This window comes from Podarcis gaigeae, assembly GCF_964106915.1.
Source record: "Podarcis gaigeae genome assembly, chromosome: 12".
Lineage (NCBI taxonomy): Eukaryota > Metazoa > Chordata > Lepidosauria > Squamata > Lacertidae > Podarcis > Podarcis gaigeae.
The window spans coordinates 11,736,736-12,866,440 of NC_139688.1; the positions used below are offsets into that span (position 1 = coordinate 11,736,736).

The 1,129,705-nt window shown below is 43.4% G+C and overlaps 7 protein-coding genes and 6 long non-coding RNA genes across 31 annotated transcripts in view; 9 read left to right on the plus strand and 4 right to left on the minus strand.

Moving 5' to 3' along the window:
* Window positions 1–28,200: 28,200 nt before the first annotated feature.
* XRCC2 (X-ray repair cross complementing 2) lies at window positions 28,201–36,807 on the minus strand. Its single transcript, XM_083705140.1, has 3 exons — window positions 36,657–36,807; window positions 29,511–29,592; window positions 28,201–29,055 (listed from the first exon to the last, which is right to left on the minus strand). The coding sequence occupies exons 1-3, from the start codon at window positions 36,693–36,695 to the stop codon at window positions 28,346–28,348; spliced, it is 831 nt and encodes a 276-aa protein (XP_083561266.1). The 5' UTR covers window positions 36,696–36,807; the 3' UTR covers window positions 28,201–28,345.
* A 255-nt stretch (window positions 36,808–37,062) lies between these two features.
* Window positions 37,063–49,281, plus strand: LOC310828103. 4 transcript variants are annotated; one of them, XR_014556669.1, is made up of 4 exons: window positions 37,063–37,183; window positions 42,370–42,500; window positions 44,317–44,465; window positions 46,317–46,620. It is a non-coding gene; the product is annotated as an uncharacterized lncRNA (long non-coding RNA). The 4 variants fall into 4 exon arrangements; XR_014556670.1 differs by lacking the exons at window positions 37,063–37,183; window positions 46,317–46,620 and adding an exon at window positions 48,102–49,281 and having other exon boundaries at window positions 41,656–42,500; XR_014556671.1 differs by lacking the exons at window positions 37,063–37,183; window positions 46,317–46,620 and adding an exon at window positions 47,963–48,068 and having other exon boundaries at window positions 41,656–42,500.
* A 3,924-nt stretch (window positions 49,282–53,205) lies between these two features.
* ACTR3B (actin related protein 3B) lies at window positions 53,206–81,499 on the plus strand. Of its 2 annotated transcripts, none has more exons than XM_083705064.1 (12): window positions 53,206–53,597; window positions 60,860–60,915; window positions 61,380–61,504; window positions 62,571–62,681; window positions 63,028–63,123; window positions 66,250–66,357; window positions 68,226–68,369; window positions 69,549–69,722; window positions 71,293–71,385; window positions 77,954–78,079; window positions 79,432–79,515; window positions 80,476–81,499. In XM_083705064.1, exons 1-12 carry the CDS (start codon window positions 53,554–53,556, stop codon window positions 80,569–80,571), a joined length of 1,257 nt encoding a protein of 418 aa, XP_083561190.1. In that variant the 5' UTR covers window positions 53,206–53,553; the 3' UTR covers window positions 80,572–81,499. The 2 variants fall into 2 exon arrangements, with proteins under 2 accessions (XP_083561190.1, XP_083561191.1); XM_083705065.1 differs by having other exon boundaries at window positions 53,322–53,597; window positions 80,480–81,499.
* Window positions 81,500–147,793: 66,294 nt separating this feature from the next.
* On the minus strand, window positions 147,794–150,067 carry LOC310828556. The gene is made up of 3 exons (XR_014557023.1): window positions 149,831–150,067; window positions 148,671–149,013; window positions 147,794–147,923 (listed from the first exon to the last, which is right to left on the minus strand). It is a non-coding gene; the product is annotated as an uncharacterized lncRNA (long non-coding RNA).
* Window positions 150,068–299,907: 149,840 nt separating this feature from the next.
* LOC310828123 lies at window positions 299,908–333,080 on the plus strand. Its single transcript, XR_014556697.1, has 3 exons — window positions 299,908–300,114; window positions 317,606–317,727; window positions 332,994–333,080. It is a non-coding gene; the product is annotated as an uncharacterized lncRNA (long non-coding RNA).
* A 15,647-nt stretch (window positions 333,081–348,727) lies between these two features.
* On the plus strand, window positions 348,728–862,339 carry DPP6 (dipeptidyl peptidase like 6). 8 transcript variants are annotated; one of them, XR_014556579.1, is made up of 27 exons: window positions 348,728–349,337; window positions 693,341–693,455; window positions 697,132–697,230; window positions 721,145–721,239; window positions 722,448–722,522; window positions 752,408–752,460; window positions 772,027–772,108; window positions 793,798–793,918; window positions 819,819–819,973; window positions 820,951–821,048; window positions 824,647–824,770; window positions 825,842–825,880; window positions 828,066–828,173; window positions 829,335–829,426; window positions 830,568–830,615; window positions 832,023–832,141; window positions 843,132–843,179; window positions 846,514–846,612; window positions 847,995–848,064; window positions 853,910–854,104; window positions 854,402–854,456; window positions 855,657–855,768; window positions 856,475–856,533; window positions 857,211–857,283; window positions 857,397–857,470; window positions 859,575–860,735; window positions 861,200–862,339. XR_014556579.1 is itself a non-coding variant. In XM_083704775.1 (26 exons), the coding sequence occupies exons 1-26, from the start codon at window positions 349,278–349,280 to the stop codon at window positions 859,719–859,721; spliced, it is 2,415 nt and encodes an 804-aa protein (XP_083560901.1). In that variant the 5' UTR covers window positions 348,728–349,277; the 3' UTR covers window positions 859,722–862,339. The 8 variants fall into 8 exon arrangements, 2 of the variants coding, with proteins under 2 accessions (XP_083560901.1, XP_083560900.1); XR_014556580.1 differs by lacking the exon at window positions 348,728–349,337 and adding an exon at window positions 406,848–407,133; XR_014556581.1 differs by lacking the exon at window positions 348,728–349,337 and adding an exon at window positions 449,025–449,325.
* A 10,954-nt stretch (window positions 862,340–873,293) lies between these two features.
* LOC310828076 lies at window positions 873,294–880,147 on the plus strand. Its single transcript, XR_014556615.1, has 3 exons — window positions 873,294–873,388; window positions 877,327–877,426; window positions 880,044–880,147. It is a non-coding gene; the product is annotated as an uncharacterized lncRNA (long non-coding RNA).
* PAXIP1 (PAX interacting protein 1) lies at window positions 879,945–907,603 on the minus strand. Of its 4 annotated transcripts, none has more exons than XR_014556570.1 (21): window positions 906,941–907,176; window positions 904,825–904,959; window positions 903,733–903,776; window positions 902,502–902,565; window positions 902,278–902,391; window positions 900,343–900,963; window positions 899,269–900,001; window positions 898,232–898,326; window positions 897,039–897,134; window positions 896,085–896,222; window positions 895,036–895,157; window positions 893,955–894,139; window positions 893,449–893,492; window positions 892,171–892,238; window positions 891,106–891,208; window positions 889,602–889,770; window positions 886,130–887,079; window positions 884,335–885,763; window positions 884,169–884,244; window positions 882,307–882,367; window positions 879,945–881,665 (listed from the first exon to the last, which is right to left on the minus strand). XR_014556570.1 is itself a non-coding variant. In XM_083704688.1 (21 exons), exons 1-21 carry the CDS (start codon window positions 907,031–907,033, stop codon window positions 881,650–881,652), a joined length of 3,213 nt encoding a protein of 1,070 aa, XP_083560814.1. In that variant the 5' UTR covers window positions 907,034–907,603; the 3' UTR covers window positions 879,945–881,649. The 4 variants fall into 4 exon arrangements, 2 of the variants coding, with proteins under 2 accessions (XP_083560814.1, XP_083560815.1); XM_083704688.1 differs by having other exon boundaries at window positions 884,335–884,469; window positions 886,979–887,079; window positions 906,941–907,603; XM_083704689.1 differs by having other exon boundaries at window positions 879,945–881,661; window positions 882,303–882,367; window positions 884,335–884,469; window positions 886,979–887,079; window positions 906,941–907,189.
* Window positions 881,668–887,583, plus strand: LOC310828104. The gene is made up of 5 exons (XR_014556673.1): window positions 881,668–881,809; window positions 881,925–882,049; window positions 882,468–882,528; window positions 884,657–885,778; window positions 886,148–887,583. It is a non-coding gene; the product is annotated as an uncharacterized lncRNA (long non-coding RNA).
* Window positions 907,604–911,356: 3,753 nt separating the features above from the next.
* HTR5A (5-hydroxytryptamine receptor 5A) lies at window positions 911,357–937,855 on the plus strand. Of its 3 annotated transcripts, none has more exons than XM_083705097.1 (3): window positions 911,357–911,707; window positions 930,075–931,349; window positions 937,446–937,855. In XM_083705097.1, the coding sequence occupies exons 2-3, from the start codon at window positions 930,606–930,608 to the stop codon at window positions 937,776–937,778; spliced, it is 1,077 nt and encodes a 358-aa protein (XP_083561223.1). In that variant the 5' UTR covers window positions 911,357–911,707; window positions 930,075–930,605; the 3' UTR covers window positions 937,779–937,855. The 3 variants fall into 3 exon arrangements, with proteins under 3 accessions (XP_083561223.1, XP_083561222.1, XP_083561221.1); XM_083705096.1 differs by lacking the exon at window positions 911,357–911,707 and adding an exon at window positions 928,045–928,368; XM_083705095.1 differs by lacking the exon at window positions 911,357–911,707 and adding an exon at window positions 928,059–928,895.
* A 103,395-nt stretch (window positions 937,856–1,041,250) lies between these two features.
* On the plus strand, window positions 1,041,251–1,053,990 carry INSIG1 (insulin induced gene 1). 2 transcript variants are annotated; one of them, XM_083705121.1, is made up of 6 exons: window positions 1,041,251–1,041,524; window positions 1,044,720–1,045,126; window positions 1,048,020–1,048,144; window positions 1,049,385–1,049,551; window positions 1,050,118–1,050,217; window positions 1,050,981–1,053,990. In XM_083705121.1, exons 1-6 carry the CDS (start codon window positions 1,041,370–1,041,372, stop codon window positions 1,051,008–1,051,010), a joined length of 984 nt encoding a protein of 327 aa, XP_083561247.1. In that variant the 5' UTR covers window positions 1,041,251–1,041,369; the 3' UTR covers window positions 1,051,011–1,053,990. The 2 variants fall into 2 exon arrangements, with proteins under 2 accessions (XP_083561247.1, XP_083561248.1); XM_083705122.1 differs by having other exon boundaries at window positions 1,041,273–1,041,656.
* Window positions 1,053,991–1,054,569: 579 nt separating this feature from the next.
* LOC310828100 overlaps window positions 1,054,570–1,129,705 on the minus strand; it is a 98,851-nt gene continuing 23,715 nt past the window's right edge. Inside the window, exon 4 of one of the 2 annotated variants that reach the window (XR_014556661.1) lies at window positions 1,054,570–1,054,890. This is a non-coding gene — a long non-coding RNA (uncharacterized lncRNA). Of the gene's footprint in view, window positions 1,054,891–1,056,594; window positions 1,056,644–1,129,705 lie in introns of those variants that run through there. The other variant, XR_014556662.1, reaches the window with a different exon arrangement.
* The window catches only part of EN2 (engrailed homeobox 2), a 13,527-nt gene continuing 2,620 nt past the window's right edge, over window positions 1,118,799–1,129,705 (plus strand). Inside the window, exons 1-3 of the mRNA XM_083705132.1 lie at window positions 1,118,799–1,118,871; window positions 1,119,184–1,120,404; window positions 1,123,174–1,129,705. The exon at window positions 1,123,174–1,129,705 is cut by the window's right edge and continues 2,620 nt beyond it. Coding sequence (XP_083561258.1) covers window positions 1,119,810–1,120,404; window positions 1,123,174–1,123,490 — 912 coding nt within the window. The 5' untranslated portion in view covers window positions 1,118,799–1,118,871; window positions 1,119,184–1,119,809 and the 3' untranslated portion in view covers window positions 1,123,491–1,129,705. The remainder of the gene's footprint in view (window positions 1,118,872–1,119,183; window positions 1,120,405–1,123,173) is intronic.

The window sequence follows — 1,129,705 nt, forward strand, 5'->3', positions numbered from 1 at the left end:
ACCGGGATCAATAGGGCTCCCTTCGAGAGAAAACGCGCGTGGGATGGGAACGTGCAGACACACCTTTTCTAAAAAGGAAAGCATACTGTATGCATATATATAATCGCTTAGCCTGATGGCACCACAAGGCGTTTTTCTGGAGCCTGGGCATGAGGCTTTTCCCTGGGAACGGGGAAAGCACGCAGGGCGTGGGTTGGCCGAGAGAGAGAGCTGTGGCTGGCTGGCTGGCAAGCTGGCTGCTTCGCGAGAGGTACCAGGCAGGGGGAGCTGGGCCAGCCACCAACCTGTCAAATCCACTTTAGGACAAAGTAGGTCAAGCCAGGGGTTCCCCTCCCCCGCGGGGCACCGGGCAGGCCCAGGAGGAGGCAGAGAGCCCTGACACGCAGCCAGGCGGGGAGCTGGGAGGGGAAGCGGGCAGAGGAGAGAGAAAAAGAGAAAGGAGGAAGATCGGGCTTTGCATCTTTGCTCGCCTCCTCTGGATCTGGAAAAGGCAGCGCTGCGCAAGCAAGGCGTCCTCCTCCCTCCCTTTCCTTGGCCTCCCCTGCAAGCCTCTCCTCCGGCGCCCTCCCCCCTGCTATGTGCATCGCGGAAGGCAAGGCAGCTCCAATGGGGAGGAGGCGGAGGAGAGGCCTGGTCCCCTCCCGGCTTGCAAACGGGGAGGAGCTGCCAGCCCAGCCTGCCGCTTTCCCAATTCGCCCAGGCGGGCCCAGCTCGCTGGCTGGCTGGCTGGCTGGCGGCTCTCAAGGCGTGGTGTTTTTCTGCCGCCGCCGAGGCTGTTTTGCAAAAGAGAGCTTGTTGTTTCTGCTTGCTGCTGCTGCTGCTGCGTCACGCCTTGCCAAGGCTCCCCCGCCTGGGTTTGTTTGGCCTCGCAAAGTTGGCGTTGGGAGATAAGAGATGTGCTTTTGGAAAAAATAAATGAAATGCAAATCAAGGACATGTTGCTACTCTCCCTTCCTGCGCTGCTCCGGATCCTGGCTGCTGTTTCTCCCATTGCAATTTTCTGATCCCAGCTGTGGCGGAAAGCAAAAATCCCTTCCCTTCTTCACTTCCGCCTCTTTTAGCCCCCCCCCCCCACACACTTTCAGTGCTCCGAGAAGTTCCCTCCCCCGACTGCGATCTGTTATTCGCAGGGGAAATTGAAGAATGGCAGAGGCACTATTTTTCTGCGGAAGGATATTAACTCCGAGGAAGGTGGTGCGGCTTGCCATTTACGTGCCGTGTTGGAGGCAGCTAGGCGGGTTACTTTTTTTTATATTGTAGCGTGAGTTGGGAAACCTCCTGTGCGATGACTGTGCAACCTCTGTACACGTGTGTATATTTATAAGCCCCTTCTGCCATAAGAGAAGGCAAGGGCTGGGGAGGATGTGATGGCGTCCTTTCTGCTCTCTTGCAAATGCACTTTCGGCCCGAGACATCATGTGTATTAGTTGCAACTGAGCCCCAAAAGAGAAGGGAAATAATGGTGTTTGACAGCTGTTTGTCATCTAGTTGGGTGGTTTTGTGCACTGCTGAAGCAAGAACCCAATCCACTCCTGACACTTATATCCTTATAAATTTATTTATAGGAGAGTCTAATTGTATATTTGCACAAACTATTGCTAAGCCACAAATGGTTTTCGTGTGTAAGAGAAAATATATTTTGGCACCGGATACAAATGTGTTAGGGACGTGGGTGGCACTGTGGGTTAAACCACAGAGCCTAGGACTTGCCGATCAGAAGGTCGGCGGTTCGAATGCCTGCAACGGGGTGAGCTCCCGTTGCTCGGTCCCAGCTCCTGCCAACCTAGCAGTTCGAAAGCATATCAAAGTGCAAGTAGATAAATAGGTACCACTCCAGCGGGAAGGTAAATGGTGTTTCCGTGCGCTGCTCTGGTTCGCCAGAAGCGGCTTAGTCATGCTGGCCACATGACCTAGAAGCTGTCTGCGGACAAACGCCGGCTCCCTCAGCCCATAAAGCGAGATGAGCGCCGCAACCCCAGAGTTGGTCACAACTGGACCTAATGGTCAGGAGTCCCTTTACCTTTACAAATGTGTCAAATATCCCCAGTGAAGAAAATGGGCACAATTTTCCTGAGCATTATTTGAGATTTATTTCTTTTACGCTATATATTAAAGCAACTGTTCCCGTGTTTTGTGTACACAATACAGAGGGGAAATGTGCTGCAAACAGCAAGTGAATAGTTTGAATGTTATACATACAAATAAGATCTGCAACACAATGTTGCAGCATATCATCACTCCCTAAGCCTAAGAGAAGTGCTCATGCTCTGGGTTCTAACTAGCTTGCCAGTCAGCTGTGTCTTCCTCCAGAATGCCATGCACTGTTAGGGGCTAAAGCAGATCCCGCTTTCCCTACTTTTCCAAGCGATATTTCTATGGCATATTGGGGACCAGGGTCTCTGCTCTTTTCTAATACATAGACATTACTTCTTCTGCCAGCGTTCACCCATGCACATTGTAGTGCAGGGGTTGGCAAAAAAATTTTAGCCGTGGGCTGGTCCACTGTCCCTCAGACCTTGTGGCAGGCTGGAGAATAATAATAATAATTTATTATTTATACCGTGCGGTGGCACCAGGGTGGGGGGAGCTGGAAGAAGAAGCAAGGAGGGCAAGTAGTCCTCCCCACTCCCGCCGCTGTGCTTACCTTCCCAGGGGCTGCCGCTGCCACCACCACCGCTGCTTCTCGCGGAAGGGCTGGCTCTGGAGAGGGGCTGCTTAAAATGGCGTTGAGCCCAGCCCCCTTCCTCCTCTAGGCAGGGCAGGGAGAAGCCAGGAGGAGGGAGGAGGCGCCACTGCAGTGTGTGTGGGGGGGAATGGAATGGTGCAGGGGGGGGAAATGGCACAGCCTGAACAAACAGAATCCCCACGCCGATCCACAGACAGTCCGCGGGCCAGATCCTGATGGCAATTGGGCCTGATCCAGCCTGCATACCTTAGTTTGCCGACTCCTGCTGTAGTGTCTCTCATGGGGCTTACCTGCCCCCCCCATATTTTATTCAAGTTGGCACCCCTGTATGCAGGCTTGGGCGTATGCATGGATGTTCCTGTACACTATTATTAATGAAATTTGTTCATCTGATTTATCTTGCCCAAGGCAACTCAAACCAACTTACAACCAAGCTTAAAAGTGGAAAAATGCTTTGCAGCTGAGTTCTTCTGTATTCTTAACTTCTGTACAGTCATACCTTGGGTTACAGATGCTTCAAGTTGCCTTTTTTCAGGTTATGGACGTGCTGAAACCCGGAAGTACCTGAACGGGTTACTTCCAGGTTTCGGCGACCGCGCATGCGCAGAAGTGCAGAATCGCAACCCGTGTGTGCGCAGACGTGCCGCTGCATGGATCACGTCCGCAACCCGAGGGTCCACTGTATTCCATCATTCCCTCATTCTCTTACCTTCCCAGCTAGTCTCAGTTTAACAACTTATGGGGATGGTATTCAACTAAGTTTTGCTCCGAGCTGACCCATTGTAACATGTGGACCTAACTCAGTCATGTTCATTAATTTCAGTGGATTTACTCGATGAGTAAAACTTAGCTGAATGCCACCCATGCTGCATTAAGCAACATACGTAAAGAGTTTTCAGTGCTTGTATCTCCTTTATGACTAATACCTTGTTGATTGTGGGATTACAAGAATGGGTCTATGCATAAAGGGAATAACTGTTCGGCCTGAGCGAAGCATGCCTAATTCCCTTCCATAACACGGATTTGTATAAGTCCTCCAAAAATGTCCTGGCAAGGGTCAATGTTACCTTCTGGCTCTATGAGGACAGGGCTCAAGAAATAATTCTGGGCTTGCTCTTGCTTGTTGAACTTTGCATGGAAACTTGTTTGAAATCGCTTGCTTGGTTGATTTAATAACATTTATATACCACTTAGTTGTAAATAAAACCTCCAACTGGTCTTATTAAAGTCAGCAGAGATGTTTTTAGTCCTATCAATTGTCCAGCTGTAACGGAAGTGGTGGAACCTTTAAATAAATGAATGATAGATAGATAGATAGATAGATAGATAGATAGATAGATGATAGATGTCAAAACTAAGAGTTGTATCCAGTGCTAGTTCTACCCTGTGTCTATGACAGAGTCTACAGTTGTGAAACTTGTAAATAAATATCTCTGAAACATGCTCTGTTGGAATTGTTAGGCTGGGCTTCTGAGCCCATAAAGCTGCTCTCTATGGCTGTGATAAATTACAGGGACTGTTTTCTTGCTCTCTGGTGCAGCAGCAGAGAGAATTCTCTACCTTTATGCTGATAGTTACGATGATGCGATGCAGCTTTCGCAGAATCATCCATATCCCGGCTCTTCATGGGCCGCGCTGGGACTTGTTTTCACCACGAAAAATGTCTGAGTGTTCGTGTTTTCAATTGCTTCACCTCCTCAAGAAGGGGGAAGAATCAGAATTCAATTGCATGAGAGGCTTCTTACAAAGATTAACCAAGGAGGTTTAGGAGGATATTCACTGGTGGTCTCAGTGCAGTGTTCACAATTCCTGAAAGAAATTCATTAAGCTAGGAAAAAGCTGGCACCAGACCAGCCTTCCTGTAATGTCCTCCATAATATGCTACAAGGGACACATTTACTGTCACTCCTGGTCGTCTTTATAGGACTGGTGCAAGATGAAGGGCCAGTTCACAGCCGTAAGACGTGTAATGAAAAGAAGCTGGGAGCTTGCCACAGCCCAAATCATTTTTCAGGCATCTCAAGCACAACACAGCCTTTTGAGCATTGGGTTTTCCCAAGGATGTGCAAATAGACTCATAGCTGTAATCTCTTGAATGGCTGAGATATAATGACCATTTTTGTTCTGGAATCTTCATATTTCATGCTAATCCCCTTACACACAGCAAGGAAACATTCAGATACTACACTTTTCACTGTGGCGCAGTCACTCCAAAAGGATTAAATACTTCATCTGTCTTTATCATATCCGACTTAACTTCCCTTTACAAGCTTTTGTACAAAGTTTAGTAAAAGGAAGAGTGTGTGTGTGTGTGTGTGTGTGTGTGTGTGTGTGTAGCCTTGAAGTGAAGAAACCCTGGCCAGCTCTAAACAGAGACAGCCAGACCTACCAAGCCACCTATTTAGGAAGTACCTAATTTCTAGGATTACCAAATTCACAATTTGCATCTGTGAGTTAGATGATAAACTAGGCCCCATTGGGTAGCTGGATCATCTGCACCCTGCTTTTTTAAGGTTTGTTTTTTGTTTTTTCAAAACACCCAAAGCTTGGGGTTTCCAAATGTTCAAAGGCAAGAACCTGGCAGATAGTGGCAGTGATCTGGAGTTGTGCGCTGGATGGGTCTGATAAGAGTTCATAACTTGAACTAGGTTAAGGCTGAAAGCAGAACTCAATGCTTTAAGGAGGTAGTTTTCTGGAAGAATAAGGCAAGGTGGGAGTGGAGAATGGTGAATGAAGCCCAGGGAAGCCAGCACACCCAGACTTGCTGCTTGCAGACCATCCATCTGATACGGAAGGAGAGGGGGGGGCACCTTTCCCCACCTCCTCCTCCTCCTCAAAGGGGGCCCGAGGCGATGACCTCGGCGGCGCCCAGCTCCTGAAACCCCCCTACACCGTTGCACAAGCACCACACTATACCCCTTCACTTTCTCTTTATACGGGCGGAATAAGCCCTTCTTTCTTATGCCTTCCTTTCGCCCTATTTTAACATGAGTTGACCGTATCAAACTACGTCCTCCATTGACTATAATGGCCGTGCCTCAGCCAATCAGGAGCATGCATTCCCCTGCAGCAGCTAGCTCAGGGAGCCCTTGCACGCCTCATTTAACCTCCTGACAAGTTGCTGACGGCCCCCCGCTGCGAGAACAATGGAACCGAAACCAGCGACCTCGTAAAACTGTAAATATCTTGTTACAATGTATCCATTTGTTTCCGTTTTCAATATGCAATATACACTTGACCGGCAAAGGGGCCGAAAGCTTCGGAAAATGATATAAAATCAAACAAAGCTCCGATTTTCTCCATTTTGACGTCGTTCTACTCCGTTCTCTCTGGACTCCATGTTGCTGCCCACTTCCATAATCCCCTGAGCGACAGGTCACGTACTCAGGAAGACCCTAATCTGGTCAGATCGTTCTGCCAAACCCTTCCTCCGGGCAATGCCAGGTGGCAGACGATGCATATCTGTTCCATTGTTCCGTCATCACCTGTACTCAGGAAACATTTATCCATGCTTATCTATGTATATTCCCCTCTCTGCATATTCCCCCCTCCCTTCCTGAAGTGCTGATCTGTGAAACCCCACCTTTCTGTAATGTATTCATGACGTTTTTCCGTGTAACCCAACCTTCCCATAATGTATTCATGACGTTTTCTGCACTGTATTCTGGGACTTGGAGGGAACTTTTAAAAGTTTATGTCGCCCCATTCTCGGGGTTCAATCTCGCCTTGAACCTGTTGGCCAATAAACTCGGATCTCCGCATCTTGCTCCGTCTCCGGCTGAACTCATTTCTTCCGCTAGGACCCGCGGACTTAGTCCGACGAGCTGGGTGGCAGGGCAACTCCGCACCCGGAATTTACCGTAACATTTGGCGCCCAACGTGGGGCGGGCGGTACTCCCGTGTTGCTGACCGGGGGCCCCGAAATCTTCAGCCGGCTCCGGGCCATTTTGCCCGGGAAGATCCTGTGGACCTCCGGCCATCCTCCGGGCGGTAATCGAACGTCCCAAGGGTTCAGCCGGGGAGCAAAGGGAATCCGGCCGGCTTATTCATCGATCCCGGGATCGCCGTAGAAGACGCGTGAGTATAGGAAAAGTAAATCCAGTGCACTGGTGGGAAGGGGGTGGAAATCTCCTGGCAACTGAATTCTCTGCCCTCCTCTCTATCGCTCCTTCTTGCCTGTCTCTTGGTCTAATTGGTGAGAGAGACCGTGGACCGCTGCTCGACCCAAAAGGGGGGTTCTGAGCTCTATCTCTTTCTCTATATTTCTCCAGCCAGCCGCACCAATTGGGGCCCGAAAGTAAGACGGAGAGACCCGACTTGAAAGATAGCCGACTCTCCGCAACGGGTATCCCAGTTGAAAGCAAGGGGTTGGAGTTCTTTTTCCGAACTTCCCAAGCGTCCTTTCTAGGGGGCAGGAAGTGGTCTTGCTTTCTATCCTAATCCCAGCCGCACCGGTCGGGCTACGTACCACGTGTATCGTAAGCCCGCTTCCGAAAGCAAGGGGGATTTTCGACCCGAAATTCTATCCAGGGACCACCCGATCTGGCACCGCACGGCACGGGCGTTCAGTAGGGCCCCTTTTCCTGAGATTGACGATAGGTAGGAGGTTGCCAGGAGGGATAGCCCATGAGGAATTGGGCGGGATCGGCAGAGTGGAAAAGGACCCCAGGTTATTGATTAAGGAAATAGGAAGGAATACCGGATAGCTAGAGCTCTTTAAAAACCCTCTAAGGAAGTTGCCAAGCGACTAAAGACCCCTCTTTACTATAAATCCCTATATTAAGTATATCAATCTCCTAGATATACCAATCCTTACCACCCTTTCTCTTCCCTCTTTCTGTCTAGACACGCGTAAAACATAAAATGGGTACCCAGGCTTCCAAACGCGAGCGGGCTCACTCTGGGAAGAAGGCTTCTAGAAAGCCATCTCAGTCTCAGAAGGACCCTGACTCTCCTCTTCAATTTGTCATCACGTATTGGAGGATGATTCCTGGCCACAGATTATTATCGAAGCAAAAATTAGAGGACCTCTGTTCTGAAATCTGGCCCGCCAGCACCGCCTCCGCCAAGCCCGAATTGCGTTGGCCGGCAGGGGGTTCGTTTAATGAAGAACGCTTAAACCACCTAAAGAAATACTTGATGGAGGAAAAACCCCGGCAGCTGGAATATCTGGCTACCTTCGAGACCGTAAAGGGATTCCTCCAAGCCCCGGAAGGGACTACATCCTACCAGCTACCTATATTGAATCCCGGACGACAGCTCATGCCCCCCCCCTTACGAAGGGCACTCCGTAGACGATGATGTACAACAGGCCCTGATTCCCTTTTACTATAGAGGACCACCACCGCCACCGCCTAGTAGCAACTCAAGTAGTGATGACGATACGGGGGATGAAGGGACACAAAGCAATGAGAACAAAAGAGTCACAAGGCTACAGGCTAAAAGGGACCAGAAAGACCCCGGACAGGCAAAAACTAAAATTCCCCCCTCAACGCTTCGCACCACAGTTGAGGACCCCATCCAGGCCAGAAGAAGCCCCCTCCCCTCAGAATCTTGTGTGCCCACTGCAGAACTTCTAGATCTCTGTACAGAAACTCCAGGAACCTCGGATCAGGTGAGCTCTACCGTGAGCTCTACCACGGTCCAGATGCCCCTAAGGGCTTTGCCGATTCCACCTCTCCAACCTGATGGACCCCCGCGGATGGTTTATACACATCAACCCTTCTATACCTCAGACCTCGTAACTTGGTCAAACCAGATGCCCTCTCTAAGGGACGACCCCGACAAATGCCACCGCCAGATCAGCGCCATCTTTTCCACCCATAACCCCACCTGGCCAGATGTACATGTCCTTCTGAGCGCCCTCTTCAATGAGGCAGAGAAGGCGGATATTCTAACGAAAGCGGGGGAAGCAATAGAATCACCCGACTATCAGAGGGGACGGCCCCAAGGATTGCAGGCTCTCACAGCGCAATGCCTCCGAGTAGAGCCTGCATGGGATTACAACACCACTAACGGAATCTGGTACCTGAACCTATTTAAGAAAGCCATTCTAGACGGCGTAAAGGCTGCCGGGCAACGCACCGTAAATTGGACCAAAGTCCAGACGATAATGCAGGGACCAAACGAACACCCGTCTGATTATTATACCAGATTGGTTTCTGCCATCAAGACGTGGGGAGGGATAGACCCCGAGAATCCACAGCATGAAGTAATCGTTAAAGGTTTCTTCAAGGATCAGGCTTGCCCAGACATTAGGAAAGCTCTAAATCTCCAAATTGGATACGATGGAAAGAGCGTAAGCGAAATCTTATCCATTGCCAAATCCGTTTACAACTCTCGAGATGAACGAAGGAAAAAGGAAACGAAATCCGAGGCCGAACAGATTCTGGCCTTAAGCATGGAAACTACTTATGGCCCTAATCGAGGTAGAGGTCTCAACCGAGGTAGGGGAGTCCGGGGTGGAGGACCTCCAAATCCCTATAGACAATGGGGGCCAGGTACCGGGGGGTGCTATTACTGCCAAGAGGAGGGACACATAAAAAGATTCTGCCCCTACCTCAACACACCATCCTATGGGGGGCAGGACTCCAAGCCATTTCCTACCCGAACGAACTATCCTCCTCTTCCCTCGCAATCCAATCTAACCCAGGGGCACGCTAACCACCAACCGGAGGGCTACACCCCGCCATTGCATCCGAACCAAATGCCTCAGACCCAACGACCTCAACCGGGCCCTAGAACACAAATGCCAGCCATAGACGCGCCTACTCACCCTTGGGCAAACGCCACGGCTCCCCCCTTGCACCCCCCAAACCAGCCGCCACCTGATGGCCAAGACACTTATTGACAACTAGAAGGGGATCCCAGTCAAAGTCCAACCCAGACCATCTGCCCCGTGATAACATTGTCACCTGAAGATCCTGTCTGCACTATCGAGATCGATGGCCACCCCTATCAATGTCTGCTGGACACAGGGGCTACATATTCCACCCTAACCGATAGTCATCTGGAACCAGGGACAGTGACCAAGAAAGTAATGGGACTAGACGGGATACCCCGCACTTGCCCACTCTCACAACCGGCTGGACCGTCAGTTTCCCGAACTCCCCCCGGAATTAGAGAACGAATTACCCCCTTCCTTGTGGGGCACTGAATCAACCTCTGTCGGACTCCTAATACCGGACCAGATCGGGGTCAGAATCGGGCCCAACAGACCGGACCAGATCGGGGTCAGAATCGGGCCCAACAGACCGGACCAGATCGGGGTCAGAATCGGGCCCAACAGACCGGACCAGATACACCACCATCCAACTGGACATCCGAAATTATCCCGGATCCCGACGCTGTCAAGTTGCGCCTGAAGCGCGTTTGACAGCTCCCCTCGTTTGACAGTTCACTTGACAGTTCATTTGACAGCACGTTTGACAGCTCCCCTCGTTTGACAGTTCACTTGACAGTTCATTTGACAGCACGTTTGACAGCTCCCCTCGTTTGACAGTTCATTTGACAGCTCATTTGACAGCGCGTCTGACAGCTCCCCTCGTTTGACAGCTCATTTGACAGCTCCTTTGACAGCGCGTTTGACAGCTCCCCTCGTTTGACAGCTTCTCTCGTTTGACAGCTCGTTTGACAGCTCCTTTAATAGCTCGTTTGACAGCTGATCATGGACCTCCTTTTCAGCTTCCTCTTCGTCGGAACCCTGACCCGATCTGCAGCTACACTCACGGACCACTGCATTGGACTACCCACGGACTACCACTTCTTAGACTACCACCGAGTGGAAACTGGGCGGAAGTCGAATCCTGACCGAATGGGGGACTTTGATTTCTGCCTCCCTGAATCTCGGACACTGCTGCGCCATTCCCTCGTACCCCGACTAACTAATAATGAATATTGGGAACTCTTCGTTCGAGACAAAAACTTACACCGAATTGGGTCAGCCGTCGTCACCATTGACCGCTCCTATTACCGCCTCCAATGTAAAAACGGGACTCACTTCCTTTATGGAGGCGGGGAACTCCTGAGAAACCCTAATTGGACCGAAATCGAAAAGGGAGGGGCCACATCGTCCTACACTGACACGACTGACCCCTCGGACAACCTGATTTTCGGATTCCAATGCCTCCTCATGACCCCGGAACCCAGAAAGCCCCAGCTTCAAGGACTTTGCCTGAGGGGGTTCTGCTGCCTTTGGAACCTCGGAGCCACCCACGACTGGAAGGGGGCAGAGTACCTTGAAGGTTGGTACCACCCGGCACACCCCTCTCGCCCCCCCACGTGGGATGCTACTGGACCTTTGAGATGCGGGGGCATAGCCAGGGATCGGCGACTCCTCAATACCACCGACCCACTTCATCCTCTCGGCACTGCACCTCGCCAGCTTGGCGGCGACGCCTCTCTCCCGGGAGAAGATCTTCTTTCCTCCTGGGAGCAGAACTCCTACATCAAACTCCTCAGCCGAGTGGCCCAAGAGGCGCCCTATCCGGAGTGCTGGGTCTGTGCCCATGCGCCCAGCCACCTCCAGCAAAGCCTCCCCCTCGTTCCGGTTCCCGTAACTATACAACAGTTCCAGTCAGGAGACGTCGCCTCGTGGAATTTAACAGCATTGAACTTGACTCATCAATACCTTTATCTGACTGGCCCTACGAAGGGACCCCTTTGCCGCACCTTTACCAGAGAAGGGACATTTATCGGGTCCAGTACCTGCACCTCCAACTTAGAACTCCTACCTAACGGCCAAACCACCGTCACCGATGTGACAGGATCCCGGACTTTCCAAGATCTTACTCTCGCTTGGACCAATGTCATCGGACACCCTCCGACCTGGCAACCTCAACATACTGACTCTCTGTTATTACAAGCCTTTGCCTCAGGAAGGATGGAATCCTACCTCAGTGGCTTATTTTGGGTATGTGGCCATCGCGCATACACTTGGGTAAGTCCACATATGTCGGGTTCCTGCTTCGTGGGTTACATCGTCCCGGGCATGAGAGTAGTCCCTCGTCTGTCCCCGGGGAGACAGAGGAATAAAAGGGACCAGAAGGGACTATCAGACCTATCTGACGTCGCTGCAAACGGAGAGACCGTAGGTCGGGCACTCTTCCCCGCCTACGGGGCAGGATCTAACCACGTCGACATCCTCCGACTTACTGACATCCTCAAGTTTATGCAAGAAACAACCCAAATCACAGACTCCCTGGTGTCGGAGCTGTCAGAGGTGAGACAGATGGGCTTACAGACCAGGATTGCGACGGACTTTTTGCTGTCCAGCCAAGGAGGGACGTGTGCATTAATAGGTACAGAGTGCTGTACGTATGTGACTGACCAGACCCTGAATATCACCGGACATCTGAATAACATCCATGAGCTGGCAGGGAGGTTGACCGAGATACAGCATGAGGGGCTGTCCGATGTGGACTTATGGAACTGGTTGCCCAAGCTCGGATGGCTCCGACAGCTGCTTAAGGTGATATTGCTTACTGCCCTTATTGTTGTCCTTTGCATCTCTGTACTCTGCTGTACTATACACTGTGTCTCTCCTTGCTGCTCTCTCCTCCGCTGTCCTGCTCAATCCACCCCCCTTTCTCTCCGAGCCTATTCCCGTTCCCACAACGCCCCCGTCTTCCCTGAATATGTGCAAATGAGACACTTGGGGGAAGGAGAGTACGAAATCACAGGGGTATAGGGTGCGGAGAAAGGATTTGCAAGTTCTTACAGAACTTTGATGCAAATCTATCTCCGAATGGGGGACTGATACGGAAGGAGAGGGGGGGCACCTTTCCCCACCTCCTCCTCCTCCTCAAAGGGGGCCCGAGGTGATGACCTCGGCGGCGCCCAGCTCCTGAAACCCCCCTACACCGTTGCACAAGCACCACACTATACCCCTTCACTTTCTCTTTATACGGGCGGAATAAGCCCTTCTTTCTTATGCCTTCCTTTCGCCCTATTTTAACATGAGTTGACCGTATCAAACTACGTCCTCCATTGACTATAATGGCCGTGCCTCAGCCAATCAGGAGCATGCATTCCCCTGCAGCAGCTAGCTCAGGGAGCCCTTGCACGCCTCATTTAACCTTCTGACAAGTTGCTGACGGCCCCCCGCTGCGAGAACAATGGAACCGAAACCAGCGACCTCGTAAAACTGTCAAAATCTTGTTACAATGTATCCATTTGTTTCCGTTTTCAATATGCAATATACACTTGACCGGCAAAGGGGCCGAAAGCTTCGGAAAATGATATAAAATCAAACAAAGCTCCGATTTTCTCCATTTTGACGTCGTTCTACTCCGTTCTCTCTGGACTCCATGTTGCTGCCCACTTCCATAATCCCCTGAGCGACAGGTCACGTACTCAGGAAGACCCTAATCCGGTCGGATCGTTCTGCCAAACCCTTCCTCCGGGCAATGCCAGGTGGCAGACGATGCATATCTGTTCCATTGTTCCGTCATCACCTGTACTCAGGAAACATTTATCCATGCTTATCTATGTATATTCCCCTCTCTGTATATTCCCCCCTCCCTTCCTGAAGTGCTGATCTGTGAAACCCCACCTTTCTGTAATGTATTCATGACGTTTTTCCGTGTAACCCAACCTTCCCATAATGTATTCATGACGTTTTCTGCACTGTATTCTGGGACTTGGAGGGAACTTTTAAAAGTTTATGTCGCCCCATTCTCGGGGTTCAATCTCACCTTGAACCTGTTGGCCAATAAACTCGGATCTCCGCATCTTGCTCCGTCTCCGGCTGAACTCATTTCTTCCACTAGGACCCGCGGACTTAGTCCGACGAGCTGGGTGGCAGGGCAACTCCGCACCCGGAATTTACCGTAACACATCAAATATTATTTTTTTGTTATTTATTTCAAAGGATTTATACATGGCTTGTTTAAAAAAACCTTCAGAGGGGTTCACAACCAGATAAAACAATAAAATCAAATATGTATTCACACAATCTTTAATCAAGCAGTGCCTAGAGATGGAGAACTTGTGGTCCTTCAGGTGAGATGCTGGACTACTATGAATTCTTAAGAATAGGCCAGGCACACTCTTGATTTTGAATATGCTGTATGTGCATATTGCCTGCATGTTACAGGTGATGGTGGTGGCGTTTGCCACATTGGAAACATTCTCTCTCTTCCCCTCCCTAAAAATAAATGCCCCAGCAATTATTAAGGAGTTTCTTACCAGTGATGAGGTTATGAAACAAAGATTTGTGCCTCTTTTTCACCCAGACAGTTGCATAGTTACGGATGAAGACAAACCCTTTTCCATCTCTACAAATTATTTTGTTACTTTCGTGGCTTGGGTATTTTACCTGTAAATGATTACTGAGATACGGGTAATAAGGTGGAGAGGCTGGGAGGCCGCCATCTTTCTAGCAAGCAAGTTAATTCCAATTTAGGCTTGGCTGATTTTGCAGCCTCTGGCAATTTGACTTTAGCCATCTCAGTGTTGTTTTGACAACCTGACAGCAGTGCTTCACTGTAAAGAGACACAGCAAAACCAAGAATCACTGTGCATGGCATTTGTTTGGAGGGTGCTACTGAAAATGTGGTACATTTATAAAAGTATATACTGTTTGGATTTCCATTCTTAAATCCACTGTGTGAGATCAGGGGAGGGAGAGGTGCAGAAAATAGGAAAGTTCCTATTGGTGGTGATGTCAGAGAATTCCAACAAAAATGGAAACAGAAGCAGCAAACATCTCTACCTTCTGCCCCATTTATATGCAGAGGAAGGTGATGGAGGGCTGGTGAAGGACCCTGTGTGAGAGGCAGGGAAGGGAAGATCTCCCAGTTAGGAAGGCAGAGAGAAGAAAGGGAAGCTCCCGGGTGAGAGCTGGAAGGGTCTACCTCTGCCTTCTCACATCTCTACCATTGGGGAAGTTGTATAATCTCATTAGTAATTCTTGTACATAATATGCCAAGGCAATTGCTGAAATCTTAGGCAGGGACAGGAAACCAAATCAGACCATTGGTCCATCTAGGTCAGGCATCCCCAAACTCGGTCTTCCAGATGTTTTGGGACTACAACTCCCATCATCCCTAGCTAACGGGACCAGTGGTCAGGGATGATGGGAATTGTAGTCCCAAAACTTCTGGAGGGCCGAGTTTGGGGATGCCTGATCTAGGTTAATGCTGTCTACAATCTTGTGGCACCCCTAAAGAATCATTATGGCATAAGCTTTGGTTGGAGTCTACTTTATCAGATACATGAAATGTTAAACAAAGTTATGGTTTGGGTACAAAACTGTGACACACAGTCACATATTCTATTTTCCTACAGTTTTCTGGTTCTCTTTTATAATAATTTATTGGGGGTGAAAAAGGAGCAAACAAATATCTGAACTATAGCAGCCCCTAAAGGCCTCTAAAACTATTTCATCCTTGCAGAAAAGTATGTGGCTGCATCTCAAGAGACAGAGGCCAGCCACCTGTTCAACTGGGCCTTGTCCAAAGGCTGAGATAATCTGGATTTAGATGAATTGCATTTATCACAGGCAGACAAATCCTTGGAATGGCTGGCCAGGTAGATCCTATTCCAGGAACATTTGTAGCAAAACTGATGGACTTGGAAATAACTTCAATAGGAGAAGCCAACGAGGTGTAATGGGAATTTGTTGCTCTTCTAGTGAATTCTGGTTGTTACAGGAGTATTCATTAGTTTATACTGGTGAGGTTCAGTTAGAAGAACAGGACACTAACTCGGTATATTTTATTTTCATGGGTCTCAAAGGACCCTTTCGCAGATGATTAGGCTTGTAGAGCAAGAAATGTGCAGCTGTTACTCATTTGTTGCAAGGAATCTTTTCTTAAAGTAGTGCTTCTTCTGCTAGGCCGACGTTGCGTTTCGCCAGCAGCCTGCAAAATACTATCCTAGGCAACTGTTTCTCCGAAGAAAGTACATTGGTTTCAGAAAGTGTGGTGCGGATGACAGTTGTGCATGTGGTACAGTGGTTAGAGAGCTGGACTACAATCTGGGAGAACAGGGTTCAAATCCTCACTCAGCCATGAAGCTCACTAGCTGACCTGGAGCCAGTCACTGCCTCTCAGCCAAATCTACCTCACAGGGTTGTTGTGTGAATTAAATAAAAAGTGGGAGAACCATTTATGTTGCCTTGAGCTCTCTGGGGTAATAGATGGGGTATAAATGCAATAATAGCCCAACCAACCAACCAACCAACCAACCAGCCAACCAACCAACCAAAGCATAAGAAGTGTATGCTTGATCAGGCTAATGGCCCAACACCCTATTCTCACAGTGACCGGCAAACAGGACCCAAGCACAAGAACACTCTGCGCCAATGTGGCTTCCAGGAACTGGTACTCAGAAGCATTACTTCCTCTGACCGCGGAAGCACAGCATAGCCATCATGGCTAGTAGTCACAAAGAGGAGATAGGATAGCCACCTTCAAATATCTCAAGGACTGTCACATGGAAGATGGAGCAAGCTTGTTTTCTCCTGCTCTGGAGAGTAGGACTCAAACCAATGGCTTCAAGTTACAAGAAAGGAGATTCCTACAGTGTAACCTCGGGGGGTTGTGGACTCTCTTTCCTTGGAGGTTTTTAAAGCAGGGGCTGGATGGCCACCTGTCATGGATGTTTTAGCTGAGATACCTACATTGCAGGGGGTTGCACTACGTGACCCTTGGGTCCCTTCCACAGTTCTGTGATTCTATGATTCATTGATAGCCTTCTCCTCCATGAATTTGTTCTTCTCCATGAATTTGTTCTTCTCTTAAAGCCATTCAAGTTGGTAGACATCACTGCCTGCTTTGGGAGCGAGTTCTATGTTTTAACTATGCACTGTGTGAAGAGGTACAGTGGAACCTCTACTTACAACCATAATCCGTTCCGGAGGTCCGGTCATAACTAGAAACGTATATAAGTAGAGGCGCACTTTTCCATAGAAAGAAATGGAAAAGTGAATTGATCTGTTCTAGATGATGAAAAACACTCCCTAAAATAGCAATTTAACATGGATTTTACTGTCTAACGAGACCATAGATCCATAAAATGAAGGCAATAATCAATGTTTGTTGTTGCTGTTTAGTCGTTTAGTCGTGTCCGACTCTTCGTGACCCCATGGACCAGAGCACGCCAGGCACTTCTGTCTTCCACTGCCTCCCGCAGTTTAGTCAAACTCATGCTGGTAGCTTCGAGAACACTATCCAACCATCCCATCCTCTGTCGTCCCCTTCTCTTTGTGCCCTCCATCTTTCCAAACATCAGGGTCTTTTCCAGGGAATCTTCTCTTCTCATAAGGTGGCCAAAGTATTGGAATCTCAGCTTCAGGATCTGTCCTTCCAGTGAGCACTCAGGGCTGATTTCCTTCAGAATGGATAGGTTTGATCTTCTTGCAGTCCATGGGACTCTCAAGAGTCTCCTCCAGCACTATAATTCAAAAGCATCAATTCTTCGGCAATCAGTCTTCTTTATGGTCCAGCTCTCACTTCCATACATCACTACTGGAAAAACCATAGCTTTAATCAATGTACTGTACTATAAAATAAATAAGTCAGTATTGTAGATGAAAAAAATTAACATTACTTTTTTCTTACGTGCACTGATGATACAGTAGTCATTGTTTGGTTGGGGGGGACTTTTATCCGTTTATGCAGTCACACAATCAACCAGCAGCTGAACTGGGTGCCACACAGTCACAAAAACAAGTGGTGGAGGCCCCAGCACTGCCCCACTACTGGCTGGGCGAGCTCCAGGCTGCTGGCAAGGCCTCTGTTCATATCTAGAGGAAAGTTCATAAGTCAAAGCACCTACTGAAGGTCGTAGGTGGAATCGTATGTAAGTAGAGCCATATGTAAGTTGAATTTCCACTGTACTTACTTTTTTCTGTTCTGAATCTGCCAACGTTCAGCTTCATTAGATGTCTGCAAGTTCTAGTGTTATGAGAGAGATCCCACCCCCCTTCAGTCCACTTTGGGCCATATCCAGAGGTGCCGAGTTCTGCATGACATTGTGGGGGCTCATTGTGTGATGTCACATGTGTGATGTTAGGAGGTTTGTAGAGCTCTCTGCCACCACAGGGTGGCCCATCGGAGCACTCCGTTGCCTTGTCCCTGCATATGTTGGGGCTGGGGAGCCCCATAGAGTTGAAGCCTATGGCCATATCCAATTTTGTAAAAGCTTTTATCATGATGCCTCTTGCAATCCTTTAAACCAAAAAGTCCAAAATGCTGCAATAGTTCCTCATAGGAGATCCACACCATCACCTTGATATTTGGGTTACCCTTTTCTGAACCTTTTTCTAACTCCACAATATCCCTTTGAGGGTGAGGCAACCAGAACTGTGTTGGGGTCCCCTTACTGGCTAGTGCAGATCACATGGCTTATAACGAGTCCTATTTAGAGCCCATAAAACACGCTGGCATTATTTGGAACAATCTGCACAAGCTATAACGAGCCCACTAGACGTTGCTTTCGGCCCAGCTGTTCCTTAACAAATCTCCAGCTTCTGATGTCTGAGGCACACTGGTGGCCTATGCTCAGCTCCCTGGGCCACAAATTGTTCATAAAGTGACATTTCAAAATGTTTCACTTTTAACATTATTTTGATGGTGATTCATTCTTTAACAGTAGAATGCCTTCCTGTTGTACCACTTAGATGCTGCATCATTCATGCTGCTCTCATTTAAAAAGTAATAATGCGGATGAACATTAGTAAGGTTATCCTCTCCTCCTTCCACTGCAATGCTCTGCTTGTTTGTAGAACTAATTTAGTTTGTTCTGCCTCTCCTGATTTTAAAAAATTGAAAGATGTATGCCCTTTCTCGCCAACAAAGGAAATGAGTCTCATATAATGGATTATGGCAATGGTTCCCAATTAGCTAAGTATGGTGGACTCCGTTTTTCAAAAGCCAAGCTTCGGACACCCTACTTTTTGGGGGGGAAAGTATTTCTACGGTGTTTTTGTTATGTGAATGCTGCCACAAACCCCCTGGGTGGGTTACGTGGACCACCTGGGGTCCACAAACCACCGATTGAGAACCAATGGATTATGGGTATATGCGTTATTTTCAGCAAGGCAACATCTCATCCATTACTTGCAGACTGAATATTGCCTTTGCATCTAGGGCATACCGCTCAACTGCCCTGATTTAAGTGGGACATCCTTGAATTACAGAAGCCACCCCGGCTTCTGTTTGGATCCTGGAATGTCCTGCATTTTGGACTGGTGCTCTGACTCACACCAGAGCAGCTGACCAAAAGGGGCTCATTTTTTGGCTGGGTGCTCTTGTAGGAGTCAGTTGGCTTGTGCTGGAGTGGCTGACCAAAAACCAGCATCCCAAATTGGATCCTCCTGAATGTTGGAGGGTCTGCTGGATTATCACTTGAAGGATAATGAAATGAAGTCAGGGCAGGACACCATTTGACAGCAAGCCTGAATAGGCCAAAAGCTGGAGGAATGATTCACATATACATCATTCAATGACTCTAAACTGAGCACAGTGGTACCTCGGGTTACATACGCTTCAGGTTACAGACGCTTCAGGTTACAGACTCTGCTAACCCAGAAATAGTACCTCGGGTTAAGAACTTTGCTTCAGGATGAGAACAGAAATTGTGCTCTGGCAGCGTGGCAGCAGCAGGAGGCCCCATTAGCTAAAGTGGTGCTTCAGGTTAAGAATAGTTCAGGTTAAGAACGATTAAGTACTTAACCCGAGGTACCACTGTATGTGAACTTCTACTCTTGAAAAGTGTGGTGTTTTAAAAATTATAATATGAAATATCTGTTGCCCAAGATAGCAGAACCTGCGCATACTGGTGCCTACTACATGGAGGCTGGCTACAGTTCCTAGAGACATTGGAAGCTCTTTTATTACAGGTCAAATTTAGACTCATAGAACTGTAGAGCTGGAAGGGACCCCAGGCTCATCTAGCTCAGCCCCTTGAGATGCAAGAATCACAGCTAAATATGAATGCACAAAACTGGTTTTTCAGAATTTTCAGTATCAACCAATTTTTCCATGTCTTTTCATCGTCTATCTAGTTCTACTTATGAATTGATAGTGGCTCTTCAGGGTCTTGGCCAACGGCATTCCCCCCCGGACAATCCTTTTAAAGTTTAAGTATTAACTTTGGGGTCTTCTGCATGCATAGCAAGGGCTCTAGCCCTGAGCTATGGTCCCACTGAACATGCACAACCAGCAACTTCATCCGACCCTCACACACCTGGAATCAGGGCATGGAAAGCACTTCCTTTTCCATTTGTGAAGCAACCCACTGCCGCCCACACCCCAGTCCACAGGCTGCTTTGCTGACAACAGGTCCCATTGCTGTGCATGGTGGGCAGTGTGTGAACTGGCAAAAGAACTCGATAGCCCACTTTGCTTGCTCCATCGCTCCTTATCAGCGAAACCAAGAGGGCTTTTCTTCTCAATGGTGCTCGTGGTTTTGGCAAAAGGCATTTTCACACAGGGAGTCATCATTTCCTCCCAAGCTGTTTTCATTGCCACTTCATCTCTTTCCTAGCTCAATGGCTGTTTTCTGCACAGAGGCTATTTTGTTTTCCTGGACCAAGGCCATTCAATCGAGTGGGAAGCGCCAAGAGAGGAAGAGATAGAGTGCTAGCACTGTTCCCACATATCTCCAAGGCTGATCTTGACGCAGCTGTGACTGCGAAGGACACCTCTGGAAATAAAGGGCAGCTTATTACCCATCTTCTCCAGCTCCTGCAAGGAACTAAATATCCTGAAGTCAGGAGTAGCTTCTACACAATGGCCCTTTATAGCTCTCTGTGGGCCTTCTTTGCTGCCTCCAGCTGCCTCTACATGCTGTTTTCCCTCCGTTCTTTTCTTCAATATTTTTTCCAGTTGACTTAATTATTACAGTGCATGGACCAGGCTGAGGCGAAACACACTGAGGGTTGGAGTTGGCATCGTAGTAAGTGCTAGAAGAGGGAAGCGCCTTTGCCATGTAATGATATCATCGGGGAGCTGATTGGTCGCTTTCCCCTCGAAGGGAGGTGCTGGCCTGAGGCCTTTGGGATATGCTTCGACTTCCGTGATGCAGAACAGAGACAGGGCCTGTGTCTTGCCAGCCTGCTTTGCTGCCAGTGCCCTGGCAATGCCTGAGAGACGTTTAGAAAAACAGCACAGTACTTTTTTTTTTTTTTTTGCCTGTGCTGGGAGGGGAGGTGAAGGGGGGAAGAGTGGGGAGGGGGCAGCGTGGAACACAAAGTCGCTACACAGCCCCAGCTTGGACCCTAAGTGGGGAAAACAAGCCAGGAAAGAAAGCACCAAACTGCACATTTTTAACTTGACAAGTTAATAAACAAGTTTGATTCTCATCCCTAGAAGTAACCATCGGAAACCAAGAGGGCCTCCCCGCTGGTCTCTGGGGGCAGAAGTCTGAACGCAGACCAGGCCGCAAAGGAAATTTCGCTTAGTGGTGTGCAAATACTGACTGCAGTGCCGGTTGTTTGTGGAACCGCCACAGATGGCACTGCGATTAGCTGTCTCTTTGCCAGGCTCATTTGGCAGGGCAGGGGTGAGTGGGAAGGGGTGGTGGTGTGGCATAGCAGTTACACGGCAAATGTCCCAGTTTACCTTTTTATGATTATTTTATGACAATATTTATAGAACACCCTTCATTGTAAGTTAGGGAGGCAGTTCATAGAACCAAAGAACTGTAGGGTTGGAAGGGATCATGAGGGTCATCTAGTCCAAGCCCCTGCAATGCAGAACTTAAAGGTAAAGGTAAAGGTACCCCTGCCTGTACGGGCCAGTCGTGTCCGACTCTGGGGTTGCGTGCTCATTTCGCTCTAGAGGCCATGAGCCGGCGCCGCCCGAGGACACTTCCGGGTCACGTGGCCAGCGTGACGAAGCTGCAGCTGGCGAGCCTGCACCAGCGCAGCACACGGAAACGCCGTTTACCTTCCCGCTACAAAGCGGTACCTATTTATCTACTTGCACTTAAGAGTGCTTTCGAACTGCTAGGTGGGCAGGAGCTGGGACCGAACGACGGGAGCTCACCCCGCCGCGGGGATTCGAACCGCCAACCATACGATCGGCAAGTCCTAGGCACTGAGGTTTTACCCACAGCGCCACCCGCGTCCCTACCAATGCAGAACTTAGTCATAACTAAAAAATTGCTGACAGATAGCAATCAGACCTCTGTATAAAACCTCCAGTGACTGAGAGTCCATCATCTTCTGAGGTGCTCTCATTTGTATTTTTATGCTGTAAACCACCCTGTGATCTTCAGATGAAGGGCAGTATAAAAACAAGCAAGCAAGCAAACAAGCAAGCAAGCAAGCAAGCAAGCAAGCAAGCAAGCAAACAAACAAACAAACAAACAAACAGTAGTCTATTACACTTTCAAACAGATCTTGCCACCAGAAAGTTCCTCCTAATGTTTAGCTGGAATCTCCTGACTCCATGGTTTGGATCCTACCCCCTGAAGGCCCAGAAAACAAGCTTGCTCCATCTATCAACAAGCCTTCAGATATCTGGAGATGTTTACAATACGAAACCAATGCAATAAAGCATGGGAGCAGGTGGAGCTCAGATTCAAAAGGCCTGCATGCATGAAGGCAGGTAACAAGAGTGGTGGAGCCAAGGAACCAGGAAAACTTGCACAGCCAGAAAGGAAAGCAATAGCAGGCAAAAGCAGAGTGAGGAACGGAGTCTGAGAGTCACACATAGATCTGTTGCACAAAGGAAAATACTGTATCTTAACAGAAAGTTTATATGGGGCAACAAAGGACAGGGACGAATCACAGCAGGGATTCAACTTGTGGCTTGCCAAGTACAGTGGTACCTTGGGCTAAGTACTTAATTTGTTCTGGAGGTCTGTTCTTAACCTGAAACTGTTCTTAACCTGAAGCACCACTTTAGCTAATGGGGCCTCTTGCAGCACGATTTCTGTTCTCATCCTGAAGCAAAGTTCTTAACCCGAGGTACTATTTCTGGACAAAAAAAAATCCTTCCAGTAGCACCTTAAAGACCAACTAAGTCAGTTCTTGGTATGAGCTTTCGTGTGCATGCACACTTCTTCAGATACACTGAAACAGAAGTTTCCAGACCCTTCTATATAGTGAGAAGGTGGGGAGGGGTATTACTCAGAAGGGTGGTGGGAATGGGTGATTGGCAGATAGCTGTGATGAGCCTGTTGACGACTCTTAACGACTGCAATAGGTCTTACAGGAAAAAGCAAGGGGTGAAAAGGTGAAAAATGGCTTTGTCATGTATAATGAGATAAGAATCCAAGGTCTTTGTTCAGACCAGGTTTCTCCATGGTTTTAAGTTTGGTGATAAGTTGCAATTCAGCAGCTTCTCTTTCCAGTCTATTTCTGAAATTCCTTTGTAGTAAAACAGCTACTTTGAGATCTTGTATAGAATGTCCTGGGAGATTGAAGTGTTCTCCTACTGGTTTCTCTGTCTTGTGATTCCTGATGTCCGATTTATGTCCGTTTATTCTTTGGCGTAAGGTCTGGCCTGTTTGTCCAATATAGAGAGCTGAAGGACACTGTTGGCATTTGATGGCATACACAATGTTAGACGATGAGCAATTAAATAGTCCCGAGATGGTATGTGTGATGTTGTTGGGGCCAGTAATGGTGTTGTCCGGGTGTATGTGGCAGCAAAGTTGGCATCTGGGTTTATTGCAGGCTCTGGTGCCAGTGTCCGTGTTAGGTCTGGTTGTAGTATTATTGTGGGTTAGGAGTTGTTTAAGACTGGGTGGCTGTCTGTAGGCAATGAAAGGTCTTCCTCCCAGAGCTTGAGAAAGAGAACTGTCATTGTCCAGGAGAGGTTGTAGATCTCTGATGATGCGTTGTACTGTTTTAACTTGGGAGCTGTATGTGATGACTAGAGGTGTTCTGTTATTTTCTTTTTTGGGTCTGTCTTGCAGCAAGTTCTCTCTGGGTATCAGTCTGGCTCTGTTGATCTGTTGTCTAACTTCATCTGTTGGGTATTTTAGTTCTAAAAAGGTTTGCTGTAGATCTCTTAAGTGAGAGTCTCTGTCTGTAGAATTGGAACAGATGCGGCTGTAACGTAGTGCCTGGCTATATACAATGGACTGTTTGGTATGTTTGGGATGGTAGCTAGAGGCATGTAGATATGTTTGTCGGTCAGTTGGTTTACGGTATAAGGTGGTGTCTATGTGCCCATCCTGTATTTTTATAGTAGTGTCCAAAAATGTATTTCTTGCATAGATTGATTCATAGTTAGGTTGATTGTGGGGTGAAAATCATTGAATTTCTGGTGGAAGGTGTTCAGGGTCTGTTGACCATGTGTCCAGATGATAAAAATATCGTCAATGTATCGCAGGTACAAGAGAGGTTTGAGTGGGTAGGAGTTTAGGAAACGTTGTTCTAAATCTGCCATGAAGATGTTGGCATACTGTGGGGCCATGCGGGTGCCCATTGCTGTGCCGCTGATCTGAAGGAACAGGTCATCACCGAATTTGAAGTTGTTGTGGGTAAGGACAAATTGGCAGAGTTTGGTGGCAAAGTCCGCTGTGGTTTTATCTGAAATGGTGTTCCTTATAGCTTGTAAACCATCGTTGTGTGGGATGTTGGTATACAGAGATTCCACATCCATAGTAGCTAGTATAGTATTGTTGGGAAGATTATTTTAAGATTGTATTTTCCTCAGAAAATCTGTGGTGTCAGAATAAACCTTACGCCAAAGAATAAACGGACATAAATCGGACATCAGGAATCACAAGACAGAGAAACCAGTAGGAGAACACTTCAATCTCCCAGGACATTCTATACAAGATCTCAAAGTAGCTGTTTTACTACAAAGGAATTTCAGAAATAGACTGGAAAGAGAAGCTGCTGAATTGCAACTTATCACCAAACTTAAAACCATGGAGAAACCTGGTCTGAACAAAGACCTTGGATTCTTATCTCATTATACATGACAAAGCCATTTTTCACCTTTTCACCCCTTGCTTTTTCCTGTAAGACCTATTGCAGTCATTAAGAGTCCTCAACAGGCTCATCACAGCTATCTGCCAATCACCCATTCCCACCACCCTTCTGAGTAATACCCCTCCCCACCTCCTCACTATATAGAAGGGTCTGGAAACTTCTGTTTCAGTGTATCTGAAGAAGTGTGCATGCACACGAAAGCTCATACCAAGAACTGACTTAGTTGGTCTTTAAGGTGCTACTGGAAGGAATTTTTTTTGTTTCGACTATGGCAGACCAACACGGCTACCTATCTGTAACTGGTACTATTTCTGGGTTAGCAGAGTCTGTAACCTGAAGTGTATGTAACCCGAGGTACCACCGTATAATGAAGCCCACTAGCATTGCATGGTGGACCTTTGTTGTTGCCTGTCTGAAACTGCAAAAGCAGTCTAGCACACTGTGAGCCACCATAAGATACTGAAGGACTGCATGCCACATGGTGTTGGGGGCTTGATTGTGATCTATGCAGTGCTGCCATTATGTGAGCAAAAGGTGCTTCTTTCAGACCATTTCTGTCAGATTGAGGTCCCTCGATTCTCCCCTCCATATATATGAGCTCTCATTTGTGTCTGGGCCAACCAACCCCCTCTAGCTGTTGGCAAGACACTGGTATTTGCACACAAGTATTTTACTTACTGCAAGGAGCTCTCTTCTTTCCTTCTCCATGTAGTAATAGGCACCAGTCTTGCATATGGCATGATGGAACTGTGCTGAGACTGCCAGGCTCTTTCAAGGGTCTTGGCACTTGAACCAAGCAAAGGCTCCTTTGCTATTTCTAGAGAGCAAGGACTCACACCAGCTTTCTGCGGAACGCATTCCAAATGGGAGCAGAGGCAGCTTGAGTTAGGTGGATTTAAAATAAAATAAAATTGTTCAAAATATAAACAGATTGCACTTTTAAGCGCTCTCGAAGGAGGAAACAGAGTGCAACATATGTTCCTACCATCCAAGTTATTTAGTTACCTTTTAGGGGAAAGTGGGGGGTGGGGAGGGAAGGAGGGAGAGGGGGAAAGAAATGCTTTAATGGACTCATTATTGGCTTCCCTTGGCGGAGCTGTTAATTAATTAAATAACGACATGTGAATGGCATCCACTGGAGAGGTGCATTAGAGCTTCTAGATGAGCAATGCCGGCTCATTCGAGACCTAAAATAGTTGCAGTTCAGTCACCACTTAACTCAGAGATGAATTGGCATGGTGTTTCCACCTGGGAAAAGAGTAATGCTCCTCTAGTTTGCACCAAATATGCACTAGTATCCGCACCCCCTCCAGGTCAAAAATGAAGTGGAGATTAACTCGTTCTTTTAGCAGCAGAAGTCACAGCTATAAAATATTTAAGCAAACTCCCCGCAGTGGAAGAGAAAGAGAGAAAGAGACACAAAGAGACCCTTAAATAGAGGCTGTGAAAATATTTTTGGGGGCTGAGACAGACAGCAGCCTAAGCCACAAACCTGTTCAGCTGGCATACTATGAAGAATCCCTGCCATGGTAATGCCTCTTTCAGTCCAAGAGCTCCAGTATAACAGGCTTGCTAATTGCCATTTTAATGAATATAACCAAATTTCTGGTTTCTTCTTCTTCATTTAAAAAAATAAATCATGTTTACAATTCCCAAACACACAGTGAAAATAATTTATAGGGTAGACAATAAAAAGATAACATTTTTTTTTTTTTTGCTAGGACTCGGGAGCCATATATGCAAATACTTTCCCAAAGCCAAAACCAATGATAGAAGCTGCTTGGTCCAAAAAAACAAACTAGTAAAACAGGATGATACGGTCTTTCAGCATGGCTCTCTGGACCACTAGGAAAAAGGAAATTTAAAGGGACCAGGGATTCGTAAAAATCTGACAGCCATTTTAATTTTCCAGAACTCTTTAGCAGGCAAGGGGCTCCCCATCTCTAAGAAACTGGAGACTGGCTTATAGTCTAGACCTGTCCTGGCCCTTAAATGAAACACACAGGTTTCTGGGGTAAACAGACAGCAGAAACAAGGAGAAACATGGCAGTCTTTGATTTAGCAAAGCTGGGGATTAATTTTGATGTTCTAGGGAAGAAAACTCAATCTTCTTTATCTTCCAGTATTTTTGCCAAAAGGGTCAAGCATACACATGGGTGGCTGGACTCATCTAAGCACCTTGACCACTTCCTGTTTGTGGACTTCCTGCAGGCATCTGGGGAACAGGGTGCTGGACAGGATAGGTCTTTGGTCTGATCTAGCAGAATGCTCCATATGATGAACTTTCAACTCATGAGTCAAGTAAGATCTAATCTTAAAAGAAATGAAAGAGTGCCTTTCATTCAAGCTTCTGACAGTCTCTTCATAAATCATCTTACAACAGGACCAAGGTAGTAATACTTTATGATCATTAATTTAAGTAGCTAATTGAGAAAATCCAGGCTTTAATAGCTCCTTAACTTTATCCCTAAGTCTGAGTATGGAATCAAGAATCATTATTAAAAGAAAATCTAGTGGATGGCTTTTCTTTTTAGTCCATAATAGAAATTTCATAGGGAAATCTATGAATTCCTGTTCAAAGTCACTCCACAGCACCTTCCTGTTCAGCCAGAGTTATCAAGAGGGGACCTCATCCACTTCATCCATAATATGTAGATCACAGAACTGACCTATCAAGGGTTGCAGTATATTAACGTACACGATACACACTGAGCAGTCAAAAATATACATTTCCACCATCAATTAATGGAAGGTCATCTGAACTACTGCCCATGTTTGTTGAGAACCTTCCTCTTTTTGGAGCCGTTGTATGTACTGGATTTGTAAATAATGCAGAAGACAGTTTATTTCGCAAAGGATTTGAAGCTTTCCAAAGCCAATACAATTAGCATTTGCTTTACTGATTCAATATGGTTTTCTTCTTGCCAGAGCTGCGGGTCATTTCTCATTAGATGAAACTGGTCTGCCAGAATTTTGATGAGTTGCATGCTGCATTCCAAACACAAATGTTCTACTTGGATCTCATGCAGGAGGACAGTGACTTTATTTGTTCTACCATTGCATGCATCGTTTTTCAGTACTCTTTAGAACTGCAACTCAAGTTACAGGCCAAAAGTAAGCAACCCAATTTAATCCCAATACTATCCCATCTGAAAGGGTAAATGTGGATAAAAGCAGTTGGTGAGTGGGGTGGGACCTTAGTGTGTACCCGTTGATGGCTGTTTTACCTCCACCATTGGCAGCAGTATGCTTCTAAACGCCAGTTGCTGAGAATCACAGGTGGCCAGAGCGCTGTTGTGCTTATGTTGAATTTGCCATGGGCATCTGGTTGGCTGCTGTGAGAACAGAATGCTGGACTAGATGGGCCACTGGCCTGATCCAACAAGCTTGTCTTATGCTCTTCCTATTAAGTTCAAATGTGTGCAGTGCCGAGTGTCAACTAATGCACTTATATAACAAAGAATCAAGCTCAACCGTGCAGTGCTCAGTTTCAAAAAAGCTTCCATATCTATGCTTCCATTTCAAAAGCAGCTAATAGACATTATGGATAAATGATCTTTTTTGGAATGGCAGGTCTCTTTTTAAAGGCTTCAATACTGCATGACACAAAGTCTGACAATCCTGAATCTTTATTATTTACATTTTAGAAAATATTGGCATAAAAAATTAACCCTTTTTTAAGAAAAAGGCACAAGTTTTTAAAAAACTAACTTGACTGCGGTGTCAAATTATAGTCTACTTTTAAAAAAAGTCCACTGTCAAAACTGGATCCCACATTCTGTAATGCTAAATAGGCGTTTTACAACACTGTTATTTCTTACATGGCAAGCAGTAATTGAAAATCCTTTTGTGGTGCCTGAATGGCACTGCTTGGAGAAAAAGATTCGGTGAGTTATCAGCCGTTGCCACGACTGACAGAGGTAAGGCCGGTAGTCCATATCTGCTTCACTGTGGTGTTTTCCTGAACTTTCAGATGTGTTCAGTGATTTCTGCATGATTGTTTGAGTTGTTGCAAACAAAACTAAGTGGTGCTCTCTTACAAGCTTCCCCAGGAACTGAGCACATCTCTTTAGGTTTGCTTCCTGCTGGCTAAGGTTCTCCCCTCCATTGACTCTGTCAATCCAATAAAAGGCTGATATACTGTCAATAATCAAGAGGCACAGGGAAGGGTGAGAGCAAAACATGTTTTCCAAAGAGAAAAGAGTAAGAAGCAGCTGAGGGCTGCTGCTGCAATTAACAAGGAAAAACCTCCCCAGACACTGCTTTATCATCTCTTCTGTGCCTTGGGGCAATCTGTGCTCCAGAATAGTCACTAAACGCAACAGGTCAAAATGGAAGTCTGTATCAATAAAAAGCACACCAACATCCAAGCCACCACCAGATTTTGGAAGAATGCAGCGGGCAATAAGATGATAGAGCATTTCTGTTTTTCCTGTTCCTTCTGGACCATGGAATTCAACAATATCTCCTGTTTAATAATGAAGAAGCAAATGTTTAAGTTAGGAAGGCATTTGCTGTTCAAGACACCTTTCAAATGGCTCAGCTTTCAGCTGTAACACACACACCTCTATCTGAAATCATGTGCAACTTTTCAGTACAATCAAATTCCCAATCCTACGCAGGTCTATTTAGAAGCAAGCCCCACTGGATTTGATTATTTATTTTAATACAACAAACCAATACAGCTACACTTCTGAGAAGCAAGTGAATATATTTTCTTTTCTTGATGTATGTAACACACACTCATGCCAACCAATTTGTTCTCAGGCAGCAAGAAAGAAAAACTTTCCCTTCCAAAGCTAAGATAAAAAGAAAATGGGGAGCATAAATTTTAATTTGTTTGGTGGTTTGTTTACCATTTATCTTCCAATATGCTAAGACAATTATTACTGTGAATATTTTAAAGGATGTGTATGTATTTACCATGAATAGGATATCCTTCGTCAGCAAACAGACAAGGTTCAAGCGTCTTCAGAGAACTTCTGCCTTCAAGTCGTGCAAGAAGCTTTGAAACAAAGAGAAAGTCAACTTTACTGAAATTAATGAGTCAACAAGCTAAATGTATAGATTGTGCACAAAACTTAGTGTGAGTTCAATGGCTTCCCAGCAGCTGGTTTTAACTGCACTGCTGCATGTGCAATTAAAAGTATATCTCAATTACTTTTAAATTTCTAGACATGGCATCACCTATAGAATCCAAATAAAAACCTGTGGGCAGAAAAGCATGCCTAAACAGAACACACTGTATCCTCAGTGAAGTCAGTTCAATAAAACTTGCTATTTTGGTTGATTTCTATGTATTTTCACCAAAATTATTTAAAGCAGCTTATAAAAGAAACTCTGTTACAATCTGAAATCCAGCAATAAAGTCTTCATGCTCCAAAAGCAACATTCTATTATATTGTATTATCATATAATGGATCAATTGTAAGTGTTAGAGTAAGAGAGATATTAAACCAGACATAAAATAAATACAGAATTGCAAGTTCCTCCTAAATATGACCACAGTGATTTTAAAAAGTTTGCAGGCTAGTGCTGAGGTTGTCTCTTGAGTTGCAACAGTGAGTGCCATAGTGTTGAGGTCACTAAGAAAGCCCTGCAGCATTTCCCCACTGATCTTAGCTTCCTGATTAAAGATGGCTATTGCCAGGATCCTCCTGATTACAGAAGATGGAAAGCCTCATATAGGGAGTGGGGCTGTCCAATGCAGATTGGGCCCAGCCAGGCTACATAGTTCGAAGCCAGCACCTTGAATTGAATCTGAAAATCAACAGAGCACAGACCAGCATGTACACACAGGGCCTGCTATCTGCTTGCTCATTATGCAAAAAAATCAGTTATCCAAATGAAAAGAATGATGTCCAAACCTTGCTATACATGCTGCAGGTTCAGATATCCAAGTCTGCCCACTTCCTTGTTTGTGGTTTGCTGGTTAGCAGTAGTCATTTTTGGGCAGAAACCATGCATGTAGGGAGCGGGGAGAGAGCTTGGAGAAATCAGGGAGCAGGAGATTACATATTAGAAATACTCCCATAGGAATCCATGGAAATGTGGACTCATTATACGAATGCTTGTTTAACAAATGGTTTTCAGAGAATGCATTTTGTTCAGTATGCAGCATGTATGTATATGGCTCCCCCACCATCAAGAAAGTGGCTGCCACATTCTGCACCAGCTGTTAGCTTCCAGGCATTTTGACAGCAAATGTCCTGCATAAAAGGCATTATGACACATTGGACCTTCAGTGTAACAAAGGCATGCCTGGTGGTTGCTAGATTCCCCCGGTCCAGCAAATGTTAGTCTACATATTAAACAAAGCTGCCAAAACAATTGTTCAATCCACTGCCACCAAGACATTTTCTAAAAAGAGTATCGGGCAATGTTCCTAAGCACTGAATAGGATTCATCAAGGATGAAGATGCAGATAAATACTGGACAACTTTCTTTCCTAAACACCCAGGATCCCTAAACAAACCCATTCCGTCCTGCCTAGAGTGAGTTGCTGCTTGTTTGTCCTCTTCCATCTGGGCCACCTGGGGGAAAAATATATTTGAGGGTCCTCAGTGTACCAATAGCTCCAGATGATCTCTCTGTAACTTCAGACAGATAAACTTAACAGCAAGGTAGAGGAACTGTTAACCTGACGACTTTCATAAAACATCTTCCTCCATTACTACTCCCCGACAGAAAAGACTGTGGTTTCACCTTATCTGGTTGTTGGCTGTGCCTAAATTTGAGTGTTATAGAAAGACTAAGAGAATTGTACTGTCCAGTCCTTTTCGGTCAAGGAAAATGATAATCCAACTGGGGCAACTAAAGCAGGTTTGGTTCCAAGTGCAGGCTAGATCGAAACACATGCATGTAGGCAGTCAAGAAAAGGTCAAACTATCTTTCTTCTTTATTTGCCCATTTGTCTTATGCTGAAGCTTTCTAGATACAAACAGGCCATTTATTTTGGTCTGCAAGCTTCATGACATTTACCAAGAAATTCATGGACAGCACAGCCAGGGAGCCTAATGCAATATGGATTTTTGTGTTAGATGGACAAGTCTCTCAATTTAATGGTGTGTTTTGTATCAATACCACAAATGTCCTGGAGTACGAGGAGAAAGACACACACAAAACATAGTCACCATGACTAGGCACTATATACAGGGGAATATTCTTGCATCCAAGGTGATTTCACTCTTTAATTTGCATTAATTTTGATAGTCAATCTGCAATTTTATTATATAAGTTCTACTCCTCATGCAATCTTCTGCACAAGAAGGTAGGTATTGAAGACCTTTAAAGCAGTTTAAAGCAGCAATATTGCAAATAATTATGACATATTCCAGTGTATCTCCCACACACAGAGAGAATCTAGGATTAACAAAACGAATATAGAATACTTAACCAAAGTTAAAATGCACAAGCAAATATACTTCATATGAGACACAAAGACAAGTGTGGAAGTGGAAACATCACATACCGGAACGTTACAAAAGAACTGCAAAAACTACACTTTGATTTTGTAGGATGATGTGTAGGGGCCAGTGTCTGAATATGACAAACCTCCTGATAAATGCATTCAACCTAAGCTGTATCTGTTTGTGTCTTAGCCAGCACAAAGGTAGAGAATGACATTTTATTTAGTGTAATAGGTTTTTTTTTAATTCAAGACTTCATTTTTTAAATATATCAAAATCCTTTTGAGGTGGGGCTGGATTAATTTCCCCTAAATTGTGACTGATACTTTGCTGGTTTTATGATGTGTTACTACTTTTAATTACAATTATGATTTTAACAGGAATTAATTTTTTTAAAAAAACAACAACAGCACACTCATATCGTCTGTGTAAGAGACTAGAGCAACTCATTCTTCTTTTTATCTGTTTCTATATATTTGGAGATGTACAGTATGTGTGAGGGGGAGATTTAAGGGACAAAGGTTACAGTCACTTCATTATTATTCATTATTTTTTATTTTATTTATCCAAAGATCCCAGGACAGTGTATTGCACAACATGAAAAACATAATATAGAGCATAACAATAAAATAATCATGATAACAGTCCCCTCCCCAAATATTTAAGAAGCTATAGATTATTTAATGGCCAAAGGCCTGGGTAAAGAGGAATGTTTTTGCCTGGCGCCTAAAGGCATCTAATGATGGCACCATGCGAGCCTCCCTGGGGAGAGCATTCCACAGATGGGAAGTCACCACAGAAAAGGCCCATTCTCATGTTGTAACCCTCTAAACCTTTCGGGGGGGGGGGCAAAGAGAAGGGCCTTGGATGACAAGCACCGGGTCTGGCTTGGTTTGTATGAGGACAGGCAGTCCTAAGGTTCTCAGGTCCTAAGCACTTTGAATTGAGCCTGAAAACTAATTGGCAACCAGTGCAGTTGGCCCAGGACTGGGGTTATATGCTCAAACCATCTTGTTCTGTTGAGCAACCTGGCTATCAAATTTTGCACCAGCTGAAGTTTCTGAAAGGTCTTCAGAGGCAGCCCCAGGTATAATGTATTGCAGTAATCCAACCTAGAGGTTGCCAGAGCATGGGCCACAAAGGTTAGGCTATCCCTGACCAGATAGGGGTGTAGCTAGGCCACCAGCTGAAGCTGATAGAAGGCCATCTGTGCCACCAAGGTCACAAGCGACAGTAATGGATCCAGGAGACCTGTAAACTACATACCTATATGGAAACCATTACATCTGAGTTCACAGCCAATACATTCTGCACAGACTATCTGAAGGAGGGGCTTTAGTTAGTGACAGCCCAGACACTTGGCATGTAGAAGGTCCCTGGTTCAGTCCCTGGAATCTCCAATGAAAAGGATCTGGAAGCAGGTAATGTGAAGGAGGCCCTGGGAAGCCACCACCGGTCAGAGTAGATAATACTTAACTTGTCTGATCTAGTGCAATACACCTTCCTATGCAATTCCATGGCTGCTGTTCTACCTCCTTCCCCTTTGCTAGCCACTCTCAAGAAGTATCCTACTCACTGTTTGTTAAAGGCTAAATACGATTATATTATAATAAAGGTTCACATATTTTTCTTATATAACAGCAGGTGCTTATCTGGAGAACAGCACATGCAAATTATTATGATAATTTAAGTACTAATGCACCTGTGCTTCTGATGTATGTTTACTTTGTAGGTTTTAAAGCAAAACAACTGCAGCCATTTAGCATCATGCTGTGTACGATGGGCAACATCCCAGGGGAGTCAGCTAACAGTTTTACAGAAAGAAAAACCCAACAAAAGCCAGCCTCTGTGCTAACCGTCTTAAGCCAAACTGTTGGGATATTAAATATTAATCCCTACAATGGACTATTAAATACTGTATTTATTATCCATTCCAAAGAGAGTTTGAAATTTTTACGAACCTAACAAATTCCACTGCAAGAACACCCCCAGCTTTTATTTAATCCCATTGTTGCTGAAAGGACTTCACAACATTCTCTCTCCCCTCAGTCATTATATTTTCACAACAGCCCTGTGAGGTGGCCTAGGCTAAGATAGCAACCGGACCAAAGTAAGGCTTTTGTAGTCCAACACGCCTAACCTCTACAGCACACTAGAGACATGGATAAATAGTCAATATGGAACTCAGATGTAACGGAAATGAAGTACTCTTCTTAATCATTTGATGGTTATATAAACTTTTGGAAAACAGAGACTGCCAATTTCTGTACCCCCAGGAGCCACTCTGTACTGAAGACAGCAGTTCCCAAAGCTCAGAGTGGAGTTGCTTTTACTGTATTCTGAAGCTGGCATCTATCAGGAAGACTTGGCTCCATCTTGGACTGAGCGAGGTCAGAGGTCCTTGCTGGGAACTGTTGCCTGGGAACTGCCAATGGCCAAAGGAGTACTTGGCTTCATTGTGGACAGTGAAGTCTAGCGGCTCAACCCACTCGCCTTAGAGTTCCTCAGTGGGAAGTCCAAGAATGAGGGCAAAAAAAGTCTGAAAAAAACCTGGTGCCATGTTATTTCTTATTATATGTGCTAATCTTTTTGGATGCAGTTGTACTGTAAAAACTTTTTCTCCGCCACTCTGAGAACCTCTTGGGGCTTTCAAGTAGGATATGGAATACGCTAAATAAATTAGTAACAGCTTCACATTTATGGAGCAAATGCACTTCAGACATATATGAAATCGACAAACAATAGAATTGTAGAGTTCTATATGTAAAAAAGAAGAGTCAAATCTCTTTATCATTTGTAAACATAGGGAACTGCCTCACACTAGATCACACTAGATCAGACTACGATGATTGGCAGCAGCTATGCAGAACTGCAGACAGTCCTGCCTGGAGATGCCAAGGATTGAATCTGCATACAAAGCAAATGTTCTACCACTAAGTCATGGCTCCTCCTCAAGTTTTGGTACAGCCACCAGGGACCAGAGCTCACAACTGCCACCCTGAAACCAGGGTGTGTGTCAAGTTAGGTTTGCATAGTGCTATCACTGACTCAGTAGCATCTTGTAAACCTGGCCCTGCCATCTTCCTCCCCACCCCTTGGAAGCGATTGTAGAAGATAAATGACTGGCAGAAATTTGCCCATTACGGCTTCACATTTTCCATATTCACCTGTCATTACGATGCTTTCCCTTGACTACTTCATTAGGCGGGTGGAGCTTTTCCTGGCCTCAAAATCTGTTTGTCATGCTGCTATGACATAAGACACAAAGATAGGAAAAAATGTGGCAATACTATATCCAGGACCTTATTTTATGGAACCACTTCCCAGAGAAGTCTACCGGGCCGGCTTGCTGCTGATTGTGAGGTTGGTTGGAGACAGTCTGTAGGAGATTCTGGCTGTGTTTGGATGGCTGTCAATCACCTTAATAAGCCAAGATATGAACTCCAGGGCCCGCAAGGCAGGTGTTATGCTCCTCCCTGATGCAAGCTGCAGACAGGGAAACAGGTCTTCAGTTAACTATGGTTTCCCATTACAGTGGTGCCTCGCAAGATGAAATTAATTCGTTCCGTGAGGCTCTTCGTATAGCGGTTTTTTCGTCTTGCGAAGCAAGCCCATTGACAGCTTAGCGGATTAGCGCTATTAGCGGATTAGCGGCTTTTAGCGGATCAGCTGATAAGCGGCTTATCAGCAGATCAGCTGATAAGCGGCTTAGGAAAGGGGGGGAAGGGGAAAAAACCCGCAGGAACTCGCAAGACATTTCGTCTTGCGAAGCAAGCCCATAGGGAAATTCGTTTTGCGAAGCACCTCGAAAAACGGAAAACTCTTTCACCTAGCAGGTTTTCCGTCTTGCGAGGCGTTCGTCTTGCGGGGCACCACTGTACTCCTGGTTAATGACGTCCAAGCAAGGAACACTAAACTAGGGCTTTATATCCAGGGTTGTTTGGAAGCCATTAACCAGAGCTTTCTTTTTCAGACATAATGGCAAACAACACTTAACTGAGGTCTTGCTTCCTGGCTCATGCAGGTGAGGAGAAAAGAGTGGCCAAGAGAAACAGGCCCACACCTCAGTTTATGAAGCAGAGGCATGGCAGTCCAAAGGCAGCTGCTGGGTGAACATGCACGAACTTTTGTTTGTTGCTTTATCCTCAGTTTATTTAAAGTCTTTTTATACCACCCTTCGGTTTTAGAAAGGAAGGTGTCATTGAAATGCAGGTGGAAAAACAGGTAAGAAACGAGAATCGTGTGAGGGGCTCATATAAGCCGCCTTGTGAGAGCTGAAAGATGGGTTAGAAAATTTCCAAGGGTCAAGGCCTATTCCAGCTGCACACCTCCACAAGGTAACCTACCATCAACCATCCTGTGAAGAAGGTTCCTGAAGGTTTAAAAAATATATCGTTGGCTGCCTTTTTCTGTTTTCTTTTCTATGTTTCACCTTCATAGACTGTGTACCACTGTCTCTGTGTGACTGGGAAGAGGCAGGAGCCCAGCTTGAGGACTTCCCGACAGCGTCCATAGCTGACCCCTGCTGGAAACAGGATGCTGGGTTGCGTCAGTCTTCCCCGCCCGCTAGAGGCATGGGAGAGACCCCTCCCCCCGCTCCCTTTAGCGCGAGAGAGTGGCCGGGGGAGGGGGCGTGCGCGTGCGCCGTTCTCTGCCTCACCTGGGCGCCCGACTCCGCCTTCCCGAGCCCGTCAGTCATCGCTCGCGGAGGGAAACCCGCAGCAACGGCAGCTCATAACCGTAAAAGGAGGGAGGCGCCAACGGTTTCATACTTCGGCGCGCAAGCGCCGCCGGAACTGCCGCGCACGCGCTCTTCTCGGATCTGGAGGTGGAGGGGTGGGGCGAAAAGGAAGGAAACTTCATTACAGGGCGTCCAAGGCCTCCTTCGCTGATGCTCTGCCTCGCGCGCAATTCGGTGTATTCCGACGCTTTCCAGTATGGAGCATCTCCCGCTGCGTGTATGGAAGCACTCCTGAGTGGAGGCTTCTTTCTGCAATGCGACCGAAGGGTTTCGATTTCATGTTTTACATTTCAAGCGGGAGTCTTGCTTGGTGCGCAACCTGCAGGGCGGGCACGCTGGTTGCTCGTGCCCACCAGTTCCGGGCGCGCTTACTCACAAGTAACCTGAATTCAGTAGCCTGACAGTGAAATCCTTGGCGTGTTTGCTCGGAAATCGCTCTATGTTCGGTGGGGCTTGCTCATACGAACAAGTCTTGTTGTTGTTGTTTAGTCGTTTAGTCGTGTCCGACTCTTTGTGACCCCCTGGACCAGAGCACGCCAGGCACTCCTGTCTTTCACTGCCTCCCACAGTTTGGTCAAACTCATGTTTGTAGCTTCGAGAACACTATCCAACCATCCCATCCTCTGTCGTCCCCTTCTCCTTGTGCCCTCCATCTTTCCCAACATCAGGGTCTTTTCCAGGGAGTCTTCTCTTCTCATCAGGTGGCCAAAGTCTTGGAGCCTCAGCTTCACGATCTGTCCTTCCAGTGAGCACTCAGGGCTGATTTCCTTAAGAATGGGTAGGTTTGATCTTCTTGCAGTCCATGGGACTCTCAAGAGTCTCCTCCAGCACCATAATTCAAAAGTATCAATTCTTCGGCAATCAACCTTCTTTATGGTCCAGCTCTCACTTCCATACATCACTACTGGGAAAACCATAGCTTTAACTATACGGACCTTTTGTTGGCAAGGTGATGTCTCTGCTTTTTAAGATGCTGTCTAGGTTTGTCATCGCCTTTCTCCCAAGGAGCAGGCGTCTTTTAATTTCGTGACTACTGTCACCATCTGCAGTGATCATGGAGCCCAAGAAGGTAAAATCTCTCACTGCCTCCATTGAGCCCAAGAAGGTAATATCTCTCACTTCCTTCCATTTCGAACAAGTCTTAGTCTCCACTTATTTACCCGGGAGTAAAATCCACTGGATTCAGTAGGGTTTACTGTACTTCAGTTTAGCTGTTAGGATTTCAGCCAAAAACCATTTTAAGCAAACTTACGTGAGGTGTAAAACCCATTGAACATAATGCGATAAATGAGTAAATACATGTACGATTTCCATTTTAGGTGCATACAGTAAGCCCACAATTTATGCGCATTTAATTTTTGTGCATTCTGTTTTAGGTGTGTGGCAAAAAAAGGGGGTGGGAAGCCACTGCCACCGGAAAAATGACTTATGGCAATCTCACTCACCATTGAACCCAATGGGTTGAGACTTGGCTTTAGGCATGATCCCCAGAACATAATCCCCATTTAAGTTGCGGGCATACTGTATTCAAATGTTTAGAATTAAAACTTGTCACAAGTGAGCCTTAGTGTGAACAAGTAAAACCCCTGAAATGTTGAATAGCAGCAAGGCAAGAGCCTGACCAGAACTTTGGGGGGGGGGGGGAATCAATCATATTTCGTATTTCTCTTGCTGCTTATAAAGACACACTTTCCTTTTAATTGCATTCATGGTGCATTCCATGGCAGGATCCTTAAGCACTTTGCAAATAAGAGCAAATTAATCCTCTTAATATCCCAAGAGAGAGCATACATTAAATTACTAAGGTAATTGAACAAAGATACAATTACCTTTGTCTAGCAGAGGAACTGCAAGAACCAAAGCAATCATTCCATGGACTATTGTACAGGGAAGGAGATATTTCCAATTTCTCTCTGTGTGTGACTGTGCAATTTCCCCTGAAATAAACAGCACCTGTTCAATCAGATTTCCAGCTGCAACTTTTAACACGGGGCATTAGGCATATATAAGATTTTATTTTTGAGAGGGAGTCCTGGGTATGATTAATAGGATTTCCTGTTTTACTGAGCCTGCTCCTATGCCTTTGATAGAAGAAAAATTGAGCAGGAGTAGCCTATCCTGGGACAGTGATGAGAATAGCTTTACCTCAGGTTCTGCATCTTCAGCCCCACCCCTTAATTAGCAAAGTATCCGGAGAGGAAAGAAAATCCTGAAAACACTCTGCTGAAACGGAATGAAAACTGTAATTTGAGGAGAAATTTTTTTTATCATTCTTACTTAAGGGAGACATTCAACCAAACATACAGAGGAGAAGATTCCTTCAGAACTACACAGCCAGTCAGAGTGGATGTTACCTTCATGAACATCATGCCACTCTGCCTAGTTGCTAAGCAACATCTCCATTCCCATGGTTAGATGACCCTTAACACTAACAGAGGTAACCCATATGGAATGATGATCCCTGCTGTTACTCAGATGGGAGGCGCTCAAAGCAGAGAGATTTGACTAGCATTTAGAATTATCTGTATCATCCATATCCTCTGCTAGGTGGCTGGTACCTGGAGATGCAGGGGATATAAACTTGGGACTTTCTTCATGCAAGGCAAATGTTCTACCACTGAGCTACAGCTCTTCTCTAAAGAAGGATAGAGCAAGGTCCATGGGGATGGTTTGGTACAAATCTAGAAACACATGAAACTATTGTGCTGGGTCTGCCTAGCTCAGTATTTTTTAAACTGCCTGGCAGGGGCTGTCCATGGTGTCCAAGACAAGTCCTAGCCCTACCGCAGAAGCGAGGGATTGAATATGGCAGCCTCCATGTGTGACAACATGTTCTCTAGCATTGAACTAGAGCAGGGGGCCAGATCCGGCCCAAACGCTTTCTCAATCCGGCCCACGGATGGTCTGGGAATCAGCGTGTTTTTACATGAGTAGCGTGTGTCCTTTTATTTAAAATGCATCTCTGGGTTATTTGTGGGGCATGGGAATTCGTTTATTTTATTTTTTTCAAAATAATAGTCCAGCCCACCTCATGGTCTGAGGGACGGTGGACTGGCCCCTTGCTGAAAAAGGTTGCTGACTCCTGAGCTAGAGCTCTTTCCCAGCTGTGAATACTATGGAACCTGGCATGCAGCTGAATCTGTAAAACCACAAGTATCCATTCTTTAAAGAAGAAGTTTATAGTCATCATTACTAAATGGAAAATTTGGAAAGGAACGGGCAGAAGTGCATATTTAATCTAATTTAGGCAAGTTCTCTCCATGTAATGTGAAGTGTTTGTATAATTTGGGATTTCCCCTCCATTCTGTGCAGTACTGCAGCTCCTCTGGAACCAACTTTGTTTTAAGATACGATAGAAAGGAGATGTTGTAAAGCAGTAGGTAGAGTACATGCATTTCATGCAGAAATGTTCCAGGTTCAAACTTCCCCCATGCCCCAGAGTGCACCTCCAGTCAACGGATTTCAAGCATCAGAAACAGAAAAGACTAGATGGACAAGAGTCTGAATCAATGTAAGGCCTTGTTATGCTGTCCATCTGCACTATGATGCGACTGAGACGAGATTGGATTGCTAGAAAGATAAAACTACAGGCCACAGTCAAAACATGATGCATGAAGAATGGCACAGTGGAAACCAGCCAAAACGGCTCAGACTAATCAACCATAAAGCGTAAAAGAAAGATGGCAAATTGAAGCAGCTTGTTTGCATAAGATCTCTTATTGCAGATATAGGAAAAGGCGAGTAGCAATATCCTATTTCTATGGCTGCTCACCCAGATGCCAGTTATAATTAACTGCCATTTTAAATGTCTTTTGCTCTTTAAACCATGTAAGAAAAAGAGCACTTCTTTAACTACCGACAGCAGCCTTTCTCATGGGGCGTATGCAAGAGGATGAAAATCATCCAACATTAGAACAGTCATGAGTTCTAAGCCATTTGTTACTTCTTGCGTGTGGAGAACCTTCATATCCCCCCAAACATAGGTATATTATAAACATGTTAACCCAACGAAAATATGCAGAGCCTGTTTGCAGCTATATGTATCGATGCAGAGATTTTGACTTCACCAGAGGAAAGTATGTTTCTCTATTAGGTCTGCTCTTCCCTGAACTGACATCTGGGACCAGCCATTCCATCAGGCTGCCTATCTTCTCAGTGGGAGAGATAGGAAGCAGAAGGTACATTTCATTAGCTTTGCTGGAGCCCCAACTCCATCAGGCACTTCCTACCCCTGAACTGTGCCAGCTGGTCATTACGGGAATAACTGTTTAGAAACTGGTGCCTGAGTTTTGATTTTTATTATCCTTTTCCCCTTGTGTGTCATGTTTTTGTTTTTGTTTTTAGATTGTGAGCCTGTGGGTAGGGACTGTCTTGTTTTGATTGGATGTAAGCTGCTCTGGGAAGCTTTTTGGCTGAAGAACGGGAGCAAATGCTTTGAATAAATAAATAAAGCACAATCAGCTTGCCCTGGCCTTCACCATCCTAGGAAATGAATGCTTTTTGAAGATGCTAGACAATCCCTGATAGCAGATCTCAGGCCTGGATTTACAGCAGATACCAGGGTTCAAGGAAGTTCATAATGTATGGTCTCTCCTGTCATATTAAAGGTAAAGGTGAAGGACACCTGACAGTTAAGTCCAGTCACGAACGACTCTGGGGTTGCGGTGCTCATGTCGCTTTACTGGCCGAGGGAGCTGACATTTGTCCGCAGACAGTTTTTCCGGGTCATGTGGCCAGCATGACTAAGCCACTTCTGGCAAAACCAGAGCAGCACACGGAAACGCTGTTTACCTTCCCACCAGAGCGGTACCTATTTATCTACTTGCACTTTGACATGCTTTCGAACTGCTAGGTTGGCAGGAGCTGGGAAACGAACAACGGGAGCTCACCCCGTCATGGGGATTTGAACCACCGACCTTCCGATCGGCAAGCCCAAGGCTCAGTGGTTTACACCACAGCACCACCCACGACCCTTTAGCGCCACCTGTCATATTAAGTTATGTCAATCTTTTTATTCATGCCATGATCTACAGTAATTTCCAGAAAAGTTCAGATTGGCACACTCCTATGCGCAAAGTCTAGGGCGGTCCCCACAGCTCTTGGCATGTTGACATCCATCTGTCTCAGGAGACAGCACCTGCTGTGGCTATAGAGACTGATACAGGAGAGACATGTTTTGTTGCAGCTGGGGCAGATGAACGGCTGTACTGCTGCAGATGCACCATGGAGTTTCTTCTGTCTGTGCTCCTCCCAGCAGTCATTCCTCTTTTGGTCACTGCTGTGGATACACAACCTGACTGTCAGCGCTGCCTGTGTTGTAACAGCACCTGCAGCTTGCATTCTGTACAACTTAAACCGTAATAATGCTCCCTGCATCCTTGATAGGTGTTCACATCTCTTCCCTCCTCCACTCGCCATGTTGTCCTTCGTACTAGAAAATGAGTAGTCTGTTTAGTAAGCTCAAGTCAGCACCCCCACAGGCCAATTTATGCTGCATAAGGAAGGCATATGTGGGCTGTGCTTTAAGAAGGGAATGTTTAAAGTTGAATAGCAGCCTGAGGGCAGAAGAAGCTGCCTGTGAATTTTCCCCCTGCTCATTTTCTAACTAAGATTACATGTCATTCCCCACAAGCTCGGGCCAAGAGGGACACTTGTTTCCATGAGTCACACACAGCAAATGTGGGTCGTTTGTGATGAGAAGCCTGATGAAAGTGAAGCTTTGCACTACAGGCAGCAACAAGGGAGCTTCTTTAACACTTCTGGGTAAGTGTGCCTTTCATAGCATGAAATACCGTAAATGCATGACTCACAATTCTTTAATGGCAGAAACGACTTTTCAGGCTACTGAAATCATTTCAGTGAAATGAGGTATTTGAGAGCACATGAATGCCCCACAAAGAAGCCTGGGAATGTAGTTTATCCTTCACAGAACTACAGTTCCCAGCACCTTTAATAAGCTACAACAGTGCCCAGGGTTTTTTGAGGGAAGTCATGTGTTTGCCGCCCAGGAATGGACTTTTGTGTGAAAGCACTTCAGTTCTGGTATTGCAAACAAATTCCTAGGCTTCTAGTGTGCTCAGAGACACCCTATTCTTTAATTCTCAACGATATGACTTTCGCACCTGGCTCTGTGGTTAGGGGACGCAGGTGGCGCTGTGGGTAAAACATCAGCGCCTAGGACTTGCCGATCGCATGGTCGGCGGTTCGAATCCCCGCGGCGGGGTGCGCTCCCGTCGTTCGGTCCCAGCGCTTGCCAACCTAGCAGTTTGAAAGCACCCCCGGGTGCAAGTAGATAAATAGGGACCGCTTACCAGCGGGAAGGTAAACGGCGTTTCCGTGTGCTGTGCTGGCTCGCCAGATGCAGCTTGTCACGCTGGCCACGTGACCCGGAAGTGTCTGCGGACAGCACTGGCTCCCGGCCTATAGAGTGAGATGAGCGCACAACCCTAGAGTCTGGCAAGACTGGCCCGTACGGGCAGGGGTACCTTTACCTTTACCTTTTACTGCGGGTCTAGTAAAAAACTAAACAAAGCACATCTGACAAGTCTGAAGTCTGCTGTTCCAAACCATAGACTGAAAGCAGGGCGTGTGGGAGTGGTTGGGTGCAGGGATACCAAAGAAGGGTGCCAAAAACAGAAGAATGGCCAGTTCTAGTGTTTTATTAAAGACATATTAAAGAAGCCTGCCAGGTTGCCTAGTCTTTGCGGACAAGGGATGGCACTGCAGCAAGGAGATGGCTTGTCTGTGCCCAAGCAAACGTGCATTCATTCTTTATACACAAAGCAGCACCTGTCATTCCACCTGACACACAGGTGGCAAATACCCAAACCTTACAGATAGCTCCCCTTTCTGGGCTCAGATCCCAGCACCCCAAGCCCACAAGGATAACATCAAAGCACACCAATTAGCTTATCTCAAAGCAAGTGAATATAAGTACGTATGAGCTCATTGCTACAACAACTACCAATTAATTGTGGGGTTATCTTGACTGCCAAGATGGCGTTCGCAAAGCTTCTGGAACATTCATCTTTGGTTCGACACATCTGCCCACCCCGATTTATATGACATGAGACTGTTCTAGCTCCCTTAGGTAGCAGCCATTGAATTAACTCCACCTTCTGATCTGTTTACCTTCAATGGGGCAAATCCAAAGTGGAAGCCAGTGGGCGATACCTGCAGGAGCTGGGGAGAAACGGAACAAATGCCCCCACACGAACCAATGGGTATTTATTTTCACATGCTCACTGCCCTAGTATGAATCGCCTTGTTGTGTGGACTTGTGTGTATTTGCATTCACTGGGTCAAGTGTGGCTTAGTTGTTTTACATTATTGCTGCAATCCTATGCACAGGAATGCCTATTTTTCTCCACCAAAGGCTGGTCTGAATACATGGTGTATGATCTACCCTTTCATATATATTTTTACCTCTACATCATGGAGGAAGTGGCCCATGTTTACTAACTTTAATATTATTTTATTTGTACCCTGCCCATCTGACTGGGTTGCCCCAGACCCTCTGGGATATATTAAGATTGGACCTAATGCTGGAATGTGTTTGCCACTTAATACAATGTTCTAGGAGAACCTTTTAACATGAGGAAGATGGCCTCTCCATCCTGCAACTGCCAGTGTAGGGCTTCTGAGAACCATTTTGCCTTGAAGGGAAAGAGAGAAAGATGGGAATGACAGCACAGAGAGCTGCCCATTATCTACCTGCAAAGGTTCCAGGTGAGATGGCTTCTCCCTCCCACGATCGCCACCACCTAAGGAACATGTTGTCCAGATGAGAAATCTAGGGTGTGTACACACTATAACTTTAAAAACACATTCCTTCCCTCAAAGATTTCTGGGCACTGTAGTTTGTGAAGGGTGGGGGGAACTGTAACTCTGTGAGGGGTATGTACTGCCCAGAATTCTTTGCGGGAAGGAACTTTAAAGGCATAGTATTTACACAGCCCAAGTTTCAAATAGTCCATTCCCCCACCTAGGTTGTCTTGGCTGTTTTATTATATAGTTTTAATCAATGTGAGTTGTTTTAATATTTCTTCATAAACTGCTTTGGGAGGTTTGACTGAAAAGCAGGACGTAAGTAATACAATTTTTTAAATGAGTTTGTGGGTGCCAGGCACCCATAATTCCTGGATTTGGTAGGTGTTAGAATTTAATCAACATGTGGAGCATTAAACTGGAAGTCAGACTCTTAATAGATTCCCGTGTTCAGCCAATCGCCTGAGAGAGCCATTAACAAAGAACAAACACAGGGAGATGGGCCATCATCAAAGCAGAGACTCTGTGCCAGCCGGCAAATGGGTGGAGCCCCTCCCTGAGCTCTGAGATAGCAGAGAGACCGCAAAGTGGGGAGTTTAAGATTGCAGTTGGCGATGATGTGGGCTGGAGTTAAATAAGGACAGTTTGTAAAACGCGGCAAGCTGGAGAGAGGCAGAACCATGGCTGGTGTCTTTTTTAAATCTAAGGCTGCTATGGGAGAAGTATGACCCTCTTGCAGTTTCAATGCTATGAGCCCCTCCTTCGTAGGCTCAGGTTGTATATATATATATATATATATATGTAAATATACCTTATACTGTATCATAAAACAATACAGTCTCCACTGCACCTCATTTTCCAGAAGGAAACATGAACCTTGGGTAAGCTGGAGTCTTTAGAAGATATCTGAAGGCAGACCTGTGTAGGGAAGCTTTTCAATGTTTAATGTTTATTATGTTTTTATATATGCTGGAAGCTGCCCAGAATGGTTGAGGCAAATAATAATAATAATAATAATAATAATAATAATAATAATAATAATAGGCTGGGGTGGTGTGCAACAATATATTAAATAAGGCCGCCTAGCCCCACCTACCTGAGAGTAAGCCTCACTGAATCTAATAGGGCTTACTTTTGAGTGCACACAATTAGGATTGCTCTTTAAATACATATTTTAAATTCTGAACATTATACAGTATTATAGATTGAAGCTGAGATGGGTAAATGTCCCTCCCCCTGCCTTATGGTGCATCCTGAAATGTTTTTTTCTCAATTGGCTGGTAAATTTTTCTCCCCTTCATCTTTTTGCTCTCACAGTTCATCTTAGCTTTGTCTACTGTGAGAAGGATAACAGAGCCTGTTAAGAGACTAAACAAGATAGCATTTGTAAAAGCTCTAAATAGAATCAAACTGCAAGAACAAGAGGAGGAAGGACTTGCATGTTGGTGTTGCAGGCTCTCCTTTGATTTCATAATTTCAAAAGTTTACCTGTGAGTTTCTGTATAACTTATGGAAGAAGTCTTAGCTTTGTAATGGCTAATGTGTTAAAATGCATTTGGTGTTCAAAGCCCATTAATATATTGATGGATCAAAACAAACAAAAGATAAAACGCCACATTAAACTCAGCAGTTCTCTGTTCAAAAAAGCAACGCTTCATTTTATAATGGACGATAGTAGCTCAAAAATGACAGTTAGATCCGACAACACTTTCCTCCCTAGATTTACATAAGGCAGAAAATCAATTGCACTGGACTTTATGGTTGCTTCTGCATCTCCATGTGAGCTCTGTTTGATCTCTTTTCTTATAACAGGTGCCACCAGTTAATGAGAAATCAACTGCTATGGGAAACTCTTTTGTATGTGAAGCAAGATGTGAAGGTGAAAATTCTACTTCCCTTGTTTGCAAAAACTAAGGGAGTTTGGCTTATTGCAATCGTCAAAAATATTTGTGAACTTCCTGGGCTGAGCTAATATTTCTTGCACAGTGACATATTCTTGGATTGTTCTGCTCCCTTCGCATGGAATACAACAATAACCATATCCTACATAATGTCACACATTATGTTGAGAAGTTTCAGGGATTCCAGCATGCACTCTGGGTTAGTTTTCCTGGAAAGAGGTCACTGGAGACTTGAGGCATTTATGGGAGGCCAAGTTTTATTTACACATAAGTATATACAGGCTGACCATAAGCATGAGGTTCACAGCATGAATACTACAGCAGATCCTGCTCCCCATTTAGCTTTCCAGGGGGATAATAATAATAATAATAATAATAATAATAATAATAATAATAATAATTATTATTATTATTTATCTCTCGCCCATCTGGCAGGGTTTCCCCAGCTACTCTGGGTGGCTTCCTACAAAATATTGAAATACAATAGTTACACATTTATTACACATTAAAAGCTTCCCTAAACAGGGCTGCCTTCAGATGTCTTCTAAAAGTCTGGTAGTTGTTTTTCTCTATGACATCTGGTTGGAGGGTGTTCCACAGGGTGGGTGCCACTACTGAGAAGGCCCTCTGCCTGGTTCCCTGTAACTTGGCTTCTCGCAGCGAGGGAACCGCCAGAAGGCCCTCGGCACTGGACCTCAGTGTCCTGGCAGAACGATGGGGGTGGAGACATAGGAAGCTGCCTTATAGAGAACTAGACCATTGATTCATCTAGCTCAGTATTGTGTACAGTACACTGACAGGAAGCAGCTGTCCAGTATTGCAGGCAGGAATCTCTCCCAGTCCTACCTGGGCATAAGGCATATGGTCTGCCACTGAGCTACGGCCCTTCCCGAACTACAGCAGTGGATTCTCGCCTCTGTCTCTTTCAGACTAATTTCCAGCACTACCAGTCTATCGTCCTCTTTCACACACGCAGATCCTTGATGATGCCACCTCCAGCCTCGGGAGGTGGAAAGAAAGACCAGCCCCCTTTCAGAAGGTTCTCTGACCATTAATAATAATAATAATACAAATTTATTTATATCCCGCCCTCCCCAGCCAAAGCCGGGCTCAGAGTGGCTAACAACAGTAAAATAATACAACATTATAAAATCAATTCATTATAAAATCAGTTCAAATCAAATTGATGGCAACCATTGGGCTAGAGTTCTGTGAAGAATTACCAAAGGAGGGGGTCAGGCTGTGCCTTGGCCAAAGCCCTGGTGGAACAGCTCTGTCTTGCAGACCCTGCAGAAAGATGTCAAGTCCCGCAGGGCCCTAGTCTCTTGTGACAGAGCGTTCCACCAGATTGAAGCCACAGCCGAAAAAGCCCTGGCTCTGGTTGAGACCAGCCTAACCTCTCTGTGCCCCGGGACCTCCAAGCTGTTTTGTTTGAAGACCGTAAGGTCCTCCATAGGACATACCAAGAGAGGCGGTCCCATAGGTACGAGGGTCTAGGCTGTGTAGGGCTTTAAAGGTTAAAACCAGCACCTTAAACCTGATTAGCGTCTGTTGCAGGAATAGCCAACATGGTGAACTCCAGATAGTAAACATGAGAACAACACTGGATCAGGCCAAAAGCAGGAAGAACAGGGCCATCGCGGCTAGTATCTGCTGATAGCTTTATCCTATTAATTTGTCTAATCCTCTCTTAAAGCCATCCTAGTCACTGGCCATCATTACCTCCTATGGGAGGGTGGTCAGTGGTCAGGAGTGATGGGAGCTGAAGTCAAACAACACCAACATCTGGAAGACACCACCTGGCCACCATTGCCCTATGGCAACAAACCACCTGTACGTGACCATATATTTCATTATACAAAATACAGTCCTCCCAGGAAAAGGGAATCTAGCAGGCTAAGCTTAACCTATTTAGCAGCCTCTTTTCACAACCAGAGTTACAGGGTTGCCAGAATCCTTGAGACACTATGCTATACCTACCTTCTCAGCTGGGATTTCCAGGTCAAGAGTGTGATGTGGGTATTCTGATGAGCTCTTGAAATAATGCAGTTTACTCATTACCTTTCAAAAGCTTGGGTGTCTGTTTTCTACAAACACTGCTGGCTTGTTGCTTTGGGGTTTATCTGTCACATTCATCGCACAATCCCCATTCATATTTCATGATTTATTACCCTACACAGAAGTGCTTTCTGTGTATGAAACACAGCATGTGAAGCCATCCTCAGTTGAAAGTCTGGTCTTGTTTGAAGAGAGGTTTTCCTAAGCCCCTAATAACATCTTTCCTTACTTTTACTCTTAGTAGATCTGACAGATATTACTTATAATTTATATTTCCTAATCTAACATATGGTGACACTTTGCTTCCCAATAGCCGATTGACATTTTTTAATGTTTCTCTTGGACTGTTGCCTAAGTACATTTGCAAATAGTTTAGTGCTCAGCTTAAAATGAATTCACTCCCAGAATTCCATTTGCAATCTATTATTTATGGCTTACAAATGTTAAGATCAAAAAGAAAATAATCAAATGTATATTATATTGTGGCATATGGTCCACTGGGATTACAAAAGTCTAGAAACTTTAATGCTAAATTTGTGTAAAAGGGAGAATTCCTCCCTCTTCCCCAAGATTCGAGAGCTTGATGCATTTCTTAAAGGGGCTGGGGACATGAACTTGCTTATTTTCGTCCACTAGTAAGAAAAAGTATACTTGACTGCCCTACGTTTATTTTATAAATTCAGAGAAAATGCTGTCACCAGCGCTGGACATACCTATGGATCAAATGTAGCCATCCACTATCTCTCTTATTGACTGCATTATGAATGATTCAAATAGGAGTGTGTAAATAGCTCTGCATGATGTTTAAGGAAAATCATGAATGCAGAGATTGTGGCATTACTTGGATTGGGTTACATGCATTTGTCTCCATCTAGTAAGGTAGTTCCAGATGTGCAGTTGACGCACATCTGGATGTGTATGCATATTTGTGATGTTATAAATTATTATTATTAATCTGTTCCCCCCCTGAATTTTCTGGGTGTGTGGTGCAGATGTGAGTCAGCACCCCAGACCACTAGCTTCCTGGCACAAACTGACTACCAGAGATGGGTGAGCTATCTAAAGCTCTTCTTAGAAGTTTCACTTGGGAATTTTCCAAAATAGTGGGGAAACTACAGTTCTCCTGCCAACCTCCGCATCTCCAAACATCAAATGGAGACAGACAACAAAGGAGCAGCAGCAAAGACAAACAATAAGAGAAGAAAACATTACCCCCTCTTCAACCTCTATCACCCAATTATGTGGTCTAAGAGCAAGCTGGAGTGTGGGAAAGGACAGATAAGTTTCCCCAAGGTTAGTTTGGACTCTGTGTGGGTGTTTGCAGGAATCTCTTAGGGCAGAGCTTTTCAAACTGTGTGTCATGACACGTTAGTGTGTCCGCTGCAATGTGTAGCTGTGTTGCGCAAATGCTCCCTGCACTCCTCCCGGGGCTGGAAAGGGGTTAGTTTAACCTCCGGTTTGCTAGTAAAACTGAATTACTGTGTCTTTAAATGACGCATGTCTAAAAAGTGTGTCCCTAGCATGAAAAGTTTGGAAAGCTCTGTTTTAGGCATTGGGTGGGTGTGGAAAAGATTGGGGAAGCAGGTAAGCTTTATGAGCTCCCATAGTTAAGTTTACAGCTTGGCTCTGGAGAACAGAAATTTGCTGGTCTCTTTAAAGTTATTGTGACCATTTTCTCCACACACCCCTTAAAAAGGTAAAGGGACCCCTGACCATTAGGTCCAGTCATGACCGACTCTGGGGTTGCGGTGCTCATCTCGCTTTATTGACCGAGGGAGCCGGCGTACAGCTTCCGAGTCCTGTGGCCAGCATGACTAAGCCGCTTCTGGCGAACCAGAGCAGCACACGGAAACGCTGTTTACCTTCCCGCCGGAGCGGTTCCTATTTATCTAATTGCACTTTGATGTGCTTTCGAACTGCTAGGTTGGCAGGAGCAGGGACTGAGCAATGGGAGCTCACCCCATTGCGGGGATTCGAACCGCCGACCTTCTGATCGGCAAGTCCTAGGCTCTGTGGTTTAACCCACAGTGCCACCTGCGTCCCCTTACTGTTGCCTTAATGTCCCTTTTCCATCTTTTCCAAACACTCCTACTCCTGCACAGCTTTCACAAATGAAATGATTTAAGAAAGATAATTCCAGGGCATTATTTAATTTATTCTGATGGTAGGATTTGACGTTGCTGCATGCAGGATGTATTCGTGCACAAATCTACACCTTCAACACTTTTTCAGACTTTTCAGGTCTTAACAAGAACATCATGGAAAGTGATGTTAAAGAGCTGCATCATGGAGATGCTTCTGATAAATCTTAACAATAGCTGCCAGACTTTTAATCTGGCAGCATTACGTACCTTTGTTACCTGCCTAAGGACTTCATTTCTCTGAATCCTCATGGTGTTTTCTTCATAATTTCTCTTATATAAACATTTCCACCTTGTTTCACAACACTGAAAGATGGATAGATTAGGTAAAATTAAATTGCATTTATACCACCTTTCATGGGAATTTGCCCCAGGTAATTCCTTATCAGACAGAATTTGAATTTGAAGGATTCAGTTACTGTCATAAATGTACCAAGCAAACACGTACATAAATATATAAACCACATGTCTGAAGCAGCACAGGAAGACAGTCCTGAAACCATTTTAACTCCCAAACTGACCAAATGTTTCTCTGCAAGAAGGGAGGAAATGAAAAAACCTTCCCATTGTCTCAGGAATTAAGTAATTACCATCTCAAAGGAATGGCCAGACTACTAGAAAAGGCAATCAGATAAGGCATTATCAGATAACCTGGCAGACAGGGAAAACAACAACATTCAAATTTCTGTTGTAGACCGCCTTTTCTGTGATGTAGGTATGATGTTTGTGGGGTGGTGGTCTTGGGCTACACCTCTCAGGCTATATAAGGGCAAGCACATGTGCTTCGTGGTCCTCCTCCTCCTCTCTCCTGCGAGTGGGGGAGCACCCTGTTGCAACAGTCAATAAAGTTCAGGCTTACTAGCTGCTTTGATTCTCAATATTCTCTGGTTGGTCTCTGTTATTTTCTCCTACCGATAGAGAACCTACAAAGGGACTCTATATAGGCTCTTGGGTACCCCGTAAGGGAAAAGGAGCAGTTTTTTTTTTACTTATATCAAAATCAACCTATGAAACAAAACAAAATCCTGATCCTGTATCTATTGTTATAGTATTCTCATGTGCTGCAATATTTGAGTGCTATTATATGTATCAGTGTTTTCAAAATGTGTTGTTCAACATTAAGGACCCTGAAAAACACCACAACAGCAGCCATTGAAATAACAGCCTTGCTGCATCTTAAAGCTGGTTTATGTCCTTGAGTCTTTTGTTGGCATTTAGACGGTTGCTGGAAGGCATTGCTGCATGCCTGTGAAGAAGATGCATGTTGCAGCCTATAGCATTTTCTTACCGCATGTTTTAGGCCTGTGCAAGAACAAACCCTGAGGAAAAAGCCCCAAAGCCTCCAGATCCCAACTCCCCTTCCCTGCTCCTGTTTATTTATTAAAATAAGCATATCCAGCTTCCCCCCCCAGCCAAAAAAAGGCTCTCAGGGCAGCTTACGAAAAAGAAGAAAGAAGATTGAAATAAAAATTGGGGTTTGGCAAATGGATGGAGGCAGGATTGTAAAGCAGAGTTCCCTCCCCTCCTTCCAGGAAGGAGAGACCCTGAACAAAAGTGTGCAGGAACCCAGTGCTTTTTTTCTTCTTTTTTTAAAAAAGGGGTCCTCTCATTTTTCTACTTATATTGAAATACTGCCCCTCAATGAGGCCAAACTTAGATTCACAAATTGTTTAGGGGTATGCGTCCCCCTGCGTCCCCCTTGAAAAAAAGCACTACAGGAACCTTTAAAGACTTTTGACATTGCCCAACCCCCTTAGCCAAAGACCACCCCAAAATCATCATACATACATCATAGGAGGCGACCTACTGCAGAAATCCTGTCTGCCAGGATACCTGATAATGGTTGCTGATTGCATTACCTGACCATTTTCTTGTGATGGTTAATTCTTTAGTTCCTGAATCCAAATCACAGGCTCACCCTATTCATACACAAATATGCCCTTAAGACAGGAGGAATATTTGAGGTCATTGGGAGAGTCAAAATGGCCTCAGGATTGCTCTCCTGTACTGTTTCAGACACATGGTTTATATATTTACGTATGTGCATTTATGAATATTTATTATATATTTGAGACCTTAGAATTTCTTATTACAAGGTAGGCCCTGCTTTCGGGCTTGCAGTCTAAAAGCCATGACACAAGATGAGAAAGGCTTTGGTGGAGGAAGAAAAGCAGGAAGATGGATGGAAAGGATTTGCTGAAATAGCTAACTGAACTACAATACAAAAAAGGGAGGTGTGAGGAGGTCAATGAAACAAGTAAATGAAAGATAAGTTATGGGAATATTCGTTGTGTTTTTAATTGTTTCTGTTTTTGTTTTTGTTTTGTTAAGATAAGTAGTGTTTTCTGTTTTTTCTTCTTTATTGTAATGTATTGTTTTGTTTTGTTTAACTTTGTGTTTTCCTTTTTTCCTTTCTGTAACCCTTAAACCTTTAATAAATATTACTTTTTAAAAAAAAGAAAAGCAGGAAGATGGCAGTTGGTTTGGTTGCCCAGATAGATGGGAACAGCCAGTATTACGGGTCATACTATATATATTCTCGTTTTTAAATGCCACTTTATTTATAAACAAGAAAACAACACGAGGCACATTTCCCGCTGTTCGCCCCTGGGCTTCTCCCCTGGCACGTCGGCCCTCTTCTCTTCCTCCAGCCTCAGCCGCGCCTGTTGCTAGGCGACCGCTGACACCAAGGGCAAAGGCCTAGCATGGGCCACATCCCAAAATGGCCGCCGGGGGAGGCGCCGGCGGCGGCGACGGGTGGCTTTTGCGTCGCCTCGCTTAAAACGGCCGCGGCGGGTGCGGAGGAGCGGGGTGGGGGGTGGCGGCGGGAGAAGCGTGGGCCTTGGCGCAAGCGTGCCGCTGTCAGGCTCGTCGGCTGCGGAGCGTTGCTGTGGCGGCTGCGGCTGCTGGTGGTGGGCGGCTTTCCCAGGCCCCTCCGCCTTCCTGAAAATGGCGAGCCACCTGCCGCCGTGCGTCGTGGACGGCGGCACCGGGTGAGTGAAGGCCGGGCGGGCGGCGCCCCCCAAACCCTCCTTTCCTTCGCCCCAGAATGGCACCTTCTCTCGGAGAACTGGGGCGCCTTCTCCCCGAGAGGAGCCAGCCCCCTCCTCCCATCACCAAGGCCCTTCCATTTATAGCCCCCTTTCCTTATCACCCCTAAAAAGACTCGCTGCCTCTCCTCTCGATCTCCTCTTTCCATCTCGGGGTTGCCCATGGCAGCCTCTCCCTGCCAGCATATTCCCACCCCACCCTACCCCAAATACTGATACGGCTTAGTATTTGACCCCCTTCTCCTCAGGGTGGGGGTACGTGTTCTCATTGTCAACCCCGCACCCCAAATTTCATCCTTGCCACAACCAGTTTTGCCTTTTCGTCTTTCTCTTCCACCCACCCAGGGATGCTTGCTCTTAGGCTAACCTCCTCCCGCATGTTCCCTTTGCCAAAGGATGTGAGATTTCTCTTGGTACCTCTTCTCCCCTTTCTGCTGCTATAGTGTCAGGTTTTAATAGCCTATTTATTCCTTGAAAACAGTTAACTGAAAGAGATTAGTGAAGGGTTGCACCCCAGGGTCCGTTTGCTCTTCCTTCTATCCTTGATGCCTTCCGTGGCCTCTATTAATAAGAAGTCATTTCGGCACATAAGCAGTATATAAATTAAAAAATAATAATAGCTGCTTTGCTTCATCTCCTCTAGAAATGCTCCTTCATCTCTGCGGTGTTAAGAAGCAAGCCTCTATCTAGGTTTCCTTCTTATGAACAGAGGTGCCAGGAGTCTCAAATCCTAAGGATTCTCTGTTCTTCCTGCTCTCTTGTCCTCCATTGCCAGTGCTTTCAAAGTGTTGAAAATGAACTCCTAATACTTCTCCCCACCCCCACCTTCTAATTTGTGCCATCCTTGTTTTACACAAACAGCACACCCTCCCCTGAACCAGGGCTATCTCCAAAGCAACCAACGACCTTTCATTTTATGTTCTCTTTTAGTGGTGTATTTACCTGGATTGACCTTCATCATGCTTTTGAGACACCCTTAGCTCAGCACGCAGTCCAAGGATTCTCTGCCTGCCATACCCACAATTTAGCATATTTAAAATGATTGCCTCTGTTGGGTTTCTGCCTTACTGTCATCCCTTTTGTTCTTCTGGTCCTTTGTGGATTTTCTCTCAATTATATTATTTTGCCAGCTTTCCTACCTCTTAAACTCTTCCTCCAACCTCATATTTCATATATTTTGATATGATTGATTGTATATTCAGAAGATGTTGAGAATATGCTGGCATGTTGAGGCTCCCCACCACTTGGTTAGTTTCTGGAATTTGTTGAAGGAGTTCCTTGTAGGAAGCAGAAAGTGTTTTGTATGTACAGTGTGATGATGTTATCATTCCCTCTCTCCTCACCTGTTCCCTTATGCAAATGACAGGGTTAAATCACAAATTCATTTCAAAATCCATCTCTTAGGCCTTGAATGTAAAGCCCTTGCACCCCATCTAGTCCCCCACCCTCTGTTTTCTTGCTTAACCTCCTGTAGAAGAATTGGTGCCTAAAGAAGCTTTTGGTCATACATGCTAAAGTATTTGATTCTCACATAACCTTGAAATTCATCAGTGTTATAAACCTGCAATTATCTATTCATTGAATACTTTTTGAAATGTATGTGCATACCTGCAGTTGTGTGCTACAGGTTGTATAAATCTTTGATTTATAATAACTCTTGCAGCTTTCTTGTAAAAGGGGAAAAATCAAGTTTTTAAACCCATATTGGTTTAAAAGAAAAGTAAGGTTAAAACCATAGGGCTGGATCTTTGTTAGTCACGCTTGGTTCTAATTAAAATAAATGGTACTTAAATTTATCATGAATCAGCTGTTACATTGATATTAAGGTGAAGGTGATCTCACTGCAGCTACATTAGTCTGGAACTGACCCATAGAAGCAACAGGTGGAGGGGTGATAATTCCAGTAGTCACTGGGTAGGGGAATTTTTGACTTAGTATGGTTCTTATTTGTAGCACTTGGACACGTGTAGCTTGTCACTTTCTAGCGCTGCAGATGAGGATCTTCTTAAATTACCATCTCTCTGTACAACTGTTAAAAGGTTTTTTTTGTATATGGTCACCAGATGGACAACAATGTAGTTCTTCCTGTGTTTGGAATAATATTTACCCAAGTTACAACCCTTCTTTTTGAAGTCCTCTTGCACATGCATCCCCAAATCCCACAACTACAAATTCTGCAAACACCCTCCTGAAAGCCCTGCCCAATTTACTCCACACACACTTCACATTTTGCAAGTGTATGATTGGCCAAGCTTTGCCAAGAAGGCAAACCCCTCTTAAGTCCGGCTGGCATGCTGGAGGCCAGGCTTTTTGGAAAGTGCTGGCTGATCACCCAGAGTTACTGGATTGCAGGATTCTTGAGTTGTAGCCAACAAATTTCTACTTGGAGTAGATCCTTGATAATTAATGGATGTAAGTTAGACATATCTATTCATTTCAGTTGGTCTGTTCTGAATTTGAGTAACACTGGATAGAATTCTCTTAAGTTCACATGTGCCATATGGTAGGAATTGTATAGCAATTGACCAGTGCTTTCTTGCCAAGACATTTGATTGATGTCACAGTCACAGATAAGCAAGTCCTAGTTGAGCAAGTAAGGCTGGAGTCTGTGTCAGTCTCCATCTGTTGCCAGGAGAGTATGAAACCCACAAAACATTGTGAAGATGATTAATTTTGACTGCATCTTCAGTATCCATATGGAGTCGAGAATTGATGCCAATAAAGGTTTGATGATGATGATGATGGAATTGAGAAAAAGTGTAATAAAAATCATTTACGTGTAAATTGGATTTCCAATGCAAGGATGCCTGTGTTATCAACGACTGTTTTTATGATGACCACTGTTAACATAATTGTTGTTTTTCTGCATTTAATTTCCTTCTGACCTTATTGTTTACAACCTACCACAACCACTATACCTGCAACTCTTGGGAGCACTTCGTGCATTGAAGTCCATTGAAACTTATGCCATAATAAATTTGTTAGACTTAAAGGTGCTGCAGGACTCTGCTGTTTCGTGTTATAGCAGGCTAACACAACTGCCCCTCTGGAAATTCAGCACCATGCTTCTTAACAGCAATGCCTCTTTCAATGCCCCTCCCTCACGGCCCATTGCATTTATTTTTAGACTTTCCCTTTTAAGTAACACGACCAATAAAGGACTCTAACCAGACTATAAAAGTCTAGGAGAAAAAGACTTGGATCTGTCTTTTTTTTAGTGCCCCCTCAGGGCTTGGGTGTGCCCATAGAGCACTTGGCTTTTAGAGGACACAACACAAGCTACTTTTAAAACATTGCTCCTTTTGAAAGCTTTGCCATGCAGAGTGGGGGACCAGGGTTTGAAAAACATGAGTCCAAAGCCCTGCTGGACACACATAGCTAGTTGTGGAGTTCTTGTGACCTGGGCCATCTGGTTTAAAATACGCAAATTAAGTGTAACTGCACAATTTTTTTATAGTATTCTGATTTCAGGTGTTGGTTTTTGTGCTTACAGGTGAAATTGACTTTTTCCTTTAGCGTAGAATTCCAGAGACTAGTTTTGCTCTTTAGATGCCATCTATAGTATGTACACACACTCTTGTTAATTTAGGAAATGAAAATAAGTTATTCTCTGAAATCTTTTTCGCCCCCTCCTTCCTTCTTTAAATGATTTGGAAGATCCATTTGTTTCGGTTTTATAGTCTGTTCTATGCTGAAAGTTCAGAATATGTAGAAAAGTAAAAATTCTAATTATCTGCTTATTTAAACCTTCTCACCGGAAAGCAGCACCAATAGAGAGAATATTGATAAAAAATAAAATAAAAACAAATGCTGGTTTGGATGTGGCAAGTGGGAAAGAGTTCCATAAGTGGGGGAGTAACTAAAAATGCCTTTCTGTCTGCCCTTCTTTCTCTGCTTGGTACAAAGCAGGCCTCCTTGATGGATCATGGAGATTGCACAGTGGAGAAGGTGCTCTCCTTGGTATTTGGCCAATGTTCAAATTACACGGAGAGCAGAGGAGACACAGGCTATAGCGAGGCTGTGGATTAGCTAACATTTTGCTTGGAGGGGGCAGTCAGAGATCTCATACAATTGTAGAGTTGGAAGGAGCCATGAGGGTCATTTAGTCCAACCCCTCCAATGCAATATTTTGCCCAACATGGGGCTCAAACCCACAACCCTGAGATTAAGAGTCTCATGCTCTACTGACTGAGCTATAAAAAGCAATTAATGGATTGCTTTTTAACAAATGTTTTCAAGATGCCATTAAAATGCACTCACTTCTCTCACACACCCTAAACTCCAAAAAGCCTCCCCATAATTTGAGCATTTGTGTAAAATTTTTATAGGACAAAATGAGTTTAGTTTGAAAAATGTCATGAAAAATTTCAAATTGCTCACAAAAACTATGTGCCTGAAATTTTTCTAGTTCTGGAAATAAGCATATTATTATTGTAAGCATTGTAAGTATGTTGACATTATTACATTATTGTAAGTATGTTGACACCGAGTGCTGTCACACTAAATTATTGATTTCTTATATATGTAGAACAAGTACTGTATTATGTGGGACCTATAACAGTGCCATTTCCACAGATTAGTGGTGGAATAGGCACATACGGGGTAAGGTGATCTCACAAGTAAACTGGCTCCAAGCTGTTAAGGGCTTGATTTTACTGTTTTATCTCTTGTAAACCACTAGAAAGTGTTTTTTTTCTTTTCAAAAATCAAGTGGAGTATAAATTACTGGTATATTAAATAAATAAAACAAGCAAATAAATATACTAACACCTTGTACTTGGCCTGGTAGCAAATCAGCAACCAGTTTCTGATCTCTGAGCAGAGATAATTACTTGCTGAAAGGGTTTCACTCTTGCCAGCAATTGTGTTGCAGCACTAATTGAAGCGCAAGGGAAGCCCCACATAGAGAACATTGCAGTAATCCAGACTTGCAGTAACCAGTGCATGAACTACTGTAGCCAAGCTTTCCTGGTCCAGGAGCAGCTATAGTTGTGCCAAGCACAGCTGGTAAAAGGTGTTTCTAGCCTCTGAGGCTTCTTGGGCCTCCAGTGACAAAGATTGATCCAGAAGCACACCTGGAGTGTAAACCTAGCCCTTCAGGGGGAGTGTAATCCCACCCAGGGTAGAGAGTTGACCAGCGTCTCAGACATGGAAACCACTCACCCATAGTGGCTCCATTTTGCCAGCATTCAAGCTCAGCTTGTTTCCCCAAATCTATCCTACCAATGCTTCCAGGCACCTGTCCAGGGACTTAACGGCCTCTCCCAACTCAAGATGTTACGGAGAAATAAAGCTGAGTGTTATCAGCATATGGATGGCTCCTGGCCCAAAAATTCCTAATGGCCGCTCCCAGTGGCTTCATATACATATTAGCTAGCACTGGATAGCCCGCTAGACACCCCAACTAAGCAGTCTTCAGATGTGAGCCCTTTAGATTGCAGGCATGTGTTTCATTAGTAGAACCCAAAATGGTTTTAGCAATTGCTTGATCCTTTGATTAATAACCACTCATCCTGTATCTCATTCCCAGGCCATTTCTTCATTTCTTCTACCTAAACGCACTGTCTGCCAGGTTCTGCTCCTCTTTCAGTTGTATAAATCATCTCTCTCTCCGACACGTTTCCCTAGCGATCAGTTTACATGCCCCTGATTTCACATGGTCAGAATGATCTATATTAAGATTGTTTGGAATGACATGTGCCTTGATGTTGAAGTCAAACTGCATTTCATATTAACTGTTAGTTTCAGCAGTGTAAGGTCTCCTTGGGAGCCTTATAACTTTGTGGCGTTGAGGCCTTGCTGCATTTGGATTAAGGGTATGCCCCTAAACATACATGCTTGGGGAACAAGTCCCACTGAAATTGGTGGGGCTTATTTCTAGGAAAGCATGCTCAGGACTCTGCTGTAAATTAATACAACTTCTCAAAAGTGGTGGTATATTATCAGTGTTATTTATTCGTTTTCTATGCTGCCTTTCATCTGAAGATCACAAGGTGGTTTGCAATATAAAAAGAAAAAATAATGCCCACTCCACATAATTGTTTAATTAACCAAAGGCCTGGGAGAAGAGGAATGATTGCATGGCACCCTTGGGAGAGCATTCCACAAGCAGGGGGCCACTGCAGAAAAGACCCATTCTCATGTTGTCACCCTCCAGACCTCTCATGGAGGAGGCATGTGAAGGAGGGCCTCAGATGATGATGGCAAGGTCTGGGTCAGTTCATATGAGGAGAGGCAGTCCTTGAGGTGTTGTGTTCCTGAGCCATTTAAGGCTTTCTAAGTCAAAACCAGCACTTTCAATTGGGCCTGGAAATGAATTGGCAGCCAGTGCAATTGGGCCAGGATTGGCATGATTCCCCCACTTTCAGATCACCCTCTTCCTGCCCTGTTGAGAAAACAAGGTCACTCTAGAGTGTGCCTTGCATTGAGCAAGAGACATGTTAGGACAGCCCCATGGTTATCATGGAAGCCATGAAGTCCTAAGCTACCCCGGGACCAGTCGCTTCAGCATGGATGTTGAAGTCCCCCCAAACCAGCAGTCTGTGAGTCCTCAGTACTGCCTCCAAGACCAGCTCTGTCAGCTCAGGTTGGGAGACTGCTGGGCAGCGAGGTGGGTGGTAAACCAGCAGAATCTCTAATCTGTCTTGATTGCCCAGTGTCAGGAACACACAGTCCAGATCCCCCCACAACTTGACAAAGACCCTGAAGACACAGAGAGGGTTTCTATAGACAACAGCAGCTCCCCTTCCCTGGCCCTCAAGTTGGCCCTGATGCTGCCCCGAGTACACCATAGACCAGAGTTTTCCAAACTTTTCATGTTGGTGACACATGTTTTAGACATGCATCATTTCGTGACATGGCAATTCAATTTTACTAGGATCTTATGGGAGGCATAGCGGTCCTTGATGAGGTCCTCAGATTGTCTCTTGAAGAACAGGGTTAAACTGTAGCCTGGTGAAATGGTTACTGGTTCTTACCTGATTGAAGGGAACTATCCTTGCTTTGCCAGCCAGCTTACAGACTTTCAGGGAATATGCCTCATCACCTTTGGCTACCAAGCGAGTTGTTAAAACACAAGGCTAGTCCAAACACTAAGTGTTGTGTGAGTCACTAATTATACGGTATTTTGTGTAGCACATTTGTATAACAGCAGCTTTGTTGTTCCACAATACGCATTTGAAGACTGGTTCACTTTCTTGTTTTAGGTATACAAAACTGGGTTATGCAGGGAATACAGAGCCACAATTCATTATCCCATCATGTAAGTAATTTTTACTCTTCATTATAAAGTATGTGCTGATTGATGAAGAGGGGCGACTGCTTTTCAGTTCTCTAGCTCAGCTTTCTTTGGGCGGAGTACATTTTGCTCTTTTTTGAGAAATGGTATTTACTACACTACTGTGCTTCGCTAGTGGATAGCTGAAGAGAAAAGCTTGCTTTCCTTCTTTGCCAGGTCCGGCCCCCATTAGACCAGTTTCTGGTTGCTATGACAAGTCCTGTTTCCTGCCTATCTCCATTGTGTTGCTGCCAGGGATCTGCCTTAGCAGACAAAGGACTTCCTCTTTACCTGACACCATGGATACAACTTGAATAATCTTCCAGTCCATTTATATACTGAATTGCAGATGCCACCTGGCTGTGAAATTGTACATATTTGGCTAGGATTTTAGAGTTTAGAAAAGGGTGGTGTTAATGGGATGGCTTCTTGTAATTCTTTTAATGTAGGTATTGCAATAAGAGAATCGGCAAAAGTTGGTGACCAAGCACAGAGGAGGCTTACCCAAGGAATTGATGATCTAGACTTTTTCATTGGAGATGAAGCCGTAGATAAACCTACCTATGCTACAAAGGTAAGGCTGGAGTAAAAAATGAAGCACCCTTCAAACAAAAGAAAGAAAGAAAAGAAAGGAAGAAAGAAGCTGTGGGGCAGGCTGATCTTTGCTCTTGCAAGATGTAGCTCTGCAGGCTGTTGCAAGATGTCGCGCAGTGCAGTTTAGTGAGGACACATGTTTTTAACCAATCTGATTCCACAATACTTCTTTTATGGATGTGTTGTTAAGATGTAGCAACCCCAGAGTGTATGATCAATGCATGGAGAAGAATTGGGTCTTTGAGAGTTCTGACTTGATTATCCTTTACCACGCAAAAGTATCTTGCTCCTTTAATCACCTCTGCTCTTCCTCTTTTGCTGCCCCATACGCTTGAAGCCCTTCCCAGTACTTGGTGCCTCTTCCAATCTTTCTTTAAAACCTGTGAAGTCTTTAGCTCCACCCTTAGTCCTTACTTCTTTTTCATTTCAGTCAAGGTTATGTGTACATATGTATTTGTCCCCTGTTACCCTTGCCTTTCTCTTTACTTCTCTCTCCTCTCTCCTGCTGTTGCAACCTAGACTGCAAGCTCCTTGCGTATGTGACTCCATAAACCATGGCACTGTGTCTACATGTTTTGTTCAGGTTTATGTTGGCTTTCTCCTGATGAGGCAGAGGCCAAGCATTGCAAGTGTTCTTCCCATGCTGCATCTGCTGTCTCCTGTCCTGGTACTGTTGCCTTTATGACTGCTGTCTGAGTTAAGGTGTTGCAAAGGACTTTGAGAGCACTCTCACTTGGTGTATGTAGGGCCTGGCAAGGTCAGAGCACGCTCTGCCTTGACAGGTTCATATTATTTGCCAAATGAAAGCCATTGAATTATGGTGTGTACACAGAACATGGCATGCAAAGGGACTCTTCCCTTCAGCATTTCAGTGTTGGGCATGACTTGTTTTTCTTATTTGGGAGCCAATTGGGGCAGGCCCTGCTCATGATGAGTTCCTTGTGTGCAGCGTGTCTGCTGGATTGAGACAACAGAATACAAACATATTATGCAAAAGTGACATGCTTTTCAGTAGTGTGATACTTTTCCATTTACCTTTGCTTCAGTGGCCTATACGACATGGTATTGTGGAAGACTGGGATCTTATGGAAAGATTCATGGAGCAGGTTATTTTTAAATATCTTCGAGCTGAACCAGAAGATCACTACTTCTTGATGGTAAGCGGAACAGGCCAAAGGTTTGCCATTCTTAAATGTACGTTTTACAACTTTTTAAAAAACTGGGGAATAGTTAGTCCCATGTTCCCTTAGGTTAGTATTCCTCATCTTCTCCCCTGTGGATGTTTTGGACTGCATTGTCCCTGATGGGGCTGAATAGCATTGCAGTACAAACATCTAGAAGGCACCAGGTTGTGAGGAAGACTGTCTTAGATTCACATATATTTATAAAAACAGCACTGCTAAACACACACACACACACACACACACACACACGAGTGTCAATGCCAAGTTTAATAAAATGTGTTTTATGCTTTTATAATTTAATAATATCTTTTAAAAACAGACTGAGCCACCACTGAACACTCCTGAGAACAGAGAATACCTCGCAGAAATCATGTTTGAATCTTTTAACGTGCCAGGACTTTACATTGCAGTTCAGGTAAACAGTGAATCTCTCAGAACAGTGAACAATATCTTTGCAGAATAAAGTATGGACATCTCTGCGCGTATTACTTAAATTAAGGGTTTTTAGAGTGCGAAGATTGCTTGGAGGCGAAAACTTTGGAGGCGAAAACTTTTGCTAGATGTGATGAAATCCATATTTATTTATTTAGTGCTTTTTTATCTATTGTTCAGCCAAAAAGGCTTGTAACAAAAAGCACCTTACAAACAATAAGTGAGAAACGATATAGTTGCAGCCCGTAGGTTTGCAATTTAAAGGATGGAAAATCAAAGGAATGAGGAGGGAAGATGAAAGCAAGCAAACTCAAGCACCAGTTCTTAAAATTATGATGTTTCTATAATGATCAGCTTAAATGGAAACACTTGAGGGGAGAGGAGGAGCCAAATGTGGTTCGATGGGTCTCTCAGCTGAACCAGTGGAGTGGGTCCTGTGGCCTCACCTCTCCATTTAATGTGGCTAGGTAGAGTGCCAGCTAAAGGATAGCTAATGAGGGAGAGAAGGAAGCAAATAGATCATTTGTTAAACTGTGGGTGAACAGGACCAATAGAGCATTCCTGTATCTGTTTTGTACATGAACTACCTTTTTATGTGGATTTTAATGCATGCTATGTTCCTGCTATTTACCGTATTTTTCGCACCATAGGACGCAATTTTTCCCTCCTAAAAAGCAAGGAAAATGTGTGTGCATCCTATGGAGCGAATGCAGGGGGGAGGCAGGCGGGAAAAGCCCCCAAGAGCCGCACACAAGCTTCGTGCGCTCTTGCGGGCTTTTCTCCAGGAGGGAGAAGGGACTGACTGGCCGCATCAGTCCCTTCTCCCTCCTCAGGGAAAAGCCCCCAAGAGCGGCACCCTCTTTAAAGGCTGCACGGCTCCTGCGGGCTTTTCTACGAGGTGGGGGAATTCCCCCACCTCCCAGAAAAGCCAGGAGAAGCCGCGCAGCCCCTTTAAAGAGCGCACGGCTTCTGCGGGAGGTAGGGGAAGCTGCAACAGATTCCCTCCTACCGGGCTCCCTTTGAAGCGGCAATGTGGGAGAAGAGCAGCTTACACTCGTGTAAGCAGCTCCTCTCCCACTTTCCTCCTTCAAAGCAACTACGGAGGAGGGAAGGAAGGGGACCATGGATCCTCCGCTGCTCACGGCTGCAGCGGATTCCTCCTCCTCCGTGATTGCTTTGAAGCAGGAAAGTGGGAGGGGAGCAGCTTACACTCGTGTAAGCAGCTCCTCTCCCACTTTCCTCCTTCAATGCAACTACGGAGGAGGGAAGGAAGGGGACCATGGATCCTTCGCTGCTCGAGGCTGCAGCGGATTCCCTCCTCCCGGGCTCCCTTTGAAGCAGCAAAGTGGGAGGGGAGCAGCTTACACTCATGTAAGCAGCTCCTCTCCCACTTTCCTGCTTCAAAGTGGAGGGAATCCACTGCAGTTGCGAGCAGAGGATCCATGGCTCCGCTTCCTTCCCTCGAAGCAGGGTGCGGGGGTGCAGGGGGGAAAGAGGGCAGGAAATAGATGCCGGGCAGGAAGACACAACCACACTTTGACCACTGGAAAGTCCACCTCAGCCTCCCCAGATTTCCACTGAGACGGCCAGGCTAATCTCGATGGCCATAAGTCAGTCTCAGCATTATTAATGGGACTTAGATAAGCCATGGTTCCCCTTCCTACCCTCCTCTGAGGCTCGATTTAAAGCAGAAAAGCAGACAGGAGCTGCCCGCTTTGCTGCTTTAAATAGTTTAGTGCAACATTTGATTCAGAATATTTTTTTCCATATTTCCCTCCTCTAAAAACTAGGTGCGCCCTATGGAGCGAAAAATACGGTACCTCTGATTTTGCTACAACTCAATGTATAAGTTCTTGTTTTACTTACGTTTGTGGAAAGTGATTGATAAAAACACTTTAAGCTCTAAACTTTGCATTTCAAGAAGCTACATCTAATGGTACTGGGACAGACTTTTCTTAGAAGTGGCATAATATGAAGTCTCTCTCTGTCTCTCTCCCCTCCTCCCCCAGGTGGCCCAGCAGGCAACCTTTCTGCTTGCTTTATATAGCAGATAGAGGGGTTTTTTTTTAATAGATAAGACTTAACTCCTTCCCAATGTTTAAAGTTCTTAACATATTGCTGTCTTGGCAATCCCTTTAACAGGCTGTTTAACACTGGCATTATTATCCCCATATGTTTTCCCACATCAGTAGCAGCCTGTGTTGTGGCTCCACCACAACACCAGTGCCCTTGTGGCTTCTGAACACAGCGTGGCACTAGTGCTTACCAGAAAGGGAAGTGCAAGGTGCAGGGAGCTTGCTGCTGGGCAGATATATACCGTAAGTGCTGGATTAGCTCTGCTGCACCACACAATGCTGAGCTCCCTGTGCCTTGTCCCTTCCCCTCATGCTGTGTTCGGAAGCCAGGAGGTCTGGGGTACCTCACCTTCACTGCCTCATGGGCCACTGCTGCCCCACATGCTTGTTTTTTTGTTAGTTTGTTATGTTGATAGCACCTGTGGGGAATCCTGGCCAAACCCTGGACTGTGGCAGTGGCGATAAGGAGGGAAAGGTGCTGGTTAGCTCAGTTGGTTAGAGTGTGGTGCTGATAATACCAAGATCACGGGTTTGATCCCTGTATGGGTGCATATCCTGCATTGCTGGGAGTTGGACTAGATCAGGCTTCCTCAGCCTCGGCCCTCCAGATGTTTTTGGCCTACAACTCCCATGATCCCTAGCTAGCAGGACAACTGGTCAGGGATGATGGGAATTGTAGTCTCATAGCATCTGATGCTACTTGCATCTTGAATCAAGCCACTGTTGCTGCCAATACAAGCTTTCCTTGAACCTCAAATAGTAGTTTTAGCTGTTCAGGCTTTCACTCTATTTACATAACAAAAAAGCACATGTGAATTGCATTCATGCAATTATCATGGCGGCTGGTTTGACCCTCAGGCTAACTCTTGGCTTAAGCTGGATTTGAACGGAAGGCTTCCTGTTTCATAGCTCAAGTTCCTAGCAGCTCTTAGGTTTCTAGTTTTTAATCTGTTAGTTCTCAATTTGGCTGGAAATTTGGGTGGTGGTTTTATGGCTGCTGAATGGTTGCGGTTGTAATCTTTTACCCTGTGCAGGCTGTGTTGGCTTTAGCTGCGTCTTGGACTTCACGGCAAGTTGGGGAACGTACTTTAACTGGAACTGTTGTTGACAGTGGTGATGGTGTGACCCATGTCATTCCAGTGGTAAGTGGTATATGTGTTCTGCATCATGTATATTCAACATTATGTGCTTTTCTTACCACAGCTGAAAAGCACAGGCATATTATTATGTGAATTTTTGAAATAATAAGGAAGGGAATTTATTAAATCAACGCATTTAACATTTAGTATCAGAATGTGGAAGACACACACTGATTTGATCTCAAATAAGACCATGCTTTTAAGTGAAGCATGTGAAGATCTTGCTTGCCTTTTGAAAATAAAACATATAAAAACGGTGTTGTGTAGGAAAAACTAAGTTGTCCAGGATCTCAGAATCTATACATTAAGTCAAAGAACCCAAATGAAATTTTGATTCCTGTTTCTTGAACAAAAAACTCTTGTTTTATTGAAAACCACTTTGAAAGTCCATTCAGATTTACAAGTAGTATGCGTTTAAAATGCAATACAAGTGGTATTGCATTTAAAAGATTTATATCCTGCTTTGGAAGAGTCCTCAGTGTAAAGGTAAAGGTACCCCTGCCCGTACGGGCCAGTCTTGACAGACTCTGGGGTTGTGCGCCCATCTCACTCAAGAGGCCAGGGGCCAGCGCTGTCCGGAGACACTTCCGGGTCACGTGGCCAGTGTGACATCGCTGCTCTGGCGAGCCAGAGCCACACACGGAAACGTCCTCAGTGTAGCTTCCACTTAAAATTAAATAGCCCGTACCATAAAATCTAAGATACAATAAAGTTGACAAATAAAGCAGCAGACAGCACATTAAACCAAAACCAACACAAAAAGGTGGAAATTTTTTTTTCAACACATGCCAAATGCTTGGAGAAATAAAACCCTCCTTTAGGGTGGGGGTTTCATTGTCTGGATATTGCAACCAAAAAAGCCTTGTCCTGTGTCCCCCACATGCCTTTGAAGGTGTCCAGCATTGAGAAGGGCCTTGAATGTTGAACGCAGTGGTGGGGCTGATTCATGTGGTAGGATGTGATCCTTCAACTATCCTAGTACCAAACGGTTCAGGGCTTCGTAGGTAATAACTGGCATTTTGAATTGCAGCTGGAAATGAGCAGGACATTATGCAAAGCTTGACTAATGTGCTCTTCAAAGAGGGCTCCATCTGTGGAAGCCCAAAAAGGGCATCTCGTTTTGCCCCAGCTGTAGCTTTTGAATGCTTTTCAAAGGCAGGCTCTTGAAGAAGAGTGCTTTGCAGTAATTTCTAGTGCAGTATGGCAAGGTGGTGACGTGGGTGAAAGAAAAGGGCAAAATCCCCACTGGGACCATGCAAACCTTTGGGTGCATGAAAAGTAGCTTTTTGGATCCCTGCCCAGGTTGATTAAAATAGCTGCTTCTCCCTTAGGGCATGCTTTCAACTGTGCTTCTGTCACTGCAGCTTAATTCTTTTGGGACCCTGAAGAAGCTAAACTTCCATTTAGAGCATGAAAGTAAGAACTGGTTCACACAACTGTTTTGCTTGAACCAGGGCCCTTCTTATTTCTATCCCATTTTATACTATGCGCTTGGCAAATGGGTTGTCTTGAACATTTCTCATGAGTACATATTTTGCATGCCTGACTATTATGCTTTAGGCGACAGCAGTGCCAAAGTGTGGCTTCTTGTAGCAGTTGGCATCTCAGGGACTGGTTTGCTGTGGGCCCAGTGCAATCCAAGTTGAGGGAGAAAAAAGTTAGTCACCTGCAAGAGAGGTTGTAGTTGCTTGAGACTAACTTACCTGGGAGTCAGTCCCAATGAACTAAATGGGGCTTATGTCTAATAGACATATGTATAGGATTGTGCTATCAGTATGGCTTCTCTTGAGCTATAAACGCTAGATAGCAGCAACTGTTTGTACATGTTGCTATGGATCTACTACTCATAACCCCTTTTTCTCCTCCTATAGGCAGAAGGTTATGTAATTGGCAGTTGCATCAAACACATCCCCATTGCAGGTAGAGATATTACATATTTCATTCAACAGCTCCTAAGGGAGAGGGAGGTGGGAATTCCACCCGAACAATCATTGGAGACAGCTAAAGCCATAAAGGTAAACACTTTTGTGAAACTAACCAGCCTGCCCAGAAATAGATTGCCAGTGAATCATTGAAATATAACAACTTTGTAGTAAAATATTCCCCCTGCTACATATTTTCTCAATTGTTTATTACGAGTGACTGTGTTCTGTGATTGTTGCAGCACAGTGGTGCCATGCATAGGCAGCTAGTTAGAGTTTTTGGGACCTGGGGAAAGGAAATGAGCAGGATAATCTCCTGTAATCTTGCACACACTTTTGTCCCTTTGTGTCCCATAAGGGAGGGGGTTGATGGGAAAAATAAGTCGTGAAAGGGAAACTAGGGTAGCGGTGACTGAGAAAGCAAGAAGAGGTGAAACTCAAAACCTGTGCAGAGTCGAGACTTTTATTAAACTAATTTCAAAAGCCCCAAACTTTTTATTTGGCAATCATTTCTTCCTCTGAGGCAATGGTTCTATATGTTCTGTTTCAACAAGGTGTCCTCAGAGTTCTGGTCCTCTTCTTCCTTATAACAGAAAGGGAGAGATGGTGCTTATTGACAACCAGAGCAAAGCCAGCCAGCTAGATCTGTCCCACTTGCCAGACATAGGGAAGGGCATCAACTTCAGTGGCAAAAGCCCCTTGGCTATCCAGTCACATGAGGTGATTGCAGGCATGCCTGCATGCAATTCGTGTGAACTATTTTTTTCTCTGCACTGGCCACACATGGGAATTGCTTCTGGCCATAATTGCCTGCAGGAGCTAATGTTACTGGCGACATAGAAAGATAATATTTTGTGTAAACAGGCAGTCAGATATGCTGCAGTTCCACTTTTTTTTTTACTTGTGCTTATTATGGCCTTCAAGAGGTCGAGACCCTGAATTTTGGTTCAGATGGCAAACCCTCCGACTGGTGTTTCCCATATAGCTGTGCTGCAAGGGATATTCTCTCTCTTCGACTGCAAATCACCCAGAGAGGAGAGTGCTTCTTTACAAGCATAGAGTGTCATTTGCTCAAAAGCTGTTGATTGTAGCATTCTTAAGACAGGGCGACAGATTCCTACTGATTTGGATGCTGCTGTCTCTCTTCTCAATTGCATGCCTAAGGCCACAGATGTACACCTTATTGGGAATGAGACCTTCTTGCATTCAGATGGCCTATCCCTTTAATTCAATAAAATAATTGTGTTTCTTCATCTTTGTATTTCTTCATAGGAAAAGTACTGTTATATTTGTCCAGACATAGTGAAGGAATTTGCCAAGTATGATACAGATCCACGCAAGTGGATAAAGCAACATACAGGCATCAATTCAATCAACAAAAATAAATTTATCATAGATGTTGGTTATGAAAGGTTTCTTGGGCCAGAAATCTTCTTTCATCCAGAGGTAAGAGTCTTCTGTACTAGTGCATGTTGTTGGCATCCACCTTTCTGGAGGGACAATGGAGGGTGAAGACCTCAGGGGGTGAAGACAGGCCACTGTGGCACTGGAGTGAGCTCTCTGGGACACAAGCCAGGGCAGTGTGTATGGAGGTCCTGGACTGCCCAGATGACAGGACCCTCCTCTCAGAGAAAGCAATATGTTTGGCACCCTCTTGACTGCAGGAGTTGCTGGAAGGAGGCGTACAAGGTGCCATCCAAGCACCTTAGGGACTCCACTCTGGATTTGTGTAGGGTTAACTCCTTATCCTTTTCTTCTCCTGAAGATACCCTGCAAGGCATAAGAGGTTATGATCAGAGCTTTCCTTCTCCTAGATGGACTCCCTCCCCAGGTTGACGAGCCCCATCTGCCCCTCACTTCCCTCTATAGTATGTGCAGAAACCTGCCTTCTTGACACTATTGGTCTTGTCTGCTCAATCCACCGGAGTGTGTCTTTGCATGCAGGGGAGGCCCCTGACTCACTGAGGGTTTGAGACCCATCAGCTACCCTTACCTGGTTTAACCGGCCAGTTAAAAGGTGTTTCCAGTGTGTGTCCACTTGCACATGCTGACAGCGTCTAAGAGCCACAGGTGGACAGGCTACCCCAGAAGGAGCATGATGTATCCCCCGCCAAAGGTACTGCCCCTCCTCTAACACTCTATACAACAACAAGAATATTAAAAGTAATAATTCTACTAGTCATATTAGGAAGGAATGTAAGGGCACTTCTTGTGAGAGAGCACCACCTTGTGGCTGAATCATAGTAAGATGCATTAGAATTAAATGTACACACACAACTGTTATTAACAGTTCTCTTTGCTTTCTAGTTTAGGGGAACTTACCATGTAACACTGGTAACACGAGGGAGTTAGCCCTTAATCTCCCGCAGCCTCTATACTGAGAACAACTAGGAATGGGTATTAAGCGTTGTATAAGCCATGGAAGAAGCACTTCTTCCATGATATGATATTAACATATTATGTTAACTTATAACTGTTGCAGATAAGTTTGTGGTGGCTGCACTGATGCCAATGTATTACGGAAGTTACTTGTTGCTCCCCTGTGTTATTACAAAATTGTTTTTGTACTGAGTTGGGTTTTCTTAATGCATTCCTGCTTTCTTTGTTGAAAGTTGCTTTGAGCATGATTTTTTCATGTGTGGAAAACGACATACAAACAAAGTGAATGAAAATGAAAAAAAGAAAGTTAACACCCACTGATTATCTGTGGGACAAACTGGTGGTAGAAAAATGGTATTAATTACTCCTGTGGCTACACGTGTGAGGTTTAAGCAGTAAGGAGGTGCTATTACCAATGTCAGCTTGGTCTGTCTTTTGGGTGGATCTGATGAAGTAGCTGTTGTCTGCAAAAGGACCTTGTCAGTCTTCATTGTGGCACAGCACTCTGAGACGTTTCTTGTTGCAATGGGCTAACATAGTCCTCTAAACTATGTCTCTTTAGCCTTTTCACCGCAGCCTTGCTTGTGTGTGCATATAATGAACCCATCACCTGTGTTTCTACTTACATTTCTTTTAGTTTGCCAATCCAGACTTTATGGAATCCATTTCAAATGTCGTTGATGGCGTTGTACAGAACTGCCCCATTGATGTTCGGCGCCCTTTATATAAGGTACAGTTGGGGGGGTTGTCTTTTTTTGGGGAGGGGGTAACTTAATGCATGTTCATTTGGTCTCCCAGATATTGTTGGACGCCATCAGCCCCATCCAGTATGACCATGATCAATGATGGGAGGGAACTCTAATCCAGCACCATCTGGAGGACCATGGTTGAGCCACCTCTGACATAGATTCAGAGGAGCCTCTGTAAAGCATATTATGTGCACAAATCCCAAAACGAATGAACAAAGAGTGAAAGCAGTTAGTTTTATAAGTGACAGAAGCCCTTAATCCTTTAATATCTAAGAGCAGTGGTCATGTCTTGCTGGTGTGATAGATTGGCAGTACAAGTAATATTAACCAACTGCAGTCCCTAGAAGTTGATTGTGTTATTATTGTTTATTACGTTCGTATACCACTCATCATCTAAAGATCACATGGCAGGAGAAATCATCTCGCAGATCCTGACTTATTCCAAAGGTGATAACCATAGTTTTCTGTTTGGATAAAACAGAAAATTATGGTTCCTTGGAGAACTGCCCTGCAGGAAGAGGAGAGCAGGGAATGCATATTTGGGCTTGTTAAACTGCAATACAACCATCCAAATGCAGCCAGGGGTGGGAATTGGGGAAAACTTGAACTTTGAGAGGCACTTCCTGCATTTATTTCGCTTAAAATAGGTAAGAACGTTGGTGAAAAGTTCCTGAAGGTTTGTGTAGACATAAAGTGAGAATGAGTGCTTTTGATAGGTTCGACTTCCACAGGCTGGTTCTCAAGCTATTCATTAGCATGATAATACTAGATGAGACTCTTTTTTATATATATAGTCATCTCACTTTCATCAGTATGTCCTTAGTGTGGCCAGATCTGGCATTTGCCATGTAAACATACCTTTCGAGAAACTTAGTAAATAGCAGACACTTCAGACATACACTGTCTGTGGAGATTCTGCTTCAGTAATGACTGTAGATGGATCCCTCTCCCCTCCATGAATTTTTCTGTAATAGGTTTTGAAAGCCACCTAATCTGGTAGCTAGCTTTTGTTTGTGAATTGTCTCCTGTACCTAACCCCATTGAAGAAGAAGAGTTTGGATTTGATATCCCGCTTTATCACTACCCTAAGGAGTCTCAAAGCGGCTAGCATTCTCCTTTCCCTTCTTCCCCCACAACAAACACTCTGTGAGGTGAGTGGGGCTGAGAGACTTCAGAGAAGTGTGACTGGCCCAAGGTCACCCAGCAGCTGCATGTGGAGGAGCGGGGAAACGAACCCGGTTCACCAGATTACGAGTTCACCACTCTTAACCACTACACCACACTGTTTGTGAATTGTATAAGCTAATTATGTGTAGGTTGAAGATGCAGCCCTTACCTTGTCTGGCTATTCATGCATTAATGAAAGCTAGCTAGCTTTTGTTTGTGAATTCTCTCCTGTACCTAACCCCATTGAAGAAGAAGAGTTTGGATTTGATATCCCGCTTTATCACTACCCTAAGGAGTCTCAAAGCGGCTAACATTCTCCTTTCCCTTCTTCCCCCACAACAAACACTCTGTGAGGTGAGTGGGGCTGAGAGACTTCAGAGAAGTGTGACTAGCCCAAGGTCACCCAGCAGCTGCATGTGGAGGAGCGGGGAAGCGAACCCGGTTCACCAGATTACGAGTCCACCACTCTTAACCACTACACCACACTGTTTGTGAATTGTATAAGCTAATTATGTGTAGGTTGAAGATGCAGCCCTTAGCTTGTCTGGCTATTCATGCATTAATGATGCCAGTTTCTGGGTATTATTTGGCTACTTCCCTAGATGTGTCTAAAGAATTGAAGGAAAATAAGCTGGGAGGCAACCCTGAGAGAAAAGAACTGAAGGAAAATGGGAGCCTTATTGTCATGTGGATTCTCTGAGAAGAAATTGATTGTTAGCACTCTGGTAATAACAAAGAGTGCTGCTCCTTCCCTGCTGGCTCCTTCCTTTTTGTATTTCTAGGGTATGTTAGTAATTTAAATGCTAAACACTGTATTTGGAAGTCCCACTGCACTCTCCATAGCAGGGAGCCTAGCTGAAGTCTGCTTTTATTAATTTCTGTCTTTCCGTTGGTTTCTCTTTCTTAAATCTTTTCCAACTGGGATTAAATTACTTAGATCTTCCCTGGAGTGCTCCATATTTTTCCCTGTTATGCTGCTTTCTGAGCATCAGTCAATGTTCTCTTGCACTCAGCTGACAAAATTGTGCTCTTTTCAACATGGCTGGCCATGTGAGGCAGTAATCAAAGATGATCACCTCCATTCTGCATTTCAGAGTGTTCCAGCTCTCCCCAATCGTACAGGGTTCTAATCACCCTCATTTTGGGTACTTTCTTATCTTTTAAAAATAAAATTAAAATTGCACAATTTAAATAGTATTTTATTTTGGAATTGTAGCTGATTGTAATAGAACAAGGGAGGTTGAACATTAAAGGAAACATATGGATGAAAATCAATTGTTTCTAAAAATGAAATTTAAGTGATCAAATACTATTATAGTTGGTGACTGATGCAATTTTGAAACACACCATGGGTGTATCTATGCTCTGTAACCTTGCACTGCTTGAAATACAGCAGATGGGACATGTGCGATGGGCCTGCTCAGAGGTGGTGTCTGGTTTTTTTTGTTAGAAGATCAGCAATTTTCAGATTTGAGTTCCTTAAAAGCTCTCAAGTGGATGCCATTTGGATGCAGTGATTTTTCAAATTTCAATTTGTCGGTAAGGCCTAGAACTTTGTCTCTTGTCATAACTGTTTGCCTCAGTTCCTCAGATTCCCTTCCTGAGAAAGTTAGTTCAGGCACAGAGATCTGTTTTACGTCTTCCACTCTGAAGACAGATTGGAAGAATTCAGCTTCTCTGCAATCTTCTTTTCCTCCTTTTGCACACTTTTGATTCCCTTTTTGTCCAAAAGTACAGCCACCTCCCTAGCAGAATGCAAGCTTCTCATAATGTATTAAAACATTTTGTTAGTGCTGGCCCTTATTTTTTTCGTGGTGTGCTCTTCTAATTTAAATGCCTTATTGTTTGCTTCCTTTTCTTTTGCCAGAGTTTTATGTTCCTTTTTGTTTGGAAGATAGAAGCCTTTTTTCCTCAACTAGCTTTCTTCACTCTGCCCGTTAGCCATGCTGGCATCCTCTTGCTCTCAGTGGTACCTTTCTTCAGCTGCAGTATGCATTCTAGCTGAGCTTCTATTGTTGTTTTGACTCTCACTCACCCAACACCATTCTGGAGAGATTTGATCTTATTCCCATTCTTTTTGCCAACTTCCCTTTTTTACCAAGCTCCTCTGTTTTGGGAAGTTTTTCTTTTCTGAAGTCCAAATGTGATGGAAATCAATATATTTGACTTAAATAGCTCTATTGGCTTGCTGGACAAAAGGCAGTCTGCTAGGGCTGGGTGATACCTGGTTTTCAACATTATGATATATCGCCAGCTAAATATCACAATGGGGATGTGGGTGGCACTGTGGGTTAAACCACAGAGCCTAGGACTTGCTGATCAGAAGGTCGCGGTTCGCATCCCCACGACGGGGTGAGCTCCCGTTGCTTGGTCCCTGCTCCTGCCAACCTAGCTGTTCGAAAGCGCATCAAAGTGCAAGTAGATAAATAGGTACCACTCCAGTGGGAAGGTGAATGGTGTTTCTGTGTGCTGCTCTGGTTCGCCAGAAGCGGCTTAGTCATGCTGGCCACATGACCCGGAAGCTGTCTGCAGACAAACGCCGGCTCCCTCGGCCAGTAAAGCGAGATGAGTGCCGTAACCCCAGAGTCGGTCACGACTGGACCTAATGGTCAGGGGTCCCTTTACCTTTAAATATCACAATATCAATATTGTGATACATTTCTGTGGCAGCGGAGGGCCTTGCTGAGTCTCCCAGCGGCAACAGAGGGTCACGCCATACCTCCCCGCAGCAGTGGAGGGTGTGCTGCGCTTCCCCACAGCAGCCGAGGACCTTGATGACGCTCCCTGCGGCGATGGAAGGCCTTAAAATGCAAGGAAGTAGTAGATTTAATAAAAACTTTAAATAAACTTCCATATAATATATTTAATATATTATCAACTAATTTTAAGAGTAGTTTAAGTGATTTACTAGTCACTGGTATATTGCCTTATTGAAACACTTACCATGATGTTATTTCTTTTTTTATATATAATAATTTTTATTAAATTTTTCCTTTACAAATTGATCAACACAACCATGTTCTCAGATTTCCAGTTTTTGTACTTCCACCAGCTCCTCCACCAATCATCCATATTTTCTATCTTTACGCATTTTCTATATATAATATTGCCAATTAATATTGTCCTTTCATCTCTGTTTCTTTTTTACAATACACCTTTAACTATCACAAAGCCTCTTTAAAACCCACTAGCGTTGTCTGTTCATCACATATGTTTTTCAGATAATCCGTAAACTTTCCCCAGTCCTCGATGAACTTGTGATCCCTTTGGTATCTAATTTTCCCAGTCATTTTGTCCAATTCTGCGTAATCCATAAGTTTCATTCTCCACTCTTCAAGGGTCGGTAGCTCCTCTTGTTTCCATTTTTGGGCCATTAATATTCTTGCCGCTGTCACTGCATATTGAAAAAGTTTATAGTCCCTTCTGTTTATCTCTCTTCCTGTTATTCCTAGCAAAAAGGCTTCTGGTTTCTTTACAAATTTGTACATTTGTACCATGATGTTATTTCAGTACGTACCGGTATTCAATGATACGGCGATTTATCACACAGCCCTACTGTCTGCAGGATAAAAACAAAGGTCCTGAACTGTGAAGGCTGATTAAAGAAATGCCTTCAAACCATTAAGGCTGTTCAAAGATGTTAGCTTAAAAACTGACCGTGATAGATAGGTGGCATTGTCTGATCAACATGACTCACCTGGCTGTACTGCCTAATAATGAAATATGGTATTTCTTTTGACTACAACTGGTGCTCTTTTTCAAAAGCTGCCCTTAGTTCATGGTAGGACTATACTTACTTGAATGTTATTGTGCAGCACAGTGAAAACTGCAGAATATAGATTGCAGCATGCAAGGTGCTGAAATGATGGCAGGGTAGCTCAACTTCTTTTGCTGATATGAAAGTGGGTCAGCTCAAGTGGGAGAGTGAGGAATAATGAAGATTCGGGTGCAGACAGACTCTCATCATTAGGTCACAATACATATACATTCTGTACTTTTTAGAGCACTTAAAAAAATGCCACTAAGACTCATGGCACTCAAAAGTCAGGGTCTGTCCAAGAAGATACAGGCTGTTGCTATGGGAGACCCAAGTGCCTTTCTCTCTCCCCCAGTCATATGTATTTTAAGAATAAGGAAAACATGCAAAAGATATAATATTTGAAGATACACAAACAATAAAGTGTTGGAAGAACTGGGCATGGAGGAAGAGGTTAATTTCCTTAACAACAACAACAACAACAACAACAACAACAACAACAACAACAGCAATTTATTATTTATACCCTGCCCATCTGGCTAGGTTTCCCCAGCCACTCTGGGCGGCTTCCAACTGAATATTAAAAACAATACAGCATCAAACATTAAAAACTTCCCTAAACAGGGCCGCCTTCAGTTGTCCTTTAAAAGTAAAATAGTTGTTTATTGCCTTGACGTCTGCTGGGACGGCGTTCCATAGGGCAGGCACCACCACCGAGAAGGCCCTCTGCCTGGTTCCCTGTAACCTCACTTCTCGCAGCGAGGAAACTGCCAGAAGGGCCTTGGAGCTGGACCTCAGTGTCTGGGCTGGACGATGGGGGTGGAGATGCTCCTTCAGGTATACAGGACCGAGGCCATTCATGAGCGCAAATCACCCCATGTGTGAGATAAGCCAACAGGAGGCAGTAATGGCCACCAACTTGGATGGCTTTTAAAAAAGGATTAGACCAATTACTTGAGGGTAATTCTGTCAATGACAAACCATGATGGAGGCTATGCTCTGCCTCCAGGGAACTTGGAGGTGGAATGCTTTTGTATGCCAGTTGCTGGAAACTTCAGGAGGGGAGATTGCTCTTGTGCTTCTGTCCTGCTGGTGGGTTGGTCAACGTGAGCACAGGATGCTGGACTAGATGGGCCAGTTTGACCCACCCCCTGAGACCTGCTATATACCTTTAAAAGCTACCTATGCTGTTGCATTAATGTTGCTTTTAGTTGACCCTACATGTGTTTCTGTGTCTATTCAGGCAGGGCAGGTCTGTCTTAGGTCTTTCAGGATTGCAATCCATTTCCTCGTGTTCATTTTCAAAGTCTCTCTGTGTTGTTAAGGCTAAGGGCAGATTTACATAACCCCAAAACAGCCTTGAGCGCGTTGTAAACTTGCAGCATTTTATAGTTGCTAGCTTGGTAAGCTGGTTGTCTGCTTATGGCTACACAGTGGCTTATGGCCACTGGCATGACCAGTTTTCCAAATGACCAAATGTAATGTGGCTTTAGCATATTTGTGTCCTGTTCTTCCTCCAGTGGCCATGCACATGGCGCTTTATCTCAGAATTGCCATGTGCTCAGTGCTGCTCCTGGGTCATATAGCCTAAAGGGCAAAAACTGTTCCATTTCTTTGCCCTATAGAATGTGGTTCTTTCAGGAGGATCCACGATGTTCAGGGATTTTGGGCGCCGGCTGCAGAGAGACTTGAAGAGGGTCGTAGATGCTCGACTGAAAACCAGCGAAGAGCTCAGTGGTGGTCGGATAAAGGTAAACGGATTTTACTGTCTATTAAATGCCTGAACGAGCAAAGCAAGTGCACATGTAGCTCTGTTAATGAGGCCTTTAAATCAGATGACATTTTTACTAGTGTACTAAAAGCATCTCATGAAGCCAAAGCCCAGACCTGAGATGCTGCAGCAAAGGGGAAATGGCTTTAACTGGCTCTAGAGCACTTGAGGAGGTGATGTGATGAGCACTGCTTCTGACTGTTTCTGGATTTTCCCAGTCCAAAGGAATCGCAACATTCAGAAGGCCTCTAGAATTTTCTTTTCCTTTCTTTAATTTTCTTTTCTTTCTTTTTAGGAAACATTTTTATTGTTTGAACAACAAAAACAGAACAATAACATGATAAATACAATAATACAAAGAAATACAGAAATAGTCCCCACATCCAATAACTAATAGTCCACTTATCCTCACGGGTCTCTCTACAGTGTGCCATGGGTGACCAAAACAAGTGCTATATTTGAGGAATTTCAAGCCTGCTTCAGAAAGCCATACCAATTACCTGTAAAGTCATCCTCCTTAGTGTTTGTACTTTGTTAATTTCTCTAAGAAAGCAACATGCCTCATATACCTACGCCATTCCATTATACTTCCTCCCTCATACCACCAATTATTCACCATCACCAGGATAAACATAAACATTTTTTTATATGGAGAATCTTGTTTCTGACCATCATATACATTCAGCAGCGCCAGATATAGCTTTGCTTCTTTGCCCACCCCCCCCCCCCCAGCATTTTAGCTCATTCCTCCAATATCTGTTCTCGAGAGTTTCCTTTTTGCCACAACTGCAAGGTGTTGCTGGTTCATAACTGAACTAGGTCTCTTCAGCAGTTGGAGGTGCTGTTGTGAAAATTTAGACCTGCAAAATGGAGCCACTGCCCTCAGTATAGAAATGATAGAAGCAGGGATACTTCTGCATTTCCTTGTCCATTCCCCTCTGGACTGTGGATGACAATGCTGTGATCTAGCTTCCTTTTGCAAGAAGGTGGGATGCGTGGGTTGGGAGCTGAGAATGTGTTTTGAGGTGCTTGGATCTGGCATGTGCCAACTAAGCAGGATAGCAGGTAGAAGATGTTTGAAGCTGTGGGGACTTGCAACAGGGTGTGGGACCCAGACAGGGCAAGCTGCGTGAATGCTGGATAAGTAATCTGTACCAGCCTCAGTACATCTGTTTGCCTTTGCATAGCTGGACATTCAGAATTCTCCTTCCCTTCTCTCATAGCAACCATCTGGGGTTAAGGGACAGTTGCTGCTCTGACCAGGTTCCGTTAATCAAGGTCATGCTGTGTTTTGATGATATACTGAACTGTTGGTTGTGTTTGCTTTTTCAGCCCAAACCTGTTGAAGTTCAAGTGATAAGTCACCATATGCAGCGCTATGCAGTCTGGTTCGGAGGATCAATGCTTGCATCAACAGTATGTCTCTTATGAAAACACTTTGTTATAGAATAACATTACTGGAAAATAATTGGAGGCCATCTCCTCCAATCCCATTCACGGTAATCCCATTCATGGTGACATAATTCTCCTTAGGTAAAGGAGAATTATTAGAAGATTAACTTTCGTTTGGTGTTCTTTCCATTGCTGGGTATTGTTTTATTTTGCATTATCACATGGAGTTCTTCTGTCTTCTGTTTCAGGGGTAGCCAACATGGTTTCCTCCAGATGTTGTTTGACTTCAAGTCCCATCAGCTCTAGCCAGCATGACCAATAGTCAAGGGTTGTGGGAGTTTTACTCCAAAAACGTCGGGAGGGCACCACTTTTTATTTTCTGTTTTGTTTAATTTTGCAGGCTAGATCTGAAATTTTACATTCATATTTACTCATTATGTCATAATTTGTGGTGCATTGTAGGAAAGTATGCCTTGACCTCTCCTGAATTGTATTGTATTATTAAGTAATGTGGGCTGTTGAGGGTAGCAGTGCATTTTGGAGTGTTTGTGTATATGTATTCCTGAAACTGAGACAATTGGCCACTGTTGTTTCCAAAGTCCAATCTCTCTGCTATTATCACTGCTTCCAATCCAACATCCTAGAGGGGAATTTGATTGATTGACCTTATTTTGCACTTATTTTACTTATTTTGCACAGACTTTTAGAAGACATCTGAAGGCAGCCCTGTTTAGGGAAGCTTTTAATGTTTGATGTATTACAGTATTTTAATATTTTTTTTGGAAGCCGCCCAGAGTGGCTGGGGGAGCCCAGCCAGATGGGCGGGGTATAAATAAATTATTATTATTATTATTATTATTATTATTATTATTATTATTATTACCACCACACTTGTTTCATACTTGCTTTGTCGTATGCTTTGTTATTAATCTTGGTTTGTTTGCTTCTTCATATGCACCTCGCTTTCTCTGTTTGTTTTCTCAGTCAGAGTTCTTTGAAGTATGTCACAGCAAGAAAGATTATGAGGAATACGGTCCCGGTATTTGCCGCCACAATCCTGTCTTTGGAGTTATGTCATAATTCTCGTCGTGTGGTGGTGCCTGCTCTTGTGTCTAATGGAGATCCTTTTGCTGGCGAGGAGAAGAAAGCACTTTGTGTAAATATCAGAACACAAGTGTGGATGTTCGCTTGCCTTGGGGAGGAAGACTTCAGTCCTACCGTGTGCAGTGGAATCATGCATTGCAATGAAATGGACAACCCAGAACCTTTTGAACAAAAGTCACACGTATGCTGACGATTTGAGACTCTTCTCAGCATTAGCTTCTAGACGTACGGGGCAGCTCCTGTTTGGAAGATGGTGGAAACAGGAATTGCAGGGATAAACAGAGGCCAAGGAGGGGGGGGGGGAGAGCCAAAATTGCTGTAAAACTTCTGGAACAGGGAAGAGTGCTCAAAAGTTTCCTGCATTGATCTCAGCCCTGCAGTCCAGTATGTAAGGAGGAGATTTTATGCTTGAAAATTACCCCTTTGATTTCAGTGGGTCCTGTTGAGACTTCCATGGTCTTCCCTGAACAGACGAGATTGTAAAATGGGGCCTTAGTTTGTAGAAAAATTAAAAGTACTGTAACCTTGAAATACAAATGTTTTATTTTGGAGAATTTTGTATTTTACGACAATTACCGGGTGGGTTTTCTGAGTGAGCACAAAGAACTAGCGATGCATGAGGATTGTGGGAGTGATGCCACGTTCTGATTTAGACATAGAGTGGAATGCCTTGGTGAAGCAAGAAGGCAACCCAGTGAGGCTCTCTCTGAGTATGTAAGTGTGTTTTGGAAAATGGTACTGCTTTTTATGTGAGTGAGATGAATTTTTAAGCCTCCGAAAGTAATGTATGAGATTTATTACTGCTATTTATTTAATTTGTGTTTTCTTTTTTTAAATTTGGGGACTAGTGAGTAGTAGTTGGCTACTGATCAAATAAAAGCTGTGAACATGTTCACACAGATAACTGTTCTCGTTGTTAAATTGCTTCTTGTTGAAGGTTCCGTTTCTGGGAAATTCCACATTTGCTCAAGAATGGGCTAGTTTGTCCCTATACGTCCCTATACGTTTGGGAAAGAGTATTCCCAGGGGTCACAGATATAAGCTTTATAGATCAGTCCCACTCATAATCTCTCATGTACCAACAGTAGCAGTAGAAGAATATAGAAGATTTAGTTGGTTGGCGCTGCTATATTGAAGTAAATACATTTGCCCATCAAATCTCAGGTGAATTGGTGTCCTTGGTTAACACTTCCAATGCATATATTCTTGATGAGATCCTGACTTCATTGCGCTTAGTTCCCATGGAAATCAATGTAGAAAGTTGCATTGATTTCAGTAGGCACTAAGTGCAACCAACTTGGTCAGGATCTAACCCATTGTGTCCAATGTACAATCCTAAAAGAATGCAAACTCCTGAACACCAAATAGTTTATTGTCAACAAATTTGAGCTGGATTTTTAAAATTTTTTTTGTTAATTAGAGGTGGTTGGCTTTCCATCCCACCAGCCTATCCATTAGGTTGTTTCACTAGTAAATGTATAATAAGTCTTGGGTAAATCTGAAGAACATTGTGCATATGTCTCGCTGTGGAACTTTCAATTAAATACAATTAGCAAAGCCTTGACGTGACTTGAAGTGCTGATCTTCCTGTAAATAATTCATTCTTTATGATCATGCTGTTCTCTCTCATCTGGAAAAAAAACACAATTCTGCCAAACGAGTGTCTGAAGATGCCAGAGCGAAAAGCTTACTCAAAACCACTAGGGAAAGGGATGGAAGCAGGAATGTATAATCTTCTGCTTAATTGAAAAGCATTACATAATGTCGGAGTTGCTGTGAAATGAAGTAATACAGTCTGGTACGGCTGTGACCAGTGATGTTGATTCTTCTTTTTGAGCAGAATTTGTTTTAACGCATTTTTGTTAAGGGCTTCGTGGAAGGGCAAGGGAAGGTAAGAGGAGTTTTGTGGGAGCAAAGCGAAGCAGTCAAAAACTTCAAAAAACACTTTGATACTCTTGTAGCACAGTTTGGGAAAGGTAGACTGCATAAAATCAACAATCTACATGTACATTTGATTGAAAATATATTTTCAATAGGTAGTAAAAGCTTGAAACCAAACTGGAAAGAAGTAATCAGCAATAGTCTGGTCAAGGTATCTTAATTAGTGAGCCTGCTGAGGGGAGGAGATATAAAATTTAGCAAATTAGCTGGTTACACAAAACTGAGGAAGACTGCAAACATTTTAAAGGCTAGCCTAAAATAATCTCCAGCAGAATACAGTGGTGCCTCGCAAGACGAAAAGAATCCGTTCCGCGATTCTCTTCGTCTAGCGGTTTTTTCGTCTTGCGAAGCAAGCCCATTGACAGCTTAGCGGATTAGCGCTATTAGCGGTCTAGCGGCTTTTAGCGATCAGCTGTTAAGCGGCTTATCAGCGGAACAGCTGATAAGCGGCTTAGCGGCTTAGGAAAGGGGGGGGGGAGCGAAAAAAACCCGCGGGAACTCGCAAGATTTTTTTGTCTTGCGAAGCAACCCCATAGAGAAATTCGTTTAGCGAAGCGCCTCCAAAACGGAAAACCCTTTCGTCTAGCGGGTTTTCCGTCTTGCGAGGCGTTCGTCTTGCGGGGCACCACTGTACCTAAAAAAGCACAACTGTGAAAAAAGAACCAAATGAAAAATACAGGATGTGGAGATAACAGGCAAGGAAGAGTCATTCTAAAATGATACTTGGTGTATGACGCAAAGACCAGCACTGTTTTTCAGTTGTATGAACACTGTAGCATTATTGCTAAGCTAGAAAGTAGTATCATTTAGCACAGCTTCAAAATCCAGAAATCAGTACTGTACTCTGATTTTTTTTCTAGATTTCAGTTTTGTGCAAACTTGCAGTTCTGCTCTCCGGTACTTAAAGCAACGTGGAATCTACACACATATAAAAACCGTTCTGAAAATGCTTTTTCATTTTTTTTATAAAAAATCCATTGAATTTTCCATAAGGCTCCCCATCGCCATTTAGTGTCACATTGTATATTGCACTTAAAACACACTTAAAACATTTTATTTGTAGCTGTATAGCTGAGTCCCAAGAGTGTAACCGAATTGCAGTAATATATATATATATCACAGTTTCTTTCCCCCTCCATAAAAGGTGTATTTCTGTGGAAATTGGTTGTGGAGTCTATTGTGAGCGGATGGGGAATTGGCAGGAATCTGAAGAGAGCATAGAAGTTGCCCTGCAGTCTCTATTTCAGTCAGCATTTATGGGAAATCACCTAAAGATACCTGGACAATCATAAGGCAAAATGTATGAAGGTGTGCTGGGCTTTAAGTATCCATTGGGAATATTATCCTTCTGAGGCAGAAAAGGGAGGATAAACATAGACACTGAAATACTGTACACATACTGTTTTTGCTCCAGTTGTCTTCCACTTTTGACTATATATGTGCTTCCCTGTTGTGCCAGACAAAGCCCAGTACAGTGGTACCTCGGGTTACAGACGCTTCAGGTTACAGACTCCACTAACCCAGAAATAGTACCTTGGGTTAAGAACTTTGCTTCAGGATGAGAACAGAAATTGCACGGTGGCTAAAGTGGTACCTCAGGTAAAGAACAGTTTCAGGTAATAATAATAATAATAATAAGAAAATAATAATAATAATAATAATAATAATAATAATAATAATAATAATAATAATAATATAGTTTATTATTTATACCCCGCCCATCTGGCTGGGTTTTCCCAGCCACTCTGGGTGCCTTCCAACAAAATATTAAAATACAACGGACCTCCAGAACGAATTAAGTTTTTAACCCGAGGTACCACTCTATTCTGTTTCCAGCTATGGTCAGTCAAAATGCCTCTTCATACCCATACAAATAGGGTATGAAAGCAAAAGCCCTTCTCCATGGTATGCCCCCAGCTTCTCTTATAGAGAGTTATGGTGCCTCTGGCTATGGAAGCCCCATTCCAATGCATCTTACAAGCAGAACCACGCTAGCCATACCTGCAGAAATAACAATATTACAAGGGGGCGAACGTATCCATTTCCAGTGCCAGCTTCGCACTAGCACAAAGCATGTCCCACCCACTGCAGCTTCCCATGCCCACCACCCAAAAACTCCTATTGAGCGTTGGAGACGATTTGGGCTATTGCACGATGGGCTGCAGCATATAAGCGGGGATCAGCGAAAGATGGTTTTGCCATGTAAACTCCTATTGATAGCAATGGGAGGCGGGCATGAATAAAACTTCATTTAGAATTCAACAATAACAGAGAGAAAAAAAACCACGGTGGTTGCTACATCAGATCATGACAGTCAACAAGTTTAAACATTTTAGAGATACTACTAAAGAAATTACATAGCATCACTTTTAATTTACTAAGGTTTTCGTAATACACTTTTATCTCTTTATCTTTTTCATAGCATGTCGAAAAAAGAAAGACCAAGAAAGGAAACACAAAAAGAAAGAAAGAAAAGGAAGAAGAAGGGGGGTGGAGGTAAGGGAAAAAAAAAAAGGGAGGGGGAAAGAGAGAGAAAAAGAAAAAATAAATAAAAATAAAGCAAAACAAACATATTTGACTTTTGATTAGACTCATCATATTATTATTTCTACAGTTTTTTCACACACAGTTCCAAATTATTGTATTCCTTTCTTTGTTTTCATCATATGTCCAGAAAAACAAATGGCAGCTACAGAGGAGCAATTTTAATCAGGACTGTATCAGGGAGGAAAGGGTTAACCCCCTGATAATTACTGACTGCCATCCTCAGTGGCTGCGGTTTGCATTTTATAAAAAGAGACCAGCAGCACCCATGTTATATGCAAATACACATTTTGTCTAGTTTGGCTGTCATACGTTCTTTTTACCAGGCAGCTGCTTGCCTTTGCTGCCCGCTCCGCTTGGTGCCTTGGACTATGCTGAGACCCTTCCACCCCCATTTATCCTGTGGTATCACCCGCAACACATCAAATGCTAGTGGCAATTAAAGGATTAGGGACAGGCTATAATTACAGCCCTGTGGAATAAGTTCTTAAATGGGTTTGGTGCTGCCTATACTGTAATTATTCTGCCCGTGCCCTGATGAGCTAGGATTAATTGTGTGGGATTTGCAAACGGTTCGCGTTGAACACGCAGTTCACCGCTAAGCAGTTTGCGTTTCAGTGGCAATAAGGGTGCCCTGTGCCTCTTCCCAAGAAAGGCGGCTTTTAATCAGAAGGACATTAGGTTGACCCTGGCTGCCCACAGTGCCAAACTGCCTCTCATCACAGCAGAGTCAGATTCAAATCATAATAGGTTATAAAAGTATGACCCACTAAAGCTGTCTTTAAAAAATATTCCGTGCTTTGATCTTTTAAAGGCTTCTTAAGAATGCATCAACATTGATACTAGTCATTATACTAATTACAATATTTTGACTGGTCTTTTGCCATCATGCAGACTGAACATAGAGGAAGCTGCCTTCTCAGACCATTGGCCTGTCTGACAGAATACAATGGTCTGCTTTGAATAGCAGCTGCTCTCCAGAGAAATTAATTTTGTTAACCCAATACACTTCTTAAAAAAGGCCTTTTACAGGCGGTTTCTCTTCTTAACTTGGGATCGTATGCCTCAAGCACATATGTTCCATGACTGAGCTGTGCCTTCTCGTTTGAGGTTTTAGAGGAGAGGTTTGGAGGGTTTTTGTATGTGTCTTGCTATCCACATCAGTCCAACACCATCTGTTCTGACAATGCACGGACAGGGAGCTCCAGGTAGAAGAGAGGGGCTGCCTCACCTCCGCTGAATTTCCCTGCTAAAAGGTGTTATAATGGAGCCAGCAGTGCCATTACTGTCTCAATGGTGCAGGGAACTTCCATTATGAACAGCTGCTTAAGGTTGTGTAGCGCTGCTGGGTTTCTGTTAGTTGACTGGTGTGGAGCAGTTAAAGAGTTCTGTTAAAAATAAAGGTAGATCCTACATCCCTGTCCAGATTTCAGATTACATATGGTACCTATTCATTCACCGAATGAATGAATGAATTAATGTCAACTTAAGCTCCAGACACAGGTCTGCTATGAGATATTTTACAGTAGCTACAAACAGGCAGTGATATGATAAAACAGGTGAAAACTTTTAATGGCAGATTTAGATTAGATTTTGTGTGTGTGTAATAGGTGTGTGATGGATTTAATGGCTAGGAGAGGATATATTAATTGCAATTTATCCCTCCAGATGCCCACATGTGTGGGTAGAATAAAGTTTCAAAATCCCATCCTTGGCAGCAAAAGTTAAAGCATAGGAATTAGGCTTGTTTTGAGCAAGTCCAGCTCTCTTGTAAGCTGGCTCTCCCTTTCATATTCTGCTTGGCAACAGCTTGGGAAGTAAGCTTAAAAATATAATTTACTTATTATCTTGCACTGGTTCATAGCAATGGCAGCAGCAAAAACCATGCAGGCAAAACACATTTACAGTATAACCAGCTTCAAGTTGGACCAAGCGGAGGCAGGTCTATATCCAACCCTGGTCACAGGAAGGGAAAGAGAGGAACACACGATATGCTTCTTCCTCTCTGGGAGAGGAGGGGAAATGACATCATACAGAGCCCACTCTACCAATGGCATTTCTATGGTCTTGAGTATTTGCCTCTCAGCAATACAGCTCTGTGGTATTGGCCCCTTCTCATGATAACTAGCAAGAATATGCACTTGTTCGGTTTGGCTGCTAATCTCCTACAATAAGATTGTACAGTTTTTGATAACTGATGCATAACAAATCCTAACTGATTAAACTTTATACTGGCCTTAGATCTGAGAAGCCTGTTGCAGGAATGGGAAACTAGGGCAAATGTGTGTGAAGGAGCTGCCACCTAGGCTAGAAAGAGAGGTTGTAGCTGTCCCTTTAGTACATCTTAGTAATCCCGTTTCCCTTAGCTGTGCCCAATTCTGTTGTGCTTGGCTGTCCTTGCGTGAAATTGTTTTATGTACACCTTTGGAGACGCAACACGGTGCTCTACATTTCTTCCCCCCAAATCCCCATGTTTATTTTAATTTCAAACAAAATCGCCTCTTGGTTAGCAAAGTGTCACTTAAGATGAAGCTGACTTATTCATGCTAATAATTGCCCAGTGAACTTTGCTGAGCAGCTTTGGAAAGGTGGGTGTCTTCTTAGCCAGCGGTCTCAGCATGACCCCCGTCAAGAAGGCCCACACTATGACCTTGTTCACCCCATACATTTAAAGTACTATGATGCCACTTTAAATACCCCTGGCTTCCTTCAAAGAATTCTGGGAACTGTAGTTTGTTCAGGGCGCTGCTAGCTGCCTGGAGACCCCTGTTCCCTTCACAGAGCTACAATTTTCAGAGTGGTTCAACAATAAATCCCTCTCCCCAGGGCACTTCGGGAATTGTAGCTTGGGGAGGCAAATAGTTTCCTAATAGCTCTCTGCATCAGTAACAAACCACAGCAAACAGAATTCTTGGGGGAAGTGGTATTGTAGTGCTTTAAATGTGGCCTAGGTGAAGAATTGATGCTTTTGAATTATGGTGCTGGAGGAGACTCTTGAGAGTCCCGTGACCTGCAAGAGGATCAAACCTCTCCATTCTGAAGGAAATCAGCCCTGAGTGCTCACTGGAAGGACAGATCATGAAGCTGAGGCTCCAATACTTTGGCCACCTCATGAGAAGAGAAGATTCCCTGGAAAAGACCCTGATGTTGGGAAAGATGGAGGGCACAAGGAGAAGGGGACAACAGAGGACGAGATGGTTGGACAGTGTTCTCAAAGCTATCAACATGAGTTTGACCAAACTGCGGGAGGCAGTGGAAGACAGGAGTGCGTGGTGTGCTCTGGTCCATGGGGTCATGAAGAGTTAGATACGACTGAATGACTAAACAACAACAAGGCGTAACATTATAGATAGAATTGCCTGTATCATGTCAAATCCACCCCCTTCCCCCTGCCGTTTCTAAATAAGAGTTGCAGTAGTGGGACTGTGGCCTGTGGGGATGGGTGGTTTAATCCTTTCCTGCACTGTGATCCCAATTAAAATCTGCCTGCTGCTGCTATTAGCCTTGAGGTGGGGAAAGCTTTCATTAGGCAGACAAGCAAAAACAAATTGCTTATATGGGAGATTATTGAGACTGATGAGGGCAGACCCAAAGCATACACTTAAAGAATGTTCAATGCATATTTAAAGTCTGTGACTTCCCTCAAAGAATCCTGGGCACTGTAGTTTATTAACGGGTCTGGGAACTGTAGCTCTGTGAGGGGAAAACTATAGTCCTTAGGATTCTTTGTGGAAGCAAGGTGCTTTTAAAGTGTGTTGGGTGTGTTTTAAATGTATGGTGTGGGTCTGCTCTGGTTCACACATGCAGTCTTCGCTTGATGACTGCAGCATCTGGTAATGGCTTTGCATGTGTGAATGGGCCATCAGTGTTCATCTTCAGTGGGCGAGGGGAACATCAAGATTGCAGGCCAAATGTGGTCCTCAACCGTAGGTCACACTTCTTGCCAGCACTGCTTCAAACCTTCCTTCAGTGCTTTTGCTTGGCTAGGATATATCCTTGGGATCTAGGACAATGCCTCCTGCTCTCTCAAATGAAGAGGGGTAAAGGTAAAGGTAAAGGGACCCCTGACCATTAGGTCCAGTCGTGGCCGACTCTGGGGTTGCGGCACTCATCTCGCTTTATTGGCCGAGGGAGCTTCTGGTACAGCTTCTGGGTCATGTGGCCAGCATGACTAGGCTGCTTCTGGCGAACCAGAGCAGCACACGGAAACGCTGTTTACCTTCCCACTGGAGCGCTACCTACTTATCTACTTGCACTTTGATGTGCTTTGGAACTGCTAGGTGGGCAGGAGCAGGGACTGAGCAACAGGAGCTCATCCCATTGCGGGGATTCGAACCGCCGACCTTCTGATCAGCAAGTCCTAGGCTCTGTGGTTTAACCCACAGTGGCATCCATGTCCCTTAATGAAGAGGGATAGGTGTTTAGAAATGTCCGACTTCTGTATGACTGGAATGCAACTGAATCCACAATGGTAAGGCTCACATCTGTTGGCCTGCTGACTTTTGCCCTCTGGCTGTGCAGCCCTCAGAAATTTCCTTGCACGTTTCCCTTATCTATGCAGAGTCTTTTCTTGCCTTACAGTTTTGATTTTCAACAATTGGCTCAGGTCTTAAGAGCAAACAAGCCACTGACAGGAGGATAGGAGGGAGGACAAAGAAACTTTCTGAACTCTCTCATGCACCAAAGACCTGGAGCCTTTGGGCCAAGGGAGGTTACCATTTGTAAAGCCCACGTGTCACGGACCTGGCAGAGCTCTGACGAGTGATTGATGGAGGCCGACCCAGGAGAGAAGGAGGCCAGTGATTTAATGGGGTTTGGTGCCCCCCATGAGGCACTAGCCAGGGTGAGGGAAAGGGTCTGAGCACTCAGAGATGGAGGAGGGGGCGCAGGATGCGTCAAAAGTGGAGGAAAAGGCTTTTCAGGTGAGCGGCAGGTCAGTTGAATCCACACTGTCCCCTGCCCTGCTGCCTCCAAGATCCAGGAGGGGTCTGAAGAGGAAAGTGCAATGACGACGTCCATGTAGGAGATGTCTCAGGTTGAATGCATGTAGATGCTAGAAAAGTGTGTGTGTGTGTGTGTGTGTGTGTACCCTGTGCACCTGAGGAGCTGCTGCATATGTGTGCTTTTGTCAATGAATAATTAACTATCGGCCGTTTGCCTTCCTTGGCTGAGTGTGTTGTGCACGACAACATGTCCCTGAGAACTTTCTTCCAAAAAAAGCTCCCTCCACGTCCCTCATTCTCTGTTGGGTAGATGTGTGAAATAACACGCAAACCCACAGTTTCATGGTGATAAAAGAAGAGTGATGGCAGTGGGCACATATGTGTTTGAGCAGAATGAGCAGGCAGGGCCCCAGGAAGCCAGAAATCCATTTCCACAATGGGCCTATTCATAAATTTTAATTAGAAATAGAAATGGGGGTCTTTCTTCTCCTGCGTTTGTGTACATCCCAAGCCACAGGAAACCAATTAACTTTCTTATTGCATCTATACATTACTTCTTATAGAGGGTGAAAGTGATAGAAGATGATTTTCTGTATTAATGGCTGCCTTTTGGCCTTAATAGAAAATCGGTTAGTTGCAGTTGATGAGACTATTAGGAAGCCTATATGAAAGTGAAGCTTTTATCTTCCCAAGCACGAAGGGGATGCTAGGCCATTATGGTCTTCAAAAATGCTTTTTGCGCTGTGCATATGATTCCTCAGCAAGCCTTAGATCCCGATAACAATGCACATTAATTAAAATGTAGATGAATGAAATGTCTTTGCAATTAATCTCCAAAATCCAACTGCACTGTGATGCAACAGATCTTTCAAGTCTTTCTTTTGGCACCAGCAAGCTTTTCTGCGGGGTTTGGCTTTTAGAGAAGAGGCGTATAAAAATTCAAAGCCCAGTGTGAATTGATGTCTTGTGGGTGAACTTCTCAGCTGCTTTCAGAGAATCATATAGACTTGTAGAGCTGGAAGGGACCCCCCAACTTCGCTGGAAGTTTTAAGCAGAAGTTGGGTGGCCATCTGTCATAGATGCTTTTGTTTCAGGAATTTATGTATAAGTTTGGAGGGGGGGTTGCCCCTCCAGCAGATATCATGCACATACATCCCACTACCAAAATCAGCAAAATCACTTTTGTGACTTTTCTGATTTGTTCCCACAAAACACTTCATCACAGTTTCTTCCTATCTATTCAAAGGGCCTCTGCTGCACAATACCAAATGTAACAATTCACTGATAAATGTATCTGTGTACTGTCTCACTACATATGTACTGTCTCACTATAAGGACACGGGTGGCACTGTGGGTTAAACCACAAAGCCTAGGACTTGCCTATCAGAAGGTCGGCGGTTCGAATCCCCGCGACAGGGTGAGCTCCTGTTGCTCGGTCCCTGCTCCTGCCAACCTAGCAGTTTGAAAGCACATCAAAGTGCAAGTAGATAAATAGGTACCACTCTGGCGGGAAGATAAACAGCGTTTCCATGTGCTGCTCTGGTTCGCCAGAAGTGGCTTAGACATGCTGGCCACATGACCCAGAAGCTGTACGCCGGCTCCCTTGGCCAATAAAGTGAGATGAGCGCCGCAACCCCAGAGTCGGTCACGACTGGACCTAATGGTCAGGGGTCCCTTTACCTTTACTGGCTCACTGGGAAAACTTCAGAAATTCATATAGACATGTGAGCTACTCAGCAGCCCCTCTGCATGAGTGATAATTCCTGGCATCCTGATACCTGAGTGCCAGACAGGTAGCCATTCCAGAAATAACAAACCCAGATGAAGACAAAAGGGTGTGATCAACTTGGCTGGGAAACAGGGAAATGTACGGTAAATATCTCTTTTGTTACACTTGATGGGTGTTTGGTGGAGGGCAAGAGGAACCATGGGGCAGGATCCAGGATGCTCAGATTAGTGACACCAGAACTCCCCTTTCATGATGTAACCATGATGTATTAGTGATGTAGTTTGGGGGGGTGTAGCATGGGGATTAGCAACTAATAAAAGTTTGGGTTCTCTTTTGTTCGGGGCTTTCATCTTGTTTCACCTTGTGGCAGGTGAGAGTCCTGTCGTGACAGTCTTCAATAAAGACCAAGCCTACTGGCTGCTGTTTTGCTCTGGTATTCCTGGCTGGTGTCCTTGTTTTTTGTCCAAGGGAGCCCTCAGATTTCTCCGTTAACACTTTAATGGAGATTCCTGTATTGCAGGGGGTGGAACTAGATGACCCACAGGAAACTTTTCCAACTCTGCAGTTTTCTGATTATATAATTCTTTGAAAAGGTACCTTCCTCAGCTGAGGTGTTACAGAATGCTTATAAGGATTTCAACGGTTGAAAAGTTAGATTATCAGCACTTTAGAGCTGGGGGTTTGGATGAATTCAGTGGTGATAAGGAAAGAGACAGCACTGTCCTAGTAATCGTTGCCTTATTCATGTGTGTTTGGGTGTGAGAGAGAGACAGATAGGCAGAGATAGAGGTGTTTGTGTGTGTGTTTGTGTGAATGGGGTGTGTGAATGAGAACAGTATTTGGGTGAGAAGTGAATAGGAGATAGACAAAAGAGTTATTACAAATGAAAATTCATTTAAAATTTGTTTGGGTCTCCAGTCATATTTTAGTTTATTCTTCCAGAACTAAGAGCTCCTGCAAAAAAGCAATGCTTTAATAACGAAGAGTGGGGCTTTGTCTGGAAAATAGGCTCTGAGCAGAGTGCCCTTAACGAGCAGAGTTTCAAATTAAACTTTGAGGCTCAATGCCCCTGTGAAGCATTATTTCTGGGTTGGTGTTCGATGGATCTTTATTTAACAGAAAGCACTTTAGAGGGAGCTCTTTCATTGTGCAAAAGACATATTGAGTCTAGCACTGCAAAAAAAAAAAAAAAAAAAAGAGGGGGGAGGCGAGAGAAGACTCAAATAGCATCTGTAACATTGCTGGCTTCCAAAACTGCAGCCAAATCACATGCATGTTTATGGGAGATTGTTGTGGAATCTGCGGTATGGCTGTCTAGAGGTTTCCCCACAGTGTTCACTAAGGATGTTTTTAAAATCTGTCAGTTCTTATTCTCTCAGTTTTTAAGTTTTCCAATTTTAAATCCAGTTCTCCACATTTCTTCAGTAATTTGTGAATTATTTACTTTTGAAAATTCCGCATTTTGATGTGAATTTCTCTTCGTATAACAAATTTCTGTTTACCCCCCCCCCCAATCTATTCATTGTTGTTCTGGACATTTCCCCCCAAGAGATGCATTTTTGTAACTTTAGGATTTGTAGGTTGGTGAGAGTGCCAAGATGTTTCCCATGAGGCATTCCTCAACTCCAGAGTAGAACTATAGATCCCAAGGATCTCTGGAGAAAATGGAATGACTGTATAAGAAATGGGAGTGGAGCTCAATCGTGGAACACAAGTTGTCCTAGGTTTAATCTTGGGCATCTCCAGTTAAAAGAAGACCAGATAGCAGATGGTAGAAAATACCTCTGCCTGAGATGTTGGAGAGCTGTGCCAGTCAGGAGTATACAGTTCTAGGCTTGATGGACAAATCAAGGTAATGTGTTCATGCGCGTGTGATGCACATATGCTGCAGAGCATTTGCTGGGCACATAACTTTAATCCAGAGTGCTTGGATGGGAGGCTACCCACTACCCTACGTATAACATTTTCAGTGGTATTCTAAAAAGGTAAAAAAAGGTGGATACACACCATACATTTAAAGCACATTACTTCCCCCGAGAAGATCAAACCTACCCATTCTTAAGGAAATCAGCCCTGAGTGCTCACTGGAAGGACAGATCCTGAAGCTGAGGCGCCAATACTTTGGCCACCTCATGAGAAGAGAAGACTCACTGGAAAAGACCCTGATGTTGGGAAAGATGGAGGGCACAAGGAGAAGGGGACGACAGAGGATGAGATGGTTGGACAGTGTTCTCGAAGCTACCAGCATGAGTTTGGCCAAACTGTGGGAGGCAGTGGAAGACAGAAGTGCCTGGCGTGCTCTGGTCCATGGGGTCACAAAGAGTCAGACACGACTAAATGACTAAACAACAACTTCCCCCAAAGAATCCTAGGAACTTTATTTGTTAAGGGTGCTGGGAATTGTAGCACTTTGGGGCGAAATACAGCTCCTGGGATTCTTTGAGGGAAGTCATATGCTTAAAATGTGTGGTGAATGTGCTTTAAATGTATTGTGTAGATGTGCCCAAAGTATAAATGGAATAGATATAGTTATACTCTGAGCAGATCCACACTTATACATGGAGGAGTATGTATTTGAGAGAGTGAGCGAGAGAGAGAATGAGACTGAATGGGTCTTGCTTGGCTCATAGTCTGGTTCTGAGTGGCTAATGTGATATGAAATTTGGAAGATGAATTCTTTTCATTGTGTGTGTGTGTGTGTGTGTAAAATCTTTAGGTCTTGGTGATTCATAAATCTTGATCTTGGCCTATGTTGCATGACAAGGTCTGCGATACATCAGGGCAACTTTTCAAAGTCCATATACAAAGTGCTTCATTGAAATTTATTTTTTTTTTTTTTGCTGGCAAAAATATGGAGAAATGAAAACCCCGGCAACACTTTGACATGAAAGTCATCTTAAGCTTTGTAATTTTGCTGACATGGCATGTTTGGTTAGAGTAACCGCTGCAAAGCTCAGGCAATATATTTCGGTGGCTGTGCTATCCCTGACAAGATTGAACACATTCCTGCCAGCTAGATTTTTCCAATAAAGATTTCATTGTCCCTTCCCTATGTGGAAAGTGATAAGTGACCCTGATATTTCTCCGCTCAAATTTTATCGATAAAAAAATAGTTCTGGATGGATTATTCCTGGTTGATTCTTAATGAAGTGTCATTTTACGGGATGTCAGTAAGTCCTGAAATTGAGAGGAGCTATATATTAAGCAGAAGGCAATTCTGACACACTGCAAGGGATACTGAGTACAAAGGGATTGAATCCGCTCTCGTCTCAAGTACATAAATCATTCCCTTACAAATAAATACATGGAGAAAGGAACATTGATTGTCTGTTGGCCCAAATTCATGGCCGTAACTCAAATTACTGCTTGCTGAACCAAGTATGTTGCTCAATGAATCCATCATAGGCTACTACGTCTTGAAAGTGATTGGATGCTCTGGACCTCCACCAGTGGACCTGAATTCTAATTCTCAGCTTTCGCTGTGCATCAGATTTCTATTCCACTTTGCTCCAAGGGAAAGTAGGGTCAGATAAGATTATCCCGACAACGCTCTTTTCCTAAACAACAATTTACATATTGCCTTTCAGGATTCATCTCTAGGTGGCTTACTAGTAGGGAATGTGTAAAACTGTCCATGGTGATTTCCCTTAGTTCCTCATTTTTCAAATCATAAATTCAGTTTTCCACATTTCCATACGAATCTGCAATTTTTCAAAATAGTCCTCCTGAAAGTTCATAGTGCGAATTTTGTCTAATTTGCGCATTTTTGCAAAGCACTTTCCCCAAATGCCATGCATTTTTTTGTATGCAATTGTCATGAATATAGTCACATTATATGCACATTCTACCCTAGGAAACTCAGTGAGGGTAGAATGAAAGAACAGAAGGAAGGAGCAGGAACTGGCAACAGCAGGGAATAAACCACATTGCTGTGGCACAGAACCAGGGCAAAATGCTGGTCTTATATCCTCATATTGGGCTTGTCTCCAGGTGTGGCGCACCTCCTGATTTGGCCACATCTGCCAGGCCACACCCAACTCCCCCAAGACAAACACAGCAAGGGCCTGGTTCTGCAATTCCTCACTGCGTTCAGGGCCTGGCCCTTGCAAATACTCATGGTACTCCTTACAGGTGGCTCCTCTTCCTTCTCCTCCCCACAGCTAGCAAGACACCCTTTTCTACAGAAAGACTCTGCCTCTGCGTTCACCCTTCCCCTGGTGCATCATTGGCTGGCTGTGGAGCTGAACTGCTTCTCTTTGAGGCAGCACTGACACCTGCTGGCTTTTCTCATTGACCTTGTGGGTGCCCTGCTCCCACAATTATATTATAGCCCCCTGGAGTAGGCTCCTAGGAGACACATCAAAAAAACGTTTCAGGAAAACGTGCTGTAAACTTTGTATGACAAATCGGGTTGGCAAAAATGGAACTCAACAGCGCCATCTGGTGTTACAGTGTTATAATGCATATACAATGCATTTTCTTTACCAGTGTAGCTGAGTCCTTGGTCTCATCCATTCACTCCTCCAGAGCCTGTCTTCACATGCAGGGGAACTCACTGAGGGTTTGAGACCCATTGGTTACCCTCACCTGGTTTAACTGGCTAGTCAAAAAGGGGTTTCCTATCAACTCTCAGCACTCTTAAAGCACTACGGCTCCCATAAAGAATAGTGGGAAGCTGTGAGCATTTAAAGTGGTATCATAGTGCTTTAAATGTTTGGGGTGAATGCGGCCTGCATCACTAGATGCGTCTTGGTAAGACCTAGAAAGCATTGCCTGTTGTAACTGTACTGCTTTTTGTTTTGTTTTTGTAAGTCTGTTCTGTTCCATCAAGAAAGAGATCTATTCCGGCACAGTATTCCTCCCCTCCCCCCCTTCAATTGATTTCTTGTCAGGAATAACAAGATCAATCAAAACATATGGCTAATAAAATGGATGTAGAAGCCATAAAAGGCTGAGGAACATTCCATCTGGCAGGCTGAAAATGAACAACAAGAAAATAAAGCCAAGCCGCTGTGCCGATCGGAACCCCTTTCTGGCATTAGAGGCTCATTCGACAATGTAACATTTTCTCTTTCACCCAATTAACTTTAAGCCAAGGAATGAATAATCATGCAGTACATCTCTGAAGCCTTCAGGACTTTACAATATTTGTTTTAAAGGCATTGCATCTCTAGCAGGCAGCACTATGCATTTTAATAAGTTGTGTCTGTTTTCATGATGGATGTTATTTTCTATGTCAAGTACTCAGGTATGCAGCCTCCCCCTCCAAAAAACCCAAAACCCTGTTAATTTCACATTTCAAAAACAGGTGTCTTGTAGAAAAAACGAAAAGCACAAAACAGGACACTGCTGAATTTATTTTAAATTGCAGTAATAAGTAATACAACAATCTTTGTCTTTTTCAAATACAATAGTAGATGTTTTGGCACAAATAATTTTGAATAACCTTGTGTACGCTGGTGGTTTCAATGAAGGCAAAAATTAAGATCCTAAAAACCCTAAGATAAAAGAAGTATTAAATTACCCAGCCAAAGTCCAGCACTCTTAGCATTCATTCCATTAAGATCAATAGGATGTAAATATGCTTGATCATGCATGGTTCGTGCCGTTGCTCAGAGACGCTTTGTCCTGGATCAGAATTTCATGTTTCCTTGGGATAAGCCCTGACATTGAAAAGAGGTCTGAGGCCTGGCTTCTATGAATGGGTTTCAGAGTGGAATCTGTTTTCCAACTCTAAAAACAATACAGAACACTGAAACAAATGCTCAAGGACAATGGAAATAATAATCACCACTTATGTGCATACTAATCCCAACTTTACTTATGTCTGTGTTTTGCCCTGCAGTTCTATTATGTGAAGTTTTTATTTTTTCCTTGTGAACTAAGAACCTGAATGAAGAACTATTTTTAGAACAAAAACAAACCCCTAAATACTCAAGAGCAAAAGCAAACCTTTTTCTTTTCGAGAAGTGCTTCTCCAACTGCATGGCAGAATAACAGACCCAGAAAAACAAATGGTAACCTTGTGAGAAAGTATTTGTTTAAAAGACAAAAAGAAAGTTTCTAGATCACATCATCGTTCTCCACAAAAACGACGGGGGATGTCCAGGCAGTGTTGGATGAAAGTTTAGAAAACAGAGCAGAAAAGGGCAACTTTCTTTCTCGTTGGGATAGCTCAGTTGGTAGACCATGGGACTCTCGATCTTAGAGTTGTGGCTTTGAGCCCCACGTTGGGCAAAAAAATTCTGCATTGCAGGGGGTTAGACTAGATGACCCTCCTGGTCCCTTCCAACTCTACCATTCTATGATAAACCTCCAGGCTCTCCCCAGGAACTCTGGAAACTGTAGTTCTATCTACTGTATTTTTTGCTCCATAAGACACACTTTTCCCCTCCTAAAAAGTAAGGGGAAATGTGTGTGTGTCTTATGGAGCGAATGCAGGGGGGGAGGCAGGCAGGAAAAGCCCCCCAAAGCCCCCAAGAGCCAGTCCCTTCTCCCTCCTCGTAGAAAAGCCCGCAGGAGCCGCGTGCTCCTTAAAGGGTGTGCGGATCCTGTGGGCTTTTGCGGGAGGTGGGGGAATTGCCATAGCTTCGCACAGCCTCTCCTGACCGGAGGGGCTGTGGGCAGCTAAAGAAGCCAAGACAGCCAGCAGGATAGATCGTGCTTGCTGTCTTGGCTTCTTTGCTCTTTGGGGCTGGGGGGGGGGGAATAATAATTTTTTTCTTGATTCCCCCCCCCTCTAAAAACTAGGTGCGTCTTGTGGTCCGGTGCGTCCTATAGAGCGAAAAATACGGTAACTGTCTAACATGTTCACCAACAATTACCCAGGACTCCTTTGGAGAAGTCATGCCACTCAACCTGTCATGCAGTGTTTGTAGTGCTGTTATGCCCTCAGTGTCTTAAAAAACCTTTCCTTTATATTATCTGCACCACATCCTGAACTTACTGATCTCTTAACGCTACTTCCCATGCTGCTACCCCCCCTTTTGCCGCTTGCCGTTTGAGACCCCAGTTCCTGGTCCCTGAAAAATCCAGATTCTGCATGTCAGAAGAGGCATGAATAATGCAAAGGGGGCACTGTGTGCACACTTATTTTGGCTATTGTGTTCTTTATGAAGCGAGAACATGACCTTTTCATAACTGAAGAGGAAAAAGAAAAAAAAAGGTAGAAGATAAGAGAGTTCCCGGGCAGATAGGTTGGATACGTAACAAAACCATTAGAGAAATAAAAAGTCAGTGAAAAGGGACCGAGTAGCTTGAAGTGCCTTGATAGACAAGAAATAAAATATAAAGTACAGAGACAAATGCAATTTTCTCAGCGAAACAGGAAGTTTTATCAGAAGTTATTATCTGGCACTAAAGAATCTGAGGCAGGAGGAGATATCCAATAAAGTCAGAAGATGGCAGTTTATTATTTTTTAAGAGGTGGAAGTTTAGGATCCTTCTTGGCAATATCTTATTGAGACCGAAGCATCGTTTCTTGCTGAGGTACCCTTCACTTCAGTGCTCTCTCTCTCTGCATCTTCTTTTTAGTAGCTGAAGATGAAAATGTCATTCCCAACCTTGCTTATTTTACATTTTTATAAAATGGCAGTTTGGTTTTCTGCTGGAAACCATGTGCTCTGCCTCAGAAACTCTTATCTCGGATGCCCAGAAGCTGGCACGTGTTACTCAGTGGCGAGGAGGCACTCTGTACATGCTCGAGGGGTTATCCCCCTCTTTATTATTTCACAACGCTCTGTTGCTGGGCTCTAGCACTGACAAAACTTTTAAACCCCAGGATAATGCCGAGTTCTGCAATGCACAGAGAACATTTTCCATGCAATGGAAGAGAACTACCCTAGTTCTCTCCTTGTTGTCTTTCCACTGGCAGGTGAAGACTGTTTTATTCCCAGCAGGCTTTGGGGAACTAACTGCTTTTAAGGAAAGGGCTTTTAATAGTGCTTTGCTGTTTTTATCCTTTTTATTTCCATCATGGTTTTAATTTTAATTTTTATTCCATCATGGTTTCAATTCCATCATGGTTTAATTCCTTTTCAAATACAGTCGTACCTTGGATCACAAATGCCTTGCGAGTCAAACATTTTGGCTCTCAAATGCCTCAAACCCAGAAGTGAGTGTTCCGGTTTGCGAACGTTCTTTGGAACCCGAACGTCCGATGGGGCTTCCACGGCTTCCGATTGGCTGCAGGAGCTTCCCGCAGCCAATCAGAAGCCACGCTTTGGTTTCTGAATGTTTTGGAAGTCGAATGGACCTCCAGAATGGATTTCGTTCAACTTCCAAGGTACGACTGTGTTATCTTTTCTATGTTTTTAGCTTTCTCTGTTTCATCCATGTTTGTCTTAAGTTTTGTAAGCCGCCTTGAATCCCAGTTCTGGGAGAAAGGCAGTGTCATGGATTGGCTGGATGCAAAGGAGCGGGGGAGGCACCAGGTGGGGAACCCCCAAGGGAACCCCCAGGGGAAGGAGGCTAAAGAGTGGTCAGAGGGAGAAGAGAGAGCAGACTGGGAGGAGGAGGGGTCAGAAGCTGCCCCCCCCCGAGACAATAAGTCATAAGAATATAATAAGAGCCGGACTCTTGACTTTGGCTCCTGACAGGTGGGGTATAAAGAAAAGAAATAATAATAATAATAATAATAATAATAATAATAATAATAATAAACAACTTGGTTTGGTGTATCTGTTTAAGACTTCCTTTGTAATTGGAGAGATAAAAGGTGGTTTTTTTTTTTTTAAAAAAGGTAAAGGACTCTGGGCGGTAAAGTCCAGTCAAAGGCGACTGTGGGGTTGCGGCGCTCATTTCACTTCAGGCTGAGGGGGCGAGCGTTTGTCCACAGACAGCTTTCTGGGTCATGTGGCCAGCATGACTAAAGTACTTCTGGCACAACAGAACACCGTGACTGAAACCAGAGCGCATGGAAATGCTGATTACCTTCCCACCACAGTGGTACCTATTTATCTTCTTGCACTGGTGTGCTTTCAAACTGCTAGGTTGGCAGGAGCCGGACCAAGCAACGGGAGCTCACTCCGTCGTGGGGATTCGAACCACCAACCTTCTGATCGGCAAGCCCAAGAGGCTCAGTGGTTTAGACCACAGTGCCACCCGCGTCCCTTGGAGAAACCCTATTGCAGACCTGTGTTAAGAACCCTCCCACCAGGCTATAGATAACCCAGTTGCATCACAAACAGCTAGGTGGAATCTCATATCCTCCAACATTTCTTCCCTATCCATCTGACTGAGTTGCCTCAACCACTCTGGGTGGCTTCCAATATATAAAACACTAAACATTAAAAAAAATGCCCTGTACAGGGCTGCCTTCAGATGTCTTCTAAAGTCCAGTTACTTATCTCCTTGGTTTTGGGGTCACATAACTCCCTACCCTCCAACATTCCTCTGATGAAAACAGGGGCGTTATAAGGAAAAGTGAAACATTCCTGTATTAATTCAGAAACTGGGATGGCTTCTGTAATTCTGGGACTGTTCCTGGAAAACGGGGACACTTGGAGGATCTGGAATCTTAATCAGGACTTGATGCTGAAAACACAACACAGTGCAAATTGGTCCTTTGGCATTGCTTCTGGAGTCTGGCTTGTGGATTTTTTCACAGTGGCAGAAATGGCACCAGAGACGTTTGTCCCATTTACGCATGTGCCATCATTGTCTATGAGCTGCTTCCTAGCAACAGCATGAGTCATTGCCGCCTTCCACTTGGGAGGCCTTCAGCAGTTAAAATTAAATAGATACAATTAAACACTAAATAGGAATTACAGGCACATAGGGAGTTGGGAGTTATTGATTTGAATTCTACAAGAATAAACAGGAGTCCTGTTTGACTTAGCCAGGATTATATTTCACCACTAATTAAAGTTCAATGGCGTAGCGTTTCCTTGAATATAAAGAGAACCTGGCCTCTATGGATTGTTCTGCTAGCAGCAAGGAGACACAGACCTTGCAATCTGATAGCTTGCTTGCTTTTTCCTTGATAATGAAACTGATGCACATTAAATCATGCACAAAGTTGCCGATTCTTCATACATTTACAAATTCCTCAGCCACAATAAATCTGAGCTGCTCTGAGCGGAGGAAAATTTTGGTCAGCGACAGCTCGATCTTTGCTTCATTGCTGATTTAAAGCCCAAAGTAAACTTCCCCCTCCCCATTACGCTTGACCTTAGCCATATTAAAACAGTAAATACAATAAAACCGGTTATAAATTGTGCCACTGATGTGATTTAGGGGGATAAATTGCAACCCAAGCGAGAATCTCATCATTCCCTGGGCTCTCGCATTACCTTGGGTGGCTTCGTGAATGTTAAGTACAGCTTGGTTTTTGATGCAAATGTTAAAATAATAAATAACTTTTCCCCCCTCTGTGGCCTAGTAATTCAAGAAGACCCTACTTTGTAAAAACAGCCTGGCAATGTGAAATGGATTTGGGAGTTAACATAAAATTGTTCTGCTTAGTTCCATGTAGAGGTTTTGGGAGGGGGAAAGCTGTGGCATTTTCCCCACATCTCCTTACTGATGTGATGAGAAAGGATACAGCCAGTGCTTTTTTTCTGGGGGGGGGGGATGCCAGGGTATGCATACTCCTAAACATTTTGTGAATCTTTGTACTTTTGCCCATTTACTGTATTTATTTTCCCTGATTTGAACTATAAAATGGTGATTTTCTTGAGTCAAAATGAGAGTACCCCTAAACATTTTTTTAATCAAAAAAAGCACTGGATACACCCTTTATTTATTACCTGAAGCACTTTTACTCTGTTTGTTAGCCAAGAAGGCTCTCAGAGCAGCTTACAGACCAACACAATTCCTGCGGGATCCAAGGTACAACTGTATTTGAAAAGGAATTAAACCAAGGAGATGGCGAGGGAGGAGGGGGAAAAGCAAACTCAGGCACCCTTCCTAAATTTACAGATCTGATGTAATTGCTACTGCTAGCTGACAGATGAGGGGGAAGAAACAAAGGCAGCTGGCTGCTCATTCCAGCAATGGACTAACCCTGCTTCCCTACTCTCCTGCTCTGCATGTAATGAAATGTCTAGTGATAGCTAGGGATGTATATTTGTACCCAAATTTTGTCAGTGAAAGGTTATTCCATTTCATCCTGGAACAAAGGAACTTCAGGTGCTATCCAAACCTCGGTTGCTACTTGGCAGCCATTAACAGAGCTGTGGGGGTCACCAAAGCACTCACAGCCCTGACACTCATGCCGGTGCCCAAATTCAGCCTGAGGCCATCATGTGACACAGCAAGGAGGCTGGCCAGCTGGGGTCCAGCAGAATGGTCAGCAGGTGGAGGCCAGCAGGGCTGGTGGAGGGACCCAATCCAAGCCCCCAACTGGGCTGAAAGGAGGGATGGTTTGCAGCGCATGGTGGGAGTGAGCAAATCTCCAGTTCCTCTGAGTTAAGCACATACAGTGGTACCTCGGGTTACAGACGCTTCAGGTTACATACGCTTCAGGTTACAGACTCTACTAACCCAGAAATAGTGCTTCAGGTTAAGAACTTTGCTTCAGGATGAGAACAGAAATTATGCGATAGTGGCACGGCGGCAGCGGGAGGCCCCATTAGCTAAAGTAGTACCTCAGGCTAAGAACAGTTTCAGGTTAAGAACGGACCTCTGGAACGAATTAAGTTCTTAACCCGAGGTAACACTGTACACATGCCAGTTGACCTTGCTTCAGGCTGGATCTTCAAGATGGACTTCTACGATATGCAAGATTGTTACCCTTCAAAACAGGAAGTTCCTCCAGATTGGGTGGGATGTGCATGAAGCACCTTTTTAATGGGTTACCTTAAATTCCACGGTGGAGTGACCGGGTGCTTGCACACAGAAAACCTGCCCTTCTGAACTGATCCAGGGATTGTGAGCCACATCATGTGTGAAGGTCGTTATAGATCAATAAACAGTAGTTTTACATTTAGGGAAGAACATCAGCCCAACTAGAACAGACAAAAAGTCCATCCAATCTGGCATCCTATTTTCACAGTGGCCAACCAGAGTCCCGTGGGGCACTTGCAAGCAGTACCTGACCATAGCAGCTGGTATTCTGAAACATATTGCCTCCAATCATGGAGGAAGAACATACACCCCATGGCTAGTAACCGCCAACAGATTTTTCAGGTGGCCAGAATTGTATGTCGCATTCCAAGTGCAGTCGCTTCATAGATCAATGGACACAGGATGCAAGCTTGCTTTTAAGAACGTGATATGAAATTAGCTGTTCCCATACAAGTGTTAAGGCAATGAGCGATATTACTAGATGGGTTGGGAGAGTGATGGTGGAAACATTCCTGATTTCTTTGATGTGGTTGCCACACCTAATTATCCTTTTCACCTGTGTTTCCAGATGGAAGAGTGACTCTCCCTGAGCTGAGACAACGTTTACCTCTCCTTAAGCCAGGAGATCAAAGTGTCTTTCTTGTATCAAGAGGACAGAGTGCTTAAACGGTGCCATGGCATCCCTTGGGCTGGGATATTATGACATCCTGTGGGAGGTACTAAAAATTGGATGAAGTGAAGTCGCTCTTAATAACAGGCTTGAGGGAATGATATATAGGGAAAAGTTAAAAGCTGAATGCCTGCACTTTATCTACAAGACACACCGCATACACTCGAGTGTAAATAACACTGGGGAGACAGACAAGTTATGTAACATTAATAAGAAAGAGAGAGGCCGCGAACAGATGCCTTTCCCAATCTGTTACCTGAATTAAACAACAGCCCACACGGAACAACATTTACACTCTTTCCTTCTGGGGGTGTTTTTGCATTGTCAACACAGGGGGGAAAGGGACTTCAGAAGATGAGCGATTCTGAGGAAGGGTGAAAGAAGGTGTAAACTCTCAGCAAGTGTAAAAAGATGTGTGTATGGGTGTTTTGTCTTGAAATTACTACTACTGCTACTACTAATTTGATTTATTACTCACTCTTCACCCTAAGTTCCCAAGGCAGGTCCCAAAAAATTAAAATACAACATTAAAAACAGCTCAAGACAAATCACAGTCATAAGAATAAGGTGAGTTCTGAATAAATACATTTCAATGGTCAAAGGTAAGGGAAAACTGGTGCATCCATGTAACTTTAATTTATACTAGACTTGTAAATAAGAATGTCCTTGCAGATCAGATCAAAGGGCCATCAGTAAATGCATGCCTGATTTATGCTCATTTAATAAACATGTATATACTTCTGTACTTACACCCAAATCCTGTTTGGAATTCATAATATTTTTATCCCATCCTTCCTCTTCCCTCGAGGGTGGTGCACATACACACTTAATTTTATTTTCACTACAACCCTGTAAGGTAGTTGAGAAATGGCGTCCTGTGCAACGTCACCTAGTGAGCTTCATGGCAGAGTGGGAATTTAACGCTGAGGCTACTCCAGCACTTTAATCACTCCACGGCACTTGCTCTTCAGGGGGGCCTGTTACAAAATGTAGCATGGAGGGCTCCTGTTCTGGGTTCCAGCCAGCCAGGCCCTTTTCTAAGATACAGTGGTACCTGGTTATGAACTTAATTCGTTCTGGAGGTCCGTTCTTAACCTGAAACCATTCTTAAACTGAGGTACCACTTTAGGTAATGGGGCCTCCCACTGCCACCGTGCTACCGCATGATTTCTGTACTCATCCTGAGGTAAAGTTCTTAACCTGAGGTACTACTTCCAGGTTAGCGGAGTCTGTAACCCGAAGTGTTTGTAACCTGAGGTACCACTGTATTCCATTCTAGTCTCCCTTCCCTAGTTTTCATGCACCCTCCCAAGTCCCCAAGAGTCGTGCAGTATTTTGTAGCATCTGAGCATGCTCAAGCCTCACTGGGCTGTTCTTTGGGGTCTAAAAATTGTTTTCCATTTTCACGCAATTGCGTTGCTTCCTCTGGTTAATACGTTGGCGAATTATATATTTGCCTCTTTCTTTCTTTACTTCCTTCTGCATAAGTCAAGAGAAGGGAACCTGTAACCTTTCCAGATATGGTTGGACCACAACTTCCATAATACTTGACCATTTGCCATGCTGCCTTTGGCCGATGGGAGTCGTAGGACGGCAGTGGTGCTGGCGATCCCTGACTTAAATGACGAGTGCCATTGACTGTGCCTTGAGAGGGGCTTTGCTACAGAAGCCTCCAAAGAACCAAAGCAGATGCAAAAGTAATTCCTTCTCATACAAACTTTGTAATGCCTGCACATATTCATCTGAGCGCTGCTTTCTCCCTCTAACGTGATCGAGCCTCCACCTCTAATGTGCTGAGTCTTCAACAAGAACGAACCCTCCCCCAGAGAATAATCTCCTGGCAGCATGATTGAATGCACCAAGAAGTTCTAATTTCCCTGCTGTTTTCTTATGCTGCATGTTAATTACAGAGCGGCAGGCAACAGGATCCTCGTTGCTTCCTTGGAAAAGTAATGGTGTGCGTTCAGTTCTGTGCTCTTAATGGCTGAGGCAGAACCCCCTCTCAGGAAAAGACAGACTGTAAAGAGCACTGGATCAGGCCAGTGGCCCATCTAGTCCGGCATCTAAAATATAGACGTGCTTTTACTCTCGCAAGATTGAATGTACTGTATTGCCCTCGGCTGTACTTGAGGGACGATTCCAACAGATTCCACACAAAAAATGCTTATGCCCCTGTGGAGATGGCAGTCCCGAATTGGTGGTGCATACCCTTCTGGCTTGCACTCTTTATAAAGACTTGAGGAATGAGATTATCACCTGTCAGGGAATTGCCATTGGCTCAGGGGGGGAGAGGGGAAAAGCCGGATGGATTACAGAGAGCCCCCAAATATCGTGGGAAGCAGCACTTCCTCAGCAGAGGAAGGCAGCCATGCTTCTAGTGGAGCGGAGATACAGGGCTCGGAGGAGGCGAGGCGGAGCCAGGACACCTTGCCCGAGCAAAGCGGGGAGGAGAGAGGTCCCCCATTACTCACGCCTTCCTTGCGCAGTAGGCTTCCATGCAGAGAGGGGAGGTGCAGACTGGGCGTCAAGAAACTACTCTGCTGGAAAAGGTTTAAGGACTGCCCACTCACAGATTCTGCCAGTGAATGAGCAAGACACAGAACAGAGGCGCTCTGCATTTTAACGGCTTTTATCCCCAATAAGAAACCTTTAAAACAGACTATTGAAGCATATTGCCTGATTGCTCTCGAGCAACCAACCGATACTTCTAACATCACCCCTCTTTTCTTGTCTATTCCGGGTTGCCCAACCACTGCCACAGTGTCCTTTCTCTTGGCAGATCAAGATGAGCAGGTGACAGCAAAGGTTGCAAGGTTTTTAGCTGGGGCAATCAGAATAAGACCCACCATTTGACTGTTGATTCAAAACCCTAAAATGTATTTTATGTAACTGACTTTTTATTTCTATTCTTTGTATATCGTATTGTTGTTTTATTGTTATGGCCGATGGCTGACGCAAATAAAGATTCATTCATTCGTCCATCCATCTAGTCCAGCATCCATTTTCTTACAGTGGTTCAACAGCTGCTTCTAGGAAAGGATTTGCCCATCAGGAGATCCAAGGAATGCCATCCATTCAGATCTTCATAATGGCACATCTCCCGTCTGAACTATTGGCTTCCCCTCTAGGGCAGGCTACCCTGACCTGATGCCCTCTAGATATTTTGGACAGCAATTCCCATCAACCTCAGCCAGCATGGCTAACGGTCAGGAATGATGGGAGCTGTAGTCAAACAGTACTTGGAGACTGCCAGATTGGCTTCCTTTGCTTTAAGATGACACATTGCAACAGGGGCAGGATACTGGTGACCCTTCAGACATTGCTGGACTAGGATTTCTGATTGTTTTCTATGTTGGCTGGGCCTGAGGGGAGTAGCTCTTGTTGACAGCAAGTAAGAGAAGAGATTACATTATGGGAGAGGCTGAACATACTCTGTTCCTGCCAGCACTTTGGTGGAATTGCAAACTTCTCACAATAAACAACACTCTGCAAGTTTTAGTGTTATTTGAGTAGAAAATAGCGCACTGCCTAATTTTTGATCCTCTTTCTCCTAATTTAGACTTCCATCCAAACACAGCATTATGATAAATAATTTTGCTGTGATGTGGTGTGCAAGATCTCCCAATCACTACTGGGGAACATGGCATGCAAGGAGCAGGGCTTAACCCTTTCTTTGCAGACTGTGGTCTCTGGTTCTTCTGTTCAGCATGGGGAATAGGGGTCTCTTGACAACTCTTAGCCCCTCTAACAAATGATGGTTTTCAGGATTCCTGGGGATGGGGGGCGGAGCATGACTGTTTAATGCAGTACGATACTGCTTTAAATGTATAGTGCAGATGGGGGTCTTAGGGAGTAGTTTGGTTCTTAGTTTGCCTACATATAGCAAAACCTGATTCCAAAATTGGGCAAAAAAGGGCACATCTGAGGCGGGCTCCCAGTAATGTACATATATAATCTTTAAAATGCTACATTTTAAGCATTTTAATTTTTTATTTAAGTGTGTGTGTGTGTGTGTGTGTGTGTGTGAGAGAGAGAGAGAGAGAGAGAGAGAGAGAGATTCTCTCATCCCCTTTTCAACAGCTGAATGTGTTTTGCTGTGCAAATAATCACAGTTTGTGTCGGTTTTCTACAGGAATATTCAATGATCCATGGCAATGGCACACCTCTGCCTTGCCTAAACCCCCTTATCCCCTGACATGCTGGAATCTGGGTTTTCACCTCTGCCTGAAGCCCTCTCAGAGAAGGCCTCTTTGCACACATTGCCATCCGAACCAGAAAATATCTTCCCTAGTGGCAACTTTACCTCCAAGCCAGTCTGTTGAACTGATGCAAAAACGAATGACTCTATCTCTCTTTCGACTGGATTTGCTGTCAGAAAGCATGCCTTAACTTGAGTTGAAATGTTTAAGCCGATGCCATCAAACCACTTAATTATCTGGGAGCAATCCTGCCAAAGCCAATGGAGCTACTCTGGAGGAACTCACCACAGTCTTCTTAGCTAATCTGATTAAGTCGCTGCATTTGTTAGATCCAGTCAATATATTGTATTTTAGCTGTCCAGGGAGCAGCTGAGGTATATTGCAGATGCTGAGTTGACAAAGCTGGCCAGCTCAGGTCTAAAGAAAGTTGGATTCAGTTAGGAAATATGTGTGGATATTCATCTAGTGGCAGTTCACAATGGCAGAATCTAAGGGTTCAAACTCCAACAACAACAACAACAACAACAACAACAACAACAACAACGTTATTATTTATACCCTACCCTTCTGGCTGGGTTTCTCTAGCCACTCTGGGCGGCTTACAGAATATATAAAACATAACAAAGCATCAAACATTAAAACGTCCCAATACAGGGCTGCCTTCAGATGCCTTCTAAAAGTTGTGTAGTTCTTTATGTCCTTGACATCTGATGGGAGGGCGTTCCACAGGGAGGGCTGTCAGCATCACCCTTGAGCCAGTGTCACCAACTGGACTCATCCACTCAGCCCCGACTGGGCTAGGCGAGTTGGGTAGCACTTCCAGAGACCACCTTCTGCACTGGAACAGGTCAAAGTGCTGTGGACTCACAGCTTAGAGTTGTGAGCACCGGATTCACTTCCACAAGAAGACAGTCGTCGCACAGCAGAGTATAGTAGAGCATAAACGACTCGGAGAGCAGCTCTGTAGAATATCTTCTTTTATTCTATCTACAACTATAATACACAACTATGTACAGAGCTAAATGAGGTCTAAACGAAAATGCTGAACTGCACTGAGTGTCTGCAGCTGCTCTTAGCAGCAACCTTATCTATACACACGATCTCTCTCTAACACTCAGTCTCTCTCTCTCTCTTTGATGTGAGGCTGGAGCGGAATAAGTAGATTGCAGAAACCGCCCCCTCCTCTCTGGAGAATCAGCAGAGAACATCAGCAGATTCTTGGATATGGGAGGGGTGAAATCTTCTCAAGGGCACCACTACTGAGAAGGTCCTCTGCTTGGTTCCTGTGACTTCACTTCTCACAGTGAGGGAACCAGCAGAAGACTCTCAGAAGTGGACCTCAGTGCCTGGGATGAGTGATGGGGTGGAGACGCTCCTTCAGGTATACTGGGCCGAGGCTGTTTAGGTCTTTAAAGGTTAGCACCAACACTTTGAACTGTGCTTGGAAACGCACTAGGAGCCAATGAAGATCCTTTAGGACCGGTGTTATATGGTGCCGGTGGCCACTCCTGGTCACCAGTCTAGCTGCCACAGTCTGCATTAATTGCAGTTTCTGAGTCACCATGTAGAGCGCATTGCAGTAGTCCAAGCGGGAGATAATCAGAGCATGTGCAACTCTGGCGAGACAGTATGCAGGCAGGTAGGGCCTCAGCCAGCGTACCAGGTGGAGCTGGTATACAGCTGCCCTGGACACAGAATTGACCTGTGTCTCCATGGACAATTGTGAGTCCAAAATGACTCCCAGGCTGTGCAGCTGGTCCTTCAGGGGCACAGTTACCCATTCAGGACCAGGGAGTCCTCCACACCTGCCTGCCCCCTGTCCCTCCAAAACAGTACTTCTGTTTGGTCAGGATTCAACCTCAATCTGTTAGCCTCCATCCATCCTCCAACCGCCTCCAGACACTCCGATTTGAAGGAGAGGTAGAGCTGGGTATCATCTCATACTGGTGAACACCCAGCCAAAACCACCTGATGATCTCTCCCAGCGGCTTCATATAGATGTTGAAAAGCATTGGGGGAGGGTGGAGCCCTGAGGCACCCCACAAGTGAGAGCCCAGAGGTCTGGACACTCATCCCCCACCACCACTTTCTGGACACGGCCCAGGAGAAAGGAGCGGAACCACTGCATAACAGTCCTCCCAGCTTCCAACTCCTTTAGATGGTTCAGAAGGATGTCATGGTCGATGGTATCAAAGGCTGCTGAGAGATCAGGAAACAGCAGGACCAGGAAACAGCTTTCACCTCTGTCCCTAGCACACCAGAGATCATCAACCAGGATGTTTAGGAGGCAACATCTTGGAGTAAATGGACATTTTGGCTGACCCAGAAGTTTCCACTTTTGTACATTTGCAAGGGATGCAATCATAATACAGTAGGGGGAAGTGGCTCAGATCCCACCCTTTCACACGAGACCCCTTTCTTATGATTCCAGATATCCAAGGCTGATTGCCAGAAACTTGCTAATGAGGAAAATGCCCTTTGTGCATGCTCAATGGCACATCATTATTTATGACTGCATATGGCAGTGGGCTGATCTTTGATGCTGGGGAAAGAATTCAAGGCTGAGATTTGGCTCAAATTAATTTCTGATGTTTATGAGGGAAAGGTGATGATGATTTAGCAGAGAAGGTATTCTCAAGAATTCTAGAAGGTAGACAAGTCAAAGTGAAATATTTGAAGAAGGACAGTTGTGGGGGTGTGGTTTGATGGTTAATATGTTGGCCAACTCTGGGAGTCTTGGGTTCAAATTCTCAGTCACAAAGCTTGCTGGGTGGCTGTGGACCAATTGCCCTTTCTCAGCCTGAGTGACCTTACAGGATTGTTCTGAGAGAAAACAGTGGGAGACAGATTCACATATGCTAGTTTTTTTGAGGAAGAGTGGGCTAAAAATGGAATGAATGGATAGATAACAGCCTTCACAAGAGCTTTAGTTATGAAGGGACCACAATCCCATGCAGACTGGGGTGCATATTCTATCAAAATGTGTGTGAAATTTCCCAGGACTGGGAAACTTCCGCAGATTTGGAGGTCAGCGTGTACAGGACAGGACACATTTTGTCGTCCCCCCCCCCAAGTGGGCAACTCAGTGGGGTCTCTGAGTTACTTTTGCAAATCTAAAAGCCACTGTATCACCAAGGGTCAGGCAAAACAGGAAACACGAGACATAGGGCCACCCAAGCTGAATTACAAACAAGGACTTTAAGAACTGGGTGGAGGGATGTCAAAAGTTGGGTGACAAAGCACTTGGTCGCTCTTTTGCCATCTATTATGTCCAAAAAGCAATTGCCTTTTTAAAGGGGTCTATTTTCCTTGCTTTATCTTCTGAGCAGGAATTTGTGGCTGCTAAATTTAAACAGATAAAACACAAGCAGGTGATTTTCTGAAGGAGTATTAGCCTCTGTCGTAAAAACCTTCCCGGGAAATGGAGGGCTTTTATTAAACGTAATATAAAGCGACAAAGGCGACCTTGTGATGGCCGAGGGGGCAATACCTTGGAGAGACACATTGATTCTCTCATCTGCCTTACAAAACGGACACCTCCCTCCCATTTTGAGGGTGGCGGGGACGGCGGGAGTTACGCTGCACCACAGTAGAAGTAGCAAAAGCTCTCCCTTCAATACCTCATGCCACCAGGCCTTTAAACCAGCCCCACTTGAAGGTGCAGGATGGATGGATCTGCCGATTCTAATTTCTATCGGTTTTTCTTTTTCCCAGTCTTAAGTTCAGTTCTCCGCATTCCTCCTTCTGTCGCATATGTTCTGTTATGGGGATTAAATTAGGAGAAGAACTACATTCACCATCTTGTGCTCCTTGGAGAAAAAGGTGGGATATAAATGAAACAAACAAACAAACAAACAAACAAACAAACAAACAAAGGAGTGGCTCAATGGGTAAGGTCTATGTTATGTACTGAGTTGAATATGATCCAAAATACAGCAGTCTGATTGGTCCTAGAACTATAGGATTCAGAATGCAGCAGTCTGATTGGTCCGCAGGAGCCACCCAATCCAACTCAGGGTGGAAGTGAATCCGCAACCTGATTGGCCTACAGGAGAATCCCAGAATTAGCCAATCACGTGGGGCCTATTGTGTAAATAATGTATATAAAGCAGACATTTCGGGGGAACTTCTTTTCCTCACTACTCTGAGCTGAATAAAGAGCATGAAATCCACACTCGATTCTGAGTATATTTCAGTCTATGGTACTGGTTGTTGCAAACCCTCTCCCCCCAAAATAGGGGGAAATGGCTGCACCATGTTTGGCTGTGGTGGACCCATTCATTCGCTTTCAGCGCCACATCTGTTTCCTCCTGTTGAAAGTGGCTGCTGTGGATGTTGCTGGGACATCACGCTGACAGTCTCAATAGTCTGTCTCTCTCTCTCTCTCTCTCTCTCTCTCTCTCTCTCTCTCTCTCTCTCGCTTTAAAACATTATTGCTTTTCCTTTGGTGTCTAACTAGGCGCTCATACTTTATAAAACCCTTAATTGGGTGAGAAGCCTAATAACACGGGGGTCGGCAGAAACCCACACCTCGCCCCTTATTCTCGTAATAGACTCCCACTAAAATAAAATAAGGCTTAATAAAACTTCCACTTGAAAAACTCATTTGCTTGGGCTATTGATTTAATTAGCGCGAGTCTATTTGTTTTTATCACCAGCCGTGGTGCTTCAAATGCAAAAAGTAGAACTTCTAAAAAAGTGAGCCTGCATATGTTGCCATGGCGGGTCCAGGCAGGACTGGTCTTCTTGGGGGGCTTTGCACTCGGCCCCCTGTTTTCCAGCAGCCCCCACTGCTTTTTATTATGCTCATCAACCCACTGTTGTCGTTACTTTTAAAGAAAATGATCTTGCTGCAGCAAACACCAGAATATCGTTCGCTTATCGCACTTTTCTAGCCAGTGAGAATCTCCACATGTGCAACGCTGACCCACTTTAGGTTCTGGATTTGGAAATTCACTAGAGGCTTACTGGCATTTTGCAACATCAGAATTTATTTGCAAGCCGGCAGGGTAATCATAGGTGGAGGCCAGCTTAAACACTCTCAGCAGACAGTCAAAGTCCACCGCGCCCACTCTAGTTCTCTAGGGGCAACACCTTAAAACCTTAAGGTGGTTCCAGAAGCCAAACACAGCTCTCTGCTTGCATCCTTATTAGTCTTTGTCTCAAAACCCTCAATCTCTCTTTGTTATGTACTGAAGTTCTCACCCTGGGCCAGCAGGGGAAACTGTAGATAGTTATGCAAATAAGGGATCGAAAGTGACGTTCAGTGATTGGATAGTTTTAGAAAGTAGTTACAGTTACGTTGTACTGGAGCTCTATATAAGCAGGCTGACTGAACCCTTCAGTTCAGTTCTGTCCTGGCCTGTGAATAAACAAGAGCTGTTTGAAGAATCGCTGTGTCGTCTGATATGTCCACCCACAACTTAACACTCTTCATGCACAGACACCTGCATAATCTCATGCTTAGCTGGGGAGAGAAGGTCTTCCCTCTTCTTTGAGAGTTTTTCCTATGCAGAACCATTTCATAAATATCTCTCGATCAAGAAGCAATTGTGCAACTATTTAGTTCCAGGGTGTGGCTGGCCAGCAGGTAAGCAGCACTTTAGGCCCACTAGCCTGGCCCAGTCCAACCTTCCAGTCTTACGACAATACTGTGCTTGCTGCAGCCTGAGGGCTAAGCTCTGTTCAGGAAATAGGGCAAAAGAATACATGTGTCGGGAATGCGGGGATGAACCCATGTTCCAGGATGAACTTCTCCAGTGAGGAGCGTGCCGTACTATTGTAAGATCCATGCAATTTAGAACCCCGGCTATGAAGCCTGAGATTGCAATCCTATCTGCGCTTACCTGTGAGTAAGTCTCACTGAAGTCAATAAGGCTTCCTTTTGAGTAGGCGAATGCAGTGTTGCACTGTAAAAGGGAAGGGCTGTAGCTCTGTGTTCCCAGATTCTATCCCCCACCCCCAACATCTTCAGGTCGGGCTAGGAAATATTCCTTGTCTGAAACTCAGCAGACCATTCTGAGTATTTTAATATTCTGTTGGAAGCTGCCCAGAGTGGCTGGGGAAACCCACCCAGATGGGCGGGGTAGAAATAAGTTATTGTTGTTGTTGTTTAATAATAATAATAATAATAATAATAATAATAATATCTGGATGGGCCAATGGTTTGATTTGGTACAAGGCAGCTTCCTAAGTAAGAGGCGATGACTCAGAAAGCGCCTAGTTCTAATCACTGCCTTTAACTCAGGAGGTAAGCCACTCTCTCTCAGACTCATTAACAACTGCCTTGCAGCAGGGATGGGGAACCTGTGAACCTCTAAATCAGGCTTCCTCAAACTCGGCCCTCCAGATGTTTTTGGCCTACACATCCCATGATCCCTAGCTAGCGGGACCAGTGGTCAGGGATGATGGGAATCGTAGTCTCAAAAACATCTGGAGGGCCAAGTTTGAGGAAGCCTGCTCTAAATGTTGTTGGATTCCAACTCCTGCCAGCCCCAGCCAGCCTGGTCTATGGTCAGGTATGTTGAGAACTGTAGTCCAACAAGACCTGGAGGGCAGCAGATTCTCCATCCCTGCATTTGCAGGGTTGCATTGAAAGGGCAATATACTATTCCTCCTCTTATGCTACCAGTTTATGCACAATGTTCATGGCTGGGTGTGGCTGCTGATATGCATATCCATGTCCTCCAATCAACTCACGTTAACAGAACCATTTTGACCTTTGGAAGTAGTTTTCTGTAGCCTTCTGGCTATAATTCAAATTACTGTTTGGGCTCTGCATTTTCAGTCCCATTCCACTTATTTCCACCATGTTGGATCATGTGAGATAGATCGAGGGTAAGCTCAAAACACTACCTCCTGTGCACCTGGGTTCAAACTGGAAGGGCACGTAGCCAGCGATTCCCAGGGTTTGTTCTCAAGCATTGGTGTGCCCTGCCCTCCCTTTTGCATTTATTTCAAATATAAAAGTATCCAGTTGATCACCATTGACAAATCTTATGCAGATCTGAGCTACTCGGTCTTTTATTCTCCCATCTGTTACAAGCTAATTTCATGGCTCTGGCACGCAATTAATAATTAACTCCTGCAAATAAGTGGCCTTTTACCATGTTCATTATTGTCAGGGGTTCAGAAGGAGAGACACAGGAGGGGGAGCAAATGGAGAGTGAGGAGGAGGAGTACGAGGGGGGTGCAGGCAGTGACAGTGGCCAGAGTTATTCCACAAGCCTCTCTAGCGAATCGGAGGACTCACAGAAGGGAGCGCCGGTGGCCAGAGCAAGGGAGATTCCAAGGGAGAAACCTCAAGAGGGAGGGGCCAGCGGGGAGTCCCTGAGCAGCAGCTGGAGATCAGGACCAGCGTCTCCACCAGAGCGCAGTGGGGAGGGGGAGTCCCAGGAGTCGGGACCAGTGTCCTCACCACCAGAGGGAGGAGAGGAGTCAGGTTTGGCAACACCCACATCAGGAAGCGGGGAAACGGTCAGAAGGAAAGTCACCGGCTGGGCGCGCGCGCCAAGTTCAAATGTACAGGAGCGCGGCACAGCGGGGAGCCCGGGAAGGGAGCCAGGTCCTAAAGCCCGCTGGAGGGAGGGGCAAGACTCAGGAGGCTCCGCGTCAGAGGAGTCCAGGAAGGAGGGAACCCCAGAGGGCAGAAGGACCCAACGCAGGAAAGAGCAGCGCAAGAGGTGGAGCCGGGCTAGAATCTTAAACTGGTGTGGGTGGAGCAGTGAGTCAGAGGGGACTTAGCCGGTCTAGCGTTAAGACGTGGGTCTGCGCGCCCAGAGCTTGGAAATGGAAACTAAACTTCAATAAAGACTTTTGTATATAATATCCACTGGGCGTTGGTCCTCTGTGAGCTGGGACCTAGTGGCAGTCCTGACAATTATACTTCCCATTGCAATGGAATTTCGGCAGCCTTGATCATCACTACTCCTCAGACTCTTTTTATTTTGACATTACAGGGCTGTGCATGGACTTGCCTCAAAGAAGAAATACTTGACAAGGGCCTGGTTGGTTGATTTTGCTGGATCAACATTATATAATAGAGTGGGCGATGGACAGGAACTTCGGTCACTAGGATAGGAGGACATGAGAGTCTTAAACGCCTGGGACCGATGGTGCTCAGTGTGGGATGGGACAAGGTAGGATGACATCCTAGGGCTTTTTAGCCAGACCTAAAACCATCCCAGGGACGCAGGTGGCGCTATGGGTTAAACCACAAAGCCTAGGACTTGCCGATCAGAAGGTCGGCAGTTCGAATCCCCACGACGGGGTGAGCTCCCATTGCCCCATCCCTGCTCCTGCCAACCTAGCAGTTCAAAAGCATGTCAAAGTGCAAGTAGATAAATAGGTACCGCTCCAGCGGGAAGGTAAACAGCGTTTCCGTGCGCTGCTCTGGTTCGCCAGAAGCGGCTTAGTCCTGCTGGCCACATGACCCAGAAGCTGTACACTGGCTCCCTCGGCCAGTAAAGCAAGATGAGCGCCGCAACCCCAGAGTTGGCCACGACTGGACCTAATGATCAGGGGTCCCTTTACCTTTACTAAAACCATCCCACTTTCTTTCAACAGACAACCATCTGGCCTCATTTGCAACCAAAGCACCCCACATCATTTCCCTAGATTTTGGGGTGTCCCTGTCCTTCTCCCTGTCCTAGCTGCAAGGGGCACTTGCTTGTGCACCTGTCTTCTCTCTCTGGGCCGCAGAAGCGTCAAACACACCTGTCTTCTCTCTCTGGGCAGCGTGGCGATGCAACACAGAGGAGGGGACACACCTATACAAGACGATTGAAACCTCCTATGTGCCTCAATGTTCACTGCTGATGTTGGCTGCTTCTTCTACTTCTCTTTCTGTATGCCATTTCTTCATACTTTTTAAAAAGTCTATGAGAAAAGTTAACAAACAAAACAGAAGAGTCAAACACAACTGTTTGGTATTTCTTTTTGGATTTCTTCTGTGCACAAGAGATTCAATACAATACAATACAATATAAAGCTCTCACATTAGTGTTCAGTTTGTGTGCCATTATCCAAGAGTGCCTCTCTGCTGGAGTACGTGGGGGGAAGTTGATAACTGTGTTCCTTAGCTCTTGCACATAAAATAAAGCCATTCCACATATCATAAAAGTCACCCGATTGCTTATTGATTCTGTGTGCTTTAATTTTATTATTCAGTTTCTCCATCAATGTGGCAAACCACAATTGCTGGTACCAATCTAAGATCAAATCACCTGACCTGGACTCCCAGTGCTTGACTAGCATTAGTATGACAATGCTCTATTAGTATGACAATGTACAATAACAGATTGTGATTTTTGTCCCCCACCCAAAAGAAGTGCTTGTGAAAATTTGCCAGCATTTTAGTGTGACTGTCTCCTAATTGACACTTTTTTTTTTAATGCAATGCTGCATAGTGTACACATCTGCACACTTGCAGCCTTGGTTACAACTTCTTATGAAGACAGGGACTTGCGGCAACATTGCAATGTCAGCCTTTCGCTATTGAAATCGGGAAGGTCAGGGGAAGCATTGCAGATTCAGCTTTTCTTTGGTCCAACACCATACTTTTAAAGTGATGGGAAAGGAAGCCAAACTTCTGAGCTGAGGAATTCATTCAGCGAGTTCTCCCCTTCATCACAATCAAACCAGATTTCTATTAAATCCCTCTCTATGCTTGACTGCTCATGCTCCAGTGGCTGTTTCCAACAATTACATCAAAATTGGCCTCTTTCTCTTCTCCTCCAGTCCTCTTTGCGATGACCCTTCTAATCAGTACAATATCCGCTGGATATAACTAACTGCAATCCACACACTTAATCTTAAAATGTAATTAAAACAAAGGAGTGTGAAATGAAAGCCCATCAGACAGAAAATCACAGAATTCACTCAAAGAGGCTGTGCCTTTCGCTCAGGGAATGTAAATGTGGGTGGTTATGGAAAGGGCATCTACAGCTAGTTACAAGGCCAGCAGCAAAGCTTTTAACAAACTCTTTCGAAGTTGCAGGTGTCTTAATTTCGCCTGTTTTTCAATCAAAAAGAAGACAGCTCTTATTTGGGAAAGCTTGCCTTTCCACCACTCTTTCCTGGCACAGTCTGAGCTTTAAAGCTCTGTGTTAAAGCACACTTTCTTTTGCTCAGTCAGAGCAAATGGCAATCTGCAGGAAACCCAAATTGATGTTTGCTCTGATTGAGGGCTAAAAAGCAGGTTTATACGGTGAAAGCTCCAGGGTGAACAAAGCCCAAATATTCGGAAACAGAGCTTTCTAAGTGTGGACCTGTGTCTGGAAAGAGGAAAGTTAAGGGGTGGGGAAGGGCAGGTTTCACCCTTCACATTCCCGCTTTATAATATTTTTTAAAAAATGAATTTTGCCATCTTCCCTTTACAGTCAAACATATGCTTTTCTGGTCCCCCTGCTCCCTGATACTCAGCTTCAAACATGAGATGGAACTGAAGATTTGTAACTCTGGTAGAGGGGTAGTGAATGTGGTGCTCTCTGGATCTTGTGGACTCCATCAGCCCACAGGGCTTATGATTGGGGTGTGTGTGTGGTTATGTTGTTCTTGTATTAATAACTTGCAGGGTCCAGGATGTCCATAAACATAAGATCAACTTTATTAAGTACAGAATGAAGAGTCTCTGTTAAAGGAAGCTGTGCCTTCTCTATTCCTAAATGATTCCCTACCCAGAGGCCCCTTCCAGTCTCATCAGGAGAGTGTCATGTTGGCTAAATGGCTCAGGACCGCAATACCTCAAGGACCGCCTCTTTCCATATGAAGCTACCCAGACCCTGAGATCATCTTCTGAGGCCCTTCTTTGTGTGCTGCCTTCTTGAGAGGTCTGGAGGGTGACAACACAAGAACAGGGCCTTCTCTGCAGTGGCTCCCTATCTGTGGAATGCTCTCCCCAGGGAAGTTTGCCTGGCGCCTTCATTATACACTTTTAGGCACCAGGCAAAAACGTTTCTTTTTAAACAGGCCTGATCAACATCCTTTTTAAACAGGCCTAATCAACATCCTTTTAAAATGTGGCTCTTTTTGGGGTGTTACTTTTATTGCTTTTATTTTTATTTTATACACTGTGATCTTTTTATGTGAACTACCCTGAGACCTCCGGGTATAGGGCAGTATATAAATTCAATTAATCACCACCATCATCCTAGCTCAAAGCAAAATAATCTGAGGATATCCCCAGCTTCTCCACCCAAAGACAAAATAAGGACTGGTTCACCAGGGGCAGATAACAAAAGCAAAAGGAGAGGGCCCAGGAAACTAAGATAATAGGAGTGTATAGAGTACAAGTCCTATTCACTTTATCCTTTCTCTTGCCATGAGATCTACCTTTGGCCTACCAGCGGTGGACACCAGCAGGATCATTCTGCAATGTCTGAGGAGTTCAATTTCTTCCAGAGAAACTGCTTGCAGAGTAATTTCTTCCAGAGTAACTCAATGAACACGTGAGGACATGTGGAAGATGGACAACTGTGCTTACACAACTTCCCTCACAAATGAAAGGCCCCAGTCAGTGAGAAGAGAAGTTCCCAAGCTAAAGTTCAGTAGCCTGCCTTGTTTTGATGTAACTTCCACATCGCCGGGAAACACCAGGAACAGAAGGTGTCATCTTGAGCCTGCTCTGGATTTATGAAAGCGGTAAACCTTATTCTGCAGGGTGGCGAAAGGTGAATCGCCATTAAAGCGAATGACCTGGACTCCAAAAGGAGCCTGTCAGGAAAAGAATTGGAAACCTGAAGCGGCTGATCCCCAAATTACAGCTACAAGATTGCTTTGAAAGGGGGAAAGCCCAGAGGCAGAGGCAGAGGTGAAAAGGCGCCGTGTGTGAGGATTGCAAGGCAGATCCTTCCATTACTTGGCCTGCAAAAAAGAAAAGAGAGTGGGGAAGTTTTAGAAAACCATTAACAGTGATTTAAGTCATGAGCATCAGTGTCTTCTAGACAAAGTGAAATGGGCAGATATGGCCAGGCCCTCCAACATTTCTCTGATGAATATGGGGACATCCTATTCCACAATAATAATAATAATAATTTTATTATTTATACCCTGACCATCTGACTGGGCTGCCCCAGCTACTCTGGACAGCTTCCTAAATATATAAAAAACAGTTTAATGTCTTCTAAAGGTTGTATAGTTACTTATCTCCTTGGCTCAGGCGTCACACGACTCCATTCCCTTCAACATTTCTTCAGTGAAAACAGGGACGTCCTAAAGAAGAGTGGGACATTCCAGGATCAAATCAGAAATTGGGATGGTTTCTGTAAATCTGGGACTGTCCCTGGGAAATAGTGGACCCTTGGAGGGACTGGATATGGCACTCACCTAAATGTGTGGCACTGCTAGACCTAGAGCAGGGATGGCGTCCAGAGAGCCTTCCAGTTATTGAGGGACCACAACGCCTGTCATTCCTGACCATTGGCCATGCTGGATGACTCCAATGGAATTTTTAGTCCCACAACACCTGGAGGACCACAGGCCGCAGATTTCCCATCCTGACCTAGAGAGAAATCAACAAGTCATCTAATCTAAACATCCGGCTTCAGACAAAGAAACTCATATCTACTACCCTGTGACAGATGCCTGTCCAATCCTTATCTGTAACTATTCAGGCAATAAATCCTGCAGCTTGCCGAAACAGTTTGTTCCACAGATTACCTTTGCAATGATGACATGTCTCACCAGGCTAGGGATGGGGGAATATAATTTCCATTCAGTTCTCATGGAAAGGCAAACTTACCTAACTGGGGTGCCTTACCAATGTGGGGCTTCCCAGTCTTGATGTGTATTTTATAATATTTATAAAGCATTTAGAGGGTTTCTTTAAATGTAAGCAGTATATTTCTGATCGCTTCGAGATTCCTACTGGGAAGCGATTCATAAATGAGATTAATACCACCACCAAGAATAATACTAAAATGAATAAAAAGCCTTCTTTCCTTCCAGGGAGACTCACCTGCAAGCATGCCTTCTCACATTTTGCTGTCCTTTTATTCACCTGGGCTTTTAATGCCTGCTAGACCTTTGCGGGTGGCGCTGTGAGTTAAACCACTGAGCCTAGGGCTTGCCAATCAGAATGTCGGCGGTTCGAATCCCCGCAACAGGGTGAGCTCCCATTGCTTGATCCCAGCTCCTGCCAACCTAGCAATTCAAAAGCATGAAGTGCAAGTAGATAAATAGGTACTGTTCCGGCGGGAAGGTAAACGGTGTTTCCGTGTGCTGCTCTGGTTCTCCAGAAGCAGCTTAGTCATGCTGGCCACATGACCCAGAAGCTGTACGCTGGCTCCCACGGCCAGTAAAGTGAGATGAGGGCTGCAACCCCAGAGTCATCCGTGACTGGACCTAACGGTCAGGGGTCCCTTTACCTTTACCTAGACCTCTGCTGCTGCTCTTTTAAAAACCTGCCCGCTGCTCCTTTGCATTTTCATTTTTAAAAAATGGATTTTAATTCTGGGCTATAAGCTTTGGGAACTGTAAAACTGAAAGGTGGAGGTAGCAAACATTTTATTAAATAGATACATTTCGCTTGATCCTCTCAGAATATGCTTAGACCAGTAAAGGGAAGTTTTCCTTCTGCTCGTCTCCCGTGATTTTCATTCCTACAGACCAGCCTTACAAAAAACAAAACAGCCTATCCTAGATTCCCACACACAGCCACAAAGGGATGGTCCCATGTTTAGTGGAGCTCTGGCCAAGTGGCCTTTGGGGACCTCCTTCCTATGGTGGTGGGCTCCTCTTTCAGTCCAGTTCCAGAGTATGAAACCTCCTCTACATGGTCACATAAGTGCCTTTCTTACTTGTCACAGGTAAACTGGGTGAGTAACTAGCCAGTAGCAGCACCTGTGTTGGTGGTGGAGCTGAGGATTCACCCTCCTGAAACAGGCACCTGTGCTGCTTACCTGGATGGGGCGGAGTGGCGATGTCAAGGCCAAGTAGATGCTCTGGTGGGAGCACTGGATTAGCAGTGATGTTCCTAGGGCAGCTGTGTGCGTCACCACCCAACCCAGCCCTGATCAGGAGAGTAGCAGCTATCCCTAAGAAAGGGTCAGGAGAGCAGTTGCATCTGTACCTGGCTGTTTACCAGCTTGCCTTCTATTCTTGCCAGCAGTTGTAGACTGTTGGCTCAGCTCCATTGAGCACCTTACGTTAGAGGATGCTGTTGTTTTTCCAGTGGGGCTTACTTCTGACCTGCAATTCTCACAGAGTGCCTCGGTTCAACAGCATTTCAAATGGATATTCCAAGCCCCTGCTTTCAGATGAATAATATGCATATAAACGGCAAATTGTTATCATGAGCAGGACTGATGCAAAGCCAATGGCGTGTCACACAATGCAGTTTTATTCCCAGCTAATTTTCAGGAATTGCACAAGATGTTATACACCATTCTCTGTGCAGATGAATTACCTGATCCTGAAGTGAACCCAATGCAATTTGTAGATTTAAGAAAAATAAAAAAACCCTTGTATTTTAAATTTCTGAAATGTGCATTATTATTACACTGGTTAAACAACAAATGTACAACAAACGTTCAGTACTACAAATAAAAATATTGCCAAGTTCAACATTTCTTTTAGCAGTTCATAAAGTCAGATTTATAGGCTAGTCTTGTTTGTTTATTTCAGGTCTTCTCTGGCAAATCAATTTTCGAAAATGCTCTTTCCTTAAGTGGCCCATCACCTATCAAAAATATTTATGTCCATTAGGAAGGATACTTGATTACATCTCTAGTAAACTGGACATAGTGGCAGCAGGTTGCTAAATAGACTTCCTTCTGCTTTGCACTGAAGATGTAAATGTTAAGGTGATTTCTTTCATTCTCTGGTCTGGAGTTTTTCAATGCTTATTCCAGTGTGGCACTCTCCACCTGTCGTGGACTGCAAATCCCATAAATCCTGATCGTTGGCCGTACTGGCTGAGCCTGATGCAAGTTGCAGCCTACAACATCTGGAAGACAGTCTCTTAAAGCAATTTCCCCCAGAGGTTTTTGTATGCAGTGTTACTGAGTATTCACCCTTACTGTATTACCAACAATCTTGAAAATCTATGCATTCTGAATCACCTCTCAAGTGCTTTCAGATTGGCCTCATCTACATTATTGAGTTTTTGGCTGCTTTTGTTTGCTTTGCTTTATGAAAATTTATACCAACTGTAGAGGCGATTTGCATAAGGATAAGCCAAGAGTGTTTATGGAAAGTTTGCTGGTATAAATATTTTATTATCATTAAGTGTCAGCTCTCCCTTTAACAAGAATACTTAACTATTGTGCAAAACTAAATATTGCATCAAGGTACACCAGGGAGCTGGGCCAGAATTAGGGTTTTGTTTTTTTTAAAAAAAAAGTTTTGCAAAAAGACAAGAATTTGTGCAGATACATAATTTCTTATTGTTTGAAGTAATTAAGCTCATGGTGCAAGTGAGCAATCTGATGAAGATACTATGGAGGCTTTGAAGCAGAAGTTGCATGTCATCTGTCATGTAAGCTTTCATTGAGATTCCTGCATTGCAACAGGTTGGACTAGATGACCCTAGGAACCCCTTCCAATTCTACAATTTTGTGATTGCACAATTCTAAGAAGGTCTGTTTTAAGCAAGCTTATGCTTGTGAACTTTCATGACTGCAAAGTTGTGTTATATAACAACAGCAACAGTAGTTTATTATTTCTACCCCGCCCACCTTGGCTGGGTTTCCAACAGAAGGTTGGAAGGTTGGGCGGCTTCCAACAGAAGGTTAAAAATACATTAAAACTTTAAGGATTAAAATATTAATAAAGGAGAAGAGGTTAGTAAATGAAAGGAGTTAATATTATTAGAAATATGAATTTGGAGAACTGTTATAAGGTGATATAATGAAATTCAGTTAGAGGGGATTCAAGGAAGTCAGTTATCAATGTAATGAGAATTAGGTAGATGAAGAAATATTTTTTCTTTGTGTTTAGTTTATTGTAGTGTAATATGTTTTTCTTTGTTGTGTGTTTTTTTATGTCATTTTTGTGATAAATGTGGAAAATCAATAACATTTTTGAAAAAAAAATACCTTAAAACATCAGCCATTGAAAACATGTGCATAGACTGGATCAGTTCGTACACCCGTAATAAGCTAGACCATCTATTACCTAGATATGTCAGAATATGAACCATGTTTTTATCTGCTATTGCTGAGAGAAGAGCTAATTTCTGATGTAAGGACAAGCTACCTTTGAATAGCATGAGCATGAATAATAGATCAAACATCCTCAAATTTTCTGGATCCAGAAGAAACTGTTATGGGTACCACAACATGTCCATTTCTCAGAAGAAAAACTGACAGTGCTCAGAACCTTCCTGAATCAGGCAAAACACCTGACACTATGCCAAAACAAACACAGACAACCCCCCAAAAAAACCTCAGGCATTCTGCTCCCACAAACAGGCAACCCCTCAACCAAAAAATATAAAAAGCCCCAAACCCCTAAAAAATGGTGGCTTGGGTTGGGAGAGGGGTCTTGGTGGGCACCAAGAGACCATGTTGGGGACCTCAGCAGTATATGATACTTATAACAGTAGGTGATTCATTTTTTAGCTTTACAGTGGAACCTTGGTTCTCGAACAGCTTAGTTGACAAACAAATCGGCTCCTGAACAATGAAAACCCAGAAGTAAGTGCTCTGGTTTTTGAATGTTTTTCAGAAGCTGAACATTCGACACGGCTTCCACTTGAGCTCAGGAAGCTCCTGCAGCCAATCAGAAGCCATGCCTTGGCTTTCGAATGGTTTGGGGAGTCAAATTGACTTCTAGAATGGATTAAGTTCAAGAACCAAGGTCCACTGTACTCCATTAGCTTATTTGGAGTTGATTTTTATTCACCATTGGCAGATAGTGTATTGCTTATGTAAGTAAGATCTGTTTGCTTTGCTTGACTCAACTGCTTTGCTTTTTTGAAAACAGTTGCCACCTCAAGGTCTAGGGTGATCTAGTGCTGGGGTGAGGGTCCGTCCCCCCGCCTAGGGCTGCATTCTCCAGTGCACTCCAGCTCCCACCATCCATGTACAGTCAATAGTAGGGGCCATGTCTATTTAGAATCAGGCTCTAAGGAGCCAGAGTGAGACCACTCCCAGCCTGATGGCTGCAGGTTGTGGAAGAATGGGCCTCGCCACTGAATTTGTGGCTCCAGGTTTGTGTGCAGCATTCACTGCAAACCTTCGAAGAAGGTGAAGCATTAAAAATGGCATCTTGCCCCTGTAATGTTCACATTAATGCGATTTAATTAATTTTAATGGTACATTATATAACCTCATGCATCAAAGTCGCACAAGTACAGTAATAAGGCAAGTGGAGTAGAAGGCATTTGAAATACTTCATACGTGTAGCCCCAATTTTTGGAAGCTTGCTCGTAATTCATGTCTTTGCACATGGTAGTTCTCAAGGAGTGGTGAGTCTCCTTTAAAAATATTGAATGAATACTCATTCTCTCCCCTTCTGTGCTTTTAATTAATTTTGCCACTCCTCTATCCTCCCTTATTTACATTAGATTTGTTCTCTTTTTACAATCAGGCAGCTGATTGTAAACAAAAGGTATGCAATGACTGGCTTGGAGAAAGAAAGCAGATTCTGAACTATGAGGGTTACTGATTTTTCTAAAAATGCTCAGGATTCTGAACAAGATGCTTGACTCGTAGCAAATGTCACAACTTTGTAAGGTTTTGCGGTTAGGCATTGTTTGACCTCATGATGGGGGAGGGGAGGTGTGGCCATCAGCTGCCCCTCCAAGCTTAAGGGTATTTCGTTAAAGGAATCTGGGGGTGTTCAACTTGTCTGAAGCCCGGGGCGGGGCGAGACCCCGATGGGAACATCTGGGGGAGCTTGAGTTGATCTGCATCGATGGGGCTCCCCTTTCTGGTGGTTTAGCCTTACCGGACTTCCTGCGCAGCTGGCAGGAGTCAGATATAGTCGGGTCCATTCAGTGCCTAAGCCAATACCGCTCACAGTCTGTAATCAATAAAGTTGTGGCCAAAATTTGCCCAATCACATATCTGTGTCCTGGTGTCTTATTCTTTACAAGGGGGTGGTTGCAGGGTCTCAACACAAAAATACTTTCTAACCGTAAGAGCAGTTTGACCATGGAACAGTCTCCCTTGGGAGCTTGTGCATTCTCCTTCCTTGAAGGATTTTAAGCAGAGGTTGGATGGCATCTGCCATGGATGCAGAGATTCCTGCGTTACAGGGGTTGGACTAGATGGCCCTCAGGGTCCCTTCCAACCTCTACAATTCTATGTTCTATGATGCTATTACTGCACTACTAGATACTAGTGCATGGGTATAGGTTGATGTGTGGATACTTTGAGACTGTCTTGCTTTTCTTCTGCCTGCCCTCACCTTCTTCAAGGAATAAATATTCACATGAACAGAATCTCTTTTTACTTGTTGGGGGAAAATGTGAATAAATGTATGAAGGCAGTCAATAATTCATTTATCCCGAAACTTGCAGACCTAAAATGGCTCAGAAACCAAAGCTATGATCCTAGGTAGACTTAATAAAGAGCAAGCCACATTGACCTCAGGAAGGCCAGGCAAGAAGCATTGCTTGGGCATAAAATTGCATTCAATAAGTGGCTACCAATGTTATTTTGCAGTTTTCTCATACAGCATATGGCACAAAGTAGTCGTTTCAAAAAGAGACTACTGGGTGGCTATTAAGTGAAATGCGAGCAGATGTGCTTTAACCATAGAATTACAGCTTTATTATTTTCATTTTCATTTTAACGGTTGCATAATAAGCTGGTAAGCAGCCAGAATTATTTAAGTACTGACATTCTATCTACCTATAAGTTATATTTTTAAACTTCCAGGCTGTTTTAGCACTTTTTTTTAAACAACATCTACTGTTGCTGCTTCAAAAACAAAACACACACACACACAAAAACACATGTTTCTAAGGTTGGCTTTCCCAACTCAATCCTGGCAGAGAACATTCAGCTGCAATTAAATATTATCTGCATAATATATTTGCACACACAAACACTGGGGACCGATCCCTTGCGCAAGCCGGATATTGGAAGATTCAGAACAGACAAAAAGAAGGACTTCTTCACACAGAGCACAATTAGACTGGGGGATTTGCTAGAACACGACAGCCACCATTTGGATGGCTTTAAAAGAGGACTGGACAAATTCATGGAGGAGAAAGCTATCCATAGCTGTTCGCCTTGATGGCTGTGTTCTGCCTCTGTTCTGTGAGGCAGTATGCCTCTGTAGGGCAGTTGCTGGGAATCACAAGTGCAGAATGTACTGTTGTGCTCATGTCCTGCTTGCAGACTTCCCACTAGGGCAGCGGTTCTCAACCTGTAGGTCCCCAGATGTTGTTGGACTACAACTCCCATCATCCCTGAGCTCTGGCCTAGAATGGTTGCACAGTCCTCAATCTGCTGCCCCATCCATGGAAGATAATCCATGGAAGATAATGCACATTAGAGCAGACATTGGACAGGTCAGGGCCATTTCTGTGTGTGGTTGAGAAACATTGGTTGTCATCTTGTTTACCTTTGAAAAAACCGCAATCTATTGTATGGCTTCTTCTGTTTGGCTCTCTTGTTATGATGTTAAAAAATCCCCCAATTTCTTCAACGTTTCCTTCCTTTAAAGGGAAACTCTTTCTCACCCAATCAGGCTTCCTGATTGCCTCTCTAACAGCATAATACAGAATGCTTCCCATTATATTAATTAAAATGAAGGCCGGTAAAGGACAGTAATGAAGAATAAAAGACAGCATGAATTGGCTAGTTTCCCCCCCTAGTTGGCTAGTCCCCCCCCCCCTAGTTAAGATTAAATTACCGTATTTTTCACCCTATAGGACGCACTTTTTCCCCTCCAAAAATGAAGGGGAAATGTGTGTGCATCCTATGGGGCGAATGCAGGCTTTCGCTGAAGGCTGGAGAGCGAGGGGGGTTGGCACGCCCCAAGCTTCGGGTTTCGCGCAGCCCTCCGCTAGCCGTGGGAAAGCTGCGCGACTTCGCGCAGCTCTCCCACGGCCTACGGATAGCAGCCTGTTCTGGGGGCTGGGGTTGGGGGAAGCTCGGCCTTCCCCCGCCCCCGCCCCGCACCTGGGGGGGGGAATAATTTTTTTTCTTTATTTCTCCCCCCCCAAAACTAGGTGCGTCCTATGGGCCGGTGCGTCCTATGGGGCGAAAAATACGGTAAATGTGAAATTCAAATCAATAAGTTGTGTTTATATCTATATCTATCTATCTATCTCTCTGTCTATCTATCTATCATCTATCTATCTATCTATCATCTATATCTATCTATCTATCATCTATCTATCATCTATCTATCATCTATCTATCTATCTATCTATCTATCTATCTATCTATCTATCTATATCTATCTATATCTATCTATCATCTATCTATCTATCTATCTATCTATCTATCTATCTATCATCTATCTATCTATCTATCTATCTATCATCTATCTATCTATCTATCTATCTATCTATCTATCTATCTACCATCTATCTATCTCACAACTTATTGATTTGAATTTCACATTTCACATTTAATTTTATATATATAAAATTTAATATGCATATATTACCCACTATCTAGTACAGTGGTACCTCTGGTTACGTACTTAATTCGTTCCGGAGGTCCGTTCTTAACCTGAAACTGTTCTTAACCTGAAGCACCACTTTAGCTAGTGGGGCCTCCTGCTGCTGCCGCGCCACCGCTGTGCGATTTCTGTTCTCATATATATATAATTTTTTATTAAGTTTTTCTTTAACAAATAATTTTGACAACCATGTTTACCAATTTACAGTTTTTGAACTTCCACCAGTACCTCCTTCAATCATCCATTTTTCATATCTTTACACATTTTCTATGTAGTATTGCCGATTTGATAATAACCTTCCATCTCAGTTTCTTTCTTACAATATACCTTGGTTTATCACAAAGCCTCTTTAAAGCCCACTAGCGCTGTCTGTTCATCACATACAGTTTTCAAATATTCCGTAAACTTTCCCCAGTCCTCAATGAATTTGTGATCTTTCTGATATCTAATTTTTCCAGTCATTTTATCCAATTCTGCATAATCCATAAGTTTCATTCTCCACTCAGTCAAGGTCGGTAGTTCCTCTTGTTTCCATTTTTGGGCCATTAGTATTCTTGCCGCTGTAACTGCATATTGAAACAGTTTATAATCACATCTTTTTATCTCTCTTCCTGTTATTCCTAACAAAAAGGCTTCTGGTTTTTTAACAAACGTATCTTTAAACATCTTTTTCAATTCATTGTATATCATTTCCCAGAAACCCTTTACCTTCTTACATTCCCACCACATATGAAAAAATGAACCTTCTTTTTCTTTACATTTCCAACACTTATTACATGTTTTATACATTTTTGCTAACTTTACGGGTGTAATACGCGAGAAGATTAGCATGGCCCCTGCGTGATTTCTGTTCTCATCCTGAAGCAAAGTTCTTAACCTGAAGTACTATTTCTGGGTTAGCAGAGTCTGTAACCTGAAGCGTGTGTAACCTGAAGCGTCTGTAACCTGATGTGTATGTAACCCGAGGTACCACTGTAATAGGGCAGTATATTCTAATGCATGTTTTCCCATACAGACAAAATAATGACCATGGAATGATCCGGAATTATCTGACTTTTAATTTACACTGAGAACTAAATGGTGTTGCTTTTGCTTTATGCTCCAAATGTGTGGGATGCCACCCTCGCTTCCAGACATAATGGATATATGATCATTGGCTCTCGACGGATGATTGAATTATTGCTGCTGCTTTATTCATCCCTTGAGATTTCTGGTTCCTCAAAGGTTTCCAGATTCAGTTGGAAACTCAGAACAAGGGCACATGAATCCTGCTAATGACGGATAGCATGGCTGTTTCCAAATGCACTGGATTTATTTCAGTGCCAAGAACAAGGTGATAAAATAGTCCACTTCTTTCATGCACCTGTTTGTGCATAGAAAACAGACTCTCAGAACATGTTTATTCCAGGACCCTTTTAATGATTAATTTCTGTTGTATGCTGACTTGTTTTATTTCTTATAAACTGTGCATTTTTAAAATGTGATTTATTGTTATTTTGTGTTTTTAATGATTTTATTGCTGCATTTGTAAGCTGCCTTGTAAATTTATTTATTTTTAAGCCAGAGTACAAATGTGTAAAATTATTAACAAAAATAAGTTTTGAAATATGCTACTAGGCTGCAGTTCCCAGACTTCTTTGTGGGAAACAGTGATAATTAACATGGTGTAAACCCTGACATACATTTGTAGCACAGTGGTACCTCAGGTTAAGTACTTAATTTGTTCCGGAGGTCCGTTCTTAACCTGAAACTGTTCTTAACCTGAAGCACCACTTTAGCTAATGGGCCCTCCTGCTGCTGCTGCGCCGCCGGAGCCAGATTTCTGTTCTTATCCTGAAGCAAAGTTCTTAACCTGAAGCACTATTTCTGGGTTAGCGGAGTGTGTAACCTGAAGCATATGTAACCTGAGGTACCACTGCATATCCATCCCTTTGGTATAATTGACACCATGGAAGAGGAGTAGAGCATACTCTTTGATTACCAAAGGATCCTGGGTCAAATCCTAGCATCTCCAGAAATGGCTAGGAAAGATTCCCTGTCTTAAATGCTGGAGAGCTGCTTCCAGTCGGTGTTAACAAATACAGGGTTAGATGGACCAATGGCCTGGTTCAATATAAAGATGGCTCTCTATGCTTCTGTGACAAACTACTTCAGCAAGATTTGGAGGTGGGTAAATTAGGGCACGATTGGCATTTCATTGTACCTTGGACGATAAAGAGACTCCGCTCTCTCATTGTAGAATCTTATTGTTGCAACCGGATTCTGATCCTCCAAAATTTGCTGTCAGAAGAAAGGGAAAATGAACTAAACAAAGAAATACCTTCATGAAAAGGCTCAGGCTACTGTATCCGAGATTCTGAGTTGGGAAATAGCATCTTCAGAAAATCCATTATACTCTAATGATCCATAACAACATAAGAGCCTCTTTTGTATAAGAGACAATAGCCTCACAATAGTCTCGTATCAGGACAGACAGCATCTTTTGCTGAAGTGTACAGAGCCTATCTGAATTCAGAGGGAAGAGGTGAAGCAGACATTCTGAATTTGCTTGCTGCTAAGAATGGATTGATCTGGTGTCTGTTTTTATGAGGAAATTGCATCTGGAGGTGACAATTCTGCTGCAACTGCTGTGTGTGTGTGTGTGTGTGTGTGTGTGTGTGTGTGTTCCTGCCTTCCCCCCTATGGTGAAACAGGGATGTAGACAAAATAAATGCAATTGCTGAAAACCAATGTTGAATTTCCAGCGGGAAAAGGGCCTTATTTGGTCCTGGAACAGCTTTCTAAGGGATCCTCAGTTGGTGGCATTTTTGGGGTCCTTTCTTGGTCACAAAAGCCACATCCACCCAACTTTATGCTTCCTGAGCCTTTGTTTTTAAACCCATGTTTTTTAATTTGGGTTTGACTGTAATGGTTGAATTCATAATGTAGCGATATTTCCTTAGTGTTCATAAGTCGGTCATTTGAGGACTTGCCCCCAAAGCACCTGATCAGACTTCTTGTTTCCTGTGTGCCAGGGGATGGACGCCTCTGCTATTGGAACCAAACTGGAAATCAATAAAAACATTATTATTTTAAAGAAGAAGAAAGAAAAGCACCTGATCAAAGGAGGTCCAAAGGCCTGGAGGTTACTGCATAACTCTGTCTTAGAGGCTATTGAGAATAAAGTGGCTGGATGGTCATCTGTTGTGGATGCTTTAGTTCAGGCATGCCCAACAAGTAGATCACTGGACATCTGTGGTAGATCACTGGTTAGATCAGTGGCTCCCCCCAAAGAAGCTGAACAACTTTGGCTCCCCTAAAAGAAGCTCAACATGTTTTTCAGCAACTGTGACCTGAACCCCAACAAACAGGGCTTTCCTTCCTACAAAATGCTCAACAACTTTGACCTGAACCCCTCAAAAGGGGGTAGATCACTGCCAGTTTTAGACTCTGTGAGTAGATCTCAGTCTCTTGGGAGTTGGCCACCCGTGCGTTTAGCTGAGATTCCTGATGACCTCAGGGTTTCTTCCAGCTCTACAGTTCTATGATTCTATGCTATGAATAAACCACTTCTAGAAATCTGGAAGTTTAGCTTTCATTTCTGTGTTAATTGTACATGCCTGAGTTTACCTGAGGGACCTGGAGTCTGCTTCTAAGGCAGGAAGCCCTGCTGGGCAGCAACACATAACCAACCAACCAAATAAAATTTCCTGTGGCTGTGTCTCTTTTTGATGTTAGATGGTGGAAGACTTCTAAGTGGAGTTTCCAACATTCACCCACACATTGCAAGAAAGTGTGTGTGTGTTGGGGGGGTGTCACAGGGCTGTGTGGGCTGCCCCCTTCGCTGACATGTGCAGCAGCCATGCCCCCCACTCTCTGCAATTTTGGCTGGGATGGATGCTTGTGGAAGATGGATCTGGCCCACATGGCCCCACACACTTTGTTCATCCCCCTCTCTCTGTGCATAGAGGGGTCGTCTTAGTTTCCCCAACCCCAGAAAGCAGGTCTTCCAGCAAAAACAAGAAAGAGACAGTACTAGCTTTACGCACCCTGGCACTCTCCATATTGATTGGGGCTGATAGGAGTTGTAGTCCTGAACATCTGGAGGGCACCGGGTTGGCGAAGGCTGATTTATACCAAGCAGAGGAAAACCACGCTCATTATGCCCATTAATTACAGAACACAATTCTCCTCTGTTCCACATCATCTCCCCAACTAATGCTGCTGCTTATTGCTACCTAGAAATATTTTGTTAATTACAGTGAGGTTTACATTAGTTTTAGGTCACATGATTTCAGTTTAATCTATGTCCCACCCACCCCCACTCCCCACAGAAAGTGATTTTAGTAGATAATGGCACCTGAGAAGCACAATGCCGGCCTGGGGGGAGCTCATTATCCTCTTCCCAATTTATGATAATTTCACAAGTCATTAAATCTATTTACGCCTCCATGCTGTTACATTGTTCTTTGAGTCTCTCTTTATTTTCCTATTGTCAATAACATCTCTCTCCCCACAGCCCCCCAGTCTACAAACACTGGAAGACAAAAGTTCCTCCAGCAGCTGTTTACAATGTACGCAGTGCTCGAAAAAACGAGATTCGCAGCTTGTTACTCACAAAAGCCAAATGGCCCTTCAGTCTAGCCACTCCAGGGGAAACTCAGTTTCTGTCTCTTCCTGAATCTATTTTTGTCAACAAAGTAATCCTATGGATCAGGCCCGCCCAGCGTGACCTGATGGAACCAAATGCAGCCCTCTGGTAATCCTATCCCCAAAGCTACTGGGCAGAAGACCTTTTGTTTTGCCAACAAACCAACCAACCAGGCCATTATCAGCCTTTCGTTTCTTCAGTGACCCACCCCAGCGACAGAATTTGCCTTCTTGCAGTGAGGGAACTGCCAGAAGGCTCTTGCTGCTGGACCTCAGTGTCCGGGCAGAACGATGGGGGTGGAGATGCTCCTTCAGGTATACTGGACCGAGGCCGTTTAGGACTTTAAAGGTCAGCACCAACACTTTGAATTGTGCCTGGAAATGTACTGGGAGCCAATGTAGGTCTTTCAAGACCGGTGTTATGTGGTCTCGGCGGCCGCCCCCAGTCACCAGTCTAGCTGCTGCATTCTGGATTAGTTGTAGTTTCTGGGTCACCTTCAAAGGTAGCCCCACAAAGAGCTCATTGCGGCAGTCCAAGCAGGAGATAATCAGAGCATGCACCACTCTGGCGAGACAGTATGCAGGCAGTTGGGCCTCAGCCAGTGTACCAGGTGGAGCTGGTATACAGCTGCCCTGGAAACAGAATTGACCTGTGTCTCCATGGACAGCTGTGAGTCCAAAATGACTCCCAGGCTGTGCACCTGGTCCTTCAGGGGCACAGTTACCCCATTCAGGACCAGGGAGTCCTCCACACCTGCCTGCCCCCTATCCCTCCAAAACAGTACTTCTGTCTTGTCAGGATTCAGCCTCAATCTGTTAGCCGCCATCCATCCTCCATCCATTTTGGGGGGGGGGTATCTGCTCCTCAAAAAACTCACCTCACAGAGTGTTTGTTGTGGGGAAGGAAGGGAAAGGAGATTCTTAGCCGCTTTGAGACTCTCTCTCTCCTCCTCCTCCTCCTCCTCCTTCTTTTCAGTGACAGTGAAAAAGGCACACAAAATCTTGCTATGTTTTTCATTTTTAATGACTTAAAGTGAGCCCTATTATTATTATTTTATTTTGGGGGATGAAAGATTTGGTTTATATAGGCTATAACAATTGAACGCTTAAAAAAACACAACAACTTATAGTGATATTAAAAAGCTGTCACTCCCCAAATAGTAAGATAAGCTGCCTAGCTTCAAGGAGCCCGAGTCATGAATGGTGAGTACACCAGAACTATATTTTCAGCCACATGGATGAAAATTTACTTATTTATTTCTATGGACATTCCAGATGAGATTAGTGGTATACAAATAATTTAATGAATTAATATATTCTTATCCAGCAAATAGCATTTCCTTTATTACTTGCATTGCCTTCAATTCAGTATATATGTATACACAATAACATTTTCCCATTACTGCATTTACTTTGAGTTAGTTAATGTTTATGCATCAGACAACATTTCAATAATTTGAAGTCAGCGGCTGCAGAGCAAGTGAGCGAGGGCGGGAATCAATTTTCTAAACCCCAGGAACCTGTGCGGGTAATTGGAAATAGTTGCTGGATATTCCTTTTGCAGTCATTATTTTGAAGATTAGCCCAGGTTATTAGGTTTGATTAAAGGATTTTAGATCCGTCTTGTTCAAGAGCTGGGGATTTAAGCAATAAGGAGCTTTCGTCTCTGGTGTGTCCCAGAGTTTATCAGTTCTGTACTGCAGGACATTGATTACGCACTCATTGTTGTAAAACATGCCAATTTCATTCATTCATTTGCAGCTTTCAGATCAGCCGGGATTATTTAGCCTGCTGGGTGATATAATTATCTGACAATTTCACTCATGTGGAGCATTAACCGTTACATCTTGGTGAGATCAAAGACCAAACCTTACCTGACTTGTTACTTCCAGTGGAAACCATTGAGGTGCCCATTTAGTCAATAATCGGGCAATGTAATTGTGGGTGCATTGCTTATGGGAAGATGGCAAGGGATATGCCAGTTTGGGCGAAGGGAGTTTCCCCACTTTCTTGCATTCTGCTTCAATTCATTTTCAGCACCTCTGTGATTTCCAAAGCACCAGCTGCTGGAAGGCTAAGGATGGACTTTAATAGCTTTTGATAATCTGATTTTCCCTCACCCCACCTCAGAGGTTCAAGGTTCCTAACAATATTTCTACGTTTAATTAATTTTCACAACAATCCTATGAGGTGCATCACTCTTAATCCCACTTTACAGATTGGAAGTTTGACAGGTTCTTAGACAAACAACTGATCACATGGTGAGACCATGCTTGGAATACTAGACTTGTTCACATGCTTCACTGAACTCAGGTGCCAGCCACCTCTGCACATGTGCACATGTTTGTGTGAAAGAGTGATTTGTACAGGTCAGCTATTGTGTACCCAGCAGTGTTACCAATACAACAGCAAAAATACCTATCAAGACGTCATTGTAATGAAAAGCCTAATAACAACAAATTTCACAATGGAACCTCACAATCCAAAGAAACATAATCCTATTTTGTACATTCATTTTAGAACAGGCAATATAAAAAATTAAAACACATATCAATTGATATAATTTCTATTAAAATACATAAACACCAGTCAGCTGTGACGGATTTTTCCAGTGCATGGCCAGCTATCAATAAATATTATAACTAGCAACACGATCCTCAAAAGTGGTTGGGGGTGTGGCTAGTGGGCACTGTGCATCCTGACCCGCCCCTCCACACATCAATTTGCATATAATTAGATGCGTGTCAAGACCTTCCTTTGCACTCTTATTCACTGCTGAAATGTTGCTACGACTAACACGTGTAACTTTTCCTATTTCCTGTGGTATTATCTTTCTTTTGCTTTAGGTCCCTTGGCTTTTGACTACGAGTTCATCCTCTCCCCTTCCTCAGTTCTTCTAAAAAAATAAAAATCAAAGCACTAAAAACCCTTCATCCCATATTCTTTTTATTCCCTGAGGTGAGTTTATAATTCATGCAGCCTATTAATTTTGTGTTGTATCATGCTTGGCTTATCTCCCTTCAAACAACTCATTTGCAGGAGCTGCAGTCAAAGCCCGCTATTAAACTTTCTGGTGCTGGCTCTAATTTAAAAAGGCTTGGAGGCAGATTCAGCAGAAAAGTACTTCCGTAGCAAATAACCCATGGGAATTGTGTGTGTCTCTTTGGTTCCATGGCCAAAGGCTACTTATTATTCCAAGGCTGTGTGGTATGTGAGGTTGTTTGGAGAGTAACCTTTCTCTGTCTCCATCCACACAGTTATATTGGCAAAAGTATTCTAGCCAAGCTTCTGCTTGGGCATAGAAGGCAGGATTCAAAACAGCAAATTGCATGCCCAGGCACTGCTGCCCTCCAGCGCCCTGACTTTAACATTTAAGAACCAGACAGACACCATAGATTGGGTTGAATAAGCAGTGGCGTAGCGTGGGGGGTGCAGGGGGGGCCGGCCGCACCGGGTGCAACATCTGGGGGTTAGGGTTAGGGGGCGTAAATCCACGGGTTAGGGGGCGCAAATCCACGGGTTAGGGGCGCAAATTACTTGCCTTGCCCCGGGTGCTGACAAGCCACGCTACGCCACTGTGAATAAGGTCAGAACTTTATTGATTACAGAAGTCAGTGGTTTGGCATAGGCATTGGGTCTAACCATTAAACCACCAGTGCACCTGCTGGCAGTACACGAAGGGATCGACTCCAGCAAGGAGGTCCTATGACTTACACCAAATAGGATCGTCCCCACATGATCACTGTTTTGAGGACTGCTAGCCCCCATTGAGGGACGCAGGTGGTGCTCTGGGTTAAACCACAGACCCTAGGACTTGCCGATCAGAAGGTCAGCGGTTTGAATCCCAGCGACGAGGTGAGCTCCCGTTGCTCGGTCCCTGCTCCTGCCAACCTAGCAGTTCGAAAGCACGTCAAAATGCAAGTAGATAAATAGGTACCACTCTGGCGGGAAGGTAAACGGCATTTCCGTGCACTGCTCTGGTTTGCCAGAAGAGGCTAAGTTATGCCAGCCACATGACTCGGAAGCTGTACGCTGGCTTCCTCAGCCAATAAAGCGAGATGAGCGCCGCAACCCCAGAGTTGGTCATGACTGGACCTAATGGTTAGGGGTCCCTTTACCTTTACCTTAGCCCCCATCTGGGTGTCCAGACAGAAGCACCTCCTCCCAGATGCCTTTAATGGGATGGCCCCTCTCCTTCGGAGGGGCAGGCAGAGGCTTACAACCTCCCCTCCAACCAAGACAAAGGCCAACCCAATGCCAAACTGCCAAAGTTGTGACAATTGCTATGAGGTTGGCAAAAACCCCAGACTGGGCCAATTTAGTCTGGAGGAAAATTCCTCCCTGGCCCTGAATATGGTGACCATCAATCTCCATAGCAAGGTCAGGCAAAATAACACAGAAAATGCAAGGGAGATTGGGCGGGGGATCTGATGAGGAACTGCACAGAAGGGGAGAGGTGAGCCTCCTTAAATGTTTTGGACACAGACCCAAGTGAAGCTCAGTTAGGACTGCCCCCAGCAAGTGTCTACCTCTTAGGCTGCTGGCCATTGGCCAACTCAGCTGGCAGATTTACAATCCACTTCCTGACCAACAGGGAGGGCTGTTTTGGTTCCCCATCAGTCAGGAAGCTTTCCCATGCAGTTGCTGCGTTGGAAAGCATGGAGACAAAGTGGCCAGCCCGCAATGCCGTCGCACCCAAAATACAGCAAGAAGACACACTTGGGGTGCATTCAGACATGGGGATGGTTGCATTAGTTTTCCTGATTATAACGCTAGCACTTTTAGCTCAGAAACCATTGTTTGTTTTCACATATTGTTACAGAAAGTGCAAATTAGGTAGGTTCATCTTTAAGTGTGGAATCAAATCCCACCCCCAACCTGCTAGTCAATGTAGACAACTGGATGGACCAACTAGACAACTAGACGGACAACTAGATGGAGTTGTTGCAAGGCAACTTTGTCTGTTCCAGTGGAGACATTACCACTTCTAACACATAGAGGGTAAATGTAGACTGTTGGGTTGTATTATTGAAATGCAAGGCAGCTTTTGGTAGATTAGCTTTGCATTCATAAAAATTCCCAGTGAACAGTACTGACGGTAAATCATGCGCATGTTGTGCTACCTGCTACTCTAAAAATTAAATCCGTGCCACACAGAATGTGTTTGACTGTTTTATAGCCATTACATCGGGCCCCTTTGCAATGTTCTCATAAAAGGTGCTCCATAAATTTTATATAGTCTTCTATTGTATTATGTTTTATTGTAATAATTCAGACTCTAATGAAAGTTCTCCCCCTTCTAAGCAGGGTTAGAATGCACAGGTGCAATTCTAGTAAAAATATATATATGTATTCCTGAAAATTGCCACATTCCATGTACTCAATAGCATTGATTTTCCTTTTTTTACTGTAAGACCTGCAAAGGGAAAGTGTTTTAAAAGGTTATATTGGGGGATCACCGTGGCCCATGGTCGATTCTTTTTCTAAAAATAATTTTCTTTCTTAGAAAAAGTTCTTAGAGGAAAAAATATGGGTTAGGAGCATTTCCTTTCTACATGCGACTCTAGATGTGCAGAAAGAATCCTAGTCACCAGCTTCTTCCTCCACTTCTCTCCTCCCTGCTATCAGTCCTGAGCTAGATGTGCAATTAAAGTGAGAGTTTTATCGGGAACTTTATTAACGTGAATGAGCTTCCATGCATTTTGCCTGCAAGGCAGCTGGCCTTGGGGTGCCTGGTCTGCTGACTCTGCCTGCACAGAATCTCATTTTTCATTCCAATCTTGATAAGAACTTTTATGGGGGAACAATGCATGGTTTGTAATTGTTGTTGGCATCTGTCTGTCTTAAGAGACAATGGAGTATACCTTTGGGGGTGGTGTCAAACCTCTGCATTAGCAGCACTGAAGTGACCTCTCTGGGGTAGAAGCTGTGGCAGTGTGTGTGGAGGTTGTGGGCTGCCAAGACAACAAGAACCGCCCCCCTTGGTCTCGCTGAAGCCACAACACAAAAGAAAACTTATTTTTGCTTATTTTGCTGTGGATGTGGCAAAGTGGTCCAAAGGAAAGGAGAGTGATACGTTTGGTATCAGCTTGGCTGCAGGGTTTATAAATAATAATAATAATAATAATAATAATAATAATAATAATAATAATACTTTATTATTTATACCCCGCCCATCTGGCTGGGTCTCCCCAGCCACTCTGGGCGGCTTCCAACAGAATATCAAAATAAAATAACCTATTAAACATTAAAAGCTTCCCTAAACAGGGCTGCCTTCAGACGTCTTCTAAAAGTCTGGTAGTTGTTTTTTCCTTTGACATCTGGTGGGAGGGTGTTCCACAGGGTGGGTGCCACTACCGAGAAGGCCCTATGCCTGGTTCCCTGTAACTAGCCTTTTCTTCTCCCAAATATATCCCACAAGGCAGTATAAGTTTAGGATCAGTTTTCCTTCTCCTGCATGGTTTACCTTCCCTGGTTGACAAGCCCCATCTACCCCTCACTACCCTCTAGAGCAGTGTTTCCTAACTTTGGCCTTCCAGCTGTTTTCGGACTACAATTCCCATCATCCCTGACCACTGGTCTTGCTAGCTAAGGATGATGGGAGTTGTAGTCCAAAAACAGCTGGAGGCCCAAGGTTGGGAAACGCTGCTCTAGAGCACATGCAGAAATCACCTTCTTGACACCTATAATTTTGGAATATTTTGGGGTGGATAGGATTAAGAGGGAAGAGTCACAGTAGGGCTGGGAATTATTCCTTGCCTGAAACCGAGGAGATCCTGCTGCAGGCCAATGTAGATAATACTGGATTAGATGAACCAATAGTCTGACTCAGTACATATCCTCTTCCTATGGGATTCTTCCTCCAGCCTGTTTTTCTAAAACAATCCACGGTGCTTAATATTTATATTCTCACTGCTCTTGTATTCTTTGCTGCTTATCGGAAGTTTCCACCCTTGTCAGCCATTTTAATCACAGTGATGAAACTGGATTAAGTCTCCTTAAATATGCTAATATTCTGACAGGCCACAAAAATGAGCTTGTAATAAATGATTCAGAAGCTAAGGTAGCTGACTCAACCTCACGCAGCTGCACCTGATTAGCTTTGATATTTCTGCTTGTCAAGTACATTAGAGCTCCACTTACTTTGCCTGCTAACCAAGGCATCCTTTTGGTTACAGCAGATTTATTTCGCATCCTTTGCAAATCGCGCCACTGTCCTTCTGCCCTCGTGGAGGTGCCTTTTGAAATACGGCATTGCAAACCGGGCCTGATTGCATTTCACATACGTTGTGTTGCCTAGGTATGCTGTCCATAAGACAACCAGGTGAACGGCTGGGGAAGATTAGGCAACTGAGCCGGAGGTTCATAAAAGAAGGAATTAGCAAATTATATAGACTGCACTTCTGCACACGCTTGGCAGGGAAAAGTCCTATTGGATTCCGTGAGACTTACTCTGAGCGGAGAGACGTGGGACTGCATTGATAGCCTCTGTTGGATATTAAAATAAGTTGATCAGTGAGTTGTCAGACAAAAGGAGCTGTGGTTAAAATGACTTCTTGATTAAAAGTACAGGATTTTACCTTGACATGATGTCACTTACCTCACCCCCATCCCACCAGTCAGCGTTCCTGGATGTCCCACAATGAGGACAAAGGTGGGGAAAGAAAGTCAAAAGGCCATAATGACCCCTGCCATGTTATCAGCTTGAGGTCTCCCCATAAAACTGCCCTTCAGGAAAACTAGCACTTGGGTATGAACCATGTACATAACAGGATTGTGTATGAACTGTCCATATCTCGGTCACGATATGAGAATGAGCTCCCTGCTTTGGTGCCTAGGAATTCAATGCAATCAGTTACAGTGCAATATAAAAGCTCAGCAGATTTTGCCTTCATTTGCTCGGGATTTTCACTCCTCAATACTCCTGAGGACGGACGGCTGATTTAGTGCTGAGGCGTTTACAAAGGTTCAGTAGGAGAATTGCCATGAGTGTGAATTATGGTCTGCCTCTTGCATCGGGCTGTTAATAGGTCACCATGCCCAAAGAACCAAGGCCCAGATTTTCTTCATTGCCAAAACATGTGCTGCACAGATTTTCATTGCCAATGGCCACCTATATGCTTGAATTTTTCTTTTTGAGACAAGGGCAGCCTGAGGGGTGCGGACAGCTCCCAAGTGCTGTAGCTACAGAAAGTGGAACTGATAGCAAAAGGAACTTGAAAACACACAGTGCAATATGGGATGCCGGCTTTAAAGTGGCAAAAAGGATCCAACAGCTGGATCTGTTTTGCCACTTCAAAGCTGGCATCCTGTATTGCATTGTGTGGCTTCAAGCTGTCACACAGAATCTAAGCTGACTTGGAGACAGGCAGTCCAAAACACAGGAAGTTGGCTTACACACAGTTACCATAGCTGTCAACGTTTTCCTTTTTTAAAGGGAAATTCCCTTATTCCGAATAGCATTCCTCGCAAGAAAAGGGAAAAGTTGACAGCTATGACAGTTACGGGGACACAGGTGGTGCTGTGGGTTAAACCACAGAGCCTAGGACTTGCTGATCAAAAGGTTGGCGGTTCGAATCCCCACGACAGGGTGAGCTCCCGCTGCAAGGTCCCTGCTCCTGCCAACCTAGCAGTTCGAAAGCACGTCAAAGTGCAAGTAGATAAATAGGTACCGCTCCAGCGGGAAGGTAAACGGCGTTTCTGTGCGCTGCTCTGGTTCGCCAGAAGCGGCTTAGTCATGCTGGCCACATGACCCGGAAGCTGTACGCCGGCTCCCTTGGCCAATAAAGCGAGATGAGCGCTGCAACCCCAGAGTCAGCCACGACTGGACCCTTTCCCTTTATGACAGTTACAACATTGGCCCATCTAGTTCAGTATTTCCTGCTCCGTGTGTGTGTGTGTGTGGGGGGACCCTTTGGCCCTCCAGATGCTGCTGAACTACAACTCCCATCATCCTTGGCCATTGGCCACACTTGCTGGGGCAGATGGGTGTTGAAGTTCAGCAAGAGTTGGCAGGCCAAATGTTCCCCACGCCAGGACTACCCTGACTGCCTGCAGCTCCCCTGTTTTGAGGCATCTAATCATAAGCCTGCATTTTTATCAAAGCTTATATTTCGATCAGGGCCTGTATCTTAAAGAGCTTAAAGATTTTCAAATGTTTCATGCCAGGCAGAAGACCAGCTGCCTAAAGAACCTTGGCAAGATGTTTATTCTCCTGGACAAGGGGCCCCCCTGATTTATAGCAGAAAACAATTCTCAAAGTCGTAAAAAAAGGAATTACAGGCTGAGAGCAGGACACTGACCTTGCATGTTACAGAATATAAAAAAGCAGAGATAAACATAATTAAGAGTGGGTAAATAGTAAAATAACACCATGTGCCTCCCATTAAACTTGAGCCATATTTTCCTAAGGTTAAAAGGCCAAGAGCAAATAGCTGGCAGAAAGGGAGAGAGTATTTTTGGAAGTCTTTTCTAAAGTTGCTTCTTTCTTAAACTGAGATCCTTTTAAGATTTCTTTTCCTTTTAAAAGGTTATTTATGTTATGTATTAAATATATTGGCTTAAATGTAATTATGCAAAGGATTTAAGAAATGATGGATTCTTATTTCATATAGTTGTAAGAGTTGTAATTATCCTGAAAATTAAGTCAGCCACCAGCCCAGCCCCCCTGCCAAGCAGGAAACATTATGGTTATCAGGCCTTTGTTTAAAGACCTCCAAATGAAGGAGATCTTTCAATGTTGATGTGAAATCAAGATCCTTGACATCTGTTTAAGATAAAAGTTTAAGATAAAAATTTAAGATTAACCATCTGTTTTGGAAGGCAATAGGGCAAGGAGGGCAAGAGGTGAGCTGGTAATTAAGATTCCTTGTTGAGACACATGTAAGATATATTATTACTTATTTGTCATTTATAGATAGAAGAATATATAGCTTTTTGTTTCCCATAAAAGGGCATAAGGAAATGGGTGTATCTTTTGTGATTGGTTCTAGCAAACAGCCAATAGGAATTTCAACCAGGCTGATTGGACAGAGGCAGCCACAGGAGGAGCAAGGGGGCTGGATTAAGGAAATATAAGTGCTGGCCAGAATGGCAGAGGGAGGCCAGAGCTTGGTAACCATATACCACTGTGCCTCTCATTTATTTGTCTGACAAATAAATTACTATTTTAATTTCTCTATTCCTGCGTTGAATATTTCATTCCAGCTAAGCAGGGTGCTACAGTTTCAGACAGAGTTCTCTCTCTGCCCTTCCTGGAGATGCTGAGGATTAAACCTTGGAGCTTCTGAATGCAAGGCAGATGCTCTACCACTGAGCTATGGTCCTTCCATAGAAGTGCTTGGCTACTGCGGAATCAGACCAAATATTTATCCATCCATACGTTCCAGTGTTGAGCACTGGCCAATCAGATGCTTCTGAGCAACCCCACAGCTATCTGTGAAGGAAACAACAGTCCACCCTTGCTGTGGTATTTAGAGAGTGTGGGGGGGTCAATTTAATCAGTAAAGCCCAGAGTTAAGGTAAGACTAGAGGGACGCGGGTGGCTCTGTGGTCTAAACCACAGACCCTAGGACTTGCCGATCAGAAGGTCAGCGGTTCGAATCCCCGTGATGAGGTGAGCTCCCATTGCTCGGTCCCTGCTCCTGCCAACCTAGCAGTTCAAAAGCACATCAAGTGCAAGTAGATAAATAGGTACCGCTCTGGTGGGAAGGTAAATGGCGTTTCTGTGCGCTGCTCTGGTTCGCCAGAAGCGGCTTAGTTATGTCGGCCACATGAACCAGAAAGCTGTTTGTGGACAAACGCTGGCTCCCTCAGCCAGTAAAGCGAGATGAGAGATGCAACCCCAGAGTTGTTCGTGATGACCTAACGGTCAGGGGTCCCTTTATCTTTACCTTTAAGGTAAGACTTGCTAAAAAGAAATGCAGCTAATTTTGCTTCAGATTTGTTATAACAGAAAATGAAAAATGAAGCACTAAAGGTGACTTTGAAAACAAATAAATAGGGTGGTAGCTTTTCTTGCTCAAATCAAAGTGATTGCACACTTTCTTCAGCATGTTTAAATGGTGCCAAAATGCCCACATACATCCTTGACCACTGAGCTGTCCAAAGTGCTGAAGTTCTTCATAGACTATGAGTAAGTTCTGTTGAGTACAGTGGTACCTTGGTTTACAAACTTAATCCGTTCCGGAAGTCCATTCTTAAACCAAAGCATTCTTAAACCAAGGCATGCTTTCCCATAACAGCAAGGGACTCAATTTACAAATGGAACACACTCAACAGGAAGCGAAACATGTTCTGCTTCCAAGGCAAAGTTCACAAACCAAAACACCTACTTCCGGGTTTGCAGCGTTCTTAAGCCAAGTTGTTCATAAACTAAGCTGTTCTTAAACCAAGGTACCACTGTAGTGTGTATGGGGATCAGGGCAGGGCACCTCTTTAAGGCCAAGGGCTGCATTCCCTTCTGGGCTACCTCTGAGAGGGCCTTTATCAGTGGTGTTGGTGGCACAGGGGCAGAAGTGGGCAATGGATGTAAACTTTACCTTTGTACAGTAGGCACGTTTGTACAAACACCCTCCCTCTATCCTCTGTTCAGATAATCAGGAGGCATTATTAGAGCTCAAGGACACAATCCAGCCAGCCAAAGACATTCAAGTAGGGTGTGACTGGAGAGTGGGTGTTGAACATGCAGCAGAGGCGGCTTTCCTCTGTATGTTGGGTTGCATGTCTCCCTGCTATGTAGAAGGTCTGACCTAAGAAAGACAAAATCTCTCTGTTTATTTTCCCACAAATTATATACTGTTTTTGTTCTGTTTTGCTCAGTAATGTGTTGTTAGGGCTTTTGTCTCTGGACTCCATCTGCATTATTTAAATGACTTTGCTAATGTTGGAAAGAGTCCTGAGAGTCAGACAGGTGCTTGGAGGGCTGCATTTGAGCTTCCCCACCCCACCCTAGATGTTTATTATAACATGTTGGCATGGATATGAGGCAGAAAAATATTATGGTGGGAATTATTTGGATCCACAGACAGGGTGCACAACACAGGGCTGCCTTGAATTTTTTTTTTTTTTTTTTGCTTACATACCTCTGAACACACTAAGGTGTATTCCCTTTGCTGATGGTGTTTTAATTAAAGTACAGCTCAGTGCCTTTTTTTAAAAAGCACAGCAAACAGGGTGAGAAGGCAGCAATTTAAAATGAAAGACAATTAACAGCAATCAGCAGCAGCTGCACCAAATCAATCAAGCAGCCGCCCCTCTTCTTTCCTACACAATTAGTGCCAGCTGTAGCAAAATGCAATAATAAAAGGTAATTGGGGAGAAGGAAAACAAACGTTTTAAAAAGCTGCACACCTTTATGCTCTTAAGGGTTTGTTGTTTTAAAAAGAATTAATCAATATCACCTTCTACACCAGTCTTTGGGAAGGAAGAGCAACAGCCACTTCTCTGCTTGGTCGTACGTATATTCACGTGACATGCTCCCTCCTTGACGCTTGGTCTTTGCGGAATTATTTGTTTATATTCTAGGGCACTTTTGGGTTCGCTCTTCAACCAAGCCCCCTGCCCCCCCCACTCAGAACTCCTGACATAAAAATGGGCTTGCAATCTAAAACGTGACACAAAACTATAGGGAGAGGGAAGAAGGAAAATACTGAAAGCATTGTTTTCCCCTTACATTTGCAGTGTTTGATTTGCACTGGCTTGATTCTGCAGTCAGGCCATTAGCAGTGAACCCATCCTTTGTCACTGCTTCCAGTTTTTCAGTGTTGTTCCCCCAAGATCAGTGGTTCTCAAAGGGAGCGGCAGGAGAGGATGGCAAGTGTGGTGGGAAGATTCAAGGACAGCCAATATCATACTTTTGGGAATGATTCTTGTCCCTCTCTAGCTGCATTTTAGTTCTGCATTTAATACTATTCTTCCACATACATTGGTGAGATTTTGGTTTTAAACGCAGTGTAAGACTGAACAACGGGAGCTCACCCTGTCACAGGGATTCGAACCGCCGACCTTCTGATCAGAGCCTAGGACTTGCTGATCAGAAGGTTGCGGTTCGAATCCCCGCGATGGGGTGAGCTTCCATTGCTTAGTTCCTGCTCCTGCCAATCTAGCAGTTCGAAAGCACATCAAAGTGCAAGTAGATAAATAGGTACCGCTCCAGCAGGAAGGTAAACGGCGTTTCCGTGCGCTGCTCTGGTTTGCCAGAAGCGGCTTAGTCATGCTGGCCACATGACCCGGCCAATAAAGCGAGATGAGCGCCGCAACCCCAGAGTTGGTCACGACTGGACCTAATGGTCAGCGGTCCCTTTACCTTTACCTAAGGAGTCTCTATGGGAGTATATTGTACTTAAAAATGGGGTATCAGTGTTTTTAGGGGGCTAACCAGGTTGGGATAGCTGGGGTAGCAGGCTTGTTGGTTTTTGAATGTCTTATGTAGATTTTTTCAGTTTCGTTGTTCTGTGTGGGACAATGACCATAAAGATTATTCGTATCGTAACGTATCGTATCGTATCATTGTTAGATACTTTCTGGATGCCCCATCATCATATTTATAAATTAGTTGTGTTCTGTGTTATAAATCAAGCAGGCCACTACAGCAGCTGCCTCACCATCCATGTCTCTTGGTCCTACGTACATGTGAGACAGCACTTGGGCTTCTCCCTCAAAACACCCTCACAAATCCCCGTTTTCAAGTCCTGATCATGAGCTTCCAGAGGTTGCAACCAGCAAAACAGAACTGCTGCTGGCTCCTAACTCTTTCCCAACTCACTTCCTTGTTCAGCCTGGCTTCTGAAAGGCCCTTTCAGACAGATTTCTGTCAGTGGTCCCAGCAGTAATTCTGCAGTGTGGTGGGTGCAGGGAAGCAGTTGGGAGAACGAAATAACAAATGGATTAAAGATTCATAGTGTGTGCCTGTTTTTTTTTTTGTTTTTTTTAAGGCTCTCATCATCTGAAATGCATCCAATAGAGTCCAATTAGAACCCCTCCCACATCTTTGTATGGCTTCCAAAATCTCGTTAACACCGAGCCCTGGTCAATTGTGATGGCTTTATATAATAAGATCATTGAGAAAGAATTATGCATGTGTTGCTGATGTAGAGGAAATCCAGGAAACGGCAATACATATAGCTGCCGAGGGATTGCTGCTGGCTGAATTCTTGGAAACAGAAGTCAGAGAACATTGAGAGTAATTCATTACCAAATGGACTTCATTGTCATTAGAAGGTAGTTATACATATACAGCTGCCCTTTGTGTTTCAAGGCGGGTCTGCTTCCTGAAAAAAGACATCTGAAGGAGCTCTTTCTGTCTGGAAGAGAAAATGAAGCACAATTTCTGCCTGCTTCTCCAATTGGCTTCTGATGGTTATTGTTGGAAACTACTGTTTAAGAGAAATCGATGGAGAAAAGGTGGGTTTTCAGTATCTTTCTGGGGGACCTGCAGTGTGGAAAGGAGGAGACAGTGGGGATCCTGGCATGGTGCAAATGCATGAATTGGCTCCACTGGTGCAATTGCATAATCGCGGGTGGCGCTGTGGATTAAACCACAGAGCCTAGGACCTGTCGATCAGAAGGTTGGTGGTTCGAATCCCTGCAATGGGATGAGCTCCCATTGCTCGGTACCTGCTCCTGCCAACCTAGCAGTTCGAAAGCACGTCAAAGTGCAAGTAGATAAATAGGTACCGCTCTGGTGGGAAGGTAAATGGCGTTTCCATGTGCTGCTCTGGTTCTCCAGAAGCGGCTTAGTCATGCTGGCCACATGACCCGGAAGCTGTCTGCGGACAAACACCGGCTCCCTCGGCCTGTAAAGCGAGATGAGCGCCACAACCCCATAGTCGTCCGCGACTGGACCTAACGGTTTGCTTTGCTGCCTCTCCACTCCCAGTAAGAGACAGTGACCCACCTGCAGGGAAGCCACTGCTGCGAATGTGCTCTCCACCAGGCTTTAGCCCCTTCTGTCCAGAAGGACAACCAGTGCTGTTTATGCCCCCACCCCAACTCAAAGAAACAGGCCAGAACCATTCTCTGGGTTGGCTGACATGCCCATGGCTACTTACTTTAAATTGCATCAGCACCAGAGAACAGGAAGGCCACCATCAGTACCATAAAAATGGGTTAGCCTCAGCCCAGCTTCATAGGTTTCTATGTGAGTTGCTAAGAGGAGCCTCTCCACAAAGTATTGCAGCATCACAGACGATGCCACAAGGACATCTCCACTCAAGTGTTATTCTTTTGTGAGCTTTTGATGACATTTTTTCTAAACAAAATGAAGCTAGGCCACTCTTCTTGGATGGGAGCACAATAGGGATGATCACAGCACTGCCTCCTTTTTCTTCCCATCTTCTTCGCTGTTGTTTGATGTTCCTTCTTAGATAGAAAGGGATCGCTGGGAACGCGCAACTAAAAAAGTAACAATCAAAACAACATATTTCTCTCTCTGCAACAAAGAGTACAGGATTATTTTATTTCAAAACTTTCAAGTGCCTCTTTGCTGATGTGCCTTAGTTCTTTCTTTTTAAAGCTCTCTGCAATCCTGAAAATCAGGACACACACTAGAACAAGTCAAAAGTCATTGTCTGAGAGCGTATATATGTTACTCACTTGGTGTGCTTCCTGCAAATAAGTCACTTCCCTCTTCCTTGCATACTTTTTATGGCTCCAGCTAAATTCTCATTTTTCCTGTATCAACTGGGGATATACAAAGGTCCCATTGATTGATTCAAACCATCAGTCCATCTAGGCAAGTAACCTCATGAGTAACAGCAGAGTTTAAGCTGCTGGCCAGGGGTGGCAAAGCGGGGTGGTAGATTGTGGAGAGTCTGAGGGGCCAAATAAGTCTTGGAGGGCCAAATTCAATCCAGCTTTCCCAATCTCACTGCCAGAGGACCTGAATTTGAATCACTTGGGATGTATCTAACTTTTCTATGATCCTTTAATGAATGCAACCCTTCAGCAAAGGCGCCATTTTTAGGATCCTGGAAGAAAGAGGATAGTTTCTTGAAAGTGCAACATTTAGTTGCCATCACTCAGCTGAATGTTGGGATTACTGCAAACATTACCTCTGGGGACAAACAGCAACCCAGGAGGTGATGATTTTCTGCAGGAAACTAATTTATGACTCAAATCAGAAGCATGTCCCAGATTTGAGGCCACACTGCTGCTTTCCCCCCCAAAATATAAGTGGCCAATGTAAGCATGCTTTTAAATACACTTGTACCTTGGTTGTTAAATGCCCTGAAACTCGGACGTTTTGGCTCCCTAATGATCAAAACCCAGAAGTGACTGTTCTGGTTTTCGAATGTTCTCTTGGAAGCTAAATGTCCGACGGGGCTTCCACGGCTTCCAATTGGCTGCAGGAGCTTCCTGCAGCCAATCAGAAGCTGCAATTTGGAAGTCGAATGCTTTGGAAGTCAAACGGACTTCCGGAACGGATTCCGTTTGACTTCCAAGGTACGACTGTAAATGTAGTAGGTTTGGACCTTACTGTCACTGGTAGAAGAAAAGACCATTATGCTAAATGTTTCTTTGCTGTGCTACAAAAGTTGGGTGCCACCACAGCTCTCTGCCGAGCGGTAGCAAGATTCTAGGGGGTTCCAGGCACAGTGGAGACTGTCGTAGCTTTAAGAAATTTGGTTTTTTCACCTATTTACAACTTCCATCTGCATGGAGTCCAGAAGAAGAAGAAGAAGAAGAAGAAGAAGAAGAAGAAGAAGAGGAGGAGGAGGAGGAGGAGGAGGAGGAGGAGGAGGAGGAGTAGTAGTTTGGATTTCATATCCCGCTTTATCACTACCTGAAGGAGTCTCAAAGTGGCTAACATTCTCCTTTCCCTTCTCCCCCCACAACAAACACCCTGTGAGGTGAGTGGGACCGAGAGAATTCAAAGAAGTGTGACTAGCCCAAGATCACCCAGCAGCTGCATGTGGAGGAGCGGAGAGCGGAGACCCAGTTCACCAGATTACGAGTCTACCGCTCTTAACCACTACACCACACTGGCTCTGGAGTCCAGATGTTACAGCATGGTCATTTCAAGTGGGGTTTGTTCCCCACAGCAGTGCAGCTCTGGAGTCAAAGGCATACTTTCCAATCAGCCTTCAGCCAGCCTGCCCAAGATGGATCCTAATATTTCTTCTCCCCAGCACACCTTGCTAAAGACTCTCCCTTTCCTGTCACCTTATACCCAGTTTCAGCTGGATCCAGGTAGGTGGTATTTTTGATATCATCTTCTTTAAAATGTTTCAAATCAGCTTATTTTCCTCTTTGGGGTTTGCACAAGAGATACTACGTGTGTGTGTGTGTGTGTGTGCACATGTGCATGTGTGAGTTTGTGCATACACATGCTGAGAGTGAGGGTTATATCTGCAAAATCTTTTGGTTTTTTTTTTTTTTTTTTGCAGCAATGGTAAGGCAGTTTTACAGCCCCGCTATGGGAAAAACATTGTGCACACCTTGATTTGTGAGATATATATCTGAGATTCAGTACAGTTATTCATACCAGTCAGTTCACAGTGCCCAATAAACTCTCAATTCTGCCTCATTTATATTGTTGAGTGAGGTAGCCCTATGATCTTCTAACATTAAACTACAACATCCCATGAATAAGGGACAATCTGTGCACGGAGAATTAGCAGTCGAGTAGAGAAGTAATTAAACGCTGCAGATTGGGGTGATGAAAGTGTAACAGTCTGAATGGGGTTGGGAAAGGGCATGGAAATGTTTTGATGGAACTACTCTTTAATCATCTAGGAGCTGATGATATGATAGTGGGGTGCCCAGGATCTAAGACCTTCATCTTAGAGCCAAGACTGTGTAGGTCAAGGAAACAACAGTTAAGCTGCTGACACAACCAAGAAGTAATAAGGGCTTCTGCCTAAATCGATCATATTAATGCTTCTTAATTAGCCGGGTATCAGGTTATAACTCATTTTTATGGGAACCACACAGAAACTACAAGTTGATTTATACATTATTATCCCAACAAGGGGAAGATTTGCCTTCGGCAGGGCTGGCCCAAGACATTTTGGCACCTGAGGCAAACCCACAAAATGGCCACCTACACTGGGTGGGTGCTGAGCCCAGGAGACCCCAGAGGGCAGCCCCTGCCATTTTCTCCCTAGGGACAGAGGGAGACCAGGAACACTCCCAGTTTGCCAAGAGGTTGCCATAGAGGCAGAATTAGAAGGGGCTGCCAAGGAGCCGGCAGTTCCAGCCTACAACGAGTATAGCAGCAGCAGGCAAGGCCAGTTCTGCTGCCCTGTGGTTCCTGCTACCTGAGGTGGTTACTTCATGGGTGGGCCAGCTCTGGCCTTTGGTATATTGCATTTGTTCCTGAGCATGTTCACAGTTATTTGGGTCCACTCTTCCCACCTTGGATCAAATCTAGGCTTCCAGGTGCCATAAGAAAGCTGCTGAGATAGTGCAGGATAGTGCACACCCTGGAAATGATCTCTTTCAGCTTCTGCCTTCTGGAAGAAGGTACAGGGTTATAAAGACTAGGACTAGCTGCCCGAGAAACAGTTTCTATCCAAATGCAATTTTGGTTTTAAACACAGTGTAAGGAGTCTCTGTGGGAGTATTTTGTATTTAATTATGGGGTACCAGAGTTTTCAGGGGGTTAACCAAGCTGGGATAGCAGGCTTGTTGGTTTTTGAAGGTCTGATGCAGATTTTTTCAATTTTGTTGCTCTGTATGGGACAATGACAATAAAGATTATCGTATCGTATTTGGGGATGCATGGTCCTTCTCAGGCATAGGCGTGGAGAAAGTAACATGATAACATAGATATAGCATATCTTGTGTGATTCAGATTCATTTCTGCTTTGGTGAAGCATTTTTTAAAAGATGTCACAGTTGCGGAAATTGTTGCACATAAGCATATAAGAATATGAACATTCTTATGAGGAATAACACAGTCAGATGAAAATGTATAGATAGATTGGCTTTTGGCACTGAAATGTCCCAAAGTTTTGTGGGGTTTGCACTGGAATGCAAAAGTTGAGGCACAGAAATGTTGCTGCTTGGCAGTCACATAGGCATTTTAGCTCAGTTTTAGCTAAATGTCCCCATGGGACTGATGGAAGTCATGGCTTTTGTGGTAACTTATATTATTATATGATGATGATGATGATGATTTCAGTTGGTATTTGATAGTCAGGGACAGGATGGGATTAGTAACTGTGATGGGTTTTATAATTTTAACATATTATTATTAGGGATAGAGGGACATGCCTTTTTCACTTCTCTCTGTTTCTCATTTTTCCAGTCTTAAATCCAATTCTTCACATTTCGCAGCAATTTTCAGATCTTTTATTTAACTGTACGAAAATTCACCAGCAATTTAGCGTGAATTTCTCTTAACAATGCACCTTTTGCATGCAGTTTTGACCGATGTACACATTTTGACCGATGTACACATTTTGGCAAGCATTTTCCCCAATGCAATGTACTTTAGTTTGTTACTATCACCAACAAAATCATTTTTATTCACACTTATATGGATTTTTAAAAACACTGGTTGGGAAGCTGCATAGCAAAAATGGGATAAGTGTGACTTTCCAAGGATAGCTGTGTTTCAGTTCATATATTGTATCAGAAGGCAGAGCCTAGGTGATCTTGCGCCCCTGGCAGAACCATTCAGAATGCGCCCCCTAGCCACTGACAAATTAGCTCTTCTTTCCGCCTCTCCTCCACCCCCTTCAATTCACCCTCTATTTAAAACCTCTTCTTATGAGGCAATAATCAATATATTTATTTATGGACATATTTGTAGCCGATTTTGTGCCCCCCCGCTTGCCTGCACCACTGGTGGGGGCCCACCTCGCCACCCCTTAGCTCCAGCCCTGTCAGAAGGTGCAAATTTGATAGTTTCAGCTTCAAATGAGACATGAATTGGATTCCACTCCTTCCCTAATTTTTATTCATCCACCCCCAAGTCCTTGGGATGTGGGGGTGGGCTAAAAAGGAAACAAGCAGAAGAACCAGTGCACCACTTCAAAATGCTCAATGCATAGAGAAATTGCTTTGCATTCTATCAAGTCCTTTGCACTGTAACCAGATCTGGTACAGAGTAGACTAAATTTTCTCCATGAAATGTGTGTTAAAGAAACCACATACCTTAGGGAAGAAGAAGTTCATAAATGCAGCCGTAGAAAGTGTTAGGAATAAACATTTTTTTTTTAAAAAAAGAAAGAAATAAGTATGTCAACAGTAGTTTGATCTGATTTGGAATGAGAAATCATGCAGACTGTTAAGAAGCTATGTTTTATTTAAGCCATGCCAAACAATTGAGGACCATGATAGCACACCTTGCCTGATCATTTATTTATTTTACTTATTTCAGCACCAGCATACATATGTTAAAACTCAATGATTATACTTAAGCTCCAGGCATGTTACCAGATTTTCTTTTTAAAGTTTAATCAAGCCACAGCAAGGAAATAAAATAATTCCAAAACAATTCTAAAAAATGTCCTTGCTGCGGCAAGTGCTCCCCACCTGTCAAGAGTAAGTGTGAAAGACGCAAGGCTCTGTTGTCAGTGAAGTTAACTCTCTTTATTTAAGGAAATGACATACAACTCAGCAACACTTCCCAGCAGGTATTGCCCCTACGGAGCAGTTGCCAGGACTGAAAGTCCTTGCCGTCCACTCTTTCTAAGGCTCCTCCTCTCCCAGATGTTTCCCAAGCAGTCTCAAATTGCATCTGTGCACCTTTGGTCTCTGTTCCACCCTCCTTGTTTTTCTGCATGTTCTTGGAGACCAGGGTGGAGGGGAGATTGTCACAGCAGGAGAGGGAGACTCCCTGGATTTTTCAGCAGTCTCTTGACACCTCTCCACTGCTTCAGCCTCAGAGTCTGAACTGCTCCCTGTCACTGGCTCTTCCTGCTCACTAAACTCTGTTGCCTCTTCAGCATCTAGTCTTTCCTCCCAAGCCTCTCCCTCTGTCCTCTCCTTAGTGTCCCCTGGCTCTGAGCCTTCCTCCTCTGGGGTTCCCCTTGGGGGTTCACTGGCTGGTGTCTCCCACCACTCCTGGTGTCAGAGACCAGGCTGAGGAGTACTGCTCTGATGAGGAATGGTGGCAGCCTCCCCCCCGCCCCCGCTCCTGACCAGGATACTGAAGCTGCCCAGGAGCAGTGGAGCAGTATAGATTTGGAACAGTGGTTTGCAGAGGGGCATACTTCTGAAGACAAAAGTTGGGATGAACTTGGGTGGTGAACAGGAAAGTGAAGAAGAACTGGAAGAGAGAGAGAGCTAACAGACTCACTCTCGCTGTGAAGTGTCCAGCCTACCAGTACAAGGTCAGGTAGAGAAGATTAGGTGGCTACACAAAAAGCACAGTGGTTGCGACATCAGGTTGCAAGACGGAAGTAACTGGGGGGGGGGGAGGTGGGTGGAAACCTTAATTGGGAACACCTTCATTCCAAGAATGGCTGCTTTGTTCTTTTGCTGTGATCATTAAAGACTCTTTAAATGCTAAGCGACTCTTTTCACTTTGTCCTGCTTATCTACGGCCAAATGGGGGGAGGAAGCCGGGTCCCTGAAGCCTGACACTTGATCATTATGCATAGAGCAGTTAACATATGAAACCCTACAATTATATTAAAATTTCCATTCTCCCTCTCTATGCCCCAACCTTCAGAGTTTGCCAGGTACATAAACTGGAGGTGTGAAGGTTCATCATGACATGATAGAGCTCCACTTGGCAAGCTTACCTTTGTGTTTGTGCTGGTCCCGGGGGGGGGGTTACCATGAGGCGTGGTCAGAGTCTGGTCCTGGGCTGCGGGTCTGGAGACTGTCCACCAAGGGCGAAGCGGGGTCCAAAGCAAGAAGCCAGGCGTGGTCGGGAACTCCGGAAAAACAGGTCTGGGTGCTGGCAGAAACAGGTTTCCAACGTCATTGCTCCCGCAACCTGGGACTGGGCTGACTGGCCTTTATCTCCTCTGGGGCCTAGGATGGTCCCAGCCCACAGGTGACTCGCCTCTCCTGGCCTTAAGGTGAGCACTCCTCCTGAGAGAACCTAGTTCCCTCTGCCTCTCTGCCCTGAGCCTCTGCAGCTCAGGAGAGGCTGGAGGGTTACTGGACCCAGAGGCAGCCTCACCTTCTCCTGACAGAGCTGGGAGAGGAGCACCTGCAGGCAATGGGTCCTCAATCACCTCCGGAGCCAGAGTGGATTCATCTGGTGTCTGCTCCTGAGGATCTGGCACAGGTGCAAGCCCTTCAGATTCAAGGCCCTGCCCCGGCTCAGCCGGCCCTGGAGGCGGGGACTCCTGTGCAGGCTGGGATTCCTCCGGTTCAGCCTCTGAATCAGATTCCCAGGCCATCACAGTGTTACAGCCAGCATGTACAGCTCACTCATCATGTGGAGCCCATTCATATTGTCATCAGCACCCCTCTGGCAAAACTACCTAAATCTCTGTATCCTGGTCCTTAATGAAGGGCTTTCCAAGGGTTTGAGTCTGACTGCAACGTCTGGGATCCAAAGCAGCCCATGTGCAAAGGGGAAAGACACAACTCTGGGGTAGACTAGCATATCCCTACCACCTCCAGTTAGAAGGATCTCAGATTTCAGGAGAGCAGCTGCCCATCAGAGTAGACATTACAGGGATAGATGGACAAATAGCTCTCTATTACCCAAGGTAGCTCTCTATTACACAATACACTTCTGTGCATGCACAGCTGAAATGGTGTTCTTTTTAAAAAACCACACATGGTATTTATTGGATTTTTTTTCGATACAAAAAGAAGTAGTATATATGGCTAGATGCCATCAATGACAAGATAAATTAATCTTAGCAAGGAAAATAATGTATAAAGCAATTGCTAAAGGAACATCATGAAACAAAACAAAACAAAATAAGGAAATGGAGCATAGATTCCTTTCACGTTCAGTTGTGGCAAGCAAAATATATTGTGGAAGAAGTAAAAGGAGGTTCTCCATTATAAAGTGTTTCATCACACAACACTAAGAGGACAGTAAATAATATTAATAAGGACAGCAAGTAATTGTAATGCAGTCATCCAATAACATCCCTCCCTAAAGATGCACAAGTAGGGGGGAGGGTGCTTTTGAGGGGCCTTTTGAGGGGTAGAGTGTTCTCCATTATTGGGTTCCATTTTGGATGGTCCACAGACATTTAAGGCTGCTTTTCAGGGTTTAGTCATTTATTTATAAAAGTAACTTACTTACTTATTTACATAATCAATTGTCATATCATGTAAAAGATCAAGGTGGTGTATAAAACTATATAAAGACACACCAAGACTTATCATACCCTGCAAAACAGTACAATCATTAAAATGAATGGGAGGACTTAAAATAATGTAAACAGAATAGCCCGAATCTCGCTGGAAGAGAGAGCTCTGCCTCATGGGTCCAGCAACACTAAATGCCTGAGATTTAGTTGAGGCCGTTTGGGCCTCTATAACATGGAGGACAACCAACAGCACTCCTTTAGGTGTGCAGATGACCTAGTTTTGACCCTGCAGGAGCCAGAATCTAGTACGAAAGAGTATTACAACTGATTCAAGACTTTGGTCGGGTGGCGGGATTTAAATTAAACAAACAGAAAACTAAGGTCTTGGGAAAAAATTTGACAGATTCAGAGTCAGAACGGTTTCAGAGAGAGGCAGAACTAACTGTGGTTAAAAAAGTAAAGTACCTAGGGGTAAACATAACAGCAAAAAATCTGAGTCTTTTTAAGGATAACTATGAAAAATGCTGGTCTGAAATTAAGAGAGACTTAGACAGTTGGACAAAATTGAAACTTTCTTTGTTAGGCCGAATTGCTGCTATTAAGATGAATGTATTGCCAAAAATGTTGTTTTTGTTTCAAACACTACAGATTGTGGACAAGACGAAGTGCTTCCGGAAGTGGCAGAGAGACATCTCTAAGTTTGTCTGGCAGGGCAAAAAGCCCAGAATTAAGTTTAAGATATTAACTGATGCGAAAGAAAGAGGGGGCTTTGCCCTGCCAGACCTAAAGCTGTACTATGAGGCCGCAGCTTTCTGCTGGCTAAAAGACTGGCTACTTCTCCAGGACACTGACGTTCTGGATCTGGAAGGTTTTAACAATGCTTTTGGTTGGCATGCATACTTATGGTATGACAAGGTTAAGATCAATAAGGCCTTTAAGAACCATATTGTCAGAAAAGCAGTGTTTAATGTCTGGACAAAATATAAAGACTTATTGGAAAATAAAACTCCAAGGTGGCTTTCACCGCTGGAAGCTAAGGCCCGAAAAAGACCCAATATGGAGGCCAAATGGCCAAAATATTGGGAAATATTAGAAAAAGATGGAGACAATTGGAAATTGCAGAGTTTGGAGAAAATGAAGGATAAAGTGCGAGACTGGTTACACTACGCTCAGATTAATGAAGTTTTTAAAAATGACAAAAAGTTAGGGTTCCAGGTGGAGAAACCGAAATTGGAAACAGAACTGTTGGAACCTAAGACTAAAGTACTTTCAAGAATGTATAACTTGCTGTTAAAATGGAATACACAAGATGAAATGGTTAAATTGGCTATGATAAAGTGGGCACAGGACATTGGGCATAATATCATGTTTGAGGACTGGGAAAGGTTGTGGACCAACGGGCTGAACTTCACTGCATGTAATGCTTTGAAGGAAAATGTAATGAAAATGATATATAGATGGTACATGACCCCAGTTAAACTTGCCAAAATATACCATTTGTCTGATAACAAATGTTGGAAATGTAAAGAAAATGATGGAACATTCTTTCACCTCTGGTGGACCTGCCCTAGAGTGAAGGCCTTCTGGGAAATGATATATAATTAGCTGAAAAAGGTATTTAAGTATACCTTTACTAAGAAACCAGAGGCCTTCCTTTTGGGTATTGTCGGCCAGAAGGTGTTAAAGAAGGACCGAACATTTTTTATGTATGCAACAACGGCAGCAAGGATACTCATCGCTAAGCACTGGAAAACTCAAGATCTACCCACACTGGAAGAGTGGCAGATGCAACTGATAGACTATATGGAACTAGCCGAGATGACCGGCAGAATCCGAGACCTGGGAGAAGAGAAGGTTGAAGAAGATTGGAAGAAATTTAAGATTTACTTAAAAAAGCACTGTAATTTGGTTGAATGTTAAGATGGAGGCTAGATCATAAATAATTGACCACCACTAAATTAGATGCAATTAGGATGATAAGTGAGATTGAGGAAAAATCATAAACCTTTGGGAGAATTATTAGATTATATTCTAAATGAATGGGACATAAGAATGTAAACAAGATGATAAATTGCAGGCAAGAATTGACAATGATGCAAGTGGGAGTGGGAGATGTGAGGGAGTCCAAAGAAGTTAAGAAATTATGTTATGATATATGTTACATTGTTCATTATATTTGCATTTATGTTTAAAAATCTTAATAAAAATATATTTTTAAAAAACAGCACTCCTTTAGGTGGTCTCACTGATTGAGATAGGTGGTCCTCAAGGTTCAGGACTTTCTTCATACTAATACAAGAGCCTTGAACATAGCTTGATAGCATACAGGTAGCCAGTGCAGATCTCACATATTATCAGCCATCTTCCGCACATCAGCAGTCTAGTTGCTGCATTCTGCACAACTTGAGTTCCTGGATCAGGTCCAAGGGCAGCTCATCCTTCCTGCCTTTCGGATTGATAATGTGAAGTATGGCAAAGGTGAGTCTCCTCCCCGTTGGCACTCTGGGCTGGGCAGAAAGGAGATGAGGAGGAAAATTGCCCAGTTTGGTCTTCCTCCCCATTGTAACAATGTGGGACCCGGCCTGTCCCAGTGCCACCATATTGCAATGGATCAACAGGGAGGAAATCTTTTGACTGAAGGCAACCATCACGGCTGCTGCGAAGGGTGACTCCTCAATGTCTATCTTCAGTTTCTGCAATGAAAGAAAGAGGATTATCCTAAAACTGCATCAGCTGTCTTAAGGATGATTTATATATGTCATAAAGCAAGAACAAACTTGCCATAAAGTTGTATAGCATCCCACTCTTGAGAGAACAATAATTGTAATGCTAAGGAGTCTGAGAGTATTCATTATTATAAACTGGATTATACATATGAATAATTTTAGGGGCAACTAGTAAAACATTTGTTTGCATGCTTGTTTATTGCCCATATATTTTACTTGTGGGGGCGATAAGTCTACACTTGTCTTTTTAAAAATTAAATCTGATGGCCATTCATCTCTTATTAAAAATGTTTATGTGCCATAATTTATGCAGTTGTCACCTCAGTATTCGCATAATGAAAAAATATTGCGCTTGATTAATCTTCCCATATTCTCCAGTTAAGCAATGGTACATAAGTGCGTGGGCAATCTCACACTGTGTAGTAAAATGCAAATTAATCAAGGCTTTTAACAATGGTGTTTTGAACGTATGGATCCTAAATGAGACGGCTGCAGTTTGCTTGCAAACCAAAGCTACTGTCAGCAGAACTTTTTTCTTTTCTTTTGAAGACAAATAGCAGGCTGCAACTCAGGAGCACTAGGAACACAAATTGTAATTTAGAAGTAGCATTTGTTTTCATGTGGAGGTCTGTTCCCCTGGACTGGTGGTACAGGTGAGAGCCTGCGCTTCTGGGCTCAGCCTGCCTGTGTACTTGGACAACCTGTCTAAGGCATGAACCGTCTGGCAAGAATGAGGGCTGACATCATTTCTGGGCATGGGAAGCAATGTGTCAGGTCATCGGTTGGCTTGCTTTTATATCAATCAGAACATAAGAAGAGCCCTGTTGGATCAGGCCACAGGGCTGCATTATCCATTGATCTGTTATCACAGTGGCCAACTAGATCTCCCAATGTCAGGGCCTGGACTGAGGAGGAATGATGAGGACTGCCCCCCCTTCTCCTGAACTTTCCCAAGAACAGGAGGAAAGTATAGATTTAGAACAGTGGTTTGCAGAAGGGCATAGTTCAGAGGCTGCAGACGGCAGAAGCTGGGAAATATTGGAAGAGGAACAGCAAGAGGAAGGAGAAGCACCAGGGGAGAGACAGCTGACAGACTCAGTGTCCTTGGAAAGCATTCCTGAACCTCCCTCTCCCAGGACCAGGTGGGCATTGAGGGTATTAGCACAGAAAGCTCAGAGGCAGAGAGCTCAGATTAACTGCTGCAGGAGTGATGTCGAATAGGGGAGACGTAGGGGGGTGGGACTTTACTTGGAGCGACGCCATTATTAGGGAAGGCTGCATTCCTTCGTTGTTCTCTCTGAATTATTGAATAAAATGCTTGCTAAGAACTTTTATTGTTTCGCTGATTGTGGGCTGCCACCATGGGAGGGATCTGATTTCCCGAAGCCTGACACCCAATGGGAGGCTTGCAAAGAGAACCTGAGCGTAACAGCACTCACCCTGCCACTTAGTCCGAGCAACAGCAGAGGTCGGACACAGCTGCCATGGCCAGTAGCTACTGATAGATAGCCTTATCCTCCGTGAATTTCTCTAATCCTCTTTGAAACCCATCCGAGTTGGTGACTATCATACATCTGCCACACAAGCTGCAAAGCTGGGTGTATATTAGGGCTGGACCAAATGGACAAGGACAATTAATCAGTTGTGTCGCCCACCCTGACATTGTTTCAGTAAATTTCCAGGGTTTAAGTGAATCTTTTCTGTGGTAGGAAAAGAACCAGAGCAATCTCCATTCCTGCTCCACACAAACACCCAATTCTGAGATGCTTTTTGAATTTTGGAAAGTTCAAGGTGGTCATCACAATTAAATCGGCTCCTTTTTTTGCTGACCATTGGGGGCTGGCATTGCAACGGACAGATGTTGAAATACAATGTGTGCGTGGGCTTCTCATTCTCCACTCTCAGGAGCTAAAGAATTGAAGCAGGCTTGTTAGAAACATAAAGTCAGAGTGTGCCAATCCGTGCCACCCTATTTTTAATGTTTGGATTTATTTATTTTATTTAAAAAATAATTGAAGCATGTCTACCCCGCAAAACACGAAGATACTTCATTTGAATGTTTAATGTTTAATGCCATTCTCCCTTAGTTTACACTGTGAGTGTAGGAACTGCTATGACTGCTCCAGGCATGCCATGTTTATTTCTATATAAAAGCAGTGGAGCTGTATCATTGAATTTAGGAATGCTTAAGCTAAGGATGGCTACAGACTCCTTAACAATCACCTTGCAGTATCTTACATTTCTGGTAGGAAGGGAGAAACTGCAGTCACACACCTCATCTGTTACTGTTTGTAGGACGAGCGGCCTTTCTAATCACTTTTCCTTCAACTATTAATTCTGCAAGAATCTCTGCATAAGGTTATGTCAGTGTGGCCATAAATCAGATCAACAAGAAATCAATGAACACCAAAGCCAGGTAAAACTAGACTTATTGAGCTATTTAATGATGCTCAGGTTTCTTGCATATTGCTGAAAATAGGAATCTCATAACTGAAGTATACAATGATTATAAAACTAGTTATACAAAAAAAGAAAGAAAAAAAGAATGTTGCATAATAGACTAAAATTAGCATTTGTAACAAACAGACACATCTCAATAATAAAATCCAACACAAAATCATTTTAAACTTATGAAAATTGGTCGGCGACCAGTGTCTAGGCAGCCATTTCCCCCGAACTGGTACTATGATTAGTCTTCAGTATTTTTCCAATATAAGTTCTGCTACTCCTAATAAAAACCTGTGTGTGTGTGTGTGTGTGTGTGTGTGTGTGTCTGTGTGTGTGTGTGTGTCTATCTATCTATCTATCTATCTATCTATCTATCTATCTATCTATCTATCATCTATCATCTATCTATCACAGGCTTCCTGAACCTTGGCCCTCCAGATGTTTCAAGACTACAATTCCCATCATCCCTGACCACTGGTCCTGCTAGCTAGGGATCATGGGAGTTGTAGGCCAAAAACATCTGGAGGGCCGAGGTTGAGGAAGCCTGATCTATCAGCTCCTTCGAGAAATATTCACAGAGCAATCAAAACTGCAGTCTACCCTATTGGAGGGGTATGAGTGGAGCAGAGATGTCTCTACTCAGCCCAGCCTGACTCCACCAAATGGGCTGGCAAGGAGTGCCCCAATGTACTCACCCATACAGCAGGCACTTCGATATCACTGGCAGCCCCATTTCTGGCAACCAGCAGCACATTTCAGGGGCAGGGCTGGGCTGGGACTGTATTGTTTGCATTCTGAGCTGCTGCTGCTGCTGTTATCCTATGATGGCAACATGCCTGATCCAGGCCTCTTTGCTTTGCCAGCCGGGGAGCTGGTGCAGTGAAGTGGCATGTTTGTCCTGCCTCCACCTTCTACCCTGGCAGTGAGGCTGTGGTGCTGGCTGCATTGCTCCATGAAGTCCTAGCATTGCTGGCCAGGGTTTAGGGTTGCAAGTCCCACCACGCCACCCCCAGCTTTTTAACCTCTTGTTAACAGGTGGGCATTAAAATAAATCGCTAAACACAGCAACGTTTTGCAGGCTGAATTATGTCAACATCTACTTTTTCAAGAGTAAGTGTACAGGTGGTCTGGAAGAACTGCTCCATAACTCGCAACAAGCCCTTGTAACAGAGAACAATATCCATTCTATTTGCATTGCTTGGAACAGAGAAACAAAGAATAAGCGAGGTCCTTGTTACTGGTAAAGTGGAAACTGAGGTACTGCCACAGTATTCATCCTTAATCTGCCTGGTGCAGAAATCCAAGCCTTGTTATCTATAGTCCCCCATTTTAATGTGTTTTTAATTGCCTATTCAAATGCACCTATTGCAATTAAGGAGAAAATATCTTCCCTTTTGAAAAATGTATGAGCTTTGCAATTAGAAGTAATTGCCCTTGTTAATTAAAAAGTGCTCCTTTATTTTCTGTTGATCGTATTTCCCCCCCAACCCCTGTATTAAAAGAGTAGTTAATGGCTTTGGAAATTCCATTACAGGGCAGGTTTTGCCCTTGCAAGCCTTTATAAGGTTGGTGCAAAGGCTCAGTATCATTCTTGAGCTCCAAAAACGTGGCTTGGGAAATCCACGTAATTTATGGTCAATTCGGCCTCATTCAAAGGTATCCCTTAATCTCAGGAGTCCTTAGTCTTCAGCAACATTGCATCCATTTTGTTGCTTTTGAATGCAAGCAGTGTTAGCAGAGTCATTTAGATGCAGTCGGAGTCTAGAGAGAAAAGAAACTATTAATATTTTCTGGGTAAACTGAACAAAAACAGTACATAATGCAAGGCGAAATAATAAAGAAAGACAAAAACTCTGTTTATTTGTTTGTTGCAGGCCTTGTTGGTAGTAGGAAGACACACAAAGGTGAAAGGTTATTGGGAAATGATTTATAATGAATTTAAAAAATGTTTAAAGTGATGATTCCCAAGAAACCTGAGGCCTTTCTGTTAAGTATAGTTGGACCAGAGCTTCCAAAGGAATTGTTTAATTTGTTTATGTATGCTACGGCAGCGGCAAAAATAGTCTACCCACAAAAATGGAAAGAAGAGGAAGTCCCAATGAAAGGAGAATGGCTTATGAAGATGATGGAATATGCTGAGATGGCTACGCTAACGGTGAGAATTAAAGTTATTATAAATAAGGAACGGTGTAGATTAAGTGGTGCTACACTCTGTGGATCCTTAGAAATATGACATTAAGGAATTCATTTTGAAGCCTGATTACCATTGTTAAAAGGTAAAGGTAAAGGTACCCCTGCCCGTACGGGCCAGTCTTGACAGACTCTGGGGTTGTGCGCCCATCTCACTCAAGAGGCCAGGGGCCAGCGCTGTCCGGAGACACTTCCGGGTCACGTGGCCAGCGTGACATCGCTGCTCTGGCGAGCCAGAGCTAAACACGGAAACGCCGTTTACCTTCCCGCTGGTAAGCGGTCCCTATTTATCTACTTGCACCCAGAGGTGCTTTCGAACTGCTAGGTTGGCAGGCGCTGGGACCGAGCAGCGGGAGCGCACCCCGCCGCAGGGATTCAAACCGCCGACCTTTCGATCGGCAAGTCCTAGGCGCTGAGGCTTTAACCCACAGCGCCACCTGCGTCCCTAACGATTACCATTGTTACATGGTGTAAATAAGGTAGTTATAACAAGTGTAACAAGCAGAGTATTGTTGTCAAATTCAAACTACTAAATCAAAGACTCCCTTCTGAATAAGAAAGCATGAATGGCCTTACCCTAGTATGGGAAGTTGTGTAGAATATTTTGCAAGCTAAAGTCAATTATTTGATTTGCTATCTTCCACACTATGTATCTTCAATACAGTTTTGCAAACTGCCTTTAAATTGATCATCTTCAATCTGGGAAACTGTGCTTGCATTTGATTTAGTTGTATATTTCCAGGTAAGAGTGCTGTCAGTCACAGGCTTATTCTCCAGCGGAGGCAACTAAAGGGTTTTAAAGACTTTAATTAGGGCAACTATCTTTGAACCTGAGGAGATCAATACCCAAGAACTGTGGGAGTCCAATATCCATGCAGGCTTATTAGAATTGAATTAGGTGTAGGAGGTGGATGTTTTAGCTGGGCAAACAAACACATATCTGATTTTATCACTGAGAGCCAGAGCGATGATCTGGACGCTCCATAAGATGCACACACATTTCCCCTTACTTTTTAGGAGGGAAAAAGTGAGTCTTATAGAGCAAAAAATACGGTATATCCCCACCTTGCCCTCTCCTGAAGAAAGACAAAGGAACCTTATACTCATCTCTCTTTCCATTATCACGTTCTCTCTTTAATGATTAAGAAATTGTTACGGCCGAGTATGTGCAATATAGTCTTAAAGGTCAGATCAACCATTCAGTTTCTCATGGAAAGAATGGCACTAATCGTTTCTTTACACCCACAACACCAGTAATGGATCACAGACCATTGCCCTGAATATGAAGATGCATCTTTGCCATGACAAATCATTAATGACACTCATTGTTTGCAAACTGGTACATTCTGCCGCTGAATGAAACACAATACAAGCTGCAACATATCATCCTGTTCCATGTCCCCCACTCTACCCCCTCCCCACTTGCATTTGGCTAGTTTTGTAAAGGATAGCACAGACTCAGGGATAGCTCAGAAAACACTGTGCTATCACTTACCTTTGTGTGCCTTGTTCAGGATTCTGCTGCTATAATTAGAGATAAGTATGTTCTCATCAGACAAAACAAATCTTTCCACCTACTGAATGGGTGCACAGTGCAATGGAGCCCTATCGTACCACCACCAGGACTTGCATTCAGGAAACGATGAGAGCCTATGGACAACGAGAGCAGCTTATCCACCTGTAGAAGACACTGATCCTCCTGTGCTTTCGTCTACCCCTTGTTTATGTGTGAGAAATGTACAAAGGGGTGTGGATGGAAAGGTTCCTCTGGCTTCTTCTGTTCTGCTCATGGATACGTGAAGTCACTGAACTATTGTGGCCATTGCATTATTTACAGAGCTCCATCAACGTGCTTGGGTGCTTTACTAAAGATTTATAAGCAGAAGACAAAAGACAGGTTGAAATCTACGTTTTGACTGTGAGGAAGACAATGGAGAAAGGAGGAGGGAAGGAAGAGGAAGGATAGCAGTGGGGTGTGGTAATGTTGGATTCAAACCGGGGTGGAGCAGGGTTCAAACATCCTCTCAACCATGGAGCTTCTTGGGCCACCTTGGGCCAGTCACCACCGCCTAGAGCAGGGGTCAGCAAACTTTTTCCGCTGTGGGCCGGCCGACCATCCCTCAGACCATGAGGTGGGCCGGACTCTATTTTGGAAAAAAATATGAACGAATTCCTATGCCCCACAAATAACAAAGAGATGCATTTGAAATAACAGCACACATTCTACTCATGTAAAAACACCAGGCAGGCCCCACAAATAACCCAGAGATGCATTTTAAATAAAAGGACATATTCCAATCATGTACAAACACACTGATTCCTGGACCGTCGGTGGGCCAGATTGAGAAGGCCCCAGGCCTTAGGTTGCCTACCCCTGCCTAAAGCATGGTGTTGATAACACCAAGGTTGCAAGTTTGATACCTGTATGGGGTCGTAGCGGATTGAACTAGATGGTCCTCAGAGTCCCTTCCGACTTTACAGTTCTATGATTCTATGATCTACCTCACAAAGTTGTTGTAAGGATAAAAGGAAGGTGGGGTTGTGCATAGAGCCTTGGATTATTTCCTAGAATGACAGGTTAAAAATGCACTTGATAATAATAGCAAGGCTTGAATGTGAACAAGTGCTAGCACACACTTGAAACGTGATCGGAGGAGGGCAACCAAGATGATCAACGATCTGGAAACCATTGAGGGAGCTGGGTATATTTAGCCTGGTAAAGAGGAGATAAGTAAATCTGCTCTGTCTTTCAGAATGTTGTTTGTCTGTGGACCCATTTTAAGGTGTGTTTTTTTTTTTGGCATGATGGCTCCCAAGATCAAGGAGCAGGTTTTCATCTATGTTTAGATACAATTGGAAGCCATTTTGAATCAAGATGGTGGACTAAATCTTTCAAAACTGCTCAGATTTTTGTTTTATTTCATGGAGTTCCCAAGCAATGCCAGGTTGGAGGCTCCTAGTGGCACAAGTATTTATTTATTTATTTATTTATTTATTTGAAGGGAGATGGGAAGGGTTTCTCCCAATATTCTCTGTACCTTGCACCTTGTACCTAAGAAGGAATTTTGCTCTCCATATTATCTGCACATAGTGAGTTCCTGCAATTGTGATCAGGCAGTTAGCAAACAGTGGCTGTTTGCTAACTCTGGCAGGTCAAGAGTCCATTTCCTGCCGTGCTTTTCCTGCCTAGTAATCCAAAGATAAGAAAGACGTGTATAAGCAAAAGGGGAAGTGCTTAGCTAGCAGAAAGACACGTATGAGGAATGTTTAGCAAGCAATATAGATGTGCCATATAAGGGAATAAGTTGAACATTTGCCAGCTGATTGGGGAAGTTTGAGGAAGGAATGGGAGGGGGAAATGTTCAGAAAAGTATAAAAAAGTCTGCTGAAGTGTATTGCTTTACAGCCAGTTTTCAGGAGCTATCCTGCTGGTTGTCTCTGTGCACAGATTATCTCTGTGCACAGATTTCAATAAACTCTTTTTCTCCAAAGAAGATTTTGCTTTCCTGGTACTTTTGTTCCCTCCAAGGTCCGGGGATGGCGAGGCTGATGGATCCCTAGGTAAATAAGGCTTCATATTTATTTCACAAAAGGCCCAATAAGCCACCTGATTATGTTGCTTGGGACTGCAAAACAGGAGGATTGTCAAGGACAGGATACACGGGTCTGGCTTGGTGGTTCTAGCTGGAGTATATAGTAAACATACTGTAAATATGGTGCGTGAATTTGTGTGATGGGGAGGTTTGTGGCATGAATGGTCTAGCTTTGCTTCAGGTGGTTGAATTTGATATCTATTGACCTCTGTGAATCTGTGATTCTATCTATATTACTACAATATCCTCAAACAGTATATCTGAGTAGATTTTTTGGGTTAGGAAGACAGAAATTGATTAACAACTTCAGTGTTGGCAGGTTAAAATACGTTGATTTAAGTCAAATTTTAATTGGAATTTCAAAGTCTGAACTTTTCATTTTCTTATTTTTATTGCATCGATCTAGAAGATGTCTTAAAGATAATTTTCTGAACAATTGATTTTCCTTTTTTATTTTGTTGGTTACTTCAATGTACTTTGCAAACAACCTCATATGATCACCTATACAGAAACACTGTATTGATCTTAATTGTAAATGATAAGGGTCAAGTTGCTGAGAATCTCCTCCATTATTTGTTTAGCCTACCTGTTTATGAAAGTGATAGAACAATTAATTAACTGAGATTTTGACTGTTGTGAGCTTCTCGTCTCTGCAAGTGAAAACAGAATATTTACTTGCTTGTCTCATAACACGTGTAATGTAAAATGTGCTCATTTTTTGCTGTTGCAATGGTTAAACCCCATTAGAAAATTCTAATATGCAAATGGATAATGAGAGCATAATGAAAATTGGTTAGGTTCCCTGTTTAGAGAAGCTTTTAATGTTTGATGCATTACTGTATTTTAATATTTTGTTGGAAGCTGCCCAGAGTGGCTGTGGAAGCCCAGCCAGATGGGCGGGGTATAAATAAATTTATTATTATTATTATTATTATTATTATTATTATTATTATTATTATTATTATTATTATATTTTATTTTATTTTATTAAATTTATTTTTGATGCCTTTTGCTACCTTTCTAAAGTGATTTTCCTTCCTTCCTTCCTTCATTTCTTCTACCATAACCTATTGTTTTGTGGTTCCCTGCTTGCCTCATGGCAAATGGGCATGACTGTGTTATGGAATAAGCAAGGATGATGAAGAAGAAGAGTTTGGACTTGATACCCTGCCTTTCACTGCCCTCAAGGAGTCTCAAGGCGGCTAACAATCTCCTTTCCCTTCCTCCTCCACAACAAACACTCTGTGAGGTGAGTGAGGCTGAGAGACTTCAAAGAAGTGTGACTGGCCCAAGGTCACCCAGCAGCTGCATGTGGAGGAGTGGAGACGCGAACCCGGTTCCCCAGATTACGAGACTACCGCTCTTAACCACTACACCACACTGGCTCTCAAGGCATGGACACATATTGGCGTCCAGCTCAGTGGGGTGCGTGGGGCGTTGTGCATGTTACCGTAACAACACATGAACTAGGAGTTCCTTCTGCAGTGCTTCAGTTAAGTAACTTTTTGACTCTGGAGTTTGTGTGTGTGTGGTTCTCTTTAGAAGATAATGTGCATTGTTTCACTTCAAAATGTGATAAGCATCATCCCTATTTGTTTACCCATTCCACTCCTGCTCATTCTGCTGATTGAGGCCCTGGGCACCTGCCCCACAGAGCAAAAAGAGTATTTTTTTAAAAAAATGGAAATCATGCATAGGCCCTTTGCTATAGCATGATCTGAAACTTAGCTTTAGATAGACCTTGCAGAATTGCTTTGTTTTAAAATATCACTGCAGCTAAAAAGGATGTGTTAAATGGAGAATGGGTATAAAGGCTAGCCACTGGACGTGTTGATCAGACACGATGGAAGATTTGCATCAGTGAATAGCATTAACTGTGGGTTTTGTATGTGTACTGTCTGGCCGGTGTGCAGTCTCTAAATGATTTTGTGGAACATGTACAACTTGGCAGCATTAAACAGACAATTTCATACATTTCCCACTCTCTGCACATTTTTTTCTTGGACGCTACCCACATTTGTTGATCAGCCTGTGAAATATTTACATTCTCCATCACCACTTAGCGATGGCGCAGATTGATTGGACAATGCGCCCAGTTCCCTGTTCATGCTACTAACAGACACATAACTTTTTCCAAAGCCTTTGGGTATGCACAATGGCTAGTGCCATTATCAATTCTTCATTTCACTCACACTATCCCCCAAATTTACATTACGCACAGCAACATTCTGGCTGCTTCTGTATAGACTTGTGACACAAAGGGAAGGGGGAACCAGCAACTTGAGTGACTGACTTTCTGATGTGCTGTGAACAATATGTCCTGATCCAGACATAGAGAGAATGGTTCAATCAGGAGTTCCTAACATGCAACAAATTTGGACCATGGTTTGTGGCCAAAAAAATCACACATCCAATTTTGCTGCCGCTGGTTGCTGCTGCTGCTGCCATCTGCAGTACTGGCCATGCAACGAAATCAATAGCTTTCTTGAGCTCTTAGAGGGAAGAGATCATACTTGGGCTTCAAGACTTGCATTTGACTTGGTGGGTCAGAAGTTGTGCAGACTTCTAGTACAGAGTTTGGTAGCCACTGCATAGTGTGGGCAGGTCCTTTCCTTATATTCTGCATCAGGAATGTATTGGGGCTCAAAAAAACCCACCTGGTTGTTTTTCTGACCTGCTGGCAACAGCTGATGGCCATGCCCCTAGTAGGCTGTAGCGCATGGCTGATGTATTCAGCTTGATAGATCATAAGAAGCCATATTGGAATCTTCCCAAGTAACTGCTTTCTAAAAGGTAGGCTAATAGAAACCACCAGAAACCAGCAGAAACCATCACCACCCTGACCCATATCCATTTAAATGTTAGCGATTTTTTGAAACTGTGCAAAAGAATATGTTTGTCACGTAAATCTTATGCAAGGAGTTGCCGTCATGAACGATAACAGCAGCACTGCTAATATATGCAAGGAAGTGGTTTGCTTAAGAACTATAGCAGAAAAGTCAGCAAGCAAGATAATTTATGGCAAAGTGAAGTCATTTTATCGATTACTGCAGAAGGAACACATTTGCTTTCTCAAGCAAAATATGTTTTTTCGGTGTTTGAGATAGAAAGGTATTTCTGTGGTGTACGTTTTTCTATGAAAACCCCCCAGCAGCTGTATAGAAATCAAAGTTTGTCACAGGAGGCCAATTATATGTAGTGTCCAAACAGAAGAACTTGGGAGGAATGAAAATGTACCAGTACATCATGTCACTTAAAATACACACACAGCCTTGGTACTTACAAATATATTAAATGGGTTCATTGTTGGATACTGAGTACGGTAAGCCTTCACTAACCAGGTGGAAGTGATGTTTCTTATTAGAAGCAGTACAGGGCTGTAATAATAAACTATATAATACAGCTACTCTTTTTAGGTTGGTGCTATTATCACAGGTATTCTGTTCTGTATTTTTGTCCTCCCCCCAAGTTTCTTGAGTAGCCACAAGGTGGCAGATGAGCTACAAAGATAGCAAAATGATGGGGGGAGACACAGCGATTTATAGTGAATATATATATTACAGATGCATTTATCTACTGCACTTTCCCCCCCTACTTGTGGGTGGGGGTGGAAGAAGAACCTTCTCTTTTAAATCAGAACATGAACCCAGCAAATACGTACTACAGTCCATCAGTTCTAGTGAAATTGCTGGTGCAGAGTTTCTCTGCATAGATATTTCAAGAGGTATCAATTGTTGGAAGAAAAAAATTGCATGTGATTTTCTGCTTTTCAACGAGAGGGGAACTGAACTGCCCTGGCTATCAGCAGAATACAAGGCAAGTGTGACTACAGATCCCTTCTGTGGTCTCCCAGGAGTCCGTTTTGTGACCTTTCTAGTGTCCTTCATGCTTCAAATTCATCACCATTGAGATATTTTCTGGTGGGGGTGACATATTACCATAGAAGGCAAGACGTCTGGGGACCATTGTGGGTGCTTCTGAAAGCTATGCAGCAAGCCATTGATGAATGTTCTGCATTAAAAAAAAAAGGGGGGGGGGAGATCCTAGATCCTAGAGCAAGACACAGAAAGTTTTTGTCTTTACAATGGCTAGTAGCCTCCAGCCTTTTCAGCGATGGTCCAAACAGGCATTTTAGGAACCAGTTCTTAATGTTTCACAATATATATTGGTGAAAGTGCTGCTGTTGCAATCTTCCAGCTTAGAACAGGTCACATCACACCAGATGAAAACCAATGGAACAGGTCACCTGTTGATAGTTTTATTGTAGACATAATACATTTCATTGGCAATTCACCATGAAAGAGTGCTATGCAAGCTAAAGATGCGCTGGTTTTGTGCATGCTGTGAAGTTGTCTGGTGGTTGCATTTTCACGTGCAGATCTTGATTTCTTAATGCTTGTCCCCACTTTAGCATACCAGAGAACAATCTGGAAGGCACCAACCCCCTTCCCTCTCAGCCTGTACACGACCACCAGTTATTGCTGCCATGAATGGCCACTGTGCTTACTTTGTGTGCCTAAACTACTGTCACAGATGGTACTTTTGGGGGAAGCTTTTTGTTGCCATTTGACTTCCATTTTTACATTTCCCCCCTCTCCACCTGCGTGTGTACATAAACACACACATACTGCGTACACATAAATCTACAAATTTAGTATAATCCTCCATGCACCTGATGAAGTGGACACTGGACACAAACGCTTGTTCCTTAATAAACTTACTAGTTTTTAATATGTGACAAGACACTTTTCAGTTTTGCTTCAAGAGGCCAACATGACTACAGTGGTAGCGCTGGATGCGAACGGGATCCGTTCCAGAGCCCCATTCTCACCCTGAAGCGAATGTAACACATGACTGTGTGTGCACAGGTTGCGTTTTGCCGCTTCCGCGCGTGTGAGTGATGTCATTTTGAGCGTCTGTGCATGCGCGAGCGGCGAAACCCGGAAGCAATGCGTTCCATTACTTCCGGGTCGCCACGGAGTGCAACCCGAAAACACTCAACCTGAAGCGTATTCATCCCAAGGTATGACTGTACTCTTCTAGAAGTCTCTTGGAAGCAGCGGAGGAGCATATGCCCATGCTTCTCAGGGTGGGGGTGCTCCCGGGGGGGCCGTGGTGCAGAGGGTGGCCTCCCAGGCATGGGATAGCCACTCAGGTGCCCAGAGCGGGGATGGAGCAAGCCACTCATGTCGGACATTCAGTGTGCTGCCTGCCCATGACTTCCAAGCCTCCCCCAAGTTGTCAAAATGAAAGGGGAAGTGGGGAGTGCCACTGGCAAAGCAGCACAGCTCCCCCCCTTACCCTGATGGCTTGGGGTAGGCTTGGGAGTTGTGGGCGGGTGGCGCGCCAAATGTCACCCCCCTCAGTGAGGGCACCCGGGGCAGTCTGCCCCCACTGCTCCCCTTCCTATGCCCCTGCTTGGAAGACGTATTTGTAGCCCAGTACAGTCATACCTCATGTTGTGTCCACTTCAGGTTGTGTTTTTTCGGGTTGTGGACTGCCGAAACCCGGAAGTACCAGAACGGGTTACTACTGGGTTTCGGCAGTCGCGCATGCACAGAAGCGCTAAATCACACTTTGCGCATGTGCTAATCATGCTTTGAGCATGCGCAGAAATGCCGAATCGCAACCCATGCGTGCGCAGACGCAGGTTGCAAACGCTGCAGGTTGCAAATGTGCATCCTGCATGGATCACGTTCGCAACCCAAGCGTCCACTGTATAATGTGTCCAATGCTATACATTCTTCAAATGCTTTTAAACGGCTCCTTCATGCTTTGGGCAGATTTCAGTGCTCCATCCCTCTGCCTGCCACTTAAAAGCTCCACTGGAGAACTGCGTGAAAAGTAGGCAAATGAACGATCCTTCATTGCAATGGAAAGCCTAGAGGGGAGGCTCCAGAAGATCTCACAAAGACCCCGCTTGCCATATTGGTCAGTTTAGCCTAGGAAAGATGCCTTCACCTGGTCTATCCAGTCTCTTTTGCCTTAACAGGTGTTCAACTTCAAGGCCTCACTCAGGGCTTCTTCCCATCAGCTCCACCCTGACCCTTTTAACTGGAAATGCTGTGGAAGTGAACTTGTGGCTCTGCCCCTGAGCCACGGCTCTTCTCTTAATGCAGTTACTGCAAGGACAAAAATGTAAGGTTGAAACTGACCCCAAACTGGGCATTGCTGCTGCTTGATTACCCTTCTAGCAAAATGTGCACTTGGAGGATAGGAAACTGTCCAGAGAGCTTATTCTCTGGAGAATAATGCATACAGCACATCTAATGCTGCCTGCGTCCAGGTGCAAAAGGTGAATATTGCAATTACTAGGAAGCAATGAAGAGGCATTTCTGTGAAATATTGCCAAGAGCTGCAAATTCCCCCTTCTTCTGTCATGCATCTGTATGGCATTTGTATGTAAAGAGAGCTATTTTTTCCTAGTATCTCTTTACTCATTTTCTCTGTACATTCCACACATGATTTAACATGGTATTATCATCACAGTTCTCCTTTCCAACTTGTCAGCAAGTCATCACATTTGAGTGTAGTCCTCCAGACAAGTTCTTAGCCAGGGCTTAGCCAGGAATCCTTTTAGTTTCAGAAATGATCTGCTCATTATGCAGTAGACAGGACAAAGTTTGATTGGTTTCTTCTCTGTGTGGCGCTTTCTGCCTCATTCCTCTTGTATGATTTAGACGGCCTGTTCCTACCTATACTTTTCTTCCATCTCCACTCAAAGGTGCAAGTCTTATGGTCGTATGTTTCAACCTATCATTTATCCATCATTTTAGGATAATGAACATTTCTGTGTCTGCATTGCCATGTGGTCCTGGAAACTTTGGATCTCTGTTGTGTGGCAGATCTTGCATGGGTTCACTCAAGAAAAATAATATTCATCTGTGCTCCAAATGTCCCCCCCCAAACCCCTGCCTCACACCTTAGAGGGGTCCAGTGACTCCCTCAAAGACCTAGGTTAGGGCTAGCCCATCCATGAGGTAGACTGAGGCAAGTATTTTGGGTAGTGGAATCCCACAGGGGTGGTACTTCTGTGGGAGCTACGTCCACCCCTTCTGCTAGAGAAGTTGCAGCTTCCAACAAGATGTCGCCACAGCTGCCCCTTCTCCTTACTCCTCCCATGGCAGGGGGAGACCTGCCCCCATCACTGTTGCTGCCAGATAAGTAAGGAGAATTGACTTCAGCTTCTAGCAAGATTTTGTAGAGCTCTTGTGAGATCATGCTGGAACCCAGAAGCCACAGCCATGTGACCCCATAAGCAAGGCTTCAGGAGGGGGTAGTGGTAGGGCAGTGGGTTTGTTTGTGTGGCACCTTCCCACCTCAGGCAGTGAAATGGGATGGGCTACCCCTGACTAAGGTCTTTGGTTGCTGATGAGAAGTACATTAGGGTAAGGAGAGATGTGATATCCTGAGCCTGCAAGCTTCATGAGGGATATGCTTCATTATGGAGACAACATCTGTGGGCAACAAGCAAACAGTTATGTAAGAGCCGGACACTGAGGTCCTCCTCCAAGAGTCTTCTGGTGGTTCCCTCACTGCGTGAAGTGAGGTTACAGGGAACCAGGCAGAGGGCCTTTTCAGTAGTGGTGCCCTCCCTGTGGAACACCCTTCCATCAGATGTCAAGGAAATGAACAACTGTCTGACTTTTAGAAGACATCTGAAGGCAGCCTATTTTGGGAGGTTTTTAATGTTTGATTTTTCATTATGTTTTATATGTATATGTTTTATATGTATATGTTTTTAAAGTTTGATGTTTCTTTTTTTAATAAATGATATTTATTAAATTTTCCATTTTAACAATCCAATCAAACCACATTAAACATTCCAAATTATACAAATTATACAATAATCAAACAATCCACATGTTATGCCAAATTATAAATTTTTAGGTGGACTTCCCATGCTCTGAGGTTGGGGTGTGTGTGTGTGTTTTCTAATCATCTCATATTTCTGCTGCTTTTCGTAGTCATTTCAGATAGTTCCCATAAGTCACTCTGGTGTTAATCCTTCGTTGTTTTCAACAGCCTCTGAGTTCGTCCAGCAAGCGAGATAAATCAAAACAGTGTGTTTCTGTGTGGGTTCTTATGTCTTTAATGTTTGATGTTTCATTGTGTTTTATATGTATATGTTTTATATCATTATGTTTTTAATATTTGATGTGTCATTATGTTTTATATGTTTATATATGTTTTATTTCCCCAGAGTGGCTGGGGAAACCCAGCCAGATGGGTGGGTTAGAAATAATAAAATTATTATTATTATTAAAAGTAGAGGCCAGTCACTTAAGAAAGGGGTGGATCAACTCTGAGGCTGCCTAAATCTGCTTGTTTGTGACTCAATGGCTCCTTGATCTGCCAGCTTAGCTCCCAGAAACACTCTTTTCAAGAATGCTAGCAGTCTTGACACATTGTGCAGTGATATTATCATGTTAGACATGACACCATAAACAAGTTCTAAATAACTTCTAATGGAACAAAATTATATGATTCTGTTGTTCAAAATGGAGCTTGAGTCTGGTCCACTCTTCTAGAACCGAGTTCCGTCATTTAACTAGGACAGGAGTCCTCTTCCACCAACACTTTTATGTTGAGATATTGGTAAGAGGCTTCCTATAAACTCAGTCCATCACCCATCACAATCTCTTCTGTTTCTTAGGACAATTGTCGGGGAAATTGCGATTCTTCCTAATTTGTTCAACACACAGAGAGAAAACCTTGTATCCTGAGAAGCCTTGCTATAATGACTCAGAATATATATGTTGCCTTTCTCCAGAGTATTTATGTGAGGGGTTTGATTTGGGCTTCTTAATATAGTTAGTGTCTAATCACAGGTCCTTAGAGTAGAAACAGAAATAATAATGAAGTAGCACAAATTAAAAATGCCAGTTGTATTAATGTAAATGTTAATAACAGTGGTGCGGCTTGCTTTCCTTTTAGCTAGATAATTAAACAACAATTTATTTTCTTGTGTTGTGGAAGCCTTTATACCCTGCATAGTTCATTGCTGTGCTTTGATTATGGGATTTCTTATCTGAGCTGCTTGTTTGCGACAAGAAAGATGGATCCTGGGGCACTCTTTAAAAAGAGGGAGAAAGAAATTAAGGGCTAAATCTGTATCCCACTCTCTAGTCATAAAATCAGTACAATTTTTATGAACAAACTCGTTCATAAATAATTTAAATGGTACTAATTAAAAACATTTTATTCCCAGATAGTAGGTTGACGGCAAAGGTTTTTTTGTTTGTTTAGCCACTCCTTTATTCTGTTATCTAATGCATGGTAGTCAATGAAAACATTTCATATTTGCATGCTTAAAGTTGAACAGGCAAAGAGCTTGGATGCCATGTTGTAGTGGCTTCCTGGCTTCTTTTAACTTCCACTTTTTATGTATGCTGTCCAATTTCCTCAAATATTTAAGTGCCAAGCATGAAATGTTCAAAACAGTTGTGTCCAAAGGTCTGGCAGTCTATTCCACCCCCCACCCCCATTTTCACACACACTATTAAGCTTTGTAGCCGCCATCAGCCCATCTGCCCGCCCCAAATCCTGTGGTATGGTGGTATATTTTGGATTGCAGGAATTTGTTGTGGCAGCCTTTGCAGCCATGTCTCTGAGGAAAGTCTAAAAACGCAGATAGCTATGTTGATCTATTACTTATAGACACATAGACAGACACACACACACTTTGCTATGGCAAAGAGCTGAAGGGAAATGCTGACCTTATATCCTTTCCTGGCTCTTGCCACCAGGTGCTGTGAGTTACCAATCGGCCTCACCTGTGCGACAGCGCCTTGCCTCTTCAGAACAAACTTAGGAAGGCCCCAGTCCAGCTGAGTCCTACTGGTCACAGGGCCTGGCTCCTGCACACACTCCTGACACACACATTTCTGTCAGTCACTGAGGTCCCTGTGTGACCTTGAGCTAACTATTGTGTCCTCATAAGGTTATTCTTAAAAGGATAAAGTGGGTGGCCCAGATGTAAACATACTGTCATTGCTCCTGCTCTGAAAAAACTCCCAGAGCTGCATTCTTTTGTGTCCCCCCTCCACTGCAAACAGTTAATCTCACCAGTGATCCTGCAGTCCATAGCTTCGTACATTCTTAGGTTCTCTGCTCTTAGGGTTTGAATGCATTGCTTTTAAGGTTTCAAAATTCTGGACGCTGCCACAAAGGCCCATAGAGAAGACATCTGAATCGCAAGGTGCAAGTTTGCTCTGGCTCATCTTGCAAATCTGTTAGGCTTTGAGGGGGTGTTGTGAAATGTTTGATTTCTGAGCTGGTCCCTTAACTTTCCCCAAAGAGGAAAAAAGCCTTCCTATGGGGAAGGTGGGGAGATGAACAAGCAAATAGAGGGTTCACTTAGACACAGGAGAAGACCTGTAAAAGGCTTCTGCGTAGTTGCAAATGATGTTCAGAGTATTGTTTTCCTGCCAGGGATAAAGGGACTTGTAGTAAAAATAACCCAACTGACATTTGGAGGAATGCTGCAAGCCACAATGAAGGCAGAATGTGGTCATCATAGCAAGAAGCCATTGATAGCTTTATTGTCTTTCTGTGAATTTGTCCAATTATCTTTTAAAGTTGGTTGCCATCACTACATCTTGTCAGAACAGATTCCATGGTTTCGTTACATACTATGGGAAGAAGATATTTCTTTTGTCAGTCCGGAATCTTCCAACATTCAATGTAATTGAATGTCCCTGAGTTCTAGTGCTATGAGAGAGAGAGGGGGGGGGGGGAGGGAGGGAAGGAGGGAGGGAGGAGGAAACTTCCTTAAATTCAGTTTCTGCACACATGTATAGAACTGCAGTATTAGTTATTGGTTTATCAGTCTTCCCCTTGCCCTGTGTAGAAATGACCAATATCGACATCAACATCAGGATTTGAAAAGAAAAATGGTCAGATCTTGAATACTTTAAATGACTAGTTTTGGAATTCACTTCAAGGATCCTGCAAGCTGCACTTAAACTGAAGATTGTATCATTTATAAGCATGTTTAAAGTTAATTTCACAGCTCTATGCTTACACACACACACACACACACACACACACACACACACACACACACTGTTCTAAGCACCCACAGGCAAGTTCCAATAAAGCAGGTGGATATACAATTACAGTCTAGTTGTCAGATCCAGGTGCTTTTGGAAGAAACTGATTTTCTGGATCCATTTCAGTTGGGGTTTAGGCCTGGTTTTGGTACAGAAACTGCTTTGGTCAACCTGTGTCAAGAAAGACAAGGGAAACATGTCCCTGTTAATTCTTATTGACCTCTCAGTGTCTTTCAATACCATTGACCATGGTACCCTTCTGGAGCGACTATCTAAACTAGGGGAGGGTGGCACCACTTTGCCCCTTCAATGTGGGGTTCTGCAAGTCTCAATCCTATCTGCTATGTTGTTTAACATCTACCTGAAACTGTTGAGTGGGGTTATCCGGAAGTTTGCAGTACATTGTCAATAGTATGCTCAGCTGTATTTCTCATCTACATCTGCAGCTGAGGCAGTGGAAATGCTGGACCAGTGTCTTGCCTCGGTAATGGACTGGATGAGAGCCAACAAACTGAAGCTCAATCCAGATAAGACTGAAGCACTGTTGGTGGGTGGTTCCCTAGACTGGATGGGTGGGAGATCACCTGCTCTTGATGGGGTTACACTTCCTCTGAAGGAGCAGGTTCATAGCTTGGGGGTACTCCTGGATACTTTGCTGTCACTTGAGGCTCAGGTGGCATCAGTGACCCGGCGTGCCTCCCACCAGCTTTGGTTGGTGGCCCAGCTATGCCCCTATCTGGACAGGGATAGCCAAATCACTGTTGTCTGTGCTCTGATAACCTCAAGGTTAGATTGCTGCAATGCGTTCTATGTAGGGCTGCCCCTGCCTCTGAAGACAGTTTGGAGATTTCAGCTAGTGTAGAATTCAGCGGCTGGGTTGCTCACCGGAGCAAGACAGTTGGAGCATATTACACCGATCCTGGTCTGACTGCAATGGCTACCAATTAGTTTCTGGGCCCAATTCAAAGTGGTGGTTTTGACCTATAAAGCCTTAAACGGCAATACCTCAGGGACTGCCTCTTTCCATATGAAACTACCCTAGTTCCATATGAAACTACTATACTGAGATCATCTTCTGAGGCCCTCCTTCGTGTGCCACCTCCTTGAGAGGTCTAGAGGGTGGCGACATGAGAACAGGCCTTCTCCGCAGTGTTTCCCTATCTGTGAAATGCTCTCTCAGGGAAGTTTATCTGGAACCTTCGTTATACACCTTTAGGCACCAAGCAAAAATGTTCATTTTTAACCAGGCCTTTGGTTGATTTGATTGACATCCTATGCCCTTTTAAAATGTGGGGTGTTTTTTTTAGGGGGGGAGGGTGTTATTGGGTTGTTGCTTTTCTTTTGATTATGTATTTTGTGGTTTTTAATTTTGATTTTATTCTGTGAACCACCCTGAGATTTCTGGGTATAGGGCGGTATATAAATTCAAATAATAATAATAATAATAATAATAATAATAATAATAATAATGGTTGATTTCAGCTCAGACATAGAAATTTTCTGACCTCCATAGTAAAACGAGCTCAGAAAGCAACAACATGGTATACAGCTAGTTTTCCCTGGGAAATGTTATTATTACTATGGGGCAGATGGGGCTTGTCAACCTGGGATGGTAGCCTATCTAGGAGAAACAAAACTCTGAGCCTAAACCTCCACTTGCCTTGCAGCTATACTTACTCATGAGAAAGGTTTTGAGAGTAAACCCTGGGGAGCAGTCTGAACCCTCTGCCTTGCCTTCATTGCTACCTTCACTGCCACTAAGCAGGCTCAATGATACGCCCTCACTAGTGTTCAATCGCATTCAACCAGAGTTTCTTTCATTCATCTTCAAGTTGCCTCCCAGCTTGTTTCCTCACCCTAAGCCCGAGGATATCAGGGAGCCAAGTGGGCTCCATGAAGTGGGAGAGGACACTCAGGAGTGATCATGTCAATGGTGCCAGCCATCCTGATATTTCACAGGTCGGCCAGGGCTCTGACAGGAGCGCTGGAAAATCCCACCCCCCCAAGCTCTGTCGGCTCAGGCAGGGAGACTGCTGGGCAGCAAGGCAGGTGGTAAACCAGCAGAATCCCTAACCTGTCCTGATTGCCCACTGCCAGGAAAACACAGTCTAAATCCCCCCTCAATTGGACAGAGAGCCTGGAGAGAGAGAGAGACAGAAAATCTCTATAGAATACAACAACTTCCTTTCCCCAACCCTCAAACCTACCCTGATGCTGCCCCAAGTACAGACATGGGCACAGCTGGGTAAGACCACCCTGTTTACTACCCAGGTCTTAGTGATACAGACTACACTGGCTTCCTCATCCAGAATGGCTGGGACAATCCAGTCAAATGAGAGGGGAACAACAACAACAACAACAACAACAACAACAACAGATGTGGGAAGTCTTCCTCAAACCTGACCTGGCATTCAACAACAGCAGCCACAGACCTGAGGGCTGGCTGATATGACAATTGCAATTCCTAGGATTGGAGGAGTGGTTGGCACACAAGGCAGTCTCCAACTTCCTGTGCCGTGTGCCCCTTTCTGGCCTGCCCACCCCTCCCCCACCACCCCTCCCCTTGCCCAGAACCAGTGAAATTGATGTCACCCCTGCTCTCCCCAGCTCCTCTTTCTCCAGGCACATCTTACATCTCTTAATCTGAAAAACAACAAAACCGCCAGATCTTAAAACACGTAAGTTAGCAGCCTCAGCCTTTGTAGCTGGAGTCAGTCCAGGCCCTGCCCTCCCAGGCCCGGTGGAAAAGGCTTGCAACACAGGGATCAGGTCCTCCAGGATGCACAGCCAAGTTGATCTATTCTTGACTGGGGATGCTGGGAGATGGATAGGAACTTGTGTTACAAATCAAGGGGTGCAAATAACCACCCACCTAAAACTTCAGCACCAGCCATAAAATCACTGCGGGGAAAACAAAATGAGCTGCTGCACTGGCTATCAGCTGGAAATAAAACCTCCCACAGTCTCTGTGGTGGTCATTAGAAGATAGAATGAAATGAATTGTCACCATATGATATGCTTCCCTGGTTGACAGTCTTGCAACACTTGAGCAGAATGCGCAAGAATCTGAGACCTACAAGAAACTGAGCCTTTCGCTTCAAAACAAAATAGAGTTCAGCACTCAAATACATTGGTTTGCCCCAAGGTTCGCACCTTTAGCCACAGTTGCAAGCCAAGACAGCTTCGCTTGTATGTTCCCTGTTGATTCTTGAAGAACTGGAGGAGCAAGTGGCCACATGTTCCAATTCTATTGCTACAATGCATTTTTGCATGAGCAATGCTTGGATACTTCGGGGAGGGTGGGGGAGGAGATTGTACTCAGTCCACCAATATACAGCAGAATTTCCCCCTCCCTGAGATGGACTGATTTAAGTAAAATATGTGGGGGAAAGATAGACTTCTGTGCGATAGAGACAGAGACCAGAATTTAGAGAGATCTCACTGAAGTGTCTGAAATACCCTAGAAGAGAATTAAGAGATCCAGCCAAAATCTTCTTGCTGGGAAAGAGTGATATCAATCTCTGCAGGTTTTTCCTAGCATATATCCCTTCCCTCTTCATCAGGCCAGTCAATTTTAGACCCTGTATTAATGGAGAAAGGCCTTTAGATGGCTGTGTGTATAACTTTAGATGTGATGTGAGCATCCTTAATTACACACATTCCTGGAAACCACCCCTTGACTATGGCATGTTTTTTTCTAAATTAAGAAAGCTGGACTCTGGCATGTCCATACTGTCTTGGAACTGTCTTGGTTCCAAGGCAGTCACACATTCAGGCATTGACCAGACACGGACCTGCTTAGCTTCAGCTATCTATCTCTCTTATACTGAGCTAGACCATTGGTCCAGCTAGCTCAGAATTGTCTACACCGATGGCAGAAGCTCTTCATGGTTTCAGACAAGGGAGAGTTTCCCAGCTTTATTGGGAGATGCTGAGAATTAAAGCCAGGACCTTCGGCCTGCAATGCTGAGGCTTTACCACTAAACAGGCTTCCCATTCTGCACACTCAGGTGAAAAAGTTGCATATGAAGTAACCCAAAGCATTGCCAAGAAGAACAAGGGTGGTTTGGTAGAGAGCCTGCTTTTTTTTTTAACACCACTCTGCTGAATGATTTCATTGCTTTCCTTTATGCCTTTCTGCGAATGTCTCTAATAAAATCATAGGCTGCCTTTGCCCTTGTCTTCTTCAAAGTGTTTACATAATATGCCCTTTAAAACACACACACAGAATGAAACCCTGCAGCAAGAGGCTACTTCTATTGTTCACATCGGATCTGTATTCTCCTCATCTTTTTCCAATACCCCTTTCCAAAGCCCAGGCTTAACAAGCTGCTAAACTCTTTGATTTTTTTTTTTATGTTGGTGAGGCAAAGCCTCCATTGTTCAGGAGGCACTCTAACAGAGTGTGAAATAATAATGTGATGCTACAGAAACAATATTAGGAGTCGATGATTAGAGGCACCCGAGCCCTTGCTCTTAATTGGATCGTTACAAATGAAACTCACGGACCATTAAAAGGGCATCAAATATGGTGGCTACCATTATTGCGCGAGCTGTTTTTGGCAAGGACAAATTGTTCATTAAGACCATATGATGACTCTAAGTAGGGGTCGTTAAAACCAAATTCTGTTATAATGGCAGTGTTCTTTGGGGCACAGTTAATTGGCCTCTTCGTCTTCCATGAAGATTGTCTTTCAATCTCTCTGTGTCACAGACCTGTCTCATTGCTTGGATATCTCCAAGAAGCCAGGTTGTTGTCCCTCACTTATTCTCACACAAGTATATATTTTTCTTGCAAAAGAAGTAGCTGCACAAATGAATGCAGTGGCTTCTATAGGAAAACTCAGCAATCCTCTTTAGTCTGATGTGAAGGCTTCATTGCACCTAATGGAGTTCCATTGTTCTGCTCATCCGTCCACATCTGAGCTTTCAAAGGAGGCACATGCAGAAGTTCCTACTGAAGACCAGCAATTCCTCTTCCCAGCCATCACACCAGCCAATCCTGACCCACACATAAATGGAAAGATGAGAAAACGAGCACAGATACTTCAATATTTGCATATATCTAGATTGCATCCTCATAATAAACCTCAAGGAAATAATAATAATAATAATAATAATAATAATAATAATAATAATAATAATAATTTATTATTTATACCCCGCCCATCTGGCTGGGTTTCCACAGCCACTCTGGGTGGCTTCCAACAAAACACTAAAATACAATAACCTATTAAACATTAAAAGCTTCCCTAAACAGGGCTGCCTTTAGATGTCTTCTAAAAGTTTGGTAGTTATCTTTCTCTTTGACATCTGGTGGGAGGGTGTTCCACAGGGCGGGCGCCACTACCGAGAAGGCCCTCTGCCTGGTTTCCTGTAACTTGGCTTCTTGCAGTGAGGGAACCGCCCTGCTCCACCTTCTGCGCTGTTCTCTCCTCCTCTGGGTCCTCCTGCCCACCGGGACATTGCCCTTTCTGGACTCCTCCGACGCTGAGTCGATTAGCTCCTCCCCCTGCCTCCGGCGGGCTTTAGGACCCGGTTCCCAATCCTCATTCTCTGCTGTCCCGCGCTCCTGTACATTTGAACTTGTTTCTCGCGCCAACCCAGTGACCTTTCTCCTAACCGTTACACTGCTTCTATCACTGCTTCCCTCTTCCGTGACACTGGCCGGATCTGACCTCCCCCCCGTTGCCTGACTCTCCGATGGAGGCGTGGTCAGCTCTGCCTCATCTCCTCTCCCTGGTGGGGAAAGCACTGGCCCCGATACCTGGGACTCTTCCCCCCCACTCTGCTCTGGTGGGGAAGCTGGTCCTGATTTCCAACTACTGCTCTGGGAGTCCCTGCTGCCCCCTTGCTCCTGGGGTGTTCCCCTTGGGAACCCCCTGCCCCTGGCCACTGGCGCCCCCTTTTGTGAATCTTCCGATTCGCTGGAGAGGCTCATGGAATCCCTCGGACCACTGTCCCCTCCTATGCTCCCCTCGGATTCCTCCCCCTCGCTCTCCATCTCCCCTCTTCCCTGTGCCTCTGCTCCTGAGCCCCTGACAGTTATGATATATGTTACATTGTTCATTATTTTTGCATTTATGTTTAAAAATCTTAATAAATATATATTTTTTAAAAAAGAAAGTTTTGCTGCTGTATTTTATGTCTGTCAACCTACAACAAGTTGGGCCCCTGTACTTCACCCTGACTACAGGTGTTCCCTCGCAGGAAGTTTAGAAACTGCAGGTGGTACAAAATTCAACTGCTGTGCTACTAACTGGAATCAGGCATGTGTTATGCAACTTGAAAGTCTTAAAACAACTGTATTATCTCTTGGTCGGTTTCCTGGCTTAATTTTCACATGTAAACTCTTAAATATGGAACCCGAAGGCAACCTGAAGGACCACCGTTCCCCTTATGAACCAGCCCATAAGGGGAACCAGCCCACTGTTCCCCTTATGAACCAGCCCATTATGAACCAGCCTGGGAGAAGAGGAACAGTTTTGCCCGGTACCTAACAATGTGTAACAAAGGTGCTAGGCGAGTCTCCCTGGAGAGAGCATTCCACAAGTGGGGAGCCACTACAGAAAAGGCCCGTTCTTGTGTTGCCACTCTCTGGACCTCTCATGAAGGAGGCACATGAAGAAGGGCCTTAGATGATGATTGCAGTGTCCAGGTTTGTTCATATGGGGAGAGGCAGTCCTTGAGCACTTCCCTGCTCTCCAGATGGGTGAGGTATAAATAAATATTATTATTATTAATATTATTATTATTATTATTTCCCAAAGGAGTCTTCCTATGCGCATGTACCTGGGAGCAAACCCCTCTGAATTCAATCAGTCTTCTCTCTCTGAGTAGACCAGTGGTGTCCAAACTTTTTTCAAATAGGGCCAGATTTGATGAAGTGAAGGGCCGTGGGGGCCGGCCAAAGTTGTTGACCTTCTTTTTTAGGATTGAAGTTGTTGAGCTTTTACCCCAGGAAATAAACTGCCACAGGGGTGAGATTAAACCGACCGATGGACTGGATTAGGCCCCCAAAACGGACTTTGGACATGCCTGGAATAGACATTCCTAGGATTGCAATGTTGATGTATGATTATATTGTTTTCATTTCGAGCTGATGTGAGAACTCTTACATACTAAATGTGGAGACGGAGGATAGAACTCAAGCAAGCCAACATATCAAATGGCACCATCAAGGCTTAAGATGGAAATGACACTGGGAACAATCCACTCATAAATGCTGCTGGGGAAGCTCCATTGAAATGGGTGGAAGAGCTTAGGACAAATAGGTTATGAAAGCTATTGCTGTATCTGCTCTTTTGAAAGTTCATTACTCAGTAGAAAGCTGCCTTTCCTACCCAGTGCCTTCCAGATCTTTTAGACTCCAGCTCCCTTCAGCCCCAGACAGCATTTATATTTTATTGGATTTGATTGGATTGTTTTTATCTTGTTCTGAGCTGCCTTGCCAGTGTTGTAATTAAAGGCAGTATAAAGAAGTCAAACAAATATGTAGATAAATAACAGTAAGAAAATCCACTGCACTCTTGTTTGCATTGATCTTCCCATGCCAGAGAATGGCAGCATTATATTATATTGCTAATTATATTACATATCTCGGTTGGGTCAGTTTTTATTGGCCCAGACACTGTCACCATGCTGTAACGATAACGCTCCGTTATGTTGCCGTGGTTCATTGTTTGCAAGCCGCTTTGGGATTCATTTGAATGGAAAGTGGCGCAGAAATACATTCAATTAAATCAAATCAGCTCATTACGGCTGTGCCTGCTGACTCTCCTGACCTTAAAAGGAGATCAGGTCGATGGAGGAGAAAGCAATGATTCTCCATCTCTTAGCTCAAGACCTCATGCTGAATTTGAACGCTACAGCAAGTGGAAAGTTGGCCCAGCCATGCCCAGCTACTCTTAGCAGTTTGCTTCATAAATCCCTCCTAGCATGAATGCACAATAACTGAGGAGGCAACAGGTTTTTCCTTCTTGGGTTTGTGCTTGCTCCTTTGGTGGTTTGACAAATTGTTTTGTTACCAGAGCAAGCCATCGCTGCTTTGCTCGTGCCTCTGTACACTCTGAAATCTAATATTTGTAATTACTCCCAATTATCTCTCATGATGACATAGGTCATTGTAGCCTGGGAGACTTATTGATGTCACGCTACTTGCTGGCTGCTCATGGAAAAATAAAGCGAAATAAAACAAATTAAATAGCTCCTTTTGTTACTGATCTACTTGGCTCATGGCACTGAGTTTCCTTTACTGTTGGTGGACTAGTGGTGTTTTCTTTGAGGAATGCTGAAGAGATGCAGCCATTTCTTAGCGCAGGGAGTCTGGCGGAAGAACTATGTCCTTTTCTTTGCAGCCAGGGATTCTGCTCACGCAGATAAGTAGCCTTGTCACAGTCACTGCTGCTGCTGATGAAAGGCTGTTACAACTTTAGCTTGCAAAAGCAAAAATATTTTGGTTGCTCTCTCTGGAGCCCTCTCTCCTTTCCTTGTTTCCAAGAAAAGAAATCCTGTTAAAGGGGAAACACTGAAAAATAACCCCAAATTTAAGGGAGAGGTCAGTAAAAGCTGAGCTGAGAGAATTGGCTCTGGAAAGTTCTCTTTTCCTGTCTTCTTTTGGGCGTCTGCCTTTGACAACTGCCGCTGATCAACATGGAGCAGCTTGTGAACCCATATCTCAGCCAGCTAATTTCACTGTATGACCCTAGATCAGGCATAGGCAAACTCGTCCCTCCAGATGTTTTGGGACTACAACTCCCATCATCCCTAGCTAACAGGACCAGTGGTCAGGGATGATGGGAGTTGTAGTCCCAAAACATCTGGAGGGCTGAGTTTGCTTATGCCTGATCTAGCATTTAGGGGTGAATTAAGCTTTCTCACAAAGCACCAGAATTCAGGGTCACCACCATCCCTCACCGGTGCTTCAGAAATCCCCGAGCACCCCTTGAAAATACGGTAGCTTCCGTAACTGTTTACCCTTCACAGAGCTAAAGTTCCCAACACCCTCAACAAACCACAATTCCCAGCATTCTTAGTGGAAGGAGGATGTGCTTTAAATGTATTGTATGAAAACAGCCTTAGATGGCCAAGCCAAACTAGTAAGTTGCAGAGAAGATTGAGATGGGATGCACATCTAAACAGATAGGTCCAAAACGACAGAGAAAGATAAGTGACTTCACTACATTAAATTGGCTCTCTCTGCTGAGTAGTTTGCATGTTTTCCAGCAGGATTTGGTTAAAGAAAAAGGAAGGAAGGAAACCTTTTCCTTCCAGCTCTAACTTGAGCTGTAATTGATCCCAAGAGTAAAACAGAACTAATCTCTGAACAAAACACAATTATGGTAAGTATTTTGGAAAATTTAATGACTCTGCCCTTGGGAATCCACTGCTGTTAGAAGTGATCTAATTCGTAATAGGCCTATTAGGCCTAATTCGGTAAAAGAAAGGGGCTGTTAAGGAGATAAATAATGCTTTGATTCTCATAACAAAACAGGCTTTAATTTTTACCATTAAAATAAATTCACCAAGGGATATGTTCTTCCCTAAACTATAGTTACTTAATCCAGACCTTGATCTTTGCCTTGATACATGCAAATCCATGTTTTATCCTTAAATATGCCCTGAGTCCAGTCAGGATTAAAAGTGGGCAGTACTTCATAGTTCCAATTGCCAAAAAAGGTTTGGCAGACACAGATGGTCTACCAAGAAGTTGGCTGAAGTCCTAGTTCCACGGATGAAGTTCCTGGAATCAGAAGAACATCTGGTACTGGGTATAATCATTGATGCACAAGAAACTGAGGTGGTGCTCAAGAAACTGCTGAAGGGCAGGAAATTACAAGAAGGGAGCAGCTGGAGGATATGACTTGTGGTTTCAATAGTCTCTACACTAATGCATAGAGTATGGGAAACAAGCAAGATGAATTTGAGCTCTTAATAATGCTTTAGTTGAGATTCCTGCATTGCAGGGTGTTGGACAAGACCCTCGGGGTCCCTTCCAACTCTACAATTCTGTGATTCTGTATTGTAGACCAGCCTTGAATGGGCAATACAGATAACATAGAGATAGACAAGAGTAGCACCCAGCCCTCACTTCCTCCTTCTATGTGAATGGTGCTAGGATTACAAAGCAGCTGGGAAAGCCACGCTAATGCTACATCTCTGTGGGACAATTGACCTCTGTGCCAGTATTGGTGAACATGCTCCATAAACAGTCACAATTTGACCCAGTTAATTTTGCAAAGGGTTGTTGTTGTTTAGTTGTGTCCGACTCTTTGTGACCCCATGGAACAGAGGGGTCACATTCCCACCACATATGATAGAATGTACCATCTTTTTCTTTACATTTCCAACACTTCTTACATGTTTTGTACATTTTTGCAAGTTTTACTGGTGTAATATACCAGAAAACTTTAATGCTATTTAGCTCCTAGTCATACAACCAGGGGCACCAAAAACACCAGAAAAGGAGGTACTTGTTGACTCACAGCTTGGTGAGGCTTGCCACATGCATTTGGGACCATGCGCCGCCTTCAGCTTTGCCATGCCACCTCAAACACCCAAGAAATGGTATTTGCATCACTGTGCCAAAAGCTGAATCCTGCTGGTGCCAGCAGACACAAACAGATTGCAAAAGCGCTCGGGGCCAAAGTGTGTTGGCTTTCTCTGTGGTTACTACACAAACATCCAGATGGTTGTGTGAATATGTCCCAAGCCAGCCTTTCAGTAAGTGCACATTTTCCACTTCACCACTGTGGCCTGCCCCACCCTAAAATGTAGTGGCACATATGTTGGGAGGGTGGTGCTGCTACACCACAGCAGCTGCTACTTGAGAAAAAATGGCCAAAGTACCTAAGAGGGCAAAGGGCTCCACGAAACCCCTGCTGCTGTTTACACAGCCCTTTGCCTGTGTCTCAGCTGAGCAGAACAAAGTAGCTGCAGGAAATGACAACAGGTTTGGGTGTCTGGAGCTACACTGGGCGACACGTGGGAATATGCTGGGAGCAAAGCTTAGCCCTTGAGCAGCCAGATGTGTCTCCTACCCCTTGTTCCATCCATCTCATTCCTTGGGTTTAATTCTGGAAAGTTTTATAACCCAAATTACCCTTCTCCTTAGTATTTGTTTCTCAATCCCTGTATGTATTTTCCCCATCGTGTTTACGCTTTTCAAAATGTTTTGTTAATGGAGATACTATTCTATTATTCAGGATGTTGCTTCTGTATTCTCCTATTCTCTTTCAACTTCTTGTTTTTCCCCAACATCCCCCCATCTCATCATAGAGGCATCCTATAATCTGTCTGTCTTATATGTTGTGAAGTGTCTTAAAAATCACTTTCTTCCATCTACTAGGTTTATACAATGATTCATTGGTAGTTTGCCAAGAACAGGTTTGTTTGATGCATTAAAAAAACCAAAACCCAAACAGAAAATTGACTTTTGGAGATTGTGATCCTGGCAAATTGTGTAGTTTTCCATCTGTTGAAAGATACATCACTGTGGACAAAAATATCCTTATTAGGCTGGAGGGAAATCTATGAGAAAGAAGAGAAGAGAAAATAAAAGAAGTTATGCAGATAAGGAAGGTTTGGTTCTGTGCATCTAATAGCTGTGTAGAAGAGGAAATTTTGTTTGTCATGGCAAATAGTAAATCTTCCTTGAATTTCCCTAATGCTTCTTATGGGCCAACAGAGCTGTTCTCTTGCCTCAGCCTCGTGTTTTCTGAGGTCATGGAGAAAAAGGGGAGCACTTAAAGGAGAAGATTCGCCTAGATGAGGGAAGTCTATCTCTCTCTCGAACTTACTGGTTTTCTCTGCAACTGTTCTCCTGAGTCCATTACCCCACCACACCCAACCAGTTCCATGCGGAAAGCATTAGAGGGAAGAACTGGCAGAGATGCAGAAGCATTCAGAAAACATTCCTGCCAATTGTCTCCTGAAAATGCACGATGTGGAAACCAGGCCTGAGCCTTAAATAGATCTGCAGCTTCCTTTGAGCAGCAAGATCCATCTCTGACGAGTGGCACTTCTACTTATAGGTGTCCAGCCTGCTGTAGGAGGAACTGATTCTGGTGGCACAAAGGAGGCCAAGGTTCCATGATGGCTTCTGATCTGGAGACAATGCAACCCTCAGGAGCATTCAGAAAGGCACTGGTGCCAGGGGCTCCTCTGCTGCTGAAACCCTGAAGGCTGTTGTCTATAGGCTCCCTGTTGACACTTGACAGATCTCTTGACGCCAGCCCTGTATTGTAGCAGCACCTGAAGCTCCCAAGTTTACATGGCAAACAACTAAGAAGGCTTGAAGTACCAGCCTCCAACTTTTCAAGCTTTGATCCAGGGAGCCAGGTTCAAATTATTTCTTTGCTATGCTGCATAACCAGTAATAAAGGCTTTCCTAGTGAGAGATTATACGATTCTTCTGTAGGTGTAACTGAGTGTGTAATTTGAAGATGAAAGAGTTGCACACTTGATTGACTGCAGCGGCTTTCTCTCCCAAGCACAGCATTACACTGCCATCTCCATGACCTTTATTTTTACTGCACAAGGTAGCCCTTTAATTCATGGCTGGCTCACTCCTTTGCTACTTACAATTTCATGCCATCTTCAGAGCAGGCTTCAAGTTGCCTTCCAGTTCTGTTCCTGAGCCCTCTCATTGGCGCAGTCCACAGGTAGTGATGCTTAGATGAATAACTTAATTGATTCAGGGCTGAGAAACAATTAATTTCTTAAAAGTCAGGATTCAACATAAACCTGTTCAGAGAGAAACAGGTGGAGAAAAGGAGACTGTTATGGGCTGTAGGGAAGTTATTGGAGGACTAAAATCAATTCCATGTAGGTCATAAATTGGCGTTTCTCAGAGTGCCTTCCAGTTGCTACCTGGAGGCAATGGTACCTGAGTCTTCAACTAAATAGACATTGCTGCTGCCTCCTAGAATTCTGCTCAAATGAACTTTTTAACCTTTTCTCCTCCTGCAGTTTGTGGCTGAAAAAACAGCCCGCCCAGGCTGTCACACTCTAGGGAAGAAAAAGAAATCTGTGTGTGATTTTCATAACAAAAACACACCCTGGAGGAAAGGACTAGGAAGCCGTCCCCCTTGCTCTCCTTGTGGATCTTCCACTTTGGACTGCAGCCTTTACATCTGCATTTCATTTATCACACACACAGAACTTCAAAGAAAAACTGTAACTCTATGTCTCATGCAGGTTGGCCCTAGGGTTGGAGACAGGCCATAGTTTTCAACAGAGCTGGAAGAAATAAGAGAGTGGCATGTCTCATCCCACATTCCTGTTATCCTGATATTATCTCCCTGGTTTTACAGCACAACAAGCACCCACAAAACCTGTTAAACCCAGAGGATATAGTAGAACTGAAAAAAATGGTGTGTGCTTTCTCTGGGCAACAATCTGTATATCATCAACCCCCTTCAACTTCTCAGGTGTGGGGCGGGGTGGAAGATACTCTATTTCATGCTTAAGTAAGCATAACAGCAGCTGAGTTCCATGTCTCTAAAATGCAGCAAGTAATCAACCACCTGTATTATTGCAAGCAGCCGCCTTTTGTGCCATATTGTTTTCCTGCATTTTATTATTGTGGTGAGAGTACCTTCAGTGCAAGAATAGAACATGCGCAAGGTGCAGTTCAAGAAATTCCAGCAGCAAGCATTTAAAGTATGGATACTGCAAAGTGGTTCTATACCACTTTAACTATTGCGGATGTCCCCAAGAACTCCTAGTAGCTGTCCTTTGCTTTAGGGTGCTGAAAATCTCTGTCCTTCCCTTGCAGATCTAGAAATCCAGGGTTTTCTGAGGGAAAGGGAAGACGATTTAACCAGTTTCAGCCTGTAGTGCAACCATTCCATTGTTAACTGCATGTTTTCCAACATTCTTCAAGGACCTCATGGTTCTTCCCCCACTTCCCCTGTCATGGCAACCTTGTAAGGTAGGCAGAGTTGGGGGGGGGGGCAGACCCAAGGAGTGAGCTTCTTACTGAGTGGGGATTTGGATACAAGTCTCTCTGGTTGCTCAATATGCCACGAGTAGTAAGCATTTTTAAACCACTTAGTTTTTGTATGTGAAAAATGACTAACAATCTTAGACTCCCCTTTACAGTTTTGCCTCAATCCCAGTTTCTCCTCTATTAACTTCATGCATATCTTTGTTCCACTTTTTTTCTAGGAAAAACTGAGACTTTATGAGATGACCTAGGGCTCATTTAGAAACATTTCCTGCTGTGTCTGATCTCCATATGTTCTATACACGCACGCGCGCGCGCACACACACACACACACACACACACACAGAGAAACAGATACACATATTACTATACTATACTATGTTGTTGTTGTTTAGTCGTTTAGTCGTGTCTAACTCTTCGTGACCCCATGGACCAGAGCACGCCAGGCCCTTCTGTCTTCATACTATATTATACATATACACATTTATAATATGTTGTTACAGAGCATCCCATAATTTAAAAACTCCACCCCCACCCCACCGTATGATTCTTTGCCCCATTTAGGGAGAAGCAATGCAGACTTTAGCCGCCTGTCACAATCATTGCTGATATGGCACTGGGAGCAACTCCCTTGATTTGTGTTAAGATGACAAGATAGTCTATGTTGGTTCACATTGGGGTTAGAACCAGCGCATTCTATTTATGTTTACCAGAAATATGTGTTAGTCTTAATGCCCCCAGCCAGCATATAAGGAAGCTTGGAGGAAAGCACCTGATTTAATAAATAGATACCTGAAAAACTATAGGCAACCATTCAGCGTGAAGTTGTTTGCCTTGCCATCCTGAACAAAATTTCACATATTTCTCCTATCACAACAAAGCTGAGGATGTAATTTTTATTGTGGAGGGAAACTGTGCAGTTTTTAATAGGACACACACACATAGCTGCTTCTTCAGCTTTCACCCTGTCCTTAAACTGAATTCCAGGGAAAGCTTCACCTGTTGAATTTCCGCTCACCACCTGTGAAAAGGGTAGAACAGATGGAGCCCCCAAGCCATTCTCCACCTCACTTGCTCATCTGTGATGGCAACCGTGATGGAAGGGGGCACTTCCACGCTGTCACGATTTGGGGACACGAATCAGTCACATACCAGAAAAACCACTATTAAAGTTGATTTGGAAGTCTTCTGTAACGAACTCATCCCCCCCCCCAAAAAAACACCAGACTTCTTGCAATAAGAAACATGACGGTGAATTGTGCTGGAAAATGTGGGGCAGATTTGCTTTCATGCAATGCCATCTAACGTCCCACAAAGAAATGAGAAGGAATGCTAACTGCATGGCTAACATAATCTACTCTTGCTGCAAGCAAATCAAGATGAATGCCCCAAAAGAGGTGGTCTGGAAGCACCCTAGCCGCTGATCAGTAGTGGGTGATGTGGTTGGGTGCCACCCTTTGCCTGAGCTGTGGTTGGTCATGTTGCTGCTGCTCACCAGGAAGTAGAGTTATGAAAGATATCATCATCATCATCATCATCATCATCATCATCATCATCTATTATTTATACCCCACCCATCTGGCTGGGTCTCCCCAGCCACTCTGGGCAGCTTCCAACAAAGTATTAAAATACAGTGGTCTGTTAAACATTAAAAGCTTCCCTAAACAGGACTGCCTTCAGATGTCTTCTAAAAGTCTGGTAGTTGTTCTTCCCTTTGACATCTGGTGGGAGGGCGTTCCACAGGGCAGTTGCCACTAATGAGAAGGCCCTCTGCCTGGTTCCCTATAACGTGGCTTCTCGCAGTGAGTGAACTGCCAGAAGGCCCTCGGTGCTGGACCTCAGTGTCTGGGTTGAACTATGGGGATGGAGACGCTCCTTCAGGTATACAGGACCGAGGCCATTTAGGGCTTTAAAGGTCAGCGCCAACACTTTGAATTGGGCTCGGAAACGTACTGGATGGGGAGGTGGGGGAGGCAGGAGTGCCGGATTGGCTCTGTTTGTATATTTGCACTGCATTGATCTCACCGTCAACTCCTGGAGCTGCTTCGGATTCAGCTCCCAGTCTGTGGGGCTGGCTCCTTGGAAGACTGCAGGCTTCATCCCTTTCCCTTCCCAAACAAACTCCCTATTGAAAAAGCAGCTGACCTGTCTGTGTATTTGCTTACTGTTGTGCAGAGGGACACAACAAAAGAGGGCACAAGGCAAACCCCAGAATGGCAGGCGTGTTTTGTGTGTAATACCATTTCCTGGGGATCTCATTTCTGTAACTCTGTTTCTGCAGCACACAGTATCAAATGTTCTATCAGGTGAACAAGCACTCAGGGATGTTCACTGAGAGCCTGAGATAGTCACAGAGGGAAATATTTCATTAGCTGTGCAACTAAGTAGGATTTATTTCTGAAGGATACTTCATGGCTGATGTAGTTTAATTAGGGATTTCAATAGTGGCCAATTGGGATTAGAACACACACAGCCTTTTCAGTTCATTCTGATTTCCCCCCCTAGAGCCCCTTGATTGCAATGTAAGGAAAAGGGCTTATAGTCACAGGCAACCATGAAGATTTATTGGGTGCTAAGTCAGAATGAAATTCCATGTATCTGTGTGTGCACATGCTTGTTCACCTGTTTGTAAAATCCTAGACCTTTCATCTGGTGATTGGCTTCTGGGATTGTAAGTGACAGCCATGTGCTCTGCTAGTCCACAGTGCATAAAGATGTTCTGGGATCTGTGAAATGTAAGCAAAGTTTACATTTAAATTCCCAGTGTATCTCCGTAAGCTGCTATATGATAAATATTTGATCAGTCTGAGATCAATAAAGCTCATATCCTATCTGCTGAGGTCTTTATAAAGGAGCATTGCCTTGGGAATAAAGACCATTGCTGTTTGTTTACATACCTTAATTTATGTGCCAATCCATCCGCAATCAATTTACCTGACTGCACAAGTCTACATATATGTCATCACAATCAGTTGTTCTGGCACAGAACCCTGGGCAAGACTTTATTATTATTGTTATTGTTATTATTATTACTGAAAGCATTTGCAAAATAGCCCCCTGACAGCTTAGAAGTATAAAATATGTAATAAAAGATCATGGCAGGCACAGCAGTAACGGAACAGATGAAATAATAAAACATGAGATTATAAAGGCAACAGTTGAAACCACAACATAACCAGCAGATAACTGAGACTCCAGTGTACTTAAAGGGCATTAAAGGCATATGAGAACAGGACTGGCTTTGACTGGCACCTAAAAGACCTTTGTGAAGGGAATTGCATAAATGGGTGCCACCACTGAAAAGGTTCTTTCTTCTGTGGTCACCACTGTGCTTAAATGGTAGGCAGGTTCATAGGGTAGAAAGTGGATCTTTAGATACCCAGGTCATTTAGGGCTCTGAAGTTCAAAACCAGCACTTTGAATTGAGCATACTAGCAACAATTAAACTAGGAAGCAGACCAGCAATGAGCTATTTCAGTACTGTTGTAGGTATAGTATAGATGCAGCAGGAAAACCATATTACAATACAAGCAAAAGGGTGTGTGTGTGTGCGCGTGTGTGTGTAATTTTTTTAAAAAAATGTTTGGTGCTTGCAAGAATCTACTATGCAGCCGAGAGGACAAACATGTCAAAACTTAATCACAGCGCACCTAGAGATTTTCATTTTTGAGTATTCAGCATTTGAATCAAGTAAGGAAAAGATATTAGAAAATTATACGTTAGCAATATGACATATGATGTTCTTTCCATGGAAGCAACTCACAGATCCTTCGTATATGGGAAGCCAGCTTCTTTTAACAGGAGATGTCATGGATTAACTCTGAGGCATCCTGTTTGCAAAGCATGGGTTCAACCCTGACCTCTGGTCATTGCTTTCGGAAGCACCTTGTGGAATTCTGTTTGTGAATAACTGCTGCCTTTCACCTCCCCCATTAGATTATATCTCTTACCATTTTATTTTCAGGAACATGTTTGGAATGGGTAGAAATCCTTGCGCACAAGAATTCAAAAGCATACTTGTGCCACAAAGCCTTCTGTTTCTCAGTGGCTTAGAGATGGCGGGGAAATCAAATGCCTTCAAAAGAGAAGAATAGCAACCTCCAAACTCGGATCAAAATGTCAGGGACTTGAGAGCGACTTGGATCCCAGGGATTGTGTTTGTTTCCTCCTTCTCTGCTGCTTGCCCAGCTGTGAAGATCTGACAGGCAGTCAGGCACCCTGGGGGATACCCCTGGAGCAATCAGTTTCAATAGACACCAGTAGAACATCAGCAAACATGCGCCAGTCACTGCTCTCTCTGATGAGGCCTGTTCCCAAATGGCAGCTCCCAAAATCAGAGAAGACAGCACAACACAGACCAAAGGGAGCCACAGTATGGGGCCTGAGGGGCTGTCAGAGTCAGAGTAAATGGAGGAAATTATTTTTGTTTGTTTTTTAAGGGAGAGAAACTCTAATAGAGATTCGAGGGCAAGCAGAGGAGGGGACCAAGAGAGCTGTTGGTCTGTGAGGGGGAGTAATACAGTTGCATCTGGTGCAACTGTTGGAAATGCAACTACAGAGATATTTATTTGAAAAAAATTCTGTGTGCAACTTAAGTGTTGATTCTGTTAGTGTTACAGTCAACTAGCCAAGAGGGAGATGGGTGCTCTGATTGGTTGTGTAGTTCTGAGGATGTTTTCCTCTTCTTGTTTTGTTGCTGTGTGGTTGTCTCCTTGCTATGTACAAGGTCTCTCTGTTCCTTCCTCCTCAAATTATACATTTTTTTTGTTTAGTCTCCTCAGTAAAGTGCTATTAGGATTTATTTTTTCTCTGGACTCCATCTGCATTATTTTAGTGACTTTGCTAGCAACAGCACGCTGCCTGTCCACGTACCCAGTAGCAACCAGCTGCTATTAGGTTCCTCTCCTGCTATTAGCTCCATCAAAAGCCATCTCACCGGATTGTATCTTATGAAAAGAGGACATAGCAATGTCTCCTCCGTTGGCTTTGGTTTCACTCCTGTAGCCATTCTACCTGTTCAATTTGCAGCTATAAGTTTCTGAGGCTGGTGAACACTTACGCAATGAAGTAACTTTACTCACTCCTGCTTAGATTCTCGTTTACCAATAACACACCCACCGACATTCTGTAGGTGAAAATATGTCTGTTCTAATGATTCTCCTATTGTTATACAATGCTCCACCCTCTCCAGTGTCTCCATTTATACCTGTATTGATTTAAAGGCCAAGGGGGTGAATGGTTCTTTTGGTTCAAAATGTTAGGAAAAAAGATAATTGTCCTACAATTTGTTATCCAGTATTTATCCAAGCAACTGGAGCAAATAAAATGGCTGACTGTGCACAGGGAGTACTTTGATGTTTCTAAGTATGCATTTACCTTGATGCGTAAAAGATATCAGGTTTATTGACCCACCCACTCACTTAGATATCTGACATCCCTGGGAAGGGATCTAAACTAGGCATAGGCAAACTTGGCCCTCCAGATGTTTTGGGACTACAATTCCCACAATCTCTGACAACTGGTCCTGTTAGCTAGGGATCATGGGAGTCGTAGTCCCAAAACATCTGGAGGGCCAAGTTTGCCTATGCCTGATCTTAACCCTGCTTGATAAACAACAATAGCAACTTATCTACTAAAAACCCCCGATATAGCCAAAAACGTCAGTAGAGACAGAAGAGCAACTGTGATCTTGCTGGGACAAGGAACAAATTAAAGACCACAGGGGAAGAGCCACAGGATCCCAAGGAGTGGTTTTCTATTGAATCAGACCATTGGTCTCTCTGGCTTAGTACTGGCCAGTGGCTCTTCAGTGTTTTAGATAGCAGACACTTCCAACTCTCTTCGTAAACCTCTTTGATGGTTCTTTAAACAACAACAACAACAAAACGGCATATAAATTTTATGAAATAAGGAAACAATAAAACCTGGAGAGGCTGAGCATTGAAAACGAAACCTTCTGCGTGCATCTGGAAACCAAGCCTTATGAGGAAGGGTTGAAGGAGCTGGATATGTTTAGCCTAGAAAAGAGGAGAGTGAGAGAAGATGTGATAGACATCTGAATGGCTAAGTATGGAGCAAGCTTGTTTTCTCCTGCCCTGAAGGGTAGGACCCGAATCAATGGATTCAAGTTACAAGGAAGGAGGCTCTGACTACACCTCAGGCAGAACTTTCCAACTCTACAAATCTATGGTTCTATCACCTGCTCCCCTGCCTTTTAAATACTGGTAAATATGGCTAGTCAAGCTGTATGTGTACTGTGATAGGAATTTTGAGGTCTTAGATATATGGTAATGTTCATAACCGCACGAAGCCATTTTGATTCCTAAACTGAGCAAATGTTTTCTCTGCAAGGTCAAAGTAGAAAAGCCTCCCCATTATCTTTTCCTTCACAAATCCTGTCTTAAGGGTATGTCTGTGTTTGAATAAGGTGTGAGCCTGTGACCTGGCCCAGGAACTAAGTATTTATCACTACAAAAGACTGGCCAGGCTCCCCAGGCAATCCAATCAAGTAACCTGCCAGACAGGAGATAAACAAGGACAAGAGAAAAACAACATTCAAATTTCTGTTTTAGACCGCCTTTTTCTGTGATGTAGGTATGATGTATCTGAGGGATGGTCTTTTGTTACACCCCTTCTGTGATCAAAACAAAATAAAAAAATTCCTTCCAGTAGCACCTTAAAGACCAACTAAGTTAGTTCTAGGTATGAGCTTTCGTGTGCATGCACACTTCTTCAGATACACTGAAACAGAAGTCACCAGACCCTTCTATATAGTGAGAAGGTGGGGAGGGGTATTACTCAGAAGGGTGGTGGGAATGGGTGATTGGCAGATAGCTGTGATGAGCCTGTTGACGACTCTTAACGACTGCAATAGGTCTTACAGGAAAAAGCAAGGGGTGAGAAGGTGAAAAATGGCTTTGTCATGTATAATGAGATAAGAATCCAATGTCTTTGTTCAGACCAGGTCTCTCCATGGTTTTAAGTTTGGTAATAAGTTGCAATTCAGCAGCTTCTCTTTCCAGTCTATTTCTGAAATTCCTTTGTAGTAGAACAGCTACTTTGAGATCTTGTATAGAATGTCCTGGGAGATTGAAATGTTCTCCTACTGGTTTCTCTGTCTTGTGATTCCTGATGTCAGATTTATGTTCGTTTATCCTTTGGCGTATGGTTTGTTTTGGCCTGTTTGTCCAATATAGAGAGCTGAAGGACACTGTTGGCATTTGATGGCATGCACAATGTTAGACGATGAGCAATTAAATAGTCCCGAGATGGTATGTGTGATGTTGTTGGGGCCAGTAATGGTGTTGTCCGGGTGTATGTGGCAGCAAAGTTGGCATCTGGGTTTATTGCAGGCTCTGGTGCCAGTGTCCGTGTTAAGTCTGGTTGTAGTATTATTGTGGGTTAGGAGTTGTTTAAGATTGGGTGGCTGTCTGTAGGCAATGAAAGGTCTTCCTCCCAGAGCTTGAGAAAGAGAACTGTCATTGTCCAGGAGAGGTTGTAGATCTCTGATGATGCGTTGTACTGTTTTAACTTGGGAGCTGTATGTGATGACTAGAGGTGTTCTGTTATTTTCTTTTTTGGGTCTGTCTTGCAGCAAGTTCTCTCTGGGTATCAGTCTGGCTCTGTTGATCTGTTGTCTAACTTCATCTGCTGGGTAATTTAGTTCTAAAAAGGTTTGCTGTAGATCTCTTAGGTGAGAGTCTCTGTCTGTAGAATTGGAACAGATGCGGCTGTAACGTAGTGCCTGGCTATATACAATGGACTGTTTGGTATGTTTGGGATGGTAGCTAGAGGCATGTAGATATGTTTGTCGGTCAGTTGGTTTACGGTATAAGGTGGTGTCTATGCGCCCATCCTGTATTTTTATAGTAGTGTCCCTTCTGTGATGTATGTATGCTGTTTCTGGGGGGTGGTCTTGATCTACAGGGTGGCAATTTCAAAAGTCTTTATAAGGCCTTGTGCACTATTTTTCTGGGTCCTCCTCCTTTCCTGCGTGTGAGGGGAACACCCTGTTGCAACAGATCAATAATGATCAAGCTTACTAGCTGCTTTGCTTCTCAATATTCTCTGGTTGGCCTCTGTTATTCTCTCCTACCAATAGGGAACCTACATATAAGGACTCTATATGGACTCTTGACTCAGAGGACAAGATGGTTGGACAGTGTTCTCGAAGCTACAACCATGAGTCTGACCAGACTTCCGGGTTAGCGCCATTGCCTAATGGCGGATTCCCTCCGAGCTCCAGAGGGAATCGGCTCAGTAGGGATCGGGTTCTGCCGCGCCGGTGATGCGGGGACCCTTAAAAACCACAGGCGCGGATGCCTGTGGACTTGGTGACTCGGTGGGCACCATTAGCGCCCCCCCGACCCGCAAAGGAGCCTTTTTAAAGGCTATGGAACGGGGGACGGGGAGCGGCGCGGTGCTGAGAGTCTTCTGCTTCCCCTGCTGAGCAAAGCCGCATGCCATGGACGGAGAGCGCTGACTTTTTCCTTTGAACATTCGGACTGAAAGCAACAACCCGTGAGTAATACGGAAATTGGACTTAAAAGGGAAATTTCTTCTTTTAAATTCGGCACGATCGGGGGAGGTGTAAAAAGGAAGTCCGCCCCCCCGCCTTGTAGATAATCTAAAGCAAGGACTAGACAACTAAAGTTGAGAGAAACATCTTCATCTTTTTTGAAGAAAAATTATTAATTTTGTGATTGGACAGTACAACTAATTTTGCTGGAGGATAAGAGTCGATTTGGAAAGTTAAAGTGTAACCCCCCGAGACCCGGGAGTGATCCATGAGAGAGCCTGTCAAAAAGATACAGAAGACTTTGACAGCTGTCAAACTAGCTGTCAAAGTTGGGGAATAAAAGGAAACTTTGTTTCTGGTGACTCTGCTGGTTAGATTTTCTTTAATTTGGATACAAATTGTTGGGAACAAAGGAAAATAAGTTACATTGGACTTTTGGATTGAAACTGGAAAGATACTAAGTAAACATAATCCCCCTAGAGGGGATTTTTGTGACATTGCAAGAAATGGCTGCAAGTGGAAAATTACTCACTGAGCTGAATAGGACCTTCTATCTCCTGGGAAAGCTCCAGGAACTCCAGGGAGAGCTCCAGGACCAGAGCGATATTTTGACTACAAGGGTAATAACATTGAATGAAACAGTAAATAATCTTACTGGAACAGGAAGAGACTTGACACAAGTCTTTGCTGTTGAACCAAAAGCCCTTGAAGTTGGAACAGAAGCTGTTGCAGCTGGGAAGAAGAAATCTGATAAATCTGAGAAAGTGGTACAAGAGATATATGAGGATTTGGTGGAAAATGAAGGTGAAGCTACAATGTTGTGGAAGATCAAGCTAGACCAGAGGCCTGGTAGCACAAATTTGATTAAGATGGAAGTTGGAGCTTTTGGGACATATAGATTTAAAAGATTTAAGAAACAAAATTTGAGCTCCACTCTTAAATACAGAGGCCTGCTTGGAAGAAAAATGGACATTATTGGGACAGAGCTTCTTCGAGAGTTGGTGTTGAATATAAAGGACTGTCAAAAAAACCGGCAGAGAGAAATTGAGAGAGGTCCAAGAGCCTCGGAAGTTTGGGATCCAGGTTGAGAATAGATGAACTGATGGACATTGGTTTGGGGATCAAAACCGGGAAAGGGAGGGTGGGATTTGGGAATCCAAAGGGTGTTAAAACATAATTTGTTAAGTTCTTTTTTATATATATTTTTTGCAACTTTATGGAATGTGGGAAAATCGTGGAAGGGAATTTTGGGTCGACTTTAGGAAAAAGGTTTAAGATTAAGTTAAAATTGAGTTTTTAAAAATTAAATAGATATAAGGTTCTTAAAAATAAATTGAGGAATGGAAGAAAGAAGAAAAGGAAAATAACAGCATGATTTAAACAAATTATTAAGTTAAGGTTGAGAAATAAGATGAGAACTTGTTGAGCGGATAACATAAACTGGAATACAAGAAGGGGAGGGGGGAGGAGGTCTGAGAAATAAGGTGGAGGAAAATAAGGTTTTTAAATAGTATGTGTTTTTTAATTGTTTTCTTTTTTGATATATTTTTTTTGTTCTTTTAATTTTTGTTTTTTGTCTTTGTATTATTTGGAAAATTTCAATAAATATTAATATAAAAAAAACAAAAACAAACATGAGTCTGACCAAACTGCGGGAGGCAGTGGAAGACAGGAGTGCCTGGCGTGCTCTGGTCCATGGGGTCACGAAGAGTCGGACACGACTAAACGACTAAACAACAACAACATGGACTCTTGGATACCCCATAAGGGAAAAGGGCAATTTTTGTTTACAACAGTACAAGCCCAATCTCACCTGGAACAGCTGCAGTAGCCCAGGATACAGACTGAGAAGGTTCCAGCAGGACTCCTGCCTCTTTAAGAGCTCTTCCTAGCAGGCCAAGAACCAGCAGGCTCAGCTTTTCCCATCACTGCAGCTGCACTATAAGTAATACCAATCAATCTCTCTCTTGATGCAATGCTAATAGGAAAAGGGGATAAAATTGCTAATATGATATGGAGCTGTTATTTTGATGTAATAGGCCATTTAGGACAAAATTGCTATAGATTTTCTGTCTTTCACCTGATCCATTTCCTTTCTTGTGAGGAGAAAGAGCTAGGAAGGAAAGCTGGCGTATTCTGGTTATACAACTGCCACAGCACTTAGAAACTTCTGCCGCTGTAATGGAAGACACTTGGAGTCATTCACTTTTAAATAGCCGTTACCTATTACTTTCACGTTTGTTTCCTGTTACTGTTAGCAAAGCATCCATTTGGTAACCACGGCTCAAATCCTGTGTGCAAACAGCAGCAGGGTGTTTACTATTAGCCAGGGATCAATAGTGCTTGCTCTGACCCTCCTCCCCGCACCTTACTTTTGCTGTTTTGTTTAGCAACAAAACCCTGGTATAAAACCAGACCAATCCCAGAGGCAGTTTTAGGGTAGTGTGACCAGTTCTGCCACACTGGGTGCCACGTTGCAGGGGGTGCCACAACAATGCCGAATTTTAGCATCTCACAGGGTCGCCACTGAAATGTGAGAGCCCAGCGTGTGGCACTGTCAAGCCTGTCCTCTGGCCTTGTCCCTAAGATGATGATGATTTATTTATTTAAATTATACATACCCCGCCCATCTGGCTGGGTTTCTCCAGCCACTCTGGGCGGCTTCCAACAGAATATTAAAATACAATAGTCTATTAAACATTAAAAGCTTCCCTAAACAGGGCTGCCTTCAGATGTCTTCTAAAAGTCTGGTAGTTGTTCTTTTCTTTGACATCTGGTGGGAGGGTGTTCCACAGGGCAGGTGCCACTACCGAGAAGGCCCTCTGCCTGGTTCCCTGTAGCTTTGCTTCTCGCAGTGAGGGAACCGCCAGAAGGCCCTCGGTGCTGGACCTCAGTGTCCGGGCAGAACGATGGGGGTGGAGACGCTCCTTCAGGGATACTGGGCCGAGGCCAGATTGAGGGGGCTCAGGGCTCAATGACACCATCATGCCATGCGCTCAGGCCCTGTGATATGCATGCATGACATCAGCATGCTTCACGGTGTGCTGACGTCACTTGCACATTCCGTGGGGCATACTGCCATGTCTCGCCACCACAAAACTTTTGGGAAGGAGGACCTTCATTTAAAATGTTGGAGGAGTTCTGGCCCCCTGCCCCTCCTACTTGGCACTGGTGACTTCTAGTAACTGCACTAAATGGAAGCTGAGGTATCTTTGCACAATGCCCCATGATCTGCCATCTTTCTCTCCACCCCACTTCATTCATTCATTCATTCATTCATTCATTCATTCATTCGACTTATTAGTCACTTGTCACCCAAAGGTCTCCTAGCGATTTACAGCAAGAAAAGATATACAATACATATTACCATAGTGAGGGGAGTGGAGGGAATCATATAATATATTAATGTTTCATATATCATAACATCAATTAAAATAACCACACTCAAATAATAAGCGAAGCAATACTCAGTCCCACTAAGTAACAAATAAACAAAAATAAACAAAACCACAACCTCCCCTTAATCCAAAAATCATTTGCATCAAACCAATAATTTCCCCCCTTTAACGCCCTCCCATCCCATTCTCCCACAGTTCCATCATGCTTAGCAACACAGGAAGAAGCTATGTTATATATGTTTTAATGTATTTTTAATTTTTTGCTGGAAGCTGCCCAGAGCGACTGGGGAAACCCAGCCAGATGGGCGGGGAATAAATAATAAATTGTTGTTGTTGTTGTATTATTATTATTATTATTATTATTATTATACTAAGCCGGACGACTGGGCCATCTGGAGGTTGTTGATTTGCTTTCTGCTTCTTTCACCAAAACGTTTGGCAACTCCAATGTTTGTTCTACCACAGACCTGGTGAGCTTGAAGCTAGTTGCCAGTGAGTGCCATCCACTGAGAACCTATTATACAGCTGGCAGATGTTAAACTGTGCTTCTCTGCTGTTTGGATTTGTCTGACGGAAGAAAAATAAAACAGATGGAAGCTGGTGGTTTGTTTTTCCAGCAGTTGGCTGCATAATTCAGATGTGGGTGTGCATGTAAAAGAGAGAGAGAGAGAGAGAGAGAGAGAGAGAGAGAGAGAGAATTCATATGTAAAGAGATATGGATATAAAATGTCAATGACTTTTTAATGGCTGGTGTGTGATTCACCTACGCAGCATCTGTAAGTGCAATGGTGCCCTTGAGGTCTTCGCTTGGTGCCTTTAATATGATGTCCACCTTTGTCAAGAGATGGGTGGGTGGGTTTACCTTCTCTCCTCTGAAAAATACATAGAGCTGAAGGAGGAAGTTAGATGAGCAACATTCCTTCTCACTTCCTTCAGCTATGTGTGTTTTTCAGTTTGGCACCTGAGAGAGGGGGAATGGTGTGTGAGACAGAAAGTTAGAGAGGCAAGAGCAGACCTTGGTAATATGCTACCCTGTACAAGGCCATTTGACACTCTCCTCCCAGCCCTTGCTGTGCTGGCTTAAGCTAGGCTTTGGGAAGGAGAAGTGAGGCTCTGGCAGAGTCCTAGAGCCCCTCTGTGTCCTTTCTAAAGCCATTAAGCACTTGTCCAGCTTTGGGAAGGAGAAAGGACACTCTGGGACTCTGTCAGAGCCATCACACTCCACACTGCCCTAAATCTGCCAGAGAGAGAGGGGGGGGCATGGGTACACACACACACACACACACACACACACACACACACTAGGTGAATACAATGGATCCCCCTGAAATTGCATATTTTTTTCCATGGGTCCACCCCCTCCCATCAAATCTCAGAGCATGTCCATCTCCATTGATGCTACAGTAAAAATTGCAGAGCTGGTAACACACATAAAAGTCTGTATCTTGAATTCAATCCACATTAGAGACATTAAGAAATTGTCTTATACCGAATCAGGCCATCTAGCTCAGCAAGCTTGGGTCGAAGGCAGCAGCCAGTCATGGCCTCTGGTCTATTGTCGCAGCCTCTTGCAGCCAGTCCTGCATGGAGTTCTCCCTTCCTTCTTGTTCCCAGAACAGCTTGCCCAAAAAACACAACCCTCCACGTAGAAGGACAACTTTTTCTGGTGTGACATCATGCCCATGTTGCCGTGGCAACCTCCCCCTTGGTTACCGTAGGGTCTTTGTCTTGTAGATGCTGTTTGCAATGGGTTAATGGCAGAGCCACCATCTCCCTCTGACCCTTTTTATGGCAAACCCTGCCTGTCAACTCTGATTAAACCAGCACACAAGAATCTAGAGGAGAATACCTGGCACCAGGAATCTGGGGGTCCCTTTTCCCCACTAACTCATAACAATATTATCCCTCCCACTGGAACCTGAAATATGGTGGTTTTGTGCTGCATTTGTTGGGGACATGGTGAAGGTCTATAAGTCATATCCTTGCTGTACATCCATTCGGGGGATAATGGGTTTTCTCCACAGTAACTATCCTCCCTGTTGGGTCTCCCCTATTATTGGAGGCATGGGAAGGAGATCAAGAGCTGTCCTTGGTCCTGCTGTGAAGTTTTGCTCTCGTTTCTCTAAGATAAACATTTCTTTTCTTTTTGTCTTACTCTCTAAGCCACTCTGAACCCTAATATTTTCATCCTTGCATTTTTATTCCACCTTTCCCCCAGAAAGCCCAGATTTCCCCCCATTTTATTCTCACAACAACCCTGAGAGGTAGGCTAGGCTGAGAGAGAATGATTGGCTCGTGGTCACAAAGGTTTTTTTTTTTTTGCGGAGTGGGGATATGTGCTTGGATTGCTCAGGTCAAAATCTAGCACTCTACTCACAACACCACACTAGCTCTCAAACATGAAGGTATTTGTAGTTCATCCAGATGATACAATGTTGGTTACCACCAATCTAGTTTATATAACTAGGAATTAAAGGTAGGTGGGAAGCATAGGAAGAGATCCATAGCCAAGATACTTCAACATTGATTGATTGATTGATTGATTGATTGACTGAATACCTGATTTATAGATGGCCTTACTGGGTATGTTTACATTTTAGGTTTCATCTCAGTTTTTTCCTCCTTTTCCTCAGAACATATACTAAAAGAAAGGACGGCAGTGGCAATGATATGAAATATGGTATGTTGATGTGAGTTGGAGGAATTTATAGCTGGAAAAGAGAGAGACCAAGATCTTTCATATAACTCCTTTCTGCCCCAGATAAAACCTGCATATAGAACTCTGTTATTACATTATTCCAAAACAGGAGAGTGGTTGGCTTCTATCACCATCATTGTGTTCTAACCTACTCATTCTGGAAAATTGTTTTGCTACTGAGAGTGTAATGGTCCAAGAGGAGATAATTATTTTCTCTCCCTGTCTCCCATATCTCCTCTGCAGATGTGAAAGAGAGGAGTTTTGGCAGACGATTTACAGGCTCCACAGCACCCCAGCCTTCAGCAGTAAACATCCTTGTATACCACGGAGGGAGACATGATCTACAGCTTTCATAAGCCCTAAACTGTAGACCTCCACGAATGCTTAACAAATGCTGAATGTGCTCCATTGTATTTATGGAGATTCAAGAAAACGCTGCGTATTTAATTGAAAATTAAGCAATGTTCTCTTATAAATAAGATTTGCATTGACATTTATCCTTAAATAATGCATTATTGTAACATCTGCTCCCATTATCCCAGGGAAATTTTAGAACTCTCTGCTGTTTATATAAATAATCATCACCTCACTTGGTGGCAGTTTACTGTCAACATTTGCATCTTTTCATGCTGTGTTTTTGTCTAAATCGTGACAGCGCTGGCAAGTGGTGTCTGTCACAAGACCGTTAATATTAATGAAACTGTCAATAACATCATGAGGTGTGTGTTATTCCATTTTATTGATCTGCCGTGCAGAATCTAAAATTAAAACAAAACCACTAATAAAAATGGGTACCTAGGCAGATCAAATCGTTGCCTTCAGTACATTGATCGTAGTAGATATGGGGTCACAGCAACGCTAAACATTAAAAGAAATCCTATACCACCTGGGAACTGTAGTTCATTAAGGGTGTTGGCCTCACAGAGCTACAGTTCCCAACACCCTTAGCAAACAGCAGTTCCCAGGACTCTCCATGACTGTTAAAGTGATGGAAGAGTGCTTTAGATTGTATGCTGTGGATGTGACCTTTGCTAAATGAAATGACGTAATAGTCTAAGTTTCTCAGGGGCAGTCTACTCCATGGCCAATGACAGCTGGAAGTGATATGATGGAGCCATTGCTGCCTTTGTGTAAATATACTTTCCTATCCCCTTGGGACGCGGGTGGCGCTGTGGGTAAAACCTCAGTGCCTAGGACTTGCCAATCGTCAGGTCAGCGGTTCGAATCCCTGCGGTGGGGTGCGCTCCCGTTGCTCGGTCCCAGCGCCTGCCAACCTAGCAGTTCAAAAGCACCCCGAGTGCAAGTAGATAAATAGGGACCGCTTACTAGCGGGAAGGTAAACGGCGTTTCCGTGTGCTGCGCTGGCTCGCCAGATGCAGCTTGTCACACTGGCCACGTGACCCGGAAGTGTCTTCAGACAGCGCTGGCCCCCGGCCTCTTAAGCGAGATGGGCGCGCAACCCCAGAGTCAGACACGACTGGCCCGTATGGGCAAGGGTACCTTTACCTTTACCTTTTTATCCCCTTGCCCCCACAATCTCTGATCAAACAGGTTTCCATGGCTGATTTGAGAATTTACTATTACTACTATTATTATTATTAGTAGTAGTAGTAGTACCCCACCCATCTGACAGGGTTGCCCCAGCCACTCTGGGTATATATGGGTGGGATGGGGTGTATCTGGGATGTACATAGAAGTGAGAATGTGAGCAAATGCAGATTGTACCTTCCTGTGTTTTTTTTTTTTTTAATAAAATTTTTATTAGGGTTTTTTACAGAATAGAGTACAAAGACAATAAACAACCTTACTTTTATCTCAACAGAGTTTCATAACTTCTTTGGACTTCCTCACATCTCCCACTGCCATTTTCATCATCATAAATTTTTTCCATGCAATTTATCATCTAGTTTGCGAATTTTATAACCGCTTATTTAAATATAGTCCTCTGAAAATTTGTTTCTCTTAGTCTCGCTTTACATCCCATTCCAATCCGATTTTGTGATGGCCAATTATTTATGATCAAACATCCTACTTAACTTTCCACCAAATCACAATATTTTTGTAAATAAGTCTTAAATTTCCTCCAATCTTCTTCAACCCTCTCTTCTCCCAGGTCTCGAATTCTGCCCTTCCTGTGTTTTTCCTGACCCCAATATTTGGGCTGAAGAGAAGATTTTATCTAAAGCCAAGAGAAGGTGGGGTGGAAATTGTTGCCTATTTCTTTGTCTTCTATGCCCAGACCTTCAGCGAATGGAGAGAGCATAGGGACTGACATGCTCAAGGAATAGGCTGTTTAAGCCTTCTAAGATAAACAAGGAAGAACTGAAAAAATGAAGTGAGGCTGGGAGGCTTTAAAGAACTGAGAAGCAAGCAATAAAATATTGAAACACACTACAATAAGGAGAATAATGTTCCGATTTTGATGAACATTATTCAGATTTTATGAACCCCTGCAGGTTACTTGAATAGCTTGGCATTGCTCGTTGCTGGTTATGTTTAAGGCTGGAGCAACAAGCCGTAGCCAAATTTAGACCTGGACAGCTCTGTGTCCCTGTCCGCCTGGCCCCTGATGGGTTTGGAAGCTCTAGTCTGCAACCGGCAGGAAGAACTGTTGCATGCTGAGCCAAGGAAAAGGGGTGGGGAGACATTAACCCCCCCTCGGAACAAAGCTTTGCCTAAAAGGAGTGCACAATTTGTCTGGAAGAATAAACGTTCTTCCTAATGACAGTTCAGCAGAAAATAAAATGTGTGCTGCTGACTCCACTAGGCCATCATCAGCTGAAAATCGCCATCAAATCCCAGCAGGGTTTGAGAATAGAGGAAAGGCAGCATGAAATATTGATCAGAGGGAGATTTGCCTCTCTTGTAGGAAACTTTATTTTCAAAGTAGAGCACCTTCATGATTTCAAAGGGAGGTGTAACCCTTGAAGAGAAGCTGATTGCGGTCGGGAGTTGCTGGGAAACTGCTCTGAAGGGCTGGACAAGACTAGCTGTGACTGGCTTTGGGAAAGGCCTGAGACTTGGTTTCTTTCAGGAAACCTTCATCTCTTTCAAGGGGTTCTGTGATGACCCAGAGTCTTCTGAAACATTCTTTTGATCGCAATGGAAATCACGGTGGAGATAAAGTTTTGATGTAATCCTTTGCTGACCTGAAATAATAGCTGCACATTTGCCTAGGCACAGACATTTCCCCTTTTCCAGACTTGCATGCTATAACTTTTTGTTGTTTTTTTATGAATAAACATACCATTGGCTCCATAATTTGTACTCCATACAAGCACAAGGCCCAAAAGATTATGGGATTCAGCTGACTGTAAGAAGCTAAAAAAACTAATTTTAAAACTAGAGAAAAGCTGAAATTGGCAGGGGCACCCATCGCTGCCACCCCACAGTGAGTTTTAGAGACGCTTTGCCATGGTCCCCAACCTGGGAAGGTGCCCCAGACTGTAGCTTTTTCTTTCTTTCTTTTATCTTTTTTTATAAAAACAAATCTCTAGCCCTTGGGTTACATTTCTTTTTGTCATGTCACAACCTCACAGCAACCAGTTTGTGGCTGGCTCTCACAGCACACTCAGAGCTTCCAGGTGTCCCTATTTTCATCAGAGAGATGTTGGGGGGTTATGGAGTTATGTGACCCCCAGAGCCAAGGAGATAAGTAACTATACAACCTTTAGAAGACATCTGAAGGCAGCCCTGTATAGGGAAGCTCTTTAATGTTGAATACATGGGGTATAAATAATAAAATGATGGTGATGGTGATGATGGAGTAAAATGTCCCTGTTTTCATTGGAGAAATGTTGAATTTTCTCCTATTTTCACTGGAGAAATTAAAAATGTGCCCACTGTCTCCAAAAAGCGTGTTCACAGTAAAGATGGAAATGAAGCTGACAACAACTGGAACCTTCAGATGGAGAATGAATGACACCCTGTTTAAAGATGAAACAATCTACAAAAGGGCCCAAAAGACATTGAAGGACTATTTCGAGATAAATTTAAGATCAGAGGTGGAAAGAAGAATAATATGGGATGCAAGCAAGGCCGTGATGCGAGGTTTCCTGATTCAGCAAAACTCCATAAAGAAGAAACAACAGAATGAGAAGAAGGAAAAAATCTGGAATCAAATAAAAGAAGGAGAGAAGAAATTGAGGTCTAAACCTAAATCTCAGGAGATCCTAAGAGAAATAAAGTACTATCAGACTCAATATATGGAACTGGTGAATGAGGAGATAGAATGGAAAATAAAACAAATGAGGCAAAAATCATTTGAATCAGCAGATAAATGTGGGAAATTGCTATCATGGCAACTGAAAAAGAGACAAAAGCTGAACACCGTGACATCCCTAGAAGTGGATGGTAAATTTATCAATAAACCAAACGAGATTAGCAATTGTTTCCAAAGTTATTTCAAAAAGTTATATGCTCAAGGGCCAAAGAAAGAACAAGAGATTGAAGAATTCATTAAAAAATATGGACTCTCAAAGATTTCTGAAAAAAGCAAGAGGACTTTAAATGAGAAAATTACAGACCAAGAAATAGAGGGTGCCATCCAAAAAATGCAACTGGGAAAATCACCAGGACCAGATGGACTTACGGCGAGATACTACAAAGCATTGAAGGAATGGTTAATACAACCATTGAAGGAAGTATGCAACCAAATCTTAGAGGGGAAAAAGGCTCCCGAATCGTGGAAAGAGGCATTCATCTCACTTATACCAAAGACAGAAACTGAGAAACACCAAGTTAAGAACTACCGCCCTATATCACTCTTAAATGTGGATTATAAAATTTTTGCAGAAATTTTAGCAAAAAGATTTAAAATAGTGTTATCAGAGGAGATTCATAAAGACCAAACAGGCTTTCTCCCAGGGAGATACATGTCAGACAATGTGAGAAATATTATAGATATATTAGAACTCCTGGAGATGGAGATAAACAGAAAAGCAGTGTTGATCTTTGTGGATGCGGAGAAAGCCTTTGACAATATTTCTTGGACCTTTCTAAAGAGGAATCTCCATGGGATGGGGGTAGGCCATAATTTTGAAAATGGTATAAGTGCAATATACTCTGAACAAAAGGCTAAATTAATTGTGAACGGTATGGTTATGGATGAGATTCCAATAGAAAAAGGGACACGACAGGGATGCCCAATATCCCCTCTATTATTTATATCTGTCCTGGAGGTATTATTGAACATGATCAGAAGGGACCAGCTGGTAGAAGGGATAAGACTCGGAACTAAACATTATAAGTTAAGAGCTTTTGCAGATGATCTAGTTTTAACTCTGCAACAACCAGAAGCCAGTACGAAAAGAGCTTTAGAACTTATTGAAATATTTGGTCAAGTGGCAGGTTTTAAATTAAACAAACAAAAGACGAAGGTGCTGGGGAAAAATCTAACGATCGAGGAAAAAGATAGCTTTCAAAGAGAAACCGGTTTAGAAATAACAAAAAAGGTGAAATACCTGGGGGTGAACTTAACATCAAAAAATGTGAACCTATTTAAAGATAACTATGAGAAATGTTGGTTGGAGGTGAAGAAAGATCTCGACATATGGTCTAGGTTAAGACTCTCCTTGTTAGGCCGAATTGCTGTTATTAAGATGAATGTATTGCCGAGAGTGTTGTTTTTATTTCAGACATTACAAATTTTGGACAAAATGGACTGTTTCAAGAAGTGGCAGAAAGATATATCTAATTTTGTCTGGCAGGGCAAAAAGCCCAGAATAAAATTTAAGATTCTAACTGATGCAAAGGATAGAGGGGGCTTTGCTCTGCCGGACTTAAGACTTTATTATGAAGCAGCAGCTTTTTGCTGGCTGAAGCAATGGCTACTTCTTGAGAATACAGACATTTTAGATCTAGAAGGATATGATAACAACTTCGGTTGGCATGCATATTTATGGTATGACAAGGTAAAAGTGCATAGAGGTTTTAAAAACCATATTGTCAGGAAAGCATTGTTTAATGTATGGAATCGTTATAAAGATTTGTTGGAAAATAAAACCCCCAGGTGGTTGTCACCCCTGGAAGCTAAAGCGGTAAAAAAACTTAATATGGATTCAGACTGGCCAAAATACAGTGAAATCTTGGAATATGATGGTGAAAAGCTCAAATTACAGAGCTTGGAGAAATTAAAACCTAAAGTCAGAGACTGGTTACATCACCAGCAGATTAATGAAACATTTAAGCAAGACAGGAAAGTAGGATTTCAGAAGGAGAGGTCAAAGTTAGAAACGGAACTATTGGAGCCCAATACTAAGAATTTGTCTAGAATGTATAATTTGCTGCTGAAATGGAACACCCAAGATGAAACAGTTAAATCAGCAATGATTAAATGGGCACAAGATATTGGTCATGACATTATGTTTGCGGACTGGGAAAGGTTATGGACCACAGGCATTAAATTTACGGCATGCACTGCCTTAAAAGAGAATATAATGAAAATGATCTATAGGTGGTACATGACCCCAGCCAGGCTAGCAAAGATATATCATTTGCCCAATAATAATTGCTGGAAGTGTAATGAATGTGAAGGAACTTTTTACCACCTTTGGTGGACCTGCCCAAAGATTAAGGCCTACTGGGAAATGATCTATAATGAAATGAAGAAAATTCTCAAGCGGACATTTGTTAAAAAACCAGAGGCTTTTCTCTTGGGCATGGTCGACCAAATGGTACCAAAGGAAGACAGAACATTCTTCATGTATGCAACCACAGCAGCAAGAATTCTACTAGCAAAATATTGGAAGAAGCAAGAACTACCCACTCTGGAAGAATGGCAGACCAAGGTGACAGAATTTATGGGATTGGCAGAGATGACCGGCAGAATCCGTGACCAGAGGAGAGAGACGGTGGAAGAGGACTGGAGAAAATTTAAAGTTTATCTTAGGAACTGTTGTAAAATTTCGGAATGCTAAAATGTCAAGGGATATAAGATAGAGAATTATAGCTGTTAAATCTTAAATTTAAATAAAATATAAAGAGAATCAGTTATGAATTGGAATGAAGGATTGCTAGAAATGCTGTCTTAAAAAAAAAAATAAGGGTGCAGTGAAGGGAAGGCTTGGGGAAGTCGTGTTATGTATGTTATTGTATGTTATGTCTTAGTATGTTATGTTATGTCATTGTATGTTATGTTATGTTTTTATTTTGTTATATTTGTGAAAATGAATAAAATTTTTTTTTTTAAAAAAAACAAAAAGCGTGTTCACTCCTGCTTTAGAAAACGGAGAAATATATTAGCTCAGCTTCAAACAGGGATTAAAACTGTTTTTATTTTTAAAGAGGAGACAGTTGCCGAAACCATTAAAAGTGCACATGTGTGAGTGAAGGGAGCCCTAAACAGCTGTTTGGTGACATTTGTATGGTTATTAAGCCATTGCTGGTTTTCATCTATTAACAATATACAGCGAACAACACAAACAGAGTCATATACTGATGGAAGATCAGTGGTTTTAGGCTTCCCACATAAAAGAGAATATAATTGCTCTGAGACTGCAACTGCATTTTAGCTTTTGCCGCTTTTACTCTAGAGAGCACAAACAGTTCTATTATATTTTTGTCTACAATGAAGAATGAAGAGAAGGATTTGCCGTTAAGAGCACTGTTGATCAACTAGGAAGGAGGAAATTGTGGTAAAGACTGATAGAGGAACCCAGTTCAGAGGTTTTGACACCGGGCAAGAAGTCTAGGGCTGTGATTCGAATTTGTGAAATGGACCCAGTAATTAGAGGAGAAACAGTTTTGTGTTGCTGAATCATTTCACCCATTTGTCAGGATGTTTACTTGGGAGTAAGTCCAGGGGGGTTTACTTCTGACCCCCCCCCCAAAGGTGGCATGGGATATCTTTTAAAACATTTGTATCTGCTTTTAAATAAAGCACATTGGTTTTTTTGCAGAACATTTTATTTATTTCTTTAAATAAAAGAAATCCAAACATATCGTAGCATTTCAGGCTTAAAAATTTGCGTTGAATGGCAGGCTATTACTTTTTAACAAGCCTACTTCCATCGCTGCCCTTTCTTTTGGAGTAGTATTTAACACTGCACCTCTTGAATTAAATAAACTGCTGGAGGTACAATCTGCTGGCTCCACTCACGTGGGCACAAGCAGCCCTCCACATTTAAACTGGGCCTTGAAACAAACAGGCAGCCAACATAATTGGTACAAAATTGGTGTAATGTGTTCCGAATGCTTAATCCCCTACAGGCGTTCTTGCTGCCACATTCTACACTGATTCCCAGCCATCTTTAAAGGACAGAATGCATTACAATAATCCAACCTGGATATGGCGGAAGAACATGAGCTGGGCTCAGTTTCTCCAGGTAGGGTGACAGCTGACAAACCGGTCAAAGCTGGTGAAAAGCAGAATTAGCCATTGAAGCAGCCTGCACCTCCTTTAAGAAAGCTGAGTCCAGCTTTTTGGGTGGGAAAAGGTGAATTTGAGATACTTGGGATTGAAGATTGAGAAAACAACACCAGGCAGACTGAGAGAACAGCTGGACATTAATGCAAACAGAGGTTATCCTTGAGTACATACTTCGACTATTTTGAATAATTATCATATACATAATTGGCTTAGACAAAAAAGCGGAAGTCCTTCTTATTTCTTTTCTTCTTTTTGCCAACTTCCCTTTCTATGATCTCCAATTCTTGATTTCTTTCTGTTAATTGTACATTTATGCTTTCTTTTTTGAAGTTCCCTGTTTTAGATTAGCAAAGATACAAACATGAAGGTGATGGATGGAAGATGCAGGGCCCTGTGTGAGAGGCAGGACAGAGAGAATTTCCCAGGGTAGAAGGCTGGCAAAAGAGGTGGAAACTCTGAGGTGAGAGGGTTTCTCTTCTGCGTGTGGAAAAGGGGGCCTTGTATTCTCCTTTTCTCTTCTTTTTCTTCCTTATTTTCTTCTGTTTACTATTCTTGCTTTTTTCTTACCCCCCCCCCCAGATTAGTTTGTCATTTTTCATATTTTATGTTGAAAACTTTAAATAAAAATTAATTATAAAAAAGAAGAGAATGCTGAGTCCAGAAACAAATCTCTAGCCCTTGGGTTACATTTCTCTTCGTCATGTCACAACCTCACAGCAACCAGTTTGTGGCTGGCTCTCACAGCACACTCAGAGCTTCCAGGTGTCCCTATTTTCCAGGGACAGTCCCAGATTTACAGAAGCTGTCCTGGTTTCTAATTTGATCCTGAAATCTACCATTTTTCCTTAGGACACCCCTATTTTCATCAGAGAGATGTTGGGGGGTTATGGAGTTATGTGACCCCCAGAGCCAAGGAGATAAGTAACTATACAACCTTTAGAAGACATCTGAAGGCAGCCCTGTATAGGGAAGCTCTTTAATGTTGAATACATGGGGTATAAATAATAAAATGATGGTGATGGTGATGATGGAGTAAAATGTCCCTGTTTTCATTGGAGAAATGTTGAATTTTCTCCTATTTTCACTGGAGAAATTAAAAATGTGCCCACTGTCTGTTTGTAGTAAATGGGATCATCTTAATAGATGGTCCTGGTTGCGGGCAGGCTCTCAACCTGGTTCCCCCCACCCTGGTGTGGGTGGAGCTATCGCACGCATGCCGGGGTGGCACCACAATCACCTAGGACTATTGCCCAATCATGTCAAAGGGTGATAGTGAGGGAAAGTGTAAAAGCAGCAGTGCAACGTGTGCTTGGCTCCTGCTTTGCACTGCTGAACACCCGTCCACCTTCCCTTTAATTTAGATCCTTTGGCCTTGCTCTGGACTTTGGTTGGTTTCCGTACGTTTCCGAGCACAATTCAAAGTGTTGGTGCTGACCTTTAAAGCCCTAAATGGCCTCAGTCCTGTATACCTGAAGGAGCGTCTCCACCCCCATCATTCAGCTTGGACACTGAGATCCAGCACCAAGGGCCTTCTGGTGATTCCCTCCTTGCGAGAAGTGAGGTTACAGGGAACCAGAGGGCCTTCAGATGTGAAGGAAATAAGCAGCTATCTTCTTTTTAAAAGACATCTGAAGGCAGCCCTGTTTAGGGAAGTTTTTTATATTTAAAGCTGTATTGTTTTTAACACTCGATTGGGAGCCGCCCAGAGTGGCTGGGGAAATTCAGCCAGATGGATGGGGTATAAATAATAAATAATAAATTATTATTATTATTGGTTGCCCGGCTTGAGTCGGGGCCGGGTAGGAATTTTTTCCATTTGGCAAATTGTCACGGGCCCCTTGGTTTTTGCCTACCTCTTAGCAATCATCACAACTTTGTAAGGTTTGGTGGTTAGGCATTGGCTTATGGTGAATGGGGGAGGGGAGGTCGGCCATCGCCTGCCCCTCCAGTGTCAAGGGTATTCTGCTAAAGGAAGCTGGGGCCTGGTTCCTGTCCGAAGTCCTCTTGAAGGGTGAGGGCCATACCAGGCCGCTGGGAACACCAGGGGAGATGCAGGCGGGTTCCCCCAAAGCAATTTCCCTTTGGGTGGTTTACCCTTACAGACTTCCTGCAAAGCGGGCAGGAGTCAGATATAGTCTTGCCAATGCCTAAGCCAATACCAATACCAATACCACTCTCATTCCTGTAATCAATAAAGTTGTGGCCAAATTTTTGCCCCAAAACCAACAAAATATCCGTGTCTGTGTGAATTTATTTATCTTAATTGGGGTTCAACTTGAGGGTCTTGCCACGCAACATCATCACACCTCAACAGGAGGACAAGTCATGTATGCCATTACACACCTCTGCTGGAAACAAACTTGGTGGCATTTGAACTGGAAAGCTCATAAAGGCAGACAGACACACACTACAGATTTGCTTGCAGTCAAGATTAAACAAAGTAAATGCCAGGCATGTGCACATACCCAGTATCACCAGTCTTGGTGAGTGTTTCTGGCTCAATAAATGGACTTTCCCACCCCCTTTTAAAATGGAATCTAGTCATGTCAAGGTGCTCAAACCTCAATCAGCGTGACTCAAACCCGGTTTGTTACATTCCTATCTATATAATTGGCTATTATGTTCTGACAAAGCACCGGGTTGTGATTATAGGACAAAACTCCTCCTTTTAAATGGGAGATCCTGTGATTTTCCTTTGTTAAATGTTGGCAACTACTGCAGGATTGATCAATATGGGCTCATTCCCCGCAGTTTATGAAACTTTTGCCCAAATAAAGCTTTCATTGGCTGAACTGTTTACAGCCGGGCTGCCAATTTCCTCCACTTTTGTTTTGCCGTATTTCTTTCCAGAGCAGAAGGACTCTAAATTTTTAAATTCTGATCAATGAAATAACATGCCTCTGAAGTGCTGTGCAAGCATTTGCCAGCATGATGTGTATTTCTAAACAGTTCCAGGCAGTCAAAGATATAATCTGCTTGGATTCAGAGCTGAGAATGTGATGCATCCGAGTGCCGTGTTTACCCTCTATGTGCAGGGAAATGTACAATGTTTGAATTTAAATTCTTGTTCCCATCAACAAGTGGTAAAGGGAAGATCTCGCAATAGAATTTCTGACTTAGTTAGAAGGAGGAAAATTAATCTCAAACCCAATGGCAGGGCAATTCATTCATCAGTTTATTCCCCAATCAATCAGCTAACCCACACTCTCCAAACTACAGGGGAAAGATGGGGGAGAAATTCTACTGAGTTTGCATTTAAAAGCAAAACAAGTCAATCCACTCTTTCAGAAACAATATGCAAACCAAAACACAGCCACTGTTTGAACTTTGCATTTATCTGAATTTTGCAATGCAGTTCTCCAGCCAAGTACTGAATATAGAAGTACTTATACTAGGGGGAAAGTGTGTGTATAAATACACGTATCAGTGAAGATAGCATGAAAAATGCATTATGTTGGGGGAACAAGCAGCATAAGGAAGCCACGTACTACAGGGCAAGGCATTCTGTTCCTACAAGGTCTTTTGCTAGTCTGAGGGCTCTTCTTTAACAGTGGGCTTCTCCCACCTATGTATGCGGGAGGTCTCAGGGGAAGTCCAAAGTTTGCAGAAGTACAAAGAAACCCAAAATCATGAAGTGGAGGTGGCGGCGGCAGCGGTGGGGCAGAACCTAAGGAAGGAGGAGATAAAAAATAGCCTAATGGAGGACAGAGCAGGGCCTGGAGGACAGTGTGATTTAATGGCTAGAGAACGTGCACATTTTTTTCAGAAAAAGAGGGCTAAAAGCATGAAAAATGTTATGTCTAGTTTGTCCCTGTGAGCCTCTCTAGCTTGGAAGATCTCCAGCTTGACTGCAACTGCTGAAAAGAATCTCTCAGTGGCCAATCAAAATTAATCCTAAAAAAAGGAAAAAGTAGAATATTAAATTAGATGTAAGCAGAGACCAATTAGGCTTAGAATTTGTATATTCTATTTTACATGAAGAACACCAGGAAATTGTTGGGAACTTGTTCATATGAAAAGGAAAATTATAAAGGTGTCAATCAGCAAGCTATTTGGAGTGTTTCAAGTCAGCCAACAGCCGATGCCTCCTAATTGATAAATACCACCAGGGCACATTTGGAGAATGGTAAATACATCTGTGGTTGTCCATCTTCCAAAGCAAGGAACTTGAAAAGCCACTGCTGTAATGAGAAGATTTATGCCTTTCTGTGCTTTCCATCTACCTAAAACAAATTAACGTCATGCTGCTGCTGCAATAATGGAAGTAATCAGGGAAATGTTAATCAAGGAGAATATAACACTCTGAAGCAGTCTGAGAAATGAATTACCTTAAATGAATGTTTGAACTGGGTAATAATTTCATTGCAAGATTTGCAAATGAGGAACTCGACAGACACTTTATTTATGTATCCATCTATCTTGTCATTAATGAGTGCAATTAATGTGCTTCAGAATGGATCTTGCCAGCTCCCAAAGATCATGGGTGTTTAGAATCACGTGCCTCGCCCCTTGACTCTCCATGTGGAATGGACTGAATTTCCTTAGGGATGCTTAAAGTAGTCATGTCTGGATGCATTGTCCAATTGTATTCCGAATCTGCATGCCTGCACAGGCATATTTCTAGACAGCCCCAGCATGTGCACTGTTTGCATCAGTTAAATGTTGCCAATTCTGCATGCGCCACCACCGTCAATTAAGGACGTTGGGCAGTCTGCACAGAAAGGCAACGATAGCTACACCTGCCTTATCCTACCAGACAGGAGGCCTGTCCCATATGACCACTGCCTGCCAAAGTCTGCCACTCCCACCCCAGTCATCTGGTTTGATTTCTTACCACAAGTTGCATTTCAGAGCAACGTGACCCTGAAGACAAAAATAGCAGCAGAGAAGAACACGGAGGCCTATTTGGCAAAGCATATCCCAGGCCAGTCACCCTTGAGTTTTAAAATCTTATTTAAGAAAGAATAGCTATTATGCCCTTTCAAGCCGTAGTCCTGTCCTCTGCCTACCTGAATATCTGTTACATCCTGGTGCATTCTGATAGTGCAGATGACCAGAGGTCAGGCAAGCACTGCCTCCCCCACCGTGATGACCGCTATTGATTACACTGCCAATCTCTTATCCCCCTGCCCACCAGCCTGGAAAACAATATAGGAGGGTTCGCTTTCAACTAAAGCATCTTGAGGTGGGTGAGGTTACAAGATATATTAATAGCTTCCCAGTAAATTAGGGCTGGCTGGGTGTGACAATGATCATTCTGAAGCTGTTTCAGTTACATCAAAATGGTTTTCGCCAAAAATTGATGAACTGGAGCAAACCATTTTAATGGGAATGGAAGAACTTTGAAATGATTGCTGCTATTTCAAGCCAGCTCCAGCTCCTCGAGGAGATATTAATATTCTCACAGTGATGCACTGAACATTAAACATCTATACGTTTACGACTTGTAAATGCTAAAAAATGTGCTTTTGAGAATGGTTAAGAAATATATGTTTCGAAATTAATGTCCTCAAAATGTACCAGAAGAGGACTCACTGGGAACATCGTGGACCTTCTGCCTTGGTGCGAGATGCACAGCGAACCACTTGCTCACTTAATCTAAAACCCACATGCCTGTAAACTGTTCAGAGATTTTTATTGTATCAAGCAGCGTAATTATTTTTTTTTTATATAAATAATTAAAATAAAATAAAAACAATGGGCTCGGTGTACAATTCCAGCTGTATACACAAAAGGTCCCAAGTTGAATCCTTGGCATCTGGGTAGTGCTAGCAAAGATCCCTACCTGAAATTCTGAAGAGCTGCTGCCAGTCAGTGTGGGCAGTATTGAACTATATGAACCCATTGTCTAATGTTGAACAATATGCAGCATGGCCAAAACAGAATGCATAGGAATCCTGAGCCATCAGAGCTCATGTACCAGCAGGCTGACACAGACGCGATCCTTTTATACCTTGTACTGAATGTAGGGAGAACAGGACAGAGCTTAGAGACATAACCCTGCTCTCTTCTTCCCTTCAGTGTGAAGGGAAGGTGTGAAAGGCATCAGCACGGTTTTCTTGAACTTCGTCTATGCCATGGTCACATCCTTACCATATATTTAAAGCACCTTGCTTTCCCCAGAGAGTCCTGGGAACTGCGGTTTGTTAAGGGTGCAGGGAATTGTAGCTCTGTGAGGGGTCTGTTACATTTCCCAAGACTTTTTGGGAAAGCCATGTGCTTTAAATGTATGGTGTGTGTGTGTATGTGTGTGACCTTAACGGCAGTGGACAACTTTCTGGGCTCTAGACCGGACAGTGTATGAAGAAAACCATACCCTTCAATATTTCTCCAATGAAAATAGGGACGTCTTGTTCCATAATGATTATTTTACTATTTATATCCCACACATCTTATTGGGTTGCCCCAGTCACTCTGGGCAGCTTCTAGCATATATAAAAACATAATAAAACATTAAACATTTAAAAAACTTCCCTATACAGGATTGCCTTCAGATGGCTTGGGGGGTCAGATAACTCCATACCCTCCAACATTTTTCCAGTGGAAAAAGGGACATCCTAAGGAAAAGCAGGGATGCGGGTGACACTGTATTCTAAACCACAGAGCCTAGGACTTGCCAATCAGAAGGTCGGCGGTTCGAATCCCTGTGACAGGGTGAGCTCCCGTTGCTCGGTCCCTGCTCCTGCCCACCTAGCAGTTCGAAAGCACATCAAGTGCAAGTAGATAAATAGGTACCACTCCGGTGGGAAGGGAAATGCCATTTTTGTGCTCTGCTCTGGTTCGCCAGAAGCGGCTTTGTCATGCTAGCCACATGACTCGGAAGCTGTCTGCGGACAAACGCCAGCTCCCTCAGCCAGCAAAGCAAGATGAGCACCGCAACCCCAGAGTTGTCCATGACTGGATCTAATGTTCAGGGGTACCTTTACCTTTACCTTTAAGGAAAAGTGGGACATTCCAGGATCAAATCAGAAACCAGGATGGCTTCTCTAAATCAGGGATGTCCCTAGAAAATAGGGACACTTGGAGGGTCTGGGAAAACATAAAAGGGAATATGGCATGGGGGCGGGGTGGTCAGTGAGTAGGATCAACAAGTTCCATCACCGAATGCTATAAGATGGTTGTATCCTTTAAACTCTCCTGTTCAATTATTTTTGTCAAGAGCTAAAGGGTACAGAGACCCAGGCAGTCATCCTTGTGATAGCTTTAGTGTTTCATTTTCAGAGCATTTGTTTAACTACAAAAGTTAAGATGATTTGTGGGGAAATATCTTATAAGGAATAATCATCTCTGCCGCGCAATCCCATTTTTAATACTTGCCATTTCCCCCCTCAAGGCACTCTCCCTCTCATCCAGAGGTTTAGCAAAAGCTATTAAAATTGGCATGAAGCTGTCTCGAGGTAAATAATGTGGGTGTGTATAAAAAGCCCAGCAGAAATATACGAAATTTAATATGCTGTGCTTTTTTAAAAAAAACCACCCACTTTCAATTCTAATACTTTGTTCTTTTTTTTTTTAATTAAGTGACAGATAATTAAGTATTCATGTAATCAGGCATTTGTGCAAAATGACTCTTTGCCTCTTAATATTTCTTGCTGCACATACACAAATCTAATCATTTTTCCAGGACACGCAAAACACAGAAGTTTTTATCTTTTGGTGTTCTATGAATCAATACAGTTTTCATTCTGAATTCCATTTCAGTGACTTATGGCCCGATCATAAAATTTGTTGCAGCAAAAATTGAATCTATTTGCTGAGAAGTTTGTTGCCCGCTATGTCAGACTGAGAACAATGGCACAAAGCAGGATGCTAAACTTGTGTTGCTTGATAGGTGTGAGGGTAACAGTGAAAATGTAGACAGATGCGCCAATGCTGGACTATTAATGTTTCCACACATAAGCTATGGATTGTTTTTATTGGAAATAAGTCCCGCTGGGACTTCAAAGTGAGCATGTACAAAGTCTTAAAGCTAGCTTGGTCCTATTAATCCAATGTAGCTATGACTGTGCAAACGGGGCTGGCAGGTCCTTAGCTTGCACCTTCATTTTGAAACCCAGACCCCCAAGTGAGCCTACAACAAGTTATTTGAAGGACCTTCTGTACCCAGATGAACCTGCCCAAGCCTTAAGATGGGCCTCTAAGGTCCTGTTCACAGGCCTGCCATCCAGAGCCTTCAGACTGGTGGACATTAGCGACAGGGCCTTCTCGGTAGTGGCCCTGTATCTTTGGAACTCTCTCCACAATGAAGCACAAAAGCCCCCATTTTCATTAGGTTTTTTTAAAAAAACAGACCTTAAGATGTTATTTGCTCGAACCTACATTCTATTAAGAGCGCTGCGAGTTGTAGGGCTTCCGCCTAAAAGGGCAAATGTCAGTATTCTAAATTAAAACAAAAGGGATAAATATTTGTGTCCCCTCCCTCCACTGATAGCATCACCTGCCCATCTTCTGACTCTCTTCCTCCACAGTTGCTTGTGATGGGACTCTTTTTGTCACATTTGTGAAGCCTGCCCATTGAAATTAGTGGTTGTTCTGCTCATGACATAGGCCCCATCCACACTATTCACTTAAAGCAGTGTCATTCCACTTCACACAGCCATGACTTCCCCCAAAGAATCTTGGGAACTGTAGTTTAGGATGCTGAGAGTTGCTAGGAGAAAACTATTCCCTTTACAGAGCTACAATCCCCCAAGTGGCTTAAGCATCGATCCCTCTTCCTAAGAAAACCTTAACGTTTATTGCGATTGCCCTTCTCCTGAGTAGTACTTGTCCCTCTTGGTGGGTGATACCTGGAATATCATTATTATGTTACTGGAATTCCAAGCCTGTTTTCCTTTCTATGAATCAATTTGCATTCTTGGCTACAGTTGTGGTCTTTGTTGTCGTAAACCACTTTGAATGGGCTTTGCCTGGGAAAGCGCCATATAAATCCTTTAAAATTAATTTCCCCATTGCAGATAGGCATGCAGTTGGATAGATTGCATCATATACTGGTAGGAGATGTCGGGGGAGGCTGGGAAACATCAAGGTGCATGAAAATGTAGATCCAGAATCTTTTTTTATGGTTGTGTAATGATCTAAACCACTGAGTCTAGGGCTTGCTGATTGGAAGGTCAGAGGTTCGAATCCTCACAATGGGGTGAGCTCCCATTGCTCGCTCCCTGCTTCTGCCCACCTAGCAGTTCGAAAGCACATCAAGTGCAAGTAGATAAATAGGTACCGCTCCGGAGGGAAGGTAAATGGTGTTTCCGTGCCCTGCTCTGGTTTTTCCAGAAGCAGCTTCGCCGTGCTGGCCATATGACCTGGAAAAACTCTCTGTGGACAAACATTGGTTCCCTTGGCCAGTAAAGCTAGATGAGCGCCGCAACCCCAGAGTCGTTCACGACTGGACTTAACTGTCAGGGCTCCTTTACCTTTTTAATGATCTCATTCTCCATCAACTGTATTGAACTGCCCACTCTTCATTCACTATCAAAGACACCTTGACTATTTACTTGTGTATTTAGCTAAAGTAATGCAAATCCCAGAGAGTACAAAGTGCAGGCATTACACACAAATGGGGCACAGAGGTGCCCCCCCACTCCCTTGCATTGTGCATAGCTATGTTCAGTAGCATTCATGCCACCACAGCCAAGAAGAAGAGTTTGGATGTGATATCCCGCTTTATCACTACCCTAAGGAGCCTCAAAGTGGCTAACATTCTCCTTTCCCTTCTTCCCCCACAACAAACACTCTGTGAGGTGAGTGGGGCTGAGAGCCTTCAAAGAAGTGTGACTGGCCCAAGGTCACCCAGCAGCTGCATGTGGAGGAGCAGAGACGCGAACCCGGTTCACCAGATTACGAGTCTACCACTCTTAACCACTACACCACACTGGCTCTCAAGACTACAGTTCCCTCCAGCACTGCAAATGTTCAGGGATGATGGCAGTTGTAGTCCAACAGCATCTGAAGGAACCCGAGTTGCCCATTGCTGGACTTTACAGACATGTGTACACAAGTGTTGAAAGAGAAATGCATGGCCACCCACATTTTACTGTTTCTGCTGCAGGAAACACCAGTGCAATGTCAATGGGTCGCCTTCTCTCAGCTCCTTGTAAAGAACCAGTGTAGTGTGTGGTTGGAGTGTTGGACTAGGACCTGGGAGACCAGGGTTCAAATCCCCATTTGGATGGCATTGGGCCAGTCACTGCCTCTCAGCCTAACCTACCTCACAGGATTGTTGTGGAAAGCGAGAACCGTGCATGTCACCTTGAGCTCCTTCCAGAAAAAGCCAAAGGCTTCACAATTGTTGGAGCGAGACACGTCCGATTCCCATAACTCTCCCCTGACATCTCTGTATTAAGGATGCAGCACCAAAACCAGGGGGATGGTGTCGCCCATTTGTTACTTTCCTGAGGCACCACGGGATCAGGAAATAAAAGCACGTACAGAAGACTCTGCAAGCATAATTTAACATTCCCTTATGACTGCCTCAATGGATACCTGCAAATGAGGCAGCTCCCTCTCCCTCGGCTTAATATCACAGCTCTCTTGGAAGCATCCAAGAAGCTACCGGAAGGTAATCTAGCAAGCCTACCTTTACCACAGGGATATTTATAAGGAAGTAACACATAAATTAGACCCACCTTTAGTAGGTCTATAAATATGCTTCAAGGCGTAGACACCAAGGCGTCTCCACCTCCGCTAATCTGCAAGATGTGATCTGATGTCTGCAGTTATTTTCAAACATCCTATTTCTGGCTTCACAAAGGACCAAGGGTCACTTGTGGGGACGATCATAAGGTGGGGAGAGTGTTGTCTGATGAGGCATTGGCTTGACATTGGAGAACAGAGGTCAGTTTTCACAACCTTGGTTGACCTTTGGACCAGTCATGTTGGATACTCTCCAGCCAATGTTTGTACATTGGTTAGAGTCCTAGAGGAGGGTTGAAGAGACTCACATTTAAACTCACACTCAGTTATAAAGCGCTCTCTCTCTCTCTCTCTCTCTCTCTCTCTCTCTCCATGCTCTCTCAGTATGCCAAGGCATTCTGAGTGCCTTGGAGGAAGGCATTTGTGAAGTCCCATCACCCCTGACTATTGTCCATGCAGTCTGAGGCTAACTGGAACTGGGATCCATCAACACCTGGATTCTCCACCCCTGTCATAGGCTGTTGCATGACATGTCAACAAAATTAGTTACTGTATATGTAAAACATTTGCCAGGAAGGCAGAGCTGACTCTAGCCAGCAAATATCAAATGGTTAACATGCAATTCAGCCTTCCCCAATCTGGTGCTCACCAAAAATTTTTGGAGGGAGGTACTACAACTCCCATCATCCCTTCCATTGACCATTCTGGCTGGGGCTGATGGGAACTGTAGTGCAATCACATCTGGAGGGCCTACTTTACACGATCATCGCCAAAGTCCTACATAAGAAGATAATCATTAGGACAGGCAATAGGCAAGACTTGCTAACCACCACAGCAGCACCGACTCCAGATTGGGCAGCAGGGGGGTGTTCAGGACCAGGCCACCAGGATAAGGCACTCATGGCAGATAGGCAGGGAGTGGTGAGACTTATTGGGGAGGGAAATGCTTGTGAAAATTGTAGCAGCAGAATCTGAGATTGTCAGGGATCCATTGTCAGGAATTCCTCACCAGACTTTGCACGGGAGCAGGCTACAGATGCTGAATCAGGTAAGATAACAGCCTTGGCTGCAGTGTTCCAAAGTAAATTTGCTGCACCCCTTCACGGGTCTATTGCAAGCCTGGCTTTCCTTTACACTTTGGATTCTGCAGTTCAAGGGACTTGCATATTTGTCCCCATACCCTCATTTGTCTCCAAGGCCCGTCACTTTCAAAGTTTAATTATAAGTCTCCGTGACCCCAAGCTGAGAAGGTAAATGTAAATTTCATGGCAATGCAAATGCAGAATTCCGATTTCATGCTGGAAGGAAGGAGAAAGGATTGAGGAACCTGATCTAATTTCCAGGCCTTTCCTGAACTAATAGATCTGATCTGATTTGGGCCTCACTGTTACAGCATCTGCGCCTATCAAGTCATCACGATTTCCTGTCCCTTTTCCTGAAAGTGCCCCCTTCCCTATCCTTTTGAACCAATTCAATTTCTGATCCTCTGTGGCTTCCTCTCAGGTCTCTAATCCAATCTGTCAGTACAGTGGTACCTCGGGTTAAGAACTTAATTTGTTCTGGAGGTCTGTTCTTAACCTGAAACTGTTCTTAACCTGAAGCACCACTTTAGCTAATGGGGCCTCCCGCTGCTGCTGCGCCGCCGGAGCACGATTTCTGTTCTCATCCTGAAGCAAAGTTCTTAACCCGAGGTACTATTTCTGGGTTAGCGGAGTCTGTAACCTGAAGCGTATGTAACCTGAAGCGTATGTAACCCGAGGTACCACTGTACCTTCCTACCCGGTTGGATATCATGGCTCTTTGAAGCAGAGCAGGTAAACCTTTCCTGTGGCTTTTCCTACCTGTCATATTTATGCGCTCTGCTCATCTCCCCATATGAGCCGCAGGAACATCTGGTCGCACTGTAGGAGCTGAGCTGGATAGCGTTCCATTGCTCCAACTGCAGCTTCTAGAGATCAATTTTTAAAGAATGAATGGATGTTATTCATTCTCCCTGCTGTCAGGGCTGCTCCCACTACCTTTCAGTCTGCCTGCTTAGCTGGCATCTTTGTGCATTTGCATTCACACTACTGACTGGCAGGAAACAGAATGTCAGCTGAGTAGGACTGGGCTGACCCCTGTGCTGTGCATGGCACAGATTAAGACGAATATGAGAGCCTCGTCAGCAGATTGGCTCTGTATGGAGGACGGGTATAAGGATTTCCCTCCCACCTTCTCCCACCAACAAGCAATGCGGGCAGAAGTGATAGCCCATGGGCCACCGCCTCGGGCACTTCCACCGCCTGAGGCAGCTGCTTCACCCCGCCTCACGAGTGGGCCGGCTCTGAAGCTAGCCTACACCTCAAAGATAAAACTGTTTTAACATTGTGTTTTAACATTGTTGTGACCCACCCTGGGACTTTTTGGTGAAAGGCGGATAATCAATCCATCACCGTCATCCTTCACATGCATTACCTGGCAGGTAAGATGCAGCAGGTGGCATTTTGGGAAGTGGTACCCTGGCAGTGGCTTGCTGCCCCCACAGAGACTTCCCTGGTGCCTTTTTTTTGGTGGTGCTGGGATTGTTGTTTAAGTGCCAGGTTAAATACCTCTTTTTAATTTCCCTGGCTTCCTACATATTTTTAAATTATTGGTTTTAATTCTCTGCTGCCTGAAGGTTTTTTTAAAGCAGCATTAGATCCGCCCCCGTCCTCATGTTTATAACTGCATTTTAATGCTCATCTTGCTGTTGCAAAATTCCTGGAGCAGATAGCTTCTGTCATTAGGTGCCATACAAATATGGTAAACATAAAGATGAATAGATAGATAAATAGATAAAAGGACAGACTTCAAAACAGAAGGAAGTTGTCCCAGATGACTTATAGGTGAATTTGACTGACACAAATGTTAAGATTTTAAGCTACATGTTTATACAATTGCTGCTTGCCAAAAGTCACCTTTGATTTGAAATTTGCTGTTTGATGTACCAGTTACATACGTTTCTGCAGTGATTGCAAAAGCACCAGTCAGAGCTGGGGATGATTGCACCGATAGATGTTAAAGGTTACAAAAAACATCTCCAGCAATCTAATCAATGTGGGCAGCCTTAAGGGCCAATTTATACTTTACTTTTTAAATCTCTGTAGAAAAAGCATATGAATTTCAGTAGCAAAACTATGTGTGCTTCTAGCATACTGTTCTCCCTCTTTTTATGTTTTAAGGTAACTTCTCTATTGCTGTTTTATCAGATGTGCTGTATTTTTTATTGCAGTTTTATTGTTCTTAGCCTTTGGTTTTTAGCTGCCTTTGCGGGGTTCTCATTTGTGAGAAGAAAAGTGAGTAGAAATATTTAAGTAAATAAATAAAGCAAGCAACACATTTATTGCCTTAAGTGATGCATGTACTTTTACATGTGTCTCTCCAGCTATAAATACAGAAGCGTGAAGCTGGTCCTTCCCATTCACCAGTCCCCTGTTTATCCTGGGGAAATCTAGCTGTTATAAACAAGTATGTGCCATTCACAATATTTAAACTCACTCCCATTTTTTGTATGCAGTTTTTTAAAAAGCGAAGTGTAGATTGTGGTGATGACTTGTGTATCTGGCTCTATATCCGTCCCCCGCAAATTATAGACTAAATGCATCACCTTGTTTATTTGTTTAACTTCATTTGCCACAAAGGATGGGCAAATCTTTCAATTTATCTCAGTTTAGCTTTTATTTAGAAATTCAGACAATTTTACCAAGATGTGTTACCATGTAAACTGATAGCATGGAGTAGGAACTCTATCAAAGAAAATAAAAGAAGTATCCAGTCTTTGTTTGGTTATTTCCCTCATTCTCTGAATTTCTCTATGCTAATGTATCACAAACAATAGTAAAATCTGCAAGCCCATTCACTTGCCAGAACCTGGCTGTCTAGTGGATGGCATTCTGCTCTGAAAAAGTCTCCCCCACCCTTTTGGCTCCACTACACTAGCAAGCCAAGTTCAGGGCAGCTAATAAGATAGCAAAAGACCCTATTTAGGCAGCAAGGTCCCTTTTGAATAGCTGCTGTTTGAATTGTGTTGTGCTAATGAATCTTCCGCAGGTACCTGAAGAGCGTGCCAACTTTTCCCGATGACTTTGCATGTTTTCTGAATTGCCGCCTCCTCCAGGAACTCGGGGAGCTTAGCTGCTTAATGACAGGAAATCAGTTTTGTTTGTCCCCCCCCCTCCCAAGTTTTCTTCTGTAGTTTTCAGTTATTTGCAAACCTGCAGCTTCCCTTGGGGAAACCCCTTTGGAAAGAAAAACCAAATAATGTTTACTGACTCATTAATGTTGAGTTGATAACTGTGGAAACCCTGTCTGTCTGTCTGTATTACAGATCCCAGGAGATAGGAACATAAGCCAACCAAAAAATCTTTCACTTGTTTCAATATTGTCAATCATTCAGAGGTCTGTGGACACGGTTTTAAAACCACATCTTGGGGTGGAAAGAAACTGATCAGCATGGGCAATCATAAGTGGTGATAGGAGGAGAAAACATTAAATACAGGAAAGATTTTAGTAAGAAAAAATGAACCGTTTCGAGGTAGATGGAAGTCTACAACAAGTAAATACGAAAAGAGATTCAATCCATATGGAAGGTATTATTTACGAGAAATACTAATATAGGATTGAATTGTATTGAATAGTATCTAATAAAAGATACATAAGGACATGTGTGTGTGTTTATTTTTTGTTTTGTTTTTCTTTTTTAGAAAGTGCATGTTCTTGTCATTATTTAAGTGTTACCTTTTTTCCTTTCTCGAATATAATGTAGAGATGTAAGGTTTTTCTCAGTCTGATATTATTTGATTTGGTCATTGTTATTTGAGTCACACTGAAGTTATCAATGTATATATTTGTTACCTATGCATTATTTGTATATTTTGAAATAAAAATGTAATAATAATAATAAAAGGAGGTGCCTGGGTGGAGATGCCTGCGTCAGCAAGACTGGGCTTCATGCCTGCTCTTTTATGTCCATTAAACCTTCCTTGCCATCATCTTCCAGCACAAACTGTTCTGTATTCATGCCCTGAAGAAGCTCCTTATGCAGCTCTGATCCACGACAGCCAGAGCACACTATTTCAAAAGCAGCCTTGCATTCTAGCTGACAAGCAAGGAAGTTGTGCCATCTACTTCCACAAAGCTAAAAGCATTAACATAGGTGAGAGTGTGAGGTGCAGACAGGTGCCTCCCACCACTGCTTGCTGTTCTTGATATTCTTGCTGTATTTTTTGTCTGATGCCTGCTGCTTGAGTCACTGTGCCTTGGGTTGCACTATAACCAGAACATTGGGCATTTACAAGACTGTACCCAGGCGCTGTGGTTTAAACCACAGAGCCTAGGACTTGCTGATCAGAAGGTCAGTGGTCCGAATCCCCGTGACGGAGTGAGCTCCCGTTGCTCGGTCCCTGCTCCTGCCAACCTAGCAGTTCAAAAGCACGTCAAAGTGCAAGTAGATAAATAGGTACTGCTTCGGCGGGAAGGTAAACGGCGTTTCCATGTGCTGCTCTGGTTCGCCAGAAGCAGCTTAGTCATCCTGGCCACATGACCCGGAAGCTGTATACCGGCTCCCTCGGCCCATAAAGCGAGATGAGCGCCGCAACCCCAGAGTCGGCCACAACTGGACCTAATGGTCAGGGGTCCCTTTACCTTTACCTTTACACAGACCTAGGGCACTCTGGGCAGGAGAAAGAGAAATCGGCATCAGAGATCAGCATCTTTGAAGTCTTCCCACAAGCAAGAACATCCTGGTTACACAAGCAATGACTAGAGCAGGGGTTGGCAACCTGTGGCCCATGGGGGTCATTTAACCAGCTTATGGACCCCCGCCACCTGCTTGGAGACCCCCGCTGCCCACTCAGTCGGCTCCCATGCGCTGCGCTAAACCGGCGCGGAGCACTTTGAGGACCGCCTTTCATGATACTGACCAGCTTCCCATTGGGAAGCTGCGCAAGCCTCCTCTGCGCCGGAAGGAGTGCCAGAAATAGTGTTTGTGCATGCGCTCGTGTGCACGAACTCCGGCCCACCACGGCATCTGTGGGACCGTGAACCGGCCCAAGCCAGAAAAACTTTGCCCACCCCTGGACCAGAGCAAGGAGATGAAGCAGCATCGTTAATTTGCTATCTGCTCATCCTCAGGTGCGCAACCTGATTCCTTGCAGGTGCCAGCGGACTCCAGCTCCCATCATCGTTGTCTAGTGTGGGCTCAGGCTGATGCAAGTTGTAGTCCAAGAAGTTTGAAAGTCACCAGTTTGGGGAACGCTGTGGTGTTTGTTTGTTTTTTTAAGTATAAAATAAAATGCAAAACTGCATTGAATAATATTACAGTAACAGCAGGAGAGACAATCATTCTTAAAATGCAGATCCATAAAACCATCCCAAAGCAGACAGGATTTTTTTCTTAAGGAGATTAAAAAAAAACACCAATCTAGTGGTGGCCCAACTGTATCCCACCAAGATGTTGGAATTCTAGCCCGGTCAGAGGTATGCGCCTGTCAGTCCAGGCACCGGCTGAATTCCTTTGACCTCCCTCCGGCGACTCCCGGCAGGAACAACACGAGGTCCGTTCCGGCGATTTTCCTCAGGCTGTGAGAAAAACACACCAACTGCTTCTCCTCCTCCCTGCTCCCTGCATATCCCCAGGGAGGGGAATCAGACACAGACAGAAATGTAACTACATGCTTTTATTCCTGTCTTTAGCAGTCATACAGTAAAAGATGTCTGCTCTCTTCAACAAACAGAGAGAAACTCCAAACTCCACCCACGTACATCCTGTACAGGTCATATAACACATCCTGGGCTCACATCCTGTGCTCAATAAGGAGAATGGACTGCCCCTTCGTTTTCATGGCAACAGTCACATACTTCCTGTTTGGCTTTCCAGCCACAAGCAGCAGACTGAGCTGCTAGAGCCTTTGCTTGCTGCAGCATTGCTGCTTTAGAATAACATACTCCCCCTAAAGTATCAATGCGTGCTGCGAGCAAAGCATCATCCAGAGAAGAAAACAAACAGTTGTTATACTTATAACATTCCCCTGTTGTTTCAGTTCCACCCTTGGAACTACCCGCCACTGGTTTTACCAATGTACCTCTCTGGTTGTGTGACTTCCAAGGAATGAGTGCTTCTGCATTACCTTGGTTAGCAACTCTCTGTTGTGCCTTTGTCTCTGACTCAGACACAGCTTCAATTTGACCTTGGTCGTTTACACCACAATAGCTAAGTTAGCAAACTCTTGTGAATACCTCTTGGGTGGTACACCCTTCGTTGCTCTCTCAGACCTACATAAGAGGTGCTGCTCTTCTTTGCTTTCTGGTTCAACCTTTGGACTCTTTGGAGAACCAGTACCAATTGTAAACAGTGGTTCATTCTCCTCTTCTGAGGGTCTAGTCATTATGTGAGATTTCCTCTCAATGACTGTGACAACTGAGCTGTCTGAGCTATCGCTGTCATCATCAGTACTACTGAACTCAATAAAATCTACATCATCATCATCATCAGAATCATCATCACTTCCTGTGGGAAATGTGTGAACAATCACTCTCTCCTGTTCAGGAGCACTCTCTAGAAATTTTGTGAGAATCACCTGACCAGATTCAGACAAAATTACTCTGTAGAGACCCTTTTCATAACCCACAAAAATGCCTCTGGCATTCTTTACTCCACCTGGAGCTTCTGTCCTCACATGAGACCCAAAAACCTTGAAATGGGCAACAGAAGGTTTTCTGTGGAACAGTTTCTCAAAAGGAGAACTTCCCAACTCTTTTGAAAACTTTCTCAACCACGTATAACAAAATGACATTAGCGACTCAGCCCAGTACTCATGTGACAGATGTGAACTAAGCAATTGCGCTTCCATTCCCTTTTGCAATTCTTTGTTCACCCTAACACAGACACATCTGTTCCAAGCTTCTTCGGAACTAGCAATTTTGTGTCTTATCCCTTTCTTCTTCAGGAACCTCTGGAAATCCTGTAAAAGAAAAATTGGCTTCTCATCTGTGCAAAGACAATTTATGTCAGCATCATGCATATTTTTAACCTTGTCACAAAACTCTTTAAACCTTTCTAAGGCTTCTTGCGGTCTCTCCAAAAGATAAATCCAGACAAAACCTGTAAAAGAATCAACACATATTAGGTAATACTTTGCATTGCCTCTAGATGGTGCTAAAGGACCAATCACATCAGCATACACCCGCTGAAATGTCTTGTCGACCCTCGAGGTCACCTTCTTGGTGTTCTCCTTGGCTACACCTGCAAAAGAAATCATGTTAGAATCACAAGAATTACATTCCATGTAATCACTTTGATCAAAAGTCAACAAATACAGTCCATCTTTCTCTTTGGCAGAAAGATACAACTCTCCATCTTTGTAGATCTCGCAGTGTTGATCATCATAGGACAGTTTTAGTCCCTTCTTGGCAATCTGCGAAACGCTGAGCAGATTGTACTTCAACTCTGGAACCAAATATACATTGTTTATAGTCAAGTTCAGACTTTCAAGATACACAGTCCCAATTCCGGTGGCTTCCAGCTCTTGACCGTTGGCCTGTTGTACCGCGAAGCTTTGCTTCTTAAACGTAAAAAATAGTCCTCTGTGTCCTGTCATGTGAACTGTCGCTCCCGTGTCCAAAACGAAAGAATTCCCCACTTCTGGTGTGGCTTTTAGGGACATCAAAGCCTTTGCAGTCTTTGCCTTTGGCTTGGTGTGACCTTTGTCTGACGCCTCAGACTTTGTGGAGCTTCCCTTGGCTCCTTTCTGCTGACGTGGCTTCTTACAGTACCGCTGAAGATGCCCAGTTTGGTCACAATTGTAGCATCGGACAACGTTCAACGCTACAGCATTTTCTCCAATAGCAACAGCAGTGGGGGTGTCAGAACTCCGTTCTTGTCTCCCCCTGTCCTTGACTTCCAGGGTGGCAAGTCTGTCATGTTCATTCAGAATGACGGCAAAGACCCTGTCCGACGTTAGATCAGCTGCTGGGAGAGACCCCAGCTGACTGGCAACGGTTTTGTAAGTCCGATTCAGACTGTTTATCACCATGAAGCAAAACACTTCCTCATCCAGACGGAAATTGCGTTCCACCATCTGTTGACGCAGAAATTTGATTTCCGTCAGGTGCGCTTGAACATCTCCATCAGGCGCAAGCCTCAGGTTGGTCAGCTTCTCAAAATACAGCAACGCTGAAGAACCTGCATCTCTCTGATGTGTCCTTCTCAGCGTGTCCCAAACATCTTTCGCGTGCTCTAAAGCCTGTATATGAATAAGCTGCGAGTCTGACACACACAGAATTATAGCAGTTCTGGCCTTCACATCCTGTGACTCCCAAGCACGCGTTGGTGCTGCAGGGATGGGGTTCTCAATCACCCCAAACAGTCTCTGATTCTGCAGCAAGGCCTTCATCTTAATAGACCAAGATGCATAATTGTCACTGGTCAGGAGGCTTGGAGAAGGCAGGCCTCCCCCCTTCTTGGCATCCATTTTGAGTCCTTGCATTGACTCTCAAACACAAGCCTCTAAAATCCAATAGCTGGCTTGTTTACACTCTGTGCACCTGGCAGCTATAACACTGGCCGCTTTGGAAAGTCCCTTTCCAACAGTTCCTTTGGGCCTAAGTCAAAACATAGGCTGTTTTTGCCTCTCTGAGGCAAAGCCTGACTTCCAGCCCTCTCGTGAAACTGGCCTTCGTTGCTAAGCAACAGCATTCCTTTCCTTGGACAGGATTAACCACAGGAATGTTTGGAATGCAGAACTCTTCTCTCTCGGAGCTGTTTTTCCCAAACGTTGCTCCCTTGAAGCAGAGAATGAATCAACCTGCATTCACACTTCCAAGCCCGAAAATCTCATACCTGGGCTCCGTTGCTTGGCTTTCAGCTTCTTCTGGTCAGCTTCTGGCTGCAGAGAATCAGCTTTCTCACCTCAGGCCTCCATGGAGCAATGAATACAGCAGCTCTGCCACTCTTTCTGCAGACTTCCATGGATCGTAGAAACCATCAGCTCTGATACCACTGTTGGAATTCTAGCCCGGTCAGAGGTATGTGCCTGTCAGTCCAGGCACCGGCTGAATTCCTTTGACCTCCCTCCGGCGACTCCCGGCAGGAACAACACGAGGTCCGTTCCGGCGATTTTCCTCAGGCTGTGAGAAAAACACACCAACTGCTTCTCCTCCTCCCTGCTCCCTGCATATCCCCAGGGAGGGGAATCAGACACAGACAGAAATGTAACTACATGCTTTTATTCCTGTCTTTAGCAGTCATACAGTAAAAGATGTCTGCTCTCTTCAACAAACAGAGAGAAACTCCAAACTCCACCCACGTACATCCTGTACAGGTCATATAACACATCCTGGGCTCACATCCTGTGCTCAATAAGGAGAATGGACTGCCCCTTCGTTTTCATGGCAACAGTCACATACTTCCTGTTTGGCTTTCCAGCCACAAGCAGCAGACTGAGCTGCTAGAGCCTTTGCTTGCTGCAGCATTGCTGCTTTAGAATAACACAAGATAGCAGGGTCACCACAGAGAAGGCCCTTCATGTGATACTCACTAACCTAATAATAATAATAATAATAATAATAATAATAATAATAATAAAAATAAAAAATTTTATTTATATCCCACCCTCCCCAGCTGAAGCCAGGCTCAGGGCTGCTAACAACAATAAAATAGTACAACATTCTAAAATCATTTCATTATAAAATTAATTCAACTCAAATTGATGGCAACCATTTGGCTAAAGTTCTGTGAAGATTGCCAAAGAAGGGAGTCAGGCTGTGCCCCGACCAAAGGCCTGGTGGAACAGCTCTGTCTTGCAGGCCCTGCGGAAAGATGTCAAGTCCCGCAGGGCCCTAGTCTCTTGTGACAAAGCGTTCCACCAGATTGGAGCCACAGCCGAAAAAGCCCTGGCTCTAATAACTCCTCCTAGTGTACCAGAAGACCTCCAATGATGATCTTAAGTTATGGTGAGGTACATATTGGTATAAGCAGTCCATCAGATACCTTTTTCACTCCCTTGAAGGAATCTAATGACTTTGCTCTTCCCCAAGACTGTTTATGTACACTTTTCATAACTGATTTCTGTAATATCTCTCCCCCTTGAATTTTAAAGGATAGCCACAGCTCTTTTTTTTTGAGAAACTCCTTGCTCCCTTGTCTTGTTGCGCCTCCATCCCTTACAAGGTTGTCTTTGGATTGTTGTTTTGGGGTTTTAACACTCACCCAGAAAGTAGTCCCTTTCTCCTGGCCATATCAACAGGTAATGCTGTGAGGATGAGCACTCCAGACCCACAGGAAAGGAAGACCCAGTGAGGGGGACCATGTAGGTATGTTTTGAGAACAGACCACAATGTGTATAATTTAAAAAGCAAAAATAAATAAAACCCCAACAAGCTAGACTATGATGTTTCTGGGCAATGAATCGAGAATTTCTAGGGAAAATGCAACGATTTTCACACACATAGAGATTACAGGAGACTGGAGGCACAGTGCCCCCTATAGGCAAACTAGCAGTGCTGTGCTAATCTGATACCTGGCTCTCTTGGTGTGTTATTTTAATTGATGGAAGTGGTATTCCAGTTTACAAGAGGGCTCTCTCCCTCTCCTCTTTCTCCGCCCTCCTCCCCGTATACACACATTTTGCTTACTGGCCCTTTGAAGAGCCACCGTCCAAACCTTTTACCTCTTTTTAACATCACCAGCCCCTTCTCTTTTTCTTTTTCTAAAAATGAAGTAATCCACTTTTAAGACAGCAATGTAATTTGATCTGTATTGAGATTTTGAATTCAGAGAGCTGGAGAGTATTTACCTCTGAAATTAAAATTCTCTGCAGAAATAAGATCTTTCTTGAGGCCACAGGAACATAGGAAGCTTTCTGTATTTCTCCAAAACATAGGGTTTCCCCAAGCGTGCAAATACCTTGCTTTTGGGCATGAGTGGTGCTGTTACATAAGCAACACCACTCTCCCACAGAAGGTGGGAAACGGAGGGAAATGACCTATTCTTTTCAAACTGTTATGACTGTGGTCAAGTTGTGGGCCGATGCAGCATAAGTCAGTGTAGCCGCCACTTCATCTCATCACTACTTTACTTATTCTCTATGTTTCATATCGTAACTTCCCCCTATGTCTAAGCAGGGCAGTGCCTAGCAGGAAGACTTACCTGTAACTGCAGGCAAGCTGCTCTGAGCAATTTGTGCGAAGAGCAGGGTCAAAAGGTGTGGCAGGTTTTCTTTAGATGTAAGTTTGTGATGTGCTTTTCAAAGGCAGCTTCCTTGATGCACAAAAGTTTCAGAGAGGGGTTCCTATTTTTTTATCAGGCCAAGACGTGCGTTAGAAATAGTTCATTCAATGTGTGACAGTTTGTGGTTGGAACATTTAAGGCCAACTTCTTTGTGTTGATGATATTTAATTCACCTTCATTAAGTTTGCAAGGATTTTACTTACTTTTATCTTGCTATGTTAGTTGCTCTGCTTTCTCCAAATCCTGAGAGGAAGGTCACTTCCTCCCACATTCTGGGCTCTGAGAGAAGAAAGGAGCTGGAAGGTCCGTGTCAATAACTGCTTTAGGAAATGCATACTGTATTTGGAAAGGTTAATCCACTTGGCAGTACTTCTTCTTCCCCTGAGGCCAGAATTGAAAGTTTCACATCTTTTGAAGTCTTCTGCAAGGATTATGAGTTCCCAGTGGCAGGGCTTTTCAGTTAACACTGCACAGCAGAATTGGGTGATTTCGTTTAATCATTTAAATGTGGACTTCGAAAAACTGCAAACTTTCCTAAATTGTCCCGGGAATCTGATACTTTAATTTGCTAGCAAAGTTTAGTTCAAGAGATCAAGCAATATGGTGATTTGATTTATTATGGGAGTTTAACCAAGAGACCGAAGGTGTTGATAATTTGATTTTATTCCCAAACTGCAAAGTGTCCAGAACCTGACACATTGCTCTTAGCAGAATGTGGACTCTAATACAGTGAACTTTGGGGGAATCTCAGTTTTTCACTAACTTCATTAAGAGTCAAGTTCCATGTCCTCATTAGGTGCTAAGAAGAAAAAAAAAGTTGAGAATTGTGAAAGCAATTAGCTTAGAGAGCTTCAGAAGATAAGAAAGGATAGTTTTTCACATGTTGCTGAATCCAACGCATGTAGGAATAACCTTACTGTGTTCAATGAGGCTTGTTCACAGGTATGTGTGTACTGGATTACAACTTTATCATCATTTGTAAGGTGTTTCCTATAGTCCTTCATCCCGCTCCTTCTATTCAGGTATAATCCTGAGATATTATGACTTTCAATCTTACTTTTGCAAGCTGTGAAAAGTAATGATGGTAATGGCACGAAAGCTAGACGGGATGTTTCTTTTATAGTCTGGCAGGCTATTATACACAATAAGATCAGTATTGTGTCCAGTACTGATAAAGGCTAATGCATTGCTTCTTATTTCTCAGGGGAAGTAGACCCCTGTCATGCACAAATTAAGCGTCCTTGCTGGGTGGATGATAGAAAAGCTTAACCAGCCTGCATTGCACATGTTGGCCTAGTCTCAGATTGGCATTCTGGCTCCCGGTTTTAACAAGCCTCCCATTCCATTCTGGGGAATCAGCAAAGCTGTCCTGGCTTTGAGGTATTCTGTGTTTGTCACACAACAGAAGAGCCCCGTCACATCTTTTCCCCTGAGCATGGTGTTCCAGAATGTGACTGTGTACTGTGTCCGTCTGCTTGATCCCTTGTTTTATCCAACTGAAGTGTTCATCGGCGTGGTTTACTCAGCAGAGAATGTGGTTGCTTAGCTGCAGCTGCATGACATCACATTACCTTTCTCCTGTTGAGATAGTCTTCTCACAAGCCTCTGCATCTTGCCCTTTGTACAACAGTCATTCATTCATAGAAACATAAGGGTGAGCATGGTTTTGCTGGTCACAAAGATTTTCCTTTTTAAAAGATGGGATGCTTGTTCTGAAGGAGCGTCTCCACCCCCATTGTTCAGCCCAGACACTGAGGTCCAGCTCTGAGGGCCTTCTGGCAGTTCCCTCACTGCGAGAAGTGAGGTTACAGGGAACCAGGCAGAGGGCCTTCTCGGTGGTGGCGCCTGCCCTGTGGAACGCCTTCCCATCTGATGTCAAGTAAATAAACAACTATCTGACTTTTAGAAGACATCTGAAGGCAGCCCTATTTCATGTTTTATTGTGTTTTTAATATTCTGTTGGGAGCCACCCAGAGAGGCTGGGGAAACCCAGTCAGATGGGCAGGGTATAAATTATTATTATTATTATTATTATTATTATTATTATTATCTGAGGAAAGTTGAACGTCAGATTCAGATGCAATTTGAGTTTGCTGCTGTCCTTGTTTCTTCTTTTGAAGAACCATATATTTTAAAACAATGAGGGCTAGTAGCTTTTCAGTCTGACTCTGAAATTTCATTTTTCCTATTATGATACAATGCCATATAGTTTCTCTTTGTGAAACCTATTTTCCTAAACTATAAGCCTTCTTTACATCTTTCCAGGCTGCAAGCCTACACTCACTACAGGGGACAAAGCCCCATTGAACTAAATGGGGCTTCTGCTTAGGCACACATAGGATTTCACAGTTCAGCCCTACTTTTGTACTCATGGTTATGGACAGATATATGGGGTGGGGGTGCGCACACACATAGCAGAAATAAATAAATGAGGCACACCCAAGTACCTAAACGGCAGATTGAAAAATATTAATTTAAAAACATGAATTATTAAGCATCCATTTGGAGCACTGGCAACAGTTACAACCATATACATAATTTATTTGCTTCTTTAAAAACTAAGAACTGGATGAAGATGCAAGATGAGGAGGTTAATAAATCCCAGATTTTATCCAAGTCCCTGAAACACCCCACTTCGTTTGAGAAACTTTGTTCTGTCAGAACAAAACGCAGCTTAATTTTGAACAGCAAGTGCAGAAATATGGCATTCTATCAGGTGATTGCTCTTCACCACTTACCATCCATCTTTGACTTGCTGATTGACAATTTCTACTGTCTCCCTTAAGCATCTGAGAGATGAGCAAGATGCAAGTTTTTGATTCCTTTCCTAGACAACATTATAATAAGTGCAGAACTTTTCTTAATTCCTGGCACTGCTGTCCTTTAAGAGGTAAATTCATGCCTCCTGTAGGCAGGAACAGATCTTAGCAACACAAGAAGCTAGGTGACTTCTACAGAGCCAGGTCATTGGTACATCTGCCTCAGTATTGCCTGACTAGCAGCAATTTCTCCAGGGTTTTGTTATTTTATTTATTTATTGATTTGATTTATATACCGCCCTTCATCATAAGATCTCAAGGCAGTTCACAGAATAAAATACAGAATAAGAACAAGTAAATAATTAAAACAAAACAACAATACAATAACACCCCCTTCCCACAGACAGATTTAAAGACTGTAGAATATTAATCAGCCAAAGGCCTAGTTGAAGAGGAATGGTTTCTTTTTGCCTGATGCCTTAATATATGTAACGAAGCTGCCAGGCAAGCCTTCCTGGGGAGAGCATTCCACAAGTGGGGGGCCACCACAGAGAAGGCCCTTTCTCGTGTTGTCAGCCTCCAGACCTAACGTGGAGGAGGCACATGAAAAAGGGCCTCAGATGATGAACACAGAGTCCAGGACAGTTTATATGGAGAGAGGCAGCCGTTGAGATATTACGATCCTGAGCCATTTAAGGCTTTATAGGTCAAAAGCAGCACTTTGAATTGGGCCCTGAAACTAATTGGCAGCCAGTGCAGTTGGGCCAGGATCAGTGTAACATGTTCAAACCATCTTGCCCCAGTGAGCAAGGTTTTTAGACAAACCTAGACAGCATCTTAAAAAGCAGAGACATCACCCTACCAATAAAGGTCCGTATAGTTAAAGCTATGGTTTTCCCATTAGTGATGTATGGAAGTGAGAGCTGGACCATAAAGAAGGCTGATCGCCGAAGAATGGATGCTTTTGAATTATGGTGCTGGAGGAGACTCTTGAGAGTCCCATGGACTGCAAGAAGATCAAACCTCTCCATTCTGAAGGAAATCAGCCCTGAGTGCTCACTGGAAGGACAGATCCTGAAGCTGATGAGGCTCCAATACTTTGTCCACCTCATGAGAAGAGAAGACTCCCTGGAAAAGACCCTGATGTTGGGAAAGATGGAGGGCACAAGGAGAAGGGGACGACAGAGGATGAGATGGTTGGACAGCATGAGTTTGACCAAACTGCAGGAGGCAGTGAAAGACAGGAGTGCCTGGCGTGCTCTGGTCCAGGGGGTCACGAAGAGTCGGACACAACTAAACAACTAAACAACAACAACAATTTCAGCTGGGAAACACGAGGGAAGGAACGTGGACATTTTGCATACAAAGGCAATGTTCTACTACTGAATGGTAGTAATCTCAGTCAATGACTTTGCCTGGCCTTGCTATTTGAAATCCAAATGACACTCTCCAAGGTTTCCCACCAGATCAGATATGCTGTACCATAATTTATTTATTTTTGCTGGAGATTGCTCATGTGTCTGAAACTACCCTTTGTTCAGAGGTAGGATGGATCATTCTGGAGCCACATATGGGCAAACCACTATGGCCTTGTTCAAAACACTTACCACCACGATGGCCATGCAATTAATATGTGCAGTGCAAACTCATTACCTCTTTGAGGAGAACCTGTTTGGCTGCCCTTGATTTGTACAGGCCACATCTAATGATCTTTAATGTCATAATGCCGCGATCTACAAGCTGGTGTTTCTTTAGTATGCAAAAAGAGCTGCATTTTTCTTTAAGTGGAAGGATAGAAACCTTGATTTTAGGGCTTTTCTGGGAACCAAAGCAAAGGAGAAAGCTGCTGAAAGTGTTGGCAAAATGATGTACCAATGACAAAGAGGTAAAGAATACCCGCAGCCCACAAGTGCCTTTCATCAAACCCTTCCCAATCAATATAACACTAAACGTAATCCAGACCGCAAGGGTAAAAATAACGCATTCAAGATCACTTAGGAAACTGGGCTAAAAATAAAGATTAGCTTTTAGTACTGTTTAGAGGGCTTTGCTTTAAAAAGAATAATAAAAAAAGAATAAATGGAGAGAAGCTTAGTGGCCCAGCAGCTAATATCCCCCAAGGGATCTCTGTTTGTTAAACAAAACTTAATGGGAAAATGAGTGCAAGTGCAGATGAGAATTGCCATTTTCTTCTGCAGTCCGATTCATTTGCATTGCTTATCATTGGATAGTCCTCTCTAACAGATAGATATAGCTACAGATGACACATGCACACAGTAGAGCAATGGCCTCATTAAAATGCAATGCTTGATGCATGTGTGTGTGTGTATCTATATCTATATATCTATATATCTATATCTATATCTATATCTATATCTATATCTATATCTATATCTATATCTATATCTATATCTATATCTATATCTATATCTATATCTATATCTATATCTATATCTATATCTATATCTATATCATTAGGACCAGTCGTGACCAACTCTGGGGTTGCGGCACTCATCTCACTTTATTGGCCGAGGGAGCCGGCGTACAGCTTCCGCGGCCAGCATGACTAAACCGCTTCTGGTGAACCAGAGCAGCGCATGGAAATGCTGTTTACCGTTCCCTCCGGAGCGATACCTATTTATCTACTTGCACTTTGATGTGCTTTCGAACTGCTAGGTTGGCAGGAGCTGGGACTGAGCAACGGGAGCTCACCCCATCACGGGGATTCGAACCGCCGACCTTCTAATCAGCAAGTCCTAGGCTCTGTGGTTTAACCCACTGTGCCATCCACGTAATGGTCAGGGGTCCCATTACCTTTACTATATATAAAATCACACAATTTTTTTTTAAAAAAAAACATTTGCAGAGTTCTATAAGCAAGGCAAATTCAGGCATGCTGCCCCACTGGAGAGGCAGTAAATACAATGGAGGGGTTAGAAGCAAAGAAGGAATGTGAAATGATGAAGCAGAATGTGAACAAGTTGCAGCTGCATGCATTTAGGCATGATTTCTCTTAAGGATGTTACATGCTCCAGATGTCCTTATTTACTGGCAACAGATACGGCTGGCAGATCGGCAGCCAAACCTAACAAATGCATATTCTTGCTAGTTGGCATGAGAAGGGGCTAAAACTACAGAGCTGTATTGCTGAGAGGCAAATACTCAGACCATAAAAATACAATTGGTAGAGAGGACTCTGTGTGATGCATGTTCCTCTCTCTCTCTCTTCCTTGGACATGCCTCCTCTTGCTCCAGCTTTAGGTACATTCCTGAAGTTGGTTAAACTGTAAATATAAGTATTGTGCCTGCATAGTTTTTACTGCTGCTGCCATTGCTGTGAACTAATGCAAGATTATAAGTAAGTAAATTATATTTTAAAACTTACTTTCCAAGTTGTTGCCTGATCAGAGGGGGTGGCGGGGGGCAGCGAGGGGTGGCTAGGGTCACATCATGGGGGCAGCACTTACTATGGAGCCTGCAGCGCACCCAAGCCACTGCATCTCTCCTGGGAGTGATGCAGTGGCTGTCAGAATCAGGGTTGGACCAAGTTGATAAAGCTCATCATCCTCTGGTCGAGTCCTCCAGAATCACCTCCAACGTGATTGATGACCTGAGCCACTGATAAGGCTCCAGGCACATCCCATTCAGCAGAGAATTCAAAACAGCATGCGGAAGTGATGAGATTTATGGCTACATTGCTATGCTTTCTTACTACACAGACAGCAAAGAAAAATACATCCTCTCTCTGTGAGAGCAGAGAGCAACTGAAACAAAGGAACAAAGGAACAGGAAACCAGTAAACATCAAATCTGTCTCCTGTCTTCCGTGAGACTTCCAACAGCCTGGAAGGTCTCTGGAATGTAAACAGAGTCTTGTGACTCTAAGCAGCTGCATAGTGGCAAAACAGAAACTAACAGTGGCTGGGCCGCCTGCAGGCTCTATGTTGCCCAAGATGGTAGTGTGGGGCTTGCGTCTGCTGCCGCCTCCCCACACCCAATAGGCGACTTGCCCCACCCCCAGGCACAGAGCACATGCGCTGCCCCAGGCGCCTGAGTGGCTAGCTACACCACTGTGCCTAATTCCTTGTTAAGCAGGGTAGGAAATGGGAGACAGTTTACTCCATAGCTGGACTTGCTCAAAACAAGGCTTTCCAGCCTATTTCCCATGCTTATAATTTTTTGCTGCCAAGGATGGGATTTTGAAACTGTTCAAACCACACATGTGCACCTGGAGGGATGAATTCCAATTAATATATCCTCTACTACCCATCAAAATCCATCCCACATTCTGGACATTGGTTCTGATTAACTGTTGCCTATATGATGCCCTATATGATGGACAGAAAAGTTATTAGGCTTTTTTGGCCAAACCGCAAAAGGAAAATTGACAAAAACGACACTGGACATTTAGCCGATTTCCGCCCGCACTGCTTTTGACTGCGGTATTCCGAGTATGTCCAGGAAATTCTCGACATATGGCAACCCTAGGCAATAATATTTTCCTAACACAACTTTAAGCATAGCAACCCTTATTCCACTGGCCATTTAATCAGTGCACAACAGTAATAAATGAGAATGGGAGACAAAATTGGCCGAGATTATATTTGACATGGATATAGGAAGAATGTTCCATGTTTAGGGTTTGAACTGCAATGAGGACTATAACTGCAACAAGGTATTGCAGTACAGGGTATTGCTACAAAGTATTCCCATGAGCCATTTTTTTCTTTCAGGATGGTCCATTTCATTACCTCTCTCATCTAGTTTCCCACTTTTCCTCTAGTCAGGCAGCATTCCATGGCCACTGATCATACTCAATCTTCAGTGAGCTAATTTGGGATCACCCCCCCCCCTGCTTTAGGGTCGGCACAGGGCCTTCTTGGTGGTGGTTCCCCATTTGTGGAATGACCTCCCATGTGAATTGCACCTGTCCCCCTCTTTATTAATTATAAGGAGGGATTTTAAAACACTCCTGTTTACCCAGGCTTTTGATGACTGAAAGTTTCCATTCCTGGAAACCTAGAAATTATTAGCTGTGAGAGTACGTGATTGCTTTTTGTTGGTTTTAGATATGTTACTTTGCTTATCTTGTATTGTTTTAAGGCTGATGTGTTTTCCAGCCTGGGCTCCTTTTGAAGGAAGGATAGGATAGCAATTACTTGTGCATTTTTGCAAACCTTCCAGTTCCTCCATGCCTGCTGAAATCTCCTTGTTATGCATGGATAAGATTTTGAGTACATAAGGAGGGGCAATTGCTCACCTCTGAATGTTGGAAATAGAGATACTTGTCTTCAAATAATTTATCTGGTTATGTTCTGATCATGTATACACCAGGGTGAACCCCTCCCCCTGTTGTAAATAGAACCAATGTTTTTCTAGTGTCAGCTCATCACAGTGTTTCTCAGTGGAACGGCTGAATCGGCTTTTCATTTTGATTTATGGAGATAAATGCAAGCTAATTCATTTAGTCAATGGCGTACATTTTGGGTATATGATGTCAAATCTCACTCCCAACCCTGGCAAAAAAAAGCAACGGGTTACTTTTCTCAAGCTCATTATAGCTGAGTGACTATCCAAGAACACAGGTCTGCATGCTTAATATTCCCCCCCTCGTTCTGCTGCAAATGTTGATTGGCTTCCTTTGTAAAATGCTGTATCATTTAAGCAGATTGTTTTCACCATCTTATCCCATGGAGCTTCCTGATTCAGAGCTCTTTATCTAAAGCCAAGCTATCTCATCCCACTCATTCAAGGAACTCTTATCACTTGCCGCGTGAATGAAGTTATCTTTATAAGCCCCCATTTTTGCAAAAGACCCAGCACTAAAATATATCCCATTTAAGTTATATGCCAAATTGCATTGTCTTATGCTAATATATGGCTGGATGGTAATAAATAATCAATGTGCCAAACTGAAAGGGGATGCTTCAGAATCTATTTAAATGATTGCCAGCAGTTCTTGAGAGAGCAACAATTCTGCATAGCTTGGAGGAGGAGGCATAAAATCTGCTGGTGTGCACAGTTTGCCATTTGAGTGCTCATTTCTGCCTTCCTGTTTGAAACAGACATTATGTAAAACATTCTAGTAATCCCCCCCTTCGGTCTGAACGCGGTTTAAACTGCACATACACAGGGCTTCAGTGATCAACCCTCACTTCCCCCAGCAAACATTGTTCTGTTCTTCCAGCACATATCCATATAACTGTGTATCAATATCTATATGTTGTTGTTGTTTAGTCGTTTAGTCGTGTCTGACTCTTCGTGACCCCATGGACCAGAGCACGCCAGGCACTCCTGTCTTCCACTGCCTCCCGCAGTTTGGTCAGACTCATGTTTGTAGCTTTGAGAACACTTTCCAACCATCTCGTCCTTTGTCGTCCCCTTCTTCTTGTGCCCTCCATCTTTCCCAACATCAGGGTCTTTTCCAGGGAGTCTTCTCTTCTCATGAGGTGGCCAAAGTATTGGAGCCTCAGCTTCAGCTCCTTCCAGTGAGCACTCAGGGCTGATTTCCTTAAAAATGGAAAGGTTTGATCTTGTTGCAGTCCATGGGACTCTCAAGAGTCTCCTCCAGCACCATAATTCAAAAGCATCAATTCTTCGGTGATCAGCCTTCTTTATGGTCCAGCTCTCACTTTCATACATCACTACTGGGAAAACCATGGCTTTAACTATACGGACCTTTGTTGGTAAGGTGATGTCTCTGCTTTTTAAGATGCTGTCTAGGTTTGCCATCGCCTTTCTCCCAAGGAGCAGGCGTCTTTTAATTTCGTGACTGCTGTCACCATCTGCAGTGATCATGGAGCCCAAGAAAGTAAAATCTGTCACTGCTTCCATTTATTCCCCTTCTATTTGCCAGGAGGTGATGGGCCCAGTGACCATGATCTTCGTTTTTTTGATGTTGAGCTTCAGACCATATTTTGCGCTCTCCTCTTTCACCCTCATTAAAAGGTTCTTTAATTCCTCCTCACTTTCTGCCATCAAGGTTGTGTCCTCTGCATATCTGAGGTTGTTGATATTTCTTCCGGCGATCTTAATTCCGGCTTGGGATTCATCCAGCCCAGCCTTTTGCATGATGAATTCTGCATATAAGTTAAATAAGCAGGGAGACAAGATACAGCCTTGCTGTACTCCTTTCCCAATTTTGAACCAATCAGTTGTTCCATATCCAGTTCTAACTGTAGCTTCTTGTCCTACATAGAGATTTCTCAGCGGACAGATGAGGTGATCAGGCACTCCCATTTCTTTAAGAACTTGCCATAGTTTGCTGTGGTCGACACAGTCAAAGGCTTTTGTATAGTCATAGTATATCTATATAATACAGCCCATTTGATATATAGATCGAACGTGAAACACAAAGATACTGTGATCAAAATTTTTTATGGATGTCTCTTAGCCTCAGTTTCCCACTTGGAAACTGGCAATCATTTTATGGGTCTACCTTACAGTGTTGCTGCTGAACAAACATAATGAATACTACTAATGAGTGTAATGCATTATGATGGCACTTTAAACAGCTGGGGCTTCCCCTAAAGAATTATGGGAGCTGTCCTTTGTTAAGGTGCTGAAAGTGAAACCACCTATTCCCCTTGCAGAGCTACAATTTCCAGAGTTCCCTGTGAAGGATTGTTTCTTTAAAGCCCTGTAGCTTTGGGAATAGGGGTCTCTGAACAACACTGTGAACCCCTAATGAACTACAACTCCCAGAGATATTTGAGGAATGTTAAAAGATGTATCCTAGTGCTTTAAATGTGTGGAGTGAATGTGGCCACAGTGTAGTTTTTCAGTATTAGGATTGTTTAATATTTATAATCCTGAAATCATATTTCCTGTGTTTGAATTATGTTTTTTTCCATTAACTGAGTTTTGGACCGGTTTTTAAATAATAAAAAAACATGTTGCACATAATCCATAAATACCACTACAGCTATGTGTCTGCATATTTTCTGTAAATGGAGTATCCATGTCTGTTTGCTGCCACAAAAACAACAAAGTATCTTGTGTCACCATAAGGACTAACAAATATTATTTCGGCATAAATTTCCATGGTTTACATTCCATACATCTGATCCCTGATAAAGGTTGCAATCCTAACCCTATTTACCTGGGAGTAAGTCCCAGTAAGCGACGCGGGTGGCACTGTGGGTAAAAGCCTCAGCGCCTAGGACTTGCCGATCGAAAGGTCGGTGGTTTGAATCCCCACGGCGGGGTGTGCTCCCGTCGCTCGGTCCCAGCGCCTGCCAACCTAGCAGTTTGAAAGCACCCCCGGGTGCAAGTAGATAAATAGGGACCGCTTACCAGCGGGAAGGTAAACGGCGTTCCGTGTGCTGCGCTGGCTCGCTGGCCACGTGATGCAGCTTGTCACGCTGGCCACGTGATCCGGAAGTGTCTGTGGACAGCGCTGGCTCCCGGCCTCTAGAGTGAGATGAGCGCACAACCCTAGAGTCTGTCAAGACTGGCCCGTACAGGCAGGGGTACCTTTACCTTTTTAAGCCCCATTGAACCCCATGGGACTTACTTCAGTGTAGTCATAGGAATTGGTGCTACAAGACTCTTTGTTGTGTCTGAACATGTATAGTTTAATTGAAAAATAAATGAAATATAAATTAATTAAGCACCTGGTATAATATTGTTAATATAATTGACAGAATTACTGGAATGCATGTATCTTTGAAACCTTTGATTTTTTTGGCAACACATGTGGAATCAATAAATAATAGACAGAATCAGCTTTATTTTATATGATTCTGAATGCTAAATATGTGGGAATACCAGAGCTTTTCCCCCAGGTGGAACTCACTGGAACTCAGTTCCGGCACCTCTCAGGTGGGCACCAATGCCATTATAAGAGAACACGGTGAGTTCTGGCACTTTTTCTTCCAGAAAAATAGCACTGAGAAAGACTATCAATAGAAACATGAATATGCAACTGCAGCTAAATTATCAAATTATGTTTGAGCCAGGCAAAAGTGTAACAGTTTTAATGAAACATTTATTAATTTCTGGAACAACAAAGCAACAAATGTAAATTTATTTTAGACTCTCAGTAATACATTCCGTGGTCAAGGAAATCTCTGTTCCTTCTTGCAATCCATGTTTAATTTACACTTTTAAAAAATTGCTCTTGTGGACAAACGGCTATTATCTTAACGTATGTGGAACCAATGTGCCTTATGAATATTTAAGTGTTCGAAGCAGGTCATATCATAACCTCTAAAAGCAGTAAACTTTGAAATAACCCTGTGACATAGGCCAGCATTTATATTCTACCCTAATCAAATTAGCTTGCAATCTGCATGCCCAGATGAGAACAGGGCACAACACAATGGCAGGACACTTGCTTTGCATGCAGAAGATCCAACGCTCAATGCCAGGAAGGGCTGGGCAAGGCTCATGCCTGAACCCAGTTGGTGTGGCCCAGAACATTTGGCCCTGCAGCTGTTTTTGGACTACAGCCCTTGTGTAGACAATACTGAGCTCCGTGGCCTTAAGCCACATTGGCACCACACATCTGAAGTACTATTCTACTGCTTTAAGCAATCATGGCTTCCCCTCAAAGAATCCTGAGAACTGTAGTTTGTTGTTAGGAGACCCTATTCCTTTTACACAGTTACAGTTCTCAAACAATAAATCCCTTTTCCCAGGGAGCTTTCGGAACTGTAGTTCCATAAGAGGAATAGGGGTATCCTAACAAGCAAGGCATAGCCTTATCTTTCATGAATAATAATAATAATAATAATAATAATAATAGTTGTTGTTGTTGTATCCCACCCATCTGCTGGTTTGCCCCAGCAGCTTCTGGCAGCTTCCAACAAAATATACAAAACACTCACTGTGTGAGTGCCTGGAGGCGGTTGGAGGTTGGATGGCGGCTAACAGATTGAGGTTGAATCCTGACAAGACAGAAGTACTGTTTTTGGGGGACAGGAGGCGGGCAGGTGTGGAGGATTCCCTGGTCCTGAATGGGGTAACTGTGCCCCTGAAGGACCAGGTGCGCAGCCTGGGAGTCATTTTGGACTCACAGCTGTCCATGGAGGCGCAGATTAACTCTGTGTCCAGGGCAGCTGTCTACCAGCTCCACCTGGTACGCAGGCTAAGACCCTACCTCCCCGCGGACTGTCTCGCCAGAGTGGTGCATGCTCTAGTTATCTCACGCTTGGACTACTGCAACGTGCTCTACATGGGGCTACCTTTGAAGGTGACCCGGAAACTGCAATTAATCCAGAATGCGGCAGCGAGACTGGTGACTGGGAGTGGCCGCCGGGACCACATAACACCGGTTCTGAGAGATCTGCATTGGCTCCCAGTACGTTTCCGAGCACGATTCAAAGTGTTGGTGCTGACCTTTAAAGCCCTAAACGGCCTCGGTCCTGTATACCTGAAGGAGCGTCTCCACCCCCATCGTTCAGCCCGGACTCTGAGATCCAGCGCCGAGGGCCTTCTGGCGGTTCCCTCATTGCGAGAAGTGAGGCTACAGGGAACCAGACAGAGGGCCTTCTCGGTAGCGGCGCCCGCCCTGTGGAACGCCCTCCCATCAGATGTCAGAGAGATAAAGAATTACCTGACGTTCAGAAGACATCTTAAGGCAGCCCTGTTCAGGGAAGTTTTTAATATGTAATGCTGTACGGTTTTTAACACTGATTGGGAGCCGCCCAGAGTGGCTGGGGAAAACTCAGCCAGATGGGCGGGGTATAAATAATAAATTATTATTATTATTATTATTATTATTATTATTAACAGAACATCACACATTAAAAACTTCTCCATGCAGGGGTGCCTTCTGATATCTATGGAAGGTCCAATCCCCTTTAAAAGTTGCCTAAGTTGGTGGTCATCACATCTTATGATAGCAAATTCCAAATGTCTAACTATGTGTGGAGTGAAAAAGCTCTTTGTGTTCATTGGGTGACCCCAGATTCTCATATTGTGAGAAAGGGAGAACATTTCAGGTTAATAGCTTGTAGAGAAGTGCCGTCGTAATGCTGATATATTCCTATCAATCAATCAATCAGCATCAAAGGCCTTTCTTTATACATAAAATGACATATGCCACCTAAGTCTTAGAGATAGCAGGTTGTCTAATGCCATTGTATAAATTGTGGGTGGGCTGAAATTTGGAACCAGGGACTTTCAGCTCTTAATTTAGACTCTTCACAAGCACTGCACACACATCTGAGGCAGCCCATTCATGCGGCCGTTTCCTTGGTCTGGTGGCAATATAAACCCTCTTACCCTATACTTCCAACATGGCGTGTGCTTTGGATCAAACATTGCATGACAAGTGTGGGGAAATGTCACTTTTAAAGCAGCCCTCTGTGTTGAATACTATGGTGACAGTTGTTTAGATGAATACATTGTTGTTGTTGTTAAGCTGTTAAGCATGAGGCCTTAAGTGAGACTAAGCACAGCAGCCTTGCTTATATAATTGCACATGATGCGTTGACATAATTATTGCTTTTTCATGAAAACTGTGTGCAGTCATGCACTAAGTAAAATTCCACCTTGGTTATTTCAGAATTACATTCAGCTTTTACACCTCCCCTCTTCTGTGAAGGAGCTTTACAAAGTGTAATTTACTAACTCATACACAGTTTATAATTATCGCTTTCCCCTGATAAAATGCTTGTAATAAAAAAGTGTTGTGCTTCTTAATTTGTCCAGTCTGGAATTGGGATGGTGGCAGGATCAGGTGAGGATGGAATTAATATTTCCTATGGGTGAATGGCTGTTATGTACCAAGTTGAATAGGATGCAAAAGGCAGCAGTCTGATTGGTCCTAGAACAACAGGATTCAGAATGCAGCAGTCTGATTGGTCCATAGGAGCCACCCAATCCAGCTCCAGGTGGAAGTGAATCCGCAAACTGATTGGCCTACAGGAGAATCCCAGAATTAGCCAATCACGTGGGGCCCATTATGTAAATAATGTATATAAAGCAGACATTCTGGGGGAACTTCCGTTCCTCCTCACCACTATGAGCTGAATAAAGAGCATGAAATCCACTCTCGACTCTGACAGAGCTTTTTGTGGACTAAATATTTAGGCTGGATACAAGCATAATTGCGCAAAGGTGAGCAAAGCGATGCTTGATGAATTCGGTCTTTATGAATTTCAGTATGAACCAACCTGATCTGCACGTGCCCTGGGAATGCAAAGGGTGCTTTTAGAATAATGTATGGAAATGCCCTCAAATATACTCTCAGACTGCCTTTTCAGTCTGAGACACTCCAACACTTCCTGGAGTATGTCTGAGGGTTTTTCTGAGTACATCTGAGGGGTTGAGTAGCATAAGAATGTGTGTATGTGAGAAAGGGGTGTGGTATCAAGGAGCCATTTAATCTTCAAATATTCACAGATATCCATGTGCAATAGTGTCTGTTTATGTCTCAGACTCTGCATGCTATACTCATGTATGAAGCATAGAACTAAAACATGAAAAGGTCATAGCTATGTCTGATGAATAATCACATTCAATGGATATTCACATTCTGTTTGACAGTTATGATTACATGCCAATTGGTTTCTTCTTGACGTTGTAAAACATGAGGCCCAAGATGATATTCACAATTCTATGAGACATTTATTTATTTATTACATTTCTATAGCAGCCATTAGCTCAGTTCTCTGGAGGATTAATGTTATTAAAAATAAATTTAAAAAAATGCAAGATTAAGACGTTTTAAATCAAAACCAAACTCTAATTATAAATGCACAGGACACGGAATTCTTCTTGTAGGCTAGGATTCTACAACAGCTCCAGTGCATTGTGGGTATTGAGAAGTGGGAAGCCTACTCATTGATGAGAACTTACCTGCCAAAGTTTGTCTATCATTAGCAATTTTCATGCAACACTACTGTGCTTGTCATTGGGTTGGTTGGTTAAGGATGACGCTGAGCAGCCCAAAGAAATTTCTGCATCACATAAGCAACATTCTTCTGTTTACACTACACATTGAATTCCTCTTGGAAATGTGGTTTCACAGGACCAGATATGACACTAAAATGTTTGCCTGATGAGGCACATCTTTCTTCTAAGCTGAAAACTAACAACGTAATTCACACCATGCCTCTTATTAGAAATATTAATGCTCTCAGACAAGCAGAATTCTATGCTCAGTCTCTAAATTAAACTGTTAATTAGAAAACCAACAGACCATATCATCTACGTTGATTGACAGAGTAAAACCAGTCATTAACAATTGATAAATCACTCCACTATGTTTTTTTATAGTGAATATTTTTAACTGATGTGCATTGTGCCATTCAGCTATCTGGGCTAGTTTATGTTAAGAATAAAACTTGAGAAGTATTATTTACTGTTTGTAATAACAACCTCACCTACTCCAAACCTTGCTGTAAATAAGAGAAATAATATGAGCTCAGCTAACCGCTATCTCTCACTGACTAGATAATGAGAAAAATACCTGCATTTGGGTAGATAACTCACATTTATCCCTCCAATTAGGTGTAGAAATCAGAATTTTTAATCCCGTCATGGTGCAGAATGGATTATAGTTTTAATTTTTAATTGCATTGTCTTTAAATCCTGATTATGTGATTCACTGTACAGACAGATATTTAGGATCTAGTGCTATAATTGTAGTACCAGCCCGTGCCATTAGATGAGTATCCAAAGCAGATTTAAATTATTATACCGGCACAGTTGTGCGCCAGCAGTAGTAAAGGTGTTTTAAAACAGGGAGATTTAGAGTGATTAATCTACATCAACAACAGACAGCATCTTAAAAAGCAGAGATATCACCTTGCCAACAAAGGTCCATATAGTTAAAGCCATGGTTTTCCCAGTAGTGATGTATGGAGGTGAGAGCTGGACCATCAAGAAGGCTGATCGCCGAAGAATTGATGCTTTTGAATTCTGGTGCTAGAGGAGACCCTTGAGGGTCCCATGGACTGCAAGAAGATCAAACGTATCCATTCTTAAGGAAATCAGCCCTCAGTGCTCACTGGAAGGACAGATTGTGAAGCTGAGGCTCCAACACTTTGGCCACCTCATGAGAAGAGAAGACTCCCTGGAAAAGACCCTGATGTTGGGAAAGATGGAGGGCACAAGGAAAAGGGGACGACAGAGGACGAGATGGCTGGATAGTGTTTGCGAAGCTACAAACATGAGCCTGACCAAACTGCGGGAGGCAGTGGAAGACAGGAGTGCCTGGCATGCTCTGGTCCATGGGGTCACGAAGAGTCGGACACAACTAAACGACTAAACAACAACAACAATCTACATCAGCCTCCTGCTAACCTTATGTTCTCCAGATATTTTGGAGTACAGTTCCCACTGTCCCTGACCATTGACATTGCTGGCTAGAGTTGATGAGGATGCTAGGCCAAAACATTTGGGAGACACCAGCTGGGGGAAAACTGATCTACATGATTCAGTAGTCATGTGGACTCATTGCTTCTTCACATAGGCTAATGAAAGCAATGAAATAGACTTGTTCCCATAGGATTATTCTTCATAGGGGTCTTTCCTTCACATACCTTAAATGCTGGACAAAGCTGCTAGTCTCAGAGGACCTAAACATATATGCAAAACCCCTTGATTGGAGGATCATAGGCTTTCCTGGCCATCATGACATCTATGGGTCTATCTCAGATCACCTTGAGATGATCTGGCCATATTGCTGGCCATGTTGTTTTTCATCTGGTCTGGGCAATATGACAATGTTTGGGAGAGATTTCTGTAATGTCAAGGATGGATCATTGTCTGATACTGTCTCCTGATTTTTTGAGCTAGCTGCCCCCACTGCTCAACACATCAAACCGGATTTCAGGTTGCTCTGGGATAATTTCCTGATGGTGGCTGGTGTTCCTGTCAACAACATGGTTAATCCCACTTGCAGCTTGGTTTATGTATAAATTGTATTTATTTTCTTAAAATTCAGGTGCTGCCTTTCTTCTGCCATGGAACCTGATGTGGAGGTGCTTACCCACCCAGGCACTGATGAGATGCTGACCTGCTTAGCTTCAGCAAGGAGGTGGCCTCATGTATTACTTAATTTGTGAATTTTGCTGCTCTGTGATAAAAGCGGGATATAAATCTATTACATAAATAAGTAAATACATCAAAGTAGACTCAGCCAATTGAAATGCTCACTCAGATGCAATAGGCTCCTTGATTTTTTTTGGCGGGGGGGAGGGACTTTAGAGACAATGCAACAAGTTAGGGAGACAAGCAAAAAACAAATGAAGGAAAACTGAGAATGAGTCTGACTAAGGTGGAATCTACACACATATAAAAACGCTGTGAAAATGCTTTAAAAAAAAAACGTTTTGAAAAATGTATTGGATTTTGTATCACCACATTTGTACATTGCACTTTACAACACATTTTAAACATTTTATTTGCTGAGTCGTAAATATTGGCTAGATCCTGTGAGAAGGTCTTTTCAGTGGTGGCAATGGTGGCAAAGAAGACTTACTACTTTTACACCACCCTTGTGTTTATGAGTGCAGTCCAGTGGAACTTTTCTGAGTATTCCTTTTTATCTTGATTCCCAGGAAGACTCAGCTGAGTCTTCAGAAGTCTTCTGTAGCTCTTTTGTTAAACACTTCAGAGTGAAAATCACTCACATTTCCTCTGACTGAGTCTTTGGTTTAGATACAGTGCAAATTCTGAATGGTCCCACAGCAGCACTGAGTAAGGATGGGTTTCAGTTCCTGCAACAATGTGGATACAGGATGCTTGAAGAGGACTGGCCTGCAACCCATCTGATTGAGTGGCAAACATGGCCTGTAATTATATCATCCCTGGTTCCACACCACCTGATCTCTCAAAAGCTATATTCTTGAGAAGATGTGTATACTTAACAGTTCTTCAAAACAAGTGTCAAATTAACTGTTATTCATGAACTGTGATGCTGAACTTAGAGGGCTTTTATCTTCCTTGACTGTTATCTTAAGCATTCAGTGCTTAATGTAGGTCACTGTTAATCCTTAAATTTCTTAAACTTGATTACGGTTTTCTTTATCAACATAGCAATTCTTTTCTGTACCTAATTTTAATCGTTAGAGGAATGAACACCCACATCCCCCCACTCTTATTCGCACAGGGTTTGGCAACCCTGGAAGTTCAGAATTTATTGATCAACACCTTGCTAAGAATTTTAATGCAACCACAAGGGCACCATGAACATTATGGCTCTGATCTTTTGCATTTGCAATGGATATACACAGCAAATGAGGTTAACCTTGACTTTGGTCCTTCCATCATTCCTTAGGAAAATAAATGAAATTATGTTGACTTTGCAGAGTTGTTCCCAGTCATTTTTGTTGTTGTTCAGTGTTCTTGTACTCATGGATGTCATTCTAATTAAATTCCTAGACTGACAGCTTCCAAATGAGGGAACTTAGCATTGCATTTGTAAGTGACTACAAAATGAAAGTCCATTAAAACAATCATTAGCTTCAACAGCACAACTGCCATTCCGTGTTTTGTATTAGATTTTGGCAAATATAGGACTGAGCATAGGGTTATTTTATGGTTAGGTGTTGATCCACCATGCGGACATATTCTGCATTAGACCATGTTCTTGTCTGGAGTGCTACAGGGCAACAAACAGGAGGGACTTACATTTTTCCCCACAGAAAACTAACTTCACCAATACACAGCCTTGCATAATTTTTCAGTCTTGCCGAGGTTTAATAATAATAATAATAATAATAATAATAATAATAATAATAATAATAATTTATTATTTATACCCTGCCCATCTGGCTGAGTTTCCCCAGCCACTCTGGGGGGCTTCCAATCAAGTGTTAACAACAATACAGCATTAAATATTAACTTCCCTAAACAGGGCTGCCTTCAGATGTCTTTTAAAGAGAAGATAGCTGCTTATTTCCTTCACATCTGAAGGGAGGGTGTTCCACAGGGTGGGTGCCACTACCGAGAAGGCCCTCTGTCTGGTTCCCTATAACCTCACTTCTCGCAATGAGGGAACTGTCAGAAGGCCCTCGGTGCTGGATCTCAGTGTCTGGGCTGAACAATGGGGGTGGAGACGCTCCTTCAGGTATACAGGACCGAGGCCATTTAGGGCTTTAAAGGTCAGCACCAACACTTTGAATTGTGCTCGGAAATGTACTGGGAGCCAATGCAGATCTCTCAGGACCGGTGTTATGTGATCCCGGTGGCCACTCCCAGTCTGTTCTTATATACTTGAGTACCACTGTGGTTTTTTTGATATTTATTTATTTGTTTTTTCAGTCTGTCTACTTCAGAGCTAGCCCGCCCATGATGCAAGGTGAGGTAACCACCTCAGGTAGCAGGATCTATTTGGGCAGCAGATCTAAGACGTAGATCTTTATTCCTCTCTTGTTCCTTCTTTTTTTGGCAGGGAGGTGGGGCAACATTTTGTGGTTTGCCTCAGGTGCCAGAATGTATTGGGACAGCCCTGGCTTACCTGCTGCTGGCATCTTGTGTTGTGATTTCCTTTGCAAGATCCATTTTGGTGGTGAAACTTTGCACCACTGCCTGTAAGATGGAACAACTCTAAAAGGGTTAGTCTGGACTCCTCGAAAGGGACTGTGTGATCTTTATGGTTTAGTCACAGTTAGCAGGAAACTGGTATATCTCGTGTGTGTGTGTGTGTGTGTGTGTGTGTGTGTGTGTGTGTGTGTGACTTTATTAAGCAAACCTTCATACTCCTCTGATTCTGAACATAAGATCAAGACAAGTTCAGTATATCTAACAGTTTAGTAGTAAGTACACAGGATGGAAGAAAGTGAATATTTCTAGATTCAAGGAACTAAAAAATTGCTACATAAGGATTTTCTTGCTGGAAAGGGAGCTGTTAGAATTGGTCTTGGTTGGGTGTGCTTGTATAATAAAGGGCTGCAACTGGATTTAGAAAGTGTGGAAGTCTGAATAAAATTGGATTAGGTTGGTTTTAGTCGTCCAGAAAATAAAACCTAACATCAATAAATGACCCTGCCTTGTAGCTGGTAAGTTGTCTAGTTCCCTTGGGTTTTCAGAGCTAGAGCAGAGGTCTAACAGGGATGGCACCAAATAAATCATTCTTATAGTCAGTGATCCCTGTCCCAGCCATAATGTGTAGAATGACTTTCCCTATGGCTCACTGCATTATGTATTACAGTATGTATTGCCATTCTCCAACTTAGTGGCCATCAGGAATGTGGAAAAGAGGTGTGGAAACTCTTAATGTGGTCATTCATTGCAGTGGTAAAAAAATAATACAGCTGATTAACATTCAGTGGCTTTATTAATGTGTTTATGGGAGTGGGTTATTGGTTTTTTGTTTTGTTCTGTATTCTCATTTTGTGTTTTCCTGTTGAGAGGTATTCTTCCATCTTCAGATGAAGGGTGGTATACAAATTTAATTAATTACTTAATTAATTAGTTAATAATATTACTAATCCATGTGCCAGGCATTTATCACATTATAGTGTCTACTTATATATTTTTATTCTGTCCATTTGAGACAGTCCATTCATCATCAAGTGATCAAAACAACCAGCCGTTGCATTTGAAACGATAATAAAAGTGGTTTGTTTTGTTCAAGACCTGCTATCTTTTGTTAAATTCCTGTCCCGTCACACATTCAAGATATCTCTATACCAATGTATATGAGAATGATGTAACATGCGTATGAGAATAGATACCAAGTCAGGACTTTAGGGCTGGGGGAGGACTGGGAATAGAGAAGTCCAACTGCTGCAATATGAGTCTTGTGAACTGAATGATTTATTGGCCATAAAACCTAGATTGCAACATTCTAGCTACGGCTTTGGAACGTTTTCAACATTCTTGCATTTTCCAGATGAATCCTTGAGAAAACAAGGAGCGTTTATTTGTGAACATCATTTTCCCATTCTTCTTGGAACTTGGTTTTAATATTTTAGTTTTTGAAAAGACCTAATTGTAAAAGTGTTTTTCACCCTATGCCCACCTGAATTGAAAATAAATCTCAAGAGATGCCGACATGCATCAGAAGGCAAATAAATAAAGGCAGCATATTAAAAATTATGACCGAGGGAACCTTATTGGGGAAAAAATAACAAAGAGCTGAGAAATGACCTGCCATTGTTTAATGTGGTCCCTAACTCATATTGTTGAATTGAATGCTCTTTTTGATGTAAATCTATCATTTTTAATGAAACCCACACCACTCTGGGATCTTGGAATGCTGCAGGGGCTGTAAAGCTAACAAACAGCAACAATAATCATTATGATAAAATACGGCCAATTGTGCTAAGTAAAAAGTTTTGTCTGCATAAGGTCTGGGTTCTACTGGCACAACGCCAAACCAAGTTTTTAATCCCGTGCCTGAAAAGAAATGGAATATAATTATTGTTCCACCAAGCCTTTGGCCAGGGCACAGCCTGACTCCCTCCTTTGGCAATCTTCACAGAACTCTAGCCCAATGGTTGCCATCAATTTGATTTGAATTAATTTTATAATGAAATGATTTTAGAATTTTTTAAAGAATTTTTTAATTAATTTTAACATATAAATTATGAAATGTACCACAAAACTTATCACTTATACAATCTTTTTAGACTTCCATCGGACCTCTGATGATCCACCGTTTTAACCACTTCTTATGCATTTCTTAACTTTATATTGCCTTTACATCTCTTAACAAATCATCTTCCCCCTTGTCCATTTTTACAATACTTCTAATAATACTCCTCACAAAACTTCTTGCAACCCTACAAACGTCGTCTGTTCTTCACAATTACTTTTCAAATAATCCGTAGATTTACTCCAGTCTTCCGTGAATTTCTGGTCTCATCTCGCCGGTTTCAAATCTTTCCTGTTAGTTTATCTAATTCTGCATAGTCCATTAACTTCATCCTCCAAAATGATTTTAGAATGTTGTATTATTTTATTGTTGTTAGCCGCCCTGAGCCTGGCTTCGGCTGGGGAGGGCAGGATATAAATAAAAAATTATTATTATTATGAAAAACACAGGCGCCATTCATTACATTGCCTTTCTGGTGGTGGCATCATTGCTTAAATGACTAGGTCATGTCAGAGCTGCCCATTCTGAAACTCCTCCCTTCACCAGTATCACTGGTATCACCAGTAACTCCATGCCCTCCAATATTTCTCCAATGAAAATAGGGGTGTCCATGTCCTAAGGAAAAATGAGACATTCTGGGATCAAATCAGAAACCAGGATGGATTCTGTAAATCCGGGACTGTCCCTGGAAAACAGGGGCACTTAAAGGGCCCGTGATTTATTGTTAAACCACTCTGGTTTAACTCTATGAGGTGAAGTTCCCAGGATTTTCTGGGGGAAACCATTCCTGTTTAAATTAGTATAATAGTTCTTTAAATGTTTGGGGCAGATGTGGCCTTAGTGCAAGAAAGGCTGGCACTGGTCTCAGTGTATGGACATACCTTGGGTACAACTTGATGTAATTCCAGTGGGTTAGCTGTGTGTTCCAGCAATGCAAACCCTGGCTAAGCAGAGCTGGATTGTAAGAGAATGGTGGAACCATGGCTGTTTTGTAGGGCCCATTGTTCTTGTTGGCTGGGAACGAAGGTGGAGGGCAATCAGGCTCAGCTCAAGCCCAGTGCTGCCAGATGATGGCAGAAATACAATAAAAAACACCTTGAAATGATAAAAGAAGCCCACCAAATAGCTCAATGAAGACTGAGTAGGCTCAATGGCAATGGAAGGCTGTTTGACTGTTGGGGGTAGAAAAGGGGAAGGAAGAGGGGTGGGATGGAGTAATCGGGAACTTGAAGAGCAGCACTACATTCTGCAACACTCCCACTTATTTTATGTACATTACTTATGCCTTTATTATGGGATGTCCATATTTTACCCACCTAACTAGCTAAATAAATAAAAGAATGTCATTGTCTTAAATGAAAGGAAAGCATTAAAATTAAAATGAAGAATAAAGATAGAACAGGTTCTGATATGCAATTCGTATTATACCGCCTAACTCTGAAATTGAACGGAAGGTAACCAATTATCTGCAAAGAAGCTTTTACACAAAATCCCCTAATGCAATTTAATATAGAAGCTTGGTTTTCCCATTATGATTGAATCCCAATTACTTCTTAACCATTCATCAGTGGAAAACTTTTCTGCACACTTCCAGTTTTCAGCAATTAATAATTTAGCAGAGAAAATCAACCACCATATTAATTCTCCATTCACTCGTGTGTGTGTGTGTGTGTGTGTGTGTGTGATGTCTTTCCTTCCCCAAGTATTAATAGAGCAATTTCATGCCTTTTTAACTAACTTTTTTGCTTAGTGATTGTGAGGGTGGAAAAGTTGCTGTAGCATATTATGGAGTTCTCAGCATCTTTTATAGAAAGTATAATAGCAAGCAGTTTTTGTGAGTGTAGCCCACAATGCTTACAGCTAAACGGTTTTCAAACTTTTTTAAAAATGAACAATACTAAGTTTTTTAAAAACTAAACAACTTGGTGGAGGGGGGAATAAAACTCTCAGAATGTTTCTTATGCCATTGTTTGATCTTTCCCACACTTGAGTCTCCAGATGTTTTGGGACTACAACTCCCATCATCCCTAGCTAGTAGGACCAGTGGTCGGGGATGATGGGAATTGTAGTCCCAAACCAGCTAAAGACGCATATTAGGGAAACCCTGTGCTACCCTAACTGGCAGCAGCTCTCCCAGTCTTACCTGGAGATGCTGAGGATTAAACCTTGGACCTTCTGCATGCCAAGCACATGCTCCCTCACTGAGCTACAATCCCTTTGCCAATGTAAGCGGAATTTCCACAGGCTTTAACATACTGCATACTTTACCTCATGCTTTTGCCATTCTGCCCTGGCTAACTATCTTCTTGGGGTGAATAGAGACAAGCCACTTTTTCTCCTTCTGGAAACACTGGCTTTGAGTCACTTCCTACTACAGTGGTACCTCGAGTTACAAACACCTCAGGTTACAAACACCTCAGGTTACAAACTCTGCTAACCTGGAAGAGTTACCTCGAGCTGAGAACTTTGCCCTAGGATGAGAATGGAAATTGTGTGCCGGCGGCGCAGCAGCCGCAAGAGGCCCCATTAGCGAAAGCAGGCCTCTAGTTAAGAACAGTTTCAGGTTAAGAACGGACCTCCAGAACGAATTAAGTTCGTAACTAGAGGTGCCAATGTATTGCAAAAAGGGTGTCACATTGCATTCCCATAAGTGATAGGGAATTTCAGGGTTGCCCTCATAAATCATAGAATTGGAAGCAACCTCGGAGGTCATCTAGTCCCATGCCCTGCAATGCAGAAATCTCAACTAACGAGATGTAACCAGCTGTGTTCTTAGATAAATAAGGTATATTATTCATTGTATCAAATAGTAAATTTCAACAGAAGTAACTCATAAAGTTCAACAAACGAACAAAGCAGAAGACCCAGTGGATCAGATCATTCTCTAGTCAGTTCATGCATAAGGTCCATCCGTGTAATGGATGAATGGATGAACCTGTCTGTTCATAAAGTTTCAAACCGTCCACATGAAAGGTTGTTACAGTTCCACAAAATCCTTTCACAGAGACTAAGACAAGGATTTCCAGAATATTGGCCTTGTTTCGCCATCTTGGGCTTCATCAGTAGTTAAAGCTCATATGTGATATTACAGGACAGTGGATATTATGGCATAGTAGTAACTGCGGTCTGATGAAGCCCAGGACGGTGAAACAAGGCCAATATTCCAGAAATCCATCCAGCCTTTGCTTAAAATCCTCCAAGGCAGTCATTCAAACAGCTCTTACTGCCATAAAGTTCTTTCTGTTGCTTAGCTGGAATCTGCTTCTTGCAACTTTTGCAGACTGCTGGTGTCCTTTAAAAGGTAAAGGTAAAGGTACCCCTGGCCGTACAGGCCAGTCTTGACAGACTCTAGGGTTGTGCGCCCATCTCACTCAAGAGGCCGGGGGCCAGTGCTGTCCGGAGACACTTCCGGGTCACGTGGCCAGCGTGACAAAGCTGCATCTGGCGAGCCAGCGCAACACACAGAAACGCCGTTTACCTTCCCGCCAGTAAGCGGTCCCTATTTATCTACTTGCACCCGGGGGTGCTTTCGAACTGCTAGGTTGGCAGGCGCTGGGACCGAGCAACGGGAGTGCACCCCGCCGCGGGGATTCGAACCGCCGACCTTTCGATCGGCAAGCCCTAGGCTCTGAGGCTTTTACCCACAGCGCCCCCGCGTCCCACTATTCATTGCATAAGGTCCATCCGTGTAATGGATGAATGGATGAACCTGTCTGTTCATAAAGTTTCAAACTGTCCACATGAAAGGTTGTTACAGTTCCACAAAATCCTTTCACAGAGTCTAAGACAAGGATTTCCGGAATATTGGCCTTGTTTCACCGTCTTGGGCTTCATCAGTAGTTAAAGTAGTTAAATAATGAATAAAGGTGTCCTTTAGCACCTCCTTATTTAGAAAAAATATAGTCAGGGCAGTTTGGAAGCAAGCAGACCGTTGAAGCAGGCAGCACAATGGCTAATCCTGCACGAGATTCCCAGAGATGAAACTCTGTGTAACCTTGCACTGAGCATTCAGTTCATGCCAACTAAATTCCAATGTTTTCCTCTGATTCTCCCCTCCCAATTTCAGACTGCAACCAAGTACCATGGAGCGGCTTTCCAGGAGCCCTCCAGTATGACACCATTTAACCTCTCAACATCTTTATGATGTAGGAAATCTGGTGTTCTTAATCACATCTTTACAAATGGAGCACTGTATGTGGGAGATAGCAGTTTGCCCAAGGCCATTCAGTTAGTGCACAACCAAGCTGGGATTTATTTGAGTCCTGGTTTCAGAGTCCTTTACTCCAGCTTGGAGTATGCCAATTACATACAGCTATTTATAAGCATGAAAAGGTTCTCTATTATGTTAAATCCCTTAAGCTGCCTGATGCTTTGATCATGCCTAATCTCTCATTGGTCCCCCGTCCCGTATACTTCCTTGCCTGCTCATGAGTTCCTTGGCAACTTTAAGGATCTCCATGATCTTTCTAAGAAATATGTTTCTTGGTACATCCTTGCCCATAAGTCTATTTTCTTCAGTTACTCCAATGTTTAATACTCTCTGAAGCAAACCTCCTCTAGCGTAGTGGAGAGAGAAAGCAGATTAGGAGCAATGATATTATGATATTAGGAGCAATGATATTGGAGCAAGAGGATAGGAGGCTCTGGCAAATGAATGAGATGATAGTTGTCAGCATCGCCCTTGAGCCAGTGTACCAACTGGACTCATGCACTACAGCACCGACTGGGCTAGGCGAGCTGGGTAGCACTGCCAGAGACCTCCTTTCCCACAGGAACAGGTCACAGTGCTGTGGACTCACAGCTTGGAGCTGAGAGCACCGGATTCACTGTCTCAATAATACAGCCGTTGCGCAGCAGCGTTTTGCAGAGTCTTGCAGAGTATAAACCACTCGGAGAGCAGCTCTGTAAAATATCTTCCTTTATTCTATAACTACAGCTATTATACAAAACTATATACAGAGCTAAATATTCTGAGCATAAATCAATGCTATACTCTGAGTGCCTGCAGCTGCTCTTAGCAGCAATCTTATCTATAAACACAATCTCTTGCACTCTCTCTCCGACACACTGACTGACTCTCTCACACACAGAGATTCACTCACTTGACTAATTAAGTAGAGAGCAGTACATTGCTCCTCCTCTTTGTAGAGTCAGCAGAGACCTCAGGAGATTCTCAGGAGATTCTTGGGTATGGGAGGGGTGAAATCTCCTCAATAGTTTGTGCAGGAGCAGCTAGTGCCATAGAGCCACCCTTCTGATAGTCACATCAATGCCACTTACCTGGACAGCATGTGAGCAGGATAAAATGCTGGTGAGCTCGGGGCTGCACAGGTACACCAGCGAAGCCAATCAGGCACTCCCATTGGTGAATCCATGCAGCCCAAACTCATCACAGCCCCGCCCCTGCTCTATCCAGGTAACTAGCAGTGGCACTGCTGTTGGGACAGTGGCTCTGCAGCAATGCTCCATCAAGCCAGCACCACCTGTGTTTTTGATGCATTAGCACAGAGGAAGTCAGAAAAGGAGGAGATTTATCAAGCTGGGTACTTTTCTTTTCTTTTATGGGGTTCCTGCTTCATGCTAGCAGTTTAAATTATAAAACTTCAATGCAAGATGCTTTGCATTGCTAATCAATTAAAGGCTAAATTTCATCAGGTTGAAAATCTTTTATTAAAGCGGAGTGTGTTTAGCAACTTAAAAGCTCTGCAGTCAGAAGTATCACTGAGTTCAATGGAGCTTACTCCCAGGTAACTGTGCCCGGGATTGCTGTCATGCAGGTGCCAATAAACTGGATAATATATACTAAATACGGATGCTTTTACTGTGCATGTGTGTATATCTATGGGGCTCCTCCTTGTTGCTCACTCTGTTGGCCAACCTTCCACCACTCATCTCTGCCCCTGTAAGACCCTAAACCTTCTCTTTCCACTCTCATGCAACTACTAAGGCCCCCTTTCACCTTCCCCTGTGTTAAAGACTACAGCTCCCATCATCCCTGATCACTGGCCGTGCTATCTGGGGCTGATGAGAATTGTAGCCCAAATCATCTGAAAACACCAGATTGATGAAGGCTGCTGTAGACACTTTCTCCTGGCCTTGTTCTCCCACCTCTAATAGAGCCTACACTACAACAGTCCCCCAACCTGGTGCCTTCCAGATTTCTTGGACAACCACTCTCAACAGCCCCGGCTACCACGGTCAACAGTCAGATAGAAATCCAGTGAGATTTGGAGGGCAGCAGCTGGGGAAGGCTGTCTTACAGCCATTCAAGTGAGCTCATTGCCAAACTGAGATTATTAATTCTATATACTGATAGAAGCAGAGGGAACCTACGCTGGTATTTCTATCGTGTTACATGGTTGTTAACAATTACTGAAATAACATATCGCACTCTGAGCACTTAGGAGAAATTCCATTAAAATGCCAAATGCTATTTTAATATCCCAAAATAGTTACATTCTGTCACCTCTTTTTCACCTCTCCTGCCACCAGCATGTAGAATGAATAATGGTTAAAAACTTTTTTTTTCACATTTCCATGGCATTTTCCACGTTGAGTGCTCTCAATTATCTCCACAACAACTGTGTGTTATTTTTGCCATATTACAGAGGGAGGACTGTTGTTCAGCCTAAGCTTGGAAGCCCTCTTAGCCACTGAACCACAACAGTATGTGCAAGTGTTGGAGTTCAGAGCACGGAGCAAAGTGTGAAATGGTTGGAAGTGAGAGTCAAGAAATTGGTCCAGAAGCTTTTGTTCAAGCCCACCATCCTGATTTGTGAAGCATTGCATTAGAAATACACCACAGTCAATAACATCATTTCAAGGCTCAGTAGCATCTTAGCTCTCCTAGAAGGAATGTGTGACATTTATGAATAGGGGTATTGAAGGACTGCATTATTTCTGAAAGCCACCTGATTTCATGAGCCAAAGTACCTCTCCTTTGCCCATTTATTAAAGTTCTGCTTTCTCTAGTGATGACGGATTTCATTTTATTTTGTTGGCAAATGAAATAGTCATTTCCTCCACGTAATTCTCCCTAGTCCTACAGGCAAGGCCAGTCCCCAGTCCCAGGGAAAACCAAAACCCACCATTAACCTTTCCAAGCACATCTGTTCCCATTCCCTCTTTAGTCCCCCCCCATTTGTGAATTTAATTTATTTGCACTATTTATACCCCACACCTTCAACACAGATATCCTTAGCAGCTAACAGACACATAGACACACAAGAAAATAACTCCAGTATTATACTGCTGCTCATAAGAATTGTTAATAGGCATGGCCAGCACAGTGGGGTGGTGCTGTGGGGGTCACACCCACACAATACCGGCATTGCTGCCACAAATTGGGACAGTGCAGGGGCAGGCAGGGTAGTGACAAAGTTGGGGCAGCATGGGCACACTGGAAGGAGCCCCAGATTGGCTGCGTCAGTGCACTTGCAATACATCAACCCTGCACTATCCTGGTAAGCAGTGGTGACACCAGTTTCAGGAAGGTGGCTTCAGGAACTACGCCATGGCACTGGCAGTGCCATGGGCCTCTTTGTTTTGTCAGGATCTGGTGTAGTTTGGCAGCCCCAGGTAGGTGAGGATGAGAGGAAGGCGATAAAGCAGGAGCAGTATGGGTCTGTCAAAGGCTGGAGGACACAGGCTCTCTCCATTTTGACTCCAAGTGTCCGTGTCCTGGCTTCTGCTCCATGAAGAACTCAAACTCAGGGTGAGGTTTCTGCCAAAATCTCTACTGCTCAAAGTGAAGCACAGGTCAGTTGGTTAGCTCAGTTGCATAGCTCAGTCGGTTAGAGTGTGGTGCTGATGATGCCAAAGTTGCAGGTTCAATTCCCTGTATGGTGTGGGAATGTTCAGGGTGGCAGGAGAGGATATATTGTTTATTAATATCCTTCCTAACCTGCACTAGGAAGTTCCTTTACTTAGCAGAGTTTACATTCCCCTTCTCACGCACAGCAGAAATCTGGTTGCAGGCTCGTAAGAACCTCTTACTATTATGCAATTCAATCTTCCTCATTGAATTGTATGTTCCTGGTAAGATCCCCTTTTAAATCCCTCCTAAAAGACTAAAGACACCACCGTCTTATTCATAAGCAAGAAAAATAAAGTTTACTCACGATCAGGCAGAGCACAGTGTGATCCCTGAAGGCAGGCTTTAGGCTTAAAGTTACAAACTTATACTAACAGCTTTACCCCATAAGGGAGATGATCCGGGAGAGCTGGCAGCCAGCAGTTCATTCCAGGAAGTTTGCAGGATGAAAAAAAGATGGAAAAGAGAGAGAGAGAGTGGCAGCATGCCTTGTCCTTTTACCAGGTCTGGAAAGGTCACGCCCACTCACTAGTCACATGCAAGGAAGGGTGCTCCAGGCCAGGAGGAACATGAAGTTTCGACTGACTGGACCAAGCATTCCCTTGCATGTCCACTCTAGGAAAACAAGGAATGTTGTATTTGACTGCTCTCAGCGGATTACATCCACATATGGGGCAGCTACACATTCCTGCATTGCAGGGGGTTGGATGAGATGATCTTCAGGGTCCCTTCTAGCTTCACAATTCTATGATTCTATGATGGTTCAAAGGCACAGCAGATGCTGCCCATGGCTACACAAGCACAGACACTGATTCAACAGCAACACACACCCTGCTACCCTGTTATAAGGGGAAAGAGTGGGCACAACTTAACATGGCAAATGGTTCTGATCCTCAGACTAGGCAAGCAACCTAGCACTTTCCGAAGAAGGCTGAGCTAGTCCCATCAGTTCAGGCCTCCCTGACCTGGGCGACAGGTTTTACTGCCTCCTCTGAGGCAGGTGGGGGAGATGGGGTAACCGTATGTCAGGTTTAGCGCTTCTCCCACACAAGACACGGAATGCTGGCAGTTTAAGTAAGGTAAAGGTAAAGGGACCCCTGGTCATTAGGTCCAGTCGTGGCCGACTCTGGGGTTGCGGTGCTCATCTCGCTTTACTGGCCGAGGGAGCCAGCGTACAGCTTCCGGGTCATGTGGCCAGCATGACTAAGCCGCTTCTGGAGAACCAGAGCAGTGCATGGAAATGCCTTTTACCTTCCCGCCGGAGTGGTATCTATTTATCTAATTGCACTTTGATGTGCTTTCGAACTGCTAGGTGGGTAGGAGCAGGGACCGAGCAACAGGAGCTCAGCCCGTTGTGGGGATTTGAACCACCAACCTTCTGATCAGCAAGTCCTAGGCTCTGTGGTTTAACTCACAGCGCCACCTGCATCCCGGCAGTTTAAGTAGCTGAGGTTTATCTCTCAATAACAGGCTTACAGCAGTGCAAGCTCCCACAACTCATCCTTTGCCATTGGAGTCAGTTGACTCAACTGGTTTTTGACCCCTCCCAAGGCCAGATATATGCCATGTCCTCCCTCACCCCCTCCTGGCCCGCCTCTGCTCTAATCACTTGCTCTGCCTACTTCTTGGCGACTCAGGTGCATCCAATTCCTCTTCCTCTGGAGATTCCTCTCTGCTGGGCGTGTCCCTGACACCTTATGGCTTTCCTAAAGGCTCCTTCACTCTGTATGGCTCAGTCACCCTATAGGTTGCCAAAAGGTCATGCAATATTCTGGTCCATCTTCGTTTCACTAAGTGGATTGTGGGCTGTGCATCACTCCTTTGACAAGGACACTGGAAAGCTTGAATGGAATGGAATAGCTTGGAGTTGTTGTGGGTTGTTTTGTGTTTTTCATTGCAGCAGATGCAATGGGAGAGGAGAGGAGAAAGCAGAGAAGATAGAACCTTCTCTCTTCAGCTTGGTTAGGTGTGGGACAAAGCAGGTGTGCCTGAGCTCATGTCTTCCTAAGCTGAGTGAGTGTCTGTGTCCATATATTTTTATCAAAGGGGCAAACAGCAAATTCCAGAGTTGGGGTATCAATTGGGGAAAGAATGAAGCTCTCTCTCCACACTGTGGTCCTGATCCAGAACAGAGACCCCCAGAGGCTTCTATATGCATAACCTTTAAAGAGATGGCATTGCATTCATGCTTCCCTAGCCATCTTAATCTAATGCAGAGTTTGACCTAATGCACACTTTGTAACCATGGCAGCTAAAGCACATTTATAGTTTTAGATGCTTTTTACATACCCCCTTTCTTTTCAAAGCTGACATTTTTTCAACGGGTTGCTTGCATTTCCCTGAAAGCTTATGTTTGGTTCGTAAGCATATTTTGCAAGGGGACGGAACTGTTTGATCAACACTTATTTTAGTTTTGCTTTTTTTAAAAAAAGAAAGTAGATTATTTAATAAGATCTAATATTCACTAGGAACTGGATGCACTAATTCAATGAACAGTAATTAAATACTAATGACCAGCTGTCACAAATTTGCAGTGTAATGTTAGTTTGTTAGATTATTGGTTTTTAATGATAGCAGCATTTGAATTTGAATCTGTTCAGTCATTAAAAGTTTATCCATGTGTTGACTTCAGCTTAAAAGCTAAGCTAACAAAACTTAAGCTTTGGGCAAATGCCCCTGTGACACTTCAAACTTTTTGATAGCACTCTGAATATTAATATATATATCCAGACTCTCCAATTGTACGTGTATTGTGTTATATAATAATATGCCCTTTTATCATCATCATCATCATTATTTTAATTAGTATTATGTTTTGCTTTCAGTATATGTCCTGCTTTTCATAAAATATGAATACCCATAAAACACTATCAATCTACTAATTAAAACTGTGTAAATATGACAAGCAGCATCCAATTCACAGTACTACAATTAAAACTATAAAACAGCAGCATTAGATAAAAACAACTCTAAAAACAGCAAAGTAGTAAACATTAAGGTCCTCTTTGAATTGGTAGGTTTTCAAAGACCACCTAAGGGCCAAACCATATGCCAAGGTATTTTTTTTAATGTGAAAAATTAGCTTCAACTGACCATTATTATTATTATTATCCCCAGTCTGGAACCAGCTCGCTCCTTTTGCCCTTAGAAATCTTTCCTCCCCTGTAAGGATCATCTTCCTGTCTCTTGGCTTCCTAACTCCCTGTTGTTTTCAAGACAGGATTCAAATGTCATTAAAGTCTTTGACTCTCTCTGCCTATTATACACCCCCATTCTGCTCTTTCTTATGCTGGTTGAACAAGCAACCCTGTCAAAAACTACAGTCGAGTCCATGCCTACTGAATGCTCCTCTTCTATGAAATAGATGTGATAACATTGACACTAGTCAACGAGTACAATATCATCCCTTGCTTAAAAGCATTGGTCTTGAACAGAGAGCACAATAGGAGAAAAGATACCATCACAGATTTGAACAGATGTCATACAGATGCCGAGAGGAGCATTTTTAGCTTAGAATTTCTTTACTCCTTCCACTGCAAGACACGTCTCAGTCTCTCTATGGAGTTAGTACTGTGGTTTTCAAAGTTCAAGATAATTTAACAGCATCATAATTTTGGTGCTAAAAATGTACACAGCCTTGCATGCCCCATTTTTCAGATGCGTTCAGTTACTCTTACAACCTGCCTGAATACTATATGTTGCTACTGAAGTGCACAGAATCTGGAATGCCAAAGGGGTACTTCCCTTTCACAAAGGGTTGCTGCCACCTGGCCATTTTTCACCCAGCCTTCAGCAATCAGGGGCCATCCAGAGGTTTTGAACCACAACTCCCATCAGCCCCAGCTCTTCAGTTCCTTTTTCATCCATTTCTGTTCTCTGGGAGTTGGCTATGTGGTTCAAATTCCAAGCTCATCTCTCCAGGAGCAAATGACTGGTGTAGAACAGGGAGTCAGTAGGGAACTCATTTTACCTCAAGGTAAAATCTTCCTGGGGTCACATGATAGGGAGGGAGGGGCCAAAGTCAAGCATGGATGTGGCTGGAGGCAAAAATCCCAATAAGTTGGCAGAGAAACAGGTGTGACTCTTACCTTTGTGCAGCAAGTTATTTTCCAGTCTTGCAACAGCCAACAAGCGCTTTCTACATGCACACACAACACATTCCACCATCAAGGGATGTAAGAGGCAATCTCACAATTTAAGGATGTTTCCAGCTCAATACAATCATTCAAGCAGCACATGAAGTGTGGAGGGAGGATGGACTGGGAAGAGGACTGGAGAACAGCCTTCTGTCTTTGTGCCTGAGATTTCCCACCAGTTCCAAAGAGAAGAGAAACTCAATCCAAGGCACATTAATATTCCTTCCAGCCTTTCAAAGACATCTTTTATGCCCCTGGACTTATTTTCCCATTGTTTTTCTGTTATTTCACAGGCAAGGGGGCACTATATGTGCTGACCACTCACCTCCCAGCTACACAGTTTTCTTCCATTTATCTTCGTTTTTGGTTTTAACACCCTCTTGCGGTCCTTGAGAATGTGCTTATCTTTCCATCCAATTTGCCTGCAGCAGGTGACTGTTGAGTTATATCCACTATCATGCTTCACAGTAATCTTTCCTCCCCCCTCTTTCCTTTCCTTTTTTTTTTTTACAGTAGTGAAATATCTTGAAAGATGGACACATTAATCAGAGTAAAGAATCTTTGCAAAGGTCATTAGGAAACAAGAGCTCAGCCACCTAAATTGGTTCTCTCACAGCCTGGCAATTAAGGTACAAGCCAGAGAAACATCAAAGCAGCTGCTCTCGCCACAGTGATGAAATGAACGGTTCTTGGGGAGCTAATAATTGGCCTCTTTTATCTACTTATTAAATAGATTAGCACTGTCTTATTTTTATATCATCCTTGTGCCACTTTCTCATCAATAAAAAGGGATTTAGATAAAATGCAGAGGAACCGATTTCTAAAGACCACCATGTTATGATTTGTAGATGTCATTTGGCCCATAACCCGTTAGACTTGGGCCCTCCATCTGTTGTTGACACTACACCACACATGGACCAATGATCAGCAGTGTGTGAACAGCTCCAGAAGAGTCTTCCAACAGATCATCAGTTTTCCTGCTTTCCAGTGGTCAGCCTTTTCCATACCCACCAATATTTTTTTTGGTGAAAATAGGGACGTCCTATTTCATCATCATCATCATCATCATTTTATTATTTATAACCCACACATCTGACTGGCTTGCCCCAGCCACTCTGCGTGGCTTCCAACATATATAAAAACATAATAAAACATTAAACATTAAAAAATCTCCCCCATACAGGGCTGCCTTCAGATGTAAGGCTGTATCTCCTTGGCTCAGGGGTTGCATAATTTAAAGGCTGTATCTCCTTGGCACAGGGGTTGCATAATTCCCATACCCTTCAAAACAGGAGTGTCCTAAGGAAAAATGGGACATTCCAGGATCAATTCAGAAACCAGGACGGCTTCTGTAAATCTGGGACACTTGAAGGGTCTTGCTTTTCCAGAGTTCCAGGTTAAGAAAACTCCTTTCCTACTTAGTTTAGTGCATAAAGTGTTTAATGCATACTCTCCAAGTGTCCCAGTTTTCCAGGGACAGTCCCAGAATTACAAAAGTCACCCTGGCTTCTGATTTGGCCAGCTTAGGAAAGGTCAGTGTTTAGTGAAAATGGCTAGAGGCCTTACCTTTTCACCAGTGTCTACAGTACCAGTTCCCTATAGAATTGTTTGTTATCTCTGTGATGTGTGTGTGTTGCTGCTTTTTGGTAAAAAAAAAAGAGGTTCCAGTACTTTACTCATATTGTGAAAAGTACTGTTGGTGCCTGCCCAAAATGGCTGACATGGACAGCAAAAGGACAGGTGCTGGTGAGCACTGTCAACAAACACACTGTATGTATGTATGTGCCATCTATCTATCATCTATCTATCTATCTATCTATCTATCTATCTATCTATCTATCTATCTATCTCTATCTATCTATCTCTATCTATCTATCTATCTATCTATCTATCTATCTATCTATCTATCTATCATCTATCTATCTATCTATCTATCTATCTATCTATCTATCTAAATCTATCTATCATCTATCATCTATCAATCTATCTATCTATCTATCTATCTCTATCTATCATCTATCTATCATCTCATACATGCTAGCATATAAGACTTCGAGGATCAGAGGACTCAAGCCCATGTCTCCAGAAATGCGTTAGGCTAACATGCCATGAGATTATTTGTTGCTTTTCTATTTAGACTTTGGTCAATACCAAACAGAACAAACTTTTTCATAGAAAAGAGTTGGGTTGTGTGTAAGTTTGGGAGGGGGCTGTTTGCTTGTACAGAATCTCCAGCTAATTTAAAGTATCTTCTGCGATGGCCAGCTTCTTTAAGGAGAAGGAGACGGATCTCAACATGCTTGCCTAAGCATACCTTGATCTTTGACAACACAGGTGGGCGCAGCTTGCATTTCAACCCTGAATACTTGGAGTATCGCTCGATCAGTTCAGATTCTGAAACTGTATAACCTTAACACCCCCCTTTTTTTTGCTCACAGGGCTTGTAATAACATTGAAACTTCTCCATCGTGCCAGAAAATGCATCCTTTCTAGTTGGGTGAGCATAAAAGCGTATTACACCTCCAAGGCTGCTTAAACTGGCAATCGTGAACATTCTGGACAGTTGTCTCCTGGCTGCACTTCCAGGCTCTGCAGGTGTAATAAAAAGCGCACAGCTCCTTTCATTCATTTGCCTCCTGGGTATGAAAGATGGCTTCCTAACAATAGATCCTCACTCTGGCTGGGGATATATGGTTAAATCTTCAGCCAGGGGTGTGCAGGCAAGTTATTGTACACTGTGTAAACTTGATTGATCGTGTACTTTGCAAGGAAAGGACACAATACTCTTGCAGAATGTGAACATATTAAGCTGCCTTATACTATCAGATCATTGTTCCATTCAGCTCTCTACTGTTCCCTAGCTTCGGGAAGTTATCCAAGATCCCAAGCAGATTGAAGGCTTTCCCATACCTGCTCTCGGAGACCTTCTAACTAGAGATCTGGGATTAAACCTTGGGACCCCCCTGGGCAGACAAAGCAGATGCCCAACCCCTAATCTGTGGGCCCTCTACAAGACCTGCAGAATCAAGCCAAGGCATGCAAAAAACAGTGATGTGTGAGAAATGTGTATAACTTGCGCAAAAAAGGCACCAATGAAAGACTGCAGTGTTAAGTACAGTATAATTGTACACTGAAATGGAAAATAACTCTGTATGTGTACTGCTGAAAGCATGGTATGGAAACTTGCACTGAATCTAAACATTAGAACAGCAGAGTGCCTAACAAGTTCATGATTAGTGTGATTGTATCTCTGTTAGATGTGTGTTTAACTTAGATCACATGAAGTATTCAGTTACAAGTCTCCAATTTGGGGGTGTCAGCTAGGTTTTTGTTCTGAAGCACTAGAGAAGTAAGGATGTGCAAATGATTCTCCAGGAGAACACAGCCTCAAGCTAATGGAGTCTGTGCTGGAGAAGCAGGGCTTTGATTTCAGCTCTGGATGAAGTTATTTCATATTTCTAAGATGTTTCACCTGTGCTGGGATCAGCACATGATATTACGCAATTATCTGAATGTACCATTATTTGTTTTATGTTTGTTTTGAAGCAAGTTCAGTTAGTAAAGCTTTTAAACCATATTTTTGGACTGGACAATGTTTATTTCAAGAAGAGTCCATTTTTATTTATTCTATTGCTTCCAAATCCACAATATGAAGTCACACAGAAATCCTGGCTGAATTTTTATGTAAGCTTAGAAAGGCCCAGCAGGTTTAAGTCCCTTGCCTTAGAATGCAGCAATAAAAAAGGTCATTTGAGGAGCCGACTATGTAATGATAATCAATCTACATGCACACATACTTCTCTGAGCTTTGTTTGTACAGTCATAGCCAATGCATTTGAAGCCAATGCTAATCCCCTCCCTTTTTTGAAAATTGCAGTCACCGTAGCTCCCTCCACAGTGACTGCCAGCAGGCCAAAATGGCCACCTACTGATTGATAGCCTCCACAGTGACTGCCACTGTGGAGGCTATCAATCAGTAGGAGGTCATTTTAACCTCCAAAATAATTGTGCAGATAAACAGGAGGAGGAGTTATGCTGCTGACTCAGACAAGCTTCAATAAAAACGACTGTTTGACAACCAGGAAGGTGCTGTTTTGCCTGATGCAAGGCGCTGCAGCCAAATATGCTCATGTTCCTATTTTAATGTAAACATGACTTCCCCTACCCCTGATGAACAGGCTATTTATTTAAGTATTTACTTTAGCACTTTACATCCTCACTTTCAAAGGGGGCTTACAGTTAATATGAGAACAGCTGGTACCCTTTAGAAAATACTGGCTAGGCTATCCCTTTCCCTACAGAAATTCCGCTTCATAGAGCTTTAAATCTGAATGTGGCTCTTTAAATTTTAATTTAGTTCTTTGAAAGTTGTACAACCTTTCTGTAGCTGTGGAACAAATATGAGCGTGGTGGGTGGGGTCCCCATATCCATGCTACGGATGCAATGAATCATATATAATTGTAGAGTTGGAAGGGGCCACAAGGGTCATCTAGTCCAACCCCTGGCAACGTAGAAATCTTTTTGCCCAATATGGAGCTCAAACGCATGACCCTGAGATTAAGTGTCTCGTGATCTACTGACTGAGCTATCTATCATATAGCACCAAAATGACCCAAACTGAGAAATCTTTAGGTGTTTGTTCCTGATGTTGTTGTTTACTCATTTAGCCATGTCCAGCTCTTCGTGACCCCATGGATCAGAGCATGTCAAGCACTCCTGTCTTCCACTGCCTCCCACAGTTTGGTCAAACTCATGTTGATAGCTTTGAGAACACTGTCAAACCATCTCGTCTTCTGTTGTCCCCTTCTCCTTGTGCCCTCAATATTTCCCAACATCAGGGTCTTTTCCAGGGAGTCTTCTCTTCTCATGAGGTGGACAAAGTATTGGAGCCTCAGCTTAAGGATCTGTCCTTCCAGTGAGCACTCAGGGCTCATTTCCTTAAGAATGGATAAGTTTGATCTTCTTGCAGTCCATGGGACTCTCAAGGGTCTCCTCTAGCACCAGAATTCAAAAGCATCAATTCTTCGGCGATCAGCCTTCTTTATGGTCAAGCTCTCACTTCCATACATCACTACTGGGAAAACCATAGCTTGAACTATATGGACCTTTGTCGGCAAGGTGATGTCTCTGCTTTTTAAGATGCTGTCTAGGTTTGTCATTGCTTTTCTCCCAAGAAACAGGCATCTTTTACTTTTGTGACTGCTGTCACCATCTGCACTGATCATGGAACCCAATATTAATGTTCATGTATCAGGAACCCATAGTTCCTGATACATGAACATTATTTGTCCTTTGAAACCATTTGATAACAGCCGGATTGAATCTGCATTTTTCTTTTTACAAGGGAATTCACATGGCCATCTCTAGGTAGTGGGAAGTAGGCTTTAAATTCTACTAAATTTTAAGCAGCGTTCTTAAAATCTAATCTGGGGTCTTGACAATCTCTCCCTTCCATGTTCTTTCAGCAGAAGGCTGCGTGCCTTTAGTGCCGCCATCATAGCTTTCAGAGCATGGTGACTTTTATTTGAATGCCATGATAAAGTGTCACACAATACATGCTGAAATAATTATTGATGCTCCATTTCCCTCAGAAAATCCCATTACACCTGACTTCAAAAGACAAGGCTTCATCAGATATGCTGAGATGGTTATGTACTGCCAATAAATCCCATGTCTAATAGTGCTTCCCTCTCTCTTTTTAAATTGAAGTCTAAATTATTATTTCAATTTGTATTGTGAAATGGCATTTTTGCACCCACACACCTCACATAAATATGTGCTGTTCAGAGGCCAAGTGAAGTCAAGGGATAAAAGTTAAGCTTTATATTGTCATTTACTAGAATCCGAGCTTGTCATTGGCTTTCTGTCACAGACTTTAATGGCAAAGTTCCAGGCTCTTTTCTCAATTATTCCAATGTAAATGGAAACAACTTCATTACTTATTATTGCTTTTGTTCCTTTAGCCCCTTGATTGCTAATGAAATGAATTCTGCTACCATGGATTCAAACATCAGATTATTTTAACATGAATTTATCTACCATCTTTCTGCAAGCGCACTCAAGGCCATTTTGAGTAAGGGCTCCCCCAAACTGATTTGCACCCTCACAGCATCTGATCAGCTCGACAAACAGATCAAGCTCAAGAAGCGCCTGAGCGGCTCACCGCACATTTAGGCAAAAGGATTGCCTTATACAGGAATCACCTGTTCCCCCATCCGGGGGGAGGGGAATCACTGACTTTTCCACATCCTAGCTGAGATCCACAAGCAAAGTCAGATTAAGACCAAATTAATCCCAGCAGAATTTGACAGTAATAATAATAATCATAATAATAATAAATTATTTGTACCCCGTCCATCTGGCTGGGTTTCCCCAGCCACTCTGGATGGCTTCCAACAAGGATTAAAAATACATCAAAATGTCACACATTAAAAACTTCCCTGAACATGGCTGCCTTCAGATGTCTTGCAAATGTCAGGTAGTTGTTTATCTCTTTGACATCTGATGGGAGGATGTTCCACAGGGTGGGCACCACTACCGAGAAGGCCCTCTGCCTGGTTCCCTGTAGCTTTGCTTCCCGCCAGAAGGCCCTCAGCACTGGAGCTTAGTGTCCGGGCAGAATGATGGGGGTGGAGATGCTCCTTCAGGTATACTGGTAAGCAGGAAATAATAATAATTATTAATACTACTAATAATAAATTATTTATTTATTATTTTTACCCTGCCCATCTGGCTAGGTTTTCCCAGCCACTCTTGGGCGGCTTCCAGTAAAATACTAAAATACAACAATTCATCAAATATTAAAAGCTTCCCTAAACATATTAAAAGTATTCCCTAAAATGCTACCTGTCAGGATCTGGTACCTAAAATGCTACCTGTAAACCCTGCTCTAGCTGCCTCTCTGACAGCTGCCTTTCAAAGAGACCCACAGGGATGCGCAGGACACAGGAAGTTGCCTCATACCAAGTCAGGCCCAGTGGTCTATGTATCTGAGCACTGTCTACACTGACTGGCAGCAGCTACACAGGGTTTGAGGCAACCCTGCTTGGAAAGGCCAGGGTTTGATCCTGGGACCTTCTGCAAAACCCTTTCCCTCTTCTTAGGATCTCTGCTCGACCATTTCATTCTCTGCTGCAGGAAATAGCAGGGGGCTGATGGAACTATGCTCCCATAGAAGAGCTGTAAATTTGTGAGATATTTCTCGCAAGGCACAGAAACACCTTTTCACTTGTGCAAAGTTATTTAAGACTCACAATTGGATTTTGGAAAGAGCAGAGAAATGAAATAATCTTTTGTTTTTAAGAGAAGAAAGAGAAAATGAACACTCTGCATTTAGGAGCAAAAAGTCCCTTCTTAAAATATTGATAAAAATAATTGTCAACGGTGTGACTATAGAGCTTTTAACGTGTGTTCCTCTGGTCCTTTGTTCTCCACTAAGAGATTTATTTTTGCCCAGGGCAGATTGTATTATGAAGATAAAAGCACTAGGAGGAAAAGCAATACAAATAATGGGCAGACAACAAACAGAGGAAATGGCACTTTTTGGATAGTTATCTTGCCTGGGCACTGCACTGTGCATTTGATCAGCTCCCCCCTCCCCCCGCCCCTCTGCTTGGGTCACTAAAATAATAATAATCCATTCTCACTAGCAGTGCATGCTTTTGTGCCTTGTCAGGTCTGATAAAGGCACATACGATGGACTGCTCCGTGGTCATCTGTCAGTTGGGGCTGGCATGGCAAATATTAGCTCATGCCCAGTGAATAGTCATTGATGCAGACCTAAACCAGCAAGATGCTTCAACGAAGATAGACTGATACTAGATGCCCCCAGGACATCTAGGATGCATATACATCAACCATATAAACATATGTAAAGTACACATACAGTACACCCTAACAAATAGTACTGGGAAGTGTAGTTTGCCCCTCACAGAGCTACAAACTACAATTCTTTTTTTTTTTTAGGGGGAGGAATGCTTCAACACCTGGCTTGAGAGCAGTACATGTGAAAAGGATCTAGGAGTCTTAGTTGACCACAAACTTGACATGAGCCAACAGTGTGACGCGGCAGCTAAAAAAGCCAATGAAATTCTGGGCTGCATCAATAGGAGTATAGCATCTAGATCAAGGGAAGTAATAGTGCCACTGTATTCTGCTCTGGTCAGACCTCACCTGGAGTACTGTGTCCAGTTCTGGGCACCACAGTTCAAGAAGGACACTGACAAACTGGAACGTGTCCAGAGGAGGGCAACCAAAATGGTCAAAGGCCTGGAAACGATGCCTTATGAGGAACGGCTAAGGGAGCTGGGCATGTTTAGCCTGGAGAAGAGGAGGTTAAGGGGTGATATGATAGCCATGTTCAAATATATAAAAGGATGTCACATAGAGGAGGGAGAAAGGTTGTTTTCTGCTGCTCCAGAGAAGCGGACACGGAGCAATGGATCCAAACTACAAGAAAGAAGATTCCACCTAAACATTAGGAAGAACTTCCTGACAGTAAGAGCTGTTTGACAGTGGAATTTGCTGCCAAGGAGTGTGGTGGAGTCTCCTTCTTTGGAGGTCTTTAAGCAGAGGCTTGACAACCATATGTCAGGTGTGCTCTGATGGTGTTTCCTGCTTGGCAGGGGGTTGGACTCGATGGCCCTTGTGGTCTCTTCCAACTCTATAATTCTATGATTCTAACTTGGGGTTCCTTCCAACTCTATGATTCTATTAAATGTATGGTGAGTATACAGTTTTAGTCTTAAGGCACACATGGCACAGCAATTTGTTCTTACCTGTGCTGGTCCGGGGGGGGGGTGTTACCGTGAGGCGTGGTCAGAGTCCGGTCCTGGGTCACGGGTCTAGAGACAGTCCACACAGGGCGAAGCGGGATCCGAAGCAAGAAGCCGGGCGTGGTCAGGAACTCTAGAAGAACAGGACTGGGTGCTGGCAGAAGCAGGTTTCCAGCGACGTTGCTCCCGCAACCTGACTGGCCTTTATCTTCTCTGAGGCCAGGGGTCCCAGCCCCCAGATGACCCGCCTCTTCTGGCCTTAAGGCGAGCACTCCTCCTGGGAGAAACCAGTTCCCTTCGCCTCTCTGCCCTGAGCCTCTGTAGCTCAGGAGGGGCTGGAGGGTTACTGGACCCAGGGGGAGGCTCACCTTCCCCTGACAGGGCTGGGAGAGGCGCACCTGTAGGCAATGTGTCCTCAATCACCTCCGGAGCCAGAGTGGATTCACCTGGTGCCTGCTCCTGAGGATCCGGCACAGGTGCAGGCACTTCAGATTCAAGGCCCTGCCCCAGCTCAGCCGGCCCTGGAGGCGGGGACTCCTGTGCAGGCCGGGATTCCTCCGGTTCAGCCTCTGAATCGGATTCCCAGGCCATCACATTACCAAAATAATAACCTGGTTTGCATGACACAGTAAACTATGGTTTGCTTGGTCTGTGCATACGTGCAGGATCCCAGAGACCAGCATGCAGCTGCTTTGCTACTCCCTGGTCCTTAGCCTCTCCTGTGTCACATGCAACATGTCTCCCAAACTGGGGCTTGTGGTTTTGATCTGTCCTCACCAACCGCAAGCTGTAGCCAAGGGTTGACCTTGTGATTAGTGAGCAGGGTGCTGAGGCAGGAGCCTACGTATGGATGATGTGCAAAGCCAAACTTTAGCTTAACTCAGTGTTGCACAGGAGCAAAAGGGGCTCATGAGGAGCAAAGCAGCTGCAAGCATCTCTTTGGGAGCCCACGGCTTTATGCTGTCCCAGCAAACCATGGTTTGGCTGAACCCTGTTGTACTTACCAGGTCTACCTATCAGGGTAATTTGCATTTTGTGTGTGTGTCATTGTAAAGAGGTAGGTGTACAGGAGAACATTCAAACACTCAATTCCCCCCTCCCTGAAGTATCTCAAGCATACATGCTGGCAAAGGGGCTGCAAGTATCTCTCTGGGAGTCCGCACATTAGCACAGTCTTTATAAACCACAGTTTGGCTTACCATTTTGTGCACACTAGGCTTATATGTCAAGGCAATTTGTGTCTTTTAGAGACGCATTCTCCTTGCCCCCTGCAGTCTCCCAAATATACATGCTGGCAACAGATCCATCAGATGGTATCATCTTCTGATTGTGTCTCTCTAGAAGATCTTAAATGAAGCCTGGGAGGGTTTTATTTTTAACCACTGCGGTTTGGTAATTGACGGCGAGATCTCCTGTTTGGGAATGTTCAAACCCAAGGTGTGTCATTTCTAGATGCGTAATACTGACTGATCCATTAATGCATAAAAACTATAGCCAGAGTTTTGTGGTTTGGAGATGAGACAAGAAGGCTGACCTGCTTTAGAAAGCACATTGTTGTACCATTAGAATGGTACCTTCAGAGCCAATCCTACCACTAGGTACACATAGGTGGTGTCAGGGACTGGGCAGAGGAGGAATGGTGGAGACCGCCTCCCCAGCCTGACCCTTTCAGAGAAGAAGAAGACAGGGGTTTGAGGGAGGTCACTGCTCAGCGGCAGATGAGGGGGAAAGATGGGAAATAATGGCAGAGGAGGAGGAGGAAAAGGAAGCACCAGGAGGGTAACAGCTGATGGACACAGTGTCTTTAGAAAGCATTCCAGACCCCCCCCTAACCCAGCGAGCCTTGAAAGTAGGAGAGCAAAGAGCTCAGAAGCAAGGGGGCCCTCAGTGCCACCCACAGGGGGAGATGATAACAATGACGAATGAGGAAGTGGGAGAAAATAGGGGTGGAGAGTCACTCAGAACAATGCCATTATCCCAAGAGGCTGTGTTCCAAGCCTCTCTCCGTAAATATTGAATAAAAAGCAGATGATAAGAACTCTTCCTTGTCTTGTACATTCCTGGCAACTGGCCGTGGGAGTTGCTTACTGCCACCTGATAGGTGCATAGCTTATTGCAGGAGGCCACATTGAGTGAGTTGAGTATTGCATGGGTGCTATTCCAGCATGCATCCATCACATTTTGGATCGGTGGAAGTTATGGGCACATGGTGATTGAATCCAGGAAAGAGCATCCAATTGGCAGTTGAGTCCAGTGGTTCCAGGAAACCTTAAGGGAATAAATATAGACTGCTTCCACGTATAGAAACTCCATTTAGCACCTAATAGAGATAGGTTGTTGTTGTTGTATTATTATGTATAGAAAGCTAATAGCTTTGTACTGAGAAAGCCATCTAAGCTGGGGGACACACTACAATCACATGCCAAAATGCCTGGCTTTGAATTAGGGGATGCAGTACTATCAATTTACTGGACACAACAATTTCAGAACCAAAGTTAGGAAGGAGTGGCAGAACCTCCTGGCCCAAATCCTGCCCCGGAATAAAAAAATGCAACCATTCCTCGTGTTGGTTTTGACCAATTGGCAAAACCCACAGCCTTTTTGATAAAGAGAAACACACTGAGTTGTTAAGCTGAAGACAGTTAAAAATATCTAGCCAATCTCAACAGGAGGACTGGGGCCCTGTTACTATAAAGCACGAGAGCCAGTGTGATATACTGGATGGGGATACCAGACTCTAGGAATGGGGAGATCTAGGTTCAAATCACTGCTCAGCCATCAAGCTCACTAGGTACCCTCGGACCATTCACTCCATGTCACTCTAATTTAGCTCACAGGGTAGTTGCAATGATAAAATGCAAAGGGAGAACCATCTACGCCACCTCAAGCATAGGAACAGTTTCAAAGAAGCTACTTATAGCAGAGGTCAAAAAAGGCAACACCCACAGAAGTTCCCTTTCCTGCCCTACTACCCCTGGTCCTATCACAAGGCAGAGAGAAGCCACCACCCCAGACATCTGATTTGGGGTATGATGGTTTGCAAGGTTAAGTTAGTGCATATTTCTGCTGATCGGGGGGAGAGGTGGCCGTGCGGTTTCTGCTTCAGATGCCCAAATAAAGGTGGCTGGCACCATTTGCTACTCAGCCTCCAGCAGCAAAATGTCTTGAGATGCCCTGCTGGTCAGTCACCCTGCTTAAGAGATGTAGAGGGGTGAGAAAACCTGGAATAACAGGCCTGTGGTTGTCAAACTGTGTTCAGGTGACACCCAGGGGGGTGCCTGGCAGGGGGAAGCTTATCAGAGCCTGCAGTTCCTCAGTGAGAAGACAGCAGAAACAGATATGCTCCTGTGAAAGACAGGCCACCTGTTTATTACTGAACTGCTGCAATGCACAGGTGCAGAGGACCGTTGCCTGTGCTGCCGGGTAGATTTATAATTCATACAGAGCAAGTCTGGTGCCCTGAGCAAACTGAGGGTGCGCTGAATAAACACGTCCTCCAGAACCTCACACCTGGCAACAGGCCACAAATTTTGTGGCAGATGCTGGAAGGGGTTCACTGGCTGAGCAGAAAGTGTCCCCCGAAAGCAGAAGGTTTGAAAACTGGACTAGGCAAGTTGGCTTCCTTATTTACACACACACACTTTGTTTTGTTGCCAGTGGCACACTGATGTCCTCATAGCTTCTCTATGCAGATAGGCTGGAAAACCTTTGACTATCATTTAACATTTGTTCCAGTTTCTTCCCCAGCACTCCCTCATCAGGAATATTTTCTCTTGGTTTCTTACCACATTTCCCCATCTCTTTTGTGACTCATTTCCTTCAGCTTTGCTTCTCTGCCCCACTGTCAGCAAATAAGAAGCCTTCTTTATTTTAAAGCTATGTTTCATTGTGAGCATTGTTTCGTCTGCATTGTTTTCGACATCTGCCTCGAATTGCTTTGTTTAGCAGAAGCCCCCTCTCTCCCCCACACCCCTTCTAGCTTAGCTCTGTGCTCATCTCAAGGACCGAATCTTTAGGGATGTTGCCTCCTCCTGCCTCATATGCTTCGGCTTTCACGTGATTGCTCGTTATCTCTGCAATTCAGTTTTCCTCTGTGTGCATTTTCTGCAGCAGAACATCTTCCTCTTTCATTTGTAGCTTTGTGGAGTACTTATCCCCCTGCCCATTTGCAGAAAAGTTTACATTGTGGTTGTCAATACCCATTTTCTCTCCTCCATCATCTTCTGCTTTTTATTCATCTGCACCCATCCTATTTTTGGTCTCTTCTTATCACTCTGGAGTTATTTGTTCTCTTATTATAGTGCATTTCCAATCCTCATTTCTCTTTCCTCTCATTTTGTATCATCCCCCCCCCCATTTTGTTTTGCAGCTTTTCTGTGAGTTTCAGTACTGTACTCAATCCCTTTAGCTGGAACACTTTTTATCTTTGATTGCCATCACACCTGAAAGAAGACTAGAGACAAACTTATGGGGAAACAGGTTATGTTTATTAAATGTAACAAATTAGAGGATCTGCAATCAGCCAAATTAACCAGTTAACTTTGTTTGGGCAGGTGAATTGTAATAAATGGTAGCAGATTCTGTCCCTCCCATATCCTGCACAGGTTTACAGCTAGATGCTAAAGACAGGATTAGGAAGAATCCTACCTCCCTGCTGCATCCATCCTGGGGGTGTGAGACTCCATGGCCCCACCATCCAGCGTTCACCCCTGTGAGATTGCCAGGCCTAAAGGGCATGTCCAGGACCCGCAAAGGCATTGGCCAATGGTAGGTGATTAAGGAGAACCCTTGGCTCCAAATGGCTCAGGTATTCAACAAACCATTTCTGAAATCCTGTCACCTGCCTAGACAAAATGCCACTGGGCCAAATTAAGAGAAGTGTGAAACAGGCAAAAAGAGGTAGTTCTTACTTTTTCACACTCTAAAAAGGCAACTTTCTAGGATTGAAAAAGTAAGCTGTGCCTCCCATTTTTGTTCAGGGAGAAGAAAGGTCTCTAAGCTCTATGTGAGAACTTACTTTGGAAGCCCTGCTCTACTCCTTATGCACGCCTCTATTTTTGTTTGCCGTACTCTAGAAATCCGCCATCATTGCTACTTCAAATGTTGCTGCTTGAAGGATGGAAACTGTTATTTTTGCTTTCAGATTGTTCCAATTTCTCTCCCTTGCCTGCTCTGTAATTCCTTTGTGCAAGGTTGACTGCATAGTTAATCAGCATTTCCTTACACAGCTGTCAAAAAATCCAGGATAGTGATCATCTTTAATCAGCGTACCAGGCTGGTATATGTGGCAATAGAAACTGGAGGGGTTTTTAAGCATTAAAGAGTTGCATTCATGTAACGCAGTCACTGTGTGTTGCTGGGAGGTCCTGTGCGGCAGGGATGTTGACAGAGGTGGCAAAAGAATGACTTGCTGAAGAGGAAAAGATTGACAGCTTCGTCCTGTGTTCCTGCTTATCGGCTGGTAGTTCCGCTGTCGAGAGCCTGTGCCTTAGAATCAGCCTTCCTTTTAAAGGGAAAGGCCTGTGGCTAAATTGCAGATAAGATGAGCACATGGTTTGCCTGCATAAGGTCCCGGGTTCTATCCCGGATATTTCCAGCCTTTGTCAACCTGGCAGCCTCTGGAGGTCTTGGACTACAAGGCTCATCTCCCCAGCCAGCAAAGAGGTAGAAAACATCTACAGGACATATGAAAAAATTAGAGGCAGGTGATGGGTGAGCTAATGAGCCACCAGTAGCCAGGGGTGGAATATCCCTAGAGCAGGCATAGCCAACACAGTGCTCTTGTTGATAGGAATGCTAGCTGGAGCAAGGGAAACCAGTAATGATCTGTATCTCTGGAGTATCAGCTCTACTGATAGGGGCTGGAGCTCAGCAACATATGGAAGGTCACATATTCCTCCTTCTTAGTCCAGGCTGAGAGCACTTGGCTGATCCAGCAGTGAGAATGTAAATGAGGCTCAGATGCCTAAGACTCTCCATCTGATAATTTCCATGGAATCATAGAAGTATAGAGTCGGAAGGGACCTGAACTGGTGCAATGCAGGAATCTCAGCTAAAACAATCATTACAGATGGCCGTCCAGCCTCTGCTCAAAAACCTCCAAGGAGGGAGAGTTTTGTTTGTTTGTTTAACAAGATTTATATGCCATTTAATAATATATATTTTTAAAAAAACCTCAAAGTGGTTTACATAAAGCAGTAACATTATTGTTGGCCTTGATTTATTAATTGCCTTCCTAAAGGCAATTTCTGTATAAGATAACTAAAAACATATGAAACAACAAATACATTTAAAACAACACTACAAAAATATTCATTATAAAATAGTTTTTAAAAACAAGTGGTCATAAAATTCGTCATAATGTAGATAAAATTGCAAATTTACGTAATAAAGGTTACACATCTGTGTAGGATTTCCTATTTTATTTATTAATTGTTTAATAAGCACCCATAAGGCAAACCCAAGGCATGTTGCTGACCCCATAGTCCCATGGCTGCTTCCTAGGAATCCTTGCAATGTCACAGATGAAGTGGTGGCACAGCTCTTGGGTCAAGTGTGCAGCTGGGGGTCATATGAGCATTGTGCCCTCAGCATCCTCTGGGCCATAGCAATTGTCAGGTCACATAGTAGTTAAATTGTGCGTCTTATAATATATACTTGGCATTCTCATGTGGTTGGGTTGGCCTTGAGCATGGATGAAGCCAAGCTGAACAGGACTGCCTAAAGGTGCAGCGTAGTGGCTACTAACTGGCCAAGCCAGCCAAATAATGAAGGTGATCTCAAGAGAGTCAGCAAGTAAGCAGAGAAGGATGGGAATTGATCTCTCAGTCTCCAGAGGATCAGCCCAAGAACAATGGCTTTAAACCTCATAGAGATACAGGCTGAGCATTAGGTAAAGTTCCTTATTGCAGCTGTTTAGCATTTGAACAATAAACTAGCTAAGGTGGTTGTGGAATATCTTTTCTTAGACTTTGTTTTTAAAAATTGGGCAGGCGCCTGTTCCAAAGGTTTTTGGGTACAGGATAACTTGCTCCAGGGCAGATGCTTAGAGCGATAAGAAATAGTCTGTCCCTTGCTGTCTGTGAGCAATGCCTTTCCCCCTTGCCACTAAATCACAAATAGAACTGGATAAAATGGACGAAGGATGTCTATCAATATATGGTGTGGAGGGGGCGGATTTATGAGCGGCGTATTGCAATTGATAACTAGCACCATCTGTAAATGTGAAAAGCTATAATTGCTTGGAATAAGTCAGCTAATGAGATAATGGGATCGGTCATTATACATCAGCCACTTTTGCTCTCCATAAGGGCAACCCTTCTTTCACACAGTAGCATTTTCTATTGCATCACTAAGCAACCCTGTAAAAATAGATCAGTTAGCAGGCAGATCTAAGCACAATAGTACTATTATTAAAGGTAACCAGAGCTTCAGAAATTATTTATTGACAATGATGTCTGTTCCTTGGGGGTGAGGGTGGGGAGAGAAACAAATCTTTCTACAATGATGAGATATAAACTTTTTGTTGCATTTATTGGAGGGTTCAGAAAGAGGAGCTGGGTCATTTTAAAGTTTTAGTGGCACCATAAAATGAACCTCTGAGATTTGACTGTTCTCATCCATCAGTAGCTTTACTATCAAACCTGTTAACCTTTCTTAATAGCAGCATGGCCCAATTTCTCATGCACAGATCACATCGTAGAATGAGTGAGGCCTTTGCTTCTCCCATAAAGACCGAAAGTACCTTCGGTATGCTAAACCAAATCATCTATGGCTCACATCAAAGACTTCCAAGCCTAGAAATCTTTCAAAATTATTCTAACAATCAGATATTTTTGCAGGACAGGGTGACATAGGAAGGAAGGAAGGTTTCCCTCCACACTAGAAGTTGCACTCCTTCCCTGGCAGTTCCTGATCTATGCAGGGATCAATTTTCCAGCACATTATTCAGGTCAGAGAGAGGAGAAATATACAGGTCTATGCAGCGCTGGATTTAGGGCAGTGAAGTCGGTTCTGCTGCATAGGGTACCGAGCTGAGGAGGCACAAAATTGAGAAGCCTATAATGAGAAGCCCATAATGGAAAAGATCCATTTGCAGGAGCCAAATTTTGGCCTCGCACAGTGGACATATTACGAAAGACTACCCAAGTCCGTACGTCAGAGCAGGGCTTTCAATGTGGCTGCTCCTGTTCTGTGGAACAGCATTCCTGGCAAGATGCAACAGGCACCCACTGTTTCCACTTTCTGGAAGAGACTACTTCTTCACCAGGGCCGTCATTAGCAAATTTAGTTTAGTTGCACCCAAATTTTTTAGGGGGGGGGGCGAACTCAAAGTTGTTGAGCTTTTGGGGGAGGAAAATCATTCACCTGTAACAAGGAAAAAACTGCAGGAATATTTGACACTACAGAGTAACACAGTGGCAAAGGGGTGGGCAGGGACTTTCGCTCCATTGCTTTTCACTGCCACCGATCAAGGGGGACCGGTATACAGTAGGCATACATTTGGTGCCCCCCAGAATTCAGCATGCTTCCAAGGAATTGGGGGCATTTGGCAAGCGCCCAGCTGGCTCCAGCCTACCAGCTGGTAGCCAGGCAATCTCCATTTCTTGGCTCATCATGAAACAGCGACCCGCAGCTTCAGAAGCCTTCAGAAGCTGGAGCATGCTGTAATCAGCAGAGTAATTAACACGCAACAGAAGGGCAGATAGAGGTTGTGTAAAACATATTTACACAGGACAAAGGAAAAAACATGTCTTCTCCCTTTCGTGTCCAAGAGCAAGCAGCCTAAGCAAAAGCTATAGACCCAACCAGAAGTTCCCAGCAAGTTGTGCTGGAGTGTAAACAGACATGTGACATACAGCAATTCCACACGCCTGTTAAGGTGGAACGGAACATCAATATCCTAACACCTTGTACCCCCAGGTAAAGACGGCCCTGTTCTTCACACAGAGCTAGTTAAACTATAGAACTAGCTCCCACATGAGGCAGCAATGTCCAGCAACTTGGATGGCTTTAGGATTAGTCAAATTCATGGAGGACAGAGGGCTCTCAAAGGCTACTAGCCATGATGCCTACGCTCTGCTTGCACAGCAGGAGGCAGCAATGCTTTTGAATATCAGTTGCTAGAAGCCACAGCAGGGGGAAATGTGCTTATGTTCAGGTCCTTCTTGTAGGTTTCCTACAGGTATTTGGTTGGCCACTGCGAGAAAAGGATGCTTCCCTCGATGGACTACTGGCCTGATCTAGCAGGCTCTTCTTATGGAAACAATTGAAGACATTTTTCTTCCAACAGGCTTTTCCAGAGGGATAAATGGGTCCTTGCCATGGGCAAGTTTAGTTTTTAATGTTTCAGCTGTGTGTGTTTGTGTTTAGCAGTTTTTATGGTACATTTGCCTAAGACAATTATATAGAAGGTGATTAATTAAAAAATCATCAGAATACTTTACATATTCCTGTGCAAGGTTATGTGCCTGCATATATGAAAACATAGTGTAGGAATTTGACCTTGGTGCGAAGTCTTTCCATCAACTGGCTGAAAAAGAAAATCATTTTCTGTATTACTCACCCTTAATAAGCCACACAGCACAATTCTTTCTATGATAACCTAAACTATTGTTTTGGGATAATCTCTGCAACTAGACAGAACAATTGTCCTGTACCTGAAAGGCTTGTTCCATTATATATACACACAAGGACAAAAGTGATGTCCTTGAATCCTTTGTCCCATAATTTAGATCCAATCTTTTAAAAGAGGTTGGGCGCCATTATACTATTGAAATCCTATTAGTCTGCAATGTCAAGGGTGAGATGGCGCTTAGATAGATTGTACAAACACAAATCTCCATTTTTCTCCCTTTTTAACTCCCCTACACTCCACCTTGCTGTAAAGAAGGCAAACGCCTTGATGAAGTACCAAGAAAATGCAACATTATTTAGCAGCCTTCATTGGCACGGAGGCATGGTCTGAAGGTGCAAAGTATATGGCAGCGTTTCTGAAACTAAGCAGTGTGGTCAGTGCCTGGATGGGAGCTCAAAGTATGTCCTATGCCTCAGGCAGCAAAAATCTTAGGCTAACCTTGGCTAATACACTCCTAGTCTTGCAGGTGGACCACCTCAAATTCTCCAATCTGAATAAATGGTGTAAAAAATGAGTTTTTTTTCTTTTCATGCTAATTTGTTCCAGTTTGAAGGGTGTGATATTATGTGGAATTGGTCATCACAAAATCATATAACTGAAGAGTTGAAGGGAACCCAAGGGTCATTGAGTTCAACCCCCTGCAATGCAGGAATCTCAGCTAGATCATACATGACAGTCAACCTCTACATAGAAACCTCCAATGAAGTCCACAACCTCCCAAGGTCATTGAACAGCTCTTACTGTCTGAAAGTTTTTTCTATATGTTTAGTCAGAATCTCCTTTCCTGTAACTTGAAGCCATTGGATTGACTACCCTCCAGGGCAGGAGATAACAAACATGCTGCCTCCTCCATCTAAAAGCCCTTGAGATATTTGAAGATGGCTATCATATCTCCCCTCAGCCTCCTCTTTTCCAGGCTAAACATACACAGCTCCTTCAACCATTCCTCATAAGGCTTGGTTTCCAGACCCTTGATCATCTTGGTTGCCCTCCTCTGCTCCCATGCCAGCTTGTCAACATCCTTCTTAAATTGTGGTGCCCAGAATTGGACACAGTATTCCAGGTGTGGTTTGACCAAAGAATAGAGTGGGACTATCGCTTCCCTTGATCTGGACACTAAACTTTGCCACCTTCTGCAGTAGCACTGGGACTCCCACCATCACCACAACTGGATAAGGACATTAATCACAAACCCTTAAGCAGTGAGTGTAGTGGTTATAACATAACAGAAAACAATGTTACAGAATATCAGAACTATTCCACCCACATTTATCATTAGGAAAGGGCTATGGATCAGGGTTAGAGCATCTGTCTTCCAAGCAGAACATCGCAGGTTCAATCCCTGGCATCTCCAGGTACGGCTGGGAGAGAACTCTGTCTGAGATCCTGGAGGTCCGCTGTTAACCAGTGTAAATAATACCAAGCTATATGGACTGTTGGGGGGGACGCGGGTGGCGCTGTGGGTTAAACTACAGAGCCTAGGGGTTGCCGATCAGAAGGTTGGCAGTTCGAATCCCCGCAACGGGGTGAGCTCCCGTTGCTCGGTCCCTGCTCCTGCCAGCCTAGCAGTCTGAAAGCACGTCAAAGTGCAAGTAGATAAATAGGTACCACTCCGGCAGGAAGGTAAACAGCATTTCCGTGTGCTGCTCTGGTTCGCCAGAAGCAGCTTAGTCATGCTGGCCACATGACCCGGAAGCTGTACGCTGGCTCCCTTGGCCAATAAAGTGAGATGAGCACCGCAACCCCAGAGTTGGTCACGACTGGACCTAACGGTCAGGGGTCCCTTTACCTTACTATATGGACTTTACTTCTGATGATTAGTCATAAGCGGGACTCAGAAACTTTAGAATCTGTGTTGAGTGATGGGGATTTGAGGCTAATTCTGCCTTCTGGAAATTATGACTTAAATGGATTAACAATGTAATTCTCTGACCTCAAGCAGTATGATCCCTTAGCTCCATTACTTTCCTGTCTATAACTAGATTGCTACAGTTGCACATGGTTCTGACAGTTATTGAACAGAGCTTCTTGTCTAATCAGTGCATCTGTTGCTACCCAAATGGAGTGATGTTTCACTAATTCTGAAAATTTTGACTTAAACATCAGTCTTACCAAGCCAGCCAGGCTTACTTAAAAATCAATGGATCAACAAGCAGACAGCATATTAATTTATTTTGAGAAGTATTTAATCTTGTCGCTGTACTATTGCCAGTGCAGAAAAGAAAAATGAGCTGTGTATCTTGGCTCCCATGAATGAAAAATGAAATTAAAAAGCAGCACTATTAGCCAATGCCAAAGACATGCAACCTTGGACCCTATAGTTTTTAAAATATTATTATTATTATTAGTAGTAGTAGTAGTAGTATGATGCCATTTTTTCTTTAAAATACTGGCTTTTTAAAAATGGTGTTTTGCAACAGTCTAAATTTTAAAAGTTTTCATTTTCAAACAGTCACAGTTTGTCATAAGGTTATTTTGAGCACAAGAAAGTCACATCAATCTTTAGGCATATATGAGCAGCAAGTTTTTTAATACTGAATATTAATTGCATGGTCTCTGATTATTTGTAAATAGGAGTTTCACATCTGCCTGCTTTCACTTGGTTCTGCTTGAATATTTACAAATAAAACAAATATTACAGAGATTTATAATATTACCATAAATCTCCAGTGCTGTCTCATTCAAAAAGCAATTCTATGCACATCTTCTCAGTTCAGTTTAATAGGACTTACTTGCAGGTAAGTGTGTTTAAAATTGCAGCTTGAACCCTTAAATGCTGTTGTTGGAACTTATCAGTGCTCTGTGAAATATGAAGCCTATCAATATTCAGTATCTGATTATTTTCAATAGTTGGCTTAGCATGGTATTTAGTTTTCAATAGCAATTGACAGTCGGCATGTAGATTTATTAGTATTCATTACCTGACAGGATCTGAAAGATGACATGCAATGGTATATAGTATTTGACAACTAGCAATTGTTGAGATTACCTGTTTATTGTCCACCAAAATCAAAACAATCAAGAGATGCCAGCCAGTCTAAATTGCTTAGGTTTCGAAGTTAAATATTACATTAAAATTTGAAAATGGAAATTTGGGAAGGCATTTTTAAAAGTGAATATTCTTTTCTAGTGGACCTTGCTTCAGGTTTGGTGGTAGTTCAGAATCTCTGTCCCTCTGTCTGTGTCGCTGTTGTTCCCTTATTCATGAATGCAAACCTGTAAGAGTTGGGGCTACCCATGATTAGCTCTGGGTGGGGGCAGAGTCTGCACCTTCCCCCTGCTCTATTGTAAACACTTTACAGTTTCTTGGAAGGAGAAGGAGAAGGAAAATACGTGTTTTCATGTTGTGCAGAATCTTCTATGAAGTGGCTATCACAACTTCAAAAGTTGTAAATGTTCCTTTCATGTTCACACCTAACTGACTATATCGGGAAGGAATTTATCTCTGTAAAAACTGTGTGGTGATGAGTTGAGTTAATGTAACTACTCAAATAGATATATCATCATGAAATGTTCCTCAGATTAGTGATAGATGATAGATATATATAGATAGATGATAGATGATAGATAGATAGATGATAGATAGATAGATAGATACATGATAGATAGATAGATAGATAGATAGATAGATAGATAGATAGATAGATAGATAGATAGATAGATATAGATAGATAGATGATAGATAGATAGATAGATGATAGATAGATAGATAGATAGATAGATAGATAGATAGATAGATAGATAGATGATAGATAGATTATAGATATATAGACCCTCCATATCTACATGCATTCTCTTCCTTGCTACAGACTTTCTGCAAAGAAAGCTTGCAGAAATATAGAATTTGTGCAGCTCTCACAGCCATTATGACCATAAATCTCAGAATTATAACATCATGAATTAACTTCAGTTCCTGTGTGAAATTCCGGAGCACAAAATATTATGAAATAGACAAAACACAAAACCAAAAAACTGCTAGTTGAATCTAGTTCCAAAGTACAGCACAGCATAGAGAACTGGTCTTTTAACAAACGTCCCCTTTACATACAAATTTAATTACATGTTGGTATTCTGCATAAAGGAATAGCTACTCAGTGAGTCTCACCTTTATATCTTTCTAATACAATGAATCTCCAATGTGAAATACTGTTAATGATTTGTGTAAAATTTCAATATTTTTAGTGCAGCGGTAAATCAAATTTTATTTTTGTACTTGAATTTCAGGGAAATATATTATCAACGGGTTGTAAAATAGGCAGGATTTGAAGAGTCATTTTATTGGTCCATAATGAATTTTTGTGTCCATGACAACCCTGGTCGAAAGTTATTAGCCAAAGTTCCCTCCCTTTTATCAAGGTGCTCATTAAATATTTTTACAATTTACTGGTTGGAAAGCTGTTTTGATTATTTTGCAAACGGCCATTTGAAAGACTGCAAGGCTGCAAAGATCAGTTATAGCTTAAAGTGATGATGGATTCATCCTTTGGAGTGGTTTACGGTCACCCTAAAGGACAGTCTTCTCTTCTGAAGGTGCCCTCTGTTGGAGAACTATCCAGTCCAACTGTAGATTAAAGGTCAGGAACCATAAGAAGGCAGAGGACGAGCCTTGAAGCTACCCCCAAACCATTATTTTGCAGCACCAGATCCTCAGACTGAAGAGGCACATAGCTCATGCCTTCCCCACTTGTAGTGGAATTGCTTTCATTTCTACTTGAATTATAGTCCTTATTTCTACATTTGCATCTATACATATAAATTGTCATATATTCAAAATTTATGCAACTTGGTGTCCCATTTTGTCCTAATGTTTTCGTAATGTAAACCCTCTTTTTTTTTTTTTGCAATGCCGTATGGAAGTGAGAGCTGGACCATAAAGAAGGCTGATCGCCGAAGAATTGATGCTTTTGAATTATGGTGCTGGAGGAGACTCTTGAGAGTCCCCTGGACTGCAAGAAGATCAAACGTATCCATTCTTAAGGAAATCAGCCCGGAGTGCTCACTGGAAGGACAGATCCTGAAGCTGAGGCTCCAATACTTTGGCCACCTCATGAGAAGAGAAGACTCCCTGGAAAAGACCCTGATGTTGGGAAAGATGGAGGGCACAAGGAGAAGGGGACGACAGAGGACGAGATGGTTGGATAGTGTTCTCGAAGCTACCAGCATGAGTTTGACCAAATTGCGGGAGGCAGTGGAAGACAGGAGTGCCTGGTGTGCTCTGGTCCATGGGGTCACGAAGAGTCGGACATGACTAAACGACTAAACAACAACCAGACAAAACAACAACCAGACACCATTGAGGTAGACTTGAAGGGCAACCTGCTCCCATTTTGAGATGATTAAGGTTGCATGAAATTGAGCAAAACGTCTGCAGACCAACATTTTCTGTACTGGCTGTTGCTCCTCTGTCATTCCTGATCTTGCCATAACGTATCTGTGGAAAAGGCTGTGTGATGCAAACATGCGAGTGTTGGGTCTGAATGTGAGAAATCCAGCTTCAAAACCTGGCGGAGCTATGAAATTGCCTTGGCCAAGGCATCGTCTTTCATTCTACCCTACCTCACAGGGTTCTTGAGGGACTAAAACAGTTATCCTAGCTCCTTGGCGAAAGGATGGGCAGATATATGTTATTTTTTTTTCTTTTCAAAGGCATGAGTTCCTGGGCTGCCTGGACCCTAGGAAGGCCACTCTGCAACTCTCTGTGCCCAAGTAAATGGGTAACAAAACGATAGTAAATAATGATGAACTAGCCCAAAGCACAATCTGTCTCCTACCCCAAAGCACACCCCTGCTTCTTCCATGCAGATAAATCAGCTTAAATGTTCTTGCCCTTGGCACCTTCACTTTACACATCGCCTCTTGCATTTTTCTATCACCATATGCTGGCCTGGCATGTTGCCCACTCAGAAGCTCCTCATATACCCTAAGCAGCGTCTTCATATCGTAAGAAACATTCTGGTAGCTAGAGGTTACCTTTCCTCTTTGCCTTGCTGTTTTACATGTGGCTGATTTTGCTGTAGGGAATGAAGGCAGATGTAATAGCTCCCCCCACCATAGAAAGTAAAAAAGAATTGGGAGGTCCCTGGTTATTTTCAGCATATAACTATTCTGCTCTCCTAAATTAAAACAAGAGCCATGTAAACACAGGTAGGGAAAACCATTGCAGCGATATTCTGCAAGCACAGTACCTGAACAAGTATTACTGGTTGTTGTTGAAGCTGCATTGAACCATTGTACAGGTATTTTTAAAAAAGGATTGGGTTGGGGGCAGAATTGGATGAAATTCACAGGAATGGTCACCTCTTCTGGGCATAAAAATCCTTTTAAAAACCAGCAGGATAGTGGCAATGATAATTCCACAAAGGCAGTCATTGCAGTTTTGGCATGGATGAAAAAGGAAGCTCATGTTTTGTGGGCAAATGGTCAGAAAACTGCAAAGATTGCAGACAAATAGGTCCAGGGACTTTTGTGCCAGGCATCTTTAACGTTGATTTGGTAGGGTGGGGGAGCCTCAAAAGGAATTTGCAAGAGGTTTTCCCCCCCTGCCCTCTCCCCACCTTGGTACTGTATTTGTTCTTCCTCCCCCATCCCTCCGCTCTGGTGTAAGTTCTGAGAAATTTAGTTCTACTTTCAGGAGATACTTTTGCAGATTTATGAACCCCAAGGCACTACAAAATGGTTTAGGGGTCCCCAGTTTGACTTTTGCCACCTCATATAGCTTCTTCTTCTTCTTCGTTTTGCCCAGACACTGAGGTCCAACGCCAAGGGCCTTCTGGCAGTTCTCTTTCTGAGAGAAGCCAAGTTACAGGGAACCAGGCAGAGGGCCTTCTTGGTAGTGGCGCCCGCCCTGTGGAACGCCCTCCCACCAGATGTCAAAGAGAAAAATAACTTACCAAACTTTGAGAAGACATCTGAAGGCAGCCCTGTTAAGGGACGCTTGTAATGTTTAATAGGTTATTGTATTTTAGTGTTTTTGTTGGAAGCTGCCCAGAGTGGCTGGGGAAACCCAGCCAGATGGGCGGGGTATAAATAATAATAGTAATCATCTTCTTCTTCTTCTTCTTCTTCTTCTTCTTCTTCTTCTTCTTCTTCTTCTTCTTCTCTTTGGCGATCACTCGTAGCCAAGTAAGAGTGTCTTCCATAAACACGGTTTTAACAATGAGTCTGTAGGTGACTGTGGAGGCCAATTCTGGATCCACACGTCCTTCCACAGTGGGCACATCCTGCTTTGCCACTGACAAAACTCCCAGTTCAGCTCAGCATTCATTCGAGTCAGATGTAAAACCCTCCTATTAACTATCTGGGATCGCACATGCATACAGAGTTTTAAATCAGGCTTTCTGAATCTCTACCAGTTTCTGAAGATTATTTCTCACAGATTAATGGACTATCCAAGAATAATGCAACAATGAATCAAACTGAAGCCAGAGAAGAAAAGCACACCAATGTCATTGCACTGCTGCTAAAGCCAGCTGTGCAGGAGAGCATGAGCTGAGTGAAATAATGTTTATGCGCTTTGATACTATAAATCCTCCTCAAGCTCTCCGGGAAAAACTGAATGTCATCCTTCCCATCTGTTACGGTCTGGTACAGAATGACCCAGGCCTCTAAGGGCTCCTGATTACCTGCCCCCAGTTGCAGCTGCTTCCTAGGAAACCTCCTTGATTTCGGCTATTTAGGCTAAATGGTTCGCCAGAAGTGGCTTAGTCCTTCTGGCCACATGACCCGGAAGCTGTACGCCGGCTCCCTCAGCCAATAAAGCGAGATGAGCGCCGCAACCCCAGAGTCGTCCACGACTGGACCTAACGGTCAAGGGTCCCTTAACCTTTTAGGCTAAAAGAACCTTAAGAACAGGGCAAAACAATGTTTTAAGATCAGTGAATTTGTAGAGCAGCCCCTATGCAACAACAGGCGGAGGGTTAAGGCTGCCACCTTTTCTCCATGCCTTTAAGAGCAGTTTGAGCTCAGCAAATTTGGGAGATGTGGTTTCCAATCTAGGCGCTGACCAGAGTCAGCAAGGTGACAGACTCATGTGCTGCCAGATCACATAGCATATGATAGAGAATTGTGGTCCCAGGGTAGTCAGGTGCTGATCATTCAGGAAAGTACAGGATGAACATGGAATCCACCCAGGAGATATAAAGCTTTCAGGGCTTGAGACTACTACTACTACTATTATTATCACCATCACCGTCATTGTCTTTGTCATTATTATTCTACTGATCTATTTAAAACTAAATACATATATAACATGTTACTTTAAAACATACAAATAATTACAATAAAATCAGCATGACACCACTCCTTTACTTAAAAGCAGTCAGTTCCCAAAAGCTTAGTCCATGCATAGGCAAACTCGGTCCTCCAGATGTTTTGGGACTACAACTCCCATCACCCTTAGCTAACAGGTCAGGGATGATGGGAATTGTAGCCTCAAAACATCTGGAGGGCCTAGTTTGCCTATGCCTGGCTTAGTCATTCTCAGAGGGCCGGCCCTACTGTTGGACAGAGGAAGGAAGCTGTTACGAGCTGCTGATTCACCCAGCAGTGTCACAAAAGACCCAGCATTGTCACGAAAGAGTTCTTTATTTTATTTATTTATTTTTACTGCCAGGGAGGGGAAGAGTCTTTCTGCCTCAGGTGCAAAAATAACTTGACCAGTTTAGCTACTATTACCTTGAGTGGGGTGGGCAGGCTGAAGGGTCATTTGCTGCTCCACTTCAGGCAGCAAAATGTCTTGAGGGTAGTTCTACACTTCCTGTATTTGTCTTTATGGAAACGACCCGCTTGGTAAATCCTGTTTGCTGAAGACACTTTCTCTTTCTGCGCATGCAGAAGGCAAAAGGCAAAGCTGGCATCAAAACGAATGGGTCAGCCAGGCAGGTAAGATTCAATATAAGTTGCTTGTCTTTAGGATCTAAACGAGCTTTGCTTACAAGGGCTCATCCTCTATCTCCCCACGACTGTCTCTGAATCCTTCCAAGGATTAGCATTAGGAGTGAAGCCAGGCAAACAGGGAAGGATGCAAATGGCTTAGCTGGGATTTCTCAAGCACAGCTCAGTGTCACTCAAAAGTGCCTTTAACCATCTCTGTTACAGGACTGAGATTTCCTGATCTTATAGTGCGGGTGAGATTTATTTCTCTTTGAAACAATCTCTCACTTTACTGTGGATGTATCACTATAGATCTGGATAAAACTATTGATGAAAGGAACAACAACTTGCAGGGACAGCATGACTACGGTCTGGAGTCAGATAAGCATGGTGACCATTTTCAGTTGAAGCAGCTGGTGACAGCACAATCATCCTAGTCTTGCTGTGGTAATTGACTCCTCCTAACGTGACTACTCTTCTGAATTGTCATTGTGCTTATCTAGAATACAATTAGGCTTGATAAAGACTCACTGAAATAAATGGACATAAGTTATTTTATTTATTTATTAAATTTCTATACCCGAAGATCACAGTGTGGTTTATGATTTAACACCCCCCCCCAACCAATACATAACACAGTACAAACAAAACAATACTTAAAAGCCTACCCTAGAGATCCACCAGGAAACAGAATTAAATCAAACTTTGGTTTTTATGCTCATGGGATTGTAAGGGACAAGGAGCATATCAGCAGATGTGATGGGTGTGTAATTATGTATGCAAGTTCTTGGAAGCAGTTTGTAATGGAGATTGACATTATTGTTGGCAAACTGATGACCTTTGATGCTAAGCATCTTATACATTTTTGATGGTGCCAATGTTGACCTTACTTCTCAACAATTATTTCTGTATCTGTTGGTTGCTGCTCATCTAGTGATCTCTCAAGTGTGGAAAAAGTTCACATATTTATTTATTTATTCTTGCAATCTGCAATTCAGACTAAGTTTAGCAAAGTTGACTTCCATTGAAATCAATGGGACTTCATTTAGTCTTGACTAACTTGCCCCATTGATTTCAGTGAAACCTTAGCTTAGCTTGGATCCAACCCCATGTTTCAAAATCCCTGCACTGTTTGACATCCCTACCAAAGTTGAATAATATGAACACACCCCTTTCCCAAATTCTGACTATTGTTTGGTAGTATTAGATGAAGCCTTGCAGCGGGATAATGGACAGCCTACTGAGAGTTTGTGTTATGCTTCCTTTACATTAGTGTTGATTGATAAAGTTGCATAAGAACTCCAGATATGCTGCCAATTGTTTTATTGCTGCTTTAAATTTGGCTAAAGGCGTGGGAGAAAGATGCTTTGCATGACAAGCCATTAATCTAAGCCATCACTCACCATGCAGAAACTCTGATTCTTTTTACACCAGCCTGCTGTAAACTCTCCCAAAATTAGTCACAATCAATGACCATGGGTGGGTAATAGACATGTCATCAATCAATGATTCTCCCAGGGGTAGACTATTGATGAAACTTAGTACTGTGTACTGTGCACCAGGTAGAGTTCTCACTTCTCTGATTTACCAAGGAAGTAAAACAATCGTGATGAATGAAGCAGTGGGGAGGACATTAGTGGCATTTGTCTATATGAACCCTATGGGTTCTTGGAAGGCCAGAAAGAAACTGTGAGACTGATACCGCCAGTAAGATAGCAAAAACATAACAAAGACTTGAATATATTATTCCCAGGTGCATTTGATAGAAGAAAGTAAGTGTGTGTGATGTGTACATATGTATGGATGTGTGTGTGTGTCAGAGTGTGTTGCCCTGATTGCTTTTTGCAACCATCATCTGGCCCTTGGAATCATGGCCATGAAGGAATATGGCCCTCAAGCTGAAAAGGTTCCCTATCTCTGTTTGTGATTGTGGTAATGTAGGGCCCTGACCACAATGCGTCTGAGGAAGGCAGCAAAAGCATTTTAACATTTGTGGGTGTCCCCACCCTTAGCCACTAAGTTGTTTTTCCTAACCTATAAAAACTAAGGGCAGGCCAATGCTTTTGGCAATGCATTTCAGTTCCTTTGTGTGTGAAAAAGCCTGTCTTGGCTTTAGGAGGTAATAAATAAACAAATTGATACTTTGTCCCCTAAGCCTCCTCAAATATTTCCTTGGGAAGAAAATTACTTCCATCTGTTCTGAGTAGGTTGTTCTAGTGAAAGATAGACCTATTTGCATGAAAATAAGTGTCCTTGTTGTTGTGGCTAACCCTACTGAGAATCTTGTCTAATGCCACAGTTGAAGCAAAGTTCACGAGCGGTTCTCTGCAATGACAGGGTTATGATTATCTCCGTAGAATTACCTATTTATTTATGAGCTTGGGTTATTTCATCTTAAGTAAATATGCTTGACAGTTGCTGTTGTTTGTTTGGATTATAAAAAATCCATTTCTGCTGGTAAGGTGGATTCTGAGTTAATCCTGGAAGCCCTCAGAAGTTAATATTCTCAGTGTATTCCTTTCTTCACCAACTGCTCTCCCGGTCTTCTTGACACAGTGCTCACCCAGACATTTATAATGAAAGTTGTGCTTGACTGTCACAATCCTGTGCAAGCACTGAAAAATCACAGAATGTGGCACTGGGTGCAGAATGGAACTCTGGGGACATGGCAACATTTCTATACAAATAGTCACAATCACCCTTTATCCCACTGGTAGCAATAATGAATTCTTCGTGTCACACCTAGAGACCTCCACTCCACTTGTCGATGTTATTCTCGAAATATCATCACATTCTTCTCTGTGCATCATCACAGCATATGCCAGAGAGTCGGCTTTGTTTTTAGTTACGTTTTCCCCACCTTTTTAATCCAATCCTCCACCGCAGATTTCTGTGTTTCAAAATAGAGAAGAAATGCAGGTGTTAGAATCAGCATAGTTTATTGAACGTAAATGTTATGTGTGATTCATCTGTATAAACAAAGCTTGCAAGGAAAAATGTGGAAGGCTCCTGTGGATGTTTTCATTTGTGAGATGCTAAGCTCTGAAGTGGTTCCTTGTTTTCTACCTAGAAAAAGAAAAATGTAATCTTTTACTTTAGGGCCAGGATAGGGACTCTCCAGATGTTTTTGAACTTCCAGCCGGCATGTTCAATAGTCAAGAATGAAAGGGGACTGAGTATGACAGATCACTGATTCTCCACTCCGTATATGTGTGTGTGTTAATTAGAAAAGGCTGGGGTCAGTACTTTAGCCCAGCTTGGTTGTATATCCTGGCTAATAATACTACAAAACTCAGGGTAGAAACTCCATGGCACTTTATAGTTTACAACAGGTATCCCCAACCTTTGGGCCTCCAGATGTTTAGGACTACAATTCCCATCATCCCTGACCATGGTCCTGTTAGCTAGGGATCATGGGAGTTGTAGGCCAAAACATCTGGAGAGCCGCAGGTTGGGGATGCCTGGTTTACAACTTTCAAACTTATTTTGCTTTTTCTAGAATTTGCTATTTTACCTCTTGAATGCTTCAGAAAACAGCTTACCACCCCAAGCACTTGTAATTACGCTCCCTATCTTATCCGCTTCTCTTCTGTTACTTTCATATTCTTATCCATCACAAGCTAGGTTCTGGGGAGAAGGAAACAACTCACACTTGCAGAGACACCAACCGTGAAGTTGTATATATATCAGGGCTAGCCAATAGGGTTTCCTCCAGATGTTGTTGAACTACAACCCACAACCACCATCTGTGGCCATTGGCCATGCTGGTGGGGGGTGCAAGGACTACCATGAGGCTACCCCAGAGAGGACTACCATGAGCTGTAAATCCTACTGAGTTCATTAGGGCTAACTTCCTGATAAGTCTGCATACGACTGCAACCTAAAGCAGATTATAGGATCATTAAGGACGATCTCTCTGAAGATAAGATCATTAATCTCCAGAAATGAAATGTTTGGCCATTTGACCACACATTTTGGGGGGACGGGGACACTAATGCTTTTTTTTTAAAAAAATGGACACCACAAATGTCTGGACAATCTCTATATTTCTCTATATTGTTGCATGCCACCCCAATCTCTGAGCATTGAGAGATTCCATGGGTTCCAAGCACTTACCATGTTTCCTTCAGCATGAGACACAATGGAGGCTGTTGTGTCTTTAAGATACGTGGTTTATTTACATCTACAGTCGTACCTTGGAAGTTGAACAGCTTAGTTCTCGAATGTTTTGGCTCCCAAATGCCGCAAACCCGGAAGTGACTATTCTGGTTTGCAACCTATTTTAGGAAGCTGACCATCCAGTGGGGCTTCCACAGCTTCTGATTGGCTGCAGGAGCTTCCTGCAGCCAATCAGAAGCCATGCTTTGGTTTCTGAACGTTTTGGAAGTTCCATGCGACTTCCAGAACGGATTCCGTTTGGCTTCCAAGGTACGACTGTATATACAACCTGATCCTATGATGGAGAGGCTCACAGCATTAAAAACCTTGCTTCCCTGGGTAGTTCTCTCCACTTTGACTAGGATCTGCAAAACCCAGTTCTCCCTCTGCAAAGTGGGAGGTATGGTTTGTAAGAAGATTAGACATCACTACCCTCAGGCCTAGTCAAAATGGGCTGGTTTTTATAAATGTTTTCTGTAGCATTAAAATGCACCCCAGTGTTGTTGTTGTTTTGGGGGGAGTGGTGTCTACTGCCCTCACACTCTCAGTCAGCTTTGTTTTTCCTCAGTAAAGTTTTTACACAGCACAATCTGGTATGCAGTGCTGTGATATCATCATTTCCTCTGTGTTCACTGATTGCCTGGATTAACATCAGGAAAGCAACATAACTAGAGGTGGGGTTGCAATATTTTGAAGAGCAAAAAAGAGGACACATTCTACTTTTAACTATAGATCTCTATGACAACTCTCATTTTATTTTTATTTTTTTAAACATTTTTTTATTGCTTTTTTAAAAGTACAGAAATACAGAAAAAAGAATAAAGAGTGGTTATAAGAAAGAGAGATATAAATAACAAATTTCCATATTCTTTTTCCATCTAACCTATAGGACTTCCCCACATCCTCCGAACCCTGCGTTCTCTGTCTTATAAAGCATCAGCAATTTGTTAACTTATTTCAAAACTTATTGTAACTTCCATTTTATCATGTTCCCTATTTTCAATTTTACTGTCGCTCAATTCTTATATGTTTTATATTAAACACAATAAAGTTATTTCATTATTTTACCTCTGAATTCTTGTGTCTTAATTTTCATTCCAATAACTTACATTTGCTGAAGCTAGAATTTCCTGAAAGGTGCATTTTTTTTTTTTAACATTCATACAACTTATAGTGTTTTTTCAAATAGTCCTTAAACTTTTCCCAATCCTCCTCAGTTGTTTCTTCTCCCGCGTCTCGGATTCTGCCAGTCATTTCAGCCAGTTCCATATAGTCCATCAACTGCGATTGCCATTCCTCCAGCGTGGGTAAATCTTGTGTCTTCCAGTATTTTGCAATCAGGATCCTTGCTGCTGTGGTAGCATACATAAAAAAGGTTCTGTCCTTCTTAAGCACTCTCTGGTCCACCATGCCCAGAAGGAAGGCCTCTGGTTTTTTAGGTAAGGTAAATCTCAATACCTTTTTTAGTTCATTATGGATCATTTCCCAGAAGGCCTTCACTTTCGGGCAGGTCCACCAGAGATGAAAGAATGTCCCTTCCGCCTCTCCACATTTCCAACATTTGTTGTCAGACAGATGATATATCTTGGCTAACTTGACTGGGGTCATGTACCACCGGTATACCATTTTCATAATATTTTCCTTCAAGGCAGTACATGCCGTGAATTTCAAACCGGTGTTCCATAACCTTTCCCAGTATGACAACTCTCATTTTACATACCCATGAAAGAGAGGGTGTGTCCTGGAAAAAGAGGACATATGGCAAACCTATAAGGAGGACAAACACATAGTGGAAAACAGGCAAAAACAAACAAACAAGCGGATCTCACCACCATTAGGGAAGGAATTTTAGGTGAACATTTTAACTCCTCAGCAGTGTATTTTCAACTCAAAAGGGAAGAATATTCTACCCAGCCCTAATTTCAAATGCTTCTGTAATGAAATGGAAAACTAGAAAGTACTCAGATATCCATTAAGCTCCCAACACAATTCTTCAGTTGCTAATTAAAATAATAAGAAGACACAGTCATGGAGCTGAAACGCATTAGCAGAGATCTTTAAAAATTAGCTAGAGCTTGAAACAGAAAATCCCTTCTGTGCCTGCTTGTAAAAGACTGGCTGATAAATGTTTACAAGGAATCAACACGGGACGGAGACCTTGGTTGCCATTGTTCGTGCCACCATCATGTACAATGATGCTGGAATCCAGGTTTTTCCAGGTTTGTAAATTACGCTGGGCCCCAGCAGATGAGTATGAGCATCAAAATGGGACTCCAAAGTCATATCTTATATGGCAAATATAATTAAGGATGCATAAACACAGTGCAATTGGTCCTGGAACGAAGTATTGAAAACAGGAATCACAGAACAAATATGCACAGGTGCTGATTGCCAAGAAAAGAGAATTGGGAAGAGGCAATGAAATCAAATCCTGTCTAGTGCTGAAGAGAGTTTCTGAAGCTTTATTAGCAAAAGCACACCATTGAGCTCACCTAATATGCACTAAATCAAAGGAGATTATAATAAGCAGCACTGCTGTATAAAGGCACCGGTTCTAGGTCACCTAGAAAAACTCTCGCTTCGCAACAGCTTGGAAATAATATACCATATTTTTCGCTCTATAAGATGCACCAGACCACAAGACGCACCTAGTTTTTGGAGGAGGAAAACAAGAAAAAAAATATTCTGAATCTCAGAAGCCAGAACAGCAAGAGGGATCGCTGTGCAGTGAAAGCAGCAATCCCTCTTGCTGTTCTGGTTCCTGTGATAGCTGCGCAGCCTGCATTCGCTCCATAAGATGCACACACATTTCCCCTTACTTTTTAGGAGGGAAAAAGTGAGTCTTATAGAGCAAAAAATACGGTAGTTCACAGTTTGGCACAAGCAGGCACCTGAAACACTTGCGAATGTTGAACAAAGCAATTGAAATGGAGTTGTGTGTAAGTGTTTTTTTTATTATTATATCTTAATTGCCCCAAGACTGTATGGTTAATAAAGTTGAAGGGCTCTCTCCTCAATCAGTATTGATGAAACACCTCGAAACTAACAGTCCCTATAGGCTCAATAACAGACACGGGAAACACATTCCATTCAGTAAGCTCTACTTCAAAGAGAAGCCTGCATTGCAGGAGAAGAAGAGGGTGGAATCACTGCAAATAAAGATACATCAGTTCTGCAAGTTGCGTGTGGGAGAAGTGTGCAACTGGAGGTTCTCAACGGGGGCAGCTGGCAGTCATGCAACTGTGAAAAGCACACACATGGAGGAGGGTTCACAATCCACTGGACAAGGGAGATCAGCAGTGTGGAGACCCCAGAAACAGGAGGCAGAGATTGTGAGCAGGCAGGCATAGGGGTCGTGTTTCACTATTTTATCCAGGGTGCCCCAAAGCCTTCTGTTGTTGTTGTTGTTTAGTCGTTTAGTTGTGTCCGACTCTTTGTGACCCCATGGACCAGAGCACGCCAGGCACTCCTGTCTTCCACTGTCTCCCGCAGTTTGGTCAGACTCATGTTTGTAGCTTCGAGAACACTGTCCAACCATCTCGTCCTCTGTCGTCCCCTTCTCCTTGTGCCCTCCATCTTTCCCAACATCAGGGTCTTTTCCAGGGAGTCTTCTCTTCTCATGAGGTGGCCAAAGTATTGGAGCCTCGGCTTCACGATCTGTCCTTCCAATGAGCACTCAGGGCTGATTTCCTTCAGAATGGATAGGTTTGATCTTCTTGCAGTCCAGGGGACTCTCAAGAGTCTCCTCCAGACCATAATTCAAAAGCATCAATTATTTGGCGATCAGCCTTCTTTATGGTCCAGCTCTCACTTCCATACATCTGTTTTATTCTGTTACCAGAGTCCAATGGTTGGCCTTGTCCCCATGGCTCCGTCTCACCTCAGAATGGGCAAATTTTGATGGGAGAGGCACCATTGGCCTTCCCCTTTGACGTCAGGGGCCGGCAGGATGCTGAGGAATGTGTAATGGGGAAAGGGAGCCTGGAGTTGGACTCAGAGGAAGGGGGGGCAATGGTTTGTAGGGGCCTGTACCAGCCAAGAAGCAAGAGTTGGAGGCAGGGGAAGGTCAGAGCTAGAGGCTGGAGTGCAGGATGGGTTGGAAGAAGGGGAGGAAGAGGCAGGTAGGGCAAGTGAAGGGTCAGGTGCTTCCCCCACCTTCTGCATCACTGTATTGCAGATCTAGGAGGGAACTGAAAAGGGAGGAGCACAGGAAGTTTCCATGCAGATGCAGTCTCTAGCTGCCCATCGAGTAAACTGGTGGGGGTGGGAATGGTCCCCTGCGGCTGCAACTGCTCCATAGAGCGTGGACCTGGGAATAGCTGCCTAGCTGTCAGATTGATGCGTGTAGATGCCCAGAGCTGTAGAAGTGACTGTGTTGTTTTTGACAGTAAATACTTAACTATCTGCTGTGCGCATTCCTTTGACTTGGAAGCACCACAGTTGGGCTCAGATCATACATCTCTCGGATTGCAAAGGAGCCACTCTGCCATCCAGGTATCCTAGGAGAGGCATGGGGGGGGGGGGAGTCGCAGTGGAGCATATCCCATGAATAAATCAGGCTTCACATTAGAGGAGCCGTATGAAGTGGAGATGCATCAGAATCAGCAACCACACCACTCATTCCATGCCATGATTTTTTTTTTTGCTCTTTTAAGAACATTTTTTGTTTATTTATTTCACAAAAGTTTATACCCCACCAAAGCAGTTTACAAAAGAATACCTCAATAAACTACCAGTAAAAAAAAAAGTTTTAAAAAACTATTCAAAACAAGAAAAAATAATTAAAATAAAAAATAAGCTAAAAACTGGGGCAGTTCAGCCAGCAGAGCACGAGACTCTTTATCTCAGGGTCATGGGTTCAAACCCCACATTGGACAGAAGATTCCTGCATTACAGGGGATTGGATTAGATGACCCCCGTGGTCCCTTTCTGTACACCCTTGTACAGCCCACGTCATCAGCCCCTGCATGGGTTGGGTGTTGGGAGCACCTTCTCCGACCTTCCAATCACAGGAACGTAGGAACAGCAACACAGCATTCCTGAGGAATAGGTCCTGGTGCAGTGGACTCACATTTGCTCATGTGAGCACCTCAAATGCAGCAGAGTAATGGCAACAAAGCTGTGGAGGTTTTGTTGCATACCTAATTTATTTCTTCTAATTAAACACATAAAAGAACATAACAAACATGTATGAGACAAACAGCTCTGTCATATTGCCATCTTGTCTCTAGACAGCTCAAAGAAGAACCAAACAGTACTAGGGACAGAAGTCTGGAAGAGCAGCTTCTGCTCCCACCTTTCTCTCAGACGGAAAGTGAAACAAACATGATCTGGTGACCTTGCAATGGGAGGGATGAAAATACTGACAGTCCCTTCCAATTCTACAGTTGTATGATTCTAAGTTGCATGTATGAAAACATATGGCAACATTCTGCGTGTTTGGAAAATGCTTTTAGCTGGCCGCAAAAGAGTACAGTGAAGGAGCCTGCCTGACGTCAGTAGGCAGTGGGTTCCAGTTGGTGCAGCCACACTAAAAGATCAGTTTCTTATGAATCCCGAATGAGTGTTCTGCATCACCTACAACCGTGCCAACCTGCAAGGCAATCTTGCAGGTCATCTGGTCCCAAGCTGTTAAGGGCTTTATATACTGATTGTAAAGGGATGCGGGTGGCGCTGTGGGTTAAACCACAGAGCCTAGGACTTGCGGATCAGAAGGTCGGCGGTTCAAATCCCCGCAAGGGGTGAGCTCCCGTTGCTCGGTCCCTGCTCCTGCCAACCTAGCAGTTCGAAAGCATGTCAAAGTGCAAGTAGATAAATAGGTACCGCTCCAGCGGGAAGGTAAACGGCGTTTCCGTGCGCTGCTCTTGTTCACCGGAAGCGGCTTAGTCATGCTGGCCACATGACCTGGAAGCTGTACGCCGGCTCCCTTGGCCAATAAAGTGAGATGAGCGCCGCAACCTCAGAGTCGGCCACAACTGGACCTAATGGTCAGGGGTCCCTTTACCTTTATACTGATTGTAACACCTTGAGCTTGACATAGTAGCATAGTAAACTGCTCCATGTCTAGTCAGATCATTGATCCATCTAACTCAGTACTGTCTGCATGAACTGGTAGTAGCTCTCTGGGGTTTAAAAGAGGCGTCTTTCACATCTCTAACTGAAGATGCCAGGAACTGAGCTTGCACTGTGTTGCTAAGCCAAAACCTTTCCCCTGTTGCACACTCCCTCATTAAGGGACCTGCCTCCTTCTCTCAACCCCAGCGATATTTTCAGAAAGCAGACAACTCTATTTGCGGGCTCATTCCCAAAGTATTCCCCATTCTTACTTTCTGGGTTCTAATTGCGTTTCAGATTGTGTGTATATATCACTAATATTCTGTATCTTCATTTTCTGGCCTGTGTAGTAATTGAGCGTTCAGTCATTGTTCTGCCCTCTTTTCTGTCAACACTTATTAAAATGAAGCAATTAGCTATTGTCTTAAATGGAGTTTAGAGGTATGGCTCATTAGTTTTAGGCTCATTACAATTAACTGGGATGATAAATGTAAAATCCCTTTATTGCGGGCCCCTGTGCAGGAAAGTTGCAAGGCTTGATTATCTTGCGTAAATGTTAATTCAGCACAGAGTGCGCTGGAAGTAGCGTTTTCTGCTGGGCCTGCTTGCTTTATGGAGGGAAAATGGTTCTGTAACACAAATGCTATTAAAAGTACTAAATCTCTGGTCCTCCTTGCCAGGGCTAATGTTCACATGGCAACCAAAATTCCATGCGCTGTACTTGGGGATTGGGAAGAAATTCAGTTTAGTTTTAATTTTATTGTGAACCTCCTTGCATGGGCCAAAAATGAGGCATGGGCCAAAAACACAGCTATCCTTCGAAACATGAACTTCCTTGGCTTTTGCAATGCAGCTCTCTGGCCAAAAAAATATGTGAGTGCAAATATGTACATAAGGGGAAAGGGAGCATTTTAAAAGATTATATTTGTGCAGTGGTTGGCACAGAAAAAAGCATTGCATTAGGGTACGATTGCCATATTTCAAAAAGTGAAAATCCAGAAACAAATTCTGGATATGCCTGGAAGATCCTAGATGTATCGTAGCCCAACATTGCTTGCAAAAATCTCTATGCTAGGAGATATGACCACTAAAATCCTGATGAAAATTTGTGAGGACTTTTAAAAAATAAAACAAAATCACAAACTAGTGAGGAAATGTGGGCGATGGAATTAAGGCTGGAGAAATGAGAAACTGAGACAAACACTGTTAAGTTGTGGGTGAACATATCAGATGACACAGCGATTCTTCAAACAGCTCTTGTTTATTCAGAGGCCAGAACAGAATTGAACTGAAGAGCTCAGTCAGCCTGCTTATATAGAGCTCCAGTACAACGTTACTGTAGCAACTTTCTAAAACTATCCAATCACTGAACGTCACTTTCGATCCTTCATTGGCATACAAACTATCCAATCACTGAACATCACTTTTGATCCTTCATTTGCATAACTATCTACAGTATCCCCCTGCTGGCTCAGGGTGAGAACTTCAGTACATAACAAACACGACTGGCACATTTGTCCGTTCCTAACTGCTAAGACTTATATTTGAGTCTTCTGGCGGCATTCAGTCTTTTTTATCTCCCACTTTATTCTTTGCTCTAATTACTCTGCATTCTATTTTCTGTTATTTTATTTTTTAAAAAAACTGAATTATTTTGTGGTGGTTGTTTTTTTTGCAGTGTTCTTGCATAATATTGCAGGTTAATCATTTATAGGATTAAACTGGTTCCTGGGTATACCAATGCAAAATGTCTACCTTGATCTCCTGGGTTATTTAGAGCAGATTAGCAAGTCTTTCTTGTCTCAATATTTTAAGTACTTACTACCCATTTTTGAAGCCTTCATTGAAAGCCTTATTGGCTGAAGGGTCAGGATATAAATCCTGAAAGGAGAGAGAGAGAGAGAGAGAGAGAGAGAGAGAGAGAGAGAGAGAGACGGAAGCATAAGAGTCTACCAGATCAGTCCTATGGCCCCTCTAGACCTGTTCTCACAGTGGCCAACCAGATGCCTATAGAAAATCTGAAAGTAAATTAGTAATACCAGGTTGCTCCCCCCCCCCCGCCTTTTCTAAACCAGACTGCTGTTCAAATGTGGTTTCAGATCTTGGTTAGCAAAGTGACATTAAGCCGCAGCTCCCCATTTCAGGTATAAGGTGGAAACGTGGCTTTAAAAGTCCAGGACAGGAGTGCCAAAGCTGGCGAACAAGGGGAGGATGGGGTAGAAAGTACAGTGGTACCTCGGGTTAAGTACTTAATTCGTTCCGGAGGTCCGTTCTTAACCTGAAACTGTTCCTAACCTGAAGCACCACTTTAGCTAATGGGGCCTCCTGCTGCCGCCGCGCCGCCAGAGCAAGATTTCTGTTCTCATCCTGAAGCAAAGTTCTTAACCTGAAGCACCATTTCTGGGTTAGCGGAGTCTGTAACCTGAAGCATATGTAACCTGAAACGTATGTAACCCGAGGTGCCACTGTATAGGTCCAGAGCTCAGACGTTATGTCTGAAACAGAAGGAAGCAGGTAAACTGACAGTATGTAAAGGATGCATATATTGATTTGCATAATTTATAGGGCTGCAACTCGATTAACTGAATATTCATGTGAGTTTTAGCTGGTGAATCTAGCACACCGTTCCCATCCATTTGCATACGGATAAAAACAGTATTCCTGGAATGAAAAAGCCTAAGAGCCTAGGAAGCTGCCTTATACTGAGCCAGATGACTGGTCCATCTACCTTAGTATTGTCTACACGGACCGGCAGAGGCTCTTCGGAACGTTCAGGCAGGGATCTTTCCCAGCCTTACCTAGAGATGCCTTGGGCCCCCTCAAAATTTTCGAGGAGGGGCCCCACAGCAACGTGTACACGCTGTGCGTTCACACCACCCAGCATGCTCACTTTGCTCACACATGCTGCACAAGCCACAGTGTGCACACAACACGCAAGCACGCCTTGTGGCGTGTGCACATGATGTGAGGAAGTCACATGGCGCAAGCCCCCTCAATCATGGAGGCATGCAGGTTTGCCTGTGTGTGTCATAGCTGTCAACTTACAGATTTGAAAATAAGGGACCAGCAGCCTCGAAAATAAGGGATCAGCAGCCACAATAAGGGATCAACAATTACTTTGATAAAATACATATTTTGTTGCATGCAAATGGCTTTAGATACCTATTAGGTCCATAAATTACCATATAGCATATATTCAACAACAAAAAACAACAACACCAGCAACAATTGGTTGTTGACAAAGGACAGCTGGACATAGAAAGGGCCCCATTACCTTCAGTAGCTTATTTAAGGGACATCATCAATAAGGGACATGGCGCTGGGATAAGGGACTGTCCTGCCAAATAAGGGACGCTTGACAGCTATGGTTTGTGTGTGTGTGTGTGTGTGTGTGTGTGTGTACACACAATCCAGTTTAATCATCTTTATACTTATACTTAAAGTACTCTATCCCAATGCAACAAAATAGGCCTCTTAGCTTGATTTTCTGAAAGAACTAAGCAGTGCTGAAGATGTGAATGAGATTTGCATATTTTCACATTAACGTTTCTGGCTGCAATCTTGCCTACATTAAGGCTTCCTAAATCTCAGCAAAGTCTCTGAGATTTAAGCAGTCAAACTGTGCTCTGGGTTACAACCAATTCCTCATTTCTATAGCACTGGTACAGTGCAATTCCGCTGCAGCTCCATAACGATCTCTGTGTGGTGCATTTAACCAGGAACGACAGTCACAAGGCCACCCACAAAGTTTAATTGCTGAACATGGATTAGAGTCTAAGGCTGCAATCCTAAACACACTGATGGGAAAGTCAGACCCATTTGCATCCCTTATACCAGCTCAGACTCTTGGTTCTTTTGCCCAGCATTGTCTATCTTGGCTTGGGTCAGCAGCTACCCAGAGGCTACATTAGACAAAAGTTTTTTCCCAGCACCTGCTCCCTGCCTCTTTTAACTAGAAATGCCAGGGCTTAAATTTCTGCAGGCGAAGGATGCGCTCTACTACTGAGTGTTCGCTGCTTCCTCTAAGGTGGGGTCCTTCTTTTTCCCTAGTGCCTGGGTTTGTCTGGAAATTGAACCCACGACTTCTCACATCCATAGTGAGTAGCATGCCCCTAGATGAACAAATGGGATTTACTTCTGAGTAGTAGGGTGGCCATGTGTCCTACTTTGCAGAGGACAGCCCTCTGTTTGAAGCTCTCCTCTCATGAGCAGGAGCCTGGCAATTGGCCATCAGTATAGTGAGAGAGAGATGACAATAGCTGTCAGTGCTATTTTTCTAGGAAAGGGGATGCTGGAACTCACTATGAACACCTCCCTTGTTCTCTTATAATGGCAGCCACCTGGGAGGTTCCAGAACAGCTGGTGACTCCCAGCTGACAAAAAGCCCTGGTTATTTCTAAGTTTGCCCAAAAAGCCCTGGTTATTTCTAAGTTTGCCCAAAAAGCACTGGTTATTTCTAAAGTACCATGTGCAAATTTCTTGCAAATTGGTGACATCTTTTGTCTGCTTTTCTTTTGGTGGTAATAATCCTTTTTTAATTATTTTTTGGAGGCAATACAAAATGAGCCACCTTACCTTTATGTTCCATGTGATTTGCAGAAGATTCTGATCATGCTTTTTCAGATGTAATATTTGAGCTGTAGTGAATAGACTCCACTTCAGAGCAGATATTAGCCATTTGAGCTGGTCAAATATTCCCTCCTCCTCAAAGACAACTCTCTATACAAATATTTACCTTTCAAAAGGTAAATTGCTTTGAGCACAATTGCTTTTCCTGGCTGCTGCATTGTTGGCACTTTTTCAAATGAGTGTTCCCACCCAAACAGGACTCACATAGTGAATGGGGTACTGTATTAATTGCAATGCTATGGAGAGTTCACTTGCACCACTCAAGGTGTCACTGAGAGCAAGTGATGGCAATTGAAAGCAGGTGTAAGTGAGGGCAAAGTGATTGAAGCAGTGCAGAAGGTTCAAAAAACAGTAGAGAATAGCCACAATTCCTGCTAATGATGAATACTGGCTCTGCCAGAATTTGACCTTCCGTAGCTAGTGAAAAGGCAGATTTAGACATATTTAGAGCATCAAAGCATCGTTGCACTGTTTCAATTATGCATTAGCCTTGACTTTCTACAGGGTCTATTCAAGCACTCAGTACTGAAGTGGACAGCCTGATAGCTTTGAATTGCTATGTGCTTTTGTGAACCCCTAAGAGCTTGTCCCATAGGTATGTGTGCACAACAGTCTTCTAAGAACATGTCTGTTTAATGCAGGCCTGTGCCTGGGTTTGTTGCATCATTATCAGATAATGCTGTTTCTTGAGATGTGTGTTGTCCATTTCAGTATTCTGTAAGCAAGACTAATGGAATGTAGCCCTGATGGTGGGGGATGTCCCCCCAATGGAAAGGAACTGGAACATGGTGGACATTTCAGAAAAACACATAACTAAAAGGCCCTTTTTATAGCCATAAGAGGTACTGAAAAATGATCTTGGTTGCTGGGATCCAACTGCTGCATCCTCACTGGAAACATGATCCTTGAGTCCTTTAAGCCCAGTAGCAGAAGCTGAGCCTTTGGTCATTCCCAAAAGCAAAGGCATCATCTATTGCTTCATCATCTCCAAGGCTGCCATTGGCTCCCACTTCTAATAATACTTTGTTATTGGATTTTGTATTTTCCTTATACTTCTGAATTCCCATGCTCTTCTAGCTCAAGCCAGTCCCAATGCTGATCGTTTATGCTGAGCAAGTGTGGACATCTCAGCCCCGATTCATTTGATCCTGTCCACCATAAAAAAATTAATGAATGCCCCATTCCTTCCCTTATATAAAATGCAGACTAAATTGTTGGTACCTCTTTGATCCATGATCAACCTCTGAAGCAATGCAGAACCCTTTCCTCTTTGCTGGGAATCCTCTTTGTACCAAGTGAACGAAAGTCCCCAGAGCCAGTTTCACCTGTAAGCTTCCACCTGACATGTCCTGTGTTGACTACAGAATGCATTTCTGAATGCCCTGGGAGTTCCTCCCTTCCCTGCCTCTTGCACAAGGTGACTAAGGAATGTATTTCAACAGATATAAACAAGAGCCTTCTTTTTTATTTATCATTACCAAAATATAAAGACAAAACCACAACACAGGCAAATTTACAGCATGTAACCGCTAACAGAAGGTAATGTTCTGGAAAAGAGAAGCCCCTGGCTCTGTGTGGGTGGCAAGAGATTTCAGGAAAAAGACTTATTGCACCCCTTCCAGAAAGGGAGCTGTGTTATGTCTGTTGCAGCAGAAGTAAGAACACATTTATTATGGCCCAAGCTTTTATGGACTAAAGTCCATTTCATCAGATGCATGAAGTATTATCAGATGCATGGTTATCCCTCTGGAGCAGTTTTAGGGGAGAGGGGGCTCCAGCAAGGAGGAATCACTGAAAACCTGCTTCCCTCTCCACTCCACTGAGTGACACTCAGCCAAGTGACACTCCGGCACACAGTGCTTTATCCCAATTCAAGCCACATTCATCTCTTCATAATATTTGCATGCTGCTTTCCCACAAAACCAAATCATGCTCAAAGGAAACAGGAAAGCATTTCAAACAAACATTGCAAAAACAACTTCATAATAACATAGCAAAACAATAGAAAATATAATAATGTCCAATAAAAACCACCCCACATTGCAATACTATTGATATAAATAACATGCTACATTCAATTGCAAAAATAACAAGGGAGCTTTGCAGTTTCACCATAGTCCAAGAAACACCCCTCTTAAGATGTTGCTCACAGTCCCTCTCCTGCAGCAGCTACAGGTGCGAACACTGAACCACTTGATGAATCGCAATTCAGTAGTTTATGGACACAAGGTGCACAAAACCTTATGCTCTGATATATTTCAGGGCTGGGGAATTTCAGGCTCTGAAGCCAAATGCTGACATCCAGGCTTTTCTGCCTGCCCCTTGGGACTCTCCCCAGGCCAGGCCACACCCTTCATGGGCCTGGCTCCACCTGCTTGTCCTTGAAATGTGATCATGCCTCTTACTTGAGGTGGTGTAGTGGTTAAGAGCAGTAGACTCGTAATCTGATGAACCGGGTTCGATTCCCTGCTCCTCCACATGCAGTTGCTGGGTGGCCTTGGGCCAGTCACACTTCTCTGAAGTCTCTCAGCCCCACTCACCTCACAGAGTATTTGTTGGGGGGAAGGAAGGGAAAGGAGAATGTTAGCTGCTTTGAGACTCCTTCAGGTAGTGATAAAGCGGGATATCAAATCCAAACTCCTCCTCTTCTACTTGCCAGATGGAGAAAAGTGTGTACAGAAACCTCTGGATTAAACATGGGTCGAATGTAGTTTACGTACAAAGGGAAGAATTGCACCTGTTGCTCCAGCCACTTCTTGCCACTAACCATACCAACTACAGGTATGTGGCCCCTGGAAGCTTGCCTATGTTGGAATGTGGCCCTTGAGCTGAGAAAGATTCCCCCCTCCTTGATATATTTGTTAGTCATAAGATGTACAAGACTCTTGCCAGATTTGCTGCACCAGAGCAACCCCCCTGGAGATAATTCCTATAGATATTTATTTCACTCCTGAGAGTTTCTTTTCCTCGCACGTCTGCCTTATTCTTTTCAGATGCAGATGCCAGGAACTACTTTGTTATTATAATAGCCCACATGTGCTGTATTTACAATATATCCCCATACAAATGGGATCCACTGATTTGCAGGATTAGATGGTGACCCTGCTTCATATCCCCTTCTAAACCAAGCGAGTGAAAATCATTACCGACTATTCGTGAGATGTCCAAAGGGAATTGAGTCTTAGCAGCCTCATCCGAGTCCCTAATGTACTCTAATCCCTAAACAGGAAGGTTGAGTTGCATTGATATGACGCAACGCTCTGGATAAGTAGGGAGATCACAGAGGCAGAGGACTTGCAGAGCAAATCCTACATCTCTTGTGGAATATATTTAATCAAATGAAGGAGAAAAGCAGCGGCAATAATTCACTTTTCCTGCAATGTTTCTGCAAACTGCCGTGATTGAAATAGAAGGGAATGTTGGCTTCTCCCCCTCCTTCTTTTCTGATCTGACTCTCACAGGGCCATTTCACACTTTGCACAGGGCAAACCCGGGTCTGCCACAGTCAGCCAATCCTAGTTTCATAACAACTGTGTTTATATATGTGGCTGCATACACATCATACATTTAATGCATATTTAAAGCACAAACCACCACCCCTATCCTGGAAACTGCAGTTTGTAATTGTACTCTGTGGGAGTTAAACTACAGTTCCCAGGATTATTTGCATGGTTATGTGCTTTGAATGTGCTGTACAGTGTGTACACAGTCTATGTTTGTCTATAGACCCTTGCAGATTGTCTATTAAGCATTCATTCTGATTTGCTTACAAAAGCTTATGGAGAGGTAAGATTATGTCTGATCTTTTCTTCTTCTTGATCATTCATTCTGATTTGTTTGCATGGTGTTATTTGACTATGAGGCTGCATTTATCCTGATTTGCCTGTGGAGAGTGTTCACACATTTTCCTGTTAGTCATTTGCTCACCCTATAACTTTTCAATGCATTTCCCCATCACTTTCCAAACTGCAAGAAGTCCAGCTTTTTAAAATGTAGATTTGTTGTGCTAGGACAACAGAGCACCTTAATCCACTTCAAATGCACAGACTGAAAACTCTGGTGTGCACTATTGCAAATATTAATATTGCACATCTTGAAGCAACTGGATGCATAAAAACTGACCGCTTTTTGACCGAAGCATTGTCCAGACCCATTAGATATTATTCAAAACTTTACTTGCAGAACTTTCTTCAAAATAGAACACAACATCAAAGATGCATCCAAATAATTCCATACAATTTCTTGTGCTGTCCAGCAAAGGCTCAGCATTTTAAAAATAAAATTAAATTCCAAATTGACCTATAAACAAAGGTGTCTCTCCTTACAGCCTCCATTTTGCCTGAAGTTGCATGCTCTTGGAGTGAGTTCAGTTATCACATCTTACTCTCACAGAGGCTGAGAATAAAGACTAAAGGCAACTAGAGATTTGCAACCAAATACCCTTGTTCCCTGATGTAATGTGATATGGGGCTGCTTGTGCTTGAGTGCTGAGACTCTCACAGTTTTGTAGTTAGTTTTAAAACTCTCCCTCTCCGCAGAGCCATCCGTGCATGGCTGCCTTAATCGCTGGCAGAATCTGTCAGTGGGCGTTTCCTGAATTTCTTTCAACATAGAAGTTCTTTGACAGATAGTCTCCTCCTTGATTCCCTACGTGACAGCTTTCTGCGCAGGGTGGGCGTCCCAAGGGGAGGTCCTGAGCTCTCCCCACTGGTCTCGCTGGAAGCGTCTCTGAGTCTCACCTCCAACTCTGTCTCCTCCGCTTCCCCTCCTGCTTCCGCGGAAGCTCTCCCTCTCCCCCTACTGGTTCCCTCCTCAGCATCAGAGGGTCTCCCAGCATCTGAGAGCCTCTCCACCACCTTAAGCTCCGATGGCAGTTCCCTGACACCTGATCTAAGGTTAAACACTCACATGTTATCTACCAGAGAACAACAACAGTTAGTTATCAACCCATTAAGGAACTCAGAGACCACTTCTTGCTTTTCTTTAGTTTCAAGGGTATTTTCCAATGTCAAACCTTTCAGCAATACACATAGCTATTCCCCTTTCAGTGTCAGTTAAATAATTACACTCTACATGTGCTCAGATCCCTCCTGCAAAATATTGACAGTCGGATGGCACTATGTATTTGTCAGGATCTTTCCCCACCAACAGCTCTTTTCCAGGACTTTTGATAAACTATGATAATGTTGTTTTGCTGTCTGTGTTCTACAAAAGCTTCCTTCTGCTGTTCTTGGAGTGGAGGGGAGACTTTTGTGCATTTTTCTAAATTCCATATATGTTTATGTGAAAGTGTCCATGTTATAATCTAATATTTACTTATTCTTATTCTTTTGAAATATGCTGCAAGTCATAGTTTTATAAACATATAAAGTCATAGTTTTATAAACATATAAATAAATTTCAATTTTTGCCTTTTAAGATGGGCATTACATGCCACATTTTTCATTATTTTATATTGCACCTTAAAATATTGCTGTAAGCTGCCCTGAGCACTGTGCATGTCGTGGGAGGGGAGGACATAAATAGTCTGAAACAGGCATTAAATAGTCTGTGAAGAGGCTCAAAAGCTTAAATTGAAAGAGAGAAAACTGCAAACTGATCTAAATTTTCCCAAGTAAGGCTAGCAAAATATCTCAGCAGGGAAGGGGGAGTTGTTCACATATCGCAATCTGGGACCCACTGAAAACTTGGAGGTTCTTTCCATAGTCACGGCTAGGCTCTTAGCATCCCCTTCCTCCTTCCTACCACCACTGGGTTTATATTTGAGAGTCCGTTGCTGGTGAAGAAATTATCCATATTGTGTGAACAGCTGGCGTACCCTTCTGGAACTAGAGATGCTGTTAGCACCTAAAGGGGAAATTGGAAGCAAATTTAGATGCACCTGCTTAAGGAAAAATACCCCAGGATTTGCAGGGTTTGGGGCATTCCACTAAAATTAATGGAAATTTTCAGGAAGTTCTGCATATCTCTTTGACTATACAGGAAGGCTCCAGCATTAATGCCCCCCCCCCTGCATTCTTTCCCTAGAATTGTTCTCTTTTGAGGCAGGAACAGGATGCTGTTCCATGGCATATATTGACACTTCAGCTGCTCCACTGCATGTTTTTTTTTTTTTTTTGCTCTGTATCAGATCCAAGATTATCTGCCTCCATCTGCTATCTATCTATTTTGGCAACATGACCCATGCATCACCCTGCTTTTCTTTTACTTCCTAGACCAGCTTTCTTCCATTCAGCGTCTGATGCTTCTCTCTCTTTCTAAAAGAAAAAAAATACACCATAAATTCCCCACAAGCCATGGAAGAAGCATGCTAGAAAGGATGATGTGGAAAAGGGGAGGACCAGACTCTCCCATATAAGCAACAGAGTGGAATGTGGAATAAGTTACCTAAGGTGGACTTTGCAGAAATCTGGGGAATACATGGGGTGGTGAAGGACCTTTAGGGCAGACCATGCGCATCTGCAACAAGAAAAATGTTTTAAAAAATTAAAAGAGGCAAATTTGCTCTGGATCTTAGTTAGCAGGCCCTAGCATTGCTGAACTTTATTATATTTGTTTCATTAAATTTGTAGCCCACCCATCTTCACAAAAGTCTCTAGGACAGCAGACATAATGGTAATTTTTTAAAAATACAGTTAAAACTAAAATACAGTAAAAACAATTATAGCATTTCTAAAACTGTTTAAAACATCTTTAAAACAATAAAACACAGCAGAAAATCTAAATCAAATTTAAGAACAAATGTAACCCAAACACTTGTTTATTTGGTCTGGCAAAATTCAGCAGGAATCATTGCAAACTGGGCCACTGAACGTCTTCCTAGACATGTGCTCTCTTAAGTCCTGCTTATTTCAAAGGAATTAATATGCAACAAGCTGTCTCTGGCTTATCGTTTTTCTGCTTAAATATCTGCTCTTTTTGCTTGTGTCTTCTTTTGATGACGGAGGTGAATAAGTGATTAGGCATCAACAGTAATCAGAAACAAATTGTCAAGTGTGTTTCTCGGAGCAGGTTGTGTGTGTGTGTGCGCGCGCGCGCGCACGCACGCATGTGATCAATTAACCCCCCCTGCACATTCATGCAAATAGCATTGCAATGCTGCTTTGTGGGTACCTGCGCATCACTTGGGTGAAAACATCTTGCTTGCCTCTCTTGCCTCTCTTGCTTTTCATTTCACCTCCCACCAGCATCTGCATTCTCTGAAAAGTTTGAAAGCGCAATTGTAGCCTCTCTCTGTCTCTCTCTCTCTCTCTTTGTGCAGATAAGGGGGAAGGATGTGCTAGAGAGAGGGAGGGAGAGAAGGTAAACAGTGCTGTGACTTGCTCAGTCGGAAACCCCCCCCCCCTCACAATACCAGGATAAATAAGTTATTTGTCATTACCTGGGAAGAAACATCTTTTGCACAGGGCCTTCCTCCTGCTTCTATTCATACTGAGCATCTTTTGCCAGAATGTGGAATATAACCTGTCACTGCTTTTTCTTTGTAGTATGAAGAGTATGTTAATAAAAGGGAGCAATTCTCCAGACACAGCTGCTGTATATCCACCACTTGCTTGTGCTGGTAGCCTGTTTCATGGAAGGGCACTGGCATCCCCAGCAGATCAGCCTAGGCTTTCAATGACACTTACTGAACTGGGGACAGACATTTCATGGCTGGAGGATCACAGCCTATGACCTCCATGCACCCTGCCCAAGCTTGTGCCCCAGGAATGTCACTTAGGTGCTGCTAATGCAGATGGATGCCAACAGTTTCTCCCCTGGTCCTTATTTTAAAAGGGGTTAATCTCCTCTCTGTTTCCCTGCTCCAATCTCTCTTGGTTGTTCGTTGTCTCTGTAGCTGCTTCTTGAACACTTATGGCTTTATCAAGGCCCTGTGGATGCGCAAGAGAGTCTCTCAAGGATGATCTTCAGTCAATTATTATACATTGTGACTGATTAGGGAAAGATAAGAAAGAGTTTAGATATCTCGTATCCTCCACAGCAGGAGAATTTCTCATTTTGCCTTTCCACCAATGAGCTCAAGGCAGTAGAAGTGTTCAGTAGAAGTTTCTACTCTTTCCCTTTTGGAGAAATTTAAGTAGGGTGTGGTCTTGATTGGTGGTGATCTTCATCATACCTTCCAACATTTCTACGATGAAAATAGGGACATCCCATTCCATAATGATAATTTTACTATTTCTACCCCCAACACCTTAACATGTTACCCCAGCCACTCTGGGCAAATTCCAACATATACAAAAACATAATAAAACATTAAACACTTAAAAAAACTTCCTTATACAGTGGTACCTCAGGTTAAGAACTTAATTCGTTTTGGCGGTCTGTTCTTAACCTGAAACTGTTCTTAACCTGAAGCACCACTTTAGCTAATGGGGCCTCCTGCTGCCGCCGTGCCACCGGAGCACAATTTCTGTTCTCATCCTGAAGCAAAGTTCTTAACCTGAGGTACTATTTCTGGGTTGGTGGAGTCTGTAACCTGAAGTGTCTGTAACTTGAAGCGTCTGTAACCTGAGGTACCACTGTACAGGACTGCCTTCAAATGGCTTGGGGGTCGGATAACTACATACCCTCCAACATTTCTCCAATGAAAATAGGGACATCCTAAGGAAAAGCGGGATATTCCAGAACTGAATCAGAAACTGGGACAGCTTCTCTAAATCAGGGACATCCCTGGAAAATAGGGACGCTTTATATATCATGAGGGTTTGGACAGGAAGGGCCAGGAAGTCCTGATTTCTCCATCTAGGGAGTGCAAATTTGGAAATCTTTTAGTCTCTCATGGCTTGATGGCAGGTGAGACAGCCTGATGGTCCTGGTTTCACTTACTGTTCCTCTCACTATGGGTCCCTTTCCAGAAAGGATTATGTCCTATTCTTTCCAGGAGGGCTTGAAGGAGGCCTGGGTAGACTTCACTAACCCCGAAATAGTACCTTGGGTTAAGAACTTTGCTTCAGGATGAGAACAGAAATTGTGCTCCGGTGGCACGGCGGCAGCAGGAGGCCCCATTAGCTAAAGTGGTGCTTCAGGTTAAGAACAGTTTCAGGTTAAGAACAGACCGCCAGAACGAATTAAGTTCTTAACCTGAGGTACCACTGTATAAGGAAGTTTTTTAAGAGTTTAATGTTTTATTATGTTTTTGTATAGTTGGAATTTGCCCAGAGTGGCTGGGGTAACATGGTAAGGTGTTGGGGGTAGAAATAGTAAAATTATCATTATGGAATGGGATGTCCCTATTTTCATCGTAGAAATGTTGGAAGGTATGATGAAGATCACCACCAATCAAGATCACACCCTACTTAAATTTCTCCAAAAGGGAAAGAGTACACACTAGAAACTTCTACTGAACACTGCTGCCTTGAGTTCATTGGTGGAAATTCTCCTGCTGTGGAGGATATGAGATATCTAAACTCTTTCTTACCTTTCCCTAATCAGTCACAATGTATAATAATTGACTGAAGATCATCCTTGAGAGACTCTCTTGCGCATCCACAGGGCCTTGATAAAGCCATAAGTGTTCAAGAAGCAGCTACAGAGACAACGAACAACCAAGAGAGATTGGAGCAGGGAAACAGAGAGGAGATTAACCCCTTTTAAGATCTTGGACCAAGCACTGGTAATAATTAACCTTTTGATTCTGGGCACTGTGGCCAGTGAACCATAACACTAATGCGTCCATGCACACACAAACATCTCCATCTCTAGGGAAATAACCTGGCCTCTTTAAATTAATTACATAAATGTACAAGGCTGTAGAATATTTTCAGGTTTGAAGTTGTCAGGAGTTGATACACCTCAGCTGGATGTAGACTGGCAAGGATTAACAGCCATTATCTTTCCGGACAAATGAAAGTTCCCACAATTCTTTGGGATGATACTGCTTTTAAGGCATAGTGCAGATGAGGCCTATGGTTCTGTGTGTGTGTGTGTGTGGTGAGGTTTTTCATGTTCCCTCACATAAAAAGCTCCCTCTGTGTAAAAAACAAACAAACCCCTAGGACCTCTGGGAGAGGATTACATTAACTTCCTCCATCCTTTTCCCACACATATGTGCTATGTTTGCTAAAATGTTGATTTAATCATAATTATTATACATAATCATACATAATTAATCAGGATTATTGTACATAATTATACGTAAATCGTAACTACAACACATTAATTCCTACCACGATGTGTTAGAAAACTTGCACTTATTAGAAATATAAATCTGAGGTAAGGAACAATTTCCAGGGCATAAAATGTTAAGACTTCTCTTAAATATTAAAACATGGTACCATTAAAAACGCAGATGCTTTTTAGACAGCATTAATATTTACCTATAATACACTAAACGTAAAATGCTGTCGTTTGCATATCATACTAAGGACACCAGCAACTTAATTCTAATTCCATCTGTGAATGCTTGTAAAACCAACTACAAATGCGACTTCCAAACATATATTTTGTATTTCTTTAATTTAAAGACTACATTTCACATTATAATAAAGGGAATGGATTGCCACTTCCTACAGTTTTCTTAGCATTCCAAAAAACACTTAAAGGCATTCCAGAACCATTTGGCTCGACTTATTCTGTCTGGTTTCCTTTTTTGTTACCCAAGGAGACTGTGCAATTTTGCTCAACGTTACTAACATCAAGGGGGTCAAGGAGGGGCAACAGGAGGTGGGGGAAGGCAGATCTACTGACATACCCCAAGCCCTGCTGGTTTGTGCCAACCAAGGCAGAAGACATGGCTGTGGGAGATCTATGAAATTATCCCACTAGAAGGTTTCAGGATCTGTAAGAATCCTGGGATCTGCTCCCTCTGACACAACCCCCCCCCCCGCCCTGGATAACTTCCACATCTGACTGCTGAACTGGCAGAGCAGGTAATATCATTTGCTTTTGGCAGGTATATGGCAGATAACTATTTTAGCAGGCAACAATTTCCATTGCCACTAATGAAACCATACACATATTACGTATTAATTTTTAAGTATCAGTTGGGTGATTGGTTGCTTTGTTACCAAGGAATATTGCGGCTATTACTTCCAAATAAACATGCGTAGAGTCAAGCTTTCAACTAACTAGCAACTTCACATAGTTTTGCAAGACCAACTCTGCATGTGGCTGCTGTAAAGGGGTATTATTAAGTCCCTGGAGCATTTTAAAAATTAACAACTTCTTGCCTATTTAAGATAGAATTTTTAAGATAGCATTATAAAGCTTAAAACACAACAAGGTTTAGTTTTAGTAGCATAATGGCAAAGACTAACTCAAAGTATTATTATTATTATTATTTCAATTTATATACTGTCTGAAACCCCTTTGCATCTGCATCATCATTATTTTTTGCTACGCTGCCATATCATAAAATATCAGGACAGTGTATAGTGTTAAAAACAGAACACAATAAAAACATTATAAAATAAAAAATTATAAAATAAAAATACAGTGGTACCTTGGGTTATGAACTTAATTTGTTCCGGAGGTCCGTTCTTAACCTGAAACTGTTCTTAACCTGAGACACCACTCTAGCTAATGGGGCTTCCTGCTGCCACCGCCACGCGATTTCTGTTCTCATCCTGAGGTAAAGTTCTTAACGCGAGGTACTATTTCTGGGTTAGCAGAGTCTGTAACCTGAAGCATCTGTAACCCGAGGTACCACTGTACATAAAATGCTTAAGGTGACTGGGTAATCAAATTGAAAATTAACAGCTAAAAATGCCTATTGGGGTAAAAAGGTATTTAAGAGATGCCTGGAAGTCCACAGCAAAGATGCCTGCCAAATCTCTGCTGTCCCACAGAAGAGAAGAAGAAAGTCCACAGCAAGGAGGCCTGCCAAATCTCTTCTGTCCCACAGAAGAGAAGAAGAAGAAGAAGAGTTTTGGATTTGATATCCCGCTTTATCACTACCTGAAGGAGTCTCAAAGCGGCTAACATTCTCCTTTTCCCTTCCTCCCCCACAACAAACACTCTGTGAGGTGAGTGGAGCTGAGAGACTTCAAAGAAGTGTGACTGGCCCAAGGTCACCCAGCAGCTGCATGTGGAACAGCGGAGATGCAAACCCAATTCACCAGATTACGAGTCTACCACTCTTAACCAGAAGGGACCAGCGACACTAAATGCCCAACTTCTAACTGAGGCCCTGCAATGTGGGGAACAACTGACAGCACTCCTCTGGATGATCTCAGTGATTATATGGGTTCAGGTGGTCCTTAAGATATGCTAGGACTAAGTTGTTCAAGGCTTTGTATATCAACACAAAGACATTGAACTTGGCCAGGTAGCATATGAAGATGTTTTAGCAGAGGTGTCCCATGCTGCCGGCTGTTTGCTTCTGACAGCAGTCTAGCTCAGAGCTTTCCAAACTTTTCACGTTAGTAACACACTTTATGTCATGGCCTGGGAATCTGATTCAGAGGCTGAACTGGAGGAATCCCAGCCTGCACAGGAGTCCCCGCCTCCAGGGCCGGCTGAACTGGGGCAAGGCCTTGATTCTGAAGCGCCTGCACCTGTGCCGGATCCTCAGGAGCAGGCACCAGGTGAATCCACTCTGGCTCCAGAGGTGGTTGAGGACTGAGTGCCTACAGGTGAGTCTCCCCCTGGGCCCAGTAACCCTTCAGCCTCTCCTGAACTGCAGAGGCTCAGGGCAGAGAGGCGAAGGGAACTGGTTTCTCCCAGGAGGAGTGCTGGCCTTAAGGCCAGAAGAGGCTGGTCTCCTGGGGGCTGGGACCGCCCCTGGCCTCAGAGAAGATAAAGGCCAGTCAGCCCGGTCCCAGGTTTCAGGAGCAACGTCGTTGATGAGCTGTTTTGGCCAGCATCCAGTCCTGTTTCCCCCAGAGTTCCTGTCCTTGCCTGGCTTCTCGCTGTGGACCCCGCTTCGCCCGTGGAGGACTGTCTGTCGATCCTCAACTCAGGTCCTGGACCTCGCCCCACGGTAACCTCCCCCCTGGACCAGCACACTTTTTTAGAACATGCATCATTTCACAACACAGCAATTCAGTTTTGCTAGCAAACTGGAGGTTAAACTGACCCCTTTCAGCCGCAGGAGGAGCGCCGGGAGCATTTGCAGCCAACACACTAACGTGTTGCGACACACAGTTTGGAAAGCTCTGGTCTAGCCACTGAATTCTGCACCAGCTGGAGTTTCCAGACCAGGCAGAAGGGCATCTCCACATAAATGGGACTGACTTATGTGAAGTGCTGTAAATGCTCTGAACATATTTTATAGATGTCAGGTGTTTTTGCCCCCAGTTATTCTACAAAGCATTTGCAAATGAAGCTGCAAATCAAAAGGGCAGCTGTCTATATCACGCAGCACCTAAAATCAAGATACTGTAGGTTTCAGCCTTTGCAGAATAGGGCCCAGTCGCTGAAGGACTAATGAATTACAGAGGCACGGTTTTTGAAAGTTCAGCAATATGATATTCATAAATACGGAAAGTGTTATTAATTTGTCTAAACCCCTCAAGGACTCCATGCAGAAAAGAATAGGCAGAGTAGGAATAAATTTAATTAATTAAGCAGTGGGACTACAGGAATTGGAGGCATAAACAATTCAAAACTACTATTGTAATTGTAATGGTTACAGTGACAATTTTTAGTGCATTGAACTCTTACACAGAATTGCAATTACAGTGTCATCAATCTTTTTAAAAATAATAAAATAAAATAAGTGAACCACCTTTTTAGCCGTATGTGACTACATTCCACTCCCCACACAGGCTGGAATTCTGATGTCACTTTTCAAAATACAGAGATAGAGGGCAAAGATCCATGTAGGACAAAACTAAGAAACAAGGAGAGTCCTGGTGGAACAGGCCAAATGCTTACCTGGTCCATTAACCTGTTCTCACATTGGGAGCCTGCAAGAAGGAACTGAGAACAGCAACATTCTCACTGTTTGTTATACCTGGAAACTGGTCTTCAGCAGGAGACCACAGGTCTCATGGCTAGTAGCTACTGAAAACCTTATTCTCCATTAACCTGTCAAATATCCTTTTAAAGTGATCCAAGTCGGTGGCCATTGATACATCCCATGGAGAAAATCCCATAGTCTGCACTGAGTGAAGTCCACGTTTGTTGGCTAAGAAATGTAACATTTCAGCAAATTACATGAGAACACAGAAAGGACTCTGTTGGATGAGGCCAAAGGTCTTTCTAGGAGTTTCCCTACTGTTATCTCCCTGCGAATTGTATCCTAGTTTCATATTGCATGTAGCCATTCAAGATTAGCAACCATTATCTTCCATTAATGAAGAGGATGGTCCTCCATTCCTACATGTTGCCTTCACAGTGAGACTCAGGATCCCATCCTTCTGTCACTGGGTTAGAGAAAAGGAAAGATGCAGTTTCCATACTACATATAAAGCATATAACTTGTTGGGTCCCCTGCCAGGTTTTTTTTTTTATCAAAAAAATCTTTAGAGCTATCATCTAATTATGCCTAATGCAAAATTTTGAGGAAAATGCTGAGATTTTGCCTTGGGCAAAGTAGGTAATGAAGGGAAGAAAAAAAGGGGGGGGCAGAGAAGGCTAGCCCATACACCTCCAAGGGAATGTTCACATTTTCACCTTAGAAAGCAATAAGTCTGATTTTCCCATTGTGCTGAAAAATATTCCCTCCTCCTCCCCCAAAATCACCACAGGTTCCCCAATGCAGGGGGCATTTATTTCTTTATTTATTTATACTGCCTTTCATCTGAGGATAACAGAGTGGTGCTGTTTTTAACTCATCCGTAGCTGATGTGCGCTTGTACCATTGAACTCACCTGTGAATTGTTCAACAGTAACAGTGGTTACCTGGATATGACATTGCAGGGAAATACTAGTGGGCATCAGGTACATATCTGAGCATGTGCAATCTGACTGCCCTTCTCGTGCCTGCGCTCTGGAGAGGCTTTTTGAATTTGGTCCTTTCACTCCCACAATGACATCATCACTGTAGGACCCCCCACAGCAGAAGAGGTGGCTTTGGTAAAGGGGCTCACAAGGCATAATAATAATAATAATAATAATAATAATAATAATAATAATAGCTGCCCAGGGTTTTCCCAGCCACTCTGGGCAGCTTCCAACAAAAGATGAAAAATACATTAAAACAGGGCCGGATTTAGGTTTGATGAGGCCACAAGCTACTGGAGGTAATGGGGCCCTTTATATGTCCAGCTGTCCTTTGGCAACAACAAATTGCCGCTGTTTTGTGTGTTGAATATACGCTATATGGTAATTTATGGACCTAATAGATATCTAAAGCCATTTGCACAAAACAAATAGGAGCCTACACAACACACAACACTGTTACTATATGTAGGTTTTATTTTTATTTTTTTATCTTATATTTTGGAAATGTACATCCAAGGTTTTTTTCCTTTAAATTTTTTTGGGGGGGCCCAAGAGAGTGGGGCACTAAGCTATAGCTTGTTTAGCTTATACATAAATCTGGCGCTTCATTAAAACATCAGTCATAAAAAACCTTCCTAAACAGGGTTGCCTTCAGATGTCTTCTAAACGTCAGATAGTTGTTTATTTCCTTGACATCTGATGGGAGGGTGTTTCACAGGGTGGGCGCCACTACTGAGAAGGCCCTATGCCTGGTTCCTTGTAACTTCGCTTCTCGCAGTGAGGGAACCACCAGAAGGCCCTCTGCGCTGATCCTCCATGTCCGGGTTGAACAACAGGGGCAGGGGAGACGCTCCTTCTGGTATACTTAAAGGTGTAGGGTTGCCATATTTTGAAGAGCAAAAAAAGGACACATTTGCCAACTTCTACTTTTAACTATGGATCTCTGTGATGACTCTACCCATGAAAAAGAGAACGTGTTGAGGGGGAAAAAGGACACATGGCAACCCTAAATTGCATGGGCTTGTGGTTTCCAATTGCTGTAAAGTTGGTTTGAAAGGGGGGGGGGCAGAAACAGGATGTGCGCAGACATTACTAAGAATGCTGTGTGAACACGGCTTTAAAATGCAACACTAGAAACACATTAAATGTAAGGTGAACATACTCTAAGTAAGGAGGCAACTACCGTATTTTTCGTCCCATAGGATGCTCCGTCCCATAGGACGCACCTAGTTTTTTTGGGGGGGGGAATAAAAGAATTCCCCCCCTTTATTTCCCCCCCAAAAGCAGGTCGGGGAAACCGAACCAGGTCAAGGAACAGCGGGATGGCGGCGCTGCGCCTCCCTGCTGTCCCCCGAGCTTGTGGGGCTGGCCGATGTCTGCCCGGCATGCAGGGTGCTCTGCTTCAGGGTGCCCTGCACGCCGGGTGGCAAGCTGCTATCCGCAGCATGGGGAGCCCTGTGGGGAACTCCTGCAGGGCTCCCCACGCTGCAGATGTCATTCCGGCACGCGGGGCGCTCTGCTTCAGGGTGCCTTGCGCGCCGGGCGGCAGGCTGCTATCCGCAGCCTAGACAGCCTAGGCTGCAGATGTGTTCCCGAAGTGCCGGGCGCTCTGCTTTCAGGGCGCCTGACGTTCCAGGAAGCAGGCTGCTATCCGCAGCCTAGACATCCCTGCGGGAACTCCCTCAGGGCTGCCTAGGCTGCGGGTGTGTTCCTGAAGCCTGGAGAGCGAAAGGGGTCGGTGCGCACCGACCCCTCTCGCTCTCCAAGCTTCAGCGAAAGCCTGCATTCGCCCCATAGGACGCACCCAGATTTCCCCTTCATTTTTGGAGGGGGGAAAGTGCATCCTATAGGGCGAAAAATACGGTATTTCAAAACCCTCAGTCAAGGGCTGGGGTGGGGTGGGGGGATATCTGAAGAATTTGAGCTAAAAGGGAAGTGGTCCAAAGCTTCAGATTAATTGGAACTTGCACAGGAGAGGGGGGAGTTAGTAGTTAGCTCTCATTACCTATTGCATATCCTTTGTTTTGTATTTAATCAAATTTCTTGCTCAGCTTAAATCCCCAACTGTTGTCTCGTCTCTTCATTGTGGGCGTCGCGGTGCAGAGCGCTAATTGAGAACACTCATGCCCATTCCATGCATCATCTAAAGCAGCTTATGAAAAATATGTTTCCGAATAAAGCAATTAGTCTGTTGCTGGAGCTCTACCTCAGCTTTCTTTGTTGTCTCGAATTGCCAATGACAATTTTAGCTATGGAAAATGTTATATGAAAAATTTTAGGCTGGAAGCTGGGGCCATTTCCTTTTTAATATTAATTAGAATTAGATACTATCTGCTCCTTTCCCACACCATCATTTGGATGTGTTCCCCTGAATGCTTTATACATCTTAATGCAAATTAGTCTTTATTGATCTCTGGTGCCTGGGAAGAAATCAAGATTGAATTTTGTGTAAAGCAGCTGCTGTTTAGGGAGCTGATACTCTGAAACCAGCAAGTGTTATGGATAAGGAAGCAGATGAACCAAACCTGATCTTCTACAGAATACATCTGCAAGGGGTTTCTTTAATACACAGGAATAGATGAACAGATGAGAGAGAAAGTGCAAATTCATCTCTTCTTTCCATTTCGAAATAGCAAGTAACAATGCGACACTTGATTAATTCCACTGATAATATAATGGACTTTTCAGAGATGATCACTACATTTAACTCACCAGGAAGGGGAGGCACTGTCTGCATTTCTTATAATAGCTTCCACTCTCTGTTCTAGTTCTTTGCAACTTAATGCTGAACACCTTTATGAAATACCCTTAACCCTCCCACAGTCCATAGAAAGGCTCCATCTTCCAGGTGCCTTTGAATTAGTCAAGAAATGTTGTTTCTGAATTGCTGCAATTCTGAACTTTGTGAGCTTTTGCAAAATGGGTTTAGTGAATCGTGAAGCGTTACATTGCATATATGATAAACACAAGCACAATAAAGAACCAAGCCAATGACAGAATTCATTCACATAATAATACCTCCATAGGTCTTAAATAATTTGTAGATAAACATTTGCATGCATACCTGCAGAGTATGCATAGCTATGAATATTAGCAATGATAATTTCAAATGCATACCTACAGAAATTGGAGCAAATTCCACATGCACAATGTTCTAAACAAATGAGATAAAAGCCAGAACAATTCTTAGTGTATCATTTATTATTTTTCTTCCATTTCAGAAATGAGACCATTCAGGAATCCAACACCCAGAGAGAAATTTGGATGTGAAGAACTTTGAAAGCATCCCTGCTAAGGTTGAACAGCAGATTTTCTGTTGTGTTTACAGAGGCTACCTAAAATGAAATGAGAAATGCACTGATTTGCAGTTTTTTTTTTTAAAAAAAGGCACTGGGTTTTGGGGTTAGTTACAATTCTTAATGTCAAAATCTTGTATTCTGTCATCTTTTAAAAAGCCTCAGTGGTAAGCCACACTTCTTGTTGCTTTCTGCACTACAGAAGAAAAAAGTCAATAGTATCTCTTAAGATAATTATGAGATAAATTATGTACAACCCAATGCAATTTGTACCACACTCTGCAGAGTAAAATACTTAAGATACACGGAAGGCAATGTATTTCTCTGCAATTATTGCATGCATTATGTGGTAGCATATAGGATATTACAGCTAGAAGGGAATCTTAAAGGCCAAAGGTTATTGCTCCTACCCAGTATATGAAAAAAGAGGATTAATTATAGCCCAACGGATTTGTATTGGGAATCCATTCCTGAGTGAGTGCAATTGCTTATGGAACCAAAATGGTGCCACCCATTGACCAGATGGAGGGATCAGGCTTGGGGGAGATTTTCAGAAGTACAGACCTATTTAGGGGGGAGAGCTATAGGAGCCCCCACCTCAACAGTCCTGTGAAGACTGAGCATGCAAAAGTGCTGCACTGCATTTAAATGATGAAGAAGTGTGCCTCCTTGGCTAGAGAAGCTGAGTCAGGCATGTCTGGAAGGGAGGTGATGGGAGGTGAGAGCCTGAGTCTACTTTGGAGAGTGGATCTCCATATTTTAACAAGCTGGGACCTGCCCAGGATAAAGCATGTATTGGAGCTCAGAATCTGCTACCCCCATCTTGCTGCAACCCTCCACAGGGTCCTCAAGGTCTCCAAGCTTCTCTGACCATCCCTCCATGACAGGACTCAAGACATGCTGGCAAAGATATGTTAGCAAAACAGCTAAAACCAGGTGTGGTCATGGGGATGTGGGCAGCATGAAGGAAGAAGACAGTTGCACTGTATCTTACGGCCTCCATGGCCATGCCCCTGTCAATGGTAGCTTGAGACCTGATGCAAAAAGAAGTCCCTTCCACTGACTTTAAAAAGCTGCCCTACCCACATTGCCACATAGTCAGCATTCAATCGCAGTGCACCACTGCCACAACTCAATATGACAGTCTGTGCTACATGAGACTATGGGTTGTACCCAAACCAGCATGAAGTCATGGTCTTGTCGGCACAAGGTATTCCACTTGTACAACAGTGCAGATCTGTTCTAGGGGTCCCCAGACCCCCTGGGACAGTGTTGAGGAGAGTGCAGGGCATGGGCGGGTAGGAGAGGGGAAAAGTCCTGTTGCACAAATGAAAATCCTTGTGCTAATGGGATACATACGTTAGCTGGATAGTGCCCAACACCTCTCTTCACAAGGATGCATTTTGGTGATAGGTTTTTTTTTTAAAAAAAAAGCAAACAAGCAAATATACAAAATACATTCTGCACAGAATAGCCTGACCTTAACAACAAATGAAACTGAATGCATTGCATACACCTCATTGCCTAGGATGCTAACATGTACCTTGCCTTGGCATTCTGGACACACCCAACTCTTCCCTATTTAAGTTGACCAGATAAGTATATTTATACTCCACCTTTCAGTCAAGATTAGGTCCTGGAGCAGCTTACAACAAAGGTAATTCCACAAGATGTGTATATGTGTGGCATGGTGTGGTTAGGTAAGCAGTAGGGGTGATCTAAGGCACTTTCCCAGCTATTTATGCTCTTGTATTTGTGATCAAGTTGATCTTTCTATAGTGACATGCCCTAGCAGTTGCATTGCATTTTCATCTTCTTTCCAGGCAACAAATGATATAATTGTGGTTTTTTTTGCTTTTTTTGCTTAAAAAAAGACAGCATCTGCAATGATAAAATACAGTCTCCAGCAGATGGCAGGATTAGGACTCTCAAATTTTATGACCGACTTTTTCATATCTTCTTGTATCATATTCATGACACACACAGGATCCAGAGTCCCCAACTGCTTTTTACTTTCCATCAGAGATTAAGATTTCTAGTCTCAGAAGCAGAGAACCCCACTTCATAAATACCCCAATCCTGCTAGAAACAATATATGTGTTTTCTGTGCATGTGCCCCAAACTCAGCGGAGGGCCCTGCATGCACACAAATGCCATGCAAATGGATCCTGCCTGATATAGCAGCTGGAGCTGTGCATATGGAGCCCTTTCAAGGAGGTTGAACCATACCAGAGATCAGGTGTTTGAGAGGAAGAGGAGATTGCATCTAGATCCTCCTGCTCCCTGTCTGACAGCTGATCAAAAGGACTTCAGTCTTTTTTTCCAAAGGGCTATTTATGCATTCTTTTGGAGTGAAACGCTAATGTTCCTTTATGTGCCTCCAATCGTTCCTAGCCAGCTGTGACTAACCTGGAGAGGTCTTATGTGCCCTGCGCGTGCTATCAGGTGGGGGGCAGAGTTTGGTCATCAGCAGTGCTTTTTCTGGGGGTACTCAGGGGTTCACAGTACTGGCACCTCTCCCCCCCCCCAATGTTAAAAGCGTGGCGCTTACTGTAACAACTTTAAGGTGAGTACTGGAACCTTGTTTTCTTTAAAAGAAAAGCATTGGACATCAGAAAACAGTCACATGGTCCCTATTGGTTGCCGGGGTTGGTCTAATTTGTCCCACTGGCTAGTTAAGCTAGTTGGTAGATCTTTTACGATTACATGTCAGTAAATTTGCGTGAGCCTTGGGATTGAGGCGACTGAGCATTAATCCCCAGGAAAGGGTTTATAAAGTGAAAGGTATTTTATTAGCAAAATATATTACACTATGAACATCAGCTAAATTTAGTACAAACCGCTGGGAATGTTTCTTGTGCAAACCCTACTAAAGTAAATCAAAGCCGAGCAATAACATTATTGCAATTCAGTGGGGTTTGTTCGAGATAAATTCCAGGTGGCGCCTGAGATCACTGGTCTGTGTGGTTCAGTGCTGTCGTCTCTAACTGCCAGTAATTTTTTGTCATGTATGTGGCAGAGGGTTTTCCATAGCCATCTCTATAGGAGCCTTTAAGTGAAAGTACCAACCAGCAACTTTATACGTGCAAAAGCTTGTGCTCTTGCACTAGTACTTCACACAATTTAAACATGATTAAACTATGGAGGTTTCTCCCACAAGATGTGGTGTTGGCCACCAACTGGCTTTAAGCAAGAGAGTGAGACAAATTCATAGAGGATGTGGCTGCTCATCATAAGGCCGGCTCACAAGGCAAGGGGAGGTGCAGGATCCACAGGGGCAGCAGATACCAACGTAGATCTTTATTTCCCCCTTGTGATAGTTTTTTCACAGTAGATCTTCACTCACTCCTTCTTACCTGGCATGGATGGAGGGTGCCACTTTGTGGTTCACATCAGGTGCCAAAATGCCTTGGGCTGGCCCTGGATGGCTATATACCACTTCAGCTAACAGAGACCTACTAATCGCTGTAAGTACTCACTCTTGGCTCTGGGCACACCCACCTCTGCCATGCAGCCCCCAACAGATTGCCCTTGCAGAAATGCATCCCTTAACGGGAAGGGGGGGGGGGATAACATTTTGGATCATGATGAAAAAGAAAAGAATCCAAAACCTGCTCCATATTTTTGAATAACAGTAATGCAAAACATCAAAGCTAGGTTTTCATCAAAAGGCTTTAAATAATTCTTTATAAGGGCATTGCTTTGGAACTCTGGTGCTTTATTTATCTGTGTATAGTATTTAGATTTATTACTCACCCTATCACTGGGGCTCAGGATGAATTACTACATTTTAAAAAGGTTAGACATCAAATATTCAAAAACGAAATGATCTTGCATGCATTCAATTCTCTGTGTAAACAATAGATGGAAAAGGCCTTTCTTAGCTTCCAGAAAATTCTCAGACTTTAGTGAATCTTCTGGGTTTCAAAACCGTTGAGGGACGAATGAGAATATCCATGTCTATGACAGGAGTGTGCATCAGTTCTATATGGGGGCCAAATAATTAGGTGAATCAGGATAATTCAGGGGTATTATCCACCTTATGCAATGTCAATATTCCACCACCAGCCAGATCAGGACTCCTCTAAAGCCTTGTCTTTCTGTTGCTGTGGGGTTTTCTCCTGTATGTTTTGTACCTTATAGTGCAAAACAGCTGGGATAGCTCATGAGACTTTTAATCTTAGGTCGTGGGTTCAAGCCCCACCTTGAGTGAAAATTTCCTGCCTTGCATGGGGTTAGAATAGATGACCTGCATGGTCCCTTGCAACTCCAAAAGGACCTGTGTGTCATTCATCATGCATCAGTTGGATGATCCTAAAATGGTCACCACCTGTACCATAAAATAAAATAAAATCCCTAGAGCTTTCCAGCTCTCTGGAGGAAACATTCCAGACCAGACCTTACCAAAAGTTGTGTTCTAGACAGTCTCACATTGTAAACACTGTTGGAAGCCTGTAAGGCCTAGTACTGGAAAGGCTGGTGTGAAACAGCAAAGGTTTCTTTTAATGCACGAGCAAGAATTTACATGACTTGGCCACTTAATAATTATTTTAAGGTAAGAAAGAGCAAGGGATAAACCCCCTCTTCCTCAAAAATATGAAACAATGATGGATAATGGAGGAAAGTGAATCTCCTGAAAAATCTCCTGTACCTACTTGTCTGAAATTCTATTTTTTAAAAAAATAATATTTATTAAGGTTTTGAAAGGTTACAAAATTTAAAAAAAGAAAAGAAGAAAAAAACAGCAAAAACACAAAAAATAGAAACAATTAAGAAAAAAACAACAAATCAATCCTTCCATAACTTATCTTTCATTTGCTTGTTTCCTTGACCTCCTCACACCTCCCTTTTTTGTATTCTAGTTCAATTAGCTATTTCAGCAAATCCTTTCCATCTTTGTTTTTTTCCTAATAATTTATCTTAATATAATGTAACTTTACATTCTCACCACGTAACAATCTGATTTTACTTAATCTTTTATAACATTTCTGCTAAAACCACGTAACTTCATTCCAACATCCTTCTAACATTCCTTAATTTTACAATGTTTCTGTAAATAAACTTTAAATTTCTTCCAATCTTCTTCCACCAACTCTTCTCCCTGGTCTCGGATTCTGCCAGTCATTTCCGCCAGTTCCATGTAGTCCATCACCTTCATCTGCCATTCTTCCCGGGTGGGTAGATCTTGTGTCTTCCAATACTTTGCAATAAGTATTCTTGCTGCTGTTGTAGCATACAGTTAAAAAGTTCTATCCTTCTTTGACACCAATTGGCCGACCATGCCCAGAGAAAGGCCTCTGGTTTCTTCAGAAAGGTATATTTAAATACCTTTTTCATTTCATTATAGATCATCTCCCAGAAAGTCTTAATCCTTGGGCATGTCCACCAAAGGTGAAAGAATGTATACTTGTCTGAAATTCTAGATGAGCTCTCATGCCTGCAAATTTCATACACTTTGGGCAACGGGGGGTGGGTGGGTTACAACCATTTTTAGATTCCCTGTTATAGTGAATGGGAATACAGACTGAGGTGGAGAAAGCAGAGGGTGATTCAGAAGCAAACTGGACCTCACAGATAGAAGGAAAATCTTGGGGCCTGTGCCCACTCTTAGTAAATGCCATCATTATTTGGTCACAGCTCACCAAATATATTGGAACAGCATCTAACAAGAATGCAGTTTAATAGTAGGTAGGTCTTAAACAAGACTAACCACAATTTCTTAACACTATGGACGTGATTCTATGAAATGTGTTCTGATGGCATTCCTGAACAAAATACCTGAACAAATATCAAGGCCAACACTAAAACTTCTCCATAGGTATTTTTTAAATAAAATATTTGTAGGCTGACTTTATAGGTGCCTATACTTTATAGGTACATCTCATGGAAGCCAGTTCAAATAATAATAATTCAATACAATATCTATAATACATGATATATAAACACAACATGATTCTACAATACCCTCAAAGTTACTAAGCCCTCAGGAATAAAAAAAACAAACCCAGATCCAGCTCGGCTATGCCATAGCTCAAGCCTAAGTTACTAGCTGCTCAGAAATTCTTGATTTATAGATCATACCTGCTGTTAAAAAAAATCACCCAAAGCAGCACAGAAGCAACAATAAAACAGGATTAGACTGGACCAGTCATACAGGAATTTAACATGTCCAGGGGCACATTAATCTGCAACAGCGTAAGAACGTATCCCCCCCCCCAAGAGATGTGGGACTAGATGTGGGGCTAGCTGGCATGACAATTACCAACAAATTTTAGACTGTTTGGCTGTGGTTGGAAGTCATAGACTTGAGGCCATCAGTGTGGTGTAGTGGTTTGGAGCAGTCGACTCGTAATCTGGTGAACCGGGTTCGTGTCACCGCTCCTCCACATGCAGCTGCTGGGTGACCTTGGGCTAGTCACACTCCTCTGAAGTCTCTCAGCCCCACTCACCTCACAGAGTGTTTGTTGTGGGGGAGGAAGGGAAAGGAGATTGTGAGCCGCTTTGAGACTCCTTAGAGTAGTGATAAAGTGGGATATCAAATCCAAACTCTTCTTCTTCTCTTCTTCTCTCTCCCTGTTTGTCTTCAGAAAGCAGGATGACAATGGATTCAGGCAGCACCTGATGTTGTGTATCTGGGATTCCTTCCAACTATGGGCAATATAAATGGGAACTAAGTTATAAAAACAGGAAATGGCTGAAGTCCTCTGTGACTCGTATTCAAAAGGCAAGCTAGCCATTTTGGTTTGGGATGTAAATGCCACCCCAGGTATTATACAGGTTATTTGGACATTCAAAGAATGTGGGTAGGAATAATGATTAGAGCAGGTGTGGAGAACCTTTGCCATTCCAGATGTTGCTAAATGACAACTCCTGTCATCCCTGGCCATGCTTGCTGGGGAAATGGGAGTTGTAGGCTAACAGCATCTGGAGCGTCAAAGGCTCCCCACACCTGGTGTAGAGGGAACAATTCAATTTCAATTCAAATTTATTTACGGCTATTAGCCCATAAAATGTAGAGGGAACATGTGGAGCACACACCAGCCTTGCTCCCAATGTTCCCATTGGCTCAATCCCCTCACTCTCAATTGGAGGGGGAATGATTTGTGCATTCAGATGAGCATGCCTGGGATCCTCCCCATAGTCAGGGTTCTCAATGTGTTTAGCTAAAAGTGCAATTAATTTTTGTCCTGCTCCTCCCAAAGAACAAGCAACGGTCAGAGGTGAAGCTGTGGAGGGGATATTGAGGGCTGCTGGCATGTTTTCACACTCGGTTTCTAAACCCTTCATTAGGGATCATAATTCTCTTTTAAAATATATGAAAGACAGCAGCTTACATTTAGCAGGCCGTTCAGCACCTGGGACAGTTCCAGCAGCAGCAGCAGCAGCAGGGGTAAAAGCTAGCATTATTTTAAAATCTGTATATGATTTTTAAAGCTTTCATATAGGCTGAGTTTAGCTTATGCTCTAGCCATTGATCCTGTTGCTCCATTCTTGTTGGGTTCCAGTGTGGTATGCATTTCCTTACTGGTGGGAGATGAAGCTTTGGTGCCATTATACCCACCACCAAGGAACAGTAGGTTTCCAAACACAATTCAAAGTGTTGGTGCTGACCTTTAAAGCCCTAAACGGCCTTGGTCCAGTATACCTGAAGGAGCATCTCCACCATCATTCAGCCAGGACACTGCGGTCCTGCTCCGAGGACCTTCTGGCAGTTCTCTCACTGTGAGAAGTGAGGTTACAGGGAACCAGGCAGAGGGCCTTCTCGGTAGTGGCACCCTTCTTGTGGAACACCCTCCCATCAATGTCAAGGAAATAAACAACTATCTGACATTTAGAATACACCTGAAGGCAGCCCTGTTTAGGGAAGTTTTTAATGTTTGATCTTTTATCGTGCTTTTAATAGTCTGTTGGGAGCCGCCCAGAGTGGCTGGGGAAACCTAGTCAGAAGGGCAGGGTATAAATGATAAATTTATCATCATCATCATCATCATCATCATTATACTACCTGATGTCAAGTCTAGTCCCTGACAGTACCACAACAGCTATAGACTATTGAGAAAGTTCGCTCAGAAAGTTCACTCATTATATTTCCCTAAGGATCCTGTAAGCTATCTTGTTCCATGAGGTTATGGAAGTGACCAAGCTAAACTGGAACCTAAATGATAAATAATATGACTTTTCCAGTCTAACACAAACCATGGAACAGATTTGCTTTTCCTTTAAAGTTTAAAGTTTAATGATTGTGTAATAATTTATGCTATTATTTCCTCCTTTTAAATTATATAGTGCTAAGGACTCATCACTTGTAAAATTATACTAAAAAACCCAAAACCCACACTCAAATGACTCAAGAGCTAGAAACTACACTAACAGTTAACATGTTATTTTCTAAAATATTTAAAGAATTGGGCATTTTCTTCGGAAATATTTCAAGGTTTTGGAATACGTGCTCTTTTATGATATGATTTATTTATATGTTCCTCCTTTGGCCCCCGAGCCAAGTGGTGAGCAATATATTCAAACGAAAGATGCATTAAGAATGCAACACACATAATCAATCAATCCAAACCATAAATGATAGCAAAATCACCAAATACCCACCAGTCACATTGGACATGTGTACACGAGGTCCATGCGTGTTCATACCATAATTGCAGCTCACCAGGATCCCCTGAAACAGGCAGCTCTGCTTTTATATAAGTTCTGAGTTTTCTTGGGGCTGTTATATATAATTCTAGCTGATCCTTGAACTCTCTCTTGTAAAATGTTCCTTGCGTCTGCTTTAATATTGCTTTTAGCTGAGCCGATGTAAAACCCTTTTCACAAAATATAATGCCTTAGGATGTTTGCAAGACAAGGTATTCTAGAGAGCACTTTTATGCACTGCTCTCTTGCACTTTGCTGTTCAGCCAGCCTGTGATAATTGATAAATTATTCTACTTCTTCTCCTTTTGCCTGTATGGGCTGATCCAAACAACAGCCAGCTTTTCAAGCAACCTGTGAGTGATATTTATGTGATAGGAACTAAGGAAGACCATTTGCCCATCTAAATCAATATTGTCTGCCATAATTGACAGCAGATCTCCCAAGTGTTCAGAGAGGAGTTTTTTTCAGCCCTACCCAGAAAAGCTGGGAATTGCAGCTGCTACTTCAGCTTCTTCTTCTTCTTAATAATAATAGCAATAGTAATGATAATGATAATAATTCCATTTATAAATTGCTTCCCACAAGACATGTCAAAGCATTTCACAATATAATATACAAAACAGTTACAGTTAAAACAATTGCATATATAAAACCATTTTTAAAAACCACACACACACACACACACTAAAACAACAACAGCACAGTCATAAAATCAATTCATATTCAATCCAGAAACTAACTGGAATAAAGATTGCCGTTTACAAGGCTTGTTAAAAGAGAAATGTTTTCAGCACAGGCACCCAAAAAGCAATAGAGAATGTGCCTGAATGATATATAATAGAAGGGAGTTCTTTCTACATGTGAAGTTGTTGCTCTGCCACTGAGCTAAAAAGATCATGAGAAAGCTCGGTCATTTTGGGATCTGCCTCACCTCCTTAGATTCCTTACCCTGAAAATATTGAACCTTGTTGAAGAGGGACAAGCTTGGAAGGCTGAGCTGAACAAAAACCTCCTCATACTGCTCTGAAGACGTCTGAAACTTCCTAAAGTTATATAGTAGCTTGTAGCTCTGGCTTTATACCCTTAATCCGCATATATATTTTAATAGCAATCCTATACATCAGAGGTGTCAAACTTCCAAGAGACTGCAATCTACCCTCACTATAAATAAACTGTCAGTGAGCTACCCATTGGATTGACCAAAGCTGTTTGTTTGTTTGTTTGTTTGTTTGTTTGTTTGTTTGTTTATTAGGAGACTGACCAGAGTTGTTGCTTTTTTTTAGGGGAAGAGGCCGGAGTTGTTCAGTTGTTTTATTGTTTTATGTTGATCAAGAAAGATCACCAGTGGCATTCTGCAATTGACCAGGAGACCGTGATTGACTAGTTGGACAGGCCTGCTATACATGATTATTCAGAATTAAACCCCAGTGTGTTGAGTGAGGCCTGTTCCCAGGAAATTGCATATAGGATTAAAGTCATTACTCATTGACTACTATTTGAAGGTATTGCTAAATTGCATTTGTCTTCCTGGAGCCACTGATGTCAGAATGGTAGGATTAGCCATGAGGGAACACTGCTGTTGCCCACAGGGTTTGCCTGTTGGGCAATGGTATGCTTGAACCCCATTCACACCATGTCTTGTTAAAAGCAGGGTTTTCCCCTGTAAAATAATTAGCTTCTGCCATAATTAAGCCTGTGGGGAGAAAGGGGGCAGTGAGGAGAGGAGAGGTGGCATTGAGACTTGCACTGCAAGACTTTGGGACATTGTCTTGCCTGAAGCCTCATGAGACCCAAGACCTGCCTTTTAACTTTGTGACAAAAAGTGTGAAAGGGCCTGTGCCTAACCTAAACAGCATTCTGGGCAGACTTCTGCCATGTGCACAAGCATATGGTCTGAATGTCATGATGCCCTGCAGTCTAGCATCATTGGCTTTCCTAATAAAAGGCAACTCTCCAGTTTCAAAAGCTCCCTAGTTTTCTAAATACAAAGTCAAAGCTAAAGAACCTTGTTAGAAAATCAAAGTCAAATGCAAACCTGTAAAAGGATGTGCTTGTGTAAGCAAGGGAGCCTGCAGACAGGGGGATAACATAATCCCTGGTTGCATCTGCCTTTTTTATAGTTGTTAACTATAGATAAAGAAAATGGATGATTTTAAAAAGCAGGTGTCCATGATAAATATGGGAGAGAGACGCCCCCACGAGTATTGGAGGTGGCACGATAAAAACATCACTACTCGTAGTGTATTCCCTCATTCTACTATCACACAGATTTTGATAGTAGGGTTTCAAAGTGCTGCAAAAACACCTGTCTGGCCGGAACTCACAGCAGGGTTTTTACCCAGTGTTTGTGTTGCTCGGCATGCACCAAGGTTAAAAATGCCTTTCATGCAATTTCCAGCTCTTTTAAAAGCATTTTCTGTCTCCAGCTTATATTGTGATCAATATTATGACTATTTGGGAGGATTGGAGAACCGTTATGTGCTCTTAAGGCATGGATATATTTAATTATGCCTGAGCCTTAAGTACGACACCAGCCAATTAATGTTTATTCCATTCAGCAAGGGGTGTGGGGGACCCTTCTGAGCCTGCATTCTCTCGTGGGCAACCATCCAGAGGCTGCATGCTGGTGACGGGAAGAGCTAGCGTGAAAAGCAGGCAGAGCTTGTACAGCAGGCTACATAAGCCCCTCCATCCATTTAAGAAAGAGTCATTGTCACAGTTCACAGACACATTCCTGTCTAGCAAAAGAAAGGCCCGGGGAAGAGCTAGTGGGGTATGTTGCCTCAGCACAGTCCTAAGGACTACAATTGGTCACTGAGGTTCATTACCTCTGTCTTTCACTGTCCCATATCACATTGCAGAGTTAAGGCTACTATTCTAAACGTCAAGGGCAGGGACTTGTTCAGCTTCTCATTTCCTATTGTGATTGTTGTAGCCTTATGACTACAGGCATGGGGGACCTTTCGCTGTCCAGAAAACACTGGACTACAACTCTAAACATCCCTGGCTGTTGGCCATTCTGACTGGATTTGATGGGTGTTTCTGTCCAACAACACTAGGAGGGCCACGGGATTCCCTACCACTGATGTACAGCCTGATTCCATAAATACCTACTCAGAAGCAAACCCCATTTAGCTGAGAGTAAGCCACAGAGCGCTAAGCGCGAATTCATTTTCTCAGCCATAATGGCTATCCTGCCCGCGCTTGAAGGCATATTGTATTTGCTTCTTCATAGTCAACAGCCTCAACCAAATAATATTTTTTTTAAGACGTGCTGCTCACAAAGTCCTGTGGCTTGATTTACTGCCACGTAACCACCTTGCTCAGTAAAGTATGGATACCAAACCACTAAACTATGAGTCCAGAGCAGCATACTTTAAATCTTGGGTGATGGCAGATAACTAAGATCCGACAACACTGTGTACAAAGAAGGGAGGAACCGCCAAATTTATGGCACAGTCTTTCAGTTTGTGTATCCCACCACTGGATTTATTGGTCAAAGTGTAGTTGCTCGGGTATTACTGAGACTAATAATACTTTCCCAGAAGAGATTGACAGTCATGGAAGGCTTTGACAAAGCCCCCTTGTTTATGAGTAGTTCCTCTGTTGAATATTCTCATAATCACTATTGTCTCTGGAGATGTTTGGGAATATGAAGTGGTGGATGTTGTGAAGATATAGTAATTTGAATATATATATTTAAGTGTGTAATAGACTGTACACAAAAAAGAGGACGGCCCATCATGGGCCCATCACTCAAACTATGGTGAATAAATGAGGTGGGGCAGATTCTGTTTGGATGGAGAATCAAGCCCCAGTTGTGTGAATTGACCAAGGTTTTCATGTGAAACTTATCTGTTTTCTTTTAACAAGTTATAGCAGGCATGGAAACATGAAACTGTAGAGTTGGAAGGGACCCTGAGGATCATCTAGTCCAAGCCGCTGCAATGCAGTAATATGCAGCTGTCCCATATGGGGATCAAACCTGAAACCTTGACATTACCAGCACCATGCTCTAACCAACTGAGCTATCCAGGCATGGCTAAATATTTCCAGCCTTTCATGCCATGCCCAGTGGTTTTACCTTACAAAGAGATAATTTCAAGGTGAAAATTAGCTTATTTATTTAGAGGTAAATTTCACCAAGCTGGGTGCAATTTTGCTCACTAGTAAGTGTGCTTAGTGCAGCCTAGAGAGAACTTTCCAACTGTAAAAGCACTTTCTGCCCCAAGCTATCAAGGTACTTTTGAGTCAGCAACTGATGAGTTGAGTTGGCATCTGTCTGTATTGGGGGACAATGGCAACTTGAATGTTTTAGTTATGGGAAGTCAAGGTATTCTTTTTAACTCAACTTTTCAACTCAGCTCTTCAAATTGACACTTATTCTTCTTATCTGAAAAAAAAAGCATTTTGTGGGCAGTTCAGAGCAGGCATTACCAACCTGGTGTCCATAGATGCATATATTTGCTACAAAGGCCTTCTCCCTTCCTCTTGCAAAAATCATGCTTGAAAGAAGCATTCTACTGCAGCTAGTAGAATAGGTTGTTGTATGTGCATGGTTGTTATGTGTATGTGACACAACAGTTTTTCTGCTTTACAAATTTGCCTGTGGGCCCCAAAAGATTGACAACCCCTGGCTTACTCTAAAAAAAAGGGGGGAAAGGTTCAATGTTTTGTGGTGTTCTATGCTCTCATGGTGAGGGAACCCAAAGGAGAATGGGATTTCCATGCAGGAGTGCTAAACAGGGCATTTCAGCAGATGCAGTTTGTCATCTAGGGTTTAGAAAATCTGTTGCCATTAGGGCAACCATCTGGGAAAAGAGGATTTCTGTTCTTTCAGTGGTTGCACAGAAGATGCAGCTTTTCCTCAAGAATCGTATGACATACATCAGGGGGCAGACTGAGTTAACAAAATCATGACAAGGTAGAAATGTGGGCAATGGCTGGAATGGGGCACAGTGTGACCTGGTGTGTGTGTATTAGGGGTCACAAGGGTATTTAACAATACAATATTATGCACACATACTCGGAAATAAGACCCACCACTGCCCTATTAATCAGAATTACTCCTAAATAAGGGTGCAGGCAAAAGAATGTGACATACTTTATGAAGCGTTGCTAAACCTGGCACCAGGAGGGAAAGCTCCTGCTCGTGACAGGATGTGCCCACCTACATCTCATATTCCGCATAACGCTTGTGACAGGAGCCTCCTCTCTCTTTCACAACTGATCACCCTGCAGTACCATCACCAGGCCTTGCAGGATGCACCTGTGTGGACATGGGAAGTCAGTGAGGAGATGCAAAGGAGCCTCTGGGCAATACTGAGTGAGTGGAGAACCTGCCAGTCTTGATAACTGCCACACAGCTGTTAAAAGTACAGGACCCTCTGTTTGGGTGCCATATTGGTATTCCTGCCCCCTTGCATTTTTAAATGACAGGGACCTTCTGGAACAATATACATTGAAAGCTTTCTTTTACAGAGTCCATCTAGCTCAGTCTTGTCTTCACGGGCTGGGAGTGACTCTCCAGGGTTTCAGATAGGGGCGATGCCAGGGATCGAACCTATAGGACCTTCTGCATACAAAGCAGGTGTTCTACCCCTTTGTTGTTGTCGTTTAGTTGTGTCCGACTCTTTGTGACCCCCATGGACCAGAGCACGCCAGGCACTCCTGTCTTCCACTGCCTCCCGCAGTTTGGTCAGACTCATGCTGGTAGCTTCGAGAACACTGTCCAACCATCTTGTCCTCTGTCGTCCCCTTCTTCTTGTGCCCTCCATCTTTCCCAACATCAGGGTCTTTCCCAGGGAGTCTTCTCTTCTCATGAGGTGGCCAAAGTATTGGAGCCTCAGCTTCAGGATCTGTCCTTCCAGTGGGCACTCAGGGCTGATTTCCTTCAGAATGGAAAGGTTTGATCTTCTTGCAGTCCATGGGACTCTCAAGAGTCTCCTCCAGCACCATAATTCAAAAGCATCAATTCTTTGGCGATCAGCCTTCTTGATGGTCCAGCTCTCACTTCCATACATCACTACTGGGAAAACCACGGCTTTAACTATACGGACCTTTGTCGGCAAGGTGATGTCTCTGCTTTTTAAGATGCTGTCCAGGTTTGTCATTGCTTTTCTCCCAAAAAGCAGGCGTCTTTTAATTTCGTGACTGCTGTCACCATCTGCAGTGATCACGGAGCCCAAGAAAGTAAAATCTCTACCCCTTAGCTAGAGCTCTTCGCAAAATCCAGCTCTGCGCATGCTTGCAGGTTTTCAAAAACCTGTTGCCACGCGCACACGTATCTGGGAATACTAAATCCCATTGAGCCCAGCAGCATTTATTCTAATGCAACCCTGCATAAGAAAAGCACGCTATAAGTCTTTGGAAAGTGTGCTGGAAAAGATTAATAAATAAGATTTGCATGGGCAAGCATCGGAGGGCTGAGTGCGTGCGCGGGTTCTAGTTCTTAGGGCAGGTGGCCAATGTAGCCAGAGGAAATTTCTTCCTGAACTCGGTTGTCTCTGCTCCTCGTCCCGCCTCGGCGCCGTCTCGCTTGACTCTGGCCAGCGCTGGGTCGGTCGCGCGCGAGCCGCTCATTGAGGAATTCCTCCCGCGGGGAAGGCTAGAAACCCACAGAGAAAAGGGCGGGAGAGTTCGAGGGAGAGTGCGCGCGCGCACACACACGCACGCATTAAAGTAGCTAGGAAAGGGCTGGCTATACAGTAGCAGCTGCTGATGTTCCCACTAATATCGCCTCAGCCCGTCTCCTTCTCCCGCGCGCGCCTTTGGCAGAGGCGCCGCCGCCTGGCAAGGAGGGAGCCTCGCGCGCGTGCCGCCGCCTCCTCCTGACAGTCCCGAGGAAGCAGCCTCGCCTCAGAGGCAGCGGCGGAGGGAGGGAGAGAGCGAGTGAGTGAGAGGCAGCGCCCCAAGCTGAGAGAACCGCCCGCCGGGGGGCACACTTGTTTAACCCTCAGAGCTTCCGCGGACATAAAGACTCCTGTCTGGGGCGTATTTTTTTTATTTAAGAGGAGGCGGAAATGGCGCTGCCCCGAGGGTCGGAAATGGACCCATTTTCTGGAAGAGCGTTCCTGAGGCGCACGTTTCTGGGCCTCAGCTCGGCTTCCTGAGGAGACGAAGGCAGCAGCTCGTCTCCCCCCCTCGTTTCCCTCCAAAACTTCTGTCATTGGCCCCTGTGGAGGTTAATCTCCCCGCCACCCCCAAGAGCAGGCAAGCCGTTTTCGCTGGGCGAAAGAGCCCCCTTTCCCTGCATTTCTGAGGGGCGACTCGCTCCCTCGTGCGAGAGAGCGCCTCCGGGTTTTCCATTCGCGGGGCTTCCTCCTCCCGCTGAAAGCGCGCGGCTCTCCCTTCGGGCTCGAGGAGGCAGCTCGGCGGCTGCGCCGGTTGCGACTGCAGATTCCTCCACGGGGTGGTCACGTTAGACGGCGAGAGAAGGAAGGGCTGAGGGCCAGCAGCTCTTATCTGGCCGCCCTCCCGCCAGGAGAAGAAAGGAAGCGCGCCGGGAAAACTTTGGAGCAGCGCGCGCACCTCCCGCCCCCCCCCCCCAGCGAACTTGCCGAGATGAACCAGACGGCCGGAGTCTCCAACAGCGTCCGCTGCCCCAGCGGCAAAGGAGCCAAGGTAGGGGCAGCGTTGCCTTGGGAAAGTTGTGGTGCAAAGGCAGGCGAGCGAGCGAGCGAGCGGGCGGGGGGGGGGGGAGGAGGGGGAGAGAGGAAGGAGGGCCGGCGCCCGCCGCGTAATGGTCTTCTTGGCTGCTGCCACCTTCTTTGCGGGACGGCGCAGGGCTTCTACGCCGCCGCCCTGCTGTTTTGCCTGCAGTTTGGGCTCGCCTTTGCCAGAATGTGTTCAGGTACCGCGCAGGTCGGGATTCTCTGCCTGCGCGCGGTCGGGGGGGAAACGCCTGTAGCTGTAGCGCGTAAAACAGCAGTGTCAGGAGCGGGGGGGGGGGTGTCCTGTGGGTGTTGCTTCGAATCGATTCCTCGTGGAGAGTTTGGAAGAGCAGACCGGGCAACCCCAAGATCAGTGGGCGACCCGACTTCGGAAGCTTCTGGGCGTGTTTTTGTTGCTAGGGGTGGGGTTCCTTGCCTTTTAGGACTGGACACCCCTCTCCCCCTCCCCCACTTTGTGCAGAGCACGCTCGCCTTCCACCAATCTGTTTGCGATCATTTACTAAACCAGCCGATTCAAGGGGGGGAAACCTTGAAATCGATACATCGCCTACATGAGGACACATGTAATAGTGGAGGCTCTTGGGGTTTTTTGCTTGAGTGGAAACGTCCCTTGGGGTTTTTTGCTTGAGTGTGAGCAGAGGACGGTCTAAGACGTGCAAGCGCCTTATCTGTGCAATTAGAGGTGTGCTTCATCTTGTAATCGGGGCTTTGTTGCACGGCACGATTGCAAGCACCCGTTTCTGGTTCCCTAGTTAACTTCTGGAAGTTCAGCGTCCTGGTTTGCAATGGAGCGCTCTCTGCGTTCGTGCACATATACTACATCATGTAATGAATTGTTGTCAAGCTTCATCTAGCCGCCTCATCGTCCAAGTCCCATGACTGGACAGAATCCGTATTCACACCGTTAGTTCTGCTCCTCGGAGTGTAATCCTCTGCACTTTTACTCTGCTGTAAATCTCAGAGGTCAACGGAATCTTAAGCCCTGTTAAGGAGGGAAGAAATGCATTGTATTAATTCACACCTTTTAAAATCTTGGGCTGGGGGCATTAATGCTTCCAGGCTTGCAAGGCAGTGTAAGTAAAGCTATTCCTGTCTAACTCAAAAGTTATTGTTGCACTCCTGCTCAAGCAAGAAGTGGGGTTAAAGTTTGAATCCCAAAGCCACATTTCCCTACCTGAAGGCATGCCATACTGCAGTTAACGCTTAGGCTGAAGTCCTAACCCCATTTACCTAAGAACAAGCCCTATTGAATTCTGTAGTACTTACTTCTGAGTAGGCACAGCTAGGATTGTCATGTTATTTTTGTGCCCCACCATCCATTTTTGAAAGCCAAGGCCTAACCCTGGAATAAATGATGAACATATGAAAGTGTACATCTCCCTTGTCACTGAGGCAACTGAGAGCTCCCATAAACTGGGATTAGGGAAGGTCCTTGCAAACTGAAGGTGATACTGGCATCTGTTTTTATGTATGTATTAAGCACTGTGTATAATTTAGTCCTCAGCCAAAGATTATAGTGCTAGCCAATAGTTTTGCACCTGTGTGCCCCCCCCCCAATATCCACATGCAACCCACTGCTGTTGAGAGAATGCACACAGCCTTCAAAAAAACACCAACAAGGTAGCCTTGGTGGTCACCTTTTAAAAGTTAGACTTTGCTGCTGGTCTAAAGTTAAATGCAGTTTGGAGGTTTGCTTTAAATGTTATTGCTATGCTAACTGTAAGGCATGTTGAGAGAAGTCTGCTTTGAAAAGTGTCATATAAAATAAAATAAGCAAACAGAAATGCAAAGATAATACAAGCAGAACCTCACTACAAGGGTCAGGTCTGTGGCGTCTAAAGCAGCCTTCCCCAGCCTGGTGTCCGCCAGAGGTTTTGGACCAAAACTCCCATCAGCCATCAGCTGGGGCTGATGGGAGTTGTAGTCCAAAACTTCTGGAATGCACGAGGTTGGGGAAGGCTATTCTAAAGCGTTTAATAACTGTATATAAAAAGAAAGCTAAAGAGAGACTGAAATGGTGCAGTTAAATTACCTGCCACCATTCTTATCACAGGTCATACACACAATATGGATATATTTATCCAAAATAAGAAATAGGAGCTGAATGCTATTCACATTAGCAAGCCACAAGACAGGTGTAGTTGTTGCGCCATCTGGGAAAACGAACTGCAATTTCATTAGTACACAACATTTGCCTTGGAATGCTGGAAAAGTGGCAATGCCTCTTTAAATGGAACACAACATGTCCCTTTTTGTTGATATTCCTGGCTAGCTACCAGACAGTTGTTGGATGTGTAAGACATTTCACCATCTTTAGGTTAGATCTCAGCACCTGAAGAGAGGTTTATGAGTCTTAAAAGCTTGCGACTCTTGAACAATTTTGATAGTCAAAGGAGAGAAACAGAGGGAAAGCGTTATGTGCCTCTCATTTTGTGAGCCTAGAACACTATTCTGATACTTCTACCCATCCCAGAAAAAGGCAGGTTCTGCTCAGTAAGTCATACTCATAGCTAACACATGCACACACATAATACACTTTTGGTATTTCTTCACTGCTCTGTATAAAAATATTTAGTTACAGTGACACTGTAACATTTATTACTTCAAGTGTGGTCCCATTGTTTATTTTTAAACTTCCTACAAATAGAAACTAGATGTTGGGAATAACTCTTGTGTAACTTTCTTGAAGAAGCTTGTTTTGGTACATAGGGGATCATTCCGAGTTTTGCAGTCTAGGAAAGCAGTTGCCATGCAGTTGACAGTTTGGCTTTGGATATTTTTTGATGATCATAGTATGTTTAAATATGCAAATACACAAACTTAAATAATAATTTGATCAGTAACTCTTGATGTGAGTAAAACTCATGAACTCCCTTCCCTCTTTTCAAGACAAAACCAGAACTATTAAAATAGTTAAGTTTGCAATACTTAGCAAACCGAAACTTAACTCTGCTACACTAAGAACGTTAAATATATTATGCATAGCTTGGTTCATAAAATGGTACTGTTTGGTATGTTTATGAAATTTATAAAGACAAGTTATTTCAAAAGGCAAAAATAGGAATTACAGATGCATACTTATTTCATTTCATATAATTTATACACTGCTTGATTGTAAAAAAACAACAACACAAAACCCTCGAAGCGGTTTAAAAACAGAATAAAACAACAATGATGTAATATATAACTGGTGTTAGAGATGAAGCTATTTTGTGTGTGTTTTCCACCAGCATCAAACTTCATGTTGTGTGAAAATTGGGGTTGGTTTACTGAAGTAGGCTTCAGTGCTCTACAGGTGGAGTTGCTAGCTTTCTGCCTTTCCCAGCCCACTCCTGCCTTATTCCCCCCCCCCCCCCCATCTGTGTGATTTAATTCTTTTGCAGAAATAAGATAGGCAAAACCTTGCTTTCCATTCACTGGGAAGCTGCAGCAGCTAAGCACTATGTCACATACTTTTTTGTGTTTGTACAAGTCCCCAGGGCCAGTTTCTAATGTCATAGATGGCTGGGGCGGGGATGACCACTGTCTGGGACCTTAGGATGAATAAGAGTCTGTTTATAATAATAACAAGAGAACACAGTGAAGCATCCCAGTTTGCTATGCAGTGTAGCAACTTAAAGTTCAATGAAAGATTGTTTGAGAAGAGTCATAGTAGTCATGGCTTAAATGTCAGCATTTCAATTGAATTTGTTAAGTGAACGATTAAATCCCTACAACAGCTGCTTCTACAAATGCCCTAGCTAGTTACAATTTCTATTGAAAAAGTGGTTTACTTCCTCCCCCTTTCATAATTTAAGATATTTAATTAAAGACAAAAGCTTTCTGTATGACTGAATTTGCTGCAAAGAAGCCTGTCAAAGTTCAGAAATAATACCATGCAACAAAGGACTGAAAACAAAAAGAGATGATCCAGAATGAGTAAGAGAATGAATAGATATCATTGTTGGGTGGTTCTGCACCACAGAACAGAAAACAGCTATTTTCCAACCAGCCCACACTGCTTTCATAATGGATTGAGCACATCTGTACACCTACTGTCCTAATTCTCCATTTGTTCCAACCTATCACTGGAATCTCAAGTAGCTTCTTGGCTAGAAGTGTTAATATCCATCTTAGACTAGTTCTGCCCTTGAAGACTGTCCAGAGGCTGTAGCTTGTGCAGAATGCAGATGCTGGGTTGGGGAATGGAGGCAGCATGAGAGGATCATGCAGCACTGGTCCTGAATGCACTGCCCTGGCTGCCAGTGAACCCAATTCATGGTGTTAGCACTAGCACATAAAGCCCTAAATAACTTGGGACTCAAATACCTACAAATGTCTTTCCCAGTATCAGACATCTTGGACTCTATGGTTTGCAAGTAAGGCCTTGATGGCGGTGTCACCATTGGGCCTTCCCAGTTGGCATTGACCCCATGACAGAAGCTTTTAAGTGTTGATTCCCTATTTGTGCAATGATCTCCCTAGTGAGGTGCATCTATCTCTATCCTTATTAACTCTCAGGAAGAATCTGAAAACATTCTAGTTTGCCCGGGCAATTGGTGGCTAAAGAATATTGTTTATAGTTGTAACTGCTTTTAGAATATTTTTAATTAACTATTCTTAGAATGGTTTTTTCCCTTAAGAAAAAAAATGTGGATGAGTTTGCTATCCTGGACACCTTCAGGAAGAAGTTCAGGATATAAATTCAACAATTAACATAGTAAAATTCCCATCCCACCAAATGGATCCATCATAAGAACCCGTGGACGTGAATAACAATAAAATTGGGATCAAAGCATACATACTAGAACAACAACACAGCAAAGCAGCAAGGCTATGCCATGAGAAAAGTGCCAAGGGCAAGGGATGATGATGATAATAATTATAATTTTATTATTTATACCCTGCCCATCTGGCTGGACCTCCCCAGCCACTCTGGGCTGTTGGGATATCAGTGTCACTGCAGCCCCTATTTGAAAAGCTGCAGGCAACTCTCTCTCTCTCTCTAAGTACCAGCTCTGCAATGGACCCTTAAGAATTGCCTGGGCGAGTCTCCTTGAGTAGGCTTGTGGTTCTCAGCATCCAGTCATGATAGCTTCTCTTTATTTATTGGTGTGCACTGCAGTATACCACCCATGCTTTTTTATATTGACTGCAAGCACAACCATAATGTATTACCTGTGGAGGCTAAAGTAAATGACAGACGGAGCCAACTAATTCTAGTTTTGTCTCTATTCCCCTCCCTGCTGTTCTACAAGGGGCAAGACCAAGACTACGGAGGAGGGTGCTGATGGCCAGTGCCGCTTCCTAGACTAAGGCAGTAGACAGGTGGGGGCTCACTGAAGGCAGGCTGAACTTGGTGGAGTGGTGCCCAACTTGCCCTAGTGGACCATCCTCCCACTTTTACACAGATGTTAAGGAGCAATAGGTCTCTCTTGCCAGGGTAATATACTCTTGCAGGCCCAGTAAGGCATTCAGGGTCTGCTTCTGGAGCACAGCAGAGCAAAGAAAGGCGCAATTATATTTATTTATTGTACCTGTTATCTTCCAGTGGGGAAATTCTTCTGCATTACAATGAAAAAATGCACAATAAAATGTTTTGGGGGGCACAGAGATGATATATTGTAGGCAACCATGGGGAAATGGATTTGTGAGTGAGAAGCGTCTGGATCAGCACTGTGAAGGGTGTGTGGTAGATGCTACGCCCATCTCTCAATCCACCTCCAGCTCACTGTCGTCCTGCTTTCCAAGCTTTGAAGAGCAAGTGGTAGATTTGGCATTTTCTTAAGAGCTGGACTTATAACCTTCTTTTTAAAGACCCAGGGCTGAATGTTCATTTGAGGCATCCCTTAATTTATTTGAAAGCACTGGCGATGTCTTATTTTGGGGTCTGATATTGCTACCCACAATGCCCTTTCTCAGATTTCTACTTCGTTGGACTCTAAGGAGTTGCTTGATGCATTACATTATTGGTATTTGTTATTTATTAAATGTCTATACTGCCCTTAAAACCAAGGTTCACAGGTAGTTTACAATATACATACTGCAGGGACAAACAAAAACAATATCACCACCCTTTATTTATTTATTTATAAAGTAACACCACCCCCGGTACACTCCTTCCTATCCTCCCTCCAGAGATAACTGCGTTTCATTGGTCCCCTCCATTCTACCAGGCTTCCATTATGGCAACTATATCTGTGCTCTCTAGCTTCCCCGTCTTGGTTTGTAGGTTTCTAGTATTTGCATAAGAGCACCGATACACAGCATCTCTCTCCAAATGTGTCTGACACATGTGTCTTTCCCTAATGCACTTTAGCCTCTTTGGAATCGCTATCATATCCTACTGTACTTTTATTGCCTACTTCTACCATTCTCCTATTTTTACAGTCATAAACATTTCCATCCTTGTCTTTTAGGGATGATTTTGTCCAGAACTAAATGTTCGTCAGTGCCTATCAACTTTCTCAGAATGATTAGTTTAAAAGCTGCTCTACCATCTCTCTCTCTCTCTCTCTCTCTCTCTCTCTCTCTCTCAGCACTAACAGTCTGGTTCCATCCTAGTTCACGTGAAATGTTTTGAATTGGCAAGGAGGGAATCCCTACCATGAGAGCGAAATAACAGACCTGTCACTCGGACTTGCTACAGAGTTTCCTTCGCTCCTTCTGACAGCTGTGACTAATACTAATGACTTTTGTGAGTGGTTTTTGCAAGCTCATTTTATTTCACACTTTATGATTGCGTTCCAGCAATTCTCTGTTCTGCTGCCAGACCTCCCCATTACCTTGTAGGAGAGCAGTGCGTGATTCTTTCTTTAAAATTCTAGCCCATTCTAACCCAATTGCTTGGGGGCAGGTAACCACAATCTAACTGAGCATGCTGGGTACTTTTTCCCCACCCCCTGAAAAAGAAAAACTGAACTTGGCAGTTCAGTTAGATTGAACTTGGTTACTTGGCAGTTTGCTTTTTTATTTTTTAAAAAGGAAAGTTTTTAAAAGAAAGTATTAGCATCTGACAGCTGTGAACACCTGTGTGATCAAAGCTTACCGTATTTTTTGCTCTATAAGACTCACTTTTTCCCTCCTAAAAAGTAAGGGGAAATGTGTGTGCATCTTATGGAATGAATGCAGGCTGCACAGCTATCCCAGAAGCCAGAACAGCAAGAGGGATTGCTGCTTTCACTGTGCAGCAATCCCTCTTGCTGTTCTGGCTTCTGAGATTCAGAATATTTTTTTTCTTGTTTTCCTCCTCCAAAAACTAGGTGCGTCTTGTGGTCTGGTGCATCTTATAGAGCGAAAAATACGGGTACCTTGTAAATCTAAAAGGCTCATAATCTAATCTGATACAGTACGAAGTTGCCCTCTTTCTAATGGACACCTGATACAGACTCCCCCTCCTTAGCAACATAAGACTGAACCTTAAAAAAAATTAATTTCTCAACCTCACTTGCCCATCATCTTTAAAGAGAGTTGATGCTTGGAGGGATTGCTTGAAAATGGGCGAAGGTTGTTAGGGTGTGTGTTTATCTTCAACCCATAAATCTTGCTCTCTGTACATGCACCATGGAAGCTTCACTAAAGCTGTTAAGCCCACCAACACAAAACACTTGTTTTAAGCAGAGGTGTTCTACTTGGCACACATAAAACAAACACTCCATAGTTACACACTATATAGTGGTACCTTGGTTCTCAACCTTAATCCATTCTGAGAGTCCATTCAACTCCTGAGACTGTTTGAAATCCAAGGCGCGGCTTTCGATTGGCTGCAGAAGCTTCCTGCACTCAAGCGCAAGCTGCGTCGGATGTTCGGCTTCCGAAAGACGTTTGCAGACCGGAACACTTACTTCCGGGTTTGCGGTGTTTGGGAGCCAATTTGTTTGGGAGCCAAGCCGTTCGAGTACCAAGGTATCACTATATACAGGTCACAAGAAGGCTTTTCTCCTTCTTGTCCAAGAGGGGTTTCTGTACTCCAGTGTTCACTTGCGAGTTCTAAGACAATTTGCGCAGAGTTCTGCAACAACTTACAGTCCTGAAGTCTGGCAACTCTCCAAGTCTTCTTCTCAGATGAGCTCTTCTCAAAGTGTTCAGATAACTCCACAGTTCTGCCACAACCCCCTTTTTCCTGATAATGACCAGTGGCCCATTTCCAACAGCTTACAACGTGCTGAAATCTGGGTCCTTTTATACACAAAGTTAAATGCCTAAGTGTGCTCAGTAACACTAATAGGGAAGTCACCAGATTCAGCCAGGTACATACTGGGAATGCGGCAGCTCTTTCCTCACAATAGAATTAACGTGAAAACTGCTCTCCTTAGCAAAGCTTGCTCCTTTTTCTGGAGTCGGGGAAAGGAAGCTCATGGCTTTGCTCTACTGCCTATGCAGCTAGGGAATTACCCGTATTTTTCGCTCTATAACACGCACCCGACCATAACACGCACACAGTTTTTAGAGGAGGAAAATCCGTAGGCATGCCACCCGTAGGCATTCCCTCCATAACACGCACAGACATTTCCCCTTACTTTCTAGGAGGAAAAAAGTGAGTGTTATGGTGCAAAAAATATGGTATGTTCTCCCTTCCTACACTGTACTGTGAACTGCAGCACAGGATGGGAAGTGAGAGGAGGATTGCCCAATAATAGGGTGGGATTTGCTTCCGTCCTAGCAGTGTCACTCTTGGAGTTACTAACCTTATTCTCTTGTGCCTTACAGCATTGGTTGGAAGAAATACACAGTCAATGTAATGTTATATCCTAAGTTTATGTTGGGCTCACACAGTTTTGCATACAAAATACCGTATCTACAATCCCAGACAATTTCCAGTTAGAGCTGTGAATGACTCTTGCCTGAAAACCTGGACAGCTCCTTCAGGTCAGCATAAGGAAGGCTGAGCAAGATAGACTAATGTTCTGGCCTGGCATAATACAACTTTCTGTGTTCCTCGCAAACCGGATTCTAGATAGCTAGTAATCTGGTTATTTGCATTGAGTTGGAATTGTTTCCAGGCTGAGACACTTGTTATATTGGAAGGTAGTTGGTGTGATTCTGTTTTTCCCCAAACCGTTGATGTGTTGAAGATGACTGTCATCAGTATATTCAGGTATCCTAAGCTGTTCGTGGTCTGATCATGATTCTGGGAATTATTTGCAAGGTTGCATAGTTTCTTAATAGAAGCACCCTTCTTGTGCTGTTACTGGCATCTCTTGACTAGCAATGCCGTCAGCTCTATTGAAGTCAACAGAAGGAAACAAACTCAGTACAGTGGTACCTCAGGTTACATACGCTTCAGGTTACAGACTCTGCTAACCCAGAAATATTACCTCGGGTTAAGAACTTTGCTTCAGGATGAGAACAGAAATCGTGCTCCAGCGGCGCAGCAGCAGCAGGAGGCCCCATTAGCTAAAGTGGTGCTTCAGGTTAAGAACAGTTTCAGGTTAAGTACGGACCTCCGGAACGAATTAAGTACTTAACCCGAGGTACCACTGTACCATAGTCCATGTTCTGTATTTTAAGTAAAAGGATAGCTGAAGGAAAATATGCAGGAAAATTATGATCCCCATAATGATGTAATTTATACAATAGGTGGTACTTGTTGAATGTGGGCCAGAACCTGGAGTTCAAATTGTTTTAAGGGAAATGATTTCTAGCAATATCATCCTGTGTTTCCCGTTTGACTTGAACACAGCCTGCTTGGTAAAACGTGCAGCCAGCCTCTCCCAACTATCTTTCCCATTGCCAGCTCTTCTCTCCACTCTCGCGTTTTTTTGTAGTAACAGATAGCAGAAATAGGTGGCCCTTGAGGTTTCAGCTGGGTTCCAGTCTGTTATGTGAACCATAAATTCAGTTGGTGCCTGTTTGTTCCAGGGAAGCTAGCTGTCAAACACACAAATGCCACTATTATGTTGGTTTTCAGTCATTCAAATAGTACTTGAAAACAGTGTTCAGTGAACTGTAATTTTGCCTGTGAACAGACTGTTCCCCTTATTGTACATATCCAGATCATATCTATTTGATATTGGAGATAAGGATGAGGTCTATAAAAAGACATACTGTAAGTCCAAATACAGGTTTGGTTGTGTTCTGACTTTTATTTTTGGGTAGTAATCTTTACTGCTGGTTTTCATCTTTAATGAGAGCTAAACACATAGTAAAATTTTATTGGATGTTCCCATTTAAAAAATCAAGTTAAATTTGGTGCTTTAAAAACCAGGCAGAGTCACTGAATAGTGCTTCTCTAGCACATATTATAAAACTTTAAAAAACACACAGGGTATAATGTAGTTGCCCTCTACTGATGTTTGACCTCAAAACAGCAATTTAGAAATGAACAGTGCATTATCTGAATATCAATGTTGCTGTACTCTAGGATGTGTGACAGCAAAGTTAAGAAAAGCCTTACTTTTTCTCTGTGTTAGCGTTAGCAGAACAGTTAATTTGGTTGCCATATGACTTTATTCTGATCCCCAATCTCCCGTGATTGAATTGTGAAATGTGGTTCTGCATTGTAAGAGCACAGCACTGCATAAACTAGCTTGGAATCAAAACCAGCCAAGCTAAGGCATTCTAATCTGGGTCTTTCAACTTTTATATGGAATTCAGTTGTGATGCCCTTGTACTGGTTACATTTGTGCTGGACAAAATCTTGAGTGTGTGTAGAGTTGCAAAAGGGGAATAGCAGTGTTAATATTAAGCATTATTGGGTGTTTGGGGAGGGGGTAGTAACTCTGGTGGGGGAACACATCATGCTCCTTCTGAGGTAGTTTGCCCACCTTTGGTCCCCATCCTGCACTCGGCTCACACCTGTGGCTCCTAGAAGGTGGTAGCATGTGACAGCAGTCAAACCCTGGGAAACGGCTTCAACTGGCTGGCTAAACCAGGTGAAGGCAGTCAATGGGTATCAGAAATAAACCCTACACAAATCCAGAGTGGATTCCCTAAGATGGTTGGATGGTGCGTTTATATACTTCCTTCCAGCAACTCCTGCAGCCAAGCTGGTGCCAAATGCATTTCTCTGCTTTCCTTTGGACCACATCAGTGAGGCCAAGAGGGGGGTCTTGTCGTTTGGGCAGCCCAGAACCTCCATACACATTGCCCAGGCTTGCACCCCAGGGAGATCACTTTGGCACTGCTAATGCAGTGGTTTAACTTCATCCCTGGAGGTGCAGCCCATTGCCTCTTAAGACATCTGGGTGCCAGCAACACTAGATCTGTGTGGGAGAGAAGGAAGCAACTTGATAATTTATCCTTGCTTCTAGCTAGATAATTTTAATCAGAACCTATCCTAGTCTAATCTAAACACATTTTTTTAAAAAAAATCAAAATTATGTTCTGCTTAATAGTAAATAAAACCTATAAGTAGTTTGTCAAGAATAAAACCAATAATTAAAATTGTCGATAAAAAGCAACACTAGCAAAGCAACCCTTATGTTTCCCTTCCCTTATGGTCTTGATCTATCAGCTACTTTTAAAATGAGGCTGCATTTTAAATTGCATTTTAATCTGTATTTTAAATTGGTTCCCTCCTCCCCTATTATGTTTTTACTGTGATTTTATTGGTGTCAGCTGCCCTGAGCCTTGCTCTGGCTGGGGAGGGCGGGGTATAATTTTTTTTTTGTAGTAGTAGTATTAGAAACAGTTTAACCTCCCCAAATGAATAAAACCAACCTTTAAAAATATACATTGGAGGCTTCAATTATAGATTAAAACACATGCCAACTTTACATACTACCTTTACATCTGCTTGCTGGCTGGCAACAAGTAGGATTCGTGTTCCCACCATGAAGTCTCATTTACATTGTGCTTTGAAGGTAAGAAGCAGCAGGAGTCTCTCCCATTGTTAAGTTCTGCATGCAACAGTGCAAATGAGAGAAGGCTCTGCCTTTCTTTCAAGCCCTCTATCTGTATTGGAGAGGGTTGGCAGCTGCAAATAAATGGTTGGCTAATAAGCAAGGCTAATGTTTTGTGGACTCGTCCTCTTGGTATCCATGCTTGCCTACCTATGCATGGAACTGTAACTGGAAGTCTAAAGTGCAAACAGGGCTGGTCCTTCATTGGACAGAGACATCCCTGTGACTTGATTCTGTTTCTGAAGGTTTACCTTTGCATGGGTCTCCTCATCAAAGGTAAAGGTGCTCACTTCATAAGCCTGCCCAGACACTTATGTACATTTTTTTTTACAGATGAGATTTTTGAGTTTAAGCCTGTGAGGAGAGTTCCTTAAAGGTTGCAATTGATAGAATTGCCGCAACATTCATTTGCGGAAATATATGAAGCGAGCTATTTCTTACATTTGCACCAGAATTTACTGCTTCATTGCAGCCTTGGAATCAAGTAGAATTTATGAAGTCCTCATTTTATCTCCTTATATAATTTTTTTTTATATATATATAAATCTATCTTGCAGGTTTTGGTGTCCTCGGGTGTCTTCCCGTGTAAAAGTTGGGGACACCAAAACCTGCATTCCTGTACCCGTGAAAATCTACGAAAGCAAATCTATCTTGTTTTCAACACCAGAGGACATAGATACTGGCCCCTTTACATTCAGTATCTTCTTGCTATAGTTTTGTTTTCTGTGTAGTGAAATAGTTTCAGAACATGTTCCAGGGAAGCCTGGATTTTCTCAGAAACTTACCTTGCATAAGCTCAGTTGATCAGTAACAGCGTATACCCTCTCTGAAAGACAGCTTATGTATTGCTACTAATGTTTCCTGGTAGGGCCAAGTCAGTTGCATTCTAAGGTGACTCTTGGTACTTACAAGCTGATAGGCAGGCTCATCAGATGTGGCCAGTGTCTCATGTCAATGCACACATTCAGGAGTACTTTGGCCCATCAGTCAATATAGACAAGTGCCTTGGCACTCCCCAGCCAAGGAAAGCATATGTCTGATAGTTAACTCTTTGTGTAGACAGGCTCTGGAGCCAATTGACGATTCCTAGGTAAGGTCCTCCCCCTATTGTGTGGGCAGGTAGTCCCTCCCCCTACCTGGCTCATCACCTTGGCAACGCCTCCCCAGCCGGGATTGGGCAACTGACTGAGGTAGGTGGAGACCTCCAGGTATCCCACCTGGGGGGAGGTGAAGCCAAGCCTGTGCTAATGGTGCCACATAGGGTCCAGGGGGCTGTGCGTGACCATGCAAAGGGTGCCCCCCTTTTAATGTGGAGAGCGGTTATTATTGACAAGAAAAGCACTTTTACAGCAGCTTCCACAGTGCTCTGGATAGACATGCATGCTGCTTTCCTCCAGGCAGCGGTCTACAGATTGAGGCCCTGCAGCACAGCTGCAGAAACATGGAGACCCTGCCCACCCCCCGTTGGCTAATGTATCCACTCCTAATGTATCCACACACCTATAGCCTTAGACTTCTCCTGTACAGAAGTTGCTGCTGCTCTTCCTGCTTCAAGCCCCTTCCCGGTTCTAGGAGATAGCGGGGAAGTGGGGAGTCTACTGACCTCTCTGTTGGCTGAACAGCTTCTTCTTCTTCTGCCACATCTGGGGCGCCTCCATTGCTCACTGCCCTGACTCTCCCCTCTGTCTTGGCTCTCATCTAGCAGGTGGTGTCAGTCTCCATATATCACTGACCCCATCTCCTGGATCACTCTCCTGGTCCCCTGCCTCCACCTCACACTCTTTGGAGCCCTGCCAGTCCCTGGCAACAAGTTTTCCTTGGGGTAAGGCTGAATTGTGATTTGTATTGGTAGTTTGCTAGGAAAGGGTATTTCTGCTTTTTGCACCGGAATTACATGCTCAATTCCAGTAAAAGTTCATGGTAGTAAGTGTAACATCTTGTGTGCTAATGAGAATGGACAATTGCCCTCTTTTCCCAAAAAAGTAGGAATCGTCAAGTTTATGGAAGGACCTAGTAATGAAGGGCCATGTTCTTTGTGCTTAAGCTTTAGTGATTGTAGAAAAACCTCAATAGCTCGCAACACCTTTAAATTATAGCTTTTAGAGACATTAACACTTTTCATAACTTTTCATTCTGGCTTTGAAATCTGAACCCAAGACACGATAGAAAACCAGCAACTGGTCATGAATAATTGCATTATCATTCCCAGTGTGTGGTGGAGCTTGCTTCAGAATTTAAAAAGTGGGTGAAAAAGATTGCTTTGATATCTTAAAAGTGGGGATTATTAAATGAATGGGGTAGCAATTAATTAAAATCTTCAAAGCTTTAGCTTGTAGAAACTTAGTAAATCCTAAGGTGAGGACTCGGCAGTTATTTTTTTAAACATGTAACTAGAAAACCAATATTCTTTTATTTGAACTATGGACATCGATAAATTGAGTATTCAAAAGAAGAACATAAAGGGATTAAAACATGAAAGAAGGGGCAATGGCTGGCTGCTGTGGTGGAGAGAATTAGAAGGAGAAGGTTAATAGATTTATTGATGATGGCAGCAACATTTCCTTGTATGGCAAGGAGTATTAAATATTTTGACCCTCTCTTTTGTCCATACTATTCCAATGTGGCTTCCAACTCATATTTTAAAAACCCGATTAGTATTATTTTGGATTAACTCTTCACAAAACACCGCAGGAGATAGCATTACTACTACCTGCCAGAGTAGGCTGGATGAACCTGTGGTCTGACAGCTTATTTTGTTCAGTTGACTAATACAGTAAGGTATTAATATTTGTCCAAATGTGCCCCAGTAATTAAGGATGAGCTAACATCCAAACTCATGCCTTCCTATACTTAAAGGTAAAGGGACCCCTGACCATTAGTTGCAGTCGTGGCTGACTCTGGGGTTGCGGCGCTCATCTCGCTTAATTCGCCAAGGGAGCCAGTGTACAGCTTCCGAGTCATGTACCTATTTATCTACTTGCACTTTGACGTGCTTTCGAACTGCTAGGTTGGCAGGAGCAGGGACCGAGCAACAGGAGCTCACCCCGTCATGGGGATTCGAACCGCCGACCTTCTGATCGGCAAGTCTTAGGCTTTGTGGTTTAACCCATGTCAGGGAACTGCCATCGGAGGGACAGGTGGTGGAGAGGCTCCAGGAGAATAGGAGAGACTCTACAGCAGAAGAAGGAACCAGTAGGGGGAGAGCAGGAGTTCCAGCGGAAAGGGAATCGGGGGAGAGGCTCTGGGATACTTCTAGTGAGAACAGTGAGGAGGTAACAAGACCCCCTTTAGCAACCCCCACCCCTCGCCGGAAGCTGTCACGCAGAGAGTCCAGGAGGCGTATGTCCGTCAAACAGCTTTTATGTTGGAGTAAGTTCCGTAGACGCCCACTGTCGGATTCTACCAGCGACTGACGGAGTCATGCTTTGGGGGCTCCGTTAGTGCCTAGGTTTGGGTGACCAGCCAAACCCCAGAGGGATCAAGCTTTTACGCACAAGCAGCTCATTATCCCATCACAACCCAGTACTTAAAAGACTGCTAAAGCCACATATTCACAGCAAACATCTCCATAAAGAAATGGGGCTGCTTTGGACAAGTCAGTTCCTCTAAGTCAAACTTTCCCACTTGTAGAACATGAATAATAAATGGCTTGCATCATGGGCTGGTTGTGAAAAGGAGGAATATTAACAGGATTATAAAATACGCCGCACATATAAATAGGCCAAGATCTAAGGATCTGCCAAACTACTCTGTGTACTCGGGAGATTTTTTGGACTTGTGTTATTTTAAATAATAGTTCCCAAGCTATGTAGGAAACTTTAAGAAAAAGAAAGAAAAAGGGAGTAGAATTTCAGAAAGTACAGTGGTAGAGAGCCTGCTGTTCAAATGAAGAAAAGTTTTTTGTTTTTTAAATCCCACAAGGCCAAGTACAAGCTCTTGGGTGAACCTAAAGTAGCTTCTTGGATCCTGGCCACGGCTGGTAATTAGCTGCACACAAGTCCTGTGTTTAGCATAAGCACTGTCATTATTGGATAATACTGAAACCTGAAGGCAGAATGGTTAAATATGCAGCAAAGCTATTTTCCAGATTCTTATGCATACGCTGCTCAGGAGAAGAGGAGCTCCTGGCCATATGCAGCAGATGGGAGATTCCAGGAAAGAGACTTATTGTACCCGTTCCAGAAAGGTAGCTGTGTTAAAGTCTATTGCAGCAAAAAAATAACACCTTAAATGCCTTTTTTTTTTTAAAGCATAAGCTTTCATGGGCCCCTTTATCAGATGAATGGACTCTGGTCCATGAAAGCCCATGACATAATAAATTTGTTTGACTTTAAGGTGCCACCATATTCTTTAGTTGTCTTTATTGTGTGCCATGTCCTTTAGAGCAACTGCTAGAAACAATACAGAATTAGCCTTGTTTATGGTGAAACAGATGGACTTCAAATATTTTCACACTGCAGCATCAAAGAAGAGGCATAGAAACTGTGTCCCTGACCTAGTATGAAGGATAGGGGGGGTATTAAAATCCCACGAGGAAGTGGAAGTGAATTTAATGCTCACACTGGTTTTCTTTTAGAAGAATGTGTATGGAGTCTCCTTCACTAATAGTAAATACTTGATCTGATCTGATTTCTGTCCTTGCCAACAGCAGAGGATTTTTGTTGTTGTTAAAATAGGAAGGAGCTGGTGACTGACATGTGCAAACATGATTCAGAAAATGTGTGTTAAAGTTTACAGAGCAAACTAAACTGAAGAGCTTCCTCAGGCAAGGGTGCAGTTCTGAAGGCAGGCCCTTGGAATAAAGGTGCAGTTGGTCAGGACCTGCAGTTAATGGAAGATGCATTTTAAGCCATGCCTAGATAAGTAGTCGGAGGGACACAGATGGCACTGTGGGTTAAACCACAGAGCCTAGGACTTGCTGATCAGAAGGTCGGCGGTTCAAATCCCCATGACGTGAGCTCCCGTTGCTCGGTCCCTGCTCCTGCCAACCTAGCAGTTCGAAAGCGCGTCAAAGTGCAAGTAGATAAATAGGTACCACTCTGGCAGGAAGGTAAACGGCGTTTCTGTGCACTGCTCTGGTTCGCCAGAAGTGGCTTAGTCATGCTGGCCACATGACCCAGAAGCTGTACGCCGGCTCCCTTGGCCAATAAAGTGAGATAAGCGCTGCAACCCCAGAGTCGGTCACGACTGGACCTAATGGTCAGGGGTCCCTTTCCCTTTACCTAGATAAGTAGTCAGGTAGCAGAAGATGGGAAGGACTTCTGCTGTGAGTTGCTTCCAGTTAGAGATGGCAAGACTGGGCAAAGCCTGAGTTGGTATAATCCAGAGCAGCAGCTGCTTCATATGCCCATTTCTGCTGCCTTATAATCAGGGCTCCAAGTTTTAACTTGGATAAGTCAACTAAAAGTTCAAAGTTAGGTATTAAGCAAACCATCAACTTGATGGGGCTTCAGGTATTAAGAGCACATGGCTTCTTCTTTACATCAATAAAGGTAAGTTTAAGAATGCCTTCTAACAATAAATAGAAAACTCAAAATAGCTTTTGAGAAAATTCAATTGCATTTGTGGTAGAGAAGCTTCCCCACTAATAATGTGTGCATTAATCTAAAAGGAGGTGAGTGGAGAAAAGAGCCAGACATGGGACAGATACTTGGTTATAGGCCGTTCTTATGCAAGCTTACTTGAAATCAAGTTCCCATGAGTTCTAGAGGATTTACACATATGCAACTGTGTCTAGGATTAAGACTTTCACTCTTCCTGCCACATGCTTTCTCTTCGAGGGAGTTGGGTGCCTGCAGCCCTTAAGACTTGTATTTCAGTATGTCAGAAAGGCATCTGTATTGTTTTGGTGATCACAAACACCAAAATTCAATCAACTATTAGCTTATAAGTGGATATCGCTAACCTAAAAGTCTTTAATGGGCTTGCAGGCCTCCTTGTGATGGAGGTGTCCATGGTGCTGAACCTGTAATCAGAACACACTGTCGCAGTCTTAACTACACTTTGGAGCATCAGATCAGACCTCTCATTTCTCAAATAAGGGTCACTATGGATAGTATGAAGCAACAAGGTTAGATTAAGGCTACTTCAAGCACTGCTGTGGTTGACAGAGGCTGCTTTAATCTCCATGTCCCAATGGTCTAGTGAGCAGGCCAGCTATACACACTTTATACTTGTTTTTGGCACTACTTCCATTTTTTCTTCAGCCCTTGGCTAGGGGAGAGGCCAGAATTAAGGGCTGTGTGTTTATTTGGGTTGAGGTAGTAACAAGCCTGCTGTTCTCATACTTTCCAATAGGCACAATTAGAAGGATTTTAAAAAGAATAGGATCTAATAGGTTAAAAAAAATAAACAGAACGGTACTTTATTTTCTAAAGGGGCTGTGGAGAGCTTGCCACCTATAGGATTAATTTGACTTGCAGGGTAGAGGAGTATTTTTTCCTTTTCAGACCAGTTTGAATTTGAGCTAGTCTACAAAGGACAACACTTCAGCCAACATGATAGTAATGTCAAGGGGTCTGACAGGCAGCACCTGCCAAAGTGGCCAGATCAGCTCCTCACTCCTGTTCTAAAACAGTCAAGAAGCTAACCATCCTATAGAAAATCATTGGAGAGAGTCCTAATCACACATGTAGGGTTACTCAATGTAGATTTGCTGTTGGATGGTCAAAGGGTGTGACAAAGGATAGGGGCACAGTACTCCATATTTATGGTGTGTGAGCCCAGAGGGACTTGAAATGACAGGTTGCCAGGTGCCACTGGTGGGTTGACTTGCTTGTAGCCAGGAAATCACCCTTAACATTTTTGGAACCTGGAGATGAGCCTGGAATGGTGTTAATTAAAAAGTAGTTTGCTTGGACCAAACCAGGAATGGGGAGACAATTGTCCTCTAGATGTTTATTTAACAAAATTTATATATGACTTGATTGTAACAAAACATAATTATGGTTTAGAAATATTAAAATCATAAATGAAAAACATATTTGGAAACCTCATTCTTTACTGTTTTAGCTTATTGCCAGCTACATTTCTTTTACCCCTCTTGTGCTCTAGCAGCCCTCTTCTCCCACTGTCAATTCTGTCACTAAAGTGGTATTGTTGAGCAGCCTTCCCCATCAGAAATCCTCCTGAAGTTGTGATCCACTCTTTGGCAACTCAAGCCTTGATAGTTTTACAGGCACATCACTAATAAGGCACACAATAGTGTGCACACAAATTTTGAAAAAATATATTCTTGGCTCATCAAAGCATTTCCTGAATGTTAGCATTGATTTGTGCTTTGGCTGGAGGCACTAGCCAAATTAAAACTGCATTTAATGCTGAGTATGTACAGTGTTGCATTTGCTAAGGACTGACTTTCAGTGCTATACATAATCCTAATGTCTAAGACAAAAATCACTTCTGACCCCTAATGTGCATTCACGTTGCAGGAGCAAGGAAGCTCTAGTGCTCCAGCTGTTTCAGAACTCCAATTCCTATCACCCCTGACCATTGGCTATGCTGTCTGAGGCTGATGGCAATTGAGAGTCCAACAGTATGTGGAGGGCCACATACAGTGTTTCCCTACTTTGATATAGAGCTAAGATTTAGATAAGGTAGCTTTTCGTTGTCAAGCTTTGGTGGGTGGGAAATTACAGGAAAGGCACTATATATAGCTTTTCCCCACATTGGTGTCCTAAGGAACTTTTAAGTGGAAGAAGCATATGATATTAATAATGAATGGAATATGAGAGAACTTTGGGGTGACTCTCTCCTCACCCTCTTTGCTTCCATACTAGCGATGGACAGATACAGGTCTGTCTCATCTCCCACAGCTTATGTAAATGCAAATCTACATGTAACTCACAGTGAACTTGTGCCTGTCTCTTGCATATATTCTTCAGAGCAACCAGGACAATACAAGGTGACATTGCACCATCAAAGTATTTATCAATGACCATAGAATCATAGAATTGTATAGTTGGAAGCGACCCCAGAGGTCATTGCTGCTGCTGATCTTTCTGTCATCTGTGTACCATATGGACATAAATATGTTAGAGTGTACATTAGTGTTTTCTGTCTTTAACGTGGCAGGCAGCAGGGAGTCCCTTCAACCTCCTAGGGCCTCTCAACACAGCATCAGCCTCTTCCACAAGTAGCCATACTGAGATCATTATGAGGACGTGTGCATATAGCTTGTTTTTGTGTGTAAACACCTGTGGATTTAGTAACAGATTAGGTTTAATATTTACACCCTGTGGATCTATTAAAATAACTTTCCAAGCAGGCAATAACTCTCAAAGCTACATTAAAAGAACAGGAAACTTCCAAGAACTTCCTGAAACCATGCACAGAGAGAGACAAGGACAAAGCAAACTCTTTTTGTAAAGCACCTTGTTGGGGGGGGGGTAGAATGATGGGACACACTGAGATGCCCTTTCAAATCCAAAGTGGGTCAGTGTGGGTCCTCTGGCAGGAAGCATTCAGTTCACTTGGGTCTTGGTTGTTGCAGGACAAAGGCACCAGCTGCCTCAATAATATATTTCTGCCTAGAAAACAATGACGTCTGTCCAGGTACCTCAAATACACAGCACACAGTTTCCGAGCTTAGTAATTTACATTTCAGCACCACTTGCATTCAGTGCGTATAGCTTTTCTGCTAATGGTGAACTGCACGAGCGGGAACCAGAAAAAAGGGGGTGCATTCCCTCCCGTGGGCTGCTTAAATGTTGCATGCCACGCCCCCTGGCTGCCCAGATTGGTTGGCCTAGGGCGCGGCGTGGAGGGGACTCCCTATGATGTGGGGGCTAGCAACACTCCTGTGCACAGGGTGGGATTGTGTCCATCCTGCAACAACATTTCCCCAGGGAAGGGAAATGGCTCTCTGAATAAATGAGCTACATCAGAATGGTACTTAAGCTCGAAAAGTTGGCTGCTCAGCAGTATGGTGAGTGTTAGAAAGGGAAAGTGTGAGATTCCAGTTCTGAAGCAGCTTTGATGCTTGCCAGTGCCCCAGACAGTCAACATTAGGGGCTTGAAGTCCGTATCTAACACGACATCTCACAAAATTGATTTACATGACAAAATCCTGAACCACATGAACTCCTGAGTCCTAGTTTAAGTCCTCTAAGAAACTGGCCCTTTGACTTTTCTTAATATGGCTTCGCTATCTGGGATTCTGTTATAATCTCCCAGTGGGCTTGAATTCTTTTCTTGGCATGTCTGTTGCAATTAAATATGTAATATCCTTTGGACTTGGCATGGAGAAAAGTAATTAATCAGATCTTGATGTTGGTGAGGCTGCTAAGCTGTGGCCAGGTGTCACAAATTAGTTTCTGAAGCCATGACAAATGGGATGAACACCTTCTTGCACTATCCTTCTCTGTTTCTTTTACTTTATTAAGTGTTCAAGAGACTGGTGAGCATACATGATTCTCTGTGAAAAAGTTCAGTGAAACCAGATGTCTTGCTTACGATATTTGCGTAAACTGGAAAGTGGGGGACTGACAAGTGCAGACCTTCCAAGTCTCCCTATTTTCCAGGCACAGTCCTGGATTTACAGAAGCTGTTTCGTTTTCTAATTTAGTCCCAGAATGTCCTGCTTTTCCTTTGGATGTTGGCCTTAGAGTTGGCCACCCCGCTCTAGTGGAATGGAGATTCCCACCCCCGTCCCCTGCAGCCTCCCACTCTCAAAATCCTCTTGAGAGTTGGGGTACACTCCAGAGAAGATTCTGGCTGTGCACAGTGGAATGAGAAGAAACAAAATTGCTGCTGCACCTTGTTGCTGCTTTGGATACAACCCTACGATCGGTGCTGCACAGCAATTGAAAACCAGCTTCTGAAATGAGCCATGCCTTAAATTTTGGCTATAGAGTACTTGCTGAAGCCTTCTACAGGTCAAATGCTACTTGTACCTTTTTTAAAAATCTACCCCCAACAAATACGTATTATATACTTAAACTGCAGAAGCCTCTGCTGTGGGTAGGGTTATAAACCTTGGGGTGAAGATCAGGGGTCATCAACTTTCAGCCCGTGGACTATAATCTGCTTTGGAAGCAATAGTTATCAGTGGCTTCATTCATTTTAACAAAGGTTAATGTTTTACTTACTTTGGCAAGGAAAAGAAGAATGTAAATGCCACAGTATTGTAGTCTCACACATTTTAGAAAGGCAAATGACCTCTGAGGATGTGTCTAGTGATACTTTTCTGGATGCTTGTGGATTTTCCAATCATTGCAATGCCATCCCAGCATCCAGTCATGTGCTCTTTATCCTCATGAAACCCTTATTGTTTGATGGAGCTAGATTGTATTAAAGAGCTTGACCTATCTAAGGAAGTCATATACTGTATTTTTTGCTCCATAACTCACCTGACCATAAGATGCACCTAGTATTTAGAGGAGGACAACAAGAAAAAAAATTTCTGAACAAAACAGTGCATGTATGATTTTTGTGGTTCATGCAGTGGCCACAGACATGATATGTGATTTGACGGTGAGTTTGGGGTAGCCCACCTTTTCTTCTAATATCTCTCCTCATTGCTTTAATCTTCCTGTCTCCTCTCCTTTCAAGTTTGCTTTCTTTACCTCCCCTCTCCCAGGCAGTCTCCTTTATTGCTAGAGTCCCTTATCTCCCCTCCTGATCACTTGCTGATCAGCTGATCAGCGGCTTTGGACACACCCTTTCCTCTTTTTTTTTTTTAAAAAAAGCACAATCTGCTTTATGCCGCAGGGCAATTCGGCTCCAGGGACCACGCATTCGCTCCATAAGACGCACAGACATTTCCCCTTACTTTTTAGGAGGAAAAAGTGCGTCTTATGGAGCAAAAAATACGGTAGTTTAGCATTACAGATTAGGGGTGTGTGTGTGTGTGTGTGTGTGTGTGTGTGTAAAGAGTGACCCTTGAGTATAGAGATTGGCTTTTCTAGTTTTTAAATGGCCTGACAAACTGATGAACAATCAATATCAGTAGCTGTAAACCAAGTAGTCAGCGCTCTTCTCAAAACTTTATTTTTTTTTTTATAATAATTTTTATTAAGGTTTTCCAAATTAAAACAAATCAAAACAAATTAAATCCAATCTATAAACTTTTTGCCAATAACTAGGACTTCCCCTCCCTACCCCCTCTTGTGTTCCAAATCTTCCAAATAAGCAATTAAATTCAACAAGTTCTTATCCCCAAATTACACTCTTCATCAATAACCCAATTTATCCAAATTCTCATCCCCTAAGATCGATCTATACCCTTCCACGAGTTTCCCCCTTTCAAACATAATACAGATGAAAGTAAGATAAATATGAATAATAATTTTACAGCCTTTGGATTCCAATTTTCCCTCCCCTCCTTCCCCTTTGCGTTTCACCTATCCCTCCACTTCTAACATCTTCCTGGAGTTCCCACATTACACTATGTCCCTCAGGTTCTTTGCCAGTCTTTAATTACGGATGTCCAATCGTAGAAGGAGACTATCAAATAAGGGCCCATTTCTTCTATCCAGGTTTTTATATCCAGGAGTAAAAACTCCAATTTTGTATCCATAAGCTTGTCAAACCTGAATATCCCAAATGTTCCCCCAGTTCTGTCCAGTTCTTGTTATTTCCTTGTTCTTGTCAATCATTCTCCTCCTTTTTATTTCTCTGTTCTCCCACAGAAATGTTCTTTTTCCAAAAGTTTCTAGTGTCTCTGCAGAGGCTTGTTATTCATGAAGCAAAGCATTGCATCATGTTCCTTTCATTTTCCAACAAATAGTTCCATTGTTTCCTATAGTGTGTAGACCTCTGTAGACAAAATAATGTTCCATTCCTGCAGTTTCCCAGGAGATTAAAAGTTCCATTCAACTGTTCAGATTTCCTGTGAAAAACACATGCAGTATCCCTCAGCTCCTCTAGGTGGATTGCAATAACAAAGTTCCCTTCCAGAGTCACATCCACCAGTCCAAGTAACTTGTTGACCGATATTTAAAACAATTTGTATTCAATTTATAACAAATATAACCGGCAAAGTCCTCATAACAAAGTCTCTATTTTAATCTTCCTTTTTGACAGCTCTTTGACAGCTGTCAAAACCTCCATCACTTTTCTCCAGGCAGTTTCACGAAACGCTCCAGGGATTCCGGGGGGGTTACTTTTTTTAAAAAACAATTCCACTTTTCTCCTCCAGCTCAATCTTATAATTTTCCCTCGCAAAGTTGCTGATTCGGCAAGATAAGGTTACACTCGATCTTAGTTGTCCAGTCCTTTGTTTTGGCTCTTCTACAATTTAGGGGTGGGCTGACTTCCTTTTTTCCACCTCCCCCGTTCGCTCCGAATTTTAAAAATTTATCCCCTTTTTTTTAGTCCATATTCCAATTACTCACGGGTTCTTCTTTAGAGCCGAATTTTCAATAGAAGAAGTCAGCGCTCTCCGCCGGATGGCATGCGGCTGCGCTCGGCAGGGATAGCAGAGAACTCAAAGCACCACGCTTCTCCCCGGCACCCGATCCGTAGCCTTTAAAAAGGCTCCTTCACGAGTCGGGAGGGCGCTAACGGTGCCAGCCGAGTCTCCATGTCCACGGCCTCACTCTGGCCGTGGTTTTTAAGGGTCCCCACATCGCCGGTGCGGTAGGACCCAGCCCCTGCCAAGCCGGCTCACTCCGGAGCTTGGAGGGAGCCCGCCATTCGGCGATGGCGCCGACCCGGAAGTCCCTCTTCTCAAAACTTTAGACCCTTGGAAATCATGCCAAAAACAAGAGTACTCTAATATTGCCCATGTGCTTTTTGAGTGCTGCTTCCTTAACATGCAAAAGCCTGTTCCCACATGCCAATATTTTACAAGGGGTTCCTCACCTAGAAGAGGGGAGAGAGACTTTGTCCTGACCATCAGGCAATGGCTTTTTCCACTGGCCTTGCCCCACCCTCCAGCCCCAGGAACCTTTCCCATACCATGATTTTTAAGAACAGCAGAAGTGGCTGGGAAAAGAGAAGAGGAGCTCAGGGATTTTTTTTTTAAAATAATTTTGTAAGTTGTGTGTCTTTTGTTTCTCAATTTAATCCCTTTACATGGTTTTATATGTATTGTGGTATTTTATGCATTGTGATGCTGTTATTTTTATTTACTATAGTTTAGTAATTATTTACAGTATTGTAATTGGTGAATTTCTGTTTAATTATTCGTGGATATTTTATCTTATTTTGTACTATTATATTTTAATGGCTTATTGGATATTACTTTAATTGTTCTAAGTTGCAGGCAGTCTTCTAACCATAGACTTATGTCAGTTGTAGAAAACCTGTGTGTCTCTATATGTTGTTAGACTTCCAGGTCCTCCCATTAGCCCCACCAGCATGGCCAGTAGACAAAGATAAAGGGAGTTGTAGACCAGCAACACCTGGAGCTTCACAGGGTCTTAATTCCTGCTTTAGGATTTCAAGTGGTGTATTCCGATATTGGCTAATTTTGCTGACACCATACTGGTGTCTTCTATGATAATTTCCTAAGAGTGAGAGTATGGAATCTAAATTATTTTATGTGAATCAATGGACTAGACTTACTATTGCATTAGTGTAAACAGAAACTATCTTCCACCCTTCCACGTAAGATCTTGGGAAGGTTAAGTTCTCATTACCTTAATTTGCAAGAGTGCTTCTGTTGCCCCTATGATGAGCATAACAAGGGAAGGATTTATATTGCCGCTGGGTATGATGAGCTAAATTGCATATTCAGCATTCGCACAGCAAACCCGCAAGTGGACACTGGTTTTCATCCTTAACATGTTATGATTTCTGTCATGGGAGTGATTTGCAGGTTAAATAATTTGCACATTGTAGCTGATACTGCAGAAAATTTGGTATCAGTGATGATTTCCCTGTGTTGTCTTCGACCAGAGGGTGTTGCTGTTACCATGTGTGCACCCCCCTCCCTTCCTTCTACAAATTTGCAACTGCTGTGCTTTTCCTTGATGTAGAAATGTCTGGCAATAAAAGCCTATCGCTCGGTGATTTTGTAGACAGTGTGCTTACTCTATATAAGTGTTTGCTCAGTATTGTTGTGATGTGTGAGCTGAATTTTAAACCACTCCGGGAATCGTTGAATGGTGTAGAAGCTCCTTCTGTGCCAAAAGATGGGAATTGCTTACATGTGGGGTGGGGAAATGTCATATGCTGATCTGCACAAGCATGGCCCACAGCAGAGCCTGCAGAAATGGGGAGAGTCTTTGTTGCCTGCACTGTGGCTTCACGTTATAAGGCTGTTCACAGAACTCTCTCATCAGCCTTACTCTCCCTTTTCACTGGTCCCAAATCGCTCCATAAAAATCTCAGTATTCTTTTCATTAGTGGGAGGATGGAAAATGTCCATTGAATTTTCTTGAAGTAACTGGTATGAAGATGTTTGGAGATTAGCCTTGATGGAAAAACCCACCCATAATGTCAGATAAGTCAAGGGTCAGTCTAAACCTGGTGCATTTATAAATGTATGGCTTCCATTTCTCACATTTTATTTGTTGCTCATCTGTGGGTCCGAAACAACCCAGCCTTACATGCAGATTTCTGGAGGGGTTTGATAAAATAATGTGATCCCATCTTTGTTCACATTCATTATTTTTGTCTTCCCTATATATCTATTAGTTTATGGAACAAATTGCAAGAGATCTCTATTTGTTTTGTTGTAATTACTCTTTATGCACTATTTAGATTGTAGAACACTCAATATAATATTTTTTTAAAAAAAGTGCCCGAGAAGGCTTTGCATAGGGGCTGGGGGAACCTCTGGCCATCCAGATGTTTCTGGACTACAACTCCCATAATCCATTAACATTGGCCATGCTTGCTGGAGCTAACAGGAGTTAGGAGTCAATATCTGGAAGGCCAAGTTGCCATAGGATTGCAGCCTTGTAATGTTTACATTGACTATTTACAGTCCATGTGTCTGGGTTCTCATTTTAAACCCTGTCTTTCCTCCCCTGAAAATATCTTCTAAATTCCTACTAGTGAATACATAAATAACATTAAGGTGAAGGTTTGAGACTTGAAACTTCCTGAAATTTTGTTCATTTATTTGTTTGTTTATTTATTTATGGAGTGATTTTAAACCACTTGACCAAAAAAAGATTCTAGAGTTTCTTATGTACAGTCTGTTAAGAAAAGGCACTCCCTATTCACAGGCTAGCAATCTCTCCAGGATAAATTTATCCTGAAATCATGGACCCATCCAAAAAAATAGTTGGAACCAGTGAATAGTCTGTCCCATATTTAGATATGGAAGGCCTGCAATTGAATTCCTGTTTGGGCTGTGATTGTGTGGTCTCCTTCAGATGTTATGAGACTCCATTCTTATTTGTTTATGGGAATATTTTATGACAATGAGCAATTCATCCTGGTTTGCTTGTGAGGTGTTTGTCTTTTGGTTTACTGTTTCTGAATTCCACACTCCTCAATGCATCTCCCTGTCACTTTCCTAACCTCAAAAAGTCTGTTTCTTTTTTTAAATATCGATTTGTTGCAGTAAGGTGATAGAGTACTTTATTTTCTGCAAATTGAATCCCTCCCACAAAATGCTGATAGTCTGGAGGCACAATTTGGCAGCGCACATAAAGCCCACTTTGTGCAACTTCTTGCTGTGTTAACTAATTTCATCTTACACGTTGAAACTTCTGATCACAGCTATTGATCAAATACTGCATTGGCAAACAAGTGTTGTGATTTAACCTTTTGAAGAAAGAGGAAGAAAGGATTTTAGGTGTTGCCGTTTTTACCTGTAACAGATCCATAACTTCCATGCATCTATTTATTTGCTCTGTCAACAAGGTAGCCTTGATCACTGTTGATCATCATGACACAATTTTGCTGACAGTCATTCAGTTTGCAGGTTGTGGAAAATAGGCTCTACCATGTCATGTGTTGGATATATATATAGCAACTGGGATATGGGGTGGGGCTATAAAAAAACTGAATATGCTATACTGGGTTTCAAGTACTGACTTGGAATTTGCAGACCTGCTAAATAATAATAATATTTTTAACAAAGCAATGTTTGATTTGGTAATTTCAACAGATGACACAGCTGGTTTTCAGCTGTGAAACTGGTATCACAACTGTGATAGGTGGTTGGTAATTGGTTCTTTTTCTGAGACCGCTATTTATGCTTCCCTTTCTTCTGCAATTTACCTTTCAGTCATTTTTAAAGTGTTATGCATTCAATGGTGAGCAAGAGAAATTGCCATTTTATACTATGAACCCCAACTGGCTGACTATGGTAAATGCAAGAAGCCTAGACACTTGAATGTTAAAAATGTATCTTAAGATGTATGCATTTAATAGCACACTGCTTGAAGGAAACAAACTACATTGCAGTTTCCCTTCTCAATGAGTTTTTTCCTCATTAAAAACTAAGATAAGGAACACAGTTTCCTAAAAGTCAGGAATCCATAAATAGTCTCTGCACTGAAACAACTGTTGCAGTTCTGTTTTACAGTAGGAAGGGGCAATCAGCAGCTTCTTGTACGCACAAAAGTTTCTTGGTCCAGTGTTTGTTACTTTAAATTCTGCCTCTGTTGTTGTGCATGCTTTTTATACCTTGTGGCAGCTGCTGTTAGCTATCCTGCTCAAGGCTTGCACCTGGAATCTAAGCACTGTGAAATGCACTTAGCAGAGGTGTTTAGCATGCTGCATGCACCACGCATAGGCAAACTCGGCCCTCCAGATGTTTTGGGACTACAATTCCCATCATCCCTGACCACTGGTCCTGTTAGCTAGGGATGATGGGAGTTGTAGTCCCAAAACATCTGGAGGGCTGAGTTTGCCTATGCCTGGCATACACTGTTCCTTGTTGATACAAACTCCAAGCAAGACATTCCCCTGCCCCACTCCCATGTGCTGGAGAGGGAGACTCCATGGATTCTTCTGCAGTCTCTTGACCCCCCCCTCATCTGCTTCAGACTTGAAGTCTGTACTGCTCCCTGTCACAGGCTCTTCCTGCTCACTAAACCCTGCTGCCCCTTCAGCATCTGGCACCTCTTCCCAGTCTTCTCCCTCTGACCTCTCCCACCACCAATCACCTGGCCTTCATCCTCTGCAGTTTCCTTTGGGGGTTCCCCAGCAGGTGCCTCCCACCACACCTCTTCTCCTAGCCAGTCCCTGACACTAGGTTCTACTCAAGCTGAATTCCCTTTGTGCTCTCTTCTCCTTAAGACAAGAAAACATTGTCCTGGAGACAAATCCATTAGCCCACTCACCCCACGCAGAATACCAGTGGCTGGATGTCACAAGTGGGGAGAGGGCTGTTGTGCTTTTGTGGGCTTCTTGTTGGCATCTGGTTGGCCACTGTGAGTCCAGTTGGCTGGACTAGATGAACTTTTGGCCTGATCCTGCAGGGCTGTTCTTAAGGTCCTAACAATTGGGCTTCTTCAAAAAATTTGGAGTCTCATAAATTAATAGAAAGTTAGATTTGATTTACCATAGTTGATAATATCAAAGTCTTGACCATAGCCACTCATGCGTAGCCTTGTACAATACTTTCATATAGTAGTCCTAGAATTACTGTAATTCTGGTGGATATTTTATGCTGGTAATATTATTATTTCCCCCCTTTTACCAGCAGTCACAAGGGAATTCAGAGGAGCTGCCTTGAATACAGAGCCATTAGGGAAATACTTGCCTATGTGTGCCTTCCTCTCCTGCCCAAATAACTTTGAGCAAGCTTTGAAATCAAAATTCATATTTCAGAACCCAGAGGGGATGTTGTATTGGTTTTTAACATGCCTTCAGGGAACTGTGCATCCTTAAAACAATTAATGAATTTTTTCTTCTTCCATCAATGTAGCTCTTCAGTGTGACAGAAATAATGTGGTGACTTTGTTCAATAAATTATCTAGACTTACGGTAATAATTCAGTGTGTTACCAAATGGAAACTGAAGATGGAGCTCTGTGGTTGAGAAGTTTTCCATTGTACAGGTTAGAGATGGGTTCAAAAGACAAAAGAAAACAACAACCTTTAATCAATAAACTAAAAAAAAGGAATGGACTCAGGTGTGGACTTGCTACTTAATATGATAAAAAGTCAGGTCCTAAAATATAACACTAAAAGGGCTAGTCTCACCTGTCTTGGGAAGGAATTTTGTAAATGGAGTGCTGCCACCAAAAAATCCTTCTCCAATTTGCACCCCTCTTGGCAGTGTAGGAATGTGCAGCAGGGCTTCCAAAGTTGTCTGCAAACTGATAGGCAAGGCTCATGGGGGAAGAGACAGTCTTTCAAACATATGGGTCCCAGTCTACTTACAGCTTTGTTGATAATAACCAACACTTTGAACAGGACCTAGAAATGAACTGGAAGCCAGTGGAATTTAAACAAGCCAGATGATAATGCTCAGAATTTTTTTTCTGACCACAACTCTTTATTTGCATCTGCTGTATTTTCTAGTGGTTCTCAAGAACAGCTGCATGAAGAGTGTTTTGCAGTCATCCAAGGTGTGTGTAGATCCAATTTCTGCCCTACTTCCCCACAATCAGAAATGCATAAATGATGACTATCATTAGAACAACAGACACAATTCACAACATAGAACACTTCTAAATCTGCAAAATATTGTGGTGTTAATAAACTGTTACCAAAAAGGACCAATGCGGCAGCAAGCAAAAGCTTTAGCAGTTTCATCAGCTGCTGGTGGCTGGAAAGCCAGACAGGATGTTTGTGACTGTTGCCATGGGAAGAAAGGGGCAGTCCATTCTGTACTGAGCACCGGATGTTAGCTCAGTGTGTGTCATGTGACCCGTACTGGAAGTACATGGGTGGAGTTTATTCTCTCTGCTGTTGAGTGCAGACATGTTTCTCTGTACTGCTGTAAGAGACAGAAATAAAAGCATGTAGATACATTTCTGTCTGCTTCTTTCCCCTCCCTGGGGATACCAAAGGAGAGAGAGGAGGAATGGTGTGTTCTTCTCACATCAGGGAAGGATCGCCGGTTACCGACCTCGCTTGTTTTCCTGCCGGGAGTCGCAGGGGGAGGTCTACAAGGAATTCAGCCGGTGCCTACGGCGATGGCACATTCCTCTGACCGAGGCAGAATTCCAACATAAACAACATGAATAAATATTTCCTTTTATTTGCTTATGCTATTGAGACACGAGCAAAATGTCTGAAATTTTAAAAAATGTAGTTACTCAAGAGAGAATGGTGTGAGATGGGTGGTGTGATGTAGACAATGGATGAGATAGTAGCCAACTTGAGATCATAATATGAGAATATAAGAAGAGCCTGTTGGATCAGGTCCATGACCCACCTAGTCCAGCATCCTGTTCTCACAGTGGCCAACCAGACACCTGTGGGAAACGCTCAAGCAGGAGCACTCCTGTGGCATGTGAGAAGACTGCCTGGAAAGCCAGGGAGAGTTGCAGGGGGTGAGTGCAGATCTGGGGTTCCCCCGCGCCCTGGCAGGCAGAGCCCATGCCCATGTCAATCACTTGCTGTCACTATGAAAGTTGACCCTGCAAATGAAAATTCAAACCCGGCCATGTGGGGCTTGAAGTTACTGCTTATTGCCCATGGGGAGCTCAGTAGCACAGCCCATTCCCACAAGGCTTGCTCTCACCATGTATGGCTGTGACACTTAATCCCCTTTGCCAGTGAGCAACCAGAAACACACTTGAAGGCTCCTAACTCTGCACGTCTGTATCTGCCCCACACCTGATGTCAGTTGTGGGGCAATGAGTGGTTATAGCCTGTCTTGCAGGCTAAACTGTGGAGAGTCTGAACCTCCAATCCCTTTAAGTTGGCTCCTGATCCAAGGCCGTTAAGAGGTAAGCGTGTAACCACCTTTCTCTAACTCAAATGAAAATGGTCCTCACAAGGCGTGTGTTAATGCACAGTGTGATCTGAATCTAAAGCTTCATTCTGTGATTCCGAGAGAATATTTTATTCGGCTCCTTCTCCCTCTCTCTCTTGCATTAATTTCTTTGGGGGCTATTGAAACTCTCCACGGATGCCTTTATCACACTGATCAGCCAGTTGGCTCTAGGACTTATGTTCAATACATTTATGATGTGCTCCTGTTGTAGCAAAAGAGACCTTGGCAATTTCTGACTCTTAATTACAAGAAAATATCTGACAGCAGCCCCCCCCCCCAAATCTCCCACCACTCCTCCCTACAAATTAGTTGTCATTCTTCTTTTCAAGGCATGGCAATGAACTTGTCAGAGTATGAATATGCATCTTGAATCCAGCTTGATCACAAATCTGTAATAAGCAACCTAAAATAGACTGGTGTAAACAAAAATATGAAACTTCTGACATGTGTCCTCAAACTGAGGATAGGGAACCCCCCCCCTTCCTGTTCTCTTGGGGATATTGAGCTGGGAGGCTGCATGCTGGTGGTGCTTGTGGCTGGAGCAAAAGTGGTTGAATCACTCCTTATTTCCCTCTGACCCAACTCATTTTCCTTCCTTGCTACTCTCTAGTCTCTCTCTCTCTCTCTCTCTCTCTCTCTCCCTCTCCCTCTCCCTCTCCCTCTCCCTCTCCCTCTCCCTCCCCCCCCCAAGTTTGCCATGCACATGAAATTAGGGCAAGATCCATATACAGTGGTACCTCGGGTTACATACGCTTCATGTTACATACGCTTCAGGTTACAGACTCCGCCAACCCAGAAATAGTACCTCAGGTTAAGAACTTTGCTTCAGGATGAGAACAGAAATCATGCAGCAGTGGCGCGACGGCAGCAGGAGGCCCCATTAGCTAAAGTGGTGCTTCAGGTTAAGAACAGTTTCAGGTTAAGAATGAACCTCTGGAACAAAATAAGTACTTAACTCGAGGTTCCACTGTATGTCCTTTGAGCCTCTCCTGACTTAAATTCTTGGGATTTGATATTCTTCTTAAGGCACTGTGCCATAAATAGCCAATCAAAATTTCAGATAATCTGGGACATGGATATGGAATATTATTCCCACTCAGCTTGCCCACTTGGCCCTGTTGGGATGACTGTTCGAGGTTTCAGGAATCATAGTTAATGATGCCATGAAATGTGCTCCTCCCATCACCCTCTCACATGTCCTCACAAGGACTCTTACTATATCTCAACGTGATCTTGGTTAGGGTTATGGTGGCTGCCACAAACAACTTCAAAAACTTTCTAATTTTACTTAAGAATATAGCCTTTCTTTAAAAAGTGGTTTTTCTGAACGTATCCCAAATGAAGGAGGGTCAAAGATTTCCAAAGCATCTGAAAATGTTCACTATACTGGCCCCAATATTCGTTACCGTAAACTCATATAAATTAGTAATAAACTCTAATTTTTAAAAATGTTGCGGGTCACCACTCTTAAATATGAGAAGATATTACTTATTTTTGTAGCTGAAGCCATTACAGGAAATACTACAAGTTACTGACATGTATGGCCTCCATTCTAAGCTCATTAGACTTTGAGATAGCATTTCACAACATGAAATATTACATTTTAAAGCATGAGTTTTGTGCCAGTCACACTGCTGCCTGTCTGCTCAAATGTGTCTCTTGGTATGCCAAACTACGTTCAGACTCCTTGTTCTCGCTATGTAACCAGCACCATGAATGTCAAATGGAGAAAATCCTTTACAGTCATGCAATTCCAGTCTATGCACTCCGCCATAGTTGTATGAAGAGAGTGTTTGCCCATGCGTGGATGTAATGTTCTTACTCCACTAATTACTGGTTTGCCCAATCTACAAGGACTTAAGAGCAGCCTCGGTCAGAGATTTAAATCTCCCAGTTGAGAGATGGATTCGGTATCTGATTAACTCTTTAATGGGACAGGTTACCCTACACTTCTGTAGGGTGGTCTGTTTTGCCTTTAGAGCAGCAATTTTAAAGAGAAAAGTTTGTAGGGAAGTTTTGAGTTTAGGGAGAATTTAGCTTATCTATCAGAATTCTGTTCTATGTATTCCGGTTTTTGTAATGTCTTTAGCTACACAAATAGATAATATTTGTTTGTTCTATTCTTAAATAATGAATTGTCTTAATTCAATTTTATCACTTACATGTCAGCATTCCACCTGAGGTTCAAAGTAAATACTTGACTTGAGGTCAGGTTTGAGTGACCCTCAATATACTGTATTTTTCTGTGTATAACACGCCCCCTCCGAATTAAGAAAATGAGAGATTGCCCAGGGTTGTTGAGGTGTTTTTTTTTGGGGGGGGGAATGCCCAGACTTCTTGATCTTCTTTGGGGGGGGGGGGATTGCCGGCAATCATTCACATGCCTAACCACAGCTGCCAATCACACGCCTCACATAAGAAAAGAATCGTCTGCCCGATCACCGCCAGCAACCGCAAATCGCCCGCCCAATTGCTGCAACAACACCCAACCCCAAACAGCCCTTGGCCACATACACAAATCACCTGGCCAGTCCCCGCTGTATATATCCTACTTGTAGCTGCCAACAATCGCCTGCAACCCCTATGCACTTATACCTGTGTATAAGTAAAGGTAAAGGGACGCCTGACCATTAGGTCCAGTTGTGGCCGACTCTGGGGTTGCGGCGCTCATCTTGCTTTATTGGCCGAGGGAGCCGGCGTACAGCTTCTGGGTCATGTGGCCAGCATGACTAAGCCGCTTCTGGTGAACCAGAGCAGCACACGGAAACGCCGTTTACCTTGCCGCCGGAGTGGTACCTATTTATCTACTTGCACTTTGACGTGCTTTTGAACTGCTAGGTTGGCAGGAGCAGGGACTGAACAACGGGAGCTCATCCCGTCGCGGGGATTCGAACCACCGACCTTCTGATTGGCAAGCCCTAGGCTCTGTGGTTTAACCCACAGCACCACCAGCGTCCCTACCTGTGTATAAGACGACCCCTAATTTTTAACAATATTTAATAATAAAAAACCCTCGTCTTAGACACGGAAAAATATGGTAACTGTTTTGAAGCTCCTAAAATATTCCCACTATGTGTTCATCTTGTCATGTTAGCAAGCAATACCAACAGTACCAGCTAAGAAAAAAAAAAAAGATTAAGGAGGGAGCAACAACAATACCAGCTGAACTAAGTTACTTCCACTTAAAGTCTGTCTTTACACTTTTGGGGAAACAGGAATACAACAAATATCAAGCAGAAACTAATAGAAGATAGCTGAATAAGCCAGGGTGAAAAAAGCAGAAACAAATGGTTGTCTATATCAAGGTAAATGTAAGAATGAATGTAACTTATATTTTCATTCTCTCTGTTAATAGTTCTGTGAGATAATGGGTAACAATCCAGTCGTGTAGCAAATACTACTGGGCAGGCTGCTTAGGCAGCAAAAAAATTTCCCAAGTACATTTACACTAACTGAAATGATGCATTAAGTACTAGTGCAGAGACTTCTGGGATTGCCGTAATCCCCATCCCAATGTCCACAACAGGGCAGAACGTGGAAGGAAGGCAATTTTTATGATTCTCCGTCCATCCTTCAGATTTGCAGACATCCGCCCCCCCCAAATATTCACATAGTGATGAGAGGTGTTTAGAGGAGGTGGCGAAGGACACATAGCTGAAAACTGCTTCCCCTTCCCATTTTGCAGATGGATGTCCTCCATTATTGGAAGAATAAACAGTAGGGTACCAACCAGTACACTGTAATTATTTACAACAATTGTATACTGCCCAATAACTTAATGTACTCTGAGCAGTGAACAGTAAAACATACAAGCCATAATACATATTTTTAAAAACAAGTAATCACAGTAAAATAGAAATAAAATATCCACCAGCAAGCCAAGTACCACAGCATAAAAAAGTGAGTGAAGAGTTTAATTGACTGGCATGTACTTCAAGGCACTGGGAATTTAACAGAAGTATTGTCTAAGCCAGGGACGCGGGTGGCGCTGTGGGTAAAAGCCTCAGCGCCTAGGGCTTGCCGATCGAAAGGTCGGCGGTTCGAATCCCCGCGGCGGGGTGCGCTCCCGTTGCTCGGTCCCAGCGCCTGCCAACCTAGCAGTTCGAAAGCACCCTCGGGTGCAAGTAGATAAATAGGGACCGCTTTCTAGCGGGAAGGTAAACGGCGTTTCCGTGTGCAGCTCTGGCGCGCCAGAGCAGCGATGTCACGCTGGCCACGTGACCCGGAAGTGTCTCCGGACAGCGCTGGCCCCTGGCCTCTTGAGTGAGATGGGCACACAACCCCAGAGTCTGGCAAGACTGGCCCGTACGGGCAGGGGTACCTTTACCTTTACCTTTTATTGTCTAAGCCTATGCAGAAGCTAATGGTGGGGTTGTATGGTGCCATCTGAAAACAGGTAATGCACTGAAGTCCATAAAACCTAAAATTCCAAAGGGTAGAGAAAGGGAAAGGTAGGGCCTGGCACAAAAGAAGAGAGACAATATATGGTTGTTTCAGTTAGATGTGTTTATGTTTAGTTGCAGTAAGACAAATACAACATGAAAACAACCAAAATTCTCCTGCTAAATTCTCCCTCTAACAAACTTCCTCCATTCTGTTCTAAATAAAAGCTTCTCTTCTGTTGCAAACCCTTTTAAGAAATTAATTGTACATTTCACTCTCTAATGTAAACAAATGTGAAGTACACTTACCTTCTGTGTTTGTCTCTGCAGTTGAGACTTTCATTTATTACGTTTTCATCCTATATTTATCTAGCACAGTGCTCTGTTCTGAAATCAAACAGCTCTTATGGTGACAGAGCCATCTGAAGGTGGCAGAAACTCTCTAATTGAATTATTTTTTGTTTGACTTCCTATTTATAAAACGTTTGTCTCACACACATTTATGGCCCATAAAATACACACCATGTATTTTTCTTTAATATCAGATTTCTTATAAATAGTAATTATGGGCTAGAATCCAAAGCATTGCCTTGGCTTATGCATGGGCTCACATTAGCTTAGCAGAGCCATTTCACTGATCCATTGAAAAGCTGCCATAACACAAAGTGCTTTTTAAACTCTTACTCAGTGTCAAAAGCACTTTGTCATACACCTTGCTAGGAGTGAGGGCGTGTTGGTCCTTGACTTAATATTTTGCATCACAGTTCTCTGCATTGCATTTATTTAATATATACTGTACCTTAATCAGCTGACATCTGTGTGTGTGTGTGTGTGTGTGTGTGTGTGTGTAGTATAAACAAACATTCCAGTTAGGACATTATCAATAAAACCCCATACCAATTACACTAAGCAGAAGAGCAGGAAAAGCACCATAATGCAAACCACCAGTATTTAAAATGCAGAGTGGGCTTTACACTTCTGGGAACAAAATAGACAACTAAGAAAATACCATTTCTTGCATAATGACAGGGCTTCCTCTGCACATCTTAATACACAGGCAGGCTGGTAAAGGGAAAGTTTCTCCATCAGGTGTTTAGGTATATATTAAGTTGTGTAGCCTTTATTAGTCAATACCAGGCATCCCCAAACTCGGGCCTCCAGATGTTTTGGGACTACAGCTCCCATCATACCTAGCTAGCAGGACCACTGGTCAGGGATGATGGGAACTGTAGTCCCAATACAGCTGGAGGGTCGAGTTTGGGGATGCCTGGTGAATACTATCACGTTAAATTTCCCTTAGAAGTATGTAGGCAGCCAGTATAAATTCTTCAGAACTGGTGTTACACGATTCTGGCCATAGTGAACCTTGCTATACTGTGCATGTTCCCCAGCAAATTGAGAACTTGTTACACATGCTGTAGTGACCTCCTGCTTAGGCTACTGTAGGTAGGGCTCATCGCTGTACCAGGAATATCATTTTCTCTCTTTCTCTCCCAGCACCATTTCTATCCCTTTAACATCTTGCCTGAAGAAGAGTTTGCAAAACTTCACTTGACTTAGGTTTGGGTCTTACATCGCTACACTGTCACATCAATTCATTTGTTCATACAATTTATTGTCGCTTGTCAATTTGTTTTGTTTGTGCTTGGTTCTAATACAGCTGCACTGCAGTGTCTGGGGTGTTGTGTGTGTGTGTGCCATCAGAAATTGTCCTGGGCATCTTGCCTTGAGAGCCTTGGGTCCTGGGTCTGGAACTTAACCTAGTGAGCTTACGGGGATTGTTTGCACACTCAAACCCTCAGAGGCACAGAAGGAAACAGCACTGTCCAACGCTGGTTAAATTGGATAGATGTTGGTGTGGAATGCTGAAAACACTTATCTGAGGCATGGCTATGGCATGTCCTCTGAGATTTTCCTTTTTTGGTTGGAAATGATTGCTTGTTTCAGCTTTGACTTGGAGAAATCCTTGATATTTGTGCATGTTTAAGCACTCTCATTATATTGCTGTGGTGTGGAGACAGCAAACGTGGATTTTGTGAGCCCCTATGGTGGCTTACTGGCAACTGACTTATACCGCAAAGCTGGGAGGATGAACACCCACCATTTACCATCCAATGGTTTCAGGTTCTCAGTGCCCTTTTTGAGTTTGAATGCACAACAGTTTCATTTAGATACCTCTTTGGCCTGCCTATATTAATTCATATGTTTGAAACAGGATTGAGGGAATATTTTTTATTGCTACTGCTCAGTTAGCAGTAGTTCTTTGTTTTTGAATCCCTGTACTGTATAGGGAAGTTTTTAATGTCTCACTGTGCTTTTATGTCTTTTTGTAAGCTGCCCACAGTGTGGCTGGGGCAACCCAGTCAGCTGGGCGGGGTACAAATATTATTTTCACAAATGATCATTATCTTAATTATAATTCCTGCTTGTTTGTTTTCTCTCTCTTTCAATTGCAAAGAAAAAAGAAAACGAGAATGAGAATGACAACAAGAAAACTCTGGCGCTTGCAACCGGCAGAGGATGGGGAAGCCTCTGGTTTTATCATGTCTGGTGTAAATACTAGAAAGCTGACTATATGCATGCCTGGCTTCATTTTCTCCCAACTCAAGCTGCAGATCTTGGAATGTGGTTGGTGGGTGGGTATGGGCATCCATCAGTGTAGGTCAACAAGTCTAGGTGCTAATGAATTTTTGTCCATTTCACAAAACTTATATTCCACTTGCCATCGGATCAGGGGTGGGAAACAGAGGGACAGTCATGTTACAGGGAGCCTCTGAAAATCTTGCGAAGCAGTTCTTCTTCCAGTGATGAGGAAAGCCCCACCTCCAGTTGGGAAGAGGTAAAAGGACCTGAGGATGCTGCAGGGAGCCTCAGCACCGCTCCTGGCCAAGCCGGCCAGGAGGGAAGCACGACGCCCCTTCCGTTGCCCACCCTGCGCAGAGGTCTAAAGCACAAAGGGGAAGGAAAAGGCTGGGAGTAAGAGACTTTTATGTTGGGGGAGGTCCAGGAAACAACTACTCCCGAATTCTGCTAGCGATTGAGGCAGACATGAACTTGTGGCTCTGCACTGTAAATAGTTTGCACCAAAATAAAACCTGCAAAAGACAGGTCTGAGTCCTGCCTGGTTACTCACGAGCAACCACCATTGCCATCTGACACCACTTGATTGTAAAGTGGTGTACAAAAGGATAGAACAATTAAAATGTCAGTAAAAGAAACCCCCAAACCCCATTACAACAACTATTTGAAACATTGGGGGGGGGGACGACAATTAAAATAAACAAAGCTAAAAACTAGATTTAAACACCTGTCAGTGTTCTACCTGTCCGTATAGGCTTGCCTTAAACAAAAATGTTTTCTGCAGGCGCCAAAAAGAGTACAGGGAAGGCATCTGTCGGGTGCTAATAAGCAAGGAGTTCCAAAGTGTGTTGCCAAACTGAAAGATTGATTACTTACAAGTGCAGAACGAAGCAGTTGAGTGGGCATATGGGGCAAGGGGCTCTCACTAGCGAACTGAACCCAAGCTGAACACCTTCAACTTGGCCAGGTAGCAAATTGGCAGCCAGTGCAGCTCTCTGAGTGTAGGTGTTATATGCTGATGGATCTCACCAGAACCTAGAGGAGCCTTATGGATAATGACATGACATGCTTAGTAATTTCCATGTTTAAGGCACTGCTGCAACTGCAGCTACTTAAAACAGGTTTTATTTTTGTCTTGCAGCAGCTGGTAAAGCCCAAGGTGTTAGAAAGCTATTAAAACGTAGAACCAGATCATGACCGAATTAGCTCAGAGGCTTCTTATTGCCATATTCAAAGCACTGTGGTTAAATCCCGATATCTGGCAATCTTAGGGTGTGTTTGTGTGTGTGTGTGTGTGTGTGTGTGTGTGTGTGAGAGAGAGAGAGAGAGAGAGAGAGAGAGAGAGAGAGAGAGAGAGAGATGCTTCTCACATCAGGGTTGTCATTATAACTTGATACCTTGGATACAAGCAATAGCTACTTCAATATAGCCACCATAGTTAGAGGAGGTTTCTTATCTCAGGAATGCAGTAGTTATCACTGAGAGGAATGCTGGGATGTGATAAGCTTAATACTTGATAACTACAACTTCACCTGGTTGGGAGATCTCACCCCAAGGAGGATTCATGCTAGCAAACATACAAAAGGGCTTATTCTAGTGTGTTTTCGGCAGCAGGTAACTGATCAGCAGGTAACTGATGATTGGTGTATGATACCTGTGTGCGTGTGTGTGTGTGTTCATTCTAGCAATCAAACGATATAATCCCCATTAGCATGTGGAGAAGGGATGGGTGCATACTTTCAGATGGTGTTTTCTTGAACAAAGAGCATGCAAGCTTTCATTTATGGGGAGGGGGGAACAGTTACCAGCAAAGCCTTTGGTTATATTTCCCCATATGTTGGTGGTGGCATCTTTCAGGATTGCTTTTGTGCATTTGCAATTACAATTTGCTGTAAAAGCTAAGATGTATTTTAGCCATTGGCTTGGGGTGTGGAATAGAGACACACTTGTCGTGGTGCACCCAAGGGTTTGCTAGGGAAGCTGGATGGGGAGTTTGATCTCTGATGCAAATGCACTGCTATTGTGGTGGTGGTGTTATTATTATTATTATTATGAAACAGTTCTTGCATTGTTTGATTTTGAAACGAATTCCTGTTTTCTTTGTTGTAAGTTGCTTTCAGAGTGATACTTTTTGTGGGTAAGCAGCATACAAATAAAATCATTGAATGGCAGAGTTGGAAGGGGCCTCTGAGGGTCATCTAGTCCAACCCCTTGCATCCTCGAAATACTTAAGTGTGTGTCTCTGAGTGGATAAGGTAGCAACATATGTGTCACTCCTGGATGTAGCTGAAATTTGAAAAGAGAGGACTCGAGAGGACCCCTCCCCTTTTTAAAAGAAGTGTTTTGAAGGGAGAATAAGTGAAGGCAGGGTAGAAGTAACTAGCCTAAAAGAAAAGTTCACTCGAGACTTGAAACATTTCAAGGGATAACTTTCATTTGCTCTAAGCAAGGTCAAATACATGAAAGAAACTGATGGCATATAAAATAACTGAAGCTTCCTAGAGAACAAAAAGCTTTTTAAGAAGGAGGGCAAAAAGCCTTTAATTCTCAGATCTCAGAACTTCACTTTTTTTTCTAGGTCAGTCAACTTACTGGTATGTTCAAATTCTTGAGTTTAAAATAATCTTGGGCACGTCTCTAATCAGGTTCAGGGGATACAAAACCTAATTGGGATCCAGTTTCTCAGGGCTGTAAGTAGTGCTGTGGGAAAATCTGTCTTCCCGGTTTCTTAAAAGTTTTCTTTGAAAAGGTATTCCATTTTTGTGCCTCATTCTCAGGCGGTTGAGCTTGGTTCCATGTGCATTCCTTTTCAGGAAACATTTACTCTAGGAAACTCTTGGCTACCAGCACTTCCTGATCTGAGGAAGGCTTATGGGTGATTTTATTGAATTGAATTAATTGTTTTGTTGAATTCTCTGTCGTTTGCTTTATATGTTGTTGTGTTTGATATTATAGTGATTGCAGTGGTTTTGTTTCTTTAAATGCTGTTGTGATTATCGTGAGCTGCTTTGAGCTCAGCATTTCTTGTTGGAAAAGCTGGACGAAATAATATTAAATCAACTCAACTCTTAATCTTCCACAAATTGCACCAAATCCATTCAGTAGTACAGTTAAGTAGTAATAGATTTTGGACTTTCAGCACAATTTTTCTCACTGCACAGGAAGCACTGATGGGAAGAGAGGAAATGGAATTTTCCTTCTATAATCTTTGTCTCAGCCGTGTCAACATTTTTTTTAAATGCAATACATATTTAGAGATTAATGTAAAACACTTCTGATTAGTTTGTTGGAGATGACAGAATGCTTGCTGCGTTAAGTGTTGTCACTCAGGAAATGATGGATCAGATAAGAAATTTGGACAGACAGCGCGATGCCTTCAAGAGGGGGCGGTCGGTGATTTGAGAGGTTGATGAAGACCATACCGCTGCCTTAAATGAAGGATGGAAGTGACAGCTTGGTGAGCTGCTAGACGGAAACCCAGCAGCTGAGAGCTGCCCATATTTGTAAGGAAGGAAAGATGCCATACCTTGTAACTCCATCTCACTATCAGTGGACCACTTGGAGGTTACCTGTGAGATCCTTTAGTTTTTTTAAAGTATCGTTATTCAGGATACAGTTTGCTGCTCTGAGATCTAGCAGGTGGGCTAAGCGAAATGTGGAAGGTAGTAGCTCAGAGGTGGAACATGTGCTTTGCATCCAGAATGTCCCAGGTCCAATCCCCAGTATCTCCAGGCAGGACTAGGAATGCTGAAACTATGGGCTGGGTCCTGCCTAAAACCCTAGACAGCTGCTTCCAGTCAGAGTGGACAGTTGGCATCCCCAACCTGTGGCCCTCCAGAGGTTTTGGACTACATTCCCATCATCCCTGACCACTGGTACTGTTAGCTAGGGATCATGGGAGTTGTAGGCCAAAACATCTGGAGGGCCACAGGTTGGAGATGCCTGAGTTAGATGGACTAATGGTCTGATTCTGTGTTCCTAAGATGACATTGTCAATTATATAAGCTGATACCTTAAATTATAAAACATAATAGATTATAAAATAAGCAATATTATATGTTTTCATTGTATTTATATTCATGTGTATTTAGATAATTCAAATCTAATATAGCAGTATAAAGACCATGGTGAAATAAAACATATTGTTCTTAATGAGACAAAATTACTTTGCATCGAGTTTCCTTGCCATCTTCACCCTTCAGATTTGTAGGTTGTAATAAATTTTAACTGGGTTTCCTGACAGTTGTGATTAATGCTGATACATTTTGCTGTAAGATAAGATGCAGTATATTTGCCAGGTGTCTGTATTGGCTATTGGATAAAAGATAAATATGCAAAACAGTTGCTTGTTCTGACTTCCAGGGTGAACACACACAGAGAGAATATGCAGACTGAGTTTGCCCTCTGCTGGTTTGCCACGTTAATATCCTGGCATAATGACCATTTTGAAAACAAACTAAAACCACCAACAAAACCTAGTATCAATATACTTGCTTAGAGGAGGATAACATAGGTATTTCTTAGATTTTGGTTGCTTATAAAAATGTAGTATGGCACATGACTTAATTTTATTAATGTTGTATGTCTCTACTTGATTTGAAATTCTATTTACATATAAAATTTTACATATAAAATTGTTCCGACTGCTTTTACTGTTGGCATTTTTTATTGTTAAAATAACTTTGAGGTGCAGGAGGTGAACCAGAAGTGCAAATAAATAGATATTTAAAGGGAACGGTCTTTTTACCATATCAAGGGCCCTGGTATCAACTGAAAGATAGCTTATATTGCACCAGTTTTTAGCTAAACCTGCTACTCGGCATATGCAAAGACAATAAGACAAACTAAACTTGTTCACTAGACACATACAACTTCTTCCTGCTTTTAATAATCAAAATGGCACCATTGTGTGTGTGTGTGTGTGTGTGTGTGTGTGTGTGTGAGAGAGAGAGAGAGAGAGAGAGAGAGAGAGAGAGAAATTGCAGCTTACATTGTATAAAAATAAATTGAATCACATCTCCCAAGGTTTAACAATTCCAACATTCATTAAAACACTAAAGTAATGAATTACAGGCAATGTGTCCAATTGATGTATGCCTGGGCACATCACGGTGACCCGGAAGTGGCGGTGTAACAGGCTTATGTGTGTTCCCAGTGTTAGAAACTCGGGTATATAACCTAGGTGCCAAATAGCACCTTGAATCTAGGTAGGTTGCATTAACCACAGCAGAATGTCTATTCACCAGGGGATTGGACTAAATGACCTTTGGGATCACTTCCAATGCTCCAATTCTGCAATTCTCTGATCTCAACTACATTGCTTGACTGTAGCCTTGCTCTTACAACAAATCACTTGTCCCAGTGCAAGAAGGAGAAACACACAGGGTGGAAATGGAAATGGTATTAACGATGGACTAAGCCAGAGGTTTTACAACTGTGGTTGCCAGCCTGGTTCCAAGAAATCTCCACATAGTTGCAATTGGACTTGCACCAGTAGCAAAATGTGCCTGGCGCACTGTGAACACTGCATGCTCCGTCATCACATGTGATGGCGCGGAATGCAACCCCTGCATAAATTGTGGGGTTGCTTGTCTTAAAACTTTTAGTAAAAATGGCAGTTTGCTGTTGGATGTAGAATGTCAGCTGTGCAGTTGAAGGATAGTTATACTTGGTCAATGAATTGTGCACTGGAACCCCTTTTTTCAGTGAAGGTGCTTGGACAAATATCAGTCAATAATTCTGTTCCTAGAACCTTGGTCTGCAGCAAATTTGTAAAGCATGGACACCATGCATGCATTCTGTCCTCGCATTACAGAGGGGCAATTGAAGTACAAAACCACTTCCCCATGCCTGCCTAGTTTTTGTCTTGAGAGCCGTTATTATCCCCTGAATTACGCACATTGTTTAGAAAGCAGTGCCTAATTTTATTTTAGTCATGCTTCCTATCAAATGTAGGAAAAATACATTCATATCCCTTATTGCATTAGGGTAGCCATGAAATGAGTACACAGGAAATGCACAGGAGGGAATAAATGTCTCCTCCTTTGGTCATAGTCTTCCTTCATATCTAATTTTTTTCATTCCACACAAATTCACACACAAAAAAGTTGCCAGCTGGAAAATGCAATGGACTGAGCATTTGTTCTGAAAGAGTGAATCACAATCTAGGGACACAAATAGTAAGACCAGAAGTGGAGCCTGTGACCTTCCAGACGTTGGACCCTCATCATCATCTCCCCAGACCGTGTGCCCAATGGCCACTGATGATGGGAGATGTAGTCCCACAAGATCCAGGAACCAAAGATTGTGAAAGGCTTTTCTAGAGAGTATTTGACCTTGCCTGAGCATTTCCAGTGAATTACTATTGGATAATAAAGGTAAAGGTAAAGCGACCCCTGACAATTAAGTCCAGTCGCGAACGACTTTGGGGTTGCGGCGCTCATCTCGCTTTACAGGCCGAGGGAGCCGGCATTTGTCCGTTTCTGCAGACAGTTTTTCTGGGTCATGTGGCCAGCATGACTAAGCCGCTTCTGGCAAAACCAGAGCAGTGCACGGAAACGCCGTTTACCTTCCCGCCGGAGCGGTACCTATTTATCTACTTGCACATTGATGTGCTTTCGAACTGCTTGGTTGGCAGGAGCTCACCCTGTTGTGGGGATTTGAACTGCTGACCTTTCGATCGGCAAGCCCAAGCGGCACAGTGGTTTAACCCACAGCGCAACCCGCGTCCCTTATTGGATAATAGTAGAGAGCAATTTAATGTGGATGTTATCTGCCACTATTAATGCTCTCATGGAGAAGCTCCAGACAGGCTTCCAAGGGAAAACCATAATTCTTTAGAATGCAGCATGAGAACTAGTAGATTATACACTAGTGCTAGTTTAGACTATTCCCTCCACCCCCTGATCAGGTGGAGCTAAGTCACACTGCGCAGTTTGCAGTTTCTCGCTATAGAAAAGCAACAGCTGACTGGTGCAGTCATTTGCTTTTTTTTAATTGCACATTGTTTTCAAATATATTTTAAAATGTAACCAAATAATCCCACACGTGTGAATAATGTACATGTTATCCAAATGTATAGGGCTTTTGCTTTAGAAACAGATTTATCCTGGAAGCATAAATGTAAATTTGTGATTCATAAACTTGGAATGAAACGAGCTCTTCTGTCTTTGTAACTCCTCCTAATTTCTTATTCTAAGGGTTGGTTTTTTGTATCTGTTCCATTTCCCCATATTTGCATGATGTCATTGCCACCCATCTTTAAACATTGTTAAAGCATGTTCTTTGAAATAAGACACTTACTACATTTTAATACAGGGAAATCCATGCCCACAGAAGCAGACCCTCTAATGTGGGGTCAAGGGACCTGTGGCTGTCATTGGACTCCAGTACCCAACATCCTTGACCATTAGCTATGCTGTCTGGGGCTGATGTGAGTTGGAGTCTGAAAATAGCTAGATGGCAACAGGTTCCCCAGCCCCTGCCGTAATCATACCTCTGCCGCATTAACACTGTGCTGTGTGTATATGTGAGCATGCACAGTTTCAGCCTCTTCTCCAGCACTGGTCATTTCTCCTGCTCAGTTGTGGGTGGCACAGTGAGACTGTGGCACTTACCTGGTCTCCCTCTGGCTGAGTTGCCTGTTGTATACAATGATGGAGAAAACAAAGGTGCAGACACACAAGTGGAGCCAGTACAGTGCTCCTGCCAGCACATTTACATCACACCAACATTGCTGTTTCCATCCCCTCCCTTTCAGCCAGGTAAGTGGTGCAACCCCACTGTGTGTCGTACACTGCTGCACCTGTTCTGGCCTGACTCCAGCACTTGCATCCTTCCTCTTGCAATCCCAGTGGGATGAAGTTCCAGGAAACCTATTGCTCTGATCCTCCAGTATGGTTGGTTGTGATCCATATACCTTGTGTTGCCTTTGAGTACAGGGATCAGCCTGTATGCTCCTCTGAACATACATTCACCATAGCATTTGAATTACTTCCTGGAAGATGCAAACATCTATCATTTAAATTTAAAAAAGGCTCCAGTATGAGATCAGTCACAAATGTTGTATCTGTCTATTTGGGTAGCAATGCTCTAGCCTGAAGGCCAAACTAGATGTGAAGTTGGAAGATCTCAATATTTTTTCTAATAACAAATGTAAATGGGGGTACAGTTTTTGGATTGGTGTCATGGGGCTGCGAGTCTGGGGGGCATGGAAATTGCTACTTATCCTATGGGACAAAACAGACAGATAACTCCATGGCACTTGTAATGGTTTGCTCTGAGCAAACAGTAGCTTTTAGATAGGGTTTTAATCAAGAAAATTGTTTAATTTCCCTGGTCCCATGGCCTTTAGTCTTTTGAGACTTACCACCTGATATGAATTAGTCTTGATACCCTATGAGTTCTGTTTAGCAAAATCCTACCTGCTCTCCAAGTATGGTTACAGGAATAGTTGTAATGGGCAATTTATACAGTCGGGTGTCTGCAAAACCAAAAGAGGCAGGGCAGGAAAGGTGTGGAAGGAAAAAACTCACCAGGTAAAGGCAGATGTTGCATCCTACATTAGGTTTATTCTTATGCAATTGTTTTGTGGCCTTTTTTGGCAACGAAGCATTACATAAATATTTTTAACCAGCAAAATGTGACAGGGAAGTCGTGATGTTTTAATGGAAACTTAAACAAATCCCCTGCAATTTGACAGAAAAATGTTCTAAACATAGGCGGAAACTGTTCCTTCTGGCCCAGAGTTTGGCTGTGGATGGATGGGAATTGGCAGGCATTGAAATCATCTGCAGATATACCGCATAATATCTACAGTACAGCAAAACAAAAACTGTACTGAATTCTGCAGACTTCAGATGGAGCTGTCCGAGAGCAAAGTGTGCTGCATTCACCAGCCTCTCCTGAAATGATTTTTTAATGATGTGCTGCTGATGTTAATGAGCATCCCTTGATGAGATATCAATTTGTGCTAATAGTAAATAATGTCTTTAGGATACTTTGAAGGGCACAGTCAACCAGCATATCTGGAGTACTAAAGCACCCTTACTTCTTTGTTTGCTAAAGCATCAATCTCTTAGGGTAGGAAGATGAAACAGTTGTTGTTCTTTAAATAGTAGTTTGAGGGTAGAGCCGTAGGAAACAGCCACAATAGGTTAGCAGTGGTATGCTCTGAAATCATGGCATTGAGTGAACACAACAAGCAGTGGGCTGGAGTTGCTACGCAGAAATTGTTACACAGGCTAGCCTTTCCCTCTTTGTCTAGCACAGGCATAGGCAAACTCGGCCCTCCAGATGTTTTGGGACTACAACTCTCATCATCCCTAGGTAAAAGGACCCAGTGGTCAGGGATGATGGGAGTTGTAGTCCCAAAACATCTGGAGGGCTGAGTTTGCTTGTGCCTGGTCTAGCACAAGGGTGGGTAAACATTTCCAATCAGAGGCCTGCATTCCATAAAAGCCTTGCCATCAGTGTTCAAAATTAACCAGTTGTCAGGTCGCTTTTTGTGACTCAGCAGTTGTGACCAAGTTGAGATTTTTGGTTGTATGGTTTGCGACCGAGATCTTCCTCCTCCTGAGCTGAAGAAGAGGGGACCTTTCCCTTGTTGTATGAACTGCATACAGATAGTTTCCAAACAGTGTTAGAAACTGGGATAGAAAAGCTAGTAGCCAAATGGCACCTGGGTTCTGGGTGCCAAAACAGATTGTCTAGTTGCCATTTGGGGGTGCATGCACACAAAACCTTATACCAAGTACAAACGTAGTTGGTATCTAAGGTGCTACTGGACAATTTTTTATATATATTTTGACTGCGTCAGACCAACACATCTACCTACCTGCTTAATTTGGTGTTTGCAATAAAAATATTGGTACCACACTTCAGTTTTCAAAACACTCTACTCTTTATTGTTAATCTCCTTAACATAATGTCTATCTTTAACATATGCTTTGAGGCTTCAAAACACATGCATTGCAGTAATCCTTGACTTTTTGAGGTGCTCTCAAATGGAGATTCTTTAGGCGCAAAAATGTGCCTGGCGCCCTGCTAATTTTGAACCCCTGCAAACATACTGTTTCAAATAAGCTCTTTCACACAGTTAAATGGATTGCTTCTTTCTTGCGAGAGAAGCAGGAGGGTATATCTGGCTGTTCAAAGAATCGCTTTGGAGAAACGCCCTTTAAACTGGTGCATATTCTACAAAATATTACAACAGGGACAATGCCCTAAGCATTCATGGATTTGCATCATGATGATGATGATGATGATGATGATAACAACAACAACAACAACAACAACAACAACAACAATTCATTATTTATATCCCATCCATGTAACTGGGTTGCCTCAACCACTCTAGGCAACTTCCAACAGAGTATAAAAACACAACTATGCATTATTTGCTGCTAAAAGCTCCTAACAGTTGAATGCTCTCACACATTTGTAGGCTCTTTATACCTGGAATTTCTATAGGATGAGGCCATTCTCCTGTGCATCCCTCCAGCCTCCGCTGTGCATGTTAGCTCAGCCAGACAATTATAACCCTCAGGAGTGTTGTCTGATGTCTAGGATCTTAGAACAGCATAATGGACTTCCAGAATTGCTATCATTATTTCTGTGCATCGGCAGGCAATTCATTGCTATTTTATCCACATTGCAGGCTCTTGATGATTAAGAATTGGGTATGCCTCACCTTGGAAAAGAGCATGGGAGATGTTTACTTTCCCCCCAATAGAATCCATATTAAAGGAAATAGCACTCAATTGTGTATTCAGCTAGTACCTATAATCATCGTTGCTATTCAATCCAGCTTTAAATAAACGATCTGAAGCTGTAGCATCTATTTAGAATTGTATTCAGGACATAACTGCAGGACAGATCACTATTGCCAGCAAATCTGATCCCTTTTCCTTTCATTATTTTTATTTCTGGAAGATTTATCTCACTATCCAATCTCTGCAGTGTTCACAATTAAATTATTGTGGCTCACAATTAATTAAAACCAATAAGATGCTATCATAAAATGAACTGAAAATTTGTTACTCATGCTTTTCTCAACCTGGTACTCTCCAGATGTTTTGGAATACAATTCCCAGCATCCTTGACAGTCTGCCACTCTGGCCGGGACTTATGGGAGTCATGCTCCAAAATACGGTGGTACCTTGGTTTACAAACTTAATCTGTTCTGGAAGTCCGTTCTTAAACCAAAGCATTCTTAAACCAAGGCGTGCTTTCCCATAGCAGCGGGGGACTCAATTCACAGGAAGCGAAACATGTGCTGCTTCCAAGGCAAAGTTCACAATCCAAAACACCTACTTCCGGGTTTGCAGCGTTCTTAATCCAAGTTGTTCATAAACTAAGCTGTTCTTAAACCAAGGTACCACTGTATCTGGAAGATGTCAGGTTGGGGAGGGCTGCTGTAAAATATCAGTACTTGCCTGGATGAAGAGGATTTTGACAGTTTTCTAGAAGTCTTGAATTTCTCTAACTTGGTACAGCCATGGGGAGAGTGTAGCCACTGAGTGGACCATGGACTCTTGGAAGGGAGGTCCATCTGAAGTAGGACAAAGGAAGCATGAGGAGCAACATCCGGGGAAAGGCATTCCTTCAAGTTAAGTTAAATTTTGTATAGCGGTATATCTGACACCCACAGTGTGAAACAGTGGCCTTCCCTGGTCTTTAGTCCAGAGAGGGCTGGCTTCAAATCCCTGCCTGGCCACAAGATGTACTGCAGTTCCAAAGCCTAACCTACCTCAAAGGGTGGTTTGCAAGGATAAAAGGAAGAGGAAAGAGACCATGTATGCTACTATGGACTTTGGGGAGGAAATATTAGAGAAAAAGGTAATAAATAAAGGCTTTTCTCCTTTTGAGTGTATTCCACATTGTTTGCTGTACACTTAAAAGTTAATATTGTGGCCATCTCTCATTTGTCTACCCCTTGCTTGAATTCACAAAGTAGCCTTCTGGAAGGCTCAGAGGCCAATAAAAGTTGATTGCTGATGCAGTTCTTGCAAGAATTGGGCAGTGAGTTTGAATATTTTGGCTCTTAAGCTGTCATTGATGGTGAGGTGTTGACTCATTTCTGGTATGCTCCAAGTTTTTCCCCCTTTTCTTTTCTTAAGAACAAATGAAATAATGGATTGGGGAAAGTGACAAAGCAGAATAGGGGTGTTTGGAGTATTAAATCAATCATGTCACTTTTCAAGACATCAGTTGCTTGTGGAAGACAACTGATGTCTTGAAAGGTGACATGATTGATTTAATACCCCAAACGGCCCTATTCTGTTAAGAATACACAGGTGGGGGGGACAGGATGATGGCCAATAACCCCATCCTCCAAACATGCTAGCCTCCAGAAGTTGTTAAGCTCTGCTTTCCACCAGTCCCAGCTTGCATGCCCAAAGGCAGTTGGACAACATCTGGAATGCACCATGAACAGAATCTGAGCATGTCATTTTTGTGTGTGTCCATAGGCTTGTCTGGATGGGCGGGAAGTGGAGGGAGGCCAATCAGTGAAATTTTACACATTCCTGAAACTCAAAATGTGTCACATATATGGTATTTTAGTGGGTATGCTACACCATCTGTTGAAATCATGGGTGGGGATTTGTAGTACAAAGTTCTAAACTTATTATCCTGCCTTAGGCCTCATCTGCACTATGCATTTAAAACAGTATTATACCACTTTAATGCCCCAGCTGCAACAAAACTGTAACTCTTCAATGGTTTGACTTCACCCTCAGAGAGAGGTGCACTTTGCATTGTCACCCGAGACAGATGGATGCCAACTAAATACTACTTTAAACAGTCATGGCATACTCCAAAATCCCAGGAACTATAGAGTTGTTAGGAAAGCCCTATTCCACCCCAAGATGGCTACAATTCCCAGATTCCCCTGGCAAGATGAATGGATTGTTACTGAGAATTGTAGCTCTGTGAGGGCAATGGGGTCTTCTAACAATTCTTGGCACCCTTAACAAACTATACCTCCCAGGATTCTTTGGTGGGGGGAAGCTATAATTGCTGAAAGTGGTATAATAACTGCTTTATGTGTATCTTGCACATAGGGTCTTTGCTTTGTCTTCCTCTCAAGTCATGGGTCTCTCCCCCATCCCTGCTTAAGGGTATGATCTATGAAGTTCTTGATTCAATGTAGAAGGATAGATATACAAATGGTCTGACTGTTACTTGAGCTTTAGACTTTCTCTTCCTCTCCCCCCCCCCCCCGCAAATGTAATGTAGGGATAATTCTGGACTAGTTAAACCTTACTGTGTTATTGTAAGAAAATAAAAAAGGAAAATAAAAATTGTGATGACAAGTTATTGATGCCTAAAAATTATCTCAGTTGCAAATGCCAGACATTGTGTTGTGGAATGCAAAGGGTAGAGTATCCACTTGTGAGAAGCGGAAGAGACATTTGTAGAGAGAGAATGCTTTGGCCCAAACGGAAAAGAGAATCTTAAACACAATTACAAACATCTAGATAGATAGATGGGATTAAAAGTGATAGCAAGTACTTGCCAGCAGCCTGGAGATTAGAACAAAATTCTTTTTAATCATAGCAATTGCTACTGCAGTGCCAAAACCACATTAAATTAAGTGAAATAAGATACAACCAATGACTCCATTAGAAATAAACCAGGGTGGGGGTGGGGTAGGGAGAAGAGGTAGAAGACCTACGGCATGTGGTATGCAAAAGCATGCAGGGAGCAAAAGAATACAAATTTGCTAAAATGTTTTTTGTGCTTGAGGTTACTAGGAGACTACCTTTCTTACAGTGGTATTTAGGTTGGCGCATTCACTATATGGTATGTACAGTCAGATCCAGATTGTTGGAAAAACGTAGAAGGCATAGGCCTGCGTAGTTGCAGCCCTTGTCTTTTGAGAGCCTTGGGGGAATAGAATGGGCTTCTTCAGAAATGGGAGGTACGTCATGGAAATGAGCATATAACGCTTCGTCTGATTGGCCAATTCTGGCATTTAAATCCCCAGCAAGCAGCACTGCCGCTGCAGGAGTTTGATTCATTAGCTCATCGACATATGATTCTAGCCTATGCCAGATATTTTTGATAAGATATTTTTGTTTTTTCCAGTGTTATGCTTCGCTGGCTAGCTGTACGAGTTAATCTGGTCTGTGACCATTTAATAAAATTTGATTTGATATATGGTATGTAGCTGTGTTTGCTCTTGTGCGCCCATTGTTGGCTGTTTCATTATATTTTCCCCCACCTTTCTGTCAAGGGGCTCACAGTGACTTACAGGTCTCTTACTCCCAGCTACTGGTATTAGAGGTAGAACATATCCATCACAGCTACCGTATATTCTCCATGATTTTGCCTAATCCCCAAGTCCAAGTTGGTGGCCAGGCTAGGGCTGTGCAATAAATTGCACAGTACCAGTATTGAACATTGTGATAAGTGTTTCAACAAGGCAATATGCCTGTGAACAAAAGGTGGAGACTTAATAGCTTCCCAGGGGGTGTCTCTAAGCTTTGTTTGCTCTCTCCTTTCTCCCTCCTAACCCATGAAAAATGACAGTAAGTCTTCACATAAACCAGCAAACTCTTTCGGCTTCACCAGTATCTTTTCACTTAAGAGCTCAGCTAATTATGCAGAGCCTGCTAACATTCCAGGAGGATAGACAAAGAGGCAATGTGGTGTTTATGTTGCTTCCATAATAATAATAATAATAATAATAATAATAATAATAATAATAATAATTATTATTATTATTTATACCCCGCCCATTTGGCTGGGCTTCCGCAGCCACTCTGGGCGGCTTCCAACAAAATATTAAAATACAGTAATGCATCAAAGATTAAAAGCTTCCCTAAACAGGGCTGCCTTCAGATGTCTTCTAAAAGTCTGGTAGTTGTTGTTCTCTTTGACATCCGGTGGGATGTCCACAGGGTGGGTGCCACTACCGAGAAGGCCCTCTGCCTGGTTCCCTGTAACTTGGCTTCTCGCAGTGAGGGAACCACCAGAAGGCCCTCTGTGCTGGACCTCATATTAAAAAGGAAGGATTTTTTAAAAAAAAAATTAAAGGAGACGCAGGAGAGACTGGTGGTATGGGGACTTCTGGGGGAGCCCTTCTGGGGAGGGGATGGAGGGGAGACGATTTATCTGCCTGCCTTATGCTGAAATGGGAGGTTAGGTACTATGTGAGAATGATGGTGAGGGTGTTTTTCGGTAAGCAGTGCAAGGAAATGTGTGTCTACTCACAAGCAAGCCCTATTGAATTCAATGAGGCTTACTCCCAGGAAAGTTGTTGTTGTTTAGTCGTTTAGTCATGTCCGTCTCTTCGTGACCCCATGGACCAGAGCACGCCAGGCACTCCTGTCTTCCACTGCCTCCCTCAGTTTGGTCAAACTCATGCTGGTAGCTTCTAGAACACTGTCCAACCATCTCGTCCTCTGTCATCCCCTTCTCCTTGTGCCCTCCATCTTTCCCAACATCAGGGTCTTTTCCAGGGAGTCTTCTCTTCTCATGAGGTGGCCAAAGTATTGGAGCCTCAGCTTCACGATCTGTCCTTCCAGTGGGCACTCAAGAAAGTAGAAGTAAGTTTAGTTGAACTCAGTGGGGCTTATGCATGTATAGATTCCACTTAGAGCTCAGAAGAAGATGCAACTTGACTTGTAAATCACTTAAACTACTCATAAATTAGTTGAAAATATATTAGATATAATATATGGAAGTTTATTTAATATTTTTTATTAAAACTACTACTTTCCTTGCATTTTAAGGCCTTTCTCCTTGTCAAAGCCCTCTGCTGCTGTGGGTAAGTTTGGTGCACCCTCTATCACCAGAGTGGCTGGGGAAACCCAGCCAGATGGGCGGGGTATAAATAATAAAATTATTATTTATTAATGAGGTGTGGCAGGACCCTCTGCTGCTGTGGGGAGGCCCAGCAAGACCCTTCGTCACTGCAGATATATATTGTGATATATCGAGATGTTGTGATATTTAGCTGGTGATATACTGTGATGTTGAAAACCAGATACCTCCCAGCTCTAGTGGCCACACCACATATTTTAGTACTGAATTCCATAATTTAACCACGTGCCGTGTGAAGAAGTGCTTCTTTTTGTCTGTCCTGAATGGTCCGCCAAAAACTTCATTGGATGACTCCACTGGGGAATTGTGAGAGAAGAAGAAAAACTCTCTTCCACTTTCAAAAGAAGATTGTGAATCAAAATTACTGTATTGTAGTTTCATGTTGATTGGTTTCAACAAAGTTCATCTGAGTTTGGCTCTTCTTGGAGGGAGTTGGTCTACAAGGCTCTTAAGCCAATGTATAGCGTTGTCATGAACTCTCATGTGACATTGCCAGTGGCATAGCGTGGGTTGTCAGCACCCGGGGCAAGGCAAGTAATTTGCGCCCCCTAACCCTTGGATTTGCACCCCCTAACCCTAACCCTCAGATGTTGCGCCCGGTGCGGCCGGCCCCCCCTGCACCCCCCACGCTGCGCCACTGGACATTGCTAACTTTAATAAGGAAGTGAAAAAGAGAGAACATTCATCTTCTAAGTGATAAGTTCATATGTTTTATCACATCAGAAGGGCAGACCATTTGCTGTGGTTTTATGCACAGAGATTTGGGTCATAAAGGCACTTTGGTTACTCTGTTGATTCAACCCCCCACCCCGCAAATTTTCTGATTTCAGTAGGACCACTTGATTGCTGCAGCTCAGGATTTTGTGAAGGTTGGGAAGTGGTTTTACTGTTAAAGATGATCAGGTGGTTTTTTCATCTGGAAGGTTGACTGAAAACTTAGCTTTAGGCCGGGGGACCTGTGGCCCTTCAGCTTTTGTAGATAAAAACTCCCATCATGCGTGACCATTAGCTGTGCTGGCTGTGGCTAATGGGAATAGGAGTCATGTTTTGACTGGACTTGAGTCCAACTGAGGACTAGTCTAGAGGTTTCCCATCTCTGATTTAGGTGACAAGTTTGCAAGCTTTTTTGTGAAAAAATGTTAATACCATAAAACTTCCCAAGTGTGTTATGATTTTAAACTCTCGGGCAACCTTTCTTCCCTAAGCTTCTAGCAGAGAATATAGTTTTAAAAATAAACTAAAGCCCTCCTCTGCGGGGCTAAGTGTGGTGCCGCAATTATCTCTTGCAAATCATCCGCTTGTTTTCCTACCTTCTTGGCTCAGTTACATGCCGAACAGCTAAAGGACCCAAATACTCTTTCAAGGGTAAGTGAATTGTGTGCGTGCGCGCTGCAACAGGGGAGCTGTAAGTCGCGTGTCCTCCCATTTGCTGGCGGCGCCTGAAGGGGAAAAGAAAACTGCAGTCGAAACGTCTTCTCCTCGCAGCATTTTCTAGCTATTGGCGTGACTAGACTATCAAATGAACCCCGCTTTGTTTTTAAGGAGAACAGAGCGCGCTTTTGAATGGCTGGACGCTCAGAGAGTGTGGGCAGGGGAGGAATAAGGGCAGGAGCAAAGCGATACGCGCGTTTTCCAGCCCTATCGATGACTTCCTAGCTTGGGGGGGGGGGTATGGAAGAACGCAAAGAGCGACCGCAAGACACCCCCACCACGGCGGTGATTGATGAATGGAAGGGATTACAGAAGCAGCAGGGCATCCTGGGAAGACGGGGAGGGAAGACTGAACGGTGCATGCTGTAGCAGCATCGTGTGTGTGTGTTTGCGCGCGCGCGCAAAGGTGAAGTGGGTCTAGAGACAGGGTTTAGGGTGTGTCTCCGGAGCAGCTGGGAAAGGCCGGTGAGCACCGTGTGTGTGTGTGTGTAGGTGTGTGTCCCGGAAATGCAACAACAAAGAGGGATCCTGGAAGTGGGCGTGGCAAGCAGCTCCAAAGGGATCCGAACTAATTCTTATTAGAATGAAGGGAGCAATCAGACAGGGATGCTGCGGGAGAGCAGAGTGGGGCGGAGAGGCAGCGTAGCAAAGATGTGGCTCAGGAGGAACTGGAACAGCATCTTACCCTGGGAGTTTGTAGGGAGGGCTGGCGGCGCACGGGCACCTCGGGAAGGGTGCTGCGGGGAAAGTGCCACGCCTCTTTCCCTCCCGGGCGGTGGGGACAGCAGCAGCTGATTCAGATGCAGACCCAAACGAGTGCAACCATGGAAACGTAGCGGGTGTCCCATAGTAACCTGCAACAACAACGTTATTGATACCAGTCCTTCCCTCTCTCCTCGCTTGCAGCAGACGTGGCCCCGCTTGCTCCTGGCTGTTCGCTCCCAGGCCGATCAGGGCGGCCAGGGAAGACAGAGGAGGAAAACCGCGATGGAGGGGGGCGCTCCTGCACCTAGTGTCCTAGTGTCAGCTTCATGTGCAGAAAAAAGGGGGTTTGTATCCTCTTCCCTGGCATGACACTCCTCAGGGTGCAAATGCATAAATATAAATGCGTTTGGAGAAGAGTCAACCCATACATACATCACCCTTTTTATTCTTTCCATCCGAAAATCTGCTTAACCTTGATTAAAAAATAAATAAAAAGCAGCGGCTCTCTCTTCTTTCTGCCGGTGTCTGTGGTCTGTGAGAGAGAAAGAGAAGAAAGCGTTTGGCACGTGCACCGAGGCAAGCCTCACCATATTATCACGACAGCGACGCTTTCCTTCCTCGCGACAGCGGTGTGTGTTTGTGATGTGGCGGCGAGTGTGCGATAGGGGACGAGCTTCCTCTCTCTCCTTCTCCCCCCCCCCCCGCCAATGTTTACTCAGAGTTCTCGCAGGACGTGATTCAAAGCTGGGCATCTCCCTCTTTTTCTTCCCCTTAAATATTTCTGGAGTCTTTGTTGCAAGGGGAATGGGGAGAGCGGAAGAATGATGAGGACGGCGGGTACCACTACAACCCCACCAAAAAAAAAAAAAAATCCCATGTGAATGTTTTTTTTTTGTTTTTTTTTTTTTAAGGGCGTTGAGCTTAAATGAGGGGGGGAAAGGGGTTGGAAATCAGAACTCTTTTCCCTCCTCCCCGCTCCCGTTTCCTTCCCCCTCCCCACGAATAAACATCTCCTCGCAAGTGTAAAAAGCCGAGCTTCCTGACTAAAGTGACCAAGCCGATGGATTATTAAGTAGTAAGCCTGTATTGTAAGGAGACTGGCAGGCACGCGCTTTCCATCAGCACCGTCTCCCCATCCAAAGGCAAAATGAAGGAGAAAGCAATGATTAAAACCGCTAAAATGCAAGGCAACATGATGGTAAGTGACGACGACTCCCGCCGCCGCCTGCGCCTCAGTAACTCCGGGGCGTCTTTTCTCGGCGTTTGTTTGATACTATATATATATATATGCAGTGCTGCTTCTTAGGGGAAGCGTAATCTGGGCAGTCCACAGGATCTCCCCCACGCCTTTTGCATTTGGAGCCCACCTCCTTAAATACTAGATGGGTCTGCCTAAGGTGGATCCCCCCCCCAAACCGGATGGCGATGATCTTTGTCTGTGTAGATGCTTCTATTGTTGGCTTGGAAACCCATTCTCTCTCTATATTTATATGAAGATTGATGGAATATATAAATATTCTGTCTAGCTATCGTAACGGGGAATATGGGAGAAGCAGAGTGCGCGGAGGTTGAACTTGAACCTCAGGATTTGAAAGATCTTGCTTCTTCCTCGCCCCCACCTGCTTACTCCTCCTCCCAGTCCATTGTTTCCAGTTTGATAAGCGCTCTGGCTGTTCCTGTTTTCCCCCCCCCTCTCTCTCACTCGGACTTGGCGGAAGGTGCAAAGCGAAAGGTTCAGTGCCTGGTCTCAGGTGGCAGCGCCGAACTCTTCCCCGGGGATTGCAAGATGTCTGGAGGTGTTGAATTTTGGGGGAATTGAAACCAAGATCATCAGCAGCGCCTCGTTGACAACTTTGACAACTTGAGCACCAGAGTGTGTGTGTGTGTGGGGGGGGTCTTCCTCCCCACCTCCCGTTTTCTTCCTTTATTTTAAGCAACAATTCTCCCTTCCTTCCTTCCTTCCTTCCTTCCTTCCTTCCTTCCTTCCTTCCTTCCTTCCTTCCCAATCCCCCTCTCTCCCATCTATTTATTCTTGGTCGGGTACTTTTTTTTAGCAATAAAATTTGCTGAGTTCTCCTGGGGAAGCGCCGGATGCCATCTTGGCGCTGATGGAAACGCGTTTGTTTTGCCTTCCTTCAATCGAGGGAGGGTTTGGTTTGTTTAGTGGTTCGTTGCGGGGGGGGGGGTGCTTTATGGGCTGTACTGGCTGTGGGTGTGCTGATGGGATTTTTGTGAGAGTGTGTGCCCTTGTGGCTGTCTGGTTTGTTTGGTGGCACGTGATGTCTTCAAAGGTGATATGTTTCTTCTTTTAACTTAATAAAAAAGCAACTATTTTTATATAAACACTTACAAATTACCTGTTAGTAGCTGCTTTTTTCGGTAAACTATCTTGCACGCTCATTACTTAGGAAATGGCTAATGCTTAAGTGAAAGGTGTGCGTGTGTGCTTGGAGGTCGGCCTCTGTCTCTTCTGTGGTACTTAAATACAGCACTTCAAGTACTTTGCGTCCTTTCACTGAAGCCCCTGTTGGTGACTCACGATCCTCTTCTTTTTGTTGTTGAAAGGCAATGCTCTTTCTAGCACAATCGTGCTCGCTGCCTACCCCCCTTTCTTTCAACAGGAAGGTGCAGTACTATGTGACCTGTGAATCCAACGAAGGGGACTGAACAGGAAGTTATGGAATCAGTTTTCAAAATGGAACATTGCATTAAACATGACTGTTGCCATCTCTATTGTCAATCCATCGCAAAATGCTTGAAACAGAGGTTCTTCTGCTTAGGATTTCTCCCACCTATCCTTTCCCTCTCTAAAGGTCACTATAGCTTCTTTTGACTTGGCTGTGACTAAAAGAACAGCTAGACATGCTTCCCAGCTGATTATGCTGCAGCCTTAGCCTGATTTGCATGTACAATGTTGCAGTATTAATAAAGAGAAACCTATTGCTCATTACGTTTTAATGATCTCTTTAAAGGGAAGGAGTAGGTTTCCCTGCTCCTGCTAAAGAAACTGATCTGTATTATTTCTGGCAGGGGTTTCCTCTTTCCCTGTTAGTTGCCATAAGTTCTGCTAGGTGCTAGAGTGGAACAGATCAACACACTTAATTCTAGGTCACATAGTGAACGAACTAGGAACATAGCTGTAGAGCAAGAGGTAAGCACTACCAGATCAATTTCTTTCATTGAAATCAGTGCTAAAACTGGCTGCGATCCACAGACTCCATTAATTCCACAGTTGTCTGTTCTGAAGTCTTGTGGGGCTGTTCTGAGTGCGTGCAGATGTCTCGACTTTAGTGGAGATCTGTTCAGCCAAAATTGTTGAGTCACAGGTCTGGAGTACTGACACTTAGCTTTAAATATTATCCCTGATTTGTCTGTTACGCTTTGTCTTCGTTAGTAAGTATTGTATTGGTTGTAAGGGGAGTTGGTGTTTGGCCATTGCAACCTGTAATCTGGTTTGTAGCAACACGTGTCATCTGTCCTAATGCATTTGAGCACTACTAATGGACAGTTGGAAAACATAAGACATAATAGCTCTGCTCAATGATGTTTTCAAGGTACTGTGCTGCTGGTTTAATTTTGAAAGGGCATTTTGCCATGGAATCTATTCTTTGTTAATGTTGACATTTCCAAAGTGGCTAGACTAGGAGGAGAGAGCCTTTCTTTCCAGTCTAAGGGCCACATTGAATGCTGGGCAACCTTCAAAGGGACACATGCCAGTGGCACTAGACCCCAAAGTGGGCAGAGCAATAGATGTGTCTCTTACTTTGTACAGTAGCCTACATTTCAGCCATGGCAAAGCTATACACTTCTATGTCCCCCCCCCCCCCCACAAGCACACACAAGCAATTTCCGCATCCAGGGAAGCAGCGGATGTTCAAGGCCATGTTCCAGTTAGGGAAAGGCACTTGAGGAGGGTGAGACAGAGCCAGTAAGGAGACCTGGCAAGAGGTGAGTCCTGGGGAGAGACATCAAATTTGGTCTGTAGGCCAAAGGTATCCAACACATGCCCTGGGCCATTGTGTTTCCGTTCTGCTCCATTCTGAACTTTTCTCATTCCTGTTACCCACTTAACAAAACTTTCTTCTTCCTTTTGTAAAACAACAACAACAGCACACTCGCTAACCATTGTGCCCTTCCAGGATTTTTCTTATAGACGTATGTCATAGTACATTTATCTTGAAAAAAGTTGATAGGCAAAATTACAGCAGAGATTTGGTCTATCAGCAATGCTCCAGTTACTCTGTGCAATGTTTGGTGGCAGGTGATGAACTGCTTTTCTCAGGGGTGGGGGTGGGGTCCCTCCAAATTCTAAAGTGTGTGTCCGTCTTTCGTTCATAAACACACTGCTACCTGCTTGATTGTGGAAAGTAATCAAACAGCTTTCGGGCGGTATTCCTATGAGCAATTTGATTGTAAGTTTCCTGACAACTTGCTGAGTATTTATTGATCTCTTTCTCTCATTGAAAGGTTCTTGTTAAATTGAACTATTTCATTCATGTGTGAAAGACAGCCTGTGAAAACTCTGTAACTCAGCCTTGTTGTCTTGTTATGAAAACTCTGTAACTATATTTCAGTGCCCCTACACCTTTTTGATGTCTTAAGTTTTTTAATTAAACCAGCTTTTGTAAAAACTAGACCTTGTGACACACGGATAAAAGTTGCATTTATTTTTGGTTCCCCCTCCCCCCTCACACACATATTGTGCAGCCTGGAAAAGCTTCTATTTTTACTCTATTGCATTCCTCATTCATCAAACTAGCAAAGGGAATATCATGAAGGAGGCAAAGCTCCCAGGCACTCTGAGTATGTCAGTTCATTATTTCAGTTGAATGCTTTGGTAAGTGGCATAGGTTTGCTTCCATATAATCACTTATTTTTTAAAATAAATTTGCATATGCTTCAAATGGAGAACATAAATAGCTCCATAATTGCTGTGTTGTGGTAGAGACTATTCTGTTGCATAGCTCTGGTTGCAACCTGATACACCACATGCCTGGGACTAAGTCTAATTGAACTCAATCTAGCTTACTCCTGAGTGGACATGGACTCTTACTTCTCTCTGTGTGTGTTTATAGGATCGAACTGCCATTGGTGCTACTTGGGACCAAGGCTGTGTACACACTCCTGTTTATTCTGCATTCAGTGCACTCCCACGTCTGGTTTGTGAAACAGTGTACACAATCCACACATATCCTGCAGTTCCTTGAGAAATACTGTGTTTTGATATGTTCCCCCTTCTGCCAAAACACTTTTTATTCAATTTGAAAATGTAACCATATGTATGAAGTCTGTGCCCATTCACCGCCCACTGGTGTAGACAGACAGATGGGCAACTTGGAAATAGTAAAACCATAGAATGGTATGGTTGGAAAGGACCCCAAGGGCCAACCCCCTTCAATGCAGGAATCACAGCTAAAGAATCACTGACCAGATGGCCATTCAACTTCTGTTTTAAAAACCTCCCATGAAGGACATACATCCAACAGTCCTGAGGTGTGCAATGACACGCAAATGTGTTTTGAGTACGTAGCCCAACTGTTGGGTGGGAGAATTATGTGCATAAAAAACTCGCCCTAAAAGAAAGGAAAATGCAGAAGCTTCACTCCACCCTACAGCAAGAGATCCCAGACATGCCGAAGTGATTTGAGTAGTGAAATTTAAGAAGTGTTTGATTGCTCTCGATTAAGCATATGTGTTTCCTTTAATCGGTTGTGCTAGGCAACAGTGGCCACTGTCACTGTTTTCATTTTTACTCTTTTTTACACAAATTTTTATTAGTTTTTTTTAACATACCATTTCAACAGTAGTTAAACATATTTTTTTACATCTTATTCAATATTTTGACTTCCATCAGTTCCGTCTAAAATTTTTCCAATCTAATCTCTTAGTATACATTTCTTATTTTCCCTGTTACATTTAAAACTCATAACCAATATCTCTGTTCTTTATCTATTTTGTAGCACTTCATATATTTCTCCCTACAAAACTTCTTGTAATCCTACTAGCGTAATTTGATGATTACAATTGCTTTTCAAACAGTTCGTATACTTCTTCCAGTCTTCTGTAAATCTCCGTTCCCGCAGGTTTCGAATCCTTCCTGTCATTTTGTCCAATTCTGCATAGTCCATTATTTTCATCTGCCATTCTTCTTTCATGAGAATTTCTTCTTGCTTCCATTTCTGGGCTAACAATACTTTTGCTGGTTTTCATTTATACTCTTAATGGGTCTGGCAACTGTGGATTTTGAGAAATGCAGGGAGGCAGATATAAAGCTGCCACTAGCCACAATGGCTATGCTCTTTCCCCATGTTCAGAGGCAGTAATGCTTCTGAATACTAGTTGCCGAACACTATAGGGGTAGGGGTAGAGAGTGCTCTTGTGCTTGGCGCCTCCTTATGTGTTGCCTAGAGGCATCTGGGTGGCTGTTGTGAGAACAGGATGTGGGACTAGATGGGCCATTGGTCTGATCCAGCCAGCTCCTCTTGTGTACTTACGTTCATCTAACCTCAGTTCCTAGATTAGGGGGTGGTTCCTTCCTATCTCTATAGTTATGCTCATAGTTCAATCCATGGAATTGTTAGCAATGAGGAAACAAATACTTGTAAAAATAATAATAATAATAGATGGCTACTGAATACATTTACATAGAGTATTACTGACTTTTTCTTTGTTTAAATCAGAGTGATCAAGAACAAGAGGAGCTTGTACTTGGATCCTTGATGTTGTGGGAAATTATTGGGGTGTGAGGATTTTGGTTTCCCCCCTGTACACATAGAACCTATGTCCCTCCTGATGTCGTTGGGCTCCAACTCCCATCAGCCCCAGGCAGCATTGTGAATGGTGAGGGATGATGGGAGCTGTAATCAAGCAACATATGGTGGGCCAGAGGCTCCCCACCCCTGGCTTATAGTTTTGGGCTGGGGTGTTTTCCATGCCGTCGTCTCCATTGAAGCTTCACTACTGCCAGAGGTGCCCAACACGATGCCCACCAGATGTTGCTGGGCTTCAGCTGTCATCCTCCCCAGTCAGCATGGCCCAAGATGGTTACTTAGAGCCGTAGTGCAGCAACATCTGCAGAACATCTTGTGCCCACCTCTTGCCTAAGGTAAGGATGATTTCCCTGAGATTTAATGTTCAGTTTCCTAACTTCCCTGAGTTGATTTCTTGCTGAATATCACTGTAACATATAACTACTAATCTCGGGAGAACTCGTGAACAATTGCTCACTTACTTCATTTTCATATTTTTTCAAACATTTAAAACTGTTGCCGATGTTCCTCCACTTCAGACGGTCCTTTTGGTATAACTTAAATGCTCCCTGTTCAGCTTTTGCATTTTAGATACTCTTTTTTGTCAATGTGATCATCTTCCTTTAATTTGACTGTGGGTAAATTTAATTCAGGAAAGCTGTTGGGTTGTAGAGTATAATAATTGCTTCCATCAGGATTAAACCCGTTTCATTCAATATTTGCTTTACTCACTTGGTGCCCTTACTAGCTGCTTTCACTAGGGGCTTAACTACCTCTCAGGCCACCTTTAGTAGGCAGTTTTTTGTGCTTGATAACTGGAAGGCCTTCATGTTGACAATGGACACCTCCAGTTGCATACATATTCTCTTGCACACATGCACACAAGGAGGAGCCAGTTACGATTTGTGTGGTGAGATGAGTATTACGATGGCAATAAACCCTACGTGACCAAATACTATCCTTTCTGACATTTTTGCAAATCAATGAGCCACACTTCCAAAAAGGCACAATTGCACTGGAATTTATGCAGTTGTATCTACTTGTAATGAGTTATGAATTTGGCACCCAAAGAGGGAATACTTTTACTGAAGTGAAACAGACTTAATTGAGGTCAGAATTTAGCCTAATGGCTTGTCTCTCTTTCAGTTAAAGGCATCTCTCCAAACTGTGAGCTGGTAGAATGGCAGTTACTACAGAGAGTGCATTCATTCCCAGTGCTTTCAAGTAAAAAATTTGGTGTAGCTATTCCATCACTCCTACTTCTGGTTACACACAAAACTGTACTGGTTCTTTGGTTCCTGAATCTTACTATTTTGGTTAACTGTAAGGTGCAAATAGGGACAGCATTCTAGTTCTTGTGAGTTCTCCTTTTCTAGGGCTTCTGTCCAGCTTACGGTTGCATCTCCTATTGCGGTTGCTAAATAAATATTAAATGGGCAGAAATCCTGTAGAATTTAAGAGAGCTGTGCACGAATATGATGGGTCATTAGTCTTCTTTTAGCTTAATTTGGGAGCCTTTCCCCCTCCTTACTACCTTGCCTTATGTAATGTAAATATTAAGTCCTTTTCACAAGGTCCTATCATTTTATTTTAGGATGCCAGCACTTAAATAAACATTGCATTATGATAAAAGTAATGCAAACTGATCAACTCAAGCCATATCTTAGTGATGGTAGTTTAGGAATTCTAGCTGTATAATTGGTTATCTTGGATTAACAGCCCCATGCTAATTTCCACTAGGTTCCAATCTACTTGAATTCAAAACCTACTTGAATTTTCTTTTGTGGGAGGTAATTGTTTTCTTAACATTATTGTATAAAGGGCAACCAGGATACCCAGAACTGATTTACATATTCACTTATAATTCTCATTCTCAGATAAGCTGTTATTTTTTGCCAAATCCTGAATTTTGTTAAGTCATTATTTCCATTCTTTTCCTTGCAAGTCTATGTATGTATGTATGTATGTATGTATGCATGTATGTATGTATTGTTGTTTGTCTGTTTTGATTCCAGTATCAAGAAAACAGCACCAGAGTTGCCCTCTGGGTACAGGCAACATTTTTTGTAGGAGACTCGGGGATTAATGGCAAAGGCTATGTGACTACATAATGATGGCTTCAGGTCTTGATTGTATTGTTGATACCGGGCTCAGATTCCATCTAGATTACACACTGAATAATGTCGTTGATTCTGTGTTTATGACCTGTGAGAACATATAAATAATCTTTATAATGGCCTATTTTTTTTAAGTTCCATTATTCTCCAAAGATTGTATAAAATGTTTGAATTCATTATCTTGTGGCTTTAATGGCTAATGATGATTGAATAGCGGGGAAAATATGGGGTTGGTTTTTCTTTCATTGTGCATGAAGAAACATTACCCCATCCCATTCTATTTCCTAATCACATGGAATCTTACAACAGAACACCAAAAAATCGATTAGCTGTGCCCTGTTACCTTTAATAGGACTCCACAAATTCCAGAATTAAGACAAGTCATATAGTAAGCCAGGGCTTTGTTTCAACCAGAACTCACAGGATCTCAGTTCCAGCACCTCTCATTGTGGGTGCCATTGCCATTATAAGAGAACAAGAGAGGTGTTTGTGGTGAGTTCCGGCACCTCTTTTTCTAGAAAAATAGCACTGAGTCAGACATGACAGTATGCATTTCTTACACCTTACACTTACATTTCTTAGAAAACACTAGATACAATCATCGTATGTTGGATATAAACTGAATACAATCATTGCAAAATATTTTTGGGATTATTTGATGACTGAGAGGTGCATTTCTCATATGACACCCCCCCAACATATCTCACTAGTTAAGACTTCTTGGAAATACTTGTACACTGTGACTCTGCTGGTTGTACATTTGCTAGTTGTACACTTGCTTTTTGTAACATCTCTTATTGCTTCCCCTTTGCTCCTTTTGCACTCTGCATCGTGTTTGGCTGTTCCATGGAATTACATTAGGTAGGTTTGAGCTTAGCATATTGGCCACTTTCTTCCCACCCAAATAGCTCGTATGAGAACAGTTCCTTGCAATTACACTAATTGTTTCAGCTATGCAAAAGAACACGTGGGCGATAACATCCGAAAACTGCACAAGAGGCCTGCCCACTGTGGTATTTGTGGCATTTTGAGATGTACATATGTTTGCACAGGCTGTGGAAATGAGGACATCCCCCCCCCCCTTTGACATGATTCCAATATTCAGTTGGGTAATGCATCAGTGTGGAAAACGAAGGGCAGTCGCATTGCACTGTGGTGAGGAACCTAAGGCTTAGGGACTGAATGTGCCCATCCATGGATCTTTATCCAACCCATGGAATGGTCCTTAAGCCTAACTCTCCTTCCCACACTGGTCTTGCTCTGAACCCTACTTGAGTGTTGTTGTTTACATTTGTTATGTTTGTAATGATGTAATTTTTTATATGCTGTAAGCCGCCTCGAGCATGGTTTTAACTTTGGAAAGGTGGCATACAAATAAAATGATTGATTGATTGATTGATTGATTGATTGATAATTCCTCTTGCTTACTTGGATGTGGAGGGGTGTGTGTGTGCGTGTGTGTAGAGATAACTGTGCAAAGGTAAGAGACACATCCATTTTTGCCTTTAGCCCTGCCCACCACCTGTATGTAGTCCCCCGAATATGCAGAACATACCCCTTGGGTTGTTTACAAATAACACATCAACAAACCAAGTTTTGCTATAGAGTATGCTTGGCTATTGCCCCGCTCACAATGCCTGTTTTCTGTATTCATGATTTATATTTTTGGAGTATTGGCATCCATCTGTTTCAGAAGACAATGGAGGAGTGTGACTTTTGGGGGGTGAAGTCAAACTGTTGGTTGGTTGCAGCACCTGCTGTGGCTGTAGAGACTGATATGGGAGAGACATTTTGTTGTTGTTGCAGCTGGGGCAAATGAAGGCGTCTGGTTGTGATGCTGCAGTTGCACCAGGGAATTTCTCCTCTCTGTGCTCCTCTCAGTGGTCATTCCTTAAGATTTCATTTTTGGTGTGCACCTAAGAACAATATGTGGAACACCCTTCAAATCTGGGTGAAATTGGGTGAAGGGTTGATGCCCACATGAAAATGGAAGGGGATTTTTTTTTTAAATGGCACTTCATTATTTCTTTACTACATGTTTATTGAATAGGCTTCCTATAAGAGATAAAGCAACCACAACATCCCGTGAGTGGGTTTGTACTGCTTTTCCCTCCTCCTCCTCCAGCAGTGAAAACCTAATTACGAGAGCGTGAAAAATGCTTTTGCTAATGCCTTCTTATAATACGCTCTGGGGGCTGGAAATTATTTTTGTGAGGATTTGGTAGGTAGAATAAGTATTTGGATGAACTCATGTTGTTAAAATAACATTTTGCAGGAAGTTTGGCAAAAATAATTCTTCATAATTCGGAAAAAATAAAATAAAATAAAAACGCCAAAGACTAGATCTTGGAAAGTTTGCAAAATATACTAGGAAAAACATTCAGTGCAAGACTATAAATAACCACCCAAGAGTAAGAGTCCCCTCCAAGTGGCCAGGATATGCCGTCCACACTGCCATTTGTCCCATGATTTTCTTCTGTAGTCCCACTTTCCACAGGAATAACCAACAGTTACTGCTGTATTGGAACAAACATTGATTGGGGCTTTTTTTTTGGCAGATTGATGTTCATTCCAATTCAGCAGTAAACAGTGGGTTTTCCTTGGGAAAGTAGAGGGGCAAACCAAACCAAACCAAACAAAAAACAAAACAAAACAAAAACACCTATTGGGCCTGTGGCAGGAAATCACATGACAAGCAGAAGAGATCACATGACAAATGAAAGTGTAGACGAGCCCTTGTTTCTTCTTTCAGCCATGTGCATGCACTAGGGCTGGGCGATATCTGGTTTTCAGCATTGCAACATATCACCCACTAAACATTGCAATATAGTGATATATCATGATGTCAGAAATAAGGATAGAACTATATAGAGGTGAATTGTGGACTGACTAACCCTTGCGGGTGCCACGTAATTGTCCTTGTACAACCCAGTTGCTGTATTACAGGAGGGAATCACTGATGGCCGCCTCTGCATCCTTAGAAGAGTTCAGACCATCTCGCACCTTAACTGTGAGAGCATTGCTGGGCTGTCGCTCATAGGATTAGACTGCATGAATTTCTAGTTAGCTGAAACTGTAACTTAAGAAGAAAATGCACTATAGACACAATAGTCTAATGCTAATCTTCCCTTCTGTATTTAGAGTTTTCTAAATAGCATCCACTGCTAAATTTGTGGTGTTAAATATTCTAATAGATTGTTTAAGTTTGCATTTATCCTCTTCAAAGCGTTGGTTTTTGCCTTGGATAAATGCAACTTCCCTCTGCTATTACTTGTTTACCTTCCCCCACCATTATCATGATTTTCACTAAACTTTAATATCTTGCTTCATTTTTTGTCTATCAGCCCCACTTTGCAGGGAACTTATTCACCATAGTTCTAATACACTGTGGCCTTTCTCTATCTCTCTCTTTTAAAAAAGAATTTAATAGTACTAATGTTAAGGAGACTGTACTAATATTAATGAGACAGCCTGGTTAAACACTTTTCAGGGAGAGTAATTAGTCTGAGCCAGCATGTCCTTGCAGGCGGGAAGCAGAGATGGTGTGAAGTATATCAAATTAGTTTCAGTGGACATTGTAAGACACTTATCTGGAAGCAAAAGTGATTCATGCTGGTGACATGAAGCAGGGGGAGATTTATATAAATGATGCTCTGGACATTCATCAATTCCTATTTAAATAGGAACCGAAACCTGAACCAAAACCCAAAGCTTTAATTTTCTCCGCCCCCAAAGCTGAACTATTGTTTAGAACCCTCTGTTGAACCTGAATCAGAAGAGGACCCTAAAAACAGTTCTTGGGTTATTCGTTTTAAACACTGTAAGCATTTGTATGAAAAGAGAATGGTGTCAATGGTGTCAACAACCAGAGTGAATCGCGAACATCGCACACTAAATTTGGGAGGATGTTGCATATTTTGGCTTGGTTTTTGCACTCCACCCCATTCCCCAAACGGTGCAAGATTCCAGGCATTTACCCAGGGTCCATGATTCCTTCTGTAAATGAGGCACAGAGGAGACTGTGGTGCCTTTGCGATCTATGGTTTATTTACACACATACACAACCTGAACCTGCGATGGAAGTGTTCAGAGCATCAACATTCCAAAAGGGTCTTGCTTCTTCCTATAGTGACAGCCTTTGGATTCAAACAGAAAACCAGACACTGCCCTCAAACACTGTTCTGACTAGCTCTCCAGCTTGCTGCTTTTCTTCTAGGCCACATCACAACTGAGGGCTCACCTGCACTGCCATTTGTCCCACAATTCCTAGTTATGGGACTGAAAGGTTTTAGCTTTGACCTGCTGCTTTCTGGAGGAAAACCCACTGTTTACTGCAGAATTGGACTGGACGTCAATCCACAGAAAAGTCCATTGACATTTTGTTCCAATTCAGTACGAAACAGTGGGGTTTACCTGGGAAAACTGCAGGACAGAATTAAAACCTCTCAGACCTGGGCCTAGAAATCATGAGACAAAGTGAAGTATGGAAGGGTCTTAAGACTCATGTTTAACATGTGTTAGACCACAGCCCTGAGATCCTTTTCATATATACCACTGCCCAGCCTGGTATCCTCAGTGTGTAGCTGTGCATACTTTGCCTAAATGTATGGATTCTGTTAACAGTAAAATGTGTTTGTGTTTTACATTTTTTTAAACATATTGTAACATGTTTGGAGACCTTTGCATAACAAATGATTAACAAGTTTCATAACAATAAATGCAGAATTTTGTAACTGTGTCTGCTGAATGTAACTCTGTTAGTTTCATCCCTGTTTTCTGTTCTATCAAGGTTATTTGGATTTTCTTCCAGTCTTCCGAGGTGTTGGCTATCCCTCCCAATTTGTGTCATCTGCAGATTTAATAAGGATTCCCTCCACTCCATGAGTCATTGATAAAAATGATTGTGAACCCTACTCAGAACCTCTGTCCAGTTTGATTAATGGAAGATGCTGAGTACTATTTTCCAGCCACCTGCGAACCCAGCTGGCACTGCCACCATCTACCTTGCATTTAACCAGTTTGCTAACCAAAATATTGTGGGGGATTTTGCCAAATGCTTTGCTGAAAGCAAGCTTAAACTATGTCCATAGCATTCCCACAGTCCACTAAACTGAGCGAGGAGATCAATCTGGCAGTAGTTATTCTTGAAAATCCACAGTGGTTTGTACTAATTATCTTGATAACTGATTATTATACACATTAATCTTATGTAACCTGCTGTAGTTTACTCCTTGCCTCGGTCTCGGGGGCGGGGGGGGGGAGTGGTGAGCAGGATATGTCTCTAGTTCTTCGGCGTCTGTTCCATTTTCCAGGATTTGTACAGGTAGACAGTGTTCCTTCGTATCCCTAAGGTGCAGTTCGTCTGGCCCTGAGCTCACTCAGCTAGGCATTTCCTGACCAACTTTTTAACTGCAGTCCTGACCTCTTGGCAGCCATGCTGCTTATGAGAGGTTGAAGTTTCCTTCTTTGGGAGAAGGGGAAGCAAAGCAGGAGTTGAGCAGTTCCATTAACATTTCACCATCCTTACTGAGCAGCAGGTCTACCATTATCCTTAGTCTTCCTCCTGCTTTCAGCACACCTGGAAAATCCCTTATTGTCATTCTTGGTATCCTTTGGCATCCTGAGCTTTAGTTCTCCTGACCTTGTCCCTACAAGCCAAGGCTCTTTGTCTGTATTTGTCATTGGCTGCCTGTCCCTTCCTTACATTTGTTGTACATGTCTTTAAAAAAAACAACCCAACCCAAACAGCTCATTACAAAGCTTTTTGTGCAGCCACATTGAGTTTTCTGATAAACACCTCCCATTTTTCTTTCTTATTGGAATTTTTTGTGGTAGTGCTTTCATTGACAACCTTCATCAAGACTATTCTCCTTCTCGGCTATTGTGTCCAGTCATGAAATTCTGCCTGGAATTCCTATGTGTTTATTTCAAATCAGTTTTCCTTTTGGTTGACTGAGACATGAAATTGTCTGTATAAAACAGCTTCTGCAGACTGAATGTCTCCAATGCACCTTTGGCCCCTGACACAATACTATGAAATGGAGGCGTTTTGTGCATCCAGTAATGCACAGAAATGTGTGTGTGTGAATTGGCTTGTAGAAAATTGTCTTAATTCACAAACTGACTACTACAGTTATTTAACAGGCATTCAGTGCCAGCAGGCACTGAGGGGAGCACCAGAAGCAACACAGATCCTGCCTAGGGAATTTACAGTCTGCAAAAGATACTGGGCAAAGAGGTTGAATGAGTCGGAAGTGGAAGATCTGCGAGGATTAAGGAGGTAGTTGGAGCAGGGGTGGGAATCCATTGGTCTCCAGATGCTGTTGCACTACAGCTTCCATCATCCTCAGCCAGTATGGTGCATGCTCAGGGATGATGGGAGTTGTAGTCCAGCAGTGTCTGGAGGGTTCATCTCTTGATTAAAGCATTGTCCAACTGGTGGGCTGGCACCTATTGCACTGCAACCCAGCCTAAGGTGGGTCATAACAGGCCTTTTAAAGCTATGTTATATGGTCTTGGAACAGATTATTTCTGCTGGATTTTAAATGCTGTTTGCTTCTTATGCTGGTTTTTCATCATTAAATTGAATTAATTTGTTGAATGAGTTTTGATTGTGTGTTGTCTTTAACTCTGTGTGAACCAGACTTTGTTGACTGGGCAGCGAATAAATGTTCCGAAAATAAATAAAATGGTTTTGAAAAATTAAGAACCAGGTCACCAAATGGTTGCTTTGGCTGAAGGTGGGTCTTAGGCCTGAAAAGTTTGAAGACTACTAGGTTAGAGTGAGGTTAGCTGGCAGTGGTAAAGGTGAAGTGGTAAAGGTGAATAGTCATTTCCCCTACCCATTAGGTTAACTTTGAGTAGTTGAACAAGATTAGTTCAAACTATAGGTTAAAACTGTATAGGTTATTGATGCTTTGGAGTAATAACTACATGGTGTGTTAAATGTATTTGTACTGAATGCTGATATTGAAGACAGAGGCAGAGCATCTCAGCAGGAAAATCTTATCAGGCAAGGGCAGAAAACTGAGTTGGAATTTGCTTGAAATAAACAAGGCACTTGTCAAGCAAATATTTGTGCAAAGGATGTTCAGTCTGATTTCAAACCCATTTGATGGTCTCTGTGTAAACAACATTGGGCTGATCTGTTCAAGCAGCTGAACGTGTAGTTGGAAAAGTTTTGCTAGAGCCTGCAGTGGAAGTTGCTTTAGCCTTCTCTCATAAGAGTTTTGCTATTGATTTAATAGGTTTTCTGAACTCTGACCTATGCAGGGAAGTGTCTGCTTGCATTAGACCCAAGGGCTAAAATCATTAACTATCTGGAAACACAAATGTTTCAGCACATGCTCCGTATTGACTTGTAATTTGTATTTTGTCCTGGGCAGATTTGGCATTTGCAGCGGTTCTTATCTTAGCTTTTTCTGAACAAATTTTGCTGCTGTTTGGAAAACCTGCTGCGTTGCAGAGCATGGGCTTTATCCCATTAATATGGAGTACAGTACTATTACATGTATGGATTTAGAAGCAATGCAGATTAAGGGCTCACCCAGACTTTCTTTTGTGCCACACTTTCCAGGCAAAGGCCTGCACTTTCCACGTCTGTCTGTGTGGGTATTTTTCATCCTGTCATTTTCCCCCCAAAAACCCACTGGTTATACCACTGAATTGAAACAAACAACAGCTGGGGTTTCTGTGGATTACAGTGGTAAAAAGGTAAAGGTAAAGGGACCCCTGACCATTAGGTCCAGTTGTGGCCGACTCTGGGGTTGCAGCGCTCATCTCACTTTATTGGCCGATGGAGCCGGCATACAGCTTCTGGCTCATGTGGCCAGCATGACTAAGCCGCTTCTGGTGAACCAGAGCAGTGCACGGAAAAGCCGTTTACCTTCCCGCCAGAGCGGTACCTATTTATCTACTTGCACTTTTGACGTGCTTTCGAACTGCTAGGTTGGCAGGAGCAGGGACTGAGCAACGGGAGCTCACTCCATCGCAGGGATTTGAACCGCCGACCTTCTGATCAGCAAGTCCTAGGCTCTGTGGTTTAACTCGCAGTGCCACCTGTGTCCCTATTCTTAACCTGAAATTGTTCTTAACCTGAGGTACCACTTTAACTAATGGGGCTGCCGCGCTGCCGCCATGCGATTTCTGTTCTCATCCTGAAGAAAAGTTCTTAACCCGAGGTACTATTTCTGGGTTAGCGGAGTCCATAAGCTGAAGCGTCTGTAACCTGAGGTACCACTGTACCATTTGTTCCAGTTCAGTGGTAAACAGTGGGTTTTCCTGGGGGAAGCAGTGGGACAAAGAAGAAACTGTTTGGACCTGGAAAGCATGTTGCAAAAGGAAGTCTGGAGGAGCACTATGTTCATGGGCACTGTTCCCTACCCAGATTTTTATTTGCCACGCATCAGATTTCCCCATGAATTTGTGTGGTCACCTGCTGCTGCCTCCCTGAAGCACCACGCTAAGCAAGCCAGTCAAACTGAAGCAGGGAGCTTCAGTGTGCAAGGCAGCTGGTAAGCATCCAGCTTCTGTTTGTTTTTGAGATGAACCACGTCAGCCACATACATATAATATAAAAACAAAAGCAAAAATTCCCATTATGGGAATTAACTTTATAGAATGTTTTTTGTTTATCCATTTGTTGTGTGAGAAATTTAATGAATTGGTACTTTGGAGAATGCATGGATTTATTTATTTTTTTGGATGAAAGATGCTGTATAAATGCAAATGATTACATTTCTCAAATTCCTGTTCCTTTTAATTATCCCATTTTAGCTATGAAGTAACAAAGCAGTTGGGGGGGGGGGAGAGAGTGACTGTGATTGTGGTGGGACTGTATGGAAGTACAACAAAAACAGTTGCGGGTGATGCAGGGCGAAAGTTTTATTAAACAACAGGAATTTGCTGACCAATCTAGGAAACAGGACAGTCAATACAGCCTTCATATAACTCTGTAGGAAAGACCACTCCCCACTTTGGAAAACTGTGACCTTTTCTAGTTTTGGGAATGCATTAGGCTTCAAATTTAAATTCAATACATTGGCCTGCTTAAACACATTCTACTGAGCATTAGTTTACATTTGTCAACAAATAAAGAATGCAAACATCAATAAACTAAGGGACAATGTGGTGTAGTGGATGCTGTATTGCAGCACCTCTCAAATTTCCCACCACTGCAGACCAGCTGGAAATTGGTGGATGTCTTGATGGGCTCCTCAGTAAACTTTTTTTTTGTTCTACAGAGTGAAGCATATAACTCACACTTTCATAACATGTTTTCCCTTCCATGCCAGCATGATTGTCCAAACCACTGCCATCAGAGCCTTGTTAACCTGCTTGGCTATTCAGGTCCTGGCCAGAATGGCCTCAATATTTACTGTCAGGAGGGGAGGGAGGAAATCAAGTGAGGGGCAAGGTCCAATAACTATTGATTGCTCAACAGCCTTTCCACAGACCAGCTGAATGGAGGTTGTGGACCACAATGGGCTGAAACAAAGCAACAAACCACAATAGTCCTTTTGAGATTGTCTGCCTATGTATACCCAGTGGCGTAGCGTGGGTTGTCAGCACCCGAGCAAGGCAAGTAATTTGCGCCCCCTAACCTGTGGATTTGTGCCCCCTAACCCCCAGATGTTGCGCCCGGTGCGGCCGGCCCCCCCTGCACCCCCACGCTATGCCACTGTGTATACCGGGTTCACCAAAAGAGAAAAATAGTTTTGCTCCCTTTCCAGAGGACTGCACCAACACTTCAGTGCTGGAGAGCCATGTCTGGCAACCCAGACTATTATTATTATTATTATTATTATTATTATTATTATTATTACTACTACCTGGATGGAATACTTACTAGAAGCCCTACTTATGCAGCCTTGAGTTCCATGACAGGAGAAAGTCAGTATATAAATGTAAGAAATGTGTGTATATTCATCCCCTGGCAGTTTCATTTATTTGTTCCCTTATCCCTCTCTGCTGTCAACATTCAGATAAAAAATATATTCAGGGCAGAGTTCTGCTTTGTTCTAAACTTACTCTGTAAAAGCGTCCTGGTCACTGCTCACATTATATACAAAATAAATAATTGGTCGGCCAGCCACCTCAGATATTTCATTTCACTTTCAAACCTTTCTATATTACTATACACAGGGCAGTTTACAACCTGAAGAAGCGACAAAATAAACAGCACAGATAATACAGCTAATAACAATCTGATTCAATAGGAAAATGTCACAATAAAAACATAACTCAACATAATATATCATAATTTGTTTTACAACTCCCCTCTTTGAAAACTGGGGTGTGTGTATTTGTGTGGCAGGGAATATCAATCTGGGCTTTGTGCTTAAAGTGGTCCCTTGAATGTGCATCAGAAATTTTCATCCCATCAGTGTTCCAAGCACATGTTGTATTAAATTGTGTGCTGAAACACCCCCCCCACTTTAAAAATGTGTGTGGTATTCAGACTTGAAGCATAGAACTGTGTCCTACATCTAAGTACCAAATCTCATTGAGAACCCAGGCACAGAGTGCACCCCCGCCCCCAGACAGTAGTGTACTGATAGGAAAACAGATTGAAACAGAAACTTTATGGGATTAAAAATTGGCCACAACTTTATTGATAAGAGATGGAGGTAGGCTTTGTCTCAGGCATTGGGTGTATATCCTGAATTGGCCCTTGTCCTAAAAGCAGAATTTTTTTTCAGGGTTGTGGTTGGGTTAAGGACCATCTCAAGATGCAGGTCAACTGAGCTGGACCCCTCCAGGCTACTATTGGAAGTTCTGTGCCTCATCTGCGCTCCACTTGACTTCAGGACAGAACTTCCACCCAGACCCCTTTACTGTGATATTGTGCCTGCATGGGGTTGAAGTGATGCACCAAGTCACCCACCACACCCGAAACTAGACTAAGGATTCCACACAACGCTTTATCCATCGAAGGTTGTGATGATTGTTATGAGGAAGGCAAAACCCTCAAAACGGGTCCAATTTGTTTGGAGGCAAATTCTTTCCCGGCCTAAAATACTGTGAACATTTTGAACCACATCAAAATCTTAAGAGCCACAGAACAAAGAGAATAGATTATAGGGTGGGCAGGAGGGTGGGGCCAAGTGAAGACTTCTGTACTCTGGTCCACCACTCTTGCCAGGACTACTTCAACAGCCTTTATTGGCCAGTTTAAATGCAAGCCCCTGTGGCTGGCCAAGGCGATTCCAATGGCCAACTACAAGGGGAAATGGTTTCTTCCATCCCCCAAGGAGGAAAGCTGAGCCAGGCCACAACTGCCACCCCCTTGGAACTCGGTGAGCAACCCTTCTGCAATGTCACTGTCCAAGAGAGGAATAAAGAAATGGAATGCTGAATGGACTGTGTAGACCAGAGGCCTTAACTTACCTTCAGCCAGAGTCAGGGAAACTATAGCACTTCAGCTCTAGCTAGCATACCCAGTTGCCAAGGACGATGGGAGTTGTAGTTCCTTAACATTAAAAGTTCACAGGTTTTTGAGAATTGGCATAAGCCATGAAATTCAGTGAAAATTTTTGGTTTAAATGTGTATCTGAAGAAGTGTGCATGCACACGAAAGCTCATACTAATAACAAACTTAGTTGGTCTCTAAGCTGCTACTGGAAGGAATTTTTTAATTTTGTTTTGACTACAGCAGACCAACACGGCAGGCTACCAACCTGTAACTAGAATTATTGGTTTAAGACACTTTCTAGAATTAGAACAATAGTTTGCTAGTCTATATCACCCCCCCTCCAACCATCCAGGTAGGTTCAGGACATGTAATTTAAAGAAAAGGGATCGTGAGCACTCTTTCTCACTAATACAATATCTCAGTTCCACCCCCACCCTTGAAATTATACATCAGAGTAGAGATGATACAGTATTTCTGCTGAACTGAGTCCTTAGTGTATTAGAGCTGCTATTGCAGAAAGCAGATTACTTACTGATCACTGTTTTATCGCAGGCTGTGGGAGGATTTTGAAGTGACCCCCCATTTTTTTTTTAATTAAAGTTGTTTATTACTTATTCATTAAGGCCATCTTTAATCTGCTGCTAGCATGCAATAGGCAGCCTTTCCAGTTGTGTTTTTTATTATTTAAAAAATTGCTTACATACAAATAGCTATCAATAAAGGAAGCCTTCATCATGGAGGAGGCTGGGGGGCTGACATGCATTAATAGTGCTATTATCCCCCAGGAAGCAAAAAAAAGGGCTATTAATGTATTTCACTGCAACCAGCAGTGATGGTTTTCCATGGGAGTAATGATTCAAAAGTGTCCTCTCGACAGCCATGGGGAAATCATGACACTTTGTCACATCAAACATCTCATTCAGATACCTTAGTAGTTTTTGCGGGTGGGGAGAGTAATTCTGCCATGTAGGGCAGCCTCCCCCAAAACTGGTGCCCTCCAACCAAAAAGAAGGTGCTTTGAATTATCATTTCAGTATTTACAACTTCCACATGCAAGGAATTGATTTCCTGACCTTGAATTCAAACTGTTATTGTAGTAACAGAGATACGTTTTAGCTAGTTCACTTCCAACAGATGCTAAAAAAGGGGGGAAAGTAAGTATGAGCTATGTTTTCATTTCCAGCTGCTGCTTGGGGCATGAATGAGCTGAAGGAAGGCTAGAAGCATGTTACAAAACAAAACAACCAAACAAAACACCATAGCAACTTGTATATACAAGTCACATTGGAAACCATCAATGAAGGTTGTAGGTTTTCCTCCATTTAATGCCTTGGATTCACATGGATAATAGTAGTTTTTTGTAAAGTCAGCAGAAGAGGCGTTACAAAATACAAGGCCCACAAGATACATATGTTAATAATGCAACAATGATACTCTATTAATGCAATCTCTTAATTCCTTAAAAACTAACTTCTTTTCTATAGGAGGTAAAGGAGATAAAACCCTTAGTTAACACAATGTAGCCAATTTGACTGAGGGCGAGTCCTTTTCATCAAACACTTAGCATATCATAGAATCATAAAATGGTATAGTTGGAAGGGTCCACAAGGGTCATCTAGTCCAGCCCCCTGCAGTGCAGGAATCTTTCACCCACCTTGGGGCTTGAACCCACAGCTCTGGGATTAAGAGTCTCATGCTCTCCTGACTGAGCTATCCGGCCTCAGGGCAAAGCTAGAAATGTGAGGCCATTGCATAGATGTCAAACGTGTGTTTGCTACATTCATATATACAGCCTTTCTCTTTCCACAAGCATGGAATGCATTCGGCAGAGAAGTACATCAACCCAGTTCTTTGGTTATGTTCTGATTTCCATACAGCAAGAAAGTAGAATTTTGGAATGTTGATGGTAAACCTATAAAAGATTTCGTGTTTATTCTTTTGATGTATAAATAGTTGAGAGCCCAAGAATGAGAGAGACTTTTTTGATGTTGTTGCCTTTCCGGAGGTCTGAACCATAAAGTAAAATGTAAAACAGCAAATCTTGAATAGAAAATACCTTGAATAGAAAATAATAATTGCTTTGCTCCGAAATTTTACACACACACACACACACACACACTGATTTCCTGTGGACACTCTGGAAATATAACCCTAGAGGAATGCCAGAATCTTTGGAGAAACTGAGCAGATCTTTGTAATCTTCCTCACATGCTGGTTGGGACCTTTTGGTGCTTTCGGTTCTGCTGATTGAAACTCCAAGGTTCTGATTCAGATAATTGGTTGCTGGGTTTTTGTAGGTGTTAAAGGGTTTAGTTTGGATTTAAAGCAGCTGAGAGATTTTAAATTCCACTTTACAGCTGAATTGCTAGGGGAGGGGAAAAAACCCTCTCTGAATTTTGTGTGTGTGTGTGTGTGTGTGTGTCTGGGTTTGGGGTTAATTTCCTGATGGAAATTGTCCACACACTTTATAGAGGATGGACTACTGGTGACTGGAATTCATAACAGGTACAGACAAGAACATCAGATACCTGGGGAAAGAGTTTGGCTTCTCAATAATGTGGTAGATCACTTCTGAGGAAGCTGAAGTTCCTCAGGAGAGAGAGGTGCAAATATGCTGACTGTCTCCTGCCAATGGCCCTTCATCCCCAAAGTATTTGTAACTCTTAAATTGTACTGTATTTCATTTGATGTACAGGTGCATTGCTTAGCACTTACCTCAAAACATGAATTACTTTACCCTTTTTGTTACTGTATTCTTCTGGAGTGCTGTTTAAAATAATTATCCTGTCATTTGTAACTGAGGCTCTCAGTGGTTATAAGTGCAAGCGGCTTCGCTCCACAGTTTAATATTGTATCCTGCATGCATAAATACTTCACAGCCATATTTTTCTCCCATATAAATTGGAACTTTCTAATATGCTGTTCCTGAACATTTATTATAGCTCCGAGCAATGCATTTCAATTGGTTTTACAAACATTTTTATGGAGATACCCTGAAGAGCAAAGTCTAAACAATTGGTTTGTAGATTTTTAGTATCTCAATTATTTTCTTCCACAAAGACCCAATATTCAGTAGAAAATACATAAAGCATATTTGCGTTTCAGCCTGGCTATTAAAGTTGGAGGAAATTTATGGGGAGAAGAGCAGAAAAAGCTGAGTCAGTTATCTCACTGTGGTTGGGATATTGCTGATTTGATTTGCAGTTATCGTAGGAGCACAGAAATTGGCATATATTATCCTTGTCTCATTTTCTAGCTCCTATAATAACCAATATCTAACATTATGCAACATTAGGAAATGGATGGAATAAACCTCTTCAGTGTATCATGATGCTGATCTCTGCTGTTTATAGAGTTTTCGGACTGTATAAAAGGTCACTGTTCATACTAACCAGCCTAGTGAATCTTTTCTTCCTGAATGTGACCTCTAGGTGATTTGCCACATGATGGCAGAATAGGGCTGTGTAAATTGGGGTCAGGAATCACTGGGAACAAAGGTGTGTCCTGGGTACATCCTCTCTTTATGAACTAGAACAAGTGTGTGCAGAAGGTAGACTGGGTGAATTGCCACAGATGGACAAGCATTTCTGACTTCAAATCATAGCAGCAACAAAATTGCTATTTATCTGCAAAATTTGGGCTGTTGAAATGAAGACAGCTAACCAGAGAGAGAGAGAGAGAGAGAGAGACAGACAGACAGACAGACAGACAGACAGACAGACAGACAGACACTGACGGACTTTAACTCCATTTCATTTCTGGTACTGAAAACAAATGTCTAGGCTCAAGATGTGCTGAAAAACACACAGTTTTTTAATTATGACACTGTGAGTCTGGTTGGAGGACTGCGAGTGCTTGACTCTGGTTGGTGGACTGTGGGGGTCTAGCAAAAGAACAAAGTAGATCTTACAAGCCTGAAGTCTGTCCACCCCGGCCGGTCTAAAGATTGATTTTCAGACTGAACATTGACTTAGCCAACAATCAGGAACTGCTGTTTTGCAAGACTCATTAATTGTTATTAGACAGATGAAGTATGGTGACAAACAGGGGTATTAAAATGACATTTATATTTGGTAGGAGGAGGGGGTCTGGTGAAAGCATTCTTCAGTATATGAATGAACACATCAAATGTGGAATTATGTGCCTCTGGAAATGTTCTTGTAAAAGGGCTGTGAAACCTTCCTTCCTTATTTCATTGGGCTTTTGAGATTTCTCCCTAGAGCAATTTTCACAACAAGGTGGTTCATTTTGTAGTTAGTTATTGGCTTTTTAATTTTTGAAGTTGGTTTTATTATTGTAGTGTTTGTTTATAACCACCTATATTGCAAGATAGAACACATGCTGGAAAAGCAGAGTGTATGTATCTTTTTTTCCTATAAAGCAGTAAATGACCACAGGGTAACTGGAAACCTGTAATAATCGGGTTGTTCAAAGTCTTCATTTCAAATTGAGTGTCTTGTGCTTGTATACATTGTTTTATCCCTCATTTTTAATTATTAGCACACAGCAATGTTTTTTACATGTTTTCATATTGTGCTAATGATGCATCTGTTACCCATGGATGGATTTTTGTATAGGCAGTTTGAGTAATGACGTAGGAGTGTGTTTCAATCACTTCATGTATATTATCTCAGTAATTCTTACAATTGTGCAATAGGTCTGTCTTATCCATGTTTTACTAGCAGAGCAGTGGAGCAACAGTGACTTGCTTAAGGCTATTTAGTGAGTACATGACTGAACCAGGATATTAACCTCATCTTCTTGGGTTGCATGCTTTAGAGACTGCATGCTGTCCCACTGTCAGACAAATATAGAACACTAGAGGCAGGACTTTTTCATCTTTTGGAACTCTATTGTGAAAGAGGTAGACCCACATGACCCCATTTATATCAATTTTTAAATGGACCTTAAAACCTCTTCTGCCTTATTGAGGTATTCATTGACACATTTTTAGCTTGCTGTTTTTAGTTTCAAATTGGATTGTTGTTGTTGTTTTTCAACCCCTGTTTTAGCCAGTTTTTATAAACTACTTCTTGAGAGCTTTGACCTGGAAGGTGACATGAATCCCACAAGTAAGATACAGACTTCATTTGCGTGCACAGTGATTGCATATGGGAGAATGTGGTATTACAGTGACAGTATATAAACTCCCAGCTTATATACATTCATTCATTCATTTAGAATATATTTGGAAAGTCTTCACTCATGCAGCTGTGCATGGAGAGATCCCTCTCTCCCTGTGATGGATCCTCCTGTTCCAGAGTTCCTCATTGGGTGGAGAGAGCCCTCCATTGTGTACATGCAGTAGCAGCTTCCAGGAGCTGCAGTTATTGCAGATGCTGACCAGAGCATCCTCACATGCACCCATATAATGCCATTCATGAAAGAACTTCACTGGCTGCCATTATGCTACCAGGCCATATTTAAGGTTCTTCTACAGACTTATAAAGTCCTCAACAACATGGGACCCAGCTACCTGAGGGAGCATTTTCCCCCATACTGAGCTGCTGAGCCACTGATATCAGCTAATGAGGTGTGGCACAGCCTGCTGAAGTCTATTTTGTGGAGACAAAGAGAAGAGCTTTTTTTTCTTCAGTGGCTTCCTCCCTATGAAATCATCTCCCTTTTTAATTGCGGCAGGAACTGTTGGTTTAGGCAACTCCTGCAAACAGATCCTTTGCCACAGACCTCCTCTGGCTTTTAGTACCATTTGGTTTAATTTTTTTGTCAGGTGGGACATTTTGCCGTTTTGTACCTCAGTGGCTGGTGTGGTGGGGCTGTGCCTCTTACTTGACCTTTCTGTGCCAACCTCACTGCTGCTGCACCCTTCTCCATCCAGGTTTTCTTCAGTGACTCATCTGGACAAAGATCAGGTGACTGGCAGAACCCCACCTTGCTACCCACTGCTGGTTCTGTGTGTGGAGTTTATTGTTGGGTTTTGAATGCTATTGCTGTATACCAGGGGTCAGCAACCTTTTTTAGCTGTGGGCCAGTCCACCATCCCTCAGACCATGTAGTGGGCCGGGATATATTTTTTTGGGAAAACTGAACGAATTCCTATGCCTCACAAATAACCCAGAGATGCATTTTAAATAAAAGCACACATTCTACTCAAGTAAAAACACCAGGCAGGCCCCACAAATAACCCAGAGATGCATTTTAAATAAAAGCACACATTCTACTCATGTAAAAACACGCTGATTCCCGGACCATCTGTGGGCCGGATTTAGAAGGCGATTGGGCCGCATCCGGCCCACGAGCCTTAGGTTGCCTACCGCTGCTGTATACCATATTGGGATTTTATGGCAGGCAGCATAAAATACACATGTAAATAAACAAAGTTTTAGAATTATCTTTAAAAGTGAAACGTCTGAAAATGTCTTGGTATCTGAAAAGGTGCAACTGCGAAGAGAAAAAATAAAAAAACCTAACCATTGGGGTTAGAGTTCCTTTCCTAACAGTTTGTTCCCATTTTTAAAACGAGGACATAAAATGTGACCATTAATCATTATTTTCCATATGCTAACACGAAGAGCAGAAATAAATGTATTTTGGGGTGTGTTTTTTTAGGAAGAGTCACAAAATTTATTCAATAGAATGCCCTAAACTTCTTAAGTCCCCTGCTAGGCCTAAATTTCCAATGTGTTTTCTTTATTGTTATCCCTCTATCATTTGCACTGTGTCTAATACATTATTGGAAGCATGCAAGTAAATTTAATTTCCGTACCAGCTGTGGTCTCTTCCTTTTGGCACACTGTGATTGTGTGCCTGTGTTCAGAATTAAAATAGAAATGGCTTTTCACGGTGTCTTCCTGATCTGAGGGATTCTGCTAAGTACTGAGCAACAGAACGGCAGAGGCTCTGGTTGAGTCAGGAAGGGATTGCATCCCCAAGACACTGCCTGCCCACACATTATGTGGGTTTTATAACTGTGGTAGATAGTAAGACAGGGGAGGGCACACCTGCACAGGTGATGGTAGAATCCTGAGCGTTCATGGCTCTGGTCCAGCTGCAGCTTTTCTCTTAGCATTGGCTCACAGTGGAAGAAGTCTTGGACAGAGATGTTTGGAATAGCCGAGGAGGACCATTGCAAACTGATGTGGATATACGGAAAACTGAACTTAAGATTGGAAAAATGAGAACCCAAGATCAACTGATTTGCCCACCCCTACTCTTAACATGGGACGTGGGTGGCAATGTGGGTTAAACCACAGAGCCTAGGACTTGCCGATCAGAAGGTCGGCGGTTTGAATCCCCTCAACAGGGTGAGCTCCTGTTGCTCGGTCCCTGCTCCTGTCAACCTAGCAGTTCGAAAGCACGTCAAAGTGCAAGTAGATAAATAGGTACTGCTCCAGTGGGAAGTAAATGGCGTTTCCGTGCTCTGGTTCGCCAGAAGCGGCTTAGTCATGCTGCCCACATGAGCTGGAAGCTGTATGCCGGCTCCCTCGGCTAATAAAGCGAGATGAGCGCCACAACCCCAGAGTCGGTCACGACTGGACCTAATGGTCAGGGGTCCCTTTACCTTTACTCTTAACACATTTTTAATGGTATATGCCTAGAGGCAAGTGTAAATTATGAAAGCAACAAACCTGCATTTGCAGACCGGTTCCTTTTAGGAGTTGTGACTGGGAGTGTGACTCTGTGTTGAATGTAGCAAACTTGGAAAGTCTCTGTGTGCCTCTGAGTATTGAAAATCACCCAGTGACGAAAGCAAAATTAAAACCTGGCTGATTTTATTTTTGGTGACGGTGGGGAGGCATTAAAAGCTAACTCCCATTGACTTATAAGGCAGCCCAGGGAATGGGGAAGCTAGCTCCCACATCTTCCTTTGAAAAATCCCTTTTGAGCTACAAAGCTGGTGATAATCTCTAAATATTGACTCTTGTATAAAATCTTAGTATGGTGTGCTGAACAAAGCCAAATGGAAAGAGTGGAACACAGAGCCAGGCAGGCCAGCCTATCTGATTGCTGTAGATACGTGAATGGAGCTTGGCTTACAAGGATTATATTTCCAGTGATAAATGTCCGTGAAGGCTGATTTCCCAAGACACAAAATAAACCTTTTTTTTTAAAAAAAAATAATGAAATAAAATCCTACTGAAAATAAAATGTACAGGTAGGCAAAGGGAGAAAAATCATGACACTGTGTCATGGCTGGGTCTTGGTTAACTGTTGTTAAATGATGCCCCTAGAGGTCTCTGCAAGTGTCAACGGTTGAAATGACATTCTCAGATAGATGTTTGCTGCTGAAAAATTATATAACTGGAAATGTCTATGTCAATTCCAGTTTTTAGTATCTCCCCCCCCCCCGACTCCCCTGGAAATGTTACTTTACCAGTTTTGTTGCCTGAAATGTTCCATTGCATGTGGCAGCAGTGAAGTATTTATTTGGTTGGTTATTAATAATACTTGTGTGCCACTCCATAACACAAGGTTCTCTGGGTGGCTTACAATAAACAATTATTTTATATATCTATATCCAGTGGAATGGTTCCCCAAACAGTAAACAACAAGACAAAATCAAATCAAAATCAGCTTGGTGCCACAGATCGATCATAAAAGAAATGATAAAAACCTGCAATTAGGACAGCAGATTAGAACAATTAAAACTCAATAAGCCTCAGAGAATAAAAATGTATTGCTTGGCACCAACAAGGCAGCAATGTAGGCGCCAAGTAATCTTCTCTGCAGAGAGAATTTCACAGATGAGTCATAATTTAAAAGGCCCTTTCTCCGGGTACAAACCATCTTGCCTCACAACACAGGTGCACTCAGAGGACAGCCTCGCTTCTTGTTCTCAATGCATGTGTAAATTGATGTGCTCTACTGTACAAGGGACAGCTTCTGACATCCTTGCATTTCTAGCACCCAATAATTCTTCCAATAGGAACTCAGAGCTGCCTCCTTGTGGTTCCCACACAGCATGCTATATAGCTGGAGAACTTGCCATGGGTTTTGGACCATTCTTGAGTCATTCACAGAGCAAATGCAAAAATTCTGGGGAGGGGAGGAAAGGACAGTTTAAATTTGATGCACAGGCAAAAAACACACGTGTTATGTTGGAACATTACTGTCATGGGAGGTTAAGGATGAACAAGTAAAAGAGGTAATAATTAAATGGGCTATAGACTTAGGTAAAACTATTGAATTTTCATCGTGGGAAAAATTATGGATGGAAAGTTGGAAATTTACGACTTATGAAGTGAGAAAGGAAAATCTAATAAAGATGTTTTACAGATGGTATTTAACACCAACCAAAATATGTAAAATGTATAAAAAATAATCAGATCTGTGTTGGAGGTGTAGTCAAGTAGAGGGTTACAGATAGGTAGCCGTGTTGGTCTGCCATAGTCAAAACAAAAAAAATTCCTTCCAGTAGCACCTTAAAGACCAACTAAGTCAGTTCTTGGTATGAGCTTTCGTGTGCATGGTATCTGAAGAAGTGTGCATGCACACGAAAGCTCATACCAAGAACTGACTTAGTTGGTCTTTAAGGTGCTACTGGAAGGATTTTTTTTTGTTTCAAGTAGAGGGGACACTCATATATATGTGGTGGACAGGTGATAAAATTAAAGGCTTCTGGGATATGGTGTATGAAGAGCTAAAGAAAATGTTTAAACAAAACTTTGTTAAGATAACACTGAAATACAGAGAAGTTAGTTTCAATTAGGAATAATGAACTGTTATGAGATTGACAGAAACCCAAAGAACGAATGAACAAAAAACAAGAAAAAAATGAAATATTTAAGAAATGTCAGTTTAATAAGAAAATGGATGACACAGAAGAGGTAATTGTTTAAAACATATGTGTTTGATCTGTAAAGTATTAGTTTAATAATGAATGACTTAATGTCATTTTATTTAAGATTTTCTTTTTTCTTAAGATTTAACTGTATCAGTGTATGATATTTAGGTTTCTGTTTTTCTTTTTTTCTTTTCTTTTTTCTTTTTTGTAATGTTTCTTAATTTCTTTTTCCTTTTTCAAGTTTCTAAGATTTGATTTGTATGTATTTGCAACAAAACAAAAAAAAGAAAGAAAGAAAAAAGCTTTTTCTTGGGGATATTAGATACAGATATAGCCAGAGTTTATAAGAAAATATTCCTTTATGCTACAGGGGCTGCGAGAACACTAATTGTCAAAATTTGGGAAAAAGAAACAATACCAACAAAATATAGAGAATGCCTTAAAAAGCAGTGCCCTCTAATTAATACTTGGACTAGTTTGATTAACTCCTGCAAAATAAATTATGATATAAAAGTTAAAAACAGAAAGAAAATGGGGTAATAATGAATTAAGAAGGTGACAGTTTACCAAAAATGAAAAGAGAACTGTGTTGAAGATGAAGGAAGTCAACTGGAAGAAAAGAAGAATTGAAATATGATACAGTATACATATATTGTTGACTATTTGATCTGTGTAAATTTCCGTATGCTACTATGTTTTATTTGTATTTCTTTGATTGTGTATTATTATTTTTATTGTTTAGTTTTATGAGTATGTGTGTATGCGATGTAAAATTATATATATATAACACATGTTAATGTCTTTAGTAGAAGGTAGGGAAGCTATTGATCTAATAATCTCTGTGTTGAGCAGAAGAAAGCAAAGAGGCAGCTACACACCAACAAAACTGGGCATATTGATTTCACAGATGGAGAAATCTTGTTTTTCAATTCTTCTTTAACACTCTCATTTTTGCACTTGGAAAAAAAGATTCCACTGAAGGAGGTTTATCCTGTTACTGGTGTAGCATCAGGAGAATGACATCAGGGATGTGTTGTAAACAGGCTGTCAGTCATGTTCTGGAAAGAGAGAGAGAGAGAGAGAGAGAGAGAGAGAGAGAGAGGTAGACAAACCTCACAAAACAGCTAGTGAATTAGCAAAATACATTTTCCCCTCCCTTCCACACACAATCAGGACCCAGAGTGGGCTAATTAAATCCCACAATCAACAAGAGGCTGCAGATGCACAAGCTCACTTCAGCTTGGCAAATCCTTCTAATTCAAAACTCTTAAGACTTTTCGGGGAGTGTGATTTGTGTTTTAAAGGCTAAGCACGTTAATCTCTCCTACATGCATCATATAATTTAATCTTATTAAAAGGAAATCCACTAAACATCCTGTTTTCCCTATCAAAACTTCCCCGGTATAAGCAGCTATGTGCAATGAGCGGTAAAGGTACCCTCACCACCTGTGTAAAATCAAAATACAAAGCCACTCTCGCAGAAGTAATGTATGTTGAATATTTTGCAGTTGCTGCTTTTCATCTTGTGTGGTGCCTATCTACCATGCTATCTCATCATAACATGTTTGCTGAACTTCAGTTATCCCCTGCCACTATGAGCAATAAGCAGGCATTGTGGGATATGTAGTCCAGCAATACCTGGAGGGCCAAAGGTTTTCTAAGCTGTTGCAGTCCAGCTCCACTTATCCATACGTCCTGGGGAAAGTGAAAATATTTACATAATAAAATGTGCACGCACTCAGGTAAATGAGGATGTTCTTATAAGGAGAGTCATAGTGTCCTGAGCCTACATGAGCTTCACATAGGCTTGCTTAATTCAATACAAATTTGGGTGGTTATGTGTTATTCATGTGAAAACTAATTTATTACACAACTTTTTCGGCAGAGGTCCCACACTTATGGAGCTCTCTCCCCTAGAAAGATTTAGGATTATTCTTTTTTAAGTACTGTAAAACTCTTTTTTTAAAAAAAAAACAGGTTGTTTTTATTAATTTCTGCTGCTTTTATTAAGTGCAGCCAATGTTTTAACTGCTATTGTTCAGTTTTAAGGAGGTGCAATGTGATTTTAATTGGATGGTTAGTTTATTATATTTTACGAAACTGCTTTTGTTAATTGTGCCCTAAAATGTGGTGTACAGTATATATACACCAGTTATAAATAAATACAGCCTTTTAAAAATCAAGCCTGTGCCCATTAATACAGGCAAACATTCCTGTGGAGGGAAGCGGGGACCACAAACAGTAGGTGTTTCTGTTTCTGTTTCTATTTCTATTTTAGTTTTAATAAGAGGCAGCGGTGATCCAAGCATTGTTGACTTTCTCTTCTGAAATAATAAATATTTAGAGCAGAAAGTTACATGTTTGGTTGGCTGTCCTTGTACTTACTTCATATGAGAAAATTGGAGCTTAATACCACCTGTGCAATAATAAGTTCATCATATATTCTTCCATCCTGGCACATATAAATGCATGTGGCATTTACGTGTCACCTGTCCCTGCCGGCTATAAACAGTGCTAACAGGTGTACAGATCGTACACCCATGTGAAATGAGTTGCATGATGCAGGCATTTTTTGCTGCTAAGCAGGGCTTTTGAATGGCAGCCATTGACAAAAACAACAACAAATGTCAATCGACTTCCATCTGTGACCAAATAGCTTCTAGTTGACATGCAGCATATGCTGAGAACACTGATGCCATTATTTCTCAGCCATTGCATTCAGTTTATTTTTAATACGTACAACTAAAAATAGAATTTCCTTTTTCTAACAGGATTGCATTGCTGACTCTACATTAGTAGAAATGTCGGAAGTCTTGTCAGATTTCCCCACACTCTATGTATTCAAACATTTCAGCTTTTCTTGCCATATTTCAGTTAGGTCGCATACGAATTTGACGTTGTTCCTTCCAACTGAGTGCTCTAATTTGTCAAACCCATCATGCATGTATATATATATAATCTTATACAATGTTGTTTTGGACTTCCATCAGCCACATCTGAAGTTTTTTCAATCTTTATCACTTTGTCTACATTTCTTAATTTCTCTATTACTTTTAATCGTCCAACTCTCTTCATAGTCTTCATTGCAATATTTCGCACAGTCCTCCTTACAAAACTTCTTGCAGTCCTACTAGCGTAATCTCTTTATTACAATTGCTTTTCAGATAGTTCAAATATTTACTCCAGTCCTCTAAGACAGTGTTTCCCAACCTTGTGCCTCCAGATGTTTTTGGCCTACAACTCCCATCATCCCTGACCACTGGTCTTGCTAGCTAGGGATGATGGGAGTTGTAGGCCAAAAACATCTGGAGGCACAAGGTTGGGAAACACTGCTCTAAGAATCTCTGGTCCCGCAGGTTTCGGATCCTTCCTGTCATCTTATCTAATTCTGCATAGTCCATTAATTTCATTTGCCACTCTTCTTTCGTGGGTAGTTCTCATCATGCATTTTCATCCTCCAGAGTGTTTTGTTTCCTTCCAGTTTTGTTCGAATAATAAACACACACCCAGCTTATTCACCCGTGCCATTTGGGAAGGTGTTGAATATTTAGGGTGGCCACAGGAAACTTCCAGCTGATGAGGCTGGAAAGAACTGGCATCTGTTTCATAGTGTTCTATGCCTAGGCAGTATTCTGAAATAAGGACTTTTCACCAAGTTCTATGTTACACCATGATGTAATGTATTAAGGCTCCCCCGGTTCTCACTATTGATTAAAGACTCCCTGACCATTTTTCTAGCTCACACATTCATTTCAGCACTGTAAACACTGGCACAGGGCAGTGTAAGGGTTAAACAGGCTGGGAAACAAAAATCCAGACCACAGAAAGGAAAACACACAACTAGTTTTGTTCCCCGATGTAGAACTACAAGTGCAATAAAGGCTATTAGTTATTTACTGCTTCCCTTGAAGCATCCTAAAGCGACCAACCCCAAAAATACATCAACAATAAACACATATATAAAAATAAATTGAAGTCCAATGGAGGCACCCAAGAGATAGAGACAGCGCCCATCCTAAATGTAATGGGATGATGTTTCAAAGAAGGAACTTAGGCATCCTACACTGCTGTGAATTTGCCCATAAGAATTCAACCACCATAGCTGATAACTCCCAAACAGCAATGATTCATTGCATCTTCTGGACAGCTGTAACAAAAGAGGATGACCCGTGTCTCTCATTCTCAGGTGGAAACAAGATCTAGACCTCTCCCAGTAAGTCCAAAGTGAGGCTTCACTGATGGGGCAGGCAGAGCATCCTTGAATCCACACACACACGGAATTATTTTTTAAAACATTGTCACTTTGTCTTCAATCAATAAAACTGAGGCTAATTGCCTTAGATAGTTCTCTCTTAGAAGTCCCCCTTCTGCCAGCTGTTCTTTCATGCTATTTTCAGCAAAACCAGCAGAGTCAAGCTACTCCCTGTGCTATCCTGCAGTAATAGTATCCTAATCAACAGGTTGACAAAAATTCGGCCTCATGTCCTGTTGCCACAGTTATATATAGATCTTAAGCTATATCTACCCTTTAGTAATTTTCCATTCCACTTCCTCACAGATGATGTCCTCCAGTCCTTCTCTTCATGCTCATGTTCATGGCCACCTGGTAATGCCAACAGTGGCTAAATTATATATATTTGTCTCATCGCCTCCCTCTCTATTCACTGTAACAAAGCCAGCATGGATTTCACATGTGTTTCGCAATAACTCCACTGTAGTTATGAGACACGGGTGGCGCTGTGGGATAAACCACTGTGCTGCTTGGGCTTGCAGATCGAAAGGTTGGCGGTTCGAATCCCCGCAACGGGGTGAGCTCCCGTTGCTCGGTCCCTCCTCCTGCCAACCTAGCAGTTCAAAAGCATGTCAAAGTGCAAGTAGATAAATAGGTCCCACTCCAGCGGGAAGGTAAATGGCATTTCCATGCACTGCTCTGGTTTCACCAGAAGCGGCTTAGTCATGCTGGCCACATGACCCGGAAAAACTGACAGCTCCCTCAGCCTGTAAAGCGAGATGAGCACCGCAACTCCAGAGTCGTTCGCGACTGGACTTAATTGTCAGGGGTCCCTTTACCTTTTAGATAGGCTGGCTACTTACACATGTGTCTCCAAAAAGAGAATGTGTTAGCAAAAAGAGGACACGGATTTGCTTAATGTTTGAATATGCTATAGTTTATATGCGTTTTTGCAAATTTAGAAATAGTTGCTACAGTCAAGTAGAAACACATTTCACTGAAGTGGGAGATGGATGTGACCGAACTGTGATCAGGTGGTTTGTATGTTTCATTAACCTGCTGTCTGGTTAATGGTCAATTTCAAGGCCCCCTGAGCACCTTCATTACGGTTCTTTAAACTAGACTTGGAATATAGGAGTGCCATTTGTAAAATAAGACATATGGCCTCTCTAAACGGTATATGAGGGGGCTGCTTTCTTGGTAACATAACATGTATAAATCTAACCACAGAAGGCGGCACAGGTGCTGAAGTCTGACCTCTGTCATCCAATGACTCAGGCAAGGTTCAACACAAAAACTAATCAGAACACCACAGCCAGCAATGTGAGGGGTCCACTTACTTATTAGTACCTGCCAGCCCCAGTGCCACACTGCATCCCAACCATTTCAAGTTCATGAATAAATTTTGTGAATTATCTGGAGTGGGGAAATTCATTGGAAACAATGTCCTATAAACCTATTCTGAGTTATATCTCTGAAGTATTTTTTTTATCCCCCACCTTTCAAACTCAAAAACTGAGTCCCTCAAGGTCATTACCAGTAGTCAGTTCTGTCGTTGTTTTTTTTTTTTTTAGTTCCATCAAGGCTTAACTTTGGCACTTCTTTGCAAATGTACAATATCAAAATGCAGGCTCTGGACCTGTGAAATGATTATGATAATAAGGGGACTACATTAATTTCAGCAAGTGGAGAGGTACTTACTTGTGAACAAATCAGGACTGAAGTAATCTCCCATATGCCGGGAATTAGGGGCAAGCTTTTTTTTAGTACAGAGGATGGGATTTTGTAGTTAGGTTTTATCCCCACTTCTTTTGTGGGGGCTGTTCTCACACAGACACTTTACGGCTGTATCCTCTACTGAATGCACTACTACTTAAAGGTTTTGTACATTTCTGGATGCTGATTTGCTGCTTCAAATTGCTCTTGGAAGATCTAACAGTAGCTTATTGCTACTTCTCCTGGGTTGATTGAAGGAGACAGCTCAAACTGTTCAGGAGAAAGGTGTAACTAGTTCTGTTCCCTTGGGCAGAAACAATTAGGTGGCATCTCCTTTTTTCAAAAGGCTGCCGTGCAGTCCCTTACTCAATTGAAAGGTTGCTGCTGCTTTTTTCTTCTCAGCCTGTGGACAAAGCAGATGGGAATTTACGTAGCAGTATCAATTAAAGCAGGAGTCATCTAGTTCATTGCTTGCTCCTGAGCATCCAAGAGGTGAAAGGAGATGTGGAAAAGGCAGCTAAAAGAGGAAAAATCTAAACTGAAAAATTGCAGTTGCTGCTAAGTATCTCCCAGAGAGGCTAAACCAAATGCATCTGATCACTCGACTCCCAAGTACTGTTAGTTGCCATGAAGCTTATTGTATCTGTCTGCAAACGTACCAGTATTTAAAAAGCCATTTTCAGTTTGAGTGTAGGAATGAAGTATTTTACTGCTAAATCTTAGAGTGGAACTAAGCTACTTTGAGTCACAGTTGCTTTCCACACATGGCCTTTTCCTGAGGTGGGCAGGTCACTCGCCTGTCGCCGCCTGCCTTCTTGTCCCCAAAGCCAGATCTCTGTAAGGTAGCCGTGCATCTGACTTTACAGAGGAGTTGTCTCTCTGTCAGAGGGCATCCTTTCTCTTTAATATTGCACAAGTCCACTTTAAAGAAAAAGAAGCACAAGGGGAGAGAGCCTTGAAATTGGCCAGTTAACATTTAGCATCTCAGACAGCACACACAAAGGTCAGCAGATCACAGTCTTCCACACTATGGCACAATGTATTCTGTTCTATTTGAATTGCAGTTATTTAATCTCGACAATTCATATACCACTAAATTGTGGTCATCTCTAACCAAGTGCACAAACAACTCTGCACAGAAAGGATAAAAATCAGTCAAAATATCAGAATTAAGGAGGTACAAGGGTGATCATGGGAAGGAGAAGCTCTCTTCTCTGCAAGGCAACCAGCTTTTGTTTTGCCTCTGAGTAAAACAGGCAGAAGAAGATAAAATAACAAGCAGGATTTGCCCAAAATATGGAAGGCTGCTCAGTTCCTTTCGTCCTACATGACATTGGTCACTAGGACCATTTTTAATGATGACAGTGGCTACCTGAAACTCCTGTGATTTATAAATATTTGGGGGCTGGGCGGGCAGAGGGAGAATGCATTTTTAAAATATCAGTCCGGCATTCAGAATGCCACATGCTACCCCACTCTGCGCCTTGCATTTTTAAAGAGATGCTGGAAGGCTTAGCAGTAGTCCAATAGAAAAGCCAAGGGATTGATAACAGTTCGAATGGCAGCTCTGACGGCGATTACTTCTGCACTTTAGAGAAAGTCTCTTAGGAAGACAAGGCTGCAAGATCAAGATATTAAAGATTACTTTGGCAGTGATTGACAAGAGCACCCTGCACACATCGCCACAGGTAGGAATCCTTTTGGATCTAGAGGAGGCTGAAGCACCAAGTTTATTTAGGGACCTTTAATTTTTTATTTTAAAAGAAAAAAAATGTTGATGTCTACAAATGTGATTCACAAACCAAGTAAGCCAGAAGAACGCTTGGTCTTATTTATTTAATCTTAGTCTGAACCACCATTCACTGAGTGAAGCAGTAGAATGGTTCCAATCCTTTAGACCAATATTAAAACAGCATAATAATCAAAACAACCATCAGAACAGAGGACAGAACTCAAGAAAATCCAGGTAATAAGAAAACTTCAGTTCAGCTTCAAGTCTGGCCTGTGGTCCATCTAGTTCAGTATTGTCAACACTGACTGGCAGTGGCTCTGCAGGGTTTCAGGAAGGACCAAGTGAAGGAGAAGCTTTCCCACAGCTCCACCTGGAAGGACAACGAACTGAACCAAGGATCTCTTGCATGCAAATCACTGAGCTACAGACCTCCCACAATTGACAAAACCAAGTAAGCAAGAACACGACAACAGTTTTTACAGTCCATGTGAACAACGGTTGTGCAGTCTAAAACTATGGAAGCTAGTGTATTTCCTTTTAAACCAGATGTGCTGGAGGAGACTCTTGAGTGTCCCATGGACCGCAAGAAGATCAAACCTATTCATTCTTAAGGAAATCAGCCCTGAGTGCTCACTGGAAGGACAGATCCTGAAGCTGAGGCTCCAATACTTTGGCCACCTCATGAGAAGAGAAGACTCCCTGGAAAAGACCCTGATGTTGGGAAAGATGGAGGGCACAAGGAGAAGGGGACGACAGAGGACGAGATGGTTGGACAGTGTTCTTGAAGCTACCAACATGAGTTTGACCAAACTGCAGGAAGCAGTGGAAGACAGGAGTGCTTGGCGTGCTCTGGTCCATGGGGTCACAAAGTCGGACATCACTAAACAACAACATTACCTGAAAGTGGCTATCTAGACACGATGAGGCTATTATGCATTCTAAAGATACTGACCTACCAGAGTAGTCTGGAGAGGAACCTTTGTATGCAGAAGTTTCTGGGTTCAAAACCAGGTACCTTCAGATGCAAGGATGAAGTTGCGGGTGGTATGAAAGACATTTGATTGTGATCTTGGCGAGCAGCTGCTAGTCACTGTAGACTAGGGGTGGGGAAACTGTGGCCCTCCATATCTTGCTTGATACCAACTCCCATCATACTTTATCTTTGGCTATGCTAGCTGCAGCTGATGAGAACTGGAATTGGAGAACATCTGGGTGGCCAGAGGTTTCCCACACCTGTAATTGACAGCACAGGGCTAGATGCACCAAGGAACTTAGTCTAAGGCAGCTTCGTATGTTCATAATCGGCATGCTTTCCTTCTTCAGAATAGCACAACTGTGAGGGTAGAGATAATTGGGAATGGCCAGTCAATTTGTTATGCACCAAGCTGCTAATGTGTCAATTTGTTCTGATGAATGAACCGTGCAAGGCCCCTGTCCTGTGTGAGACTAAGTGAGCAGAGCCATTTGAAATATAAGGCAGTCAAATGCCATAGCAATTCAGCATGCCAAATAAGTAATACAAAACTGGAAAAATCAAGTTTGTATTATAATTATGATTACCCTTTTCCCATTCAATACAGCTTTGTTTAATGGGCAGCTTATATGCATAAAAAGCATAGGATAACTGGGTATTAAAATAAAGATATTACTCTTTGGGTGGAATAGCTCATAAAACTGCTGATGAGTTTTATTCTGTTGGAGATATTTTTTCCCCATGCTGCATTTGTGCCTTATCTGGAATGTGTTGGTTAGTTGTTTGGAGGCGGAAAGTATTTTGTGAAAGGGCTGTGGTTTTATGTTTTGCAATGTTTCATTCAAATGTTACACATGAGATTACTTTGATAGATTGTGCCTTCTGCAAATGTTGCTCTTGAAGTTCAGTTTTGTTTCATATTAAGGAATATGATTTATTTTATCGCATTTATATATTGCTTTTATTCTATGATGGAACTCACGGAGCTGTATATCAGTTTCCCAGGTGGTCTCACATACAGTTACTGACCAGACCTAGACCAGGTTAGCTTCAGCAAGCTTGCAGCACCATGTCCCTTTGTGCTATACCCTGAGCCTGTATTTCTGTCAACCACATACAGTGGCATAAATTTTATAATCCTTGCGAAAAAAATTTTAAAGCTATATATAAGAGGAAGTACATACTCTTCAGAAAAGTAACAATTGGTATTGTGTTTTGAAAGTAGCCGTTGCAAATTTTGGGAGTGGAAGATTTCGGGCACCACATGGTGGAACAGAGTCTCAAACAAGCTCTCCCAAGCTTACATTCCCAGCATGTTCACACTCCTCTCTCGGTGACGTCTATGCTGGCTTGATCATGGCCGCAGAATGGAAGATGGCAGGATCCCCAGGTCTGTTGGCAGACCAACTCTGTGTTACAAAGATGTTTGCAAATGAGAAGCCTGGCAGCATCAATCCTGCTGTGTGAAAATCCCTTGCAGACGAGCACAGTGCCTAGAGACAGACAGTCAGGTCGTGGATCCACAGCAGTGGCCAGAGGAGGAGCGCAGAGATAGAAATGGCACGGTGCATCTGCATCAGCAGAACCAGACGCCTTCATCTCTCCCAGCTGCAACAAAACATGTCTCTCCCGTATCTGTCTCTAAAGCTATAACAGGCGCTGTAACTCTCCAATGGTTTGACTTGACTCCCAAAGGCACACTCCTCCACTGTCTTCTGAGACAGATGCCAGCTTACAACAAAATATATTATTGTGGTCAGGCTGACTGAGCCACACCATTTGAGGCAGGGTTTTGAATCCCTGGGGTTGAAAACCTTTTAGGAACACAGGAAGCTGCCTTATACTGAGTCAGACAATTGTTCCATCTAATTATGTATTGCTTACACTGACCAGAAGCAGGTTTTCAGGATTTCAGAGAACAGTCTCTCCTCACTGAGCTATGGCCCTTCCCACTGATCTATCCCTAGCTATCTGAAAAATTCCTTAATTTGCATCCAGACCCGATTCTTCCTATTGAAAGATAGAGACCAATAAGAACAAATCCTGATCCTAGTGCACCTATTGTTCTGGAAAACAAGTGAAAGTAATTCCTTTCTGATTTTAGTGTGCTACACATGTTTTCTGTATGACCCAAGTAATGCATTGTGCAGTGCGAGTTCGCTCTAGCCATGATAGCCTGGTATCATGCAAGCAAGAGGGCAGTATTGAACTATATGACAGCTCTTTAATTTGCATTCACACCTGTTCTGTTACTGAAATAGATAAATCAAGAGGAATTTACCTTGGTCCTTGTACTATTTTACAAAATGTTTCTAGAGTAGGGCTTTCACCCCATCCTTTATTACAGCACCACAACTCACTACAGAAAGAATTACTGTGACATTTATTGAGATCAAAGGAAAACACCGTGGTATCTACTCATTTCAGCTGAAAACAACAAACAGTAATATTTTGTTAAGTTTTTATTTTGCAAATGAGACAAAGTACAGCTATTAAGGAGTAATTAAGCTCCACCTTCTGCCAACCTCCGAACATCCAGCAAGCTCATAGCTCCCCTTCATTTACCAGTGACAAATGTGTGGTTTTCAAGAATTAAAGAATTAAAAGTAAGAAAGAGCAAAACTAGAAATAAGCCTGCCTCTGAGAGCTGCTTCCCACAAGACTATTTTCCTGTATACATTGCTGTTATTGGTTGCTGAAAACCACAGGAGTGGAGAATGCTCTTGTGCCTGAGCTCTACTTTAGAGTTTCCCACAGGATAACCACCATAAGAGCAGGATCCTGGCTTAGGTGGGCCAGCAGGCGCTTCTTGCATTCTTACCATTTAAAGAACACATATTATGTAGGAAACATGCATGGCAAAACATTTGGGCTGCATGGTAAACTTGATGAGAATTCATTGCCAGTTGTGGCTTCCTGTTGCCTGTACACAACTGAGAACAGACAAGTGTCTGCATTGCATGCTACAAACGTGTGGTAACCTGTGTAGGAAACCTTCCTATGAAAACAGCAGTCACTTTTGTGGTACTTCATAAGGACTAGCAAACTGTTGTGGCACAAGCTTTCATGGGACAAAGCCCACTTCATTGGATACATGGAGCATTTCTCAAGTTGACAGGTGTGTGTGCACGTAGCTGTGGACTCTGCAATGTAGAGTAAAATATAAATCTGCTTCCCAGCGTAGGATAGTGCATCATACATCTGGAGACGTGGACTCTGTTTCATGAAAACTTTATGCCATAATAAATTTGCTAGTCTGCATGGTCCCACGAGGCATTTAGTCTGTTGCAGCCAAACCTGCAAGCACAACTACCTTTCTGGAAATGTTCTTGCATGAAGCTGCTTTCAGAGGTGTCTTGAGTGCATTTGGAAGCGGTTAGGAAGTTGGTCTAAATTGCCACCTGAGTACACCTTCAAACCCATCATAATATGGAACCAACTGGTAACCCTCCAACCTTTCTGAGAAGCTCAAGCTCAAAAAGATATACTGACTGTAAAGGTAAAGGGACCCCTGACCATTAGGTCCAGTCACAGATGACTCTGGGGTTGCGGCGCTCATCTTGCTTTATTGGCTGAGGGAGCTGCTGTATAGCTTCCGGATCATGTGGCGAGCATGACTAAGCTGCTTCTGGCGAACCAGAGCAGCGCACGGAAATGGCGTTTACCTTCCCACCGGAGCGGTACCTGTTTATCTACTTGCACTTTGACATGCTTTCGAACTGCTAGGTTGGCAGGAGATACTGCCTGTAGCAATATCCTATTTGGTTATCCCCCATTGATAATGCACTACCCATAGCAGAGACTTAACTGAAATGTTAATGGTGAGTATCCTGCCCACTCCTTCTGATATATAAGAGGCACACCCCTATATTGTAACAGTGATATTTTCTCACCTGCTCAACAGTTTATTTAAATCTATTTGTTATTTCAGCACTTTGAAAAGGAAAGACCTAGTGACTTGCTAGTCTCCCTCCCTCCCCCTTTCTCCTTCCTTGTAGCATTGATTTGTTGTCTTATTTAAATACAGAGTTCAGTATTCAGGTATGTAAGTGCAACATAAATAAAATGGCATACCCAGCAGAGCCAGAGGGGCTATCTCTTCCTGGGAGCTGAAATAATTTACGACAGGCTAAGGCAACAGCATAAATATTGTTGGGGGTTTATCACAACCAAAGACTATAAGCCGCATTTGGAGCCGGTGGGCTTGGGGAAGAGGAGAAAAGAGAGAAGGGTGGGGGAGACGGTGGGTGGGTTGTAAAATATCTAGCTAGCTAGATATCACAGAGAGAATTTGCAGAGCTAAGTTGGGGTGAAGCGAGCAGTTGTGCCTGTAAGTGGCTTGATTTCATCTTTGTGCAAGCCATTCACAAAAATTTCCTGTGGACTTGCTATTGGGAAGGAGTGGGAGAGAGGTTACTTTATCTTGGTGTTACAAAGCCCTGGAGGAAGAGGAGCAAAACCACATATGAGAAAGATGTTGGATTATTTGGGCATGATTTCCTAATGGAAAGGAGAAGGCATGCTGAGTGCAAGAGAGAATCCAGAAGCTTTTTGTGTGGTGGAAAGGCAGAGCATGGCTTTGATCTGATTTAAGAGTAAAAGGGGATCTCTTGTCATTTTTGCCACCATGTCAATGATGATATCAGCGCACCAAAAAGTGACCACTACTACCAGCACCACCTTTTCTTCAGCAGCCTCTGCCATCAGTAAACTGGTAGGTAACTGTTCTTCCATTGGTTTGCATGTTTCCAAGGCACTACATCCAGAAATGTCCCTGTTGAAACAAACAAATAAATGTTGCAAAATAAATTCTGTGTTCTCTGCAGTCTTAAGAATGCATATCCTGAATGCATGGGTGTTTCCTTTGGTCTGCATAGAGTAGTAGTAACCGAGTGCACATTACACAGAGTTAAAACTTTTCTCTTTTTTCGTTAAACTTGTGAGGTTTTTTGCCTTTGCATTTTCGCATTTGCTGATGTCTGTAGTGTTGTACAGGAAAATACAGCAGCAGTTTGGGATGGGTGGTGGAGGGGGGAGTGGGTGTGGTGGGCGTGAGAGAGAAAAGCCAGGGGAAAGGAACTTTGCTAGAGACACAGGAATTATTCAAAATTCAATTTGTGTTTAAGTGCATGCTAATAAGGTGGAGGACAGAGTAGGAGCTCGGAGCTCGCAAGAACGTCATGGAATGAAGGAATAAATTAATTTCTAGGCTGCAGTTGCTCTGTTTCAGCTCAGCTACAAATTACTATGGAAATTCATTTCCCCCCTCCCCCTTTTCTTTCCTTCCCCATTCTCTTTTTCTCTCTCCTCCCAAGGCTTTAAAACGAGGAGTCAGCTGAAATTTAGTGCATGATGTATAGAGGTGCGCTGAGCAACTGGAGAGGGGAGGTGGGGAGAGCAGGGAGAGATGAATTACTCAATTCATTTAAACTAACAACAGCAACAGCCTTCTTTTTGTTGTAAAGCTCTGGATCAGCAATTTTGCTCTGTACTTCCGCAAGGCTGCTGCTGCTGCTGCTTTGGCGGGTGGGGAAATCATTCCTTTTAAACATGCACACACCCTGGAAACAAAACCACAGAGAGGGGGCTTCTCATCCTTTGTGATACAGGAGCATGCACACGTATGCAGGCACACACACCGTCGATTTGGGGCTCCTCTCTTCTCATGCAACATACGTAAGGCAGAGAGGCATATATAGCTTTTATTTGAAACCTCTGCTGTCTTCTCTAACAGCTCCGCCAGCAATTTAGCTCCTGGGTTTCTGAAGTCAATTACAGTCTTCCTTTCTCACCTGATAAATCATCAACCCAAACCTATTTGTTTGAGGCGCCAGCCCTAGCCTCCAGTCTGGAGGCTGCTAGGAAAAGATGTGAGGCGCACTCAGGACTGGAGGGCCCAGGGTCACATAGCAGGAAATCAGCACCCAAGGACTGGCCAATCCATCAGAAGGCGGCACTGCGGTGAGTAGTCCTTTGGCCAAGTCCTAAATCACTTCACCAAACACCACTCCCTTAAACCTCAGGCCCAGCACCTTTATTGACTGCATCACCACTTAATTAATATTGATTGCTCCTTTGGATCAGGCTAGGGGAGCACAGCCTTTGCCTTTAAACTGAAAGGTCACCCCCTCCATGCACCCTCCCTTGTGCTTCCCCTTTACATTTGGACACACATTTCCCATCTCTCTTTGCAGCAGGCTAAGCTGGAGGCTAGTACAAAGGAACTCTCCAGAGCCGCATTTGCTGCAGGGATATATTAATCCTTTCCTTACCTGCTGTTTCTGTGAGATGAACCCCCAGGGGCATATTTTTTTTTTTAAAAAGCTTCCCTTGGCAAAGTAGTTCACAGCCAATAATTTGAAATTACACTGAGGTAGGCAGATAGATGATTTGACAAAAATCATTGCCAGTGTATTTGTGTCGCTGCAGTGCAGCCTAAAACGTGGTTATTGTCTCTCTTTACTCTAGTAATATCCCCTGCTATCAGCAGGTTTGCTTTATTACTCTTGCAGCTAATAAAATATTTTTCTATTGAAGGGGGAGAGGAGAGATTTCTTTCCCATATCACTCTCCTGCTACCTGGTATAGATCTGAAAGTTCCTTACTTCCAGAAGTTGCATTTGTCACCTGCAGGTCTAATTGCAAAACAACCAAACCAAACCAAACCATTGGATTTAAAAATACAGTGGTACCTCGGGTTAAGAACTTAATTCGTTCTGGAGGTCCGTTCTTAACCTGAAACTGTTCTTAACCTGAAGCACCACTTTAGCTAATGGGGCCTCCCTCTGCTGCCGCACAATTTCTGTTCTCATCCTGAAGCAAAGCTCTTAACCCGAGGTACTATTTCTGGATTAGCGGAGTCTGTAACCTGAAGTGTCTGTAACCTGAAGCGTATGTAACCCGAGTTAGCACTGTATTTTTAACCACTGTACTTCCCAAGTGAAAGCTAGCAGGTAGGTTTGTCAGAGGCAAAAGTAGCATAGCGGGGGGGGGGGGGCGCAGAGCATTTTCCAAGTTAATTTTTCCCTTGTACACAGAGCTGATTCAAAGCTATTTCCTGTGGGCACATGGTTCACTCCTCACATGATTGTAGTTTTGGAATGCATATTACAACTTGCTTGTTGGAAATGTTACCTTATGACAGAATGTATCTGCAAGTGGAAAGTTTAAAAATTGATGAGGCATGTTTTAGCATTCAGCCTAGGAAAGCAAAGCTTTATAAAAAAAACACTGACTTTGTTTTTAATAAAGGTATGTATTTTGTTTGCTACCAAATGATGTGAGCTGCTACACTTTTGCAAGCAAACCACCTTAAACCACAACTATTCATGAATATCAGCAAAGGGGGCTTTGTATTGATTTATAGATTGGATTTATTCCCATCCTTTCAGAGCTAGGATGGTTTCCAAACAGGGAGTCATACAAAACATTAACATAATGTTTCAACATTAAACATCAGTAAAAACAGAATAGGAGCAGAGAGAAAAGGTGCAACTTAAAAACCAAACACACATGATATTGAGTACCATTTACAGCATGAGAGAACTGGATGGACTTTTGCCTACCAGGTGGATAGGCTGAAGAGACACAGCTTAGGTGCCAACACAAAAAAGGCACTACTTTCTGTAATTAGGTAAAGGGTAAAGGGACCGCTGACAGTTAAGTCCAGTCGCAAACAACTCTGGGGTTGCGGTGCTCATCTCGCTTTACAGGCCAAGGGAACCGGCGTTTGTCCGCTCTGCAGACAGTTTTTCTGGGTCATGTGGCCAGCATGACTAAGCCACTTCTGATGACACCAGAGCAGCGCACGGAAATGCCGTTTACCTTCCTGCTGGAGCGGTACCTATTAATCTACTTGCACTTTTTGGCGTACTTTTGAACTGCTAGGTTGGCAGGAGCAGGGACCGAGCAACAGGAGCTCACCCCATCACGGGGATTTGAACTGCCAACCTTTTGATCGGCAAGCCCTAAGCTCTGTGGTTTAGACCACAGCGCCACTCGCGTCCCACTTTTGTAATTACCCACCATCTAAAGGTGTCTCTAAAGGTGAGGACACAGGGAAGAGCATCTGATGGTGTTCTCACTTGATGGACAGATTCATGATGACAGACTGCATATTTCATTTCTGTCAAATAAATCAATGGGAGCTATCCATTCTGTGGGAGGAACTAAATTGAGTGCATACAGGAACATAGTCAACTGGAGGCAAATTACTGCACTAGATAACTGTGGTCATTCATACTGAGGGTAGGAGGAAGGTTTTCCGCCTTGTTGATTATATCCCCTTTATGTTCCATGTTATGTGGAACTCTGAAGCAGGTTCTAACTGTTAGAAAGTCAAGCCACAAAATGCATGACATGTGTGTAGTGGCTTTGATTGTTCAAAGCAATTTGCATACTTTCTCAGTAAGTCTTGCACCAGTCCTGTAAGCATTGATTCCATTATTGTGGGTTGCCGGGAAGGGGTGAGAGACTTCAGATTTGTCTGAGAGAGATAGCACCTTGTCTAAGACCAGTTTGTGAGTTTGCTGGAGTGGTAGGGCTTCTGGAGTACTGCCTTCAGGTTACTAACTTCTGGATGCAAACAGAGTGCTTGTCTAATGTTTCAGTAAAGGCATCACTGCTGCATATTTGCAAATGCAAAATAAGTATTTTGCTTCTGTATGAGAAAGTAAAGGTGGATGCGCATGAAGAAAGGACAAAATTGACTGCCATCCTCACCGGAAACAGTGAATTCAGAGACACATGCTTTGCTTTTGCCACAATTGTTTTTTCCTGCTGCATTAATGTAAATTTCTCATTGGGAAGTCAATGAGAGCACTGATCTCTGTTGGAAATGGAGGTGGTAAGAACTGTGCAGGGCTCTGTACAAAAGGTGGAGAGCAACACAGAGAAGGATTGTGTCTCTCAGCCCTTGTCACACAGAACTTCTGTGTTTATGCTCTCTACAGTGGAGGAGGGACACTGCACCAGGACGAATTATGACCAAAAGACAAGCTAGTAGGCAGGCACTTCTTAAGAAAAGAGACAAATATTTCACCTCATGAGAATTTGAGTTGACATTATATGCATTAGGCCATGCCTGGGTAATATGTAGAAATGCTTTTTAATAATATTTGATGGCACATTTAATTATTTTGATGGTGATACGAGGCCTGTCAAGGTATTATCTATTGCACAGCTGTGAACAGCTATTGGATGTTATTTATCATTAGTAATTGTCATATTGGTCCCAGTGAACATGAGACGCAAAATCATGTTGTTGTTTGCTTGTCTTTTATAAGACTTGCTTCTGGATGTAATGGAGTAGGATGATAAATTATTATGTCTGTGGGGGGGGGGCTGGTTTCATTCAGCTTGTTTTGAGAAATCATTGTGTGTATTGAGAATAGATGTTCAGTTCTTAATATATTATGTACTTCCCCAACATATTATTTATCGATTAAAATGTGTTGCCATTGCTAGAATTTTGTACTGGCCAATTAGAAATAAGTAAAATAATAGAGACCGGGAGCTAAACAAAATTAATTAAAATTTATTACAGATTCAAATTCTGCTGAAACAGAATTTAATTCTGTGATCTGTATAAATTATGCAAACGTGCATACTTTACATAATTGCATTAAATATGCATTATTCTCAAAGAGATACACGGAGCACTTTTGCTAGGCCCGTTGTGTTCATCATAAGAAATCTTGCACATGTACAATATGCACTTGTTTTTACCCACCAGCTGCTGAGACTTCACCAGACATTTGACCACACACTTTGAAATCTTTCCTTGTAGTCTTAAGGACTAGAAACTTTTAAAGGCTGAGAATGAGATTGTTAGGTTCCTGTGGTATGATCATGGAATATATATAGAGTCCTGGAAATAGATTTGAAGACCGATATGAGCATTTGATATGGATGTCTGACTGGAGTACTGTACATTTAGTCACTACATAAAATATGCTTCAGAGCACCTGAACCGCACGAGGGGAAAGAGAATCCCAGTTCCATGTAAAAAATTGCAGCAGAGAAAAAACCTCTCCCAACAGCAGACTGCGCCATTAGATAGAAAATAGCTCCATGCTAGATGGAGGGAGAAAAATACGTCAATATTGATTTAGGGAGACAATTTGTGTAACCGACTGCAGCAAGTAGAGAAAGTCTTTCAGAAAAAATGAACTTACTTTGCTACCTTTCTTTGAAGTCTTCCCATCTGTTTGAAGAAGACAAGTCTACAAACTTGTTAAGTCAGGGATATAGGTTCAAAAAGGCTAGCTCCTCAAGAACGTAAGAACGATTCTCCTTGGTCAAAGTGTCAATTTTGTCCAGTATCCCATTGTAAATGGTGACTCTCCCAGTACTTCTAGAATGTCAATAGGTGGATCAAGAACACGGTCCCCTCCATTGTTTGCTGTTCAGCAGCTAATATTCCAAGGCACACATCTCTGAACTTGAAAAAAAACATATGAAGCTGCCTTATACAGAGCCATGCTAGTCCTTTCAGCTGGGTATACCTTGTTCTGATTTTTTTATTTTTTTTATTAGTTTACCAATATACCCCCAATAATAGCCAAATTATTTCACTTCCCAGCTGTTGTTTTCTCACATCGTGGCTTGGGGCAGATTTGAATCTCAAAGTTTCTCAGAGGTCCTATCTCTCCATCCCTTACTTTGATGTATTGGAACAGGCAGCAGTCTGCTAGAAACCATTCTGTCTCACTAGTAAAACATGCTGCGGATCTTTGCTATTTCCCCCTCAGCCTAGGAAAAGGTGGGCAGTTTTCAAAAGATTTGATACTCCCTTCCAACTCCCAGAATCTCTGCAGCATTCTTATCACAGCCCCCAAATTCTTTTCCTTCCAGCATGAGATGTATGGCCCAATTAAACTTTATCTTAGATTACATTCTGTCAGTAGCACACACAAATCTCAGTCTCTTTTTCCTTGTCTGTTGTTTTTAAACAGAGGTGAGGGGAATTACTCTCTCTTTCCAACACAGTCGTACTTGAGCTTCCCCTCCCCCTCCTTTCTTCATTTCAGATCATACACAGTTTCCATTTTTGCTTGCTAATAGCTATACTACTCAATGTCCCTTCTTCACCTATACATATCTTTTTATCTTATATTCTGGAGAGGGTTGCCGAATCATAAATATATAAAAGAAGCTTAGAATAAACAAACCACAGGCTTCCCTCTCCCCAACCGAGTCTCACACCAAATAAAATCTTATCTCAGTTCAAACCTTTGATTCATGTAGCTGGTATATTTGGCAGTATGTTGTTGCAACCCTTTCCCATCACATGCCAGTATTTCAAAGCCAATTAAATATCCATTTAAACAGAGAGTCCCTGCTTCTTAATGGTGGCGTAGGACGGTTTTCGCTAGGCGAAGTGCTTTTGCACTCGGCGCCTCCCTTTCCATGCCAGAGTGAGAGCCAGGTACAGAGACGGACTGAGAGTGAAGCCTATTCCCCATCCCTGGGGGGAATTTGCAAGGATGATTTACCCTCTGCTATTCTTCTTTTTCATTTGTCAATGATCCCCCGCTGTTGTGGGAGCTGCCCCCATTAAGGCAGGCGGGACCGGAAGCCATAGCGTGTTCTGATTGACAACTCTCAAATAGGTCTTTCTTGGCCTATTATTCAAGGAAATTCCAAGGACTGAACCTTGCCCTTCATTCATGCCAAGCATGAGCTATAAGTTCTTTTAGTGCAGCTTCCAGATGTGTGTGTTTAGATTTGTTGCAGTGCACCCTCGTCCTACACATGTGTACTATAATGCCATCTGTGTGAGGCTGGAGGGGGAAGCTGAGGTTTATGCAGCAATAATGCTTTCAGCGCTGCCCATGCCCTGCTCTCTCTGGCACCATGAAGGGAACAGTACATGAAGGTAGGAAATGGCTTCTGGATGATGCAGCAAGACTAGTATTCATATTTGCAGCAGGGAAGGCGGTTCATTTCGTCTCTTCCTAAGGCAGAATTAGCACCATCTGAATAATGCGTCAGGCAGCTAAATATCTTGGGTTGACATTGAATACCTTCTAGCATAAGCAAAAGGGGGAGGGGCAGTTGCTGCTACCTGGTTGGTGACAGGGTCTTTTCAGTGGTGGGTCCCCAGTTGTTGTTTTTAATGCCCTCCCTGTTTATCCAGGCATCTGATGGTTGAAAGTTTCTGTCCCTGGAACAGAAATTATTAGCTCTGAGAGTGTGTGATTGCTTTTAGATATTTTGTTGTTTCACTGCTATTGTGCTCTTTTTAAGACCAATGTTCTTGTTGATCGGGGAGGATGGTTAGCCAGCCCCCTCCCCACCAGTTTTATTCCTTAAAGCATACAGAGTATGTTCCCAAGTGTTTCTTCATGCCTTTTTACTAGCTCAACATTTCCCCCCAAAGCATGAAATTGGGAGGGATGACTGTGGCTTGCATTTTTGTCCTTCTCCCCACAAAGCAAGGATCAAACAGCTTGTGTTGCTTCTGGCTACATTGTATGAAGTTTTATATTGTGGGCATAGTTAGAATCACTTTTCAACTTGGCTTTGTCCGCCTATGAAGTGCAGTGGAAACTAATTTGGCTGCCATTACAGGGTCGCATTGGCTGTGCCTTTCCAACAGTCAGTTACAGAGGAGGAAGAATATAAAATTGGGACAGTACAATTAATAAGCAATAAAAATGGAAAGCAACTGTGAATCATTTGTGTGGGATACTTCTGTAGAAAACATGAAATTGCGTTTTCTGAGGCAAAAAGTTTCAGTACTTGCAAATGAGGTACAGCTTGACAAATGATGTACAGTTCCTATTAAAACTGTGGCTGCACAGTCTTGAATTATCCCATTTTACATCCCAAACCATACTTTTTGTCTAGAAGGGACACAGATTATGCTCATTAACTGAATGTCACAACTGGTTTCAAATTCATATTCAAATTTCCCCTTGGCTGAGCCCAAGACTAGGCCCTGACTCCAGCTGCAGAAGCTGAGGCTGCCAGAGACCATCCAGAGTCCAGAGACCATCTTGGCTGTGAGTTCTGGAAGACCTGCTGCCTGCCTGGCAGGCCTTTCCCACCTGACCTGGGAGGGTGGGGCCCTGACTGACTCCAACTACAAAAAGCTGAGGGTGCTGGGATTGAGCTGGGATAATGTTTAGGGGGTCTTGTTTTGTGGAGTGGTCTTGCTATTATTATTATTATTATTATTATTATTATTATTATTATTATTGTATTCTTATGATTTATGTGGAAAGTGTTCAATTTGGTTTTGTACTTTTTGATGTTTATTGTTTATTTCCACTTTTGTTATGTTTGTAATTATGTAATTTTTTAATAAATTGTCAGGTACCTTGAATATGATTTAGCTTTGGAAAGGGGGCATACAAATAAAATGACTGATTGATTGATCGATAAGTGAATGATTATAATAATACTTCAGCATTCATATGCTGTGTGTTTTACATATACAAATGTTTCACAGATGTTTATCTCAGTGATCCTTAATTCTACCCCCTCTGCATGGGACACTGTTGTTTTCTCCATATTCACCAGCTTAGTGATACTAGCTTACGACAGGCATAGGCAAACTCGGCCGTCCAGATGTTTTGGGACTGTAACTCCCATCATTCCTAGCTAACAGGACCAGTGGTCAGGGTTGATGGGAATTGTAGTCCCAAAACATCTGGAGGGCTGAGTTTGCCTATGCCTGTTTTATGAAGTCCTTAACACAGGGAATCTCTTACCCAGAAGACTTTTTGATGCATGGCTCATTCTCTTTGCCACCATATTATACTACCTCTGGATTATGCAGTATATTTATTTAGCTGAACGCTGAAATGAAAGGTAGCTATTCTTTCACACATGTGTGCATAAACCTATGTGCACATTAAAGCAGGGTCTAGATTGGTTAGAAAGATAGTGCCATGGTGGTGGGCTAATCCAATGAAAAACCAAACCTGTTTTCTGCTTTCCTGTCGAAATTCTGTTTCTGCATAAAGGTGTTCTAAAATGAGGCACTTTGCTCTGCTTCCCAGTCCTCCCTACACCCGGTTTCCTGTGGAATTCTTAATGTGGCGTTTGTGCAGTGGAAATTGGAATGAAATCACAGAAGTCAGTGTTTCCGAACTATATTAAGGCTTTTGATTGAGGTGCTTGAAGTACATGGGTTCCCCTCCTTGTTTCTGCAGTGCTGTGCATAATGAGGCAGAGAGATCTCTGTGTATTGGAGAAGCGCAAACAGTGAATATAACACTTATTCAGTCAAAAATTATATGAAAACATTGTGTGTGTGAAATCTTGCTTATCTACTCATTCCTCAAGGATTCTTGCTATCCATTTTGAAAGCATGCAGGCTAAGCACAGAACCATCATGAAAACCCATGTGATATTACTACCAGCAACACAATACCATGCAATAAATATAAAATGCTAAGAATTAAAAAGCTGCAGTCATTCGTTTCTTTTGCAGCTATTGGCTGGAGCACTTGAAGGCATGAGGTTTCCTTCTTGATGAGTGTAGGTGGAATATTGCTTACATATCTCTTTTTTATGTCTTAGAAAGATCAAGGACTAGAGACATATAATGTGTGTGTGTATTGCACACTCACAATTCTTAGCAAGGCATAACTTTCTCTACCATGGCACAGACCTCCAGGGAAATTGTGTATGTATGTGGGTTCTTCTGAAAGTTAGTCAGCTGCTGTTTCATCAAGGATATGAATATTCTGCATCCACCCTAGAAATTTTGCCCTAAGCCTGTAATAGTTGCCAATTCCTCAGCATTGCATGTCTGCCCAGTCATGAGTGCAGAAATGTTGGGGGGGGGGGTGTGTGCGGGGGGGGAGGGGGGAGTGAGTCCCAGGTCTTTTGTGCCAGCCGCCAGGTCTTGCTTCCACCATTTTTTAAATCACAGATGATCAGGGTGCATTGCAAATTTCTTTTGAGGATGCATAGCTGATCATGGATCCAAAACACAGACCAACTGAATAATCGTTGCTGTGGAGATGGAGTGGAGGTAAATCTGGTTGTGACAATGCAAATGCCATAAGCCAAGGGTGATAAACCTTTTTGGATCAAAGGGCCACATTACTCCAGTGGAAAGCTGTTGAGGGCCACATTCCAGTAGTGGGTGTGTTCAGATCCACACACACAGTCACACACACTCATGCACACATGCACAAAGCTATTTACCATAGAAAGAGAGGCATATATTTAATTCTTAGTAACCCCACTTGAGTTTTACCTCCCATTCCCTTCATAGACTTTTTAAAAAAGGCACACATATATATGCTCCAACATCTTTATCTGTCGTTACTGAGTAAAAAGTGGGGAAGTCTCAGTAATCCCAGCTAAAGAACATGAATAAGGTCAATGCGCAGCAGAACTTCAAGTCTTATCCTTGCAGCTATGGAAATCCTCAAACGTCAGAATGCAATTGTATTCTAAAAAATTGTATGCATACAATTACAAGCTGTGTAGACTACTTCCTGCAAGAAACACAAGCCAATTGAAGCATTTCCCCCCTCTGCTTAAAGTTTTTGCAGAGAAGGGAGCTGCAATTACACTTTTTGCACAACATCAAAACCTTTAGTCTCTGCTGAGCAGCTGTTGGGACCCAGAGGACTGGATGAAATCTTGACTGTTGGCAGGTGTGGCTTGGGGGTTATGCACTCCTCTTACGTAGGCCATCAAAGATTAGTGATGGAGCAATATGGCAGACAGCTGGAGGGAAAGCAAAAGGAACTAAGCTTGCTGCTAGAAAGTTATCAGCCTGCCTTCTTTGGCAACAGACCTCCATTATGGCTACCCCAATTTACCAAATGAGGAAATGAAACCTTCAGTGAATACCTGTGATTGTGCACCTCAGACTGATAAGATGGAAGTGACTTCTTCATGCAGTAATAATAAAAAAATCCATCTCCATGCTTCCTGGTCCAACCAAGCCTGCAAAAAAGCTTTGAACACATGTCCCCAGTCATGGCATCTATTTCTTTAATATTTTATTTACCATAATTCTATGGCTGTCCATTAACATATGTTCTCTGGGAGGCGTACAGAGCAAAAAAAATTACAATACAGTAATAAAATAGAATGCAGTCTAAAACTTTTTCTATCTAGAACCAGAAAATTAAAAACAGTGATAAAACTCATGATCTAAAATGAAGGAAAACTCAACCTTGAAATAAACTCAGCCTTGAAATATGTTCTAAAGGCTTTTGAAAGGCCTTGGTGAATGGGAAGGTCATCACCTGGTGCTGATATGACCATAGAGAAGGTACCCAGAAGAGCCTTTCCAGAGAGGTGATTCTATAGCTCGGGTGACACCACTGAGAAGGCCTTCTCCCTTGTAACTACTCATCTCACTTCACTTAGCGGAGGCATCTAGAGCTGGGTTTACGAAACGCATCTTTATGTCTGTGTAGGTATATAGGGAAGGAGGAGATCTTTCAGGCATACTGGGCCAAAGTTGTTAAAGGGACTCAGCTGTGTAGCCAGTTCCTGTCAAAAGCACTGTTTGAAGATAGTGGTGATCAGTTATTTGGCAGTGACTTCAAGTCTGGCTTGGATTGGCTTAGATCTTTCTTTGCAGTATGGCTAGAACTCACGTTGCTCTGCAAAGGAAAAATGGCATCTTGGCCTGTTGGAAGTCGGAGAACTCCCTATTTCTGAGTTAAGGACTTTAAAGCACTTTGAATTGAGTCATCCAACACACTGGGGCTGCATATGCACCATGCAAAGGACTTTAAACACATCTCTTTCAAGAATCTGGGAGCTGTATTTTGCCACTCACAGAGCTGCAGTTCTCAGCACCCTTAAGAAGCTATAGTTCTCAGAATTCTTTTGGTGTGGGGGAAATGTGCCATAACTGCATGGGGTGTACACAACCTGAAAGTTTGTGCAGCTGATAATGGAGTAGTGTGGTATGATCCAGATTGCCCTACTACCTTCTGCATAAAAGTTGCTTCTGTTCCAGGAACAGGTCAGGAAAATACAGTTGCTTAATAGCATTTCATGATTATATTATAATTTTTCTGAACAAGCGTTCCAGCATTTCATCAGTCTCTAATTAATGAGCCTTATGACACCAGTACAGTCATACCTTGGTTCTTGAACAGCTTAGTTGCCGAACTAAGTGTTCCGGTTTGCAAATGTTTTTTGGATGCCGAACATCCAACACAGCTTCTGCTTGACTGCAGGAAGCTCCTGCAGACAATCGGAAGCCACGTCTTGGTTTTCTAATGGTTTTGGGAGTCCAATGGACTCCCGGAACAGATTAAGTTCAAGAACCAAGGTACCACTGTAATTGTTAATTAGTCTGGAGGGAGCGCAATTCCTATTTTTTAATGTTTTAAGAAAGTATATTTCTTGTAATCAAGCACCGATGTACCAAACTTTGTACAATGGTTGTCATTAACGGTTATGGAACAATTTTTAAAAGGACGCATAAATATGCAGTCATGTTTTATTTATGGAAAGGGGGCTTTTAGCCCTGCTAAATATCATAGTTTTTATTTCTGTTTCTTAGCTTTTTAAAAATAAAATGTTTAATTATACAAGACAAACATTCCTAATGCATAAAAATATATAGTAGTTCTTTGGCATTTAGAAAACCCATTATGATGCCCACAAAGAGTCTGCTTTTGTTGTTTTTTGAGTGCTTATCTTTTCAAATGAATATTTGATCATGCAAAACAAAGGAACCTAAGGGATATTAAGAATGATTACATGGACACACCGATCATTATTAGACATTGTAGAAGACCTCTTTGTTGACCTCACATTCTCGTATCTCAGTTCTGAATATTTAATTTTTTATAATTCAGTGATAGGTTATGAAAAAGAGGCTGTTAAGGCAATATAAGAAAAATAACATAATGTTTAATTATTAAGAGCCTGCTTTTTTGTAGCCATGCACACACTACATTTATAAAGGAAATGTGCAAATTAAAGTTTGTATATATGCTACAGTATCATAAATGATATTTAATTTCAGTGGTTTTAAGTGCTGCTAGTTGTTGCTGAATTGTGCTACAAATTAGACTAACCCCACCCCCACCCCAAAATAAAACACCCTAGCACAAATTGGTTAAACTTCCCCTTTCCTGATTTCTTCATCATTCCTGGGCCACTAATGTGGCAGCCTGCCTGTAGCCTTGGGCAGGCCAAACTGCCCTGACTGCCTCTGCCCCGGCGGCCACATATACAGTCAGCTTGCAATTTAGCCATTTTTAACTTGCTTGAATTCAACTTTAGGTGTCTGGCCAAAAAATAAAAGGGCACGAGCATTTGGGGGGGGGGGGCAGCTGCACTACCCATGGAAGAACATTTGAAGGGAGCGAGTGTGTTTTGAGTATGTGTGCTATCCCTGGGATGTGTGTAAGTTGAGAATTACCTGTACAACATAAACACCTACAGGAATACAGGTACACACTCAGTGATTCCCTTCCTGCAGATGTCTGTGGCATGCATGCACATGGCAGGGGGTTGAGCTAATCAAGAATGTGTGATGCCAGTGGGTGGGATTAGACAGTGCTGCTCATGCATTGATAGGACACATGTGTGGTTTGCCAGAATAGGGATTGTTCCATTGTCTGATTAAGCATCTTCATGATAGGTTCATATGTACATACGTAAAGTTATTTAATCTCAACAATTCATATACCGCTAAATTGTGGTCATCTTTAACCTAGTGTAACTGTGCAACTCTGCACAGTAAGAATAAGAATCAGTCAAAATATCAGAATTAAGGAGGTACAAGGGTGTTCATGGGAAGGAGAAGTTCTCTTCTCTGCAAGGCCACCAGCTTTTATTTTGAGTAAAACAGGCAGAAGAAGATAAAATAACAAGCAGGATTTGCCCAAAATATGGAAGGCTGCTTAGTTCCTTCGGTCCTACATGGCACTGGTCACTCAGACCATTTTTAAAGATGACAGTGGCTACCTGAAACTCCTGTGATTTATAAAAAATTTTTTTGGGGGGGCAGAGGAAGAATGCATTTTAAAAATATCAGTCTGGCATTCAGAATGCCACATGCTACCTCACTCTAACCTGAGGTGTTTGTAACCCGAGGTACCACTGTATAGTGAGTAGCTATAAACCTCATTGATATGAATAAATCTTACTTCCTCAGACTTTTCTTGTTGTTGTATGTATGCAAGCTTTTCTGCCTAAGCTATGTGCCATATTCTTTCAGGCCATTCCCAAATTGTCAGCCCTTTGGCATCCTTCCAAAATTTCGCAATTTCCCTCTTGGTGGCAGCTAGAAATGTTTAAAATCAAAGTCTTTGTGTACCAAGTTGTCACTAGGAGAGATAAGTAGTGAAAGTGTAGCCAGTGTCTGTGTGGCTTTAATGTTCTGTTTAGTTATACCCGATGTAATTTGAAAAATGTGTTTCCCAAGAGTTCCCAGCCTTGTCACACTGCCTTATGTGGCTTCCAATGTAGTTGTCACACTAAGATAGTCTAGTATTAAATGCCTTGCATTCATACTCACTAAAGATTAAAAGGCAGAGTAACTTTGACTGAATAATAAAAAACATAAAATAAAAGTTTTTTTTAAAAAAACCCTCAAATGGGTCTTGCAATTAGCAGTACCTCTGAGCATGTATAGCAACACCTTTGGGAAGGAGGTTTTTGGTGCTCATAATTCCTCTAACAAACAAGGTAAGGAAGCTCTGCCATCTGTTAGTATGATGGGATAGTGAGCTGCTTGTGCGTAAAAGCTTGATCCCTCTGGGGTTTGGCTGGTCATCCAAACCGAGGCACTAACGGAGCCCCCAAAGCATGACTCCGTCAGTCGCTGGTAGAATCTGACAGTGGGCGTCTACGGAATTTACGCCAACATAAAAGCTGTTTGACGGACATGCGCCTTCGTGACTCTCTGCGTGACAGTTTCCGGCGAAGGGTGGGAGTTCCTAATGGGGGTTTTGTTACCTCTTCGCTATTCTCACTAGAAGTATCCCAGAGCCTCCCCTCCGCTGTGACTCCTGCACTCCCCCTGCTGGTTCCTTCCTCTGCTGCAGATTCTCTCCTATTCTCCTGGAGCCTGTCCACCACCTGTCCCTCCGATGGCAGTTCCCTGACATCCACCTCCCCCCCAGGGCCCCCTTCACCCCCTCCCGCCTCCTCTCCCACTGGCGGTGAGGGCGGAAAGCCCCTGAAGGAACTCTCCTCGTCATCCGAGGATTCAAACACTTCTAGCCACGGCGTACCGTCTCTCTCCCCGTCTTCCTCTTCTTCATCGGAGTCGGCTTCCTCACCCACCCCTGACTCTGGGAACCCTTCAAACTCTCCTTCCTCATCGGTGGTCCCAAAGTGTTCCCTTCTAAATCGTGCTACGGGTTGCGGTTTTCTTGGGAAACGCTGATGAAATGTTTCTATTAAGACCTCGTCATTGACTACCTCTGCTGGTACCCAAGTGTTTTCCGACTCTACTTCCCCCTCCCATTCTACCAGATATTCCACCTGATTCCCCTTCCACCTGGAATCAATGATTCCTGCCACGTTCATGTCGCGCTCTCTCTCTTCTATCACGGGCGTTTGGGTGGCCTCTCTCTCACGCTCCCCCCACTCACGTCCCTCTCGGTACGGCGACAGTAATGACCTGTGAAATACTGGGTGTAATTTCATGTGACTGGGCAGCCTGAGTTTGAATGCTACTGGGTTGACCTGCTGTATGACCTCAAAGGGTCCCAATCTTTTGGGTCTCAATTTCTTACTCCTGCCCTTGAACGGTAGTCCTTGGGTGGATAACCACACCCGGTCTCCCACCCTTATAGTTTCACCTTCCCTCCTATTTCTGTCTGCTTGCTTCTTATATTCTTCCTTGGCTTTCTCTAAGTTAAGTTGAAGCTGACGGTGGATCGCTTCCATCTCTTCAAAAAAATATTCCGCCGCCGGCACGCTCCACCTCTCCCCTCCCTCTCCTGGGAATGCCCGGGGGTGACACCCATAATTTGCCAGAAAGGGACTCATCCCTGTGGACACGTTCTCCGCGTTGTTGTAGGCAAATTCTGCTAGAGGTAACTTATCCACCCAATCATTTTCTCTGTCTTTTACATAACACCTCAGGTATTGTTGTAAAATCCCGTTTGCCCTTTCCGCTTGCCCATTTGTTTCTGGGTGCCGGGCAGTTGAGAAATTGAGTTCTACGTGCAGTAAGCTCATAAGTTTCCTCCAGAACCTGGAAGTAAATTGTTTCCCTCTGTCGCTCAAAACCCTCAAGGGGGCGCCATGCAACCTAAAAATATGTTCTACAAACAACTTGGCGGTTTCCTTCGCTGTGACCGCATGTGAACAAGCTATAAAATGACACATCTTGGTTAATAGATCTACCACCACCATGACAGCTGTTTTGCCTTTGGATTTTGGCAGGTCCGTCATAAAATCTATGGATACTGCCTCCCATGGCCTTTCTGGCGTGGGTAAGGGTTGTAATAGCCCCGCTGGCGCCACCCTCTCTCCTTTCGCTCGCTGGCACCTGTCGCAACCCCTGACATATTCCCGTACGTCCTCCCTCACCTTGGGCCACCAAAACTCCCTGGTAACCAACCACATGGTTTTGTGCTGTCCAAAATGTCCCGCTGTGGGGCTGTCATGCAACTGCTTGAGTACTCTGCCCCTCAGTTCCCCATCGGGTATGTACAGTGCCCCTTTGTAATACAATGCCCCGTTCTTTTCTTCAAACCCCCCTGTGTTCTCCTCTGTCCTCCTGAGCTCTCTGAGTTTCTCTTGGGCGTATTCATCGTTCTCAGTACCCTCTATCAGTTCCCTCTGCCCCACCAATGCCGCCCCACACACCCAGCGGTCTTCAGGGATTACATGCCTTGCCTCAGGCGCTCCCTCCCCCTCTAAGTACTCAGGTTTCCTGGAAAGAGCGTCCGCCCTCACGTTCTTGGAGCCGGGCACGTAACGAATCTCAAAGTGGAATTTGGAGAACTCCTGGGCCCATCTCACTTGTCTCTGGTTCAGCACTCGGGCTGTTCTCCAGTATTCCAGATTTTTGTGGTCAGTTCGGACTTGAACCTTGTGCTGCGCCCCAATCAGCAAGTGCCGCCATTTCCGGAATGCTTCATGAATGGCGAGCAGTTCTCGGTCGTATACTGTGTAGTTCCTCTCGGATTTGTTCAACTTCCGCGAGAAGAATGCACACGGTCTCCATTCAGACGTATCTTTTCCCGGCTGGAGAAGAACGGCCCCCACCGCTCGGTCTGACGCGTCAGTCTCCACTCTCATTGGTTGTTGTAGATCCACGTGCAAAAGTTGCTCTTCCGACGCAAACGCCTGCTTTAAACGTTCGAACGCCCGCTGCGCTTCTTCCGTCCAAACAAATTTCTTTTTGCTACTAAGACAATCCGTGATGGGCGCTGTTAAATGGGCAAAGTTTTTGATGAACTTCCTATAGAAGTTTCCGAAGCCCAGGAACCTTTGCACGTCCTTCTTGGTCTTTGGTGTTTTCCATTCCAGTACCGCTTGAACCTTGCTGGGATCCATGGCCAATCCCTTGTCAGACAACCGGTACCCCAGGAATTCCACCTCCCTGGTATGAAACTGACACTTCTCCAGTTTCACCCACAGCCGGTTTTCTCGCAGCTTGCTCAGTACCTCTCTTACATCTCGCACATGCTGCTCCTCATTCTCTGAGTACACCAGGACGTCATCTAAGAACGCTACGCAGTTCTTGTAGAGCAGTGGCCCCAGGACGTGATTCATGAATGATTGAAAGCAGGCGGAGCCCGCTTGTAATCCGAAAGGCATAACCCGGTACTCAAAAGCCCCCAAGGGGGTGAACATAGTGGTCTTCCACTCATCCCCCTTTCTCACACGTATCAAGTTATATGCCCCCCTAAGGTCCAGCTTGGTAAAAATTTTCCCTTTTCTCACCCGTGTTAGAATGTCATCAATTCTAGGCATAGGGAAAGTCACTGGTTCTGACACTGCATTTAGGGCCCTGAAATCACATACAAGCCTGGGCCTGCCCGTGTTTTTTTTGTCCACAAAGAACACTGGGCTGCCCCCCACCGCTCGTGACTCTCTGATGAAACCTCGCTTGAGGTTCTTGTCAATGAACTCCCTTAACTCCTGCATCTCACTGTCTGACATTGCATACAGCTTGCCCACTGGCAATTGTGCTCCTGGGAGTAAGTTAATTTGACAGTCAAAGGGTCTGTGCGGGGGCAGTTTATCTGCTTCTTTTTCGCTGAATACGTCAATCAAGTCAGCGTATTGTGGTGGCACCCTCCCCTTGTCTATCACTTCCATCCCTGCTAGAGTGGCCCTGGCCCCTGCCTGAGCCTCTCCCTCCTTGCAGTGTTCTAGGCAATGTGCTGATCCAAAGGAAACCACTCTCTGATGCCAGCCTACTAGCGGATCGTGTAGTGCCAGCCAGCTCATTCCCAAGATAATAGGAGCTCCTCCCAAGGTGGCTACGTTAAACGCTATCAGTTCTGTGTGTCTTGCCACCCTCATTATCATTGGTACAGTTTGTTGGTTCACTTCTCCTCCCAACAGCTCCCTCCCATCAATCGTGGTAACCTGCAAAGGCTTACTTAATGGGATAGTCTGTATCTGGTGTTCAGCTGCAAACTCCTTACTCATGAAATTACATGAGCTACCTGAATCCAATAGCGCTTTTATCTTCAGTGGGTGTCCGTTTGCCAGTTCCAGCAACACCTCTATCACAAGCGCTGGTCTTGGAGGTTCCGGCGTGGGCACATTCACTACTCCCTGGCCTGGCTGCTGTGCCCTGATGTTGGCAACCAGGCGTTGGCTTTTACTTGCTCCGTGATTTCTTCTTCCTCCTTCCCCCCAACAGTTCCCGCCATCCCTTGCCATTCCTTCCTTTGCGGACAGACTCTGGCAAAGTGACCTGGCTGTTGGCAGAGATAGCATCTCTTGCCGCTCTTTCCCTCCTTCTTCTGCCCTTCACTGGTGTTTGAAACAGCGCGCGCGCGCGCTGTTCCAAGTTCCATCGGCTCTGCTGGCGGGAAAGGCTGCTCCGGAATCTCTGGAATGCGGAAGTCCTTCCAACGTTCCCCCTTTCCTTCCCGCTTTTCCATAGCTCTAGCCTCCTGGCGTGCTCCTATGGACAGCGCTGATTTAGTCAGCTGATCCATAGACTCCGCCCTAGGCGCCCGGGAAAGTTCATCTTTCACTGCCGGAGAGAGACCTTCTTCAAACAGCATTTGAATAGGTTCACTAGCAAGGTCCCACCCTAGTCTATGAATCAGCATGGTGAACTCAGTCCAGTACTCACGTACAGATCGGCTCCCCTGTTTACACGCCATTAACTGTCTGCGCACCACCCCCTGCTCGATCTCGCTGGAAAACATCAAGTCCATGGCGCGAAAAAACTTCATAGTGTCCTTTAAGATTTCATTATTGGCTGCCATCAGGGGCCGAACCCAGTCCTTCGCCCCTCCCTCTAGATGGCCAATCACGTACGCCACTCTAGAGTTCTCATCGGGGAAGTCATCAAACAGTAGATTGAGAGCATATTGCATCTCTGTCCTAAAGGCTTGATAGTTCCTGGGATCCCCCCCAAATTTCTGCACCAATCCAGGCACCCGTCTGGCAAGTGGGGTGGTTTTCCCTTTATCCGCATCTTGAGCCCTCCTCTCCTCGAGCCTCGCCGTTTGCAGCGCCAGCTGGACCTCCAACGCCCTGTACCTTTCTTCCAGGCTTGGACCTGCTCCAGCTCCTCCGGTTCCGGCTGGTTCGCTCATGATGCCCTCTGCTTGCACAAGCTGCTTTCAAAGACTGTCAGATTGCTATGATGGGATAGTGAGCTGCTTGTGCGTAAAAGCTTGATCCCTCTGGGGTTTGGCTGGTCATCCAAACCGAGGCACTAACGGAGCCCCCAAAGCATGACTCCGTCAGTCGCTGGTAGAATCTGACAGTGGGCGTCTACGGAATTTACGCCAACATAAAAGCTGTTTGACGGACATGCGCCTTCGTGACTCTCTGCGTGACAGTTTCCGGCGAAGGGTGGGAGTTCCTAATGGGGGTTTTGTTACCTCTTCGCTATTCTCACTAGAAGTATCCCAGAGCCTCCCCTCCGCTGTGACTCCTGCACTCCCCCTGCTGGTTCCTTCCTCTGCTGCAGATTCTCTCCTATTCTCCTGGAGCCTGTCCACCACCTGTCCCTCCGATGGCAGTTCCCTGACAGTTAGCCTGAGAAAAAAAGCCTATCATCTGGTGATTGGGGGTTGGACAGCTGGTTGGAGTTGGATGCCTGAGATGGTCAGAAAGCTGGGGAAACCATAATTGTATTCTGCAACCTCACAAGGTTACCTAGTGTAGGAAATACTGGAGTTAAAAAGCAGTTTGTATTGATTGTTTTGCATGATCTCGGCTTCATGGAGTGGGACACCATTGGATATATTGGGTAAGGGAAGATGGGTGGCTGTAGACAGACAACATTAATGCTTTATAAAACTGCTCCCTGCAAGTAGTCTCCAGCTTTTAATATTCATTCTTCTGGCCACAGCCTACCTATGACGAAGAAGATTTTGGATTTGATATCCCGCTTTATCACTACCCGAAAGAGTCTCAAAGCGGCTAACATTCTCCTTTTCCCTTCCTCCCCCACAATAAACAACTCTGTGAGGTGAGTGGGGCTGAGAGACTTCAGAGAAGTGTGACTGGCCCAAGGTCACCCAGCAGCTGCATGTGGAGGAGCGGGGAAGCAAACCCGGTTCACCAGATTATGAGTCTACTGCTCTTAACCACTACACCATGCTGGCTATACCATGATCTTTCGTTATAGTGATGAAGTTGACAAGATGCTTTAAAATTGCCCTTCCTTCTCTGTAGAGCTGAAACGGACCTTTCAAGGTTTGCTGTCCACCTAGAGTGGGGGTAGCTTGTTTGATTTCTCAGTGGAGCGATTCACATTTCCCTGCTAAAAATGCTTCCATTTCACAGCTCCTCTTTTTAGCTAGAGATAATATGCAATAAATGCTGAACTTTTCATGACTGGTGGCTGGGTATGCAAACGTTGCACAAGCTGGTGGGAGAAGATGCACACAACCACACAGATGATATTGGGAAAAGTCCTATGGAAATAGAGCAGGGTCTTTCAGGTGATGTTGAACTCAATAGTCCCTGGCTATGAGATGTGCTTGCTGATGCTGATGGGTGTTGGAGCCCAATAACACCTAGAGCAGCTTCCTCAAATTCGGCCCTCCAGATGTTTTTGGCCTACAAATCATCCCTAGCTAACAGGACTAGTGGTCAGGGATGATGGGAATTGTAGTCTCAAAACATCTGGAGGGCCGAGTTTGAGGAAGCCTGATCTAGAGGGAAGATGGATATATATATAGATAGATACACACACACACACACACACACACACTTCCTTTTCCCAATAATAATGAGGTTTTTGGGGGTAGGGAGTGTGAGAGATATGAAGATATTCCTCTTAAAAGGAACTTGAAAGTCTTCACTTGGACAGAGCAGCTCTTTCCCCAAGAATTCACATCAGATATCTCCATGCAACTCCTTAAACATGCATCTTCTATCAAATACTTATATTTTTATATTCACAGGAGGCTTGCAGTGGTGGTTAGCATAATTGACAAAAGAAGATTAGGCTCAATGGGTGGGATGGTGGAAGGAGAACAAGTGTATATGCAGTAGTCATTGACCATCTTAGTTATGGATCCATATTTAGCAGAAGTTTAACTCTTAATTATTGTGAAATCACTGCAAACAATAATGTTCCTTCCCAAACTGCTTGTGAGTTTTCTCTGTGGTATCTGACTGGACACTTATTAGAGACAGAATTCTGGCTGGATGGACCTTTGATATAAAGCCAGTCTGGGAATTTTGAATTTTATTGAAGCTTAGGTTTCAGCCCTTCACACAGTTATATAAGCATCAAGTTTAATGAGTTCAGTTAGGTCTGAAGCACATATATATGGAAGCAGAATTATTCTGCAGCCCATTCTTTTTGGTCCTTTTCCAGTCTGATTTTCATGCTAGTTCAGATTGCTAGGAAGGAAATGAGGAACCACAGGGTATATCTCATGCATCCAGCATCCAAGGCACTAATGAGTAGCATGGAATTGGTTCCAATTTCTTTCTCCATCACTCCCTCCTCTCCCTTGCTCGGTTAGGAAATATTTAATGCCTGCCATCTGGAGAAAAAAAATGTGTGGGGGAAGAAGCTGTTAAATAGATTGGGAGATGAGGGGCTGCACGAGAAAAGGGTCATTCCAGAAATTTATAAATGGAAGCTTTCTTTGGAGATGGGAGGGTTCCAGTCTGGGGAGACAGTACACTCCCCACGGTATCACTCACCCACAAGCAAGCATGCCAGGCTTCAAAACAGAAGAGCAACCATAACTGTGTTTACTGTTTCCGTAACATTTTTTTCCTGCACAGATTACCCAAACCAGCTGCATATGTGTCAGTTTCCTGGATTCATGCCTTTAATGTCTGTCATCAGTTGGAAAACAGAACAAATTGCCTTAAAAAACCCCCACATAATATATAGAGTAAAAAACTGAGGCTTGGCTCCAAATATCCTGCTGTGCAAATGGGAAGTCAGACATAAGCTGGGGGTTTGCAGACTTCCTTCTCTGTTTGTCTCCAAATAAGAGTTGAGGGAACTGCCAGCACCGGACTGCAGGTAGGGGAAAATAACACATGTACACCTGTCGCATATGAGTGGAAGAATCTTCTATTTACTTAGTGGGATCTTGGATCTAAGCATAAGGGTATAGTTTGGGAAATAAATCCTATTAAACTGAATGGGACTTAGGCTTAGGACTGCATTGTGAATCTGTTAGTCACCTTTCTATTTAAGCTAAGTGTTCCCTAATATTTGTTAGATGAAAGTCCTAACTTCCAAATGCTGCCAGACACAGACTCACAATGTAGCAATTTACATCAGGCATAGAAGCATATTTTGGAAATAAGTGGTAATAATAAGTTTACCACAGGTTCAGAAAAAGTGGGAGAATATTTCAAGCACATAGGACACTGTTACTGATGTTGAAGTGATCATTCTTAAACAGAAGACCTTCAGAGGGAGACTTTAGCATGGAACTGCTGAATTATAAGATAAAGTTCACCAATGTCAGGTGGTTTGTGTTCAACCAACCAGTGGTTTTTTTGAATGGACACTGTAATTATATTACATAGATTTTTCTCTGGCTCTAACATTTTTTGACTTTAAGGGTTCTTAAGCCACACTGCTGCCACAAAATTGGTTATCTCACTGGAAAGTATTACTGATGCTGCTTAATTAATTTTTTAAAAAACATATATAATCAATGTACAAAAAGCTTTAAAAATTATCAATAATACACATGGGGGAATCAGAAAATAGTAAGAACAAGTATACATTACTAAATTATGGCTGTGGGTTGGCTTGCTGAACTAAAAAGAAAAGTTTCCGCAAGCATCTAAAACAGTATAAATGAGGGCATTTTCCTAATGTTAATTGCCAGGGAGTTCTATAGTATAGGTGCTGCCACACTGAAATATTGACTCCTAAAAAAACATTATCTGGCACTTGCAGAAGTTCAGGTTTTGCAGATCAAAGCAGTCAAGTAGGCACCTATGAAACAAGACATTTCTTTAAAGAAGGATGGTAAAACCTTGAATGTGGCTCAGTAAGAAATCGGCAGCTAGTGCAGAGGGTATAATATTCTGCCCTGGACAACTTTGGTGGAAGGTGTAGGGTGCGAGTCAAACAAATACAAACAAGCTGCTAAGATCTCATGCCTGTCTGCTGTCATGCCATAGCATTCTGCACCAACTGAACTTTCCACACCAACCGCACAGGGAGGTCCACATAGAGTGCCCTGCAGTAATTCAATTTTGTAATTACCAGTATCTGGACTGCTGTGGTCAGCTTATTCCAGTTCAGGAACAGCTGCAGCTGTCATGCCCACTTAACCAAGTTTAAGCAATTGGAAGAGAGTTACAAGATTTCATGTTTCTTCCTTTCTGGAACATGAGTCTCCTTCACCCCAGTGGCTAACCGCATTTACCTGTTACATCAACAATCACAAAGTGGTCAGTGCTCCCAAGTTCTGAAAGCTGTTTCAAAAGTGTGCATCAGTTTTTAAGCTCTTCCAACCTGCACTTGACCTTTAGGGTATGTTGAAATATCAATATTTAATTAAAAAAAAATATTGGGGGGGGAGAAGCTGTGCAACTTTCTGGTTGCATAATTAATGCAGTTATTTTCTCCCACATTTTATCCCATACTCTTCTGACAGCGTAGTTCCATAATTAATTTATCAAGAGAGGATTTTTTGTGTGGAGGGGGAAAGAACCTTTCAGTAATTCACAAGAATGAACTTGATACATTCATTGATAGGAGTAGACTTAGGGCAGACTTCGGTGTTCGTTTTTATTCATTTTTGCAGGGTTTTTGGTGTGTTTAATTGGTGCTTTTTCCAGTATATACTCACAAGTGACACTATCTGCTGGATAGTAACATGCTGCCATATAACACATCTAGAATAAATGCACACATCACTTCAACCCCACCCAATCCCTAGTGTTGAGGACTGAAATTGTATCTTGGATTCTCTTTGTATGCTTGTGTGCACTATCATAACAATAAGCCCCCCCCCCAAGTGTGATCATGTTGTGACTGTACAAACTTTTTTTAAAAAAACCGATTTAATACAAAACAAAGGCCTGCTTTATTGAAAAGTGTGCTGAATTGTACTTGATTTACCTGCACTTAAGTAAATGCTGCAAGTGGTTTTTCAAACTGCTCTGTCTGTGTCCACAGAGTTGTGCTGCAGTTGATCTGTCTTTTGAAATGGTGTCAGGAAAAGCATCAATTGCCAGAGTGTGCTGCTCTCATCAAAGGCCTTTAAAAAGCTCTTTATCAACACTTATGCTTGAAACCTAGAGGGCATCAGCAGATTGATTGTCAGTATGTCAAATGGCAAAATTGGCATCCTGTTTGCATAATACGGATAGATTGCACTTATGCTTAATATAATTCTGTATTTATGCTACTAAACAATGTGCATCGAAAATATGCAAAAGCACAAAGGAAATAAATAGATCCAGGATCTGATTTAATAGGAGCTTATATAAAGATCTTCAAGGGCAGGTCACTGAATTTGATACGCCCAGGTGACAGCTGTGGCCATTAGCCTCCATTACCTCTGTAAGTGGTATCTCCTGACTGGAAGAGGCTGACCTAGAAAGTGGTAAAGCCATGGTCAGTGGAAAGAGCTGGGGTCTTGAAATATATTGGGTGGAGAGAGAGTATTTTTCAGCTTCTCCTGTGTGAGCCTTACTGAACTGCACACATGCCAACTTCAATACAATGTGCCGAGGTGGATGGCTTTTATTCATTCTTTGCCTGTCTCCCTTCCAGGTCACCATGGTTGGTGAGAATGTAGCAGAGTCTGCCTACCCCTTATGTGGTCAGTGATGACAGCACCCCCAATAGTGAGAAGAAGAGTTGTCCCTCCACCACCCACACTTAACAGTCGCTGTGAGATTGCACCTCACAAGTCAGGATATAGCCATTTCAGCTGTTCTAAGGAGAGGGTTTGTAGAAAAACTGAGTATGGGTTGAGGAATTATCTTGCTCATTCTCTTAAATTTTCCTCATGTCCCTTTCAGTTTGCATGAAATTGTGCCCAAGCTTTCAATAGGCTTTCAATGTCACAAGCAGCACATGGAAGCATGCTTGGAAACTAATCTGAAACTTTTGGCAACAGAAGAATAATATTATTTTGCAACAGAAGAATAAAAAAAAGCCAACAAACTGGCTTCAGCATTATGGGTCAGCTGAAGTTTCTGAATGTTTTCCCAAGATGGCCCTTGTAGAGCACATTACAGTAAATCAGGGATAGGGAGACTGCAGCTTTCCCAATGGACTCTCAGCCAGCATAGCCAATGACTGGGGATGATGGGAGTTGTAGTCCAATGATAGCGGGGGTGTGTGTGTGTGTGTCCAAAAGTTCCTTGCCCCTGCAAGAAACCAACCAAGATGTCATGACAGTATGTGCTGTGCATTAACAGTTCTGTCTGTGCACTAGATTCAAAGAAATTACTAACACCAGTGGAGGATAGAAACATCCCTTTAATTCCACCTTCACAGGACTTGTAAGTTCTAATTCTTGGATGTACTAGGAGAACTAGTTCATCCACAGATGCATCAAGAGCACTGGGCCCCACTTCTCTCTCTCAGATTATATCCAGGGCAAATCAGGATGAAATGGCAGCAGAGATGGCCCAGAGTATCTAACTGAAAACATGGTTTTATTCCACCGCCCCCCCCTTCCCAAAGGAAGGCCACCATTTTAAGAGAGGTGGTTGTACATTCTCTTTAAATGCCCAAATTGACCACGTTTGTCAGTAGGAGCTAAGAATGCTTCACACTTCATAAAATGCAGCTGTGTCAGTTGTATTTTCCAAATAAACAACCTAGATTGTGTCATTCCAAAACCATCTTGTTAATACACAGCAGATAGTGTGTGACAGTGATAAAAAAAGTATGTCTAAGCTTTCCATGGAAAAGTATATTATAAATATTTCTCAAGCTCCAGGCAAACTGGAGGTGGGGAAGAGAAAACACAACTCCCCCCCCCCCGCTGCACCTTCTATAATACTATTATCTGTAGACAAAATCAAGGTGAACTCAAGACCATCAAATACAGTGCTGCAGGAAGAAATTCATGATGAGAATATGAATTTAGGCTGTAAGGAAACTGCATCTCTGCAAAAAGAGAGCCAGAAAATGAAATGATGAGTTTGGTTTCCAAAGTGGTTTGTTTTGCCTATGCACACAAAATGGAATTTATATGGCACGCCCGACTAAAAATGGAGTGGATCACTACTCCTGTGCTTCAGTCCCCATTTGGATTTGAGGTGCATGTCACAACTGCTTAAAGGGAATATTTCACATTGGTTTTTCAGTATTTATTAGGGAACATTAAATGTGTCTGCAACTTATGAATATGAGGGGTGAGGAGATTGTACTGTGCTTCCATCTAGATAGATACAAAGTCTTCTGTGCACTCTTGCTTTTGAACATGGTTGTCTTTGCCAGGAGTTGAGGAAGCAGCCTCCTTGGGCAGCAGATTCCAGAAGCAGTGCCTTTTTCTTGCCTTCTAATCTCTGTGAGCTGTATTGCATATTCAAACCAGACCTGGAAATTCAGGATTCATTGTGCCTGTTGCTCAAGGCTTGACCTAGAGCAAGGATAGCCAATTCCCATCATCCCTGACCAACATGGTCAGTGGTCAAGGGTAGTTGGAGTCATAATCCCACAAGATCTGGAGAGCACCAAATTGGCTGCTCCTGAGCAACAGTCTAAATTACAGTGGGCAGAAGATTCTGTTGTGTTGATCAGGCAGAAGGGCAGAAAACCAGTTTCCTGGTGTTTGTATAAGGCCTGGGCAATCTATAGCCTTGAACTGCCAACCACAGACAGGAGCTGAAACTGCACGTCCTTAGTCCCACCTGTTTCTGAAGAAGCCTCTGATCCCTGTTCACTGAAACCACCATTGTTCAGGGCATGTCTCTCTAACACAAGCATGGACTGCTTTTCAGTGTTAAGAATTAAGCTATTCAGATACATGGATGGTTTGAGGAATTTAGCTCAAATGTTGTGGTAGGAGAATTGCTTCTCAGTGGAGACTTGACACCATTCCATCGGAAGACAGAGTGTTTTTCTATCTGGTTGAACTGGCTCAAAGCTAACTTGTTTTAATAAAAATAGGCAGCAGCTAATATTGCATAAGAGGGGTCAATTAATTTGGAAAGCAGAATTCCATCACCCCCAAAGGGGGGCTACAGGGATGACCTTCCCCTTCTCTTGCATGTGTCCTGTGATTAAATATTGACCATTCATACAATACTCTTAAGTCAATGGAGACATACACTAAAACAATTTTTTACTAAAATGTTGGGGATTTTTACAACTTCAGGCTGAAAGTTTTACTATAGATTACCAAGGAGGTTGGCATACAGAAGACTTACTGTGCTATTCTTCAAAACCTCTGTGGGCAATATTTGATATTGATCTAGCCACAGTCTGCAAAGAAATTAAACCATCTCTGCTTATTGCAGTTCTTTTCTCATAAACCCATCTGTGGCCAACAAAATATGGAGCTCTATTAAACCCAGTGTTCCTGATGGTCACATTTTTAAAAAAGAAAAAAAAAACATTGGGAAGCTAACTCTTTCTCCCTAACATTGGCTGTATACATACTAACCTGTCTGTAGCACAAAAACTTAGTTTTTCTGCAATCCAGAATCATTTATGTTCTAGCTCCTACCATGTGCAAGAGTGTGTGCGGTTACTTGAAAACTCTCCTTGATTAGGTTATCCACACCTTTTACTCCTTGCACATGCCCCAGGTGAATGAAGAAACAAGTGGTGATTGTGATATTGGTATACACACATATATAGAAAGTCACTGGGCAGGTGTGTATACACAAACACCCACACCTACTGCCAGAACCACCTACATCTGTTTTCAAATGGACACACTGCAGAGTTATGCAGAATCAATCTGCAATTAATGTTTATTTTTGGAATGAAACCAATTTCTCAATAAGCTCTTTTCAGGGGCAAAATAATATGCAACAGTAGACCTAGATTGTGTGTGGACTATGTAGAAAAGACAAGTACTGTACTCACTTTCTCTTGATTCTAGGATGAAATGTCATGTGACCATAATTACTTCGTCTTTTAGCAGAAAGATAAAAGGTGCAGAGTTCCAGCATTGTAAGTATGGTGAAACACTTTCCCTTTTATCTTGCTGTTAAAAGACTAAAGAATCTATAGTTTCTTAGATCACACGGCTCTAGTTCAAGATTGCACATTCAGCAAATTTAACACCTTAAAGTAGACTTTGTTCTGAATCGCTTACTTGATTCGTCCCACCCTCACATGCTCTAAGATGAGTGATACCCACTGTTAGTCATGCCCAGTGCAGACCTATTGAAATCAGTGGATTTCAGAAAATCACCCTCTCAGTTCTGCAAACTGATATGTCTTCGCTCGGAGCAATTATATGACAGATTAAGCATTTACCATTTCTCTTCAGGACCCTGGACAGCACACAGCACACATTTGTCCTTGCTTCAGTTTTGCTCAGATATTTAACTGTAGTAGCATAAAAAATGTTATCAGCAAATCCCCCATGTTCTTTTGGGCAAGCTGAGGCTTTCCTTTGTGCAGGTGATAGCATGTGCAAAAATACATGGATTTTTGGTCTAATTATAGGTCTCAAGGTCTAATTATAATTAGCTAAAGTAAAAAAGGCACATCCTAGAAAGTCAGTCTTGCTGACCTGAAATCAAAATAAAATTAAAATGGCTGTGGAAGATGCTAAAATGTAGGGATTGTGAATCAAGGGTGAGAAGATTCCATAGTTGCCCAGCTGTGGAAGCTACAACAGATGACCACTGGAGCCATTGTTGGTGTTGTTTTATAAATGTGCTGCAGTTCAGCTTCGCCACTTCCTTGTTCCCTGCAGTGCACACACCCCATTCAATGGGTTTGTGACTAGAATCTAGTCTAAGGGTGGCACCCATGAGGTCTTCTGCTAGTACCCACAAAGCCTGAGCACCCCCACTACCCCTTTGGTAATGAAGTGGGGCAGGGTTGCTTTTCTCTCTCTTGAAAAGTGCATTAGAGCTGAAGGAGGAAACTGGAAGAGTGCTGCTCTTTCCCACTTCCTCTCTCACCTTGATGTGCTTTTCAGTGCTCAGCTAAAATCTATGGACCCAACTTTCACCCTGATCCCTTTGAAAAGCAAAGTTGCTATATTCACCCTTTATGTTCCTTGGGTGGTAGGTCTCATCTGTGGGAGGAGAAAGAGAAAGGAATAGAGGGGAGGTGGAGCACAGGCAACTTGCTCAACAGTTCACATGTGTCCATTGGCCTGAAAGGATTGGTGACCCCCCCCGGTCTAGTTTAGACCTTGGGTCTAGCTGCATGCAAAGGGGAGTCAGTTGTACAGGGTTAACTACATGGCACAGCCAGGAAGGAACAAAGGAAGGACAGTTAGACACTGCCACCCCTAACTTCCTTTTCCACTTCAGCCACTCATCCATTCTCTACATGACCTAACTTGACATTAAGATGGTATTTTTAGAGTGTCCTCTTGGATTTTTGACCATCATGGTGGCATGAGAGTTGTTGTTTCACTTGGTTCCTCGTTTGCTTCATTTTTGCCTTGCTAGATAAATGGTTCTGTGTACTACACTGAGACATTGGATGAAAAATAGTTTAATACCAAAGTTTTAAAGATAAACTATGACTACAGTGTTATTATTCCCACCACTGGGGATTTAATACTTTGGGCCCATGTGGGAGGTCTGGATTTTGTTGTTGTTGTTGATCATGCTTCTTTTCCTTTAAATGAGTTGTTAAAAATATAATTAAACTTCATATCTGAGCATTAATTATGGATGGGGAAGTTAGGCGATTAGCAAAGGGCAGCCTATCATGTTTATGAATTATAAATGTCTTATAAATTAGAGCCTGAAAGCAATGAAAATGCTGATAAGTAATAAAAAGGGAAAACATTATTTCCTTTCTAAGATTAGCTCATGTAATTTTTTTCCCTCCCCACCCACTGAGTGGTACTGCTTGAGAAATGTCCCTGTTTTCAATCCGGTTTCAAGTACCAGCTTCCACCATCAAATAAACACATTTTAGTTTGTGTTCAAATGCCAACTCTCCTCTGGAGTCATCCGGTGCTCTTACTTCACTTTGCTTCAGTTCACCAATCTGTAAAATGGGGAAAGATTTAGAGTGCACGACTCACTAAAATATTTTAGGAATAACTGAAACTTACCATGTTTTAAGTTAAGGAATGTGTAACCTGACAAACTGCTGGCATCATCACAGAATTGTACATTTCATGATGAAGAGCTCACCATGAGGTGTGATACTGGAACCCTTGGACAACCTTTGCAGCCAATAGAGGGAAGGGGTAACAAAACATAACGGGGATGGGGAACCTGTGGACTGCCAGACATTTTTGGACTTCAATTCCCATCAGCCCCAGCCCCCATGGCCATTGGGAATGATGGGAGTGGACTCCAGCAACATCTAGAGGGTCACAAGTTCCTCATCCTGGCATTAGAAGAATAGAAGAATAAATACGTTTTATGCTTTCATAGCCTTATGACTTCATACTCCAGGAATAGAGGAGGCCTCTTTTCTACAAATGAGAAGAGCAAAGAGCAATACAACACTTCAGATTCATGTTTATAGCTGTGTTAGCTAACCACATTGGTTGTCTTAAGCGAGATTTGGTGCTCTCCGTTCTTTCAAATTCACAGTGGCTTAAGTAGAAGTTATGCCGTGCACTGTGCTGAAAATGTGCAGTGAATTTATCAACTAATTTGGCCTTCTGCATTATGATTTCTAAAATAGCTTGGCAACTAACAATAAACGTGCAGTCAAGGGCAGCTAGTAATGTAGCTCCATAGATTCAAATTCCTACTTAGCCATTAAACTCATTGTGTGATCTTGGCAGAGGGAGATAAAATAAATACACACACTAAATAAATAAATACTCATTGTAGTCATGTAGAGTAAAACCCTGCTCTGGTGGCTACTGCATGCATAGGGGGTTCCATCGGAAGCTGCAAGCTAGTTGATGTAGCCTTCAGTGAGCTACAGAAATATATACACACAACAAATTTGTACTAGTTTTATTCCTCTTTAGGTGTCCTGGCATTGATCCCCACAGAGAATTTCAGGAATTATAATTTGGTGAGGGTGCTGAGAATTCTCTGCTGGGGAACTAGCCTTCCTTGCAGATGCACAGTTCAAAGAGTTATCTGCTTAGAGTGACTGGTATGAAATCTGTAGTGTGAATATGCATTTCGTTTCTCCAGACAACAATTAAGATCAAAAGGAGTGATCAAATCCTTAAATGTCAGTCACCATAAAGAAGGCAAGAATACTTTTCAGCACAAGTGCATCGTCAGTGGGCAAGCTATTTAATGTGCTGACATTAGATTGATCTTGGTCACATTAGGAGACCAGAATAATGATGCCATTTGCTTTTTAAATGGTAGGAGCACTAAAACTTTTAGAGCTAACAAATGCTAAAAATGCCTATCACTAATGCCTTCCACTACTTAACTGATCATCCTTGTGTGAGTGTCCATTTATTTTTATAGTACCTTTTGCAATTTAAACTATATCTTTCTGGCAATGAGATGGCATGAATAGTGAAGAGTTTTTGAAAATAACCCTTCACATTTTGAACCAGAGTCCCCCCCCCCCCCATTTTCATGTACACTCCCGTGTCTTTAAAATATTTATAGACTGCCTTTTAATAAAATCTTTTGAAGTCATTTACAAAAGGAGCAAACCAATAAGAAAATAAGATAAACCAGCAAGCAGATAAAATGGACATGGGATGCAATAAGTAAGAGTCATCAAAAGACCTTAATGAATGACAACAGAGGAATAGTTTGAGTGGCAATAAAACAGTTAATAAAAGCTACTGTGTTGTTTTTTGTTTTTTGTTAAACCTATTGTCTTTCCTATGTGAGATGCAATAAAACATAACTATAATTACAAGGATAAATAGCCAAAGCAAATTAATCAGCTGTGTGAGTTGCCTTAATAGCGGAGGATGCATCATGTTTTATTATAATGACCTTTTATGTAATCAGTTCTGTTTACGACATTGCTTGGGATCGTTTGTTAATTGTGTCACCTGTGGGATTCTTAAAGTTTTATCTGGATGTATTGTGTTAAATCTTGATTCATTGAAATAGGTAGTGCATTTCTGAGGTAATTTTTCTAGTCTCTCTTCCCATCCATTTGTTTTTCTAGAGGAGAAGTAGGACGCATAAGCATAACAACAGCAGTGTGCAAATGATTAAAGACAGATGCAAAACACCTAGCTGAGGACAATGAAGTAAAGGCGGAAGAACACTGAGAAAACAGTGTTATTTTAAACCCTTACCTTCACCTTTCAGTCACGTTACCTGCCACTGCTGCAGGCAGTCTCCTCTTGTTTTCCCATCTTGTCCTCTTTAGCATTCTGTATTTCTTGAGAGTGCAATGTTAGATGGTTTATTATACTTTATTGTGCTTCAGGAAATGCAGATTACTAATTGGCCCAGCCCTGTGCTCTGGTGTGCCCTGGTGTTGTCTTTCTTTGCATTCTGAGGATGGAGATGATCTGTTTCCCTGATGCTTGCAGAGTGTTCGCACTGAGAGAACGTTGAATGTTCTTTTGAAAGCAAGAAAGGCAGAGAGGGCTAGTGGCTTAGCAACGGGAATAACTCAAGTGAGAAGGTTGACGTTGGAGCTGCTCACTTACCTCCTGCCCTTCTTCTTTCCCGAATTCCATCCTCTTTCAAACAAGTCCTAAGCTTCATGAATTTGAAGAAGCCAAAATGAGAGGCATGACTTATCTGCTGTGGTGAGCAAAGCAACAAAGCGTGGTTCTCACCTTTGAGCATGACCACTGAGTCCTTGCTTTGCACATTATAGGGGAGTGAGACACTCAGCTAACTTGTGCTATTGCTATACTGCTTTATATTCAGGCATTTTGTGTAAGAGGGGTTTTTTTTATCTCTCGTCCCCCATATGGGACTTGCAATATGGGTTGAGGGCTCCTACTGGGACATAGAACTTGACACAGGGAGAATTTTAGTTTCACATTTTGGAAAGGTGGATAGAAGAATCTTTCCGTGTTCTGTTTCTCATGCACATGCTGCCCTACTCTCTCTTTGGCCTACACCCCATGAGAGAGGATATCCTTGGAATTGGAGTTTTCATACTGAGCACATGTAATATTGATTTCAAATTTACAGGTAGGGTCCTGCAACAGAATGTTTCTGCGTGGGGCGCTTATGCATTTTGTTCCCTTCTCCACCCCAGTTTTCCAGTCTACTCTGTAACAGCATTCCTTGTTCAGTCTAGGGACGATTGGTCCTTATTGAAATCTTGTTGCGTTTTGTGGGGAGGCAGGGGGGAATATGAACATTCTGGTGCCCAACCCCAGCTTCTTAGATTTCCTCATTGATCTCTATAGGCAGCGGTTACTGCCGTCCCTCTGGAAATAGCTTTGCAGTGTGGAACAGGAAATGACCTGTTAGACACCAAGATGGTTCTCTCTGTGCTTTTAAATCTATGTGTCTCTTCCTCCATTCTCACTTTTCCATCCTCTTTTAACCAAGCCCCTTCCATCTGGGTTACAGTTTCCGCCTCTACATAGCCAGCATTGTGGTCACTGAAAATGCTTAGTCCTTGCTCATCTGGTTTTTTCTTTGCGGGGTGGGCAGGGCTTAGGGTTTGCTTCATATAAATTTTTGCACTTCTAGAAAAGAAAGGCATTCTCCTGGATTTCCTAATACCTCTTTCTTGTCTTTGACTGTTGTGTTTTTGACTACATAAGGCACAGTTCTCAAATAACTGAATCAGAATTAGAATATAAATTCAATGTGGGCATGTTTGCATAGATAAAATGAAAATTATTGTGCTTTAGTAAAAATTGAATGCTTCCAATAAATTCTCTCACAATCCTCAGAAAGGCAACTGCCCCCAGAACCCTGAAGAAACAGATTCAGAACTTGCTTAGATATATTCTAGGTGCACCATTGGTCTTGGTTGAACAAACTCCAATTTCCCCTTTAAAGCAAATCCTCTTAAGAATCTCCTAGCACATTCAAAGTCATCTCTGGAACTTATCCTGTAATATGTTTTAATAAGATCATCACTCCATCAGGGTTGGGGAACCTTTGGTCCTCCAAGTGTTAAAGGTAAAGGGACCCCTGACCATTAGGTCTAGTCGTCGTGGCTGACTCTGGGGTTGCGGTGCTCATCTTGCTTTATTGGCCAAGGGAGCCGGCGTACAGCTTCTGGGTCATGTGGCCAGCATGACTAAGCCGCTTCTGGCGAACCAGAGCAGCGCACGGAAATGCCGTTTACCTTCCCGCTGGAGCAGTACCTATTTATCTACTTGCACTTTGACGTGCTTTTGAACTGCTAGGTTGGCAGGAGCAGGGACTGAGCAACGGAAGCTCACCCCGCCACGGGGATTCGAGCCGCCAACCTTCTGATCGGCAAGTCCTAGGCTCTGTGGTTTAACCCACAGCGCCACCCGCGTCCCTCCAGGTGTTGCTGAACTACAATTCCCATTAGAAAGAATGGCCAATAGCCATGGATTACTGGAGCTGCTTTGGGTGTTTTCTCCTGCTCCTTGGTGTAGTTTGTACATCTTCCCTTTCTCTGTGCAAAGATAGATGCACTAAGCAGTTTGGAAAATAACCAAGACAATATAAGCAGTGTGCGCTTGCCCTGTCACCATAGCTTCTGCAAAACTGTTGCCTTGTGTGCTTGTACTTCATATTTTGTGTCATTTATTTATGCCTATCCATAGGGACTCATGCTGTGGGTTTTTCTTGCTTCTGGCAGACACTATTCAGATGTCCCATTGCCACAGAATTGCTGCCAGCAGAAAAAAGGCTGTAATAGCAAACATTTTGTTTTGTGGGATTCAGAGGAAATGCTTGCATGCAGCCTGAGTTTGAATTTGTGATCAGCTACTGCACATCTTGCGACAATGGTCCTCCGTTTTTGGGAGAATCTTACTCAAAACGAAAACACATGGACAGCTTAGCTAGCAAGAAATGCCTCCCAATTTAAATTCTTCTTACCTGAACCTGCCTCGTTCAGAACATTTGTTTGCTGAGAGCATTTTTCATTCTAAATGTTAGGGGCATAAATTGGTTGAATTAACTACTGCAGTGCAATTCTGCATGGAAAGAAGCGTAGAAAAGATAATCTTTGTGTTCAAATTTAGGAACTACAGGAGCACCCTCCAGTGGCGATGCTAATCTGTATGTACAGTTTTCAGTAGTACCTTTTAGAGGGGTGAAAATAAGATTTTTTAAATTTATACATACTGACCTTAAATACTTGTGTTCTTCTTTTTTTTAAGGTTTATTTGAAAGAGAGGGACCAAAGCTCAGTGGTAAAACAGATGATTTACATGCAAGCATTTAAGCTTTACACCCAGCTTCAGTCCCCTAGAATTTCTAATTAAAAGGATCTCAAGTAGCAGGTGATGGGAGATATTTCTGCCTGAGACTTTGGAGAGCTGCTTTGGAGAGCAGGCAAAGCTGGCAAAACCACCGAAGATGAACCAACAGTGTGTTAAGACAGCCTCCCATGAAAGTAGCTGTTGTGGAGCCTGGGGCATTTTTCATGTGAAGCCTGTAATTAGAAATTGTTGCTTGTGGGGTTGTAGACCTAAGGCTGAAATCCTCAACACACTAATAATAATAATAATAAATTTATTATTTATACCCCGCCTATCTGGCTGGGTTTCCTCAGCCACTGGGCGGCTTCCAACAAAATATCAAAATACAATGGTCTGTCAAACATTAAAAGCTTCCCTAAACAGGGCTGCCTTCAGATGTCTTCTAAAAGTCTGGTAGTTGTTCTTCTCTTTGACATCTGATGGGAAGGCGTTCCATAGGGTGGGTGCCACTACCAAGAAGGTCCTCTGCCTGGTTCCCTATAACTTGGCTTCTCGCAGCGAGGGAACCACCAGAAGGCCCTCGGCCCTGGACCTCAGTGTCCAGGCAGAATGATGGAGGTGGAGACGCTCCTTCAGGTATACTGGGCCGAGGCCATTTAGGGCTTTAATGGTCAGCACCAACACTTTGAATTGTGCTTGGAAACGTACTGGAAGCCAATGTAGGTCTTTCAGGACTGGTGTTATGTGGTTTTGGCGGCCGCTCCCAGCCACCAGTTTAGCTGCCGCATTCTGGATTAGTTGTAGTTTCCGGGTCACCTTCAAAGGTAGCCCCACACAGAGCGCATTGCAGTAGTCCAAGTGAGAGATAACTAGAGCATGCACCACTCTGGCGAGACAGTCCGTGGGCAGGTAAGGTCTCAGCCTGCGTACCAGATGGAGCTGATAAACAGCTGCCCTGGACACAGAATTGACCTGCGCCTCCATGGACAGCTGTGAGTTGGTCCGTTGGTCCATCTAGCTGTGCACTGTCTATGATGACTGGCAACAGCTCTTCAGCATTACAGACATCCCTACCTGGAGATGCTGGTGATTGAACCTGGGACTCCTTGAATAATTATGCATAGGATTTCACTGCAGGTGCAATGCAGGAGACTATGCATCCCACCACTTATGTGCAAGGATGAAATGTGATACTGCCTACAGTACCTGTCCCTATGAGAAGTCAAGCTAGAAAGGTGTTTCTTCTTTTTTAAAAAGCAAGTTATCTGACCCTAATGAGTCTGAAGATAGGTTTGCCTGTGTATGGGCAGGATCTCAGAAACCCAAACAGGTGACTGGATTAGACTTTATATTGGCCTGATGTGTGGGGTGCCCTGAATATCTTCACCCTCTGGATAACTAGCAAAAACAGAATAGAGTAAGCAGACTTGGTTAATTTGCATAATTTGTGTGTTGCAGAATTCAGCTGTTTCTTGCTGTGGAATTTAGGTTCCCTTGTGGATGAGTTTTAAGTGGGACAAGGCAAGAGGGGAGAATAGCACAGAGCTGTAACTGTGCCTTTAGTGAAACAGATCTGCAATTTTTGTTCTTTTCAGTTAGCTGTTCCATCAAACTTCAGCAGTGCTGCACCATGTTGTGATGCCATGGTGAGTTCAAAAGAAAATAATTCAGAAGTTGTTTAGGTAACAGACTTCAAGGGTACCCAAAGCAAATGATAGAAAGACGGAAGCCTTAACTGGTTTACTCCCTTTACTTATGCAAAACTGTAATTCTGGTTTTCTTAAAAAGACCTCATGTTCTACTTCATAAACAGCAAATATGTGTGTATGAAATACTTCCGTTCCCTCCATACCTGCCATGATCCACCTAATGTTTTCTGCTGTGCCTTCAAGGACAGAAAATTTGTAGTCAGTGACACATAAATTCTAGACTACATTCTGAAGGACATATTCTTTTAGTATCAATTAATCAATGTATAATAAACATCACTGTCTACTTTTTTGCCCAACACCCAGTGTAGAATCACTCTGCTGGTCTATAACCATAAACATCTTGCAAAAGTAGAATGAGGCTCATTTCCCCATTTATCACTCCAATTATGTGAACAACAGGGTAGATGCAATGTGCTGGGAGGGTTAAATCATTTTATGAATGAAAGCAGTGTGATGGAGAATATGTTTGTGTAGGCTTTGGTTACTTCTCCCTCCCTGGTTTCTCTTCGCTGTAGTAGTACTGATGCTTAAGAAGCTGTGTTGTGAGGGCCAACTGATGTTTGCTACTATGAAGGGCTAGCTTTTCTGCCACCCTCCCAGAATGCCAAGGTATGGACATTTGGTCCTGACATCCTCAACTGAAGACACTTCTTTTTGTAAATCACTGCTATGACAGCGAGTATATCTTTGCATAGCCACCAGAATTATAAATTCAAAGTTTAGGAAGAGCTTTTTATCCACATTACCTGACATTTTCAGGTATTTTGATATTCTCTCATTAGATGTCTCAAGTTCTCTCTGTCTCTAAAAAAAGAAAAGAAAAGAAAAGAAACTTCTTCCCAGAAGTTAAGAGTCCAGTTTAAATTACAGTGCAAATCCATGGTCCTGGATATACCACTGCATTGAAATGGTCCTTAGATCACTTCCAGAAAAGGCTCAAACTCAGACTTCTCGGGGCACTTATTAAGAATTCCTGTCTGAACTGTATGGATTTAACATAGAAAGAATAATTAAGGAAGTGTTCTTGGCAGTTTTGAGACATTGTTTTCAGAACATAAGTGGGGAGGCAGTGTCTAAGGCATATAACATCTCTTCCCAACCTGGTGGAATACAGCTTCCACCAGCTGTATGGTCAGTGATGTTTAGAGTTGTAGTTCAACAATACCTTGAGGGCATCAGGTTGGGGAAAGCTACTGTACATTTTTTTTTAAGACACTGAGGGTTTTGCAGTGTTAGATCAATCAAGGAAGTTTGGCTACAGGATTAAGGATAATGAACTTTGCTGTGAGCAACAATAAAAGTGAAGGTGACATGGGATAAGAGCGAGGGTGACATTTGATGATTCATGTACTTCTTTGGCCACAAAGAACAAAGTTGTGCAAAAATGTTCTAACATGTGTAATCTCAGATGGCCAGAAAAGCAAGATAACTGCTACACAAGCTGAATCTAAAGGGTAAACAACTATTTCAGCAACGTGTTCCAATATTGCTTTGAACTTTTCTGTAGTATTCCAATACGTTCGAGGAAGTTAGTCTCTGAGCTTTGTCTGACAATTGCTATATAAATATTATGCACTTTGTAATGTGTTCAGAGGACTCTCATATATTTGAGGCCTCTCCCAGGTACAGTTGTACCTTTGAAGTCGAATGGAATCCGTTCTGGAAGTCTGTTCGACTTCCAAAACGTTTGAAAACCAAAGCATGGCTTCTGATTGACTTCAGGAAGCTCATGCAACCAATCGGAAACTGCAAAAGCCCTGTCAGACATTTGGCTTCCAAAAATCGTTCAAAAACCAGAACACTCAGGGTTTCATTTGTTCAGGAGCCGATTTGTTCAGGAGCCAAGGCGTTTGAGATCCAAGGTACAACTCTACTTGGAATAAAGAGGAGCCTCAGACGTGAAACAAAAGTTGTACTGTGGTTAGATTTCCACAACAGTAGGTTGAAGACCATCCTTCGGCTATTCCATGCATCAAATCTGTATTGAGCTGAATCATATCAGCCACATGCTGGGGGTATCTGGAAGTGAATGCAGAGTACACGTGTTCTAACAAGATCTCACAGTCAGCAGTTAGTGTGTGAAGATGGCAGAAGTTTTTTCTTTGTGGATGCGTTGGAAACAGACTATCAGGCTCTTATGAGCTAAACCTTTCCACTCTACCATGCTGCCTGCCAAACACAGCATCCATTGTTGCATATTTATACCCAATGCCCTGCTGTGCTGAAGACTGTAGACCCAGAGGGTATGCATTAGGGTAGCTTAGAAGGCTAGGTTCCAGCTTCAGATCTTAAAGTCCCTAGTCAAAGTCTGAGGCATCCTAACAAAGAAGTTCTGCAGTATTCTGTTAGCCTAGCCTGCTGGGATGTCCAGGTGTTGGTAGTCTATGCTAACTGAAGTTTTAAAGATGTTCCTATATAAAAAGGGGGGGGGGGAGCACACATCAGTAGTGAACACTTCAAAAGCAGGAATGATAGGTGCCAGGAGAGAAAGAGGCAGAGACAAAGAAAAGAAATGCAGCCTTTGGGCAACTGATTGGACTGAGTGATCCATCTTCCCTACCAGTTATCCTGTGATCCATACTCTTGATTCTGCCATATCCCATTTCCACATAGCAGGGCTGAGTGGGTGGGAAATGACTTACTCTTGGCTACCTTAGGACATTTGGCCTTCCATTAGTGTGTTTTTTTGCCCAACAGGATGGTTTGTTTCAGATACAATTCTGAAAAGTAACTGACAGCCTCCACACACTTAGTCAAATGGTTTTGACTCTACTGCACCAATGGCACCATGTTCAGCAGGACTTAGTAGTATTGACAAATGGGCTAATGGATGAAAGGTGAAGGCTTTTAAATAGTTTTCCTGATGGCTAGAAAGGCTTGCTAGTATTTAAAGGGGCAATTTGGAGCAGCTTGTGAGTATCTTGTTGCCCCAATTTTGTGCATGATAGAGTTATGCCATCAATACTGAGGCATATTAGTTTTATTAGATTGTGAATTTAGTACATGTGTTTCCCCTGCAAAAAAACGGGGGGGGGGGGGAGAGAAAGCTCTTTACTAAGCCAGAATGATGAAAACAGGAAGCACATTTGGATCCATCCAGCTGCTTAGCTAGATGAATTCAATCTGTTCCCTCTGATATTAATTTTTATGCAATAAACAAGGCGACACCTCATTGCCAAGTTCAGAATTAGATAGAGGCATAAATTGCCCAGAAAGAGAACACACAAAGCTTTCTATTCTGTTTTCTATGCTTGTAGTTAGTCACTGTGTAAAATAATCATGGAAATTGGAGAGGGAATTCTGGTGGGTTTTATTTTCCTATCTGTTATTTTTGGCAAGCCTTGTTCAAAAAGTGAGGGGTGGGTTTGCATTTAATTTTGCAGTCAGTCTGTAGGGTTGGGATGTATCACTCCCCTGTTCCCATGCAGCTTGGTGATCTTGTGGCCCTGACAGAATCGTCCAGTTTGTGCCACCTAGCCACGGACAAATTAGCTCTTCTTTCCACCTCTCCTTCAACCTATAAATATTTATAGTTGATTTTGCGCCCCCCCTCACCTGTGCCCCTGGTGGTGGCCCACTTCGCCATCCCCTAGCTACGGCCCTGCTCCCATGTCAGTTAGATGGCAGCCCAGGCTTTAAGGCTGAAATCATAAACACACTTGTTAGTCTCTAATAAGGAATGGGAAATAAGAAAAGAACAATTTAAATAAGGTGCAATGGGAGAAATTGGTGCAAATTACCATTGCATTATTTAGGGGACGCGGGTGGGGCTGTGGGTTAATTCACAGAGCCCAGGACTTGCAGATCAGAAGGTCGGCGGTTCGAATCCCCACGGCGGGGTGAGCTCCTGTTGCTCGGTCCCTGCTCCTGCCAACCTAGTAGTTCGAAAGCACATCAAAGTGCAAGTAGATAAATAGGTACCGCTCCGGCGGGAAGGTAAACAGTGTTTCTGTGCGTTTCTCTGGTTCGCCAGAGCGGCTTAGTCATGCTGGCCACATGACCCGGCTCCCTCGGCCAATAAAGCGAGATGAGCGCCGCAACCCCAGAGTCAGCCATGCCTGGACTTAATGGTCAGGGGTCCCTATACATTTACATTTACCTTTGCCATTGTGTTAGTGTGTAACACAATGTTTTGAGCATATTGGAACTCATTTCAGAGCATATTTGAGCATATTGGAACTCATTTCAGAATAAACATGCATAGAATTGCACTGTAAATTACTTTTACAGAAGGAATCCAAAGAAGGAGGGACCGTTAAGTAGATGATGGATTGGGGGACCATTGGGGAAGACAGAGTGAGAGACAGACATTTATGGGGTAAAATGCAAGGAGAAGTTGGGAGAAGGAGAAGAAGCTCATGTGCAATTCTTTCTGACCACAATCAGGATCTTGGATGAAAATCATCTTTTGGATTGTGCCCTGCATTAACTATGACCTTTCTAAAATGTAGATTTTGCATGTCACAGACCAAAATATCTTGGCCCAGCCCTGCAGGAAACAAATGGAAGAAACTAGTACATATACCAGAATGTTTGCTTTTATGCAACTGAAAATCCCCAAATGTTATTAATTCTGATCCAGACTTTATTGTGCTTAAAATAAAGAACTTCATAAGAAGATCCTTGTGGAGTTTGGACTTACAGCATTTGTACCCTCTGCAAGGGTGACGAACTGATTAAGATGGTCCACCGCTGGAGATTTGTGGATCCTGGGGGATTCCTGAGTGCTCTGGGGACAAAGCAGATGATTCTGTGAAGGATCTCATTTGTTATGGAATGGCTAATGTGGAGGGTTGGTGACACGATTGCTCCTGAGTGCACTCTCCACTTCTATTCTAGAGAGCTATGGGCAATGAAATAGATAAGATGGCTAGAGCACTGGTGTTGTAGATCTTGGTCCAAGGCCAACTGAGCACTGATTAGAGAGCATCATTGCACCTACCGTGTGGCAATAAGGGCAGTGAAGCAGCACATCTTCTCAAATGAGTCCACCTTGCCCTGCCTTAAGCTTATTGGCCGACACCTTTCTTTGCATGTTATTCCTAGAGGAAGTGTTTATATAAAGGAAATGGCCTTTGCTCTGATGCCACCATGACTTTGAAATGTCTTTCTCAGGGAAGTATGATTGGCACTGTCCCTTTTGGGTGAAAATAGCAAGTTATGGCATAGAAGGTGCCAAAGGTCATTTCAAGTCCTTTTTCAACCCACAGAGCCAGGACCATCCATATCCCTTTATTTATTTGACTTTTTAATCCCAGCTTTTTGCCAAGGAGCTCGAGGTGAGGTACATAAGTTCTCCCCTTCCTCATTTAATCCCTGCAGCTACCATTTGATGTAGCTTAGGCTGAGAGGCAGCAACAGACCCCAAATCATCCAGTGAGGCTCATGGCTGGGTGGGGATCTGAACCCTGGTTTCCCAAGTGCTAGTCTGATACTCTAACCACTACAACACGCTGCCATAAGTTATCCTATGCAACTCAGACCATACTATGCACAACCAGAGGCATCTGTTACTGTGCAGGGAGATACAGTGGTACCTCGGGTTACATACGCTTCAGGTTACATACGCTTCAGGTTACAGACTCTGCTAACCCAGAAATAGTGCTTCAGGTTAAGCACTTTGCTTCAGGATGAGAACAGAAATCGTGCTCCTGTGGCGCGGCAGCAGCAGGAGGCCCCATTAGCTAAAGTGGTGCTTCAGGTTAAGAACAGTTTCAGGTTAAGTACGGACCTCCGGAACGAATTAAGTACTTAACCTGAGGTACCACTGCACCTGCACATCAAGTAGTGACAGATGACCTCAGCAAATAAGCCATGCTATGCACTAGGGAGAGTCTATGGACTCCCCTCCTGTAATCTTGTTCAACTAGAGAAATATTGTTGGGTTTTTTGCAAGGGGTGGGGTGGTGGAGTTGCTTGCAAAAGTTCCCATTTGTCATTCAGTTGGGAGTAGATCTAGCTGGCTAGAACTGTGTGTGCACAGCAGCACCCGAGTTACTTGGGAAATGAAAGGCTCCACCTTTAAGCGTGAGATTTTAGCTCTGAAAATCTGCCCCCTTTAAGACATTGCCTTCCACCTCTGACTCTTGGAAGCAGAAAATGAGTGACAGCCAAGGGTTATAATTCTATAATTGCCTCTGGCTGCATCAAACAATTCAGTCCTTGGCACTGTCTGGGGAAGGAAATCTGAGGTAGATGGGCCATTGGTCTGAATTACCATGGCAGGTCCCCTTCTCTAATTAAATGATTAAGAGGCTTCCAGCTCCAGATGAGCCTCGCATTTTCAGCACAGTGTGGAATGAGGCATAGAACTGTAGAATAAGAAAGAACCTCTTGGATTTAGGTGCAGGAGAAAATAAGGAAGACTGCAGTTGTAGCCATGGCTCTGCCTTCCACTTCGTTTGTTTTACTGAAAAGATTGTTGCGTTCAAAGGCACATGTAGAGGCTAATTAGAGTTGCGGGTAAAATAAGGAGAGCTGCAAGCTTTAATTCTCAGATTATTGACTTAATATGGCCTTTAAGTCAAGAGTTTTTTCAGTGTAGGGCTGACTTGCATTCATAGGTGACCCCATGAACAGTGCTTTCCCATTGCTGCTGCAGTATTGTCCCTCCATTTATAGGTGGAAAATTGTTTTTCTGGGATCGAGTGCCTTTTTAAAGAAAGTTCAGGGTTAGAGCAGGGTGTGAGCCCTGTGCTTCTACACAAAAACGCAACAATATTTTATTCACTGGCCCTCTTCAGCCAAAATGCTTTAAAAAACAAAAACAAATGAAGGGTATGACAAGAATTCCTCACCAGTGTGTAGTCTGTTCAAGGCACAGCCATGAATCAATCTCATGGGCCAGTGGACTGTGGAAACTTGCAGTGGTTTATGTTTAGGTGACAGTCTGTGCACCTTGTGATGGGATGCCTGACTTAATACTTCAGAGAGTCACAAGTTGACTTTCTAGCTTTCTTTTAATTAAATGTCAAGACCTGAGCTCTGAAGATCAAAATGATCGTTCCTTTCTTTCAACTTCAGAAAGCAGGACTGCAGGGGCCCCTCCTGAGGGGCTGGTACTCCGTTTTCATCTAAATGTTATGGCTTCCATCACCAGCTTTGAAGGGTGCAGCAAAACCAGCAGTTTGCGGGGAGGGGGGGTCGTTGGGGTGCAAAGAGGGAAAACGCTCCGTCATTAAGCAGCTTGTTTTGAGGAAGGAATTTTGCAGTGACGAGCAAATAAAATCTAAGAGGCTTACAACAACTGATATCACAGAACCATAGAGCTGGGCGTTCTTTTTATTTGCAAAGGGAGACAAAGTTCAAGTGGGGGGGGGGGAGACCATTTTTTATTCTATCGGTCAGATTTTATTACGATAATTTTCTAGTGTCTCTCTGTGTGAGAGAGAGCATGAGAGAGAATCACACACTTGCGCATTCTGTAAACAGGAAAGACGTTCGCATCCAAGGGGCCAACTTGCGAACTTGATTTTCACGTTCCTTACAAACAACAACGTGTGCAGGAGGCGCCAAGCAGAATGAAGGTCGAAGCTTGCGTGTGTAACTGATATCTCGGGCTGTTTTCCTTCTTTCCGTGACTCCTGACTCTTCAAACAATAAAATAAAGATCATAAGCATCTGTTGCTATGGAAACCCAGCAGCCAGACCGGGGGAGGGCCAGGGAGTGGGCGCCCTTTTTCTCTCCAAGTAACCTCGTTAGCTGCCCATCGCAGGACCAGTCGCGCCCCCAGTGCCCTGCGCGTCCCCGGCTCCATTAGCCCCGAGAGACCATCCCTTAAGTACTGGGTGCCCTGCTTGCTGCTGCCCAAAGCCAGAGTCTCTCTCCTCAGCGGCTAAACTGCAGTCGCGCAGGAAAAGAGGACAGAGCCTCTTAATCTGTTTTACCCGCCGCTGCTGCCAGCACCCTCGCGGGTCCCAGTATCCCCAACGGCGGGCTCTAGGCTGGAGGTTCCTCCTTCTCGCATTTTGTTTATTCCAGAGGATTACTCCTGGAGAAACAGTTTGCTTGTGTTTCCACAGAGGGGCGCTGAAGCACGTTTTAATGCAGCAAAATGAATTAAGAGCGAAATATTACGAGACACTTTGGTTGATTAAACAAGCGAGTTGTGGGGAGGAGGAAGCGGGTGGGGGGAGAGAAATTGGGGGACAAGAGAGGATGAGGAGGAAAGCCGCTCTGGAAAATCCCTGATGCCCCAAGGACCGGTTCCGCGTCTTGGAGGGAAGGGACCCGGTTAATTCCCTCTTGCCAGAGCTCAAAAGACAGGCATTAGACACCGAAACGAAGCTGCGGGCGTTTGGTTGTGGCTCTGCCTCCCCTCCTCTGTGTTGTCTTTTAAGCCCCCCGACCCACCCCCTTCAAGCCCTACTTGGCCACCTTACCCCCTTGCTTCTGGTTCCCTTTTCAAGTTCTCCAAGGGGCAGGAGACTCAAGCCCCGCTCCCCAGGAAAGCCTTACAGAGAAAGCAGCAGCAGCAGCAGCAGCAATCTCCTCCCTCCTTGGTGCGCGCCTCGGATTCCTCTTCCTTCTCCAGGGCGAGCAGCGTGCTCGCAAGGAGGTCTCTCCCCTCCTGGTGTTTCCATCGCCCCCCGCCCGGCCCCTGATCGCGCGCACAACACCCTCGCCACCCCTCCCCACCCGCCGCCACTTTCGCCTCTCGGACGCGGCCGGCATGAGACCTCGCAGGCGGCTGCTCCGTCGCCTCCGGGCGAGCCAGCCAAGCCCCCTTTCCCTCCACACCCCCGTCTAATTCCGCTCCGGCTCCGCCATATGGGGACATCTTTTTTTCCTTCTCTCTCTCTCTCCCTTTTAGAGGAGGGGGTGTGAAAGCAGGATCTCTTCCGGATTGTACAGCGTTCCTCAAGCGGGGGCTCTCCGGCGTGTGTATATGTGTGTTTTGGGTTATTCCATCAACTCTTCTCTCACCCCCCCACCCACCCACCCCGCCTGGGTTTTCTCCTAATGCTGTTGAAGGAAGAGGGAGCGCGAGGGAGGGAGCGCGCGCCTCGCCAGCTCCACTGATCTGTTATTGAGGAGGGCTTGACTCGACGTGGTAGAAGGCGATCCGAGGCTAGGGGAAAAGAGAGCGAGGCGGCGCAGGCTCCAAATCTGCCGATTACAAACAGCCTCCCCTTATATGTATGGATAGTAATAATAGTAATTAATTAAAGAGAGGGAGTGAGAGAATACCTCCCCCTCTCCGTCCTGGATTGACTGGATGGCTTCCTTGTACCAGAGATTCGGCGGGAAGATCAACACCTCCAGATCCTTCCCGGTGACTCCCGAGGCGAGTCACCTGCTGGGTCCCCAATGCGCCGAAGAGGACAGTTCCGCGGCGGCGGCGGCGGCGGCCAACGCAGCCGGCGGAGAAGGGAAAGCGTCGCGTCCATTGCAACAAGACAACCCCCGACCCCGCTTCCAATACCAGGCGAGGAGGAGTGACTGCGAGGAAGAAGATGTAAGCCAGCCCCTGCCTACCTGGGTTGGGTGACGCTCGGTGGATGCGGGTTCGGGGTTGCTGCTGCTGCTGCTCTCCATCCTTTTCCTTTTTTGGAATGGTGTCCTATTTTCCTTTTGTCTGGGTCGCGTTGTGATGCCTGCTCTCCCCCCCCCCCCCGGTGTTTTGTTTTGGCTCATCCCCTCCATATGGGATTCTAGCCACGGAGGTGATGTGCGCGCAGCCTCTGGGGCTGCCCGAGTGGCCGTGCGCGGGGGGCGCGTTCCAGCACCTGCCACAAGTAGCGCGGGAGCTCGTGGGTCTTTAGGAGGGGAGTCCTTAGTTGCCTCGATGGACACGTGTGTGTGTGTGTGTGTGTGTGTGTGTGTGTGTGTGTGAGAGAGAGAGAGAGAGAGAGAGAGAGAGAGATATCTTTCCCTGTCTTCTGAACCTACTTTCTGCTGCCAGCCAACACTCTTCCGCTTCTTTTGTCTAAAAAAAATAAGAAACCCTGTGGGTTTTAATTACGTTGTGCACCTCAGAAAGGGAATTCCGCTCTCCCTTTCGGGAGTGAAGATATGGTGGAGGCACATCCCCCCATTGATCTGAATTGGCCATAAACTTCCGGGGGGGGGGGGGAGAGGCAGTCCCACTGCATTCAGCAGCAGCACAGAGTCAAAATGCAGACGGCTCGGGCTGTTTCCTACCAAACTGCCCTGACTCTTGTAGGTTGTTAGGAAATTCTTCAGTTCTTCCGGTGATAACTTTTTCTCGCCCCTTGTCGAAGCCTCCAGCTTCTCTTCCTCCGCCCTTTGCTGCTTTAAAACTGCCAAGAAACAAAGCAGGCAACTGGAAGGCTATATTAAGCTCCAAGGAGGTGCTGAAGTGTAAATTGGAGCAAACACGTTTCCCTTCCTCTTCCTCTCTCTCCCCCCACCCTCCGCCCCACCATCCCCTCTTTCCTGCTGATGGGAGCAGAGATTTCAAAGAGTTTGTATTTGCATATTGCCTTAGTAACGAGTGACTCATCCAGGGTACTTGCTTGGCTGCTTGGGGTTGATGATGGCGCGAACGGGGAGGGGGAGAAAAGTTAAAATCTTCTTGGATTGATTTGGAAGAAGAGAATTAGACAGGTTGGGCACCATCGCCACTGTTAGCCTGTAGTGATGCCCTTATTATTAGGTTTCCTATTCAGATGCAGCTCCATGGTGGTAGTGTGTGTGTGTGCATGTTAAATAAATGTGTAACTTAAAAGTTTGTTCGGGGGTGGGCGGCGGCGCACCATAATGGCTCTTCGCGTATGAGGTTGTTTCGCTCCATCCGCGAAGGATACGTATTTCTCAGCATTGTTTCATCTGAAGTTTCCATTAGAGCTGCAGCTGTGCTCAGCCTTTAATTATAGAAGTCACTAGTAATTATCACAAACTGGTGATTGCCTGGAACTTGGTGGGGGCAGGAGAAAAACAATTCCTTTCGGCTTCACTCACTTAAGATCCCCGTGGAGAGAGAGATTGCCAAGGAAAGTAGTAGGATTTTCTTTTGTGCCTGTTTATTTCCTGATCGAGAACGTGTTTTGTGGGAGGTAGCGCGAGGGATGGGCTTCTCTTTTCCCCTCCTCCCAGCAAGGAGATAAGCACAAAAATTCATGGAAAGAGTCCACAGAGGAGGAGAAGGGTCTGTTTCCTAACAACCAGTAGATGGAAAAGGGGAGTTAACTTCCACTACCTTAAAAAAAGGATCCTAAAACTAAATCCTATTTAGTATCACTGTAATATTTAGTGGAGGGTAAAGAAAGATCTAAATTTAATTAACTCGGAATCCCAGGGGTTATCCTTTTGAAACAAAACGATGAAAATGTTTTTTGTGTTTGTCTGACGGCTGTCCATCCTATCTCAGGCTTTAACCACTAGATGGCGGCATGATAAAGCAAAGAAATGACTTTTTTAAAAGGAAAGAAAGGAAAGGTATATCCCTCCACTGACTGTTTCTTCCTGTTTCTCTCTCTGTGTGTAATACTTTGCTTGAAGCTTATGTTTTTTCCGCCCCAGCCCCAGTTCTGAATATGACAGATGTCTGGAGCTGTCTCTGATAAACAAAAACTGTAGCACAAGTAGTCAATTTATCGTGTGCATTACATTTTTGTTGACACTACTTATCCTCCCAAGTTGCTTCATTAAGGCTGAGATTTTGAACACATTTACTAGTGAGTAAGACCTGTTGAGCAGGCACACACACACCTCTCACCTGGTCCATTCCTTCCATTTCCTAATAGTCTACTGAACTGTAGAAAGAAAAGGAATCAGAGCATGAAACACAATTTCCCTGAAGGCTTAAAAACAATATGGTGGGAATTAATTTTAAGCTGTATTTTAAGCCATATTTTCATTAACTGTTTGTTTGTTTGTTTGTTTGTTTGTTGTTGTTGTTTCTATTACATTTTATTGTTATTTATATTTGGTGTTAGCCGCCCTGAGTCTGGCCCTGGCTGGGGAGAGCTGGGTATGAATAAATTTTTATTATTATTATTATTATTTATTAATGAGAATATGCACCCTCCTTTACTCCTATAGTCACAGATATAGCAACTGTATACTAGACGGTTAGCTGCTTCTGTCTGGTTTTACCCTAGTTGCTGTTTCAGCTCTTCTCCAAAGTTAACAAATTCTAGGATCTGGGAGACAAAAGCAGACCTACATGTCTTCAGAATATGTTGCATTAACATTCAAATTGTGGGTAGAGGGGTATAGAAAGTGTAGAGCCAGGCTTTTGAAAATAGAACACTCCAACATATAAGCTTATAAGAAGTTTAGATAAAGTGGGAGCTATTTAGAGTTACAACATGTATTAATCTGGCAGGGTTAGGATGAAGTCATTTTATTTTTTAAAGAGCTGTTTAAGTGTTCAGGTGCTAAGTGACAGCAATGTGGAAATCCTGTGTTTTTCTTCCTGTCTCCAGTCATTCTGAAAAGTGCTTCTCTTGGGGAGCTGTCTCAGGTACTGAAACCTTTCCAGCTCTACCACTGGGAGATCTTGCTTGCTGGCATACTTTGCATTGGGTCATTTAAAGGGAACTGGCAGCTTTATTGGCCTTCAGTGGCTTGCTGTCAGCTAGTGAAGAGTGTTCAGCTTATGAGCCAAGGCAGGATTTCTGACCTTGGCAACTGGTAAAAAATGGCAAAGAACAGAAATCAAAGTTCTTCCTTGCAAAAGCAGTGCTCAGAATAGTAATGCTAGCAAGGACCTTTAAACGTAGATTTAATGTAAATTAGTGTCAATTTTAACATTAAGAGGGAAGGAAAGGTGATGTGCAATAATAAAAGCAGCTAAATGAGGTGCAGAGATCTGTGATTTTGGTAGGTTTCTACAGAATCTGTTTTGCACAGTAGCTGGAAATCCTGGCTGCTGAAAATCCTGCTAAATCCTGCTAATATTGTATGCAATGATGCTTGATAACTGGCTGCTCTGTTGGTGATTGCATTATGAACCCCTTTCTAGAAGGATTAGACTTCTAATATAAATTTCATATTAAAGGCTAAAATTGGGTAAGGGAGCTCTTGTTTTTAATGAGAGCATTCCCATAAAAGTGGTTGAGCATTTGTCACACAGGTTCAGCCCAATTAAAATATATTGAGACTGATATTTAACTTTGAATATGCAGGTTCTACTTCATATAAGGGAACACCTTAAGAGTACATTGTTCCACAAAATGCCCTGTTCACTAGCTCACTATTTGTTCAATTCATTGAGTTTTTAAAAAGAGCCCCCCCCCATGATTAAGACATTTAAAAATGAAACATATCTGCAATAAGTATTGGGTTAGGATGCCTAGAGCAGGGATGACCAAACTCAGCCCTCCAGCTGTTTTGGGACTACAGTTCCCATCATCCCTGACCACTGGTCCTGTTAGCTAGGGATGATGGGAGTTGTAGTCCCCAAACAGCTGGAGGGCCACGTTTGGCCATGCCTGGCCTAGAGCATGGTCCCTTCTTTGTTTTGTTACACCAGAGGTATGTGAACCACTGGCTCATGCCCTGGGGACACCCCCATCCAGCATGCAGCATCTCCTCCTTGTAGCAGCTACACATTATTTTTTTGATTGTAATTCCATTATATGTTGGCATAAAAAGTACCCCAAACAGTGAGAGAGAGACATGGGAACCCATTTATTTATTTCATTTATATCCCACCTTTTTCTCCAGTGATCTCAAGGTGACATACATGATTGCCCCACTTCTTATTTAATCCCTGTGAGGTCGGTTAGGCTGAGAGGCGGTGACTGGCCCAAGGTCACCCAATGAGTTTCATGGCTGAGGGGGGATTTGAAACCTGGTCCACCAGATCCCAGTCTAGCCCTCTAACCACTACAACACATTGTCTTGTTCATCATTTGTGCCCTGCTATCTAGCCTTTCTCACATGGTGCACCTGGAGAGCAAGTTGGCATAATTGCTGTGAGTGTGAGCTAGGACGTTCCCAGTTATTTTATTTTATTCTGTTTTTTATTTGTGCTCTCTTTCCTTCTGTGGTGTAGTGGTTAAGAGTGGTGGATCGTAATCTGGTGAACCGGGTTCGATTCCCCGCTCCTCCACATGCAGCTGGGTGACCTTGGGCTAGTCACACTTCTTTGAAGTCTCTCAGCCTCACAGAGTGTTTGTTGTGGGAGAGGAAGGGAAAGGAGGTTGTTAGCTGCTTTGAGACTACTTAGGGTAGTGATAAAGTGGGATATCAAATCCAAACTCCTCCTCTTCTTCCTCTTCTTCTTCTTCACACTCCAATGAGTTGTACATGACTATCCTCCTTTATCTTCACAGCCACCTTGTTATGTTACTCCCACTCCCCAATTTTTATCCTCATAACTAATCTGTGAAGTAGGTTAGGTTGAGAGGAAGTGACTGGCTGAAGGCTAGCTTCATAGCTGATTGGAGACTTGAACTCAGCCCCCCACCCCTGCTCATTCATAGTCTGCACCACAGTGGCTTGTAAGAATTATTATTTTTTTAAAAAATTGCTAGCTTTGCAAGGAAGCTTATAATAGTAGCTAAAACAGATTCAATGGTGGGCAAAAAAAGAGGAAAAAATGAAGCAGCACCCGGACTGAAAAATAAACCAGCTGTCTGACCACAACAAAGGCCAGATGTTAGAGATTTGTTTTGCACTCTTCTTTCTCCCCCACGGAAAATTGATAAGAGAAAATAATGCAGCATCACAGGCGTTCATTTCACAGTCTTGGGAAGGTAATTGATGTAAAGGCTCAAGCAGTTCTTACTTTGTGAGAGACTGGAGTCTGAAGTATGGCCTGCAAAGGTGATAGCCGCAGGCAAGAGAGAAAGGAAAAAAGAAAGGTGCACCTTTGTGATATGCGAAACCCAGGCTCACTAGGCAGCCATTAGGCAAAGCCATCATTATCTCAGCTATGGTCTTATCTCCTCCTCTCCCCCCCCCCACCTGAGAGAATAATGCTAGTCTATTTGACAAAATTGTTGTAAGGATACTAATAACAAACTTAGTTGGTCTCTAAGGTGCTATTGGAAGGATTTTTTTTTTTATTGAGGTAATGCCTGTGATTCTAAAATTCTAAAAAGTTATATAAATGGTAAGCAGTATGAAGCTTTGTATGGCACGACACGTTCACTTCAAAACTTGGGAGACTGCAAATACACATACTGTATGTGCAAAACATTCTCCCTTAGTTGCAGACCTGCCTGCCCAGATTAATTGATATGGATATGATATAGTATCTGGTGAAGAAATGTGAAGTAACTGCAGAACAGTGTAACAGGAGAACATTAATTTATGATTTTGGCAGCACACTCATACTTTTTCCTTTTGAGATTAATGTTTTCCATATTGGAATATTGTCTAATGGTTTTCTCGATATTGGCTTTGAACATTCTCTCCCCCCCCCCCCCCATGAAACAGAGCTTTTTTCTGTTGCTTTCCCCAGCTTACTTTTCTTTGTGGTCAGGGTGATTAATGAGCTTAATTTCTGCAGGCAACTGCCAAAGGTGCTGAGTAAGATGTACATGCTGATTGTGTATAACCCTGTTACTTTTAATTACTGGGATGATAATAATGCATTAATCAAGTGCACGAGAAATTCAGCACTTCTCTCTAATGCAAAATATTGATTAATTTCATAAAACATTGAGAATAAAAGTGATAATCACAGTAATCCTTTACAATTAAATTCACAGTGATAAGTTATTTCTGTTAAAGGGGATTGAATGTCAGAGATCAGGTCTATGAAGTTAGCCAAATACTTCAGCCTTCTCTTATTCATCATTTGGTATAATCTGCTCTTTTACTGCAGTGGGGATTTTCCCTGAGGAAAATATGGTCCAAAAATACAGTATTTTTGTGGCCTCTTCTAAAACTGGAGGACTGCTGATTGGCATAGGGCCACAGAAGATAAGAAGCTGATGATGACCTGGATAAGATTGGCCTTCATTTCTGCACTCTTTTAGGGCCAGTTGGATGGGATATTATGTGTATCTTTGCATTGAACACATAGGTTTTTTCTTCTAAAAATGCTAATACCATCAGCTGCATGTATGTATTTATAAATATTGGGATCATGGCCAGTATGGAGTGGAAATTTAACCTCCTCCTCCTCCTCTCAAAGCAAATGGGATTTCCCATGGGACTGTAGCAGGAGTGGAAATGTTTACATCCCTGCTAGGCTTGCTGGCTGAACAGGAATTATAAACATCCCCAGCAGATGCTCCTTATATTGCACCACACCTGTGAATCTGACGCTAGTTACATTTAATGTATGGTAATGTCCTGTCCAGTTTGGCCCTTACCTTTGCATACATAGTTGGCAATAGCTATCAAAAGCTATAATAATGTGAAACTAAGTAGCCACTCTAATAGCGCTTCCGCTCCTTCCAATAATGAACTCGGATGCCAAGTGCTAATGAGCTTGGAGTTAATTCAGTATTGCATAACAGTGTATGATAACACGAAGCCATCTGGCCCCAAATGGCTAGTGAGAATACAGCACATGGAATGAGGCCCCATTCCAAGATGCCACTGGCTACCAGTTGATGAAAACTACTGATGTGGGAAAGGTCATAGCTCGGTGGCAGAGAACATGCTCTGCATGTAGAAGATTCCAGGTTCAATCACTGTTGTGTCTAGGGAGCTCTGCTGAAACCCCTGGGGACAGCGGTGGACTTTGGGCTCTCAAATTCCAGTGGCATCCTGTGTAGCGCTAAAATTCAGCCCCCCCCTTGCTCCGTTCTACAGCATTGTTGTGGCTCCCACTGCAGCACGGCACCCGGTGCAGCCAAACCAGTCATGCTATCCTAAAACTGCCTCTGCTGGGAAACCACAGATAGTCACTGTCAGCAATCCTGAGCCAGATGGGCCAGCGGTCTTCATTGGTACAAGATACCTTCCTAGGTTCCTAATTGTAATGGAGATTAAATTTCACTAAGGAAAGTGGGGCCACTTTTGCTAAGCGCTGATTATAACCGATTGGCAGAACACTTCCGCTTGGGCTGCATTTCCATATATTTGTTCCCTGTTTAGCAGGGCCATCCCGGGGACCTTTTGCCACAGTAGCCAAAATGTCCTCCATGCCACCGCCACCACCCACAGATCCAGTATCAGTGAGGGCAACAGCTCTGTGTCAAAGGTGTGGTCAGCCCCAGCAGGGCTGGCAGTGGTGCAATGGCAAGGGAAGGGTTTAGATCTGCCACCTGAGCCAAATGGCTTCACCTCGCGTCATGCACAAGTTGTCCCTTTAACTGTGGATATTTTACACTCGCTTATAAAAGCGGTTTCTTGCTTTGAGGCTTAAAGAGATGGGCAGGTTATGAATCAAAGAAATAGCTGCCAATAGCTCAGGCTGTTGATTGGGGGTGTTTTAAAGCAGACTTTAAAGTCAAAGTTGTGTAGACTGTGTAGGTCCTAAAAATGTGTAATGTGAAACAATTATGATGCCAAGAGAAAAAAATACTGCTCGCTGCTTTGGAGTTAAGCATTGTTCTACAGTGCTGGGTTTTATCGGGTTCCATGCAAGAGACTGCAGTGCCCAGCAGATCCTCTCGCACATAGCCACCTCCCCTCCCAGTGTCAGCAGAGAGTCAGGTGGCCGTGTGGAGAACCAAAGACCCTGCGGAGTGAAAGAGCCCTGACCCAATAACCAGCCAGGAGAGGAAGCAAGCCAGTTCTAGAACTGCATGGGTCTGAGCCTGTGTAGCGCTCAGGCAGTGGCCAGTTTCTCTCCTCTTCCATTCAGCTGCACTACAGTGGGAAGAAAATGTAAGTTATATATGATGGTGATTTAGAGGCCATTAGTGGGTTCTCTAGTGGGGCATATGCCCTGGTAGGCAGCTTTGCTACTCCCTAATCCCAGGCATGATTTTTCTTTTTTAAAGTTTTGGCCTGGACATTTGAGCAACCTAAGTAGGTCATTCATTTTCTGAACTATTTATTTTTTTAAAAAGCGTTTTGAAGCAAGACCCTATAGTGGTCTGAAAGCTAGGATAACTGGTTTAATATCATAACCGAATTATGCCTGGCATTGTGGAAGTCCCATTGTGCTTAATGTACTTAAGCTTTCAAGTAAAGGTGTATAAGACTGAAGTCACTGGTATCACTTCTGCTTCCAAGGCCCTCTGAATAGCTTCCTTTTCCTTCATGCAGCCTCTTTCTGTGCAAAAAAGTATAGCCTGCACTTTACTTTCCAACTGTGTTGTTATCTGATCTTCATTTAACTTCCTTCACTGCCCTCTGTTTCAGCTTAAAATCATCCTCACCTTGCCTCCTCCAGCTTTATTTTGACCCTGGAATCTGCCCTCTTCTGCCTGATTAGCCCATATATGGTGCTCAGGTTAACTAGCCTTCTAGGACAACATAATGTAATGTTACTGACTTCACCAATAATCTGTCTCACCAGACATTCCTCTCTGTAGTGGTAAAACTCAGTGGCAGAGCAATAGAGATCAGCAAGCAAACTGTAGTCAACATTGGATGAAGTCAAGTCATTCCGCCACTCAAAATCAATTTCATGGTCATGTTTCTTTGTTGGCTTAAAAATAGCACACTTGTTCATGCAAATCTTTGTACAGGAATAGTAATTAGGTCTTTGATTATTATTTGTAATCTCTAAAAATGGTTGTGTTTTTTTTTGCAACTCTTATTTTAAGCATGCATACACACACCTCACCCTGTGAGAAGCTAACTTGTCTATGCAGTGGTTGCACAGCACATCCTAGCAATGGGTCCCCAAGTTAAGTAAAATATAATATGCAGACTTTACCTTGTACTGGCAGGAGAATGTAGGAAGGAAATATGGTCACCCCCAGGCAGAAGCAAATTGGAATGTTCTTCAAAATTCATTTTTCAGCAGATTGGAGGAATGATTATGGACAAAGTGAAAGTGTTAGCAACCTGACATTCAAGGGTCTGAGAGTGATTGTTGGGGAAATTGCAAGGAAGATGCAGGTTTTATGAAGGACAATAAGAAAATACTTCCCTCAGGCTAGCAGTCTGCTGCAGTAAGCATCTATATTTTCAGTAAACAATCAAGAATAAAAAAAATACACATAAAGGATATGAAACATTTGCATTGGCACATCTCTCTGTAGCACTGATGTAGCATCCTTGTAAATGGCATCATAACCTCTTTATTTGAATATTTACTAGATGGCTCAGCAACTGTGTTAGTATTAAGGAGAAAAATTAGTATTAGTATTAAGGAGAAGCAGTGCCATGAGATGCTTCTGTCTCCACAGAGATCCATAGAATCGTAGAATCTTAGAGTTGGAAGGGACCTCAAGGGTCATCCATCCCAACCCCTCCATGTAGGAATCTCAGCTAAAGCATTCATGACAGATGGCCACCCAACCTCTGCTTAAAAACCTCCAAGGGAGGAGAGTCCACCACCTATTGGGAGTCTGTCCCCTGGCTCAACAGGTCTTACCGTCAGAAAGGTTTTCCAAATGTTTAGTCAGTGTCCCCTTTCTTGAACTTGAAGCCATTGGTCTGAGTCCTACCCTCCAGAGCAGGAGAAAACAAGCATGCTCCTTCCTCCATGTGACAGCCCTTAACATATCTGAAGATGGCTATCATATCTCCTCTCAGTCTCCTTTTTTCCAGCTTAAACATACCCAGCTCCTTCAAGTGCTCCTCATAAGGCTTAATTTCCAGACCCTTGATCATCTGGGCTGCCTTCCTGCACATGTTCCAGCTTGTCAACATCCTTCTTAAATTGTGGTGTCCAGAATTGGACACAGTATTCCAGGTGTGGTCTGACCAAGGCAGACTAGAGTGGGGCTATTACATTCCTTGATTGGGGCACTATACTTCTGTTGATGCAGCCTAAAATAGAATTAGCTTTTTTTGTTGTTGTTGCTGTACCAGACTGTAGCTTGTGGTCCACCAAGACCCCTAGATCCTTTTCACATGTACTGCTAGTAAGCCAGGTGTCCCCCATCCTATATTTGTGCATCTGGTTCTTCCTGCCTAAGTGCAGAACCTTACATTTGTCCTTACTGAAATTCATTTTGTTAGCTTGCGCCCAGTTCTCCAATCTCTTAAGGTCATTTAGAATTCTGATTCTGTCTTTTGCAGCATTAGCTACTCCTCCCAGTTTGGTGTCATCTGCAAATTTGATGAGTATCCCCTCGATTCCTTCATCCAAGTCGTTTATAAAGACACTGAATAATAACAGGCCCAGGACAGAATCCTACGGCACCCTGCTTGTCACTTCCCCCCAGGATGACGAGGAACCATTAATGAGTACTCTTTGGGTTCAGTCAGTCGACCAACTACAAATCCACCTAATAGTTACCTTGTTCAACCCACATTTTACTAGCTTCCTCATGAGAATATCATGGGGGACTTTGTCAAAAGCCTTACTGAAATCAAGATACATTATGTCCACAGCATTTCCCTGATCCACCAAGTTGGTAATTCCATAAAAAAAAAAAATCAGATTGGTCTGGCAGGACTTATTTTTAAGAAACCCATGCTGGCATTTGTATGGTATTGGCATTTGTATGGCTGCAGAGTAGATTTGATTTATTGATATTTATTAATAATTTAGAAAAACAACAGCCTGGTTTGCATGCCACACTATGCCAAACCATGGCTTAACATGAACAAGCAAACATACAGGCTCCCAGAGAGAAGATTGCAGCTGCTTTGCTCCTCTATTGGTTTTGTTTTAGCATGTTATCCAAAGCTAGGCTCCTGTTTTAGCTCTCACCAGACATACCATGAGATGTAACAAAGGTTTATCCTATGGTTTAAAGCTCATGGTTTGTCTGGGAGAGCTAAACCATGAGCCTAGGTTTGGATGACATGCTGAGTCAAACCGTGCCTTAGGTGGGTCCGTTAGGTCAAATTAATTAAGACTTGCCTTTGGGAATGAGGCCAAGGTCCATTTAGTCTAAGAAGCCCCACATTCTGTTCCCATCTTCTTCCATGCATGGAGATTCCATTTAGTCTTCATGGCTAATAGCTATTGACAGACCTATTTGAAGTGAATTTGTCTAATCCCTATTTAAAAAGCCATCTAAGCTACTGACTGTCACTAGTAGTGAAATGCAACACAGCATTATTCTTCAGTGCCCAGAAAAACGAGAGTGATAGAAAACTAGTTACAGAGTTAAGATTATAGAGATTTTGTTTGTTTGTTATGTAACAGGATTTTAATACTGCACAGTCATTGTAACCTCTACATAAAATATACATTAGAAATACTGATAAGATCAGATGTTAGAAACAAGCTGACCTAAAAAAAATCTTAATAGAAATAAAATCAGTTATAACACACATTATGAAATAAAATTACATATTAAAAGACAATGCACACTGGAGAGAAATAGCACTTCTCTTAACCTTCAGAACTGATGTACCCCTGATGTAACTTCTTTTTAATACGAGTTAAGAAGCTTTCCCCAATCCTTAATCTGAGATAACCACCGTATATTGTTTATAAGTATATAAGTTTATAAGTATTGCAGATGATGCTAGTCTTTCTCTTCCCTTCCTATGTAGTTCAGGGGTGCTCAGAAGCTACATTAGGATCAACTGGTTGATCTCTGCGCATAGATGGCCAGGAGTTTCTCACTTGTCTAACAATGGCAACAACGCTATTACTCCTGCAAAACTATAGTGCTAAAGTGAAGGAAAGCAGTGGGGGGTGGGGTAACCAAGCATAGCTGAAGAGTAGACCCATCGAAATGAATGGAATTGAGTTAGTCCTGTCTGTTAATTTCAATGGGTGTACTCCGAGTAGAATTTGCATTGGATACAATCCTAGGAGTGGATTTTTGTGTGGAAAATAACATATTCCTGATCTTTAATTTTTTTAATTCCAAGCCCACATCCATCCCATACATTTAAAGAACCATTATGTCATTTTAACAGCCATGGCTCCCCTCCAAAGAATCCTGGGAACTGTAGTTTGTTAAGGGTGCTGAGAGTCGTCAGAAAACCCTTATCCCCCTCACATTTCCCAGGGTCCCTTGGGGAGAGAGATTAATTGTTGAAACCACTCTAGGAATAATTCGTTAATACTGAAGCTGTGTTGATAACAGGATCCCAGATGACGCGCCCCTTCCCTAGATGAAATAAGCTTCAGTATTAATACAGCCCTGCAACCCTAACCTGACTTTCATGGGAGTAAGCTTCACTGAATTCAATAAAACTTACTTCATTGTTAGGAACGTAACAAAATCCAGCTAGTTTTTTTTGCCTTCCACACTAGGTGGGCGAAAGGTTTCTCCATCTGTTACAGCAAGTAAGGTCTGGGAACTGATAATCACTCTAAATACAAGCGTTCTTTTATCTAACAAGAGCTAATAAGCATCTGCTGTTTGGAAAATGTCAGATAGAGCCAAAGTGCATGCAATTAGATAAGGATAATATAGCAGATAGCGAGGACATGCATGCTGCTGCTTTCCCCCTAACCCCACCCCCTTGTAAAAGTGTTCTGTTACAAAAGCAAGTGGCTTTCTGGCTCTTCAGCACAGGGCCAGAGATTGTCAGAGATGGAAACAAGAGCTAATGTGATGAAGTGACAAGGTTAGTCTTGGGGGAACATGCAGGCTGTACTTTTCAGGCACTTGATGGATGGAGGGTTGCCTGGGCTGCAATTCGGATATTTATAGGGTTAGTGAAAGTCGAGGAGGAATGAAATTGCAAAAGATTAAGAAGATATCTCTGGCAGTATACATGTCCTTTCTTCAAGTTATAAATGATAAATTTGGAGTTGTGGTGTCACCTTATTGTCATTGCTCATCTTGGGTCATCTGGTAGCTCCCTGGTTCCCAGGAAAATCACTGCAAACAAGTTCTGCTTCTTCACTTCTCAACTTTGTATGCTCATGGATCTTTCCAAAACAGTGGAAATGTGCCAAAACCAAACAAACCCCAGTATATGGAAAGGACATGAATTTGAAATTATCAGCGATTTTCACTGTGCACAAAATGGTGCGTGCTTGCAATTACCATACAATTAATGGCAAACTAGACAACTCGACCAATGTCCAGGCTTTTGTTATCTAAATAACAGCAATGGGGTGGAGTTTTAGAGTCTAGACCCATAGAAGGTGCAGGTGGGTGGGAAGGGGAAGTTTTAACTCTTTTTTCTCCCTACTATGTTCCAGACAATGCCCATCTAAGTTGCATTTCAAGAAGTTGCATTGCCAGGTTTGTTTGTTCTGGTTGAAGACAATAAGCAAATTGTTTGTCACCACAGCTGTTAACACTAAAACAAGAAAAGACAAGGACGCTCTGTGTTAAACTGGTTTAAGGTGAAACTGCAAGAGCGGATGGAATTTAGATCCTACTGAGTCTTCTCTTTCTTATCCTCTGCTACCTGGATATACCCTAACTTTTATACCTAATATATATCCATTGAAGGGAGGAGGAGGATGGCTATGTGCTCCTGTTGCATTAATCCATGTTACAAGAACCCCCTGTTTACTTGATGATCTGAACTTTTAGGAGGAATACAATATTCAAGAAGGCCCAGAGCTGTAAGAGGGACTTCACTGCCAGCTCCTTATCCTGTGATTTATTGTAAATTAGATAGTGCTGCATTGTGCATCTGGAGTTTGCTCTCAATATTCCCCAAAGGATTCTTCTCTTGTTAAAAAGCACAGTGTGCCTTTCCAACCTGAGAAAGCCCTAATTTAATTTGAAAGTCGTTATTTTGCATTTCTTTCATTTGATCTGTCTACCGGCAAACCGTAAAATTTCTCTTTGCTCTGCTGGAGTTCAATGGGAGACAATTTCTGTAACTTCATAAAGGGATTGATTAAAAACACTCCAAGTGTATATTATCAGAGAGTATTCTGAAGGAGGGGGTGGGGGAAATCTCATTCACCAGGCTTTCTGTAATATTATGAGGTTATATAGCCATGGGTTGAATTAGAGATTACTAAGGGTTTGTAAGGGAAGGTGATGGTTATCAAAATCCAAAGCTTGAAAGTAACATTTGTGTGGTGCAGGGAGAATTCTAAGCCTTCTGTCACTGGATTTATGGTCAATTTACATACCTGAATCCAGAGCCATGAATTTAAACAGCCTCTGCTGCACTTCCACTCCCCCTTTCAAATTTATTTAGTTTGTGATCATCAGGGCCATTTCACTTGTTGCCTGAGAAATTACTAAAATGATTTAGTTATAAAGGTAAAAATAACAAACATGTAAATGTGGATACTTAGGTTAAAAACAACATACAAGCTTGACTTTCTGGCAAACAAAATCCAGACATTCTGAGATTTCATGCTAATCTACTGGAAAGTAGACATTTCTGGAACTGTTGCCTCTTCAAGCAGTCCTAAAGTCTCAAGGAATTTCCAGATGTAATTGAAGAAACAAATGAAGGGTTGTTGTTGTTTTTTTGGTAAGGTGAAGTGAAAACACAGCAAGATTTTGGTTCAAATCACAGCGAGTGTTGTTTTCTTGGACATTTTTGTCTCTGTAGCCATGTTTTCCCCCGTAATCACCATGCTGTAGGCTCTAGAGTCTAGACTATTAATCATGCTTTGTCAGATTTACCAGCAGGTTGACAGTATTTCTCAGAAATTTCTCTGTGTGGTCTTTTCCTCTGGGACAAATGCTGCTCTTGTCAGGCATGTTCTTCAGTATGGTGAAAGAAATCTTGACCACAAAGATGTTTTGCATGTTTTCCATGCCTTGTCTTTCCATAGTTCTGTATGAGCAGAATTTTAATCTCTGGACATTCCCTTCATTTATCCCTCCAGTGTGTTAAGACAACTGAGTGTACTGTATATGTCTGTGGGATGTTCGCTTTAATCTAGAGATCCTTCTCTTGCTTTCAGTTATGTGTTAACCTTTATTATTCTATCTGCTTCTAGAGCTCTCTGACAATCCAGCCCTCTGTTAATTATAGCTGGGCTTAGGTCACTCAGTGCTGGGCACTCTTGTTAAGTTTTTGTTTTAAAGTTGTGCTTCTGTACTCCTGTCTAGAATTGTGTCCTGCGGCATCAGAATGCAAATGCAGAGACCCAAAATACATTTCCCTGCATTGAGTGTACCCTATTTCTAATAATGAGCTTACAATTGAAATGTCAGCCTACAGGCAGCACCTGATGCTTTAAGCTGATGCAGAACACACCATTTTTTAAAAAATGGAGGAACTTATTTAGTCTGAGGACTACATTCCCTCATAGATAATCTTCTGAGATCCACATGCCAGCAGTGTGCAGTATTCTGCTCTGGTCAGACCTCACCTGGAGTACTGTGTCCAGTTCTGGGCACCACAGTTCAAGAAGGACACTGACAAACTGGAACATGTCCAGAGGAGGGCAACCAAAATGGTCAAAGGCCTGGAAACGATGCCTTATGAGGAACGGCTAAGAGAGCTGGGCATGTTTAGCCTGAAGAAGAGGAGGTTAAGGGGTGATATGATAGCCATGTTCAAATATATAAAAGGATGTCACATAGAGGAGGGAGAAAGGTTGTTTTCTGCTGCTCCAGAGAAGTGGACACAGAGCAATGGTTCCAAACTACAAGAAAGAAGATTCCACCTAAACATTAGGAAGAACTTCCTGACAGTAAGAGCTGTTTGACAGTGGAATTTGCTGCCAAGGAGTGTGGTGGAGTCTCCTTCTTTGGAGGTCTTTAAGCAGAGGCTTGACAACCATATGTCAGGAGTGCTCTGATGGTGTTTCCTGCTTGGCAGGGGGTTGGACTCGATGGCCCTTGTGGTCTCTTCCAACTCTATGATTCTAGGGCTTAGAGGTAAAAGTGGGTTGAGCAATGAACAAGACTCTTAATTTTCTAAAGCAGGATGCATTCCAACCAAGCAGAAGTCAAAGGTTTCCATACCCATCCCATGCTTTTAAAACATGCAAATAAAGGTATCACCTAGTATGCATGCGTCAGTGCACACATGCATGTTCAATACTCGTTGATTGTGGAGTCAATATGTGGGTTGCATGTGTGAAAAAGATATTACAGACAGACTTTTGTGCGACCCAGTCACTGTTATTTTAGTTGCAATGTGCCATTTAGCCACAAGTCGTGATGTGCTACGTGTCTGAGTGACATGCTTTTGTGATGAACCAGGCCTAAGAATGGATTCAGGATGTTCAACATTATCACCATCACTTTTATTTATATCATGCCTATTTCCCTGATAGGAACTGTGATTCATGGCAGGCGGTGGCTGCTGAAGCTCAGGCTCAATGGCCTGAGTCTGCACCAAGCCAAGATGGTCTCAGCAGTCTTAGCTTTTGGAGCTGGAGTCAGCTATGTCCTCCCATGACAGGTGGGGGAAAAAAAGGCCTGCAAGGCAGGGAGCAGGTCTTCCAGGAATCACAGCCAAGATGGTGTTTAGCTTTGCAGAGAGGTGGGAGAGTAGGATGAAAGCATGCCAGATGTGCCAAATGACTAATTTGTAATGCAGCTGCTTGGGAATATGGGAAATGAGCAAATTCATCCTTTAGAAGTGTAACATGAGCTCTGTTGGATCTGGTCAGAACAAGAAGCTCCCTCCTGGATAGTGTAAGAACATTTTACCCAATAGTAAGTAATAAATTGCCCACCTTCAGTGTGTACATCAGCAAAGTGTCCCTTAAACTGACAGAGAGAGCCATCTTGGCAAAGTACTTATTTTGATAGTTGCTCTTTATGATGACTGCTGGGAAATGCTCTGTTCTAGTATCTGCTTGGTGACAATTTATGTACTTGGGGAAACAGGAGCACTCAGATAAAGATGGGAATTGTTTGGGAACCGGGAGAAACAGACTCAAAGCTTTGCCAGGCACTGAAGAATCATAGAGATTTGGAAGAGAATAATTTGTAAATGCTGATGGGCTGCAGCAACATTACTCTCATACCCTACTCCTTGTACCAAAAGAATCACATCTTCATGAGAGGCACACATAGAAAAGACGCTAGCAATGTGTGAACAACCTCTCCCCCCCTACTCTCACATCTTGTTTGGGCTGCTAATTACAAGCTTCCTCTGCAAATGTTTTTTGGGGGGGAGGGTTAATTGGCCTGTAATGTTTTGGCACATGAGTTCTTGCATTGTCATTGTGGAAACAAAGTGCAGAGAGAGCCACACCTGGTTCATTGTGCACCAGCCATGATGCCTTGATTGGCTGCTGGAAACTGGAGCAGGTGGAGATGCCAGAAGCTCTGCCAGTTCTGACTGTGTCATAATTCATTTTCATTTCTCCAGAGTCTGGAAGTTACCCAGCTTTTCATCTGGCCATATTTCTGGAGTGCTTCATGGGCACATGTGTCATCAAGACCTTCCAGAACTTGCAAATGGGTTTGATGGGTTTGTGCTGAAGGCCAACCTGAATGGGATGCTAGCAAAAATTGTGCTAGCTGAATGGACAGGTGTGAGTTGCACACACACACACACACACACACACACACACACACACACACTTCTGAATGAAGGGATTCCCATTTCATGGCTCATTCAGCTTTCTTTTAAATAAATACAGTGGCACATCACCTTAAACCACAGTTAAACAAAACTATGGCTTGAAGGTGGACACACAGCTAAACTGCTGCCTTTCTTCCAGAAGCCAAGCCATCATCTAGATTAGTGATGGGCTTCAAGTCAAAGCAAAGCCAAGAACATACAACAACAGGACCATGGACAGCTCTAAAGGGATTCTGCAGGTTGAAGCATTCTGCTAAGTGAGCTAGCCACAGATGCTATCTCTGCAGAGAACTGAATCCAATTGAAGCCCTGATGTAGGCTGAGCAGGCCTGGAGTGTGGTGGGCTCTGCAACCCTGGAGAAGCTGGTGCATGGCTAATGGGCCCTCTCTTTATTCTTCAGTCTTTAGTTTCTGTGCTGCTTGGGAGCTGGGAGATACTGCAAGAGATTAATCCTCTCAGTCAGAGGATGGTAGCAGGGCTGTGTCCTCTGGTCAGGAGGCCCTTCATTAAGGTACTTTTGGCTCTTCATCTGTGGAAATAGCTTGAACCTCACCCTCACCCTCACCAGAGTCTTCTACTGTGCACTGCAAGGTCCCTAGGTCATGGCACTGATCTTTGAGTATATTTGGCGTAACAGTAATGGAACAGTGGGAGGCTTCTACAAATGTACTTTCCAGTGGTATAATTCTATGATTTGGTGTATAAGTGCCCACTTCGTTGGCTTCCCATATTTTCAGTTAATACCCAGGCATAAATCAAGACTCTCTGAAAAGCTGATGTCCGAATGTGCGCTTAAGGCTGCTTTCCATGCATTTACTAGAGAGTTAGTTTTCTTAAACTTAGTAGGCCTTCCATAAAAATAAGTGCTTGAAATGCATGGGAAGAGATGCGTGCCAAAGGCTAACTTGTGCCTAATACCGCACAACTTGCAGCTGGTTCTGCCTGCAGCTATAATAAACTTAAAAACAGCACATGCATAAAGTTGTGCATCTGTTACCATAATTTCCATCCTTTCTCCCTGAAATGGTCCAAATTAGATTGCCAATAATGATTACACAATGCTAATTGTGCTCCTGTTCCTTGCATGTTTACCAAGGACAATTTGTGCATTTGTCTCTGATGCTGTTCTTCCTTGCTTCCTTTGATTCTTAACACTTCTTCCTGTTCACTGCCTTCTTTGCTTTTAAAATGTTTCCCCAGTCATAATATCCCACATCTTCTGCCAACCCACCCACCAGTTTGCAAACTCATCACATTTTGATCTTCTTTTACCCTTGCTTTTAAATAGGCATATAATCACAAAAGCCAAAAGAGCCTGGCTTTACCATTCCTGTCTGCAATGCAAAGCTGCAGTAGCAGCAAAAGTGGTTCAAACATTACATTGGGTGATACTCGTACCTTCCTGCACTCGTGCAAGTGAGGGATACAATGCATAGTGTGAGCTGTGAATATTAGGACCTCAGCTGCAGGTTCTTTTGTTGTCTCAGGTGCTCCGAAATGCCTTGTGTGCGACTGGGAATGGAAGTGAACTGTTGACCTTTCCCTTCTTATTAGATCGTACATTGCCATTGCTGAAATCTATGAAGTCCAAGGGCACCTATTATTGGTGTTGAGAATAAAAATCCAATTAGGATCAGTTTGTTTGCTCAAAATGCAGACATTTATGAACAGACCCTATGTGGATAATGACATTATATGGGTGGCACTGGATTTACTTGCATCTGTGTGGAGCCAGGACTTTTCTGTTACTGTTCCATTCTTATTTGAGAGAGATGTTAATATTCTTGCCTTCTTTTTGGATTAGTGTGTCTTCCATAGCCTTCCACAACAGGTCCAGCACCACAACTGGTTAAGGATGTGTGAAGTACCATTCCCACCAGAATCCAGGCAGAAGCATTTCCATAACGCACCCAAACCCAGTGCTTTATGACATAAGTCCGGCACCATCACTCTACTCTTTTAGACAACTGCTGAAAACTTTTCTCTTTTGTCAGGCTCATCCAGACATGTGATTTGGTTATGTTTGTTCTTAAATTTGTTTTAGTTTTAGTGTTCTATTCTATTTAGATGCTTTTAATGGAATTAAGAATGTTTCAAATATGTTTTGCTTTCATTTTTAATTGTATTTTGTAACACAGAAGTATTTATTGCCTTGGACTAGTTTGGGAGGAAGGGTGGGGTATAAATGTAGCAAATAAACAAACCTCACCTGAGTGTTCCTCCATGCCTGTGAGACTCCAGGCTCAGGGTTCATGATTAGGTAGTCATTCTGAACTTCAAATAGCAGAGCTGAGCAATTCCACCCATTCCTACAACCAGCATGGTTGGCAGAACTCTATGATAATGCTTCCCCAGAGCTACTTGCACTTCATAAGTACTGGCTTCCCACTCCTTTGGTTAGTACCCAAGCATTGCAATTAGACTTAAGGAAACTGCTGTCTGGATATACCCTTAAAACACTACACATGTTTACTGTTTAGTACAGTGGTACCTCTGGTGGTGCTGTGGATTAAACCACAGAGCCTAGGACTTGCTGATCAGAAGGTCGGCGGTTCGAATCCCCGCAACGGGGTGAGCTCCCATTGCTTGGTCCCTGCTCCTGCCAACCTAGCAGTTCAAAAGCACGTCAAAGTACAAGTAGATAAATAGGTACCGCTCTGGCTGGAAGGTAAACGGCGTTTCCGTGCGCTGCTCTGGTTTGCCAGAAGCGGCTTAGTCATGCTGGCCACATGACCCAGAAGCTGTATGCCGGCTCCCTAGGCCAATAAAGCGAGATGAGCGCCGCAACCCCAGAGTCGGTCACGACTGGACCAGGGGTCAGGGGTCCCTTTACCTTTACCTTTACCTCGGGTTAAGAACTTAATTCGTTCTGCAGGTCCATTCTTAACCTGAAACTGTTCTTAACCTGAGGTACCACTTTAGCTAATGGGGCCTCCCGCAGCCGCTATACCGCCGCCACGCGATTTCTGTTCTCATCCTGAAGCAAAGTTCTTAACCCGAGGTACTATTTCTGGGTTAGCGGAGTCAAGCGTCTGTAACCCGAGGTACCACTGTAACTCATACTGTCAGGGCAAGGATTTCCATGTGCAATGGGACTGTTCTCCCAGCTCCTCCCCCTGTGTGTTCCTTGCACCCTGCCCAAGTTTGCTCCAGAGAGTTGGGGGAACCCCTAGAACACATCTAGGGGACATGTGGCAGGGCAAGAGGGGGAGAACGTTCTACTGGACCAGCAGAAATCATTGTGCTGATGGAACATCCACATAGCGCAGCATTGGATACAACCCTTTGCCCTACTGAACTTAATGGGGTTGCATCATAATAAATATACTTGCGATCGTGCTGCACGTAAAATGTGCTGTTGAGGTGTCCTGTGTGGATGCATTTGAGTAATAATGGGGCTGTGCCCATTGAAAAAAACATGACAATGCATTATAGATTGCCTGTTCTCTCAGTTTCCTATAACATTCACATCATTTCCTCAGATACAATAATGTGCACACAGATTTTTCCTTTCCTCCCCAAGTCAGTAGTCCTCAAGGATACTTTTACATTATAGGTACTTCACATTTGAGGTTTTCTATGAAATCAGAGACATGGAATAAACAGTTCAGTCTAATAGCTGAAGCTCTATAATAAATCCATATTAATATCAAATATTTTAACTCATTTCCACAGTCCCTCATTCCCCAACAAGGACAACCTTTTGAGCACGTAAACATTATAAACAGAAGTCTATTTTTTCTTGTAATCTGTTTTGGATATAGTTCTATCCAAAATCAGTTTCATTCTTAATAAATAAATACAATTGTATTTTTAAGTGGGTCTTTAGAAAGTTGGAAGTACTAAGCTTCTTTTGCTCTTGTTTTGTTTCCATTGAACTATTTTTTCCCCCTACTTCAGCAAAGTTTTTAAAAGCATTTCGTGTTTATCCATACTTTTTGAGCAAATCAAGGGCACAGGGATCTCTTTTTTTGGAGGGGCTAGGATAAGATGTATGAATATGAAATGCATAATTTGCATATGAACATCTCAGTGCCATATTCATCACTTTTGTACCGTATAATGAAACTGAAAAATTGATTGAAAAAAGCACGATCTTATTTATTATGCCTGATTAAGGCCCCGCGGAGTGTACCATATGAATTTCCCACAAAAGCATTCTAAATAGTGCCAGTGTTTTCATTGCAATCTAAATGCAAATATAGGGTCCAAAACCACAGAACTGAAACAGATGCAGCTTTGGTTTTATTTAGCCAGCAGAGGGCAGGGTTTGCTGTGCAGAAATCAGTAATGGAATGAGGAATAAAGTCTTAGAAAAAAGCAGCGTGTGAAGAAGGAATTGCTATGGGCAATAAGCAAATCGTCCCCTTCCTCCTCCATCACCATCATCATGCCATGTCATTTCCTGCATTTTAGGAGAAATATATTCCTCATCTGTAATTCATTGCATGCTGAATTAGCAATATATTACCATGAAGGCAGTAGGAGGGATGTGCGTTGGCTGCAGGTTATATATACATGAGGACTCCCAACATAATCCTCCAATGCAGGGCTGGGGATTTTGCTGGACTACAGCTCCTATCATCCCAGGCCATTTCCCATGCCAGTTGTGGCTAATGAGAGTTGGAGTCCAACAACATCTGGAGGGCCATGGATTCCCAAGGCCGCTCTAATAGAAATATTAGCTATATGTAATTAATTAGGGATGCGGGTGGTGCTGTGGGTTAAACCACAGAGCCTAGGACTTGCCAATGTTCGAATCCTACGCCGGGGTGAGCCCCCTTCGCTTGGTCCCTGCTCCTGCCAACCTAGCAGTTTGAAAACACATCAAAGTGCAAGTAGATAAATAGATATCGCTCTGGCAGGAAGGTAAACGGCGTTTCTGTGTGCTGCTCTGGTTCGCCAGAAGCAGCTTAGTCATGCTGGCCACATGACCCGGAAGCTGTACGCCAGCTCCCTCAGCCAATAAAGCGAGATGAGTGCCGCAACCCCAGAGTCGGTCACGACTGGACCTAATGGTCAGGGGTCCCTTTACCTAATTAATTAAGTAAAGGGTTGCATAGACAGTCAGACCAATCCCAGCCCCTGCTATGTGCTGATTTTTTTCCAGTGGCTTAGAGCAGCAATCAAAAGACCTGAAGGCAATGGTCTTTCCTCTGGGATGTTAGCATTCAAAATGCACATATGTAAACTGGCAGTTATGGCAGTTGGTACAGTTATGACAGTTAGTAGAACAGTCTTAACAGTTAGAGTAGCAGGTATGCAGTCTGTTGTGCTGCTGTCTGCCTCAGAGTCAGAGTATCAGCCGGTCTGTAAAGGTTTGTTAGTCTTAGATACAAATCTATGTAAGAAGTTTTAGCAACTGAGGTATCACCTACCTGCATTGTATATTTAATCTGCAAGCGCAAGTATAGTAAGTAAAAGTTAGTGGATACTTATACTCTAAAAGAGAGTGTCTAGCGCAATTTTTATAGGAGGGAAAGAGAGAACTAATTAAAGGGTCAAACGACCCTTTGTGCTGACTTACACAAAACTCTGCTAAATGGGAACTAGAGTTTAATTCCCACATTTCCCAGTGTTCTTTTAATTGGAGGTGCCAGTGATTGACCCTCACACTGTAGGGGAACTTGAACCTGTCCAAAATGTAGAAGAGAGAGCTTGTGCCCTAGAACTAATTTGTGCTCTCCAGATGTTTTTAAAACCACAACTCCCGTCTGCTGCTTGAGGATGGTGGGAGTTGTAGTTCAAAACATCTGGAGGGCACCACATCATTGAAGGCTGCGCTAGAAGACTCAGGACTGGACAAGGTATGGCGAGACAACCACTTAATAGTTATTGTCGACATTCTGTTCAAATGTAACTCTATATGTGCCTAATGCATGTATAATTGTCAGCATTGCATTGCATTTGCAAACAGTCTCTGTCCTCATTTAGAAGTGCCACTAACATAAACGTATTAAATTATTGCCATTGCCTTTAGTGGAACAATTACATTTATTTGTGGTGGGCGGAGTGCCTAAAACAGATAAACGATGCGTGATTAGAAAGTTAACACAGCTGGCTTTATGAGCAGAGTACAGCCAAAGTTAAGCACACAGTTAAGCTGAAATGATTTTAACTCTCAGATTGAAATCAGTAGGTCTTGCAAGTGCCTAACTTGTCCGGGTTGTGCTCTATGTTTCTGTTTGGCTTGCTCTTTTAAGAAAGTGGTTCGTATTACATTTCCATCAATAATGAAATGGTACTGGGAAGAATCTGAGGAAGACACTTGGTGAAAGCCAGAGGGAGCCATCCTTGTTTTTATGAAGTACCAGAAGCTTAGAAATGTGCACCGTTTATATATATATGAAAACCCCTATAAAAACCCCTTCATATATATATGAAGGGGTTTTTATAGAAGCCTTGTTGTTTTAAAGATGCAAATTTGATGTTTGAATGCTCATTTAGAAGACAGTAAAAGGTGTATGAAAATGTGCTATATGAGACACGTGGCTTGCCCTTCCTCCTCCAAAAACACTAGCTATCAGGGCTAGAATCACTGCTGAGGCCCCTATGCCAAGGGGGACCCACAGCTGACCACCAGAGATCCCCCCTCAGCCCTGTTGCTGTTCCTTTCCCTGCTCACAGTTCACTCCCTCTGCCCCCCTGATCTTTAGTCTGTGGCCTCACAAGCGGTTTACTTTTTGATTTGTTTTTCTCTGTTAGGCTAAAACTATGGAATGCAAACTAGAGTGGCAGTTTCGTTCTCACACACCAAATATATGGAAGGGGAACAATTTAAAGCCTGTTTAACTGTAAAAGGATTGTGATCAAGAAAATAAGAGTTCGGCCAAGGCTCTAGAGATTTACAGGGGTACCTCTAGTTACGAACTGAATTCATTCCGGAGGTCCGTTCTTAACCTGAAACTAGAGGCATGCTTTCGCTAATGGGGCCTCTTGCGGCCGCTGCACCGCCGGCACACAGTATTCGTTATCATCCTGGGGCAAAGTTCTCAACTCGAGGTAACTCTTCCAGGTTAGCCGAGTTTGTAACCTGAAGTGTTTGTAACCTGAGGCATTTGTAACTCGAGGTACCATTGTATAATAAAAGATTTAAAACACTAAAATGACAATTCTGGAGGGTGGGGTGCAGGAGCTGAGGGAAATAAAAAAGTGTAGCAATGGAGAATACATAATGTAATAAAAATCATCAGATAAAATCAAATGCAAAGGAGCCAGTAATAAAATAAACAGAAGGGTTTTTGAATGTTTTATGTAGATTTTCAATTTCATTGTTCTGTATGGGACAATGACAATAAAGATATCATATATCATAAAAGGTAAAGGGACCTCTGACCATTAAGTCCAGTCATGGACGACTCTGGGCTTGAGGCGCTCATCTTGCTTTACTGGTTGAGGGAGCCGGTGTTTGTCCGCAGATAGCTTCCAGGTCATGTGGCCAGCATGACTAAGCCGCTTCTGGTGGACCAGAGCAGTGCACAGAAATGCCAGAGTGGTACCTATTTATCTTCCCACTGGAGTGGTACCTATTTATCTACTTGCACTTTGATGTGCTTTCGAACTGCTAGGTTGGCAGGAGCAGGGACCAAGCAATGGGAGCTCATCCCGTTGCAGGGATTTGAACTGCCGACCTTCTGATCGGCAAGCCCTAGGCTCTGTGGATTAGACCACAGCGCCACCTACATCCCTTATATAGCAGAATATAGCAGAGCTTAAAGGCTGCAAGAGTGGGATTCAAACAGAGTTCTTAGGAATTCTGTAAGTGTGAACCTACTAAACAAGCACAGAAGCACCCAGGCATTTCCATATACCTCCTGCTTCCAGGTCTTCTGCATCATCTCCTCTTATTGCTTTTCATCCCTGCACCCATTAGTCTCCAGAAGTGGCTTTGAGTGCACTTGGGGCCGGCCCTATCATGAGCTGTGCCGAGCCACTTGCCTCAGACAGTGGATTGGGAGAGGCAATGGAACAAGCATATACCACCTGCTGCAGCAACAGTTGAACCCCTGTTTCACCACTGGAATGCATCTCCACTGGCCTGAGCACTGCTGCTCAACCAGTAGCTCGATGGCTAGATACCCCACCACACAGCTTCTTCCTGTTGGTGGGTCACTTCCTCTTACGATTGGTGTAAGAGCCACCACACTTCAAACGCAAAGCAAAGCAGTAGCTGCTGTCTGGCCAGGCAATCCATAGCTGCCAGTATCTGGCTAGGCCAGCTGGCGGCTAGAGTGCCAGGCCAGGTTGCAGCCACCTGCAGGGTGAAGCTGGCCCACATGGAGAGAGGTCTTGTGTAGGCCTCCTTCACTGGATCATGAGACATTGCTACAGGCTCAGTAAAGTCTCCCAGGACCTGAGGGTGCTTATCTGTGGTACCGGCAAGTAAGGACAGACTGCTGGCAGCGCTAAGGGAGGGTGGTAGCAGGGGCTCCTGCTTCTGTCTCTGGCAGCAGATTGGCTTGGCATGACCCTGAGAACACTTGTTTTGCTAAAAAGAGAAATTTGGATATGAAGCAGGGGGAGTTGGGAGAGATGGAGGACAGAGTGGTGGGGAACTGCAGCAAATTTTGGAGTGTGGCTTTCGCCTGTGCAGGATACTCCATTCCAATTCCCCTCCTACCAGATTTCTATTCCTCCTTCAGCTTTCAGTCCTCATTCTGTTGGAACTGAGCATGTTAAGTTTTTCATGGAGCTGGTGTGTGCGTGTGTTACTTGAGAATGTGACAGAGGGGGCTGAAAAATAAATATTAACATCAAAGACAGGAGTCCCTGTTGGGAGCTGCTCAGCGTGGCTGTGGCAACCCAGTCAGATAGGCAGCATATTATTATTATTATTATTATTATTATTATTATTATTATTATTATTATTATTTTATTTATTAGTGTCTGTCTTAAGGTGATGTTTATTTTTTTTAAATAAACACCTACAGCCTGAAATTGAACTGTGGATTACATTGAAGGCTGCTGTAAGCTGCATTCTTTCTCAGCACAGCCTTTCAACCTGCAATAAGGGTATAACTGAATTATGCAGGGGTTCTATGCTACTCAGTCGGGTTCTAAGCTACTCACTCGGGTTCTAAGCTGCTTACTCAGATTCTGCCCAACCCCTGACCTGCAGTATGTGTGTGGGTGTGATGGGTAGGTATCTCGTACATAAGCACATGTACAGGATGACTCAGTTCAGTATTTATTAGTATATAGATAGCGATGATGAACAGTGGCAGGGAAATGCTCGGTTTTTCATATACATATTACAGTTGCAAATGACCTCCATTTCTGAGCTACCTGAGATTCTTTGCATCTGATTTAATCACAATATTTTAGATGTTTTCCCCACCCCGCATTCCATTTTAGATTTGCCTGAGGCATCACAGCAATAAAGCCTTTCTAATAGAAGGGAATGAGAGATGTGCATTAGCCAGTATATTTGACTCAAACCGTGTGCTGGGAACTGCTTTCAAGAAGTACATTGGCCATTTTGTTAAGAGTCATTGGGATTATGGTATTCAGCAGTCTGCTAAATATTTAGAGAAGTGTCAAAAAGGAAAGCTCTGTATACAATATAAATTAGGTATCTCTAGGGACTAAAAAGGTACATTGGCTGATTTTCTCTTATTATTTTTTTGGGGTAAAAAGTATCTAGCTTAGTATGGGAAAATAATGAGTAATTGCCATGGCAACCTCCCTCTCATAGGGTGCTCATATACTGCACACATATAAAGAGAGAATCGTATCAAAGAAGGTATCACACTTCAACTTCTTATTTAGATATTTTTTTTTCTTCCACAGGATAGCCTACTCGCCCCCAAACCATTCAGCAAGGAAAAAAAATCAAAACTAAATTATGCTTGTTGGCATAAACAATAATTTTCTTTTGAAAGGGGACAACGGGGAGCTCTAAGACTGTACAGCAAAATGGCAAAGAAAGATAACGACTCGTTTTTTTTAATAATGGTTTGTACACTGAACCAAAGCAGACCCAATTCAGCCAGTCATTGCTGCTGCTTTACTCAATTCTTTGAGCTCCAAATATAAGCAGAACGTCACATCGCTCCTGAGGTGTTGGCAAACATCTGTATGCTGCCTATTATTATATCAAACACTGGGTAGGTATAACTATGAATATGGATATAGATAGGTGTTATTAAAGCCTGCTTATATTGGTTGGAGATTTTCAAAGTTAAACTTACATTTGTTGAGTTGTGTGCTGAAATTCATTGTTTTCTTCAAGTGAAGACTGACTATAGGTCCCTCGCCTAATTCTATTATCCTTGACTGGCAGCGGCTCTCCCACATCTCAGGCAAGGATCTTTCCCAATCTGGGGTCCTTTCAGCTGGAAACTGAACAAGAGATCTTCTGCACACAAAGCATGTAATATATATAATACTGATCATTCAATACTGAGATTTAAAAGGCACAGCCTCCCTCAGTCCCTGAGCCGGACAGGAATGTCTGGTGTGGTGGCACAGAGCCATGTAGCTGCCTTCCAGACACCAGAGTCACTGCAGTTTACCTGGATGGGACTGGAGTGTAATGAGGCTAGGGCGCATGTATGCATCAGCAGCTGCCAGATTAGTCCTTGTGGTAGATCCACACTGCCCCAACCCTGCCCCATCCCTATCAAAGTAAGCTGCAGCAATGCCAGGGTTGAGATGGCAGCTCCATGGCTCTGCCCAACAACACCAGCTGCTACAGGAACTGAGTTTATATCAAGAGTCTGACCTGTGCCCAGAGTGACATGTCATGTGCATGCGCACGCATGAGAGAGAAAGAGAGAGGAAAGAGCAGATAGCTTGCAATTTTCTAGCTTCGCTGTTATAGATATTTTGGTCCAGACCATGGTAGTGGGTATATTTTATTCAGGGGAGAAAAAGTTGAATCTTAATGACACTGAATGGGCTATGGAGAGGGGGGGGGGGATAAAGGAAGAAAATATAATTACAGTGGTACCTTGGATTACATACGCTTCAGGTTACATATGCTTCAAGTTACATACGCTTCAGGTTACAGACTCCACTAACCCATAAATATTACCCCAGGATGAGAACAGAAATCGTGCGGTGGCGGCACAGCAGCAGGAGGAGGCCACATTGTGGTACTTCAGCAGTGGTGCTTCAGGTTAAGAACAGTTTCAGGTTAAGAACAGACCTCCAGAACGAATTAAGTTCTTAGCCCGAGGTACCACTGTACTAGAAAAGTAAATCTCACCTAAGCCTTCTTCCCGGGAGCTCAGAGCAGATGAGGCTGACTGAAAGGACATGCTATGTTCTGTGCTGAATCACTCTCTGCAGTTCCACATCTCTGGCCCTTGAAGGCCAGTTCTCACACTTATCAGTTGGCACTTGCAAATAGATTCTTGAAATGTTTCTGTGTGCACATGCCCCTGGAACAGTTTCATGAGTATAATCATCTGACATTTTCAAGGATTGAATGATGTACAAGAATTGATATAATTCTCACAGGCTATTGCCAGCTAACTTCCTGTAAATATGTGAGGACTGAAATGGATTCAGGGATTATGGAGAGCTTGACTACAACTATCTCCTTGCAAATCTGCGATGGCTGAAAAGGATTCCTGGGTGGAGAGCTTGACTTGCAACCCAAACATTAGTCGGCTAATATGGTGCTATAGATAGAATGATGGTGGACATACAATGAGAGTCCTAGGTTTAAATCTTGTTAAGCAGTGAATCTTACCAGCTAACCCTTTTTCTGGTCACACACAGTTTTTTTGGAGTTTTTTTTTTAGAGAGGTAAAATGAAGAAAATTCTCTGTACAGCATACTGAGCTGCTTGTAGGAAGTGTGGGATGCTAATGTGTTAAAAAAAGAACACAAAAAATGCAGACTTAAATCCCAGCAGCTCTCATTTTCAAAACTGAGCAATGGCAACTTGCCAAGCCAGAGTTTTCTTAAACCAAGAAACTTCCCAACATCCTTTCTATTCTATCTGCAAAGCATGTCATCAATCGCAGGAGCTATTGAATATTTAAAACAACAAAAAAAGCACCCATGAGGACCTGACTTTAAAACTCACAAAAGCAAAATTAATAGGTGAGGCCAAGCCGTGCTCTAGCCTCTTATTAAAATTGTCCAATACTTCTCAATGTGCTATTTAAGGCCATGCCAGCCTACTTGAGAAACGTCGCTTAATGCCAAATGCTAATTATTAGTGGGAATGTGTTTTTCTGTCACCCCAGGTTTTTGCAGAAAATGACAACTCCTGAGGTTAACAAATAAAGTAACATGCTATTTCCCTCAGGGCAATTTGGTGCATGCTACATACAGTATAATAATAACAATAAGAGATTATTAAGGTCATTACAAATAACCCCTCTGGATAATAGAAAATGTATCTATTTATTTGTGAGTGGTAATATTTTCTACCTGACAATTGCACCCTAGTCATGTGAATTGTGAAATTCTATTATTATTATTATTATTATTGTTATTATTATTATTATTATTATACATATATTCCAGTAAATAATTTCACACCAGGACAAAAAGGAACTTGCATTAGTTTCTCTCTTTCCACAAGTCTTCATATGGCTCATATTGTTCAGCTACTCATTCCCTGTGATATTTTTTCAAACACCAAGATACTTTTACCACCACCTGCTTCCCTGTCCCCAAAATACCTGAAGCCTTTCATAGAAGAAGACAAGGGTTACTTAATTGGATATATTGAAATCTTCTTCTTCTTCTTCTTCTTTTTCTCTTTGGCGATCACTTGTAGCCAAGTAAGATTGTCTTCCATAAACCCGGTTTTAACAATGAGTCCGTAAGTGACTGTGGAGGCCAGTTCTGGATCCACACGTCCTTCCACAGTGGGGACATTTGCCAAGCGGGCTTCCTCTTAGCACGTTTCTCCCTTGTGTCCTGAGTTCGAGTGTCTTCAAAGCCCATGACACCTTTGGTAAAGGCTATTCTCCAACTGAAGCTCTCACAGGCTAGTGTTTCCCAGTTATCAGTGTTTATACTTAATTTTTTTAGATTTGCCTTGAGACAGTCTTTAACATCTTTTGTTGACCACCAGCATTACGCTTTCCATTTTTAAATTCAGAATAGAGTAGTTGCTTTGGAAGGTGATCATCAGGCATTCACACAACATGACCAGTCCAATGAAGTTGATGTTGAAGAATCATTGCTTCAACACTGGTGATCTTTGCTTCTTCCAGTAGTTTGCCTGTCTTCCCAAGTGATGTGTAAATTTTTTTGGAGACACCATTGATGGTTAGAAATGGCTTTTATAAGTGGTCCATGTTTCACAAGCATAGAGTGGTTATTTTGTACGTGTTGGTGCAGCACTTTGGTTTTTTGGATGTTGAGTGATAGGCCAAGCTTTTAGTAAGCTTCTGCAAAGATATTTAGGATGGTTTAGAGGTCATCCTCTGAGCATGTGCACGCTACGTTGTCATCAGCATACTGAAGCTCTATGACGGAAGTTATGGTAACCTTTCTCTTTGCTTTCAGCCTGCTCAGATTGAAGAGCTTTCCATCTGTTCAATATATGATTTCTACTCCGGTGGTGAGTTTCCCTTTGACAAAGTGTAGGATCATGGCAATGAAAACAATGAATAGAATTGGGGCAATAACACAACCCTGCTTAACACCTGATCCCACTGTGAATGGTTCACTTTGAGAGCCATTGTTGCTGTCATATTATCATGGAGGAGCTGAATGATGTTTGCAAATTCATCTGGGCAGCCACTTTTCAGGAGGACAGTCCACAGGGCATTACGATTTACAGTGTCGAAAGCCTTGGTCCAATGAACGCCATATACAGGGGTTGGTTTTGCTCTCTGTATTTTTCTCTGCGTATTTTTGTCCACATATTGAAATGAGCCTTCCTTTAAACAGTCTTCTGAAGAATAATGAAACCCAGGAATGGAACACTGCCCACACGGGCTAAAATAACTGTAGGCCACTTCTGCAAAGTTTAGATGATGAGGCAGAATTCTGCTGGTGGAAGGTGATTGTCATGTCAGTGTAGAATGCAAACTTGTTTGCTATACTTCTGCATTCTCAGTGGCAGGATTGTGCTTTCAAAGGGTTATCTAAGACAAGGAGGCTCATGCCTGAGGAGAACTTTTCTATCCTGGAAATGCTTGTCACTATCTACACATGCCTTAATGTTTCAGAGATGTGGGTATTAGTCATGGCCACATCTTCCAGGATGCATGCAGTATCTGTAGGAACTGAACATGACGGGATGGGCTGTTGGTGAAGGACCCTGATCTCCCAGGGTGGAAGCCTGGGAAAAGAAAGGGAAGCTCCCAGGTGAGAGCTGGAAGGGTCCACCCCTTTCTGTTTGTGACATGGATTAAGTTCCACCTTTGAGAGAGGACTTTGCATTTTCTTCCCTCTTGAGCTGCTTTGGACATTCCAAGGTCAGACATTATAAAGTGACTTCCTCAGTGCTCCTCTCAGTCTCAATATGATTTCTGCTTCTTTCTGCTGCTTTTGGTGCATCCTGAATCTTGTGTCTACAACTCCTGATACCAAAGAGAAGTTGTTTTTCTTTCTTCAAAGTTGTTGCTGCCGTTGTTGCCCAGGGAGCGGGAAGAGTCTTTGAGCGAAGAAACCTTTGAAACCCTTCACAGAGTTGGAGGGTAATGAGCATTAAAAAAACACACAAAAAACCCCAAGCAGAAAATTTCTGGCTTGTTTTGGGATGTTGTTGCTTCTCATGTAATTAATTAATTAAAATAAATATTACATAATTTCTACGTATGTCCTGTTAGTTTGAAGATGCTGGCTGTTCTGCCACTGCAATTGCTGCAGCAGAGTTCCGCCAGCTTTTCTGGTCTCCCCGGTTCCTTTGGCTATGGAGTTCTTTGTTGAAGGGATAGCTCCTGTTACTTATCAGGTAGGTAGCACATCCTGGGTCTTTAGCACAGCTGAGGAACCTAAAGCAAGTAGGCCAAGGTAAGAATAGCTAGGAAACATTTCTGTTTGGTCATTTACAGAATAGCATGCTGCTCTGTGCATTCGGGGGGGGGGGGGGTCTTTCATCCACAGCATCCTTCTTTTATAATTCATAAAATGTTGCCTTTTTTGCCACCTTAGGCCCTTTATCTTGGTAGTTTCCCTCTTCTGGAGGGTCTTGGACTTCTCTTGAAGGAGCATGTTCAAAACCTTTGGGGTGTTCCACAATACATATTTCTGATGGAAGGCTCATGTGTCCTCAGAGACTTGAAGTGCCTTTCACCAGCTTGGAGACAGTAGCTTTTCATACCTAAAGTTTATACTGGATTTTGCAATCCACACTGTGTGGGGCTTTCCTTAGGGTCAGTTTGGAATCTGTATCTAGTGCAAAATGCAGTGTTTAAGATGCATACCGAAACACACTATCATGCACATATTGCACCAGTGCAGAGGGAACTATGTACTCTTTACGAAGCTGAGTTAAATATTTTGTTGTTGACTTATAAGATACTGGACTACTAAAGAGTCGTCACATTTGGTGACTCGAAGCGCCTTCTCTGCAGTTGCCACCACATGTCTCCCCTTCTATATATGACAGATGCCGAGGGTGCAGGTTTTTACATGAGCAAGTCGCCTTCCTGTTCACATGACCTTTTCCAGGCACTGGTCCTTAGGTACCTGCATTACTGAATTCTTCATATTATGTTTTAGTGTTACTTTAATGCATTAGTTTCATTTTGTAAACCACTCTCTTGTTTTCTTCATAATGACACGTAGGCCTATAAAATAAATATAAGTAAGTAAACCATCACTTTAGCTTTCCAGTTTGTCAACATCCCTCTTGCACTGAACTCTGATTTTGTTCCAGTGTTGAGCAGCTGATGAAGCAGTAGGATCAACTGGCGTAGGTCTCTGTGAATAAGTACGGTGTGTTAGTATGCTATGTGCATAGGGTAAAACAAAATTGTTGCCACATAGAGACCAACAGTCCAGAAGAGCAAGAAGATTTTAGAAGGTAGGGATGAGGGAGACGTTCAGTCAAGTATTCATTGAATTGCAAACAGAGAAATTAGAGTATGTGTGTAGTGGGTGGTACAAGGGTGTAGTGGACCTCAGTGAATGAGAAACATATCTCAATATAAATTGGAGAGCCTTCTTGATGTCCAGTGTTTGAGTTAGCTACTTTTTCTCATGCTTCCATTGTTCAGTGACCCTCACTACATTCCATGCAATGCAAAAGATTGAGTGCAAGCATAATACATCAATGGAAGGTAACGATACACTTAGAACAGAGAGAATCCTTACCTTTCCTTACTCTCAGAGCTACTCAGAATTTTGCACTGAACTATTTTGCCCACTCCTGCCTATGAGTTTAGGCCATGCAATACTAGGGAAAGCTTGCAACAATGGGCTTTGACAAGATGCTTAAAAAGATTATTGATATTTCCAAGGAGTTGTGTTTGGAAAGTAATGGGAGCAATATTAATAATGCATAGCCTTCAATTTAAATAATGGATGTATTTTTTTATAAACACATTAGGGATTCTGTTCTACTGTACTGGTAATGTATACAGGGCTTTGTTGATGCTTGAATAGCCCTTGAAAGCATTAGCACAGAGAGATTGTCATCCACCCTCCTTCCTTGGTGGTTCCTGCCCACTCATGCTATCAAAGTGGGAATGGCTGAAATCGCATTACTGAATTCTGCAACAGATATGTATGTGCCTAGAGTGAAAACAAAGCAATGCAGATGGTGTGTCTGAAATAATGTTTAGCTTGTATAAGTGAATCTGAAACTTTTAGAAATGCCTTAGAGTATTAGAAATAAACCCTAGATTTTCCCTACTTGCATTGCAGCTCTTGGCTGTAGCTTTTTTATATAAAGGGGTGGGGGTTGATATAGCCTTATACAATCTTGCCTGTTTCTAAAATATAGTTATTGGTGTGTGTTTTTCTTTTTGTAAATCTACCAAAGAATAAAATGAAATAAATTCAGGATTAAGGAGTTTTCTCAGGACAGTGGAGGCTATGTGTGCTGTGTCCCATTGGTCTACAGGTGGCACAAATGCTTTGTGGGGTAGGGGAGACAAAAATGGGGGTGGGTGGGTTTGAGGAGGATCAGTGAAGGGGGGTGGGGAGTGAGAAACATCCCTATTTTCATCTGAGGGATGTTGGAGGGTATAAAAATAGCATCCTGCATATCAGGTCTGTGTCACTTTGGCACGTACTCACTTATAAGTCCATTCTATGCCATTTCTGTGGGTTGTTGTTTTTTAATACACATTTTCAAATGTGTTCTGTCTTGAAATGCATATTTCTAAATGTATTTTCTCTCTAAACATGTACTTTTAAAATACTTCTGATCCAAATGCTGTGTTGGAACATTTGGGAAGTAGGAAAGCTGGTAGATCACTAGGAGTCAATCCACACATTAGTCTGGCAGGGGCAGATCAGGTCAGTTCAAACTGGAATTCGCAAAGCTCAATTTCCTCAAGCATTCCTGCCTGCAGCTTTGCCTTAACAGGAACGGTCTCTTCCTTAATCCCCCTCTTGCCATTTAGTTAATGTCTGTGCATTCCCTCATTATATGTGCATTATTTTATGTTGAAAATGGAATATACACTGTAATAACATAAGAATAGCCCTGCTGGATCAGGCCAGTGGCCCATCTAGTCCAGCATCCTATTCCCACAGCAGCCAGCCAGATGCCACCTTGAGAAGCCCATAAGAAGGACCTGAGCACAAGAACACTTGTCCTACCTGTGGTTTCCAGCAGCAACCGGTATTCAGAAGCATTGCTGCCTCAGACCATGGAGGCAGAGCATAGCTACCATAAAATAGTAGCTATTAAGGTCTGTGATAGCTTAGTCAGCATGAGATCTTAATCTCAGGGTCATGAGTTCGAGCCCAAAGTTGGGCAAACGATTCCTGCATTGCAAGGAGTTGGACTGGATGAGTCTCGTGGCCCCTTTCAACTCTATGATTCTACAATAGCCTTATCCTCCATGAATTTGTCTAATCCTCTTTCAGAGCTATCCAATAAAGCAGTAAAAGAATAAAGAGTGGAGAGGCAACACCTCTTTCCATCTCTAGTAGCAGGAATATTTCTCCATGCAGAAAGAACAGCCCTGTTGTATATGAATGGGGAATTTGTGCAACTGCTTGCCCAAAATGGCAAATCTTGATAGCTTTTCTGCTGCCTTGGAGGGCCCTGAGTATCTGAAAGGAGGATGAGCTGCTTTGCTCTGCTTCTTGAGGAAAACATCAGATCACACAGATTGGTAATGAACTGCAAATGTCTTTAAGCAGATTTATTTAAGTGATTTAGATAATCTTGTAATTCTCACTGCTAGGGCAATCAAATGTTCCTTGGCTCATTTTTCAGCTGCGTTCACGTGTGTGCGCTTATGGTAGGTGCTAAGCAGGACAAGGCTTCACTTTGATGGAGGTGTATATCAGGAAGATAGGGTTTTGAAATTGCAGAAGTATAGCCGCTTTGAAGAATTGCTCACTTCTTACGTTAGGGCTCAGACTGCCATTGAGGAAGGAATTAACCATAGCTCTGCTTATCTCTCCTTTGCTCTGTCAGAAGCTGATATAGAAGTGCAATAAACTGGTTACTTGAGAAATAGAGCAGGTAGGAAGGAAATCCGTGGGCACATTTTATAGCTCTTCTCTTGAAATATAGCCTGGGAACTCTCCCTTTCTTTCTTTCTTTCTTTCTTTCTTTCTTTCTTTCTTTCTTTCTTTTTTTTAATAAAAAATATTTATTAAAGTTTTCAAGATTAATACATTATAACAGAAAAAAGAAGAAAAAACAGATATACAAGAATGCAAAAATTAAAAACAATTTAAAGATAAAGAAAAACAAAAAGAACACGTATAAATTCCATTTACATATTTTCTTTTACCTTACTTTCCAGACCTCCTCATACCACCCTTTCTTATATTCCAATTCAAATTGTTTGTTCAGCAAATCCTCACCATTAAGTCTTTTACTTATTTCATATCCTTATTTTCTATCTCTTGAGCATTACAGCTGAAAACCACTTAGTTGCTATCCAACATCACTCTAGCATTCCTTAATTTTACAATGTTTCTGCAAATAGTCTTTAAACTTCTTCCAGTCTTCTTCCACCGACTCTTTCCCCTGGTCTCGGATTCTGCCGGTCATTTCTGCCAATCCCATGTAATCAATGATCTTCATCTGCCATTCTTCCAAAGTGGGTAAATCTTGTGTCTTCCAATATTTTGCGATGAGTATTCTTGCTGCTGTTGTCGCATACAAAAAGAAAGTTCTATCCTTCTTTGGCACCAATTGGCCGACCATGCCCAGGAGAAAGGCCTCTGGTTTCTTCAGGAAGGTATACTTAAATACCTTTTTCATTTCATTATAAATCATTTCCCAGAAAGCCTTAATCCTTGGGCAAGTCCACCAAAGGTGAAAGAATGTACCTTCAGTCTCTTTACATTTCCAACATTTATTGTCAGGCAAATGATAGATTTTTGCAAGCTTGACTGGGTCATGTACCACCTATAAATCATTTTCATAATATTCTCTCTTAAGGCATTACATGCCATAAATTTCAAACCGGTGGTCCATAACTGTTCCTAGTCAGCAAACATAATATTGTGTCCAACATCCTGTGCCCATTTAATCATTACAGATTTCACCGTTTCATCCTGAGTATTCCATTTCAGCAACAAGTTATACATCTTTGACAAAATCTTAGTTTTGGGTTCTAACAATTCTGTTTCTAATTTCGATTTTTCCACCTGGAATCCAATTTTTTTTATCCAATTTATAAGCCTCCATTATCTGACAATAATGAAGCCAATCTCAAACTTTATTTTTTAATTTCTCAAAGCTCTGCAATTTCAATTTCAGCCTTTGGGGCGAGGGATTAAATGAGGCAGCATTGGGGAGCTGCCTTCAGTTTTAGGGCCAACCTTCCTTGGTCTATATTCCAGTAGTGGGTGGGTGGGACATAGGCAGGGCAGAAAACACCCCCACAAAAAAACCCTAAGAAATAAAAAAATAAACAGTTCCTGCAACCATCCATTTCATTCATCCATACATGCCACACACCAAGTTTCTCCATGTTCCTCCCAGCCCCTTGTAGAACATATTGGAAATTAATCTTGTTGAAGTTTGACTCACCAGTCTTCTGTTCACTGCTTTTGCATTTGGGAACCAAGAGTAGGAACATGGCTTCTGGCCACTACGGGCACAAGGTGGGTGGCATTTCAGGTCATTAGCAGCATCCTTAGAAGCATGGATCAGCCAGGTAAGAAAACTGAAATAACCATCTTCCAGGAATTCTGCTCTCCAAAAGAGAGAAATGCATTTTGGTTGCTCACTTCATAAACCTGCAGTCCAGTTTAGAATGAAACAATCATTTTAGTCCAGGAGATAACAATTTTGCTTAAGATTTCACAGTAAATCGTTATGAATCTTGCCGTATTTTCCCCCAGTCCTGAACCTTTGGAGGATTTGCCGTGTGAGAAATTTAGTCATTTTTATGGAGATAGCTTGTCAGTGGTTTGAAAATTGGACACCCTAGATTTATAGCTCTGGGAGACTAATGATCTCTTTCTTTAGCGCTTTGTCAAAGTCTGGTACACTGCCCATAAGCCAGTCCCTGCATCAGTAACTTGGGTCGGATGTGCTCCAGTGATTAATAAGTGAAGTCTGATTTTAAAATGATTATAATCACTAAGGATATTGGGAGGGGCAGCCTTCATAAATATTCAATATGTTCCTGTATTCTATACAGGATGATATATTTGCTTGTACATTCTTCTCATTAGTAAAAAGTATGCAATCTCATTGCTTCCTTTCAAAACAAAGGTTTATTACTGTTAGAGGAAGCCTGAAAATTTCTGCACAGATGCATGCTGCAAGGGATCCTCTCTGCGTTAGCTAAAATGAAAGGTTTGAATAAGATCATTTGCAGTTGTTTTTCATCTCCAGTGGATGAGGTGTAGAATTACTACAGTCCATTAAGAAGGTGCACTAAAAAGCAATGCATAACATTTTGAACATGGAACCGCGGCAACTGAAGGTCCACAGTGACTCGTGCAATGGTAACCTCAGGACTCAACTGGGGAGCAGCCATAGCTTAGTGGCAGGACATCTGCTTTGCATGCAGAAGGTCACAGGTTCAATCCCCAGCATCTGCAGGTAGAGATGGGAAAGACTCATTGCCTGAAACCCTGAAGAGCTGCTTCCAGTCAGAATGGACAGTACTGAGTTAGATGGACCAATGGCCTGACACAATGTAAAGGCAGCTTCCTATGTGTTGTTTTAGGAAGTGGGGGTGGAATGCCTTCCACTTCATGCCTCTGGGTGCTGTGTGTGTGTGTGTGTGTGTGTGTGTGTGTGTGTGTGTAAGTATGATAAAGAGCCTTTTCTATTGGGGCACCCTGGATATAGAAAGCCCAGCTGGCACCAACAATGGCTATATTTCAGTGTCAAGTCTGGCCTGCTTATACTGTTTTGTTTATTATTTCCTGCACTTATTATGCAACAATTATTCACATTTTTAAGCGGTGTATGTAACAAAATCCTCAGGAAATGGGGCAAGAAATAAATGTACATCATAAAACTGCCTGCTGGACAACAGGAAAGTCTCAGTTCTGAAGTTTAGCAAGTTCATGTTGAATATTTTAAGATTCTTTGCTGAATATGACTTTTATGGGGAAAGAACATACCCTGGTGGCTTGGCAATCTGCTTTGCTGTCAGGAATGAGCCAGCTATCAGTGAAGGTTTGCAGACAACTGAAGGGAGCAGCCAGGAACAGAGAGGGTTAACTTTCATACAGGATGAACAGCAGAGAGAGCTAACTCCCCCACCCTCAGGAATGCCGGCTGATAAGAGAATGAACCCAGTGGAGAGCGGAAAGGGAGGAGGGGGAGCTGATCCAATACCTCCTCAGAGTCGGCTCAGGGAAGGGCTGTTAGACAGGAAGCAAAACAAGAGACGGCAGGTTCGTAAGTGCAATATCTTCTGTCATAAGAAGGAGACTCCAGAAGGGTCATCGTGAGTAATGGGGGCCGGAGGCTTGTCAGAGCCGTCCGGAGCTATCTGTTTATTTTTGCAACAAATCCTCCTTTTTAATTAGCTATGCTTACTGTGTTATCAAGCTGGGAACCTGGACTCCTGACATTTGCATACTGGGAGAGACCTCATCCTGAAACCCTGCACAGTCACTGCCCATCGGTGTATACAATACTGAGCCAGATGGTCCAATGAAGAAGAAGAAGAAGAGTTTGGATTTGATATCCCGCCTTTCACTCCCTTTAAGGAGTCTCAAAGCGGCTAACATTCTCCTTTCCCTTCCTCCCCCACAACAAACACTCTGTGAGGTGAGTGGGGCTGAGAGACTTCAAGGAAGTGTGACTGGCCCAAGGTCACCCAGCAGCTGCATGTGGAGGAGCGGAGACGCGAACCTGGTTCCCCAGGATTACGAGACTACCGCTCTTAACCACTACACCACAATGGTCCGATTCAGTATCAGGCAGCTTCCTACAGGAGTAAGACCATTGGTTCCTATGGTCCCATGAGATCCACTTTCCATCAGGAGATATTGTGATGTAACTCATTTTTTATGTGACTCACTATTAGGTAACACCTTCCATCCAGGATATGAACAGTCTCTATGACCACATGTGGTGTAGTGGTGTAGTGGTTAAGAGCGGTAGTCTCATAATCTGGGGAACTGGGTTCACGTCTCCGCTCCTCCACATGCAGCTGCTGGGTGACATTGGGCTAGTCACACTTCTTTGAAGTCTTTCAGCCCCACTCACCTCACAGAGTGTTTGTTGTGGGGGAGGAAGGGAAAGGAGAATGTTAGCCGCTTTGAGACTCCTGAAGGGGAGTGAAAGGCGGGATATCAAATCCAAACTCTTCTTCTTCTTCTTCTTCTGGTGCTTCTCCTTCTACTAGTATGTGCAGGAGTTCATTGAAAACCACTGATACATTTTCTCCTTCCACCAGTGCTTCTTTAGATTAAAGGCAGATCAAGAATAATTTTATTCCTGTCCCCCGCACTAAAGTAAGCCAATCCAAGCTGTATGGAAACCTTTTTTAGTTATCTCATGTAATCTTCAGCTGTCCATTTTCTGATCATGCAAGACTCCCTTTTTAAGGAAGAGTGACAGGTCTTAACATCTCATGACATATTCTGTGCACAGATTTGAAGACCAATAAAGCTCCATTCCTTTTTTAAAGATTTAATTCAGCTCTGTCATTGTGCCATGGAAATTAGTCGCGAGAGCCTAATCTCTCGGTTTTGAATGAAGCTGTGGTGTGTGTTGGGGATATCTTGTGACGATTTACTCATCTATCAAAAATAATTACTTGACCCACTTCACTGATTTGGGTAACATGTGGGTGACTTTGGAAAACCGCTTTAATGGCAAGGAATTATAGGATATTCTAATCAAGTGTAATTCTTGTTTTGAGGGATTGCACTGAAGTGCTACTTCATGCACTAGAAATGGGTGGGGAAATAAAATATTTTCTGCTTTCCTTCCAGCTCTGCCTCTTCTGTCTGTCCACTCCATGGCTCTGGCCAGGACCAGAACTGTAAACACAACACAACACAACATGACACGACAATTCTACACATCAGTTATAACCAAGCAGCAATTAATGCATTGTTCAGAACTGGGGTGTTGAGATACACTGACACACATATTAAGAAATAGGTGTTTATCATGTTATAAAGGTGTTTATCATGGATTAAGTAAATCAAAGTATGGTTGGAAGGTGTCAGCTGGTTAGAGCATAGTGATTATAACACCAAAGTTGCAGGTTTGATCCCCAGCTGTATATTCCTGCACTGAACCAGATGATCCTCAGGGTCCCTTCCAATTCTACACTTATATGTGCACAATGAAGAGTGTGAAAATTAGACCTTTGCCTTCAAAATTGCTACATAATTGTTTTTCTGTTGGCTAAGTTAGGTGATGGTGAATCTGTTGCCTAAGTAGGTGGCAGTGAATTCGGTATTCATGGCTTTTCTTTTAATTTGATACAGAAGGTTCTTGACTTAATACAAGCTTAGCAGAGGGTGTGATTTTAAGCTTGTTTTGTATATCCTGACTGCCAAACTAGTGTTAGACTATCAGAATTTAATAAATGCAGATAAGGAAGAATTCCATTAGGCTTCCAGATAACAGTACTGGTGGGAAATGTAATCCATAATTTTTGCTCCTAGGTCTATGCAAGAAATCATTACTCGAGTCCCTCCCCCCCCCCCACTTAATAGAGATTGTAGGGTAAGAATTTTTTCCTACGCTGCTCTGAGATTGTGAAGATACAGCAACCTAATCAAATAAAAAAAACAAACATGGAAGGAGACATACACACAATAGATTTTCACAAGCCTTATACCTCCTGTTATACTCTAAAACTATTAAATCTGCAACAAGCATAGGACTAAATAAGGTAGGCTGCAATCCTAACCCCACGTCATCTGAAGTATAAAATGCTTTTACGTGAGGGAAAGAGAGGGAGGGAGGGAGATTTGGTACAAGATCCAACATGTAAAGGCTAAGAATGAAATACAGGAACCTGTCTGCATATTTAAGTGATGAGATGATTTTAGACCATGTTTTAATGAAGCAATAGCAGATTTATAAAAGATAGGGAACATATAAAAATGTATGGCAGATTGTTGCTTTCAGCATTTTCTCATCTTCAGTTCAGACTGAGTTTTAAAAGCTGCATCTAGCAAGGACATGGCAAGGAGTGCAATTTTTAAAGGCCGTACAGTTGTACTTCTAACTGAAATGCAGGTTAATCATCTCAGTCTAGCAAGGGGATAGATCAGGGGTCAGCAATTTTTTTCAGCAGGGGGCCAGTCCCTATCCCTCAGACCTTATGGGGGGCCGGACTATATTTTTTGGGAAAAAGAACAAATTCCTATGCCCCACAAATAACCCAGAGATGATTTTACTCATGTAAAAACAAGCTGATTCCCAGACTGTCCGCGGGCCGGATTTAGAAGGCTGGATCTGGCCCCCGGGCCTTAGTTTACCTACCCTTGGGATAGATGTACACATTGAGAGCATCTGCACAGCAATATTCTTTGCAGGCTCAGGAACACCATGTTTGCATGTGTACTCAAGACATCAAAGGCAGCTCTCATCTGTACTGTGAGAGGTGGGTGGGGCTGTACTTTCCCACTGCACTTGGGGGGGGGGTGACGTTCGCCACCATATTTTGTCTACAGCCACTGATGCTCAACACCTTGTTGCATCTGACTGTTTCTGGGCTGGATCCAACCCCTTAGCTCTTTCATTGAGAGCTGCTAAAGTAAGTAGAAAACATAAGCTTTGGTTACAAGAATGACCACAGGCATATAAGTATTATATCATATTACTAAAGTGACGGTGGAGTGAGTCCAGCTTCTTAAATATTTTATTGTCCCAACATCAATGAAATCTCAAAGCATGCGTAACTATATTTTCTTCCACTCGCCCCTTATTCACTTGCCTTTTGCCACTGACTCCCCTCCCTGTGCACTCTTTTCCCCAGTGACAAGCATTAGTTTGCAAGTTATTTGGGGCATAGACCCTTTTATGTGCTTAAGCCTGTCTTCTGTGGCACCTTCTCAAAATTACAAGTGCTAGCAGGTCTGGCAAGAACATCCTGGTTTAATTTATACAGGGACCTTCAATCATGCTGTTCCGTGACATTTCACCTTTCTCTGCTGTGCAGGGGAGAATCCAGGCCAGGGTTCTGCAAGAGCTATCCATTGAATATAAAAATAAGAAAACCGACTTGCCAAGTGTGAAACTGGAATTGTAGTGAAGTAGCGCAGCTCTTACAAAGAGCCAAAATGTGAGAGAGGTGTCATATAGCTTTCTTCCATTAAAACAATCAAATAGGCTGAAATCCCCTGAGAGATTCTTACTGAGTCTCAGGCTCTTGAGTTATGAATAACACAATTGAATTGGAACCTCGGGGGAAATGGAGCATTACATGGGAACTGAACTCCACTAGGCTGAATTGCCTTTAATAATTCTCCTTAAAGTCTATTATATTGGCGCTACATCAAATAATTACATGGATTAAATAATAATATCTTCCTCTCTTCCACCCCAGCCCTCTGTTTTGCTCCTCTGCCTTTGGCTTGAAGCAGCTATGGCTATCCTATCCTATCCCCTTTCCTGAGACTCCCGTTCCCTTAGGCTCTATGCCTGGTGTAAGTGCTTACACATAAACACAGTGCATTGAAAATGTTCTTGAATAGTATTTCACTTGGTACAAAAACACTGAAACATTTGTTCTCAAAGCCCACTGCACTTATTAGCTTATGGCATACATAAATTTGCAATGTGTGCATGGCAGATGAATACTCTGCGACACCTGGGAGATGATTGCGTGCTGTGGGGGAAATATAAATACACCCCTCCCCCCCGTGTAGGGTAATCAATAAAAGACTTGGCTGGATCCTTGCATCCAAAGCACGGGGCTAAACCCACTCTCCAGCAAGAGAAAGCCCATAGCAGAGCTTAAAAACACAGAATCATGCAGCACTGTGTATCATGGGAATAATAGACCTTTTAAAGATTCCGTTCTAGCCACTTAAAGCACTCCTTCATTTCTATTCCTCTTAGAATTGAACTAACTACACACCTCAGTAAGTTTTAAAATGCTTTACTTCCAAAATTCCAAAGGGCAAGTTCATACATTTATCCATGCAGCAGCAAAGAAACATGGACAGAAATACTGGGATACAAATATTGGTGAAATAGCTTTAAGCATATGGTCTGAGCTTGTAGTGAGCAAGCCCATGTATGTCCTATCTTGGTGAGTTCACATGGTGAAAGAGAATGAATAAAGCAGGAAACTTAAATTCCTTCCTTCCAGGAAGTGGAGGGGCATGACCTATCTGATTCTAGGAATACAGATCTAATGTCCTTCGTGCATTAACTAGCCCTAAGTTTGCTATGTATAAGTTTCCCGTCTTTTATCCCAAGGATAGGGGAACCTAGGCCCAAATGTCTCCCTCTTAAACTTCCCCATTTGTGCCTTGAGAGTCTAGCCAGACCACACCCCTCACCCAAACTTGCACTATCCTTGAGTGTTTCCACCTTGTTGAAATGCATCTTTGAACTGCAATAATGTCTCTTGCTTGCCTGGATGGAGGATCATCATCATCCTTTGTATTTATATCCTGCTCTTCTTTCCAAAGGAGTGATGCAGTTGTGTGTGTACTACTGTACAAAGGTACAATTTATATTCTTTGCTCCGCCCACTTTTGCCTTTGGTCCCGCCCCCCCTCTGGCATGTGGCCCTCAGAAGCTTGCCTACAAGAGCATCTGGCCCTCCGGCTGAAAAAGGTTCCCCACTTCCATCCTTGCCAGCAGGCCTTATGGTAGGCTGTGGTGTATTAAGACAACAAGGCACCTTCTGAATCTGCACTGTCTCCTTCATGGTGGAAATGTTTCTCTGCCAATTCAGTGCAGAATTACATCTCGAACTCCTGTTCTTATAGCCATTCCAACCATGGCGAAGATGCGTCTTTTCTTCAGGGTGGTTGTGTGTTCCCAGCTCCCCATTACTGCGCTATTCTGCAGGTGCTCTTAGCAAGTCATAAAGCACAACTGGCACAACAATATCACAAGGCGCAATCAGCTTCCATCTCTGCAGCAAGCAGTCTAAATTAACAGTGTGAGGGAAAAAAGATAAGTCTCTTGGCAAACGGGAAAAAATACAGTGTTGAGTTTGAGGGGTTTGTTGCTGGTGTATACGTTTTTTAGTGTGGCTGTGGTAGCTTCAATACCTGCTTTTAACGACTTAGTTGCCCCTTTCTGTTTTATATCTCCACTAAATGCTATTATATTTGACATTTAGATGTAAGTACATCATCAGTCGTATCACTGATATAAAAATGGTATTCAAATGTGCTCCTTAAAGGTAGCTCCTTTAATGCTTCTTTGTGGCTTTGGCTCACTGTGGTCTAGCTTAGAAAAGGCTTGGCAAATGTGCAGATGGGTGCATGAAAAGTTTAATTGCATTTTAGAAACATGGCATAGATATATTGAATACTCTCTGTGATCACAGACATCTCCGCTCCTAAATGGTAAAGAGCTTGCATAAATGATGTCAAATATATTGCTAGTGTATTTCCCCCCAGAAATAAGATTTCATGGACAAGAGCGAACTTTGTCAGACGTGTGGGATGTTATTCTCATTAGGTAAAGGTAAAAGGACCCCTGACCATTAGGTCCAGTCATAGCCGACTCTGGGGTTGTGGTGCTCATCTCACTTTATTGTCCAAGGGAGCCGGCGTACAGCTTCCAGGTCATGGGGCCAGCATGACTAAGCCGCTTCTGGTGAACCAGAGCAGCACACGGAAATGCCATTTACCTTCCCGCCAGAGCGGTACCTATTTATCTACTTGCACTTTGACGTGCTTTTGAAACTGCTAGGTTAGCAGGAGCTGGGACCGAGCAACGGGAGCTCACCCCGTTGCGGGGATTCGAACCGCCAACCTTCTGATCGGCAAGTCCTAGGCTCTGTGGTTTAACCCACAGTGCCACTTGTGTCCTGTTATCCTCATTAGGCAGGTATATAATGTTGTGAGCATGTGGGGTGGGCAGAAGTCTGCATGATGCCTGAGTCCTTTCTAAAACCTGGCATCCTAGATCCAGCAAGGGTTAAAAATCTAATAGAAGATTCCATTGCTGAACTAGTCAGGCAGTTTTTCCAGTCCTGGATATAATAACGAAACAATGGAGAATGGTAATGTTTGCATTGGTTATATAAAAGGTCTTGTATTATTTAATGAGTTTCCTTTCAGAACTGGTGGTTCCCATATGATTTACATTCTCCTTTTTGAGCTGCCTTTGTGTCTAAAGGAGGAAAAGGATGTCTCTGCTTTCCCAATATTTAACATCTTTGAGAGGGGACCACGAGGATCAAACATAACTCTTTATGAGATACAGCCCCCTAGTTGTACATGCTGCTGGTAAGTGTATTCCCTTAGTAGGAACTATTGCAGGAGCTTGACAGACATTTAATTAAACTGAAAGGAAATAATGGTTTTTTATTAACAAGCTAGTGGGATGTGTAATATTTTCTAACTGCAAAATTGTTAGGAGAAAGCAAAAGACCATTTTTCCCCTGGACTTCTCTGGAGTGACCTTGTACAGAATAAATTCCTCTTTGATAAGCCACAAGCACAAGGTATACTATGGGGATACATACCAGGTAACATTTAGTCATGCACATGGTGGTTTTCAAATCTTGTTGGGGGTATTCTGAAAGTTTATTGGGATTATTCAGTGAGAAGGTCTGTAATTCCAGGAAAGCTTCTGCAGAAGGTAGCTAGCCCACAAATATCAACTTCCTCTGAAATATCCAGTCACACACAGGAAAGTATTGGATGTTTTCTAAGTCTTAGCTCATGAATGCCAGATAAACGCTGAGGCCCAAGAGGCATGGTCAATGATTCTAACATCCTAACACCTAATAACCCAGATCCTTTGACTCTGAATGAGATTCTGTATGTACAGTGTGAGTCTGTGGCAGAAAAGTGGATGTAGAGAGGGTGTGGCAAAGGAAAGCCACACACAGAATTGGACCATCCTTCTCAGCATGTCCACAAAATGTAAGAGTTTTACTAGCATACATATAGCAGTGCCAAGCATTTATGCCACAACAATGGTGGACCAAACTAGTTCTCTTCTAGACTGCTGTGTGCATTCATTTAAAAATGCAAGTGTCCTCTCCCTTCCACTATGCATTCATTTTATGCTTGTTTTAATGTACAGTAGTAACAGAATTATTTTTTTTTAATCTGCAAAACAAATGTTTTGTTGCACATTGGTTTTGTCCAATCTTGAAATTTGGCAGGACTAGTGCCCTGAGGGGAAATTCTGCAATGTTCGCAAATTTGGAAAGAAAATATCAAAATTAGAAGCAGTGGAAAACCAGGTGGTGGGTCTTTACTGAAAGTCAGAGAAAGCTTTTAGGGTGGCACTCTTTTTAAACTGCTTCCACAGTGTGCACCCTTTGTTAAATTCGCTATCTGATATATGTAATGCCTCAAAGGAGCAGTACAAAATAGCATGCTATGCAGAAAATACCAAAGTTACAAGCAGCAGAAGACAGGGTGGATGTTCTTTGAAAGCCCTGGGGGAGGGGAACAGAGGTAAAATGAAAATGAATCCAGGATAAGACAGAAATTTGATGATTGATGGAGTTGTGGACAAATGTGGCTTATGAGTTGCAAATCTCTGAAACAACAGAATATTTTCAACATTCATAAGCTACAAATACAGCAAGTAGCTTTGGCTTAATCCTAATCTATATAGTATCAAGATAAGGCCCCTTTTAAATGTGTTGTGGGAGGAGGTTTTTGTTCTTATTTTTATTATGTATTTTGTATTTTATTATACTGTAATTTTATGTTTTGAACTGCCCTGAGGTCTGCGGATGTAGGGCAGTATATAAATTTAATAAATAATAAATAATAATAAGATATATGCACTTTTTATAAATGCTGACATGTTTTGATCAGCTATGACTGTTCCATTATGTTACCATTCCTTTCAGTTTCTTGAGTCGAAAGGCTGCCCGTGAAAATTACTTCGATCAAAGAAATAAAAGGAAAAGGAAATAAATGTGTCTTTGAAGCTAAAAATGAAATGCAGTGTTTTCCATTGCCCACTCTATTTCCAGTTGATAGGGCAGAAAAACATTTGTCAACCCCAGGTAATTCTTTATTGCTGTGAAGAAGTGCTTTCACATGATACATTTTTTTCTATTCATGTTCCATACATTTGAAAAGTTTGAATAGATTTATTCTTGTTATGACAAAACATAGCAAAATTCAGCAACTTGCTGGATTTTTTACCTACTGTTCACCACAAGGTTCCGTGATGGGCTACAACAATATAACAATACAAGACGAGAATCTGCTTACACAATTTGCAACCAGAACAACAGGTTGGACCCTCAAAATACACACCTCAAGTGTCAAAGTCCAGGGTAACACAGTGCATGAAGAAGATTTTACAATCGCCAGTGGTACATCTTGAGGGTGGTCCAGAACACTTCCTTGCGTGTATGCTAGTTCCTTTGCATAGCAGAGTGACGGTTGCACAGCTTAAGCGTTGAAAGGATCAAGTTGCGCAGGGCCAATGGCAATAAAACACTCATGAAATCAATCAAGCTCAATCCAGCATTGCTTACTTGAAAGGTATTAACAATATTGTTGGTAGAAGACTATTTACAACTTTAAAACCACACAGATAGTCAGGCAAAGTTCAGTCCCACATGCTGCCTGCACACAGGAATCCCCTGCAGGAATTGCGCATTCCCTTAGATAAGTGCTCCTCAGCTACTCGTAGCTGCTGTAGACTAAACAATCTTGCCCCTCGATGCTTCAAGAATCTTCAAGAATGTTCTCACAGTTTCTAGAAACGAATAGTTCTTTCTCACTCTAACACTTCAGCATGTGATAAAAGCTATGATGTTGTTTTTATACCATGGTTTTTAGTAATACAGGAAACTCAAGGGTATGACAATGACAGCATGATCCTCCTGTATTTTCTTGAGACACCTTTTTAAAAACAACAACACCACCATGCTGACTCAAGTGAAAACAAAGCGATATGTCCTGAACTCAGTTTAATTAAAGGGCAGTGGATCATTGTATGATGCCCGAGGGTAGACATAGAAGCTCCTTCTGTGATATCCCTAGTCTTGCCAATTCAATTTTTGGGTGAAAGGAAGCTGCCTTAGTCAGATCATTGGTTCATTTAGCTCAGTGTTATCAACACTGGCTGGGAGCCATGCTTCAGGGTTTTAAACCCTGTGGGAGCTGCAATGGTCTTTCCTCAGAGTGAGGCCTTTGTGATGCTGAGAACCCTGAAGGAGTGCAGCTAGCCATTTTGCCGGAGTGGCAAATCAGTTTGGGTGCTTGTGGATTCCTAGGCAATCAGTGACTCCCACTCCACCATGGATCAAGTATATACACACGTGTATGTTTGTCTGGAGGCAGCTGGCAGTAACATGCAAGTGAATGAGCAAAACATCAGCAGTGGGTGGCAAGAGACAGCATTAGCTGGGCTGGGGGTGCTGATCTGCTGTTCCTCCCAATTTCCTACCTGAGACAAGGTGGTCACTTCAGCTAATGGTAGGGCTGGTCCAGTTGTTCTACTCCTCACATTCTAACTGAAGCTTTTGTTCATTAAAAAGGGAGTCTTGGAAAAGGCGGATGGTATCTAAGTGTTTTCCTCCCTTATATTTTAGTTAGGAAAGATTCTCTGACCTTTTGTGTGAAGGCATTAGATAATGTAAACAGTCTTTTTCTACACCATATAATGCAGTAATTTAAGTAAAGTGCCCTTTTTAAATGGCTAAAGCTATTATCTTCACTGAACACCAATAGCTGCAATGTGCAAAAGCTATTTTCAGTGACTGAAAGCTATTAACAAACTCATTGCTTAACTCATTAGTTCAATGTGACACTTGAGTCAGGTATGTAACAAGCCCAACTTCACAGGCTATGCCAAGCCATTCTGATTGTTAGGAATTATCTGATAGGGACTTCACATTCAAGCTTGACTTTAACTAACCCATGCTTGATTCCCCTTAAAGAACAACGTTTTCTCACTATGTACTTTTGGGAGTTGCTTGAGAAGATTGTTTAAAAATACTAGAGGCACCAGTAAAGCTAACCAATATTCCCCATTAAGTTTCACTTCATTCATTTTTACGAGGCATTTTGACGCGTCTCCATTCAAAGTGTTTTGTCACTGAATGCTGTAGCACCAAGGTGTTTAGAAGTGAGCTTGCAATCTAATTAATTTTGAAAATGCACAGTCCCAATTATTCCCAGATGGAAAAATAAAAATTTAGCAGGCAATTAACTGTATTCATAATGAGAATTTATTAGTAGTAGACATGGAAGCTTGGGAAAAGGAAGTGGAATGCAGATGTCAGAGTGGCTGAATCCAGGCATCATAGCCAGACTAGGAAATGGGACTCCCTTAATGTCTTCAGGTGCTTCCTGTACTACTAGGAATCTTACCTGACAGGTAGGAGCAAAGGCAGTCCCAGGCAACCCACACACACCCCTGCAAAAAGAAAAAAGTGCACAAGTTCCACATTCAGATCAAATGTAATCAAGAGATTTATCAGCATCAACAAGGAAGTATCTCCCCCAATCATTTCCCAATACAACAACAGTAATCTCAAACCAAAACTGGGCACAAACCTAATACCATTTAGGCACAGGGCATCTACAGAGGAAGAGCCATGACTCAGTGTTAGATCATCTGCTTTGCATACAAAATGTCCCAGGTTCAGACCCAGAATATACGTGTAGGGCTGAGAGAGGACCCCATCTGAAACCCCACAGAGCCACTGCCAGTTAGAGTAGGGCAGGCAGTATTGAGCAAGATGGGCCAATAGTGAGACTCAGTAAAAAGCAGCTTCCTACAGGGCCTTGGGCTTGGATGGTGGGCAGCAGAGAGCCACACTGGAGAAGTGGCCCTAGAGATGCTTTAAAAAATATTCAGTAGCACAGCTGGTACTGTTTCCTGCCTCTCTAGTGGAGCTTCCTTAGCACTGTGTTGCTTTTACCAGTAAGAAAGGGAGAGGCTAGAAAAGACAGCCCTGTGATGGGGAGAACAAATATGAAGATGTCCAGTTCTCTCGCCATCTCCCTTGCTTTTGCAATTTGACTTGTGGATGGGGCACTGCTGGGCTTTCTGAATGATTTCTCACAAAGACTGGCCTTTGTGTCTCTGGGCTGATTTTCTGAGAGGGTCTCTTGTGGTCCAGCAGCTTAATTTTCTGCCGTTGTTGCTACCACTTGCCTGCCTGCTTGGCAAAAGGATTTTGGGACCAGCGTAACAATGGCAAAGCTCCCACCCTTTCTGTGTCCTGGGCTGCCCATATGACAACCTCCATCTTGGCCTTGCTGATGTGGTCCAAAAGAAAGCAGAGCAATACCTTTGGCACCAGCTGGGCTGCGGGAGTTGTTGGAAAGAGCTGTCCAAGGTGCCACCCAACCACTTTAGGGACTCCACTTCGGATTTGTGTAGGGTTTACTCCTTAACCTTTTCTTCTCCCAAATATATCCTGCAAGGCAGCAGGGGAAGACTGAACAGAATAGCCACCAGTAAGACCCATTCATGTGTATTTGTCTAATCCTTTTCTAATAGTGTGATTGTATGCATGTTTACATAGAATCAAATCCCATGTATTTCACTGAATAAATAAATGCATTACTCCCAGTTATGTGTGGATAGTGCCGCAGCAGGAAGCCATTAATGCTAGGAACCATCGTAACATTCAGTGGCAATTAATTATGTAAGTTAATTAAGTGTTGTGTGAAGAAACACTTCATTTTCTTTGTCTTAATATTATAATCTAGAAGTTTCCAAGGCTGGCCACCCAAGCTTTGCAAGTCCTGGGGGGGGGGTGAGGGCCCATACAGGAGAAACTGCTCTTAAACATATGCAGAATGCAAGCCAGTTAAGTCTTTAGTAGTCAAAATAGAGCATATTACTTGTACTGGCCAAAATCAATACAGCTAATGATGTCTCAGCTACAATTTCCAAATACTGTAGTCTTCAAGCTTTGCAGCTGAGATGTTATGGGGGTATGTATTATTCCAGCAGCAGCCTGATCCTTCAGGAAGGAGTGTGTGTCTGTATGCTGATCTGTAGCCCACAAGTGTGCTTGCTGGGGTTGTTGGGAGTTATAGCGCAGAACATCTGGAGGGCATCAGATCTGTGAAGGCTGCTTTAGGCTATGACCAGAACGTGTATCTAGGAGTAAAACCAGAAACTGACCTCTCAATGGGAACGTGGATTCTCAAGGGGGACATGGATTAAGCTTTTAAAATATTTTCTCATTCAGCCCATAATAGTGTCTGCAAAGCTTTTCATGAATGCCATAGATGCTCTTGGCTCCATTCATTTATTGATGCCATCATAGCAGAATTTTATTGATAAACAGATGGAATTTTTTCTTTCGGTTTATTCTGCAGTGTTTACACCAGTGCTCAGTGCAGTTTACACCATTTCATGGGGAAAGTAACATGCATCATTAAAAGCAATAATTGGCAAATGCATTTTAATTTCTACCCCTCACCCAACACTTTTTCTAAGTATTTTTTGTTCACCTCAGAGAAGGAAAAGAGTGTATTTTAAAAGGAGTGTTGTGACGCACAAGTGATTTCTGCTAGGCACTTCTAAGTGCACTCCACATGTTACCAGAGCCTTACTTATAAAATCCACCCGAGCTAGGAAAGAAAAGCTTTGAATCAGACTGTCAAAGTACTTTTTCTGAGAATCACATAGAATTTAGTAAATTCCAGATTACACTCTGCACAGGATTTGTCAAAAAATGCTAAAGCTATGTAGGCTTTTGCATAATACATGTTGTTGTAGTCTGCCTGCCTGCCCAAGATTTGTCTAAAATGATACTTTATGCATTCTCTAATCTGAGCTGTGTAATGATGATTGGGTTTATTAAACACAGACACTGAAAAATGATCTGCCTTCTAACTACCTACCTACTTACACTTCTATTAAGTATATAGGTTGCTGGTGTGTTTCAGATTTCTTTCTCTTCCTTCTCCTTTTCCAGAGAGGGCACTATTTTGACTGACAGGCGGAGCAATCTGAAGTCCTGCTTCTCAGGGCAGAAGGAGGCTGGAAATCATGTCTTTACAGAGCAAAGCTCCAGGCTGATGCCACAGAAAGGCACATTTGCCTATAGCTTCACCTGCTCAAGATTCAGTGGAACCTTGGGCATTGTAGCTCTGCACTCTTCTCATCCCCAAATATCCCATGTTTGGGGTACATACTTGTTACTGCCATGAGGAATACAACTGGGGTTACTTCCATCCATCCACAGTTTGGTCAAGGAGCTTCACAAGTGTGAAGCCCCGCCACCACTGCTAGAACCAGACACAGCAAGACACTGGGACACCTTGGCCTCATCAAAAAAAACCCCTCCTCTACATCGGATGAGACATTTGGACTGTTCTGTTGGACTGCAATCTGAAACTTACTCACCTGGGCATAAGCCAGGGGTAGGCAACATAAGGCCTGGGGCCTTCTCAATTCGGCCCACAGACGGTCAGGGAATCAGCGTGTTTTTACATGAGTAGAATGTGTCCTTTTATTTAAAATGCATCTCTGGGTTATTTGTGGGGCCTGCCTTGGTGTTTTTACATGAGTAGAATGTGTGATTTTATTAAAAATACATCTCTGGGTTATTTGTGGGGCATAGGAATTTGTTCATTTTTTTCTGCAAAATATAGTCCAGCCCACCACATGGTCTGAGAGATGGTGGACCGGCCCATGGCTGAAAAAGGCTGCTGACCCACCCCTGGCGTAAGCCCAACTGAACTCGACAGAACCTAATTTGGAGTTGGCATGATTCTATTGTGATGTTTATTTTTTATTATTTTTTATTTTATTTATTAAATTTTGATACTGCCCTTCATCCAAAAATCCCAGGTAAGGTTACAGTATAAAAACACACAAATATATAACACAGTGACAAACGAAACAATAACCCCCCACCCCAAAGTAATGTTAGGTACTTATTGCTGGTATGTATTTAATTGTGAAGTCCTATAGTGTTTTAATTTGTAGAAAGTAAGATGTGCTGCCTCAGTCAAACATGCACGTTTGTGACATCCAAATATCAAGTGGGAAATGTATATTTTGAATTTATGGTTTCAGATAATGTGGGAGGCTGTGCAAGACTAATGGAAGTGGTTCACTTTGTTGAGTTGATTAATCCTCATGACTTGGCAGTCTCTTGTAGGGATGGATGGTGTCCTTATAATCCACTTCCAGACTAATGTGGAATATTTGTATTCCCCCTTGATGTCTGGAAAGTTAGCATAGAATCCAGAGAAGAAGAGAGCATGGTTTATTGGAAGTGGGAAGTCAGGGGAAAATGTTTTCAGGGTCTCTCGTTATGTAGGCTCCATTCACATGCCATTCATCTTCCAGGCTGAAGACAAAAGTTCTAGACATTGCTGCATAGGTCCACATCTAGACATTTGGGGGTTTCACCTGGGAAAGTTCCCATCCATGTTGTGAAGATCACAACACGGCCTGAAGCACCTAGGGCCCAGGCTGTGGCATGCAAGAAGTACTTGGAAACTTCAGCTAGTCCAAAATACATCAGCTAGGCTACTGGAACTGTCACAAGAAAAGACGTATTGTACATTTTGAAATGACTACAATGGGCTGCAGGGCCATTTTGAACACAGTTCAGGTGCTGTTGCCAGTGCTGGATTTACATATAAACTAACCAACTATAGCTTAGGGCCCCACTCTGTTGGGGGCCCCACAAAAATTTAAAGGAAAAAAATAACCTGGATGTACATTTCCAAAATATAAGATAAGTTCAATAATTACTTTGATAAAATACATATTTTGTTACATGCAAATGGCTTTAGATACTATTAGGTCCATAAATTACCATATAGCATACGTTCAACACACAAAAAAATAGTGACAATTTGTTGTTGACAAAGGACAGCTGGACATATAAAGGACCCCATTATCTTCAGTAGCTTAGGGCCTCATCAAACCTAAATCTGGCCCTGGCTGGTGCTCACCTTTGAAGCACTAAAACTACATTTGCAAGCAACCAAATTTAGAAATGGGTTGGAGCCTACATAACGAGAGACCCTGAAAACATTTTTACTGCATCTGCTGTTTTTATATACTTTTATTCATTGTTTTGATGTCCCATTTCAATTTATTTTTTACTTTCTGCTGTTAGCTTCCATGGGAGCAGACATGCTGAAAGGCTGTGGTATGAACGCTTTAAATATATACACAACATAAATATTATGCTTTAGAATTGCTGTTTGCTTTTAAACCCCTGTCTTACTGGTATTGTGCTTTTGACATCTCATAATGGTTTCAGCACTTCATAAATAGTTCTTAATTAGCAATGGGGGTGGGGAGAACTAATAACTTCAGTACATGTCGGAGTTGCCTTTGGATTTTCAGGGGCATTGAAACTAGGGGAGAGGCTTCCATTGATTAAGCTGGAACCTGGTGACACTACCATGCACATTGACACGATGGGAGAATGGAGAGCTCTGTAGACCACCAAATTTTCAGTGGGTGACACAATAGATGGCTAATTCTATGAGCCTGCCTGGGACAGTGCAGCCAGCCAATAGAATGGGTTGTAGTTAGGATACAGGACCATATGTGACTGCCCTTTGATCAGCTCCTGCTTAGTGCAACACTGGACCATCTGACATGTGAGATCAAGAGGTGTGAAACACCACACGCATCCTGTATCTGGGACAAGGAAGGAAGGTCAGGCAGTGTCTTGCCTAGTTCTCTGTAATAATATTATGCAACAGTGTTCTGCAAAGGTTACAAAGCTGCAGCTCATTAATCTCCCCTTTGCAGAGAGAAAAACACCTGCCTACCATCTCCCTCTGCTGTTTTCAGGGATTATTTGGCTGGTGTGTTTTATACTCACTCGCCCGGGGTTCTGCGTGTGTCAGATGCAGAGCTTCTTTCAGCTTTTGCATTTTTTAACATGTTGCTGATTGTCAGGAAACATAGGCATTGCCAGTGCACAACCTCGTATCTTTCCTGAGCGGGAGCCTATTATCAGCTGCAGTGGAATATCTGCTTCAAATCAGCCTGTTCTCCATGATTACAGGCCGTGGTATTACAGCACTGGATTGTCAAGCAATGTTGGATATTTCCATTTTCTGTGCAACCAGCCTCTGGGTGAGTTGTCAGACCCAACTGACAACCCATGAAGCAAACTCCTTATTCCTGTATTGCTGAATCTGCTTCCTTCTGCAGCCTACGCTAGCTGTAGAGTTGTTGTTTTTACTGCATACAATATAATCCACTCATTCTATTTTTGAGTACAGACTTGTAATCATCCAATTGATTAATTAAAAAAACTCCTTGCATAAGGAGAAAGAAAACATTTCTTACAAAAAAAAAAATTAAGGTGCAGCTTTGACATAGCAGCCTGCATTTGTCTCAGAATGTTATCTCAATTGACACAAAAAGAGGCGGAATTGAATATTTTGACTGATAATTCAGTTTCTAGCAGGTGCCATCTGTTTGTGAGGAATGAAGAAACTATATTGTTACTTAACCAATCCCTTATCCACCAATTTAATAAACCTGCAGTTGTCATGATATCAGTAGCATAGTGAAGGAGGCATTCAGTGGGGTGGCACTCTGGGATTCCCCCCCCCCCCCCAGAGCAGGAATGATGGCATTATCTGCAGGAGCCTCAAGATAGCTGACAAGTGAATGAAGTTTTAGGAAGGCTTTCAAGTTTTATTATTGTTTGTGGCAGATTCACACAGAAGAAATCAGAGAATGAATGAAATACTCAAGCAGAGGCTGGCTATGTCTTCCCTTCTTTTTTGACGTGGTTCCTATTTAATGCTAGCAGTTTAAATTGTAACACTTTATGACTGTGAAACCCAAACTTGGGTCTCCAGCTGCTTTTGAAATACAATTCCCATCATCCCTGACCACTGTTCTTGCTAGCTAGGGATGATGGGAATTGTAGTCCAAAAACAGCTGGAGACCCAAGTTTGGGAAACACTGATACAACTGACTAACAGCTTGCTGGATTTTGTGATTTTCCTTGGAGGTGAGACTGTGGGTTCTCCTTAGGGGCAGAAGGAGGCTGGAAATCATGTCTTTACAGAGCAAAGCTCCAGGCTGATGCCACAGAAAGGCACATTTGCCTATAGCTTCACCTGCTCAAGATTCAGTGGAACCTTGGGCATTGTAGCTCTGCACTCTTCTCATCCCCAAATATCCCATGTTTGGGGTACATACTTGTTACTGCCATGAGGAATACAACTGGGGTTACTTCCATCCATCCACAGTTTGGTCAAGGAGCTTCACAAGTGTGAAGCCCCGCCACCACTGCTAGAACCAGACACAGCAAGACACTGGGACACCTTGGCCTCATCAAAAAAAACCCCTCCTCTACATCGGATGAGACATTTGGACTGTTCTGTTGGACTGCAATCTGAAACTTACTCACCTGGGCATAAGCCAGGGGTAGGCAACATAAGGCCTGGGGCCTTCTCAATTCGGCCCACAGACGGTCAGGGAATCAGCGTGTTTTTACATGAGTAGAATGTGTCCTTTTATTTAAAATGCATCTCTGGGTTATTTGTGGGGCCTGCCTTGGTGTTTTTACATGAGTAGAATGTGTGATTTTATTAAAAATACATCTCTGGGTTATTTGTGGGGCATAGGAATTTGTTCATTTTTTTCTGCAAAATATAGTCCAGCCCACCACATGGTCTGAGAGATGGTGGACCGGCCCATGGCTGAAAAAGGCTGCTGACCCACCCCTGGCGTAAGCCCAACTGAACTCGACAGAACCTAATTTGGAGTTGGCATGATTCTATTGTGATGTTTATTTTTTATTATTTTTTATTTTATTTATTAAATTTTGATACTGCCCTTCATCCAAAAATCCCAGGTAAGGTTACAGTATAAAAACACACAAATATATAACACAGTGACAAACGAAACAATAACCCCCCACCCCAAAGTAATGTTAGGTACTTATTGCTGGTATGTATTTAATTGTGAAGTCCTATAGTGTTTTAATTTGTAGAAAGTAAGATGTGCTGCCTCAGTCAAACATGCATGTTTGTGACATCCAAATATCAAGTGGGAAATGTATATTTTGAATTTATGGTTTCAGATAATGTGGGAGGCTGTGCAAGACTAATGGAAGTGGTTCACTTTGTTGAGTTGATTAATCCTCATGACTTGGCAGTCTCTTGTAGGGATGGATGGTGTCCTTATAATCCACTTCCAGACTAATGTGGAATATTTGTATTCCCCCTTGATGTCTGGAAAGTTAGCATAGAATCCAGAGAAGAAGAGAGCATGGTTTATTGGAAGTGGGAAGTCAGGGGAAAATGTTTTCAGGGTCTCTCGTTATGTAGGCTCCATTCACATGCCATTCATCTTCCAGGCTGAAGACAAAAGTTCTAGACATTGCTGCATAGGTCCACATCTAGACATTTGGGGGTTTCACCTGGGAAAGTTCCCATCCATGTTGTGAAGATCACAACACGGCCTGAAGCACCTAGGGCCCAGGCTGTGGCATGCAAGAAGTACTTGGAAACTTCAGCTAGTCCAAAATACATCAGCTAGGCTACTGGAACTGTCACAAGAAAAGACGTATTGTACATTTTGAAATGACTACAATGGGCTGCAGGGCCATTTTGAACACAGTTCAGGTGCTGTTGCCAGTGCTGGATTTACATATAAACTAACCAACTATAGCTTAGGGCCCCACTCTGTTGGGGGCCCCACAAAAATTTAAAGGAAAAAAATAACCTGGATGTACATTTCCAAAATATAAGATAAGTTCAATAATTACTTTGATAAAATACATATTTTGTTACATGCAAATGGCTTTAGATACTATTAGGTCCATAAATTACCATATAGCATACGTTCAACACACAAAAAAATAGTGACAATTTGTTGTTGACAAAGGACAGCTGGACATATAAAGGACCCCATTATCTTCAGTAGCTTAGGGCCTCATCAAACCTAAATCTGGCCCTGGCTGGTGCTCACCTTTGAAGCACTAAAACTACATTTGCAAGCAACCAAATTTAGAAATGGGTTGGAGCCTACATAACGAGAGACCCTGAAAACATTTTTACTGCATCTGCTGTTTTTATATACTTTTATTCATTGTTTTGATGTCCCATTTCAATTTATTTTTTACTTTCTGCTGTTAGCTTCCATGGGAGCAGACATGCTGAAAGGCTGTGGTATGAACGCTTTAAATATATACACAACATAAATATTATGCTTTAGAATTGCTGTTTGCTTTTAAACCCCTGTCTTACTGGTATTGTGCTTTTGACATCTCATAATGGTTTCAGCACTTCATAAATAGTTCTTAATTAGCAATGGGGGTGGGGAGAACTAATAACTTCAGTACATGTCGGAGTTGCCTTTGGATTTTCAGGGGCATTGAAACTAGGGGAGAGGCTTCCATTGATTAAGCTGGAACCTGGTGACACTACCATGCACATTGACACGATGGGAGAATGGAGAGCTCTGTAGACCACCAAATTTTCAGTGGGTGACACAATAGATGGCTAATTCTATGAGCCTGCCTGGGACAGTGCAGCCAGCCAATAGAATGGGTTGTAGTTAGGATACAGGACCATATGTGACTGCCCTTTGATCAGCTCCTGCTTAGTGCAACACTGGACCATCTGACATGTGAGATCAAGAGGTGTGAAACACCACACGCATCCTGTATCTGGGACAAGGAAGGAAGGTCAGGCAGTGTCTTGCCTAGTTCTCTGTAATAATATTATGCAACAGTGTTCTGCAAAGGTTACAAAGCTGCAGCTCATTAATCTCCCCTTTGCAGAGAGAAAAACACCTGCCTACCATCTCCCTCTGCTGTTTTCAGGGATTATTTGGCTGGTGTGTTTTATACTCACTCGCCCGGGGTTCTGCGTGTGTCAGATGCAGAGCTTCTTTCAGCTTTTGCATTTTTTAACATGTTGCTGATTGTCAGGAAACATAGGCATTGCCAGTGCACAACCTCGTATCTTTCCTGAGCGGGAGCCTATTATCAGCTGCAGTGGAATATCTGCTTCAAATCAGCCTGTTCTCCATGATTACAGGCCGTGGTATTACAGCACTGGATTGTCAAGCAATGTTGGATATTTCCATTTTCTGTGCAACCAGCCTCTGGGTGAGTTGTCAGACCCAACTGACAACCCATGAAGCAAACTCCTTATTCCTGTATTGCTGAGTCTGCTTCCTTCTGCAGCCTACGCTAGCTGTAGAGTTGTTGTTTTTACTGCATACAATATAATCCACTCATTCTATTTTTGAGTACAGACTTGTAATCATCCAATTGATTAATTAAAAAAACTCCTTGCATAAGGAGAAAGAAAACATTTCTTACAAAAAAAAAAATTAAGGTGCAGCTTTGACATAGCAGCCTGCATTTGTCTCAGAATGTTATCTCAATTGACACAAAAAGAGGCGGAATTGAATATTTTGACTGATAATTCAGTTTCTAGCAGGTGCCATCTGTTTGTGAGGAATGAAGAAACTATATTGTTACTTAACCAATCCCTTATCCACCAATTTAATAAACCTGCAGTTGTCATGATATCAGTAGCATAGTGAAGGAGGCATTCAGTGGGGTGGCACTCTGGGATTCCCCCCCCCCCCCCAGAGCAGGAATGATGGCATTATCTGCAGGAGCCTCAAGATAGCTGACAAGTGAATGAAGTTTTAGGAAGGCTTTCAAGTTTTATTATTGTTTGTGGCAGATTCACACAGAAGAAATCAGAGAATGAATGAAATACTCAAGCAGAGGCTGGCTATGTCTTCCCTTCTTTTTTGACGTGGTTCCTATTTAATGCTAGCAGTTTAAATTGTAACACTTTATGACTGTGAAACCCAAACTTGGGTCTCCAGCTGCTTTTGAAATACAATTCCCATCATCCCTGACCACTGTTCTTGCTAGCTAGGGATGATGGGAATTGTAGTCCAAAAACAGCTGGAGACCCAAGTTTGGGAAACACTGATACAACTGACTAACAGCTTGCTGGATTTTGTGATTTTCCTTGGAGGTGAGACTGTGGGTTCTCCTTAGGGGCATATCTGTGGGGGTTGTCAGAGTGGGCTCCTTTACTTTCAAAACTTATCACAGAATAAACTGAGGTTATTTTGCAGCATGACTGAAATATTGACAAATTATTTAAACCCACTATTTTCCACAAGTGGAACTATTGTGCTGAACAGGTTGTGGTCTTAGGATACAGTTACACTAAGTATACCTCCTGCACAACCTACGACAATTTAGCTGTCATTCAGTATTATTAAAAACCATCATGTGGTCATTACAAATGGGTTCCATAATTGAATTCTGCATTGTGTGAAGGAAGAAGTGCTTCTCCTTGCCAATTTGCACATACTACTGCCAGTCAGTTTCACTGAGTGGCCCAAAACTCAAAATACTTCATGAAAGAAAGGAAATTCTCAATTTCTCCACATTGTTCATAATGTTATTAGCTTCTATATGCTTTCTTCACTTTGTCAACTATTTTTTAAGCTAAAGCAGGACAGTAAATTACCTCCTTGTACAGATTTATCTGTATTTTATTGAGCCATTAGCATTGATTCTATACCCAGTTGACGTAATTGTGACAGATAAGTACCAGGGGGAAAACATTTTCAGGTATAGGGGGTGGAATTACCCCACATAGCAGCTGACCTTGTGGAAAAGACATTAAGCATCTATTTGTGTCCAGGGCATCTTGAGAATAAAACCTATATATATACCTCAGTGCTGTTGCTTCCCACTATACCTCAGACCCTGCAGAAATATAATATGAAAACAAGGCCTAAGCAGCTTGTTTTAAAACCAAATCAAGATGCTGGCCAATACACACATAGGACTGGCTCAGAAAGAATACCAAAACATAACTATTGCATGCACAAGACATAGTAAATATCAGGGCTGTCGTGTGTGTGTGTGTGTGTGTGTGTGTGTGTGTGTGTGTCCTCTTTTGCTTTTAAAATTAACTAGAGTTTGCAGTTGCATCTGAGCTAGAGTAACTCCGGTTGGTTTAAGCATTTGTTAGTTCAAACAAGCCAAAATCAAATCCATGGGTTTATGATCCTGGCATTGTCATGGCTGGAGTTTAAAATTATCAGAGCTCCCCAAGTCTGAAGGTCAGCATTTTAATAAACCTGCATTGCCAGTGCACAGATGCTCCTGTTCTCCTCTGTTGCATGCAAGAGGAACAAGCAAGCCTGTGGCTCACAGTGGCTCAGGCACAGAAATGCTAAACGATGGTTTGAACTGCCCCCAAATGTCAAAGTAGCAATAGTTTGTAAGGCTTGTAAATCTGTCAGTATCAAAGACCAGTAAATATATGTCTACTGGATTTGATAGGCATGCAAGAAGCTGCCTTATGCTGACATGGGTTTATCTAGCTCAGATAGGGATCTCTTTCAGCCCTAGCTAGAAATGCCAGGGATTGAGCCAAGGGCATTCTGCTGCACATATGCATGTGTATATATATATATATATATATATATATATATATATATATATATTATATTTGTGTAGGTTTTAAATTTGTTTGATAGTGTTTCGTAAGCCACCCTTGAAGGCCCGGGTAAAATAAAGAAGCATAGATAAATAGTGCATTCTAGCCAGGCTATGAGAAAGTGAACCCATGGAGCCTCTAGTTCATGGTGGAATCAAAATGGAATTGATATTGGAATTCAACTGCTTTAAAACAAACAAGCAAGCAAGCAAGCAAACTATGGTTAAGAAGATCAGGTGGTCCAAAGTGCCCTGTACTGTCTTGACTTAAGGAAGTAGCCCTCAGTATCATATAAACATATATAAGCATGACTTTCCCATCTTTCAGGACAACATTCCTTCCATGATTGTTTGATGGGGTCCAAAGACAGTTCATTTGGAAAGCTGACCGTCATTCAAAAAATCACTTTTATTGAAATCCTTCTTGAAAGGATTGGATTTATTTTTTAAAAAAACTTCTGACTTGCCTTCTGGGCTCCTTGTGCAGCTATTGCTTGATTTTGTTCTCCTCGTTTGTTCCTTAGATATCAAATAAAAATTAGAAATGCCATCTCTATATAGCTGTGCTGAGGGCTGATACAAATAGTTTGAGAACCATGTGGGTGTCTGTTGAAAACTGCTTCATCTTTGCAGTGCTTCACAGTGGGCTGTAACATTTGCAAATGACTCACCAGGTTGATACCATCAATCATATGGAAAGTCTCCACATGCACATTCCTTGCATTGTTGTTACCTGGCCCTCTAGATTGCTTTGATGATTACCTTAAGCCATGACTGAATATACCAGAAGGTTAAATTACCAGGGACTGGCAGCTCTGACCTTTTGGGTCTGTAGTCTGAATCAGATCAACAGTCATTCAAGACTGCTTGCTGCCCTAGATATTTCCTTCTGAAAAGGCAAGAAGTTATCAAACAATGCTTCATTGCTCAGAAAAAGTCTGATCTCTACGACTTCACTCAGAGAGCAAGCTTGTTTTCTCCTGCTCCGGAGGCTAGGACCTGAACCAATGGATTCACGTTACAAGAAAGGAGATTCCGACTAAACATCAGGAAGAACTTTCTAACAGTAGGACAGTTGAACTATATGACCCTCAGAGTCCCTTCCAACTGTACAATTTCATGGTTCTGTGAAGAGCTGTTCGACGGTGGAACAGACTTTATTGGAAGGTGGTTGCTTCTCCTTCATTGGGGATTTTTAAGCAGTGATTGGGTGACCATCTGCCATGTATAATTTAGTTAAGATTCCTTCATCACAGGGGGTTGGGCTCAATGATGCTCAGGGTCTCTTCCAATACTATCATTCTATGATTCAATGACTCTTGACAGGCATCAGGCTCTGTTCAGAGACAAAGATTGAGCTGGGTTGGTGAGAACAACTCCTGATGTTCCTGGGCGTTCTTCAAGGTCCTGAAGCCAGTTGGGATAAAATAGGGATTGGGGAACCAGTGGCCCTGCATAAGTTACACTACAATTCCCACCCACATGTTCCCTATACCTTGTGTAGTGGATATTCAGCCTGGCCAAAACAGGACAGCTCCTGGTTTAAAGCACGAGTGTGGGGGTGTGACTGCATCATAACTCCTGTTATTCCTGACCATTGCCCATGCAGGCTGGGGCTGCTAGGAGTTGGGAGTTCAACAACATCCCACACTCTCCATCTGTGGTTTAGAGATCCTGTACAGGCTAACTCAGAAGTAAGTACCATTGAGTTCAGTGGGGTTTTCTCCCAAGTAAGTGCATATAGGACTGCAACATGTATGTAATCACAGTTTTTCTGTATGGTAAGTCACTTGCAAACATTAAAGCCTGCAAGCACAGGATCCTCGCATAGACACATGCTGTGCCAGTCTTTGTGTGGGAATGTAATATTTGAATGGCCCCTAAGGATACACAATGTAAGAATGGGAAAGCACTTAGTATTCTACATACAACCTTTTTTTTAAAAAAATAAAAAAATACACTTCTAACTGAAGCACTGAGTTGTTTTCCTGGAGAAATAATTAGCCCCACTCGCTCATTCCATGCTCTCGTGTTGATAGGTATTTAATACATTTTGCTTGCCTGTAGTGGGAGGCTAATTTACTCCTAGGATTCTTAAACTTGATCAAAGCTCAAACAACTCTGAAATAATAATGCCTCAGCTTGAAGCCTATTAACATTCATAACAAGCTATGCCTGCAAAGTGCAATAGACAGGTAGGAAACTGAAGGACATCAGATAAGAAACATTCTACTTGACTCTGATCAGTAGGTTAAGTTATTAAAACAACACACCATACAGAAAACTCTGCCAATAAGGTGCAGTGTAGGGGAGAGCAGCCAAATAAAATATTTGATCCTTTTTGGCAGTCGGAAGTATTGAAACAAGAGGTGCCTGGTGGAGTTGGGTGGGGAACATAAGCAAAGTGCGAGAGCCAGTGTGGTGTAGGGGTTAAGAGCAGTGGACTCGTAATCTGGTGAACCGGGTTCAGTTCCCCGCTCCTCCACATGCAGCTGCTGGGTGACCTTGGGCTAGTCACACTTCTCTGAAGTCTCTCAACCTCACTCACCTCACAGAGTGTTTGTTGTGGGGGAAGAAAGGAAAGGAGATAGTTAGTCACTTTGAGACTCCTTAGGGTAGTGACAAAGCGGGATATCAAATCCAAACTCTTCTTCAAAGTAAAATTGAGCTAACGTTTGTTGGAAATGTTGAAGATCAGAATGTAATATCTCATGACGTGGAAGCTTGCAGAGCATTGTAATCTGTGCTTCATTGAAATGATAAAGCAGATTAGATTATCATTCTAGCTGCACATTCCTGCCTTATTGTTTCCACTAATAGTCAAATTAAATTAGTAAGAAAGGGTCATGGGAAAGTGAGATATTTGTATTAAATTTCCCTTTCTCTGTACTTGCCAGCTTAATGACAGAGATTGTTCTAAATGACCTAGGTTGCATACACACCATGCAAATACAGTGGTACCTCGGGTTACATACACTTCAGGTTACGGACTCCACTAACCCAGAAATAGTACCCCAGGTTAAGAAGAAGAAGAAGAGTTTGGATTTGATATCATGCCTTTCACTCCCTTTAAGGAGTCTCAAAGCGGCTAACATTCTCCTTTCCCTTCCTCCCCCACAACAAACACTCTGTGAGGTGAGTGGGGCTGAGAAACTTCAAAGAAGTGTGACTGGCCCAAGGTCACCCAGCAGCTGCATGTGGAGGAGCGGAGACGTGAACCCAGATCCCCAGATTACGAGACTACCGCTCTTAACCACTACACCACACTGGCTTTGCTTCAGGATGAGAACAGAAATCGTGCTCCAGCTTCAGGGTGAGAACAGAAATTGTGCTCCAGTGGTGTGGCGGCAGCGGGAGGCCCCATTAGCTAAAGTGGTTCATCAGGTTAAGAACAGTTTCAGGTTAAAAACGGACCTCTGGAACGAATTAAGTACTTAACCCGAGGTACCACTGTACTCCCAAGAGTCCTGGGAACTCTGGTTTCCCCTCACATAACTACAGTTACCAGAACTCTTAACAAACTACAGTTTTCAGGGTGTATGTGTGGTTTAAATGTTCTTTTAAAGTATGGTGTGCTGGTTCCAGACAACAATATTGTACCCCCAGTTAAGGCTACTGATAAAATGCCACCTCTTCCTGAGTTGCCAACCCCCTCAGCTGCCCACAGCCCTCCCCAACCTCCAGTGAGACTCTCTTCCCAGACAGGAAGTCAGGGGAGGAGCCAGCATCCCTGCTCCCCCTTCTGAAGCAGCTAAATCCAGAATCTAAAGCACACAGGGTAGAGTCGTCTGTCCCCACTCAGGTTCTTGCCAATCAGCCCATGTCCTCTGTCTCTTTTCCCTCCTGTATTGGGATCTGCCAACCTTAGTCTAATCCTGACAGAGCTGTGGGACTCACAACATTTAAGTATGATTACCTAGTGATGTTAAATTCTGGAGAATAATCTTTTGGAGAATATTCTCAACAATATTCACAATTGATTAGAATATTACAGAATTTTTATTTAAAATAGGAGAATATTCATTTTAATGCATTGAAAATTATGTAATAAGGTGATGGCACCAATAATTGTCATGTTAAGGTCTGGTATAAGGAAACTCAGTAGTTAAATCATTATTTTATTCTTTCATTAGAACATGTTCATGTTATAGGACAAGTCAAAAAATACAATTGGCATGTTAAGGTTTGATACAAGTAAATTCAGTACTAGGCTATCTTGTGCTTCTAATAGCTCTAACACTTAATAACTGTTTTGGTGACTAAAACACAGTTTGATAGACAAAACTCTATGTATACATATAAAAAAGAAGCCATTAAATATATTATCATTATACGATAATATATTTCACTATAGCAATTTCTGGTAAACGGCACCTTGCACCATTGAATGGCACTGCAAAAAACAGTTACTGGCACTGAATAAAAATATAGAAACACCAACTGTTTAAATCAAGGCCACCGCACATGCTGTTACACATAATTGTATAGGCCAAGGTACTTTAAGTGTATAAAGCCTTAAAGCTACTTTCTGTTAAAAAAAATCACACTGTATGGCCAAGAGTACAGAATTACTAAGAATAAGGTCACACCAAAATAGAAAAAAGGCTATTACATATAGTTGAAATACATACAAATTCAAATGTTCATCAAATTAAATCAATAGCAATTTTAAAACTAAAAAAAAAATGTTTTCTGTAGCTCACATTTCAGAAGTGCCAATGGTGAATGACACAATGCCCAGTAATGTAACTGGATTAAAAAATAATAATCATTATTCATTACTTACACTGGCAATATCACAGCTTGACTTATTATTTACTAGATTTTTTAAAAAAATGTGGGTTGTAAAACTGGTTCTTACATTAGAATTTACAGTTTGTGGGGAATATTCTCCAGATAATTTTCTAGCAGAGAATATTCTCATTCTCAAGAATATTCTCCAGAGAATATTCTCACCTCACATCACTGTGGTTACCCTACTCGTAATTCTTGAGGAATCAGAGTGCAGGGTAATGTAGTGCCACCTATGCAGATGGGAGTGGGCACTTGCAATCCTGTCACGCCTCATCTTTAAAAGCTTGGCAGGCAAGGCAAGATTGGGAGACCTTCATTGCTTCCATACAGTTTTGAATGTCTTGCATGATGCCTGAACTCCTAGACCATGGCTCTCCAAACTCTGTGTCCGCTGCCCAGTGGCGTAGCGTGGGTTATCAGCACCCGGGGCAAGGCAAGTAATTTGCGCCCCCTAACCCGTGGATTTCCCTAACCCCCAGATGTTGCGCTCGGTGCGGCCGGCCCCCCCCTGCACCCCCCACGCTACGCCACTGCCGCTGCCAAGCTACTACGGTTACTTGCCTGGATAAAGATCTGTTCTGTATATGTAAGAGTGTCTGGCTGCATGTGTTGAGTGTGAGGCAGAGCAAAACAAGAAACAAACAAACAAAAAAATCACCTGTTAGCACTCTGCAATGCTTTTATGTAGAGCCAGGTTGATTTGGTTCCCGAGGATCCAGTAAACTTTTGTTATTTACTTTAGGTGTCAACAACATCCATTAGGACTTCCTTTCTACAGGAAGTCCTAATGGATGTTCAAACTGTACCTGCATGGTGCCTGTACTTAGGGTAACTGCAGACTGTCTTAAATTATTTGGTTGTTTCACAAGAGAAGTCTGAAAAATGTTAAAAATGCTTATATTACATTGTAGTTAAGAATGATAAGTGGGTTTCCTCATCGCTCTGTCTACTAGAACTATAATTTAGGCATGACTGTCACAGGCTTAAGCATAACTAACATGCAACTTCATCCATTATTGTATTTTGGTTTCCCCGGTATCAAAAGAATATGAAATACATTCTTTTCTCCATTTCCCCGCCCCCAATATTCTTTTAATGAGATGCAATGAAATGACATTTCTGGCTTCAGTGACAATTTAAATTTGGACCCCATCTTGAACAAGCAATGAGAAATGTTTGGAAACTCATTATGAATGTGAGGCAAGGCATTTAATGAAATGTAATACTTTTGCTCTGCCTGAGGTGGGTGGGTGGGGATCCAGCTATATTAAACCTGGCTCCTATTATAACTAGAGTTAATGAAAAACTTCCGTAATCGTCAGGCATAACACAGAGAGAAACTTATCAATAAATAAGTAACTTTATAAAAGCAATCTTGCTCTTCTGGTCACATTTTGATCTTGTACTTCCATGAAGTTTTATTTTTCCACTTGCCTTTTCTGAGTGAGTAGTGGGGAGAGTTAGGAGCATGTTGCCTTGCATCTGCTAGTGATTTTTACATTTGTAAGTATTTATATTACATTTCTGTCCCAAGGAGTTCAAAATGGCACTTGGCCTCTCCATTTTATCCCCATAACATCCCTGTGAGGTAGGGTTAGCTTGAGAGACCGTAGACTGGTCCAAGTTCACCCAGTGAGCTTCGTAGCTGAGTGGGGTTTTGAACCCTGGTCTCCCAAGATGTAGCAAATACATAAACCACTAGACCACACTGGTTCCTCCACAATTCTTAAATCATAAGTGCTGGTGGCTTTCTCATTTGTGCAGGTATGGGTAAAGGCAGTGAGATCTTGAGACTTCTCAGTAGTGGCACCTTTGCTTTGGGAGTGGTTATCTGACTCCCTGACACTAGCTTTATATACTAGCAAGTAATTCCCTTTGAGGAAACCCTTTGGCTTATAACCTCACTGGTTGCCTAAACACGTTGTCTTCTGCTGTAAAATATTAAACTATTAATTTTTAGTTCTGTCGACATTCCACACACAGACTGCTTTACTCATAGTCTTTATATATATATTGTCATTTCTTGGTTTCATTTTTAATTGTTTGAGCTAGACACTGTAAAGGTAGGAATGTAAAACGTTTGTAAATGTTTCCAACTAATCTCATAGACAGATAGCCTCCATCAGATTTTCTAGGCTTCTGAAACTGCTTAAGGTAGCTAGAGATGAACCTTTCCTACCTCACACCCTCTTCCACAAGGCTTCCACGTGGCATTTCTGTGCCCACGTTTCTTCACATTCCTCTGTCTCCAGAAACAATGGAATGTGCCTCCAGGGGTGAAGTCAAACCACTGTGTTAGCAGCCCCAAAGTGACCTCTCCAGGGTACAAGCCTGGGCAGTGTGTCTGGAGGTCCTGGGCTGCCCAGACAACAAGACCCCTCTCTCAGCCTCGCTGCTGTGGTCCAAAGGAAAGCAGAGCAATATGTTTGGCACCAGCTTGGCTGCAGGCGTACAAGGCGCCATCCAACCGTCTTAGGGACTTCAGTCCACGTTTTTTGTAGGGTTTGCTCCTTAACCTTTTCTCCTCTTGAAGATATCCTGCAAGGCAGCGGGGGTTTTCTTTCTCATGGATAGGTTACCTTCTCAGGTCAACAAGCCCCTCGCTTCCTTCTACAAAACATATAGAAACTTCCTTCTTGACCGCTGCTCCTGCTAGAGCCTGTCTTCACATGCAGGGGAAGCCCCTAACTCACCAAGGGTTTGTGACCCATCGGCTACCCTCCCCTGGTTTAGCCTGCCAGTTGAAGCTGTTCCTGGTATTAAGGTAAAAGTAAAGGGACCCCAGACCATTAGGTCCAGTCGCGGACGACTCTGGGGTTGCGGCGCTCATCTCACTTTATTGGCCGAGGGAGCCGGAGTACAGCTTCCGGGTCATGTGGCCAGCATGACTAAGTGGCTTCTGGCGAACCAGAGCAGCGCACGGAAACACTGTTTACCTTCCCGCTGGAGCAGTACCTATTTATCTACTTGCACTTCGTGCTTTCGAACTGCTAGGTGGGCAGGAGCTGGGACTGAACAACGGGAACTCACCCTGTCGCAGGGATTCGAACCACTGACCTTCTGATTGGCAAGCATTCCCTTAAAACACCCAAAATGGGTGTAGGCAATAAGTGTGCACACAATCATCCTAATTGGTGTTACTGTCCCAATACTCACATGTGAACAAAACCAAGTCCAATTGTTTATGATGGTGTGACATATAGCTGAATATATTTCCGTACAGTATTTATGTAAGAAGAAGGTTGTCACGCTGCAGTATGCATGACCACCTATTGGGAGGGGGGAATTTTGGGTGATCTTTAAGGGGATGGGAATTGACATCAGAGTAGGGGCGTCAAGTATTCCATTGAAGGAGCTGTGGGGGGAGGGGCTTAGGTTGAGGTATAAGGGGAGAGGGTTGGCAAGGGGGTGGGGGTAGGTAGGGTTGGTGAGCAAAGCTGGCAGCCCCTGTTATGTAATACAGTGGGTGGATTCCAGTCTCCACAGTGGTTACAGAACTGATGGGCTTGCGCACCAGCTCTGAATTTCCAGTAATGCTGGTGCAGGTGTTCAGGGTGAAGGTAAGCAGGTCTTTAGCTCAGGGTAAGCAGATGGAGGGTAGGAACTAACACTTACAGTGGGGAGAGGCATGCATTCATAAAACAGATGCTCTAAAGTGGTTCCAGTTGGTTTCAAGGAACTGGAAGAAAGAAGGAACAGCTCCGTTCTATGCTGATCTGTGCTGCCGTCCCTGTCACAATCCAGCATTTGTAAAGCCTTCCTGAACCAGGGCAGAACACACACAGCCCCTCCCAGTCCGATTCAGCACTGTTGCAGGGTCGCCCTTTTCTGGCTAAAGTGGATGGTCAGGCTGTTTAATTCCGAATGCAGGAAATGGCTGGTGCAATAGAAATAGCTATGTTGTTGTTTTTGCTGCTGCTGTTTTAAAAAATCAATTTATAATGCTCTTAATCCCTTCATTTGCCATTTGCTGAAATTAGGGCAAGGAACATTAGCAACATGTAAAACCCTAGAAGCTACTGCATGAGGAATATATCCTTATCATCACTTTATTTCATTGCAGATTATTTCCACTGTTTCTGTAATAACTTCTCTTCATTTCTGTATGACTTGAAGCAGATTTGCATTTTTTTTTAAAAAAAAGCAAAAAAGAGAGCAGGATTAAAACAGCCCCTAAGTAAGAGCTCAGCCTGACAGTGTCTGAAAGCTACATCATTTCAGTTCATGCCTCTTCTTAAGGTTGGATGTCTGGCACAAGGACAACTTTATCTTCCTTCTAACCCAATCCTAGCGCTGGTCGGATGAAGCCTGCTGCCCCATGCGCTCTGTGGAGGACTTTCGTTCCCCCTCCCCTTAATGCCAAGTTCAGTTATTGGCTATTTTATGCTGAGCTGTGAACTGCATGGCTATTGGAAGGAGCAGTAAAAGCTAAGAGTATGCCTTTTATTTTTAAGAATATACCTATCACTCTACTGCCGTGCTTATTTTCCAAACAGTATTGACTGTAGAACAAACTTCCACCTGTATAGGATATATATCGGAACTGAAGACGTTTGGGATGAACAGAGCAAAATTGTCCAGAGCTAGCAGAATTAAACAAATTTGGAGGGTGAGTTAAATTATAACATTATTCTTTTACCAAAATAGTTGTAATGAAATAGGTAATAAATTACAATCAATGGGTTTTTTCTTGGTGTGTGTATGGGGGGTTGTTATCAAAAACCAACTTACATGGGTTTCCTGTTATTTTATACAGATGCCTACATCTTTGCAAACTAGTTTCATTTTTTTTAATCTGCAAAAATGACAAACAACAACAACAACCCAGTGTTTAGTGCTTTAGGTGTTATATGTGTCCATATTCTTATCTACCACAGAGAATCCTTTGTAGAGTTTGAAAGAGAAGCGCATTATTCAGTGTGTTCTTGTACAATTTTGTGTGAGCTTTTTTTAAAAAAATCGACTACAAAATGATTTGTATTTATTTTTATTTTTTTTAAAAAGCAACAGTCAACTAAAAATCCTACAGGCAATCTCATTCTCCTTGCCAGATGCTGTATATTTAATTATTATGGGAAAGGCTGCTAAAAAAAGATAAACCTTATGTGTAGTTGCATTTCTCTTCTTATCTCGTGGGTTGAAATATAACTAATGGAAGGAAAACTCCGAAGGTCTGGAGTATTGTTGAAAGGTAGTTACTCTTGAAGTATCAAGTGACCTAGGAAGATACTCTTTCCCTAGGTAGGCTTATATTCTTCTTCACTGCATTCAGAAGTTTATTAGACTTAATATGATGAGCATTTTAATCCTAGCAGCTCTTTTTTAATGGCTTCCGCATTGGAACTGATAAAGCTTTATCATACTGAGTCAAATTACGGGTCCATCTGGGTCCGCACTGTCAACCATGACTAGGAGTGGATCTCAAAGGTTCTGGAGTCCTCACAACCCTGCTTGGTAGGTGCCAGAGAATGAACAAGAACCTTTTGCATGCAAACCACCACTAGACTACAATGAATGAAGCATACTGGCCATTTTTGTGACAGAAGAACCTTTTATATGATGCAAGCAACAAGTGAAATGGCTGGGTCTCTGTCCCTTTATGGTGATTTCTTTCTCTTTCTTTCTCAACCCGGAACTTTCTTTCTCAACTTTCTCAACCCGGAACTCGTTCTTAAAAACCCGGAAAGTTTTTAAGCTGATACTCCATGCAGTATCGTTAGAAATTATCGCCAAAATACTGGAGCAAAGCCATTGCTGTATATGTTCCAACACCAATGAGCAATTGGTTCCCAAAGAGCTATCTACTCCAAACTTCTAGCTTAAATGAAGATGACTCACAGCACGAGAGAAGCAACTTAAAGGACTCTAATGGGTTGGACCAGATGCAGTTGTTTGAAATATGAAGGATATATATATATATATATATATATATATATATATATATATATGCTTAAATAGAGTGGAATTCAGCTGATAACTTTTCAGACCCCACCCCTCCACCTCACCATGCATTGTTCAGCCTGACATTTAAATTTGCAGTGTGACAATGTAGAATGTGTGTTGTTGCATGCATGGGATCCAGTTTTTATGTAGCAGGGCTCCAAGATGGCTTAATGTTATATGTTGACATTATTTGGCAAGGTGTGGTACTGGAAAGTGGAATGTGCTCCTATTATAGCCTTGCATTCCTGGAAAAATGAGGGTGAGTATTCTGAGGTGTCATCAGTGGCATGAATGCAGCTGTTTTATTTGACTTCATAGCTAACTGCAGTTTAAAAATATGAAAGCAAGTGTTCCCATTTTGTTGTACGAATTAGAAAGATTGTTTGGCTTTGATTTGTTTTGTTTTTTTGTTGTTGTTGTAAAAAGACTTCTTCAAACATTGTTTTAATAATGCCAGATCTTAGTTGTGTAAAACAAAATGTAGTTTACACAGAAATTAAGACATATCCATTTCCCATAAGTAGATGCTATATCATATCAAGTGACAAAAGATAATTGCTGCTTGCCAAAGAATCTCTCTTAAATAGGTTAAGGGAGCAATTAGGTTCTCAGGTTTTCTTGAACAGAGTAATTTTTTTTTCTGTCTAGCTTTCTTAAGGTGTTCTGCAGTTGAATACTTTGCCTTTTCAGCACTGAATGCAAAAATTTCCTTTGTAAAAAGCAAATGCTGAATAGTTGAGAGTGCTGTATTTCATGCTTTTTACTGCATGATTTTCTAAAGAGGTTATATTCTGTTCATTGCCCTTGTTACATGCCATGCTTAAGTTAAATAGGTTAACTTCTGAAAGATGGGGGAAAGTTTGGTGATACGTATTTCACTTTTTCTCCCTTAAAGGGAAAAAAGTTGAACCGAAAATGATTTTAAGAGCTGGTGTTAGAATAAAATATATTGTCACCACCATGGTATGTAGTAGAGGAGCAATTGGGCGTAATCTGCTGTAGAAGCTACCACACAGCTTCTTCAACCACTTAAACTCTGAGACTTAACTTGCTTGGGAATTATAACTGCAAGGCACAGACCTTTTCCAAGTAAAGTGTTTTCAAATTCGGTTATTTTAAAACTGATTTACCGTAATAAGGCGCTCAAGGTAGCTTAGAGCAAGTAAGCCAAAACTAATCTATTGTTTCATGTTATCTTCCCTGTGCAATTGTTAGTCCAGGGCAGCTCTTAAAGTAAATTTCCTTTGGAAAAGAAAGCATTGAAGATTTATGGTCCCTTTGGTGATATCTGCTGATTTGCAAATGTACATGCTGTGCGGCTAATATGGGGTTGCAGACATAATGACACAGGCTTGTTGTTGTTTAGTCGTTTAGTCGTGTCCGACTCTTCGTGACCCCATGGACCAGAGCACGCCAGGCACTCCTGTCTTCAATGACACAGGCAGACAGTGTTAATCCCAGCCTAAGAATTCTGTCCTTAAAATCCAAACAATCTCTTTGCTATATCCCTCCAAAAAAGCTGCTGTTTTGTTCTCTGCAGATGTTATCAGTGTTCAGACTACTTGAACCTGATTCTGCACCTTATAGGTGGGGTATGTTCTGATGTTACGACAAATAAGTGGAACTACCTAATGAGGTCCACTGTCCATCAGTAGCCAGGAATTAGAGCAAGTGGCAGCCTTGTAAAGCGCATTCAGGTTTTGGGGTTGCCACTTCAGCCTCCAGTCCTTCTCAGATACCTTCCTTGATCTAACTAAGCAGGTATGTGAATGCATCATCTGCTCCAATCAGAGGCCATAGGTGTAAAACAGATACACCCTGAGAAGTTTCATTGAAATGCGCATTTGAGCATGGGTGCCATATATTCATTTTTTTCCAGTGGGGTGTGAATTATAATATTAAAATGTGCAACTCTACCCTCTTTCTGGCTTTGATGTTAGTTGCCGTCTAGTTGCAAGCTAGCTCAGAATTGGGAGATCAACCTTAAAAAAATATACAGATTCCATGTGTTTGCTGAGTAGAGGATGAAGGAGCGATGTGGAAGGAAAGGGGTTCCCCAGGGCAGCCATTACCTCCTTCTTGCCTCTACAATGTGACTATCAGTAGCAAAGGCAAACTGTGTGAGTACAAGACCTGCAAGATCAGGATGGCAGACTAGATGTTCCTTGGAGAGAAGAAGAAGAAGAAGAAGAGTTTGGATTTGATATCCCGCCTTTCACTCCCCTTCAGGAGTCTCAAAGCAGCTAACATTCTCCTTTCCCTTCCTCCCCCACAACAAACACTCTGTGAGGTGAGTGGGGCTGAGAGACTTCAAAGAAGTGTGACTGGCCCAAGGTCACCCAGCAGCTGCATGTGGAGGAGCGGAGACGCGAACCCGGTTCCCCAGATTACGAGTCTACCGCTCTTAGCCACTACATCACACTGGCTCTCGAGAGACAAGTGTGTACTGGTGCTCTTTCTTAAAGGCCCACTGATTTCTCTTACCCAATGGCCCACAGCAAACATACTGAAACTTGCTTTCTAAATGATTAGCAAAATGCATTACAGTCATACCTCGGGCTACAGACACTTCAGGTTGCGTTTTTTCAGGTTACGGACCCGCCAAACCTGGAAGTACCGGAACGGGATACTTCCGGGTTTTGGCAGTCGCACATGCGCAGAAGCGCTAAATCAAGCTTTGCACACGCGCAGAAGCACTGAATCGCAATCCACGCATGCGCAAATGTGGCGCTGTGAGTCGCGAATGCTGCGGGTTGAGAACGTGCCTCCCACACAGATCACGTTCACAACCTGAGCGTCCACTTTACATGACATCATTTGAACCTGTTAAACTCATAGTTAGTAAGTTTCTGATTACAAGGTGCCGGGGACAAAGAGGGGGAAACTGTTGCCTCCGTGTCCTTCTGTTAAACATATAGCCGTTCAGCCTCTGCTTCATGCCTACTTAGACTTAGCTAAGGGAGGGAAGCAGCTGCTTTGAATGGTTGTCTCCCTCTCTGGTCGAAGAGGTATATGCAGGAGGAAAAATACCATCCTAGATTCTCAGCAGCCAAATCTGGGCACCAGAAATAGACCTTCAGTTCCTTTATTATCAATAGGGGCTTATGGGGTTGTTGTTTTTTTTTTTAAGGACAAGCAGCATATTTTCTCCCCAGGCACTTATTAATGTGCAAAACTATTAGTTAACCCATTTTCATTTCTAGGCTCTATTTCTGCTACTTCTGTCTGCAACGTGTTTTGCTTCCCATTACTTTTCCTGGCTCATCCAGACCACTTGCATGCTGCTGCATCCAAGAACCACAGGAATGGCAACCTTTTGAGATGCAACCACTGCCTGCACTCCTCCTTTGTTCCCTGGGCTTCTCGCCACCTGCAGCTTCACTCTCCCAGCTTGATATACTTGGGGCCAAAGTGGGAAGGTGACATTTGTATTTGTTGTTGCCGTGCCTGCCCTGTTCCTGTGCAAAAGCACCTCTGGTCTGAGTTTAACATGAAAAGGCACATTCTGGTATGGGATGGAAAATGCTCCCCTTCCTTATCCATGGTCCAGATTCCTCTGTACCGTCATCCCTGTCTTTGCCTGGTTCCAAAACTAGAAATGAGCCAAGCTTGAGTGAAGGTGCCTGATACGATGGGCCATGAGCTGGTGAAGCAGAGGGGAATGCCAGTTTCTCTTGCTTGTGCCCTCCCTTTGATGTTAAAAATTATCGTCTGTGCTTGACTGGCACAGACACATTAAAATTGGCTGGGTTGGTGAGACCACGGCTGTGTACATACCATACATTTAAAGCACACGACTTTCCCTCCCCCAAGAATCCTGGGAATCATCGTTTACCCACACAGAACTACAGTTCCCTGCACTCTTTGAAAACTATAGTTCCCAGGATTCTGTGGGCGAAGTAGTGTGCTTTAAGTGTGCATTTAAAATATGGTGTATATACAGCCTCTTTGTACTTCGGAAAAGGTGATAGTTTGCTTGTTGGCTTGGGACTACTAGACTCCTCATACCGCATTGCATTGATTCATTGACACCCCCCCCATCTATTCTATTATTCCCTGAGAATGATAGGCACCTTGCTGTCCCAATCAGTCGTTTTCCTGTCATTTCAGCCACTGTCACATGTTGCATCAAAAACCTGAGGCTAATGTTATGCATTATTCAGTATAATAATATTTATTTATTTTACAACATCTTAAATAATATTTTTTGAAGTGATTGAGGTTTGTTTCAAAGGCTTTCAGCTGTTTCTTTTGCACTCCAGCTTGTGGTTACTCATGAATTCTTTATGGCTTCAAGTTTTATTTCACTGGCAGCTTGTCCCTAATAAACATATTTGAGGTTTTGTTTGAATTTGAGTTGTCTTTGCTTGTTACTGTACACTTCACAATATAGCTTATATAATGGGGATCTTCGGCATGTTGTAAGGAGCTTTAGAAATCTGCCTGGTGATTCTGTAGCAAGGGTGGGGTATGTGGGTGAGGAATCCCACAATCGTTTGGCAGTTTTGGGCAAAATGTCTACACTAGCATAAATCCATAATTTGATTTTAAACGTAGATATACACAGCCGGCTCACCCACCTGATTCACTATGCCTCTTTGGCATAAGACATGCCCCACTGTCCACTGTTGTGAACACTGTTAATAGCATATACACAGCAAACCAGGTTCGCATGGCCACTTGCTGCACTTCTTTCCCAATCTGTGAAACACAGAGAGACTGGATACATGGCATTGTGTCTTTTCTTTAATTGAAACTGCTCCTTTCTGCTTTACCTATTCTATTACCCCCTGACTCCTGAGAATGATAGGCATCCCCCTCCCCAGGTTTTTAATGAGATAACTGTTGTGACGTGGGGTTTGTGATTTCAGCTCTCTTGACATAATATGCTGGAGACAGTTCTCTAGTAACACTTCTTTATTAAAGCAAACAAGACTGAGACTTGAGGAGGGGAGAGCTACATTTATAGGGACAGGGAACAAACTAGAAAGGATACATTTTGGAGGGAACAATATCAGGCAATCACAGTCCTGCCTTTTGGAGGCAACCAATAAGACAGAGGATCCAAATACAGCAGCTTAAATGAACCAATAGTAGCTGTACCCTCTGGAACCAAAAGGCAGTTACTTTACCTCAATGCAAATACAGACAATAATAATGCAGATATAAAATCCTTTGACTCAATACACAACAATAACCATCCCAGGGTAATGTGCGGATGGGTCTTACTTCAGGATGGCCTCATTATATAGTTTAGTCACTAGGTGGCAGAAGACTTAGTTGTATCAGGGTGGAGTATCCTGGTGCTGCTCTTTTTCTGGTCGGAGGAAACAGTAAAATTCTTGTCCATATTCTGGACTGCTGTACAGTGGTATCTCAGTTTACGAACTTAATCTGTTCAGGAAGTCCATTCTTAAACAGAAACCGTTCTTAAACCGAGGTGCACTTCCCCTAATGAGGCCTCTTGCTGCCGGTGCCCTTCCACTGTTTGGATTCTGTTCTTAGACCAAGATAAAGTTCGCAAACCGGGACACTATTTCCAGTTTTGCGTAGTTCGTAAACCAAATCGTTCGTAGACAGGACTGTTCTTAAACCAACATACATTTAATGCACATTGCTCTCCCCCCCAAAGAATTCGGGGAGCTGTAGATTTCCCTTCACAGAGCTACAGTTCCCAGTTCCCTTAAGAAACTAAGGTACCCAGGATTCTTTGGGGCAAGCCTTGTGCCTGGCTCTAAATGTATGTTGTGGGTGTGACCCAATCTGTCCTGTATCCTTCAAGGGATGCTGTTGCAGAGCTTATAGGAAGAAGTGGATGCAAGACATCTCTGTCGTAATGCATTGTTTGTTGTCCTTAAATGCTTGAGTCTTTGGAAAATTAGTCATAACCAGGTTCCTTGGGGAATTCCCAATTGTTCTCTATCAGATCCCCCCTGAGCTGCCCCCATAATCACTCCAATGTGAGAGGGGTGGATGGGGGGTTTCTTTCCTCCTCTGCTTGCTATTTTCACGTAAAGACTCTGCACCTTCACTGTGCTCTGTAAATGAACAAGTGGAGAAGATATATGTAGCCAGTTTGCCATGTCTGGTTTGTCCTGATTTTCAGTGTAAGTCAGATGGTGCTTGTGGGCTACTTCAACATGAGATGTGGGCACAGTAAACTACTAATATGGATAAGCTTATTTTGAAGGAGAGAGATGTTTTAAACAAACAATCCAAGTTGTTTCCATGGAGAAAGGACCTGTTTACTCTGAAACAAGGTAGGTTTAGATAGTGCAAGTGTGTTAAAGGAGCAGTCATGCTCTAGTTGCATGAACTCTGGAGGAAGAACAGTCTCAAGAGACATGAACTCTCTGTGGGCTACAAAAACCTCCCTGAAGAGTGTGGAGCCCTTTGAAGTAGAAACTTAAATAGTAAGAGGAAGTCTTTGAAGTGTGAACTCCACTGTGGATGTTCAAAGTATGGAAAAGGATAAGCATTAGTATTGTGGAGGTTTGTGCATAATTCCCTGCTTGTTCATGGTTCTGTAGGCCATTTCTTCTTGAGGGTGGGATTCAGATCTTGTTATATTGCAAGCTCGCCTTCTCCTGAACCTTTTTCAGCCTAAGGTTCAGATCAAGAACTGGTTTTCCCCTCTGTGGGCCATCCTTGATAGGTGGGTGGGGTTGTCCATCTGTCGGTCACCTGATGTTGTCAGGTTCCACAGGCTAGAAAGTCCCATTTGTGTCCTAAATTCTTCAGCAGAATTGACAAAGAACCACCTTCCTTGGTGGTAAAGGGAAGGATAGTTCTGGAGAGCCAAGGAAAAACTGTCCTTGTGCTCATAGGTAGCTACAGGATGGGGAGTAAGATACACTCCAAGCTCAGACTGCCAACACAGAAGAGAATAGTTCCATAGACACCGTTACTTCTTTGATAAGTTGCATAAGTTCTTTGCTTTGTATATTGTTTAATGAAAGTAATGCATGCATTTTGTTTTAAACAGTGTTTAAGGGAGTTTGATACACGAGTTACTGCAGGGGCAAACTTAATTCTTACATGAACTTTCTCTCTCTTCCTTGATTTCTTGCTCTTGAGGTTAAGCCAAGACTAAAAAGAATTTTTGCTAAAACTACGTAAAAGTCAAGAACAACACAATATTACAATATAACAGTGATAGTTTACTACCATTTAGACATAAAATCTGTAATTATAAAATGAGACTTCAAAATGCAATTTCTGAGCTCTCCTTGCAGTATAATATTCTTATTGCAAGACAGTGAGTAATAACTATAATAACCAATTTACATGGTGAATAGCAATTTCAAATATGCTTCAACTTTGTGGTCATCTTCAGTGGCATATAAATTACAGTTAGTGGTTAGTAGTTGCTCCAGAATCCGATAATCAGAATCAGGCTTCCATAAATCAGGAGTCATTTTCGTGTACATCTTTGAACAACCTTAATAACTGCCAACCTTCCACCCCTCAGACTCTCTGAATCTGTACAAGAAAACCTGATCTAATTACAGTTTGTGATGGTCAGATAAAAGTGAAAATGGCCCATCAAAATACAAAGGAAATAAAATGCCTGTTGTCAAATCTTTCAGTAAAGCTTTAAAAAAATCAAGTCTGGGGAGTGGAAAATAGTCCATAATAAGTTTGTTAAAACATTTAAAATGTTGTTTTAGTTCAAAAGTTATGACACTTGTGCAACAACTGCATATTGTACCATGGTGTGGTTCCAGCAGTTCTTGTGCACTGTCCTGTCACCTGGTTGATTGTTACATCAATTTATAGAGCCAGTCCATAAGAAAACTGCAGTTTGATAAGCTGTGTGGTGGACATCTTATTCCATTAGCAGGAGAAGCAAACAAATGATTGCAGGAAGTATTACCCCAGTTCTGTTTTAAGAACAAGTTGTGAATTCTAGTAGGTTATGCTCAGCTTTTAAGTTTAGATCTGATTGATGACAAACACAAACACAAAGGGAACTGCCTTATACCAAGTAAGACTGTGGTTCTATGTAGTCCCACGATTTCAGACAGGAGTTCCTGGGGATTGAGCATGGGAGCTTTTGCATGCAAAGAAGATGCTGTACCACTAAGCCACCCCCACTCCCATTGCCGTGTCTCTGTTTTCCCTGGCCAGCCAGGCAAAGGAGCTTTTGGAGTTGTGCTGTCTGCCGATTTTAATGGACCAGCACAACATTTATGTTTATTCACAATCATGTGGGGCTTCTTGGATTCAGGAAGAGAGTGTTGTTGCTTTTACCCTTGTGCAGAATCTTACCAACCTGTCTGTGTCCTTAATATCCCCAGGGACTTCCATGCCTAAATAATAATAATAATAATAATAATAATAATAATAATAATAAAATAATTTATTTATTATTTATACCCCGCCCATCTGGCTGGGTTTCCCCAGCCACTCTGCGCGGCTTCCAATAGAATATTAAAATACAATAGTCTATTAAACATTGGAAGCCTCCATAAACAGGGCTGCCTTCAGATGTCTTCTAAAAGTCTGGTAGTTGTTCTTCTCTTTGACATCTGGCGGGAGGGCGTTCCACAGGGCGGGTGCCACAACTGAGAAGGCCCTCTGCCTGGTTCCCTGTAACTTGGCTTCTCGCAGCGAGGGAACTGCCAGAAGGCCCTTGGCGCTGTATCTCAGTGTCCGGGCTGAATGATGGAGGTGGAGATGCTCCTTCAGGTATACTGGACCAAGGCCGTTTAGGGCTTTAAAGGTCAGCACCAAGACTTTGAATTGTGCTTGGAAACGTACTGGGAGCCAATGTAGGTCTTTCAAGACCGGTGTTATGTAGTCTCGGCGGCCACTCCCAGTCACCAGTCTAGCTGCTGCATTCTGGATTAGTTGTAGTTTCCGGGTCATCTTCAAAGGTAGCCCCACGTAGAGCACATTGCAGTAGTCCAAGCAAGAGATAACTAGAGCATGCTCCACTCTGGCGAGACAGTCTGCGAGCAGGTAGGGTCTAGCCTGCGGACCACATGGAGCTGGTAAACAGCTGGACACAGAATTGACCTGCACCTCCATGGACAGCTGTGAGTCCAAAATGACTCCCAGGCTGCGCACCTGGTCCTTCAGGGGCACAGTTACCCCATTCAGGGAGTCCTCCACACTTGCCTGCCTCCTGTCCCCCCAAAACATAACACTGGGTGTCAGTGCTAATCTGGAATGGAAGGGGGAGGTTGAGAGAGAGAAAAATATGATGGCCCTTTGCTAGGTTTCCAGTCACAGACCCTGTGTCAAATTGGAACTATTTATTTTCAGTCATTAAAGCTCTGTTTAAAGGCTAAGTAGAGAACAAGCCAAATACCTGTTCAGATAATGGAAGTGCTCAGAGTACTGTTTGCTGTAGGTGGGTTATGGATATATGCCAGAGAAGAGGGTCCCAATGGGGCTCTGTACTAGAAAGAGCTTTCCTGGCAGAGAGAATGTGAATAGCAAGAAGATAAATGGTAAGAGACAGAAGCATGGAAGAAGTCTGGGAGGGAGAGAGAGAGAGAGAGAGAGAGAGAGAGAGAGGAAGGAAGGAAGGAAGGAAGGAAGGAAGGAAGGAAGGAAGGAAGGAAGGAAGGAAGAAGTCTTAATGGACAGAATATTCTGTTACAGAATACAATGCTTCTTCTCACTGAGCTAGCTAGATAAGCTGCCGGCCGTTGCAATTTGTGTACAAAGTACAAACATACAAACACAACTAAGCAGATAAAAAAACAGCCAAATTAAATTTTATACACCAGAACCAAAAATTGGAATGGGTCAGAGGAGATTAGCATGGCTCCTGTGTAAGGGTTGTCATGGAGCATGCTGCACCTAGAGGCATTTGTTAAATTGTGTATTATTCACTGAGGCAGTTTACATGCGACACTTCAAAGCACTACAAAATGCAAACACCAGCCAGCCTCCATGAAGCACAAGGCTGGGACAACTGAATAAACAAGCTACATAATTAAAAACTGAACAGGCCGGCAGTGTCCTCTTCCCTGAAGGATTAGGGGGGATAAGATTCTGACGTACTCTCACAAAAGGTTGTTGGCCAAGATACTGAGTACCTGTTTTGGAACATGAGTCACAATTCCATTGTGCAAAAGGAGAATTATTACATGGGTACGCTGGCCTGTGTGCAGCTCGCCTTTCTGACGGATATGATGGAAAGATGCTGGCAACGATCAGTAAACCATGATTTAAAGGGCAGATAGGATGAAAGCTTTCTGACATTCAACAGAAGCATCAGTGTCTGCGTCTGCAGTGGAAAACCTGGACATTGATTGTTTTTGCAATGCCCTAGTAGATAGCTGGGTTCTTTCTTGTGTGCTCCCCCCCCCCCCGCCCTTCTTTTAATGAAAGGCAACAGCCTGGTGGACATATTTAATCATTAAAGATTCATGGTGTTTTTGCTCGGTGTTATCTGCCAGTGCCTGATTTGAATTGATACATCTCTTCAACGGGAAGGTTTTGTGAGAAGAAACCTTTTAATTAAAAAGAGAAGGGTTATGAAATTAGACAGCATATGTATAAAATCATTCTGTAGCATCAACAGCTGCTCTTTTTCATTAAAACACATGCACATGGTTTCCTTATCAAAAAGGCTATTCGCTTCCAAGCCAAACTTGATAAACAAAACAGGTTGAGTAACATGAATTACGCAACACTGGTTTATCTTATTTAATTAGGAATTCTTGCATGCACAGAAATTGGGATTGAGAGCCGTGGTATAGTGGAAGGGGAAGAAGCTCCTCCACACACACACACATACACACAATCTCAATACAAATGGGATTTGGATGGCTCTGACGGTGAATCAGAAAATGTGTCCAGTTTACTATTCCGTTACTAAGAGCTTACCACTACACCACTGGTTTAGAGATTGCCTTGACGCTTCGCTCTCCGTTGTTTATAAGGAAAAAGTATTGTAACCCATCTTGTTCACTTGTTGACTTGGGTTCAGTTTAAGGAAGGGAATTTGCTTGAAAATAGATTACCGTACATTTCAGTTTATGCCTACTGCTAATTTTTTACTTGGCGGCTGCTGCTGCTGCTACTGCTGCTTCTTCTTGTTCTTCTTATATATACCCACCTATTGACTGGGTTGCACTCTGGGCTGCAGGAAGCTGCTGTGGCGCCTGGGGAGGCGTGCCCAGGGATGGGGGAGGCGAGCAGTCCATAGGGGCGGGGCATACCACAGGGCCTCCAGAGTCTGCCTGCCTCCTCCCACTCAGCTGCCCTACAGTTGGGGGAGAGGCAGTGAGTGGACCATTTATACAGCACGGAGCCTGCGCGCGCCCAAGCCACTGCATCTCTCCCAGGAGAGATGCATGGCTCAGGCACGCTGCAGGCCCCGTGGTGAGCGCCACCCGGCATTTTTTCACCCGCCTCAGTGGTGGCACCCAGGGCAGTCCGCATCCACTGCACCCCCCTTCCTCCGCTCCTGCACACACCCTGATTCCCAGAGGAATTGATGTCTGGGGGAAAGGTCACAGCAAGTCAATTGAAAAATCGCTCAACAGTATTGGGGAATCTTCCAAAATCTCAACAACCTTCAGGGTGTCCTGGTTTTTAATTTTTGAAATATGGCAACCCTACTTCAGATGCCTTTGGAAAGTTGTGTAGTTGTTTATCTTTTTGACATCTGATGGGAGGGCATTCCACGGGGTCAATAGGCAGGACTGGGTGCTGGGAGAAACCCAAACTCTCCAGGCTTTGGGCAGCTCTCCGCAAGCCTTGGAAGCCCAGCGGAAGTTCCCGCCGGGCTCCCTAGCATAGCTGTCAACTTACAGATCTGAAAATAAGGGACCAGCAGCCATAAAAATAAGGGACCAGCAGCCAAAAGAAGGGACCTGCAGCCTCACCTGTTCCAGCCACTCCAGTCTTCCTGTCCTCCTGCAGTCTGGTCAAACTCATGCTGGTAGCTTCAAGAACACTGTCCAACTAGCTTTGTAACCAGAGGTTCAACTGAATAGAATCTGAATCACATGCACCACAAGGCCTATGCAGCCTCAACCTAAGATGGCTCCGCGGCCTGGCTTTGCACTGCAAAGTTTGCAGCAGCACGTGCAACAAAATGGCGTCCAGCATTCAAAACCCCCCTCAGCTTGCATTAACTAGCCACACACACACAGCCTCCCCCCTCCCACAAGATCTCCTTTCCTTTTCCCCCACCATGTGCCCCCGCTCCAGACAGACTTTTTCACTGGCAAGGGTGAGTGGGCCTTCAATGACGTATCCATCCGATTCCGATCCGAGCACTCAGCACAGGTATGTACAACTTCTGAGCCCCTCTGAGCCAAAGGCAGAAAGCCCAACTAGCAGCCAAACGAGGCCTCAAGGAAAACCACCGTCACCTCTCCACTGGGAAGCGCTGGGCAAAGGCGAGTCCCCAGGGAATGCAGCCGATTTGATCAGCACAAGGCATGCAAGCTCCACCCCCCAGTCGTTCTTAGACTCCTTATTGGGTGAGCAACACAGCCAAGCAACACACTTGGAGCCTCCCTCCTCCCTGGCCGGGAGGGAGGGAGGGAGGGAGGGAGGGAGAGGAGCTGCTTCCTTTGAAATTTAAGGGACATCATTTAAGGGACATCCATCAATAAGGGACAGCAGTGGGACATGGCGCTGGAATAAGGGACTGTCCCTTCAAATAAGGGACACTTGACAGCTATCCTCCCTAGGCCTGCGGATAGCAGCCTGCATTCTGAAGCAGCGCACCCCGGACTTTGGGCAGATATCCGCAAGCCTGGGGAGCCCGGTGGGAACTTCCCGTGGGGCTCCCAAGGCTTGCGGATAGCAGCCTGTTCTGGGGGCTGGGGGAAAAATAATTTTTTCCCCTTCATTTCCCCCCCCCCCAAAAAAAACTAGGTGCGCCCTATGGGCTGGTGCGCCCTATAGGGCGAAAAATATGGTATTTAATCAGATGTTTCCCTCTCTTTTAAGTCTATGGGGACATATTGGACAAATTTAGTTCACATACTGTATTTTTTAAATCTGCCGTGTAAGATTAAAATTAAGCACTTCAAGAGAGAGAAAGCGATTCCGGGGCAAAGGTCATACCAATTGCAGTCAAGTTGTATAACATAAAAAGCCTTCGAAGCCATTCACTTGATAGTATGAGATCTTGAAGATGGCTGATTTTTTTAGGGGTTCAAAATCATGTAAGTGGGATCATTGGGTGGATGGATAGATAGGATTTGGAAATATTTGTGTTGAAAAGTATGTTGAATAGTGATTGTAGCTTATTTTATGTATTTGCATCCCATGTTAACAAATGGGATGCATTTGAGGTTTTCGCTATGTCTCGTATTTGTTTTATGATACAATGATTTCTTTTAAAAACATAGAGATTGACACAGGAAGCTTCACTATGTTATATGATTTGAGTAATTTTTTAGCCCAGTGGGGATTTTTTGGAGAGTAGAGGAGTGTACCAATTGGCCTTTTACATTTATGACCTTCTGGGATCTGGTGTCACCAAATTCAGCATAATGTTTCTTTATTTGGAGCAAGATGTGATGACAATTAAGCATTCTTCCAATTAATTTCTGTGGTAGATCCAGCCATTCCCCATTATTCTGTCAAGTGCTCTGCTTGGCATTTGATTGAAAGCAGTCTGGTATCGTTTAATTGAACCAAGATTTTATTTTTGCAATAATTAGCCAGCTCCCGCTTTGAGGGAAGAATGTGTCTGAGAATAATGAGCATATCCTGAATATGAAGTTCATAGTTACCAAACCTCACCTTCATTGATGACCCAAAACATTTTAGGGAAATAAGCAAAAACGTCAGCTGTGGGTTTTCCATTTTGTTCAATATATGCTTATGTAGAATTCTGAATGGTGATTTTTGGATGCAACCCCAGCCTACCACTTAATTAGTGCCCTTGCTGACTAAGTCCTGGGCTGGATCTAGACACATCAAATAAACGTTTCAGTTTTAAGCATTGTAAATTTAAACAGGGAAAACAGGTAGAGAAAAACAGGACTCCACTTTGCCATCTGGTGGCACAATGTTATATCACACATGCAATGCATATAAATCGCTTTTTCTTTATCAGTCTATCTGACTGAGTCCCTGAAAGAATGCCCAGTGCAGTTCTCTGGAATACCAATCAGATGTGAGCTATATGTGTCAGCCATGAGTGATCTACCTCTAACAAAAGTGGATTCCCATTCAGTTCTATGGAACAAAGTCATTTAGAACACAGGGGCCAAATCTACCCTTCAACCAAGACACTGGGGAGATTTAGTTGTGCCTTGAACATTCCAAAGAGACCCTTTTATTTTCTCCTATACAGATACATTTGGCAGATAAATTCTGCTCCAATGGAAAAAGTGAATGCTTGTGATAATGTGCCATCGTGCATTCCACCACTAACAGGAACAGGATCACCAACTTAGATTGTGCGGAGCAGCATGCAGAAATGCATTGCTCCCCTACTCCTGGGGTCCGTCCACAGTATTGAGCCTCTTTGTAGCACGTGTTATGGATCTATAATGTTCTGGAATTAAAAAGAAAAGAAAAAAGATCTATTACACTAGTAAAACAAAAGGACTCTGATAATTTGCTGTTTCTTGCTTGAGCTGGTAACTTCTTGTTTGGAGAATGACAGTTTTTTGGCAATAGTACAGAGTCCAGAAAACAATTGCTTCGTGAACTGTGTCCTGTACTTATTGAATGGCATGCTGTTTGATAGGTCTTCATACCAAGAATAGCCAGTTGTTTAGGCAATTAATTTCAATTGACACACAGATTAGCTCTTGCACAGCCTGCTTTCATTTCTGCAGGGTTGGCAGGAAGGGGATGAAGTCCAAGAGACGGGTCAGAAGTAAGCAGACTACCATCTTCTGCCTTGATTCCAACTTTGAACACCGTGTGCTACCAGACTCCATTCTGCTGCAGACTCTCTCCCACCACTCCTGACACCGATCCAATTCAAACCAGCTGTACACAAATTACTGTCAGCGGAAATTGAGCAAGCTTGCAAATTGCCTTCAGAGTTATCCAGGGAAAGCAACTTTTATCCTTCAGAGTAACTGAAATAATATGTTGATATTGTATACAATTATTCTGGTAATTTGTCAGGGTTTCTTTTTCTTCTGCAGGACAAGTTAAGTGCACTTTATGCCTTTTTAGCGAGATAATTCTTAATGCACGGAATCCTGAATTATTCATAAGTTGCTTTCTGATTTTCCAGGAGTTCTCCATATAGATTTTGTTTGCTAATGTACTTGATGGACTGCTTTGTGCACTAAAGCATATATATATAGGTGGTGCCAGCAGTAATATAAATGCTAAATTATACATTTTGAAGTTCTGCATTAAGGAGGATATTATTCATCATTCTACATTCCTATTTACAAATCCACACATAACTTCACACTGTAAAAAAATAATAATAATCCATCAGCTCAGCTCATGCCTGCCAAGGTTGGTGCAATTTATCTGGGTGTGACAACGCTGGATCTTCCTGAAGCAAATGTCTTGGGTCCCTCAGTCTGAAGCGAGATGAGTGCCACAACCCCATAGTTGCCTTTGACTGGACTTAACAGTCCAAGGGCCCTTTACCTTGCTTTTTTACCTTATTTCTGTAGTAGTGGTGCTATAATCTGAATTTAACAACACTGCACATGCTCATAGTATTTCTTTTTAAAACTGAGGTTGGCATACCTTTCCTGTTGTCGAAATGAATATGTCTTCAGTTGTTTCCAGAAAGTAGAGATAGTAGGTGCTTGTCACACACCCTCCAAGAGTCCTTGTTTTCCAGGGACAGTCCTGGATTTACAGAAGCCGTCCCGGTTTCTGATTTGACCCCAGAATGTCCCACTTCTCCTTAGGACATCCGTGTTTTCATTGGAGAAATGTTAGAGGGTATGGAGTTATGCAACCCCCAAGTCAAGGAGATAAGTAACTATACACCTTTGGAAGTCATCTGAAGGCAGCTCTGTATAAGGAAGTTTTTTAAAAGTTCAATTTTATATATTGTTATGTACTGAGTTGAATAGGATCCAAACTGCAGCAGTCTGATTGGTCCAAAACAATAGGATCCAAAAGGCAGCAGTCTGATTGGTCCTAGAACAATGCAGCAGTATGATTGGTTGGCAGGAACCACCCAATCATGCTCCAGATAGAAGTGAATCCACAACCTGATTGGCTTACAGTAGAATTCCAGAATTAGCCAATCATGTGCAGCCCATTGTGTAAAGAATGTATATAAAGCAGATACATTGAGTTGACATTCATTCATTCCTCCTCACCACTATGAGCTGAATAAAGAGCATGAAATCACTTTGCGACTCTGAGTATATGCGCTGGAAGCCTCCCAAAGCAGCTGGGGCAACCTAGTCTGATGGGTGGGGTATGATGATGATGATGATGATGATGGTGATTGAATAGGACGTCCCTGTGTTGGAGGGCATGTTGTCAGATCTCAGCAGGAGTGCTGTTCCACAGAACAGGGGCATCCTCAGTGAAACCCCTCTTCTGAATCACTGTGGAGCAGACTTTCAATATTTTTGTGACTTGAAGTAGAAAATACTGGAGAATGCAGTGACCTATTGGGTACATAAGGGATTAGGTCGTCTCTGAATTAATCTGGTCCTGAGCTATATATCAGCACCATAACCTTGAACAAATAAATGTTATATAGCATCGGGAACAGAACTGTCCCCTGTGGCACCCCATAATACAAGTGACCATATTGGTTACCATCCCCCTGCTTGCTCCAGGAAGCTGTCTCTCTTCTTAATAGCTGCAGCAGGTTTCCAGTAGCTTAATTTTCCCATGGTGGACATGCACTGATGGAAAGGATTTCACGTCTTGAATTTCTGCCCATCGTGAAGCTATTAATGGCCCCTGAACCTTGCCAGGAAAAATGCAAGCAAACCTGTTGCTATATCACCCTTGTGTCATCTCTAACACAACTGTTTTCAGTAAAAGAATTGAATTAATGCATTCAGTTGCAAGTCATTGGGTAATGAGACATTGAGTGATGTACAGACATTTATAAATTAACTGTGTTGTCTCACTCTTAGGTGGGGCTGGATAATATGAGTTTCCTGAGCAAGGCAAATCATAGGGCAGTGCTACATGTTAAATTGCAAGAAGCACCAATGATTTCTATAGCAAATACACTGTTTGGTGTGCATGTGAGACTGCAATCCTTGTTGCATTTCCTGTAGCACCAGCATTTCCTCCAGCAATGGTAGCATGCATTTATGAAATTTATATATATGGTTTTTAATATGTTTATTCATTGCATGCATGCGTATCCCACCCCACCCCTCCAAGGAACTCAAGGTTTCATACGCAATTACCCTGCCCCAAGTTAATCTTCACAGCAACAAACTTGTGATGTAGATTAGGCTAAAATATACTATCTGGTCCCATGTCATACAACAACCATTATGGCCGATTGGGGATTCAAACCCACATTTCCCCAGCCTTAGCTCAGTATTCCAGCCACTACATCATACTTGCTGCAGCTGACAAAATGCATTACAGTGGTACCTCGGGTTACATATGCTTCAGGTTACATACGCTTCAGGTTACAGACTCCGCCAACCCAGAAATAGTACCTCAGGTTAAGAACTTTGCTTCAGGATGAGAACAGAAATCACGCAGCAGCGGCGTGGCAGCAGCGGGAGGCCCCATTAGCTAAAGTGGTGCTTCAGGTTAAGAACAGTTTCAGGTTAAGAACGGACCTCCGGAACGAATTAAGTACGTAACCAGAGGTACCACTGTACTTCTTTTTAAAAAAAGGCTTATTAGTCACAGAGTAAAATCCTATGATATATCTTATTTTGAGAACTAATGGCCCATCTGTGCTTTCATTTGTCCTATGATTTCTAGTCATGGGTCCAATTGGGTTTTTGTTTTTGTCCCAATGCTTCCCCAAGGAAAACCTGCTCTTTAGTGCTGAATTGGAACAAACACCAATCGGGTTTTATGTGGATTTTGTTTGTTCTGATTAAGCAGTAAACAGCGAGTTTTCCTGAGAAAAGCAGTAGAACCCATGACTAGAGAGTGCAGGGCAAACTATAGTGTGAGTGAGTCCTGAGTTCAAAGGAAATACCATAGCTCAGTGGCAGAATATCTGCATTGCATGCAGAAGGTCACAGGTTCATCTTTGCCATCTCTAGGTAGGCCTAGGAGAGAACCCTGCCTGAAATCTTGGCCAACTGCTGCCAGTCAGCACAGACAGTACTGAGCTAGATGAACCAATGGTCTGACTCCTATAAGGCAGCTTCCTATAGGAGTCAGACCATTGGTTCCTGTGGTCCTATGAGATCCACTTTCCATCAGAAGATATTGTGATGTAACTCATTTTTTAATGTGACTCACTATTAGGCAATACCTTCCATCCAGGATATGAACAGTCTGTGACCACATGCGGTGCTTCTCCTTCCACTAGTCACTAGTGTGTGCAGGTGTTCATTGAAAAACCACTGATACATTTTCTCCTTCCACCAGCTTTTGTTTAGATCGAAGTCAGTTTGCTTAATAAAATGCTATCATCTTACATGTTGTGCGTTCCTCATTCAGACTTGGAGAGAGCAGCTTTTTTTTTGCTTTTTTTTTTTAGAACAGCAAATAATTTGAACAGAATGATGTTTTCATATCAGTTCAACTGTTTGACGGTTTCCCCAGAGGAAGAACTGTAAGTTCAATAAATGCCAGACGTCAGATTGGTATTAAATCATTGTTGCATCCTATGGTCCCTTCTTTCTGCATCTTGTAACTTGAATAGCTGAGTCCTTCTGTGGCCTCTGGCCTCATCCTATGCTACCTCTCTGTGTTTGTATCCCCATGTGATCACATGCAGGGAGGCAGAAAGATAGAAGATGATTCTCTTCTAGTGGCCAGTCCAGTGAAGATGATTCCATAGAATCTTATAATTGTAGAGTTGGAAGGGACTATGAGGGTCTTTGCCAACAAAGGTCCTTATAGTAAAAGCTGTGGTTTTCCCAGTAGTGATGTATGGAAGTGAAAGCTGGACCATAAAGAAGGCTGATCGCCGAATAATTGATGCTTTTGAATTATGGTGCTGGAGAAGACTCTTGAGAGTCCCATGGACTGCAAGAAGATCAAACCTATCCATTCTTAAGGAAATCAGCCCTGAGTGCTCACTGGAAGGACAGATCATGAAGCTGAGGCTACAATACTTTGGCCACCTCATGAGAAGAGAAGACTCCCTGGAAAAGACCCTGATGTTGGGAAAGATGGAGGGCACAAGGAGAAGGGGATGACAGAGGACGAGATGGTTGGACAGTGTTCTAGAAGCTACCAGCATGAGTTTGACAAAACTGCGGGAGGCAGTGGAAGACAGGAGTGCCTGGCGTGCTCTGATCCATGGGGTCATGAAGAGTTGGACACAACTAAACGACTAAACAACAACAACATGAGGGTCTTCTCTTCCAACCCCCTCCAATGCAGGATTTCTCCAAAGTTGGGCTCGAACTCATGACCCTGAGATTAAGAGTCTCATGCTTTACTGACTTAGCTTTCCCAGCAGAGGAATGGTAGAGTCTGAAGTAAGCAGCTATGGTAGTGGTCTGAAGCACATCTATGGTAACATAAGAATATGTTATAGCAGATAAGACCATTGGTCCATGTGAATGACTTTTACTTGCCTACTCATTTGGGGGGGGTGTATAGGGTTAACTAAATATTTGGTTTACAGCTGCAGATAAAGTTGACTATAGAGAGGTCAGGCAACCTTTCAGAGTACCATCAATCAGAGGGTTCTTGTACTGAAGATGAATGACAGCACACTCTCCTCCAGTGGCTCCATATAAGCAGTGCACCACCAGAATAAACTTGATATGCAGCTGCAGCTGATGCTGCTGTGTTGCTATTCCCTAGCAATGACTGAAAGTTTATTGCTTTTCAGTTAACCACTCCATGATATCCTTGCCGGGGTTCTCAAAAATATGGAAGTGGCCAGAGAGGGTATTTTCCAGCCACATGTTAGGCACTGTCCATTACTTTGATTGATTGTATCACCACATGTTTAGTGTTTTGCAGAGTACAAGTCCCTGCTGCTAGTTTACCACCTAAAATTCAGCACAGGAGAAACAACAGAGCAAATGAAGGAAATGGAGACTGGAGCAAACAGATTGTGCTGTTACTTCAGTTATGAATACTTTGGTTTAGTTGTATGTAGCAGGAAGATCAGAACTATGGCAAAGTACTGTGCCAGGTTTCATCAACCTGGTGATTGAGATTTCACATGGTTTGGACTAAAGCTCCCATCAACCTCAGTCAGTGTGGCTATGTGGCTGGGAGTTGTAGTGCAAAACAACTGGAGGGCACCAGGTTGCTGAAGACCATCCCATGGGTTTGTACCACATAATAACCTTAGCAGGACAACACAAGGCTTAAGGTTAAAGGACCTCTGAAAAAGAGGGTGTGATGACTGACAAGCACATCTCTTTTTAGAAGTCGGTTGGGTTGAAACAAATAATATGTGTAAGAACCTATCAATAAGGGACACGGGTGGCGCTGTGGGTTAAACCACAGAGCCTAGGACTTGACGGTCAGAAGGTCAGTGGTTCGAATCCCTGCGACGGGGTGAGCTCCTGTTGCTCGGTCCCTGCTCCTGCCAACCTAGCAGTTCAAAAGCACGTCAAAGTGCAAGTAGATAAATACGTACTGCTCCAGCAGGAAGGTAAACGGCGTTTCTGTGCACTGCTCTGGTTCGACAGAAGTGGCTTAGTCATGCTGGCCACATGACCCGGAAGCTGTATGCCGGCTCCCTCGGCCAATAAAGCGAGATGAACGCCGCAACCCCAGAGTCGGTCATGACTGGTCACTAATGGTCACTAATGGTCAGGGGTCCCTTTACCTTTTAAGAACCTATCAATATTACTTTTAGAACCCACCTTTCAACCAAACTGCTCATCAGAGCAATTTAGGGTAGAGACAACTTTTTCAGAGAGTGGAAAGTGTTAATGGAAAAGGGATCATCCCACTTTCATCCTTAATAAATATGTTTCTTTTTAAATATAATAGACATATACAAAAAAGCGAAATCGAAACAGATTTCTCTTTTTCAAAAGCTTGCAAAGCCTTTTTGATCAGAGATGACAATGAGATAAAAAGAGATGCCTCTCTCAAACCATTTCCAACTCTCACAAAAGATGTTGTCTGTCTCTCATCTACAGACCCCAGAGCATGCCTCCAGTTCCATTAGCCATGCAAACAAGAAAAGCCTTGCTGGTTCAGGCCAAAGGCCCATCTAGTCTAGCTTCCTGTTCTCACATGGCCTATGTGAAGCCTGCAAGCAGGACCTGAGCATAACAATGCTCTCCATTAGGAAAGAACTGGATCGACATGTCTGCCTGGCGACAGCCAGAAGCAGTCTTATGTCACAGCATTGAAATAATTCATTTGCTGAAATCATAGGCAGAATTGGAATGAAAATCTCATAGTGTCTATGCAATGGACTTGATACTAAGAGTCATGTTCTGTCACTACGAATCACACACACAGAATTTAAGGTGGTTCTTCCTTAGAGGACAGGGAGGGGGATCTGGTCCTTCAGATGTTGGGTTCGCATCACCCCTGACCATTGGTCATGCTGGTTGGGGCTGATGGGAGTTAGAGTCAAACAATACCTGGAGGGCCTTAGGTTTCCCAGCCCCAACCTTAAGCATCTAACCTCGCCTTGAATATTCTATTGTTGTGTTTTTAGGTAAAGTTTCATTTGGTATTATTCATACTGATCAATATCAGAGAAAGGTCATTTGCTATTTTCCAGGCTGACTTTAAGTGGGGAAAGTATACTTTAAAAAAACCCAAACAAATGAAGTAGAAGGGTAGCAAAACCAACTTTTTGAAAAAGAAGGCGAGAAAGCAGCAAAAATCTGCACACTTTGTAGAATATGGAAAGAAGAGATAAGGAGCAACATACTGAATATTTTTAACAATTTATTGCAACAGAATAAGCTAGGGTTATTGTAATCCAAGATGAGCCCCGTTCAACCTGTAGGAGGGGTTTGTCACCGCTGGTAACAGAATTTGAATCATATTTTACTAGATTTCCCGCATATGTCCAAAAATAAGTAATTGCCAATTACTTTGCTCGGGAGAGCCAGTAGGATACAATCATTTCACTTAGAAAAGTGTAAAGGCAGCAGAGACAGAAGGAACCAGGGTAGGATCTGTGTTACAGAGAGATAGAGAATGTCAAGGAACAGGTGCTGAGAAATTGAGAGAGGATGAAATAAGGCAAAGGCCAAAGTTAGCAGGAGTTTGTAATGCAGATGTTGGAATTGAGATGTCAGGCAAGGAGACACACACAGCGGCAACTAATCAGTACTCAGACTTGGGGGCAAATGACAGGAAGGCAGGTACTTAGAACAGCATGCTATTGCTTTGTGAATCGGGATGAATGGAAGGGTTGTGCAAAAACACAAGGAGAGTCTTTTACTTTTAAAGTTTACAATCTTTCATGGCTGGTGGGGATGCAGAAGAGGGGTGTGAGGGTGTGTGTGTGTAATGAAATCAATAAAACATGTAGAGTGAATGAGCAATGGGAGGGTTGCAATTTTCTTCTCTATTGAGACGAGGCTTAATGAACAGGACCAGCTCTTGGCCATGGGACGCAGGTGGCGCTGTGGTCTAAACCACTGAGCCTCTTGGGCTTGCTGATCAGAAGGTTGGCGGTTTGAATCCCCGCGACGGGGTGAGCTCCCGTTGCTCGGTCCCAGCTCCTGCACACCTAGCAGTTCGAAAGCACATCAAAGTGCAAGTAGATAAATAGGTACCGCTCCGGAGGGAACGGTAAACGGTGTTTCCGTGCACTGCTCTGGTTCGCCAGAAGCGGCTTAGTCATGCCGGCCACCTGACCCGGAAAGCTGTCTGCGAACAAACGCCAGCTCCCTCGGCCAGTAAATCAAGATGAGTGCTGCAACCCCAGAGTCGTCCATGACTGGACCTAACAGTCGGGGTACCTTTACCTTTACCATAGCTCTTCGCCAGGACCTGTACTTAAGATAATTTAGGACACTGTTACAAAATTCTAAGAAACTGAACACTGAAATCAAACAATCCTTGGTCCATGGCAATCTGGGATAAATGACAGCTATTAACTAGACTGGCCAAACCGTGTTTACTTAACTGTATATATAGGTATGCCTGTCAGCCAGTAATCTCTCTGTGAAAATCTAGCATGGTATGGCAGCCCTGGCCAGTAGAAGAGATGTACCAGCCTGAACTGTCAGCATGGACCTGTAGGAACAATGGATGTGCCTTAAGCCAGGTCCATTAGTCTGGTATTGTCCAATCTGACTTGCAGCAGCCCTTCAGACAGCAATTATATGCATCAACTTCTATCTAATTCTTTTAAATGCATGCACTTTCCAGCATAAAGGGGACAGTTAACCCTGATTTTCCTAAAACATCTGCTGCTTTCCTTTAACTGTCACATTAAAAATGAGGTCTAAAGTATGTAACTAATTTTCATTGCCAAGAGCCTGCCTCTCGATTGCTTTAAGGAGAGATTGTTCTATCTTTTATAGGTTCGTCTCTGAAAGATTCCCCCGGTGCCTTGTAAAGCTAATGCTGCTGTCTATCTCTGCCCTTATCATATCAGTGCTTCTTTAGAGACAATGCAATTAATACATGCATGGAGAACTGCAAAGATTTAATCCATCATCAAAGGACAAAAATTTGGCAAATCAATGTCTTGTTGGAGCATCTTGACTTAGGGTTTAGCCACACTTCCTCTTGTCCCGCTGCTTTCCCTTGGGGAAAACCGCTCTTTAGCGCACATTCAGAGCAAACGGCAATTTGGGTTTTCTCCAGATTGATTCTTGCTCCGATTTAGATCTAAAGAGTGGGTTTTCCTTTCGAAAGGAGCAGGGCAAGTCAAAAACCACTTGGACTTGTGCTTTCTAGGCACGGGACAAGCAGAAGTGTGGATGAACCCTTAAAAGCTCTGTGATGCCTTAATTCTAAAAAGCTAGTATCTGGAAACTGACATCAGAAGTCACATAAAGTACCCCATATGTGACCCATCAGCTCAGCTAATCTGCCACAAATGGGTATTCTTTGCTTTGCTATGCACATTTCTGTATAATATCAGCTATGGTGGCATTAGACCTGATTGTACATGAGTAGACACTGATAACAGTGGAAACATAACAGAAAGAAGGGAGGAAATGCAGTCGGATGGAAATGATCTGCTTGCTCCATTCTTCACTTTCTGCAGCCATTTCACTATTGTTCCATAGAAGTGAAATTGATTAAACCAGGCTGCATGCAGCTGCTAATCTAGTCAATTTCAGTTCCAAGAAAAAATGCCCAAAACATTCTTGAAGGCCTGGAGAAGAGGAGTGTGCATTGTTCAAAAATAGATCAATGTTTTATTTAAAGTTCTTGAAAAGATTGGAGCACCGCTTTGGAGAGAAGCAGATAGCTTTGCACTGTTGTTTTTTAAAAGCCACAACGTAAACACTTAGGTAGATATAGATAATACATGTATCATTCACTGAAGAAAAGGATAAATTTTAAAGCTGAGATGGGCAAGGGACATGTTGTTTGTCACCACGGATGGCACTTTGTCTAATAGATGCCCAATGGTACTTCTGCTCTCATCTGGTCATATAAGAGGCATCTAGATAATGATATGGATTTTTCTAGGCAGTATTTGAAACCAGTGTGAGCCCAGTGTGGTGTAGTGGCTTAGAGCAAGAAATCAGGTCTTCTTCTTCTTCTTCTTCTTCTTCTTCTTCTTCTTCTTCTTCTTCTTCTTCTTCTTCTTCCCTAATCATCTGGCTTGGTTGCCCCAGCCACTTTGGGCGGTTTCCAGCACATATAAAAATACAATAAAACATAAAAAAACCTTCCCAGTACAGGGCTGCCTTCAGATGTCTTCTAAAAGTTGTATAGTTCTTCATCTCCTTGACATCTGATGGGAGGGTGCCACTGCTGAGAAGGCCCTCCGCCTGGTTCCATGTAACTTCACTTCTCACAGTGAGGGAGCCACCAGAAGGCCCTTAGAGCTGGACCACAGCTCATCCCACACAAACCCTTTCACCCATTGGCAGTACTAGCTGCTCACAAGATACTTAAAGAAACAGCTAAACTAACCTGAACAGCCTTCAAAATTCTATATGAAGGAGGAGTAGCAGGCAAATTCATACAAAAATGCTGTAATAGAAGAGACAGCTGAGAACACGATATAAATAAACCCCTTTAAATTATAACAATCTTGAAACTGTTGCATGTAATAGGCAACATTCGCGTCTTCCAAAAGAGAGAGATGATAGCCAAGCTCGTTGCTGTGTTAACTTCATTTCCCTCCACTGCTTTTCTCCCACAGGAGCTCAGATGCAAATTTGATATTTCCCCCCACCTTGCGTAAAATGTATGTTGCTTGAATTTTTTTTAATAACACCATCTGTCACTGAAGCACATGCCAAAGTGCAATATTGATCTTGCCACTTAGGGGAATGGTATGATATTTAGGATTATAACTAACATTTTTCATTGCTGTGTTGGAATTGTAGAATCATAGAATTGTAGAGTTGGAAGGGACAATGAGGGTCATCTAGTCCAACCCCCTGCAATGCTGGAATCTCAACTGGAGCATACGTGACAGGCAGCCGTCCACCCTCTGCTTAAGAACCTCCAAGGAAGGAGAGTCCACCACCTCCCAAGGGAGTCCGTTCCGCTGTCAAACAGCTCTTACTTTCAGAAAGTTCTTCCTTTTTAGTTAGAATCTCCTTTCTTGTAACATGAATCTATTGGTTCGAGTCCTCCTCTCCAGAGCAGGAGGGAAAAAGCTTGTTGCATCTTCCATGTGACATCCCTTTAAATATTTGAAGATGGCTATTATGTTTTATCTCAGTCTCCTCTTTACCAGGCTAAACCTACCCAGCTCCTTCAACTGCTGGAAAGTCAGGTGTCCCCCATCTTATATTTGTGCAACTGCTTATTCCTGCGTAAGCACAGAACTTTGCATTTCCCCCTATTGAAATTAGTTTTGTTAGTTTTGCCCCAGTTCTCCAATCTGTTTATGTCAAATTGAATTCCATTTCTGTCTTCTGTGTCATTGGCTACCCCTCCCAGTTTGGTGTCAGATTGGATGAGATATTGAACAACAATGGATCCGGGACAGAACCCACAGGCACCCCACACGTCACCTTTTCCAGGGTGGTGTGGAACCATTAGTGAGCACTCTTTGGGTTCAGTCAGCTATAAAGCCACCCAACAGTAATCTCATGCAGCCCACCATTTATCAGCTTCTCACAAGAATATCATGAGTGTTCATGTCCTTTTGTTTTATATATGGTGCCAGAACTCCAGAAACCAACATCCCACTGCTGTCATTCGGGATCCCCAGCAGTTGCATTTAGAAAAATAAGTATAATAGTTGCATACAAATATTTGTATCATGATCTATTGGGAGTCATCCTATTTGCTCAGTTTTGCAGAGAAGAAAGTCCTGTTGATCCCATGGCTAAGCAGGGAACAAACACCTTTAGCAAGTGTGGAGCCCTTTCATTCAATTTGGGGCCACTGTGTGTACTTTTGGGGTGTTACATTTGAAAACTATGTGGTGCCATGATGACATTCGGTGCCCTTTTAAAATGTGTTGGGGAGGTTAATTGGGTAGGTGAGGGGTAGTAATTCTGGTGAGGGACACATTGTGCTCCTTCTGGGGTAGTCTGTCCACCTTTGGTCCCCCACCCTGAACTCAGCTCTTACCTGCGGCTCCTAGAAACTGTCAGCATGCGATAGCTGCCACACAAAGAAACTATCAGCAGAAAAGTAAAGCCATAAACTAAACACATGCCTTATACAATTTACATTTGTGTCAGTGTGCTTTCATTGTCATAATACAGCAGCTAGAGCATTCAACAAATATGTTCATTATTGTCAGTAAGTAGAAGGGTCGCTGTTTGTTGATATGACCAGGTCTTTATTGAGGAAGCGTTGCTGCGTGACTACCAGAAGCAGGGCCTTTTTGATAGTGGTGCCGACTTCCCCGGACGGCTTTTTCCAAAGAAGCCTGCTAGGCCCAGACACCAACACTAGGCTTAATCCTTGTTTCTGCAAAATAGCCTTTGGGGTGGATTGAATTTTTGTTCATGCATTTTGGTTTGATTTTCTGTTTGGTCTGGCTGCTGTGGATAATATTGATCCTGTTAGTGTTCTGGATTTGTCTTTGATGGCTGCCTTGTGGTTTTTGTGAGTGTGTTTTTGTGGGTTTTGCATCTTGTTCCAATGGATGCTATGCATTTAAGGATATGTTTTTAGCCATCATGAGCTGCTTTACAAGATAAGGCAGGGTATGCATTCTTAAACTAGACAAATGGGAGGGTGGGTGGATAGATAGATAGATGATAGATAGATAGATAGATAGATAGATAGATGATAGATGATAGATAGATAGATAGATAGATAGATAGATAGATAGATAGATAGATAGATGGAATGGTGCATCGAAACAGATAAGGTTGCATCTAATGTTGATCCTAATTCAGAGTAGACCCATTCACATTAATGATGATGATAACCTTGCTTCATTAGTTGCAATGTGTTTGCTCTGAGTAGGACTAGCATTGGATGCCATCTATAGTGCAGGATATTGTTTCTATATTCCTCACTTCTGATGTAGTGAATAGCTTGGAAGACGCATTACTATATAATCCACTAAACACCAGAGAAATTGCTTGCACACAAATCTGGATAAATCAGTGAAATAATACTCCTGTCCTTGATGAAATTCAAATTTTATCTTTGGATAAATAAAGAGGGTGCTGTTTGAATGCTAGCTATTAAAGCTGAATCATGCTTAACAAAGATGTATCTCAGCCTGGTTTTAAATTCCGATCTGTCAAGAGATACCCTTGACTTTAAAAAAAAAATGTGGAAAAACCACATTGTTGTATCTGTTGTGCTATTGGGGGCTGAAGTAGGGTGTTTTTTTTGGTGGTGGTGGGGTTAATTGAGCTAATTAAGTGTTCTGTCAATATTTCCCCATTTATTTCCCCCCCTGCTGTGCTAAATGATGCTGTTCGCTCTTTCTTTTTTATTGCAATTTAATTTCCCCCCCTTTTTGGTTGAGTAAATCAAGATAAAGTTTTGAGTTTTACAAATTAGAATGGAATGACTGTTGGATTTTTTTTCAAAAAAGTAAAAAACCTCCCCAAAGTATATTAGTCTTCAGCTGTTCCATTTTGTTCGCAAATTGAAGGTATTGTAGCTTGTAAGTATTATACTTTAATAGATTCTCAGTTGTTGTCATAAAACATCTTTCTTGAAAAGGCATTTATACAAAACAGCCAATGATGGCGATAAAAATAATCCTTTATGATTCCATTCCTCATTCCTGATGGGCTTTGAAAATTGATTTCACAAGAAAGTAGCAGGCACCGTGAACACAACAGCACTGGCTTGCTTGCCTTTGGACTTTTTTATTTTTTATTCTTCTCCCACTGAAGATATTTTTCACTGTCATAATGCAGCATTGGTGGAAGCACGAAGTCAAATAAATGGATTTCCAATTACTGTATTTGGTTGCTAACAGAATGGGATAGATTTTAAATCATTTATAACGATCGTTCAGATATACCACTGTCAGCTCTCTTTTCCTTTTCTGGCTCTACAGTGAAACCTGGTTCAGATATTCATATATTTTACAGCAAAACTGGCCATCAAGCTCCTTTGTGATAGATACTGGATCATGGGTGTGTTGGTGGTGGTGATTGTGCATTTGCAACTGACCGAAAACAGAAGAGATTCTTACAGGTTATGAGCACAGTACTCCTCTTGTTCTGTTCTGGCCCAGTAAACTGTAATCATTCCTTAAGCAGAACTCATCCACCAGATTCTCCAGCCTCTCCCTGTCCCCTTGGCCTAAGAGAAACCATGCTCTGTCAGGGAGCTGTAAAACCCCTCTCAGTAAATGTCTGTGGATCCTGAATTATCTAGGCAAAGTTCAGACAATAGAACACCTAAGGTCTTCTTTAATCTTGACTCTGGTGTCCAGAATTCCTGAAGCAAAATCCAACCATCACTGTTGGATTCTGTATGCTTTGCATACAGAAGATCCCAGGTTCAGTCCCCAGCATCTCAAGGTAGGACTGGGAGAGACTCCTGCCTGAAATGCTGGAGAGCTGCTGCTAGTCAGTGTAGACAGTATTGAACTAAATGGGCTAGTGGTCTGACGGGAGAAGGCAGCTTTATATAGGCTGTAGGGACCAGCCACACTGCAGCCACAGAAGGCAAGGTGTATGGGGTTGAGCCTACCCCTGCCCCCAAATGGGCATGCTTGATGTGCCAGCCATAGCTGGTAAAAGCCACTCCTAGTCGCTGAGGCTGCCTGAGCTTCCACTGAGAAAGACAAATCCAGGAACACCCCCAAACACTTAAACCTGTTCCTTCAGATGGAGTGCAACCCTCTATAAGTAGAACCGCTGAAAAACAGTGCCCCAAATACCCATCCGACAGAGCTGGTCCAGGAGAATATCATGATGTTATCTATGGTATCAAAAGCCACCAAGAGAAACAGAAGCAGAGCTTTAGATACAGGCTTTTGATACAAGTTATCTATCCATCAAGGTGACTGAGACTGAACCCAGACTGCACCTGAACCCAGACTGAGATGGGTTCAAGCAATTTGTAACCTCCAGGAATTCCTGCAACTGCTTGGCCACCACCCTCTCAACCACCTTACCCCAAAATGGGGTATTTGCATCCAGGTGGCAGGTTTTTAAAAAATACATCATAGGATACAGGGTGGGTTTCTTTAGGAGATGGTACAGTACCTTCTGCTTAAAGGCAGCAGGCACCACTCCATTACATAAAGGCCATCCACCACACCGTGGGCCCATCCCATCAACTCCTCCCAGCTGGCTTTCACCAACCAAGATGGACAGGGCTCAGGAGAACAAGAAGGCAGGTGCATCATTAGTCTTAGCACCCACTCAACTTCTGTGTTCTAAATTACTCTCTTTATGGAACACAACTCCCAGCTCAGTTGGTTAGAGCATGGTGATGATAACGCCAAGGCTGCAGGTTCGTTCCCCATGTGGGACAACTGCATATTCCTGCATTGCAGGGGATTGGACGATCACTAGATGATCCTTGGGGTCCCTTCCAACTCTATAATTCTATGAATTCCTGGTCGGAACCAATTTTCTTTTTTAGAAGAAAGCATTGGGGGCTTTGTAGGACATGTTTCCCAGTCACGTGTAGTTTGCCCTTAAGAGTCCTGTCAAAACCGGAATCCTTTTTTCAACCACCATTGCTTCTCTAGCCCCATCTGCTTTTCCTTCTAACACATTTTTTTAAAAAAATTGAGGTATGGATTTTTATGTGATTTCCCCTTCTTTCAAGGAGAGTTGATTCCCCCCCCCCCCAAAAAAAAGCTACTAAGGTACCAATTGTCCCATGCCTACCCGGAAAATTTCCTAACAGCATGAGATTGGTCTGGGTTTCTGACATCCAAACCTAGCTCTCTAGCCAATACACTGCATTAGCTCTCCATTAAGAAACAAGCCAAACTATATGTGCAACTATATGTAATGAAGCCCTAGGGGTGGTTTTTTTTTCCTTTTAAAGGAAAATTGAGCAGAGGAGTGGTAGAAAGTAGAGGTGCTTGATACTTTCCCAAATTGGTTGTTTTCAGATCAAAATCACCCCCTATACTGCCCTCCCTCCCTATGGTGTTCCAGGTATTTGTTTGCTATTGTGAATATGCACCTGGAATTTCAGGTGATAAAAAGTTGGCGAGAGGTGACATGTGGGGAAATGGCCTATGAGTCAAGGACTAAGCACCCATTCCCTTTCCTGGGGCTTCTCTCAAAAGTGCAGTCCATGCAGGCTGATTTTCATTTAAAAAACTGTTGCAGGATCTTCATCACATGCACTTGTGTTTGATGCTTAGATTATTTCATCAGTGAAAGAACATGAGAAATCCAAGTGTCCTGTGCTTAGGAATAATCCTTTCTCTGGGGATATTCTTACCGCAGAGAGGCATGTTTTTGCCATTTTTTGCCCATTAAATAAGCTCCGAGGATGTGGATAATCTTTTTAAAAGTAGCATAGCAGCTACCGCATGAGGGATGCTGCAGTAATATGAGCAGTAGTAATCCGAGAGCATCAGAGAATGGCATGAAATGAATCAATATGATCTGAGGATGGAGATATTTTGTGCAATAATAGATCTAGTACAGTTAAAGAGGCCACAATAAAATACGTGACTTAACTTGGGCAATTCTGTGTAATTAGAAATGATCATAGACAATGGGGGAGCAAGCAGCTTTCAAAACCACATATTCTGACATACAGATGGGTGTATAAAGAACACTTAATTTCTATCAAGCATAGACTGCATTACAGCATGGAAGAAGAATGGGGAACTGACCCCTGTATCAGGTAAAACCGAAGCCATACTTTTCAGATGTGGTTGCTGATATTGCCTTCATATGTGGATAATAGCTTGCCTACGTATATGTGTGCAAGAACTGATTGCAAAATAATGACCAAACATAATTAGCTGCATGCTTCTGGTAGGGTCTGTGTTCATTTTAGCCGTGGTTTCAATGCAAACTGCTTGTTGCCACTGGAGCAAGGAGAGCTCCCTCGCCCATCAGCTGGTGGGTGGGCTCGGAAGATTGTGTTGTTCCAGAAAAGGAACAATTAGGAGCTCACTTTAAGCTCCTGATGTTCCTCTGTAGCCACGTCAGTAACTGTGCCACACCGCATATCACATATGATGTCAGGAGGGTATGATGTCAGGTGGGTATGGTTTAGATAAAACAGACTCAGGGATTCAAATGGGAGAGGTCTAGTGGGTCAGAATTGGGCCATGGTCCAGAGTTTCTCCACCCATGGTCTACAACTGTAAGTATGGCGAGTCTCATGAGAAGCGTGTACACTATATCATTCAAACACCTGAAGTTCCTGTGTGGGCTTCTTCATCATTGAAATGAGAGCTATTCTATCTCAGTGTTGTGTCAGTGTTTAAAGATGAGGAGTGAAAGGAGGAGCACCCCAAACAATTTGCAACGGGGTTTGGAGAGAAAGGACAGAAAGTGGTTCCCCCTGAAGGTGAATTCAGTTTGACATACGTTGGACTCAATAATAATATAAAAACTTCCCTGCATCTGGAGGTCTCTCCCTCCCTCCCTCCTTCCTTTCAGCATCTACAAAGAGCCCGTGGTCCATGCACTGGGTGAATGGAAAACCATCCACTGCTACCATAACTAGAACGCTCACCTGTGCCTATACCTCATTAACAACTGTGTGTGCATTCTTAGGAAATTAATAAACTGCACAGAACAATTTGCATCAATTATATGCAACTGACCAGTATCAATATGTGTAGAAAAATCTACAATGGAACATCTCAAATACAAGCATATCCATACACACTGGGGAGGATATTTATAACATTTTGGCTCCTAATTAAGGGGGGGGGGGACTAACTTTGATAACAGTAGTGGGATGAGTTGCCTAAGGCTGTGTGTAGAATGCAGCTTCCCTGTGGCTGATTTAGTGATGGCAGTACTAAAGCACAAGTAGGAGGAAAGGCACACTGAGAAAGAGATATCAACTAGAGTGATAGCTTAAAGTCATTTTTTCCCCTTTACTCTGTCATCCATGCTAATCCTGCTTTGGGTTAACAGCAATTGGTGCAGTTCCCGATGTGATTTGCAAGTGTCAGGCATGCTGATTCACCATGCCTACTGCTCGGAAAAAACTCTTGTCAGGAAACACCCCAGAGACCCACTGGCAGCCCATCAGTCAGGAGGGCAAAGGGGCCAGGCCAGCTGAAAGATCTGGTGAATCCCCTTCAGCATTTGCAGAAAAACTGAAGGTCACATCTGCCAGCCCAGAATACATTTTCCTCTGGGCAATGGAGAATGTGAAAAGGTTTGCCGATTATGCCGCAGCAGATAGTCAAGCAATTAGAACTGTTCGAAGTTGACAAGGCAACAGGTCTAGATGAATTGCATCTCAAGAAGTGATGGTTGGAAAGCAGCAAGTGAAACTGAAATCCACTGGCAGAATTTTCTAATCACTCTCCAAGTACAAGGTTGCTCAGGAGCATTGGGAGGGAAACTGGCTGGGGAAGAAATAGGATAAATGTAGTCTCAATAGTTACTTAAGATACAAGATACAGTAAATTCTAGTCATTGAATGCCTGGCTGATCAACTGTAGGCAACAGTTCAGAAATAATTGGTCATGATTCATGCCAAGTTCATCTGATGATAATGATTATTAAGATAATAGAGGTTTACCCCGTTCTATTTTAATGGATTCCTGATTCACAGTAGGTGTGCTTAGCTTTGCTGGAGACTCACCCAACTTCACAGTGTTCCCTGCTTTATCATGCTTTCGTTCCATTTCTCACTTCTTGGCCCCAGACACCATCACTCCTTGTTTGTATGCTCCAATGGGTCTTCTCTCTATCCTCTTTTTAAAAGTACCATGCATATGTGCTTCTTGAAGTAGCATTGGCCAGATGTGGACATGCTTGAATGTTGACTAGTGCTCCCAACATATCCACAAAGCCACTAAGTGAAACCACTGGGTTGACGACACCCAGTCTGCTCCATCTTCCATTATTGGGGAAACAGTGCTTACATTTCTGAAGCAATGCTTGGAAACAGTGCTTAAGTGAATGAAGGACAAGGAGCCAAGGCTGAATCTAGACAAGCCAGAAATTATGTTGCAGGGTTAGCTGGATGTTCTTGGGAAGAGGAGTTGCTCTTGATGGGGCTATAGTGGCCACAATAGATTTGGCGCATGTTCTGGATGTGTCCTGGGGCTCCAATTTGCCCCTTGCTAGCAGCTAATGCTATATTCTGTTCTGGTGCTGAGGAAGAGGTGCGTGGGGCAAGGCAAACAAGGTTGGCTGTCACAGCACCAAGGACAGCTCCTAATGAGCAGCTCACTGTGATGAAGGTGAATGTGAACCAATACACATTTGTTATGTTCTGCCTCCTTTGCTGGATCATTAGAGGCCAGCTCTTTGGCCTAAAGATGAGCGAATCTCCTGCACTCCATGGCCATCCACCTGGTTTGCCCCCTACATTGCTGAACTGGGGAGGTGTAGAAGACACTCAGTTTCTTGAGTGTGGGGAAAGATGCCTGAAAAAGTTCTAGCTGTGGTTCAGTGTGCCTGCTGTTGTTCAGTAGGCTTTTGCCAGCCAGCCTTGAGTTCACCAGCAGTAAGTTCAGAGCCATGGATGTGTCTCAGTTCCTGAACAAACTGACTTGGTGTCCTGGTCACTGCTGGACTTTGAAGGTCAGGATGAGCAGTAGGCTTGAAATAGTTCAGCAGGCATTAGCAGTTGACCCTCACAGAAGCAGCCCAAATATGTTATGTGTTGATGCTACCTCATAAAAGCATCACATAAGTGAAGATAAAACACTCTTGTAGTGCCATCCTAACTCCCTCCCCCTTGCTTGTGAGGCATGGTGGCGAGACAAGGTGACCAGCATATCTGGAGCTTTGCTACTCATGGTGGCCATATAAGAAGGATGATAGGGCTTGACTCAAGCCCAATGCATCAACAGCTATGAGACTGGCTCAGGATCCAGCCTATCCTGGGTTGGCTCAACCTTGCCTCCCCCCACCCTTCGAATATTCTGTTTCAAGGCTTTCCGCTGACCTCTGCTGGCAGAGATAGCTGCCAGTGGATGTGCTGCCCACACATTCAGTGGCCAGCAGAGCTGAGCTAAGCCAGAGGAGCTGAGATGAGAGTCTTCTCTGGCTAATCCACCACCACCCACAGTATAGTGTGTGAAGGGGTTTGATTACCCTGCCCCATATATCCCCCCCCCCTTTGGCTTCTGTTTTTTATATGAAACCTGCAATTCAGGACATCTAAGCAGTAAATCTCCTTCTCTGAAGTACAACTGGAATATTGTCCTTGTGATGTCCTCTGGTGACAGGAGGTTATTTCATGACACATGGCCTTTTTATTTTTGCAGGCAACGACAACATTTAATGTGTTTTTTCTTTGGTTGGGCTGTCAAAAAAGAACCTATGCTTTAAAAATACTGAACTGTTAAAAAAATTGGAACAAACCAAGCACTCTGCAGGAGAGTTGACACATCCAAGAGAGAGCATGGTGATTATGGCTCTCTATGACACTTAGGGTACCCATAGTGAATGTGTATATATACATTCACCGTAACTATTTCACACAGCAATACCTGTGATGGTTCTGCTTATCCTTCCATTGCCTTCAGATTCCTTCTTCCATTTCATGAGGACTACAAGCATTTCCCTTTGAAGTGAAGGCTAAGCTTTGCAGAGGAGTGCTGTGTAGGTCAGGAATGGCTGGGAAATGCTGAAGGCTACATGTGGACAAGAGCTGATAATAGGCTCCTTGTTCCAGACCTTTCGTTTACTGTAACTTGCACTGAATCAATTTGCCACTGAAATTAGTGGCATGAGAAATATGAAAAGTGATGAGGTAGGGTAACCTCATTGAAATTATCCGCATAAAAGAATCCATCTTGTCAGGTCAGGAAACTAACTGTGGTGAAGAGCATCTTGAAAAATGACAAGGTACTCCATCACTGTGTACGACATGCATTGTGCTGGTTTCCCCACACACCTCTCTGTATTCCTCTGCATTATTGGCATCATAAAACAGTAGTTAGAAACTATAGCTCTCAGGATGGGATGTCAAGATCTCTTATGAATAGTTACCAGTAAAATGAGAAGAGATCTAATTTGGTATGTTATACATAATAAGAAATTTAAAAGATGCCTGTTGCTGTGGGTGCAGTAACCAGAACACCTGCTGCTCAATTCTTAGAGACACACTCTCTCACCTTATACAGGGGCAATTCCAAAATCGTATCGCACCAATGCAGAGAGTTGGTACAGGATGCGAGAATGGAACACCCTGAAAATCCCAGCAGCCATTTAAACATACACAAGTTCATAGGCCTTAAGCGGGCAGTGCTGGTTGTATATGCATTGTACACTATCAAAGAGCATTGTGGAGATAGGTTTCAAAGTGCGCATGCAATCATGGTCCATTGAGGTCTCAGAAGGAAGGGGCTCAGCAGGATATTTTTCAGTGATCATCAGGGGGCTGGGTTTAACTTGTACATTATGCTAGAGTTCCGTACATTGTAGTGCAAAATTTGAATCTGGTGCATAATTTTAAGGTTTTTTTTAAAAAATGAGTGTCCATATTCAGTCATGAGTAATATGAATGAACAGGTGGCATTTTGACGCTTGATACAACACTAGTAAAACAGCATGTGGAATATTAACCAAATAAACAATGACTATAAGTTGCTAATAAGTTGAGCATAAAGCAATGAATGTTGCTGTGATCAAAATAAACTAGTTTTTAGGGATGCTTTTATTCAAGACAATGTTTATCTCGATCCAAACTGCCTTAAAGCAGTCCCTAGCTAATCTGATCCACTGGTCAATCCTAGCCTATCTGTGGTGTTGACAGTTTCTTTTAGATTTTTATTTGCTAACTACAGGCAAACCTACGTGCTTTGAGTTTTAGTGCAGCTTCAGTTTGGTGTGACGCTTGCCACTTTCAGGTTCTATGTCAGATGTTGTGGAGGAAGTGAGTGCTGCCAACAGAGGCTCACAGCTGAGCTGGCTAGAAGCTGCTCCATGCCCCACAATCTGTGTCATTTAGCATTTTGCTGCAGATCTTCCACCTCTTCTGCTCTGTTTCAAGCTGATTCCTTTAGAGCTGTCAGAAGTTGCTTGAAGGTACAAGAGCTGATAAGATTCTGCAGCAGGCTTTGGAATTAAGGTTGAATGCGTGCTTGAAATGCAAAGGAAAGAGTGGTAATGTTTTCCAGAATATAGTCTTCTGTGTGAAATAAAAAGCAGTCCCCACTAACCCTAATCTGGTCCTGGCTAAAGGGTGGCAACCTATGCCTCCCAGCCTTAACCTTCCATCCTTACTGAAACAAGACTTAATGAATTGTTCGTTTTTGTTTAGTTGACGAGGGAAACGGTGGACACATACATGATCAAGTCATTAATGATGGGAATACTCTGAATCACTCAAAATACTACAGGTGGATTCAAACTGCTGCTTACTATGCAGTTGCCACTGGAAAGCTTGCCGTGTGATGGCTTCTATGTGGACTCTCTGCAAAACACTGACAGAAAAGTAAACTGAGAAACACAGGGCAGCGACAGAAGGTGGAGGGCATGGCAATGCTGTAGGAGCTCCAACCAACCTCATCTTCATATGCTTAGAGCTCCCACAGCTATCATCAGTAATTGTCCTACAATATATTATCATAATATTTAATTCAGCAGCTGTAATGTGTGAAATGTCAGTCTGTTCACTGTGTCGTTTCTTAGTGTTGATGTACATGCATTCATTTTCATGCACACCTAGGGACCTAATGTTTCCAACCTCTCACTGTGAGAGGTGTAGGAACATAGGAAGTTGCCTTATACCAAGGCAGACTATTGTTGCATCTGGTTCAGTGCAGTACTGCATTAGCTGCACTGACTGACAGCAGCCCCACTTACGCTCTAATGGCTATGTATAATTTTTCATTTATGTCAGATGCCTTTGCACTGGCATCAACATGGTGCAGGTAGCTTCATTGCCACATCCATAAAACCTGACACTGCTGCATTTACCTGAACCTTTTAAAGCTGTATTTTTTAAAGACAGGAAATGAAAAGGCACCTTTAAGTTGTAAAAAGGAAAACGATTGCTTATTAGGAGGGGGGAAGCTTAACATTGTTGTTCTGGCCAGGTGTCTTCTGTGAACCGCAGGGAAATGTGCTTAATTCTTTTAAACTACATTTAATTGCATTTCATGCTGTTTCTTCCCTTCTACCTGGAGGTGCTATGACTCAAAAGTGTTTTTTCCCTTGTACCTTTGAAACTGAAAAGTGGACAAAAATATCCCACATGAAATATTTGTGTGCTATTTCAGTTGTGAAGCAGAGTTGCACGTAACACAAAGCTACACTTGCAATTTCCTGTCCAGTTTCTAGCAAAGGGTAGAAGAAGAAGAAGAAGAGTTTGGATTTGATATCCCGCCTTTCACTCCCTTTAAGGAGTCTCAAAGCGGCTCACATTCTCCTTTCCCTTCCTCCCCCACAACAAACACTCTGTGAGGTGAGTGGGGCTGAGAGACTTCAAAGAAGTGTGACTGGCCCAAGGTCACCCAGCAGCTGCATGTGGGGGAGCAGAGACGCGAACCCGGTTCCTCAGATTACGAGACTACCGCTCTTAACCACTACACCACACTGGCTACAACCACTACACCACTGCTCAGTGGGTACAGCATGTAGGCTCTTAATCTGAGGGTTGTGGGTTAGAGCCTCACATTGGGCAAAAGAATCCTTCGTTGCAGGAGGTCGGACCAGACAAACCACATGGTTCCTTCCAAATTTACAGTTCTATGATTCTTTGATTAAAAGTTTCTCTGGACTTTTAGGAGGGTCATGTGGTACAGCACTCAGAGAAGTGTATGTGTAGAGTGTGCATGTCACATGTTTTAATCTTTCCCCATATGAAAAGACCCCTGTCTTCACAAAGCTAGTCTGAAGAGGTGAGTTCTAGCTTATTCTAATCCCTGGCATGCAATGTGCCCAGTTCTTGGAGGTGTCTGGTCTGGCCATGCTGATACAATGAGTTCCATCCCCCTTGGATTACAGTGGTATCCCGCTGCCGCCGCTGCACGATTTCTGTTCTCATCCTGAAGCAAAGTTCTTAACCCGAGGTACTATTTCTGGGTTAGCGGAGTCTGTAACCTGAAGCGTCTGTAACCCGAGGTACCACTGTACTGTAACATGCTCTATGTGGGGCTGCCTTTGAAAAGTTGCTGACCAGAGCCAGTTACAGGGAGAAGAGAAACAGCAGTTAGCAGTTAGGAGCTGCTGAAAACTATAAAAGGAGAAGCTGGCATTTAAACTTGCCTACTTTCAAAATATCACAACAGCTGGGTAATACCATTATAAAACTCTCACTGTGGGTCCCTCCCGCTGTACCCACCCTTTCTCCTTCTGCTGGTTGACATTCCAGAACCTTTTGTGTCGTATTCATCAACTCTGTGACATTCTGTTACATTACCGTAGCCCCAAATGCACAAAATAACTCAGTGCAGAAAGTGGGCTTCTTCTTCTTCTTCTTCTTGTGTGCTAATTGTGGCTTTCTTAGAAGAACAACTTTAACAGGAGGGGGAGGAGAAGCGATTATATCCTAAACCTTGAGGCTTAGATTAGTAAATTCCACATTGACATCAGGGATTCCACTGCAGTAGGAACACTAAGGCCAATACAAACATCTGGCACAATTGCCAAGCACCTGATCCGTAGCAGAAAATACCAATCAAGGGAAGAAAAGAAAATAATTGCTGCAGCACTTACCATTTCCGCCCCCTGCATTGTAAAGTGCCTTGCAATTTCTGATCTTGTTTATGCAAGCGCATATGCACTATATGTAATTTCTCCTGTAAAGACCTAGTTTCCCATGCCATATACTCTGGCTGTGTTGAGCTAGAGGTTAATAAGAAGCATGATCCTTTATTGGCAGGGAAGTAGATTGGATAACGTCACTCCCTACAACCGACAAATTTGAGACATAATTTACAGGTTGTAGGGTAGGCAAAGAAAAGTGGGGAATGGGAAGACAGCCCCCCCCCCCGTTAGAATGAAATTAAATAATTATATTTAGGTTATAATACAGACTCCCAAGGTCTACAACATGATGAGTATTGTACACAGTGCACTAGAAGAATAATTATGTTGACAATAGTCCCAAGCTAATTCAAACTCTCTTGCATAGGGTCTTTTTTATTATTTTATTTTTACATTTATTCCAAGAATGCTGTCATCGGTGATTCTTAACTGGCAAGAGCACAAAATGGTTCAATAAATGTAATAAACTCAGATTTAAGATACTGGATTTCTCAAGGGAGGAAAAAGTTTTAATTTCCATGTACTGTATGTAAAGCCAAGGCTTGTTTAGAATGGGAATTAATAACTAGCAGCTGGATTACTCTTCCTAGAACATATTGAATGAGATAAGACATCACATCAAAAGAATATCAGATTGAGCACAGATGAGTTTATATTTCACAACTAATAAGTCTAATGGATGTCTGCAACAAAATTGGACTGAAATGCCCAGATAAGTGTGAAACCAAAGTTTTTGTTCTTAGTAAACGATGCTGTAAATATTTTTATCTCAGCCTTTTCACTGCCCAAAATAGATATGGGTTTCAATTATGTGCTCTAACATTTTCATCATGGTATTTTCATTATAGAATCAGAGGCTTGGAGTCAGCTAAACTTTATCAAAGTCTCTCCCCCGCCCCCCCTGCCTTCTCAGTTAAACATTGCTGTTAGGACCATGTATCCATCAGTCTTCCACAAATTTACACACACACACACACACACACACACACACTTTTCAGAGCACATCATGGTACTCTCCCCAACTCTCCCCATATGCACCTCCTAAATCTGTATGGGGGCAGGAAAGGGGGAAATTCCTATTGCACAAGTCATGTCAGTTGCACAAGTCGTGCCAGTTGTGCAATGTGATACATAGCACCACTGGTGAGGTACTATGCAAGACATTTGGTTCCTCGGGCTCAGGAGAAGGCATTTGTGGGGGTCTTGGCTCCCACTCCATGGTCCTTGGCACTGTGGTTTCTGGTTCAGAGAGTGTCTGCCATCCAGCCTTCAGTTCAGTGGTTCACTCACACCAGCATCAGGCTGGGAAAGGTAACCATTGTCTCTAGTTAAAGCCAATGAATAGAACTGAACTTCTTGCTGAACTGTAACATGTTTTATTTAGTTATTTCTTGAGCATTTATTCGCTCAACAATGTTTTTGAACCATGTCCCTAGAATAGAATTTGACATAATCCCTTGTGGGGTTTTTTCCCCTAATATGGTTTGACTGGGGTAAAAATAGCCTTCCCTTAAAAAGGGGGGGGGGGCAAAGTGTCTCTTTGTTCATAGTCTCCAGGCATTTGAGACTGCAATCATAAATGCACCGGCTAGGGAGTAACACTCACTACATATAGTAGGGCCACCTCTGAGTTGCTCTGAAAGTGAAGATGAAGCTTTCTCGATAAGCTGTGGTGTGTATGTGCATTGCAAGAATCCATGCAAAAAAATAGAACCTCATCATTATAAATAGGTTAGAAGTTTGAATCCACTCTCTTAAGTAGGTTACTTTCACTGGCCCTTTAAATATTGAAATAGTTCTTACAATGCTTGTACATTACCACTAGGTGTCACTATGATGTTTTAGTTTGGTTCCTTTGCTCAGCTAGTGGTTGTTGTTTAGTCGTTTAGGCGTGTCCGACTCTTCGTGACCCCCTGGACCAGAGCACGCCAGGCACTCCTGTCTTCCACTGCCTCCCGCAGTTTGGTCAGACTCATGCTGGTAGCTTCGAGAACACTGTCCAACCATCTCATCCTCTGCCGTCCCGTTCTCCTTGTGCCCTCCATCTTTCCCAACATCAGGGTCTTTTCCAGGGAGTCTTCTCTTCTCATCAGGTGGCAAAAGTATTGGAGCCTCAGCTTCAGGATCTGTCCTTCCAGTGAGCACTCAGGGCTGATTTCCTTCAGAATGGATAAGTTTGATCTTCTTGCAGTCCATGGGACTCTCAAGAGTCTCCTCTAGTACCATAATTCAAAAGCATCAATTGTTCGGCGATCAGCCTTCTTTATGGTCCAGCTCTCACTTCCATACATCACTACTGGGAAAACCATAGCTTGAACTATATGGACCTTTGTTGGCAAGGTGATGTCTTTGCTTTTTAAGATGCTGTCTAGGTTTGTCATTGCTTTTCTCCCATGAAGCAGGCGTCTTTTAATTTTGTGGCTGTTGTCACCATCTGCAGTGATCATGGAGCCCAAGAAAGTAAAATCTCTTACTGCCTCCATTTCTTCCCCTTCTATTTGCCAGGAGGTATGAGATCAGTGGCCATGATCTTAGTACCTAGTGCCAAAAGCACTAAGGAATACAATCAAACCTTGGTGGTCGAACATAATTCGTTTTGGAAGCTCATTCAGCTTCTGAAATGTTTGACAATGAAGGCGTGGCTTCCGATTGGTTGCAGGAGCTTCCTGTACTGAAGTGGAAGCTGCATCAGACAGTTCGGCTTCCAAAAAACGTTCGAAAACTGGAGCATTTACTTCCAGGTTTTTGGCATTTGGGAGCTGAAACGTTCCAAAACGGGAGGGGTTCAAGAGCCGAGGTTCGACTGTCCCACTGATCAGTAGATGCCTTCACACCCATTAATGGGTTGCAAATGTAGGGAGGCATTTTTGTGCCCCTAAAGTGGGGAGGGGACTTGTACATCCCTTCATTTGAGTGTCAGGAAGGGCAAAAATTGAGAGAAAGAGTGCTCCTCACCGATTCCCCAAAGGCCCCAGAATGTTTTTCCATGCCAGTTTTTCTTTCCCCCCATTTTTGTTACACCCTTGCTCCCATGAATGTGCCCCAACGCTATCCGCATAAACATTTTGCACAGCCATGTGATGGAGCCATCCATGAAAAACATCTGTCATTCATGTTCTCTGTTAGAGTGGAAACATTCTAACTCCAGTGCACAGTTCAGTAATCAGTATAACACCTTTATTAGAGCCTGCTAATACTCAGTGCTGGCTTTCATCTTATTTCCAAAGGGACAACTGCCATTCTGTCTGTATCCCAAGAGCCTTTGGTACAGTCTAGAATTGGCTTTGCAGGTAGCAGGTTCTAACCTAACAAAGTCTATGTTAGGCCTCCTGTTCTCCACCTTGTTATAAGCTGCAGGCTGCAGAGCTTTGTCATGGCCAGAAATATAATATTCCCTCACCATTTTTTAAACGCAACGTGTGTCCTGGAAAAGACAGGTGGGGAATTTGAAAGGTGGCTCATCAGAAATGCATGGATCCATCCATTTCCAGTCTGTGCAGTTTTTCTACGTGTTAATTCATTACACTCCATTTAAATATTAATATGTAGGATTGGTTTTTTAAAAAAGAAAATCAGATGAAAACTTACAATTGTATATTTTCGAACTTTTTCTATAACAAAATATAAATTTCTCTCAAAATACGCATTTCTTAAAATTCCATCCCAAATAAATGCATTTTGATATGGTTCAGGAACCAAAAACCGCATTGAAAATTTGGAGAAGTTATCAGAAGAAGGTCGTAACAACATCCTGGCTCTCCCATTTTGATCCAGGTTTAGAAGTACAGGTCAGCTTGCACCAGAATTCACAGAAATCGTATTCCTGAAGCATCACTACCTTTTGGTCATAATAAAGGCATTATATGACAATTACCCTTTGAATTCTCCCCCCTGCAGTTTGTATGGCTGCCAGTGAATTTGTAAGATGCCTCAGAAGTCTCCCTAGCATAAATATGCAAGCCACAACTAGACTCCTGTTGTGTTACAGCTGTCAAGGTCATACCAGCTGGAACAGACACAGGAAGCCGAGAGGAAGCTGCCAGCTTGGTCTAAGCTACCAGCATCGGAAATAGTGCATGCCAAGTGCATATGGTAGTTCTGTATGGGGCATCTGTGCATTTTACACCGAAGTGCTGAAAAGGATCGTGTTTAAGACACAAATTCTAAATAAAGATGTTTGGATGTGTGGAGATTTCATATGGTATGTTCTATTAACCTTCCTCTTTCCCAAGCGAAGGTTCCAGTAAGCCCTAGACACCAGAGGGATGCATGCATCAGGTGGGTCGTAAAGCTGGGGGGCTTCTGGGAGAAAAAAAATGTGAGAAATAAATGGCTACCTGTCTTCTACATGATGCATTTGCAGAGGCTTCTTCCTCAAGGAAGTGGAATTATTGTGACTCAGTTGATCTTGGCTGTGCTCGTGGTCCAGCTAATCAAAATCCCAGAGGTCAAATTTTGCGTGAACATTTATATGTGCTGTAATGAACTTAATGGAATATTAATGAGAACATGTATTAACACATCATTTATTTAGCGCCAACTTCTTGCCAAGGTGCTTTGCAGAACACTCCCATTTGCATATGGTCCCTGCCCACTGGAGTTGCAAATGTGGTCACAGAGGGGGAGAAATGGAGAGGACTAAGAGAGATAAAGGATGAGGGAGAAACAGGTAGAGGAGCTGTAGCAGAGAGCACTGGGATGAGTGAATTAATCATGGTGTGGGAAACGCTTTGCAAAAGCAGTGGATATTGAAAGGCTTAAAGAAACAGGGGTGTAAATAGAGTTCTGTGCACTGGAGTGAAGAGCACTGAAGAAGGCAAGGAGTCAGGAATGTAAGAAGTTAACAAAGGTGTTATCAGATTTAATCTCCAAACCAGAGAGGGCTTGATTCCTTCCCCTGCCCTATTATACTGAATCAAGGTATTTCAGAAGCAGAACCAGGCAGAATAATGAATGCGTATGAAGGGGCAAGGCTAATGCAAGATAAACCTCATTAACACACTTCATTAAATCGTGCTGCATTTCTCTTCCTTTAGAGCACAATATACTTACTTAATGGAAACAAAAGCCCTTAAAAATAGCCACACATGTTAAAGGGTGGGTATGACTTTGTGAGTCTGGATAAATGTTTATTAGATGTCTGCTCCACAAGCATGAGTAAGATTTATAGGCTGGCAAGCTGAGTGGGAGGTAGCAGCTAGGTAATAGCTATAAATACTTGCTGCCTTTCTCAGGCGTGAAGATGTGTGTGCACTAAGCTTAACACAAAGTATTCCAGGCTTTCTGTTGCTTCCACATGTTATTACTGTAATATTTTTTTATCTGTAAGGTATTATTTCTCAAACGGTGCAGTGGGTCACAATTGGGGGTGAGTAATACATGGGGTTATTTGGCAGGGAGGATACAAACATTCAAAGAAAGATAGGATCTCGAATCAAATGGATGAAGGCTCCCTCCTCTCAGCAACCAAAGACAAACGAATGACTGTTCCCTAGCAGCGGATTCTCATTGATTCACACTGGACTTGTGATAGTGACACTTGTCCTGTCATCCCGATCTGATTTTCAAGAGGGTTCCTTTATACAATGATACATTCCTGTGTGTTGTTTTAGTTGGCATCATCCATGTCCTGTTATGTCATTTTTCTAATTCCATTGTTGGATTCGTGACCCAGTCCACAGATCTGTAAACAAAGCTGCATACATTGAACCACATGCAAGGATTTCAACCTGGTTACCTATGGAAGTGATGAATGGGCCCTGTCAGGAGTTCAGCCTACACTCGAGTAGGACCCTGGCAGAGATACATGCCTGACTGGCGTGTTCTCTCCCTCCTGGTCGATTGTTCGGGAGCTTCATAAGCTTTCTTTAGCTCGAACATCACAGCGACTGATGCCAACCGACACCGGTACACTTAGGGATCCACAGAGTTTGCGCACCTTGGATGACAGACCTCAGTAACTCATCATTTTGGCTAATCTACTTTATTTACATATAAACACACACAGAGCTCTGCAACGTGGCTCCCTCTCTCTCTAGCATCAGACAGCAAAGAGAAAAAGAACAAAGGACAATAGTCCCACTTCACGGAATACAGTAACACAAACATACTGTCTCCATCATTTCCCACTCTGTGGAATCAAAACATATAACGTCATGTGAAAGACAAAAATCCCATGACTGCAATCATGGATCAGGAATTCTAACAGGCCTCCCCAAGATGTAAGCTTAGGAGTGGGTGGAGCACTCAAGTCTTCAGAATACGGGGGATCAGGCCAAAGGGCCCTCTAGTCCATTATCCTGTTTTCACTGTGGCCAGTCAGATGCCTTGAGGGAAAGCCTGCAAGCAGGGCATGAGTGCAATAGCCCCCTCCCAGCCGCTGGTATTCAGAGATATAGTGCCTTCAATACTGGAGGAGCTTCATGACTATCATAACTAGTAGTCATATGAATTTATCTAAAAAGCAAACCTTGCCATGGGGCAGTAAAGCATCTGGAGGAGGAGAGGTGAAGAAATAGCTGTGAGTGGAGGGGGCCTCCTCTTCCCATCCTTTGGACCCCCTGGGAAACTCAAATGTGCTGTACCTGGAACTGAGTGTGGAGGGTGCAGCTGAATGGGACATAGCTGTGGGCAGCCTGGGGAAGTACCATATACCCTGGGCTCGCCCATAAAAGACAGAGAGAGAGAGAGAGAGAGAGAGAGAGAGAGAGAGAGAGAGGCTAAGGTGATGTCTACTGCTTCTAGGACCTCTTCTCGTTGTGAGACTTTTGTGGATGAGCTGAGAGTTTGTTTGGACCCAGAGACTGAGAGGGAGGGTGTGTCAAAGGAAAATAAACTGATATATGTGTGTAACTTTGTATTAATGCAGCACTTTTATATTGTGTATTTTGTAATATTTTGTAAAGTTGTCTGTACACCACTTAAGTTTTTTTTGTACACCCTTTAGAGATATTTTTAATATATTAAGCAGTACATAAATTAACTAATCAATCAATCAATCAATCAATCAATCAATAACCCACCAGTTCTGGTCATCACCACATTTTGTAGTAATGACTTCCATAGTTTATGTGCTATGTCAAGAAGTACTTCCTACTGTCTGTACTGAGTCTTCCAAAATTCAGCTTTATTGGATGGCTGAATGTTCTAGTACTATGAGAGAGGGGAAAAACCTTCCCTAGCCACAGCATGAATAATTTTATACACTTCTGTTATGTCCCCTCTTATTCACCCATTTTATGCAACATGAAACCTCAAACATTGCAACCGTTCCTCACAGGCAAATTACTTTAGCCTCTTGGTGATTTTTGCTGAACCTTTCAGCACTTTTCCCAGCTCTACAATATCTTTTCTGGGGACCAGAACATGGTGTTCCAAGTATGGCCTCATGAGAGATTGAACAAAGGTAGTATGACTTGAGATGTTTTATTTTTCATCCCTTCCCTAATGAAATTTGCCCTTTCACAGCTTCTGCAGACATGGTCAACATTTTCATTGAGCTATCCACCATGATCCCAACATCTCTTTCCTGGTCTCTCATCACCACTTCAGCTCCAATCATTGTATATGTGGATTTATGATTTATTTATGTCTTGTTCATGTGCTTCACTCTCCATTTGAATCCCATTGAATCCCATTTGGTATTTCAATGCCTATTTACTTTGGAGACATATCCTGATGGCTCTTTTTTGTTTTTACTGAAGTGTCATCAGCAAACCTGACTGCTTGTTGCTCACCCTTAACTCCAGTTCATTTATGAATAAGTTAAAAAGCTGCAGCTGTGATATATAGAACCTATTTCTTATGTCTGTCCATTGTGAGATGTGTTCGTTTATTTATGCTTCCTGCTCTTTAACAGTTTGCTGAACTATGAGAGTATCTGTCCTCTTATCCCATGTATTCTCAGTTTATTCATGAGCCTTTGAGAAGTACTGCAATAATGCCATTCCAGTCTTAGAAAAGTGCAGGGCTAGCATTGTATGTTCTCAAAAGCAGAACGGTTTCTCCCCCTTATTGTTGTTTTCTTCAGAGAAGGAGCTAAATGAAAATGTTGCTGTGGAACAAATGGAAAGCTGAAAGAATATACGGGAAAACAATCATGGAATTGTTTGCCTCTCTCCTACCTCCACCATGACGCAGAAATCATTTTGCACACTGAATAGCGGTAACTGTAAGACCTAACTTACAATAGGAGCCTCACTGTTACAGTATAAAGCACTTCATGGGGCTCCAAGTCCCAAATCACAGTGCCAGTTAAGGAACGGCCTTTTGTTTCAAAAGTTTTCTATGGCTTTGTTCAGCTTTACAAATAGGTCCATGAAAGCAGCTAGCCCCCCCCCCCCCCCAAAGTGGTTCGCGGCCTCTATACTGACATTTCCAATCGTGGTATGTGGTACATGGAACAGCCAGGATAATCCACTTTCTTGCGCAGAAGTAACGCTTTCTAGAACTAGCAGAGATTTCTAGGTTGGTGAATGGCAGTAAGGTAAATGAACAGGATCAAATGCTTTGCTCTGCATTTGGGAATTTCAAACGTGTGTTTTAATAGTACCTTGCCTTCAAAAGAATCAAATTGGTCATACTTTTTTAAAAAATATATGAAATGCTCAGAATTCAAATATTGGGACTACACAAAGCAGTACTGCTTTGTATGCAGAATGTCCCTGGTTCCGCCTCTGGCATCTCTAGGTAGGGCTAAGAGAGTTACCTGCCTGAAACCCTGGAGAGTCACTGCTTGTCAACAATACGGGAGCAATCTGGCTTTTGGTATAAGGCAGCTTCCCATGTTCCTACTGTATAAAGCAGTACCTCCTGCTTTTCTGTTTAAACGTCACCCTCCTGGCGATGTTAGATACAGGCTAAGCTTTGCAAACACCTTTCTACCTGTTACCATTCCAACCCTCCATTCAGATCTCACTGTGTGGGTCACACCATGAGGTGGCTAAAGCTGTCACTTCATAGTGGGTAGGATGTCATGATGTTAGACTACCATCTGCTTTGAAATATAGGCATTCCATGCCTCTGGAATCGCACCTATTTAGTGAGTGCAGTGCTCACCCCCACACACTTGTTGTACATTGTGTCTGCTTAATGTGTTCCTAATATTGGAGCTTATCTTCTAAAATTCCTTATTTACCACTCAGTGTTATTGGGAGTTGGCTATGTGGAACCCTCTAAATATAATAACACACATGCACATACATGTATAAGCTAAGGGCTGTTTTAGTCAAATATTAATGGTGGCAGGTCTGTCACATGTCTCTCTGATGAATACAATGAGTGCATGTATTAATCCCTAAATGTATATAGGCCTCAACCACATTGCCATTTTTTAGATAGATAGATAGATAGATAGATAGATAGATAGATAGATAAATTTATTGTCATTGTCCGTATATACACAGTATACACAACAACGAAAATCAAACACCCAAGACCGGATTCACATACACATTTCTGGAATTGTGTTTGGGTTATTTATTAAAAATATGTATAGCCCACTCTTCATTGCCCAGAAGGCATCCCAGAGTGGGTTAAGAACCAAGCTGTTTGGGATTTATTCTTATTAGAATGAGATTTAGTTGATATCATGTAAATATCCCCTCTCCCCGCCCCCAATATAATTTTGAATGCAAGACTAACAGAGTTGATTAATACTTCAAAGAAATGCGTAGCTATGGCGCTAGTGCCAGGAGTTGGCATAACTGGACAACCTGCTGAAACCCACACCTTTGCAGGCGGTTCACTGCCAAGAGTACCCTATAGATCCATTGCCACTTGCTCACTCCCCCTGCCCACCCTTCCTTTTCCTTGGTTTCTGGAAAGCTCAATAGCAGAAGAAGCAGAAATAACTGCTGCCTACTCACTTGCCAGCTTCCTTCCTTGCAAGCAAGCAGGCACTATTAGTGAGAAGAAGCTGATGGCAAAGGACCTCCTAAACCTAGAGCCCATGTCCACTTTCTAGAATTTATTTGCATCTACACAAAAGTGAGATTCTGGAGTAAAGGAAGGCCGGTACTTTATTTAAGCCGACCTGGAACTGAACAGAGTAACCAGCACAAAGTGCTCCTGACAACTTTGTTGAAGCATTGCACCCAGTGCATGGACATCCAGTAGGCTTAGAGGTGAGAAGGACATTACCTGTTGGCTTATAGGCTTCACAGACTCTAGAGTTTGATGCATACTCAAAAATAAGAACAAACAAGCATAGGCAATGGGTGCAGAAAAGTGTGTATCATTGTTGGCATCCATCTGTCTTGAGAGAGAATGGAGTGTGCCTCCAGCGACAACGTCAAACCACTGAGTTAGCAGCACTAAAGTGACCTCTGTGGGGCACAAGTATGGAGGTCTTGAGCTGCCCAGATGACAAGATCCCCCTCTCAGCCTCACTGATATGGTCCAAAGGGAAGCAGACCAATATGTCTGGCACTAGCTTGGTTATGGGAGATGCTGGAAGGAGGTGTACAATGTGCCATCCAACCGTCTTAGGGACTCTACTCTTGATTTGTGTAGGGTTTGCTTCTTTGACTTTTCTTCTCCTGAGTATATCTCAGAAGGCAGTGGAGGTTTAGGAGTTTTTCTTATAGCTGGAAGGAGTTCTCCTTCATGCTGGCTGGAGCTTTAAACCATCCATCCCCCTGGCTTTAAACCATCCATCTTGAGCTCAGTTTCAATTCTCCAGCTGGTGGTACAGAAGCCCCAGAGGCCAGTACCTCCTGCAACAACTCTGAGCTTGAGGCCAGGGCCATGACAGTTAGGGATGCAGGTACTGACTGACTACAAAACAGTGGTTTGTGGCAATCCTGTGATGCCATCCAGTTTATTTTGTGCGTGCACCCAACCACCACGCCAGTCCAACAACCACACCATAGTCTTCACAATTCAGTCTCCACTTCCACCCCTCACACTGTAACTCACACTGCCTTTTACCTGGAAAAAAATCCGCAGAAATTGCTGGTGTCTCCTTCCAGTCAGCTAACATCACTTATCTGATGGGGGACACTCCTGCTGACGCTCTGCCCCCGGAAGCTACCATGTTGTACATGGCAGAAAAGGGAGCGTCAGAAGGTTACCTTAGACAGGGTGCAGTGTTCCTTTTCCTTGCACTATAATTTCAAAGTGGTGTTGCAAGAATGTGCATCTTTCCTGGAAATGAATTGCAAGTGCACAATAATCATGAGCCACTCTAAAAAAAAGAAGGGGGAAAAAAGGTATTCCACCCCCCCCCCCAAAAAAAAAAATTGTATTTGGCCCTCGCTAGCAAATTTACAGTTCTAGCTGAGGAGGACAGGGTGGAATTTGCCAGACCTAATAATTATAGCTACTGTATTCAGTTCAAGCTGCATATGACACTCAGTTGTGTGGTTCTTTACATTATCTGTTTAATAAAATTAAAGTGTTTGAGAACCAGAAGATAAGTGAGAGGAAAGGAGATGTGTAACTTTCCCCCCTCTTGTCATTTGTCATTGATTCTGGCCCTGGACCTTGGCTTTAATTAAGTTCTGGGAGACTTCCTTTACCCATCTCCCTTTTTTTTTGCAATAGCAATGAAATAGAAGTGTGGCTATTATTTGGGCACTTCCAATGCATGCTTATTGGTTTCATGGAGATTCTTCTCTCTACTAATTGCCATGAATACAAAATAGTCCATAGCAGTTCAGTTTTTATTAATCCAAAGTAAATTGGCTTAACTTTATGTACATGACTGTTTTGAAAGGGAGAACTTGTTCTGTTGCTATTTTTACAAAAAAAAAAAAAATCTTTAAGAAGTTAGATAGGGTCCCCCCCTTGTTGCTTTTCTGATTAATCATCCTGTGCTGTGCATGGTACAGTAGTGCACTGAGTGGTCCACAACGCACGTAACGCTTACCACAAGGAAGTCATTGAAAATGGCATTGCTACTGTGTGAGTGACCCCTGTGGGGAACTGTAACATGTGCTCTGACTAGTGGCAAGGTGAAAACAGCTGGGTGTGCACAAACAGATCACTCCATGTGGAATACTCCATGTGGCTTCTTTAAAAGGAGCCACAGCACAGCTGCTTATTCTGTGGATCAGGGCTGAGAGTGGGTGAGTGTAATAATGGGGCAGCTTATCTGAGGTGCCTGCTCAGCATTTGTCCCTATTGATTCCTTATTGCAAATGCCGGGAGTTTAAATTGGCTGCTGGAGCTATCCCCTGCACATTTCTGCTACAATGCTAACCGTGAGCATGCGCAGCACCAGTCCTCAACTGGCTGTGGAGGGGGGGGGGAGAGGAGTACCACATCGCGGTCTTCTAGCTCCGAGCTGCCAGTTCCTGGTTGCCAAGCAGTTATTGTTTCTGTGACGATTGCGGAGGCTGTTGCTAATTGAAGAAGCCTTCTCAGCATCCTCCTTTCTCCTCTTTCGCTCTCCTCATTTAAATTTTAGAGGCAGAAAGAACAGAGAAGGAGAGAAGGGGGTAGAGATTAAGGGTGGTATATATTTTGGCGGTATTAAATTTTTAATTGGGAAGGAGAAGAGAGCCGCTCTCTCAGCTGGTGATTAAGTGATGGGCTAGTTACTCATCTGTATTCCTTTAGCTTTTGTGACTCGAAACACTTGCACAGTTGAACGCACACACGCACACACATTCTCTCTTTCTCTCTTTCTCATGCACGCACACTCAAGCAACCACATACACACAGACCTGTGAAATCCTGTTTGCCACTGCAGTGGGCACAAGTAGGTGAACATGACAACAGCTAAGGAGCAAAGTGCTTCAGGGAAATCAGTCCAGCAACAAGAACAGGTAATGCTGTTGACTTTCTTTTGAGCAGCGTAGAGATTTGTATGCCTCTTGGTTTGTTTGCTTGCTTGCTTGCTTGCTAGCTTTTCATTTATGGTAGAGGGTGACTAGTGTTTCTATACAAGTCATCAAGCCAGTGCTGTTTTCTACTTATTCTGTTATGTGGCTATTCTCTATAAATACGTGTGTGTGTGTGTGTGTGTGTGTGTGTGTATGTGTATTAATATGATGCCTCTAGCCCCATGTTATGTGTAGAGCAGGAGAATTTTGTGCAGGACCTTACTGGGTATTTTGTGTTTAACTGTACACTGCCAGGCGGGACAAAGGGTGGCGAGAAGGTCTCTTCCTGTTAGAATCAACCCAGTTCTGCATCTGCAGCTTGCTAACAAGGGTAGACATCCTAACTACTTTATTTCTCCTTTCCCCAAGTTGTGCCTGGACTAACGAAAGCAGATTTTCCATGCATTCCTTGTACCTGTAAAACCACCACCTAGCATTGTTGTTTCTGTTCAAGAATGAAGTGTGAGCAACTATAGAGATACCCTGTTTCAATCATGGTCCAAATTTAATTAAGCTTTTCTTAATGGGAAATCACAGACTATTTAAGCCATCCTGAACACCTACCTACATTCTATATTTGTCTTCATACACTTAGCAGGGCTGCCACATCCCCACTCCCTGGCTTCTCATGTATAGAGATACAGCAACCCTGACACACTGGAATTTAGCAGGTGAAGCTTCTCCTTCCCTCCCTTTGCTATTTAGCTTCATGCCAGCTGTTTAATTTGTGTGCGCCTGGGCCGTTGTTAAATGCACAGGAGAAAGGCCAGTTGTTGAAGAAGAAGAAGAAGAAAAAGAAGAAGTCGTCAGACCTAAGAATCGCCTCCATATACTTGTACCAGCAGATGGATGATTGTTTTTTCTGGTCCAGTTCATAAAATGAGTATTTCTCAGCTTGACTTCTTGACTCAATTGAAACAACTTTCACTGCTGGTAAAGCAACAGCCACTTCATTGGTCCTGAGTAATAGGCAAGGATAAGGATAGCTGACATATAGGAAAAGACACCTGAGATGCAGCTGAATGTTGCAAACATTTCAGAGGGGGCTTCTGTACAGAAGCAGAACAGAGTAGAGTTTCCTCTCCTCCCCCAATAAGCCCTGCCATCCCTCACTGTGTTCACATGTAGCACAGTCTCCACTGGAAACTGAAGGATTAACCCATCTGTTCCAGGTTTTGCATTCTTACATTTTCACTCACCATGTTCAGATGTAAGGCATAAACCATGGTTTAGCACCAAGTTGGTGGAACCTGCAGCCTTCCAGACGTTCTTGGACTTCCATGAGCCTAGTCCACCCTCCCAAGATTTTGCATGCTCCCCCTACCCTCTCCTGTGCAGCTGCAAAGGGATCAGAAGCGTCCATTTCCATTTTAGGTTAACCACAGTTTGACCTGTCATCCAAAGTCTGAACTGTGGTTATCTTTAACTACGGTTTGTTGAAATAAGCCAGCTTCAGAAACTGTGGCTTGAAGCTGGCTTGCTTCAATTAATCAGCATTAAGATTAAGCCACACTTTGTCTGGGTTCACAAATTGCAGTTAATTTAAAATGGGAGTCTAAGTTTACAAACTCTTCCTTGAGGCTGCACTGCAGGAGGCGTTGGGGGGGGGGGCACATGAGCCCCAAGCTCACTGCAGCTCACTCTTGTAATGTTAAAACATAGTTTAGGGTTACGTCTGAACCAGCACTTTGTCACTGAGATTACAATGCTGCTTTAGTCATTGACTAGGATAGCACAGGGGACCAATTAAAATAGATCTCCCCAGACACAAATTAATTCTTAACATAGTTTTCTTCCGGTGATATGCTGAGAGTTGCAATCTTTTCTTCTCTCTCTCTCTCTCTTTCTCTCTCTCTGTCCCTCAAATGTATATGTCTGTATTTGAAGGTAGGCTGGAAAAGCAGATGGTTGGATCCTCATTAGGTGCAGTGCAATCAGAAATAGCACACAAGGACCTGACTTTTCAGGGTGACATTTTATTGAAGCAAAAAGCTTTATCAGCTTTTCTGCTTTAGTGGGAAGCAATCCTCCTCCACCATCCCTGTCGCACTTTTGTTTCTCTGACATTCCACCTTTCATTTAAACAAACAAAAAAAACTTTCATTGACTTTTTTGCTCTCTTTTAAAATATTGTTTCTTTGTACATCAGGCTTGCTGTTAGATCAAGCGTGCTGAAAATCTTGAAATTAAGATTATTATTTTTGTCAACAACAGACAAAAGGCCTTGGACTGTGAGGTTTTGTTTTGTTTTTGTTTTGCAACATTTCTTTAACCTCCTGCTGCTTAATGGGCCCTCTCTCCTACTGCTAAAAGCTTTGTGAATAAGCTGCCACCTAAAGTGACTCAAATGAAATAACATTTGCATCATTCATGGACTTTGCCTGTGTGCCCTTCACTTTAGATTTAGCCTCATTTCTGTTATACACGCTGAAGAATTCTGTGTCTGTGCAAAGCTTCCATATGCTAACAGGAAGCAGGAGTTGGTCCAATCCTTGAGATCGCTCATCCTGTTTCCATGGCAGTGAAATGGTGTGTAGGCCTTCTTGTGAGAGTTCTGGTTTAAGAAATAGGCAGCCAACCCCCGCTCCTTTATGTAAGTTGCTGTTCTTATATAAAGGAAGCTGGTCTCTCTATATTTCGAAACAGACAAAAAACTGTATTTCTGTAAGGGCGGATCTGCCACGACTCATTCCCAGACTCAGACTGCAACCCTGTGCATTATTTTAATGTCTCACATTTTATTATTATTTTTTATATTTTGCTGGAAGCTGTCCAAAGTAGCTGGGGAAACCCAGCCAGATGGGTGGGGTATAAACAATTAAATTGTTGTTGTTGTTGTTGTAGTTGTTGTTGTTGCTTTACTTGGAAGTCCTATTGAAATCGTTGAGATTTACTTCCAAGTAAACATGGATGGGATTTGGATGCAAAAGAGAGATGTTGTTGAAATTCTTAAATGAAAACTGTTTGCTGAGCAACTGAGAAATTGTACTGTAATGTTCCAAGTAAAAGTACTGATAGTTATACTCTCTCAGCTATGATGTTACTGTCACATAATTATGTCAAACAAACAAACAAATAAACTAAGCATTAGCCCTTGGTAAGAGTTGAGAGCCCCATTTCCCAGTATTCACATCTTCTTTTTGGGATATTCCCCCTTCATGAAAAAAAAGCAAAGATTAAAAAAAATATATTTTGAATGGTATTATACTTTAGAAGTCATTTGTGGTGGTCTACAGTTCAATGTTTTCATGTGGATTTGTGCTTGTGTGTGCATATGTGATTGGGGGGGGGTAGATCTAGTATTAAAGTAATGGCACTCTCCCCTTACATAGAAATTAATTGAGAAGAAATATTGCCTGTCATGCAATGGAAGTACTTCTGTAACTGTGCTGAAGATTATGCCTACTTTAGAAGCCCCTGTTACCGTCATATAAGACATTGTGAGCATTTCCCTTTTTGCATTCCCCATCATGGCATTACTTTTGGACTAAGGCATTACAGTTAGCTAAAGTATAATTGGGTTTTCTGCAATACAAAAAGGAAACTAAAAATGGCCGGTAAGTAGCGCCAAGGGGGTGGTGTGATTATATTGTCCTTCTTAATTCTCCAAATGCTTTTGCATAAAAACCCTTGATCTGTCTTAGTAGTTAAACATGAGGTTATGCATTGAAATGTAAAGATCGGGAGCTTCAGCTCCAGATGACTCAGACCACTAGTTTAATTAAACATGCCTGATAGTTTAAACCGTTGCTGATCTGCAGTTTTCTTGTTCTTAACTTGGGCAGAACATTAAGAGGCCCGCAACCCCATTGTCTGGTCACGCAAAGCCCTCTCTATACGACAGTCACCCAAGTGAAATCAGTAGGGCTTACACAAGTGTAAGAGGCCTCGGAATTTAGAGGTGAATGTCTCATCATGCTGCATGCAAAGCAGATTGCATTGCAGGAAAAATATGAGGAATACACTGAAAGCAGAGTTTCCTTCCTCCGGACTCAGGACTTTGGAAGGGATGGCATTTTCCACTCCATTTTTCAGTAACCCATAGAATTTATCTTTTGCACAACACATGAACTACGCAGACCTGCTGTCCATAAAAGAAAATGTATTTCAGTTGTCAATGTATGTTCCCTGGACTCCACGGGTTGGCCGGTGGTGAATGTCAACTTGGTTAAGACATAATGTGTAACCATGGTTAGCTGAAGGTGAAAGCAAAGGCTGACATAATGTGTAACCATGGTTAGCTGAAGGTGAAAGCAAAAGCAAAATGACTGTGCTGGAGAAGCATGGGGGGGAGTGCAGAAGTCTCATGCGCATGACTGTCATAGCATGTCCAAGATAAGGAAGGCACCCATCTAGTTTACTCTTTGTTGCAAGAGAAACACTTACAGCAGCTTCCACAATGCTCTGGATACATGCACTTCTAGCCTCTAGGCATTGGTTCACAGGTCTGAGCCCTATTGAGCAGTTGCAGCAATGGAGGGGGCTCCCCTCCTCTGGCTTATGTACCCCCTCTGACTTCTGCACGGAAGTCATTGCTGCTCTTCCATTTTCAAGCCCCTCCTGGTTCTAGGAGACAGTCGGGTGTTGGAAGTTTCGGAATCTACTGACCCATCCCCAACCTGACCCATCCCTTCTTCCTCCCCCACATCCTGCACCCCTTCCTCTGCCTTGGTCTGCCCTGACTCTGCCTCCTTCCCTGGCTCTTGCTTTGTGGGTGTCATGACACCCCTTAATCTCTGGTCCCCTCTCCTGGGTCAGCTCCCTGATCTCCTGCCTCTGCCACACACTCTGTCAATGACAGTGACTAACTATAGTTTAGTATTATGTGCAAACTAGGCCAGTGAGTTAAAAAACCCACATTCTGAAAAGCAGAAACCAAAAGAGGTCACAAATTTGCATAAAATTTGCATATTTTGATTTATACATATAGATGCAAATTTAGACACAATTGCTGTACACCTTACCAAAATGGAAAATACTGTCACCAGGTGATATGTGTGCCTGCTTACTCCGGGTGACTGTTGATGGGCAACTTCAAGGAACTTGTAGCTCTCCCTTACAGTTCTTTATCCCTAAATCTAAGTTGGCCCTTCAAATAGAGGACTGTAAAGCAGAATTGTGGCCACCCTAAATCCACAGGCCCTGACTAAAAAAAAAAAAAAGGAAGGAAGGAAGGAAGCCTTGGTGACATAATTTCTGCAAACCATAGTGACATGTATTTTCATTTATTGTGTTGAATTTTCAGTTTCTGCAAACCATAGTGACACTTGTAAAGACTACATACTGATCATGCCTTTGTTAGGAACATTGGTTGCTAATTGCCCAGAATAACTAGCTGATGGAAACTAATTAGGAGAGTCTTGATACAAGGAGATTTCTATCAGGGTGTGCAGAAGGAAGAGCAATTTGGAAGAAGCAAGCACAGAGAGATAGAGAGCTATGAGTAATCAGGACACATCTTTGGGTGCAGGGCTTCTCTCTGGGATACCTGATATAAAGTAATACATCGGCTGCCTGGTAGGAGTGTCAGATGTGTGTCTTCCCTTATGCTCTGCTTAAACATTTGCAAATGTTACAAAAATGCCTTAGGTCTCCAGTGTTCACTAGTCCAAAGGAAGCCAAAATTCATTGCAAGTGCCTCTGACAATTGTGGAAATGGGGGACATGCAACACATCCCTGAAATCTACACAATCATAATGAGTCCTTCTCACTGAAGGTATGCCCTGCAACATTTCTCTGATTAAAATAGGGATGTCCCATTCCAAAATGATAATTTTACTATTTATACCTCACACATCTTACTGGATTGCTCCAGCCACTCTGGAAAGCTTCCAACATATATAAAGAGATAATAAAACATTAAATGTTAAACAAAAACAGCCTTACCTTTACAGGATTGCCTTCAGGCGGCTAAGGGGTTGGATAACTCCATACCCTCCAACATTTCACCAATGAAAATAGGGGCATCCTAAGGAAAAGTGGGGCATTCCGGGATGAAATCAGAAACTGGGGTGGCTTCTCTAAATCAGGGATGTCCCTGGAAAATAGGGACACTTGGAGGGTCTGGGAAGTTCTGGCCTAGGGTTGTGTCTAGGCCTCTATGGGGCTTTTTAGTTGAATGACTGTGAAGGGAGAGAATCCTGCTGCCGGAATACAGTGAACCTACCAAGAAGTTAAATTGTGGAATGGATTTGGGGTGTGTCTCCTGCTGGTCAAACCAAACTGCAGTTGAAAGTAGCTAGGATGCACCATGTCTTGTGGATTTCAGGAAGGTGAAGCCACTGTATGCCCTTTCTGTAAACTGTGTAGCTTGCAGTAAGTATTGGCTGATCACTTTATTTTAATCCCTTGCACTGTCACAGATTATGCTTACTGGGGCATATTTACTATTTTTCTTCAACAGTTTGAGAGCATCCTTGCATTTGAGCAAGCAGGGAGGCAGCTGTTAACTTTGTATATACCCTTAGGAGTTCAGCTAGTAGTACCCTTCTTTTTTAAAAAAAAGAAAACAAAAAGCAGTGTACTGCAAAGATTAGCACTGTTTATGTAGAATAAATTTTAAAAAACTGGTCGCTTCATCCCATATGCTCTAAGCAGGCGGCAGCCAAAGTCATTTTGCTATCCTGAGCAGCTGTACGGCTTGTTACATATATTTGCAGTTCCACAGATAAACTCTGAATCACAACTTTTTGGTCGCTTTGTGCTTTGTTGGCACCTTTAAACATATTGCCGTCCCAAGCAATTGCTTGGGTTACTTCTGCCAGATGGGCCTGGTTCTAAGGCAGCAAAATACACATGTCCCCTTTTTCCAGCAAGGCTAACTGAACTGTATAAAAGTCTTAAGTAGAAGGCTATGCGAAATTGGTGCTTGTTGGTTTTCGTTCCTACCTTCTAATTGCCCATATTAGAGTTCAGGTTAAACAAACAGAGGAATGGAAGACAGCTACATATCTCTCCCTCTTCCCCAGTATGGTAGAAAAAGTGAGATTTAAATTACTATCCTTCTTAACAAAGAACATTTCTTGTCTTTGTCGTAACAGAATAAAGCCACATGAAGTGGCAAGGCTGCGTGCCAAAAGTAGGGTTGCCATATATCCAAAGGTGAAAATCTGGACACCGACACAAAAGTTATTGAGCTTTTTTTTGGCAAAGTTGTTGAGCTTTTTCTGAAAAATCCCATACAAGAGAAATGTTTTAAAGCTATTTTTAAAGGAAAATTGCCAAAACCAATCAACACTTCTGATATGGATTGCCATATGCCCAAGTTTCCTTAGACATTTTATCCGATTTTTGAAAAACCTGCCCAGACACCATTTTTTATGATCCTGGCTATGTCCAGGAAATTCCAGATGTATGGCAGCCCTAGAAAAGCCAGAGGAACTCGGAGCATGCATTGCCGTGGGTTACAATAACCAACTTATTCATTTGTTCCCTGAAAAACTGCAGAGGCTATGCATCTAGCAAAAGCATGTGACAGTCCTTTCAGTACAATAATGCATCCAATGAAATGGGTTGCATTTTGGGATGGCCACACACACAAAATAAGTCCCTGTATCACAGTGCATGCTTTTTTTGTACAAGACCGGAGTTTTATAGAAGGAGGCAGCAAAAATTGTGACTCCCCTCACCTACAGTTTCAAGTGGTATACCAAGGAATTTAGCATCATTTTTGCTGAATCACTGAGAGACCAAGGAAAAGCTGATTTAGAGTCAGGTGAGGTAGGTGGCCCAGAAGGATTGCTAAGTCAGTGTCTCTACTCCTGACAGCTTACGATCTCAGGGCTCCTATTGAATATTGCCTTGAATCTGAGGCTGTCCTCTCCCAGAGGCGAGTCTTATGAGTACCAAGTTTCTTTGCCAAACCCACATCCCACTTTTGGCTCTGTTTTAATGTAGTTATGAAACAGAGAGGTGAATGTCCTTCTGGAGATGTTGACATTCAGAAGGGAAGAGGGGGAGAAAAAGGCAACATTGCAAACTGCCCATAATATGTACAAAAAATTAGAAAAAAATCAGTGTTGTGGAAAGCAGAGTCTAAATGTGATTTTTAGTGGTGGGAGGGTTGCATATTCCTTAGTTTTTGGTGCTCTCTTGACTTTGCCACTTGGTCAAGAAACATTTCTCGCCATTCCCTGAATTGATAGAGCTCCTTTGACAACCAAGCCTTTAGAGTCACGGGCCAGTCCTGTGGAACATCCTGCCATTAGAGTTCCAGCAGGCACCTTCAGTGCCAACATTTAAATGCTTGCTGGAAACTTTTCTGCCAGGCCTATGCAGGCAATTAAGAGTGCATCATCCACAAATGGCCTACTAGTGCTTGTTTTTAATTCCTTTGGTTTTAACTTGCTTTTAACTTTTTATGGTTTTGCTGTATGGTTTTATGTTTTCGTATTGTTGTAAACCGCTGTGATATATTTTAATGATACAGCATTATAGAAATATTTTTGTACCTAAATAATTGAACTACTGTTGACTACTCAAGTTTATGTAGCTCGGTGAAAACTGACAAAGATAAGACACTCATTCTATTTTTCCTATTCCTGCACAGGGCTGGGTGAAGTTAAGGATAGGTCAGTGCAAGGCCATAAATAGTGATGCTGCACCTTTGAAAACATCCTATCTTTCTGCTCTCGTGGCCCCACATATCACTGCCCACCACCTTCAATCATCTCTCACTTTGACCTTCTCCTTTCGTATAACTCCACTCTTTTTCAACTGCTGCTCTTTGTGCCTCACACTTTCTCCCACAACATCTCTCTTCCTCAGCTCAGAAGTAAGCCCACTTCTTCTGTGAAATCTTTAGTCTTGATGGGAAGAGGCTGTAGTGGAGAACAGGCGGGAAGACAAAGGGATAATCATCTCATCTCACCTGTGATTCTCACTGCAAGTGGCTTCCTATGCTAACATGAGCATCATAAGGCAAACACAGGGCTGGGAGCAACACATTGTATCCCAACTCTAGAGCAGACCAAGTGAAATTAACGGGCCAAAGCTAGCAATGTGTTTCCTTTGTAATGTGTGCTTGCACCCATAGTCCTCCTCCTAAACGAAATCTAAGGACACAACAACTGCACTTATTCACATTCATCCCTTGACTTTGTGGGAAATTCTAGTCAAACACGGCTAGCAATCTTACGGCTAGTTAATCCATTAAGGGATTAAGATCATAGATCTGTACTTCCAGACTCAGCTACAAGTCACAGCCCCTCACCTCCTGGAAGGAATGAAGTTAAATTTCCTCCTTTGTCCTCTTTCACCATGTGAACTCACCAAAATAGGACTCGACTGAGCTTCCTCGTCACAAGCTCAGCCTGCATGCTTAGAGTTATTCCATTGCATTCCATGACGAAAGTGAATATGCAGTTTATCAGATGATTTATTGTTGATATAGTTCTGCAGAGATACCATAATGAATGTAGAGTTGAGTGTGAATGCATGCTGTGCTTATTACACACAGCCCATAGCATAGCTTTAATTTTGCATAATCCCTGACTTGTCTGTCTCTCATCTCTTCCAATAATATTTTGCTTCAGAATCACTGTTTATTAATATGCAAACTATGTATTTAATTGATAAAAATGCATTAACAAAACATTTATCAGATAAAGAAAACTGCTAATAGTAGATAGGAGTACTTTTTCTGAATATCAGATGGTGATTTATTAGTAAGATAAAAAGCCAAGGTTAGTGTATAATTATCAATTCAAATTAAATATATTTATATATTAGCTAGCTACCTCAATAACAGGCAACATACAGCAATTTCTGTTCTCATCCTGAAGCAAAGTTCTTAACCTGAGGTACTATTTCTGGGTTAGTGGAGTCTGTAACCTGAAGCGTATGTAACCTGAAGCGTATGTAACCCGAGGTACCACTGTAGAAGCCAACTGGAGTAGCACTTGAATCCTACTTCAACATTTGTGATGGGGCAGCATTGCTCACCCCATCTGAGGGCAGGGGCGGGGCTAAAGGGCAGGTCACATGGCACACCCATAGCTCTGTCCTCCCACACATCCACCACCACCGTGTGCCTCCCCCCATCCACTGCCTGAGGCAGTCACCTCATTTTGCCTAACAGTAGGGCTGGACCTGCCTGTATTACTGGAATTCACATTGCAGTCTCCTTCAGAGAAAACTATTACGCTATTAGAAAATCAGGTCTTCTTTTTCACTCTAGTGCGGTTAATGAAAAAGTTCAACATGCTGTCATTTCTTAGAATGATGATCTTCTGAAAGTAAAGGCTTAGAGATTAATCTTGACAAAGCTTAATCAGTACAAGATTCAGGAGAATTACGTCTGTTTCTTTCCTGTGGTCTTTTCCTCTTAAGGTGTAATGCAAGGTTTTACACAGCCAGCCTTTCGGGTTGCATTTCTTTACAGGGGCAAGTTTTATTGTGCCATGTGCACAGTGGCAGCAAGATGGGAGGGGGAAGAAAAACAAGTCATGAATTTGCAAGGAATAAAATCCAAGGAGAAATTGACTGAAATATCCTCTGAAAGTATTTAGCACATAAGGCTTGTCCATTAGTAAAATGTTTATTGATTAATGGACCTTTCCTGACTTTCACTGTAGGAAAGGTCATGCATTTCTCAGCTCACCATTATTGTTTGAACACTCAGCAGCCTCTCAGAAACACTGGTTGTCATTAAAAAGTACAGTATTTATTTAGCCATCTTATATTGGCAAATATGTATATTAACTTCAGTGTCATTTAAAGGCAATAAATAAGCACATAGTCAGCATGCTTAGTGGTGCTTGTTTTATAAGCCCATGAATCAAATACTGGATAAAGTATTTGCAGGAAGTAAATATCTAGAATAAAGACTGATGCATTCGTTAGTTCTGATCATAGATGTTTCCAGGTAAGAGGGAAAAGTCTTTCAAAGGTAGTTGCTGCTCAAAATTTAGTCTGCTATCTATGATCAGACAACCATGTTAAAGGAGATCAGTTGTTTTGTGTTTTTAGAATTCTGCAGAGCAATTCTGAGCATGTTCACTCATAAGTCCCACTGTGGTGATTACTTCCAAATATGTTTGAATACAGACTGCAATCTTGGGTTTGAATTGATTGAGGAATCAGAAAATCAACAATAGCAGGCAAGGCACCCTCAGAGACAATTTGCCCACCATTTCCAATCATCAGCCGGAGAGCGCTTCTTGAAGATAAGGATTGTGAACAACTGAAGTAGATGAGACCTTGCATATCTCTGAACTAAGTCATATATCCTTGTGCCAGCTAGAAACAAAGCTTTCCTCAACCTGCTGGCTTCCAGATATTTTGGGCTAAAACTTTCAGCAGCCCTAGTCAGTACAACCATGTTAACTGGGACTTAGGAGAGCTGCCTAAAATATCTGGAAGACACCAGGTTGGGGAAATCCATTCTACAGTTTCAAATACCAAAGCAAACTCAGTTTTTATTCTAATGGTAAAAATGATTTAGTGCTTTGAGAAATCCAAAGATGGATTTGGGGTAAGTGCATGCTGTCTCTGTGCTTTTAAGTAGTCATAGAAGTGAAAACAAATAAGACACAATTTAATGTGAGAACAAGATCCAAACTCTGGTTTTACAACTTCATTGGTGGAGGGATCTATAGATGTGAACTGCAAACACTTTCTTTTTATCACTGGCAGTTGCACACTCCTTGTCTTTATTCATAAAGCTGCAGGGCTGAAAATATGAAATGTTTCAGGACAGAACTGTTATCCTCTCCCTCTCTCATAACTCTGTAGAACTCATGCACATCCAATGAAGTTGAATGTTGGAAGATTTAGGATAGGAAAAGAAGACACTTCTTCATGCAGTGCACAGTTGAACTATGGAACTTGCTTCCATATGAGACAATGATGACCACCAACCTGGATGGCTTTAAAAGAATTAGACAAATTCATGGAGGAGAGGGCTATCAGGAGAGCCAGTGTGGTGTAGTGGTTAAGAGCAGTGGACTTGTAATCTGGTGAACCAGGTTCACGTCTCCACTCCTCCACATGCAGCTGCTGGGTGACCTTGGGCCAGTCACACGTCTCTGAAGTCTCTCAGCACCACTCACCTCACAGAGTGTTTGTTGTGGGGGAGGAAGGGAAAGGAGAATGTTAGTCGCTTTGAGACTCCTTTGGGTAGTGAGAAAGTGGGATATCAAATCCAAACTCTTCATCAATGGCTGGTAGCCATAATAGCTGTGTTCTGCCTGCACATTTGTAATTCTTCTGAATATTAGTTTCTGGAAACCACAGGAGGGGAGAGTGCTTTTGTGCCCAAATCCTGCTTGCAGGTTTCCCACAGACATCTGCTTGGCCACCATGAGAACAGAATGCTTGACTAGATAGGCCATTGGCCTGATCCAGCAGGCCCTTCTTATGTTCTTATCTGCTAAACAGACAGGAGCAAGAAACTGTGTGTCACGGTTCTTAAATTCCAGTTCAGCAAATTCCTATCACTATGGAGCATAAGAGTCAGAATCCTGTTGATTGCTTGGTTTCTTTTCCAACATGCCTTTATTTACTTTATCAAATTTACAAAAAAGGGGAAAACCCCCCACAAAACCTTCTCTGTCCAAATGCTTGAAACTGGTGTAGTTCTGCAAGATCAGTAATAACACCAAGTAACATCACCCATCTAGAAATGATACCAGATGAGGATAGAAACACACCACAGACATTGCAAAGGTAGGGGTAGACCTGCACCCAGGGTATATTTAGAAATATTTCTGTAAAAGTTCTGGTTAAGAGCAGAAATACCCTTATATTTGGTGGCAGAAAACTAACAATGGTAAGTTCCAGAATACTATATTTTCTGTTAGAACTTTCAAGACACAAGGTGGAAGGGTGTGTGCGTGTGTTAAAACACCTTCTGTAAAGTTTAAAGACTGTTTACAGAAATACTGTAAAATTAATGAATGTTAGAAAAAGGTTGGAATGAAGTTATATGGCTTTAATAGAAATGTTATAAGGAACTAAGTACAAATAGACTATTAGTGTATTAAAGGGAAAAATAAGGTTAGAATATGTTAAGATAATTACAGGACAGAAAACAGTGGAAGATGGAAAGGAATTGCTGAAACAATTTACAGAAGTGGAATACAAAAAGGGAGGTGTGAGGAGGTCGTTGAAACAAGTGAATGAAAGATAAGATATTGAAATTGTTTGATGTGTCTTAAATTGTTTTTGTTTTGTTTTGTTAGGTTAATGTGTTAGCGTTAGTGTTATGTAGTGTTTTTGTTTTTGTATTGTATTGTTTTGTTTTGTTTTTCTTTTGTAGTGTTTAAATTGTTGGGAAACTAATAAATATCTTTTTTTTAAAAAAAAAAAAAAAACACCTTCTGTGAACAGGCTTCTTCTACTAAGAATCTAGTGCAACATGAATTACTATCTCCGACCTGAATAACTCAGAGGTGTGGAATGGGCTGGTTATCCTTCTGCCTCTTGAAGATTTGTAAAGCAAGGAAACCACTAGGGACCTACTAAAATAATAACCAAATATTTGGCTGAATGTTTCAGTGTCCATGCCTCATACACACATAGAGGCTGGTGCTGATTTCCTCAACATTTTGCCCAAAATATCCCTAAATGCTAGACTATTGAAAAAAATGGCAATTGTTTTGCAAATATTGGAGTCATCCCTTAGCGCCCTGCCAAGGTGCACCTTAAATGTCACACCCAGTCCTGGCCAATGTTAGAGAGAAGCTGTCAGTCTGGGTGGGCCATTGGTTGTGTCCCACTGCAGATGCTCTTCATGTGTGGCTGTAATGTATCAGATGGTGTGGAAGGATTTTGATGTTTAATAATGCAGGGGAAAGCAATGTATGTGCATAGGGCAATGTGCAGCACAAGCTGCTGTCGGATGGAAGTGGCAGCTGGATAGGTTACACACCAGAGAGTTAGGTTGCCCTTCTGCTTTACCAGCTCAGACAAACTGGAATTGTAAATATTTCATGCAATGTGGGACAAGGGCAGAATGTTCCAGTTTATTAACTGTGGGGTGACATGCCTGCCATGCTGAATCCTGAACATTTTGGCTTTTGCTGCAAGAGAACATGCTTGTTTCTTTCAGCTCATATTTGTGGCATTTTCTCATATTGATTTTTTAAAAAAATATGTTTGCTTATAGGAGTTTTAGTGGAGGAAAGGAATAAATTTGTTCCAAGTGTGCTAGCAAATCTGTGGGTGGTTTTCTCCCTTCCCTGCCCTGGTGACTTCCAACAACTTTTCTGTTATTTGTTTCCTACCAAAGCTACTTGATAGAATACATGTGAGTGACCTTGCTGTGCTTATATTGCTGCTCAACATTTTGCCCATAGTATATCATTTTATTCAAATGCCTGACTGCTAAATTAACAATAAACTAAACCTATATTTCATTATTTTTTATTACTTTGAGAGTTTCTAGTCAATATCTTTACATTTTTAATACTCCTGCCAAAAATAGGATTAAATATGGCTTCAATTAATTTTAGGGATTAATAATAATCCTAACTTGACCATTGCAACTGATTTAAGAAATGTTCACATTCTGTTTTACATGTCTGAAGAGCCAAAGATGAATGTAGGAACAGAAAAAGGATGTGACTTTGCAAAGTCCTTTCAGCAATCTGTTATAATCTTCCAGTGTACAGTATATTTGCAACCCATGGAGATTTGGTATCCATGGAGATACCCAAATTTAAGTGGCATATCCATTCAAGGTATAGGTTACTTTGCTGCTGCAAAGGACCGAGTAGGTATTATCAGAGAGACAGTGCTACTACCAGTCTCTTGTTATTATTATCTATTCCCCCTTGTGACATCTAACAACACCCGAGTGATATGAGATGTAACATCATTGCGCTGGGCATCTCCCTGACCCTTCTTCTACCAGCTAGCCCAAAACAGGTTATTTGTATTAGAAGTTGAAGAAGAGAGTGGGGAGGGAGAAAGAAATATCTTGGCCCTAATGCAATTCCTGTACTACTGCAGATCCAGAGGTCAGCTGCAAAGTGATTGAATCAACGTGCCACCCTACATTATCAATCAGCCATCAGTCAGTTTGAGTTTATGCAGTCTACAGACAATAAATACAGTATTGGGTTATCAAAAACCAAAGCACAGCAGAATAATATCCATGCACAGATATTGTGCCTTTTAAAATAAGAATGCAACAGAACACAAGAACAATCAGAAACAGTTTTTAAAAATACACACAATATTGACTCTGATAACTCAATGTCATTTTAATAAATGTGGCCTAGTTTTGATGGCTACAAGTGAGGAATTTGGCTATATTTTCTTGAAATCTCAGAGTTGCAGTTTTCCATTAAAACTGAAACAAGGAATTCATCCAAGTTCACCAAGTGTAGAGAAAGTACTGGGGCTGTAAATTGGGGTCTTACATCCTTATAAAACATACAGTATAGGAGAATATGGACTGATATGTAGACAGGCCAATTGTTGTTCTGTGCTGCATAGAACAGGTCTTCAGACATGATGGCACATAAGAATTAGGTTTTAGGCATCATCTTTTGGTTCTCTAGCACCAAGCAGGAATTGTGGGAGATGCTGTTAATTTATTCTTATTATTTTCAAAAAAAATATAAAGTGGCTTTGGAGAATATCACCTGAACATGACAATATGTGCATATTTCTGTCACTGTCTGCTGGGCATATGTGGGCTCAGTTCAAATTATGTGTGCCTTGCAAAGATCAGGGCATCTAGTCATCAGAAAGGCTTTATGCAGATGCACCTCTAGACCAACAAATTCCAGTTCAAGGAATGAAAAGATCTGATTGCAGGAAGCAAGTGGAGCATTTCAGCGTTGAGTCTTTTTGCCGCCCTCCAGAGAGTTGAAAGTGGTATGAAACAGGCATTGTTGCCATTGGTGTTGCTATATATTCCCTCCTTGATCCTCTCAGCTAAACAATATTTTGCAGTGCTTCAAAAACATACAAAATCTTTTTGAACAGAGAAAACAGTGGAACAAAAGAATCAAGTGTGTGCAGCATGGGTAATGATGTCCACCTCACACCACTTTTAGCTGTCTGCACAACTAAAGCCTGCCTCCAGGGTCCAGGCTTTGTGATGCTAAAGATCTGGGTTCAGTTTCCCACTATAACATAATGTAACCCTTTTTGTGTTTAAAAAAGAGCGAGAGCGAGAGCACTGCAATACAACATAGGTTAACCTCTAGTACAAACGTGCAACTTTCCCAAAAGCCAGCGACCTTTCTTCTGTCGTGATTTGCAGAATATGGAATGCTGAAGTTCCCATTATAATTCAAAAGAAGAAAACGCACAGAAGCATATGTAGATATATGGAGCTTGGCCCAATTAGTTTCAAAAGCTGGGCAAGCGGGGGAGACACAAATAGCTGTGGGAAATGTAGATGGTAACAGGCAAGAGAAGATTGCCTGCAGAATCTTGATTCTAAAACAATAAATTAAAACAGCCAAAATCAACTTGCACCTCAGCTTCAGTGATAGGGAGCTAGGAACATGGTGTGCAGGCGTCGGGTTGTCTGGGCAGCTCACACACTCACTATTTCTTATTGACAGGAAAGAAAAAATCCAAAAGGGGGAGAAAACCCACACTAATTAATCATTCCTTTCCTTAACCTTTACTATAAACTTATTGGTCTGACATTTGAATCCCAGTGCGCAATGTTGATTTGCATAGAATACATTTAATATGAAGAAGGTTGTCCATTAACTAGACGGAAGATATTACTTCTGTCCCTTAGGTTTAGGGACCTTGGGGAGAGATTGCTTCGAACATTTTCGCATGCGCCTCTAAAAAGCATGTTTGAGCCTCTGTTGCAGTTTTTGTGCCACGCAGTATAGAATGTGGAAGTGGCAGCGCAGGTACGTTTTAGCCCATTGCAAGGTTAACATTCACATTATAGATTGATTTAAGCACAAACCAGTGTAAGGTTCGTGTTTGAAAGCACTCTTGTTAGTATTTATATTGTGCCAATAAATCTCATGTTGCTTTACGGTGGGGGGTGGAGGAGAATAAGGAAAGCACATGGGTCCCTTACTTGAGGGAAATGACATAAGTTTATAACACTTTGCGGATTCATGGGAATTTTTTTGAAAATGTAATAGGGGAAAAGGTTGAACAGTAAGAAACTTGAAATACCATCCAGAAGAACAGCTTGATGTTCGTCACTTCTCTTGATTTCTAACAAGGAATTATAATAGGTCTTTTATTCCAGTGTATCTGGAGCATCGTAAGAGCACATCCACTGTCTTCCATGGGCTGGATTACTGCAATGCGCTCTGTGTGGAGCTGCCTTTGAAGTTGGTCCAGAAACTGCAACTAGTGCAAAATGCTCACGGGGCATGATACCATGGCTATGTTACGCCACAGCTAAAAGAATCGGACTCACTGCCAGTTAGCTACTGGACTAAGTTCAATGTTCTGGTTCTGATGTATAACAACCTGTAATGGTTCTAGGGGTTGCTCGTGGTTAAGTTGTCGCCACTCCAGGCTAGGTTACCTGGTTGAACCCTTTCTGTCTGGACAGCCTCTCACCCGTGGCTGTCTCAATCGCTGGCAGCATCCATCAGTTGGCGTTTCTTGAACTTCTTCCAGCAAAGAAGTTCTTTGACGCCAAGTCTCCTCCTACTCTCCCTGCGCGGAAGTCTTCTGCGCAGGGAGGGTGTGGGCAGCGGAGTACCCGTGCTCTCCCCGCTGGTCTCCGGCGAGGAGTCCTGGAGCCTCCTCTCCGATTCCCCCATCTGCCCCCCTTCTCCACTGGTGTTACGCTGATTTCCTTCCCCAGCAGATGGGCTGCCTCTCTCCCTACTGGGACCCTCTCCGGCATCCCTCTGGAGCCTTCCCTCCGCCTCTGGCTTTGATGGCAGTTCCCTGACACAACCTATACAGCTTGGGAATGGGATAACTGAAAGGTTATCTCACCACTTGCATACACTGTGTTCTGCAGGAGAGGGCCTCCTGCAAATACATCTTATTGAGTGGTCCACACACAAAAAGGAATCGGGCTTTCAGTGTTGAGACACATAAAGGTAAAGGTAAAGGTACCCCTGCCCGTACGGGCCAGTCTTGACAGACTCTGGGGTTGTGCGCCCATCTCACTCAAGAGGCCAGGGGCCAGCGCTGTCCGGAGACACTTCCAGGTCACGTGGCCAGCGTGACATCGCTGCTCTGGCGAGCCAGAGCCGCACACGGAAACGCCGTTTACCTTCCCGCTGGTAAGCGGTCCCTATTTATCTACTTGCACCCGGAGGTGCTTTTGAACTGCTAGGTTGGCAGGCGCTGGGACCAAGCAGCGGGAGCGCACCCCGCCGCAGGGATTCGAACCGCTGACCTTTCGATCGGCAAGTCCTAGGCGCTGAGGCTTTAACCCACAGGGCCACCTGCGTCCCTGTTGAGACACATACCATTTGCAATTACCCATCAAACATTAGACAAGCACTGTATCAGTTGTATTTTTGGCACATACTTAAATTCTGCCTCTTCCAGCAAGCCTTTAGGAAGCAGAAGTCTTTCCCAGTCCGCATCTGTATTGGAATTGTTTTTAGATGTTCTAATTGTTTTATTCCTTGTGTGTCTGCCACTCTGGGTTCCTTTGGGAGGAAAGGGCAGGATATAAATTTAATGATAACATATAAGAATAAGGATACAATCTACAGTAGTCTCTTGCCCTTCTGCAAGGCATATTGGAGCAATCACAAGACCTAACTGTAAACCCTGAGATAGAATGCCTACATTTGAATGGCCCAGAAAATGTTGTGCCTTCATTTTAGAACTACTCTTTGGGCATGAACCAGAAGTGGGAGAAGTTCCAGCCCAGATGTTCCCACAGTCTAATCGTGCACCCCAGGGTAGGCTTCCTGTACCAGCAGTATATGGTTCCATAAGTGTTAAATTGTGGGTGAACATATCAGACGACACAGCAATTCTTCAAACAGCTCTTGTTTATTCACAGGCCAGGACAGAACTGAACTGAAGGGTTCAGTCAGCCTGCTTATATAGAGCTCCAGTACAACATTACTGTAACAACTTTCTAAAACTATCCAATCACTGAACGTCACTTTCGATCCTTTATTTGCATAACTACACTATCCCCCTGCTGGCCCAGGGTGAGAACTTCAGTACATAACAATAAGCACCAGTGATTATGGTTGCCAATCCTCATGCAATATATCAGATGATCAAACTGGCTGCCCAGGAGTTAGTATAATCACTTCAACCCACTGACAATATTTTTATGGTATTGAGGTATGACTTTTACAGTTCACAGTAAATACACTGTACCTACCATGTTAAACTTTTTTTTTATTTACCATTCTCCTGAAGACAGTAAGTAAATTAATCAGCTCACTTGCCCTTCAACCCATGGCAGATTCCTGGTGAGGACCATTATTAATTAATTAATTATACCCCACCTATCCAGCTGGGCTTCCCCAGCCACTCTGGGCGGCTCCCAACAGATTAAAAATAGAATAAAACATCAAATATTAAAAACTTCCCTAAACAGGGCTGCTGTCAGATGTCCCTGGCCACTTTCCCAGTCAAAAGTATACAATTTCACTTTATCAAGGGACTTAAGGGACTTCTGGCGTCTGTGTGTGCAGGGCCTGGTGAGGTGTTACAGGAAATAGTTTCAACCCTACATGTAGTCCTTAGAATGTTGTTTTAGTTTCCTATACTTCCCTGCTGCTGTTGAATTCATCACTTGGAACTGGGATGCTGGCTGTTGCAGACACATTTCTTCAGAGGTGCCCATGGGTCGACTTTCACAAGAGCCAAAGATAGACCCCAGAGCACAAAATTCAGCCAATTAATCTGCAGTGTATTTGAACATTAGAAGTCATGCTTCTTGTAGAATCTGCTTCTGGTGTGTGGCTGAATAAAGGAAGGATATCCAAAGAAGTCAAACGTTAACGAAGACAAAGGAAGCCTAGCCCACCTTTTTTTATCAGCATTTATCAGCAGGCATGCATCAATGCATCCCATTCTCCGAGTGAAATTTGCAGATGGGCTTGTGCTTTATAACAGCTCATGACCTGAGTCCCTCAAAAGGGGAAGAATTGAGCTGGATACACTGTTCACCATTGTCTGCTCCGTGCTACGTGGGCTGTTCTTGCACCCCTGTTACGCACAATAAGAGTCATTTGACAGCAGGCTTCAGTATAAGCCTTGCTTTTAGCCAAAGTCCTCTCCAAACAGCAAACTCAAGGCTAGATCATTATAAAAGACAATATTTAATCCTAGGAACTAGGACTGCTTGGCATTCAGCGAGAAAGATAATGCCATTTAACCAGTAATTACATGTCAAGTCTCATCCAATGACCGGATTATTTAAAAAGCATCTACCAGAGAACTGGATACGGCAGAAGACACTTAGCCTAGCTATTAGTAAGAACGCTCTACTTTTAGTGGCATTGATTTCTTTACTCGTCTTGGTTTCAGTCCTGACTTACTTCCATTATTTACTAAGGGCTGCTTTCTTCTTCCATGGAGTAATGCAGATAGACCTGGGATATTCTTCCCTTCCAGGCTTGTGTCAGATGGTGGGTAATTTTCTCTCAGCATGTTTTTAATCCATGTGTTTCAGTTGCCAGTCTACCTTAGGGTCCAGCCACACTTTCCCTTAAGTCTGTACGTCATTGCCCAGTTTTCAGTTTGGTTCATGGCTGGGTGATCCCATTTGTGATTTTTGCCTCAGATTTTACTTGAGGAGAGACTTCTGAAACTCCATATTTTCCCATTCATTCTTCCTATAATCAGTCATCCTCTTTTTGTGTTGTATCCAGCTTCAGCTTTGCCCACCTGTGGCAGAGAATCAGAAAACCAGAAAACTGAGGAGCTGGGACCCTTCCAATACGTATTATTAAAGACAACAACAAACCTGTAGTTATTGAGCCATTGTGATATATGATTGAGCTCCCATCTGGAAGTACCTTCACTCTGATGGGGCAAAAATCCAGCAAACCAGTATTTCACAGATCACTAGAGAGTGATTTGTCCTCACTCCATGGGCCATTCTGCCTTTACCTATTCCAGAAGACACTTTTACACTTGCTGCATATTTCATTCATTCATTCATTCATTCATTTATTATTATTCATTTATTATATATCATATTTCATTTATTCTGTGATACCCTGGCCTGGCCTGCTTTCTGAAACTAAGCCATAATCTTTCTATTTCTTATGTTCGAAGGTTAGCCCCAGTTCTTATGTAGCAGAAACAGCACATAACTAACTGCTGGCAGTGGTGGCAGTTGTGTGGAAAATCAGTAGTGGGAGGGCAATGGAATGGAGTGTTCTGGAATTGGGCCTCGCTGCACTAAACAAGAACACTCAACACTTCAGCATTTCGTTACAAGCCCCACTCATTCCCTCTTTATCTCATGTCCAGGCTGTGAATGTTGCTGCTTACAACCTGTACTGCTCATGAACAAGGGGGAGATACCAGCAGGCTTTAGGGAAACTGCAGGTTTGCAGAACAAAACATCACACACACACACACACACACACACACACACACGCCACTAAAGAGTGAGAGCCAAAAAGAGCTCACTGAACATGCTTTGTAGCTGCAGAATGCTAAATGTTTTAGGAGTGGGAGAAACAGAAAACGGGGAAGTGTAGTGGAATTGAGAATCCCCAAGGAAGGCGTAAGTGGTAACCGTGGATGTGCAGCAAAAATTTGTTGCAAGTCCCTCACCTGTATTGTAAAATGTTAAATTTCCCATTGGATCTGAATACATTTATCAATTAATGAATATACGCAACCTGAACACATGAGTTTGCACCCCAGTATAACTATAATTGTAAACAAAAATGATATTTATACAGGCTAGGGTTGACGTACTGTATGATTCCAGCATGGGCTGCCATATGTCTGGATTTTTCTGGACATTTCAGCAATTTCTGCCCAGATGATGAATAGCGGCCATGTCTGGGAAATTCCGGATGTATGGCAACCCAAATACAGGCCTACTTGTGTCAGAAAGTGGCTAGGGGTGTATATTCAAAATGTGCATTGGAAAGTCATGAAGTATTATGGATGGACAACATCCACATTCAGATGTAAATACGATGCCCCTCTGCGTTTTGCCTGCTGTTTCTGATCCAGCAAGTCAGGGGTAGGCAACCTAAGGCCCGGGGGCTGGATGCGGCCCAATTGCCTTCTCAATCCAGTCCACAGGCAGTCCGGGAATCAGCGTGTTTTTACATGAGTAGAATTTGTCTTTTTATTTAAAATGCATCTCTGGGTTATTTGTGGGACATAGGAATTCGTTCATTTCCCCCCACCACATGGTCTGAGGGCTGAAAAAGGTTGCTAACCCCTGCAGCAAGTAATATATGAGGCATGGGTCTCCTTGCTTGGATTGGGATTGTTGCTATGTTAATAAGTGGTTAGTTGAGTTGCAAAGGGCCCCTTGGTTTTAGGAGGGCTGTCAAGCCCTTGCTGAAATCTCTCACAGGAGGCTCTTGCAGGCTCCTACACAGAGTTACTTAAGAGTTTCAGATGATGTGTCGTTCGATATTGCTATTGTTTAGACCCTGTCATCTTAGAATATTTTAAATGATTGCAAGGTTGTTCTTCATGCTACTACTCCGTGTTTCATGTTATGATTCTATGAAGGAGTATATTTGTTTAAACAAATCTGCAATTGCATATGTATTAACGGGGTTGTTGTTTTTCCCCCTTTGCTTTTGTCTGCATGGGATTATTGCACATGATATCTCCGGCTGTTGTCTTCATAGGATTCTTGTTTCTGCTTCTTAAAACTTTGATGGCTGCATTCTCCCCCCCCCCCAGTTGTTTGTTCTTTCTCCTTGGTCAGTAGTTGCGTGCTGAGGTCCCCCAAAACACCCCTACCCCAATAACTCACACATCACACATAATTTTTGTTTAAGGTTTTTGGCATAATTTTGGCCACAACTTTATTATCATACAAATTGTGAGTGGTTGCTTAGGCATTGGTTATGACTAGCTATCCCCCCCCCCCGCCTTGGGGGATAGCACTGACTCCCGGATTCCAGCGAGAGTCAGTGTGGAGGAACAAGATCAGGGACAACTGGAGCTGCGACAGACCCTCAGTTACTCCCCGCATGCTCCTTGGAGCTTACGCGGCCTGCACCCGATTCCAGGGGTTTGGACGAAGAGATGGTAAGCCCCAGAATTCCTTTAATGGAATTTCCGTGCAGCAGCAGCATTGGAGGGGCAGGCACAGCCAATCCATACCCCTCCACCAACCAATTTAACCAATGCCTAACCGCCAACCTTACAAGTTGTGACGGTTTGCTACGCAGTAGGCAAAACCCAATTGGCACACACTAATCAGCCAAAAGGTAGGGACGCAGGTGGCGCTGTGAGTTAAAGCCTCAGCGCCTAGGACTTGCCGATTGAAAGGTCGGCGGTTCGAATCCCTGCGGCGGGGTGCGCTCCCGCTGCTCGGTCCCAGCGCCTGCCAACCTAGCAATTCGAAAGCACCTCCGGGTGCAAGTAGATAAATAGGGACCGCTTACCAGCGGGAAGGTAAACGGCGTTTCTGTGTGCAGCTCTGGCTCGCCAGATGCAGCTTTGTCACGCTGGCCACGTGACCCGGAAGTGTCTCCGGACAGCGCTGGCCCCTGGCCTCTTAAGTGAGATGGGCGCACAACCCCAGAGTCTGTCAAGACTGGCCCGTACGGGCAGGGGTACCTTTACCTTTACTAATCAGCCAAAAGGAAAAATTCCTACCAGGCCCCCGCACCAATGCGAACGACCGCATGACAGGCATAGCAAGGTCAAAGCGGAAGCCCAATCAAGGGAGGGCGGGCGGGTGATCCGGTGTCCACAGCAAAAGAGAAAGGAACATGCTGTGGACCTTGCTTAAATAACCACTGATCCCACCCCTAAATTGGCAACATCAAATTTACCCCAGTAACACCAGCCACCAATCTGATCCAAGCCCCTTGAATCAGCCTGGCTGGCAACCGTGGGTGTTTTGTCTGGCCCCATCCGCAACACGTGCTCTCTTTTTAATGAGAACACGCTTTCCGCAATATCCTTTGCAGGTTATTTACCATGTATGCCATTTATTCCTGGAGGGTGCTGAAGGATCTTTAAATCACACACTGTGTGTTTTGATTCCAGGGAGCCGGGTTGTTGATGTGGGAGAGATGGATCTGCTGAAAGAGGCAGCAGCTGTTGGCCTCGGGGTACACACTGAGCTAAACTGGCAGGGGAGAATTGGATGCTGTTAGGTGACAAGACTGGGTCCTGGTTTGCATCTTCTTGTATTAAGGATTTGTTTGAAGAACTCCCCCTTTCCCTCCCCCATGCATTTCAGGCTGGAAAGTTTCCTTCTTTTCTCTGCAGGGGTGTTCTCTGCCCTAGCTGCTGCCTCAAATGCAGCCTCCCACCAACCTTATCCCTGCGGGGTTCCTATTAATCAGGCTCTTTTCCTCCAACATCAGTAGAAATAGTCTCCTGGATGATCAGTTACAAGATCTGTGACAAAGGTGTGATGTCCTTCTCCATGTCATCCATTTGCTGGAAACAAAAGAGGTCCTGATGAAATTAAAGAAAATGGATGTGGAATGACCTTGGTGGGGGATGCGGGGGAGGGGAGAAGAGTTGCTGGTCCTGCCCCTCTTTTTGAAGCTTGAGAGAAGCAGAAATGTCACTCAAAAGCCCTTGGTCTCCCTGCTGATGAATAACTGGAGAAGGTGTGTGGTCCTTTCAGCAATGAGCGTGGCGTGAGCACCTGCACATAATGGGCATTTCTGGCACTGCAGAACCACCCCACTGAGCTGACACAAACGGAGCACTTTTCATCAGAAATTAGGAGCATTCGGAAGCATTTATCCAGCAGAGCAATTATAATTTAAAAAAATTAGGACTACTGCAGAACTAGGCTTTTAGGCACAATGCATAATCAACATGTGGAGAATGCCACCTTGGAAGGTCTTATTAGGCAAAAATGAAGATTTTTTTATTTTATATTAAAAAATCATTTTATTATCGGGTACCTAATTTTTTTAAAAATTAAATCGTTTGATGCAGTAGCAGCAGTAGGTTAGCTGTCCCTTCTTAAAAGAAAATACAGTATTACTCTGGAAATCATAGAAGATATAATCAAGTTTTGTGTAAAGAACCCCGGTATATATAATAGGATGAAAGGCAGAATGTACACAGCCAAGAGTCTATGGCACCCCTTACTCTTCAATATACTGCAGTCTGGAGGCAAGGCCTCCCTGTCCCTCCATGCATCAGCCAGCAGACATAAGTAATAGCACTACTCTGCTCTGCCTTGGTCAGACCCCACATAGTCCTGTGTCTAATTCTGGAGACCACAGTTTAAGGATGTTGACAAGCTGGGATATGGGCAGAGGAGTTCTACCAAAATAATCAAGGGTCTGGAAGCCAAGCCTTATGGGGAACCGTTGAGGGAGTTGGGTACGTTTAGCCTGGAAAAGAGGAGACTGAGAGGAGATATGATAGCCATCTTCAAATATCTCAAGGGCTGTCATGTGGAAGATGGAGCAAATTCATTTTTTGCTGCTCCAGAGGGTAGGACCTAAACCAGTGTTCAAATTACAGAAAATGTGATTTTGGCTGAACATAACTTTCTGACAGTCCTGTTTATTGCAGAAATACAACTGCACTTACATAGACTCCATTCAGAACATCTGCGAAGTTTGTGGAGAACGAAAACAGGTCTAGCAGGCAAAATTTCTGCTCCCTTTATGCATTTTCTCTGTACATCCCATTCCACGTGAACAAGGCTCCTATGAGGCTAGTTAGGCTAAGACAGTAGTTTACCCAGGAGCACCCAGTGAGCATCATAGCTGAACAGCATAGCTGAACAGAGATTTGAATGTACTATTCCACATCTAAACATAGCATTCTAGCCACTGCTACACCAGCTTTTTGGAAACATACAGTGGGTGCAGGGGAGCATATGCGCTGCTGGGGTGCAAAGATCTACCCAGTGCCCCCAAGTCTGACAAGCGCTGCCATTGTGAATGACAAGCGCCGCCGCTGGGGCAGCACATGTTTGCTAAATGAGTGCACAAAGTCGAAAGTCCTTTAGTGAAAAAGTAGGCATACATTTCGATAATACCTAGGTATATATGTATTTTGTTTTTCTAGCTTGATCAAAATTATTATTTCATAACTGGAAGATAGTTAAGAGCTTAGGTGGCTTCAGCGGCAGGCGCTTGGCGCCCCCCAGAATTTGGCGCCCGGTTGCCCCGCACCCCTTGCACCCCTGGGTTAAGACGGCCCTGCATAGGTGCATGCGGAAACTCACTCAAGCGTTGGAAATCCCTGGGCTTCTGTTTTAGGATTTGACTTACTGTGAATAATGTGCTACTCAAGGAAACAGCTATTTTCCAATTTATCTTTGTGCGAGTTGATTAAATTGCTAACATCAGTATTAGTATGTATGGAAGAATGTGACTGAGAAAGTTTGTGTTGGAAGCAGGAAATTGGGAAATGGATTATTTCTCTTCTCTTTTTTGAAACACCAGCTGTAATTATTTTGAGAGTGCTGTGAGTCTCCACATTTAGGGAACATGTTAAAGGCTTATTCCCTCTTTGCTTGGATTGCATTGCTGGGTAATTGTGTATTCTTCCCAGGTGGTCTCCCATTCAAGAAACTTACATGGCTTTACCTGCTTGATTTAAACCAGGTGTGGGGAACATTTTTGGCCCTCCAGAAGTTCCTGAACTACAGCCTCCATCACCCCTAGCCATTGGCCATGCAGCTGATGGGAGCTGTCGTTTTAAGCAACAGAGCACCAGCTTGTGCCTTCAGCCTGTTCTCTGTGTTAGCATTATTTATACTGCTGTGCTGTGTTTCACAGACATCTTCCTTAAAGAAGCCTTGTTGTTCTCATCTCTGTTTCCACAGGTGACCTGGAGCTGATAATTAGCCGAGGCCAACCTGAGGCCATGGCTATTGTTACTCAAGTGTCAGTATTGCATGTCCAAGGTCAATGCTGTTCGTGGGCTCTCTATCCTAGCTTTCATGACTGAATCTGAACTGGATTTTTCTTGCCAATGGGGAAAAACATACTTTGATTGTGTAGTTAAGAACAATAACTTAAAAAAAAGTATCCCATATTATAACATGGCCAACACTGGGTGTGTATACGTGAGGAGCAACAGAAGAATTCACACTGTTAAAACCCTCTCTGAGAAGCCACAGTATGAGCATGCAATGAACCATAATTAATCTTGGATGGCTGCTAATTACCTGTAATATCTGATTAGTGAGAAAACTAAATTTAACCACAGTAATTACTGATGATTTTTGTTCTTGGGCACTGCTGGTACACAAATCTCTGTAGCCCCGGCTTGCTAATTTGTTGCTGGTGCTGTTTTGTGAAAGTTTCATTTCCCTTATTCAAAGGTTACTGAGGCTGAAGGACAAAATTAGAATAATGAATGTTTGTTTGTTTATTACAGCAAGGAAACAAATAGTGTACAGGCATTTTGTAGACTCCAACAGTATGATACTGTCAGACAAACATAATATTTCCCAGCGTATTAGCATAGAAATAGCTTTGTTTTCCTATTACTGGCAATAGTTTTCCTTGCTCCTTCTATGTCGTTCAGCTGTCAGAAGGAAGGCAACAAGCCTTCACAGTGAATTGACCCCTATGGAAAGGTCTGACAAATAGGTCTTGAAATATTCACATAATGAAATCTTCTGAGCACACATATTTCAACAGACCAAGGATTTTTAAAGGCGGGAGAAAGGAGCCCAATTGGCCTTGTTCTGTGTGGAATGCAAGCACGTACAAAGTGTAAGAGCATTGCTGTGTACAAGGGCTGTTTGCAGGAAGCAGGTTACACACCTCAGTATTTGTTTTTCTGGTAGGATTACCCCCCCCCCCCCGGCACCATTTTACCAGTTGCTATCTCCTTGGCCTCATACAACAATCCCTCTCAGTCCTGGGATCACACTCAATGAAAACAGAGCATATGAATCCCCATTTTATTTTCTCTATAGTACAGTGGTACCTCGGGTTAAGTACTTAATTCATTCCGGAGGTCCGTTCTTAACCTGAAACTGTTCTTAACCTGAAGCACCACTTTAGCTAATGGGAGCAAGATTTCTGTTCTTATCCTGAAGCAAAGTTCTTAACCTGAAGCACTATTTCTGGGTTAGCAGAGTCTGTAACCTGAAGCGTATGTAACCTGAAGCGTATGTAACCCGAGGTACCACTGTACTTGTTAAGTGTTAATGGGCAGAGCTGGTCCTATCATTAGGCAGAGAGGTAGTAGCCTCAGGCATCTGATTTTGGAAAGGTAAAAAAAGGCAGCACATTGTTAGTAATTTAATTTGTAGTTGTGTTTTTACTGCCATGGAAGGAGAGAGGTGCTTGTTGGATTTTTTTTTGTCTGACGTGCAAAAATAACTTTCGAGAAAAGGATGATATTGACTGGGGGAGTGAGGCGTAATTTGTCCTTGTGCCTCGGGTTGCCCTCCTGATGGGCCATGGCTTTCAGAAAAATACTCCACATCTACAAGGCCCTGGAAAGCAAGCAACCCTTCCCCAAAAGCCAAATTTTGGTACATTAAAATAAAATATAAAAAACCCTATGCTGCCCAAATAAGCTTGCACAATTTCGAAGCCACTGCATCCTTTTCTCAGAAGGAAAGTAGAATATTGTCTCTCCAAGATATCCTGGCTTACCTTGCAGAAGGAAAGGTATATGCAAATCCTGGATGAGAAGAAACCTTTTTCAGCCCAAGTGCCACATTCCATTCCAGTCAACTTCTCAAGGACCACATGCCAATAGTGGGTGGGGCCAGAACCCAAAGTGGGTCGAGCAACAAATATAATTTTTACCTTTGTACATGTCAGTAGTTTCACTTTCTATCCTCCACCCAGACAAGCAAAATTATTTCCAGAGTTCCACGCAACCAGGGCCAGTGTAGCCTGGGGACTGTTCTGAGGACCAGATAGAGAGGCCTGGAGGAATCCCATTTGCCCACTGCCCACCCCAGCCTCAGCTTCCCCAGTGCTGAAACAAACCTTTGTTTTTTCACATGTGGTGCAAGAATGTTATTATAGTTTCAAAATCAGCTGTTTCTCATTGAGTGTGGCTTCTTAGGAGGCCAAAAGATGATGGCCAGTTATTAACCCATCAGTGAAAGCCATCAATGAGGCAAAAGACTCTTCCAGACACAGAGGGGGAAGACCCTGTCCTGAGCTCTGGACAATTAGCAAAAAACAATCCCAAAGTTGGGAGGGGGAAGCTTCTAGACCTGCAGTGTAACAAACAGGAAAAAGTGTCCCTTTTGCAAGCTGGAGAGAGTGCAGAGCTCCATGTGGGTCATCTGTTTTATGCTGTAGAGAGAGTCAGGCATGATGTTTGGGGTTCCTGGAATCTGAGGCTGCCACAATGGCAGGAATAGGACCCTCTTGGGACGTGAATGTTCCGCACTCCCTCCATCTAGACTAAGGTTGTATATTTGTTTACATAAAGACAACATGGTCTCTTGCTGTGCCTCATTTCCAATGGAAACACAGACCCTGGATAAACGCCTGGAACCCTTGAAATCTCTCACTGTTGTGGAAATAGGGATGGTTTGTAACACTACGAATTAGCATTGTGCCCAGCCCATTGTGAATTGCAAATCCTGCAAGAGAGATTCCTCCTGGAGAGAACTAGGAGAAGAGGTACATATTTCCACATCAGGGGGAAGAAAAGATTTCATACCATTTCTGTCACGGTGTTTAGCACAGCAGTCAGGTACAATAACAATGGCTTTGCTAGCCTGTAAACTAGTATTTGGCTCATGCTGCTTCTGTATCTCTAGGGTTCTACATGCTGAGCAGTAATGACAGCAAGTTTGTTCTCCCAGGGCAAAATTCTTTCTGGGGACAACTGAGTGTTTAGATGCTGAGATCAGAATAAACCCTTTGTCTTGCTTTCATTTTTTAACCCCCAAACCCACAAAATCCAGAAACACTTTCCCAAGAACAGGAAGGGTAAAATAATCTTGAAACTTCCGAAATTATTCCATGTTGCAACAAAGTCATGAATGAAGTTTGGCAGATCACACACGTTGCTGATGCAAGCTGGATGATCAGTGATCTTCAAAGTGGATTTTGCTGAAGCTCAGGTGGAACATCCTGTGGGTGGGTGTGCAGTTGTACTGCTCTCACATTATTGTACACCATGACTGCAGGGCCTTCTGTTACCTCCATGCTTTTATGGCTGCACAGTGGATCAAGAATCCTGAGGATAGGACTGTCTTATCAGTGGCATTCATAAATCGCTCCGGAAGCCTCTTTTGACTGAACAGTGGGGATAAAAATGCTTTAATCAATCAATCAATCAATCAATCCATTAATCAATCAATCAATCACTTATTTTCATGCTGATTCTATGGCCTATCTGTTTTGAGGTGGGGCACCATCATTTCATTGTACCTACACATTTTATGCATGTATATATGTAGTCACTATGTTGACTTTGGATTATTTGTAGCCAACAAATTTCTGGATCCTCTTTTAGAGATAAATGGAATGTGGGTGTAGACCACTTAAAAGTTAGGGGGCTTGTAAAAGCGCAACTCTTGCCCTCCTTCAGACAGCTTGCTTGGCTGGGTCTATGGAGCTGGACGACTGATAGGTGAAATACCCCAGACTGTCAATATTAGCAGCATATTGCCACCCAGCTCTCCCCACAGGCAATTTAATAATGGTAATAACAATAATCAGACACTCTGCAACTGCAGTGTGTAATTAAACTGAAATAGCCTTTCATTTCTCCTGATAAGAGCAGTAGCAATAATATAATTCAACCCCCGCCCCTAATCTCATTAGGAAAAATGAATTCAAAAGAGAGGGTGTCATTTCCATTGATGTGGCAATTAGAAATCTGCCAAACATTTGGAAACTGCAATTGACGCCCAGCTATCCTTCATGGATATTCTTAATTGGTGTCACATAAATGTGTGGTGTTGGGGTTTGTGTGTGCGTTTCATAGTGGAAAGACTTTAGAATAGCAATTATCTCCACTGAACAGTTAGATCAGGTCTTCATACTTTGTGCCAGCCAGATATCAAGGGCAGTACACCAGCATTGCATTGTGGCCTTCCTAGTGCTTGACAACCCCCCCGACCTTCTGCCTTTTGCAGTCCTTCAAAAGCAGCAAATATCGGAACCCTTGATGGTGTATTTTTGGCTCATGATTAGGTAAGGTACATCAGCCCTTTTCTGCCTGGGTCTTATGACAGTCCTTTCATTATTCACTGGATAGTAGATCTCTTAGACTGGGTCGTTCTGCAAAATGGGCATTGTGCAATACTGTTGAATATGAAGAGCATAACAGTGTAAAGGAAGCCCCTTCTTCTCATTGCTGAGTAGGCCAGGGTGAAGAACCTGTGGGTCTCCAGATGTTGTACTCCAGTTCCCATCAGCCCACAGCCAGCATGGCCAATGATTGGGAATAATGGGAGATGTAGTCCAATATTATCTGGAGGGCCACAGGTTCACCATTCCTGGAATAGATGCTTGTTGAGCACTTTGGAGCCTTTATCACTGTATACAAGAGGTAAGTATAGTTGTTAATTAGCAACCGACTGAGGTGTAAAACAATGCCAATATTTACATAGCAGTGCAATAAATTGAAGCATTAATAAGAAGTTTTCTGTACTCATGTTTAAATTCCATTTTCTGCATTGCTGAGCTCAGCAGAGCATCTGAGGGCACTGTAAAAATGTGTAGGAGAGACTAAAGCCACTGTCTCCTTTTAAACTTTTAAATAAAATGAATGTTAGCAGGCCCATCTGCTCACTGCCAAGCTTCACAAAGTAGACGCAGTACTTTGAAGGACTAGGGAGGCTGCTGAAATTAGAAGCCACAGATCAAAACTAGAGGACTGAAGCACCTCAGACATTGCCCTGAATTTTGTGCCTACCTTGTCAAATTCTAGAAGTCATTTAAAGAAATTGATGTTATATAGCGGAAAGAGGGAAAAGCATAAGCTCCACCAATTCCTGCCTGCCACCAACTCCATCTCAAAGGATCCATGCTGGAGAAATCCAGTTTGGTGCAACTTTTGCCTGCCTTAGTGGTAGGGAACCGTGGAAGATGTCAGGCTTGCTACATTTTACAGCTGCCAATATCATTATTTGTATATTAATAATTGTATGTCTTACTTGCCCTTCACCAGGAGGTCCTAGGGTGGGATAAGGGTAAAGGGACCCCTGACCGTTAGGTTCAGTCGCGGATGACTCTGGGGTTGCGGCGCTCATCTCACTTTATTGGACGAGGGAGCTGGCGTACAGCTTCCGGGTCATGTGGCCAGCATGACTAAGCCGCTTCTGGCAAACCAGAGCAGTGCACAGAAACGCCGTTTACCTTCCCGCCAGAGTGGTACCTATTTATCTACTTGCACTTTGACGTGCTTTTGAACTGCTAGGTTGGCAGGAGCAGGGACTGAGCAACGGGAGCTCACCCCATTGTGGGGATTCAAACCACCAGCCTTCTGATCAGCAAGCCCTAGGCTCTGTGGTTTAGACCACAGCGCCACCCGTGTCCCTATAGGGTGGGTTACAACATATAAAAACAAATATATTTTTTTTCAAAAAAATCCAAACCAACCAAATCCCCCCCAATCAGTTATCTGTGCAACGCATTACAGGGAGGAAACCAAAATAAATTCTTTGGTTTTCAAAGGTCACAGTAAAGAGGTGAATAGTAGCACTTTCATATGCCTTGCAATTTTATGCTTATTTACGTGGACGTATACCCCACTGTGCTCAGTAGAAATTACTCTCAGGTAAACCCTGCTGTTTGATTTCTGGTCACGCCAAGCCAGAGGGCAGAGCTTTGGGGCAGAGGCGCCGGGCCCCACTCAAAAGAAGGAACAGAAGGGCCACAAAACACTGTTGGGCTGCTTTGCCACATTTCAAAGTAATAACACACATTACAATCTAAATATTGGTCCCCTTTAAGACCATTAAATCCAGAGTCTATATTTATCTAACTGAATCATAAGTCACACTGGTTGAGAATAGTTTTGTGCCTTTGGGGCCAGATTGTTTTTATATAGTTTAGCAGTTGTTCTGTGTTGCACTTGGTTCCTGTTTTGTTCTTGCTGTTTTTAAAAAATGATTAGACAGATTGAAGTCTCCACCTCGGGCATCTGGTTTTGAGTGTCATGAAAGGGCAGCTGTCTGCTAATTCTTTATTTTTTCCTAATGCTTTGTGTTTTTACTTCATGGGAGGTGATGGAAAGATTACTTGTGGATTTTTCTGCCTCAGGTGCCAAAGTACTATGGCAGGTCTTGGGCACTCTGCATCTTGACTTGGGCCAGGGCGAGGGACTCAATTTGCTATCCTGCATCAGGCAGCAAAATGTCTTTGATTAGCTCTGAATGCTTCAGAAAACTCCCTCAACATTTTCCCAACTGCTAATCTGAGACTTGAACAAAAGTACAGTACAATAAAATACAGAAACACTTTGGATTTTCTCCTAATCCACATATATTTGCTCAAGATAATTTTTTTTATGTTGAAAACTTTTAGTTTTTACATATATGTCCTTGACAAATAATGTGTTAGATGAAATGCCAGGACTTGATTTATTTATTCATTTAGAGATGTATTTGCTGCATAAAAAGTCAACTGGGTTGTGTTTTTTTTAAAAAAAAACTCAGACAAAATACAAATGGGAAACAAAGGCAGAAGATTAGAAACAGATAACAACAATATTTTCAAGCTAGTGAGACAATTATATTTAAAACAAAAATATGTAAAAATGGGAACCAGATATGATAAAAAGCAATCAGATACCATGAATACCACCAGTTCTGTTTTCACAGAGGAGTCCATTGAGAAAGGCAGGTTCTTTGTGTCAGCACCATGAAGAGCTCCTTGTAAGGCCTTGTAGTGAATTGAAGTCTTGCACTTCTGCCTCCGCCTCTCTTAGGCTTCAAGCCTATTGGAGAACTAGAGTCTCTTACTGGGTCAATGCTGTGGCCTGATGGTGGATAGTTATTTAGCATTTCATGCTGCTGTCCCTGTGTATTGGTTTGTTGCAACAACAGAAATATAGTGTCCAGATCAAAAGAAGTAATAGTACCACTCTATTCTGCCTTGGTCAGACTACACCTGGAGTACTGTCTCAGTTCTGGGCACTACAATTTAAGAAGGATATTGATAATATGGAACAGGGGCAGAGAAGGGCAAGCAAGATTATCAAGGGTCTGGAAGCCAAGCCTTATGGGGAACCGTTGAGGGAGTTGTGGGTATGTTTAGCCTGGAAAAGAGGAGACTGAGAGGAGATATGATAGCCATCTTCAAATATCTCAAGGGCTGTCATGTGGAAGATGGAGCAAATTCGTTTTCTGCTGCTCCAGAGGGTAGGACCGAAACCAATGGATTCAAATTACAGAAAAAGAGGTTTCAGCTGAACATTAGGAAGAACTTTCTGACAGTAAGAGCTGTTCAAATATATATAGGGCTGCAAGTTACAAGAAAGGAGATTTCAGCTAAATACAGTGGTACCTCGGTTTTCGAATGTAATCCATTCCAGAAGACCGAAAACTGAAAATTCAATAGCTGACAGCTAGGCCTCAGGAGCTTGCACTCAGAGGAAGCTGTGTGGCATGTTTGACTTCCGAGGCGTGTTCGAAAACTGAAGCATTTACTTCCGGGTTTACGGCATTCGAAAACCAAAATGTTCATCAACGGAGACGTTTGAAAACCGAGGTACCACTGTATTAGGAAGAACTTTTTGACAGTAGAAGCTGTTCAACAGTGGAAAGGACTCCCTCAGAAAGTGGTGGACTGTCCTTCTTTGTTGTTGTTTTTAGCAAAGGTAGGATGGTCATCTGTCATGGATGCTTTCGTTGACCCTTGGGGTTACTTTCTACTCTATGATTCTGTGGGAAGCATTCAGTTCCTTGGCTCCAAGGGAAAACATCTGGGAGGGTCCTGACTCTGGTTGTACAGGGACTGATAGTGTAAGATCTTGCCTTCTAGCCTCAGGATCGATGTTCACCAGTATCAGGGTCAGAGCCAAGAACCTAGCCATGGACATGGTAGTCTCATATTCAGTGTTGTGGTCACTGCTTGACTTGGGGTCATTACACCTTGTCCTGCCACCTAAAAGATAGCAATGAAGGCAGCAGCTGAACATGCCTAGGAATAGATTTCCACAATTTGGGTGCCACCAGTAAAAAAGGTGCTAACCACCTGTCCAATTTCAGAAAGAAACTGCTCTTGGAGAAGGTCTTAGTTGATATGCAGGTCTATGTGGGACTTGCTAATCAAAACAATGAACTGACATGGGAAATAGAGTGTGGGTCAGTTCTACTATCCTGACAGTAGTCACCCTTGGTGCAGTGTGTCCTAAATACCAATATGCCAAGCAGTTCACAAAAGGGCTTGCTACAAAAATTAGCATGGCAGGGTGGGTGGGTGCATGTGCAATGGATTATAGACTGGAGATGTGCAATGCATTTCTAAGCACAGAGTCAACATCAGAGCAATTAAACATGCAGTTCTGCCCCAGTTGCCTCATGCAGCTTTCAAGCCAGGCTTTGCAGGTACTTTTCTTGATAGGATTTGGTTGTTTAGAGCTAAACACAGTTTACTTAGCTGCTGTTTTTTTCTGAAGCCAATGACTGAGAAATGAGCAATTTTTGAGATGGCTTCGAAAATGTTGCTTGCGCAGAAGCAATTCACCACTGTGCAAGGTAAGTAGGCAGATGACTGTACAATCAAAGCATCTAAGTATGAATAATTTAGCAATTCTTCTGCTGAACATTTGTTTAAACATCTGAACACATTTACAGGAGCACACCAATTTTTCTTGCCATTCCCCCCCCCCCCCATTTTGGCTGCTAATAGTGAGGAATTGCGATGTGTCTGCAATGGAACTACTGCTGTAGTGGAGATAAGCCGGCTATTTAGTCAAATGGACTGGCATTTGTGGAGGCATTAGCATTTATCTGTAGTAAATATGCGAGGTGCTCATATTGTTCTTGTGGCACTTCTGAGAATCAACTGGTAATTGGTAATTAGCTAGACACGTGAAGCTTTGTAGTGAAGACGGACTGTGAGCAGATGGCTCCAGTGGTAAAGGAAGTCCTGGGATGGATTGTTTCACATGGCTGTTTATAAAATGAAAAAGAGCGAGCGAGCGTAGAATAACCGATTAAGCACTCTAGGAAATATTGCAAGCAAATGGCCACGGTTGCAATACATTAATTTTAATTGCATCAATATTTTAAAACCATTTTTTATTTTAAAAAAGAAAGTAGGAAACCATACTTTTTGTTTTATGAAGATGCTCAGCTGGAGCACACGAGGGTGCTTATTAATTTGTACTTTTATAGGAACAAGCAGCAGTAATGAAAGCCGCATTAAACAGCAAATGAACAAGATAAGGAAATACAAAATGGAGCTTGGGAGGCAGGACTTGCGGTGTTGATGGGCGTGGTTTTTTCAGTTAATTACTTGCACTTCCTCGGACCACTGATCTAATATATATGGCTTGGCAGTTAATTCCATAGGTGAATTATGCACTTCCTTTTCACAGTTCTGAACCTACTGTCCCACAATTTCCTTGGGTGACCCCAATTTCTAGTATTATGAAAATCTGTTTTTATCCACTGTGTTCGTACTGTTCACTGTCTTGAAGTCTTCTCTTAACATCTCCCTCTCAGTTTTCTCCCTCTCAGTTGCCTCACCACTCCTCCCTTAAACTAAAAAGGCCCAAATGCCTTAGTCCCCACCCCCATATGGAAGACTTCCCAGTCCCTTGATCATTTCAGATGCCCTTTTCCCATGTAACAATATAGAGGCTATCCAGATCATTATACCAAATACAGCTGTTCCATAGATGTCAATATAGCAGTGTTCTTCAACCTTGGGTCCACAGATGTTGCTGGACTACAACTCCCATCATCCCCGGCGATTGGCTGCCCTGTCTGAGGATGATGGGAGTTGCAGTCCCAACAGTATCTGGGGACCCAAGGCTCTGCTATATAAAGGCATGGTGCAGGCGGTTTTATGTTCTGTTCTTTTATTAATAAGGAGCTTGCCTTTTTCACTGCTGCTACACACTGAGTATACATGCTGAGCTTCTCACCATGACCCCAGATCTCTGTCCCAGTTAGCGGTCACCAACTCAAACCCCATCGGCATATACAGTTATCATTGCTCGCCTCCATGTGCATCACTTTAACTTACATTTAACATTGCCTGTCATTTTCCCTTCCTGTTTTCCTATGGCTGACCTTGTGGCCAACATAAAGCAGTCTCCAGAGCACTTTGAACTGTCTCTCAGCTGGAAGCATAGCTGGTGGTGAAGCCTCTTTGGAATCTTGTCTATTGTGCTGACAGATTGTAGACCGTGTAGCAAGCACTCAGTCTTTCATAAGGTTCATGGCATCTTCACCCCAAGTATCTAATTTATGTAGAAATGTCAATAAATTATTTAGAACACTATTCCTGCTGGTGTCAGCAGTTCTGGAGCGACTTTGAGAATCATTGGAAATCTTGGCTGATATTCAGCACTTCTTAAGAGACACTTACTGTTAAAAGTGCAAGAGTGAAAGGAGATATCCCAGTATTGCTTTTTCCTGGCATTACACTGGCACCTCTGCAAGGTAATATCTGCACATGAAGATAATGTGCAAAAAGAATTGTTTGAGGCCTGGGGTTTTGTTTTGCTTTAAAATCCCATGAAACAGTAATGCAGTAATTTAATGTTTAACAGACAATTGTATTTTAATATTTTGTTGGAAGCCGCCCAGAGTGGCTGGGGAAACCCAGCCAGATGGGCGGGGTATAAATAATTTATATTATTATTATTATTATTATTATTATTATTATTATTATTATTATTATTCTGCTGTGCGGTCTGGCTATCACATGGGATCCACAAACCAAGAACACACCTGTAGTTACATAAGGATGTCATATTTGCAGAACAGATCCCACACTGCTAGTGACTTCTCCTCCAAAAATGCATGGGAAACAAATTCTAATGTAATCTTTTTAAGTCTCCTGCTCAGTAAAATAATTTCACCCATCCTCTCTTGCTGTTTCCTGGAATTTGCTTCCAGCTCAGTTATGAGTTGCTACATCTTCCTTCAAATAGCTCCTTAAACCGAACCTTCCAATCAAGTCTTTGGGTTAACCAGGTAATTTTTCATCCTCAACTGAACTGAGACTTTAAGTACATAGGATTGTAGAATTGGAAGAGACCACAAGGGTCATACATGCCACTGTGTTTTCCCCACTGTGTCAACATCTTGCTTGCCTTGTGTTTAAGAGGAGTTTATTTAGCTGAGGGGTGTGGCCCCCTGGGCTTCTTCGTCCAGCACTTGGCGCTGAGTCCCTAGGGCACAGCCTTCAGCAGCCTGCTCCATACGCTCCTCAAGTGCTTTTGCTTGGCTGGCAAATGTCCTTGGACTGTTATCAATGTATTTTGCTTACCTGGGTGGCGGATGAGGAGTTGTGAGCGTGCAAGTATAGGGGCCAACTTTGCAACTGGCAAAAGTGTCAAGTCCCTCCCGCCAAATGGGGTTCAAAAAGCACTGCCCTTTAAGAAAATATAAAAGGAATAGTGCTGTTCTTCCTTAACTTGCTGTGTCACCTCAGGTTTTTAAATTGGTCTTCAGTGGCATATCCTCATTCAAATGATAAAGCAATTTGTGTGGTAAATAATACTGCAAAGGAATATGGCATGAGACATTGATTTTTTTTAAAATTGCCACTTTGCAGACAGAAAATCTTATGTAAGTTTATTTTTACCCACGATCCATTTATATAAAACATTTATGATTAATTTTCGTAAAGCCTAATTGAATTTCATAAAAAGGGATTAAATCTTTTAAGCTCTGAAGTGTAACATGGTAATGATTAAGACAGGCTAGATTAACGTAATTTGCCCTAATTCTTGACTAAATGGCAGTGCAAAGCATTCTCTAATGGCATCATTTTGCAAGCATCTGTCTTCTTTCTTACTTAGTTATTTCCCCCACCCCTGCTGTGGCAGTAGCAGATGAATGGAAGGCACACGGCTTGTAAAGGCTTCAGTCTCCTTTAGACAGAGCAAGTGAAATGCCTTCTCTGTGCCCTTGCTTAACCCAGAAGCTCTTTCAAAGAAACCTATCAAGAAAACCAGTATGAGCAGGTCTCTTACCAGTGCCAAGTATTTGGGTGTTGTTAGGTAATTTTAAACTCTCAGATTAATTATCCATCCTTTTCCCAATGGAAATCTGTATTATTGCACCTGTTTCAAAATATGTTAAGGAGCAAGTTCCCCTTCTTTGTTTGGGGAACTTGCTCCTTCATATTCAGCTGTGTATTTGGGGGCAGTCTGTGCCTCTACTCCAAAGTCTTACCTCAATAGCAGCACTTTTTGTCAGCCCCTCTGGCTTTTAAGGCTCTGAATGGCTCTGGAGAAACCTTCTGTAATTCCTACCTGCTTGTCTACATAGCACCAGAGATTTAGGCATGCTCACATTAGTGGCTTGAAATGTGACAAACACACATGCCTCGCTAATAGACCTTCCAAGTGTCCCTATTTTCCAGGGCCAGTCCCGGATTTACAAAAGCCATCCTGGTTTCTGATTTGATCCTGGAATGTCCTGCTTTTCCTTAGGACATCCCTATTTTCATCTGAGAAGTGTTGGAGGGATAGAATTATGTGACCCCTGAGCCAAGGATATAAGTAACTAAAAACCTTTAGAAGATATATGAAGGTATATATGAAGTATAGGGAAGTCTTTTTTAAGTTTAATTTTTTAAAATGTTTTTATTTATGTTGCAACCCACTGCCCCGTCAGATGGGTAGGTTGTTGTTGTTGTTGTTGTTGTTGTTGTGATGTCCCTATTTTCATTGGAGAAATGTTGGAGGATATGCGCTAATACATAGTATTAGCAGACTTGTCATAGAGGAGATAGAGATGTCTTCACCCAACGCTCATGGTCTTTCGAGTTTTCCCCGCAACACATGCACACTCCCAAACTACTGTTCATTTAACTGTCACTTGTGCTTACACAATCTGTGTTAAGTTGTGGGTGAACATATCAGATGACACAGTGATTCTTCAAACAGCTCTTGTTTATTCACAGGCCAGAACTGAACTGAACTGAAGGGTTCAGCCTGCCTGCTTATATAGAGCTCCAGAACAACGTAATTGTAACAACTTTCTGTAACTATCCAATCACTGAACATCACTTTCGATCCCTTATTTGCATATGTGGACTTGAACTATCTACAGTATCCCCCTGCTGGCCCAGGGTGAGAACTTCAGTACATAACAATCTGTGCATACATGATTGTTAGGGTAAGTTCACATTATTCTGCACCCAGTAGTATTGTCAGATTGAAGCTGGCTTTTTTGTGGGCCGTGTGTGTGCATCGAACAGCAGCAGGTTTTGTAAAAACAAAGAAACAAACATACAAACTGCAGGATCGATGTGGATTGTGGCTAATGTCATGTCAATATGGCTTCAAAAATGAGCAGTGGTAACACCCTGGGTGTGTAGTAAGTGGTAATGTGAACGTACCCTCAGGCTGGCAGATAAAATGATAAATATACTCTCCAGGTCTCATTTCCTTTGCTTCTCTGCTGAACCACTGTACGTGGGTGAAAATGTGAAAGCTTCAAGTGAATAGCTGCATACCCTCCTGTGAATTCGCCTTGCCAGCTCTGCCTCCTAATGGGCAGTGCTCGAGCATGGAATGTCTCATAAGTAGCATTTTTTGGAACTTCAGGCTGCAGTTAAGGGGACTAAGACATAAGTTCAAATGTGTGTGATTGACTGACCTGCTGTTGTAGGAGCACATTATAGCATACTGTATACTGTTATTAACCACCCCAATGCGAGATGTCAAGGCATGAGTTTCCACAAGGTCTCGGCTTTTAGCTAGGATCCGTGTTCCTTTGAGGCACAAGTGGAGTCTTCAGTGTCTCTGAAACAGGATTTATTCACTCATATTTACACCAGAAGCTTTCAATGGAGAGATAGAGTTCACGGCATTCGCACCTCAGGAGGAGACATTGAATTCCCAGGCACCTCCATGCCTCTCTCCTAGCCTGCCTCCTGCTAAGCTCATCAAGTTATCCCCCTTCTCTAAATTTCAAAAGGACACATTTTTCCTGTGTGACATCACACTTCTCCCATCACCTTGGCAACCTCCTCCACTCATAGGCAGAGCCTCTTGCCTGGTTGATGGTTTCCATTGATGGGTTAATGACTTGCTTTCAGCACCTTTTCTCATTCTGAACAACTTCTATCCCCAGTGAGGTCCTGGCCTGGAAAAGAAGCTTAGCCTGTATTTCTCACTGGCTTGGTATCTTCTGTTCAATAATCCAAATACTATCTAAATTCTATCATTCATTAATTTCTAACATTCACTAACTCTAGCAGTTACGGGTGCCCTTGCACCTCCAAACTCTGTTACCCCACATCTATAGCAATACTAATAGCAAACTCATTCTCTCGGTGAATCCTTTTGTTGCCAACACAGCACCACCTCTGGGTAAGACATCTTTAGATGGTTGAGGGTGACAGCGGAATAGGTTTAGTCCTGGTGGCTATGAGTGACAAGCACTCAATTAGGTCAAAGTTTCCCAGACCTTGTGAGTTCATTGACCCCTTGATGAGCTTACAGAGCTGTCATCCTCCCCAACCCAAAACCTTAGGGATGCACATGAAACAAAGTCAAGAAATGTCAATATTTAATCAACATTTAGTAATCACCATTACCTGGAATAATAAAATGTAGAAATTATACTTATTTATTATATTGTATTAGCCACCCCTCAACAGAAGTTCCCAAGGCAAATTACAGTAATATAAAACACAGCATTAGAAACTGTTATAAACACATTACAATCACAACTTGGATATGTATTTCATGTGTCAAATGCTAGGGTAAAGTGGTACATCTTCAGCTTGCAGACACTCCTCATTGGCAAGGGAAGTGCACTCTATATACGCCTATGCTCATAGTTCCTAAATAATTAAATTTTTCACACTATACCTTGTAAACTTCTTTTCCACCCCTAGACGCCTTTTGACTCCTCTTTTGACTCATAGGTCTTTATTCACTCACTTCACAGTTCCATCAATCCCAGCAGGGTCAGGGTCAACTGACACTGGGAAACTCTGAATTAGATGGATTTCATGGAGGGAGGGAGGCACTCTTAGCACCCATTTAAAGTAGGAGATGGGGTCAGCCAGCAATAATTGGAAAGGAGATTGGACTGCCTTGGAATGTCATAGAAGCTTTCTGACGGTATATGTGAAAATGCCAGGAATTTTGTGCGCTGGTTTTCTTGGAGAAATGGGGTGGCGGGGTAGATATATTGGCTCAGGGGCTATAGTTCTAAAGACACATAGACTGGAATGGCAGGTCTGTTTCCTGTGTATAAAATGAACTACTGAGCTGCTGTTACATGATTCTCAGACTAGCCTTGAAAAGGGTGGAAGTAATAATTTTAAAGCACCAGCAAAACCCATTAAGAAAGAGGAAATGGAGTTTCATCAATTGATATAAAAAGAATATTATTTTCCCCCAGGAATGATAATGTCTTTTATGAAGTGTTGCACCTGGTGTGTTTTTTTTTGGGGGGGGGGGTGCTTCAAAGCATTGTTATGTTGTAAATTCATGATGGTGTAATTTCTTTGGAACAAATTAGTATGGTGGCTCATATAATCAATCATATACCACAAGGGTATACAGTTAATATCAAGGTTGATTATCTGCTGATTGATAAGACATTACAGCATGGGCAGCAATACCAAAGTTTAATTCCTCCTCCCCCTTGTAATAAGATGAATGGTTTGATGTAGACGTTTAACTATTTATAGCTCCTCATTAGAGCCAAGCAGACACAAAGCAGGCAAAGATATTAAAAACTCATTCGTTTGCACTCTTCTGCCAAGTCCACACAGGAAACAGTACACAGGATCCAGATTATGGCTTGTATCCAGTGCTGGTCCTACTCAGGAGTAGACCAGTTGAAATTCAAAGACATAACTAACTTAGACCTATTAATTGTAGTAGGTATACTCTGAGCAGAACTTTGTTGAATGCAGCCTTATATCTATATCATTTGATGTCCTCTGGATGTGGGAACATAGTCTCTGGTTCCGATTGAGCCCCTGCTCCCATGACTAATGTGAATTTACTCTGATGGCCTTTCCTCTTGCTTACCTGAACATGGTGGCATAACCACAGAGGAGGGTTGGAGCCCAGGGCAAGAACTGTACCACAGATCAATTGTGGCTTCCTCACATATATTTAAAGGTCTGTAAGGGGTGGGGCTGCTTCCAGGCTGGGAAATGAATGTTGCATCAGTCAAAATGCAGGGAAGACTGCCACTTCCCAAAACACCTTGTGGTAATTGACATGCTAACTGCAACTCTCTCTATATATATGAATCATGCATTTGCTTTAATCATTTCCAACATCTCACCTCCCCATAACTCAAGGGCCTTTCTGGAACTAAGCACCAGAACCTGGACAAAGCTAGAGTAAGCGCTGGAACATCTGTGAGTCAGAACTCCCTACGGAAACCATTTGATTTTTCATTCCACGGCCTGGATCCCTGCATCACCAGTGCCCTGAAGCCAGCTTCTCCCTGCAACAAATGTTTTTCATAACTGATAGCAAAGGTATTAAGCTGAAAGCAAGCATGATATTCATTCATGCAGCACAAAAGGAGATAATGAAATATAAAAGGGTTGGATCTACCTCTGTAAGACAATAAAGAAGAAACAGTAATGCCTGGTAGTATTCTTCAAGTGGAGTTCGGATCTTCCATCCCCTCTTGGCAAAGCTAGTGAAAAAGCTCTGATCATCTGCAGTAGTGACAGATGATTAAGAGGAACTGCCATCTCACATTATTCAAAACTATGCCTTTAGTTTCCTCATCCAGCCATCACTGTAGATGAACTGTAACTGAGTATGGATGCAGAAACCAGACATGTTAAGGACTGCTTTCTATCTTTCCTTTGTATTCCAAAGGGTGCCTCTGGGGTCAAATAGCTTTGGAGCATGTAACCGAATATTACACAGTTGTTCTTGTTTATTGCAAGGGCACCCTTTGCATTTAATTTGATATCAGCTTGACTTCTTGTACTCTTTAACAGTTGGTGACAACAAAGGTGAATTGCATCGGAGCGTTTCTCTGCTTTTGATATCCCTTGATTGCTTTGCACGGAGTAGGCATACAACATCAGGCACTCTGTTCTCACGCATAGTCACCTCCATGGAGGAGAGGGGCTACACTGGCTGGCCTTGCCCCTGTTGTTGTACAGGCTGCTAGCCCCAGCCTACAATAGCCACACACTCAGGGTTACATCTGACCTTTAAAGCCCTAACGGCTTTGGCCCTGTATCCTTGAAGGAGTGTATCCACCTCCATCATTCAGCCTGGACACTGAGGTCCGGCTCCATGGGCCTTCTGGCGAGAAGTGGGGTTATATGGAGCCAGGCAGAGGGCCTTCTCAGCAATTGTGCCCACCCTGTGGAACCCCCTCCCATCAGATGACAAGGGAAATCTGGGCCCTGAGCAAGAGAACATAGTCATCTATCTAGCACCAGCTGATCTTTGGACATATGCAAGCTCTTCATCCAAACTGAAAGTGGGAAGCCTCTAAGTACCGTATTTTTTGCTCTATAAGACTCACTTTTTCCCTCCTAAAAAGTAAGGGGAAATGTGTGTGCGTCTTATGGAGCGAATGCAGGCTGCGCAGGTATCCCAGAAGCCAGAACAGCAAGAGGGATTGCTGCTTTCACTGCGCAGTGATCCCTCTTGCTGTTCTGGCTTCTGAGATTCAGAATATATTTTTTCTTGTTTTCCTCCTCCAAAAACTAGGTGCGTCTTGTGGTCTGGTGCGTCTTATAGAGTGAAAAATACAGTGTATTTGCTGATGAAAGCCTAGTTTCTACTGAGAATGAAAACCTGAGAGAGCTGTACCTCTCAGTCAGAATTCCAGGGTTCACAGGGTTGCATGTCATTTCTACAAAAGAAATCCATGCACATAGAAAATTAGCATGTCAGGGAGGCTCAGCTAGAATAAAACCCCTCTTCTTGATGCAATAATCTCCCAACATTCCTGGAAAAGTAGGTCTCCTGAAAGCTTATGCCCTTCACATTATAGTATGCGCCTGATGGTTTGAAAGGGGATTTGTTTATTTTTCCTTTTACCTTTTAAACTTAAAGGTTTATTATCCATGCTACCTGATTTCAGGATATACCGATGACACTCTGTCCACCTTAAGTATCTCATTAAGTAGGCTACTGCCTAAAAAAAGAGAGAGAGCATGTTGCAGCACTTTTTATTATCCATGAGGTAATTGTATTTGTTACTTGATAAGCTGAACATGTAAAACTGCTGCAGGCAATTACTCAGCATGGCCCTTTACAAAGCAGCGCTTCTGATCACCACCACCAAGAATTACCTGGAAAATATAACCAAGCTAAGTGAAGTGAGAAGCCTGCCAGAATTTAGATACTAGCTATAAAGTAATGGGTATCACACATTTATGAAACACACACACACATGCAAATTCCAACAAAATGCAATAGAGTTTCTGACGCCTCAAAATCAAGCAATTTTTAATGTTTGTGCTTGTTGCAGAAATTCATATGTTGGTGCAGAAAGAAGGAGATTGGTTCTTTACTCATTAATAATCGAGATCAGAGAATTATTAGTTGCTTTTGTTCTTTGGATGGCTTGTAACATGATCCTAAGCCTAACATTGCCTCTAGTAATTCATAAATGGGATGTGCTTGCTATCACTTCTGGTCTCATACTAAGGATCACTCCGCAAGCCTCTCTCTCTCTCTAATGTATTGACTCTGGCATGCTCATTGGATGCTCATTCCTTTCTCCTGTACTGTATATTGTAACCATTTGTGGTGCAATAGCCTGTCCTGTAAGCCATGGGGTGGTAGTGATTGTTTTAGTTAAAGGTATGCTGGGGAAAGTAGATTAATTGTACTTCAGTTGCATACCTGAGTAGAATGACTGGCTGTGCACTGTACTGTGGCTTTGGTATCCAGAGTTTGTCCTACCGAGAGTAGAGCCACTGAAACTAGTTGAGTTTAGTAACTGAAGTCAATTGATTCCAGTCTGCTCTGTGTAGTGTATAAGCCAGCTAGAAATCACCTTTGGTATGTGTTTGCATTAACACATGTGTACAATAGAGAAAAAATGCATCCACCCTCTCACTTCCCCAGGGAAAAGACTGAACCCTGAAGAATGACAACAACCCCAAAAGCAAAAATAGGGACTAACTTATTCAGGAGTAAGTCCTGGTTATTATGTTATTCATTTCTATACCACCAGCTCATATAAAAATATATCCATGCAGTGTACAAAAATTCTATTAAAACCAAATCAAAGCAAAATGCATCAAAAGAAACAGGTGTGCAAAACGGGCCACCTGACAAGAAGGTTTTAAGAACACCGAATCATTTGCATAAGAAAGCTTGCTAAAATAATGAAGTCTTAAATTAGCACCTAAAACTCATTATCGATGGTGCCAGCTTGGTGAGTCCAATGCAGCCCACAGGGCCCTAGTGCTGGTACTTTGAAGTTGCTTGCCACTAAGTTTTCTGCTGCTGGTGGTGATGCGTGAATTGATCTTTCCTCTGGAAAGGAAGCTGAAATTGCCCTGGAATCTCTAGCTTGAAAGAAGTGCTATATCTCCCTGCCTCCCAAGCATTGTACAAAACCACCTTGTCTGTAAGTGTCTCAGGTCCCATCACTATGTGGATCTGGGCAACAGATAAAGACAAGACCATTGTCTAAAAGAAAAGGCTGATTATTATCTATTGCATAGTGTCTGGAATTACTACTGTGCACCATATATATATATATATATATATATATATATATGTATATATATATATATATATATCACAAATGTTTTTATGATGGGAAACCATTTGGAAATTCATTTATATTTTGAAATATTATTTTTGCACATTGGCATGTTATCCTCCTTGGGGTTCTCTGAAAGTACTGTGCTTTTTGAGGTTACCAGAAAGAAAGATTCTTGAGTTCAGTGTGGAATATGAATTTTCCTTTTTCCTTTAAGCATGTGATTGTCTGTATGCCTAGCATTTAGCCCATACAGCATGTAATGTACCACCTGTGACAAAATAAAAGGAGTGGGATTTCTGAATGCTTATTGTACAGGCTTCTAAGAGTGCTAACCTGAAGGACACTGCTTGAGAGCTGTAACTGGGTTATTTTCCATCAAGGAAAATTCCACACAAACATTTTAATATCAAAAATATCCCATGTCGTATCAGTTATTTTATAGGGCCAGGGCAGCAAATTGGAGTTTCTTCAGCAGCTTGAGGATGGCCCCAGTGTAGCTCTTCCGCTTGCAAGATATCTTTTAAAGTAGGGTAAGTGATCTTGTGTTGGAACAGGCAATAACAAAATGAGAATTAAATTAGTCTGCTAAGGATGCTGAGTTTTGTGCGAAAGGACAGCGAGTTCAGTTCACTTCAGTTCTGGAACTGAAAGCAATTTCCTAGGCTCAGAATGTGCTGAGAGAAACCCTGTTCTTTAATTTTAACTTTATGTCTTTTGCAACCGTCTCTGGTTAGTGGAACGTGCAATACTAGGAAAAAATAAAAAGCAGAATAAAACCAGACCCATCAAGTCTGAAATCTGCCCATTCATTTAATATGCACTCCCAGGTTCATCCAGGTTGATAGCTAAGCATCAAATTATGAATAAACTTTAAATGATTAATATTATAATCCAGAATATCAGTAACCATAAATAAACAGTAAAGAAGGGGGAAATGAAAGGAAAACAGAGGAGAGGATGTGAGGAGTCTGGAAAGGACAGCCTTCAAAAAGAGCAGGAACAATGCAGCTGATATGAGAATGCTGTCACTGTTGCTAATGTCTGAATGACAACCTTATATGACAGCAGCATTCTTACAACATGAATCCCCCTTTTAATGTTTGGATCCTTTTAAGGTCTTACATTTACAGCACGGCCATTTATATCAGTGGCTCCTGGAGGTTTTAAGAACAGGTCTCTGGTGAGAAAGAAAGCTTTACTTCCATAGGTAACAGCTGGTTCCCCACCCCGCCCCACAAAATCCCTTGATATAACACAGGCATCCCCAAACTTGGCCCTCCAGATGTTGTGGGTCTACAGCTCCCATCATCCCTAGCTAACAGGACCAGTGGTCAGGGATGATGGGAATTGTAGTCCAAAATATCTGGAGAGCCAAAGGTTGAGGATGCCTGATATAATGCATGATTCTCGCCTGGTAAAAGAAGTCATGATTAGGCACAGGTTATGTTTCCTTCAACAAAGGCAGAGGAGGACTTGGGTTTGAGCCTTTGTATTTGAGCACAGCATTTGGTGCATCTTTCTGCTGTCATTTGCCCATGCAGTGCAGTCAATAATGTGGAATCTTTCTAAGACCTTGGAAGGTTGATTATTTCCCACTTTGTATCTTCAGTTCTGAAATGGTCTTTTGCTTTGCGACTGACTGACTGCATGCATTCAGCTCATGAAACTTGCATCTGGACCCACAGCATCAGAGGGATTATGCTATGAGAAACGCCAAACGGTGTTTATTTCCCACAAGAGAACATTGCTGCCGCCACTGTTGTTTGAAAACTGATGGGAAAGGAGATTGGAAATGGGGATGTGGTCAGTCTCAATTCCTATCAGCTTCTCCCTCCATTTCCTCCCTAGAGAAAGTAATAGAAAACTCACAGACCTCGTTCAAAACAAAACCAAAACAATTTTTATAGGTGTGCTTTTAAAAGGGTATCTGAACTTGACCTGAGCGGTGAATTCTTAAAAAACATTTTTCCCGAGTAAATTTCTGAGAGTCTTTTTTTCTTCACGCCCTCTCCCAAAGGACATTCTCTGCCATTCTTTGCCATAATCTGCACACAGACACACAACCACCCCATAAACATACACGCTGCTCTGGAATTTTGTTAGGTCCAGAGGATTTGGGAGGATATAAATTGTGTGCCAGGCTGCCCATTTAACTGCTGTCACTGCCATTTTTTAAAGCAGCTGCAGCAATGAATATATATATGTAAACACAGAAAAGGGAAGAAGCTGTGCTACTGCCCCTGCTCACAATGAGCACCATTCCTGAGCAAGTGTTGGCGAATTTCTCCTGTACCTGGAGGAATTCAGAGAAACAGTTCTCCCAAATTTCTTTGCTCACAAATTGTATAGAAAAACAATTATGAGAGGCTATTGGTACACAGCTTCCATTTAAAAGTTGTGTGAGAGATATGCTGCTTGACCATAAATTGTTTTAAAACCTGCAAATGAATCTAATGGCAGTGGTCAGAACTGCCCCTACCATTAGACTGCTTCAGTTGGCAGCTTTTCATTGCCATCAAATTTCCAGCTATTTATTACAGGGTGTGTGGGAGGTTTGGGTCTTTTTGGTTTTGTTTTTTAGTGGGGTAGGAGAGGTTACCACTAGGAGAAGAGCCGTTTGCATTTTTAGATCTTTTTATTTCTTATCCCAAAATGCCTTGGATCAGCTGAAATTAAAGAAATAGTGTGTGTGTGTGTGTGTGTGTGTGTGTGTGTGTGTGTGTGTATTCGTATTCATTCATTTTCTCTTGTGATCTCTGGATGGTGACTTGGGACCACCCTTATGTCTTAATGGCAGCTTGGAGGAAAGGGTTCAAGTCTGTGAACAGTAGGCCATCGTTTCAGATGGTCAGGTCTCTACCGATGAATGCCCCCTCATAATAATAATAATAATAATAATAATAATAATAATAATAATAATAATAATAATTTATTTGTACCCCGCCCATCTGGCTGGGTTTCCCCAGCCACTCTGGGCGGCTTCCACAGAAACCAAAAATACAGTAAAATCACACATCAAGTCTCTTCTGCAGTCAAAATTGCAACACGAGAAGAAACCTGTCTGCCTGGTGCATTAAAAACATGGGCATCCCGATCAGCTTCCAGACGCTGAATCAACTAGAGAGTGCTTTGGGGTTACTACAGAAGAGTATCCAGCGATTGCCTTCTCTAACCATCTTCCACTAGCATTTTACTTTTATTTTAGAGGAAAAGGGAAATAATGCCCCTTCAGTATTTCTAGAGAGGTGTTGGTGCCCAGAATATGAGCACCAACTATTTCTTCATCGCACTGCAAAATGAAATAGCTTCAGGTTTATTTTATGGTCTGTTTTCTCTTACAATTTGCCTCAGTTCTGCCCAGATTTTATTCTGTATAGTTGGAGGGCCACCTAATCCAACCTCCTCCTCAGTGCAGATAGTCAAGAGCTAAACTGCTAGAGCATCCTCAACAGATTTTGTGCAGCCTCTGCTTGAAGGGGCTTCATTGGTGGTGGTACAGAAAGACTACAGTGAAACGCCTCTCCTCTTCTTCAAGAGTTCCAGAAATAGGAAGAATGCTAAGGCATTACCTGTGCTTGAGAAACATCTTAGCAGAGTGGAGCACTTCTTTCTGTTTATTGAGTTTTTCAGTCTGCTCCAGAGTTTCCCAAGTGCTGGAAGTGATCAGAGTGCTTGGTAAAGGAGATGAGAGACTTCCCTTAGCCTTTCTCAATGATGCAATTCTGGGCTGGGTGGAGAACTTTAAACATCTCTGTCCAGGCCAGTGCCATGATGGGGAGAAAAAATATTCACCCTCTTCCTCTGCTGAGCTGCATGGATCAGCCAGCAAGCTGAAAAATCTGTGCCTGTCTGTGGGTGTGATGTAGGGTTGCCAGACTTCCAGGTGGAGGGCTTGAATTTCCAGGTGAACAAGAGTCTTCTTCTTCTTCTTCTTCTTCTTCTTCTTCTTCTTCTTCTTCTTCTTCTTCTTCTTCGCTGTTGCTGCTGCTTGCAAGCTTCATCCAAGCAGCGCAAATTATAGCATAGGCTCTCTAGGAGAGGGTGGGTCAGATCTTCTCCATTCCCTTCTCCCAATTAACCTCCATCTCCAAGATCCACCCCGTGACATCACCAGGTACTGCCCCTGGGATATTCTGGGATGCTCCTAACCTGGCAACCCTACTGTGCTGTGTGAGAGAGTGTGCTCTGGTGTGTATACGTGTTGTTGTGCATGTATATGTGAGAATGTGGGGTGGCTGGTCCCACTTTTGGGGCCCACCCACTGCCAGCATGTAGTCCTCAGGGAGGCTGTAACAGGGCCACATAGCCCTTGAAATGTGTGTGGGGAGTTAGCCAGCTCCGAGTTAGAGTGTTGGACTAGAGAAGCAGCCATCCTTGACAAGTCAAGAATTGCATTCTTGGCGAGTCAACACACTGCATTTACTTTATCTACTCCAGGGGGTGGGGAGAACTAGCAAATTCTCAAAGATAGCAATGTCAGACAGCTGGTCTGTCAGGGAAAAATGGTGCTGATTTTGCTACCCTTGGATCAGGTAAGCCGATAGCAGTTCCAAGTGAAAGATTTTGATCAGTAGCCTTTCTTCACCGTCTGACTCATGCACATTGCATCTAATTATTTTGCCCTGGGAAAAGGAAGACAGTGGTCCAGCAGATAGGATGATACCAACAGGATGTGATTCAAGAGTCAGGCTGTCCTAAAATGTTACCCATCTGCCTTCACTGTGATTGGACCTGGGAAGGAAAGAGGCGAAAGCTTTGGACAGGTGTCCATTATTGTGTTTATTTTTAGTAGATTTATATTTCACAATTCTATTATAGCCAGGCATTTGTTATCTGTTCCTGGCAGCTCCCAGATCATTGGATGGAAGAATGTTTTCAACTGTAACTGCTTTTAGATGGTTTTAATTGCAATTTTTTTTGAATGTTTTAACTGTTTTGGAACAGTTTTGCTTTGTTTTTGTTTTCAAATTGTGTACAGTTGTACCTCGGGTTAAGTACTTAGTTCGTTCTGGAGGTCTGTTCTTAACCTGAAACTGTTCTTAACCAGAAGCACCACTTTAGCTAATGGGGCCTCCTGCTGCTGCCGTGCCACCGGAGCACAATTTCTCTTCTTATCCTGAAGCAAAGTTCTTAACCCGAGGTACTATATCTGGGTTAGTGGAGTCTGTAACCTGAATGTAACCTGAAGCATATGTAACTCGAGCTACCACTGTATCTTTTTGCCAATCTGGGCACTTTGGGGAGCAAAGGTGGGATATAAATTTAATGGATAATAATAATAAACTCTGAGTGACGCCCGCTTGGTGCTAAGGTTCTGGGCGTGCTAGGGAGTCTCGCTCCCTGCCCTCACCCACTAGCCATGGGGCAGCTCCAAGCGTCTGACTATAAGTGATTTTTATGTATGCACGTAAGTCTTGCAACTGAACCCTCATGTACTATGTGAAATTACTGCCTGTGTTTGCTCAAGCGAAGCTAATGACTGACATTGTGGCATTTTGAAATGAGACAGCCATTGGCATTCCCAATTTTATGCCACTATCCATGTTGTGTCCAGGCTACTTGTACTACTGAAGGTGGTCTCATATATTGCAGTAATCTAGTCTGACTACGATGAAGGCATGAATAACATTTGGCAGATTATCTCTGTGTAGCTAAAATATAATCTGGCTTCAGAGGAGATGTGTGGAATTCATTAAATTAAATAAATAAATCACAGCCCTAGGATATTGCTTCTGGCCTGATCTGAATGTGAAATGTGTTGTTTGCTTCTGTTCTTGTGTGATCTGCCAAACCTAAATCTCCAGTCCACAAAATACTTCAACTGAAGTCCTTAGATTTAAGATTGTTTAATCCATTAGAAATTGCTGGGATTAAGTCAATCCAGCCTAATACTTCCACTTAATTGGGCTGCTACAGAGATTGGAAGTAATAGCCGAGTTTTGTTCTCTGGTGCAGACTGGGTGCAACAAGAGAGGGGCAGAAAATTAAGGTGGTGTTCTGGCCTTGAAAAGTCTACTGGCCCCAAGGGTGAAAAACCAAATGCCGTAAAAGGGTAAAGGTTTGTGCTGCTTTCCTTGACCCCTCACCTTTGGGAAATCCATGGATTCTTGCAATGTATTTTGGCTTTTTGCTGTTATTGTTGCAACAATATATTGTGTAGTGCTCAACAGTGGCACAGAAATGGCAGTGGGGTTGCTGGGTCCTGGTCCTTGCTCCAGCATGACGCAACAAGTCTGATTTCACACCTTGAGCTCACTAGGTGGTTCTGAGAAAGCCATTCCTTCTCAGCTTAATATGAGGTGAGGTTGCCTGGCAAAACGGGGAGTGGAGCATCTCTCTCTCTTTGGCAGTGTCTTTTGTCATTTCAGAATAATAATATTCCATGACACAACGCAGTCTTCCCAAATAACTGTGAGTCGTGTATTGCTTGTGATGTAATGGGGGGGAGGAGCAGAGGACTGTGCCATAAAGCCGCAGAATATAGGTCAGTGTGCAGTTGAGGCATCTTTTCTGTGGCTCAGTTACCATCTTTCATGGCTGTTTAAGCACTTTCTGCAAACAGTTGCACTCAAGCTGGAAGGCTTTAAATTCCCCATTAGGATCTGTAGTAGGTTTCACTGTCCGTAGTGTAACATTATAGAAAATTTGTCAAGGATTTTCTAGGGAACACCCGACATTGTTGTGCCGAAATCCTTCTTCTACATAGAATCATAGGATTGTGGAGGGGGCGCTGGGGGTCATCTAGTCCAAACCCCTGCAATGCAGGAATATGCAGTTGCCCCATACAATTATCTAGTAGCAGTAGACAGATCTTACTCATCCATGGATTTCTCTGTCCTTTTCTAAAGCTACTTGCGCTGTCACAACATCCTGCAGCAATAAATTAGCGACTTTCTTTTGGCTTAAACCTGTCAAACTTGTCACTGGAAGTCTCTGAGTGTTTACATTTTGAAAGATCGTTCATCAAGCCATCATTTTCTAAACTAAAACTCCCTTGCTCTTTATGAGTCCTTTCTTAAACAGTGTGATTCATTTTCTGATTCAGCAAATGCTTGTGCCCTGACCCTTGGTGACAATCAAGTGACTTGCGTTTTGATAAGTTTAGTTTCCAGGTACCTCCTTGCAGGATTTCTGGATGAAGGCTGACAAGAAAAATAATTCTATAGTATACAGAAATGCATATTATGGGGCAAAATGTGCATAAAATTCCTCAAAGGGGTGACAAAATATAACATACAAAATGCATTGTCTTTAAAGAAAATTGCTTTCAAAAATGTATGTATTAGGCTAAATTGCACAGAAACATGCTGGTGAATTTTCATGAAGATTTCTCTCTCTCTCTCTCACACACACACACACACACACACTGAGTTTGAAATGAGGCAAGCTCACAAGTGCAAAAAATGGAGGGAAACCATTATTGACAGATTTTTCTATCCCTGGTCAGGCACTTAGTTCAGTTTAGGGATGAGGAACCAGTGGCTGTCCAGTAACTGAGCATTCATAATTACCATGAGCCCCCGCTCCCCGCCTGCTCCCTCTTCTCCCTCTCTCCTCCCACCACCAGTCCCCTGGCTCTGAGCCTTCATCTCTTGGGGATTCCCTAGCTGGTGCCCCCCTTCCATCTGCATCCAAGCCGGTCCATGACACAGAAGAAGGCATGAGAGCTTCAATCTAGCTCTAGTGTAGCAAAGCAGCTAATGCTTTGGATAAGGAAGAGCATCTCTATCCATATCAAAAACATTTCCAGCACATTTAATGAGAACTGGGTGGGCATCCTGTTGCAGATCTGCATGGCGACTGGAGATAGATAAAGATTAACTCTAGCAGGGTTTGTTTCTTAGGGTGGAAAATGTGTCACTGCACATGCTCTAATATTTTGCCTCACTGTCTTCTTGGATCAAACTGATTTTGGAGCACTAGGTGGACCTACAGAAACTATGAACAAATGTTTTATTACATTACATTACATTACATTACATTACATATTACATTACATTACATTACATTTCTATTCCACTTTTCCTCAAAGGAACTCAAAGTGGTATACATGGTTCTCCCCTTTCTCTTTCTCTTTCTCTTTCTCTCTTTTTCCATTTTGTCCTCACAAAAATCCTGTGGGTAGGTTAGCCTGAGAAACAGTGACTGGGTCAATGGCACCAAGCAAGCTTCATGACTGAATTTGGATTTGAACCCTGGTACCCTAGGATGTGGGTGGCGCTGTGGTCTAAACCACTGAGCCTCTTGGACTTGCCAATCAGAAGGTCGGTGGTTCGAATCCCCGTGATGGGGTGAACTCCTGTTGCTCTGTCCCAGCTCCTGCCAACCCAGCAGTTCAAAAGCATGTCAAAGTGCAAGTAGATAAATAGGTATCGCTCCGGCGGGAAGGCAAACGGTGTTTCCGTGTGCTGCACCGGTTTGCCAGAAGCGGCTTTGTCATGCTGGCCACATGACCCGGAAGCTGTACGCCAGCTCCCTCGGCCAATAAAGCAAGATGAGTGCCGCAACCCCAGAGTCGGTCACGACTGGACCTAATGGTCAGGGGTCCCTTTACCTTTACCTTTTACCCTGAGTCCTAGTCCAACATAAGGTTACCAGATTTTTTTCAATGAATCCAGGGACACTTTTCAACTTCAGTAGATTTTGTGTGGGGACTGATTTGTAAATCTGGGGACTGTCCCCGGGAAACGGGGACATCTGGTAACCTTAGTCCAACACCCTAACCACTACATATGCAGGCGTAGTTTACACATGGCAAGTTTTTGGGTGTGTCTCAAGATTGTACCCACAAACACAATATATATCTGGAGCACCAGTTAGTTTTATTGGAACCCTGGTCTTCCAGGTCTTAGTCCAACACTCTAGCCACCACACCTGCCTTCCAGGAGAGCAAGATGAGTTGGCCGTGGGCCACAGAGGCTCCTCTCAAACCAGTGTCACCTCTGAACAAATGCTCATTTGTCATCAGCGGCAGGTATACATCTCTAAGCAATTGCATGTGCAGAACACAGCTTCACACTTTTGACATTTCCTTGCCGGATTCGGGCAAAGGTACACAGACACTGGCAGGCCTCTTCAGCATTCATTATCCACCTGCCTACCAGCGTAATGATTGTCGCAAGCAAATAGCAAAAAATAACACAGACTCTCTTCTTAATATTCCTGCCTTGATTCTGACAGGCACTTTTCGAACCTGCAGAAATAAAACGGAGGCCCATTATGCATCCCATCTCCACTGTGCATCGCAATAAGCTCTTCCCTAGCATCAGCACATTGTTGCTTCTGGCTCTGCAGATTTCTGTCTAAAAGGTAGCTGTGAAAACAATTTATTTGGAGATAAAATGAAGAGGGAGCTCTAGATTTGAGAGGGGGAAATGGGCTATTAATATACATAGTTTCTAAAATGCAGATAATCTCCCTTAGAATTTGCAGCAAGTGAACAGGAAGGTATAGACTCTATTTTCCTTTTTTTTCCTTTGCTGTATGTGTGTGTGTGTGTGTAATTTCAAACATTTTCACAATAATCTTCATATCAAATAATTACGTTGTTTCACAAGTTGACTATCCACCCCCAGCTCCACGGTGTTTTGACTGAAACCTTTTCTACCGCATTATATCTTTGCCTATTACAAAAAGTTTCTCTATTACTGTTATTTTATCATTTTTCTTCCACTGCTTTTATCTTGACTCCTGCCTGCGATTTCGTTTGACTAGAGTATTTTTTATTAATATTAATTTGATCTCTTGGGTACAGACCTTTCTAAGAGAGTCTCAGCCTTGTGTCTGTGAATCCTGATTCGGCTGCATGTGCCAACCAATCCCCTTCCAGTATTCAGTCACGAGCATAAGTCATGGTGTCATCCATTTACTGCACTGATTCACTGAGAGGTTGGGGAGAATCTTGTCGTCCCCTCTATTTCTGGACTTCAGGCAGGAGTGCTGCCGCTTTTACAGTCATAACAGCACCAGCCACTCACAAGAGGGAGGCATCAGCAGGTTCGGAGAAACCCCTAAAAGAAATGTTAAGAAAAGAACTCCAAAAGCAGACCAATAAGGACTCAGTGGCTACAGAATGCTGACAGATAGTTGAAGGTGGCAAGAGGGGGAATTGGAAATTGGGTGATAGGACAAAGTGAAAGGTGTCAGGGCATTTTGACACCCAGACACACACACTCCACAGATATGGGTCCCCACCCTGTCCCCGCCATTGTGCCCGTGCTGCCACCAGCTCCATCACAGCAACTGTACCCTCACAACAGCAGGATGCGGGTGGCACTGTGGTCTAAACCACTGAGCCTCTTGGGCTTGCCGATCAGAAGGTCGGCGGTTTGAATCCCCACGATGGGGTGAGCTCCCGTTGCTCTGTCCCAGCTCCTGCCAACGTAGCAGTTCGAAAGCACACTAGTGCAAGTAGATAAATAGGCCCCACTGCGGCGGGAAGGTAAACGGCGTTTTCATGCGCTCTGGTTTCCATCACTGTGTCCCGTTGTGCCAGAAGCGGTTTAGTCATGCTGGCCACATGACCCAGAAAGCTGTCTGAGGACAAACGCTGGCTCCCTCGGCCTGAAAGCGAGATGAGCACCGCAACCCCATAGCTGCCTTTGACTGGACTTAACCGTCCAGGGGTCCTTTGCCTCTTTACCTTTTTTTACCCTCACAACACAGCGGCAGCAGCAAGGGCGTGGCACAAGCAGCAGTGAGGTTGGTAGAGGGCTGGATCCGCTGCCTGAGGCAAATGGCTTCTCCTCACTTCATGCACAGGCTACTTCTGAGTAATGTATCCTGAAAAAGGGTGTGGCTGACAGTGAGCAGGAACACTTTGCACTGCAACATTCTGTTGCAGGTCCTATTTGATTGTTTATTATTTTTCAGGCCACCTGTGGCTCCAGGGAGCACTGATGTTCCTCACTTGCTTCCATGTGCCTAAATCTAGGTCAGAAAACCAAGAGGCAGCCATTTACCAGTCAGTCATTTACAGCCCTCTGTCCTATGCCTGCTGTTGAGCTGCTTGCAGTGAAGGAACGTGCAAAAATAGTGTCCGATTCTGGGCAGAAGAACTTGCCAGTGCAAATGTGCACCAGTGCTTTTTTTTTGGGGGGGGGGGAGAGGTTTATGTGCATCACAGCTACGCTAAGATGCCCGGTGGGGTGTTTGTGTGCATGTGTGGAATCTAAAGCTCTGATCTATATGTCCTGCAAGTGGTGCACTGCGGAGATAAGGGCCAGGTTGTTAGTTATGGTTGTGGAAGTCCAGCTGCCTTTTTTTTAAATTAAGGGTTTTGCTGTGATAGTGTTTGAAAACCCTCCATTTTTGAACTTTTCTTACCATTTGCAGCATGACCTGTAGCTGCTCCTCACTGGGACAAATGTAAGGAATGTTACAGATGCTTACTGTATTTTTCCATTTATAAGACTAGGTTTTTCCCCTTAAAAATAGTGACCAAAATTTTGGGGCGTCTTATACACAGGGGGCATCCCCATTTTCTTAAATCGGAGTCCCCCCAAATAGGGGGTGTCTTATACATGGGGGCATCTTTAAGACGGAAAAATACGGTATATGTTTATATGACAGCCAAGTGATACAACAGTGCAGCCAAGTTTACCTGCAGCAGAAGTAGCCCTCAGCTGTGCTAAAGGTAGACCCTCTGTTTTTAAATCATTTTTCTTTCCACGGGATTGCTAGTGGATTGCCAGTTTTTTAACTGGTTTTGATATGCAAATGACGTTCATTAAATATTTCCCCTACATAAATCCTTTGAATACATCAGAGGTTTGTTAATACTCTGTACTAAGTTGACTTCTTAGCAAGAAGCTTGAGGGCTTTGTTCTTTGCAAATTCTGATAAAAACTGACCTGACCCACTTATTTCTTTAAACAGTTTATATACTGTTTAGCTACAAGTGTCTCTAAGCAGTGTACAAGGAATAAAATACAGAAAAGATTTTAAAAATCAGTAAAAAAATCTAATGTCAAACTAAAATATGATGGATGAATGTGTGGATTGGATTTAGTCTTTCTCCAAATTTTCCGTTGTGGTGCTCAGTTGTTGTTTTTTGGGTTGTTGTTTTTTTAATACCAAACTGCATACAAAATATATATTTGGGAAAAAATACATTATCATCATCATTGTATGTTGCAAACTGTTTTGAGAACTCAATAGTCGAAACTAGGTGTGTATGTTGAAATTTAACAAATAAATAAATTTCGAGGAACAGGAGTTAAACTTATCTAGCTGTTGTTTCAGAGGTTTTGCCCCCAACGCTTGCTTTCAATGAGCAACACACAAATCACCCATGAGCCCCTCAAAGACTTTGAGAATCACTGATTTGTGGCCCAATCTTATGCTTCGCAGAGCAGCAACCACATTCCATATTAAACAGAAATGAGATACTAATATGCATATAAATGATTCTTTGAAAAAAAATAAAAGTTTAAAAAGGAATGAGAGAGGTTAGTCATAGGTAATAGGTGTGTTTTAGCTGCATGTTTTGTTTATTTTCAAGATGATTTAAAGGGCAAATTGAAGCAGTGATTGGAGAGTATTTGTCTGAAGTTGGCTGGAGATGTATCCTATGGTCATCTAGGTGACAGATTTTTGGCTGATTGGAGATAAACATGCCAGTAATGATTTCACTGACAGCCTCCTGCACTGGAAGGGTTCCAGACTCCATCCATCCGATCATCCTTTTCACATTCAGAAACTGTGCCATCTTGGATCCGGATAACAGGCACTATCACATTAAAATACAGGCTTCTGGCACTGTATTAGGAAGTGATGCAGACAGAAGGGAGTTAACACCTGAGCAGGTTGGGTAATGTGGTGTTTTGCAAGCAGACACTAATAGGTACAAATTTGACTTTCTCTTCTTCTTTTTCAAAAAGTGCTACATATGGATGTAACAGAGCTGTGCTCAAGCTTTGAAACTGGTTGTTTTACACATCAAATTCTGGGCCAATTTGAAGCTATTATGTAAGCAGGAGAAAATGAGTCAAGCAACAAAGAAAGTGGAGAAGCTGTGCAGCAAGATTTAACGCAGTTTCGATTAATACGCAAAGGCCATTTAGGCCTCGCTTTAATTATTCAGCATTACACAAAGTACAAAGCAAGTGTCTAAGAGGATCACTTGCTCATTATATATGTGTTGCTGGTGCTTTGTTAAGAGCTGAAACTTTGCACACCCAATTTGTGTGTGGGCTTTTTTCCTCGGATTAGTAGCAGTGTGGACTCCAGTGTCATTGATAATAAAAGCAAAGTGGGTTCCTTGAAATTAGAAAGTGGAGAATTAGCCCTTCTTTCTTTAGGTTTTGTATAATTAGATGCAGTCAATAAAGGATGACAGCTCTTCCTCATGGTTAAGTCTCACTGTTGGAGCCCCACTCCCCAGAAAGCCTGTCTATCAAGAGTCTGGCTGAATCAGACCCAAGTTCTGTCCAGTTCCACAATTTTCTTTTTTGCAGTGACCAGACAGATACCTCTGGGAAGCTCACGAGCAGGACATGAGGACCAAAGCACTCTCTTAACTCCCCAGCAACTAGCATTCAGGGGCATGCTGAATATATTTTGTAGAAACTAGTCTAGCTCAGTTTCTAGAACATGAGACCCAGGATCCTTAAAGGATCTTAAAGAAAGAGGCTATGCAGAGAAGGAATCTAAGTTTCAGACGGAGATTATAAACAAAGAAGAAAAAATTGTTTCAAAAATGTATAGGATACTGTTGGATTGGAGTTTAGGGGATGAGGAGGTTAAGTGTGTAATGATTCGCTGGGCAAAGGATGTAGGACATAATATACTATTTGCAGATTGGGAAAAACTCTGGAAGGAAGGACTAAATTTCACGGCGTGTGTAACGGTAAAGGAAAACATAATGAAGATGTTTTACAGATGGTATTTAACACCTATGAAATTATCGAAAATGTATAAGGTGGATAACAAGTGCTGGAAATGTAGGGTTAGTGAGGGTTCCTTCTATCACATGTGGTGGGAGTGTGGAAAAGTTAAACAGTTCTGGGAAAAAATTTATATAGAACTGAAGAAGATTTTAAAATATACGTTTCCAAAGAAAGCAGAATTTTTCCTACTAGGTATATTGGGTTATGAGATAAGAAAAGAAGATCGTAGATTAGTATATTATGCAGTTACAGCAGCAAGAGTAATGCTGGCCCAGATGTGGAAAAAGCAGGAGACACCAACGGTGGAGGAATGGAGATATAAGCTGTTGGATTATATGGAATTGGACAGACTTACAGGCAAAGTAAGATACATAAGAGACCAAAAGTTCACTGAGGATTGGGGAAAATATGTAGATTACTTGGAACTTATTAGTCAAGGGAAAATAACGCTAAAGGGATTTAGAGACGCACTGTGAAAGATTGTGAGTTATTGTTTAAAGAGAATAGGAGACTAAATAATATGTAAGGTTAATATACACTAAGAAACGTATATAAAAAGGTACAATGACAATATATACTAAGAAATGTGTAATTTAAAGTGTTACTCCGAATGATTTTCGGGAAAGCTAAAGGAAGTTTTGAAAATGAAGATTAAGAAATGTGACCAAAGTGAAAATTAAGTTTTTATATATTTCTCTCACTTTTATTTCTTTCTTTATCTTTATTTGTCTGTGTAATACTTTTACTTTTGTATGTTTATATGTGTGTGTGTGTACATATTCTTTACTTCCATGAAATAAAAAAATTTAATAAGGGGGGGGAAAAAGAACATGAGACCCAGGGTGATGGGTTTGAGCCCCATGTTGGGCAAAAGATTCCTGCATTGCAGGGGGTTAGACCAGATGGTCCTTGTGGTCCCTTCCAATTCTGCAATTCTATGATTCTGTACAAATATAGTCATCATGGCTAGTAGCCTTTATTATCCTTAGTCTCCATGAAGTTGTCTAATCCCTTAAACTGGTGACCATCGCCATGTCTTGCGACAACAGATTCCACTTTAACTATGCAGCGTGCAGGGGGGAACTTCTGTTGGTTCAAGAAAAATATAGGTACATAAAGGAGAATTCCTGGATGCCAAGAGAGAACCCCAACAGAGATTTAAAGTCAATAATATGCAGCACAAGTGAAACATGGAAAGATAGGCTGATAGATCTTTAAAATAAGCTCTTTAAAGTGAGTTCCAAAGTTTTCCTCTTCCCCAGCATATAAAAAGACCACACGTTTGGTAAGTTAAAAATGGTTTACTTGCAAACTCTCAAAAGGCCAGGTTCACGTGCTTTTCCATACGGCATTCAGAAAAAGTTACACAGGCAGTAATGCTTGGCTTAGTTACATTGCTGAAAGTTCCTAAATTATTGGAATAGGAACTCAAGTGTGGCTTGTGAGAGCCATGCAGTCTGAGCTGGAGCAACCAGCTCAAACCTCTTCACATATCGAGCTTCTCATGTAGGTTGGGGAAACAATAAGTTTGTTTACCCATTTTCCCCCAAGGTAAGGGAAGTGGACATAGCTAAGTCTGGCAGGACAGCTTATTTTATGATATTAACTCCTTCATGCATTAATTAGACTTAAGCATGTTGGTAATATAAGGCTGGTTATTCCAAAGCTTTTCCCTTTCCACTTTCTCCACACATGGGTGGATGTTTGTTTTTTGTTTTACATTTCTTTGATGTCCACCCCACTTACGTATTTCCACCCACCCACCCTAAAAGTCCTAGAATTAGCACCCTTTCCTCTTAGGGGTGCTTTTCTAGCCTCTTAAGAGTTATGATGCCCCTTTTCTGCAACTAGAATTATTCTCTGTAATCCAAATGTGGTCACATTTTAGGTTTGTCTAAAGGCATTGCAAATATTGTCAATTTTTTATTCCTTTCCTAATGATCCCTAGCATGGAATCCAGCTTTTTCACAGCTGCTGCATTCTGGGTCGATGTTTTCATTGAGCTATCCACTACGAAACCAGTGATCTTTGGCACAGTTTTTTTTAATGACCTTCACCCAAGGTTGGGGAGGGCTGAGTTCTTGAAGCGTTTAGCCTGCTACAAAACTTTTGCTAGCCAGCTGTTTCGAAGCGGTCCTAAATCTGCATAACTAACAAGTGTGACAAATTTCTTCCTGGTGAGATGTTAGAAGTGACAGCAAAGTGACAACTGAACATGACAGCAACGTTAGAAATTATATCATGCTTGGTCTCACAAACAGATTTTTTTATGCAGGGACATGGGCTGGAAAGACCCTTTCTTAAATTCTGTTCCAGATTATAACACCCTGCTCTGGTCTGGCCAGGTGAGACCCTGCAGAAGTCTGGACCAGGTCAGTCAGAGTTAGATCAACCAGGAGCAGAGTGTAACTGCCCACATTAAGGGTTGCCAAGCTATTGGGGTCCTGGGCACTTCTGCAAATGACAGACACAAACCCTCCAAGAGAAGGCTTTCAGCATGGAGGGGGCAGTGCAAGTGGGGTTTAAGATGGGTGTCAGGGGATGTATCTGTTGACTGCATGTGCACCTATAGGTGCTGCATTGATGAGCCATGAAGTACATTGTAAAGAAAAATAACAATGGGGTCCCTTTTGTTGGCTTTCTCATTCCTGGGCCTAAACATCTGCATTTCCCTGCTTGCTACCACTATTCTCCATAATTGCCCCCCATATACGTGAGGACTAGAAACTTCTGTACAACTGAAGCCTGAGATCCAGATCAGCTCTCAAACAAATACATTAAAAGTGCCCTAGGCACAACAGATTTGTAAGAATATCGGCCCTTGGAATCGTCCGTTTTAATATATTTTATAAAATCTCACAGCTTGTCACAGTGCCCAGGAAACTTCCACTGACTTTGAATGCCTTTAAATCAGGCCACCTATAAATACTTTATTCGCGGCCATGAACCCAATTACCCTCAGGTTCTCAGTTCCCCTTAGTGCAGCTGTGGCAGAGAAATTTATTAACTTGTAACTTTTATTTTAAGGGTCGTATGTTGTAGGGGGTGTTGTAGCGTTCAGCTTGGATGCGAGAAACCCAGATTTATACTCCTGTCATCCAAAATGTACATGGTGTGGCCTCGGAAATCAAGCAAAACAAAGCTACCCGATGGGCCTGAGGTCAGGAGAAAATGAAAAAAGCTGGCCCCTCTTCTTGGTTTGCTGCCGATGGCAGCCATTTTGTGCTGGCACTCCCGGCACTACCAGCAAGATAGGAGTACCAGCAACTCACTTTCCTTACCAAAAAATAAAGTGAGTTGCTGGTACTCCTATCTTGCTACAATAAAGAAGTATTAACAAGTCATTTAATGCACCGAGATGTACTGTAGAAATTCCTAGCAAAAATCTATCTGAATGCTGATGTTTGATTCTTTCACTTCCTTTCCCCAAAGAGTGTCCATTCTGATAAAAATTCTTGTTCAGGCAGGGAGGTAGTACTTCTGATTGTGCCTCCGGAAATGCATGTAAGGGGAATATTGTGTGCTCTAAATGTTACATAGGAACAGTAGTAGTCAGCAGTGTAGTTGGGTTGGGCTGATGTGTCTTCCCAATACCAGAATATCTGCTGGTTACCAAGAGGAAGAGGGTGGAGGTGGAGGGGAGGTCGGTGGGGTGTGGGGGCAACATCGGGAACGTTGGCGTGGCTGCACCACTGTACTTAAACTGCCCCACACTCTGCCTCTCTCCCTCTCAGTAACCAGCAGTGACTCCAGCACTGGGAAACCAAGTACAGTGGTACCTCAGGTTAAGAACTTAATTCGTTCTGGAGGTCCGTTCTTAACCTGAAACTGTTCTTAAGCTGAGGTACCACTTTAGCTAATGGGGCCTCCCGCTGCCGCCGCGCAATTTCTGTTCTCATCCTGAAGCAAAGTTCTTAACCTGAGGTACTATTTCTGGGTTAGCGGAGTCTATAACCTGAAGTGAGGTACCACTGTAAGCGTCACCCCGTCCCACTGACTGCTACTACAAAGCATCCTTCCAGATCAGACCAAAGGCCCACCTTAGGGCCAGTGGGAGGAACCTGGGGGAGATGGACCAGACTTCTGATTAATTCTTTTCGGGTGACGCCCACTTGGAAGATGCTCTTAAGGCAGCAGGCCTTGAAAATGGGTGTGTGGACCTGAGGTGATATTCAAAGCAGCAGTACTATGCATCTGTCAAGGAGAGATTTACAAGGGGAGCAGTGTCATTTGTCACTTTGGGCTAAAAAGCAGTCTATAAATAATCTCCACCATACCAACCTTGCGCTCACTGTATATGCAGTTCGTGGCTTGCGTTGCAGTCCTGAGGTGCATGGAGAGCATGCTAAGCTCCTTCAGGTCTGACCTAAGCAGCCCCAGCTGTTAGATCCAAATGCTGCATGAGTGCAAAGAGCCATTAAGATATGGTTACCAGATGTCCCCGCTTCTCTGGGACAGTCCCTGGATTTACAAATCTGTCCCCGGACAAAATCCATCCCTGGAATGTCCCCGGATTTCATTTAATCTCCCTGGATTTATATTGTAAGTATTGTAGATTTATTAGTAGGGAATGAATGCTGCGTCACTGGTTCAACGGCACACGACACATCATATGGGGACTTCAGGCGAAGCAAAATGGTGGGTGCCACAGCAGCGAGCAGCTCCTGAAACCAGCCATAGCCAACTGTGCTACCAGGCTGGCGAGACTGCTGCTGCCGCCGCCACTGCCAAGGGGGAACCGGAGACGCCTGGCACGTCAACTGGGGGAACCACCGACACCCTCCCCCTGCGACCCAAATCGAGTCAGGAGCGAGAGCACCTGGCCACCCGGCCAACTGCCCAGCAGTGCTCCGGGGCCAGGAAAACCCCAGAGCCGACACAGGGAGAAGGAGGAGAGGAGAAGGAGAAAGAAGAGAGAGGAAGGAGAAAAAAGAGGGGAGCCCCGACCTTGCCGCACCGCTGCCGCCGCTGAGGAGGAGAGGTAGGAGAGCACCAGGACGGCAAGGACACATGGCTGAGCCCAGGTCCAACCTGAGCCTACTCCACACCGGCTAGCACTCCAAGAGAGCAGGCCGGGGCCCAGAGGAAGGCCAAGTGACAGAGGAGACCACTGAAGAGAAGATATTACTTCTTTATTTAAAAAAAAAACACAACTTTTAAAATAACTTTTTATTCTCTCTTTTTTAAAAAAAGTGTCCCCAGATTCTTCGAAAAAAATCTGGTAACCTTACATTAAGAGCCCTGCTGGGTCAGAACAAAGGGCTATCAGATCCAGCATTCTGTTCTCACAGTGCCCAGCCGGATGCCTCTGTGAAGCTTGCAAGCAGCCCATGGGTACAACGGCTCTCTTGCGATTCATGTTCCTCAGTGATTGGTATTCAGAGACACATTGCAGTGCCTGTCTCCTGTTCATGATTCCCTGCAACTGAGCCTGGAGGCAATGTAGCCATCACAATGAGTAACTATGGATACCCTTATCTTCCATGGATTTCCACAAACATGGACATTTTACAGATTGGGAAGTAGGCAACGCTAGAAATTCTTAGAGATGTTTATGATGGGAACTTTTTACAATTCTGTGATTCTATGTAAACCGAGGTGGTCAGGCTTTCCAAAGAAACAGTTCCCTCCTATGTACTTCATGATGGAACCATCAATGTATATCAATGAATCATCAATGCTCCCTAGATGTTTAAAAGGAGGCCAGAATTGAATTATTGCTGGACTTATTTAACCTAGATCAAAGAATCCCTAATGAGGGAGGGGCACATCAGTTCTCAAGAAGTTGGAGAGTGGATGAGGGCATGATATAATGAATTAACCAGTGGTAATCATGAAATTGAGATGGAAGCCATAAATCTTTGAAAGAATTATTAAGTCATGGAAATTATTTTAAGCATTCTTCCCTACCTTCTAGGATGTTCCTACAGGAATCTGAAATGATTAGGCTCCAGCTCCAAATATATGCACTGTTGGTTTTGTAATGTGCTGTTACCATCTCCACCCATGGCAAATGGCCCATAGAATATAAAAGGGGGATTTATGGTGTATCTTTTCAGCATTCACATAGGGCAGATGGAAAAATAATCTGAGCTGTGCAGTTTAAAGCAGCTCAGCCAAATATTTCTTAGTAGAGCTTTATTATAATTTTTTTTCAAGACTTCCCCCCCCCCCAACAAATATATTACTGAGCATCGATCTGGCTTCTGCAAGACTTATTTAAGAATAACAGCATGGATTTCTAGATTTATATGTAAACTAGATGTACATTTAATATTACTTCATTCACCCTGTGAGGTCCCTCCCCCTTTAAAATAATAATAGTAATGATGTCTGAGCATCTATCAAGGCTGGTTGTTTTTAAGCACTGAATTATAGCATTAGGTGCTTAGTATAGTATCACTGTGGGACGCAGGAGGCGCTGTGGGTAAAACCTCAGCGCCTAGGGCTTGCCGATCGAAAGGTTGGTGGTTCGAATCCCTGCGGCGGGGTGCGCTCCCGTCGTTCGGTCCCAGCGCCTGCCAACCTAGCAGTTCGAAAGCACCCCTGGGTGCAAGTAGATAAATAGGGACCGCTTACCAGCGGGAAGGTAAATGGCATTTCCGTGTGTGGCTCTGGCTCTGGCTCTGGCCAGAGCAGCGATGTCACGCTGGCCACGTGACCCGGACGTGTTTCCGGACAGCGCTGGCCCCCGGCCTCTTGAGTGAGATGGGCGCACAACCCCAGAGTCTGGCAAGACTGGCCCGTACGGGCAGGGGTACCTTTACCTTTACCTTTTATAGTATCACTATTTCTGTTTCTACTGCTGCTATTGTGATGATCTAGGCTACTCTGAAATACCCAGATGAATTTCTTAATTCAAGTGGAATATCAGGAAGAAACTACCTGTGAAGCTAAGTGCTGTCCCCTGTAGTTGAGTGCCTGTTTTGAAAATGATAAATATCATGTAAGGGTGGGATAAGGTCCACAGCATGTTACAGGTGGTGGGTTTTAACCCTTTCCTACATAAATGGCATTTATATTTTATATATCTTTTATATATTTTATATATCTTTTATATATATTTTATATCTACGAAAGCAAATATATATATATATATATATATATATATATATATATATATATATATAATACCCTTCAGATGCTCTTAGCTCAGGGCAGGCAAACTCCCTTTAGTGCTAACTGGAGCTTCCCTTTTCGGGATTTTATTCTCGGTCACAGTGGGTAGAAAAGGGTTGAACTCCACTGCCTCCATTTGATGGTCCTGATCCGCCCACTTCTTCCCCCTTTCAGTTTCAGTGGAGGGTGGTTCATTAGGGGTGAATAGGGCACTGGCCCACCAAGCTGAGTTTGCCTTCAGCCAGCCCACAACTGCCTTCTTCCATACAGTACTTAGAACCAGGCCAAGGGGATGACAGCTTCCCCCTCATCAGTCTCGGTGTTGTCCTTGTAGAGCTCAGTAGAGTGGGGGAGGAGGGGGACAAAACTAGAAGTACTTGCCTCTAGTGCCCCCTGCTGTTGGGCTCCTGGCCATCTGCCATATCAGTCCCAATGGGCCCCACTCACCACTGTTCATTTTGGAAACCTTGGACATGACTACAAATGATGCACCGTGCACAGTTCTCTCCTTATAAGGAATGTGGCTGTGTAAAACGGAGATTATTAGTCCTCTAGCTCCCAAAGTCAGGTTCGCAAATGCTGGTTCCCTACTTGGACCCAGGTGTGTTTCTTGTTCCTTGTTCCTCAGAGTACATAAAATGAAGCACTCCCAAGTCCACAGCTTTTTTGTATTTATTTCATGGCCTTATGTTTATCTTTGTCAATTACCTCACATAAAATGAGGCCTACCATTCCACATGTTGAAAGTTTTCCCCCTAAATGTAGAAAATTGCAATAATTTAGTTGATTGTTGTATTTTTATTACCACTGGGGAGACAGTGCCATTGCCCTCTGGATATTATTATTATTATTATTATTATTATTATTATGGCACTAAAATGTGTTGGATTGCCTTTGATTCAATAAAAACCAAATAGGGATAAAACTAGCACAAAACCCTGGCACCAGTTTGGAGTCAACTGAGCAATGTTGGGTTTGGGGCTACACCTATGGCTCCCTGTTTGTCAACTACTCAGTTTGGGGGGGGGGGTGACAGAAAACGTGAGGTTTGTGGCACAAAACTAACACAAAACTTTGGCAACAGTCTGGAGTCTTCTCAAACAAGATTGGACTTTGGGGCATTAACTTGTGACCCCGGTTTGCTGCATCAATAACTTGGGGGGCAGCACAAAACACGGGGTTCATGGCACAAAATGGCACAAAACTTTGGCATCTGTTTGGAGGGGATCCAGAATTTCAGGGTCACACATTAATGAAGCTGTGTTAGATCTGGTGTTGCTGTCTCATTGTGTAGCAGTAGCAGTCAAAAGGGTTGTTCAGATCTCACTTGGATTGCCTATTTTTCTTCAGTTTGTCCTGAAAGTCACCCTAACCACCCTCTTTGATGTCTCAGTAATAGGCAACCATCAATGCAGGTGAGCCAACTCACAGCTGATTAAGCATTGCCCTCTCTTGATCACGGGGCTGCAACATTGCCCTTGTCCCTGGCTGGGAGGAGTCGCTGCATCTAATAGTTTCTGCCCTTCTCTTTTACATTTTCTGCTAGTTTTAAAGAACCAAAAACAACAGCATGCATGCACTTGGGTCTAAAGGTTTTTTTTGATTATTTGAGAAGTTGATTTAGGCTTTGGCAGCCTACTCACATTGGCACCAGCTGACTCTCTGATTCCCCCTCTCCTTTTTGACCTCTATTGGGTTGTTGTTTTTTAATGTGAAAGGAAGGGTTGGCTGTGAACAGAGATAACAAAACCCACATTGTTTTCCTGACTCTTTGGCTAATATTGGCACGCATTAGGAAAATCACTAAATCTCCATGCCTTTTGCTGCGAGATTAAGATAGTGGTTGTTCTTTGCCTCTCAAGGGTAGGGGAAGGGTGAATGTATTACAATTTTCAAAATGCCTTTACCACAGTGCATAGAATTTGCATATATAAATGCATGTTGCTGATCGTTTAATTTTTAATTTAATTTAATTTTGTTGCTTTGAGGGTTTCTTTTTTTAAAAAAAAAAGAGTATGAAATTTCCCAACTCATTCTTCCTCTTATTTTCCTTTTTCAGAAAATTACTTGCTTTTTTCAAAATCTTCCTCTGCTGCCTGCCACCCAAACCAAAGCAACAGAGTAGGAGATAGTATAAGTGATGGGGGCCTCTATTCTGCTGGCTATCCAACATGCTGGAATGGAGCTAAGCAAGAAGGATGTGGTGCTTTTGGTCCTCTTAATCAGGCTTCTTCAGCCTCGGCCCTCCAGATGTTTTTGGCCTACAACTCCCATGATCTCTAGCTAGCAGGACCAGTGGATGGGAATTGTAGTCTCAAAACATCTGGAGGGCCGAGGTTGAGGAAGGCTGCTTTCAGTGTTGTTGAACGTCATCTCCTATCACTGACCACTTGCCACACTGACTGGGGTTGATGGGAACTGTAGTTCAACAACAGGGCCACAGGATCCTCACCCCTGCAATAAAGGGTTATCCAAGGTGGAGGGATAAGGTACTATGTAAGTGGATCTAAACTATTATCCATAAAACTAAAGTCTCATTGTGACATCAGAGCAGCTCGGTCAATGGCAGACAGGTGGTCCAAAGCCCCTGCTTGCTGGTCCTTGTACAGCAGATTTGAACCACCAATGGTTAAAATCACCAAATCTATTATTATCGCAATTCGGTTTGTCCCATGCTGCCTTGCTCTCCTAGTTACTTACGCAAATATATCTTTGCATCTGCAACAAGCAAGCTTACAGCTGCCACTATGGCTACTGAACCTAATTGCTAATTGACTAGATTCACCTTACATCGTGTTTGGATGCATTTGTTGCTCATGGCCTCTGCTTAACCATTCCTTTTTTCTTTTGCTGTTTGCAGGAGCTGGTGGGGAGCAACCCTCCACAAAGGAACTGGAAAGGAATTGCAATTGCGTTACTTGTTATTCTGGTTATCTGCTCCTTGATTGTCACTTCAGTTATCTTGCTGACACCAGGTATTTATATAACCTTTAGTTTTAGTTGCTGCTGTTGTTGTAATTTCAGTGTCTTTGGAAATGCATTTTAAAAAGGCAGGGGCCTGATTAAACTGAACTTGACGGATAGATCAATCAGATGGAGAAAATCTCTCCCCCGCTCTTTTAATCTTGAAAGCAGGGGTGTGCTTCGCTGTGTTTTTTAATGATACCGAACATGGAACAGTGATGCAGTTAGGTAATTTTAGACTAGGATTTAATGGCCTTACTGGGGCAGGAGGGCCCTCTAGATGGTAAGAGAGAGCTGCTGTGTTTAGGGGCTTTCTTGCTCAATTATTTCTCTAAGACAACGTATTATGCACTGCCCAGAAGAAAGGCAGCTACCCAACAGCTACATGGCAGAGAGAAATTCAAGGGATGAAGTTTTCTCTTTGAGTTGCTGTCTCTCAAGCAGATGTTAGTTGAGGAACCTCAAACCCAGAGATCAAATGCCACCTTCTGCACCTCTCTGTCTGCTTGTTGGGGCATTACACACACCCTTACCCTTTCCCAAGACCACATCTCTCATGAGCCCTCCTTGAGTATTTTTGCCTGGTTGGAATGTGTCCTTCAACTCTGATAATGCCTCTTTCTTGTCTGAATGGATGCTAAAGAGGGGTGGGTGGGTGTGGGTGTGTACAAACAAGCATACTGTAAAAAGGTAAAATGCACATTCATTCTCTGCCAACTTTTGATGTTGACCCTGCCAACCACTGGCATAAGGTTGCCAAGAACAGAATGTGGCCCTCAGGTTGACAGTTGTCCCTCTCACCCCTAGGTTGGAGGCATAGGTGCCTTGTCAGGAAAAGAAAGAGTGACGCCCTTATCAGACTTCAGCTACATTGATAAATTAACTCGTTCAGCTCAAGTATTTCCTTAGGAAAGATGTTCTTCCCTGGAAAGTTAAGTGAAAAAGACAAGAAGGTTAGGCTGGGTGTTCCCATAAGACCACAGTTTTCTGCTGTACATAAGAGAAAGGCTGTGGAGATAACCATTTGCCAACAAATAATTTTCTTTAATGCTAGAAAAACGCCATTTTAAACCTAAGATCAAAAGCAGAACAAGGCAGAAAAATAACATAGAGATTTCATGGGAGAGGGGTAAGAGAATATTCCTTGTTCTAACAATCAAGGAGTCGGGAAAAAGGAAGGGGAAACAGAATGAAGAACTATCTAATCTGATGGCATGTCTTCAGAATTGTCCCATGCAAAAGTAATGTCTGCCCTAACTTGAAAATCATTCCAGGCAGAGAACCTGTGGCTCTTCAGATGTTAGCCCCAGACATGAGAACTGTGGCCCATTAACATCTGCACGGCTACAGGTTCCACTTTCCTGAAGTTGGGTTGTAACCCTCAACATTGTTCTCTGGCACTGTCAGCAAATGAGCTGAGAGATTTGAACTGCGGTCTCCTTGCCTCACAGGCACAATCTTAGACATGCTGCCCTTTTATTTCAATCTCATGAAGTTATGGCATCACGCTGTTCATCGGGGTCCCTTCCAACTCTGCAATTCTGTGATTCTATCCCACTCTCCCAAGCGTTTCTGCACTGGCACACTAAGTCTTAGGACTAAACCATTATCATGTTGCAAGTGGTGGTTTGTGTGCCTGTTACTGAAATAATGCATGCTTCATGGCTAGATCTTAAGTGGCTGAAGTACCTTGGGACCAGTGAAGTAAAAAGCCATTTTCTCCTCCATTAATTGGCTCAATGGAGTCTGTTTATGGCATCTCTAAACAGGGATGTGTTTAGCCTGCATAACAAGTTAGCACTAAACAATGGGAAAGATGTTTAGTGCTGCAAGGCTTCTCATGTGCTTGGATATAAACACCCTGATTCTAAATGCATTGGCTTGGAATCTGTCCCATTGGTTCCAATTTAGAGCTGTGTGCAAATGTCCTCTCAAAATTTCACACTCTGTTTTAGTACAGAGAACTTGTGGATGGGGGAACCATTTTGCTAAATAGGGTTTGAGTAATTCTCCAACGTTTTTCTCAATGTTGTGCTTGCGTGATTTGCAATGGAAAGAGCATAGCTGCTCTGCCCCAACTTAGGCCTCTCCCTGCCCCCCATTAATTAATTACAGTTTGCAAAAGATAACGTAATATAAAAACATTAAAATATATTGAAAAGATACATTGAAAAACTGTTGGCACCATGATCACCTATTTCCATCTTTGGCAGTGCTCTAGACATAGCATTGTCCTAGAACATTGTCGGGCGAAAATGGTCCCTACTTTAAAAAAAAAGGTCAATATCTGGAGAAAATTCTGTAAAAAAACTAGAAGCTTCAGGGATTAATCAGGGAGTGTAAACTGTGCTGAGGTCATCCTCCCTACCATTTTACTGTGACAGCATCTGTACACTTCAGAATTCTGGGCACGTAATTTGTGGTTTGACAGTCAAAGTGTTAATTGATTTCTCTCTCTCTCTTCTGTTGACCTGTCCTTAATGAATGTGAACATTCATTAGAAATCATTTGGTAGAAATCATGCGTGGTGCCATTTTTTGCTTTCAAAAATGAGTCCCTGTGCAATAAAAATGCAGGAATTCAAAATATATAGTTGCATGGTGTTAACATAAAAAAGGATAATTGCCATGGCTGTAGCTAATGTATATTTAATCAGAAAACATGCATCTGGGGGAGGAAAAGTGTAATGCCATCACATTATGAGATAAAACCTGAACTACCCCTTGAAGCATTTGCCCAAAATAAAACTGATTATTAATATTTATAACTCATTGCATCCCTGTTCATAAGTACAATCAGCTGTACGGCTGATGTTTGAAATGAATGGGGGCCTCTTTACCATTTGGCAACAACCTCAAAGAAACCTCTGGCTCTTCAACACTTCATTTGTTCAGTGTGGCTTCTTGAGCTCCTCTGAGCCACAGTTTAATGCAACCCTCTCGCCTAAGATGGAGTATCCCATACCAGAAGCTACCCTGGTGTTCATTTGTCTAAAATCTACTTGGTGTAGGATATCCTTCCCCAACCTGGTGCCTTCCTGATGTTTTGGATCACAACTCCCACCAGCCTCTCTGGCTGGGGCAGATGATACTGGTTGCATAAAACATCTGGAAGACACCAAGCTGAAGAAGGCTAGTTCAGGATAACTTTGCAAGAATGAATTATTGCTACTATGATTTATGGTTTAAAACCTGCTGGCTAGCCCAGTTGGTTGGAGCGTGATGCTGATAACACCAAGGTTGCAGGTTAGAACCCTGTAAGGGACAGCTGCATGTTCCTGCATTGTAGGAAGGTGGATGAGATGTTCCTCAGGGTCTTTTCCAATGCCATGATTCTACTTTATAAATTCTTTTTCCACCCCATATTAAATACGTGGGCAGCTGCATCTGGGGACAGGAGAGACATGGGGCACGATACTCGCACTGTTTCCACTATTGCTTCACATGCAGTCTACTGTGCTGGATCAGTGCAAGAGGAGCTTTCGTTTCCATGCACACTGAGGCCATTTCCAACTTGAACTGGACCAAAATCTCTGGCATAGAAGTCTACCACGCTTCTCATGCACATATTCCCAAATATCGGTCAGTTCAAAATGAAAAGAGATAACTGGTCTCATTTGCTGAATGTGCAGATAAAATTGCAAATTAGCAGTAATGGATGGGCATTTTTCTTCTGGATGTTTTACAGTCGAAGATAATAGCCAGTCTCAAAAGAAGAAGATTACAGTGGAAGATCTGTTCAGCGAAGATTTCAAAATTCATGACCCAGAGGCTAAATGGATAAGTGGTGAGTGTTATAACCATATATGAAAATAACTTCTGTTACCTCTTGCACCATTTCTGTTTCAAATACCTTTCCCGCCGCCCCTTTTGTTTCACTTCCCTGCTATCTAAGCAAACTTTCACAAAGTGACTCTTCTGAATAGCTGGCAGATCAGAGCAGGGAGTGGGGGGATATATTATTGTCATGCCATAGGAAATGGGAGCTATTTGTAATTCTCGCAGGATTTTAATTTAAAAAGAAAAAAGAAAACTTACCAGAAACACGTGGGAAGATGATAGCAAGATGAAAGAAGGTTTTTTTAAAAAAAGGTAAGGGACCTTGAGACGCAGGGGAAGGAGGCAGTCACTGATATTGTGATGTGTGCAATGTTGCAATATTTGCTCTTCTTCCCGGTTTATGGGGGGGGGGAAGACCCACTCCCTCCTGATCCTTTGCCCTGAGGCAGAGGCACTTCAGAATCTGGCCCCTGCTGCTGCCGCAGGACGAGAGCAGGTAAAGGACCCTGGATGGGTTAAGTCCAGTCAAAAGTGCCTGTGGGGTTGTGGCGCTTATCTCGCTTCAGGCCAAGGGACCCAGCGTTTGTTCACAGACAGCTTTCTGGGTCATGTGGCCAGCATGACTAAACCGCTACTGGTCCACGGAGGACCATGACAGAAGCCAGAGTGCACAGAAACACCATTTACCTTTCCACTGCAGTGGTACCTATTTATCTACTTGCATTGGTGTGCTTTCGAACTGCTAGGTTGGCAGAAGCTGAAACAGAGTAACGTTGGCTCACCACTGTTGATCAGATTCAAACCGCCGACCTTCCGATCGGCAAGCCCAAGAGGCTCAGTGGTTTAGACTACAGTGCCACCCACACTGCCCTAGACAGGTAGATAGAACCTGACTGCACAGGCAGATAATATTTTAATACTGAACATATGAGGCTGCTTTGAGCTGAGTTGCGGATTTAGTTCCTCTAGGAACTGGCAACTGCTCTCCAAGATCTGAAGAAGACGTCGTTCCTAGGACTTTTCAACCGGAGATGGCAGGAACAGGACCTGGGACCTTTTGCATGCAATGCACATGGTCTCTCTCATAGAGCTATGCCCCCTCTCACTATTTATTATTGCAGATATTAATATTGCACAGTTTTTGAAGAATAAAAACTGACTCCTTTTAGAAGAAATTTACCAAACCCATAAAAATATTATTCAAAGTTTTACTTGCACAACTTTCTACACAACATCAACTTTACATCGAAAATATCCATATAATGTTTTGTGCTGTCTAGCACAGGCTCAGCATCTTGCAAAATGTGAAATAATTCAAATAGACCTATAAGCAAAGGTCTCTCTCTCTCTCTCTCTCTCTCTCTCTCTCTCACACACACACACACACACACACACACACACACACAGCATCTATTTCACCTGGAGCTGTTTTCCTTGGGAGCTTCATTTACATCTTCACTCCAGGCAGTCTTGAGACAAAAGACACAAAGGCTTCTCCTTTCAAAATGGAGATTTGCAACCTTTGTCACCTCACTCACATGTTAGCTAGCAGGAAACAACAATAGTTTGTTTTTGTTTTTTCTATTTTTATTTTAATGGATTTCTTCCATAAGTTGAAAAAATACTCCCGCTTTTCACGCACTGGTCTCAAGTGATTCTCTCGTACTCATGCATTTCTGTATATTCAAACAGGCACTTGGAGTCTGAGTTGATATCATTCAGCAAAGCCTCCATTTCTGTGACTTCTTAGCAGGAAACAACAATTGTTAATTAACAGCTAGTTAACGCTCAGAGAGAGCTCTTCTTGCTTTTCTAAAGTTTCAGTGGAATCTACCGTTTGAGGGGAATTAGCAGACATGGAGAACCAACCTGAGACTGTTAGATTGGGAAGACACTTTGCTTGGGAGGCTGCAGATTCAGGGGACCTGATGTAACATGGCTGACCCCCCACCCACAACTCTAGACCCTCCCATCACCCCTGTGAACAGGTGCAGTTGTGCCTCCTGGCAGATACCCAGATTGGCATCATCAGGCCTCCCATTCCCGAATCCTACTTGTGAGGCAGAAGCTCTGTCCACATGTGCTTTGTTGGCACTCCAGGAAGAGCAGCTATAAACCACTCAGTTGGTCTTTCAGTGGGGAAATCTGAGCCACAAAGCAGTGGTGATGGAAATGAGACAGGCACCTGAACCTTTTCTCTCTCTCTCTGCAAAGAGAAAAGCTGCTGGGGTGAGGGGAGACAATTTAAAGAGAAAGCAATACAGCCTACAGGAATAGGTCCCCAAATCCTACCTGTCCTTTTTTCTGCATTTCACTGCATCCTAATGTGGGTTCCTTTTATTAAGAAATGGTGGGGAAAGTTACACATAGCTATGGCTCTTGTGTCTGGCTGAAGAGAATGGAGTCATGTGTATGGCGAGTTTAGCAGAATGGGATTCATTGACTGAGTTTTCGTTCAGGTTGAAAAGACCAAAGGTTGGTCAAGCACTGAAAAAGATCTATAGCGAACTGTCACTGGGAAAGCCATTATATAAATGTCAAGCAGGTTTTTGAACTGAATGGCTTGGCCTTTCACTGTTGCTGCTTTATATTATGACGTGTCAAATTCTGACTTCAGTTACTTTTGGCACAAAAGCTCAGAGGGTCTCTGTGGCATAGCACAGCATTCTTTCCAATTTATGAGGGCTGTATTACAGGGATGGGCGTCTTGCAGAAAAATATTAAAATGCCATCCTTTTCATCAGAGGTCACCGGAACAATTTTGCAGCCTTAATTAGTTATTGCATCACTCCTGTGGGACTGGCAAGTTTTATTATTGCACTCATTTTACAGCTGGGTAAACAACAAAAACAGAGTGATGAATCTTTAAGGTCATCAGCAAGACAGCAGATGAGGTGGGAATACAATATGGTGCACCAGACATAAGCTGGTACATTGCTCTGTCTCCAGCAGGCTTCAGCTCCTTGCTAACAGTGTTTTCCAGTCTCTTGGATTCATCTTGCGGGCTCTCCAGAGAAACAGTTATGTGGTAGCCTAACGTAGCAGAAAACAATGTTGGAGACTGTGCAGAAAAAAATATATGTGCATTTGTGCATGAATTAAAACCATTTTATTTGCAAATGCAAGGGGACAATTTGAAATGGCATCGTTTCAAAGGATTTGAAATGGTCCTTGGCAGAGGTTATATCAAAAAATTCCCTGAGAAGATGTTTGAAACTTTACAAAACCAGAGCGTTAAAGCTTGCAAAGACCCCTTCATGGGTCACCATCCACCTAGCGTCAGAAGACCAAGAAGTGCTGGGGCTTCTGGTGGTTATAACCTCAATGCACAGGCAAGGTACAAATGGCAAAAGATGAGTGACTTGGAGCTCAGCTAGATTGGTAAAGAAAAAGTGTTTTATATGCATTGTGTATGCGATATAACACTGTGACACCAGATGGCACTGTGGAGGCCTGGATTTCCCTACCGGATTTCCCTGAATGTGTTTACAACGCGTTTAACTGAATCGCTTCTTTGACACGTCTAGATCCAGCCTTGGAGGAAGACTGGGATAAAATGCAACAAAGAAAATGATTTATACAGATGTTTCATTTGCCCTCCCTCCCCTCCAGTGCCCCTAGAAATAAAAAGGGAATGCAAACTATTACAGTTTTAGTGTTCTCTGTGCTCCCCACCCAGCCACCCCCTGGCAAGATTATTCTATGTCTAGTCATATCACTAGGCTTTAAGGATGTGCCTTACTCTCTTCCACATGATCAACCCCTAGAAGACTTACAGTAACAAACTGACTACAGCAGTTCAGTAATGAGCTGCAAGTAATTGCTTCTTTTATTTATGCAGATTGCTTTTCTGCCCGATCCCAAGAGCCTTTGGGATAGTCCATTCACAAGAGCTGTTGTGACATAGGCTAAGCTGTGAGATGGCGGTTTGATGAGGATGAGCAATAATTTTAATCTGGGGCCTCTATGTCCAAAGATAACATCCCAGGCAGTAAACAAGCTCTCTCTGTCTTTTTAATGCATTGCTTACTAATGAAATTATGAAGAAGACCCTGGGGGCTCTTTTGCAGATTAATGCAGAGCTTAATGGACCAGAAGTCTCTTCTTCTCTTGCTGTTAATCAGTTCCCAACATGATATTACACATTATATTGTGTGACCAAGAACCTGAACTCAGGATGGGAGGCGCTATAGCTCAGCACTAGAGCACATCTTTGCATGCACAAAGGCCCAGGTTCAATTCCTGTCATCTCTAGTTTGAAGTGTATCTAATAGCACTTGTTAGGATAGAACCTTTGCCTGGGATCTTAGAGTGACAAGCCAGTCAAATGGGATTGTATCCAGTGCAGCGCTAAGTTGAAGTTACTTAGCAGTATACTCGTTCCACTGGCAAAAAATTTTGCACCGGCAGAACAGTCATGCTCAAGAGAATGCATTCGTGGGTTTCTGGTAGCTCTGTTGTGCAACGGATTGTTGCATTGGATTCCTCTGTTGTGCAACATTATAACTCACCCATTCACTAGTACAAGAACTATCTGACATAGAACACTGAATGAAGGTCATGGTAGACAACTTTAGCCTACTTTATCCTAGTCTGACCTAGTATAAGGCAACTTCTTTCTTCATATGATGTCACTGTGAGGCTATACAATTAAAAGCAGGTTTGATTCTTAATTAGTGGGTCGCTGGGGTCAGGGACAGGTTTATTTGACAAATATGGAGTGTGTGCTCACCGGTGGGTGTGGTGGGTGGGTGAGGGAGTCCATCAGTTATTCCACAATAAATGAGGTTATTTATTTTCCATTTCTTCATGTAAGTGCCCTCAGACTGACAGCATGCATTGTGAATTTATTACACTCTACTGATAAAGCCACAGAGGCTTCTCAAATGATGCTCAGAGGCGTGGGCAGGCCATGAATTATTTATGGCTTACTCTGCATAATATTTAAGAGCTTTTATAAAATGCACAAATACTTTCAGGATTTCAAAAAAAAGGGGGGAGCCCAAATTAAAGTGGCACATAGACAGCTTGTTTTTCATTGGGGATGTCACTCCATGATGAAATACAGACTTTATATTTAGGCTGGAATTCAGTTCTCTGTGTCTTCTAGTTAGCAAAGAATACTTGTTGCCATGCTTTATTTATTTAGCAAATGTAGATCTTCCTTCTGTCACGGGACTCAATGCATTGCTTGTGGGACTCCCGTACAGTTTCCCAAGCAGGAACTGACCAGGCCCAGGCCAGTTTAGCTTTAGCAAGTTGGTTGTGCCATTCATCCTTTAACAGAAGTTGAGACAGAACTGCATTAGCCTTTGTGTTGGGTGGGAGGGATTCAGAGATTTGGAGGTAGTTTCTGGTTAAGCTGGTGTTTGCAACACTTCAAGCTGTACCTGGGCAAAGCTCCCAGCAGCGCAGCAGACCAATGTACTGCTGTTTCGGGCAGTTCTTGGATACAGCCTGTGACATCTTTATCAACAAGCAGCATATTTTTCTTCCCCCCATGGGACTGATGTAGAAGACATTGGACTCACTCTCAGTTGACAGGTTCACAGAATTGTAAATCCAGAGGGTACCAAAAGGATTGTCAAGTTCAACTTTTCCCTTCTTTTTCTCTACCCTATCAAGCATGGCAGAGCCATCCATACATTACTTTCCCACAGACTGACTTAGATCTGTGGTTCCCCCACCCAGGAGATCTGTGGCACCATTCACATAACAAAAACTACCATAGTCAACATTTTCAAAAGTAAGGGGTGCATGGCTTGTTTTTTGCAAAACTAGTACTTAGCTAGTTGGGAACCCCTAACTTAAATTATGAGGACGCGGGTGGCGCTGTGGTCTAAACCACTGAGCCTCTTGGGCTTGCCAGTCAGAAGGTCAGTGGTTCAAATCCCCACGACAGGGTGAGCGCCCATTGCTCTGTCCCAGCTCTTGCCAACCTAGCAGTTTGAAAGCACTCCAAAAGTGCAAGTAGATAAATAGGTACTGCTCTGGCGGGAAGGTAAACGGCATTTCCATGCGCTGCTCTGGTTTTGCCAGAAGCGGCTTAGTCATGGTGGCCACATGACCCGGAAAAACTGTCTGCAGACAAATGCCTGCTCCCTCGGCGTGTAAAGCGAGATGAGCGCCACAACCCCAGAGTTGTCCACAACTGGACTTAACTGTCAGGGGTCCTTTACCTTTTTTTTTTAACCTAAATTATGCATTTTACATACTGTGTCATAAGCAGTGTGTGAACAACAGTGTGAAATGTACCAAGGCACCCGCTACACACATTGAATTCCAGGTGATTTGAGAAAATAAAGACTTCCACAGGGGGAAGGGGGAACCTGTCTGAACTATCTAGCAATTTGTTTTGGGGGCAGGGGAACTCAGTGAGAAGTTGACCCAAATAAAATTTCTTCCTGATCCTAACTAACTCAGTTGAACCCCACCAAAGGATGCAAAGCTGAAAAATGAATTGGTGCCCTACATTTAGAACCCAGAAGTGTGCTGTGTTACTTGAACTTGCCTTGTCTTTACATAACATCCTTTGTGGGTCAAAAATCTCCCGCTTCTAACAAGCCCATGCTTTTAGTAGTTGTTTTCGCTGGCAGCAGGGAAAGCAACTCAGAAATTCAACCTAGCTATACCTTTACTATTAGCCCTTTTTTCCAGTGTGGACTGGCAGAGATCAGTGCAACCTGGTGGGGCTTATGGGTGCTGGATGAGTGGAATAAGCACTCCTAAAAATCCTCAATGTAAAAATGCTTTAAGAGGGTCCTTCCTGGGGATTTTGTCTTTATTATAGACTTAACACTCGTTGCTGTCATCCTGGGGACCTATTTACAAATCTCCCCGGTACAAGGAGATCACTGCAGCAATTCACAGGTACCCTGGCCAAGTTTGTGCAGCTTTTATAAAGTTAGTCTCATAATCCAGAATTTCTGTACCAGGCCTGTTTTGAGAGTCCTGCTAAACATTGTGCCAATTGTTAATGGTGATGCTGTGTATCATCATTAATCCAACCTTTGCATTGGGTCTGAGATTTAGCCGATTGTCATGCGTTGCCACTATGGCTTCCCAATGGCCAGTTCCCATGTTGCCTCAGTATGGAAACATACTAATTATGTTGTCCATACTCAGACCAGTGTCAGCAGCTGGACAGAGAGAAGTGATGAGGGAGATCACATTATTCCCAATAGGATCGTAGCTTCCATACATTAATTGAGACAACGTGCACACCCTTTTCCAGAAACTATCTCACAGTCTCAGTGAGTTATGAATTGGGCCATATGTTCCTTGTGTGTTCCAAAACACTTTAGTTGAAAACGTTTAATGCTTAAAAATAGCCGCAGCATAGATCACTTTTGAGTGAGCAGAGTGCAGCCAAAGGGCAAGGGTGGTGAAGTGAAGGTCAGTTTTGAAAGGCCAGGTGCATGTGGTCACTGACAAGGGAGGTTTTATAGCAGAGGGACATTAACTGGTAGCAAAGTCATTAGCAGAAAAAGATGTGACCTGACAAAGAGGAAAGCAGGTGGATGCACAAAAGTTGGTGAGCTGGGTCATGAGGTTCCAAATTTGATAGGACAGAACTCCTCGGCTGGCTTCTTTGTTTAGTGCCTGTTGAGTTTGACAACAGTTCATGCCTGAGTTTTGCCAGGTTAATACAATGGAGATTCATTGTGTCTTGGCTTAAGGTTGGATGATATGAAAGTTCTTTGGGTTGTACTTGAACCTACCGGGCTAGCTTCAAGGTACTGGTGTTGGTGTACAAACCCCTATGCAGCTTGCAACTAAAAGATTGCCTCACCTGCTACATACTTAACCAGTTACTGCATTCTGCAGGAGAAGGCACCCAGCAGCAAAATCATTCTGCACAATGTTGTAATCAGGCCTTTAGTTCGGTGGGACCTGCCCTTTTGAACTCCCTCCTGTTGCATTTCAAAATGTCATTTTGTTACCTGCGAAATATGTTCCTCTTTCAACAAGTCTTCTAAATTATTTATTTCCAGTTGGTATCTGTCCTAAATCTGAGCTGATTTTATGTACATGATGTTGTTGTTTTAAACCAGGCATAGGCAAACTAGGTCCTCCAGATGTTTTGGGACTACAACTCCCATCATCCCTAGCTAACAGGACCTGTGGTCAGGGATGATGGGAATTGCAGTCTCAAAACATCTGGAGGGCCGAGGTTGCCTATGCCTGGTTTAAACCATTTATATATCTATAGTTGTGGTTGTTTCTAATCCCTTTTACATGTGATCTTCATCGGTTTTTATATACGCAACTGTTTTACATGTCACATTGTAAATAGCTTTAAGATGCCTTGTGGGAAGTGACTCATAAATTAAACAAATAAATAATCTGTCCCTGCATGTCACATAAGACAGTAATGAAGCTCCAGACTAACTCCCCACTCCTCGCCTCATCCCCGCAAGTCTCTTTATGCAATTTATTCCTCATTATCCAAATAGCATCCTGATTGAAATGGTCCCTCCATTAAAAATTGTATGACAGATACACTGTCCATTAGAAGCCTTGTTTATTTCAGCAACAGCAGGTCCTCTTGCAGGATGCTACATGTGTTTCTTCACAGCGTGATGGAACACAACCTTAGATTGATTCTTTTCTGTGCCATGCTCCTCCTGAGATTAAACAGAGCAGCTCTAAGCTTTATAGCAATCAGCTTCATACAAAGGACTTGCTTTCCCTTTCATCTTTTGATACCAAGAAGTTAAGAGTCCTTGTTTCTTTTCCCTGTAGTGGCACCTAAGCTGTGATAGCACCATCAAGTAAAAAAGAAAGAAAGAAATGAATTAGTAGAGATGGGTCCATTAGAGCAGGCTTCCTCAACCTTGGGCCTCCAGATGTTTTGAGACTACAGTTCCCATCATTCCTGGCCACTGGTCCTCCTAGCTAGGGATCATGGGAGTTGTAGGCCAAAAACATTTGGAGGCCCAAGGTTGAGGAAGCCTGCATTAGAGTGAATGGGGTGTTGGTGATGTTTGGAAATCAGATGGCACCTCACCACACTTTGACCAGTGTGATGTATCAGTAGAGTATTTGGAACCCCGGCAGAGTCTTCAGAGATTTCCTGCTCCCAGCAGAACAACATCTTATTGAAGTTAAGGGAAAAACTCCCCTCCCACAAGTAACAAAGTGTTTATTGCCTCTAGACACAAGACAAAGCGAAACACTACTATCTACAGTTCTTCTGGTCTTAGAAGTAAATATACATATGTACAGAGAGATCCGCTAACACTGTCACCATGCTAGCCGACGCTAGCATGTGTAAAACCCACAGCTACTTTCAGAGTCAGACCCTGAAAACAAACAGGGCAGGACAATACATAATAAAAGCAATCTCCTAGACATGTTTTATCTCTCTCTGCATTCCTGAACCAATGGGAGGGTGAATCGCTCAGCAAGTCACATTATTATTATTTATTAAATTTATATACCGTCCTTCATCTGAAGATTTCAGGGCAGTTCACAAGATAGAAATGCAGGATAAAAGCACAAAGTAAATAGCCGGTGTGGTGTAGTGGTTAAGAGCGGTGGACTCGTAATCTGGTGAACTGGGTTCGCTTCCCCGCTCCTCCACATGCAGCTGCTGGGTGACCTTGGGCCAGTCACACTTCTCTGAAGTCTCTCAGCCCCACTCACCTCACAGAGTGTTTGTTGTGGGGGAGGAAGGGAAAGGAGAATGTTAGCCTTAGGGTAGTGATAAAGAGGGATCTCAAATCCAAAATCATCTTCTTAAAACAAAACCAAGACATAACCCGCTATCCCACAAGTATATTTAAAAGGCCATAGAATATTAATCTGCCAAAGGCCTGGTTGAAGGGGAAAGTTTTCTCCTGGTGCATATAATAAAGTAGCCAGGCAAACCTCCCTTGGGAGAGCATTCCACAAACAGGGAGCAGCCGCCGAAAAGGCCTGTTCTCATGTTGCCACTTTCCGGACCTCATGTGGAGGAGGCACACAAAGAAGGGCCCTGTCAGAGGATGACTACAGAGTCCAAGTTGGTTTGTACACTTGACCTTGCTGGTGTTGCTGTGGTAACCCAGTGCATGCGGACGTGGGGGATGTGCTGACTCAAGACCTGAGACCAAGTGCTGTGTAATTTTGTCCATTGTTTGCATCACACCAACATAGGGCACTGCCCCATCAATGTCACCCTGCCCTCAGTCAGTCACTGCTTTCTCACAGTCAGTCCAAGGGATGGCACTGCCTGTCGGCTTCCTCCTCCTCCTCCTCAGCCTCATTGTTGCCTTTGTAGAACTCAGCATGGAAGAGGACCAGAGTTAGTTGGCTCTGCCTATCAATGGCTCTGGCTCCACCTACTGTTGGCCTCCATGCCTTTCCCATTAGCTGCCTCAATTTGCATCAGCCACTGCTTTTTAGAATACTGGTGAGGTTGGGATCTGTATATAGAACTGGAGGAAAAGATTCATTACATTCTCTAGATCTGCCATCCCAGGGTTGCGCAAGTTTTGCTTATCTTTCAACCCTTCGCCATGAAGCCATGTTTTTCAAACTCTGTCCCTCACCTTTGTGTGGTCTTCAACCTTGCTGAAGAGTCCCCAGCAATATCATTATGGGGTAGGAGCCTTGGTGACACAGCATCGCATTTGATTATAGTGATACGATCATTTCTTTGTGTCAGACAAGATGGAATCATTGCCATTGCTCTGTGCTTTCAAAGGGAGCCTCTTTTTATAAAGGATGACAGTAGGAGTGGAAATAGCGTTTGATGTAGACACTTGAAAGATGTACCTCACACACATCTACTATCTGCTATAGAAACACAAACTGAGCCTTGGAGTTCAACAAAGGGAATCAAGTTTTTATTTCTTCTTAAGCCTCACTTTTTTTTCCTAGCTTGCTTTGTGCGTGTGCACACATCTGAAATAAACTGTAACTTCTGTCAGCTCCAGCAAAAGTACACTATACAGAACAGCGATCTATAGTACATATCTACCATGTATGCCTCACCTGCACCATTTTCTTGCTGTGAATTTTAAAGATGGATAGGGAAGCTTCCTGGCAGATTTTGTGAGTCTTATCAAAAGGCTTGCTTACCTTTAAATTATTTGGATGTCTTGCCCAAGCAGGAGTCTCAAGATTTTCCCTGAAATGTTACTGTATGCAAAACCTAGTCACCAGAATGCTGGACTAGGTGGCCATTAGCCTGATCTGGAAAACTCTTTCTTTGCAGATATTCGTCATCTGGTTTCCTATACTCTTCTGATGCCTTTCTTCCCCCTAACATCAAACATTCCTTATCTCCTTCATCTTTCTCAAGCTTCTTTGACTCTACTGGAAGAAGTTCATTCTCTGAAAAACCCTCAAAATCTATCCCCTCAAAGCTCTGGTCTCTGTTGACCTTTTGTTCCACTGAAGGAAACCTTGATTGGTTCTACTTGACCTTTCTTCTCCTATTACTGCTGTTTCCCTTTCCTCTCTCCCTCCCCTTCTGTGCTTCTTTTTCAGATTGTAAACCTGCAGATAAGGCAGGGATTATTTTTTTTAACCACCTAGTAATGTTTAGGCACTCAATAAGGAATAAACATTATTAACGATACCATTACTCCTACTTTATGATAGGTCTGTGCATTTAAAGCACCTGCAATAATTGCATTCAAATTAATTTGAAAGGGCTCATTTTACTGTAATGTCTTGCAGAGCTTGGACTGCATCCGGGTTTCCTTGAGCAAAGAACATAAATGTCATTAAGAAAGGGAGGGTGGAATGGAGACAGCCAAGCTGGAGTCAATGAATAAAACTGATCTCCCATCAGTTTTGTGGTGGAAATGAGCATGGAGGGAAGCTCTTACAGCTTCTTCCAAGAGCTGCGGAAAAAAGTATCAGCGTTTAAAAAATAAAATGTGGCCGCAAACAACTGCTTAAGAAGCACGTGACCAAAGCGTATGACTGACTGGACATGTAAACAAGTCAGTGCTGCAGCTGGATAAAGAACTGCTCCAGCATGGAATTCAGATAGTCAACTGCAGTGCTGCTGCAACTGACTGCCCAGAGTTTATGCTAGTTGTGTTTTCATCCATCTGCTACGCTGCTACTCTAGAGCAGGCATCTGCATCAGGTAGACCTTGGAGGTAATCTGGGGTGACGGCAAGAGGGAAATCCTGGTGATTTGCCACTCTCAGAACTAACTGCAATGTTTGGTTTGTAATGCAGGCTGGGGGTGGGGGTGAGCTTTTCATCTTTCACATCTTTCAAATTCAGGAGACCCTTCATTGCATATATATATATATATATATATATATATATGCAGGTTTTGGTGTCCTCGGGTGTCTTCCCGTGTAAAAGTTGGGGTGTCTAGGCGACGTTTCGACGAGGTCTCACTCGTCATCTTCAGGCTGGTGCTTTCGGCTTCTTGTTACTGTTCCAGTAACAAGAAGCCGAAAGCACCAGCCTGAAGATGACGAGTGAGACCTCGTCGAAACGTCGCCTAGACACCCCAACTTTTACACGGGAAGACACCCGAGGACACCAAAACCTGCATTCCTGTACCCGTGAAAATCTACGAAAGCAAATATATATATATATATATATATCCTGCCCTCCCCAGCTGAAGCTGGGCTCAGAGCGGCTAACAACAATAAAAGTAACATAGCATTCTAAAATCAGAAGCTTAGCTGACAAGAGGGGATACGTGGGGCTCAGCAAGTCACGCATTACATGCACTCTTCTCAATTTATTCCAAATACTCTTTGCCATGTTTCATTTTTAGACGAAATTTGAAGCAACAAATTTCCCGATAGCAAAAGTTTTGGGACTTCTGTTGACTGGACAGATAGCCTTGGCTTGGGGGATTATTTTAGCTCATCTTCCTTCCTTGTTTCTCACATTCAATCAGTTGTCAAATCATGTTGCTTCTTCCTGTAAAAGGTAAAGGTAAAGGTACCCCTGCCCGTAGGGGCCAGTCTTGACAGACTCTGGGGTTGGTGCGCCCATCTCACTCAAGAGGCCAGGGGCCAGCGCTGTCCGGAGACACTTCCGGGTCATGTGGCCAGCGTGACATCGCTGCTCTGGCGAGCCAGAGCCGCACACGGAAACACCGTTTACCTTCCCGCTGGTAAGCGGTCCCTATTTATCTACTTGCACCCGGAGGTGCTTTCAAACTGCTAGGTTGGCAGGCGCTGGGACCGAGCAGCGGGAGCGCACCCCGCCGCAGGGATTCGAACCGCCGACCTTTCGATCGGCAAGTCCAAGGCACTGAGGCTTTAACCCGCTTCTTCCTGTACACCACAGCAAAAAAAAAGTCTGTTCCAACAGCTAAAACTCTAGCTCATGCTTTGGTTATTGCAGTTGTCTACATTTATCTTTAAGTAATAAGCAATATGTGCATGCTCTTAAGAAACTGTGGAAAGTGTAATTTTTATATTATTTTTTACAAAACAGCAACCACAACCACACACCTTGTAAATCAACTATTATTACACTTGAAAACAGATAGCATTCCTCTGCAACACCACAAATGCAACTCAGTCGTATAATGTTGGAAAATGTCAATCACTTCTCCTACCTAGGCAGTTATCTTTCCACAAGGGCCAACAGTGATGCCAAAATCCAGCATCGTCTGAGCTCTGTGAGTGCAGCATCGTCTGAGCTCTGTGAGTGCAGAGTGTTTTAAGACCAGGACATTCACAGGGAAACCAAAATGCTTGTTTACACAGCTATTGTACTACCAACCTTACTGCATGCTTGTGAAACATGGACCACTTATAAACACCATCTCCAATTCCTCGAAAGATTCCATCAACGGTGTCTCAGAAAAATTTTACACATCACTTGGGAAGACAGGTGAACTAATATCAGTGTACTAGAAGAAGCAAAGATGACCAGTGTAGAAGCAATGATTCTTCAACATCAACTTCGTTGGACTGGTCATGTTGTGTGGATGCCTGATGATCGTCTTCCAAAGCAACTACTCTATTCCGAACTTAAAAATGGAAAGCGTAATGCTGGTGGTCAACAAAGGAGGTTTAAAGACTGTCTCAAGGCAAATCTAAAAAAATGTAGTGGAAACACTGGCCTGTGAGCGCTCCAGTTGGAGAACAGCCTTTACCAAAGGTGTCATGGGCTTTGAAGACACTCAAACGCAGGACGCAAGGGAGAAACATGCTAAGAGGAAGACACGCTTGGCAAATCCACACTGTGATCAACTCACACCCGGAAACCAATGTCCCCACTGTGGAAGGCCTCCACAGTCACTTACGGACTCATTGTTAAAACCGTGTTTATGCAAGACAATCTTACTCGGCTACGAATGATCACCAAAGAAGAAGATTTTAAACAGACGGTTCACCTAACAAGGACTCCTGCTTGCACAATGAGGCTTCCCCTTCCATCTTCCTTCTTTGTGCCCCCCCAAAAATAGCTCCAAGGGGGGGGGGTCAAGCGAACCCCCAGAACAGCACTCAGTGTGAAGATAGGGAAGCCGGAATGTGCAGAAAGAATGTTAATCACAGCACAACATTGAATTCCACCCTTTACAATTTATTTTGTTTTATTACTTTAGCCTTGTAGGGAGTGGAAGAGAAGTCAGAAGTGCACAAGTTCTGGGTCATGAGCTGCATGGCATTGACATCTCAAGAGTGCCATTTAACATTTTCTATAGCTCCAACTTCCAAGAGTGTGCTGTACAGAAAAGAGGCGACATGGTCCTTACACAGACAGCTTACATTCTACAATAGATGAAGAAGAGATAACAAGGGAGATGTCAATAACTGGCAAATGCATAATGGAGGTGACACAGAGAGGAGCAAGATTATGGTAGAAATGTTAGGGTAGGATGCTGTTGTCTTTGCTCCCTGAAAGCTTTGATATTAGCCAATCCACCTTCCTCTTAATAGCTTCTTAATCCTTCTTTGGCCGGCTCTGAAGAACACAAGGAACAAGATACAGAATCATAAGAGCGGTTGATTTTAGGATTGCAACATTTAATCAATCAATGCACAGGTGCATGAGGGACCGGGAAAATTGAACTAGAAGCTTCTTACTGGAGAAAGGGAGAAGGGTGAAAGGACAGAGAAGAATGGGGGGGGGGGAGGTCTTGCAAGGCAGGTTTCTGGGCAATAATCTCAGCAGCAAACCAGAGTAGTGTGTGAACTACAAAGAAACCTCCCAACCCAAAAAAGAATCCATTGATGAGCCAGGGATAGGTACTCACCAGGCAAACCCTGTGGAAAGGGAACAAACACACCTTTACTAAACTTATGACATTACCACGTGCCCTCCCCTGGCTTCTTCTTTGGTGATACAAATTCTCCTTTTTGGTAATACATAACTCGCCACACTAAAGAAGTGTCCATTTAAAACTAAGGCAGAGCAATATATATTGTCAAGGGTTTGTGCATTGCCTCCAGCTGCTTTTTGGTAACATTTCAAGAGGCCATAGCCTTTGTAATCTCCCTATCTATTCACAAAATTAGTTCTAAAGACGCTATTGCACTCAGACCTAGCATATTGTAACCACTATCAAATTATATCCTAGATTGTTGTTGTTTCTGAAGCGCACCCAATCTTCTTGCCGTCCTGGTGAATTTGCATCCTGTATTTCTTCATGGTGGGAGAAAGAGCTTGGTTGTGGAAAGGCCTGTTTGGAGTAAATGTGTGTTGCTCTTGAATGTTCTTGGCACAAAACATACTAAATGCAAGGGTCCGTGCTGCATTAAAGTGAAGAGTGATTAAAGCTACTTCTTGCATAATAAAGCACACTGAGCCATGTTATGCTGGCTTAATGTACCAATGTGATGAGATGTTCATTGTTTAGGTAAATTACAGCAAATCAACTGCTTAGAGGGGTGTCCCAGCCCCCATTCATATTAAACAGGAAGGAGAAGAAGCTCTACCAAAGGGAAAAGAAGAAACACTAAAAGATAATGACCCATAATGTCAGTGAGATAAAAAAAGATTTCACGTGTCTCCAGGAATTAAGGGCTCTGTTCCTAATGTTACAAGCAAGCTGTTCCCTCTTACAATCTGCTTCCTCATACTAATAAAATGGAACTGTAAGAAACTGGAGTTTATTTCTGAATTGCAGTAGTCTGGGCTGCAGAAGCCTCCCCCCCCCCAGCCCCAGGTACAGGCACAGCGCGCAAGACCAGGGGCTTTTTATATGCAAGCAACACCCCATTGAGGCCAGAAAGGAAACTCTGTAAAATTGCCACACACCAGACATACATTGCAATCTGCTCCCTTCCTAGCTAAATTGCTATTATGCATGAGACTCCTCTTTCTGCAAAATGTGCTGTTTTCTACCTTTGCTGCATTATGACTTGGCAAGTGGACCCTGTTGAAAATAGCTCTACTAGAATAGGTAAAGGTAAGGGCAAAAGTAAAGGTGTGGCACTCATCTCGCCTTTCAGGCCGAGGGAGCTAGTGCTTGTCCACAGACAGCTTTTTTGTCATGTGGCCAGCATGATTAAACTGCTACTGACGCATGGAGGACCGTGACGAATGCTGGAGCTCACGGGAACGCCGTTTGCCTTCCCGCTGCAGCTGTACCTATTTATCTATTTGCACTGGCATGCTTTTGAACTGCTAGGTTGGCAGAAGCTGGGACAGATGCAACGGGCGCTCACCCCATTGTGGGGATTCGAACCGCCGACCTTTTGATCTGCAAGCCCAGGAGGCTTAGTTGTTTAAACCACATCATCACCCACGTCCCTGTTTACCTTTACCTTACTAAAATCATGGCTTACTGTTAAAGCTACAGGATCCATTCCTGTCTTTCTTTGCAGCTAATTCCTCTGCAGCACTGGCATTGAGAAGTAAGACTCTGAATAGTGACCCTCTTCTGAGCAGGAGAGGTTATTTGGGAGTTCTGTAGCAGACCGCATTTAATGGGAGAAGCTTACACCTGTGGAACTATGGTTGTTGCTGTGCTCAAAGCTCTTGAATGGACAGAAGTGCCATCCCTTTGCGGAAAGCTGCCATCCTTCTTTTGATGCAGGGAAGCCAAAGTATGCTTGGACACTGGAAGAGAATGGAAACCGCAAAGGAGAGAAATTATTTATTGTGTGCAGCTTTCCCTTGGCAGTTCTGGGAGCCCTTTGCCCTGTGTGCTACCTTGCCACAGGGCAGGTTTGTCTGGAGAAAGCATTGGTATAGACATGGCCTAAGGCAGAATCAAATCTCCAGTTTTATAAATAAGGAGGTGGAAAGCTTTGCGTGCAAACTGAACCTAGCATGATTATCTAAACTTGACTGTATTGCTTTGTCCTTACTTACTTATTCCCAGCAATTCCTATCCCACCTTCCTACACTGAAGTGTACTCACCTTTGATTCATCTATTCTTTTCTGTGTACATCTGTCTCGGATTTCCCTCATCTGCTTTAGTTTTGTCCTTTTGCTACCAGACCTTGTCCTACCATTAGTCTGCTCTCTCAAAGCACTCCACCTTCCCTTCCTTGCTACCCCCATATTCTTGGCACTCATTCCCTGCTGCTGCCTCTCTTACTTCCTTCAAATCCCTCCTCAAAACCCACCTTAATCATGAAGGCCTTGGCATAACTCCGTAGTCTGCATATCCTACTGTAGATCAGTCTGCAACTAAGCCCAAGCATGTACAACCAAAACAACTGCACACTGCATCCTCGTTTACCCCTGCCTCCAATTTCTTTTCCTTTCTGCTCTATTGCTTCCTCCTGTGAAGAATTTTAGATTGTAAGCTCTTCAGGGCAGAGGCTTGAACTCTTATACCATACTTCTCTTCAGTGTGCCATGAACACCAATAGTGTTCTGTAAACCACCATCGTCATTGTCATTCTTTAGTTCCTTATTATATTTTCCCACTACCATGGGGGTATCAGTTGCATTTTCTGCCTTGGGCACCAACATGTGTTTGGTCTTTCTCTGTCCACTGTGATGCTTTTGGCTCTCATTTTCTTGGGTCTCCACCAGCACTTGCTCTTGCTAAGCCATTCCATCAGCGTCTGTCTTTGGGAGTTGTGCTAGCTCAGTTTAGGGCTTTTGCCTGGCATTAATTGCTGGTGCAATTTGGAAATAAAACCAGATTGTTCTCGTCCACCTGTCATGGGCTTCTCTTCTATCACTCAACAACGGCCTCTCTTAACTAGAATTGCCTCCATTTCCTTCACCGTTCATATTACATATGGGACTTCAAGAACTTGCAGGCAAATGGCTTATTTGTTCTTAATCTGTAAACCTGCTACACATTCAGCCGTTGCAGCCTGCTGCAACACCTCGGCCAAATGCCTTTTATGTGAAAAAATGGTATGTTGTGAATACAAATTGCTAGGCAAGAGCCACACGGAACATACGGCTGTGATGGGGCGACGATTTGGATGTGCTGCTGACAATCTGGCATCTATCTTCCTTGGGTCCCTTTTGCCACCTGAATGTTAGCTTCCATTTCTCATTTCATAGGAAGAGATGGGAGATGTTGAAGAGTGAGGCCATAAAATGCTGGTTTAATCAAACACAGGAAGCTCCCGTATACCAAATCACACCCTTGGCATCTCTAACTCAGTGTTGTTGACTTTCCAAGGTTTCAGACAAGGGATATTTCCCAGCCCTAATGGCGAACACTAGGGAGTGAACCTGGGACTTTCTGCAGGCAACAGAATTGCTCTACCATTGAGCTATGCCCCTTCCTTGTGTCACCATTCAATTTGTGCATGGGCCAAATACATGCATTGTTTAGCCAATGGGATATTGTGCAGCTCACCCATGTTTTAGCTCACTGACAGGCAATTGGTGGCCTGTGGGTCACATGCAGCCCCTAGCCTAATTTTAGATGCTACTGGCCCCAATGTACCATTGTACTTTATCATAAGTAACACTTGCAGGTTTTTTATGGTCCTGACCATGTTTTAGTGCTGTGGGATCAGTAGTTAATTCATTTTTGAACCCAGTCTCCTAGAACTGAGCTCTTGTGTAACAGCCATGGGATACTTCCACCACCCAGATCCATAGAGCAGCACATGAGCTGCATGCTGGAGCGGAGCAGACTTGTGGCAATGTGCTGACCACACTTCCTTGGGATATGTGTCAGCAGATTGCCTCTCTGTGGCCAGAGCCTTTCCAGACAGTTGGGAAATGTAATTCAAATGCTGCGTAATGCAAGTTTTAGAAGTGCAGGAGTTCAGCATGACAGGCCCCATAGCAACATCCCTAAAGAGGGGCCCAAGCTGCTGGCATATTTATTGATCTACCGTATTTTTCACTCTATAAGACGCACCAACCACAAGACGCACCTAGTTTTTGGAGGAGGAAAACAAGAAAAAAAATATTCTGAATCTCACAAGCAAGAACAGCAAGAGGGATCGCTGCACAGTGAAAGCAGCGGTTTTTGGGATAGCTACTGTCAGAGCCACCCGAGGTCCCAGCTCACAAGAGACCAAAATCCAGTCCAAGTTATATACAAAAGGTTTTATTGAAGAACATTGTTGTCGTTACATCCAAGCTCCGTGGCTCAGCATCTTTTACCCTTAGATGTTTGAAGTCCCCTCTGAGTCAGTCCCGCCCCTGCACCAGCTTAAGAGGCTTGTACTGCTCCACCTTTTCCTCTCCTTCCTTTTCCGCAGGGTCTTCCTGCCCCCCTGTGCTCCCTCCCTTCGGGACTCCCCCGAGGCTGAGTCTTCTGACGCCTGCTCCCCCCTCCTTCGTGCTTTGGGACCAGGCTCCTCCTCAGGGCTCTCCTCATTTCCGCGCGCCTCCACATTTGAACTTGGCGCGCGTACGTTGCCTCTGACCTTCCTTTCGACCGTTACGCTACTCTCGGTACTACACTCCTCCCCTTCCGGCAGGATGTTCTGCTCCGAACTCCTTCCCCTCTCTGCTCCCTGTTCTGCTCTTTCTGACACACTGGTAACTCCACCCCCTTCACTCCGTTCCGACGGAGAGGCCGGTCCCGATCTCCAACCCCCACTGGGGATTCCCTCTTCGTTCCCCTGCTTCTGACTGCTTCCCTCTCTACTGCCCCTTGGCCTGACCAGGGGGGCTCCCTTTTGGGAATCCTCGGATTCACTTGACGGACTCACTGACAACCTCGGGTCATCGTCGTCCTCTTCCTCGTCACCCTGGGACCCCTCCCCCTCGCTCTCTGTCCCTGAAACCCTGACAGCTGCGCAGCCTGCATTTGCTCCATAAGACGCACACACATTTCCCCTTACTTTTTAGGAGGGTAAAAGTGAGTCTTATAGAGCAAAAAATACGGTACATTTCTTATGTACACTTTTACTATTAGTATACAGGACTAGGGTGGGGAAAGGGATTTATCAGTTTGTGGGTATTATTATTATTAATAATAATAATAATTTGTGTTTTTATCTTGTATTTTTACAAGGGAAAGGATTTATCAGTTTGTGGGTATTATTATTATTATTATTATTATTATTATTATTATTATTATTTTCATGTTTTTATCTTGTATTTCTATGTTGCGAACCACCCTGAGATCTACAGATGAAGGGCAGCATACAAATTTAATAAATAATAATAATAATAATAATAATAATAATAATAATAATAATAATAATAATATATGCACACACAAAATCTGGCGACTGTCAATATATAAATGTTTGCAATTTCCAGAAAATGTGATATAAGGTGTAGAATATACGTTGTTTGATATTTATATTCATTTGAGATGGTCAGCATTCACTGAGCACATTATGCAACACATAGTTAAACTGTGGAGCTCATTGCCACCAGAGGCAGTGATGGCCACCAACTTGGATGGCTTTAAAAGAGGATTAAGACAAATTCATGGAGGAGAGGGCTGTTGATGGCTGCTAGTCACATTGGCGATGTTCTGCCACCACAGTTGGAGGCATCAGTGCTTCTGAATACCAGTTGCTGAAAGCCACAGGAGGGGAGAGTGCTCTTGTGCTCAAATCCTGCTTGCAGGTTTTCTTCAGGACCCTGTGAGAATGGGATGGCGGACTAGATGAGCCATTGGCCTGATCCAGCAGGCTTGTATGTTCTTAGGAAAACCACAAACCATCAGTGGGCAAGATCTGAAGTGCTGCAGGTAGAGTTCTGCCTGCATGTAAGGGCTTCTCACCCTCGACAGATCCATCTGCCGTCCAAAATGCCCCCTTCAAGCCCCCATAATCACAGATCTGCAATTAGAATTGTCACTCTTTCCTGACGTGCATGCATGGAAGAGCTTTATCAGGCAGATTCCTAGAAATCGTAAGCGAGGGAGATAGTTGAGTCAAGGGATTCCATGATAATTCTTTATATGTATTTGAACAAACAGCTCTTTGCTTAGAGAATTAGGTATTTTCAGCATCGTTTTGGCTGAAAATAGCCCCCTATAAAACTGGAAACATTTTTTTTTAAAAAATGAGATTCAGTGGTGACCTTTATCAGCTCTGATGACAGCTATAAATCAGGCTGAAATTCTCATCAGCTTGCTGGACAGAATTCATTACAGACCAAGATTGCTGTGTTATTTTCTGTCTTTGATTGAGGGACGCCCTATTAAAATGAATTCAGCTTCAATAATATGAATCACACATTTCAAAACACAAAAGGAGGCCTATTACTCATTGATTCTTAGGACGACGATGATTACAGGACTTGGAGACTACTGAAGCCTTATTGTGTTTTGCTTTGGGTCACAAAGCCGATCAATTTCTGCTTCTTTAAAGCAAGCCAATTTGCTCTTCATTAAATTTCGACCCTTTGCTGATGACGCGTATTGACTGTAGCAGCAAGATCTACAGCCCCAGCAGATCAATGATGGTTCACTTTTTTCCTTTTCTTCTCTTCTTTTCAGTAAGGTCCGAATTTCCAAAAAGAAGTGAAATCCTTCAAAGATGGTTTAATCATTCAGAGTACATGCATAAACACATTGTCTCAATTGCCATGGGAATAACCATGTGGCTTGATTTCTCATGTAGCTCTAGAACAGAGAGGGGAAACATGCGGGCCTCCAGGTGCTGTTGAACTGCAATGCCCATCATCTTTGATTGTTGGCTATGCTGTCTCAAGGTGATGGGACATCTGGGTGGGATAACTAGCCTCATATGATCAACATGCCTAAGTCCAATTAATGCAGGAAGGGGTTAATGCCATAGAGTAAGCTGTCCTGCCAGGCTTAGCAATGTCTATTTCCCTTCACTTTGGGAAAAACTAGGAACTTCCCTATTTAGGGAAGTTTTTAATGACTGATGTTTTAATGTATTGTTAATCTTTGTTGCTAGCCGCCCAGAGTGGCTGGGGAAACCCAGCCAGATGGGCGGGCTATAAATAAATTGTTGTTGTTGTTGTTGTAATCAAGTCTTTGTTCTCCCCCTGTCCTCCCGAGAAGCTCAACATGTGAAGAGATTTGAGCTGGTTGCTACAGCTCAGACCACATGGCTCTCACCAGCCGCTCTTGAGGACCTAAAGCAATAATTTAGTAATTTTTCACCAGTTTGTGAAAGCTAAATTTTGCTATCTGTGCAACCTTTTCTGAAGCACGTGAATCTGACCTCTGGAGAGTTTTTAAGAGGGGATTTTGGAAGTCACTTTAAAGGGCGTATTTTAAAAGTCTAACAGCCTTTTACTTTGCTGCATATTCTGTGACTTTAAATCTCTGCTGGGATTCTGTCACCAAAGTGTTCTTCCCCTAAACTTGGATCTTGGTATCCAGGAATTTTCACCAACAATCCAGAGGGTCACAGATGGTCCCATCCCTGCTCTAGCATGCTTGTTTTTCTTCTATTGGAGGCTGCATTTCAGATGGATAGTGTTACATGCATTCACAAAAGAATCACTTGACATTCAAAAAATATTTTAACTATACCTAGATTTGTGGCCCTTGGGGATTTGTTACACATCTGCAGTAACATGGATTTAGTTACCTCTTAACACACAAAGCCATTTTATTACGCAAGCAGGGCTGGCTGAAGAGAGACAAATTCAGAGAACATTTCAAGGCTTCCTGTGGGAATCTGAATCTACATTAGAGATAATGAAAACAAATCCTACTGCACTTTAACTGCCAACAAAAGGATGGTCAACTAAAATCCAGGCAGGGTGGAAGCGGAAAGAGATATGTTTAAAATCTCTGGTTTTGATCATAGGAATTCAGCTATAGTTTGCAGTAGTTTGCAAACTTACTTTCTTTTTTAAGTGGACAGTTATTTATCACATTTGCTGCAGTGCTGTCTTTTCAGTCTGTACCAGCTGCTTTGAGTTAAATTGCCGGGAAACAGTATTGTTGTGCATTTCAAGGCAATAGAAGTTCATACATGCCGTTTTCATGGAACTCTTTCAACACTGACCTCTGTGCATCTGCCAAAGCCCCAAATGCTGCATGAAATTCTAGGTGTAACCTAGAGGTTCTGAGTTAGTTCACATTCATGACAAACGCTGGCTGGGCCTATTAGGAACCCAGGAAGTCTGCCTATATCAGGTCAGACTATTTGCACATCAAGCACAATGTGCTAGTTCTTACTGACAGAGGTTCTCCAGCAGGGAAGTCATGAGAAATTGGATTCAGTTCAAATTTAAAGGTGGACTTGCCTGGTTTGCACTTTCCAAAGCAATAGGCAAACTGTAACACAGCCCTCCTTCGAATTTTGCACTTCTCTGAATTTTGCAATGCAGTTCTCCAGCCAAGTTAAATCTATAAAAATGCATATAATAGAATAAAGTGTTCATATGAATGCATATATTGATGAAAATAATATAAAACCCACATTATATTAGGGGAAATTGCATGCAAAAATGTGTACTAGGAGAAAACACCAATGAATGTACAGGAGGAGGAAGAGGAGCAGCATAATAATAATAATAATAATAATAATAATAATAATAATAATAGATATATAAATGTAAAGAGCCAAACAGATTTGCCCATTCCTGCTCTACAGGGTCTTTCTTCCAGGATCACCTTCTACCTAATCCTTCACACTGTTGTTCTGTTCTCTCTTCCCGTCTTTAGATACAGAATTCATTTATAGAAACCGGAACGGCTCTGTGATACTGCACAATGTTGAAACAAACAACTCAACGGTGCTAATAGACAACAAAATAATTGTAAGTACCACATTTAATGGGCAGGTTTATTTCACAGTTGTCCGGTTTTCAGACCAATAAAATGGCTTTAGTTTACTTCTTGTACCACCTTGAATAAGTAGTACACTTATTGCGGTAATGATTAAGTAAAAAGAAAAGAAAGGTTAAAAAGTAAATGAAAAATAAGGGAGAGGATTTGCTGATTTGATAATTAGAAGTTGGGATACAGAAAGGGGAGGTATGAGGAGGTCGGGGAAGTAAGTTATAAGAAAATATGGATTGAAATTATACTTGTTTTTGTTTGTGTTTGTTTGTATTGTTGTTATGTTTATGTGTAATATTTGAAATTTTAATAAATATCATTAAAAATAATAATAAGTAGTACACTTATTAAATATCTTGGCCTTGGCAGCAGCAGAAAATGCAAAACACAGATCTTTTAACATACCTAATAATAATAATAATAATAATAATAATAATAAATAAATAAATAAATTATTATTTAGACCCTGCCCATCTGGCTGGGTTTCCCCAGCCACTCTGAGCGGCTTCCAACAAAGATGAAAAATACACTAAAATGTCACACATTAAATACTTCCCTGAACAGGGCTGCCTTCAGATGTCTTCTGAATGTCAGGTAGTTGTTTATCGCTTTGACATCTAATGGGAGGGCGTTCCACAGGGTGGGTGCCACTACCGAGAAGGCCCTCTGTCTGGTTCCCTGTAACCTCAACTTCTTGCAATGAGGGAACCGCCAGAAGGCCCTCGGAGCTGGACCTCAGGGCTGAACGATGGGGGTGGAGACGCTCCTTCAGATATACTGGACTGAGGCCATTTAGGGCTTTAAAGGTCAGCACCAACACTTTGAATTGTGCTTGGAAACGTACTGGGAGCCAATGTAGGTCTTTCAAGACCGGTGTTATATGGTCTCGGCGGCCGCTCCCAGTCACCAGTCTAGCTGCCGCATTCTAGAGCTCAGATTCCATACTTGCTGCAGCATTTTGATCTTTCCGTTTCTAACTGCTTAATGGTCTGTGTGCCATATGAGACACGTAAGCCAAGCCTAGCTCAGTAATAATGCCAAGTTCCATTATGAAACACACAGGCAATTTTATCTTATCTTCTTCTTAAAAGAAGCAAGCAAATGTATCGTGGTCATGTTCTTGGATTTCAAATCTATGCACATGCATTCAAATGAATTTATTTGTGATTTTTTTCTCTCTCTTTAGGTGTCCATGAAAGCTATTCGATATGAAGTTTCACCAGACAAAAAATACGGACTTTTTGCCTATGAAATTGCGCCGGTAAGTAGACAGACAGTGTTACAGACAAATAATTAACCACATTTTCCTATTTGACATGATGGCCGTAGCTCCAGTCTACATTTTACCCAGATATTCCTACAGAAATGGTACACTTTGGTTGCTAAAGAAGTTTGGGCTTGGTCAAACATAATTTTAGACAATAAAAATATCAGCTCGGTTATATCTTAAAAATCGAATACTGCAAAATGGAGAGCAAGAGGGAATAGCTGGCAAAAGCTATTTAAAAAGGAGGGATGGAGTATTAGCTAAAACGACATTGCATTCTTCTTTCAAAGTGGTATATGCTCAATGCAGGGAGAGGCAACCTTTGACCCTTCAGATGTTGTCAGACATTGGACATGCTGGTTGCCATTGATGGGATTTGGCACATATCCCAGCAAGCGGTCACCGTTTAGAGTAAAGACAGGGAAATGGTCATTACTTACTAGCACACATTATGAATGTTAATTGATGGTTCCTCCATTTGACCATGGATGAATGGTTATGCATGAATGAGCATAACAGCCAGTGCTGCAAAGGCCACAATTATCTTTATATCTGCTGTGGAATTAGTTGGGCGCATGAGAAGGGGCCTTGAGATCCCAGGTGCTGGATCTCCTTATAGTCCTGGGATTCTTCCACTTTTGTTTCTGTACAACTTCCAACACCACACACAAAAAGGTCAAATGTTTCCTCTTCTTTTTAAATACTTGAAGGATTTTATTTTATTTTTAGTTTGAGATAAAAAATTGCATTTGCCAATATAGAGAGGGAGACCTGAGTACTGTCAGCAGCCACAGTGTAACACAGCATGAATAGAAGTGTTTTTAAATGCAATGAAATCCTGTCTCGTAGTCAATGGGCTTAGAAAAGGGGAAGCAATACCTTTTAATAATTACGCTGTTACCTCAGGGACCTTTTCTCCTCTTCGCATCACTGGAATGTAGATACGGAAATGGAAGATTATAGTGTACTCCCAATTGTCAAATGAAAAGTTCTGAGAGAAGGCGTTCACTACAGAAAAACTTCATCATGAAAAGGTTGTGGCAGTTCTGGAAAAGCTATGGAAAGGGGCAACTGAAAAGGGAGGAGGAATCCGCACACCCCCATGAGGAAAAGTTACCGTTTGGAGCTAGGAATAAGGTGTGCAAGGAGGGACTTGAAATAAAATTGCTCATGAAATTATTCAGGATGTGAAGAGAGAGATGGGATCATTCAGGGAATCTGAGTGTTGGAAGGTCTTGGACAGACAAGATGAAATACTTCTTTATGAGAGCCAGCCCACCCATTTGGTAGCATGAAGCAGCCGCCTCAGGCAGTGTAAATGCAAGAGGAAGCTGCCCCTCTACCACCAGAGAAGCAACCCAGGTCAGAGGAGGCAGCAGCTATAGCAGAGCAGCACAGCCTTCTGCCTCCCATTTTTGCCTCCAGTCTTCCCTGCCCCTAGGGGGTGTCCAGGGGCAAAGCTCTGTGGAACAAGGACACCTGCTATTTGGACAGTTCACATGACTCCAGTAAGCTCCCAGCTGCTATAGAGTCTGACACTGAAAACACATTATAGGCCATCAATGCCAAGAAATCCCATAACAAGGCAAGAAAGCTAGAAGTCCAGCCATGTGCATCAGGACCTAGACATCTGGTTGAATACACTGCATGTAGCAGAAAGTGGGTGATACTAAGCAGGTGAAGCTGCAATGGGCTTTTCTGTTTGTCTCAAGAAATCTGTATTTTCCCAAGTGGCTCACACTGCCATCTAGCACATGCGAAGGGCATAAGCCAAACTTCAGTAGACAGGGAGGTTGTTGGTCCTGTAGCTGTACAGACAAGTCTTTGCTGCAGGGATTTCCAGTCTCCCCCTTTGTGAAATTTTCTGTACAGTGGAACCTCAGGTTGCGAACGTGATCTGTGTGGGAGGCACATTTGCAACCCGCAGCGCCGCATCTGCACACGTGCGGGTTGTGATTCGGCGCTTCTGTGCATGCGCGAGCGCCAAAACCTGGAAGTAACCTGTTCTGGTACTTCCGGGTTCGGCATTGTACGCAACCAAAAAACACATAACCTGAAGCATCTGTAACCCGAGGTACCACTGTAATTTGCCTTCTAAACCTCCTTCCTAAATTACTCTATAAATTTAAACAGAAGGTAAATGTCAATGTCTCTCACAGCTGAAATAACACATTAATTCTAATCCTTCTGCTCCCAGTGCTAGAGTTAAGGATGAACTATTAACGTTTATTACTACTGGATTCGGTTCCTCTGATGTCCAAAGATTTTGGACATACAAATTGGGTCCAGATAACAATATTCTTCTGCCCATTGCCTCCCCCAACAACCTAAGCGACTTAGATTCAAGATGGGCTTTTTTTTTAATTAAACAAAAACACCTGGGCATAGATGCTTGAAAGTGCCTGATAAAATATTTGGCAGTAGGGCTAAGTGAAATTCTGAGGGCTAAGTGAAATTCTGAGGTCCAAGGATAGGACTTTAGTCCTTTATCCATCCCTAAGAACAGCCAAAGCAAAATAAATTGTGAGAGATTGTGCCCAGCTTGTATAATTGATATGGGTTGCATCATTTATTTAGGTTTGAAGTTACTTGGTGCAAGCTTGTTATCCCCACCCTGTCCCATGTGAAATAAAACATGTTTTGCAGCTGGAATATGGCTATCCTTCTTTTGAGGAGATTTAACATTAACACCAAAATAGCAAGCAATCAGCAGAGTAAACTTCTGGACAAATAAATCCTTACAAATTCTTTTCTTTTTTGGCACATTTTGTTGAAAAGCCAGACTACAGAATATAGCTGCAATGCCGTGCATTCTTACTCATGCATAAGCCCCTTTGAAGTCAGAGTGGTCTGCTTCTAAGCAAACGTGCATAGAATCGATCTGTAGAATAACCTAAAAGGCCAGTATATTCCCTCACCTTATCACAGGTGCATTAGGCACAATGTTTTCTCTTACCTGCAGAGCAAAAGAGACTTAAGTGGAGTTGCAGGTCTAGAAAGAGGCAGCTCTACTGAATATCTAAAAAGTGGCAAAGCAAAGTTAAACATGCATTTTCTTTTTATCCAGCTGGAATTCTAAATTTTCAGGATTGTGTGATGATTCAGAATTTAGCAACAAGGGAACTAAGCAGAGCATCATTCCACCAGCACGTAAAAGAACTGCACTGGCTGCCAATATTCTTTAATTTAATTTATTTGTTATTACATTTATATCCCAGCTTTCCTCCAAGGGATACAAGCTGCCACCATTTCCTTTATTTTTTTTAATCACTACAACAACCCTCTAAGGTAGGTTAGGCTAAGAGACTGTAACTATCTCAAAGGCACCCAGAGAGAGCTTCATAGCTGAGTGGAGATCAAATCTCCACTTGTTTCCCAAACCTTGGTTTCCCAAGCCCTAATCCATACTAGCCACTACATTGCACTGGTTACCATACCAAGGTTAAGCTTTTGTTACTATTGTACGAAGTCCTGAACATCTTGAGCTCAGAATACCTAAGAAATTGCCTTCTCCTCCCTACAGACCCATTTGGTCACTAAGATTGTGGTCCCATTGGCACTATACATTCAAAACAGTATCATACTACTTTAAGCAGTTTCATTCATTCATTCATTCATTCATTCATACTTTAAGCAGTCACAAAGAATCCAGAGAGCTGTAGTTTGTTAAGGATACAGTGGTACCTCGGGTTAAGTATGTAATTCGTTCTGTAGGTCTGTTCTTAACCTGAAACTGTTCTTAACCTGAAGCACCACTTTAGCTAATGGGGCCTCCTGCTGCTGCATGATTTCTGTTCTCATCCTGAAGCAAAGTTCTTAACCTGAAGCACTATTTCTGGGTTAGCGGAGTCTGTAACCTGAAGCGTATGTAAACTGAAGTATATGTAACCTGAGGTACCACTGTACTGAGAGTTTTACGACGATCCCCTATTTCCCTCAGAGAGATACAGTTCCCTGAGTTCTGAAGGAAGAAGGACTGATTGTTAAATCCCTCTGGGAGTTTAGAGAATTATTATTATTATTATTATTATTATTATTATTATTATTATTATTTATTTGTAGATAGATGATAAGATCGATGATAGATGATGATAGATAGATAGATGATGATAGATAGATAGATAGATAGATAGATAGATAGATAGATATACAATGGTACCTCGGGGTACAGACGCTTCAGGTTACAGATGCTTCAGGTTACAGACTCTGCTAACCCAGAAATAGTACCTTGGGTTAAGAACTTTGCTTCAGGGTGAGAACAGAAATCGTGCTCCGGCGGCGCGGCAGCAGCAGGAGACCCCATTAGCTAAAGTGGTGCTTCAGGTTAAGAACAGTTTCAGGTTAAGAACAGACCTCCAGAACGAATTAAGTACTTAACCCGAGGTACCACTGTAGATGTACATACCAGCTGGACAAAAGCAGCTGAGAAAGGGAATTTAGTGAAGGAGTATGAAGTGAAGAGTTAAGAACCCTTCTTCTTCCTGTCACTTCTTTCATTTAAAACAGAAATCTTCCCACCCCTGCTACAATTCCTTTTTAAATTTTTGGTGCAGACCCTGGGTTTATCCATCCCATGCCTCTCATTTTACAACTTCTTAAGTCCTAAAAATCCATTCATAGAAGCTGTTTTGTGCACAGTGCCCTTGTGCATTGCTAAGAGTACCGAAGGCCTTAATCTGCCTATTAGTTGGGTGATGTTGCAATGGAAGCTTCTAGTATGATGTTTAATGCTGGAGGGCTCCTGCTGCAACAGAGCCCTCTGTGCAGGGTCCATGATGAGCGCCTTTGCAATCTTACTTAACAGTGTGCATTAGCCAAAAAGTGAACGTAGGCAGCGTCTTTGAAATGAATGTTTTGGAGCTGTTGGTTTTTCCATTTCTCTCCCCCCCCCCCCCCAAGTAGTTTTAATAAGCCAAGTTCTCTCCTGGCTTATGCAAGTGAAGCCTCTCCCTCAGATCTCATTTTTCAAAAATGTCTCTGATAATATTAAAAGATTCATGTAAGAGGAAAGAAATGGAAATTAGGTGAGAGCAGCTTAGAATAGGCTGCCTTTGTTGCCTTCTGAGTCACAGAGACCAGGAAGAAGAAAAAGAAAAGCAGAGGTGGCATCTTTTCATTTATTTATATTTACTTCAAAAATGTATATTCCACCTTTCAGGGCAAAACCTTCCCAAAGTGTCTTATACCATCGCCATCATCCTTGATGCATCAGATACAGCAGCAGAGGCGTTCCTGTTAGGCAAACAGGGTGCAATTTCAACAATCCCTAGCGAATTACGTATTTTAGGGTAGGGAGGGGGTGGTCTGTGTTGAGCTTTATCTGCTAGTTTGTAGGTGGGACTGTTGTTTTGTGTGTTGCTTGCATGCCGCTAATGTTTTCTGTCTCTGTTATGGGGGAAGGCTGTTGTTTTGGTTTGGTTTTCCCAATGTGCCATATGGAATATCAATGTGTTATATAAGTACACACACACACACACACACACACACACACACACACACACACCTTTTATGGTATGCAGAGGAGGAGGAAAATTCATGGAGGAGAGGGCTACCAGTGGTGTGATGGGTTAAGGGGCTGCTTGTGCGTAAATGGCTGAGTTCTTAACTCCTGCAATCAGTTTCTAAACTCTCCCCGTCCGCGGAGCCATGGGTGCATGGCTACCTCAATCGCTGGCAGAATCCGTCAGTGGGCGCTTCCGGAATTTACACCAACATAGGAGTTCCTTAACGGAAACCCTCCTTTTGGAATCTCTGCGTGACAGTTTCCTGCGTGGAGTGGGCGTCCCCAGCAGAAGTCCTGAAACCTCTCCGCTGTTCTCACTGGAAGTATCTTGGAGCCATCCCTCCGACTGAGTTTCTGCGGGAACTCTCTCTCTCCCCCTGCTGGTTCCTTCCTCAGTATCCGAGGGTCTCCTAACCTCCTTGAGCCCTTCCACCACCTGACTCTCCGATGGCAGTTCCCTGACATCCACCTCCCCTCCAGGACCCCCCTCGCCCCCCGTTTTCCCCTCTTCTCTGGGTGGTGAGGCTGGGAACCCCCTGAACGACTCTTCCTCATCTTCGGATGACTCGAAAACCGCCCTCCACCTACTACTGTCCCTTCTTCCCGAATACTCTTTCCCCCTCTGATTCTTCTTCCTCTTCTTGTCCTGATTCTGGGAACTCCTCAAACTCCCCTTCTTCGTCAGTGGTGCCGAAGTGTTCCTCCCAGAACGTAGCCAAGGGCTGAGGCTTCCTTGGCTACCGGAGATGAAACGTTCCTACTAAAATCTCATCATCCACCGTTTCTGCTGGTACCTAGGTATTTTCGGACTTTGGTTCCCCTTCCCATGCCACTAAGTACTCCACCTGTCTACCCTTCCACCGAGAGTCGAGTATTTCTGCTACATGACTACTGCTTTCCCTCTCTTCTACTTCCGGTGCCGCGGGAACCTCACCTTCACGTCCCAAAGATTCCCGCCCCTCCCGGTACGGTGACAGTAATGACCTATGGAATACTGGATGCAGTTTCATGTTGTCTGGCAACCTGAGTTTGAAGGCCACCGGATTGACCTGTTGTATAACTTCGAAGGGTCCCAGTCATTTCGGTCTCAATTTCTTGCACCCGCCCTTGAAGGGCAACCCTTTTGTTGACAACCACACCTGGTCCCCCACCCTTATGGTCTCGCCTTCCCTTCTGCTCCTATCTGCCTGCTTCTTGTATTCTTCCTTGGCCCTATCCAAATTCATCTTGAGCTGTTGATGTATGGCTTCCATTTCTTCCACGAAATGTTCCGCGGCCGGTACACTCCATCTTTCCCCTCCTTCCTCTGGAAAGGCCCTGGGGTGACACCCGTAATTGGCCATAAATGGACTCATGCCTGTGGACACATTTCCCGCGTTATTGTAGGCGAATTCGGCCAGGGCCAATTTCTCTACCCAATCATTCTCTCTGTCATTTACATAACACCTCAGGTATTGTTGCAGAATACCATTTGCCCTTTCCGCCTGCCCGTTTGTTTCCGGGTGTCTGGCGGTCGAGAAATTGACCTCTACGTGCAGTAAGCTCATGAGCTTCCTCCAGAACCTGGACGTAAATTGTTTCCCTCTGTCTGAGACCACCCTCAAGGGGGTGCCATGCAACCTAAAAATTAAACAACCTGGCGGTTTCTTCCACTGTTACCGCATGTGAGCAGGCTATAAAGTGGCACATCTTGGTTAACTGGTCTACTACCACCATGACAGCCGTTTCCCCCTTGGATTTGGGCAAATCCGTCATAAAATCTATGGAGACTGCCTCCCATGGCCGTTCGGGTGTGGGCAATGGTTCCAGCAACCCCGCCGGCGCCGCCCTTTCCCCCTTTGCTTGCTGGCAGCGGTCGCACCCCCTTACATACTCTCTTACATCTTCCCTCACCTTGGGCCACCAGAACTGCCTGGTAACTAACCACATGGTTTTGTGCTGCCCAAAGTGCCCTGCGGTGGGGCTGTCGTGTAGTTGTTTGAGTATTCTACCCCTCAATTCCCCTTCCGGTATGTACAATGCCCCTTTGTAATACAACGCCCCATTCCTTTCTTCAAACCCCCCTGTGTTCTCCCCGGCTCTCCTGAGCCCTCTGAGCTTATCTTGGGCGTATTCATCATTCTCTGTCCCTTCTACCAGTTCCCTTTGCCCCACCAATGCTGCTCCACAAACCCAGTGGTCCTCTGGGATGATATGTCTTTCTTCGGGCGCTCCCTCCCCCTTCATATACTCGGGCTTTTGAGAGAGAGCGTCCGCCCTGACGTTCTCTGGTCCCGGTACATAGCGAATCTCAAAATGGAATTTCGAGAACTCCTGTGCCCACCTCACTTGTCTCTGGTTCAGTACTCAGGCCGTTCTCCAATATTCCAGATTTTTGTGGTCCGTGCACACCTGCACCTTGTGCTGCGCACCAATCAGCAGGTGTCGCCACCGTCGAAAAGCTTCATGAATGGCGAGCAGTTCCCGGTCGTACACTGTGTAGTTCCTTTCGGATTTGTTCAACTTCCGCGAGAAAAAGGCACACGGTCTCCAGTCCGACTCGTCTTTTCCCGGCTGGACAAGCACCGCCCCTACCGCGCGATCAGAAGTGTCCGTCTCCACCCTCATCGGCTTCTGTAGATCTACGTGCAAGAGCTGCTCCTCCGACGCAAACACTTTCTTTAGCTGTTCAAACGCTCGCTGCGCCTCTTCCGTCCAGGCGAATTTCTTCTTACTACTGAGACAATCGGTGATGGGCACCGTTAAGTGGGCAAAGTTTTTGATGAACTTCCGATAGAAGTTTCCAAACCCCAGGAATCTCTGCACGTCCTTCCTGGTTCTGGGTGTCTTCCATTCTAGTACCGCTTGGACTTTACTGGGATCCATGGCCAACCCCTTGTCTGACAAATGGTACCCCAGGAACTCCACCTCTCTGGTATGGAACTGGCACTTCTCCAATTTTACCCACAGCTGGTTTGCTTGCAGCCTGCTTAGGACCTCCCTGACATCTCTGACATGCTGCTCCTCATCCTCTGAGTAGACTGACACATCGTCTAAAAAGGCCACACAGTTCTTATAGAGCAGAGGTCCCAGGACGTGATGCATGAAGGACTGAAAGCAGGCTGAGCCCGCCTGTAATCTGAAGGGCATAACGAGATACTCAAAGGCCCCCAAGGGGGTGAACATGGTGGTCTTCCATTCATCCCCCTTCCTCATCCGTATCAGGTTATAAGCCCCCCTCAGGTCCAGCTTGGTAAAAATCTTTCCCTTCCTCACCCTGGTCAGAATGTCGTCAATCCTGGGCATGGGAAAGGCCACTGGTTCTGACACCGAATTGACGGCCCGGAAGTCCACGACCAACCTGGGTTTTTTTGAGTCCTTTTTGTCCACAAAAAACACTGGGCTGCCCCCCACCGCTCTTGACTCCCTGATGAACCCTCGTTTCAGGTTCTTGTCTATAAACTCCCTTAACTCCTGCATCTCCCTGTCCGACATAGCATACAGTTTGCCCACTGGTAACTGGGCTCCCGGGAGTAGATTAATTTGACAGTCAAAGGGTCTATGCGGGGGCAGTCTATCTGCTTCCTTCTCGCTGAAAACATCACTCAGGTCTGCTTATTGTGGTGGTATTTCACCCTTTTCTCCCACCACCATCCCTGCCAGACTTGCTCTAGCCAACCCCTGAGTTTCTCTTCCCTTGCAGTGTTCTAGGCAATGAGCTGATCCAAAAGAGACTGTCCGCTGGTGCCATCCCACTAGCGTGTCATGTAACGCCAGCCAGCTCATCCCTAATATGATGGGCGGCCCCGCCAGAGTGGCTACGTGAAAGGCAATGACTTCCGTGTGCCTTGCCACCCTCATTGTCATGGGGACCGTTTGTTGGCTCACTTCCCCTCCCAGAAGTTCCCTCCCATCAATCGTGGTCACCCGCAAGGGATTACCTAAGGGCAGCGTCTGTATCTGATGCTCTGATGCAAACTCCTTACTCATGAAATTGCAGGAGCTGCCTGAGTCTAACAGGGCTTTTATCATGAGTGGATGTCCATTGGGGAGCTCTAGCAGTACCTCTACAACTAGAGCCACTCTTGGGGGTTCAGGCTTGGGCACGTTCACTGATCCCTGGCCTGGCTGCTGTGCCCTGTCGCTGGCAGCCAGGCGTTGGCTTTTACCTGCTCCTTAACCCCCCCCCTCCTCACTCCCAACAGCTCCCACCATTCCTTGCCATCCCTTCCTTTGTGGGCACACTCTGGCAAAATGTCCCGGCTGTTGACAGAGGTAGCATTTTTTGGCGCTCTTCCCCTCCTTCTTCCGCCCTTCCTGGACGTTTGAAATGCCATGCGCGCACGCAGTACCAATCTCCATTGGTTCCGCTGGCGGGGAAGGTTGCCCTGGCATCTCAGGAATGCGGAAATCACTCCAACGCTCTCCTCTCCCTTCCCGCTTCTCCAGAGCCCTTGCCTCTTGGCGTGATCCAGTCGCAAGAGCTGATTTAGTCAACTGATCCATAGACTCCGGCCGGGGCGCGCGGGAAAGTTCATCTTTCACCGCCGGGGATAGCCCTTCTTCAAACAGCATTTGAATCGGGTCCGAGCACAGGTCCCACCCCAATTTATGTATGAGCATGGTAAACTGTGTCCAATACTCTCAGATGGACTGATTCCCCTGTTTGCATGCCATTAACTGTCTGCGTACCACGCCCTGTTCAATCTGGCTGGAAAACATCAAATCCATCGCGATAAAGAATTTCCTCAAGTCCTTTAGGGCATCATTATTCGATGCCATCAGGGGCCTCACCCATTCTCTAGCTCCCCCCTCGAGGTGCCCAATCACAAAAGCCACTCTCGATTCCTCATCAGCAAAGTCATCAAACTGCAGGTTGAGTGCGTATTGCATTTCTGTCTTAAAGGCTTGGTAGTTTCTTGGGTCACCCCCGAATTTCTGTACCAACCCCGGTACCTTCCTTGCGATGGGGGTGGGCTTCCCCTGTGCATCCTGTGCTCTCCTCTCCTCGAGACGCGCCGTTTGCAGTGCCAGCTGGTGTTCCAACGCTCTGTTTCTCTCCTCCAGAGTTGGTCCCACCCCAGCTCCTCCCGCTGATCCGTCTCCAGTTGGGTTGCTCATGATGCCTCTCTTTCGCACACACAGCGTCAAAGACTGACGGATTGCTGTGATGGGTTAAGGGGCTGCTTGTGCGTAAATGGCTGAGTTCTTAACTCCTGCAATCAGTTTCTAAACTCTCCCCGTCCGCGGAGCCATGGGTACATGGCTACCTCAATCGCTGGCAGAATCTGTCAGTGGGCACTTCCGGAATTTACGCCAACATAGGAGTTCCTTAACGGAAACCCTCCTTTTGGAATCTCTGCGTGACAGTTTCCTGCGCGGAGTGGGCATCCCCAGCGGAGGTCCTGAAACCTCTCCGCTGTTCTCACTGGTAGTATCTTGGAGCCATCCCTCCGACTGAGTTTCTGCGGGAACTCTCTCTCTCCCCCTGCTGGTTCCTTCCTCAGTATCCGAGGGTCTCCTAACCTCCTTGAGCCCTTCCACCACCTGACTCTCCGATGGCAGTTCCCTGACAAGTGGCTACTAGCCAAGTTGCCTAGGCTCTGCCTCCACAGTTTGACGCAGTAAGTACTTCTGTCAGGGAACTGCCATTGGCTCAGGGGGGAGAGGGGAAAAGCCAGATGGATTACAGAGAGCCCCCAAAGATCGTGGGAAGCAGCTCATCCTCAGCGGAGGAGAGTAACTACACATCCAGTGGAGAAGAGCTTCAGGGCTGGGAGGAGGCAAGGCGTTGCCAGGACACCTTTCCTGGGCAAAGCGGGGAGGAGAGAGGTCCTCCGTTACCCACGCCCTCCTTGCACAGTAAGCTTCCGCACCGAGAGGGGAGGCGCAGACTGGGCGTCAAGAAACTACTTTGCTGGGGAAGGTTGAAGGACCGCCCACTCACAGATTCTGCCAGTGACTGAGCCAGCCACGGGAGAGTGGCGCTCTGCACAAAGAAAGCTTATTTTGGCATTGCAAGCAAGGCTTCACAGCCGAGCAGGGAGGCATTTGCCTGCTTGCTCTCGAGCAACCCCTTGGAACATTAACAGCTTCCGAATACCAGTTGCTGGAAGCCACAGGAGGGGAGAGTGGCTCCTGTGTTCGAATCCTGCTTGCAGCTTTCCCATAGGCATCTGGTTGGCCTCTGTGAGAACAGGATGCTGGACTTCAAGGGCCATCAGCCTTATCCACCAGACTCCTTTTATGTTCTTAGTGTATTTGGGCATATTTTTTCAATGGAAGTCGCTTGGAGACCTTTTGGGTGGCAAGCGGCCAGTAAGTTTAATAAGTAATAAACAAACAATGTTGGTCTCCTCTGAGTCAGCCCCCCCCCATATACCTTCCTGCCTTACTTACAACTAGTCTAAGGGACTGATGGCCTTGCCTGTCAGCTTCTCCATCAATTAGTCTCAGTGTTTTCCTTGTAGAACTCCACAGCAGGAGGCAGATGGGGAGAAAATTAGAATGCTATGTGATCTGATGGTGAATTTGGGGTGACCCAATGCAAAAATCCTGAGGATCCGTGTGGATCTGTGCTTTGTTACCATGTTTTTGCGCCATTGTGGCCCCACAAAACAGTGGGTGCGTGATTTCTTTGGTGCAGGCTGTAGCCATGGACATGCTATGTGATCTGATGGTGAATTTGGGGTGACCCAATGCAAAAATCCTGAGGATCCATAGGCTTTTACCTCCCCACTCCCAGGCAGCCTGCTTTATCTCTAGCGTCCTTTATCTCCCTCCGATCGCTTGCTGATCAGCAACTTTGTTTCAACACCCACTTCCCTCTTTCAAAAACAACAACAACAACAACAACATGATCTGCTTTTCGCCCCTGGGCAATTTGGCTCCAGGAACCACACATTTGCTCCATAAGAAACACAGACATTTCCCCTTACTTTTTAGGAAGAAAAAAGTGTGTATTATGGAGCGAAAAATACAGTACTTGTGCCTGGTTATTATTGGTACCAGGTCCATCCACTGTTGAGCTCCTTCCCTTCTGTCATTCCAGCCCCATTGGGTATCAGCCACAAATGCAGAGTCGATCACACACAAGTGTGGGGAGGCCTGTATATACACGTTGATCTTATTCTATTAAAATGAGTGCCTGTGTGTTTATTCTAATGAGTTCACAATGCATGCGTGTTGTCTGCTATTGTTGTTGTTGTTTAGTCGTTTAGTCATGTCCGACTCTTCGTGACCCCATGGACCAGAGCACGCCAGGCATTCCTGTCTTCCACTGCTCCCACAGTTTGCTCAAACTCCTGTTGGTAGCTTCGAGAACACTATCCAACCATCTCGTCCTCTGTCGTCCCCTTCTCCATCTTTCCCAACACCAGGGTCTTTTCTCATGAGGTGGCCAAAGAATTGGAGCCTCAGCTTCATGATCTGTCTTTCTAGTGAGCACTTAGGGCTGATTTCCTTCAGAATGGAGAGGTTTGATCTTCTTGCAGTCCATGGGACTCTCAAGAGTCTCCTCCAGCACCATAATTCAAAAGCGTCAATTCTTCAGCGATCAGCCTTCTTTATGGTCCAGCTCTCACTTCCATACATTACTACTGGGAAAACCATAGCTTTAACTATACGGGCCTTTGTTGCCAAGGTGATGTCTCTGCTTTTTAGGATGCTGTCTAGGTTTGTCATTGCTTTTCTCCCAAGAAAGCAGGCGTCTTTTAATTTCGTGACTGCTGTCACCATCTGAAGCAATCATGGAGCCCCCAAAAAGTAAAATCTCTCACTACCTCCATTTCTTCCCCTTCTATTTGCCAGGAGGTGATGGGCCCAGTGGCCATGATCTTCGTTTTTTTGATGGTGCGCTTCAGACCATATTTTGCATTCTCCTCTTTCACCCTAATTAAAAGGTTCTTTAATTCCTCCTCACTTTCTGCCATCAAGGTTGTGTCATCTGCATATCTGAGGTTGTTGATATTTCTTCCGGCAATCTTAATTCCGGCTTGGGATTCATCCAGCCCAGCCTTTCGCATGATGAATTCTGCATATAAGTTAAATACGCAGGGAGACAATATACAGCCTTGTTGTACTCCTTTCCCAACTTTGAACCTGGAGCAGGAACCAGCAAGCCACTCCAGTATGCCTGCCAAGAAAACTCCATGGACAAAGACAACAGGCATATAAAAGTTGTCTGCTTTTAGAATAGCTAAAAAGGGTGATCGACACACTTTTTTTTTTTTCAATCAAACCTGAGGGAGAACTTCTCAAGTAGGTTGGCATCAAGCAGTGCCATTCTTTCCCATATTTTTGTGAGAGATAGACAAATGCTGGGTTTATAAAGATGAAACTGCTGGTATGAGGGTTTTGATCGAGGGCCACCTCATCATCTCAGTGGGATATAGAAGCCCAAGTATAATTCTTCAAGTCGGTTTCTCTTTGGCTGCTTTGACAGACAGGCATGGATATATATATATATATATATATATATATATATATATTCCATTCACTATCTTTCATTTAAAGTGCCCCAAACTTTAGGACATGCAGGAACCAGCCAGGAATTAATTGGTAACTAAGATGATGAGGTGGTGCAAATCTACCTGGAATCACCAGCTTTGATGTGAAAGCTTTTCCCCTTATCTCAAATGGTTGCCCACTCACAGGTTTTTTGTTTTGTTTTGTTTTGTTTTGTCTTGTTTTGTTTAAAGGGCATCCTTCTCATGCTCAGAGATTTTACACCTGTCAGTTCCTGAAAATGATTTAAGTTCTACCTGATCGTCTTAATTTTTGCAGTTTTTTTAAAAAACAAATCTTTTAAATATTCTTTACGTGTTAGTGGTCATTTTTGTAGGTGATTTAATAGATGAATCAGTTAACATTTGGGTTGACTAAAAGAGGCTTTGTTTAATTTTGCAAGAGGGTTAAAAAAAATTTTTTTAATGGAGGTGTTTATGAGCATGGCAGGTGGCAAGCCCCATTTTTTTTAAAAAAGGAATTCCCTTTCTGAGATAAAACTTCCTGTAACACACATCCACACAACTACTGATTTGTTCATTAGCTAATTTAATTGGTCGATGGAACGACTGGACCATAATAAATAAACAAAACCAAGCACTAAGAAGCAAGAGCTCTGATTATTTTATTTGGGGAACTGACTTGTGGGTGGAGTGGATTTTCTCCCTTGATTCTCTCCCATAATATCTTCCCTATTTCTCTCCAGCACGTTATCCCATATCACTTTCATTGTCTTTCCGCTTGGTAAGGCCACTTGATGCCCCCGAAGCTGGTGCTGCAATAAAACAATTACTATTTGGTGCCTTAGGACTCTTTCATTGCATTTCTCCCACATTTGCATTCATATTTAATGCTCGTAGTTCCCTTCTATCTGAATGGAATCCTATTTCTTAATGAAATGAATATTTTGAAGAAGGAAAGGTGAAGATTCCTATCCTTCAGGTGTCAGTTTTTGGAATGATAAATATTGCTCTAACTTAGCTCCATTGTTGCCGTTGTCATTTCCATTTATATTCCTCCCTCCATCCCAAAGGAGCCCCAAGCAGCAAACCACTTCAATAACAATATCATTAAAAGCATTCCAAAAACTGCTTAAAACAATCGCATTCTCTCAGGCAAGGATTTTAAGGTTTCCAGGAACACTGCATTTCAGCCAGCAAATATCTGGGCAAAAAGGAATGTTTCTAAATTCCTCTTGAAAGTCAGTAATGAGGATGACACATGCACCCATCATTGTGCACTAGAAGAAAGTTTGAAAGAAGTAATGTTCTACCCGTCTCCTGTTTTGGCTGTCGATTCAGGCAAGTAGGTAATGGGAATGTGAAGTGTTTAGAATTGAATCCAACAGCATTGTCTTTTGTGGAGACTTGGCAGATCGTTTTAGAGTAAGAGCGCAGTCAATTCCTGCACTATTCAAAGCCATTCCCGGATTTTTGGCACTCTCTATTACAAAGATGGATTCTCCAGAGACAGTGTTACAGTGTTTCCTGAACTAAGACTTCTGTGTCTTGGTGGGCACGCGCAACCCACCTAATTGTGATAAGTTGCATGACTGCAGCACCTCTTGCCAAAGGATTCTCCAATGTTTGTGTACAGTAAGAAGGGTTTGTTTTGTTTTGAGCCAGGTTTTGTGCCTAGACTTCTAACTGGATAATTTATAGATTGCAGATTGAATTTTAAACTGTCTGGGCAAACAGAGACCTTCTAATGCCGTGTACAAAGATCCACGGGCTTGTTGAGTGGATAGATCTTAATAACTTGTAAGCACTGTATAGTGCTGTGCAAGGCCTTATGGTAATCTAAATTAACCACCGCAGTTTGTGTAATTGGTAATAAAAGGAACACCAGAAACTAAATGAAGGGGAAAGTGGCTTTGCTGAGTGACAACAGTGAGATATTAAACAGAGAATACTTAATTGCTTTTATTATGAATGGCTAAAGCTGTAATGGTGTGACAGAGATAAAGAATTGCCCAGATCTTCCATAAAGCTATTTGTTCTTTGTTTCTAATTTAGCAGTCCATTATGGTGGTGTTAGCTAGCTAAAGTACAATTGAATAACTTAAGAAATTCAAGATTTCTGCGGGAACATACATAATGCGCTGAGACTTTTAGGGCTGCTACAATAGAAGTTATCTGTTTTCTGGTTAATGCAATGTGACTGCATATTGCTGAAAAACATGGAGGAAATTAATCGTTGCTGTAATTAGAACCAGCCCAATTATTGGCTGGGGAAGGATTGATTTAGGAACTACGGCTAAGCTATGCCACACCCTGTGATTAAATTACAGTTCCTTGCTCAAGTGACCAGATGTAAAGCATCTGTGCCTTTAATCACTGTGTAGAAGGTGCTGCTTGCCTTTGAAAGGTGAGGAACGATAAATCAACATCACCTTTTTTATTGTTCTATGTTTTAAAACAGGTAGTTTTGGAGCAATATACTGTTTCTGTTCTCAGTATATTGGCACTGTCAGGGAATGGGTAAAACCCTTTCTACTGCAAATCACTTAGAGATCTAGCAGTAGTTCCTGATCTACCTTCTGGCCACTCCTCAAAATTCATGGCTGAATTTTTCTGTTTAGATTGGATCATGTGTGCGATCAAAAGCTGCAATCTATAGCCAATGGGAAATGCAGATATTCATCTCTAATTATTCATCTCTTATATCCAGCTTGCTTTTACCACCGTTAAACACTGAGTGCTTGTCCTTTACGATGATCACTTATGTATTAGGCTAACAAATAACGGCTAGTTTAGCTCTGTTGTGAGAGAGCTCAGCCTTCGAAAGCAGGCCACATCTTTGCATTAGCTATTTTGCTTGACTTATGTCTAGACATTCTTTGCCCATCTCAGAGTAAAACAATTTCTCTTTTCTGCCTTCCTCAAAGGCAAACACGCATTGCCCCCGTACTTCGCTTTGTTTGCTTAGCAACAGCTGACCCTAAATATTCAAAACGTGCTGCTTTATTGGGGGACGGGATGTCTTATTGTTTTATTGTAGTTTTGCTTAACATTGCATTGCTATGGCATTGTAGTTTCTATGTTTCATTGTTTGCTATATATACATATTGTATTTGTTACTTTGCAAACCACACAGAGACTGACTTGAGTATTAAGCAGTATATAAATATATTAAGTAAGTAAATTAACAATATGAAAATCTACCAGCCCTGGATGGAGTTCATGCATACAGTGGTACCTCGGGTTACAAACATTCTGGAGGTCCGTTCTTAACCCGAAACAGTTCTTAACCTGAGGTGCGCTTTCGCTCATGGGGCCTCCTCCTGCTGCTGCTGTGCCGCCAGTTCGCAATTTCCATTCTCATCCTGGGGCAAAGTTTTCAACCCAAGGTGCTACTTCCAGGTTAGCAGAGTTTGTAACCCAAAGTGTTTGTAACCCGAGGTACCACTGTATTCCTATAAGGAAAGCTTCTGGCCTTTTAGGAATACATAACCTATTTGTTTTATCAGACAATGCCTCCTGGGCATGTGGACCACTGTGATTTGCACAATTTTTAAAAAAATTGTAAAAAAAAGTTCGACAACTTTGGAGTAAAATCCTAATTTTTTTTTTAAAAAAAATCAAAAACTTTGGGCGGCCCTCACGCATATTCACTTCATCAGATCTGGCCCTCTTTGAAAAAAGTTTGGGCACCCCTGATCTAGATCACCCATACTTGCAAGCACAGTGTGGCCCCTGAACACTCCCACCCATGACCCAAGTGGATGCCGTCGGTTGTCTGAAGTGGGCCAGAGCATTCAGCCAATGTGCGGTACATGAAGCGAAGCAGCCTTCGTAATTAACCTGCTGTGAAGCAAGCAGGCACAGCAAACTCTGTTAAGGACCCTTATGGTGTTGTTGCTTTCTTTGCAGCTGCCCTAATTTATTCGAAGAAAAGGAAAAGGAGTAATAAAAAAGAAAGAAAGCGCTTCACCTTTGAGTCACTCTGTCACTGCCAATAGTTTGACTCCAGCGGAGCTAACGTGGTGCTGTGAGGGACAGGTGGCTGAGCAGCAAAAAAAGAAAGCTTTTGTAATTGCTTGGCATGTCAGTTCTGTGCTCAGGAACATAGGCACCAGTTGGCAGATTGGATTAAAGTCCTCCTGCGGGTTGGCTTCGGTATGCTTAATACCTGCACTCCAGATTGCCTCTACAAACATTAAAAAGTGCAAACTAAACCCAGTTACAAGGGATGGTGTTGGAGTGGCCACTTATGCATTGCCAGAAAAAAGCAAAAAAGCAAGGACTTCACCACAAAAGTGATGGTGGTGATACTTATTACTGCACCCTTCACCGGCAGGGACTAGGGCAAGTTACAACCATTTAAAACTCAGTATTAAAAGAAGTTGAAACACATAACAGTCCCAGTAATCGGATGAGTCCTAAAAATGCAAAGCTCCGGTATCACAGCATCAGTTGGAAGCTGTGCAGTGATGGTGCCAGACACATCTCTGTGGGGGAAGGAGTTTCGTGGCTTAGGGGCTGCCACTAAGAAGGCCCTCTCCCAGGCCGCCACCACTACTGAACCTCTTAGGGCAGCAGAACTACCAGCCCCTCCCCCCAATAATAGCCAAAAGGTTCTGTAGGGAAGAAGGCAGTCTCTTGGATATTTGGGGTTTAATCCATCTAGGGCTTTATATGTATAGACACATGTTTATAAATAACCACTTTAAATAGAAATACAATTCATCTGACGATGGTGGAGAAGGCTGAGGTCAGGTGAGATTTCTGCTCCTCAATCTGCTGTCCAGGTGCTGACTATGAATCACAGAACTATAGAGTTGGAAGGGATCCTGAGGCTCACCTGGTCCAATCCTCTGCAGTGCAGGAATATGCAGTTGTTCCTTACGGGGATCGAACCTGCAACCTTGGCATTACAGTGGTACCTCAGGTTACAAACGCTTCTGGTTACAGACGCTTCTGGTTACAGACTTCACTAACCCAGAAATAGTAGCTCAGGTTAAGAACTTTGCTTCAGGATAATAACAGAAATCGTGCAGCGGTGGCGCAGTGGCAGCAGGAGGCCCCATTAGCTAAAGTGGTGCTTCAGGTTAAGAACAGTTTCAGGTTAAGAACGGACCTCCGGAATGAATTAAGTACTTACCCCGAGGTACCACTGTATCAACACCATGCTCTAACCAGCTGAGCTATCACTGTGTGGCAGACAACTGGTCACACAATGATCTGGTCAGACAACTTCAAGGCCCCTGAAAGCTCCCTTCTGATGGCTTATTCATCTTTAAACCAGACTCAGCCCTCCAGATTGAGGACACAGTCCAATAGAGGACAATCTTCTTGATGAACTCGTGTGGGTAGCATGCAGCTCCCTTCATCACTTGATTAGCCAATGCTCTGTTCACTCCAAAACATTTTCTCCAAAAGTGAAGGGGGATCTCACCTGCTGGCTTCACTTGTGCTTGGCCATTGTTAGATGTGAGCAAAGCTCTACATGTCTAGAACTGTATGTGCATAGGCTCTTTGATATTAAAGGGATCTCTGGACCATTAAGGTCCCCCAACTGTGCATACGGGGAGCACAACCACATGCTGTTAGATGACTGCAGAGCTCTGTTTGTGCTTGCCAATATCCCACTGCTTCCTTCCTTCCACATCTGTAGGCGAGAGCACAGCAAGTTTGACCCAAGCAGAATATGTGACCCATCTTTGTTGAAAGGTGTTTCATTAGTCTGAACCCTGGGTGATGGGAAAGTTTTGTCTGCGTTGATTAATCTTCAGTTGATTTGTGGGTGATGAGCATGCATCTGCAACCTGACCCCGTGAAGTATGAAAAGAAGCAAAATTTTAAAGATAGGTAACTCCTTTTAAAAAAACAACAAACTGATTCCAAAGCACATATTTCTTAGAGTAGGTTCAGCTTAGGGCACGCTTGTTATACAGTGAGCAGTTCTGGCTGCTGTATCTCAAAAAGGATATTACAGAATGGGAAAAGAGGCAGAAAAAGGCAAGCAGAACTGGAGGAACTACCCGATGGGAAATGGTTAGCATGCCTAGGGCTTTTTAGTCGGGGGGGGGGGATTAGGGGGAAGTGAAGACATGATAGATGTGTATAAAATTGTACATGAAATGAAGGAAGCAAGAAGCTTTTCTCCCTTTCTCAAAATACTACAACACAGAGTGGCTGGGGAAACCCAGCCAGATGGGCGGGGTATAAATTGTTGTTGTTATTATTATTATTATTATTATTATTAGGCCATCCAAGGAAACTGAATGTTGGAAGATTTGGGACAGGCAAAAGGACTTCTTCACACAGCACGTACATACCATATTTTTTGCTCTATAAGACTCACTTTTTCTCTCCTAAAAAGTAAGGGGAAATGTGTGTGCGTCTTATGGAGTGAATGCAGGCTGCACAGCTATCCCAGAAGCCAGAACAGCAAGAGGGATTGCTGCTTTCACTGCACAGAGATCACTCTTGCTGTTCTGGCTTCTGAGATTCAGAATATTTTTTTTCTTGTTTTCCTCCTCCAAAAACTAGGTGCGTCTTGTGGTCTGGTGCGTCTTATAGAGTGAAAAATACAGTGTATTTGCTGATGAAAGCCTAGTTTCTACTGAGAATGAAAACCTGAGAGAGCTGTACCTCTCAGTCAGAATTCCAGGGTTCACAGGGTTGCATGTCATTTCTACAAAAGAAATCCATGCACATAGAAAATTAGCATGTCAGGGAGGCTCAGCTAGAATAAAACCCCTCTTCTTGATGCAATAATTTCCCAACATTAACTTTGAGTTTGCTGGCACTAAGTGTGTGATGGTCAACAGTGGGATCCTCTTTAAAAGAGGATTAGACAAATTCATGGAGAGTAAGGCTATTGAGGGCTACAAGCTATAATGCATATGTTCCGCCTGCTTGCCTGCCATGAAGGCAGTTGTGTCATAATGGCAATATGCTGACATACAAGCTATGGGACAAGGATAACTGTGACTTTAAAGATGAATGGGAACCCTTTACAAAGTATTAGAAGACGCAGCAAAGCGAACTGGACTCTTTGGCTTGCTTTGAATAAACCTTCACAAACTTTTCTATTGATGATAATCAGCTAAAAGGTTTCAGGATCTATACAACTGTGTAACATGCAGAAAACAGCATTGTTAGAGAAACCAAAGACTGGAACTGAGGGAAGCCTCAGTTGTGGGGGTGGGGGGTGGGTTTTGTGTGGGAGGAGGGAGGAAAAATGGGGGGGGGGAAATAAGGATGATATGTTTCTGGATAATATGTTTTGTTTTAATTTTGAATAAAAAAGTTAAAATAAAATAAAACAATGGCAATATGCTACTACCAGGATCAGAAGCAACACACTTCTGAATACAAATCACAGGGGAGTCACAAGATTTAGAGTGCTTCTGGGCTTCCTGGAGCCATCTGATCCTGGAGCCATCAAACCTGGAGCCATCAAACCTGCAACCTTGCCGTTGTCAGCATCGCGCTCTAAACAACTGAGCTATTCTTTTTCCTGGTTCCTGTGGTATGGTTTTAGGTGTACATTTAAAACATTTTAAATATGTGTCCCATAAAAACATAACCTGTAAAATATCTCTGAGGCGACAGGTGGAAAGAAGTGAGGTGAAGAAAGTCGTTTAAGATAATGTCTTACATTTAAAGTCAGTTCTGTCTGGCGCCAGAACAACCGGATATAATGGAAGGAAAACTATTCCCTTTCAATACTTGGGTGGCTGTCACAAATGCTTTTTGTAGCCTAATAAGTGGAGGCAAAACTTTTCCCTGCCAAACTCCAATTTGCCCCCCCCCCAATGTATTTATTCATAATTTTAAAAAAATTCTATACGCCACCATCTCATGTTAAAAATATCAAGGCAGTGCGCAAGACTAGATAAAGAAATACAGCAGAACATAAAATACTATTTAAAAAATGCCCAAAATTTATATTCAAATGACTGGCAATCTTAAGAAGATTTAAGCTGTTGAAACAAAATATTGTCTTCCATAAACACAGTTTTAACAGTGAGTCCGTAAGGGACTGTGGAGGCCAATTCTGTATCCACATGTCCTTCCACAGTGGGGACATTGGTTTCTGGGTGGGAGTTGATCACGGTGTGGATTTGCCAAGCGTGCCTTCCTCTTAGCACGTTTCTCCCGTGCATCCTGAGTTCGAGTGTCTTCAAAGCCCCTGACACCTTTGGTAAAGGCTGTTCTCCAACTGGAGCACTCACAGGCCAGTGTTTCCCATTGTCGGTCTGTATACTACATTTTTTACCAGAGACACTAGATAACGGACTTCTAGTTGAAGCTGGTCAGGCTTCTGAAACCCAGGGGATAATTAACTGCACTCTTGCAAGCGATGTCAGTCATGAAGCTGGGCTATAAAAGCTCAGGTGTTTCCTGGACTCAAGTTGCTCAGGGTTTTGAACCTTGCCCAGCAGTATATGGGTAGAAAGTGCAGGTGTTTCAGCAGAGATGTCTGCATGCTGCAGGCCATCTGCCCCTACCAGCTGTCTAGTAAACCTACTTATTTATTATTTATTCCATAAAATGTATCCCCCAATTGATTGTAAAAAGGGGGGGAGCCTCAAAGCAGTTCATAAAAATTAAACAATAAAATCGAGAAAAATTCACAACCATACGTTAAAACATGCAAAGGATAAAATAATAGAACAGATTAAAGTTGCCCCAACTGGGTAGACTTGTTTAAAAAAAGAATGTTTTTAGCAGGCGCCGAAAAGAGCACAGCGAAGGGGCCATGGCTTGAGGCAGAGAGTTCCAAAGTAGACACTAAACAATCAAGTTCATACAAATGAGGAACCAAGTAGGATTCTTATGACCATAGTAGCAGGAAACAGGTTCCCTGAGAAAGCTACATCAGTGTGACTCAGAGGCTGGCCATCCACAACATGGATTTCCAAGGGAAAGAGGCGGGGTGATGGAGTGAAATGCTAAATAAAGTTACCTGCAGAAACTGAGCTGTTCAAATGGTCAAATGTTTAATCTTTTGATTGAACTGGAATTAATATTACTGTTAGCAAAAAAATAACGTGGTGGTATATTTGCATTAATAATTACAATACACTTCCCTTAGCGAGCTGTATTGTGCCAATGCCCAATGGAATTGCTTTTGTTGCTGTTCTGCTATATTCATTGATTTTAATTCCTTCTGTATTATTTTAATATGTTGGAAACCAGTGGTGTATTTTCCTATAAATGAAACGTGGTATATAAATGTTTATAATAAATAGTGCCAGAACCTACTAGGCCTGTAGTAGGGCTACAACCCTTGAGGTTCAGCCATACTGAGTAGCTATGCATCAGAGAGAGAGAGACGTGAATATGAACATATCTGAAATCAATATTGATACTGCTGCAAATCAGGAACCATTACACAATACTTAAGACACATTATTATGCAACCAGCATGTATTTTTATTTATTGCAAAAAATTTATCCCATTAACCAGTAAGCAGCAGTTCACATGTGAGTCTTGGTGGTCATTTTTTCCTGCCCCCTGCCAAATGTTTGTCCGCTCAGGTTCAGCGCTTGTGCCCTGTCTACTTTTGGTATTGAGCACTTTATACCTTGATTTATTTATTTGGGGAGGGGGGGAGGAGATGCTCTGAAGATTATTATATTTAAGAAGCTCTTGGATTCTCTTTGCCTTCCACTCTTATTGCTGCACTGATTTATTTTCCTACTCCATATATTGCATTTTACCATCCGCTGCAACTTTGAAATTCTGCTGCTACTGTGATCAATCTGTTAGCTTTACCTAGCTGAATCTATTTACTGCCCCCCTCCCCCTTTTTAACCTGACTGGACATTTGGCACGTTGGTGGTCAACTGTGATGGTATATGGATAAGGGGGAAGGGGTTTTGTTCAGATTCAAGTAGTTTTGGGAAGAAGTGGGTATGGCAATGGAGGTACGATAAGCTATCTGAAGGAAATGGGGTGGCGGGCAGGTGTATATCTCAAAGTGTCCTGTTATTTCCCAGTCCTTGTCCCAGTACAGGAGACCAGAGTTGCTCGGCCAATTTGCCCTCAGTCCTGGTGTTACTGCTGTTACATGCCAGATCAGTCCAGATTAAACAAAAACAAATCTTATACAGGACTTGATCCCACATTGAATGACTGACTTGGCTTATATCACTGTTAGCTGAGTTAGATGATCTGGAGGAGCTGAGCTTTCTCAAATTTACCCCCATTTCTTGATGCAGCACTAAACAAAATTGAGGGCCTAGGGTGAGGGGTTAGCAGTGATCTGTCTCCATTTCCTCTGTCAAGGTAAGATCTGGTTATCTGTGAGTATAACATGGTGTTTGATGCATGGCCCAGACAGTGGCATCTTGACCACCCCAATTTGCAATAAGTTCCCCTACCTGAGCTGACAGAGATGGTCTTGGATATGTTACCAAAGACATCTAGGTTTCTGGTTCTGGAGAACCTCAACATTCATTCTAGGACTGCCTTGCCACAGGTGTCTCAAGACTTCATAGCTTTAATGGCAGCCATAGACTTGTCCACACTTTGTGTCTGAGTAGGAAGATGGTGATTTGAGAATGGGGGATTTTTTCTTGATTCATTTTTTGTGGTCAGAACATTCCCTGGTGAGATTTAAAACTCACAGTGGCCACTTCCTTCCAAAGGAGTAGTGGACCTATCTGGAAAGATTGATTCTCACAGTTGTCTAGGAGTTTGCAGTAGACGTATTCCTGAAAAAGCCCTTGTTTCTCTGTGGGATACTCAGATTATTGTAGGCATTGACACAACAGCTCCCAACTACTCTTTTCCACTGCATGGAGCCCGGTTCAGCCCAGCTCCTTAGTTTACCCAGAATCTGGGGTGACAAAGCAATTAGGAATTAGACAGAAAAGATTGCACATCCCTGATGGCTGACCTGTGTCAGAAGAAAGACAGAGGACTGTAGTCCTACCAATTCTCCTGGACTTCTTGGTGGCTTTTGACACCGCCAACTATTTTATCCCTTAGTAATGTATGTATGGCAGTCTAAATACACAAGCAGAGATTTTTTTTAAAAAAACAAACTCTGCAATGTCGTTGTGCAGAAAATACTTCTCAGATATTGCTAGAAATACATGCATTTCCACAGTTTTAGGGGCAGAAATAGATTCGTGTGAAATATCTGTCACCAACGCTATAGAAAAACCTATTAATGATGACAGGTGGCAAGGGATCTCCACACAGTCTGTCATCATCAAGAGGAGACGCTAAGGCTGTATAAACTGCCAAAATGGCTTACTTGAAGGTCGTTTGTGCTGTTTTGTGCCACAAAAATAGCTCAGCAGTTGGGGGGGGGGGACTGTAGCAGCCTATGGTCAGTATGACAAGATGTGTTTCTATTTGTATTATAGTAGTTATATCCAAATTTGTGTATACTTCTCTCTATGATAAGTGTGTGTGTGTATATATATAATACACATAAATTAGCAAATGTTAGGAAATTTCCTCTTTTTTGGTGATGAATTAGGTGCCCACCCTAAACAACAACTTATATAAAAGAGGGAGGGAGTCAGTTGCCTTCAGAAAAGCAGCTGTTTCATATGCACCCATCCAGGGTACTCAAAAACACAGGAGAGTCACTTTTTAATCTCCAGAGAGATTGTGCCATGTTAAAGTCATCAGGCAAGGCATTCCATAATGGTATGTACATAGACTGCCATGCTCTTACAGTTGCTTCAGCTGATCTTTAGTTTTCAGGTGAATGAGACACAGAATTGGACCCCCTCCAACGCAATGGAAGAAATGAGGCATAATGGTCAGACGTGTGATAGAATTCCAGGAGGAGGTGGCTCAATACAGAGTTCTGAAGTTCTTTATTCCTGATCCTAACTTCCATCCTCCCTGGTCTCATCAAATTTATCCATTTGTTTGTTTTCTTTGCATACCACCCCTGCAAGCAAGTTCTGCGTGTGGTTGGCAGAGACATAAAGGATACAAGCCACAACAAAATGCTCAAACCAGAATAAAACAAATCTTTCTATCTAGCTATATATACACATGTGTTTTATGCTGATTCTACATCATGGGGTGTGTGTGAGAGTGTGCATGCATGCATGTGTGCCCGGCAAGACATAAAATCAGCATAAAATGCACAGCTGGCAAAACAGTTTAAAGCAGCAAGGGAGAGCTTGGTGCAAAAACTGAGGCACCTGATGGGTTGTAGTGACAAAGAGGTCTTCACCTGGAGCCTTAAAGTCCATAGTGTGGAAACCAGATGATCTTCCCTGGGATTGCATAGATCAGGCATCACCACCCTTCCTGGCAACCATCTGCCACAATTAATTGGGGGAACTTGGAGAAGGGCACCCCAAGAACATCTTGGGGTCCAGGCAGCTATCTATAGGAGAGAAAAAGCCTTCTGGTAGCATGTCCCCAAGTTGCTTAGAGAACCTTCAGGAGGAAGAGCAGAATATTGGTGGTGATAATGATAGTAGTTGTAGTAGTTTCAGTAGTAGTAAATAATGATGTAAAGGCTTTTACAAATGGAAGAAAACTGTATCTCCACATTGCGAGCCTGTATATGTTCACGGCCTGCTTTTGCACTGATTCCAGAAAGGTAATGAAGCCGATTTAGTTCCGATTCATTACAGAATGGCATGACCAGGCAGCGCTGAGAGTTTTTCATTTGACAATTAGCCCTTTCAGCCTCAAAAAGATTTAAAACCAGAGGGAAAAAAATAACATCTGTTATTCTGCAATGAAAATGAACTCCTCTAGTGACAGGCTGGCTGAGTGATTGATGGATGATGCAGGACAAGAGGAACAAGGACTGAGTTGCTCTGTGGGGGCTTCATTTTAGAGGTGGTGCCCTGCGATGTGCTGAAGCAACGAAAGAGAAACAATCTAATATCCAGTTAAGTGTGAGCAACCTGGGCCAAGGACAGTTAAGGCTCCAATAGTATGCACACTTACCTAGCAATAAGCTGTTCTGAAAAAATGTGTATAGGAGTGCATTACCAATATCATTCAGTTTTAAAGAGATTTAAGGCCTAGGCTGCAGATGGGCAGGGTACAACAGCAACAACAAGAACTTGCCACTGCCTCTGAGGTTGCTCCCAGGCCATTCCAAGTATAATTTTCAGGTGCCTGATGCTCATCATCATCATTATTTATTAAATTTGTATCCCACCCTATACCCACAGGTATACCATCCAGGTATATTGAGTGCCTTTATGATCCTTCCAAGTGGTAAGGGGAATTCTGTCATGCATCAGCTGCTGATGTGCACTAAAATGTTGCCTTCATGGGCTCATTGTATGGAGGCCCACAAGTTAGCCACACCTGGTGAAAGTAGAACGGGTTGAATTGAATTTTGGGTCTTCTCTTCAGTTGAAGAGGTTTGGCTGTAAATTAGGGATGGGGGATTTGTGACCTCCCCCTAGATGTTTTTGGACTCTAGCTCTCCTCATCGCTGACCACTGACCCTGCTGGCTCCCATGATGGGAGCTGAAATCCAACAGCATCTGGTAGACCTCAGATTCCCCATCCCTGGTTTAAATCCTTCAGGTTTTTGTGAGGATAAAATTAGGTTGCCTGAGGTCCTTAGGCAAGGACAGGATACAAATGCGAAGAGAAATATTATAACTGTACATCACAATTTTGTTTATATATCAGAAGGGTTTGTTCTTCTCTAAATTATGGCTTTGAAAGAGGAGATTTGGTTTGGATTGCCCAGTTAGGCCTACTTATAACTGGCTCATTTTGAGCACCGCAATTTAGATGGCTCAGTAATGTTGCTAATGACTATTGAAAACGCATCATGGCAATTAGAAGCAGGAGTATTTCATTACCAAAAGCTCTGCCACTAGTGCACACCGCAAGTACGTTTTAGCATGTTCTACAGGGAAGTTGTTTACAGGGAAGCAATTAGCTCCCTGTTGTTCCAAATCCAATTGAATGTGCATTCTCAGGACAGGCTGGGGAATGAGGAGGAGAAGGAAGGTGAAATGAAACTAGCTTTTCATCGGGGCTCAGGGATTGGGAGGGAAACCACAGCCACTTAGGTCTGTATTTGTTAATATAAGGACTGCCCTCTGGGACTAGCAAACAGAGAGTACCCTTGGCCAAAATTATTTTACTGGGCCATTTGAGGGGAAGCAACCTTTATCTGTCAGCCCTGAGTCAAAGGCAGGCAAAGTCTATTAAAAATTGTTCCCCAAGCATCTTTGTGCTTTGCCCTCTTAGGTTTTAAATAGTTATAAACCTTGCAGAAGCAACACTATTACTTTCACTACAAACTGTTTAAGCACAGCATATTGAGATACAGGTCTTCGAACACTACAAATATTCAACTTTAAGTGATAAAATCAATAAGTAGAGAAGGAAACCATACAAATCAAACATTTTTGAATTCTGCCTTCCATCTTACAAATTTAATTTTCGACATTCCTGTTCAATTCCATTGCTATTTTTCTTGTTCCCAATGCATCACATATAGAATTCTATCAGCTACAATGTGCCAGAGATAGCTGATGACCCTCACAGTCCCTTCCAACTCTACAATTCTATGATTCTGAGGTCTAGAAGACACCATGTTTGTAATCCATGATATCTGCAACTAATTCTGTATGGCCTAGAGTTACAAGCCAGGAAGTGAAGCCTGGTGGGAAGTCTGCTTGGAGCAACAATGTCTATTAGAGGACATTTAGCAATGAATGCATTCGCTTTGCATGCAAAAAGTTCAATCCCCAACATCTTCAGGTGAGCCTGGGGAAGAAGTAGACATCTATGTGACTCTCCTTTAACTGCCATGGCTTCCATCAAGGAAGATGGTGAGAATTCTCCTCTACACAAAACTACAGTTCTTAAGATACCCCAGGAGAGGAAATGACCATTATGACTATTATAACCTTTTGATCTTTAAGTGAACAGCAATATTGAAAATGTAACACATGCTCTAATATCAAACCCACAATAGATTTGGTTGTTGGTAATCTAAAAATGTTTGTAGATGTTTTTAATGTTTGTAGATGTTCTTAATTGTTTTTAAATGGTTTAGGTTATGTTTTGTTCAGTTTTTAATTGTATTGCTTTTACTCTGTTGTTCTTTGCTGCCTGGGCTCCTTTGGGAGGAAGGGTGGGAGAGATACTTAAAAAACAAAAGCAGCAGCAGCAACAACAGAGCGAGGGGTTCTTTTAAAGCAATAAGCCTCTTAGAAGGACCTGTCTTCCATCTGAATAACTCAGTAAGAGTGAGCAACCTGGTTGTCATTTGCTGGTTTACACTTCCCTCCCCACTCCCAGCTTCCTTTAATTTTTATTTCATCCTTGCAGGACTCCCAGAATTCAGTTCCTGGGGTCAAGGGTTTTTGCTTTTTTGACTTGCTGTAAGTTGGTATCCCTGATAATAAACAGTGAGATCAAGCCTCCAGTTCAGAAGCAAGGCTTAAGCCAATAAACTCTCACATCTCAGCTGGAAAAGGGTACCATGACTTTCTCTCCTGTGCTAGCAGATGTAATGCCTGGACATATTTACAGTGGGATAGAACAGAGTGACGGGCTGTTTGCCTGTCATAGCTGTGCACCCTGCCTCTGCCGGACCAAGGTGTCCTCATTAAAGCTTGTTCCAAATTTAGCTATTGCTGGGAGCATGTGCCCCTAGCATAATCAAAGGCCCTGTATCCACAGTGATGACAGAGAGCATCTGGAGTGATAGGACTCGCCAAACGTTCTAATAAGGTGTGAGGTGGAAAGAATACACAGCCGCGCTAGGTGAATTAATTCTCTCTCCCTCTCTATGACAGAACGAAATTGGTTTTTGTATCTCCCCACCCACCCCGCTTTGCAAATGCAATTAAGCACAAAACAAATACCAGGTATTTCCTCATCCTAGAGCTGTAGCGATAACAGAATCTTGACACTTTACATTACTAATCCCCTTTTTTTCTCTCACTTTAATTTCATTCTGCAGACGTATCAGCATTCGTATACAGCTTTTTATGTCCTCCGAAAACTGCCTGATGGGTAAGTGATATGATGTGGTACCTGGGGTTTCTGCAGATTAGGAGCTGCTGGGAAGCGAACCGCCCTAAGCAATGTGGGCTTGTGTCCCAGTGCTTCAACCATTCAACACTGGCAGAGCCTATAATGGAATAAGGGCCTTTCCTTGAAAAGGGAACACAATGGGAAAGGGTGGTATGTTGGAGTGAAACGGAAAGGGAGGGGAGGAAAAAACTTGTTCTTTTTTTGCCATATGTGAGTTCCAATAACCCTCCCCTCCAGGAGAAGAATCGTTGCTATTATTAATCACAAATAGGAGACTAAGAACGGTGTGGGAGTGGATTATTGACTGAAGAGAGGACTGGTGGAAATACCGGGGAATTAAAGGAAATTTTTATGACGCAGTTAAAAATGGAGTTTTGTGAAGACAGGCTTGCCTAAGGTGGACGAGAGGGAGGAGGACCAGGGTCATTGGAATGTGAATGTATGGTTATCAGAACGTTATCTTGACCTGGCAGAGCCCTCTGAGATATATATTCGCAAGCCTGTGAATCAACGGACAGACAGTGGGAATGTTTTTAACGGAGGTGTGGAAATGGCGTCTGTCCTTTATGTGATATGATTTTTGGAGAGTGTAAAACCCACACAGGAGATGTTTGTCTTTCACCCGCTTGTGAAGATTATCAGAGATCACAAAGAAAGGAATATATGATAACAACAAGAAGATGAAGAAAATAACAAAAAGACCATCTGGACAGAACTGGATAGAACTGTTTGATCAAGGCAGCAGCAAGAGTGATGTTTTGACCCCTTTCGGAACTTGAAGTATGGGTACCCCCAACAAAAAATCTGGCTGTATAATTTGGATTTAATGTGATTTGGAATTAATGTGATTTGATTGGCCTGTTAATAAAAATTATATTTTTTTTTTAAAAAAGGAAACACAATGAATCTCAACGTTGAACAGCATGATCCAATAGTGAGCAGCAAAGTGTTGCACTGATGCCAGCTCCACCCACATCCCTTTCTTCATCCCTCATTTTAGAATAGTGAGAGAAACCTGCTGAATCAGACCAAAGGTCCATCTACTCCAACATCCTGCCTCCTGTTGGAAGCCCACATTGAGGACCCAAGCACAATAACTCTCTTCTGCTGTTATTCCCGAGCAACTGTATTCAGTGCCTCTAATTCCAGCAGTTGCATATAACCATCGTGACTATAGCCTTATCCTCCATGAATTTGTCTGTTACTCTTTCAAAGCTATCCAAGCTAAAGGCCGTGATCACATATTTTGGAAGCAAGTTCCACAAACTCATTATGTGCTTTGTGAAGAAACGCTTCCTTTTGGCTGTTCTGAAGTTTTGGAACAAACGTCTTCTGAGTCATCCTCATGCTGCAGCATTCAACTGGCGTAAAAGAAGGATTCACATCCTTTTGAACTTAATGTCCAGTCGTTTGTTGGACCTGATCTTCTGCACTTCCTCTCTGCACATGCCTGCTTTGCCAAGAGTATGTCTCACGATGCAGTTACACAATTCCGCTAGCTGACGTGTTGCCACAGAATAACATCTTAGGTGAAACGCCACCTCGTGCATTGGTTACTGACCTGTTTTTGATTTGCACAGGGGCTGTAACAACAGGGTCACATAGTAATATGATTTGGGGCTGGTGCAGCTAGTGGAAAGAGATTTCTTTCTGAAAACAGATGTCCAGAGGCTTATCACATCCCAAAAAAGCCCTTCAGAATAGTATTAATTTAGAACAATTAGCTTGCAGTGTGGACACACACTGAATCATTTGCACATCTGATTCAATCCTTCCATTTGCGTGAGCATCAACCTTGAAAATATAGTTTTAGTTTTACTTATTATCTACTTTATTAAAATATTTTTAAACCACCTTTCATTGGCTTTGGCCCCAAAACACCTAAAGGTACATCTCTTCCCATGATAGACCTTCTAGGGTGTTACGATATGCGAGGAGGCAGAGGTAGACCTTAAAAGTACCATGCAACGTGGCATGGAAGGACCTTTTCTGTGTTGGCCCCACCATTGCATACATTTTGTTGGTGGGCCAAGATGCACCTTTTTGTATTGGGCTTTTGGTTGAAGGGTGAGTTGAGAGCTTCACTCCCTCTGTATTGTTGCTCGTGGTCTTACTTGCTGTGTGGTTGATACAACCTAATTGATGGATTAGTGTTCTTGTGCACTACTTGGCTTACTTGTTGTTTTAGCCGTACGTAACCAGCCCTGAGACAGCATAGCAAAGGATGAGCTATAAATGCACATAAATAAATATTTAAAACATCAGGGTGGTTTACAAAATAAGACCAAAAAAAGTCATATCGCCATGAAATATAGTCAGAGCATCTTTAAAAGGCAGTAAATCACAACAGGAATGGCTAAACAACTAAAATAGCCAATGAGAACAAAGGGCAAGGTGGTCCACAGTTTTGATGCTATATCAGAGAAGGCACTCTATCTCTCATTGACTTGTAGAAAAACCTCCCCAGCAGATTTTTAGCACATTGGCAGCCTGCTGTTCTACCAACTATATGGTTCCAAGCTGTTTCTTCAAAGCTATTTATTTATGTATTTATTTATAGCCCGCCCATCTGGCTGGGTTTCCCCAGCCACTCTAGGCTGCTTCCAACAAAAGTTTAAAAATACATTAAAACATCAGTCATTAAAAACTTCCCTGAACCTTCAGATGTCTTCTAAACGTCAGATAGTTGTTTCTTTATTTGACATCTGGTGGGAGGGCGTTCCACAGGGCAGGGGCCACTACCAAGAAGGCCCTCTGTCTGGTTCCCTGTAACTTTGCTTCTCACAGTGAGGGAACTGCCAGAAGGCCCTTGGCGCTGGGTTCAATGATGGGGTTTTAGATGCTCCTTCAGGTATACTGGACCGAGGCCATTTAGGGCTTTAAAGGTCAGCACCAACAGAAGTCAGCACCTTGAATTGGATCCACAAGCAAATAACCAGTGCAGTTAAGACTTACTTGTTGGTTTCCCTGTTATATGGTGGCACAATGATTACTTGTTGGTTACTGATTGCAAAGTTCAGCAAATAGTAATCTTGTCCCAAGAGAGAGAGAGAGAGAGAGAGAGAGAGTGATTTCAGTAGGTCTTTTTTAAAAAAGGAGAAATCTAATTCTTTGTGACTGACATAGAGTAAATTAGATTCAACATTTCAAACAGCGGCCTATTCTTCCCTGCTGTGAGGGCTTTTTAGATCAGAGCCGTAGTTCACTGCACACTGCAACTCACTGATCTGTTGTTAGATCAGATCTGTGTTCCTGGATTTCTATTGTATTCTTCATCAAAAGACGTTTTGTAAGCATGGGTTGGTCCCGTCCCCCCCCCCTTTTCGGGGAGACCCAGTGAAGTTGATCAATCAGGAAAGTGGGGGCTGTTCTTCAGGCAATGCACCCAAATTATGGAATGCTTTCCCTGGAAATACGCTAGGTGCCAACTTTTTTTTACATTCTTGCACAATGCTAGGACTTTCTGCCCAGACATTTATGAAAAGTTCTCTTTCTCCTTCTGCCCTTTATGAAACGTTAACCCACTGGTAGGTTTTAACCTTTCATATTAAATTTGCATTTTCCTCTTATTTATTTTATTTTATTTTAAAAAATGGAGCGTTGTTGCTGTTTCAGGTATTGTAACCTGCCCCTGAGACCTTTTAATATAGGGAAGGGTAAAAATACTCACTTCTGCAAGGTTAGGATAGCTCTTTCAACGGCTATCAGTCAAAACAGCAAAATGAAATACTCGTGTTTGGAAGCGATGTTATGTCTAGTTGTGTTGTTTGCATCTGCTGGTATGCAGAGGGTTTTGCCAAGCCATGAGTTGATCCTTCACATTCCGGTGGAGGCTTACAATAGTTTTGCTGCAGGCTGATGTGGTTAGAAGTCTGCATAATCTGGATTTTCAGCCTGCCCAGAGTGGGTGGGGTACAAATAATAAGATTATTATTATTGCCTTCATGGCTGCCACGTGCTGATATGGTTGTGGCATTGGGCCCCATATCCCTCACCACACTTGTTTCAACCCTGACTCAACCTCATCTGCCATTACAGCCTCTCCATTCCCTTCTCACTCTGCTGTCCATCTCAAGGGCCGATGGACGCAATAAGCAAAATCATGTGATAAACCCTTTCTTCTGTTTGAGTTGTTAGCAACTGTCATTATGTTATAATAATAAATAAATATGTTCCTTGTACATTGAGGCCACAGGCTGCAAGAACTATATATTTCAGGTTTCCTTCCTCCATGGGAGAAACCTCCCTGAATTGTGGTGGTGGGAATGAGGGAGGAAAAAGGTTGAAAGAAGCTGATTTTAAAAAACCATTCCGATCCAGAGCTTAACTTTCTTCATATTTAGATGTTCCCAGTTGTGTTGCTTGAGTTGGTTCATCTCATCTACCATTGTTAGTTTATAATTTGTGCTTAGGAACATAGGATGCCATCCTACTAAGTCATCCTCACAGTAGACCTATTGACACCAATGGGTCGAAATGGCTTAAACCTATTGGTCCCAATGGAACTACTCTACATGTAACTAATGTTGAATATCGCCCATAGAAAACTGCCTTATTCCAGGTCAGACTGTTTGCCTGTCTAGTTCAGTGAGTCTCTATGGCAGTCTATGAAGTCCAGACGTTCTTGGACTCTATCTCCTATATTGTTCAGCCATTGACTATACTGGTTGGTGCTGATGGGAGACGGGGTCCAACACTACCTGGAGGGCCTTGTGTTGGCTATCCCTGCTCTGTAGCCTCTTGCAGAGGTCTTTCCCATCACTTCCTAACTGGTCTTTTAAATTGGTGATGCCTGGAAGCTTCAGCACTCAAATAATGTCTTTCACCACTGAGCTACAGTCCCTCACTTGAAGATACAGTGGTACCTCGGGTTAAGTACTTAATTCGTTCCGGAGGTCCATTCTTAACCTGAAACTGTTCTTAACCTGAAGCACCACTTTAGCTAATGGGCCTCCTGCTGCCGCTGCACCATCGCTGCACAATTTCTGTTCTCATCCTGAAGCAAAGTTCTTAACCTGAGGTACTATTTCTGGGTTAGCGGAGTCTGTAACCTGAAGCGTATGTAACCTGAAGCGTATGTAACCCGAGGTACCACTGTATAGGGATTTTATAAAATCTTAAGAAAATGCTGTGTGCTGCAAACTGCCTTTCACATTCCTAGAATCAGTTTAGCTTGTGTCATTTTATTAAAATTATTTTTGATAAATGGTTAAGGTTTGTGAATTTAAGCCATTATACAGTTTATTTATGCTGCTAGAGAACCAAATATCCACTGTCTTCCCTATCACACATCATAGAACTCTGATTCCTTTTTGCTGGCTGTGCCTCTATCCGCAAACCCTATCATTCATATTATCTCTGAGAGCTTTCCAGCCTTTTGAGTGGAACCTTAAGGTTCGAGCCACCATTATCCAGAAGAACACCTTTTATTATTCTTATTTTGCAAAGGGATGGTCCATTAATGCCCTTGTTTTCAGCGGCAGGTGTTCAAATTAGGGGCTTATTAGCACAGCAAAAAAACCTCCAGACTCCGGTGTCCATCTTCTCATTTGCTTTTCCTACCCTTTCAGTCCATAATATTGTGGATTAAGTTCATGCTGCACTAGGCTGCCATCTAGTGGGTTCTCTTATTTCTGTAACGTGGGCTGCTGTCCTGCTGCTCCACAAAGCAATTCACACAAAATGGTTAATGTGGTGTTTGTTCTTCTTAACGCCAGATTCCAGTTGTACTTCCCTGTGCTATGCTTCTGAGTTATGGAGAATCTAAATTTTAGGACAAGGATCCTTGTGTAGCTCTCTGTTTGACTGCACAACAGACTGCACATCATTTATTATTGTTATTATTTCTTTTATATGTATTATTTCATATGCAAACAGTATTTCCAATGAGAGCGTTACATTCAGCTTTACTCCATCATAATGGTGTTGTGCAAAATCCTGTGGTTCATTTTCTTTTAGCGTGGCAGGTTATCATAGTGTTCTTCTGCTGGCATTATAAAATGGAACTGAAGAGGATAGAAAGCCCTGATCATTTCCCCATTTCCCATCCAGCCTCTTGCAAGCATCTTGAAGGCCTAGTGACTCAGTGCAAATTAACAGACTCTGGCACATAACCAGACAAAAACCAGCCTCCCTTTCAATACATTCTTTTTTTGGTGGAGTGGTTACTCTGTGCTACTTGAGTACAGCAGCAGCAGCAACAACAACAACAACAACAAGCATGATCATTGTTACCATAAAATCATAGAGTTCAAAGGGACCTTAGAGGTCCTCCAATCGAACACCTGTCCATGGTGCCTGCCGAAGAAAGCTCATCACTTCCCATGCAATCAGCAGTTTGTTGTTGTTTAGTCATTTATAATAATAATAATAATAATAATAATAATAATAATAATAATAATTTATTATTTGTACCCCGCCCATCTGGCTGGGTTTCCCCAGCCACTCTGGGCGGCTTCCAACAGAGATGAGAAATACACTAAAATGTCACATATTAAAAACTTCCCTGAACAGGGCTGCCTTCAGATGTCTTCTGAATGTCAGGCAGTTGTTTATCGCTTTGACATCTGATGGGAGGGCGTTCCACAGGGCGGGCGCCACTACCGAGAAGGCCCTCTGCCTGGTTCCCTGTAACTTGGCTTCTCGCAGTGAGGGAACCGCCAGAAGGCCCTCGGAGCTGGACCTCAGTGTCCGGGCAGAACGATGGGGGAGGAGACGCTCCTTCAGATATACTGGACCGAGGCCATTTAGGGCTTTAAAGGTCAGCACCAACACTTTGAATTGTGCTCGGAAACATACTGGGAGCCAATGTAGGTCTTTCAAGACCGGTGTTATATGGTCTCGGCGGCCGCTCCCAGTCACCAGTCTAGCTGCCGCATTCTGGGTTAGTTGTAGTTTCTGGGTCACCTTCAAAGGTAGCCCCACGTAGAGCGCATTGCAGTAGTCCAAGCGGGAGATAACCAGAGCATGTACCACTCTGGCGAGACAGTCTGCAGGCAGATAGGGTCTTAGCCTACGTACCAGATGGAGCTGGTAAACAGCTGCCCTGGATACAGATTTGACTGTGCCTCCATGGACAGCTGTGAGTCCAAAATGACTCCCAGGCTGCGCACCTGGTCCTTCAGGGGCACAGTTACCCCATTCAGGACCAGGGAATCCTCCACACCTGCCCGCCTCCTGTCCCCCAAAAACAGTACTTCTGTCTTGTCAGGATTCAACCTCAATCTGTTAGCCGCCATCCATCCTCCAACCGCTTCCAGACACTCACACAGGACCTTCACCGCCTTCACTGGTTCTGATTTAAAAGAGAGGTAGAGCTGGGTATCATCTGCATACTGATGAACACCCAGCCCAAACCTCCTGATGATCTCTCCCAGAGGCTGCATGTAAATGTTGAAAAGCATGGGGGAGAGGACAGAACCCTGAGGCACCCCACAAGTGAGAGCCCAGGGGTCTGAACACTCATCCCCCACCACCACTTTCTGAACACGGCCCAGGAGTAAGGAGCGGAACCACTGTATGACAGTGCCCCCAGCTCCCAGCCCCTCAAGACGGTCCAGAAGGATGTCATGGTCGATGGTATCAAACGCCGCTGAGAGATCCAGCAGAACTAGGAAACAGCTCTCACCTTTGTCCCTAGCCCGCCGGAGATCTTCAACCAGTGCGACCAAGGCAGTTTCAGTCCCATGATGAGGCCTGAATCCTGACTGGAAGGGATCCAAATGATCCGCTTCTTCCAGGCGTGCCTGGAGTTGTTCAGCAACCACTCGCTCAATCACCTTGCCCAAGAATGGAAGGTTTGAGACTGGGCGATAATTGGCCATCGTGGCCGCATCTAAAGATGGTTTTTTAAGAAGCGGTTTAATAACCGCCTCTTTCAGTGGGTCTGGGAAGGCTCCCTCACGGAGGGAAGCATTCACCACCCCACGAAGCCCATCGCCCAGTCCTTCCCGGCTAGCTTTTATAAGCCAGGATGGGCAAGGATCCAGGAGACAGGTGGTTGGCTTCACTCGTCCAAGCAGCCTGTCCACATCCTCGGAGGTAACAGATTGGAATTGATCCCACACAACTTGACCAGACAGGACTCTAGCACTCTCCCGCCCTGGCCCTGCTCCCACGGTGGAGTCTACTTCTTCCCGAATCTGAGCGATTTTATCTGCAAAAAAATTTGCAAAATCATTGCAGGAGAACATGTGGCCCGTACTGGGCCCCGATGTTACAGGTGGTTCCGCTAAATTGTGAACCACCTGAAAGAGTCTCCTGCTGCTGTTTTCTGCAGATGCAATAGAGGCAGTGAAGAAAGTCTTCTTCGCCGTCGCTATCGCCACTTGGTAGGCTCGACGTTGAGCTCTAACCTGTGTCCGGTCAGATTCGGAATGAGTTATCCGCCACCGGCGCTCTAGCCGTCTCAACGATTGTTTCATTGCCCTCAGATCCGTGGAAAACCACGGGGCTCTCCGGGCTCCATGCAATCGGAGAGGGCGCTTCGGAGCCAAACAGTCAATAGCCCTGGTTAACTCCACATTCCAGTGGGCCACCAGGGAATCGGCTGAAAGGCCATCAACATGGGATAAAGCATCCCCTACCACTCTCTGGAAACCATTTGGATCCATTAAGTGGCGGGGGCAGACCATCCGAATCGGTCCCACCTCCCTGCAGAGGGGATGGGTCGCAGAGAAGTCCAGTTGCACCAGGAAGTGGTCTGACCATGGCACTTCTTTCGTTTCACTTTTACTTAGTGTCAGATCACCAACATCCGTAGAGGTAAACACCAGGTCCAAGGCATGTCCGCGGCTATGGGTTGGGCCAGACTTATTCAGGGACAGCCCCATGGAGGCCATGCTTTCCACGAAGTCCCGAGCGGCCCCTTGTAAGGTCGTGTCGGCATGGATGTTAAAACCCCCTAGGACAACCAAGCTAGGTGTCTCCAGGAGAACATCCGCCACGACCTGAAGCAGCTCGGGCAGGGAATCCTTGGTGCAGCGGGGAGGTCGGTACACCAAAAGGAATCCTGTACTGCCCCTATTGCCCAACTTCCAGAACATGCACTCAGAAAACTGGGTCTTCCCAATAGGACGCCTGGTACAAACTAATGACTTCCGAAAAATCACTGCAACCCCCCCTCCCCGCCCACATGACCTGGGTTGCTGTGCGTAAGAGAAACCTGGTGGACAAGCAGCGGCAAGGACAGGCCCATCTGCTTCATCCAACCAAGTCTCTGTTACACATGCCAGGTCAAGTCCTCCATCCATGATCAAGTCATGGATGGCAGTGGTCTTATGAATCATTGACCTGGCATTGCACAGCAACACTTTCAGGTCATGTGGGTATCCCTTGCTTATTCTAGTATTCATCCGGTCAGGACCAGACCCGGAGGCAGGGATAGTCCTCAGACAACGACTAAACCTGCCTCCTCTGTAATGACATGGTCTGGTCTTAGCGTAACTCCTCCTCCTACCCGTGATCACTGAGATCGGTTGTCCCAGTGCATTCCCCCCTGTGAAACATATCCCAGCCATTTTGTGGGCTGGGGCCCATTCCCCGGCAGCCCTGACCCCTCCCCTTAAGAATAAAATAACCCCTTTAAAAAAACAAAACAAAAAAAACACAAATAAAACAGTACAAACAAAAAACAATAAAAATTACAAAAATTACAAAAACATAAAATCAAACAAATTCCCAGGCCCAATAAACATCCACCCCCACCCCCCCCCACATACAAAAAATTCAAAATAATTTTTTAAAAAACATTTTGAAAGCACTCTGCACCCCTCCAGCAGTAACAGCAACTGTCCTAGTGAGGCCCGTGAGGCCCTGCCCTGGGCCAGGTGGTAAGTGGCAGGAAGGAGCAGGGCCCTCAGACACTCACATACAGGAGAGTCCTCCTGGGCAGCAAAGCGCAGCAGTCCTTTATGAGGCTTCAGGCCCCGCCCCAGGCCAGATGGTGAGTGGCAGGAAGGAGCAGGGCCCTCAGACACTCACATACAGGACTGGGCAGCAGAGCGCAGGAAGGAGCAGGGCCCTCAGACACTCACATACAGGACTGGGCAGCAGAGCGCAGCAGTCCTTATGAGGCTTCAGGCCCCGCCCCAGGCCAGATGGTGAGTGGCAGGAAGGAGCAGGGCCCTCAGACACTCACACAGGAGAGTCCTCCTGGGCAGCCGAGCGCAGCAGTCCTTATGAGGCTTCAGGCCCCACCCCAGGCCAGATGGTGAGTGGCAGGAAGGAGCAGGGCCCTCAGACACTCACACAGGAGAGTCCTCCTGGGCAGCAGAGCGCAGCAGTCCTTTATGAGGCTTCAGGCCCCACCCCAGGCCAGATGGTGAGTGGCAGGAAGGAGCAGGGCCCTCAGACACCCAACAGGAGAGTCCTCCTGGGCAGCAGAGCGCAGCAGTCCTTATGAGGCTTCAGGCCCCGCCCCAGGCCAGATGGTGAGTGGCAGGAAGGAGCAGGGCCCTCAGACACTCACATACAGTTGTGTCCGACTCTTTGTGACCCCATGGACCAGAGCATGCCGGGCACTTCTGTCTTCCACTGCCTCCCGCAGTTTGGTCAGACTCATGTTGGTAGCTTCGAGAACACTGTCCAACCATCTCGTCCTCTGTCGTCCCCTTCTCCTTGTGCCCTCCATCTTTCCCAACACCAGGGTCTTTTCCAGGGAGTCTTCTCTACTCATAAGGTGGCCAAAGTATTGGAGCCTCAGCTTCAGGATCTGTCCTTCCAGTGAGCTCTCAGGGCTGATTTCCTTAAGAATGAAGAGGTTTGATCTTCTTGCAGTCCATGGGACTCTCAAGAGTCTCCCCCAACACCATAATTCTTCAGCGATCAGCCTTCTTTATGGTCCAGCTCAGTTTGTACTTCCCTACAAATGGTTTTAGTCTCGCTCTCTTGAGCAACTGATAACTAGCCTGCTCCAACTTCTGCAGTGACAGCCCTTTGGATCTTTGCAATCAAATCAGCATTCATTGTTTTTGCCAAGGATGCCAAATAAAATATTGAGGGGGCAGGTAAGCCCCACCCCACATAATCAGTTGTATCACCCATACCATTTGAATCGCAATGCCCATCAACTTTGGGGGGCAGACCCCTCAAATATTTTATTGGAGGGGCCAAAGGGACCTCAAAGTTGGCTCCTATGGTTTCTGTGATGAATACCCCTCAACTTCAGTAGTCTTATGGGGAGGCAACACTATTCAATAATAAATGGGGCAGAACAGCCAGTTTAACAATAGTAACGCAACTCCACAATGCAGAATAAAAGCACCTGAGTAATCAATAAGTATGAGGTAATGAATTGCATGCAAAGCAGAGAACTCCGGATGACAGAAGCAGGCGAGGCAAACCAGAGAGGTGGTTGCAGATGTATCCAGAGTGCAAATGGAGCCCGGAAGATTTAGGAAAGTTGTCAGGCACTCTCTCTACCTTTGCCATGGTTTTATATTTAACAAGTGATCTTTATAATGTGGTGAATTAGAGGTGCACAAAAAGCCCACAGTAGACACGAAGTCTATCGGACTTCTTTGCTTTCATTCGTTGCTGAATCCATTATATTTCCGCAGAGCCAAAAGGACAGAATTATACGGGGCCTCCAGACAATGTATTTCTATCAGAGCATTGCTAAATGTGCCCCAGCTGCAACAAAACATGTCTCTCCCATATTGGTCTCTACAGCCACAGCAGGCACTGTAATTCTCCAGGGCTTGGACTTCACCCCTGAAGGCACATTCTTCCATTGCCTCCGAAGACAGATGGATGCCAGCAACAAAAACTAAATGTGGATGACAGAATAATAATAAGATGATGAAGTAAGAAACAAATAATGCACTTATGTTCTTCACATACAAAAGCTTCCGGCTTTACTCAACTCCAGGAACATCTGGGATAGTCTCCTTTTCTGAAACTCTGAAGATGCTGCTGTCGGCCAGTGTAGGAGGACACTGTTACTAGATGGTCCATCTCTGTAGAAGGCAGCTTTCTATGCACTGTTTCAACCCAATCTTTCCTTTCCTTTTTAAATTACTCTGTTAATGAAGAAGGAAGGTAAGAATAATTAGGAAGAGGCACTCCAGGCTAATTATGCAGAGCCATCATTTATTTAATGAGGCGAAATCTTCAGTACTAGAAAGAAAGAAACTGGAGCACAAACGGTGCCAGATCAAGGAATATGGTGCAGACTCAGCCTCTTCCACCTTCAGTCTTGCACAAAAAACACATCTTTTTACGTTCATCTGGCCGTGCCCTATTGGAGTTAGCCAGCGATGCATTTTCTTTGCTGCCTTTTGAATGTTTGATTTGCTGCTGTGCTTCTGGACGATTAAATTCGAAGTAGTAAAGCTTAGATTCAGAATCTCCAGCTCCATGCTAGTTAAGGTTTGTGCAGAAATTGATTGCCAATAGTTCTTTGCAAGACAATCCTTTTATACCAGTTTGGTCTGGATATCTTTTGTGCTCCACAAAACACAAAAGTGTCAGAGAGTTCACTTCCTCCCAGTAGTGGCCAAAATTCATCTGTATCTCACAAATCAGGCATTGTTGACAAAACCCATCTAAACTCAATAGGTAACCCCCAGCCCACCCATGTTTAAACATCTGGATTGCCAAAACAAAAAAAATTCCTTCCAGTTGCACCTTAAAGACCAACTAAGTTAGTTCTTGGTATGAGCTTTCGTGTGCATGCACACTTCTTCAGATACACATATATCTGGATTGCCAGATATGGATATATCAGATACACAATATCTGGATTGCCAGTTATTCCTGCAGCAACTGAATGCTAGAACATGCTGCTGGAGATAACAGTGATCCTTCTCGGCCTGTGGCTATGAAGCCCAGAAAACCAAGTGGCCTGTAAAATCTGTACAATATTTAATGCCCCTTAGAGCTCTTTCCTTCTAAGTGGTTCATTTTATCATTCGGTTGCTTTCAGCTTCTTGCCTTCAACTTGGTGGATAAGGCATAGCTTATAGCAGCTGAGTCAGAGGCTGAATTAGAGAAGCCAAATGAGGAATATGATGCCACCATCTCTTATAGGAAAGGGAATCTTATCTCTGTCTACAGAACATTTTTGGGATGCCAAAGTTATCTACGCTGCAAAACTTGCAGCCCTGATCAATGATTCTGTGTCATCCAGACTGGATTACTGTAACTCCCTATTGTTCAGCAGCCCTTGCCAGATTTTTAAATTGCTTCCAGAATTTTTCAAGGAATAGAAATCTGCCAGCGTAGTATCCCCAGTGGACAAACACTGGCTCCTGCTGTGATCTGAGCCTTGCAAGTTACATAGCAAGCTTGTACATGCTTTAGGACACCAGGCAGCATACTGTTTGAGGACACCTTGACCGATGCATCAATACCATCATGAAAGAAGCAAAAATGGCCACAAACACCCTCTATGATCCTGAGTGAACGTGCATTATGAAAACATTGCTGTGGTCTAAAATTCTCTTTTACCTCTGGAAGACTGTTCTTCCACTGCAGCTATTCTGTGACTGACACTGGCTTATTTCATTATCTCCATCAAGTTGTTGTTGTTGTTGTTGTTGTTAAGAGGTGCATCTTCAGCATCCATGGAAAGCAGTATAATGAAGAAGCTAAACCAGGCTTCCTCAACCTCAGCCCTCCAGATGTTTTGAGACTACAATTCCCATCATCCCTGACCACTGGTCCTGCTAGCTAGGGATCATGGGAGTTGTAGGCCAAAAACATCTGGAGGGCTGAGGTTGAGAAAGCCTGAGCTAGACACAACTCGGTGGGGAGGGAATTCCACAACTTAAGGGTTGCCACTGGGAACGCCCATTCCTGTTATCCCGCCCCCCAACTTTCTGGGGTCTGAAGAACTACCAAGTGCTGATCTTAACAGCCGGTAGGGTCTGTAGGGAAGCAGGAGATCTTTCACATATTTGGGACCTAAGTCAACTAGGGCTTTAAACACTAACATGAGCACCTTGAATTGGACCTGGAAACAAACAGGGAGTCAATGCAGCTGCTTTAAGAACCGTGGCCAAGTCATCTCTGTCCAAAAAGGAGCCAGGAAAGAACACTACTGTGCTCAGGTGTTGCTTGTGGGTTTCCTGTTGGACATTGCGAGAACAGGATGCTGGGTTACATGGGCCTTTGGGCTGAGGCAGCAGTGCTCTCCTTACATTCTTAGGAACCCATGTCTTGCCTAAATAAACACATAGGGAATATTACCTTTTTTACATACTAATAATTGCACGTTTTGTATTAAAGTTCAAGTTATACAGGATGACAGCATATCATCCTGTCAGGGAGATTTTCTCCCAGTTATAAAACCCTCTGTTAGAATTCAGAATGGCATTCATTCTCTGAGACACAGTTTCAGAGACTGTGGGGTTTTTTTATTATCCGTTCAGGTAAGCTCTACAGTTCCTGTGCTTTTTCTTTCTCCTTGTACTTCTGTGTATCTGCTGGGAAGTGCTTCTCATCCTGTCATTTTTCTCCTTTCCTCATTTGTAAGTGTTGAAGTAAACAAATCATGTTTTTTTTGTGTGTTTTTTTAACAAGGCCTTTTCTTTCTGTCAAAGTGTCTTGGTGCCTTCTGGAAGCTTATGTTTTTCTCAACACTCACCAGCCTGCCACTAACATTAATTTGTTTCTACACTGCCCTCCTTTTTTGGCCATTATATAGGGACATTTCATTTCAGCCCCAGTTCCAATGCAGTTGAGAGACTGCAAAGCAGAGACAATCATCTGTGAGTTAAACCAGGCAAGAAACAACTCCAAGTGCATAGGGAAGAGACTCCATGTTCCATACCTTCCAACTTCTGATGAAGGGCAGTTGGATGCACAAGGAATTAATGGAACAGCAATGAGCCAGTTTGGCATATTTGACATATTCTTTGCAGGACAGTGGGGGAACTGAACCAACCCATATTGGCTAAGGCACTACAAACAGTGATTATATCACATGCAGTTATCCCAATGAGCAGAAAACTGAGCAGCAGCCTGCTAGAATTCGGCATGCCAACTTGATGGACACCCAGTCCCTACTGAATGAATCCCATTAACTGATTGACTCATATATTGGATTTTGGATTTCAGTCTGTAGTTGTTCATCTTTAAATTTTAATTTTGCAAAATGTTACATATGCATCCATATACTTCACTGTCCTCGTCGTGCACTTGATAAACCATTCATCAAATCAGTGCATAGTCTTGAGGAAACCCAATTCTAAGCACATTTGCTCAGAAGTAAGGCATATATGCATTCAGTGAGACTTACTCTCAAACGAATAAGCGTAAGACTGCAGCCTTGGTCATCTTCATGGTGCCTCAGGACTGCAATTGCAGATTAGAGTGTTGGGTGCTCCTGTCCAGGGTGCTCTCTTCCTGGACAGTCCATTGCAAGGATTGCTGTCAGGGCAGGATTCTGAGGCAGAGGTCCAGCAGAATGAACAGAGGGGTCCCCAGTCACCGCAGGGTTGGTTTTATTTTTATTTTTTGTTTGTTTTGCAGAAGGAAGCAATGATCACCCTAATTCAATGACAAAGATGTTTCCAACTACCTCCTAGCCATTAGCTCTTATCAGCCATTAAACAGCAATATACTTAACCGCTTTAACAACTTGTTATCTCAAACAAAACACCGTAACTCTTGCCTTCCCTGTTAATTGATATCACTTGCAAAAATCAAGAAAGAATGTAAATAAACCCTTGACTGATCTTCCGTGCCTGCTGACTTCCATAGAGAAGTCAGCACATCTTCTGGGTGAAGATTATATGTGAAGCTCACACCTTTTGCACAGTGACAAGAGTAATTATACTCAAAATATCATGGCAGAAATGAAGTGAATGGAAGCCAAATTAATTAACTGAACCCTGGCTGAGTAGTTAAATACTGAAAATAATAAATGATCTGGAACATGAGAGAAAAATGAATGAGATTGTTGGAAACATGGATCTGCGTTCCATGATACAGTGGCATTTCAAGACCACCTTCCAAATGCTTGTTGATGTGCCTATGTTCTACAAATAAGACCACAAGGGAAGACTCAGAGAAACAATAGAAGAATGTTTATTGAGTTAAATTTAATTCTTAGAGAATACTAAGGTCAGAACCAAGAGACAAAAGGTTCAGCAAGTCTTAGCCTCCACATTCTGTTGGACTCAAGCTCTCATCAGCCCCAGCCAGTATGGCCAAGTGGTCAGGGATGATGAGAGTTGTAGACCCCAAAAAACAGCTGGAGGGCAGAGCAAGGTTGGAGAGACTCCTCCACAATACATGACAATCCATTTCATGACTTCCATGACTTAGATAGAGCAAGCCCTGATTTCGGCAAGGATTGTTGACTCTGGGTTCAGTTCAACCTCTGAGTCAGATAAATAGGTATTTTGAAAGAGCAGCACAAGGGGAAGCTGCCCTGAGGAAGGAGCTGGGGTTTGACAGTAACTCAGATCTCTTAAGTTAATTCATGGCTAAAGGCGTAGACTCAAGCCTTATTGAATGAAAGAAGAAGAAGCAGGATTAGAAAGCATTGTAGATGGTATCTCATTAGCCCAGGGACAGGGAACCTATCGTTTTGCGGGTGCAGTTGGACTTTGCAACTCCCATCAGTCCCAGTCAGCATGGCCATAGGTTCCCTAACCTTGCATTAAGAAAGAATAGTAATTTTCCAGGTGTTGAAATTGGTACAATAAAGAAAAATGTTCATTGCTGCACTGGCTTACCCTAACATCAGCCTGGTCACATTGTTTCTGCAGGTTTTTCTAATGCTTGAAAAATAAGATTCCCTTACTGAGGTTGACCAGAGGCACAATGAATTGCTGTGTACATCAAGAGTAACAATAGTTCTTCTCCTATGAACTTTCAACTCCGTTGAAAACTTTTTTCTGCCTCTAGCCTTTCCAGCTTGTCTAATCATAAATTGAAAAGGAATCGCTCCAGTTTTAAAAAATGAGACCAATAAACCATTGTTACCTGCAGTGATACTGAGCCAGGCATCACTTGGCAATGTATTATTCACCTGAATGCTGCAATATTATATTTCTCCCTCATCTATTGTTGTTTGCAAAGTCACTGTAGATTTTGGAAGCAAGCCAGAAATGTTTTGCAGACTTGCTTCATCCACAGGCATCAGAAAATTAACCAGAAGGTAGATCAAAAGCTAGAATTATTTCTCATCTTTAAAAATAGATAACAGAGAGTGACGGGGGAGAAAGAGGAAGGGGAAACAAAGCTTTTAAAAGCAGCAGAACTTGTATACGGCAGTTACAAAAGGGGGAGCCTTCATTCATCTGTGTTATGTTACCCCTTATCCGTTATCAAAGCAGGTTTGTGCTTCAGATTCTCCTAGTAATAGAATCTCACTCTCCTGAAAGATGATGCAGTGAATGGAACTGACAGGGCCTGTCTGTTATGTGCTCTGGATGATTGCTTATAATTGGGACTGTGGCTTCTTGATGCTACATTCGTTCCCTGAAGCTTTAGTTACAAGCCTTAAGTAAAGTGTACAATCTGTTGATTTGGAAAATGGCAGCAAATGGGGGATAGGAGGTGTAACGTAACATTTTCTGAGCAAGATGGAAAATGCTTGCCCAAATATTTTTATTAGGCAAGAGAAGGTCACGTGTTCAGAAAGCCTGTTGAAGATTTTGGGGTGGGTTGTTGTTGTGGTTTTCTGCCCTCTACTAGGGTCACTACCATGTGTCCTATTTTACAGTCCTCTTTTCTTGAAAGACAGTCAAAGGACAGCCATCTGTCTGAAGGTGTCCTCTGTCCAGTCCAAGTTGGCTTGGAAGGTACAGAACCATAAAAAGCTCACAGCTTCAAAAGTCAGCAGAATATGTGTCATATTTCTACACATAATTTTCTCAAATGTGTTTCTCAAATTTTCTCAAAACAATTCCTTCTATGGTAGCTGATTCTAAACAGCAGCAGGACAAATGTGGGTGTCTCCCATGATGCTAGGTAGATATTTCATAGCCAATTTTAATGAAAATATATGGAGAGCTGCATATTTGCAAGCTTTATGCTGACTAAAGCATGGAAATGTAGAAGGAAGTCTGCTCAGAATTTGCAAATTCATGAGGTCTGTGTGGGTACCTAAGGGAAGTGGATCTAACTCTCTTTTATGTCTACAAGGCAACTTTTTCCGACACAACTATTTCATTCTCTCTGCACAGCACGATCTTCATTTAGATATGTTAGAATAGTTTTTAATTTAACTGATAACCTGGTGTTGTGTGCAGTCCTTTGCTGATTACAGGGAAACCTCCCACTTGCCTGCAATAGAGTTGGCAATATGAGCATCTAGTGCAGTTGTAATGCACGCTGGAAGTTTTTTCAGGAATAAAGCCTTAATTCCCCCTCTGTGGATGAAGTGACTGGTTCAAATGAGAGCAGCCTCTTAAAAAGGGACAATGAAGTAGAAGCAGGGTATAATTTTACTGTCCCTGTTTTTGTGCCTTAAATTCCCCCCATTGCTTCACCTTCTTGGTAGGAAAAGCTTGCCTGAATTTGTGTGTGTTGCCAGCAGCAATAAAAATTAGCAACCTTGGGTGGAGGGGTGTGTGTGTGTGTGTGTGTGTGTGTGTGTGTGTGTGTTCCTTCCCTTCTCCTAAGCACAGTTATAATCACAGCTTGTTCTACATTAACACCGTTTAGGGGGTGAACACATGGCTTGAGATTGCTAGCATCAGTTGCTACAGAGTGGGCTGTCATGGTGCATTACTTACTATCTCTGTTTTATCCCTTTCAACCGAGTTGACATACTGAGAAAATGGGCTAAGTGTACAGGAAGAGAGTGGCATATGGTTTCACCTCTGTCTCGCCCAACCTGCCACCCAAGTGACTGCGCTAACACAAAGCTGTTGCTACATGCGACAGACAAACCATGGCAGACTTAAGACTGGTATCCACGTACCTGAGGCTAAACCTCATTGAACGCAGTGGGACTCCCTTCTTGTAGACATGCATATAATTTCACTGTCCCATCCGTATCATCTGCAAGCCTCTTGAAACAGCATAGTTTGCCCTTTCTGTGCAAAAACATTATGCCTGCCACATGGGTAGCTCAGATGGTTACAGCCTGGTTTTGATAATGCCAGGGTTGCAGGTTTGATTCCCGTATGGGATAGCTGCATATTCCTGCATTGCAGGGGGTTAGACAAAAAATTCACACTAAAACGCTGGATTTTTTTTCATGAGAATTTTTTTTGGGGGGGGATATCACAAATTACTGCACAAATTTGGAGAACTGAATCTATGACTGGAATAATGTGAAACCGAGAGAACCAAAACTGACACACCCTCCCATCCCTACTCCTAACACAACACACCTTGCTGCATTGTAATCAACATTATGGAAGCCAGAAGGAAAAGTGTTTGCAAGTTTGTGGCGATAAATGCAGGGAAGGGGTTGTCCGCTGCTAAAAGTGGGATGGTCAAAAGGGCTCTTTGGACACACACAACCTCTTGAAGATAAACCGTAAAGTAACGTTTTGGATACTGGCTCTTGTAAAATTTGATCCCAGGTATTAATGCAGCTGAAATTCTTACTTCTCCCTTTTCTTTTCTTTTTATCTACAGGGAACCTCAAAATTTGTATCCTCCTGAAGTTAGCAACACAAAGCTTCAATATGCAGGATGGGGACCCAAAGGCCAACAGCTGGTAAGGAAACCTTTTGCAAGTGGCTGTTTCGTTACAAATTCATTTGCCCCAATGTGAACTGCAGCTGTCAAGCAGGAAGTCGGGTATCTGCACACAGTACATCATGTAAAATGAGAAGCAGCACTGAGATGTGGATTAGGCCAAGCCTGGCTCTGCTTCTCCAGTTGTAAAATGGAAGTCATGGAGCTGTTTGTGAAGTTTATCAAGAACGGGGTGGCAAACACACCTTTTGAGCTGCGGGAGCATTTACGTGATTAAAAACAATGCACGCATATAAAAATTGCTCCGCTACATAAAATCAGAGGTCAGCCTAGTCCCAGCAGCAGCCAGCCAGAGGCTTCTGGGAAGCCCGACAAATAAGGCCTTCCCTGTTGTTTGTACTCCAGTAACGAATATTCAGAGGTAGAGTGCCTCTGAAACTAGAGGTTCAGGGATAAGGAAAATGAAAATGACATAGCAATAGGAGCCTTTTGCATTACAGTAAACAAATTGAAGCACATACTATTTCTATGCATTCCAAAGTCCACAGCTGGACAATACCTTAATAAGGGACAACCAAAATGTCAGGAAAGTGAGCAAGGTTTTTATTTCACTGTTGCTCACTATTTTGTGCCATTTGTGGTTGGTTCTAATAAAAGGAACCTGCTTCCGACTGAGGCAGACCATCCCTCCTCCTATCTCAGTATTGTCTGCACTGATTGACAGTGGCTTTCCAGCCACAGGGGTAAGCAAACTTTTTCAGCAGGGGGCTGGTCTACTGTCCCTCAGACCTTGTGGGGGCTGGTCTATATTTTTTTGGGGGGGAATGAACAAATTCCTATACCCCACAAATAACCCAGAGATGCATTTTAAATAAAAGGATACATTCTACTCATGTAAAAACACATCGATTCCCTGACCGTCCGCAGGCTGGATTTAGAAGGTGATTGGGCCGGATCCAGCCCCTGGGCCTTAGTTTGCCTACCCATGCGCCAGGGTTTCAGGCTGGCTTCTCTCCCAGCCATACCTGGAGATGCTGGGAACTGAATTTGGGTCCTTCTGGATGTGAAGCAGATGCTCTCCCTCTGAGCTATATCCCTTCCCCAAAGTAGGTATTGCACAACTCTGAATTTCAGGGGTTTTCTCGTGGAGTAGCACGGCTTCCTCATCTTTTTACGTGCCTTGAATAATTTCAAAACAGGCCCTCTTCCTGCAGACTAAGCAAGCAGTTTCACCACTGATAGAACCGTGGGGTGGGGAAGTCTCTGTCTTGCACAGGAGGCAGGGATGGAGAGAGAGAGAGAGAGAGAGAGAGAGAGAGAGAGAGAGAGAGAGAGGGAAATGCTGATGGCTCAGTCTGATCCTTTGAGGATGCTCCGTGATGCTGCCAGTCTTGTGCATTGAGTTTCCCCACAGCTCTTGTCGGTTTCCTTTTGCTCTTCGCGATCATTGGATTAACACCGTGTCGCATGACGCAGCTGTGCATAAAATAATGCACTCCTGCAATAACCAGAGACTGCCTTCGGGAGCTCTTGAAGGAGTTAGGAGGGAGAAAATGATTTACTACTATTATTCAGTTCTTTAATTGGCTTGTTTGTTTTTGCTTTCTACGAACGGAGTGCATCTGCAGTTGAGACTGGGTGATTAAATTATGTGCATTTCTGTTTTCAGTCTTGTGCATTAGTTGGGCACGCAGGAAGTCCTATCTGGGTCTTTCCTCCACCAGCAGTTCAGATGGAAACAACTGTACAAACTATAAGCTGCAATAAGCTCTGTGGGGAGAGTGTTCTCCTTTTATTCTGCACAGTACCTGCTTTGCGGAGGAATAAGCCTCAGTTTCCAATTTGGTGCTTAGGGCAGGCAATAGAATGATACACCATGGATGTAGACAGCTCAGAGTTTGAATTTGATATCCCGCCTTTCACTCCCCTTCAGGAGTCTCAAAGCGGCTAACATTCTCCTTTCCCTTCCTCCCCAACAACAAACACTCTGTGAGGTGAGTGGGGCTGAGAGACTTCAAAGAAGTGTGACTGGCCCGAGGTCACCCAGCAGCTGCATGTGGAGGAGCGGAGATGCGAACCCAGTTCCCCAGAGTACGAGACTACCGCTCTTAACCACTACACCACACTGGCTCTCATCGACCAATCCTGCATGTATCCCTTTCTGTCCTTACTGACTGCTGTGAACGCAGCAGGTGCTGCCAGTGTTTACTTAAGGCGCTGACATACAAATAGTTCGCGTTCAGTGAAAATTTTCAATCTTTCCTTGCCTGCTTTGGAAACAATGGGTGTTCTAGAAGATTCTGAGATAGTACTCATTGTCCAGGCCTTTTGAGAATGTACCCTGTAACACAGCCAATGCTCACTCGTGGCTCCATATTACACACAAGCAAACCATCCTTGTGGTGCAGCAGTAAAACTGCTAGCATATTTGCAAAGCTAAGCAGGGTCTGGTATGGTTTCAGATTGGATGGGGTACCACCTTTTGAGATTCCTGGAGGTTGGACTAGATAACTCTCAGGGTCTCTTCCAATGCTTCTATGATTCTGTGATCATGGTCGCATATTCCACCATTGGTAATTGTGAACAAGTCTACTTGAGGAAAGTTTATTCCCTGTAACTGAGCTTCTCATAGATAAATCCCTAATTTGGCATGGTAGGGATTCAATTAAGTTTGCATATAAAGGTGAACCTACCAAATTCATCTTTTTCCAAAACAATACACAAATTGAAACACAGTCATCCTTTGAAATTTGCACTTACCGTATTTTTTGCTGCATAAGACGCACCAGACCACAAGACGCACCTAGTTTTTGGAGGAGGAAAACCAGAAAAAAATATATTCTGAATCTCAGAAGCCAGAACAGCAAGAGTGATCTCTGTGCAGTGAAAGCAGCAATCCCTCTTGCTGTTCTGGCTTCTGGGATAGCTGTGCAGCCTGCATTCACTCCATAAGACGCACACACATTTCCCCTTACTTTTTAGGAGGGAAAAAGTGAGTCTTATACAGCAAAAAATACGGTATTTTGCAGTGCAGCTTTCAAGTCAAGCAAGGTGGAGAAGGCGGAAGGAGAGTGTGACAACAATTGACATTCACACTTCTAAGAATTTGTGGTATATTTCTCCACCCAGGCAATGTGTAGTTTGCATAACAATGTATAATGTTAGAACAAACAATATACAAAAATGTGTTATATCAAGAGATATTTTGCTATGCAAAAACTGTGTATATTGGGCAAAATTGCATACAGACATGTGTACATTGGAGAAATTGGTTCTAAAACAGGGTTTCCCAAACTTGGGTCTCCAGCAGTTTTGCAACTACAGTTCCCATCATCCTTGACCATTGGTCCTGATAGCTAGGGATGAAGGGAGTTTAGTCCAAAAAACAGCTGGAGACCCAGGTTTGTGAAACCCTGCTCTAAAATGTTTGTGCGTTTTCATGAGGACTTTTATTTAAAAAAACAATTGAAAACTTCTGTGGAAATGTAGACAACTGAACTTAAGATTAGAGGAATGAGAAACTGAGAGTTACCAACAATGGCAGATTTGGTCATCCCTAATAGTTGCGGAATGAATACCTGCTAAGGGCTAAAGAGCTGCGTTCTCAACCGAGTCGCAACAGCTGCCTTTGCCCCAGGTGCATCTAACCCCTGCCTATTTTTATGGGCATCAGCATTCCAAAGACAGGGACGGATATCTCTTCCATGGTGCTGCTGTCCTTTAAAGTGAAAATTTATGGGATTGCTCGCGGCACCATCTACACACAAAGCATGTGCTCTGCCACTGAATTGCTAGAGGCACGGACTCTTACGTCTGGACCGCAAGGCAGCAGCTGCACTTCTGACACTTCTCATTCATTATATTTTTCACTGAATTGAACTCAGTCCCGTGGGTCTCATTGAGTCTGAGGAAGTTGCACAGGGCAGTTTTTGGAAGTGGGGAAGAGCCTCATGAAAGGCTCTTTGGTTGCCGATTTCAATCCAGCCAGCTCTTTCGATTTGTGCACAAACATAAACCTGGCTGGTGTGTTTGTTTTTGAGCCGGGTTTCCACAGAGCCTGCACCATTAACTTTCCACGATTCGATTCTCTCATATCTCTTCATTTGCGGTGACATCTGAGTCAAAATTAAGCTGCAGTTCGCCATGTGTCATTAGGTTAGTTTAGGTGACTTGTAGGAGGCGAGTAGGAAGCCAGGAATGGGGAATATAATAATATTTAATAGCCATACCTATCTGTTCATTTGGAGGAGATGTCAAAGGGATAGCCTCAAGAGAAACAATCCATTAAGCAATTGGGAAAGGGGAGTCTGTCAGGGCAAAGGAGGAATCTCATTATGGCTACTCTTAGCTTGAGGAAGATGTGAGGAGCCTGGAATTTTGTATAACACCTAAAATGGTAGTTTTCAGACTGTGCTAGGGCGGGCAGCCTATGATAAGGTTACCAGACACCCCCATTTCCTGGGGACTGATTTACAAATCAGTCCCCTGACAAAATCCATCTATTTAGTAGGGAGTTGAAAAGTGTCCCTGGATTCATTGAAAAAAATCTGGTAACTTTAGCCTATGGCTGTCCAGAAGATGCTGAACTACAACTCCCATCATCCTTGATTATTAGCCATGCTGACTGGGACTGAAACTTGAGGTCTAGCGTCATCTGGAGGCCACAGGCTCCCCAACCTGTTCTAAGGAATGCTGGGGTTCCTCAGAAGCATGTATTTGGTGAAAAGATAAGAAATGGCAGACAAGCTCCTGACAGCTGTACAGCGGTACCTCGGGTTAAGTACTTAATTCATTCCGGAGGTCTGTAGTTAATCTGAAACTGTTCTTAACCTGAAGCACCACTTTAGCTAATGGGGCCTCCCGCTGCCGCCGCGCTGCCACCATGCAATTTCTGTTCTCATCCTGAAGCAAAGTTCTTAACCCGAGGTACTATTTCTGGGTTAGCGGAGTCTGTAACCTGAAGCGTATGAAACCTGAAGCGTATGTAACCCAAGGTACCACTGTATACAACTTTTAGAAAACATCTGAAGGCAGCCCTGTGTAGGGGAATTTTAAATGTTTGATGTTTTCTGTTGGAAGCTGCCCACCACTTTAGCTAATGGGGATTCCTGCTGCCGCTGCGCCGCTGTTCTTATCCTGAAGCAAAGTTCTTAACCTGAAACACTATTTCTGGGTTAGTGGAGTGTGTAACCTGAAGCATATGTAACCTGAAGCGTATGTAACCCAAGGTACCACTGTACTGTTAACTGCCAAAGTTCATTTATTTTTATTTATTTGTTTCATAAAATTTATGCACCACTTGATTGTAAAAAAGAAAACAACACTTCAAAGCAGGTTACAAAAAATTTGTTCTCCAAATTCTGGGGGATAGAGGAAGATAAGGACTTTAAAATTGTGACTGCCTTTAGACTGGGAAAATTGATAAAGAAGGACAAGTCCAGAGACTGTTTGGTTATTTTGAGATCGAGAGAGGAAAGAGACAAGATACTAGGCCTACACTTCAAAAAATCCTTGGAGATAGAAGGAAAAAAGGCTGAAATTTACAGAGACATACCTAAACACCTTTTGGACCTTAGGACTACTTATATAGATTTGACCAAATTGTTGAGATATAACACAATCCCTTATAGGTGGGAGTTTCCGCAAGGACTATCATTTACTTACAAAGGAAGGAAAGTAAGAATTAAAACACCGGAGGACCAACAGAAGTTCCTACACGACCACGAGGAGGACCTCCAGAAAGGAGCTGCAGCTTCTTGGCCTCCACCACCACCGGGACCATCTCCAAAGCCTACACCGCCTGGATCTGGACCAACATTACCACCTCCGGGATCGGAGGGAAGCCTAGACACCCCATTGTAGACCCACCAATTAGACCAGGATGTCGCTGCAGCTTCTTAGTTGGAATATAAATGGCGGAAATTCTCTGGAAAAAAGAAGAAAAGTATTTCATATTTTGAAAAAAGAACATTTGGACATTATTTGCCTGCAAGAAACGCATGTGACAAGGCTCCACAGAAAAGTGTTAATTAATAAAAGACTAGGCCAAGAATTTATCTCTTCGGATAAAGTGAAGAAAAGAGGTGTGGTGATATATGCAAAGGAGAGCCTGTCACCGAAATTCTTATTTAAAGATGAACACGGCAGAATTTTGGCGATTGAAATTCAGACACAAGGAGAAAAATTTTTGATATTAGGAATATACGCCCCAAATGAAGGAAAATCGGAATTTTTCAGGAAGCTGCATGAGATTATGCTGGACTACTTAGACTATAACAACATCATCATGATGGGTGACATGAATGGGGTTGTGTCTGTAAATATGGATAAGTCGCAAAGTGCTAACATAACGAAAGATGGCAGACTACCTAAAACTTTTTTTGAAATGACTGACAATGTGGACTTAATTGACATATGGAGGGTTAAGAACCCCCTAGGAAAAGAAGGGACTTTCTTTTCTGAAGCTCATCTGACATGGACACGAATCGACCAAATATGGATAACTAGAGGACTGGCACCCAAGACTAGAAAGGTGGAAATCTGCCCAAAAACCTGCTCCGACCATAATGCTTTGAAAATGGAATTGAGACTAAATACAACCGGATCCTTCAGATGGAAAATGAATGACACCTTATTAAGGGACGAGAAGATTGTTAAGAAGGCCCTTAAGAAGGACTATTTTGAGATAAATTTAAATACTACTGTGGAAAAAAGAATAATCTGGGACGCAAGTAAAGCAGTCATGAGAGGGTTTCTAATACAACAAAATACGATCAAGAAAAAATTCTGGAATGAAAAGAAGGAGAAGATATTGGAAAAAATAAGAGATGGAGAGAAAAAATTAAGATCTAGGCCAAAGTCGAAGGAGGTGCTGAGAGAAGTGAAATTCTTCCAAGCACAATATTTGAAACTGATAAATCAAGAGGTGGAATGGAAAATTAAACAAATGAAACAAAGATCCTTTGAATCAGCAAATAAGTGTGGGAAACTGCTAGCATGGCAGTTGAAAAAGAGACAAAAACTTAATACTGTTACAAATCTAGAGATTGAAGGGAGAATGGTTCAGAAACCCGAGGAAATTAGAAAGTGCTTCCAGAGATATTTCAAAGAACTTTATTCACAAGGGCCACAGAAAGATTCGGAGGTGGACCAATTTCTTAAAACCAACGGATTACAGAAAATACCTCAGGAAATGAGAACAACCCTGAATAGTAATATCACACAGCAAGAAATTGAAAGTGCCATTCAGAACCTCCAATTAGGCAAATCTCCAGGCCCCGACGGACTTACCTCCAAATACTATAAGGTTTTGAAAGACTATTTGATACAGCCTTTGTTGGAGGTTTGTAACCAGATTATGGAGGGGAGGAAGGCACCGGAAACGTGGAAAGAAGCCTTCATCACATTGATACCCAAACTAGAAACTGAAAAGACTCAGCTGAAGAACTCACCGCCCCATCTCACTCCTAAATGTGGATTACAAAATTTTTGCAGACATTTTGGCAAGTAGGTTTAAAAAAGTGCTTAATGAAGTGATCCATAAAGACCAGGCTGGCTTTCTCCCTGGTAGGCATTTGTTTGGCAACACAAGAAACATTATCGACATTTTGGAACTTTTACAAACAAATCTAAACACTAGAGCGGTGTTAATTTTTATTGATGCGGAGAAAGCCTTTGATAATATTTCCTGGATGTTTATGAAGAAAAATTTGGAAGGGATGGGAGTGGGGCGGGGGTTTGAAAATGGAATAGAAGCAATATATTCAGAACAAAAAGCGAAATTGATAGTAAACAATGTGGTGACAGAGGAGTTTAAAATTGAAAAAGGGACACGGCAGGGGTGCCCCCTATCCCCCCTATTGTTTATTTCAGTTCTGGAGGTGCTATTGAACATGATTAGAAAGGACCGGTTGGTACAGGGAATTGAGGTCGGAGTGAAACAATATAAATTGAAAGCATTTGCAGATGACCTGGTATTAACATTGCAGGAGCCTGTCTCTAGTACTAAAAGAGTGTTAGAATTAATTTCGGACTTTGGTCGGGTGGCGGGATTTAAGCTGAACAAGCAAAAAACTAAGGTTATAGCAAAAAATTTGACAAGTACAGAAACAGATGAGTTTGTGAAGGAAACAGAATTAAATGTGGTTAAAAAAGTAAAATACCTAGGGGTGTATCTGACCTCCAAAAATTTGAATTTGTTTAAGGATAACTACGAGAAATGTTGGTTAGAAATCAAAAGAGATTTGGAAACATGGTCAAGATTGAAACTTTCCTTGTTGGGCCGAATAGCAGCTATAAAGATGAATGTATTGCCAAAAATGCTATTTTTGTTTCAGACCCTACAGGTCGTGGACAAGGTGGAATGTTTTGGAAAGTGGCAGAGGGATATTTCTAAGTTTGTTTGGCAGGGCAAAAAGCCCCGAATAAAGTTTAAGATACTAACTGATGCGAAAGAAAGAGGGGGATTTGCCCTGCCAGACTTGAGGTTATATTACGAAGCTGCAGCCTTCTGCTGGTTGAAAGATTGGATTTTACTGGAAAACACTGATGTCCTAGATCTGGAAGGGTTTGACAATGCTTTTGGGTGGCATGCATATTTGTGGTATGACAAGGTTAAAGTGCACAAATTGTTTAAAAACCACATTGTCAGGAGAGCAATTTTAATGGTCTGGACAAAATATAAAGACTTATTGGAGAGTAAGACTCCGAGGTGGCTCTCACCGGTGGAGGCCAAGGCACGTAAGAGACCTAATATGGAAGCCAATTGGCCTAAATATGGGGAAATCATTGAAAAGATTGGAGACAATTGGAGGTTGCAGAGCTTGGAAAAACTAAAAAACAAGGTGCGAGATTGGTTGCATTATGCACAAATTCAAGAGGTCTTCAAAGTAGATAAGAAGGTTGGATTCCAGGTGGAAAAATCGAAACTAGAGACAGAATTGTTAGAACCAAAAAGTAAACTACTTTCGAGAATGCTGCTTAAATGGAATACTCAGGATGAGACAGTCAAATCCGCCATGATAAAGTGGGCGCAGGATTTGGGGCATAACATTATGTTTGAAGACTGGGAAAGGTTATGGAACACCGGAATGAAATTTACGGCATGTAGTGCCTTGAAGGAAAACATTATGAAAATGATATACCGGTGGTACATGACCCCAGTCAAGCTTGCTAAGATATATCACCTGTCTGATAATAAATGCTGGAAATGTAAAGAGGCGGAAGGGACATTCTTTCACCTCTGGTGGACCTGCCCGAAAGTGAAGGCCTTCTGGGAAATGATCCATAATGAACTAAAAAAGGTACTGAGATTTACCTTACCTAAGAAACCAGAGGCCTTCCTTCTGGGCATGGTGGACCGGAGAGTGTTTAAGAAGGACAGAACTTTTTTTATGTATGCTACTACAGCAGCAAGGATTCTGATTGCAAAATATTGGAAGACACAAGATTTACCCACACTGGAGGAATGGCACACGCAGTTGATGGACTATATGGAACTGGCCGAAATGACTGGCAGAATCCGAGACTTGGGAGAAGAAACATTCGAGGAGGATTGGAGAAAATTTAAAGACTATTTGGAAAAACATTATAAGTTGTATGAATGTTAAAAAACGCACCCTCTAGGAAATTCTAGCTTCAGTAATGTTAAATTAAAGAAATGGAAATTAAGGTACAAGGAGTCAGAGATAGAATAATGAAACAACTTTATTGTGTTAAAATGAAAATGTACATGATTTGGGTTATAATATATTTGAAATTAGGTAACATGATAAAAAGGAAGATATAATAAGTATTGAAACAAGTTAACAAATTGCAGACCATGTTTCCAAATCTCTTTTGATTTCTAACCAACATTTCTCGTAGTTATCCTTAAACAAATTCAAATTTTTGGAGGTCAGATACAGCCCTAGGTATTTTACTTTTTTAACCACATTTAATTCTGTTTCCTTCACAAACTCATCTGTTTCTGTACTTGTCAAATTTTTTGCTATAACCTTAGTTTTTTGCTTGTTCAGCTTAAATCCCGCCACCCGACCAAAGTCCGAAATTAATTCTAACACTCTTTTAGTACTAGAGACATGTGTTAATAATATAACATCATTTACTCAACAAGCTTGTCTGCAATTACAAATGGAGAACAGATGTGGTTTTAAGTCTCTTTTTCCTCCCACCCCACGCCACCTCACTACCCTGAGCTTAAAGCAAGTGAGCCCAAAAGGATTGTTTTTAAACCTCCAGGAATCAGGGATTTTGAGGCTCCGGCAGTATAATAAGGTACAGACAGCATTACAGGTCAGTTTGGAACTCTCAGCAATAAATCATCATTTAGTCCTGGATCTGTCCAGTGGTACTCATAATTGCTGACCCAGTTCTGAATCTAGCTGAAGGGAGCCAAGCTCAGCACGGCTGCAAATGTAGTGCGTCCATCATCACCAACTTTCCCATACAATGTGCAGCTACACAGGAGTGTTGTTTGCACTCCAGGGTGCACTCTGAATTCATGCAAGTCCTAAGGCAAGGCTAAAGAAACTTGGCTGTCAGTCGGCATGGATTGAGTGCCAAGCTAGACACAGTGTTAGTTTTATGAATATAATTAAATTGCCCACTTTTAAATAGCAGCATTGGGGTGGAGGAGGAGGGGGGAATCAGGGCACATGAACCTTCCTCCCTCCACACTGTAGTCTCATGAAAATGCCCATGCTATTCTCCCCCGAGAGAAGCTTTTGTCAACATCTCACCCAGACACTGGGGTGTCGATCCTCATATTCCGCTCCCTAGCAGCCGCTAATGCATCACTGAGTAATTGGAGAAAGCATTGCAAGTGTGTACCTGGACTCACCAGCACTTGTTTATGTCCATATATACACTGCTGAGAGTTTTAGGATATTTTGCTGGCATTATGAGGTGTGCTTGTTATGGATGTGTGTTAACCTTATGCCCACAAGAAGCCCTCACACGAAGGAATAAAGAAAGCTTGGTTTATTATATGAAATAAGACTGTCGATATATAAATGCTGCTTCAGACCACAAAGTTACAATCTAAGCAGGTAGCAAATCCTGCACTACATTCACACTTTGATTAAAGAGTAAAAGATCCCCTAACTAAAAGGCCTACAGAAATGTGAGCGTGGCAATTTTGCCATAAACCCACACTACGAGTGGAAAGAGGGGCGGAGAGGAAAGTATAACTCTCCTTGAAGTGAAGCTTCAGGGCTAAGTGCTGTCCTGTTGGAACTAGAAGAAGTAGCCAACTACTGGAAAATCTGGAGTTTTAATAATGTTCTTGGCTAATGCCTCCTTAGTAGGAGGGGATTTGAGATGAGCAATTTTCTGTCTTTCCCTCAGAGTTCCTGCCCATTTCTGACCTTGCTCATCCTGGTGAGAAAAGGACAGAAAACTGGCCATCCTGTTTTGCTTAACAAAAGGGTGAGACTTAGATAGCGAGCCATTATCTGAACCCAGGCCTCATAGCAATGCTGTTGTGGGTTCTCCATCTCTCCCTTGGCTTGAACTTGTTGTCATCCCACCAGAGGTTGCCTCGCAGGACTCCCAGGGCTTCATTATTTATGCTAATCACGAAGCCATCTTCTCTCCTTATTCTAATGTCCCGTTAATGTAATAAAATATTATCAATGAAGCAGCATGTTTCATTTCACATGAAGAGATCTAATTTACAGTGGTGCCCTACATAAGCATCAGTGATATTAGGTTACAGAATACAAGATAATCCATCATGCAGAATTTAAAAGCACAATTCAGGGTTCATAATAAAGGACACATTTGCTGATACATACTTTAAGTAATATAACAAGGCAGTTATCATTTAAAATGACTACTTTAGAAGCCTGGGATGCAAAATTGTATCCAGCCAATATTCTATTCGGACGCATTGAAAGGCTCTTTTTAGTTCTGCAATGCAGCTGAAATGAGCTGCAGAGATTTCTTTAAAAGTGTCTAAATTATTGCAGCTGCTTGGTTGCAAAGCCCAAGTTATAGTTCTGAAGAGAGAGAGTGTGTACGTTCGCTGGGGAGAGGAGCAGGGGGCTGCTTTCAAAATATAAATGTGCTCTAGGATGTATTTATAATGCTCGAATGACTGAGCCGTGCAAAGGAGGCCTCGCAATCAGTGTTACAATGACATCTGAAAAGTAGATGGAGAATACAAGAATGAAACATCTTTTCTTCAGTGTCTGCTCCGAAAGGAGGAATCTTTGAATTAGAGTACCATAAAATTATTCCTGCCACATCTCCTTCGTATATATTGAGTTTGGCGGCTTACAATTTTCACAGAATAAGCTTGAAATCATATACAAGAGATCGTTCTAGTTTTAAAGAGGATATGAGTTACTCTCACAAACAAACACCTTTTCCACAACTCACCAACATTACAGCGTAAGCACAATTAAGGCAAGCTGTTAGAACTGGTTGGAATACTGTAGCAGACACATCCTCAGCAAGTAATGTCAGCCTTAATACATATAGGAAGGAGACATAGCTTAGTGGCTAAAGCAGAGGTTTTCAGTCCTTTTGAGTCCACGGCTCCCTTGACCAACTGCATTCTTTCTGCAGCATCCCTGTGAGGCTCAGGAACCCAGTTGTGTCACCCCTTGCCTGCCTTTTTTGAACACCCTCCCTTGTGGAGTGTTCCCTCAGCTTCCTCTCACCTCTCCTTGGAAGTTCTCTGGGCAGCCCCTACTGCCGCCTCTGGCCTCTGAGCTGCCCCCCTGCCCCAAAGAGAGGTACCTCCTCGCACTACCCCACAGGGGCTTGAGAAGCACCCCCTGGCGACCCCCAGAGGCACCTGGAGAGCTTGTAGCCAGGGCTGCTGCAACAAACAGCTATGTACGCCTTTGGGAGGTCAAGACACAAGAGGGCATCAGAGGAGGGAGGGAAGGAAAGAGGGACAGAGGCCAGTGTTGCCCACCATCATTCAAGGCACCCCAGGGTGCCACGACACAGTGGTTGAAAACCACTGGGCCAAAGCATTTCTTCTGCAGATATTAAGGTTTCAGTCTCAGACCCTTCAATCTCCAGTTAAGAAGTTGAGAACAGACAATAATTCTTTAAATAATTCAAAGTGGTTTCCGTAAGATTACCTTTTCCATGGCATGGACATGGACATATCTCCCTGATGCTTCCAGTCAAACAGGTATCTGAAATAATATACAAAGCAGCACCTGTTTACCAGATGCAAAAGTGGGGTGAATATACAACATCTCCTTCTGCTTGCCTTCAGTTTGGGGAGTGTGAAGGGGGTCTCCAGCCTCAGGTTGTGTTGCTGGGAAATATTTCTTGCTTTATTCCAGTCCAGGCCTAGATGGTTCCAGTGGCAAGATTCTGTGTAAGTTACACCTTCAGAAAGGTCTGTGGAGTAGCTCTGATGGGACTGTACCACTTAAGGAATGTGAGAAAGGGGCTGCATATCTGAGTGACCATCTGCAACTGGACGTTTCTCATTTAGTATTCTTCCTCCTTTGCCACTCATATATGCTTTGAGAGTTTCTGGTGATGGGAAGCCTGCAACTGTGCCATTAGTACTTTCAAATATGCCGTTGGTTTTCATATGTGAAATCTATAGGGGAAACCCTGAAAAGGAAGATTCTCTAAACATTGTGCAGAACAAGACACAGGCTGCACCAGCTTTGCCTGATACAAATTATGGAGCATTTCACAATTATGGTGACCTTGCAGAGCCTGTTTTGAAAGACTTGAAACTACTAATTCCACTAACCTGATTTGCTAGTTTCCAGGAGCAGAGTCAGGCATGAAGATCTCTTTTTTAAGAATAGCACATGGCCACCATAATAGGGAAATTGGACTTCTGTTTTACTTTTCCATATAGAATCTAATTTTAAATGTTCGCATATGTGTGTAGTATCTTGCACTGCAGTCCTCAGCATGTTTTCTTGCTAGTCCCAGTGAACTGAATAGCTTTTACTCCTATGTAAGTGTTATTAGAACTGCAAACTTTGATGACTCCCTTTCATCTAGGGCAGATACCCACATACGTGAATCTCCTTTCTGTTGCTGTGTATTAAAACTGATTTCCTCCAACTGGAAATCCTTCTGCCAGGCTTTGTCCTTTCATGGCATGAGCCCATTTAGAGCTTATGCACATGCCCATTCTTTGGCATCGTCACTGAATGTGTCTCTGTGAATATGCCATCAGCCCTCCAAATCTTCCAACGATTATATTGTGCTATATCAGGTTGCTGTATGAGATTTAAATTTTTTTGATACAGTGGTACACATCTCTTTGCTGATATGTGTGTATGGATACACACTCCCAACACTTTGGGTTCTGGTCAACTAATTTTTACTCAGAGTAGACTCGTTTAAATTAATACCCTTGAGCTAGTCACGTCGATTAATTTCAATGGGACTTAACACTGAATTCCTCACATGGCAATAGGGATCCGGTAACTCCCTGGAGCTGTTTGTCACGGCAAGGGCTATGATTTCTGTCATAAAGGTATCGCTTTATTTGTGTCTGTCTTGAAGATTCAGGAATTGCAAATAAGTTCCAGCTACCTCTTCTGCAGTCTCTCCTTTAGCTTGCTTTTACAGTGGTACCTCTGGTTATGAACTTAATTCGTTCTGGAGGTCCGTTCTTAACCTGAAACCATTCTGAACCTGAGGTACCACTTTAGCTAATAGGGCCTCCCGCTGCCACCGCGCGATTTCTGTTCTCATCCTGAGGTAAAGTTCTTAACCCAAGGTACTACTTCTGGGTTAGTGGAGTCTGTAACCCAAAGTGTTTGTAACCTGAGGTACCACTGTATTTCAGTGGAGCCCTAGTGGTGATGGGAGCTGATAAAGTGATTGGGATCACAGCTCTGGGGAAGGGGCAGTAACCCTTTCTTCTCCTGCTATTTTCCTGGTCAATTAGCGCCTACTGGAGACCACCACAATAGTTGGGGATGGCTAACCTTGGTCCATCCAGGTGGTGCTGTGTCAGTAATTTCATTCCCCACTGCTGTAACATGATATCCATGTTTACATTCCTGTACGAGAATGGAAGTAAACTTCTGTAACTTCCGCTCTTTGTTCTTTCTGCTCTCACGCAGAGGAGACATGTGTGTGAAGCACTCAGCTCACACTAGCTATGCTTTGTTGTTTTAATTTACCGTAAAGAAGTAAAGAAATTCGGAATGCTACATATCGGAACAGTCTGCTTCCTGCTGAAACTCTGCTGCAGCCTGGAGGGGTTTTTTCTACCTTCCCCTCACAGGGGGGGCTGGCAACATGCTGGTCTACAACTCCCATCAACCCTGAACATTGGCCATGCTGGTTGGCACGGGTGGTGGTTGGACAATCCCTCCTCTAACGCATGTTTTAAGATGTTGCCCTGACAATGTTAACCACTGGTTTCATGGACCACATCTGTTTTTCATTAGCTGTCCTGTTTTTCCTTGCATGGGGTTGCTCCATATTCCATACTCCCAGGGATTTGATGGAGAGAGCAGTGGTACCCTTTAAACTTTATCCCAGCCATACGAGATCCTCTTATCTGTGATTAGACCTCATTCAGCCAAGGCCTGCATCTGAATGACTCATCTGTATTGGGTGATGACATGGGTTTTCACATAAAACGTATCTTTCTTTAGAGGGGAATAGAGGAAGTAATGGACTATTGTTCAGCATGCATAACATAATGAGAACCAAATGCCTCTTAAAAGTTATATTGCCTGTAATTCATATAATATATTGGCCAGTTCCAAGAATTAAAGCTATTTTGGGATACGTCTGTCCCCTTTTTGATGTCAAAATGATCAAAGCAGTTAAAATGTTAGGAGCATCTCAAACATCTCAAAATGTATTTGTCATGGGTACCCTGAAGAATATAAACCCATTTATGTTGATAGACATCAAAAGTTTAAATGCTTTTAAACATGTTCCAGCTACGGCTTCCCATGGCATCTTGATTGCTGCTTTATTTTCCTTATGGGTTGCCTAAAAGATGCTGGACTTGTTCAGATGTTATGCAAAGCCGTATTATCGCTTCCATTTTAAAATTTATTATTATTATTATTATTATTATTATTATTATTATTATTATTATTAATTTATTTATTGTTTATACCCTGCCCATCTGGCTCGGTTTCCCCTGCCACTCTGGGTAGCTTCCAACAAAAGATTAAAAATACATTAAAACATCAGTCATTTAAAACTTCCCTAAAAAGGGCTGCCTTCAGAAGTCTTCTAAACATCAGATAGTTGTTGATCTCCTTGACATCTGATGGGAGGGCGTTCCACAGGGCGGGCGCCACTACCGAGAAGGTCCTCTCCCTGGTTCCCTGTAGCTTTGCTTCTCACAGTGAGGGAACTGCCAGAAGGCCCTCAGCGCTGGACCTCAGCATCCAAGCAGAACGATGGGGGTGGAGATGCTCCTTCAGGTATACTGGGCCATAACAATTGTAATAATTACAATTATTTTAATCTCACCCTTGATCAAAATTCCGAGTAGCATGCATGGTCTTCCCACTCTGCTTTTATCCTCACAACAACCCCGTGCAGTGGGGTAGGCTGAGATATGGTGGATCCAAGGTCATCCAATGAGCTTCATGGTTTAGGAGGATTTTCAATCCAGCTCCAGCCTTCACTCTAATCCTACACTCTGAGAAGGAATATAGGAAACTCCCTTATATATGGATAGAGTGTTTGTTCACCCAGCCTTGTATTGTCCACTCTGATGGGAAGCAGCTCTCTAAGGTCTTAAGGTTAGATAGTGCTTTTATCCCCCCAGAGATGCTTTTTTTTTTTTTAAGTAAAGATTTTCTTGTTTTACAGAAGTATGTGTAATGTCTCTCGTATTTTTTCCATGTAACATTTTTACAAATCAGTTTCATTTGTTGAGACATTGGGGGGTGGAGGGGGGGAAGATGGGGGGGTCGGGTGGCAATGTTTCTATTTTGCTTAATGTATGTAGGGTTTGGTGTCAGCGTTGCTCGTGCCGGTTCTCTGCTGTTCATTTGTGTTTCTTTCGTGGTGAGAGAGATTGGGATCGGCCTAGGGCAGTGTTTCCCAACTGGTGTTCCGCGGCACACTAGTGTGCCGCGAGACTTTGCCTGGTGTGCCGTGGGAGGGAGGCGGGCTCCATGTGCTTAGAGCAACAGGCAGCCGCCCCAAGCCTCGCGCGCCCGACGGGAGCTCCTGCCGGGTGCGCAAGGCTTGCAGACACTCGCCCGAAGCACGGGGCACCCTCCGGAGGGCTCCGCGTGCTTCGGGCAACAGGCTGCCGCCCCAAGCCTTGCGCGCCCAGCGGGAGCTCCTGCCGGGCGCGCAGGGTTGCAGACACTTGCCCGAAGCACGGGGAGCCCTCCGTAGGGCTCCCTGTGCTTCGGGCAACAGGCTGCCGCCCCAAGCCTTGCGCGCCTGGCAGGAGCTCCTGCCCGGCGCGCAAGGCTTGCAGACACTCGCCCGAAGCACGGGGAGCCCTCCGTAGGGCTCCCTGTGCTTCGGGCAACAGGCTGCCGCCCCAAGCCTTGCGCGCCTGGCAGGAGCTCCTGCCGGGCGCGCAAGACTTGCAGACACTCGCCCGAAGCACGGGCAGCCCTCCGTAGGGCTCCCTGTGCTTCGGGCAACAGGCTGCCGCCCCAAGCCTTGCGCGCCTGGCAGGAGATCCTGCCGGGCGCGCAGGGTTGCAGACACTCGCCCGAAGCACGGGGAGCCCTCCGTAGGGCTCCCTGTGCTTCGGGCAACAGGCTGCCGCCCCAAGCCTTGCGCGCCTGGCAGGAGCTCCTGCCAGGCGCGCAGGGTTGCAGACACTCGCCCGAAGCACGGGAAGCCCTCCGTAGGGCTCCCTGTGCTTCGGGCAACAGGCTGCCGCCCCAAGCCTTGCTGCCTGGCAGGAGCTCCTGCCGGGCGCGCAGGGTTGCAGACACTCGCCCGAAGCACGGGCAGCCCTCCGTAGGGCTCCCTGTGCTTCGGGCAACAGGCTGCCGCCCCAAGCCTTGCGCGCCTGGCAGGAGCTCCTGCCGGGCGCGCAAGGCTTGCAGACACTCGCCCGAAGCACGGGGAGCCCTCCGTAGGGCTCCCTGTGCTTCGGGCAACAGGCTGCCGCCCCAAGCCTTGCCGCCTGGCAGGAGCTCCTGCCGGGCACGCAGGGTTGCAGACACTCGCCCGAAGCACGGGGAGCCCTCCGTAGGGCTCCCTGTGCTTCGGGCAACAAGCTGCCGCCCCAAGCCTTGCGCGCCTGGCAGGAGCTCCTGCCGGGCGCGCAGGGTTGCAGACACTCGCCAGAAGCACGGGGAGCCCTCCGTAGGGCTCCCTGTGCTTCGGGCAACAGGCTGCCGCCCCAAGCGGCATATAGTCAATATAGGCACAGAGTTAATTTTTTAAACATTTTCTAATGGTGGTGTGCCTCGAGATTTTTTTCATGAAACAAGTGTGCCTTTGCCCAAAAAAGGTTGGGAAACCTAGGCCCTAGGGTGTGGTTGTTTGTTTGTGATTGGCTGTGGTGATCTTTGTTTTCATGTGTGAGTGGGATGGGTGGGTGTTCAGGTTAGCCATATTGATTTGTATGCTGTTGGTGGATTCTTGTCATTGTCTTATTGGGCTGTGTATGTGATAAATGGTAGCCATACCGGGGTAAAGGCATCTTCTTCTCTTTGTCCCCGTGTCAGTTTCAGCTTATTGGTTAATTTTTCTAGTAGGGCTGTTTCCCATACTATTTGGTACCATTGGTCCATGCTTACTCCTGACAGGTCTCTCCAGTGTCTGGTTATGGTGTTTCTGGCTGCTGAAAGTAGGTGGGTTATGAGTGTTTTGTGGTGTAAATGGGGATTGTTGTCTTGGAAGATGTTTAGTAGGGCCAGTTCTGGGGTGATGTCTAATACTTGCTTAGTTATTTTACATATTTCTCGTATGGCTGTTGTCCAGAATAGTTGGATTTTGGGGCACTCCTACCACATGTGGAGGTATATGCCTGTGGAGGTGCACCCTCTCCAGCATTTTGGTGAGGTTCCTAGTAGCCTAGTAGCGCTAGGTTAGATAGTGCTTTTAACAAAACTTATTTATTTATTCCAATAAATTTATATACCACTTGATTGTAGAAAAAACTCAAAATGGTTTGCAACAAAAGACAAATCTATTACTAAACAAAATTACAACCATAATTAAATACATACGTAAGGTTGAAATCGTTATATAATAGACTAAAACAAATTAAAACTTTATAACCATCTGGGTAGACTTGTCTAAGTAAGAATGTCTCCAGCAGGCTCCGAAAGTGCTAATTGAGCTTATTAATTGGAGATAGTTGGGATTAACTGTGCCATCTTCTGCAGGTAAAAGATGTCCTCTACTACTGAGCTACAGTTCCGCCCCTCTAAACACTACATTATCCCGTTTCTCTGGTTTTATTCTGTGTGCCTCACCATACTTTTAATATCTAGGTAAGAAGATGGGGTTTGAAAGAGAGGAAAGAGGAAATTATTTAATGTATGCCGTGGCTTATTTTCTCCCATCAAGCATCAATTGGACACAGCTCTTTTTAATGCCTTTAAAAAAAAAAAAAAAACTCCCCAAAGATTTGAAATACGTAAAAACAAAATTAAAAATTTCACTGTAATTTTTTTAGCCTTAGGCAAACTTGCTGGAACAGCTGCTGAAATTAAATTTGGATCTCTCTTCACTTTGAGAATCATTCCAGCTCTTCTCTGGTTGAAATGTGTGCACACACTCACACTGTTATAGTACAGGAAATCTGAGTGAAAAACAAATCTAATTTCCTTCTCTTGCCTCTTTTGTAAGCATGACGTGGGGAACTGCAGCTTTATAATTGGCACAGATGCCTCACTTTATGTCCAGTATCCAAACCTTAAGCACCTACTGAAAGTCATACATGATGCACCCTTAAATCTAAATGTTTTGATGTTGATGTGCCTGTTTATTGCATATAGCCCTGGAGCCTTAAATTGGAGAGGTATTGCAAATTTATTATTTGTAAAATGAGTGTACATTTTCTGCAACAAGAATCAACTGCATTGATTCATACTGTTGGTATTAGGAATCACAGCATTTAGTCAAAGAGGAGGACAGAAAAGTGAGCCAACAGGTGAATCCTGACTGGCTTAATTGCTAATCAGATCCTGTTTTTGTTATTTTTATTTTATTTTTTGCTGCAGGCCTTCTTATATAGAAGTAAATGACCAGAATAGGCATAGTCAATCTATAACAAATAATACCTATAACAATAATCTTTTTATTTTCATTGATTTATTAATCACCTTTTAAACCACTACCTCAATATAATTAAAGACACAAAGACAACAGATACATTTAAAACAAGATTAGAACCCTAATAAGAGGACGCTTGTGGTAAAGACCCATTTATACAGCTGGAGATGTGCTGCAAAAATTCTTCTGATGGTGGGCCTTGGTCTGATCCTGCAAGATGCTTGTGAACAGGGCCAGATTTATGTTTGATGAGACCCTAAGCCAGGGGTCAGCAAACTTTTTCAGAAGGGGGCCGGTCCACTGTCCCTCAGGCCTTGTGGGAGGCTGGACCCACTGCCTCCCGAAAGCACCCCCCCTCCCAAAAGCCTATGCCACTCATGCCACAGCTGTCACTGCCCGCCCAGATGCATCCACAGCTTTTGATTGGCTGCAGGAGCTGTGCCACATTGCAGAAGTCAGTCTCCATGCGGCAGAGCTTCTGCGCCACGCCTGTTTAGCGTGGGGACTGACCGAGTGGGCAGCAGGGTCTGCAAGGTTTGTGGGCCGGATTAACGAGCCCAGTGGGCCGTATCCGACCTGCAGGCCTTGGTTTGATAAACTGTTCTCTAAGCTACTGAAGATAATAGGGCCCTTTATATGTCCAGCTGTCCTTTGTCAACAACAAATTACTTTCAATGGGAAAGCGTGCCTTGGTTTTGGAACGCTTTGGTTTTGGGACAGACTTCTGGAACAGATTAAGTTTGAGAACCAAGGCACCACTGTATATAGAAATGAGCGAACCAGTGATATTTTAGGGAGCAGGCTAGCAGGCGGGGCCATTACTTACATCATAGGAGCCTACACAACACAAAACACTGTTGCTGTATGTAGGTTTTATTTTATTTGTTTTTAATCTTATATTTTGGAAATGTACATCCAGGTTTTTTTCTTTAATTTTTTTGGGGGGGCCCAAGAGAGTGGGGCCCTAAGCTATAGCTTGTTTAGCTTATACGTACATCGGCACTGCTTGTGAAGTGGAGTTCTTTTGCAGCCTGAGATCCTTTCTCTTGAAGATGCTGCGGACTTATCCTGGAAATTTCTGCATGAAAAACATACGAACTTTTGCCTTTCCCATTGCTTACTAAATGATTATCATTTCTGGTAAATCAGAGGTGCCAGAACTGAACCACGAATTTCTGCATGCAAAGTACATTTTCTGCCACTAAGGAAAAACCCCTTCCTCAAACCGCATCTCTAGTTTTGATTCAGAAAAGGGTGCGTTATAATGTGGGTAACACTTTGCTTCAAAGAGTTGCTCAGGGAGCAGATTTCCCTAGGGGCAGCCTTCTCCATCGCAGTGGGGCGTCAGTGATGGTACAAGGCAGAACTTCCTCTATTGTGGAACTCAGACAGGGATGGGGGAGACCTCATAGCAACACAAAAAGTGGCTCCCCTTATTTCCATGAGTGTACTGTACTCGTGATCACAGTTGAGTTTTATTTGTTGGATCATAATAACCTATTGGTTCTCTCTTATGTTTCTGTGCAGATATTTATCTTTGAGAACAACATCTACTACTGTGCCCATGTGGGGAAGCAGGCCATCCGCGTGGTCTCCACTGGGAAAGACAAGGTTATTTTCAATGGACTCAGCGACTGGCTGTATGAAGGTAGGATGGGAAGTTTTAAAAGCACTGCCGACCCTTGAGTGTTTGCAGTGGACCTGTCTGTTGACAGAGAGTGGGGGGTATTTAATGAATGATCCCAAGCAAAAGCTGTAGTTTTCTGTGAAAGGCAGAGTTTCCTGGACACCCTTGAATTCTACTTAGGGGCTTCATGACACATCAATCTAGAAATATCATTCCACTCTGGTCCCTCATTACAATTCTGAATATTCTGTGCCCCTTCTGTCTGATTAGCACTAGGTACGCATGGTGTCCTTCCTTAGAGTATTTGGATCTTGTCCATAAACCTCCAGTGGCAAAGGGTTCTGCTGAGTGACACTTACTTTGATATCAAAAAGATTTTGACATTTATATTGAAAAATGTGTGAAGAATCTAATAATAAACTGACCTTTTCCTGGTAAGCTTTTGGGTACTACAGTTGGCCAGTGTGACTGATGAGGTGCTGCAAGATGTTAATTGTGAATACAGTTTTGGCAGCCACTATTTAAAAGCTAATTGCTTTTTTATTTAGATGCATGCCTCTCCCAGACACCACTCTTTCTCTCATGGGCTTTGAAGTAACACAGTGCTTCATTTGGAATGATGCAATCATTCCCTTCAAAGCCTGAAAAAATTGAGAGTAAGTGGATGAAAGGAGAAAAAGATGGGGGAAAGATGGCAAATACGAATATTATATTATATCCAATTTATATCCCACCCTTACTCTAAAGTGCTCATAGAGTTATTCCACTTTCTCCTCATGGCATCACTGTTTGGTAGGTTAACCTGAGATATGATCATTGGCCTAGCATCCTGCAGTGAGCTTCGCAAATAAGCAAGGATTCCTTGCTCCATGTTCCTGCCCACTGCAGCAGGCTAGCTTTACAAACCTGTCCCTACAGTTATCTGCATCAGAAAGTTTACTTGGTGGATAACTAAATGTCCTCTGAGACTGTATCCTGCCCCTGGAAAACTGCTGATTGAGAGAAATTATAGTGATAGCAAGCTTAGAGGGCAGAGGCTAAGAGGACAGTGTTGCTGACGCCTATTTTTATTCCATTACTGGAATGCTCAAAATGTTCTTTTAACTGTCATTGACTTTCAAGCCAGCCCTTTATGAGGAATTGGCATAGTGAAGCCACATTCATCTGCTGAGATAGCAAAATGGCACTGGGATCCAATGCAGTCTCCTTCCCTAACCCACTTGCCTTCAGATGTCATTGGACTACAACTCCCATCAGCCACGGGCAGCGATCACAGATTAACAGAGTTGTGGGCCAATGATATCTGGAGAGCACCGGGTTGGGGAAGGTTAAAATGCAGCTTGCAGATCCTGATCTGAAGCGGGGATGTCACTAAAAGTTAGCTGTGGAAAAGGTCGCCATCCCACTTTTAATGCTGCTTAAATGAAAGTTGGAGAAACAGGTCCCTCTTCTTTTCAGATGTGATCCGTGTTTAATTAAAGCAAGGCATCACTCAAGTCTTCGGGCTACCTCTCTTCTCTTCCTTTGGAACACCTGTGACATTTAGAGTGAATGTGGACGTATGCTTTCATTAAATGATGACTGCAGCATCAGCAGAGGTCTTGCGTTTGGGAAAAGGCCATTGCAGAGCAAGCGTTGGAGACAGTGCTTTCAAATCTCCTTGAATCACCCAAACACAAGGTCATTTCACCCTTCCAGCTATATTGCTCCCCATCCATCCAGCTTCAGGCCTGCTTTGTATATCTAGGAGAATCCAGTCATAAAGGTTTTTCACCCTGGTCTGCCCTAGGGCTGAATCGACAGGGCGAGGGGGCTTTTTAGAAAACCTTCCCCCCACACCCATACAATAAGAAGCCACCTTTCAGCAGTCTTTCAAAGCATACAAAGTGGTGAGAAAACATAGGGCCAAAAGGATAGGAAGACACAACTGTGTTGCCGAGGCAACTAGAAAATGATCCCTACCTTCCAGTGCTGTTCTGCATGGACCGTTCAGTCATTCCTCACATCTCCAAAAGTCACAGTTCATCACCTGGTTGCCTCGGGGAAAGGTTTCTTGTCCTGTTGCACTATGCTTTTAGGAATAATGGGTTGTATTTAGCGGAGTCCTACTCAGCGTTGTTGTTTTTATCATCTGTCTGCCTCAGGAGACAATGAAGGAGTTCATCTTTGGGGGTGAGGTCAAATTGTTGGAAGGTTGCAGTGCGTGCTGTGGCTGTAGAGACTGATAATGGAGAGGCACCCAATGAAATTAATGATACTAAGCTAGTCATGTTCATTCATTTCAGTGGGTCTACCCTAAGTAGGGCTGGCACTGGATGTAACCCTATGCAACTGCCTCACAGCCATGCCTCCCCATGCCTTCCTTGTCTCCGCACACTGTGCTGAATGGGTAGTTTCATTGATCCTCACAACACGTTGTGGAAAGCCGCAGAACGTTTTAGAAATGCGGGAACACGTTCCCGCCCTTTGAGGGCATCTGCTTCCAGGGCCCTCAGTGATGAAACTAGGTAACTGAATCCGATTGGCTAAATAGCATCACGACATCGTTATGCTTGCCCTCCATTGGCTGAGATCACAAAGTGAGAACAGAGAACTTAGCAGCAGGGAAGCACCAAAGATGGGGAACAAAGTGGGTAGTCACTCAGAGCTCCCAACCAGCATGCCACGCAGCCAGCTGCAGCTGGAAACAGGAGGAATCAGTTGCTCCTTAACTCGGTCCAGTTTGGAAGTTTGTATTTGTGGTTAAAATGGGGTGAGTGCAAATGAGCATCACCACTGAAGAGGTGCATGTCTTTATGCGTAGAATGGAAGCTGGAATGTTGCATGTGGGGACCCCGTGATGTGTATAATGCATGAAAGGAGATATTTATTCACGTGATGGGGAAATATGGCATCAAAGATCATACCCACAGCCTACATTTAATGCACTCTCATGTCAGTCATGGCTTTCCCTCCCCCTGCCCCCTGCCCAAAACCCTGGGAGCTGTAGTTTGTCATGTATGTTGGGAATTAATAGCTCTGTGAGGGTTTCCCTAACAACTCTCAGCTCCCTTGACTACAGTTCCCAGGATTTTTTGGCAGAAGCCACAACTGCTAAAGTGGGTTAAGAGTTCTTTAAATGTGGGCAGCGCATGTGACCGTGTGCCACAAACCCTGCAGTGATTTGCCATTCTGCAGCTCCCCTGAATCTAGCAGTCCTTTTATTGCCTTCCTTACTTTTGCTCTCTTGATCTGGCAGTCCCTGTGAATTTGCACTCTTGTGTTGTTACTCTTTTGCCCTGCTATCGCTTTAGCAAGTGGCTGCAGCGAGGTGGGTTGTGAACATATGTTCAATCTTCTCCCCGTCTGTGCCAGCATTGCGGTGCCATATCATCAATGACTATCCTGAGATGAAGTAGACAGCAGCAACAGCACCATCAGAGGCACCCGTTGTGTTCTTGTTGTTCCTGGAGACAGTTTGCATCGCCTTACGCTAGCAGACCAAGGGCTTGCAACCAGCCAAACGTGGCTGATTGCCTTGGTTCATGATCCGCTTTATGCTTTTCTCCCACGTAGGATGCAAATATTATTTTTCAAGCTTCCGCCTTCAAAAGCAAAGTCAAGCTCCTTTTTTTGCAGGGGCAGGTGGTAAATATATGCTTGCAAGATCCCAGCTTTCTTTTCTGGATAAGGTTGCTTTGCATATGCATATTAGAATTTGCAGATTATGGTCCCAGCATTACCACCTTGGTGACACAGCAAGGCACTGAGACAGATGGCAAACCCCAAATAGACGGAAGTTGGTTTTTCATCTTTCTTGGAGCACGAGTGCTTTTGTCACAGTAAAGAAAACACATTCTGGTATTAATCAGACTATCTCCCTTCCTTCCACCCACCCACCTCCCATTTCGTTTGTAAATCCAGAAGCAGATTTAAGGAGTTTTTCTGTTTAAAATGCAGGAGTTCGTTGGTATTCAGACTAATCTTTTTTTGCTTTTGTAAATCCGCCATTGGGTAAACTTTCTTCAAGGTATTATGCTGAACTGTTGACTCCTGATGGTATGGTGGAACAAAAATATATTCAAATCAATCAGCACTGATGTAGTAGCATAATCTACTTAGTGAATTTAGCTGGAAGGTTTGCAAGCTGAGACATAACATGAAAGGATAGATTAAGCCTGGTTTTTGAAGCTGAAATAAACATTAGTACTGCATCTGTACAGTCTGATCTAACTTCTGTTTTCGCAGCAGCATCCTTTGAGTTTTTAGCACAAAAACCAAAGCAACTTCCAAAGAGGGGAGAGCAAAGGTCTATAATCACCTGCGGAGTCAGCTGCAGATGTTTGTTTGTTTGCAATGCACTGTAGAAATCATTTAAATTAGAAGCACAGCCTGGTTGGCAGATACTTCAGGCCTCCAGCTTGGTATTGGTGCAAGGGAGAGAGACCTTGAAGGTTTGTTGACCTTCAAGAGAGGTTTTGTGGTAGTAATGCAGACTGCAGGGTGTGCAAAGGGTGGCTATAGATTTTTGCACGTCACCCCAATCTCTGAGCAGTGTGCGATTCAAGGGGTTCCAGATCCATATAAATTTTATGCAAATCTGTATCCTCTTTCATGCTTTCTTTTCTTGGTGATTGCATTCCCCTCCTTTTTTGCCACTGTGTAAGTGCCCATGGGGGAATACCAAGTGCAACTGCAGGATAGTGAGAGGTGGGGGAGATCATGGCTGCAATATGGAAGTTACCCCCCCCCCTTAGAAAAAAACTCTGTTCAAGAATAAAAAGCACCGAAAACTCATCCTGCACTGAATTTGGCAGTACAACCCAGGCCCACTCAGATGCAAAGGGATCAGAGGTTGGTGTCTAATGATCAACCACCCAGGCAGTCTTTGTGCAATGTTCCTTGCTCATCCTTATTTTTAAAAAATTAAAAAATTCTGGGTACCGTTAGTTTGTAGTTGCAAAACAAGCAATTTTGCCCAGAGCAATAATTGAGGAAATATACAATTATCTGTACTACTTGCAACCCCATTTATTAAGCAAAATGCAACTTTATGAGCATCATTCAGATTAAAGCAAGTCCCAAAATATCCACAACCTAAGTGTGGGTACAGATTTTGTACCTGGCCTTAAAAATCCTGTTGTCAGTACTAATTTTTCTCTAACCTTCCATCTCCCAATAGCCACTCGTACCTGGCTGTTGGCAAGATGTGCCTTTCATAGAGATGCCAATTCTTTGAGTGGGGATGTAAGAAAGCAGCAATTTCCGTCCCAGCGTGTGTTCATCACAGTCATTCTGTTTCCATTCTGCTGCAGTTCAGCTTCTACCAAATGCTATGTTATCCATCAAACTGTCTGCTGTTTAAAGTAACTATTTAAGTAATGTATGCAACTTTCTTTCATTTCAATGCAAAGGAAACAAATGTCCAAAAAGCCATTAATGGCATTCACTGGATGACCTAAAAAGAACAAGAATGTGAATGCCTGAAATGTTTCAAGTGTTGAGGCCCGCACCTTTAGCGTGCTTCTATAAACAATGTTTAATATTATAAGTCTTTAACATAAGGGTTCCAACAGCTGAAAACTCTTTACTTCAGAAAACTAACAAGTCCTCCAGATAAATTGAGGTAGGAACTCGCCTGTAGAAACCTGCAAAAGATCCAAAACACAAAGAGATGAATTTTCGTTATTCTCTTTGTAACCTGTTGCTTGGTTAAAAATAATAGAGCTAGTTCAAGAGACCTTGTGACTTACTTAGGATGTGGCACTGGAATGCAAATATCATAAAATCAGTAGCAGCATCAGTTATAGCTTGGCTGAATGAAAATACAGGCTCAAATGCTGAAATGGTGCCCAGTGGACATCTCCTTCTCTGGTGTTTATGCAAAAAGGCAGGACAGAATGCCCCACTGCTTGAGACTGCATAAGCACCGGAGTATCTATCATTTAAATATCTTACGCAAAACAGGTGTTTATACCAACAGTGTTCAATCAGTTCTTTGTCCTTTGCTACCCTTAGCACCAGGTTGTGTCTCAAGCATCATTACTGTGTCATTTTTGCTCTTAGGGTATGGAAGCAGAGGGAAGGAACAAAGAGATTACCATAGCAAAGCAATGGCTTTTCCGTAACCTCTTAATCCTTATCTGTTTCTGCGCCTCACATTATCATTATTTGATATTGCAACTTCGCAGTGACATCTGGTGGAAGAGGCCAGAATCTCACTGTTCTGGTTGTTGAATGTGTCAGAACTGTGCAGTATTAGCCAGCCCTGTCCCTGAATTGTTAGAAAATAATGCAGTAAGGAAATTCGTAATTGGGGTGACAAGATGCAAAGGGCAATGGTGTTCCTAACCCACCTTTGCATGGCTGGGGGACATGTGACTCTCCAAATGTCCTTTGATTCCAGCTCCCATCAGCTCCAGCCAGCCAATGGTGAGGGATGTTGGGAGTTGAAGTCCAGCAATGTCAGCACACAGAATTCAAGCACCTAATGGTTTTCTCACCTCTGCAAAATAAGCTTGCACCTTCTGAAGTTTGCTTTTCTGCACATCTGTTCTTAAAGATTCGGGAGGCTTGTCCCACATTGCATGTGGTCTCCATGCTAATAATCAAGCCCGCTCAGTGTGAAATATTAAAGTGAATATTTAGAATTTCCCACTGCTCTGTTAGTTGCCTGATCCTTTGCCATGTTTGTCAAGTCAAATAGCTTTAGTTTCAAGCAGCATCTTTTATGTATTTTAGTAAAGGAAACAGACAGGATACTTTTTTTGTTGTTGCTATCTATATTTAGTGTACTGTCATATGAAGTATTCATACAGCAGCCTGGGAAAAAGATCTAAGTGTGCAATTTTAAATTTGGGGACAGCCAAGACTTTTGATGATCTTGCTTCCTGTGTCTTTGGGGATTAATGCACATCCCACTGAAGTAAAGAGCTAAGCTTCCTTTGATTTCAATCATTCCAAATGCCAGCTTCCATTGTAAATTTTAAAATGCTAGGTGTGTGTGTGTGTGTGTGTGTGTGTGTGTGTGCGTGCGTGCACGCGCACACACACACACACACACACACACACACATCAAAGAGCTCCACATCTGATTGAGACTTGATCAACACAAACAGCGTATATGATGGCAAAACTATTTTCTGGTGGGTACCATTTCAGCTGCAGACCTTTAAGGTGGGGTTCAAATGCACCTCTGAGAAGCACTTACAGCATGCATAGGAACTGAGCTTTACAGAGGGAAGGCTGTGGCTGACCCCTTCTCCCTGACATCTGGATTTTGGCATACAGGTGGGAGTTTATATATGGAACAGCTTTCTGTGATATGATTGCCCATTGACAGTCTGAAGTAGTTTAGTCCAAGAGGAATTTTATCACCCCCAAAAGCTGAGCACATCTTCTGATGCCGAGTTCATGCCCCACTCCTTTCTGTGCCACATGCTCCAAAGGAAATGGTTAAATTCTTGATTAAGCCAGCTCCAGCACTACCATTTTTAAATCTGATGAAACCTAACGGCCTGTAATCTCTACTTATTTATTTTTATATCACAACCTTCCACAGAGCTAAGAGTGTGACAAAAATCAAATCAAACTACTGTATTGGCCTGAATATAAGCTGCATCCGAATATAAGCCACAGCTTTGAAATTCAAGGCGGGGGGGAGGAAAAAAAGACAATACCCGAATATAAGCCACTCCATTAAAATTCTGCAGGCACTCACATCTGTTCCGTTTTACAGTATGTCTGTTTCAGCAGCGATATTGTAAAAGCCAATTTTTGTAACGTCGCGAATTTAAGCCGCACTTTAACTTTTCACGGTTGGAATGGGGGGGGGGGGATGAGGCTTATATTCAGGCCAATACGGTAAATTAAAATGGCCCTTCTTCTGCCTTCATCTTCATAACTGTGATTCCTACTATTGAGCCTTTAAGAGGAGATTGTTGGGTTGGGTCTCTACAGTCCTATGATTCTAGGTAGATGTAGGTGAGAGATGGCAACTGACCTGAATGGGATTCAAACTCAGCTATTCCCAGGCCAAACCTCTAGTCAATACAGCATATACTGTGTACTGTGGACTGCAGTCACGTCCCACAAGCCAAATTTGGCCACCAGACTCATTGAGTGCATTTCCCAGTGCTGCCCTTGGCATCTCAGCATAGAACTAAAAGCAAGATGCCAGTAGGGAAACAGATCACTCTGCTCCCTAGCACCTGCTTAGCATAATCCAAGAAATGTTAGACATTTACGTCCCATCGATATCAATGGGACTCAGGTGCAGAGTCAGGCCGTGTCACTAATGAAGAAGTCAGCCCTGTCAGTCCGCATTTGCAAAGGTTCAGCCCACCATCTTCAGTGCTCATTCCTTTCATGAGTAAGAGTCATGATGGCAGGTCAGGAGGAACAAACAGACGCTTTTCCATTATTCCCCATGGTGGTAAGCACGCATCATTTGCTTGGAGAATTTTAAGTAATATTGCAGCTACAATCTGTCCCTGCTGGGTTTTTAAGCACCATTCAGCTGCATGAAAAACAGTAGTCATTGAACACACAGACTTCATTAAGTTTATAGCAGCTGATGTTTCATATTACTGAAAGCCAGAACAGTCTCCTCTTAAAGGCTCAATAGTCCTTCACTTGTCATTTGAAATATTGGGGGCTTTGCTCGTTAGAAAATGCTGGCAAATCTATGGCGATTAGCAATAATGAGAACAAGAGGCTTAAGAGCGCATTTGAGAACATATGAGCTTGTCTACATGCATAAGTTGAGGCAAGCAGGTGGCCTTGCTACATTACCAAAATGAGAGGTGCAGAGCGCAAATCGTGCCGTCTGTCCGACTTCCCTATATCTGAATAGGTGCTGTTCAGTGATGAGAGCAAAAACATTTTGTGCACACTCAAAGGCACTCTTTTTATTATGACTACTACTAATAATAATAATGTTCCTGTCATTGCAGTTTGACTTCACTTGCACAAGATGTAATCTGTGTGCTCTGCATTAATCAATCTGAAACAGGTACCGACATCCAGATTCAATATTCACAATCACTAATGCAATTAACTGGTTCCTCGGCCCATAAGTGTGCCCTGAAAAAGTGGATGCAAATTCACCCTTTTCCTGCCTTTGCTAAGAGTATGACCGAGTGATTGAAAAGCATTAAAGGGTAACTAATCTGCATTAAGTGATTTTGAGTATGCACCATTAGATACAACCGTGGAACTGTTTATTCCCTGTTGAGCTGTTTTGGAACAAATGGTAAATGCAGGTTGGAAACCAATGTTCAATATGCCTTCCAGCAAATGAATGGAGATGCCCTGGTTTCTCATACCCCATTTTTTGCAGAGAGAATTTTCTTCTGGAGTAGTAATGACAGAGCTCCCCTCTCCATCACCATGGTTTCATGGGCTATATTCTGAAGGCTGTATCATTCTTGAGCACAGATTTCTGAATGTTACATGCCACCTTGTGGTAAGACCTGAGCTTTTCCCACCCACCCCATCAAAATAACTTCAATGATACCATATTTAGAAGCCTGTAAGAAAGCGGGGGAGGGCATATAATGAGCAAAACCAATCAGCGATCTAGTCTTAACTCATTTTACAAGCTCCACAGGCTGCCTTTAGGTTTCAAAGCAAAATATTTTTGTTTGTTTCTTTGGAAAGAAAGTTAGGGTTTGCTTTCTCCTTGAGACAAATCTCCCCCTTGGGTTTTCTGTGTTCTGTAACGGGTTGACACAATGAGTGGTGTATATTAGGGTTGCCAAATTTCAAGAAATAAAAACCAGGACACTCCAAAGTTGTTGAGCTTCTTTTTACAAAAACACTCCCCAAAAAGGAAATTTTTGATTGACTTGCCTAAGATCCAATACAAAGTGCCGCCTTTCAGAAATCCCCCCATGCCCAGATGGCAGTTCCACTTCTGAAATCCCAGTAATGTCTGGGGAAATCCAGCCCTATGGCAGCCCTATGGATATATGTCGGCGGGTTTCCTTCCTCTATCCCCAAATCATTGTAGAATTTTGCATGAGTGCAGCTGAATGAAATTAATAAAAAGAAAAAAATAGAGTGTGGGCATTTTACCATTTGATAGGATGATCGAAATGAACAGATATATGAGAGCATCCTTTGCCATCATCCAGCACACTAGTAAAAAGACCTCTTCTCCAGAATCCTGCATGTTTGCACATTCATGCTAAGCAATGGTTTGGCAAAGTGCTGTATGTGAATTGAGCCAGTGCATAATTACAATGGAAATTACTCCCGCAAGATACAGTGAGGATTGCCAACTTGGATGGCCTTAAATGAGAACTGGAGAAATTAGTGAAGGATTGAGGCTATCATTGGGTACCAGCCATGATGGTTATGATCTGTATCAGGCATAGGCAAACTCGGCCCTCCAGATGTTTTGGGACTACAACTCCCATCACCCCTAGCTAACAGGACCAGTGGTCAGGGGTGATGGGAGTTGTAGTCCCAAAACATCTGGAGGGCCGAGTTTGCCTATGCCTGATATGTATCCTCCACTGTCACAGGCAATATGCCACTGTATACCAGTTGCTGGAAACCAGAAGTTGGGAGAGTGCTGTTGCACTCAGGTCCTGCTTGCAGGCTTCTCATACACATCTCCTTGGCCACTGTGACATCAGTCCCTCTCCAAGTGTCTGTGGCACTTACATTTTAGCTTATGGTGCCTTGGCCTCTCTCAATTGCTATTGTGTGCTCCCACACTTAAACTGCCTAATTCTCTGCCTCCCCCAGCTAATTTTTCACCAGTTTTTTCATCTCCTGGGTGAGAGGACATTGTTCTGAATGGAAGCCTCTTCAGCTCCTGTTGGCTTTTCCCCACATTCAATTTAAATTTATTTATTTATGTATTTATAAAGTTTTAACAGTCTGGATCCATCCCCATCCAAGTGGAGCCCAGCTCTCTATGTTCCTAATGATCGGGTAACCCACTACGTGGATCCCTCAACCCCGTGTTGAAGAATCATCAGCATGAGAGGATAACTGCTCATCCACCAAGGAATGGGTCCTTTCTAAGGGATCGTTTCCCTTTTCCTCACTGTGAAGCCTTCCTAGGAGCTATCATCCTAGGAGCAGCACATTGCTGAAGTCCTTGTCCCCTAATCTCTCTGCTTCTTAGCTTCTCTAGTCAGCCACCATGGCCTCAGAGGAACAAACCTGTTTCCTGAAGTTAAGAGTTCATTGCACCAAAGACACACCCACGATTTCTTTCCAGCAAGCCAAATACAAACGTAACACTAAGCCAAACCGTATCTTAGTCATGCGTGTAACATACAGTTCCATAAACTAGAAAGCCCCCACACTCCTGCTGGCTTTGTATCTATATAACTATTTTTGTAGTTTATTCAGTTGGGGGCTTAAAATTTGTTTAGGTGAAAGAGACGTGGGACACAGTTGTGTGGCCTCCTTGCTCTACTGCAAACCAATTCAGGAGAGAAGGAACACCTGAACTTAGTGCAGGGAATTTATTTCCGCATTGGGTTCGCTGCTTAGATTATGTGAGTCTAAACATACCCATACATTCAACACTCATGTACAGTGGTACCTCAGGTTACATACGCTTCAGGTTACATATGCTTCAGGTTACACACTCCGCTAACCCAAAATAGTGCTTTAGGTTAAGAATTTTGCTTCAGGATGAGAACAGAAATCGTGCTCCTGCGGCACGGCAGCAGCAGGAGGCCCCATTAGCTAAAGTGGTGCTTCAGGTTAAGAACAGTTTCAGGTTACGTACAGACCTCCGGAACGAATTAAGTACTTAACCTGAGGTACCACTGTATTTGATTGTCTGTAACAGATATGCAGTGGCCCTCTCCCACTGTTAAGGAAGGTGGAGATCCCACACAATTCTGCTGGTAATTTGAGCAATTCGTGTCAGTAAATGATCAACTACAATATATACAACTCTTATTTCCTACTTTAATCCAGATCATTCTAAAAATCATAGCACCATCTTGTGGTAAGATAATTCCCACACCATGCTTTTCTTTGAAAAGGTTCCAGCTGAGAATAATATTCTCTAATTATGTGAGAACAGTGTAAATCCAAATAACATGGCTCTAATTAAAAATGATTGCTACTGCAAGCCAAGTTTCAGGGCTTGCTTCTGTATTTGGGGCAGCCCTGTTTGCAGGAGATGGCAGGGGGAAAGGGAAATCTAATTTTAATTTTGAACCATTTCTTCTCTTGAATTAAACAATTCATTGGAGAGAAGCAAGGTGAACAAGAAACACATGCATTTATTTTTGTTTTTATGGGGGGAGGTTATTTCCTTAACCTATTTTTAAGTCTTTATTTATAGGATGCCTCTTTAGGATTACTCCTTTCAAAGCAACTCACCACATGCTGAGATACAAAAAAAAAAAAGAATACTTAAAATTATGGTGTAAAAAGCACGTCAAAAAGTGTAATGACAGCCACAGCTAAAAATAGTATCAACAGTTTTATTTTATTCAAAAGCTGAGCAGAATAAGGAAAAACAACAACCATAGAGTTCTCCTAATCACCCAAAGCATTTTATATTCTTTCTTGAATGAAAAGCTCTATCTCCTGCTATTTTTGTTGTGATTAACTTTCTCTGTTTTGAAAAATAATTTATTGTGGCTATGGCATGGTTTTGGTTGTTGTTGATGATGTATTTGTGGCCCAGTCTTAAAGAATGGCACCCACTGAAACCTCTTCTTCTATACAATTATTAAAAGTGCAGGAGCCCCACCCTCGTTTTCACTGCCCCCCCCCCCCGGTCTGGACCACATCACTTCAGGTTGTTTTGATTGTCTGCTCCCCTCTCTCAAAAATAAAATGAAATAAAATCCTACACATAGAAAAGAAGATGTTGAGCAGAAGGTTCCCTGATTCTCTTGGCCTTCTTCCTGACATGGTGGTTTTCCCTGTACAGGGAACTTTTCAGTGCACGTAGCATCAGAGCATTCCATCACGTGACAGGTCTCTATCTCCAGACCTGTGGCACAACTGAGATATAAGTTCACTGCCTCTGATCTTCTCAACTTAGCTGATGGAAAGCTCACCTGTGACCAGTCGTCTGCCTGTTATACTGGTAGTCTAGCACTTACCGTATCACATCACTAATTGGCTATCCCAGGGACTGTTCAACGCGCTAGAATTTGGATAAAGAGCCTGAAACACTTTCAGACCATCTTATCTAATAATAATACCTAGCATTTGCATAGTGCTTTCAAAAGTTCAAGGGGCTTCACGCACAAGGTTTTGTATTTCGCTCAGAAGATGGATAAAGAATGTATAATTATTTTGGTAATTATTGTGTGCATATTAGTCACCAACGTGTTGCATGAGTCGTACTACTAGTCCACTCATGGCAGAGGCAAGACGCAAAGCAGGGACTCCCTGGTTTGTTCAAGGTCAAGGTGGCGTATGTGGTTCTGCCTCTCCGTTTTATCCTCACAACAACCCTGTGAAGTAGGTTAGTCTGAAAAACTGTGGCTGGCCTAAGGTCACCCAGCAAGCATCATGGCTGAGCAAGGATTTGAACCCTGGTCTCCCACATCCTAGTCCAACACTCTAACCACCACACCATATTGTAGCTCTGTTTCCTACCCACTGTACTATGCTAACTCTGGGCTTTCCATTCTTCCTGAGTGCCATCCCCTCTGTTCAATCACAACATCTCAGATCGATGGAGAAATGCTGTTGATTATTCCATCCATGAACATACAGATTACTCCTTCCCTTGGGGACATACCAAACTAAAGCAGCTTTCAGAAGCAGCCTTAGATCTTTTTACTTTGGCACTCTTTTGAGGGTTGGAATGAAGCTGTTAGGAGTTTATCCATTCTCTCTTTTTTTCAATTTCTGTTTTATACACGAGCTTTGTTTTTTAATTAGGATGGGAAAGATATTTAAGGGGGGGGGAGTCAAAAGGTGCACGATCTAGTGATTTCACTTTATTACAGCATACTTTGATTTGGCTACTATTAGTCCTGCTGCAATAGTCACGCCCACACCTTAAATAGCTTTAATTGTCCTGGTTTGCCCCCAAGAATCCTGGGAACCCTACATACTTTGTTAAGGGTGCTGGGAGTTGTTGGGGGACCCCTATGTCTCTCACAGAGCTACAATTCCCAGAGTTCCCTGGGAAGAGGGATTGACCACTCTGGAAGCAGATTCCCTTGGAAAAGTACCGCTAATGCAAACAAATAATATCAGGGTCCCAGGTGTAGCTTCGGCAAACTAACCTCCTGTGTGAGTCCCTGCAGGTTTCCATTACATCTGAGCCGGGCAACTTTGCTTTCTCGGTTTAACAAGATTTAACAAGGTTTTATGTGCTTCGTTGAACATAATCATTTCAAAGAGAGGAATTTTGAAAACAGATTTTTGCAACAACAAACAGATTTGGATATTATTGCAAAGGGACCAAAAAAATATATGAAACTAGCAAGTTGATTCCTTTGCTGCAGTACTTTTTGAACATAGCAGCAAACCAGCAGAGAATGGTTTGTATATATGCGCGTGCACACCCTGCCCCTAGGGTAGAAAGGGATACAGGTTGCTTGTAAGCAGCTGCAGCGGCAATTCAGTGAGTTGCTAAATATGCTTAAGCCCCAGTGAAATAAACAGAGCACCAGTGAGCTTGAACACATGCTGGAATTCCAGCCTCTTGTTATTTCCACAGTGGGAAGGTAGGAAGCTGCCGTATGCTGAGTCAGACCATTGTGGCCATCCAGGTCAGCCTTGCCTACACTGACCAGCAGCAGCTCCTCAGAGATTCAAGGACAGTCGGACAGTCCCAGCACAGTCTGTCTGGAGATGCCAGGGATTGAACCTTGGGCAAAACAAAGACTCTGTTCCTGGGCTATGTGCCTTCTGGAATTAACCTACTGCCTGCTTTGCTAGGAGTAAGCTATGGGATATGGGCTGGTGTCAGGCAGAATTTTTAAGAGAGTTGAAAGCAGCATGGCAGAGCAAGTAATCTGGGCTAAAAGAAACCACCCCATTGGGCTCCTCTTTTGTGCTTCCAGATGGCTGCCCAAGCAGCCAATTCCTTGCCTTCAGCCCCACCAGCCAACCCTATATGCTTCACTGGCTGGGGTCCTGAAGTAGCCAGGTTTTGTTGGAAAATCCCATTCCACCTTAATTTGCAGATGTGTGAGATTGTTACATGTCACATGTCTGTTTACGTTCCAGCACAGTATGCTGGGAACTTCTGTTGTGTATTGCTTTTACTTTTGACTCTCTCTCTCTGAAGAGATGGCAGTGAGAGACATGTTTCTTTTGTCCTGATTTATGCTTAATAAATTAGTATTAGTTAGTATGTTTCCACAAGCCTCACGCTTGTTCTGTTTGCGCAGTATGCTCTGCTGATATAGTGTGCTCAGGCTTTGAAGTCTGAGTCGCTGATTTACATCGCCCCAGAGGTCGGGAGTTCATCACCCTGAAGATCCTATTGCCTTTTGGTATGTTTGATTGCATGGCTTATCATTGTCAACCTTGCTTAGATACCTGTTTGTACATAGGGACTGCATATATTTATCCATACCTTTACATTGGGATTGATGGAATATTTGTATTGTTAGTATCAGCTGGCAATTATTTTCTCCCCCCCCCACTCCCCCCCTTTTAAGTTATATTTGCAAACATAAAATAAAAAAGCTTATTCCTTTTTTTGACATGCAGGTGTTTCAGTATTATTAATAATAATGCAGAAAAGAAACAAGAATGTCCTGAACTGTACTCCTGTAGGTGTCAGAACTAGATTGCAGAAAAACTACTGGTCTGAATTCACTCATATATTGAAATGTAGAGTTAATAAATGTCTATTACCTCTCCATGTGAGCTGCCATTCAGCACTGTTGAAATGCATGACCTAGCCATTACAGAACCCAAAGATTATCTGTAATAAATATATCAAATCTGAGTGGCAGTTCATGCTGGAAGAAAATTGCAGTGAGACTGGAAACTGTGTAGGTTGAAGGGAAACATGGTTGTTTTTCTTCTCTTTGTAAGAGAACACTATTGATCCTTTTCAATGGCAGACAGGGAGTGGGGAGTCTGATAGCATGATCCTGCTGCAAGAAGGTTAATGAAAGCCTCGCATCAAATGATATTAAGAAGCAAAGACATGAAAGTTGAAGACAAGTGGTGCATAACCAATTCAAAGCTGAGATTCCAGATATATTATCCCCTAGAATAATTCACAGATCCTTGGCTGTTGCAAACCAGCAGTGATTGCTAGGGTGGCCCTGGATTATAATCTTAGGCTTGGATCTGGGTTCAGATCCTGGGTTTCTTGCAAACACTGCATGGCTTTATAAAGTGAGATGATAATAATAACATCTGTTGCCATGAGTAACGAAAACAATAATTATAATGAGCATTCATATTACACTTTTATTATTGCTTCACACATATCATTCATTAAATTATTTAAAAATATTCATATACTGCTATATCATTGAAAAAATAGCAAAGTTGTTTACAACAAAAGAACATAAAACCAAATAGTAAAGGCCATATTAAAAAGTTAAAATCAAGCATCAAAAAGTTAAAATCAGTTAAAAAAATTAAAAAGTTAAAATCTTAATTCCTGGAACAGGCCTGGCAGAATAGAAATGTTTTCAGCAGGTATTTAAAAGTTTAAACAGAAGATGACTGCCTTCTCTAAACCTTACAACCATCCCTGTATAGTTATCCCTACAGTACAGATTTACATTACGAACTGACACAGATTCTCTCACCTTTTTTACATTTTTGAATCACTTGACAGCTTTTTTTGTATTATTTTTTATTTCAAATATACAAATAAATACATAGATAACAGACACATGCATTAATAATCACTACATAAATCAAATAATATCAGACTTAATAACCTTAAAGGTAAAGGGACCCCTGACCGTTAAGTCCAGTCGCGGACGACTCTGGGGTTGCTGTGCTCATCTCGCTTTACTGGCTGAGGGAGCTGGCATTTTGTCTGCAGACAGCTTCAGGGTCATGTGGCCAGCATGACTAAGACGCTTCTGGAGAACCAGAGCAGCGCACGGAAACGCCATTTACCTTCCCACTGGAGCTGTACCTATTTATCTACTTGCTCTTTGATATGCTTTCAAACTGCTAGGTTGGCAGGAGCTGAAACCGAGCAACGGGAGCTCACCCCGTCGCAGGGATTCGAACCGCCAACCTTCTGATCAGCAAGCTCTAGGCTCTGCGGTTTAGACCACATCTCTACATATAAAAAAGAAGAAAAGAAACAAACAGAAAAAGGACAAAATAAAGACAATGACAAAAACAAAATAAGATTCTTCCATTCAATACTATTCAATGTGATTCAGTCCTGTAGTAGCATTTCTCATATATGATACCTTTCCATATGGATTGAATCTCTTTGCATGTTTTAATTGTTGTGGACTGCCATCTATCTCATAACAGTTTATTTTGATTTAATTCCCCCCCCCCCCCGTATTTAATATTTTCTCCTCATCTTGGTATGAGAGAGCGATGTGTCTCTATGTACGGAATTATTCCAAACAGAACCAAATCTTAGAGGTGGAACCTTGTTTCATCAAGTAACTACGGAAGCATTCCCACTCTTTTTTAACATTATCTGCTGACTTATTTCTTATTGATTCTGTCATTTTGTGAGCCCCCATTCCGCCCAATGAATAATCTGGAGGTTATGCCATTCCTCTCTTGATGAACTATGCTCGCTCTTCCAATACTTTGCCACTAACACCCTAGCTGCTGTTGCTGCATAGAGAAATCTTCTTCTTCTTTCACTTGGAATGTTATTTGTTAGAATCCCTAGTAGAATTGCTTCCAGGTTTTTATTGAATGTAAACTTTAATATTTTTTTCACTTGACAGCTTTCACCAGTCCCCCCCCAAAAAAAATTCATGCACTGATATCTATGTACAAAACTGAACATTCATGTTAGACCAAAATGATTTTTAATACAGTTGCAGTAGCTAACACCTAAGCTTACCTGAGTACTTAAACAGGCTGTCTTTATGTATATGTAAGTATATTATCATGCTCTTTAGGTTCCTATATAGAGCATGTATTTCTTACATTATTCTCTGTTGAACCATGTTACCAAACACAGGAGTCCCATCCTGCAGTTCTAAAGGAGCAACCAGGGAAATGGAAAACTTTACATCAGTCCAAATGTGTAAAACCCTGAATGCTCTTTTGCTCCCCCCCCCCCTTTGCCAGCATGCAGTCTTAAAACTCATTTGGCATTTACTTCACCATCCAATTAAGCTCTCTCATTTCAAGTTTTCTGATTGCTGCAGCTTGGTGGTGAGATAAGTCGGCTGTTAAAGAAAAGCCATCAACAAAAATATTTGTACCCTCAGAGGAAATTAAGCATTGTTTTAAAATAACAACAATGCAAAGTTTGCAAATACTTACCAGCGTTTGCACTGGTTGCAGATTTATCTGCAAGTCTTGAGTGACACACCGTGGCATTGCGTATCTGCAGCTGTTCAACAAACTTATGAAGTTGCCTTATGCTTAATCAGATGTTTGGCTGTGAACATAAGAAGAGACCTGCTGGATCAAGCCAATCTAGTCCAGCCATTCTAAGCCAACCTGATGTCTTTGGAAAGCCCACAAGCTGGACATGAGCACAGCAGTCTTATCCTGCTGCTGTTCTCCAGGAAGTGGTATCCAGAGGCCTGTGATCCTGCTGGTAATATGTAGCTACTATGAGTAGCAGCCATTGATAAAAACGTAAAGGTACCCCTGCCAGTACGGGCCAGTCTTGACAGACTCTGGGGTTGTGCGCCCATTTCACTCAAGAGGCCAGGGGCCAGCGCTGTCCGGAGACACTTCCGGGTCACGTGGCCAGCGGGACATCGCTGCTCTGGCGAGCCAGAGCCGCACACGGAAACGCCGTTTACCTTCCCGCTAGAAAGCGGTCCCTATTTATCTACTTGCACCCGGAGGTGCTTTCGAACTGCTAGGTTGGCAGGCGCTGGGACCGAGCAGCGGGAGCGCACCCCGCCGCAGGGATTCGAACCGCCGACCTTTCGATCGGCAAGTCCTAGGCGCTGAGGCTTTAACCCACAGCGCCACCTGCGTCCAGCGCCACCTGCAGCCATTGATAATCCTCCACAAATTGCTCTAATCCCCTTTCGTAACCACAGTTCTCCAAGGTCTTTCCTTAGCCTGCTGCCAGATAACCCTTTAACTTGAGGTACCAGGGACTGAACCCAAGTCCTTTTTCATGCAAAATATAGTAAGTGCCCAGCTATATCAGCCCACGCATCCATCAAGTAACAGCTTTTCTGACTACAACAGTGGCCAGACAGACCAAAATAATCTCAGGTGCCATTTCATTGCCCATTTCCACAATTTTCCAGCAGTGATGAGTCCATGTTTGTGGATGATGCTACATTACTAAGGACGCTGGGGGAAATAAACTCCAAGCAGGCTGCAGTCCATCTGGGTTTTTGCCATCTTTAAATAATTTGGTCTCATTTGCAGGCATTACTTCCAGATTATTCATTGGGGGGGGGGGCTCACTGCTTACTTCCCTTCCATTATGAGAAGCGTGTTTACTTCTCCCCTGTTGTTTAACCAATTGCTAATCTCCATGGAGTGCCGGTGTATTCTGCTGCAACTATTAAGATTAGAGAGGAACTAATGGTCAAACATTCTTTGCAAGTCCATGCATAATATCCATTAGATTGTTTTTGTCCACACCCTTGCTGATGGTTTTGAAAGACAGTGGGTCAGGGTTTCCTTTTGCAGACACCATTATGTCCTCCCCCCCCACCCCGAATTGAAAACAAGACAAACATAGCATCATAGACAGCACAACTCTTTATTTACTCGAGCAGAAGGAAAGAGTGGGCTGCAAATGTCAAGCTAACCTCTTCACAGTCATGCTGTTTCATTATCAGACCTTAGAGTCATTTTCTGTTCCATCTGTCTTCTGGTTCTCTCCTGCTCCAGCTTAGAGCATGCTACTTACTCTGCAGCATGCAATCCTGGCTCCTCCTATCCTGTCTCAGAATCAGAGGCATAGAAAAGCTATTGCCCAGCCCATTTTAACCAATTAATTGATGATATTTAATTAATTAATTAATTAATTGCTTGATGCTCAAGCAATGCTTTCAGTTGCCAAAAATCAAGATGAACTAGCTTCTAAACATCACAGCATTTCAAGAGACGTTGTAAGACCAGCAGCAGTGGCTGGTGGGTGGAAGGCAGGGAGGTCAACAATAGCACCAAAGGCAATGACAGCCAGCCAGCCAAATAATTCTAGTTTTGTGCCCAACCTTATCTTCCTCCCTGCTGAGCAAGGGGCAACAGTGAGATGGAAACTGATAGAAGTGTGCAGGCACACGAAAGCTCATACCAAGAACTAACTTAGTTGGTCTTTAAGGTGCTACTGGAAGGAATTTTTTTTTGTTTTGACTATGGCAGACCAACACGGCTACCTATCTGTAAATGGAAACTGATAGGCATTGCTACCTCTAGGTCTCGTTGTAAGTCCTGGTTGTAAGGCAGGCTAGTTCCGGCTGGGAGAGGGTGGACTGAGATTGGTGTGGTAGTGCCCCGTTCCCACTCATGGAACAACTTTCACTGTAAAAAATGGCATAGCCTATTGCAAATAGTGTTCTCATTTGCCGTATACAGTCTGTTACAGATGTCCTGAACTGCCCTGTATACCTGAAGGAGCGTCTCCACCCCCATCATTCAGCCTGGACAGGAAGGTCCAGCTCCAAGGCCTCCTGACAGTTCTCTCATTGCGAGAAGTGAGGTCACAGGGACCAGGCAGAGGGCCTTTTCGGTGGTGGCACCTGCCCTGTGGAACACTGTCCCATCAGATGTCAAACAGAAAAACAACTACAGTGGTACCTCGGGTTAAGTACTTAATTTGTTCCGGAGGTCCGTTCTTAACCTGAAACTGTTCTTAACCTGAAGCACCACTTTAGCTAATGGGGCCTCCCGCTGCCGCCGCGCTGCCACCATGCAATTTCTGTTCTCATCCTGAAGCAAAGTTCTTAACCCGAGGTACTATTTCTGGGTTAGCGGAGTCTGTAACCTGAAGCGTATGTAACCCAAGGTACCACTGTATACAACTTTTAGAAAACATCTGAAGGCAGCCTTGTGTAGGGGAATTTTAAATGTTTGATGTTTACTGTTGGAAGCTGCCCAGAGTGATTGGGGCAGCCCAGTCAGATGGGCAGGATACAGATAATAAAATTGTTTTTGTTGTTATGTGAACAATCCTGGAACCCTGGCTCCACTCTGAAGCAGTTACTTTGCCATTAAAGATGTGCCACTACATGTTTGGCAACTGAGAGTATTGTTCCTAACAGGCTGTTTGCTGTATTTATTTGCAGTAGCCTGCTATGCCCTTTTTCTCCATCTTATAATGAATATTGTACACTATTATGTTGTTTAGAAGCTGGCTTATTGTAGTAGCTGGCAACTGAAAGTGCTCTTTGGCAGCTAAGTTGCATTCACCTCCATGTTCTCATTTTCTTCAGAAGTTGTTTTTATTTTGTTGCTGCATTTGTATATAAGGATATTTTCAGTAGAATCTGCAGAGTTATTGTCCTGACTTTTAGTCTTGAGTGGTGAGGAATGATCCTTCCCTGTTTCACTCCTCTCACAACATAACTGAGCCAGGCAAACAACAACAACAACAACAACACTTTGTTCGATTAGTTGGCATGTAGTAGCAATAGTAATGAGAGAAGCTCACGCCCTCCAATAGCAGTGTTGATGTGGAAGGATAGCTAATTTTGTTGTAACGGCAACAAATTGAAATCAACTGGACTTGTCAATAAAAATTGGAATTTCATCCTGTACTCAACACAAAGTGCCAGTTGCAGATAGGTAGCCGTGTTGGTCTGCCATAGTCAAAACAAAAAAAATTCCTTCCAGTAGCACCTTAAAGACCAACTAAGTCAGTTCTTGGTATGAGCTTTCGTGTGCATGCACACGAAAGCTCATACCAAGAACTGACTTAGTTGGTCTTTAAGGTGCTACTGGAAGGAATTTTTTTTGTTTCAACACAAAGTGGTTTCACTGCAGGAATCCCTGGGGATCTGCCTGTATGGATTCTATTGCCTTGCATTCTTGGTGATTTAATGAAATGGTCAAGCTCTGAGCTCCCCTTAAGGCATTTTGGTGCTAGGCAACCAAAGACAAGCAACCAGATACTAGAGTCACTGGTCCCTCTCAAGCAGTCCTGCCTGGTTCTGTGGCAGTACAAGAAAACCTTCTTCAGCTAGGGATGTTGGAGGATTTCAATGAAAACAGGAGCAGAAATTGCTGACATTTGCTTATTTGTCCTCTATCCAAAATGGAAGTCAATGTATTTGCTCTTTCTGTAGTTGTTGTTGTTGTTGCTTTCAGTCTGCAAATGATACATAACTGATTACGTTTTCTTCCATTTGCACTAAAGTGAATAGGGGAAATGTAATGGCAATGTAATTTATGTAATTAATAACATAAGTTATGTAATTTTGCCGCAGCAAACAATGAGACAAATAATGTGGTTTTGGGGCAGAAGACAAGTTGCAGCCAAATGGAAAAAGCGCTGCGTGAGACAAACACAGGGCAGAACAGAGAGTGATGCAGACTAGGGTTGGAGAAGAATGTCATTCTATCTCCAGTTTTAAGTGAATTCGCATTTCCTGGAATAATATCTTCCTTAGAATGTAATCGTCCTTCAGATTTCTTCCGGATTTTACAGTGCAGAACTTGACTCAAAGATGTGCCAAAATGCACTGTGAAATTTCTTTGTTAGGATAAATGTGTGCATGAAGCTAAAATGTTTATTTTAAATATGCTATTTGTGACAAAATGCATTTTTAAATATGTAAAACATTTCTGTTTGCTTGGGTTTTTAAAATTCGGTTTCATATAAACATATAACATATGAATAATCATATGCAAAATAAATGTAGACCAGTGTGACATGCCAATAGCCTCACACACCCAGACACTGCAATGTTGCTTGTGGGCTATGCTTTTTGTATAGGACCTATAGTATAGTGACACAAACAGGAAAGGTGTTTCAGGACTCAAGTACGATGTTATGAGTTCAGCTTTCTCCATCAATATAAATGGACCTGTAACGAAATGATTTTGGATGCAACGCTGTCGTTCGTCTCCTGGTCTCTTTCTCTCTAGCCTTGTGAATGTGATAGACAGCTAGTACTTGTTCCAGTTTTTAATTTGGACACCGACAGAGGCAGAGAGTACTGAGAGGGTTTAAGCTGGAGTTAGCTGGACTGGAAGCAGCCTGAGAGATGCCTGCCTGCTGGAGTCCAACCTGCTGTTTTGTAGTCTGGTGCAGGCCTGTGGTTTCATGCCTGCCTTTTATTTCTTGCACTGCCCTCTGCTGACACGTTCGTAGGTAGAGCAGATATTACAAAAGCACCATCCATCTGCAGTACTCTTTCTTTCATTCAATGGAAATGAAACACTATAGGGATGAGCCTGAACTTTCCCCACTTCCTGAAGGTGTGGAGCACTTAACAGTCTCCTTATTCTTACTCTCTGCAGTCACTTTGCAATGTCTCCTGTTCTTCAGAGGCATGTCCTTGATGTTTCAAAAGCTAATTGCTTGCTTGCTTTTTTTTTTATTATGGGAAAAGTATGTCCTCCTTATAAATGCAAGCCTACAGGTTGAATGATAGAATCCATCCACAACCTTTATCTTAGCTGAAATGCATTTTTCTTTGCTTCATTGAATGTTGTGAGTGCCTTGGAGTTTATCTTTGTGCTGCAGGTTTGTTTTATAGGGCATTCTGCATAAAGTTTTTGCACTGTGTTCTGAGGGAGACAAATAGCTGGAAAATACTAACAAAAGGGCTAGGCAGTCTGTAAATTGGTAGTGAAGCTCAGAATGTGCCATTCAGCTGGTAAGTCATCAAAGCAGGTAGGACTTTTGAAGGCAGGCGGTGACAGAATAAAAAGAAATGAGCTTGAACAAGACAGAGCTGTTGTGTGCTCTGAGCTCTTGTGTTTAAGAGGCTGGCAGGCAACTTGCTCTGGACAAAGTTGTGCTCCCCTGGTAAGAGCAGGCCTGTAGCTTGGGTCTAGCATTATTAACAAAGGTTCAGTAGTGAGTAGACATGCCTATATCCAGTTCCAGTTGTTTCTCCTGTTCCTGCTCCTGTAGTACAGAGCTGACATAGCCACTGTACGCCATGCTCTGGTAACTTCAAGACTGGATCAGTGCAAATCACCCTATGTGGGTCTGCCATGTAGTAGAGAGAAAGAAGTCACATTCTAGTTCTCCATACAGGTCTCCCACTGAAACCAACATAGCATCTAGGTCTGTGCTGCACCATGTCCACAGTCCACAGGTGATGCTTTGAATTCAGAAGGTTGTGGGTCTAGTCCTCCACCCCACTACCTGGAAAATGCTAGAGTAGATGGGCCAATGTTCTGACTCACCTGGAGATGCTGGGGATTGTACCTGAGGCCTTCTGCATGCAAAGCAGATGCTCCACCATTGAGCTACCGTCCTTCCCTGCTGTAAAATTATATGGCCATTCTGAATACAGTACTGCAAAATGGGCAAGTGGCTGTTCCCATGGTCTTATTAACTTGATTTATATTGCACTGTACTGCAGACACACATACCCATTCACAATTTTCTGAGCATGCATTTGATTAAGCAGGCTGTTGCCTGCAAAGTTATCATACACAGGGCTGGCACACCCATGAGGCAAGGTGAGGCAGTCGCCTTGGGCGGTGGGATCCACAGCGGCAGCAGATCCTGATGTAGCTCTTTAGTCCCCTCCTTGTTCCTTATGTAGATCTTCACTCACCCTTTCTTCCCTGGTGGGGAGGGGGAGGCTGCCATTTTGTGGTTTGCCTAAGGTGCTGAAATATATTGGTTCGGTCCTGATCATATATATGTACAGTCACAAAGATGCTTCCACGATGTTGCTATTTTGGCAGGTCCTTTTTATGTTTGTAATTTTTGCAGGGTGACATGACTCGTCTGGAATTGCTCATGCGAGGGGTCCCCCTTTCATAAAGATCCACCATGCTTCAGTGTCCACAAAAATCTAAGCAGTAAAATTCTCATGTGAAAATGTCCTCCAGAAAGCCTGCATTGGGATCTCACATGATCGTCTCTTGAAGTGCTTCATTAAGCTTGAGAGATCTGAGAAAGATGTTTGCAGAATAAAGTAATTCCTGATTAATGCTGAAGTGTCAAGGACTTGCCAGCCCTCTCGTTGTATTCCTATCAGGCATTTAATTGCTGAGCCGTGCCTGATTATAAAAAGCTTCAAAAAAAGGAATTCAAAGAGAAATTCAAAGAATGAAATGAAAACGAGCCAATGAAATATTCCGTGCCCAATGTTTTTCTTGCAGAATAGAAGCTAACACTACATAGGCATTATCCCAGGATGGAGGACTGATTATATCAAACTTGCTTATTTAGTAGGGTTTTGCATGAGCCCCCCCCCCCATCTGATTTGGGACCCAGAGAAGATGTGCCTCTCCTTTTCTCCCTACCCACCACATGTGATTTTAAACCCTAATATTAATGTTTAAACATGCAGTTGTGATGGGGGGAGAAGGAGATGCATGCAGACTTCCTACGAGTCTCCTTCTGTCCCTTCTTCTTACTGCCAGGCTCCCCCTCCCTTCAGGTGGACCCAAGAATGACCTTCCCAGAATGATCTGGGGCAACCTCAACCCAATTTGGCCAAATCCCAGGCCTAACTGAGTCAGGATTCATCTGGATCCAGTGAACAGCCCTAATACTTACTTTTACTATGTTCAATTGGGCTTACTCTCATATAAGTGATCATTGGATCGCAGCCTTAGAAACAACCTCTTCCAAAATAATTTTCTTCCTTGTGATGTGGTCACATAGAGCTCTCCAACCTGAAGTTCCCACGCTAACAAATTTTTTGGATCTCATGGTCTTCTTTCCTCCTTTTTTTTATTTATGTAGAGGAGATCCTGAAGACCCATATTGCACACTGGTGGTCCCCCGATGGCACAAGATTAGCGTATGCAACTATCAATGACTCCAGAGTCCCCACTATGGAAATACCTATGTTCACAGGCAGCCTCTACCCTAAAGTGGAGACCTATCATTACCCAAAGGTAGGATGGATTTGATCTCTTTAACACCTGTATCTTTTTACTTCCACCTGGTTAAAATACAAGAACATGTAGCAACGTAACCAGAAAAGCCCATTAGCTTTACACGGAATACTTTAATTCATCCTAGTAAACAAGTCTTCAAAAATTACTAGACTGAAAAGAAATTACTGGCCTGCCGAGGGCTGCCAGAGAAAAGTTAAAGCACTATATTTCTGTGTTGAGCTCATATCTACACCCCATATTTATGGCACATGGCTCTCCTCAAAGAAGCCTGGGAACTGTAGCTTACAGAGCTACAGCTACGGTAGCCTCCAGAACTACAGTTCCCAGGATTCTTTTGCGGGAACTCATATGTTTTAAATGTGCATTTAATGTGCTTTAAATGTGTGGTGCAAATATGACCTTTGTTTCTATGCATTCCATCCCCTCTTTATATGCCTGCTCACTTGCTTGCATGGGATTCCATGCCCTCACCAGCCCCTCGTTCCTGCTCACCAATGACCACTTGCCTAGTGATTAAATATAAGGCATCTTTAACCACCGCTCTAATCACTTGAGATCCAGTTGCATGACCATATATAGTTTGTAGATTGTTTCCCCTGCAAAGCCATTCTGTGGCTTCCAGTTGAGCAGAAGGGGCAGAGGGGCTGGGGTGGTGAGAGGGCTGTTTCACCTTTTATTTATCAACTGTTTTTTTTCACTCTGGCTACTTTGCATGGGGATTTTTCCCTTCTGAAGCAACCATAATGGCTTTGTATTTTAAAAATATAATAATCCCTGGGGAACAATTTCAGAGCTATAGGTAGCATGACATTTCTGAGCTACATCTGCATTCTCTCTGTTTTTCTAATTCTTAGTCAGGTTCTGAAGTTTGCCAAGTCCAACACTAAAATCCTTATTTATACCTTCTTACTTATAAACAGAATTAGTCATTTATTAAACACTTTTTTATCATTCTGTCTTCTTTTGTCTTCTAGGTTGGAACAGAAAATCCAAGCATTTCCTTACATGTCATTGGTTTGAATGGGCCTACTCATGATCTGGAAATGACTCCTCCTGATGATTCAAGAATGAGGTTTGTGCTGTACTAGCTACTTGTGGCAAAGACCTGAAGTTGTTACCTACCACTCCTTCCATTAAACCTCCTTTGTCTATTATTATTGTTTCTAATTCCACTGTCTTTCCCCTCCTCTCTTCTTGTCATGAGCGCTTATCTGCTTTGATGACAGAGAGGCTTGGGCTATGCAAATTTTCCATGGCCCCTCTAGCTATCATTGCAAAAATTGCTAGACTGAAAAGAAATTACTAGCCTGCTGAGGCCATTAAAACATCCGCTTGTTGGCACAGATCAGTCCAGGGGTCTCAGAAGGGTTATTTTAAAATGAAAATCCAGCTGATAACACTCCATGCCTATGGATTGCACTGTGGCTGTAAATTTAAGACAAAGCAGCTTCAGTCTATTTAAAGGCATCTGTTAAAAAAAAAATTTGATATTCAATTTGAATCCCGCTCTTCGGCAAATAATAGGCTTTCCCATTTGATCCTCACAACAACCCTGTTGAGGTAGACTAGGCTGCAGCCTGCTAGCCAGCTTCATGGCTCAGCAATGATTTGAACCAGCAACTCCTTGCTGAGTCTATCACTTTGCCCATTACACCAGAACTGGAAAGGCTGTGCCACAATAATGCCATGCTAAGGTTGGAAACCTGTGAATGATTGGCTTGGAAATAAATCCTACTGAACTCTTCTGAGCAGAACATGAATTGGATCATACTGACCCACAATACAATTCAGCAAGTATAGCTCTACACACCTACTTACCCCAAATGTATTATATGCCTGTCTAATTGCCGTTTCCAGGGTGGTTACCATACCTAATGTCACCTGTGCCATTACATCAAATGTTTACTCCATTCTGACCTCCATTTCTGACCTTTATTTTTTATTACTGTTATCATTTATTAAATTTGTATCCACCCCTTCCAAAGGAGCCTAGGGCAGCAAACAACAAAAACGTTAAAACAGTGAAATTTACCATTAAATGTTTTGTGCTGTGATTCTAAATACCGTAGTTTTAGTTTGAAAATGAATTCTTTTGAAAGCAGTGGGATTTCATGTCAGGGTAACCTTATGGAAACCCCTGATTAACTAAAAGCTTTGGATACCCTCCAGGGTAGTTGAATCAATGAGCTTGTGCTGTTTAGTGTGTCCAGTATATTGCTAAGGTTAATTATCTGTACTCTGTGGGGTATATTATAGGTCTCAGATTTAATTTAGCACGTTCAAAGCTCACCTTAAAGTCTGCTCAGATGACCTAGGGATTCAAAGGTTAACTATTTAGACATGACTTAGAACTATTTATAAAATACATAGTCCTCAGAATGGTCCAGAATATATGCTGAAATGAGCTCTAATCTCAGACTGAGCAAAGAACAATGTTTAATTCTGAGTTTATAATCTCTGACATTTGCATCCAGTTATTGGGGACCATGAGCCTTTGAATAACAATTACTGGAAAACACAATTGTGCTCATGGGCTTCCTGTAGGCATCTGCTTAGCTACTATGATAACAGAATGCTAAACTAGATAAGCCTTTGGTCTGATCCAGCAGGACTCTTCTTATGTTCTGAACCACTCCTCTGCCATGTGGGTCTCATCCACTGTAACCATTAATCCAACTGAAAATAAATCATATTGAACCAGAAAGTAATATATCATCACCATCATAATTACACAAACCGTACGATCTGGTCCAACATATTCCTCGTGCAAGATTTGGAATCCCTGGTTCTCATCAGTCGTCATCAAACCCTTAGTTTTGTGACCCAGTTTTGGATTGTCTGAATGCCTCTCTCTATTTTGATTTTTTTAAAAAATAATTCACCACCAAGTTCAAGAAAAGACATAAATATAGCCATCACACCATGTTGGAAAACCTCCTGATTCCAGCTGCTTTGGGTTTCTAGAAGGTGTAGGAGACAACAATTTGTCCTATTTTCACATTGATTCTTAAATTGTGCAAGCTTGTTATCAATGACCACTCACCGTGACAGCTGTGCCTCCATAATTGGAAGCAGCATGTTTTTAGTTGGTGGAACTGCAAGAGAGGAGGGTGCTGTTGCGCTCAGGTCTCCCTTACATCTGGGTGGTCCCTGTGAGAACATGATACTGAACTACATGGGCCACTTGCCTGAACCAGCAGGTTCTCCTTATGTTCTTATATTGTGTTCTTAACACTGTCGGAAGGAGTTTTTCATTCTCTGCTTATTTTAGTTTTATTAACAAAAGGAAAACAAGCTGTTTTCCTAGAGCAGTGGTTCTTAATTAGCTTGTTGTTGTTTAGTCGTTCACTCGTGCCCGACTCTTCGTGACCCCATGGACCAGAGCATGCCAGGCACTCCTGTCTTCCACTGCCTCCTGCAGTTTGGTCAGACTCATGTTGGTAGCTTCGAGAACACTGTCCAACCATCTCGTCCTCTGTCATCCCCTTCTCCTTGTACCCTCAATCTTTCCCAACATCCAGGTTTTTTCCAGGGAGTCTTCTCTTCTCATGAGGTGGCCAAAGTATTGGAGCCTCAGCTTCAGGATCTGTCCTTCCAGTGAGCACCCAGGGCTGATTTCCTTCAGAATGGATAGGTTTGATCTTCTTGCAGTCCATTGGATTCTCAAGAGTCTCCTCTAAGCACCGTAATCCAAAAGCATAAATTATTCAGTGATCAGCCTTTTTTATGGTCCAGCTCTCACTTCCATACATCTTAGCTCAATTAGCTAAGTATTGCTAATTCAAAAGCCAAGCTATTGAAAACATTGACACCTCCATGGTACCAACTGTGAACCACTGCCCTAGAGAATATGCTGGTGCCAAACTGTCATGTGAAAGAGAGGGAGAGAAAAAATGTTTATGATACTGAATTTCTAGTGCACCATTATATTTCCCAAACTTCAAATGCTACGCATGGGCAACTCAGTTGTTCTGCCCTGCAGCAGAATGCTTGTGCTCTGTCTTCTTATTTTGCTGGATAATCAGATCGTCTTCATCCTTCTGAGTCCTTCCTCCTCTGTATGCACAGCAAATCTTTTCCAGAATGCAAGCGATTTCTCCGGCGACGCAGCACATTAATCCCAACGAGAGCAACAACTCCTTTATACATATTTTATGGCAAACAAATGAACTCATAAAAATTTTATGGACTGTACACACTGTGAAAAGTCATTGTCTTATAATTTAAAGATGACTTTGACCTGTGCATTCCACTTGAATATGATAATGTTGCATGATTTGTCAGTCTTACAACTGCGACACTCATTCATTATCAAGTCATTTACCCCTTTCTTAGCTCAAGGGGGAGAAGTGGCACGCTGCATGCCTCGAGAACATAAAAAAGCAATAAGCAGGCAAGGGGCTGATTATGATGTAGGTAGTATGGGAATTCAGACAAAGTTCAAAGAGAGGAACACAAAAATGAATCCTGGGCTTGTTACAATCACAACATATTGTAGTCAAGTTTATTAATGGTCCACATTCCAAAAACAAATATTTGAGTCTGTGCAGTGTATCAAGTTTATTAATAGTCCACATTCCAAAAACAAATATTTGGGTCTGTGCAGTGAAGGGAAATTGTGTTCTAAGTACATGTAAGAGTAGCACTCACATGCCTTCATTTGTTTTTAGGGAGTACTATATAACCATGGTGAAGTGGGCAACCAGTACCAAAGTTGCAGTAAATTGGCTGAACAGGGCACAGAATGTTTCTATCCTGACTCTCTGTGATGCAACAACTGGAGTCTGCACAAAGGTATTCACTTTTATTTACCTGCAGCATGTATTGTCCACGTGCAAGTTCTCAGGGCACCTTACAAGTAAAACAAGTTGAATGTTCAATAGTAGTATCAGTGTTTTGATTCCAGGCAGCTGAACACCCATAGCTTTTCGTTTGGCATTTGTAGTCTGCACCAATTTTTTGAAGCCTGAAAAAGGTGAGCGACCCGGGGTACATTTTGTGTGCATTGAAAGCAAAAGATGCATGCAACTGGAATTGAAAGAGGAAACTCCCTAGTTTCCCTGGGACAGATGTGAAGCTAACTGGCTTGTAATTTCCAGGATTCCCCCTGGATCCCTTTTTAAAAGTGTGCCAATTGGGCCAGTACTCTTCAGTCTTTTGAGACTCAGGGTCCAGCTTTAATTCAAACATGCATTTTAGAACTCATTTCTTACATTTTTCACTATACATTTTTCACTATGCATTTGTATGGTGGAAGTGCTCCTGTTTCAGCCTTGCTTAGATCAGTCAGCAACCTGCTATTAGCTCCAGAGCCAACAGTTGAAGACTTAGGTCTTTCGGGTGGTTGTCTAGGTGTGGCATACGACCATCCCCTCCCCCATTCAGTGATGTAATATAGGAGCCAACTTAGACCTCAATGAAAAAGCTCCACCTGATACAGGCCATGTTACTCATAATTACTCCCACACAAAAATTGGGATGGGGAGAAATTTGACACTCAGGATCCCCACTCAAACAGGTGTTCATATGTGGCCTGGGGCATAGCTTGGCCCAGGTGTGTGGTAGAAGGGGGGGGGGGCGTTTCAGTGTTCCTCCACCAAAACCCTGGGTTGCTTACAAACAATGTGAATAATTATCCTCTTACTGTTATTCACATAGATTACTGCCATGCTTTAAACACATTCACTTGTTTAATCAAGAGCAAAGGCCTTTCAAGTTGCCTGCTCATAAATCATACTCAGACGGGCTCCTCTGTGCTTGCTCAGCCATTGCTGGAATTGAGTCAAATAGCTTTCTGCCCTGATGAGCAAAGTATAATAGATGCAAACTGCAGTATAATATTTTAATTATGTTGCTTTGTTTCAGAAACATGAAGATGAGAGCGTAGCCTGGCTGCACAGACAGGTAATAGTGGTCTTTCCATCTTCTTAATAAAAGGTTCCACACACAGGCAAAAGCAGCAGAGCAGAACCACAAAGGGGCAAATTGAGAGATGCAAACACACACTTCAATACAGATCAACAGTGACATAGGAACCTACCTTTCTATAATAAAGCTACTCTTTGTCTAGGGATGCTAAATCTGTGCTCTTGTGTTAGATGCAGCAAAAGAGATGGGAGAGTTGGACGGAAAAACTGTTGACTGCCAGCTTACGCTTCAGTGTGGTGTAGTGGTTAAGAGCAGTAGTCTCGTAATCTGGGGAACCGGGTTCGCGTCTCCGCTCCTCCACATGCAGCTGCTGGGTGACCTTGGGCTAGTCACACTTATCTCTGAATTCTCTCAGCCCCACTCGCCTCACAGAGTGTTTATTGTGGGGGAGGAAGGGAAAGGAGAATGTTAGCCACTTTGAGACTCCTGAAGGGGAGTGAAAGGCGGGATATCAAATCCAAACTACTCTTCTTCTTCTTCTTCTTCTTCTTCTTCTTCTTCTTCTTCTTCTTCTTCTGAGGCCTTCTTGAGAGTGGGCGACTGCAGGCCCAGGAGAAAGTAGACTCTATTCCATGAAGCTTATGCCATAATAAAGGGGTTCTTTTCCCCCCAGACCACCAAGTCATCAGGGGCACTAGGGTGGGGTAGGGAGATGTTCATACTGGAAGATGGACTGCCCTGCCTGAAAATGGTAGGGCTAACAGGGCAGAAGTTTCCTCAGTCAAACAGCTCTTGGTTCTGAACCATGGTTAGCAAAAGCCCATGGTTCAGAGTAATTATAATTGGTGTTGACATTGAGTCAATCAGAATGGCAGTGTTTTGCGAGGGGAAGGCATGTAGACAGATAGCAAAGTCTGGATCAGCTGTCCCAGCTTAGTTGGTAGCCTTTGGCAGAAACAAAGTATTAAGCTGTGTACTCTTTTAACAGAAATCTATATGATTGGTGCCTTCTAGCTGTTTCTCTGTAGGCCATTGTATGCGCCTGTGATTTTTTGTTTTAACTGTGCAAAGGGATAATATATTTGAACATCAAAGTGCTGCGATGCCCAAAATCTCCTGAGGGTTATTTCTCTTGATCAGAGTCACAGAGCTGCTTCTCAATGAACAGCAACAGCAGAAGCCTTTGGAATTGCAGGGCTTCAAGATTCTAAGGATCAGCCAGCTCATCTGTATGCTGTTTACAAGATATAGCCCTAGAACCTGGAAGGAGCTCCCTGCTACCTTACTACTGCTCTTGTCAGGGGCTCCAGGGTATGACCTGTGAATGCTAAGGCATAGTTTAGTGGGACTGAATGTGCTCAGGTGTAACAAACGCTGTAGTTTGTTAAGAATGCTGAGAGTTATTCGGAAACCCCTGTTCCCCTCATGGGATTACAGTAGGGGTCAGCAACCTTTTTCAGCAGGGGGCCGGTCCACTGTCCCTCAGACCTTGTGGGGGGCCAGACTATATTTTTTGGGGGAAATGAATGAATTCCTATGCCCCACAAATAACACAGAGATGCATTTAAAATAAAATCACACATTCTACTCATGTAAAAACACGCTGATTCCTTGACCATCTGCGGGCCAAAGGCGATTGGGCCAAATTCAGCCCCCAGGCCTTAGTTTGCCTACCCATGGGCTACAGTTTCCAGAGTTCCCTGGGAATAGGGATGGGTTGTTAGACCATGCTGGGAATTGCAACTCTGTGAGGAAAAGAAGGGGTTTCCTAAAAACTCTCAGCACCTTTAGCAAACTACAGGTCCCGGGGATCTTTGTGGGAAGCTGTGCCTGCTTAGTGCTTTAAATTGTATAGTACAGATGGGACCTGAGTTTCCAAGGACAGAGCAGGCAGGCAAGTCAAGCATATAAACAGAAGCAGGTCAGTTTATTTTGCATCTGGAAAGGGGAGCAACCAATCAAGGGAGGAGGGCATTGTGGACCAAGGCAAAAGGCTGGCAAAGCTACAACTTGTGCCCACAGTGTTTTACACAAGGATAGCCTAATTTTCACTGAGCTGGATTTCAGCCGCAATCCTAGAAGATACATGGTTTGAATCCACATGTGGCTGAAGGAGCTTGGCAGAAGGATGGGACTGGCACGGTTGCTGTCTTGAGTGGTTTATTTCAAGATTCATGAATATTTATCTGTGCATTCATTTGCAACTGCTTGGCATTTGCAGAACGACGAGCCCGTCTTCTCCAGAGATGGCAGGAGGTTCTTCTTTGTCCGAGCCATCCCTCAGGGAGGAAGAGGCGAGTTTTACCACATTACCATGTCTTCATCGCAGGTGAGACAAAGCTCTGCTGCTGCTAAACGCCTTTTTGGGTGTGGGTGAAAAGTAATATACCAAGAATATTGGCTCTCTGGATGTTGTTGGACTCCAGCTCTCATCAGCCTCTGGCAGCATAGCCGGTGGTCATGGATGATGGGCGTTGTAGTCCAACAACATCTGGAAGACCACAGAATCCCCACCCCTGTAACACACTTACATTGGCAGTTTTGACGATATAACAAGTCAACACCTAGACATACCACATGCAAAGCATTTCCAAGAAAATGTGCATCTGTTGAAGACAACGACATCTGAGTACTGTAGTAGGCTGATACACAAACAGTGTTTTGCAGGAAATCCTGTGGCTGGCTTGCTATCAGTGGAATCTGCTGGCAAAAGGGGTTTAAATGAAAAACATAATTTGCAGACCAAAGAAAGAGGGATTGATGGGCAACAACCAAAGAAAAATGAACTGCTCTCCTTTGATGGAGAATTGGGCTGAGGAACAGCTGCAGCCCCACAGAGTGAGCAGGTTTTAGTGGGTAGTGGAAGTTGCACAGAGAGTGGAGAGGAGGCTCCTTTGGGTGTGAGCACTGAGGGCTTAGGGTGCAGGGTGGGTTAGTTTCCCTTAGGAGAAATCATTTCTGTATGTTTTTCAGATGCAACTTCTTTGACCCTGAAAAGCGGGCATCCATTTGTAGCCAAAGCGCTGGACTTAAGCTAGGGAGAGAGGGCTCAGATTCCCACTGAAACTCACTGGTGACCTTAGGGCAGTCCCTGTCTTTCAATGGAGGCTGGCTCACAGGGTTGTGGCCACCTTGAGCTCTTTGGAGAAAGAGTGAGACAAAAGTGCAATAAGTAGAGTTTTCCCAATCAGACTCCGCTCATCTGTCTCTGCTTCATCTTCGCCACTTTTGGAGAGGCTTCAGAAGCCCTATAGCACAATTTGAGAAATTCTGAAATATGGCTATCCCAAGCATGAATTTGGCTCAATTTATTATTTTCACTTCTAGGAGGATAGAAGAAGAATAAATTAGTGTCTTTTTAAAAAATGCATCAGGAAAAGGGACATCAGGAAAACTTGCTCTGAAGAAAATAATGCAGATATATGTTTGATCATCGTTAGAACACCTTGCTCTATGTTTTGAAATTCATCTCTTCCTCCTTTCTCGGCAGCCCAACAACAGCAGGAACGATTTAGAGTCAATCACATCAGGTGACTGGGATGTGACCAGGATTTTGGGATATGAGGAAAGGCACCATAAAATGTAAGGAACACCAAACCATGTCAAGTCAGCTTCCATGTCTTAGAAGTTTCAATTGACAGCACTGCAAGGGTAACTGGATTAGTGGAGCGCTTATGTGTGACACAGTGGGCATTGCTCTGGATTGAAACCTGTGATATTAATGTGCTTAAATACAGAAGCTAGGCTTCCCTCGCATTACTCTGGTAAGTAGGAAAGTCTCCTCTGTGAAATGGGTGTAAGCATAAGAATCAGAGTATTATTGTGAGGATGCTCCTGTCCAATGTTTTACCAACTAAAATGATCCATACTACTGTGGAATAAGTAACTTCAGGACAGTGGCTTAAGGAGCATTTTGGATATATCTTACTTGGCCTTTGGCTTACTGCTACACACATAAACATTTTTCCAATGTAAAAAGAGTATTCAAAGACATTCAACGCTGCTTCTCGGGGGTGGGGACTGTCATATTGCAAACATGGAATTTCTGAAGCATTTGGGTGCCTTTTAATCCAGCCTTTTTTTTAATAGAACATCCATTTAAAATCAGTACAATGGACAGCTCTTTTTCTTTGTATAACTGCTGAATAATAAAATTTCTTTAGAAATTTTAATCTGACAGCTGGAAGGCTGGGCTAATTTTGTGTATTTAATTGCATGTAGCTAACGATTTTGACAAATGTGTGTTCAGCTGCATTTGGTGACCATATTGCATTTTCTTTTAAAGTTCTTTCCAAATGTGTAACATCTGCATGAGACCATTGGTGCACTGCTGCCAGGATGACATTTTTTAGCAAAACAAATTTGCACATAGGTTTATGATTGGTTTTCACCACTGCCTGCATGACAGGCAGGTCCAATCATGTAGACATGAAAACCATGAGCTTTAGGGGTAAAGTCTCCCCCCCCCTATAATTTTGCCTCTTTTTTCTGTTCATTTTACCATTCCAAACTTACAGCCACAGGAATAGAGACTTTCTTTTAAACAAAACAAAAACTGAAATTAGAACTTAAAAGGCATCAGAATAATGTTTCTAGGGTGCAAGGAGTCCATGGGGGCATATCTCTTCCACCTTTCTTCTGAATAGTTTGTGCCTATGCAGATAACCCAGATGAAATTCTGCTCTCAAAAATCTGGTTATAATCTATGTGCATTTTATTCTAGCTATTTCCTCAGCACAGAAGAGTTACCAAGGACACGACATTTATACAGGTATGATTTATTTTCATGGAAGAAACAATGTCCAGACTTTTCCTTGAAAGAGGTTGTTATCAGTTCTTCTTACACCTGAGCAAATTCAGTGCACAGTAAGGCAAAAAAAAGATACGTGGCATTGTGTCACAGAAGTGGGGGAGGACTCAGTTTCCTGAAAGAACAATCAGTTTCCCAAAAGATTTACAAGTGGTTTTCTAATTTGAGAAATGGCCGCTCACCCCGGTCCGGCAGTGGGCATCGTTTGCGGCCCGGCGTGAGGCTTCCCCGTCCTCCCGCAGCCACGCTGTCCTTCTGACCATTGCTCCACTCCCCTGGCTGTCATGGAGCCTGCTGGGTTCCACCAAACCCAGATTCAAATTCTGGCCTACCCACGGCAGCCTGAGGGAGGCAGGGGCAACAGGAGCGGACCGAGTCGGAGCAGGCTTCACTCTGGTCTGCTTCAGTAGAACAAAAGAGGGGCTGGAGCTGCACAGTTGAAAAGTAACGAAGAGGAGATTAAGGCTTGAAATGGTACTGGAGGAAAAACATTTTCAAATGATAATAGTGCTAATAAAGCAATAAAATTCCCAGGTGGTGACCAACTTCCTTAGGGGCATAAGACCAAGGCTCTGCTGTCACAGCAACTATCGCTTTTGGAAGGTACCGTATTTTTCGCTCTATAAGACACACCAGACCACAAGGCGCACCTAGTTTTTGGAGAAGGAAAACAAGAAAAAAAATATTCTGAATCTCAGAAGCCAGAACAGCAAGAGGGATCTCTGCGCAGTGAAAGCAGCAATCCCTCTTGCTGTTCTGGCTTCTGGGATAACTATACAGCCTGCATTCGCTCCATAAGACGCACACACATTTCCCCTTACTTTTTAGAGCAAAAAATAGAGCAAAAAATACGGTATTTTCCAGTACTGTTTAGAAGCATCTTCTTTTGCTTCCTTTGGTTTTTGATGCTGCCAACACTCCTCTGCAGGTGTGTGATTTGGGGCAATTTCCTGCTTCCCAACATGTGGAGGCGCCACCCGCCAGCAGAGGAAACGGGGGCCTGCCAGATTCTTCAGATGGGGATGTGGGGGTGGGCTGGATTAGGAACATAGGAATCTGCCTTATGCCATCTTTCACAGTGTTGCCTGCACTGGTTGGCAGCAGAAGCTCTCCAGGGTTTCAGGCAGGGGTGTCTTCCATGTCTACCTGGAGCTGCAAGGCCTTCTGCATGGGAAGGGAATTCTCCTGAATTTCCCAGTTTGAAACACCAAGGCTGCTGTGGACTAGACCATCACACCATGCCCAGAGGCAGCTTGAACCCCTAAACACACCCAACTCTGTCCAAGGTCCTCCCATCCCAAATCCACATGCCTGTTCCAAGCACTGCCAGCTGAATAATCAGACGTGTTGTTTTCTCCTCTTTCTCAGTGCCAGCACTAAAGGGCCCTTCAACAGGCAGTGCCTCTCTTGTGACCTGATAAACAACTGCACGTACTTCAGTGCATCCTTCAGCCACAACATGGCCTATTTCATCCTGACCTGCGAAGGTAGGATTCTCGTATTGTCATATAACCATGCGGCAAAGCAGGCCACCTTATTAATAGTGCCGATAAGGAATCACTCTACAGCTGTGTTGTTGTTGTTGTTGTTTAGTCGTTTAGTCGTGTCCGACTCTTCGTGACCCCCTGGACCAGAGCACGCCAGGCACTCCTGTCTTCCACTGCCTCCCGCAGTTTGGTCAAACTCATACTGGTAGCTTCGAGAACACTGCCCAACCATCTCGTCCTCTGTCACCCCCTTCCCCTTGTGCCCTCCATCTTTCCCAACATCAGGGTCTTTTCCAGGGAGTCTTCTCTTCTCATGAGGTGGCCAAAGTATTGGAGCCTCAGCTTCAGGATCTGTCCTTCCAGTGAGCACTCAGGGCTGATTTCCTTAAGAATGGATACGTTTGATCTTCTTGCAGTCCATGGGACTCTCAAGAGTCTCCTCCAGCACCATAATTCAAAAGCATCAGTTCTTCGGCGATCAGCCTTCTTGATGGTCCAGCTCTCACTTCCATACATCACTCCTGGGAAAACCATGGCTTTAACTATACGGACCTTTGTTGGCAAGGTGATGTCTCTGCTTTTTAAGACGCTGTCTACAGCTGTACAAGGCTTTAAAAGCAGCCAAGTGTGGCTGACTGGGCCAGATACCCCCAACCAAGTGGTCTCCAGGTGTGGCTGGAATACAACTCCCACCATCCCTGTGTGCGTGTCGAGAAGCAGGTCAGCACACAAGAAGCAGAGTCTTTCGGTGCAGTAAATTCTGTATTCAAGAAAACGGTACACAACACTCCTGGCAGGTCCTGCCCCTATAGAGCAGTTGCCTTCAACCCCTTCTAAGGCTCCTCCCGCCAGATGTTTCCCAAGCAGTCTCAAACTGTGTCTGGGTACCTGTAATCTCTGTTCTGCTCTGCACATCATTCCACATACCTTTGGAGACAAGGGGGAAGGGAAGCTGGTCACAGTAAGAGAGGCAGACTCCCTGTATTCTCTGCTTCAGCATCTGAGTCTGAGCTGCTCCCTGTCACAGGCTCGCCTTGCTCACTAAACCCCGTTGCCTCTTCAGCATCCAAAAGCGACCACCCCCACTCTTCTCCCTCTGACATCTCCTCAGTGTCCCACCACCAATCCCTTGGCTCTGAGCCTTCCTCCTCTGGGGTGTCCCTTGGGGGTTCCCCAGCTGGTGCCTCCCACCATTCCCCGTCATCCAGCCAGTCCCTGCCACTGGATGACCTTGCTGGCTGGGCCTGATGGGAGCCAAAGTATCTGAAGGGTACCTGCTTGAGGAAGGCTGGACTAGGCAGCCAGCTGCTTCCAGGGTATATGATGTAAAACACTGGTAATGACATCTGGGCTAAGCAGCAATTGTTCCTTTGCTTCCTCTCCCCACCCTGCAACTCCACCAAGCATTAAGCCAGATGGAAACAAGGTCCCTGCCAACCCTTCCATTGTAGAACAGCTGTTTGTGGACCTCTCAGCTTCTGGAATTTGCTGCCATAAGAAATGAGGAAAGCCACAATAAACATTTGCCCACTTTCAAGACAACCTGGCTTGGACAGACCTTCGGCTTTCTCATCATTTTAGCAAGCAAAATTGATACACTTTGCTGGGTGCTGTAGGGCTTGGAGGCGAAGGTTACAGTTTTACTTGAGAGTATATCCTGTTGAATTCAGTGGGACTTATTTCTGATTAAACATGCATGGTGCAGGGTTGTAAACGTTCAGGTTGCAGCAGGGTCTCTGTAACGCGCAGCAATGTAAAGGAGGGGAGCTGAAAGCTCTTGGATGTTTGCTCAAGGCAATGTGAATGTGTTGTTTTGATTCCTTGTTTCTCACCCATGTCACCGTCAAACTTGTTAGAATTAAATATCACCGTTGAACTTGTTAGAATTAAGCCATGCCGCAAGCTTAGCATTTATAGACTCTGCCCTGCAGCTACAGATCTAAAGCTCTTTAAAGTATTTCCTGCAGAGTTCATTTATTTTCTTTTTACCCTGTTGGATATGCCTGATAGATATAGTACGTGTGTCTTTAAGAATAATATTCAATAATAAAGCTGGAACATGAGACATGCCAGTTATTAAGAGCTGATTCACAGTTATTTACATGCTTTCTCCAAAGCAGAGCAAAACTGGATAGCTGTGCCGGTCCATTAGAATAAAAAATTATACAGGATCTAGCTGCAGGGAGACACAAGCAAGGCTTCACACCACCTGCCTTTGAGCAGATACGCCTAATGTTCCCGCTTTTAAAAATGTTTTTGAATATCCTACCTGAGGAATGTCATAAGTTTCTGACATTTTCCAATGCTCTTAAAGGTAAAGGGACCCCTGACCATTAGGTCCAGTCGCAGACGACTCTGGGGTTGCGGCACTCATCTCGCTTTATTGGCCAAGGGAGCTGGTGTACAGCTTCCAGGTATGACTAAGCTACTTCTGGAGAACCAGAGCAGCGCACGGAAATGCCGTTTACCTTCCCGCCAGAGTGGTACCTATTGATCTACTTGCACTTTTGACGTGCTTTTGAACTGCTAGGTTGGCAGGAGCAGGAACCGAGCAACGGGAGCTCACCCTGTCGCGGGGATTTGAACTACCGACCTTCTGATTGGCAAGCCCTAGGCTCAGTGGTTTAGACCACAGCGCCACCACGTCCCATACTCCAATGGTCTTGTTACTGGTAAATATCATTCATGTCTGTACCTACAGCCGCACTTTGGAAAGTGCAAATGAGCCAGAGCTAAGTACTAGTATAAAATAAAGTATCAGAAGGCCAGTGCATCGACGCAGTGATAAGCAGGCAACTCAGAAACCTCTGTGTGACAGAATTCCCCCTCTGCCCATCCTGTCGAGAACTGAGTAGTGCATTAACATGCTTCCCTGGGAGGGATTGTAGCTTGCTGTTTACACATTAAGTCACTGAATCTGTTAACTGTTCTGGCCAAGATTATTCCCTTCCAGAAGGCTGATTATGAAGATGTCCTTCTTCCCCCCCACCTCCTTCTCTGTGTACCCCTCCAGCGCAGGAATGTAATTAGTGCTGGGGGGCAAGTTGTGACCTTTTGCCACTTTTCCTGTGGCTCGGGAAGCGTAAATTAGTTTCTGATGTTTTAGAGCACAGCCAGACTAAATCAGTCTTTTGCACATGGCCATCTTTTGCATTTATTTGCTGGTCCCTCTTTCCAGAGGACTAGTACCCTTAATTCTGAGTGATGGTCAGGTCATAAGCCTCCGCTGTGCATGGCTCATGTTAACTCTTTGAGAGGGAAAAGTAATTTGTTCCCTTTCATTAAAGCAGTACTTTAAAACACAGGGCAGATTGGAGGTCTTCTGCCCCCAAACCCAAGGCTTCACAAACGCAGCTCCTCCAGATTAAAAGTAGGATACTATTAACTCACTTAATTTTTTTTTCTTAAGAGAACATCTGTTCTGTCACCCTTTAACAACATATTTATTAAAGTAGGCTGTGATTAATTCAAATTGTCACTTGTGCGGATGTCGGCATTAAGTTTCTGCTTCCTCTGAGCAGACCAATCGTTTGTATGTTATAAAATACTTCATTGTGGTGTGAAGCACCATTAATTTAACATAAATTACCCTTAATTGTTCGCTGATGTGAAAGACAAATAAATAAAAGGAAATGGAGAAAAGCGATTGGCGGCTTCTAGTTTAACGGTGACTTTTACACGGAGTGAAGGTTGGCCGTTGTGCCTCTGTGTAATTGACCAGGACAGATGGTTCTGCAGTGCAGCAGTTTTGCCTCCTTACTGTACTTGCAAATATTTAAGAAAGGGGTATGGCAGAGCACACAGGTACTGGAGCTGTGCAATTCATCTGGAGGCAAATAATTCACCACGGAGTTCTCCACCTAGCTAGAGCTGAATTACATAACATGGTAATAACTACTCTGAGAGGCAAGTTAGGTTGCTTCCAGACAGCTTGTTTATTGAGCATTCAGCCTATTTTGTTTGCACAAGGTTTATAAGGAGGTTAGATGATGCTGGCTATGTACTGAGATTAATTCTGATTTCTTTGTGGGGAGGTTAGATGAAGTATCAGTCGCTATCCCACATTTCCCAATGCATTTCCACATGACTTTCCATATACAGGCAATGGCTGTTTTGCACAGGGGTTACATTCCTGACCCCTGGTTGTGTTGGCAAAGTGTGCATAAGCCCACTAGGCCCCGCTCCACCACCTTCTGGGTTGCAGCGATGCATGCAGTCATGGACATATTGGACCAGTCTAAAACGGTCAAGGCCTGTGCTGTAAAATAATAATAATCTAATTTTATGGGAAAGCAGGTTTGTTGTACAACAGCTGCAAAGCAACTTGTGCTGCCTGTATTTCCTGGTTTATAATCGAGGTCACACCCACACCATACTTTTAATGCATTCTTATACCACTTTAACAGTTGGGACTTCCTCCGAAGTATCCTGGGAATTTTAGCTTGTTAAGGATGCTGACCTCACCTATGATTCCCAGCACCCTTAAACTTCAGTTCCTAGGATTCTCCATGACTGCTCAAGTAGTATAAGAGTGCTTTTAGCGTATGGTGTGAATGTGGCCCAAATCTCACCCAAAAATAGTGACCGTCTGGCCTTGGTGTAAGAGATAGTGACTGGATTAGGGCTACCAAGTCAACTTAGTGGCTGAGTGGAGATTTAAAGATGGTTCAGCCTGGGTCAAATCCTGAAATACCATTAAAATCCCTGGAACAAGAAGTAATCAACTAGAAATATTATCTTATGGAAATAAACAAAATAATATAAATCAAAAACTTTAAGGAAAAAATTAGAATTAGAAAAACCTAAAATTGAACAAAGCCTTAACAGGATGCCGGCTACAAACCTCTGAACTATTCCGTTTCCTCAGAAAGAAATAGGGAAATCATAAACCTTAAATGACCAAAATTGTTCAATTTTATGTTCAATTTTAGGTTTTTTTCATAAGATAATATTTCTAGTCGATTACTTCTTGTTTCAGGGATTTTCACAGTATTTCATTTGTTTTGTGCAATTTCCCGGTTCCATGACTGACTCTTTTTTTCTACTGGGTCAGATCCTGAGCTCTAATCAGACTGGCCTCTGCCAAAGAATCCTGGCAAGAATAGTTGATTATCAGCACCCTCTCCGTGCTGATAATTCTCTGTTAGAGATCCCTTGTTCCTCACCCTCCCAGATAGTCCCCAGGTTCTCTGGGCAGAGGAAATCGACAGCGAAACCAGTTTAATTCAGTAGCACAGATTTGCCCTAAATGGTCCAATTCTCCTTTCAAGCAATCAATGATAATAGCAGCTAAATCCCTCTAGTGCCCTCAGTAACAAAGCTGAAGAAATGGAGGTGTCATCACACGGTACTGAGAACAGGAGGGGTGTGTGTGTTTATTTCCAGCTTGATGAATGACCTTGGCTGAACTCATTATTCTTGAGAGTCTAAGTGCAGATGTTCCCATCCCTCAAGATTTAGAGCTTGGAGAAGAGCTGCATCTTTCACCCTCTGTGCCAGCTGGAGTCTTTATTAGGTTTATTGTTTTCTGATTTCAAGAGACCTGTTTAACTTTTTGTGAGCGCTGCAGGAATGTTAAAGACAGGCACTCAAGAATCTCTTGCTTGTGGGGGGGGCTAAAAGAGGGAGAAGCCACCGAATGTAAAATATTTTGGGGAAGCAAGTTCTTTCCTTCCGCAAAAATATAAAATGCCACTTTATCGACATTGTTTGTGTGACATGCAGATCTGTTAAAAGAAAACTGAGATCTCAGCTTACTTTTTCATTCCAATGGTTTAAAAAGTAAGCATCTAGTCCTCCTGATTGTAAAGAGTGGCTCCAGATAAGAATGAGCAGGAGATTTGCATCTTGAGCTAGGTATTTTCTCTTTATTTACTTAAAATATTTCTTAGCTACCCTTCACTGAAAGATTCCACATCAGTGTATAGAAGTGTGTGTAAAATCAATTCACACAACATATAAATACAATCTGAAACCAATAAAGGAGTATAACAAAATACAAGATGAAACAAACATTCCAAAAGCTAAAAAGAAAGAAAAACAGAAAAGAAACAGTTCCAAAAACCAGACACATGCTAGCAACAACAACTATCATCCAAAATGCCTGGGCCAATGAAGAAGGACTTCACCTGGCTCTGAAAGTTTCTAATGTCAGCATGTTGTGAGCCTCCTTAGAGAGGACATTTCACAATTGGGGTGCCACCACAGAAAAGGCCCCTCTCTTTTGTGGAAACATAGCAGCATGCCTCTGATGAAGAGGGTCCTTGGAGCAGGCCTCTGTCTAGAAGACCTGAACTGTTCCTTCAGATAAGCAGATTGCTCCACAAATGGGGAGTTGCACACTTGCAATTCCTTCCAGTCATCCATAATGTAAAATGGGATCTTTGAATTAGCCCCTGAACTGCCAGAAGAAATCCATCTTCGTAAATTGCATGAAAATAGGGCAGCATAGGTGGTTATTGTTTTGCTTTGCTGTATGCGCACCTGTGGAACGACATGATCTTAATACTTAGAACAGGAGCCCGGCTGGATCAGGCCAAAGAAAAGCTCGTTCAGCCCAGCATCCTGTTCTCAAGCTGGCAAACCAGATACCTGTCCGAAAAGCACAACAGCACTCTCCCCATTTGTAATACCCAGCACCTGGCATTCAGAATACCCCCAATAATGGAAACAAGAGTGTAGCCATTGTGTCTAGTACCAACTGATAGCCTTTTCAAGAAGGACGCGTGTGAAACATGGCGGGGTGTGTGTGACATAAATGCCTTGGAGGCTTAGGAAAGCAGTTCAAGATACTTTTTTTGATATCGGTGATTGCCAGCACATGCCACAAACATCTGTGTCTCTGGTGTTGAATCTGAACACGCCACTGACAGGACAGATCTTTTAATTACAGCCGGTGGCTCCCCTTTGTTTATTAGTATGATAATATGGTATCCATGTATGAACTGGGGTGTATTAAGCTATACATAATTCATGGCTTAGCAAATAAAGAGATATTGGAAGCTGTAGCTGGGGCACGATGGCTGTTGCCAATTATCATACTCCAGCAGCACCCAGGCCCTTTGAGTTCTTCCCGCTTGCAGCTGCCCTTTTAAATCATTCATTGCTGCTTAAAAGATACTCTGCTGGAGCCTGGCAGAGACAATTTCAATTTTCATTGTTTACATAGTGGGAGTTTCACTTGTGGTTTGAAATTATGGGCTGCACATAACTGCGGCTGAGCCAAAGAGAGCAGGTTTTCCTTTAACGTTGCGTTTTGTTTCGTTTTGTTCCACTCATCTCCCATGTACAGTTTCTGTGTTTTGGTAGCTGTCGCTGAATACAGATTAGTTCGCTGACATGATTTCCATGAGATTTTTAAAAGGGGGGAAACATTGGATGCTCTTTGGAAACAAAACCACAGGTTTCTCCAAAAGCGCTTGGCAATGTTTTAACTGCTTTTTTAAAAAATTGGCTAGCGGTATTGGACATGCTGATTAATGTTTATTAATTAAGCAACTATCTAGAGAGTGCCACAGTTTTAAAACAGTGTTTCCCCATTGATATTTGTGACAAAAATAGAGCATGGACCTGGTGCTCCCAGATGCACTGTTTTCGTTTGCTTTTACATGACTTAGGCTGGGACTCGAAGAGACTTGTATACATACACGCATAGCACTTCCACATAGGCAAAAGGAGATAACATTTTTTTCTTTAAACTGCCAGCCCTTTCATTGCATGGCGTGTTGCTCTGAGGTCCTCTCACCCTGAGGGGAAGGGGATTTTCAAGGATGGATGATACTGCTGGTGAATAAGTCAGATTAAATCTACTGTGTTTGTGTGCAAAGCTTTGGGTCCCAGCTACTGTGCTTATTGTCTAGGCATTAGCTGTATGTTAGCATGGCTCTGTCTCACCAATGATATAATTTAGTAATAAACTGTGCTCGTTTTCCAGGATCATCATAGCCTTCCATGTGATGCATTTAAATTACCGTATTTTTCGCCCTATAGGACACACTTTTCCCCCTCCAAAAATGAAGGGGAAATGTGTGTGCGTCCTATGGGGCAAATGCAGGCTTTCGTCGACCCCTCTGACTCTCCAGGCTTCAGGAACCTATCCGCAAGCCTGGGGAGCCCGGCAGGAGTTCCTGCCGGGCTCCCTAGGCTTGTGGATAGCAGCCTGCATCCCGAAGCCTGGGGCTCGCTGAGCAGCACGCCCTGGGCTTTGGGCAGATATCCGGAAGCCTGGGGAGCCCTGCAGGAGTTCCCAAGGCTTGCGGACAGCAGCCTGCAGCCCGGCAGATGTTGAGGTTCTCCGGGCTGCTCCTTCGACAGAGACGCGCAGTGTGTTTTGCTCCCGCTTGCGTTCGCTTTGGGTTAGGGTTAGGCCACCCCTCCCCCGTCGCTGTGGAACCTCGCCCCAGATTGCGAAGCTAATCGGCTAGTGCAGCGATGTGGCGGCAGCTGCTCTTCTTCAACGGGGGATACCAGCAAGCAGTCGGCTGAGGCTCCCTCTCCGCCCTGCTGCCCCAGGAAGCGGTATGCCGCTGCGCAACGAGGCGAGGGTGCACCATCGGGGAGCTCCCCGCTGAGGAAGCCGCGCAGGGAGCGGGAGCCGCAGAACCCAAGGCACCACGACGGCGATCTGGAGACAGGCAATGTGGCCAGCCTCATCAGTATCTTCGGCTCGAAGCCCAGGGTGTGCTCCGCAGCGCACCCTGGGCTTCGGGCAGATGTCCGCAAGCCTTGGGAGCCTGCAGCCCGAAACCCGGGGGGGGGGAAATAAATTTATTTTTCTTTATTCCCCCCCTCCAAAACTAGGTGCACCCTGTGGGCCGGTGCGCCCTATAGGGCGAAAAATACGGTAATCAAAGCTTTCCTCCTCCTGTGACTGCAGTGCTTGGACATGGCAAACAGGCACTTTTGATCACACATCCGGGATCCTGGTTTTCATGCTCACACTAAACTGGGGAGGTGAGAAGGAAATGAGTTGCTTATGATATCACAAGCCACCGAAGAAGAAAAAAATCTACTATTGTTTGCAGGTTTCAATTTATCCATGAGCTCCACCCAGAAGCAAGATACGTAGTATTCCTGGGTTCCTAACAGGGAGGTCTATTACCTAGCCTGGACTTGGGGAGGAACTGAGCCAAAGGAGAAACTGTTGCCCTGGGAATGCTTGTGCAAGCTCCAGAGAGAGACTTCACCCAGTGCAGTGGCATAAAGTAGGGTATTGTTGGTGGACCTCATTATCCATGGGGAGGCTGCTGTTGGACCAACTCAAAACTTCATGGCCTCCATGACAACCATGGGTCTCTCATCGGTCCAGCACACCAGGCAGGGCACACTCTCAATGGGATCATTGCCCCAAATGCTGTGAGGACTGGAGAGAGGGGGAGTGCAGTGCACTTCCTTGTCATGGTTAGACCATTATCTGGTTAACGTTGGACTGATGATGGCAATTCCCCCTTGTAAGGGTGGTGGCCCCATTGGGATGGCCCACCAGTGGAGACTGATGGAATCTGGCATGTTCCTGAATGCTCTAGGGCAGTGATGGCCAAACTCGGCCCTCCAGCTGTTTTGGGACTACAGCTCCCATCATCCCTAGCTAGCAGGACCCATGATCATAGATGGTGGGAATTGTAGTTGGAAAACAGCAGGAGACCCAGGTTTGGGAAACACTGATCTGCTGGGCTGCTGCACAAGCACAGTAGGAGCTGCAATTGACTGTGTGCTTCCAAAATTCTCATACTTTCTGTCTGGCCTGTCTCCTCTCAATAGAATGAAAGAGAGCAAACTGAAAGCTGATTTCCGACAGAATATCTCACACTCCACGTAATATGTTTAGTCATCAAAGAGCTTATCATTTACATTTCCTGCATGCATTTTGAATGTGTGAGCAGGATAATTAAATTCATATGCGCCAGCGTTTCACAGAAGAAAAGCAGGGACACTTGAGTATTTGTCACACTCTGAGTGGGGACAGATGCACATGCACATGCAAACGCATATGCCTGCGTTTTTTTCTTTCTTTCTTCCTCCTGCCGTTCAGGCTCATTGCAACAAATTTGACTGACATGCTGGCATGCAGATTGACTGCTGGTTTGGTAGTCTGTCTTGCCCTTCCCCCATTCCAGGCAGCTCTCTGCTTCTTTATTTTTTAAGGACCATGTGTGATTTGAAAATGCAGCATGCAGTTCTTTCCATTCTGAATTTTTTTGAGAATCAATTTCTACAACCTTGAAAGACAGCTTCAGGTGTGTGTGTGTGTGTGTGTGTGACATCACTGGGTTTTTCCAGCCAATCAGTGCTGTGCACAGCTGTGTTCTTGTTTCCCTTGAGCTGAAGCTGGGAATGAAAACTGTATACCTAAACAAAATGCAATGAAGTTACTTATACCACTGATCTAATGGTCTAGATCTGTCTGCATGCTTTCTTTGACAGCAGTGATCACTGCCTTCTCTTCTCCACCTCCAGCACATTGCATTTATCTACCTTGCCGCATCCTGTCCTGCGGTGATTTCTGAAGCCAGGGGGCCATGACAGCTTGTTGTTGTTAGCAGTAAACTATCCAGAAATTTTTGCATCTTTAAAGCTTTCATTTCCCTTGAACCCCATCCATCAGGTGCATAAAGATAGAAATGCTTTGTGCGGCATAAATTGCACGATGTTGGAATCATCTAAAAAAAGTAAATGATTTTAATTGTGTTTGCGCTAATTAAAATATTGACAAATTAGAGAAGACACACTGAGCACTCCATCGGGAAAGGCTGTCTGTCTTATATGTCTTTCTGTTTGGTGGTTGCTAATTATCCCTGGGTGATTTGCTGCTTAGATCAGCCTTCCATGAAATGTAATCCTTGGCTGGCTCCAAGGGATTCGGAATCAGGCTCTTAAATATAATTTTTAGATGCATCTCTCTCTCTCTCTCTCTCTCTCTCTCTCTCTCTCTCTCTCTCTCTCTTTCTCTGTTTTTTTTAATGTGATGCATTACTTTCTCCCTGTTTCCAAGGTCCAAGAGTTCCACTGGTAACAGTCCACAACACATCAGATGCACAAAGTAAGTGGTCATCACATGGTAGGAGAAGGCATTTCAGACTTCGGTAATTGGGGCGGGGGGGGGGGAATTGGAAAGAAAGGCAAGGTTCCCACCAGAGGTCAAAGGCCTGCTGAAAGACAGTATAATGAACCATGTTTTGGGTTTAGATTGGAAGAAGAGGGGGAAGAGGTTGCTTAGAAGTGTGGAATAATAGTTGGGGTGTTGGATAGCAATTATGTCAGTTGACAGAAGAGGGGAAAGGAAGGCTAGAGGTCATCACCTGGAACTTCTCAACACCCTGACCTAAGGGCCCAAGATTTTCATAATACAGAGCTGGTTTTGTTGATGATGATAGTGGCACTAAGTGGGGGGAGTTATTAAGTGATCAGCTGACATCCCCAGCAAACAGAGCCTTTTCTGCAGCTTCTCCCATACTCTGGAATTCTTTCCCAAGGGAGGTTAGATTGACTCCCTCTTTGTTCACCAGAAGGCTAAGACCTTCCTGTTCAGAAAGTTAGTTGCCAATGGTGCTGATTACTGGACAAACTGTGTTTTAATTGCTGGCTCTAAATGTGTTCCGGTGGATTTTAATTACTAGTTTTTTTTTTACTTTTTATTTCATTGTGTTGTTTTTAAATATGTTTTATTATGTTGTTTTTACATGTTGCAAGCTGCCTTGAATCCCAACTTGGGAGAAAGGTGGTTTATAGATGCATTAAATAATAATGATCCTCATTTCCAAGTGGTCCAACAAGTTTGGGAAGTGCTGAGTTTAGGAGATTACAGTGGAGGCAAATGTCCTCTCAAGAAGCACCAGATCAGGAGAATAAGGTCTACAAACAGATGCAGAATCAATTGTAAAGAAGATTAGGAAATAAGGATTTTTCACTCACCACAGATGGCTGACTTTCGCGGCAAAACCAAACCTTTCAAAAGTTCAGCACAGAACTACCTTCGAGAAAATGCATTCAAGCAGGGCTAAAGATGAGGAAGGTGAAGCTGGAGATGGGATAGACGAAGCCAAGGCTAAGGAAAAGCAAAATAACCATATAGCCATTGCAATCCTAGCCATGTCTGTTCTGAAGTTCAGTGGGACTTGGGCTGCATACACACAATGCATTTAAACTACATGGCTTCCCCCAAAGCAAAATGGGTGTCATAGTTTACCCCCCTCACAGGGCTACAGTTCCCAATACCCTTAACAAGCTATAGTTCCCAGAATTCTTTGGGGGAAGTCATGTGCTCTAAATGTATGCTGCCTTACTCCCAGATAAGTGTGATATAAATAAATATAGGCAAGCACAAAGCTTTACCAAATTGCCTCGCTTTGCATTTGATTAACGTATGCCTGGTTCTTATACGGTGCTCTCTTGCCATATTGGATAAAGAAAGCCATTGTGATGGCCTCCTGTTAGCAAAGTTCTATTTACTTCATAATACGAGGCCACATTAAGGGACTATTCTGCAGCAATCAGATAACTGTAAATCCCACCAAATATTATGGTGTGCTTACATTTAATTAAGAGCCGGCTATTTGTACTGCGCAGACAAGAGTTCCCCGCGGTCCCAAGGCAGGGAAATAAATTGAGAATTCTCTGGGAGATGTGGCAGTCTCCTCTTGTTTCTCCCACTCAGCTCCCGCCTTCCTCTTGATGCAATTATGTGAGCAAATAGAATGGCTTTTCTGGAGTCCCGGCGTGGCCAGCCTCTTTCTGCTGATAAAGCTAATTGTGCGAGCCATAATTAAATGAGGATCCTAACATTTAACCAAACTTAATAGTCTGCTGCTTTGGAGCTTTCGCTGGGGTTATGATTTCAATAAAGATGAGAGCAGCCTTTTCAGGAACAAGTCTGAATACTCATTGAACCATTAAACCCACCTGCTGAAATAGCAGTGGGGGGGGGCACACTGATTGGAATTGGCAGGCTTTTGTGATACTTCTTCTCCTTTTTAATTCATTGGAGACAAACACTTGAGCCCAGAATATGATTACGAGTTGCAGAAACGATACACTTGGGTGGAGGGGAGAAAGAAGCCCTGTCCCCCCCACCCCCATTTTTAGGGTGGTCCATGCATAGATTATCATAATTCATGCATAAATGAAAATCTCTCCTCCCCAAATTCCCAGCCCGTTAGCTCACTGGCTTCCCTGTCAAATATGTGCACTAATCTCTAGGATGCATCATCAATACTTTGCAAATATGCACATGATTTAAAAAAAGAGTTACCAACAAAGTAGAGTTTAGCTTGAGGTTATTATGAGGATAGGTAACACTGGTGTTTCTTCTGAGGAACACCAAATGTAGACCTTTCTTTTGCACCGTGTGGATTCTGTGTTTGTTGATTCCTGAGTGCAAATCCCTATCAGAAGTATAGATGCTCCAATGCCCCAATCCAGGTAAAGCCATGCATTAGGAGGAGGCGGCATCAGTGGTGCTGATCAGATGCTAAGGAAAGGGGTGAGAAGGGCTGGATTTAAGGACTCCCTGCCTCCCTCTCTCTTGAGTTATCTATTGATCGACTGTAGGACTTGAAAAAAAAAAAACAGCACCACACAGTAAAGTCGCAATGAAAACCTGCAGTTAGTGGCAGCTAAAAACTGGAGCAGCCAGTATTGATCAATGGTAGCAGGAGAAATGCTCCTGAACATAATTAAGATGATAATAAACGTCAAACAGCGGATCAGTATAAGTTGGTTGGTTTTCTGAATGGGCAATGTTGGGCTGAAGCTTCAGAATGGTGGTTATTCATTCATTTATAGATCACTTCGTATGAAGGAATTCCACAATGCCATAAAAGCAGATATAAAACAATTGCACAATAACAATAAAAACCATTACGTGTGTGAAAATAGTTAAAACGATTACATGTATAAAAACTATTTCGAATCTAATACAGGTATCGACTGGGATTTTTTTTAAAAAAACAAGCCTTTAGAAGGCTTATTTGAAGAGGACAGTCTTCTGCAGACTCAGCAGACCTTGGCTTTGTGCTAAAATAAAAGTTCAGAGATAACAAAATCACAGAATACTAGAGTTGGAAGGGACCAATGCAGGGATCATTGAGAGGGGCTCAGACCTACAACCTTGAGATTAGGGGTGTCATGTTCTGCCAACTGAGCTATACCAGGAACGTCTCTCATAACACACACCTACGCTGTCAGCTTCCTAATGGCCATCCTATTCCAACTAGTTACTGCCCATTTTGCAAATTCTGCGCTTCTGTTTCTCCACTTCTCCCGCCCTCCAGTTTTGCATAATGGGGAAAAAACATATTGGTTGCTCTTTGTCAGTATAGAATTAACAAATGCATTGTATGACATCTTGGATTATTATTTTCTCCCTGTTCTTCCAGAACTCTTTGACCTAGAGGTAAATGAAAAGGTGCAGAAGGCAGTAGCAGAAAGACAGATGCCCAAAGTGGAATATGCAGAAATCAAGATTCATGATTACAGTAAGGTTTTTCTTTTCTTTATGTCTTATGTAGTTTTGTCTCTGCTCTTTAATTGAAATCTCCCCCCAAATTAAAAAAATAAACCCATGGAGGCTCTATCAGATTTAAGAGCATGTTCTGTGGGGAGGAAGGGGGTTAACCCTTACCCGCCCCCAGCATGGACTTGACAAAGGTGGCTCCCCTGAAGCTTCTATTTCGCCCAGGAATAATGCTTTATGCCTGAAGCAACAGTAATTTCTTCAGGAAGGATGGTTTTAGCAGGAACTGCAGTAGGATGCAAAGGGTTCCCCAACTCCTTATTTAAAAGAAAAAACTTGACACATTAAATGTGATCAGACATATAAATGTATCATCTGCTTTGAGCCTTGGAATAGGTATGTGCTGATGGACAGAGCCATAAATATATACTGACAGTAATTGCACAACTGTTTCCTCGGGACCTAGCTGTATGTTCAAAACCAGTCTTACATGCTGAATTATCTCTGCCTTGGTTTAAATATATTTAAAGCCACGAGTTGTTGACTGTCTTGCGGCTAATGATACAAATCAGCTATCTATTAGCAAGTCTGATGGAATAAATTAATTAGGCAAGAGTGTCATGAGAAGATTGCAAAGCAAACCGCTTAAACCTATTGGCTAATCTGGCTACTGATTGCCAGGATGTTGTCCTTGTTCACTGTAGTTTATTTTGAAAATAAACCAAGGCAGGAAGAATCTCCTGCAGCAGCCTCTTTATGTCTGCACCAATATGCACCCAAGGGGGTAAAAAACGTGAAGCACCATTATTTGTTCTTCTAAGACACATTCCTTCAACCAGTGCGCTGTTCCTGCAAATGGTCCTTCTTAATTTAGTTCATCCAATTAAGTCTTTTCTGCTTCGTTTTATTCTACCAGGGCAAGTTGCAATCAAACCCCTGGTGTTTAAAATGCACAAAAAGAACCCTTTGTCTTCAAAAACCCTGAAAGCAGGAAAAAAGGAAAGCAGCCTTCTCCTCCTCGCTGTGGGATATTTTCATTTCATGTAGCATCTCTCTTTCCCTCCCCTAGTGCTTCCAAAATATTGCTTTGCGGTTCTGCAGCTCATCCACCTGCCTACAGGGGGAAATAATACATATCAGTGGCCACTAACTGCATGTTTGGTGCATGACCAAGCGACGCACCGCGCCTTAGCGCCAGATTCCTTGTCATCTTCGATAATGCTGGGCAGGTTTCCTCTTTGAAGGTGTAGATATTCTGTTAAGGTGTTATTTGCCAAGCTAGTCTATGGAACGCCGTTTGGTTCCCACTGAGAAGCGCCGCCGTGTTACCAGCAAAAGAAAAATATCATTCAGCACAATGACAACCTCCTCAAACTTAAGAGCTTCCTTATGTCTCTTATCTAGAATTGCCGATGCAGATTTCAAAGCCGGCCGTCTTCACCGAAAACATGCACTACCCCTTGCTTCTTGTTGTGTGAGTAACATTATGAATTGTATCATTTTCAGGGGACATCCAGGCACCCAAGCCAGGCTGCGCTTTGCTTGTTGCTAGGAGAAACGTGGGATTTTGGACATACGAGGTTAGGGAGTGGAGCAGTGCTTGGCAAAGCCAGGCAAAAGCTGACTAGCTGAGGACGGAATAGAGCAGGCGAGGAACAAGGGGCCATTGCAGCAAACAGGAAAGTGCCATACTGGATCGGGGCCACAGCTCAGGGGCAGAGCATCTGTTCTGCACACAGAACAGGTCCCAGGTTCAATTGCAGGTAGAGCTGAGATCTGTCTGAATCCCTGGAGAGCCTCTTCCAGTCGCAATGTAGGCAAGGCTGAGCTAGATTGGAGTCTGCCCCATTAGCATGAAGGGGGCACTGCCCACCAACCTCTGTTTTCAACGAGCTCCTATCTGCCTACTTGCAGCCAGCCCAGAGGGTGGCACTGCCTGTCAGCTTCCTCCTTATCTCAGTGTTGCCCTTATAGAACGCAGCAGGGAGCAAGACAAAAGAAGAGTTAGTTGACTCTGCCTGCCATTGGCTCCTGTTCCGCCTCCCGTGGGCGTCTCTCTGCTCTGCCCTGCCAGCCAGACACTGGGTGCACCAATGGCCTGACTCAGCATAGGGCAACTACTCCATCTTCCTGCCTTCCAGACGGTTTCCCCATCTGGCCCAGTATTGTCTACTCTGACCCACAGTAGCTCTCCAGGCTCCCAGGCAGAGAGGAGGACTCTTTTTTCCCCCATTGCCTGCTGGCTGATCCTTCAAGCTAGAGATGCCAGCAACCGAACTGGGACCTTCTGCATGAAAAGTATGGGCTCTGCCATAAGGAGTGGACAAATGTGTCCATTTCCGGTTCTCCCAGTTTCTCGTTTTTCCAGTCCTCAATTCCCTCCTCCACATTTCTGCAATTAAAATAAAGATAAAAAGAAATCCTCATGAATTTTCTTCAGTATTTTAGGACAAATTTATTGTAATAAACTCATGCAGTTTTGAGAAATGTTCACATTTTTGCAAGCAATTTCAGCCAACACAATACATTTTGGAATGTTGTTTCCCCTAAAATACACATTTATATCTGCATGCTTTGGCCTAGTGGGTGCATTTTTCTGCGCATTGCTTGGCTGGAAGACTGTATTTGCAAAATTCAGAAAAGTTGGGATTTTGAAGGGTGGCTGCTTTTCAGTTCGCTTCCTTCCGGAAGTGAGGATTTGGACAGTTTGCCTATCAATGCAAACTGGATAGAATTTCTCCTCCACCCCTTCCTGCCAGTGCACTGTGGTCCCTCCCTACGTGAGTCAGGGCAGACAGTGGCAGACGCAGAAGTTTACTGGATCTTCTGAGCCAATTGCCCTCTTGTGCATAGTTAAGAAAGAGAGGTCCTATTGATATCCATTGCATATGGTTAAATTAAGCCCAAAATATATATTGTAGTTCGAGGACCCGATCCCCCCCCCAAAGTGGAATGAATACACAAGGACACGTGATATAAGGTTAATGGGCAAGAAAAGGCCACAACTTTATTGATTACAGCAAGTGAAAAGGTATTGGCTTAGGCATTGGATTACATCAGCTGACTCCACCCCCTCAGAGAGGGGTGAGTCTGAAACAAGGGGGGTTTATTCACCAGTAGGTGGAGCCTGTTGATGCTAATCCAACTATAGGCTCTCCCCTGATGTCACCGAGGGTCGTGCCATGGCCTCCCGCCAAGCAGGCATCGGACAGAATACACAACCGCCAGATTCCTTTAACGGAATACCCAAAAATTGAAGGCATAGGTGATGGCCACACCTAGCCCTTCGACACCACGACACATTATTCCAATGCCTAACCTACCCACCAATACCACAAAAAGTTGTGACGATTGCTACGAGGTAGGCGAAAAAACCAAAAAGCCTAATGCCAAATGGAAAAATTCCTACCAGGCCCCCCGGACAACCAGGGCGACCAACCTAAGGTCCATAGCAAGACCAAGGGAAACTAAGCCCTGAGCTCAAAGGGAGTGGAGGGTGGGTGAATCGCGACGGGACGACGAAGAGTGAGGCTGAGGAGGGGCTGGCGGCGCCGTATTAAGGCTGCTATACACGCCCCCTCGGAGGCACCTGGTTGGGTGCGTGCCGATGGGCGTGGGCGCCAGCCAGGTAAGTGGGAGGCAGGGGGCTCCCGCCCACAACCACTCCCCTCTCTTCAGGAGGAGAGTCTTTCTCCAAAAAGCATCACCGCAGATATACAACACAGTCCAGTAGGAATTTTCCAACCAAACGCCATTGCTCTTATCCAACTCCCATTCATTTATGATAGACAAGATGTATCTCTCTCTTACCAGCCTTAAAAATCAATTCACCACATGAAGCAACTGCCTCATTGGCAGGGCTGAGTCTGCTCATGCTGGCTGGGTCTTGAGAAATATTTGCTAATTAAAAACAGCAGTGGCACAAAACCACGATGTTCCCATGCATCAGAACTTAGCCACATGCAGACTATAAAGTTGGGGTGAAGAGTCACATTATTAAATGCTCACCAATGTTAAAAACCTCCCAGCAAATAGAAAACCAGAGCAGCTGGGGGCTGGAATAGAATATATTCTCCCTTTTCAGTGTTTGCTTTCCATTTGTAGGGAGGTGTTGTTACGAATGTGAAGGAGCATTCAAAAGTGGTCTAGCCATCAGCAAACGAGTCGCACACTTCATTCTATGACAGCCTAATTCTCCCGCATATACGGGCCTGATCAGAGTCTGAACGCTTTCCTGGCTGGTCTCACATAATCCTTCCTAGGATGTGACCTTGAGCCATTGTGGAGCTGGCAGGAGGAAAAGTAAATAAATACAGTCAAACAATTATTTTTCCTTTGCAAGCGAAAAGAGGGCATGACATTGCCCGTGTGTTCCAAAATGTCACCCCGAAGCTGGCTTGAAGGGAGGACAAAAGCTCTGTCATGAAGCCTGCCGTACCACGTCAAAAATTATCTCTGGGGAAATGTGCTTCATTATACAAGTGCTTGAGGAAGATTGGTACTCATCAAGCTAACGACACTTGATTAGACTGCCTCAGAATGAGGATGCACTGCTGGGCTGTGTGTTGAATAAATGCAAATCAGGAAAGCTGTACGCACAGGAGATTTTTTTTGGGGGGGGGCCACACACAGGATCCAACCAACCTGAAAAGAATTTTCCTGTATCACTAAGTGCTGCCTAATCCAGCAAACATCCCCATCCTTTCCTGCAAGATTTTCTTGGTGGGAGATGCATTTGAGATACATAGCACCATAGAATTACAGAGATGGAAGCGCCCAACCCTCTGCAATGCAGGAATCTTTTGCCCAGTGTGGGGCTCAAACCCATGACCTTGAGATTAGGAGTCTCGTGTTCTACCCACTGAGCTTCTGAGTTCAATTCATTGTGCTAATTTAACTTTCAAAGCCCTAAATTAGGCTCAGGGAAATGGCAGCCCTCTTAAGTAACTCCCATCAGTCCTAGCCATCATGGCGAGTGGTCAAGGATGGTGAAGGGAGTTGTAATTCAACAATACAACAGGTTTCCTGTTCCTGCCCTAGCTAGACTGAGCCCAGGAAATTACAAGAGTGAGCCTCTTCCTGCACCCTAATATATTTTCAGATTCTGTTCTGGGTGCTTCCTCCCGGGGGGGGGGGGGGGGGGTTAGACTGATGTTCTTCCTCTTATAGTGTGGCACCATTCCCATCAAATTATTTCCCCCAAGCTAACAACCTGGGCATTTTCAGAAGTGGGGCCTAATTTTTTTGTTTTTTGCAAGGGTTTTTTTGGGGGGAGGAAGTTGCAGTTAGTGGACTGTGAGAACATGCAGTGCTGGCCTAATGTAGATGGAATTTTAATTTTTTGATTTTTAATTAAAAAAAATTATTTGTGATGAAATTGCTTGAGGAGCTGTTGTAACTGGCAGTTACACACTTAGTTGAGGACCTTTTTTGTCTCGGGGTGAAAGGTGATATGAAAATAATTTATTTTAAGATGAAATGAAATTGCTGCTGCGTTCACACTGCTTTGCCAAAGACCCATCACTGCCCTTTGAAATCTGAAGCAGATATGCTGCTACTACGAGAAGTTAAATGTGCATGTGCCCGAAGAAAATAAAATCTGACATCTTGGCTTGGCAAGGAAACGCATTGTGATATATCACACTTCACGTTGCTGTTAACTTACCTGTTTGGCTGCGACCCTGAAAAAGAAACAAAAAATAAGCTCCGTTACTTTCAGCCATTTAAACAAGTAGGGCAACAGGAAGCCTCTGACTTCTTGTGCTTGTGTGTCAGCTCTGGAAGAGGGGCTTTTGCATCTCAGCCAGAATGGTAGTTCCAGGACTAGTCAGCAACATGCTTGGGTATCCTGGCGGATCATAGAGTTGGAAGATCATAGAGTTGGCCTGGAGAAGGGACCCTGAGGATCATTTCATCCAACCTCCTGCAATGCTGGAATATGCAGCTGTCTGATGCAGGGATTGAACCTGCAACCTTGGCATCATCAGCACCATGCGCTAACCAACCAAGCTATCCAGCCAACGCTGATGTCACCTACCAATTTCCTATAGTAGGGCTGTCTGAAAGCAGCATAAAATGCATAAAAGATGCAGCTGTCATTACAGGGCCTCTGGGGCAATCTCCCACATTTCCCAGAAGAATGAAACTTGGACAGGACTTGTATTTGGGAGTGGGGGAGACAGGATGAAGACGCACAGTATGTGTGCCTGCTAGCCCACAAAAACGTGCTGCTGGCCTTTTACAAGGAGGTTCATGAGCTCCAGGTAAAGGGAGTGCATGCACATTTTATGAATGTGCAATCCGCTGTTTCAGCTGTTAGCCATAAATGTGAGAAATTGGGATTTTGCATTCACTTGCACTTAGGAAGGAGCAATGGAAGCAGGTCAGACCACCAGGAGTGGAGGAGAAGTTCTGTTCAAAGGTGAATATTTTCCAATTTGCACTTTCCAAAACAGAGCAAGAACTGAAACACAACCATCCTTCAAAAATTCGCAATTCTCCAAATTCTGAAATGCAGTCCCTTCAGCTGAGTAATGTGTACAAAAAATGCATGTTGTGGGGTAATGCGCATGTAGTCTTAGTGAAAGCAGTATATGAAAATGCATTATACGGGAGAAGATTGCGCTGCAAAAATGTGCATATTTGACAAAATTGCATATAGACATGCGTATTAGGAGGAGGTCAGTCCTGGTCAGATGCTGGTCAATTTTCATGAGGACTTTAAAAAAAATGAGAATAATTGCAAGCTAATATAAAAACTTGGAGAAATGAATTTAGGGTTGGAAAAATGAGAGCCTGAAATTGACAGATTCACCCACCCCTATATCAGACTATTTGTCCATCTGCCTCAGTCGTGTCTACTCCAGCCTTCCTCAGCCTGTTACCCTCCAGATGTTTGGGCTGCAGCTTCCAAAATCCTGGACCACTGGCCGCGCTGACTTGGGCTGATGGAGGGCACTAAGTGGATCTGCTCCAGCCTTTCTCAGCCTTGGTTTCCCAGATGTTGTTGGACTACCACTCCCATCAGCCCTAGCCATTCACGGATGATGGGAATGGTAGTCTAACATCTGGGAGACCCCGGTTGAGAAAGGCTGATCTGTTCTGACTGGCAGTGGCTCCTGAGCAGATGTCTCTCCCATCGCCTGCTGCCTTGACTCTTTGAACTGGAGACCCCAGAGGTTGCAGCTGGAGCCTTCTGCTTTTACAGTGCGTGATGTAACCCTGAGCTGCAGTTCCTTCCTTTCCTGTTGCTTCCCTAAACCATTTGTTGTCACTGTGCATCGTAACGAGATACCACTTGCTTTGTTCTTGTTTTATAGCGACGGGACTCCGGGCACACAGAGCGTGACGGAAAAGTTTGAGGTGAACTGGGAGAGCGTCATGGTCAGCTCGCATGGTGCCATTGTGATGAAGTTTGATGGGCGTGGAAGTGGTTTCCAAGGGACCAAGCTGCTCCATGACGTGAAGAGGCGGTTGGGTGTTTTTGAGGAAAAGGACCAGACGGAGGCTGTCTGGTGAATGAAAGAATCCTTTGGGGGATTGGTTTTGTTTGTAACTGCATCCTGGAAATTGCTGCTGTTGCTTTTCAATGATTTGTACTATTCCGTTTTTTAAAATGTGGTGGCGTTGCAAAAAAACATGGTGTCTGCTCAGGACAGCAAGCGTCGCCTCTGCCTTTTGGCAGCTGATGCTTTTGCATATGAACTTGGAATTCTGCCTGTGCTGCTGTTAAAGCATCCTGGCTGCAATATTCAAGGCACCCTCTTACTTTAAGATAATCAAATTGTCTTGCTTTCTTCCTTTTTTTTCAGCACAATGCTGCAAAACACGTATATTGATAAGTCGAGAGTCGGCGTGTTTGGAAAGGTGAGTGCCTTTTCAGCCTTCACCTTCAGCTTAAGCGTTTAGATCTGCATCTTGATTGAGTGAGCGTGTCTGCGGTTTATTATGGTCGTCTTTTTAACAGCGGCACGTTGCTTGTTGATTCTGAGGGAGAGAGAGCCTTGGGTTTTTAATCAAGCCATCAATCTGTGTTTTCTTGTAAATCCTGACTTGGAAGAAGAAGATGCCAAGTGTTTGGGAGAAAATACTGTAAGGCTTTGCTTTCCTTTGCCCTCTCGCCTTTGTTTTTACACATTAATTCCTGGATAATATTCATTCCCTCTCTCTCTCAAGGCCTGTTGAATTGTAAGTTGAATTGATTCAAACCTACATAAGGTTTGCTGGTGTGCATTTCAAAGGGGATGCCACACTGATATTCAGTAAAAGGCAAAATAATAATAATAATAATAAATCCCTAAAACATTAAATCTCTAGGCGTAATTTCAAGCAACCAAACAACAAAAATGACTGCGGCCCTCCAGAGACTGCTGAACTCCCAACTCTCATCTGCTCCAGCCAACATGGCCAATGGTCAGGGATGATAGGCCTTGTGGTCCAATGGCACCTGCAGGGTTACGCAACCCCCCACCCTGTGAATAAGCAGCATATTTTAATACATAGAGCATACCACAGAAGAGCCTTTTGTTTAATAATAATAATAATTAATAATAATAATTTATTATTTATACCCCGCCCATCTGGCTGGGCTTTCCCAGCTACTCTGGGCGGCTTCCAACCAAATATTAAAATACAGTAATACACCAAACATTAAAAGCTTCCCTAAAGAGGGCTGCCTTCAGATGTCTTCTAAAAGTTTGGTAGTTGTTGTTCTATTTGACATCTGGTGGGAGGGCGTTCCACAGGGCGGGTGCCACTACTGAGAAGGCCCTCTGCCTGGTTCCCTATAACTTGGCTTCTTGCAGTGAGGGAACTCTCAGAAGGCCCTCAGCACTGGACCTCAGTGTCCGGGCAGAACGATGGGGGTGGAGATGCTCCTTCAGATATACTGGACCGAGGCCATTTAGGGCATCTCCCGCTTATTTGGAAAGTTTTCCCTGTTGAATTTCCATTTCCTGAGGTATTAAAATATGGGCAGCATTGTGATATGGTGCGTTCTCTCCATCTGAGAAGGATGGTTTTTACATTCCAGCCCTCATCTTGTTGCTTCTTCCCCTTTCCTCTCAGGATTATGGAGGCTACTTGAGCTCTTACATCCTCCTTTCTGGAGAAGAGAATAAAGACCCTGTCTTCTCCTGTGGCGCTGCTCTTTCCCCACTGACGGACTTCAGGTTATATGGTAAATACTGACAGACACAGGGACATGGGTTCATTGGCTCAGCAATCACACTGTGCAAGTGCTCATGGGCTTTGAGAATCTAAGTGAGCTTCATGGCTGAGGGTGGGGGGATTTGAACCCGGGTCTCCTAGGTCCTATTCTGGCACCTGAACCTCTACACCACATTGGGTTTGGATGGCACCCTTCCATACAAATATTCTCAATGTTGCTTGCATCCATAAGCAATAAACATCAGCAAAACAGTGTAAGGATTATGACAGCAGATAAAACTAGCAGCAATAAAGTTGAAGGCCTCAGAAAAAGTCCAGGCAAGCCTCCCTGGCCAGAGATTTCCCTGATCAGGAGCCCACAATTAAGGAGGCCATCTTCTCCCCAGGTGGTGGCCTCCCCATGCCTGACTGCAGATGGCACTTTGGGGACAAACTCCAGTTATAATCTCAGCACCTGAGTGGTGTCTGGGACAGATAATTCCTTTCAGCTTTGGCCAGCGACATGCCCAAAAGGATAAAATTGTATCTTTGTTTAAAAATCTTTATTTGCCCAGATAAATAAAGTGACAAAAATCCTCCAAAATTAAAAAGCTTGCAAGCACCTCTTAGAAGAAACCAGGCCAAAGAAAGCACAGTTGGTTTTATTTATTTATTTTGCTGTTTGAAATATTGGTCTGAGCTTGGTAATGCCTCACTGATTTCTCTGTTTGTTTCAGCTTCGGCCTTTTCAGAAAGATACTTGGGATTACAAGGGATTGACAATAAAGCATATGAGGTAATGACTTGGATAACGGAGCTGACAGAAGGAGCCTCTATTTTTAGCCCAAATGCAACACACAGCTTTGATTTTTAGCCCTGCCCTCTTGGTGCTGCTTGCCGGCACATAATTTGGATCGCAGGAGAATCCGCTGGTGGCAGAGGCTGTGTGTGTGTGCTTCATGCATTATCACAGGTGTGCTCATCTGTTTAGGGGGTTTAAATCTTGCCTTCCAATGCAGCAAAATAAATAAATCGCTGGATGGCTTCCAAAAATTTAAGCGTTGGATAATACAAGATCTCAAAAATGGTGAAGCCATGAAACAATTAAAAGGGTACCAGGGCAGTATAAAACATCTGCATTGCCATTCCTTAAAATGCAAGCAGTACCTGAACCTAAACTAAAATAGTGCCAGGTTAATTTGATTGGAGAGTGGCGCTGCCTCTCCCGAGGGCCTTTATGAGTCCAAATTCTAGGTCTGGGTGGGCTTGCAGAAACAGTAACAGTTTTCAGCAGGCGTTTAAAACAGCTGAGCGAAGATGCCTGTCGCATGTCTCCGGAAGGCAGTTCCAAAGCCCAGCAGGTGCTGCCTCGTTGTTAAGTCCACTGGTTAATTTTCATGCTCAGTATAGTTCTCAAAGAACTATTAGTGCAAGGACATAAAATGCTGAAACTCACCTCTCTTTTAATCTCAGACTACTAAACTGGCACATAAAGCGATGTCCATGAAAGATCAGAAGTTTTTGATCATTCATGCAACTGCTGATGGTAAGGCCTCTGCAAACACAATCTGTTAGCAGCACATTTTGCATGTTTAAAATTATTATTATTCAGTTTTTATTATTATTCTGGCACTTAATGATCCTAATCTGATTTTACAGAGAAAATCCACTTCCAGCACACTGCTGACCTCATCACACACCTAATTAGGGCAAAGGCTAATTACAGCTTGCAGGTAAAGTATTGTTATGTCTTTATGTTCTTTTCATTAATACACATTATCTGCATAGGCAACTTTGCATTCAGTCAGTGCGGTGCTTTATAGTGAAATTGCAGTGGTGTACTTTTTGACCACATGGACAATCATGGCTCTTAGTGGCTGCCAGAGATTGATAACCCCACATGGCAAACATGCCATAATATGGAAAAGTGGAAGTTGGGGCATAGAAACTGGCTGCTATAAGGAGGAGGATCGATAGGCATGTTCTATTCTGTGGTTTGCCTACTGAAGGATGCAGTTTTAAAAGCCTCAAAGCGGCAAACTCCACAACTATACCAATAAAATAGCAAAAGGGGGAGGAGCAAGCCATAGGAGATAGCTGTTAGGGGTGCACAAGCATCCCATAATATGTCCCAAAAGGGTGGGGGGGTTGTGAATGTTCAATGTATTAAAAAAGACCTCTGCGGTCCTCTCATTGATTTCCCCCCTCTGCTTCCCACTTCCCCAGCCCCAAAAGACCAAAAATCCACCTTTGGGTCCAGAAAAGTGGGAAGCAGCAGTGGCATCAGCAGGTACCCCCAGGGCCCCAACACAGAGTATTTTCCAGTCCCAGAATCCTTGGAAGAAAGACAACAGTGCTTGCCCCACAGGAGAGGGCCTTCATCCTTCATGGGAATGGTCATAAACAGGGTCATTACCCAACCAGCCCCAGTTCTGTGCCTGGTGGGAAAACACACTCTCCCACTGGGAGCAGCTCCTTCCACCAGCAGTTTCCCTTTAGCCAGATCCAAAGGTAAGTCCTCGTCTAGACTTCATTTGGCTTCCTGCTACAGCTGCCCAGTTAGGCCAAAGGAAGCCTGAGACAAAGAGGTGGCTGTCCAGTTGCCAATTATTTCGACTTTCTTTCTTTCTTTCTTTCTTTCTTTCTTTCTTTCTTTCTTTCTTTCTTTCTTTCTTTCTTTCTTTCTTTGTAAATAAGGCCATAAATTACTTTATCCATAGACTTCTTGTCCTTCCCTTCCAGGGTTTCCATATTTACCATTGAATGTTGCACATTTCACATATACTATTCAATACATTAATTTTAACCTATTTATCTTAATAATTAATGCTGTTGCTCATATTTCAAACCCTGCTTGCATTTTCATCTCACTATAGTAGTTCTTTAGATACTCAATAAAAGGCTTCCAGTCCTCAGTGAATTTTTCATCATTTTGGTCTCTAATCATTGCTGTTTATCTTGCCAGTTCCACGTCATTGTCAAAAGCCATTCTTCCTTTGTTGTAACCTCTCTTCCTTCCATCTTTCAGCATACAGCATTTGTGCTGCTGTCGTTATATACATAAAAATGTTAACCAATTCTTTGGGTACATCATTATCTATAATTCCTAGAAGAAAAGCTTCAGGTTTCTTGGGAATCATCAACTAGAACATCTTTTTAATCTCATTATATATCATTTCCCAATAGCCCTTGGCTTTTTTTACAAGGCCACCACATACAGAAAAAAAAGTTCCTTCTGTCCTTTTACACTTCTAACACATACTTGACTTTGTTTTGTACATTTTGGCTAACTTTGTTTGGTGTTAAATGCAGTCTATAAATAATCTTCATATAGTTTTTTCTTACAAGCAGTAAATCTTGGGTTAAAGGTAAAGGGTCCCCTGACCATTAGGTCCAGTCGTAGCCGACTCTGGGGTTGCGGTGCTGATCTCGCTTTATTGGCCAAGGGAGCCAGCATACAGCGTCTGAGTCATATGGCCAGCATGACTAAGTCGCTTCTGGCAAACCGCTGACCTTCTGATCGACAAGTCCTAGGCTCTGTGGTTTAACCCACAGCGCCACCCACGTCCCTAAATCTTGGGTTACTCTTCCACAACTTCTTCCACGAAGATATCGCTATATTATGTCCCACATCTCTTGTCCAATGAATCATTGCTGCTTACTTCATATTTTTTAAGGGTCAAATGCCCTCATCATCTCTGCGTTTAGCCCAGGGGATAGCAAAGCTGCTCTGGATTCGAGAGGATGAGTTGGATGTTTCTCAAGGTGGATTTCAACTCCAGCTGTGGCACATCTTTACCTGTCCACCTGCTCACGGCGGCCTTCCTTTCTTTTCAGATATACCCCGATGAAGGTCATTACTTCAACAACCCAGACCTAGAGCAACACTTGTACAAGTCCATGGTCAATTTCTTCGCGGAGTGTTTCAAACCCCAGGACAAACCCCCCGTAGTATCAACAAAAGAGGAAGACGATGAGGAATAACCCTTCAGGCTTGTGCTCGTGAGCACAAGGCAGTTTATAATAAATAATAATAATAATAATAATATGCAACTGAATCTCTCTGTTTCCCCCCCGGAGAAAGAAGCATTACATGAGCATGTATTTAACAAAAACTGAAAAGGAGAAGCAGTCCGCCTGCTGCTTGTACTACATCATGACTCTTTCCTGAACGGGAGAACATTTAAGCATGAGGAACTCAGCAGAAACTGCTGTTCAAAATGAGAAAAAGAAAAGAAAGGATCTTCTTGTCTTCTCTTGCCACAAAGTGACTTCTGGAGTAAGATGCTCAAATCAGGAAACTGGACTTAGAAGGAGATTCCCCCAAGATGACTATTAAGCAAACCCCTTTGCATTGAAAGTATTCAAGCGGTAGGAATGAAAAACCCACCATCCGTCTGTGTTAGGGTTCCCTTAGTTAGCGCCTCATTGTCTCAGATAAGACTACCAACCATGGAATAAAGATTATAGCACAATTATTTTTCCAAGGTACCAATTTATGTGTTGTTTGCCCATTGTCCTCTGCATTTCGGAGAATTGGTCGTTGCTACAGAACTGCTCCGCTAAGCAGACGTTTCCTTTGTAGCAAGCCCTGCTGTAGTCACACTAACTTTTAATTAAAGTTCATGCACTGTATAGGTCTTTCTGTATATAGTGTTTATCTGCCACTTCCTTTTCCTTCGGCCTTGTACTAATCCTTTAGCTCTGCAATGTATTCTGGGTAAGGGGAGAGGGGAGAAATTGCTTAAAAACAGTAGACTACATGGTATAGGGTCCCCTTTCTTCCTAAAACATGCAGGAACTCTCTTCCTGGAGATTTCTTTAAGGCACTGATTACAACTTAGCTTTTTGGGTCTTGTTAACATGAAACAGGCTTTTAAGCAATCTGTCCAATGCTTTAAAAAACAACAACCCGAAGTCGTCATGGGGCAGGGGAGCGGCAACAAAATCTGCCTGAAAGTTGTCACACCACATAGTTTAAAGGCCTACCAGTGCAAGGTCAAGAACTGCAGCTGTCATGCAAAACAGCAAACTTCTGTTCCTCATTGTTGTGGAGAATGGCTGGGGCATCTCTTTGGGACCTAAAGCAGGGGTCGGCAAGGTTTACCTTGCCTGGGTTGGTTTACTCCAGTGGAGATCCCTCTGTGGGCCGGATTGTGTGTGCGCCTGTGATTTCCGGCGTCTGTGCCTGCACAGATGCACTTTTCAGCGCCGCAAAAGTGAGTCCCCGCGTCGCGCTGGTTTAGTACAGTGCACGGGGTCTCACCAAGTGAGCGGCTTGGTTCGGGGGCATCTCAAGGGCCGGTTAAATGACCCCCGTCGTGGGCTGCTTGTGGCCCATGGGCTTTAGGTTGCCGACCCCTGGCCTAAAGGGTCAGATCTTGACAGTGTTTAGAGGCTAAGATTTCCTGCCTTGCTATGTCAGCTGCCTGGCTAGATCAAAGCACGGGTTGCCTACTCAGTTGCAATTTCTTCTCTCCTAACTCTTCCGTGGCTCCAACCTGTGTTGACTGTAATCGTCCCAAATCTGCAGATATTACCATCACAATAACGTATGCATTTTAATCAGTGCTAACAAAAGTGCTTCTTTTTTTTTTTTTTAGTCTTATCTCTTGTTGTGATGATGAAACCTAGGTTTTGGGATTGCAAGTTTGCATTTCTTTTTTCCTCATTGGCTTCTAAACACAGCCCTCTTCCTCTCTACAGTTCCCTCCTATTCCTATTCCTATTCCCACGCCCCAACCCCTGCTCGCTAGAGCCCTGGGAGAGACAAATATATTTCAAACCATTTTGAACCCCCTCACACCTTTTCTTCTTCCTTTCTCTGTTTTGGCTAATGTAAATTATTCTGACCAAATGTACAGCTAGTATGAATACTGTATAATTCATTTTGTTGTATATAACAGGAATGTAAGTCTTTGATTTGTCGAGTCTCCCTCCCCGAGTCCCTTCTGCAATCCAGTATTATTACGTCTTGTGTTCAGCATGCATGCAATAACACTTGTTTGTTTATTAAGACCCCTTAGAGGTGTTCATTCAAACTATATCAATTGTGCGATCCTTTATTATTATTACTATTATTATTATTTGGACAGCTTGAATGTCAATGCCAATTTCTACATTTTTACATTGTGGCTGTTGGTAAATTGCCCATCCCAGGCAGCAGTGCGACGCAGATCACTTTCGCAGCATTCCTCGTTTTCCTCTGTTTTGTTTTAGGTTCAGTCTGTTGGCTGTTGGTGGTAATTAGATCACCACGGGGAGTGAGGACATTTCTCTTCTCTTCCCTTCCTTCCTTCCTTCCTTCCTTCCTTCCTTCCTTCCTTCCTTCCTTTCTCTCTCTCATAATTTATCGTTCATCAGAATTCACATGAACAGGGATTGCAGAATAATGCTGCTTCCTCCAGCCAAATTCCAAATAGACCATGTGAATGCTACAGATGTCCAGGTTCCAATAATCTTTTTGTGGCTGGTATGCCTGAACTGAATTTGAGCAGAGGAGCTCACTGACTGCTCTGTTCGTAACCTTTTGTAGAGGGAAAGCCCAGGTGCGCCATAGTAGTGTTTGTTCATCCATAAAATAAAGCATTATTTTACCACCAGGTTGCTGTGCTTACTTTTTGTTCCGTAATACGTGGCCGTTCATAGAAGGCACTGAAACCATCCTTGACCATCTGCATTGTGCTATATGCCTCAGTATTTTCCCTGCAAGCCAAATGGAGGGGGAGGAGGAGGAGGAGTTTGGACTTGATATCCCGCCTTTCACTCTCCTTAAGGAGTCTCAAAGCGGCTAACATTCTCCTTTCCCTTCCTCCCCCACAACAAACACTCTGTGAGGTGAGTGGGGCTGAGGGACTTCAGAGAAGCGTGATTGGCCCAAGGTCACCCAGCAGCTGCATGTGGAGGAACGGAGACGCGAACCCGGTTCCCCAGATTACGAGTCCACCACTCTTAACCACTACACCACGCTTCCCTGCTCCTCCTTTGCTGCTTATGGTGATGGGGGCATCATTACAGGCCCCAACTCTCACTCACATTTTCCCCATACTGAGTGCCATTGACATCAAGGTCCTTTGATCCATCTTCCGCTTTCACTTTGTCACATACCTTCTGCACTAGGGATAGTCAACGTGGTGCCCTCCAGCTGTTTTAGACTACAACTCCCAGGACCCCATCCTATGGGAATGGGAGAGAAATGTGATTCAGTTTGCATTTAAGAGCGAACTTGCCAAATGCATTCTCAGAAACAATAAGCCAACTGAAACACAGCTACCCTGCGAAATTCAAACTTCTCCCAATTCTGCAACGCTGTTCTCCAAGCCAAGTAAAGTATATATAAATGCATGGACATATAGAAGCATAGATTAGTGAAAATAGTGTGCAAAAGTGCATTATATTATTGTTGTTGTTGTTTAGTCGTTTAGTCGTATCCGACTCTTCGTGACCCCATGGACCATATATTATTATTACTATAATTTATTAAATTGGTATACTGCCCTTCATCCAAAGATCATAGGGTGGTTTACAATATAAAAATACAAAATTGGAACACAAAACACATAACAATAAAGCAAAAGCAAACAACTAACCCCTCTTCCCACAAACACATTTAAAAGGCCATAGCTTGCTTAATCAGCCAAAGGCCTGGTTACAGAGAGCCATTTTTGCCTGGCACCTAAAAATATGTAATGAAGAGTTTTGAAAAGCAGAGTAAATAGCATTGGGGCTAAATGAATCTGGGGTCTGATTCAATATCAGAGAGCTTTTTGAGATCTGTAAATTTGTGATTTTCCAGTCTGTTGAATAACTAGCTATTCCCTTCAGACTGAGCCATGCAAAAATAGTAATTGGCTGTAATAGTTCTAATTAGTAATACATTATTAATTGTGCCCATTGTATCATCATTTAATAACTTCTCTGGTTGTTAGTGTGTGTCAGATACAGTGACTGGATATTAGTGTTTGGTACAATCAAGGCACTACTGGGAAAGGAGACACACACACACACACACACACACACACACACACACACACATATATATATATATATGCCAGTAAACACCCTGTCAAGATCAGTTGCCTCAGTGGGTTAGCAAAGTTTCTTGTTCATTCAAGAGCAGTGTGACTGGAAGAAGACAGTGTGCTGCAGAAAGGGCAGACAGCAACAAAATGCAAAATGCAGCCCTGGCTTTTTTCCACCCACCCTCACCTCCCCAATGAAACACTCATGTGAGATACAGCAAGCTGTTCCTGCATCTTGTCTGTCTAGATGCAAAGAGCATCATTCATTTGCTTCGGGCTCCAATTCCTGCTCTCTCGCGCGCGTTCATCAACAGCCCAACCTGTTCCTTGCGATTGTAGCATCTGTCATCCACACAATTGAAATGCAATCTGCTCTGGGTATTTGAACTGACACACAGTTTGTACAGGAAACATGTAGCATTGAATATTCTCGTTACCGGCTTCCTGCAGCAGGAACGTAGCAGCAGCATGTGTGACATGAACACACCCGCACATTTTTTTCCTAGGATTTCAAATGTTGTTGCACAAAGGAATGTAGAACTATAGACATAAAATCCACACAGAAACATATCATTGCTTGTTTCAACTCGCTTGTGGGAACAACTCAAGAGGCTGTGAAAGAAGGAAGGTTAACAACAGAAAGAATTAGAGGAACCATCAGAAACGACTATGAAAAGCAGTAGTATAATTTGGCAGAATATTTGGATTATTTGATATGTATATGTATAATTTGGAATATTTAATGTGATTTGATTGGATTGTTAAAGTGGAAAATTGACTTTTTTACAAAAAGGAATGTAGGACTATAGGGAGCTGCCTTATACTGGGGAAACACAGTCAGATGGGTGGGATATTATTATTATTATTATTATTATTATTATTATTATAGCAGGCCATTTGTCCTCATAGCTCAATCTTATCTACACTGACTGCCAGGGGCCCTCCAGGGTTTTAGATCTGGAACCATTTCATCCCTGCCTTGAAGATGCTGAGAATTAAACCTGCGACCTTTCTCATGCCACAGACAAGAACTAAAAGCCTTCTAGACCTGAATATCAAATATATATGGAATTTATGAAACAAAAAGGACATCCTCTTGCCTTTCAGCTAAGCTCAGCATAGGAAAACAAGCTGGTGAACTTGGGTTTCCCTTGGAGAGGCCAGCTTACAGGGAGCTAGCTCTCTGATTAGTGAACCAATAGGGCACACCTGTTTCCAAACACACCTGTGTCTCATTCAGACACTCTCCTTTCAGTGAAGATCATGCTGGGGCTTTGCTCAGGATGAATGAGCTTGTAAGGAAACTCAACTAGGAGCTTGCAGTTTGGCCAGTGCTCTGGTCAGTTCCCTCCAGCTGCTGTTCGGGGTGAAAGACCTAGGAAGACAGAGCTGCCCTGCTAGCCCATGGCCTTCCAGGTGTTGTTGGACTACACAGCCCCAGCCAGCCCATGGCCAATGGTCAGGATTATCTGGAAGGCTGCAGACTCCCTACTTCTCTGCTAGGTATAGCCATGGAACAGACTCGGGTGAAGGACACATCAGGAGAATGGGTGAGGTTAAATGATTTGTAATGCTTTATGACTTCCACACCAAACATTTAAAGCACTCTTATGCCATTTTAACAGTCATGGCTCAACCCTCTGGGGACTGTGGTTTGTTGCAGGTGCTGAGAGTTGTTAGAAGACCCTTAATGAATTCGGGGTCCCACGATTCTTTGGGGGAAAACCATAGCTTTTTAAGTGATGTAAGTGTACTTTAAATGCATATGACCTTAACAGGGCAAGGGAAGGACAATTTGGGAGGCTTGTAGATGCAAGATGGTGAGAATAATGGGAAATGAAGAACCATGCAGGCCACTTTGAGCACCTTGAAGAAAAGGTGAGATATAAATAATAACAGTAGAATTCTAAAATTAGCTGATTCCAAACAGTGTGGCTGTTTATAGTTCCAAATGAGAGTATTGTTTACAGTCTAAGAAGTAAACAGCTTTGTTCAGTTGGCTGGGTGGGTATGTAAATACTTGTTCTATATTAGATTGATACATGTATTTAGTTAACCTGTGTTGCATATGTTTAAATCATGAAGGCTCCCCTCCCTCCTATACCACCAGTCTCCTACAAATCTATTTAACATTAGTCAGTTTCCTTCTGAGAAAATAGACCTATTTGTGATTTTTGTTGTTATTTTTTGGTGCGTCTCAGTCCCTAGCGAGGGCACTGTTCAGATGTTTTACTTAGCCCATTGAGTGGGTCTCCTTAAGCCTCTTTCTGTGGGATTTCTGCCCTCTGATAAGGTTTTTAGCCCATTGCACTGCATCCCTTAATAAAGGGCAGTGCCGTCATCCCATTCTGGATGGTCTCTTGCAAATGATACTTTATTAAACTCTACCTTTGAAGTGGTTGGTTGACTGGCTTCTGCCGAGCCGAGCCACTGAATAATTAAAGCAATATTTGTGGGGTTTGCGCCGAAAGTCCTAGCAGCTGTGGCATGTTTTGATATTTATGAAGCCAGATAAATTATGCATTGGCCGGTGCATTGAGCTCAGCGTGACACTTATTAATATTGGAGTTCTGGCCACGACAAGCTACCATTCATTTAATTTTACCCCTACTGCGTTGCAGGGATGACGGGTGTCTATTGCTGGACTTAACCAACCTTGCCGGAAGGTTTCGGCTCCAGCTCCTGGGACCTGGCAGGATTTAAACTGCAGCTCTGCGACACCTTCTTGCAAAGAGAGAAAGAAAGAATAACCATTTTAAAAAGGGATCCCCTCCCCTTGGCAGTATAATGTCTGTTCGTGACATTTAGGAGGCTGTTTTCAGTTGTGCAGAACTGAATGTGTCGGGGGGAGGCCAGGTTAGAATAACAACTAATTGAGCCAGTTATTCAGTCTTCCTAAGCATTCCTAACTACCCTTTCACAAGATGCCCAAGCGGGTTAGCCAAGATGATCGACTCCTCTGGCTAATTCTTATCTTCATGATGCAACATAGCTCAGGCCAGCCATAGGGGATTTGTCTGGGAATATTTCTGAGCAACCAGCCCCTGTTCACCCAGTGATGCTTTTTTTTTAAATCAAATTTTTATTGAAGTTTCAACAAATTTTTATCATAACAAAACAAAACTAACACAGTAACAAACAAAACACAATATAAAAACATAAAAAAACAAAAAACACATATAAATTCAATTCTTAATTTCTTGTAGCTTACTTTCCCGACTTCCTCGTACCTCCCCTTTCTGTATTCCAATTTCTAATTTATTTTCAGCAAATCCTTCCCTTACTTTTAGCTTCTAGGGGTGGCTGAGGGCAACCCTAACATCACTGAGCCTCTTAATATCCTGCTAGGTGATTTGGAGACATGACAATGGAGCACTTTTATGGGTCTGAATTTGCACGTCCATGGTTTTCATGCACAATTGCAGAGATTCAATAAGCACAAACTGGTTTGGTTTTCTTGCGAGCTGAGTTCTTCCTCCAATGGCTTCATTTACTAGCTGTATTTAGTCCATAGGTCAACCTGTGGGTCCCCAGATGTTGTTAGACTACAACTCCCATCATGCCTGAGCTCTGGCCTTGCTAGCTAGGGATGATGGGACTTGTAGTCCAACAACATCTGGGGACCACAGGTTGAGAATCGCTGCCATAGGTTGTTTGTCAACTTCTGAATGGGGCATCAACTGTTTGTCCATAAACCCTCAGTATTGGGGGTGGGAAGTGAGGGAATCCTGAAATATAAGGCAGTTTCTGATTCGCCTTTAAAACTTTGTGCAGTAAGGAAATGGAGGACCCAGTGTCCCCAGAAACACACAGCCTGCAGCTATTTAGTGGTCCAGCAACTATTCCCATCTCCTGTGCTAGTAAAACTTTAGTTTGCTTTGGAAGGATGAAGGGCTTTCTTTCCTGGAGCTTGGATGCAAGGAGGAGGCCGGAGCTGCTGTTCTCACAGCCTTCTAGGCAGTTCATCTCCCAGCTTGCTCCAAGGAAAATACAGGAGGTGGCAAGGTGGCCACAGCTGAGGAGCATTGCTCACATGCTGATAGTGGCCATAAAAAGCAGGACACAGGGGCGATGAGGAGGAAGTCGCCAAGAAAACTAAGAGCGGAAGGGAAGAGAAGCGGAAGGAGTCAAAGGGAAAAGACAGAGAACCTTGGCATTTCCCATGTTTCGCTAGGGCCATTGTGCCACAGACAAACAAAATCCGTGTGTTTCAGTTTCAGAGAACCTTGCCGATAGGAGAAAAGGCAGTGAAGGCAGGAAGAAATTGGATTGGCTGCAAGTAGAATCTGAGGCAAGGGAGCATTTCTGGCTGTTAAGCCTATAGGGATCCAGGAAGATACCAGTGTGGGACGCTTAAGGGGACCACTAGGCGCTAGGAAAATAGGGGGTAGCTAGGTAGGTAAGCCCTACACTATGGAATATGCTAAGGAATTCTGTAATTGCCAATTATTGTAGAATATAAAAAACTAATCCTGTGACAAAAATCTAAGCCCCCTTGGTATACACTAATCATAGACTACCTACAATAGTCTATGGCACAAAGAGTCAACCTAGGACCCTGAGGGTCCTTGGGACCAAAAGGGGGGGATTTCCTATGCATAGCAATGATGAGCCCCTGTCCTTTTTGCCTTCAAAATCCACCCTCCATTCCCCATAACACTTTTTCATCTTGTGCCGTAATTTGCCACTGTCTCTTTTTCATAGAGATGAACTCAATCACTGTAAGGCAACACACTTTACCACCAAAGAAAGACTAGTCACATTGCAGTAAAGCAGGCGTAGGCAAACTCGGCCCTCCAGATGTTTTGGGACTACAATTCCCATCATCCCTGACCACTGGTCCTGCTAGCTAGGGATGATGGGTGTTGTAGTCCCAAAACAGCTGGAGGGCTGAGTTTGCCCATGCCTGAAGTGAAGCCAAACAAAGCACTTTCTTTTAAGGACTGCTTTGTTCCATTTCATTTCTAGGCGGCTTAACTGGGTAAAGGCCAATTGTGCATAAGGCCAATTCATCGGTGCTCCCCAAAAGGCATGCAGTAGCAATCTGTTTGGGTAGAACAGGCACAGGTTTCTTGAACCTGCCACCACAAAATAACATCATGCAGATTTGCAGTCATCTGAGAGCAGTGTGGGACATTCATGTGGCTGGCAATGGCCAGTGAGACAAGAGTTGCCATTTGTTTCCTTATCCATATACCCCTGAGCTAACACGCATATTGGAGGAATATGTGTTTGGGTCTTTAGCTAAGAGTCAAGGTACACCACAGGGCAAATTGTGCCTAGAGAAGGAGGAATTAGCAGAAACGTAACAAGTGAGAGTTTAGAATGAAAGCATTTGCAGTTTATATATATTTAGAAAATATTAGAAGGATAAATCTAGATGCCAGCACGAGCTGGCCTATCGGTCCAGACACATAAACCGTTGGCTAGTCCAAAATCAGTTGCATCTGCTCATTGTCTACAAATACTTTTTTATCATGGCTGTGAATCAAAGTCTGTATATCTAGCAAAAGTGTTGTGGTCACTTGACACTTTGTGGTCTGCACAGTGACTCTCTCAGGTCCAGAAAATGGATTCAGCAAAACTAAACTACCTCTACCGGGATGTGAATGGTATTTATAACTAAATAGCTGAATGACACTAATTTTACTTAGAAGACAATAGGGAGTACAATGCATCACATTATAATAAGTTGCGGGAGGAGGGGAACGTTCCTTCAGAATAACTGGAACCAACGTCAATGATAAAGCTGCGAAGGAAACTATCCAAGGAAAAGTAGGCAACAATTACCACATGAAGGAAATGAAGAAGTAACCACGCATATCAAGGTAATGAAATTATCCAGTGCACTCGCAGCTAGCTAACGAAATTGCCTGCTTGAGTATATTGTCTAAGCAGCAATGCAAATCCACTGTTGGTTGAATTATCTCTGACACACGGATGTTGCACCGGTGATCAAAGACCAAGAGTCGCATTTCACAGCACTTGAGCAGAGAAAGACATGGCAGAATTATATTAGACCTACTCCAGAGAAGACCCTAAACCACAAGGCTAGAAGTGTGGTTAGGTTTCTAACCATGGCGGGCGGGGTTGAGGTGGCCTCTAAATTGTCTGCACCTAAGGGACTGACCACAGAAACCACAGCTCTGTGTCTCCAGCTGGTGAAGTTGCATAAGCAACTGTCTGAAGCAAAGTCCCACAGCGATGAGTTAATGATATACCCCACCACCACCACTTATAAGCATCGCCTGTAGCTGGACATGGAAGAGCATGATGGAAGCGGTCAGGTTGTGGAGCAAAGAGAACTCCACTGTGCAGGCAGACATCACAACCGGAGTCTGTGCTGGCAACATACAAGAATCGGTCCCGGATCTGTGCCACTCTTCTTGGGACGAAGACAGCATGGACAGAAATCTCACAAACACTCAAACAGTTGCCCAGGCTCTTTTCTACCAAACTTTAAAAAACCTGTATGGTTTTCATTTTCTGTTCCTCTCCAGTTTATGAGGTTCTCATAGACCTTTAATTAAAATATAGAGAACGCCTACATTAAAACATCCATAATTAAAATGTGTAACAAACAAGCTCATTAACACAGCATGACAGTTGACACAACAGGCAAGGCAGGTGGGAAAGAGAAGACTCTCTTCCCAGGACTGCAAGCAAAGGGACATTCGGCTTTATAGAAAACCAGCCTGGCTGGATCAGAGGAGGAGATACTTACAGGCCAGCAAAACCCCAGAACCTGAGACCCAGGGTTCAAATCCTTGCTCAGCCATGCTGCTCAGTGGGTGACCTTGGGCAAGCCAGTCATTCAGCCTAACCTACCTCACAGGGTTGTTACTCTGTGAACCATCCTGAGAACTGCAGGTATAGGGTAAAGCTAAAGGGACCCCTGACCATTAGGTCCAGCCGGCGTACAGCTTCCGGGTCATGTGGCCAGCATGACTAAGTCGCTTCTGGAGAACCAGAGCAGCGCACGGAAACACCATTTACCTTCCCGCTGGAGCGGTACCTATTTATCTACTTGCACTTTGACGTGCTTTCAAACTGCTAGGTTGGCAGGAGCAGCTCACCCCATCGCAGGGATTCGAACTGCCGACCTTCTGATCGGCAAGTCCTAGGCTCTGTGGTTTAACCCACAGTGCCACCCGCGTCCATAGGCCAGTATATGCATTCAATTAATAATATTAGCAATAATAAATAATAATAAATAAGTGGGATGGGCAGAATCATGCATGTCACTCTGAGTTCCTTGGAGGAGAAGTGGAAGATAATTGCAGGGGGTTGGACTAGGTGACCCTGGGAATCCCTCTACAATACTATGAAATAAAATTGTATGGTCGGGTAGCAGGTGATGGTGGGTGAGGCCTCTCTGCTTAGTCATGAGTAAGCAGGTCTGGGCCAGATGGACAAATGGTCTGACCTGGAACAAGGCAGCTTCCTAGGAAAGCATGAAGTATCACTTAGTTTAGTACAGCTCATCAAGATCCACTTTTGCAAAAAGAGGGAAAATATGCCAGGTCAGAGACTTAATTATTATTTGCGTTTTTATCTCATCCTTTGTCCAAGGAGCTCAAAGCAGCCTTTCAAAGTGAGTTAGACTGAGAGAGAGTGCATTGTGGCTGATCAAGGAGTTGTACCCAGATCACCCTGCTCTAAGGCCTGCACTTTAACCACTACACCATACTACCTAGGATGCTCATTCCTCCTCTCCCCTTTCCCTGGCCTACACAGAAAGGCATTGTTGCTTCTTCTGAACATCTGACAGTCTGGCTTCTAATGATGACATTGCTACAGTCCTAATTAAAAAATAACTGGGGCTCTGTCTGCATGTGTGCCACTGTTTGCACATGGCCACCTTTGCTTCCGCTCTCTGTGACCCTGCAGCTTCCAAGCTCTGTGTCAGCTCCAGCAGGGCAGGCAGAGAGCACTTCATCAAGACGTCGGATGCTGAAGGGTGATTTTTATGGATATAATGACTAGTGCCAACTCCAGCTGAGATAAGGAGGCTTTCAGTTCCATCACAAAGCTTTATTCCTTCAGTCTTGCACACACAGGGTCTCTCTTCAGCTCCATTTTAGATGCAAGATGCGCCTTGTAAAAAACAAGAACTGCAAAGGCAAACTGGAAGCTTCTTAAACCGAGGAGCAATTTGTAATGCTATCAATTCACTGAGTGTTGCTGCAGTCTCAGTTTTGATGTTTTGTTGTGTCTCTCGGAATGCAGGCATCACTCCCCCTAGTGGAAAATGTGAGCCATCATTTTAAAAAAAACTTCTCTTTCCTAAATACATTTAAGATTTAGTTCCAAAAACACTTTTGCTGTAACTCACCCCACACCAAAGCGGAACAAGCTCTGTTCGAAGTTCCCCCAAAGTAGCAAAGAAAATCAAAGAGAAAGTAGACAAAATGGCAAATTGATATTAACCTAGTGGGCAACATACAATCAGTGGCTGACTTGGATACCATGGCATCCTGTGGGAAGCCAAAATGTGGTGCCCTCCCCAGCCCTCGTGCTGCTTTCCCAAATTAGTTAACTAGTTAGTTAGTTAGTTAGTTAGTTAGTATACTGCCCTATACCCACAAGTCTTGAGGCAATTATAGTCTTGAGGCGATTATAACACAAAATACATAAAAATTAAAAAAACCAAAAATAACCCAATAAACCCCTTTCCCCCAACACACTTCAAAAAGGCAGATAAGGAGGTACCCAGCTTTGGTAAGGAGGTGTGAAGCCCTGGCAGCGTCCTAGAGCCCTCCTTCCCAAAGCTGGAAAAGTGCTAACGAGGGCTGGATCTACACTCAACCTTTTATCAGAACGATATTAAAAATACCATTCCAAAACATCAAGACAGAAAAAGTCCCATTCCACAAGGTCTACCTGGTTTTTGGAGGGGGGTGTTGCTCTGCAGCGCCCTCTGGCACCACATTTTAATAACACATTATCAACATTAAAAATGAACGTCACATGGCTATATGGTTATCAGAACCATTCCTGAACTCTTTTTTTTTAGCGTTAAAAAACGTGAGTGTAGATTCCATCTAGGTTTTGGGAAGGAGGCGGGAGGACTCTAGGACCCTGTCAAACCCTCATGGCTCGTTCCCCAAGCCTGGTGTCTCACTTACCGGGCTTTAAGATGCGTGCACCCTGATCTCACACCCCTAAATCCTAGATCAGATGCAAAAGTGCAAGGAGAGCTCCTTCAGCCCTTGGTGGGAGGTCATCAGTGACTAGCTTAGAAAGGGTGGTGTGGGGTTCATACAGAGCCCCCGGTCGTCTCACGGACTATTGACCCGTCCACCACTAATCTGCTGCCACCAACCAGGTCCTCCCCGGTAAATCACTTAGTCTCAGTCAGGTTCTCAAGTTAACAAAGAAGAGTGTAGTTTATTACAGACACAAATAAACTTCAACTGCATTCAAAACATTGTTACTCTTTACCTTCTTAGTCTTATTTTTATCCTGTCTCTAACTCTTCTACCTTCCCTTACACAAGAACCAACTGCACCAACTGTCTCTCTAATTCCAACTGCATTTCCAACTGCCTTTCCCAACCAACCCACTAAAACCAACCAACTAACCACCAACAACTAACTCAAACCTCGGGCTAAGCCCTTTTATAAACAGGTAGGCTCCGCCTCCGGCTTTCCTATTGGTCTACATTTTAACCCTTTCTCTCCCCCCTGTACAGACATTTTCTAAAGGAGCGGGCAAACGCCACAGATGGCTATGCATACCCTGATACATGACCTTTGGCAAATGGAATGGTGCTTTATATTTCCCTATTTGCAGGAGGCGGCCTCATCCGGGGAGGAGGGTGCCTTTGAAAAACAGTGAAAGGATCGTCCTGGCTTCACACAGAATTTAATTTGGAAATATCCTAGGAATAATTATATTTCTAAGATATTGAGTTGTCTTTCAATATAAACTCCCACCCCCACCCCCAAATATTTGGATGGCAAATATCTGAAGAGAAAGGTGTATATAGTTTGGGGTCTCTGTTTTAAGTTGGCAAATAAGTTAAACTTGGGCAGTTTTTATTATTATTAATGGAATCAAATCCCTCCCTGTCATATGAATGGTTTTAAGAAGTAGGGCATGGGGGTGTGTTTGTTTTACCAATGTCCTCTGCCTTGATCTCTTGGGAAGCAGCCAGCTTAAGCCACTAGCGCTGCACAAAGCTGTTGACGGAATGACAAAAATATGGAATGACAAGAGGAATTTTAATATGAAGACTCTCTAAGAAATCTGGCATTAAGGTTGTGGTGGTTTTACTGGTGTGAGCCTGACAAAACTGTCAGTGTTAATGCAGGACCACAGAAGAAACAGGAAAATAGTAAAACCACAGGAAGACTGCGTCCGGCACAGCAATTATAACACAAAAGGACTTTGATATTTTTAAACAGCCCTAGCAATAAAGAACATTTCTTTGAAAAACAGTGATGCATCAGCCATTCTTAAAACAAGGAGGTGTTTGAGATGTGATATTAATAATCATTGTACCTCTTTTGGTACATTTCATATTTGTGTCAGGGAATAAACAAACTACACCTGGAACCAAAAATAAATAAATAAATTGCAAACTTTTGAAATGTGACAAAATTTCTAATTTTGCGAAATTCTGAATTTCACAGTGGCCAACCAGATACCTGTTGGAAACTGTTAAATTTGAAATTTGAGTAAGCAGAAATTAAGTGCTATTTCAATATGTTTTAATCATTTTTGTTCTTATCTTAAATGGCAAGTTTATTTTCTCAAGTTTTATGGCCACAACTAATATATAGTTATTGTATTGCAGTAGAAATTTGAACATGATATTTTACCTCAAAAACGACATTGCATGTTGTTGGTAAGTCGCTAGACACTATTGAATGCTAGCTTTCAGTATCATCAGCTACTGAACAATCCTGTGTTCAGTCTCTCAAATATTGTCAATACAGAAAGTATTATGATGCAACAGTGATCAAATTGTAGTAAATGCTGAATATTATTTCATATCTTTGATACTTGGCATGCTATAATGTCCAGTACTTATTATTGTGTGATGGATGACACCATAATATTTACCCTGCTTGTGCAAACTATCAAAAACCAAAGCAAAATACCAATGAAGATCAGATATCAAATAAAGTCAGAGTTCATTAAATGTTATTTAAAAAGTGTAAAATATTTACCCTTTAATTGTATATGAAATTATGCACCATTTCTCTATAACAAAAAGTACATTGTTTGCTATTGTACACTGCCATCTCTAATGTCAAAATCAAATATTAATATAAAACAGTCAGTTAGGAAGTTAGGAAATATTCAAACTAGAGACTCGGCTAAAGGTAAAGGTAAAGGTACCCCTGCCCGTACGGGCCAGTCGTGTCCGACTCTAGGGTTGCGTGCTTATCTCGCTCTAGAGGCCGTGAGTCGGCGCCGTCCGAAGACACTTCCGGGTCACTTCCAGGTCAGCATGACGAAGCTGCTCTAGCGAGCCAGCACCAGCGCAGCGCACGGAAACACTGTTTACCTTCCCGCTATAAAGCAGTACCTATTTATCTACTTGCACTTAAGAGTGCTTTCGAACTGCTAGGTGGACAGGAGCTGGGACCGAACGACAAGAGCTCACCCCGCCACGGAGATTCGAACCGCCGACCATACGATCGGCAAGTCCTAGGCACTGAGGTTTTACCACAGCGCCACCTGCGTCCCTATAGAGACTCGCCTATACAGCTGCAAATACTGTAAAACGTTTTGAACGTGTCTTAAAGTGCAATATACAATTGTGGTACTAGATGGCGACTTGGAGCTATAGCAAATTCAATGCATTTTTCAAAGCAATTTGAAAAAAATAATTTCACAACAAGCGAAAGTTTTAAACACGTGTGTAGATTCCACCTAGGTTGATGAATAGGGTATATCAAACTTCAAATAATTGGGAGTTATTCAATAGCCCAACACAAGATGGCAGCAAAGGACAAATTTGTGTGTTTTTGTTACTCATTGCAAGTAGGCAGATTTTATTTTGATCTTATATTTTAATTTGTTGGGAGCCGCCCGAAGTGGCTGGGGCAATCCAGTCAGATCAGCATAATGTCATCAGCAGCAGCAGCATCAACAATAACAACAACAGGCAGCTCATTCCCACCTGGGACCAAAATAGATGGCTTCTCCTGTGATCCTGAGGCAAGAGAGAGATGGAGGTGGATGCACATTCTGCCCACTGTTTCACACTTTCCTCTATCATGGGCAAGTTTCATGGAATCATAGTTAGAAGGGGACCCTGAGAACCATCTGTCTAACCTCATGCAATGCAGGAATAAGACATGAACCTGTGAACCTGGCGTTATCAGCACCATACTTTAACCGAACTACCCAGTGGTTTCTGCAATAGATTGAAGACCTTTTCTTCAATTCCAACTGCCAATAAGACAACTTTGCCCCTCAGATTTGGCCTTTGCAGCTGTCATTCAGGTATTCATCTCCTCCTAGACTACTTGGGTCCTGCAGAAAATAGAGCCTCAACCCATACCTTTTGGTTCTGATTAAAATTTTAGTAGCCCGCCATCCCCCTGCACAGGTCTTGCATTTCATCTGGTTCTCTAGAAAGCTCGCATTGCTCCCCCTCCCCTTCCCTCTGCAGCATTGCTCAGCATGCAAACTAGGCTCAGTTCTCACTGAGCTGTTTTGGGGTCCCCTCTTGGAGTCCCTGCTCCTCTAAAGACTACTTTGTCCTTCTGCAAACCTTGGTGTCTTCAAGTCTGCTGATACCTCTCTCTTACATGTGTCTGTTGCTCTTCTTAGCTGCCTAAGGAAGGGCACTTGGAGAAATTGAAATTACAATATGGAGAACTGGCATTCTGAGTGGGGAAGACTGAGTGAGCATTTACTGCTTTTCCTTGAACTGCTTACTCTCCTGCTGAAAGGAAATAGTTGCACCAGCATACCTGGCGTGGTGGTGCTTGAAATCCCTTCAGAGCAGTATTAAGGGCATAGTCTCTGTCTCCTGTATTTTTTTGTCCCTTGTGAACTGTTTTGCATGTCACCATTAAACTACATCAGGTGGTAGAGGCTGGTGCTGATATTATGCGCCTATCAACTCTGTTAGGCTACTTTGTTCTAAACTGAAGCCATCTTAACAGCCACAACTTGAAAGACTGTTCATATTTCTGTTTTCTATGTAAGATTTTATGTATACTTAGTCAGACCATTCGTACATCTAGCTCTGTAATGCCTTTGCCAGAGGTTGGGAACGTTTGGCCCTTCAAATATTGGGCCAAAACTCACCTTGCACCTGACCACTGGCCATACCGGCCTGGAATGGTGAGCATTAGAAGTCCAGTTGTATCAGAAAGACCATTGCTCCAAAACTAAAGGGTTTCAGAGTACAGCCACTCTTTCCCTACCTGGAGAAGTTGGGAACTGAAGCCGAGACCTGTATGCAAAGGGTGAGCTCTACCACTGAACGAGAGAGCCTAAATCCACTTGTAAATTCTTAAATATCACACTTCTACCTACATCAATTAATTTAAGTGGATTTCATGAGCAACTAATTGTGCATTTTAAATCTATATTCATAGGAAAACCTGGCTGCAAGGGCAAAGTTAGCCTCCCTGAAGTATTTTGTGAGTAGGCTCTGGGCAAAACAGCATGCAAATTATTATGGTGGCCATGTATGAGGTAAGTAATTTTAGATGTAATCTGCTCTTTAAAAAGGAAAATATGTTTCATGGGTTTCCTCATGGTAGGCTGCTTTTGTGCTTAAGATCTACTAGATGCAAAACCAAGGATAGATAAAAGGAAGTACTTCTTCATGGAGCACATAGTCAAAATATGGAACTCAACTCTCCCAGGAGGCAGTGATGGCCACCAACTTAATAAATAAAATAATAGAATTGAAGGGACCACAAGGATCATCTAGCCCAATCCTCTGCTATGCAGGAATCTTTCACTCAACATGGGGCTTGAACCCACAGCCCTGAGATTAAGGACTTCACAGCTTTAAAAGATTAGACAAATTCTAATTCCAACAGCTCGAGGCAGTAAATCTTCCCAATACCAGCTGCTGAAAGCCAAGGGAAGGGAGAATGTTCTTGAGCTCAGGCCGTGTTTGTGGGTTTCCTACAGGCATCTGGTTGGCCACTGTGACAACAGGATGCTGGACTAGATGGGCTATTGGCCTGATCCAGCAGGCTCTTCTGATAAGGAACCTTTATTTGTGCAAGCAAAGCAATTGGCAATACATTATTAGTTCTCCATTATGTTCATTTGGTCATTCAACTGTGGTTCACATTTTCTCATTAGCAACCCATAAAAGCATTAGCAGACTCAATACTGCAACTGAGATGAATGTTGGTTTACTGGTGTACAATGTGTTAAGACAGATAGCTTCCTCAAGATTCATATGAAGATCTAAAGATCTAAGGCAGCCTGATGTAATACAGTATATCACAAGTCCTGGGAGAGGGCAGTGTCTGCCCCTCTGGGATCTTCCCTAGATTCCTTATGGCACTAGATTCCTTATGGCAGTTCCTTATGGCACTGGGCTTCAGCTGAAAGAAGGGGACAGTGCACGATGACGGGAGTTTCTTATTTCCACTTTCAGAGGAAAAGAAAAAGGCAAGTGAAAGTTGATGAGCTGATGCTGAAGGTGCCAGTACATGGGTACGCAAACTACGGCCCAGGGGCCGGATACAGCCCAATCGCCTTCTCAATCTGGCCCGTGACAGTCCTGGAATCAGTGTGTTTTTACATGAGTAGAATGTGTGCTTTTATTTCGAATGCATCTTTGGGTTATTTGTGGGGCATAGGAATTCGTTCATTTTTTCCCTTCAAAATATAGTCCGGCCCCCCACAAGGTCTGAGGGACAGTGGACCGGCTCCCTGCTGAAAAAGCTGACCCCTGTGCTAGTACAAGGAATAACTGTATTTGTTGAGAATGGTCTGTATCAAGTGCTACCTTTGCAGCATAGCTGCTACGTCCTGCATGGAATGCTGCCCTGGTAACGTTGAGAACGGAACAAGAGTTGTGTGTCAAGACCCCGTAGCCACCCCCTCATTGGGAAATAACACACACAAGGACACGGATATTAGGTTTGTTATTGGGCAAATTTGGCCACAACTTTATTGATTACAGAATGTGAGCGGTATTGGCCTAGGCATTGAATGGACCCGACTATATCTGACTCCTGCCCGATGCGCAGGAAGTCTGGTAAGGGTAAACCACCGGAAGGGGGAGCCCAATGCATACCAACTCGAGCTCCCCCTGGTGGTCCTGTCGGGGTCGTGTCATGGCCCTAGCCCCCGACCTGGGCTTCAGACAAGATCAACACCCCTGGATTCCTTTAATGGAATACCCTTAAGCTTGGAGGGGTAGGTGATGGCAACACCTCCCCCCCCCCATCACAAGGTCAAACAATGCCTAACCGCAACCCTAACAAAGTTGTGACGATTGCTACGAGGTAGGCGAAAACCACATGGCCAGTGCCAATTTGCCAAGTGGAAAAATTCCTACCAGGCCCCTCAACGGCGACCAACCGAGGTCCATAGCAAGGCCAGTGCCTAAACCTGCAAAATAGGGAGGGCGGGTGATTGAGGAAGTGAGCCAAAGAGGAAGCCTTCCGGCTTGTGCCTCTGATTTAAACGGTCCCGGCCACGCCCCCCCCCCAGTGGGGAGTGGGTAGCTATGCGGTCCTAACCCTCCCCACTGGGAAGTGGAGCAGATTTGTTGAAAGTGTAGACTGGAAGCTCCATGAATGCTGTGGTGCTTTCGGTTTTTTGCCCATTACAACCTTTAAAAATCTCCTCGTACTGTAGCATGAGAAAGGTGGCACAGGGCCATGTGGATTAGATTAAAGATGGGGAAGAGATAAAGGCTCTTAGGTTCTCAGTGGCCCTTACTGAATTGTGTGACAAAATAAGTCCAGTGCATTGGCAGGTGCCCAAGGGGGGCCTCCCCTAGAAACAGGTTGCAGCAACATGTTTAGGAATTCCAAGTGGTGGACGTTTTGACTACCTGCTTCCCCACCCCGATTCCTGAAATTTAAAGGCCTGAGTTCTGTATACATTTCACCTACCTGATGGCCATTTTACAATGAACATTTTACTAATTCTTAAACCGAGTGAGAAAGGTGTGTTCCTACCAGATGTTTAACACTGAACAGGTTCACATGCTTTTTGAATCTGAAAAATGACATGGTTTTATGCCGTGTTCCAAAACTCTTTTATAAGAATAAACATACATAAAATATTCAGTGTAGCAATTATACAGAACATAAATGTGGCAAATGTTTTACAGGCAAGAAATATGACACACAGATGCTGCAGAGGAGGCAACCATCACTGAAAGCCACATGGAAAGCATGTTCATTTTAAGGACAGCAGGTATTTCCATATGCTTTTCCTATAAATCATTTTCCAATGCCTTGATGGTGACCTGCTGTACTTTCTGTTCTGGCTGTGCTACTTTCCAGTGTGAGCACACAAGTACAAACACCTTCAAAAGTTATGGTGCCAAAGTTGTCTAAAAAAGGTGCGTGGATCTAGTTGCCAAGTTTCAGCAGTGAAGAGGTTTCTTTAAAAGGCAGTTACGAACAAAGAGATGTTGGCTAAAGTATGTACTTGCTAAACCTTGCAAAAATGCAGTGTGTGAGAAAAGATCAACTAACTTTCGCTAACATTTAGTGCAGTGTCTTCAAAGTGCATTGCAAGTCTGTCAGTAGTGTTCAGTGTCCCACCTGCCATGTTTAAACATCAAACCATCAGAATTTATACCTGCAGCTGCTCCACATGAATCATGTGTTATTTTTTAGTCATATATGGCCCTTCATTTTCAGAAACACAAATGTACAAAACATGGCATGCTGTCAGGTGAGACAAATGCTAATTATTTCAACCTATATAAATTAAAGAATTCTGTAGTAACTGCCAAACCCAAATTATTGAAATCCTCAAAATCACTGAATGGAGATTTGTTTTTGGATCCATAGATAATCATGGAAGGAATGGTACTTTTTAAAAGAATCTTTGGGAACTGGCTGCACCTTACTGCTGAAACAGTAGTTTGATACTAGTTTTTAAATAACATTTACTCAATTTATAATTAGTTCCATTATGTACAATATAATTTGCAAATGTAATTCACCTTGAGTGAGTTTAGTTCTGTGAATTCATTTTTTGCATATTTATTTCATTAAAAATTATTTCAAGAAAAATTATAACAGCAGATATGAATGAGTTCAAGCTAACTTCAGTAGAAATACACAAAACATTAACAATAAATTCTGCTTAAAATACTTGGTTTTTAATATTAAAACATACCTTGTAAAATAAAGGGAAGATTATCCTACAGCATTTGAAAGAATGATTTAGAGTAATTTACTCTTACCATAGTGCCATAATTGCACAATATTTAAAAGAAGAGGAAAGGAGCCACTACGAAATCTTAAAGAAACATCATTTAAAAGTATGTTTATACAAAAACCAGGATATTAGTAATATAAAAGAAACAGAGCTTAATAAAATAAAATACAAAATACTTTATTTCCATAATTTACATACCACAAGCCCTTTCTCTTTACATTCCAATTTTGTGTAGTTAAGTACCAACAGTTGTGACAACTAAAAAAAAATTTAGGAAAACTAATTTGTGATATAAAAAGTAACCTCTCTCTAGTATAATACAAAGAACATAGTTAATTATGTTTTAATAATAAAATGCTGCACATCTTAAACAGATGCAATTAACGTTTGCTCTCCTGCCTCAAACTGCTCATTGGCCTTCAGCAAAACAAGGGAGGAAGGGGACAAGAACTCCAGAAGTGCCAACTGATCCACAGGCTGAAAAAGCTGGAAGGAAGGAAGGATTCAAGGAGTCTACAGCAATAAGGCATTTTTACTTCCAGTCAAGTGAATTTATATGTACACTTGGGTTAAGGAAAAAGCTATGCTGAAATGTGCAGATTGCCATAATCTGTTTTTTGGTACAAGAAAAGGATAACATAAGGAGAGAGAGAGTCTGTTTCTTAAGACTAATGCATCAACATGGTTTTACAACTTTCTAACGTAAATATGCACTCAACAACAAAACACTGTGATGTGTATTTTTCAGGCTATACTTCGATTAGAATATATGTGTTTCAACATTTAATTCAAATGTTAATTCCTTTTTTTTTTTTAGAGACAGCATATTCTAGAATAAATCATTAGGACATTATTAAAGGGACAGTCACAACAAAAGATTAAAGCATGTGCCCTGAATTTCAGGGAATCCTAGCAAACAATTCTAACTTCCTGTGAAAACTAGTAAGTATTTTTGCAAACACAGGTGAAAACTATTAACCTGTACTTCAATGAGCCTGTGAGAGCAAAAGGGAATAAAACATGCCGTGGTAAAAGGTGATACCAGCTTACCTGAATTCCAGTTATCTACATTCATTCATTAGTTACTTAGAAACTCTATATATGGCAAATAAATGATGTGAACTTTGCCAGCTGTTCCATTTAAGGGAGGATAGAATACAGAAAACACAATCATATTTTATATAGCATATGAAGGATATGATTCATAATCCAGTGTCTGAGTAAGAACGCCAGTCAAAACAAACTCTGCATTGTGAACATCTGCAAATACAGGGGGGGGGGAACATAAAACTTAATCAATACATCCATGGTAAATTAATTGCAACCACTGATCTTTTAACGTTTGTGTTTTGACTGAAAGGACTTGGATTGAGGAGTTACCAGTTGAAAGTTAAGAAAGACAGAAGCAGCACTTATTCAAGGTAACTATGAAGCTGGCACTGTGTGTGTCCTTAAAACATTAATGTTCAAGGAGACTGACATTCTGATTAAGAGGTAGTGTGCATAAGGGATACTTGGCAGTTGGGTGCCAGGAACAGACCTGTGCAAGCTGTGTCAGACTGAGGCACATTTGCGGCTGGTGAGCCGGACAAGTCATGGAAGCGGCCACTCATAAGCTGGGCTAGTGCCAAGTTTGACATCTTCAATGTAAAGCTATAAACACACCACAGGTGTACATTGGCTTTGTGTGCAGCCTGAATAACAATGTGATTTGAGGTGATTCAAGGTTGTCTTTCATATTATTGAGTTGGACTGTGTTGTTAACGAGGCATGCTGAGGTGGATCAGCAAGTTGCCAGTCTTCCAAGTAGCACTGTGGTCCTAGTCATTCCATTAAGTTAACTGTTATGTCACACAGACACAGCTTTTATTTTCTCAGAAGTGAAACGAAACTCACTGGGGAGCTTGCAGGTGAAAGGGTATCTTTTTATCCTGACAGAGAGGTCTGGATTTCAATCCCTTTGATTATTTCCTAGTACACTTCATTCAAATAAATAAGCAGAACAAAGGCAAAGTATAAGCAGTTTAGACTACTTGAGGTTGCCTGCTTCCACGAGCGCTGACTTGCCCCCCCTCCACATTGCGGGGCGCATCATGTGAAGCGTCCCACCCCAACCTAGTGCACAAGTGTTCATGCACCGGGTTGGGACACACAGGTGTCCCGCCGATGCTGGCACTTGTGTGCCGGGTGGAGAATGGGGAACGTAGAGCTGGGCTCTGCTACCCCCAGTGCAACATCGGCAGGGAGGAGGCAGAGCGGGCCACAGGATTTTGGGGGAGCCCAGCCCCTTCTTGAAAAATTGGGGGGGGGGGGGCTGAAGACCCCTCAGGCTCCACGACTTGGTGCGCCTGCTTCTAAAAAATAAAATAAAATTTAAGAGTCCTGTGGACAAAGAAGCCTGAATGGATCTTCCTGAAGTTCACAGTCTTATACTCTGGTAAGTTTCCCTTCCCTGCAAATTTCATCAGCAAGTGAAAAGGGGGGAAATATAGCCCCCTTTTTAGATTCTACATTACAGTGGAACCTCGGGTTGCGGACGTAATCCGTAACGGAGGCACATCCGCAACCCTCAGCATTCGTAACCTGCAGCGCTGCATCTGCGCATGACACAATTTGGCACTTCTGTGCATGCGGCGAAACCTGGAAGTATCCATTTCCGGTACTTCTGGGTTTCCCGCAGTCTGCAACCTGAAAACACGTAACCCGAGGTACCACTATACAGAGCTCTGGATTTAACAGCACCGATTCAAATAATGAATCACAATGGAATGAAACTTCCAGGGGTCTTCATTTTGATTCATGCTGATCCTGTTTGACAGATTCTGTTTTACCTCCAACATTTTGCATTGGGATTTATCTGAACCTGATACTCACTTCTAGCAAAAGGTGTTTTCTTCTAATACTATGCAAAAGCCCATTGTATGTATAAAATCTCCCACAAGCCCACACATCCAGGATTTGATATATAACCAAACTATTAAACTAGGGTACATTTCTTTCCTTAAAGTGCTGGTGCCATGTTGCATTGTTAAACACTGTTGTAAGTATAAAGAACACATACCTATGCCTCTGGCAAAATATTCTCGACATAAGTGAAGATCATTTTCACAAGAAATCAGAATAATCTCTGATAAGCTCTGTATTAAAAATAGTGAAATTGAGTCAGCTCAAATAGACACATTTTCCAAACAGAAAGTTGTTAGAAAATCAATCAAGATCACACTCACTTTGTTTTGCTTGTGTTCCATGAGCTTACGGAAAGAAGGTTGTTTGTTCAATACCTTTCCTCCTGCACATTCCACAATAGATTTCATAGTGGAAAGGCTAGGGCAAATTCCAGGTGTAATATAGAAGTACTTTCCCTAAAATCAAAACATTTATGAAACACAAAACACATTTGTATGTCTGCATTTATGACACTGACCACTATGTCACAGAGCAAGGTACCAGTGTGGTCTGTCCACTTCCTGTCAATTAGCATTCCATATTGTGGTATATTAATTTCTCACCTTGTCCTGCCTCTTTAATGTTATCATTTTTCCCCTTAAGCTGATGTTCGCCATGGATACCTTGCTAATTTCTTCTACAAGGGAGGAAGAAGGTTCTGACTTGCTATTTCTACAAGATCTCAAGGCAGCCCCACCCCATAGTTTCTATATACTGTACTCAAGTAGAAGACTTAGAAGTAGAGGTGGGTGGGTGGGGAGACAAGAATGTTACAATAATTAAAAGCAATTTTGAATTATGAATAAATAAATAAATGCAGTTTGATACAAGCAAAATAAGACTATCTTTACAGAGGAACCTACAGCAAGTTCTTACTTTACCATCTGCTTCCTAATATTTGGTTAAAATAGAAAGTACTCAGCTATCTTATCAGTAACATAAAGAGAGGCATCAATAAACAGAATAATAACCAAGTTTCAGTGGATCTTGCAGTTATAATTTTTAACAAAGGAAGAGAATCAGCCTGTCTCTGGATTCCCTACACAAACTGCAGTATAAAACGACATGGCTGACAGATTATTTCTGTTCTACAAGGACAGTCATTCATTAAATGGAATGTTTTAAAATTACAGATGGAAAAGCATTAAAATGGTCAGGCATAAATACTCTCCATTATTTGTAAAGAGTTAATGCATGAAGGGATGACTTTTGGCAATTTCATAATTTGAAATATTACTTTTAAATTATGAATGTCAAACCTTAGTTGCCATTCTCAAAATGATGTTTCAATGGGTAACAAAGAGCTGAGCTTTAGACCATAATTACAAAATTATGGATTTGTTAGCTGAATAGAAGAGGCTTGATAATCACTTGTACAGAGGAAAATAGAAAAATTTAAAAGAACTGTCATGATTCTGAACTAGAGAAGAAAAATAACCAACAACTAAGTATCAGGAAATAGTGGTCTTGAAAAGGACTAAGAAGCAGGAATAAAACCAACGGTTTTGGAGATTTGAGAAAACTAAAAGAAGAAAAGAGAAGTGGATAGTTGCCAGTATCAAAGATTAAGTAAGTTCCAAAAGGACACAGAGTCAAAACCAGATTGCAAAGAATCGCATAAAGAAGAAAGATAGATTATTAGGAGAGAACAATGTCCTTGGGAACTGAAGAAAGGGGGGGGGGGGAGGCGACATGGATAAGCTCCCATTTCTTCCCCTACCAAAGGTAAAGGTAAAGGTACCCCTGCCCGTACGGGCCAGTCTTGACAGACTCTGGGGTTGTGCGCCCATCTCACTCAAGAGGCCAGGGGCCAGCGCTGTCCGGAGACACTTCCGGGTCACGTGGCCAGCGGGACATCGCTGCTCTGGCAAGCCAGAGCCGCACACGGAAACGCCGTTTACCTTCCCGCTGGTAAGCAGTCCCTATTTATCTACTTGCACCCGGAGGTGCTTTCGAACTGCTAGGTTGGCAGGCGCTGGGACCGAGCAGCGGGAGCGCACCCCGCCGCAGGGATTCGAACCGCCGACCTTTCGATCGGCAAGTCCTAGGCGCTGAGGCTTTAACCCACAGCGCCACCTGCGTCCCCTACCAAAGCCAATAAGAAATAAAAAATGTTAAGTTCCAGAACAGTGAGGAACTAGCTGAAGTGACAAGTATAACAAAGGATGCTGGCGCAGACACCACGTGTGCTGGGAGTTTATAAATTACATAAAGTTTTACTCTTGCTTCTACAAATACAAAAACCAACCGTTTAAGAACTGATGCCAGAGTTTGATTTTTTTCTTCTTCTTCCCTCCCTGTGCCTTTTCCCTTGAGTATCATTTTTTAGACTGTAAGCCTGCAGGCAGGGACTGTCGTATTTTAATTGATTGTATGTAAGCTACTCTGGGAGACTTTTTGGCTGAACAGAGGGGTACTAAGGCTCTAAATAAATAGTAATATAACAAGTCATTTACAGGCCAAGTACTTCTCAAAGACAATCAGTCAATTCAGAAAACCAGCTTTATGGTGAAGGAAGAATTATGCTGACTTTTGCACTGATAAACCAGTTTGTAATTGGCTAGCAAACCATATTCCAAAGTCATGATTTGAATTGGATTTGCAAATCATGGTGGCAGTTAACAGTAATCATTCTGTTTGCAGAAACTGCTATAAGCAAACTTATAAAGCAGATGGGAAATGAAAGCACATGCATGATTCTAAATTATGATAATGTTTCGAAGCTACAACCAATCTGTTGGTGTGATGCCTCAGTGGAATCCAGTCTACAACATTTAGTTATACTGAACTACTTATATTTCAAAATAAAAGTTACAAGTGGTTGGAAATACTTTTTTTCTAGGCTAGCAGACATGATGGTAACACTCATGTTTAAACACTTGGTTCAAATAATCTGGATTTAGCGCTTTTAAAAAATTGATGTACCTTGAAGAGCGGTGTCTCCTGTGCTTTCTTTAGAGATTCTTCTAAGCTGAAACAGAAAAGAACTTCAGCTTCTGCATCCCTGAGTATGTAGTTTTGCTCTTCTAAAATGGAGGAAAAATATAACTGTAACTATTCATAACACAAAAAGATGCAAGCATCTACTACTGAGAAAAGAATTTGTTATCAGAAAAAAATAATTATTTATGAATTTATAGACTATCACATCAGATACTACTACTTTAGTTTGGGCATTTAAATTCAGTTACCCCACTGTAAGTTCCATCAATAAGGAAGATGCCAGTGGGGCAGCTAGCGATTGTCTTCTTTTAAAAATCAATAGCTTAATTTTAAGAATTGCTTGGGACCCTTAAATTAAGCAGCACAACTCAATATAAGAAGCTGGAGGTAAGTACTTGCTTTAATTTTATATTTGTTTAAAAATTTAACACTTGAAAATTACTGAGTGAAGAGGAACTACTTTTAAAACCACTGAAAATAGCCATAAAGGTGGATGTTGAGAGGCGCCCAGAGTGGCTGAGGCAACCCAGTCAGATGGGTGGCATAATAAATTAACAATAGTAGTAATAATAGTAGTAGTAGTAGTAGTAGTAGTAATAATAATAATAATAATAATATTTTATAAAATATTAAGCACTGCTTTGTAAACTGTACCTACAAGTACAGTGGTGCCTCGCAAGACGAAATTAATTCGTTCCGCAAGTCTTTTCGTCTTGCGAGTTTTTCGTCTTGCAAAGCACGGTTTCCCATAGGAATGCATTGAAAATCAATCAATGCGTTCCTATGGAAACCGCCTTCAGACCAGGTTTGGGGACAGTCTGTCCCCCGACCTCTTCTGAAGGCCGACGTGGGGGGGTGAAAGTCTTTGCTTCCCCCCCCCCTTCCCGGGACAGCGGAGACTTCTCCGCTGTCCGGGGCGATCTTAAAATGCTGGCGGGCGGCAGCGCTGCCGCCCGCCAGCATTTTAAAATCCCCCGGGAAGGCAGGCAGGGGGGACAAAGACTTTTGCCCCCCACCCGCCTTCAGAAGAGGTCCAGAGGGCTCTCCAAGCTGCGGATAGCAGCCTGCTGCCCCGCGCGAGGGGCAGACATTCGCAGCTTGGGGAGCCCTGCAGGACTTCCCTGCAGGGCTCTCCAAGCTGCGGATAGCAGCCTGCTGCCCCGCGCGAGGGGCGCTCTTAAGCAGAGCGCCCCTCGCGCGGCACAGACATTCGCAGCTTGGGGAACCCTGCAGGACTTCCCCGCAGGGCTCTCCAAGCTGCGGATAGCAGCCTGCTGCCCCGCGCGAGGGGCGCTCTTAAGCAGAGCGCCCCTCGCGCGGCGCAGACACTCGCAGCTTGGGGAACCCTGCAGGACTTCCCCGCAGGGCTCTCCAAGCTGCGGATAGCAGCCTGCTGCCCCGCGCGAGGGGCGCTCTTAAGAAGAGCGCCCCTCGCGCGGCGCAGACATTCGCAGCTTGGGGAACCCTGCAGGACTTCCCTGCAGGGCTCTCTAAGCTGCGGATAGCAGCCTGCTGCCCCGCGCGAGGGGCGCTCTTAAGAAGAGCGCCCCTCGCGCGGCGCAGACATTCGCAGCTTGGGGAACCCGCAGACATTCGCAGCTTGGGGAACCCTGCAGGACTTCCCCGCAGGGCTCTCCAAGCTGCGGATAGCAGCCTGCTGCCCCGCGCGAGGGGCGCTCTTAAGAAGAGCGCCCCTCGCGCGGCGCAGACATTCGCCGCTTGGGGAACCCTGCAGGACTTCCCCGCAGGGCTCTCCAAGCGGCGAATGTCGGCCCCGCGCGAGGGGCGCTCTGCTTAAGAGCGCCCCTCGCGCGGGGCAGCAGGCTGCGCACCTTCCCCTCTGTTCCCAGACCTGTCCTGAAGGCTTGCGGTGGGAGGAGGGCTTTCCACCCCACCGCCAACATTCAGAATGCTGTTCTGAATGTGGCGGTGGGGAGGAAAAACCCTCCTCCCACCGCAAGCCCCGGGAACAGAGGAGAAGCGCTGCGCACCTTCCCCTCTGTTCCCGGACCTGTCCTGAAGGCTTGCAGTGGGAGGAGGGCTTTCCTCCCCACCGCCAACATTCAGAATGCTGTTCTGAATGTTGGCGGTGGGGAGGAAAAACCCTCCTCCCACCGCAAGCCCCGGGAACAGAGGAGAAGCCCTTCGCGCCTTCCCTTCTGTTCCCGGACCTCCCACCGCAAGCCTTAGGACAGGTCCGGGAACAGAGGAGAAGGCGCGCTGCGCTTCCCCACTGTCCCCGGAGATTTCCCTATGGGCTTTCGTCTTGCGAAGCAAGCCCATAGGGAAATTCGTCTTGCGAAGCCGCTAAAAAATCGGAAAACCCTTTCGTCTTGCGGGTTTTTCGTTTAGCGAGGCATTCGTCTTGTGGGGCACCACTGTAAAATACAGTACACAGAGCTAGTGGGGCATTAACTCTCTTATCTGACTCACTCCCCTGGTCACAGGGGAAACTTCTATTTCAACATTTTTTGATTTGATTGTTTCAGTATTGTCCCCCTGCTTAACAGCAAGAAGTGCACTATTTTGCGCATGCTTCATTTTTGTGTTTTAAAGGAGAGACTCTTTATATCACTTATACTGACAAACATTAAGAATTACTTACCTATAAACTTCTGGCCCTTGAAACACTCTTCCAACCATTCTGGGGTTACTATATGCTTTACAACTGAAATAGCTGTAAGGAATTTTACAGTACGTGTCACTTTACTTGCTATTAAGTGAGTGCATTTCTGGGCAGATTCTGCTACTTCACCTCCAAGAATGTAGAGTTTCTGAAAATTGTATTTTAAAAAAAAGGTTATAGCCTCCAGCCACATGATAATAGTTCAATCAAACTAAAAGCAAGATAAACTAAGCCTAGTTCACACAAGCATACACATAATTACCGTACATTTGATAACCAGTAACCAAGCACATGTACCAGCTCCACCGAAAAACAATCTAAGGCAGCCTTTCTCAACCTTGTGTGTTGTCGGACTACAACTCCCATCATACCTAGCCAGCATGGGCACTGGTCAGGGATGGTGGGAGCTATAGTTCAGGAACATCTGGGGACCCAAGATTGAGAAAGGCTGCTGTAAGGTGATAAAACCTGTGTCTGTGATGCCACACCTCTGATGTCTTTTATGCTTTTACATTAGCAGGCACTGCAATAAACATAATTGTGTGAAACTACCCCTAGATAACAGAGACACAGGTGGCGCTGTGGGTTAATCCACAGAGCCTAGGACTTGCTGATCAGAAGGTCGGCGGTTTGAATCTCCGCGATGGAGTGAGCTTGCGTTGCTCGGTCCCTGCTCCTGCCAACCTAGCAGTTTGAAAGCACGTCAAAGTGCAAGTAGATCAATAGGTACCGCTCTGGAGGGGAAGGTAAACGGCGTTTGCGTGCGCTGCTCTGGTTCACCAGAAGCGGCTTAGTCATGCTGGCCACATGACCCGCAAGCTGTACGCCGGCTCCCTTGGCCAATAAAGCGAGATGAGCGCTGCAACCCCAGAGTTGGCCACGACTGGACCTAATGGTCAGGGGTCCCTTTACCTTTACCCCTAGATATACCATATAGTCTAGCAACCAGAAGTCAAAGAACAGTCCTGTTAAATTAGACCAAAGAACAGAATACTGAACCAGATAGGGCAAACAATTGTCAAATTTTGGAGGCCTCTTGATAGATTTGCAAAGTAAATAAATTGCCATGGGCACCATACAAACACCAAGACTAAACACACACCGCAACCTGTTTTATGAGTTACAACAGAACACTACTTTCATGCCTAACTTCAGCATGAGGGGGTGAGGGGAGGAAACCCTGTGGGTGCCAGAAGAGGTCTCTACAGACACATGTACCCCTCATTAGCAACCCCCGAGATAGGCCTTTGGTCTGATCCCGCAGGCTCTTATATTGATTTAGGTTTCTGTACAAGACTATATAGTAGATCTAAAAGAGCTTTCATACATGTATGTTTTGTTGCAGCAACTGGTAACCTGCTTGCATGAATGGGCCACCAGAGGTATAGAATCACAAGACAAACGTTTTAGATTATTTTACAGGGCTTTCAGTAGAGAAAAATGTTACAAAAGTGTTTGTTCTGTTAAGACAGAGGAAAGTCACCTTGATGTACTGATGCACCTGGGAAGGCTCAAATCCCGTGAAAAGCACTACTGGTGTCAATTCTGATGTCACATTTTTATTAGGAGTTGGCAAGTCTTCAATTCTACAAATACAAAATACTGTTAATACAAAACACGGTATTTTTGGATTTAAAATTCAACATCATTTTGATATACTGTTTTCATGATTAATATCTAAATGTAGAGAAGGTCCATGAAGTGTGTAAAAACACACCGTATGCAACTTTTGTTTGGATTTAGCTGGTGCAGCCATCTTTTGTAGAATATTTCATTTCTGAAGCGCCTACGTATGGCGTTATTTCAAGGTTAATGTTTTCTTACATACTTTGACTTAGTTTGCACCCTCCCTCCTCCCTCCAAACTGTTCACTTTCCAAAGGAAAAGTGTCTCTCTAAATAATCATCAGCAGAATGATAATATAGAGCAGGGCTGGGGAACGTTTTTCAGGCCATGAAGGGGCCCTCATAGGGGACCTTCAGAGATCAACATGCTAGTGTTGAATGGGCCAGAGGCAAAAGTGGGTGGAGCAGCAGGTGCAACTCTTACATTTGCAAAGTACACACAAAGGTCCAGCCCAAAGGTTTCTACACACACACAGTACAAATTTCTCAATCTTCCATCAATGCAAGCAAGAGACCTCATCATAGTTCAAGAGCGCATTCCACCCAGGCAAAAGAACACAAGGAAGGTGCAAAGCAAGGTTGAGAACTAGGAAGGCAATATAGCCTCTTGTTGTTTAGTCGTTTAGTCATGTCCGACTCTTCGTGATCCCATGGACCAGAGCACGCCAGGCACTCCTATAGACTAGTCAGTATTTCTCAAATTTGGGTCCTCAGCTGTTGTAATCCAACAGCAGCTGGGAGCCCAAGTTTGAGAAGTGCTGAGAGAGTCCTGAGACAGAGGGGCCCAAAATGCTGCAGTCGTCCCCTAGGATTGCAGTTTGCCACTCCAGACAGAGAGATTTCCAGAGGTTTTAGCAGTAGTTTTGATAACTTTATTTAATAGACTAAGAATGTGACACGTTGGAGAATGGCCACTCTCTTACCTTGGCCGCTTGCTTGACGGTTGAATTACCGATTCATTTTGCTTTGGTTTTAGTGGTAATCTCACACCCTACAACAAATAATATAGAAATATATAAGCGCGTGCACACGCACATACACACACTTCCCCTCTAATAATTATTTACTATTTCACAGCAAAATCTTTTAGCCTTAGTAACTAAAATAAAAACAAACTTAGCACACTTAACGCCTCAGCATAGGAGCCTAGATGCAGTTTAAAACCTTTTGGAGAAAGGTTAATTAGTTTGTGTATGTGCATACTACACAACCTAGTATGCTTCATCAGTCATCAAATAATTATATTAGAAATTGTCAACAGAAAGCAGTATCAAAACTGAAGGTTGTTCAAGACATGGCCTGGTGTCAGTGCCACGCTAAACTATAGTTTAGCACAGGGGTCTGCAACCTTTAAGACAAAAAGAGCCACTTGGACCCGTTTCCGAAGGAAAAAAAACTGGAAGCCGCAAAACCCGTCATTATAAAAATAACTTTTTTGTCACTTTTTTTTATTTCTTTGTTTGACCCCTCAGAATTACTCCTCCTCATAGAAATAAACGTTAAATTAACAAGTTACCTTTTTGTGTGTGTGTGTGTGTTCTTCACTCCACTTCAAAACAGTGACCAGTGTACATGCCCCCTTTTCAATGCGGTGACCAGCGTACATGCCCCTTACAATGTAGCGGGCGGGCGGGAAGGTGACGTCGGGGCGGTGCGTGACTAACGCACGCACCGCCCCCATGCGACGTCACAGCCAGTACAGTGCCCACCACAGTGGGGAGTGTCGGGGCGCACAATGCGCCTCCTCCCCTCGCTAGTTTCCACCCCGGAGCCGCGGCAAAGGTGTAAAAGAGCCACATGCGGCTCCGGAGCCGCGGGTTGCAGACCCCTGTTTAACATGAGAAAAGCCACAGCCCCAAATGTATGTGCTCCCACCACCCTGATGCAGCCATAAGAACTTCTGAAGTTTTCACTTCCATTTTCACTTGTCACTCTTGTCAAACTTGTATTGCTAATATGCCTCTGCAAAAATCCAAACACGTTCAAAGATCATTTAAATAGCAAATCATATTTTAAAAATTGGATTCTTTATTCTTATATTATGCAAACTGCCCTGGAATCAATTTTAAACAAAGGACAGCATAAGTGTATCTTAAACAAATGAATCTTTTAAGCATTTATATTCCTTTGTCCAAACAGATTTATGATGTCCCCACTGAAATAGCAGTTAAAGTAAATAAATTATTAGCAAATCCACATACCATTAGAAGTTCTGACGATACTTTTAGTGGAACTCTCCAAGCATCTGGGAACAGTGAACAGGAAAGAAAAAGTTTTGACATGAGGACATATATTTTCTGCACACTCCACCACACTAGTTCAGTGCATACAGTCTTTTCATGCTAATTACACACACATAGTCTGACAGTATGCATGGAACATACCCCAAAAGTGGCGCAGTTCACATTAGGAAAGTAAATATGTACTACCCTTTATTTCATGTGTTGCTTCCAGTTTTGCACAAACATTCTAGCAGTGCAATCCTAAAAGTCTTTAAAGGGAATGAATGTCATTTCCTATGGGGCTTCCTTCTGAGTAAACCTTTCTTAGTTAGAACAGTAAATTAGAAACCCAAGCAACAGCCATACTGACATGTCCCAAGCCATGCAAAGTTCGTAAGTCTGAGCAACGTATATATTTATTCATATATTTCTTTACTGCAGAAAACTAACATTTGCTATGCTGTATGCTATCCAACTCTTCTTACCAAGAAGGTTTAAAACCAGATGTTGATTAGGAGCAAGTGGTTCTTGAAGATTGAATACTGTGTATCGATTGTGCTGTATTTGCCGCAGTGCTTCAAAATTTCCAAGTAATATATCACAGAGCCATTGCGCATTCACACATGGTATCCTCCACTCTTTGGCTTTCTCATACTTTAAACCAGATGGCCTTGTTACGGAGGGAAAAGAGACACAAATGATACTAAACATCTTATTTATTTTCATTTATGAATCACTTCCCATGAGGCATCCCAAAGCCATTTACAATAAAAACTTGTATAAAACAATTGCATAAATAAAAATTTAAAACAATTGCACATATAAAACCAATTTATGAAACATATATACATATTTAAACATATATACATGTTTAAAACAAAAGATACCAACTGGGATAATTTTTTTAGAATGTAATAACTTCTCTGTTTATTTTATAATTTTATACTCACTAATATTTTCACAAATTGTAACAATATTATTTATATATCATGGTGACTTGCAATCTCGATCACACGCAGTCTGTAGTCCGCTGGCAGTAGGAGTACAATATGGGCATGTCTTCAAGTTAACATCTTACGTTAAAAACCTGACAGTACCAAATTATCGAATGCTTTTCACCAAAGCCAGACTAAATGTCTTTCCTTCTGCAGTGTTGGATGGCAGATTGAGAGGAGTTCCCTACCAGGACAGACTTTGCTTGTGTGCTCAAGATATCAATTCCATAAAACATATTTTGTTGCACTGTGCAAAATATGAGCAAGTCAGGGCTGAACTGATATTACCCTTGCTGGTACTTTTCCCAGGAAAATCAGAGGCTCACTATGCCAGGTTCCTATTGGAAGACCGGACAAATGCTAGAACATTAGCAGTGGCCAAGTTTTTGTCGATGGTTGCAAGAACCAATGATCCCTATATTCTGAACGAAATGCTTGTTTAACCTGGAGGTAGGCTGTATGAATTGGGTATTGCTTTGTAACAATTTGTTGGGTCTCTGGACCATAATAAAGGTTGTTGGTGATATATCATGGTTAATAAAAAAAATCAAAATAAATATAAGCCACTTACTCTTTACAGATGAGAACTGTGTTGCTGCGACAAAGATAGCCTGTGTACTTTGCACCTGAGAGGTAGGCCATCAGCTTGAGATCATCTCTGTCACTATCAACAAAACCTGTCACTGAGATTATCTGGAACAGAAGATGATTCACCCATCAGATATATGAGTAAACAGAAATTTCAAATAAATGATATCAGAAAAAGTTGTAAATCTCTCTTGGTCATTTGTAGTATGTGTCTCCTTGCCCATCTTTCAATGCCTATGGGTAACCTTTTCTTCCCAAGTCTTCAGTTAATTTGAAGTATGCTATGAAACAGTAACTCTTCTCATTCTCAAAATGTGGACACATAACTGCAGCCAGACGTTTTTCTATTTATCTAAATCTTTTCGTACTGCCTTTTAGCCCCAAAAGATTCCAAGGTTCATTTCGTGGAATTATTAATTGATGTAGGAAGATTCAAGGTGTAAGCAACCCTTGACAGAAAAGGTCCAAACCAAACATTCAAATATGAAGTGGTAAAATCTTCAGGCAGTCACTTTATGACAGGGGTTCATAATCTATACCCCTCCAGATATTGTTGGACTTCCAAATCTCAGTCATGGTCAGTATGGCCAAAGGTCAGGAATGTTAGAGGGGCCCCTGTTCTCCATTCTTGCTTTATATCATTTTCATAAATTGAACCATTTGCCTAACTCTCAATGTGATAACCAAATTTACCATCGAACAGAAAACCCTTCATAATGCAGTAATCCTCACATAAAAAGGAGTAACAAACAAACAAACAAACCAGTTCCACACCTGAGATTTAAAGATAACTTAAATTGCACAGCCAGGAATTATATCCCATTTACATAAAGATATTTAGGTGCAGTACAAAAAAATCCTGAATTCAATCATGTAATTTTATTAATTCCAATTAGAGTTGTAAAATATTCTCAGAGACAGGACGTTACATATTTGCTCATTTTTATATCTTCTGACATTAAAAGCTGCTTGAAGTAAAAGAAATAATAGCAACAGCACCTTCCAAGCAAAATGCTAGAGTTAATTTCTTACATGCTGTGAACATGGTTTCCCTCCTGGTGGAAATGCTACAGGAAAATGAAGAGCTCGGTGAGGTGGTACCATTTTCTTCTTTTTTAGCACAGAGTTCAACCAGTGTGCTGTGATACATCTCTTCCTTTCTCTCAAAGCCTGCAACACAAATGCAAAACATTGTCACTGTACATATAAATTTTAGTAGGTATGTATGAAAATATTTTAAATATATATATGTTGCTGCTTTAGGTTTAGAAAGCTTTTAGCCACCCACTTTCAAACAAAAATGAGGTTGGTATGGGATACAGATGAACCAAAGTCCTCAGACTGCAGTGAGTACCATCTCTGATACAGGCCCACCAATCCTTAGGTTAGTCACTCTCAACTGTAGGGAGCATACAACTACCACAATCTACAGAACAACCAAAAGATACAATATATATTTATTTCTTGTATTCTGTCTCTTTCCTATTCAAGCCCCCCCCCTCTCCACACACACAGAGAGAGAGAGAGAGAGAGAGAGAGAGAGAGAGAGAGAAAGCGCCCTCTAACCCCATCCCCAATTCTTCACAATTGCCTCCTGGGCCTCAGAACAAAGGTGGTGACAGAGCAGATGGGAAGCCCCAAGTCATAGCATGAGTACTCGTTTGGCTGCCAAACAGCTATAACAGTAGGAGAATACCTAGGAGGAATGGTCTACTCAGGAGGAGAGAGAAGACCTAGCTACAGGCCATGACTGCACAGAGAATCTTATGTTATTGCTGTTTGAAACTATATGCTTAAAATTGTATTTTACAGTTTTAAGTTGCCTTGAGGTTACTAGCAGCAAAAGACTGGGAGAACATAAATTATGTATCTATAGATACTTTCACCTTTGTAATAAATTGTTCCTGAACTATTATATCATTCAATGTAAGGAAATAAAGAGCTCTTACAAACATAGGTAAGTACATTTGTGTCATTTGGTCTTACCTGAGCATACATATTACTAAGCTGACTTTCACAGAGAAGATGTGTACACCGGTTTGTGAATGTGGGATCTACTGTACCGCCATTTGCTTGGATTATCTAGAAAAATCAAAACTAGACACACTTAAAAGGTTTGTTGAATTTTTTTGCCATGTTACATATGTGCCATAGTTTAAAACCTGTGAAGGTAATACAAGCTCTTATCACTGTATTTGCACAAAACCTAACTGGTAAGCTTGTTACTTGAGAGTAATGGGAAATTTTGGCAGATGGACCTCGGATAAACAGATAACAAAGAAAGGCAGAAATTATGTTTGAAGCTAGTAATAGTAAAAATCAGTTCAAAGGAGAACAAAGAAGATGATGTTTTGTGTGCTTTGTTGGTAACATACATATTATAGACATGGAATATATACAGTGGTGCCTCGCAAGACGAAATTAATTCGTTCCGCAAGTTTTTTCGTCTTGTGAGTTTTTCGTCTTGCGAAGCACAGTTTCCCATAGGAATGCATTGAAAATCAATCAATGCGTTCCTATGGAAACCGCCTTCAGACCAGGTCCGGGGACAGTCTGTCCCCCAACCTCTTCTGAAGGCTGGGGACAAGGGCTTTTCTTCCCACCCCCAGCATTTTAAAAAACCCCGGGACAGCAGAGGGGGGGCAGGGGGCAAAAGTCTTTGCTCCCCCCCGCCTGCCTTCAAAAGCCGTCCGGGAGAGCGGCGGGGGGCGAAAGTCTTTGCTCCCCCCCGCCTGCCTTCAAAAGCCGTCCGGGATAGCGGGAAGCGCTTCTCTGCTATCCCGGACCGCTTTTAAAATGCTGGCGGTGGGGAGCAAAGCCTTTCGGCCCCCGCCGGCCTTCCTGGACCTCTTCTGAAGGCCGGAGGGGGGGGGAAGGCTTTGCTCCCCACCGCCAGCATTTAAAAGAGGTCCCCGGAGATTTCCCTATGGGCTTTCTTCTTGCGAAGCAAGCCCATAGGGAAATTCGTCTTGCGAAGCAACTCGCAAACGGAAAACCCTTTCGTCTTGCGGGTTTTCCGTCTTGCGAGGCATTCGTCTTGCGGGGCACCACTGTATAATAATCTGGTAAGTCAAAAATAAAACAATTTGTTGGTTTTTAAATATACCTATTTTTGTTTAAGAAACTGAAAAACTAATGCACAAAACTGAAAAATATTCACAAACAGAACAAATAATTACCCTTTTCCATGTTGCCAGTAATTGTTTATCAGACATCTGCTCAGGATAATCAGCAATTGCAAAGACACAACCCAACAGAAAATAGTCTTCTGGAACTAGAAGAGTAATAAAAATTAAATTAATGCAAAATACTCTAGCATATTTTCTCTTATTTAATGGGCTACCATTAATAGTAAAAAGGTCTTCATTTACTGCTATACTCATCTCTTCAAAGAGTGAAACTTGCTGTAGCTCACAGAACATAAGCACACCTACAAGGTCCTCCACTTCCCAGCAAACTTTAGATTGGTGTTGGAAAGCAAGTGGCTGAATTTAAAGGGTGTTCTGCAGATGCAGAAACAGTTCTGTGAACTGGAGTTGCATTGTGCACACATCACCTCAGGGACTGTGTATGGGTTATTCCCTCTGCCCATTACCGTACATACAAAAGTGAAGAAGCACCGCGCAGAGACTGCCCTTCACTAGTATTTGGATGCATTGTGAAAAATGCTTAGTAGACTGTAAACAATGAGAGCACTGGTGGGTCTAATAAAAATAGGCCATGAGTTCATTCCAACAAGCTCTATACTTGAGCATGTCCACTGAAATGGAGGACTGACAATGGCCCCATAAAACATGTAAATTATCAAATACAAAAAAGTCTTGGAAAATGTTTGAACTAGAAGAATCTCCTACGTGAAAGTTTGTAACTGAAACTATTTTTTGGCCATGGCACCGTGCTGAGAAACTCACTTCCAGATGTGGTTTGTTCTACCTTACTCTACTATTGGCTTTCAAGCTGTCAACAAAGATGGTTCACAATCAGATCACCATTGGTATTTTGTTTGGGGAATTGCTTGCTCTGATCTCAGCTGCTCTTTTACTGCTTGTCTGATGTTTTATATTGTCACTCTTACAGTTTTAACATGAACCTTTTAATTAGATTTGTAAGACACATTGTAGACCCACTGGGTCAGAAAGGGGGCGAGGAGTGTTCTACTATTTAAATAAGTGTAATTAAAGCCTCAGCTAACATACACGAGAACAAAATTACTAACTTTCTATGGATGGATCATGCCCAAAGAGCTGCTGCTGCTGCAACTGTTGCTGCTGAGGATGCTGCGATGGCTGAACTGGAACCTGATGCTGTAATGTCTGAGAAGTCTGGGTCAAGAGTTGAGATGCTTGATTTTGCATTTGTTGTTGTTGTTGCTGCTGCTGCATTCGTTGCAAATGTTGCTGCTGTAGTTGCTGCTGCTGTAACTGTTGTTGAAGGTTTTGCTGCTGTAGTTGCAGCTGCTGTTGCTGTAGCTGCTGTTGCTGTAGCTGATGCAACTGCTGTTGCAAGGCATGCTGCTGCTGAAATTGCAACTGTTGTTGAGGACGATGTACTTGCTGCTGAGAATGTATCTGTTGTGTAGAAAACTGTAACTGCTGCTGTGAGAATTGGTGTTGATGAACTTGCTGTTGCACAAACTGATGAGGCTGCTGAGAGAAAGACTGTTGAGTAATCTGAGGCTGCTGTGGCTGCTGCTGTTGCTGCAACTGAACAATTTGTTGGGATGGAAGATGCAAGAGAGGGAGGTGCTGCTGCTGTTGTTGTTGTTGCTGCTGTTGTTGCTGCTGCTGTTGCTGCTGTGACTGCTGAGGTGGATGCTGTTGCTGGTGTAGTAAGTGTGTCTCTGGAGTCAATTTAACTTGGCTAAGCAACACAGCATTTGAATGTCCCTGCTGGCTATGGTTTACTTGCTGCTCCAAAGTTTTTGTAGGAGCAGAAAGTGATTGCAAGATCTAGAAAACAAAAGGATGCATGTAAACTTTCCTTCAAAACATTTCACTGAAAACAAAAAAGCATAAATCAAATCTGAAAACATTCTGATGTATTCAACTAAAACCGTACTTCATTAGAAGTCTAATTAATAGAGGAAAGCATTTAGTTATTCCACAAAACAGTTATTTTGATTGCAAATTAACAGAAAGCATGTTTAAATTAATTGGCAAATGGGAGAATTTTCAAGAGGTCCCAATATACAATTCGCACAGAGGTAGGTAAATGTCATAGAAGTGTGATATAAAACACGCAACACAGCATTATGCTTCTACACTTCGCACTTGTACTTTAAGATACTTACATGCGCAACATTTGATGGTCTATTAACCTGCTGAATATCAGCATTATTGGTAATATTTCTTAATGTCCGTACTGCAGGACTCCATGCAGCCATCATTTCGGGACGTCCAGAACTTTGAGGACTTTGTACTGAAGCCATTATATTACTTCTCATCTCAGAGGACAAAATATTGCCTGGGACAGGTGGGACATTGGCACACAAATTTATCAATCCAGAATCCTTGCCTGAAGGCAATCTGCGCTTTGCTGTAGTCTGTGGAACTTCAGCAGGTGTCCAGTTCAAATTTCTTTCATGCTTTTCAGGAGACGAATCTGATGAATCATCAAACATCAGTTCTCCTTTCGTTTTATCAGCATCAATAGATTTAGGTGAAAAAGCTCGATCACCCAAAGGTGAGCCTTCTCGAGAAGATGCTGGACTTGACAACTTTTCATCTGTGCTGGCTTCATTTTGAGAATCCTGATCTTCATTTTCCTCCTCTTCTTCCTCTTCCTCATATATAATTAATCGTGGATGATAGGAAGCCTCATCTTTTTTAGTTTTATCAGATACAGAATCCAAAACCCAGTCAGGTGTCACAATTTTAATGTTTTCTCTTTTACAGGCGCATTCATATTTCTCCTGAGAAGAACAAAAACATTCCAATTATGAGTCAATTTAGCTTTTAGATAGTGTTAGTTTTGTAAACACTCATTTTAATTATATTGGTTTACATCAGCTCAACAAGTTACATTCCTGGTTACTAATAACAAATAAAATTATAAACTCCTTCTAAGATTATAAACTCCTTAAAAACTTAGTTACTCAGTCCTTTAAAATGTGAGTGGACAACCTGCAACCCTCAGACTAATTTCAAAAACCCTCTGACCTCTGACAAGAGTGATCTCTTCCTTTTCTTGAAGCCTGCTGGGCAACAAGGGAGAGAAAGAAAGAAAAAGGCAAAGAGAAAAATTGGCAAAAAGAGATAAGCATTTTAAATTTCTAAATACGAAAAAAGTTATAATGGTTCCAACATCCTATTTTTAGGTACTTTAGTGACCAGGCAGTCCTGATGTGGGGAAGTTTTAACTACCACAGCAATTCTTGTGTAATACAGGCTGAAAAAAGTACTTGAGAACACTGAAGGGCTTTCCAGCCAAATAAATGCAACTTGGAGACTTAAATAGCAGGAATAAATCAACCTTTTATTTAAGCACTAGCCTGGCAGCCATTCACAGCAAGGAATTTCGTGCACATAGAGGTGACTGGACTGGCGAGTGTTCCTTCCCTGTACCCAGCAGAACAGGCTGCTATGCAAGGGGTACACCGACTTCTGATCCCAGCAAAAACATGGCTACTGATTTCTATTACAAGGTAGTCACTTTTGCAGGCTGGTTTACAAGGCTGGAATAAACTGAGGTTCATGTGATATAAGCAAAAAACTAAAGCTGTCTTGGTTCTACATCCATATTTAACTGTACTACTCAAAATAATTTGCTGCCTGATGCAAGATCTTTATAATTTGCTCACCATTTTACCTTTCTGAATATTTAGTGCAAATTGGCTATCCCACTGTAACCGCAGATCATTTATAAAATTAAATACTGGGTTATTTTTCACAAAATAAAAAGGCGATCCCAGTCTAACTTCCTTCCACTGTGAAAATTAATTAGCAATTTACTGCTACTCTCCATTCTATATTTTAATCTTTTACCAAAACACAAATGAACCAGTACTTCATGAACATGAATGCCAATTTTCTTTGATTTCATCAAAAGCTTTCTGAAATGAAAAGCTTATAAATCACTCCCAGCTACATATTGAACGGATCCCTCCAAAAAAATGTGAAAGGTTGACAAGGGAAGCTTTTTTTGTATAAATCATGCTGATTCTATATCTCAGAAAGTCAAAGTAACATTAAAATGGGAAAACATGTCCACATAATAAAACTCTTACCCCTTTTGGCTCAGGCACAATCAAATGAGTGCATTTTTTATTGAGGCTCAGCCGGCAATCTCCACCATAAAATGTAATCAAAGCCCACAGTGTACTTCGGTCTTCAGCAGAAACCTATCAGAAAAGGTAAAAAAAAATACCACTAGATATTTAGGGAAAAGCACTTTCTGACACATCATTTGGCTATCAGCATAAACATACAACTATCTGGATAAACATCTTACCTGAGACAGACAAGCAGCAACTCCAAAAAAGATCTGACAGGATTCTGGGGAGAAACCATTTACTCTGACAAAATTAAGTCAAGGATATAATATAAATGAGATGTAAAGTGAATAACTGGTGCAGGTTTACCAAAAGCTTCTCAAATAGCTAAGAAAAATCTTATGAATACTTCTAAAAGTATTTTATTCTGTGAACTGCCCTGAGACCTCCAGGTATAGGGCGGTATATAAATTCTAATAATAATAATACAGGTAATAATAATAGGTTGTTTCCTAATCTTCAACTTGGGTCTCACCAATTCAGGTTAGAGTCACACATCAACCACAAAAATAAATGGGTGGTCCAAACATATCACTTAATAGTTTAATCCTATGCATGTTTATCTGGAGGTTTGTCCTCCTGAGTTCCCTAATACTTTACTCCCTGGTACATGTTTATAGCCTTTGCCTCTAACTTTCTAACCTACTACACTGTAAGTGAACATACCTAAGTGCTGCCTGTGCACATGTGAGTCCAGGTACATACTTGTAACAGTCCATTCTCATGTTGTTGCACTCCAGACCTCTCACAGAGGACGCACAAGAAAAAGGGCCTCAGGTGGTGACTGCAGTGTCTGAGGCAGTTCATATGGGGAGAGACGGTCCTTAAGGTATTGCAGTCCTAAGCCACAAGGCTTAATAGGTTAAAACCAGGACTTTTAACTGGGCCCAGAAACTAACCGGCAGTCAGTACAGCTGGACCAGGATTGGTATGATATGCTCAAAACATCTTGCGCTGGTGAGCAACTTGGCCGCAGAATTCTGCACCTGTTGAAGTTTCCAAACCGTCTTCAGAGGCAGCCCAACGTATTATGTGTTGCAGTAATCTAACCTAACGGTTACCAGAGCATAGATGACAGAGGTTAAGCTATTGCTGTCCAGAAAGAGGCATAGCTGGACCACCAGCGAGAGCTGATGGAAGGCACTCCACACCACTGAGGCCACCTGAGCCTCAAGTGACAGCAATGGTACCTGTAAACCGTGTACCCACTTCTTCAGAGAGAGTGTGTGACCCTATCAAGAGCAGGCAACCTCCCATCCATCCAGTCAAGGTAACCATCCACTAACACTGCCTCTGTCATATAAAGAAATAATTAATCCTCTAGAACAGCTGCTGTGCTGGCCAATATTCTGCTGGTATTAAGTTTTAAATAAGCATAACACATGTTAACATTTTAACCAAAAAGGATACGGCAGAAGAACTCCACATCGAACCGACAAAGTCACCCAAGAAGGCTAAAAACAGGTGAAAATAATGCATGTAGTGAGTTGCCAATAGACAATGCACATTACATCCCTTAAATATCTGTCTATTTAACAAATATGTACCAAATTTAAATTAACCAATCAGCTATTTAACATCTATTGAGAGGAACACAGGAACTTGCCTTATAGCGCCCTAGTTTCACACAGCACAGGAAGCCAAACTAAGCTTACTGAGACCGTGCAGGCTGGAGAGGTGCCCACCGTCACTTTGCTCTTCCCCAGTACTTTTTACTTGTGTGCTGAACTAAGTCAAGGTATGGTTTAGCATGTCTTCAAAGCCGGCTTATGGTTATTGAGGAGACAGGTTTATTACAAGCCCAGGTTTGGACAATGTACTACTAAACCAAACCTTGGCCTAACACAGCACAGTGCAGAAGTAAAAAAATATCAAGGAGGAGCACAGCAGCTGCGAGCCTCTCTGTAAGACATAGTTTGGCTTATCACGTTGTGGAAACAAGGTCACTAAGTCAATATTGGTTCACTCTATTCTATATTGTCTATATTACACTAAAACGGCAGTGGCTGTGTTTCAGAGAGAAGGCTTCCCCATTCCTAACTGGAGAGGAACAGAACCTGGAACATTCTGTATGCAAATTATGTGATCTATCACTGAGAAGTGACCACTCCCTTGTTATTAGCATTCCCAAACACTGCATAAGAATCATGCAAACTTTTACAAGTTCATGGTAATGTATATTTTTATGTTCTTTTATATATAAAGCAATATCTTTCCCTTGCCAGCCAGATAATTGTTGACAGCAATCTTGCTAGCATTATTCCATTTTGAGGGTGAGAGGGAGTGTGCTGAATTAATATAGTACTCTCATCATAAGCACACTTAGAGTAAAATAGATCGCAACATTCACATTTCAGGTTCTGGATACAGGGTTTCCCACATATAGTACACTTTTTTTGCACTCAAGTGCTGATTCTAAGATATGAATAACCCTGAAGGTCCTGCACTAAAATTAGGTTTACTGTAGTTAAAACTATCAATTCTAATGTTGTAGGTACTCACTTTTACTACTGGAAGATCAAAGACTTCACGAGATTCACCAACTTCTGGATTGTCTCCATCTTCTGAAATGATGTGTGATGCCAGAGCATTGTAAGAAACCTCCTTCGCCTTGCCATCTTTCAAAAGCTGAATAACCTACAAAACAAGAGGGCTTTTGGTTTTCACTTTCAGGAAAATGCAGATGTTAGACACTATTGAAGCCAAGTGTTTTTCCCTAGAAGCTTGTTTACATTAAAGCCAGATCTTTCCCCAGATAAGCACTCCTTGTGCACAGCTAAACTGCAACACACAACCATGGGACTCTGAGCTACTCACCCTGGTCTCCTATCATGTCCAGCTCTTACTGTGGCAATACAAGCAGGCACAAATAGGCACATTATAGGCTATTGCAGTGGGAAGTGAAATGCAAGGTGATGCAAATTTTTCTTTTCATTGCATTTTCCAAATCAAAATTCTTGCATGAAAGGAATCTGAATTCTAAATTCACTTTTGTTTGCTATTCCATTTCATTGTTTTGACGCTGTTGTTGCAGGCTTACCACTGATTGTGAATTGGGTATGCAAGATTTCCAGTAGCTGTGTGAAAATCTAAGTATACTGCATTTGCTCACATCTTTATCATATAGGATGATACATATATAGAGGTTTACACCAGAGAAAGGTGACAGAAATGGAGGCCAGGGTGCACAGAGGAAGGATGTTTATTTCAGTTGCATGTACTTAAGATTAGTTGGAACAGGGTATGTAGGCTTGGTAGCCGAGCTAAAGATTTTGCAGAAAATGTGTTTTAAGAATAGGTTGAAGGAAGAGAGGCAGTGTAACCAAGGTGTTCTGAGAGACATTTTCAATCAAAAGGGCAGTTATTTGAAGGTGCGAGGGACTTCTGGATGGCTGGGATGGAGCTGGATGAACAAAACTCACAAGCAGTGATGATGTCAGCACAGGAGAGAATGAAATAAGACACTAAAAGCAAGGCACAAGAAGCAAGACACAGAGGGTATTGAAAATAAAGGATGAGAACCTTGTCCAGGATCCAGAAACTGATATGGGTGTGTATGATTTTAAGAAAAGCTACCAAAACAATGAGAGTAAAGATAAAGATGAATTATTTTGCCTACAAGGCTGGAGAGATAGGATCAAGGGACAAAATGGCAAGAGATGTCAATAACCAGGAGGATATTGTTAATGGGTCTTGTGCCTTGCCTCAAGACAGCTGTGAACACTCTGATGCAGTCAGGGCCAGCTAATTAAGAAGAAAAGCTTTCCTGTTGTCTGTACCACTCCAGGCTGATATTTAATGTTCCACACACACAGCCTTGGATGCAGAAAACAACCACCTCAGGGGAAAGGATACAGCCTAGCCCTCTCCCTGCGAACCCTTTTTTTAAATTCAGGGGTAAGTTTGTTTACACGCAGGAACCCGCCCTCTCTCTCCCCTGCAGCCGGACTACCGTCGGGAAAAGCTTCCCTACACGGTTAGGTGCCATTTACTCGAACTGGCCCTCCTTCCGCTTTCCCTCGGATTTATAAAACCGAGCTCCTCGGGGAAAGGAGGGGACGCCTGCTAGGTGAAGAGGAAGAGGAGGAGAGCGGGCGGAGAAAACCCAGGACGGGGCCTAGTCCTGGCCGCGTCCCCAACTCAAGCCGAAAAAGAGGAGAGCGCGAGTTTGCGCCAGGAGGGAGGGAGGGAGGGGACGCAGGGCAGGTCCCCCACTCCGGGGCAGCCGTGAGGGGAGGAAAAGAGAAGTGCAGCCTCCTCTGCCGCCTCCCCAGTCAGCCAGCCAGCTAGGCAACAGAGGCCGCCGTAGGGCCTGCCCGGCTCCAGAAGGCGCGCGGGACGCCGAGACACCGGCAACAGAAATACTGTAAGAAGGTGGGGGAGGGAAGGAGGCGGCCGGTGGGAGCCGTTAACGGCCGCCAAGGCGCGCGGGGGGGGAGGGGGGTTCGAACGCGCCCCCCCAAATCCCCCCTCCCTTCCCGAGAGGCCGCGCGCTCAAAAAACCGGCGCGAGCCGCTGTCAGCGCGTGGCCCGCGTCGTCTTACGGGGAGGAGGGGGCATTTGAGGCGCCGGAAGGCGGACGGGGCGCGCGTGAGGGGAGCCCGTCCGAGCAACGCACCTCGGCGCCTATGTCTCCCACGGCGAAGAACTTGACATCTTTGAACATCTCCTCGGGAACCTTCAGCTCCCGCTCTTCGGCTTCTTTCGCCATGGATGGTCCCTCCCGGCTGCGCGGCTTTTGAGAAAGGGCGGGGAGAGCGGCCGCCTCGGGTCCTGGGCCGAGGCTCCCCTCGCGAAGCCCCGGGTCTCCCTCGCCCTTCCCCCCTCCCAGGCAGCGGCGGCCGCCGAACCGCGGGAGCAGGGCGCGCGCGCGCTGAGGAACGAACCATCTCCCTCCGGCAGGGCAGGGGGGAGGGACGAGTGAGGAAAACGGCAAGGCGGAGGGAGGGAGCGCGGGGTGCTCCGTCGGCCCCCGCCGCTCGCAGCCTGCCGTCAGCTTAACGGAGAGCCCCCGCGTACAGAAAGTCTGAACCGTCTTTGAAGACTGAGGGGGGAGGGGTTGAGGGAGAGCCGTGCTCCCCCTCGCTAGTGGGAATAATGGACTCTTCTGGATCCCGCCCACCAACAAAGCAACCGGCAGTCGGGGAGCAAGCCCGGGCTGCTGCAGTCCCCGCCTCTTTCCGCCCTTAGCTCCGCCCCCTCGCCTTTTGCTTTCTTGCGCCGCGAAAGGAGCTTCCGCTGCCTTGTGCCTCGCGACGGCCTAGTTCGCTCTTCCTGCCTGGTCCTTATTAAAAAACAAACACCCACGCTAATTTCACCCGCTCTGTTGTAATGACCCTGCAACGGAGTCTCTATCCCATAAAGCAGGGATGTGGGAAATTAAGGATCTACTGGTAGATCTGGCTAATTTCTTTTTAAAATTATTTTTACTTGATTTTATGAGTTTACGAAGCTAGAAAAACAGTTAATGCATAATAATTCCCCAGCCTTCCACCTCCCTAGCCCTCAGTTGTACAGCTGCAAAATTTAATAATAATAATACAGCTAGGTTGCAAGTCAGTACTCTTTTTCTATACTGCTTCATATTTTAAAGGGGGGAAATCTCAAAGCAGATTTACAACCTACATTAAAATATCAAATGGAACATTTCAGAATAAAATATTACTGAATAAAGTCAAATATAAAGTCAAAAATTCTAATTCTTATAGTTCACTTGTTAATTAATATACTGCCTTTCCAAGCAGCCCAGGGCAGCAAACACCAAGAGCTGATTGCAGAGAGTGCAATCCTGCTGGCTGATGCTTGGCCAGAATGCGATGGCGTAGGAAGGACTGGAAGTCTTTGAAAGCTGCACTCCTGCACTCATTTGCCAGGGAGTAAGCCCCATTGGACCTAACAGGCCATCTTCTGAGTAGACATTTACAGATGTGCACAGTATGAGCCACCCTTTCCTAACACAGAAGCTTCAGCATCCTTGCTAAACTACAACCACCAGGATTGTTTGAGGGAAGAAACCACAAAACGTTAATAGGATTAATAAACTATTAGGATAATTATTGCTAACACATCTAAAGTTCTATAAGCATCATACCAAGATTAAAAGCATCATAGTCTCCGCCTGCAGGCATACAGTCTAATAAACAGAATATGAAAAGGAATGGGGAGAGAAGAAGAAGGAAAGCAAATTCTACTTAAATTACATGAATAATACATAATAAGCATAAGGTTTGGGTTTTTTTGTTTTTTGTTTTTTTTAAGGACACCAATATCTGATGAAGACTCTTGAGTGGATGCTGGTGTAAATATTTCCTCCTTGGGCCTTAAAATAGATTGTTGCTGTGCCTGTTTCATTTGTACAGTAATAAACTGTATGAAACTAATGCAAGTTAGCAGTGTATACATGACCTGGATTTTTCACTAGTCTAGGAGTTAAGGGAGGAGTGATACTTGTGATCTAACTCCTGATGCTTGAGCAGAGGGAAGGATGGCCACTTATGCGTTGTTAGAAAAAGAAAGAAAAGAAATGCATTACCAAAAAAGAGGGGCGAAAGAAGATACAGATTTGTATGGAAATTGCAGGAGCAACTTTATATGCATTAGATGCAAATATAGAAATAATTGCTGTAATTCAAATAGAAATACAGTAAATCTCACTGTACTGAGAAAGACTGTGGCAGGTCACCTGTGTGCCTCCTTAGCCTGCTGTCCAGAAACTCTTGACAGGCAATGCCCAGGCTGCTCTCCCTTCTTATGGTTCTTTAATGCTTTATGATACTCATCTTTAAATGGAAGTGCCCAATCATTCACTAAAACATGGAACTGCATCTTGCTCTTCCAACCAACCATAAACAACACACACACATTCATAATAAGCATTTGTGTGCACCTACGTTCTCCCATTCATATATATGTGCCACCATCATGTACATGTCAACATGCATATATATATATATGCCAGGGGGTACCCAATGTGATGCCCTCCTGATGTTGTTGGACAACTCCCATCATCCCTGACCATTGGTTGCGAGGCTGTGACTTGACGAGAGTTGGAGTTCAACAGCATCTAGAGGTCACCACGTTGGCTATGCCATACTCTCTGGTAAAGACACACATATTGTTGATGCATCATTTTTAAACCATATTTTATCGAATTCCAGATACAGTGGTACCTCTGGTTACATACTTAATTCGTTCCGGAGGTCCGTTCTTAACCTGAAACTGTTTTTAACCTGAAGCAAAGTTCTTAACCCGAGGTACTATTTCTGGGTTAGCGGAGTCTGTAACCTGAAGCGTATGTAACCTGAAGCAAATGGAACCCGAGGTACCACTGTATAACAGACATATGGGAGCAAAAGATACCAGAATACTGTATCTGAAAGCAGTGTCTGGGCAGAAATCAGCTAAATGTCAAAATCCGGACATATGGCAACCAATATTGACAGTGTATATGCCCAATTTCAAAACTGAAAAAGGCTCAACAACAACTTTGCCCCCAAAAAAGAAAGCCCAACAACTTTACTGTCCAGATTGTCACTTTTTGAAAAGATGGCAACCCTATGAACTAGCCCACAGATGGTTTATAAAGGGAAGGGGACACAGTGGAATGCCCCATCCATCCCTTTGCCCCCTCTCAACCCACTTATATGTACATACACCAACACAGGCTTTTGCAATGAATGAACACTGTGAGTGAGTAGCTTCCCATTTATTATGTGCTGAATAGACTTTCCAAACAATGTGGGAAGAAGCTTTCTAGCCTCCTGGGTTCACACAGCTGTTCTTTCAGGAAAGGTGGTGTCCTCCTCAGAACAGATTTCGAAAGCCCCAAGGAAGAGTGCAGGGCTAGGTGTTAGGTTTATGGCTAGTTCAAAGATTGAAGCCAGACACACAGATGTTACAAGAGACATTTAGATGGTGAGCTTTAATTAGTGCTAGGAAGTGTGAGCTGTCAGAGCTGTGCATTTTAGAAAGAGTATAACTGGCTGTTTATTACTTACTTTTATAGATGTCTGGGCAGGCGCTTAGTGCTTGTAAATGGATAACAGAATGGCCACTAAGGATGATGACCCTACCAAGCAGAAAGGAGGGCAATAATGAGCAAAAGCAGTTTCAGTTCCAACGTGTGAAGTAGTTCAAAAAATGAAAGCTCGTGACTTCCCAGCTGGTTTGATAAAATCAAATCATGGAAACGGGTAGGAAGTTTTTCTAAAGCAAAAGTTTGACTTGTACAGTATGATTCTGTTTCTCATTTTTTACTCCCTTTTCTTTGTGACCCCTCCCCCAATAGCTTCAGTATAGCTGTACAATGAGGAACAATCCACCCTAAAGGAGGAGATGCTGCGCTCCCTCAATGAGAAGACCACCCTAGACACATAAAAGTTAAACAACTACTGCAAAAATCCCCTTTTGGGGCAAGGTGCTCACAAAGGTGGTGGCGATCCAGCTTTAAGCATGCTTGGAGGAAATGGATTACTTGGGTCCATTCCAGCCAGACTTCAGGCCTAGTCATGGCACTGAAAATACAACGGTCAACCTGTCAGGAGAGAGATTGGGGGAGTGTGACCCTGATTGTTCTTGATCTTTTGGTGGCTCTGGCGCAGCTCAAAGAGATGGGTTGGGCTTGTGGGCTCTATACTTTCATGGTCCTACTCTACCTTCAGGGCCATTTCCTGAAAGTAGTTATTAGAGACCACTGTTCAGTGCCATGGGAGCTTTCCTGTGGTGCCCTACAGAGACCAACGTTCCCAGCTGCTTCTCACTTCTCCCCTCGGTGCTGCAAACCGGATTTCCCCTTGTCTCTAGCCTAAGCCAAATGAATCAGCTCTCCCCAGCAAGCCTTTGGCACCAAGCCACTCAACCAGCCTCTCAGGTCTTCCCTTTCCTCCTCTGATCCTCTTCTTCTGCTGTCTTCTGCTGGACTCCACAAACACCAAGCACCAACTCCAAACAACTAACTGTCACCTACTGACCACTACTAGGTCATATATACTGTTCTTCTGGCTCCTGTAGTCCAGCTCCAGCCAATCACGCTGTCTAGCTGAGGATTCTAAACCTTAAACTACCAATCAAAATGTGCATATCTCCCATCCTTCTTTTCCACACTGAGAATTCTAACTCTCAGTTGTCAGTTAAGGATCCACATGACAGTTAAGCTAATGCTATTTAACATCTGCATGCAACAAACTGAAACTCAATCCTGCTGGTATTGTTTTGCTTGTTGGTGGGAGTGAGTAGTCCCACTGCCATGCTTTGCCAGCAGTTCCCATGCTGTAATGACCATCAGTGTGTGTGACAGAACCATAGAACCACCCTGTCCAAATCTCTGCAAACTTTCTGCAAATATTTACTCCTAAATAAGTCTGAGTTCAGTGGAATTCACTGTCAGGTAAGGATGCAAAGGACTAAAGTACTTATCCGATTTCTAAAGCACCAGATCTAACGCAATGTCTTACCTACCTCAGACAGCTTATTGAGAAAAGTGTGTTATATTCTTTCCCCACCACCACCTCCTTGCTAATATTTTTGCATGAGCTTCTTCCTGATTAGAATGATAGGCAGTGCCAGAACAAACCCCTTTGGTCTTCCAATATTTATTCAGCAGGACAAATCAGGAGAATAAGAGATCCAACTGATATTTAAAATCCCATCAACTTGACAGCCCTCTTTAAAATATCAGATGTTAACCATGCAAGGTCAGGGCACTGCACATGTATAAATCATCGAGAGCCATCTCTAAAGTCAGTTTGCGGCAAGGAAAAATCCTATTAATAAGGTGTCAATCTTAACTGAAACTTCACTTCTTGGCCAATTATGATAAAGATCTCAGGGTGAAGTTTAATTCCATCTGGAGCATGGATATTTAATGAGATGAGACAAAGGAGAGAGAAAACCACAAACAGAAATCAGCTTTATAATGTTCACAGCAAGAAGGCAATTTTATTTTAAACAGAGGAGACATGAAAATCAAGTTATTTCCAACATACCTTTTTTTTTACAGTTCTCTAGAGTGGAACCCTTCCCTTTTAAGGCTAAATGTTGTTATAACAAATTTCTGTGCCAAATAATCTAAACTCCTAACCTGTATGCTTAGAGAATATTTACAGTACAGTATTTCCCCCTAGCAGTTTAAGAAAAAGCCAAAGAAAAGCTTGGAGATAGTGCATTAATTTGTAAGCTGATAGGATACTTCCCCCAGGTAGTGAATTTACATGACTTTACTTCAGCCGTGGTAGGACTTGTGGCCCCAAGATGCTGCTGGACTCCAACTCCCATCAGCCCCAGTCAACATAGTGGATGCTCAGCAATGGTGGAAAATGTAGTCCAATAATACCTGGAAGACCACAGGTTCCCCGATTTAGTTTGGGTCAAACTAAAAAATATAGGAAACAATCCCCTAAAAGCTTGCCATGGCTTTTAGCCCTTTTCAAATTGCAGCATTTAGCCCTGGTTCCTACCTGTATTCACACTCCTCCTTTTTTAAAAAAATGATTTCCTTTGAAAATTACTTACCACATTTAAGCCAAAATCTGCAATTCTCCCCCCCCCCTTTCCCCCCCTTTTGCTGTCATTTTTAATTGCTCAAACAGCTCTCCTTCCCCAGGGAATTCCTTCTAAAGTCATTGAACATTTTGAGTTACTTGTATCCTGGGCAGAGATTCATCCCTGAGTGTTTGGAATATTGCTTATAAATGTTTCATGTAGCCAACCTACTTCATAACTTTATTTCATAAAATTCGTATACCACTTGATTGTATGGGGGGTGGGGACGACTCAGTGGGGCTCTCTCACATGGCAGATTAAAGAGCAGATTTTAAACAGCGCGTGGTCTTTTTTTCCACCCTACCTCATTTATTTCAATGTTTGACCTGAGAATTCTGTGGAAAGCCGACTCAAGAGTACTGGGCCATTCCCAATTCTAAGATGGTAACAGCAAATGTCATAATATATGTCGCTGTGAGAAGCGCGCTCTACTCAGGATTCCAGTCTTTCTATTCCACCACTACTCCAGCTTCCATTTTCCCCCATGGCCCCCGAGCAGGCTCAGTTCTCATTGCACTGTGTTGGGGGTCCTCTCACAAAGATTTTCCATGCTTCTGCAAAACTCAGGGTTCCACTGAAACTTCTGGTATCTCCCTGTTGTGCATGGCTGTTGCCAGTTTGGCTAAACACGCAATGGAACTCATCAGACTCAGGAAGATGCCTTATTCCGTGTCAAACCGATGGTCCATCCAGCTCAGTATTGTCTATGCTGATTGCCAACTACTCTCCAGGGTTTTAGGCAGGGGACATCCCCAGCCCTACCGAGAGAAGCTGGGGATTGAATCAGGGACCTTCAGCACACAAAGTGGATGATCTTCCACTGAGCTATGGTGCTGTCAGTCATGAATATCCCTATCTTAATGGCTTTTCCACACTGTCATTTCTCATCTCAGATCTGTGTCCATTTATTCTTTGGCACAGAGACTGGCCTATTTGACCCATGTAAAATGTAGCTTATCAGCATTTTCCTAATTGGAAATGGGCCTCCTTTTAAAGCCTAAAAGAACTAGAAAGACAAAGCAAGGAGAGAATTACCCAGCAATTTCATCCGCTCTTACATTGCTGTACATTTGGCAACTTGAACACACGCAAGTTTATCTGACATTTGGGAGTCACTACAATAAGTCTCATCCCTCCACTGCACAATGCTAAAATGATCTGTGTGCTGTTTGAATTTACAAAGGTGTACAGTAATAGGGGGGAAAAGAATGCAAACCCACATCATATCACATTCAGCTATATTGGTTTGTGTAGTTTACCCTCAAAGCTATTCTAACTAAATTTCAGACATAAATTGTTTGTTTTGCTCTAGTGAACATAAGCCTCTACTCAATCTGTGTTAATAATACATAATATCATAGCAAGAGCAGCCTTTCTAAGACATCATTTCACCAATGGCCTTCACTTACACAGCATGCAAAAAAGATATATAATTTAGAAAACTCAGGTTGGTTTGGGGGCCAGTGAAAAACCAATGCGTGACAATTTGAAAAGATGGCTTCAGGATATTCCTTGGAACTATTTCTTCCAATGTCTTTTAAGATTATTTTTCATAAATAACTTTAGTCTAAGACATTCATTCCCAAGGAATTTATTCATCCTAGGAAAGCTGTTCCACAGTCGTCTACTCTTATTTATATTATACTTGCTTTTGTTTCCCCACTACAGTGGAACCTTGGTTCCCAAACGGCTTAGTCGCTGAACAAATCAGCTCCCAAACGCCGCAAAACGTTTTTCGGAAGCCGAACGTCCAACACGGCTTCTCCTTGAGAGCAGGAAGCTCCTGCAACCAATCGGAAGCCGCGCCTTGGTTTCCGAACGGTTTCAGGAGTAAAACAGACTCCTGGAACGGATTAAGTTCAAGAACCAAGGTACCACTGTATCATGGAGTGAGGCACCTGGAAGTTTGAAGTCCTCCGCTATAGATTTGAACTGAAGGCTGATTTAGCTGAGAATTCCATAGACTCTTTTAATAAAGAATGGATCAGCATTGCTGCTGCTGTGGAAACCAGGGCACCCCCCCCCCAGCACATTATTCTGTGTACCTGGTAATTGTTGAAGAGTCTGTAAATAGTCTTTTGTTCTTGTTGGCATCCATCAGTCTCAAGAGACCATGGAGTGTGCCTTTGGGGCTGAAGTCAAACCGCTGCATTAGCAGCACTGAAGTGATCTCCCCGGGACTCAAGCCTTGGCATTGTCTATGGAGGTCCTGGGCTGCCCAGATGACAAGACCCCCCTCTTGGCCTCACTGATGTGGTCCAAAGGAAAGGAAGACATTTGGCACCAGCTTGGCTGCAGGACTTGCTGAAAGGAGGCATACAAGGCGCCAGAAGGAGATCTAGAAGACGCCATCCAAACAGTCTTAGGGACTCCACTTTGGATTTGTGTAGGGTTAACTCCTTAGCCTTTTCTTCTCCCAAAGATATCCCACAAGGCAGCAAAGATTTCAGATCTGGGTTTCCCTTCTCCTAGATGGGCTCCCTTCCCAGGTTGACAAGCCACATCTGCCCCTCACTTCCCTTGACAGCACGTGCAGAAACCGCCTTCTTGACCACTGGATCCACTATTGGTCTCGTCAACTCCATCTGCCAGAGCCTGTCTTCTCATGCAGGGGAAGCCCCTAACTCACCGAGGGTTTGAGACCCATGGTCAAAGGCCTGGAAACGATGCCTTATGAGGAACGGCTAAGGGAGCTGGGCATGTTTAGCCTGGAGAAGAGGAGGTTAAGGGGTGATATGATAGCCATGTTCAAATATATAAATGGATGTCACATAGAGGAGGGAGAAAGGTTGTTTTCTGCTGCTCCAGAGAAGCGGACACAGAGCAATGGTTCCAAACTACAAGAAAAAAGATTCCACCTAAACATTAGGAAGAACTTCCTCACAGTAAGAGCTGTTTGACAGTGGAATTTGCTGCCAAGGAGTGTGGTGGAGTCTCCTTCTTTGGAGGTCTTTAAGCAGAGGCTTGCTTGATAACCATGTCAGGAGTGCTCTGATGGTGTTTCCTGCTTGGCAGGGGGTTGGACTCGATGGCCCTTGTGGTCTCTTCCAACTCTATGATTCTATGACTATGCTCAACTGGTTTGGCTTGAGTGGGCACAGCTTCTACCTTTTATACCGAAATGCTCTTTCAGTGGGTGCCCACAGGTTCATGGAGATTGCAACCCATCTTCATTCCTTGCTGCAGAATTAATAAAGGGAAGCCAAGTGGCATAGAAGTTGTCTGCATTTTGACACACACACACACACACACACACACACACACACCCCGCTGCTGCTGCCACCACCACACAACCAGTGAGTTGATTTGACCACAGGAACCACATTCCACAGTTGCTGCTGCATGCCTCACAGCAGTTCAGCGTTCAGAGTTCTGCAATGCTTTGCAGTTGTAAGTCAGTCTGCTGTCAAAAGTTAAACAATAAGTTCCTTGTGGATCAAGTCCCGGGCCTCAAAATTCAAATAGCAAAAGAACAGTGATTGGGGGATTTAACTGAAACTTTTGGCTTGCCATCTGTTCCACTTGTTGAGAAACATTTACCGCAAATTGACTAACTAAGGGCCAGACTCACCACAAATTGGGGAAGGGGGGAGACAAAAATGATCACATTCCCTCCAACAGTTTGCTGTACTCATTTTTCTGATTTTATTTAACAAAGAGGGTTATATAGACCAGCGGCTTGGAACTTTCAGTGCCTTTTCCTCAAACTGTGTAAAGCCAGGTCTTCCAACCATTCCTTATAGGACTTGGTTTGCACACCCCTCATCTTCCTGCTGCTCTGAACACTGTCCCATTTTGTCAATGTCCTTCTGGAAATGTGGCAACGAAAATTGGACAAAATATTCCAATTTAAAACTTTCGATTTTCCTTTCTCCAGGGTAGATGTGTGTGCACGGCTGCCTCCTGCTGGACACAATATGCACGATTCCTAGATCTGCTACTAGAAAGCTCATTAAAGCTGTGACCATTGAATATCAAGAATATTGTGAATTTGCAACCCAAATATTGTTCATTCGATTTATTTATCTATTGCACTGATTCATCACAATATGTGTTTAAAATCTAAGCTTGCTTAGCATTGGCATGCTGCTGGCAAGCTACAAAGCTCACTAGGAAGAATTGCTATCTTCCTTACCTACCTCGCAAGGGTGTTGTGATCATAAAATGCCTCGCTGAGCTATTGGGAGGAAGGGCAGCTTAGAAACATGAGAAATTGATTACAACTAAGTAGTAAGGGTTAAAAAAAATGTCTCATAAGCCCCCCAGCCCAGTCATAACCACTTAAGGACACAAGAAAGCCCTTTTGGATCAGGCCAAAGACCCATTTAGTCTGGAATCCTGTTTTCACAGTGAGCAACCCAAAACCCCAATGGGAAATCCTCAAGCAGAAACTGAGAGTGTTCTTTTTTAACGACCAGTGTGGTTCCCAAAGTAACTTGGTGTGCTTAGGACTGTTGCTTAAGACTTGATTCTAATAGGACAAAGATGGGCAACCTTTTCTCTGTTCTCTCAGAGGCAACCTGTGTCAGGGGCCACATGCAGACAATGGGCAGGGCTGAAGGGGGTTTTCTTGGGGCTCTGGCAGGGAAGGAGAGAGAAGCATGAGTCATGTTACTTGCCCAGGAACACGTCCTGAAGACGTGTGCCCAGTTTTGCAGTGGGAAAAGTTGGAAGCTACGGAATACCAGTTGCTGGGAATCGCAAGTGGGGAACTGTTAACTCTCACGTCCTTCGTGGGCATCAGTTTGGCCAATGAAAACAGGATGCTGGACTAGGTGGGTCATCAGCCTGATATAATAATAATAATAATAATAATAATAATAATAATAATAATAATAATTTTTCATTTATACCCCGCCTTCCCTGGCCAAAACCAGGCTCAGAGCAGCGGCTAACATCAAATGTATAACACATTAACATAAAATCAGACAATCAGTTAAAAATATATTCTAAAATCAGATAAGGATCAGAATAAAATCCAATTAGATGGCAACCCGCAGATTAGGGTTGGGGACCTTAAATGCTCACCAGGCCCAACTGTTTGTGCTGAACTTATATGGGCCTGTGAGAAAAACTGGGAGGCCACTTTCATGCAAATTCTTATGAAAGGGGAGAGGGAGTCAGACTGAACCCCGGCCAAAGGCCTTGCGGAACAGCTCCGTCTTGCAGGCGCTGAGGAAAGATGTCAAACCCCGCAGGGCCCTGGTTTCTTGTGACAGAGTGTTCCACCAGGCTGGGGCCACAGCCGAAAAGGCCTTGGCCCTGCCGAGGCCAGTCTAATCTCCTTGAGGCTCAGGACCTCCAAAATGTTATTATTTGCGGACCATAAGGTCCTCCGTGGGGCATACCAGGAGAGGCTGTCCTGTAGGTACGAGGGCTTTTATGGAGTGATGCTGAGCCTCTGGTGCTATCTCAGAAGTGTGTGAAGAGGCAGAACAGAAAAGAGCAGGCAGGCAAAGGCTCCCACTCCACCAAATAGTGTAAGAATCCACTATGAGTTAGTATAAGCATTTAGAGAAATATTATGAATCTGCTGCCACAGGGGCATGTGTCTTCTCTACCCCAGCTGGTTCCTAACAGGCCAACAATTGGATTCTTCAAATTTTTGCTTTAGCTTCATTAATTAGGATGGCTATTTAAGAACAAGTCCTTTTTATTATCTTGTAGGTAGAAAACATTATTCACTTGCATATCAAACACTTTCGGTCCCTAATTAACTGCTAGCTTTCGGTACAAAAATTAGAAGCATTGATTTGGCATCATGAATAAGCCCTTTTAATCATCTCCACACACTAGCAGTAATGAAGAGGCAAGGAAGCTCCAGCCATTTGCAAGATTTCATTTATTTTGCATTTCTGCTGGTTAGATGCACTTCAAGTATATATTTTTGGGGTGGAAATAGTGCATGTGATCCTCAGTTGCTTTTATAAGAACTAGCAAATGAACAGTGGTGTGTGTTTTGGACTCATTCAGAGCAGTAAAAGTATATCTGAGTTTTTAGTTTAGAAGAAAGAAAAGCACATGGGATTGTGATAGAAATGCACCGTGGCTGTTGGCACACATTGGAACTGCTAGGGCAGAAGGCAGAGAGACCAACAGTAGGGGGAGCACTCCCTGAGAAAATAGTTTCATTCCAAAAATAAAAGCTTACTGCAGATTAATTCTGTATTGCTCTGTTAGGGAAAATTCCGGGTTGAGAGACTACTCAACAGCCCAGCTCATTGGAGTACAAGTCCCACCGCGGGTCCATGCGGTCAGTAAAAGAAGGAAATTCCAGCCAAGCAATTTGGAGCAAAACAGCAGTCAGTGGACTTAGATCAGGGGTCAGCAAACTTTTTCAGCCGTGGGCTGGTCCACCATCCCTCAGACCTTGTAGGGGGCCAGACTATATTTTTTTGTTGGGGGCGGTGAACAAATTCCTATGCCCCACAAATAACCCAGAGGTGCATTTTATATAAAAAGACACATTCTACTCGTGTAAAAATACACTGATTCCCGGAGCATCCGTGGACCGGATTGAGAAGGCGATTGGGCTGCATCCGGCCCCCGGGCCTTAGGTTGCCTACCCCTGACTTAGATCATGGATGGGCAAACTAAGGCCCGGGGGTCTGGCTCAATCGCCTTCTAAATCCGGCCCGCAGATGGTCCGGCAATCAGTGTGTTTTTACATGAGTAGAATGTGTGCTGTTATTTCAAATGCATCTCTGGGTTATTTGTGGGGCATAGGAATTTGTTCATCCACCCCAAAAAATATAGTCTGCCCCCCCAAGGTCTGAGAGACAGTGGACCGCCCCCCTGCTGAAAAAGTTTGCTGACCCCTGGCTTAGATCCTCATCAATACATCATTGCTACATCACTAACATGTCACAAAAGGGGAGGGTTACAACAAGATTAGCATAGACAGATATGTCAGGGCAGCACCCAAGTATAAGATTAGCATAGGCAAACATGTCTTAAGTACCCACCACCCAAAAGTACACTAGAACTTCCTTTGGAGCCTGAGGCAAGTCTGGTGATGAGATTTGGCTTCCCTTGGAGAACAATGAGCCCAGCAATTGTCACCTCTGGGCATTTTCTGGGGTAGGAGGTGTGTATACATGTCTTCAAGCTTGGGGAGGTGGCAGGGGAAAGACTCCTTTTTCCAAGGGAAAAATGGCATTGGAATGGAGGAACTTGGCAAAGGGGTAATTTCCTTAACAGCTCTGAAGTGTGTCAATTGAAAACAGGTGTGGGCCATCCTACCTATTGACACTGGGGGCAGGCAGACACCAAGACCTCGGTCACCACCTCTTCCTTCTTCATTCACCTGGGCTTATGCAAGGAGGAAAAGACACACGTGACCTAACCAAGGGGAGAGTTTTCAAACATTTATCAAGAAGCCACACCTGCCCAGGTGGATGGCAGGATATTGCATCAGTCTAGATTGAAAATAGCATGTCAACTGCATACTGCATACTAAGAAAAAACTACCACACTTTTTTTTTTGCTACAGAAAGTGAAATATACTCAGAGTCAAGAGTGCATCTCATGCTCTTTATTCAGCTCATAGTGGTGAGGAGGAATGGAAGTTCCCCCAGAATGTCTGCTTTATATACATTATTTACACAATGGGCCCCACGTGATTGGCTAATTCTGGGATTCACCTGTAGGCCAGTCAGGCTGTGGATTTACTTCCACCTGGAGCTGGATTGGGTGGCTCCTGTGGACCAATCAGACTGCTGCATTCTGAATCCTATTGTTCTAGGACCAATCAGACTGCTGCAATTTGGATCCTATTTAACTCAGTACGTAACAGAAAGGTTAGTCTGTGCACAGCCCTGTTATTCTATATGTTTGGCAATGATGCCTTCCTCCAATTTTTCTGGAACAGATATTAAACTAACCAGCCAGCCATTTTCTGGGTCATCCCAGATATCCTTTTAAAAATTCGTGTCACCTGAGGACGGGAAAGCAGCCAATGTATGGAGGCAGACTTTGGGAGAAAGCTACATATCTTCATTAGAACCATAGAACTGTAGAGCTGGAAGGGACCATGAGGGAAATCTAGTCCAACCACCTGCAAAGCAGGAATCTTTTGCGCAACATGAATCCACAACCCCAAGATCAAGAGACTCAGCCTGTACTGACTGAGCTACTCAGATCAGCAGTTTTACATTTAGGTTCGTTAAGAATCATTGTGAGGATGCCATCTAGACCCAGTCATTCAGAAACAGTTGCCTTGAAGGTCCTGGCTTGCAAACCCCTCCCTAGCAACCTACATTGCTCTTCCAAGACCTTAACAACATTTCACCATCCAAACATTTGCGCACCTACATGCAGCCTGTAATGGTACAGGCCAACACCAAGAGGCGGTTTTAGGGTAGCGCAACTGGTGTAGCCATCCTGGCTGCCATGCTGCAGGGGCTGCCACAACAATACTGTAGAATGGAGTGTGGGTACCACATTTTAGAGGGACCAGGTGGCGCTGTGGGTTAAACCACAGAGCCTAGGACTTGCCGATCAGAAGGTTGGAGGTTCGAATCCCCGTGACAGGGTGAGTTCCCGTTGCTCAGTCCCTGCTCCTGCCAACCTAGCAGTTCGAAAGCACGTCAAAGTGCAAGTAGATAAATAGGTACCGCTCCGGCGGGAAGGTAAACGGCGTTTCCGACGCTGCTCTGGTTCGCCAGAAGTGGCTTAGTCATGCTGGCCACATGACCCGGAAGCTGTACGCCGGCTCCCTCAGCCAGTAAAGCGAGATGAGTGCTGCAACCCCAGAGTCGGCCACGACTGGACCTAATGGTCAGGGGTCCCTTTACCTTTACCACATTTTAGCACTGCACAGGGCACCGCTGAAATTTGAAAACACAAATTCCGCCTCTGGCCAACACTACAAACATCAGATTTTGCCACTGTGGGGATGGGACGAATCAGAGCCGTGTGTCCACTTTGGTTTGGATGCTAGGTGGTGAGCCATGGCTGTCTTTTGTTCCATGTTATGATGCTGCCCAGAGGGTTGGAAGAAGCTAAGGTGCAGCATAAATTACTACTGCTGTGGCAGCAGGAAGCAGGAAGCCAGACCCTTGAGTGTGACATTTGATTGAATATGCAACTGCCGTAATGATCTTCCCTCTGGGTGTCAAACACTCACTGTTTGCCTCCCGGTGCATGGAAGGACTGGAAAAGAAATGCTTTAATGCAGCCTTGTGCTCCATTATATTTCCCTGTCATCTTGCTGCGCCCTTTTCTTCTCCTTTCCTGCCTCCATTCTGGCCCCTCTGCACGCACACGTTGCTGCTCCTCTCTGGCCCCCAGGCTGCTGCGTAGCAAGACCTGGCTGGCCTTGTTGTATTTTAAATGCCTGTGAATTAAATCACATTTTTTTAATACTCTTCAAAAGCAGTTATCTCACAGCGCACGCAACAAACAGAAAATGAGATTTGCATTTTATTAGACACACTGGCGCTTGCCTGCGTCTTCACTTCCAAGCTAGGCTAACTCACTTAGCTGCTCATGGGTGTAATTACAGTTCCCTCCAGGATAGTTTCAGAACTGATTTAACCTGCTCAGGAAGGATGGCAGGTGAAGCGTTTTCTTTGGCTATGCTTCCAACTGCATGTAGAAAACCTGAGTATACAAACATTATGGTTGCCCCCAGCCCAATGGGCTCCCACTGCTGGTGTCTGGAGCCAAGTGCACAGGACATTTAATCCATATGTATCCTGGAGTAATACTCCTGTCTGTTGCCTTGAACCAACTTCCATCCCACTGGAAAACACAAGCTGCAGTTAACCTGAAGTGCATGCAGCTCAAACTGCCTTTGCACACAGAATCGGAGAATCTAGCTCAAACCCCTGTAATGCAGGAATCTCAACTAAAGCATCCATGCAGATGACCACCCGACCTCTGCTTAAGAACCTCCAGTGACGGAGAGTCCAAATGCACAGTCGACAGTGCATGAACAGATCACAGCTTCCTGGGGTGGGAGATGGAAGGGTTGCCAGCATGGGGAAATAAATCAGATAATGCACATTGGGGGAAGACAGACCCATCCCCTCTGTATGTGCAGCAAGCGCAAATGCCATTTGAAACACAGCAGGAGGAAAACGACATCCCCGCATTTTAAGCTGCTAATAGTTCTGCTTTTTTCCTCTGCAAAGACAATGCCATTTTCCCCACAGCCATTTAAAAAAATAATCTACAGTACAACGAATCTATTCTTCTTGAAGGTGCCACAAGGCTGTTATATAAGCACTAGATCTCCCATAGCCACAATTATGTTCTTAGCGTCAGAGTGTATACATATGTTCAATGCTATCAGTATGCATAATGTCAATTTGCAATCTGGAAACCTCTGTCAATCACTGAGCAAGTTTGACTTGCTCTTTGTGGCATGCTCTATTCTGTGGGTTGCATCCCGGCTAAGTTAGTCATGCTTCACACTGCAATCCTACACATGCCTGCAGAGAAGGAGTGAGACTTTGTGTATAGGGACGTTGTGTATAGGATTGCAGGCTCAATGGGGCTGAAGTGTGACAAACCTAGTCTGGATTCAGCCCTTTGTTAAACAAACAAAAATCACAAAATACAATATATGAAACAAAATCAGTACTACAGAAATAAATGGGGTTGACCTCCCAGTCAGTGAAAGCAATTCCTGTAAGAAGAACACAGGATCAAGTTGAATAAGACATTTCATAACCTGACAACATATTTTGATAACTTTTCCCACCCCCACCCTCCAAAGAAAACATGAAATTACTTGACTGTAATATTTCCAGCATCTTTTATGTCATCACATTCATCCCAAAGATGGAGAGCAATTCTGCTACCTTATATACCTTCAGATTCCCTATGGACCAGCCCTGGTCTGTGTTTTTTTGTTTGTTTTTGTGTGTGTGTGTGTGTGTGTTTTGCAGTGTGTTTTGCAGTGGACCAACACACCCAATCCTATGCTTGCTGACTTGCTTGGAGATTGGAATGCAACTCCAAGTCATGTACTTCTCTAGATGTTGCCATGCATGTTTTGTGCACACAAAAATACACATTTCAATGTAAAAGATACATACACAATGCATATGGTATTGAATAAGCTCTTCAGTCATTTCTCCTCTGGACTCTCTCAGCCTAACCTATGGCACAAGGTTGCCATGAAATTCCTTGTGAGTTCCTGGAAGGATGGCGGTGGATGGGATGGGAATGTAATGATTATAATACACTTGAAGCAACTGGAGAAATAGTTCTACAAAATTATTTCTAAAGTCTAAGCACACAATTCTCACTATGAAGAAAAGTGGAGGAAAAGAAAAGCTTCTGATGGCATAAAATAGATGTTAAACTAGACCCATGAAAAAGCTGAGTTCAAAGCATTGTAAGAACGACTGATAATGAGGCCATCAAAGCACCTGTATAGCTGCCTCTCTCTTTGATCTTCTCAAGTTAATCATTTTCCATGATGTCAATTGTTTACTGGCTCTGTTGCCAGTTGTCCTCCAAGGTGCCAAAAACCTGGCAATAAACAAATCAGTCCCACATCTTGGCATTAAGAAGAAAGGCTCCCCCAAATCAATGGTAATTGAGTTTTAGAGTGCCATCAGTTTTCTGTCATTAAGGCCATCTGTCTCCTTGGCAGATTCCACAGTTGGTTCTGACAGCATCGCTTTACCAAAAATAAAAATAAAATAAAAATGGTGCATGACTTTTTAGATACCAAATCCTAGCAGACAATAATTTCTCACTGCATTTTTCAGCCTTCTTGATTCAAGGATTGTTTGTTTTATCAAATGTGTTTATAATATGTTACAGAACCCTTGAAGCAATCTAAACTCAACAAATCACAAAGCACTGATAAAAACAATCCCCATCATCATCATCGTCGTCGTCATCGTCATTTCCCTCCCTTAAACCCAAATATTAATCTTGCACAGGGCAAAACATTTACAGCATCACATAGCCTGATATGAATTGCTGTGCTTCAAAACCTTATAGTCAGCATTTTAGAAAATAGCTAGGTTCTGAACAGCATATCATTTATTTTCTCAAAAGGTAAGACCATTGTCCTGTATGTGCTAGAAAATCAAAACTACAGAGCGAACTTTTCTAGCCTGTAAAAATTATGAAAATTAAACAATCTGCATCTGTCAGGTTTACTTTGCTTGATTCATTGTGCTCCTGCGAGTGGTGTGAGAACAACAACGAGCTCGCCAATACAGACACTGCAATCCAGCATCAGCAACTGGCTTGCAGGTGTCATATTCTGGAAGCTCCAAGTGACCAATTTGCTCCAACAGAGGTTGGGGGCAGACTGAGGCCTTCTATGCCTCTGTCTCCAGACTAGCTTCTTCAAGCTCCATCACCTTGAGAGAACTACAGAGCCTTAAAGGGCAACCTTCTGGCCCAAAAATGAACACTCCAGCTTCATTCCATAGCCTCCTGGTGTATTCCTGGATTGATGATGTGTGGTGGGAGGCATCTGGGTCTTCCAGATCTGGGAAAGTCCAGGCTCTGGTGGTCTGGAAGGTTCCTCTGGGAGTTCTTGTGCAACCATCTCAGGGGCAATGGTCTCAATATTTTCCACAATCAGCTCTGAGCCTTGACCCAGAAAGCCAGATGGGGAACTGATGGCCAGTGCTGTTGATCATGTTGTGCAATTAATTGGTTTCTATGTTTTCTAAACTGCTTAGAAGCCATCTGGGTGTTAAGCAGCCTATATATTATTAATATTACTCCTACTACTATTGCCTTTGAGGGACGCGGGTGGCGTTGTGGTCTAAACCACTGAGCCTAGGGCTTGCCGATCAGAAGGTCAGCAGTTCGACTCCCTGCGACGGGGTGAGATAAATAGGTACCGCTTCAGCAGGAAGGTAAATGGCGTTTCCATGCGCAGCTCTGGTTCGCCAGAAGCAGCTTAGTCATGCTGGCCACATGACCCAGAAGCTGTCTGCGGACAAACGCCGGCTCCCTCGGCCAGTAAAGCAAGATGAGTGCTGCAACCCCAGAGTCTGGGGTCCTTTACCTTTTTACTATTGCCTTTGAACCCACACTGCAAACACCACAGAGCAGTTCCATAGCCGTTCAGCCAGTGAACCCAGTTCAAAGTGCTGGTGCTTTTCTTTATAGCTAATCCTGGCTTTCTTGTACCTATGAGAACCTTTGCTTTCATGGCCCTGGCATGTCAATCATCTTGGGGAAGGAGAGTAGCTCAGCGCCTTTTATGCAGAAGCTCCCATGTTTGCCCCCTGCCATCTCCAGGCAGGGCTGGGAATGTATGTCTCCCTGAAACTGGGGAACCATCACCAGTTGGCATTGACAGTGCTGACATAGATGGGGTTCGTGTTTCCTTGGAATGAGGGACAGCAGAGATGACGATGTCTTTAGGACATGTGGTTTATGTTTATACAACCTGATGTGTATAATATCCCCAAGAGGGCTTTGTTTCCCCAATAGCTGCAGCCTTGGATTCAAACAGAACTCAGGCATGGCTCTGACTTCCCAGCCTGCAGCCTTTTCTCTTCTAGCTTCTAGTTCACATCACTCAGCTCACTCTGCTCTTAACTCTGTCTTTGTCCTTCCAAGGACCTTGAAGCTGAAGGAGGGGGCCCCACACATTTGTCCTCTTTCACAGAGCCCCTTCCCTTCTTCCTCTTAATCACCCAGGCTATCACATCACCAGGAAGCTTGTCTGACTTCTCCAAGAATTATAAGAGGGCCTGGGCCTTCAGCCCCAAAAAACCTCATAACAATGCAGCTTCCTGTGTCTTCTCTGACTGCCCCACCATCAACAGTGGAAGTGAAGTTGGTGATGACTGGGGAGAGGGCAGTTTCTGATATGGCAACCCATTTGTGGAAGCCCTTCTTGGAGGTGGCAGATCTCCCCCAGACACCATTCTCTTTCCAGCACCAGGCAAACACCCTTAATTTTTCTCAGGCCTTTCCCCTCTGTGGAATTTCATCATTCCATCAATTTCTCTTTGCTTTTGTGATGCTGTTTGCAGAACTGTTTGTTGTATTGCAACGAGTATGTGTTTTAATGTGTGCAAAAAAAGGGGAGAAGCCTGAAAGGGCTATAGCTGAGAGGCAGAGCACCTGGTTTGCAGGCAGAAGGTCCCAGGTTCAAATTCCCCACCCCTGCACATTTCCAGGTAGGGCTTAGAAAGCCTCTCGCCTGAAACCTTGGAAGAAGAAGAAGAAGAAGAGTTTGGACTTGATATCCCGCCTTTCACTCCCCTTCAGGAGTCTCAAAGCGGCTAACATTCTCCTTTCCCTTCCTCCCCCACAACAAACACTCTGTGAGGTGAGTGAGGCTGAGAGACTTCAAAGAAGTGTGACTGGCCCAAGGTCACCCAGCAGCTGCAGGTGGAGGAGCGGAGACGTGAACCCGGTTCCCCAGATTACGGGACTACCGCTCTTAACCACTACACCACACTGGAGATGCGTCTGGCCAGATATTACTGAGCAGTCTGACTGAGAATCATATTATGAACATTATTTGGACTGATTTGTGGATATTAACGCAGTAACAAGAAGATGATTGGAATCCCCCTTCGGAACTTGAAATATGGGTCCCCTCAACAAAAATTTAAAATTCGGTTTTGTAATTCGGAATTTATGTGATGTGATTTGATTTAATTGGTCGGTTAATAAAAATTATTTAAAAAGAGAGAGAGAGAGAATCATATAATGGTAGAGTTGAAAGGGACCCAAGAGCCATCTAGTCCACCCCTGCAATGCAGGAATCTTAACTAAGGCATCCATGACTGATGACCATCCACCTCTGCTAAGAAACCTCCAAGAGCCAGTCCACCACCTCCCGAGGGAGTCCGTTCCACTGTTCAGCCTTTCTCAACCTGTGGGTCCCCAGATGTTGTGGAACTACAACTCCCATCACCCCTAGCCAGCAAGGCCAGAGCTCAGGGACGGTGGGAGTTGTAGTCCAACAACATCTGGGGACCCACAGGTTGAGAACCGCTGGCTGTTCTTACTGTCAGAAAGTTTTTCCGTATGTCTGCTCGGAATCTTCTTTCCCGCAACTTGAAGCCATTGTTTTTCCGGAAGAGGAGAAAACAAGCTTGCTTATCTTCTATATGAGAGCCCTTTGGGTACCTGAAGATTGTTATTCCTTGGCGCAAAGCCGGCGGCTCCCAGGGCCAAAGTGTTGCGGCGCATCCTGGCGAGCGCCTGCGAGGCTCCCCCGCCCCGGAGAAACCAACGCCGTGGGAGTGGAGAGGGACAGCGCTTGCAGAGCTTCGGCGGGGCTGGGGAGACTTTTCTCTCTGCCTGGAACAGGAAGGTCGGAGAGGAGGCAGGCGGGAAGGCACGCGATGTGCGGATGAAGGAAGCCGCTCCGGGGACCAGGCACCCTCCTGACCGCGCGGAGCCCTTGGGGAGCCGGGCGGGCGCCGTCAGCTGATGGGCGCGCCTCGGTTTAGGAGCGAGACAGCGGACTCAGAGGAAGAGAAGGAGGAGGAGGAGGGCGGCTTCCCTTTGCTGCTGCAGCGCAGCCGCTGGAACCGCAGAGCAGGCGCCCCGCAGGTATAGCCATCGCGTGGATCGGGCGCGGTTTCCCAAATAAAGCGTTGCGAGGGGGGGAAGGGCGCAGGGAGAGACCCGCGTTGTAGCGCTAGCCTGTGTGTGGACACAAAAACACACGGTAGGGAGGTCCCACCGAATTCAACGTGGCTTTCAGGCTCGCACGATCCTGCGTTCCTTCCTGGAAGCGAGCCCCGTTGAATGCAGCGGGGTCTTCCTTCCTGGAAACGCTGCCTTAAAAAAAAGAAAGTCTCGTTGCGCCTCTCCGACTTCAGGCTGTTGTCTGGCAGCAAGTGCCATCGAATTCCTCGGGGCTTGCTGAGTGAACGGCGGCATCCTAAACACCCTCGAGGAGGCTTCCTTCCGAGGAAGCGTGCTTAGGACTTGCACGGCAAGGCTGCAGCCCCGTGGAGCAGAGCAAGGGCGCACAACAGCGTTCAGCTTTAGCAGATTTATTGTGGCAGTGGCAAGATACCTTCACCCGATGGAAGGTACCCAGTTCGATGAGAGCGAGGGACTCTCAATCCAGGGTGAGTCTCTAAGGTGCTGGTGGGGCTGGGACACACTTGGGGTTGGGGGGAGCTTCATGTTTGCAGAGTTCTTTGCAGGGTCCGTACTTGCCATTTGCTTTTTGGTCTGTTCTCTGTGGGTGCTTGTGCAATCACCCTTGTGTGAGGAAAAGGGGTGCCGGAACTCACCATGAACACCTCCCTTGTTCTCTTAGAATGGCAATGGCGCCCACCTGAGAGGTGTCAGAATTGAGTTCCAGCTGGAAAAAAAAGTCCTGGTCTTCACTAACCTGGAGCCTGCAGATGTTTCAAACGACATCTCCTGTCAAGCTCCAGCCAGGGCAGACAAGGTGATCTCCTGTTGCAGATGTTCCAAATGCTGAGCTTCCCCTGTGGAGTGCTTTGGCGAAAGCAGTGGCCAACATCCTCTTTCAGCTGCTTTTGTGGAAGATGCAAAAGGGATCCCTAAGAGTGCATTTTCACACCCAGCAGAGCTTGTCTTGGTTGCTTTATAATGCAATATACGGGCAACGTTTGCACTGGCCAGAATACTCAGTTGCATTACAAATGCCCACTGGAAAGAGAGAGAGTATAGTCAGCCTGGTCTAAATTGTGATGGCCGCAGCTATGATTGGCTCTGATCTTTAGAAGTTTCCAAGTTGGGGGGGGGGGGTATTGCATTCTCAGAAAGATGTCAAAAGTGGTGGTGTCTTTGTTTAGCACCTGAATTAAAATCGATAGGGCTCAGGCTTGTGTGGAGAGCCTTGCCATCTACCCCGGAGGGGAGACTGGGTCCTTAATTCTGTTTTTGGAGGCTTTGATTTCTCTGTGGCAAATGTGGCAAAGGCACATCAGGATTCCCCCCCCCCCCCGTATTGTATAATACATCTGTTTCTGTAAAGCATGGGCCTGACAAAGAATAGATGACAATAAATCTAAGATTTCTCAAAGAAGAAGACAGATGTGAAGGGAGAGGGGAGAGGAGGCTACAAAGTCAGAACTGTTGGTACAGTATTTGTAAGGGTTTTTTCTTCTTCCTCCTGCAATGGCATTATCTCTTGCGTTCTCTTTTGCCCTAAACTTCCTGCAACCAACAAACTTTCTAACGTTGTAAAAATGCTTCAGAAAAGCAGAAGACTTGGCATTCTCCAATGGAATGTGTATCATTCTTAATGCAGGTTCTCTTTGTTCAATTTACAGATGCGGCAAACTCCGACCCAGAATTTGGAATCTCTCACAAATATTTCCTTAGTGTGTATCTCGGGCCTTCACCTGCTGGATCGATGCTTCACAAACCAAGAGTGTGACCGAGCTCTGGAGCCTGAAATATTATTGCTATTATCATTACTTATTAAAAGCATATCACCACCCACCAGTCGATATTCTCTGGGAGGTTTGCAAACCAGGCAGTATTAAAGCTATGACAAATACCGCTTAAAAATTGACAATAAGGAATGCAAGACAGAAGCCAAAATGGAAATCCTGCCTTTCCTGGCAAGGAAGATTTCATAAACAGATCCCAGTTCAGGTGACAAGCCAGGATAAGTCACAACAGCCTAACTGATAAACTCTGGATTGAATAAAAAACCTGGCAACCCCCCCCCCCCATGAACAATGGTTTTTCCTTAACTATATAACCTGGGGGATAACGAGGAGACCACCTTTTACAACCAAAAGAAGCATTTCACTCCACTTTGCCTTCTGAAACTTTCTACTGCTCATCCTTGCACAATGGATTGGTGCCCCAACTTCACCTGCTTTTCAGTCACTACTTCAGCAGAATCCAACCGGACGGGCTCCAGCTCCCTCCTAGACCACCCTGGCGCCCGTGGACCCTTGTCTATCTTTAGCGTCCTCGTCTTGACTCTGTTGGCCATGTTGGTGATTGCCACTTTCCTCTGGAACGTGCTGGTCCTGGCGACCATATTGCGTGTCCGCACTTTCCACAGGGTTCCTCACAACCTGGTGGCATCCATGGCAATCTCGGATGTGATGGTGGCCGCCTTGGTGATGCCTCTCAGCCTGGTCCATGAACTGTCCGGGCGGCGCTGGAGGCTGGGGCGGATCCTGTGCCAGGTGTGGATCTCCTGCGATGTGCTGTGCTGCACAGCCAGCATCTGGAACGTCACGGCCATCGCTCTGGACCGCTACTGGTCCATCACTCGCCACCTAGAGTACACCCTGAGGACCCGCCGGCGCATCTCCAACATTATGATTGCTCTGACATGGGTCCTCTCGGCCATCATCTCTCTGGCTCCGGTGATCTTTGGCTGGGGGGAGACTTACTCGGAGGGCAACGAGGAATGCCAAGTCAGCCAGGAGCCTTCTTACACCATCTTCTCTACCTTTGGGGCTTTTTACCTGCCCCTCTGCGTGGTGCTCTTTGTCTACTGGAAAATCTACAAGGCAGCCAAGTTTCGCATTGGATCCCGGAAGAGCAACTCCATCACTCCTATCACACCTGAAGCCCTGGAGGTTAGTTTTCCATCAGGTGCTGCTATCTGCTCTAGAATTGGGCAGCACATTCACACAACAGACCTTCTGTTAGACAGGGTGAAGTGGCTGTCAGTAATTTATTGCTGTTGTTGTGTTTTTAGTACTGGGCTTAGTGGGGAGAGGCGTTTGTGGACTTTTCTGGTGGCCTTGTGTACTGTACACCTTGACTCAGGGAGGGGCACCATTTGCTGCTCTGTGCTGGGCACCCAAATGTCTGTGGCTGGCCTTGACTAACAACCACTTTGAGCCCTGAGCATAGTGGTTAACGGCGAGTTGCTGAATTTATTTATCTTATGCAATGGCTGTTGCTGTCTGCTGCCTGAGTGTCTGAGCTCACAAGCCCTTGGCTCATATTTCATCTCAGCCAGGAACTCCCTAGCCATCCTTAGGTAGTCATTGTTCCCTCTGCCTTACTTCTTCATCACCTCCCCCCCCCCCCCAGCTCAATCTGAAATAAGAAGGCATTAATCCTGGTTTTCTTTACAGGGTTGTTGCAAAGATAATATCCATGAAGCACTTGGAACACTTGAAAGTGTCAAGTATTAAAAGACTCATATTGGCTTTAGTGGGCTATGTTCCACTAAAGATATTTAAGTTTAATCTTAACAGTGTTCTTGACATCAATCAGGGCTTTCGTTCTTTTTCTCTTTGGGGCTGAACCAGTGCTGCTTTCTTCAGGATTCTAGCCAGCCAACAAGCCATGCCCTGTTATTCCATTCCATTCCATTCTCCAATCTGCTACCTACTCCCCATTCAGCATTCCTTATCCACTGATCTTGCTCACTTCTCAATGAGCTGCTTTTTGCCCTCTCCTGCATAGTCCTCCCCCAGCCACGCAAAATATGGTACCTTTCTTGTAGTTCTGCAAACATTGCCATTTCTTGAAGCCTGTTTATACCTCCCTTCTTGTGTGTGGGTGTGCAGTTTTGGTTTCATAAGGTTCCATGCATGAAGAATGAGTTTGCTATGCGTATATCATATCAATCCCTTAATTCAGCAAACAGGGTGAAAACTGAGATACATTTCACACATAGGAGAACCTACACAATTCAAGCCCTTTGTATTTGCTTGTGGATGCAGTACCTAAAAACACTCAAGGGAGAGCTCACAAAAGGCTTTTCTTTTTACACAGGTCTGGGATCATAAGACTATCCACACAAAATAATTTGAAATTGTAAGGCAGAAAATAAGCGTCAGTATCCTCAGAAGTCATTGGTTCAATTTATTTAGGACACAGCATTCACTGAAAATCTTGTTTGTTTGTTTTAGGGTCATATGGACTAGAAACATAAGCAGCCTTAAAAAGAAAAAGAAAATAGCAAGGGTAGGGAATAGCTGCTAAAAAGACTAATCCTAGAACTGATACCATTTTACAGAAAGGATAGTGTGCCTTTAGGGACGTGGGTGGCGCTGTGGGTTAAACCACAGAGCCTAGGACTTGCTGATCAGAAGGTCGGCGGTTCGAATCCCTGTGACAGGGTGAGCTCCTGTTGCTCGGTCCCAGCTCCTGCCAACCTAGCAGTTCGAAAGCACGTCAAAGTGCAAGTTGATAAATAGGTACCGCTCCGGCGGGAAGGTAAACGACGTTTCCATGCGCTGCTCTGGTTCTCCAGAAGCGGCTTAGTCATGCTGGCCACATGACCCGGAAGGTGTACGCCGGCTCCCTCGGCCAATAAAGCGAGATGAGAGCCGCAACCACAGAGTGGGACATGACTGGACCTAATGGTCAGGGGTCCCTTTACCTTTACCTTAGTGTGCCTTTAACAGTTGTCAGACAGGCAAGCAGGTATCAACAGAAGCTTTTATTGATACAGAGATGTGGTAATGGAGGAACATTTTAAAGACAAATGAAATGGATTCTAAGTCAGATCACTGGTCTGTCTAGCTCTATGCTGCCTACACTGAGTCTTTCTTAACACTACCTGGCACAAGAGCCAACTCCTAGGTGCTTTGCGGGCTCCGGCCCCCACAATAAAGTATTTGAGGGGGCTGGGCCCCCACAAAGGTTATGGGCATTCCCATTCAAATGGTGTGTGTACACTGCGTCATGTGACCGGTTATGCAGAGTGGGGCTTACCTGGGCCCCCACAATATTTTATTCAAGTTGGCATCTGTGCTACCTGGAGATGGGAGGAATTGAACCAGGGACCTTTGCATGGTGCCAGGCTACTTTGAGCCCTTGGCAAGGCTAACTGCTTGCTCACCCGCCTGCCAACTGCTAACTTCAATTTTCAAAAGCAGATGTCTTGCAGAAAAAGTGAACAGCACAAAACCCCAAACCGCCACGTCTACTTTAAATTGCAAGAATAAGTAACACAACCATCTTTGGTTGCCTTTCTCAAATGCATTTTTTTTAAAAAAAAAAATGTTTCAGCACCCGAATCATTTTGAATAATCTTGTGAATTGTGATGTCAAAATTTACATCTCTTTAAAGTTTCAATTCCAGGCACATCAACATCTCACTTTGCATGCCTTCTCCTTTGCAAATTTTGCCACCAATTCCTTCAGCTCAAGGAATTTATTTCATTCCTAGAGCTATAATTCCCTATGAAGAGGGATTGATTGTTAAACCACTGAGAGAACAGTAGCTCTGAGATGGGAATAGCACCCTTAACAAACTACAGTTCCCAGAATTATTTTTTTTTTGGGGGGGGGGGAGGAAACCATGACTGTTATAAATGGCACCATAGTGCTATAAACCTATGGTGTGAATGTGGCCAAAATGAAAGGCAATATCTAAATATTGTATGTAAATATTTCATTCCCATGAGCCTTGGCAGTTAACTGAGCTATACAGAAGCTAACACTTTCATTTTAGTGCAAAAATTTAAAACCCAGCCCATTTATGTAGGGTTCCTTTCAGTGTCTCTGCATAAACTCCATAAGTCACCAGTTAACAATTGGTTCATCTGCAGAACATCCCAATTGAATCTTGTCTTTATTAAGAATCCATTTGTTGATCCTCCGCAGCCCTGGCCCCTTAGCCTTCCACGCCTGAGTACCATCTTGCAGCCAACAGCTACATTTGGCAGCTTGACAATACACGATACTTGGGGAGCGACCCACACACAAGGCAGCTGTGACCCACCCTTTGGGACCTGGCACCTCCTGCTTTTTAATCTTGCATCTTCAGCCCCGGCTGGCCAGCAGCACATTATACTGCAGCTCCTATTTAACATTTAATTAGCATCTTTATTGTGCTAGGCATCCTACACCACAAAGGCTTGACATTCTCCCTGCCCAGAGGATAAAACAAAAACGAAAACTCAGGCAGGCTTGGCGGAGCGGAGGGGCCGGGGAGACGGAAAGCACAGAACAGGTGAAGCTACAAATTGGGGTGCGGGGAAGGGTTTGCGGAATCAGTGGGTGCTGAGGAACATAAGAAGAATCTACTGGATCTAGCAGTGGCCCATCTAGTTCTGCATCTTGTTCTCCCAGTGGCTGGCTAGATGTCCATGGGAAACCTTCATCAGGACCTGAGCATAAGAGCTTAGCCAGCATGGCTAGTAGCCATAGATAGCTTTAAAGGTAAAGGTAAAGGGACCCCTGACCATTAAGTCCAGCCGTGGCCAACTCTGGGGTTGCGGCGCTCATCTCGCTTTATTGGCCGAGGGAGCCGGTGTACAGCTTCCTGGTCATGTGGCCAGCATGACTAAGCCGCTTCTGGCAAACCAAAGCAGCGCACGGAAACGCCGTTTACCTTCCTGCCGGAGCGGTACCTATTTCTCTACTTGCACTTTGACGTGCTTTTGAACTGCTAGGTTGGCAGGAGCAGGGACCGAACAACGGGAGCTCACCCCATTGCGGGGATTCGAACCGCCGACCTTGTGATCGGCAAGACCTAGGCACTGTGGTTTAACTCACAGTGCCCCCCGCGTCTCTTATGGATAGCTTTACGCTTCATGAATTTGTCTAATTCCCTTTGAAAGCCATTCAAGTTGATGGCCCTTACTGCCTCTTGTGGGAGCAAGTTCCCTAGTTTTAATTATGTGTTGCATGAATGGATACTTCCTTTTATCTGTCCCGAATCTTCTGACATTCAGCTTAATTGGACGTCCTAGTGTTATGAGGGAGGGAGAAAAACTTTCCCTATCCACTTTCTCCATCCCATTCATAATTATATAAACTTCCATAAACACACCACCTCCTACTCTTGCCTTTTCTCTAAACTGAAAAGTCCCAAATGTTGCAGCCTTTCTTTGTAGGGGGAACTGCTCCATCCTTTGATCATTTCAGTTGCCCCTTTCTGAACCTTTCCCAACTCTGCCATATCCTTTTTGAGGTGAGGTGACCAGAACGACCCATGGTATTCCAACTGCAGTCACACCAGAGATAATCTCAGTTTAAGGGATCTGCTAAGTACACTGCCTCTGGCCATAGATGCTGCTTGTTTATCTAATGCACAGGGGTTCATAGCATTATAGAAAAGCATGAGATTGCTGCAGTCACAACATAACGTATCAATATGAAAAATACATTGGGGGGCAAAAATAAAACGTTGGAAATCTTATAGGTGGGAAAAAATACAATCTACCAGTGATGTAACTTTAGTGTTGTTGTTTAGTCGATTAGTCGTGTCTGACTCTTCGTGACCCCATGGACCAGAGCACGCCAGGCACTCGACTTTTGTATGCCTGTTGTTATTGTCCATGGAGCTTTCTTGGCAGGGATACTGGAGTGGAGTGCAGGTTCCTTCTCCAGGTGGATCACATTTAGTCTAAACTCTCAGCTATGACCTGTCCGTCTTGGGTGGCCCTGCACGGCATAGCTCATAGCTTCTCTGAGTTATTGAAGCCCCTTTGCCACAACCAGGCTGTGATCCATAATCCATGTACAGTCCATCAAATGAGAGGGGCAGGGTAAAAACTTCTTTTTCTAGGGCACCAGTCATCCAGGGCAGGGAATCTGTATATTAGTTGTAGAGCCCATCTTTTGCATACATAGGGTATGAAGTTTAATCTCTGGCATCTCCAGGTAGGGCTAAGACCCCCATCTGATCCTCAGATAGCTTCTGCCAGTCAATGTCACCAATACTAAGTTAGATGAGCTGACTTGATAGAAAACATCTCCCTGTGGACCAGGTGATCTTGTCAACAGGGAGTGTGGACTTCTCATTTGGGCAGCTGGGCTGCCTGCAGCCCCTGGCCTTTCCTGGCAGTAACAGTGATTGATGGGGGGGGAAGGTCACCCCATTCCACTGGGGTGTTGCATAACTCTCCACTGGTTAGCTTTTGCGTTGTGGTGTGAACTAGAGGTAGTCAAAGGTGGACAACTGCTCTGGAGAGCTGGTGGCCTTGTTGTCGTTTAGTCGTGTCCAACTCTTCATGATCCCATGGACCAGAGCACGCCAGGCACTCCTGTCTTCCACTGCCTCCTGCAGTTTGGTCAAACTCATGCTGGTAGCTTCAAGAACACTGTCCAGCCATCTAGTCCTCTGCCGTCCCCTTCTCCTTGTGCCCTCCATCTTTCCCAACATCAGGGTCTTTTCCAGGGAGTCTTCTCTTCTCATGAGGTGGCCAAAGTATTGGAGCCTCAGCTTCAGGATTTGTCCTTCCAGTGAGCACTCAGGGCTGATTTCCTTAAGAATGGAGAGGTTTGATCTTCTTGCAGTCCATGAAAGTACTTGAGGTCTTTTGAGTGTTCAGCTCTCCCTCTTCTCCCAAGGCAAAAGGGGCCCCCCCAGCAGGAAAAGATGGTGCTCTGGGTATTTGTAGGGGGGCTCCCCACCTCCTCCACCACCTTCTGTAAGGTAAGATGTGGTGTCTTTTTAGGTAAGAGGGGGGTGGAAAGGTGGATTGCTCCAGGAGTGCATGCCAAATTGAGGCTGTGACCACTAGATATTGCCCCCCAATAAAATTGAGGGTATGCATAGGAGGGGTTCAGCTGTGTGTGACCACCTGCTTGGAACTCTCACCCCACTGCAAAACTCCAGACAAACCTCTGCTGTGCATCATCTTGCAAATTAGCATGCAGCACACAGAATTTCGTGTTTGGCAACTGGCAGGTGGCAGGCCGGCCAGCAAAACAAACACACACACACACATGCGTCTGAAGATTATGTTTGTCTTTGGCAGGTGAAAGAAGTCTCCCAGCAGCCACAGATGGTGTTCACCGCCCGGCACGCCACAGTCACCTTTCAGACGGATGGAGACACGTGGAGGGAGCAGAAAGAGAAGAGAGCTGCCCTTATGGTGGGCATCCTCATCGGGGTGTTTGTGCTGTGCTGGATCCCCTTTTTTATCACAGAACTCATCAACCCCCTCTGTTCCTGTGACATACCCCCACTCTGGAAAAGCATTTTCCTTTGGCTCGGCTATTCCAATTCTTTCTTCAACCCTCTGATCTATACTGCCTTCAACAAGAACTACAACAACGCTTTCCGGAACCTCTTCTCCAAGCAGCAGTAAGCGAGGAGGGCAAAGGAAGAAGGAGGGCCTTTCTAAAAACTTTCCCCTTCCCTAAATTAGTTAAAGAGACATGGCGGGGGGGGGGGGGCTCCTTATATCACAATAAATGCTCAATTGTCACAGGGCATTCAGACTTCTTTCTTGAAGCACTTACTTGGTGAAGAGATTGTGTTTTCCCAGCACAAAGAAGCAACATTTTATTATTGGGATTACCTGATTTCCCTTGCTAATGTTGTGTGGAAGATAATGTTTCTGAGCACCATGGAATGGTCTCCCCTGGGAATTAGCGTGTGACACCATGTGTAATGAGCTATGCCAATTTCTTCTCATGCCCACACCCTTTTATTGGAGAGGAAACATTAACCTACAAAGTGCTTTTTGGCCAAGCCTCACTTAATATCTCAAGAGTTGGCTCAGTCGGTAGAGCACAAGATTTAAACTCAGGGCTGTGGGTTTGAGCCCTACATGGGGCAAAGGATTCCTGCATTTCTAGAGGTTGGACTAAATGACCTCTGTGGTCCCTTCCAACTCTACAATTCTATTATTCTATCTGCCACACACCTGAAGTCACACTTTGAGGCCTGGTGGACCTAATTTTGCTCGTGAACTCAAGGTTCCCCACCCCAATCTTAATCTTGAACTTAATGATTAACTGAAAACCACGTTTCTCGAGACAGATGGATGCCATCATCTATACAATTTCTATACTGCTTAATATATAAATCTCTAAGTGGTATACAACTTTTTTAAAAGCACAAATTTGATAAAAAATCTACAAGACAACCATCAATTTAAGTTACTATAAACTGCAATAAAAATAAAGAGATGGGCCAGCACTCTGTGGCTTGGTCAGGCATGCGCAGGGAAGCCTGCCTGCAGGCCAGCCCTTTCCCTGCTTCTGGGCTGTGCAGTATATGGTATTAAAGGGATAGGGATGGAGGATCCAAGAAGAAGAAGCCCAAGACTGCAGGACTGGAGGGGGTGGAAAGCTGCAGCTGCTTGGGGTCCCAGAAGGAGGGAGGCAGGTTGTCTCCCCCCCTCGTGTGAATTATTATTTATGAATCCATGAACTGCTTAATGCCAAGACAGGCTTCTAGGCAGTTTACAAAGATAAAAACATGTTGAACCTCTAGTGGCAGGGAGTTCCACTGAGTAGGACCTGCCACACAAAAGGTTTCTGTTCTTAGCAAAGACTGACCAAATTTCAGAAGCACCAGAAGTGCTTTATCAGAGGATCTCAGTGGTTAAGGATTCAGACAATCCTTAAGGTATTTTTGGCTCAGGTTGCTTAACACAAGAACCTTGAACCTGAACCTCATAGCAAGTTGGGAACTGGAGCAGCTCTTTTGGCAGTGGAGTAACATGTTGCCAGTAATCTGTGCCTGTGAGCAGTCTGTTCACTGCAATTTTCACTCACTGCAGCTTCCGGATGAGCCCCTTGTGAAGCATGTTACAGTAACCAAGTCTTGAGGTTAACAGTACATGGACTACTGTGGTCCAACTATTGAAGTCTAAGAATGGCCACAGCTGGTATATCAGAAGACACTACTGGCCACAGAGCATATCTGGGCCTCTGGTGACAAAGATGGATCAAGGAGCTTGCCCTAAGCTGTGGACCTCTGAAAGAACGCAACCCCATCACAAACAGGCCATTGACCTTTCTCCTGGACATGAGAATCACCCTGCATAAGGAGGCCTCCACCTTTCCAGGCTTCAAACTCAGTTTATGGATCCTCATCTAGTCCAACACACTGCCTTCATGTACCAGTCCAGTAGTCTGACTCAGATGTAACAGAGTTGGGTATCATTAGCATATTGTTAACACTTCACTTTGAAACTCCCAGTGAACACTCCCAATTGCTTCATAAGGATGCTAAACAGCACTGGGGATGGAATATTTCCTTGTGGCACTTATTAGCATAAACACCAGAGGCCAAAGAGCAACTCTCCCAGCGATACCCTTTGCTCATGGCCCTGAAAGAAGCAGCGGAGCCACCATACACCCCACACCACCCAGAAGGATACCATGGCCAATGGTATGAAAAGACACAGAGATCAAGAAGGAGCAGCATTGTGCTTCTTCTGTCCTCCTCTCTATAAAGTACATCTGTCAGGGCAACCAAAGCTGATTTGATCCCAAACCCAGGCTTGAAACCAGAAATGGATCCAGATAATCAGTCTCACCCAGGAATGCTTGCAGTTGTTCCACCACAACCTTCTCAATTGCCTTATTCGTTTATTGCATATATAGCCCATTTTTTCTCCAAGGAACTCTAGGTGGTATACATGTTCTCCCCCTCCTCAGTTAATCTCCACAACAGCCCTGTGAGGTAGGCTAGGCTGAAAGGCAGTGGCTGGCCCAAGAAGATCACCCACTGAACTTCATGGCTGAGTGGGGATTTGAACCAGGATCTTCCATGGTCCAACACTCTGATCACTACACCGCACTGTCTCTCAAAAAGGAAAAGCCTTAGAAGTGGCCTTAAATTGATATGTGCACACAGATTAAAATGAGAAAGAATGCAAGGCAAATAATAAGTTGGTATCTAGACAAACCTCCTGCTGTTCTAGCTACAACTGGGTAACATTCCATTCTACTGTCAACTGGTTTCAGCTATGTTGTTCCCCACAATTCCCCTCACGTTTCAACCTTTATTATTTCATACATACTGAAGTGCAGTTGAATGCCGTATTAATTCTGTTTTGTGCACATTATTATTATATATCCCATGGCCAAGCCCTGCTGAGTAGTACAGTGGTACCTTGGGTTACATACGCTTCAGGTTACAGACTCTGCTAACCCAGAAATATTACCTTGGGTTAAGAACTTTGCTTCAGGATGAGAACAGAAATCGTGCAGCGGCGGCGCAACGGCAGCAGGAGGCCCCATTAGTTAAAATGGTGCTTCAGGTTAAGAACAGTTTCAGGTTAAGAACAGACCTCCAGAACGAATTAAGTTCTTAACCTGAGGTACCACTATATATATAAATACTGTCCCAGGCATAGTCCCCAATGAGGTGCCGTCTAGGAGAGCAGATTAGTTTGCTAGAGATCAGCACCATGGTCAGCTCACTGCAGAGCTCATCTAACAGAATCAGGCAATCCAGAGCAGTGAGTATGGAAAGTTGCTCCAGCAACAGCCTGTGGCTTTAAGTACTGTATAATAAGTCCACAATTTAAGCAAGGGTTCGGTTCCCAGGAACTGCTAAAGCAAAAATGCATAAAGCCAGGAAGGCCCCTTAACCCGCAAGCTGCTCCCCTAGTTCTCAGACCACCTCCACTTGCTCTTTCTGCTCTTGCTAGGCCCTATTTCTCTCTCCAAATCTCCAGCTGACTCTCTGACAACGCCTAAACACTCCCAGGGTGAGTGCAATGGCTGCTGGGATTGCTAGCTGCTGTTTCCCACTCTCCCTACCACTCTTTTCCTACCACATATTTTGATTCTCCCTGTGTTTTTCTGATTTATTTATTGATTTTTTTCAATTGCCTTTGTAAGGTTGCGATCACATAAGAAAAGTGAGTGTACATTGCAGGCTTACTGTAGGCCTGCAATCAGGTTAGTGTATCAAGCTTGGCACCCTAAGAAAAAAAGTCTGGGGACTTAAAGGAGGCCTGTTCTATTTCTCACGTTCTCTTTCTCCAGAGCAGCTAGGTCGTTCCAGCTGGAATTGGATGGTTAGTGCAGAGGTTGCCTCGAACACTATACAGATGTCTGAGGAGGGGTTCTCTGAGTCAAGAGGAGAGTTAACTCCTCTAGCTCTGCAGCTCTAGCTAATGGGTCTTTCCTCCCAGGAAGCCTCTGGTGAAGCAATGATATTGGAGGTTCTTTCCATGCATATCTCCTGCAGCCAGTCATTTCTGACATCCATGTTAGCAGACTCATCCACAAATACCAGCAGGTCTGAATCCTGGGCCACACAACTTATGAAGAATCTGCTCAATGCAAAGTATGTGCTAAGTACGCACTCCATGTATAGGAAAAGTGAACATCATGACTGAATCAGGCTCGTACTAATAAAACATTTCTGGACAAAAATCTGCAGCTATGCAATTTTAAGTATCTGAGGTCTTCTAATGGAACATTATTCCCACGGAGTATTAAAACTGTATTATTCTGGCAGGCCTTTCAAACTTGAGATTCTCTGCCAACCAGCTCTTACTGAGGTGTTTGATGTTTTTATTGTAATTTTATGTTTTAAGCTGTATCCACCTTGTGACATTTTATATGAAAGTGCAGTTTAGAAGTATTGGAGGAAAATAAAATATATGGGAAAGTATGTTTTTCATTCTATGTAATTCATTGGTTTGCCAGCACCTGAAATGAACAGCATACCAAATAATAGTTACCTTTGACTGAAGTTTTTCTTATATGCCAGCAGCAGAAACACCAGCAGTGTACTGGAAGAAGCAAAGATCACCAGTGTGGAGGCAATGATTCTTCAACATCAGCTTTGTTGGACTGGTCATGTTGTACAAATGTGTTGTGGTGCTGACCAGACTAAGTCTATTGCAGAAGCTTGTAGCTGCTGTGCAATCCCAGCACCGACACACAAAACCTAGCACTCTCTGCAAACACCCAGTGTCCAGGGAAATCAAATGGTTCGTATTTCCAAGTAGCCGTATTGATAATAAGAACTAGCAGTCTGGTGCACATTTTGAAAGCATCTTGTCTGTGCTGAAGCAAAGCAGGCAATTGCTGCAGCTTTTTGAGATATCAGCCTTTTAAATCCAGCGAAGGATAAAAATATATCACTTCAACTTAAGCATGTGATGAGGGAGAATTTCTCCTTTATCCCCAGGACTCTCTGATTTTTGCATGAAGGGCTGGGAAGTGGGAACTGATTGTAGCTTGCTGAACAACTGTGCTACGGGTACATTCTATAGCAGTTCAAGTTTTGATAGAGGAGTAAACAAGAAAAAAAAAGAGAGGACTACCTAAAGGTGGGACACGGGTGGAGCTGTGGGTAAAACCGCAGCGCCTAGGGCTTGCCGATCGCATGGTCGGCGGTTCGAATCCCCGCGGCGGGGTGAGCTCCCGTCTTTCGGTCCCAGCTCCTGCCCACCTAGTAGTTCGAAAGCACTCTTAAGTGCAAGTAGATAAATAGGTACCGCTTTATAGCGGGAAGGTAAACAGCGTTTCCGTGTGCTGTGCTGGTGCTGGCTCGCTAGAGCAGCTTCGTCACGCTGGCCACGTGACCCAGAAGTGTCTCCGGACAGCGCTGGCCCCCGGCCTCTTAAGTGAGATGGGCGCACAACCCTAGAGTTGGACACGACTGGCCCGTACAGGCAGGGGTACCTTTACCTTTACCTAAAGGTATAATGGGCATGCAAATCCTGCCTATGCACAGACTGAAGCACAACTCAGTTGTTCCAATGTGAAACAAGATGTGTAGACAGAACAGTAAAGAGTGTGTTGCATTCAAGAGAACAGGATAGTTTCTGAGCTAAGGCTAGTGCATCTATATAAACTGATGCTGATGTCTGGACTTGAACTGGCAAGAGTTAATCTTTTTTAAAAAATATAAAAACAAAAACATTGTCCCTCCTGGCAGGGCCAAGTCTGAAACAGAGACTGGACAGGAGCAGGCTCAGGCAAAACTTGACTGATTGTATGTGGATCCAGGCAGATCAACAAAAGGTGGGAGCTGGAGTGCAATAAACAGGTAGAGGACTCCAAGTTCCCCATCCAGTGTGGTGTAGGGGTTAAGAGCAGTGGACTCGTAATCTGGTGAACTGGGTTCGTTTCCTCGCTCCTCCACATGCAGCTGCTGGGTGACCTTGGGCCAGTCACACTTCTCTCAGCCCCACTCACCTCACAGAGTGTTTGTTGTGGGGGAGGAAGGGAAAGGAGAATGTTAGCCGCTTTTTTTCACCCCTTAAGGGGAGTGAAAGGCGGCATATCAAGTCCAAACTCTTCTTTCTTCTTCTTCTTCCATGAACATTGTATTGGCCAGGAGGACAGGTCTGTTTTGTGGCTTGCAGTGGCAATGGTGCAACACATTCTTCTCCAGCCTGGTGCCCACTTGTTTTGGACTACAACTCCCATCAGCCCCAGTCAGCACCTAGGTCTGCCCTGAGCCAGCCCCTACCTGCCTATCTTCTTGCTTTGAACCAATCAGGAGGCAGCTCTGCCTGTGATTGATTCTGATTCCACTCACTGCTGCTCTCCCTGCCTTCCACCCCATCAGCTCCACCACTGTATCTAGCTGCCATATGCTGTTGTCCTTATTATTGTTGGCTATTTGCAGTTTAGTAGCGCTGCAGAGAGCTTGCTGGGGAGACCATGCATTAAAAAGGGACTCAAAAATAACTTAAACAAGGTTTTAATAACAAAAACTCCCTATACACTAAATACATCAACAACAAACCAGACCCAACCACCAACCCATCCCCCAGGGTAATGGGAGAGCTGGGTGCTGCTCCTTATATACTATACCCAATTGCTGACACAGCTTGATTAGCACAACTCAGCAGCACCTGCTATGTTTCACAGCTGTAAGACTGGGTCTCGTTATCTGCTCTGGCCCTTAAAGACATAAACAACTTGTGAAGCAATAATGAACCTTCACATTTTAAAGTGACCATTCAACAATTATTAGGTAATCACGTCTAACCTTTCCTGTAAATGATTAGCATTGCAATACTCAAGTTGTCAGTCCACAGGTTCCATTCAATAGCACTTTGAAGAAGAGAAAGAATGATTAAGACTGTGAGGCAGTCGTGTTTTTCTTTAACTTAATATCTTGAAAGGGTATTATTATTGCTCCTTCAAAGCTCAAGAGAACTCGAGGAACAACTTAGCTAACCTTTACCCAACTGGGAGATTAAGATTTCTCTTCACATGCTCAGACGGTTCAGTGTAAAAAGTACAGAATGTTACGGACTGAAAGTTAATAGCAAGAGCCTGGGGGGTGTGTTTTGAAAGCTGCCTAGGACAAACCCCCACAGCCACTGAACATAACTGAATGCGTATAATCAAGGCTCAGGGAAACAGCAGCTTTAAGACACAGCTTCTAGCCTGCACTGGCTTCCTTTGTGGAAGAAAAAGTACAAAAAACGGTGCTTAGAGGCAAATGCTGCAAACTAATTCTTGGCTGGCTTTCTGTAAGGGCATAAGAATCCAAGTGGATCAAAGCAAAAGGGTTATGCACTCCAGGATCCCATTTTCCACAGTGGCTTAAGTCTTGGTGAACCCCAAAAACAGGCAGAACTGTGGGGGCAATAGCCCTCTCCTGATATTGCTCCCTGCCACTCATATTCAGCAGCAATTTGGCTCCAGGTAGAGAGGTTTCACTTACAGCACAATCCTATGCATATGTGTCTATTCAGAAGTACAATGGGGCTCACTGCTAGGGAAGGGCTGTTGATCTGTGGTAGAGCATCCTGCAGAAGGTCCTGGGCTCAATTCTCATTATCTACAGGTAGGGTTAGGTGAGAAACATGCCTGAAACTCTATCCCCCCCCCCGAATTAAATCCACCTAAGGTAGTAGACTGAAGGGACACGGGTGGCGCTGTGGGTTAAGCCACAGAGCCTAGGACTTGCCGATCAGAAATTCGGCGGTTCGAATCCCCGCGACGGGGTGAGCTCCAGTTGCTCGGTCCCTGCTCCTGCCAACCTAGCACGTCAAAGTGCAAGTAGATCAATAGGTACCACTCCAGCGGGAAGGTAAATGGCACTTCCGTGCGCTGCTCTGATTCGCCAGAAGCGGCTTTGTCATGCTGGCCACATGACCTGGAAGCTGTACACCGGCTCCCTCGGCCAATAAAGCGAGATGAGCGCTGCAACCCCAGAGTCGGTCATGACTGGACCTAATGGTCAGGGGTCCCTTTACTTTTAAGGTAGTAGACATCTTCAAATCTACTTTATTTTGCCTTCCCTGAATACTCTGCCCATCCATTTTCATTAGATCCTCCCTGAGTGGTAGCAGACTTTTTTACATGGTCAGCTTCCTTGTGAAGAAAGTACTATACAGGAAGCCTGAGAAATGCCAAGTTTAAGAGGCCTTGTAGCCTGAGACAAGCCCCACCTTTCACCAGAGCTCTTTGGCAGCTTATGGACACTTTGATAAGTTAGTTCTGCACAGATTTATAAAATAGTTGCAACAAACAGCTGTATGGCCATTAGGTATCGTATTTTTCACCCTATAGGACGCACTTTTCCCCCCTCCAAAAATGAAGGGGAAATGTGTGTGCGTCCTATGGGGCGAATGCAGGCTTTCGCTGAAGCCTGGAGAGCGAGAGGCGTTGGTGCGCACCGACACCTCTCGCTCTCCAGGCTCCAGGAAGCTATCCGCAAGCCTTGCACGCCCGGGGGGCATTCCCCCAGGCGCGCAAGGCTTGCGGGAAGCAGCCTGCAGCGTGGAGCACGGGGCGCCCTCCGGAGGATGCCCCGTGCTTCGCGCAGGTGTCGGCAAGCCTTGCGCGCCCGGGGGAACTCCCCCCGGACACGCAGGGCTTGCGGGCGGCAGCCTGCAGCGCGGAGCACGGGGCGCCCTTTGGAGGACGCCCCGTGCTTTGCGCAGGTGTCCGCAGCCTAACGCCTGGCGCATGGGGCGCCCTGAAGCAGAGCGCCCCTCATGCCAGGCAGACATCGGCCAGCCCCACAAGCTCGGCGGACAGCGGGGAGGCGCAGCGCCGCCATCCCACTGTTTCCCGACCTGGTTTTGGGGGGGAAATAAAGGGAATTTCCCCCCCTTTATTTCCCCCCCCAAAAAAGTAGGTGCGTCCTATGGGACGGAGCGTCCTATGGCACGAAAAATACGGTATATATCTTTTTTTCACACCAGAACAATAGTTTGTGTTTTAGAGTCTAACAGAGTCTGCTTTTCTTCTTTCCTTTTTTTGTTACGGATTATATAAAACCTGAAAATTAGTTTTTAAAAGATTGATTTTAGAGGCCACTAATAATCTGTGGCCCTAACCTGTCGCGTATAAATCCAGCACTGGGTGTCAGTTCCCCAAAAGCAACATGTAGCTTATGAAGTCCCCCATGTCTCTGCCCAGCCAGGCAAACATTCAAAACTGTCTCTTGCACTGGCTGTACTCCAAAACCCAGCTATTAAACCATTTATCTTCAAGCCCCACTCAAGCTGGCAGAGGTCTAGTAGCTAATGGCTAGCTAACAACCCACCAAAAGGCCTTGATGCTCATTTTGTCGAGCATCCTCTAGTATCTATTTCTGAAATGCCTTAGCTGCAAAATTGCTGGCTGCCTCTTGAAAACAATAGCATTTTCAATTACTGCATTCTTGTGGGAGAAGGGGAAAGGCTGTTTGAGACCATCTACTCTGGTATGATTTCCTAAGACGAAAGCCTTCCCACTAGTTGTTTTTTATGCTTCTCTGCCAAAGAATTCAGAAAGTTGCCACTACTCATGGGCTAGATCAGCCTCTGCCAACTCGATGCTCTCCAGATGTCTTGGACTACAACTTCCATCAGCCCCACTTGGGAAGTTATAGTCCCAAATGCCTGGAGAGCACACGGTTGGCAAAGGCAGGGCTAAATGAGCAAATGGTAAGAAACAGTACAAGCAGCCAAGACATTTTGCTTCCTGGAGAACAGGACATGTCACCTCCCCCTTAAAACAGCCCCCCCCCAAAAGAGCATAGTACCCGAGGTTGACCAAGTTGACCTGAGACAGAAAATTCCATAAGCACCCCTCCCAGGGAGTGTAAATACAATCCCAATCATAAGTAGTAGTAGTAGTAGTAGTAATAATAATAATAATAATAATAATAATAATAATAATAATAATGTATTATTTATATTATTACTATTATTATTTATTTATATTACTAACAACAAGCTGGTTTAACCATTAAGGAAAATAAGCACTTGCCAAGGGCATCAAGGGAAGAGGGGCACTAAAGAAATTTTCCACTGTTGGATTTTTAGCATTAATAGTCACAAATTGCTCAGCTAAGCGTTCATTTTCTCAGTATATTAAAAATCCCAACAGAACAACTATGCAACAAGGCAGGCTGAATGCCTTATCTCTACTAAGTGTAGAAGCCAGTTGTGTAAGATTAGTTTGGAGAATCTGATCAAAGACTTTGCAATCAGAGAAAGTAGTCCCCCCCCCCCAATATAAATAAAGTGGAGGTATACAAAAATAAACATAATTTTCCACCTTACTGTAGATTTTGTTTCATTTCAAAAAATAAAATGTTATTTTACAGTTTATTATTGTGTATATTTTGAATTAGATATAGATTTGGGGCACCAAAATCAGAAGGGAGTTGCTGCCATGGACGTGCATTTTAATGAACTGAATAGAATGAAGGAGTATGTTGTCATGGGGGTGGGGAAAATGTTTGTATGAACCAAACAGTGCTTAGTTTATCTTTTGGCTCCTATTTTGTTAATCTTGTTAATTTTTTATAGATTATGAATGCTGCAGTACTTTGCGAATCCTATTGTTGTACTTGTGCTGTTTAGCTTTTTTTGTAATTGTTTTGCCGATGATATGTTAATTATTCCATATGATTTACGTTGAGTTTGTGATGTCCCATTGTTGTCGTTTAGTCATGTCCAACTCTTCGTGACTCCATGGACCAGAGCATGCCAGGCACTCCTGTCTTCGATGTCCCATTACATTGTTGTTATTTATTGTTTGTAAACCGCTTTTCTATTCATGGGAATGAAAAGTTGCTTAGAAATATAATAACTCAAATCAATCAGTCCAACAGCAGAGAGACCAATGGGAGGTGAAGCTGGAGCCAACGGCAGGCAGAGCCAATTGATTCCAGTTTTATCCCCACCTTCCTCTCTGCAGAGTCATACATACAGAGACAGAAGAGGAGGAAGCTGATGGGCGGTTTGTAAGTAAGAAGGCAGGAAGGTGAGGTGTAGCTGAGGGAAGACTGAGGTTGGTGGGACAGAACTCCATTTGCCCCAGTGCAGCAGCCACTACTGAATAATTAGCTGCCATTTCATGAGACCCAAGTGGTTGTCTCACCCTTCATAGGGACGCGGGTGGCGCTGTGGTCTAAACCACTGAACCTCTTGGGCTTGCCAATCAGAAGGTTGGTGGTTCGAATTCCTGTGACAGACTGAGCTCCCATTGCCCTGTCCCAGCTACTGCCAACCTAGCAGTTCAAAAGCATGCCAGTGCAAGTAGATAAATAGGTACCACTGTGGCGGGAAGGTAAATGGTGTTTCCATGCGCTCTGGTTTCTGTCACAGTGTTCCATTGCGCCAAAGCGGTTTAGTCATGCTGACCACATGACCCGGAAAGCTCTCTGTGGACAAACGCCGGCTCCCATGGCCTGAAGGCGAGATGAGTGCTGCAACCCCACAGTTGCCTTTGACTGGATTTAACCGTCCAGGAGTCCTTTACCTTTACCTTTTACCTTGTCTCATCCTTCCCAATAGTATAGTACATGGGTAGGCAAACTAAGGCCCAGGGGCCAGATCCAGCCCAATCACCTTCTAAACCTGGCCTGCGGATGGTCCGGGAATCGATGTGTTTTTACATGAGTAGAATGGGTCCTTTTATTTAAAATGCATCTCTGGGTTATTTGTGGGGCATAGGAGTTCATTCTTTTTCTTCGTCTTTTTTTCAAAATGTAGTCTGGCCCTCCACAAGGTCTGAGGGACAGTGGACCAGCCCCCTGCTGAAAAGGTTTGCTGACCTCTGGTATAGTACATAACCTTTCCCTGAGCAGAGGGCACTTAACTTACGGCAATTAATGGCAGACTAGAATTCAACACAGTTACCTGATGAGCCTGTGGGCCTGAGATCAAGGGACACAATGCCATGAAGGAGCATGCCAGCTTCTCCCTTTCAGCTCGATGGAAAGCAGACAACAAGGCTCCCTACCACCAACCTAGTACTGAAAGCGAGGAGATATAATTCACAGCAAGGGGTGATTTGGGCTTCTAGCAATAAGAATCAAAGGAATTGAAGCTGACAGTGTTTGGCTGAGATCAACAGCAACAGTTCTTGGTCTCCTACAATGCTAATCGAATTCAGCTTTGTTCATTTTTTGGAACTATTGTGCCTCTGGTCCATTGCTGCAACAGGGAATATTCTGTAATCCAGATGTCCAAATAGATGGGGCGGGAAAGAAAACAACAAATGGCTTCTGAGAAAGATGGATGGCTTCTATTTATTACATTTTAGGGCTGGGAGGGACCCCAGTCTGGAACCCTGGGGGTCTGTGTGGACAATGCAGAGCTGGACAGACCAATGTTCTGACTCAGTATTAGTCAGCTTCCTTAAGTTCCTATCCCTTCCGGGCATGTGTGAACGCTTTGTATGATTGAGTGCTCTTGAATTATTTGAATAAATTTTGAAAACTAGTACCATTGCATCAATCTCTGTGGCCTAATCCTCTGAACTCAGGTGGCATTTGTGACATTGTTCCTGAACTCAAGACCAGAAGACGTACCTATGTAATACACAAGGTGGGCCTTTTGTCTCATTCTAGGCAACGGCCAAGGTCTGCATAGGGGCAGACGAAGCTTTGCCTTTCCATTTACTGTTAAAAAAATTCAAGAAGCTAACACTGTTCTTGCACTGTTCTCTTTTGCTTTCTGCTGTGAAAAGATGAGGCCAGGGCAAAAGTCTGGGGATAGCTGGGCTTGATAAAACTATTCAGATTAGGTCACGTGAGCTTCCCTATTGCTGGCAGGTGCTGATCTCAGCTCCCAGATGAATGTGCAACTTCATCAGCATTACGTAGTGCTGTTAAACAGATTCACAGAATTGTAGAGACGGAAGGGACTCAAAGGAAGACCTCAAAATTCAGGTTTTTAGGGGACTGGGGATGTTCAACTGTGTTGTGTTTTAAGCTCCATTTTTAAAAATTTGGACAGGGCTAAAAATTCACAAAAGCAACTGAACAAGAACCTGAGATACTGTTTTAGAAGAAAATTTGGAAACTTTTTCTTTGTGGTATGGCTAACTAGTATCTTTGTGGTATGGCAATACTAACTAGTATTGCCATTTTTGCCGTACTACTCCCATCACTTTTTTTAAAATGTAGAGAGGTCACAATAAGCAGCATAGATGTACTGTACTTGTCCTTGTCCTCTAGAGAAGAAGAAGCAGCAGATACAGCCTCATTAAAATGTATCCTTGTGTAGCTTCATCGCCCATAAATCCTTTTCACAAATCTGAACTAGTTGCTGCTGCTTGGCTATACATTGTTCATAGCACAAGTCAAGTCCAGCTCAAGACATACCTTTGGGTTAGTCTTCCAATCAGCAGAGTGGCATTTCCTGCAGCTCCTTATTATTCCACTTGCAGATCATTGTTTTTGAGAACTTCAGCTCTTCCTTCCCCACCTACGACACAAGTCTCTCGCTTTTTCTGCCCTGTAATTGCCGGTATGTAGCATCAATGTGTCAGCTGTCAGCCTGAAGACACTTGCTGGCTGCCCTTCAAACTATGCCGTTGCTTGGCACCGATGAGAGGAAGTTAGTTAAAACACTCTGTGCACCCTTTGAAGAGCCCAACGACAATTTGGAAAAGGAACAGGGCATATGCATTGGGTACTCCAAATGGCAGGTTTAAGAGGGCATCAATGGCAATGTTCATAATGCATAATGTAGATCTTGACTTTCTAACATAGGCTCCTACAGCCTTTCAAGAACTAAAGTTTGATCAAACAAAAATAGAATGGGAATTAGTCTTAGTGTTTTATCTTAAAATGTGGTGATATGTATTTATTTAGAAGTGTGCAGCTTGCATGCATGTAGCCCACAGCTTTGCTTAGAAGCAAGTCCTACTGTGTTTAGTGAAGCCTACTCCAAGGTAAGAGTGGATAGCAATGCAATGCCTTTGCCCTCTTTTTAACACCCATGTAGGATTGTAGTCTGGAGCCACCACATAAACCCAAGGCATGACCCATCATCTGACCTTTAAAGCCCTATAGGGCCTAGGACCCTCGTACCTACGGGACCGCCTCTCCTGGTATGCCCCACAGAGGAACTTACGGTCTTCAAACAAAAACATATTGGAGGTCCCAGGCCACAGAGAGATTAGGCTGGCCTCAACTAGAGCCAGGGCTTTTTCGGCTGTGGCTCCAATCTGGTGGAACGCTCTGTCACAAGAGACTAGGGCCCTGCGGGACTTGACATCTTTCCGCAGGGCCTGCAAGACAGAGCTGTTCCACCAGGCCTTTGGTCGGGGTGCAGCCTGACTCCCTCCTTTGGCAATCTTCACAGAACTCTAGCCCAATGGTTGCCATCAATTTGATTTGAATTAATTTTAGAATGAAATGATTTTAGAATGTTGTACTATTTTATTGTTGTTAGCCGCCCTGAGCCCGGCTTCGGCTGGGGAGGGCGGGATATAAATAAAATTTATTATTATTATTATTATTGACCAACTTTAAGCACAGTTTGCCCATTGATTTCAATAGGAGAGCTAAGCATTTAATTAGCAGTTCTTAGAATGCTGCTTTGGCTGAAACCATGCCCTTAATTCTGGGTATCTTAACATGCTAGTGATTGAATATTTATGAGTAACCAGAAATACTTTTTGTTAGAAAGCACATGCTTTATAAATATAAGCAAATATTGAAATATTTGCTATGCAATCCCATGTTCCATGGGTGCTCCAAAGCATATATAGAGCTTCAAGTGAGCAGTTTTCTTCATTCAATTCATTATTTAGGCATTTTCATGCATGAGAGAGGAATGTGTGCAATATAGTCAAACCTGCCATTGTACCGAATGGGGAAGTTCTTGCTTGCAGGGGAGCTCCATGAGTGCACCGGAGCAACGGTGCCTGCAAGGATCCTCTGGATTGGATCACTGGTCCTGTCTACTCTTGACAGTAAGGAGTAGCAACCAAGTCAAATGGGAGCATTTTGCCCTGAATCACCAAGTGCTGGAAGGCATACTTTCAATGACCATCTATTTCCCCTCTGTTTGCATGACAGAAGTTTCTGCTCACACATTTCTTTCTGGGAACAAAACAAATGCGTCAAACTGTATTTTATGCTGAGAAGGCCAAATAGCAAGAAATGAAATAAGAATCTCATTTTTCAAGGCCAGATTTCTCTCCCCACCACCCCAGCTAGTTCTTTTAGAAATGTTTCTAATGCTTCTGAGATGCTTAATGTCTCTCAGTGGGGCTCTGCTGAGGCAAGAGTCACACTTCAGCAATCAAATTTGTCATCTAAAGAGACAGAGGAGGAGTGCTTGCCTCCCACTATTTGTTTGATTGTTATTATGTGCCCCTCTGGAGATGAGCTGCAGGAAAATAAACAAAGCAATTTGAAGAGAGGAAGTTGCCTTCTCCAAAGCCAGTCCATTGGTCTATCTAGCTAGGGCTACTATCTTTGCCAGGGTTGCTGAACCTGCTGGACTCTAACTCCCATCAGCCCTAAGTAGCATAGCCAATGGCAAAGGATGATGGGAGCTGTAGTCCAGAAACATCTGGAAAGTCACAGATGCCCCACTTCTGGTCTATACTGATTGGCAGTGCATGGCAGGACAGAATCTCAAACAAAGGTGCACTCTCCCAATCCCACATTCCCACTATGTTTGTACTCCTTTCTCAGCGACGTCTATACTGGCTTGGCCCTGTCCACAGAATGGAATATGACAGGATCCCCAAGAACATGGCCTATGGGGAGCTGGCTTCTGGCACCAGACCCATGAAGGCTGGCAACATCCCCTGCCATGTGGGAATCCCTTGCAGGCGGCCGCAGTGCTTGGAGACAAGGAGGAATGACTGCTGGGAAGAGTGCAGAGGAAAGATACACCATCATGCATCTGCAACAGCAGAACCAGACACTTTCATCTTCCCCAGCTGCAACAAAACATGTCTCTCCCATATTGGTCTCTACAGCCACAGCAGGCGCTGCAACCTTCCAACAGACTTCACCCTTAAAGGCACACTCCTCCATTGTCTCTTGAGACAAACAGATGACAACAACTCCAGGCTGTTAGGAGGTTTTTCCCCCAGCCTTAACCTGGAGATGAAAGTATTGAAGATAGGACTTTTTGCATATAAAGTGTGTGCTCTACCACTTTGCTATGGCCACAGAGTCACAGAGATGGAACATATCAGACCCTCAAATCGACTTCCCCCATAAGGCGGAACACCGTTGATCAAATTGTAGCACCAGTCTCTTTGCCTTTTTGTGATAGATGCCTTAAAAAGGTAAAGGTACCCCTTACCGTACCGGCCAGTCTTGACAGACTCTGGGGTTGTGCGCTCATCTCACTCTATAGGCCAGGAACCAGCGCTGTCTGGAGACACTTCCGGGTCACGTGGCCAGCGTGACGAAGCTGCTCTGGCGAGCCAGAGCCGCACACGGAAACGCCGTTTACCTTCCCGCTAGTAAGCGGTCCCTATTTATCTACTTGCCCCCGGGGGTGCTTTCGAACTGCTAGGTTGGCAGGCGCTGGGACCGAGCAGCGGGAGCGCACCCCACACCGTGGGGATTCGAACCGCCGACCATGCGATCGGCAAGTCCTAGGCGCTGAGGTTTAACCCACAGCGCCACCCGCGTCCCGATAGATGCCTTAGCTTATTGCTTTTCTAAGGCTATGTATGGAATGCATAATAATTTAGATAAAACTGGAGCGGGTGTCAAGGTGGTCTGTAGATTTCATTATGGCCCCCCTATTTTTCTCTGTATAATCTGGGCACTGCATCCAGTCAGAATTTGCCATCCATCAATACTAGAGAAATACCCCAAACCTGGGTGCATATAGCCACATTATGGAGCTAACACAGCACAATTCTCTACGGGGAACATCCCATATTATCTCTGGGTTATCTTGTGGGGATGGGGGTAACATACACCTCCTCCAGCAAGATGTACCAGAATGAAACTAGAAAGCAGAAAAACACACAAAAACACCCCCTCCCCCAAAAAAGAACCCTACTGAGCATGAGCACTGCAAAATTCTTCTTGCTCCACACTTTTAAAAACCTTAAAGGGCCATGCATGTGGGTTGCCAGTGTACAGTGCCCCGTTCGCATCTAGAAGTGAAAACAACCCGCGTCCGTGGGTCACGATTCGTCGCTTCTGCACATTGGTGTGACATCATTTTGACCGTCTGCGCATGCACGAGTAGTAGCGAAACCCGGAAGTAATGCACTCCATTACAACCGGGTCATCACAGCACGCAACCCAAAAACACTTATCCCGAAGCTACTTCAATCCGAGGTATGACTGTTTCTGCAGTGATTGCCAGACAGACACACTATGCATCACCATTCACAAATAATGCCTGGATGTTGACAGTAAAGTGTGAGACTTCAGAACTGAGAAGCCTGTGCATGTGTGGATGTCACACGCCAGAATAGGTTGCCAACTTTTTAATCAACCCTTTCACCTGTGCCCTGAGCCACAGCCCGATTTACTGCAGGAATTACTAAGTGAAGCTTTTTGAGACATGGATATAAAACATTTTTACCTGCTAAATTCTGCTGATCAAGTCATTGTTAAAGGCACAGAAGGGGGTATGGAAATCTGAAAACCTTAGTACAGTACCTGGTCTACTTGAAGATTAGGCCAAATGCATTTTCCAAACTAAAGATCCTGAAATACCCAAAATAATGTAACCTTGCTTCATTTGAGTATAGCTCATTTGTAAAAAGATTTATTCGTAAAGTGGGAAAACTGAAAGGAAATTTGCTCCCAAATAAACGAAGCATTGAATTCCATTTGCCATTTAACCCTCACAGCCTTGATTCAGAAAAGTGCTTAACATCAAGCTTACATAATTTCATTGCATTGCTTTCCCACCATCGTACGCTCATGTTTTTCTGCAGTACTGAGAATTCTCAGGGGCTACATCTTGGAGAAAGGCAAAGTGGGGTGGGGAGGGGAATACAAGCAAAAATGTGGGGCTGCATCAAAACTTTATTGCTTAAAATTCAGAGTTTGGCCTTAACATTTGCAACAAAGAAGTTACAGGAGCAGAAAACATGGTATCACCTTAGGCTTTCTGAGAACTTAATTCTATTGGGATTTACTAGGTCATTTGTTTTTGATAGGGGGTGATTTTTAAGTGAACTCATTAGAGTCAGACAAATGCATTGTACAAAACAACACTGTCAAGTGGAGTGCTCCTGTTTACATTCGAGCTCCAACCATGCCCTTTTTTCAGGATACTCCATTCCATTCCCCCCGGCTTTCCCAAAACAAAACCCCAACAGTCTGCCAGGATTCTATAGCCAGCCACTGAACACAATCCATCCGCATTGGGGCTCGTTTACTCGCCCTCCCCTTAGGTGTGTCGCCCCCCCTCAACAAAAAAAGATTTCTCATACTTCAAACTTTGTGGGCCTCCCAGCCTGCTCATATTCTCTTTGTGTGTGCTGGTGTTGTTGTTTTATCTATACGAAGACTGGTACTTGGATAATTGAGTATATATGATGTGTTGTTGTTGTTGTTTAGTCGTTTAGTCGTGTCCGACTCTTCGTGACCCCATGGACCAGAGAACGCCAGGCACCTCTGTCCTCCACTGCCTCCTGCAGTTTGTTCAAACTCATGCTGGTAACCTCGAAAACACTATCCAACCATCTCGTCCTCTGTCGCCCCCTTCTCCTTGTGCCCTCCATCTTTCCCAACATCAGGGTCTTCTCCAGGGAGTCTTCTCTTCTCATGAGGTGGCCAAAGTATTGGAGCCTCAGCTTCACAATCTGTCCTTCCAGTGAGCACTCAGGGTTGATTTCCTTCAGAATGGAGAGGTTTGATCTTCTTGCAGTCCATGGGACTCTCAAGAGTCTCCTCCAGCACCATAATTCAAAAGCATCAATTCTTCGGCGAGCAGCCTTCTTTATGGTCCAGCTCTTACTTCCATACATCACTACTGGGAAAACCATAGCTTTAACTATACGAACCTTTGTTGGCAAGGTGATGTCTCTACTTCTCAAGATGCTATCTAGGCCTGTCATTGCCCTTCTCCCAAGAAGCAGGCGTCTTTTAATTTCGTGGCTGCTGTCACCATCTGCAGTGATCATGGAGCCCAAGAAAGTAAAATCTCTCACTACCTCCATTTCTTCCCCTTCTATTTGCCAGGAGGTGATGGGACCAGTGGCCATGATGTGTAATATATATGATATACAGTGGTGCCCCGCAAGACGAATGCCTCGCTAAACGAAAAACCCGCAAGACGAAAGGGTTTTCCGATTTTTTAGCGGCTTCGCAAGACGAATTTCCCTATGGGCTTGCTTCGCAAGACGAAAGCCCATAGGGAAATCTCCGGGGACAGTGGGGAAGCGCAGTGCGCCTTCTCCTCTGTTCCCGGACCTGTCCTAAGGCTTGCGGTGGGAGGTCCGGGAACAGAGGGGAAGGCGCGAAGGGCTTCTCCTCTGTTCCCGGGGCTTGCGGTGGGAGGAGGGTTTTTCCTCCCCACCGCCAACATTCAGAACAGCATTCTGAATGTTGGCGGTGGGGAGGAAAGCCCTCCTCCCACTGCAAGCCTTCAGGACAGGTCCGGGAACAGAGGGGAAGGTGCGCAGCGCTTCTCCTCTGTTCCCGGGGCTTGCGGTGGGAGGAGGGTTTTTCCTCCCCACCGCCAACATTCAGAACAGCATTCTGAATGTTGGCGGTGGGGAGGAAAGCCCTCCTCCCACCGCAAGCCTTCAGGACAGGTCCGGGAACAGAGGGGAAGGTGCGCAGCCTGCTGCCCCGCGCGAGGGGCGCTCTTAAGCAGAGCGCCCCTCGCGCGGGGCCGACATTCGCCGCTTGGAGAGCCCTGCGGGGAAGTCCTGCAGGGTTCCCCAAGCTGCGAATGTCTGCGCCGCGCGAGGGGCGCTCTGCTTAAGAGCGCCCCTCGCGCGGGGCAGCAGGCTGCTATCCGCAGCTTGGAGAGCCCTCTGGACCTCTTCTGAAGGCGGGTGGGGGGCAAAAGTCTTTGTCCCCCCTGCCTGCCTTCCCGGGGGATTTTAAAATGCTGGCGGGCGGCAGCGCTGCCGCCCACCAGCATTTTAAGATCGCCCCGGACAGCGGAGAAGTCCTCCGCTGTCCCGGGGTTTTTAAAATGCTGGCGGGCGGCAGCGAAGGCTTCGCTGCATTTTAAAATCGCCAGCATTTTAAAATCGCCCCAGGACAGCAGAGAAGTCTCCGCTGTCCCGGGAAGGGGGGTGAAGCAAAGACTTTCGCCCCCCCGTCAGCCTTCAGAAGAGGTCGGGGGACAGACTGTCCCCAAACCTGGTCTGAAGGCGGTTTCCATAGGAACGCATTGATTGATTTTCAATGCATTCCTATGGGAAACCGTGCTTCGCAAGACGAAAAACTCGCAAGACGAAAAGACTTGCGGAACGAATTAATTTCGTCTTGCGAGGCACCACTGTATATATATCATATATATATCATATATATTACACATCATGTGTGTATATGATGTGTATATGATGTGACATATATGATGTGTAAGAGACCACAAAGGTCAACCTTTGATTACAAGAAGCATTCTCCAAGTCTGTAACTTCAGCACTGTCGCAGGGCTCTGAAGGAGAACCTCCACATATTCCTGTTGTCAAAAGCAGCTAAGTGTGCAAACACATGCATCTTACAGGTAGCTTGCCAGGCAGCTGCAGAATCCTGAAGAATGGAAAACGGTGGCAAATATGCGAGTTTACTTTGGTGGAATGTGGAAAATGGCCTTGTGAGGCAGAAAACTGAGGATCTTCATAAGTTTCTCTCTCGTCACTGGCAGCCCATTTTTTCTATCAAAACAAGCCCTTCGTGAAATGTGAGGTTGTTTAATTAGCTTCCCACACTCACTTAATATAGAATGACAGTTCTTCTTACAACAGCAGAATGACAGTTGTTTGCTAAGACGGCACTCACAAGCTTCTGAAAGGTGTGTGATGGAAAGGGTGGGGGAGTTGGTGTCTCTTTACAATGTTTGATTCCACTTGGAACAGCTGTTCCTTCTCCTCCTCTTCCTATTACAAAGTGCCCAACATTTTCTAAGCATGAATATTGAGAAGAAAATAAATAAGGCCCTCCTTGCCTTGCAGGCTCACAATCTAACAGAAGCAATACAAATGGAAAAAGGAGTGGGGAGGTAAGAAGAAATCACGCCTTGGAGCTTGATCAATGGGCTGATCAATGGGACCAAGATGGCCTCCCCCTTGTCAGAATGTTTTTCCTGGTAGGCAAGAGGTACAACCTCAGAGTGAGCCTTGCTCCCCTTCTCCAAGCCAAGAGCCAGAGGTCAGTGGAGAGAGCTCTTTCAAGGACTGCATGCCAATGAGTTGGTCTCCTCATTGCAGGGCTGACACAAGATATTTTGCTGCCTAGGCTGAAGGAGAAGAGGATGCCTCTCCTCGCTCCAGGTACAAAAGTTGAACTGCCTGTCTGTTGAGACTTAACTTCACTATACATTTTAGGTTCCAGGCAAAAAGCTTCCTCTTCAACCAGGCCTTTGGCTGATTAATATTCTACAGCCTTTAAAATGTATTTGTGGGAGGGCATCATTTTTCTTCTGCATTCTATATGATTTGTGGTTGTGATGATATTGGGGTGGTTATGCAAGATCCCACTTGCAAAAGCTTTGGGGGCAGCCATACTGCTTCATTGCCAGTTGGTGCCTGTCCTGTTGCAACAGGACATCACCCCTTTAGACGGAGATCATGTGGCAACATTGCAGAAGCATCACAACAACAAAGAACAACAAAGAAAGGGGAATGATGTGTGGATGGTCCGGAATAAACCCATCATTCATGCATGATTATTGTGTCAATGACATGTTACAGGATGCAGACAACGAACACCAGCCTTGAGAGGCCGTATGTGGGCACAGAGCAGGATGTGGGGCACACACAGCCCTGCCTGATCCCAGCCATGTTCTAGCTGTGCTAGCTGGGACTGCTAGGAGTTGTCCAAAGCATCAGAAAGCAGAGCTGTAGCTGAGTGGGGGGGGGGGGAGGGTGCTAGCCAGGTTTTCTGCCCCAGGTGAAGCTTCCAGAAGAGCACCATTGAGGCCCCTAGACTGTGTGTGTGTGTGTGTGTGTGTGTGTGTGTGTGTGTGTGTGTGTGATATGGGGTGTGTGTGCCAAACGGGGTCTTTGACCCAGGTGAAATAAAGCCTAGTTTTGCCTCTGCAGAAAGGCAAAGGTTGATATATAAGTACTACTTACTTCTCCCTATCAAAAGTTATGGCTTCTTTTCAAAAGTGCCTTAAAATTCAAACAGAGCCCTCTGCATTATGCTGCATTAGGTGCTTACCTCTTTAGCTGTCAGCAGGCAAAATTATTAATTCTTTCCTTGACTGTACTGTACAGAACAATCTGAGATAAAAACGAACAACGAACAAGTGGTTTTAAAATGTCAAAGAAACAAAATGGGTAGGACTGCCCTCCAGTTAATCCAAACCCTGGAAAGAATCATTGATTTCAAAGAAGGCAGTCTCATAGCTCTGAGACTACAACAGAGAGGAAAGGAACTGAAAGATTTTTAAAGGATTCAGATAGTAAAGAGAACATGGTTAGTTTTCTTCTAAGGGGAGCACTTAGTGCTACTGCTGTTTCAGAAGAACCCAAGGCTCTGCCATTCAGTAGTCTTATTAACATGTCAAACTATGGTCTACCAGGACCACATAAATAAACTTACACAACTCACACTTATATTGCTCCTCTCCAGTTCTTTCAGGTCTGGTGGGACAGCTAAGCCAAAAGATTGGTTTAGCCTGTCGTCCAAACCCAGGAACTTAGTAAAGGTCTCTCTTCCTTAGCCATGATCTGCAACCATTGGTTAAACCTTGGCTTGCTATTTTCTTCTTCTTTTTTTAGCAAAGAAGTTCCTAACATTGTGGTGTTGTGGGGCAGGGAGCATGATAACACCAGGCAACCCCATTCCTGCAGCATGGCATTGTTCCATTTCCAGCAGTGAACAGAAAATATTTGACATCTTCAGTGCTCAGACCAACAAGAAGTCCTGACCCAGAAGCTTTTATTGCATGCCTGAGCACTAGTTCCTGGGGATATTGGCTGCAGATGGGGATATGGTGCTCATGCCCTGTTTGTGGGCTCCCCGTGGGCATTCGATTGCTTGCAGTGATAACTGAATGCTGGACTGGCTAGGCCTTCATTGTGATCCAGTAGGATGTCATAGGATTTATGTCACTTACTTGGTCTAGTAGGGGCTGGTCTACCTGAATTTCTCTCTTTGAGGCAGAGCTGGCTGGGAGGACACAGGCTAAACCCCTGGCCTGACATCCTTCTAGACAACAGTTCAAGACATATTTCAGGACTGCGTCCCGGCGAGCCGCCTCACCCAACATGAAGCTGGCAGATTGCAATTAATGGTAAAAACAGTCAGCATAAAATTCTCCAAAGCCTTCCTGCTGTGTACCTAATGACTCTCCTATCAGCATCAGCGGGAAAGTTTATTATCCCCACATAGTCAGGATCTACCTTGGGTATTCTCGTCATATATTAAACTGGTGATTTGTAGCTCTTGCCAGAAGAATAGGGGGAAAGGCATCGTGCTTACTACCATTTAGTAATGTAATGTTCTGTACTTACTTCGGTTGTTTATCTTGCAGGCGGCATTTTCTGACTTGCTTGGCCAGAATGGAGCACTAAGAAAATCCTGGATATGACCTCACCAGGCAGGGATGGTGGAAGCTCTCAGAGAGGTGGTGGGACACCCAGTCATTTGCTTACTTCTGTGGTCATTTCAAATGGAGATTCATCCCTAAGAAATAGGTTAGTTTTTTATTATTTATTTAAAGGAGCAAAAAAGAAAGACAGTGAAAGGGAGAGGAGGAGGAAGGACAGAATGCAATTGGATTGGGAATTTGTGTACTCAGAAGAACTCACTGGCATGGCACTGAGCCGAAAGCAGTGCTATAGCTGAGCAGGAGTAGAAGCAGTGGCAGTTGAGCATGCTGGAGGAATTGAGCGGGTGGATCTGTCCCGCTGGCAGCCCGTCCAACAGGGAGCAGGGTGTCGCAAACTTTCTACTCCCAGGGCCCCACATTCCCAAAAGGATGTTGATGGAAGCAGAGTTTGGCATAATTAGAATGCAATTGCTGACTCTACCACTATCTTTAGAAATGGCTAAACTCTTTGCCACAGCATTTTCCTCGTGTTAAGGAGTTCCACAGCTCAACTTTCCCCCTGCTAAGTGCAACCAGTTGCTCTGGAGCCATTGTGACTGGCCTTCCCTGTTTTCAGCAGAATTTGCTCATCCAGAGGCTCTAAGTAAGTGGAGAAAGTGGACAAGAGTGACAACAACAACGCATGCAACTTACAAACTTCAACCCAGCAGGAGCTGGCCACTAATTATAGCCTAGACACTCTGAAGGATCTGCCCTCCTCCTCTCCCATCTCCCAGTTAACCATCATTTCCAGGGACTGCCCCGTGACATCAAGGTCCCTAGATCTCAGGTTTGGTCCCTGCAATCTCAGGGTCCGGGATGCTCCTGACCTGGTGGCTCTACATCCATTAGAGAGGACCAAACAGTTTTAGTCCTTGGATCAGTATCTAGAAATTATGATAGCTTGGAATACAGCTACCTTACTTAAACTCAGAAAAGCAAATTCAGCCAATAGCTTTATTTCACTGGAATTTCCCACCACCCCCACTGCAAGGAAATAGCAGACTGAATAACCAGGAGTGAAAGGTCATCAAGTCTGTGAAAGCAGAATTGCAAGTATCTTTACTAGGGTGCAGAGAAGCCAGTTGTCCTGCGGGGTTTAGGGTAACTTTTATTTCTCACTTGACTTCCTGGGGCCTTTGATGTCTAGCATCCTCTGAGTCATTAAAAGAGCTTGATGTTTTCCTTAAGCTGTGTGGCCAAAAATAATGCTAAAAGAAGAAGAAGAAGAAGAAGAAGAAGAAGAAGAAGAAGAAGAAGAAGAAGAAGAAGAAGACGAAGAAGAAGAAGAAGAAGAAGAAGAAGAAGAAGAAGAAGAAGAAGAAGTCCTGGTTTCTTTCTTTTTTTCTGATGGTTCAGAGGTTTTGCTCTAATTCTGCTGAAAGGCCAAATATCAGCATGTGCATTCTAGCAAAGAAATATTCATGCTACGTGACGAGGGCGCAAATGTCTCAGGAAATAAACAGATAGGCAAATTTAACATGCGACAAAATGGAACTTTAAAATGGGGAAAATGTACCGAAAGAACAAAGAAATGCTGCAGACATTTGAGATAAAGAATAGGTACAGTAATAGGTGATCTGTCACTATTTGAGTTAGACGATAGGTAATAGGCGATCTGTTACTATTCCACCCGGCTGCAGCAGAGAGATGGATCACCTAAGTCCATTTAATCAGCTTGGCTGACAGACCAGATGCAATTTGGCTGCTTCTTACCTGAATTGGAATAAGAGAATGAGAACAGCGCTCCTGGATCAGACCATTAGTCAACCTAGTTCAGTATCATCATCAGTTCATATATCACTGTCTGACTTGGTACAAAACATATTTATATATTTTATAATTACTTAAAAAATAAAATCGGCCTTTCCACATTCCCATGACTGTAAATATTCATTTCGCACAGCAAGGTGGAAAGTTGAAATGAATCAAAGCATACCGTCACACTAATGCTAGAACATAACAGTGCATCTTCTGACTGCAGCTAATTAAAATCTTTATGGAGTTAAATTGAGGTTTTAAAAGGCACATTCAAAACTTTTGTGCATGGCAATATCCTTTTATGAATGGGGTATGGGAAACAGCTTTGATCACCTCCCTCATTTGCACTACAGGTACTCAGATATTTTATTTATATGGGCACAGTACAAACAGTCAGCAGGAGGTAGATCATGGAAGCATATATGAATTAGATTGAACTTGTCCTCAAACAGATGGCGCATAATCTGTACAATGCAAATGGATGCATGTGCATATCAACAGTAGTGGCCTGCTGGATCAGGGCAGCCTTACCAAGACAGCCTTACTGAGTGCTCCAGTCACCTCCCATGTAGACTACCATAATGCACTCTACCTTGGGCTGCCCTTGAAAATGCTCCAGAAACTGCAGCTAAGTGGAGAATGCAGCAGCAAGAGCATCGACTGGCAACTCAGCATAGTAATACGGGACTGACACCCATTTTGCCAGATCTGACCTGGTGGCATGTATTGTAAAGGTAAAGGTAAAGGGGACCCCTGACCTTTAAGTCCAGTCGCGGACGACTCTGGGGTTGTGGCGCTCATCTCACTTTACTGGCCATGGGAGCTGACATTTGTCCGCAGATAGTTTTTCTGGGTCATGTGGCCAGCATCACTAAGCCGCTTCTGGCAAACCAGAGCAGCACACGGAAATGCCATTTACCTTCCCGCTGGAGCAGTACCTATTTATCTACTTGCACTTTGACGTGCTTTCAAACTGCTAGGTTGGCAGGAACAGGGACTGAGCAACAGGAGCTCACTCCATCACAGGGATTTGAACCACCGACCTTCCGATCAGCAAGCCCCCCATATTCCTCTTCCTCTGCCAGTGTGTGGCCCTCAGACTGAAAAAGGTTCCCAGCCACTGTTCTACTGCAGTTTTCTAAGCTGTATATATACATATAAATAATTCTGAAGCTATTCTATCTATGGCTAAAAAAAAGTGACAAGTTCATGAAAAATATAGCCTAGGGATCTCTGGAAAGACGTAAGCTGATAATGTCATAATGGTGAGTCAAAGCTAACTTTTTTCCCATGACTATGCATTCACCCAGAATTTACTCAGTGTGAGTTACTCTTTTATTTAGGAATCTGAATGTATACTTGTTCAAATTGCAAACATGCATGGAATTTCAGTTCTGCTGCTCTGTCAGACCAGGTTTCAGAGGGCAGTGGTGTGCCCTGGCATATGAATCACTCATAACATGTGGCTAGAGAGCTAATTACCCCTTTCATCTTAGAGCATGGGTAGGCAAACTAAGGCCGGGGGCCGGATCCGGCCCAGTCGCCTTCTCAATACGTGTTTTTACATGAGTAGAATGTGTCCTTTTATTTAAAATGCATCTCTGTGTTATTTGTGGGGCATAGGAATTTGTTCTCCCCCCACCCTTCAAAATATGGTCGGGCCTCCCACAAGGTCTGAGGGACAGTGGACTGGCTCCCTGCTGAAAAAGTTTGCTGAACCCTGTCTTAGAGTGACAGGATTATTCCTCTGATTGTGTGCAGAACGCCCTTCCCTCATCCCAGAGCCACCACAGCAACTACAGCCCTGGTCCATCAGGGCACATGAGGCAGAAGCCTAATCACCTCCCCCATCTGCCTGCCTGCATCCAATCAGGTTCTGTCTGTCAGTGGCTCCGCCTCAATCTAACAGCCCCTTGGGTACCAGAGCCCATTGCTGGAATACAATAATTGCAGTGAGAGGGAAATTTTAAAAAAGAAAATAACAGAAGGGGAACATGGGGAATTTTTTTAAAAATTTTTTTTTAAGAAGTGTGTGATTGTATTGATGTGTGGAGGAAGAAGTCCAGTGATGCGGAACAAAAGTTAAAAGCTTGAACTATTAGCCCCACTTCTGGTAAATGATTATCGGAGCGTACCTTTTGTATAACCGCACAAAGGAAACTTAGCACACCTTCTCTTGCTTTCTATGAGATAGTGGACTGTTTCTAAGCGATTGATGGTCTGAATCTATTTGACGCCCGATAATCACTGGCCAGTCACTTCATGTCATGAGTTTCTCGCCATTGTGTGAGTGGCTACACTACCATAGCTTCATGAAAATGTGTTTCCTGACTGCACCTGCAAATATTACTGGGGTTACATAAACAGTTGTGTGTTGACAGCTTTAATAAAGAGGCTTCCATTTTAATGGGACGTTGCTACTAGCCACCAAAGTTATAAGGCAGATTGCCACCTTTACAGAACACTTAAGTGCATGACAGATCTCGTGGGCTGGAAGCATTTATAGCTGGGTCACTTCAGGCTGAGCCCTTTAATGGAACCTCAAAGAAAAATGTTATTCTCTTCCTCCAGAATTTTCATTCCTGGTGCGCCAAACTCGTGTGTGTTTTGTTTGAACTTGGCTTTTCTTGTCAGTAAGGGGACTGGGCTTCTGCACCTTTAATAACTGTGTAGATAGAAGAGGGGTGTTCAACAGGTGTAGCTTGGCATGCAGCAAATAGTTTTAACAACTACTGAAAGTACAGGAGTCCGGCCCTCTTTGGCATCATGTCACCATAGCTGCTACTGGTGCTGCTGGTGGTAGTATCCTGCTACATTTGGCCTGGTGGAATGCCATTTTGCTGTGCCATTGTTGCAAACAAGCCAATTCAAAAGCCTCGCATCTGCTAACATCAGCCCAGCATTTGGCAACAGGTAAAAGGGACGTGGGTGGCACTGTGGGTTAAACCACAGAGTCTAGGGCTTGTCAATCAGAGGGTCAGTGGTTCGAATCCCCATAACGGGGTGAGCTCCTGTTGCTTGGTCCCTGCTCCTGCCAACCTAGCAGTTCGAAAGCATAAATAGGTACTGCTCCAACAGGAAGGTAAACAGCATTTCCGTGCACTGCTCTGGTTCGCCAGAAGCGGCTTAGTCATGCTGGCCACATGACCCAGAAGCTGTACGCCAGCTCCCTTGGCCAATAAAGCGAGATGAGCGCCGCAACCCCAGAGTCGGTCACAACTGGACCTAATGGTCAGGGGTCCCTTTATCTTTACCTAAACTCATTTGAACCAGCTGTGCAGCACATGTCACATACTGAAGAAGCAGGCTTCATTTCCCTCTTTCTTAAGAGATCCAGCAGCTTGGAATAGCATGTCTCCTTGCTGCTGGCTGTGTACACAGTGCCATCTTGAAAGGCGGCTAGGTCATTCTTTTTTTCAGTTCAGATCGAATTGGTTTGGGGGGAAAGTCGCATCAAAACACAGTGTTTGATAACAAATTATAGGATAGATACAGGATAGATGTGACTTGTAGCTAACATCGCAACCTCTTCCCAAACCAGTGGTGGGAGTGGACTGGATGCAGAGTAAACAGGAGTGCATACACAACCACTGTTTGAACATAGGACAACAAACATACAAACATCATCTTAAAGTAGGTGACAGAAGCCTTCCTCTGCTATTTAATTTTTGGAATGAAAAGTAAACACAAAGGTGGAGATGTAAGTCAATCAGCTTTGGAACTAATTGCAGAGGACTGACAGCTTTTGACAGATTGATTGTTCTAGCAAAGTGTGTGATTTGGAACAAACAGTTCTCTCCCTCCATAGTCCTTAGACAGGTGGGAACAAAAGGAGAGGAATGTGAAGCTTTCTAATTTTATACCAGGTTGCCAGAGGTGCCAGGGCTGATTTCTACCTCTCACTGAGGTGCTGCACCTGTATCTAGGCTGTACCACGGCAGGTGAGAACTTGTATGCATGCATGCTTTTCCATACACGACAAAAAATTCTTTTCAATTAGAAAATTTGCATGCCTAAAGCCCCCTAAAAAACTGGTGGCTAAAGTGAAATTTGAGCCACCTCTCCTCCAATGCATTCACTTAATACAGACCACAATTTCCTTGGGGTTTTCATCCAACTCCAATCCTTCCTATGTTCACATTCATAGATAGAATAGCAATTGACAGCATCCAGACTGTCAATAATTTGTTCCTTATACACTTTTCAATACATTTCTCCATCGTTTTCCTACCCACAAGAAGTTTTCCTTTTCTTGGTGACCGAGTTACCTTGAATGGCTATGCATGAGCCGGTAAAATTGCTTGAGGACCAGTAACTTTTGCTAACTTATTTGCCAAACACTGCAAAGGCAAGAGGTCTGTTCAAGTAATTTCAGTTATCTGTTGAAAACAGCATCAGGTGATTGTTTTGCCCCAGCTGAAGTTTCCGAACATTTCAAAATTGCATCTCCATGTACAATGCATTACAATATTCCAGCCTGGATGTTACTCAAGGATAGATAGCCTACGTGTGTACTTCTTGTGACAGAGGAAAAACAATAATTGCCTCCCAGTGACCTCAAAAATTCAAGATGTTTCACCCAAGGACCGCAAATAAATAACAACAGAACTTTGCAAGACAATGATACTCAGGAACAGAAAGGAAACTTCAAAAAGAAAAAAGAAAAAAAACAGAGAGTATGGGAGTTGTCAATTACCTCTCTGCCCAGACCAACAGGAGGCATAGTGAGATAGTTAAATCAAGAGGTGAATTTCAGAGTAGGATGATAGAGTGCAGTGTGGAAATTGCTGAGATGACTGCTGTCTCCTCTGAGAAATCTGAAAGGACAAGGCTTGACAGTCTCATCAGGAAAAAAATGTCTCAGGTCTGACCTGAGAGATATTGCATCATTCCGGTGTCACAACAGCTCACACTGAGAGGATATAAAAGTGTGTTTATCAAAACCAATAATGCCAGGATTCCAACAAAAGATAGATAAGAAACTCAAAATCAGATTGCAGCTCGGCTGTGACTCAGACATTTAGGGCTTCGTTACCAGAGTTACTGTGCATAACATAAGGCGTGTCTCCTTCACCCGTCTGATCCTGCACAAACACCAGGGATATGCATAGGTTGGGGGGGGGATTATTCCACCAAGGATTGTATTCCCATGGTGGTACACATTCGGGTGCCACATGCCAATGGCAGACAAGACCAGAGCTGGCAGAGGATGGGGCCAGAGCCACTCCAAACTCCCTCCCCAATTTCCTCTCTTTGAGACAGGTGGGGAAGTGGATCTTTCCAGAGAGTTGCATTCAGAAGCACACAGTCTTCTATGTGGGCCATCCAAGAGCAAATCATGTGAATAGCCTGAGCCATTCAGATGTTCCAGAGGTCGGCTAGGGCTTCGACAGGAGCGCCAGTCATATAAGCCAGAAAATTCCCCAGATGGTGGGATGCTCAGCAGGTGAAAGATGGTTTGGAAAGTTCAGCTGGTGCAGAATTGCTCACCAGGGCAAAATGGTTTAAGCACATTACACTGATGCTGGCCTGATTGCACTGGCTGCCAATCAGTTTCTGGGCCCAATTCAATGTGCTGGTTTAGACCTATAAAGCCCATGGCCGCAATACCTCAAGGACTGCCTCTGGACCCTGAGATCATCATCTGAGGCCCTTCTTTGTGTGCCTCCTCCACGAGCTGTCCAGAGGATGGGGACACGAGAACAGGCCTTTTCTGCAGGGGCTCCCAGTTTGTGGAATGCTCTCCCAAGGGCAGCTTGCCTGGTACCTTCATTACAAATCTTTAGGTGCCAGACAAAAACATACCTCTTCTCCCAGGCCTTTCTTTGGCTAATTAAACAATCTATGGCCTTTTAAACTATGTGTGGTGCTGGGGGTTCTTGTTTTTGTTTGTTGCTACGTTACGCATTTTTCTGTTTTTATATGGTAAACTGCCCTGTGATTCTTGAATGAAAGGTGGTATAGAAATATAATAATAATAATAATAATAATAATAATAATAATAATAATAATAATAGGTTGTACAAATAAGTTTGTCAGGGAAAACTTGCTCACACAGTTGATTCAGCAGGCTTTGACACAACCAGGAGTGCACTTTAGGACTCGCGATTATGCCCTGGCACCACATCTCTGCCTGATGTCACATACTATGTCAGAGGGAGGGCAGGGGCTTGTGGGGAAAACAGCATCACATGCCAAATTTGAATCCCCAGTGGGCCAATTTTCGCCTGCAGGCTAGAGGTTCTCCATTTCTGGGGTAACAGATGGGTAGGGGCTCCTGGTAAGTTTGGGGACCAGATGCTACCCTGTTGCAGGGATTTCAGTGCAGGAGGGGGAAAGTGAACCTTTATGTCACAAGTGCCAAGGACCCAGCAATTGTTCCAGAAAGCTCACCGATTTCAAAATCATTTGCCGATGCTGTGCCCTGCAGTGATCGTGGGTGATTCATTTAAATTCTGGATATGCAAGCACGCACGCAGGTAGCTAATCATGTCTTGGCTTTCGTAAGACATTTCACTATCTAGGTCATGTGGAGAAAATACCAGTGAATCAAAACTGAGAACCATGTTTCCAAAAGAAAGGCATGCAGAGTGAGCACTTGAGAGTGGTAGGATCAGAATATGAATTAGGGAGCGAGAGAGGAAGGAGAGTGAAGTACCTGTAGTAAAATGTAGTTCTTATCAACTTGTTGCCGAGATATAATCAGCTGCTAAGACGTTTTTATATAAAATTGGAGAACCTGAAAAAAGGGGGGGACACCTACAGGCTCCCCCTGCTCCAATGCGCACAGCGCTTTGCCGCTAAGCGATTCATTATAATTTAGGTAAAGTACTGTGAAACAAGCATATAAGTGCCAGTTTCCATGTTATGCTGTGCTGGGTTTTCTGGAAGATGCCATAAAAAGGACTGGGGGGGGGGGCACATGAGGTGAGCCACCAACAGGCAAAGCTGCAAGAGAACAGGCCAAACCAGACATGCTGGTGCAAAGACAGGACACCGCAGGTGCTGGGACTGGCAGCTCAGATGTGGTGTTGGAACCTCACCTGAGCACCTTGGGCAGCAGTGGGCTGATCCCTGTGCCAGGTACTCCACACAGCTGCTTCTCCACTCATCTCCACCTGCTCATGGAGGTGCCTTCTGGGATATGTTCAGAGGAGGGCAACCAATTTGATCAGGGGTCTGGAAACCAAGCCTTATGAGGAATAGTTGAGGGAGCTGGGTGTGTTTACACTAGAGAAGAGAAGACGAGGAAGTTATGCGATAGCCATCTTCAAATATCGGAAGGGTTGTCAAATGGAAAATGGAACAAGCTTGTTTTCTGCCGCTTCGGAGGTCAGCATCTGAACCAATGGATTCAAGTAACCAGGAAGGGGACAGTTTGCAGTCCAACTCCCCCTCTACTCTACACACACATTCCTTAACAACTTTTCCAGATGGTTTGGACCACAACTCCTATCAACCCCATTGTATATAGCCAGGCACTACGTTACAGCCGCATCTGTTCCAATTCTACAGACAGAGACTCTCACCTAAGAGATCTACAGCAAACCTTTTTAGAACTAAAATACCCAACAGATGAAGTTAGACAACAGATCAACAGAGCCAGACTGATACCCAGAGAGAACTTGCTGCAAGACAGACCCAAAAAAGAAAATAACAGAACACCTCTAGTCATCACATACAGCTGCCAAGTTAAAACAGTACAACGCATCATCAGAGATCTACAACCTCTCCTGGACAATGACAGTTCTCTTTCTCAAGCTCTGGGAGGAAGACCTTTCATTGCCTACAGACAGCCACCCAGTCTTAAACAACTCCTAACCCACAATAATACTACAACCAGACCTAACACGGACACTGGCACCAGAGCCTGCAATAAACCCAGATGCCAACTTTGCTGCCACATACACCCGGACAACACCATTACTGGCCCCAACAACATCACACATACCATCTCGGGACTATTTAATTGCTCATCGTCTAACATTGTGTATGCCATCAAATGCCAACAGTGTCCTTCAGCTCTCTATATTGGACAAACAGGCCAGACCTTACGCCAAAGAATAAACGGACATAAATCGGACATCAGGAATCACAAGACAGAGAAACCAGTAGGAGAACACTTCAATCTCCCAGGACATTCTATACAAGATCTCAAGGTAGCTGTTTTACTGCAAAGGAATTTCAGAAATAGACTGGAAAGAGAAGCTGCTGAATTACAACTTATCACCAAACTTAAAACCATGGAGAAACCTGGCCTGAACAAAGACCTTGGATTCTTATCTCATTATACATGACAAAGCCATTTTTCACCTTTTCACCCCTTGCTTCTTCCTGTAAGACCTGCAGTCGTTAAGAGTCGTCAACAGGCTCATCACAGCTATCTGCCAATCACCCATTCCCACCAGCCTTCTGAGTAATACCCCTCCCCACCTTCTCACTATATAGAAGGGTCTGGAAACTTCTGTTTCAGTGTATCTGAAGAAGTGTGCATGCACACGAAAGCTCATACCAAGAACTGACTTAGTTGGTCTTTAAGGTGCTACTGGAAGGAATTTTTTTTGTTTTGACTATGGCAGACCAACATGGCTACCTATCTGTAATATCAACCCCAGCCAGCATGGCCTTAGCATATCTGAAGGAGACTAAAGCTACAGAAAATTTACTGGTGATGAGTGTTACGTATGCAGGTATTTTGGCCAAAGCCAGGCTGTATGCATACAATGCAAGTCTAGGCCTTCAGGAGCTCTGCATAACAAGAGACAGAGAGGATTCTAAAACCCTCCAATGACATTGTTAGGGGCTGGAAGGCAGCCAATCCCTGCTGAGATAGGGCTAGTGTTGTGATTCGCTAATTGCAGCATTAGGGTGACCTATCACAGGCGGTGTGTGTGTTTTGTCTGGGCCGGCTTAAGGTATATATACTGGGCCAAGTGCCCCATTTGTCATTCTTGTTCTTGTTCCTGATGTAAGTCCTTTTTGAGCTGAATCTCAGTCTTGGGTCACGCCTGAACCCACCTACACGTCCATGAGTATTTTTGCTTTATTCATGCAATTCAATTTTAGAATACAAAATGCATGTGTTGTGTGTAAAAAAATATGCTAAGTAACATGTGTTGGTCCTGAAGCTCAGCATAAATATCTGCAGGATTTTCATTTAATATTTCATTGTTGTTCAAGAAGCCAAGCAGCATTTGGTCTCCTTGACACCTTTAGATTCCCTTGGCAGTTTCCCTTCATAATATGCTACAGATAACCCCTTGCTAAAGTGGTCTTTTAAAAATGTTAAGAGTGAAATGTTGTCAAGGCAACAGCTTGGATTTCCCCATCAGGCTGAATACTGTTTGGAAGAAGTGCTATTTCCTCATTTCACCTCCCTCAAATGTGTGCAAATGTGCAATCGGTTTTTTCAACTCCCCTCAGACACTAAGCTGCAGTCACTGAGCATTGCTCTCTTTGATAAGGTGTCACTGGGTGAGGCTCATATTTATTCTCAGCCAGCCAGCCTAGATAGCAGCAGGTCTGGCTGCATCCCTTCGCTCCTTAAAATGTAGAGCCTGTCATCTTTCCTGCACTCCATCCCACTCTATCTAGGCTTTATAGTAAACACTTCCTAAACAAAGAGAATCACCCATCTTTTTTCACAAGCTAGAATTCCCTGATCATCAGTAGCAACTGGAGTCTGGAGATTTGCCTTATCGCTTTAAACCAAGGGTGGCGAAGCTCAATGCCAGGGGACAAATGTGGCCCTCCAGGCTTATTGTGGCCCTTGGAACTCTCTCCAGGCCACGCCCCTCACAAGCCCTGCCCACCGTGAGTGGTTGTGCCTGGCTGGAATGTTTCCTTGAACTCTGATAATGCCTTTTGCATGTATGAATGGAGGATAAAGAGGTGAGTGTAGAAGCTAGCCTACTGTACAAAGGTGAAATTTGCATTTGATACTCCAATTATTTATGTCTCTGGCTCTGGCCACACCTGGCATAAGGCCCTTGGAAGGCTTCCCAGAATGAAACGTGGCCCATGGTCTATTAAAAAAAAAGCCACCCTGTTTTAAAACTACCGTATTTTTGGCTCTATAAGACTCACTTTTTCCCTCCAAAAAAGTAAGGGGGAATGTGTGTGCGTCTTATGGAGTGAATGCAAGCTGTGCAGCTATCCCAGAAGCCAGAACAGGAAGAGGGATTGCTGCTTTCGCTGCGCAGCGATCCCTCTTACTGTTCTGGCTTCTGGTATTCAGAATATTTTTTTTCTTGTTTTCCTCCTCCAAAAACTAGGTGCGTCTTATAGTCTGGTGCGTCTTATAGAGCGAAAAATACGGTACTAATTTATTGTGGCATCTTCATCCTTTTGCTGGTGCCCCTCACTCACTTGGTCCTTGGGAAGGAACCCATGACAAAAACCACAATTGCTGTTCCTCCCATTTAAACAATAGTTTTAAAGGTACAGTGAAAACCTCAAGTTCTGAGCCAGCAAGCTCCATGAGGACTCAGGTCGAATTTAGAGGCGAATTTAGGCGAGCGCGGCCAGTTCCATCGCACTGGGCATGGAGCCTTGGGGGCGCCACAGCTATGATGTAGAATGGAGGGCAAGAGGCAGGGGATGCTGAATATTGGCGTTGCAGGAACTGCTGAAATTTGGGACCCCAAGGTCCCCCACTGGTTATACCTTTTCTGGAAGTCTCTAGCACATTGGCTACCACATTGTTTTCATTCATTTAGATTAGTATTGTCAGGTTTCAGCCCCCAAATCCCGCTCGTTCCATTAAATGTTCAGAGGCAACAGGAGGAAATGAAGCTGTAGCACCCATTCTCTTCACTGGGCCCCTACTGTCTACAGGCATATTTGCCTGAGGCTAGATGAGAAATCAGTGACAGAGTTCAGTCTAGGTTGCTAGGAAATTGCAGTTCCCTGGCCTGGATTGCAAAGGTAACCCGATCAGAGCTTTGCAATGCTTTCTCAGCATAATTCAATACAGAGTTAGGCTCAATCCTATGCAGAGCTAGTGCTGCATAGGATCGGAATTTTTGTGTAAAAAGGATGCAGGCAGTCACAGCAGAAGAAACTTGCCTGATTGTTTTGGACCTTTGATGCAGTTTGGCAGGTGCCACAGACCAGGAGATGGGAATGCAAGAGCCAATCTTGTCACTTCTCTTGAGTAGTTCTCCTAACTGTCTTATGCGATTATGCCACTTGCAAATAAATAGCTCTCTTTCTGCAAGGGGCAGTAACAACCTGCACGGAGTGCAAAGCTTTGCTGCTCCCATCACTCATTCAAGTAATTCAGCCCCTGCCCAGGTCCTGCTGACTCAGCAGGGAAAAGAAACACTGCTTTGGCAGGTAAGGAGATTAATGTCCGATTTTTATAGAAGTGATGAAGCAGAAGCCATAAACTCTCTAACTGTTCTGCTGACTTCAACTACCATTTCCATGCCTAGAATTCCCCCCCCCCCTTCACTGCATTGAGTTCTTTTTAAAGGGCATAACTATCATCTTACAAGCATATAGTATCAAAGCAGTTTTTTTGTTAAAGACAGCAGTGCCCTGAATCAGTAATCTTAGGCCTAGAATTACGGATCCATCAGGTTCAAAAACATCTACAGAAGATTAACCATGATATCCTTCTAGAACAGCTGTCTGAGGTAGAGGTGGGTGGTACAGCTTTGTGATGGATCTGATCTCACTTGGATAGCCATTTCCAGAGGGTGATGCTTTGGCCCAGTGGAGCCTTCATTTTGGGGTTTCTCGAGGTTTGATTTTATCCCCATTCTGTTTAACATCTACATGAATCCACTGAGTGGGGAGACCATTCCACTACTGAACAGCTCTTACTGACAGAAAGTTCACATTCACACAGCGTTGTCAGGAGCTCGGCCTACACTCGAGTAGGATCCTGGCAGAGACACATGCCCGATTGGCATGTTCCCTCCCTCCTGGTCGATCGTTCGGGAGCTTCATAAGCTTTCTTCTGCCCGAACATCACAGCGACCGATGCCAACCGACACCAGCACACTTAGGGATCCACAGAGTTTGTGCATTTTGTGTGACAGACCTCAGCAACTCAGCACTTTGGCTAATCTACTTTATTTACATATAAACACACACGGAGCATTGCAACATGGCTCCCTCTCTCTCTAGAATCAAACAGCAAAGAGAAAAAGAACAAAGGACAGTCGTCCCACTCCACGGAACACAGTAACACAAACATCCTGTCTTCGTCACTTCCCACTCTGTGGAGTCAAAACATATACCGTCATGTGAAAGACAAAAATCCCATGACTGCAATCATAGATCAGGAATTCTAACATCCAACACATGTTTAGCACACATTTTAAGGCCATGGTTTCTCCCAAAGGATCAGCAGCACAGCAACTCCCACCGGCGCTTGGGGCGGACCAAAGTTGTTGAGCAACTGCCAAAATTCCATAGCTGCGGATTTCAGGGACAGGAAGTGGCTCCACCTCCCCCCCTGCAGCGCCCTCTGCCCCAGGATCTTGGGAACTAGAGTTTGCCAAGTGCTCTGAAAATTTAAGCTCTGTGAAGGGTAAGCAAGAGTTCCCAGGATTCTTTGGGGGATGCAATGTGATTTTAATGTGCTTTAAAATATATGGGTTGGATGTGATAGTGTTTCTGTACCAGTGATAGCCAGGAGAATGAGTTTTAAAGAAGGACAGCGTTCATTATACTTTTTAAAGGGTAAATAGCATCTCATAAGAAATCTGTCTACATTTCCCCATCTTCCTAGGTCTGTCACTTTTCAAAGAGGCTTCCTTTTGCGACGGAAAACATGTGGTACAAAGAGGGGCCTTTGTAGCTGTACAAACTGTACCAGCTATTTTTCTCTGAAAGCAAAGACCAGGAGAGAAAAACACCACCCGTTGCTCCGAGCTCCTCCGCGAGGCGCAAATCACGATATAGATCTGTAAATAAGCAGCTTAATTAAAATTGACATCCGGCTTTCAGGATGAAAATGACATTTTTATTCCTAGAGAAGCAGCTTAGTGTTTACTGTAAGAGATCAGAACAGTCAAATTAAGATGGGGAGGAAATTGGTTTTCTGTCTCTTTGCATTGGGGTGCCTGGCTGCCAACTGACTATGATTTCCCAAAGACCAGTGGCACAAGCACCGGCTGTTAAGTGCCAGAATTAATTAGCAAAGGTGCTTCATGGCTTATGTTGGGTGGGACAAACATTTTGCCTGTCAAAAATATCTGAGGAGGGGCCTTTGTCATCCTTCATTTTGTACGTGGGTGCAGATATCTGATGCACAGTGTATCAGTTGTAAAGGCAGCAGAGGCTGGTCCATTAGAATGAATGGAGCACTGTGTCACCAACTTCAGTCTGCCCTCAGCTGGCCCCCACTGACCTCAATGACAACCAATCAGGATATGTCTCTCCTGGTCATTGACTGAGGCTGCACTTCCTGTTAGACTCCCTGCCCTCCGCCCTACCAGTCATATTGAGTACCAGCCCCAACTGCGTAAAGGGCACATCCATCTGTAAATAAAACCCCACAATCCCCTTTAAAAAGGAGGGCTGGGAAACAGCCCTGTTTGAGAGATCAACAAATAAACTGCGGTTGACATGTGGACAGATCAAGAAAGATGACTTTACCCCAAAGGGTTAATTTCATAATGTATGCCAGTATTCCAGAAAATGAACAATCCTACCCCCCATAAGCATTTGGCTCAATCTGGTTGATCTAAATTTAAACTTAAACATTGATTATTACCCTCATTTTAAAACCCCTAGCACATTCATCAGTATACTTTATATTGTTTCATTGGTAACATAAGAGAAAAAATGACTATTACTCATATTTAATCTATGCACAACCACAAGGGCTCCTGATTAGGCTTTAAGCTATGCAATGTTGAATGTTATCTGTGCTCTTTCCCCTTTCTTTTTGTTTAAAACAATTCATGAACCAATAACTTGTACATTGACCACTAATAACGAACCATATGTTGTCAATATTACTGCAAATCTATTGTGCTATTTTTGTGATACACAAATGATATGGAAAGACTTGGTCTATTTATTTGTATTGTTTGTTATTCCTATGATATTTGTTTACAAAACCCAATAAAAAGTTTTCTTTAAAAAAAAACCCAATTTAGGCATAAGTACATAAATGCAAAGCAAAAATGGACTTCTCTGTGTTGTTATGTTATTGGATGAGCATTTTAGGTATTGTGCATTTTCTGGATTAGTAGTTTTTATCAGTTTGCATTCTATTTTGTTAAGTCACTTTGAGACTTTTGTGTGTGTGTATAAGTTGATTAACAAATGTAACCATCCCCACCCAGAGAATGTACTATTCAGATTAGAGCGTTGCCAGGCACTTTTCTGTTTTTTGTTACAGACCCTGATTCCATGCATGACCCATTAAACACTGACAATGTAAAACTTCCCCTGGGGTAGAGATAAGAAAATGATGGGTATCCAGCTGCTGCTGAAGTCACAGAAGGAGATCTGGTTTTTTAAAAAGGTGCCAAGCAACCCTGCTCATTTGTCAACTGGGGATCTTGTGTGGGGCTACAAACACAAAGCAGTTGCAGCATTGACCTGATGAGGGTTTCGTATGGGGGGGGGGGGCATAAAATTTGGTAGTAGTTGATGGTTCCTCCTTTGTCAGGAATAGAGTTACTACTACAGTGGTATCTCGGGTTACGTACGCTTCAGGTTACATACGTTTCAGGTTACAGACTCCGCTAATCCAGAAATAGTACCTCGGGTTAAGAACTTTGCTTCAGGATGAGAACAGAAATTGTGTTCCAGCGGCGCAGCGGCAGCAGGAGGCCCCATTAGCTAAAGTGGTGCTTCAGGTTAAGAACAGTTTCAGGTTAAGAACGGACCTCCGGTACAAATTAAGTACTTAACCCGAGGTACCACTATACTTGATTTGAAGAGTCATTGTGAACTGAAGAAAGGAAGGTATTTCCAGCCCTTTGACATCCTAGAATAAAACATACATTTTCCCCAGAAATCATTTGATCGTCCACCAGAGACATCGAAAAAGGGCATGCATTGTTCCCAAGTTCTCTTGGAAGAAGAGAGCAATCAAGTCCTTCCCTGTGGACGAAAATGTTTCTGGAGATAACAGCTGTGGCTTAGTCTGTGCTGCTGAAGTTCATTTGCTACAAAAAGTGGTCTTTAGACAATTGTGTGTCAATGCAGGTCTTTGAACAGCTCCAGCAATCCTTCATCGCTTCCTAGCCACTGTAGTTTGGGCGGAAATTGCTTTCACATACCATGAGAATATAGGAGTCTTCTTGTTTTTATGGATGTAATTGTTTGGTCTGGAATGATATCACATCATGCCCATTCAGGACATACCAGTGACAAACACCAGTACTTGACCTGAAGCTGCCGAATTGAAGTTGTTAGCCAGGATATTTTGAGAACAGATTGTTCTACTTCCAACAACGAGGTGGAAAAGAATACCCTAACAGGATGCAGAGAGACAGTCAGACAAACAGACCCAGGCTCTGTTCAATATCAGAATATGAATCAACGCACAATAACAACAGGAAGCATCCTCTCTCTCTGATATCTCTAGGGCCTGTCTTGTTGCTTGGCAAACGGAAGCTGTTGTGGTGGATTCTGAGTACTGTCAAATTGTGGCCAGATTATCAATTATCTCATTTACTAGCAGGATGCCCAATCATTATGATGGATGGTTGTGGCAGGAGTTAGGCAGGAGAGCACTGTGGGAGCTGTTCTCTGTGCACAAAAACACATTGCATCTGTTCGTAGGATTCCTAATACTATCCCTGCATTACTTACATGTAGGGCGTAATTCTGTCTAGAGTGTGAAATGAGGCTATGCTATGTATGCCCTGGCATTGCATCTTCTACCTTTGGCAAGAACATACAGAATGCCATTTTTGTAAAGAAATCTCAATGTACTTCCTCATGAGTAGGGACTCTGCGTGACTGGTTGGGCTCAGGCATTGGACTTTGGATAGAGAACCTCATTGCAAAATTCAGAGAAGTGTGAATTTTGAAGGAAGGATGCTTTTCAGTTTGCTTGTTGTTTCAGGAACTGCAAATTAGGAATTACATGGGTTGCTCTTTAAATATAAACAGAACCAAGTTCCTCCCCCCCCCACCCCCAGTCATAGAGCAGTATTCAACATTTTGATCCTCCACCAGTGTGAACGATTGCAATCCTTCTACCTCCTCTTTTGATCAGTAAAACGTGCTGGATATTCCAGGTATTCTAGTTTTGCAAGTAAAAGTGGCGGCCTAATTTCCAGGCACAGTATGAGATTTTAAAGCCACAGTTTCAGAAAGGTACCTTCAGGGAATCAAATCACTCTAACCCAGTCCCTGCAGCAGATACAATATCCTCCTCATTTATTTCTTGACACCCGTATAGCCAGGCCTGTCACAGTGGCATATTAAATCTATAGTCATGCACAGTTCCTACTTACTATGAACACTTAATCTGATACACTGCCAGTGGTAAATTCGTGTGAGAAATGTAACTATGATTATGGCGGTTCTCAGCCTGTGAGCTGCTGAATTACTGTAATGTATGATTTGGTAAGGAACAGGAAAGAAATTATCAGAATTCTTGTTAAAGAGAGTGGTGGGACAGAAGGAAGAAAACAAGTATGTACCTAGACCCAGCCTGTTCAGGTGCTATTGGGTGGGTGGGTGGGAATCTGTCAGTTTCAGTGTCCCATTTTTTGCAATTTCACATTTCTATAGCATCGCAAAATACAGGTTTGCCACAGTACACTAGAACCCTCTGGGATCCAGTGCCATTGCAAGAGACACAGAACACAACAAGATGCTTCATGCTGAATCAGACCATTAGCCTACCTAGATTGGCATTGACCACACCAAGGTTTCCCAAACTTGGGTCTCTAGCTGTTTTTGGACTACAGTTCCCATCATCCTTGACCACTGGTCCTGCTAGCTAAGGATGATGGGAGATGTAGTCCAACACCAGCTGGAGACCTGAGTTTGGGAAACCCTGGTCTACACAGACTGCTAGTGTAGGATCTCCAGGGCTTCAGACATACCTGGAGATGCCATCGGGATTGAACCTAGGACCTTCTGCAGGCAGAGCAGACGCTCTTCCCCTGAGCTGCAGCCTTTCCCCACCCATGCCCATGCCTGCGGAGCACTGACAGTCCCAAGAGTTCCTTTGCAAATGCCTTTTAATGGTGCCGCTTACCTCCCCAATTGCCTTGCAGTTATTTAATTTGCCTCTCCAGAGTATTGTGATCATCTTAATTTCCCCAAGGATCTCCTTTTATTTTGTTTTGCTTCTGCTAGTGCAATCGAGTGCATTTGATGTACATTTTGTATATCGCTGCGCACCCTTGAGCTGTCAAAATGCAAGCTCAAATCAACATTGATCCTCCGCCCTCAAACACGGAACGGCTTTTTTTTCTTCTTTTGGTGCTCTTGAGACAGCAGACTGTTCACATGTCACAGTTCCTGTTTCTCAAAAATTCTGGTTGAATGTGGGCGCATTAGCACAGATTTCTTTCAGATACCTCGCAAAATCTCGGTCTGCACGTTTTTCTGCATGGTTTCTGAGATGCGTCTGCATGGGACTGTTTGCTTCTGCAAATGTCCAGACATCACTGGGAACATAGGACTCTGCTTTCTATGATACGATAATCTTTATTGCCATTGTCCCATACAGAACAACAAAATTGAAAAATCTACATCAGACATTCAAAAACCAACAAGCCTGCTATCCCAACTATACCAGCCTGATTAGCCCCTAAAAAATCTGATATCCCATAATTGAATACCATATACTCACATAGGGACTCACATATACACTGTGTTTAAAACCGAAATCACATTTGGATAGAAACTGTTTCTCAGGCGGCTAGTCCTAGTCTTTATAACCCTGTACCTTCTTCCAGAAGGCAGAAGCTGAAAGAGATCATTTCCGGGGTGTGCACTGTCCTGCACTATCTCAGCAGCTTTCTTATGGCACCTGGAATCATAGATTTGATCCAAGGTGGGAAGAATGCACCCAATTATTCTCTCCGCAGTCTTTACAACCTTGGACAGCATTGTTTTTCCCCTGACTGTGCAGCTCCCAAACTACACACACAGACCATAAGTTAATACACTCTCAACAGTACAATGGTAAAATGCCATCAACAGGTCCTTTGAGAGATTATTTTTCTGGAGGATTCTCAGAAAATATAACCTCTGCTGTGCTCTCTTCATCAGGTCTTTGCTGTTTTTTCCCCAGGTTAGGACCAGATCAGACTAGGACTTCCGGGTCGGCGCCATCGCCGAATGGCGGGCTCCCTCCGAGCTCCGGAGGGAGCCGGCTCGGCAGGGGCTGGGTCCTACCGCACCGGCGATGCGGGGACCCTCAAAAACCACGGCCAGATTGAGGCCGTGGACATGGAGACTCGGCTGGCACCGTTAGCGCTCTCCCGACTCGTGAAGGAGCCTTTTTAAAGGCTACGGATCGGGTGCCGGGGAGAAGCGTGGTGCTTTGAGTTCTCTGCTATCCCTGCCGAGCGCAGCCGCATGCCATCCGGCGGAGAGCGCTGACTTCTTCTATTGAAAATTCGGCTCTAAAGAAGAACCCGTGAGTAATTGGAATATGGACTAAAAAAAGGGGATAAATTTTTAAAATTCGGAGCGAACGGGGGAGGTGGAAAAAAGGAAGTCAGCCCACCCCTAAATTGTAGAAGAGCCAAAACAAAGGACTGGACAACTAAGATCGAGTGTAACCTTATCTTGCCGAATCAGCAACTTCGCGAGGGAAAATTATAAGATTGAGCTGGAGGAGAAAAGTGGAATTGTTTTAAAAAAAGCAACCCCCCCGGAATCCCTGGAGCGATTCGTGAAACTGCCTGGAGAAAAGTGATGGAGGCTTTGACAGCTGTCAAAGAGCTGTCAAAAAGGAAGATTAAAATAGAGACTTTGTTATGAAGACTTTGCCGGTTATATTTGTTATAAATTGAATACAAACTGTTTTAAGTATTGGTCAACAAGCTACTTGGTTTGGTGGATGTGATTCTGGAAGGGAACTTTGTTACTGCAATCCACCTAGAGGAGCCGAGGGATATTGCATGTGTTTTTCACAGGAAATCTGAACAGTTGAATGGAACTTTTAATCTCCTGGGAAACTGCAGGAATGGAACATTATTTTGTCTACAGAGGTCCACATACTACAGGAAACAATGGAACTATTTGTTGAAAAATGAAAGGAACATGATGCAATGCTTTGCTCCATGAATAACAAACCTCTGCAGAGGCACTAGAAACTTTTGGAAAAAGAACATTTCTGTGGGAGAACAGAGAAATAAAAAGGAGGAGAATGATTGACAAGAACAAGGAAATAACAAGAACTGGACAGAACTGGGGGAACATTTGGGATATTCAGGTTTGACAAGCTTATGGATACAAAATTGGAGTTTTTACTCCTGGATATAAAAACCTGGATAGAAGAAATGGGCCCTTATTTGATAGACTCCTTCTACGATTGGACATCCGTAATTAAAGACTGGCAAAGAACTGGAGGGACATAGTGTAATGTGGGACCTCCAGGGAGATATTAGAAGTGGAGAGATAGGTGAAACGCAAAGGGGAAAAAGGGGAGGGAAAATTGGAATCCAAAGGCTGTAAAATTATTATTTATATTTATCTTATTTCCATCTGTATTATGTTTGAAAGGGGGAAACTCGTGGAAGGGTATAGATCGATCTTAGGGGATGAGAATTTGGATAAATTGGGTTATTGATGAAGAGTGTAATTTGGGGATAAGAACTTGTTGAATTTAATTGCTTATTTGGAAGATTTGGAACACAAGAGGGGGTAGGGAGGGGAAGTCCTAGTTATTGGCAAAAAGTTTATAGATTGGATCTAATTTGTTTTGATTTGTTTTAATTTGGAAAACCTTAATAAAAATTATTATATAAAAAAAAGGACCAGATCAGACTATTGGTCCATCAGGTCTAGGAACATCAGGCAGGGAACATTCACAGGCCTTCCTGGAGATACCAGGGATTGAACCCAGGGCCTTTTGCACGCAAAGTAGATGCACCATCACTGAGCTACAGCCTTTCCCCTACTGGGAGGCAAAGCTCAGCAATCAAGGTAAAGGATCCTGCATATTTTATTCCAGTTTATGCCCAGCATGGCAAATGTTTCACCATTCTGGATATATCCATGCTAACAAATTTATATTGGTTTTTGACCAAATACCAACTTGGTTAACTTCTGTTAAGCTTGCAATTCATTCCTAGGGCCTATCCAGATGGTGCTGAGTAACAAATATGTAGTTGTTTACACATTTAAAGCAAAAGACCCCAGTATCATAATGGGAAGTCCTTCTGTTTTGAAGATGCTCCTAGCATAATGCACTGATATTGTCACTAGTAAAGCCTAATTATTTCCTTGGCTGGTGAGGTTATTGCTATTTTTCAAATTAATACTTTATTGCTCCCCCCCCCCTTTTATGTAACACATTTAACACATGCGGAAGTAGGAGATGAGGGAGAAGGGGACTAACAGAGGGGATAAAGATTAGGCTATAACAGTACTGTACCTTACAGCTCACAACAGTGCTCTACAGATGCTGAGAGTGTTATTGCAGCTTACTCTGGGTCCAAAAGAGAGCAACCTAGGTGTTATGTACTGAGCTGAATCCTAGAACAATAGGATCCAGAATGCAGCAGGATCCGCAGGAGCCACCCAATCCAGTCCCAGGTGGAAGTGAATCAGCGACCTGCAGGAGCAGCCAATCAGGCTCCTGGATGAAGTGACTCAGCAACCTGATTGGCCTGCAGGAGCAGCCAATCAGGCTTCTGGAGGAAGTGAATCTGCAACGTGATTGGCATACAGGAGCAGCCTGGAATTAGCCAATCACTCAGGACCCATTGTGCAAATAATGTATATACAGCTAGACATTTTGGGGAAAGGTTCATTCATTGCTAATATGAGCTGAATAAAAAGCATGAAATTCACACTCGACTCCGAGTATATTTCACTAGGCATTATGTTCAACATACACTAATCATATAACCCATGTAAATAATTCCATGTCCCACTACTGAAACATCTGCAAAGGGCTTTGGAGGCAGCTCCATATGTATATTTTTGCTGGCCCAAAATGGACCAGGAAGGGTGCTCTTTACCCCAGTGGAGTTCTGGACAAGACTGTTTTCAGTCTGTAAACTGAAGGCAACAAATTTGCACTTAAGCCGCTGTGGTGTGACATTAACCCAGATGTTTTCAACCTTTTTGAGTCCATGGCTTCCTTAACCAACTACATTCTTTCTGCAGCATCCCTGTGGGGCTCAGGAACCCAGTTATGTCACCCCTTGCCTGCAGAGCTGGCCGCCTCTCACCCTTTTTCGAACACCCTCCCTTGTGGAGTGTGCCCTCAGCCTCCTCTCCTCTCCCCTCTCCTTGGGAGTCCTACAGGCAGCTGCTGCTGCTGTCCCTGGTCTCTGAGCTACTCCCACCCCAACCCCAAAGAGAGGTGCCTCATGCCAGAAGCACCATTCGCCTGTGGAGGTTATAGCCAGGGCTGCTGCAGTAAACAGCTGTGTAAGCCTTTGGGAGGCAGAGACACAAGAGGGCATCAGAGGAGGGAGGGAGGGAGGGAGGGAGGGAGGGAGGGAGGGAAGGAAGGAAGGAAGGAAGGAAGGAAGGAAGGAAGGAAGGAGGGAGGGAGGGAAGGAAGGAAGGAAGGAAGGAAGGAAGGAAGGAAGGAAGGAAGGAAGGAAGGAAGGAGGGAGGGACAAAGGCCAGTGTTGCCCGTGGCACCCCTGACCATCATTCAAGGCACCCCAGGGTGCCACAGCACACTGCTTGAAAACCACTGCATTAACCTATTTTTGGTCTGGTGCTAAACAATGATTGATGGAACTTAATTTGCCCAACAGGTTTGCGCCATTGTTGACATTTCTATGCTCTTCAGTGTGTGCACTCAGTAAATATTTTCTGCAGAATACACATCCAATCTCCAGGCTGCACTTCTCATGCTTTGCTACAATAACAGGGGCATTTTTAGCACTGGACGCAAAGGCAGGCTCTCTGTCCTCCTTCCTGCAATCTGCCATTTCCCTTGCTTTCATATTTAGTTCCATGAAAGACTGAACACCACCGCCCTTGATTAAACACTGGGTTAAGCATGTGGCTCGCTCTCCCCCCAGCTCTGCTCCATTTTCTAATTATCTCACCATTTTGCAGAACCCCCTTGCATTATGTGTTTCTCAAACGGCTCATTAGAGCTTTTGTTCCCACTTTCCATTGTCACAAGCACTGGTACTCTAATTCCACCAAAGGAACTGAAACGGAAAAAATACGAGAGCTTGTCAGTACTGGCAAAGGCGTGAATCAAATGCCATTCAGCAAACAGAAGCCAAAGGTTACATTTTGCATTTATAAGAATGTTCTTTTTTAATATGAGGAGTGGGAGGGGTGGGAACCCATTGTACTTTTCTAGATTCAGCCAAACCACACTTAGCAGTCCATGTTACCTATGATTAGGGCTGTCAGAAAAGTCCAGTGGAGGTGGAAGTAGAATTTGCCCATGTCTGCTTATTCATCTCAGGTCTGGAATGGAATTCGGTCCAGCAAATACGATCGGCACTGGCCATAGCTGTTACTTTCAGCCCATAAATGATACATAATTGATTATGGCTTTCCCCCATTTGCATTGTATCATCTTTGCATGAGTGGAATAACATAATGATAGCATAAGTTACATAAATCACGTAATTATGTAAATTACATATATTATGCAATTTCAGCATGGCAGACAATGAGACAAATGATGCAGGTTTTGGTGGAAGATGTATTGCAGTGGAATGGAAACAGTGCTGCAGTGACAAATACAGGACAGAATGGGAAACAATGTTTTCTTTCATCCCTCCCTATGACGTCAGATATCTATGGATGTGGTGGAAAACTCCAGTAGCCAGATTATTGATGGGGACATCTGGCTGACATGTGACACCATTGCTATAAGCATCTGCCCATCTACTACTGAGCTTCTTTCAAGGTCATAGAATTGAAGAGTTGGAAAGGACCCTAAGGATCTTCTAGTCCAGGCATCCCCAAACTCCGTCCTCCAGATGTTTTGGGACTACAATTCCCAGCATCCCTGACCACTGGTCCTGTTAGCTAGGGATGATGGGAGTTGTAGTCCCAAAACATCTGGAGGACCGAGTTTGGGGGTGCCTGTTCTAGTCCAATCCCCTGCAATGCAGGAATATGCAGCTGTCCCATACAGTGATTGAACCTGAAACCTCGGTGTTATCGGCACCACACTCTAACCCAGGGGTCTGCAACCCGCGGCTCCGGAGCCGCATGTGGCTCTTTTACACCTTTGCCGCGGCTCCGGGGTGGAAACTAGCGAGGGGAGGAGGCGCACTGTGCGCCCCGACACTCCCCACTGTGGTGGGCACTGTACTGGCTGTGACGTCGCATGGGGGCGGTGCGTGCATGTACACTGGTCACTGTTTTGAAGTGGAGTGAAGAACACACACACACACACACACAAAAAGGTAACTTGTTAATTTAACGTTTATTTCTATGAGGAGGAGTAATTCTGAGGGGTCAAACAAAGAAATAAAAAAAAGTGACAAAAAAGTTATTTTTATAATGACGGGTTTTGCGGCTTCCAGTTTTTTTTCCTTCGGAAACGGGTCCAAGTGGCTCTTTTTGTCTTAAAGGTTGCAGACCCCTGCTCTAACCAATTGAGCTATCCAGGTCTTTGTGTTATTTTAGAAAGCCTTGATCATCTTAGGTCCAGGGTACTTCAGGGACTGCCTAAACCCTTGTGCCTCAGCTCAATCACTGGTCCTTCCCCGAGTTGGTGAGGCTCATTTGACAGCAACAGGAAACCAAGCCTTTAGTGTCACTGGCCCAGTCCTCTGGAATACTCTGCCAACAGAGATTCAGCAGACACCGTCTTTGCCAACTTTTATATGCCTGCTGAATATTTCTCTATTCCATCAAGCTTATGCAGGCAATTAAGAATGCATCGTCCCACATATGATTTCTAATTTTAACTTTTTAATATGGTTTTTGCTGTATGGTTTCATGTACAGTTTTTGCAAATTGGTGGTGTATAAACATTTTTATAAATAAATGAGAAGACCGCAGAGGAGTCACTTTAAACAAATGATCCATTCTGTAATTCTACAGCTGCAGGAGAGGGGAACTCTCCCAACCAGCCCATCCATCTCTGCAACAGCAAGTGGAAACAGAATACTGCAACATTAGCCAGGCCATTCAGGACCAAACTGAGCCTTCTTTCTGCAGACTTGTGCTATATATTTAAAATTCCTGGTGTAGTGACTCTCCAGGCTGCCCCAGCTAAAGTCTTCCCTTTACCCTATCTTCCTCCATGTGTTATGCCAAACGTGTGGCTGAGCTCTTGCAAGAGTTTCCAGCTCCCCCTGCCAACTTGTGTCATGCTGGAGGGAGACATCCAGAATGCCTTTGACCTCCTGTGTATACCACCGGCCTTTCCCAGAAGCCCAGCAGTTGCAAGCTTCTCCCTGCTGTGTTTTGGTTCAATACCAGATCCCATGGAGGAGGCAAGGCAAAGGTTGCAGCCCGTGGACAGCTCCAAGTGAGCTGCTTGCTCCAGGGAACTTTGGGAGCAGGCTGAGGCCTTTCAAGCCTCTTGATTCAAAAACAAACTCCTCTGGGCTCCATCCCCTTGCAGAGAACATCAGCCTCCAGTGACCTTGATTCCAATGAAACAGAGCTCTGAGTAAGTGCTGAATCCCCAGCAGTCTCTCACCACTCAGAGATGGGGTTGCATGTGACCCTCTTTATCCCATCTCCTACCCACTGTTCTTGCAGCAGCAACCACTATCAGAATATACGGAAAACTAGAATCTTGGCAACACATTTTAATGAGCAAATTGCAGAGAAAGAGACTCATTTTCAATTTCCTTGGTCTGCCATTTGGATCCTTTAATGCAGAAAACGCACAGCTGTGCCTGTAATCATGTTGGCAGTGTGGTGGCTATGGAACGGAGCTGCAAGCAGAAAGTCAATTTTTGCCTCTCCTATGAACTCTAAAGGTGGCCTCACAGGCAAGGCACTCTCTTTTTTAGCCCAGCATCTGTAATATGTGGGTAGTCACGTTGCCCTACCCTACAGGGGCGTGTTGCCAAGCCTGCATGTGTCCCTGCATAAAGATAATACTAACCTGGGTATACTCATGGAAGCAGGATATTTAGGATCTTTTATCCAGAGTTCATTGCATGTGATGGGGATAATGTGCTGCACCTTTAATCACTATAATTACTTAGGAGAATTAGCAAGAATTAAAAAATGTAGGAAAAAAAATGTTTATTTCTTTCCAGAATCGAAATGATATCAGCAAGTAAAAGGGCCTTGCAGCGTGAAGTGCAGTGTTTGCAGAATTATTTAGACTTTAAGTCAGGCATAGGCAAACTCGGCCCTCCAGATGTTTTGGGACTACAACTCCCACCATCCCTAGCTAACAGGACCAATGGTCAGGGATGATGGGAGTTGTAGTCCCAAAACATCTGGAGGGCCGAGTTTGCCTATGCCTGCTTTAAGCGCTGGTACAAATATATTTCAGGCTGCACCAAAGCCACCCTGATTGGACCAAGAGCCAAGCAGATGGACGCAGAGGATCTCACTGTTGATATATAGGCGATAGAAACAGAAGCAATGAAATACTTTCAGTGATTTGCTCCAAGGAGAGGACAAGAGAAGGAGTGAGTTTTGTAAGTTTCGCATGACCTAAGAGTGTGGGGTTGTGGCTGTAATAACTGAACCGCAGTGGAAAGGAAACAGTGCTGATTATGATCATCAAGAGGAAAACAAGCAAGCAAGCAAGCAAGCAAACAGCATTTTACTTAAAAAACAGAGTGAATGTTATTGTGAAATGATGCCTTTTGCTCTTAAAGATCAGGCGGCATTTCACTTACCTCTTATACTGACCCTGTCAAAGAGCAACCAGAGCTTTGTCTCCTATCTTAGCACTAGCACCACAACACTGAGATGATGATGAGGATGATAGTAAATAATAATAATAATTTATTATTTATACCCCACCCATCTGGCTGGGTTTCCCCAGCCACTCTGGGCAGCTCCCAAAAGAATATTAAAAACATGATAAAACATCAAACATTAAAAACTTCCCTAAACAGGGTTGCATTCAGATGTCTTCTAAAAGCCAGATAGTTGTTTATTTCCTTGACATCTGATGGGAGGGCATTCCACAGGGTGGGCGCCACTACCAAGAAGGCCTTCTGCCTGGTTCCCTGAGTTCAGAGATCCCTTATAGCTGGTGTTTAAACCAAGGTAACAAATCTATCCTTTCCCAATGCCATATGATTTCAGGTGACTGAGATGAAGGCCTGGCTTGTCCAAATTGCAGGTCAAATTCAGAGGCCTGGCTGACCTAATTGTGCCCATGGCTGGAAGAGTTCCCCACTGCTGCTGCAGAGTGAAATTAAAGGAATCCCATAATTCCAGGGCATGCTCAGAATGCCAGTTGAATGAAGTATCTCGGTAATAGTCCGTTATAGTTAAAAATATTGTTGTTGTTTAGTCGTTTAGTCGTGTCCGACTCTTCATGACCCCATGGACATACCAGGCCCTCCTGTCTTCCACTGCCTCCTGCAGTTTGGTCAAACTCATGCTGGTAGCTTCGAGAACACTGTCCAACCATCTCGTCCTCTGTCGTCCCCTTCTCCTTGTGCCCTCCAACTTTCCCAACATCAGGGTCCTTTCCAGGGAGTCTTCTCTTCTCATGAGGTGGCCAAAGTATTAGAGCCACAGCTTCACAATCTGTCCTTCCAGTGAGCACTCAGGGCTGATTTCCTTCAGAATGGATAGGTTTGATCTTCTTGCAGTCCATGGGACTCTCAAGAGTCTCCTCCAGCACCATAATTGTTAAAAATATACTGAGAGAATTGTGTGGCTGGGATGTACTTTGAGCACTTCACAAAACTGTGCAAATGCAAGGTATTATCCTTTCTTCCAACAAAGAGAGACCTGCCCCTCCGCACATGACATATTGGTTAATGGAAAGAACTGAATACAATGTAAGTGCAGATAATCTTGACAGGCAATTGATTAAGTTTTGGTAAGGCAGGGATTGGGGGTGGGGGGGAACTGGTGATAATTCCAATATAATTCTGTGTGCTTTTCCCCTTCCAACATTTGTAAGCAAAAGCTTTATATCACACAGAGAGAGAGGGAGACATTCACTTTCAAATAAAAAACTGAAACCACCATTTCTAGATAATTGGAGAGCATTTGTTATTTACAAAGAATCCATTGCTTGGGGGAGTCTCCTTCCCTCTTACAGAGCCTGCAACAAAAAGTGACTTTCAAAAACTTTCCTCATTTAAGTGCATCCCGCAAGGAAGCTGAGAATAGAAAATTAGCGCCCCGGCAGGAGACAATCTCATCAAGCCGCAGCAGGTTTACAAAGACCTGGCACTAACATTTCAAGAGATGCTGCTGCTTCGCAGGTCAAAAAGAGGCCTGGCAGGTGGGACACTGATGGCGTCAGCGCAGCGAGCCTGCTGGGGACCGGTCTCAGCATCACCTCGGCATGTGATTCTCTTCGTCAGAATCCTGAGATGTGTCAGCCTGACAATCTACAGCATTTGGCTTCCATTTCAGAACCCTCTGCTGAACATTTGGCGCAGCATGGCGATGTGGGTTAAACCACAGAGCCTAGGATTTGCCAATCAGAAGGTCGGCGGTTCGAATCCCCACAACGTGATGAGCTCCTGTTGCTCGGTCCCTGCTCCTGCCAACCTAGCAGTTCAAAAGCACATCAAAGTGCAAGTAGATAAATAGGTACTGCTCCAGCGGGAAGGTAAACAGTGTTCCCATGCACTGCTCTGGTTTGCCAGAAGCGGCTTAGTCATGCTGGCCACATGACCCGGAAGCTGTACGCCGGCTCCCTCGGCCAATAAAGAGAGAGGAGCACCGCAACCCCAGAGTCGGTCACGACTGGACCTAATAGTCAGAGGTCCCTTTACCTTTAGTGCTCTCCAGATGTTTTGCACTACAACTCCCATCAGCCCCAGCCTGCTGGGAATTGTAGTCCAAAACATCTGAAAAGCACCAGGTTGGCAAAGGCTGATCTAACAAAAGGGCATGTCCCTTTAAAACAAAAAACCAGCTAGCATGTACAGAAGTGTCCCCCCCCCCACTTACCACTAAATCATCACCTTCTGCCACTTCCCTCCCCCTAGTACCTATGGGCTTTTTCCTCGCTACATGTCAAGATCTCATACTTGGGGGCTCGACCTATGGTTCAAGAATGTCTGGAGACCAGCGACTGCTTAGAAAATGTCCCATGATGCAGTACTTATGAAAGGGGAAAAAGAAACCAGACACATTTTGTGCTCTTTGGCGGCTATTTCCCAGGTATGCCAATAGATCAGGACTACAAAACACCTTTATCACTGGCATCAGTACAAATCTGGATGTCATGGCTGGGCTTCCACTGTGAATGCTGCCTTCAAATATCTTGCTTTCCTCTAGCCAATAAAGACAATGACATTGCTCTGACGACATTCTATATAAAGTCTCTATAAAAGTAACAAAGAAGGCAAATTACACACAACAGTGATTATATAAGAGAATGAATATAATTACTTACCTGGCTTTTAGTTCAGGTGGAAGAGGAGGTTGATTTTTCTCTTGTTATATTTAGCTTCACTTCTGGTTTTGCTATATATGTGAAAATAATAATCATCATCATCATCATCCTTTTTTTTAAAAAAAAACCTCCTTGGAACATTATCTCCCTCTCTGGTCCATGCACAGCAAAATATAATAAGCTAACATTCTCCCCACCCATTCTGTAATCCCGTTTGTGACATATTTAGGTACATTTGCTACTGTGTGATCACATTTGTAGGAAATTATCGGGAATTGAAGATGAACAGAAGGCAGCAGACAGGCAAATCTGTTTGTTTACTGCAGAGTATTTGCTGCAATGCTAAGTTTTAAGAAACCTGGGCTGGCTGCCAAGTGCGTATCTGTTAGGGAGCTGCAGCCAGACTTGGTTGCCAAGTGCACCTGTATCACACCTGTTTGCATTTACATACAAAGTGGTTGCATTCGCCCCATAATATTTTAGGTGCGCAGCACACATATATCATCAAGGGTGCCTACAGCAACAAAAATGCAATCTGTGAAATCACCCATCGAAAGAGTTTAAACCCCACAATGCATTTTTATACTGAAATTGATGCCTCTTTTCTGTTGCCAGAGAGATATACTTCATGCAGTGGGCTCTGAGTCTGCCTTGAAAGTGATGGTGCAGGCATGTTTTTTTCATGAGCAAGCTCAGATCCCGGGAAGCCCAACAGGTTAGCACTGAACAGAAACTCCGTTATGGAGGGTTGGAGTGTCAGTAAGAGCACTCCAGCTTCTACTACCTTAAAAAAAAAATCCTCATGAAACGCCACCAAAGTTTGCAAAGCTAACTGTCCTTGACAGGAAAAAACAATCCTTTCCAATTACTGGGCCTGCTTGTCACATTGCTTTGTGCAATATCTCCAGGGATGCCCACAGGGGAAAAAATGCAGGAGTCATGCCCTGGCCTAAGGCAACTCAAATGTGTGTGTCATTTCCCGCCCGCCCCCTTGCCGCCCACAGCTAAACTTTCCTTCTGTGCAGCTGGTTTGAAACAGAAGGCGGCAGTTTTGTTGGAGATTTCTGCCTGTTGAGTTCAATCAAGTCATAGGCACTTCCTTCCTTAAGTTGCGATTGTGTGATATACTTCACTGGCGCTGGGATCATTGAACCAGGAATTTCCAAGTTCTTTTTATTACCTGGCAAGTTCAATTGCCCCCTTGGAACTGCTCCTGCCTGGAACCCCAGGGAGCTGCTGCCAGTCAGAACGGTCAGTGCTACACAAGTTGGACCAATGGTCTAACATGGCCTGCCTACAACATGGGATCCAGTTAATGAGCCCAATACTATGCATATTTATTTGTTGCAGTTGGGGCAGATGAAGGCATTCATTTGTACTGATGCAAGTGTATAGCTAGTGAGCATTTCCTTATTTATTTATTTTTAAAGTATTTTTAGGCTCCCAACTCATGTAAAATAACAAGGTTGCTGTTGGCATCCGTCTGTCTCAAGACAATGGAGTGCGCTTCAAAGGGTGAAGTCCAACTGCTGCGTTAGCAGCAGTAAAGTGACCTCCCTGGGGCACAAGTCTGGGCAGTGTGTCTGGAGGTCCTGGGCTGCCCAGATGATACGACCCTTCCCTTTTAGCCTTGCTGATGTGGGAAAGCAGAGCAAGACATTGGGCACTAGCTTGGCTGCAGGAGTTGCCAGAAGGAGGTGTACAAGGCACCATCGAACCCATCTTAGGGACTTCACTCCAGATTTGTGTAGGGTTTACTCCTTAGCCTTTTCTTCTCCCAAAGATATCCCACAAGGTAGCAGAGGTTTAGGATCAGAGTCTTCCTTCTCCTAGAGGGGCTACCTTCCCAGGTTGACAAGCCCCATCTGCCCCTCAGTTCCCTTGACAGCACATGAAGAAACCGCCTGTTAGACCTTCTATTGGTCTTGTATGCTCAATCTGCCAGAGCCTGTCTTCTCATGCAAGGGAAACCCCCAAATCACTGAAGGTTTGAGACCCTTTGGCTATCCTCACCTGGTTTAGCCAGCCAGTCAAGCCTTTCCTGATGTGTGGCCTCGTTTCAGTATACCTGAAGGAGCATCTCCACCCCCATCGTTCAGCCCTTCTGGCGCTTCCCTCACTGCAAGAAGCCAAGTTACAGGGAACCAGGCAGAGGGCCTTCTCAGTAGTGGCACCCACCCTGTGGAACACCCTCCCAGTAGATGTCAAAGAGAACAACAGCTACCAGGCTTTTAGAAGACATGTTTAGGGAAGCTTTTAATGTTTGATGCATTACTGTATTTTAATATTTTGTTGGAAGCTGCCCAGAGTGGATGTGGAAGCACAGCCAGATGGGCGGGGTATAAATAATAAATTATTATTGTTATATTATTATGATGGTGGCTGTTGTCACATGCTGACAGCTTCTAGGAGCCACAGGTGAGAGCTGAGTGCAGAGTGGGGTTCAAAGGTAGACAAACTACCCCAGGAGCAAAACCAGGGTTGGAGGAAGGGGGGGCAGTGGGGGCGGACTGACCCTGGTGTCTTCCCTGAGCAGGGTGACATTTGGCAGTCGCAGGCGGGTGGCGCGCTGAATGTCTGACATCTGCGGCTCACTCTGCCCCCGTGGGCACTCACTCCACCCCCGGCTGCAGGGCGCAAGCATCGCTCCGTGCACCCAAGTGGCTATCCCGTGCCTGGGAGGGCACCCTCCATGCCCTGCCCCCCTCAAGAGTGCGGCCACCTTGGGCAGCACAGGCATATGTTCCGCTGCTGAGCAAGACGTGTCCCTCGCCAGAGGTACTACCCCTGCCCTAACATCCCAGACACCCCAAATTAGCAAGATAGTATAGTATATATACAGTGGTGCCTCGGGTTAATAACAATTCATTCCAGAGGTCTGTTCTTAACCTGAGGTAACACTTTAGCTAATGGGGCCTCCCGCTGCCGCCACAGTTTAATTTCTGTTCTCATCCTGCAGCAAAGTTTTTAACCTGAGGTAATATTTCTGGGTTAGTGCAGTCTGTAACCTGAAGCGTTTGTAACCTGAAGCGTCTGTAACCCGAGGTACCACTGTACAATAAAATAGAAAACCACATAAAAAGAGTACAAAATAATCACTGAAACAGCTGCGTGGGCCTGTTGACATAAAAAGATTCCTGAAAGTCACAAGCAAAGATGCACGTGCCAAATCTCTGCTGAAAGAGTGTGCCACAGCATGGGATCAGTGATACTAAATGGCCAACTTCCAGTTGAGGTCAGTCAGGCCTCTGTAACACAGGGGAAAGGGATTCCTTTGCTCATTTAGTGGTGCTGGAGCAACAAAAAACTGCAGCTTTGGTCAGCAACACATTTTAGCAGAGATAACCCACCTAAAGTGGCCAGGTTGGGTAGTCCTATTGCCAAAGCTGCCAATCCTCTACAATCCTCTGCTGCTGCCAAGTTGATAAGTGCAGGGAAGGTGTCAAGCCAAGAGACAGATCTGACCTAGGGACCATGGGACAAAAACCTCAGTGTCATCCCATTGATCAGGCTTAGAGGAGGGTAAGAAACGAGCAAACAACGCTGCGAGTTTGCTCTTTCCATAAAACATTCAGTCAAGCAACCAAGTGGCCTCCTAATAAAGCCAATTTGCAGGCACACAGCTATGCAGCAACATCACCCCCTAGAGTCCAGCAAGGAGCGCACACTTTTCATTTAAGCTTTTGCTACAAGTAAACCTTATGTTAAACCTTAAATGGGATTGTCTGAAGCTATATCAAAAGATATGTTCAGGAAGAGGAGCTATAAATAAGGCTATATCTAGTGTGGAATAATAAAAATAAAATCATTGTTGCTGTTGTTAGCTTGGATGTAGTTTGATGTAGTTTAACAGGGTCTGTGGCCATTAGCAGGTCAAAATATTTCATCCCAAGCTAAAGAAAAAGCTTCTCTTAAGGCATTTTGGGTTTTTAGTTTAGATAAAAGATAAGTAAGGGGAGTGTGATAAGGGGGCATAGAATTGTACGTGGTGTGGAGGAAGAACCCAGTGAAAAGATTTTCTCCCTCTCATAATACTAGAACTCAGGGCCTGATTAAGACCTTTGGAAGCTCCCATGGACTGCAAGAAGATCAAACCTATCCATTCTTAAGGAAATCAGCCCTGAGTGCTCACTGGAAGGACAGATCCTGAAGCTGAGACTCCAATACTTTGGCCACCTCATGAGAAGAGAAGACTCCCTGGAAAAGACCCTGATGTTGGGAAAGATTGAGGGCACAAGGAGAAGAGGGCGACAGAGGACGAGATGGTTGGACAGTGTTCTCGAAGCTACCTCCCTCGAACTGAGGGAGGCAGTGGAAGACAGGAGTGCCTGGTGTGCTCTGGTCCAGGGGGTCACGAGGAGTCGGACACAACTAAACGACTAAACAACAACAAAGCCCGGAGCACTGAAAGGTTTTTGGTCCCCCCCCCCCCGATGTACGGTAATTCAAAACAAAAATAATAAAGGCATAAGATAAAGTTTTCCTTTTCAAAATGACACAAAATGTACATGTATGCTGAAAGTAAACCAGCTTCTTCCTAGATGTCCTTATTGAGTTGACAAAACATGTCCACCTCTATACACAGCACTGAAAGTGAATCAAGTCTGTCCCGACACATTGTTGTTTTTTCCTGGGTTGTGGTTTTCTTATTATTTCCAGCTGAGAAAACGAGTGTTCCACGGAGCACGTTAGCCATCAACAATGTGACAAAAATACACAGTGTGATCTCTACATTTGGAAAAGCAGTGTATTCCACCTTTCACTATTGTGTCGCTGGATCATCACCTTGTCGTGGTGAGTAGGCTTGCACGTTCCTATGACCCTTGTGAGCGCAGCCATCGGGAATCTCGCACTCTCAGCAGGGTCACCCAAGGCGGTAAGTCAAAGGGAAGGAGCTAGACCAAAAATGATCCAAGAAGACCTCAATGGCAGAACAGGTGGAAGATAACAAATGGTATGTTAAAATGGCTGTGAAGGCGGATGAAGGCTGCAGCAGATAAGAATCTATCGGTCGTCGTGATCCTCATGCCATCGGAATAGAGCCTTACCGCGAAGACTGTGCGTTGGTCAGCATGCACTGATCTGCACACATAAAACAAATTCATGCACAGGCATCTTCCAAAAACCCATCCCAAACCCAAACCCCAAAAGTCCCATGGCGATCGGCAAATGGTGTCAGGGACAGGACTGTGAAATCTGGAAGCCCCTAGTCATGAACTGGCACATGGGCGGTGGATACAGATTCAATCATTCTGACTCAAGGAATGAGGCAGTTGAGCAGCTCGGCAGCTGTATCCGTGACTGGGCAGCCCTATTTAGGATCCACTCTGCTCAGCCCAAAAAAGGGGAGGGGATAGAAAAGGTGCCTAAACATAGTCTGCCTCCCTTTTCCCCTGACTGGATTACTGTGCCCGGTGGGGTCACCACCCAGCAGTCATAAAAGACAATTGAATTTTTGAACATGGCATATATGGACTTCGTTGAATAATACAGATAATGAGCATCTCAAATGCAGAACTGATATCACTGCAAGAGAGTTGTGATGTTTTAACATCAATATTGCAGCGCGTCAGGAAGGATATTGCCTGAATATGGATTTGAAATATACCTGCTCTTTGGGGCTGACACACATTTTAACAATGTCTTTACTTAGCACCTCCGCTAAAAAGCAGCAGCTGTTTCTCCCTGTGCTGCAAGAAATAACATGTAGATTTATTTATTTTTGAAGCCTGTCAAAGCCACCCCCAGACTGCCAGCCTTTCTCTTTAGCAGAACAAAAAAAAAATCCTTCCAGTAGCACCTTAAAGACCAACTAAGTCAGTTCTTGGTATGAGCTTTCGTGTGCATGCACACTTCTTCAGATGAACAGCAATGCAATTTCTGAGTGGGTTTCTCATGACCAGTAGAGTGTGCTATCTAGTGTCAGTTCTTTGCTACTGCAGTGTACATGAACCAAAATAGAGAGGCAGCAAGATATACAGGGGATAAAAAGTGGTAGATGAACTTCATAGCCCAGGGTTAGATTCATAGCCCAGGGTTCCTCTCTTTCTTATTCCTTCCTTGCAGATTCTGGCAGTGCTGATTGGTGCCCAAGGGACTAGTGGAGCAGAAATTAGGGAGGCCAACAGTAGGTGGAGCCAGACTAACAACTGTTGGAGTCCACTAATTCTCCTTGTGTCCCCCATCCTTGTGTCCCCCATCCTCCTGCTACAAGGGCAGTACTGAGGCCAAGGAAAAGGAACCTGATAACCAGCACCACCTGCTGTCCCTGCAAACAAATCAATAAACAGGTAATCCAGAAGTGGCCACAGATATAACATCCCTTCATTCTCCCCCACTTTCCTGGTAAGGTAAAAAAAGGTGACTATGGGGTTGCGGCGCTCATCTTGCTTTCAGGCCGAGGGAGCTGGCAATTGTCCACAGACAGCTTTCTGGGTCATGTGGCCAGCATGACTAAACGGCGTCTGGTGCAACAGGACACCATGACAGAAACTAGAGCGCATGGAAATGCTGTTTACCTTCCCTCCACAGGGGTACCTATTTATCTACTTGCACTGGCATGCTTTCAAATTGCTAGGTTGGCAGGAGCTGGGACAGAGCAACGGGAGCTCACTCCATCGCACAGATTCAAACCACTGACCCTCTGATCGGCGAGCGTCTAGATCAGATGTTTATTTGAGCATTCATGCTGATCTGTTCACACAGAACTTGCACAGGTTATATGATGACTGTCGATTGACATTGATCCTGATATATCTGCACAGAGGTCCATACAACGTTGCCAATCAGTAACTGTTAGTCTGCGCTTACCAGTGCAGTTTTCTGCCACTTTTCTTTCCATTGAAGGGAAAGTGGATTGTGGGTCTGGCATGAAAGATTTGGGCCTCAGCCCCACGAGCCACCTTGTCCCAGCCCCCCTGCATGTCCTATATTTTGTGTCTCTAGAGCAGTGGAAGAACTCGCTTGCTTGGAGGCCGAATTAGGCCCACCAGACTCCCCCATTCTACCTGCAAGGCTGCTTCAGCCAAGTCACCTGTCCTACACCTGTTGTCATATATGATGTCAGGTGTGGGGCGGGTAAAGATGTGGCTCCTTGCCAAATGGAGGTTTGTAGGCACTGCCAGTCAGCAAAGCTCTCTGCCTCTGCAAGCACCACAAAGGGACAGCAGGGCTTTGCAAGAGGGCAAATGAATCAGAATAGAATAGAATAGAATAGAATAGAATAGAATAGAATAGAATAGAATAGAATAGAATAGTTGGCAGGGACCACAAGGGTCATCTAGTCCAACCCTCTGCAATGAGGGAATCTGTTAGCCCAATGTGGGGCTCGAACCCACAGCCCTGAGATTAAGAATCTCATGCTCTACTGACTGAACTATGGAAAATGGAATCATTTCTGTGTGGAGTTCCTTTAGTGTGGCACCATCTGTACTTTGGAATTTGCTGCCTATTTGACATTAGGCAGACTCCATCACTGTGCTCTTTTAGACACCTCCTGAAAAGCCTTTTTCTGTTTTGGTGGGCCTATCCAGGCACATTATTTGGTGACATCTGTCCTTCAATTGGTTTGAGATGTGTGTGTGTGTGTGTGTTTTTAAAAAAAATATTATTCTTTAAAGGTCTAAATGTTATTTTTCATTGTATTTTTTTTTTAATCGCAGAAGTGTTTGCTTCTATGGATTCCCCTGGGAGGAAGTGTGGGGAAATCAATTTAAATAAATAAATAAATAAATAAATAAATACCGGTAAATAAATAAATAAATAAAATAAATGGTGACATGAGGAGGGTAATGTTGCCCACCAGTCAAAGTTGGCCCAGCAGCAGAGACATAAAGGATCTGGCCAACCAACTCTGTTTCCAGTACAGATGCATTTTTAGGCTGAAGGCTCTCAGGATACGGGCGAAAACATTTCCTCCCATGTGCTATTTCCTTCAAACTCTTAAGGCAGTTTGAATTTTATATTCTGTCTTTTAAAAATGCCACACTCACACATGCTGGATTAGAGTTTATTCCTGCTCAATACCATTTCTCCAGCAGCAGTCCCTGTCCATCGAAACCACCAACTGACATCTCACTACTACTCAGGGGAGGGGAAAACATCTTTTTTAAATTGCCATCATCCCTGCTTAAGACAGGCTCAAAATATCTCGGCTCCATCCGCTTGACAGGTCTCAAAAATGCCAATTCTAAACCCCCCCCCCCCAGCACTCCAAGCATCAACAAATCATTTTTAATATATATCTATTTATTTTTTGGCAGGATTAGGGGGAGGAAATGGTCAGAAGGCAGCACAAGTCAATATCATTCCACTAGCATTGATTCCGTTTCAAGTTTTCAAGGCTTCGGTGCACAGGTTTCAGCTACTTGGTCTCTCCAGTGGGCGAAATCAGAACACTGCAAAAATCCGATTTGATTTTAATTTCATCTGAATGGCAAATAAGAAGCCTAGGGTTCAATTTCACACACCCACACATCTTTACCTATAAAGATCCCAGCTAGTAGGACTGCAAACATGTCTGGCTGAATCCTGAGAGAGCTGCTTCCAAGCTTCCCACAGGCATCTGGTTAGCTGCTGTGAGAACAAGATGCTGGACTCTCACCATAGCTGTCAACCGTCCCTTATTTGGCGGGAAAGTCCGTTATCCCAGCGCCATGTCCCGCTGCTGTCCCTTATTGATGATGTCCCTTAAATTTCCCGGGTTTCAAAGAAAGCAGCTCCTCTCCCTCCCTGCCTGCCGGCCAGTGAGGAGGGAGGCTCCAACTGTGTTGCTTGGCTGCGTTGCTCACCCAATAAGGAGTCTAAGAACGACTGGGGGGTGGAGCTTGCATGCCTTGTGCCCGGCCACGTTGCCTGGGGACTCGCCTTTGCTCAGCGCTTCCCAGAGGAGAGGTGACGGTGGTTTCCTTGCTGCATCCCCTTTGCCGGGTTGCTGCGCAGTGGGAACCACCGCTTGAGGCTTCGTTTGTCTGCTGGTTAGGCTTTCTGCCGTTGGCTCGGAGGGGCTCAGAAGTTGAACATATCTGCGCTCGGAAAATCCCTTATTTCGGCTGCTGATCCCTTATTTTCGAGGCTGCTGGTCCCTTATTTTCAAATCTGTAAGTTGGCAGCTATGACTCCCACCAACCCCAGGCATTAAGGTCAATAGTCAGGGATGGTGGAAGTTGGAGTCCCGCAACATCTAGGCACAGGTTTTCCGCTCCTGCAGTGGATTATCTGGTCCATTTTCCTTCCCACTTGGTACAAGACGGTATTGTAAGATGTAAACAAGACCCAAGAAAACTAAATTAGGGATCATTCCAACTATGTGGTTTTTTAAAAAAATAAATAAAAATAAATGTAACCTTTATTCTAAGTGTTAAATGCAACACTTTATAGCAATTACAGAGAAGCCACTGACCATATTACAAGTGTAATAACATTAGCAAAACTGTCACTGTGTACACAGCAGCAGTCACCAAATTAATTTTTGATTCATTAGCGAAATCCTTATTTGCATGATTAAAATGTCATGCTGGATAAATGCATGTGGCTTATAATAAATCACGGGGAAAATTGCCATCTGACGTGGGGAAGAAATGGAACAAACAGATAGAGTTCAAGACCTCTTTGGGGTCCCCGAGGGACCAGCAGATAGAAGCCTTCCCACTGACTTAAAGAGAATTGCCTGGGGTTCTAAGTGAGGAAGAGTGTTTCATATAAATATTCCAAAGGCAGGAATTAGTTGGTTCTGGTACAGCCAGGATGAAAACCTCATATTAATGGTCAGGATAACATGGCTTGAGTGTGGCACTGCACTACAAAAAGTGTGTCATGTATGGAGCTGTGTTTAATATTAGCCTTTCGTATTATAATTTAAAGTTGAGGTTTTGCAAACATCCCCCTTAGTTTTACATCGCCTGCTGCCGATTTCAGCTCACAGGAAAACCAGCTGCTTGGGAGGAATGCAAAGCCTAAACAATGCAAATGCAAATCCTGACATACAGTTTAAAAACCACAGCAGTAAAACAATTAGAATCAGCACTACCAAAAATAGACCCAAACCGGTGGATTCAAGTTACAAGGAAGGAGATTCTGACTAAATATCAAGAAGAACTTCTTGACAGTAAGAGCTGCTTGAGAGTAGAATGGTCTCCCTCAAATGGTGGTGGACTCTCCTCCCTTGAAGGTTTTTAAGCAGAGGTTGGACGGCCATCTGTCATGGATGCTTTTAGTTGAGATTCCTGGAGTTATAGTCCAACAATATCTGACACACCACAGGTTCCACATCCTTGATCTAGTGAAAGGGAGTTCATAACTGAACCTTGACTTTTGGCCATGCTGGCTGGGATGGGAGGGGGTTGTCCAATGGCCACAAGTTCCTCATCCCCTAAGAAATTGGCACCACTGGGTCTGTCACAAAGGTTGCCCCAGTAAGCCAGCATTAGATATTATATGAACTATGCATGAAAAAGCTGCAACAACATTTCACAGCTCATGAAACACATTATTTGTGGGATGAGATCCACCCAAATATGGTGTCCTCCAGCCCAATATGAGCCAAATGATCCAGAAGGATCCCATGGTTGATGGTACTGAAAGATGCTGGGAAGTGCAACAGAGAGCACTTATTCTGTTTCACTTCCAGGGTAGGGATATGTACACAGGACATTTTGTTCGAGAATCAATGGAAACCAAATGCTTTTTTTCCTTGTTTTTCTGCATATATATTTTTTTAAATCCTGAAAAGTGCTTCTCGACAAACTGGTTTCATTCTGAAAATAAAAACCCACTAAATATGCAAGTTTATCTTTTAGTTAAAACAACAGGACACCATAAGACTTTAGCTAATTGGTAGGCCCCAAATTCTGATCCAAACATTTACCATAATTTTCTTGACAAACTTGAAGAGCATTCTGAAGGTAATACAGTGGTACCTTGGGTTAAGTACTTAATTCGTTCCGGAGGTCCGTTCTTAACCTGAAACTGTTCTTAACCTGAAGCACCACTTTAGCTAATGGGGCCTCCTGCTGCTGCCGTGCCGCCAGAGCACGATTTCTGTTCTCATCCTGAAGCAAAGTTCTTAACCTGAAGCACTATTTCTGGGTTAGCAGAGTCTGTAACCTGAAGCGTATGTAACCTGAAGCATATGTAACCCAAGGTATCACTGTACTATTTTAAAGGAGGAGACTTTCCTGGAATCCAATATAAAAGTTTGCATAGAACACCAACAACATCAAAATACAAGTGGTTTACTCCTGGAAACTGTTTTCAAAGGACATAGAACCGTAGAGTTGTAGAGTTGTAAGGACCTCGAGAGTCATCTAGTCCAACTCACTGCAACCTGGAAATCTCAAATAAAGCATCCACAGTACATGGGCTTTAATATCTCCAGCAGAGGAGAGTCCACCACCTTCCGAGGGAGTCTGTTCCGCCGTTAAACAGCTCTTACCGTCAGAAATTTTTTCCTGATGTTTAGTCGGAATCTCCTCTCTTGTAGCTTCAATCCTTTGGTTTATATATCATTGACGCAAGGAATTTCTTTAATATTACTGCTGAAGATTATACATTCTATTCTTGCCCAAACAAATCTTATTCAAAAATAAATTTGTTTGTTTGTTTCACCTGGTTTGGTTTTTTTAAAAACACCCAGTGAGTGCCAACCCTGATGTAAAAACCCCAATGAAAGCTGGTCAAATATGTGGGGTACAAGTAAGGTAGTTATCAGAGGACTTGTTCTAAAAAAAAAAAAAGACCTGCTTTTTAAAATAAATAAATCCTGGGGATTAAACATGAATAGCAAGTAATTTTACAAATTAAATAAGTATGTAGAACACCAACCAATTTGGAACAAGCCATTACAGAACAAATTAATAGGCCTTAGGCAGCAGTTAGATACTAGATATTAAATTGACCAGCAGTGGCTCTCCAGGGCTTCAGGCAGGACTCTATCCCAGCCCTACCTGGAGATGCAATGCAGCTGCTCTAGCATTGAGTTGCAGTCCTTCCCTAAACTAGTCCTGATGTTAAACATGTATTTGACATGCACATCTAAGACACAGGCCCCTACTGATGCACAGAGCATAGGTGCTGTTGAAATACGGGGCAGAGAAAGTGCCATCCCTTGGCAGAAGTTCCAGGTAAAGTCCCAAACATCCCTGGCAACCAGGGACTTTGCATTTCAAGGAGTTGGACTAGGTGACCCCTGGCGTCCCTTCCAATACTACCATTCTATGATTCATGGGACACATAAACCACAGAGCCTAGGGCTTGCCATTCAGAAGGCAGTTCGAATCCCTGTGATGGGGTGAGCTCCCGTTGCTCGGTCCCTGCTCCTGCCAACCTAGCAGTTCGAAAGCACATCAAAGAGCAAGTGGATAAATAGGTACCACTCCAGTGGGAAGGTAAACAGTGTTTCCGTGCGCTGCTCTGGTTTGCCAGAAGTGGCTTAGTCATGCTGGCCACATGACCCGGAAGCTGTATGCCGGCTCCCTCAGACAATAAAGCAAGGTGAGTGCCGCAACCCCAGAGTCAGCCACGACTGGACCTAATGGTCGGGGGTCCCTTTACCTTAACTGTGTAGGACAGTGCTTTTCAACCACTGTGCCATGGCACCCTAGGGTGCCTTGATTGATGGTCAGGAGTGCCGTGGGCAACACTGGCATCTGTTCCTCTTTCCTTCCCTCCCTCCCTTCCTCTGATGCCCTCTCATGTCTCTCCCTCCCAGAGACTTGGACAGCTGTTAGTTGCAGCAGCCCTGGCTACAAGTTTCCCAGGTAAATGGTACCTCTGGGGCTGGCTAGGGGGTGCTTCTCAGGCCCCTATGGGGCAGTGTGAGGAGGAAACCTCTCTTTGGGGTGGGGGGGCAGCTCAGAGACCAAGGGGGGGAGCTGCAGCTGCCCAGAGGACTCCCAAGGAAAGAGGAGAGGAGGCTGAGGGAACACTCCAGAAGGGAGGGTGTTCAAAAAAGGGTGAGAGGCTGCACCCTGGGGGGGGTGGCTTTTTCTGCTGAAAGTTCCCACCGCCACCCAACCCTGGCAAAACCCTCACTGCTATAGTAGGGATTTTTAGCAGGAAAATCTCACAAGGGTAAAGGTTTTAAAAAGAACATCTTATTCTGTGCTGGCTCTTAATGACTACAGTATTAGGGATTTTTTTGTTTCGAAAAAGGAGTACTGTATCCCAAGCTGAGGATTTAAAAACGTGGTTGAAATCAGATCTAGTCTGACACAATGACACAATTACAGATAGGTAGCCGTGTTGGTCTGCCATAGTCAAAACAAAAAAAATTCCTTCCAGTAGCACCTTAAAGACCAACTAAGTCAGTTCTTGGTATGAGCTTTCGTGTGCATGCACATTTCTTCAGATACACTGTGTATCTCAGATACACTGAGTATCAGATACACTGTGTATCTCAGATACACTTCAGATACACTGAGTGTATCTGAAGAAGTGTGCATGCACACGAAAGCTCATACCAAGAACTGACTTAGTTGGTCTTTAAGGTGCTACTGGAAGGATTTTTTTTTTGTTTTGACAATGACACAAGTTTGAGAATAACTCACTCTTGAGTACATAGTTTGAGTTTCTACAATGCGACATTATGTCCTGCTCAAATACAGTGGTACCTCGGGTTACAGATGCTTCAGGTTACAGACTCCGCTAACCCAGAAAAAGTACCTCGGGTTAAGAACTTTGCTTCAGGATGAGAACAGAAATCGTGCGGTGGCAACAGAAGGCCTCATTAGCTAAAGTGGTACCTCTGGTTAAGAACAGTTTCAGGTTAAGAACGGACCTCCAGAAGAAATTAAGTTCTTAACCCGAGGTACCACTGTACTCTAATCTCCTGATACAATTCACAGGGCTCGATAGATAGAACAAAGAGGAAGCAACCTGGTTCCAAGTCCATTCACGTATTGCCCACTAGCTCAGCCAAGCTGCCTTGGGAAGTATCAGGGCTTGCCTTCTGCTCTTCACAGAAGTGTCCCTGCTTGCAGGGATTAAAAGGATACAACAGAGGGCAATCAAGGCATTTTGCAGCGAGACCAGGAAGGAAGCTGGTTGCGCTGCCTTTGTAAGCCTTGATTTCAGTGGTCTTTTATTTGTGTCACTTTTGTCCTCTTTCTTTGCTAAAGGACAGGCAGCTTGCAGAATAAAAACAGGCCAAATTAACCATTGTGCAAGGCTGAACGCTTCAGCTTGTAACTTTTAGACAAGCTTTTCAAAAGATGAGGTTCTTTGGAGGGGTAAGAGCTCATCCATAGTCTCGTTTAGTGTGGATAGCAGTGCCGGATTACCAAATAGGCAGAGTAGGGACTGGCCTATGGGCCCTACACCTTTTAGGGCCCCCGAGACAATGGATCAAAATAATATTGATTTGATCTTGAAAGAAATTTACAATTAAGCTTTCTTAGTTCAATGTTATCCCACTACAGCGCGAGCAGGAAGGGGGCCCTGAGATTTCAACCGCCTAGGGGCCTCCACAGGGCTTAATCCGGCATGGGTGGATGGTAAACTTTCTGTAATTCCTTTTTTTAAAAAAAATAAAATTAATTATTTTCCAATTTTAGAACAAAATACAAAATAACATACAAACATCGACAAACAAGAACATACAAACAAGTATAATTTCATGTCCTCATTTTCATAAACCTTCTTTCTTGGACTTCCCCATACCTCACCCTCACTGCATCCTTGTTTTACAGTTTTTCAGCAACCCTTTACTCCAATTAAATTATAACTTAATCTTTCTCAATTTCATCTTACTTCATCAAACAGTTTCAGCTGTAATTCTACATCTTCCTTTCCCTTGACATTTTTAACACTCATCAATTTTATAAGTTCTTAAGATAAGCTTTAAATTTCTTCCAATCTTCCTCCACCGTCTCTTTCTCTTGGTCACGAATTCTGCCAGTCATTTCTGCCAATCCCATAAAGTCGATCACTTTCGTCTGCCATTCTTCCAGTGTAGGTAATTCTTGTGTCTTCCAATACTTTGCTAGAAGAATCCTTGCTGCTGTGGTAGCATACATAAAAAAAGTCTTGTCCTTTCTTGACACCAATTGGCCAACCATGCCCAAGAGAAATGCCTCTGGCTTCTTATGAAAAGTACATTTAAGTACCTTCTTAATTTCATTATAGATCATTTCCCAGAAGGCCTAAATCTTTGGGCAGGTCCACCAAAGGTGAAAGAAGGTACCTTCAGTCTCATTACATTTCCAGCATTTGTTATTGGGCAAATGATAAATCTTCGCAAGCTAGACTGGGGTCATGTACCACCTATAAATCATTTTCATAATGTTTTCTCTTAAGGCATTACATGCCGTAAATTTAATACCTGTGGTCCATAACTGTTCCCAGTCAGCAAACATAATGTCATGACCAATGTCCTGAGCCCATTTAATCATGGCTGATTTAACTGTCTCATCTATTGTATTCCACTTCAACAGCAAATTGTACATTATTGATAAATTCTTAGTATTGGGTTCTAATAGTTCTGTTTCTAATTTCGATTTCTCTACCTGGAATCCAATTTTCCTGTCTTGTCTAAAGGTCTCCATTATTTGGTAATAATGGAGCCAATCTCGTACCTTGGACTTCATACTCTCGAAACTCTGTAGTTCAAATTTACCACTTTTTTGCTCTAAAATTTCAGAATATTTTGGCCATTTAGGTTCCATGTTAAGTTTCTTCACCTCCTTAGCCTCCATTGGTGATAGCCACCTAGGAGTTTTGTTTTCCAACAAGTCCTTATATCGAGTCCAAACATTGAATAGTGCTTTCCTAACAATATGGTTTTTAAAACCTTTATGAACCTTAACCTTGTCATACCATACATATGCATGCCAACCAAATCTGTTATCAAATCCTTCCAAGTCCAAAATATCTGTGTTCTCAAGAAGTAGCCAGTCTTTCAGCCAGCAGAAAGCTGCTGACTCATAGTACAGTCTTAAGTCCGGCAGGGCAAAGCCCCCTCTGTCTTTTGTATCAGTTAATATCTTAAATTTTATTCTGGGCTTTTTGCCCTGCCAGACAAATCTAGATATATCTTTCTGCCACTTCTTGAAACAGTCTAGTTTGTCCACGATTTGTAACGTCTGAAACAAAAATAACATTCTAGGCAATACATTCATTTTGATAACAGCAATTCGACCTAACAAGGAAAGCCTCAAATTTGACCATATTTCTAGATCTTTCTTTACCTCTGTCCAACATTTGTCATAATTATCTTTAAATAGATTCACATTTTTAGATGTCATGTTAATTCCCAAATATTTCACTTTTTTTGCCACCATTAACCCAGTTTCATTTTGGAACGTCTCTCTTTCAACATTTGTTAGATTTTTTTCCAGAGCTTTAGTTTTTTGTTTATTCAACTTAAATCCTGCAACCTGACCAAAAACTTGAATTAGTTCTAAAACTCTTTTTGTACTAGTGTCTGGCTCTTGCAAAGTCAATACTAAGTCATCTGCGAATGCCTTCAATTTATATTGTTTGGCTCCGACCTGAATTCCTTTGACCAGCTGGTCCCCCCTAATCATATTCAACAGAACCTCCAGGACTGATATAAAAAGTAATGGGGATATTGGGCACCCCTGTCGTGTCCCTTTTTCTATGGAAAGTTCATCAGTAACTACATTATTTACAATTAGCTTTGCCTTTTGTTCAGAATATATTGCACCTATACCATTTTCGAACCTTTGGCCTACCCCCATCCCATGGAGATTCTTCTTCATAAAATTCCAAGAAATATTGTCAAAAGCTTTCTCCGCGTCCACAAATATTAAAACTGCCTTCGTATTGGTATTTACTGTCAATAATTCCATAATGTCAATTATATTCCTTACATTATCTGATAAATGTCTTCCTGGGAGAAAGCCTGCCTGGTCCTTATGAATCTCCTCCACCAGCACCCTCTTCAATCTTTTTGCTAAAATGTCAGCAAATATTTTGTAATCCACATTAAGCAGTGAAATAGGGCGGTAGTTCTTAATCTGATTTTTTTTCAGTTTCAGTCTTTGGTATAAGTGTGATGAAAGCTTCTTTCCACGATTCAGGTGCCTTTTCCCCCTCTAATATTTCATTACAAACCTCCTTCAACGGTTGTATTAACCATTCCTTCAAGGCTTTATAGTATCTGGAGGTAAGTCCATCTGGTCCTGGAGATTTACCTAGTTACATATTTTGAATGGCACCCTCTATTTCTTGATCTGTTATTTTCTCATTCAAAACCAACATACTTTGTTGCGAAATTTTTTGTAATCCATATTTCTTAAGAAAATCTTCTATTTCTCCTTCATTTTCCGGCCCTTGTGCGTATAATCTTTTGAAATAACTCTGAAAACAATTACTAATCTCATTTGGTTTAAAAATGTTCTTTCCTTCCACCTCCAAATTTGTGACTGTATTCAATTTTTGTCTCTTCTTCAATTGCCATGCCAGAAGTTTCCCACATTTATCTGCTGATTCAAATGTCCTTTGTCTCATCTGCTTAATTTTCCATTCTATCTCTTGATTCATTAATTCCATATACTGCATCTGATAAAACTTAATCTCTCTCAGAATCTCATGAGACTTTGGTTTAAATCTCAATTTCTTTTCTCCTTCTTTTATTTTTTCCAAGATCTTATCCTTCTTCTCATTTTGTTTCTTCCTCTTTAAAGAATTCTGTTGTATTAGGAAACCTCTCATCACGGCCTTACTTGCGTCCCAAATCACTCTTTTTTCAACCTCTGTCATCAGATTTATCTCAAAATAGTCCTTCAATGTTTTCTGGGCCTTTTTGTAAATCTCTTCATCTCTAAATAGGGTGTCATTCATTCTCCATCTGAAGGAACCAGCTGTTGTTAATTTCATTTCCATCTTTATGGCGTTATGGTCGGAGCAAGTCCTTGGGCAGATTTCCACTTTTTTAATCTTTGGAGCCATTCCACTAAAGGTAAAGGTAAAGGTAAAGGTACCCCTGCCCGTACGGGCCAGTCTTGACAGACTCTGGGGTTGTGCGCCCATCTCACTCAAGAGGCCAGGGGCCAGCGCTGTCTGGAGACACTTCCGGGTCACGTGGCCAGCGTGACAAAGCTGCATCTGGCGAGCCAGAGCCGCACACGGAAACGCCGTTTACCTTCCCGCTGGTAAGCGGTCCCTATTTATCTACTTGCACCAGGAGGTGCTTTCGAACTGCTAGGTTGGCAGGCGCTGGGACCGAGCAGCGGGAGCGCACCCCGCCGCAGGGATTTGAACCGCCGACCTTTCGATCGGCAAGTCCTAGGCGCTGAGGCTTTAACCCACAGCGCCACCTGCGTCCCGCCATTCCACTAGTAATCCATATTTGGTCAATTCTTGTCCATGTCATATGTACCTCAGAGAAAAATGTTCCCTCTCTCTCAAGAGGGTTTCTTGTTCTCCAAATATCAATCAAGTCCATATTTTCAGTCATTTCAAAGAAAGTTTTAGGTAATCTTCCATCCTTGGAGACCACCTGTCTTTGTGCTTTATCCATATTAGTGGAAACCACGCCATTCATATCTCCTAACAAGATTATATTATAATCCAAATAGTCCATCAATATCTCATGCAATTTCTTAAAGAATTCTGCCTTCCCTTCATTTGGTGCGTAAATACCAACTATCAAAAATTTTTCTCCTTGGATTTGTATCTCAATTGCCAGAAATCTTCCTTGTTCATCTTTAAAAATCAATCTTGGGGCCAATTTCTCCTTTGTGTAGATCACCACTCCTCTCTTCTTGACTTTGTCCGATGAAATAAATTCATGTCCTAATCTTGTATTTATAAGCAATTTTCTGTGTGCCCTTGTCACATGGGTCTCTTGTAAACAGATCAAATCCAATTGTTCTTTTTTCAAAATATGAAAGACCTCACGCCTTTTTCTGGGAAGGTTCAGTCCATTGCAGTTCCAACTTATACATCGCAGAGACATTATTATATAATTAATTACCTCCAGCTGCTCCCAGCAGCTGTTCTTCTTCAGTTGGTGATTTAAGTCCAAATGTCAGGTTTCCAAGATCTGTTTCAGAAGGCAATTCTACCACTCCTTTCTGTAGGTCCTCCTCGTTTCTGTCCAGGAATTGTTCTTTATCTTGTACTGTTCTTATTTTGACTTTCTTTCCTTTGTAGTTAAAGGACAAGCCTTGTGGAAATTCCCACCTGAAAGGTATACTGTTCCTTTTCAACAAGTGAACCAGATTCTTGTAATGAGTTCTCGCCTCCAGAATGTATTTAGGGATGTCCTTGTAAATTTGTACAAAAGCACCTTGAATCTCAAGAGTTCTCTGGTAATGTAGATTTAATATTTTGTCTCTTTCCTCTTTAGATCTCAAAGTTATCAGACAATCCCTTGGAATCTTTCTGTTTTGCCTTCTACCCAATCTGAAGGCAGCTGTTATCTTAAATTCTTCTTCCTCTGTATTCACCTGCCAAAATTCTGAAAATTCTTTTGTGAGAAAGTCCACTAGGTTGTCCCCCTCACCTTCGGGGACCAATCTTAATCTTAAATTCCTCTCCTTCCGTTGCATCTCCCACAAAGACAAGGCGGCCTCATGTTCGTCCAACTTCTTACAAACTGGTGCTAATTTTTCCTGCGTAGTATCTGCAGTAGATTTGGCTTCTTCAGCAATTTTCCGAATTGTAGCATTTTCTTCAATCAGTTTGTGAATAGTTTCTGTGTTGGATGTGATGCTTTTGGTATTCAAATCTAATTTTGTTGAAAGGTCTGCCAACTGTTTGGTATTTTCAGTGCTCTGCTTTGTCAAATTTTCTAGAGATTCATTTATTTTAAGTAATGCTTGAGTCACTGAATCCATGAATGCATCTATCCCTTTTTCCTGCCCAGCTGCTCCTGTTATGCCTGATATTGAGCCCCTTTTCTTTTGTGTGGCTTTAGCTTTAGATCTTGTTGCTATCTCTTCTGCTGAGCCGCTCATGTCCCAAGGTCGTTCCCACAGGAGCAGCTTTTGAGTGGAAAAAAACAGTGATTTGTTTTTTACAGTCTGTGTTAGAAATGTTACCTTTCAACCCTCTAGAGGGAGCAATCCAATGTATCCCTTAAGCAGGAGAAACAAAGAAACCATAAGCCCCCAGAGAAAGTTTGCAGCAACAATCTTCCAATCTTCTAGTTGCAACAGACTGTCAATTTGTTATCTCAATAAAGTCACAAAATTGTATCCAATAAAGTCCCAGCTTTACAGCAAATCTTGTCTCACAGTCCCTGTCAAAGTGCTTCACCAGGCAGATTGTTCCCAGAGTCAGAAACAGCGGAAAATTTCCTCCTTTTATTTCCTCCCATGCAGGATCCAACCAAAATCCTTTTTATTCCCCCCTTGCTCCTGCTTGCTAGGGGGGCAGTTCAATTTCAATGTCAGGGTTTAACAGTTCAAAAGTTCAAAGTTACTTTCCTTTCAATTGCAGCTTTGTAATTTCGTTGCTTTAAATATCATGCAGTCCGGGGGAGGCAGACTTCCTTTATTTACCGTCCCCATTTTCAGCCAAATTTTAAAAGCTTTTTAAAAGTTCCAGTAAGTTTTCCAATCCTACTTACGGATGTTCACTTTAGATCCAAATTTCAGGAAGGAATTGGCGCTCTCCGCCTATGGCGCTGCGGCTTCACTCCACGGGCTGGGTGACGACTCTCAGCACCGCACGTACCCCCGATGCCGCTCCGGAGCCTTTAAAAAGGCTCCTTTACAGTAAGGGGGGTGCAAATGGTGCCCGCCGAGTCTCCTTGTTCACAGGCTTCCGCGCCTGTGATTTTAGGGGTCCCCGCTTCGCCGTAGCGGTCAGACCCGAACTCGTGGAGCAGTCCTCCTCCGGAGATCGAAGGGAGGACCGCCATTAAGTGCTGGCGCCAACCGGAAGTCAACTTTCTGTAATTCCACTAATTCCCAGTTGTCCATATCACTGCCTTCCCGCACTTTTCCCTCCCTCATTCTCATAGCTTCTCCTTTTCGAAGAACCCCTCCTGGCATGAGAAAATGCAGATTGAAGGAGAGGAAAGTGTGGGATTTGGGGCCTAGCCACACCTCAGCTTAATGTAAACCCCTCCTGATTCCTTTAAGTCCCCCTCGCCCTTACTGCGCCCTCCTCTAACTACTGCTGTCTCACACTTTACCTTCCAGATATTCCCTATGCTTTGAAATCCAAAGAGGAGAGCTACATTGATTGCATAGGGGACATCCGGATTTAGGGAGGAGAATGTGCAGGACAGCAGTAGCTGGAGGAGAATGCTGCATGGTCAAAGGGGACTTAAAGGAATCCACATGAAGCAGAGGTATGGACAGGTCCTTGGAGGAGAACATCTTATGGACAATGGATAATTAATGGAGGTGCAGGAAGCTTAAAGGTAAAGGGTAAAGGGACCCCTGACCATTAGGTCCAGTCATGACCGACTCTGGGGTTGCGGCGCTCATCTCGCTTTCTTGGCCGAGGGAGCCGGCATACAGCTTCCGGGTCATGTGGCAAGCATGACTAAGCCACTTCTGGTGAACCAGAGCAGCGCACGGAAACACCATTTACCTTCCCGCTGGAGTGGTACCTATTTCTCTACTTGCACTTTGATGAGCAGGGACCGAGCAATGGGAGCTCACCCCGTCGCAGGGATTCGAACCACCGACCTTCTGATCGGCAAGTCCTAGGCCGTGTGGTTTAACCCACAATGCCACCCGCGTCCCTGCAGGAAGCTTACAATCCACATTAAACAGTAGTATGGATGAGCCCAAAATGTCTGGGGTGTGGGTGGGTGCACACACCTGAGTAGATTTGGTTCAGCTGTGCTGCAGCAGATTCCTGCACTGTAATAATAATAATAATAATAATAATAATAATAATAATAATAATAATAATAAAGTTTAGAGGAATACTGTAATGCAGGTGCACTCCAGAGAGAAAAGAAACTTTACTGGGTAAACTGAACACAAACAGCATCCAGCCCCACACCAGGGTTCTTTAGTGTTATATAAAGAGAAGTTTTCAGGAGGGTGAAAAGCAAAGATATTCCTCCTTCCTGAGATTTCCCCCTCTCACACACTCTGTTAGCCCTGAGCTGTAAATAGTGCAAGTGCTGGAGTCCCAGGCTGACTGTGGAGCCCTGATCAGGACCAGAGCATTTCCCATTCGGAGCTAGCATTGCACAAAAGCCACATTCAGAACAGATTGGCAGCCAGCCAGTCAATTTATCCAATTGTTTTAGAACCAGCTTCCAACTAGGGTGGCCACAGTGTCCTATTTTGCAGATGACACTCTTCCCTCGGAAAGGCTGCCAAAGGTCACTCCTCTGTTTTGCCATGTTCTCTGTTTGAAGGGCTATCTGACCCAAATCCAATTTCAGGATTACAATCTATAAGAAAGGAGTTGTGAAACTGTCAGGAACAGTGAATATCTGGGCAACAGGCTGAGCAGGCACATGTCACGTGGTCACAGCCTTCTTCACTATGGTGAGATGTATTTCAGATTCAATTATAGTAATTATTTCCAAATCATCAGCTAAATGAGCATGTGCAAATGTTCCACACATTTGTGTCCTCTGTTTTGGGTGATTCATTTCTTTTCTGACCATGCTTAAGGGACCACCTTCTTCCAGCCAATCACACTTGCTGAGTCAAATGGCTTTCTGGAAAGGATGGGCGTCTTGACATGTCTCCTAAAGACCAGAGGAGATCCAAAAAGTTGGTTTCCCTTGGAAGGGATTTCCTTAAGAAGGGCTCCATTATGGAGTCACCAGCTGCTGTGCTTCAGGTGGCTGATAGCTCAGTTGGTTAGAGTGTGGTGTTGATAGGTTTCAGGTTTGATCCCCATATGGGACATCTGCATATTCCTGCACTGCAGGGGGGTGGACTAGATCAGGCTTCCTCAAACTCAGCCCTCCAGATGTTTTGACACTTCAATTCCCATCATCCCTGACCACTGGTCCTGCTAGCTAGGGATCATGGGAGTTGTAGGCCAAAAAACATCTGGCGGGCCGAGGTTGAGGAAGCCTGGACTAGATGATCCTCATCTAATTCTGTAATTCTATAAAGTACTCTAAGCAGGAGGGTGCAGGCATAGACGGAGAGGCATTCCTAGTATGTTTTGCCTAGATAGTTTGAGACCTTTAACACACAGTGCTCACTCTTTCCCGTGAATGGCTTTACTCGCTTTCCAAATAATTGCGTCATCATTGTATAATTCACAGTCTTAATTGGATCAGGTGTTTCTGTTATTTTACAGTCACTGGACAGACATTGAAATTACTGTAATTACTCAAAACCTTCAATGAACACTTGACATCTAGTAGCTGCAGAACATCCTTGGCGCTATTACTTCATCTCCCTTTTGATTTCCAGTATCAGCCTTAACTCTGGCTTGCAGAACTAGGCTCTTAAAGCCCGAGCGTGGAAAGAGATTCTAGAAATGTTGAGAAACAGGAAGTAAAAGACAAGTGTTTGTTCATTTAGTGCTGAGGCTGCCGAAAAGATGAGGCCAGAAGGAGGGTCGGGTCCCAACCACAAAGCTCTGCAAACTGGACTTCCTTACCAGGGCTTTCTGCCAAGCCAGTCATGTGAGAATTTTTTGGCCATGATGCACCAGAGAAGACTCAGAGAAGCCCCTTTGCTATACATGTATCTCAAGAACTTCACAGATCTTCTGCTTGTTTCTATTTAAGTTCCTTTTGAATGGCTTTAAAGGGTTAAGCTAATAATGAGATGGAACAGGCTGTAAATGAGAATGAACTAATGAATAAATGCCTACTTCCATGTGGAAGTAAACTGTTGCAAACATTTCTGGAAACATTCAAATGCTACCAAACTTTCAAAATCTGGGTTTTGATGTGATGTTGAAATTTGACCTCAATATTCACTATATTCTAGAACTTAATTCTGCCTGTCTCGAGTGGTTAAATGAACTGATGTCCATTTCAAGTCAGCCATCCATCTATCAGATAACTATAAGTAGGAACACTGGAAACTGCTGTGTACTGAGTCAGACCATTGGCTCCCTCCAGCTCTAGTCTATGGTGACTGACTAGTTTCAGTCTCTCCCAGCCCTACCTTAGATGCCAACAAGATGTCACGAATGCCTTGGAGGTCCTGTGTTGAACCAAAGGTGAACTGTTCCAGAAGCTCTGCTAACGCCATCTTGGTAGTCAAGATAACCTCACAATTAATTGGTAGTTGCTGTAGCAATGAGCTGATATATGTTTATATTCACTTGCTTTGATATAAATTAATTGGCTTGTGTAATGGTTCTAGGGGTTGCTCGTGCGTAAGTTGCCGTCACTCCTGGCTAGGTTACCTGGTTGAACCTTTTCTGTCTGGACAGCCCTTCACTTTGTGGCTGTTCAGTCGCTGGCAGAATCTGTCAGTGGGCGTTTCTTGAACTTCTTCCAGCAAAGAAGTTCTTTGACGCCAAGTCTCCTCCTACTCTCCCTGCGCGGAAGTCTTCTGCGCAGGGAGGGTGTGGGCAGCGGAGGACCCGTGCTCTCCCCACTGGTCTCCGGTGAAGAGTCCTGGAGCCTTCTCTCCGATTCCCCCATCTGCCCCCCTTCACCCCTGACAGCTTCCTTTGATGTTATCCATATCTCTGGGTTTGGGGTGCTGGGCTCTGTAAGGCTGGGCATTTGTCACCTATGCCCTCATCTAGTCAGGTGAAATGATGTATGCTGCTTTGTGTATAAAAAAATGTATGAATGTTTGTTTGGGCAGTAACATGCCTTCTCCTTGCTGTGGTGCCCATCCTTCGTCTGAAAAGGCTGGGAGACCTGGCAGGCTGATTTGCTGTAAGTCTACATCTTTCTTTAATAAAGCACTAGAATTGATCACACTGGTGTTTGAGGCATTTTTCTTTGGTATCTCTGCACCCAGCCACTCCCACGGGACCTGCTTTGGGCCTGCAGTTCAGAACAGGCCCCCATCTTTAGGGAAAGCTATAGAAAGAGTTCCTTAGTGTGTGGTTTTGAGCTCTGGAAATGAACTTTAACTGCCTTAAGAAGTGCTCATCTAAAAAGTTGCACTGTCATTTTGACAAGTGGGGTTGAGGGCTCTGATAATTGAGGCTGGCTCCTAGTGTTATTGTACAACTTCAAAGGAGAGGGGAATGTATATTGAATGACATACAGTCAAACCTCGGTTGTCAAACGTAATCCATTCCAGAAGCCCATTTGGCTTCCAAAATGCTCGACAACTGAGGCGCAGCTTCCAATTGGTTGCAGGAGCTTCCTGCACTCAAGCGGAAGCTGCCTTGGACGTTCGGCTTCTGAAAAACATTAGAAAACCGGAGCATTTACTTCTGGGTTTTTGGTGTTCAGGAGCCAAAACGTTCCAAAATGGAGGTGTTTGGGAGCCAAAGTTTGACTGTACTTTAAAACATTGTATTTCAGAACGCATGTAATTTGAGCATTCTATGGTAATAAAATACTGGGGAAAGCACCATTGTACTGGATCCCACCACAAGGATACAGCAAATTAATAAAGTACACAGTGATATATTATTATTTGCATGAATCAACAGTAGCAGAATTGTGTTCATTGTAGGCTTATCAGGTGCAACAGATTCTGTATGAAACTCTGCTAATGATGACTAAGCTCTGCGTTAAACAGAACAGACGATGCTGTTCCTCCGGTTCTTAAAATGAAAAGGATTTAAAACACGCACACACAGAGCGGCAATGAAGAAAGATCCCAAACCACTGGCAAATAATACAAGTAGACCTAATAAAAATTGACTTCGGCTAACAGTACTTAATGTGAGAGGCACTAGAGATGGAGTAATTAATTGTCAGTTTTGATGTAACTCTCTGAACGGCATTCCAGAGCTCATTGGGCTCCCCTGCCTTGCTCTTCATTAATCAAACATAACCCAGAATTATGTTAGCACTGGAGCTATTAAGCTAGCCTTAGCTCCACTCCTACAGAGTGAAATGCTGAGACATCTTCTCGCCATTCATCCATTTGGCAATGCCACCCCGCCTCCAATTAAAATCTCATTATCATCAAGCACATTGCTACTAGTGCTAAAATGCATTCACGGTGAGAACAAGCTCTAGTCAGATCCCCAGATTTTCAAATCACATGTGCAGCACACAGTCAGTGGGCAGCGGGGTGGTGGTAAGTTAGGGCCACAGAATCCTTGAGGATCATCTCCCCCGTGCAGAACTCTACAGAGAGCTCTATAGGCGAGAGAAGCTTCATTGCTGATAATGTGTGAAGTGACCTGGAGCTTTAGATATGGAGCACTCTCTTGTTCTGAGGGTTGCTTTTTTAACCAGCATGTGAACACACCCCTTTATTTTCATGACAGCACTGCAAGGTAGGTAATGTGCTAGCAAGCCTCCTTAGGAGGCATAGGTTTCACATGAACACATTCCAGGAGTCAGGATAAGCTCTAGAGAGAAGACAGGCAGGGCGCTGGCCGAGGACCCACTGACCCACCCTTCCCTCCAGGACCACAACTGGATGTACTGGGCAGGATGGGAGCATCCATCCAGACAGGCCCTGGAAGTCCAGGGATTCAAAGGTAGCATGATAGCCTTGGGGCAATGCAGCCCCTTTGTTTAATGTGCTGGCCACTGCATTCCTTTGAAACAGGGCCTGCCCACCATCAAATTACCCAACATGCAATGTGTGTTGGCTATCCCAAGGAAAAAGTATTTGGAGTTATTAGAAAAGACTGTGGGCTGGATAGGATAGAAATTTATAAAATTATGTATTATGTGGGGGAAAGGAAGATATTTTTCTACTCTCATAATACTAGAACATTGAAATGAATACATGGCAATTCTTAGTTCCTCTTTGTGCTACAAAAAGGATTTTTTTATGTAACTATTATTAAGCAATGAGATCTTGTTGCAACATCTGCATTTCTCAAATGTCAAAAGGAAAACAGCTTTTCCTCTTCAAACTTTTCTTCTTTCTGAATTTCATATATATGCAACATTTGGCCATTGTCCAACATCTGCTGGTATAGTTTCTTACTTCTCTTTTTTTTCAGTTTTGTTGAGCTCAGTTGCCAAAACATAAAGTTAAGGTAAAAGACACACATACACACATGCATATATATCTCAGAAATAAGATTTCATTCCAACTGTGAAATGTTACACTGCACTCCTGAAGCCAAAGAACAGCCCATAAAGGGATATAAATGCATTCTAAAAGTCAGTACAAAGGCCAAAGGCATTTCAACATTAAATCTTCCATCAGGGGCCAATTTATAAGCAGATAATATTGAAAAATAAATATATATAACTTAAGATTGGCCTCTTTACCAGAGAACTAGAAGACAGCCAATGTAACACTATAAGCTTTAGTATTTAGAAGAGATCCAGGAAATTGAAGGCGGAGTCAAAATAGTTAAACTGGTGCAAGCTTCATGAGGGAAGGACACATTTGAAAATCCATCTCTAACTTGTTCTTCTGCCTTGGACTCTGGGATGCAAACAGTGGGAGAGACACTGTGGTTTTGAGGAACAACAGCACTCACACCAATCTACTTCCACGCATCCTCACCTCCAGACATCCTCTTAAGTCGGACAGGTAGTGACTGGAGAGGGAGACTTTTCAAAGGTGATGTGTGGGAGGCTTACGGGCATTATTATCTTTCTGGCAACAGGCAAAGACATTTGCATGATTATGCTTACCCTCTCAGGTGATTCGAAATTCAAGTGTTTTCATTGCTGCTATTCTGTTATGGCATGGAAAATCATTTTTCTCCTGTAGTTAGGGTTTGTACAAAATAGTTTATGTGGGGGTGGGGTGTTTAATCTTTATATAAACCACCCTAGAAACATGTTTGGTGGTATATAATTATTTAAAGCACACTCAGTACATCGCAGGTGTGTGAAATATCTATCCTTCAGAAATTTCACTTGTTTGAAATTCTGCAGAAATGTTTTGCCGAAACAGAAATCTCTAAATTCACCTCAGGCCCCTTCAGACTGGCATTTTATTGTGGGTATTATTCTGCACCATGTTCTTGACATGACGATTGTGCGTTAGGTGGGGTTTCCGCCGCCCTCCCCCGCTGCTTTAGGGTGTTCTGCGATGCTTCCCCAGGGCTACAACTCTATTGCAGTCTGGAGAGACTATGGCACAAGAAAAGCAGGGCAAAATTACACCAGAACATTTGTGGTATATAAAGCTACAGGATTTCAGCAGGTTATGCATGGACTAGAAACAAAGCAGTCTGAGCAGCCGAACACTTGCAGGTGGAAGCAGTAAGCAGCCTTGGAAGCAACATATGCACACCCAGATAGCATCACAAATCTGCAATTAAAAACGTGCACCTGAAGGGGCCCCTGCAAGTTTACTTTAGGCAGAATTTAGTGACCACCTAAGGATATGAAGACCCTCATGAAGAATTTTGCTAATTTTAAATCTTCTTTAGGCTTTCAAAAGAATATGTGAGGGTTCAAACTGTTTAGGGCAGGGGTCAGCAAACTTTTTCAGCAAGGGGCTGGTCCACTGTCCCTCAGACCTTGGGGGGGGCTGGACTATATTTTGGAGTTAAAAAATGAATTCCTATGCCCCACAAATAACCCAGAGATGTGTTTTAAATAAAAGCACACATTCTACTCATGTAAAAACACCAGGCAGGCCCCACAAATAACTCAGAGATGCATTTTAAATAAATGGACACATTCTACTCATGTAAAAATACGCTGATTCCTGGACCGTCCAAAGGCCGGATTTAGAAGGTGATTGGGCCGGATCTGGGCCCCGGGCCTTAGTTTGCCTACCCATGGTTTAGGGATTCCGGTTGCCTCAGCTATGGAATTTCATTCCCCTACCTTCCCTGATGACCTTTCAGAAAATATTGTACCTGTTGTGTTTATCTGGCATTATTTATTTACAGCAGTTATATGCCACTTTTCAGGAGGTTTACAGAAGATTATGTTTACAAGAAGCATCAATTTTTTTAAAAAAAAAAAGTTAAAATAGAATGTAAAAGACAACTTATTTATTCAGAAAAACACTGTATCTACCACACAGCTCAGTTGGTTAGAGCATGGTACTGATAATGCCAAGATTGCAGGTTCGATCCCCAGAAGGGATAGTTGCATAGTCCTGCCTTGCGGGGGGGGGGTGGACTAGATGATCCTCAGGTTCCCTTCCAATTCTATGATTTTCTATTCTCCTCAGGGCAAGGTGGTCCTTCAGACGCTCCTGCAGGAACAGTTGGGGGGAGGAAGGGGGTACTAATGTTCTGAATGGTCATCTGTATTCACCTATTTTTAATATAAGCCGAACAGCATGAAGCAGGGGTATCTTGTATTTTGAACCTAATGGATTGTCTGATGGAATAAGAAACATTTCGGGACATCTCCCTCCTTTTGTAACAATCCTGCCGTAAAGTGTTTCACTAAAGAGTGTTAAATAGCCTTTGACAAAGTGTTACTGGCCGTCCTTCTTGTGGCCTGAAAATGCACACGTGCTTGGAAAGAGCAACACACTTTGGCTTGTGTGTCATGATGGCCTCTTGCCAATTCAAACATCCAATAACTTTGGCCAGGATTCTTGTTCTTAGGCCTAGCCAAATACCTGCTGCAAAGTATAAGGATGTTTTATTATTCATCTCTTTGAAAGGGAAATGAGTTTGGAAAAGTCGAGGACTCAGACAAAACTGTGTTAAAAAACAACACACTGAGTAGCATCTAGGCCACATTCACACTACACCTTTAAAGCATTGTGATATCACTTTAAATGGTCGTGGGCATTTCGGAAATGGCACACCCATCACACCCAAAGAATTATAATAGAATATATTTAGACTGATTGTACAACTATCATTGGTTATTAGGCAACATGTTTTGCTTCCAGCTAGTCTATGCAAAATGACCTGGCCATTAAACATCTTGCTACTGCTCAGAAGAAAGTGGGCGTAGCGCCCAACTTTTACAGCAACACTTCCATACATGCCATAAGATTCTGACTCAGATTGACCGGGCATGAAAATGTTGAGATCCCCAGACAATCAAACTGCTAGTTTCACTGTGGAAAAGCTGGGGATCAGTACAGCTACCTCCCAATTCACCTTGCTGACATCTTGCCCCATTCAGCAGGCTGAAATCTAGGGAGGAAAGACCAGTGTGGGTGGGAGGAACAATGTCACAAAAAAGCCGCTGGGTATTACTATACAGTACTCTATCTGCAAGGAGAAAGACCTCTGGATTGTAATAAAAATATGAGTGTCAAAGTGGCAACTTGTGCCTTCATATGGGTAAACCAGAGTCAAATCTCCTGTCAGCATGAAGTTTCACTTGTGTAGATCCTCTTGGGAGGATCACTATCTCTCCGCCTGTTCTACCTCATAAGAGTGTTGTGGTGATAAAAGTGGAGCATTCCATGCATATCGCTTTCAGGTTGTTTGAGGCAGGACAGGGTGAGGTGCACAGGGATCTTCAGATTTGTCCCAGCCTTCTGGAGTTCTTGTGGTATGTTTATAGCTGACGATGATTTAAAAATGTTTTGGTATTCCTGAGCTAGCCAAGTAGGGGAAAGGAGCCTCTCATCATCTTGTGAAACTTACAATGCAGAGCCAACAATTTATCTTCCACTCACTCACTCACTCTCTCTATTACTTTGACAAATGGTTCTCCAGAGGCGCAGAGAATCTGAAAAGCTCTCGGATGACAGCAGAACGTTTTATTGGATTCTGGTTCGATTTATCACATTAACCTATATCCGACCTATATTAATAAGAGCTAAAGGGAAATCAAGTAAACTGCAGATTTTGCTGACCATTTGTTGGCTCGTTGTAAGCTGCAGTCACTGTGGCTGCAGTTTGAAGGAAGAATGGCTTTGGGAAGCAGGAGAGGGACTACTTAACCCTTTCCCCTTGAGCCATTTTCTCACCTAGTCTTCCCCCTCACTTATTTTTACTCCTGCAGGGAGAGAACATATATTTTCTACAGCACCACCATCAGATGTCCGAGTGGCTCAACCAGCAATGACCCTGGTACTGCCAACTCCCGGGTATCCCGCTAGTCAAGGGTTCAATTCCCCTAATGCACCTCAGATACTCACAGACATATATTCTGGTCTCCTTGTGTTTGGATGATCAGATAGATGATGAGGCAACACTACAGTTTGAAGAACCCTTGGTGCAGGTGTGCCCTGGTGGTTAAGTCGCAACAAAACAAAACAACCCCACATCAGACCCAATTTATGAGGGACATTATATAATGTCCAAAAATATGCTAGCAAATTCACACATGCACACCACTTCCCATGCCAGTGGGCTTTGTGTCAGCACGATGCTTTGAGGATTAGTTGCCCACTATATACAGAGGAAAACAAAATAGAGGCCAGTCAAATATTTGAGGGAGAAAATCACCATAATAAGATGAGAAACTCAGTCAGTGCAGAGTGTGATGGAAAGAGCAGTCTGAGCTAAGGCCTGGGGGAGGAATTTGTCCCATAGGTGATTGACAGAGGATGTCAATGACAGCCTGCTAGATTATTACTAATTATGGTGTGTTTACACAGGAGGAACAGGAGGAACAACGTGTCAGAGGCAGGGAGCAGCCACAGAATACTAATCTCAGGAAGGGAGATACTTTTGTTCGTTTGTTTCCAACAACCCAGGAAATGCTTTCAAAGCAGAAAAGCAACATCTAGCTTTACCTCAGGAATCTCATTTGCTAAAGATAGATACACAGAGGGGAGAGAGTGTTGGGTTGTGTTTGGCTTGTAGCTGGGAGACCATGAAATCTCTGACCGAGTTTGATCAAATGCCTCTTTCTTGGGTTCTGTCAGCAAAACAGGAGTATCAGAGACTCAAAAGACTTGGGCTAGGCAAGGGCATTTGTTTGTTTGACTGACTGGTTTTGGAAAATAAAATATACGATCCTACCAGCCTAACAGGTTGATTAACTTCCTCCTGGAGCCTGATTGGTCTTTTCCTGCAAGCCAATCAGTTGTTGCATTCTAGGATCCTACTTGTCTATTGTTCTAGGATCCAAGCTTAGTACATAACATAAAATATGCACAAGGAAGCAAGATACATGCCCCAAAATGAGATAAAAAAATGAAAGCCTAACCAACCAGATCTGATATTCTACTGAGTACAATCTGTTGTCCCCAAGAATAGGGTAATACAAAAAATGTATTAAATTAAATGAAGTAAAAGAAGCGAAGGAAATGGTGACTGGTCTCATGTGGAGAACTTCCTCTTTGTCTGGAAAAGCAACAGGATGCTGAGTAGGGTGATCCAGTGATTCGTCAGTGTGCAGATTTTGTGATTCATTCTATTTCCAGGCTGTGTACACTCTATCTATACCTGTAAAGCACACTTGAAACACACTCTTCCTCTGAAAGAATTCTGGGCACTGTGGTTTGCCTCTCACAGAGTTACACCTCCCAGCAACCCTGAACTAACTACAGTGCTCAGAATCCTTTGAGGGAAAGAATGAGCTTCAAATAGGCTTTAAAGATACGGTGTGTACGCAGCCTCAGACTGGACAGCAGCCCTGGGTTGTATTCCCCCACTCTTTGGCCTTCCCATGTGGGGTTCAGCTTTTATGATGACCCCAGTGCCTGGAACACTTCGGAGGGAACTGTGCCGCCTACCTCAGCAGGGCAGGGGGGTGGCAGCAAGGCAGAAGTGGCAGGCGTGTGGCAAGAAACAGAAGCTATAATCCCTGCTGTTTCTGGGGGTTGGAGAGCAAATCTAACAACAGTGTTGCCAGACCGTCGATTTGAAATGCACATCCGCAGCATATTCTTGGGTTTTGCTTAGAACTCTTTTACGGGTGGATGGCGGGACAGGGGTGAATGCCAACCATTCATTTATTACATTTATATTCCGCCTTTCCTCCAAGTTGCTCAAGGTGGCATACATGGTTCTCTGTCTCCACATTTTATCCTCACAACAACCCTGTGAGGTAGGTTAGGCACACCACTGCCTATTCTGCAACTACTTCCCTTTTGGGCACCTCTGGTGCCTGATACCCTTAGCTTAAAGGGACACAGAGGTAGCTCCTCATCTTGCAAAACACACCCACACCCCTTTCTACACCATTTTCCCACCAGTGGTGCCAAAGGAAAGCAGCCTGTAATTTGTCTAGATAAACTGAGAGGGAGGGAAGCCTCTTCCTCGATGCCTTTCTGCTGCTGCTGTTAGCGGGTAAAAGCACAGATCCAAACTGTCTGTTGCGCAACACCCACCCACACCATGAGGATGCTAGGCGATGATCCGCCGCCACCGACTGTTCTACCTGCTTCATCCCATTCATTCTGGCTGGTTTCCCACCAGCTGAATACTTCAAGGACTCTGCTGAGAAAATGCAGCTACTTGTTCCATCTTAGTTGTAGACAGAATAGAGAGGCCTCTTTGATTTCACGTACCATTTTCATAGTCACAGTGCTTGCCTTTCTTTTACTGAAGAGCTTAGGAGCTATTGAGAAGAGGCTGTGTGTGATCATTCTAGATAATGATGAAAAAACCTCTACAAACTTAACACACTATACAGTGAATTGTCTAAGAAATTAAAATTTTGTTTGTAAGGAAATTAAGATTTTTTTGTTTGTTTGTTTGTTTGTTTGTTTGTTTGTTTGTTTGATAGATGGTGGATGGATAGATGTTAGGCAAGTTGGCAGAAAGGATCACAATCACCACCCCCACCAGCCACTCCAATTTTTACTTTTGTTTTTTTAAAGTGTGACATTATAAGAATAACCACCTTTTTATGCCAAGCTCTGTCCATAGACCCACCAAAAACTGCTAGAGTCTGTCCCCAGACCTTGCAAAAATTGCTAATCTTTGCCCCAAGACCTCTCTCTCCCATTCCCTGGGGGGAAAAAAACCTCTATGAAACAGGAAGTTGCCTCATACTGAATCAGACCACCTTGTTCCACATTATCTCCTCTGACTGGCAGCTGCTCTCAGGCAAGTTGGGGTCTTCCTCAGTCTGGAGATGCCCGAGACTGAACCTTAGGATTTTCCACATGCAAAGCATTATTTAAATTATAGCATCTATACATTATAAATAGCATGTGCAATTCTTATGCATGTATGTGCCCTCTTTTGTGAGGATGTGTTTCCTCTTTTTTTGGCAATACTGTATGTCAATGGTCCACGCTATCTTCACAACAACCATGTGAGGTAGGCTAAGATGAGAGATAGCAACTGTGCCTCATCACTTAGGAAGCACATTTTGCAGTTGAATAGGAATGTTCATCTAGGGCAGGGGTAAAGGTAAAGATAAAGGTAAAGGTAAAGGGACCCCTGACCATTAGGTCCAGTTGTGGCCGACTCTGGGGTTGCGGCGCTCATCTCGTTTATTGGCCGAGGGAGCCGGCGTACAGCTTCCAGGTCATGTGGCCAACATGACTAAGCCACTTCTGGCGAACCAGAGCAGCACACAGAAATGCAGTTTACCTTCCCGCCAGAGCGGTACCTATTTATCTACTTGCACTTTGACATGCTTTCAATCTGCTAGATTGGCAGGAGCAGGGACCAAGCAATGGGAGCTTACCCCGTCATGGGGATTCGAACCGCCGACCTTCTGATTGGCAAGCCCTAGGCTCTGTGGTACGTACCGCCCACTAATGCATCTTTATTGATGGTAAAATTTCCTTACCGCCCACCAGTGCTCAATGGAAAGAGGATTCAGCTTGTGTTATAGGACCCCTACCACCCACCTAGAGTCCTGAAACGCCCACTAGTGGTGGCAGGGACCAGGTTGACAACCCCTGATCTAGGCCTTCCAAGTCCAGCCCTCTCACTGCTACATTATACTTGCCCTCCATCCCTTCCACTCCAAGCTTGCTCAGGTATCAGGGGTTGTTTATTATTATTTCAAGAACTGGCAGCCAGTTTGGGCTCAGGTTCAAATCGTCCCTTAATGTTTCTGTGCGTAGTGAGCTCAGGTAGGTTTTTGCTTACATAAAAACTGCACTGTCAGGTTCTGAAAAACTAAGAGCTCTTAATTTTCTCACTGGACGAATAACAACTCCACGTTGCCTGTGGCATGCTTTTAAGCATGATAACCTCTCATTTGACTAACAGATACGCTCTGCATCAACTGCTATGCTGGGTATAAACAAGCAATTCTTCCTATTGTTGTTATGATATAAGAGAGAGAAGATTGGGTGCAGCAAGGGGGGTGGGATAAAAAACAGCATGGGAAACGGGATGGGAAGTCGACAAAACAAAAGGAAAAAAATATTACGTGAAACTTGAAATTCAATAAACTATTAATGGGGGGTGGGGAGAGATAAACAAGCAATTCTTCCTAAGAACAGCTTCCTTGGATCATATTAGCAGTCTGTCCAGTTTGCCACAAGCCAAAATGGATGTTTCAAGATTTGTTGACAACAGTAGACAACCGGGCCACCCTATTCCCCACTGTTTGTTCACAGGCTCAGGCAAGTTACTTTATGATAGTTGCATAATTCTCATTCACTGCCACAACTGCCACAATCCAGTTTGACTCACATCAGTGGCTGCTTTTCAGAAGCAAGTCGGGATATTTGTAAAACTGTTAATAAGAGGTAGGATGCTTCCTGCATATTGCACTTTTTTTCTGGCATGCTGTTTCACTGGAGTGACTAAGCAGTCGTTTGCATTTGTCACGCCACTCAGTGGAGAGTGCAATCGCCCAGGTTGTTTACAAAAGTGGTTGAAAGTCTCACGAGGGAAACTGTTTGCCAGTGATCACTGCCACAGCTGAGGTACCCTGTAGCTCTGGTCACCTCTTTTCCAGAAGGATAAAAATGTCAGAAAGAGAGCAATCAGGATGATAAACAGATTTGGAACACAGGAACTGTGTGTTTCTGTAATATTTTGTTCAAGCTGCCTGTTGTTTCCTCTTTTTTGTATGCTGCTTAGATATATCTTTAATATATCAAGGGGTAGAGAAATTAAATAATCAAAACAAATCCTAATTCAGCAGAAAATATAGATGTGTCTGGGTGCTTTCCTACAAGGTAACCAGGGAAGCATCCATAGATCTCCTCCCCTTCCCACACCCCTCATAGGAACCCTGTGAGGTAGGCTGGACTAAGAGATGGGGATTTGAACACAAATCAGTGGGGGTTTAAATGCATTATCTCCCCAGGACTACCTTCTTCAGACCAGGACCTGCATTCATATTTGGGCAGCCTCCAGGTTGTGGAGGCACATCCCAGCAGTGGGCAAGACTGGAAGCAAAAGTGAGAAAAGCAACAAAATGCAAATGTTAGCTTTGGACACTTCCCTCATCCCTACACATTCCTTTCTATCCTTCGTCCAGTAATAATATATAATAATAATAATTTATTATTTATACGCTGCCCACCTAGCTGGGTTTCCCCAGCCACTCTGGGCAGATCCCAACAGAATATTAAAAATACAATAAAACATCAGACATTAAAAACTTTCCTAAACAGTGCTGCCTTCAGATGTCTACTAAAAGTCAGGTAGTTGTTTATTTCCTTGGCATCTGATGGGAGGGCGTTCCACAGGCCGGGCGCCACTACCGAGAAGGCCCTCTGCCTGGTTCCCTGTAACCTCACTTCTCGCAGTGAGGGAACTCCCAGAAGGCCCTCAGAGCTGGACCTTAGTGTTCAGGCTGAACGATGTGGGTGGAGATGCTCCTTCAGGTATACTCGGCCGAGGAAATCAAGAGGCTTTATCAGAGCTCAAGGACCCATTCTAGTCAGGCAAAAGCGCGTAGGTAATGTATGAAAATGGGCTGGTGAGGGCTATGGCCTAGGGCAGTGATGGCCAAACTTGGCCTTCCAGCTGTTTTTGGACTACAACTCCCATCATCCCTAGCTAACAGGACCAGTGGCCAGAGGTGATGGGCTGGAGGGCCAAGTTTGGCCACCACTGGCCTAGCGAGAGGTTGTGTGGCTGAGGATCTCTTCCTCTTGGGGGGGGCTGGTATAGTGGTTTGAAGGGTTCCATTTGGCCCCTGAGCCTCAGGCTCCCCACACCAGGTTTATAGCTTACTTTTCTAGTTATGAATAGCATTTAAACAAATGTTTCTAAAGATCCCCAAAGTCTTCAGTCTTCTGAGAATGGGGATCCTGAACCTACACGTCTCCTCCAACTCTTCCTCATGGCTTCTGGCCATGTTCATTTCACCATCCTACAGCCAAACACATAAAGCTGCCTTTCAACAGCATCTGCCCAACTGCCCCAAATAGTCCACATCTCTGCAACAAGTATAACTAGAAAGTCAGATTTGGAATTAAAATATGCAAAAGCCATGTGCAGAAGAAAGTATTGGCACACATATTGAATTGTATTGTTTGTTTATACTGCAGAACCTGGATCTCCTCTGCAAAGAATATTCATTAAATGCATATATAAACTGTCAGTCATTTAATTAAAGACATATATATTCTGACTTCATCAAATTGATTCCAGGGCGGTTCACAGGTATGTAAATTCCAAACACAACCACAGTGAAAAATAAGACATCAGGTAAAAGATCACCGCAATAAACTTAAATAGCTGTCATGAGTACAATTTTGTCTAAAAGAAAGCAACACAGGAGCCAAGTGAGTTTTCTTTGGGAAGACATTCCACAAACAAGGCACTCGCTAGTTGCCAGTTGCTTCACTTCTACTAGGGAAGGTACTGAGAAAATAGCATCAGTGCATGATCTCAGCGCACAGGGCAGTGATGTTTTTGGTGATTTCCCTTAAAAATAGCTGAAAAGCTAAAAAAAATATATTTGCAAAAGCTCAACAACTTTGGCCAAAAGAGCTCAACAACTTTTCTGTCCAGATATTCACTTTTTTGAAATGTGGCAACCCTAATTATTATTATAATTTCTCTAGGCTTTTCACCAATAGTTTTAAGAAGTTATTGTTGTGGGTAGTTCCCTACACTGGTTGGGTCTCTCGATGGGGTTACACACCCTCTAAAGGAGCAGGAGGTGTGTTGCTTGGGGTTACGCCTGGATCCATCGCTGTTACTTGAAGCTCAGGTAGCCTCAGTGGCATGGAGTGCCTTTGATCAGCTTTGGCTGGTGGCCCATCTACCCCCTGATCTGGATAGGGACAGCCTAACTACTGTTGTCTATGCTCAGGTAAACTGTAGATAAGATTCCTGCAATGTGTTATATGTAGGGCTGCCTTTGAAGGCCATTCAGCAACAGCAGTTGGTGCTCTTTTCAGCAGCCAGGTTGCAAGACGGTATAAGCACGTAACACCAATCCTGGCCCAATTGCACTGGTCACCCATTTGTTTCCAGGCCCAATACAAAGTGCTGGTTATAACCAATGAAGGCATATGTGGCTTAGGACCCCATATGACCAACCCAGGCCTTAAGACCATTATTTGAGGTCTTGCTTTGCATGCCCCCTGCTGAGAGGTCCAGAGGGTAGCAAGACAAAAATGGGTGGCCCCTCGCCATTTCAGTGCTGGCTTCTTGCATGTGGATTGCTCTCCCTGGGGAGGCCTGCGTGGTGCCATCACTGCAGAGCTTTAGTCGCCAGGCAAAACAATTTTTTTTTTGCTAGGCATTTGGCTCTTAATTGCCTGTGGTCTCGAGTGGGCAGGATGTTTTAATCCTTTTAAAAATAGGATTGTCTTTTAGATTTCCCCTTGTTTTTCTTTTGCTAATTTCAACGTATGTCACTTTGAGTTACCTTGGTAAAGAATAAAACAAGCAATTAATTTAATAAATTATGATACTGCCTTACCAAAGAAGTCTTTAAACAGTTTGCAAAATAAAACTGAAAATGATTAAATTGTGCAAAGTTTTTGCTACAAGTTTATCTTCTGTAGGGCTGCCATGTCAGAAATGTGGGGGGGGGGGGGTTGCAAATTATTTTTGCTCAACAACTTTGGCCAAAAAAACCCAACACTTTTGTGTCCAGATTTTCACTTTTTGAAAAGTGAAAATAGGCAACCCTATCTGGGTCTCTTCTTCAGACAGGATGTTCATTGTGCCTCATAGGCACCAATGCACAGATGGTTATCAGCAGCTCCTGGCTAGAGAAACTCTCGTGAAGAAACATCAGGATTGGGTTTAAAAATACACAGCAGCTTCTCAGTGCTTGGGGCAGAAAGTTGTTGTCTTTCCAGGACACACATTTCTTTTGGTTCAGCATATCTGATAAGCTTTCCCCACAGGGTGTGTACAGCAGAGGAAGGATCTGCTTCAGCAATGAAGTTGCAGTTCTGGATTTGTGACTGGAAAGTCTGGCAATTCTGTCATACGCATAATATGCCCTTAAAATTATTCCAGTGAAATCTGGAAGAGGGAGCCCACTGATATCTTAGTATACAATGCTGGTGCGTTTTGTTTGTTTTCAGAAAACTTTCCACATCAGCTTGTTTTCTGAGAAACTCCCTCACTATTGTACTAAGTTTGTTTCTGAGCATATTGTTTTCCATTTTACAGGCCACTGGCCAGGCCTGCTGTGCTGTTACCTAAGAACAGGAGTACTTTGAACACCCATGTATGTTACACATGGGAATGAGTTCAGAACATGGTTAATTGTTCACTTGGATCAATGCCACACACACACAAAAAGACAGAATAGAGTCAGAAGGGACCACGAAGATCATCTAGTCCAACCTCCTGCAATGCAGGAATCTTTTCCCCAATGTGGGGCTCAAATCCACAGCTCTGAAATTAAGAGTCTCATGCTCTACCACCTGAGCTACCCTGCAGGTGCTTTGTTCCGGCTGCCTTATGAACCTGCTCTTCACTGATAACTTTCTATAGGACTTATGGTGTTGAATTAAAAAAAAATAACAACAGTGGAGAGACTGCCAGTGGAAGCAGACACTGTGTTATCATGGGTGTACAGTTGTAAGTGGCAGACCTATGTCAAGTTCCTTCTGTAATAGACACCCTCACTGAAGATGGATACTTGGAAACATGACCAATATGTTGGGTGTATTAATTGCTAGAACTCTCCTGGCTTTTCACACAATAGAGGTCTAAACTTAGCTATATGTGGCAATGTTTATGATTTCTCATCAGCAAGATGCTGTACTTCTGTGAAAGCTGCACTGGCAGAAAGTCCTTAAACTGTCAGCATCTAACAAATTCTTCTCTCTCTCTCTCCAGATTGTTGGTCTCACCAACTCTCACTGGTTGCTAGTCTGCCACACTAGCAACAGGGCTAGTCTGCCACACACCTTCCCCCTCCTTTTGCCCCTCCCTTAAGGTGCTATGCATTCTCTGCTCTCCCAGGAGTGCAACAGCAGGCATTCCCCTGCCCCCTTATGTTAGCTCCAGAAGCATGGGCACTTCCTCCTAAACCACTCAGCCCAACAAAAAGAAATGATCCTGCTAATATATACATGCTAGCTGTGCACCTCATATTTCTGTAAACAAATGAACCTGATTATAAACCATAATAGATAACTGCAATGGTACCAACCACATTATGTTGTCTGACTTGGCATCAGGCCCCTGTAACATAATCATATTTGCTATTTTATGATACGAGGAGAAAATCTCTACAAGCTGGCACCAGATTCATCAGTGCTCCTTATGATATAAATATGGCGTCCTAAACTTGATGTGTTAGAGTTGCCATCCCTGAAACACGCCAGCAACATTCCTAAGACTGGAGCCTTTAGAAATGTCACAGGTCTCTTAAGATGTATAAATGGGCCAATCTTCTGTTGCTGATGGGTTCTTGGACTATCTCATTGCCATTGCACAGAAAACCTTAAGTGAGTTTCTTACTTCTTGCAAAAAGTTTAGGAAGCCACATAGCCACTCAGAATGACTGGAAAGCTCCAGGATCCAGTATCACGTGGAGAGAGCATTTCAACATTTTGCTAGAGCAGCTTTGCTGATTGCTAATGACATTTGAACTTCGAGGATACAGCAGAGGCAACTTTTCTCGTTCACAGCTGTGTGTGGGATGGTGATGAGTTAATGATACGGGAGTTATGATAGAAATTTGCACAGATGCAGAGACTGAAGCATCTTTTTAATTATCCTTTGTTGTTTTGTTCTGGGGAGGCAGGAAAACCACCAAATGGAACTAAATACAGGTTTAAAAATAAAGTAAAAGATGTTGAAAACAACACAACAGCAGTGGCAACAACAAAGGATAACAATTAACTGTTAAATCCAACCTGTTATTGAGGACAAAAATGATTGCTTCCCAACACTGGGGTGTGTACTGCTAAAGACAATTTAAAATTCATACATCGAGCCTGATTCGTGTAGTGCACTGAAGCACAGTGTAGGGCATTTGGCATGATTGCTAAAGCACTGGATTCAAATCCAAATAGTTAGCTTCAAATCCATACTCGGCCAGAGATAGTGCTGGATTTATGGACCCATTTGCTACAGCAATTTCATGATGTTAGCAAGGCACACCAAAGTTTGCAAATTTCTTTCAGCATATGTGCAAATATTTACAGCAGCTATTGCAGTTCATATCAAACATTCAAGCTAATTTTGATGAAACTGAACAGCAAGCAAAATTTACTCTACTAGATATTGAGTATCAAAACTGTCAAAATAAGGCAGAGTACCAAAAAAAAGGCCTATGATGTGACAACACCCAAGCCTTAGACAAACTTTCTTCAAGAGACAACTTTAGGGTAAATTCATTTATCCCTGTCATGGTTGCACTTGAGGCCAAACACTAGACAGAAGAACATCATTGTATAGGAGTGTAGCTAGCAATTTTTCCTTTTTGCAAGCAACCAAGGAACAGATTCACAACAGCGTTGAGATGTTGATGCAAGTGTATCAGAAGGATGCTGACCTTAGTTTAGTCAATGACCTCTTATGCTTCCACTTGCATGTCACCTTGAAAAAGAAAATCTAAACCACCGGGATATGTATCAAATAATATTCAAGGAGGAAATCTGGAAAGTTTATGGCTGAATTGTAACAAGCACCAATTGGGTTTTCTGTGGATTTGTGTTTGTTCTGATTCAACGATAAACAGCAGGTTTTTGTGGGGAAAGCAGTGGGGCAAAAAACAACAACAAAAAACCCTCTTTGACCCATGCATAGAAATCACGGGACATGAAGAAGGAGATGTAGAACAAGCATGAGTGTGGATGAGCTATGCATCTCAGCCTCCTGGCAGCTGAACAGCAGAATGCTGCAATGTACTATATTGTCCCCAATGCTACTAAGCATCTATTTGCAGCCATTGGGAATGGTCATGATTTGGGACGCAAGTGTCACCAGTAAGTAGATGACAGCTTTATTTTTCTGCAACATCTGAGTCAGGAAGGAGTGTGCATGTCCATGAACCAGTGTGGAGAAACAGGAATGGTTTAGATGGCAGCTAATGAACTGAAAATGAATCCTGATAAGAGAAAGATCCTGTGGGTGGGTGGCTCCCGGGTCTGGAAACTGAAGTGCTTGCCTGTTCTGGATAAGGTTGCACTCCTCCACTGGAGGAGTCACATAGTCAGGGAGCACTCCACTGCTGTCATTAGAGACTCAGTTGACCCCACTGGCATGGAGTGCTCTTTATCACCTTTGGTTATCCCATACACCTATTAATTAACTGACAAAAGCTTTATTTCCAGCACTTCCTGCATTGTCTGAAATAGATCCTAAGCCCATAAGTACCTCAATATAAACTCTCCTACTTGGCGGTGGCAGGGGTGGGGAGGAGCTACTTGTTAGGATATTTCCGTTCCACCTTAAAAGGGAGCAGGCTTTGTGAGCCACAGAGGCTGCGTATTTCCTGTTCACAGGATGTTTCTGTTGTGTCTATGCTTTCGTTTCTCTCTGTGCCTGAGCAGACCGAAGCAGGCAGTCATGTTTTTTCTTTGTGCTGACCAACGCTGAATAAATATCTAAATAATGCTCTTCTGAGTGCATCTTTCACTGTACGAACTCTGCAATAGAGCGTGCATCAGCTCTGGAATGTCACAAGCTATTTTCTGGAGCTCGTGTCGCTAATTGCTGATACTGTATCTATGGGAGATCGATGGACGTCCGGAGTCAACGTGGAGGCAGTGATGGCCTTTGTCTGCCTGGCAGTATCCCAACACTACTATGGTTCTCTCAAATAGCGAGGATTTTCTCATATATCAGATACAGACTTGTGATAAAATTATAGGGTTGTATCCAAATAAATTATACTTAGAGTAAACCCACTGAAAGTACAGTGGTGCCCCGCAAGACGAATGCCTCTCAAGACGAAAAACTCGCTAGACGAAAGGGTTTTCCGTTTTTTGAGGTGCTTCGCAAGACAAATTTCCCTATGGGCTTGCTTCGCAAGATGAAAACGTCTTGCGAGTCTTGCGAGTTTTGCGAGTTTTCCCCCTTTCCCCCCCTTTTTCTAAGCCGCTAAGCCGCTAATAGCCGCTAAGCCACTAATAGCGCTAAGCCACTAAGCCGCTAATGGCCGTGCTTCGCAAGACGAAAAAACCGCTAGACGAAGAGACTCGCGGAACGAATTATTTTCGTCTTGCGAGGCACCACTGTAATAAACCTAAGGTATTAATTTATGTAGTTCTACTTTCTTGGGCTCCATGATCACTGCAGATGGTGACAGCAGCCATGAAATTAAAAGACGCCTGCTTCTTGGGAGAAAAGCAATGACAAACCTAGACAGCATCTTAAAAAGCAGAGACATCACCTTGCCAGCGAAGGTCCGTATAGTTAAAGCTATAGTTTTCCCAGTAGTAATTTATGGAAGTGAGAGCTGGACCATAAAGAAGGCTGATAGCTGAAGAATTGGGACTTCTGGGTCGGCGCCATCGCCGAATGGCGGACTCCCTCCGAGCTCCGGAGGGAGTCTGCTAGGTAGGGGTTGGGTCCTGCCGTGCCGGCGATGCGGGGACCCTCAAAAACCATGGGCGGAGATGCCCATGGACTTGGTGACTCAGCGGGCACCGTTTGCGCCCCCACGACCCGCGAAGGAGCCTTTTTAAAGGCTGCGGAGCGGGTGACGGGGGTGTGTGGTGCTATGAGTCCACTGCTTCCCCTGCCTAGCGAAGCCGCATGCCATTCAGTGGAGAGCAACGACTTCTTCTTTGGAAATTTCGGATTTGGACTGAAAAGAACAACCCGTGAGTAAATTTATTGGACTTAAAAGGCAAATTTGATCTATGAATTTGGAACGAGCGGGGGGGGGTATAAAAAGGAAGTCCGCCCCCCCCCCCCCGTTGTAGATGGCTTAACGCAAGGATGTGACAACTAAGATCGAGAGATGAACTTGTTTATTTGAAAAAAAATTTAACTTCACGAAGGGAAATTACAATTTGTGCTGGAGGAGAAGATTGATTTGTGGAACTAAAGTGCAACCCCCCCCCCCCCGGGAACCGGGAACGATCCGCTATGAGAGGCTGGCGAACAGACACAGAAACTTTGACAGCTGTCAAAGTAGCTGTCAAAGCAGGGAAATAAAAGAGAACTTTGTTACGATGGCTTTGCTGGTTAGATTTGTTACAATTTGGACATAAATTATTGGAAATAAAGGCAACAAGTTATTTGACTTTTGGGTCTGACTTTGAAAGAAATTAAGTTACTATGTTCCCTCTAGAGGGAGGATGGGACATTGCAACAGTAGTTGCAAGTGGAAAAATACTATGAATTTGAGCAGGATTCGTTATCTCTTGGGAAAGCTGCAAAAATGAAGCATTATTTTGTCTACAGAGGCTTCTACACTAAAGGAGACAATGGATTTATCTATTGAAGAAAGGAAGGGACTCGACGCAAGTTATGTTCCTGAATAACAAAAGCCTCTGTGGAGAACAAGAAGTTTCTGAATTAGAAGGTTTCTGCAGCAGAACAGGAAAAAACAATCTGAGGAATAAGAGCTGGACTAAATTTGAAGTTGGAGCATTTGGAACATCCAGACTTTAAAAGGATTAAGAAATAGAATTTGAGTTAGACTTTTAAACATAGAGGTCTGGATGGAAGAAGAATGACCTTTTCCGAGAGTTTCTATGAGATTGGACTTTCTGAAATTAAAAGCTATCAAAAGACGGCAAAGTGGAGTTGAGACATAGACGTGGATGCACCAGGCTGGCAGTAGACAACTGGATGAACTTTGGGGATCGGAACCGGGGAAAAGGGGGGGGGGGAGATTTGGAACCCAAAGGCTGTAAAATTATGTATTCTTTCTTTCTTTATTTTTTTATTGTCTGTTGTTTGAAAATAAGGGAATTCGTGGAAGGGATTTTAGGGAATTATATAAAATACAAGGAGAAATGGTTAATTAAGAAAAATAAGATAAATTAATTTGGAACAAATGTGTTATTTAAAACTTCAAATAAGGCTTTAAAATTTGGGGTAAGAATTTGTGGAATCAATTTAAGGGAAATGGGATACAAGAGGGGGAGGGGGGAAGTCCGGGAAAGATGTTATTGAAATTAAGCGCAAACTATATCTGTCTTTTCTTTCTATCTTTCCTTTTTATTTTGGAAAATCTTAATAAATATTATTTTTTTAAAAATGATAGCTGAAGAATTGATGCTTTTGAATTATGGTGCTGAAGGAGACTCTTGAGAGTCCCATAGACTGCATGAAGATCAAACGTATCCATTCTTAAGGAAATCAGCCCTGAGTGCTCACTGAAGGACAGATCGCGAAGCTGAGACTCCAATACTTTGACCATCTCATGAGAAGAGAAGTCTCCCTGGAAAAGACCCTGATGTTGGGAAAGATGGAGGGCACAAGGAGAAGGGGACGACAGAGGATGAGGTGATTGGATAGTGTTCTCGAAGCTACCAGCATGAGTTTGACCAAACTGCGGGAGGCAGTGGAAGACAGGAGTGCCTGGCGTGCTCTGGTCCATGGGGTCACAAAGAGTCAGACACGACTAAACGACTAAACAACAACAATTCTGACTATTACTAATATTGGATACAACACATAATCAATATGGAAATGGAAACAAGAAGAATTATCAAATTTATTTTTAGAGAATCAGAAATTACAACAAAGTATTCACGAAAAAAGAAAGGCAAGTCACCTGCATTTGAGCTGAGACATGGGAAAGGAATTACGGTAATTACCATGCAGCCTGCCGGAGGACCAGAATGAACTGCAATGACACATATACAAGAGTCACCAATGACCACAGGATAACGTTCACCTTTACCCAATAAAGCTACTAGCATTTCTGAGACCTGGGTTGGGTGAGCCTTAATTTTAACAGATAAATGGTCTGTCCCTTTTAGTGTTCTTTGGCAAGCTTTCCCTATTGCTTCATTGCAACAAAGGTTCACTGAAGTTAAGAACTCTGATGAACTTTGTCCAGAGTTGATGTCTTTACAGTCACGTTTAGCTTTGCATACCAATGCTTTCTAAGTGATGAACTATGTTCTGCCGATTTCCTGTCAGACAAACATTTAATGAAGTAATGGAAAAGCTGGCCTTAAGGAAAAAATGGGAAAGTTAACCTTAACTCTCTAGTCTTGAACTAGAATTGTTTAGAATTTTTGAGTCCTGAAAACTAGTTGAACTATTTGTGTTGTAACCTCAGAATTCCAGATCCCAATTCAATCCATCTGTGTGACAAGGGGAAGAAACATACAAGATGAGGCTGCAAATCTCCCAAGTCCTTGTATTTAGTAATACCTAAATCAGTAAAGTTCTACTGTACAGAAGAACTTTCACCTACACCTTACCACTGCCTCATACGTTCTGGTACTTGGGTAGGCAAACTAAAGCCCGGGTGCTGGATCTGGCCCAATTGCCTTCTAAATCTGGCCCACGGATGGTCTGGGAATCAGCGTGTTTTTACATAAGTAGAATGTGTCCTTTTATTTAAAATGCATCTCTGGGTTATTTGTGGGGCATAGGAATTCATTCATATATTTTTCCCCAAAATATAATCTGGCCCCCCACAAGGTCTGAAGGACAGTGAACCGACCCCCTGCTGAAAAAGTTTGTTGACCCCTGTTCTAGTACAAAGAACATTGGGTAATTTTTATTTATTAAAGAAATACTCGGGCTTTTCTAGGCGCTATCTAAACTCATTTACTTGGGAGTAAGTTTCACTGAACTCAGACATACTCCCAACACACAGGCAGCAACCGTTTTCGGCATGTCCAATATTTGCATGACCACATACATGCACATCATGCCGAACCCATAAGTCACCTGAAAATGTCACAAAAAGGGGTAGAACATGGCCGGGCAGGGGCGAACAGGGTGTTTGCAGGCTTTTTTAATGGGTAACACCAGCATATAAAGTAACATAGAAATCCAAGTGCTTTGAATGAACTATTTCAGTTTAATAAAGTTCACTCGATAAGTTCAAAGATCTCTGAACTACACCTAGAAGTAGTTCCCATAATTGCTGGGTGAACTGAAAGAGAATTACATTCGTTTTAGGGAAGAACTTTGAATAATTTCTAGTTCATCTTCAAGTTTGTTCTCTTACATGTGTTTTTTTCACTTTTTAGATACTTTGGCCTTTAAGCTTAAATAGAATAATTGGAAAAAATAAAAAAAATTGTGTGTATACAGTATATCTGTGTGTTGATGTATTCTTAGTCCTCTAAAGCATATTTTATACTTCAGCACAGCAGCTTGTAACATTCTGAATGCTGAAAAACTGCCGAGGATCATTTGGATGAACTTGAACTGAATGTGAACCAAACTACAGTAATTGTTTTTGTAAAGGGACAAACATGAATGGGAATTAGTTCCTTTGTGCACATGTTGAACTTGGACTAGTTTATTTTTAAAATGAATTTTCCAAGCTCTGGTATAGCCTGTGGTATTGTGACTAAAAACACAGGTTGCCTGAAAAGGTGCATGAAGAAGCCTCCTATATTGGCACTGCAAACAGATTTCAGGGCTGTTGTTAAAATTAAAAATTGTGTGGATGCAGATGAGCACATGTTAAATGATGGGCATACAACCACAAGGGTAACTGACCACCTTTTGCATCTTAAGTAACGAGAATTTAACCATGCATCTGCATTTGGATCAGAAATCTTCAGGAAATCTGAGGAAGTAGAGGAACAGAGTGGTAAAATGTCATTACCTTCCTGTTGTGTGCTAAACACAGCGGCATGGGTCTACCGGTGGCTCTTGGATAGTAAAGCCCTCAAGAGCCCATCCCACATCCACATAGCCCTCTCCCGAAACCTGGGCCAATGCTGGTATAGGAAAGAAGCATATTATCGATGCCTCCCATATGATCTGAGAAGTCTCAAGTCACCCAGGAGCTGCAAAAGTGTCTTCTACCCTGAGGGCACTGTTTGGTTTTGGGGGGTTCAGATACAATTGCTTAGTTTCCAATCCATGTGTTTAAAAGCAGCAGCAACAACAACATACCCCAGCAACACAACTATCTAATCCAGAGCTCATCTCCTCCATGGGGAGCACAGCCTGCAGAGGGTGCAGGGCTGGATTAACCATTAAACAAAACAAGAACGTGCTTAGGGCATCAAGGGAAGGGGGATACCAAATAAATTTTCCATTGCCAGATTTTTAACATTAATGGTCTCAAAGTGCCTTCATTTTCTCATATGAACTATATTAAAAATCCCAATCAAACAACTATGTAACAACAACAAAATTCCTTCCAGTAGCACCTTAAAGACCAACTAAGTTAGTTCTTGGTATGAGCTTTCGTGTGCATGCACACTTCTTCAGTGTGTATCTGAAGAGGTGTGCATGCACACGAAAGCTCATACCAAGAACTAACTTAGTTGGTCTTTAAGGTGCTACTGGAATGAATTTTTTTGTTTTGACTATGGCAGACCAACACGGCTACCTATCTGTAACTGGAACTATGTAACAAGACAGGCTTTATCTCTACTAAGTATAGAATCAGATGTGTTATGCATGATTCGTTTTGAGGATCTGATAAAAGACTTTGCAATTAGAAAAAGTAGGATAAAAACTTTTCTAATATAAGCAAAGTGGAAGTATACAAAAATAAACATTACTTTCCATCTTACTGTGGGTTTCATTTCATTTAAAGAAATGAAAGTTTATTTTACGGTTTATTGTTATTTATATTTTGAATTAGATCTATATGGGAGCACCCAAACCTTTTAAGTGCTTAGGGCCTCTAAAGGTCTTAATCCTGCGTGGGAGGGCAATTTTGGGGAGGGCGATTTTTAGGGTACAAACAGAAATAAAGCGAAGGTGTTTTGTTTAAAAATAAAAAAGCCTCACAGACTGCAGTCTTAAGTATTTTTAATAAGCCTCAAGGGAGACCCTCGCCTAGTGCTAAACCCCAACTCAAGCTGTGAAGCTCATCGGGTGACCTTGAGCCCAGCCACTTTCTCTCTACCTCACAGGGTTATTGTGGGAAGAAGAAGAAGAAGAAGAAGAAGAAGAAGAAGAAGAAGAAGAAGAAGAAGAAGAAGAAGAGGAGGAGGAGGAGGAGGAGGAGGAGGAGGAGGAGGAGGGTCGACGAAGAGGAGCCAACCCATTTACTCCCTGAAAGCAGAAAACGGCTAGGTAATAGATAGATAGATAGATAGATAGATAGATAGATAGATAGATAGATAGATAGATAGATAGATATGGAAACCGAAGTCTCCCCTAGTTATGAACACGAGAGAACTGCGTGGGCGGGAGGGGGCGCTGCGCAAGGCCCGCCAACTGGCAGTTGGGGATGGAACGTTCCGTGCGGAGCGAACCCGCCTCGCGCCACGGCACGTCGCGAGCGCGCCCTTCGGACACCCGTCCCCGTCCCCGTCCCTCCCCCTCCCCGCGGGAAGCGCCACCTCACCCAACCCCTGTTCCCGCCCTGTCAGCGCGCGAGCTGTCAGTTGAGGGCGGGCGGGTGGTGTGTCCCCGACGTCATATGGGCCGCCTGCCTCCCATTGGCTGGAGCGGCCTCACCAGACTGAAATGTTGTTCTCGGGGCTACCCAGGAAAGCTCCCTGTCGGCTTCCCCCCGCCCCTTCGGCCGCCGCCGCCGCCGATACAGTCGTCAGCGCCGCGGCGCCCCCTCCCGCGGAGAGAGGCAAGGGAGGGCTCTGGCGCGGCCGGCCCTGCGGCTGCGGGTAGGTCGGCTGCGAGTAACGTGACTTCGGGGCTCGCCGCTTTATAAGCCTTTCAGCCAGGCGCTGGTGGCGCGCGAGCGGGGAGAAGGGAAGGACCTGTGCGGCTGAGGGAGACGGAGCCTGGCTGAGCAGGTAGGCAGGCTTGCAGGAGCGAGGGAAAGGGGCGGCGGGGGGGGGGGCTGCCACCCCCGCCTGCCCGCTTCATGGAGGCGGCTGCGGGTGCCTTGAGGACCGTAAGTCCCAGGCACGGAGCCTCCCTATACAGGGGGAGTCTATCTCCGGGCGGTAGGTGCTGACGGGGCCGGGCAACCAATGTGGGGGAGGTTATGGCGGGGATGGGGGAAGGAGAGAAATGGCTGCGGCCTTCGTCCCTCCTTGGTGGTCTTCTCACCGGGGAGCGCGGGGCGGGTGGTGGCGTTGGGAATCAAAGGTGGGCTGCATTGCTCCTCCAGCCCCTTTGCTGCGTTTTCGCCGCTGCCCCTGCAGGGGGAGGGATGCCCAACAAGTAGGAGACGCGAGCACGCAGCCCTATATCTCGCCCCCTCCCGTATTTGTTCTCTGTGCCTTGCACAAAAAGAAAGGCAGGCGCCCTTTTGCAGTAAAATAATCGGCGGTCATCTAGCCTGGCCGCTGCTGGAGGAGAAGGAAGGTGGCAAATGCTCCCCTCGTTTTGATTTCGTCTAGACGGATCCTCGAAGCAGTAATGAGCCCCAGACGTAGCTGTGTGAAAGATAAAAGCTTGCCAGCACCTTCCCCACCTTGGTTGGTTGCAACAGGCATACCCCACGAAGGTGTTATGTATCTGTAGAAGCCGGGGAAAGGCTAGGCAGGGTGGGTTTTGGAGTACTTGCACACACAAATCATCACATAGGCAGCAAACTTGGCAAAAGGCCTGGGATGGCCACGTGTCATGTATGATTTAGTTGAGATTCCTGCATTGCAGAAGATTGGATTAGATGACCCTCCCTCAGGGTCTCTTCCAGCTCTACAATTCTATGATTCTGTTCTTTGTCTGTTTCCTTGGAAGCAGCTGTCACGGACTTCAGTGGGTCTTTCTTCTAAGTATGCATGCATAGGATTGTAATTTTTAGAGATGGAAGGGATGTGTGAATCTCCAGCACTTGGGAATTTTGACCCTGTTGTCATTATTTTAAAGGTGAAGATCTAAGAGTTCTCCAAAAAGAATGGGTAGCTGGTACTTAAGTCCTCCCCAAGTGTTTTCAATAAATGGGGATGGAAGATCTAAATAGATACTTGAAAAACCTAACACAAGGGTAGAGGATAGAGCATAGAGCAACTATCAGTTGCTCCTGATAGGCATTCAATACTCCTAGCTTTCTGAAAGGCTAGTTTCTCTCTGGTGAAATCTTCCCAGGAATGAAAGCAGTCTAGGAATGCTTGCACTTTTGGTTTGGGTTGCACCCAGCTCTCATATGTGGGAAAGAGAATTGTCAGGCTATTGATTCTAGAGAAAAATTGGACCTGTTGCCCTCCAGCAGTAGGAGATCCCTGGGAGCAGTACAATTCAAGTAATCCCTCCCAGGGCAGGGGACTGTAGCAGAAATAACTTTAGCTTCAGTTGGATAAAGATTAATATCCAGTTGATAAAACTTTTCACTAAAATAATTTCCAGGGGCAGGCATGTTAGTCAACTGCAGCAACAACAGCAGTCTTTTGACATCTTAAAGACTAACATATTTTATAATAAAACTTTAGTCTTTAAGGTGTAGCAAAACTGCTTTCTTTTAAAAGAAGGCAGTATTGGAAGCTGCTGCCCAAACACCAAAAGGAAGATCCTATCAAGTTCCAATAGGCACGTGTACGTCTTAACAGCAGTATAGGTAGTCTGTTAAAGGTTTTCCCAGATCAGGGCATTGTCTTCATATTGTGTCTATACAAATAACAAGGACTGCTTGTAGCTTTGTATAAATTGCTATGCAAGCAATAGGTTTTTATAAAGCAAAATGTGTTATTTTGATCATCTAGCATGTCTAGTTTTACAACATCAGAATGGATTTTGGATCATGTATGTAATGAATGCTCTTTTGAGGCACTTCAAAGTTTTCTCTCTTCTGAATTGGAAGGGCCAACTCACTGGAGATGTTAGTAATCTGCTGGAGGGGGGAAATCAAATTGTGAACTCTTTAGCTATTAGACCAAGCCATTGAAAATCTGTATTATAAGTATTGATTAACTGTCCCAGGTCACTGATGCTGGGACAGCTTGGTGTTACTCTCTTAATATGTATAAGAATCTAAAGGATCCAGTATTTTTGTCACTATATAAGCATCACTATTTGTATGGCAATTGACAACTTCATGTGGAATGTCTGAAAACATGCTATTATATGCTTGTTTATATTTTTGTCGTGGTGTAGGGGCATGTTTAAAGCTCTAGGTAGATGTTCCTACCCTTCCTTTTAAGCTGAAGGTAGTGCACATGGTCCCCTGTCCCATTCTCATTTTATCATTGAAACAGACTTATGTGATAGGTTGGACTGTGAGAGGGTGACTGGCCTAAGGTCACACCTTGAGCTTCATGGCTGAGTGGGGATTTGAACCTGTTTTTCCTCAGTCTGGTCAAACGCTCCAGCCATTACATACACTGTTGCTTAGAATGTTTTGCAACAGTAATAGTAATGCCAAGCAATATATCATTTTCAGTGTTCAGAATGACAGTTGCATACATTATGAGAACAACCCTTACAACAATCCTGCATGGTAAACAAGCATTATCCCAACATCACTGAGAGTTCTTTCCTTAAGGTCACCTTGTGAATCATGACTGAGATATCACTTAAATTAATGACCTCCTAGGTTGTAACTCATTCTCTTAACTACTATGCTATATTAACTACAGTGTATCCTATCCATCAGTGGAGTATTACCTGTATTCAAAAATTGTCTTGGGCTTCCACACCTCACCTGGAAGTGAACTCATTAACTATTCTCTAGTGTCCAAAGCAAGGCTGTAGAATATTCTTACTTCCTAAAGTACTGAAGATGACCATAGGATTGTTGGGTTTTCTTCATATGTTTTTTTGACACTGACTTCTCATTTGTAAAGAAAATTCCTATATCTCATGGTAGACAAGTACAAACCATTAGTAGTTACACAGATAAAGCACATGGCATACTTGATGGCTGGCTTTGCAGCCGAATGTTGGCACTAATAACTTCTTGATGCCCCTTTCAGAAATCTCATGGAGAAGCCTGTGTCCAGAACAGAAGATCACACCTGGAGTTGTTCCTGTACTGCCAGGAGAAGGCAGAGAACCCCCTTAGGTGGAAGTGCCACAGGGCTGGCAGCCAAAGTGGGCGAAATGTTGAGCTCATCTGTCTCGAGTTCTCCTCTAAAACTAGTGAGTCACAGCATGCGGAACCCAAGCAGCTCAAACATTGGCAGTGGCACCAGCAGCAGTTTGAACTTGAGCAGGGATGTAGTGCAACGGAGCCTGGTGCTCTTTGTCGTTGGCACTTTCCTCGCCCTGGTGCTGAACTTGCTGCAGATCCAGAGGAACGTAACACTCTTCCCCGAGGAGGTCATTTCTACAATCTTCTCCTCTGCTTGGTGGGTGCCCCCTTGCTGTGGGACAGCAGCAGGTAAGTCACCAGACTAAACTTTGGTTGTTTGGGAATCGTTGTGGAAAGAAGGCATTGGCAGTTCTAGATGTTGGATTGTATTTTGTCGCTGGGTAGTATTTGGGACCCGCAACTTGCTGGGGTTTGCTTCTTCAGTCTGCTGCACTCTTTTCAGGATTGGCCATGACTTAAGAGTGTGCATGCTTTGTTAATGCCGTCTAGCTGCTGAGCAAATTGAGAGAACAATCGGATTAAGCAGAAGCATGTTGTCGTCTAGGAAAGAGCAGGGATGTGTAGCAGGTTACTTTCGTGGGCTGATGCTGCTTTAAGAGTTGGCAGTGTGGTTAGCCCTGGAATTAGGGAAGAGTTTCCTCCAAGCTATTGTCTGTCAAAGTTTTAGCACAGGCGCTTGCATGACTCATCACCACTCTCTGCCTTATGATTGGTTCCCTTTTGAAACTGGTGAGTCGCGTGTTCTCGCTCCTATTGGTTGCCTGCCTGAACATGCCACATACTTGAATCAAAAACAAGGAAGTCACATGTTGCGGCAGCAGAGGATGGGAAGTGAAGCTTGGCTAGCTGCCTGTTCTGAGAGCAGCTGCAGCAGCTTCATTTGCCAGCAGAAATGTAAGGGGATTTCCTCCTGCACCGCCCCCTTGCAAACCTAGGGCAGAACGCTTAGTTAAAATAGAAATCTATTTTGTTATATAAAGAAGCAGAACAAATAGCTGAATGTTAAACAACTCCTGCTGCTAACTACACAGTGGATTCAAATGGCACTATAGGGGAGCATTAAAACACGGCTGTATTCTATTAAGTAGAATGTTTCAATGCTTGGCAGAAATGTTTGAAGTGTAAACATAAATCTTTATGTTGGTAAAACCTTTGAAGAGAGCAACACAGAAAAGAGATGAAGGAGAAAAGCCAAAATTGGGGTCCCTTCCAACTCTACAGTTCTATGATTTTTAATCCAGTGAAGGTTTAACCCAATCTCATAAGCGTACTGGATACTGCCATTCCTTTTGATTACTGTCTGAATTTGAGATGTTATTTTCCGGCAACATAAAATTTGGTTTTCTAATAAGTTTCTGCAGTACAAAACAGCTCTTGCCAGTGCAGGGTGGCACCTGCCCCTTTGGCTGCAGGTGTTGCTCTAGAGCAGGATATATACGTATGTGTTTCTCAAAACAGGTGGCTTCAGTTTTAGCCACCTCTCTGCATCATGAGTAAAGCAGTGAACTTCAGATATTCTACACAGAAACAGCCAGTGTTTGTCCCATAGTATTGTGTGCCCTCTGAAATTAAACAAAACCAAGTTCCAGCCCAGGTGTCACCAACCTAAGGCCCATGGAGGCCATTTAACCGACCTACGATCCGCCCCCGAACCGAGCCACCCGCTCGGCGAGCCCCCGTGCGCTGCGCTAAAGTAGCGCAGCGCAGGGAGTATTCCATGGCACCAGAAATCACTTCTGCGCAGGCTCTATTTTCGGCGTCTGGGCATGCGCAGAATTGATTTCTGCCGCCGCGGACATGCGCAGATGGGATTTCTGGCATCGCGCTGCACTGGTCCGGCCCATGGAGGATCTCTGTGGGAGTGATCCAGCCCATGCCCGGTAAGCCTTGCCGACCCCTGTTCTAGCCTGTATATTAACTGCTGTCACTCAGAGGCCAGTTGAAATGGACTTAACATTTTAATATACAGTGGTACCTCAGGTTACATACACTTCAGGTTACAGACGCTTCAGGTTACAGACTCCGCTAACCCAGAAATAGTACCTCAGGTTAAGGACCTTGCTTGAGGATGAGAACAGAAATTGTGCTCTGGCGGTGCAGCGGCAGCAGGAGGCCCCATTAGCTAAAGTGGTGCTTCAGGTTAAGAACAGTTTCAGGTTAAGAACGGACCTCCGGAACGAATTAAGTTCTTAACCCGAGGTACCTCTGTACTCCTGTTGTTGTAACTAAACATGTAGAGCAATAGTTCTGTCTGGCATTAAGAGTTTCCAGCCCAGCATCAGTTGGCCATGTTGATAAGGAAACTCTTCATACTGGAGAAAAACACTGTGGGAAAATAGCTTTATGTGTGGCAGTGAGTGGGAACCAAGTCACCTGATGAGGCTATTTAAGCAGCTGCTGTGTGTGTTGGCAGCTTACCAGTTAGTATTGGGCTCCAACTTCCATCAGCTTTACTCAGCATGGCCAGTGATCAAGGGTGTTGGGAGGTGGAGTTGATCAACATTTGGAGGGCCACACATTAGGCACCCCTGGTGTACACTGTCCTGTAACAATCTGAATGACTGGAATGATTGGAAGCAACTTCTGCTAATAAAAACTGGCTGGTTGCTCTAGAATGCATTCTTCAGTGGTGCCTACAGCCAGTAGTTTACCTGTTAACTAGCAAAAGTGCTGTGGAAGTCAAATGCCTGAACTTTGAATTTTTTAAAAAAATCAGTAGTACGGTACTTAAATGTGTTCCATGTGGATATATTTTTCAGAGGAAAGGAGGGTGTATGTGTGAAATATCTCTAATAAAAAGTCAGAAGAAATTTGGGCTCTTGGTCTAGGCAGCTAATTATTACTGTTAAAATATTGATTCTGCTTCTACCTGAGGCTTACATTTTCTACCAAGGAACAGAAACAAACTTCTTTTTAATATAAGCAGTGTAGTATATACAGGAAGAAATGAGTTCCTTTTGTAACTAAGATTCATACATGTTCCACCATAGTCCCACATCTTGAAGCATAGCATAAGAATATGTGAAACACTATACAATTTGTGAAATATCATTAGCAGACACAACAGTAGGGAAAATTGGTTCTAGTCCTCATAAGACTTTGGCATGTGCTGAATAGATTTATATTTACAACAGTTTGGATATTAAAACCGTATGAACAATTTCTCCTTTTTCTTTTACAGCTGTTATTGGCCTGCTGTATCCCTGCATTGACAGTCATCTTGGTGAGCCTCACAAATTCAAGCGAGAATGGGCCAGTGTTATGCGGTGTATAGCAGTCTTTGTCGGCATTAACCATGCAAGTGCTGTATCCTTAGAATGATGTGATTAATGTCCATATCTGGTGTAATTATAATGGAATTTATTTATAAAGTTCTTGTCAGTCTATACTTGACCAACGTCAACCGAAATGTGGAGAAATTCAGCATGAATGTGGAAAAATGACTGGGTTTTGAAATCCTTATTTCTGGACTTGTGCCTCTAGAATAGTCACTTGAAATGGATTGTGTGTCTCACAGCAACGTCCTGTACTGGGAAATGCTTTGAAGGATCTGGGATAAGGCTTCTTGGACTGGCACAAAGAAACCACTTGTCTGCCTATAGTGAGACAAGGGCTTGATAGTGGCAAGTAGGGCATTGCTGATTGTATCAGCTGCATTTGCTGTTCTTAGGGCTGCAGCTGCTGTTAACATAAATTTCTCCGCTAAGGTAGCTAAAAGGTCCTGAGGATTAGGGTGGTTTATAAGACACACAAAAAGTTAGTAGTGCTGTGAGTAAAAGGAGATTTAAAATAAAAGATCAGGTGGTAGCCAACTAAATTTTACTCAGAGTAAACCCATTGAGTAATCCCTTCCATTAGTTACTCAGATGAGACCCTATGTTAAGTGTGTCCATTAATTTCAAGTGGGTTTACTCAGAGTAAAACTTAGTTTGCTACAGCCCAGCCTGTTTAACAGAATAACAGCTCTGGGCTATTGGGATAGAATTAGATTATGTCACAGACTCCACTCAATCGGTGGTCTGAATTTTTCACACACCCAAATCCTCACTTGTTAGTAGAGTCGAGTAGGGCACATGCATGAATATGTAGCATTTGCCTTTTTCTCAAATAAAGCTTCTTAGTGTTTTTGCACTAGCTTCTCCTTCAGATATGTCCCAGGAGTTCACTTTGAATTTCATTACAAGAAAATTAGCACCTTATTTGAAGAGGCACTAATTTACTTGCAATGGTCCTCGTTATATCTTGACAGAAGCTGTGGGGAAAATTGTCCCCTGCAGGCTAATGGTACCCATTTGCTACTTTTGACCTTGAAGTGCTTGAAGTGATTTTTGCATTTGTATACTGCATATACAGGTATACATGTACAAAAGAGGAATGTATGCAACACAAGAGACAAATAAAATGTGAACGGGGTGATGGTGTAGACACCATCGAACAGCACTGAAGCAGAAAACTAAATCTGGCTGTGTCTGAAGATTGTTATGATGAGCAAGAAGAAACTTGTCAGACTTCAAGGCTGCAAAATTTTCCTTAACTTTCTTCTTAGAAATTGGATTTTGCAAACAATATCCAACTCTCTTTGACCCTGGCAGCTTTGTCACTGGGTCTCTGGTGGACATTTGATCGTTCAAGAAGTGGTCTTGGTCTTGGAATTACAATAGCTTTTGTAGCTACTCTGATTACACAGTTCCTTGTCTATAATGGAGTTTATCAGTAAGTATCCCATCTTGTGACTTTAAATTGTCTAACTATTTTAAAGTAAAAATTAGTTAAATTTGACTTGCATTCTTAAGCAAAGGTGTGTGCCCACTCTGCTGCTAAAAAATGAGAGTTATAAGCCACTCTGTCTTAATGATAGTGTGCTGCTGCCTTGTACAAGATTACAATGTCTTTATGCTAAGTGGTTGGATCACTTTAAGCTTGATTCTAGGTGTGTTCCATTGAGAAAATAGGAAAGAGACATTTGTGCAGAGAAGACATGAATTGTTCAATTTCTATCCCTCTAAGCATTCTGTAAGCTTTCCCTATTTACACAGCATGAGACGTTTAATCCCTTTCACCACCCCTGTGGTAATAATACAGGATGTGACTGTACAAATAGAACTGTATCTTCTACAATTAGATATTTAATTCTGCTGACAAAATGTAAGATGGCAATATCGAAATTCACAGAACTACCACTTGTTCCAGCATAGCTAAGTGTTCATATTAAAAGACAAACCTTTTTGCACAGGTATTAAAAATGCAGGCATGTCTCACTTTCTTATATCTTTCTTTAGGTATACATCCCCAGATTTCCTTTACATCCGGTCTTGGTTACCATGCATATTTTTCTCGGGAGGTGTGACTGTAGGAAACATAGGACGACAGCTAGCTATGGTAATTATCATACAATCTGTGTTTAGCCGTTTTTAAAAGGGAAATTAAGTTGATGAATGTTAAACCTGTATGCAGGACATGTTATTTGGTGACTAATAAGAGTAACTGGTACTTTACAGGGGCGTGACCTACGTGACCTGAAGTACATCATCCTAGCCTTGGTCTTTTGGGTGCATGGGAACCAACTCCAGGGGACCATGGATGTTTGAGCACCCACAATAATATAATTGTGGGGACCTGGTACCCACAATGTCAGTGAGAAAAGGAGGCAGCAGTGCTGCTTCCAAGAGAGAAGCAGTTCAGTTCCACCCTCCGCAGCCAGCCAGCAAGGCACCCTTTTCCAGTGGGGGAAGCTCAGGGGCAAAGGCAGAGTCTCTCTGCCTCCAAGTCCAAGCCCCTCCCCACAGAAAAGGGTGCCTTGCTGCCGCCCACCACAATGTGGATGTGCAATGTCACACATACACACACCTGCACATAGTGCACGCGACATCACATGATGCACTACATGCAGGTGTGTGCGTATGACATCGCACATCCACGTTGTGGTGACAGGTACCCACATATCTGGCTCCCATATCCTTACTCCAGAGGCATACAGTAACAAAAGGCAAATGTCAGGGAGGGCAGTGATGGTAAGTCTCTTCCCCATTCTCCTAGAAGTACCAACTGCTGGTGCAGGTTTAGCTTGTTTACAAGAATGCAGTTAGGTTTCAGCATAATGTTAAACATTAAACTGCAATAACATTTTTGGTTTTGACCACAGGGTGTTCCTGAGAAGCCTCACAGTGACTAAATATTTGGATCTGCACTGAAGGCAGGTGAAGATCAGTTCTTGAATCTGAACTAGAATTTTTTTCTTCTTGAATAACCTGCGTGAGCTTCCTGCGCAAATGACTGGTGAAAAGATGCTTATTCACCTTAGAGCGGCCAAGAGGTTACCTTGATGTTTTTTCCTAGAAGCCTCTGGGTTTGACTGTTCTGTGGGAGAAGTCAGTACAGACATAATGCATAGCAAGTCCATGCTTGGTGACCATTCTCCCAAGTGCTAGGTTCCTGTTGGAAGTCATTGAACCAGCTGCCATATTTCAAAGCCTTGAAACAAAACATATAATTACAAGGTTTGTACAAGTGCCCAAAGAAAGTTGGTTGGTGCTGAAAGGTGGAGTACATGGATGGGTTTAATAGGAATAGTATTTATCAAAATGTCCTTTTAACATAGGGTTGCCTTAAAATGAAGGCTATTAGAGTAAAAGGTACAATCCTTCAGATGTTGTACGAAGGAATAATAACTATAGGCACAAATCACAGTTCCCTTGGAAAACATTCTTTGCTTTCTCCACTGAAATAAAGGCGAGAGGTGTAAGGAACTCTACCTATTTCAGTGTGCTTTGCACAGGAGTACTTATCCGAAGTGCTTTGATTTGTGGTTTTTGAAAACCTGTTCTCCTTGGAAGTGGGAAGCAAACTATCTTGCAGACAGAAAAGCAATAGGTCTGTCAGCTGCTTATCAAACTGATAGCGTGGTCCCTTACCACTTCCCTGCTATTGGATACACACAGCCAAAATTGATTTTTGCTCAGTAATGTATGTCACTGCAACTCTGTTGGGCAGGCCCCCAAGTGACTTTACTGATAAGCCTGTCCTCGGAGTGTTACACCAGCCTAAGAGGAGGGCATTCCTATGTGATTCCTGTTAAACTATATAGCAACTGGACTAGTTTCAGGGCCCAAGCAGTAGAGGCCATGACAGGTGCAGAGCAGGCCAACAGTGTTACTTAAGGCTTATCTTAAATGATTTTTGCTTTACAGTGTGTTTTGGAGCAGATCACTGCTTAGTGTTTGTTTTTCGCAACCCTATAGAACTTGCAATCTGTGATTGCCTTGTAAGGAAGAGTGCTTGTCACTACAATACACATTGGGTGTTTCTTAGTAGTTTCATGGTGAGCACAATATTCATTCAAGTAATATAGACAACAGCTGACCTAATGTAAAGTGCAATGTACAGTTGAGAGAAATCTGAGCCTTGTTGTCTCCTCTTTAGTATTTCTTGGTGATATTGAAGAAGAGTTTTGAACTCATTTCAATGCTGCATGGAGGCAAAAATCAGCAATAATTTATCTAGTAATGCTAGTTTGTATCGTCTACTAAACCCTGGTCTTAAAAGAAATACTCCAGTCTTGTAGATATGGTGTACAACTGGAACTCTACTGACTATTTTTCTGTAATAGGCAGTTAGACGTTCTTCTGTTTTAGCTTCTTGCGGCTTCTCATTTGTTTAGGTTCTAAACTGAGTCTAAAAAAACCCTTCCTCCAGTTTATGTTCAAGGAAACCTCCTCAAAAGCAGTGTTTCTCAAACTGTTTGAACTCTGGTCTCTTTCTTAATTGTCTGCACCTTCCAGGTCCCCCAACCTACTAATAGCCCTTTGATCTTTGGTATGTGGGTGCACAGAATCCTTGTACACAGCAATATAGATGCATCTTGTTGCTGTGGTTCTAAGGTTCTGTGATTGGGATAGTAATGCTGGCTTTTGAAATGACTAAACATATTGGACTCCCTCCAAAAACCAGGCATCTGGTGAGGAGCTGTCTCTGTTCCAAAACTCCCATATATTGTCCACTATGTGGTAGTGTCCATGGTTCCCATAGCAGTTGAGGTGACTGCCACACTATGCTCTGTTGCTGGGAGGAAAGTGGTTCTATCTGCTGCAAGATATTTTTCCCACTCTGGAATTCCTCCCACCTGTGGTGTGTTGTGCCTTCTCAGGAGCATAGTTTGAGAATCATTGTCCAAAAACTCTAGGGATGCTTAGAAATTTACTTCAGGGGTTTATGGGTTTGTAAAAGCCTACTGCAAAGGAAAGGAAAGATTTTCAAGCTCTGAAATTCTTCTCCTGATGGGATTAAAATCCAAGCTAGAGGAGAATTGTTTTTATATTTCCACTAGCCCTTACAGTGCAGCATTCCTCCAGAGAGCTACACCTTTCATAGTCCCCTTGCACACTGCAATCAGATATACAAGATGACAGAAGGAGAGAGGTAAGGGAACAACTTTCCCATCTCGTTGCACACAGGAGTTCATTTCAGACCATCTTGTAGGTGAGCTAAGGAGTGCTCATTCAACTCTATCTGAAATATTTTTGGAAAACGCTAAAAAATGTTAGTGGTATCTTTGTTCTTAAAGGGGAGATAGGGAAGACTTGAAGCAGTAAGGTACAAACTACACTGAAGGACTTTTATTACAGTCTGTGGTATTACTGAATAATAAATTGCAGCCTTTATTGGTTTTTAAAAGGTTTGGGAAAACCCTTTCTTTACCAATCTAAATAGTCCAATAAGGTTTCTCAAGTGAATATACCCACGTGAAAATGTATCTGCAAGACAAAAGCCACCGTATTCTCTAAGTTTAGTTTGAGATACTGTAGCACAGGAGGCAAATAACTACTTTTCCATGTCAACACCTTAGTACCCCATGTAACTAAAGAGGACAATTGTAACTGTAAATATGTAATCATGAAATCAATAAGTATTTTATTTGTAAATTGGTGTTTTGACAAGACAGCCAAAATATACACTAGAAGTTCAATCTTGCCAATACTTGTAAGTATCTGAACCAAAGTGATCAGAATTTGTGTTATATGGAAAAATATGTGTTGGGGGAGAATTGCACTATTCTGGGTTGAAATCCTTTGATTCTCAGACTCGGTAGTTTTTTTCAACAATGTGTGTGAGTGGTGGTTTTTTTAAAAAAAGAAATTAAAGGTTTCAAACAACCATTTCTGTCTCTTGTTTACTTAATTATTATAATCCTTTTGAATGACAGCAATGAATGATCTGACTGGGGAAAATGCTAAAACCTTAAATAACTTGTCTCGAACACTTCATTTTAACTGCCTTTTCAGCTGTGAAGAGGCAGGTAGCTGCACAATTAGCATTCTATCAAGCTATCTAATGGCATGCTCTACATCTTTATCCAAATTGAGGCAGTTTAGTTATGTACAAATTTCTTACTCAGATGCCCAATGACGGTCTTTCTATCTCGTATTGGCACCTAACTTGTGTACAGTGGTACCTCGGTTTAAGAACAGTCCTGTTTACAAACAATTTGGTTTACGAACTCCGCAAATCTGGAAGTAGTGTCGAGGAAGAGTCCATGGAGGCTATCTTCCTTATGGAAGCTAGCTGCGTGTCTCACCAGGCTAAATAATCCAGTGCTGCTGGCTGCCAGGTATCTGCCTAAATAGCATCTTTCTGAGATAGCTATTCTCACCCCATCAGCTAGGAGCACCATACTGCCATTACTTGAGGACTGGCTTTCTTGAACAGCTGGGAAGAAAACTCACTTTCCACCACTGTTGGAAAGAAGTTTTATATTCAAGTGCTGATGGAGGCCAGTGGACACAAGAAGCAAACATAGGTAACTAAGTTTGAACATATACACACTAGCTATGGCAACAAATGCTATAGACCAGGAATAGAAAAGGCTATAGCCTTCCTAACTGAATGCTTTAAGGAAACAGTAGGCCAAGACCAGATGTCTTAACCAATACCAGTCTCCAGTGGGAGGAACCTGTGGCCCTCCAGTTGTAGGACTGCTGTTACCATTTCTGATCATTGGCTCTGCTGCCAGGGGCTGCTTGAAGATGTAGTCCAGCAATATCTAGACGATTGTGTCCCTGAGAAAAAACCAGCCTTAAGCAGGTGTGGATCTGATTCTTTCTAGCTTGTCCGTCTTGGTTTTGTCAAATACTTTTTACACCCTGGAAAGCATTTGTTGTTTATGAAGTTCACAACTGGTGTGTTTATGAACTTAAAAACCTTAGTTGACATACAGAGCTTTGTCCTTGAACAACACCTCTTAAAGGGCAACCCAACAAAATGTATTCTGGCCTCAGTGCTGTTATCTCATTCCCATTCTGAAGAATTTTGTAATAGCCTGTGGATATCATAATAGCAGGTTGCCCCTTCTGACTGAGCAACTGAAATGGTATGCCCTGCAGTTTCTTATAGTTGCCTGTAGGGTTAACTTGATAAAAATGAAGGGAAACCTTTTGTCATGATCATTCTAATGTTTCTTCACCTTACAAGAGCTCCCTCTGGTGACTAATTGAGTCCATGTCAGCTTGAAACATCTACAGAGAGTTTGATCCGTGCAAAAGTTCTTCATTCCCAAAATATAAAGGGAATGCTTTCTTCAACGGTTAACCATGCAGAGTCCGTTTCAATCTTTCTAGGCTTCCTGATCAATGTAAAGCTTTCTCCATAATTGCCATTCTAGAAAATGTTTAACCTGTTGGATTCTTGCCTCCCACATAGCTGTTTGAAACAGAGAAAGTGCAGTAAAGAAGGGGAAATGGCAGTTCATTAGGGTCCTAGGGCTTCCTGTCACCTGGTGCCCAAAGAACTCATACAAAATCTGTCTTCTGCAAAGCACACAATGCTAATCCCTTTATTTTTCAACCAAATGCCTCAGACAAAAACATACTATCACGAAAACCTCAAGTATGAATAGCTTTTCTCCTCTCTCTCTCTCTCTGGACCACCAAACTACTGGAATGTCAATGTTTACAATAAAACATGAAACGAAGGGGGGAAATTCATAGCTGTATATGACCTAATACTTCCATGCTATAGAGATGAGAGAATGAGTATTGTGGTATGACAGAGCCAGTATGACATAATGTTTAGAATGTTGCACTAGGACCTGGGTTCAAATCCCTGCTCTGCCATGAAATACACTGGGGGACCCTGGGCCTGGCACTGCCTCCAAGCCTAACCTACCTCAGACTTCTTGTGAGGATAATGTAGGGAGGCCCCATTGTGCTGTGCTGAAGGGATGTACCGTACCTGGCTAAAGACCCCAATGCCCTTTGGCCTGGTGGTGCAGAAGTCACTGTGAGGATTGGATTAGTCTCCCTTCACCTTTGTTGTATATCAGCAGCTGAACCGAGCCCAGCCCTAACTGAGCAATCTGTTGGCCTGTCTGAAAAGTCTGGTTTTGAAATTAATTGCAAGTCATTGTGTACAGGTATATTACTTTAGCCCATAAAGGAGAAAAATAGTTGCTTATTTCAAAGCCTGAAAGCAAGGGGCTTTACCTTGGAGGCACAGGTGAAGAAGAATGTGGCAGATGTTGTACCTGCTGACTAAATGCGTTTTCACGGAGGCCCTCTGGAAGCAGAAGCTTCAATAGAAAAAAGTGAATAGCAAACATCTGGGAAAGATTACAAAAGGGAAAGATTTATTCTGTACTGAGACTGCTAATGGGTGGGCACTACCAGGGGAGAAAAAATTAATTGCTTCAGTAACTGAATGAAAAATTAAGTTTACTTCCACTTTGGGCTCTGGAAAAAAATTAAATGTTTGCATAGTCTTCTCTGATCTGTCTTGCTTCATTGTACTGGTCAGTTGGAGAAGCAGCTTAAACACCTGGAGTGGGTAAGGAAGATGTTTAAGCTCCAGTATTCCTGAGCTGCCTCTCCAAAGGCATCACACGAACCCCAAACATCCTAGAGGGAAATGGGCCTGCGCCACCAAGGGCATCAACCTGGTTTCTGGTGTCACTTTTAGCACCTGGCAAACATCTCCTGCTATCCTGTGGTGGTTTCAGCTTACTGGCAAATTATGGAAATATAAATGCCACCAAGCAAATAGCTGCTCACATAGGAATTCAGACAATATTCCCAAACACATCCAAGGGGTGTCCCAGAGCTACTAACCAAACTTAATTATAGGCCTATCAGCTTCTTGCCAATGGCTTCAAAGAACAGAAGTAGGAATTGTGATACAGGCCCCCATTGTTGCTTAAGATGGGATGAAGGGAACCATTGGAAATGGTTAACAGATACTCTCCAGCTGTTGTTTTTTGGCTTTATTTCTTGACTTTGTACCACTGGGTAGACCAGTGGTAGGGAAGCTATGCTATTGTATGCCAACTCTCATCATTCCCAGAGAAGGGGGTAAAACTTTGGTTGACTAGATGGATCCAGGGGGATGCTTCAGTTGAGAAGGGAGCAGTACAATCTCCCTTGAAGGAGGCAGTTGTGCATCCCCTCCTTAAGTAGACTTCCCTACGTGTTAGGAACCTGGCCCTTGATCTGTAAAGGTTTCTCCACCCCTGGTATGTGGCATTTGGATGGTTCTGGGTAATGGTCATGGCTATAGCCCTAAAGAGAGCAGTCCTCGACTGCAAGGAGGTCAAGATCTTACCAAGAATAATGATTCCTGTTGCATGGCTGGGCTCTTTTCTCCGCAACCACATGACAAAAATGACTTTGAGTGCCTCAAGAGCACAAAAGCCACTGGTTGCCTTTCTCCAGTCATTAGGATGGTTCCTTGCTGGTTGGGGGAAGCAGTTTGCAAAAAGAGGAAGAAAAACAAGCTGGGAAGGAGGTGTGTGTTAGAAAATTTCCATGAAGCTCCTCAGGAAAAGGTCCCCCATGGATATTTTTAGAAAAACAAAATCAGGCAATCTGCTAACGAATATATGACTCCAAATTCCGGTGCCTAATTAATCAGAAGCCAGTGTAGCTAATAATGATGGGAGGGTGGGGCACAACATCATTCTAATTAATCAGCCTGGAAATGAACATTTCAGCTCTAGGAAGAGGAGGGGGAGCTGCTGCTGCTTCCCTACAGCTTCCAAACATCACTCTCTCCCCCCAAGTTAAGGTAATGACCCAGGTGGTCAGTGGTGGGTTCCTTCCTAAGAAGGCCACGATGGGGATTTTCCAGATCACCTTCCTTCTTTAAGGAACAGCTAAATGTGAAAGGGGAGAAGTTCATTTAAATGTGATCATTTCCCCAGAAGGCCCCTTACAATTGCCTTTGAGCATCTCTCATAGACTTTTGAATGGGGTTCATGGAGCTGAAATGAATTTATACCCTGCTTTATCCTTTATAAAGGTTAATACCAAAAAAATCCAGGTGCTTGAATGTTCTTTGAATGTTTTCACAATATTGGTTATCAGTATCATGATGTTTGATTTCACTATCTGATACCTGGCAGTTGATAGTTTGCATTATTTGACTGTTGATATGAAATGGTGTTTAATATTCTAAAAACGAGGCGTGGTAATTTATGTAAAAGACAAATACAACCTCAAACAGCTATTTAAAGATGAGGATGAAAGAATGATTGCTAATGAGATAACATTACAAGGTGGGGGTGATTGATAATTGGAATCTACACACTAAATGATAAAATATTGGAATTTTATAAAGAATTGGAAGAAAAATTGTTATGATTTCATGGATCAAAAAATAATTCTAATGGGTGACTTAAACGGGGTAGTCTCCTTAGAAATGGATAGGACAATAAGAAAAATGGATTCAAAAGAAGAAAGACTACCTCTGACTTTTTTCAATTTGGTGGAGAATTTAAAATTGACTGATGTTTGGTGATTTAGACACCCATTTGAAAGAGTATATACCCATTAATCAGAGCAAAATTAGTCTGCCAGAAGATTGACTTGATAAGGCTATCAAATGAGTTAACATTGAGAAAAAGAATCGAAATACAACCAAAGACCTTATCAGACCACAACCCAGTGTTACCAGAGTTAAAAGGAGAAGAAAACTCCACATTCAGGTGGAGGCTAAATGAAAGTCTTCTAGACAACCAAGTAACTATGCAAAAAGTGGGGGAAATCCTGAAGGACTATTTTGAACTGAATTTGCATAAAGGGACAGAACGAAATATTGTATGGGGTACAAGCAAAGCAGTAATGAGAGGCTTTTTTTATTCAGCAAAGTGCATACCAAAAATGAATTCGAGGAAAGGTGGGGAGAAATTATAGAGTAGATGATAAAAAATGAAAAAGAGTTGATTAAGAAACCTGGAAAGGACACAATAAAACCTAACATAAAAATGTTACAGGCACAATTTTCAATGTTAGTGAACAAAGAAATTGAATGGAAAATTAAAAGGTTGAAACAAAGAAATTTTGAATTTGCAAATAAACCAAGGAACTTGCTTGCTTGGCAATTAAAAAAGAAGCAAAGACAAAATATGATAAATAAATTGGAGGTAGAAGATAGAATAGGGACGCGGGTGGCACTGTGGGTAAAACCTCAGTGCCTAGGACTTGCCGATCGTATGGTCAATGGTTCGAATCCCCGCGGCGGGGTGAGCTCCCATCTTTCGGTCCCAGCTCCTGCCCACCTAGCAGTTCGAAAGCACCCCTAAGTGCAAGTAGATAAATAGGTACCACTTTATAGTGGGAAGGTAAATGGCGTTTCCATGTGCTGCGCTGGTGCTGGCTCGCCAGAGCAGCTTTGTCACGCTGGCCACGTGACCAAGAAGTGTCTTCGGACAGCGCTGGCTCCCGGCCTCTTAAGTGAGATGAGCGCACAACCCTAGAGTCGGACACGACTGGCCCGTACAGGCAGGGGTACCTTTACCTTTACCTTTAGAAGATAGAATAATAGATCAACCGAAGGACATTAGAAGACTATTTGTGAAATATTATACAAAGTTATATCAAGCCGGCAAAGAAAATAAAGATATAATTGAAGAATATTTAATGAAAAGTAATTTACCTAAAATTCCGGAGGAAAAAATGAATGATCTAAATGTTACCTATAGCGATTCAAGAGATACAACAAGGGATCAAGTACTCTAAAATAGGCATCTCTAGGACTGGGTGGCTTATCAGCCAAATATTATAAAAATCTACAGGACTTTCTGATACAACCATTGAGGAAAGTAATGAACAAGATACTGATCACAGGGAAAATTCTTGAATAATGGAAAGAGGCATATATAACATCACTCCCAAAACAACACAAATTTACTTTTGGTAATAAAAATTATAGGCCAATATGTCTGCTGAATAATGACTATAAACAATTTGCCAATATTATGGCAAACTGTTTGAAAGGGGTGCTTAAAGAGTTAATTCACCATGATCAAGCCAGCTTTCTTCCTGGCCGACAGATGAAGGATAACACAAGGAATATAACTGATATAATAGAATATCTGGAGGTCAGGAATGAAAAGCATGCAGCATTGATGTTTGTGGATGCAGAGAAGGTCTTTGACAATGTGTCTTGGAGTTTCATGAAAAAAATTATAGAGATAATGAACTTTGGAGAAACCTTTTTAAGAGGAATTGATGCAATATATACAGACCAACAGCCAAGGTTATTAGTGAACAATGTAATATCAGAAATATGTACAATTACGAAAGGGACAAGAGAGGGTTGTCCCCTGTCGCCATTAATGTTTATTTTAGTATTGGAGATACTGTTGAGAAATATAAGACAGAAAAAGAAATAAAAGGTGTAACAGTTGGGTGCAAAGAGTATAAACTGAGTATACCAAGGGTGTTGGATAAAATGTACAAGCTTGGACAGGTAGGAGGATTTAAGTAAATAATTAAAAAATGAATGTATTGGTTAAAAATATGACTGAAAAAAGTATAAATGAATTACAACTAGCAACGCAATTAACAATTTTAAAAGGGTGAAATTTTGGGGTGTATGGCTAACTTAAGAACATGAATATAATTAAGGATAACTATGTAATAACTTGGAAAGAGATAAAGAGGAATTTGGAGATTTGGGGAAGAATGAATTTATCACTTTTGGGGAAAATTTCTGTCATAAAGATGAATGTATTGCCAAGAAAATTGTTTTTGTTTCAGACAATACCTGTGGCCAGTGGGGAGGGACACTTCAAGCAACGGCAAAAAGATATAACTAAATTTATCTGTCAAGGGAAGAAACCAAGGATTAAATATAAATTATTAACAGATGATAAAGAAAGAGGGGGCTTCTCTTTGCCAGATTTAAAATTGTATTATGAGGTGTCCTGTCTCTGCTGGCTAAAGGAATGGATAACTTTGAAAAGCACAGGTATTTTAGACCTTGAAGGTCATGACAATAGATTTGGATGGCATGCTGCTCATTGAAATAAAATTATATGAAAATAATGTATAGATGGTACTTAACACCGGTAAAACTAGCAAAGATGTATAGAACTGCTTCTAACGTATGTTGGAAATGTAAAGAAAAAGAAGGCACTTTCTACCACATGTGGTGGACGTGAAAGGTAGCAAAAGCATTCTGGGAAATGATATATAATGAGTTGGAAAAAATGATTAAAATAACATTTGTGGAAAACCAGAGGCTTTTTTGTTAGGTATTATAGGTACAGGGATTCTGAAAGAGCAGAAAAGACTATGTATGCAATGACAGCAGCAAGAATACTACTGGCCCAGAGATAGAAAGAAGACAAAGTTCCAACCAGAGAAGAATGGCTGATGAAGATGATGGACTATGCCGAAATGGCGAAATTGACCGGGAGAATAAGGGACTAGGACGAGAAGAAGTTTAGGAAAGAATGGGGGGAAATTTATAGTCTATTTAAAAGAGCATTGTAAACAGTTAAAAACTTTGGCAGGATTAGAGTACTACTTGTAAAAGACAAAATATACTGGAAAAGTTAATAATAGATACAATAAGTTTGGGTGGGGGGGAAGAATAAGTTGAATAAAAAGTGATGGACAATGGAAACCAGAGAAGGGCAGGGGGAAGTCAAGGGATTCTGAGAATCCTAAATGTAAAGGTGATTGATATGTTTAAACTGAATTTTGTTATGTAAAATTTAATTAAAATATATATTTTTTAAAAAGAAAATATGACCTTAACTCCTCTTGTGCGCTCAAAAGTTCCAATGATACCTGGTCAGATAACTCAGGTCACAGAAACAGGCTGATTCACATAGCGAAATATTTAGCAGAACTGGGCAGGGGTGTGGTGTTCTGGTGAGCAACCAAACAACTTTCTTATTTTATTATTAAGTTATTTAAAATATTTCTAGACCAGCCTTCATCTAAACAGACCCTAGGGCGGTATACAAGGGGCATGGATAAACCTGCTCATGCCATATATACAAATCCAAAACCATCATCATCATCGTTCACAATGCATTAGCAACATGAGGGGCGTCAATGACAATTAACTTAGCCATTTTAACTGCCTGGGCAAATGAAAAGCTGAAAATATTGTTACGGCAACACCACTGGTTAACTCTCTTGGGAAGGCATTCCAAAGTCAAGGTGCCACCACAGAAAAGACCCTTTCCTTTGTTACTGTGTAAAGTGCCTCCATTAAGGAAAAGGGCCTCAGAGATTTTGACAAGAGTGGGGAGCCCATGGTTCTCCTCCAGATATGGCTGGATTCCAAATCTCATCAGCCCCAGCTGTGAGCATGGACCACCATCAGAGATTGTGCGCTCCAGCAACATCTGTAGGGCCACAGGTTTTCCACCCCTGTAAAGGTTACTGTGTGGCTCTGAAGGATATTCTTTGGCATTTAAAGATAGGGCAGAGCACCTTGAATTGGACTTGGAAGTGAATAGGTGTCGTCTCCTGGATAAAGAGGGGCTGAAATTACTAGCCAACAGCAAAAAAAAATACCCTTTTGACGCCACTCCTGCAGGTTGGGGAAGAGCTTAAGAGAGGCGAGAACGTTCTGCTTTTCTTTCTAATTAATTGGATTTTTGCGAAACGAGGTGTCATGTCGATTAGTTCAGTCAGAATAACTTTGGGGGGGGGGTAGGAGACTGAGTGGATAATTCAATGTTAGCCAAAACGAGTGTTTGTTTACTTTTTAAAGAAAACCAGCACCGGGGGGATGTTCTTTTAACAAATTCAACCTGCGTCCTCCCGACTGTACAAAATTGGACGGCTGGACCTCGCTTTAACTCGCCGGATCCGAACCCTCTACGGAACGAGCGTGCACCTCGCCGAATTGTTTAACTCTGTTCACCACGCGACTGGGACAAGATGGGGCGACGGGGGAAAAGGGGATCTGAAATCCAGCCGAGAAAATTAAGGGTACAGTTTGACTTTTAGACTGGCAAAAGGGAGAGGGGTACTGCCACAGATAACCCGGCTAGATGCATACAGAGGACCAAAATCTGCTTGGAAGGAGGAGACAGAGTTCCGACGCCTGTTGATGTCCATGCGCGCGCAACTCCCACCAGCCACAGCCAAGCCCAGCAGGGACCGATGGGAGTTGTAGTCCACTAACGGCTAAAAGGCCCCAGAAGGCTGGGGTGTGAGCAATGTGGCTGCACGCCTGCCTCCCTGCCGTAGTTAACCGGTGCAAGCTCAAGGCCTGGCCAAGACGCAAAATCTGGGGTGAAACTGGGTCCCAACAAATCTCCTCTGTTAAGGGATGCCAGAACCCTGGCAAGCCTCGTAGACTGGAGCACAGGCCGGGTCCTTTGCTCCCTGAAGTATTTTGGGGTGCGGTTTCCTTATTTTTAGAAAGCAATCCAGTGAGCGCCACTCCAAATTACCGTATTTACAAATACAGATAGGTAGCCGTGTTGGTCTGCCATAGTCAAAGCAAAACAAAATCCTTCCAGTAGCACCTTAAAGACCAACTAAGTTAGTTCTTGGTATGAGCTTTCCTGTGCATGCACACGAAAGCTCATACCAAGAACTAACTTAGTTGGTCTTTAAGGTGCTACTGGAAGGATTTTTTTTCGTATTTACAAAGTAAGCCCAGCCCACGTCGCCATATATTGGACATGTTTTCAATACACAAATACAAGGCAAGGCTTGGAGAGGGTTCCACGAGCGATGCAAACTAAATCCACCAACATCGCAATCCTCTGCAGGCCCCATGGAGTTCGATAGGGCTTATTCTCAGGTTAGGTGTATAGGATTGCTGCCTAACTGCGCAACCCTACTCCGACCTGAGTAATGGGCGAGAGGGAGAGCAAGACCCTCTTGTCTGAGCGAGGAACTGGCAGGATGTGAGGGCATCACGCGTGCAAGGCAGGGCACGGGCTTCTGCCTCCAGCCAGGCAGGCACCCCAGTGGAGGACCCGCTCCTCCCTGCAGCAAAGACGCAGGAGCCAAGTTGCCGCCTCCTTTCTGCGGGCAGTGATGCACCTTGGCAGCCCGCTGCCTGGGGTGACTCAGGGAAGCCATCGCTTGCTCCGCAGGCTTCTGGGTTTCTTGCTCTCTGAATGCCTGGCCGTGCATTTCTTGCGCCAAGAGCGGCGCCCCATCCAGCACTGGCCACGATCCTGGTGAGTGGGAGCGGGAAGTGCTTCCTAGCTACGCAGCCGCCCCCACACACTCTCTCTGCGGCTTGGCTGGTGTTGGGCCGCGCATTGTTGCAGCAGCCTTTCCCGACCCAGGACTGGTGAGCTTTGCCGACTCACTGGCTCTGACTGAAAGGCGGCGACGAGGGAGCGAGGGAAGGGGCGAGATCGGCGGCGCGCTTGCTGCCTCCCAGCAGGGTAGACTCATATTTTGAAAGCGCTCTTTCCCCTCTCCTCTGCTGCCGGGTGCGGCTGGATCCGAAAGGGGTCAAGTGTCACTTCCTCTCCCAGTCAATCTCCAATATTCCTTGTAATGTTTTCAAATGGACGAATTCATTACGCCGGGCCGGCTGAATAGGGAAGGGGAGCCCTCGCGATGGGCGATCAATAGCTTCCCCTAATAGTTCGTTTTGCACACTGACCTAGGAAAGGATACGGAGCTGGGGCGGGGGGCGGGAGTGGGGAGAGACACAGAAAGAGGAGGGAGGCAGAGGCTTAGGTCACTGGGTTGCTTGGGATAATACCCCCCATCCCCAAAAGCGCCCCTTTCACTTCCCCTTTTGTATATTATAAGAACAGGGATTTTACTAAGATCAGAACTGACGGCTGAGTAGCAAACAAGCCTCGGATTAAAGCATTGCGGGAGTCAGGGCCGTCTAATTTATTACTCCTGGAAGGGTAAGAAAAGAATCTCATGATTTATGGGTGTAGGTTGAACGTCGAGGGCTAGAAAGTTGCTGAACTGAAAGCGAAACCCTCAACCACGGGGCAGCTCCCCCCCCCAACTCTCCCGTTGTCCGACGTGTTCTTCCGGACCCAATAGCCCGACCAGGTGCAGACGCAATACCGATTTGGGCAGCCGGCTTTCTCCCCAAAACAATCGCTTTTTAGCCCCTTCTCCACTGCCCTCGGGAATGCCACTGGTGTGTCACACGCACCTTGGAAACGAGACACTTGGGCTTAACCGGGTCCTAGATCTTGGCCTCTGCGAGAAGCCGCCATAGCTAGCGAGGGAAGTGGCGCTGCTGGCGCGTAGAGCTGCAAGAACCGCAGCTGCCTGGCATGTCTTGGGCATCTGGCTCCAGTGGTTGTGACTGTATTTTAAAAGCGTCTTAAAACAAGTGCTCATCTCCATCACGGTTGTGCGCGAAGAAGAACGCGCGTCCGAAAGCTTGCGGGATCGGGGTGAGGGGCCCCCAGCATTTGATGACAGCCGCCAGCTTTTGGAAAAGGCCGGTAGAATCGGCTGATCAAACCGGGCGGAGCAGAAAGACAACAGTCTTAAGCAAGTCTTAAAGCAAATGGTTTTCCGGCTTCGAAAAGAATCGACAGTATGGCAGCGTCTTGCCCTGCGGAAAAGGAGGGGGAGACTGGACACCCCAGTCCGTGCGTGCAAACGGAACTGACCAGGGCAGGGCATTTTAACCATTTAACTGTCCTCCCCACTCTCGCTCCCAAGATCCTAGTCGAAATGAAGGCACCACTTTTCCTCCTTAGAAACCCTGTTGCAACTCATGGTTGCTCTCGGAGATTCAGATCTACTGCGCAACTATCAGCAGAGGGGAACCCCTCTTTTCTTAGCTTTTCAGCTGGGCTTGAGGTATACAGACATACAGCTGGTGCGTGCCAGATTCCGCCCCAAAGCCCGGGGCCTCTGGAGAGTGCCAACAGCGCCATCCGAAGCAGGGCCAGTCAACTGTAAATTAATTTAGTTCAACGAAGTGCAAGCCTTGGAAGGAGTGATTTGGAGAGGAGTTGGTTGCTTCCCAGTGGAAACTTCTACTACTGTACAATGGTTGTTTGAGTACACAGTAAACGAATTTGTTGCTTTGAAGTGTATATATATTGTAGTTAAGTTTAATAAGCAAATCAAGTGTGCAGCCGCGGCCCATTCTTATCAGAGGGAGATTTTTGCCACTGAGCAGCTGCCCTTCTTGTCCGAAGGGCGCCCACGCCCTGGAGGAGGAAGTCTCCCCTGAGTTGAGAACCTGTCCACAAGCGTTGCTTTTGCATCTCTAGTGGCAATACAATACCAAAGCAAAACCCATACATTTCCCATGCCTCTTGTGCACACCAGATTCGTTCCGAAATTCAAACAAAGCGTTTAAGTAATGTCTTAAGGATGGAGCCCATATTTGCCCAGGAGCTACAGTTAGAAGAGTTCGCCTAAAACGCCGGTGGAATGATAGTGCCTTTTTGGCGATTTCTAATAGTGAATTTAGGCATTCGACAACCGCTCTAAAATGTTTTAAAAGACTGCCTTTATTCGGTGTAATCTGAGCCCCACTGGATGCAGTGGAAGTCGTCCCTGCCTATTTCCACTTCAATTGGTCAGGATCTCACCCCACAGCAGATATATTTAATCAAATAAATTTCCTGCTGAAATATTTCTCCATAAGCACATAGTCTTGTCCTTTAAACATGTCGAAAATCACAAACCCTAATTAAAAACTAATAGAAGCGGTGTGTTTTGTTAATTTTCGGACTGGCTATATAAATTTATCAACCTAGCTTCCTTCCCCTCCTCCGCCCTCAATGCGGAAGCCAGTTCATTTCCATTCTTCCCCCCACCCCGCGACACACACGCACACCCGAGATGAGAGATTTCTCCCGGCTGCCAGGATTTTAAATACGATGTGTCAGGATGCGAAGCCAATGTTGTTTTAGCAGACAAGTGGTAATAACAAAACTATTTATGCAAGCCCATTAGAGCAGCCGCAGGAGGAACCCTGACTGGTAGTTAAAATTTCTGAGCCAGAAAATTAAAAACAAATATTTAACTTTGCAATTTTGAACCCACGGCTGCAACCACGGTTAAACTTTTACAGTGCATATTCAATGAGCGGCTTCCCCGGCCCCTTTTAGAATACCCAGGGGAAGTGGCTTGGATGCGGTTTCAAAAGGGATTCCTCCTAGATGCCCTCAATCCCCCTCCCTCGCGCGCAAGGGCAAGCTCGTGTGGCAATGTGAAAGGTTCAGGCACTTTAATGATGGAAAAAGCAGAGTATCTGGTGGAACCAGTTCTTTTAAAAATAAATATAAAAATGGGCAATTAAAAAAAAAACTTCGGGATCCAAACTTTGCCCCTTGGGTCCCTGAATTATGTGGGTTTCCGCGCGCCCCCTTCCCCATAAGGGGCAACAAGAAATGAAATGTCATCAGCAGGTTGATGAAAAATTCTGCCCCAACAAGAGTCCTGAAAGTAAGAGCAGCCGGTCTGAATGTAGCAGACATCCAATATTCATAGGTCTCTGGATGTGCACATCCCGTCGCGGGGGGGGGGGGGGTTGTTGGAGTAAGGGTTGCCGTTTGATAGCCCGCGCTCCAACAGAGTCGTCCTTATTACCTCGCCACACACTTGATCGTAATCCCTATTGATAAGTTCTTCGCCCTGCCAAGGCAAACCTACTGTATCGACCCCAGCCGCAGTTCAGTAGTATCGACAGAACCCGCCTGCTGCTCAAGGCCCGGCGCCTCTGCTCGGACCGGGTGACCCCCATTCGCTTCTAGACGTTCCCCAACTTTATGGCGGCCCTTTCCAAAGGAGCGGCATCGATTTTATTTTGCTCAGTAAAAGTATCGGGTCGTTATCCTCGTCTATCTCTTTCTCTCCCTCTCCAGTGCTGTTCAAAAAGCAAAAGAGCGGTTTGGTTCACCATCTTCACAAAATAATGGATTCAAGAGGATGGCACTCGGTGCCTTCTCAAAGCGAAGGTCTTAGATTTTATCTTCTCACAAATGACTACGTTGTACATCTCCAGCCTCTTTTTGTCGTCTCGTGTCATAACGCGGTTAAATGTGACCAAAGTAACCGATTTATTTCCTATGAACCGATTGAAGCTGAATCCAGCTGTTTAAAGGGACGATTAACTGTCCGGATGCATACTTTGCATCATAATTTTTGCCAAGTTCCACTCCTTTGCAGACATACAATGAAGGAAAAATCAAAATAAAGAACCAAATCTAGTGAAAGCCAAACACTTTTAAGTCCCCCTTCTTTTTAAAGGGAAGGTTAGGCGTTCCCCAGGAGTCCATAGGAGACTCCAAAGTTCCTAACTATTCAAATTTCCTAAGACACACCCTAGCTATCAGGTCAATTGTTATTTTTATTCAGTTTTCCTTCTTTATTAACATGTACATCGTTCGTATTTGTGAATCCAATCAGCAAAAGGAAGCATAAAAGCTTATTCATTTTTTGTCTGAAACAAAGCCAGAGATTCTTCATTCAGCTAAGCAGAGGAATGAAATCGGTTTACTTAAATCAGGAACTATAGGAGGAAATGGGCATTATTTTCTGTACCCCCCCCCAATATGAGCGTAGCCAGGATTTATGTTGGGGGGGCAGGCTTTATGTTGGGGGGCAGAACCTCAGTTAATTAAGTATTTTGTATTGATTTACACTGGGGCAGCTGCCCCTCCCTGCGCCCCCTTGACTATGCCCATGCCCCCCAGCATGTAGTACCATATTCCTTCCCCATGATTGGCTGATAGTCCCTCCTCTTCCTCCAAAATCAAGGCTGCTGCTGAGCACGGTGGTTACTTCCGAGTAAACCTATCTTGGGCGCCTCTGTGTGTCATTGCCGCACTGATAATAAAGCAGAGGGATAAATCAAAATATGTATGCTCAGAAGCAAGTCTATGGGACTCTATGGGAGTTCAATGGTGCTTACTCCCAGGTAAGTTGGTACAAAGTTGCAGACTGTCTGGAATAAAAAATCAATTATTGGAACTATACAGAAGTTGGCAGTGGCGTAGTTTGGGGGGTGCAGGAGGGGCCGGCCGCACCGGGAGCAACATCTGGGGGTTAGGGGGCGCAAATCCACGGGTTAGGGGGTGCGAATTACTTGCCTTGCCCCGGGTGCTGACAACCCACGCTACGCCACTGGAAGTTGGGAAGTATTGGCGATGGAAATTCGAAGTGAAGGGGAAAATGCTTGGAAAGGGGGGGGGGGTCGTGGCATTCTGAAATACTGAACTGGGGTCACCTGTGGCCCGGAGTGGCCTCGCCCACACTTAAGCCTTCTCCACCTAACCAGATCCGCGTGTGCAGGCGGCAATGTGGTCAGGAAATGCGCCTATATTTGTGGCCCAGGAGGGCAGTGAAGGCCAATGAGGGATGGAAATGAGGAAGCCAGCTGTCTGCAGGAGAGGAGAGAATGTGGACTGGTGGCTTCATAGATAGAGAAGAATTGATCCATCTCACGTCGTCTCCAACTGCCCCCAAATCCGGGGCTCGTCCGATCGACCCCCGTGTCATCCTCGGCCTGGCTCCTCAGGTAGGGCCTGGCGGGGAGAGGAGCTGGAGCTGCTGGGGGGGGGGGGCGGTGTCAGATAAAGACGTCCGTCAATCCGAGGCCTCGGAACGGGCTGACAGAGCAGGCCGCGGCGCCGTGACCCTAGCCAGCTTTGTCCCCGCGACGCGCAAAGCTCCCCGGCTTGGCAGGAGAGAGGAAATTAAAATGTCACCCATAGTATTGAACTTGGAGCCAGGAAGCCGGGCGAGGGTGACGGCGCTGCTCAGGGAGGACGGGGGAGATGCGCGCACCTGCGGCAGGTGGGGGCCATCCATTGGGGTCGGTGGGGAAAGATGAATGGGGCGGCGGCTGGCTTGCGCTATCTGAGAGCTTGCGCGCAGCTCTGACTTTTGCCAAATGTTGCCCCCAGCAGTCAAGCGTCCCCAGCAAGGAAAGCAGCCGGAGGGGGGAGCCACCTAGCCCGTCCGGCGCAACGAAGGAGAACTGCGTCTCTCTCCTTTGCTACAGGCCCCAAGAAGGTAGGTACGTGAGCAGGTACACAGGTCGGTCGGTGTGCTAAGGGAGGCACTCCGAAATGGCGCAAGCCCATGGCAGCAGGAGTTAATAAAGGGGAGGGGGAGACGGAGAGTCACGCCGAGTGATCTACATAAAGTGCCTCCGTTAGATCTCCGAGCCTAGGAAGCCCCGGCACAGTCTGATCTCCTTGCTTTCCACGCCGCAGCAAGTTGGCTGCAAGTTCCGCGGGGAAGTGGGTTCAGGATGGCAAGGGGATACCTATATATCTCTCTTCTTTCCCCGGACTCCTTGAAGCTCTTTAAACCGGATGCGAATTTGCATCAGCTCGCTCCACTCTCCATTTGCAGATGATAACTTTGACCTGAGTTGGCCTCCCCTGAGCTGGCTAGGGAAAATCATTCCCAGGCGGTGGGGCTGGGCCCGTGGTCCGCCTGTGCCGTTTGCACCCCACGTAAATTGGTTTGTATCCGATCCTACTCGTTTCCTCAAGGCAAGTCTGGAGCAATTAAGCAGGCCTTACTTCCGACTAAGCGTGTTAATAGGACTGGGCTGGAATATTGTTGACTAGTGGATTATTGGGGTCGCAGCTGAAAATTGAACTCACTGGGTGGTATCCGACAAACCCATTCTCAGAGTAGACCCACTGATTTAAATTGACACATAGATTTCAATGGGTCTTCTCTGGGGTTGACTCTGTTGAATGACACCCGGCATATATTAAAGGCCACTTGGTTTGATTCGCACATTTATTATCCCATATATCATCACAATGTTCGCTATGGAAAATAAAAACACCAGTATAAAACCTTTCTGAAACAGCATGCAAACGTGTCTTGTCAGGGCCACTTTTGTACTTTCAAATACATTTACCCTCCTGCAAACATAAATTTTCCATTTTTTTCGCCGCATTCTAAACCATTACTTGGAAGTAAGACGCAGTGGTTGCAACGGGTATGTGTAAACCGCCCTGGGGTTGTTTATGTCGGCAGGCAGCATCGAAATTTCTTGCATAAAATGAAGAAACAACTTCCAAACAAACCCGCTTACAGTCGAGGCCCAAAATGCACAAGTGTCATCGGAAGTCCCATTTCTTACAGATAAACTTAATCGGAAGCAAAGGTGGGGCTGCCCTAAGGATGTCTACTCAGAAGGAAGTCTCACTGTATTCTTCGTGACTTACTTCCTAGGAAGTGTGAGTAGAATTGCAGCTTTGCCGCGCTATCCTATACAGGCCTACTCAGAAGTAAGCCCCATTGAATTCAGTGGGACTTACTTCCAGGTGACTACAGCCAACGTCACTTTATTTGGATGCAGTTTAAGTTAGACATTTCTTTCTTTTTCCAGAATTATGCGGCGTGAAACGTTCGAAATATTGTTTAGTCCCACATACCGTTTTATTTACGTAAATTCAAACAGAAACAAAGATTATTATTACAGGGGGAAAAAATTTTAAAGACACGAAGTTCTGAAGGAAAGCATCCGCTTTTTCATCTGAGAGAGAGGGGTAGGATATTCAAGGAGAGCTACGGCTTCCACCTATCTCGTCCGCCCGCGACCATTAGATTTCATCGGTCTGCCTTCTAAATTTCCAGCTGGGAGTTAAACTGCAAGCAGCCAAAACAATGACGACAAGTGCGGTGCGGATCCCACTTTGCAGGGTTTCTGGAATTCTTAACTGAAGGCCTCCTCTTGCCCTAACAGCGAACGGCCGCCAGGGGGCAAAGAGGCATCAACAAAGGCCCAACGAGCCAATCCCCTGGGCTTCTCTCTGCAGACAGCGTTTTTAAAAACATGCTCTGGTTGCAAAGGTCTTCTTTTCTATTTGCAAAGGATTTTCCGCTCTCGCTCCCTATCCCCCCCCCGCCAAAATAAATAAAAATGAAATAAAAATATTTTCCTTGGGCACAGAGAAACGCTGTCCTAGGCACCCACAAGCATGTTCAGACGGAAGCAACGCTAGGCACTTTCCTGTCTGCAGCTATATAACACATTAAATAATAATGATATTCAAATATACCAGATCATATCCCTGGCCATTTATCCTACTTACCTTGTCGAAATATTTAACCTATGATCTCCGTGCATTCTAATGACATACTTCTGAATGGACGTTTTACAGGATACACATATTGCTTTAAGCTTTCTCTCCTTCCTTCCCTCTCTCTCCCTCTCTCCCTTTTCAGTCGGCATAGCTCAAGAAAGCTGGGGAAGGGTCTCTTCCTTGGGGCAGTGGTGGTGCAGGCTTGGAGGTCTTAAGAATTATGGAGTCTGCGAGGCTAGACAGAATCCAAATGAAACCACTCAAGGGAAACTTCGCTGCAGACAAAAACACACACGTACGCAGACCACATTCAATTCCCTGCCTCCTCTTCCCCCCTTGACTTATTTGGTTTGGCGGTCGCCCGTTGCAGAAGCCAAACAGGGAAATATCCTTCACACCAGCTCATAAGGAGCCTGGCTGGAGGAAACCCCGCTTTCCCACCCGTACTCCTCTCCTTCTGGGTTGTTTAAATAAACCATTCGGAAGAGCGTCTTGCAGGAGATGCATCTCTCCTCCCGCCGCCCCCGCCCGGCTTCCTTGCCAACTGGAGCATTACGAGCCAGGCGCATTTTTGCAGACAATGAAGCCCACAGTGCTGCTGAAATGGGCCACCTTCTGTCTTTTCCCCAGGAAGAGGGCACTGCTTTCCTCTCTCCACACACCCCTAACACACACACCCTGCACGTCTCCACTTCCACCTGTCCAGGGGTGCCAAGTTGAATAAAATATTGCGGGGGGGGCAGATGAGCCTCGTCCCGCAAAATCGATCACAAGACGCAGTGCACACACACCCTTTGAATGGCAATGCCCATCAATTTTTTTTTTTGGGGGGGGAGCCCTCAAATCGTTTATTGGGGCGGGGGGGGGGGCGAACGGATCTCGACCCCTAGGAGTTGGCTCCTATGGTGTGCTTTTGCTCTCGCCTGGCATTTCTTGGTTAACTTAACAGGAAGCTGGGCGAGGTATGAACTTGGAGGTTTCGCAGGGTGGTTGGGTGGTGGTTTTTCTTTGGGAGCGGGCTGTGTGGGGAGGGTTGCCGCGTTTTAAAAGCCGCCCAACAATGGCGATGGCCAGAGTGGAGCTGGGCTCGGCCTTTTCTGCGTGTTCACGAAGCGTTAAAGCTTTATCGAACAAAACAGCTCCGTCTGACCCCGGCCAGACAAAAGGCAACTTCCATGCCCCGCCCCGCCCGCAAACGTCAAAAGAGCGGGCCAGGAAGAGGGAAGGAGGCGACGGCGACCGACCAGGGACAGGCCTGCTTCTCTTACTGCCTTAAGGGCGACCCCGTCCCCTCCTCCTCTTCGCTTCGACTTGAGGTGGGAACTGCGGCCCCTCCTCGCCCTGGGCGCGAGTGTGGACGAAGAGGCTCCTTCCCTGCTCCTTGCCCAGCCAAGGCTGCCCCACAGCTAGAAACTGTGCTAGTTCCAGGTCTCCCTGCCCCCAACAGCTCCCTCACTTGAAGCAATAATTGGCCTCATTAAGGCCAGCGAGGGGGAGGAAAATGGCGCCAACGCAGCCCTTTCTTCCCGCCTCAGCCGGCGGCCTGAGCGCCAAGCAAGCCCGCTGGGGAGCCTCTTCCTCTGGCAGCCTGTGCTGGGTGTCACGAAAGGGCAACAAATTGTGGCTGCAGCTTTAAGGGAAAGAGGCAGGTGTGGGGTTTTCTGCCTCCATCTCCAATACTCTGCACCTGATGGTGGCGGCACTCAGGTGTGCTGCAATTTATTATTTAAATGTTCATAAGCCAGCTTAAAATATTGCCTCCAATGCTTATGCTCGTGCTTGTTATGGTTCCATTTTCACACAAGTTCCTGTTTGTTTCTTTTTAAAAATTACTTATTTACTTGTTTATAATCCATATTTTCATAAAAATACTGTATATCCACATATAATAGTGAAATCGGCAAAAGGCATCCATAAAAATTAGTAAATACTGATGGGTTAAAAAGAGAAAATTCATATTGCAAAGGCCTGCCTAAACAATATAGTTTTCAAAAGACATCTGATAGAAGAGACTGATTGTGCCTGCTGAACCTCTACTGGTAGGGCAGGGCCTGCCACGCTAAAGGCTCAGTCCTTAGTGAAGGCCAGCTGAACCTCAGGGGTGTGGAGAACCACCAGAAGGGTCCCATCGGATCTCAGTGTTTGAGGTGGGGCAACAGGAAACAAGAGGGTCCTTAAGGTACTTTAGGCTCAAGTGGTTAGGGCTTTGTGAATTGTCCCAAATACCTTGAACCTGGCCTGGTAGCAAATTGGCAATTAGTGCAGCGCTCTCTCTCTCTCCCTCCCTCCTATGAGCAGTCTGGCTGCTGCATTCTGCACTGCAGCTTCCTCACCAGATACAAGGGCAGCCCCACATAAAGAATGTTATTGTAATCAAGCCTTGAGGTTACCAATGCACATGTACATGACTATTTATTTCATTTATTTGCTTTCTAGCTGCTATTTGCTCTACAGCAATGGTTCCCAATTGGTGGTCCGTGGACCCCCCCCCCGGGGGTCCCAGGCACAATTCACAACAAAAGCTACCATAGAGATAGCATTTTTTCCCCAAAAATGGGGTCCATGGCTTAGCTTTTGAAAAACAGAGGGTCTGCAGTACTTAACTAATTGGACCATTGCTCTACAGGAATCCCTGAAGTAGATTGCCTCAAAAGTCATATATATTTACACTGGAGCTGTTTCTAGATCTTCACCCTCAGACACCTAGCATTGCTCTAGGATAGTATATCCCCAACTCTATTAGGCCATTGTTCCCATCACCTTTTGTTCTATTACACTCCTATTTTGTGATCTGTTGTCGCACTGCACACTTTTTATTCTCACTTTTTATTCCTATCTGTCTAAGGGCAGATAGGGAAGAAATACTAACAGCAGCCATGCTGTTTCAGGGGAGCTGCTGAGTGATAGCAGGTAGAGGTTCCATTGCCTGGCTGTATGCTTCTCATTTACTTTCCCCTCAGGATGACAGGTCTTTTCCCTGTGCAAAAGCATAAATGGAGGAGCCCGGTATAGCGTATACATCTATACATATGCAATGCTAGCTATGCTTCTATAGTCAAACTCATACATAAACACACTATCATGTAACATTTTGCGTCTATAATCCCCCAAGGGTCTATTTTGCAATTCATATGTGTCTGTTACATCATCTTTAAATGCACTCTCAAGAATTCAGCTCAGCTCTGCCGGAGAAGGATTGTGTGGTGCTCTTGAGAGCAGCAGCCTTTCCTCAGGGCTCACATGCCACCTACTGACCCATGCAGAATCTTGGTCCCTTCAAGACCAAGAGAGCTGGAGCTGCCTCCTCTTGCTTGGCTTGAACAGAGGCACCCAGCCTGCCCTAGAGTTTAGTCCGGTTTCTACTGATCTGTGAAAAACACGCATATTTGATTGCAACTTCTCAGAACCAGTTGGCAGTTCTAAACTTTTAGGATGTTTTCATAAAGTATTTAAAATATGCTTGAGAACTGTATAGAAGAGAAGGTAGACATTCTAAGCTTCATTCTCTCTACAGTACAGGGCTGGCTCTACCATTAAAATAAGACGGCCACTTCAGATGGCAGATGCTGAGGGATGGAGAGTAGATTCTGTTGTGTGAGCCTCCCTGAACTAAGTCTTGGGTGTGGTGGAAAATTCTGTCCCATTCCTAGGGGTTGAAGTAAGATTAATTTGCCAAACTGGTTCGCTTTGTATACAGAACAGAGAGGACATCATTGTCCATTTCTGGCAACAAAATGTGTTGACTCAGCCCTGCCATAGTATATCTCAAGGAAGTTTTTAATCAGGCCAAAATGATGAGTAGCAGAAGTCATAAAGAGGGATGGCAGAGTAGCCAAAGGCTCTAGCTTATTTTGAAGGCAAACAAACTGATTTCTTTCTCTTTTTTATGTTTAATCTTAGCTTTTAAAATGAACAGGTAACTTTTCAATATGTGGGAGATAAAACTCTGCAATCAGTTTTTGTCATCAGGGTTTTAGATCACTGTATCTCAAGCACTTAAGCAAATTAATTATATCACCATCTCCCTTTTGTGCTTACAATCCAGTAAAATAATGAGCTCCAGTAAAATCCAGTAAAATAATGGTTTCCATTTTGCCCATGTGTATGAGCCAATGCGGGGTAGTGGTTAGAGTTTCAAACTAGGACCTTGGAGACTCGGCCTCAAATTTCCACTCAACCACAGAGCTTACTGAATAGCCTTGGGCCAATCACTACATCTCAGCTTAAACTCATCCAGCAATAGCTTAGAAAATCTCCAAGCTATCCACTGCTCTGTCCAACTACTTCAAGACCCTTTATTTGTATTTAATATCTAAACAATTCCTTGCAGGCTGTGTTCTTCCCACAATTTAAAAAGAAGCACATATGTAGTTCTGTTATTACAAGTTGCAGGGAACACTGTGTTTGTCCCCTGCAGCAAGACTACCCTCAGCCATTACATGGGAATGAGATATTGTGCCACTGGCACCAGATCAGGGCTTGTGGGGTATCATGCCAGAAAAGCCTTTTAAAAGGCTGGTTGGTGGTGACAGTGTGATTTTAATGGGGCATGCGAAACATCCAACAATGTGCAAGCCGTTTTGAGACAACTTAGTGTAAAAATGCAACCAATAAATATGAACAACACCACTTATAAAATTTGCAACGCAGCCTTGCACACTGAGCTTGGGGGTTTGGATGTGTGGTGTCTTTTACTTTGTTTTTGCTCCTCCCTTTAAAAACATTGATACTGATATTATGCTATAATCCGCACTCTACACGAAGCACAATTGTTTCCAAACTATATCCTAACTATAAATGGTGTTTAATTGAGTCAAATAAGAGGAGCACTGCTCACCACCCAGGAGCTTCCAGTAGAGTTTCCCCAGTTCAGACTCTGCTGAAACCTTCCTGACTTCACCCTCATAATGCGCTTCTGTGTCATCATGTATTTTAATGTGGTTTTTAAGGCACAACCAAAGGCAAAATATGTCCTGTTGGTCTGATTATATAATTAGACTCAACACTGAAGCAGAGTTTCAGCAGAGAAGCTATGTGTTTTTATTGTCAATATCATTGATTTCCTACCCTGGTTAATCCCAGCTCTTAGCTGCACCCTTGGATGCATACTTACCGTAGATGCTCTGCAGTGGGGGCAATACCTGTTCTAAGAGCTGATTTTTATTAATTTAATGGCACTTGGGTGAGGACTTCAACATAGTGTGAGAAAAGATACTTTAGGAAATATAACACACACACAAATCTTTTAATTCTTAAACAGGTCTCCTTTTTGTGCATCCTTAAAAAGCAGTTAAAGACAATAGTTATTTAGACTTCTAAACAATGTGTGTTGGATTTCATGGTCTTATATAGGTTCGCCTTCTTTTCCTTTCCATATACAAGTCTTGTGGATGCATAGTCACTATTCAAATAATGTATGCAAGTTTTTAAGGTACGGAAAAGGCTGAGGGTGGGTGCTACATCTTATTTTTCAAATATATTCAGGAATTGGTAGAAGGAAAATCAGCTGTCACACCAACAGCTACAGTCAATGTTTGGTTAAGACCTCCCTGCTGATTCTGACACTAGCAACTGGACCCCCAAAATAGGATCTAGAAATTTGTTGAATTCAATGGCACTCAGAGCAGCATTGGGCATCTGTTTACATGCCACTGGTATTTCTGTGTGTCAGCCTTAGAGTTACCCATCCCAGTGCCACATTGTGATGGACTGGGAGAAAATATACAAATGCAAGTTGTTTTCATCTAATAAAAGTTCTGTTGAATTCTTTTCAGTGAAACACATGCAGATGCAGTCAGCGTTACAGTCAGCTGAGACACAAAAAGCACAACCATTCTTGGAAGACTGCCTTATTTATACAATGTCTTTTTTATACAATAGGCAATAAAATCATTTAATATTATAGTAAGGTTAGTAATTCTGTACAATATTGTTTTTAAAAAATCTGGAAAAGTCTGCTCTATTCCCTTTAAAAACAACCATTGAGGTATCAAGTTGTGTTAGCCATAATTCTTAATCCCTTGTCCCTCATGACTAGGAAGTTGTTTATACGAATTTCATTGCTCTGAAGGTGGGGGGGGGGGGGAGCCCAGTCTTTCCGCATGGGCAAGGATGTGATTAAATGAATGGCGTCAAAATAGCCTGAGCAGATCCATTGAAACCAGATACTGATTTAAACAAGCTGAGCAGTCATTTCATAAACTTTCTCTTAAACTTTGGTTTATTTTTTATTATTATTCAATAAACTACACATTTTAACTTATTTACCAAGTGAAATAAAATCAGTGGCTGACATTCAACATTACTTACTTAAGGAAAATGAGCCTGACTAATTATGGCTTCTAATCCTGATGTCTTTGGTAACATCACAGAAATAGTAAAAATTACACAAAGATATTTGCATAATAGTGTTGATGGTGGCTCATCAGCATGCTTTGCATCCATTGCCTTGAGTGGGTGCTTGGGGTGCTGAGTGTTACACTGTTACAAGAGTGAAGGCTTTGCCTCTCTCCTTCAGGACAGCTTCTCCTTGTTCTCAAATCATTTTTATTTAAGTACTTTTAAAGTGGTATTTTTATGACTACAACAATGCAAAACACTCATTCAACAATGCCAACCCTTAAAACAGTTCTCCTCCCTAGATGAGTTACCTTTTAGCTCAACTAATATTCAGCATATATGGTAGAAAAAGGGTTATCATTTTTTTAAAAAGGAAGCAAGCAACAAATAGTACCCAGAAGTATAGAGAACTACAATTCAAAGAGTTTCAGAAACACACCAGATACTATTAAATTTAGTGCTAACCTCAGACCCAGCTCTAGAGGAAATGGCGCTGCAAGCAAGAAGCAGTTTTTGGCACCTCCATCTGTTAAACTTTTGAATAACTTGTTTTCTATTTCATTTGTAGCCCATTTTACAACTTTGAGTCACAGTTAGCATGCATGATTTATCCCAGTCATTTAAGGCAGGTGTTTGCATGCTAGGTGCTATAATCTGTATTTATCCATGCCATACAAAGTTTTTGTATTATGTGTTTCAGTTGTTGAGTGCATAATAGCCCCTGACAGCCCCTACAAACTCTGTATTCCAGGTGGATGCCTGGGTCACCTGCCCTAAATTCCATCCTGGCTAGCATCACACATATTAATACTGCATGCTCCTTAAATGTTAAGTGTAAGAACCCTTCCATACATTTTTTTGATATGGTTTTTGAATCATTTTCATAAGATAGTGGCAGTAACTGAAACATATGTACAGTAGGTGCACAGGGTGTACAGTCTTCATGTATACTGTTTTTGGTCTTGGGCTGTTCATAAAGTTGTAAAATAGATGAATAAATAAATATCAAACCTCTACCCATGAATATTTCTGAAAGACAATACGTAAGATTAGAATCCTAGACCACTTATCTAGAAGTAAGTCCCATTCATCTCAGTGGGACTTGCCTCTGAGTAGAAATGCATAGAATTGTGACAGTGGTGATAAAAATCTTGTCTTCTTTGTACATTAATTAATCCCTTTGTCCGCCTATGAAGTTACATACCTTCTTAAGTTATGCCTCCAAACAGACTTAGTTCAGTACAATTCAATACTCATATTTGTGGATACTGCTGTTCTTTAAATAAGTGACAATTAGGTTCAAAAACTGGGCTCTGTTTGCCCATTTTCTCTGTCATATTGTCAGTTTTGTTTCAGGCCCTTCCCTCCTGCAGATCTGCCATCATAAGCAATGAGGGCACATAGAACTGCAAATCTTTGCTGTTTTGAAAATGGCAGAAAACTGGCGGATCAAAAGTTTAGCCTAGAGGCTGCTGTCAGTTTTCTCAAGGAAATAACTTCATACACTTTCCTGCAACCTATAGGATGGATGTTGCAGTAGAAGAACAGTCCAAATACTGACAGCAAATTTTGTTGTAAACAAAAGAACTACATGCTCCGCCCCCTGTCCAAGCAGGGTAAATGGAATTTGTATAGTTAATACTAGGACAAAAAAGTGAGAAGGAATACCCCAAATTCACTATAGCCCATTTAATGCGTGTTTTCAAGCTACTTCTTAGTACATGCACAGTAGTGAAATAATAGCACAGCTTTGTTTCCAATTTTTGAATAAATATTTGTTTGTGAAGTGGTGGCTTTACTATAGTAGTGATGGCACAATTGAAGGTGGTAGTCATTCCAGATCAATTAATCCAGAATTAGAATGTGCTGTTAGGAGCATATGCTTACTATTTTACATCTTTTCTGTTTCCAGAAAAGATATTAAGCCGTTTTTACTGGCTATTATGGGATGCAGGTGGCACTGTGGGTTAAACCACAGAGCCTAGGACTTGCCGATCAGAAGGTCGGCGGTTCGAATCCCCGTGACGGGGTGAGCTCCCGTTGCTCGGTCCCTGCCAACCTAGCAGTTCAAAAGCATGTGAAAGTGCAAGTAGATAAATAGGTACCGCTCTGGCAGGAAGGTAAATGGCGTTTCCGTGCGCTGCTCTGGTTCACCAGAAGCGGCTTAGTCATGCTGGCCACATGACCTGGAAACTGTACACCGGCTCCCTCAGCCAATAAAGCGAGATGAGCACTGCAACTCCAGAGTCAGCCACGACCAGACCTAATGGTCAGGGGTCCCTTTACCTTTTTTACTGGCTACTATAAGAAATTCCTCTTAAACTGATAATTTGTTTATGTGGAGAAGTAGAAAAAACATTGCAATTTGGTTGAGTGTTAAGAAAGGATGCTAGATCATAAATAATTGTGCACCACTAAATTAGATGAAATTATGATGATAAGTAAATTGAGGTTAAATTATAAACCTATTGGAGAATTAATAGACTATGGTTAAATGAATGTGACATAAGATTGCAAACAAGATGATAAATTGCGGGCAAGAATTGACAACGATGTAAATGGGAGCGGGAGATGTGAGGGAGTCCTAAGTAGTTAAGAAAATATGTTATGATATATGTTATATTGTTCTTTATCTTTGCATTTATGTTCAAAAACCTTAATAAAAAATATATTAAAAAAAATAAAAAATATGTGGAGAAGTAGAGGAGGAGTTACTGTGTTATTTGTTTGTATGCACCATTTATGAAGATATAAGATTTAGATACTTTGAATCTCTTCTTTCTGGGAAGGAATATTAGTTCAGTCAGCAAAAAGGATATTTACTTACTTACTTACTTACTTACTTACTTACACACACCAGATTACGAGAGTACCAAAACAAGCCAAAAACCATTCATTGTTGATAACACAGACATACTGATATTGGTAAATCACTGGTAGTGTGATTTTTAAAATAAAATAAAATATAAAAAGTGCCCCAATTCAATTCACATTGAACCACTTGATGAATTATAATTAGCAGTCTCCCTTTGATGTAATTTGTTCAAGGATGGCTACCAAATACAGTTGGTTGAAGAGGTTGAAAAGTGCCCCCCTTGTTCTTTGGATATTGACATTTCTGGTGTCACGTTTGTGTCCATGTATTGTTTTTGTGTAGAGGCTGACCTATTTGTTATTTCTAGAATGCAGAAGTAAGACCATTGGTTTTGTTGCAACAGACTAATACACCTTTCTCTCTCTAGACACAAATGAAAATGTTGCTTTTGCATTTACAGTGGTATGAGTACATTAAAAATGTTATTGCCACATGTAGTTTGTACTAATAATATTTACTATCTATGTTTGTATATGCCTTTACAAATAAACATGTTTCTGTTTTGCATTTTGACACTAGAACACACTTAAGTCATTTTTCACTTCAAGACACAGGCCTATAATACACAACTAGACAAAGAGTTATAACAGTGGCGGCAATTGATGTTGAGAAGGTAAACACTGTAACACACTCCAGTCATTATTAGCAACAATATAAGTAGTGGTAGTAGCTGACAATTAATTACTAGTGGTCCAGTTTCCTCTGTTATTAACTTCAGTGAAGAAATATATCCAGCCTTTGGTTTCCACCAACGGCAATTTTAGTACCTGAGATATACACTCAACCACTAAGCTAGAAGTACATCTCAGCTAGTGTGGCTAAATGTGTATATGGGCCTAAAGAAGTGAACATCTGCCACTACTGGAGGTATTGCTATGAACAGAAGACTGCCTTCCAATAAATGGGCATCATGAAGTTTTATAGAGTTGTAACCTCATTGCCTAGTAATTACATAGACTTCTCTTTACTGCCTTCACACTTCTCAAATTAAATAATAGTTTTATTGTAATTGCACTTCTTATCTTCTAATCTCCTTTTGCTCCAAAAGCTCACATTTATCGGCATTGCCATTCATTAAAGGACTTGGATCTAAAAGTGCCTTATGCATTTGTGCGCATTCTAGGTGTGCCCCCTGGAATCCCACCATATGACTGTGCATTTCAGTCATAATAATTGTTGACAGCCCTAAGTGTTGAGAGGAGGAAAGTACACTATCTGCCAACATCAGATCTGCATTCAGATCTGACATTTCATATTGCGGGACAGTAAACCACATATATCCAGGATCAGGCTTGAAGTCAGAAGGGAAGCTTGGTTTAAATATTGCAACATTGGCAAGGCTTGTGTGATACCACAGGATCAGTTATTATTTGGATGAAGTAGTCCATGCACCTCCAAAGGCATTATTGTAGAACCTCTAGGTAAGACATCATGTGACAATGACTTTTGAAGCTACAGCTCCTTTGTGTGTGGTTCTGCAGTTATTATTTCTCACATTTCCCCCAGTAGGGAGGATTAGAAGAAAGATGAACTTGATTTCTCTGCAGAATCCCTATCACATCTGTTTGCTTTTGCTGGGGATTTTCTTGTGAGGCCTGTTGGAATAGTATTGACCCAAAGATCAACACTTAGGAAGACACAGGTTTAGGTATATTTGACACAAAACATCTTCAGGTTTGAACTATATCTTGAGCCACAGACATGTGGAATCACTAGACAACAGTGAGACCTAAACAAAAATGTCCAAACTTGGGGGGGGACGGGACTTCCCAGACCACTCATTTTGACACTTGAGTATTTACTACACAAGTGGGACCCACCATAAAATGTTGCAGTGAATGCTCACATTCCAACAAAAGAACCTTTCTTCAGTGTCTTTCAAATGATACCCCCAAGCACAATGCTCAAATCTATTTCTCCTCTGATTTTATTTTGGACACAAAATATTCCACATATCAAAATTGGGATTTTGGTGTGTCTCTCCCCCCCCCCCCACGTTTAGCTTTTTATGAAACTTTTTTCTTACATTCCTGCAAACCTTGCAGTTCCCTCAGACATGTGACCGCATTTCAGCTATATGCCTGTTGACACCACCTGAGTTTGCTGTTACAGGAGTGAAGCCATTTAATGAAGAGGCATTTCCCAAAAAATACATATAAGTTCATAAGGGGAAAATGTGTTTTTAGAATAGTATTCAGTATTCTTGGCTGACTCATGACACTGGGATAAGAGGAACAGAGAGTACATTGCTAGCATAATTATAGCTGCCTTTCCTTACAAAGACAAACACTAAGTCCAAATCTTAAGGAAATTGTGGGAGCCTTCTCACTAGGTACCAGGAGCTCCTCATCAAAACCTAGAATTACATACTGAAAATCAAGGTGCTCCATGGATGGAACCAGGAGCATCCCAAGCCTATGCACCTGACACAGAATGGAATCCCCACCCCACTAGCCACTCTAACCCTCTTAGATCATCCCCCCAAGTCCTCCCCACCCCTACAGCCAGATTCTGTTAACTTGGGGTGAACCCGCCTAGGAGAAAAGCACATAGAAGGAAGGCAGAGAAAAAATACATAATCAGAGAATGTTGACCCATATCAGTCCTATTCAGATACAAACAGGCAGGTGTCAGCGCACTAGATGCACAGTTGCCACCTATTTGTAGCATACAGTCTGCAAATCTTCCCTCATGCTTGTGTTTCTTTTGCAGAGCTATATATTTTCCAATACAGATATATTGCACAATTGTAAAAAAAGTGGTGCCCCCCCATCTGTAGAAAGAGGAACACAAGATTTGAGCAAAAACGTCCATATTTTATCAGCAGAAAAACAGCAGCTTTTTAGGCATGTTCTTATGGGGAAATGGGAAACCCACCAAGTTTCAAGAGCTTGTCTCCATTACAGCTGTCCTGCCTCTCATGTAACACAAGCAAAGGGTCTTACATGTAGGTAAGAAAGAGATTTTTATTCAGGCAGGCAAGTAGCAGTAGAGGCTTGGCATTGGACATACAGTTCAGGAGTCACAACTCAGGAGTTCAGGAATTGGACATGTTCAGAACTGGATTGGCTCTCCAAACAGCTCCTATGTCCTGCCTTCCAAACTTTTAAATATGAGGTGTGATGTGCTCAGTTGCCAGATTCACACACAAGAATGTCAGAATTGCAAATGCACACTCCTCTGTGGCAGGTAGCACCTGTTTCTAAACAACAATACTGTACTGCACTCACTCGTCCAGGCTCTTGATCAGTCCATGCTGTCTCCAAGTAAGTTCTACTCAGAGTAGACCCACTAAAGTAAATGAACCTAAGTTAAGCACATCATTAATTTCAGTGGGTTTACTCTGAGTTGGACTAGCACTGACTACAACCCACTGTTCTATTCTGCTTTGGTCAGGCCTTACCAGAAATACTATGTCCAGTCCTTGGCATCAAAGTTTAAGGATATCAGAAAACTGCAAAGTTTTCAGTGGAGGAAAACAAAGATGGTGAGGAGCCAAAAGACCAACTCCTGTGAAGAATAGTTGAAGGAGTTGAATATGTGTAGCCTGGAGATTATTAAGAGATGGTGTGATAGGGCTTCAATATTTGAAGGGCTGTCAGATGATAGAGCAAATTTATTTTCTGTTACTCCAGATGATAGGACAAACCCATGGGTTCAAAATACAAGCAAAAAGAATTTAGACAAAACCTTAGAAAGAAGTTCCTGATAGTAGAAGCTGTTCAACAGCGGTGGGTTCCCTTTCATCACAGGTTTTAAAGCAGAGGGTATACAGCCACCCAACAAGAATCCTGTAATAGTGGGGCTTCCTGCATTGGACAGGGGTTGGATCTCTGAAGTCACTTCAAATTCTATGATTCTATAAATTGATTGAGTGTCCTCAAAATTATGGTCAGAATTGTTGCCAATCCTAGCAGTATGGCCAAAGTGTAGTATTTTGCGTTGATTCTTTTCTTTTTAAAATTTTATTTGTAATTTTCATTATTACCATTTCCAAAATCACACTCACATTCAAGCATACATTTACACCATTGATATATTTCTTTTAATAAAAACATTCAATGGCTTCCCTTCTTCCTTTAATTTCCCTACCATTCCTGCATATTCTTATATATCCATTTAGATCACTTTCTCCCCTCATTCTTCGATGCTGATGCTGATGATGATGTTGATGATGATGTATATTATACTGTGGAATTTACCTTAATGCTGCTAGCATTTTTACTTGTTTACAGTTATTTTCCAAATACTCCACAAAGTTTTTCCACTCCTCCAAATACTCCACAAAGTTTTTCCACTCCTTTTTATATACTTGATTTATTGCTCTCTTATTTTACTTGTTAGACCTGCTAACTCGGCATATGTATTTTGCATTTATTCTTATCTAAATGCACCGCTTCTTGCCAATAGCACGAATGAAAATTGCATGAACTAATTGTATGAACTAATCCTTGAATCTTGTGATGGGAATTTACTTTTAGAAACACACTCCTGCACGTGGCCTTTGTGCAATATATGTATATATCTCCTATATTTGCTGCTTTGCAGACCTTCGGGGTGAGGGGGAAGACCGAGTATGCAGATTTTGTTTATAAGCCCAAACAAAGCCCTAAGTGTTTGCTACAGTAACCATTATACCCTGCATGGTGCTGAGTACTTAGACACAAGACAACACAAGAAGCCAAGTATGAATGCTTTATCCTTGTATTCAATAATTCAGTAAACCCGGCCAGAGGATTTCTCACCAGCTCTTTATTGCAATTCAGCCCAACACTTTCCCCCCTGAAAAGCCATAGGTTTAATAAACACACAGGGCTTACCCTTGAGCTCAGCATGGATCTTCAGTAAGTACTTTATGACAGATTTGCCACTTTTTTTAAAAAAAGAAGTAGCAGAAATCCCAATTGTTGGAGCTGATACTTATATCAAAGCTCCTCACCTCTAGGGTTTTATGTGCAACCTCTCAACTCCCAGCCTTGGAAATTGGGGACTGAACACATCAGAAGTGCAGAGAGAGGGATGAAAAGACAGCTTTCTCTTAAAGAAACTAATCATGGCATTCTATTTAGTTTGTTTGTTTTTTTGAGCTTTGTTTGTGTGTGTTTTTTAAAAAAGCAAAGCAGAAAGAAAACAGCTTTTATTAATAAAAAATAATCTAATATTAGCTGTTTTTATCACACTTTCCTTTAATCACAAACAAAAAGCCTATAGAAAATAATCTTACTTTTTAATGAAAAAGTTATGCATACATGATGCCAGTTTTCATAGGAAGATACTCACCGTTTGGTACCAGGTTTTGTACCAGGGATATGAGCCCAGGAATGTTGGGTGACTGCTATCTAAAATCTACATTTTATTATTGGCAACATTAATTTACCTAACATTAAACCCCATGGATCCTATTCAGGCTTGCTTACTTTTAAGTAGACATACCCGTATTTTTTGCACCATAACACTCACTTTTTCCCTCCTAGAAAGTAAGGGGAAATGTCTGTGCGTGTTATGGAGCGAATGCCTGCGGGTGGCGGGGATCTGCTGCAGTCGTGAGCAGAGGATCCATGGTTCCCCTTCCTTCCCTCCTCCATGGTTACAAAGCCATGGATCCACATGGATCCTCAGGATTTTTGCATTGGGCTACTCCAAACTCACTGTCAGATCACATGTCTGTGGCCACAGCATGAACCACAAAAATCATATATCCACTATTTCGTTTAGAATATTTTTTTTCCTTGTTTTCCTCTAAAAACTACATGCGTGTTATGGTCTGGAGCGTGTTATAGAGCGAAAAATACGGTATATACTGTAAGTGAACTGCAAATATACTATAAAAGAATGTTTGGAACAGGAAAATAGTACTCCATGTTGTTGTTGTTGTTTTAATTTATTACCCTTCATTCTAAGATTCCAGAGTGGGTTACAACAATTAAAACACACTATTAAAAACTGTTTAAAATAACTTACATTCACAAAAACAAACACATTGTTTGAAATAGAATGTATTCATTCATATTCATGCCCATAAGTGTTTCACCTGCATATCTATCTGTATGCTAAATAGACATTAAAGGCATAGAAGCCTCTTACGTTTGACATTTACAAAATATACAACCTCTTAAAATGTAAGAACTCCCTTTAAAAGAACCCTTTCCTTACAGCAGAGCTTTCCAAACTGTGTGTCGCGACAAGTTAGTGTGTTGGCTGCAGTGTGTAGGTGTGCCGCACAAACGCTCCCCGTGCTCCTCCCAGGGCTGGAAAGGGGTTAGTTTAACCTCTGGTTTGCTAGTAAAACTGGATTACTGTGTCGCAAAATGATGCATCTCTCAAAAGTGTGTCACCAAGAAGAAGAAGAAGAAGAAGAAGAAGAAGAAGAAGAAGAAGAAGAAGAAGAAGAAGAGGAGTTTGGATTTGATATCCCGCCTTTCACTCCCTTTAAGGAGTCTCAAAGCGGCTAACATTCTCCTTTCCCTTCCTCCCCCACAACAAACACTCTGTGAGGTGAGTGGGGCTGAGAGACTTCAGAGAAGTGTGACTGGCCCAAGGTCACCCAGCAGCTGCATGTGGAGGAGCGGAGACTCGAACCTGGTTCCCCAGATTACGAGACTACCGCTCTTAACCACTACACCACACTGGTGTACAACATGAAAAGTTTGGAAAGCTCTTAGAGTCTTGAAAATTTGCCACTGTGCTTTCTCCAATCACTTGCCCTCTTACAGAGCTATCCTGAACCCTGAGAACTGTGTTGGGGTTGGATACAATGGAAGCGTCCCTCCACTAGACTCTGCCAGCAAGCACAACCACTGCTTAGGGCACAATACTATGTCACACTTATACCAGCTAAGCAGCATTATGAAGCAGTATGTCATTCTGCCTACACTGATAAAGCTGGATGCTCTGCTGGCAAAGCTGTTCTGATAAAGCAGGCAAAGAGAGGGTGGACATGAGTGTGGTGTAGTGATGCCACATCTTAAAGTCCTGCATTACTTCAGAAACACCCACAATGTCAGGAAATCCAGTCAAAGGTACATCGCTCAGCAGAACCAATGGAGGGAACCTTCTTTCCAACTAGATAAAAAAGGTAAAGGGACCCCTGACCGTTAGGTCCAATCGCAGATGACTCTGGGGTTGCGGCACTCATCTCGCTTTACTGGCTGAGGGAGCCGGCATACAGCTTCAGGGTCATGTGGCCAGCATGACTAAGCCGCTTCTGGCGAACCAGAGCAGCGCACAGAAACGCCGTTTACCTTCCTGCTGGAGCAGTACCTATTTATCTACTTGCACTGTGTGCTTTCGAACTGCTAGGTTGGCAGGAGCAGGGACTGAGCAACGGGAGCTCACTCCGTCATGGAGATTTGAACCTTTTGATCGGCAAGCCCAAGCGGCACAGTGGTTTAACCCACAGCGCCACCCACATCCGATTTCCATCTAGATAGGTCAATAAAATTGCATGAAAATTAAGCAACAAAGGGTTTCTCCTTCTGAACTCATAATAACAAGGTTCACGCATAATAGTCAGCCTGGAATAGATGTCAGAGCAGGAAAATGTACCTACCGACCTGCCTCTTTTAGGGAAAATAGATGATAGATTCATCATCAGTTGTAAATACTCATGTGTTTTACCTATGGGGTGGACCACACAGGTGTAATATATTTTCCTAAACAAATATGGTCTCTTTTTAGGTAATAGTGTATGCATCATCACTCATAACTGTCACTGAATATGTTTAGCTATGAGTATACAGCTGGGCAGACATTATTATTATTTTTATATAAGAAAAATCACACATGGAAGCTTCCTCTAATTAAAAAAAAACCCTATGGGATTATTCAGCATTCAGTGATTTTTCTATAACCAAGATACAAGGATCCTTTCTTTGGAGTGTTATAATAAAAACATATGAAAATACTAAGTGGCCATTAATGCTTCTTGTTTCTCTGCTTCTCTGCCCCTTTTCACCACCCCATAGCATGTGAAATGGCCCTTAGGGCACATACCTTCACTCTTATATTTTATAATTTTGCTTCAAGGACTGTCAAACAGGGATACTAAGATCCCACTTTGTGGGATACACTGGAGTGATAAAAACCTACAGAAGTATTTAGCCATTATAGAATTGTATTTTATGAACTTTTAATATATGTTGTATGCTGTTGCTAATTTTCAAGCTCTGAGAAGTTTTGCTTCCCCTCAAATGAATATGGTTCTGTTATACATCTCACCTGAGGCATTGTAAACCTTACAGAGGCACCTCTGTCTGTCTCTTACTTGGAATGTAACTTAATGATTCACTGTCTTGCTTTGACTAACATGTCAGCTCAGGGAATGTGCCTCTCATGATGGCAAGAATGGTTTAACCTCTTAGGAACAGCAAATATCCTAACTCCTATGTCACACAATCTACCCAAATGAGAGGAAGATATCTGGCCATTGCATCTCCACAGATCCTTTACCTCCACACAACAGCTGTCATTTCTTACTGCAGAAACAGTCATTTAGGGGCTGGTTTGAGAGGGAAATAGTATTCATTAACGGAATGAATTCGGTACATGATTTCAGTATGCTGAACTCTAGTAGTCCTTCATGGAGACTTTTCCCAGAAAGCTGCACAGTTGCATTCCATCACCTATCCTTGAAATGTGTGGCTTATGTTGAGTTTCAATAGTTTTAACATATCTATAATGAGAGGCATGCACTTTCTAGCTTTCACTGAGGCTCTGGGTGTACACGTCTCTTTCCCCCTACACTAACCAGTAAAAAGGGGAGGGGGTAAACATTTTTTGCTCTTCCTCCTTCAGAGCTCTGGATTCATTACAATCCTTTGACTTGACAGATGGAGACTGGCTTCTACAATGTTCTCTGATCATTTTACCAGAATCTGTTTGAGTCTTCCAGCTAATGCCATTTATACATCCACTCTGTACATGCTTCTGTACCAGTTTTCTGACTATCTTGGTATTTTTCGTACATGGCTCCTGCCATAAGCAGGTCATTCTTATTTTCATTTATGAAACAAGCCTAAGGGTTGTTTGTGAATGATCTCTGCTGCAAATAAAATATTCACAGTTCTGTATTTTTAGTACCCTTTGGAAAATGTCTTGTGCTCCCTCTGCTGTTTTGATGGGAGCACTGAACTGACCAGATGTGCTACAGGAATTCGACAGCATAGGAGGTGTAACATGAAAACCTGTGTGCCGTTTGTTAAATACATCCGTTCACAAGGATAAATAAAATGAGGTGACAGATTCAGTCGTATATAACAAAAAGAAAATGCTATGAAAGTAAATCTAAAAGGAATTAGTGGAATTGGTGCATGTGTAAGTGCAAACACACACAAAAACAAATTAAAACATCAGGAGCTAACAAAAAATACACAATGGGTATAATTCCACCAAAGTGAAGCTGAAGCTAGGCTCCATTGTTTTTAACTGAAGATTTGAGCATGTGCTTGACTCTTTTGTTTTGAAATCATTTGGACATAAGATCTATTTAATAATATTTGTATAATGGCTAATTGTTAAAGCCTCTAAGTTGTTTACAAAAAAACATAAAATATGTATTAAATTTATCTATAAAAGTCAGAAGTTGAATATAAGTTGGCCTAAAAATAATTCCAGATATAAAAAAAATCAATAGTTAAAAATGAAAACTATCTATTAAAATACATGTCAGCTTTACATATCTGACTAGGCTAGCCTAAACAAAAAAGGTTTTAGGAGGCACAGGAAACAATACAATGAGGTGCCTGCCATGTGTGTGTGTAATCAATAAATAACAAATAATTGGATTGAAGTATGGGAGCACCAGGGCTTTTTTTTTCAGCCAGAACTTGCTGGAATTCAGTTCTGGTACCTTTCAGGTCACATTATAAGAGAACATAGGAGTGAGTTCCTGCACCTTTTTTTCAAGAAAAATAGCACTGGGAAGGGCTCTATAAAATGCCTTGTTTCCATAAGACTGTTCACTGGCTAGCTTACATTTTGTAACGCATGCATAAAAGAAATTGAAAACAGAGCATATAGCCTGGCCAGTGTGGATGAGAATTCTGTTCTGTGCTTCAGAAACACTGGTTTCCAAACAACTGTTCAGAAGCATTTCATTTTCCTAATATCCCAGCACCCCAGCCAAGGAAGGCACACATCCAAGCACACTTACAGCAGCTCCTAAAGTGCAATAGATACACAGCTTTCTAGGCAGCTTTCCCCAGGTCCATGCCCCACAGAGCAGTTGCAGCAACAGTGGGACCAAGCTCCTCACCACCACCTTATGTACCCTTATCTGATGGGATGTGCACATGCAACCTGAGGCTTCTCCTACACAGAAGTCGCCGTTCTTCTCTCTTCAGGTTCCTCCTGATTCTAGGAGACAGCAGAGCAGGGGATGGCAAGGTTCTGACTGGCCCATCTGCCTGAACCACCATTTCTTCTTCCTCTGACATGTCATATGCACCCACCTCCATCTCTGACTGCTTAGTTTAGACCCTTCCTCTCCCCAACTCCTGCTTTGGCTCCTGCCTCGCAGATGGTGCCAAACCCCATAAATCACTGGGCCCCTTTCCTATGGTGAATAATTTGTGCCTATATATGCAGTTTGTGCCTATACATGGGTGGTCCCTTAATGTGTAAGACCTTGTGCAGATGTCCAGTACACGGACAACAGGGATGCCATGAGCAGGGCCAGACAGTGCAATCCTAAGTCCCAAACACATGTAGAAGATGGGCATGTGCATAGGTCAAGTCTTTCAGAAAACGAACTTTCAAAGCAGTAGTTTAAGGCAAGATAAAATAAGCATGATTTCCCTACCAAATGGCTTCCTTGGTGCAAAATCAAAATAAGAGAGGATTACAGGAACTATAAGATTGAGACTTGCAGTGAAATATGAAAAAAACACCTAATTTTGGAATGCAGAACAAATTACTTAAATGATAGCCCCAGAATTATGTTTACTGAAACCAACAGATTTTAACATGAAAACAGACTACATATTTACATGTCCCTATACCACAGCTTTTGGCAATATCACCATGACAGTGATTCTTTTTAAAACAAGCTTCCATTGGTTTGACTTTAAGTATCCCCACAGCTGTGCAGATCACATCAAACTGCCTTTTAGGTCTTGTGCTATTCACATGAGACTGAAAGCACTTCTGACTTTAAAAGGGTCTGAGTGAAAATTGGAAGATATCATATTGGTGCTAGTTCATAGTATAATATCATCAAGGGTCCCGAATTTTTTGCTGCCCAAGAGGAATTAAAACAGGGATGGGAAACCTATAGCCCTCCAACAGTTGTTGGACTCCAACCACCAATGGTCTCAGCCAGCACAGTCAATAGTGAGGAATGATGGGGGCTGCAATCTAACACCACCTGAAACTTAGAAAATCTGATGGTTCGAAGGATCTCAGTAACACCTCATTGAATGCAGGAGATACCACCCAACTGATGAGATGCCAAGCAGCATTTGTGCAAAGCACAGGGCCTACACAGTGTGGGGAGCAGATTTCTTTCCCCGGACTTCTTAGAATTCAGCAGAATTCCTGATCTGGACCTTGTGGAGAAATTAATTCTCTGCACCACAAGAATGTGTTTCAAAGCTTTGCCGCAAAACAGTAAAATAAGCATTACAAAATAACTAAGCAACACTTTATAAACAAGCAATGAGGTTCAGTCCTTTATATGCAGTTCAGCAAACCTTCCTCTCTCTGGTCCTAGAGGGAGATCCTAAGCTTGTTCATCAGTGCAGAACTTCCCTGCAACTTTTGTTGTTGCTGCTGCTGCTGCTAGCCATCCCCAACAAGCACACACAGGCTTCTCAAGTTTCAGCTCCCCGTTGTGAAAGCTCTGCAGCTCATGTTTTCAGATATGAGCCATCAGGTAGATTATCTCACTCTAATGGAAAAATATCAACCTTCTCTAATGCTTTTGCCAGAGTGGAACCTTTTTGCCTAAGGTAAGAGTTCTACTATATATGAATGTGTAAATATTTACCTAGGGAAAATAATTTTTGTGAATACATCCAAATAATTTGGGTGTCTGGGTAGCTCTTATATCATTGCAGGTATGATGCTACTATTCCTCTATGGGCTGAGGTTGGAGCTTTTGTCCAGCAAATGACCACATTACAACCACAGCTAAAAATTGAAATTTGGTCTGCTGTGACCCAAATGATTTCTTCTCCCCCTAAATCATGTTGCATTCCCCTATTTTGTTCAATTCTGGAGAAATAAACACAGAGTTTTAAAAGAGGAGAAAAAGAATCCGCCTTGAATTTTTTGTAACAGAAGTAGCATCTGATTGATTCCAACAGACCATACTTTCCAATAAGTTACATTCAGGATTTTGGCCTAAAGCTGTCAACTTTCCTGGGAGCAGGCCCATAGGCCCAGGGAACACATACCTGCTTCAGAATAAATATGTGTAGGATTACTCTGTAAATCTGTCAGTAGAGTCTCAAAAGACAAAGGGCACCAATAGCATCTAATTACTCTGCTGGGCAAGGAGCCTCATTGAACTGGTCAGGCCCTGTGCCAATAAATGATTGCATCAATGGAGGTAGGAAGAAGCCTCACTTGTCCCTTGCCTTCCCCTCATGGCCTGCCTGAGCCTTTTCAAGCTGCTTCTCCATTCAGAAAAGATTTTTCTATGACAGGCCAATGAGGAGGATTAAAGAGCAATTAAGCCCAATAAATTATCTTCCTAAAACATTTTTTAAAAATATCCACTGTGCTGAAGCAAAGTTACTGCCGCTTCATTTCCCCTGTGAAGGGGGATCAAGGCAGATCGAATAGCCTGAGACCTGCTGAACCGCCCCTCTTTTGCTTAACACAGGACTCATAGTGGCCTGCAGAAATCTACTCAGTTTCACCCACCCATTCACACCACTGATCAAATTAAATCAATCTTCTCCTCAGGAAGGGATATTGGCTTTAGAAAACACAGAATGTGCTTTTAAAGTAAAAGAAGAGGAAGAGAAGACACCCCCAACACTCCTTATGGGTCAATGCCATAAGTAAAGCAGAAAAAAGAGCAACAATATGACTGTTAAGTTGTGGGTGAACATATCCAGTACATAACAACAACCACCTCTTCTCTTCTCCACAACTCCACCTTATGAAGATTTCCTATTTTCTTTCTTATTAAATATGTTTGTGTCTACTTTTTATAATGTCTGAGAACTTTGGGTAGCATTATATATATAGCATCTACTGCTTTTTTCCATCCACTATAAATAAAAGTGTTTGGAAGTTTTATTAGCTGACTTATCACGCATATTTTGTACATTATTTACAGCAATGGATGTCCCCAACATAATCTGTATTTCACATGGATGTTATTGGGACAGTGCACTTTAATAATGGAGCTTTTGTGGGTTGTCAGATAGTGGTCACACAACGTGCAGTTTGAAAAAAGGGGGGTCACATGAAGGGGTGCTATGAAATGTTTCAAGAGTAAGGTAGCAAACGCCAGCCAATATATTTTGGTGCCTCGGACAGAAGATCCAAGTGACTCCCCATCCTAATACTGACAAATACAGAACACAATTTACCAGACTGTTCTCCTGCACACACTGTGTTGAAATGAATGGAAGTTCTTTAAAATCATGGAGCTCAGATTGTGCACTGCAGCTGTTTTGAGTTGCAAAATTATCTTGGACCAACCCTGCTTGAAACCAGGTGAATATTTCAATATTCACTCAGATTTGAAATTGGAATTTGTGTTAGCTCTATCCATGCCCTTTTAATGCATGTTCCCCAAGAGACTGTCTGATAAATGAGTTTCCTGGCAGGAATGTTTGCTGAAAGATTAAATTTTAAGCAAATGTCACAAAATATTAACTCAGAAGTCATTCTTAAACTTGTAAAATCGACACAGGAAGCTGTACAGTAGTAATAGAGAGGAATATATTGTGACCTATGAGTTCAATCACTGCTGTCCAACACACATTTTGAAATAAAACAAAAGACTCCAAACCCTGTTACATAAAATTCCTCATACAGTAATCTGAATCCAGTGTGGTAGTCACAGTAACTTGTGTTAGTGCAGCTCTGTGGCAAGAACTCTACCACCTGCCCAGATCCATGACCTACATTATGTAAAAACTTCCCCAATTCACTTGCATAAACAAGTTGATGCTTGTGCTAAATTTTATGCTGAATTTTAAAATAAAGCAGCTCTGCTGAGGAGGGTTTGACTTCCTATTGAAACATTAAACTGGAATATTAAACTAGAGAAGAATGAACAATTGGAAATGATTTTGCATACTAAAGTTTAATTGTAACAGAATTGATAATACTAAGATAAGTCCTACCCATGCCTGCATTATCTATTTATTATTAGTGTTATTATTAACATTATTAAATATTTATATCCAATCTTTCAACAAAAGACTACAAGGTGAATAACAACCAAGGTATAACTAAAAATTAACGTTTTAAAATCTCACTTATCAGCTACTGTTAAAACAACAGCAAAAACAACAAAAAAGAGATTGCAACAGCAATCAAATTGCATAAAACCAGAGACAGCTGAAACCAGTTCAATTGTTTAAAAAAGTACAATATAAAAGCTTTCATAGGTTTTTCACCAACTTATAAAAGGAAATTGCACATCCACACAGTGGAAGAAGGTAGGGATTGAAAAATGATGCATAAGAACATTCAGAACTTTTGCATATAATAAGGTATTGGGAGAGGGGTTGTTGGAGAAGTAATTTATTAGAAATGTTGCATTGCCGTAATCTCACTGGTAACTTCTGCAGGAAGACACATTATGTAACCATATCCCACAACACAACCAAGGTAGCAGTTGGTGTACTTGCTCCTTAAGTGCTAGAAGCCCTTCTGGTTGGCACAACTATACTATGAATCATGCTAGAATGAATTTGATGAAGAACATCATCCATGATTAGTGGTGCAGCTAGGGCGGGACCTCGAGGTCAAAGTCCAGGGCTTCTCAGCCCATGGGGGCCTCAAATGACCACTACAAATAAGTGGCAGAGGATAGCATCAGCACCTGAGCCAGCATGAGCCTACCTTGCACAGGGACCACTGCTGATGGCTACAGCATGCTATCATTTAAAAAACTAATCATAGTCAAGCTGCTGAAAGTGGCAATAGTTTGGCAGCTCACTCAGTATGATTGCCTTCATGGCAAGCTATTTTTAGTATTCCCGGTTTTCCTGGCCTCTGAGGCAGGTCTTGGTGCAGGTAATTGCAATCCATTTCAGAATGATTTTTACTTTAAAAACACACTATAATTTTCCGCAACAAAACGGTGCTCATTCCCAAATAAATATACTTAGAATCAGGACAGCAGAAGCATATTCCATTTTATTTCTGTAATCATGATGGTACTGTGATTTAAGTGAGTTTAAAATGCACATACTCAGATTGTGCCTTCATCTTTTTTTTTAATCAGGGAAATGTTTTGTATTTATTTCCTGCTCTAATAGCAGCTGTAAAGCATGAGATTTTGGGAGAGTTAATTAATAATTAATTAATTAATTAATTAATTAATTAATTCACAATTGACATAATATGCAAGGCAGTCTAAAGAAGGGACTGGGAAATCTGTTAAATCCAGGGTATAATATTACCCAGTTGCAGCAATGGCCATTAGCGGTCAGCAAGTATGCTCTCCTGCCATAACTATAACTTCTTCCACCTGAATTGCAAGGAAAGGATATGATATCATTTGCAGACTGTAGTGGAGAATTTATTGACCCCTATTTCTTTGAATGACTTTCAGGGGGAGCATCTGCATCTTCATGTCACAGATACAGTCTCCAAAAAAAGAATATTAATTTATTTATTTGCACCAATAGTTAAAGATATCTTACACCCAATTCTGCAGTAACATGGATTTTCCTTTTTGATATATATAAAAAAATATTGTTATCCTTATTATCAAATAAATGTTATGCCCAAATGCACATGGACTGATTTTCTGTCTGCTAATTAGCCAGTGAAACCCTCATTTAAATTGGGACTTATCTATACAACATCCATGTGCTACACAGATTAATGCAAGAATGATGCCATCAAGTCAACTAAGAGTGCAAATTTAATATTTAGGGATGCAAGACCTGTTGAGTTAATTCCAGGAGGCTGGGAAGTAAGGAAAACAGTTTATGAAGTGTTCCCATGCAGTATTTCAAGATATACATGCCCATTGGAAGAAGCAAAGTGTGGTGTAGTGGTTAAGAGCGGTAGTCTCCCGCTCCTCCACATGCAGCTGCTGGGTGACCTTGGGCCAGTCACACTTCTTTGAAGTCTCTCACAGAGTGTTTGTTGTGGGGGAGACTCCTGCCGCTTTGAGACTCCTGTAGGGGAGTGAAAGGCGGGATATCAAATCCAAACTCTTCTTCTTCTTCTCTTCTCTGCCCATGCTGCACCCTTCCAAAATCCCCACAAGGTAGACACTGGAAAGGGTTACTTCTTAATTGGCCTTCAGCGTTTGTGGAGCATGCAATGTCAAACATTCTGTAAACACAAATGTTATTATACCAAGCATGCTTTATGGAAGTCTATAATATTAAAGAATAACTATCTGCCTGAATAGCTTGGGGCATTCATCTGCGGAAATGTTTTCCCAAGGAGCAGACACACCTGTTGAAATTGTTTAAGACAAGAGATCAATAAGTGGGTGCTGCTTGAAAAGCCAATCACACTCCGGAGTTCCCAAGGGCGAGGGTGAGCAAGAACCACTATAATGTAGAAATTGCACTGAGTAGCGCTATTTGCCATTGATTGTAGCAGAAAATTACAGGGAGCAAGGAATCTTAGAACAAGTGGATCTTTTACCCAGACCCCAAAGTTTTCCCACGCAAGTTCCATTGGAAATGAATGAAAATGACCCTGCTTTCTTCACAGCTCCTGTTCCTTTCAAAAAGTCTTGCAAGGAGACACTGGTAGATTGTGCTTTCTAAATGTAATAGTTTACCTCATCTTCTAGACTGCTGTCCTGTGAGAAACATTAGTTAGCCGAAGGATATGGGTGGCCTCAAGTGCCTAGGGCACAGTGCTGAATATTATCAGGAGAGCTGGAATCTCTTACCAGCTTTGCCACTGAGATTACGTGCAAAGTTGTGTGAGCTTATTTCATTCATGATTATTAAATTCCCCTTGATCTATCTGATATAAATTTAAATTGAAAAGGGGATTGAGAATTAGTGTAGCCTTATTCCTCTCTCAGTTCAACATAGTTCAAGTTTACAGTGTCTCATTTCCTTCATTTCTCGCAGTATATTTTATTAATTCAAAGTAGTCCTCAAAATTATGCATGTAAGGCTTTTGAGTTACGCAGAGTTCTTCTCAACATGGATGTTAAATAATGTTTTTCCCCTTGTGCATCCAACCTGATGAAAATTTTTATGTTAAGCAAAAGCTGGTGGAACACAATGCCATACAGGCAAGAGTTCCAACAGGATTTCTTAGTACCAGGACACTATGTGGATTTGGTCCTCTGACTACCCACAAAATAGGGTTTGGTTTTATTTAATGCTTTATTATATTTCTATGCTGCTTTTTATTCAAATGAATCCCAAAGTGGTTTACAAACTAAAATAATAATAATGTGATAGAACAGCATCATCAGCATCATCATCATTGCTGTATACCACCCTATACCGGCAGGTCTCAGGGTAAAATCACTCCCTGTTTTGCCTCTGTCTTCATGGTGGGGAACATACACTGGAAAGGGAAGCCAGAGTTATCCATCACCATACTACAAAAGTGCTGAGGGTCTGCATCCTGTCCACCATGGTTTTGTCACAAAAGCACTATTGGTGATGCGCTAATAAATTCAAGTCACATGGAGTGAAGGGTGTGTCAGAGGGGTATAAGAAGATATGCTGAGATGATAGCCAGCAGACTCTGGCAACAATCATGTTAATGAAAAAGGTAGAGACATCATTGGACAGTGAAGGGGATTCAGCAAGTAAAAAGGTTTCCTGGAGCATGAAATATATTATACATTTAGTCATCTGTGAGAGGCTGTTGGTTCACTCTTTCCTGCTTTGCTTCAGATGTGTTTGACTCAGACCTATATCTTGGGTGCTTGTATTAAGGAATAGGTTGCATTTAATGAACTTGACTTGATAAATAAAAACATCAGAGCTGATGGATGAAGAGGAGTTGCACAAGCAGCTGGTTAATAAGATGCCACCCAGTTCACCAGCTGCTTCTAATGGGAGTTGATTTTGTATACATGGGTGAAGGCAAACTTTGAGTTTACATGGGAAGCATAGTTTGTCATCCGTCTCAATGTTTGACTTATTGGGAATGGAACAATGCGGGGAAATGGAAGTGTGCAAGCTAAAAAAATATTAACAGAAATAATGAAGCTGCTGCTACATAGTTAGAAGCCTGAGTTAGAAGCACTAACACTAATGTAGTTTGTTAGTGTTATGTGAGTGAGAGTGTAGTGACTCCCACTAAATAAGCTCCATTTTCTTGGTAAATATGAAGGAAGTACACTAATATCATTTTCTATCATTGGAGCAGTGGGTGTCTTGGCAAGAGAAGCCTGAAATGGCATGCCCATTAGGTATGGCTGGCATTTGTACATGACTCTTGCTTTGCACAGAATGACACTGGCAAAGTCTGGAAACAAACAGTGCATACATCTAATGTCAGTAATTCCCTTGGACAATCTAAATGCACATATTTAGGAAAGTAATATCCTCCCCCATGGAGTGTATTCCCTCTCAGTCTCCCTCTCTTCCACTCTCTCTCTCACACACACCCTGAAGATCACCGACAATGAAATTGCTGCACTTTAGAGAGAAGAATGACGAGCAGTTTGAGTAACAGAAGTGAGAAGGAAAAGCTGCAGAATGCCAGCTGCATACGTCACACTGTAAATGTCATTCAGCACCTGGGGAGTCTGTTATTCTCTCAGGGCTTGCATTTGACACAGCAGGATTTCATATTCCAAGACTAGAAATGTGAGAAATCAGGACATTATTAGCTCAGAGAAGAATAGCTGAGTATTTAGAACCATTTGGATCCAGACTGACAAAAAGAAACATTTTTCAAAACAGCAGTAAATTTGCAGAGTGGTCAGAGCAAAAGGATGGCAGTCTTCTATATATTTATAGTCATGCAAATAAATCCACAGAAATTACTAGCCAACACATTTATTTGGTAGTCGTGACCTAAAAGAAAATAGATAAAATTCATAAATCTGAACTATCTTGACTGGTCACCTGGTGAGTGGATATTCATTTGCCTACTTTAATATATGTATTGGGTTAAGTTTTATTTAGGCCATAGACAATAATTAACAAGGAAGATATAATATAAAAAAATGATAAACAGTAGAAACCATATCTTACAGATTCTCACAAAGGGTGAAAAGCAGGTCAACAAAAAAGTAATTGTAATTAAAGTGATCATAACAGCAGTTCACAACGTGGGATTCAAAAAAAGTAGCCAGAGATAATGCCAAGGCATAAATTGCTGGCTTAAGTAACTTTTGCTGAGATATTTTTTCCTAGCAGGAAGCTTGACCAATTCTCCTTACTCATCAGCAGTGGTGGAAGTCATTTATATATAACTGAGATGATATAACATAATGTATGTTCCTAGGTCCTGTGCAGCAAAAAGCACAAATGAACCTTATATGCAACATAGGAATTCTCAATTTCAAAACTACTGTTAAAATCAGATTACATCTTAATGGGGTAAGAATTCTTCTCAAAGCAACTAATTAAATGAGGACACTCTTCCAAGCAATGGGAGCATTTCAACATGACAAACCATAGTGCAATTGTATTGCTATTTATTGCTTCAGATCACATCAGACCTAAATTCCAACAGGGCCATTAATAATTCTGGGGGATAGCATATTATTGTACTTATTCCATTAAACTCTTGCACCAAGCTGGCTGTTGGAATTGAAAGGATGACATTTTCAGCTTTAAGAACGTTTTAGGAAATTGAGTAGTATTGTAGATGCAGATTTTAACTGGTGCAATATATTCATGCATGACAAGCTGCACCTGCCTAAAACCTCTCTTCTACACAACTGTTAAATGTTTATGCTAACCAAAATAGCCCTGGGAATTTTGCTGAAATCAAGATAATTTACATCTACAGCATTCCCACCATCTACTAAACTGATCAAAACAAAGTTTAAATTACTTTGGCATTATTATTTACAAATTCATGCTGACTTCTACTAACCACTTCATTGTTCTCAAGGTGCTTACAAACTGACTTCTTTATAATCTGTTCAAGTATCTTCCCAGGAATTGGTCAGAATGAGCTGCCCATAGTTGCCAGATTCTCCTTTCCTCATTTCTGTTTGCAGTCCTGTGGCACTTTACCTGTTTTCTAGATTGCTTAAAGATGATAGTCAGAGGTTCTGACAGTACATCAACAAGTTCTTTAGTACCCTAGATGCAAGTCATCTGACCTTGAAATCTTAAACTCATTTAAAATAGCTAGATATTTTTTTGACAACTCCTTATTAAAGTTGAACCGCAATCCTGACTCTTCAGCAGTAATGCTATTATGCAGGTTAGTACACAATTCCCCCTTGGGAAAAGACAGAGGCAAAAATAGGAATTCAGCAATTCCACCTTCTTGCTGTCACCCATTAACATTTCACAATTCCTACTGAGCTACATACCCCATTTCCTACCTCTTCTCTTATTCTGAACATGCCCCAAAAGGCACTTTTTCTTGCCACCGTGAATTCTTTCTGAGCTTTAGCTTTGCTGACACTGTTCCAACAAGTCTATGATACTTGTACTCAATGCTTTTTTTCTAGAAAAAGAGGTGCCAGAACTCACCACTCTTTTTTTATGGCACCTGAGAGGTGCCAGAACTGAGTTCCAGCAACTTCCAACTAAAAAGAAAAGCCTTGCTTGTATTCATCCTTGTCAACTTATCCTTCATTCCTCTTCTCATGCATGTCCTTTTTATTTTCAACTTTTTGTGCAGCCACACAGAGTTTTAAAAAATCCTACATTTTTCATTCTCCTTGGAATTATTGGTGATTGTGCCTTTAGTAATTTGTTATTTGGGAACTGTCACCTGTCTTGGATTTATTTTCTCATGAGTAGAAATAGCCATTTAATTCTACCTAACATTTATTTCAGAATATGAAAATCAGGGTTTTTTTAGAATAAGCTACATCCTTCAATTGCTATTTTCTAATCATGTCCCACTAAGTCTCAGTTATGTGGATCAATTTGTATTTACCTTCTCGTTCAAGAAGTTGAAGTTCATCTTGTTCATTTCCCATACTCTATGCATTAGCATAGAAGTTTAAAGCTTTGGATATTCCACTCTGATATCTCTCCTGCTATTTTAGTGTAGGGTTTTCTGGGGATCTCCTCAACTTTCCCAGTTTCTCCTGTAGCAGCCACATCCATATATTTAGTAAATCATTTTGTACTTAGCTTTTGGCTATTGGAGCCATCCAACACAGTATTTGATTGCTCAGGTTTGCCATTCTTCCACCAAATACATTCCCCAAGGTGCAGCCTACCTTCCTTCTTTAGGAAGCTTATACAATAGTCCAAGAAACATGCTGCTACTTAGGAGAATAGTTCCCCTGAACTGTGATCTCTCTGTGTAGTCCTCTACCTTGATGGGAACTTTACCAGAGCCCCAAGATGCTTTATCAGAACTTTGTAGTCAGGTATGTTTTCATAGTAATTCCTGGTGGTGTCATTCATTCCTGCGCAGATGAGCAAAAATATATAATGATGAGTGGGCTTGATAAAACTTGGTAAGTTATCAATCACAACCTGGGTCCCAATACTTGAGATACAGTATACTTCAGAAGTTAACAAATTCACTTGACACAGAAGACTCATCTCTCAGTAAGGAGTTCCCAGCCATTATTACCACCACTTTATTCCTCTTCCTGCATATGGAGATTGAGTCACCTCTGTCCTTAAAGGGTTGAGAGTCTTCCTTCCTAGCTAGTGTAGCCTGCTACTACTGTCTTCCACCAGCTCCTCAGAGACACTGGAAAGAGAGATACAGTGGTACCTCGGGTTAAGTACTTAATTCGTTCTGGAGGTCCGTTCTTAACCGGAAACTATTCTTAACCTGAAGCACCACTTTAAGTAATGGGGCCTCCTGCTGCTGCTGCGCCACCGGAGCACGATTTCTGTTCTCATCCTGAAGCAAAGTTCTTAACCTGAAGCACTGTTTCTGGGTTAGCGGAGTCTGTAACCTGAAGGATATGTAACCTGAAGCATATGTAACATGAGGTACCACTGTACTGTGTTCCAGTGGTTCAGAATGGTGCCTTATACTCATGTTCTTTACAATCATGGTCTTCAATGCAGTTTTCCCAATCCTACAGTTCTCATTTTCTTGACTGCTTTTGTCCTTTCTGTAATACCCCGTGTCCTGCCCAAGAAGTCATTGTCTTCATAAATGAAGAATGGAAACTCATCACTGCTGTCTTCTTACTTACTGGCCCAGCAGGACAATCAACTGACATTTTCTGCAAGTGTAGTCTATGCTGACAGACAAGAAAATAAGCATAGCACACACATTTCAGGGCACCACCAAAGAACCCTCACTGTCTGTCTTCTTAGCTCTTCATCACATCTTAGCCTCTACCACTACTGCTGAAGTGGTCTTTGCTTCTTCCTTCATTTATTCTTTGAAGTTTGCCAGAGTTCCCATGATGTGCTGCTACTTAGTATATAATTTGCAGCATGCAACTATTTATTTAGTACAGTTATTTATAGCCTGAGTTTCAGAATATAGCTTCTTCCAATGTGGCTTACAAGAAACTTTTAAACTGTATTAAATACATAAACATAATGACCAATATCAACATATAAAAAGCCATCAGAATCCTTCACACAGGACTTTTGATAGTACATAGTATTTTAGGGCAAGAAAGTCCAGCTGGCGCAAAGTTCCAAGGTAGCCTTTGCCTGCCTCCCTCTCTTTCCTGGAATCCTTTTGACCCACTAGTGGGAAGAGCACAGAGCGGCAAGAAGTCTAAGCCCCCATATAGTTATAGTGACTGATTTCCAGGATCTTTAGCAAAATTTTTGTGGTTTTGGCTTACACAGGTGGGTATAACTCTCATGACATATTGGCACAGAGGGTGTAAATTTCATGGAGTTTATATTGCCTGCATCTCAAAACAGATGTGCCCCCCAAAAAAGTCTTTGCTTGAAGTGGTAATGTCCATATTATAAGATCTGTCAAAAGGGCTGCGGCCTTTTCCACACCTGAGGTTATCACATTTAGAACAAGGATATTGTAGACTGATGAGTGTGACCGCTCAAGCGGTTGGTGGTTGGAGTCCTCTAAGATGGCAAAAATTAAATTGATTATGCAAATCAGTTGCAGCCCCTGAGGCTACCATTTTATCCTCACTTCCTCCTCCTGAGTTGTGCCAGACTCTCATTTGAGGTACTGTCCAGCTCCAATGGCGCGTGAATCTGTGTCCCAGGGGCGAGGATTATGGGTGAAATTTTGGCTCGGCTAAAAAATCAATAGGTGTATTGTAATTGGCTTGGATGGAACCAGAATTTTAACTCATGGCTCCTTCCTCCTGAAGGGCTTCGCATATTTATATCTGCAGTGAAGAGGAGAAACAGCGACCCATTCGGCTGCTAAGATGATGCTGGAAATGGTGTTTTGCCTTGCCCAGACAAACAAAAGCTATCCGGAAGGAGACGCAGTGGGCTTCCCTTCACCGTTTATTTGTTGAGCAAGCGAAGAAAGAGAAGGCTCCTGGCGGAGACAGAAACAAAGAAATTCAGCCTCGTCTGTGTTTTCCTTCCTGCCTTGCCTAGGCTACCCCACAGGCCATCTGTCAAGTTGTTCTGGGCTGTGGGAAAAAGTTCTGTCCCACAAAACAGTGCAAGGGGCTATTCCGTAAAGCTCTTTCTTCGGCCTCCTTGCGTAAGAAGTTGTTAGCCACTGACAGATCTCCGCTTCAGGCTCTCACCAAAGTTTCCTCAGGACTTTAGGATCCTGGCAGAATCAAGCCCCATCAACTCCTGGTCCTTCACGTGCAGAGGAAGACCAGGTTGGAGCTTGAGGTGAAGGCGAGAGTCACTTTCTGTAGCGAGGCAGCCTGGAACTAGCTACGCTCGAATACCCAAAGCGATTGTGGATTTGGAATCTCTACCAGACAGCAACCGACAGGCGGTGTTGCGGCCTATGCAGATGTTGCAGGTGATTGTGGTGTGCTGCTGTTGTTGTTTTCTCTGCGCTTTCTATTATTTGTAAGCCGCCTTGACAGGTCACTTTTGGAATACACATTACAAACAAAGTTAACATCAACCGAAAGGAGAAATCAACAGGACAAGCACTTCAGTCACCAGCACCTTTCTCGTGAAGGAAGTGGCATTGCGTTCATTTCACCCCATTTCTCTTTAGCACTTGGATGGCGACGGGCTATTCAACCCAAGTGCTGTAGCTTAACAGCCACGGATGTGGAGAGGACGGAGGGAAAACGAAGCGATGGGAGCTAGTCCGCAGGGAGGTTTTTAAGCGGCTTGGCAGACTCTGTGCACGGTCTCCGTTTTTTCATAGTTTTTAGGCCTAAAAGGAGGAAGCACTTCCCACTCCCTCTTTTTAGCCCAGACTCGAGGTAAAGCGTTAGAAAATAAAACCAGCTCTTGCAGCCAGAGCCCAGCCATGTTTCATCCGAAGGAAGTCTCACTGGTTTCAGTGAGGCTTACTTACTCCCAAGTAAGTGTGTATATAATTCCTGCTTTTTAAATGAACCCCCAAACCCTCTTTCTTCTACACACACACACACACACACACACACACACACACACACACACACATCGATCACTCACTGAATTTCCTTGGGAAGAGTTCAGGACCTGAATGACACGTCCCGGTTTCCCAGCCGCTTGTCCCCAGACTTCATGTTTTTGTTTTAGGCTGAAAAATCTCCCGTGACTCCCTTTTCACCCTACGTCCCAAAAGTACGGTTTTGATCCCTCCTTGTTTCAATTTTGGGACGGTTGTCCGGGATTTCGAGACAGGTGGGGGCCTTTAATCCGCCCTCTAACCCCGTGACCTCCTTCCCTTAAGGAGCTTTTCCCCTCCATGTCCCTTCCTATTGAAAGTCTCATTCACAAATAAAAGCAATTTCCTTTTGGAACTATAATCACGACATGGGGAAATGCCTCCCCCCTCGCTATTTTTTTAAAAACAATCGAGGGTGCGCGGCGGTTCTCTTCTTCTAGCGTTTAGTTTCAGGGAGGCTTGTTTGTTTAGACACTTTCCTTAACAGAAGGGAACTTGAAAAGCTTTAATTAAAAAAAAAAAAAGGTGGGCCGGGCTAGGCTGGGAAGAACGGGGAGAGGGGCACGGATGGTTGAGACTTTCCATTGACAGCTACGGAGTGCTGCGTCTCAGACAGACAAGATAAATACTTCCTGAAGAACCTCGAGGACAAAGATTTTTTTTTAAAAAAATGAAAATAAAAGCGAATAACCGCAGAGAACTATCTGCTGAGAAACGTGCAATAGAAGGTAATATGCCATAATGAATGTGAGAGATCACATCACGGAGACTCTTGCAAGATGCCCAGAACGAATCCAGCCAAGTAGCACACAATGTGTTTCTATACCTGCAGGCTGCTATCCTACACAGGCTCATTAGCAGATAAGGAGCTGCGGAGAGGCTTCAGAACTTTCCTGGGCATCCGGCCGCGTCGATATTTGGCTACTCAGCTTGCTGAAATCCCTGCACGATCAACGTGTGGTTTATCCCCTTTGGTCAGTTTAGACTCTCCTTCTCAGCTTTTCTTCTACATCCGTTACATGGGACGAACTAAGTCCCATAGGATATCTGATCAGGCCAATTATTTGATGAGTTTGAAAAGTAGGGTGAATTAGGATTAAGGCTGAAATCCTATACACACTTTACTGGGAGTAAATCTCAATGGACCCAATGGATAGAGATGCATAGTATTGTGCTGCACATGTGTGAAAACAAAAGCGAAGTATCCCCAAAGAACTTTGTGAGTTGGCAACCTTGTTTGCATCGTCTGTCTCTAGAGACAATGGAAGAGTGCACCTTCAGTGGTGAAGTCAAACCGTTGGAGAGTTACAGCGCCTGCTGTGGTTGTAGAGCCCGTTAAAGGGAGAGACATGTTTTGTTGCAGCTGGGGCAGAAGAAGGCGTCCGGTTGTGCTGCTGCATACACCCAACATTATACCCTCTGTAGGAAATGTTATCTGCTGCTAAGACCAGTACGCAGGACATACATAATATGCATGTATATGCAAGTGTGTGGTGGGTATTTTAAAGATTTATACGCTGCCATTCAACAATTGAAGTAGCATTACAAAAATTAGTTGAAAAGGACAGCAAAGCAGGGTAATCATAAAAAACATACAACCAATGAAACTAAGCATCATCCTATTCTTCAGGATGAAGTCCCAGTGTAGGACTTTCTTATGAGGAAAACATGTTTTAGGATCTTACTACTGTGCAACCGAAATTCTAAAAAGAGTTGATGCATGAATAGGATTGTACTGTTAAAAAAAAAAGTACAAGGCGGAAGAGCTAATGCTGATCTACCCAACTCCAAGTCATTGTCGCAAGCAAGCCCGCTAGCGGTCTGCAAGTGCACACAGCGAAGAGGCTACGGGTGCAAGCTACTTACTCTACATCATTCCCAAATATAGGGTTACAGACAGCAGCCATAAGATTTATTTTGTGGACAGGGCGGCGAATATGGCATCGCCGGATATAGAGGATGAGGAAGGAAGTCTCGTTGCTTTCAGGAAAATTTACTTCCCATCATTGCCTGTTCAGAAATAATCCTCAATGGGTTCAATGGGACTTATTTCCTGGTGGTGTGTGTAGGATTGCAGCCTAAGTATATTAAAAATAAATAAATTAAAATTGCTTGACTTCAGCAGTCGCCCCATATTGCGGATTTTCCTCGGGACAAAACAAGATTTGGGAGGGAAAGGGGTGTTATACTTCTTTGGAGGAGTCTAAGAGTGCAGGCGCGCCCTTTACGCAGCAGCCGAGAGCTCCACCCACTCTAGGAATGGCCTGTGGGGGGGGGGGGGAGAGCTGAATTAGGGGGAAGGGCAGGATTATCATATGTCAGCGCAAAAAGTGGTGGCTTGTAGCAATGTCTTTTGGCTATGGAGTAGCCAGCAGCTCATGCCAAGTCGCCAGTCCGCCCCCGCCCCCCGATTAATGTGAAAACGTACCCAAGATGCGCCCCCTCTGAAGGGGGAAGTGCAACCTTTTCATTGCAACCTGGCTTTGAAGTCCCCCCCTCCCCACGTCTATCCCAGGCGAGCGGAACTGGCAGGTCTTGAATGAACCCTGCTTTGAAAGCGAGAAGAGATTGCGGCGAAGCACCGGACCAGATCCAGGCAGTGATCTCACTGCTTTCTCTCATCTGTGAGCTGGCAAAAAAAGGAGGGGGGGTGCTGTGGTTCATTCACAAAAAAGTGTTGGAAGGAAGAGGATAGTCCTCCTATAGCGTGGGAGGGGGGGGGGCTGCCTCGAAGGTAGCCCTGAACCCGGCAGAATCGCCTGTGACGCTGCGCCATGAATATTGCATTAGATGCCTCTACATATAGGCAAATGCCAAGCCCTCCTCTGCAAAACTTCCCCCGCCAATGGCTGTCCTTCTTCGGGAGAGAAATAGCTATGCTGCCCGAAGAGCCTCTCCTCCCCTTCGCCTTCCCGCGAGCTGCTTCTATCAATGAAAGCTGTTTGCACGTGGACTGGCTCAACGCGCCCATCCGCGCCGAGCTACTGCGGCTTCCAGCTCGCAAAGCAGCGGATCCGATGAAGTTGAGTCAGGCGGACCGACAAAACCAAAAGATATAAGAAGCAGGAAAGCAAACGTGTTGCATTTAGACCGAGTTCAAAATACACAACACGAACCGCAGCCCCATTAAGACAAAATCAATACGATGTGAAATAACTCCAATACTGGTGTTGTAATTTCGCCGAGTTATGGATCGGCTTAGAAAAGCCGTTCGCTTCAAAAAAATCTCTTAAAATACTGCTATAAAAATGCGGGGTTATCTGTACCCAAACTTTACCTACTTATAGTGTTTTTATCGATCTTATGTTGACAATTATATAAAAAGCAATGAAGTATCTTATTTTCTTTGGAGGAAAATCCATCAACCCGACCCGCATCTCATTTATATCAGTCTCCCCTTGATTAAACTGGAAGATTATGGCTTAAATGCATTGTGGATCGCAGCTCTAGACCGTCTTTGTTTGCTTCCTTGTTTTTAAGTTACCGACTTTTTTATTGCTTGGAAAATAAATAGTTTTGTATTTCCCATGATTAACACTCAGGTCCTGAGAATACTTACTTTAGATATTTAATTCATTCATTCGCAGTAGCCAAAGCAAAAGAATAATATATGTGAATATTGTTAATTTAAATATATTAACAATTATTTAAGTTTTGGAACGACATTCATTCACTTTAACGGGCTGCATTTTCTACATATGGACAGCAAAAATTAACAAAAATATTGCAGGATCAAAACTCAATGCGATCCTATACAACTCGATCCTATACAAAGACTGGGAAGCAAAAAATTCATTTGTGTTGAATGAAACATCTTGGGGGTTTTCCAAGCGTCTGCTCAGGTCATATGATAATAAATGGAAACGAAACCTGCCCAAATTTCAGACGATTGTCTGTAATGTGTGGGAGGGGCATATTGGATAAGAGATAGAATTGTGAGTTTTTGAGGAGCACTCTGATAATTCTTAACACACCTTCTGTACCAAAGTATTCTATATGAATACCAGATTTTTGGGTGGTGTGGGGGGTCTAACGAGTAAGCATGGGGAGGAGAATAATACCCCAGGGAAAGACCGCTTATTGAGGACCGAATTGAGACTTTCCCATCCTAAACAAATTCCATGTAAGTAAAGAAATGCTCCCGGGCATCAGAGTATAGGAAAATGTTTTACGACAGACTGATGGACAACAAACTTAGCTGAAGCAAACCTCAGGGCAACCAGTGGGCCTGTGGGGATATGTTTAGGATTGCAGGTTTAAATGATAGGCAAGCATGGTTCCCTTTGTAAAACTACCGTTGGCTTCAATCCTTTAATGTACCCTGCCTGGAAGTTAGTCGCACCAAACTCAGGGCTAATTTTATCGCTGCAGACTTGCACAGGATCCGGCTGCGCGGTTCATTGGTGCTGAAAAGGATGCAGAAATGGAAACACGAAGAAAGGTGGATGTTGTCATTTCCAGGCGTGAGGATTTAGCGCTATTGGGTTTTTTGTTGTTGTTAGTTTTGCTACCTTCCCTCGCCGTCAAATATCCCCCACAAAAAAGATATTTGGGAAAGTTTGTATCTGTTTGAAAGCTTGCAGCCCCATTCACTATCCTTTGAAACTACTTATAGCGCTTGGATATTAACCACAAGCACTCCAATCCTAAGAATGTTTCTTTGGAAGCAAGCCCCCTTGTGTTGAATAGGGTTAATTTCCGAAATTAGCATTGGGGTGGGTTAGTATCCCTGACTGCAATAGAGCTCTAAGGGCTTAAACCCCAGGTCCTCCTGAACCCCGGTCTGCCCTAAATGTGCGCTTTTCAAGCGAAGTCGGGGAGTTAAAGGGATTGTGGGGTTCGTGTAGCAAGCAATAGCGCCCTATCCTAAAGTCGTTTCATGGGACTTTGCTTCTGCCCTTAGGATCGCAGGTTGGATGGATTTGGAAATCCAGCTGGGTTCTTCAGTGGCAGGTTCTTATCGAAGCCTGGCAGGGTCGAGTAACTTCTTCAGAAACAAGACCAGTTGGGTCGCCACCCCAGTAAAGCGAAGTAAGGGGCAATGTTTCCCTACAGAGAGATTAGACCCATTCCCTGAGGTGAGAGCTACCCAGCACCTTGCGAGGCAGAGAGAGGTCTGCCTCTCGGGTTCCGTGGCACTAATGGACCGTAGTCTGCGTTCTCTGTAGTACGTCAAATACAATCTGTTTGGGTTTTACTTAAAAATAAATAAATTAAAGTGTGGAAAATCACTTCGAATTTTTATACCAGTTGTGGCTGCATTGACATCTCTAAAAAGCTGCCAGAATCTAGTTCTCATCTGAGCTGTTAGAATTGCGGCGGATCTAATGAAACCGAGGTGCGAATTCGAATTTTCCATTCCAAAACATGCCCAGAATATTCTTTCTATATGTTATGCATATCTTATGAGATGGAAACTAGAAAAATCTGCGAATGAAAGGACAGATCGTGTTACTGTGCAGTGTGTCTACTGAGAAGTCGCACCAATTGAATTAAATTGGATTTATTCCCACATAAGAGGTTTGCAGCCTAGGAGTGAATGAGCCCCCTTCACGTCACTAGGGCTTACTTCTGAGTAGACAGGGTTAAACATCTACTGTAAATCGAGTTGCAAGTGCACAAACCCTGGCTAGAATTCCCCCCCTCCCCACGGTCTTAAACAGCTGGAAAGTAATGTTTGGAAGACCATAAAAGTTGATTATCTGGTGTGGCAGTTGGAACAGAAATCAGGCCGTTAATGAGAGCAAGGACTGCTTCTGTCCCCCAGTAACTACCGAGGTGTAAATCCAAAGGAGTTTAAGGGAATTAGCTACATTTGTGGGAAGTCCAGGACGAGATTCCTTTTCTTTTTCCAAGACTCTGTTAATACTCCAACTGGTATAGAATTGCTTGACTCTACCGTCACAACAGAAACTGTTGTGTCTATAAGGATTAGTTCTTCTAAACCCTAGGAAAAACACACGAAACTTTATGCAAGACCCTTAAAAATGACGAGCAGGGCGCTGGGAGGATACAGAATAAAGAGCTTGTGCGAAAGAAGCAAGTTTTGCGCATATTTTAAGATTTCTCTCGCTCTTTTAGGTCTTCGACTAGAAAAGTAACAAAAGAAAAAAGAAATGCAAGTTTCCAAGACTTAAACCAGTCTTCTGCTGTAAATATACTTTAAAAGACAGACGAAATTATTATCATGATTGGAACAATATGATTTGGTTAAGTTAAAAGAAACATAATAGTGTTTCTTTCTTTCATATTTCGCTCGAAAGCAATGATTCTTCTTTCTGGTATTAAAGGTAATGCGTTACAGTGTTTAACTGAACAGGGACCGTTCTAGCAGTGTTTATGTTCAGACGAAACTTAATAGTATGGGGCGGGGGGACAGAGTTGCCCCATAGTTTAATTCTGTATCGACTGCTAATGGAAAGTCAGATTATATCCAGTGCACAAAGTTTATCTCTCACTTTACAAGAAGTATCACTATGAAATTATTTCTAATATAGCTACCTTGTTCCACAGAGGCATGTGCCCTTTGAAGATGAATGTGCAATTATATATGTTACCCTTGAACAATTATGTCACACAATATATACTTTAAGATAAGCAAATAATCTCGGATAGTTCTCATTTTATAAGGATTTTTTTTGCTAGAGATGTATGCATATAGACCGAAAGACTGAGAAGTTGATAAGAACTTCAGGAAGAGGATAGATAGTTAGCTGGATAGCTAGAGAGCTAGATAGCCAGATAGAAAATTTGATGGACGGAGAGAGAGATTAATTTGTGTGTGAGACAAGGTTACATAGAACAAGGTATCAGAAGCTATTGATAGAAATAGCAAGGGATAACGTATTTTGGAGCAAATATAGTTTTCTTCCTTGTTTTATGCCGCAGCCTGAAGCTGATTCAAGACTTTATCTGTATTGAAATATGTTTCCCATTTCCTATTTCTCTCTCCCCACAGCCACGGTTTGGAATGACCACATTTCTCTTCCTCATGCGGAGGAAGAATCTAGTGTCCCTAGAAGTCTCTGTCCTTCATATCCCCTGTATGCCTTGGGTCAGCAGGAAATCGTAAATATGCTTTGTCACCCCCAAAACGCATTTTGTACATTATCTGTGTTAATAGGGAATTTGCTGTTAATAGGCTTTCGCTACACACTCACACACTGTACATACACACGCACACACAAGCGCGCACATCGGAAGTCCAAGAGCCACTTCTCCTATTCCGAAGAGAATCCTAAAATACTGTAAAAGTGAGCGCAGCTGACTAAGGACATATAAAAATAATCTCTGTGTACCTTTACGGGCCAATTCAATCTTATACACCTAGAACCGGCTGGATGTGGATCATCAAACTTGGAAGGATGGACTGAGAGAAGAAGCAATATCATGCATGTTTGGCACACGTAGAGAAGTACCCTGACCCCCTAGTAGCTGGGGGGTCTTCTCCTAAGGTGGATCACTTTTTGAAATGCTGCATTGTCTTGCTAAGACAGTTCCGATTTACCTGAATGAGAATGCTGTTTTACCCTAAATTATATTGTATCCTATGGCACTTGTTGTGCTGTCTTATATTTCCTACTAGTGGAAATGAATCCCAGGTAATGCGCTTAAGATCAAGGTGCATTTGCTTCTTTTGTTATTGTTTAATGTTTTATTGCATTCTAGTTCCGAATGTTATTGCTGTGTTCTATACTTGTAAGCCGCTTTGAGTATATGACCGTAGAGAAAGGTGAGTTACAAAGCTGAAAAATGAACGCATGGATGGTCTTAAACATCTGATTTACAAATAAAGACCACTGGTATTTTTATGACGTTTTCAGACGAAGGTACTATTTAGGATGAAGTTGTCAAGTAAAGGGGCCTAATTTATTTGTGGACCGGGCTGCTGGACTACACATGCCTACTCAGAAGTAACTCTTATTGAATTCAATGAGGATTACTCATAGGTAAGTATAGGAATGCAGCCCCTCTCTCTCTCTCTCTCTCTCTCTCTCTCTCGTGTGTGTGTGTGAGAGAGAGAGAGAGAGAGAGAGAGAGAGAGCCCTGAAATACTCTGCAACAGGGTAATAACAATGATCCTTAAGAAAACGATTTTGCTGTTTTCCGTCTTGCTGTTGGAGTTCTTGACGCTACATTCACTCTATGAATTTCTCCCCTCTTTGTCTTAGGTACAGAGTTGATTTATTGTTGATTTCGATACCACAGCCAAAGCAATATATATTACTTTTTTCCTAACATACAAAATACATACGATCCCCCCCCCACCTTTCACTCTATTCTGCTTGGAGTGTTGATTCCAAACTGTTTGCAAACCCGGCTTAAAGTAACTTCTTGTCTTGTAGATCTGTTTCATGGCAATCGCCATTGAGCTGTTCACTTTGAAGGTAACTCCATGGCTTGCGGGGTGCATGTGCCTGTGTACTGGATGTGGATGTTTCCCAAACCCAACATACTTAGCGCTCGATCTGACCTTTCACCAACTACCTTAAAATGTGGGTTTTTCTGTGAAGGTGTTCGGGGTATTCCAGGCATTTTGTGAGATGGAAATCTGATAAAACACTGCGAAATTTGGTGTACACCAACTACAATATTGGCCATATTTTCGCGTTTTGTTACAGAAATGGGGTTGCAAAAGCGTGTTTGTGTTTTTTATTTATTTAAAACAATATATGATTGATTCTTGTTTTGACCAGGTTCTCGTTTTCCCCTCCTGAATGTTGGACCCTAAAGGTCCCAGGATACAAGGCAGATCTCTCTGCAGATTCTGCTAAGCCTTGCCTTTATTCTCTCCTCAACCCCACTCCCAAAAAACCCTTTTATGAATTAGCTTTCAGAAGGATCAGGGCATCTCCTCTGACGCTGCCACAGACGAGCCCAGAGAAAGTCTGATCTGTCTGATTGCTTTCATTACTTGTAACTTTCACCACATCAGCCAGTACAAGCTGTTAGAGACAAGGTTAGCGGAGTCACGATACAAATCGTTTCGCTTTAGCCCGCCTGTAGGATGACAGTCCAGCGTTTCCCACAGAACTGCAGGACAGTCTGCGATAATACCCGTGGGTCTCCTCTTCCTTTTTCCACTGGTGGGGCAGTCCTGGCAGGGAGGGAGGTGTTGTTCACCTGGCTTCTCAACTCTTCCGCAGGTCCCTGCCGGTTACCGAGAGGGGGAGGGGCAAGGCAGCGGGGTCCCCTTTCTTTCTTGGTGACCGGCAGCGACCTGAGGCAGAGTTGGGAAGCCAGGTAATAACGCCTGGCAGGCCGCTAATGATACGCCCACTGTAAGGCAACTGCAGGGCCAGTGAAGCCTCAACAGTCAAGCTAAGAACGACTTTCTCTGCAAGGAATGTGTGCTAGCGAAAGTAAAAACAAACTGTCCCGGCCCAACTAGGTCCTGATTGATATGTTGGGTGTGGCTCATATAAGTTCCCTAGTAAAAGAAACTGCGTTGGTAAAGGCTGCAGCCCTCGATGCCAGTTGATGCCTGTATTTGGATTAGGCTCCAATTCGAAATATATTGACCGGAAGGACCTCAATCCCATTGACTCCATTGAAGTTTATTTCCGAGAAATACGGTTAGGGTAGAAGAGTAAATGGTTTTAAAGCCAGATATTCTGGTTTAAGTGGGTTGTGGATTAGTCTAAAAAGATGACGGTGTGCTCAACACAAATTGACATCAACGTATTTACTGGACAGGAAATACACGTATTAAAAATCTCCACATGAAGATTTGCGTCACAATCACCTTATCTTCTCTTTCGATAGTAGAAACTGGAACAGCTCCAACTTCTCAAAACAAATTTCCTGGTCTCTTCTTATGACAATTTACAATTATAAACATCTTCAACACTTATTATTATATTATATTATATTATATTATATTATATTATATTATATTATATTATATTATATTATAATTACTTCATTTTGAAACAAAACTTGTTGCAGAGAGCTTTTAAGAATAAAATAGATATAATGTTTAGGTATTTTGGAAAATAGGCTCGACTAATTTTTCCAAGACTCCCCACTACCACCCCATTCTTTCTCCCAGAACTCCCTATCGTTGCTTTCTTTTTGCGGGGGAGGGGAATAAAACTGGGATTTAAGCCAAACGAAGAGTCCATTGCAATAATTGTTTTGTGTACAGCCTTTGTTAATCATCTGCCTTGGACTTTACCGAAGGAATTCTTTGCCTGTAGTGGAGTATTTAGTACCTCGAGGTAATTTTAGCAAATAGAAATGTTAAAGTGTGGTCAGCGCTAAGTGACAAGAAGTGTTACTTGATACGTTGGGCAGCTAATGTTTACTTCAAGATATTTTAAGCTCAAGTCAATAACTTGGGGTCCGCCCTGAAGGGAAATATTTGAAGTGCAACACCTTGGACACGTTTAATTATGGGGTACGAGGAAAGCCAGGTCTTCCCAGTAATTAGAAAATACTTCTTGGGAGACAGCCTAATCGCTTTCCATGGGGCTCTTAAAGAAATTAACCTCAAGGTGCTTGTTAGAGCACAAACCCTTTAGATCAGGGATACTTGATCTCTTTGTGTGCCCAGATACTGTAAATTATACAGGATTTTAAAAATTGTGGTGGGAGCAAAAATCCAAACAGAAATCAGTATCACATTTTGGATTACGCAAAAGCAACAGTTAAATAAAGTCGTAGAAATGAGGCTCTGAGTTACAGAAAGATAAAACCTTCCAGAGTACTTTCCGCTAACTCCAAAATGTTCAAAAATTTGGAGGCTACTATTGTTTATTTAAACGGGGCTCACTTCCAATTACCAGCGTGTGGGGACTTGACGTGCTCGCCCAATTGAAGCAACCTATTTATTTTAAAATTCACAATACTGCATTGAGCAACGCAGTTTGCTGAAATGACTTGTGTCTTAACCCCCCCCAAGTATTTTGCATTCCCCAGTTGAGTCCAGCTGTCGAGCGCTAAAAATAGTCCAGCATTACCAATGCTAAAATGTTTTTTTTTTTAAAAAGCAAGCAAACAGACCCGCAGACAACACTAAACAGCACGGATAAATACTCGATGAGAGCAATGTAGTACGTTAGTATATGTTTGTGAGGCTTTTTATCTTCTTCAGCTGAGACTTCCGAAAGGTCTGCTTGGTTTGCTACCCCCAATTTTTGCTCCCTTTTAATCTAAAGCAATTCCAGGATTAATCACCACCACAGGACGCCCCCAAAGAAAAAAGAAGTCCGAAGCCCACCACCAGGGCGAGACCGGTGGAGACTCAGCGAGAGGGGAGTTAGGGACCCAGCCTTCCACCCACCTACCCCGCCGCCGCCAGCTCTTTGCCCTCGGGGCCGCTGGCCTCCCGATCCCCGCGTCTTGCTCTCTCCCACCCCTTCCAGGGTTTTCTGTCCCGGCTTTGCCTAACCCTGCTTTCCCTTCTTTCCACCCAACCTCTAGGGTTCCCCGCACTTGCAACGGGCCTCCGGGAGAGAAGGCGAAAAGCGCTGAGTGGCCCGCCTCAGGGTGGGCAACGTCTGCCTTGGAAATCTTAAAAAGGGGCAGGAGCAGCTGCCTGGACGCCGCCGTGGATGTTTTGGCTTCATTTTTGTCTTTGGCGCTGACTGGATCATGTGCCGTCACTCTCCAGCCCCTCCCCCATCGTCAGAGTTTGTTGACAAAAGCTTTTCTTTTGCTTTCTTAAGGTTGTTGTTCTCATCACCATCATCACCATCGCTTTCTCCTCCTCGGCTGGTTGATGGTGTGTGTTTAAAGCTGCACTCACCCTCCAGCGTCTCAGTGACCTTTGGGTGACTTTCACAAATTCAAGAGCAGCCAAGCAAAGATCCCGCGGATGGCATGGAAGAGATGGTTATTTTGGTTCTGTCTGCAGGCAGAGTGTTTAGCGGGAGGTTTGGGGAGGAAAAAATCCTTCGCAGGCCGAAAGAGGAGACGCTCAAGGAAAGGGCTGGCCCCGTGGAGGGGGCCTTCTTCGCAACTCCGGTGAAGAGCACTCCTTGCAGACTCCAGACAGACCTTAATGCAACATTTAGAGTTCTTATTATTTAGATTTTTTTAAAAAAAAGATTAAAAATGGGAGGGCTGTATCTATTCCGTGTGTGTGTGTGTTCGTGTGTGAACACCCCTATCGCTTGATTATTTTGATTAGAGTTGCTTGGGGGAAGGGGGACTCTCACGTCCTCCTGCCTGTCAATGGGAAACCTCTCTGTTTAATATTGTTTTTGAAGCTGGAATAAATGATCAAAGGCTCCTGTCCAGTTTTCAGCTGAATGAATCAATTATCATACCGTCTTATGTTTATTGCACCGCAGTTACCAATAATAGCAGCCCCAGTGCAGTCTGGCATTTAAAAAGCCCCCCCCCCAACAGAAACCCCCGATATTTGCCCGTCTTTTCCTGCAGGCGAGGCTCCGGGATTACAAAAGAGGGGGCTGGGACTGGTTGGTGTGCGTGTGCGCGCGCGCGCAGAGAAATAGTAAGACAAAAAGACGGCGAAAGAGAGAGTCTGCTTTAAAATTAACTGCCTCTGATTCTTCCTCTCGCTCCCACCCCCCCCCAAAAAAAAAATAAATCGGTAACACAAAAAGTCCCTTTGTATCGCTCTGGTTCATTTAATATTATTTATGCATTTTGCAAGGAATTGTGGGATTTCGCCCCCTCTCATTCTGTCTTCTTCTCCTTCCCCCTCCCAACTCCAATTGTAAACAATATAGAAAACCCCCCGCCCCCACCAGTGTGTACTGGAGCCCTTCTTCAGGCGAAGATATAAAAGGAAACAGATTAGCAAGACAAGGGGTGATGAATCTATCCCTTGTTTAGAAGACGAAGGTATTCCTGCATTCCTTCTTTTTATATATATTATTAAAAAAGGCTCTTGAGAAGCAGAGGACGCTGCAGCTTTAAAATCGGGAGGTGGGGGCATTGGGCAACGGGAGGAGGGGGGCTGTTCCTGTCATTTACTAGAGTGCTACTGTATCACGTGTGCAAAAGGCTCTTCTGTCATTGGCCAAAGGCACGTGTCTAGGATACCGGCCTTGCAACGTCACTTGAGGAGCTCTATTAAAAATAAGAACAAAAATCCAGAGTGAAAGTATTTCAGGTTCAGTTTAAGTGGCTTCTAAATTTACACCCCCACTATAGGTAGCCAGGGAAAGCGAGTCCGGAAGAGCAAGAGAGAGAGATTCCCCTCTTATCTCCTCCTGTACAACTTGGAATATTTGGCTCAAAGGCAGGGAGGAAGCCAGAGATCGGCTGTGATTGTCCAGATGCCTCTGTGCGTCTCAAGCCTGCGCTTGCCTTGTGCGCTGTAGAGAGGAGGAAGGCACTTTCTCCAGCTCAGCAGAGGGGGCTCCATTGACTTTTCCCCCGTGGAAGGATCGTCACCATTTTTTTGTCAGGTTGCCGCCAGTCTCTTCTCCACCCTCGGAAGCCGGACAAGAGTGGGGGCGGGGGTGGCGGATGAAAGTCCTAATGATGAATACATTGCGGGGCAAAGAACGCAGGAGGGGGCTGCAGAACTGAAAGGCTGGAAGGGGACAGAAGGAGGAACCAACTACAGCAGCCGAAGGGAGAAGGAGAAGCGGCGGCAACATTATATATATAATATTTTCAGTTATATCTGGTTCGCTTTGCAAAGTCTGGATTTGGATTGCTCCGCGGACCCAGGCGGAAGGGGGTGTGGAGGGGGGTAACCCAAACCGAGCAGCCCCGAAGCGCGCGCAGACAAAAGCGGGAGGGCAACAACATTTGGGGACTCCGTGTTCAGCATGGAGGAGAACGAGCAGCGCGCGGGCGCCGAAGGAGGCGCCGAACAGCCTCCGCCGCCGCAGGAGGAGTCCAGCAGCGGCAGCGACGGGGAGCCCAACCGGCGGAGGGCGATGCTCCTGCCCCGGGTGCTCCAGGAGCCCGGCAACCATCCGCACCAGCACCCGCCGCACCGAATCACGAACTTTTTCATCGACAACATCCTGCGGCCGGAGTTCGGCCGGAGGAAAGACGGCGGTACCTGCGGCGGCGGCGGCAGCAGCGTTAACCCGGAGCAGCAGCAGCAACAGCAGCAGCAGCAGCTCCTCACCGCCCGGAGCCCCTCGGCTGCGCCAGCCTCCGGTTCCCCGACCGACGGAGGAGGAGGCGGCGGCTCCAAAGCTCTAGCCCCGGCTAAGAAAGGCGGCGACTCTGGCGCGCTCGACGGAGCCTTGAAGTCCCGCGGCAGTGGCAGCAGCGGCGGTGGCGGCGGCGGCGGCGATCAGTCGCTGAGCTCCGACTCGGACAGCTCCCAGGCCAGCTCCTTCCCCAGCGCGCAGCCCATGCTGTGGCCAGCCTGGGTCTACTGCACCCGCTATTCGGATAGGCCTTCGTCAGGTAAGCAAACAGCTCTGGACCAGGTCGCTGGCCTCTCGAGAAGAGGGTCTCTGGACCCTCCACCCACCTCCCGCCCGCGAGCGAAAGAGCTGGCGACTTGGCTGCAAGGCGATCGCGGCGAAAGGGGGCGGCGGGTTGCAATCACCCTTTGCAAAATAAGACAGTTTTACAAAGTTATCTGCTTTGAAACAAACATGGGGAGGCAGCGACAGGCGTAGGAGGGATTTTGATACAGTGAGGACGAAACTCCAGGAGGGCGCGGGGAGAAAGAGCCGAAGGCTCGAGCCGCACACAAAGCGATTTCCTTCTTGGCAGCTGGGAGAAATAGCCGGGATCTGAAGCCCAGGAGGCTGTTTGCAAGGTGGGGTTTGTTATCATTCCCCCTTCTCTCCGTTTACCAAGAAGATAAGATGGAAAAGAAGTCAGTAGCAGTCCTTGGAGGCGTCCTATTCTGCCCCCTTCTTTGGCTAGCTCAGCTGCTGGTCGCCAAGGCCCGACCTGTGAAGTTGTCTTCTCCGGCCTCTAGAAATAAGCAGGCCTTGGAAGTATTTTTCTTTTCTCCCTGGCTTCTCGTGCGGAGCAGCCGCGCTCGAAAAGGCCCTGGAAGTTATTGCAGAGCCGCTGAAAAGGAAGACTTCCTTGCTTGCACGGGTGGGAGCGAAGTGGGGATCTCTCCAGCCCTGCCTCGGGAAGAGAGAGCCGGGACAAGGAGCCGCCGAGTGCCTGGAATGCCCTTTATCGTCAGGGACACTTGAGGGTGTTTTAGTCTTCCTAAACGAGAATTGCAAACTCGCTCAATAGAATTTTCTTGTTTTAAAACAATTGGATCTCGATTTTTGTTTTATTTTTCCGAAAGGACTTTCCACCTTGCTTCCAATATATTTTATCGTCGAATAAATTCATAGGTGTTAAAAATGAGTTAGAGAGACAGCAAGCTCATTCGCTGCCGGATAATATTCCCGTCTGATTCGAAATTTACTCCATTGTTCTCCAGTCCCTTTCTTTGTTAATATTTAATTATCATAGATTCTCACCATGGCCCAAACCACCGAGTAAGTTAAACCCTGTCGAAAGATGCTTATAATATGACGGAGAATATTTCACATCAGAATAATTACCATTCTTAAGTGTAACATTTGGAGAATACAAAATTGCAAGGCGATCTAGTTTAAAACTAACGTTTAAATTTTAATATGCATTGCACTGTAGAAGAAAAAGGGTATCTCTAAAATGTTGGGGTCAATGTTGTTAGAGGAAAAGAAGAGTTCTAATTTGTAGTTTTGTATGAATGCATTATATTTCTGTTTTTAAGGAAGGGGAAAATGCATTCAGTGTCGCAAAGGCGCCTGTTTACCATTTTACGTATGGAGCTGGCAAGAAGGATGAGAGTTGTGCAAGCTCCTGTCTAGGGGAGAATTTAATCCCGAATATTTTTCTGATTACTTTCCAAAGGCAAGGAAAGTAGGGCGGATTTGTGTTTGTGTTGTTTACATTTAGTGCATTCCGGGGTTAAGGGAGGAAAAAACGGGGCAATCTTGAAGAGGCTGTTGTGAAGATTGTTCTCACCATTCCTTTTTGAAGCTCCGCTTGGTTCACCTTTTGAAAACGTGAGAGAAAACTTCCCTCTCCCCCCTCCCTCCCTCCCTCCCTCCCCCGTCGCCCCGGGATCTCCAAGTCATTTTCTCAGGCGATTTCCCCTCCCCCACCCCAATCCGCCAGCCTCGTAATTATTGGGGAAGGCCGCAAAGGCGCTGCCCAGAAGTGCCTCTCGACAGGCCGAATTCTCCTGCCACAGCCGGGAGTTGAGGGGCTTCCATGGACGTGAGTAGCGGAGGAGGGAGAGCGCCGTTGTGGGTTGGCACCCAGCTCGAGAACCAGGCTGTGGCCTAGGCCAGGCTGCGGCGTCGCCCCGGCCCGAGACGGGCCTAGTCGCTGGGGAGAGAAAGCGGGAGCAAGCCAGCTCTGCCCTCCGGCTGACGCGCCCCCAGGCAGCAGCCCGGTTGGCGGGGGAGCAGTGCGGACCATGTGTCTGCGCGCTCGCACACCGGGTTCGCGCGGGAGCCGCGGGGGCAGCAGCCGTGGTAAAACGGCCCCGAGGAAGGTCAGGCGAGGGTGCGCAAAGCCCCCGGGGGAGCGGGCACAGCCACCCGTAACAAAGGGTGGTAGAGGCTGCATGGAGCTGGTCCCCGAAACGCGCCTCCTCCGCAGAGAAAAGGAGCCCCACGCAGGCCTCCCCAGAAATGGAGCTCATTCCCTGGCCATCTTGGCGCTTGCTTATCTCCCCACACCCCCTCATCCCTGGAGAAAAACACGCAGTGAACTTGGGGGGGGGGTGCGAGGGCACTGCTCTGGGTAAGGCAAAGGCCCCCTTGTCCTTGGCCTGGGTCCGCCTCTCCTCCTTGGCTCTCCCTCCCTCTTCTTGGACCCCACCTCGCACACCCCCTTGGGATGGTGGCGATCCAGCCCCTTTCCATTTGACAAGGAAGGCCCTGCTTGGAGAAAAAGCGAGAGGGGCATTGGTGGCATGCGCTGAACTTGGTCCCTGAGGGGCAGAGGGAACCAACTGGCACGTAGCTTCGAAAAGCGAAGGACATTTGAGACTCTCTTTCTGCGTCTCTCGCTCCCTCCTCCCCGCCCAAATTCCCTCGCCCGGTGCTGCTAATTGAATTAAGCTTCCAAGCCAGGGCACGTTCTGGGCTCCCTTCCAAAGCGCCCCTCCACTCAACCTCTCTCGCTCTCTGTGTCTCCTTCTCTCGCCACGGACCGCAGGCCCCAGATCCCGCAAACCAAAGAAGAAGAACCCCAACAAGGAGGACAAACGTCCCCGGACAGCGTTCACGGCGGAGCAGCTGCAAAGACTCAAAGCGGAATTTCAGACGAACAGATACTTGACAGAGCAGAGGAGGCAAAGCCTGGCTCAAGAACTCAGCCTCAACGAGTCTCAGATCAAGATCTGGTTTCAGAACAAGCGGGCCAAAATCAAGAAAGCCACCGGCAACAAGAACTCCCTGGCGGTTCACCTCATGGCACAAGGACTGTACAACCACTCCACGGCCTCGAAAGACGGCAAGTCAGACAGCGAGTAGATGAGGGGAGGGGGGTAAGCCAGGGGAGGGGGGGAAGGGGCGAGTCAGAGTTTATACAATGCAATAATTTAATTAAAAACAAAAACAGATAAGGGCCAGTGTATAAAAAAACTATACCAGCATAAATAGTGGGGAAATATTGTGTATTAGATATAATTCTGCAATATTCTGTGTATATATATAATTTACAGGTAAGGTGTTGTAAAAAAAAATATCCAAAATATCTGATTATAAAATATTTTTTGATTTTCTTTTTGTTCTATGGAAATTTTAGATGCTAACTTTATCAATTTTTTTAAAAGCTTAAGTTACCTTTTTATAGACTTAAGCACTGTTTTAAATGGACATTGGACACTGTTTTTTGAAATTCAAAATATTAAAGACAACTTTTGCTGAAGTCCAAAGATTTTTATTGCTGCATTTCACGAGGCTGTGAACCGAATAAATAGTTCTCCTATTTGTTCTATGAGTTTTAACGTTTCTTTTTTTCTTTTCTTCCTCTTGTGTTTGCCTTTGGGATGGGTATAGAAGAACTTTAATTATCACAATATAAATTATAAGCTAACTATGTAAACATGCTGCCCGTTTGCAAGTAACACATTCAGAAATCGGGGGAAAGAAGTACTGAAACATGATGTTAAGCCTTAGGAACGTTTCTTGAATTTATCCTCATTTCTCCATTAGACTGGAGTAAAGGATGTGTGTGTGAGTGAGGGGAGGTAGTATTTAGAGACTCAGAAAAAGTTGGTAAACAAATAGTAGCCGACTTCAATCAAGGACATGTTAATTCGGTAATTATTCCCGCCTAAGGAGCGTGATGGGAAAAGTTTAGAATAAAACCTCGTAACTTCCGGGACCGTGTCCTGGGAAGTAAAAAGGGAAGAAGGGTCTTTTCTTTGTAGTTTTAGGATGGACATTGCCCAGTGTGAGAAGCCAGAGGGAGGGTAACCCCACACGCTTCGGAGCTTGCCTTGCTGTTGTGTCCATTAGCTCATCCCATTCCCATCGGCTAGTTCCCTACATTGTTTTGCTTTGGCGCTTGCTCGTTGCTTCTTTTTAAAGTGCTGCTCAGAAAGCAGCATGGCCTTGCGCTTTAGCTTTGCAGTGCTGCGGACAAATGTACCAGGCCCCTGTGGCATTTGTGGGGGTGGGGAGCCAGTGTGTGTGTATATGTTTGTGCACATAAGAGAGTTGGGGTGAGGAGTCTGCATCACTAGCTTTTGGGCTAGGGAAGGCTTTTCCATGCAACCAGCCTGGCTCAGGAAAAGAACAAATCTAGAGGAGGGAGGGTGGAGAGAGAGTTAGGGCACCTTTTCAGCTTAACTGACTTCTATTATGCAAGAGGATATAAAAGGAGGAGGGTTAGGGTTGTCTCTAAAGTCTCTTGGTTAGAAACTGGCCTTTTATTTTAAGGGGAAATAATCACTAGCCCATGTTGGAAAAAAGTTGCCTTTCATTCCCGAAAATGGGAGAGATTTTTAATTGAGCACATACATTACGAAGAATTGTGAAGAATTCATAAAAGTCATAATGATTTTTGTGTATTTCTTATCGCCCCCCTTTCCTTGCCCAACATTTTTAAATTTTCTGATTCTAATGTGAGATACAGTGAAGCTAATTATTTGTATTTTATTCAGAATTTTCTCCCACACTTCAACCCTTCTCCTTTTCTTGGGGAAAGGAAAAGTCTCCAAAATATTGGCCAGAGGTCTCGCATGGGAGGATGCTGTACAATTATTCAGGACTATAGTCTTCTTGATTGTTGAGGTTAAACTTCTCGCTTTGCCTTAAAAACTCTCTTTATTTCACAATTATAGTAGACACATATTGTACATAGTAGTATCAACTTTGAAAAGAAAGAAAAGAAAGTATACAACCAATGCTGTAATTTAAAATTCTGTGAATAACCATCAGCTGCTTAGGAGACAGAAATCAATGACATTGCCTTTTAGCAAGAAAACAAAGGTGTTTTTCAGTTTATAAAACATGTGCATTTACAATTCGCAGTATCAAATATTTATAAACTTATGAAATATGAATGTTTCTATTTACAACTGTGGTCTCAAAATTGTGGACAATTTCACTGCATTTTGTGTGTTTAAATCTTTGAAGACTGCATTAAATAAAAAAAACCACATTTATTATGAAATCTAGAATGCGTGCATCAAAACTTTGAACCGGAGCAATATATAGTCCTTAAAGTTGATTCCTGAGTCCTAAGGGAATTGTACATAGGTGTAAAAGAGTTGTGAATGTCAAGTTAGAAGAAGAACAATTTTGCTACCAGATGGTTAATCGATTTGTTGAATAATTAAGAAACTTTAGATAATACATCTGTACATGAGAAGGGCAAGCAAACTTTTAAACATTAGAACTTGGAAGATTCAGGGCTAGTAATATATAACATGACAGTAATATATGTACAATATGTTTTGTACATATAACAAGTTTCCTCTTTTGTGAATATATATACGTTTCAATGTCTGAACAGCTGGGAGAGTGATTTAGAAAAGTATGTTTGCAAAACCTAAGTTATATAAATTCATAAATACGAATCCAATGACAATAATATCCAATTTGAATTTAATATTCTGGTGGGGAGAGTGAAATAAATGTGGATCTTTTGCTTTAGTGCAATAAAAGAGATGTTATTCCCAAATATTTTGGCAATATTTCTTAAGGAGGATTCTTTTAAAAAGAAAAAGAGGCTATAGACCAAAATTATATTACTAGATCTTGTTTCTGCTATAAGAGGTCAATGCTTCAAAATGTTAAACACAAATGGTATCTTTGAACTTGCTTTTTCATCATTCTTAAAACATATCTGGCATTTCTACCTACCATACAATAAACAAACAAACAAACAAACAAACAAAGTCCAATATTCTTGGGAGTAAGCCCAATTGAACTCAGTGAGACTTACTTCTGAGTATATAGGATTGCCTTGCATTCCGAATTCTTCTAAACCTCGCTGCAACTTCCCAAAGCAAATACCGTATAGACCGTTAATATATACAATCAATTCATTGCAGTGCTTTAGACAATATGCCAAAAAAGCAGGAATATTTGTAAAACTAATATTTAAAGAGACTGAGCAGGCTGTCGTATCCTTTTTGGAGAACATAACAGTCTTGCAGGAAATATTGTCTGCTCAAGATCCAGACAGAAAATACCAACATAAAGCCACTCAAGTTCCATGAGCTGTATACCAAGTCAAGTGTATTGCACGAAAAGGGGAATTATTTCAGCACACCCATCGAGATACAAATACCTTACAGGGCAGCCTTTAGTATGCAAACGCATTGGTTGACAGGGAGTCTGTGCAACCCGATCCAAAGGGCTTTTGCTTATTCGGAAGTACGTCCCACTGTGTTCGATGGGGCTTACGCCCAAGCAGATGTCCATAGGATTGAAGCCTTAGAGAGCAGCCGCAGAAACTACCACAATCGCACAAAGTTTGCAGTTGGAATGGGAAACTGCAAGAACTTAAGACTTTCGGAAAAAATCAGCAGTATTAAGAGGAGGAAGAGAATATGTTTGGAGGCAGCTTGAACTGCAAGCTTACAACAGGCCATCAAGAATTACGTTGCCATTCCGCGCGGAGAAAGAGGACTTTAACAGGAACGCCAAAGCGAAAAAGCGAACAGGGCCAAGTGTAGGCTGTTCTGTCCAAAGGGGCACGTCCTGCAAATTGAAAGTTTCAGCCCTCGTAAAACTGGATCCGGATGAAAGCGAAGGCAAACCACAAAACCTCTAATTTAACTCGCTTCCCCCTAAAAATAAAGACTCTACAACGACAGATATGTTCATTGCATAAATCACTACTACACTCAAGTCAGCCAAATAACAAAACAGTTGTAACTGCTCACATGTAAAATTGCATTAACTCTGAAAATACGGTGTGTTTCTACATCTTAGGAATGCATATAGATTTTAATGCGTGGGCAGGTACATAAAGTTAACTGTACATATGATCACCTACAACCCAGTTAAACCAAAGTGCTTCTATTTAAATCCAGTTTTAGTCCCACTAAAATCAATGGGACCAAATGTTTTAATTGGGTTGCAGTTTAACTTGAGGGTGCAGGATGTAGAAGTGAAGCCATGCATACATTTAAAAGTATCTGCAGGCACACAACCATCCGGATCTTAAATTCCGTAACTTAGAAGGTTTCTGAGACGAATGCGACCAATCTACACCTGTAATCTACTCTCAAACCAATTTACTTGGTAGTAAGTTCCATTGATTACAACAGAATTTACTTTCTTAACAACGTTTAATTGCTTAAGAAAAAGTTTTTATCATTCCAGGATTTTAACAGAGCACTCACAAATAATGGTATTTCTCATGGAAATAAATTAATCATATCAAACAGCAAGCCCTATAAGAAAGTGATATCACGTATCATTTGACAAAAGTGTTTTTTGAAAATTAAAAGCATAATAATATGCAATTAAGTTTAATATGGATCTTAACTTCAGGCAGGTAGCTTGTTTTATAAGCAATTTCTTTTTCGACACTACGATCTGCTCCAGGAACCGCTCCATAGTAATACTGCATTCCATAATGCCCCACACAGGCAATATTCCAGGCACTATATATGCAAATGTGCTTGCCCTATTGTGCCATAGGTATAAGGTAAAAGAGATGGATTCGTTGTTTATTTACACTAGCGCAGACCTATGAAGGGTAATAAGACTACTTCTGTGCAAGTGGTCAGTGAGTCGCCCCCTCAGAGGGCGAAACTCTTTAGCAAGCTTGGGGTTGTGGCAAAAAGTCATTCTGCATCCCGCTGATTTAATATCCGACCTGTCTATTCCATCCCCGCCCATGCAGCCATACAAAGTGCCCCTGGGATATCATGATTTCTAGACCAGCATCTCTAACTATGAAATGCTAAGTAAGGAGATAATGTAAAGATGGCACAGCTTAATTTGGTAAACATTCAGACTGATTTCAACAAAATAACCAAGCAAAATAATTTTATGACATCTGGGATAAGAAGTAATGCATGTTTTCTAAGATTTCTCTAGCACTTTCATACGGATAACAGCCTAGGAAAATTCAGGCCCTGATAAGACCAAGTAGTTTCTTGAAGGCTGGAAAAGGATCTGAAAGCCCCAGTTCCTGGCTCCAAGCGGGGCATTCCCTTCGACTTACTGGTTTAAACACCTCAACTGTGGCCAGGATTTCAGACTCCTGGAACATCCCAGGAACTCTTTGGTGGTGTGAGAAGGTGCTGGGAACTCCCCAGGGCTCACCCACCAGCACTGGGCTAACTAGTGTAGACTCTGGGTGTGATTTTCTAAGCAATAGCCTGCTTTAGGTTTAGGGTAAATTTCGAACTATGGGAAAGTGTTTGGGCGGCGGTACAGCTATGTTTCTGTACAACCCTGTGGGAGCCAGAGTGACCTAGTTGGAGGGAGCAAGAAGAAACTTGCACGATCCAGCTTGGTGGACCCTAAGATCCCGGCCTCTTAGAGTTGACACAGTTTCTTCTCTCCCACTTCTTCACATTTGGTCTTTTTTTGAGTTGCAGACCAAGATACAACTTGCTTTGGAACAAGCTGAGGAAGAATGCAACCAATTTGCGTAAAATTTCCCATTTAACCAAAAGGGCTACTCCAGTGTAAGTGGCTTGTGATTTACAATCTGGTAGATCGCGTGGGCCCCATTTGCTGCTCCTGTTTAAAGCATCGTAATGCATTTTTCGTTGATATGCCAGTTTAGGCTCGTTTTAGTGTTTTTAATAGTAAAATCAACACCAGCTCATTGATTTATTTCAGCCAAGACAGAATGATTACAGTTTAAGAAGACTAACATAAAAATAATGCTCTTTCTTCCTAATATGGACTTCCACTCCCATCTTCCTTCTCACTGTTGAATTTGTAGCTTTTGTATTTTTGATATAGTCTAATGCTATAACTTCTGTAAAGCACGGACTTTCCAGGCACACACAAGAGTACCTAGAACCACGCGTGATATTATTTGCCTATGCCTACGACACTACTGAGTCTATTGGAAATACACCATGCATTTGTCCAGTTAATAAATATTTAGGGAAAGGAAGAGAAGCGAGGCTCAGCAACAGACCAGCTGGTCGAATGCAGAACTGTCATTGCTCCAAGCGCCAACACAAGTCCTTCTACAGCATCGGGTCCGCCTACAATACTTTATTTAGAAAAACCTTTCTGGATTTTCTTCTGTGTGGAAA

What these genes read in the sequence shown, in the direction of transcription:
- XRCC2 (XM_083705140.1), bottom strand. Translation starts at nt 36,695, where the DNA reads ATGACTGACGGGCTCGGGAAGGCGGAGTCGGGCGCCCAG. An exon ending in AGGCGGAGTCGGGCGCCCAG is followed by an intron (nt 29,593 to 36,656) that starts GTGAGGCAGAGA and finishes TTTGTTTCAAAG; the next exon opens with CTTCTTGCACGACTTGAAGG. An exon ending in CGAAGGATATCCTATTCATG is followed by an intron (nt 29,056 to 29,510) that starts GTAAATACATAC and finishes ATTATTAAACAG; the next exon opens with GAGATATTGTTGAATTCCAT.
- ACTR3B (XM_083705065.1), top strand. Translation starts at nt 53,554, where the DNA reads ATGGCGAGCCACCTGCCGCCGTGCGTCGTGGACGGCGGCACCGG. An exon ending in AACCTACCTATGCTACAAAG is followed by an intron (nt 61,505 to 62,570) that starts GTAAGGCTGGAG and finishes CCTTTGCTTCAG; the next exon opens with TGGCCTATACGACATGGTAT. An exon ending in TGACCCATGTCATTCCAGTG is followed by an intron (nt 66,358 to 68,225) that starts GTAAGTGGTATA and finishes CTCCTCCTATAG; the next exon opens with GCAGAAGGTTATGTAATTGG.
- DPP6 (XM_083704774.1), top strand. Translation starts at nt 496,482, where the DNA reads ATGGCTTCCTTGTACCAGAGATTCGGCGGGAAGATCAACACCTCCAGA. An exon ending in AGAGGCTAAATGGATAAGTG is followed by an intron (nt 697,231 to 721,144) that starts GTGAGTGTTATA and finishes TCCCGTCTTTAG; the next exon opens with ATACAGAATTCATTTATAGA. An exon ending in GAGGAAAGGCACCATAAAAT is followed by an intron (nt 829,427 to 830,567) that starts GTAAGGAACACC and finishes ATTTTATTCTAG; the next exon opens with CTATTTCCTCAGCACAGAAG.
- PAXIP1 (XM_083704688.1), bottom strand. Translation starts at nt 907,033, where the DNA reads ATGGCGAAAGAAGCCGAAGAGCGGGAGCTGAAGGTTCCCGAGGAGATG. An exon ending in TTAGTAATATGTATGCTCAG is followed by an intron (nt 896,223 to 897,038) that starts GTAAGACCAAAT and finishes TTTGTGTTGCAG; the next exon opens with GCTTTGAGAGAAAGGAAGAG. An exon ending in CCGTCAAGCAAGCGGCCAAG is followed by an intron (nt 891,209 to 892,170) that starts GTAAGAGAGTGG and finishes TTGTATTTGTAG; the next exon opens with AATTGAAGACTTGCCAACTC.
- HTR5A (XM_083705097.1), top strand. Translation starts at nt 930,606, where the DNA reads ATGGATTGGTGCCCCAACTTCACCTGCTTTTCAGTCACTACTTCAGCA. An exon ending in TCACACCTGAAGCCCTGGAG is followed by an intron (nt 931,350 to 937,445) that starts GTTAGTTTTCCA and finishes TGTCTTTGGCAG; the next exon opens with GTGAAAGAAGTCTCCCAGCA.
- INSIG1 (XM_083705121.1), top strand. Translation starts at nt 1,041,370, where the DNA reads ATGTTGTTCTCGGGGCTACCCAGGAAAGCTCCCTGTCGGCTTCCCCCC. An exon ending in GTCTATAATGGAGTTTATCA is followed by an intron (nt 1,049,552 to 1,050,117) that starts GTAAGTATCCCA and finishes ATCTTTCTTTAG; the next exon opens with GTATACATCCCCAGATTTCC. An exon ending in TAGGACGACAGCTAGCTATG is followed by an intron (nt 1,050,218 to 1,050,980) that starts GTAATTATCATA and finishes TTTTGACCACAG; the next exon opens with GGTGTTCCTGAGAAGCCTCA.